A 1,123,586-nucleotide genomic window follows, 5' to 3' on the forward strand; every position below is an offset into this window, starting at 1 on the left:
ACAAGATTCAACGAACGTGGGAAAATGAAACTAGTAATTTTTTAAAGAATTATTTATTGACAAGTTTAATACTTATATATCACAGGCGAGATTTATGTCGGTATTTCTTAAAAAATAATAAATACATATAAATTTTGTTACTAGTCATATAATTTTCTTTAAGATAATCAGATATTTAAGACACTTGCCTCTGAACAGTACTTTTTGGAACCAGCTGCCATTGCAGGTATTTCCGAACTGTAACGACTTAGGTGTTGCGGGTGCCCAATGCCCATGGTCAGCGGAAATACTTAACTTTAAGTAACCCGCCTGCTCGTTTGCGTTTTGTTCCATTCGTACAAATACTATTTTTTTTAAACTATATAATTGTTCAACCAGATTATAAGTATGTTTCGTAGTGTTTCATTGTCCGAAAATCTGGCAGCTACCTAGGACAAAGAATTAGTCAAGCTAATCAAAGGGGAAACGCTGCCAGAATCTTCTGAACCTTGCCTAAAGGGACTCCTTTTAATAATATATTTTAAAGTTAATTATTATTTTTATTTTAAAAAATTGTAAATACCTACTGTATATTATATTAAGAGATATATTGTGTATTGTAAAAAGACTCCCATAGTACTTATAGCATGTTTTTAATATCAACACAATCTTATAATGTTAATTTAAAAATGTGTTTTGTAAAAATATACTATAATCAATAAAAAGTTCAATCTACTTAAATATTTAAAAAACTATAAGTATTTGTTATATATCGATTACCTGGGAACTGGGTCTTGTTCTCGTATCTTGTACTAAATAACAAGACACTTAAAATGATAAAAAGTAAATTTAACATCTGCCCTGTCAGCAGCATACAGTTATTCGTACAAATATAGAAACAAGATTTTCATTAACCGTTACTAAGAGAGTATTTACATGCAGATTAACAATACTTATAACTTCGTCATGGTATCTAACCGTTATCGCACGTGGACTATTGTTACGCATGACTTGATAGCCCGGGACCCCCGTAAATCAATCAATGTTATATGTATTGTATCGGGCGGCCTTATTGCTACTAAGTAATCTCTTTTAAGCATGCGTAAATGAGGAAAACAGACATTTAAAAAGTGCAAATTTTATTAGTGTACAAAGTGCACAAAAATGTGTGTAAAGTAAAATTAAATAATACAAAAAAGAGGTAAGTATTAATTATGACAACTTAAAAAATAAAATATTAATAGTAACACTTATGTATCGAAAACTACAGACAGAAAATGTCTCTATAAAAAACTTTGTAGTACGATAGTGAAGAATCAGGAATAGAATTTCGTATCTATACGGCAGACTTGCTAACAAAGTTTGTGGACTATAGACTAAAGACCTATAAGAAGTATAGATTATGAAATTTACGATTATTTGAAGTAATAATGAAATAATAATTTTGCTAAAAGAGATTAGTATAAACCAAAATAGAGGTAAGTATCATGTTTTTCAAATATGATTTTGCAAGCTCGAATATAACAGCTTGCATACATAGTTTGTTATTACTACACGAATGTTAGGTTTACTTGATTTTGAAAAATAAAAATAAGTCATGGTCGAATGACTAAAGGACTGACCACAAGCAAGGGATCCAGGGGTCATGGCCTTGTCACATCTACCCCGGGGTCTTGACAGTCATCCTGTATCACAAGATTGTAATTGATATGGTTTTTAAGTACACATCGCTACAAGAAGGAAATAATTTAAGTTTGAGTAAATTAAACCAGGCCATACTTTGCTAATATTTGCCACGAGATTTTGGTATTAAATAGATAGAAATATGAATAAATGATCAAAACAAATACATATATTATGAAGACACAAAAAATCTCGGATTGAAAACCCCCAACCATAAACTCAATAATTTGTCAAGCTTTTATCACTCTTGGTAATTATAAAGTGCTTATTGAATGGTGCAGTGACTTGCGATTTAATTTCGAGGGATAAATTCAAGTCAAACTGTATTTATTCCTTTTGTTAACTATGTACATTGTACACTTAAGAACGTCAAAAAAACGCATACGAGATGTACAGTAGCGCTAGCATTTCGAAGTTTTAAACAATATTGAAGGTCTATTGAAGGTCTATTAAAGATTAATTAAATGGGTTTCTATCTACCAATAAAGAGTGGTCAGGGGTTTGCACTCTCTAGAGTGTCCATGCAAACATCAGTTCCCTTATTGTGAATAGTTTTAAGATAAAAGAAAGTCCAATCTACTTGAATGTAGAACAAACACCATTATTACAAACTGTTTTTCTCGGTACTTACGATTTTTAAAAAAGCACGGTATTTATCCTTTTACAATATAAAATCATTTCAATGTACAATTATCAAAATTCGGTAAAATAATTAAACAATTGTAGTAGTTAAAATTTAAAGGTACCTAAGAAACCTAAAATAAATTCGGAGTAATAAATATCAGGTGCTAACTAAAATATATTTCTTAAATCACATTTGATTATGCTTCACAGCTGTAATTTACGTCCTTTAACGAGCAAAGCAAGATACAGTTATGCACATGAGTTAACAGCCAATAAACCGACAAAGGCAAAGTAGAACCAATTAAATGTCATAGGTACACATTAGAATTAACTACTACGCCTTAAATAATGGCAAGGCATGGGGAAGACGTACATATTTTCCCGGCAGTTTTATTGATCTTTCAAAGGGGTTGTTATCAGTTATATACTAGTATGTACCTGACAATTGAACCAACTTTGTGTGAGAACCCCAATACCATAACATAATACGATGTGTTCCTTATTAACATATGCATCACGTCTTATTTTAACTTGTCAAAGACGTCAACATAACCCCATGCTCATACTTCTAGTTCTTTTTTAATTTGGGCTTATTGCTAGCAATATTTTTGGCCCTACCAAATTTCAGGAATTTAGTTATAGTAAAAATATTCTTCAAGGCAAGGAATGTATGATCGGTACATAGGCTACACTGTTTAATATTATATATAGTAATTATAATACTAATAAACTAAGAGGCATGGGAGAAAAATTAAAATACATACCATACAAATATTTATAATACCCCTACCAAATCTTCTTCAATGCCATCACAACAATAGTATGAAAACTAGTACATTCTGGCGTCTAAACGGGTAAATTGTAACCCTCCAAGCAAATGCAACGCAGTTGTACGCACTACGCAGGGGCTCATAACCTTGACATAGAACCAACCAACCGTCAATTCTTCACTTTTATCCTGCAATTAAACAGTAATTATTAACATGCACTTTCACTGAATAGAGAATTACTTTTTTATTATCATTACTGTACCTAAAAAAGTAATTACTGTTTTATTACATATTAATAGATACGTTACATTTTTCTAATTATGAACGTTGTTTCTAATTAAGATGTAACAGTGAAACACCATCAGTAATATTTAAGAAAGTGTTATTTTTCTTAAATACATACGAATAATCAATAAAGTTTGTAAATTGACAGTTTATACACATAATAATAAAGACGGTATAATTATTTAATTAGGGCAATGTAAATAACTCCAGGAATAATTTCTACTGATTAAAGGAGATACCTTAATGTAACATTATATTATTTTAACGTCAATAGGGGTTGCCCCCTTAAATATGTGTGTAAAATATAAACCAAGGCATATTTTTTTTTCTTTTTAAATTAGACAATTTCTGATCTACGAGATTCTACATACTAGCTTTGAATAAAATAAACTCATGTAATAGACAAGTGTTCCGGTCAAGAACCTTCCTCTTTTTTGGCCTCACTTTGCAAACCTTTAAAAATATAAATTTAGGTCTTAACTTTTTTGCTGCTGTGTACAGACGTGAACTTTCACACATTATCTCAGGTTACGTGCCGATACCGATAATAACTCCCTACCTACTTTGAAACCACTTAAAAAAATCACTAACATCCAGCTGCATTTTTCTATTAAATAGAAGAAGTTTGTTAATGTCACAAGTACTTGTTACATAATGTTATACATACAGCTGTGCTATACCGGACCTTTATCATAAGTAAACAGTTATCCATCTATATTCTTGTCCACAAAAACGCCTTGAAAATGAATAAGGAAACGTAACGCACCTATTTTCTTTTGTTCGCAAATGTTTTACCTGACTCAAATGAAATATCTTGGCAATGGATTGTCGGGTTTGGTTAAGGGTTGGCAGATGTAAGTCTGTATGTACAGATTAATTGAAAAGGAACGGAAATGCTTATGTATTACTGTTGAGAGAAAAATTATGTTAAATGCATAATACAACGAAGACTACTCGTATTAAGCTATCGTAATGATTTTTTTAACTAATTCGAAGATTCATTTGCTTTCAATATATATTATAGTTATTGGTAAGGTAAGCTATTTTATCAACCCGTTCTTCGTGGTTCTTGTTAATATTATAGTATATACTAAAATATTGTTACTAAACTGTAAATATCACAAAAAGTTCGAATTGCAATTCCAATTCACCGAACACTAAAATTTATTCTTAGGTTGCAAAGTACAATAAAGAGCTTATCGGCAACCCTAGTCATAAAACTTTCTAAGTTCGGACAAAGAATGCAGGTACGCTTATAAGTCATAACAATTGAAACAAATAATCCAAGAGTCAAAATGCCACGTGCTAACCCAAATTGAAACGACGTTGATTAGGTGTATCTATAACTAAAAATAATCAGTACCCCAATATGCAGGTACCAATTCCTATTTCCTAGACTTTCATGCAAATACAATATACTTATACTACAGATAAGGGAGAAAACCTACTTGAACTCGTGGTAATTACAATCTTTGAGAGCTTTTTGTTGTTGTATAAGCAAAACGTCTTTATGATTAGGTTTAAAATTGCAGTGTGTGCAAAATCTCAATTATCGAATTACCTAATTAATCTTAATTAAACGCCATAATCGAGGTTATGTTTAAATGTACATTTCAAAATAGTGCCTCGTCATAAAAAAATAAAACATGTATACAAGTCAATTTAAAATGGGGTGGTTTTGTGTTTTAACGACACAAACAAGTCAAAACGTAATTCAATATGGCTCTCAGCTATTTGTATTTTTAATAATATTGTTTTACATTATAATATGGAACTTCAATTATAATTTACGCATAACAAGTTTCATAATACCGTTTGGCGGCGATCCTCGAAGGTAGATAGGTAGGTACCGCAATTCGTGAGTGCCATGACAGCTGTAGTAATTTAAATCATAACGGTTAAGACTCTTAGCCAGCGGTGAATCATCTTTCCGCTCGATTCACGATGCCTTGTAGATATTATAATAATGTATACTAACTACATGCGACAATACACTTAAGAATTTGATAAACCCATCATTGAATACAGATTGATCGCACTCTGTGCGCATTCATTGAATGTTTTATTCAGCGAAAACACAAAGAAATCAGCTGTTTTAAGTTATTGAATTTTGGATTTACGTCCTTCAATTTGCCAAAGTTATTAGCTATATCAAGTTATATGCTACAATTTACGGTGGAAACCGGTCTGTGCTCGATCTACCTACTTCGATTAACTGGCTAACCAAATGTTGCACAAAAGTTATCACAAATTTCCTCGAATCTCCTTTCACCACAGCAGATTCTACGGCATTATCTTTCAGTCAAGACACCTTTAATTCGGGAACAGTTGGACACAAAGTAAGTTACCTTTGTTACAAATGCCACGTGCAAACTTGATCTAGCACAACACTGAACGGGGACCGCATGCAGGCCGGGATTGGTGCAATTTGATAAAAGCACAAACGTTTACACCGAATCACGTCCTAAGCGTGGCCACCGCTGTGAACGACCGGCCGGGTAACGGGATCGCGCGCCTTGGATGCTGAGCGTAGCGGTCTTCGAAGGCCGAGCCCGTTTGGATAGGCCGGGACTGGTGCAATATCGCTCAACCAAAATATAGCCTCAGTCACAGCCTAACCACCCGGGCTTGCAAGATCTTCGATCTTCTTTCGTCGTATCTTGAATGGAAAACTAAACTCGCGCACAAATGTACCGAGCGGCCGAAGCACGTAAGTAAATACGACACACAAGTTATCTGTTCCGCGGTCGGCGCCGGATTGTGAGCGCGGGGAGAGCATCGCGCGCGCAGCTGTCGCGCCACAACCCCTCTGCCCCTCCGCTCGGCCCTTTATCGTTCTGGGAAGTGGTTCCTAAACTTCCCGACTATTTTGTACTTAAAAATTCTCCCCGACACGTGGGAAATTCAACGCGACAAATTAAAGTCGAAAGTAGTAGGCCTTGACATATAGGTGATGTGACATACATTGCTTAGACAAAGTTTAACGAATATACCTATATGGATTACGTGAGGTCGTTCTCAATGAATAGATAACTTATAATTAAGTATTCTAAACATAGCCAGTTTAGTCTACACAGATCTATATCGATCTATAGGAAATCATTTGTATACAAAAATGTTACTTTAGATGACTTGATTAGATTTGACGTTAAGTTTTTGACGGTAGGTTTACATTAATTTTATAATATTAAATTACGTCGTTTATAATTAAAAATTTGTATTTCATCTTTACTACATTTTATACTACACTCTGCCTTATATAGTATTATGATACGATGATAAGTTAGTTATTAAAAATTATAATATTATTTATTTTTGAAATACATATATCTCTCGAATAAAAGTCAATTTTTTAAATACTAAAGCTGGCAATACTGATGTTCGACGTTCGAGCCAGCTTGGATGATTCCTTCATCCCGTCGCTTCTACCTGCGACCAAAGAGAAGTTAACTGCAGAACCCCAAACAGAAATCACCACGAGCGACCAATTGTAGAATAACAATGTAAGACATGGACGGCAAGTTCTTAATAAACTTAAGTAGGTAGTTTTTTTTAAATATGCTGCGGGTTACATTAGTAATAAAGTAATGGGCTTATTACACTACGCGATATTCAGACAGTCTTAGTAAGACTGTCTTAAAATCTAACTAGTCAAGCTCGCTATTACACTGGACTGAATATCGCAAGCTAACTCATTTTACTCATTTGCAAAGCGTACGTAGTCGGTGACGGTTGTCTCGCGATGGGAAAACTTTCAAAGCACCAGAAAATCGCCATAGCTCTTGCCGCGTCTATTAATTTAAATACAAAAAAGGGTGCGTGTACTTATGTACACGCGTAAGAAGTTATACTTCTTTGGCATTATTAAAAATAGTTTTTTATTGCATACAAATAATTAATTACAATTAAGTAATCAAAGACTGGAAAAGGAGTCATTATAGTCAATAAAGTTCAGTTTACATTTGAAAAATTTAATAAATAAATATTTATTATTATTTTCTTACATTAAGTCTAACATAAATTCTATTATTATTCGAATGTTGTTTTTAAATTATGTCCAATGCCGTAGCATCTTCCGTGGGCAACTTCATTCTGTTAATTTTGTGTCACGGTGCGCGCGTATCGTAAAATTTCATTCTCATCAATTTTTCATAACGCGCCTAAAGAAGTATAACTTCAAAAATAAAAGAAAAATATGGGTGAAAGAGTATTTACTTTTGCGAGAAAAATTATCAAATATGCAAATACTGAGTGTTTTGGAACCATGTGACTTAAGAAACTACCTTAGAGTAGGAGTTGCCGAGTTTGAATGTCTATTGAAATTAGTTACTCCATACATTCAAAAAGAAGATACGGTTCTTAGACAAAGTGTCAGTTTGACAAAACAAAGATTGGTAGTTACTTTAAGATTCCTGGCAACGGGCAACTCCTATCAAGACCTAAGGTCATCAATAAATCAATTATTAATAAATCGATCAATAATTCAGCCATAAATATGGCATGTCTCGGTACAAATTGATAATATTGAAAAGTACTTTTTTTTCTTGCGAACATGCCATGGTGCACGCGGCCATAGAAAACAAACATGTACGAACGTCTTTGCTCTGCGGCTGCCACGCGCTGACTGAACGGTTAAGCGTGCTAAGTCTTATTACACTACGCGATATTCAGCAAGTAAGCAAGTAAGCACCGCCGAACCCATTCGGTCAGTCTAATTAGACAGGCTAACTTGCTAACTCTTATTACATTATGCTAAATCTTAGTAAGACTGTCTGAATATCGCGTAGTGTAATAAGCTCTTAAGTTCTTCTTAATGTAGAAGTTTTAAATAGGTGTCGGTTTAAGATTTGCAGTATATTATGCATTTTAATTCCTGTAAAACTGTTATTTAGAAATAAATCTTACTTAGATTTATTTCTAAATAAGATCTTTTTTTTCTTAATCTTTGATACGCCTAATCAGTAATTACACTGAAAAAAATTATATTACTGAATATTAAACTTTTTTTTACTATAAAAACGTGTTTTACTTTAGCACGAATTCATTGTCATCATAAAAAGATGCTTACTAAAGTTTGAAGCAAATTTATTATAACCCACTACAAGATTTCGAAAAATAATTTGCGCCGAATCAAGTGGTTGAAACACTGCGCGGATGACCTAGGTTCGATTCCATAAAACTTACTTTTGAATCGACAGTTTTGAACAATACAATCTTACTTACGGTACGTTAAATTGACTTTCCCTAAATCCCAACCTTCAATTTAAATTATTTATATGTGGATTAAATTTAATAGGAAAAGTGTTCCTGTTCTATTATTATAATTATGTATCAAGGCCCTATACAATTAAAGCAAACTTTTACAGAGATAGAGATATATTATAGAGATAGAGAACCTAAATGTAAGTACTAAGGCTGTCTACTTTATGGCTCGCAATCGAAGCCATACCATCGAACTAGTTATAAATCCGTTATTGGTTACTGACGCTCGTACGCAGTTACAGCTTGCATATTTGAAGGTCACTCACCTCACAAACTCGTTCCGACATCATCACAATTTATTGTTTTTACTACGATCACTAATTATCGGAAATCAGATTTACGCTTTATTTTAAATTCTATAAACAATAACGAATTATTTTTTCCAGAAAATCTACGAATTACGATTGGAATTTGGAATAAAGAACTCGGGCATTCAATATTGAAGACGTAAAAATTTCACGTTGGTTCAGCATCGAGACTTTACGGGAGCAAAAGTTCGCGCTAATTCTCCACTTTGTGTCTTACACTAAATTATATAACTATATGTAATATGTATTTTTGCACTTCTTGCCTACCTTATCTAATTTAATACATTTTTTTTTCTCATAGTGCAAGTGGTTGCCTTGAAGAGATCGCTCGAAAGCGGTAAAGCCGCCAGTTGCCATACATAATATAACATTTAATTATGTTAAATTTTTATATTGTAATGCAACGAAGTGTAAATAAATAAATATAGTTTTTTCACAATATTAATAACTCTGTCCTCAAACTAAAGCGTACCATTCATTTACGGAAATTACTTACCTGTTTTTTTTATTTGTATCTAATGTATAAAAAATAAGATAAATTATGGAGGTTGACGGAATAGTCCTATGAAATTTGATGCACGATCAAAATTGTTCATCAATCTCTGCTGCGTTGTTTTAAGTTTTTATTGAGTTAAAGTTTCACCAATTCAGTTGCAAAAATACCATTACATACAATGCCAATACATATACCAAACATTCCCTACTTTTCTAGACATTATTGTTTCTTGATTTAGTCAAATAGATTTTATGATTACTGGATCATTGTAGTAGATCAAATATTAACTCGATTAACAAAGTTAACAAAATCGTCAGCGTCTGAATGGAATGAACCGTTTACTCGTTCTCGGAAGTCCCGAGGCCGACAATACGAGACGGGATAATTTCAACTTAATCCCAAACAATAAAAGCCTAAAATTCATCACAGGTAATTTGTATGGCCCTCGCATTGTTCCGAACCAGATTTGTTGCAAAAAGAGCGACACGAAAATAGATATGGTGGGAAATGGGAGTTTCTTTGCATGTTGTTTAATTGTCCTTTCTGCAGAGCTGGATTGGACTGAATAGAACGAAGTTAAGCGACACAAGTCGTGAGAATTTTGATGCCGTACTTAGTTTCCGCACCTTCGCCTGTAGTCATTGGTGTCTTGAAAGCAAGTTTTTTTCTAGTAGAGACCAACGGAGATTTGCGTGTAATACACAAATGAAATATTCTTACATACTTAAACTTGAAAATCTCTTTAAAATCACTAAAATACATAAGAACAGAAAACGGAATTTCCAACCATAATTGGAGAAAATTCACACCCAAGGAAATCAGTGATAATAGCTAGTTAATAATTTATATACGGGGCGTAGGCGTAGAAGGCTTACCTGATGTAAAGTCACACCGCTTCCAATGCACACAACCATTCTTCACTTATTTCATAGTAATCATAAATTAACAGACAATTTTCGAACTTAAAAAAAACTGCAAAGATTTTGCATTTTGACAATAATTAGCCTGCCTCACCTGCCTATTGTAACTTGTTACCGCGTCTATTGTCCAAATTTTTACCTAGCATAAGTAACAAGAGAGGACTTTATTTTTTTCACTACATTTTATACCTAGTCCCCAAAAAAAAGTTTTGTTTAAGAATCGTTAGATGCGATGTTTTTTCCTCATTATATTCGCATACCACTCAAATCAAAAAAAAAATATTTTCTACTGAATTGTTACTATGACCTATCCTCACCGACACCAACACAAAAGCTATGTAGATAAACCGATGGTTAGGTTTCTGGCTAAACAACTATTCTTTCGGATTGGAAAGCACATATTGGCATCTTGCGTATTAAAAAAACAGTACTTAAATATATATCCCATTTTATACGATCTTAGCCCACGACTTTATAAATATATACTACCACCGTAGCTTTCAGCAAAGATTTAATAAGGAAATTTTACCGGGATATTTGACCTATATACAAAATCTTATTGTGTGTGTGTGTGTGTCGATCTTAAGTTTTTTAGAGGCTACAATGTAATGTATTATTGCTTGTAGCAGTCGACTGGTATTATGAATCCAAACATCCTGTGTTGAGGCAGCATTTTCAGTTTAATCTCACTATACATATAAAGCATTTTATATACCTTTAGTGTATTGTAATTTTACCCAAGTTCCTACTAATATAAAAAACCCTATTATTTTTATTAGAACAGTGAATTTAGACTGACTTATTGGGAGAGGGAGGCCGAGGACCTGGTGGCCATGGTTCCCAATTGAAAATTCTAGTCTATGAATTCACACTATGCCCCTTAAGATTAATCCTGATTGCGTTCACAGAATACCTGAAGCATAAGCGTACTCAAGTCTGTTATAAAATGAGGTTAATTATGAAAAATAAATTAAACTTTATTCGCTCAAGATGTGTTTGTGTTCGATTCGGCTCTTTGAAATTGTAAAATAAAAGAGATATTTATAATTTTCCATGTGCCTACATAAAAATATTAGAGTCATAAAAGGGTTAAAATAAATTACAAGATCAATTAGATCTTGATGGCTATGAACCATAGACACGTTATTAACCTGTCAGGTGCAACTGTCCTTGTTTTTTCTTCCTTTTTTACTCAAACTGAAAGGGCGCATGATGTGTGATTTTTCGCAAATAATTGACACCCATTATAGCTGAACATAACTTTTTTATTATTTGTTTAATTACATACATACACTATAAGTGAAAGTTGAGGTAATAACAAAGCACTAATTACGTGAACCCGAATTATATTTAACATTCTTATTTTACTGAATAATCGTGATTATCATTACTCCCTTCACCCTTGCTTTCCCAATACATTCTGCCTCTTGTTATTTTTCTTGCACTTTTTATATAATTTACGTATTTTTACATGTTTTTGACAAGTCTAAAAAAGCACGTAAGTAATCGCTCTTTTTTCGTACGATTTAGGTTCGTATTCTTCAAAAAAATTTACAAAGTATGAGTTTTCTCTGTAATAAAAACGTCTAGAAGGCAAAGATGCCCAGTAATGTTGATTGGATGTAAAATTATTGTGGATGAGCAGATGTCTAAACAGCTGCGCGCGTGCCACAGACACACCTTTCCCGCCTTTTTGCTCTTTGTTCAAACGTCAAAGATTGATTTGATCGGATAGGCGCATCTGCAAATTTTCCTATTTCTAAATTTGGACCACATTTATAGGAGATAAAATATGTCCATTGATCTAGACGCTCAAAGGACTTTCAGATATAAAACGGGAATCATAAATATAAGTGAATGTGGTTAAGCTTGCGATTATCAATCTTGAGGTCATGCGTTCGAACCTTGACTGTGTATAATTAATTTTGCTATGTGCATAATGAATTCTTCACGTACGGAGAAGGATAAAATCGTTAAGAAACTGGCATGTCTTTTAAATTATATTATCTAAGTTTTTTTGTTGATAAATAAAACATTATAAAAGGCGGAGATTCGAAAATATTTTATATATTATTATTCATTATTGCAACTCATACTAAATTCACATATTGACAATAATCTTTCTAAAATATATTATTCGTAATTAAATAATTTACACCTATAATTTATAATAATTGTAAATAATTAACCATAAAAACTCGTTGAATATTTTACGTTAGTGTAACTGTAGATTACATGACAAATTATTTTTTATAGCAGTTCCCACAATCAGTAAATTAATGATGGTTGCATTAATAATTATTTTAATAACAAATATCTGCTTAATTTTTAAGTATACAGCCATTATTGCTCACAATAGACAATCAAACTAGTATTGTGAGGTACCAACGTATGTAGTGATTGGTCGCGGGCCGCGGCCTAGGTCCCATTACCAAGAAAAACCAATACTGTGTTAAAATGTTTTTCTTAAAAGAAACATGATAACTAAAACACATAAAATCTATCTACACTTCCATGCTAGTAACTTAAGCTTTAAAGTACAGAAAGCGCATTGTTCTTAAAGTAAGTATAACCAGCTCGCATTATCTTTGCACCTAATCTCTAAACAAATTTTGCTATAATTAGGCAACTAAAATACCAAACAACATAGTGGCATGGACAATTTTAACAATAGAATTAGCTTTTTTTCTTACGAACATTGCTTCTATAGAAATCCATAACTTTTCGTGTCGTGGCTGAATTACCTGGTATTACTCCCACGTGTCCTGTTTCCTTTTAAATAGATGATGTATCGAATGTTCGATAATTTGTCGTCAACGTTCGTTTGGATATTTTACACTGCGCACCGATGTAAAAGTAATCTTTAAACTGAAATCAATTTCTGTGGCGGATTTAATTTGTAGCCTAATTACTCTACTATTCGTCTCTTAGGGACTATACGACCTCCAGAGTTACGACTAAAATGTGTGTCTATGGACCGCGAAGGCTGTCCTTTTTGGGGGTCCCGTAGCCTCGCTTCCCCCCCTATCCTATAAATAAGAGGGATTATCTGTATGCACAATCATCGTTATTCATCAATTACGAGTTAAATTACGAGTAAAATTTTCAAAGAGCGCTTCATTCATACCAGTGAAGTGTAAAGATAACGTGACAGGATTATAGGTAGCGCACACGTGTTAGCTTAAATATTCAATAATAACCGTATAAAAACAGAAATGTGTGTCACATCGGTTAATAATTGTTTGAAACCCGCTACTCATATACATTTTGTTCACGAAATTATAAATCTTCCGGTCTCAAATGGTTTTTTACGTCGTGTTACGACTACATATTTCGTACCTCGAAAACAGTTCTGATTTCGAATATATGTATCTCATTAATTTCTAAACTTTGGACTCTAGTATAACTTTCTCGGAAACTACTAAAATTTAACTTTACGCAGTGTAATTGTTTTAAATGGTATGATACATTTAGGTATTATATATTTAGGTATATATATATATATTTTATAGTGGTATAATTATTTTAGTTGCTTTATTCACACACAAAACAAACCTCAAACATACATTCATACAATGCTTTTAATACAATCACTATCCCAATCGAGTCCTATTTCTCCTTTAAATAAAAATACCAATATTCTTACATCGAAATTCACATGTCGATAATAATAATCTATCTAAAATATATTATTTATAATTAATAATTGTAAATAATTAACCATACAAAGTCGTTGAATATTTTACGTTAGTGTAACTGTACATTACATGACAAATTATTTTTTAAAGCATTTCCCACTTTCAGTAAATTAATGATGATTGAATTAATAATTATTTTAATAATAAATATCTGCTTAACTTTTAAAGTGTATTGGTTTAAGTTTATTACAAGAATGGCTGTATTCTTGCTCACAATAGACAAAGTTGAGTTTAAGTTAAGTTCAATAATCATCAAATATCAATTAGAAATATATATAATCATTTATTATTATTACTCTATAGGCCAAAAATATTGTAAATACATAGTGTATATTTGTGTTGGAAATAAATATGATTCATAATAAAAAAAATATAAATATTCAAATATCGATCGAAATCACTAGTTCCTGTGTTGCATTTCGGCACAACATAAGCTTCATAAGCCTTTCAAAAGCAATTAATAGTCCTTGAAGGTGGTTAAGTATAATAACCTGTGATTGGTCACAAAAAGCGCGATGAAATTGGTCAGATGTCGTCCAATCTGGCAGATGCACGGCAGCTGGCTTGCGATGCACCCACTACACTGTACATGGTGCTACTAAATTATTTCTGGGTCAAGAAGACATTATCTATGTAACGTAATTTAAATAAAACTTGTTTGTCGCGAATTTATTACATGTTCTACATTGATTACACGACGACGTTTCGAGTTCAGCAAAGGTAGTCAGCGAGTGTCTTTCTCGACTATGTATTCTATAATATTAAGGTATATAGATGAATAATTTTTTCTATTATTACTTTCAAAAATAGAAGAAATTTAGTGTAGTAGTAGCATTATTATAAACCATTAAAAAACATACGAATTAAGTCGTGTAAAACTGAAACACCATGTATAAATTACACATGACACGTAGCTTTTATTGTATTTCAATACATTTACTTAATTTTTATCGATTAACATCAAAAACATGTTAAGAATGAAATTAGAGATAGAGATAAAAAGTTCCAAATGTATTTCAACGCAAAAACTTCTTAATAGTTCCGAATAGGAATATGTACTGCTTTTTTATATTCTCACAGACAATAAATGTTATTATTGCACATACATTATCCGTAATGCATGTAGTAGCTGTTAATATCACATTGATACTAATAAGTAAAAAAGAAAGGCCTCATTGTATGCAGCTTGCGACAGGTGGAAGGGCGACAGATTTTCTGGCTTCCCTTCGCATATTTCTTTTTTACTAGGCTAGTAGGACTAGGTCTTTATGCTTTTAGGAAAACTGTTTTACCGACTTTGTATCAGTGTGAAAGCATTATAAATATTTTTGTATAGGACAGGGACTAGACGAAAAGGCGTCTCATAGTGGAAACGCTGCGTTATTGGCGTTATTATCTAGAACCCAAAATAGAGGAGTAAGGTAAAATTGTATGCATTAATTTCGCAATTTACCTGTACTGTGATAGTTTAATCTTGATATACGCTGTAATATCTAAACTAAAGTATTGTTCTACAGTCAGTTGATGGGGCGAATATAAAATATTGTAATAAAACCACTAAGAGTGAAGATCTCATTTGTACATAATAAAAACTTTCTGGTCCGTCCACGTCTCCTGTCATAGACAATAATTACTAGGTATAAAATATAAGTATATATTCTGTTAAAAAACATAATGATTTTTGTTATTTTAAACTTACTGACATAACTCTTTGAAAGTAAACACCGCGTTTGATATAAAATATCTAAACAATGAACGTTCATAGGAACTCACAAATATAAACAACTTAAACCATGTTGCAGTAATCATAATACGTACATAGGATTTTATTGTTAGTGAAACTTGACACGAAGGCATTCCTTCTTTTCCGAATTCAATAAAAACCAAAGAACTATTGCCATAAAAAAAAATAAAAGAACCCAAAGAAGGAGGATTTAAATTCGACTGAAACTTTCTTAACTTAAATAAAAATATAAAATATAAAGAAAATCTTTGTTACACAGCACAGATTACTTTACATATTCAATGTTTGACACCGGAATTTATTTGAATTACACTTATTTTGACATAGATTTTTCCATTGAATACGGATGACTAATTTACGGCTCAGGAGGATTGGTATTTTGAATATAGAATCCTATTTAGAAAACCTACCCCACACCATAATCCTACAACCTAACCTACAACTGATAACATATTCTTATGAATTCTAATAGAAGTTAGCTTTGTATCGAATGTGACCGGCGGCGCAGACCCGGGGGCAGACCGGTCGCAAGCGGCACGACCGTTACTCCACTGCAGCGACACGCGATTCTGTTTGCTTATGATAAACTTTTCTATAATAAAATAATCGCCATTCAGCTGTAGACTTCTTTAATACTCTCGACGTGTAAGGCTTGGTTTTAACTGACGGGGACAGATCTATGTTTATTATTTTCATGTATCTCTGTAGCTAGATAGCCATGGACCCACATGATTTGTTTAACCTATAACTAAGGATATATAGATCAATAAATATTCTGAGGTAATGAGAATAAAACTTATACGAAATATTCTGTACCTACATAGTAAACTACATAATACGTATTTAAAAAACTTGCATTGGAATATTCGGATGATTCACTTCCGTTTTTTGGGGTAATTTTCAATGAGGCAGGCACAGAAAGCTGATTGCCAACTTGCCTATAAAGAAGAAAATATAATGAATCACACCCATAGGCGAGTTAACATCATCGAAATGTTTCATGGTTGAATGTTGACTACTCTTTGCTAATAGTGCAGATAGCTCAGTCCCGTTCCTAGAGCTAGGCCTTTTGACCTCGCCTCCTCTCACTACGCCCCCGCGCTCCGCTACTTTCCAACTGTTTAATGCAAAATTGATTTTGATCCCTTTAAACCTCGATATAAATGTGTTTGTCATATCTACAGTAATTGATTATGACAGGATTACTATAATAACTATTTTACCGCCCAATTTAAAGATTCCCAGCTTTTGGGTTAAAGCTTTTCAGCCTTTTCACCCATTTTAATTTAGTTTCATCGTATTCATATACGAAAATAGCAAATTTACCTCTAAAAATCTGGTCTGCATGTTTAAAATTTTTAATTAAATATACAATAAAACGTTTCTTTAACTGCGTCAAAAGCTAGATGAATTCAGGAAGTTCGATTCCTGATAAAATAACACTTGTTTCGGGTTGAAGGCAAAGAAGGCATCTGCTTTGACTGTCTCTTGCACCATACCCCATTGCGGGACTTTACATTAATTAATGTCGGATAAATATTCCGCTCGTTCGATGAGCGGAGTTACACTTTTAAAATATATATTTAATATTTAAAAGACGCAAAAAAACAACACTAAGATCAAAAAGAATTCGTTTTAATTATTTCAGCTGAAATAGTTACGCGTAAACGACTATACGGCAAGCTTGGCCTTCAAAAACCAGGTACAAAATAAACCGTCACAATGCGCCCAATGATTGGTAAAATTCAATAGTATTCTAATTTCAAAAGTCTTAAATGTCAATTGTCGCCATTCAAGCTTTCTCGAAAGCTGGCATTAAATCATAAAACCCGAAACGTAATAACTAAATGTATTGTATACCTACCTGGTTTTCTAGGAAGAAAAAAACATCTTTTGTATATTCCCGGACGTACTTTCCCCAAGCAAGTTTGTGAATAAGTTTTTTTTTGGACGAATTTTCTAGGGCTGTTACTCCTGCTTTTAATGTTAGTGAGCGATAATAATTTACAATAGTATTTGTTTTAACATAGGTAAGATTTAAATAATGTTTTTGCACATTGAAAAACATGATTTATAATACATCATTCTTATTCCACACTAAAACACATTATATTGTAGAACGCAAATGTTATCGTAAATATTTTTCTAGATAGCGCGTTTTTAATAACTATACTTTAATAATAATATAACAATAAGTTAGTAATAATGTTCCGTAACCTCCTATAAGGGGTTGTTTCCTGATATTTTAAGGCGTGTAGGTTAAAGGGGTTCTGTCGCTTCTATGCGGTAATAATTATTTTCCTAGGAATCGAACCTGCATCGTGGGTATGTAATTCTATAATCCTATATAAAAATTAATGATACAGTTATATAAAACGTGCTTACATACACCATGTTAACTAATACCCAATGCATGCATTTGATTTTTGATTTATATTATTTTAAGATCACTTTCTTCAAGTAAGTAGTAAGTCTTCGTGCTAGAACATACTTCATTACGTGTACGGTTTTATCATCGCTTGTCACTGATAAAATTGTATTCGTATGTACTTTATTCGCATGGGAAATTTATTTTTCGTTTGTTATAGCATGTTATCTTGATGCCACTATTTCTATGAAAATTGAGAAATTAAATATCTAGATTGTCTACGCTATAGTACATTCGCAATTTAAAAAAAGAACGTTGAAAATCGGAATGACAGCTGCGTAGGAAATCTTTAAGCAAAGGAGGCGTACGAAGATCGCTTGAAAAGAGCGCGCACCTGGCTTATTGTAGCTCTGAATACGACGCACACATGCGCACACGCACTTATCCCAGTACAATACCGGATAAAGATTTACCCGTGATATAATATACCTGGGAGCAAAAAATCAAGGATAAGCTCTGGTCTAATGATCAAGCCAGAAAAAGTAATTCAGGAATCCCGTTCGCTCCAATGCACCATTTTACCTCAATTTGATGTTTTAATGTTATAAAAAAGTGGATTTTTTAGAGATTTTATATTTAGATAACTATATTACAGCATTTTATAAATGGTAAAATTAGTTTAAACTCATATTTCATTGTATGAGAAACTTTCAACATATTCAAAGCAAGGCATAGTTTTTACGCTAAAGGCGCAGAAATACTTTAAATTAACTTGCTTTTTCAGCCTCCAAAGTTAAAATTATTTAAAAATAAATTATTGATATTTTATTCATGATATTAAATCTCAACTTGTAATGTAAATTATCACCGAATACTCTGTATTCTGTCATAATGCTTACCTACTTATTTTATCTTTCAAATGACTGTATTATAATAAATTAACATTTTATTTGTAGTTAACCATGCCGTTAACGCTACCCTATTATGAGATGGCATAACTCATAACAACTTGTACCCAGCGTGTTTACTTTTCTTTTACAAAAACTATCTTGAGTTTTACAATCTAAAATCTAAGTATTCAGTGCAATTGAACAACATTTGTCCTCTCTATAACATTTTAGAATTCATAAAGTTTAAACATTTGAGTTACAAATCGTCTACGCGTAGCACATTTGTAGAGTGAAAATTCATTAACAGCAAAATTCTAGAAATATAACTTAACCATGTTTAATTGCGTAAGATGTTGGGCACCTGACAACTGACGTCTGACCTTGGCGCTCCGTGTCCCGTGGCCTTGGACCGCGAAGGGTCTCACAGACCCACAATAGCTGGCCGTTAAAACTCGTCTGATGAATACCGCGGAAACCCTCCCCTTGTGCGAAATCCGGCTAACGATTTTTCTCTATTTGTCCTTTATGCTCTATTTTAACTACGTATTGATATGTGGGGTTCATTCGAATACCGTTACTGTCAAGTTAGATCGTTTAAATGTCCATAAATTTTTATAATTTTATGACTTCTCTTCGCAAAATCCCTTGTTTAATTTTAACCATTGACAAAGCAAGTCCGCAGCTCTATTTGCAAAAATAACTTTTACGATTTGTCTATTATTCTTTTTGCGATTTGTAGGGTCTATTTTGTATTAGTAATTCATAGGGTTTGTACTTTATACCATTATACCTACTTATATAAGTTTATTACTTTAACGTGTCCTAAAGTTTAACAAGAAATAATTTTTTTGTTTGTTAAAATTATTATTTAAAATGGATAAATAGAGGACAAATTAAATACAGTTTATAAAGTAAAATTTGATTATATTATATAAAAGTGAACCCTTAAGTAGGTACTTACGGTTAAAATGATTTTGTGTTTATTTTATAGCAACGTGTTCTCCGCACGAGTAATTTATATTTATGCAGTAGCTACTAGCTGTATTAATAGGTATGTACATATTACAACAAAATGTCATGGTGGCTGTACACACTCGGCGAGAACTTCTCGCCGAGAGTTAGTCCAGTCAAATTATGGCTAAAAACGGGTTAAATAAACATGAGCGAACACAGTTTGGGGATTTTGAGGATCGATAGGAGGGTGTATTCTGAGCATAAATTCCAATTTGAGGGGTTGTACTGAGGTCAGCTCAAGGTCATTTCGATGGAAACGCGTTTAATTCGATATCTCGAGAATGGTTAGTGTTAGGCGAAAAATTGTAGAGACCTTTTCTTTTTCTAACTAAATTTACTAACTTTTTTATTTGAAACTTTTTTTTATAACATTAATATTTTTCAAGTTATTACTCCCGCAAGGCAGAAATTTTACTTTTTTTTCAATTTTTCGTCGTTTTCTCCCCAACCATTCAATTTTATTAAATTTTACCGATCATCGAAGTGTAGATCTTTTAATTATGAACAATTTTGTTCTTAAACTTTTTTCCGTAATGCCAATACCTTCGGAGTTATAGATTACTTTACCGAGCGAAATCCGCGCCACTGCACTGTCGCAATATAAAAAAGTCAATCTATAAACTATTTAAAAATTAGGTATTTAATTTAGGTAAATTTGGGTAAGAAGTAAATTAACAATTAAAACTGTTTCACACATTTATTGATAGAAAAATAGGTTATAAAATTCGGAATATTAAGCACCCGAGGTCGATGGAAGTGATTCGTGAATATTCGTGGTCCTGACGGTATCGGGTAATTAAAAGATCTACACTTCGATGATCGGTAAAATTTAATAAAATTGAATGGTTGGGGAGAAAACGACGAAAAATTGAAAAAAAAGTAAAATTTCTGCCTTGCGGGAGTAATAACTTGAAAAATATTAATGTTATAAAAAAAAGTTTCAAATAAAAAAGTTAGTAAATTTAGTTAGAAAAAGAAAAGGTCTCTACAATTTTTCGCCTAACACTAACCATTCTCGAGATATCGAATTTAACGCGTTTCCATCGAAATGACCTTGAGCTGACCTCAGTACAACCCCTCAAATTGGAATTTATGCTCAGAATACACCCCCCTATCGATCCTCAAAATCCCCAAACTGTGTTCGCTCATGTTTATTTATTTCGTAATTTGACTGGAGTAAGTCTCGATCGAGAGGACCGAGAGAAGAGCGCAGCCTGTACACACTCGTTACGTTAATTGTATTTAAAACACCGTTAATAATGGACGTGGCAACCGCTGCTGCTGTTTGTCTTTGTGCAATGAGTTATTATAATTTTCTTCACGTTAACCATTAAAAAAAATACGAAGCCATGGCGAAGAAGAAGATGGTCACTATACACCGCAACAGAAATTGGTAATTAGGATCATAAAGTTTTAATATTATCCAAAATTTAATGATTGAACGAGTGTGTACAGGTCGCTCTCGTTTTACTCGCGAGACCCTTTGACTCGTGCGCAAAAATCCGACAGGCGACCGAGAGTGGCGAGACCAACTGCGAGGAAGCGAGGCGAGACGAGTGCTCTACTGTACACTCTCGCACTCGGCCTGTCTCGGGGTGTCTCGACGAGTGTGTACAGCCACCATTAGGTATATAGATACATACTACCCCTTTCTTTACGCCGCTATAACCTACGTTTATTTTATGGAACCTAGGTATATACGATTCAGTCCATAAAAAAATTACTAGATTGTGCCGTGCGCTTAAAAAAACAGATAATTTTAGTTACTTATCTGTATGTTAGAATTTCTGAGAAGAACCGTTTATACACTTTTAGCTTCTATTTTGTTTAAATGGATAACGTCATTACTAGAAACAAGCTTGGCACTTGTATACCTACTTATTAATGAAATGAATGTAGTAAACGCTCCATTTCTATAATAATCGACCCTATGAAAAACTACATTGATTGCTTTGAAATAACACAGAGGGAGCTAACGTGTTTATCAACTTAAATACAGTTATGATAGTAATCGTGTTCAATCTGTAATTACTCTTCTGATATAGACCTTTTTATTTACTTCAAAGTACAACTACCGCAATAGAGCTTTTTCTCCGCAATGATAACATGATAAATGAATAAAATAACAGTTTCCATGTTCTGTTTTGAGTTTATTATAAGTAAATATTCTATCGATAACATGTACTTACACATTTTCCAAGTCCAAGTAAACATTTAACACAAAGGTTCGAAATCTCTATGAAGTCGGTTAAAAATAGAAACATTTTTTCCAACTGAAGTGAAACATAGGGTCCATGCTATTGTTCAATTGAGGACTTATGAAACTTAATAGCTCAGTCTAGTACAAAGCATATTTTCTATTCAAATTGTAGTTTTGTTGTTCCTAGGCAAGCTGGGGATTAGGGTTCATAAAACATTTGAAATGTAAGTAGAAAAATATTTTTAATGGTGTACAAAATAAATGCAAGTCGTCGAATCTAGATCGATTTTAATATGACTTCATACCTTATGGAGATTGATAATTATTGGTATATGGGTTTACTTTTCAAGCAGGCGTGTCCCATTTCACGCTGCTGTCGAACTGAAGTATAGATACCGACAAACTTCTTGAGCATTAAACAAGCGAGTGGGGGAAAGTTTGAGCACAAAAACAAGCAAAAAAAATATGATATCAAGAAATGAAAACCGGCCAAGTGCTATTCAAGCCATTCCAGGAAAAAAATGAAAGAATATATTTATTTATTAATAATACATCCCCTATATATTATATCCCACTGCTGGGCACAGGCCTCCTCTCGGAACAAGAGGTCTTAGGCCATAGTTCCTACGCGGGCCCAGTGTGGATTGGGAACTTCATACGCAATATTGAATTCAATATTGCGTATGAAGGTTGGTACAGGTTTCCTGACGATGTTTTCCTTTACTGCAAAGCTCGTGATAAATTTCAAATGTTATTAATAATTATTGTGGAAAAAACATTTAAATAATATAATGATCATCTAAAAAAGATATTCCTTCCATTAGGTGGTTAGCAGAGCTAGTGCTTGGTCTAGGTTCAGGGGAGATGGGAGTTATCATCATGCTCATCATCATCGTCAGCATAAATAACGAATTGGTCGGTAACTAAATCTACCACATGATCACTTTTCATGTATTCTCTTTCAATTTCTTTTTACTTTTTGGCATAATTTTACTGTACGCCAGTGTACTTAAGGAGGCAAAGGAACATGGACAAAGCGCGGGACACAAACGTCAACTGATTTACCAATCACGCGATCGACACGTCACTCTCGCCGCCGCCCCCCACTCCCAGTGTTACCTAAAAATTAAAGATATTTGTGCCGGTAGATTTTCACAACACAAACTTGATGAATTAAGTAGCTGTAAGCTACAGTAAATTATGATCAGTTAATATTAATTTTAAATTTGAGTTCAACAAAGTCAACACTTCTGAATCATAATTTATTTATTTATTTTATTTATTTATTGAGAAAGATTTACAGCTTATTACTAACTTACTTACTAAATACAGTATTATTTTACGCCATTAAATAAATCTTTACAAATAGTTAGGTACTAATAATATTAACTGTATTGGTAACAATAAAAAGATTTCATTCAACTAAATACATACATATCAAAGAACGTAATAAACTAAGTAAAAATTGGTTAAGTTACGCTAAACAGTTTAGTATAACTTATATGTACACTTATAAAAACTTATGGATCATAATTCATTCCACTGAGGAACTCAGATGTCATAGCTCTCCTTGCCGACACCACACTTGAGGCGAATAGGTCAATATCACAAGTTAGACTATTAAACTTACTCGCCGCCCTAACCATAAAGCTGTTCCCTCTGTAATTGGTGTTAACTTTCGGTGTGTACAATAGGTGCATATTTTTTAGCGTCCTATTATGCACACGGAGACCCAACTTACTTAGTAGTTCAGGACAGTCAACTTTACCTGTAGCTAAATTTATTAAATATGTAATATCTGCAACCTCACGCCTAACTGAGAGAGGAAGAACGTGGAAATGGTTACATCTAGTTAAGTAGTCAGCCAGGAAAGTCTTATCTTTATATTGGAGGTGTCTGATAAATTTCTTTTGAATGAGTTCTATACGATTGCTATAAACTGCATATTGTGGGTTCCATACTTGCGAGGCGTACTCTACGTTAGATCTAACATAGGCAAAGTACAGAGTTTTAAGTGTCTTCACTTGGGTGAAGTTTGTTGATGTCCTTAAGATAAATCCTAACATTTTATAAGCTTTGCGAACAATGCTGTCAATATGAGTATCAAATAGAAGTTTGCTATCATGTAACACTCCAAGATCTTTGATTACGTTAACATTTTTTACTACAGATTTTTTAAGTTTATAAGCATGTATAATTTTCTTTTTTCTTCTTGAGTATGTCATGGAAAAACATTTGGATACGTTAAGATCAAGTTTATTAATTTGACAATAAGCTTCAAATCTATTTAAGTCATCTTGTAGGTCAGATGTGTCTTCTTCATTAGAGATATATTTTAATATTTTCATATCGTCCGCGTATAATAATATTTTAGAATGTAGGAAGCAAGTTTGAATATCGTTTACAAATAGAATAAACAGTAAAGGTCCGAGCATGGATCCTTGCGGTACTCCTGACGTTATATTAATCCACCTTGATGCGAAACCTTGTAAAACAACAGCCTGCGATCGGTTTTCGATATACGATTTGAACCAACGAAATAGGTCGCCGTGTATACCCACCGCCCACAACTTCCCAAGGAGAATGCTGTGGTCTATGCGGTCAAAGCATTTACTGTAATCAGTATAGATGACATCAACCTGTTTACCGTGGTCCATACCGTCTGTGATATACTCATTAGCAGCGATTAAATTTGATGTTGTTGAACGATTTTTTAAGAAACCATGTTGTTCCGAACCTAGGTGCGGTTTTACAGCTACGTAAACTTGTTCATATACTATTTTTTCAAATATTTTGGCTACAAGACACAGTTTGGATATTGGGCGATAGTTATCGATATTTGCTTTATCGCCTTTTTCGTGGACAATGTATAAAAAAGGGTAAATAAAAAACCAATTTGATGTGTCGCCACATTTATTTGAATTTTACTAAGAAAATTGAATAAAAAATATTGTATTTCACCAACATTACTTTAGAAATGAATAATATACAGTGGTAGAAAATCCGTTTGCTGCACCCGGAATTATTATTATGACGGGGTGAGCGTCGGTAGCGCCGCCTCGTGGTTGAACGAGACAATTAAAAAAAGTGACTACATTCATACATGAATAACAGAATATACATATTTATTATTTTGTTCAATCATACTACGGGCAACACAGGTTTAAATTTTCTTTCACAATACTGATACGGGTCAAGTTTTCTAACTGTCTCTGGGTTGGGTGGATTATTGGCTTGGCTATGGGTTTTCGAAAGGCGGCCGCTGTCAGTCTCACGCTGCTCTTAAATTAATCTTCGTCCTCACCGCTCTCAGACTCTGTAAAATAATATTTTATGAAAAATATGCTAGATTGTTGGAGTTAATAGAGAGGTTTTATTTTATTACATTTTACTGTTTGATATTTGTTTGTAAACAAAATTTTAATTTTTACTATTTGACAACTGGGGGAAAGACTTGCGCGGGCATAAAATATTTATCAAATTGTTTCTAAAAGTAAGTATAATAATCTAGTAACTCACCCTCCTCGGCGCTCTGTAGCCACTCGACAAACTTCTTCATCTGATCGAGGAACATATGCTTGCCCTTGGAAGAGTTGGGGTCGCGGTACCAGCGCAGGATCACTTCCTCGGAAACCACTTCACTCTTGTACATCATCACAACCAGCTTACTGAACGCGCGCATGAAGTTCATGTTTTCGTAGCAATACTCTTGGACCTGTACAAATTAAATATGTAGTAATATTTATAAATGGATAAAGCAATTTTAATATATGGAATCAGACTAAACGGGACTACCATTCATGGTAACTCAGTTGGCACATGTCCTGAGATGCACTGAAGTAGTAACTAATTATAGTTCGGGAATTTGTTTAGAAATATTGTTGCGCTTCAATATCAGTCTCGGCTTTAAACCGAACCTGGTAAATATATCCCACGCGATACTATTGCACACTTTCCACACCGACGCGACTATGTTCTAATCGTGACTGTTCTACTTATGTGCATCAATAAAATGTAACCAAAAATATATACTACTACTTTGTACACCTATTTTAAGGGTAATAATAATATCAAGATAGAATTTCTTACACTGATAGGATAAGAACAAAGAGCGAATTATTTTTAGTAAACTAAATAAATTACCTTGGTCAGCAAAGCAATTTCAGCCTTAGCAGAGTGAGCAAACGCAGCTAGTAGCGGCGTATATTGGCGCAAATGTTTCGCAGCTTGTTCGGCCAAAAGTTCCTCTTTCTTATTCCACTCACCACGAGCCATCACGCACTGCCAAATCTAAAAATTTGTTACCGTTAGTAGCTTATAACAACAAAAAATCTATTAATTTATTTGGGATAATGATCAGATTGCCATGTCAACATAGCATGACAGCTACTGTGTAGAAGCTTAGCGACTCCCGAAAGACTCGGTTTCCACCAGCCTCAAACACTAAAAACTGCCACACTCTGACTCGTCATCAAGTTTCATCATATAAGAGGGTTTTCAATTATTTATTTTGATGTTAAAAATTTGTAATAAAAAAATAACATGATTACATACAATCATGATATACGTAATATACGAAATACTTACAATCGCGACCACCTCATGGTCTGGTATGTCATTCTTCTGCGCCATGTCTCTCAGGTCTGGGATGATGTCTCTCACTGGTTTCTCGTCATTTAGCTCCTCATCAAGAACACGAGTTAGTTCCCGACGAGCTTCCTGCGAAGCTTGGGCCCGGTGCAAGCGGACAACTTCGCCTAGACCCCGCGCACCAAACATCGTGGCTAGAGATTCCTCGCTGCGACGATTTAGGGGCAAGAATTCCAGAAGTCTGATGGAAAAGTAATTTTGATATAAATTCTAGCAGTATGTAGTAATCCAAGGCAAATTGTACAACCTTACATCATATAGGAAGGACAAAATATGATTTGTAGCCACATTTATGACGACATCACAATAATTGCGATGAGCCAGTACATGCATCATTTATCTTTCCCAAATCTTACACATGATCACATTAATAGAAAATCACATAATTTTTAAGATTGGGAATCAACTTTTTAAATTGTCAATACACAAAAACAGAACTCCAAATTCATTGTCTAAAATGGTTACAAAAATTCAACCACCCATATAAATATACCTTTTAAAAAAAATGGTGGGTACATAAAATTATTTAGTATTGAAAACAACTCGTGAACCTAGCCTCACTCACCTGCCTTCAAGTTGTCCCCTCTTCAACGCAGTAACTAACGAAGTAACTCCGCGTTCGTTCTTCATTGTTACGAATACTTCGAGCACGAATTCCAAAGCTACGTTTTCCTTCAGAAGGTGCTCATTCACCAGCACTAGAAGTACTGATGGTGGGACGCATCCGTTGCCTGAAATAACACATTTTTGTAATATGGTCTATATGTCTTTGATATTAAATTAAAATCTATAACGAAAGTAAAAACATTATATAACATCGATAATAAATCTACTAAGTTGCAAAACAAGCTTAGAAATTTGTAAAACAAAATGGCCGTCGCCTAAACAAGATGGCGGATATCAGCATCTGAATTTACGATTTTAACTAGGCAACGCAATGATAATGTAATCTTAATGTTAAAAAAATTATGTGTAACACCGCAAGTGTATCGATCGATCCCCGCAAACAGGGACCGAAGATAATCGGCGTAATAATATCGCACATTTCGACACCCGCCAGGCTAGGTAACGCCGGGCCGGCTCTAATTGTGTGCCAAATGAATTATTTATAAGTTACGTTATGTACATACAAATTTTCGTAAAATACTATGGGAAACTGGGCTAATTTAGTTGGTATAGTAGAGTATGGATTTAACTGTGAACAGGTGAGTCAAGTACTATTAGTACTCTTTAATAATTTGACTACTGAAAAAACTAAAATTAAAGACCTTAAATATAATTGTTACTTACATATCCACAACGCCGTCATCCTTGCCAGTTTGATGCGCTGCAGAGGTTCGAACCCTTTAATGTACACCAGCACCTGAAGAAACAACCTTAATTTTATTATTTAAAAAAAAACCTTTTTTGTATTTGTATAAAAATGACTAACTAAATTTCTTACTATTAATAGGTCTTACAAAAAATAACTATAAAAAACTAATTAATTTTTGTTTATGGATGATATAATAAACAATGTAGTATTACCTTTTTCATTTCCTCTTCAAACATTTTTTCCAGATACTTATAGCGTCGCATTAGTTTCACGAATACCTGAAGAATACAAATCTGATGAGAACAATTTTCGAAAAGATTATGAATTTTAGGAATATTTCTTTATAATCAGCAATAAAACGAACGAGTAAGGATTCTCATCAGAATTCAGATCTCTAGCCAGTTGTTTCATCATTTTAGGTCAAACATGTGCTTTATTTTCCATTTTGGAAAGAGTTGAATAATATTGAACACGCTAATATTGACGGTTTAAGGAGTAATTATTAGATTTAATAATTACTTGATAAATCTTAACTTTGGTCACTATTGAGTGGGGCTAAATGGTCCCCAGCAGCGGACATTTGTACACTTATGAAAAATTACCTGTTCAAAGTTGTGCATTGACTCCATTTCCTCACTAGCGTTGAAGATGCAAGTGTTTGTCTTCGGTGTCTCTCCATCCATCGACACCGAACCACCGGGGACTGTAGGAACATAGTTTTTAGTAATAATGAAGAATTTTTATGTAACTGTAAAATTACAGAAAAACAATTTGGCTTTGTAAATGAAAACTTTACAATATGTAAGGCGAAAGTAGCAGGCAACTATGAAATCAAGGAACCAGTTATTGTTATACCATTACTAACAAACAGTATTTACATAATTAGTATTTTATTTTCTGGTACTTACGCAATAGCCCCCCGGCAATAAGAACATCGAAAATGACCTCGCCATACCGGCGATAGTCAAGCTTGGAGCCAGCTGCGTCTAAGAACTTATAGGCCGCCTCCAGATCGCCGCCCGCGCGCTCCAGTCCTTGGACCAGAGCGTCGCGGAACCCGTTAGGGTCATACTTCTCTTTCTCATCTGAAACAAACAATTAGTATAGTTGTAAATTTATTTTTAATTTAAATATGTTCTGTAAACTCCCACTTTGCAGGTTTCCTAACACATAATATTTGATACTTCATGGTTAGGATATCATCTTTATCAGCAAAAGGAATTGGTAATTAACCAAGTTATAATAAACAAAGGTGGTAGGTAGCAGTTGTGTGAAAATTCCACACCAGTAACGTTTTTAGAAACAGACAACTTAATAAATGGTGCTCTTTATATTTACGCGTCAGGAAGAGATTACGCAGACTGACATTTCAGAAGTTAATTTACTATATCATTGTCATAAATCTCTTGTGTATGATAATCGTATCGTATTTTTAGTCCATCAACAATAAACAGAACATGACGTAAATGAATGAGGAAGAAATTATTTTCAGATTGTTTTGTTTGTACTAAATCAGTTGATAAATTGCGTCATACTTAATAATTTTGTTTATACAGTCAAAACCGTTTATAACGACATCGTTTACAACGACCTATCGGTTATTACAACCAGATTGTATGGTCCCGTCCGAATCCCTAGTAAACTATTCAGAAAACAAACCGCTTATAACAACATCGGATACAGCGACATATCGCTTACAACGACGAAATATTATCGATATTCATCGGCTATAACGACCAACCGCTTCTTGTCTCAGCAAAACAAAACAATACAAACGATTTTAAATCTTATTTAAAGGCATTGAATGAATATTTAGGCATATTATTACCTACGCACTTTGTCCCAACGAACAGTTTCAGCCAACAACGATTTCGGAGGCTCTTAACGCTGTAACAATTTTGCAAAAATTTGTTGCCTTAAACGAACAGTTTGATACTGGTGATACTCAGACCTTGAGGAGTATGAAACGTAAAATGCAAAAAATATTTGAGACTGGGCTAAAAAAAACAGACCAAAATGATTGATTACTTTTGTACCTAATTATTTCGTAATAAATATTTTTGTTTCTTTTTTGACTCGTTTACATATTATAATATTAACATATCATATTATAACCCATACCTACCTATTCTAGATAGATAACTATGATAATATAGCTTGTAGATAGTGTACATTCATATTAACTATACTTGTGTATATATAATATATGACATTGCTTATAACGACTATCGGATATAACGTCGGCAACTATACGGTCCCTTCAATGTCGTTATAACCGGTTTTGACTGTACTTATTATATGAAGTCTGAAGAAACTTTGACCTAATTATGTAATTTAAAACAAGCCTGGTTTCACACAACATAAACGAATGTTTTTAACCGCCCGCAACTGAATTTCAAATCATTAAACAGAAAAACTGTTATTGTTAAATATTACCTTGAATTGAATAATACATTATTTAGTGATTAGTATTGAGGAGCTACTTTAGTCCTTGTAAAAATTAAAAAAGATTTAATGAAAGAATTGGAAATTACAGAAAAAAATCTGCAAGTGTGTGTGTGTGCGTAAGTATTTATATTGTTGAATTTTAATTACGAAAATCGAAAGAGTGAAAAAAAAAAATAGTATAACACATCGGTTGGCAATTGAAAATCATCCATTAATTTATTAACAGTGTTGATATGTGTATGACGACTTGAGCAAGGTTACATGATTCATAAATAAGCACTTGGCTAAGGAAAACTACTTGGAAGCCATAGAAGTATATATTTATATAATTAGTCAACTTTATATTAAACTGTTGCTATGAAGACCCAAAGTGTTTTGCTACAACAGCAAATTATTTGTGATTCATTTGTTAATATTAATTAGTAGAAAATCATTACACAGACTAGCCATGCTTAAATTAAAAAACTATTATACTTCACTCAAGAAGGATTCCTTAGGCAATGTTATATTATTGTTATAAAAAATTGTTTAGAATGTGTAATTGCAAAAAAAATTGAAATAATATTTTTTTGTCAGTCCATATAACAATATACATAATGGGGCATCCACACGCTGGCTGTTTGTCACAAACACCGCAAACAGCAAACGAAGTCCCAAACACCAACCACAATCACCCAACACAAACAGCCATCCACATGCTTGGCGAACGTTCATAACATTCCGAATCGGCAAACATGGCGGACGCCGAGCTTGTGGCAGCTATTACTTTCGGGTTGACATATTTTTATTATAAATTAAAGCAAGAGAAAGAAAAAGGAAAAAAGAAGAAAGCAAGACGATGGTGGATGATTAAAATACATAGAAATCGTACAAGTTACTGCTTTAGACTTTATTATTTGGGCTTTAATTGAAAAAGTGTAGCAAGTAAATACGTCCGCCTCCCGCAAGCTCGCGCGCATACTGATCGCTGCCAAACGTGTGGATACGTAGCAAACTGTTTGCCAAACATCCTTTGATCTGGCAACTAAAACCGACACCGATGCCGAACACTGCCCAACACAAACACAAACAGGCAAACAACGACAAACACCCATCCACACGTCCGTGTTTGCTGTTTGCTGTTGGCTGTTTGCCATTGTTTGGCAAGCATGTGGATGGGGCTCATAATATGTATATGGAAGTGTGAGGGTTACAAACAATTAAGTTACTAGCATCCTATCATTAACTTAATTCACACTACGAGGCATTTTAGCTAGATTCCCTCATCATTGCAGCTAACATTGATTAAGTTATAAAGATTTTATGTTAAAGGAGGTTTTCTATACTCAATAAATTGTTTTGGCTTAAAGGGCAACCAAAACCAACTTACATACAAATAACATTCCGAATTTCAAGTTCGAGTTTGCCCATATTAGCTTTTTTAGCTGTAGTATACAGATAATACATTTAATTTGGCAAATAGTTTTAAGTATAAAAGAAATGTTTATTGATATGCGTACCAAATCTATTTAATAGAAATAGCTTGGTATAGCTTTTATCAATAGTTTAATCTCCACAGTCAAGAGAAGCCAGTTTGGACACATCTATTCCATTCTGGGGCAAAGCTGTGGCTACATTGTGCTTGAAAAAAACTAAAGCAAATTAAATACCAGAGGCATACATAAAATGTGACATTTAATACAATATATATTTAGGACTAAATAAACATGAGTAGTCACTGTTTTACGGATTAAAAAATAAGCTAAAATTTATTTTCAATCACAAATTAATATTAAAAAAAGTAGTCTTTCCCACCCTAACAAGTTATATCACATTGAACATGAAGTAAATCTGCATTGTATATTAACTACAAAGAAATGAGCAAGGTACTATCTAGCTACTCTTTAATCATGACATCAGTTTTTAACATGTTATTAATTAAATATCAAATGTGCTCATCAAGCTACTGTTATTTTGGGCATTATAGTTTAACAGTACTTTCACAAGAGAATTATAAATGTTCACATGACCCACTTCGTGTGATTCATTAATATTGTAACTGTGTGCCAAGGTGAAGGCTATGCAGAAAAAACGACTACTTTACTACTTGTCCTTTTTTACTTCCATAAGAAAACTCGAGGCGATAGATAAGTAATCTGAAATAATTAGGAGCATGCGACTTATAAAAGCTATAATAAATGCTTACCTCTTTTTCTGGTCTTGATCCGTTGACCCGATAATACTGGTTTTTCTACCTTTTGACTCATACAATATATTGCTGAAACAAAATACACGTGGCATTTACTTGAGGAAAGAGGGGGCCCTAGGATTTTAACGAAAGGTCATCGCCCCGAAAGACCACATGTTGAAGAATTAAAACATAATTTTATTTTAATCAAATTAAATTATTTCAATTAATCATAATTGAAATTATTTATCAAAACGAGGCGACGCCTACTTACCACAAGGGCAAGACACAAATCACTAAAATCTCTAATCTTTTGTGATCCCAAATCACAACCTCCGCAAATGACTCAGCAAGGATATCGAGAAATTATTAAAGATTATAAATTAGGATTTGCAAATATAACTGAAATACGATGAAAAACTAATCGATTATGCACTTATACTTACGTAGTTACAGGTTATGTAGGAGCCTTTTACTCCTTTTGCGAGTTCACTTCGACTGCGCTTGTTCGGAAAAGAAAGAAACGCTTGAAGATCTTTGGGTCGGAGAGCTAGAGACAACGTGTATGGAGTCGCCGGATATCCGGTTTTAAAACACCGACATATCGATTTTCTGAGTAAACAAAATTTGTTCTCTTACAAACTGCTATTTTAATCGCCTATTTGCCTTTAACACAATAATAGCATAAAATCATCCCTCAGATTTATTTGTGTTGGAAAATATGAGATAAGGAAGAAAATTATGATTGTCGTATGAAATATAAAAATCACGTAAAAACGAAAAAAATGCAAAAATCTACAATTAAAATTTTAATTATATATTTTAAAAAGACGACACGATAATTTAATAAATTTTGTAATACTTATTTAAAAATCACAATTTGAAAGGAGAACATATGATTACAAAAATATTATTAATAGACAACATCAATTTTCTCATCATGCGCCTCTTACGGGCGTAGTCTGTGGAAACTGGAAGTGTAAATAGCAAACATAGAGCAGTATTTACTATTTTATACTAACAGCACTTAGTAAGAAAACGGACAGTTTGTACTAGAAATACAATAACTAGGAGCATAGGAATCACGCTAAAGTAGCTAACGAAATAATATGCTAATTCTTTATTTTTATATTTTCTACCGTTTAATGCGTAAAAATCAGATAAAATAATGGTTGTCATTTATTATTTTACGTAGGTTGACCAGTCGATATCGTCCTCTTTCGACAAATTTCATCGATAATAATAAAATATCAGCTATTCGGCATTTTTTTAGTACAAGAATTCTAGAAATAAAACTAACAAATATAATTTAGATTAAAAATACTTTTCGTTGAAAAACTTGCGTTAAAGCAAACATGTTGTATGGTCCTAATTACTGAAATGTTACATAATATTACAATATTCTGGTAGCTGGCATAGTTCAGGTTTTTTAATTTAATTATATATATTTTCGATTGTAATCGTGTTTAGCTGAAATCAGTTTTCATTTGAACTACTTTTAAAAATAACTTGTTAACGTGTATAGTTTCTCTTTTACTTTGCATACAAAATACGTCAATAAACCAAAAGAGACCAAAATATATTTTGGACTTAAATTACATCATATTATTATAAAAAAAATAACATATATAAGGAAATTACAATTAAAAAATGTGACCAAATAACGTTGCCACTTTTTAAACTTTCGTATAGCCTACGCCTACTATGGTAGTACCATAGAGTATTAACTACTCAGACCTCAGTACTCGGTCTGGGATTTGGGAATCTGTGTACTAAATTTTAAATAATATGGTGCTTAAATATTGTTATAGTATTAGCGATTTATAGTTGATTGTTGAACACTATATCAACTAAAAATACTCAGCCGAGGAAAATATCTACATTATACCACAAATTGAACAACTTAGCCTTAAATCTATAACGTGGCTTCAGAGCTCTGATTCAAAATGGCAAATTGCATATTAGCTAAGGTAAATATACTAAGAAGATTAACCCTAAGATTCTGAGTCAAGACTCCTATAAAGCAACGTATCGGATTTTGATATACGGGATTTAGTTCTTAAGAATCTTACCCTAAACCTACTGAAAAATATATTTATTTAAATGTCATTGTGTGTTAGACTATTTCATATATGTATGTCTAATCACATATGTTTCAGATTGGGCAACTACGATTTCTTCCAGCAACAAATCTTTTACAACCATACCGTACAACCACATCAAAACATTATAACCCCAAGTTTAAGAAGCTTCGTAAAGAAAAATTTCTAAAAATAAATCTTCACGACTATAACGAGGATATTGACAACCTTCCTGAAGAAAAAGTCAGGCAGAAGATGAAAGAGCGTGGCTTGCTTCCTACTAGACCTTGGAATGACAGACCTTTTTACGTTTCAGCGACAGGTATCGCATGATTGCAATTAATCATTCAATATGAGCAAGACATGACATGACATGACATTAAATTGAACTTAGATGCTTGTTCTACATAAGTATATCACTTTTTAGGTGGTGTTTTTGAGGCATACATCCCACCAGAGGGTGATGGAAAAGCCTCCATAGTGTCAACTACCCGAGCAAAACAAACTGTAGAGCTGCTTGAAAAAAAATCTAAATCAATGATGGCAATACGTAAAGTTAAATCTTTTGATGAAGATTTTGATACCAAAGAATTTTGCCGGATAGCCCAAGATATTTATGTTAAGGCACATGAAAGTCTTGTTAATAATGATAGGCATGCCTTGAGAACATATGTTACAGAAAAAGCATATCCTGAATTTCGGCATAATTCATTTGGAAAGACAATAAGATGGAAGTTTTTGGAATCACTAGAGCCACCAAGAGTAGTTCATGCCAGATGTACAGATGTTATTAGCAAAGAGAATATATTTGGACAGGTTTGCAGTTTGTTAAGAAGCTTTCTAATATCCATATTAAAATAATACATTCAATAGAGAAGTTTTGAGTTTAAACTGATATTTCATTAGAAAATTTCTGTTACAGATCACTGTTCGCTTCCACACTCGTCAGCAGTTGTCCGTGTATGACCGTTTTGGAAGACTATTGCATGGTAGTGAGATTCTTGCTAAGGATGTCTTGGAATATGTTGTATTTGAGAAGCATTTATCCAATGTTTATGGTAATTGGAGAGTGCATGGGAAAATAATACCAGATTGGGCACCACCTAAAGACCCATCTAAACTAACAAGATTAATGCCAGAAGAGAAGACTGTGGTGCCAGAAAAAACTGACAGTGAAGAAATCACAGAAACCACACTTGTAGCTGATAAGTAATTAATAAAAATATACAATATTCAATTTCATATTTTTATATGTATGTTGATATATACATTGTAGATATGTAGTGACTTAAACAAGCTAAAGCTTTGAAGTATTTGTTGTTGTTTGAAGACAAAATATCTAAATAAAAGAACATTTTACTAATTCATTGACAAATGTAGCATTTGATATGCTAATAATGGGTATAATAATATTAAAAACCAACATCAATTGCAACACTTTTATTGTATCAAAACTTTTAAATCTCTACAAAGTATAGTTATTTTGTATGATAATTAAGATGCCAGTTGACTTAAAAGTGCAATAATTGTACATCAAAACATTCTACAAATATAAATTAAATTTTATATTTCTTATTTACAAATTTTAACTAATAGGATTATATTTTGTACATTAATAATACATTTCGATATATGAAATACATCTAATAAAAATGGCATTTTAACAGATTGTTTCAAAATTAGTAGATCATTTTCAACTATAAAAAGTAACAATTATAATACTTTGATTTGTATTCATTTTAGAAAGCAATATTTATCCAGCCACATTATGTTGTATTGCCAAGTAAATCATGTTTTTATTATTTAAAGCACTTATCTATTATTTCACTGGTATACATTTGGAATGATCAGATTTCAAAAGAGATTGCATAAGTCTATGAAAAGATTTTTATTATTAAAATAAAAATGCCTATCAATCTTTTAAGATTACACTTAACAATAACGTCACAAAAATACTTAATGTATAAAATAGTATTCAAAATAATTTGATCTCGTCAGATCCAATGATTGGAACAGTGCGTTTCAGGCATGTTCCTTTCATTACAGCTAGTTGGCGTTGTTCCCAGTTATCACTATATGTCCATACAGCTATTGGCGTTTGAAACCTCTTCATATATCGTTAGATAATGTTGCATTTAACTCCGTCATCATGGACTTATATGGCATTTCCGACGAATCGTAAGATTGTACACGATTTTTCAAGTATATTGTTTCGGCGTTCAGACGACAGTGGGCGCTGTGCGTTGCGTGGGTTTAGGCGGAAGCGGCGGCGGTGTCCGCGGCTGCAGACGCTGCCTCTGGGTTTCACGGAGATTCTCTAAGAAATCTGTAAGAGGGGAAATTTTAATTTAATAATATTAATACAATATTCTAACAGTTCAATTATTTTATTAAAGGTTCAGCAAATAAGTTAAGGGGCCATCCATAAAGTACGTCACACGTTAATGGGGAGGGAGGGTATCACCGAAGTGTGACATCGTGTGACAAGGGGCATGGGGGGGTCAATACTTTTGTGACGTCACATGTTAAAGTTTTAAATACTAAAACCATTGATATACAAAAAACCCAAGATGCACAGTCTCGAATCAAAGTAACGCTCGAAAGTGTCCCGAAACACTATCTCTGTCTCTTTCTATAAGTTACAAGCATATATTATTGCAAAATCAACCTTACGCGAATTGTTTAAAGTTGTTATTACAACGATTATTTTTAAATACATACATAAATTTAAAAAAATGTGTGACGTCACATCAAGAGGGGGGGTTATAAAAATGTGACAAGGACGGGGGGAGGGGTTCAAAAGTCCTAAAATTCGTGTGACGTACTTTATGGATGGCCCCTAATTCATAGGGGTTCTCGTTAAATAACATTGTTACTTCTTTTTGCGTAATAAATTTGTGAATACTTACGCGGTGGGTGATGATGTAAGGGTGGGCCGGGCCGTAAAGTAGCTCTAACTCTATTAGCGGGTACGGGGCCTTGAGACAAAGAGGCCTGGGGATTGGGTCCATCTGTGTTCACCCCATTACGTGACGCCTCGCTAAAGCCTCCTGAACTGCCAGAGGTGCGGTCTATACTCTATAACAAAAAACATTGCATTGTTATTGGAAATACATACAAACCGCCATACAAGACAGGCAGACATTTAAAGTATCTTAATTCGTTTGTTATTAGTATTCTAGTTTTAATTAAATATAGTATATCTTATCGACTGTATTCATCCAATAAAAATTTTGCGACAACGCGTGTCCAATGAATATTATATAAATTGCGGTTATCTTGTCAATTTAAACCTGGGGTGAGAATGTAAAACGAAAAACGCAAGACAAAGCGTTACGTTTGATTGTGATTGATTAAATGGACGTGGTTCTTACGTTAACGTATGTTGGGTGTCAATGCATATTAGAGATGCTGTTGACCAATCACAGTACCTGTATCAACACATACAATCTGCGCCTACAATCAATACGATGACGTCATACCCTAAAACGCGTTACAGATGGTGCAATCCAAGAAAACGCGCCCCACTATTTCTCCTAACCGTTTATAGTATATGTGTGCAAGCTTCCGTCCATGTTTGTGTGTTATCGTTACACACGCACACTACAATGAATAGCTGACTGTTACTGTGTGTGTGTGTTACTGTGAATACAATGAATAGATGAATAGTTGGGGGAAACGTACACCATCCTTCTCCCACGTCTATCGTTTTACATTTCTACATTCGTATAGGCTATATCTCACCAGCGTGTCGTCATCGTGAGGCCGTAAAGTGACGTCAGGTATGGAGTCACCGTCATCGTCCCTTTCCCCTCTCTGGTTAATTCTCACAGCGCGCCATTCACCTTCACCGAATTCTACTATTTGCAGCCGAGCGCCGTCTAATTCCTAAAAATAAATAAATAATTAATATTTTTTTATTGTTTTAGTTAATAAAATACCAAATGTCGAAGTGTGTCACCTAAGGTCCAACATGTTAAAGACTAAAGATATAGAATAATGTTTGTCGGCTCTGAAAACTCGAATTAGTTTTGACGATCTAGAATTATTACTAATGCTTACGCGTCTTTAAAAAAAAAATTTAATTAAATCTTGGGGGATCTATGGTAGTGTGTGTGACATATGATATGGGTTCGAATTTCAAAAAATCATTTCACACACAGTCATAACTTACTTATGCAGTATTAATATATCTTACCTGTAAAGAAGTATCAGGATGCAACACCTGCGCATCTGTGGGTACATTCCTCACATTTCCATCTGGAGGGTATCTTTGCAATAACGGCCTTAGTACATGACGTAATCTCCTTGCGGGGCGACATCTAACGAGCACGGCGCGGGGTCCGATTCGTACGCGCACGACACAACGTCTCTCTACGACCGCACACTTGCCCGAGAGTATTGTCGATGGTGATTCGGCGTCTATCACGCGGGATTCGCCCTGTAATCATTAATATAGTATTACACATATCGCCCTTTGATATATTATTGTTTATGTAGGACTAGATCATCAAATCGTCATAGTCGTAGAATAGTGACGGATCTGACAAATAGTGCGAGCGAACAGGGCAGCTATTTCAAAATAATAAAATCATGTTATTATGAAAATTGGCATACAAGCAAATAAAAGGGTTTGTTTTGAAACAAAATAAAAATAATAACATTAAATTACACACTTTTCTAGAAAAATCACATGTTTTTATCAAATCCGTCACTTTATTGACTGATTAATTTGAAATTTAAAACACATGTATTTTTTAATGTAGTCGTAATATTTAGTCAATGTAGTATCCAAATATGATTAAAAGTGGATTATTTTCAAATCCGACATTGTTCTACGATCATGATGAAATATACATTATGTGGCATTTATCTATACATACAAACTTAATTTGTTATAAATCAGTTATTTTTGGGTTCTGTAAATTAACAAAATTATATTTAAAAAATTCAAAATACAAAAGAGATTGTTCATGTTAAAAATGTTAACTAAAAATGATGATTATAATTAGATGTTTTTAAGGTAAAATAGCTTCTTTATTAAACACTTTCTTTTTCTTACCTGATCATCAAGCAGGACGTCGTAAGTAGTACAGAGTAGGTTTCTTCTTTGCAGTAGACGGTCTACTAATCTTCTCACAGTCACGCCCTCGTCTACACCAACCACAGATGTCGCTCCATCCGGTAACACTACACGGCAAAGTGAACAACCACCAGATAACGTTTGACTGGCCGCAACCACCTGCAAAGAATATTTTTTCTTGATTTTCATACGTATAATCTTGTTGTAATACAGATAAATCATTTATCAGTTTGTTTCAACATTTTTATTACACAATTGCCGAGAATTCAGCCAAAAAGTTACACCGATAGTAGGTGCAAATTAGCAACGTATAAAGCCTTTATTTAAAATTATTGATTATTGAAATCCTACTTTTGTAGTTGTTCTGTTTGTAAAGCGCTTTTTAAAACACTTGAGTCAACATAATCACGCAAAAAATAGGCAAACTTAAAATATGTATATTTTCTTTTCATTTTAATTTTTAAAAACAGAATACAACAAAAATAAATAATGTATAAACTTTATAAAACATATAAATTAAAGTTATTTGACATTGGCTGGTTTAATTTGTGTTGCGTAAGCCTAGTTTGAAGCTTGCCATTATTTTCTATTGTGACTCTTCCTTGACTACACACATCCTTTATACCATCACTTTTTGATCAATAAAGTGGTTAACGTTTTGTTGTTTATTATATTTATTTATAGAATATCTATAAATATCAAAGTCATCATCAAGATAACACAGCATATATAAAAACTCTTGTCTCATAATTTATGGTATGTAGGCGTGTCTAATGATAATTGCAAATAATCATATCGTCAAGATAAATATTAAAATATGGTACAAGTTGTTTGGCATTGTGATATTCCACGCCAGCATAGCTGCTTGAAGCGTGGGCAAATGAATATCAGTAGGGCTGCCGTCTATACATTTATTTTTAATGTACATAATTATTTTGATTAGAAAACATTGTATTTTTTAACATATTTTGGGAACAAAACAATTACTTACCTATGTTGTTCAGTTGTATTGTATTCACTGGGTAGCGCAAAAGTACTGACCTTAAAGACAATTAAACAAATTTTCTTTAGTGCCAGTACTTTTGCGCCACCCAGTATTATATACAACTGAACAACATAGGCGGTTTTCATTTTCATTCATTTCATTTTTTATATATATTTTCATTTGGTTGTTTGTTCATTAATAAGGGTCATAATTCATTTTACAATGGGCTTACAGGTGGAATTTTTATAGTGCTCCAAAATGAGATTTGATAAGATAAATTTTATATTTATTATTGATACATTTCCTTTGTAGTTAACAACGCCTATATGATATATTAATGTTAATTCTAATCGGAAATGGCCTTGTTATGTTTTGGAAAATTGGGATTAGAGACCTAGGACCTATAAATACTTTTCTAAGATCTACAAACTATCTTAATATATAAACAATAAATCAGTTACAAATAGAAAATCAAAATATTATTATAAAGACTTTGTAACAAAACCGTGCTAAACGTTTTCTGAACTTTTCCAGTACAGTGAAGGTCACACTCGTACGTTATAATAACGTAGGTTAACACCTTTATTTACTTCGTCAAGAAAAAAATATATTTTGCGCCTTCAATTATTTACTAACAAATATAACATTATCATACCACGCGCCGGTAATTATTTCACAATTGTGAAATTCTAAGAAATTGTTCAATATTAGTTTAACTTATTTGTTTAGTTCGGTATTGTTTATATTCCTGTGTACTCATACAAGTGTTGCGTGGATTGATATTTATTGTTATATGTACCACTGTATAAATTTGTTAAGAGTTTTTTGACAGTTGACATACATCCAACGTTTATAGACAATTAAAAATGCGATATCTTGCAAATGATAAACAACCTTTTTTGTTTTAACCTTTCGTTTATTTCTGTTACGCGAGAAATAAGCTCTCTCTGTTAAATTTAGCAATTAATACTTATCTAATGCAATGTGTATAATATACAAAGTAACCATAGCCTCGTAGTTATGGGTACCATTAAAACAAATAGAATGATAATTATTATAATTGCCTGGACCAAAAATCAATTTTTTATTAAAGAACAATAACGCTTTTTTTGGAACAGAAGTTCTTTTTCTTGTTTTAATTTCTCTATCCTAGTTTTTTCTTTGTCAATTTCTGTTATGTTTAGCAATCAAATTTGTTAAGACCTGGTTTTGGGAGTGCTTTCAGGGGCAAATTTGTGTTTTGATCCGGAATCAAAATAATTGAAAAGGTTTTAAATCAGAATGAATGTCTATTATTACAAAACTGTATACTAAATACTCACATCTGTGGTGGGTGGTGTATCTTCTTCAACGCGATCTCTTGACACAGAGCGCAGCCTCCAGCCCAATAGGGAACCGCCTCCGCTGCGACGTCTTTCTGATGCGTTAGACGACGACTTTTTCACCTGAACAATATATTTATAAGAAATTTTGGTTTTTCACGACCATTTAGTCTCGCCTAACGAAAATGATTTTCCAATTACAAATTTGGTCAATGGACGTTTATAATTTAAGGTACATACATAATGTACGACCGCACCGTACTTGGCACTACATATTTGGTAGATAAATATAAATATATTGCTGAAATTGTCTATTACTTTTAATACTAAACTACTAATTGGAACGATAAGCATACATAGCCAGTATCGACTGTGCCAGTCTTAAAATTGATTAATTAAGGAAAAATATGATACACAAATAAATTACTTTATTAGTCTCAGCCGGCGGTAGATAAGGACAGGGCAAGCCACGTAGATCTGCGCGTGCGCATTCAGCGTGCACTCCTGAACGTAGGAACCGTGGGTAGCTGTCGAACTTCATAACGTTGAATATTTGTTTCTGAGCCTGTAACAATAAAATTTTACATAAAAATTGGATAAGATACTTTTCGCTAAGATGTATGAAGTATGTATTAATATATTATGTTTTAAGTATTTTAGTAAGTAATATTTAATATGAAGTAGCCATCTGTGTTATAACGAATGTAAACCCTATAAAAATTCAGATAATGTAAGATTAAATCTAGATTAATCGGTAAAAAAAATGGCTGACAAATACGCTTTGTACATGTTACAACTCTTCAATAATATCGATATTTAGTATTGATATCGGGCATATATATTCATCTTAGACGTACAAAGAAGTCGATTAGCCAATTAATTATGTAAGTCGATTAAATACCTGAATAAACAAATCAGCCGGAGGTGGCCTCTGATCCAGGCGTAACGCCGTGGCCCGTTTTGCAGAAGCGTCTATATTCACTGGTTCTGGGGCTTTGTCACCTAAATGCCTTTGATAGATTTCATTCGCGAGCGACGCGCGAACTTCAACGCTTTCTGACTCATTTTCCGAACACGTTCGATACTGTTCGCAGGACCACCAGAATCTGTTAAAAATGTAATTATTTATATATTCAGGATTACCATATAAACATATTCGGCTTTCGTGGACGATTAATCGGTAGTAATTTGCACATTAGGGAGCGTTCAAGTATTACGTAACGCAATTTTTGGAGATTATTGACCCCCCCCCCCCCATGTTACTCGCCGTAACGTTTTTGAATACCCAAGTACAGTACTGTACCCAAGTATAGTACGTTTCGTGACCACCTAGTGACTCTTAGTTACTATTATGTGGTGTAAGTCGAAAAAAGTATTTAATTTAATTCCCGCCCCACATCGTCACGTTTTTCAAAAGGATCCCCCCCCTCCCAAAATACGTTACGTAATACTTGAACGCTCCCTTACCCTATGTGATCCTGATTCATACTTTTAAACTTGCATCTCTTTCTGTCAAAATGTTTTTTCGCTGTGATAAAAAGAGACAGACGATACTTTTAGTAAAACGGTGCAATTGGAATATTGTAGGAATTAGGATCATAATAACAGAACCAAATATATACCATATCTGCTTCTGCGATTGGGCTATGTATTATATATTATTAAATCCCTTCTTCCGCTGTTTTAAAATTGTTTAGAGCGATACAATAATAATAATGTATTTGCTACTTCACAATATTACATATAGCGGGTTTACATACTCGCCCACTGACAGAGGTTATGAATGTTAGGAGTACAAATATGTGCCAAGCACATGTAATTTCTTTAATAAATCAGCATATATTACGAATAAACAAGTATCTCTACAAACTCAGTATATATTTAAGATTCAAAATACATTTAGTTATGGGAATAGTCGGAACGAAGGTCTCTTTAAGTGTTACAGGGTTAGTTAAAACTTGTCCAAATATTAGCAAGTGGCCGTACACAATTGTTATCTATTTTTAGATGAACTCTTATCGTGTAACACAAATATAACATTTGTAAGTATGCGTATTCTCTGTTGTACATATTTGCTATCTTATTAAGCAATTCAAAGGACAATTTCGTCACCCGAAATAAACTGTATATGAATACTAATCCAAAAGTGCTACAGCGCTTAATGGGCTAAATACTATATGTTGCTAATCTAGATTTTTCTTTATAATATAATCGTAATACTTAATTATTATACATTTTCAATAACAACTTAAGTAACGATTTATATTATTTTTCTAAGTAAATCTTTATGAAATTAGAACAACAATTGCTTACATAGAATTAAAAACATCTTCTGCGATCCAAAAAATATTATTACGCCGTCAGGGTTGCCAACAAACACCTCACCTAATATTTTCCGCGGCAAACTCCTTGTCCAAAAAGTGGGCAAAGGCAGCCGCGCCGGCCGAGTCCGCAAGCAGGTGTTCGAGGCCGAGCGACCAGCGCGCCACTCCGCCGCCGCTTTTACCGCCACCAGGGCTGCCACCTTCGCTCATTTGCTGTAAGAAATAATGAAAAAATTAAATAAAAAATGCATTGTATGTTGAGCAATTATAGTATATTTTGGAATATAATATAATAAGGAAAAGATTGGAAAAATGAGAGAGATCTCGGAGGCCGTGTACTTATATTAAATATAATAAGACAACTTAATGTAATCCTTATTATAGTACACAGTATATACAGGCTATTGTTATAAGTGAAGCTCCCGTGTCACCAATCGGCATATATTTCAAAAAAAAGTAGGTGACCATTCTCCAGTGACCACCCAAGACTACTACTTATATAATACTAAGCATAGCTTATTAATTAATTATATATATTAAAAATCATGACAAGCTCGACGAGTCTATCAAGGTTAATTATTTAGTCATGATATAACATTAAAAAGGCATTTAAAAATATCAAAACATAATTATAAATACACTAAAAAGAACTTACTTTATTATAAATATTGCGATGCTCGTGATGCCTATAGGAACTGCCCGCGCCACTGCCCGTTGTCCACCGGCGGAATGGTGATGACTGCTCACTCTGAAACAAGGATACGCAGATGTTACTTACTATATACTTAGTCAAAGCAGGATTTGTTTATCTGTCTTTTCCTTATATGGTCTAAAATCACGTCCCAATTTTCTAATATATAAAATTCTCGTGTCTTGTTCGTTCCCATACTCCTCCGAAACAGCTTGACCGATTCATATTAAACTTTTTATGCATATTCAGTAAGTCTGAGAATCGGCTACTATCTATCTTTCAAACCCCTAAGTGATAAGGGTGGTCCACCCCTAAACTTTTATTTTTTAGACAATTCTAATTGTTTTAATTTTTTTACCTTAATTTTCACCCCTCTACGATTAACACTTATTTTTTATTTGTTAATTAAAAACTTATGACATGAACTAAAAAGAATATATACAGAAAAATTCACAGAACAACCTAAAAAGTTTTCATTCCGGAAAACCGAACAGTCTCTGGGATAGCATAGCAAAAGCTAAGTAAAATCACATTAAGGAGAAACGAAGTTCGCGGGGACAGCTACTAGCTAGTTTTCTTATGTAATAATCGTTAAGTATCCTTAACGATTATACTATATATATAAACAATATTTTATTCCTAATAATCGTTACAGATTATATTACAAATTTATTAATAACCATCTTAACTTACACACTTAGACACTTGAGCCACAAATCGTAATAACTATTTGAAATAAGTTTTTACTACACTTCTATTAAGTAGACAATAATTATCGTTCCTAGTCCAAAAAGTATCAATTCACTTAATACCTTACATAATATAAAACCACAGACTTTGCTCATGTAAAATTAAGACAAATTCTTATCATTAAATCTACTTTAATATCACTATAAAAACAGTGGAAACTTGGGTACACAAAACAGTGGAAGCACACAATGTACATACAGTCAAAACCGGTTATAACGACATTGAAGGGACCGTATAGTTGCCGACGTTATATCCGATAGTCGTTATAAGCAATGTCATATATTATATATACACAAGTATAGTTAATATGTATGTACACTATCTACAAGTTATATTATCATAGTTATCTATCTAGAATAGGTAGGTATGGTTTATAATATGGTACATATGTTAATATTATAATATGTAAACGAGTCAAAAAAGAAACAAAAATATTTATTACGAAATAATTAGGTACAAAAGTTATGTCATTTTGGTCTGTTTTTTTAGCCCAGTCTCAAATATTTTTTGCATTTTACGTTTCATACTCCTTAAGGTATGAGTATCACCAGTATCAAACTGTTCATTTAAGGCAACAAATTTTTGCAAAATTGTTACAGCTTTAAGAGCCTCCGAAATCGTTGTTGGCTGAAACTGTTCGTTGGAAGAAAGTGCGTAGGTAATAATATGCCTAAATATTCATTCAATGCCTTTAAATAAGATTTAAAATCGTTTGTATTGTTTTGTTTTGCTGAGACAAGAAGCGGTTGGTCGTTATAGCCGATGAATATTGATAAAATTTCGTCGTTGTAAGCGATATGTCGCTGTATCCGATGTTGTTATAAGCGGTTTGTTTACTGAATAGTTTACTAGGGATTCGGACGGGACCATACAATCTGGTTGTAATAACCGATAGGTCGTTGTAAACGATGTCGTTATAAACGGTTTTGACTGTATTTGGTGTCCGACATTAAACTGAGGAAACAAGTGACGGTTTGTTCGGAAAAACCGCAACCAGCAAAATATTACAATGAAATATGTTTAAGCGTGTACCAGGACGAAAAGTTAAAATTGTATTTACAAGTACCGTAATTTGTAATTAGGGAAAACTGTATATAAGTTACCTCACTTTCGGCATCCGTCACATACCACACAACCATATTTAGACACTAAATTACAAGCAACTAAAATATTTAAACTGTCACCATAGTTTACAATATTTATTTATTAATTAGGTTCCCGGCGTGAGTTCCTCTAACGCTGTCCAGAATGACACTATATCGAGTCATCGCAAAATTACAATGACAATCGCAACGAGCAAACAGCCCCGTTTCCGCTGAAGCCAGCTGTAAGACATAGGCTTTAGCGGGCGGAACCGAACGCTACTTAGGCTGACATTTATAGAGCTTAAACTTTCCTTACGCCAAGCTTACTTGAGTTCTTGCTCAGTGTAATCTCAGAGTGCAAATTTATAGTCCTTCTGGAGTTAGATAAGAGCTCAACGAAAGGGACCCGTTGCCCGTGATAAGCTATAACTGACAGAAAACTAAGTTAATTTCAATTTTTAAAAGGCCGGCAACGCACACGCGAGAATGCGGTTCTAACAAGATAGACTTTAGCTTTGACATACTTTTGGCATGTGTATAGTAGAGAAAATTTACTTTTAGTCTTAATATATTTAACTTTTCTACATGCTAAAATTATAGATTAATAATAAAATACTCATACTGAACGCAGTAACGTACGCATACTACGAACAAAACGTATAAAAATATGTCTGCTAATATAACAGATTATTAGTTTAAACTAGCCGGATAAACAGCGACGCCTACTCGTAACATTGATATAATTTATTAAGGAAACAACTTCAAAGATGCGCGAATATCTGCGTATGATTGGCAATAATTGTAACAAGGCCGAGGTTAAATCAATGTAAGCAATTGAACGCCCTCAATACTACGTTTAATTAACGAATAAAATTGTTTAATGCATTTTCAAATGGTTTTGAATTGGATGTAATGCTAATGAAATGCACTTGATATAAATTATTAATCAATTTGTACATGGAAAATGGTTTTAATTATATTTTGAAGCTTTTTTATTTAATAAATCTACAGTACACGAGTAAACCTAAAATATATTTATCCTTCAGTAATCCTAAAGAGTACTAATATAAGCTACAAATCGAGTATCAAAATGTTAAAATATACGTTTATTTTAAATACGATGTAAGAATTCCCCGTATCGGAGATATACATTATTTTTTATGTATTTTATCCTATTATCATAACGTATATTAATATACAGATTACTTACTACTATTGCTTTCTGTTTTCATTTAATTCAGTATTTCTGTGTGATTTATCCTATAACTTATACCAAACATTCTGACGCCAACGAATGAATTGAATAATGAATTTTTCACTCCATACAGCGGTTTCAATGACCAACTCTTATAAGGACGCTATTGTACTTCGTATTAGGTTGATTGATTAAATTATAATGAACTTTATTTAACAGTGTTAGAGTTGAAAGTCTCTTAAATTTATATGTGCATAGGTGCATTCTTTCTTTTGATAAACAAATACGTTTATAATGAACAATTCCAAATAAATTCGATACATGACCTGAAAACAAAAAAATCCATTGACTCAACAATCTATTTATGTCTATTAATAACAAAATACAATTAAAAATGATTTGTTAATTAATGTAAGGTAAGTTTTTCTCAATTTATAAAGGTGTGAACGAACGCTGAGAACAACCTGTGTAATCCTGTTAAATTATTTCTCAAATATTGGTAAGATTTTCCTGCTTGGAAAATTTTGTTAAGCCTAAGCAAATATTAGTTTTTTATTTATGTGAAAATTGTTTACGTTACCTTATAAATTCTTATTTTATTATATATGTGTGACTAAATGTTTAACTTAAAAAGTTATACATTTAGAAAGTTTTAAGCGCTTCAGGAGCTATCTTTGACTTATTTATCCATGACACGAAATTAGTCAAGGATTTAATCCTTTTTTGTGTGACCTTAATTGTAACATTGAAACTTGTGCATCAAAGAAAATATCAAGACGAGAGCCGATAGATATATATTAAATAAAGTGAACTCATCAGAAGTACCCTAACTCTTGAGATACGTAAACATACTCGATAGGATATAATTTTTAACGTTTACAATACATATTATATAAGCGCTTCCGTTTCTTTAGTACACATAGTATTAAATTACGTTAACTATTCGATTGTGCGTATAGTTAAAGAGTACATTATATAGACTAGTATAAAGTACAGAGGTGATAGATAATCATCGAATAAATGAAGTGGGCTTGGTACCTGCATGGCAACACAGTGAAACTAATTAAGTTATTTATATGTGCAGTTCGGCATTCGAGAGTAAAGATAACACGATAGCGATATAAATAGAACGTTGAGTGTTTTATTTATATTGATGCGTAGGAGGCTCCTGAATGGGTGGTATAGGGGTCTTGTTCCCTTAACCACGTAAAATATACAACTTATATAACAATATAATGGGACAATAAATATTCAAGTCAAGATATTTATGAAGAAGATTTGTAGAAATTTAAATACATACGTTAGTAAAATGTTTTAGTTACAATTTCCTTATCAGTTTTCTATTTTTAACTTGTAATGAAAAACAGTTTAATTAGTAAAAGTATTCGTTTAAATGTGTTTTACATAAAATATTCAAACAACATTTTTTAGGCTAACTAACAGAGAATTTAAGAAGAAATACTCATTCTACGTCTTTCGATAACGTAAGATTAGTAAATACATAATTTCTTTTCCGATTTTAACTTATTCTAGAGAACGGCCTTACACCCAATGGGTCAAGGATATTAAATACATATGTATGCATTACATGTACTTACAAACCACGAGAGCCTCGCAAGAAACTTTTCAGTGAGAAGCGTCGGCATATTCTGTGCAATTTTCACTTAATACAACAATGTTATTTTGATAACAGCGAACTTTAAAACACCTATAAATTAACACACACACTTTATTTCGGAGTAAGTACTGGCATAAAAAGTTAATTAGTGTTCTTTTTTCAAAAATCCTTGAATCTAATTGTACTCTTTGACGTTCACACTTTTTCTATTCTAAATTCAAAACACCATTACGCTAGCAAAAAATCGATAATACTGGCAATTTTTTCACGAGGAAGGGATATTGCTGCGCGTCTACCGTGGTAATGTATCAACGACTGACGCTCTCAGCTACCTGTTGTCTTGTTATAAGCTCTTATCAGTGATAATACAGGCCGTTCACGCGTGATACGCCCACGAAGTAATTCGGTGAAAACTTACTTTTATTAAATAAGTAATTGCATATCGGCCTTGAACGGTCAATAGCTTTTGGCTAGTGTTGTAATATTTTGTGTTATGGATGACAAAATAGAAATTATTGAATTAAAATTACTGTTTGTTGGATAGATGACATGATCTTTAGTATAAGGTAAATCTTATTTTTTAGAGGATCTGAGATGTCGTTTAGTTTTTGTATTCATTTATTTCCTAATGGTTTTGAGCCCTAGTTGTGAACTAATTTACTTTTCTTAGTAACCACTGGCTAACAAACTAATTACTAAGTATAAAAGAAAAATATGAGGAAATCGGCATGTTTTGAACATCACACAGTGATGCCTACACATATAGACAAATAACAAAGTAATAGAAATTTGAGCTGTATGTTGCGTCAGTAAATAATAAATTTGAAATTTCTAAACCTTGATAATCTTATGGTTTCTATGTTCACTCTTTCTCACAGAAGATAAGGGTTAATTAATTTTGGATCAAGACTAAGACAAGACATTCTTGAAGTTGGACAGTATTAGCCCAAAGTCATTGGGAAGCATTTTAATCCAACTAATCGCAATCTTAGGCTTACGATAAGGACTATACGGCTTATAGTAAGGTAACAATACACGAGGAAAATATTGCCTTGTACAATAAACCAATGGCGCATTAACGTCTCCGTCTCATATTTCTCTATCTGTAGCGTGATTTTTTTTTCTTAATAGACCAGTAAGTGATCCGCCTTTCGAGTGACGTGGCTTTTTTATTGTATAAGACATGGAACAGCCTTCCGTGTGACGTGGATTGTATAAGACATGCAATGCCGGCTTCCTTACGATGTTGAATTGTGTACATATAAAGAAAAGTCAGTGCAGAGCCTTGATTTGAAGGCACGATAAAGATTGAGAGCCGGCCGCTCGAGCCACTAGGCTAACATTGATCTTAATTCCAATAAATGAGATAATAGAATAAATAGAAGAATAGATTAAGTATTAGTTCTATTTATACCGACCTAACAATTGTATTTAAGTATTTTCACGTAATTTTAAAAAGAAAACCATACAATAGCTTTGTTTTTATAAAGCATCCTGAATTTTTTTTTTGCTTGTCGCTTTCATTATAGGCAAAAAGAAAAAAAAAGTTATATAACAACACACAGATAATAAAATAACAGGTAAAAATAAAAGATAAAGCAAAAGAGAACAATAGGTCATAGATACAATGCAAATAGATGTACAGAAATAAATCTGTAGAAATATAGTGATAACAGGTATCTTGCGTTGGAAAAACACAACATACCACATATTAATAGATAAACACACATAGGTAGGCAACACAGGATTGCGTTATAGTGATTACGTGGTTCCTTTGCTTTGAGGAGGAAAAGAGCAAGATAAAACCGTTAATTTTTGCACATATAAGAGAGATCATGTCTAACCTTTACATACGAAAGACATAGGTGGTTTTATTTCTATGCTGGAACGTATCGTAAAATGTATGAAATTATCATGAATAACTAAACGATTTCTTGGCTTAAAACATTTCGACTCCTCACAATGTGGTTAATTACGAGAGTACTAACTGTCTAGAAAAATCAAACTTCCCTCTACCCACTGCTTAATGTTCGAAGGCGCGTTCACAGAGTTGCACGCTTAAAAATTTGCCTTACACCTCTATAATAATCTATGATTAATTTACACATATGGAATATTGAACAATGTCAATAATAAATACGTGTGTGTCGTCACAAGCTTTATAACTTCTGTTTCGTAGCTACCCGCAAATACTCAGTGCTACAGAAGAAGCATAATAAACGCCATTAACCCATATGTAAAACGTCATAAAATTATTGTAAATAATTTTCTAATAACAAGTGACATACTCTATATGATTCCTCGAAGTTTCCAATATCATAGTAAATCAACTATTCGCAATACATGTAATTATTACAACACATCACAACTATTTAATCATTTCGTATTAGTATACGTAAAATGTTTGAACAGCATTCTATATTGTTCTATGTTTTATATATATACGTGGTATATACTATGAAGTATAATGTATCAATTTAGAGGAATACCTGGTTAAATATAAAACCGACTTCATTTATATGGGTACAATACGAAAGCTCATGAAAATAGTGTTAGTAGTATTATAATCTCCTAGTACTTTCTCTGGTATCCTCTCTGTATACAGAATCTCGGGCGCCATGTTTTTTTTATTTTTTTGAACCTCATTTTATTTTAAGAATGCGTTTAGACGATTTTTTCGGTTAGAGAATTGTAAATATTTCGGGAAGGTCTGTGTATTTGCAAATAAAACTTTACGAGGAAATAAAACTTAGCGATTCGGTTGATTGAAATTACACATGAAACAATTGATTTCAAATTCAATATCTGCTTACGAAAGATTTTTTCTCTACGTAAAAGCCATTTCATAATAAATTGTCTAAAGTTTTTTTAGTTTCTGGAAACTCAAGCGAGCTACAGTGTCTGCCATAAGCGGTTAAAAATTACCATTAAAGAACTGTTACCGCAATTTCTTACGTCTTCCGGATCAAATCGATTGATTCGAGCTACGATTTCTTATATTGTACAAAAATATTTATTCATACTTGCGACTATACCACGATTTTTATCAAATTCGATTGTCAAAGTAACTTCATCGAGGGCTAAAATATAAAATTTAAGTATTTGGTAAAATCTATTCTTGTTTAATTTGATTAGCATAATAATAATAATGAATCTTCATTCAGAATTACAGATATTGTATCAATACATTCCTGCAAAATATGATCAATACCTCATGTATTTACCTCGGTAAATTCTGTGTATATAAAATTTTACTTTTCTTTAATATTTTTTGTTCTTTTAATTATAAATTCGATTACTTTTGCTTACGCTGTACCTTGTCTGGTTGCGAAATACTTTTCTTCAATATTATACGCCCCACTATGGCGACGTGTCACATGTGTGAGTTGACAATGTTTAAGCATAGGACTGCTATAAATATTCACGTACACTATCTGTGATGAGGTTTACTATAAATATTCTATGGAAACATAAACCACTTTCACTTCACGTTATGCGTATGCGATGTAAGCAACAGGAAGGCACATGTCACAACGCCAAACTGATAATAAATATTTAAGAGCCGGTTTCTATTAGATTTAAGAAAGCGGTATTTAGTCACATCAGTTAATAAAACTATTCCTTAGGATAACAGACGTAAAAGTTTAATTATGATTAAACTAAAATAATCCTGCGTTCGTAACGCGTTTATTTTTACAATAAAACAATTACGATGAAATTACTCTTTTTTTCTGTCGTTTTTGAAGGGAATATGCTTACATGAATTAGATTAAAATTATACAAATGCAAAACAAACTTGAAATTCCATATTTAATCTATACCTTAAAACGTTCTAAGATTCGAAATGTATAAATATCTTGAACACCTAACCGAATCTAAAATTATACAAACGTCTAGACATTAAACACTATAAAAACTGGAGTACCACAGTAACATCGATTACATGCTATTGGCAATCTATAATCTATCACTAAAATTTATAACTTTCTATCAATATCCTACCACAGACTATGTAGGATATAGTAGGCTATGACGTTAATTTCTTTTTAACGTTGAGAATAAACATGGGTAACCTTACGGTATACTCTATGGGTACCACCGTCATGAAAGAGCGTTACTATTATGAATGCGGACATTATAATAAATATATGCTTAAAAAAAATTATAATGATATAATCTTATTTATCTAAGTTGTATTAATTCAATATACGATTAAAGTGTTAGTCTTTATCTCTAAGGAGACATAATTAATATCTGCTTTTAGATAAATGATTATTATTAATTATTTATTTGGTTTATTGTACAAAGTACCTTGTAAACGACAATATGAATTAAGTATTAAAATAAATACATACCCAAATATTTTCTATCCGTTCCACGGGCAATCACTGACCCAAGACAAAAGACAATAGAAATATAATAAAATCGATCTCTATTGCACTAAGGATCACGCTGTAATTGTCACTCTACGGTAATGTTATTTTAAAGAGAACACAGCACCTAAGGTAGCAATGGGCGACTGAACATGGTGAGATGGAGCTTCCCACGGCAACAATGGCCAACCAATTACGGTATCTGACCGCTGCACGCCATCTTTCAGTTTTATAACATAGTAATTTTATGCCTTTTGAATTTTATCAGATTGAATTCGGGTTCAAGAGTTCAAAACGTATCTGATTCTTATGTGAGGCTATTATTGCCAGTTCTTCTCTTCCGTTCTACGCCCTTGATTTGAGAACTGGCAGTAAATGTAAAATTACAAGCATTTAATGTATATTTCTTTTTTGACGTTCATAAGTATAAATTGTGTTACTTATATGAATAAATGATTTTTGTGTTTGACTTTTATATACAGCTATTTTTTCTTGATAAAATGTCTGCACAAAGTCAAATTAACATTTATTACGATTTAGCCTAACTTAAGACTAATAATTAATTTAAATGTAACCTAATTTACTAAAACTTATATTTAACATAATAAAGTGTCCACTAATCACCACACTAAACAGTCACTGTTTTTGTGTACTATTTTAAAGCTATTTATTGAACGGAAATTAAAAAATACCTTAATTTATAAAGTACTTGTAACATCGTATCTAATTTCAGATAGGATACTGAAATATATCGTTTAACTGGCAGACATCCGTTGCTATGTGGAAGCATTAAAAATATACGTTAAACATAACTCGTGGCATGTGCCAAATAAACACTTGAGCAAGCAGAATATTATTTATATTAAATGCTATTTATTGACGTTAGTATATAAAACATTTGTGCAAATATTTGGCGACATTTTGGTTAAACGTTAAAGGATATCAGTAAAATGTTTCGCAGCCAGACATGCCACAACGTAAGCAAAAGTAATCAAGAAGTTATGTATGGGAATTTGTTTAAAAAGAACAAAAAAAGCAAAATGTTATATAAAGAGACTGTTTTTTTTGAGTTTTTGCAGGATTTTATTAAAAAAATCTCTTTAATATATATAACGTTTTTAATAACAAAAAATCCCTGTTATTCCATACAAAATAACATTATCTATAATTCCAATCTCACGTTCGGAAGACCATTGTACTATGCGCTACATTTTAATTAACTAAAGAATTAACATTTCGTGAGGCTTTACGAATACAATGGATCATAAACTATGCCGCATTGGACAAAAACTGTTAGAGTACTTGTTTTTAATATACCTAGTACGTACTTTGTACCAACATAACGCTAAATAGTTTTGTAATAATAACCATATCAGATGATTTATGATATAATAAATGTATTTACCCAGCAATATTTGTATATTAAAATTGGCTCACCTCATGTTTACAAAATTATCTTTAGCTCAGAAATCTCTTAGGGATTACCTACCTTAAAATGACTTGAAATTAATTGCGTTCAACACAAACGTATGAAAAAAAATCAACAAAAGCTTGTGACATGTTGCACTCCTCGTAACTATTAGTAAACAGTACAGCCATAATAAACCTTACTAGAGCGGAGACTCAACTTCCCATGACTGTCAAGACTATAAGGGTAAGATTGAGAATCGAGACTTACCGCTAAGTCTGACTACCGTATTACAAAAGCTTTAAATTTGTCATACGGGAGTGATAACTTTCATTTCTGAATATCACGCTTTTTCCCTCTCGAAACAACACTAGCCCAAACAACCTGGGCGTGTAGATACGTCATAATCGATTGGTCCGATACAAATGGGCGACGCATTTCTTTCCAGGTGAAAACCTATTTTCTATTTCCGCCAAGTTTTGCTTCAAAATTTCCTCAGCATTACTACTATAATCTTTCCCAAAGGATTTTTAAACTTCCGTTAGCCCTTCAGTATCACCTTTTGAATATCACTCTATGAGTAAGATTCAGAGTCGAAATCTTCATTACCCTATTAGTTAAGCACTTGCAAAGTTTATCACTTACTACTCCATGACATTGGTGTCAACGTCAACGTTCACGGTACACGAATTGGTTTAACTTTATCTATCCATTGATCTATTGACGTGTGACGTCAGCGTTTTACGTATATAGACGATTAGCATTAATTACATACGTCAGCCCGTAGATAATATTTGTCGTTAGGATTAAGTTTATATACTGTAGTAATAGATTTGATAGTGCTTTGACAAATTATTTTTAAAAATAAAAGGCAAATTGTATTTGCAGTGCCAATGCGACAAAATAAATAATGATAGTAGCCTGTTACGGCATAAAAATCTCATTACGTCAACGCGATATCGGAAGAGATTACATCGACTATTCAAATCTCTTCTATTTTTACTTAGCTCGTATGGATACACCGAATAAACAGAGGTCAATATGCAATCCATGTATGAATACTAAATATACGAGATTTTTCTTTTATCAGGTTATCTGAAAAGCGATTCCACTTGAGAACTAGAACGCTCTTTCCAAACTACTTCTTCCCTCTCTTAGCTTTAAGCTCCCGTAAACATTATACAACGTGCACTATTTTAAGGATTATTCCAAGTAGAATAAAACCTTCTTGTGGTCATGGTATTTACGGCATAGACAACATTCTACTTTGTATAGAGTAAGCTAATCTGTAAGCCCTTTTCGTTTCATGGAAAAGCTAATTAGGGACACGCTAAGCAATAAATCGCCCACACGCATTGCCTTATCACGACACTCTTGTGTGCTTGGTAAACACTTAGAGCTTTCTATTTGATTGTATTTAGTGCGATGCGGATTTAACCGCTTAATTCTAACCAATGTTTATTGTATGGTGCCAACTATTGTATATGTAACTTAGGTTATCGATAATGAATGTCAGGGTATAATAATATATATATTCTCTTTTTATCTTTTCGGCCAAATGTTACTGAAGAAGACATAATGGGCCATAACAAGAAACAAAGAAAATTCAATACATTTTTTTTTTAAATTTAATTTTAAATATTTATAAGATATCAACAATTTTCGCCAGTGATTTATCGCTAGGCGATAATTTCCTGCGTCTGTTTACACATCGACATTTTAGTAAGATAGTCTAGTCGACAAGTTGAAAATGGAACAAAATAGAGATACTACTCTTAAAATTATGTGCGATAGCTCATTGGATCAGCTCAGTGTATTAGCACATAAAAAATTGCAAAAGTTATAGACCATTAAAGATGAAAAAATAATGGCATTTAGTTTTTTGCCAATATTTAATAAACTATTAATATTTAAGAAATTTCAAATAAAGATTCTGAAAGAGGAGGAAATTTCTAATAAAAAACTCCTGACTCCCAGAACTCTATCTCCATTATTTATAATGTTAATTTAACGCTGAAAATAGGTCTGCGGTTGACATTTTTAGGATTCGCGCGTGGCGTCAAAAGCGACTACGGCACATTAATTAATTTATTTAAGGTATTGAATATTTTTTTTTAAATTTGAAAAAATTATGGTGTGTTCTGAACACTATAATTAATTTATTCCCGTTGAAAATTTTACTTAAAGTTAATTTTTCAACAAGTTAAATAATTGTTAACTAACGAAATTTTCTCGAACGACCGTCTTAATTGTAAGTGAAAAAAAATGTTTAAATAATGGTCGTAAAAATATTTCGCTTCGTAGAGCCTTTCTTACATACATACTTAACAAGATCGTGCCATAAAAGTTAAAAAAATATTTATACTTTGTTTATAAAAATTTTTTTACTTAAACAAAAACTTAAAAATCCATGTAATGATGTTAAAAAAAATTTTTTTTTTTTCTAAATCATCATATAATCGTTTTTTTATTAATACAAGATATTTATTGATTTGCAAAAAAAAAAATTCCCGCCATTTGTTGATAAATTTTTTTTAAACAAATTGATTAAATCAATATTTAAAAAAAAAAATTTAACACAACTTTATTACATTAAAAATTTTATGATTTAAAAAAAAAATTTTTTTCCTTAATAACAATTTTTAATTGTTTATAATCGTTTTTTTTTTAATTTTCTATTGTTTAAATAATTAGTTAAGAAATTTTTTTTTCCTAAAAATCATAATTGACAGTCTTCTATAAAGTAACAGAAAAAAAATTTTTTTAATCAACAATTCTATTGTTTATTAACTTACCAATTTGTTATAAACAAATATTCAACTTTTGTTTATTTTTTTTCTAAAACTTCTAAAATTAACAAAAACAACCATATATAACAAAGTATAGGTTTATGTCGATCTGTTTTATAACGAATGACAAAATCGAAATGATATCTAAGTTCATTGAACTTCAGGTCCTGAAAATAAAATAAAGAATTTGATGATGGTCTATAATCAGCAGTTGTTACATTATTATTTTTTTAAATTATTATTTTTGCACCGACTATTAACAGTAACATATTTTCACCATAATTCTGCAGGTACCAAGGTTAACCACTGTAGTGTTTTTTTGGTGATTCTGTTCCCTTAGTGTTATAATGTTTTAGCAATAATAGTAACAAAATACATAAAAGCCGATTTTTACCATCCTCAATATATAAATTTTTGTGTACATAACTGATTATTTATACTCACTAGCCTAAGCCAATAAGCTTTACTCCTAATTAATTAAGACAAATGTATGCTAAAACTAATGGGGGGTAATGGGGGAGAACGGATTTAACATCTTTCCGGCCCCAACTGTCAACCTCACCTGCACGCGCGGACAACACATCATCCGCGGCGGTATTCCTATACCGTGGTCCCCCTGCTAGATAACAGACGAGGCAATGGCGACCGAGCAGTGGCGGTATAACCACATACCTGACCAGAGGTCAGAAGAGGCTACAGCGGCCTTGGGGTTCAAATAACCCCTAAAAGAACTGGTGCAGAAGGCAACGGGAAACCACTGCAGCTAATCTCCCGAGAAAATCGTTATGGAAGTGGACACAAAAGAATCACGACTGCCATGCGAACCGCCTAGCCAGCGGCGCCGCGCCGCGTCCGGGGCGAGCGGTGGGAAGTGGACTACCGGCCATGTTGGAGTAAGAGACCAGGCTCCACGTGGAAATAATGCTACTGGAAACTCCGTCAAGTTACGAAAAATCCAGAAGATAGGCACGTGGAATGTTCGCGGGTTGCTAAAGCCCGGTAAACTTAATATCGTGGAGAGGGAAGTCACCAGATGTGGTTTATCCATTTGCGGTCTAACAGAAACGCACTGGAGAAGCAACGGGCACTTCTTTACCGACGCCCATGCTGTTTACTTTTCCAGTAGCGATGACAGTAGCCAAAACGGAGTAGCGATTCTAATTCCTAAGCATCAGAATAACAGTGTGATAGGGTATGAGGCAGTTAGCGACCGCATTATGTCTATGAAGCTCAAAGCGTCACCTGTAAACTTGAACCTAATACAGGCATATGCCCCCACTAGTGAAGCTCTACCCCTCGTACTGGAGAGTTTTTACCAAGATTTACAAGCAACAATTGCCAAAATCCCTAATAGAGAGTTACTTATAATAATGGGTGATTTCAACGCAAAAATTGGCGCAAACTCTGCCCAGTACAGCAAATCAGTGGGAAACTTCGGACTTGGGGTACGTAACGAAAGAGGTGAAAGACTCATGCAGTTTGCAGACGAGAACAACATGGTAGTGGTGAACAGTCTATTCCAACACCATCCCCGTAGACTGTTCACCTGGACGTCACCTGGAGGTAGAACCAAAAATCAGATCGACTACATACTGATAAGATCACGTTGGCGCACCTCTATTCTTAATGCCCACACGCTTCCTGGGGCTGATTGTGGTTCCGATCACGAAGTCGTTATCGCAAAGATGAGGTTGAAGCTCAAAGCCGCTCGATCCTCCAAGAAGACAAGACGGATTGAAGTAGCAGATAACGAGAAATTCACCACAGCCATTGAGCGGAGTTGGACAGATTGGACAGTTGTAAACCACACCGAAGCTACACCAGACACGCTATGGAATAAGGCTAAAGAACTCATCCAAAATGCAGTCACGGAGTCTAGTCCGGGATCAGAAACGCGCAAACGTCAACACTGGATGACGGACAGTACCCTTGCCCTTATAGAAGAGAGGCGCTTTAAGAAAGCCGCAGGAGCAGACATAAGAGAACTGAATCGGCTGTCTGCTAACATCCAAGCCTGCTGCAGGCGAGACCATAATTCCCACCTTCATAGCATTTGTGACGAACTTGAAAAACATGCTATGAAGCACGAGTCTAGAGACCTTTACCACAAAATTCGTCTAATTACTAAATCTCTACCTGCTAAAACCTGGGCTATCGAGAACGACAAAAATGAAGTGGTAACAGAACTCGAACAGATCTCTGAAACGTGGAGGAGCTATTGCCAGTCATTGTTCCTGGATCCGCAGTCGCGACTGTCTATAAGCACAGAACCAGAGCCAGAGAATTTGGAACCAGACATCCTTTTGTCCGAAGTAAGAACTGCCATAAAACACCTGAAAAGCAAAAAAGCAACTGGCAGAGATGCAATTCCTATAGAGACAATTAAAGCCTTAGGAGAACGTGGCGACCAGATGTTTCATCTCATCTGCAATAAGGTGTGGCAGACAGGAGTTTGGCCTTCAGAATGGACACACACTATATTCACACCCCTGCATAAGAAGGGCTCAACGAAGAAATGTAACAATTACCGCCTCATTGCTCTGATACCACACGCTAGCAAAATATTGTTACATATTCTCAACGAGCGCCTGAAAGCCTACCTCTCTAAGGAGATCGCTCCGGAACAGGCCGGTTTTGTCAAGGGGAAAGGCACTCGGGAACAAATTCTTATTTTACGCCAGATCATAGAGAAGTCAAGAGAATTTAATAAGCCCGTGTTCATTTGCTTTGTTGATTTCTCAAAAGCATTCGACTCTGTGAGATGGCCGGTGCTGTGGAAGACTCTGCTAGACATGGGTACACCAAAACATCTTGTGCACCTTTTGAGACGGCTTTATGAAGAAGGCACAGCTTCAGTACGCACAGATGATGTCCTATCAGGTGATTTCCATCCTAGTGCTGGAGTACGCCAGGGTTGCATAATATCACCGCTCTTATTCAACGTGTACACGGAGCTAATAATGCGCATCACTTTGGAAGACTGGACAGACGGTGTAACAATTGGTGGATACAGAATTGCGAACCTGCGTTACGCGGATGATACCACTTTGCTTGCATCCAGTTCGCAACACTTGGAAGAGCTTCTGTCAAGGATGGAACGAGTGAGCCATGAGTTTGGACTAAAGATAAATCGCAGCAAAACCAAGGTGATGATTGTTGACCGTGCCAGAAATAATTCGCCTCAAGTTACTCAAATCGCGAAATGCAACGTGGTCCAATCTTATGTTTATCTTGGGGCTCAGATTTCAAGCCATGGCGGATGCATCGATGAGGTCAAACGACGTATGGGCATCACAAGAACGGCGATGGACAAGATGAAAAAAATATGGAGAAACAGGAATATAACAAAAGCCACGAAGACCAGGCTCGTGAAGACACTTATATTCCCCATATTTCTGTACGCAGCTGAAACGTGGACCTTGCGAGATGTGGAAAAGCAGAAAATAGACGCTCTGGAAATGTGGTGCTGGAGGAGAATGCTTGGGGTTTCGTGGACCGAGTTTCGTACAAACGTCTCGATACTTCAAGAACTCGGTATTAAGCAGCGTCTGTTTTCAACAGTACAATCTCGCATCCTTACATTCTTCGGTCACGTATCTCGGCGTGGTGATCAGTCCATTGAACGCCTTGTCGTCCAGGGGAAGGTGGAAGGCACTAGACCGCGCGGAAGGTCACCTACGCGTTGGACTGACCAAATTAAGTCGGCCGTAGGAGACTCTGTCAATCAATGCAACAGGATGACCACTGATAGGCGACGATGGCAAAATGTCGTAAAACGCATCACATCTGCCCCTACTACTACAACTACTTCCTAGCGATCACGACCGCTCTGTCAAGAGTGCACCGAATAGGAAGAAGAAGAAGAATGCTAAAACTACGCGAAATTACGGGCACAGTCCAACATAAACCCAATTCTATAAAAAAATAAAGGACGAATTATCACGATAAATATAAATAGAGGTAATAAATCTTTTAACTCCAAATATCAAAAACATTCGATAAATACATGATTCCATGCACTGATCTTTTTATTACGGAATTTAAAAATAAATTGCCAAAATTTCATTGAATCTAATCTCTATGGAAATAAAACCGCAATCCAATGTACGCGGTACTTAATTCCTTTGAAAATTCTTAAAGATAAACAATTTATGAATAAATTTTATATTTTAAATTAGCAGGCGTCTTAAAGAAAATCTTACTGCATGCACATCGTCCAAAAATGTTAATTACTATCGAAAAATTATTTAATAGAAGTATTGATTTAATGCAAGAATTTCGGTCTTATTTATTAATTCCTATACTACATGAACCTTAAATAGGTGTGTTATGTCTATCACTAATAATACAGACCACGAGCTTACCTCGCAAAAAACAAGAAATACCAATTACAATATTGGATTAAAGGATTGAATGTTAGTTACGTGACTATAAAACCACAACTATAGTTCCTTAAATAGTAATAAATCAAAATATCAGTACACAGTAAATTTCAAGCGTATCAGAGTAATAATGACAATGCTATCAAAGAGCTTAAATTGCCAAAAAGGAATTCTTCAAAGAACTTTAGCTCAGTTCCAAACAAATATAAAATGTTTTGCTTAAAGGGTTATATTGAAGCAATTCTTTAGTTAGTTGCAGTTGCTCCAATTTACGGATATAATAATTAAAGGGTCCTAGTACTAGTAGAATAATCATATCCAAGTTCATTTAATATGAAAATATTTTACATTTCCGTTCTTAAATCCCCTTGATTTATATAATACTAGATAATAGCGGGCTAAGAACAAGTAAGAAACTCTCCCCGCCACTCTTTCATCTCGTAAAATAACAAATCACACTATTACCAAATTAGTCTCCTTAAAAAAAGTTTAAAATAAAATCTATTCAGTTAAAATAAAAGAAAGACTGTACAAGCCGATAAGTAATGATTCGGAAACAATAACGTCAAATACGACCGGAATTATTATATGGCGACCATAACTTTTATCGCACGATAAAACATTATTTCTTTTGCTTCTTTGTTTAAAAGTGTTTAAAAGCGGAGACTTGAGAAAGAACATTAAAATTATCAACATTATTATTTTTATTCAAGTTATTAAATAAAATATAAAAGACGCTGACACATTTTTTAAATGATAAATCTCCAACAAAGCTATTAATTAAAGTACACTTTAAAACCAATACCGCACCTGTTTTCCAAGCAGAAGAAACTTCTGAGGATTCAGCTCTTGAAGCCTCTGGCAGAGCTGAACGGCACTGGTAGCTAGACGAGCCATTGTATAAAATCCAAAACACACTTCACTCAAACTTCATTTACATCACGATAAAGTCGTTTATTAAATGTTATTCACGTTGTATTTAAAGATCATACGTGCACTACCTTCGCCGGTCAGCGACGGACTGAATCAAGCGAATTTAGTTTTCCACTTGCCGTTTCTCGTATCATCTTAACAAACATGTAGACGTGTGCTATCATAATTACATCGATATACTGTAACCACTTCCATTCCGAATGTTTAGATAATCAATATATCTTTAAATAACTAACACTTCGTGCTCTTGATATCAGTGAATGTTTAGCAATTTTATTGAAACTGCTATAAAAATTCCTTTGCAAAATTGTGAAGATTTGAACACGGATAAATATTGAAATATTTTTAAATTGTAAGATTTAAGAATCATGATGAAAATTATCAAAGGACCTGGACATTTCAAATAATAATAAAACTCCAAATGCCATTGGGAAACTTTCTAGACCGTATAATGGTGCCAATGCATTCAATGCAATCTAGGATAACCTTTTATGTTTGGTGACTGAATTGGTTCCAATATGGAGTACAATGGAACCGAATCTGTGACGCATTTTCGGATAATTCAAACCGATATCAATCTTATAGGTAGACAATGCAGATTACCATAATAGTAATTACAATCTGTTTGTAATAGGATTGATACATATACATTTCAATAGACATATAAAGTGTTACAGCGTTAAAATAATTTTAAAGTCAGTAACACGTTTTCCAATGTCTTAACTCTAACTAATCGTATATTATCATCATCATCATCAACGTTGCGAACCACATGGTTAACTGCTATCTAAATAAGAGAATATCTACAAGACTAGACTAGACAAGACTATAAATGTGTGGGATGAACAATTCTTTACTGCAATTTACCAAAAAAAAATTAAATTAAAAACGCCCATAAGCGACTCAAAGTTTAAAGGTACTGAACCTTTCCCCCCCACGGTACATATTCGGACAGGACATGGAGCTTTTGCCGACTATCTTTATCATTTTACAAAAAGATCTGCCGCATGTGTGACTCCAAAGTCCAAGAAAACCTTACTCTAGAATGTCCTGTGTCACAGCTATCAGATGCGACCAGGACCTACAAATCAATACAAGGATAACTCTGGAGCAGTTTCCTGCGAAGAAATTGTTAAGGTGAAACGTATTAATAGGAAGGGGGGTAAGTGGAATATTAACGGATAATTGGCGCAGCTAGCTTCCCGTGTATCCCGCCGGACCATCAAATATAAGTAGTCTTTAAAATATCCCTGACTTATGCCAAAGTATCTCTTGTAAACAGAAATAAAAAATATATATATAAGAAAATATGTAATGTATTCATAATCAAATGACCACATATAATCCGATAGTAATTGATAAGCGCCCACATAGTAGCTCAAATGACAACGTTTATATAATTAAAAAACCGGTATGCTAAGAGCTAGGATTTAGTGACAGCGTCGGGTATATACTTTATATCCAGAATCTTAATAGTAGTTTAAGCCCCTTCGTAAAAACAATCAATGTAATTGCACTCTTTTAAATTAAAATTTTCGTCTCTTTGTCAAATGGTGAAAAGAGAAAGAAGGGTCAGTATCTAAATAGCTATCATTTCTATGAGGCTGCTGCCATTTATAAATTAAATAGAAAACTTACTAAATATGAAGGATATACTGATACCGGTTTAAAAAAGGAATACTCTTTGTTCGACTGTTGTCTTTGTAAAACAATATGGCTGTCGTTTCGATTTACGATGTTTCTAGACATAACTACTGTGGTTTTAAGTCGAATTTTTTCTCAATATCATCATCAACACCGATGGCTGTACAGCCCCTTGTTGGCCTTAGCCTACTCAAGTATATTTCGCCATCGCAATCTATTAAGTGCTTCTTGTGTCCAAGTTGGAACCCCTATTGTTTCGAGGTCCTTGACAACTTCAACCCACCAACGCAGCCTCGGAATACCGGGTTTTTACCTTGCCGCCAGATTGTGAGTTGAGTAAGGACCTTGGGGTTCTGTCGTCCGCCATTCGGTGCCGTTTTTTTTAATATTAAATTTTAATATTTGTGAAAGTAACTTATTATTAGGATAAAAATCGCTCAGCTTATTAACGAAAGCATACACTACGACAAAATAAACATCAATATAATATGAGATATTAATGTGTAATAAATTACATAACTCATTATAATTGTTGTAACAAGTTATTACTTTGATAAATATTGGCACATATCTATTAGATTACTTTATATGTTAACTAATTGATTGTTAATTACATGTGTATGATGAACTTGTACAAGGCCGATCTATTAAATTTTTTGCCACAATCACCATTTCAATATACTAAGGTAAAGATTTTTTTTCAAATTTTATTGTGTATTTGAAATTGTCGGACTAAAGACTTTTTTTTCTGCAGGTGAAAAAGACAAAATAACATTTAAGTATGTTTTTATAAGAAAGCATTTTTTATTCCTTAGGTGAAAAATAATAGTCTCGACACAAAAGAGGTTCTATTTTATTTATCATGTGTATTTGATATCAGCCAAGTATTCACTTAGAATTCATGATTCGATTATAAAAAGCGTTTTGAGTAACGATTGACGACAATGTTTTGATTTTCAATGTATCAATCAACTCCGTGGGTGACATCTTATAGTACAGGAATGGTAACAATTGGTAATACATCCTACATCTGAGATATTAACAATACAAATTTGAAATTTAAGAAAAAAACAGCTACAAGAACAAATCGGGAATGGATTGTGTTAAATCCAGCCGATCTCCGGTCGAACAACGTGATAAATTAGGATGTCCTCGAGAATTAAACTAAATTTCGTGTCACGATTCGAGATGAACATCCACTTAACGCCTTAATGGTGAGAATACACAATAGCGGGTTTGCTAAATTAAACTAGCAGTTACTAAAAACTATGAAAGATGGAACCTTGCATTGGACAGCGAGTCTACTAACATTGGATCTAACTAGACAGTAATGTAAATTGGAAAATATATAATTTTTATACACATATGTAAGATATTAATGGTAATAAGTTCAAGAAGGGACCTTTAAGAGAAGAGCATACCACTACCTAAAACGCCGGCAAAACTTTTATTTAAAAGTGACCCTACCGACATAAAAAAAATATTTTTACCTTTTGAAGTATAAATGAACTGTTATGTTTTTACTCTCTAAGTAATTTTGTGTACTTTGCTTTAACATATTCTAAATACTCGTGTGCACTAAGTATTACGACACTATAACCAAGTCAATAACCGAACTATCTATTCAGGACACAATTATCCTCGAACTGAAACAATATTTACAAAAGAATTTATCAAACATGAGTGACGATGGTACGTACGAATATAAAGTTCTAAGTTGATTTTCACCAAACTTATACTTTGATTAGGTAAAATGCAAATTGCAAATTATTTATTAACATTATTTTATACCATTACAGCAACTCAACACTAATTCGATAGAAAATGTAAGGACTTCAAATAGGTACTAAGTAGTAGCGGACATTCGGCCGATATTGGCATATTGAGATTTAATATATACTATTGAGACATAAAACTGCATCTGTTATCGCAAAATTCAATTGAACGGCTAATAATAATCCTTTAACAATGTAAATTATGACATAGAGTTTACATGTGAATTTGTAAATCACGATGAGAACATACATTATTTATATATTAACGGAATAATAGGGCGAACCAAGGACATTTGGATAAGAGGAAAAGGAAATAATTTAATATGTATGTACATTTGTTACATAAATATTACGTTTTATGGACTATAAATAACTAATGATTATGTATTTTCAGTTATATTATTAGCAAAAGTACAGAACCTTTGACTTAACTTTTTGGAAATAAATAATTTCTGTTTTACTGAAATTAATAATGAATGTTTATGTTTTCCAATATCCCATTTATATCAAAATTTGTATTTAAAGTGAAGCAAAATAACTTTCTAATTTGGAAACTTTAAACATTGAAATTTCTTACTGCATATAATGTTGTTAGCAATCCAATGAAGCAAATATTTTCCAGCGATCTGCCTTCCTTTAAAGTTTCTATGCGTACTGACCGAAACAAAAATTATGTTGACGGAAATAAATAATTAACCTTATTACATTGTTTGACAGTCTCTGATCACAGTAGGACATTCCTGTGTTGTGTGTGACCAGATTCATCCGAGGTCAAGAAAATAGAAGAAAAACTAACAACTTTAAAATATACAGTAAAAGAAAAATACAGTAAATAATATTTAAAAATACCGACTTCTACGCAATTATCATTATTATTTTTTAATTATTATCAAAGTCTTAGAATATCTTAGTACGGCTCATTGGTCTAGTGGTTACCCCTGACTGGGAATCCATGGGTCCCGGGTTCGATCCCCGGCTGAGACAAACATAGATGTGATGAGCATTTGGTGTTGTGCTTAGGTCTTGGGTGTTTAAATATGTATTTATATGTCTATCTATCTATAATATGTATGTATATCGGTTGCCTAGTACCCATAACACAAGCTTCACCAGCTTCGCATGGGACTAGGTCTATTGGTGTGAATTATCCAATTAAAAAAAAATATCTTAGTACCCATAGCTTTTAACAATTATACGTGACTCCGAACAGCTAGAGAACACTGTCCTATTGACGTCAATGGCTCCCTAATATGCTCAATGGCACTTTACAACACAAGTCATGTTTCTATTGTTACGCTGAATACGACTAGTGTTAATTAAGGACACCTGTTATTGCAAGAAGTTAATAGTGCAAGTCTTCGTGATACTCTTATCAGCTACACAATATCAAACGATATTTGTACCTAATCGTACCTAATATCAATTAGACAAGGTACGTTCTATTCTTCTCGTAAAGTGTAAATAACGCAATTCAACCGCTAAATGTTCTGTTTATATAATAGTGTACATTTGAAAGTTATGTTTTCGTTTAGTTTTCCATATAAAAATCGTTGTACGCAAGTTACACAAAATCCGACACCCTGAAGTTAGCTATAGTCAACATTTTATTTTGCTATATTTAAATAAACTTTATTTAACTAGATAATGCGTTATAATAAAACTTTCAATATATTAAATACCTTTTTTCTATTGTTAGTGTAGTTTTTTCTACAAACGTAGAATACATTTTTTGAAAAGATTTTAATCCCGTTACGCTAAAGAAGTGTAACTTCAAACGCTTGTACATAACTACACACACGTTTTTTGAAGTTATAATTCTTTAGGCGCGTTATGAAAAATTGATGAGAGTGAAATTTTACGATACGCGCACACCGTGACACAAAATTAACAGAATGAAGTTGCCCACGGAAGATGCTACGGCATTGGATATAATTTAAAAACAACATTCGAATAATAATAGAATTTATGTTACACTTAATTTAAGAGAATAATAATAAATATTTATTTATTTAATTTTTCAAATGTAAGCTGAACTTTATTGAATATAATGACTCCTTTTCCAGTCTTTGATTATTTAATTGTAATTAATTATTTGCATGCAATCAAAATCTATTTTTAATAATGCCAAAGAAGTATAACTTCTTACGCGCGTACACACGCGCGTATTTTTTGTTATATTGTGTTGTACAATGACAAATAAAAAAAATCGTAACGAATTTACGTAGTTATTGCTATAGGTGGTTTTAGATGATTATCTAAATTTATAACCAAATATGAATATAATGTATTCTGATAACATTCCCTTAACCCAAACCATTGATGAATAAATCACGAAATATTGTAGCAGTTCCGCTTCCTGTAGAGTATTTCTAACCGTACACAAGCAATTAGGAGCACAAATAGGCATTGTTGGTTTGAAAGATGAATTGAAAGCGGTCAGTGACATGGATAAGATCGACAAACAAGATAAAAGATGCATTCTTGCATACATTTGTCGCAAGACACTGTTTGATTTCACAGGAACAACGGTATCAAGTCATAAATAACGCAGATATTTTAACAAAAAATATTTAAAAATATATATAGCTGCCCTCGCGAAGTCCGTTTCGCCTTAATATAATTTTCTACTCAGCCTACGTTTTTAGTAGCTTATATGTACGTAGTACACTGTACGCTTTTCCGGAATAAAAACTGTTTTTTAGGGTTTTCTGTGCAATTTCTCTCGCCACAAAAATCTTCCTGTGTTCAAGGAATAAAAAACAAATACCCGAATTGGTCCAGCTGTCTTCGAGTTTTGAACTTTTGACCGTAGCAACATATTTTCCAATTTATTTTTATGGATGTAAGGTAAGAGGCATCAATACAACTTTTGCCTTTGTCCATAGAGGTGGGTTTTATATAAAAAGTAAGTCTTCATGCATATGTGAGTATAACACACATAGTGTCAAGACCTAGTATTTTTAATAGTTTAGTAATGAAAAAACATAGTGTGTCTTAATAACGAACAATTATAGAATCGACTACGTTGCTACGATTCATTGAAATTGTTATAGAAAAGGCAAGACATATCACCCGTTTGGTAAATCTTTAAAAAAATTTAGGCACGAATGAGGTTGTTTACAATGGTTATTTTTTTCCGCGCGAAATCTATTTTTAATGACACAAAATTGTCAGTGTCATTTATTGTCTGTATTTAAATGTATACCTATCATGACAAAACTTTATCTAGACAGTGCTCTAAGCCAGAGATATAACCAAAATAACCCAAAACGCATAATCCACATATATCTTTGTAACTTTAGTAGAAAAACAATATTAAGTTATACTTACAGTGAATATACAATGTGCACAGATAGTGTGGGAGAAATATGTTCACGAGGCGCAGGTCAATTTAGAATTAAAAATTTAAATATGTAAGTATATGTAAAGATATTTTTTATCTGGAATACAGGAAGTCGTTGTGTCTTTGATTCCCCTAATTACTAGAAACTTCCTGGATCAACTAACCGTCTCGATCTTAATGTTATATTTAGCAGAGTAAGACAATAAATGCGTTTAAAACTTATTTATTATTTCTTCTACTATAATAAGTAATACTAATTCGATTTAGTGTCCTTCAAGAAAACAGCGTACCCATTCTTAAAAGGCCGTCAACGCACTTGCGAGCCCTCTCGCAATGTGAATTTCTATGGGCGGCGGTATCTCTCAACATTAGGAGCCTCAGCCCGTTTGCCCCGCTTTGTACAAAAAAGTAAAGAAAGATATTACGACCATCTATGTCGCCAAAGCTAACAGAGGAGTACTGCAAGTTCCTTTGTACATTCATCTCAGCAAATCCGATTAGTAACCGAATCTTTTTAAGCAAAAACGCGTGTTTATTACGTTCTATCGCAGTCTCGTGACAACGATAATTCGTACATGCTCTACATACTTCACAACGACTATTTATATCAGACAAATGGTATAATTTATTCACGTTTAAAAGGTATTGAAATCTTTTGTTAAAACGCCATTCAACCAGATAAAGACAACACAAAAGCAATTCAAACTAAATGAAATATTATACAGATAGATTTCTGAAAACAAAGCACACAAAAACTAAATAACGATCGTATGAAGATGCGGATGTTTAAGCTGCCTTTAAAAGGCGAATAAAAAGGTTTTTTATTTAATTTACTGTGTAAATGGGGATAATACGACAAGATATTCTATGAAGAATCTAAAAAAGCGCATATAAACGCGAATATATGACATTATTCCAGATGTTTAGAGTGATTCTTTGCGATCGTAGAGACTGTTATATTATGTCGACTGCTATTTGATATTATAAATTAAAATTTAATAAATTCGCAGTAAAGAAGTATTACTCGCGTTAGTGATATCTTGAGCACCTAATTTTCAATTAAATATATTTACTTAACAATGTTTGACATATTCAGTATCAATTTTCACTGGAAATAGCAAAACGCTATGAATAGACATTAACAATCATTTGTCAAGTTAGCACAATACGTATATAACATTTTTGGGACTAAAATTCTCACTTTGTAATCACATCAGAAAATGATTAACGTTAAATGATTCACGCATTACACTAACACGGACGGAAGAAACAGACTGAAGCAATTGCCAAGCAAAATCCACACTATATATAGAACCTTATTCCGGAAGTAAAGACAAAGGAACGTTTTAACGAAGGTACTGTTTAGAAGGTTCTATTCAAATCTAATAATCTTTGAAAGCACTATGGAGCATTGTACACTTTTAAACAGGTCTAAATAGCACGGAATATTAGGAGGGTGCTCACCTGCCGTGTCAAGCGCAGGTGTGGTGCCACCTGATACAACGACCCCTACCTCTATATAGTAGTACTGAATTGATAAAACGCCGATTTTTACAAAAATTTAGTTGCATCTTTAAAAAAAGCAATATAGCCTGTGCAAAGTAAAGGTGTTTTGAACAGCTTACATTGATAAAGACATGACAAGCAGGATTTTAAAGATATGTGTAAGACGATCACCACACCTTCTTGCTCTGTTGTCACGACTTAATCGTACACATAAAAATAGGACTTGGTATCGCAAAAGATATACTAAAAACATAGTAACTATTTAAAATAAAAATTACCTGTAAACAATTTTAAAATTAGAATGCATCTACGCATGCGCTATACATAATTAAATATATAAAGGCCTTCTTAAAAAAACATAGAAAGCGGTCGAAATAAGTGTGTTTATGATTGTAAAACAATTTAAAAAAGTGTCAGACATGTATGCTATCTGTTCGAACTATAGATTATCAGTTTTGGCATACTTCGTACCACTAGAGAAAATTATTACTATACACTTGAGCGCATTCGACATCTTATCTTAAGGCGATAATATATATATATATTATACACGTCACTGTGATACATATTTCAATTATTATTAACTGTATTTTCCTAATACTTTCATTATCCATCTTATCACAAACTATCCAGGTATGCCGAATTAAGAAAATATATTGCTGAGCAGTGTTAAAGGATTCAGCGTGCGACTCTCAACCCTTATGTCGTAGGTTCGATCCCCAGCCGTGCAACAATGGACATTCTATGTTCGGATTTAACATTCGCTCGTACGGTGAAGAAAAACATCGTGAGCGCAAAAAGTCGAAGGCCATCTACTTGTCTATTAGAAAAAAATATTACGAACAGATACACAAATTTGAGTCCCAGACCTAGAAGGAACTTCTTCAAAGTTAGGGATGCAATGAACTGCCTTTATTCACTTCTATTGAATAAAATACATACAACTAACGCCGAGTTAGATGTTATCATTAAGACGAAAATATTCCATCATCTATGTGTGTTTTTGACGAGATAGGTTGATTATAGTTTTGTTATAGTTATAAAAGAGTTCAAGCTGAGATCACGACCTAAACTGAACTTAAGAGAAAAACTAAGACTAACGTGTTTTTATGCAAACGTTTCGAAATTCTACCAGATTTCAGAGATCATTGAATGATTTACACAGAAACAAAAATTGATATCCGATTATTAACTAACGATTCAAATCTAAATATGTACATTCACTAACAATCTTAAACATCTTCTCAAGCTGTCCTATGCTGAAACGAAAAGTATTCTATTGTGCAACAGTATATTAATTATACAATTGTAAGTGTTATGTAAAAATTATTATGTCAAGTACCATTCATATTTCAAAAGAAAGAGACTAGCTGCCCACGACACCGGGAATCCTAGTATGGGGGCTAGTGCACTTTTTTACCTAAATATGTAAACTATAAAACATCGCTTCGATAGCATGATGCACTCAAATTTGTCAGACTCTATCTAAATTTATATACAATTAATGTGTGGTAAGGGAAAAGGTGGAATCTCTTTTAACTAAACATCCTTTTTTATTATATAATAAAGTTTTATATTCTATTCGACGACAGAGTATAAAGAAAACGAAATGCTTCCCAATATTGCTCCTTATTAAATATATAGTTCAAAGCTAGACTTAGATTTACGAGTAAATTACAAAAGAGCGCTTTCAACCAAACAGTGATGCCTTGTATCGTGAGCCATTAAAATGTAAGCACAAACACGAGGCACACAATATTGGGTAAAACGATCGTAAACGTTACGTTTCCGTTTCACGAATTTAATTATAAACAATAGCCCGTAACGGAGGTTATATGGCCGTCAACTCACGACCGACTAAACCAAGTTAACAATTCAAAAAGCTTAGCAAATACATAATATACCATTACACAACAGCCGAATTAGGTATTACATAGTTAAATGTAATCATTTTTATTTATTTTTTTCTTTCTAAGTTGGTTGGTTGGGTTACCTTTTACATATATTATGTATTCCATCTGTGGCTATATCTTTAGTGAAATTGTTATTAGTTATATATAATTTAAGCCGTAGGACTACGAAATAAATAAATAAACTGATGGTCTTACTAGGTTCCCCACGAAATAACCATCGAAGAATCTACCCCATGGTTACGACTTTGACAAAAAGGCATAGACATAACATTTATTACTAACAAAAACACACACACATCATAACAATAATCAAAGAAAAAAATATATAATGAGAGATAACAAAATATTTTTTCCCTTTTCCCGTTCGTTCGTTTCAAGTATGTAATGCGTGTATGCTGTGGCTGTTAGGGAATGCAATCCCGACCGAGATCGTAAATTCGAGATCCCTCGGGATTAGAAATATCAATCCTGCGGGATCCCGAGATTTTCGGGATCTCGTCATGTTTAAAAAAAAATGAATTTTACATGACTGAATATGATGAAAACTGCTTGTTTGTGATAATAAGGTTAATTAAAACAAAATATTATTTGAAAGAAAACAAAGGCCTTAAGTACTAACTTAATAATTAACAGTTTTACGAACATAAACATAATCAAAACAAATGTAGATATAATTAAAGGAGATTAAAAAGTAGTAGATTTTGAAAGTTACTTCTTAAAAAAAAGTGTATCAAGAGTGCTATCTGATAACCGGCATCTAATGTTCGTTGCGATGTTTCCTGCTGCTGAGAATGCTTTCTCCAACTCAACACTGGTTGGCAACAGCGTGAATAAGCAATTATATTATGTAAACTAAAAAAATCGCCCCCTTGTTCCACCACACACAAAAAAATCCATTTATTTTTGTATTACTGACTCTAATTTGTCTAAGCTAGCGTCTAAAAGTAAAAGGAATTTTAGACGCTCGGAGAGTTTCTTCTAATTCCTCTTGAAGTGATTTATTAGTTTGCGTAGCAGTACATATTTAAATTCTCTGAAATCATAGAAAGTGGCAAGTGATCTTCGTTTAATAGTATAATATATAATATATTAATTTCTACTTGTTCCTACTACTCTCTATTAATCTCTATAATAGTGATTATATTTTTTGATTTCTTTGATTTAGATATTTGCTTGGCAATATTGGAAAGTCTCATTGCCTTTCCATTGCTCCAAATCATCTTGAAAATTATTCGGATTTTTATCGAATAGTTGGCCTCCAACTTTTCTGAGAGAGTAGTTTCTAGGTCTTCTAGCTTTCGAATAATGAAACGCAACGTATGTTCTGCACTAACTAAATAAGCATCTCCCAATCCCGTCAATCTCGAACGGGATCTCGTCATATTATGCTTCGGGATTGATCCCGAAAAATTACACGGGATCTCGCGAGATCAGAATCCCGCGGGATCGGGATTGCATTCCCTAGTGGCTGTATTTGGCCCTGGATCAGCATTATGCTGAGGAACAGACTGTTCCACAGCGCTGGTCATTCTTCAAATACGATGTCTACTTCCGTTAGTGAGTTCAAAATCTCATAGCACAATAACAAGTTCAATATTGTAAATATTTGATAACCGCTTCATCATGCTCACGTGCCAATACCTACGTAAATCTACGCTCGTCGACTATATACAGTGTGATATGGTATCAGATAATTAATCACTTTTGAAAGCGGTAACTTCAATGGATACATGGTGTAGACGTAAGTACAACAATTTATCTCTTACCTCCGACACTTACGTCCTCTATTAGTAGAGGACGTAAGAGAATTTTACAGAGCCCCTGGTGGTTAAGCGTAAAACTAAAACCTTCATACAAATTTAATGATAACACTATTTACAACACAACACCAAGAAATTTTATAGAAAGCGTCTTTATCAATTCATTCTATTTGAGCAGGTCCTCTTTTGTTTAAATTCAAAAACCATTCAATGTGATTTGTCTTTTGTTTATAATATTTTTTTTATTTGTCATAAAAGACAAATCATATTGACATAAACCTGAATTGGTTACATTATTATACTTAACTCGACTATCGCTTTATATAATGCTTCGTAAGAGACTCGACCAGCGTGGTTTCTTGCTTAATGTTCGCTTTCCGTTAAAAATAAAGAAAATACGTCGAATTACCTGCTCCTTCGGTTTATTTTAAAAACTATTAAAAATCGTGTTCACGTAAAAGAAATTCAAAAAAAGAACGTCCAGTTAAATTAAAGAATGATACAAAAAAAAAACAGAAATGAGGTACCTCGGTATTGATGATGCACATTGTATTAGTCATACGTGACGCTTACGTGAAGTAAATAACCTAAGGAGTGCACAGTAGGTACACGGACCTCGAAAAAGGTACAGCAAATATTTTAATATAGTAGTTAATACTTTATGATGTCTCATATAAGCCACGAACGTAATAATAAAAATAATTGGTTTATAATTTTTAGTCCTACTCAAAAATTCATACTCCTTCATTAAGCTCCAAAGTGTTTCGCCCTAGATCCAATCAGACGCAACAAGAAAGTATTTAAGTCTAAGAGAAATCGGCCATCAAATTCCATAGCTGTTGAATAGTTTTTTAGATGTAAATCATGTTAATAATTTTTCGTCCTACTCAAAAATTCATACTCGTTCATTAAGCTTCCAATTGTTTCGCCCTAGATCCAATCAGACGCAACAAAAAGGTATTTATGTGAAGATCTAAGAGAAATCGGCTATCAAATTCTATAGCATATTGCGTAGTTTTTTTAGATGTAAATCTACAATAAAAAATGACTATAACAACTGGTGAGAAAATTTACAGAAATTTTCATGTAGTCTAAAAGTAAACATACCGTTGTTGTAACTTGCGGTTTGCGTGCACGCAGTGACATATACGCCCTGTCCATTGCCGCGACCGCACCATTGGTCGCGCACAGCATCCTCACAACAACCGACTTGGATATATCCTCAATTGTATTGGTTTCTCACACTTATTAACATTAAACTTCGGGTTTAACCCAGTCAATAGATAATTGCGTCAGAGTAAGAAACTATTCGCGCGTCAAACGTTTTCCACAAAATAAAAAGAGTTTTCACGATAAACCCTACCAAGAATGTTATAATTTAATTTGATCCGGGTAAAAATTAATCTAATATTTAGTTGAAAATAAATAAATATTGTAAAATACAGTCTCACATGATATCGACTCAACGGTCAAAGCATGACTGAACGTTACTGCCTACTACTGCCTGTCATTGCGCATACGCGCGCCCCCACGTTATTTTCGTATCCCTACATTATAAACATAATAAATGACAGAGCGTCTGTTCCTGTTACATACATTTTTAACCTAAATTATAAAATGTGTATTTAAAGAACCTTATTTCATATAGCATTAAAGAAGTTAGAAGAGGTTCCTTATTTACTTCGATCACATAAAGGGATATTATTGAAACATACGTTAGGTTTGACTGTTTATAGATAGAACAACGTATTCAAGTCGACTTCGATGTTTTTAAACTGTAAGCTAAAATATAATTTGTACTAGCGTACGGGATTCATTATGACAAGAATTAACAAGCCACGCAGAACAGACTTCCTGTTCATTCGGCTAATTATGGAGGGTAAAATTACTTAATAATTTTTAAATCTTGTTAATATAAGGAAGCCATCGTCCAGAAGAGTTGTTTCAAACTCAAACTCAAAATATCTTTATTCAAGTGGGTAACCAAGTACACTTTTGAATCGTCAAGTTAAATTAATCGTAAATTTACATTTACTACCAGTTCACAAGTCAAGGTCGTAGAGCGGGTAAGAAGAACTGGCAAGAAACTTTCGGCCACTCTTTTTAATCGCCAAGTATTGTCATACAAATTGTTTGAACTGGAGCAAATCAATCCCAAGGATTAGGATCATTTAAGTAGTCCTCAAATTTATAAAAAGCTGTGTTGATTAATTTTCGTTTAACGAGGGCTTTGAATTTATTTACTGATAATTCTCTAATTTCGCTTGGGAGTTTGTTGTAAAAACGAATACAATTTCCATATAAGGAGTGGTTTATCTTTTGGAGCCTGGTTGGTCGTACACTCAAATTAGTTCTATTTCGCGTATTATACTGGTGAAAGACACCATTTGTTTTAAAATCGTTTATATTTTTTTGGACATACAACAAGGCTTCAAGAATATATTGACCAGAATATAATAGTAGTTTAATAGTTACATCTGTGTTGATTCCAAAATCTAGCAGTTACAATCTCTCATGTGAATACTCCTATTCACATTGATTACATATGCAGAATGGGTGTGTTTCACTAAGGATTAACACACAGAGACACACAACGAGTGCAACTTAATGTAATTCTCATACAATTAGGTTAATAGCAGGTCGTGACCAACTGCTGTGGATGTACAGGTTTACGTTACTTATTTGTATTCTGACTGTAATTTTTGCTTTTTCACAATAGCCAACAATTATGAATGTTTTACAAAACTCCTAGTTTGATTTAAAAGTATTTTTTTATACGGCGACAATATTATATTTCTGGTTGATAAATAGTCTTAACGTGTAATTTTTCACAATTATATGCAATCAAGAAATAATACATAAATATAAAATATAATCAATTCGTTATTAGAGAAATTTTATTACAATCTAACGAAGAAAATTCTCGAAAGAATAAAAAGAGAGTCGCCATGACAATTATTAGCGCAATTTTATTCATTATTTAATTCCAGCTACAACTGTAATTGGACAATTTGACGTTCGAGGAAACAATTTGTTAAGGTTTCAAGGCCGACGCTTTTCCTGAGTTCTCTATGGCTGTAAGTTACCATAAAGCTATACTTAGGAAGTATGTAGATTCAGACAAGTTAAGAAAATTTGTAAAAAAAGTTTGTATCAACCAAAACAACACTCGAAATGTAGAATATATGCACGATAATTAATATTTTGGGTCTTTTGTTACAAAAATCAGACTTCTTCTGCTTTAACTTAATCTCTTGATGGATACGCGTTTTAGTGGGTGCCGACCTTTGAGGGAGGAGTACACTCTTTTGTTATAAAATAATAATAAAAAAAATTATGTTTATTATGGAACATAAGATACATGTATCACTTATTCCACGTCATTAAATTTGAATTTGTAGGCATCCCTACTGCAAATAAGACAGAGGGTGTAGGCCCAGAGAAAAAGCCGGCGTAAAAAACTCTCTGTTTAAACAAATGAAGGTCGAATCTACCAGGGAAAACCCCCCACCGGGAGTCGATTCCACAGTTCGCTAGTTCGCAAAAGAAAATGTCTTGTGATGAGAACCGTGGCAGACTTGGCAGGAAGAGACAAATTTCAGCACAATTGTGTAATGAATATGCTTTGTATTATAACGTACATGAAGACTAGATCGTGTCCCAATTCCGTATGTTTATTCGCGTAACGGTTCGAATGTATCTGTGACCTGTAACAACGATGTTTGTTCTACAACTATCACATTACCTAACCGTACTAGCTAACGTGTGCCTCTAGCTAGTTTAATATACAATTGATGTGTGGAAAGTGCCCGGAATCGACTTAACAATTGATTCTTGAAGATAGATTAATATTGAAGGGAAAAAAAAACTGGTCAATTATATTTATTTATATAGATATATTCACTAACAATTTTAAACAACATCTTCTCTAATTATTACACTTTATTTATACCAAAATATACTTTTTATTGTGTAAACTATAAAAAATCTCTTCGATAACTGTATAGGCGTTCAAAATAACAGATGCACTCAATAGACTCTATCTAGATTTATATACATTAATTCTTGAAAGGGGAAATAACTAAAATAACTGGTCGATTATATTTAGTATTAGATATAACCTATAAAATATCGCTTCGATAACACAGTATGAGGGTATCCAAATAATAATATATGCAAAAACTGCGGACCAACTAAATCTATCTATATGCAAACATGTTTAATATCATACCTATTTTATATCAATGATAACATTTTCCATAACAATTGTTGCGAGTCGGTCTGAGTCAGACCTTTGTTCCAATTATGTTCAATAGCCAACGTGCGTGGGAACGCCTTAATGAATCAAATGAATAAAGATGGGCCATACAGACGAAATTATTAAGGAAAACCATACGTTTAATTGCGAGATGTATTATTATTAGATAATTGAAACAATTATGATTAATAATCTAAGTGACTCGCCTGCTTCTTTCTCTAAAGGCCGATTTACATTATCTTAGTGTTTAGGAGAGTGCTTTAGGATAGTACTTTAGTTGAAACATGTTAACGCTACTTGCTTTATACGGTTCTACTTGACTTTCAAGTTGAATCAAAATAGAATCGCTTTTTATTTTTGTTTCAAGTGATACCCCTCCCGCGCCCGCGCACTTCCCGAGATCTTCCCTCGTTGTATGTAAACACGTAATTTAGTAAAATCTTTAGGAGAGTGCATAAGTGCCATGAAAGGCGTGCGTGTTTTTTGCAAGCTACTTAATTTTTAACCTATGTTTTATTTTAGAAATGCATACATCACGTAGGTTGTATACTACACTACTTGAACTTACTAAGCCTAATAATATTGCAATTTAGTTGTAACAACAGTATATTAACATTTTCAAATCATGCCATAGATAATGTTAGAACTATGGCAAAAAGATTATCGTAAATTCTATTTTTAACTTGTTACCATCTTTTACGTCACCAATGGCTGAAACGGCTCATCGTATCCTTCGACGCTAGCGCACCGTTTTCATTCAACAAAAATGTTTAATGAATGTGTCAAGGGACAGAGGTGAATCACAGTGACGATAGACAATAACGTGTACATTGTCATAGGCGCCACTGACGTACTTGAAATATAGGTAGGGCTGGCCACCCTTCTATATTATTCTGGTATACTCGTAGATTCTTAAGCGAAATTATTCGAATTCAAGAAATGCTAAAAGACTTTGAGAATTTATGAGACGGAATTAAGTCACTCATATAATTATGAAATTATATAAAAATAACAATTCTATTGTTTTCTTCGAATGCAAATGAAATTTGAGAATGAAACCAAATTAAATTACTCATAAAAGCGTAGTCTTACACTGATATGTAGTTGTAATTATATTAAACATGTAGGACCTTATACAGTTTTATCAAAATTCTTCCTGTACGTAAAAAACTAATATGTCGATAAAATTCCAAACAGACAACCCTAAAGCGAAACATCTTAGCGTCATTACTCGTTATTCTTGACTCAAAGAATTCGTAGTAAGGCAAAACTATTTCTGGATCCCATAAAGGCGTTTCTGCGTAATTTTATAAAAGAATACACGAACGAGTCTCGAAACAGACAAACTATTGAAAGATCACTTCGCGTGCCTATGTCTAGAGTCCATAGTTCCGTTTGGTTTCACCTTCCCACCCCTGAATATTTTATAAATCTTAAATAATTATCTTTCATTTGTGTCATAACTAGTAAATTTATAATACGGTAACATTACAAATTGATAGTAATCCCAGCCGAGAGATCAGTAGACGCATTGTGAAATCACTGCTACTTTGGCCATCGTATATATTTCCGATCGCGACTTCTCTGAAAGAATACCAAGCTTGGTCTGTACAATACTCTGTTGCGACCAGTGCTCACTTATTGTTTTGAAACCCCTTAGCAAGAAAGACCAGATTTCTCTCCTTATTTTCGAGCAGAAGAAGCTTTAATCTTATTTGCGACGACGGTGTTTGGCGTATTTGCTACAATGAAGAACTTTATAACATCCTAGACGACGCCAACATCGTCCAATTCCTAAAGTGCAACAGGCTCGAGGCAAAAGGCTTCGGACATGTGCACCGAATAGCGGACGAACCGAACCGAACTCACAACCGGTGGCAAGAGAAAACCCGCTAGACCGAGGCTGCGTTGGTGGGATGGAGCTGTCAAGGACCTCGAAACAATAGGGGTTCGAAGTTGGACGTTGAAAGCACTGGATAGGTTGCGATGGCGAAGTGTACTTGAGGAGGGTAAAGACAACAAGGGGCTGTATAACCATTGATGTTGATGATGATGATAACATTACAAATTGTTCGCCACGAAAACACAGTCCCGTCCCCAAATTTAGACCAATGTCCCAATTGCAGTTCACTGACCAATGCTTTTTGAGTATGTAAGACACACGGAAACAAACAATAACAGATGTGTGTCAAGTGACTATTTATTAATCGTTGAATTGAGATCAGCGAATATATTCCCGAAGTTCGGAATGTTTACATATATGAAAAAAAAAATACGCCATTAGAGTATCTATAAAGACATTTTGGTACAGAAATCTTCTTTAAAAAAGAATCTGTCTACTAAAGAAGTTATTAAAAATAAATTCAATATATTATTATTATAAGATCACACTTCGACAAAATTTCTATATAAAACTTGCTAGGTAAAATTTTATTTAAAAACATCTCCATTGTTAAGCTCCTGGGGTCGATTTTAATAGGTTTTCCTATTTATTGGATTTCTGGCATATACTGGTCTTTATATCCTATTAGAAGGAGGAATAATCAAAATAAGTAGTATTAAACGTATATGATACAAAGAATTTCCAATCAAAAATTTGTATTGAAAAATCCTATCATTTTCCAAACGCGAAAATAACTCAAGATATCGAAAACGATGGCTCAAGAAATTAGTCCATGCAAATTATAAATTCCGTTCATATGGGACCAATATAAATGTCCTATTTATTTGGACGCTGAAACTGGGTGACATATCGGGCATGATTCATTTCAAAGCATTTTGAACGTCTAAAATGGGATATTATTCGTTATACATACCCAACGCAAGCCGTGTGAATGGACGGTAATAGTTAACATTAGATTATTCTAATTTCTACTAAAAACTTTACGGACGATACAAAATTGTAGAGACACTAGGACAACGGATAAAATTATTTATATCGATGCAAAAGGTAACAAATTGCGAATAATTCGCAAATAATTAGCGTGATAAGAAAATACTCCTACTGGTCTCTCTCTAACTCTTATTTTTTGTAGGTAGTTGAAAAATACCAAGCTAGTTTTAATAACTAAGCACTTAAACGATACGATCATCAGTAATCACTTAACAATAGGTACGAATTGACTATGACTATTTGCACTGACTTTGAAATTACCATAACACCCCGTATAAAAATAATAATTTATAGTTTAATACATTTTATTCTCTTGACAAGACCAATCAATACAAATAAGACATTGTTTAATACTTTTGAGTATTTTGGGGTAGGTTCAATATTTTTTTAGGAATTCTGGCTGATTCTATTTTAGTTACTTAAGCCTAATCTTAAAAAAAATAAGTACATTTACGTACAGGTCACAGACGTCAAATTTAAATAGAATCCTTTTTAAGCTTTAGCTTAGAATCACTTATCGGGGTTATATATGAGATGTACTATACAGGGTCTTCTAGATAATATATCCACGTGAAGAGGATGTTATGTAACGATCAGCCGTGCTCCGAAGCAGGATGTCCGATGCTCGATACGGCGTGACCGTCATGACAATTGCTCATTATCACAACTTATAACTCAGCTTTGTTTCTTTAAGACAAGGCCTTACGTAGTACCGTTATTTTTCTTAACTGACAAATCCATTTGTGACATAGTATAAGATTCAAAGTCGTGACTTCAAAGAGAAAAGAAGTCTACATTAAGCTATCAGACATTTAGAATTCTATTAATTTTGATTCGAGTTCTATTGCGATATAAAACAAGTGAAACTGTTAATAATTTTGTATATTTAATTTAACAGTCATTAAACGTTTTTTTTTTAAATGTTTTCTAGATAATTCCCCGTCTATGTTGTCGTCGGAGGTATTAAATAGCTTACGTGAATGTTATCGGTAACCCGGATGATTAAACACTACTACCTATTTCTTTTAACAACTTTTTATATGACCTTTACAGCAAATCCAAAAAGATGCCTCTTAACCTAATGTTGAACAATATTTCCTTTAAATTCGTCTCTGTTACTTTTATTCCCATAGCTTGTTCAGTTATACCTGTCGTATCCATACATTAGACAGTCGGTCAGAACATGTAACACCGTCTCTTCAGCTGGACAAGAACAGGCAGCACTGTCTAACCCTGAACCTGCAAAGATCCGACAAAAATCCACCGTGACCTGTCAACACCTGGGTAATCAAGCTCGTTGCTTTATTTGTTTAATTATCGAAAAGGCCGAAACAACATTTATAATTGTATAATATATAATTAAACGTAAATCAACAATAATATGTTTGATCTGAGGTCGAGCTAGTTTGTTTATCTTGCCGAACAATATTAATGATTTCAAAAAAATTATGCACACCCTCATAGTGCAATTACCTTCAAAAAAACTTAACATAACTGTATTTAAAACATTTAAAAGGGCTTTAAAATTACACATTATAAGCCAAGAAGACTAAAGAAAATCACTACTGTCCCATGCATAATAATTATTAGGTTCTCCTAATAATAATGTCATTTTGTTAATAATGTATAAAGTTCTTTATACATTATACATATTGGGACAATTAATACTAACAGAGTATGTTAGGTCCAGCTTTTTAGTTTAAAACAGGAAACGCGAATTTATATAATGAAGTGGCTGTGAAAGCCGCCGGACACGGAAACGTGCCAACAGCCGCTTAATGGCGACTAATTGGTACTACGTAGAGCTAAGATGCTATCAGCCTCTATTAACTGGATAGATTAAAATATACATTTTAGTCAGTTTGTAGTGAAAATGGTGTAAGGCCTAAGTTTACAAATTCAGGCTCACTTATTTATAAACTAAATTTTCGAATTGTAATATTTTAACTATAGTCGTATCATCTCTTTCTGGTAATTTATATTTAAAGTTTGATAAAAAGAGACAGATGATTACTTTAATTGACACGGTGAAATTCAATTCATATATTTTTTGTAAATAAAGGACGTCTTTAGTCAATAATTATATAATTTATTTAAAAAGCAGGACTTTTCTATCGCATATAGTTGTTTATCTCTTGTATATTGTTCTGTCCGATCTATGGTATCTTACAAGGTAGAGAATGACTACGGCATTCTTCCCGTAAATTCTAAGAAGCGAAATGGCTTGTAACGACAAGAAACATGTGACGAGCGATGAGGTTAGTGACATTACTGTACGACTTTGAGATTTCCTATTCCTTATTTGTTCCACTCGAATAATCTCTCGAATTCTAGTGGATTGGAAAGGTCAGCTCTTCAATCAAGAGCTGCATATCCTTCTTCAACGCAAAATATACGTCATAGTCGCTTGGAACCTTGAACGAAAGTGAGTTGAAACACTGAAGTACTATTAATAATAAAAACTTATACTATATGGATTAATCTATAATAATCTCTGTTGAAGATAACACTGTTTAATAAAATAAATATGGGATTATACACAAAGATAATTAAAACCAAAAGATAAATAAAACTTGTGCTCAATGGATACGATAATTTACGTCTTCAAAATCTAACCGATTGATACGATAACAAAACACGATCAACATCGGAATGCATGAATGTACATTCCAGATATTTATGGATACTACTGTGAGTATTCTTCCCAATGAATCATTCATCTATATATATACTTAACCAGATTGAGGCCGAAGAAAATTGCTTTGTGACACAAAAATCCATTTTTGAACATGGGCGCAAATATCGTGAATCTTTTAAAGAAAAACAAATGAAAATCGAAACAAAAGTTGACGAATGAGTTTTAACGTACCTTAGCATATTATGAAGGAAGATAACGATATTGATGCAACATATCAGCCGCGACCATAAATGAATCGTAACATTTACATGTACATAGTAATATTCAGTTTCACCACATTACACGTAGACACAAGACAAAATTTAAACAAAACAATTCCATAAAGTTACAATATCAAATACTTGACTAAAACGAAAATACATAAATTTTAATGCCCTTGAAACTATAAAAAAAGCATTTTAATGTACTGCTCGTACTGTTTAACAAGTCTTGGGGTTCTGACTTATCATTGGATAGGAGAATATTTAAGTTTTAGTATTCTAATACTATAGAAGTTACACTTACGTTTTATGAAGCAATTTGCTTTAAAAAAATACAGATTTCTTTGGAAAATAATAAATAAAATATATGCCCTGACCCTATTGTGACGCCACAGCCGCCATTTCATAACGACAAAATGCAGCCACACCCCACAGATTACTACGACATATAGACGGTACATTCCGCAAAAGCTTTAATTAATCTAAATATAGCACTTGAACAATAATTGATGACGTGTGGCAGACGAGGCGTGAATCACTATGTCCTGATTAGGCATATAAAATACCATGTCTCATTGGTGTAATTGATTTGTTAGTGTGTACAACTGTACAGCAACGGAGTATATATGTAGATGATGAGTAGGCCAGAATGAATTAATTTATAACAAATAATATCTCAAGCATTTCCTAATAAAATTTGAAAGTGAAAGCTACTATATATAAGTTGATTTATTGATTAATTAATAATTATATAAATATAATAATAATTATATAATCGTTCCACAACTGAGCGTTTTTCAAGACAGTTTTTGCCGCGCACCGGCTTCCCGCTGAAGTATTTCCGAACCAATTCGACTTAAGGTCCTTCAAGAAAAGAGCGTAGGGTCTTCTTAAAAGGCCGGCAACGCACTCGCGAGCCCTCTGGCATTGAGGGTGTCCATGGGCGGGTATCACTTAACATCAGTGAGCCTCCTGCCGGTTTGACTCCGGTTCTATATTTAAAAAAAAAGAGGAGTCGGCAAAAGTATACGCTTGGTTTCTATGTTATAACAATTGCATGAATAATATTCCTACGATATTCGTATTTGACTTCTAGTAAATAAAGAACGTGGAGTTTTATTGCGTTGCACTCCAACTGACTTCTGACTAAAGCATTGTATAAAGATATCGTGAAGACATTTAATATACAGATATAAAAAAAAATCCATTATTATCTTCATATAGCATATAACGCGACGTTATCTTCATATAGTTTACATTTAAAAAATATTTGTTTTTGCGAATTCCGATATCAAGTACCAGAAATCAACAACTATTTTTTAACTAACACGTGATTTAGGAAGATTGATAATAAACAACATTTGTCTTTTCAGGAAGGATTGATAAATATGGCCTCTAGATTATTTCAAATGATACAATCTCCGTATTGATTTAAATTTCATGTTTGTTCTTAGCCCTGGTATGGATTATTACAACGAAAAGTTGCGTACCTGCGCCACGTGTTGCGCCATGACCGCTACCACCGCCTTCAATTAATTATAATGGGTAACATCCCGGGTAAACGGTGTGTTGGTAGAAGGAAAAAATCATAGTTTCGTAACGTTAGGGAGTGGACGGTATTGCGACTGCGGAATAGTTGCTGCATCTGGCACAGGGCAAGACACGCTTCACGAGACTGACGGCCAACCTCTGTTAAAAGGAGAGGTACAAAAAGAAGAAGATGGTATAGACTCTGTTGTTGTTTGATGCAGTTTTAAATAGACAGCCTAATAGCCTTTACAAAACTGTAATTATTTTATCTGACACACGGTTTTATTGTTTTTTGTATTATTACTCTTTAATGTATAATATTCTACGGTTCCAATATTTGTAAATATGTGAGGAACATCTATTCTAAAAATACAATAATTGACCTAACCGCTGCATTGCTTAATTTGTAAGTAATACTTTGTGCCTATTTTAGTATAGTAGTTTTATTCTTGGAGTACAATGTCTTCACATATAATTATTTAACTAATGTATACAAAATATTGTAAAACCTATTTTAAAAGAGTAAGTGTGGAGTTTCTTGCACATTCCTCGACACACGAAACTACCATTTGGAAGGGGCAACTAGAATCATCTTTATATTTTATTTTACGTCCAAAAGTGTCATTTTAGGTGGTCTAATTGAAATGAATTGACTATATTCGATTCTCAACCTTGAGATCGTGCCTTTGATTTCCGGCTGTTAAGGAATATTTATTTCAATGTGCGTAACATATTATGTGACATAGATTACCATTATGTCAGAGTCAGCCAAGGCCACCTGACCTAGCTTAATTTAATAAAGTCCCTTTCTAGGAAAGGGGACAAGACACTTCCCTGTAGTTTAGCGGCCACAGATCTGTCCAATATTAAATACTTAATAAAAAAAAACAAAGTTAAGACTTAGCGCGTACTATGAGTCCCATGCGATCCCGAGCGATATGCCGACGAGATTGAAACAGTAACAGGCAAAAATTGGAAGCTGACGGCAAAAGATAAAATACAGTGGCCGCATTTTAAAATAAGTAAATTCTATATATCTTTCTTTAGACTGGAGCAGAAAAGCAAAAAATAGAAAAGCATGGAGTGTACTAGAGGAGGCCTTTACCCTCCATGGGGTTCCAATAACATAGTTTTAAATTAATAGTTATAAGATAAAAATGTTATTTAAGGTAGTTGGAAATAAATGGGTCTTATTATTATTATATCTTCCTTTTGTATATTGTATGTAAAAAAGAAGTGGATAAAAAAGGCGTATTATTATTTTGATTGCCGTACGTACCTACCTATATAAAAATATTTTATAGATTTTTAATTTTTTTAATATGTGTGTCAGACTTATCGCTAAATCTCATTTCGGAATCTTACTCTCACTCTCTGAGTCAGGCAGAGGCCTACCTACTGCTTAAAATATCTATGACATTTTTTTCAAGTTTTCAAACGCAATTTTATTCAAATGTATGTAATTCAATAGGTATATATGCACATATATATACTATAACAATTCTGGTCTTACCTACTAATTAAGTAATGGAGCAACGATGCGGGTCTTAACTATTACCAATTGAACTTCATTTAATCTGTTATCTATGAAAGGGATCGTTGATACGAATCAAGTCGTTTGCCATTTAATACTTTATTGCTAATTGTATCTGGTAATATTAAGTATTAATACGCAATCGCTCGTCTAAGTACAATGTAAAGAATTATTGCCAAAGACGTATACAAGAATAGAACTACTCAATTCTGTAAATTTTATTTATTTTTAACAAAATAAGCTATGGCAATATTTATATCACATACAAAACAATATGTACACAAATAAAAAAACAACACAACATTAAACAGATATATATTAAAGTACTAACTATTTCTTACAGTATGGGAGCATCGGACATTTTGTCAGTTCACTCAATGGATAATTAAAAACGTCTCTTAATCTAAGCAATTCAATAATTATTTCCATAGATTGTGTCATGCCCTTTTTGAAAGGTTAGTTTTCGCTGAGGGTACGAATAGTAGCGGCTGTCGCCTCCTAACGTAACCATCCGGTACCCTGAGACCTAGGCATTGGAGTATTACCGGATTGTTTTCCCTTCCACGTAACAACTTAATAAGATAAGCTCAAATTCTCGACGCACTTTGAGTTCGTTGTAGCCCATTTGAAGTTGTTGTATAGACGCTGATAAAGGCAATGTTTGTCGCGCTCATCGCAGTGTTTTTCTTTGTAATGTAATTCTTACAAAATTAAAGTAGCACGTAAAACTACATAATTATATAATTTTTTTGTTGTTGTAAATAACCTTATTTTCAATAAAAAATTATAATTATGCACGCTCTGTTAGCTTTTCAGATGTACTTTATTGTAAGCATTTTTGTAAGCAAGATTCTTTATGTTTTAAGTTACTCCTGTGAGCTTCATAAATTGCGTAGTGTTTATAAATAATGGTTAGTATCTAAAAATTTCAAAAATAATTCCTTTTTTTTAATAGAATCGACCCGAAAATGAACAATTTTTTTTAAAACAATATACTTATTTCTATTGATTGATCTTGCCTAGTAAATAAAATATATCAAACGATTATAATTTATATACGGGGTGGGTTATGAAGACCATAAAAGGCTATTTTTACGATTGAAATACAAATCATTTGATATTTCGATCATCCAAATCGGTCCACGGACGGAAGAACTATGCTTGAATATACAAAAATTACAAGTAGAAATGATAACGATTTTTTAAGTATTATCATATAGGCAGTGTTAATAGTGGATTCAGCGTGCGATTCTCATCCCTGAAGTCGTAGGTTTGGTCCCTGGCTGTGCACCAATGGACTTTCCAAGAGTGCGTTTAACACTCGCTCGTACGGTGATAGAAAACATCGTGAGGAAACCGGTAGGCTTTAGACCAAATAGTCGGCGGCGTGTGTCAGGCAAAGGCTGCCATCTATATGCCTATTAGAAAAACAAATGATAACGAAACAGATACTGAGGCCCAGAACTAGAAGGTTGTAACGCCATCGGTTTGTTTTATCATATAGGCAAATAGATTTTTTTCTGTAACTGCACTTATGCATTTGTCAATCAAAGAAACCAGAGTAATTGCAACAATGTGTGAGAAACATGAAAACAAAAAATCGTATCACAGAGAATAACGTCGCTTTTCCGCAATTTCCATTTGTATTGTTTCTAAGAAACACATCTAGCGGTTTTACGATGTGAGCGCAATCGAGAAATCGGTATTAAATTATAACTTAAAAAAAAAAAAAAATTACAATTTTACAAAACATTGTAATAGCGCCTACATATTGTTTAGGCTCAAAATTAACCACCAAATTTGGGCGGTTAATTATAAAACACAATTCTTTTGTTTATATTTTACATTTCAGCGGGAATTTTTACGCTTGACAAACTATGTTAAGTCGAGCTGTAAATGATACAGACAAAATTGGATACACGAAAACCAAATTCAAATAAGGAATGCTTTCTCAATTGCAAGGTCATATACGAGTATATTTAGTTAATTAAAATAGACTTTTACCAAAACCATCGTCAACAATTAATATTATTTTAGTATTTCCAATAATTGATCCATTTATTTTGATGTTTATTTTCCTTATAACCTTATAATAACCGCAACATTGTCCTTAAGCCTGCTCCAGTTTAGTCTGTAATTAGCTACTTGCCTCGGCAGGAACGATTAGTGGTACTTGAGACTTGTTGAATAAATATATCCCTTCTATAAGTCTTAAATAAAATTCATCATCTGCTATAATCCAACCAATTTTGCTTGTATATTTCCATACACAATATGTTAATGCTGCAATGTCATAATATATCATATTATGACTGTTGATATAGGACGAATTCCATTTTTAAATATTTAAATTATCTGTAGGTAGGGTTAAATTACCTTTTTCGTTTCTCAGTACGTTCCCAAATAATGTCATTACAACAACGTGCAATCACCGTTACAGGCTAAATGTTCTAAATTTTTATATCTTTACTCACGAGTACAGGTACTCATTTACAATATGTAAGAGTACTCACCATCAAATTATCCATAGAATTATAACCGCATATAACGTATCCCATCATTTTATTCGCCATAATCACTCGACAACCGTTTTAAACACACTAACACATAATCACGTCAATCTGTCGCGGTAGTCTGTAACACACTGAAACGTCTTCTCCCAGTGGTGTATGGGATGTATCGTAAACACGCGTAGAATGCCTAGCACGAAATAATGACGTACGTTTTCGCAAACATTTCCGTTTTGCCATACTCGTCCATTAGATAACATCTAATGGTAGTTTAATAATGACCATATATCCAACTGCAACATGGATTAGATAAGGAGTGATTCAAGGAAGAATAGGACAGTTTACCTTGTAGCTTCCAGACTTACTTTAAATGACTTCATCGTAATGAATGATATTGAATACTGTCGTCAGGGATTCTTTGATATGTTAATCTAATTTGATAAATGGGTGATTCACGGAACCATTGGCAGCATTTCTGTAGCTGTCAGGCTCACTTTAGCCTTCTTAAATCTTTAATATTAGGCTTAATTTTACTGCTAATGAATGATTTTCAATACCGTCGTCAGAGATACTTTTAAATGTTGTATATGGGTTAATGTAAGAATAAATGTTCTTAATAATGCCTTATGAATTATACGTCACATACACATATTCTGGATGCACATATGCTTTTCTTGATGCCTAAAAAGAGCACCTTAATACTATTGGAAAATCCTTAACGTATTTCAACACGATGGCTACATAATGAATTCATACTAGGCTTATAGTAATTGTGTATGTCTCAGTTGCGGTCAACATGATATTTAATCGCTCGAGTGACGCCGCGGTTTTATATAGGCCATTTTTTTTTTAATTTAAAACCCGTTGTGATTTAATTATAAGAAACTATTGCGGAACTTATTCCTTTATAAAAAAAATATAATGTTACCTGTTACCTTAGTCATTCTAGATACATTAATATGAGATAACAATATTATAAGAAAATTCAACATAAAATATATTATAATATAATAGAATTGAAATTTACAATCACACTATCTCCTATCGGTTACAAAAATGTTAGGTTCGTTTAATGGCACTAAGAAAGAATGAGGAAAGCTGTAAAAATAAATTTCTATTTAAAACTTTAAATATCTTTAAGCACGACAAAAATAGATCGCCAACGCATCATTGAGTTGTAGTATGTGGAAGAGATCTATCAACATAAACCCTGTTTGTCTGTACTTCATGTTTATAAAATATGTGTTCAGATATTCAAAAAGGCATGAAAGTTATTTAATATTTCTTGTTTTATTACACCCCAAAAAAGCAAGAAAAAATTATTAATTAGAAATAAATAGTACCTACGATTCAACTTATATTCGCCATGGTACACGAATTAATAATATTTTCTATTATTATTGTAATTCTAATTTTTTCTCAGATATCATATCATATAATACTGTGGCGTGGCTAAAGTTTTTTAGACGGCTACGTTACATTTAATATGAATATATTATTTCATTTATATATTAACTTTATTATACGAAAACTACAAGAGATACAACAACAAATGTTGCAACTTTGTTGTATAATTACATAAACCTATATACAAACCTAAAATCTGCAAGTCATGTGTACTTTACTACTGTATTACCGTTTCTATTTCTAATATAACAATCGTATCAGCAACGACTAGTAGCTTTCCCTAAACTTATATAAATCGTATATAAAGGAATATATTTAGATCTTAATGTCTGTTTGATAACCCGAAATTCATTGATAAACTTTCAATGACCGAATTGCGTGTGGTTTGCGACTTATTTGACGAATCGTGTTTCAAGACGTGATAAGGTACGGGATATTAGAAACTTATTATAAAAAAAGATTCCTATAAGTATGAATTCGTTTTCTTCGCAAGTTATTTACGTTTTATAGATACACTTAGCTAGGTTTAAGGAGGGAGGGATCTAGTACTTGGTGCCTATTTGAAAGCCTCACGGGTAGCTTTGAGACACTAGGTATGGGAAACGGCAAACATTGCTGGCTGGGCTATTTATATGTTACAGAAGGCAAACGGGCAGGAGGCTCGCCTGATGTTAAGTAATACCTCCACCCATAGACACTCTCAATGCCATAGGGCGCGAGTGCGTTGCCGGCCTTTTATGAATTAGTACTCTTTTACTACAAGCCTAAAATAACCCGCATATTAAAATAAACTCAATAGTTACAAAACTATGGTGGAGAAAAATTTGTTGAACTGGTGATATGTGACGACATATAGGGCGCTTAACTAACTTCTTGTATTACATTGAAAATTATTGGGAAATATGATGTGATCGTTAGCTTAAAGAGAGGCTTAAGGCGGAAACATACTACCAAAACGCGACGCCACACCACGCCATCCGACGCATGTCAGTACTTATCAATCCCATATATTTAATATGGTCAGATGCACATAGACAACACGCCATGTGATCACACGCTGTAACATCCAATCGATTTGGATCGGCGTGTTGTGGATGTTGTGATGATGACGTCATGCGTCAATGCTTTCGAGTTTTTGACACGAATGTCAATTTATATACTTAGATATTTTTGGATTTATTTGGCGAAATGAACGACGAACAATTAATTGAGTTGGTGAAACAATATTCTGTTTTATATGACATGAGATTACCTCAATACAAGGACAAAAACAGGGAGTTAGGATGTTGTTAGTTAATACAAATAACCTGCTAATCAATTCAGTTTATTAGAAAAATACAGGGTTGGCCAGAAAGATTTGCGAATTTGAAAAAAAAATATAAAAAAAAACTAAATACAATACACAAAAATTTTTATTTCAATTAAAATAGACATCTGGGAAATTTATTTCTTAAAAATAACATCATCCAGGTGTGCACCATTGCGCTGCAAACATTCCTCGAATCTGAACCTCAAATTGGTAAAAACTTGCTGGCACATTGCGCGGGGAATAAATCAGCTAAATGACTTTTGAATTTGCAAGCGTGTCGTGGTGTCGCGTGTTGGTAATGTGCACGATGGACATCGGGTGTCGACACGACACGTCGCGTCGCGTTTTAGTAGTATGTTTCCGCCTTTATGGTTGCGTAGATTACAGACGTAGGAAAAAATAGATCAACCATGTGTTATGAGCTCACCAAATTTATTCATACTGTTATGTGAAGTTAAAAATAACATCGTAAGAATTATTTGTATATTATATGTGACGTAAATGAGTTAATCCTGATGAATATAACAGGAAATTTATTTAATAGTACAGAAAAATGGAAGTAAGAATGAAGTTCTTCTATTAAGTAATTATAGAATAGATAACATATTGCTAAACTCCTAAAGTTGAACTCATATGAATGATTTTTTTATGATTTAAGCAACACATTTTTAGCGTAGTACATAGTAGCTTAGTACTTTATATTATTTTTTTTTATATAAAAAATGGTTGTATTTGTAATTAAACTTCTTCTAAACGGTTGAATGGAATTTTTGTGTGTGTCCAATTGGATTCGACAATGGATTAGATTTACAAATACATAATTTCTTTTGTATTTGTATACACGATACTCCGTCTTTTGCGTTTATTTTATTTATGATTGTCTCCCCTATAATATTAAAAAAACACATAAGAAGAACTATATAAAGTATGAAGAAAGCCACACTAGACAATAAATCATCATAAAGGAACTCAGTGGCCAGTTCAGTTATCATAATAGTTTGTCTGATTTCAAATACCGTCTTTCCCATGAATATAACAAACAGTATAAGTCTAGTTCACTAGACTTTTTCCACAGCATAGTAGAAAATACTTTGTTTCACATTGACACAAAATGTAAGGACAATGTTTATCAACATTTACATAGTATGGTGCTAAATTTATTGAGTCGTGAGGCATTCGTTTAAACTAAAACACGTAGTACTCTTAAAATAATATATATGATCATAACATGAAACTTAAGTATATTACGTAACTAGATTTAGTACTATAAAGCAAGTTTAATTTTTGAGCATTTAAAGCCATATTGTATCTATCTGTATTCTGCACACTTTCGTTGCTATATATCTTGAGCCAAGTCAACCAAAACAGCAGCACGGTCGTACCATCCTATTCTCGAAACAGTTCGGGCCATTTTCGAACCGCCTATAGCTTAGTTGTGGATATATAACTAGAAGGCTGAATCAGTCTGTCTATTTATTTGAAACATAATAGATTTTTAATATTGATAGGGTCAGGTGATAGGTCAGAAGATTTAATAAATTATTTTTTAATATTATTTTAATAAATAAATTTTACTACTATTTACGGTAGTTGACTTGTTTTTTTACGCGTTATGTTTCTGTTAGCATAGTCTACTTTGCTTTCCTTTATATTATAACTTTATATTTTACTTGTTTTCATTCTATTAAAGAGATATATCTGTTAGTTTCCTTATAAATACATATTCATAAGGATATAGTAACAATAATGCTTTCTCATTAGAAATTAACTTTTTAATGTTCATTCTATGGCAAATGTAGGATCACGATTGGTTTTAATATTAAAATAATTTATACTAATTTTTATCTAAAAAATGGTGGATTTACAATAATATTTCTAAATAAGTTTAGTTCATATTTCCACATACTGTTATTATGTTAGTCTGTAACAGAGAACACATCGTTAATATTTAACGTAAATATTTTGCACATTCGTACTGCGTTGTAATACTGCGTACACGCACCTACCTAGAAGTAGGTACAATAAAACTCAAATAAACAACTATTCCGACATCGTTACGAAATGTAAAGTTTTCTAACCCGTCTCTGTGCTAATGAAATTTATAGAATTATTTTGCATCTTTCGATCAAATGAGTTCTCCTACTGTTCGCTCACTTGAAAAAATAATTTGAAATTGTTTAAAAAATCCTAGTAAAGCTTTTTCCAAGTAAAAATATATATTAAATAGCGTGGTACATTTTTAAGCTCTACTAATACCGCACTTTATAGAAAAGCCTTATAAACATTTTATTCTTATATTCTCTTTATAGAAGAATCTGCGACTAATATCAATTATCACATTAAGTATCCATGCGTAAGTCCCTGACTTGTCATAACCAAGTTTGACCTTGATATACGATACGATATCATACTTGAATACTGTTGAGGGCGCGAAATTTAGTGAAAACATCTATAAATGTTAAACAAATACACATAGGTATAGCACAGCTTTCTATTATTAAATTTTTATAAAAACAGTAGTTCTCAAAATTACTTTTTTAACATTTGTTATTACTAACGAAACACACACAGAAACACACCATATAATAATCAAAAAAAAAAATGAAAAAAAAAATACTTCAATGAATATCTATGTAACATCTATAAAAGAAGACTTAAAGAGTCTTATATAAAACACCTCAAAGCAATATACGAAGGTAATTCAGTTTATTACCAACGACAAAGATTTATCGTATTGTCTATTCGTATTTGGGTCAGGAGTCGGCCTCGATACATCGCGATCAATCAGTCTCCAGTTATATCGTCGAGCCATTTATTGACCCATTTCGAGATCACGAAATTTATTTTCATTGCTTCAAATGCTATTGGAATATAATTTTGTTTTCAATTATTTTTTATTAGCAAAAACAATTTGTTACTTTATATTTTAAGAAAAGCAACATACACATGAAAACTATCACCACACAAGAAATAAAGTACAGAGTATAAACTCCATGTATACCGTCCATAAAATTAACGACGAACTCCCTAAAGCGTCGAAGTCAATTGGCTTTGGTTGGTTTAGCTTGTCTTCCATACAATGATCCACTCTACATAGAATTACACCCATTCCTTTGAGTAATTACTTTTTAACAAGTACTTTTTAAGTTGCTAATAAAAGTAAAAACTGCGCAGCTGTGTACGTTCTTTTGTTTACAAATTGGGATTGCTTGCACGTGTTGACTGTTGTTGGCCATGACTAATATGTAGGAGTGGATTATCTATATGTTATCATATTCTTCGATGCTCACCAACTTTCAAACTGTAAACATGGCTAGTAAAAGAAAATCAATGTGTATTGATGAAACAGTTTTACTGATACGCGCAATAGAAACGGGAGTTTCAGTAAGAAACATTGAGGATCAAGAACAAGGACATGAAGAAGATGAGACGGATGAGCCTGAGCCTCCTCCAAGCATTAAAGAAGCTCTGATAGCAGCTAAATTATTGGAAAAATACTTCCTTTATCACCAAGATGCCTCAATATCGCATGTTTTTAATAAAATAAGTATCGCAACGAAATAAGTAAAAAATACAACAAAATTACTGGTGCAGAAAAAGTCGTCAGACAGAAATAACAGACTATACGCAATAGCATTCAAGTAAGATTCTCTTTTATGTACATAACTACTAAACACTATTCTTATTCATATTTTTCTTCTCTCCATTTAACGACAATTAATAAAATGCCCTTCTGTGTCGTTATATAGAGTTTACACTGTATATGAATATTAAATAATCACAGACTTTATTTGTTCCAGTTTAAAGAACGTATGAATCATGTCGCCGGTTGCCTCTAAATAGCTTTATATAAATTTCCCTTATTTAAAAAACACAAAACAAACGTAACTCGACCTTCGTTCTATATTTAACGGCCCTTCTGCATTGATAACGAGTTGATAACGATCGTATTGGGAAATGTAAAAATAAACAATACGACGAAACGTTGATAGTATGTATTTAGAACGAATACATGAATGTACTAAAGGGCCTTTGTAGTAACCATGCTTAAAGGTCTAGTATATATTACTAGCTGACCTGGCAAACGTCGATTTGCCATGTATATCATTTATAATGTAAAATGATCATAGGGGTTGATCGTAGAGGGTTGAAAATTAGGGGTTGTATGTATTTTTTAATGCTGTATCATAAAAAAAAATATATTTATCTAAAAATTAAAAAAAAATTAGGGGTGGACATTAACATTTAGTGGAATGAAAAATTGATGTTGTCCGATTCTCAGACATACCCAATATGCACACAAAATTTCATGAGAATCGGTCAAGCCGTTTCGGTGGAGTTTAACCACAAACACCGCGACACGAGAATTTTATATATTAGATTGTAAATTTGTGTACCACTTAGGGTGTTTTCGCGATACAACTATAAAACTAACGGTCTAAAATAAGCACAGATATTTAAAAAAAACAACAAAAGAAGAATAAAAAACCGGAGCCTGTACTATGTAACTGATAATAGAAATCCGGTTTTCCATATAGAATTTTTGCACTGCGCTATTTCACGATTTCGACATCAGCGCGACGAATATTGAACTATATCGAAATTGCATACAAAAACGTCTCGACCGGTATCGCTATTGAAAGCTATTCCTGCATAATACTCAATCAATCAATAATGATACCATTTATAAGTATGATTTTTAAGTACTAACCTGTGTATCTCTTAGATCGGGTTCACTAGCAGCAGCAGGTAACGCATCTTCGACGTGTGATTCATCGCCTGCGCTTGCGCTTAACGATCTACGCCGACCGTCCTCTTCTCGTTTGTCACTCTTGCCCGTCAACATATTCTTCGTTTTTGATAACAGGTTAAACGGCTTGATAGATTTGCGTACCTAAAAGGTACAATATTATTGTAATTATATGAACTTTTGATAGATAGAACTTGTATTTTCTTCTAAATTATATAATAATATCCCCTTAACAAGCTTGCGTATACGCAACGGTAGAACGAGTTTTAAGTTAAAATAAAATAAAATTGTGGTAGTCAAGCGTTTTACTTTTAAAAAGCGTATATTGGAGATATTAATATAGGTACACAAAAGTATTATAATTTTAAAAAATAAATCAGTGGCGCTACAACCTCTAGGTCTTGGCCTCAGATTTTTGAATCTGTTTCATGATATAGGCAAGTAGGTGATCAGCCTCCAGTGCCTGACACACGCCGTCGACTATTTGGGTCTAAGACATGTCGGTTTCCTCACGAAATGCGCACATAGAAAGAAAGTCCATTGGTGCACAGACGGGAATCGAACCTACGACCTCAGGTATGAGAGTGGCACGCTAAAGCCACTAGGCCAACATTGCTTTTTATATATTATCATTTTTACCTTGCATTTAACAGCACCGGGATGCAAAAATTTACCCTCATCTTTATCAGACTCTTGAGGTTGATCCCGCAGTCCAAGTACAAGCATATCATCCAATGAAGCCTGAAGATGCTTTCTTCGTGACGGCCGAGCTTCCTCATGACTCCGAGACGAGTATACAGATACCGTGTCCATACTAATCTTACTTCTCCCCGAAATAACTGTCACATTTTCCACTGACTCATTAGAATGGTAGTCTGGATGCCTCGCTCGCTCTTCGTAAATCTCCACAGAATTAAAAGTCTCGCCAACGCGATCTACCTCATCCATCTCCAAATTCGATGGTATAAATTCATAGTGTCCCTCATTCTCTGTGTATACCTGATCATATACTGCACCATTAAACCCTCGTGAACCTGATGGCATATTACCATATATATTATTGTAATTATAATTGTCATCCTCGCTTCTAGGATTATGCCTTGCCAAATCATTCGCGTTAAGTATCACGTCATCCAAATTCAATGGTCTGCCTTGTCCACCAAATCCATCAACTACTGGGGTTGTATTTGATAAAAATGATCCATCTGCGTCAAAACTACTACAACCAACCAATCCTAGAGGCCGAGAAATTTCTTGATGATACCGATTCGGAACTGGCTGCTGATTCGCGAAGTCAACAACCAATATTCTATCCGCAATGTTTCTACAGTCATTATGAAAACCAATGCCTGAGTCGCTGTTACTAGACGTAGTTGTGATTTCACTGTGATTACTTGGTTGGGGAGAGTTAGCGACAAATTCAGGCTCCATTCGAATCTCTTCATGTCTACAAGGTCGTCTCTCGCGGACTGGTCTGAACGCAGGTCTATTACACCGTGAGAAATTACTTGGGGCTGGACTATCACTTTTCACAGTTAATTTTGATATTTGCTGAAGTACGGGACTAGCGCAATCGTCAGGTGGTAAAGAGTACATTCCTCGTATAACTCCCACGACGTATTCAGCAGATGGCGGAAATTCTAAGCAGCGCTCCGCAACAGGATCTCTGGTACAATTAATTTGAAACTCTCTAGCTCTTGTTACATGCGCTTCGTGTTCTGTCATTCGCGGATCAACCACAAAAACATGACAAGAATGAGACGCTTCAGCTTCCGAGTCACTTACTTCGGCTGCTGTTACAAGTCCAAAGAATCTTCTATCAGCTTCAGAACCACAACCAGCGTAAACTATTCTCTCTCGCTGATACTGAGCTAGTACTTGTCCCGATGGTCTTCGAAGTAGTAATGAACTAGGGAGAACTGATAAAAGGACTGGTGTCGCTGCTCGTCTTTCTTGACGAAGTTTTCTTACAGAATTTCTGACGTTTTCTGGAGCGGAATTGGCTGTAGCTTGTGGCGTTTCTATAGTGCCTAAATAGCCCACAACTGCACGGCATTCCAACCGCGCAGCTTGGTTTGGCGCAAGCTGAGCGCGACTTAAGTTTTGAAGAATTTCGCTGATGCCGGACGTTGTAGGAGCAGCATGACAACCTGAAAAATGCAAAAATATATTTTATGGGACATTCAGATAAAAGATTAAATGTAGAATTATGTTACCACTTCCAACCAGTTTTGGTTGAGAGTAGAGACAAAATTTTGGTGTGAACGAAATGGCAGTGTGGAATATGTTTTAGGATAAGATAAGACACAACTTGTACAGTAGGATAAACATTTAAATGTTTTGTTTAAATTGATCCAAATAGTCTATAGTTAAATTTCGTTAAATAAATCTGTCATTCAAAATATCTTTCTATGATGGATTCTTTCCACCTTAAGGTCACATGAATTTATTTAAAAATACTATTGAAAATTTTATAAAATTATATGTACACTTATTTGACCACTTAATAAAATTATTAAAAGCTGCTATTATTTCATTTTCTATTATAGTTACAAATACAGACAGTAAAACTTTAAAAAAAATCTATATAAGCTGATGGAAAGAAGCATGCATCACATACATTTTTGTATATACATATTTATAACTTTATATACATAAAAAGTTCATATGTGCAAAGTAAATGTGAACGTTAGGTAATGGAACATGAAATTTCAGAAATAAACTACATAAAAATGTGCATATATCTGCATTTATGACTCATGAAGAAACAAATACTACCAAACTTGACTACAATAATGTGTTATCATTCAATACATTCAACAGCATGTTTACCTTTCTATAAACTGTTTAAATTACCTACATTATTTTTTTATGTAATTAGAGTTAGAGATTTGTTACGAATATTAATTAATTAACTTATGGAAAACCGGTTTACATATTTACAAATTAGTAACAATATATGCACTATAATTAAAATCAAACAAAATTCACACAAATATATGCAGACACACACAATGGTGAAAACACACAGTAGGATGTGAGCTCAGAGACAATACTAAATTACTCACATACTTATTGTATTGGGCATCAAGTCATCTGAAAAACAATTTTAAAAATTTATTCTGAAATACACATTTCAAACTTAGTGCAGGTTCTGTCCAAATTATACTAGTTGAAAAAATAATACTAGCACCCTGTGCAATAAGCTAAGTAAGTACTTATAGATTGAAAAATCAGATTTGCATCAGATATTTAAATTTTAAATGATAACTTACAATAACGCCTCCACCGTAATAATAAAAGGAATAGTTCCAACATACCCGGATGATGTAACACAGCAGGCTGTGGTCTTCTCCGCGGAGGAGGATATCTCCTACGAGTTCTAGCACGCTCTTCTGGTTCCGTATCTTCTGTATCGGTAGGTGGAGATTCTCTAGGTGCAACTGTGAGTGCAATCGGCCCATCCGCTCCTGCTATCGTCCTAGCTACGGACGCGTGAGGAGATCGCGAAACATTGGCTCCGTCCACAGCTAGTAAAGCATCTCCAGTGCGGAGACCTGCTCGTTCTGCAGGTCCACCGGTTGCCACGGCAGAAACGACACAAGGACGCTGTCCTGCAATTGTAAATCCAAAACCACCAGCTCCTCTAACTACTACGACCCGTCTTTCTGCATTCTTGGACAATACAGCCCGTCGACGCCTTCTTCTTTGCTGTTGAGGCACCATACTCAAACTTTTACACTTCTAGCAATTGAATCTTGAAAAAAGTTAAGTAAGGAACGTAAAACATTTTAATAATTTATGGATTTCTGATTATATCCATCACACTTACACTTAGAAAACTAGAAAAACTTGAATTTAAAAACGCAAGAAAGTTTCGAGGTCTTTGTAACTGACTTGACGTTTAGACTTATTTAGAAAGTTTGAGTTTGTTTAGAAACCTGTTTGATCTGTGTTGTGGTGTAAAAATATTACATTTTTTATTTTAAATCTGCAAGTTGTTATTTTTTTAATTTAATTTTAAATTTAATCAAGTAAATTAAAAAATAACAAAAAATATAGCACTTACAATATAATTTATTTACCTTTATGTAACTTGTTCATTTCATCTATTATTACATTCCTCCTGAATTCTAAACGAAATATTAAAATGTCAGTTGTCAAATGACAATATATAATTTTCAGCAGTTTGTCAGTTATGACATAAAGTCAAAACAGCATGCGGTTTATTTTGTACCATGGTTTAAATTGGTTCAAACATTGAATATTAATTATTAATTTGTTTTTACCTTACTACTTGTATTTAATAAATATTTATTATTTAAGTGCATAGAAGTAGTTATCAACATTAAAATGGCGGTAAGTATAACATTTATGTTTTGCATAGTTCTAAAGTTTTAAAATTATATTTTACTTTAAACTATAAATTAGACTCCCATTGAATTTGCTCGTTATTACAGAAAAAAAGCAAACCAAAAATTAGTAAGTTAAAGAGAACTAACCACACCACAAATAAAATGAAGAAGGCTGGTAAACTGAAATTACAAAGGCATAAACAGAAACTACAGAAACAAAAGCAACCTCTACAGAAGCAAATAGAATATAGCAGTGAAAGTGAAGAGTCTACCAATGAATGGGCTGACATGTTGGATGATGAGGAACAGAAGTATATTCTAACGCGGCTAGCAAAGCAACCTCAGCTGCTGTCCAATGTTCCAGAAGAGGAAGAGAGCAACAAGTAAGTTCTGGTTACTGATCCAAATACTTTACTTACATGATAACTGTAATAAATACTGTAAGCTCTTTTTAAGCTATACAATGTGGTTAAGACACTCAACAAATACTATAGATTCTATAATAATCATATTCCACTTACACAGGCAAGGAAAAAAAAGGAAAAGAAGTCGTGTGAAAGTACAGAACCAAGAACGTGACAGTGGAGCAGAAACTGATATGGAAGAAAAATATGAACAAGAACAGGCTGACAAACCAGTTAAGAAACTAAGACCATTACTTCCCATCAAGACAAAAGAAGGAATTGTACAGAGAGCTGAGGAGATGGAATGTAAGTTTATAATAATTCACCTAAGACTGGTATTAGTGATGAGTTGCTTCTACATAATTTGTAAAATCTGGAAATACATGGCTATGCTTAGCAAAAGTCAGTTGTAAATTGTGCATCACCAAATGGTCAATTATAGTTGAAATACAGATGAAAGAAATAGGAGACCTTTCATGAACTTGTATGTTTTACTATGGTTATGTTTAATATTTAATGTATGTGCGATTTATTATAAGTTGCATGTTAATATCTTTTATTCTAATGAATAAACTACTATTATTTTAATGAAGCTTCTTTAGCAGATAAAATGCAAATTTATTACTATAATAAATTTGCATTTTATCAAAATTAAACATTTCAAATGCGTTTCAGGTCAGCAACAGTAAGTTTTTTACACATAATATAGTATAGCTGTCCAAAGACAATATTAAAGTACTGTTAACAATATCCTGTTAAGTGCAGATAAGTGTCAGTGCCGATTGTGCCAAAAATTATTGCAAACAATTGAATGTTAACTTATATTTTTAACCTTTAGTATATATAATTCTTTTGTGTGTGTTCAAGGGGATCTGGTAATAGTTTAGATTCACAAATCAGCCCGGCAGATGGCGCTGCAGTCGGTACTTTCATACTTTGCTTTACTAATCGCTTGAAATATCGTGCAGGACAATGTCTGTCGGGTCCACTAGTATATATATATTGTATTATTTTCAGTATCAGACACAGAATCAAATGACAAAGACAAAGAATTGCAACTTGAAGAATCTGGGGATGAACAGGAACATCAAGAATCAGGGGATGAAGTAGATCCTGAATCAGATTCTGATTTAGACCCTGGTGAGGAAGAAGGAAGAGTTGTCACTACAGTGGAGCTGTTGGCTGAGAGAAGAAATCGGCTACAGCATGAGAAACTGAGGATTGGAGCACTTTGTTCCTCTCTGCTTGAGAGTCCAGAGAAAAAGGTATTTAAGGGTATAATTTCTTCAAACAAATTTATGTATATCCTTCGAATTTGACTGATAAATAATTCTGTATCACTAAATTATATTCTAAAACTTTTGTAATCTGTCAGTATAACATTATAATATATATTTTTTAAATTCTATTAAACTTCTATCTGTGGTTAGAGATTAGGCACTCTGAACAGGACAACAGTATAGTACAGGTTAAAATTTCTATCTATCTCTGGTTATTAAGATGCAAAGATAAAAAAATTTAATACTTAGTAAGAGATTGACAAATTATTAAGACTACTTGTAGGGTGAAGAGAGAAAAACCACAATAATTTTAAGTTTGTATCATATTTCAGCTTAAGAATCTATATCCTATTCTATATTTGATGGAAGACAAACTAAAGGATGGTTCTTTAAATCTACTGTCAGTACGTAAGCTGGCAACTGTATCTGCTGCTGAGGTATTTAGCGATATTTTACCAGAATACAGGATTAGGCATCAAGATTATTCTGACATCAAATGTGAGTATTATTGATGCAACAGTAAGGCATGTTGCTTTCATGAATTAATGAATCTATTCGAGAAACGTTTTTATAACAATATGGTAACCCTTAGTAATGTTGGTTGTGTTAGAACACCTCTGTTCCGGGGTTGCTGTCTTTCCTTGGGTTTGCTGTCTCCTCCTAGTAGTATAGCTATATTCTGGTTTATCAGATAGATCTGTGCCATCTAGCTATGAGATTTATAGAACAGAGTGCAACTGTGTACAGACACAGTGCGCCATGTGCGCCATGAAATATGGCAGTCTTACTGAGACAGCCGCCAATGCAGAATTAACCTCATTAACAACTTTTTGATTTAAATTATTTCAACATTATGTATTGTTTAGTCTGAAGTATAATAAATTAACATCAAACTATTTTTTCAGTAAAAAAGGACACACTGGCTTTATACAAGTTTGAAAAGGAGTTATTGGAGTTTTACAAGAGATACCTTGTTAGAGTAGAGAAAGCTGCTAATTTATTGAGAAAGAAGAAAGGCGATAATCGGTAACTTACTTCTAATCGTAATAGAAACACGAGCGCTAGTGATTTATTTTATATATTTAATTTAGAAAATGAATGAAAAATGTTATGGTCATGATGGAAATGACGTAATTACTGTTATATATATTATATAAACAACCAATATAAATGTAAACATTAACAATAATACTATTTATATATGCAAAAAAAAAAATATAATATACATATATATATATAAATGTTATTACTCAATACCTTGCATCAACAAAATATTCTAAAAATTAGCCAGTGTATATTAAATTTAACTTAATAGAAATGTCCATATTGTACATTCTTATAATACACCTAAATAGACACATCACATTCGGAAGCTATAAAGCAAAAAATATGAAAAGAAAAAAAGAACTTCATTATGTATTTATGTTTTCAGGAAACTAGATCCTCCGACAACTAGTCTAGCGCTTCTTTCTCTTCGATCAATGTGCAGTCTTCTTGAAGCCAAGCCCAACTTCAACTTTTCAACTAACATAGCCCAAAGTGTGGTACCGTTTCTAGACAGCCCCATTCCTGAAGCCAGGAGCTTAGTTACTGAATGTTGCTGTAATGTTTTTAAAGAAGATAGAAAAGGAGAGATTACCCTTGATGTAAGTTAAAATTTTAATTTAAAAAAATACTTTAAATTCTATTGTATAGTCATAAAAGATTATTAAAGTTAGTTAACAGTAAATTCAGTAAGTCATTGTATGGTAAAAAAAACATATCAATAATTTGATATTTTATTTGATAGGATAAATTAATTTGAACGCTTTTATTTATTTGAGATTTCAAAATATCCCGTTTCACGTATTAGGCGATAATTCGTGACGATCACAGAACACGAACACGTCAATAAAGTAAGATAAGTTTTTGACAGCTCAAACCTATCGCCTTTCATAGAATTCAAATACTTCATATTCTGTGCGAGCGATGCTTTTGTTTAATTTTAAATTCAAACTGTTTACCAAAAAAAATTTGTTAAAATATATCATTACAAAGATATTCGATTAAACGTTTTTTTCGTAATTCAACTAAAACTAATATTTTTAGTATTTTATTTATAATATAATGTTTGTAGTATATTATAAATAAAATACTAAAAAAACATCAGTAGTGGTTTAACCATTAGACTTAACCGTTCTTTATATTTACAGATAGTACGTCTAATTAACCAATTAGTTAAACGCCGCGGTGAACGCTTACAACCAACCGCCTTAGACTGCCTATTGTCACTGAAGATCGCAGATGTTCAACTTGATGCCGAATCGGACATTAAGATGAAGAAGAAACAAGATGAGAAGCATAAGAAACGAATTGTGAATTTATCAAAGAAGGAGAAAAAGGTATTTATTAGCAAATTGTCACCTAATTATATACTTTTTAGATGTTTAGAAGTGTCGTATGAATATTTCAATAAATCTCAACTATATCTAATGTGTGCCGTGTAGCCTATAATGAATGTATCTTTGTAATGCATTCAATAGGTAATAGGTTTACGTTTGAATTAATTGGGTTAACTCACGTTATTAAACTTAATGTAAAAACCATACGTAGCATCATATGACTTTGTGAAAAAGCGGCGCGCCACAAGCTAAGAACTAGAGCTATCGGCGACTACTCGTCATTTTATACGAACAAAAATAAATCAATATTTTTTTGCAATCAAACAGACTGTCAGGTATTTTTATCTGTCGTATACAAAATGAAAATAAAATGGAGTATTTAAAAAACGTGTATTTTACTTTCAAACTAGCGTGCCAAGAAACTTAAAGAAGTAGAACGAGAACTTCTAGAAACAGAAGCTAAAGAGAACGAAACTGCTCGACTGAAGCAGCTCACTGAAGTCACCCGACTAGCCTTCCATATTTACTTCCGGTTGCTTAAAACCGCTCCCAGGTCAAAACTACTCATCGCTGTTTTACAGGGATTAGCTAAGTAAGCAAACTTATTTTTAACCGAGAAATTGGTTTAATAGTTTTTAAGATATGGGCATTCAAACATTTCTTGTATTTGAGAGCGTTCAAGTATTACGTAACGCAATTTTTGGAGATTATTGACCCCCCCCCCCCCCCCACATGTATCTCGCTGTAACGTTTTTCAGTACCCTAGTACAGTACTGTACTCAAGTATAGTAAAACCTTTCGTGAGCACCTTGTGTCTCTTTAGTTACTATTATGTGGTGTAAGTCGAAAATAATATTAATAATTCAATCCCCGCCCCGCATCGTAACGTTTTACAAAAGGAAAAACGCGTTACGTAATACTTGAACGCTCCCTTTTTCATGTTTTTTAAACTAATTAAACATATGTTTTATAATTGAATGTGAGATACATAAAAGATACCTATTTTCTCTTCTTGTAAAGTATCTAAGTAAATAATGTTGAATTATTTTTAATGTTTCTAAATACTTTTATGTTTTTATACTCGTCGATGTTCATATAAACAACTAACCATCGTAAAAATGTTACTGTTGTAATAATAATGTAATGTGTTTTTTTAATCTCGAGATTAAATTTTAAATAAAAGAAGTCACGCCTACCGCAGAATAATATTGTCTTGTTGTCGTTAAGATTTTGTAAAAAATATATGCATGTTATGATTTTAAATTAGGCATATGTATGTAAAAATTAACTGCCTATTTATATTCTCTTTACGTCAATTAATAATAAATTCATATTACTATTGAGAATTTAATGACCTTAAAGGTCTTTTAGTCCAATAGCTTATTTGTGATTGGTTGGATAATAACTAATAAACGTTATCCGTCGTTTTTTCTTTTCAATTTATTTTAACTTTAGAATAAAAATACGATGTGTAATTTAATTCTAAAGGTTCTTAAATTTCCACAGATTCACACATGTCATAAATTTGGAGTACTACAGTGATTTAGTTGCGATTCTGACGCAGCTAGTTCGTGACGAATTAGTCGATGCTCGTTCTAGGCTTTTGTGCGTTCGTACAGTACTTGCGATGTTATCGGGTGCTGGGGACGCGCTTAACATTGACCCCCACCACTTTCACGACCATTTGTACGCAAGTGCCCTCACCGTGCACGCTGGTAAGTAAATATTTATAAAAAATTGTGTAGAATCCTGCGATATGTCGGGTTTTACGGCACGGCAGACAAAAATGTATTGAATTATGATATACTGGAGTAATAGTTCGCGCTTAGTCTGGTTGCACAATTTCACCCCTTGTAAAATATAATAATGTATATCATTTTTTTTTCAAATATTAATATAGGTAGGTATATATAAGTATGTCATTGGTGGATTACACACACGTGGTAAAATACAGATTTTACGTCTGTGCGAGTGACAGTTATGCTAATTAATTTAATTATTTGCTATACGTAATTTTATTTATTCACAAAAGTTATATACTTTTCTTAAATATCAACATATACTATGAAACAATAATGACGTAAAACTGTTGTAAACATACCAAAAACGTAATTTAACTCTGCTGCAAACTTAAATCCCACGACAGTTGTTTTCGCACTAACATTCAATCAAATCGAAATACGTTTATTCAATTTAGATGCAACTTAGGGCATGCTTATGAATGTCAAAAACGTTTAAAAAATTCGCGAAAGAGCAAGACTACGCCATGCGTTCGCAAAAATACCGGAGGCCTTGTTCTGAGAAGAACGGGCAAGAAACTCATAAGTTTTACCCTCCCTGTACATTACAATTATTCAAAGGAAAATGTCATAAACCACAACGTCATTAAAGTTACATAAGTAAAAAAAAATCTGTTTTGTGATTTACCACATTCACCATTACACACATCATAATGGACTTTGCATTTAATGTGTATCTATAATATTTTATTTCCAGCATCAAACGATTCAGAAAATCGCTTAGTACTGGAGGCGATATCAGCCATTTGTGGTCGTGCTAGACGCGTATCAGCCAGTGTGCTTTTGGCATTCAGCAAACGTTTGGGAACGCTTGCAATACAACAACAACATCACGCGGCATTGGCTGCTCTCACTTTGCTTCACCAACTCGTACAGGTACAACTAATTTATATAGTTTGTTGATTTAAAAGTTTTATTTATTTAAAGTAAAAAATAATTAAGGAAACGCAGTTTAATTCATTCTAGAAACAAATGAAATTTGCGTAGAATTTCTTAAAAAAATTGTATTTAAAATGAAATACTTTTGGCTCTTTTCATAATAAACTTTAATAACACATGTTATTGCTATTTTAACTAAACCAAAGTGTTGGCTTGCAATTAAGATTGTTTTTAATTTTATAATTAAAGTTTAACTTTTTTTTTCAGCAAAGCAAATCTGTCTCCTCCCTCCTAGACACGGAAGAAATAGTTGGATCTGGTCGTTTTGATCCTTTCGCGAAGTCGCCTGAACACTGCGCTGCGCATGCGGCGACACTTTATGAACTAAGTGCTCTATCTCGACATTACCATCCTACTACTGTCAAAGTAGCTAACGCTATACTTGCTGGAGGACCGCTGCCCAATGAGCTTTTAAAAATGTGAGGATTATATATTTTATTTCTAATTCACCACCAAGCACCAAGTCTTGTGTACCATATTTTAAGTCTTAACACATGAGCACTTCGTAAGTATTTCAGTAAAAGTTCAGAGGCAGAAGTGTCAGTACATACTGAAATGGTTTAATATTTGTTATGAATATTTCCTCCTTGATTAGTCAATTACTGTGCGAACCTTAGTTATTTTTGACCTATATTCCAGTTTATCTAATAGATTTTTTAATTAAATTTGTATTAACAGGAGTCCTCTTCAAATATTTGACAACTACAATTGCTCGCAAATGGCCTTTAAACCTGCAATACCACCTCCGGCAGCAGAAATAAAGAGAAAGAGTGGTTCAGATCGTCCACACGTCTGGACGCAACAAGAGTTCAAAACACACTGCCTTAATGTTGAAGAAAATGTAGAAATCACGCTTGACAATGTTACATAAATAAAAGGCATTTTAAATTTTTGAGTATGTAATTAAAAACCACTGAAAATACATTTTAATTATTATTACAATTGATACACATTATAATCTAAAGAATATTTACTTAGCAATGATTAATTACGCCATCGCCACTACATACACTTTACATCATAGGCATTTAAAATGTTATTTTTGCTGAACATGTATGTTAATAATATCAAGGCATGGTCAGTTGGGTATTAAATATTCACTATAAATATATTATGATGTTGTATGTTATAACAAACGAAGGAATCACTGGAAATCCTTACGAATCCTTTCCCTGACCTTGTCTATGGCGTCCCGCAGCAATCGTTCGTGTCGTATTCGTGATCTTTCCAATACTTTGTCTGCGTGCGTACGCGCAGCATCCGCTACAGACTTCAAATACGCTACTCGTTCTTTTAAGCTGTGAAAAAATATAAAGCCTAGATAATTTATAGTTAGCTATACCCTTAAGCTTATATATATATATAAATTACGTGTCACGTTGTTTGTCCGCTATGGACTCCAACTACTGAACCGATTTCAATCAAAATTTGCACGTCGTGTGCAGTTTGATCTAATCTAAAAGATAGGATAACTTACATCTCAATTTACACCCGCAATATTATTTTATTGCAAATATTTGTTTATTATTTAATAGTCACAATTCTAACATGGCGCTGTGTTGAAAGTACCAACGTTTCACATAAGCTACAATTTAATGGCATAACCACCAATAAAGCATGGTGGTCCCCATGACTGGTGTTCTCCTACCGTTTCCCTTGAATAGTTTGCTACTATGTAATATAACAAAAACCTTAGCCACAGCAACGCTTGGCCGGTTTGCTAGTATATATATATTTAAATTAAAATTTAAAAAATCTTTTTCACTCATGTCAGGGATGTCCATTATAAAAATATAAATGCATACCTCTAATAATTTTTAAACTACCCAGACAGACAACGACTACGACGTTTTTTTCAGAATATAATACAACTAGCCGTTTCGCGCCCGCTTTGCTGGACGAATTAAAATAAATTTTATGTTTCATTATTTTATTTTTTTTCATATTTTTATTATTCTTCTTTTTAACTTCCCGCTAAGAAAATTGAAATATTTCGAAAATCGAGTTTTTAACAGATGTTGACGTTTAGAGGTTCTAGGAAGCCTCCCCGAATGTTTCCGCGGTGAAGTCCGTATGGATAAATTTTCATAAAAGTAAAACAGCAATAAAAAAATGAAGGAACGTTGGAATTTAATAATTTCGCATCGAATGGTGGTAGTTTCATGTCGATACGATCAGTGGTTTGGCGTCAGTCCACGTCAGTGGAGGCGTGAAGGAGCCTCAAACGAAAACCATTTTCATTATATATATATAGAAGATCTCGTACGACAAGATTTGCTCTTTCATTAACATTCAATTTAACCTCGCGAATCTTAAAATTCCAGTTATTTGATAGTTCATGTCACCTACTAAGAAAATACGTTTTTATTGCTTCTGTATTCCACTGGCCTTTTTAAAATGTAAAACAATACGTATTAATCACGAGACTGAGAACAAATGACAAATACTGCAAGTACGCCCGGTTCTCCTGCGAATTGTATGATGACATGGTTCGACGCAAGTCGGCTCGGGTTATCTTCCTCCAAATAAGGTAAAAAGTTTTTTTTAAATATATCTTATAAAAAATTAAATAAATAAGAATAGCTAATACAGAAAACTATCTATATTTTAACAAATTAAAAAAAGAAGTAAAAATCAAGTTTTACACGCAATTCTATTAATATGTATCAATTTATTTACCGATAATAATTGATTGAATTAATAGGTAAATATTTGTTAATTTCATACAGCTTCTGACATCCATCGTCAAAATTCGTAATTATAACCACGAGAGTTACGGCTTTTCCTTAGCATGTTTTTTGACGTGACAACGTCTTATAATTCGATGGAGCCGGCTGCACGCACGAAAAAACATGAAGGCTTGTAGTGCAAGCGAGAGCGCGGAACGAGCGACAGAGGCACAATCGGCTTCCGCGTTCGGCAGCGTTCGTTCGTTACATAATTGTATTTATGCGTACAAATAAATGTAACTTGATCAATTCAATTGTGATTTCCATTTACCTCCTTCTCTATATCCATACAAAATATCTATCAAACAAATAAAATTAAAAATTTCTTTTTAAAAATGCAACCATTCCATCTGTATTTTCTTATGACGTTGTCACGTTCAACTATCGTCAGTAAACCGACTTTACAGACAACCGATTTTTTAGTTTAATTATTGTCTTTGGTTATATCCAACAAGTCCAATGTGAAATTCTGTGTTTTAAATTTTTCTAATACTATACATTTCGTATGGTATTTGTCTTAATTTATTTTTATACAAATTTGTGATATTCAAAAACAATTTAATTTTGTAATCTCATAATTATTATTATAACAATTAATTAAATATTTGACATAAAACTTCCAGTTTGATTTTAACGAAACAAAAATCCAGTGAACCTGGAATTAAGAAGCACTAAAAATAAATACTCACAGATGATGCTGTTCCTGCATCTGTTTGAGCTGATCCTCTATCTCCTGGTACCTCATGAGCTCAGCCTTCATCTCCTCAGTTCTCTGTTCGAACTCGGCCTCTTCCCGGCTCCAGGCAGCTGCTGATGCTGCATCAGATGCCATCTCTTCCTCCAAAACTTGCTGTTCACGGTCAATTGACATTTTCACTTCTGATATTTTTGAACGGGTTTCCTCCTGGAAATAATATTTTGTAATTTTTAAATTCATTCTATTCAATATATTTTGATTCGAGTTAGACCAGTGTTTCTCAAACTTTTTTGTGCCATGCCTTAGTAAAATATTTATGCCCATACATAATTTTTAATATTAAAAAAAACAATGGCGCACTTAAGAATTCTAAATGATAGGTTGTATAAAGAAATTACTTGGAGATTGTTAATGAAAAACTGAAATTCAATTTACAAACAATTTTAATAAATTATTGTATAGCCCCACGTTGGGAAACACTGAGTTAGACAGAATAATTTTAGTTCTAATACTTTTTTCCGATTTTGTCCAACATACCTCGGGTATTAGTGGTCAGTACCGACGTCTTCAGGTACTAAACCAAGTGTTTTAACACCGTTAACATCCATACTTAGGGACTTTGAAATTAGTAATAATCCTCATATTTTAGAAACTTAATTACAACATATTTTCGTTTTAATTTGAGAAACTCCCTTGGTATCTATTCTTTTTTGGCAAAGGCTCTTTGCAAACTCTTTTATATTGCTACTTATCAACAACAACTCTTTTATATTGATACTTATCAACAACAACTCTTTTATATTGATACTTATCAACAACAACTCTTTTATATTGATACTTATCAACAACAACTCTTTTAAATTGATACATACCCAAGGTATATATCAAATAAATCTTATACATCTTTTAAAGAGCCCCACTCTTTTCCTTATTTTGTACTTTGCAGCAGTATAACTCTTTGCTGTTCCTCTTACCATATTCCCTAACTTAAATAAGCCAATAAGAGACAAGTAATGCTAACCGCCATTTGCGCATTCCGCCTGTGCAGCTGCGTCTTGGACCTAGCTCGTTGAGAACGGCGATCGGCCAGCACCGTCTGCTCACGCTGCAGCTCTTCTACTGCTCGAGCCATCATTTGGATGCATTGCTCACTCATCACCTCACTGCAAATACGTTTCTTTGAAAACCCTCACACAACAACCACCAGTGACATTTTCAGGTTTTTTTTATTTGACATTTTTTATAATAATTTTTTTTAACAATTTAAAAAAAAATCTGGGGCCTCATAGCCTAGCGGTCTTATTAAGTGGCAGCTAGGTGAGGGGTACCGGGTTCGATTCCCGGTTCGAGGGCAAGTTTTAAATTAATTTAAATTTGTTCTCGGCGTTTGGGAGGGTTGTGTGGTACCCGGCGAGTGCTTAAACTGTACATTTAAGCCGAATTTCTAAAGACAAGCACGAATTATAAAAAAAATCCTATACTTGACGCTGGCTAATGCACAAATCGTGCCTATGGCATAAAAAAAAATCTTATAAGTTTGACCTGTATGTGATGTTATTACAATTGTATATTATTTGAGTTCACTAAAAGTCGCATAACGACGGTGATTTACTTTAAATTTAAAAGGCGAGTGGGTCACTCCCAAGTATGGCCAGCGAATATAAATGATACTCACGATTCATCTACAGCGAGTGAGGCCAGGTGTGGACAAACCGGGGTGAGGTGTATGAGTCCTTGCTTGTACTGAGCACAACTCTCAAGGGCAAGCTTTTGCCATAGAGCCAATTCATTCTCCTTGTTTATCAGCTTCTGAAAATTCAAATCAGAATATGAAATTTATCTAAATAAAAAATTTGCTAAACATAATTATTTTACAAATTTTTAATTTTACACATAACAACACAATAAGCTACATTTTATTTAATTTAATTCATATTCATACAACAAATATGAATAAAGATCTTTTTAATGTATTGTGTATAATATCATCAGAAACCTACATTTCAACAAAATAAATTGCCAAATCACATAACAGCTCAAATAACATTATTTATTTAAAAAATAATTCAATAACAATATTTAAAACATGATTACATTTTTTTAAGCAGAATATATTTTAAAATAAGAGAAACAAACATATACATTATTGAAAAGACATTCTTAACTGAATTGCTGCAATTATAGATTCTAAATTATATGCAGATGTTGACCTCACCTATGGCTATCAAACTGTTTTGATTGAGGCTGATTTTTTAACTTAATTTAAAAAATAGAATAACTTTTCTTACTCTAGAAATATCTTCAGCAAGTGCCCATTTTGTATCAACAACTCTTCGGTTGAAGTCAAGCTTATCGAGCAATCCATCCCGTTGCTGTACTGACATGGTTTGAGCTGCCAACTCGCCTTGGAGCTGTGCTTGTTGGGGTCTGTAATTGTTTCAGATTTCAAAATAAACAATCGCAAAGACTAACTGAAAAGTTTTTGGTAAGACAAATGCAAAGCTAAACCTAAAACGAAATCCTTTTTTTTAAACTGAAATTTCAAAATGTGAAATGAGTTTCATTAAAAAAATAATGTATAAATTTTATCTTTGCTAAATAACAGAAAATAAAATAATTAGCAGTGTTGGCCTAGTGGATTCAGTTGCGACTATCAACCCTGAGGTCGTAGGTTCGATCCCCAGCTGTACACCAATAGACTTTCTTTCCATGTGCGTATCGAACATTCGCTCGAACGGTGAAGGAAAACATCGTGAGGAAACGTACATACCTTAGATCCAACAAGTCAACGGCGTGATTCAGACACAGGAGGTTGATCATCTAATTGCCTATTAGATTGAAAAATGATCATGATCACAAAACAGATTCAGAAATCTGAGGTCCTGACCTAATGAGGTTGTAGCGCCACTGATTTGTTTTCAATAACAGAAAATATGGACAATCTAATGAAGAAGCATGGTTAAAAATATTTATTGTATATTTCCACCTTGACTCTCGTGTCACTATAAAAATAATGTATGATAGTCTGAGGCTCGGTTGAAAACCGTTTATCAAACACAAGACTTACTTAAGCCTCTCAATCTCAGCTGCAAGTTGTTTCTTGCCGTCTGACAAATCATTTGTACGCGTAAGTTCAGATGTCATTGTGTCTGCCAAATTACGTCTGTCGTTCCTCACTGCTTTTATCTCAGATCTGATGTGAGCGATGCGACACGATAGTGCCTCCTCTTTCTCACGTAGTGCTGAGACCTCTGCTTCGCTCTCTTCTAGGCGGGTTTTATGTTCTATGGAATGGTATAATGAATATTTAGAACTTTTCGATTGCCAAAGTTTTCGCATTCAAAGACTTGTACTGGCTAGTGAACTTAGTGTTACCAATGCATATAAGTGTGTTTCTTCCTTCCGCCCGCCACCCCTCAACGTTTTACTAAAAGATCCAACATCCTATAAACCTATTTATAATTAAATAAAAAATACAATTCAAACAATTTAAGTGATGAAATTTAGTGAAGTGAAGTTAGTGTCGCCAACTTAATGAACATACATATTCCAAATAAGTCATGACTTAAAGGTCTATGATACCAGGTCATAAAATTAAAAAAATATATATTTAGAACGTGGCCTAAAGGTCTAGATACCAGGCCATAAACTCCAAAAACAAAAAAATTTAGAACGATTTAAAAGCTTAAAGACAAAGCATGCCTTTTTATCTGGAACATATTATTTTTAAAGATGGTTTTGTTGTTCATCTAGGCTAGTTTACATGTAATTTTTTTGCAGAATTAAAAAGGCGTTAAAAATTTATTTTTATTATTTGATAGTGTTTTCTACCTGATTTTAATTAAAGAAATATTGAGAGACACCAGAAGATATATAGAGTATAAAACTTAAGCACAGAAGTAAGTGACGTAGCAGTGTTGGCCTGGTTTCTAAATTTTGCTGCTCATATTTCTGAGGTCAAAATAAATCAATGAATATTTTGTCATCAACATATACCTATTTATTAAGCTTTATTTTTTTGTATATGATTTTTTCAAATGTACATCAATTGTTTAACAGTGAATGCAACATAGACAGCTATAAGAGATAAAGAAAATATGTGTATTCAATTTTTTTTCCTGAAGTCGTCTGTTCGATCCCCGACTATGCACCAATGGACTTTTTGTCAATGTTATTTAACACTCACTAGTTCGATGAAGTGAAACATCGTGAGGAAACTAAACCGGCACGCCTTAAGGCCGATTTACATTATCTTAGTGTTTAGGAGAGTGCTATAGGATAGTACTTTAGTTGAAACATGTAAACGCTACTTGCTTTAGTAAACGCTACGCTAAAGAACTTGCCTTTCAAGTTGTACTAAAGCACTCTCCTAAACACTAAGATAATGTAAATCGGCCTTTAGACTCAGAATGTCGACGGCGTATGTCAGGAACAGATTGATCAATTACTTGCTTTTTAAGAAACAACTAATTATTACGAAACCTATATCTACATAAAGCTGAGGCCCAGACCTTAAAAGCTCTAGTGGTTTTTTTTTTAAAAGACGTATCTGAATTTTGGATTTGTGTGAATAAAATTATTTGTCGAAGTTCACATTTACTACGATCTAACCAATTGCAACAACTTTTTTTAGATTCTACCCTCATTTAGTTTTATAAACAATAAAAATATAACCCGTATAAATATCTAATGACAAACAACCTAACCAATTTGTTAAAGACACTGGAAGGAACTAAGATACAGGCTAGGCCTAGTTTAATCGCTAGTGCACATAGAATTATTTTATGTACGAGGTTGACCAAAATTAATAGAGAAAACACAACGATTCGTTGCATATTGTATGTTTATAACCTTTAGAATGTAAGTACAAAATGTTTTTCGTCAAATAAAGTGATTTTTATTTTATTTTTATTATATTTTTAAATTAAGAAATTTTCTTACAAAACATCAGTTAACAGCATTGCATTCTGTACTACTAATTTTACTTATATTGAATTTATATGGTGTTTCAATTCTGCAGAGTGTGAGACTCGCTATAACAGCCCAACACACTAAACCCCTCCCAGCCATCACGTCACTGTTGGGGAAACTTGGAGTCCAACAGCAACTATCTTCAATTACATTGTCATCGCCGATGTTGAATATATTATAGTAATACAAGCTGCCCCCGCGATCTTCGTTTCTCCTTAATGTGATGTTACTTAGCCTACCTTGTTAGTACATGCCAACATGGAACATTTGCTATGCTACCCCAGAGACTGTTCGGTATTCCGGAATGAAAACTTTTAAAGTTTTTCTGAGAATTAAATGCCTAAAAAATTTCATAAGAATCGGTCGAGCCGTTTCGGAGAAGTATGGGAACGAACGAACAATGTGACACGCGAATTTTATAAATATAGATTCAATTTTTTTGGAAATGCTTTATTTTAACTTAAATATATACAATAAAATTAATGTGATTAATAAATAATAGATGACTTACCTTTATTGATCTCCTGTAGTTCAAGCACTTTTTGTTCATCAAATCCAACAAGCTCTTTGAATTGATCGACATATGACTGTATGTGATCATTGACTTCTACGGATTGTATGTCCAAGTTGAACCTTTACAAACATTATTTTTCAAATATTATTATATTCAAAGAGCACGTGGGCAGTGGCGTAGCAAGGGGGGGGGGGGCTCCGCACCGGGTGTCACCTTTTTTGGGGTGACACCCACCCGGTCTAAATAAAATATAAAATATAATGGCAAGTTGAGCGTATATTCCTTTGAACCTAATCGACGTTAATGCTATGAAACAAAGTAGGTTCATTTACGAAAAAAGGGAAACATTAATATATAAACAATAAAATTAACAGCCTTACGATAATTTCATTCAAGACATATCTGCCCTTAGGTTACTTATATGTCAGACATACAATCTGCCTTATTTATATATGTCACGGGGAAATTGGGCAGGACGCTGATCTGATGTTAAGTGATACCGCTCATAGACACACACACTCTGCCAGGCTGTCGAGTGCGGCTTTAATATTAAGTACACTGTTTTATTGAAGGACCCTTAAGCGGGCCATAGACGGACCGCATGTTGCAGTCAAGACCGTCTGCAATATGCGGTCGCCGCACGGCGATCTGCGGTTTCCATACTAAATTCATATTCGCAATACACGGACCGCTCGAGCAGTTCCTGAGCAAACTGCATATTGCAGTCGGTCTTGACTGCATGCAACATGCGGTCCGTCTATGTCCCGCTTTAGTCAAATTAAAATACTTTTATGTGCAGCTGATTTCACTAAGTGGACGCACCAAAAATGCCCAAATGTGTTTTAGTAATCACTTACATTCGCCATCCCTCCTTTAAAAACTCTCTCCGAAAGCAGGACACCTTATCATTATGTTTATATAAGCATTCATCAGTGAAGGGCCGCCTCTAAAAGTAATTATTTTATGAGATATAGATAAAGGCACATTATATACACAATAAAATGTTTTGTTTCCTACAAACAATGATTGAGATATAATTGTTTTAATACAATTATTTCACAATCGTTGTTTGTAATTCTTCCTAGAAAGATATTAGAGCGATTCATGGCCATGTGTAATACCTTTTCAGAATTTCTATTAAATGCGCCAAAACTTGTAATTCAGGGTCACTTTCGGTAGACTATTTTATTTCACAGTGGGGTCCGAAGTAAACAAACTTTTTGACCACCCTGTATACATATATAATATTCTCACAATTTTTCTCTAAGCAAGTGTTGATTGCAAGATAAATCTATTGCCACAGCCAGTTTAAACAGCGAGAATGCTTAGCTGTACTCACATTTGATTTTTACTATCGGTAGAAATGCAAATTAAATTAATTATATGTAAATATTACTTACAAGATCACACAACATGTCAGTGAGGTACGATATAAGTGCTAATGCGTGTGGAAAGGCGTGTAGAGTATTGACAGTACGCAGCCAGGACTTTGATACAATACCTGGGTATAAAAGGCGTTTCACCAGATTTGGCATCTGAAAAGCAAATTATTTACTGATAAATGTAATGTATATGTATTGTGAATGTTATTCAGTTGCAATTATAAATATAAAGAAATGAAGCTTTGATTAATTTACTAAATCTATAATTTCCAGTAATTCTAGATAGGCAGTCTTTTAACCGACATTTATTTACAATTTTTTTTTGTAGAATATATACAAATGCATGCACATCAAACGGGGATATTTTTAGAATAGATAGTGTAAAATGAGTTCCTTTAATGATAAAAAGTTCTAGCAAACTAAACTTATCCAGGTTTAACACAAATTGTCAGATATAAGTTTACACATATAACAAAGACCTTATACTATTTACCTTAGTAACATATGTATCATTATTCAATTTAGGATCTCTTAGAAGTTGTGTAATTAGCTCATTCACAATTTCAACAAACCGGGCAATGGTCAATGGTCTGTTGAGTCCTCCTAATTCTTGAGATATTAGTACTTCATTAATTCGGGCACATTCTGAACGTTGCCATGCTATGTTGTTTATTGGTCTGCAATTTACATGAAATAACTAAATTCAGTTTAATGTATAGATATTTTTAGATCTAATAAAGTAATAGTTCTAGATCTTAATAATTACGACATTGTCCTAGATATTATTAAATATCTGTAATGCAAAAGCATTTATAAATTAAATGGATTTAAATAATATGATTCAATGATAGCTACATCATGATAATAAACATTTAAAAAATTACAAACCTTTGGTCCTTAACAGTATAAAATGCCAGCACTCGGTCCAAGGCAGCTTGCAGGTCAATTTTACCTCGCTCCTTGGATGGTGTCCTCTATCAATTGATAAATTTTATTAAAAACTACACATACCATTGTTCCCTTTAAAGACCATAATAATTTACTTACCATAACAGTTTTCTCAGAAATCTTTAAGTCATAATTCCTTAAAAGGGGAGCGTAAGTTTTGCTTAACAAACTTTCCAGTGTAATTATGTATTACAATTTAACTTAAAATAAAAACTTCATGTTTGATTTTGTGTTAAATTAGTTATAATACATACATTTGGTGTATTATAATTCCTGCTGTATTGGCTTGAACGTAGAGGAGTTGTTTTTTCATACTTTACTTCACCTCCACTGGTTTGAGAACGGGACCTCTAAATTATATTAAAATATGATTCTACAGTCTAAATATCTTATTTCTGATGTAATACTACTATTATTTATATTGACAGCAATATCATAGGACTAGACTAGCAAACATTAAAAATAACATAATTCATGTATAGAGAAAGTCAGTATCTATTTCAATACATATTGAATGGAATATTATTATTCATTCTTTTTGAATGTAAATGTTTTAAATTTAATAATTTATACAATAGAAAATAAATTAACGGGAATCAAAAAAAATCTTACACTGTTAATAGGTATTTTAGTGGCAGAAGCCTCTCGACTTAAGCGCCCTCCAAAAGTAGCTCTAGGGGGTTCGGTACTGCTCGACCGATAATTAACTGCTGATGGCCGCTTAGCATCTATAGACGGTCTGTCAACCGAACCTGGACGACGTGGCTTAGGCAATAAAGACATCTTGCCATCCATCCTGGTCAATACATAAACAAAGCATTAACTTAATTTGTATATTAATGTAGCTGTTATTCATCAGTGAGTTCTTACAAAAAAGGAACCTCGCAATTTTTGCATCATAAGGCACGAGGGGAGAGTATCAAATACTCATAAAATTGACAAAATCTTAACTTACCTAGATTTTCTAACCACTGACGGCGGTCCCGCCATTGAACCATATCTGCTAGCCATATTGATACTCAGTACGCTTTTGATACAGTTATTTTAAATAAGTAACTATTCAATTCTCAATAAATTTAAAACAAAGCAACAATCATCACCAAAACAAACATTTAAGTACCAGTACAAAATTCAAATTCCAAACAGCTATCAAATAACGACGGTTGCTGATTGCCCTATATATAACTTACAGAGTACACAGACTATAATATACTCTGTGGTACTGAAATATGTAAAAAAAATACAATAAACTTAAGATGGTAAGTTTTATAATAATTAATTTTCATGAACATTTTCATTATTAAGAATATTTTGTGTTTCATGAATAATCATAGGAAAAGCTGGGTCAAGAAGGCAAAGTTTCACAAAATTCTTATAAGCTCCTGGCAACGGTAATTTTAATGTTTCTGAAAAATAAAAGATTAAGTGTTATTTTTTTTTGTTTTTAAAATATTACTAAAACAATTATAAAAATTTAGAGGTACCATTGCTATTTTTTATGTTGTTTAAAGCAGTTTGAAAGTGCTCATTAATATTGCGAAACTTCATTTTTTTATTAATATATCTCGTAGATTGATATTTTGAAACTGGGAAATGTTGACTCAACTGTCGTATAACACTAGAAGTATTCGTTTTTATTTGAAATTTTAGTTTTCGTACCTAAAAAATAAACACTTATTTAATCTTAAAATTGGTGATTTAGATAGCTATAATGTATGAATTCTAATTCTCAATGTATATGGTTATTTGTTATTTATAATTTCTTTATTGTTATTAAATAAGCGTAACTAAAAAAAGAGAAAACGTAAAATTTAAATTTGAAATAATTCTATAATTTCATGCAATTATTTTTTAATATTACGATAAATTTCGATGAAAAAAAGAAAAGTTGTTTAAGTGATTAATAAACTGAATGATAGCCAAGAATAAGTATTAAAAATATTTAAATATACTTTATTTTTTAATCAACATAGTGGAAGTAGTAAAATTACAAAGAAACTTCATACCTTTTGAGAATTTTCAGAAACCATTAAAACCAATACGTCGTTTTTATATATCCCTTTAACTTTGCTATTCATATTGAATGTTTCAAAAATGTTATTGTCTAAATCTGACGTAATAAGAAGTTGATCTATGTGTATATTCAAAAACATATCATTTGTTTTCGAATAGTAGGATATCCAATTTCCTCCGCGCCATAGCCGTAAATTGCAAATTGGGAATCCTTAAATTGTACATGATTTTTTTTATTCATATTGTTTAAATAATTAAATCTATGGTGTACTTACTCTTACTCATTTTAAATAGATAAATTTAATTTAATCAGAGACTTAAGTTTAATTTATTTATTGAAGATTCAAAAACGGTGTCTTTACGGTCTCTAGTTTAATGAACACTGGTACTGTATCTGTAAATAACAGAATACTCATAAAGTAGTTAGTAGTAAGTAGTTAATACTCCGCAGTACGTTGAATATTGGCGCCTTTTTTATATTTTTTACTAAAAAGGGTTCTGTCAGTCCTCAAGTCTGTCAGCCATCAAATACTAATACATTTGATTATTGATGTAAATTGTAAATGTCAGAACTTGAAATTTAGATTTCAAGAAACAATTTACATTTCACAAAAATGTTTGTTTTACCAAAATAAGCAGTATTAATATTTTTGTTTATAAATGATTCAATACTTACTTTTTTAATTAATCTTAGAATTGTTTTAAAATTATATTAACAGGGTAATTATAATGGCTGGAACTTATTATTTTGTAATTGTTGGCCATTCTGATAACCCCATTTTTGAAATGGATTTTATACCAGTTACCAAAGAAGTAAAGGTATTGATAGTTTTTAATTTCTCAAGATGTATTTAATTGTACCCAACAGTTTTTATACTCTTTTAAGAATCTTTCTTCTAATAATTAAACAGAATAGATAGTTATGACAAAAACTGTGATTAGCACACAGTATGATAATCAACAGACTTAGCTGGAATGTCTTCACGTTTTTTATACTACATTTCCTTATTTAAATAATTTTATAGATAGATTATAAATAGATTATTATATTTTTACAGACAATACTTATAATATATTAGTAATTTAAAAAGTTGTTCAGGCAAGGACATATTGAACTTCCTATTTAAGCTTATTTCGTTCTAGGATTATGAATAATTTGCAAAACCAAGTCATCTCCATTATAATTTTCAGAAGGAAGATAACAGACATCTAAACCAGTTTATAGCCCATGCAGCCTTAGATTTGGTTGATGAACATATGTGGAAGGGTACAAGTACTTATCTTAAGTCTGTAGATAAGTTCAATCAGTGGTTTGTCTCTGCGTTTGTTACAGCTAGCCAGGTGTGAATATTTAAGTAATATAAATATTATATTGAAAAGTAACTTATAATATATATATATAATAAAATTATTTGACTTCTCACCAATGGATAATTTTATTAAGTGATATAATTAAGAGAACTCAAAAAAATCTACATTTTTTCAGATGCGTTTTATAATGGTTCATGATGCCAGAAATGAAGATGGTATAAAAAATTTCTTCACAGATGTATATGAAGCCTATATAAAACTTATGTTAAATCCATTTTACAAAGAAGACACAGTTATTACCTTCTCAGCATTTGAGAAGAGAGTGCAATTACTTGGGAAGAAATACTTGACATAGCCCAAGTTTGACTTGAAGGGCTTTTTGTTGAAAGACTGAATTATGTGACACTAAAATAAGGTGAATGGACAATTTCAGTGTGCAATGGTGACTCATACTTCCTACAAGTGCCCATAAAACAGATTTTTAGAATCATAACATCATAATTATTAATCTATTGTTATTATTTGATTATATTATTTGTTGCCTGGGAAGTTGTCTGTACTAAATTAAAGGTAAAAGGTTGTTACTGGCCTTGTAAGTTTATAATGTATCATAATATATAAATAGCTGGAATACATACTCTAAAATGTTTAATCTATACTTATAATGTATCAGAAAATTGTAAGGTTAAGATTCAGAGTTGAGACTTAGCACTAGATATGTCAAATCCATTAGGTATTTAATTCAGAATCTGAGGGTTTGTTTATAAATATAATACTAATATTTATGTAAATTTAATTGGCAGTATTATTAATTCCTATAATAGTCCCCTTAAAAACAATTTCTTTAACTGAAATGACCATGATATATTAGTTTTTAATAGTGTAATGGAAACGAAAAAAAAAAAAATTTCATACTTTTATTTAATAATAAGTCACAAGTGGTAGTGGTACATTTAATGAAATCATTTAATTTCTAATACAAAAGTTTTTTATTCAAAATAATTTCAAGTCCAGAGATATCAGAAACATCAAACTTTCCATAGAGTTGCACAAAATATGTTGTATAGTTTAATATTTTTTTCTAAATAGATAATTAAAATATGTCAGGCAAGTTCAATTCTGGGTCTGGTAAGCTGTCAATGGAGAAATCATCTGTAACAATAAAACAAATGAAGAAATCTGGGACAAATCTTAAATAAACATCATTAACATTACTGATGTTTATTTACAGACAGTAAACATCAAAGCAAAACTAAGACAATCCCAAAATGAGATAAATTATTGTTGACATAGTCAAGCTCAGCTTTAAGAAAATAATTTAATTCTCTTACCTGTATAGAAATCATCTTGATAGGAGAAGTTTAAATCCATAGTTGGTTTAGACATAGCAGGAGGTGGGGTATTTGGAGGAGTAACTATTGTTGGAATTTTTAACTCAGGCAGAGGCAAATAGTCTAACATATCAGTGTGAAAGTTATCTGAAAAAAGATTTTTATAGGTTTATGCGGTAGCTGTATCTAAAAGTACTGTTGTAAACATCTTTCATCTTTTTTCAATTTTTACAGATGAACATCGGAACTTATAATTTATTGATATATTTGTATATTGCTTTGTGCTTTTGTTAGTCACACTATTTCATCTAGTCACTGTTGGTTCTTATGTAAATTTTAGGATGGCAATGTTACATAACATGTACAATTTATACAATTTGTATAAGAATTAAAAATGAATTACCATATTTATTTGAAAATCCAGTAAACTGTATATCCATGAAGGAAGATATTTCCTCCATGTAGTCATGGTCATTGTAAATCATATTTTCTACTTTAGCTCCAGGTGTGGAAATCTGTCGAATTGGTGTACTCTGTAAGGCTTTTCCCTTGTTTGACATGAAAGACCTCTTGATGTTTGTTTCACCCTTCTTCATAGGTAAATTAGATTCCATAGGCTTGAGAGGTCCGTTGGATACGGTTTTACCCATATTCTCTAAAAAACATAAAATGTCAAAACTACCCACAATAGAATGAAATAAAAATTTATAGTATATATTCCATATCGCGGCACCAGCGATTTTGAGGCTGATCTTTTTTTATGACTTCGTCATGAGTTCTCAGCATCATAACTAGTAAAATAATTCAAAAAGTATCCAAAACCGAATCAGAGCACCACACTATCCACGTGGTCATGTCTGCCTTACCCCTAGAGTGTATATAAAAAATCGGAGGCGCGGAGGAAGAGCAGAATAAAATGCCTGTGCTTTGGTACGTAAGGGCGGAGGGGCTGCATTTCCCGGAGCTGTCCAAAAACCTATTATTAATATTGTTCGGTTAGGTTAGTATATTACTTTTTTTAAATAAATTATTTTTTTTTTCATGCGCCATCATTACATTTCTAGTTATAATGTTTACAGATCATAACGCGACTGTAAAAAAAAATCAGTCTCGAAATCGCTAGTGCCGCGATACGGAATATTTACCAAATTTATGAATGATTGCTGTTTTAAGATATTATTTGAGACCTCTCAATATATATATAAAGGAGGTGAGAGTAAAGTCTACCCACTTACGCTAGCTAGTTAGCTTGCTTACCAATTGACGATATCGGCTGACGAGCAATAGTTTTAATGGTCGATTTAGACATGTCACCAAAAATATCAAATAAGGAGTCCCCCATTATTTTTAATAAATCACAAATAGATTAAAGTTAATTTATTTGGATAGCGTAATCTCAACTGCGAGATTTCAGACGACACTGACGATTTTATATTTATGAATTGAAAAGTAACGAATAACGATCACTTATTATCATTGACCAATAAACGTAAGCTACGAATGATCTGAAGTCGTCGGAAGTTCACCAAAAACCACAGACTAAAGAATGCAGGTAACGGGCAGATTCTTGGCCTATGGTGGGTATATATTTATATGGATTTACTTGTTATTTTTGCGGTAGCTGTGGTCGCTACTTCTTAGTTAAAGACAGCTTATACCTAATTCTATAGGATTTTATAAAGAGATAAATATATCTATGTAACGGTTAACTTATACTAAATATATACGAGATATATATATAATGAGATCATACATTGTAGAATTTGTGCACACACTGCTGAGTGCTGACTGACAAATCATAATTGACAGTTGTCATAAACCTAAACAATTTTTGAAATTTGACTAACAGTTAACCTTATTACTAAAGTCTGGATGGCGATGCTATTTCCTATAAAAATTGTTATCATGATTTGGCCTCACTTCCTGCTTCTTTTCTTCGACAATCTTGGACTGACCTTTGGATTCAGAGCAGTTTAATTAAGGGTAAACATTTTTTATCTATACAGCCCCCAAATACCACTGAAGTCATGGTTTTTTAAAATGAAATTTAATTAAAAGGAAACATCGTCTCTCATTCGTATGAGATTGGGCCATGTACCCCAGTCCACCTTACCAGATTTCATATTATGGCTCAACTTCAGTCTTCAACATCGATTTGATGGTCCATATTGGAAAACCTTACTATTCCGTTTTCCTTACCTTTGTCTGTGGCAATACGCTCTGTGTGAAGCTATTTATTAAAAAAAAAACAGTCAACACTCAACAGTGTTGCAGATTTCATAAATAATTAAATAATTTAAAAAATTGTTTATATGAATTAAAACAATTACATATATAATTACAGTACTTAGACAGGTGTGGAAACAGTTTTTTGTTTTGAAATAGGTTGTTTTTCTGTTTACTACAACTTAAATTATATTTCAAATCCCTAACTCTGCAAACATACTTCTAAATAAGTTTTAACCATATTACTTGGTTATAGAAATGTCTAATTTAGAGGATAAGACTAACGGAGTTGGTTCGAATCCTCTCCAAAGATTGGCTTCTTTGAAGGCGCCTCGTGATCTTCTTCTTGGCGGTGTTAAACCAAATAAAAAGGTTTTTACCCCAAACCTCAATGTTACAAGAAATAAAAACAAAGGGTAAATATATCATTGCTTCACATTTTAATTTTCATTAAATTGTGTTGTATATAATGTTTTTACTATATTACAGACCATCCATAGCAAATACTCGAGAACATAGGAAAGATGAAAGAAATAAAAGAGATAAAAAGAATGATAGAAATAAGAATTTCAAAAATGGATCAAACGTTATTAAGTCGTCTGGTGTTTTCTCAGAAGGTATAAACTATCTACATATTGTACCGTAATAATTAATATTATATGTATTTTGTATATGCACAAGATATAATATTGGACTTGATCATAATTAGTTATTAAATAATATCTATCTATAGGTATGGGTAGTGCTGAGCGGCATTCTAACCGCTTGTCATATGGAAGGGATGTTAATGCAGCACCAACTTTACAAAAACCAACAATACGGGTTAAAGATGTCATAAAGGTTATTATTTTAAGAATTTGTTTTACTGCTAAACTATGCACATACACCATACTATATTATACATATTACTATATAGATTGATAAAGAGTTAGAAGATCAGAAAATAAAGGCAATTCTTAGTGAAGACGGAAAAGAAATAGAAGAAGCAGAAGATTTCAAGCAAGTTCTAGAAACAGATGCTCCTGTCAAACTACCTATGGACGATGGAGGTATGTAGGATTTGCAAATATGTTTATTTAAGTAAATACTATTTTATTGGTGCTGTTCCAAATGTATATAAATAAGGTCATTATTTGTGTAGATGTAGTATTTGAATATATTACATTTATATAAAAAATGCATATTATTCTATGTTTAGTTCTAGTTCAGTAATCTGTCAAATATTTTTTGGATTTGCTCAATAGTAAGATTAGTTTCCAATAAACATAAAAATCAAAACTTTTATCTTAACAATTTTATTGTTATATGTGATAGCAAACTTATATTGTACACCAAATAATATATTGACTAGAGTCATATCAGCTACTCTTAGAACCCGACTTTAATAAAAAAAATAATTCTTTAGGATGGTCAAGCAGTTCAATGAAAATTAAAAAAGAGGTAGTGATTAAACAGGAGCCAACTGATGATGGAGAAATGCGTAAGCTATTCATCTGTATAAATTTGTTTTAAACAATAGTTATAGATTTAAATATTAATCACAAACTCAACATAATAGGTAAATGCTGTAGTAAATTGGCATTTATATTATTTTTGCTTATTTTATTCAATACTTATGCTCGCGTTAACAAAATACTTATATGCTGTGCAATGCAGTATGAATGATCTAAAGTCACTCTACACTTAAGAAACATGTGGGCTGCTCACATAAGACTTTGCTATAAAACTTAATTTTATTTCTTCTATTAACTTAATTTCTTTATGCAAAGTAGTAAGTTATAAATGATAATAGGATTGACTAATTTCTGGTCTGTGAGATCAAAGGTTACTTTGTAAGTGATTTTAACAGGATTGATTTGACATGATTATCAATGCTGACGGTATAATGTAAAATATTACATTTTTATTTTATCTTTTCTGCATTGTAAAGTAAACTTCACGATAATGTAACAATGCGATTACGTTATGTGAATTCGAAGCAATAATATACCAACATGATTTATCAAGGACTCAAGTGTTCTTAAATTTTTCACATTTATTTCATGTAAAAAATAATTTCAATAGAGACAGAACCAGAAGAGAAGCCAATTCCAGATGTTAAGGAAATATTTGAAGATATCAGTGTGGCCAACCTAATGAAAACTGACAAGCCAACATTGATATTATTACAGGTACGTAAATCCCGCAACGGCTCGTAGAGCAAACACATTTTTGTGATTGTTTCATTGACTTTTTTCTTTACGCTACCTATGCCTGATGCACATCGTCAAGCTATGGCTGACACGTCGGTTGCCTCATGATGTTATACATTAGCCTACCCCTGCTCATAAATGGAAATGATTTACTATGCATAATATTTAGTTTTTAATTTTTTAAACAATTAGTATTTCATAAATATACCCGCACTTGTAAACAAAGACATTTTTTATGCTAACTTTAAAATAGAGTCCATCCGTCCATGGGCACCTGTAGCGATTATAGGTGGCCATTAGTTGTGGTTGCTGCCTTTAAAGAATATGATACGTCTCAGTTGAATCGTATAAGTTCGAAAATACCCCAACTGCAAAAAATGCTTTATAAAGCGCTCTAACGAACACAATAAATACTATTTTGTGTCTTACATTATAGTTATCGGATACGTTGCCGGGTCGTGGAGGCAACGGTGATGACGATAGGAAGAAACCAACCAATCAGCCTTCTAGTTCCAGCGAGGAGGCTGAACCGAAACCGGTAAGCTTTAGTAATTGAGCCATAGATGGCGCTTTATAAAGCTAGCCAGCATATATATGTATTATAGTAGTCAGAATTTTGTGCAATTTACCAACTATTTTCATGAGAATCCTAAGTAAAATGTTCTTTCCCTGATCATTAAGAGTGGCTTACTGTCCTGATCTCATGGTCATATTTTTGAAGGGCCTGTGTGTTTTGAAGGAAAGTGTTGTTGCGGCAATACCTACATTCTATTAAAATAACTATGTATTATGAATGTAGGTTTTATGTATAGGCGTTTTTTATATAAATAAGTTTGCACCAAAATGAATTTCCTATGCTAATGTACTTTTTTATATTTTGACTTTAACATGTTTTGCCTTATAGAATTTTAATTTATGATTTACAGCCATTGGACACAAAATGCCGTCTATCGGATTTAGAAGAAGGACGCATAGGAAAACTAAGAGTGCACCGCTCCGGTCGAGTAACACTTGCTCTTGGGAATACTATTTTTGAGGTAGTTAAATTTACTTAAATAGGCATAAAATTTGAGTTCTTGTCTTATGCCAATAGGTTTTATCTTCTGTGCGCAATAAAATGACATCCAGTCATCAAATTTATTACAAGATTGAAGATTTTTCAACCTGTTTTCACAATAACTATGAATTTGGTAATGTTGCAAATGAAATAAAGTAATTTAAATTTGGGCTATGTACCAAATTGTTTCTTGATATAAATAGCATGCAAAATTGTAATTTAGGTATTGTCTAATTTTAGGTGAGTTCTGGAACAAAAGCTTCCTTTTGCCAAGAAGTTGTATCTGTGAGTGTTGATGATAGAAGCCGTTCTGCTAGTATGATATCATTGGGATCTCTACAACATAAGCTGAATGTCACACCAGATTGGCAGGCAATGTTTGATGAGATGGCTATTAAGTTGTAATTATTGTTTAGAGATAAGTTACAGTATTTTAAGGATTTGTAAATATAATGTTGACTACTGACATATTTTTTTTAAAACCCTTCTATTTCTAAGCTTTAAGAAAATTATTATACAATTTAGGTTTTGAATGTACATTCTTAATCCTTACATATCGATACAACTATTCTTATAATTATAGTAGTTATTTTAAACTGTAGTATGTATGTATATCACACTGTCGTGAGTTCCCCTTCAATTGTTTGGTAATTGGTATTTGATAAGGTTTACTTTCTTTATTATAAGAAAACCAAAATAGTAATAATACTTAAGTAAAACCTAATACACAGACAAGCCATAAAATAATGTTGTTAATTATGTTTTGTACTTAGATATTAACTATAAAGCCAAATAAAAATATTGCCTAGTCTAACTACCTTTTCTCATGTGAATATTGAACAGTGCACACAATTAAGTTTGTGCATTAAGTTCTAATTTGTTAATAATATATAAATATAGGAAAAAAAATATAGATGCCTATAAATATTTATTAATCTAACAATATATATATTAAATGGATTAGTTAGCAGCTTCAGCCTTTTTTTTATCATCATATTCTATTTGTGTATCTCTTCCTTCACAGATATTTCCTTTTAAGTCTATAGCAAAGTTGTAATCAATAGGGTTTGCTAAAACATTTTCAATTGTTTCTTCTAAATTTTCACGTGTGACAAAAGTTGTACTCAATTCCTGAAATAAAATATACACATAAAAGCTGAGTACACTCATTTTAATAATCACAATATTTAAAAGATGATATACAATTAAACCAAATTCAAATTGCCCAACTCTTATTATGCAATGCATCTAAACACTTCATCAAAAACTGTACCTTTTCTTTCTTAATTTTTTCCGAGGCTCTATCAATTCTCTCCTTTAATGCCTTGTCTTTAGCTTCCATCCTTAAAAGAGAGAATTCTTCCATAGCTTCGAGTTCCTTCTTTCGTCTCTCTTCTCGGTCAGAAGCTATTTGTTTGTTCCACTTATCATTAAGTTCTTCACATTTCAACCATTCGTCGGCTTCTAAACGTTGGGACATCTCCGATGTCGCACTTTCTAGAGAGGATTTTTCTCGTATCCAGTCTTCAACGTAAAACCTCCTAATAGCCCGCATTTGTGTGTTATAAGCATTGTTTATTCGTCGCAATTCTAACCGTTCATCTACGGATATTTCAGGGCGTTTTGGAATTCGATATATTTTACTTTTAGCAACAGGCAGCCACCGAGGTTTGCGATGAGCCTCAGCGTGTTGAATATACGTAGGAAGGCCAAGTTTTAATAAATACCGTTGAGATAGCATTTTATACAATAAACTGAAAAGTCACTCTTTAAATGTATTATTTTATTTTAGAAAACAACCTAAAATTTTATTTTACAAATAGCTTGTCAGTTGTCAAAGTCCTTTTTTTTTTGGAGTTTATGGCCTGGTATCTAGACCTTTAGGCCAAGTCTTGAGTATGTTTATTCGGTTTTGTCAAAGCCCTTTTAACTTAAACATCACAGATTACTAATCAGTTGCATTAATGATTCGGTTTAATTTTGAATTTACTGGTATAAAAAGTGACATAAGAGTGCACATCTAGCTATTTGACTTGATTATTTATTTGTGAGTGAAATACCTTATTCACACTCATGTGTTAATTTGCTTGGTTTGACAAATGAGTTCCGGAGAGACCGGTTTTCGGTTTTCGCACAGACTACTAGACGATTCGTAATGCCTTTCTGTCTTGCTTTGAGATTTTTATCAATAAGAGAATTAACAGAATGTTATAGGTTGCATTGCAGTTTCACAAACGAAATATATTTATATATCAAAAAGTAAAATTTACGATATCCTTAAGATGTTGCGTTTGTCTACATACTTTTATCTATGGCTTAAAATCTTGACTTGTGTCTGTAAGTCCTCGGAGCAGTCCTCTGTCCTCCTCTCTTAAAAGGTTAGATACGAGGCCATAAACTCAAAATAAAAAAAAGTCCTCCTCTTCTTGCTGTAGTGAACTAGTGAGTACTGAGTAGCATAGGCCATAGAGTATAGTAATATAGGCTGAGTAGTCTGTGGCCCAGTGTTTACTATTGTTTGGTGATTTGTTTAAATTTTTCTTATTACGGTTTTTACTTTAATATTTATACCAAATAAAAATCGTGAATTAATGAAATAAAAATCCATTAATATGATAAAAATAGCTGCTTTAAATGACGAATCCGAAGAGGATAGCGGTTCTGAAGAAGAAGTCTCGCGAGAAGCATTAGAGCAAATAGCATTACAACAATACACTAAAGCTTTAGATTTACAGAGAAAGGGGAATCTTAATGATGCAACACAACTTCTTAAAGATTTATTGGAAACTGAATTGTTGTATGATGTTAAAAAACCAATGCAAGGTGAGAAAGTAAGTGGACCGCTATTCAATTTAAAATATTTGTGTTATAAAAACCTTGCTTCTATGCTGAGTATAGCTGGGCAGGTGGATGCAGCAATTGAAGCTTATACTTGTGCTACAGAGCTAGATGATACAGATTTGACACTCTGGTATCGTTTTGGCTTAGTATGTTTCAAAGCTCAACGTTATGAATGTGCACTATATGCTTTTGAACGTGGTGAAGATATTAATCCCCGACATTGGCCCTGTATTGATAAAATAGTTACACTATTACTTGGTATGGACATGAAAGAACAGTGTATAGCTGTTATACATGATGCCCTTAAATTAGATGCATGTTACCTTCGAGGGATTGCATATAGAAAACATATTTATACTGTTTATCGCCATATGAAAGAATATATGGAGTATTTAAACCCAGTTTATAAGTGGGATGAAAAAGATGATGAACCTATTAATGAAGAAATTGCAAAAAAGCTCATTAAAGAAGCAGAAGAAATATATGATTCATTTATAGAACAACAGAGAGCACAGAAGGAAATACATAAAATGCCAAATTTAGTTTTACAAAAGCCTATAAATAGATTTACTTGGGAGTCAGTAGGTGAGTCCTTAGTACATATGCATAAGTACATTTCTGAGAATGGACTTAGCCATGCAGCATTTGTAGAATTAGTTTTTAACAATGAAGTCCAACAGAAAAAGATGGAAATTTGTGAAGATCACCATGAGAGTGATAGTGACAAGGTAGAGTCAAAACCGGAGGAAATTGATGAAAAACCAGTTGAAATAGTCTCCTCCGAGAATGAAATGAATGATATGTCTGATAAAGAAAAACCAGTAACAGATAATGAAAAAGTAGAAAGTGATATTGAAATGGTAAATACAGAACAATTAGAAGCAGCACCTGAACATAAAGAACCAAAAAAAACTCGTGGGCGCAGACGGGGAAGTGCACTTAGTTTTTTGGAGCAATGGGAGTGGTGTACAAAACGCAGATCTAATCGAAAAAAAAACTCTAATAAACAAGATAACATTTATGATATTCTGCGACGGATGGTTCCATTAAACTTAGAGACTGACAATACTAAAAGCAATGAAAATCCAAGTGATGAACCATCTTTAGTTAACTTGGAAAATTTATTTGAGGGAAAAGAAGAATCTGAAATAGTACATTATTTTAATTCAGAGGAGGAAGAAAGAGATGTTGAAGAATTTATTAAGAAATATATGGAAGAAAAGAGGGATATGATAGACATGCTGAAGGATTACCTAAAGATACTTTCACAAAAATGGAAAATGAAGTGGCCAAGAGATTTGTCCAAATTTTTTGTACAAGCAAATGAATGTTACAACAATCATATTGAAATACCTGCTTGTACTGATGACAATATTGAAGATTTATTGCACTATACAGCTGCCAATCTCCTGGTTGAAGAGTTTGTTGTAAATGATAAATTAACAACTACTGATGAAAAAGTTACACATAGCTTAAGTGTAATAGATAACATAGAATTTATTCTTTCATTTAAACCTGAAATTTATGGAAGCACTGAATGTTTAGAAGTGATATTAAGACAACTATGGCTCAAAATGCACATTTACATTATAAACAAAGAAGAAAATTTTGCCTTGGACTGTTTATATCAACTATCAGAAGAGTTTGAAGCTATGGGTGAACATAAAAACTCATACCATTTACATATCATTAACTTCACATTTAAACCAATAATAAATAAACATGAAGTTTTGGAGTACATAAAGTTTTTGGAAAGAAACAAAAAGCTGTCCACTGTCAATGATCTTTTTAAACGAAATTGCCATGAAGAAGTTTTAGCTATAATTATAGATTCATTTGAACACTGCAGAACCTTAGCAAAAGAACAAGAAAGTGAAATGTCTCTTGATTTTGCTGTGCAACTGTCATTCATATTAGACTCTTATTGGGCTTTGGAAAAAGTTGGTGATTGTCTGAGATGGTCTTTTGTATGTTTGCATGAAGCTTTAAAGCATTATTTCCGATTTCCTTCTGGCTCTCCAGATTATGAGAAATGGACTTTGGCTGTGGTTAAAATATTAAGTTGTATGGAACATCTCTTATCATCAGAGGGCTTCGCTTGCTTAGATGCCATTTCGCCAAGAGAGATGAGTCAAGGGCTTGAAGATCTCATAAGAATAATTGGTCATCAAATGGAAACAAAAACATCGGATATGCCGTTGAATACAGTTTCTCCTTGGATAATAATGCATTATATACTACAAAGAGAAGAAGATCAAGGAAGAGGTAGACCAGTAGATGAATCTGACAAGAACTTGGATGAAGAAATTTCAAACCCTCTTATGGTGCTATTTATTGCTCACGAAAAACTGGGTAGTAAGGGTTGGTGCGATAATTCAAATGGGAAGCTTTTATATTTTATCTTAGATGCAGTGGTTCCCTTATTGCGTTCTCCTGCATTGTCTAAATCATTAGAAATAATATGTCAATATATGGAACAGTGTGTTTATTGCCTTTATGGACATCCGGCAAATCGAAAAAACAAAGTTAAACATGTGGAAATACATAATAATATTTCACCTCATACATTAGATTGGGTCAGAGCTCAACAACTGTACGAAATCTTTCGCCCACCTATCCTACCTGCTTTAGAAGGAAAATTAACTGGTATAACGGCGGATATAGAAACATTGTTCCATCGTATTTTAGCATTGTTGCCTAACGAATGTGACCCGCAAAAATATGTTCCTGATTTGGAAAGATATATTAAAGGCATTGATCCTAAATTGCCTTTGTTTCCCCCACTTTTGCCTTTTAAAATTAAGGATATATATTTTTTGCTCGGAGACTATTATTTCAAGAAAGAAGAGGGTAAACTTGCTGTAAAATACAACATGTTAGATGTTATAATCAATAAAAATAGATTGGAATCGTGGGCAGAAATATCGCTTGCCAAAGCAGTGAACCTAGAAAGGGTGTTAAATTCATGTAAGAATCTAAATAACGAGAAAGAGTTCTTAAACCCTGCTAAAAGTACGATACGTTGTTTCAAGAGATCTCTAGAAATTGATCCTTATCACTGTAATTTATGGATAGAATATGGAAATTTTGTTTATTCCGTTCATTCTTTTGTCTCTAGGTTGCTAAAGCAAGCTAGTGAATCGTTAAGCATGGAAGATTTTGAAGCTCTAGAAAGACAAAAAGAAAATTTACTTGATACCACACAGAAATGTTTTACGAATGCACTTGATCTTAATAATAGTGTTGAGAATGAAAAGGCAAATGAAGACTCTTGGTTATTATATTATATGTTAGGAAAAGTAGCAGAAAAGCAAAACAAACCTCCTTCGATATACTTAAACTATTATATGAAAGGTGTTAAGAGTCTGCAAGAGGTGGATGCTACATATCCTTTGAAAATTAACTATAGTTCACCTACACAATTGTGCATAGAAGTTTTGGAGTTACATTATAGAATTCACGCTTCAATCCTTAAATATATAGAGCAACATGAAAATAAACCTATACCCACATCAGTAGGTAAAGTATTTTTAAATTGTATTGAGGAATGGCAACAAGGCCCTTTTACTGGAAAAGCAAAGAAAGAAAATGCTGAAACAAAGTCTGAAGAAACTTCTGTTCAAGCTGCGAACATTCTAAAACGGTCTATTAGTGACGCAGGAGAAGAAGATAATCTAGAAGCTAAGAAACTTAAGTTAGAATCTGCTGCTGCAAAAGTTAGAAGGTCAGCTTCCTACGACACGGAGCGTATTAAAGATGCTCAACAAACTAACTTTAATTGCTCTGAAAGAAAAGTAATTGATATAGAAACGAAATGCAACGTTGAAGATATAAAAGAAATTCAAAATAAAGACGAAAAAGATAAGACTGAGCAAGGCAATGATGCTCAAGAAAACGTTAAAAAAGACAGTGATTTGGAAAAAAAAGAAGTTAGCTCGAGTTCATCGTCTTCATCTTCCGACTCAAGCAGCAGTGAATCTTCATCAGACAGTTCCGATTCAGCAAGAGCCAGTGAGTCTTCTAGTAAGTCCTCAAATGAAACCAAGCCAATAACCGAGGAAGAAATTATGAAAATAGTGTCAGGATGTCTTGATGCTTTAGAAGACTGTGCTAGTCGCTTTCCACCACATTATAAAGCCATTTACAGACTTGCTCATTACCACTTCTATTACAAAAAGGGTAAGGATATAGAAAGATGCCGCGATTTAATGTTATCTTCTTTTACATCACGATCGGGCCAAAAGTTAGGTGGTTTATTTAGTGAAAAAAAGACAAATAACTTTTTTAATAATATATGGAAAATCCCATTAAATGACGTTGATAGAGGTGGTAGTTTTGCTTTCCACATGAATCGGTCAGTACTTCTTACCATGGAAATTCTCAAAGAAATTGACGATCACAAAACATTATTAGATTTGAGTATTCATTTGCAACGAATACCTGAACCAGATAAAAAGTATTTACGGGATTCAGATAGAGAGGATCTGGCGCAACAAGCGTTCTCGTTATGCGTTCAGGCTCTTAAAGGGCAGTTGGTTAAATTTAGCCAACAACCAGATATTAAAAGCAATGAAGTTGAACGTCAAGCATTGAAAAGTTTGATGTTAGATATATATCGTTCATATCAAAAGGTGCAAAAACAACCTCTTTCAAAACAATTCGTTAACTTATTAATTGATGCGTACAAACTTATAACGACTACTCCAATAAATGAAAGTATGAATTTGGTGGACTTGAGTATGAAATACTGTCAGTCTATGAATTTGGCCCTAAAGCAGCAGGCCCTTGCTCAAGCAAATTTGGACAAAACGCAAACACAGAAGAAACAATCTGCAAAATCTACTGAAAATAGCAAAATTACGCCCACCAATATCCCAACGTCTCAATCGAAGTCTGAACCGAAACCGCAGCCAGTTGCTACGTCAACTTCTGCGGTACCCAAGCTACCATCCCTTGACATTACGGCATCATTCCAAGACTATATGCCAATGTTAGCTGAAACTATGCTCTCTCAACAAAGAGCCGCTCTGTCTTATCTCAGCAACATGAGCGCCCTCGCAAACTTTACTTCACTGCCGAACCCATTGCAATTTTCCGCTCAAAACTCATTTCAAGCCGAGTTTTATAGACAATTTCTCAGTCAAGGCCTGTCTTCATTCAATCCACCTCCGACAAAAAAGCAAAAGCGGGCCCCTAAGCCCACATCTAGCCGTTTAACAACATCACAACCGAAGCACAAGTTTACATCCACGGTGACTAAGGCAACATCGACACCGGTTATAACGAGTATGACGAAATCAGCCACAACGTCTTTAACGCCCAGTATGGGGACTGTTTTACAAACTTTGCCTGCTTCTATGACCGCTAATTTACCAAACTACGTAGCATCTAAAACAAATAGTTTGCCATCATCTCAATTATCGTCTGTCTCATTAAAGGCAACCGTACATCCAAAGCCAGTGTCCAATCAGGTCAGCCCAGGAAAAACTTTACAGGAGAAATTAGCAGAACGTCAAAAGAATATTCCGGTGTCTAAAGCATCAATCGATATAAGTGCATCCATTAGTCGGTTGCCATCTTCCCTTACAATAACTAAAACTTCCAAATCTGGACCTAAAAAACCAGAGGTTAAGAAAAGTATTTCATTCCACGAGCCGAAACCTAAGGTGGATGATGAAATTATAGTATTAGATGATGATGATTAATAATTTGTGTAAGCTGTTAATATGTATACTTTAATAAAAACAAAGACTTTTACTTTTTATTTATTTTAATGTATTTACAAAAAGAAACAATGTACATTTATAAACACTCGAAATTTCGCGGTCAGTTAACATAACGAAGAATTAATATTATTAATTTATGCTTATATAATTTTCTTATAAACTTATTTAAAATCTTGTCATATCAATGTAAGTTAGAAAATATATGTCATAATACATGTATTAAGGCCTGTTCAGACCTAAGCGGTATTCGCTACCGTCTGCGGCAGAGAAAACCCGGTGGGTATGCGGTAATATTACTGTTCACACGAAAACGGATTTCGATCTTCATTCTTTCATCTTTTGGATACTAAATACCTGAGCGAAACCCGAGCGGTATGTACCTCTACCCACAGTGGCAGCGAATATCGCTCAGGTTTGAATAGGCCTTAAAACTTCTTTAACGTATTTGAATGCGAAATTATTAAATTACTTAATTGTTTGTATGTTTCGCAGCAGCGTGCCCAGCAATCAATTGCCTCTATATTACACTATATAATTATTATTAATTTTCATTTAAATCCATACAGGAGTTTTATTTAAATGTGAAAAACTGAAGCAAAATATATCAAAATTTATCTCCTTTATTTAACATTGAAAGGGTATTGTGTTTTTATAGTAGCAAACATCTCACAATAATAACAACTAGATTTGTTAAATAATATATTACCTAATAATGTAAAGAAAACACTTATACTAACAGTTTACAACCGTGAATAAATTTTATTGCCTTGGTCACTTGAGTTCATAAAAGTACTCATAAGGGTTTATTGACGTAAAAATACTTAATTTATTTAATATCCATTGTATGTAGTTGCAGAAGTACAAAAGTGAGATAGAATTATTTTATGGTATTCCATGTATTATTATTCCCTACCTGCCTTTTACTCTAATGAATAAATAATCAAGTGCCTATGTTAATATTTATTTAGAGCAAATGATGACAAATTCAAGAACACCTTTAAATAATAGGAAATTAGTTTCTTAGACTTTTATATTTTAATTATAATGGTTTTTAAGGCAGATATTATATGCATATTTATAGTGCAATCAGTGGTTTTCTTAAAGTACTCTGTAATGGTAAAAATTCATTAGCATATGACTTAGATTCCAATCTGCCATTAGTGATGCTAAATAAAGCAGCACAAGTAAAGGTAGGGGCAGGAGAAATATTCGAGTATTCTTCATCATTGGTAGATCTGAAAGAAATATGTACGAAATATGACTAATTAATGGTGCATGGATACTGTCAAAGTATTCAGTTACATGGTAATGATATTAGTAAAATTTAAGATTCTATACTTTGGACTTGTTTAGTGATAGGCTAATAAAAATACTCACTGCTGTATCCCAGGAATGTTATGTACAAATAATATATGAAGGAAGCCAACCAAAATGTGTTTGAAACAAAGCATGAGAGTAAACCGCCATGACTTAGAAGGCCTGAAATTGTATAGAAAAATTAAACTAAAATTCCCTACTTAGAGTTCAAATATTTAAATTAATTAAAAACAAAATATTTTTTGAGTTTTCCCAAGAATTTGTATTAAACATATAAACTTATGAATATGTTTGATATTATAATGTATGGCAGCAGAAATATGAACACTTTAAAGTCACGCACTTTAACACACAATAGACCAAATGGGTATCTAAGTGCGGAAACTGAGTCCAAACTACATACAAAGTAACAAACAAAAATAAAAATATATTAAGTTACAAATCATAATATTGAATGTTGTTTAATACTTACCATTGAAAAGTAATATCTGAAAGCAATGCAATAACGATAAGGGTGGAAAGAATGCATTAATGTGGACATCAAATGCATAACCCCATTCTACATCAGGGGCTGAAGAGTCCATTCGTAGGTATTTGTTGCTTACAACCCTAAAGAAACAAGTAAATATAATTATCATTTCTCTATCAACAGTTATCATATCCTCTAATAATGTAATGACTTTAAAATATTAAATAATTAATCTGACAGTAAATAAGTCTAGTAACAATCTGTTTGTAAGTAGTAGTAAACTATGAACTTCCTTCTTCACTTATATGGGTAATACTATGTTTGTAATAGAATGTTTTTGCTTACCATAATACTGTTGACATAAATATCCCAGCTCCTATAAAGTCTACAAACACAACATACAGCACAAATAATGCTGTTTGTACTGTTGTAAGTCCCATAGCCAGCGCAAAACATATTGAAGATACTGAAATTTATTTATTTAAGTGTTAAAATATTGAAGAGATCATTATGATGGAAATATTTAAGTGAAAATTTATTTAAAAAATAAATTTTTTGGTTTCAATATAATTCATTCCAACTAATATTTTCTATAGCCTTATAAAGTCCTGGATTTGTTGGTGTGCTAAGGCACCAGGATAGATGGTGGTTGACCTACTTGCCTATAAATAAAAATTTAAGTAGACACAATTTTAAGATAAACCATAAAGATCCAACCATATTGTCTTATGCCCTATTTTGGGTTCTCAATATCACAATAATACTTACAGAAAAGCCACACACTCAGTAAAACTAGAAATGCTGGATCGTCTCTGGCAAATTGAGATTTAGTATCTGAAAAATAAAATATTTTACTTCTATAATATTATATTAATAGTAATACAAATATACCAAATATTAGCAAATATAAGCAAAATAGCAATCTCGAAGATAATATTTATTATGTTTACATAAAAGTTATTATTTTTGAGTTTTCTATAATAAGCTAAATGTAAAATGTCTTGGTATCTTAACATAATAGAAAGTTCTACTTACGTTTTCTATAATTGGAATTCCTAAACACCTTCTGCGGTGAGACAAACAAATATACCATTTGCCAGGCAGCAAAATCAAAGTCCATTTGATTGAATTTGAACAATCTTCTCAAGTATATGTAGCGTTTTGCCGCTGCACTTGGTGTAGATGGTTGGTAATTAGCTGGTGCAGGCAACGGAGAAGTACTTCTGGGATAATTAGATGGTACAGGAGAAGTTGTGTATTTTACCATTATTAGTCCAATCACACTTTTTATTTACCAAAGTAATAAAGAATCTTTTTATTTTTGTTGTTTATACATAAAACTATTATAGAAATTATGGGCATCCTAAAGTAAAGAAAATCTTATTGTTAAATACATATCAAGTTGAAAAATGTTTAATGTTGTAGAGACTAGAGTAGACTGTAGTAATCATCATTCTTGCGTCTGCGTCATATTATTGATAGTTGACATTTGATAAGTAAGACGTAAGTCATTACTCACTGTCGAAATAACATGTCATAGCGAATGTCATTGATCTATAGTCTATATATATCCAGTATCCACAAGTAGTAAGAGAAAAATCAAATATGTACATAGAAAGTTGACTTTATTCAACTAAAAAAGAGCAAAGATGTTTCTTTATTGGAATGGACGTAAGAAGACATGCCTCAACTTTACACAACTCTAATGCCGGCTCCAGACTCTCGCAAGGCGACTAGTGGAGACTCTCGCCGCGAGTATTGGCGAGTCAAGGCTGCACGAGTGGTAGCCATTCAGACTCTATAACTTATAGGTTTATTTATTTGCGCGCTACATCTACTACAAGATAGACGTGATATTATATTTTTTATGTATCCTCTAAAAGTCGCCATTAATGATATTTTTTAGGTTTTAACGTCTTTATATTAAATTTTTGCATATCCGATTACACTTTGGATTACAAATGACCAATCAATTTCTTTTGATAAATTTTTTTTAATCCATACTATCGTTACCTCACTCCGTAATGGCCGATTAACATTATCTTAGTGTTTAGGAGAGTGCTTTAGTACAACTTGAAAGGCAAGTTCTTTAGCGTAGTGTTTACTAAAGCAAGTAGCGTTTACATGTTTCAAATAAAGTACTATCCTAAAGCACTCTCCTAAGCACTAAGATAATGTAAATCGGCCTTTATAAGTAAACGCGCGCATCCTAACAGTACAGTAGTAACGCAACAAAGTGAGCAAGCGCGAAACTGTTGCTCTTGCCTGATGCCTCGCCCCCTCGCGTCGTCATTGTTTGTCTCGTACCCTAAAAACTGACAAAAAGCGGCTAGGCGAAGTGAAACTACGCGAGGGGACACGAGCGCACCGTCCACACTCTCGCGCTCATTTTCATACAAATTCATCACGTCTGTCAAAAAGTGAATTTGTCTCAAGCGAACATCATGCGTCGAGGTAATACGGATGGAATTTCGTATTGTGCCCCGACACTTTCAAATCAGCTTCAATTTTTTTCAATTTCAAGCTTCAAGACACAAATTAGCTTCAATAAGAAAAAACTCTGATGTAATATCACATTATTTATTATTTCTTTTTAGTACAAAAACACAGAATCCTTTTATTATGTGTGAGTTTTGTAGAAACCTAATATATTTATTAAATTATCAAAGAATATAACATTATTTTTGAATAACTCAACGGTAGAGAATTATCAGCCATAATTAGATAATAGATAAGCATTTTACAGCAGTATCCTTAATATAAAAATACGTGAAATAAATAATTTAATAATATTAATGGAAATGTTGATAACGGTACTATTTTATAAATCTATTAAGCTCATATTCACACTTTTCTCGCTTCTGTTAAAATACACATTTTAGTCTATAGTACAATAAGTTAATAATGGTAAAAACTAAATATAAGTTATGTTATATTTTGCTGTAGCCAAGTGAGATAATGCGTGACACGTGTGTAGACACCCGGGTATCCGGGCTCTCCACACTTGTTTCCAAACGAAACCACACCAATTTGTGTCCACCGACCATTTGCTTGCAACATTAATGGCCCGCCAGAGTCACCCTGAAAAATTTAAAATTGATGAAAATAATGTTTGGTTTCATAATTTTTTATATTTAGCGCAGTGTTTAATAAAAATAGAAATATTCAAGGGTTAACACTTTTAAAACAAGTATTATTAGTACTGTACTGAAAATTATAGTTATTATATTATATTTACCTACTTATATATATATATATATATAACTAGGTGTTAAGATTTTCTTACAAATAGGCGTTTTAGTCGAAATATTTTAGTTTTAGTGCGATTATATCCCGTTTTCCCCAGTGTTGTACAAGATAGACCCTATATATTTCCTGGTTTTCACTAAGGAGAATGGGATCTTAAACGGTTTTTGTTTTATTTTTGAAATTAAATGATTCTATAATATTATTACATCGATGTTTTTTTTTACCTGGCAAGCGTCAACACCTCCTCTGGCATAACCAGCGCAAAGAAACGTGTCAGTAATTGGTTGAAAATATGCTCTATCGCACTCCTCATTCCTCCAAACGGGTAATTTGGCTTCTAGCTGCTTGGAACTCTCTCCACCACCATATCGAGTGGTTCCCCACCCCACCACGGTGGCCACCGCACCATCAAACTGCTGTCGTGATAGTTCTCCATGAGGAAGGCATATGGGGATTACGTATTTTGACTTTTGAACGTTTTCTGTAAGTGATCATTATATTATATTTTTATAGGGAATTGAAAAAATTTAGTCGTAAAAGTGGATTTAACTTTTAAACTGTTTTTTTTAATGTTTTAAAGCTTACATAGTTTAAGATTAGAGAATAATGACGTGAAGTTGGTTTTACCTGCTAGCACCAATATAGCGATATCATTATAAAAGCCAACTCTAGAGAATTGTTCATGGGCGCGAACGGCGGTAACGCGTAACGTGACAGGGCGGGACGGCTCGTCCTCACGTGACAAATCCACGTCTCCAAGGCGCACTGTGAATTGCCGAGGTGGGAAGCTGCAATCAATAACATCAGCGATTATTTGAAGAATGACTTGCTGTATAGTGGATGATTACGTTTTTGAAGTGAAACTTCTTTAGGCACATGAGGGTAAAATTTTTACGGATGAAACGCAACAATAATAATATTTGCGTCACGAAGATGTGCAGCGTTTTTGTCGAAGAAAAGGGAGAGAGTGATTGAGCAAAGCGCAAATTACCTTATAGAACTTGTATTTTTAAAATAAAAAAATCGTAAAGAGAATTTGTGAAATATGTACTTACTAATATTTTATATTTTATGCAAAATAATTTATTGAAATCTCAAATGACGAATTTTAATTAAAATGCCGCCTTTTTATTATCGAAGAAATAAATTTATAATTTGTATTAATTTTTGACCCTTTTAATATTTTAATGACAATTAAATTCATTAAATTCCTAACATATTTTCCTTTATCCCGCCCTCTGTCTCGGAAATCTAAATTTTTAGATTTGTATAAATATGAACAAGACTTATAGACCAGTGCAGATAGCCTTTAAAATAAATAAAAAGTGAAAAAAATTACAGTAGGATGAAACCCATTAGAAAAGCAGGGGAATATGATCAAAATGAAAGGAAAAATAAATTACGGTCGATCTGAGGTCGGGAAGGGGTAGGGGGGGAGTTTTAAGGGTAAAAAACGGTTTATCTCGATTTCCGGCAAAACTACAAGTCCTATCGAAGAAAGTTAAATAGCAAAGTTGGAGGTAATAAAAAGATCTAAAACTTTTGTATTCACACATTTTTCACATAACCTCAAAATTTATGTGAAAAATTAAAAAAACCAAGTTTTTGGTTTTTTATTTTTATCTTTAACAAAAATATTTTTTTTTTAACGAAATTTGGTGAAAACTTACCTTTCTATGTCCCAAATACACTGTAATTTATTTGATTAAAAATATTTATTTGTTCACCTTATTTTGAATTAATATCGAAAAAACACCCTAATTTTCAATCGAAAATTCTGACGTCAAAATTTCAGCTTTTTTCAAAAAGTTGGTGTGCATGAAATATGAAAATTTTAGCCCATCTAAAGGCTAAATTTTTTTTTTAGGTCACTCAGGTATATATAAGTTATCTTAAAATAGTAATAAATAGGCATCTGATTATAGTTTAAAGAAGATTCATAGAGAAGTAGGGAAGGGGATGACGTGTCTGGGCGTTACTGCATACGATTTTTTGCGTTTTCTGAGAAGATTTACTATGGTAATATATAAATATTTTTTTACCATAGGAAAGTAGAGATTTCAACGAACTGAAAGCACACCAACTTTTTGAAAAAAGCTGAAATTTTGACGTCAGAATTTTCGATTGAAAATTAGGGTGTTTTTTCGATATTAATTCAAAATAAGGTGAACAAATAAATATTTTTAATCAAATAAATTACAGTGTATTTGGGACATAGAAAGGTAAGTTTTCACCAAATTTCGTTAAAAAAAAAATATTTTTGTTAAAGATAAAAATAAAAAACCAAAAACTTGGTTTTTTGAATTTTTCACATAAATTTTGAGGTTATGTGAAAAATGTGTGAATACAAAAGTTTTAGATCTTTTTATTACCTCCAACTTTGCTATTTAACTTTCTTCGATAGGACTTGTAGTTTTGCCGGAAATCGAGATAAACCGTTTTTTACCCTTAAAACTCCCCCCCCTACCCCTTCCCGACCTCAGATCGACCGTAATTTATTTTTCCTTTCATTTTGATCATATTCCCCTGCTTTTCTAATGGGTTTCATCCTACTGTAATTTTTTTAGGTTTCAAAAATTATCGGCACTGGTCTATTAAAAATTAGTTTGCCAAAGAAGTTTCACTTCTGACATGTGTACTTTGTACACACGCACTTTTTTTAAAATTAGGTACAGAGAACAACGTAAAATTCAGAGTTGAGACTTTGCAACGTCTTTGAGATTTGAGTCATAATGATCGGAGGAATAAAAAGTCATCAGACGTCACGAACTTAAGATTAATTCCTCCAGACTTAAAATTAATTTCATTCAATATTACTCACGGTCTTTGCTTAGAGTCTCTAGTACAATGTGCAGCTGTAAGCACATGCCGTTTTCCAACCAAGGTACCTCCACACCAGAACTCTCTTCTCTTGTTTCCGTGCAAGTATATAGCCGCCATCCAAGGCCAGGCACCGGGTTTTGATTCTGTACCTCCTACAATGCGACCTCCTTCATCTTCTCGCTGGCCGCATTCTGAAATATTTTATCAAAAATCTTTAGATTCCTGTATTCATTACGAAATTGTTACACTAGTTTATATTATACTATAATAATTAACAGATCAGAGATCCCCGCTTCTTGCTACCGAATAACTAATTTCAACGATTACCTAGTTATGCCGAATAACTAATACAAATAAATATGTAAAGGTTGTTTACTTACTACAAATAAATGCGAGTTAACTACTGTTACAAAATATACGTTTTTTTTAATGTAATAGGAGGCAAACGCGCAGGAGGCTCATCTGATGTTAAGTGATACCGCCGCCCATGGACATTCACACTGCCAGAAGGCTCGCAAGTGCGTTGCCGGCCTTTTAAGAATTGGCTCTTTTCTTGAAGGACCCTAAGTCGAATGGGTTCAGAAATACTTCAGTGGGCAGCTGGTTCCACATAGTGGTGGTGCGCGGCCAAAAACTGCCTTAGAAAACGCTCAGTTGTGGAACAACGGACGTCGAGGTGATACGGCTGGTATTTTGTATTTAAAACTTACCGTTGGCATCCACAATATTGGAATAATTTGCGATTATTGGTGGTGTAACTGTGTAAAAAGACGTAGTCGATGGAGGCCGGGATGTCGTCACCGTTGGTTTTGTCACTGGCTTTGACGTTGTTATCGGTTTCGGCCGTTTTGTTGTTAGGACTAACACAGCTGATGGTTTGGTTGTTGTAACTTTCTTGGTCGTTGTCGTCACAGGACGTTGAGTTGTGGATCTATGTGTTGTAGTGGTTCTCTGAGTGGTTACTGGTACTAAGTAAGTTGGCTTACTGGTTGTTGCCACAACTGGTTTTTCTACTGCTGAAGTCGACGGCACCACTGCATATCTTGGACAGCATACTCCAGGAACGAACAGTTCTTTAAAACACAATGATTCTCTAAGAGTTATAAGATTTAGTAAAAGTTGTGGACAGTTGCTCAAATCCTCACATACGCCATCTTCTCCTTCAGGTGTAGTGCAGGACTTAGAATCATTTTCATTTAAGTTAGCAGTAGCTATTTTAGTAATGGGTGCGTCTGGGAGTACTTTGGGAAGTGCTTGCTTTACAATAGGGGCTATTTTATCAGTAACATTTCTGCCCAATACATTTTTGCTAATTGTGTACAAGGCTTGAGGCAGTTGCTGCAAATTTGGGTCTCCATCTCTCCTATCATTGTCGTTAACCATATCCACTAGATAATGGCCAACTGTATTGATTGCTCCGAGAGTTTCAGAGATTTTTGTAAAAGCTGAATCAGATAGAAGTCTTCCATCGTTTGGGTTCTGAATAGAACCGGCTGGAACCAAGTCTATTGATGCTCTGCTGTCGTAGTATTGAGGTTGTTGTGGGGATATAAATTGTCTATTGTAATATGCTTGACTATATGGATTGTTTTGGAAGAAATTACTTCCTTCTGGTGATCTCTTGCGAGGCATGGAGTATTGGTTCCAATGAGGATATCGGTGCTGTAGGCTCGTTTCATCCATAGTCCGTTTGAAGGAGACTGAAAATTTAATTACGATTAAATACAAAATTATAAAAAGAACTTATTAAAGTGCGTTTGGAAATTAGATTATATAAAAGATGTTTTCGAAGATGTACGAATGATGCGTACCTACCCGGGTGGAGAACAGTTTGTTGGCATTTTGTTCTCAGCGCCAGGAAGGGTATAGCTGTAAAATGAAAAAATAATAATTAGTAGTAGTATTAGCTTTATTCAAATATATATCTATGTGGAACAGCCGATGTACTGTATATACGATCTGAATATCCTTTAGTAATCATGTATAATGATAGATAGACCACTGCGGTTAAAATATCCGTTTCATAAAATATGGAAATATGGTTATTGGAAGACCGAATACTATGGGAATAAATTCAAAGTACGTAAATGAGATTGGTGAACGTGACAGAAGATAAAAACAAAGTCATTAGGTAAATATACATTTTCCCAGACGTGAGAGGTGTGGTTTTGTCATGCACAGAGCAAACACACGAAAAGGCTTTCACATTATTTAATTTCACAACTTAGATCCTTGATAAGATAATTGTATTGTCTTAAAGATAGTAAATTATAATAATTTGTAAGTTTCAAATAGCTTCTATTTCTATATGAACAAATATGAAAACAGTAACTGTCTAACTGTAAAATACATTAAAAAAAGTAGCAGTTTGAATTCAATTCAATCACACGCCTACTATTAGATTACCACCTTTTTACATTACAAATGGGGTTGCCAATCAAATGCAAAAGTTCCAGATGGTGTTGTGCAAAGACATGATTTTTTAAACTGTTCTACTTGTGGGGTTAGTACATTATTCAAATATAAAGGAATGATTACACGTTCCGTTTAACGGTTGAGAGGACGAGAAAGTGACATCTATTATTTACCAATACTTACGTAACTTGACTAAGTTTTTCTTGACTATGAACACACTTACTTGTTCTAAAAAAATTAAATTATTTATCAAAGTATTGGTAGATGTATAGCTATTATAAAAAATACCGAAAAAAAATTCACCTAATGTAAAAGATCAATAATATTGAAGTGTTATCTTTCAGACTTTATTCATTTTTACATATGTCAAAGCAATGGCAACTAATAATAATGTAAATAATTTAGAAATTAAAATTTTTAACTTAAGGTTGACTACCAATTTTGATGTCATTATTTTAAGCTCAATAATTAGTTAATAACTGGCCGGCTTATTTTAAGGAAGTGAAAATGTTAAAAAGAATATCTGTAAAAACTGATACCGCAAACTTGGAAATGGGGAAAATTTGTAGATTTTTTATTACGTCTACATTCATATACACTTGTCTATATTATATTCCGACAGTCAGGAACTCTTAGTATTAGTGTACTAGTATACACATAGATGCTCGGTTATACTGAAAACGCACTTAAGTATTTCATAAGTAGACCTTGGGGAAATACGTATAACAAGAAATATTTGTATGCAAACTGCGTTTCACCTACTTAAAACGTAACACATTACAGTGCAGTTGTAAGACTAATAGAATTATGTAACTTCAGTCATAACAATTAACCAAAATAATCTATTCTATAGAAATGCTCACTTTTTTTTCGAAATGAAGTTTCTCTAGATTATGTCGATTCGCATTTTTGTTCTAAAACCCGTTTTATGTTATTAACGAACGCTTACAAGGATATTTGTCTTTGTATATTTTTAATTGTTAAAAAATGCGAATAGAATGATTCGAACGAACATTATGTAAATAAAAGATACTGACCCGCATGTTTATTTGTGTCAATGAAATGGAATTTGCTCTAGGCAAAGGCATTAGAAAATTATACGTCAAATTGACCTCCGCCATTGGATATTTTAAAGTCGATTAATAAATTCTTAGTTGACTCAAGATAGCACGACGTTTGTTACTATGGTTCGATTCAAGATGCTTTATTTCTCAAAGAATTACATTCACTTAGTGAGAAATTTTAGAGTTTAGTAATATACATCGTTAATTTAAAAATAGGCTATATAAAATAAAAATATTAGTAGCTAAGAATATGTACAGTATTTTTTTACAAAAGTGCAGGTAGGTCGCATCGATGTTACAACACGCATGGTGTGGACTAATGAATAGTAATTATTTCTTAGACGCTCGTTCAGAGATATAAATAAATGTTAGAAGTAATTTTTTTTTTATGTTTTGTAATTACATATTTATTTTTTATGCTATTAATTTAAATTGAACCAATACTTAATCTAACAAAACTAAATCTAATCTAACCTTAACAATGTATTACATTGTTAGCAATGTAATGAAAAATGCTGAAGTTAGCTTCAGCCCAAAACCTATGAAATTAATTTCCAATAAAAAAATTCCCAATGTCCTCTAGCGGATCATAGAGAAAATATTTTAAAATGAATCAATAAGTCCGTCATTAATATATTTACTTATTATACCAGATAATTATTCTATCTTTACAGTTATTACTAATGCGATAGATCTATACAAAAATAATAAAAAAAAAATCAGTGGCGCTACAACCTCTTTAATTCTTGACCTCAGATTTCTGAATCTGTTTCATGATCATTTTTTTAAATTAAAAAAAAAACAAAATGATACAATAATACCTAAAAATAATTAATTAATTATATGCCAACATCTTAGATAATAATAAAACAAGCTAATTGTGGACTCGGCCAGAGTACAATCAAATAGGCCTTAGGTAGGCCTATTTGTTTCTAAATAGTTTTATAAATATTTAAATAGATTTTTTTTTTTTAAAGACAATTCACACCAATTAACCGAGTCCCATGCTAAGCTGGTGAAGCTTGTGTTATGGGTACTAGGAAACGGATATACATACATAGATAGATATACATATAAATACATATTTAAACACCCAAGACCTAAGCACAACACCAAATGTTCATCACATCGATGTTCGTCTCAGCAGATATGAAATTTAAACGCGTGTAAAACGCTCTTTTCTGATCGGCCTTAACCCGTTGACTCATTGACCGGCATCTAGTGAAAGTGTGTGATGTCACGCGCTCAACTAATCTACAATCTCGCAAGTGTTATTAGATAAGCGAAATTTATAGCATTTCAAGTTATATTATTAGATTAATATATTAAGGAATTCAGAAGGGACACTTAACGCGTGCGCGAAGGAACGTATGCCAAAATCAAGTTTTCTTATTTCATGTTGGTTTAACATTTTATTTATGATAATTATCATATTTATTAAAAAGCTGGGGCGTCCGAAGACCAGGCAGAATATAATAAACGACACAAATATAAGTCTTTCCTCTAACTTCGATTTTGTTCCCTTTGATGTAAAGATTCTTGGACCGTGGGTTTCAAATGCACAGGCGCTTAATAAAGATTTAAGTTGGCGCCTGGTAGATAGTACCGGTGACCCCAGAGCTGCCCTGCGATTTTGTAACTCACTTTTCGAACTCACACAGCGGTTTTCGCATCGGCGGTCGCTCTCAAATCAGTCGTGAAGCAGTCATTTTATGATTTGGCATTCTGATAAACAATAAACTACAAGCACCCACCTTTGCAGAATGCCAAGATCTGCCTACAAGATCAAGTAGCGACAAGGCGACAACATCTGCCAAATGTCTATTTCATTTCTATGTTTTCTTGGTTTGTGTGCTATAGATATTTTAATAGAGTCAAGTTCATAGATAATAAACCTTATTTAACAATAAGTAATTGTAATATTACGTGAAATTATGTAACCGCAGACAATGCACGCGGATGTTTCGACATTCGAGAGATTGGATCCGGTTCTGTGGCTGCAAGATGTAAGAACTGTAAGGTTAAACTATGTGAAGAACAATTTTTCGTTTAAAGCTGTTTTTATTTGTAATATCGTCGTATAAAGGAATCATTACAGACTTCTAGCGACCCGCTCCAGATTTGTACTGCTTATTTTTATAAATATCATAATAAAAAAACATTTGATCTAACGCTGAAAAAATTAATAGTTTTTTAATACAAACATATTAAAATACAAATCTTTTCTCTTTATAATATTAGTATACGAATAAATTTCTGTTGAATTAAGGAATAACAAACTTTTATAAACTTCATCTAAACTACCTTTGTTACCATCGAACAGGGTTCCCCTCATTATAGTAGATGTGGGATAATTTTAAAGGCCGGCAACACACCCACATAAATTGTTGTCCATGGGCTGGGATGACTGCCCTTTTTGGGCGTCCCGTAAACTTGCTTAAAAAATAATAACGATGGATGACGGTAAACTACTCGTACGCAGATTGTACGATATTTTGTAGTATATAAAACTGGTTATAATCCTGGTGAATACGATAGTTAATAATATATATAAAATATGATTATTTATAATATATTATAATAAACAATATACGTTAGTTTTCCTTAGCTGGCATCAGCAGGCACTAAACACTGGCATAGAGTAATGATTATCTACAAAAAAAAATTGAGTCACGCGAACCGCGGTCAATTATCTTCAAGCTGAATCGTCTCATTTGGTATAAGTCGTTAATTAACGGTGAAAATGAATAAATACCCGAAATATTGGTATTAAATGTATACCGTTTGGTGTCATTATAAATCGAAATCCCAAATATACCAGTACCCGTACAACCGGCTCGAAGGTTCAACAATTCCTTTGTTAAGGGTCATCGTACTCAACCCAAATATCTCGATCACACATGTTCAGTTTTAAGAATTTATTAATGAGCACAAATACTCACGGAATGAGGGCTGATTAATTCTTAGTATTGTGTAATTTTTTAATAATAATAATGTATTTGCAAGATATGGTACAAAAATATTATGGTGGTACAATCTCTTGCATATTCTGCCACACATAATTGGAAAATTGTCTTACATAATTAAAAGTATAACATAGTAGTTACATATAATATTACATTTTCATATCATGAGATGAAGGCTGGATGTTATGCCATGTCTGTTTTTTTATCACTATATCATTAGTAAAACATATAATTACATAATATGTTTAAACAGCACCTCGGACAAAGAATTAGTCTAGCTATTCATAGGGGGAGCGCTGCCAGTATCTTCGGAACCTTGCCTAAAGGGACTCCTTTTAATAATATATTTTAAGGTTAGTTATTGTTTTTAATGTTCTTTTTTTATTACATGATCAAATTAATATCTATTAATAACATTTTTTTTTCAAAATTAGCATATTAAGTCGATTTATTAAAACTGTGTTATATATCTTTGAATGGTTTGGTAAATTATTATAAACCTTGATTGCCATACAAGAACTGATTTTTCCTATACAATTCCTATTTAACAAAATATACGTACTTCTCGTAGGAAAAATAGAAAACGGTTACAGATTATATATAATTTATTAATCAATAAACCACGATATTTTAGTGATTAATTGTACCTCTTAAAATACATTCACTTTTACGTAATAATTAGCAGATATTGAATTATTCATTCGAATGCATCTCAGTAAATTACTGACACAGAACAATTTGAATCAGTGGCTACGAGATTTATTTTATTTTAAAAAGGCCTGACGAAATACATACATATAGAGAACACACAATAACTGCATCAATGACAATAGTGCACAACATTTAAAGGGAAACATTACAATTATAACTTATTTACTTGTCTTTGACGTTGCTGTAACCTATTAGGAAATTAATAAAATGTACAAGGGTTAGGTCCAAAATAATCTTCCTCGTCACGATTTTATACTCATTTCAAATACTTGCAGCAAAAGAAAGAAATTTTTATTGTATTGATATAAGAGAAAATTTCAATAATTATATTGCCATTTACGTACGAAGATTCATACGTATACTCTATGATAGAAGTATGGATAAGTAGCAAGTGTAGATTTTATTTTGATATAAAATAATTAAAGGTGACCAACTGATTGTATTAATCTGTTGCCAATCAATAAAACTATGAAGTAATAAACAAAACATTATTAATCCGGTCACTGACTCATGCGCATGTCGTGATGCGTCCACATGTGACATAATAATTTATTGATGCAATTTTATTTAACACGGACTCGTACCGTAATCTAACCCCTTTAACCGAACTTTTTTCTATCGTTTACAAGGGATATTGTTTTGTATAGGCATTGCGTAGTTTACCTTTAAAGTAAATACGATTATTTTTAATCAAAGAAAGTTCGTATTTTAGAGCATTAGAAATTTAAACCACCTAAAAACCGTAATTTATCAGTTTCATTAGCAAAAAACAAAGGCTTTCTCTAGAATTAGCGTTTTGTTTTGTTTTTATATAGTTCGTGTCACTTTCACTGTTTAATTACAAAAATGGTCAAATGCGTAAACCGATTTCGTAACAGAGGAAAGTTTTACATACAATTAATGGGTTAACAGCCGTTGTTAAGTATTTAGCGTAACATGAGGATCTGTATTTAAGTCACTAGAAAGTTTGGCCTTTAGGGTGCATACAAATCTCTCATCAATCAGTATTTTTGAGTAATTTTTATGTGTCCCGAATTATTCCGTAATTTAAGTAAACTTTTATTTAAGTAACCTTTTATTTTTGCAATATTTCAACATGTTCAATCTCAAGAAAATCTGAAGAATGTAATGATTGAAATGAATTTTAATACTTTACTAGTCATTTTTTAGTATTTAATAAGTGCAATTTACAGAACGAACAATTTCAGGACTTCTAAGCTGATTTAAATTGCCAAGTGTACGTATAGTTATAAAAAAACATTCAACAGGTAAATGTAACGGTCTTAGTGTTGAAATTTTTTAAGGTGTATGCCTAAGATAGGGAATGAAAAATTTCAATGTATGTTATCTTATTTTATGAGGGTCAATTACACTCTATATAATATACTTTGCTGTAAGCGTTGCTTAACATTATTTTTAGTAAAATTTTAAAATTAATATTTGAGGTGCTAGGATGGTAAAGAATTAGGTGGGTTAAATAGATAGAAATGCGTAAGTCAGATTACACACTACCTCTTTAAGAATGGGCTGGGGTGTAAGTTATTATCATATTTAATTTATAGTGACTTACCAAACACAACTAGAAAAACTATATCTACGGTACGGCACTTCCCTATACGCATAAAGTCCGCCATAACGTCTGATCTAATGTTTACGTCACAACACTTTCACTACAACAACATCGTATAATCACTTATGAAACCGGGGGCTCTGCACTCGTTGAAGTTCAACGCACCAAAGAAAAAAAAAAGAAAAAAGGAACGTCAAAATGAAGTGGGATGAGCGGGAAGTCAAAACGTCAGATGGAACGTTTTTTTGAATTTGAAAAAAACGTGTTTCGCGCTTACTTTCATGGCGCGTTATGCGGCGCGCGCGGTTTGCGTTGTGCTTTTACTTTCAAAGAGAAGACAGAGGGGATTACTTTGATCTTGCCAAATATATTTAACAAAGGGTCGGCGATGCGTCAACAATGTTGCTTGAGTTGTCGGCATTGACCTCTTGACTGGCCTAAATATACCAGAATCATTCTAAGAATTTTAATATTCACTCAAAATATTATGGACCTTATAGACGAAATAAAATAATACATTATAATAATTTCAATTGTCTTCAATAAAATATAATTTAATAAAATACATAATTATGAATTTTAGGCTAATGCAATTGCCTTACGATCTTATTTACATTGGTACATTCAATGAAAAGGTGTAATAAAAATTTTGTATATCCTAATTCGAACGGAAAATCGGCAATTTCTTTGTCATCATATTTAATAACCTAAATGCACGCAGCACTTGGTTAAGTTGCCGGGCATATTCGCAGCAGTATGCTGTTCCTGAGTATTCTGTAGTCGTACCTCGACACTGGTAGCAAACTGATTTTCCTCATCGAAATTTATTCAATGAATAAATTTCTGAATTTAAACGTTGTGTTAAAAAAATATATATACATATATCTAATATACAATTTATTTATAACCACAATAATTTTGTACAAATTGTACATTTACTATAGCTATCTCAAAAGGTTACTTTAGTAATTATTAATAGTCATAAATAAATTGGTAAAAAAAATCAAAATTTCTTTTAAACCATCAAACTCTATAACTTTCTTAAAGATGTCGCAAGAACACCTTGGAAGCCAAAGGAAACTCATATTATTAATCATAAATGGAGTTATTATTGTCCGTAAAACCCCGACTTCGCAACCTATACGCTCCATTTGTGGAATTGTTACAAAACTCTTGTATAAGGTCCGGCCGATGACGGCATACATTTCTAATTTCTTATTTATTATTTACGAAGCAGCTAGCTTACTGATTTACGAAATATGCAGCTTTGTAACTCGGGAAAACCAATTCTTGTATTTTAAACGGAGAATTAGGTAACTTTATTTGAATATTTTATATGTAATTGTAGTTGTACACATTTTTTCAATAAATAAATACTGACTATTTTATGTGACAGGAGGTAAACGAGCACTTAAAGTTAAGATTACTGCCGCCCATGGACACCCGCAACATCAGCAGGTTTGCAAGTGCGTTCCTGAATTAGATTTAACGAATGGCTAAAATATATCAATATTAAATACATTTGCTTGAAGATAGTAGAGTAATAATCACTAACTTAAACATACACATATGGTATTTGTATTTATAGTGCCACATACTGTACTGACCAGTCTCTCGCTGCATGCCTGCTGTTTACCTCACCAGCTGGACGTCGAGGTATTTCTGAAACAATCAATACGACTTAGGGATCACATCTATTCTTAAAAGGTTTTAAGAAAAAAATGTGTGCGTGTACTAGGTGTACACACGTAAGAAGTAAAACTTCTTTATGACCTTATTTTTCGAAAAATGATCTACTATATGCAACTTTACAGAAATTGGTTAAATAAAGTTAAATTAGATAAAGTTTAACTAAAGGCTTTTATTATCATAGACATGAATACAAATACAATTATTTCATTTTAACTTATTACTGTACTACTATGTAGTACTAAGATTATTACAGAATTTCATTAATTGTAATAGAATTATTAGTATTACTATCATTGTTATCGTTATTATATGTTTTTGTTACTAATGGCTTCGAATCTCTTCGGATCAACCGTGGTAGGGACAAGAAAAAGATGGCGCGTAACCGAAAAATGTGACAAATTTGTGTAAATTTTTTTCCAACGCCGATAAAAAAGTTTGACTTCAAAAAGCAACATGGCGCGTAACCTGCTACAAAATTTCTCCCATACGTCGATAAAGAAGTTTCACTTCAAAAGATGGCGCGTAACGGAAAAACGTGACGCGTAACGAAAAAATGTTACACTAAATTTTTTTCCAACCCCGATAAAGAAGTTTCACTTTAAAAGTTCTCACCAGTCACCCATGTGTGTGTTTCACAGTCATTCAGTGTTCACCCATGGGCGGTGTGGCTTACCATCAAATAAGTCTTTTATTTAAGACATTTGAAAAGTTAGAAACTTCTAGATTTGACCAAAAAATACAACAATTAGTCAAAGGCGCAAATTGGAATTTATTTCGGGGTTTGCCCGAGGGCTTTGGTCTGCATATCAATCTTTGGCTATGACATACATTTAGCATGTTTAGTAAGCTGGATATATTATGATATATATATGACCCAATTGGCAACAATGGGCCATATAATAAGAATGCCGGCAGCTCTTCAATACAGATTCTCACAAAGGACAGGACGAAATTCTCATAGAACGAATCTTATAACTTCCTGTATAGAGCCTTATATTATGTGGAATTTGGGTCAGATGCAGAATATTGAAAATATTTTGTGCAGGAATTTTTATTTAAATCTCACTTGTAGGTGAAAATACTAAGAAATTTTGTTTTTTTACAAAAAAATAAAAAAGTGATGTTACTGTGGTGTCATGCAATTTATAGAAAGTAAATCGTCTGCTATTTGACACCTAAACAATTGGATCCTCGAGGTAGAAATTTTGCATAGATACGAGAAACTCAGAAAATAACTCATACTTCTTGTAATTCTTGGAAGAAGTCATGGGCTTATTTGAAGTATTTCTCATTAACATTCCAATAAATTGATCTGTTAAATAATTACTTACGTAATGTCTAATTAATGACTAACATAACAGGACCGGTACTATGCAATTTGAGTTGAGTTGTAGACTTGTAGTGCGTTATAGCGATCCTAAAGTCATTAAATATAAATATATATCACTATATCAAAGTGCATAGATTATATATATAGGATCTCTGTCACAATTGGAAATTACAGAGTACTGACGCAGATAACAGACAAACAATTTGTACTTTGAATTCATGTCGTTTAGTTTTATTATAATTTTTAAATTACACACATAAACATTATGCCTATATTTTACAAAAATGTTTCGTGAAATATAAAGTAAAAACCACTAGTTAAATAAGTCAATTACGCCGTAGTGCGGAGTACATCAAAGCAGCACTCACTGTAAGAGGGATTATAATTAAGTTACCCTCCGTAATCAAACGTGAGAGGGCATAGAAAAGTTTTACAGACCTAAATGTCAAGGACAAAGTTGCAATAAGATAAATAAAAACTTTTACGTTTAATTAATGCGATTTAAATTATGTAATTAAAATTAATATCAAACTCTTATTTATCATCTTTGATTCATTAGTTAATTTTTTAAACTATGTATTATAATATTATTGTTATTGATCGGCTTCGGTAGACGGAGAAATTGTGACCAATTTGTGTTCCACCATCACATACATTTTTGTATATTTTTACAGACACATAAATAAATCAAATAAAGTAAATCAAATTAATTCTAGTCTTCATTAAAGTGCACTTTCATCTCTTTCAGAAAGAGACAAAGAATAGAGTCAACAATGACATTTGAAGTAAATTTTGCTCAATAAATTATGCAGGCGAAATATTCTAAGGCGCATACAGATTGATTCTTAATAAATAACTTTGCAATATCTATAGTTTGTTTCTATGTGTCGATAGCTCATCATAAATGCTTTAACTTACAAGGAAGTGCATTACATTTCTATCAAGTTACATTAAAGCTGCGATGTCTCTAGCGATTGAAACTGGGGCGCTTATGGCTTCTGATAGTAGTGGTTTAAAAATAGAACTTTTCGCGATTATTATCTAAGAGGCGATATTTTTTTTAATTATCTGTACTTCTATTATCTCTTGAATGTCATACAGCAGTTTCCTTTTGGCAATCACGTGATAGACGCCATTATTGAGAGCGTCGAAGAAGATATTAAAAAATAAGGTCAAATAAGGGCTTCGTTATCGCTTGAACTTTGAGGCCGCGCCGTTCCTCGATACCATGGACTAGTGCGTAGCCTCAAAAGGAGCCTTTGCAGCTAATATTGTTTTAGCAACTACATATATGTGTAGGTTATATAGTTCTTTAAGACACTAGTGAATTGACTTTAAGTAAAAGAGGTTATTATTTTATGTTAGACTATAACTGTTTTTTAGCTTAAATAGTCAAAGTCAAAAATCAATTATTCATATAGGTAACACAATGTACACTTATGAACGTCAAAAAAGAAATATATATACATTAAATGCTTCTAATTTTACATTAACTGCCAGCCCTGCGATTCTGTAACTCACTTCACGAACTCACACAGCGGTTTTCGCATCGGCGGTCGCTCTCAAATCAGTCATGAAGCAGTCATTTTATGATTTGGCATTCTGAAAAGGTGGGAGCTTGTAGTTTATTGTTTATCAGAATGCCAAATCATAAAATGACTGCTTCACGACTGATTTGAGAGCGACCGCCGATGCGAAAACCGCTGTGTGAGTTCGTGAAGTGAGTAACAGAATCGCAGGGCAGTTCTCAAATCAAGGGCGTAGAACGGAAAAGAAGAACTCGCAATAACAATAAAAATTGTGTATATTACTGTATAATAACTGTGTAAAACAGGCGTCGTTATAGTTGGACTATCACAATTTTGACCAAGCTATAATCGAAGTTTTACAATTTTAATTTTAACTTAATTACTGAAAATGTTTTAAAATAAAGCCTTTACATATAACAAAATATAATTTAGCTCACTTTTATGTTTAATTGATAATCTGACTTGGTCCTCACTATTATATCGTCAAAGTTAGTAGCTTGTGGCAAGAAAAGGCAATTTCAGAAAGCTTCGGCTTGTGTCAAACTTGTCACAAGCGCGTGCCCTCGTTTCTAGCGTATCCATGCGGTATTGTAACAATAATTTCGAACATAGAAAAATTAATTGCACGGCTAAGGCTCACGAAGTCAGGGTTGAGCCCGTATAGGCTCCTATGCTAATACTGTTGGGAACAAACTTATGAAGGATTTTATATGGTTTTTAAGTACTAAAAATATATATGTATATATTTACATACTGTTAGCTAAACGTTAACCATAGTTAAACCTATGTGATTGTAGGAACCAAAATTGTTATACTTCGGCAGCCAGGTGTTATATTTTTTATAGCATTGGGTAATAGATGATAAATGGTGATTAACAAATCACAAGGCAAAATCTTGACTGGTTGTGGTTGCAAAGGTTGAGGGATACCACACGCTCTCGTGGTGGAGCGATCACCCCTGGGCTTCCCCTCACTGGGATGCTCAGCAACCAGGTGGTGGACGCACAGGCTCCCTTCATATTCTGGGGTGGAGGGTAACTCTGCGTTCTATGACTACCAACTACAATCAGATCCGAACCAATTCGACTTAGGGTCTCTTAAGAAAAGATCGTACCAATTCTTAAAAGGCCCGCAACGCACTTGCAATGTGAGCGTCTATAGTTGGTGGTATCACTTAACATCAGATGAACCTCGTGCCCGTTTGCCCCGTTCTATAAAAAAAAAGTGATTTTGTCTCAAGCCCCTGGATATATAACTTCCCGCCGAATATAATATTTTCTTTTAGTATATTTTAAAGGGAAAACAGGCTTGTCAATTATTAATGCCTCCAGTCCAAATTGATTTCGGGTATATATTAAAGGTCAGATGAATATATTAATAAAATAATTGTAAAACACGTTGTCGTAAGTAAAGTACATACAAAATTTTTACTTAACTTCACCTTTTGAATGCGTTATCAGTCAAATACCACACAAATACATTAGTGATTCAAGTCTATATTTTAATAGCCAAAGTCCGGTAAATATTTTATTAATGGGTAATTAATCAAACCTTCAAAAATCTTGATTCTATATTACATGTTTTGAATAATTCGGAAATTTATTACCAAACAAAGTATTTAAATAACATTAAAATATGAAATGCAATATTTAAATGAGTAAAGCGTTTAATAAGTGACACAAAGTGAGTTTGTAGAGTGCTTGAAGTTATCAGTTGCGAAGTGGCCTAGCCTATTGGGTGGCTATTTAAATTTATTTTTTCTCATCATACAAACAAATATTTTATAGTGTGCCAGTGGTTTTTAAGTGTAATAAAAACGCATGTTATTAATAGCATAGTTATTATTATGATTAATGTAGGGTTATGTAATTCTGAGCCTGAAATGTAACTGATTTAGAATATTTTTTTTTTATTTGTTGAAAAAACGACACTAACAATAGAAAAAAAATACTCTCATCATTTTTCCCTAATGCGCCGAAAGAAGTTTATCCTCAAAAATAAATAGTTCAGGCACACTGTTTCTACTGTTATATAATATGTTTAGACTAAAAAATACTACTAGATCTATGGTGCGTAATGTAGTCAAAATAACAAATAACCGAATTCATTGTTTTGACAGGGCCGTCTGGACTAAACATATTATATTTAAAGTTCTTTGTCCCTTCGACACTGCCAGGACAGTTATTTCTAGGCAAATAGAGTAGTTGAAGACCGAGTCGCGGTTTCTTTCTTATTTAGTGATAATATTAGCTGGCACTAGAGCCTAACAAATTGTTTAAAAAATAAAAAAAAGTTCCGGACGTAAGAAATCGTCGCGCATATACTTTCCAAGCGGCGTGATCATTTGGCGATGCGTAGAGATGTGAGGTCTCTCTGCATCTTCTACCGCATAGACCATAGAGAGTGTTAAGAGAAGTGGTTCAGATTAATACCTCCAGCTGAGTTTCATCATCGGTCGTCGAGGCAGAATACGAAATTCTACCCGTATCAACTCGACGGCCCTCGTTTGACAACTGAGAGTTATTTGAAGCAGTTTTTCATATGTGGAACCACTACTCACTGAAGTATTTGCAAACCAATTCAGCTTAGGGTCCTTCAATTCAGGACGTAAGTAAGCAACGCACTGGCGAACTCTCTGAGAGAGTGACTATTACTTATAACAATAACAATGTTTAATATTTCTCCGACGTGACAGCCGTATTTTGCTGTAGCACATTGTATAATTGGAGAAAACTAAAGTATACTTCATAATAAAGAATAGGACAAATGACTCGTCTCATTTGAGGCTACAAAAATATTCATGACATTCTAGGCCACGTTAGCTAAGAATGACTTGAGCAAGGTTTCGCGAAGGCTGTGTCAATTCATGTACGAGGTCACGGGGCACAACTAGTGTTGAGAGCTTGCTAAAATAGATTAATTGGGATGTTTTATGAAAAATATACATAAATAATTAAAAAAGAAGTGTTGGCCTAGTGGCTTCAGCGTGGGACTCTCATCTCTGAGGTCGTAGGTTCGATCCCCGGCTGTGCAACAATGGACTTTCTTTCTATGTGCGCATTTAACATTCGCTCGAACGGTGAAGGAATCCGGCTTGCCTGAAATCCAAAAAATTGAAGGCGTGCGTCAGGCACGGAAGGCTGATCACCTACTTGCCTATGAGATTAACAAATGCCACACAGGCACTACACAGGCTACATCACTACACAGGCTACATCAGATACATAAATCTGAGTCCCAGACCTAAAAAGCTTGTTGGGCCTTGTTTTTACATAAATTATTGCTATTTGCTTAGTGTGCTCTTTTTTTTATAAATCCTGATTAATTTTTCTGTGCGACGCAATATTTGGAGATTGTTGAAACCTTTTCCAAGCATATTTAAAATCATACATTGTAGGTATGTATATATGCGTTTGCTATATTGCTACGGTTTTCTCGTAGCGTAGCACGCACTACCAAAACAAAAATGGAATTTAAATCGTACAGAATGCTGCTTTTGATTACATAGAAGTTTCATGGAGAAACATTACTTACACATGTACAGAGTTAAGTATTAACGCTAAGTTCGACATGCCGTCGTCAGTCGAAAACGTATTAGTTTCAATTATAAATAGTATTATACAAATAATAATACAAATTTTACATTCAAAGTGATAGGAGTTATAATCACTGTGAATTTAACATAGTAAACAATGGTTTATTATGTTAAATTCAAATAATGATTTACCTGTCTTGAAGCCTACGCCAGAACGCGTAAGTCCAACTGACAATGTTTAAAACAAAAGTAAATTATGAAAAAAATTAACTTTTGTAAAAATCCAGTGGGATATTGCAAACACCAACAATTACAGATGGGGTTAATATCAATATCATTTATTACACAAAATATTCTATATTTTGTTTCTAACGCTTACTTACGCGTCATTGAATATAAAATAATGTTTTCTGTTATATGCTAGTATCTAGACTAAGAATGCGCTCGAAACGTTGAGTTCTATCTAAATGGAATAAATTTACGTTTATGTTAAAGACCAGCCCTGCGATTCTGTAACTCACTTCACGAACTCACACAGCAGTTTTCGCATCGGCGGTCTCTCTCAAATCAGTCGTGAAGCAGTCATTTTATGATTTGGCATTCTGATAAACAATATAGTACAAGCTCCCACCTTTTCAGAATGCCAAATCATAAAATGACTGCTTCACGACTGATTTGAGAGCGACCGCGGATGCGAAAACCGCTGTGTGAGTTCGTGAAGTGAGTTACAGAATCGCAGGGCTTTTATTAAAAATAGATTATGTATTCCAAACCAATAAATGTCATCATTAACTCCTGGTTTACTGATAATAATGAATCGTGTGCTATTTTTTTATAAGCAGTATTGTTGGATTTTAGATGATATTGCAGTAAAGGGAGTGTAGACAAATCGTAGCCAAAATTGAACTTTTAGATTTCCAAGCTGACCTTTTGAAAACAGGACACATATCCAACTTAATGTTTCTAACTACATGACCTTTGTAAACATCAAAATCACAACTCAGGTGGGTAGTTTTCATTAACGAAACAAACATGGCGGAAGCTGTATTTATTAAATAGACGTCGATCAATATGAGGGGGTGCGTCAGACGGGAGCAAATTTAATCTGAAACCCGCCGTGGGGAAAGGGGAGATGTGGTCAGTTAAGGTTTGGTCACACTAGATGCAGGATATAAATCATATTACAATCAAAACTTGGGTTATTGGTGCTTTAAAAGCAGGTTGCATTAAAAGTCTTGTGAAATGTAAATTTGCAGATTTTCTTTTGTTTCACGAACAAAACGTGTCTGGCGTAACCATCTATCGAATTTACTGTTTTAATGAAATAAGTTAGCTTTAAAATTCGTAGGTACTATTAACAATACATAGTAACATTTAAGCGGAAATTCGAAACTTCCAACACCAAAAACGCATAGAACAAAAGCCTTTTGAATTTTATTATTCAGGCAATTAAGATTATTAATATAATGGCCACTTTATAGAGCCAACCAAAAAATATTAGCATATTTTTTTAATACTGGGTTGGGTTGTGCTTTCCATTATGACTTTTGTTTTACACTATGGGTGTGTTCGGCAAAGGTAACAGAACACCTATGTATGCTTATGTATACCGTCTGGCTGTTGCTATATGTATTTAGTTATTAGTTTATGTATATGGGTGCTTTGTTATACGATAATTGAGCACTGGTAGTGACCACGAGTTAGTCTATTAGAGAAATCTAACCAGCCTACTTAGGTGATGACGCTGATTTTACAAGTAACATCAAGTCGTAATCTTTATAGGCTGTTGCAATGGCCAGAAGAGATGTACTCTAGTAATAAATTCGAGATGATTTTGATAGACATCAAGCTATTAACAGTCTTGAGATGGATAAAAAAACCGGGGTTTTTAGAATAACCCTATTAGAACTAGGACTTTTGAGGCCTTCTAAAAATACTATAATACGTTTGTCAGAATCAGTGCAGCTGTTTAGGATGTGTAAAAGCAGGTAATATGATGATATTTCGACAAGAAATTTACTAGATTGCATTTATAAAAAAAAATACTTAAAATCATAGGAGTTGTAAAATAACGATGATTTCTAAATATAAAGCAGGCGCTTAAGCTCTTTATTATAGGAACGAGCCACCTACGTCATAACTCAGAGGTGCTAGCGACAACTTTGTGTGACACATTCTTCGTTTTTAATACATTGCTTCGCTTTGAATACTATTTTGATTTGGACATTGCTGTTCATTATACATTAACTTTAATGAATTACATCAACTTTACGAACTAAAAATAGCTATATATAAATATATTTGCTATGTTTTTAGTGATGTAGGCTTTAGTAATGAGTTAACGTTTTTGTACTCAGTGTCTTCCTTCGAATCATTTGCGTAAGGCAATGTAAGTCAAACAAACCGTTTTCATCTTGAAATTCATCCGATCTCGCCAGACAGGAGTCTGCGCGCTTGCTCAATCGATACAGCCTCCGATCCAGTCTAGCCGCGGCCGTAGAAGCCTTCACGCGCCATTTTTTACACTTTATTATATTGAACTGTTTTTTTAACAACTTTATTAGAGGTTTTTACGTAATAAATACTCCGGAAATATATCTGGAGATGGCACACTGCTGACGGGTAAGTTCTATGTTGTATTCTTTTTATGTCAATTTTCAGTCTTAATTGAAAGTTAGGTAAACCTCTAAAGGTTGAAAAAAGGAATTATATATTCCTTTATGTAAGAAGCAAGTTTAAAGTAAAAATATAATTTTTGTTTTTTTTTCATCTTAGTGTATTTATTTCATTGTAATGAGGTTCTATGTTATAAAAATCACAAACAAAAGAAGTGCTTTTTACAAAAAGTTTATATACGTTCATTGATTATTGCGGCATTAATTATAATTAGTCTAAAAATAACGTGTTTTCGTGGACGGATTATTTTTAGCGCCATCTAGTGAGATAAATGTTGGGTGGGCCTCGCCCCTTGAAAGTGCAATGTACGCAAGTGCAAGGAGATGCAGTTTTTTGTGGAAAAACTTGATAGAGGATATTGGGAAATAAAAAAATAACACTTTTACTAAAAGTAATTTAACAAAGTTTTATTAATTTGGGTTTTTATCAAGTCGTACAAAAATTAAAAGCTTAAAATGTTAAAACAGTCTAGGTGTATAATATTCCTATTATGTGCGCCCTATTATAATTTTAGTACTAAAAACTAAAATTGAAATATTAAAAATGTTCTTTATTAACTACAAACGCTTTTAATGGCGTCGCAGTGGCTCGATCAATGTGGATAATCAGAAATAACAATGAATTTAGTAGCCTCATTTATTTAAGCTGTATAAGTACTAATCTGACATATAAGAAATTATTTCGGACATCCGACAGAGCTTTCGGAAAATATTCTAAAGTTGGGAGTACTTTGTATACTTTTTAATTTTAATTTTTCTATGTACCTACTCTCATAACAACAGAGACAGAAGCTAGTCTAGGAAAGTTCTCTGCCAAAGAATTTTATTTACCCTTTATGTACCTTGTAAACTCTGGGAGCTTTGTCATAAGATTTGATTTATTCCGAGTGGGATGTAGTTCGCTGATTAACGATTATTCCCGGGAATGCACATCAGTTTTATTTGGACTTTGTGCATCCTCAAACAGAAACCCCCTTCCTTTTCCGGGGCGTGTCTTGTAAATTACCCCCTCTTTTGACACGCCCACTTCGCCATCCTTGCACTCCACAGGTAGTATTGATTTTCAATAAAACCTAGGACTATACTATTTAATGTAGCTTGGCTACGTAAAATTGTTAAAACAGTTTTACCTATTTACTACTTTATAAACATAATTCGAATATTTAATTAATTTGAATTCATAATGAATTATCAAGAGACTATAGAAATGAACTATGAACATTTATAATTTTAAATATAATTGTCAAAGGTTTCAAAGCGGGACAAATGCATTATTACGCGTTGGTATGACACAAAGCTGTATATATATATATATATGTCACCGTAAAATTGTAAACACCGTTAGATTGTAATCTATCTCGCGAGATTATAAACTGTCGAAAGATTGTGAACCTCAGCTTACTGCTTACAATTTAACGTATTATTATTCGGTAGATTGTACTACACTAACTTAGTTATCATTCAAACTTCTTTGGTCAATTACAGATTAATTTTACTTCCCAACAATTTCATATAACTACCGAATAATAATACGTTAAATTGTAAGCAGTTCGTTGAGGTTCACAATCTTTCGACAGTTTATAATCTCGCGAGATAGATTACAATCTAACGGTGTTTACAATTTTACGGTGACATATATACGCCTATATATATATACGCGTATATATTTTATTATATTATGTATATTATGCTTATTGTCTATTACCGAAATTTAGGATTTACAAAAACTTTGAGTACAAATTATTACTATTAATTTTAATTAACTAACTGTCATTCATATTTCATTCATTTCACACCCCAATTATACTTGTTAAACATTATTTTTAGCGGCAGCTCGTTACGGGCGTAAACAAGGCTTTGAACAGCATGCATTGTGCTAATACTTGACCGGAATACAGCTTTTGTTCTAAAGTTTTGTCTATGCCGGTATTTGGATTATGGATTGATATTCAAACGTTACGATGATTTCATTTTACAAAGTTTTTTGATAAAAAAATGTGAAAGCATTTTCCTTTTCCTTTAGTTTTTAGTACAAAAAAAATTATATCTCTTCGTCTTCGTGTACTTTGTTACGTTTGCCTATAAGTGCTTGTCACATTAAATATTGTTTTTTTATTTTTCTTGTACCAATGTATCAGTGTGCCGAGCGTTGGCAAGCTTTTATAAATAAATAAATAAAGATCATATGAGAAAATATTTCTATTTTTACAGTGCGTTGCTTTTGTTTAACGAGTGTCGAAAGGGCGGACTATAACGTTCAGATTATGCGTCTGCCTCTTGACCGGGATGGAGTTATTGTTCTGACGAGAACTGAAATATTCCAGTGGGAAATTAGCTTGCTTTGCAGTTATTGAAGTATCTAGCAAAGCAAAATATCTATTTGGTCCTTTGTCTACTGTGGGAAAATAGACAATTGGAGTATTACTGCATTTTAGATGACACACAAAATCTTACCGAGATTAAAAATAGATTGCTGTGTTAAAAATATACTAAAATAAAGGGAAAACTTTTCACTGCGATACTAAATATCATATTTACCTCATTCCTCCATTAAGAGTGACGTTAATTTAGTGATAAAGAGGGCGTTTTCAACCCTTAGGTTGTGTTTGATTCGTCTTTGCACCAATGTTTAATTCTTATATATTCGCAATTAACACATGCAGTGAAAGATAGAACGGAAATCCACGAGGTATCCAATGTGTAATATATATTAAAAAATAAAAGTTAAAAACGTTTAAAAAATATTCACATGATATAATTTTTTCTTATATAAGGCTTTTAATAGAATTAAATACTGAAAGAGTACCAATAATTTCATTATGCAAATCATCGTCTGGAAAATGGAAATGTGTTATTTATCACCAACGCAATAAATATCCAAGTACGTGTGACATTAATGCCATTAGGCCCATTTAGAAGTTCTAGACCGCCATTTTAAAACCATTTCCCGCGTAAAAGGTTCTGTCAAAGTGACATTTGTTTCCGATAAAAGGTCACCGCGCAAGCGGCGGAATGCGCAAATGCAGTTTATGTGTTGGCTCTCAGTACTCAGAAGTCAGGGTACTCACTACTCAGTTCTAATTCGGCTGTCGGCAGTAGCAGACTGCTGTCTGAAATAAATAATAATTACGGTATAATAAATTACAGTGTCTAGTTGCATTAAAGCATTTATTTTGGTTGACATTTAGTACTTTGGGCGAATTTTGTGTTCTCAATATATTACATAAATTGTGCAGCGCTAGTGAAATTGTTTTCTAAGTTTAGACAGGAATTTAAAAGGTTTGGATTTTTCAACTTTTATAATTTGTTTACAAATAAAATAGAATACTTTGAAGTTCAAATTTCCGTTGTCGTAATATATTTATTTGAAGATAATATTTTTACGGCTGGGCTGAATTTTAAAAACAAGTATTTAGTTTCGACAATATTGGCGTATATCCAAATGACAAACAGACACACGAGACGTGTTAATTTTATAAAAGGCTCGTTTTACTAGTTTACACGTGTTCAATGTTAACCTTATTTTTTAACATCGTTTCTGCATTTTCTTTTATATTTTGATTAGTCCAGGTATTTGGTATTGTAAATTATTATTATTCACTTTTAAAATTAAATTAAAATTATTAAATTAAATTTATTAAAAATTCTCCAAATACAATTTAATAAAGGGTATTATTTTTGTCTACCAAGAATCATATTCTGCATATTAAAGGGTATAATCGACTATTACGTAGCCTGATCGTAGCGAGTTACTACAATACAGATGCTACGAACTTTTACTACTTATACTTTTATTTTATTTTTTTGCTCAAGCTCCCTTTAGCTGTCTGAAAATTCGTAAGATTATTATAATAAATATTTAACGCACTACAATAAATTGGAATTAGTTTGTTTAAATGTAGTCTGTATTAAGAGGTATATTTCAAGACCTAATTAATAAAAGGAGTATAATATACTTGTCAAAGCGTGCTTGGTATAAAGTGCTCGTGTAGAACACAGGCTAGCAATTAGCCACTCAAGAGCCAATTTAACTTCTTTGCATAATTGCTAGTTAAGTACGTTGTTAACTTAATTGACAGCATTACTTTGAACTTTTTAACTAAAACAAAGGAGGGTTAATATAGTGGTCATGTGTGTGCGTGTAGATTAACTGATTGGGTTTAAAAACGATCATGCTATGTATTTTTTTGATATAAGGTGCAATGTATTCATTTTTAATTTAAAAAATACCGGTACACATATTTATCCATAGGCAACAATACGGTACAATTTAGGCTTTACATAAAATAATAATTACTATAATACCTTTTCATCGCTGTAATTTTATATGCTCTATGGGAAAAGAACATGAAAAGAGGAACCAGGTACTTACTTTCTGAATATAAATATGTATAATTAAATGTTGTTTCAGGGAGAGGATGGACTACTCTCGGCCAATATGTGCCCTCCTTGCTCTAGTAGTTTTCTACTTATCACACCTCGCACAGTAAGTAAAATTTTCTGAAGTCGTATTTACTAATAATAATGGTCATATATATTTTCGCAAATTCCAACTTTTCCTTAAATTTTTCCTTCCTTGATGGACAGTGTATTGGCACTATGTATTGTTTTTATTTCGACTTTAAAAACTTTTTGCAACTATGCATATAATAAATTAAACTAAATTAAATCAACATGTGGTTATTATTACACTAAATATTAAAATTTACTACTTAATGTACGCTTACTGGGATAGAATTGTATTGAACGCGATATATACTTCAAACCATGAGTTATTTAGAATAATTATTGTCGGTTTAAAAATCTTAATTGATCAAAGACATTCCTAGCAGTAGATTGTAGAAATGAAAGAACACAAAAGATTGTGCTGAATTGTACAAATATATTAAGGTGTTCATGTTTAATGGATAATTTAATAATATTTAAAAAAATGATCCATAACATGTTAACGGTGTAGTTAACGCTATTTAATTCACGTCTAACAATTTGTGTTCATCCGTATAATATTTAAATCCATTAATAAATCAGTGTAGACAGGAATGTCACAACATTTGCCAAATAATTAATTTGTGCGCGCATAATTATGATAATATTATTTATGGTTATTGGCTTAACATTAAAGGAATTTATTCTCAATAAAACGCAATACTTAAACTGTAACTTAGCACAGATAATGATAATCCAGATAAAAACATTATTTTGCAATGTTAACTTTAGGATCAATTTGCTAAATATTGAATATATCGACGAATTCAAATAACAATGATTTATGATTATTAAGTTTTATTTAATTGATAGCCGTTTAAATATAATCTCATTTGTTGTTTTTTTTATAATTTATAAAATATGTAATGATAAAGAAAAGTCACTAACCCAGTTAACGTAAAGAAAACCGCAAAGAATCAATATTGCTTCAGAATAGCTTTTATCATACAAATAGAAAATCTATGAATAGCAAAGAATGCCGAGATGGAGTACACAACTGCCAACACCGTACAATATCTTTACACTTATATACATATGTCACATTTAGAGTCACATATTAATTTACATTACTTTTTACGAATTTATATATAACGAACAAGTTACAATACTGTGTTTCACCTTCCATACTTTGTAATCAGCCTTGCGACTCTGTAACTCACTTTTCGAACTCACACAGCGGTTTTCGCATCGGCGGTCGGCATTGGCATTCTGATAGACAATAAACTACAAGCTCCCACCTTATCAGAATGCCAAATCATAAAATGACTGCTTCACGACTGATTTGAGAGCGACCGCCGATGCGAAAACCGCTGTGTGAGTTACAGAATCGCAAGGCAGCATACTAAAAGAACTGAATTCGTTGTTATAAAGCGTTTAAGTTCGTTTAATATGACTCGATATATAAGTTTCATTTTACGCCTTGATGGTTTAGTGTAATTAAATTTTTATGCCAGATGCACGAATGCGAAGATAAACTTCAGGGAGAAAGAAAAACAAATTCTGGACCAGATTCTAGGTCCAGGGAGATACGACGCTCGAATCAGACCTTCCGGTATCAATGGCACTGGTTAGTATTATACTTCAATTTACTTATTTCTATTTATAGAACAGTATTGTCTGAGAAATTGTTTTATTCGACAAAAAGTTTCAAAACAGAAGCATTTTGGGACTATTCGTAATTCAAAGCACGAAACTACGTTGAAAAATGTGTTTTTAATTCGTTGAAGAACAAAATATAATAATGTATAATTACTCATTGCTGGAAATTTTTTGACAATGACGGGGGTAATAAATCATACTTTCACGCTCTAAGACCTAAGGTTAATAGAATGGAAAGACAATACAATTTGGAAATTATTTTTAAATATAATTAATGTATTGTTCGAAGCTTTAATAAGGCTTTTATCCTCAGGCTTTATAACACGAGCTGAACCTGTGAGGTTATTCACATTTGCCTAATGATGTTATAATCGTTTATAAAGGAGAAACCCCTTTGTAATCATGATCGACTATATTGTTTACTAACCGACTAATTCCTACAAATCTGTACAATAAATATCTATGGTTTCCTACGATTTTTCAGTATATGTTGTTCTAAATATTTGTGACAATAGTCTCTGACTACCCCGACAGATGGACCCGCCGTAGTAAATATAAACCTGTTCGTCAGAAGTATAACAACTATAAGCGACATTAAGATGGTTAGTAACAACAAAGGTGACGAAGATCTTTGTTAAATAGTTATAAATCTCATTTTGTTGTCGCTCCTTAGGACAATGAAGTGAGATCAAGTGTTAGTGTATCTCTTACCATGGGGACGTTATTAATACTAGTGAGAGAAATGAATGAGAGAACGAGAGAAAACAAAAGACTATATGCGCAAACATCTGTTACTGATATTTTTAACACTATGGTAAGGGAAAATTAATTCCGTACGCCATTTTGAATCCCTTTGCTTAAATTAAAACTTTTTCGACTTACAAGACATAAGTATTATATTTATGTCTAGAAAGTCGTTGAATGAAAGCTCATATTACGGCCCGGTGGTTTTTTTTTTCTTTTCTTTGGGTGCGGGCGTGGGTATGATTTACTAAATGATTTTTTTTTCAGCTTTGTTATATTTAAAATAAGAAAGGGATCGATAATGTTTAACTTGCAACCATAACTTGTTAGCCATTTAAAAATCAATACCATGTCACGCTATTTTTCATGTGATTTGCTATAAAAATTATATGGCAACTAGATATTGGTCTAGTCGCATTTAGATGTCGATAAGGGTAATTATAATAATTGTAGTAATTTTAAACGAATTAACGTGAAACTATAAATGTTAATTGTCTCCTACGGTGTATTTTTAAAGATAGACAATGCTTATTATTATTTTTATATAAATTATCTAAATTTGAAATGATGTTTAGCGCTATTAAATCAATTAAGAAAAATGTACACAAATTCGTATTAACAAGTTGAGAGGTGAAGATTTATGATCATAATTTTAACCGTCCGTAATTATGCCTAAGGAGTTAGGTTTTTCAGGTTTTAAGGTGAGTACGACACGTCATCGCCGCGAGTTATATAAAATACTTAATCCCTTAGGGTTTAGTTTCTTTTGTATATATTATCAACCGTATATTTTGCTTGGTACTTAGATGGGCCAGCCGTTGTGAGCGTCAATATATTTGTCCGAAGTATATCAAAAATCGATGACGTCACGATGGTAAGTCGACTGGACTAGATTAAGCACTATGAGATAACTATTTTCCTTAAAGCGGTTGATCGATTCTTCCAAACAAGTCAAATGAATGGGCAATTCACTCCGCAACGAAGGAGAGTATTACCCGGTCGTGTTTTCTTTAATTTTTTTTTTCATGTTCCTCTTTGGTGTTGACGACCAAAATCGTTTTTCGCGCGCGGTGATCGGTCGTTGCTTTAAAGCTGGTGTCATCATAGTCATGAAAGGTGAAGCTAGATGTACGAACATTCCATATAATCTGGCTCATTTCTGGAACTAGATAATTATCATATAGAATCATACATTAGAATTTTATCATCTCGACATCAAGAATCGTGACTGTGTCATCGATTCAATGGAAAAGGCTAATTATTTAAATGATTTTTTTTTCTGTCGTTAAGGCGATGCGCCAACGTTTGTACACGTCAACATGTTTCTACGATCCATCAGCAAAATAGATGATTACAAGATGGTGAGTGAGGCTGCACTAAAGCACAAGCCGAGACTATTTCACGACACTTTTATTAAGCAAAGTTTCGTTATTGGATACGTGTGAAGCTTTGTTTATAGAATTGGCTGTTCTCAAATAACTGTCAAATTGCACACTGCTACGTTAATGCTAACAATTGGATGTCTGTTTTGTATTGTTTTGTTTGATTTCTGTTTTACCCTTTTGTTGCCACCTTAATTCTTCAATCTGTCCTTATTAAATGATTGCGGCGCCGCGGTCCCCTTTTCGACTTAACATTTTTATTTACTTCCTGTACATACACAATTAAACCGTTGCAATAGTAGCACAACGTATAGCACTAGGTACATACAATTGGCACATACGGCTTAGGTCAGGGGGGTATCCGCGGCCCGCACCTTTTCTTCACCTCATATTATAATTTCATCATGCTTTATTTGTCATGCATTGACGATTATGATCGTAAAAACTATTTTGGTCGTGTACGTTGATTGTGATTTTTTGATATTGTCTTGTTCATGTGAATTTGTGTTGTAAAGAATTTGGGTTTAACGCGCCCGCACTCGCCTTTGGTGCTTACGGTGGTTGACCACCCGACCGCAATATGTGACCCCCGCCATAAGGCTAGATGTACTATACTGTAGCTCTAGTTGTACCGGCCATGCCTGCTAAGCATTCCTTCATCGAATGCTGTGGTGAGTTCTAACTTATTGCTTCCTTAGTTGACACCGAGCATGCCGTGCCTGATATCGATATAAATGAATAAAGATTTATATTTTTATCTTAATCTATTTATATCGATATTACACTTTAAATTAGCTTTTGGAATTCTAAGTATCTACTTTCTACTATGTAGATACTTATCAAGGTATATATGCAATATACTTTTCTCTTTGCGATGATTTTGTTGCTTTTTTATTGTATTATATGTATTTATAAGAAAAAATAATCATTAAGCTATATATATTTATAGGCAATGGTTTTTAGGATTTTTTATCCAGAACAGAATCAGGTAGGCTCGTCACCGTGTCCGATCCTAGAAGTTAGATACTTTGGAGATATATCGCAAAGAAAAATATATGAAATTATTTACACATAATTTTAACTAGATATAGAACTCAATTTATATTACTTAATAAACAAATTATTCTTAAAATAGAGATTTAGGGTTTACATTTGAACTCCTTTTAGAGATGCACGTCTTGTAAATCTCAATAGGGCTCATTCTGCGACTATTAAATCGATAATTTTTACCAAGTATGTAATCAGGCTTTTGTGCCTTCGGGAATACAGTGTTATAATTTTAATCGGACTCGTCGTTTTCCATACATTAATTTTATATTAATATATATACTTAGTATTGTTTGTTGTATATTTATTGCACAACCAGATTTCGAACTCACAACTTCACTTTGCGCACATTTAACCTTAAGTCTTACATTGCTCTCATTAAAATTATTATCAATAAATAGACACCACGTAAATACAACAAAAAAACAAATTTCTAAAACACTAAACACACTATCTAGTCAATCAAGTGGTTGTTTGAATGAATTCATAGAGTCATAGATAAATATTAATAGAACTGTTTTTAAGGGAAATTTACATTGAGTATCGGCCCACACGAAGCGTGGGCCGTAATATGTCTTGATAGTAGCATTTGGCAAACAGCCAATATAGTAATCATTCATAATAATGCCGCATCAATCAATGTCCACCTAATATTTGTTAACTTTCAACTTAAGTTTTTGGGCTTCCGGTCCTGATTTTAGGGAGTTGTTTGCTGAAACTGATATTTTGAAAGTACGTAGTATAACGCATAATTTTTCTGTTGCGAACCCAATACTCTTACTGACACACATGAAGCATTATTGTTTGAATACTACGAGAACTCATGTATTCTTATTTACGTATAAAAATAATTAGTAAGTGATCATAATCGTGTCTTTCACTTAAAAGGGCTCGTAGCGCTGTGCTACGAAGATTCAAAGAGTTTGTTTCTGTCTTGCCACAACAAATAATTATCGTAAACATCAATAAATACTGATTTAGAGGTTGGATACAAGCAGTCTGGGGCGATTATTAATATTATATTAAATATATTGCACAAATTATAAAAAGGTCCTAAATCGAAAACAGTTAGTAAACGTTGTAAGGTTTTTTAAAACGTTTTTAATACGGCGAGATTTAGCGCTAAGTATTACTTCCGTATGTCAACATCAATACAATCCTTAATATTACCAATGTTCTTAAGTTCCTAAAACGAAATATAAAATCCAAAAGCTAATTTAAAAACTATGCAGCTTAATACATGCATTATTTCTATTATTATAACATAGCAATTAAGCAAGACTATAATTCTCTTCTCTTATATGTCTCTTATGCTATTTCGATTTCCAGAATTATCTATCGATGCTTTTTATCACTTTAAGCCACGCTATGCTAAGCTTATAAAAAAATAATCTTAATATTTATTTCTAACAATTGCTTTTAATAAAAGAATAAAATTCCTATATACATACTGATTGTATATAATTGTTTAAAACTATTGTCTACTTATTATTTATGGCATGCGCAGTTGGTTGCATTCACATCGATCAACAACCGAGATTTTTATCAACAATAACACAGTATGTATTTAATGACGCCCAAAAGATTATTAGTTGCCAAGTTTTCGCAAGTTCTGGTAAAAAAACATGACAGTGACGGGTTATTCGAAATTTAAAAAAGATATTCGTGTATCTGTTGTATAAAAAACAACAGAATAGTAAAAAAGCTAATATTCAATACTCTCTGGTTTGAATGCACCAATTAATAGCGTAACATCTGCCACAGAAACGACTTAAATTGTAAACGCGAGCGCTTGATACGACTACTTGAGAATGTGTTTAAGTAATTGAAGACTTAAGTAAGGCTGATCCTGATTTGTCCTTGTATCTTTAATAGATGGAATACGCTTTCTTCTAGTTTTTTTTGCTTCTGTTTTTTTTTTACTGACAACCTGACTTTTGATACACCGTTTTGAATGTTAAATTTTTGTCGCATTTGAGTCGTTTCGGTGCAGACGTTTTGATGTAAGCTTTTTCGTTAAAAAATTCATTTGACTTGCTGTTTTGATGTCGAAGGCAGTAATTTAATTTTGAATGTAATATATACCTTCGACATCATTGTATGTGTGTTACTGTGTTTGCTCTACACGAACAAGTTATCACTTAAGAACACGTAATGTTAGTACATTTAGTTTAGGGTTGCCAATTATAGTAACTATTAAATATTCAAACTTTTTTATAACTTTTCGTTGAGTTAGATTATCATTTATTTTATGTCACCAAAGATGATTTGTGAAATAAAGGATAATCTATAATTAATTACAGTCTGTAATATATCTTTATATATCCCTCTGACTCTATTAAAGTCTTGTCAACTTATGTGCTCCCAATGGAAGTAGAGTAAAGAAGTCATTTTTACAACTACAATATATATATTACTTTGACGATGTAAATATCTTAACTTAAACAAAAGCAAGAATAAATTTGGCAACCCTATTTAAGTCTCATAAAGGCACATAACTATAGATTGCTGAACCAAAGCTTCATAGAACTTGTAACTTTGATTAAACTAAAAAAATATAATATAAAAATTAAAATTTCCTTTTTTTAAAGAACTGACTTGAATGTATGTAGGTACCTTATATATAACCTACTTATTGTTTTAAAATATTTAAAGCAGTATTTTTGTGATATTACTTAAAATTTACTTCGGGTGTATGTCTTCCTACTTCGAATGCCATAATCAATTATTACTCATTCATCTGTCAGTTCAGTTCTTATGACTGTCGTTAAATATTGCAAATAAATATGACATTTTCATTAACTACATATAGTACGTATATACAGTAGGGTCGATAATGTTAAACAATGGTGAGTATCGTTAAATTGTGATTGGTCAATAGCATCTCTCGTCCCACATGTGTACAACATACATGATTTGTTATGATTATGTTTGCCACCACCGAAAGTGTATCTTCTAAATGTTATTTTATAATTATCAGCGTAATATATATAAAATACTGCTAAATGACAAATAGAAACGTCAAACTCAAGTCGGTTTAAAAACAGATTAAAACTTTTCTCGATAAAGTTTATTTTGTCATTGGGATAATAAAGTTAATTTTAAAGCGATTTTACGTTTTTAGGAATACTCAGTTCAGCTGACGTTCAGAGAACAATGGTTGGACGAGAGATTGAAGTTCAATAATTTGGGAGGTAAGTGACTTGTATGTGATCCCCAAAGACAATGTACGAGTATGTGCACTGTGCACTCGTACATTGTCTTTGGGGATATTGTAGATAATTAAGTTTTTATCGCCATTTATAATTGTAGTCTATGAATAAATAAACGAAGCTCAAAATAACCGACCCTAACTTTAATATGCCAGTCGGCAAGCTCACGCAATGCGTTCGTAAAAAGCTTTTAAAGTTTCAAAGTAAACTTTACCCTTTAGTTTACCCGGTGTCTCAGAGGGAGTTAATGTTTTGATTTATTAACTATACATATTATGATACTGTTAGAAAAAGCTATATAGTTTTTAAATTTAGGTATTTGCTACCGCGGCTAACAAATGGATTACCCTATCAGTTATTAGCAACATAAAAAATTAGTTGAAAAATTTAATATTTTTATAAGCATTTGTGGCGATCTTAACAAGACTGCTTACAAACTAAAAATGGTTTAATATTTTTTTCTAGCTCCAATTTTTTTTAATAAATTGAGTTTAGAAATTTATACATTTTCATTTTCAGGACGTCTGAAATACTTAACACTAACCGAAGCGAACAGAGTATGGATGCCTGACCTCTTCTTCTCCAACGAGAAAGAGGGTCACTTCCACAACATCATCATGCCAAACGTGTACATCAGAATATTCCCCAATGGCAATGTGCTGTACAGCATCCGTATCTCTCTCACGCTGTCCTGTCCGATGAACCTGAAGTTGTACCCACTGGATAAGCAGACTTGCTCGCTGAGGATGGCTAGCTGTAAGTTTTAGTATTTTTATACAAGTTAAAAATAACTGGCTGATGTAGGCTTTACCGAATACTATAATTTAACTTTCCACTAATTCAAAATCCGTTCAAAACCCACAGAGGAGACGTTATAATAAAAAAATATTTTTTTGAAGTTATACTTCTTTAGGCGCGTTATGAAAAATTGATGAGAGTGAAATTTTACGATGCGCGCGTACCGTGACACAAAATTAACAGAATGAAGCTGCCCACGGAAGATGATACTTACCTTTTTTTTTAACTTACATAGTAATAATAATTATATTAAAAATAAAATTGGATTAAAAGATAAGTAAAATAGATTTAAATAGTTTGAACCGTACATTTTCTCGGTGTATTTCGATACTTTGCGGTGTGGTATTCTTTCATTATGCTTATTCTATTTTATTATAAATATTATATTCTATTTTATTATATGTATTACCCTCTGCTAATAATTTCAACATCTTAATCCAATTAAATAATATTTGTGATAAAGAGCACACTTTCAATAATATTAGAAAAACATTGATAACTTTAGGGGTGATTTTCAGAAACGAGACGAGAACGTATAAGATTTTGGCATACGGGAGACATAGTTCGTGCTAAGTCTAGTTTCTGAATCTTTACCTAAATAACGCAAACGCAATTTGGCAGAAATAATAATAATAGTAATTATATAACAACAGTGTAGTAAAAAAAACACACAGATTAACATTGTCTTTTACCAACTGTGATATTTTTGACAAGAGACACATTATATTTAGCGAAAGATAAAATAACAGTATCGCTACCCAGCGTTTGGTTAACGTAAACAGAGGCCGGTTATTTTTGTAAAGGTAAACGTTTTTACCGTCTTGACATATTTACTGCAATTTTCCACACGAAAATGTGAATTAAAAATGGCATTGCTAATGGATGTACGCTATTTATAAAAATACTGTATCAATTGAGAACCATCATAGTGTATATATACTGATGGAAATATTTATGTTAGATTCAGAACAAAAACGCAAGATTTATTATTGTTTTTTTTTTTTTTTTTAAATAAAGTTCACAAAAAAGAGTGCTACTTTACATGAATTACAATCTAGCCTATACAATAATTATGACTAATAAGTAATATTATTTTGACCTAATTTTCTACAATACTAATGAATAGCTTAAACTAAGGTTATGTTCATATACAGTCTTAGTGTTCTATAATATTTTGACACTATGTTCATGTGTCCGAGATGCACTTGCACTTATATTCACTACACTAGGTTTATTAACTCAAAAGGTTTAGTTCTCTTTAGGCGTCTTAATCCTGTCGTGTCAAGAAGTTGGATTGCTTCAGCATTAATATGGTTATGTAGCCTGTATAAGTGAGCTAAGGCAAATCGATTCGCCGTATTTAGGACTGTATCTACATTAAGATCCTTGTGGATACTTTCATTTTTAATGTACCATGCATTGACAATGTCCCGATTGTGTTATTTAAAAAATAAAGTTTCCTGTAAGATTTCTTTCGACATTTTCCCTCCAAGGAGTCCACTTGGTATATTAAAACTTTCTAATGATACTAATGAAACGTTTGTATATTTTCGATCCGTAACATCACGCACGGGTTTTTAATTCCTTACATTTGATATAAAAGCACGATAAGATTAAAAAGCTTAACATTAGATATGTTTTATAATTCCTGATTACAATTCACAGCACCTGTTTTTCTACAAAAATGTATAATATTCTTAAATATCAAAATATAATCAAAATAGGTAGTTTAACCCCAGAAAATTAATAAAGTTTACATATTTTTAAGATAAACGTAAATCATAGTACAGAGCGGCTGGTAAAACGCTGGCAACGTACTCGCGAGCCCTTTGGCATTGACACTGTCCATGCATCATTTAACATCAGGCGAGCCTGCCGGTTTGCCCCCTGTTCAACGGAAAGGACGATGTACTCAAGATGATATCTTTATCTATCGTAATAAAATATATTTCATTTATATAATTGTTGATTGTACCATGCCCATAGGAATTCACCGCCTTCGTCAGTGTATATATAACGCGTGTGGCGTATTAGGGCCTGGGATCGTATAAACGGCTGGTCACCATCTTATAGATTAGCTTTGGAACAATGGCAGAAATGTGTGTCTCATTGCCTATAGGGTACACCAAACCAAACAGAACATTTATAATCATGTTATATTTTTATATTGATTTACAGACGGCTGGACGACAGATGATCTCGTGTTCCTGTGGAAGGAAGGTGACCCAGTCCAGGTTGTGAAAAACCTTCATCTGCCTCGCTTTACCCTCGAGAAATTTTTAACTGATTATTGTAACAGTAAAACTAATACAGGTGATTATTTTTTTAGGCAACCGACGTTAGCATTCCTATAAGTTGGTCATATTGGCATTAGATACGGATAAATCGTTTTAAACTTTATCTTGACGTTTTAATTTAATCAAAATATTTTCTGAAGTTGTTTGAATATTTAGGATCTGTTAAAAATAACTTTCTTAATAAAAGAGACCAGAATTCAAGTTAGTACATATTACAACTCCTATTTAATATGAAGCGAAATGTTAAACCTACACCGTTAACCGTACTACCACTACCACTAATAAATTGGCTATAAAACTTTGCTTTGACTATGACAATTCAAAAACCGGCCGTGAAATAATAAAAGGCCACAGTAGAACTAAACATATAAAAAAATTATATTAAACATCTACATAATATATCCTATGTATATTGTAAATTATATAATTGTGAAATAATTAATATATTCTTTCAGGCGAATACAGTTGCTTGAAAGTGGATCTTCTTTTTAAGAGAGAGTTCAGTTACTACCTCATTCAGATCTATATACCTTGCTGCATGTTAGTAATCGTCTCCTGGGTGTCTTTCTGGCTCGACCAAGGAGCGGTACCGGCGAGAGTCTCATTGGGTAAGACAAATTTTATTCCATGAACAAAGTTGCTTTTTGATCCGTTTTTTCCTCAATTAGTCTCATATTCTATTTAATTAAATATAACTTACATACAAATTGCTTGACAAAAATAAATACTAGCAGCAGTTTCTCGCCAGATGATGGCCATGTTTTTCTATACCTTACCCTTTTTTAACAGGAGTAACGACACTTCTAACTATGGCGACTCAGTCGTCAGGAATCAACGCGTCGCTCCCTCCAGTCTCTTACACAAAAGCCATCGATGTCTGGACCGGAGTATGCCTCACGTTCGTGTTTGGAGCCTTGCTTGAGTTCGCTCTAGTGAACTATGCATCTCGCTCTGACATGCACCGGGAGAATATGAAGAAAACGAGACGGGAGATGGAGGCAGCTGCAAGTATGGATGCGGCCTCCGATCTCCTTGACACAGATAGTAACACAACGTTCGCAATGGTGAGCTCGCATTTAGTTTAACCATCTGGGATCAAAGCAGGTTTAGACCCGAAAGCATGTCCTATTTTGTTTCTATTTGGGCAATTTTTTTTGCATGTTTAAAGTACTCAGGTAACAGATATACCCTTTGATCCCATGAGATAGATGCTTCTTATTTTGGTATTTTGAAGGATACATCGGTTTGGGTTAGTGTAGTTAGAATCAATTTTTTATATAGGTTTGATAATTGATGAATGACAATTTCATTATATTTTGTAGAATGTGTTATCAATAGTATGCAACTTATAGCTCCAGACTTTCTTGAATTATATTAAATTAGTAAGTATTTTATTTGATACGATAAATTGTTGACCATATGAAACATACGAAGTATAAATTCTCAAAAAATCTCACTTTACAAATAAATATATTCTAAATTTGATCTGACCAAATTCTTTGACCAAATCTGGCCTTTAAATACCAAAGGAAGTAGCATTCGTAACGTAGAGAGTGTAATGTTACTGTCGTGCCTGACTCTCTGCAACTGACAGAAACCGCTGGTGCGCGGCAACAACGACAAGATGCGGCAATGTGAGATCCACATGACCCCGCCAAAGAAGAACTGCTGCAGAATCTGGATGTCCAAGTTCCCGACGCGCTCTAAGAGGATAGACGTGATATCGCGTATAACTTTCCCTCTAGTTTTTGCGCTCTTCAACTTGGCCTACTGGTAAGAGTTTTAAGTAGTTCTATGAGTGTATGAGTGAGAGTGAGAGTCTATGAGTTCTGTTATTAACAGATACAGGATTCTCTGGGAAACGAAAGTATACGTTTTCAACGATACTTTGGTTGAAATAGACCAGTGTTTCGACCACAAAAAACATTGCGGAAGATTATTATTTCATGTTATGAAAAGGTCAAAAAACATTCAGGAATTTATGTTTTTTTCAAAAAAGAACAAAATAATCTCTCAAACGAGAAACATTTTTTTTTAATCCATTGTAATTCTTTAAATAAATTAAAACAGACAATAGAAAAGATTGCGTTATTTCCATTATTCCTTAGAAGGAACAACAGACTATGTCATTTGACCACCGATGTTTAATAGCAAATTCTTGTGACAGTAGACTACACTACCATTCCTTCCAGGTCGACGTACCTATTCCGCGACGAGGAAGAACAAAAGTGATTCTCGCGTTCAAGTGGCGAATTAGTGCAGGCGATGCAGCTGACCGCCGCCGTGCTTTCGCCCTACGTCTTATTCGTGCTCGCCTACCTGTGCTGCCTGCGACGGCCCACCGCGTCTGCTCGCGTGCGCGTGCGCAGGCATCGAATATAGTCAATGAAACGTTTGGATTCCGTTTCTCACATTAAGAGGCTTTCGGTTACAAAAGACATGTGTCAATCACTAAACGCACAAAACATCTGGTGTACGTTAAATTGTGTAATACTATGTCAAATACTACATACGGATAGAATACAGATTATAAAAATATAAGTTTACAATAATTGTTAATGCTTGATTTATAAATGGCTTGAATTGTAAGAGATACGGAAACGTTTCATTGACTAGAAGCTCTCGTTCATTTCACAGAAGCGCATAAAAGTCAGAGTGTAAAAAATAATCATCAATTAATTATTAAGAAACATTTCTCCAAATTACTTATGTTTAATTTTACTAGATAAAAATGTTCTACTCAAGTAATACTTTAAGCTTTCGTGATTTGAACACTACAGAAAGCATTGAAACGACACAAAATTTTATTGTTTCATTGGTCATAATCATAACACATCTCGAAATAACTAAATTGAGACTATTACAAATTAAGACCTTAATCATTGCGCCTCTTTAAATCGCCCGAATTATTCAATTGAAAAGTATTAAAATATTTTTTACACAAGACAACACTTAACGTGACACAATTCGAAATTTCGGAATTACTATGATCTTTCATAATGGTTTAATTCATTGTGCAAGAGCAATGTCAAATTAATTAAAATATTCTTGTCCGCAAATATAACATAAGACTTTAATCAAAATATCTTAGCGTTGTAGCCTACATGCAAGCACTAGATTTTACCAATTATATTATACACCCATGTAAATTAACTAAAGATATTCTTCAATCGTAAACTTCATATCTTCATAGCGTAGTTTTTAAACATATTACTATGTGCTAAAATAACTCACCCGCGATCTCGTAATATTTTGGGCATTCTTAGACATTTCTATCTTTCAATTTCGTCATTTTTCACCCGACATTTCGTGCGTTCTATTTTGGCTGTGACTATCATGTATCCGAAACAATGCTTTCATTTATATCTCTTTTATATAAGATCATCCAGGTAGACACACTAAAGACAAATCCAAGAGCACTGCGGCTGTAAGCTTGAGGAAAGCCGTTTGTTTTATTAAGATTTTGATATTTTTTACTAAAATACCCTTGGCGTAGTGTATGTTCGGTGAGATGTAAAGTAAGGTAAGTGTATTATAGTAACTCATCACATACCATGGAAAAATCCTTTTCACAGAATTACCACGAACTAACTACACATAAATATCTAAAAGTTATTCTTATAACTGTTTAAAGGATTTTTTCAAATCTACCAAATAGAAAAATCACTAAAAAATTATTGATGTACCTTTACAAAGTAATTATCAGCAATGTTTTAGATATAGATAATAGTTTTCGAATTTGGATCAGTTACGATGTGCCAATGCAAACATCACGCACACAATTGTAACTGATTTAAATATGTAGCATCACTTATCCGTAGATTAAACCTGTAATTTAGACTATAAATCTTAGGTGATTCTAAGAAAGCAAACTTAGATGATAAAATAAAGGAATTTATGAAATAAACGTTAATAGTAGCTTAGATTTAGAGGGGTTAAAAATATTATCTTTTTAAAGTTCATTTTACGGTTGATGATAGACAGACTTAAAGTAACCCAATGACAAAGAATATAATTGTGATTATATTACGTAAGACTGCTCAAGGTTACACATATTTTGACACATTTTGCATCTCGGTTCTGTGACATATAAAGTAATATGATACTGAAAATAAAATGAACGCAATCACACTCTTCTGTTTGTTTTCAAAGTCAACAAACTACACTTTTTGTGCTTCCGGAATCGTTTATAATACATTCGTAACTATCGATTACATTTAAAATATGACCCTGGACGCGTTTGAAAAGATAGACGTTTCGACTCAATAAATGTTCATTTAAATAGATAATGTTTTAACTATAAAGTAGGTATTTATGTATATAACTGGCCTACTCTACACCTGTGTCGCTCAGTGTATATAAATAATATTAATTAATCTAAGCTTTTACCTGTTTCTTCATCACTCGTTTCACTGAATGTAAATAAAATTGTCTTTATATCGGATATTATAATCATCGCATTACAAAATACATTCTGTCAAAAAGTATCGGGAAAAATTATTTGTTTTGCGGTTTCAAATTATATATTTTTTGTTAGTTTAGCTGGATCATATCTAGTGTGTATTGTCAATTTCATAATAGACAAAAACATCGAACAAAGAGTTTTTCTTAAATTTTGCATTTTGCATAATTTTTCAATTTTGGATTACCATAAATTTTCAATTTGCCAATGGAATTTCGTGTTTGGAGTCCCTAGTAATTTATCGAACCTCACAAATACCATTCAGGTATTTGTTGTATTTACCTTATTTCCTGGATATGGCTCCAGCCAATTTCTCTCTTTTTACAAAACTCAAATGCCCAATATGGCACTGACCAGAACTAACGTCGTGTCGATCATCGTTTGAGAAGGAGTTTAGTATGTAGTCGAAGACATTTTATGTTTTTATATTGATTCTTTCCCGGCACTTTCGTTACATTGACAGTTTAACAAGGTTTATACAACTAATGTATAGAATGTAGATATACATCCACGAACATTGGTGTGAAAAGTTGTCCATTTGAATATGTTACATAATGAATGAATGAATAATAAAAAGGAAAATAGTTTCAACTATATAATTGGCAAGACGCTAACTGAATATAGCTTAATCAAAATGTGAGATTCACCTTTCTTCTAAGAAACAATTTAAAAAAATGATTAACATAGGTTTGCTTAATGTCTTAAACGGTGAATTATTTGTACTTGCAACGTCTAAATAATGGTATACTAATGCAACTAAGTACTATATCTATATATTTCTAAAACATTGAAAAAACGTCATAGAACTATGAATTCCTACATCTCCGTATTGGGGCGGAGCAGAATACATTCCCCAATACCACGTCGGAAGAGATGGGTGTCGTAAGAGGCGACTAAATCCGACCGGTGGGAGGGTAAGGTACCCGCCTGGCTAGCTACCACCCCCTGAAGCTGCTCAGGAGTGCCAGAGGGCCATTTAACACCTCGACAAAGTAATCGATCGGGTGGTTGATCTGATCAATCATCAAATCGTGGCTCGAAATGTTGAGGACTGGTAACCGGCCCAGGTGTGAACGACCACGCGGGAAGCATTTGATCCAATGCACTAATCTTTTGATTTGATTTAATTTCGTTGTTTATTTAACGTTTTCGAAGTGCCTTTACCCTTTTTTAGACAATGTTAATATTTTTTTAGAAATAGACATTGGATGCGGAAGAAGTTATTGTTGGTTAGGTTTCAGTACAAAATATTAATGTAGATAGGTAGCATTTTAGTTTAAGATCTCCAGTCGAAAATGGACGTTACCTCTTAAAATACGACTTGTGATGCGTCGTCCTCTTGCTTCTATATTGTTAATAGTTAGAGTGTGCCTTTATTTTGTTTTATTTAGATATTTCATGCATCTAAAAGACTTATAAAGGCTTTAAGACACGTGAAATATCTTCTGTGGGTGACATATCCTCTTGTTGCATTGTGAGAGCATCTTAAGTTAGTTTATTTATTTGATTAATGATTTGGTTAAAAGTACTTTTATTTTGTTGTGTAACAAGCTTTATTTTCTAATTTCGACTGGCCATCGGATACATCATTAATAACATCTAATAGACACATTACATCTAATTATGAATTAATAAGCCCGAATAGCTAAGTATAGTTGTAATAAAATCATTTTAAATCCCAATTACCCAAGTGTATAGAAATCAACTGCCTAGAATTGTGTAATATAATATTTATATTATACATTTCTCGTAGTTCTATACATTTAGGTAAATAGTATTTTTATTTTTCTTTAGTTTTCTGGTTGAGTTCTTTATTTGCATCGTTTATTGTTTTTATATCCGATTTTTTTTAGGTTTACATTAACTTTATTTTATTTATATTATGATTTAAAAATATATCGATTCGTTACTTAATTAATTTGTTTTCTTTTATTAGTTCATTCCAGAGCCTAAGGGCTATCTCTATATAGATTTTATTCATTTTCAGTTTATAAATCGAAGTAACGGAAAGCAATCGCGATTTCCCTTACTTTGATTACTATAAATAGTGTATAGGTTTTATTATTAAGTATAGAAAGTAAGTTAGAAATAGTTGTATATACAAATAAGGTTAGAAGTTAGAGAATCTACTGTGAAAAGTCTGAAAACTCCAACAATTTAAATCAACAATAATGCATATATTTGTATTGCAACAATGTAGTTATGAATTCACTCTAATATACCTACGAACTAATCGTAGTAATAAAATATTTCTTAGTAGACTTAAATCACTATATTTATTTTAATCGAAAAAATTTAATATTTACAAGTTGCATTTGTGAGTAGCATTATTTAGAAGAGATGCAAGTATATTAATATCATTAATAAAATGATTATTTCTTGAGGTACTTATTTGCGCGTTGTGAAAAGAAATATAAGTAATATAATATAGAGGAAACGTAGATAAGGCATACCTACGTTTTTCTTTGGACTTTGTTAATCTCAATTGTGAAATGTTTTAATGGGGTTTACTTCTACCTGCCTCCATTTTACTTTTCCGTAGAACATAACTTGAAAATTATGTCAATGACAAAATATATTTCACATAAATGGGTTCAAAATAAAACACCTTATGTGCTGCGATGATTATAATATTATAAATATTTCGGTGATCATACTACTATGTGATGATAAATTAAACATCTCCGCCATTTTATTTTTAAACTTGCTCATTTTTCCGTCCTTTGATTTCTTTACATTTGTTAATTGTTGACTCTAGTTGTTTATGGTTTTTTAAATACTATTACAAAGCAAACACTTAATCGGAAACTAATATCATATTGCACTATCTACACCATAGAATCTTCTATCACTGTTATAAAATATATTTGTAAGCTAGATGACATATTAATAAACCACCAATATCATAGATTTTCGTAGACACATAATGGATTCATTCTTTTAGGTACTATTCCCTATTATATATTCTTGGGCTGTGATGACATCACTAATACGTCTTAAACCTAAATATCGGCAACAAAAACTGGTAGCGTTATTCCTTGTCCTTTAATGGTCGTCAGATCGCCTAAAAAGTAAATGTCAATTAGAAACCCCTTGGCAACTCAAAGCGCGGGAAAAGCTCTACCAATGTCACGATGTTGCCACTTCACTATGTTTCAGCTATTAAAATATGACAATTTAAGCAATTAGATGTACTCATCCGTAAATGTTTAGCTATGTTATATGGACTGTTGGAATAAGAAAAGAATGGAAGGGGTTTTAATAAAATTATACCAAACAAAGTGAATTTTATTTTATATAGACCTAGCTCCAGATGATTTAAAGATTTTTCTTTATAGAGTTATTATGTACTTAATAACTCTTTAGTTATGCCACAAACACTTTTGACAATACTGGCAAAAATCTCTGATTAATTAAATATTTGGAATTACAGATTTTCAGGTTTTATGCCGTAATCTGTCTTTTTCTTCAAAATTTGTCCACACCAGTTCTGTGGTTTTGCTTTAAAAACATAAACATCACGCTGCCATATTTATAATCTAGAAATATTTTTAATTACTTGATTGCGCTAATAATGCAGAAAGAACAGTGACTGCGTAATATCAATAAAATATAATAGGAACTAAAACAGTGGCTTACCGAAGCTATTGGAGCTGGTCATCCAAGTTTATTATGATCTCGTCATCATTACCAGACCGCTTTCCCCAACCGCTGGAAAACGTGAGTTGCCCATTCGATGCAGCAAAAAGATTTGCAGCAGCAAACAGAAGAATGACAGCCGCTCGTTTGAAAAGACGTAGAGATGCCATTGTTAATTATTCAATGAATGATTTTCGTCTACATTCCCGTTTTTATACAGCCATAAGAAACCTATGAAATTTATGTAATTATCTTGTTTATTAGAAAAACTTTCCGTTCGTGGGAATGTAAAAGTTTTGTTAAGAAAACAAGGAAATAAGAGAAATAAATTTAAATTATAATGTGTATAAGCGATAACAGACCTGTAGTAAGATGTAATAAAGACCCTCATTTTCTACATTTCTTAATATATATTATAATTTAGTTATTGCTAACTTTTTATTGTATTATCTAGTTATAATATAATAAAAAGTTAGCAATAAATAACAAAATGTAGTCGCGTTATGTAGTTTCATAACGCGACTACATTTTGTTATGTTTAAAAAAAACAGAATTTTTTAATTTTGTAAACATCGTGACAGTTTCATAGATGGCAAAATGATATCGTGATTAAGTTTGAGAATCGCTGAAACCAACAAAGCGTCTAATTATTTTCTAACTTTCCCCTACTAATTTCCTTTAGAAAATTAAAAAAACCTATGGCTTCTTTGTGTATAAAATGACCGTATTTACTGTAGCACCATCATATCATCTCATCTAGTTAACCATTACAATACAAAATGTACAAGCTTTGTTTCTTCCTATTCATCGCCGCGTGCTTTTGTTTGACACAAGCACAGCTTACATTTACATCAAGTTGGGGTGGAAAACGATCTTTAGGTATGTCCTGCAGAAGCGACGAGGCTGTTGCTAAAATCTACCGAATGATTCAGGTAAGGTTTATTTCTATTGATGTTTAGAATTAACGAGCGTATCATATGTGAGTGAATAAAAGCTCAAAGCTCAATTTTTTTTAGTAATGTTCAGTTTGCTCTGTTTCAGTCACCAGCACCGCCTTCTAAAAATCCATTAGCAACTTTATTTATAAATAAAATTTATAAAAGTCACAAAAAAACTAATTTTATTTTTATTTTTTACAGCACGAAGCAGAGCGACTGCTTATGTGTCAAAAACCCTGAAGGCCGAATCTCCCGTTAAATTTCACAAGACGATAAAGCATTTGTATGAAGGAAATTACATATTTAGTTTATCATGTTTTCACCATTTATAAGTGTAACTTTGTTATTAATCAATAAACATTTGATATAATAATTTGGATTTAAGTAAATAATACCTACCTACTTTTGTGTGTACCTTAGTTGGTACGGAACATAGCCCATAACCTGGAGGTTGTTAGTTAGTTTCTCATCGAAAAAAGATTTTTGGGAGGTACAGAATACTGATCATCTTTTTTTTTTTAATTTCCCATATGTTATTCACCACATCATCTATATATATATATAATATACTTAATTGCTGTTCGCTTGTCTCGCTATAAATGGCGGGACCGATTTGGCTAATTATAATCTTGAAATAGGTATTTATGGAACTTCAGGGAGATTTTAACCGTGGGAAATATAAATTATAATTAAAGAAAAATGCTAAAACGACAAAAGTTTTCTAATAAAAAATGCTCCTAGCTGAAAAATATTTAATGTGTTTTTAGAAATCAAACATTTTCATTTGATTGTCATATACTCGTATTTATAGATACCTTCAAAAATGCGAATTTCATAGCTGTATTATGAGGTCCGATCTTTTTGGTCTATTTAAAAATTTTAACATAAATATACGTAGGTGATACGAAGTTCACCAGGTCATATGGTATTCCTCCAAAAGTGAATTTTAAAGACGATTACATTTTATTTAATAAGAACTCGTACCTCATACAATAATAATTTCCATACACCAAATAATCGTCGTACATGCAACACACACTCATTTGTTATGATAGGTTATCCTATTATAACAAATTTTGAACAATACACATAATTCTTTGATGTCCAACAGCTCTATTTGCGTTCATTCTAAATCAAACTATATTCGCAAAGAATTTGAGTGGCAGCGGCCTGAACTACCAAGTTGGATTTTGCAGACGGAATTTGGAAGATTCTATTGATTTTGAACCTTGGAAATTAATAAGGAACGAAAATGTAATCAACTGTAAGAGGTTACTATTTTGACTGAAGATCTCTTATCGTATAATGAATTAATTTTTAGTTTCCGCGAGGCGCTGATCGTACAGGTGCCTAGGAGAGAATCCTGTAATAATGTATGCAAAGTGTCGTAAGAATGCTCTTTAAATATTAACGGTGTGTAGCAAATGAATCGCGTATAAGAAGCGTTGTACAAAATTGATTTCGTGTTATAGCCGAAACAATTTGTATTTCATTTAAGAAATCCCAGCATTCATACGGATATGGTGATTATTTTATTATTTTATTTTACGTTTATTTGCAATTAATAGTTACACCCAAGTCACGAATCCTTACCCTCTTAATGGTGCGTCCTCAAGTTCATACACAGCAGTTAGCGGGATTATTTTCTTTGGTTTTTTAATATCATTTATAGTATGTAAGATTAATTTAAACGAGAGCCGCCTCAGGGGCAGAGCTCGACACACACAAATCGAAAAGGCTTTATGAATATATAGATGAGCACCTACTTACGGACGAACCAATTTAATATAATATAGATAAATAGTACGGATATAAAATAAATGAAGCCTCTGCTAGTATACCATTCGGAAAATAACAGAGCCTTTAACGTAAGATTGTCACATAGGATTTTAAAAGAAAAACTGCAAGTTTGTGAAGGTCAAATCCGAAGGCGTGGGTTACCAGGAAATTCTTTGAGGAGTGGGAAACCTGGTGTTTGGCCCTTATGTTATTTAAAATCACACATCACAATCAATCAATCAAAATCACTACAGGAAAAAAACTTTCCCCTGCAAGCCCTTCGCGTCCTACGATGCCCCTGCTCACCTACCAAATCTCGAAGATGATTTACTCGGAGAGTTCAAGTTTATAAAGGTTCTCTACCTACCTACCTTGGTGTACAATTTCTCAGTTTAAAACAGTAAGTACACCAAGCACATTTTTCGGATGGAGAACACGAACCTTAGGTACCCTTGGAGAGTTCTAGAAGGACCACTTTAACATCGTGATATCCTTAAGACTTTTTAGGCAAGGCTGGGACTGGGCTGGGGTCCTACAACGAGGACCTTAACCTCTGCATGGAAGAAGCTGTGGCGTTCGTGGATAAAAATCACCCCGAAAAAGTTGCAACTGGTCTTGAAACTTGCCTATACTCATATCCGCAATATCTTGAAAGGGAAAGAAATAAACCGCCTTGGATTGTTTTTTAAACGATCTGCAGGTGAAAATGAGCAAAGCGTGACGAAAAAAGCGAAGACCTGAATTAAGTTCGGTGGCGGTTTTTTGTATTGATGTTTTCAAATAAAACACTTTGTTGGAAGCTTGGTAACAACTGACTGTAATTGTTTAAATTATGAGTTTATAACTAACACAAAATTAGGAGTAGAGGAGTTGCGACGCTAACAAAAAAACACTTGGCTTATCTAAGGCTTCATAAATCTAAATGACTCTTATCTTTTGGACATTATCGGAAACGAGAATGCTAAAATACAATTTATAAGTGTGGTAAAAACTTCAAGTGTACGATGATTGTTTACATTTCGTTTACGCTTATAATTATTATACCTAAAATATTTATAGGTATGTAACTTACTAAAGTTAGGTTACGTAACTCCAGTGACGAAAATTAAGCGCTTCCGTCACCACTTAACGTTTTCTCTTATTGTGTTTTATAGAATGCGTTTTTGTTATTTATGAATAAATTATTCAAAAACAACTGAGGTGGTGTTTTGGAAGCTGGAACGGAATAATGGTATTTCAATTAATTTCAATGGGGATACGGGCAAGTTTACGGAACGAATTTAACTCGTAAGTCGAGGGTAGTACCGACTTACGAGTTTATTATTATTTATAAATTAATATAAACATCAACTATTCGGAGGACGGCTAAACTTTATTGCACGTTTAATAAAGGCTACTTTTTACATCGACGAAGCCAAAAACAAGTAGGTTACGCATCCACGCCAGAACAAATAAACAATACAATAAAAAACAATACTTAGTAATTAATACTACTTTTGCATACTTTGCGGGTTTTGAGCAGAATAAAAAAATATTGAGATTATTCATTGGGAATAGTAATTAAATGTGAGTGTGATGTAAAAGCCAACAGCATAAAAAGCTGGCGCAGCTGACCAGGGAAACCGATTGAATTCTTTAAATGTAATCAAGACATAATTAAGCAGCTTGGGGCTTGGTGGGTACACTTTGAAGAAAATATGCTTTTAACTTGTATAAAAATGAGCCTCTATATTCTATAACATTAGTCTGTTATGAAGTAATGATATAATTATACTTTAAATTTGGATATTCTGTAATCCTTTATTCACAGAATATCCTAATGGACTTTGTCTTTCATAAACCAAATATTACAATACAAGATTAAACTTGGCAATCTCACCTTTAACCATGAAGCTGATAAACAAGTTCCTATAATGGATCTCTTAAAGTACCTTTGTTATAAAAAACAGAATTCAAGTCTCAAATTTTATTTGTCAGTGGGCTTTAAAAAGTAGACAAATTCAGATATATTAGTCATATATACAATAGGTTTAGGTTAGTCAACTTTAAATTTAGAATATAGTTTTAAATGTGACATAATAATAAAATTGTATCTTCAACCATGCAATTGTTTGGATGTGCTTTGTACCGTCTGGATTTATAAAACATAATTGTAATTTAAATTTTTTTATCTTAACAAAGTTGTTTGAGTGAAGAATTAAGTTTCCTTTAAGGTCATTTACAACACAAACAACCAGGTCAATGTGATAATAAATTAAAACTAGTTTTTCAAGCATTCAGTGGTCATGTTAAATATTTCTATAAATTTAAGATGCTGACGGAGACAACACTTGTGTTACTCCACTTGTATCTAATGACATTCTACTAGTACCAGTGTACTGGACATCATCCTCATCTAAAGCTTCACGGATTCTCCGTTTATATATCTCACTATCAGGATTGTTCTCCTGATTTCGACATCTATCCAATTTCTTTTCTATGGCCCTTACTCGTTCACGAGGAGGACTCTCAACCATTTTAACCATTGATCTAATTTTTCTAACAGCTTCTATTAAAACTGCTAACTTATCGGGTCCCGCATCTCTAAACAACATATCAGTCACATAACTATCCAGGTTCTCTTGTTCTTTACTGGCTGCATGCAACACAGCTGCTAATGCTATTTGTGAAGGAGCATACAAAAGACAAGCATCAGTGAGAAAGACTTTTTCTAGAAACTCATCAATTCCTGAACGTAACCGCTCTGGGTTTGCCAGAGAGCATCTTGTCTTAATGTCGATAAGGAAACCCTCAACAGGCCGGAAAGGGTTGTGGATAGTCAAGTGATAATTTAACTGCTGCATTAGAAGTAATTCATTGTTTAAAATAATATCAGAAGCTTTTTCTCTGTCACCTTTAATATTAGCAACAAATTGTCCAATGGATACATTAAATTCTTCTACTTTGCATGCTAAATACACACATGTAGCGAGAATTTCTTTAGGATGATAGTCCATAGAAGAATTGTACAGATAGAAACGTTTGAAGTAATGAAACGCTGTACCAATAACTCCTTTAGGCATAGGAGGCTGGAATCTTTTACAGAATTCTTTTAAATGCAGCTCATACTGCTTTAATAAAAGTCTTTCCTCTTCTGGAGATAAAAAATAATTGTAACGTTGTTGTTCATCTAAATTCTGTCCATGTCTTGAAATAAACTCTAAGTTGTGCTTTTCTCGATGACTTGCTAATTCATTTTCGTCACTAAATGTCCAAAACTTTCTTTGTGAGCTAGTTGAAAACATGTTTCCAATAAAAGAATACTTAAAAACTTAAGCACAATACATTCGTTTATTTTAAACTCAGAAGTCAGAACAGTCAACAGTTAAAAGTCAAAACTGTTGTTCTAATGTCTAAACTCGAATATCTCTAAAATTGACTGATCACTGGTCATACCGTCATACACAGACAAGAAACTAGAAAGACAAAGACAATGATGAATGATGCAAGAATGTATTTTATAGCGTGTGCGGATGAATATTTCCCAGCACAGACACCTAATGTAGTGATTCACAGGCCCCCCAGGGGCGATTGCATACGATAAAACGCAGGATCTATTCCAAAATCATTTGTACTTTTAATTTTATGTTACAAATGTGTACAGTTTACAGTTGCCAAAATTGTTATTGAAAAATTAAAGATATATAATATAGACATAATTAATACCTCAGATATCTACTCATATACTAGTCACATCCATCTATACAGTTTTTTTTAAATTAATTAGCAAGTAATAGAAAACCTAAAATGTGCTATGTGAGTTCTCTATAAAAAGTTAGCAGTATAATTTCTCAGATCATTAATCTACTTCTAATTGAACCTTGTTACCCTTTATTTTGTTGCTCGCTACATCTACGACATGATGAACGTGATTGGAATCACTGCTACTTTGTGTGCCTACCAATAATATATATAATGCCTTGCGTTTATATTATAAATACAAATAAAAAATATCATGCCGGTATAAATATTGTTTAATTTATCTTTCTTAGGCGTTTCCTAAAAGTCGGCATTAATAATGTTTTTTATTCATTGATAAAATTCTATACAAGCTATACACAAATCGCTCATCCTCTCGTGTCGCCTCTTCGAGAGTGTATCAGTATAGATAGAAAAATATTAGTATTATATCACGTTGCCGTCATGCGATTTTCGAAACAAGTATCCAATATATCTGTATTCATTGATTATGGATTTGATTTCGCGCAACCTAATAAGAGATTTTTAGATATTGTATTAATATATAGTTTTTAATCTATATACGATTTACCACATATTGACAAATTACTTAGTCTGTGCTGAAATCTGAAGGAAAATTAAAAGGAATTAGTAATCCGGTCAAATTAGACTAAAAAATAGGGGTAAGGTTACAATAATTCGCACTTGGCTGAATATTGGTAGGATTGCTCAATACACTATTATAAAGGAAATGTGAAAAGTCCTCATCGATCCGGCACGTGCAAAAAAATTTACTCCGGGTCAAAGATCACAAAAATGGGTTTTTCGCGATTTTCAGCAAAATGGTAAGTTTTATCATAAAATTAGTTTAGACAAAAATTTTAGATCAGATAATTATCTATAAAAAATGTCTAAATACTTTTTTTCCTAAGAGCCACCGTTTTGAGATATCACGATTCAAAAAGTTGAAAGAGTTGTAATCGTCATAAAATGTATAAGTACACCACTTATATACATCACTGAAGCCGTAATACAAGCAAAAATATCGTTCTATCGGTCAGTGTGACTTACACATATAAAATATGAAAATTTCGGGTAAAAAATAACCCAGTCCTTTATTTTCTACGCCAGTGTAACCTTCATGACATTGGGATGCGTAAAACACAAAAGTCTGCCATTTACGATTGTTTTCAGAAAGTAAATATTGATATTAACAACATACATGCGACATACATCATTGATGGAGGATATTTATTACACCGCGTTGTGTGGGATAGCGAAGAAACATTCAGCGTTATCTTGGATAAATACGTTCAGTATGTACGTCGACATTTTTGGTCCCAGAGTTACTGTCGTATTTGATGGCTACAATGACTTTACGAAAAATATTAAAGCCGCAGAACAACGTCGTAGAACTTCAGCAACATCTTCATCTTCTGATATTTCATTTGATCAATATATGACAATTTCTACCAGTCAACAAAAATTTCTTGCGAAAATTCACAATAAATCTCGATTCATTTCAATGTTGAAAGAAAGTTTACTGCGGCAAAAAAAATATTGGTAAAACAAGCCAATAATGATGCTGATGTGATGATAATTGAAACAGCAATAGAACAATTCAATTCAACAAATACAACTATTGTTGTAGGTGAAGATGTGGACTTACTCGTGTTACTCACTGCTCGAACTCCAATCGAAAAAACTATTTTTTTCTTTAAACCTGGAAAAGCTCAACAACAATCTGTAATATATTCATCAAACAGTTTATCGACTTTTGCAAAGTGTCAAAATCATGCACTATTTTTACATGCAATAACTGGTTGTGATTCAACATCTGCATTTTTCAGGAGAGGTAAAACAACTGTTTTTAAAATGTTTGAAAAACAAAATTTAGTTCAGTGTGCTGGAGTTTTTAAAAAGAGTAATTCAAATCCACAAGAAGTTATCACCAACGGAATTCGCTTTCTTCTCGCTATGTATGGAGCTCCTAAAAAAATTACGTGCTTAGATAAATTCAGATATGCATGTTTCGTTAAAAATACTCGAAATAAAAAACAAGTGCAGTTAGCATGTCTTCCTCCAACCTCAGCGGCTGCTCATCAACATCTTTTTCGGGTATATTACCAAGTTCAAGTGTGGCTTGGTAATCAGTTAGACCCAAAAGACTGGGGTTGGAAGTTGGTCGACAATTCATTAGAGCCAGTTCAGACTTTACTTCCACCTGCACCAAAAAAACTACTAAACACCATTTTTTGCAACTGTAAAAAGGGATGTAGTGCTAAATGTGGTTGCAAAAAAGTTGGACTGTTTTGTTCTGTAGCATGTACTAACTGTCAAGGCCGGTCATGCTCCAATGTTGAATTGCCAACAATTGAAGATTCATTTGATGTTGACGAAGAGACATGCGATGTGTCATTAGTCGGACAATTTATTAACACTCAGAATGAAGAAGATAAAGAAGAAGAAGGAGAAGGAAGAGAAGAAGAACAAGAACAAGAGAAACTAAAAGTTAATGATGATTTAGATTCAGACGGATAAATTTTCTTATTTTTTGTTGACAAGGGTTGAAAGGGGTAAACCCCTTTCATCATTTTCAACCCTTGTCAATATCTACAGTTATTCAATAGTTTCAAATTAAACAGAATCATAAAAGATCAGTGGAATAGGCCTACCGGGGAAACCACATTAAATAAAAATAGGTAAAAAAACTTTTTAAGTTAAACGGTTTTATGTTAAACATACATTGCAATGTTTAAGATAAATGTACTAAAAACCAAAAAATAATAAAATAGATACAGTCGTGGGAATTATAAACATATGCATAGACTAGACTAAAATAAAACCGTGGGGCACGTCAATTGTCTACAAATTATCGACTTAATGTGCGATAGAAGAATCGTTTAATTCGTCGTTAAAATAGGCAGTTGGCCCGCAGACGGTCAGGAAATTACTTACTATTTTCTTGCTCATGGAAATTCCAATAGTTATACACTCCATGTAAATAAAAGAGATGTTTCAAATAGTTTATCGTTGGACATTCACACTGCTGGCTGGCGAGGAATCGTTTCACTGCTCGTAGTTTGTCTTTTATCGACAAAACATATGATAAAAGTACTACTCGCTCACCACTATGAAACCCTAAAACTCGCTTATAATCGAGCTTGCTAGCTTGTTTCCACATTCTAGCCCTACTTATCACACGTCCATCGTTGAACAACTGCCTAATTATAGTGTAACATTACAAAACAAACATTTTAATCAACGATTGTAGACAATTGACATGCCCCACGGTTTTATTTTAGTCTAGTCTATGCATATGTTTATAATTCCCACGACTGTATCTATTTTATTATTTTTTGGTTTTTAGTACATTTATCTTAAACATTGCAATGTATGTTTAACATAAAACCGTTTAACTTAAAAAGTTTTTTTACCTATTTTTATTTTCTAGTTTTTAGTTTTTATTTCGCATTCTGTTTAATTCATTTAGTGCTTCATTATTGCAAGGTTCCTTGCCCGTTAGTTTATATAAATAAATCAATTCTATAATATAAATATAATATATATTTAATTAATAAAATAGATACAGTTTTTAATATAATGTTATATATATATTTATATATTATATAATATTTATTTATTTATTTATTTTTATTTTATTTATTTAGTTTATTGTATTGTCACCAAAATCCAAAGTGTATACAAAATTTCAGATTAATCGGTTGACAGGAAGAGGGTGAAATTTGAATTACTAAATTTGACCCAAGAATAAAACAAACGGGGTGAGCTAAATAAAACCGTTTAAAAAAAAGCGCTAAGTACACTACCTCAAAGGTGGCGTGGAAACGTGTGCATATTATGACGATTACAACTCTTTCAACTTTTTGAATCGTTATATCTCAAAAACGGTGGCTCTTAGGAAAAAAGAATTTGGACATTTTTTATAGATAATTATCTGATCTACAATTTTTGTCTTAACTAATTTTATGATAAAACTTACCATTTTGCTGAAAATCGCGAAAAACCCATTTTTATGATCTTTGACCCGGAGTAAATTTTTTTGCACGTGCCGGATCGGTGAGGACTTTTCACATTTCCTTTATAATAGTGTATTGAGCAATCCTACCAATATTCAGCCAAGTGCGAATTATTGTAACCTTGGATGTCTAAATTGACCGGACTATAGGTACTTCTACGAAAGACTAGGCGGTATGGTCGAAAGACTATAGCCTGCACCATGGGCGAAAAAAAAAAGGAATTAGGTACCGAGTTACTGACTGAGAACTTGAGAAGTGATGAGAACAGTTTCTATCGGATTACATAGAATTTTTACAAAACGAATTTATTTTAATTAGATAAAATAATGTCGCGACCAGGTGATCGACCAAATCAAGCCCAAACCTATAAATTGGTAGTTGTCGGCGGTGGAGGTGTAGGAAAAAGTGCTATTACAATACAATTTATACAGGTATTTTTATATATCTTTACACCACCTACGATACGAATTCTTATTTCCTTATTCCTGGTATTCACATTAATTTTGGCTATTGTCTAAAAAGATAATAAGGCAATAAATTGTCAGAATTTGATGCTTTAAGATATTGTGTGTGTGTATTGTATCGTGTAGAACATTTATTCATCAATATAAATAGCATAATGGGTGCCTGTGTTTTTGTCAAGGTAAAGCAGTAAAGACGCCGCCCACTAGTGTAAATTCATGACTAGATTTCTACATAATTTTCATTATCAGTGCACATGTGAGAAATTCTTCGAATATTATTACGTCTTTTAAGGAAAACGAGTGTTTGTTACATATTAACGTGTGTGCGTAATTAAACACTTTATATGTAGTAGATATAGTTTTCTTAATCTCATGTCAAGTTACACCAGGAGAAAACGATTTTAAAATATAAATGTATTCTATCAGTGTGTATATGGTAGTTTTTCCTGATTTCAGAGCTATTTTGTAACCGACTATGATCCTACTATTGAGGACAGCTACACAAAGCAATGTGTTATTGATGATATTCCTGCAAAACTGGATAGTAAGTCGATAACTTATAGTTGTTAACAAGTAGATTAATTTATGTTCTATTCTTCTTTTCATAGTCAAACCAAAATAATTTTATTTTAGACAAATTTTGTTGTTTTTGTTGTTCAGTCTTAAAATGTATTTATACATCCTCTTAAAATTTAATAATACATGGTATAAAGTAGATCTTGATCTTGAAATTCCTCGATTTACTTTATAGTCCTCGACACTGCTGGGCAAGAAGAATTTAGTGCAATGCGAGAACAATATATGAGGTCAGGAGAAGGCTTCCTACTTGTTTTCTCAGTGGCTGACCATGCCAGTTTTGATGAACTTTTCAAGTTCCATAAACAAATTTTACGTGTAAAAGATCGGGATGAATTTCCTATGCTGATGGTTGGAAACAAGGCTGATTTGGAAAGCCAGAGAATGGTAAGATATAGTTAATTATTTCATACACAAATAGATAAATATTCTGTTTTTTAAAGCTGTGTTATTATTACAAAGCACAAGCAAAAACAGTAACTTTAACACTGGCTTCCTACACTGATCTATTCCATGCTATCCTAAGATCCCGGTTATGCCTATTTTATTGCATGAATTAAACTGCTATATCCTCCTTTTCCTATGCTCCTAATTTAATTGATTTTTTTCATTTATTGTGATAGATTTAACAAGTAATAAAATTATTACAGGTTACATTAGATGAAGCACAATCTCTATCCCGTCAACTCAAGATACCGTACATTGAGTGCAGTGCCAAGGCTCGTATGAATGTAGACCAGGCCTTCCATGAGCTTGTGAGACTTGTTCGGAGATTCCAGGAGGCAGAGAGAATCCACATTAAGTCAGAGCATAGGAACAAGAAGAAGAAATGCACTATCTTGTAATAAACTCAAAATTGGGTGAGGATTGCAGCTATGAAACAGTCAATATCAAAGTTAAATGTCTGCAAAAATTTTGTTTTACACATTTGCTGCTTTGCTTGATTAATTCTATTCTTATTTTATTAAAAACTTAAAATTTGTTGCTCTTCAATTGACTTTGAAACTTGATTTATTAATAAAAATGTAGGACTTTCTTCTAATTTATTAATTTATGTAAAGATCCAACTAGTAAGCAATTAGTTCTAATTCTGTGATTTAGGAATCACATTTTTTGTGTTATTTCTATGATACAAACATATTTTTTGTTACTTGTTGTCATTAAGTATAAGTTATATACCTCTTCACTTGCAAGTCTCTGTTATTAGTTTTATGTAAGTCAATTCATAAAGGTACTTCAATATTAGTTTCTGCCGCTGTATTGATAAAACAATGCCAATTTCATAAGTTGACCTGAATTAATAATTTGGCTGACACTTCCTAAGTACTCTAATGACGACTTAATAATATGTGGTTTATGTTCCACTTAATATTGAAATTGGGATCGGATTCACTATGGAAGTTTTGTAATAAGCGTGCTGGGAAAAAACCCTATCAGGATTATTGAAAAATGTTAGATCTCTAATAGGAGCATGGAAATGTTGGTCTTATTTTATGGAAGCACATGTTTTGCTGCTTAAGTCAAAATGCACAATTAGCTGTAGAAAATATCATTCTGGGTCACATTTAATTGTGTCCTCAATTTCTTTAAAATCAGTGCTATATGTAACATGTAGATCACATTGATATTGTATCTTAATGTTTAGGTCGTGGTTTTTATTGTCTCGAAACCAAAAACTAATTTTTATACATTTATATAGGCTGGCTCACAATAGACATCTAAAATAGAATTTTATGATATATTATTAAGAAAAAACTTGAAGGCGACATTAAAAAGCCCTTAGAACAACATCTTTAGATGTCTATTTTGGCCTTTAGTTGTTTTCACATTCTCGTAAAACGAGCGTTTTCTGGATTTGAAATTATTTACAATTTCATTGTTATAATAGTTTTTACACCAAAGTTATACATTTTGTACATTGTTAACACGAGAATGTAAATACGACGTTAGTGTAAGTTTTGTATTTATTAACTATTGTATATTAAACAATTATGTTTTCAATGTTTTGTGCTGAAATAAACAGACCTCATGTAGCATATTATGCATCACTGATAACAGTCTTGGCTCTATAAACCAGTTCTAATGAAAAATTGAAAATCTCTTTTCTCTGGTGCATATATGCATATATGCTATATATATTCAGCATTAAAACATTGGAAATAAAGTATACTAAACATAATAACAATATTAACATCTAGTGTATTAGTGTTTATAGGAAATCATATATTTTTATATTATTTGATTTTAGGTTTCTTTTTGCTATGCGTCAATTTACGTACATAGATTTTGATAAACATTTACAATATTTAGTATAAAAGCTATATTTGGCGATTTTAACGTTACAAATGTACGCACATTATTTGCTAGCTTTGTTCTTAGTATTTTTTCCGTTCCAGTACCTGTTTATCTTGTAAAAGATTTAAAAGCTGATGTTATTAGTTCAATAATATTCGTCTTACACAGGTATCAAAACGCCGCTACTGAATTCTCAATATGGTTTAAATAAAAAACTTTCATTTTCTTATGTTATTAATGAAGCATAAACAAAATGAACGATAGTGTCTTGTTTTCAAATAAATTTTTTAAAATATATTTGAAAACAAGACACTATCTTATTATCTTATTTAAATTATATGCTTTACGGAATTTACTAAATAACATTTTCAGTTTAAAAATATTGTTACTAATTACATTTGCTTTTATGTCCAAATGCTGTACTTTTATATCATATTGTGAAACATCTACTATGTGGGGCATTTTAATAGTATATACCATAGACAAATCAAGATGGAAACCCTTTTGAATGGAAAGGATTTCCCGCTTGATATGGCAAAAAAAAATCGATTATATCATGCCAAATATTTTTTTTAACTTAAAGGCTGCTAAAACGTTGTCTATGTTATACTGTATTCCATTAGTGTAAAAATGACATTTTGCAATGGATTTCATGAAAATGCTGTGATATTTTAATATCAACAGTCATTTTTTATATAAAAATTAAAAGAGCTTTAACTAAGGCGAGAATGTCTTACTGTTGTAAGGGCATATAATATTATGTAATTGTAGTAATAAAGTAACATGAAAAGACAAGTCTTTTATTTACAATAATAGTATGTATATTAGTTTACTTATGTTTCTTTGTCACATACAACTACTAAGGGTGTAGAAAAACAACAAAAAATAAACTAACACGATTCAGCGTTTATTAACATAATATATAAATAATTCTAGGTGTTGTAGAATGTACATGGATTCCAGAGGCAGAATAATTTGAAAATTCGTGAAATGTAGAATGTTCACTTGCGAGCCATAGCTGCTAGGTCAGCAATGCAACGGTCCAAGTTCTGTTTCTCTTGATCAGGAGTAATAGCCTTACTGACATTGGTGATTACCCAGTCAACAAGATGCTTCTGTTCAAAGCGGCGTTCAAGCGCTGCCTTCTCGAGTTGGAAGTCCAGTCGTTTCTTGACCTGTTTACATTATTAAAGATTTCATTTATTCAATTTTGTGTTGTAAATAAGAAACGAGATTTAAAAATATGGGTGTTTTGACAATGTTGTAGCAAGATTTCGTCCAACCGTGGTAAGCTTGATAGCTTACAAGGGATCAATAAAGTTTCTGAAAGATTAATTATTGAGGCCGTAATTATTACGTAAGCAGATTTACTGCAATTTATCCCCCCCCCTTGTCAGCAAAAGTAAGCAAAGCTCTCAAAAATAATAGTACATAAACATATTAGTTTTTGTAGGAATCATCAATAATGCAATTAGCTTTCAAGCATAGACAAAAAAAATACTGTTGACATAATCACCAAATAAGAAAATAGAAGTAAGAAAGGAGGGGGGGGGGGCTCCCCCTATAGTACTTACGTAATACAAAAACGGCCCCCTATGCACTACTTATTGAAAGACAAACCAGAAATATGTTTATATAATAAGAAAGCATTATTAAAGCACATTTCTATAGTAAATCTCTTATTACCTCCTGGTAGGTATTCATAAGGCGTTCACGGTAAACAGCTTCTAACTGTAGAAGTACATTTTCTTTCTTAGCCTGAATAAGCAGTTCCTGGCCTTGGGCACGCCATTGAGCATCCTTTTCTGTTGCAATACCCTCTTCCAGTGATTTTAGGGTGTCTACTCTTCCTTGGTTGAGGTCAGTTTCTATTTGCTAGAAACATAAATTATCATGGGTTTAAAAGAAAACAGATTAGTAAGGTAATATTATCGTATAATGCATTTAAAAAGTAGTTTTTTAGTAATAAATTGGTTTTTTGTTTTATCTTTAACCATTTTCTTTTAAAAGATTTGCTATCAAAACTAAATTTTATTAGATTTGGATAAAGTAACAAAATATAATTATTAACACTTACATCAACTTCCTTGTCCAGCCATGATGCAACTTTAGGGCCAAACTTAGTGGTAGCATAGTAGACCATAACAAAAATAGAAAGACCAGTATAGTATTCATGTTCCATTACATAGATTTCTTTGCTGAACAGGTATGTTACCAGACCAGCGCCGAATGTGTATGGTCCTGTCACTCCTGTTTTTGAATGGAAGAATTGAAACCTGAAATTTATAGTATAGTTTTAGTGAAATGTTAATGATAAATACAGTTTGGTTTCCATATATTTCAAATTTCCGTGCTTATATTGTAGCAACTTTGGCTTTTGAAAAAAGTGAATAGAATGCATACCATTCTTCTGGGATGAAACCAAGCCTAACTTTGCCAGGTTCACCTCTCACGGGTCTAGGAAAGTTCTTCTCATCTCGTACTCCACAGGCATCAGTGGATGAAGTGCGAGCTACAAGGGCTGTGGGGGCTGACTGCCGGGCCACTACTGTAAAGTAAAAGATAAATGTTTTAATCCACAAAAAGACAATTTGTTTCAGTTGAAAGAGTGTCTAAGGCAGTTAAGAAAATACTCTTATAGGAAGTACCGAGTATATTCTCATTATCAGCTGATAAAGGTTAACTACCATATGAAATATTATTCGATACATGGACGTAATAGTACTAATTATTAAATTACAAATAAAGTTTCTTTATATCATCTTTGTTTTCTAATAGAACTTTCAAAATAAGAATAATCTAAAACACTAGGTAGGGTCTTGTCAAACGATTACATAAACCTGCGCACCAAGGTTAATAATATTTTTCTGTTGATGTGTTAAGTTTTTGTAATTAATACTGTAGTATAAATCATACCTGAACGCAAAGCCACGCGAGATAGCATTTTTGTAAGCTTAATTTTCAATTTATTTGAATTTTTCCGACAGTCTCCTCAATAAAGTACTTTGCGCTAGAGATGTTCCAACTTCCAATAGTCGCATAGCGGCTTAACTGGTAACCGTAAATCGATCACAGATTAAAAAGCAAAAATAATATATGGTTTCCAACATGCAAAAATATTAAAAGTGTTTATAATTATGATTTATGAATAATTTTAATATCAAAATGATTTAGTATTTTTATTTTACATATCAATAGTGTTGATTTAAATTTCATTTTTATAGCTAGCAATAGTCTTCTGCTGACTGTAATATCGATCTTTTGAGTTTTGCCACCATTTTACGGATGATTTTGCGACAACATCTTAACGGCAAATAAATTCAAGCATATTACGGGTTGCAGTTTAAATCGTGTAAATAGAAATCCAATGGCAAATATGAACAATATTATAAGGATGATGGTTAGTTAACAAAGTAGATTACTTCTAATACAATACTGTAATATTATTACTTTTAAGCATACTTTAGTTATTTAAATAAATATATAGTTAGTTATATCCCTCTACGATGAATGGAAATTGCTTAAGGTTTGTAAGAGAAAAGTATACGAACTAATTAATTAATTATGTTTATGTTTTTTTTAAATAAGTTCACACCCGACGTCATGTCAATACGGCTACTCTGTTGACACCTTGACGTTTATAAATTTATTTGATTGTCAGATCAATATTTCGGTACAAATAAAAAATAAAATGAATGATGCAGTGCGAATGTTTGCAGTATAGATTTCTAAAAAGTGGAAAATTTATCTTTTTTTTCTCAATATGGGGTTAATTACATCCTGTTGTAAACCCTCAGCATCAGATGTATTGACTCCAGATACAGTAAGTGTATTCCAAACTAAAATTTTAGTATTTTAATAATTATCCCTTCTAAATTTTTTTCCAACATAAAACTAGTTTAAAATGTAATACATAATTAAATTTACGAGATCAAGTATAAGCACCTTCAAATGGCAAATTAATAAATGGTTTTCTTTTTTACAATTTTTTATCCTAATATTATGTTATGACACTTGAATAATATTTTCCTTGTATTTCCTTTCCTAATAAACTTGATAAAAGTATGAAGAAGCATGTTTGGCTATCCCAGAAAACAAACTATTCACCACATTAAACAAGAGCTGTCGCTTTTGAATTTATTGGCTGCAAATAAGTTGTACAGAGTAATAAGATGTGAAAAGGTTGTTTAAGATTTTTTTAATTCCTATGTTTAAGTCCGAAAACCCAGTCCCTTCATTTTGACAGCTCTTGAACTTCTACTATATATTATTTGTTTGTATTTATACACATTATACTAATAGGAAACACGACGTCGACAACAAGTAGAAGCAGCTGAACGTCGTCGTGTTCAAGAAGAGGCCAGGGGTGTAAAAGATCCGAGTAGAGTTAAACGAATGCAACAACGAACTGAAGAGATGGAGCAAAGGGAACAAGAGTTACAGAAGCAGGGTGGAGCTACTTTAAAGGTAAGTCTAAGAGAGAAATTCAATACATTTATGAAAATATTTTCTATTCATGAATACCAATTGTAGTAATCACTATTATAAGACTTCCAATGAAGATAAAATTTGTATACGAGACACAAAATGTTTGAATTCCTTTCAATGTCATCATATGTTAAGTACAAGCATTATTGATAAGTCACTTAAAACCACATGTTTACTAAACCTACTCACTACATGTAAGATTCAGAGTCGCTACTGAGCTATAAGTATTTTGACTATTGGATTATTAAGTCATAGTTAGGTTTAGAATCTGTGAAGGCATGCATTAAGTAAAATTTTTGAAATTGATACACTTCAATAATTATAAACTTATGCATAGACAGCAGTATGATTTTACAAAAGGTCGTCGCTTAAATGTCATTGCTTGTGGCGGCGTCTATGCGTCAGGTTGTCTGTCTGTCTAAAATATGGCGAGGGGCCGATGGGTAGCCATGCGTCATACTCGTGAACGGGTGCTACTTGTGCTGACTCGGACTTGAAAGTGTATGCGGCGATGTTAGTTATTTCGACTATGTATTTGCGTGTTGTTCCCACGAGAATGTAACTGCGTGCTCCTATTTCACCATGCCTACTGCTGATAGAGACAATTCTTTCTTTTTTATTTATTTTCTCCTTTATATATATTTTTTTATTATTATAGTTAATTACTGAAAGATGTCATGTGGAACTTGACAATGTAATGGTTGCTGTTTTCTAAAAACATTTTGTAAACCAAAAATCTTGGCAATTAAAAAGAGTGGCGGAGAGTTTATTGCCAGTTCCTCTAGTACGTTCTACGCCCTTGATTTGAGAACTGGCAGTAAATGTTAAATTAGAAGCATTTAATGTATATTTCTTTTTGAAGTTCATAAGTCTCAATTGTGTTACCTAGATAAATAAATGATTTTAAATTTGAATAATCATTATATTCCAGTGCCGGGGAGCGTTCAAGTATTACGTAACAAATTTTGGGAGGGGGAGGGGGTCATTTTGTAAAACGTTACGATGCGGGGCGGGGATTGAATTACACGTTATTGTTAATATTATTTTCGACTTACACCACACAATAGTAACTGAAGAGTCACTCGGTGGTCACGAAACGTTTTACTATACTTGGGTACTGAAAAACGTTACGGCGAGTTACATGGGGGGGGGGGAGGTCAATAATCTCCATAAATTGCGTTACGTAATACTTGAACGCTCCCTGGTAGGAAATGCAGTTATCACTTGAAAATGTAGGATTTGTAAATATGGTTGAAAGACATGAAACCTTACCACACATTGGTTCAAACCAGGACGCAATTTCATCTATAATTTCTATAAACTTTACTATTCATAAAATATTACGAGATATCGTGTGAAATAAAAGAATTTGTATTTGCAATCTTAGAAGAATTCTTTGTTCCTAGGTGGGCCATGAAGTATTTCCTAGGATACCCATTCATGTTTCTACTTCTCATGTAACTAAGCATAATAACTCATAAACTCCTTTTTTTTCAGTGGTCAGCTGACTGAGATCAGGCCCAAAGTGGGCCTAGCAGTGAAAACCCAAATGAAAAATATAAATACAAAAATTAATCATTAATGTGCTATCTCTATCCATATATTTTGTATATATCTACACAATAGTCTATGAGGTGACCAATTTTTCGATGCTATTCTATACACTCCACAACATTTATAACTAAGAGCTTTTGTGTATATTATGGTGATTAATTTATTGAAATATATTCTGTAATACATAATTTATATTTCTAGTTATAAAATATAAATGTCTATAAGATAAGAGTAATGTTAATGTATGCTATGAGATGTGTTATGTACTTCACACCTTTGATTTTATTAAAGTGTATGGTTGTTCAATAAAATATTAAAATAAGAGATTTTATTTATTTCTTGTTAAACAGTGAGCAGTGTTGGCCTAGTGGCTTCGGCGTGCGACTCTCATCTCTAAGGTCGTAGGTTCGACTGTGCACCGATAGACTTTCTTTCAATGTGCGCATTTAACATTCGCTCGAACGGTGAAGGAAAACATCGTGAGGAAAACGACTTGCCTTATACCTGAAAAGTCGACGGCGTGTGTCAGGCACAGAAGGCTGATCACCTACTTGTCTATTAGATCGACAAATGGTCATGATAACAGACTCGGAAATCTGAGGCCCAGACCTAAAAAGGTTGTAGCGCCAATGATTTATTTAATTCTTAGTTAGCTAAGAATTAAATAAATCAGCTTAGGCTTGTTGATAAAATTTTCCTTAATAATCTATACCTAGATTTGTTAAAAAATAAAAACAACAGGATTGCAAAAAACACATAAGCGCAATATCTCTCTCTTTTACTGCAATGAGAGAGAGAGATGAGAATGAGAAATTCATGCAAAAACCGGCAGAGGAATTTGGATGAAATAAAGTTTAGATATTGAAACTTCTAAAATTTATTTAATTGCAGTATTAGGTACAAAAAACGACTTAATCCACTTATAAATTACTTTAAACTAATATAATATCGACGCTTGAAAGCATACAAATAGTCTACGTACAAATATAAAATTGTTCATCACAGCAGAAAAACTTTAAAGTTTTTCAAATAGAAATTGTTACTTCCGTCTGAACTTGGAACGTAGAGTTACTATTTTTGGACACAGTAGGTAATTATAACCTTTTGCTTTATAAGACTAGTAGCGAAGCTACATTAAATCTAGAAATTTTGTAAAACAATATTTTGCTAGTTAATATGTAGTATTTGAAGTATAAATATAATATCAATTAATATTTTTTCATCAACATATACCTACTTATTAAGCTTTGTTTTTTGTATGTGATTTTTTCAAATGTACGTCAATTGTTTGACAGTGAATGCAACATAGACAGCTATAAGAGTTAAAGAAAATAGATGTATTCTATTTTTTAATGTTTAAAAAAAAAAAAAAAAAAAAATATACTAGCAGACCGGCCAAGCTTTGCTGTGGCTAATGTTTTTGTTATATTACATAGTAGCAAACTATTCAAGGGAAACGATAGGAGAACACCAGTCATGGGGACCACCATGCTTTTTTGGTGGTTATGCCATTAAATTGTAGCTTATGTGAAACGTTGGTACTTTCAACACAGCGCCATATGTTAGAATTGTGACTATCAAATAATAAACAAATATTTTGCAATAAAATAATATTGCGGGTATAAATTGAGATGTAAGTTATCCTATATTTTAAGTTTGATCAAACTACACACGGTGTGCAAATTTGATTGATATCGGTTCGGTAGTTTAGGAGTCCATAGCGGACAAACAACGTGACATGTAATTTATATATATTAAGATAATTCAACATTCACAAGAAATTTATGTTTTTTGACACAGAAACATTTTCTTTCATCATTTCGTCATAAACATTCAGTTAATTAGCAACAAACGATTCTTTGATATCGGCTACTAAGCCCGCATTGGTATGAGGCGTAAACACCAAAATAAACGTGGCTGCGGCGACTACAAAAGAGCACCGGTTTGATAGTATTGTAAAAGTTATACTCGTATATATGTGAAAGAACACCCAGATACCGTATATAGTGTGGCAAACACCACTATTTCAAAAAGTATTACCCACTAAATGCTGTAATTACGTACAAGCAAAATTTACGAGCTGTAAAAATGCTGTGCTCATACTAGACAAAATTATTGATGTTTAAGTATAAGTTATTGATTTAACATTTTAAATGATATGAATTGTCGAAGGGATCAAGTAAAAGAAAATGCTGTATTTTTGTTATTACAAGCGTTGGTATGAATAAAAATAATGGCCAATTTATTTTACTACGTGTTTGCTTACCAGTGTCGATCGATATAAAACTTATTTTAGAAAAAATGATTATCATAACAAAGGTTAAAAAGTAGATATACTATATGTTTTACATATTGTTTCTCAGTAAGTAAGTGAATTATGTATGCAATTATGAGAAATTAAGTTATTCTTAAATCTTATACAGATAGACGCATTCTTTAAAACTTTTTGATGAACAATATTTTCGTCATAAATAACTACAATCCGTTTTCATTAGCCTACCTCGATAAATGGACTATCGAACACAAAAGGAATTGAATTCATATAGTTTCTGAATGTAGCGCGGTCAAACAAATAAACTCTTTAGCTTGCTAGCTAGCTATATGTAGCACACGTCCGACTTTATGATAATGCCGATAGAGGTATTGTTACCTATTTACCTTCGTTGATAATTGAAGTATATTATCTTAAAAGAAAGTAACATATAATTAAAAACGTCCACCTTGAACAAACATTTGGTTAGTTCGCTTTGTCATGAACGCATGTATATTTTTTAATACGTTCTATTCATGTCATATGTAGTTACTGTTTTACACAAATGTATACTTGAAGAAACAATTTTGTGTTAGAGGATTGCAGTCACATACCTTTCTGGACACAAAATTATTTTGGTAAGTTTTATGTTAAACGCTCAGACTGAATTTATAAACCGTGTTTAGTCATTTATTATAGCGCGCATCACAAATAGTTCAAGACAGAAATAATTAAAAATTATGACACTAATTATAGGGTACACAATCAAGGATCATACATTTTTTCTATTGCCTTAAATATTTTAAAAAGGAATAGGTAACAGAAAATTCAAAGGTCAAATTTCAATTAGTTTAAAACGATTTGCCATCTCAGTTAATTCTTAGCCTAGGAGAACTATAAATGTAAACCCTAAGATTCCACTGACCAAGAACTCACTAAAGTTTGGCGTGAGTCTGGGCAAAGTGAATATTTAAACATCGGCCAAACACGTCATACAAAAACGTCGGGGTTGGAAGTTAATTTATTTTCATCATCTTTATTTAGATGAAAACTTCTCTCAGCGGATCTTGGCTCTACACCTTTTGTAACAGGTCTACGGCCAAAATCAGATTAGGATAAAGAACCGCCTTCACCGGGGATGGCGAGGACCTTTACTGCGTACTTCGCTCACTCCAGTGATGAAATTATGAGATTCCGTCCTGCACTTCAGGCGATTGACGACCCGCGACGGCCCAAGCCGAGGTTCGAGTCTCACGGGAGACGCCCTTGCGCTTGTGGCGGGAAAATCGCCCATTCAGGCCGAGCTACGCTCGCCGAAACAGCCCCAGCTGAGCTGTAAAGGCCCTTAAGGCCAACAGCGAGATTCCGATTTTCTGTCTTCTAAATGTACGAATAATATAACGTACTTACCTACAGTAGGAATAACACCGAAATGTATACCTATTAAAATTATTATTTTTACTACATTTTATTCAAATTCAATTCAATTTTACCCGACCTATTTATTTTTTTATTTATAAATAGGGTCGCACATTGTTTATGATGCTGGTTATTGGGCATTTATGCAATTAACTTTAAAATATATTATGCTATGAAGGTAAATTAATATGTATCAGTTTTTTTATATCTTGTAATATGTTATGTACCTCCTAATATTATGCAGATTTTAATGAATTAATGAGACATCTAATACGTTTTTTCCTTATCAAAGCTATTTGTTAACATTATATACGGAAAGGAGACAGTAAAATTTCTATACCTATACCTAGATACCGTTGGGATATACGTTTTTCGTGTAAAAACTTACTGAGAACTGCTTATAAACGCTAAAAGAAACCCTTGTTTACGAAAACTTCTACTTTATACATTAGCTTTAGGAGAATTACTTTAAAAAATATTAACCTATAGTAAAACGATACATAGAAATGCTTCTGATAAAAATATTTGAAGTTACCTAATAACAAGTACGAAAAATGACTCATAAAAACTATGCTCGGTGATTAAGATACACTTCAGTCTGAGTACATCTGATAAAGATGTCAATACAAAAACCATCACAGTATTATCAAAGGATGTTAAAGACAAATATATTATTAAATTAGTTTTAACTTTGAAACTAATAAATAAACTTACCTAATACTTTCGTATACGTAGGTTAAAAAGGTAATACAGTGGAATCTCTATAACTCGAACAAAATGTTATTTCCCTACGAAGTATATATTGATAATACAGGTTTATACTCTACTAGCGGACCCGACAGACGTTGTCCTGCATAATATTTCCAGCGATTAGTATATTAAACAAAGTATGATACAACTTCATCGCCATTGTATGAACAGCGCCATCTGCTGGGCTGATTTGTGAATCTTAACCATCCAGGACGTCACCCAAACGCATATTAAAGTAAATCATTCAAATCGGTCCAGCCGTTTAAGAGGAGTTCAGTGACATACACACGTTCAGCCGAATTATATATATATATATACTAGTGGACCCGACAGACGTTGTCCTGCATGATATTTCAAGCGATTAGTAAAGCAAAGTATGAAAGTACCGACTGCAGCGCCATCTTGCGGGCTGATTTGTGAATCTTAACCATTCCCAGATCCCCTTGAACACACACAAAAAATTTCATCAAAATCGGTCCAGTCGTTTGAGAGAAGTTCAGTGACATACACACTCACAGAAGAATTATATATATATAAATATATTATATACCTACATATTAGCTCATACAGTTTTTCCTTGTCTCCTTTTTTGCCCCCTCTTTCACGAAATTTGCAGCACGCATTCTGTCAATGTTATGTCAAACGCCATAAGGTTACATCAAAAAGTTTGAATTGTATGGAGGTTAAGTATTCTTAAATTTTCTAATTTTCCGCGCAATTTGCTTAATTTTTTCTTTCATAAGTACCTTATCCTGAGAATAACAAACACAACAAAAAATAATTAGCGAAATCGGTCCAGCTTTTCACGCGTAATGCCGTGACCAAAGGAAATAGCCAATAGGGATTCATTTTTATATTATACATATATATATAGATAACTCGAATTTCAAAACGGAGACTCCGTAAAGCGTGCCATAGACGGACCGTATGTTGCAGTCAAGACCGACTGCAATATGCGGTTTTCTCAGGAACTGCTCGAGCGGTCCGTGTATTGCGAATATGAATTTAGTATGGAAACTGCAGATCGCCGTGCGGCGACCGCATATTGCAGGCGGTCTTGACTGCAACATGCGGTCCGTCTATGGCCCGCTTAAGTCGTAGTTAGTAAAATATAATGACGTTTTACTTGGAATTCTTCGAAATAATAGCACTAAAATTCAAAGTGACGGTTCGAGTTCGGGACTTCTAATCTATTGTTTTTTTATTATACACGTGCACTGAATGAATACATTCATACAAAATTGATACAATAAAACTTTATTGCATCAATTCTATAATCTATTGTTACAGATGAAAGCTAAAATAAAATAATAAAAAATATTCAGTAACCTGTAAATAAAAGAATATTAATAATTTGCATCGTATAATCATAGACAATTAAAGTCTGTAATTGTCTCTATATTATGTATTAGCCATCTTTCGTAAATTAACTACAAAAAATGTATTTAATAATTCCATTCAGTGTAACAAGGAATAATTGATTGATTGATAAGTTTTGCTTTTGATTACGTTTTTAAGTGAAAATATAGTGTGTGTTTTAAAATTTGTCTAATCGATGTGATATCTTTCCGTTATCTTATAGTTCCTATCTCTTATCAAAAAAAAAAAATATGCGTCATCTTCCATGAAATTTTTGTTTTAACTGTGACTTTTTCCTTATTTTTCTTTATATTTAGATATCCCAATAGTAATAATTTCTATATCACAGTTGTAAAGATACTTTTAATCTGAATTTGCTAAATCTATTTTTAATTTATAATGGTATCAGTTCTTGCTAGACTTTAGATGGACTAAGAATAAAGAGAATTACAGCCATGTAACTGTTACTTAATGTTACTCACGCTAAAACTCTTCACACAAATGATTTTTAGCATTACAATACTACAATCCCATTATAAGTACATAAAGAAACATGCGATATTTATTTCGGACATAGCCTTTCTTTTAACTTCTAGCAAGAGACACACACATGTTATAATTTTTGAAGTTATAAAGGGTTTTTCAACAAGAACTTTGTTTTCTAAAACAAAATAAAACAAAGAATTTAGAGGAAAATGAATAAAATTTTTATTGTATTACAAAGAGAAAAGTTTGGCAATTATGAATGAAAAATAATATCTGGCAAATGTCCACCACGACCACGCTGACAGATGTTGATTCTTTCATCAAAATTTTTAATCACTTTTTGGCAAAATGGAGGGTCTATTTCGTTAATGACATCACGGATTTTGAGTTTTAAGGCTGTAATCGATTCGATTGGCTCCGTATAGACTCTGTCTTTAACATAGCCCCACAAAAAATAATCCAGTGGTGTTAAATCACACGATCTGGCTGGCCACTTAACAGCTGAATTTCGCGAAATTATGCGCTCGGGAAATTTGGTTTGCAATAAATTGATCGTTTCATTGGCTGTGTGACATGTGGCACCGTCCTGTTGAAACCACATTTCAGTGATATCCATGTCATCAATAATAGGCCAAAATTTAGTGGTTAACATCTCGCGATACCGTGATCCATTGACTGTTACCGCATTTCCAGCCTCATCTTCGAAAAAAAACGGCCCAATCACGCCTCCAGACCACATAGTGCACCACACAGTAACACGTTGAGTATGCAAAGCCTTCTCAATAATTGCTTTAGGATTTTCAGAAGCCCAAATGCGACAATTTTGCTTGTTGACGTACCCTGACAAATGAAAATGGGCTTCGTCTGAAAAAATGATTTTTTCAGAAAAACCAGCAGGTTGTTCCTGAATGAACTGAGCGAATCTGCGGCGATTTGAATGGTCGATCAGCTTTAATTCCTGCACCAGTTGAATCTTGTAAGGCTTCAAAGCCAAATCCTTTCGCAAAATTCGCCATGTTGTGCTTTTGGATAACCCCAATTGTTGAGAACGTCGTGAAATTGACAAATTTTGATCTTCTTCAACACTGTGGCTCACGGCGGCGATGTTTTCTGTTGAACGACCCGGTCGAACACGTGTTGGTGTTGGCACATTTTGTACCGAGCCTGTCGACTCAAATTTCGCGACCAAATTCTTAACAGCGGTCTCAGAAGGACGATTATGCTGGCCGAAAATATCACGAATTTTACGAAATGTAACTTTAACAGAACCACCATTTTTATAGTGGATTTGAATTATTTTAATGCGATTTTCGAGCGAAATTGAATTCATTGTAATAATTGCCAAAGCACCTGCTACGAATACCGCCAAAAACTAAATGTCAAAACTATCACGTTCTCGGTGTGGCCACAATTGAAAAACAAAGTTCTTGTTGAAATACCCTTTATATAATAGCCTGGTGGATATGGTTTCATGTATACTCTAGATTTCTGCATTTTTTTTTATTTTTGGAATACGTTTGTAATTCGTCAGTAATGCGATAATAAATAGTTATTATTTTTATTTAGTCGGGATACTTTGACACAGAAATCGTTCAAGTTGTTATTCGACACGTTCTTAAACAAATGATTAGGAAACATCTTCCAAAATCACAGCTAGCTTATTCGGTTTCGTTAAAGCTAGTAAAACTTAACTATATACATTGGCAAAGTTATTTAGTTATTGGCAAAGTTTTTACTTCTTTAGGCGCGTTATGAAAAATTGATGAGAGTGAAATTTTACGATGCGCGCGCACCGTGACACAAAATTATCAGAATGACCATAATGACCTTTGTAGTACCTTTTAAACAAATAAAGGAGTTTTAATTATTTTTTTTAAGAAATTTAGCAATGCTTTTTCACAAAGACCTATTGTTACTTAGTTAAAAGGTAATGAAACATACCTAGTTATTAAATTGAATGAATAATATAATAAAATAATAAATAATTATTATTATTATTAATATTAATTAATAATTGAATAATATACTAAATATTAAATATTATTAAATTATTAACGTTAAATATTTATTATTAATTATTTAATATTAAAAAAAAATAAGTATAACTTCTTACGCGCGTACATAAGTACACGCACTCTTTTTTTTCATTAGCTGTTGAATTAAAATCGCAAAGTTATCACAGCTTCTGTAATCTCGATATATCTATATAACTACGTATTCTCGAGATATGATGAGAATATATACATATACCGTGATACGTAATTTATGAGCACTGGTTTATCAGTGGTCCGAGAGTTTTGTGGTGTTTTATGGTAAGTATAAGCTTTTCTGTCTGTATTTAATTCACACTGAAACATTATTATTTACATTTTATTAAATAGTTGTCGCTTGTTCTTTGATGTTGTACAAGATCAGTTTGCTAAAGCTCATTGTTGGTCTTATTACACACACACCCTCACATACACACATATTATTTCTACTAACTTCTAATTAGTTGACTGTTTTGTTTTGTTTTTCTTTCCTTATTTAAAACGTTAAATTTGTTTGCCTACCCATATATGTATTTACCTACTTTTTGTTACCACTCGATACGGACTTTGCTGTGGAATGGAAGCCTGGTTATCCATATCACAGGTTTTTACCTAGTTTTGAAACCAGTCTCCCAATACAACTGTAATCTTATTGTTTGTTGCAAATGTTATATGGGAGAAAATAAATTATTATTATTAGTATTTGTGGTATGTTAGCACATTTATCAAAGTTATAGTAACGCAAATTTAAACATTAAGAATTGCTTTCAGTTTTTATTTATTGCTTAGAAACATTCTGATCGTTTCGGTTTGGGTCTCGTGTTTTACTATAAACTACTTACGATTTTATTATATCAATTAAGATAAAGTTTAAATGTTTTGCTCCATTGTTATCAAAGATAATATTTATATTATTTATAGTGCGTTACAACAAAGTATTTCAATTGTTATAAGTTAGGAGTGTGTTAAAACAGCTGAGAAACGATACGAGCCAAATAAATTAATCTTAAGATATATTTGAACCATTTATAAACGGAACTAAGTATGACGAGGGTCATATATAAATTAAAAATGGAAATGCAATACAACATTAAAATACATTGACTTTGAAAAATTCCAGTGAGTAAGTAATCTCACATAAAAAATGTCGCATGGGAAAACTCGGTTAATAAAAATCTAATATGTAGTAGTTTATGCAACTGTCATATATTAAAACATGAGTGTAGTTTTAATAACATTACACGAGTGTTTTAATACCTAATTATATGCAGTTGCATACACTACTTTATTTAATCTCATGGCTATAGGTTCCAAGTCATAAAGCCTTGATAACATTTTTCGTACGCTTTTCATGATTTTTCTGGCAAAAGAATATTCGTCAGTTTCGTAGCTGTTTCTAGAATGTCAATTTTCATCGGTATCGTCGGCGTTGCTTGACATTTTTGCTACTTAAGTTTTATCCAACTAAATATTACTCAAATTCGTATGTACGAAATAGTGCCAAAATGGAAAGTGTCTGTTATTGGTCTATTGGCTCGGAACCAACGCGTTGCGCAGCGCGCTCACCACAGCTTTTTTTTTTTTTTTTTTTTTTTAATTTTATGGCAACAGCTTCAACTTTATGCCAGTTTCAAGTAAAAGGTTGGGAAACTACACGCGAAAAAAAATAAACAAAGACATCAGAAGGAAATAAAGGGATAAGCTGGTTAAAAATAAAATATGTACATAAACATATTACATCTTAATATTATTATAGATTATGAAAGAAGATAATACATTATAATACAATAAAGGATAAAGCAAAAGGCAGGAGATTTTAGTCGGAAACGGAACATGAAGTGATTGTAAAGAATTCAGAAAGGAGGTACGGTCATATTGGGAACAAGAAAAGAAAATATGGTCAAGGTCACCAATATCTTCTCCACACTCACAAATATTACTATCAATAATACGAAGCCTTGCTAAATGATGAGGTGTACAAACATGTCCTAAACGCATTCTGGAAATGATAGAAGTGACAGTTTTAGAACTTTTAACCTCAAAGAACCATGGTCTACTGGGGATCCTGGGTTGAATTTCAGCATAATGTTTGCCTTTGAACTTGCTGCTTCTCAACCAAACATCATTCCATGACTCCCAAAGATGGGTTTTCGGAAGAGCAGCTAAATCATGACAATAATTAATGTATGGGACTATGTCTCCATCCTTTATAGCTTCTTTAGCAAGCTCATCGGCTTTCTCGTTTCCTTTAATTCCACTGTGACTTGGAATCCATGCAAAGATAACGGTGTAATTTCTTTGAGAACATATTAAAAGCTTATCACGTATTTCGCAAATAATAGGATAACAAAGTCTCATTTGGAAAGGAAATTTTTCAAGAGATTGTAGTGCACTTTTTGAGTCTGAAAATATGATTGTACTTTTAGATTTTAATAAAATAACTAGTTCTAAAGCTTTTAAAAGAGCAAAACACTCTCCAGTAAAAACCGAGGATTCAGGAGGAAGTTTAATCTTTTGAATTATTTTATGTTGCCAATGAATTAGACCAACTCCAACACAATCATCAACAGAGATTTTAGAGGCATCTGTAAAAATATAATCCCAACCTTCCCAATTTTGTTCCTCAACGCTACTCATGAAACGAATATTTGTTTCCAGAATATCTTGCTTACGGACGCCTATATTATATCTTATATCCGGATCAAGAATTAAAGAATTGAATTGTGTCATAAATATGGGTAATGATGGAGATCGATGAATGCGGCTGTGTAATGTTAAAAATTTACGAAAGCTTATTATTAGACATGGTAATGATTTGTGACGCCAGTAACGGGATGTATAAATAATATTGTTCAATTCATGCAGCCTTCCATGTAGAGGGTGGTTAGAAAACTGCATAGATTTGAACAAGAATCGATCACTTAAAAATTGCCTTCTTAATTTTAAAGGAGGATCGCAGCATTCTACTTGTAAAGCATTGGATGGGCTTGATTTCATTACTCCTGTCACAATTCTCAAAGCTTTTGACTGAATGACATCAAGTTTTTTACTTCCCAAGACACTTCCTCCATCTAAGAGAAATGTGCCATAATCTAAAACAGATCTTATAAGAGCGTTATACACAAGTTTCATAGAAAACGGATGAGCACCCCACCATACACCTGAAAGGCATTTCATGATGTTAAGCAGCTGTGCACATTTCATAACAACATGTTCATAATGGGCAAGTCCAGACAATTTTGAATCCAATATAACTCCTAAAAATTTAATTTTTGTTTGGAGTGGCAAAGATTGACCATTGAAGGTCACATTTATTATAGGAGTTGTGCGTTTTTTGGAAAATACGACTATAGAACTTTTGGAAACTGATAGATCTAGGCCATTTTTAACTAACCAGATATTAAGACAATTAAGTGAACTAGACATGGAATTGCAAGCCTTAACCACAGATTTATCAACGGAATAAAAAAGAAGATCATCTGCATATTGTAGCACATTTATATGGGAATTTATAGATAATTCTAAATCATACGTGTAAATATTATATAAAAGTGGGCTTAGTACCGAACCTTGGGGAAGGCCTTTAAAAACTGTACGCTTTAACTCGGTAATATTACCATCTTTCTGAACGATTAATGATATGTATCTGCATGATAGTAAATTGATGATAAAACGTATTAATAACGTAGGAACCTGTAGCTCTAATAATTTGCGTTGTAGAATAGAAATGTTCACATTATCATAGGCGGCAGAGATGTCCAAAAAGGCAGCAACAATATCTTCATCACGCGAAAAAGCTATGCGAATATCTGTGGTCAATATAGCTAAATTGTCTATTGTAGATTTTGACTTCCGAAAACCGTATTGACTATTGGCTATTAAATTATTGTTTTCTATAAACCATTCCAAACGATTCTTCACAAGATGTTCAGCAATTTTAGTTAAAACGGAGGACAACGCAATAGGTCTATATGAGGCAACATCATTGGTAGGTTTGTTAGGTTTTTTAATCGCTATAACTTCTTGAGACTTCCATGTTTCAGGAATATTACCTGTGACCATGACGGAGTTTATTAAATTTAAAAAATACATTAAGGCAGTATCACCAAGATGAGATAAAAATGAGTACATAATACCATCCTGACCAGGAGATGAATCTTTAACATGTGAAAGCACACCTTTCAATTCATGTAATGAAAAAGGAGAGTTTAAAGAGGAAGTGTCATCTATCAAAGACGATTCCAAAGGAAAGTAGATCGATTCAGCAGCTGATGGAGGAGCTAATCTGTCTAAAAAGGCATTTGTTAAAAAAGGGGGAAGTGAAGACGATGATAAAGATTCTTTGAAAGCAGATCGAAAACGTTTAATACTTGTCCAAACTTCTGAAGGGCACGTAGAAGGAGATAAAGAAGTACAAAAATTTTTCCAGCCTGCCTGCTTTTTATCTCTGAGGAATTTACGTGTGGTACTAATAACTTCATTGAGAATATCTAAATTTTCATTGGACATGTCCTCAGCATAGACTCTCTCAGCTTCCTTTCTTCTGCTTACAGCAACCATACATTCTCTATCCCACCATGGAGGAAAAGGAATCTTATTAGACGGATTTCGTTTGACAGAAAAAATCTGATCGGCAGATTCTATTAAACATGTAGCCAAAGCTTTAGAGGAATTGGTCTCACCACCGCTAACTAATTCAGGCAAATCATTTATTTTAGATTCGACAAGGATTTTAAATGCAAGCCAATCAGCATTATTTAATTTATATTTCACACGAGGTTGTCGTTTTTGATAAGGAGAGCGTCTAATAGGTGAGGATATGATAATCGGGAAATGATCACTGCCAAAAGTAGATGATGAAGTGTACCAAGAACGAGAAGAAGCAAGATCTGGAGTACAAATTGATAAGTCAACCGCGCTAAGCTTTTCATTAGGCTTTGTACGTCTGGTTGGTGAGCCAGTATTAAGTAAACACAAATTATGTAAATCTAATATTTCAACTAAACGTACACCATTGGAGTCAGTAGTGCCACAACCAAACATTTGGTGATGAGAGTTAAAGTCACCCAATAGAAGGAATGGACGACTAAGTGAAGAAAGTAAATTATTAACGCTATTGAGAATAACAAAAGAGGAACGAGCTAGGTAAATGGAAACTATAGAAATATTATCAATTTTTATGCCGACAATATTAATGGCATCATTAGAGATTAATGAAGAAAACGCTATTTCAGAAAAATTAATTGAGTTCCTGACAAGTAACGCTACGCCACCATGGCCATCAAATCTATCATCACGCAAGCAGGTATATCCTGGGATCCTTAATAGGTACCCTGGCTTCAACCACGTTTCAGATAACGCAACAACAACGGGAGAATGTTTATTTATCAAATATATCAAATCATGTTTCTTTGGAACAACACTCCTGCAATTCCATTGAATTATCTTGGAATCCATTATTTTTAATAACATTAACTGATTTAATTTTTTCATTAATAGAGGCAACGTGGGACGGTTTCAATAAGTTTGAGTTTATTAAACTAGTTAATAATGCTAGTATCATTTCTAATACATCAGATTTTTCTTCTTCTTTATTTTTGTGTCCAACCAGAGCACTGCCATTTTTAGGCTCTGGAACTTGGAAATCTTTTAAAACATTATAATGAGCAACACGATCATAACCATGTTGTGGTTTACGAGGAGAGCGAGGTTTTAAGAATATTGTCTTTTTATTTGAGGCATTAGTAGAATTATCACGAGATACAGACTTCGCTGCGGAAGGATTTACGGGTTTTGGTACTTCCGGAATTGTTGAACTTAATGCATCTGCGTATGAAGGCTTAATAGGAGAAAAATATTTACTGGCTTCGGCATAAGACATGCAGCTCTGAGCCATTTTAACTTTGATTTCTGTCTGTCTCACAAATTCTGGACATGACTTATCTATCGCTGAATGGGACCCTTCGACTTCACACATTACACAGTACAGAGGATCTTTATCTGACCTGTCACATGATACACCTGCATGTTGACCTCCACAGTTATAACATATTGGAGTCTTAGAACGACATTGAACTTTGGTATGACCATAACGGCAGCATTTATAGCATTGTATGGTAGGATAAATATATATTTCTACTGGAAGAGCATTATAACACATGAAAATCCTTTTTGGTAAAACTTGCCCATCAAATGTTAATACAACTGATTCAGAGGGTTTCCAAGAAACCGAGTCATTAATTTTTACCTTGCGATTCAAACGTCTTATTTTAAGTATTTTGCCGCAGCCTATAGGTACGGATACATTTTGTTGAACTTCCTCTACACTCCAATCTACAGGGACCCCGCGAACTAGACCCATTCTTGTTACGCTGAAAGTGGGAATGAAGGCTTTTAACTTTTTCGTTTCCAAAAGATTGCAGTTAAGAAAATTATTGGCGTCTTTATAATCGGAAAAGCCAACTACGCACCTGTTTCTTCCTATACGCTTTACACTTCCGGGAATAATATTATTAAATTTGTTCTGCTTTAAAAAATTGCCAAATGTTATTGGATGGAGAATAGTCCCATCGTCAGGTGAACTTTGAATACGTTGAACATGTATAAAATAAGGGGAAACATCGGTAGAAACATATTCAGCACGGCCAATCGAACGGGGGTCCGTATTGGTTACTGAAGTTGTGGTGTTGTTTAAATTTCCCGCGTTAGAGTCTTGAGAGATATTTGAATTTTCCGTGTAAGATGTTGATGGTCGAGAGGATGTGCTATGTGAATTATTATTATTTTGCAAGTGTGGAGATGACGTGGATTGAGATATAGGTTTTGAAGTAACCTTTTTAATTAAAATTGACTCATCTTCTACATTGCATAAGCTTTCGCACTGACAGTAATCACCGCTAGAGCCACTACCTTTCTTTTTCTTAATTTTCGTACATTGCCGACAAAGGCGCAAATAACGTGTTCGTTTACGACTTCCTTCACCTGTTTGAGATGATACCGAACAATCGGTATCCATTTTGTCAAATTCATCTTGTGAACCAACAGATACATTTGATCCCACAGGGAGATTCAAGCCAACAAGGCCATCATCCCCCCGACCTAGATCGGGGGGCTTGTTCATACAATATTTACAGAAATTACAAAAACTTACCGACTACACGATGACACTATACACAAATATGATATAAAGATTACATATAATACAAAAATTAAAACTACCAGCTTATCCTCTGCGTTTTAACTAGTAAAATTAAATTAAATATTCAACACCGTGAAAAATACGTCTACCATGAACGAAGTTTCCCGCGCTTTTTCCACCACAGCTTATGTGTACTTAAATTGAATTGAAACCTCCTTGGTCGGGACACATTGTACTTTAATAATTAAAAAAATATTTTTTTTGTTAGGGTAATAATGCTTTAATTTAATTTTTTAATTTCCTTAAAGAAGTATGTATTTAAAATATGCCAATAAAAGTTTGTATTTCATTTCATAATTAGAATATTACCGAATTAGATTATATAAAATAAATAAACTAATACCCATAACATGTTCTATAGATAGTATCTAATCGGTAATCACATAACCTTGCCCTAAAACCTCAGTTATCATAACACAGTATAACGGGTTGAAAGTATTTTTAACATTTTATATGTTTTATTTATTCAATTAATTCATTTATTACTTAATTTTACTTCTAGTTTTTATGTTGGCAATAGCATTAAAAAAACAATTCATCCTATTAAAACATTCATGAAATTTAAAATATTGTCTATAAAACTATCAAACTATGTACCTGACAAAAGTTTTAAAACCGTAGTAAAATTTTGCTTAGAACGTACATGCAAAAATGCGTTGTTCCAACCATTTAAGGATTTTATAAATTTACCGCTTAACAAATAATAAAAACCGACGAAAATGTTAAATATCAAAACCCATAAGAATTAGGATATGTTTATACAATTTTGTTAAAAGTAAAAAAAATCGCAAATTGCTGAAAATCCAGTGTTAAAATGAAACCGTGATACATTTTGCACATGCGGAAGTCATACTTATCGTCATCTTACCCTTAGATCTCTGTAACGTACGGCGTTTTTTAGACGCTTAGATTAGATATCTAAACTTCTCAAACTTTTTATTATCCCGGTTAAAGATTACTTCATGAGCGATGACTAATTTACAGTTATCTAAGTTATAGACACATGTTACAATACATTTTTATTATATTTCAGAACGATACATTTGCGATAAGTGTTATCATTCAAAAGATAATCAAGTGATCAGACTTTTTAGTTCAAACTGATTTGGATTGACGGAATATGGGCTGTTTTAATACTGTTTGGAGTAAAGGTAGGTACTACAATTTTTTTAATGACTACTTAAAATCAATCAAACTAAAAATAAATTTCTTATTTTACACAGAATCGTTATGATGATGGTTGTTTGTCGGAGTATTTTGTTAAGTTTAAGTTTAGCCCGAGTTCAAAAGTCAGTCATTAAAATTCATACGAGTTAGACGGAAATTAACTATTGAAATACATAGTAATAATTTTATTGAAATTGATAAGCCGATGCACATGTCGTGAAAAGGTCAAATGTTCTTACAATTTATGTTTCCAGCAAAATCAAAAGTCCAGTCATGGCACAAGACAGAGTTTATCGCAAGCAAGGTTCGGGACCCTATATTTGGGAACATAATAACTATGTCCATAGCGGAAACTGCAGCTTATAGAATTATCATGCAAGATGTGAGAGTGGGTCTATTACCTTCATATGCGCCTTGTAAGTATTAATGTGAGATACATATGGTATGGCCTCCATAGTGGATAAGGTGGATTTTATTACTAGTAAGAGTTCATAGGCCTCTAGAAGTGAGGCACCTACCAACTCGAAATTCACATGCAGACCCTGAACTGTCTAAAGCCAGTGATCTATCTCTTTATTTTCGTAAAATAGGGGTTCTGCTTTTGAAAATATTTAAATAATTAAAATGACTATGAAAAGCAAAGGGTCAACTAACTATACTTCTGTTAGAGCTTATAGCAATCATTATATTAAGGTTGGTCTTAATAAAATCTGACATGAAATTCTTATCTAGGTATTCATTTATTTATGAATCTCATATTTAAGAAGACTTATTGCACCAAAACTAATACGAAAAATGTATTAATTTAATAAAATACTATAATTGTTTTGTAATTGTCATTAAATTCCCTAGTTGTAAAATCTATTGCCCTATTTATGACTAATATCCAAAATACATAACTTACGTAAGGTACGTAATGAACACGTTGTTATTGCCTATTTACTTATTGAAACAACAGCTTCTTAGGTGTGGTTCGTTGACGCTTATGGCTTTTAAAAACATTCAAATTTAAAAAAAATATTATTCCACTTAATTAAATTAACTTCTTTCTTTGGCCTATTGGCTTGGGCGTGAGTCACGCCGCGTGACACTCTTATCCTGAGGACGCGTGAATCATGGAGCATAGATTATTCTTCTGATGTGCGATTTTAACACTTGCTTTACATCCCATGCATGCCGTCAGCATGTGTCAGGAACAGAAGGCTGATCACCTATTGCCTTTGAAGAAAACAATAATCAAGAAACAGATACCGAAATCTAAGGCTAAGAGCGCCACTGGTTTAACACCGTTTATGTTCAGTTGATAAATTTATTTTACTTAAGCAGTATTTGAAATTTAATTTAATTTCGTTTAGAACTTATCTTTTCTAAGGCTAAAGCCGGTTGCAGACCGAAAACTAAGCTATGCCAAGGCTAAACTAAGCTATGCCAAGCAAGCTAGGCTAAGCTAAGCTAGAAATAAATAGCGTGCACACCAACAGCTAAGCCAAAGCTCAGTCAGTGTGGCGAAGGATGTGCAAAGGGTGTGCGGGGTAGCGGGAGGGGCTTAGCTTAGCTCGTGCAGCTGCGCATCGGCATATACAACTAACTTAGCTTCGCATATTTTAGTTAGCTCACATAGCTTAGTTCGCATAGTTTGCGATCTGCAGACAAGTATGGAAAACTGCGTCAGCTATGCGAGATAAGCTAAACTAACTTAGCTTAGCTCTTGGTCTGCAACCCGTATAATCGTATGAAGACGGGATGGGTCGTAGTTTGCTATTAATGATGTTTTATATCTCTTTTTTAATATTCTTTATGCAAACCCGAAGTTAAAAAGTGCCTAGATAAGTTAATGTCATATTAATCTTTAGATTTGCTGATATCAATCGTCGCAATGTTCGAGGCAATACTTGGCCCTTTAGTTGCGTGGTGTGGATACAAAACACGGAAGAGAATGTTGCTTGGCTGGTCATTTGGTTTCATCTTGGCTTCTTTTTGCTGGTTTACAATCCCGTCACCCGATAAACTTGAGGAGTCAGGTAATAAATGCAATTAATATAACACAATATTCCCTCTATTTAAAATTAATCATTTACTCCTATTACTACATATTGCAATTTTAGTAAATGTTTTAAAAACTACAATAATTTCATTCCAAGAATAAAATAATTTCAATAATTGGGCCGTGGGGTTCAAGTGCACAGGCGCTTATTAAAGATTTAAGTTGGCGCCTGGTAGATAGTACCGGTGACCCCAGAACTGGCGCTTTCCTCGCTCAACGAATAAGTTGAACTTAAACTTCTTTTGGCGCGTTAGGGAAAAATGATGAGAGTAAATTATTACAATGCGCGTGCACACCGTCACAAGATACCGACAACTAACATAATCAACATTTTAGTTTTTTCTATTGTTAGTGTCGTTTTTTCTACAAACGTAGAATAAAATTTTTGAAAAGATTTTTATCTTGTTACGCCAAAGAAGTATATCTTCTAACGCGTGCACATAAGTACACACACGGTTTTTTTAAGTTGTTAATTTTCTATTTATCAATTTTTAAGAAAAATAGTTCAAAATAAAGTGCGTACATATAAACTAAAGACCTGCCTCTATACTAACTTCCAATAGCGATTCCAAAGTCAAGTGATGCCACAGGGACCAAACTTTTAAAATTTGTTTTAATTTTCTCTTTATTAATTTTTTAATTATTATTAGAAAATTGTAAGTACTGTAAATTTGTGTATTGGAATCACAACTTTAACGTGAATATCAAATATATAATTTTGACAACAAAAATATTTTAGAAACAGTTTTGGTGCTCGGCAAGGATTTTAGTACATGCGTATCAGGAAACAATATGAAACTAGCCTAGCACTGGTGTATATGTACCGAGCTCACTATCTGATAAGCGATACTCGCAATGTTTACTGTGCAGTATTAAGATAAATATTCTACAGATGTTTCTTTCCAATTTACTATCTTACGCTATTATATCAATTTATTTTACAGAATTTTGCGAATATCCAACTGTCAACACATATATTCTCTTCGTCGGTCTACCAGCTCGGACAGCAGTGCGGATGGTCGTGACAGTATTTGTAGCAATATGCTTCTGTTTGGCGAGGGTGGCCACATGGAGCCATTACATAGCTTACGCAGATGACCAAGATCCTAACAAAACTACTGTTGCCTTTGGTATGAAATTAGTGTGTAAATAATAGTAAACTGGTGCAAAGTTTCAGCAATGGTTAGATGAATATGTATTGCTGATGAGACGTAAACGTAAAAGGACTTCTAAATTACAGCTTCTATACCACGACAGTCCAAATATTAACATTATTTACGCGTCTATGACACCGGATGATAACAAAATCCGCAAGTTATAAGCGTAAAATGATACAATTTATCTCTTGTTTAGAATCCTACGAATTTTCTACGAAATTTATAAACTTGCTGGTTTTGTTATATTCCGGTGACATTCATTAATTTAATTTAACCCGGAAACATTTATATGTAATTAATTTCTTTGCACAGACTATTAACTGTACAACACAAAAAACAAAGTAAAAGAGTACAATACAACAACAACAATGAATAATAAATTAATAAATGAATTCTAAATACTTTATCTAGAATAATGGAAAAAATGTTATTCTGTTTCCAACTATTGTTTGTTTATTTTCCAGGACTCCTTGTTATCGCTCGAGTGATACCCTTTATTTATGGTTATAAGATGCTGAGTATGATTGTGGAGGTGACCGTCCTTCTAAAGATCCTCATTATAACACTAACAACACTCCTAAACATAGCAAAAATTTATTTCGTTGTACCGACATCTGAGCAACAAATCGAAGCGAAAGCACCTCCAATGGAAAACAGAGGTAGTACACAGTTTTCAAAATAATTGTTTATTCTCCAATATTTAAAATTTAACAAGGAATAACACGCTATCAATACATAAATTTATGTCATATTTATAGGTTTCTTCAGGAGTTTGTTTCGAGTGCTGTGTAATGTTCTCGCTATGTCCCAAATTCTGTCCGTGGCGCTACTCGCAGCTGCCTGCTGGGGATTTGGGTTTAACGAAGAAGAGATAGTCAAGGTTTGTAAATAGTTTTAATAAAAGCATGAAAGGTACAGCAGTATTTTTGTATGTAAAAAATTAAATTTTGTGATCAATCTGCTCATTTTCTTTTATTCGTTTGTCATATTGTTGGCCAATTCAGAGGTTAGGGCCTAAGAGATTTTGTTGCAATACCGTCATCTCTATAGCACTAACTTATTTTTTTTTGTGAAATATTTGTCATAGATTTCTATTTATAACTCAACTCATTCAGTTTCGGGTTCGCACGGCTGGATATTAATTTTATTAAATATGTACATATTTCTATATCGGGACTATTTATAAGTTTACAACTTTTCTCTTGAATTCAACCATGTTAAGGCAGCATTTGTAAGAAACGTTTTCTTTCGTTTTTTCTCCGAATTACTGTGTAAATCTGACTACCATAAAAAGGTTTTTCATCATTCGGCTTAATATGTAGCCTAGAAAACTCACAAATTACGTGGCTTAAAATATTAGTAAAGATAACGCTAAAAGTAATAAGTAAACACGACTATGAGTTTTAAAGACCTATTGGTTTTTTTAGTGTATAGTATTAGTTTGTTCATAATATTGTTATAGATAACTAAATTTCGAACCGACCACAAAAAATAAGTAAAATTTTAAGTATTTTTAATAAGAAAACTGCTGTGATTATTTTTATTATTTATCTGCCACGGATTTCCGCTGTAACGGAAGTATTGGTTTTGCCCAAAATTTTATTGTATGACACAGTAGCGTTCATAGGATAACTAAAAACTTTATCGTTAAGTCAATAAATCACGGATTTACAAGCAAATAAGGACACTTTCCAGAACTGTAACTACTGAATATTAAATTAGTGTTTTCATGAAAATAATCGAATCTTCAAAAACTAACTTATGACTGTCGCGAGCAGAATAATTGAAATAGTTTTTACAATTTCAGACAAACTACGACATTAACGCCTCGAATGCAGGCATAATCGATCATCATGTGGAATTCTTTCGTTATCTATGTGCGATTCTTGGTGTGGTGGTGAGTACAGTTTTCTTAGATAACGTAACACTACCTATTGGCACTTTAGTTCTTATTATTCTAAGGAAGGCATATTTGTGGTCAATACCGGATTTAGAGGTCTGGCGGCTTCAGGGAAACAAAGGAAGGCCCCATTTAATAAAAATGGATTTAGACAATTTTTTTCCAATTTTCCAGTCGAGTTTTCCAATAATTTTTTATGGTGAAACCGACGAAGTTATTTTATTGAAGTCTCTATTGTGGGAGCACCGGTTGCCCGCCCCCTGTTTGTTCCAATTTAATTTTATAAGACAATACTTTAAAGACATTATTTCAAAAACAATAACCCATACCGCAAAATGAGCCTACAATAACAATACCGTACGGACTGTGACTAATGTCAGACAAAAGAGATAATCGCATAAATAATGTATGTCGCGAAATTTTAAATAAAAAAATGAATAGATTATAAAATCAAAGAAATATATTCAAATTTTAACCTGAATGAAATAAATTGAATAAATAAAATACCGTAGCAACCTTCAAGGTTGAAGGTTTGTATGCAAAACATGTTTCGGGTAAGCAAAGAAAACATCTTCTTGCCATTAAAAATATTAAAAAAAACAGAGGCAGACGTAGTTTCCTTCGATTATATAATATTAATTTAAGCTTAAGATTCAGAGTCATGACCATATAGATTATAAAAGATTTAATATATGGTCCATCTAATACATTTTTGACGTATGGGAGTCATACTTAGCACTAAGTGTCGACTGTGAATCTTATTAGCACTTAGGCACTTTTTTAGAAATGCCGAAAAATCTCCAAAACTGCATTCAAAAAGTTGTATTTTTTTTTCAGTACATTGGCGTCAAGTATTCATCACCAATACGGACCGAGTATGAAATACCCAGGGCCCTCAAGCACATCTCGAAAATGACACTTATCGCTGCAATTATGTATATAGTTATTGTTATGGTGCCGCCATGTAATAAGGGTCGCGTGGCTGGCTTAGAAAACAGCAATGTATACACGCATCCTCAATGCAGTTTGTCGTGTGGGTAAGTAAGAACCTGAAAAACCACCTTTTGTATTATATTTTCCAGAAATAAACTACTTATGACCGAGTTTTGAAACAATTTGTATGTTTCAAAACTTGGCGATTGTAAAGAGTGGCGGAAAGTTTCTTGCCAACTGGCAAAGAAGAACTCTTCTTACCCGCTATACGCCCTTGACTTGCGAACTGGTAGTAAATGTAAATTTACAATTAATTTAACTTCTTTTTTGACGTTCATAAGTGTATTTGTTTACCTATATGAATAAAGATATTTTGAGTTTGAGTTTGAGTATATTCAAACTGGTATATGAGATTTTTCTTTAGTTTTGGCCAAATGTTCATTTTATTTTGCTTTATGAGCAAATATGTACAGAATAGGTATATATGTCAAAAACCTCTTGCGAGACACATGGCTTTATTATAAAGCGTGGATTCGTATCAGGCTAACAGGATTTCCGTACGCCAAAAGTGTATATTTTGAAATACTAGTCTTGTTTATAAATCTTAACCTTTATATGACGAAAATATTGTATCCACGGTGATGGTACTAAATCAATACACGATATGATTAGGTAAAATCCTTTGTCACAAAAACAAAACATAAATACAAACATAGAGCCTGTGAAAATTTATTGCTATTACTTTTCTTGAGGGCCATTTTTCTCAACAAATTCTTAAAGATTTTACTTTATTTCAGTTGCGTGCCAAAATGGAATGAGTACAATCCTGTATGTGTAGTGGACACGATGACGACCTACCTTTCACCATGTGAGGCTGGCTGCACAGGTTCCTTTGCAATTGACAATTTAATGTAAGTGTTTTATATTAAAAAATAGTATTACGCACAGTAGGTATATAATATTATAAATAGGCATTTGAGTGTGGTAAAGTCAAGAACATGAAGTTAAAGCTAAAAGTAGCCAGAGTCATTCACTAAGATATAAGTCATGGTAAAGTAGGTATATAGTATAACTGGAATTTTAGGTTAGACGCTCAAACGGTATACGCTTTCTTCAGTCGTTAGCTAATCCGGTAAGGACTGAAGGTGAAAAAACAATCTTTAGTAACAGAATATCAATCTATAGAGAAAGAATTTAATAGTAAACGCATACATTAATAGTATTCATTAAGGTGGGAACTGACCAATGTTACGAAGTGTAATGTAACATGTAATGTAAAGGTGGGAACTGACCAACGTTACGAGGTGTAATGTAACATGTAATGTAATGTTACACAGCGAGTATTCCGTGCAGTCAGTACGTCGTGTTACGGGGAAAAACAACGTAACACGACGTACTGACTGCACGAATGCTCGCTGTACAACATTACATTACATGTTACATTACACTTCGTAACATTGGTCAGTTCCCACCTTAATGTTGTACAGCGAGCATTCGTGCAGTCAGTACGTCGTGTTACGTTGTTTTTCCCCGTAACACGACGTACTGACTGCACGGAATACTCGCTGTGTAACATTACATTACATGTTACATTACACCTCGTAACGTTGGTCAGTTCCCACCTTTAGCTGAATAGGTCGCATTTGACATCTGTCAGTTTTAGCTTCATAAGACGTCCACTGACTCAACATTGTAACGACGTCAGTTTACTCTTTAAAACAGAAATTGTTTATTATTTAGAATAGTTAAGTCTATCTAAGTATACGCACCTATTCAGTATACCTACGTATACAGTAAAGGTAAATAGTAAAATAGCCGATAAATATGTAATCGGAATTAAAAAAGTTAAGCAATAGTGCAGTTCTAACTTCGATTTAATAAATTATATACCTATTGTTTTCGTCGTTACAAGGTAACGATTATTGAATTTTGATGAGGTGTCAAAGCTAACTTATTAAATTGGCCCTACTATAATCTTCTACTACACTTTTATTATCCGCTCTATAAGTGAAATTAACCAATGTCTTTTTTTCAGGGTATACTCCAACTGCAGTTGCGCAGGTCCTTCAGGGCGAGTGGCACCGGGATCTTGCAGTTATTTCAACTGTCAGACTGGATATAATTTTCATAAGACAGCTTCTGCAGCAATCGTGATTTTGTCAGGTTAGTTTTTAGGTCGCACATAAAAACCAAGTCATAAAATTATGGCGATTTACAAATTAAATATAAATCTGAATACTTAGACGGTTTACAAGAAAAATTGGTAAGTTATTACGAAAATGTTTTGTATCTGTGGGAAATGTTTGAGTTTTTCGTGTTTTTTTGTACTTCCCTCTGGAATCACTCTTGTAAACTAACTACATACCTACTATAAATGGAAAATTTTCAAACATATAGCTCGATGCTTAAGTAAAAGAAACTTCGTTTTTTTATATCATAGTAAACTTAACAAAAGGAGTAGTACTATAATAAGAAACGAACACCCTAAAACCCTTCGTGTGTAGTATTGCTTTATATTAGTATAGTAGTACTAATATTATAAAAACGTGATGTTTGTGTTGTAGGTTATAATCTCTAGATCTACTGAACCGATTTTGAAAATTCTTAAAGTAGAAAGCCACTAATTATCCGTTCTTATTAAGTATAATAATCTATATATTAATCCAAAAAATGAAAAGTATGGTAAAGTTCGTGGAACGAAGAATTTACAAAGGCAGTCGGAGAAAAAACGGCCGACGATGAAGTTTCTCTTTGCCTTAACGATGTGAGATTTATATTATAGAGTTTTAGAGAAAAGTTGTAGAGCTTGATAAAGCCACTATATTTCCTACGCCGCGTCTATCTGTAAAGTACTGCACGGAATTTATTGCAGTTTTCATGAGATTTAGAATCAGTAAGGTTTTGGTACATAATCTTTCCGCAACCGAGTTTTTTATAATATACTAATTTTAAGACTATCGGTTTCAGTGCTAGCGTTCCAGTCACAAGGCATGGTGATCCTCAAATCTGTGGACCCTCGTGATAAGTCCATCGCCATGGGAATGATGTGGTCTGTCATTGCAGCTGTTTCTTATGTCTGTGCTAACAATATCTTCTTGTCTATTGCATGTGAGTATAACTTTTTTAGAACGTAATCCTTCGGGATTTTAATAGCAAACTCGTAAGTAGTGCTATAACAATTGCATTTATAAGAATTTTCTGATTGTTGTTTGAAAATATTCATATTTTTAATACAATATAAATATTTCAAAATTTCTGTTATTAGGCTACATTATCGTTACCGTTATAAGTACAAACACCATATTATATTCATGATTGCATATTAATAGAATAAGAGCTATACAATATTTTGTTTCAGGGAAAACATGCAGTTGGTACACAGGAGACAAATGCCAACTTTACGAACAGAGATTCTCTTATATAATCGGATTTACCTGCGCAGGACTCGTGTTTATAGCATTAGTTATAAACTTCGTAGCCATAGGATACCTGAGATTAAAAAACAGAAGAGCAGAAGATAGAAACGTAGATAACGAAGAGAGAACTGTTATAGAATAGAATTATTCGTGATACTTGCCTCAAGTAATTTCGTTGATTCGGAGAATAACTTAAACATAATTATAAAATAAAGAACAAAAGTATTTTGTAATTAAAAACTTATTTGTTAAGTATAAAGTATATATCTGACTGGAGTAGAATTAACCCTATTTTCCGCTGAAGATAAATATTTAAGAAACAAAAATTAAATTTAGATTATATTGTTTTACTGATACTGTTATACGACCAGTCTTGATGTACGGCTGTGAGGCTAAGACGCTAACCATATAAGAGGAGCAGAAGCCACTGGAGGCGGAAGTCAAGATATTGTGTAAAATCCTGGGGCGACAAGGAGAGAGGATAGGTCATATGGAGTCCGAAAGAATGCCAAAATAGAATAGTTAGTAGCCAAACTCAACATTATAAGTGAACTAGCAAACTCGGCGAACTCCGTTTCGCCAGCAGATGGCTTCGTTTTATGTCACATTTCGTTTGGTGATCCCGCTTTTCTGCTGAATTTTCTTTGCTATAAACCTCACGGAGCCCGAGACCTTTCCAACGAATGCAAAACCGTAGAAATCGGTTTGTGCGTTCTGGAGTTATAGCGTCAGGAAGGAAAACCCGTCTTATTTTTATATAGTAGATATAAGGCTACGTTGGCTGGGGCACCTTGAGCACATGGGCCCCGGACTGTGAAGGAAGCTTATCTGAGCTGGCCTAGGTACTGCTGGATTGATAAAGTGGAGGAGGACCTGCTACAGCCGAAAGCCAGCAATTGGCGGGAGGTGAGAAAGGAAGATTCTCACTTCAAAGGCCAAGTCAGTTTTTGGCCTTCTTTGGCCCAGAGCCAGTAGAATAAGCGTGATTTAATTATAATTTAAATAAAATTTCCTACTTAGAGTTAATATAAAAAGTATTAATAATTTAAGTTATATTATATAAACAAATTTAAATAATAAATGGGTCGTTAATTTAATTCATACTAATATACTACTTATATTATCGTTATCTAATAAAAAATGGGAAATTTTCAGCTCATAGTTACTCTCACGATTTATAATAGGTAAAGCTACCTATAAAGCTGGTATAAGAATTCTTTTCTGTTATTTGTCGATTCCATAAGTATTTAAATGGTTTGCCAGGAGCTTGAGACAAAATCAGCTCTCGACAGTCGTGACGCACTAACACCAAACGAATTTGCACGTGACAAAGCGTGAGGCGATGTCATTCCCTTTTGTCTCCCTAGAAACTCGATCAAACTTTGTCTTTCTACCTAAGCTTTATTTTTAATAATTATTTTATTAATATTTGACACTGACATTAACTTTTAATTTCTTGAACTCCTTTTTAAAGGGCGACCAAAAATAAAATGTACGTGTTACGTATAACAGCTGAATTTAAATTGTACTAGAAAATTTTATGCTTAAATGTTACTTATAAGTATTTATAATTAATGAGATAAATGACATGTACCTACTCTATTTTATAAATAATCCCTAAACTTTTTCTGAGTATAAAGTTTTTGTAGATTGATTGTTGTTAAAATTGTTTAGAACTTAATTTGTTTACAATACATATAGTTTTATAAATAAGTTCATTTTTTTTTATAATTAAAGCTTTACAGCAAGTCTTTCATGCTTAGTAAATGTTTGTGACAATTAAATGTATTACCAAAGACAATAACAATAAAGAAATCTTTAGCTAATTTTTTTTTTTTTTTAAGATTTATATAGGAGTAATGATTAATTTACGAGACAAAATACCTTGTAAATGGTTGAATCATATATAGCAACACAATAACATCAGTGATTTGTTTCAAAAATAGTAGTTTTTATTTTAACAAATGTATAATTTATTTTACTTTAAATGTAGATAATTAAACTACAAGTTATATTAATGGTTATATAAAAAATTATGATCTAAAACATCTTTTATTCTTCCTTAGTCTACTTAAATGTCTGTCAACTCTTAAAATTGTAAGAGACTTATTTGATTTTGACAAACGGGACGCGTCTCGCGTAGTTCGTTGAATTATCCTGAAGGGCCTGATCGACGGGCGAGTAAGACCGTGGTTTTAAATACCGACGAACCTGGCTCGCGGCTCGTTGGTGCTGATCGATTAGCAAGCAAAACAGTCGCAAACATGTCTTGTTCTCTTTCCGACACGCGGTTTTGTATGGCGAGCCGAGTAAAAAATATAGCACGACGACGAGCTGCGAGCCAGGCTCGGCGGTATTTAAAACCGTGGTTTTGCAATGATACACCGGCGAGCTTTACCGACGAGCCATAAAACCGCGGTCTTACTCGTCCGTCGATCAAGCCTATTAGATCAAACGAGTACGTGTAACCAATGCGTGTTTGACTTACGATACGGGTGACGGGTCGCCACAGTAACACTTAACGCTAAGCGTGACATTAAGAAACCAAGCTTTCCGAGAAAACAGGTATATTCTAATACGTATTGAGCGCAGTCAAACTTCATTGGAATGGGAGTTTGGTGGTATGGACTATTGTCTATTACGGAATATGACATCAACATTTTTACTATTAGTAAAAAGAAAAATTGGCAGCCGATGATTCGCCAATTCGTTGGATAGGCCTTCGAAACTGTGGCCGTGTATGGCAACATACGGCAACATCATTGATTATATTATATGGATAAAGGAAAAAAATAATACAAAAAACAAGTAGGTATGGTTTAAATAGGTACTTAATTAATCCTGACCGGACGTTGAATAATATGCATTAGCGTTGTCTCAAAGGGTTAGGCCATATCGTTAATAATAATCGCCATAACGTTATCGTATCAAAATGTTTACATACAGGCAAGAACTAAATTCTCGCCTATAGGTACGATTATGTCATACGAGAATCGCCAGGGATTTATCACTAGGCGATAATTTCCTGCGTCTATTTAAACATCGACATTTTAGTAAGCAGATTCTTAAGGCCGATTTACATTATCTTAGTGTTTAGGAGAGTGCTTTAGGATAGTACTTTAGTTGAAACATGTAAACGCTACTTGCTTTAGTAAACGCTACTTGCTTTAATACGGTTCTACTTGACTTTCAAGTTGAATCAAAATAGAATCGCTTTTTATTTTTGTTTCAAGTGATACCCCTCCCGCGCCCGCGCACCCCCCGAGATCTTCCCTCGTTGTGTGTAAACACGTAATTTAGTCAAATCTTTAGGAGAGTGCATAAGTGCCGTGAAACGCGTGCTTGTTTTTTGATTTTTATAGATGGCTCAATGGTCGGAAGATACAACTATCAAATTTGTGTCTGAATATGTTGTTCACGAATGTTTGTGGAACGTTAAAAACAATTTATACAAAAACAAGCCGGCTAGGCATTCGGCATACACTGCCTTAAAAGAAGCTATTTTGTTTATTATTTATATTTAGTTTATTTATTTCGAATAAAATCTCGTCTTCTATTTGTTCCATAACTACAGTTAGTATTTTGCGTAAAATAGAGCGTATTTGCCGACGTCGTTGCGCGTTCATTGTGGCGCTGTAATGATACTCTACTGGAAGAAATGTAAACGTTCACTCGCAACGCACCAAAGCACTAAAGAACTTGCCTTTCAAGTTGTACTAAAGCACTCTCCTAAACACTAAGATAATGTAAATCGGCCTTTACTTACGAATAACTCGACTAGAATAAACACGATCTTGTATGACATTTTTTAAGTTCATGCGAGTATCGTACAAATCGGTTTGAACCGTTTTGAGTGCGAGTAGTGTGGCCCAAAATCGGTCTTGGTCTTGTTCTTGCATTTTCGCAAGACCACCTTATTGTAGCAAGACCAAGACTGAAAACTGCAATACTTAAGCCTGAAAGACTCTTGCGTCTTGCAGTTAAGACAAACTGAGATTTGGGCGTTATTAAGTAGGTATTTGGTTTCAATCCCGTTTTTAGAGACGTTCCCCAGTATCAAAACCGTAGGTATCGTCATAACACTAAACTAAGGGCTGCAGTTGGCAACGTGCCGCTCGTCTGAAAGAACCCTGAAAGGTATTGTATTGATTAGGTAGATAAGTACTTATTATATTTCAACTATTTATTAAGTAGGTAGCGTGTTAATACTCACAAATCTGTTCCCATCATCCCATGTGATAAAATGTACCTAGAATAACTTTCTAGCAAAGTTCATACCTTGTAGGTATCTACCTATAATATTATGCTTGTTTATATCTAATGTGCAGATCTAACGTAGGTTGGTATGTCCTTAAAATTATAGCCAACAAAATTATATTAGGTCCTTATATATGAAATTGGCGTTTTACGTTTTGGCCACTCTGACCTCAAATATCTCCTCTTTGGTTAAGAATTCCAAATTAAAATTTGTACAGCTATTTACTCATGTATTTGTGCTTCGATGACCGTCTTTCATTTATTATTTTCTTCTGTTTTTTTCTGTTTGCGTCACTCATTTTACAAAATGGAAAACTTAAAGTATCGCATTATTTACGAGTATGAGTTCCGCCGTGGCACTAGTGCTGCGGAAACGACTCGAAGGGTGAATGATGTGTATGGGGGTCATGTTGCAAAAGAAAACACAGTTCGTTTTTGGTTCCAACGTTTTCGTTCTGGAAATTTCGACCTGCAGAACAAGCCCCGTGGACGGCCTGAGACCCAAGTTGATAATGAAGTATTGAAGGCTATTGTGGAAGCGGATCCATCGCAAACCACGTCCGAGTTAGCTGCAGGCTGCGGTGTTAGTGATAAAACTGTTTTAATTCACTTGAAGCAAATTGGGAAGATTAAAAAGCTTGAAAGATGGGTACCTCACGAATTGACTGAAGCAAACCGGCAAACGCGCATCGACTGCTGCGTTACATTACTGAACCGGCACAATAATAAAGGTATTTTAAACCGAATCATTACCTGTGACGAAAAATGGAATCTTTACGATAATCGGAAGCGCTCAGCGCAATGGTTGGATCCTGGCCAGCCAGCCAAATCCTGCCCCAAGCGAAAATTAACCCCAAAAAAGTTACTTGTAAGCGTTTGGTGGACTAGTGCCGGTATTGTTCATTGCAGTTTTCTCAAATCTGGCCAGACTATTACGGCTGATGTCTATTGTCAGCAATTGCAAACCATGATGGAAAAGCTAGCGGCTAAACAACCTAGGCTGGTCAATCGCTCCACGCCACTGCTACTTCACGACAACGCTAGACCACACACTGCACAACAGACGGCTACCAAATTAGAAGAGCTTCAATTGGAATGTCTAAGACATCCTCCGTACTCCCCGGACCTTGCTCCAACAGATTACCATTTTTTTCGAAAAATTTTTCTTGCAAGGGAAAAAATTTAACTCTGATGGGGCAGTCCAAATCGCCTTCACAGATTTTACTGATTCCCGTCCGACTGGTTTTTTTAGTAAAGGGATCAATGAACTACCTATGAGATGGCAAAAGTGCATAGAAAACAATGGTTCATACTTTGATTAATTAAATCTATATATATATAAAAAGAAAATGGTGTTCGTTTGAGGCTCTTTCACGCTTAAACCACTGATCGTATCGACATGAAACTACCACCATTCGATGCGAAATTTTTCCTAGATGGTTTATGGCTATTTAATTCCAACGTTCCTTCATTTTTTTATTTCTGTTTTACTTTTATGAAAATTTTTCCCGCTAATAAAAACAAAAGAGGCTTCCTAGAACCGCAAAACGTCAACATCTGTTAAAAACTCGATTTTCAAAATATTTCAATTTTCTTAGCGGGAAGTTAAAAAGAAGAATAATAAAAATATGAAAAAAAATAAAATAATGAAACATAAAATTTATTTTAATTCGTCCAGCAAAGCGGGCGCGAAACGGCTAGTAGGTATATTATATTTAAAAATATTCGACTTTTTGTTCCTCCCATACAAAACGCCAATTTCATATGTAAGGACCTAATATAAACATTATGTAGGTAGGTACCTACTTATGTTTCAAAGATTTGTGTTTATTCTTCTATTCAGCAAAATTTAAAACTAACAGCGGGTCGAGTAGGCTTAGTAACAGTTTCTACGGCAGCCAATGTTATGGTACAGACGCCAGAACATCAAGCTACTACAATCTGTCAAATTTCTTTAAGAGATTTACAACTTTATCGCTAAAAGATTTAAGGTTCAAGGTTGATTGGGAAAATGTGACGTTCTGCGAATAAACTGTTGGTCGGTCGGTGTATTATATACCTACTTATTTGATAATTTACCGACAAAGACGCCGCGGTTTGCAACAAGTGTATCACAGCATTTGACACTGTTTGAGCGCCGCATTCGCCGACAAAGAGTACGGACAGAGGCACACAAAATTGTTACCTATTTTGGTAGGGTTGGTACAGGAGGATAAAATTAAATGACCTTGAAGATCTCTCTGAGTTTCTTGTATTTGTATAAATACATTCTCACACTGGCTCGAATTCGAACACAACAGCGTTTAAAGCTGTTGGGCGAGATGATAATTAATAACTAAGTAGGTATTGCATCTATTGAATTGCGAATATTTTGATTTAGAAATAATAATTGTTAATATCGGTAAATGATAGATAGTGTGTGATAGTGATATACTAAAATGTGAGCAGCAAGATTGAAAATTGTATATGCCATGTCAGTGCTTTCCATAAGTTTATTTTAAAAAAAGCTCTCAAGTAAGATTTAGAGTTTACCATTCAATTACACACAACAAATTATTGAAAAACAAAAATTATGAAAAATATATTTAGACTGAGTACTTAGGAAATTAGTAGAAAAAAATATATTCTATCGTGGATACCTAGTTATTAAAAAGTTGATAAACGTTGTGTTAACTTAATTTTATTTTTCTGTGCTAATGCCAACATTGACAATCCTACCAAAATAGGTAAAAATTTAGTCCGCTCCTAGACTTTGTGTCGCCGCCGTCGCTTTCATGTCAAAGGTCGCCGCCACTGCCCATGTTCCAAAGAATAAAATAAGTTTCCGGGTGCTCAGAACGGACACAAATAGATTATGTTGTCGTCGCAAGGAAGATTTTAGTCGTAAGGATATGTAGATATTATAAAAATTGTAGTAAGTAATAATAATATACCTAGTTTATATTATTATTATTACGTATTAAATACCTTTTTAAAGGACATTGCACTGCAAATTTGGAAGTGGGTGATTTTAACAAACTTGAAACGTGGTAAAACTCCAAATATGAGCGACGTCATATTGCTTTACGCATTTTGTTTTAAAATCACACACTTCCAAAAATCGAGATTTGCAGTGTCGGTTTATCAACTTCTATCGTACCTACTCTAGTAGCGAGTAACCTCCAAAAACAGCAGGCAACGTACCGGAACGGAACATGCCTAGTTCCAATAAAAGAGGAACATAATAAAGAATATTATTTGCATAATTATCTACACTTTATTTTTGCGTAGGCACAAAACCTATCTGATTCTGATACTTCTGTTTTTTAATCTTTCAAAGATTTATTCTATCCATCAAAGAATGCCGCATTTTACTTTGTCGGTCTTCGGCTTGTGCTTATAAATATGAGTTTTTATTTCAATTTCAGTCATTTCCAATTGAGCTTCGCTTTGAGTCTATCTTATTAATTGTTCTCGCCCATTTACCTAGCTAGGTACTCTAAATCCTTATTGCTTTCGGAGTGAATCTTTACAATTCGACATGAGTGACGAAGATTCAAATAGCTCTAGTCGGAGTAGTGAGAGTTGCAGAATTAGATCTAAAAGACCTAGAAGCAAATTTGACGAGTTTTTCGAAATAATTCATGCGTCCCAAATTGGTATGTGTAAATTGTGCAAACATAAGAAAGTTGAAATAAAAATGAAAAACAGAAACACTTCAGGCTTAAGGAAGCATCTACTATCTTTTCACGAGAAGGAATCGCAAATATTTATTTCTGTAAGAAAACCAACATTAAGTCAAAGTGGAGATATCACAAGCTTTTTAAGAACCACTGCAAAAAGTAGACAGGTAAGAAAAAAATATGTTACGTAAATACTAGGTACTCAATAATTACAGTAATTTACCAAAGTAAAGTACATACCTAGCTGTTTCTCGTAGGTTCTTTATTTTTGTAAATTGATGAAAAAAACAATGCAAATAAGGGTGTTTCATAAATACCTACATTAAAATTTATGAGTTTACTTAGGTATCTACTTTACTTTTTAGTTTTATAATTTAAAAAAAAAATATTAATTAGTAGTACATAGTCCTCCGATTGCCGCCAAACCTGCCCAGCGTGGCAATTATGGCCAACTACCCCCCGAGTCGGAATGCCCTGATTAAAATATTATTCGCGCTGTAAGACGTAGTATGTAGAATCATAATCATCAATATCATCAATACAACCCTCCAAGTTCAAAGGTCGAGGAATGAGTTTGACCTTGAAAAAGTCATTTTTTTTTAATAAATCCTCGACCTTTATGAACTTGGAGGGTTGTATTGATGATTATAATTATTCTGTAACAGCTACATACGTCTTACAGCGCGAATCATAATCTAAACGAACGTGTTCAATAAATAGCAATAGGCTAATAGGTATTTGCAAGACTTGAAGACTCTTGCTGCAAGACCAAGAGCGCAATACCAAGACCAGGCGTATTGACGCAAGACTAGACTACTAGTCTCGTCTTGGTCTTGCATTTGGGCAACACTAACTGTGCGAGATGTTTCATTCGAGTTTAGTAGGTTCCCAAAAATGTCACAAAAATCCTTTTAATTTTGGGGCTGCCGATAATATTCAGTTAATTGAGTGTTTGTGGAACACTGAAAAAGAAAATTACAAAAACCCATTTTTTAACCCAAATTCTTTGTTCCGTTTTCGTTTAATTATTTTTGGTACTAATAATTAAAATACCCTCAAGCACTGCACTCATGGTAGCAACTGGCACAAAACCTCGAAATACGATTATTTCTTTTGAAATTCTGTTTACACGGACACAATAAACTTTCCATTGCGAGGCAATTCTCGCCAAAGTGGAAGAGCGATAGGTGTGAATTTTTATACGAAGAAACTTTTTTATATGCTTTCGATAATCGTACATTCGAGACGAGAAACTCTCTCCATCTAAAATCTAAATGGATCCTTTAGAGTTTAGATACATTCTAAATTAAGCGGGCACTTGGCTCTGTAATCTGTATAGCAAAATACTATGTCTTTTGGCGTCAAAACGTTAGTTAGACTGTAAACGGAGTTAGACGGTAAATGCCCGAATTCATCTGCTGTTATGATTATTAAAGCCCTCTGTCAAGTTTCAAGTGCCAATTTCAACTTTCAAAAACATCTGATTGTCAAAAGTATAAACTTTGTGTTGCATGCGGCTTTTCTCGCGTATTTTATTATCATAACAAAGTGTAAATACGACTTGATAACAAAAACATGGGCGATAGATGTGAAGCTAAGGTAGGTTATATTATTACGTTATGCAATACATATGTCATACAAATAATTACTATCTTGTTTGTGGTGCCCTCCATGTGACCTTGCTTATGGTCGTTACAAGCAATTAATAAAACCATATTATTGCCCTTATCTAAGTAAACTGAGCAACATGAAAACTGCATATATAATGAAAAAGTATTTGATTATATTTGATATCATTTGCCCCTTGGAAGATTACACCTAAATGAGGTTACATAGAGTTTTTTTTTGGAAAAACATCTGCAGGTCACCTGAAGATGTGGTATGTGCCTATTATATAACCTACATATTGTTTATGTGGCCCTGATGTAATATAAATATTAGTATAAAAAGATTAAATTTGAAAATTAAATTCAAAATTCCAGGCAGATGACCACAGGCTGAAACCAGCGGTAAGGTCTATGTAGATCATTCTTTTGTCACTAATTTGGTTTTGGAATTTTTAGTTCATAATTATTATTTTGATAAACACATATGTATATTATATGAAGAAACTTTTTAGTCTATTGTTTAGGAGTGCATGAAAGTATTTAAGATTTATAGTATGTATTTTATAAATAGGTAAAGCATACAGAAACAACATTTTTTTAAAATCAAACTCGTAATACATTACTAGTGTTACTAGTGTGTGTGTACTAGTGTAGTTAGTATATTCAGTGGTTTGTTGATAAACCTATATAATTGTTTAAGAATCTTAAGTTCAACGTATATATTTGCATCACCTGTATCAATATATTTATTCAGCAATGCCCTAAAAGATATAAGTAGTGTAGTTTATTCAGTTGTGTAAAAATAAAAGCATTTTAGACTTGGAAAACTTATAAACCCAATCAGGTACATTTACATATGAACATACTTGCATATAAAACAAGTGAATATTGTATGTGGTTTTTTCCAACATTAAAAAAAAGAAAATATAATAAAAAAAGCAAATAAGAAAATCAAAGCCCCCTCCTATTGAAAGTAATACTTGAACGGCCCCTTTAACACTTTATTATCTTTTATATAATTATTTATAAAAATGTTTATAGCAGTAATTAATATAAATTTTATAATCAAATTTATTGAATTATTTACATAGCTGGATGTTTACTTTTCAGCAATCATGATGTAAGAGAATACTTTTGTGATATTAATTTTTAATTTTACCCCAGGGCTCATCGTGTGAATAGCCATTTACAAAGTTACTGTAGATATTTTTCATCTGTAGGCACATGTCGAATTTCATATATCCATTATACATAGGTATATTATTTATAAACCATGGTAATTTTTAGTTATCAAAATGCATGTTTTGTTTGTTACATAGAAATCAAAATATAGACATTTGTGAATGTCCATTTACCTAATTACTGTAATTTAATTAATATCTGGTAATTAAAAAGTCATTAGCAATATTTCTATTGTCAAATTCATTGTGGCAGTGAAGCTTTTTATTATCTTTTTGGGATATAACAGCATTTTTTCTTAAATAGCTTTTCAACAGCATTTAAAGATTCTGCCCCTTGAGGCAAGTTTACTTCAGTGTTTTGTCAGTCATAGCCAACTAGAAAATTTCTTCCATACTTAAATATTACTTAAGTTATGTTTACATTACTACTAATTGTCAATGACTGATACAACAAGTACTTATAGTCTCATTTACCCTAATCATGTCATAGATAAACAATACTCGTGTACTGTCTACTACATATTTAGTTAGAAGGCAAATTGCTTACTGAACACAAGTGTAAAGTAGTGTTATAAGGACCTTAGAACCCTTAAATAAAATGGATTGGCTTATTAATGTAAGTATTTTTTTAATCACAGTTAGTTTAAAAAGTATAGTTAAGATTTTAATTATATTTAATACATAGACAATACTACACTAGTAGTTTATAATATTTTAGTTTAAATAAAATGCGTCGTACTTTAGCTATTTCTTTCTTGACTCTATTTATTATATTATATTGTATCTATTATTGCATGAATATTATTTATATTTTATGTTGTTCTTTCGCGATAGCTGTGAGAAATCAACGGACAATGATGGAGGATTTTCGTCCTCCCATAGGATTTATGGATGTGGTCTCTTGGTGCAGATATCCCTAGATTCACTAAGAATACGATAAAGGATTAAGCTTTGCAAGCTATTTATCGATTACATAAACACATTTCTCCTGACACTCCCTACATAATAAAGTTACTACACTTTACATAGAGGCTACCGGTTACCTAAAGTCGTAAATTCTGAAAATTCTGTTACAGGGAATGTTTTTAAATCATTATTGTTTAATCATAAAAAATAAAATATTATTAATTTACTCGGAACATTTTTCTTATATAACTCGTAATGTTTATTATGTAGGGACATATAAAAAGATAAGTTAATTGTAGCTAAACAGTCGCTTTAACTTGACGTTAGTTTTGTGTTTTTCTCATCGCGATATTGATAATTCAAATGGATTTGCTAACGAAGGTAATCATTTTAAATATTTTTTTATGAACATTTTTATTCTAGAAGAAATATGTATTAAAATGGAAACTATTCCTTAGTTAGCGATAATAATATACGCATTATTTTAAGTACAAATTTTAAAACTAAAATTTGTTATCGTAGTTATAAAACAAAGTAATTGCCGGCGCGATAACTATTAGAATATGAATTGTTATAAAATTCGAAAAATATTTATTCGCAACTTTTCGTTAAACATTTAAAAAAAGTGTATCAAACAAACGGATAAATCACAACTGCCTGAAACACCCTGCCTGGTCTTTGATATCTAGAAATCATAATTGACTCTTTGAAATACCATTGCCAAGGTACCAATACAAGATCTTCCTTTTGGTATATGTAAAGTTATTTATCAAGCGTGGGCCCGTCTGAATATTACTCGTGCATTTTGGGGCACGTCTCCGGTGAATTTATTTTTATTTAACTTTTTCTTATACGTAAAATAAAAATTATATAAATTCATTATTTTTTCTTACCCTGAAGAATATGTTATCTTCCTGGGACGAAGGTGGACACATATAGAAAAATAAAATTATAGTAAATGATAATTAAAGTCCGTCTCGTATCTTTACAGATAAATAATAAGGTTTATCTGGTCATAGGTTACGATAACTGAAATAACCAAGTTATCATAATGTTAATGGTGCTAATTACCACAACTATATCAAGAGGAGAAAACAAATATAAAAATTAATATATATATTCTAAGTAAAGTCTATCTGTCCACATATAAATGCGCAATTAGGGTTACTTTTCAGTAACCAGCTGTCAATATCTCGATTTATACGTTCTTAGCGCTAAATCTCACTAATTATTATCTGTGCAGTTTACATATAAACACTTCTTGTTAGATACCAGGCCATAAACTCCAAAAAAAAAAAAAAAAAAACACTTCTTGTTAGAGTTATTTAAAAACGAAAATGTTGTTCTCTATGTAAATTATAGGCTTCTCTGTGTAAATTATGTCGTTAGATACTTGCAAGGTTAAATAGGTAATTCTATATAGTTACATACTGTTGGGACGCGTTCTTGCATATCTGTTTCCTTGTTATACCATCTTTAGATTATAGATCTGTTCATGGTAGAGGACATGTTGAACAATTGATCAGTGATTTTATCTACCCCTGGCTTTATATTCTAGTACTCAACATCCTTAAAATAAATTATGCACAAATCCTGAACTTTTTTGTCATACTCGCATAAACAGAAAATAATTAAGTAATCAGACAGTTAAATCATATAACAATTAATGTTTGCCTTAAACTTTATTGAGGTGTTACAATGTTCATTAGTATCTGGTGTATGGACCGACGAAATATTAGTTTGGTTTTCAGTTGTTTGTTTGATGGAACATGGGTTTCGTCGTTTATTTAATTCACGTACTAGCCAACAATCAGTTGGTTCGCATGATGCGTACCAACTGAAAGAATTATTACTTCGGTTGACTTTCCTTCCACTAAGTCAAATTATTGATAATAATCTACCAAATTGCCCATGACGAGTACTCTTTATGATAAAAGTATTTCACAATAATTATTGTTAAACGTTATGTTTACGTATTGTTATTAGTTTTCAAAGTTAACATGACTATGAAAGAATAATTATTTTGCCTGACTTTCGTTTCACTAAGGCAAATGATTGATAATAATCTATCAAAATGCCCATGACGATGACTATAGAGAGTCAGAGATAAAAGTATTTCACAATAATTATGTTCATAACGTTTAGGTACTATTGTAATTAGTTTTTCAAAGTCTAATGATTGATAATAATCTGACAAATTTTCAGTCAAAGAGTTATCGGCGGAGAAGGATTATTATTATATAATACATATATATAGATCATATATATATATATATATATATATATATATATATATATATATATATATATAGATATCACGAATAAAAGATTTACAACACAACACACAATATATATATATAAAATAGAATTTAGAATTAATTACATAAAGTTTAGTGTAGGGTTGGAACCTCCATCTTGGGTATAGGCCTCCTTCAGCTTATGTCATGGTAATTCATTTTAAAAAGGTATAAATTGTCGTGACTATTAAAACGTTCGCTAACCAAACCGATTAAGGTTTGCGTATCATACTTTTTAGGATTTAAATTTTATATTTATTATATGATCTACTTCGACATTGATGTCTACCGTTTATATAATATTAAAATGTCATCAAGTCATGATCAATATGGTTATTAGCTACAATTTATGAAGGCGTTTAATCGCTATTACATATTTCTTTTTAGTAGGCAGTGAATCTTTTACATGTAGTTTCTTCCATTCTTTTATTTAAAGTTTGGAATGTGCCATTGAATTACTATACTTAAAATAAATACAGTATATAAAATATTATTTTATATACTGTATTTATTTTTAGTATTTTCATTCGTGTCGCGTGTCACCGATTCTCGTAGTCTATTGCGCTCGAGTAATAGACTCAATTGAAGCTAAATTAACTGAACAATAAACGATAGACGAAACCTTCTGGAAAATTCTTCTCAGTGTCTCATGCGATTGATAAATTCAATTAATTACGAAAAAATGATTTTATAAATATTTATTTGATAGTAGTACGGCCTGTTTCAAAATCCGACTATCGCAAATACATTTCTACAATTATAAAAATTTCAAAGTATCATTTTATACTTATCGGTATTCATTTTACAGTGTATGCGATGCGACTTTTATTATTCACACACAAGTTATTATTATTGAAATATAGTCAATATTTAATTATATGTTTGTATAATTTTATCTACCTACTTATTGTAAAACTAGGAGATAAATATGTATTTTTGAGTAGAATTTAAAGAAAACATGGCCGTTCGTTGCAATTTTTTTTAGTTTGAGTGTATGGTATTATCTTGTTGATATGCAATTGTAAGCAAGCATGAATACGCTGTCATTTTATAAAGCTAATTGAATTTAATTAGGCGCATAATATTATTATCTGCAGTATAAGATTTTTACGATTGGTTATCTAGTGTGCGTGCGCGCAACGAAGGTTACTCACGTGTGTTCTTTTTATCCTATCTTTTATAAGCCAAATTATAAGACAAATTGCGTTTAAATTGGGTTGTTTGGAGATAGGCATTAGTTTGTTTTGATATATTAATTAATTAGTGATGGCAAGTGAGACAGAACTTATACGTTCATGGGTATGTGTTCCTAGATATGAATTATAAATTAGTTAGGTATAAGCAATTAAATTATGTTATCCACTATAATTAATTTTATATCCACTATAATTAATTTTATAGTAGAATTTTTCAATGAAATATAGTTGATATTTGAATTTACATAAATAGGCGACTAAGCAAATAGTGACTTAAGCACATAGTATGAAATGGTTAACAGATGTCGTACTAACACCCATATACAATATTTATTCTTCTAATAACTTGAATTTTATCTTTAATATCACGTATGATTAAAATTATTTATATTTATAATAATCATCGTAAAACCCACGACTGTATCCACTGTGAAATCGAATTAAACATTATTTTATACATTTTCCCTCTTTGGTTTTCCTTGTCGCGAGCTTATCATAACTTTTTGTGAAAACCACGAAATTAAAGTATAACTTTTTTTATTCCTTCACAATTTATTACAAAATATGTATAGATGATTTCATCCTACGTATATGTACTATCTAGCTTATCATGACGTATACAATATTTAACAATTTAAAATGCGTAGTCATTACGACTAGCAAAAAATCTAAATCAAAATGTATATTCATATTGGTAAGGAATATTTAAATTAACATTTAGTACCAGTTCCCAAATCAAGGGCGTAGAGCGGACAAGAACTGTCAAGACTCCACCACTCTTTTTATGGTCATGTCTGCAAGGAAATTCATAGAAACTGCAACCATTACGGCTTTCTTCACTTGACATATTAGACAGCAGCCCTGCGATTCTGTAACTCACTTTTCGAACTCACACAGCGGTTTACTGAAAAGGTGGGAGCTTGTAGTTTATTAGAATGCCAAATCATTAAATTACTGCTTCACGACTGATTTGAGAGCGAGCGCCGATGCGAAAACCGCTGTGTGAGTTCGAAAAGTGAGTAACAGAATCGCAGGGCTGCTTGGTGAAATAATTTCGAAACTCGTAAATTAGTAGTTTTCGAATTAATTAAATATAATTATTAAATCTTCTGCTTTTCTATGTGTTGGCTACATTGAAAAGCGCTCGAAATGTCAAGTTACATAAATAATATAATGATTTTATATAAAGAGGTTTTATTTATATCTGTATTACACGCATAATTTCTATTTATCAAGGTGACATAAGAACAATAATTATATAAGTCATTATTTGTGCATTTTATTATGCGTATAGATTATCATTCATGATAGTATCAAGGTTATGTTTGTATCATTTAAATTGATTAATGCGTGTCAATTGAATGCCACAACTCAAAGGATTTTCATGGTTTACAAAGATTTAATATTTTCGATTATAAAGCAAGAACACACTGCTACTCAGTATTTTTAAACTAATTTATTTATTAATGAATACGAAAAATCTTACAATTTATTATTAAGTTTAATCCCTTAACTTTGTAAATAATCTGATATTATAATGCAAACTAAATTTATGTATTCACTTTTGGGCGTAATTTTGGAATCTGTTATTAACAGTAGCAGTCGAGGACAGTGCAATCTGACCATTTATCGTGTTTGATAGCAGAGGTCGGGTTAAAGGTCATTGCTTTTTGTTCATGTACTAAAGGTACTTAATTCTATCAATTGTACACTTCATTATATATAGTATATCATGCCTTTAAAAGATGTCCTTGTATATAAATATATCTTTAACAAAAAATAAATAACATAAAAGAGCCTTTAAGTTGCTTTAGATAAACTATTACATATTATAATAGATGATAATTATTGTTTATCTACAAAAAATATAACATTTTATTATTTATTTAGATACATAATTAAATATAACATTTTATTATTTATCACACAATTAAAAATATATTATATTTAATTATAACTTGAAGGAACCCCTTCACAGGTATAGACGTGGGGCCCGGAGCCTGGAATTTTAGAAAGGACGTCCAGTTTCCTCCCATCGCATTTGGGGTCGTCCTTAGCTCCGTTTACCTTTAGGTCCATTCCATGGACAAGTCTTGTCCCTCTTCCATATTAAAGTCTAGCCACATGTACCGTCCACTTCCATTTTGTCATGCTTGACTGAATGTGTGACTCTCGTATTTTTTGGATATTTTTTAACGTCTAGCATACTGTGCTCAAGGCCCCTCTGTCAAACTGCTACTTTATTTACTAACGTAAACAAATATATTCCGCATATTTTATGACCTCTAGTTCGCTAGTAAAAAAAGGAATTTTCGTGTTTTTACTAAGATTTCAAATATTAAATACAAATTAAAATAATTGCGGTGTTGTCGACCGCAAGATGTCATTAAGTTACAACTAACATTAACGTCAAGTATATTATTATGTTATTAGTGTATTTTTCTCGGTATTTTGCTCAATCCTATTAAGTATTTGTATGAAAAAAATACTTAATGGCTACTATTGCCCAACCGTTGCTACGCAAGACGAGAAGAGAGTCTAGACCTAGAGGGTAGATTTGATGAGTAATGGCAAAGGCAACTTTGTTTTTACACGCTTTATATTAGCTTCACCTGTATGTATGTATGTATGTAACCGACTCCTTCGGAGTCGATTTTGACCCACTTTTAACGGACAGATTTAATTCAAACTTTGCGCACCTGTCAAAGATCGATGACAATGCAATAATCCGAAAAAAAAATTTTTAACTAAAAAATAAATAATAGTTTAAAAAAACTAGAACACACGCTTTTAAAGCACATCAAACTAAAAAGTGAAAAATAATGTCTAATTTAGGCTATCGAGCAACCCACGCTTTTTCACAATAATACCAGTATTTTTGTTCATTACCATTTTCAGCCTAAATTAGGAATTATTTTTCACTTTTTAGTTTGATGTGCTTTAAAAGCGTGTGTTCTAGATTTTTTTTAACTCTTATTTATTGATAATGTGAAGTCCCATAATAGTAACTTATCAGTTGACGCTGCGTCGGGTTTTTAACGGAAGTAGGTAGGTTAAATGCCAGTAATCGAACACAAATCCTCAAGTAGTCTTTCAAATAAAGGCGTTATCAACCATTAAAGAAACTAAACCGTTTGAATAAATACGAAAGTAACATGATTACTGCCCATTTTTCAGATCCGGAGTCACCAAAGAACACCCTCAGGATCCAGAGATTTCAAAGAGGCAACCAAAAGGGATGCACTCGCTCGCCTGGAGGTGGAATTAGAGAGGCTACTCTCAACCCTTCCTGAACCCAAGAGACCAGTGGTCGAGAAGGAGTTCAAGGGCTTTAAGAACTTATTTAGCAGGTTCTTGGCTGAACGTGAGTATAATATATCTATTATATTATATCTAATGTACCTATACTAAAAAGATATCTTTTATTATATTTAATGTACCTATATTAAAAAGATATCTTTTAGGCTATATATTTATCTATTTTCTTATTTTTGTACAAAATGAAAAGGTTTAAATTAAAACAAATGACGTTTGTTTCCTATTTTGTTGTTTATTTTTGACAAAATACTTCTATGAAGAAACTAAGATTGTTATAGGTACATTGTATAAACATTAAGGCCCATATTTTAATTCGTATTTCAAATAACAATTTAGTCTTGAGCGCTGTTAAGTATGTCAAATTTCATACAGGAAAAATGTTTTGACAGCTCTTGAAACTTGATTTAAGTTTGATTAAAGTTCGAACGTCCTAAATGAAACAAGAGATTTCAGGACTTAATTGGTATAGGCTTATTAGTTAACATGTTTGATCAGAAGCGACTTGTTGATAAAGAGAATTCTTCATGCACATAAACGTGTGTCGCTTGCCATACCAGAGTACGAAAATTTACACTTTTTAATATATTTCTGTTTGAATTACAGAGGGGCCATCTGTAACATGGGAGAAAATCCAGAAGTTGCCCGAGGGCGCTGTCATCGACTACTCCACTCTGAGCACGCCGACCACAGATAACATCCACCATATGCTGGATAAGCTGGTCGTAGTAAAGCTAAATGGTGGTCTTGGCACGTCCATGGGTTGTAAAGGACCTAAGTCCGTGATTCAGGTTCGGAATGAGCTTACGTTCCTGGATTTAACTGTACAACAAATTGAGGTGAGAAAGTATACAATGTATTAGTTAAATTGTCTCGCTTGAATTGCTGATTCCCTTTTCACGAAATTTGTATAGACAATTTTTAATTATGCTTAGATGACAATGAAAAAATTTGAATCCAAATTCGGTTAATCAGCGTAAAACATAAAGTCAAAAAGTTCATAAAGAATATATAGTAATAATCTACAAAAAAGATGGGGAAACGTTTTAATATTACGTTTTCAAAACTTAATTTTCTATAATAGAAATATATTATACACTATAGCATGTTATATTGTAACAAGATGCCAATACAAATGATGTTACGAATTTGTTTTTTCATTGACACTATTGTTGGGATTTTCATTGACACTATTGTGACGTGTGTCGAAGTATTTAAATAATATATTTTATTATTTTCCAGCACCTTAACAAAACCTACAAATGTAATGTACCACTGGTTCTAATGAACTCGTTTAACACGGACGAAGATACTCAGAAAGTGATCCGCAAGTACAAGGGCTTGAAATTGGATATTCATACATTTAACCAATCGTGTCACCCGAGAATTAACAGGGAGTCATTGCTGCCCGTACCAAAGAATATAGATGTACATAATGATATTGAAGCGTAAGTACTAAAATGATTTATTGAAGTTGTATTCAGTCTGTACTAAACATTTCTAGACCAATCATAGACACGATACGTCCTGACCAATCAAAATGAAATGAATCGAATCGTTTTCTCTTTCATTTAACATTGTCAAAGATTTCTAAATAAATAGAATTTGAATTTCGAATCCTTGCTAGCTTTACAATGAATTCGGAAAATTTGTATGAGTATTTAATGGTGAACACACATAATATACGTAGATACTCGTATTTTTCAGTGCTTAGTATTGTGTGTCCAACTCTCGCTCAAAGATTATATAAGAGTTTTCGTTAAGTTTAAAACTGATTTTTAAAGTGAAAACTTCTTTAGCGGCGTTGTACACTTTTTTTGGAATGGGTAAAAAATGTTAAACTCGCGTCAGGACACGTTACCTGATCGAAAATTCGTAAGACGGATGGAGAGTAGACAGCTGGCGCGGCGTATTTAATGTAATATAAATTGTCATGTTTGTGTAAGATAGCGCAATACATAAATATTGTATTCTACTACATAAATGATAGTACTTTTATACTGATAATTAAAGCAATTCGTGCAAAATTATTCCCTAACCATTCCAAAATATCAAAAATGCACAACGTTAATATTCAAGTTTTCACTTCTGCCGGCACTCCCGGAGTGCAACCAGTCTTTTTTTAGTGTAGTCTTTTTCATATATTCGATATCAAACTTGTATAATTTTGAGGCAACGTGAAATGTTATTAACAAAATATTTCCATTTTCAGTTGGTATCCCCCCGGCCACGGTGACTTCTACGAATCCTTCAATAATTCAGGTCTCCTCCAGAAATTCATCAAAGAAGGCCGAACCTACTGCTTCATCAGCAACATCGACAACCTCGGAGCGACCGTCGACCTGAACATCCTAAGTCTACTCCTGAATCCTGACCAGAAAAGCGCTGAATTCGTCATGGAAGTCACCGACAAGACCCGAGCCGATGTCAAAGGAGGCACTCTCATCCAGTACGAAGACAAATTGAGGCTGTTAGAAATTGCCCAAGTGCCGAAGGAACACGTCGATGACTTCAAGTCTGTCAGCCAGTTCAAATTCTTCAACACGAACAACTTATGGGCGAAATTGGACGCCATTCAAAGGGTGGTCGAACAGGGATCTCTTAACATGGAGATAATCGTCAACAACAAGAGCTTGGCTGACGGTCTCAACGTGATCCAGCTGGAAACGGCAGTCGGTGCAGCGATGAAGTGCTTCGAGGGTGGAATAGGAGTGAATGTGCCAAGGAGCCGGTTCCTACCGGTGAAGAAGACGTCAGATTTGCTGCTAGTGATGTCCAATTTGTACAGTCTGTCGCACGGATCGCTAGTGATGTCCCCACAGCGAATGTTTCCGTCTACGCCTCTAGTGAAGTTGGGTGACAATCATTTTGCGAAGGTTAAGGAATTTTTGAATAGATTCGCGACTATTCCGGACCTGATCGAGTTGGACCATTTGACGGTGTCCGGTGATGTTACATTTGGGAGAGGTGTCTCTTTGAAGGTGAGTTCATACTGTTTATATTATAGATACATAATTAAATTTTTATGTGTGAAAAACCACAAAATTTATTTATTGATCACACTGTGAACATATCGATTAAGTTCTTTTAATTAAATTTATAGTTTTCTATATTGTCGACAACGTTAACGTTTTTCTAGATTTTAAAATTAGCAGAAATCGCTCGACGACCGAAGTATATCTTATGCATTAGAATCATTAAATTTATTTTGCAAAATCATTTGCGTATAAAAACATGTGTGCGTTTATTTGTTTTGTTTTTACCAATGTAAAGAAAATAAAAAAAATCTGTTTTTGCAAAAAAACCTATCAAAAGTAATTATTATTTAGTAATTACACTAGTGTGATAAAAAAAATTGTTCTTTTTCATAAAAACATGACATTTTAATTATTAATAATATTTTTTTCAGGGTACAGTAATAATAATAGCTAATCACGGAGATCGAATCGACATCCCGTCAGGAGCCCTGCTAGAAAACAAAATAGTGTCAGGAAACCTGCGTATATTAGATCACTAATTCGTAAAAATTCTATTTATTAAATTATCCTTTATAAAATAATTTATTAAAAATTTCGTCAATGTTTATTCAAAATTTTCCTTTGATAAACAAATTTCTTGATTCTTGTTATTTATACTAGAATATTTCCATAGTTGTAGGTATAGTCAATTTTATTTTTATAAGTAGATACAAGATATTGTGGTCTCTCATATATTAGAAAAGAGAGCAAGCGTATTTGAATTTGCAAAGTGTTATTAAAATATATTTCATGTGTCAACTAGTAAGTTTTAGGATTTTATTTCAATGGATAAGCACAATATTAGAATGTAAGTATAATCAATCTTTTTCTAATATTTGTATATTAATATTTTTCATCTTAGAATGAGTGCCATTGGGGAATAAAAAGTTTTACGTATTTTGTCTTTGATTTTTACTTAATATCGTGTAATTAAGGAGTGTATAAAAAAGGATGATTATTAAAAAACATGATTAAAGATGGACCTACACTTTCCCTTGAGGGGTTTATGATAAGCGTAATAGTTGAATTTAAGTAAAATGATTTATACGTGAAGTATATATTAGTAGTATTATACGTCACAATTAAATATTTACATAAGTTTTTACTTCAAGTGAATAAAATTTTAACTGAAAAATAAAGTGTGGTAATCTTGCATAAACTGGAGGGGGAGGGGAGGAAAAAAGAGGGGTATAAACATCTAGAGATTTTTCATAATTTATTATCAGCTAACTCCGTTAAGGGCGACGACCTTGTTGACACTAGCCCGGCTGGCTGCGAAACTGAACACTGCTGATATGAGACAGAACACTACACTCACGACTGGCATAACCCATACAATGTCCCCGTGGAATATACATACGCCATTCACTTTGTAGGCACAGGTTAATTCTGAAATATTATATAACACTTTAAAATCACTTCCTAAAGCGTTCAACTTGAAACCTTACTTGAATACTGAATATATACGTCATAAAACGTCGCAGTGAAGTCAACCCTAACGAACGGTTTTCATAATACTTTAAGGGATAAAATAAATTGTGTAAGCTTTTATATAGCCGAAAGAAGGCCGATTAAATTTAGCTCCTTACATATTAAAAGATGAAGTCTCTGGCCGCATATGAAGGATAAACTCAAAAATACCGAACGGATTATCTATTGCTGGTTTTTGAGAAAGGTAATGTATACAATTTATTATGATTTTATGTAGGATCGCAAAAAGTGTTGCCAAAACACGAAAAACATAAGGGCTAAATTTCGAGCGCATGCTTTTTTAATATTGTTTTCTTCTATGCAAATTTAGTATAACTTTATTACTGTATTTGCAATAAAATATAACCCCACTTACCACTAATTAACATATATAAGAGATGACCTAAAGCGTGTGATACCAGACCAACTATCGCAAAAGCCACTCCCACAGCCAGCGGCTTATCAAGCCGACGCGTACAGCGTAGAATAACCATACCTTGCATCAACAAGGATGCAGCTGAAATATATTATTTGGTATTATTAATAGGTATTAAATTTGATTAATACTATAAATTGTTAATTACAGGAATAAGGCATACATTCGGGGTAGTGTAGGGGCTGTATGTTACATGCTTTCTATGTGTGTGCATATATGCTTTATTAAAAAATTCTGGACATATAGGTACAATATGGTCTTCAGTGTTTTATTTACGTGAGCTTTTTAAATATATAGTAGTATACAGTTGCTAAAATTTATAGATAATTTAATATGATTAGAATCGCTCTTCGTGTCCAAAACTCGAGGCTCTAATCATCTTAAATATAACAAAGCTTAAATTGAGACAATGCTCATTATAGTGTATTTTATACGAAAAGTTAGATTACCAAGAGATGCCTGGATTGTTTATGCGTGCGAAACCGGTGCATTTTTAGTTTTCATTAGTTTAAAAGTTACTCAGTACATCCTCGAAAGACAGATATAATAACACTGTACCTCCAGCAGCTAACATGACAGTGAAGAAGACCAGGTAGATGTTATAGATAAGAGCACACGACGGAAGCAATGAACAACCTCCACGCACCGCGCGTTGCGTCTGCGCACCACACGTGCAGTTTTGTAAGATCCTGAAAATGTATGGCTGTTAGTTCTGTAATTACGTTAAATATATCAAATTTAGGGTAGTCAATATGACTAAGTATCTTATAAATATGTACTCATAAGTTTCGCTGTATAATACAATATAATATGACCAATTTTTAAAGTAGTGTATTTAAGATATAGGTATATAAGTGTGGATAAAGCAAACAATACACCTTATACTGTACCTCCAACCTTAAGAGGATCCTCGACAAGTCTAGCCACTGACTGCGAGGCCTCATTATGGATCACCGTACTGCTTGTATCTCCATAAGTATAAAAACTATATGTAAATAGGTAGCACAACATATACTTACAAGAATCCATTGAGATCCTCATATTGGTTACAACCAGCGTGGCACGGAGAAAAATAAGTGGTTTGACTATCCACTTCACATACAGGACTGAACCCGTACGACTCCGAAGCACACCTAGGAATTATAAATTCAATGATATCATGTAAAAGACACCTCCACAATTGAGCTTAAATATTGTAGGTCAAAGAGCACACAATTCATTAATAAGATATTAATTATTGATTAAAATTATTATATTAAATAAATTTATTTGTAATGTTTTAGAAACCAGGCAACTATCACAAAACGTTCTAGCACCTAAAAAGCTTTCTAGCATATGACCAGTGATAGTACTCTGTAACGTAAGATCGTACTCCGTAGCGGCAGGAATTATCGATACCGACATTGTTGTATGTAAGTTGGATGTAGTTCTCTCAATATACGTGAATGATGTCGCAGACTTGGTATTGCGTAGAACAAAAACCTATGGGCATTGGGATCGTTGTCGGTATCACAATCAGAATTTATAGATTAAGGGCCTAGGTCATCGTTTCTCAACCATTTTTATGTCGCGACCCACGAAAAAGCCAAAAAGTTAAGTAAAACAGTCTTGCGTCTGATAATAATTTTTTTACCGGATTGAAGTTATTTATTTAACATAACTTAAATCCGGAAAAAATTGTTTTATTATCAAATGTGTGAAAGTTATGTCAAAAAAAGACAATACTAGTCTTGCGTCTTTTGTTATACTCGTATATGTAGTTTTTATTTATTATTTTTCAACACACTGCGACCCCCTTTTAAAAGAAACTCGACCCCAGCTTGAGAAGCGATTGCCTAGGTTATAGACAGGTATAAGAAGAAATAGATACAACCTTCGAAGCTATCGTACCTTCATAGTCTCGTTCTTAATAAGAATACATACCCGCACTGCATACTGCACTCGGGCTGTCGGTATTCGCCATTTAATCCTGCCATGTCTCCTGTGTTGCAGCTAAGACCGGCAAGCACACAGAATAATACTCCAACAAAAGCTGCCACAGCTCCCCCTACCTTCGATGCTGTGGCTGCTTTCACACCGTCGTTACGCCGACCCGAGAAACGCATGCGGAATATCTGAAGATACATTCAAAAATATATATAGTATTTATGTTAATGGTTATAACATTTTAATATAAATAAACTGAGGAATAGTAAAAATCTCGAATTAAATGTAAAATAATATATAGTGGTACTTACAGAGACGAAGAAGATAATAACTAGAGATCTAAAGATGTCAATAATAACCCGAGATGTGCGTGGATCCTGACGTATCGTTTCCACATAGAATTTTGTCTGAAATCAAACAATATTATAATACTATTATTAAATATATTCCCGACCCTGTAGTGTCACTTCTATATAACTTATATATTAGTATTGTATATTTTTAAACGCACTCATACACTCTTACAAACTCCTACACATTACACATCCCCACATACACCAATAAATTATTAGTAAGTTGTCTTGGTTAGTACATAATGTTTCAGTAGTAATTCTTCGTATACCTACATGTAATCCGGTTTGGGTATATTTCTTAATTTAAAAACTGTAAATATAATCTTTAAAAAAACTGAGGATTGTCAATAAACTGTTAAATAAATAAATTGTTAATTGTATGTAAAATAAACTGAATCAAATGAAACTATTGATTAAAAGAGATCTGAGATTACTATAAATGTCTTCTAAACTTATATATAACTATACAATACGTAGTTAAACCTGTAACAATGAAGTCTCGTAATTATTGAAGCCAAAAATTGCAATCGTCAAGAAGGACATGCCTAACGACTGCAGGATCAGGGCCCTGTTCTTCAGCACACGACGAAGAGGCTGGAGTAGACCTTCAAGAAAAAAGATTTTATAAGGATATGATATATCTATAATTTAGCATATTTTATGTAACGAAAATTTATATTGTCGCTTTTGCAGGAGTATACTCTATAAGTAGTAGTACGCTAGTAATGGAATACTACCATATATATTTTTTTTTATAGAACCGTGGGCAAACGGGCAGGAGGCTCAGCTGATGTTAAGTGATACCGACCGCCCATGGACACTCTCTACGCCATAGGGCCCGCGAGGATGCCGGCTTTTTAAGAATTGGTACGCTCTTTTCTTGAAGGACCCTAAGCCGAATTGGTTCGGAAATACTTCAGTGGGCAAAAACTGCCTAGAAAAACGCTCAATAATAATCTGGCCGCAAGGCGATTACTTATTAATTTAAGTGCTGAAAATATATATATTATGGCGCGTCTAAACGGGCCATGTTTTGCTGCAATTGATGGCTGCACTGTTGGCAAGTAATTGTCCGGCCATTAGAAAAATATTTTAATGCAGCTGATGGCCGAACAATCTATAGCTGGGCAATGTGTTGCAATATGTCTGCAATAGTATGGCCCATGATGCAGACTCCTAAACGGGCTACACAAATCGGCAACAATGGCTGACGAAATCACACTTGTCCCAGCAGCTTATATTGTTTTAAAAAAGAAACAGAAAAATAAGAGATTGTGGATTCGACCTTACTTAAATAGGCGTGAAACTGTAGACAAATTGAGTCTAGAAATAAGTCTTGATAATAAATTATTCAAGAACTAGAATGTCAAAAGCAGTAATTTTTACGTAGTAATCTAACGTCAAATACAGCTGATCGCAAAACACAGAATATAGCAACAGGCACACTTCACTCATAGCAAACGTCATGTCGCGTAGAAAAGGATACACTATGCCATAACAAAGAGAGTGACTGAAACAACAATAGAACTGGCTGTGCAATATTGCAGTTGAATTCGATAGCCTAGCGATCGTCCGGCCACCCATCGGGGCAATATCGGCCATATGTGGCTATACAAAACATGTTTGGCTATATGGCCGGGACATTACTGCAATATTGCATAGTGTGGCTGCTATTGTTTGCAATATTGCCGGCCACAGTGTTGCAGCCATCAATTGCAGCAAAACATGGCCCGTTTAGACGCGCCATTAAGCAATGATGAAACACGAACAAAAATGGCAATTAAATACTTACATGTTCTCTCAAGCGGGTCAATCTCCTTATAAGAAGGCATCTGTCTCGGGAAGAGAGTGTAAAGAATACTAAACATTAGAGTTAGCATTGAGAGGGACACGTGCGCCTCATACCAGTCCTCTCTAACTGACCCTGGTCGAAGCCAGTTAGTGCCACTCAGGCCCAGGGATAAACGAATTGAGATAAGAATACCTGGGGAGGAAGAATATTAACATTAACATTGACGACTCATTGGTCTAGTGGTTATTACCCCTGACTGCGAATCCATGGGTCCCGGGTTCGATCCCCGGCTGAGGCGAACATCGATGTGATGAGCATTTGGTGTTGTTCTTAGGTCTCGGGTGTTTAAATATGTATTTATATGTATATCTATCTATAATATGTATGTATATCCGATGCCTAGTACCCATAACACAAGCTTCACCAGCTTAGCATGGGACTAGGTCAATTGGTGTGAATTGTCAAAAAAAAAAAAAAAACTATTTCTAGATTTGATGCTACAAAAACGTTTTGAGGGCTCAAAAAACTATATTAAATATACAACCTACCATAAAAGTAAGGTCCACTTTGTGGTTCATGATCATCCAGATACGTGATACCATGTGCCCATATGCTTATCTTTGTAAGACCACACAACACTGCTGTGATCACCAAAAACACACCACGTATGACTTGATGAGGATCTAAGACCTCTGAGTATTTTGTTATCGCACCACCAGCACATAGTTCTAGAGGGAAAAAAAGTTTTAATATGTATTCTTTAAGGCTTTAAATTAAATACATTCTTAATTATAAGCTAACAAATATATGGGTCAAATGACGTGTAACTAAATCAGGCAATAAATTAGAATAATGATCTTTGAGGTTCGATTCCGGGCTTTGAATCAACAGACTTTCTGCCTGGCACAATTTAATATTAGCTCGTATGGTGAAGGATAACATTGTGAGGAAACCGGCATGCCTTGACCGTAGGCAAAAAGTCGACGGCGTGTGTCAGGCACAGACTGTCTACTTGCCAATCAGAAAAAACAAATGATGACGAAACATATACATAAATCAAAGGCACTACCCTAAAAGGTTGTAGCTAAAACTTAATTTTAAACTCTTCCGTCCAAGCATATTAAAGTTATGCTTCCTTCAAATAGGCCATAATAATTAGACACACTCTTCATTAACGTCATTTATCGTTATTATGTAATAAGACCCAATTATAATTTTTTACATAAATAAGTTGATAATAATTATACTGTAATCTGTGATAAACAAAGATGATTGATGAAATATTTCATGTTGTTATTTCTTAAATTAGTAATTTATCGGAAAAAATAATGATAAGAATAATATTATAAACATAGCATAATCGACTGGAGGTCCAATGAATTTATTTTCAGTGCGCGTTCGTTAGGTTTCGAAAATATATTTTCACAAATTTCAGTAACATTGGAGCGGCGGAATTAGGTTAATCGTCACACGCACAAACTATAACAGTTAGAATAGACGCATAAATCTCGCACACATCATTTTATTAAATAAGCAAGGGATTTATGGAAATAATCCTTTGATTATATGTGTTGTTATTTCCTTCAGGCTAAAACACCACGAAGAAACTGAAGTATGTCCAGACAAATTAACTTTTTCTAAAGAAAAATTATCAATGAAGTACATGCTGAAACATGTTTGTCCCATGCCCCATTGTGGGATTAGGGCATTTTATACTTTATTTTGACGTATTCTTCACGCCATATTTGGGCGTCGTTTCGAGGCCTAATTTATATTTTGATTATTGATCCAATATTGTTTATGTACAATAAAAGAGTGAGAGACGACTGTATAATGTTTGAATTTATTAATTAGTAATAAGATCTTGCTTGTAGTTTAAGGCTTTTATGGATTCTGAAATACTCAAACTATCCAGGATACTCACAAAACGCATAAAACTTATGCTAGCCGAATGGGATTTCGATTTTTTACAGTCAAAGTCAAAATCATTTATTCATATAGGTAACACAATGTACTCTTATGAATGTCAAAAAAAAGTTTTCTAATATTTGTTTTAAACCTTACCTACTTCCGGTACATTGATATTAGGGAATGGAAAGGCCAGTATAATAAGACCAGAGATAGCTGTAATTCCCAGCCAGAAGGAGAGTGTGAAGTTACGCCAGCCTTTCCCTTGCCATGCCACTACAACACCCAGGAGAAACTCCACAACACCTATACCAACTTTTACCCAATCTAAAAAAAGGGATTATTATTTTAATATGTCAATACTTATTTTATAACAAACGTAAGTATTCGAATATTTGTCACAATTTAGCATAACGCACACGTGTTAAATTTTATCGCATTAATAAAAACGTTTCTTGTTTGATAACTAAAAAGATTTTTTTCATTTGATTCCATCCAAATACGATTTTAGAAATCTTTAAAAAAAGCTATTATTTTTAAGCAAACTTATATAAGTACTTACTTGCGCACTAGTTATTTAGTTAGAAATGTGTGGTTTTTCAAAACTTTTACCGTTCTTGCTCAAACGGCCTTGGCCAAATCATATATAAACAAACCTTGGTTAATAGTATGTATAAATCCTGTATTGTCATTTCTTCGCAGCAGTAAAAAGATATTACTCTCAAGGAAAATGACGATGAGGAGAGCTCCTTGCAGGAACAGATCGAAGCGAGGTATGGTCAATATATACTTCCTAAGCAGTTCCCATCCTTTTAGTACTACTGAAAATTGGTTGACAGTACCAGTATATTACATATATTACTACGCGGTAACGGAACCCTTATATATTAATTATTTTAAGCCCGTAGGTAGATAAAGAAGATTTTACCTTCATATAAAGAAACTTTTCCATAAATGTGCACCTAGAATGTGCTTTCACAATTCTCATAGTTACGGGAATTCAGACACTACTGTAGACGCAACTTTTGAAAAAAAATTTTTACCCAAATTTTTTAGAACTAAATTTAATCGTTTAAGGGTCGATTCGACCAAACTTCAATTTATACACGAGTAACTATACCAAGAATAATCTATTCCATGATTTTAATCTCGAGTAAATCCATAGTCGTTTGTCCACGTAATCGATAGTATAATTGTGCTAGGAATAACAATACGCGAATAGCAAGAGAATGATGAACGAAAATAAAACTCGGCAAATAAATGTTGTTCTACAACGGGACAATGTAAGAGCATACATCATGTCAACTCGATTTTGCCGTATTATAGTGTGAAAAAGTAGCTTTTAACAGGTGTCAAACGTCAACAAAAAGTTTTTATTTCTTGTTCGTTTGAGGCTTTCGTCTAAAAAGGAACTTCTGTTGAGCCCAGTTGAATTTCATTCTAATATTATAGAAAATAAAAAATCTAAAAACAAATAAATAAATAATAAATTGTTTAAACGTTTCATTATACAATGCTAGACTATTAATTTAGTGCGTTGCGTTGACTTGAAATTAAAACACAGAATACATATTTGTGAAATGACAGAAATCAGCTGATTGGACTGACTGACGCCATTAAATTATTCTTGGAATAGCTGTTATTCCGTGCGAAACGGCGGTATAGTAGCAATTCCCGAATAAGACCACTATTCTTAGAATTTGTAGTTGGTAAAACGTAAAATTGATTTACTCTCGATTAACTGACGATTTATTCTAAGATTAAGACTTAATCTTGTTTGGTCGAATCGACCCTAAATAACAGAACTTAATCTTTATTAGATATTTAAAAAGTTACTAGTTCGGTTATTTTATTTTTAATAACAGAATTTAATCAGATATTTGAAAAGTTACTATTCGGCTAAATTTATTTTATATTATCATTAAAATCATAAAATATTTAATTCCGATTACAAAAATCATAATTAGTATTAGTATACTCACTTGATATCATTTTGTATTCTACAACTTTATCACTAAAACATATGAACTAACGCAACAACAATACAATGAAAATTTATTAAAAACAATATTTTTTACCGCTCATTTTGAAACGAAATACAAATGTTCGTTATTAATGTTACTATAGTGAATAAAGTTGTGATTGCCAAAAAGGACTGATTAGTGATTGCATATCGTATAAAATTATACACTATCTACATTATCAGGTTTGTGCTATATCTCTTCCTGATATTTGCTATTTTATGCTTTATCACCTACTAATTACATGAACGAATAGTTTCAGAGACGTTTTTACTTAAAGACCTTTTATTAGTTCATAACACAATTATCTAAGATAATACGAAATTTCAGTATCGTCAAATAATTTTAATTTTTATTCCGGAAGTATTCACGAGATTAACTTGGAAGGGATTGGATCAATTACAACAAAAACATACAAAATCTTTTATTGCCATAATGAGTTATTAATAACAACCAGCTATTAATGTTTGTATAAAATATCTGAGTATGAATAGGTATACTACTAATCTAATTCATTTCAATCTTGGACATTCGAAATGCTGAATATTTCACTCGATTTGTTTTAAATACTGTTGTGCCATTACAATAAAATTTGTTTAATCTTTATACAGTCAATTTGAAGTCATCGAATTTAAATAATAAACATAGCATATATGGGCATATATTCCAATTACATCCCCAAGCAGGCGCTTGATTGGAACCCGCAAAGAGGGGAAAGCGTGGTGGTCCCAAGTAAAAGCGTCGTACACCTACAGATGAGGCAAAGAGAGCTGGAAAGATTTGTAGGTACGAGGCTCAAGACCGAACGCGATGGAGACTTACTGAAGACGCTTTCTGCCCCATTTAGGGGCTATATGATATTAAGTCGAGTAAGTTATTAAAATATAATTAAAACCAATGTGGTTTATGCTATAAGTTTTACTTGTTTAAGAATAAATATTTGGATTTCGCAACTGACTGTTCCAATTGGATTTTTGTGAACTTTCTGATATTTGATAATTTTTAATTGATAAATCAGAACGAATGACACTGAGTAAGTAACATAAATATACACTAATATCACAAACTATTCATAATAATTTAATACACAACCTTATGAACTATTATAAGAGCTCACATAAAAGGATCTTTCTTTAACCCAGTTTAATTTAAGAGTTAAATATTTCTTAAGTCACGCGAACGTAAGAACTGTCAAACGCTCAATGAAAGTTTGCTTAGTATCCTTTGTTTTGATATTTAAAAACAATAAAAAAAATGTAGATACAAAAATTATTTCTTTTAACTCATGTTGGGCCATACAAGGGCAATTATACCAATGTGTTATAATTATACAGATTTGTAACAGATATTTAAATTTTATTTTAGACTTTTAAAAATCTATTTTAATACTTTTAATATCTAAAAATATTTCTGTTTATGTACATTGTACATTATCACTTCACATAAATTAGAATTTTCAATTTTTTACATTTCTATATCTTACCTATATGCAATATTGTGTGCAAAAATAAATACAATAAGGTCTCAGTGGTCCGCAGTAATATATAAACGAACGCCATTTTAACAATGTTTCGTACTAAAATACATTCGGGAAATTTTACCAATCGAGAATTTGTCCATTTACTTATTCAAAAAAAAACAATAACCACAAACATTTATAAAACAATAATATGATTAGTCATCATTATAGATAACTAGTGGTAGTACCAGTAGTATTAATTAATAGTTATTGTAGATTTATGATAATGAAATTCAATACTGTTTCTTGTTCAAAATGCAAACCAAAGCGTTTTCCAGCTTCCAGCAGCCAGATATAAAAGATAATAATATGCGCTATAATTCCAGAAATTCGGTCGTTATGTAGCTATAGTTGGATGGATATATATTAAGATCCGATTATCTTCTCTTCTAGCCATGGAACAAAGTGTGTGACTCGTGTGTAGACTCCGGGGAATCCGGGCTCAGCGCATTTATTTCCAAAGGAAACTATGCCGATTTGGTAGAAGAATGTCTGGTAGGTTTCCGAGTTCCACTAAAAGTAAAAAAAAAGTAATTAAAATGTAATGTTTGCTCTAAAGCGGGTGAACCTACTTTACCTAGACACGTAATTACAATATATATAATTATAGTTAATAATCTCATTTTCAAATGGATCCAACTTTAAGTGGTTTTGTTTTAGTATCTACTCTACAGCCTTGCGATTCTGTAACTCACTTTTCGAACTCTCACAGCGGCGGTCGCGCTCAAATCAGTCGTGAAGCAGTCATTTTACGATTTGGCATTCTGATAAGAAGGGAGCTTGAAGTTTATTGTTTATCAGAATGCCAAATCGTAAAATGACTGCTTCACGACTGATTTGAGCGCGACCGCCGCTGAGAAAACCGCTGTGAGAGTTCGAAAAGTTAGTTACAGAATCGCAAGGCAGAGCTTAGATATCAGACTTATTTCTATTTCGAATGTGCTAAACAACGACAAACAAGACAAAAACTCCTATAAGCCTTAAGTTGCTTTTATTAAAGAAAATATATGAACAATACTCACAATAGGCTGCATCAGGGGTCCTCCACTGTCACCCTGACAGGCATCCTGTCTTCCATCCTTCCAACCGGCACACAACACTCTTTCATCTATCACCTGCTTTTTGTACGGTTTGTACGTTTCTTTGCACGCTGCGTTACTTACTACAGGTACCTGGGCTACTTGGAGATGGGATGCCGAGGGACCGCCTGAAAACAATAAAAGAAGAGAATTTAAATAATATTTATGAATTATATAAAAATAATTATAAATAATATTTTACTTATTTATTAAAAAAAATTAATTAAATTTTCTGTAAAGCTAAGATAGATTTATTTTGTCTACATGGTTATATAAAACTATTTATATGTTAACCATGAATTTATTTATATGCTACTTAAATTCCACAAAATACTTACGGTACGAAACATCCCCCCATCCTGCTATAAGAGGGTTGTACTTCTCAAAGGTGAGAGATCGTAATTTCTGATTTTGAGGGATGCAGATTGGTTTTATTAGTTCTGAAACAAAACACGATTAATTAATTTAAACTTGTCTAAATTTTGAACGTAAAACAAAATATTTTTGAGCTGAAAGTAATTTCTCTCTCTGCATAATAGCGTTCCCGGTTTTATAGAATTCGGAGGTTACCTCGTGTCATTTTAAGTGCTTTATAACGATTTGCAAACCCCTATGAAATGCGTATATCATACAAGTACTTGAATAACCTGAGGCGTTACGCAATAGTGTGGTAATAAAATAAACTTACTGGTAAACTGTACGTCCTTGTCTAAAATGAGTAAAGCGACGTCATTTGTATAGGCTGATGAGTCGTAATTCTCATGTTTGATCTTTGATTTGATTAGCACATCTATTGGTGCTGCTCCATCGTTTTCACTTGCTAGATCCAACTCTCCTAGACGCACTACATACCTGAAAAAGTTATGTATTTTTATTGCTACTTTTATGTTTTAAATGCTCGCTTAAGGAAGGTATGAATTCTCTCATTGACATTATGAACGTTGTGAATAATGGAATAACGGAACAGCATACATAAGCTTACAAACCAAGTTTTTATAAAACCAAGACTCACTCAATTATAAAACGAAAACAAGGTAATAATAATCAGTCACTATGACGGGCTTTTATTCTTGGACCTAACGCTTGATCCGAATAATCACAAAGACTTTTTTAAATAGATTGTGTTTGATAGATTGTTGTGATAATATCTGTATTTGCTTGTTCGGTAAGAATAAACAACGCCAGTAAACCTGCCTTGATGACTGCATTCTAACACGATGAGTTGGGAAAAAAAGAACGAATTAAGATATAATTTGAACCAAGATTCATATTGCGTTGCCAGTGGAATATTATTAATGACTATATACTATTGTATTAAAAAGTTAGGTTGTTGGGTGCAGAAGGTTGCCATTGTAATAAATAATAATAGGTATCATCATCGTACCATACCACAATTATTATTTATTGCCACATATTGTGTTTATTTAAATTGCGACGCTTAATATGCGGATGTTCGCGTTTGGCAATATCAACTTAAATATCGGACTGGCAATTTTAAGGCATATTAATCTGTTATTAACTACTTGTTATAACAAAAACATTATATTAACAAAGGAGACTTATACCAGTTTTTTATTATACACAAATGTAAATTTCGTTATGGAAAATAAAGCAAATAAAAACATTCCAAAAATTTGTGTTTGACCAAAAAGGTAACAATAGCTAAATATGATTGGAGATTTTCCTTTATCTCGACTTGACTAAAAGACTAGAAGCTTATACAGTAATAAAGACTCTTGGACGCTTACAAATTTTATTTACCTATTAGATTCCGAGATTACTGCATCACCTTTAAAATAAAAATTCAAAGCTTGTACAATACAAGGATATAGAGGATTCAGTTCTAATATTAGATATTCAAGATTTTCAGTCACAATGATTCGTCAGTGAGATAAAAGTACGTATTATGAATTATTAATTCGGTTTTGAATTCATTTAAGTTATATATGCATGTTGTGTATAATCGTGCTAGAAATAAGATTGCTGTCCCTAATCAGAGTTGTTCATTAAGCGTTAACAATTATTTAAGATCCAAGTCACCGAAAAATAAATGATTTGTATTTGTTTATCTACCAAGGGTCTGGACCAAGGATTCCTACTGTATTTGTATAATACATATTTCCTATTGGAATCACGATAAATCAGTCACTAAGTAACACCACAATTTATAATTAATGCATGTTACAATACGCTTATTACATTGAATAGTTTGTAATGAAAGAGGGGTTTTATAGTCTAATGCATTAAATAACTAAAAAGTTAAACCATGTATTTAATAAAGGGCACGACACATCGTCTAAAATATTATAATTTAAAGTTCCCAATCCCTCTATCTGTTTGTATGAACGCGATTAACTCAAAAATACCGAACGGATTTGTACCGTACAAACCACTAACCACTAACCAATTCATGTTATTTATTATTATTGTTTTTCTTTTGTTTCTAAGGAGTGGTTTGAAAGTATATTTTGTTAAACATCACAAACATCACACATGTTAAAATGAGGACAATAAATACTTATGAATATGATATAGAAAGAATATACGCGTGACATGACAATAGTTATTTAGTACAATATTAAGTTTATAGTCTCAGTTTAATATATATTGTCATTAAGTTTTAAATGTTTAAAGTTATGATAAATTACTTTTAATAATAATAATAATAACGACTATGGAGTTATTGTTATTATCGACCTATTCAATAATAGTTGTTAATTTAAAGATGGAAAAAAATAAAAAAAAACCATCCGTATTAACGGTTTTGAACTATTCATCATATTATTGGTCAAATGGGTAACTTACAGCGATTCTTCATGGCCATGTATGCAATGGGCAGCTGTGAAAACGTGGTGTTGAGTCACCAAAGAACCTCCACATTTCCACCTGGTTTCAGGCCCTCCGCGGCTGTCGTGGTATCCCAGGAGTGCCATCCAGGGAAAGTCACCTGAAACAACAGTCTTAATACAACATTGGCCTAGCGAAATTGAATTATGCATATATTCAATAGCTGGAAGATGCAGAAGTCCACCCAATAATTTGTTTTACAGTCGACATCATATACCTTTAAAGTCAAGTTCAGCCCTGCGATTCTGTAACTCTAATAAACAATAAACTACAAGCTCCCACCTTTTCAGAAAGCCAAATCATAAAATGACTGCTTCACGACTGATTTGAGAGAGACCGCCGATGCGAAAACCGCTGTGTGAGTTCGTGAAGTGAGTTACAGAATCGCAGGGCAGGCTTCAGAAATTAACGAAAGTATTCTTTCCGAGTTGGTATGACGATAATTAATAATAGTTGTCGCCAAGATTACCTTATGTATTGCTTGGAGGCGCGTAGTTTCTATAATGTACGCCATTTTATTTTTAAAAAACCAGTAGTCGTGAGAGTCCCACGCCACCAGGCCAATACTGTTATATATGTTTTTATTTATAACCGCTTGTTGTCTGTTTTAAATAACTATACGTCATTACATTTATTATATTGTCAACAGTGTGTGCGAAGTAACTGATATATGAGCAAACTGGAATCTTCGCTGGCTACTAATAGTAAAACAAAACAATATACTAAGGTTAAGTGGTAAATTGCACTTAGTTATACACAAGTTAAACACAGTAATTACACTTGTATTGGCACAAATTACCAGCAATTATGTAAGATAGTCATTTGTTATAAATTACCGCGAATTTGTCTGCGTTAGATAAATAAATCTATAAAAGCTGTTAAAGCAATTTTAATGTTTATTCTACAAAACATGTAGTACGTTGTAATTGTGGTTATCGCTTCATTTTATTTCTTGAAGGGGTAAAGTGAGAAGGAGGCAGACTAATTATTATTGGTTTGTGGACTCAGTGTCCGCACTTAGACTCTCAATAGGTCCGTTGTGCGTAGATCTTGTAAGCTCAGTAGAGAGTACAATATAATACAGTATTTATTTTAATAAAATTACGAAAGGAGTGGGCGATGTTGATCAATGTTTTATTCAATCTTACTACTCGTGTACTCAGTACACGTTTTACATAATGTTTTTGTAATATGAAACAGTAGAGGATGTTATTACTTATTGTATTTTTAACGGTTTGAATACGTATTAAATAATGATGTGAATATTAGATTGGCTAGTCAAACTGCGTAATGTTTTTAGGTCAAATAAAAATTGTATTTTGACTTAAACTTTGTAACTATTTAGAATAACATACACCTTACCAAGTTTAGCAGGAACGCCATTAACAACTCGACTGAACGATGCTTCGCTCACACCACAAACTGGCGGTTCCGGAAGTGACGTCACTGGTGTCAAGCCATCTGTGTCTACGGACTTTGCTTGAGGCGTAGGAGCAACTGTTGTGGTTTGTGGAGCTGGTGGCTGGTCTGGTATACCGGGTAAGGGACAGCATACCTACAAAGAAACTCTATTTCAACATTCATAAACTTGGATACTACTACTAGTACAAAACGTTGGATAGTTTTAAATGGATTTAAAAATAGTGCAGGGCCAGAGACAAAAGTAGACAAAACATTACCTTCGGATTTTGTCCTTCAAAGCCGCATTGCGATTTTCTTAAGATGTTTACAACCGTCTTATCCCGAGAATCCTTCAGCAGCTTATAGTAGACGTCGCACTCTTGTATCTTTATGCAATTTCCGACTCCGCCATCCACCGTCTCACATGTGTTCTCTAGAAAGATTAACTTAACTCTCAGATAAAACCTCTTGTATTATTTATCCTTCCTTTATCTCTCAATCGTTCCAATTTCAATACCAGTTTTGTACTAAAATCCTGCGTGAATCTAAATAATCGTCCCGAAATATATTTTAACTTATGGGAAAAACAGTCAAAATAAAAGTCAATCATTGAACTGATTTTTGAAGTTATACTTCTTTAGACGCGTTATGAAAAATTGATGAGAGTGAAATTTTACGATGCGCGCGCACCGTTACACAAAATTAACAGAATGAAGTTGCCCACGGAAGATGCTACGGCATTGGACATAAGTAATTTAAAAACAACATTCGAATAATAATAGAACACTTAATGTAAGAGAATAATAATAAATATTTATTTATTTAATTTTTCAAATGTAAACTGAACTTTATTGACTATAATGACTCCTTTTCCAGTCTTTGATTAATTAATTGTAATTGATTATTTGCATGCAATCAAAAACTATTTTTAATAATGCCAAAGAAGAATAACTTCTTACGCGCGTACATAAGTACACGCGTCACGCACCCCTTTTTTTTAAATATAGTTTACACCCAGCAAAAAAAATAGGGAACCTTTTCTTGCTGGGTGTAATACAGTTGGTAAACATATAATTTACTATAGTTATAATTTTAATATACGTGGTTATAGAAACTAAACTTTACGACAATTAAATTAGAAAATCCACCAAGCATGACACATAATTGTTATTCACACTAATTAGATTTAAAAGTTATGGATGATTTTGTGTTGATTTTAGCGATTATGGTTTTAATACGACTTTAGTTTCCATAATTATTATTTGGGCACAATCTTTAAACTTAGTAGAAGTACAAATTACAAAAGCGATTTATAATATCTCAGACTCTGTCTATACGTATATATAAATAAACATGAATCGCAAGATATCTAGCTAAGCGCAAAAACTCGTAGACGGCTGGACCAATTCGAGTATTGTTTCATTTATTCCTTAAACTCTGATGGAGGTTTTTATGCTGATTAAAAAAGAACAGTCTTTATGGGGTAGCATTGCAAAATGTTATTATTGTTATTGTTGTTATTCCATATCTTGGTATTTAGCTACTAAAAAGGTATGGTAAAAAATTAAGGCTAACAAAGTTCGCGGAGGTACTAGTATATTGTACATTATGTACGTACAAATTAAGATGTAATTATTAATTCAAATCAAGCCACAATTACACCGATTTGTTTCTTTTACTATATTTTTTATAGTTATACTTTATAACTTTAAAAAATATTTTTCCTATCTTAGATCTCTTATGAAAAAAAATTATAATAATGATTTTGTTTTTGTTTATCTAAAATGATAAATATAAATCAATACCAAAGTAGTTTTTTTAAGTTTATAAGAACATACAAATGTAAAATTATGTACGCTGGCTGGATAAACAAATTTAAAAATGTAATTTCGTCAATGGTTTTACGAGATCAGATTTGATCTACGTTGCTGGAGTATTTTATAAAAGTTAAAGGAATTTTAGACTAACTATTTACTACCTAGAAAACCTTCATAATATGTTCCAGTTAATAGCTATATGAAATCCCATGTATACAGATTATTAGATAACAAAAACGGGGAAGCACCTCGCGTACTAACAATACAAAAATACGATTCGTTCTGATAGCGCGAATTAAGTACACGTTTGACCCACTCGATGACCACCGTGGCCTTCGAACGTGTTATTCAACGTCGAGGAAAAGATCTTGATTTTAGTGACTTTGGCCGTATTGATAGCGTTATAACAAGTTATACTCTAGTAATATGATGTTAAGTTACAAGGTAACGTTACTAGTAATGTTCATCATTAATTTATAAAACAATTGAACTACAAAAATCTGAATTAGATGTTCTTGCTAGTGAATTTTAAATAATAGTCGCAAACCCGAAGTTGATAGTGTTAATATTGATATTTGTGATCTGTCTACTAATTACACCGTATATGGACAACAGGTTTATAAAATTATGTCATGGTAACAGTGCATATATACAGTATACAGTAATACAATTTAATAAACATTTAATTCGAAATAAAAAGCAGTAGGTTTTTCACGTAAAATAGATTGAAAATATCTTAAACGTTTTTGTCTAAATACACAAAAACCTGTAGCGTCAAAGTCATCAACCTTTCGTTCGTCACCTTTCAATCACGTTTCGGCTTAATTAGCGTTCCGTTTTTAGTTCGTACTTTTAAGGTAATTTAATTTTAAATAACAGCATGATTAGGACAACATGAGAATCTTTAGTACTATAATAATACGCTCCACATTAAAGCAGAACAAAGATTATTATAAAACCCTATTTATCTCTGTTTAATTAACTTTAATTAGGTAAAAGCGTGGGTATGAATGATACCACATGCACCAACACCAATATAAAAGCTATTGTTTTTTTCCATGCACCATAAATACCATGCACGATATATGATATTTACTAAATATTCCAGCTGGTCCAAAATTCATGTTTTGTCTTGCATCTGACGGGGGCACAGGTGTCAATGTTGGTAGGGTTGTCTGTTCTTCGCCGTTTCTGTCTTCAAAAGAAGGCTTAGCACTGGTATCAAAGTTTGTAGCTGAATCTGGTGTTATAAAACTTCCAAACACTGGTTTATTTAATACACTACCCATTATAAGACCACTGCTGTGATTTGAAAAGCCTGGCTTGTAAACTTCATCGTAATTAATATTTTGCGTAGTTCCATAATTCAAAATAGGCCTATTGGTGATAGGCTCATCTTGGGTCTCACCCAAAGATGGATTCGTTGTGAAGCCTTGTAATGTCTGACCATTTGGTTGTTTTGGTACTTCTTTATAATCTGGTCCAAAAGTATTGTCACCAGGATATGCTGGTTTAAAATTGTCTCCCGGGGTTGGAAATCTCACGTTGCTGGATTGATAATAATTGTTATCATAGTTATTATATGGATTATTGGATATAGGTCGGTTGTTGAATGGATAGATGAAGGCTGCGTTGCTGTTATCCGTTTCAGGTTTGAAACTGAGTATAGAACTAAGTTTCTGCTGAATTCTTCTAGGATTTAGAATATTTTCACTAAATCCATATTGGTATGGCTGTCGATTACGACGGTCATTCGGGTAGAAACCTATGTGAAATAGAGAAAAATAAAAGAGCTTTTTAATATTTAAAAGCCATAAATAAACATCTGTAATTATAGCAACATAAAACATAATATTAACTAAGATCAAATTATTAAAGATAACATCATATTTTTAGGTAATAATATAATATTTGTGAATGTTTATTTTGTCAGCCGGGGTTCGAACCTCAAACCTCAGGAATGAGAGTCACACGCTGAAGCCACTGTGCCAACGACTGCTCGATTTGGCAAGCATTTAATATATGTATTATATAAATATTATTATTAATTATAAGATTTATATGTATAATACAATTTTCCTTCTCATTATAGTACTGATAATTATTATTAAGGAATAACCATGACCTCTATGTTATAAAATATATTTATAAATATAAATTAAAATGTGCAAATATTAAGCAGAAAATACAGAATAGTCTTGTATGTGAAAAATATAAATAAAATCGAATATTGACATTTGAAATATAAGTTATGAGTATTAGTTCTTTATTGCAAAGCGTTCGGATTCAAGGTCACCTAAGCTAAAGCTAAAAAAGCAAAAACCACAAAAAAACAATTTTAAATGGTCGTGGTAATGAAACACCTCAAGGATTTAGCAAATAGTCAATAAAACTTTTAGCAATGGTAAAAATAATTGATTTTTTCATAACATGTTTTAATAAAATTACTATTAAATTTCTCAGTTTTTTTATTTTTTTATCACCGACTGTTGTATCAAACAACTATATTTTTTTATTATGATGAATTGATGGGAAATTTTTAAAATTTGTATTAAAATTTTGAGATTCATTAATAATTCTATGAATAACATAATTTTAATAGGCAGGCCAGGCAAATTCAAGCTATAGTGTTGGTCACCAAAAATTAAAGAAATAAATCATTAATTAAGTTTATAGAGGTCATTTTAGTAAATTTTTCTTTAATATTCAAGAGTTTAATATATTTTTATAGACAATTATTCTTAAGAGGCATTTAACAGAACACTAAAACCAAAATTACTTTTTCCGTGTTTGATGATCCAATTGTTAGATTAGCGCGAATTAAACCGCAATTTATATGTGATTTCCGTTATTTAATGTAGAGATAACTTTCTTTTTTAATGCCGGCTGGAAATAAAAGTAAATTTTTGATAGATAAATGAAAAAAGTATTGTTATTTTGTTGTGTTTGCGCTGCGTAGGTATATCAACCTTATTTGTCTAAAAAATTTATTATAATATCAAGTGTACTTCATTAGTACTTTATTCATTCATTACCTTTAAAATTATTAATTTTTGATGTAAATTTAATACAAATTACAAAAGAAATCGTAAATCATGATTTTTTGTTCTCTTGGGTTTGTGTTTGCCTTCCTTGGTATCTCTTTAATGTATGGGTCAAATATTACCTATTGTATTATTCAGATACGCACTTTATTCTCATCAATAATAATAAATGTTTTTGCTTAAACATACATAAGTAGTTACGAGCGTATATCTCATCTCTGTATTTCTGGTTTTCACGTTTAAAGGTTTAATTGGTTTAACAATTCACTGCTTACATATTCATCAGTTTTTTAGTAAACAAAATATATGAATTAATTTATAAATAAACGTAAAAGGCGTAAAAACTTCTGCGTTAACTCACCAAACTGTCCAAATACAACCGTAACACACAAACAAATACACAAAAATACACGCAACATTATTAACACTATTAAGTTTAATTTTAAATTAAATTGCAGCACAGAATTTTCAAAGCGTGCGTCTTTTGCCGCCAGTTTTATAAACTGAGATGGCAAATCTTGACCAAGTTAGTTGATATTTAAAGAAGGTCACTACTTGACGTCACACTGACCGGAACTTAAAATGGAATCGAAATTTCCCCAACGATATGTCGCCTATATCTGAATCAAAGGGATACGTGAATCACTATATTAATTACTTAATTATAACCGCTTTAGGTTCCCAGTATAGATACAAGGTTGCAGAATAATTTCTATCATTCAAGAAATAAAACAAACAAAATTAATAGAAAGACAATCGTATAAAATACGTATTAAAGCTTTGGTCATTAAGTTATCTCCAGTAGATTAATAATTATTATAAATGTAAAGTGGAGGTGCTATATAACAATTTTATGCTCGCTTTGACAACACTTTATACTGCATAGTGGAGCGAAAGATATTGGATCTATGTTATTCAATATTAAAATAAAAGTGATACTTATTCTTGAATTTGAGTACCACCGGTTATATAGTAGAAAAAACCATATATTATATAACTTTTATTTAGCGAGTTACGCAATTCAAAAATTTATAGAATTAAACTAACCTTTGAGTTTCTGTGATCTCTTCCTTCCCTTGCTCTTCACGACAATTTTAACTCTTCTTTTTACATTGTGTTTCTGACTGGGCGCGTAATTGCTTTTATATGCATATTTCGTCATATTATTTATAAATCCATTCCTGGTGAACGCCTGGTTTCCCTCCGAAAGCACTGGATAGATACTGGATTCATGCCCATAAATAGCGTGGCCAGACGTGGGATAACTGGGGCCATAAGTGGGATACTCGCTGCCGTAAGATGGATATTCGTGGGCGTAAGTTGGATATTCGTGGGCGTATGTGGGTGAACCGTGTCCGTATATCGGGGTTTCGTGTTCTGGGTAATGGCAGGGCTTTTTCTCGTGCGATTTCTTATTATAATAGCAGTCATGACCGAAAAGATTCTGGATCAAAGCATCATATGCTTCATAGTACTCTGGGGCGTGCGTGGGAGTTGGAGGTTTGTATATGAACGGGGTTTTTAGACATTTTTCGTGTTTTTGAGCTAGTATTAGCAAAACTGGAAATGACTGTATTAGTTTGCAAATAGTTTTACCGTCAATTGTCATTATAAGGTAAACTTATTGACCGAATACGAAGAATCCAAGAGGCAAACTAAATTGAAATATTCACAAAAATATATAATATGCTCTTGATTATTATCCGTGGTTTCAATGAAAATACAGATTTTATCTACTAAACTTTCTAAAATTATTAAATCCATGTATGAGTTTCATCAATTGTGATAAAATTGGGTGAAGGTGAGTTCGAAATTCAAAGCTATCAAAAATACCTACGTCGGAATGTATATATTTTAGATATATATAATATATAATATTTAAAAATATTATAAGATGTATGAGGAAAGTAGACTAAGAAAATAGATATTTAGGTACTCTAAACATGACATTGAAAGTCAAGTAAGTCTCCCACATGGAGTGTGTGCACGTATATCTGTGCTCATTCTTCTAGCAACTATTCGGAGCATATTGGTTCTGTAGTTCTGATACCATCTTCGACAGAAAGCAATTCGACTAGCGGACGGGTTTTGATATCAGCGGATATTGAAAGAACTATATCGGAATTGGCTATAAAAACGTCAGATCCCTATCGCTATAGTGATTAGAAGTTACGGAGCCACCAGCCTACTGAGGCAGTTTACTAGAAGAGCCGTCTAGAAGATTTTATTTAAGGTATCTTATGTTGCGTAATTAGTGGTAGGTGATTAGGATGAGGTTTAGTCGCGACTTAACACGATCTATGACTCCTGCCCTGCGATTCTGTAACTCACTTTTCGAACTCACACAGCGGTTTTCGCATCGGCGGTCGTTCTCAAATCTCTCTCAAATATTTGAAAATGTAACCTTTGATTGATCCGATGGGCAATGACCTCGGTACTTTTAAATTCTGGAAACAATTACAAAAATTCAAACTTCAAACTAAAAAACACTAAAATTAAAACTTCCTTCCGCTGGGGTAAAACCCAGATAATACACATATTCATACGAATAGAATTCAATGCCATTCAATTAATAATCAGTAGATATTTCGTTTTATTTCCCGGTAATTTCTGCGAAGTGACCAAGATGACCGTGGTTGCGTAAACTGAGAATGCATTTTAATGACATTACGCATTCTGGAAGTTCGATGAAATTTAACGAGAATTCAAAACTTATTTAATGTTACGTAATATTAAAATCGTCAAAGCTCTATAAATATCACAAACTCTTAATATTTATGTTCTGTTATTTTAATGTAATGAAGTTTTGTTTTATTTTTTGTTTTATCTGCATTTTTCATTAGGTTTTTATGTCATTTAAAAGGTGAGTTGGTGAGAGGTGAGTTAAATTCACAATTTTCGGTTATAATTTTATTCTATTCTGTCTGTTTTTTAATCTATCAGAAATATAGTAGACGCAGTCAATAAATATTCATATCCATTTCTATTTCTACAGGTATTTAAATTCTAATTCAAACTCTTTAACTTTTTTTCTGAAAGTCAGACATTTCAAAATAACAACTATTATTATCTGTATTCTAAAAATTATTAACTCATTAAACTGTTACAAATTGTGAAAACAAGATTAGTTATGGGCGAAAAATGTTATTACGTAAATTTCACTACGTCAAAGCCTTCGGAGATTATTCGTCAATTCCTTTTCGTTCCCGAGATTTCAGAGTACATATTAAAGAACTCTATTACTATAGGAATGGCAAATACTATCTCATATCCAAAGGCTGTCGTCGCTATTAGCTTATAACATCGATTTTGTCTTCTCGTAATTTAATGTTTGTCGCAATGTGTTAATTGCGTTCGCAGAAAAAAACCCGTCACGCACGCTGTGCCGCTAGGCTAACATACCTATCTCTATTTATTCATTTATCAGAACACCCATTACATTGATTGTTAGGCCGGGAATCGAAGGACCCAGGACTAAGCCGGAAACGTTATATATGAATTATTTTACACAGACTTACACCTATATCCTACTAAATAAATTATTAATGACACATTACCCGGAGACAGTTTTTATGTCAACTCAAGGTGTTAGAGCCTAGTATTACTAATTCATATTGAGTCATAAATTATTCTGATCTATAAGGTCGGTGTGACAAGCTGAGAAAGCCATATGACATGATGTATCGGGAACTTAATATTAGTACATTTAGTGCGTTCATATGTATATAAATTCCTTTAAAATTTAACAGTTACTAATTTTAAAGTTACTACTACTGCATAAAAATGCATCCATTCAGTATTTCTTTAAATCAACAAATTAATTATAGATACTGAAAAGAATGAAGACCCTTTGGTTTACTTTATGTTCGTCTTGGGTATGGTAGGATACAACAAGTTAGGGTAGTGTCTCCTAAACTTTTTTGTGCACTACCCTCTTAGCCTTTCTAAAACTCTTACACATACATATACATTTCTAAAACATACATATTTTTTAAATAGAAAATATTTGATATGTTCACTTAAAAAACTTAAGTAGGTACATAGGTAATAGTTAATAGGTTATAGGAAGAAATGACTATGAAATTGTTAACGAAACACAGTAAGATAAGTTTTAAAACTTATAATTAAAAACTGAAATGCACATTGGGACCTTTATCACACTTTATTTTTTTAAGGTCCTCAGAGTATGATGTATATGTAATGTATAATGCGGAAATGTTTGGAGAGACCGGGGCCGGGAGTACCTAATATTCACACTCGGCATGGTTGCAATTTCTAGCAGTGCCGCAAGCGCATACAAATTTACGTAGGGAAGCACTATTTACGCTCGTCTTGCGCACCCTCAATACTGTTGCATGAGACTGATATATTTAGTTGGACACTGGCTGAATTCACAAGGATCGTATTATTCATAAGTAGTTAAGAAAAGGTTAAGGTTTTATGTTTTTTTTACTTTGTTTATAGTATATTATGTTCTTATTTTAAATTTTGTATTAATAAGTTTTCGTTTGTTTTAGTATTAATTAACTGTAAGAATAGAAAATAAGGAAATAAATAAATGTGTTAGGGCTGATTGAAACGAATAATTCAAATAATAATTCAATATACAAGTTTTTATTTCTAAAATGTACATACATATATAACTTAATTTATGACTAAAAGGCATACTATGGCTTTCTTAAAATTAAATATATTTATTTACAGAATATTTTACAATCACCTTATTGATAAAATAGTTATTCGTTAGTTCTACAGCGCTTCGTAAAATTAAGTAGAAACTTAACCAAATAATTTGCTTAAACGGACGCGCCCGGCTTTTTCATCTTCAAGCAATAATGTAATAATACAAATTGTACGGCTCGTTTAAATTACTAGTTCTATTTTGAATAGAAATCACGGTCGTAAGTTAAGGGTGCGAGACAATTCTTTTAGGCAATTATCGGGAGCGTCTTTTGTTTCAAATACAGTGAGTATTTGAAACGAAAGACGCTACGATAGTTCGTTTGATTACGATTGGTCAACAGCACTCTAGCCCAATCACAGACACGAGACGTGACGTCATCGTTTAATATGTTGTCACTTTCCGGGTGGATTTGACTTGTCTTAAAACTCGATTTTTTTTAAAGAACCGACGAAGGAGATTTACATTAAATAAAAAGATTTATGTTCGTAACATGGCATCTCTACCAAAAGTTTGCCAAAGTATTGAATGATGTTTACCAAGTTCTGAGATGGTGAAGTGCTATCATGGCTATCTGCAAAACTAAAAATTGTCCTAGAATTATTTGCACGCACGTTTGCACGTTTATTGTGAAGGCGTTTAATCTTTGTCAAACTGATGGTACTAATTGAACGATATCCATTTAAATGTTATAAAATTTCATCTCCTAAAATTCTATATTTTTTAGTAGAACACACGAAAAAATTGTTTTATACATTCTAAGAAATTTTCTTAAGTTCATACAAATAACAAGTTCTTTTACAAGTTATTTTATTGAAATAGATAGTCATGCTAATTCTGATGACGCACTAAGGTCATGTCCCTGTAAACCAGTGTTTACCCAAAAATTTTTGAAGCGTACTATAACTGACTTAGATAGCGATACAAAATATTATTTTATTTTTGTATCGCTTATTTATTTTAAGTGAAGAAGGTGATAAGCATAAAACATTAAATCGTAGTACGTTTCTCAATAAAACTTGTTAAGGTCATAATTCATTCCATTTGTCCTTCCTTTCCGAAGAACGTATTTAGGTCAAAGCTCACCGATGTCCAGATTGAGCAGTCTATATTCTGATAAAGGAGTTAGGTCTGGATATCCATAGACGCACACATTTAAATCGATTTTTAGTTTTTGTAATTTTAATTGTTTAATATTTGTATTATCTCTACGTAATTGTCAGGTTTGCTGTGGTTCTTTTACCAATGTATCAGAGTGCCGACAGTAGGCAAGCTTTAAGCAATAAAGAGTCACGAGATTTATAAAATAACAGTGATATGAACGTGCTATGCCTGTCGTGCCCTGCCGTGTTGCTCATCGCCTTGCTTAAACGTTAATTCAGTTAAAGCCAATATATGTATATTTCTTCTTGTATTAAATATATAGACAATTCACTATCCATCTTCTGTCTCATTCATTGACTTATCATTTTTTTAAAAACCTATTCGTTTTTTTATTTTTTCACTATCCTAACAATAACGAGCTCAAAAGTTGATTCGAGTTCGCGTCATCAATTTCGTCTATTGATTTTTAGTTTTATAGAAATTGCATTATAAAGGTTCACACAAGTTTCAATTTTCTTTGATAAACACTTTTCTAAAAGAAAATGTTGGATTGGTACTCCGAATCTACTGCTCAAAATCGTAAGAGAAAACTAAAGCAAAAAATTAACGTTGGATGTAATTTTTTTGTTAGAAGGATAATAAAAAAATTACATCGAATTGTAATTAGTCGTCTCTTCATAGAAGTCCTTATTACATAATTATGCAATATAAATAATGTAATTAGTGCGGGCTGTGAGAAGTTTTCGGCTACAAGCCTCCTGGCAGTCAGTTGGAATGATTTCTCGCTGGATGTGGTGGTGGAAGTGGTTGTAAAGCTGGATTGGCAACTGCTATGATGCTATCACCACGAGCTGCTACTACTTGAGGACGGGATTCTTCCGTTTCCTGCAAAAAGAAGAATAACAGATTGCAATAACAGACTCATAATTGTTTACTCTGTTTCCTACATTATTTCAACTAAATAAATACCGTAACTTGGGCTGGTTATGTCTATAGCAATACTGACTTTAATATTAGTTTGTGATAAGTTTTGAAGTTACAAAGTACTGGGTCTGAACTTTAACTCCCAATAGCGATTCTGACAGGGAACCCGATTCCAATGAGTTTTTGTTCTGCGCGATCAGCTTGCGACATCAGCACTACGGATTTTGAGAGAACTACAACGTATTTGCATACAAAAACGTCGGGATCTGAATTGCTGTTGCTATTAGAAGTTAAAGATTCTCAGATATTTAGAATTTACGTTTAGAACATATCCAATTTCACGTTTGCAAATACATAACACATTCGACGTTACGTATGTTTGACTTTTCAATCTGATAAATGCGTATACATATTATATTGAAATCAATTTCCCACGCTCCCATTGATTTTCTCTTTTATAATATAGTAAATATAAATTTACAAAAATACTTACAGGCGGTGGAGTACTGGTACTGGAATATGAACACCTAGAATCGGCGTCGTCACTCTCGGTCTTCATGCCCCACCAGCTGGAAAATTTTCAAGTTAAAAATAAAGAATAAATTATGGAAAAGGGAATAAATGGATATAAAAAGTAGTAATATACTAACGTATGGTTGGAATTTCTTGCGTCTGGACTGGCTCGAACACCATCATCGCCTTCCTGTATTTAAGAAACTATTAGTTTTGTAAGGCCGAATACCAAAGTGATACCGCCGCCCATTAATACTACTAGAAGGCTCGAAAGTGCGTTTCTGGCATTTTTAGAATTTGTACTCTATTTTCTTAAAGGACTCTAAGTAATACTAAATTACATAATTTACAGCGAGAGCGTCTACCACCAGGAGTCCAGCGTGCCGATGGGATTTACTTGGCGCTAAGTATGACACTCGTACATAAAAAACGTATTGGATTTGACATACGGAAGTCGTTCTTAGCATCGATTTTGAATAAAACCTATAGGATTTTGTAGCGGTGGCACAAAACAATGTACGTTTAGACGTTATCGTACAAAATACAATAGTATAGAAATGGCATTACCGCACGGTTAGATACGTGATCATTGCGATGCGCTGGATCCATTGGTCACGTGACCATGTAACTGGCGATTATTCCCATTACTAGAATTAGACTTGATAATTCTAAAATTCTAACTAATCTGGTGCTGGGCCAAAATACAAAATACATTGACTAACTGACCAAGTGCATCGCAAAGATCACGTTTCTAAGAGTGCGGTAATGTAAAATTGGTAAATTAGAACAAATAGGCTATAATAATTTATTGGATTAAATTTGACTAATTTTAATTTAGTTCATCTATAAAGCCTAAGCACGAAGAATACGGAATATAGAATATAGAAGCTATCGTAATAGAAAACTACTTAAGTTATTGTATTGATGATACGTATAGTCTTTGTCGTGAAGTTCGTGCTAAGGCAAGAATTGATAAAAATGTGCGTCTAAAAGGGCTGTTTTCTAAGTACTATAAGCAAATGAAGACGAAAAATAGAAATGTTTTTACAAAATAGTGAGGTTAGGTTCAAATATAGAACAGGAGATTCCGTTTTCATATTTAGCCAGATTCTCGTGTCTAAATTTAGATCAGTAAAAGTTCTGTTATAAAAAGCTTGCGAAAATTAATGAGAAGCAAATGAGTTTTCTACTTACCAGCTATAACCAGTACCGGGTTAGCAAAATTAAAAGTAAACGTGACGTGAATCGAGGCGTTAACGATATAACTCATGCTTACCAACGGTTAATGCATTACGAAAAATATTGAAGATAAAATGTATCGATGTTGGATCTAATAACCCTTTTGTTCCGGTTTATATTGTTTGTTCTAAGAATTCTTTTTTATTTACTCAAACAAAATATTAAACATTATATGAACGCTTGAATTGTAGGGCGTTTCTTATTTAGAAATAAGGAATAGGTGCAGCAAACGTTTACCTACTTAGAACCGAGATTTTAATCGTAATTTGAATTATAACGGATGGTGAATAGAACTTATTATTTGAACATTAAAAAATATCAAATTAAAAAAAAAGCGCCAAGTCGACTCTTCGCTATGGGCATTTTTGAAGTTATACTTCTTTAGGCGCGTTATGAAAAATTGATGAGAGTGAAATTTTACGATGCGCGCGCACCGTAAAATTTGACACAAAATTATCAGTATGAAGTTACGGTCTTCCGTGGGCAACTTCATACCATAGCATCTTTGCTACGGCATTGGACATAATTTAAAAACAACATTCGAATAATAATAGAATTTATGTTACACTTAATGTAAGAGAATAATAATAAATATTTTTAATGACTCCTTTTCCAGTCTTTGATTATTTAATTGTAATTAGTTATTTGCTTGCAATCAAAAACTATTTTTAATAATGCCAAAGAAGTATAACTTCTTACCCGCGTACATAAGTACACGCACCCTTTTTTTTGGTTTTGTTTATGTTAATGAAATAATACATTCTTTTAAAAATAGAAACTTGTAGAAGAATGGGTCAGACACATTTCCGCATCCGTCTCACGTAAATTAAGCTAAAATAAAGTAAGTAATTATTGGCATAATCGGCACTATTCTAGAAAAATCTAAGAAAGAAAAATAGAGATTGCCAAGCTGTATTAGTTGGAGTTTTAAAATGTTAGACTAGAGCTACAAAGCCGTGTTAGTCGTGCGCAGTGAGGTCGACGTGAGAGACCTGTCGCGGCCGTTTGCTTGGAGTCTCCTCTTCATCTCTTTCTCTATCTTCTGCTGGAGTGGGCGGAAGACTGAAAGAGAATATTAAATTTAATGAATTAATTGAATTTTTGTAGTAAAAAATATTTAATATTGGAAGAAAATAGTACATTTTTGAAATATTGATAATTTAGAAATTCAAACATAAATTACTGTTAAAAAAAATAATACGGACCCAAATAAAATGTATGTTAAAAACAACATTTACCCATGCTTTGAATAGTGCAATCCAGCCCTTCTGACAAGCTGTCTTGCTAGTGGGAACAGCTCATCTCTGCGCGTGAGCAAGGCGGGAACACATCGGCACATTTGAGCAGCCGCTTCGTTTACCATTACCTAGGAGACGCAATTAGAATCAATAGAGGCTTCAATGAAACAAAAATTTTTAAATGTCGAACTCAAACCATAATGCTACAATTAATCTAAGTGAGGTTGACTATTATCTATATCTGTAATTTTAAAAAATAATTTGTCTTAGAAACATCACCTTTTGTTTTGTCATGGGAATAGAAATCATAAACTTCTGCTTATCACTTTAAACAAAAAACTAAGACACGATAATATATTAGCACTATCAAATGTCAGAATATTTAAATGTCATAAAACTTAACTTAAAGTATTATAAATTATTAAATTGATTACCTCGTGTAATGTCAACGGTTTCTCCGGCTTCCTCTTACAATCGAATCGGCCATATATCGCCGCATACTTTCGTATCTCCTCCATCCTCCTTGGATCTGACTCTGGCATCATCATAACCAGCTCCAGATCTTTACACATTTTCTTTTTAGTATTCTGCGGCTTTGGTTCCAACTGTGGCAAATGCTTGCTCAGTTTGTCTGCGGCGGTTGCCAATTTATGTACATGAACATCTAGAAGAACTGGTGTTAAAAGGGGCGAAGTGCCAGATCCTGGACTGGAGCTGGAAGCTGGAGGATTGCTTTGGGGAGAGAAGGATCTCGTGTTAGGGGCTACTGGAGAGGAAGGAAGGACAATTTTGGTAAATGTATTGGTTTGGCTGTGAACAGGACTTGCGTTTGGGGCTGATGCGGTGGAACCACAGCTGTTTTCGGGAGCACCAGGGGACGGACTATACATTGGCCTGTTGTTATCTGGTGAGGCCACAGTGCGAGGTAGATTTGGCATAGAGGGTATATTTAGTAGTCTTTGGTTGCATTGGATAAAAGGATTTTCGGTGGGACAAATATTTGGAACGATTGGTATTTGGAAGAGGGCAGGGTTGTTCACCCATTCTTGGAGGGCTTTTTGGAGGCGTCTAACGTGTAGCGGTTTTGAGGCCATTCCAACCAGCGCCATGATTTCGAGGAATTCTTCCTCACCAGCGTCGCAGAGTTGCTGTACGTCATCTCCACCTGAAATATAATACCTTTTTGTAAGCGAATGAATAATTTAATTGTTTTGGGACTTAAGGTCTTGGATTTATTCGCGTACCCATATTTCAAACTTCTCTCGAACGACTCCAAAGCAGTCTATGCGTCAAGTGATTTAAATAATGTACATAATTGTAGCCGTTCAAGAATCTGTATTAAAACTCTAAATATATAAATATTTCGATTCGATTCAATCGATAATATTTAATATTACAATATTAAAATATTGTTGCAATGTCTAATCCAAAGATGGTAATTGTTCTTACTTTTTCTTATGAAGCTACAAAAAATTAACACATGTGAGAACTAGCACAATAAAAAATACATTCAATTCAAGAGATAAAAGGTCATCCCCAATCTTAAGTTTTTCTAATCTCCTTAACGACATTAATATGCAAAATATGTAACGCTGCAAGTTCGTTTCGTCGGTATTGTAAAAACACTATTTTAATTTGGATAAATATGCTAATTCTTACGTGACCATTTTTCGAATAAAAAAAACAAAAGACGCAGGACCGCCGGCCGAACCCTTCCTTAAATCAGTAATTGCCAGCATTATAGAAAGGAAAAAATAAATTTGCATGAGTTGCCTGCGCAGTTTTTTGTATGGAATTATATTTTTTGATTTCTTTCTTCGAAGATGATGAGAAGCAATTTTTTTCGATGTTCCTACGCTTGTGTTTTATTTTCGTGTGATTCACACATAACTTTAATTTAGTCTAGAAGTATGTAGCGAAGTTATCTTTATATACATATAAAGGGAATCAATTCTTAATAAATTTTATATATTATACTAGTTTATATATGTAATAGGTATGAATATGTAATATAAGCGCATGTCGTTATTAGCCTCATGAAACTGCCTTATAGGAATAATAATAGAGATAGGAAATAACTTAAAACAAATATATTTAATAAAAATTCTTTAGAAGTGTGCTGATTATGTGCTGATTGAGATATGAAATGAACAAGTACTGACACTATCAACAACTTCTATATGTTCGCAGAGTGAGTTCAAAGTAGCGATATTGTGTATCTTATGTATTTTTGTGTATCTTATATATTTTATTTTTAATTTCGCCATTATCGTATTGGCTTAGTACTGTAAGAATAATGTATGTATTTTTGTGAATTGAAGTACATACAAGAAATAAATGAGTTCATATATTTCATATATACCAGCGTGTATATTTGAGCTTTACCATAAATATATTTCACAGATACTAACCCATCTCCAATAAGGTGTCATAGTATGCAAGGAGACTTGCTCGTTGCATCACCCGATACAACTGCAACTCTGCTTCATTAGATGGCGCTGATGTCACAACCACTGGAAAAGAGAAACAAATGTTGTCTTTTACTTGAAACTGGCATAAAATTAAAACTATTGCCATAATATAAAAAAAAACAAATGTTGTCAGGTATTTTACTATACAAAAATAAGATTGTTTCTATATCCTTTTATTAATTAAATAATTAGTCAATTGTGATACATGTGTTGCTTTTTAGTTATTATATATAATAAATACAAAGCCAAAATATTAATGTAAAATAGTATTAATGGAACGGAAATTAGTTACACGAAACAAGGGAAGATTTAATGAATCAAACTATGTTTAATTTTGGAATTAGATTGGGGTTTTTAATTATACAATTATAAAACTGTCGACTTAACAAAATAATTAATATTACTTCTATAACTTCTAAAATGTTCTAAACTATCTTTGAACAGAAGTGCGAGATTTTTCATTTGATTCCATTTGATTTTAGACATATAATCTATGATTATATGTCTGGTTGCTAAACGTAACCGCAGAATTTTTACATCCTAATTTACTCAAACATCTTTTAAATTGACAGCTATATTAAAATCGATAAGTCGACTATGGCCCAGACGTATGCGTGCAAATAATAATTTTCGTTCTGGCTCAAATCGCGTGCAACAAAAAACAACCCTTTGTACCAACCCTCGTAATAACCGAAAAGAATCGCTCCAACCGTTAAACGAAAAAATAGATGAATAAGAATATATAAGATCCCTTTTGTTGAAACGGGTTTGCTTCCCGCCAATGCGATGGAAAAATATTGATCATAGACAAGCGACAAAAAATGTTGCCACCCCAAATGAATAACCCTCGAACACTATTGGTTTTTGTCGTATGAAAAAATGTGGGGTGTGTCGAGGCAGGTAAAAAAATTATACAAAAAATATATACTTGGTGTAAATATGTAATTTCGATTCAGTGGTTAAGTTTTTATACGTTTGTGTTAACTATATTATGTGTTCTAATTATAAAGTATAAACTAGGTTCAGAACAATAGTTCTAGATAAATATATCACACAGATTATAGAAAATTCAAATACCTATTAAATGTACACGTTAAAAATCCACAAAAAACTGAGTATTCAAATTCTCTCTAGCCACAGATGAATTTTGTCACAACCTTTTTGTCATTAATAAAGTTTTTATTATTTATTATTAAAAAAAAATATTTTCAAAATAACAATTTGAAAAGAAGCGACTAATTAGAATAACAACTATCATTAATTCTATAACATTACATTAAAATAGAAGTCGTATGTAACCATGTATGTGAACCTAAAATTATCTCACAAACAAAAAATGCTTTAAAAAAATCTTGACTTTTTTGCTTTACTAAAAGAAAGTGTTCACAGACACAAAAAAAGAGTTCTCACTACGCCGCGATGTCCAAAAAACACATTTGCATAATCTTTTTGCATAAAAAATCGCCACTAGCATCTACTATGCAAATTATATTTTAACTAGATGAAGGGGTGTGAAGCGACCACATGGCAACTCCATTGTCTTTTTTTTATTTTAACTTATAAAATTGTTCACGTAGTCCTTCCGAGTTTGGTTTTGTATTAAATTAAAATAAAAAAGTTAATTTTATGCACGTCTCACGGTGTCTTAAATTTTTTGTTGGCAAAAACATTTGATTATCTTCAAGATGTTTCTTGTATGGAAATAAAGTTTTTTCTATGTTTTAAAACTCATAATATTTTTATTACTCTGGTTATAAATTAAAGCAGCTGATGGTACCTACTACGATGACTTGGAAGATAAGAATTGTATGTACGTAACGAGAAACAAAGACTAATAACAGATTAAAATAATAAATTACGCGTATAATGTAAACAAATTTTACATTTGACCAAATTAAAATATTACAATGCATATTAAAGCGACATTGATGGTTTACTATATTAAAATGTAACCCTAAGTTCCTAGTTAATTAGCTTAACCATACTTATGATAATCCCTCTAAGTATTCAAATCCGAATTACCTACCTACCTACTTGATGCTGAGGAAAATTTTAATACTTCAAAAAATTATCAAGTTCGATTTGACACAAAAGATACTATCCAGTCGCTGTTGTACTCCTTCTATTCATTTTGTTAACAATTTAATATTCAATTGTTTAAAAATAAATTGTCTTTTTTAGGTTAATAAAGAGCTTTATCACATTGTCAACTAAGCATTAAAACATACAGAAAATAATTTATAAACGGAAATTGACATTTTATTCCTTAAAAAAGCTTTTTAACGGATTGTATTTATGGTTATTTGAGTAACTAGGCTAGTTAACGATTACATAGACGATAACATCCTTCAATGTGAGTGAATGGTTCTCGCTGAAATACAATTATTTATTTCATTCGATACATATATTTATTTGATTCCTTACAATACATAATAATACCATACAATAAGCTTCTAATTTAGGTATGTTTTAATAAAACTTCTTTAACGGTTGCGAATATACATTATTTACGAATCTTGACCTTTCGATTGATTTTTAACAGTAGGTTATCGATATGACGTGTAATTTTTGGATGTCCATGTTTGTCACCAACCTCACTACATAAAACTTGCCAACAAAAATTGTTTAACGAAATATAACTGGTCACCAACGTCAAAATAATAGGGCTCATGGATCATAATAGCTTAAATCTATATAAATAAAAATTTATCGCAGAATATGTTGGTAAGCGGAAAGCTCGAAGATGGCTGAACCAATTAGAATAATTTTTGAAGTTATACTTCTTTTGGCGCGTTAGGGAAAAATGATGACAGTAATTTTTTACGATGCGCGCGCATACCGTCACAAAAATCCGAAACCCTGACGTTAGCTATAGTCAACATTTTAGTTTTTTTGTGATGTTTAAATAAACTTTATTTAACATAATGTTCCATGAAAATATAAAAAATAAAATAAAATATGTTTATTATGGAACATAAGAAGCTACAGGTATCACTTATTCCACGTCATTAAATTTGAATCGGTAGACATCCCTAGTCATCGGCAAGGAAGACAGAGGCCAAGACAAAATCCGGCGTAAAAAAGCTCTCGGTACTCTCCTAAAATAGAAAATCATCATACAAAATGACTATGGCAAACCACATTTTAAAACAAATATCGAAAATTATTTAGAAGTAGCCTGTCTAGCACCAGTCCCAGGCTACTGGAAAATCGTTAACTTTATAGTAAGCCTAGTAATAGCCTTTATAGTAATATTTGTTCACAGCTTTTCTTTAATACGAGCAAAGATAAGGCAAAAATAAAAGAGCCTCTGGGATTTTATTAAATATTAACTTACGTTGGTAAATATAGCTGCCAATAATATTACAGCGAAACGATGTTCGCGGGGGTTGCTATTATATAAATAGAAACTTATTAACACTTTATACATTTCATTATTTTACAAATACGAGGCTCAATACGAAAACATAGTATTTTTTGATCATTTTGGAATCGGTAATATTCTTTTTTTTTAAAGTATTTTTTTTTTGTAATGTGTCTACTTGCTTTTGTTTTCTACTCCAACGTCTGACATACCTACTCACAATAAATACTTCGTATTGACTGACTGCATGAACCAATTTGTAAGCATATTAATTCGTGTAGACTAGATATTATAGAGACTATTTAGTAGCAAATTAGTATTTAGACTGGTTTTCACCTGCCCCAAAACAAATTACATTTTAAAAGTAGATCTTATTCTTATTGTGTAATATCATTGTCGTCATCTCATTACCGCATCTTATTACATCTGCATCTATATCGTGTGAAATACAGCTAATTCAAATACGAAAGTAATTAGGCCCCGTCTTCCTGCTTACCCAACGCCCCTTGTCTATGCTTCTATAAAACCTCATTCATAATATCTCAGATAAACAAAAAAACGTTATTGAAAGAGAAAAAAAACCGCTAATGACACTGACAGTGAACGGGTGACGTTTAGAATAAGATAGCGGATGTGTGCATGCATCTGATTAGGTGATTAACACTTGCGGTGATTGATATGCGTAATATGGTTTATGAATATTAATACTTACAGGTTTAACGAGTGAGAAGAAGGGTTAACTGTCGTGCGAAGACGCTGTGTTCGCGGATTTAAAATAATAGGGTTTGAATAAGAATTTATAAAACATTGTGTCTCCAGTATTTATAGGTTATAAACAAAAGCTTTGTTAACGTTCTATAGGACAGAGCTATTTTCTGACAGAACTTTGAAATAGTGTAAAATAAGGGTAGTATTAGCCGAGTGTTTAAATACAAAACCCTGACGTCGTGTGTTTGAACCCAAGTATTTAGCAATAAGCGCAATCAACAGTTGGAGCGGTCGAGGAAAGAATCCTGTGTAAATTAGCATGTCATAGACTAAAAAATCAACGTGTCTCCTATTTCATTCACCTAAGACCAAAATCATTAAGGAATGTAAGGCTACTGGATTATTATTACATTATATTAATCATCGCAATAAAAGAGCAGTGTTGGCCTTGTGGCTTCAGCGTGCGACTCTCATCCCTGAGATCCTAGGTTCGATCCCCAGCTTTGCACGAATGGACTTTCTTTCTATATGCGCATTTAACATTCGCTAGAACGATGAAGTAAAACATCGTGAGTAAACCGGCTTACCTAAGACCAAAAAAGTCGATAGCGTGTGTCAGGCACAGGAGGCTGATCACACTGATGACAAATTATCATGAAACAGATATCTGAGGTGCAGACCTAAAAATATTGTAGCACCCATGATTTATTTTGTAATTATCTCAATAATAAGTAGTACTATGATGTTAGAAAGGGCTAGTGATATACTCATCTGCTATCATTAACAAAAAATCCTTTGTTTCTTATAAAACGGAAATCACAGAATGACTAGACGATTTACATACCAAATTGACCCACAAAAAGCACCGGCTCCTATATTTTTTCCTAGCGATCGAAAGTGATATTCGGCAGGTGGCAACACTTTTTCTAATAATTAATCAGTGTTGCATCTGTTTTGTAATTACAGAGCGAAGGGTTAATCAAATATAATAAAGAAATTAGATTGACGGACATGTGTTTTTGAATTTTGATATTGAAGTTGTAATTATTCCTAATTCAAAGCAAGATATAAACATAAACTTTTAAAAAAGATTGCCAGAAACAATATATACCTAAGACATTGTTTCTAAAGAAAAATTGGTTACTGTCCAAACATCCTAAGAGTTTTTACTAGACAAAGTTACACAAGTACATGGTAACCCTAAAAGGGGTCAGCAAAAAGTCACTCAATCTACTCTTTTACTTGCTCCCCTGACACACAAAAACGTAGGGTTGCCAAGGTATTTTGTTTAACGCCAACCGATGTTTTTCTTTTTACTTATACAAGTCTAATAATAAATACATGGCTATTATATATTTACTCTACTCTAATTATTACATCAATAATACACCACAACTATCACAAATAATTTCATACATGGAATAATGGAGTATTTTCAAGTTCGCTTATCTCAAAACGCCACTAAAAGCCATAAACATACCCCGAAGCGCCACTTAGACCCTTTACACATGTTTCCATTAAATGAAAAATTGTCTAATTGCTATCCTTCGAGAGCTTCGGGCACCGTCGTTAGCACCTCACGTTTTTTAATTGAAAAAATGCGGGGAGAGGTAATTTTGACCACCCTCAGAAGGCGAATAGGGTTGTCACTTGGAAGACTTAAAGTTTAAAAAAAAATATACATACGTATTAATAGTTCACTTTAACAAAAATGAGTAGGATTACTAATAAAATGTCTCTTAAGTTCGATAATTGTAAATATTGCAAATTAAAGCATCTATTATTAAACAATGTTTTAAACTAATAATATAAATGGAAAATCAATTCCTTAAAGGCCGATAACGCAGTCGGGACCGGTTTGCCCCCTGTTCTATAAAAAAAAATGCGTGCGTACAAAGTACATATGTCAGAAGTGACACTTCTTTGGTAATTTTTTTTAACTCTTGTTCATATTTATACAAATCTAAAACTTTAGATTTCCGAGACTTAGAGGGAGGGAAAAAGGATGATATGAATTTAATTATTTGATAGGAATTTAATGAATTTAATTGTCATTAAAATATTAAGTGTCGCAAATTAATAGAAATTATAAATTTATTTCTTCGATACTAAAAATACGTGGCATTTTAATTTACAATTCGTCATTTGAGGTTTCAATAAATTATTTTGCATAAAATATAAAATACTGATATTTCATAAATTCTCTTTACAAATTTAAATTAAAATAGAATTTCTATAAGGTAATTCACCCTTCTCACTCTCTCTCAATCGGTTTCAATCGCTCTCTCGCTTTTCTTCGACAAAAACGCTGCACATCTACGTGACGTTCCGTAAAAATTTTACCCTCATGCGCCTAAAGAAGTTTCACTTCAAAAATACCACCGATTTTGAAAGCATACTAATTAATACAATTGTCATTCTCGTCTTCAAACCTTGTTCGTTTTCTTATATTATTAGATCAACGACTTCAGCATCCAGTAAATGTGAGTAAAAAAATATGTTGCACAATTTTATTTTAAAATACCAAATCTATTACGATCTCAACCCTAGACCAAACGCGGCATCTGTCAGTCAAAGGGTTGCACCCTTCGGACACTTGGCTCCCAATATGTTTACTTACCGACACTTAGTTCAGTTACATTCCACGTAATACAATTTACAGTCCACATACAGAAGTGAAGAAAAAAAAGTGCACTAGCCCACACAGTAGGTTTTCCTGTGGCCTGGAAGTCATAGCCTTTTGACATATTTACGTTACTTGACATAATAATTTCTACATACACTTAGAATTTTATACTTAAACTGTTGTACAGTAAGAATACTTATATTCTAACTATATAAAATACTCAGCATAGGACAAGTTGAGAAGATGTTTAAGATTTTTTTTAAGAAAGTGGTCAAATATGAAAGGGCCTCTGAAGGAGAAAAATCGTTGGGTTTGCGTTGTGTAGGATCTTATTCTTAAGTTTACTACATTAATTTGTACTAATCTATGACTCTTAATAAAAACTGTGACGGCACTCATTTACGGTTTAACTTAGCTGTGAAATTTATCTACCCGACGAGATAACGACTTTAAAAAAATTTGGCTGGCTTCCGATACGCTAAAGATTTAAAAATCTGTTTAATACAATAAATAATACATTAGTGAACAATCCTGACAAAATTAAAGCTTTTAAATTGTAATTATATCAATTATTTTCATAAGTTTATCAAAATGTCACTCATTACTTAACCTGTTTAAATTCCAGTTGTGTTTTTTGTATAATGATTGTTTTCTTTTAACTTACAGAGAATGCCACAATAAGTATATCAACAGATGCATGGTCCAGTAATTTTTTATCTGTCCACATCCTCTCATTAAGAACATTTTACCATCTTCCCGGAAGTTAAATATGGGGTCATTTATTCCCACACAGAGCACCTTACGGTTAAAACAAACTAATAATTTTGATACTGGCAACCCTTCCGTATTTTTTCTTTGCGTCCATTCAATCTGTATTCAACCTCTTCCGTGAGAACATCAAACATGACCAAAGAGTCTATAGACAAAAAGAGGACTCTATGGAGGTCTAATAAAAAACATAAAATTGGGGTCGCGAGTGGACTGTCTTCATAAAAAGAGTTATTGCTTGGGAATGAATAATAAAAGGCCTGTTCCTCAATGAAACGGAATTATCTGATATCAAAGTAAAGGTGGTACAATTTATGATCGAACAACACAAAGAAGTTGCAAAATAAAATATTAACAAACGATTATTTTCTTCATCTAGAAATAATATTTTTCTGAGGCGTGTCTTACTGACTATGGTTAAAATCTTTTCATTTGATTAAATATTTTTATCTAAAATAAAAGACTGACAATTTATTTATATATACTACATGTTTGTTTTTATCGATGTTAATTACCGCAGATGTAGAGAACGCTAGTAGTTGCTATTGTTAATTAAGTTTTTTCCTTCTGCCTCCCTCGGCTACAGGTGTTGGATAAAAACAGACAAATAATACAAACGCTTGCGTTCTCACGAGGTTTTTTAATACTTACGACTGGTGCCGCAATATGTACATGATCACTTTACTGCAATAGAGATGTATTAAGACAAAATATGAGTCTTTAAAATTAAAGAATTGCTGTGTTCGCTTTAAATATTTCATTGTACTTTTAAATAAATTGTAACCTTAGAAAAGATATTCCAGATATTGTACAGCGTAAAGATTGTGTGAACATTGTGAAATTTTGCTTAGAGTTTAAGGTACGTGCGTTTGAACCCCGGCGGCAATTTGCGTATAAAAAAATATGCTTTATTGTTAGATATTATTTAGATAAATAAAAACAGGAAACAAATTTAAACATAGGAGCGTAATTTTACCGTTTGTTTTTTCAAAAACCCACTAATTTTATTTGAAGATAAAGTATCTTTTTAACTGCAATAAAATCAATCAAAATCAAATTATGTAGAAGCTCAATGAAATTATTTTAATGACAAATGAATTCGAATGACACATGTTATTTCCGATTCGGTAAATTGTAGATCTCAAAAAAATACATCCTCACCCACAACTCAAATTGACAATTAAAAAGAAATAAAACAAATCTCTATGGTCCTTAATGTCAAAAAGAGCGGGAAAACAGACAACTGACGCTTTTTTACAGCAACAGGTGGCAAAGGGTTAACTTGACTAATGTATGCGTATTCTTAGAGAAAGCGTGAAAAATATAGTCAAAACATGTGGTTAGATCGTTAATTAATTAGTAAAGAAATTGAAAGTTAACCCCTTCAAGGAAGTATTAGAGCCATTAATAAAACTTTCCATTATCTTTTTAAAATTAAGTTTTATATAATAAATATTCAGGTTTTTCTTTCATGTTTGAACATGAAGATATTCTTGAATATGTGACAAATGAGGTAATTTTAAAGAATTGTATCACGAAGACTAATCAATAAGTCAAAAATCAATTGTCAACACCTGTCAAAAAAGTAAACATCAATAGGAATATCTGTATCAAAGGTCTTTGACCTTACCATTGATAAGGTCAAAAGAGTCTTAACTGATCTGAATAAGGCCCACGTTTGTAAAGCTTTTCACCCACAAAGAATTGTTAACATAATTGAGAGTATATTAAAATAAACGCGTTTTATACTTGTAATAGGGTATAATTTTGTGTGGTTATAAAATGTGGGTCTGTCAGTATGATTGTCCGTCAAAATTGTGAAACATCTGCCAAGCAGCTGCCGAGATTAGATCGGACTTGTCCGTTCCTTCAAATCACCGTGGTCGCGGAAGGGTTAAATTTTTTATTCGCATTTAGTAATAAGATTTATTCAATTGTCTCATTGCTAAGGTGTGGGTCAACTTGGGACTTTATTACCCGCGATAGAAGCTGTAAGTAAATATAAATATTGATTATTTTGGTGTATTTTCGATTGACACCTCAAATCTGGTGTAACCTAAAGGTGAGGCTTATAAAACTATTTCGTCATAGAAAGCGATGTATCAGAAAAATAGAACAATGTAATGGAATGGGCTTCAATAATAAATTCTACGAAAATTATAAACATTGCTTATAAAACTTTGTCCGGTCGACAACACCCTAAGGTATAAGAAATTAACAGATTAGTTTTTGCCGTCGAGTTGCAACCAGCCTTTCGTTCGCTTCTTTTGATAACGAAATGTAAGCTTTTTCTCGACTTGAATTTTCATGAGCACAATATTTATAGAGTCGTAATTATGTGGTGCCTCGCGCCCTTTCCATACACAATATTGTGGCAAAAACTATTCGACGAAAAAGGCGTTTCGAAGTCTTAAAAGCCGTTGACACACCTGCGGATTTTCGGCCATTTTCGTGACACACTAATTAGCCATATTTAACCTACATTATAAAAGGTATTACAAATAACGAGTGCCGAGACGTTTGGTGAATTACTGAAAAAATTACGTTTATAAGTACATACTATATATATGTACCGAAATTTAAAATAATAGTTTAGTTTAATTAGGTTTTGTTAAAAGTTGTTATATTAATAAAAAATATAAGTTCTATCGGGCAATTTTTTGTTATTAATTCTTCATAATATAATGGTAGGAGTGAAATGACAAAGCAGCAGTAAGAAATAGAGGAATTCCAGCAATGCAAGCGCTGTCTTTTATGTATCAGGGATCCGTGGTATGCTTTTTGAAAAATGCGTTTGTTTAATTCAGTTCTGTTTTGGTAATATAATACTTCCTCGTAATAATTTTGTATCTAAACTTCTTTATTATATTTTTATATCTAGGGCTTAGGTTTCGCACTTATTTTACTTTCCTACAGTATATTTATTATTATTTCTTACTAGGTTTACCTAAGGTAATCTGTTGCCTACATACTTTCTTATCTGTTTACATTATTGAGCACCCTGATAGTAATCCGTAAATACCACGTATTCTTTAATTAAATATCTTTTATATAGTAACTTGTATCAACTTGTATCAAGTAACAAATTGTATCAAGATAAGAAACAATGTTACTTGCAAATTATTGACTAAATAAGAGACGGTATACGATTTCAAAGAGTAAAGACAGCACGATTTTCAAAAGTATCTTTGACAGTTATTCTATAAGGAACTCAAATGTACACATCCTTTCACAAACTTGACCATCGTTTTTATAGAGACCGTCGGTTTTGGGTGTTTTTGCAAATCCGATGAAAACCATAATGGCATTTTATCGTGCATAAGAGATGGTATCATTAATTATTTATAATAGGCTCTGCAGTTCGCTAAAGAAACTTGCATCTGTAATTTTTCGCTGCAATTTTTTTACCAGTGCGGAATTTTTTACGTTGCAAGATTGTTAATAGGGTGGAACTGGGTCGTGTCAATCATTAAAGCGGGAAAAAAATTTAATAGCCTGTGTTAAGTTATAGCTGTACTCCATACATGGTTAACGTTATTCTAACTAAATAAAAAATATTCTTATTATTTCACAATTACGTCGCTTGTCCGGTCTTAATAAGAATTTTTAAGTTAAATTCTTTCGATTCTGATATTAGTGGGACGAAATTATTACGGATGTTAACAAGAATATTTTAGAATGACGCTCTGACTAGAGCTCTGAAAGATTAAGGATTGTGATTAATTTACAATAATATGATTGATATTTTGACGTTTTATTAGGAAAATATTTGTTGGAAGTAGAGGGTAAATGGAAAATATTCAAAATAATATATCAAATACTAATCGAAGTGTCTGTTTGCATTATTCTTTTCTCAAGCAAGTTAGATTGATCACAGGTAAATAGCTAAAATGTGCGTTTAACTATGTAAGAATTTCCAAGGAATGCGCAATAATGATAAAAAAACAGCGATTGAAAGCTGATAAAGCGCCGGTGCCTGCCCTAAATGATCGTGGGCACGCGCATTTTACACTAACTATCGCCTTATACAGGTTATTATATAAGGCATCAAGTCATTGGTAGACTGTAAGAAATTAAAATATACCTCTTCCGTACTCCATTTGTTCAAAGACTTGATAACATCAATGAGATTATTGAGAACGTGTTTGTTTTCGAAAAGATAATTAAATCTGATCCATAAACTGCCAGTAAAACAAATCATCCGTGTAAGTTACTTGATTTTTCAATCTTTTAGGAACGTTTACGAACGAAAATTTTAATGATTTTACTTAAAGCAGTTGAAATAAAAAGTTGACTATGTATCCTTAAAGTTTCTCCTCAGACCTGGTAAAAGCTTTCTCACAACAAAAAGTTCTGAGTGAGAGAAAATGAAAGGTGTATGAGGATCGGACAAGTAAAAACCTTAGCAGCAACTAGTTTTGCTCGTTCCTATGAAGAAATTAAGAAAATATTCTCTTCAATAAATTTCTTTTTTATATAATCGTTCTTATAGTATTTTGGCTCAATAAAATCTTAATATAATGTATTACTACTTCACCCTTAAGTAATAAGTAGGCAGCACTATCGCAAAATAGTTGTAACATTTGCTACATTAAGTCAAAAAAATATATAATGTTCCTAGAAAATTCACACAGCGAAGCGTCTTGATTTCTATGAATTTTGGAAAAATTATAGCCGGCCCAGTTACCACGGGATCGACAGTAGAGGAGGGCTGCATCTGAAAGGTAGTTTTTGCAAAAAGTGGCACAGAACAAGGAGCGGTAGAAATTTCTCGTCTCGGAAATTAAACAGATTATGCGTGCCAGCGGAGTGAGTAAGTCAGTAAGTAGTCGAAGAAACCTATGATTTTAATAATCCTACAATTACTCATGTTTCTAGTATATCAAAGTTCATACAGTTTCTTCATGTTTCTAGTTGTGCCTTTTAATACATTTTTCTATTTTCTTCGTTCCCTTTAAAACTCTGAACGCCGACGGTGCACCAATGGACTTTTGCAGAAACCGACATGTCTTTGAACCTAAATATCGACGGCTTGTGTCAGGCACAGAAGGTGCCATAAAACTAATGATCACGAAACAGAAATCGTAATCGACAAGAACAAGACCAATGTTTTTAGGGCCACTGGTTTTATTTATACATCGTCTATATTTGTGTAGTTGTAAAAAATAAAAAATATTTTATTATAGAAATGTCCTATTAAAATATTATCTATTAAACTCTCCTTTGATTTTATTGAGTATAAAAAAACCAAGGTCTCGTGCATTGAGCGCCATCCACACGTAAGATGGGATATGACAGATGCCTCAGGCGTACCATAGATTACCAACCACGAGGCTATTTGCATAAGTGTATTCAAGGAGCCCGCGAGTACAATAGTTTGAATTGTATTAAGTGTTTTGTTCCTACACAAATATGTTTTAAAATACGGCAAATTTTTTAAAGATAAAAACAGTAGACTGCTATGACGTGTTTTTTTTTATTTCGTTTGAATACACTATAGTGAATTAACAAAAGTATTTTACCAATATCCATAATTACTTATTTAGGATCTAGAAACAGAACCAACGTTTCACAAGCAAGAATAAGACAATACTGAAGATACTAAATATTAAATTTTGTATTGAATTGATTTAAATATTGTTGTTTTGTTCGTAATTACGTCTGTGTATTTTGTTTTTAAATGTGTGCGTAAACAAAAAGCAATATTACCCATAAGTTATATTTATTGGTGTCTTGGAATGGAGTTCTCTAATATGGTCTTTAGTATATATTAATTATACACTGAGTTAATAATAGAGTTATAAATTCGCTAAAGAAGTTATATTCTACGATTATAATAGATTATTGTTTTCTTTGAAAGCAATAGAACAAAATTTTCTTTTGAAGAGAAAATATAAAGAAGAAAAAACGCATGTTTTCTTTTAATTTTCCTTACACACAGCGGGCTTTATATCTTCGGCCGGCTCCAGCCCGTCTACAGCGCTTAAAAAACTTGCAAAGAACGAGTGTACAGCCTTAATAGGGATCCTTATTGGGAAAACAGCTTTTTCATACATACCATAAATCATTTTCATTATTCTACTTTTCATATGGAAAAAGTCTTTTGAAATACTTAAATAATAATTATTGGATGAAGCTTCGGTTGGAACATAATATGAAAAAATTGTGATCTTTTATACGTAGACCAAGATAACAACGGCGCTTTGCAATTAATGCAACTTTTTTTTAAATATGCAAGTCTCAATTAGTTGAGGAATCTTTTATCACTTTAATGACAGTGACGGCTATTTGGGTTTATAGTACGAATTATTGCAATATTATTCATACATATAATATATATATATATATGTGTGTGTGTATGTCGAATATATATTAGTTGAAACAAAGTAGTGGAAAAAGTTGTTAAATTTAAGATTTATAGTAGACCGAGGCGAATCGGATCACTTTTTCTTTGAGGTTGAGTAAATCATACTAAAGTGCTATATAATGTTATTTTTATTGATAAAATCGTAAGAAGTAACAATAACCTATGAAATAAATATTTGAAAACTTAAATCATACATATATTCTCTTAATAAGCTATTAAAAACTAAAAAAAGGAAAATATCCGAATCGCCCCAACTGTCGGGGTGAATCGGATCGTGCACAAAATATAACAAAATTTTAAGGTATAGTCTTAAATAACTTTGGAATCAGTAAAAATATATAATAATAAGATCAATTTTAATTATTGTCACATGATTCATAGATATATTATGGTCCTTTTTTCTGTTAGCTCGTGAACGGTACTGAAAAACTCTTAGCAGCTTTACGCAAGCTCAACTCTTTGTTCTGGACTTAATTTACAGCCTCTTTCATTTTTTCTTGACACCATTCTCCGGTGGTCATGAAATAAATATGAATCAATAACCTCAAACATGTAATAAATCAGTTTAAAAGTATCATCCAATTCGCCCCTAAGGATATGATCCGATTAGCCCCATAATTAAGACTTTTGAAATAAATATTTTAGACGTTAACCTCTAAGATTATACTTAAAAGCGAATTGGTTCTTTAATATTAACACCTTGCTTAACAATATAAACCAAAGTAGTTAAATTTTAAGACAAATCCGTCATATGACACAAAGAAAACGTAAGTACGTAACCTTAGATTAGCGCCAAATTGCGACACACACAAAAAACCGAGTGGCTGACGAGCGACATTGCCACTGATCCACAAGCGCGATCGAAATACTGCTTATGTCGGGAGGTGCTCAGTAAATGGAGAGACACAAAACGCCGGTTGAGTGCGTTCTATGTGAATGTGATATTTGAATTATCAACAGATTTCTAATTTTGATCCGATTCGCCCTGTGATCCGATTCGCCTCGGTCTACCCTACGATCTAAATTACTTCAAAAGCAAGTAAAATAGAATAACAAATAATTTTATTACATATAAGAACGCATTTGAATAGGCCAAATGAATAACACATGCTGAACCACGCTAACGATTTACATTTCGCGCGCTTTTTTCGCCCGCCATTTTATTTCATTTCGTTTTTTAGACGGCGCAAAGCACAGGGTTATTATCAACTGCACGTTCAAGATATGTTTTTGCTTTTGAATTTCATTCAAATGTTTGCATAAAAGTTGGTTTTTATTCTGGGTCAGCATGTTTGCATTCAAATTTGTTTGCAGCTTGGAAAGAAACGCATTTGAATAGTTTTCTATGTTTAAAGAAATTCGTTAAATTTATATTAAGAACGTTCTAAGGAGGTTTTAATACAAGTGCTTTTAAAGACATTTTAGCGTCTCAAAGAGTAAACATTTAATTTAATGAATACAAAAAAATATATTAATTAAGTAGTAATTACACAAACCTAATTTAGTTGAAGTGATCACTAAAAAGCTTATATTTAAAAAGACAGTTTAAATGCTGTTTATAACAAACCATAAATATTTTCATGTCATTATGTACACATTTCTGTGTATTTATGGAAAAATACTCTTGCTGATGTGTCACACATATCGATTTTTGAGTAGTCATAACGGTTTGCTGAGATGGTTTTCTCCACAGTTCGTGCGTTTGATTGAGTCGCGACTCAACCCCATTGAGTAGCTTTAGCATAAGAGTTGCTATTACTCACTAGCTAGGCACTTTTCCTGTTAGCTTTCTGTTCTAGGTTGTTCTACCTCACCATCACACTCACAAATTGAGCTGCTCGTAGATTTAAATATTCGAAAATGACATGTTCTTCTGTTCACTAGGTACCTACTAACCAAGCATAATATATGCTATGTTATACAAAATCCCTTTTACAAAATCTTGTCATACACAATTCTAGACAGTACAGAAAATTGTGTATTGTATTTAAAAACACAATGAATGCAGTGCACAATGGATAGTTTTTGCGAAACCGCATGTGAGAATCGTTTTTCCTTCATTTCCACGGTTTTTCCTTCATTACCTACATACTGTGTTGTTTTTATTGTATTTAATGTTTAAAGAAAGGTTTTAATACTTTAAGATATTTGAGACTTTTAATGTTTAAAGAAAGATTTTAATACTTTAAGATACATATTTATTATTTTAAATGCATTTATTGTTTAAAGAAAGTTTTAATACTTTAAGATATTTGAGACTTTTATTGCATTTGATGTTTAGAGAAAGGTTTTTATACCTTTCAATTAAGGTTTTAATTTTTAGATATTTGTGATGTACAATAATTGTTTATTAACTGATTATTATAAAAATAAAACAAATGAAGCAAACTTACGTTGTTTACAAACTACAAAAAGCGGAAATCTTTTTGTAGCTATGTTTTTCAGCCAATAACAAACAATACAACAATAAAACACTAGTTCACATGTATTTTTTCCGGTTTGTATGAAGTATCAAGACATTTCAGTCGCATACAACATTAAATATCAAACAAAAAGCCCGTTGAAGACAAAGAGCCAAGACCCGGTGGTGTAAAAACGCAAATTACACCGGTAACGGCTTCCCATCCCGCGTTTCTTTGAATCGATGCGTTTTTCATCGCGATTACTCGAAGCAAAAAGATTGTAGGATTGTGATGAGTTCACTATGTAATCAGTTTTCTTGTTACTTTCCCGCGGTGATTGTACGGTGAGGTTACTACGCGATTTAAAGCTATGCAGTGTACGAAGGAGGTGACCCTATGATAATATTTCTTGAATCAACGATAGTAAATAATGTTGAGATAATACGGTCATATAAAAAGCAATGTATCGTGTCCCCATGTTGTACGGACGGCACCGCTTTTCATGTTTGTATGTAAGACAATTTGTTTGGGCTAATTTTGTGGTCCAAAAAAAATAAGATTTTCATTTTTAATTTAATATATCTACGTATTATGATTATCTTTTCATTCCTATATAAATTTAACACAAATAGAGTATTTACAATAATCTTAACTTACATTAAATAATAATTAAAAAAGGTATGAATAGAAAACTCAAATAAACTTATAAACTTTGGTCCCTGCAGTGTACCTTTAATTATTATGATAATATTATTTTATCTAAAATTCTGGCTCCATTAATAAAAAATATATTAAAGTTAAAACTTAAAACATACGAATATGTATCTTAATTTTGTAAGTGTGAGCTGCACGCGTATCTTATCAAAACGTCATCGCTACGAAACATCCATGAGTGGTCAAATGTCATGATGCAATGTCAGAGAACTACCGACTATTGTATGTTTGCTTTTTTTATTATAGAACGGGGGGCAAACGAGCAGTCTCGCCTAATGCTATGTGATACCACCGCTCATAGACGCTTAATGGTAGAAAGGTCGCTACTTGTGTATACAGTACGTTACTTTTGGCAATGTCTGGACTTAGAGGTCTCTATCGAATTTTGTGTTCCAAAACTAGGCTGAGAGGTTTTCTGTCATTTAGCGTACGACACAGAACCATTTAAACAAATAAAATAATTTAATTGAACTACCTCACTTTGCCAGTTTAACTCTTTAAGTGTCCATGGAGGAGTGTAGTGTGGACTCAGTTTCCGCACTTAGACGCTCAGTTGGTCCGTTGCTTGTCAAGCCCATCCTTGCGATTCTGTAACTCACTTTTCGAACTCTCACAGCGGTTTTCGCAGCGGCGGTCGCGCTCGGAGGAGGGTAAGGAGGGAGCTTGTAGTTTATTGTTTATCGGAATGCCAAATCGTAAAATTACTGCTTCACGACTGATTTGAGCGCGACCGCCGCTGCGAAAATCGCTGTGAGAGTTCGAAAAGTGAGTTACAGAATCGCAAGGCTGGCTATTTAAGACAGCCTAGCTCCTTCCTGAAGCTCAGAATTTTTTTGGTATCATGTTCATAAAAGTTTATTTTTTTTCTTTATGGTTGGAGCAGTTAACGCGTTCAGGGGAAGGTGATTGGAATTTTAAAGGCACGGTGCTTCTATAAGGACGCTCTACTTCTTAGACTGAATTTTGGTATATTGACGTAAAATAATAATTTAACTGTTTTAAATTATATTTTGAATTTTATTTGTGTAAATACAGTACTTACAAATGCTATCTAATATGACAGGATATTCACAACATACACCAACACTGGTACAAAAAAATATTATGCGCACTTAAAATGTTGTAGAAATCATATCAAATTATTAGTTTTTTGTTTGCAAATTTATGAACGACAATATTAAAAAAAATAGGGTTCCAAATTAAATATATATGTCCCCGCTCTTTTTAATCGCTAAGGAATAGGTCTTAGTAGGTAATATTTATATCCTGGATAATATATTCAGAAAAAAAACTTAATGTCTTACAAAGTAAGACGTTAACAAACACTCCTGTTTGTCATAACGTTATTTAGGATGTGCTGACGACCGTACATACATATTCATTAAATTCCTTCATAAAAGGATAACAGCTTGCTCTAAAAAACTTCCTACACGGCATCTTACGGTTTTGTCAAAATGTCATTTTGTTTTTATTTAACAGGAAAAAGTTCACATAACATACCTATCATAGTATTCACCTATTTTTAACATCTTGTAATAATAATTATTTAAGGTAATCCACGTGATTAAAATAGTATCAGACCTCAGATCCACCCAGACACTTTAATTTAGCTGTTATATTGTAATTACGAAACTTAAATTATCAATTGACATATTCTTGGGAAACCGCAACAGGACTGCAGGACATCTAGGTACTGGCAAAATATATGTACTTACATACTATTTGGAAGTTATTTTTTTAAATATAAAAATATTTAATAAAATCCCACTCTTAAAAATGACGACTCAAAAATATTTGGTAAAAGTTTGTTTGGACTTAAGTTCGTTAGGCCATAAAATTAATACAATTTTACAGTTCGATGCAAAAATTGTAATCTCACTTTTTTTATTTTCATAATTTTAACTCACTTAAAGGAAACATTAAATAATAAAAAGCCCACAGTTAATATCTCTACATTTAACAATGTAATTTCGGTTCAGATATCTTCCTCGTAATTAGATTTAAAAAATTTTATAATAATTAAAGTACTGAAAAATAATATTATTGTGACTTACTTGTTCCATTCACGTTTCTTCCGATAATCTTATTGGAGCCGTTGGGCTGCGGTGCGGGGTGCGAAGCACGTCCCGTTTCCTCGCCCGGACTCTCCATATCCCCCTTCTCACTCGCACACATTAACCCGCCAAACTCACAACTTTTTTTTCATTAATATGTCATGACAATTGACTAACACAGAAAATAATTTAAAATAAAAATATATACACTAAATAATAAATAGAGTAAAATAGAGTCGCGTTTAAAATTCAAATTGAATTTACCGCGCGCTTCGCGTTTGGATAGTCGCAGTGACGTTTGCTTGTTGAAGCCAACCACTCGACTGAAGTCAGAGGGCCGCTAGCGGAGCCCTACGCTGCAGCTGCAACGCCCCGCCCAGCACCCCACAGCCCCTCCAAGCGACCCACACTTTCACATAAAAAAGAATATAACCGAAATTGTGTGCGTATAGTTACGTCTTTACACAAGGCATTGGTAGGGACGGAAAGGGTTTGCGAGGGTCGCCTTACACATTTTTTTAATGGCATTTATCGATCGAGTCATATTGTATGGAACATATTTTAAAGAAATGAATACGGAAATGTTTTGTAATGACTATGTAAGATTGTAAGCTTTGAGAAATAAACTTAGAATACTAGTTAAGAGAAATTTTCGCTCATCGTTCTAATAAAGTTCAGGCTAAATATAAAATATGTTGCATGGTTGTACTTACTCATTTCGTTTACTGTAGCCAATTTCTTGAACATCTTTCTTGACTTTACAAAGCCCAGTAGGTGTAGACTTTTTTATCAATACGAAATGAATTATTTTATGAAATAAAAGTCAAGCGGACATCTGTTAAATGACTCATTGCTATGATTATCTATGTATATTAATATATATTATATTATAATAAGTTATTTAACTTCAGTATATGTAGTAAAATGTTATTTATATTCACTATTTAAAATAAATCATATCAATTTGTTTTTAAAGAAATCTATAGGTACTTTAAAATCAACAAACCTTCTTTTCTCCTCCTACGAAGTACAGGTTTTCGCATATTATACGACTATAGTTCATTATTCTCGTATCGAATTCTGAATTATTAAGAAAAACAAATATTACAAATCTAGTCTTAATTACGATTCTACATATTAAGTACACCGAGACCATGATGATGTCTTAATAAAACCAACTTTAAAATGTGCAATTTCAAAAACGTGGTAAAAGAAAGCGGCGCATAGCCTATATTTATAAAACATTGTTTTTTGCAAATCAGTTCGTACCGTTGCCGCGCCGCCATTTTATAAGTTTTTTATCATTTCCGCGAACCACTTTGGCCCAATCGAGAATTAAGCTTTGGCAACTGATTATCATTTTTTAATTTGATTCCGCCACGAACGGGTTAACCTGACCTATTTTTTGTCGATTTTATTTACTCAGAAATAGGCGAGCCTGGGAAATTGTTATAGGCCGGCTAGAGCCGTTGTTTTAAAAATTAATTATTTTATGACGCAATTTTTATATTTGAATTGAGAATTCGGTTATTTTTTTCTTAAAATCAAATATGACTTAATAGTATAAGATCCCGCTATACAACGACCTTCACCGAGATGCTTATTTAATGAAACTTATTTTATAATTAATTTAATATGTCAATAAATATAATCCATATGGGTTGCCTAGCAAATTTCAGTCCAGAGTACGTTTAATTAATATTTAAAAAAAAAAATTTTTTTTATAATTTGCATGTAGTAAATTTTTTAAACTTTTTTCAATCAATATTTTTAATCAGGGTAGTATTATATATGTATCACTATAAACTTCTTTTATACTAAAGATGTATATATACTTTAGTGTCACATAAAAAATATACACATAAATAATTAATTGATTAAAAACAACCTAACGTTTGCATATTCTATGGGCTTCATACTTTCGATTGGTATAGAATTTATCTAATAATCATACCGGTGAAATGTTTAAAAAAATATTTTTTTTTAAAATCAATTAAACATACTCTGGACTGAAATTTGCTAGGCAACCCATATGGATTATATTTATTGACATATTAAATTAATTATAAAATAAGTTTCATTAAATAAGCATCTCGGTGAAGGTCGTTGTAAAGCGGGATCTTAGACCATAAGTGTAATTTCAAAGGATCTGATAAATGCGTACTACGGGTAAATAAATAACTCTATAAATAAGGTATAGAGTTCCATCATACTTTATTACAAGTAATCACCACGTAAGTTAAACGGGAATCGCTCACAATTCCTCGTATAAAAACTTACGAGTATCTGTATTAATATCAGAATCGTAGTCAATAAATTTCCAACAGTTAAACATAGAAAAAGAAAAGCGCGCGCAAATAAATTTTCTAAAACGGTTCTCATAGTTTTTTCCGTTGTTTTCACAAAAAGGTTTCCCACAGTACTGGTTGGCAAGTGGTAGGTTTATCATATCGACATATTTCCAACCAGCCAGCGTCACTACAACCTTTCACCGGCCGAGGAAAAACCTACACTGCCTTAATGGTCCCTTAGACATTATTTACAGAAAAACCAACGCCACTAAAACGGCGATTTCGCTTTAAAGATAAAAATAATAATGTAAAAAACTGATATTTCTCTTTAGCTCTTGCTGTTTATATTAAGACATTCATACATACTTCAACCAATAGGATTTGTATATTTTGTATTTTGTATCTTTATTTTTTATAAATATTATCATTAATTATTACATATAAGTCGCGCAAATTGGAAGTTGGTACGAGTGGCAGACACTAGCACGAAATTCATAGACACGAAGTTCATAAGCACAGAGCACTATAATCAGTACTAGCAAGTAGGTACCATGTAACAGAAACGCTAGGGTCATTTAAAAATAATATTTTTATTATAGATAAATAATATTTTGTCGTTTGTTATCTATGTAATCCGTATGAGAATGTTCTCCTGATTCCAGTTGCGCCCTCTTCGTGGCCACAGATGCGGTAGCGGACTCTCCAATGGGTATTTTCTCACGCTGCCTCGCCTTGCAATAAGCTTTTCTTCACTAATCTTATAACAACTTGTTCAAGGCGTGACCAGCCTATAGGAAGATGAACTAATAGGAACTAATAAATCCAAATTTTATATGATTATAGAACAATTTTTTTTAAATATATTGTATTAGGGTAGCTTACATCTTTTGCTCCAAAAAGGAATCTGTAATTGCTTACACTCCCTATCTATACTATTTTAAATTTAAAAATTAAATTTGATTGTTACATGGTCCTTAGTTATAATCAGAAAAACTTACCCACAGTCTAATTAGATCTCTTGCAGGAATTTTCTTGTTCGAAAATAATTTTAAATGAACCAACGACAAAAAATAAGTTAGTCAAAAACAAAACGTATGTCATTTAAATTTAATTAATTCCATTAAGATTTACACATAAATGTGCATTAATAAAACAAGAATTTCGTCGAATACTTTTTACACGGCTGTATTCGGAACGTAACGTCATTTCGGATGCGCGGGAAAAACTATAAAATGGCGGCGGGCGATGCAAATGGCACTGAAAAAGCGCCAGCGCGGTAAAAAGTTAAAGGAACTCATAGTATTTCATCGTTATCGACCAACGTAAGGCTTCACATACACCAATTTTCCGTAAAGCTAGGACTTTCCTATAAAAGTTTTAGCCAATAAAAGTATTTAAGACAGGCTTAAGGGAAATACAGCACGCAAATTGATGCAGGAAGTCATTTAATAATTACCACGTTAGCCTTTTATTCTTTGAACATATAATTAATAATATGAATGTAAAGTTACATAACAAACGTAGTTTAACGTCGAGAGGTGTTTGTATTTAAAGAAATATGGGTAATGTAATATGGGTACCTATAGGTCTACCAGGATCTGATGGCAAAAAGGGAAAAAAGAAATTGACGCTAGCAATACTGGGGAAATTGGAGTAAAACGTTTTGATACTTTTTTTCCCTTAAAGCGGCTGATTGTATGTGATACATGCAAATATACAAATTTATCCAATGATCAAGGATAATTTTTGAAAATTTTACTGTGGCGAATTTGGGGTTTGAAATTTAGATGAAAACTCCAATTATTCTGTTCATGAGTTTATTAATTAATTATAGGCTATTAGAACTTGAAAATGGTTCCAAATACTGCACATCCATAAAAAAGTCTTCATATGAAGAGGAAGACGCAGTATTTAAGATAAACCTATCCTCCTGCATCTCAATTAAGTGATCTTGTTCTATGAACTGATTTTCAATTTTTATTAGATGTTCACAAGATTTTCGCCATTCATCGATCCCAACTTGAGAATAAGCTTCTTAAATCTCATCTCTGTTAAAAATTTTATGTTACTTGCAGGAATAGTAACGTTTTTACCCGCAAGTTTTTGTTTCATTATTCCCCAGATTAATCCTATGGGGTTTAACGTACAATGATATGGTGGGAGCCTCAAGACTTCGTGGCCGTGTGATTTAAAAATCTCATCTATCTGATATTTAGGTTTTTTTTCAATTCTAAATCAAAACCACCTTTCCTCTTTTTACCGGGCGTACTAAATACGCCTCTGTTAGATCTGCCCTCGGCAACAATTCGTCTTATGGTAGTATTAGAAACCCCTGAAATAAACCAAAGTTTATATAATTACATAATATAATACAGACGAAAATCCAATAAACCAAAGTATCAAGACGTATCATTCCTACTAACCAGTCAACACTTGCACATAGCTCAATATCGATGATTGTGCATGTTCTGCACCTTGTTGATCAAGTATTCTTTGATAAACATTGAAAACAATACTTCTTGCTTGCGATCGAAGAGGTTTCTTCGACATTTTCACCACTTTTTAAAGGAAATTTGAAGCCAAAACAAAAACAATTCCTCGAAATTTCAGTTGACAACTGAAATTTTTTTTTTTGTTGCCGTATGAAAATCGCTAATTTTTAATTTTTTTTTTTGCCATCAGATTCTGGTAGACCTATACCTATGTTTGATAGAGAATTGACATTTACCTTAAGTACGTTTATGAATATGAGATCTAAATAATTGTCAGTTTATTCATGACATGTAAAACTGCACCAAATTAATAATTATTTGATATTAGTGAATTTTGAACTACTTATATAATATGTATTAAGCTGATACTAAACCTTATGGTTTTTGCTCTAAATTCCCTTAGCGGCACGTCTAGTTTTTGCCGCGAGATGTAGTCTGGGAAGCGCGACGCAGCGGCCACAAAAACTTTCCGCCATATCGCCGGCTAACAGATGCAAAAACGTCGTACGGATAAAATTAATGCGGCGACTCTTTAATTTTCAAGAAAGCGCGGGAAATGGTGTAATGAGTGTTGCCAGCAAGAAAGAAGACTGAGCTCATTTATCCGGTTTTGTTGACATAAATAAATAGCAAATGCATCTATTTTGCACCCATAACAGAAGATAGACAGTATTTCTATAATTATAAGTCTCATTAGTCTTCTGGTTTACATGTTCGTTTGACGGCTATTAGGCACAAATCTCGAGTAGGGCCAATGAAATACGTCATTGTAATATTTCGAAAATAATTCGTCCGTAATCCAGTCACTTTTTATCAATAAAATGTCTACTTATGTACTTTCAACGTACCAAGGGCCACTACCCTTGGTACGTTGAATGTACCAACTGCACTATAAAATCTCCTCATTAGAGAGGTCAGCCGAATCGGCCTGAAAAACGTAAAATTAACTACAATATTATGGTTTATCTATGGAGAAAAAAGGACCATACGCGTCGAAGTGAATCTTTTCGAAGGAAGTTAACAATGTATCCTAATTCCGCCATAATATTTTCTTTTAGAATGGTTTATAAGTTTTCATTCTTTGAACATTGAATAATATGTAAAACAGTAGGTATTTGAAAATAATGTAATAAATAAAGATCGATGGTAACATTTTATTCTAAAAATTATATTTTTGCTTTTGGTTATGCTGATAATTATAAAGTCAGAAAAACAATGTTAAGAAATAGTGACCAATAGTTTTAAAAATGTTGTACCGTGTTCACCGCCATCTACATTGGCACCTTTGTCTTACTTACAAACATGAATAGTATACTTCATTACTTCATTATTCAACTAGATGTCACTAAAGAATTTACTAATTACTGTACTGTAAAATATTTAACTTTTATTTATCTAATTTTGATAAAAAACGTAAGGTATAAAACTGTTAATCAATTGGTAGCAGTTAAATTACACTATATCTTAAACTTTGTATTTTAAATATATTGATCTAAAATAATATCTTAAGAATTTTTTTAATGGCAACAAACAGCATCGCATTTGTCAAATTTGAATTGTAACGAAAACTTTTTTAACGACTCCGACTCACTCCGTGAGTGTTCTTTTACTAATCTATAATATTGTATATTAATTTGTGTTTTTAAGTTTTGTTTCGTGGAGACATATAATATACGGATTATTATAAAGTGTATTAAGTTTAATGAAACAATGGCGGAAAAGGGAAGCAGGAAAGATAAAAACCAAAATATTCAAGTGTTCCTCAGATTAAGGTATTTCCGGAAGATGCATCGATTAATATCTTGTAATTCATTAAAAATATACTTTAAAAAGAAGTCACTCTATTAAAACATTACTAAAGCTTATCTGAACCAATATTATTCATTCAATTATAATGGAATTAAAAGCATCGTTAAGTTATTCTCTCTGGCTCATGTCCTGCTCGATTAAATAAAAAGCAATCCTTAAACTGACTAGTCTCAATATTTATAAATAACAAATTTGAAAATATTAAAAAACGTATTCATATAACGAGACAAACGTGTAATTAAGGCAGCATTACAATGTTTTAGAACCTGGCTAAAGCCATTGAGATTAACTGCCCTTAAGTTTTCCTTAGCTAAGTAATAACAATGAATTAAATTGAAAAAAAATTTTAGACCTCTTAATCAGCGAGAGAAGGATATCAGATCAATAGGCGTCGTGGAAGTGGTGAATGGTCGAGAGGTGGTGATCCGACAGTCTAATCAAAATTCTCACACAAAGAAGTTCACTTTTGATCGTGCATTTCCACCACATACTAAACAGGTATTATATTATGCTTTCTTATTTTTATAAAAGCTTGGATTATTTTATATTAAAATGTTTTATGACTTCTATAATAAAATTATGGTTTTAATATTAACTCTGTGCTTTGGACATTAGGATAAATTTTTGATAAGTTGTTTGACTCAAAAAATGTTTTATAAGTGCTTTGTTATTCTAATAGCTGTTAATTACTATATTTAATATCCCTTTCTTGCATTCAAAATTTAATACTTTGTGCATTAAATCAATTTAAATATATAACTAGGTGGATGTATACCAAGAGGTTGTAAGCCCTTTGATTGAAGAGGTTTTAGCTGGATATAACTGCACAGTGTTTGCATATGGACAGACTGGAACAGGCAAGACCCACACTATGGTGGGAGAGCCGGCATCTTGTGAAACTTCTTGGCAAACTGTAAGTATCAGATTTTATTGCTGAACTCAATTAATAACGTAACTTAATTAATTGGTATTGTTTAATTGTCACTCAAACAAAACTAAACTCAACAACAACATTTTATATAGTAAAATTATGGTTGTTAAGATTATTTGACAATATATTAGAGGTTTAATTGAAAATGGTGCTACTAGTCTTTCAGCATTTATATGAAGCTTTGAATTCAATTATGATTATGCAATACCAACCGTAGTAGTATGTGTGTAGTAGTAGTCAGTGTAGTGAGAAAAGACTGAGCTGAGATTGAACCCAGATGTATATTATTAGCTGTTTCCTGTGACATTGTAACTTGATGACTGGAAAAAAGGTTGTATGAAGAAAACAGGTATAAATATTCATGTGCTGCTTCTGTTCAAGGACCCAGAGGCTGGCATTATCCCTCGAGCCCTAAGCCAATTATTTGATGAGCTCCGCCTTACTAACACAGAGTATACTGTTAGAGTTTCTTATTTAGAGCTTTATAATGAAGAACTCTTTGATCTGCTTTCTACCTCAGAAGACAATTCCAAGCTGAGGATCTATGAGGATGTCACTCGAAAGGGATCCAATATTGTTAATGGGTTGGAGGAGATAACTGTAAGTTTTTTATTACAATATTTAACTACTTAATTGTATCAATTTAACTATGCAATGGAAGGAGTATTTACAATGATTACAAGGGAGAAACCACAATTAGTACAGCCATTATATAATCCTATTGTATAAATATTGTCTAAATAGTAAGTAATATATCACCACCATATTTTGTTAAGGGTTAACACAGAGATTCCAACCTAGTGAAACTGAGAACCTGATTTCTGACAACAATAATTAAAAAACACATTGTATCAGGTTAAGCATGAAAAGGTCTATACAGACTACGACACAGGTTTATAAGTAGATCTTGATCAATATTATATATTTTAGGTATATAACAAAAATGAAGTATATAAAATTATGGCTCAAGGACAGGAAAGGAAGAGAGTTGCTTCCACTTTGATGAATTCTCAATCTAGGTAAGAAATTTTTTGATTAAAAATAAAATTAAAATATTGTTACATTATTTCAACTAAAATTTAATATTGCAGCAACCAATGTAAAGTGAATACAAACACTTTGTGAGTACATAATTTACCTGATAAAATGTAATGTAGGATCAGGTTACTGCAATATTTATTTTGTATAAAAAAAATTGTAAATAGAACATAACCAATGTTAGTTAGTAGATTTTGTTAATTGATTAATATTTTTAATCGCCATCTTAGATGTTTACAATAGTAGTTGGTTGTAGGATTTAGATAAATTCAATTCTATATACATATTTATATTTAAATATTAAAATACATTGCTATTAATCTAAAAAATATTAGTTAATTGTTTGAATCACATCAATATGTAACTTCAGAACTACAATTATTTATTGTTACATCTAAAACATTCTGATGCAATATATTTTTAAAAGAATTATCATTTAAACAATTTTTGTTCACAGCCGTTCCCACACAGTATTTACAATTGTAGTGCACATGAAAGAGAATAGTCCGGAAGGTGAAGAATTAGTGAAAATTGGGAAACTTAATCTTGTCGACTTAGCTGGTTCGGAGAATATTAGTAAGGCTGGCTCAGACAACCCGGCTAAGCGCGAGCGGGCTCGAGAATGTGTTAATATAAACCAGTCTTTATTGACCCTTGGCCGCGTGATCACTGCCTTGGTAGAGAGACATCCACATATACCATACAGGTACATATTCTTAGAAGTGCTTGTACACGTGCCAATATACTACTGTAATTTACAAAAAAATCTATTACGTCTCTACGGTTATACTTTGATTTATTTGAAAAAAAAATAGCACAAAAATTAAGGTTAAGCAGTAAGCTTTACACTGCATAAATGGTATATCATAATATTGAAAATGCTCATAAAAATAGTTTTTAAGAATTATTTTGTTTAAATTTAAGAAATGTTGTTTTTAATAACCTAGTACGGATAGATTTTCTAATACAGTAAAAATGTTTTATAGAGAATCAAAACTAACGCGTATTCTCCAAGAATCCCTTGGCGGTCGGACCAAAACATCAATCATAGCTACTATATCGCCTGGACATAAGGACCTAGAGGAAACTATGAGTACCTTGGAATATGCCAACCGCGCTAAAAACATACAGAACAAGCCAGAAATAAACCAGAAGATGACTAAAAAGGCAATACTTAAAGAGTATTCAGAGGAGATAGATAGATTGAAACGGGACTTGCAGGCTGCAAGGGATAAGAATGGTAAGTTTTTCTTGCTTTTCATTTGTTTTATACATATTTTTTGCTATGACACAGTATAAGCCATTTCAGTGGCTAACAATATATATGAGTTTTAATTACTACTTTTAGACAAATTTTTTTTAAGACATTACTTTTCTTTAATCTTAATATATATAAATTACGTGTCACGTTGTTTGTCCTCTATGGACTCCTAAACTACCGAACCAATTTCAATCAAATTTGCACACCGTGTGCAGTTTGATCCAACTTAAAAGATAGGATAGCTTACATCTCAATTTATACCCGCAATATTATTTAATTGCAAAATATTTGTTTATTATTGGAAAGTCCCAATTCTAACAGATGGCGCTGTGTTGAAAATGCCAACGTTTCACATAAGCTACAATTTAATGGCATAACCACCAAAAAAGCATGGTGGTCCCCATGACTGGTGTTCTCCTACCGTTTCTCTTGAATAGTTTGCTACTATGTTATATAACAAAAACCTTAGCCACAGCAACGCTTGGCCGAGTCTGCTAGTTAATTATAAAATATAATAATGAATTTAAAAAAAAAATCATTTATGATATGATTTTTAATAATATGAATTGACTTAAGATATAGACTCCAAAATAACATCAAAGGGCTCAGGTGCCTCATGAGCCACACCCCACAGTACATATTCAATTATGTAAAACTCAAGATTTAAAAAATATCTAAATTTAATTAATACAATATATACAAAAACAAAAAATACATTTTTAACTAACAGGGGAAAAATTTAACTAATAATCTTCATTATTTTCAGGTGTGTACCTTGCAAACGAGACATATGCGGAATTGACATTCAAACAAGAAGAACAACGGAAGGAAATCCAGGAACTGATTCTGAAGAAGAGAGCAATCGAAGAAGAGAGAGAGAGAGCTGAAAAGATGTTTAATGATCTAAATGGACAACTCTTCGCAGAGAGACAACAAAAAGAAGCAACTTACAATCAACTCTGTGAGACGCAGAATAAACTCGATGATACAAATAATGTAAGGTTTTCATTTTCTTTTGAACTTATTATTATTTTCGTTAACAAAATTAAGTGTCATTTACCATAAACTCTACTAGATGTATTCAAATCAGTGTGGTTATAGTAAAATGTAAAAACTGGAAATGTTAAAATCATATCAAAGACCAGTGGCTGAAGTATGGTTGAACTTCAAGGGGAAGGGGAAAGGGTTGTATTTTTACATGATTTATATTAGCTTCACCTGTATGTATGTATGTATGTAACCGACTCCTTCGGACTCGATTTTGACCCACTTTTAACGGACAGATTTAATTCAAACTTTGCGCACCTGTCAAAGATGACAATGCTATAATACGAAAAAAAAATGAAAAAAATTTAACTAAAAAATAAATAATAGTTTAAAAAACTAAAAAAACACGGTTGCCCTATAGACGAAAAATATGGCACAGAGCACCCCACGCTTTTTCACAATAATACCAGTATTTTTTGTTCATTACCATTTTCAGCCTAAATTAGGAATTATTTTTCACTTTTTAGTTTGATGTGCTTTAAAAGCGTGTTTTTTAGTTTTTTTTAACTATTATTTAATTTAAATAATTTTATTATTTTTAAGGAATTCTCTTGTGACCTTATATTTCAGATGCTCGAAAAAACACGTCAGCATTTCGAAGAGCAGCGCCACGTTGTGGAGAAGCAACAAGACACTGAGCGTAATTTAAGTGCGCAAGCGCAGGAACTGTTGCAAGTTGCCGACGTTGCTACCAATGATGCTAATTGCCTTCATGATAGTGTTGATAAACGGAGGTAAGGCTCAGCTTACTATAAACTCTATAAACTGTCTTACCAATAAAACGAATTTAATGTTAAGAGGCATTTAAGAAATGTCAAAATTTAACCTATTGAAAGTCAATATGGCGGCTGATGTCTTTCAACTGCTGATAAAATAAAATATGTTTATTATGGAACATAAGATACATGTATCACTTATTCCACGTCATTAAATTTGAATTTGTAGGCATCCCTACTCATCGGCAAAGAAGACAGAGGGTGTAGGCCGAGAGAAAAAGCCGGCGTAAAAAAACTTAAAATAGCAAATCATAAAACAACACTTATTTTAAAACAAATCGCAATTTAATTAGAAATAGACTGTCTAGCACTAGTCCCAGGCCCTTTTATCAACTAGATAATGATTAGATGTAATAAAGGTTAGATCAAGGGTAGGAAAATAAACACTTCATTAATTACTTGATTCACTATAATTCACTTCTCTGATTATCCTTAAACTGTACTTCAAAGTTAGACGAAGAATTCCCGTGCCACAGCTTGTATTATATATTTCTACTCCGACTGGACCATCCCACTTCGAGCAGATGTTCGACGTAAATTTGAATACAATAAAATGAGTCTTTTAATTATTCTTAAGAATATATTTATATATTTACTCGACAGACGTTGTATGATATTCCAAACACATACAAAAAAATCATTCAAATCGATCCAGCCATTTAAGAGGAGTTCATTGACATACACATGTACAGTAGAATTATATATATTTATATATAAAGATTAAACGCATAAGAAAGTTTTACCCATAGACATATACAATTGTAGAATAGGTTAAGCAACGCATTACCGTTGTTGGAATGATAAACCGAAGAAAGCTCTATAGAATATGCAAACTGAGAAAACTTTCTTCCCTGAGAGTAAAAATATTTTATATGTTGTGAAGCATATTAAGTTTGAAAAGTATGGTTTAGCAAAGTGTCCTGTTTATATCCCTAGATATGTGGAGACAACCAACCTAGAGGTTACCCGAACCTTCCGCGAGATGTCAGCACAACATTTGAGCAATATCGCTTGTCGCACGCAGCAACATCAGGCGGATATCAACTCGGCACTTTTGGAAATACACAATGTTGCAAGTAAATATATATTATGTTCTCTTATAGAAATTGTCACATCTACAACTAATATTATAAAAAGATATGTATGTTTGTAACGAATAAACTCAAAAACTAAATAACTAATTTAAAATATCTTTCTTGTTTAGATTATTTATCCCTAAATAACAGGCTATATTAATTTCCAAAATATTAAATAAAGTAAAAGTTTCTCGGTTGCAAAGGTTTCTTAATAAATTTGCAATAATAGGCGAGTTAATTGTATATTTACTATCAAAATTATATACATCCTAAAATTAAATATATAATGGAATTACTAATTAGTTAATAATACTGTTCCAAACCAGCAGACAAAAACCTTAGACCCAAAAATACATACATCTCGGACATGGCATTAGCCTATAAAAGAGCCCAATTGAAGAGATTCGTCTAATTTATTTTTCTAATATTGAAATTATTATATTTCAGACACATACACCAATAACAATTGTCAAACATTGATGGAAAATCAAAACCAAATTGAGCAATTAATCAAATCTGAAAATGATACTACTGACAAGGTAATGAATTGCGACTTAAGTCTTAAGTATGCTTAAGAAAAATATTTTAAAAACTCTTTCATATAGTGTAAAATAATTACTTTACTTTTAGCATAAATATTAGATGAAAGAAGACAGAAAATCTTAATATATATAAATTACGTGTCACGTTGTTTGTCCGCTATGGACTCCTAAACTACCGAACCGATTTCAATCAAATTTGCACACCGTGTGTAGTTTGATCCAACTTAAAAGATAGGATAGCTTACATTTCAATTTATACCCGCAATATTATTTTATTGCAAAATATTTGTTTATTATTTCATAGTCACAATTCTAACAGATAGCGCTGTGTTGAAAGTACCAACGTTTCACATAAGCTACAATTTAATGGCATAACCACCAAAAAAGCATGGTGGTCCCCATGACTCGTGTTCTCCTACCGTTTCCCTTGAATAGTTTGCTACTATGTAAAATAACAAAAACCTTAGCCACAGCAACGCTTGGCCTGTCTGCTAGTATTTTATTAATTTTTTTAATGATAATAATGTTATTTACAGCTTAATTCCCTCTCCAGCGAGCTCTTCGCCACTTTAACCGATATGACGACTTCAGGCAAAGAACGCATGACGTCATCGCTGACGTCACAGCGCGAGAACGTACATACAACGTTTTCAGAGTTCTCTCGCTGTTTGTCTGTATGTCTTCAACGGGCGACAGATATGGATATGTGCGCAGATCTCGTAACGTTTCTGCAGTATTGGGTGATTATTTGCATTTTCTAGCCTGTTTTTTAAGTTTTACTGTAATATTCAGATCGAGTCATATTTCTGAATGAATATAATATCTATTAAATAACTATCATGCCTAGAGACATGATAATCCAGATAACAGTATATTTATATATGCCTCAAATTGGAAAGCTAAAGTATGATGAAAGCCGCATATATACTAATTCGTTCTTGGCATTTAAAAATAAAAACCTATTTAAAGCATTCAAAATTTGGCAGTTTCACACGGATCGTAATTGCTGAAACGTACTGAAAAAGTCGTGATATGTACATAGTATAATTTATATGCGTTAAACAAGTTTTGTGTAAAATTGTAACGAGTAAAACAAATACAATATTATAAAAAAACTTATTTTATATAATCTCATTTGGTAATATTCTTATTATGAAATGAAATACAGACTTTTATTGGCATACTTTATATACATACTTCTTTAAGAATATTAAAAAATTAAATTAAAGCATTATTCTCCTAACAAAACAATGCTTTAAAACAATTTTTAATTATTAAAGTACAATGTGTCCCGACCAAGGAGGTTTCAATTCAATTTCAGTACACATTATCTGTGGTGAGCGCGCTGGATCGGAGTTCCAATAGACCGATAGCAGACTTATGTTTCTTTTATATTGCATTTTTAGTCCAGTGCAGATAGCCTTTAAAATAAATAAAAAGTGAAAAAAATTACAGTAGGATGAAACATATTAGAAAAGGAGGGGAATATGATCAAAATGAAAGGAAAAATAAATTACGGTCGATCTGAGGTCGGGAAGGGGTAGGGGGGGGGGGGGGTTTAAAGGGTAAAAAACGGTTTATCTCGATTTCCGGCAAAACTAAAAGTCCTATCGGAGAAAGTTGTAGGCAATAAAAAGATCTACAACTTTTGTATTTGCAGATTTTTCACATAACCTCAAAATTTAGGTGAAAAATTCAAAAAACCAACTTTTTGGTTTTTTGTTTCTATCTTTTACAAAAATTTTTTTTTTTAAACGAAATTTGGTGAAAACTTACCTTATTATGTCCCAAATATACTGTAATTTATTTGATTAAAAATATTTATTTTTTCACCTTATTTTGAATTAATATCGAAAAAACACCCTAATTTTCAATCGAAAATTCTGACGTCAAAATTTCAGCTTCTTTCAAAAAGTTGATGTGCTTTCAGTGCGTTTAAATCTCTACTTTCCTATGGTAAAAAAATATATATATATTTTACCATAGTAAATCTTCTCAGAAAATGCAAAAAATCGTATGCAGTAACGCCCAGACCCGTCATCCCCTTCCCTAATAAACCCTCTATTACAAAGATAGTAATAAAAATATATTTTACAGCACGGCGATACGACCAATCGTATGTCATCTCTAAACGCAAGCGCAGGTCGCTGGGCACAGAACTGCCGCGACACGACGGAACGACACGCCAATGTCGCGCGACAAATGGCTGACTTTTTGCGACACAGACACAACGCGTTCTCCCAGAGAGTGCACGACAAACTTGCTGTAAGTTTCTTTATTTCATGGTGTAACGCCATTAGTTAGATTTAAAATAATTATTTCTCACAAATTATATAAGTGGACGGCTTACTTAACTTACATAACTAGGTATTGTAATGGGTATTTGCGGTCGAATCTCGGTGAACAATTTTTTTTCGTTAATATTAAATATCTCATGAATTTTGCTAACCCAATGCGCTGCTAAAGAGTTGCGTAAAAAACCACGTGATTTATAAAAAAAGTGCGTGCGTACAAAGTACACATGTCGGAAACTTCTTTGGCAAACTAATTTTTAACTCTTGTTCATATTTATACAAATCTTAAACTTTAGATTACCGAGACTTAGAGGGAGGGAAAAAGGAAGATATTTTAGGAATTTAATGAATTTAATTGTCATTAAATTTTAATTTACAATTCGTCATTTAAGATTTAAATAAATTATTTTGCATTAAATATAAAATACTAATATTTCATGAATTCTCTTTACGAAATTTTAACTTTAAAATTAGAATTTTATAAGGTAATTCACCCTTCTCACTCTGTCTCAATTGCTCTCTCCCTTTTCTTCGACAAAACCGCTGCACATTTTCGTGACGTTCCGTAAAAATTTACCCTCATGCGCCTAAAGAAGTTTCACTTCAAAAAGTATGGTTAAATGTCAAGGGCAAATCGAACATATGGTTATATGTATGAGATACAGTCGCTGTGGTTTAACACCACGAAAAAAAACCGGGGGGCTAAAAATTTATATTTATTTTAGTAAACAAATTAAAAATACTGTAACAACACTCAGCCTAAAATAAATAATACTTATCTGAATAGTTCAATTATATATTTTTTTCTCGTCCTTAAATGTATCCTAATTAATGTTATATATCTTTAGCAAATAAAAGAAGATAAAGATGAAACAGAAAGACGGATAGCGAAACGGCTGTCTGACATAGAAAAAGAAAAGAGAGATCTTGAAGCTCAACTTGCTGCTTGGGCGGAGAAAGAAAGAAGAGAGTTAGAACAACGTATAGAGAGCTATGTGACGTCACGGAGGAAGGTCCTCGATCAGACACACGCGGAGAGGATAACTGAAATTGATGAGGAACAGAAGTGGTAAGCAATTACTAACATATATCGGTCTAATACACAAGTAAATCAAAATCATAATATATACGTATGATCATAAAGTCGAAAAAATCGAATTTGACAAAACCTAAGTTTTGATTGTATATATTATAGAGTTCATCGTATTTTTTTTTTTTAAAGACAATTCACACCAATTGACCTAGTCCCATGCTAAGCTGGTGAAGCTTGTGTTATGGATACTAGGCAACGAATATACATACATATTATAGATAGATAGACATATAAATACATATTGAAACACCCAAGACCTAAGCACAACACCAAATGCTCATCACATCGATGTTCGTCTCAGCCAGGGATCGAACCCGGGACCCATGGATTCGCAGTCAGGGGTACTAACCACTAGACCAATGAGTCGTCAGAAGTTAATATATAATATGATATACGAAAATGTGCTAATATATTTAAAGATATAAATTCAAAATTAGTAATAAATGTTTTTTTTTTTAATATTAATTTTAAAAGTATTTTATTGTTTATAGGTTTGCAAATAAAGTCGACACCTATGTACAATGGCTAAACGATACAAAGGCAGAAAATGAGAAAGAGATGGAGCAAGTTCTAAACTCAATACAGGAAAGTGAGAAGGAGATAGAGAATCACCGAGATAACGTGGAGCGAATGTTTACAGAATGTGGGAGAGGTATGATGATTTTTTTTTTTTTTTGAGCATTGGTGTGTAAGGATGTGATAATGCCTAAGTGTGGAAACTGATAATTGGCCTTCATCATATTAATTGTATATTATTGAACCTTTTTTAGCTGTAAATTTCCCTAAAATTGTAAAATAAAATAGATTTTTCTACTACAACACTTGCTCGTACGGTTAAACATTGCAAGGAAGCCAACGAGTTCAGAATTCAACATTTGACAAGTGTGTACCTAAAATAGGAGGCTGATCAATTACTGTCCCAACATATGATACATTTCATTGTATATCTGCAGAAATAATAATAATTATTAAAATATAAAGAAATTGATATCAGAAACAAATAGTCTAGGGTTAAGATTCAGAAACGAAACTAGCTGCAGTCTCAACGGGAACGTCAAAATCTTATTGGATTTTGAGGGTAGTTAGTAGTAGTAGAGGGTAGTAGCCCTAAGCCTCTTTTCTATATCTCGCCCACCCATGTCCATAATCTACTTCGTATCTCCAGACACAATCTCCTCATAAGCTCTGTGAAATATGACAAAAAAATTACACCTCGATTTATAATAATATAATATAATATCCTTCGGTTTCCCCTGAAACGAAGATGAAACTAGATTAAGGTTTGATTGATATGGACCTAACTTGCCAGTAAAGTTTATGACATTAACTTTTACTAAAACATTTTTTCATATAGAGTTAATATTTTCAGGTAATGAGTCTGTAGTGATGGCTTGCGATGATTTGAACGTGAACGCGCTAAAACAGGTGGAACAACTTAAGGACAACTTTGTCAGCTCTATAGAGGACACGCAGGCTTATGTCAATGTAAGTTCAGAAACTTTTTTATTTTATTTGTTGACCTGGATACAAGTCCTTTGGTCGTAATCTTTATTATAATAATTTCTAAGGTTTTCAGAGTCTTATCTAACTAAATTGCTTGTTATATTTTTATATATTTGTAATAAACTAGAGATAATAAGTTTAATGTAATTACAATGTCTATATCGTGGACATGGACAATCAATTTCCCCTGATTTGTGTACAAGAACAACATTGATTGTAAGAAAAAGTATACGCCCTCTTCACCGTTTCGACGCCGTCATCGTGTCAAGCACAGAGCGTTGAAAGTTGCCGGCGAAAAAATTTTGAGAATACTATCCCAGGGGCCTTAGTCAAGATGCCTTAACAATAGTGTATGTAGAAAGTCAAAAACTAAATTTGTATGAAAACTTTTCGACACGAACTGTCATTTCTATACAAATTTAGTTTTTGACTTTCTACATACACTTCTGTTAAGGCATCTTAACTAAGGCGGCTGTTTCCAAAAATATCCTTGCTAGAGAACCATATCTTTGTACGACACTGGGGTTACACGTGTATGTTTTGTTGGGAATTATAACGTTCAAGAGGAGTAATCCTAGTCGTTCTTGTGCCTGGCACATTTAAGCACGATCATTGTATGAGCCAAATGGGCAGACGCTTAAAGGACCAAAGCAGATCTTAATCTTCTCTACTGTGTGTAGGTGAAGTGGAAAGTAATAATTACAGACTCATCAATACTTTTAGAAATTATTATTAAAATAATAAATTTTCAGGAGGAAACGACAAAGGCATTACGAATTAGCGACGAGAAAACGACGGAAGCGACGTTAGATTTAACGAATGTGTTAGATGCGCATACGCAGTGTTGTCAACAGTCTGTCAGCGCACTTACACAAGAGATGCAAGTAAGTTTGGCTAAAACTCATTACAAAGTATTTCAATTGACAATATAATTTCTTGAATGAAAAATTACTGTTTTCTGACAGAAATAATATTTCATGAAATAATTCATTTTCAGTTTTATAATAAGATTAAAAACTGTTGTTAATTGAGATTTTTCTAGTGTCTACCTGGCTTAGTGGTAACATACTCGTACATGGCATCTTACTCAGAGTCACAGAAAACTGCTTATAAGTATTTCACCTCTGCCATTTTCAGAACCTGACAACAAACACAACAACAACGCTATCAACACTAGCGGCCAACAACAACAATATGTTGTCAACAACACAACAACAACAGAACCGTCAAGACGAAGCACTTATGACGATACAACAGACAACACAACATTATACAGAATGTGTCACTCAACACGTGTCGGGACTGCAACAACTCGAAAATAGATGTCTGCAGGAACAATATGCTGTTTATTCACCAACTGGTTAGTTAAAATTAATTGTAATTAGCATTATTAATTTTAAATTTGATCTTAAACCACTGTCAAATGTAATTTAACTGCTTCAATTTGAGGTTAGCTTGTCCCATCGGAGTATCAGTGTAGGTTTTATTACTTCTTTATTATTCTGGCATTTTTATAGTGATGCGTGGTTTCAATGTGAACCAAAATCTTGGCCATTGAAAAGAGTTTGTTGCCGGTTCTTCTCGCCCTACGCCCTTGATTTCAGAATTAGTAGTCAATTTTAATTCAAATCTTATCTAATTATTGACTTTCATAAGTTTAAAAATAAATAAAATAAAAATAACCTAGAGCGGAGTACTATATTTAAAGTTACATTAAGTTTATTTATATTTAATACGACCTCCGAGAGACCTATGACCGAAGTGAAGATCCCCAAATTCTTCCACTTGTCTCTTATTTTTCCATATTTCCCCGCTATCTATTTTATTTCATCATCCTAGATTTTTAAGTAAAAATCTTGTGTCTTTAATTCTCAACCATACGAGAAGAATAGAAAGCTCCATTCTCCCTTTGGCAGTCTGGCATACTTCAATTTTGATTTAAATGAAATGAGCACTTATTCTTTTAACATTCAATTATTGTAAATTGTATTATCTCTTGAGGCTTGACTAATATGCACAATTTGGGCCGCTCATTTGTACGGAAATCACGATTCGACGAAATTTTAAAGCATTCGTTCGCGCTAAAAATAAAAAAAATCGAAGCGAAGGGTCAAAACCTTGATCTAAGATTAGCAGGTCTAACTGTAATAATGGATTGGTGATTTTTTTTTTAAATTTAATTATTCGGTTTCCTAGCGAAACTATAATTGTATAGTTTAGGCTTACCAAATGCAAAATAAGCATACTATCTTCACTTTTCTTGTATTTCCTATATTTTAAAACATTAAATATTCTAGGCAACACCCCGGCCCGTAAAGAGTACAAGTACCCACGTGACTTAGCAGCGACTTCGCCCCACGAGAGAATCATTGCGAGGTACCGCGCTGCGAGACTTGAGGTCTTAGATGACACGGATACCGTCACACTGGTATGTTATATTCCTTAAAACGGTAATTAATTATATTTTCAATTAGATATGTATGAGCAATACGACTCAACACTAATCTAACTTTTTTTTACACGCTTTATATTAGCTTCACCTGTATGTATGTATGTAACCGACTCCTTCGGACTCGATTTTGACCCACTTTTAACGGACAGATTTAATTCAAACTTTGCGCACCTGTCAAAGATCGATGACAATGCAATAATCCGAAGAAAAAAAAATTTAACTAAAAAAAAAATAGTTTAAAAAAACTAAAAAACACGCTTTTAAACGCTCTGTGCCTATCGAGCAACCTACGCTTTTTCACAATAAAACCAGTATTTTTTGTTCATTACCATTTTCAGCCTAAATTAGGAATTATTTTTACTTTTTAGTTTGATGTGCTTTAAAAGCGTGTTTTTTAGTTTTTTTAAACTATTATTTATTTTTCTATTTTAATTTAAGCACTAGTTGAAAGTTGCACTTCCAAATTATAGTAAAAATTTACTGTCGCATTTTCACTTATAAAGACAGGTTTTTACCTGGTTAAAAGTTTAATGTAATTTTTAATTATATATATATTTCATAATAATTATACTTTTCTTACATCGATAGTTGAGATTCAGTCGCGGTGAAAAAAAACAATTTTCTTACCTAATAAATTCGTACAACTAGTAGTTAATTGAAGAAAACTTAAAATTTTGATTGCCAGATTCAAATAAAATCTCTTAAAAAACTGAAACACTGAAAGGTTCTTATGTTTTAATTTTAATGACTAAAGCTTGCTTTATGTGTAATATTTCAGACAGTAGTTAGAAGTAAAATTCAGAGCCAACTAAAAATCCAATACATTTTTGACATATGGAAGTCAAACCATATAAATCGGTTAAGTAAAGGATAATTCTTACTGCAGTAACTGTGAAACATGTAGACATCCGATATTAAGATTTTCAATACTAAATAAAAATATATGTGTATGAATATGTTAAACAAAATTACTTTTAAATTTTTTTCTTATAATTACTTTTAATTCATATTTCTTTGTTTACTTTTATTTTTAAATTTATTGCATGTACGGCTATATTTTATTGTGATTATTTTAAGAACGACTACAATGTTATGTTAATCTAGAGTATTATTCTCATGTAAGTGAATTTTTTTGTCTTTTTGAGAAATAAAGTCTTTAAACCTAAACCTAAATATAATTAACCTTAATGCGAATTCCTGTTTTGTATTTTTGTATTAACCTATTATTTAATTTGGTATTCCAGAGTGATTCGGAGTCAACGGAATCCGAAGACTCGACCTTGGCGATACAAGCGCCATCTCCACCCATCGTTCAGCCGCCTCCTATTGTTAAGTGCACGTCTGAGAGCGATATTTTTGCTAATCGAGTAAGATTTTTAATACCAACTTTATAAAAACTGAATCTGTTTGACAAAATTACTCTTTCGTCTCTTTCTACCTAAATTGTGTTGGAAGACAATGAATTCTTTAGTTGATGCGCTGCAACAAGACTTAATTTTTCATAGAATTGTTTATTTTTCTTAAATTTTATATTATTTCTTATAACTTTGCAAGTATGATACTTAATTAAAAATAACATTCGAATCTAACAAACTTTTAAAAATTATTTTTACGAAAACTTTTTAACTTAATATTCAACAATTTATCAATTACTTAATCTATCTTAAATTTGTACTTATCGAGTGAAATTGTATTTGTCTATATATATACGTTTAAAGATAAATAATTTTTTTTTTTTCAGAAAAAAACACAAGAAAAGGAAAACATGAACCGATCTATGACGTTTAAGAAACCTTCGAAACTACCCTCACTCTCTGTAAAGAAAACCACACCGCTCATTAATAAGAACTAATTGTTAATTCAATTGTATTTAACTTTATAAACGGTGTTATTATATAACCGGCTGAATCGATTTCAGTAAAACTTTATAGGAGTGTAAACTGTAGTTATAATTAATATTATGTAGAGACGTTAATACTTTTCAGATTTTTTCCTGTATGACATCAAATTGATTACTCCTTGTATAGATACAAATTGTATGGGAAATGTTACGTTTGAGCTGTCAAATCCCAGTATCGTATTGACGCTTTAGAATACTTGACAAAACTTTTGTAATGTTCGTGCTACGGAAAAAGAGTTAAAAAAAAATTAACAAATTATATCTGAATATCGTTCGAATTATTTTAATATTTAATTTCATGTTTATCAATAGTTTAACCATTTTAAGAATAAACTTACCAAAACCATGTTCCTTTTTTTAACCATTGCTAACTAAGATCGTCTTTCCTTAACTATTCAAAGGGAAAAATTATGATGTAAAATTAACAATAATTTTTTTTTTTTATGTTTTAACTATCATTATTACGATGTGAACTATTTGGTCGCAATATTTTTTTCGTGCAAAAGTTTTCACTTGAGTTGACTGTCATTCCTTTTATTTTATTTGATTTTAATAATTTCACTTTAAAACACAATTTATCGATTTTAAAAAGAATATTATTAATTTATATACTTCTAATTAATATTTATATATTTAATAACCCAGACTTGTATTGCTATTTGCTAGTGTTTTACGATTTTTACATTCAGTTATATTAGCAGAAACTTAAAAAGCTATATGTCGCTTACGTCCTTTACTTTTGTGGTTTGTGTCTGGCATATTTTTGGATATTTCGACCGTATATTTTTTGATAATTATATAATGAAATGAATAAGATAAATTAAAAGAATGATTGTTTTGATCCACCGAGCATAAATTGCTTTAGATAACTTAAAGTAGACTTAATTTAGGCAAAATGTTATTATCAAATAACGATATTTATCTTAGCATACCAATAAACTATGAAAACTTTGGAGTTTTATTTTTCTTAAGAATCCAGGATGTGCTTTAAGAGGCACTCTTAAAAAAAATCCTAAAATAGGCACAGTGAGACATCTCACGTCACGTCGTCACGTGACGTTAGTGTTTTCATAACATAACACAACTAGATGTATTTTAAATAAATCTTATCGAGAAACGTCATCGATCCAAGTCATTTGCCTAGCTGTTTGATCAACAGGCTGAACATCATTAATGCCGCTAGTAAACGGCGCCGTTAAGTGAAAAGGCAAGGCTGTTGAACGGCTAATTAAGCTAGTTGGCTGCGACATATACATAGAACAGTTTTTATGTTTAGACATGGCTGGAAATAGTATGTGCCTCACATTGACTTCACTCTTCTAGACTCTTCAATTTCAGCACTAATAATATATATGCCTTTTAATACCTACCTCTGAGAACAACTTTTTGTCTGATTTAATTCTGGTCGTAACGTTGTAGGGGATTACTAATCTTCAAGTCAGGCTTGCGATTCTGTAACTCACTTTTCGAATTATTATTTTATTAATTATTTTATGATTTGGCATTCTGATAAGGAGGGAGCTTGTAGTTTATTTGTCGGAGTTTGTTGTTATTGTAGTTTGTCGACTGATTTGAGCGCGACCGTCGCTGTGAAAACCGCTGTGTGAGTGCGAAAAGTGAGTTACAGACTCGCAACGCAGAATATAAAATAGTATTATAAAAACAAAAACGAGTTTCAACTGCCGCTTAAATTGTTATCTTACACTTGGATTATAGTTGGTAAAATAGTCCTAGGATTACCACTTGTATTAAAATTTTATAAATCTTTGATAGATTTAAACAAAATTATTCTATTACGTACCTAGCTATACGATATAAGTATCTTAGATATATCTTAAATTATAAAGCAAATGTAAATTTATGACTCACGAAGTGTAACAAAAAGACTACGAAAGATTAAAATTTTTAATGGAAAGTTTAGAATTATTAGAAAGTATTCAAGATAGTTTTCAAGATATTTAAATGAATTTAATTGTTTATATAATCGGTGGATATTAAATTTATAATATTTATATAATCTAAACGAATACTATTAAACATACAATTGAGTACTGCACAGATCCGTCATAGTATGAAAAACTTAAAACAACTTACTTAGGTATAATTAAATAAATAAATAAACAAAAACGGTAAGAATTGTTTACACTACAATTTTTTACACCATTAATTTGATTTTCCAAAGGATTGTACTTTGTTTCAACTTATGTATGACTTATTCGGACGTTGGTTCGATTCAAATCATGTTTCTTATATTCCTATTTACAGATTTGTTAATACAAATATCATAATAAAATAATGTGTTTTAATATACAATGTAAATTATATCCCTCGCAAGACCTACATTTATATGCAATACAAGAAAAAAGTTCGACCTAGAATTATAGTTTACGACAATATCATCAACACTTGTACATCGTACATAAAAACCATGGGAAGGCTTGATCGTAATCTAGATAGTAATCAATGGCTATATTCATTCATTACAAATTCGTAAGTAATATAGTGAGCGGCGAGATGCCCATAAACGCTAACTAACATAGAAGCGATTAAAACAGATATTGCAAGCACATAACTGCGTGAGAAATGACTAATAAAATAAGTAAATGGAATTAGTAAGGTATTAATAGCATTTTTTAAATTCTAAGAATCATATATAAAACAAGGAATGTTGCGATATATGTGATATTCTCTGAGTTAGATGAATCTGTATCTATTAGGTATTTTCGATACAAATGTTAAAACTTGCATTCACTTCTTCATAAATCTTATTAACTTATATGTATCTTTTAGCGATCATAGTTCAGTGAACAGTAGGGATATTTATATATTTATGATCGTTTAAGATATTCTGAAAACAGTATTAATAAAAAAGTTCAGTGCTTGGTAATCACGTTGTTTTCTGTAAAAAGATTTATACAAAAAACTTAACCTTAGGATTATAAATCTCTAGAGAAACTTTTAAACAAATAATGGTAAATGGTACTTAAGCTACAAAATAATATCTTAGCAGTTCTGCGCACGCATATCTTAATCTTTGTCATGCGCAGACGCTGGCACCTTTCTTTCTTTCACTAGTGCTATCGGACGCGACGCGGCGGCCGCACGCCATGCCAATATCCTGACGCGAGTGACCATGACAGGGATCACTGTGTTTTTCCTGCTGGCGCTGCCTTTCACCACCGCCCAGGATGAATCTTTTGCCAGCTCCTTTTTATCAGGTACGTCTATACAACAAAAACTTTTCACCCGTTGCTGGTCAACAGAAGCTTGGTGGGCAGTTAAATGTTGTTACCCGATACAAGTTAAAAATTGTTTGAATTGGTTAAATAAGTGGGTCAAATAATTGACCCAGTAAAACAAGGTCAGATGCGTACGGAATGAATAAATTCCGAACTAATTTGGCGAGTGTTTACCGTTAGCACCTGTGGCTAGTAACGGGGTAACTCTCTAGAAGCGCTCCACGTATTGGCGGTATTGTTTCTCTCAATAATTTCGAGAGTAACGGATGGTCACGGTGGTAATTGTAAAATAAATTCTGTTAACTGCAATGGCTATAATACATCACGTTCTAGAACTCAAAATACGCCGAAATTCATATACAAAATATGATGTTTTTGAAAGAATCATAAATTACAATATTTACTTTGTGATTGACTTAATTTCTTTATAACAACTTAATAAGTCTTGTAAGAAAAACCTTACAAAACTATATTTTATCCTGATAAGTATATCAATTTAAAGATAGAAATATTTATTTATGTAGAGTTCAGGAATGAATTTATGTATCTGTAATTAATATACTGACTTCTGAAATGTACAACTATTAAAAATACCTACTATTTAGGGTCTAATCAAATCTAAAATATCGTTGTAATTCATCTACATTTTGTTAATTAATATTAAAAACAGCATATTTTATCTGATGTCTCTATCTCTGTCTAGTAAATTGGGCACAAATTTGATATTCCAACGTAGGATCGAAATGTAATATTTTACTACGGATGAAAATAAAAACTTATTTTTCACATATATATGCGGATTAGACAATACCTGACAGACATGGGTCGCTGTAACGGTGCGCGGGCGCCGTTAAACTTGATTTACTATTTCTGTGATAATTTATTCCACTTGCTATCATTGTGTGATGATGACGGGAAATTACTGTATTTTCATTTAGTATCTATTAGCGGCGTTCAAGCACTTCTAGATTGAAATATTTTGAATTATGTTGTTTACACGTTATTTACTAATATTTAAATGTAATTACTATTATTTAAAATCTAAATTTAGTACTGAAATATGTGGGCATGTGAATTAGGGTTTGCAAGAGTTCAAAGCCTAGAACGCAAAGACATCAACGCGCGTAGCGATTCTTTATGAGAAATTGTAAATATTCTTGTCTTCCATACTCATTTTCTTATTCTTACTTAACTTATTGCAGTATCTTAATATCTAAACTTGTGTATTTACATATAAAAAATTAAATAAAAGAAATACAAAGTGATTTAACTAAACATTCGTGGCTTTATTTTCGGTGATTTTAATATATTTTAACTAAGGAACTTTATGATATATGAATTTAACGTCATATAAAAATACTTAACAGTTAAATAACGTTATAATTTATCATAATACGAACACGCGATCTGCTAGCAAAGTGGTCTTCAGAATTGGGAATTAGGCAGATCATGTGGCTTTTGTCTACCTAGTGCTTGAATAGACTTGTGCCTCCGCATAAAGCAACACCATCTAGGTAGATACGGGTGTCTTTTGTTACATTTAAAAACTTTTTTTAAAATTTAAAATATGCACGATAATACACATACTGCATTCTTTTTAGAAATCTACTAAAACGGCTAATTACACCTAATGCTGCTTTTTAACATTAAGAAGAAAAGTTTTATTTATTTTGATGCTACATTTAAGAAAACATTGATAAAAATATTTGAATAAACAAGTGAAAAAGAATAGAAGTGCATGTGAAATATTTGTGTCTACAAAAAGTTAAGAATCACTACAGTCTGCCCTATTTTTAAGACTCTAACACTCGCAGATGAGATGTTTCCATATATCTCCAATTCTGCTCCGATCATTCATGCGCATGAAAATCATTACTATGCGAACTGTAACTCATTTAAAATATTTCAAGTGAAGCCGGTATAATTGGTATGATACATGTCAAGTGGCAAGGACTCGAGGGAAAGGGGTATGGAGAAAGTGCCGTGACGTCATCTCTTCAGCACTCGCTAGCCGGTTGGGGTGACGCAACTTTTCGAAGGCCTCAAAAATATTATAATTACTTACTGCTGCGATGACTTTTATTTTATTGAGGTAGCCATCATCTTGAACCAGGGCGATTAAGCTAGCATTCATTTAAAACTACACTTAAATAATTTTGCCATAGGGTGACCAGTGCAATAAACTGATAATTAGGACGGCTTCGTGTTGCTGAGACATTTTATTGGAATTATAAAGTTAAATGAAAACTAGTTTCTTTGTATGTCTTTTAGGTGAATTGTATTAAACGTAACGTAATTAAAGTAAAAATTGATACTTGTGTTAGTTACTTATATATACCTACCTATACCTTATAAGATTCTATTATTTATAAGGTATAGGTATAATCATTACACTCTCGCAAATACAACTTCGTAAATATGTTTAATTATTTTATTATTTATCACCGTTTGTTTTCTACGAATCGTCGTACTATTTACACTAGGCGAATTTAATTTATATTATAATTATAAAGTTCAAAATGTATCGTTCATTAATTTATTTATTACATACAGCTTAGTTTATGATTCTATTAAATATATTCTAATTAAGTATCACAATACAATATTGGTCACAATGATTTGAACGCTGCGCTGTAGTCAATGCTTTCTCGCGAGGTGAATGTACTCTCAACTAATTGCTGGGTGTCTCACTTCATATTGCATGATACTTGCATCTAAACTGTTGTTATATAATTTATCTCATATTTAGATCCTTTCATAACACTTAGCATCTTGTAAAAGTACCGCGCGTTTTAAGCTCGCTTAAGTTGATATTATATACGTATAGACTATATATTTAATTTGTAGATTATGAAACACTAACCTAACAGTTTCGATATGTTTTGGTCACTTTTTTACTGTAAATTAAAGAAATGTAGAGTTGAGTAATTAGCACATAGTACTAAACTGGTCCGGTAGAAAGTGCACGACGCATAGTGTTCTAGACACAAGTCGTCTAATCACGTTCTTATGAAAGTTACATTATTACAGTGGGCCAACCCGACTCTGCTCGGGTATTGACGCATTTTGACTAATTCACGGGCCTATAGTTAGCCTTTAGGCATTCCTTTTTATACATATCATTTCCATGGAGTAGCATAACTATGTGGATGTTGGAAACCCACATTGCGTATCTCTTTTGTCTAACATTGAATCGTATAACTTTGATAAGATTATCAATTTATAACGACAGTCTTGAACTTTCATTAACTTTACTTTCTTCACACCAAACTACAATTCAAACTTTAATAGCGCTAATTGTCTTTGGCTATATGAAATAAAACCACAGTACTACCGCATATAAGATACGCTTGGTGTAATGCTGACTATTTTAGAGACGTAGGTAATGTCCAAGACGTCAATTGTCACTGGTACTTTCATTTTCGGCACACGATTTCTCCCCGAGCACGTTAGGTCATTGAGTAACGGCTAACGGCACGTTTGTTTACTCACGAGCTAGTCACGCTACAACGTAGAATTATTCTTTATGACTCACTGTAATGATCCTACTTTAACATATAATATTAGCTCTCTCATGTTGGTCACTTTGTTCATTTTTAGTTTTTCATAACTGATTGTTTTAATTGTTCATAATTTCGATATCATATCATTAAGCCCGAAAGCGTTTCGCTTTTAGGTTTAAAATACTAAATTTGCTGGTTCAATATTATTCTTACATCAATCCGAACTTTCAAATTTCACAAAGGAAATGTCTACCGTAAAGGCTTAACAATTTGAATAAGAAAATAGAGTCAGACTTCCGACTTCTACGCTAAAATGATAGTCATAAGTACTCTTGAAGATAAGGATGTACCAAAAAAAGTACTCAAATAAACATAGATTTTTATTCTAATATTATTAATCGCGAAACATCAGAAAGCGTAACAGCATCTGTTCTCATTTACGCTTATATTTCTCAAATGTATCAGAGGTCCTTCCTAACATCACTTAAAATTATATCAGAGGCCGAACTCCTTTGAACTGATGGTGATATAACGGTATTGGGAATGCGGTGTGTCCAGTTTTGGGTTAGGATTACAGTTAAGGTCGTTCCAATGCCATATTACGATCATCTTTCTGAAATTTAACCAACCTAGAAATATAATCTAGTCGAGTTAACCAAGTTAACTCGACTAGATTATACAGTGATTAATGCGGCGTCGTTAAATGGAGTTAATTAAAATCAAATTATAGTAGAAAGCATAAAATTTTAAAAGATTTCATTTCATTAACATACCACATCAAAAGCTACTGAATACTAAAGCTCAATCGTAATTGTATTTAGAACCTGAACGATTAATTCAGGATTAGTTAGATTAGAAGATTAGTTTTATCTTAAGGGCCTGATCGACGGACGAGTAAGACCGCGGTTTTATGGCTTGTCGGTAAAGCTCGCCGGTGTATCATTGCAAAACCACGGTTTTAAATACCGCCGAGCCTGGCTCGCGGCTCGTCGTCGTGCTATATTTTTTACTCGGCTCGCCATGCAAAACCGCGTGTCGGAAAGAGAACAAGACATGTTTGCGACTGTTTTGCTTGCTAATCGATCAGCACCAATGAGCCGCGAGCCAGGTTCGTCGGTATTTAAAACCGCGGTCTTACTCGTCCGTCGATGAGGCCCTTTAGAGGTTAGTTTGATAATTGTCTAAGTCTACATTGTTACTTGTAATTTCATTTTTGTTACCCTTAGTATTTATTTTTCTTTAATAGGGTTCCCTTGAAGAGATCGCTTGTTAACGATAAGGCCGCTCGTTGCCTTTATAATACATACCTATGTTACCTGACTCTATATTATGTACTATTAATACAACAAAGTCATAATAAATATAATAAAATGTGTTCAAAGGGCTTTCAATTAAGTAAAAACCTTTATTTGTTTCTTATCTTGTTGGTTATTTTTAAAGACACGTTCCTTTTTATTCATCTTAATAGCACATTTTAGTCTCCATCGAGAGTTCTATAGTAAAGATCCGTTTTTTGTATTCACAGACTAATTGTCAAAATAACTTTCAAAAACAAATTGTAATCAATACCATAATAAGTAATGTTGTAATAGTGAATGAGAAAGCTATCAAACTTGAATAATGTTTGATTACCTGAGTGTCTGAAAAGTGGCGGACGCCGGCCGGTACGTGTGTAGCATAAGTGATTTTTAACCGGTATAAACCAGTATAAAAACCGTGTGCAGGTTTCAAATACAGTTATATTATGTTTTTGTTAATATAATTACTGATTAATACATCCATATAATATAATTTTTAAGTATTTTACTTTAAAAGTATGATTATTGAAATAGGATTTTTTTCGATTCACTTCCTAGCCATTAATTTACGACACCGTAATTTTATCAGTAAGGCAATTAACCAAAAACAAATCACTGTCGTTGCTCAGAGAAGAAAATTGTTATTTCATAATAAAAATTTATTAATAAAACTGAAATTAGTTACGTTGTATACTCAAGTTTCATTAATTACTCCTGAAACTTGGGGCGCTGCAACCTCAATTTAAATAATTTTAAGGATTTCTTTAAATTCTTTAAGGGTTCGGTTATAACTTATTTAAGAACTATTTCAGAAATCTACTGAATTACGTTTGTTCATAAGTTAAGCGTTTCAGAGAGAAATCTTTTCTAAGATGTATAATTATTTCCAGGTCTTTTGGACACGTTAGACACTCAAGTGGATGCCAAGAATTGTCCGGGTGTATGTATGCACGCGCTCACCTCACTAATCTGCTCAAACGTTCTTGATGAAGTCGAATGCCCCAAGCCGTCTATGAAATGTTGTGTTGATGAACCACTAGGTAAGTGTATACGATCGAAAAATCTGCCGTATATTCACTTCTATCTTTCCTCTCTCTTCTCTCGTCAAACTTAATTATAATAATAATTATTTATTTAAAAAAGACTTAGCAACGGATATTACAATAAAAGCTTCCAAAAGTTGTGCTTTATACTTAATAACTTTTACTAACATAATTCTTACAAACTATAAATATGTGAGAGATACAAATGGTAAGTTATCGCAACATTTTTGAAAAGTGAAACAATTTTTTAACATCGGCGCGTATAATTGAGGAAACACTTTAAATCTAGACTGACTTAACTGAAGTAATACACGACTTTGCCTTGTTAGCGGGCGTAAAATAAATAAATAGTCTGCTCGAACTCAAAGCCAAGCGTGATTAATGGACTACGATTATAATAATTGATGCCCAATTAAACATTAATGAATGACTAATTTGACCAGCCTTGCGATTCTGTAACTCACTTTTCGAACTCTCACAGCGGTTTTCGCAGCGGCGGTCGCGCTCAGTCGTGAAGCAGTCATTTTACGATTTGGCATTCTGATAAACAATAAACTACAAGCTCCCTCCGCTTGTCAAGACGTAATGTGAAATTGCTTAACAGAATACCATGAGATTCCAAAAATGACGTGAGTGACGAAGGGAGCGTTGTTAGTGCGAGGTGAACTCCCGGATTATCAGAATCGCACGGCTGTTGTTCGTATACCTATACAACATTCCCGTGTAACAGTGGTTGTAACCGAACTCTTCTGAAACGGCTTGAGGGATTTTTGGTTTACTGCCTAAGAGATCTTTTGTTTTAATTTTGAACAAACATTCTTAATTTTTTAAATAAATAAATACATATAACTCTTAACTTTCACCCTTCTACCACCAACCGCCTTTCAGTTATCAAATTCTTCAACGCAGTGAACGATAACTTATCCCCACACACTTATAAGTTATTTTTTTATTAATATAATATTTACTGGAAAGAAGTAAGCTATAATATAATAAAATGTACCTATATAGGGTTTTATTTCAATAAAACTGTAAAGAAAACTACTCCTTTATCGCTTACATTTAAACAATTTCAGGTAACGAAACAATGGCCACAACGCGTCGTCCATTCACAACACGTTACACGACAACTGAGAGCTATGACGACGAAGACACAACAACTCGGCCGACAGACAAATACAAAGACAGTGGTAATTATTAGGTACACCCTATTTAGTATTAGGATAAAGTACAAGATTAGAGAGCAAATTGCTGACTAACAAATTTGGACACATAGGAAATAACTACTATAGTTCTGTCGCAACCAACATAGACTACAATCAATACGATGCCGTCAAATACTAAATTGTACCTACAAAGTTATTCCAACCTCAGCCATATCTTTGGGCTAGTTAATGGTTAGACTAGCCGAGAATCCTCTTAGATTGTAGGAATCGCACAACACCCTTCCTCATTAGTTAATTAATATTTTGATTATTTCAAGACCTTTACTTTGGACTTTTAAACATCTTACATTACCTTTTGTGCAAAGGGTGCAAAAACATAAAAAAGGAACAATTATAAGGCAAAATAGATGAATTTCTAAACACAGGAATATACACGCAAAAATAGTTTTACTAATAATTGTCTTTCGGTTATATTTTGTTTCTCGAACCCGGGTGGAGATTATAGTTAGTTGACCTTTTAAAGCTAATTATGTATTTTTTTCAGGCAACATAGCTTGTCCTGGAGTATGTGTAGAGTCACGTTTGACACAATATTGTGAGGCTTATCTCACTTCAAGTGAACTTTGTGTGACTGGGCGTCTTTGCTGTGTCTCTAAAGATGGATATGGCGACAGACGTCCTCCAGACCTAGTTGTGCCTAACGAAAAGAAGCATTCAACAAAACGGCCTACAACTGCGGTGAGATTTGTTCAATTTCAATCTAATATATAAAATTCCTATCTCACAATGTTCGTTCCCAAACTCCTTCGAAACGGCTCGACCGATTCTTATGAAATTTCTTTAAAAAAAAAATTTAAAACCCCTAAGTGGTGGATAAGGAGTGTCCACCCCAAAATATATTTTTTTTTATTTTTATAAAAATTGTATTTATTTTTATTTTTTTATGATACAGCATACAAAAATACATACAACCCCAATTTTCACCTCTTTACGACCAACCCCTATTTTTTATTATTGTAGATAGTTATTTTTATTGAACTAAAAAAAAATTCCTAGAAATACAACAAACAACGTGTCGAGCCGGGTCAGCTAGTTATTTCTAAAATATAAAGTAAAATTTCGGTGGTGCATATTTTATTCAAAATGGCCAAAAAGTAATTCCAAATAGAACTATCCTAAACGGAAGTGCTAAAAACTTAATAAACTATATATATAAAAATGAAACCCATTTTCCGTTGTCACGACATAACATGAAAACGGCTTGACCGATTTGTCTGATTCTTTTTTTATAATATTCCTTGAAGTACGAGGATGGTTCTTACGGAGAGAAAAATTAAAAAAAAAAATGTTAAAAAGTCTAAAAAAACACTTTTCTATATTCCCATACAAAATATTCGTAATACTACTTAAAAGTCAATTTGAACTTTAATACCATATCATAAGGTTCAAATGTTAGTGGAGGGGTTCCGGGAAGGTAAATTTATAATTAATAAATATGATTCCAGCTTACAACGACACCACCATCAAGAAAACCTGGTCATAAATGTCGAGGTGACTGCATAAGTGGGCTTTTTGCGTTACTCTGTGACCATGTGGATGAAGATGCCGTTTGTCCCTCGGAAGGTACATGCTGTATCTCGGACAGCAGTGATTCCACTACCAGACGCCCATATTCCACTACCACGCCTAGGCCAACTACTCCGGTATGCAAATATGTAACAACTTACTTTTGCTGAAATTTTAACGTTTCTATTTTATTGTAGTCTCTCATTCATGTAACGTTCTATGGTTCAACAAATTTATTTATAACATATTATCCTATCTCTTAATAACAATTTAATAGTCGTAAAGGATTACACTAAATATTAATGCGATTGAAAATAATTATTTAGTTTTATTCATTTGGTGTCAATATCGTAAATATTTAACGTTTTTTAAAACTATAACAAGTTTTTGAAACTACAAATAAACAAGCATTTATGCATATGTTTTATGTTAGTCAAAAGCTTCATAACGATTCTTTTTAACTAACTGTTACAATAAAAGTTTATCTAAAGATCACTCCTTTACAATTTACAGGCGCCGTTACCGCGTTGTCCAGGCTACTGTCTGCTAAACATCATGGCAGCTTTCTGTGAGCGACCAGCTGTCTTACTCTCTCACACTAGCTGCAAGCATAGCGGATCCATTTGTTGTGATAACACTAGGTATTTAACACAAAATTTCATCTTCTTTAAACTTATCGTATCAAGATGATTACTGTCGAACTATAATTATTAATGATGCACCAATTTTGTCAAAAAGTTATTTAGCATTGCAGCTACCTCAGTTTTCTCGTCGTTTTTCCATCCGGACTGATTATATTGAATCCCAACAAATATGGTTCCAGATTGCCTCCCCGGACTACTCATCGTCCAACCACCACTACAACAACTACGACTCCAGCGCCAGTGGATCCGCGACCAGATTGTCCGGGATCTTGTATCGTGTCGCTGCTATCTTTTACATGCTTCCGTAAGTATTTTAGGATAGTCGTTTTAACACATAAACAATAATAAAAACAAAATGTTTGTTAAATTCATCTTACCTACATAATTAAACGTCTTTAATCTGACTAAATTGTATCTTTTACATGTGTGGTGCAATAAAAGACAATAAGCAAACGTTTTAATATTCCTTAATATTATAGAGTATTTAAGCCTCGAATTTATGAATCCAAAATAGACCATTACATGTTTTTCTATCTGTAGGAAACGCAGAAATGACGGATGTCTTCAAATGCAAAAAGGCGGGAACGCAATGTTGCGCGCCCAAATCTAAAGTGTTAGAGGCAATGGGAGTTAGTCGTAACGACACGTATCCGTTAGCTGTCACTCATCCACCGCACACGTACGTCACTCCGTATACGTACACGCCGGCACAAACGTATACGCCTCAGCACACTACGCCTATGCGTAAGTACCTATATTAATATATCTTTGGAATGTGTATTCATACATTAACAATATTTTAACATTCTCACAAGAAATACTTGATAAATCGTATGAAAATGTTAAATCACTCAATAAGGGGTGGGTACATTAATATGATATTACAATATAAGTTTGTAGCTGCTAGCCCTAAGTGCAGATTTGTCATTAAATAAACAATAATAAGAAAAGTATGGTTGGGACATGGTCATATTAATAATTCATACAAATGTTGAACAAACATCATTTTATTTTCAGCATACGAGCCAAATTACCCAACATCGTTGAGGACTCCTGAGAAATATAACAAGTATGTCTGCGGTGTGAAGGGTAAGTTGCACGGAAGGAATTACCTATTCTTCAAACGAAAATTTTGCACAACCCCATAGAGAGTATAAGAACCATGTTGTATTATTTAGGAACATCGTCACGGGCGGGACGTGTGATGGGAGGTGAGGATGGAGAGAGAGGAGAATGGTGTTGGCAAACAGCACTGATTAATTCTCTTAATCAATATATCTGTGGAGCAGCGTTAGTCGGCACGCAGTGGGTGCTCACTGCTGCACATTGTGTTACCAAGTTAGTAATATATAACAGTAATAAAAAATCAAATATAATTAAGGGATACTTTGGAATATATTTTCCATTGATAATGGACATTAAAGCCTGTCTAATGTCTTCCTTTTAATTTTCATACTATTAATCACCTGCTTCTATATTTGAAAAATAACGGTCCTAAACCCGGACCTAAACGTCCGGTCAAAGTTCTGCAGCTGTGTTTCACTAGAAGTCACTTTTTTAACAATTCACTATGGTGATTTTTGTATCTATATCTTTGAAAATTATTAAATATATTTTATCATTTTAGTATCGTTCGTTCCGGTGACGCAATGTACGTGCGGGTGGGAGATCATGACCTCACGAGAAAATACGGGTCCCCAGGCGCTCAGACCCTAAGAGTGGCTACAACTTACATCCACCATAATCACAACAGCCAGACCCTTGATAACGATATCGCATTATTAAAGCTCCATGGCAAAGCAGAGCTCAAAGAAGGTTAGTTATGTTTAAGATACAAATATTCGTTATAACGTCTTATAATATCACAAACCGTGCGGGCCATAAAAATAAATATTTAAAAAAAAACTTATAATATTGTTTTTGTCTTTTTCAAAAATTGTTAGTGGCCAGCAAATGAAAAATAGTGACTTCAGTTATCCTACCATTATATCGGAGAGTTTAAAGAACTAAAATCTTAATAATATAATATTATTTTAAAAGACATGAGAAAAATAAGAGATCAAAATAACTCATAGACAAAAGAAGTCTAGAATTTCTAACGTATTGTTTGTGATTTTCAGGAGTGTGTCTGGTGTGTCTGCCAGCCCGAGGAGTGAGTCATGCTGCAGGAAAAAGATGTACGGTCACTGGATACGGATATATGGGTGAAAGTGAGTATTGTTGTATTGAAAACTAATAATTGAATTTGATTTTAGAAGAGACAATTTTTTAACCCCTTACACTACTGAACAATAGTGTCCCAACAGGAACCAAATAAAATTTAGTCGAAGAAAATACGAATGTGCTACACACAGAATGTTGGATTTCATAAAGCATGGTTATCTGATCTAGTAAAACGGGATTGCACCCCGTGATACGGAGTACGCTATCCGAAATCAATCACAATTCCCACATTATATTGACGGTGAATATCTATCAAACTTTCACAGATCACAAAGCACAAGTTTTATACATAATTTTTTTATTATTATTCGCCTTCCGGCCAGGCTAAAGTGTATTAAAAATATAGTTATATTTAAACTAACAGCTATTGCATTTTAAAGAATCATTTTGAAGTTTGTAATTTTAATGTCAGGTTTTAGTTAGTTTAATTTAAATAAATTTTCAATTTATTTCCTTCCAGGTGGTCCAATACCATTACGTGTGCGTGAGGCAGAGTTGCCCATAGTAAGTGACGCAGAGTGTATCCGAAAAGTTAATGCGGTCACTGAAAAGATCTTCATACTGCCTGCTAGTTCTTTCTGCGCGGGCGGCGAAGAGGGAAACGACGCTTGTCAGGTGAGATTTATAATTTTTATACATAATATAACCCAACTCGAAATAAATTAACTTTAGTTTTATGATTTTATATATGTTTTAAATTCTTTCTATAGTTTTGTGGTATTTTTCTAGTCGAAATATATTCTGCAGAATCTAAACGATTTCTTTTTAATTCACAGGGAGATGGCGGTGGCCCTCTAGTATGTCAAGATGATGGATTCTACGAGTTAGTGGGACTTGTCTCGTGGGGATTCGGATGTGGTCGTAAAGACGTACCAGGAGTTTACGTTAAGGTCTCCTCGTTTATCGGCTGGATCAACCAGATTATCTCTGTTAATAACCTTTAGTAGAACTCCGTTCCCCATTGATCAATCGGAGGTTCAATAATGAACCAAATACGGAAGTGTCAAAAATTATTATTATTAAATGTCACTGTTGTTGACAAACGCCGATTTGAAATTCGAATACATGACGCCATTTTAAGTTTTGGTATTCTTAACTGATAATTCGAATACCAGTTGACTTTTTTTACGTCTCTGGCATCTCGACCAGAGATGAATCTTAAACTTAGATTATAATGGGGAATTCTTAAAATCTACCATGCCGTTACAGGCTGTCTCATTACCAAACATAAATCAAACAAATAAACCTAAAGAAATATTATCAACATCGAATACGGTGCTATATTTATTGAGAGAAAAAAATCTTAAAATATACAAGTGTTTAAGTATTTTGTATGTATCTCAACGCATTTATTATTCCTCTATTTAAGAGTGTAAATACTATTTCCTAATTATAGAATTATTTATTTATTTTAGAATAATTTTCTGTGGGGTACTCTTTTAAGGCTGCAAGAAATATCTATTAGGTACCCGTCATTAGATCTAAGTAATTAGTTCTCCCACCATAAGTATTTATTATTTAAACCTCAATTTTATTTATGTTTAATTTTCAAAATGTAATAACGCACAATTGAAATAGCCATTTTGTAGTAACACCATATTTATTTGACTTGGATGACTTTTCCATTTGAAATATATTTTAGTATAGTTTAACTGACTCAAGCTAAGTTGTGAACCGCATTTTAATAAATTCATAATAATCATATAGTAATAACCACGAATTAAATTTTGTCGACATTTTGCCGTAACAAAACCAGTTTTTTTTTAAATTAATGAATGAAACGTCATCCAAGTTTTTATTTTAGGATGTGTAAATAGATAATTGTTATTCAGGCTTAGTGTGAACCTAAGTGGATATAGTCTATATCACATTGTAAAATGTACTTTAGTCTGTTTTCTTAATAAAACAATAATAATGACGTGCATTTTTAATTCCTTGATTAGAATTCTACCTACTAATTGTTAAAACACAGTTAATATAACTATTTGCTTTTCTTGTATGAATAAATAAAACGTAATGACATAAAAAAGAAATTTATTTCAACAACAATCTTACAAAGTAATTATTTACACATTAAAATTAATCTTAATTACTGCCTGCTGGTTTTAACCTCTGAAAATATGTTATTCACATATAAACCGGTTAAGGAAAGTATGTAAAATAACATATACATAAATGTTAAAATAAGTAGGTAACAAATACCTCAAAAATTATGGATGAAACTTAGATTTATTTAATCTGGTTGAATAATAGACAGTCAGAGCTGTAGTTAGTAGATGCATTTAGGAACTATCATATCAAATCATTCTAAAAATTAGCTAATGATTTAGAATGATATTTTTATTGAACATACTTTATAGATGAGATTTTAGAAGAAACAAAAGTTTACTATTTCAAATTTACGATTGTAGGTTTAGTAATTAAGTAAGGGAGCGTTCAAGTATTACGTAACGAATTTTGGGGGGGAGGGGGTCCTTTTGTAAAACGTTACGATGCGGGGCGGGGATAGAATTACGCGTTATTGTTAGTATTGTTTTCGTCTTTACAGTACTTTACACCACATAATGGTAACTTTTAGGTACAAACAGGTGGTGTAGGTGGTCACGAAACGTACTATTGGGTACAGAAAAACGTTACGGCGCGTTATGGGGGGGAGGGGAGGTCAAGAATCTCCAAGAATTGCGTGACGTAATACTTGAACGCTCCCTAAACAAAACCCTAAAAAAATTTATATAAGCAATAAAAAAGCCATTAACCCTTTAAACAATTATTAACCTTAGTAGATCTTTAATATTGTGGTTCCAATTCACATACCTACTACACTGACGGACTCATAAACTGCATCAAACTTCAGGATTACTTTTTAATAACCCTAATCAAAAGTATGCGGAACCGATTTGAATCCATAATAAGGGCACGTGGAGGTAATACACCTTTTTAAAACATAAAAAAACCCTTGCATAAAGCTTGTGTCTATTGTTAAAACCAATTTTTTAATTAAACCAATTTTCTTTAAATTTCTGTTTTTCTTCAAAAAAGGTTTAAGGTAATTTCCAGTACACAAACATAAACTTAAGGATGACCCTACGCTGTTTTAAAGTTAACGAACCAATCTAGAGGTTTAAATTTAAATCTGTGTAGAAAGTTTGCATACTTGGTTAAAATATTTATTTCAGTGGTTTTTTACTTCGATGCAGTTTATGAGTCCGTCAGTGTATATACATTAATTAACGCTTTAGTATTAACCATAAGTGAGGTATTAATCGCTAGATCCTATGTAAAATATTTATAATGTATTTCAGTTCAACACTAATGACTGTTCAAACAACTTTTTTTTCTAGCATAAGATGCCTTTTTACATATCTTCTAAGTTCCAACCATTTCGCTGTATCTGCTCTTTCAAAGATCTGGCAATAATATTATTCAAATAGACATTCATTTCGGTTAAAATAGCTTAGCAATAATTTTTCATAGGTGATTTTTGACTGTTTACATCACTTTCTTAAAGGCATTTCGTACTATTATAATATGAGATGGACGTATATAATGGGGAAAATATTGACATAAACAAATACATTGCTATTTTCAACTTAATAATAATACAGTTTTAATGATCCAAAGAGCTTTAAGGCACAAAAATGTATATGGTGATAATTGTTATTTAAAAAAATATAAAGGTAAGTCTGCGTTAAGTCTTAACTATTTCTTAGTTAAAAGAAGGATCTGAAATTTATATTCCCTATATATATTAGTTAAATCCTCTAAAAAAGATTTAACAGGAGTAATTGATATAGATCATAGTTGGTTCTAAGCGGTGTTTGTCACTTAAGTTAATTTAAATTTTATTATTACATCAAACAATGTTGAATTAATGCAGATTCCAATCTATCCTTGAATATATTCTTGTTTTTAATGTCAGACAGTTAAGACTTTAATTTCAGATCCATAGAATTTTCAGGGACAAAAATTATGCAGAAAATGCATATGAGTACTACATATTTATGTTTGTATGTTTAAGAAGTCTAGTAATTTACAAAATAAAAACAATAAATTTCATACATTTGGTTTGGCCCCTGAATGCCAAAAAATTAGTCTATTTCTCCATTCTGTGACTTGATAATTTTGCTAATGTAGCTTGTGTACATTGTGGTGTATTAGCACCATTGTTTTATATTTTTTAGATTTTATTTTGTAAATTTAACGCAAGAAATAATTTTAAACCCAATTGCACCACAGCTGGAAGATGAAAATGAATTGTTTGCTTTGATTAATATATAAAACCTACCTGATCTATTAAAAATATATTATTTAGAAATCCCCATAAAGTTAGTTTTGTAAAATGCCTGTATTGACTTTATAATTTTATTAATATCATTCCTCTTTCACTGCATCTTTCATATAATCATCAAGTTGTTTGTCGAGTGCCCATTGGGAATTTGCCATGTAATGCTCAAGTTGTGTGTCCAATTCTTCTTTAGTTGGTACTTTCTTGGCAGTTGTGGCCCCTGATGAATAAATTTAATTAAGGAATTTGAAACGCATTATTATGTTAGTATAATAAGACCATGCATTCATAATATAAAAAGTTTCCACATTGAAATTTTTTTAATGAGACGAAATGACAATAAACGCGTCATTAGGTTACCTCAAAAGTTAGGTTTAACCTGTATGTATATATTTCTAAATTAGTCTACCCTAGATGTATTCTAAATTTAATATGATTTTGTATGTTTATACATAGAATATGGGTTTGTATTGTATTGTTTTTTTTAATTAAAAAGTTGTTTTGTTTCATTTTGTAGTATTTCTTACCTCTTCCCCTTCCTCTCCCCCGTGTCTGCCCTCTCGCCCTACCTCCTCTCGCCCTACCTCCTCTCGCCCCTCGCGCCCTTCTTTGTTGAGGTGGTGCACTCCCTCTAAGTTGGCCCATTTGTTGACGACCACCTCTACCCCTGTATTTTAAAATGTATGAGTAATATTTACTATAATAATAGTGTTCAAATAATTGTACTAAGAGGTGGGTACTTTCTATTTGCTAATTTGATTGGGTTGGATGAGCATAACAGCTTGCTAATTAAGCTCTATAATGGGTTGGTGTTTAAGTGACAGAATGTCATATGAAAGCTTTTCAATGACTTTAGTCACTAAGTGATAAAGAAGGGAATGTTAATTTAGACAAAATATGAATATAAAAATATTTATGTATCTCAATTAGTCATAAACATACAACTGGTATTCTTCAATTTATAGAATTGTATAAAATAAGATCTATATACCTCACACCTCCACGAACAAGTCTTATGCGTGCATTCCGTAATCTAATTCCACTACCACGCCACATACCAGAAGTATTGTTGAATGGTGATGCCCATCTGAAATAAAATCACTTTGAGAATATAACAGTTTACCTGGTAAGCTGTTTTATTCTGAAATGTTTACCAATATACCAGTGCATTTTCACGGTGTGTGCATTGTGTTGGATATTCATGCAACATTAAAAAAGATAACTTTATGAAATTGAACTAGAGAAATCTCCAAATCTTAGTTCAAATATACAGACTAATAATTATATATGTTATTATAAGTGATAGTTTGTAAGGTGCTTAAACTTCTTGTTATTGATGCAATATCAATACCAATATTTTTTTTTTGTAATAGGAGGCAAACGGGCAGGAGGCTCACCTGATGTTAAGTTATACCGCCGCCCATGGACACTAACAATGCCAGAAGGCTCGCAAGTGCGTTGCCGGCCTTTCAAGAATTGATACGCTCTTTTCTTGAAGGACCCTAAGTCGAATTGGTTCGGAAATACTTCGGGAGGTGATACGGATGGATTTTGCCTTGACGTCCGATGATGAAACTAAGCTGCAGGTATTAGACCGAACAACTCCTCTGAACACTCTTCATGTTACCATGCATTTACATGCAGTAGAAGATGCAGAGAGACCCTACATCTCTACGCAACGCCAAATTGTTATCGTTATTGTAATTCTAGACAGAGTTAACCTAAACAATATTCTCATACAATTGATAATACATATTTCAACAGCTCATACAAAACAGTTTATAAATATACCTTAGATTACTATCAGCATTAGTCCATGCAAGCCTAGTTTTGACTCCTTGATTTATATTGCCTGTGCTATTTGCTCTCCGGAGACCTGGTAAGCTACTCGCACTCCTATATCTGCGAAGACCAAGCCGTTGCTTCATTCTTTGCTGTGAAATATGAACCAATAATGTAAACAATAAAACTGAATAAAAAAATTTGGCTAAATTAACTTAGTAATTAGTACATATTTAATAAATTACCCGACTACTTTGCTGGAAGTGATAAGCTATTTGTTGGTGTAACTTCTGGCTTCTTAGGTTATAGCTTATATTAGGGACCGGGTGTGAAACCAGGCGTTTTCTTGGCCTCATAACACGTGAAGATAGAGTTTCTGCCAGTAATGTAAACCGGGCATTGAGGGTTACGCTCGTAGCGTTTATACCAAACACTTTTTCAATCATCTTCGAAAACTAAACGCAACTTTTGATGTACCAGTATTAAATTACTATATATATTAAACAACAATATTCGGCATGGAATATCGATCCGAACAAATATTTTTTTATCTTATGAAAAATAATGAAAAACAAACCGAGAACGGTTTTACGCAAATCGCAAATATAATCGCCGCCACCGCGCTGTCTTTGTAAATAGAAGACAGAAGTATGTATATTGTCTACTTTTTTTTTTTTTTTTTTTTTTAATGGCTTTTATTTGTGCCAACTGGGCACAAGGTACTTCGCCAGTGTCGTGTAGATGGAGAAGGCACGATGGAGATTGATCGGTGAAAATAATAATTAAGTTAATTTTGAATATGCACCTAAACAAAAACAAAATAGTTGCAATTCGATTGTTAGTTTTAAGACGGCACAGACAACACAAATATGAATGAGTAATAATAACATTATTAAATACTGTTTCCTCTTTATAATAATTTTTATATATATATTACACTTTAATTTTATTGATTTCTATATATTTACATAAAAATCTACAATATGGACTAAACACAAACATTAACAAACATTTAACACTTAAAGGACGGGGGACTTTACGGGGAATTATATTAATTTATTAATTTATTGTCTACTTACTACTAGAGCATTTGTAAGTTGACAGTTGACACTGAATACGTCTAATGTCCGTGACAAAATTTTAACCTATGTGTTCCACAAAAAATGTACGGCATGCTGGAAAATGTTACCTCTATGTAAAGTACTCTCAAGATCGTTTAATTTTACGCACCGTTTTTTTTTTAATCATCTATACACTATTACAAAGCCGTACCTTAATAATTAGTCAAAATTCCTCATTTGTACCTGAGAAATTCCATTCACTCACGTACTCACATGGACCGCTTAGAAATGACGGCATAGTGCTCAGAGTTATTTTCTGATATAGTAACAGCCTTTTAAGCGTTATTCACGTTGGTTCATTTCACAGGTATTTTTTTTTCATGGGCTTGTAGTCTGACATTCATGACATTCATTCAATAGCCAGAATCTATATATATAAAAATGAAACCCGTTTTCCGTTGTCACGACATAACATGAAAACGGCTTGACCGATTTGTCTGATTTTTTTTTATAATATTCCTTGAAGTACGAGGATGGTTCTTAATGGCAAACAAAGTACGATCTGAAAAATTAATAAAAACAAAATTTTTGTATTTTGTAACCAAATTCAACTTTAAGAATCTAGCATAAGCATGTTTATCGTACTTCAGAGATATACTTCCATTATTATAAGTGACTTTTAATTTGAACAAGTCTTAGATTAATTCAATGTAATGGTGTGTTCTTGTATGTTAATTTATTTAAGAAACCCCTTTTTATTTGAATTTTACAAGATTTATTCTGGCGAGTCGTCACTACCCATAAAATCAAATCTCAAAAATCCCAACCAATTTCAAATCTCTAATTTGTAATTGCAATTGACTAATGCTCTTATTTATTAACTTATATATTATGCTTGGAACTGTATTAACTATTACACAATTTTCATTTTATTGTACGTGTATTGTTTCAAGCAATGGAGTCTACCTTAATTATTTTTCTATGGCGTAAGGTATAAGATTGTCAACGCCAAAAGTCTAAGCAGTCAAATTTATGTCATAAGTCACAACTCACAATCATACTTGAAACTATCGTTTAATGTCAAAACTGTATTTTTAAATAATAAGTATTTTTTATAATGTAATTTGCCGAGGTGTTGCTTTTATTTAATTTTTAAAATTAGCAAATACTATAAATGCGTGACTGTATGATGTGTTTTTTGGAATTTTGGTATAAGTTCCGACGAAGGCTATTCAGCGTTAAAAAGTTACAAACTTGTTGAGGTTAGTGAAACACGCAAGATGTTGACCTGCCTTATAAACAGCAGTGGTTGCGATGAACGCTTCATTTCGATCCAACCGACGATGTCGGAGGTTGCTAACGAATCTCCAATAGAACTAGACCAACTTGACGAAATGGACGCATGTTACGAAACATTCGACAAAGATGGGTTCGACTTTTCGTTTTCGTGACTAAAAACTTTAGCTAAATGAATTGAAACTAGTTTTTTTATTGATTTTACGTATGCACTATATTCTTCTTTATTATATTCTTTGCACTATCAGTTTTGGAGTTTTCTAAATATTGAAGGGAAGCATTAAACTTCTTTGCATAATCATATATTGAAATTTTTATTCTTATATTTAGCTGAGCTGTGTGTAGAGTAGAGCTAACTTTTGATACATTTTTAAATCATGATGGAGAGAACTTAAACTTATTTATCTATAAACAATAAGTGTTACTATATAAAAGCTACACTTATTGTTTATAAAAATATTACAAAAACTATACTTTAGTATTAATTTTGTAATTAATCAGAATTTTGATAGGGATGGGAAGCTGAATCTTGATGAGTTCCGCCTGATATGTAAGGCTCTCTTCCGTAATGACAAAGGCCACATCTATCCATTGAGTGAAGAGAGAGCTAGGCATATTTTCCAAGTATTCGATAAGAATGGAGATGGATACATTGATAAGGAGGAGTTTACATTCTGCTGGAACCATTGGATTAAAGTAGTAAGATTGAAGTTTCAATTACACATAGCTACTTGTTGTTTTAGGTCATCAATGAAAAACATAGATTCTTCTTTTCCTTCTTGACTTTTTTTTACCTTTTACTTAACTTCGTAATTTACCTTGTTGCATTTTTATTTTATTTTAGTTTCTTAATAGTTTCTATTTACTCATTTTGTTACTCAGTCTGATGAAGGATTATTCTACAGATAGTACGACCAGTGAGTGCATTCCTCGTTGTAGATGTCCAAAATGACTTCATCTCTGGGACCCTCAACATCAGCAAATGCAATGCCCAGCAAGATGGAAATGAGGTGAGTTAAATTATATTTAACATTTATTAAATACTACTAGTACTTTATTAATAGGTTTTTCCTTTATTCTGTTACTAAAATACACTATTTTTGTATTGAAGACATTGTAACCCTTCAGTTGTTAGGCAGACACATTTCATCTATTTCACTAAGTATCCATAGTTGTGTATATGGGAATTGCATAATACATATGTATTATGATCTAAATAAAGTCTGAAGATTGTCTGAGATTGAGGGGAAAGTGTAATAAAATTAAATAAAAAAATGTGTGCGTATACTAGGTGTACACACGTAAGAAGTGAAACTTCTTTATGACCTTAATTTTCAAAAAATTATCTACACTAAAAAGACTATATGCAACTTTACAGAAATTGGTTAAATAAAGTTAAATTAGATAAAGTTTAACAAAAGGCTTTTATTATCATAGACATGAATACAAATACAATTATTTCATTTTACCTTATTACTACTAAGATTTTGTTATTTTTGTTATTAATGGCTTCGAATCTCTTCGGATCAACCGTGGTAGGGACAAGAAAGATGGCGCGTAACGGAAAAATGTGACGCGTAACGAAAAGATGTTACACTACATTTTTTTCCAACCCCGATAAAGAAGTTTCACTTCAAAAATCAAACATTATGTTTGAGGTAAGAATGAATATAAATGCCTGCTTATTTATTGCATAACAATTTTTAAAAAATATTAAATTTAAAAAAGTTGATAGTCGAGAATCTTAGCTAGAATACTTTATGGTTCCTTCCCAGAAGTCGTAGATAACGTCAACTGAAATGGTAATTTCCTGTAAAATGACTCAATGTTGTGAACATAGAAATTACCAATCTATTAGTCAAGTTAATTTACACGTTCTAGCTAAACTACAATTCTTTTTGTTAAATAGTGTTTCCGCTACTGTGTGATAAGCCTGATTTATTCATGAACTTTTTTAACTCCGAGATGGTTGTTTTATTAGGGTTACTTTCCATTAAAGTAACATTACACTGTTAAAGACAAAACATTTAACAGCTTAAGGATTTATAAAATAAATGGTACACGAATATACAAAACTATATTTTTGTTTCGAGTCATGTCCACGTGTTTAAAAAAAACGGTGCGTGTACTTATGTACGCGCGTAAGAAGTTATACTTCTTTGGCATTATTAAAAATAGTTTTTGATTGCATGCAAATAATTAATTACAATTAAATAATCAAAGACTGGAAAAGGAGTCATTATAGTCAATAAAGTTCAGTTTACATTTGAAAAATTAAATAAATAAATATTATTATGTATTCTCTTACATTAAGTGTAACATAAATTCTATTATATTCGAATGATGTTTTTAAATTATGTCCAATGCCGTAGCATCTTCCGTGGGCAACTTTATTCTGTTAATTTTGTGTCACGATGCGCGCGCAACGTAAAATTTGACTCTCATAAATTTTTCATAATGCGCCTAAAGAAGTATAACTTCAAAAATAGTTCCACGTACAATGTTGCGTCTATAATATCGATTATCTGCTAACTTTTACCGCAGTTTTGCAGGTAATAAATAAGATAGGAAACAGGGAAGAAAAATAATATTACTCTAGAGTTGTCGTGTCGGAAGTCAATTTGTCCGATATTTGCATAAGGCGTAATCCACCGCAGTACCTCAGTACCTAAATTTAGCTGCGTAGTTTGAATCGATGCTACCCTTATATTTGGATATAAATGCAATTTGAACCAATGTCCTGACTTTATTGTAGTTTAAAAATTACCTATAAAATATGCAGCTGAAAGTGCAAGCGTAGTTATATGTGATTATTTTTTATGTTAAACATTAAATTAAATAAGAATATAACAATTTTTACGGCTAATAAGTACGAGGTGGTAATTTAGAATGTCATTCGTGTCACGTGCATAATGTATAGTAGTAACAATTCAGTTTGGGACCAATTAGCATAGGTGTATAAAACTGGTCAGGTACTCTGTTTGCATCTCAGAATCGTCTATGTCCAACACTTAACAAAATCATACAAGGCCATGTAAAAAACAATAACAAAAAGCTTATACCAAAGAATGTTACGTTTCCTATCCTCAAATCTTCCTACTTTTATGAACATTGCAATGTAAATACAAAAGTCTAAAAAAGAAAAGATGTCTATTGTCAGCAAACTATTTTGTCTACGTCTTACAAATTGAATTCAATACGACCTTTGCATTGCATTGTGTAACTAAATATTCACTTCGACCTAGGTGCTAGCAATATATGAATCTTACGCTACAAGCGTCAAAACCGATTTAAAACTTAATTTTATTGATGGTTCATAATTGGAACAAATATCGACGCAGTTTACTATTGGAATTGAATTTGGGTTCAACCCAAAAAATTATTTCGTTCAATCGGTACCTAGAGTTACCGCCCATATAATGCAGGCAAACGTCATCATGCAATCTAACTTTGAACCAATTTTCGTTTGAAATTACGGCTTTTTTAGAAAAGGGTAAAGTGCAAGTTATTTTTAAATTTTATTTATTTATGTGCACTTTTTGTTTTTCATGTGTCCTTTTGTGTTAATTTCCCTTTTACTGTTAACACGTTTGCTTTCTTCCATTAGTTTTGCACTGCTTGCGCTCATTTTTTTTTCTCCTACAGTGGTTACCTGGAAGAGGTCGCTCGAAAACGATAAGGCCGCCAGTTGCCCTTCTTTTTATTGAATTGTTTTAATTGTACTATATTTTTGTGTACTTGAAACTAAGACTTAATAAATAAATATCCGAAATATGTATGAAATGTGGCTACTTAAACTAATTGAATGATAGCTTGGTTTTCTTGGAAATGTGACATGTACATTCTCAGTCTGAATCTTTTCCTACAAATTCTTCTTAAACGATGTTACAGGTAAGTTGTAAATCTAAATAATATGACAATCCCTAGTATCCGAGAACTATACGTAGATAGTATCAACCACAAGTATGTGATAACGATAGCTAAGCATCAATCGACCAAACAAATGCGTCCTTTGATAAATCACCACGTAGGGCGTAGGGTGCTTACGTATCGACTCATTTTTGGCATACATTAGATATATAGATGTACCTACTTTATTGTAATGTAGCTTTCCTTTAGTTTCACATGCAGACTATGTACATTGAGATACTTTTAAAGATATACAAATATAGTTAATTTTTTTTTAAATTTAAATATATCTACAGAATCTTAGTGTAACAGTAGGTTCATTAATTTACCTACACATAACTTTTTTTATGTTAGAAAAGCGGGAATGTCAGATAGCTAAGCCCAGTTCTTTTTCTAAGAAATAAAACCTTTTTTTATTCCTATTCAAACATATTCATTCGTTTAGAAATATTAAAACATTTTGTGTTGTCAGAATATCGATATTTATTTATTCAAAAAATACAAACACTATCTTCATATTACTAAACCAATATGATATATTATAAAGACAATGCAGATGTTTTCGGTTTGAACAACGAAACATGCTAACAAAGATACAAACTAATCGCGTGAATTATCATTGTTATTTCAACATTGAAAAAATTAATTTCCCAAATTAAACTGTTGAAAGTTGCCGAAAATGATGACAGCGAAGGTGTGAAGTGTTCACGTACCACCATCAATTAACGTACCAGGTACGGCTTATTACCAGCCGATTCCAATCGTTCTACTTAATAAGGTGTATTTTTGGATCGCGTCCACAAATGTATATGAGGAAAGGTCAGAACATTTCCATTTTTGGAATTGTCGAAATGAATTACATTGCTTTGAAAAGATTTTTAAAAATACGTAATGTTTTTAAATAAATACAACCTTTTTAGGTTTGGGCGTCAGATTTCTGTATTTGTTTCATGATCATTTGTTAATTAGGCAAGTAAAAAGTTTAGAAGTTTAGACGACTCATTGGTCTAGTGGTTAGTACCCCTGACTGCGAATCCATGGGTCCCGGGTTCGATCCCCGGCTGAGGCGAACATTGATGTGATGAGCATTTGGTGTTGTTCTTAGGTCTTGGGTGTTTAAATATGTATTTATATGTATATCTTTATATAATATGTATGTATATCCGTTGCCTAGTACCCATAACACAAGCTTCACCAGCTTAGCATGGAACTAGGTCAATTGGTGTGAATTGTCTTAAAAAAAAAAAAAAAATGATAAGCTTCCTGTACATGACCCACGCCGTCGAATTTTTGGGTCTAAGGCAAGCCGGTTTCCTCAGGATTTTTCCTTTACCGTTGGAGCAAATGTTAAATGCACACATCGAACGAAAGTCCATTGGTATACAGCCGGGGATCGAACCTACGACCACGCTGAAGCCACTAGGCCAACACGGCCAAAAATACGTCCTTGAAAAATAATGGGGTTTCTAACTAGCCAATTGTAAAATTCTTTATTGTGTTTACGCTACAGTGAATGGTAATTTTGTATTGTTACCATTGATTAATTGAACATAGAGGGACTGCACCCATACATAGAAGTTTTTAGTTAAATTATCATGATGACTTGCGATTTTGTTTGTTCCGATAAAATGTATACGCTATGTTTTAAATTTGTTTTAAAGGGAAGAAATCACCTGATAATTCGGTATAGTATTCACTTTGGAAGGTAGGAAATATCTCTTATAATGTAATTAAAACCTGACTCAGTTCAGTCTATTCGTTACTTGAGTTTACGCTATAAATGAAAGAGATAGAATGATGTTTCGGTTTCATTGTAATTCTGCTGCCATAGTATTAGTAAAATTGACTTGATAGCTATAAAAAATGAATATATATAATACCCGTAACTTCTTTAATGAAACGGATAGTCCAGTAAAGTATTCATTAATCGCTAGTTGCTTATTTGAACAAAAACAAAAATCGAGTGAGTTATGTAATCTAACATTAGTTTAGTTACATATATATATATTAGTTAATTAAAAGCGAAAACAAAATGAGCCCTTTAGTTTTTACCACACTCATAAATTGTACCATTCTCGATTCTGATAATGTCCAATAATACATGTTAACTAGCTCATATTTTAAATGATTAAAGTTAGTTGTTGCCCAGCTTCAAACAAAGTGTTTTGCTAACATATATTTAAAAATATAATACAACAATCGCCACCGAACTTAATTCGTGTCAATATTATTGTACTTATTATTATACCTTGCGGTACTCTTAACTTCCAATAGCGATAGTACGAGTAGAGGTTTTGAACGCGGTCCCATGTCGCTAACATCAGCATTGCGATAATCAAAAGAACTATCGAAATTGGGTACAAAAACTAGGTCGAAGTTACGGAATATCGGCGGGGTTTTACATAAAGCACTCCCATGTGTAGCTTTTATAGAGTGGTTATATACTAAACCGGCTTTATATATTTTTTGGTTTCAGGTGGTGGAACCGATAAATGCGTTACTCGAGTCGGTGCCTTTCGATTGCGTTTTTTATTCTCTTGATTGGCATCCACCGGACCACGTCTCCTTTATTGACAATGTACATATGCGGGAACTGGATCCTTCGAGTCCTGTGAGTATACTTTTCAAAGAAATATGAAAAGAAAGTATATAATTGAAAAAATCTAATATATAAAATTCTCGTGTCACAGTTTTCGTTGCCATACTCCTCCGAAACGGCTCGACCGATTCTCATGAAATTTTGTGTGCTATATCTATTTTTCATCTCCCTAAATGTTAAGGGTAGTCCACCCCTAAATATTTTTTTTTTATTTTTAGATATTTTTTTCTGTTTTTATTTTTTTTATGATACAGCATTAAAAAATACATACAACCCCTAACTTTCACCCCTCTACGATCAACCCCTATTTTTTTATTGTACATGATATACATGGCAAAACGACGTTTGCCCGGTCAGCTAGTAATATATAAATCTATTAATTTGATTTTTAAATAGCTTACAAAAGTTATATATTTTTTTATGCTGCGAAAAGTATTGGTTTGCCTTTATGATTACTCTAAGAATTTAGTATTTGATTTACTATCGACAGTAACCGGTACCGGTACCGTATTTACTACCGACAGTACCTTACGTTATTCAGCTGTGCTATTCTTAGGATATGTAATTTAGCTAATAAATTTACCAATGAAATTAACCCTTCCATCTCTTTTACTCAATGTTTACAAAAAATTCATTTGCTTATTATTGTAATGGTTTATGTAATATATAAAATTCTCGTGTCACAGTTTTCGTTGCCATACTCCTCCGAAACGGCTTGACCGATTTTGATGAAATTTTTTGTGCTTATCCGGTATCTATGCGAATCGGCCAACATCTATTTTTCATCCCCCTAAATATTAGGGGTAGTCCACCCCTAAATTTTTATTTTTATTTTTTAGACAAAATTTTTAATTTCTATTTTTTATGATACAGCATTAAAAAATACATACAACCCTTAATTTTTACCCCTCTACGATCAACCCCTATTTTTTTATTATAAATGATATACATGGCAAAACGACGTTTGCCCGGTCAGCTAGTCTTTTTATAAATTTCTTTATATTATTAATAAAAAATGCAGAATTTACAAAATTCGTAAAGTTTTAAAAATATACTTTTATAACAGGACAATTTAACTTTTAGATAATATCACGAACATGTAAATGCATAATAGTTTAGATATGCGTTACATGCAACGTTTGGCATTATTTATTATTTTGATTAAAATAAGTACTTATACGTCATAGATATGAAAATTACTCTTTTTGTCGACGCTGTAAAATGTTTATTTTAAGAATTCAGCAAGAAGAAATTTCACCTCAATAAATCACTTGCTGGGATACTCCTTAATAATAATGAAAAATATTTAAAGGTTATACACAGTATAGTATATGTGTGTGTGTGATTAGAACTTCTGTATGTGCTAAGACATGAATGTGGTAAAAAAAAAATATATATTTACAAATTATTCACTCACCTGTGAATACAAAAGGAACAACATTGAAAGCCTATATTCTAGGTTTTATAAAGTAAAATAATATAATCAAAAAATTAAAATATCTTACATATATTATGTCAAGTGACATAAATTAAACATCGTCGATCAGACGGCAAAGACAACATTACAAAAGAGTTTATATAAAATACAATATAGGCAAGAGTTTGTATAGGAAAATATATTATGTTTTCCTTACATATATTTAAAATATTTTATCAATACCAAATAATCTACTCTTATTTGAAGAGGAATGATTTGTATTCAGTATGTGTGTAACGAAAAACCTCTTCACAATGAGAATGATTTGACACCAGTCAATCGCAATTTAGGGTTTGCCATAGGTTTTTGAAATAAGTACCTACGTCCGGATACAAATAATGTTTAGTTTCTCTAAGTATTTAAATAAGGCGGTAGTCCTCTGAATATTTATACATTGCTAATATTGAATTCCATTCGACGGGTGAGAGGTTATTACTTATTAGTACTGTACGAAACAAAATACTTGAAATAGAATAGCAAACAAATGGGGTAAATTAAACTTATTTATCCTAAAACCGTTGTTTCAAATTAATCTAATTATTATTTACTCTAATTTATTCTTTATTTAAAAAAAACTAAATTATGGACTATTTGTAAAAACAAAGAATATATCGTTTATAAAAATGAATTAGATTAGGAATTTAATAAAAATTCAATCTCTCAGTAATTTTGGAATAAAAAAGGTAATTGCTGTCTGGCTACCATTTATTTATGACGAAGTAGAAAAATCTTCTGCAAATAGACAAGGACTATTATACTTTTCCATTAAGTTACTTACCAATTACTAAATAATCCTTAAATTATTAAAAATTAAATTTTATTGTTTAAACAGTTTTTACTACATCATAAGTCTAGGCTGAAGTATTTCCGAACCAATACGACTTAGGGTCCTTCAAGAAAAGAGCGTACCCATATTTATACGAATATTTAGCGCGTATACGCAGTAGCGTAGCGTATATAGCGTACGCGTGGCTACTACGCGTTTTTACGTCGCGAAGAGTTTTCTACAAAGTCCTATTCGTTTTCAAGGAATCTTCATTTATTCAGTTTTATAAGAAAAAAGCATTGGTTTATAATGATTCGTTTCAGGTTTCAGCTGATAAGGCACAAGCCTACGACACCGTCGTCTTTGCGGGCCCTCCACCAATGAGACAGCGTCTATGGCCACGGCACTGCGTACAGGATTCCTGGGGCGCAGAAATTCATAAGGACCTCAAGGTTAGCAAACGTTAAGTGACGGAGTTTAGATACAGAAGTTCTTATTAGTGAATTGACGTGTTGATGTTTCAATTTAGATTACTTACGAAAGATCACTAAGTAGCCAGTGGCGGATTAAAACATTTGCCGCCATTAGACTATTCAAATTTACCGCCTCTTCTGACCTCTGCATTTCGATACCCGACGAAAATATTTTAGAATGCAAAGACTTAAATACGATTCTTTGTTTTTCAAAATTTAATGAAAAATTAAGAACTGATTACAGTCATTGTAAACCAGTTTAGTAAATTTTCTGAGCTTCTAAATAATGTAATCCATGAAATCAATAAATATGTACTAACATACAGCAGATAATTATTTAACATTATTGGATTCAAAAAATAACACAATTATTAAACTATATAAGAATACTTGTACTAACTTTTGGAAAAATGGGTGACAAAAATAGAAGAATAGTTTGTATATTAACTAAGCCGGTTTGTAATTTTTTTGAGTTTCCAGAAAGTAAAGTTTGGTGACTTGACTATAATTTTTGCTGACTTTATATTTATTGCTAATTTTATTCCTGATTCAACATTAAAAACTGAATATCACTGCAATGAAATTTTTTTTTCTATCGTAACAAAAGTCAGGATTACGCAGCTATTTGTTATGATAACAAAACTATCTTGGTTAACGCAACGAGGTGACATTTGTTGTGGTAAGTGAAGTGAAGCTGCTGCTGCTTGCTGTTAACAAATAATATGTATTGAGATTTTTTTTTCAAATACGCATTAATTTATTCCATCTAAAACATTGCTAAAGTGGGCCATAGACGGACCGCATGTTGGAGTCAAGACCGAATGCAATATGCGGTCGATGCACGGCGATCTGCAGTTTCCATACTAAATTCATATTAGCAATACACGGACCGCTCGAGCAGTGCCTGAGTCAGTATTGGTCATAGTTGTAAACGTGATTAGCTCAACTTAGACAGACAGTTATTTTCCAGATAACAATTGTTAAGTAACTAATAAATAAACAATCATGACAAAAACAAACAAAAATGAGATGGTAAATTTTTTTTAAATATGCCATACAGCTACCAACACAAATACGTAGTATAAAAAAGTATATTAGCAGATTGAAAAAACCTCAAGTTCCCCACTTTGACAGGTTCAAGTAAATGGTGAAATCTAATAACATTTAGGTATTTATTCTTTATTACTGTAGACAAAAAAAATTGAGACATATATGCCGCCCCCTCAAATCCGCCCCTAGGCTCAAGCCTGCTGGTAAATCCGCCACTGTCCAAAGCGTTAAAGATCAGATAACTTTAATTGAATGTTAAAAGAAAATTCAAAATTTATCAAAGCAAACAGGAAATTAAATAATCGTATAAACACGTCAATAGGTATGGAATTTATAAGGTTTGGTTTAATTTAGACTTTTTGCTTTAATATAATTTTAAATTAATTAAATACATTACGCACAATTTAGAAAAAAACTACTATTAGCCTGTATATTTTTGATATCCGTTACCAACTCCACTATATGGAACCTTTTATCTGAGTATTTCCGAGTCATTTCGACTTAGGACCTAAAACTAGTACTTACTACTACTAATTCTTAATAGATCGGCAACGCACTTGTGAGCCCTCTAGCAGTATTTATCATTAGGTATTACATCATGTACGTGATTTGTGTAAAGTCTATTTAAAAATCAATTGATTTTATCGAATTGAATTCATCCAATATGTTTGTTAAGTTTTGTTTGCATTTTTTTTAGAGTTAATAAATAAATAATTTGTCTTCTGTCAGTCAGTTCGTCTCAGTTTGTTTAATATACTTTATTAAAAAAATAACGTTAATATTTGTTTTCGCTCAGGTAGTAGACGGCGCGATAAAAGTGTACAAGGGTACAAATCCGGACGTGGACTCGTATTCAGTGTTCTGGGATAACAAGAAGCTCACCGAAACAAGTCTCAGCACTCAGCTGCGCATGCGCGCGGTCACTGATATTTACATCTGTGGCATCGCGTATGATGTTTGTGTCGGTAAGTTTTCTCTTTCAAAGTCAAAGTCAAATCATTTATTTCAATTAGACCATCTAAAATGGCACTTTTGAACGTCAAAAAAAAAATACAAAGAAGATTCTAGTTGCCCCTTCCAAAAGGTAGTTTCGTGTGGAGAAGAATGGGCAAGAAACTCCACACTTACTCTTTTAAAATAGGTTTACAATATTTTGTTACATTTGTTAAATAATTATATGTGAAGACAATGTACTCTTAGAATAAAACTACTATACTCGTACTAAAAAAGTTAGTATGTACATGTTCCTCACATATTTACAAATATCGAAACCGTAGAATATTAACATTAAAGAGTAATAAAAAGATGTGCACAAGATTTTTCAATATAATCCAGCCAGTTCTAGGTAAATTAATTAAAAATTAAAAGATCTCTAAAATTTGTCTTTGATTAAACTGATTGTTTTGTGGGGGACGGAATGTGTACTTTTACTCCAACTTAAATGGAGAACCAGTCCAACCACTGCCCAAAGGTCTCAGTGGCTAAGGTCAAGAAATAACGTTGGCGCGTTTCAGGTTATGACGTCATCGCAGTCATTTGTAAGCGCAGATTGTGTCGCTACAATTTTAACCCTCAATTATTATTTTTCTTTTTCATAATATATAAATAAGCGATTATATAATTTTTACCTTTACTTTAATAACGAAACTGATACATTTTCCACATATAAAACTTGTCTTTAAAAAATATCTATCAATATAGTAAAAAACATTAATTGCTTACAATTTGTCTGAAAAAACATATAGAACTGTCATACAAAATAACATACTTTACGATAACGATTTTATGGAACCAAAATTCGTGGTAATAGTTGTATTATTTCATATAACGTTTTATTTGCTAGGTAAAAATTGCGTTTTTATGCCGGTATAGTCTGCGGAAAGTGAAGAAAAAAAAATAGCACGGCTGTGTCCTCAAATACCATGACAGTTCTCTCTACATAGACTAGTAATTTATTTTTATAAATATATTAATAATACTAAGGTAGTAAATATAATTTTTTTTCAGGTGCAACAATAGCAGACGCACTCGCCATAGGCTACCGTTCAGTGTTGATAGAAAACGCCTGTCGTGGCGTGGATTTAGCTGACATGCAACGGACTAAGAGTACCATTATTAATAATAATGGACTTATTATTAATTCTGAGGATGTATGTATGAAATTTGCATATAATTAATATTTATATACTAGTTAGTTTATTAACTTTATAGACACTAAAATTTAGCTCACATTCAAAGGTAAGTGTTAAAAATTCAGTCTAGTTAACAAAATATTTGGAAGTACACTTTTTTTACTTTTTTTAAGTGGACAGTATTTGTGCACTGAGAGATGAAAACTTTTTGGTTTAAAAAGACTGTAACCTTAACCATCTTGAAACTGGCATAAAGTTAAAACTATTGCCATAATATTAAAAAAAAAACCTTAACCATTTTTTTTTACAACTTCTGTATTTGTTTATTTGATTATTTTTTCTTGAAGTACTGAATACTCCAACATATGAACAAGTATCAATTAAGAGTTTAGGCCGGTCATCTTTACTTTGGCAATATAATCAAACTATAATATCATAATATGGAAACCAATACTTTATTATATAATATTATAGAAATGAAAAGTTTACAAAATAAACTAAAGCGAATAAAATGTCTACTAATTTCATAACTTTCTAAAGTATAATTTATATCGGTCACTTTTCTTGTGGTACTTTTATACGAGAAAACCCAAAAATCTACCTACATTGCACTCTACGCATCTTATGATTCTAGCCTTTACTTTACTTTTTTTTTTAAACCAGTGGCGACAAACCATTTGGCATCAGATTTCTTTTTTGTAATCATTTTTTCTGTGCCTGTCACACGCTGTCGATTTTAAGGTCTATAGCCTTCCTAGCGATGTCTTCCTTTACTATACAAACTGACAAGACCGACAATCTTAACTCTTCGCCACTTTATATTTCTTAATTGTATTTTTAAAGGTACTAGCAATGGTGGAAGGCCGTGATCGAAGGCCTGAATTGGGATATAAACTCGCCATGGAACTGAAGAATGCTATGGACGAAGAATAATGCACTTAATCTTAAATATTTTACGTTTATAGTAACCAGTTTTGCTTCTTTTAGCCATTTATTCGGTAAATTGTAACACACAGCACAAATAACAAAAGGTAATCTGAGACCTTTAAAATATTGTAACTTTAGGTTATGTTCTGATGAAATATTGACTAGCTTTTGCTACTTTGTTCGTAATTTGATACTTCATGTATTAGTATGAGATACAGCTTGTATCCCCTTAGTGGTGAAATAGTAAAAAGATTGCGAACCTAATGTAAGAAGCAAATCAAGCAACCTTTAGTTTTAAGTTGATAAATTGTCAGGACATATAGTATAGACAATACTAGAAGTACTTTTCACTTCAACGCATTGTTGTCATTGTGAGTAGCACTTAATCTTTGGTCACATTTATGCCACATAAGTCAAAATATGTGTTTTAGCATAGATAATAGAATTTTACGTGTAACTATCTAATGTCTTAAATATGCTTCATAGGTATTTTCCTTTGGGAATTAACAAGCTCAGGAATCAGCTCCCAGTGAAGGTTAAGGTCCCTAGGATACACCTCCAAATAATACAAATAAGACCTTAAAAGCATTTAACGCACCCACTAATATAAAAATTTAAAAGTTCATTTCTTATATCTATTTATTATCAGTGCCTCGACAGTATTAAAGACATTGAAAATGGGGCTAATTTTTAAACCCGTTAAAAATGGTACTTAAAAGAGGAAATCACTCGACTGCAATCCTTTTCCGTGTTACATATCTTTGGGTAAAAATACTATTTGGGGAGTGAGAATGTAAAACTAAGGACTAAACGATTATCTTTCCTTTCGATTCTGATTGGTCTACAGCATAATAGTCCAATACGCGTTGACACGCGACATCGTGCTTTATGTTATTATGTCAAATGGATCTGTCAAATCACAATGGAACGGAACGCCATGTCGCTGTCGTTGGTTGTATATTTTCCCGCTCTTATTTGCTTCATGAAATGGTTCTAAATTCTAATCATTTCCATTTTAGAAGCGCCGTAAGTCATTTTCAAAAATGGATTGACCACAATTGAAACCATGACAATGATAATTTAAGTTATAATCAGAGACTGTAGTCCATGAATAATTTATTTCTCGAATATTTAAATAAATACTTGGTTATAGGATTAATATTTAATAAATGCTTAATTTTGTGTGATAATGTAACCAATAATATACACAGTACACACAATCTCAATATTAGTAGAAACTAATGGGAATTGACGGACAAAATTTTTGTAGCCGTCACAAATCATGTTTTGCTACTAGAATAGTTCAAATGGGACTAATTTATTTTAAATAAAGGGGTAATTATTTATTATTATTTGGCAATGATATATATATACATATATTAGTTGTAAGTAATTTATTTAACTTAAAATTGTTGAATAATTTAATAGAGTACAAAATGTTTAGTGTTGTAATGCACTTAGTGACTTAGTCACTTCTGATTAGTGTACATGTCGCAGTAAAGTAGATAAATCAGGGAGTTAATTGAATCTCTAGACATTTTATTAAAGATCGATATTCAATCAAGTCGCTAAAGTTCCGTCAAACAAGTGAGTAAACGAAACGTTTGAGTTTCCTAAACGTTCCTAGACAACAAGACGCATTTCAACTTTGGTAGGGTGACCATGATATTTGATTGGTAAAAAATATATTTATATATTTTCCTTTAAATTTTAATATTTACCAATTAATAGCCAGTAAAAAAAAATTTTTTGTTTTAATTGGTACATTTAGTTGTTTTACATTATTAATCAACACGCTGACTTTCGGTCAGACAGGTAGTTAAACGTTTTCGATGCTGCTTTATTAAAATCAAATGCTTGCGACTTGATTGAATATCCATCTTTAATTAACTGTCTAGAGATTCAATTAACACTCTGATTTAACTTTACTGCGACATTTATATCTTATATGTGGGCTTAGTGTAGAAAAACCAGTTGAATATTTTAGATCTTCATTCCAAGTAACCTTAGAAATCGCAGTTTTCATGATGTCTAGTATTACATTCTACTTAATATATATATGTAGTGATAATCTAATTAAAAATGTACTTATCCAACTACTAGAGACATCCAGAGTGGAAGTGAAAATCTTTGGATTGGCTTTAGCATGTTAGAAATAGTCATTCCTATTAGCTGTAATGTAACGGTTAGTGAGAACAGATTCCTATGTACACCTATCAAATATTTTATTTTTGTGTAGTTAATTTATTTTTAGGTAATACATAATAAATAAATCATACTGTTTGATTGTTTTATTCCATAAAAAATTACATTAATAATGCCCTGCCTTGAAATACTTTATTTTATATTTATAATATAAAAATAGATATATAATATAAAGCTGATAAGTTATATAAAACAAAGAGTTTATGTAGGTCCAAGTAATGAAGTAAATAGAATAGAAAATGTCATCTAAATTAAAATTCATTATATGTATTGTCTTTGATTGACATAACCTTTACACATTTAAAGAAAAAACTTTTTAACCGGATGAAAGTTATGTATAATTTTAAATTTATCCGACGTTTCGACGACGTCACGGTGACTGAAGACAAAAGGTGCACGCTAAGCAAAGCAAAGCACGCGAAACATCGGATAAATTTAAAATTATGTTAAATAATTGTAAATTTATAACAATACATAACTTTAATCCGGTTAAAAGGTTTTTTCTTCATTTTATTAAATAACAAGATAATAATTTCACAGTAAATAGATGGATAAGAAAACAATTGCATTGCATGCAAATTATTAAATAAAATCCAGTAGTCCTACAAGTTACAACCATTTTCTTTTTCTACAGATCAGACTTCATGAGATTCTTTTATCATTTAACTTTTATAGACAAGTATATGTGCATCAGCTTTCTGAGCCAGACTTGTCTGTCATAAAGTTTTAAGTCAAAACATGCTGGTTTCTTTACAATACGAGCAAGTGTAAGCAGTTAATTACACACAAAGTTATGGCTAAGAGTAATTTACCACTAGGTCAATACTGGTCTACAAATATCATTAGCTACCATCTTATTTAAAATCACAGCAATTTTTATAATACATAATAACTAGATTAATTTCTAAGAACACAACCCATTAATAAATCTTGACAATAAAACTCATGTTATAGCTATCTTATAACTACCTCAAATCAAGCTACTGTTATACTAGATATTACTTCCTTTCCCAGTTTGTGAGCAATAAAATCTAAAAGTGTAAAAACAAGTTCTCTCCGACTTGATGTACAGGCCATTAGTATTGCAATACCTCGTTCATAGTCAACAGGATCTAGTCTCCGCAAGTAGTTGAATACAATGAATAGTAGCTCTTTCAGCTTTTCTTTAACTATTGACCAAATTTCACGCAGGTGCACAACAGCTGAAACAACATGGTTAAGTTTAAAGATTTATACAAAAATACAAGTATTATCTAGATGAAGAATTGTAAGTATAACTATTGGCACCAAAAGCAGCATTTGCATTATTATTGCATACTGCATGGTGATTATCTATGAAAAAAGTAAAAACATTAATTTGATAACTACAATTTCAGGATTAAACAAAAGTATTTATTTACTTGAGGCTCCAACACCTACTGCACCTCCTATACCAACTCCCAGAGCTGCTCCCATCCTGCCTCCTGCATAACCACCAAGCAGACCACCTGCCAAGGCCATTACTCCACTTAAGAGTGCTGTCTCACCATCCCATACTATTTTGATATCAAATGCATCAGCTGTTTAACAAAAACATTGTTTGTTTATCAATATTAAATCAAGTTAGTCAAGTAGTGGGTCCGCGAAAAAAGGGTTTTTAAAAACTTAAAGTTAAAATGAATACAACCGGTCCGATTTGAGGTCCGTTTAATACTAAATATTACAAGTGTTCTATTATATTTATATCCTATTCTTAAAGGCCTACGTGACCGTTGTGCTGACACATTGTTCTCACGCTCTACAAGGAAACGTTACTTAGTAAGAACTAAGAGTGGTTCGTAAATCATGTAAGAGTGGTTCGTAAATCATGTAACAGCACTTCGGCTATTGAAATATAAAGGATCTTTGTACTACTATGTTGCAATGGTTTTTGTTTATATAAAATATAATTATCCTATGGTGGTGACACACGGGATCATATAACTCCTCCCTCCTTAAGAGCGAAATTATCAGGGGATTGCACATGCAAATTCTGATTATTTCGCCACTGCAACATATTAATAATCTTATTTTTTATAAAAAACACAACAATTAGCAAAATACAATAAAAGAGTGCCTAAACTAATGCTTTTCACTTTCACTGAATTGCCCATTTCACTATCACTATCTCTGTTAAGTTGTTACAGCATGTAAGACATGTGTTGCAGGTCACTGAGCTCCATTCCTTGTAAGTTTACTGGATTCTGATTTTCCATAGAGTTCACTGTTGACTGTAACTCCAGCAGCTTAATGGATGGGATACGTTCTGATGACATATTTTCTGTTTATGAACGCTGATGATGTAATTGGATGTTATTGATGTTGCGATCGCAGGGTTAATCTATAGTAATGATATATTATGTTCCCTTTATTTGGCTTATCTCATTTTTGCAATTATTTTGAATAATGATTTGATTACGGCTGTATAATATTCATCTATTAGTTGATATTTTTGTACCTTTACCTCTTCTATAATTACTGTATTCTGGTCACAGTTGGATGGGTTTTCCTTGAAGGTCATCAGCTCCTCAATGCATGTCGTTTCAGGATACGGTGCCCCTGTTTTCTTGTGTGCAGAGATAATTTTCCTCAGATACTTGTTTGCAAGGCTGTATAAGCGGTAAGTATGTTACACCTTTCACCAGGATATAGGGATATTTAGGAATGATTATTAAGGTTAGGTTTTTAGGGTCATGAAAGATAGGTAAGGGATACATTTTATTATAACTATAAGTTGAATTGGTTATTAAAGCTACCTCTAATACAAAAGTTATTTTCCTGTCTATCATGTATGATTTAACATTAATCGTCTTCTAATTTAACTAAATTATCCCAAGTGGGTGGATACATAAGATTTTCTGACTGTGATATAATAATTAAAACCTGTAATAAATGCATAAAACATTGGTTTTCGTGAAAGCCAAAGCAGTTTCTAATTCGCTTATTTTTATATAAAGCGTTCTAAAATTACTTACAAAAAGATTATATAAACTTAAAACATATGTAGAGTATACTGCATTATTTTCTTTGGTACTTATGTCTTTTAACATTTTTTTTTTCTACACGTTTTAGTCTTTCGTCCATAATTTTTGAGTTATTGTGTAATATTTCTGATGAATTAATGAGTCCATCTAACATTTTGGAAACAACTGTTAAACGCTTGTTTGTTGAAATTTTGTTGATTACCTAATTGATTAATTTACTGTTCATATCGTTGAGCATCTTCCTGATCTAAGTTTCCATTATCATTTTAATAATAGAGCCTAGAGGGTTCAATATTCCTCTTCGTACTCGGTGTGAAGGGATTATTTGCCTAATCTTTTCAGTAGTTATTCTTTCCAAATACTCTACTTGTTCCCTTATTCCTAAAAAATCTTTAAACTAAGGCTTATCATCACTTACTATCTTACTAAAATTACTATATTTCCTATTGTTTTATTCTAATTCCATCAGTAGGCCATTTAAATCTAATACCTTAAAAATAAGCCAGTTATCCTGTTGGATGAAGGCTGTTCCCTGTCTTACGGATGCCTGGATTGTTTTCAACCTTTTGTAGTTGAAGGCCCAAGCTGGGGCTCGTGAGTGTCATCATGATCACTAAGCACCACCTTTGAAGGTCGTTTTATGTTTTTAATTTTTACCTTTTTGTGTTTACCTCTAATTGTAATAGGGATGGTGTTTCTTTCAGGTTTTCCTGTAACTATGGCCTTTTCAAAACAAGGTTTGTCCTTACTTCTGCGAGTGTTTATTAATTTTGTGAAAATTGTTTTCCCTTCTGGCAACGGGACGTCGGATTCGCCACCGCGTTTTTCTCTAGAGTTTCCCTTAAACGTTAACATTTTATCAGATATGATTTTGTATAAAACTTTTATTCTTTTGGCGTGATCTTTAATTAATTTTTGCAAGTATCGTTTCTCGAAGTCTATATTGAATGCGTTTTCAGAATCTACATGGCCAAACACTACTTCAAACGGTGTTAAAGTTGTTACAGTATGAATCGCATTATTATATGCCATGATGAGTGATATAATAGATGCGGCGTCGGTACATTGTTGTTCGTATTTTGTCAATCTGTAAATTTCAATTAAGGTGGAATGAAAATGTTCAACTATTCCCATTGAATTAGGGTTCCTAGGCGTGCCGATATGTATTTGGATTTTATAGAGTGACATCATTTCTTTCAATAGATCGTTGTTGAATTCAGGACCAGGGTCGCAGCTTATTTTATTTGGTATGCCGTAAAATGAAAAGTATTTTATTAGTGCGCGGATAACGTCAGGTGTGCCTTTACTAGGAATTTCAATTGCCTGTCCTAGTTTGCTAAAAGCGTCTACTAAGGTGAGGTATGTTTTTCCTTCGATACTAAATATATCTATAAATAATTCCTGGAATGGGGCATCTTGCGTTTGAGTTAACTGTAAATATTGTTTCAAAGGCTTTCGGTCATATTTCATTTGTTTACAGGCTTCACAAGAATTAATTACTGCTGATATAGTTTCTTTCATGTTATTCCAAAAGAAGTGTCGCCTGATGCGTGTAAAAGTTTCTTGAATATCTCTGTGACAGGTTTTTCCGCGATGAAATTTCAGAATAACGGCATTCTGTTCATTTTCATCGTCAATAAAAACGATTCTTTCCGTAGACTCATAAAATTGAATTGATCCACCTTTAAAAAGCCTAATTACCATGTTGCTGAATTGTTTGCGATGTTCCGTATATCCGAAATATATAAAATATTTCTTTTTGGGTTTTATGTATTCTTTCAGGAATTGTTTGATTAAAGATTTACACAATTACTCAATAATTATAGCTCACAGAATTTGATGTGAATCTAACTTATAATTAGGTACACTTACTTTAGGGGTTGCAGAATTTCATGCACTAACCTACTTACTTCTATGTTTCTTTAATTTACTTATTACAATTTACGTTTATACGAATTTAACTCTAACAAAGTCTTAAAACTATCGTTAAGATGAGAGATGTCGATCTCAAAATAACAAAAGAAAAGTGGAGAGGGCTGGATTTGAAAGGTGAAAAGGTGACTTACCAGTACATCGCTGCCTCAACACTCGCACAAAACACCCTTAACGCTTTTGGATTTCCGTTCTTGACAAATTTATTTGTTCTTTTGAATAGCCGTTTTTAGCAATCGTGACGTAGTTTCCCCTTTTTAGGTAAGCAGAATTTGATGCTCGAACCGATAATTGAGAAGTACGTGCAGCTAGAGCGACTATCCTGTCCTCAGCGCCAGTCAAGTAGTGGGTCCGCGAAAAAAGGGTTTTTAAAAACTTAAAGTTAAAATGAATACAACCGGTCCGATTTGAGGTCCGTTTAATACTAAATATTACAAGTGTTCTATTATATTTATATCCTATTCTTAAAGGCCTACGTGACCGTTGTGCTGACACATTGTTCTCACGCTCTACAAGGAAACGTTACTTAGTAAGAACTAAGAGTGGTTCGTAAATCATGTAAGAGTGGTTCGTAAATCATGTAACAGCACTTCGGCTATTGAAATATAAAGGATCTTTGTACTACTATGTTGCAATGGTTTTTGTTTATATAAAATATAATTATCCTATGGTGGTGACACACGGGATCATATAACTAGTTATTGCAATGAAAAATAAATCGTGTTTATTTATTTTGGTATTAAATGGCTTAGTGTATATATAACACTTAGAACTTAAGGACAATTTTCGTAAAATTACATCTAGTTGTCAACCACATATTATGTAAATCACATTAATTTTTAATAATTTATTGACACTGGAACTTTTATGTTGATGAAGTGAGAAACAAATTATGAATAATATTTACTCAAACTTTAAACTTACCAAGTTCTAATATAACTCTTTCGATTACATTTTGATTAAACCTAACTTCGGTTCTTACGGGATCCATTTTCCTAGCAATTTAGACTGAAAATCCTTATATTGAATGTCGATTATGACGTGCAGAGTAAAATAACTAGGTATTTAATTATTATTATTAAATAATAATCGACTGCTGCCAAGATCTTAATAAAATTTCGCTTTGGTCGATTTTACATGATATAAAAATAAAATATTGCGCATTGTTGATATATCCACAGTAGATATCAGTATATATAGATAATACATATTACATGAAATACGTTTGACGCGCGTTGCCCGTTGGTAGCATACGCCATACATACATCGCGCTTTGCAGGCGCTCGACGAGCGTTAGAATTACGTTTACTTAAAACTTTATGATACTCATAAAGAAATCCGTATCAAAATGATCTTTCTCCATTATTTTCGTCAACGTCAATATGATGATCAAAAGAGGATATAATGAGCAATCCATTATTGCTTGTATGTCTACGTGTCAGTAACTACTTCACTTGCATAGTCAAAGTCATTAAGCTGGTCGGTCACCCCAACTTAACACCACGTTGCTTTTAGTAAACTCATGAGCCCAGCGTCATAAATCTCTCCTGGTGCTACGGTAGATGCGTCTGCGAACTTGCCTATACTACTCTCAAATTTCTATTCTTAAGTTTCGTCTGAATAGGTAATTCAGATTGCAGTATATTTATATGTATTTATCTCCGGGCCTCCGGGTCAAATATGTCCCAGGTCTCCTAAGATATCCACTTGCTGCGCGTTTATGTTCTTTAGAACAAGTTTCTTGATGGACTACTTTGATATGTTTTGAGGATTTTGCCAAACGCGAAATGATATTTCTCAGGTATATTGTGGAAGGTTGCACTTGCCCTAGAATTAGATACCTACGGGTATAATCTTGCTAAAGTGAATTTACTAATAATTGGCTCACAGCGCTGCCTGCCACGCGAGCTGTAAACCAACGAAGCGCACCTATCACCTCGACATAACGATATTGCCGCATGTAAAACACATTCATTTCGGCATTCTAGCACATTTGAAATTGCATGTGTTGCACAATTTCTTTTAATTTTAGGGGTCTGCTTGGCAGGCCTCCTCTCGAAAAGCACTAGTAAACTTATATAGAAATTAGAAGCAATTTACTATTAGATAAAATATGGTTTCTATCTTAACTACATTAGTACTCAGGTAATCTATTCTATTCCTGATCAAATAACTCTGTTGAAACCACTGACATACGAACATATAATATACATTTATCAAAAAATTATGTAATATTATTTAACTTGCAGCGTATAAATAATAGATTTTGTTTCATTGAAAGTTGAAACCTGGACCAGGAAGAAGGTTACAGGTATTTAAACACAATTTATAAATAAATGCCGCCTGTTAGACATGGTGCCATAATGATTTTACTATAATGCGACCGTTATTAGAGTACAGATAATGAAATAGTATGCCACGCAAACAAAATGTCATAAAAAAACTACAAGAAAAATCGTTAGAAAATGAGGGTAGGCCGCTTTATTTTGAATATATATTCGAGAAATGAAGGTAGTAATAAATTTTTGAAACTAATTTAACCTTTTAGTGCTTCATTCAGCGACTTGAATTCAACGAGGCACATTACTAGTTATCTCTTCTTAATCTATTACTAAGTATTAAAAAAAGAAGAATGTCTGACTTTGAGTCTTCAGATTCCGAGTATGAAACGGACCTAGATGTTTACTCGAGTGGTCCAGGATTACCGTTTAATCCGAGTATGATCGAAGACCTAATTCTGTCGATCACAGATAAGTTTAATTTTCGCGTGGTGATGAGCGATAGAAGAGTTAAGAACGCGGTGCTGGTGACCACTGGTCTTTCAGTCGCTGGAGCGTTAATTGGAAAATATTATGGTGGGAAGACAGGTGCTGTTGTTGGGGGTGCCGTCGGTGGCGCGTGCGGGCTTGGAGTTGTTGGTATGTGGTAAAATTAAAATCTTAAAGTTTTTACTTTTATAGATTAATACACAATTATTTTAAATGTACTTAACATTAAAATTTAAGAGTGACAAAAATCAAGAATGAATGTAGCACAATCGTCCCGATACGGGTACCTTTTAAGGCTGCTTTGCAATTTTAATTTTTATAGAACAAAGTACCCCGCGTTTCACGCGCGTTATTTCGGTGTTAGCCTGAGATTTCGTCGGTCGTCCCTGAGATGAGCTAATACTTAAAATTAAGACATTGACTTTATAGAAAACAGTTATCAGTTAACTCTCTTAAAAATGCTTTTTTTTTACACTTACAGCAGTCACCATGAGAGAAATCTGGCAAGAGATAAAGGGGAAACTGCCTGAACTATATGAAATAGTCTATGACTACCTAGCTGGTCTAGGTTTTGATGATTACCAAAGAGCAATGAAGTTTGTTTTTCAGCATAGTGGTGCTACTACTCAATTAGGTATGCTCATATTGCAGATCACTTCTGATACTTTAGGTAAAAAGATTATTTCTAGCTTAACAGCTGTTTAGTATTACATGTTAGCTTTGATAGTTTACAACCAAGGATTTTGTGTTATTGATATATTATGATTGTTAATGCTACTATATAATTGAAGTTAAGAATTATATTAAAATCAATGTATCTAAGATAGGTATTTTTTAGATGAATGACCATGACATACAAAACAATTAGAATAGTTTTTTTTGTATTTGAATATTTTAAATTTATTAATTGACTGTTGTTTTTTCTATTGAACATTTCTAGATCTGTCTTTTCTTCTTTCCATTGTTTACTGTTAAAATTTAAAAATTATTAATTATTTCTGTTTTTATTATTAACTTTATTTGATTTTATAATAATTAAAATAGGACATTTAAATTAAATTGTAGTAGATTTAAGATTATTGTGAAATAAATGTTATAATGAAATAAAATGTGTTTTGATATTTGAACTTGGTGTTTTATTTCTTTATTCTAATTTTCCATTATATAGCGCACCTATATTGTATAAATTTCTTTAGGCTTATATGTATACAAGTTGTTACACACTGTTTATTATTCCTGCTTCAGGACTTTATTACTCATATTTCTATATTAATAGTTAAATTATTAATTATTTCTATATTGATCTGGTTTGTCCGATTCAGTATTTATTATTGTATTCATATTTTCCATCAAGAAATCAAGGTCTTCCTCTTCTTCCATATCCTCTTCTTCAGACATTGGCCCTAAAAGAACATATAGTATTGTAATAAGAATGCTTAACTTTATAATTTATAGACCATAAACTAAACTTCAATTGAAGCAAAATAATACTAGGATGTTTACTAGGGTTTGGCAGAAAAAACCATGATATTCAGGATGTTGACAGCCCACATACATCCCTAATATAATATATCAGATTTAATTATTGGTCTGGCTAAGAAGGAAGCAAATTAGGTCTTACCAAATATTGAATTTGTGCAAGTCAAATTAAGTTCTTCTTCATTACAAGGAGTTGTCATGGTTTCCTCATATACAATCATATCCCCACTGTTTGTTTTTTTTACATTTTTCATTATGTCAATTAATGATGTGGAAGGCTCATTTGTGGTGGATTTATTAGTCTTTTGTGACCCTTGAGTTCGCTGCATTTTTATGCTTTCTAAACTCAATCTTTCAATCTGGAATGTAAATAAACAGTAACTGCGGTAATTAATCATGAAAGTAAGTTCTTACGCACTTTATTTGTAACCTACCTGGAGAGAGTTTCTTTCCTTTTTAACTAACTGTAGAGCTTTAATAATCCATCTCTCTTCAGCTAAGAGTTGAGTTTCTTGGGCGATTTGCCACTGCAATTTGGACATTGTTATTTGTTTTATATAATGTCAAACGTTTGGTATCAGATTAAACAATAAAGATATAATAATTATTCTACGCGTTTGGTTATATTTGTTCGTTGATGGATTGTTTGTTTTAGTTCTAAACATTTACGAATTACGGGGTTAGTGCTTACGCCTTACAAGTTACAGCCCGTACGTACTACGTAGAACGTACTCACTACTCAAACTCAATCAAACGTAAATCTAGTTTTTTTTTTGGGTTTTTATGACCTGGCATTCACAACCTTTAGGTCAACTCTTATGGGGCATCCACACGCTGGCTGTTTGTCACAAACACCGCAAACAGCAAACGAAGTCCCAAACACCAACCACAATCACCCAACACAAACAGCCATCCACATGCTTGGCGAACGTTCATAACATTCCGAATCGGCAAACATGGCGGACGACTAGCTTGTGGCAGCTATTACTTTCGGGTTGACATATTTTTATTATAAATTAAAGCAAGAGAAAGAAAAAAGGAAAAAAAGAAGAAAGAAAAAACGATGGTTGATGATTAAAATACATAGAAATCGTACAAGGTACTGCTTTAGACCTATTTTAATTTTACTTAAAAGTTTTTATTCGTTTCAGACAATTTATAGAAGAAAAATTTAATGAGCTCATTTTGATAAGCCTCCAAAATGTCAAAATCGTAGGTGCTGACCAATCAGACATTTTTTACGCTTTGCGCGCCAACGAAAAAGTGTATCAAGTAAATACGTCCGCCTCCCGCAAGCTCGCGCGCATACTGATCGCAGCCAAACGTGTGGATACGTTGCAAACTGTTTGCCAAACATCCTTTGATCTGGCAAGATAAACCGACACCGATGCCGAACACTGCCCAACACAAACACAAACAGGCAAACAACGACAAACACCCATCCACACGTCCGTGTTTGCTGTTTGCTGTTGGCTGTTTGCCATTGTTTGGCAAGCGTGTGGATGGGGCTTTAATAATTTTCATAGCACATTCATAGACGTAAATCTAGATGATGATATTAATTTATCCCTAATGGGAAAGGCAAAGGACTTTAGTTCAACGAAAATCTAGTTTCAAAACCTGTCAAAGCATTATTTCTGTTTGACCTATTTGACAGCGCTCAAGACGAGATTGTGACTTGAGGCACGAATTAGAAAGTGGTAAGTTTACTTCTACTTGTTATGTGCATCTAAAAACATGTAAATGACTAATTTGTAAATAGCATTCACAACCGTGCAGGCCAAGAAAGGGGAAAAAAATAGCATTCACGAACATTAGTATAGCTTGACATATCGACCACAGTCGAGTTATATTTGTAAAATTGTATTCAATAATGTTTTGCCCTCTGTGGTTTTTTACTAATCGAGCAACTCAGAAGACCGAAGATAAAGCCAGTATTTTTTAAGCAAATTGGATTGCGAAGATTTAATAATTGATTTTGCTGCACTTACCTAAGTGCAGATGAGTTTTTTAAAACATTTATTAATAAACAAAGCCTAAAACCGTTTTAAATGTTTTATTTTAATGACCAAACATTCCTAAAACTTCGGAAAATACATATTATAAACTAGCAGCTTTAAGATAACGTTATCAAATTTTCTGAATCAAAAAAGGTGGGCAATAAAGAAAATTAAGTAATTATGTATCTCGTCTTGAGAAGCGGCACATGGCCTGCGGCCTAGAGCGGCTAGGGCTGCAAATCCGCCTCTGCCTAAAGTCATATATTATATTATAAAGCAATGGTTTCAGTATCGTGCTGAGAAATGTATTTTAATACTGCCTCTGACAAATGTATCATTAAGTTGATACATCAACATCGCTGCACTTACCATCCAAAACTAAAAAACAAAAAGGGTAAAAACAAATAGCTTAGTCTTAATAAAAAACGATAACATATTAACAAAGAATTTAATAAATTCTGTCTTAAGTATACACTTTATGTATTTAGTAATGTTTATATACAACTGGGATTAGTCAAAAACAATAAGTCCTCTCACTACACTACAACTAGGACACAAATCGGAGCGATAAAAGAATACAAAACTTGCATGAAAGAAATATTACAATATTTTCTTTACTTGAACATTAATGTTACAATTTTTTATTATGTATCGTAGCCAACTTCGATAGTCTACTTTGCCGGAAGGCAACGTCCATTACTTTTAGTTATTCCTAACAAAGTAACATACAACTTAATTTGTATCATATAGTGCAGATAAACGACAAATTTTACACACTATATTCGTCAATCCATTTAGTGTAATACATATAGTTCGCTGGGGAAGTCTAACGGTGAATGTTACTGGGAAAAAGTAGAAAACATGGTGTACATAAATATATGCTCCAAGCTAGGTCAAAATTCATAGAATTGACGAAAACTGTCTAGTCTTTGTACGCGTTAATATTATGTAGAAATTAAACTTTTTCCGATTTTATAGTTTCTCGTAATATTTAATCGTATCACAACTAAAGTTAAAAATTGAAAGTTTTTTATTAATGTAAAGGTGGTCGATATACCTGATAGTTTTCGTTTAATCGATGAAACTTGTAGTCTATACATGAATTTGGAGCTATATATTTCGTTCACCGCTAGACACAAGCTAGTTAAATTTGAGTTTTGATATTAATATTCCTTTTTTTAGACAACATGCACCTATGTCCAGTATACAAGACATGAATAACCATAATAATAAAAAAAATATGTATTATTCTAAGGAAGCTTTAAAAGACAAATAATTAAAACATTTTCTAATGACATATTTTACCATTCAGTCTTTCCATAAACCATTCAAATATCCAAAATAAATATTTTTACATCTTTAGTGAGATTAAGCATTTTACAGCGATATTTACAAATTCAGTTTAGAGCAAAATTGTCTAAGATGTCAGGTGACGTTTCTTCGTCTGTTTTGATGTTCTTATTTGGAGGGTTAAATTTATAAATAGTTTACTCACAAACTATATTTTCTCATTTTTTCAATAAAAATCAATATTTTAAACCATTTTGCCCAAACCCTTCACGTCCGTAAGCGAAATATATATAATTCATACAATTCGAATGTATTTCATAATTTTGAAAACAATTTGGCTGGTAGGAAGACGCCTTTTAAAATAACGGTAGAGAAAATAAAACTTGTATACAACAAAAATTGTATTTTCCTCTACGTCAATCTCTTCTAACTTCATCGGAACCAAAATTTTCTGTCAAACATTCATTGAATCAACTTCCACTGGTAATATGAGTAGTCAATAACACAAGTCAACGTCAAAAATCCGTGAAAGATGACAGATGACAGGACATGTGTAGGCCTTTCAAGGCCGCTTAGCCGTGAATAAAAGCAGAGTAAAACTATCTTGCTATTTTGTACCATGAATTAGAAGCAATGTAAAAATAAATAAATAAATGTACCTCTTCGGTCAGCGGTCACGTGACTAACAAAACAAGGTGAAAATATTTATTTCAGAATGTATGACGTACGTAATGCAAACCAAAGACAACGTAACGTAGCCGCGTAGCTGAGCTATCGTAGCTGAGACGGTTTACTTAAAAGGTATTTCGGTAGATTTGTTTCTACATAATCAACTAAGGACTGACTCGGCCGTCTAACACGGTTTTAAATCAAAAATTTTATTTACAGTTTGTACTTTTAAGGGTTATAATGAATACGTTGATTTGAGAACCAGTTGTTAAGATGTTATTTTCGTTACGGCGATGTTAAAATATCGTGGTTACGTTATCGTGATTAAACGAAGAACCTAAAGATGCAGAAACTTTAAATGGTTGATAAATTTTACCATTACTTTTAACTAGAATTGATAAAATTAACTATGGATTTACTATGTAATACCACGTTTTATACGAACTTTTATATATATACCTGTCATAAATAATACTATTTAATTTGGAAACGTTAATTTCCCTGCTTTAAGACTCCTACACAGTTGTCATACGAAATCTATCAAATATGATTGTTTAATAACATGACGAGATTTATTTCGTTTTCGCGGCATACCGACATAATGTGACATCAAATCATTACTACGTTAGATCTCAATCGCCATACATAAAATATTAAAAGGCCGGAAACGTATCCGTTATCCTTTCGACTTTGCAGGTAATTTTTAGTGTTAAAAAAATGTAAAACCAAACTTACGATGACAGTCGAAACAAGATTGATATTTTACTTCTTTATGAAACGTTCAAAGTAATAATGAAACAATCTGGCTAATGCTGGTATTGCCATGAGTAAAAATTTTTATACTATTATTTTTAAACGTAATAAAACATAACAGACTAAATCTTTTTACTACACATGCGAATGCATAAGTACACACACGTTAGGGCGATTACACATATAAATCATTAATACACATCACTATCGTTCGCAAGACGTATAGAAGAGAATGTAGGCGGCGCTAGACTTGACTTCACTTGGGGAAATCTCAGTCACTAGGTGATCATCGTATTTGTACCATCTGAAAAAAAAATCGCACTTTAGCAAGATTTTCGCGGACCAAAATTTTTAAAAATACCACGAAATTTCCTGTTTATATGATAACGGAGATTCAGAAACGACACTAGGGGACTGGTTTTCCCAAATCAAAGGTAATGCAAATTTCCCTTTTTTAAATCTTGACTTTGCTACACAATCAAAATTTTCTTCTTTTGTTTTAACAATAAAGACGAAATTGCAAGAATGTATAATCTTAATGGAACAATGTTGCCAGTAGTTATGAATTTAGGGAGATTCGAAAGTTAACTCTCGTGTGTCAGAAACAAATACATTTTGACGTTTCGGAGATCAGGTTAAGTGTCTTAATCCTGCGTTTAGAATTTTGACATTAAACAATTGTTTATTATATTTTTAATTCAAGACTTGGATGATATTACAGTTTAGGTATTATAACATAACTTGAAAGTGAGCAATTCTTTAAATATAGTAAATTAAATTAATATCAACTATTAATTTTGATAATAACTACAATGATTAAAAAAGTTGATTTTTAGACTTTTTTTCACAATCTAAAAGTCTAATACTACATACTACATGTATTAGATTTTTCTTTAAATTTAATTTTTTAAGTTTAATATCAATGTTTAATAATAACTAAATTAATTAAAGTTTGAAATATACTATAATATAATAATATATTTTGAAATATTTAACAGTATTGAGTACAGTGCATACACTTTAAATTAGTCTAGTAAGAAGTTTTCAATTCAAAAAGTTTTATAATTGAATTAAATTAATCTCCTATTTAACTTTTTTGCACATATATGTTTTTTTTAATACAGAAAATGATCAAATACATACTAATTTAAACTTTATACACTGTATAATGCTTCCTATCTCATTTTCTCCCACGTTTTCTTATGAATATATGCGTGTCTCTTTTTCGTTTCATCGACTTTAAAATCACAACGATACTAAAGTAGTTTTCACTTCAAAAACAATAACGTATACTAATTAGATGGATTGAAAATGAAAAAGTTTTATTTGCTTAGATTGATTCATACTTTGAAATCGCTGGAATTATTAGAAAATTGTTAACTTACTTTCCATAAACACTGCTCTTGCAATACGCGGTATAGTGTCCACCTTCCATAGAGCCATAATGATTGGACACAGCGTATAAATTATAAACGGGGTTGCCAGGGCAATTCAAAGAAAATTGCCGCATATCCAAGTTTTCTAGTGGGAAATCTATGTATGTCTGTCTCTTCCTAAACGCGTTGCAATACTCCTTGGGGTCAAGGTAGAACCTCTTGAAATGTATGACTAAGACCGGGGGCAACCGGGATATATCTAGTTTTTTGACAGCGTCCCGTTTTTCCTTACAATTCGGACAATTCCAACCGGGTATCGTTTCGCCGTTTAAGTAGAGTTTTAGGCAATCCTGGAATATATTAATTTTTTTTAGATAATCTCAATAGTGGGCTTATGTACGTATATACATCTAATACAGATACCGGTAAACATCTTAAACAAATGTCATTGCCTGCGCAGAAGCGATTTTTAGGTACCACTTCGGTGGTGCGAGGCTCATGTGATATGTAAATCAGTTGACGTTTGTGTCCCGCGTTGCGCAATCTTTCCCCCACTACCATGTTTTATGTTCAAGATGTTTGCCGGTATCTGTATTGTAAGACTTTTTTTGCCTTAAACATTTTTTCTTATGTAACAGGGGGCAAACGGGCTCATCTGATACCAGCCGCCAGAGACTCACATTGCCAGAGGGCTCGCAAGTGCGTTGCCGGGCTTTTAAATTTGTAATGTATTTACCAAGACGAACGATTTTCAACTTACACCTCACTTAATTATTCTGTAATCTATTATAGCCTATTTAAGTTAATAAACAATTATAGTCTATCATAAAATCGTGTCTTTTACTTAATTGAGTGTACTACTAACTAGTGTTTAAAAAAATTGTTTATGAACATATCACTAATGTTAAGTTATATGCAAAGATATTCATTCGTATCTTTACGCATCAAAATCGATACATAACGCAGCCGATACAGGGTGTGTCAGCTTTAAAATATAATTAATTTTTAATAATAAAAATAATGTGGTTTTAGAAATAAAATAATCTCAAACTTACACTAAGCGTACATCGTGAAGCATGCGGCGGTAATTCCAGTGACAGATTGGAGAATGAGTCATACGTAGCACTATGCGTTGCGCATACGCAGCAGCGCACTGTTGATTTAATCTGTCCATAGAATAGTCGTAGCACCAGACTTTCCTTGGATTTCGTGTATTCGTGCCAGGCGCGTTCTGATGCGCCTAAGTTCTCCTATGAATTAAAAATTAATTTTAATATTGAAGAACGTCAAACACAACGTTCTAAAATGTTAATAACATAATTTATCTATAATATAAAAAAATCTGAAATATAGATATTTCGGTTGATTAGTGCGTATGAACGGATCAAAAATAGACATAATATCTATGGGGTGACCCAAAAAAGGGTGTCAAGCGATGGTCCAGAGATAAAGCACCCTCAGAGGAACCTGAATAAGGGGCCATCCATAAACTACAACACGAATTTTGGGACTTTTGAACCCCTCCCTCCGTCCTTGTCACAGGTTGTCACATTTTTATAAACCCCTGATGTGACGTCACACATTTTTTAAATTTATCTTTAAATCCTTACCATTCAAAATTTGAGTGAATTTGAGTGTCTCACTTGCATTACAACGCCGCTCTAAAAGTTAAATGACGTTGCATGAGAGATTATCGCATAGCGAGAATGCTAAATTATTAATATAGATCAAGTTCGTAAATTTTTAATTTTTTAATTCACATCCAAACTTTGCGTTTTCGTATTTTAAATTTTAACATGTGACGTCACATAAGTATTGACCCCCCCCATGCCCCTTGTCACACGATGTCACACTTCGGTGATACCCTCCCTCCCCATTAACGTGTGACGTACTTTATGGATGGCCCCTAACCCCTAAAATAAATTTATGTTTTTATGTCAAATGGGCTAGTGTTTAAGCTAGGTAACAAAAATATTATCAATTGTTTATCTCTAGCTAGATACGGAACTTTTTATAGGTTCACAAACTTACCTTTAGTGGTGGTTTAATTGAGAACTGAAGATCTAAATGTAACCAGTCCATGAGGATGGTGAGAAACTCGTGCGAGTCCTGTTGTTCGTTGCCACGAAATGTACGCTGGTGTTTCCCTACTTCGTTCTAAAAAAAATCATTTTAATACTACTAGATTGAAAATCTTGACTTACACATTTAAATTAACTTTTTAAACGGATATAAATGCGAATTACATTAGACTTTAGCATTTTATCATAGTCCGCGAGAAACCACCATCCAGCTTTTTATGGGATCTCGCTGTTGGCCTGAAGGGCCTTGATAGTTCAGCTGGGGCTGTTTAGCCCTGCCGGAAATGGGCTTTTCGCTTGACTAGTACAAGGGTATCTCCTGCTGGACTCGGTCCTCGGTTTGGGCCGTCATGGGGGGTCAATCGCCTTCAGGGCGAACGGAACATCTTCACCAGTGAAGGCGGTTTTTGTTACCTTAGTTTGCTATTAATTTGTGATTATCTTATCATTCGCATCCGTGATTATGTGTCGGGGCCTATTGCGGGCGGTGAGGAAACGACCTTAGATACAAAAAGTCAACGGCGTGTGTCAGGCACAAAAGGCCGATCGCCTACTTACCTATTATATTGGCAAATGCTCATGAAACAGATGCAGAAATCTGAGGTCAGACCTTGCCACCTTTCTTAATTTTTATTATAAATCCCAACTTATCAAATGAGATGAAGAAGTAAATCAAACTGTTTATAATTATTATTAATCAAATTCATATGAAATTTGTCTTACCCTTAGATCTTTAGTAGCGATAAACCTATACTGTCCGGACCATAACCCTCGCACAACCGCAGCCAATTCTTCCGCTATCGCACCGCGAGTGCTGTGTGATCTAAAATAAATTTGGCCATATACATTATTCAGAAAAACCAAATTTAGTTCTTTCTATCACATTATGTTTACACTGTGGTGAAAAGAGACAGAGTACTTTAGTTAAAGTGGTGCAATTATATATTGTGCTCTTAAGTATATTTAAAAATATTTTTATTTAAAAAAAATGTCTCACCTATTAACGTGTTCAAGGTACTGTCCATTGCAGAAGTAGGTGACCAAAATGGCGGTATTGTTGAGGCATTGTATAATGGAATTCATATAACAGGTATTACCCAGGTTTTTCAGGCCGGTCAGACCTCGACCCTATGAAATATATTGATTTGATAAATACATAGTAACATATAAACGTATTATAAACCAAATTGTAAAAAAATTTGTCTATCCTGTACTTGTCGTAACATATATGTTTATTTAGTTAATATTTGTCCGAAACTAGCTCTTTTATTATTATTCTTTTAGTACATGAGTTTCTGGACCTGCATACCAGCTACCGTGCACTTTCTCATTTTAATAAATAAATAAATCTTTGTCGTGACAACTAAAACTAAAATACCTGAATTCATATGTAATTTTGCGCACATTTGTTGGTTAAAAACTTAAACTTTGAAACCTTTCGAATATTTCGGAAATTCTTTTGTTATCTTACTGCATATTGGCAAACTTCATAACAAAAAATAAGAATTATTGTAACGACATTTGAGATCGCGTTCTACGAAATTTAAACATGATAAAGGGTATTTAACTCAAATCTAATCTGGGCCCCTGTCAAACCATGTTACATGTATACACAATATGAAACATTTGACAATAGTCAAGGCGAGAAGAATAAAAAAATTTGCTACTTTTGACTAATTTTACTACATTGTCATTCGCAGCAAAAGAAAGCTTAAAACATTACAAAGTTAATCTTTTTTTAGGCGAAATTACGCATTCCCCGCACCAAAAGTGACAGGGTGTCATCTGTCAACGTCACCAAAGGATGGTCATTGAAAACATAATTTTGTTTATAGCGAACACATAGGAAAGGTCTTACGTGAGATTACACGTCGTTCAGCCCGACCTTAACCTTTCGTAAACTGATTTACGTCTAGTTTCGTTATAGCTTCTAATATACTGCGAGGGTTAAAGCATAATTCTTATGTAAGGTATTTTACATAGAATATATTATTTTTAATAAGCTTGCAAACATTGATACAACAAATAGAAGTTTCAATGTGACAAGCACTTATAGTCAAACGTCCATTCAAAAATTATTAAAAAAAAATCGAAGTAACTATGGACATCCAGACTTAGCTTGTTAATCAGAATGCTCATTCTGGATATAGTTTTTCTGTAGGGAACAAAGGGGGTGACGGGATGCCTTCACTATGTAGACTGTAGAGGGTACACGAAATTTATATTTAGTTAAAAGCTTAAAGTACTTTGTCAACACAATTTTGTAAGAGTTTCTTGTTTACCATACATCAGTAAAACAACTAATCGTACCCTACATGTCTTTATACTGCTTATATATAGTCAATACGTAGGGTCAACATAAAAATGATAAACCTAAGTATCGGCTATTTTACTTACACGTTTGAAAAGCCATATGATTCCATGTGTGACCTTGAGTCTGACCTTCACTTTGAACACCATGCTAACTGTCTCCAGCCGCATTCATAGCTGCTTTGATAATATCATTGTTACAGTACAGGAATATTAACTTTGCAGACTGTACTTATTCAATTTTAATAAGAAATTTATTAAAAAAACATTGATGTATTTAGTACTTACACGTTGCCATTGAAATTTCAAAATACGGTTCTATATTTTGATAAAGGAAAAATTAGCACGAGAAGAACTATTAAATACAGCATGAATATTGTCGCAACTACACTCACAAACATTTATTTAAAAAATTGCTATACTTATAACTTTTTAATTTCAAAGAGCCAGTAAAGTTTTCACATAATTCACATAGAGACTATAATTTATTTATCATTTACACTATTACTTAGTAAAATTTGAGTAATTTTTCACTATTGCACCGATAACGTATCTAGCACAGGTTAAAAAGTTTTTATTCTAAGTATCTCTTATAGAATTTTGAGTGGCCAAAAATTAATTTTTCTCCGTACGCGTTGGTTGTTGTTATTAGACGTTTTATTGTATTTATTAGTTAGACGTTGTGTCGTTAGCATAGTTGTGACTGGACTGGGGATGATTTGCGTCTAGGGGTGGACAAGGGGGAGTGGGGTTACCATGTTTTAGGTGAAAACAAAATATTGTCTTTGATTTACGCGAGTACGACAGTGCTCCATCTGTCATGTAAATATTTTTTTAATTAATGCAGTTGAATAGAACAATCAAATATATTCAAGGGCATAAAATAAATATAAATGATAATGAAGTAATTGTACTAACAACAATAATAATATGGAAACCACGATATATCCATTTCTTAGGGTAAGATTGAGAAACGAGAGCGCGAAGTTTGACTCCTTTATGTCAAAAAATGTTTTTGACCCGTATTTCAAGTACCACATAGCACAGCACTCCTTTACGATTACCACCCTAAATGCTAAATATCATTAAACAAAACTAAAGGATAAGGATAACTTTAACTAAGATTTCACCTTTGTTTTATTCAAAAATAACAACCAGAAATGGTCACCCCACTCATAAGACTAGAAATACAGTATTCGCCTTCGTGTTTACATACTCATAGACGCACCCGTCCAGTAAACAACAGCTTATATTTACTCGTGTACGTTAGTCAACGCTAACAGTACGAATAATTAAAAACAGATTAAAAATTCTTAGTACCGTACAAGGAGCCTTATTAGATTGACATTCCAAATTCAAAAATTCAAAGACAAGTATCGTAAAATATCCAATTGACCACGTAGGTTTTATTAGCAATTTTTTTATACTGACAACTTTTGTAGTCTCCTAACGGGCCAGACATTTTTGTGACCGCTTAATTATTGATTGAACCCTTTCGAAGAGATTAATAGAAATATCAAGAATCGTTCAGTCAAATAAAGTTCGTGTCTGTAGTCACTTTGATGATAGCTTTTGCATCAATTCGCACGTTTCCTTCAAAAGAAAATGCTCTAATAAAAAAACCGCACTTAATACCAGCTTGCACGCAACTGTAGTGTCCGCATTTTGTAGTTTTAATACCAGACTATATAATTGCAAGAAGTAATATGGATACGAAAAAACATCCAAAACCTTCCTCATGTAAAAAAAGAAAGATATTTTTTTAATTGCTTGAAGTCTGTATGTTTACATACCACATAAATTTTGTCATTTTTAAATATAAAAAAAAATAAGTTTGTGTTTTAACTGGATTAAAACAAAAAATAATATCTAAAAAGATACTGGTCTCCTGGGAATGTGCCTCAATGTGCCTCAAGCTGTATAACAGATATCTTTTTGTGATCCGCCTATTCGCTTTCCAGCCCAATACTTATTCCGACAATCGAACCCAATCGCATTAACTATTAAGCTATAAGTTTTCGTTACTATGTGTTTGTAAACTGTGTTTGTAGTATCCCGTGTAAACCTATTAATAGTCCTATTAAAGCCATCATGGATCGCAAAAGGTCAAGGTGCAAAATTTCTTATCTAAATCTAGGTATAAATGCTGCCTAGGCTATCCATCACAACGCCCCCAGGTAATTTAAATCAGCTATTATTATATTATTTCCCTTAAATCGTAAAAGTTATTGCAGCACTATTCTTGCTAAAGTAGCTTTGTCTCATTCTGTCAAATCGTGTTTACACTGTGATGAAAAGAGGCAGATGTCTCCTACTCCTGATCTACTTCGCGAGCAAGTTCGTCCAAAGTATTTACTACCAATGGTCTGTCCGGTCAATTATATTATTAAAATTAACAAAGATTAAAAAAGTTAAAGAAATATGCATATGTCGCACACAAGACGGCTGCTTTAGTCACGTGGTTTACCATACCTTAGTGATTTTTATATGTATGATTTTTTGATTATTCTATAAAAACAGTTACATAAAATCGGAATATTAAATATCTCTATAAACATTGTAAGGCTTTCGTCGTGGGCAGTACAAAGGCACGCACCGACTCGACAGAGTATACGTGATCAAGTGGTCATATTGTTCGTGCTTTCAGACTTGCTGATCCGCGCCATTGGCGTATAGAATTATGATCGCCCCTGCAAATGTACCTACGTCAGTAGGTGTCCAACGATGTTGTTCAGGTGTAATAATGTAATCATTTATCTGATAATTGATTAACAGAGCTCCAGACAACTCTTTCATAATTCAATCATTTTGATTCATACTTTTGTATAGCATTTAATTGAGAAAAGGTAGAGAAATTTTTGATGTGCTTTAAAAGCGTGTGTTCTAGTTTTTTAAACTACATATTATTATTTTTATATAACAAAAGGCAAACGGGCAAAGGGCAGAGGATGTTTAGTGATACAGCCTAAGGACACTCTTAATGGGTTCGCGAGTGCGTTGCCTATAGACTATAGAGTTCGATAGAGTATTAAATCTTTCAGTGCCCCAATTACCCAGGCAGAAACTGTTTCATGTTTATTAGATAGTAGACGGTCCTTTAATAAAAATCGTAAAATATATGAGTTACATCGTAACGTTCGCCCGAGTTTGACACATTTCTTTTCTGGTAATTTCTATTAACGGTCAACAGGCTTTCTGTGCCAGAAAATCAATTTTATTTGAGAATAAGTCGCAAAGGAACATCAACAAATTGCGGAAGTCGCCGAAAATCATTTAATCCAATAAATGTTTGTTGATATTAATTGGATTAGTGTCACGTGTTTTGCGACATGTTTTCTGCGACTCGCATCGTGTGTAAATTGAACTAAGATTTTATCAATAATTAGCTTAAGAACTTGAAATTTAAAAAGGCTCGCCTCAAATATATTAAAAGAGCGTGTTCTAAATCGGGCATTTTGTAGATACTAATTATTATTAATTGAATCGCGGGTACTATTGTGCCCCAACATTCAAATGTACCACGTAATAATTGTTTTCTAGTTACCCACAATACAGGGCCTCCCTAGTGTAGTCATAAATAAAGTTTTTATTTAATTAAATATTGTACACATTTTAAATCATTTTTCGTAGTTTTTGATAATAATTTCGCCAATTTTTTTAAAAAGACAATCATATCAAGATCTGTTAAGCCTTCTTTAAAGAAGTTTGTCATTTTTGACAGCTCAAGATTGTGACCATAACTCATAGAGCACGAAAAATTCTAACTTTTATTACAGAAAATGTCTAAGAAAATTCGGAAAGGTGATAAGTCAACGCGTGGGTAGTCTAAATTTCTCCCGAAGCAGCAAATGTGCTCAATCAAATAAGCATGTGCCCTTTAAACGTGATACATAATCCAATAACTTGAATTAGAATTACTATAGACTTGTTTTTGCTATAAATCTATGTTTTTAAACATTGCTTACAATTCCAACAATAACTATATTAATGCGAATAATTATTTAGCGCCAAAATAGCCTTAGCGATTTTATTATCATACATATTTAATTCCTCGAATAGTAAAATAATAAGACTATAATATAATAATAATATCATATGAGCCTATAAATGTTTTATGACTTTTGTATTATTTTGTGAAACTTGAAAATAAATATATTTTAACATCTTTATATATATAATTCTTCTGTGAGTGTGTATGTCACTTAACTTCTCTCAAACGACTGGACCGATTTTGATGAAATTTTTTGTGTGTTCAAGGGGATCTGGGAATGGTTTAGATTCACAAATCAGCCCGCCAGATGGCGCTGCAGTCGGTACTTTCATACTTTGCTTTACTAATTGCTTGAAATATCATGCAGGACAACGTCTGTCGGGTCCTCTAGTTTATTATAATTGTTAAAATATTTTTTTTTTCAAGTTTTTTAACACAATGTTTTTGTTTATATATATTGTGTGTTAATAAAAACTCTGAGAACTAATACCAAACTTTGCTATTTTCAATTTGTAAAAATTATTTCCTTTTATGCCAACTTATACTTGACGATTGTAAATAAATAATCATAATGAAGGCATGAATTGTGGAGTAAGCCGCTTTGCAAAACACGTGAAGATTAATAAGATTACATTTGTGAAATATTCGACAGGTTTGACAGTTGACATACACGTGACATTTATAATAATTCATTTTGGCGGTTAATTCTTGTTACACGCAAAACCATCATATCAACAACACATTGATCAATTCGATGTTTAACCTAATACAATACGTGCGCAAAATTAATTAAAAATATACAGGTAAATCTTTTTTTAACGTTATAAACCATTATCAATATTAAAATCTACAAATAAGAATATCATAGATATTTTATTAAAAAATCAAAAGTCCAAATATTGTTGACAAAAAAAGTAATCCATATAAAAAAAAGGTTAATCTGTAATTTATTTAGTATTATACCTATAATATATAAGTTCCATTGAAGTTATTAAAAACCAAGAATTTTTTAAAATTTGATAACTAAATACTTTTAAATCAGTAAATAATAAATATTTATTTAATATAGTTTTTTGTAAACATATTGTTATTCGTAGCTTGTAGTACATATTTATAATATCTAAAGGTAGCGAGAACATATTAAAGTTATATATTTTACATAATAAGCAAATACTCACGACATCTGCCCAAACAGGTTGAAAGTCCCTTTGTCGTAGTTCACTAGATGGCGCCACTTTGGCTGGTTTTGTACTGCGGTCGAAGCTTGGCACCACTGGTTCCTCTTCATCAGACGATACCTATATCATTAGATTAAATCAAAATAATTTAACATGACCTTTTATTAGATGCAATATTTCCATACAATTTTTCTAATTAATTTTTTTTTTTTTGTTAAAGACAATTCACACCAATTGACCTAGTCCCATGCTAAGCTGGTGAAGCTTGTGTTATGGGTACTAGACAACGGATATACATACATATTATAGATAGATAGACATATAAATACATATTTAAACGCCCAAGACAACACCAAATGCTCATCACAACGATATCCGTCTCAGCCGGGGATCGAACCCGGGACCCATGGATTCGGAGTCAGGGGTACTAACCACTAGACTAATGAGTCGTCAATTAAAATTAATAAACATACAATATAGCTTATTTAATGTTTTGTCTTTTTCACTCTACTAAACCTTTTCAAATAAACAAACTAAAACGAATTAAGGCTTGAATGAGGTACATATTTAAATAAGTAAAACTATTACAAATAACTTCTTACTTTTGCGATGTTTGGCGAAGATTGCGATCGATTAAGTGCCGCACTTGCACTCTCAGTACTGGAGCCGTACGAGTCTGCATCTTCTTCCTAGATTTAGATATTAATAAATTGCCAATATTAATATTGTTATGAAGCTGTTATATACTGTAATATTTGAGAGAACATCTTCATCATCTACTTTTAAATCTTTATATATATAATTCTTCTGTGAGTGTGTATGTCACTGAACTTCTCTCAAACGACTGGACCGATTTTGATGAAATTTTTTGTGTGTGTTCAAGGGGATCTGGGAATGGTTTAGATTCACAAATCAGCCCGGCAGATGGCGCTGCAGTCGGTACTTTCATACTTTGTTTAATATCCTAATCGCTTGAAATATCATGCAGGACAACGTCTGTCGGATCCGCTAGTTTGTTATAAATGAGCGTTCAAGCATTACGTCACGCAATTTTTGGAGATTATTGACCCCCTCCCCGCATCGTAACGTTTTGCAAAAGGACCCCCCCCCTCCCAAAATTCGTTACGTAATACTTAAACGCTCCCTAAATTATAAGTTCGAAATGTATTTAGTATATAACTTTACCTTATAATTAGGTTTCTGTTTCTCCCTAGCCTCAGCAAGTTTCCGCTTCCGCTCAGTTTCAAGCGCCTCCCTTTGCCTGTCAAGTGACACCCTCTGTGCGGTGACGGCCGCGATACGAGCACGCTTTGCTTCCACATCGCGAGCCGCAGCTTCCCGCTCACGGGCTGTTGCTACAGCTATAACAATTTTTTTAATAATTGCGAATAATTGTATTTTATAACACGACTAGTAGACTCGGCCAAACGTTGCTGTGGCTAAGATTTTTATTATATTACATAGTAGTAAACTATTCAAGAGAAACGGCAGGAGAACACCAATCAACCATGCTTTTTTGGTGATTATGCCATTAAATTGTAACTTATGTGTAACGTTGGTAATTATTTTGATAAGGATCAATACCTAGGTACGAATAAAGAGCGTTTTGTAGCGGTGGTATTTTAATAAAAAAAGATTTATAAAAGGACGCTTATTGTGACGTAACTATAAAAGATAGAGACATGCTGTAGTGACATTTTTTATAGATAGTGATGTGTCCTGAAAAATTTTAATACATCATTTTGTTCTATCATTAATAGTTTTCGCAGCGCACACGATTGAAGGAAGTTTTTTGTTTATTATTTTACACCTTGGGTTAGATTATTCAAGTTTTAGTAAGCATCCCTAATTTTTTTGAAAATGAAACATAGCCTATGTCACTCGGGAATAGTGTAGTTAGGCAACGGTGAAAGAATTTTTGAAAACGGTCCAGTAGTTTCGGAGCCTATTCATTTCAAACAAACAAAAAATCAAACCTTTCCTCTTTATAATATTAGTATAGATATATTAGAATTTTGGACGTCACGTGATAAAAAAAAACGAAATTCAAAATGTTACAGTTCTTGCTACTTTTCCTATGTCACTTATGGCCGCTTTGTGCATTATTCGGACCTTTATATATTAAAAATTACGTTAAAAAATTTAATTTAGGATGTTTTAATATTGTAATAGTTTTAAGTCAGTGGTCAGTTTTGGTTGTTTTAAACACACACTACACATGATAATGACAGACATTAGTTAAGGTATATCGAAAAATTAAACTCTACTTTACTTTCTTAATAGGTGTGCCTGGACGAGATCGCGTTATTTTATTTACAAAAGGCCAGAGCTCGGCAAACTGATACATATATAAGAAAAATAAAATCCAAGATTTAAGACGCACTTATAGGCATACATAAGTCCAACGATCATCTATATCTATATATTACTTTAAATTCTTCTATGTAAGTGTAAATAAATAAATGGTATTTTTAATTTAATTAATTGACTACATATAGATAATCTGGAACGAATTATTCACCTTCATTATCAGCAGACGGCGTTAGCTGTGACCGGGCGATGCTCTCAGCGAGTTTGGCTGCCTCTTCTCTTTCCCTTCTCTGATAATCTTCCAGCTTCTCACGCAGAGATTGGTTCTCTTGTTCCTGAGATCAAAACTGAAGTTACAATAACAAATGGTATTTGGTCCTGTAAAGCTAAAGTTTATATAATTTTAATACATTTGCTTTTTTTTCAGATTAGTTTCCATTCCTCACCATACTCCAGTTGTTTATATTTGCTGTAGTGAAGGGAAAATTCGTGATCAGGCACAAAAGACTGATCACTTGTCAAGAAAAAAATCATCAAGATCTCTTTATACAGATTCTAATAATGAAGTAAATAATTAGTAGAACTAAATACTTCCTGGAGTATTTACAATAATTGAAAATGTTTAACATTATGATTTAGTTAGCTATTGCCAAGCATAGACGGCGCTATTCATTTATTTTAGGAAGTTTACCGAAAAGTAATTAACTACCCTACACATGAAAAACCAAGACAGTTCGATTAGACCGTTTTACCTGAAGCTACTCATCTGTCTCTTTTCACCATAGCGTAAAAGCTATTCAATAGAAAGAGACGCAATACGTTAAGAGTGTAAACAATTAAAAAATATATACCATATCAAATTGTTTGTTCTCCAGCTGCATAAGCTGTGAGATAATTTCTTGTTCCCGAAGCTGGTACATGGCTCGCAACTCATCCCGGTGTTCTGTTTCCCCTTGTTGACGTATTTTTTCCCAGTCCTGTAAAAAAATATGCGCTTTGAAGAAAAATTTATTTCGCGGCTACTTTATTATTCGGGAGAAAGTGTTAAAGTGATGTGAAAAATTATAGTACAATAAAAAAAAAATTTTTTTCGAGTTGCGCAGATTATTTACTATAATAATTTGTCATAGCTTTCTATAGATTATTGTGTGGAGCTGGCCATTTTGCAATAATTTTTTATTGACAGTAGCGATTAATAAGTTTACAGAGTTAATATTTGTTTAGTCTGGTTTTGATTCCTGTCAAATAAATAATTGTTTCGGGTAAAAAATAAATCAAGTAGAGTCTGGCTATTAAAAGAAGATAACGAAAAAGCGCGGCAAATTAAAAAAAAATTAGTATGGTATCCCTAAAAGTTTAATATATTTTGTGGATTAAACTTACTTGATACTTCATTTTATTGTATTACTTTTTACATTGAGAGTAATTGTATTTCTATGAAATTAAATACATACTATACATATTTAGTCTTTACTATTGCAACTTAAAATTACTAGCATTGGATGGAAAACTATCTTTACTGTAAAACACAACTTTACACAGAATAATCAAATCCTGCGAAAGAAACGAAATTTTCTATCAAATGAAACAAAGTTTAGGCTATTATACATGTTAACTATTCGGAAAAAATATATAATAGAAATAAAAATGAGTAATTGCATGAAGTATCAAGACAATAAACCATACTAACCTAAGAAATTCAATGACATTCTGTGTTGCCATCCGAAAGTTTTCAAATAATTCAATTATCTTCTTTCATTAGCCAGACTCTAGGTGATTTGTCAGTCGGTGCACTATTAGTATTTTTAAATCAAATTCTCAACGGCAACCTGATATTATTAGGCTTTAATCTTAATAATATAACAAATACCTGTTCAGCCTCAATCCTTTGCATCTCAAGAGTAAGCGAAGTATCAGCGATGAGTTCCTGCTGTTCCAATATATGTTGCATGTTACGAGAGCGTTCTGCATATAGTTCTACTGCAGCTGACTGAAAATGTAAATTTTATATTTCAAAAGAGGTACACTTTTTTTTCGAGTAACAATCCCCTCCAGATACAAATACCCCTTGTTTATATAACCTAATCAACCATTTAAATCACTTAGGACGCCAATCAATATAAGTCAATATCAGCTTAATATATTAATAATAATCGTCATCGTCGACGCTATCTCATATCATGTCATGGTTGAGAAATAAAAAGGGGTTTTAAAGAAGAAGGAGAAAGAAACAATGGCTCATGATTAATAAGCGTCCGTTTTTATTATAATTACAAGCTCATTAATTGATGGTATCGTAAAATACGCCAGTTATTTCTGAAGCCATTTTGCAGAAAAATTGTACGGATTCTTCAGTAGGTGTATCACTGAATATTAGATGAGCTTTTAGTGAATAACATAATTCAATTCTAAATTCAAGCGCTTAGAGGCACCCCTGTACCTTTTCAATCCAGAAATTGACAGCTACCGACCAAACATGGTTTTCGTTATTTAAGTAAAATAGAACCAAATCAGTGAATAAAAAAGATGACAATTAACTTAAAAGAAATGATGAAAATTAAAGACGAAATGATTAAGTTTAGTTGGTTATTTAATGATATACGCCATACGTACATGTCATGTTAACAAATTAAAAATAAAAAGTGTCATCTGTTTATAAAAATAAATCAGTCCAATAGTTTTAACCGAAATAATTTGTCTCTTTTCATTATAGCGTAAATACCATTTGACGAAAAGGGATGACACAGCACTGTAGATAAAATAAAAATAACCTTTATTTACATAGATTATACACAAAGCACTTACTTATAGGGGCCAGCAAAAAAAAAATGTTTTTTTTTTTTAAATTGGCATTTACTGTCATTTCTCAATTCGGGAGTGGAATCTTTTGGTCACATCTTAAGGGAATTAATTATAATTATAAAAATATATAAATAAAAAGAAAGAAACCCCAATATCTGATACTTGGTAGTGTGTCTATGTTTTATCAAAGTTAAGATGCAATCATTGACTTGAAGATCTGTTTATAAATTTATAATTTATTTATAAAAATTACCTTGCTAGCTCGATCTATGACTGGTTCAGATGATTTGGGTCGGATATCAGCAGGTGTCGGGTTCAAATCTGACCAATTCGGATAGTCTATTTCACCTAAAATCATACATTTAAAGATTTAAGATTTTTGTTGTAGTCAAATGAAAAATACATATATCTCGATTATTGATTAACCTTGACATAACCTTGATTTTCAAACTGGTTTCAAACGTGTTTAGTGGAAAAATTGGAAAATACCAAAATAAATTGCATATTACAATGAATAAACTAAAGCTGATTCAGAGGTTCAAAGAATTTCTGCTATATCGTTTGACATGTTTAAATTAAGTAATGATTTGGGCTCAAAACTCAAAATTCTGCTTAATTATCATAAGAGTCAAATGTTAAATGGGATCTCACCAAGCATGTCATCCAACATGATATCCTGTGAGGGTGGTATAGCCTGTGGATTAGTGGTGAAGGCCGGATACTTCAGTAGCCAGTCTTCATAACCACCCCATAGTGCAACTGGTTGACGAGAGTATTGTACTTTTATGTCCCACTGGAATGATATTGAATTTGTTATTTTTTTTTATGTGAATATATTTTATGTTTGGTAATTTCTATAGGTCAGCTAACTCTATACACCTCAGAAAAATCAACACACATGTTAATGTTACAAATTTAAATTAATTTAATTTAAACATGTTACATGATTTTAATTTATTACATGCTGCTGTGTATCAACATCAACCTTATTGAATATGAATGTAACAATATTATTATTCTAAATCTAATTCTAATTAAAACTGTAAACAAAGACTGAAAACTGTTAAGACAGAACCTACTAGCCCTAGAGACTGACTGTACATAAACAAAATATATCTAAAATTCAATCCAACACATAGTAATTTACCTTCAGTAATATTGTCTTGAGTAGGTGCAGCGGTTTCCCTGGAATGACTGTAGTGCTACTCCAGTCCAGCATGACTATCAGCTCAGAGCTGGCCCGCTCTGCCCAAACAGGACGAGATGCAGATGGTAGATTCTGTTCTAAAACATTTGCTGATTGCCTGAAAAAATATTAAGAAAAATAGAATTACTTATTTTTTAATCATTATTAAAAATAAACCAATCAATATAGATCCCTTTAATTTATAGGGCATAAAAATTATAAAGTTACAAAGAGTAATCTAAGATACAAAATATGTTTATATTGTTTTATTGGGACGAAAAATATATTAATAAAACCTAATTTTAAGGAACAAAAAAGGAACAGTTTAAAAAAATATACTTACCCAGGTGATATACATTCTTCTGGCACACTGATGCAAGCAGGATGGTTGATGTGTGAGTTAATATAATCTTTACCAGGTCGAGCATCTAATATCATTACTTTAAGTTTGCCATTTTTTAATATAGTATACAGTTGATCACTTTTGATTGTAACTTCATCAGGACCTACAGCAACAAATGTTGATCAAAAAAAAATAACTCATCAAAATAATGAAACAAATATGTATATAATATGTATGTAATATGTATATACTATATAATTATCTTCGTGCATGTCATGAATGTTGGTTGAAATCATATTTATATCAAAACTCATTGTTATTCTTAAAAGTCAATCAATTTAATTAAAATGCATGTAATATGACCAATAATAATATACTTTAGCCTAATAATGATATTACACCCAGGTCTGAAACAAGGCCAATTTTTATTCAGAAATTAGTCCTTTGACTGAACCAAATAATTTTATTGTAATTATTAAAATTAAAGCATATTATATATTATAAAATACTCTAATACAGACCTGGTAGACCAGTTGGAGGTGGTGGTTCAGCAGCAATAGTGTCCATAGCCTTTTTACGGTTTTCATCAATTTTCTGTTTGATTAACTCATTTTCTTGTATATCCATTAGTCGTTTGGCTTTCTGCTCTTTAGCATATCTATAATAATATCATATTGTAACAATATTGATAGAAAACTAAAGCATTATATTTTAATTTATTCAAATAATGTTGACTCCCATTCGTAAGTAGTTATTGTACCAAATTATAGAGATTAATAAAAAGTTAAATCAATTCTGATTCGAAAAACATCACATTATATATTCTAATGTTTTAAATTTCCAGCCAAAATTTTCAAGCTTTAGACAGAAATACTTATTTCAGTTACTTAATGAATCAGTAATAATAGATAGAAAAGAATTGTTAAGGTTACCTTTCAATCAGACTTATTTTCAATTTCTCAGCCGCATCAAGAGCTTTGTTTGGATTCTTAGGCCCAAGCATATTATTAAAGTAATTTTTATCCTTCAGATATTCTTTGTCTTTACTGATAAATGCAATTACCCGAAGGTATTTCATATAGTACACATACGAGTACTCCTCATCACCTTTTGCACGAGCTTCTTCAGCACTTTCAAAGAGTTTTTGAGCTGTCTTGCATAACCTAGAGAAGGGAGAATATATTGTCAAGTAATGTCGCCACACAAATAAAGAATTAAGTATATGAAGATACTCACAAGGTTGCTCTCTTCGATTTTAAGTCGGGTACATTGTACAATTTATCCAAATCTTCTATACATTTGCCCAAATGGAGCTGTATACGACGCGTCTCGGTCATAATTCAGTTTTTACAAAAACGAGCACAGTATCAATAAATAAGTAAATAAAAAGGCGCTAGTGTTTTTTAGTTTTACATTGGCGTTTTGTACTAGAATATACATAAAATAATGCCTTTTTATCTAGGAATAGTGGAATAGGAAAACAAAAATCTACGAATAAGAAATATTTATCAGAAAAACACAAAGTGACGACTGACAGTGTCAAATTGTCAGAAGTTGGACGTATGGAACTCATAGATTATAATGTTAAATTGTATAGCTGCACTCTTTAGTATAATTAATGTCAAACTGTCAACTGTGTCTACCAATCAATATATTCTGTAACTTACCCACAGATATTTTCTGCGTAAAAATTTGCAAACAAAATAAGCTGAAGGTGCGCAAGTTTTCATGCGCAATGAAAACTTCCTCATTTTAAGCTGGTCGATTACGGTGTTCCATTTAGTTTTTCAGCTGATCACGCTTTCATTGGGCGCTCCGCAGACGACGCGTGTGTCATGAGCGAATCTCTTGCAGCGTAGTAAAATCGAGTGCTTGTGTCGTGTAGCTAGCTAGTGGCAGTGAAAATGTTTTCAGGTCTTACAAATCAGGTCAGTTCGTGGATGGGAGCAGCTAAGGGCGACCCTCAAGATGAAGAGGTTCCCACCCCAACGAAAGAAGCGACAGGAGAGGCAGCTGCAGAGGGGGACAAACAAAGGTATACGTTCTTTTGTTTATATTTTTATTAGACTAAACCTGATTTCTCAATTTTTAAAATATTGTTTCGGAAATTTAAAAGTGATGAATTATTCAGGAGGAAATTGCAGCACCGAAAAAAACGCTTCAGGTGGCTAGCTGCGCAGTACATTAAAATTACGGAATTACCTCCTGTAATTGAAAATTCCGTGTATGATATTCCCATTGTTGCATAATACGTTCAATATTGATCCATGTAATGGGGTCAATGAATTTGGACACATCTAATAGTCTTGGGGTGCTTTAAGTACCTATTTAATAGCCTTGTTGGGACAATAATTAACAATTTTGTTCTTGGAGTAAAATAATTCTTTTCCTATAATTTCTTATGAGAATCTGTTACAAAAAATAAATACATTGGATTGAATACAATAGGAAGATTATGTCATTATTTCAAACTACAGTTGTCACAACATTATCACAACATTATTAGTATGGGTTGAATTAAAAAAAAATATAATTTTTTTTTTTAACTCAACCCATTTGTGTTATTCGACAGAATACTTTTTTATCAAACATTAATTTTTTTTTTCATAGCCCAACCAAGGGTGGAAGCAAACTGGACCTCATCACAAATGTAAAGTCACAGATGACAGGGTGGCTTGGCTCTGGAATCCCTGGAATTCCTGGTTTAAAAAAGACTGAAGCACCCTCAGCTGATGCTCCAGAGGTAGCTCCAGTAGAACCTGCTGAATTGGCAGAACCCAAGCCAGAGGGGAAAGAAGATGATGACAATTCTAGGTACATTAGGTATGAGGGGTTGCAGATAGAATGAGTTTCGCTGTCAATGAAGCTTATTGGTGTTACTTTCAAAAAACTGAATCATTTCAATGATTTTAGTTCGAGCATTAAAATTTATTAAATCTTAGTAAAAAACTGATGGGATGCTCGAAATAAAAGTTATTAATCATGGAAAGTCTTATCATTATTGGAATGCATGTCTAAATCTCAAGTGTACATCATTCACTAAGCTTATGTAAGCACTCATATAGACTTTAGACAGTATAGGTTTTTGCACTTTTAAAAATTGAATATCACATCACTATAAATGCATGAATACAACTAACATAAATTGGGCTCAGAAGTTGTTCAATATTTGATATTACTTTATCTACAGAAATTATAGAGATACAATTAAGATACATTAATTAAAATTATACTCTATGCTTCTTGTAAACTCATTTATTCTGCCTAAACCCCATTTATGACTTCATTTTTTACTTGATCTTAAACTGTTAACATAGTAGATTATTAAACATTGTAGAGTGAGTATAGAAATCTATGAAATTGTTGATTTGTTCAAAGAATATCATCTTATTTATATATTCATATAGTTTTAACAGTATGTCTGGAATCTTAGGAAACAGTTAAGGGATTATGTAAGGTACAGGATAAAAATCTGAAAAAAATTGTTAGTCTTGTATTATCTATGGTATGCAACAATGAAAAAATTCCCATGTGTGCAAGTCTAAGGGTAACATTTATAAATGAGACTAGCGCTTTGTCTAGCTCCCGTGAGGATACATACGGCAATCATATTTCGCTATGAATAAAATAAAAAAAATTAGAAACGCGACTGAATCTTACCCTAAATTGTAGAGTCTTTATAAAAAATCGTATTCATAAGGAAGAAGACGCATATATCATAATCACACGATATGTCACTGACCTACGAAGTCAGAAAAGGGAATAACCTATTGAGTGTATGAATGCTCAACCTAGATATGATACTTTTGGCAAAGCCATTTGTGGATGCAGATGCCAAGTAGACAATATGACGTATTGTTCTGTGACGTAATGATCACAGTTTTTATACCTTCAATTTCCTATATTGGCTTTTACGCTGTCACGTCTTGCCATTTAATGTATATATATACGTTTTAAATTAACTTAGTTACTCAATAAAAATACATGGCTATCCTGTAAGAAAGATGAAATTTCCTTTATTCTGAGATTTAAGTAATTCAAATATATTGAATCTTTGCCCCCCTCTTAATGCCACTGAGAGCTTTTGAAAATTGTACTCAACTAGGGATTGACACCCTTTATATAATGCAGTAAAATATAATGATACCTTCTAGTTTAAAAAGAATATTTACGTATACCCAAAGCTGAGCTTCCTTTATCTCCTACTGTTCATTATGTGCACTTTACGCTAACTATACCAGCGGGATATTATTAGCCACAGTGCGACCGTGATCAAATTGAGCTTTTAATATTTGCTTATTGTGATCAACGCAAGCCTAATTGAATTACATTTTAAATATATTATCGTTATCTGTCTACAAGAAAAAGAAGAAATACAGAAAAAGACACGAAGCTATAGTAAAGAGATACCAAGACTCGGTTATCAGGTCTTTAGTTTATATAAATGAATAATGGTAGGGGAGCCCACGATGCTAAATGGGGATTTACTCGAGCGTCGTAGAGACCTATTGGGATGCAAAGCTTAGATAAAAAGAAGAAAAAAATGTTATATGATAAATTCCTTTTCATCGGTGGGGGAAGCGGCTATAGATAGTTAAATATGTAAAAAAAAACTGTTGCATGGACATCCTCGAGCGCGTCAGATATTGATAGCATCTATGCCCTACGTATTTTTAATAATGTACGTATGTTAATCTGATCGTTTGCATGATGCGGGTGGTTGTATTTAAGGGTTGAAAATTAAAAAAAAAAAAATTTATCGAGCGCGTCAGATTTTCTAAGGGAGTGTTAAGTGCACCAAAAAAAAGCTCTCATTCACTAATCTGACGATTTCGATGGGACGCAAACCCACAGCCATTTTCTTAATTTGCAAAAAAAAATCGCAATTTTGAAATACTCAAGCGCGTCAGATTAAGATATATGTGGTTCATCTTTATGTTCTAAACGTACTGTCTCATAATCTGACGATTATCTAGAGGGATTCGCCTGATCTGCCAAAAAAAAAATAGAAAAACGGTTCACCTAAAGGGCCATCCCTGCAACTTCCCGCTAATTCCATTCCTGGGCGCTTAAAATTGATATTTTGAGCTCGCTGAGTTCAAAGAAATAACATTTCTATGCATTTGAGCTCTCCCAGCTCGAAAGTCTGATAGAAGTTTCATAGAACTCTATTTTTGGAATTTTCAAACCGCAATAACTTTTGAATGGATCAAGCAATTTTCACGCGGTTGGCGGCATTCGACGCAGTTTTATCATCCTCATAAATAATTTTGCAATTTTAATTGATCGAACCACAAATTTCGGAGTAATCCCGAAAAAACACTTTTTCGGGTTTCTTTCGTGTACGATATCTCTCGAACGAATCAACCGCTTTTGACCAGCTTGGTGGCGATCGACGTGGTTTTTCAAGCTCAAAGGCGGATTAGTTTTTGAAGTTGATCGATAAAGAAACCAGTTTAAAAAAAAATATTTCTTATTTTTTTAAGATTTTTCAAAATTTCTCAAAATCTATCGGTCCGAATCGGTTCAAATTCACAGGAAATGTAATTTTGAGGGAAATATTTAGAACGCCGTTTAGTAGATTCCGATCGGTTTAAGGAAATGTAGGCATCACGCAGCTGCACGCATTTAACTTTATCGACGAATTTTTGTTATTTCGGCTTGCGGAAATCGTCAGATTATATATTTTTCATTATTCTTGAATTATTTCCTTCAAAATAAAAAAAAATTAGCTACGCTCGAGAATGTCGAGATGACGTTTTTTTTTTACAACTTTGTTGCCCTCCCCTTTTTTTCCGTCACTCTCAAATTGTCAGATTAGTGGAATATACACTTTTTAGGATGTAATTAACTCACCCTACCTTAATCTGACGCGCTCGGGAATTTCTGATGGTCAATTTTTTTTTTACTAAACTGATCCTGTCTCCTTCACGTGCGGCTTTATATATGGGCCTCATATTTTGTGGAGGTACTTAACCGGGTACAAGGTATCCCCCTATATATTAATCTGCCGCGCTTTAGTAAATCCCGAAATCCCCTCTTGGGCTCCCCTACCATAAGTAAAGATAACTGTTTTGACTAAAATCTCCGTATGGGAAATCAGATATAAAATATTTTAAAACACTTTATCATTATAGCATAGTCCTACGTCTACCTAAGCATATAAATGTGAAATAACTGTCTTTTTATTATACAGTGCCACCGGTGGTGCGGATAGTAGACCAGGCTCTACTGGTGGGACACCCACTGAAGAACAACCAGCGGGTGTCGGGAATGGTAAGCCAAAAACGCGTAATAAAAGATAGCTTCTGACAATTTTACGTAATAGATAGCTTAATTTTTCGTTGTATATCCCTTTTTCTGTATCTGTTTTGGACTGTCTTTAATTATTTTTCAAGGTAAACAGTTAAATAAGTGGAATGACTGGTCTTGATCAATAACAATAACAAAAGAAAAAAAAAATTGAATTGAAGGTTTAGTATATGTGTCCATTTTGTAGATGTTTCTGTTGGCCTAGTGGCGTCAGCGTGCGACTCTCATCTCCAAGGTCGTAGGTTCGAATCCGGGTGAGCCAATGGACTCTTTGTCTATGTGAGCATTTAACACTCCTTCGTATAGTGAAGGAAACGATCGTGAGGAAACTTAGAGAAAAACTCGCGCGTGTCAGGCACAGAAGGCAAAACAGATACAGAAATCTGAGATTCTAAAACATAGCCCCACTAGTTTTTTATTTTCTTGAAAGTCTAAGCCAAGTCCTTTATAGATTTTCGTCCTTAAATTAGTGCTAAATGTTTTTGTATTTTTAATTTACTTTTTTAGTCGCTTTTTGTAGTATTGTTTGTTTGTGCACATTTTCAGGTCCGCACAGTAGAAACATATTCACAGTTGACGCGATCGAAGTATCAAATATGCAGGAATGTTAGTATTTTCATTTCATCACCCTTTTTACATCTAAGAACATATTTGACGCCCCTGATTTCTTGGCCTTACCGAATTGTAAAAATCATGGTCCGATACGTTTTTAGTGATTCACAGTCGTATTGTGCTCTTTTTATTTAACAAATTATTATTTTAATACCGTCTTATTTTAAGCATTTTTTTGCATTTATAAATAAGTAATAGATTAACACTGTTTTGGAAAATCAAGATTTAGATATTTAAAAGAATGTATAAAGAAATTTTTAGAAGAATGTTTTTTAAAAGAGTACCGAGATTTTTTTACGCCGGCTTTTTCTCTCGGCCTACACCCTCTGTCTTCTTTGCCGATGAGTTGGGATGCCTACAAATTCAAATTTAATGACGTGGAATAAGTGATACATGTATCTTATGTTCCATAATAAACATATTTTATTTTATATAATCATAAAAAAATTGAATTTGTGCAGTTTCAATCTATACAGCAGAAATTACTTTTAATTCAATAATTTACAACGTAAAATATCGTCAGTAACAAAATAATGATTGTTTTAGCAATGGAAACATATTCGAAGCTTATTAATACTTTGTGATGCGAATACAGCATTACTTTATAAAGTACCTACCATTCCGCGATTTAATAACCATTTATAAAATCGTGCATAATTAAAGTTGCCAGTATTAATATGGAAATAATAAAGTTTCAAAATGAAATAAGCAGCCGAGCGAAAATGAATACATTTCAATTTTACTTTACTATTATTCTCGCTTATTTATTCGTAAGCCATGTTTTAAGTTTGTATGTTTTAATGTTTTCTGTGTATTCACATGAAATCTATTGGAGAAACTCTCACCCTCTGTTGCTATGTGCTGAAGGCTACAGCGCTATTTTTCCATGTCTTTCGGCCATTTCCAAAGATACCTTATTTATTTCGGCGTGTAGTAATTTTTTGTGACCATAATTTCAGTGTACTATCTGATAGCAGGAGTAAGATTAGGAGTAAAGCTAAGATGTTTCAAGCAAAAAAGTTAGTTAAATACTTGGTCATGATAATTAATGAAAATATCTTTAAGAAAACTATGAAAAAAAATCATTTAATCATATAGGTAACATAATTTACACTTATGACTCGTCAGTAAAAAAATACATATTATGCTTCTAATTTTACATTTACTGCCACTTCTCAAATCAAGGGCGTAGAACGGGAGAGAAGAACTGGCAATAAACTCTCCGCCACTCTTTTTAATTGTCATTTTTTTCACACAACGTTTTTAAAGAGCTGCAGCCATTACACCATGTTCCACATGACATATCAAGTAATTAATAATAATAACATAAAAAAAAAACAAAAACTTGTCCTCTATCAGCAGGAGGCATGGTGAAATAGGAGCACGCGCTTAGCACATAGTCGAAATAACCAACATCACCACAGTCACCACAAGCAGCATCCGTTCACGAGCATAGATAAATTCATAGTTAGGTTTTATATGACGCTTGTTTTAATACAAATAATGTTTGACAAAATACCATAGACTTATAGACTCGTCACGCATCTTGTGTCATTTATTGATTTTGTACAGTTAGCTTTGTCATAGCCAAGTATTTGGCAAATAACGTAGTTTGTAATCAGTCTAACGAGTTTGCCAAGATTTCTATTGTATCAAAATGTTGGCGAACATGGGTTCATTAGTCTGCCAATGTTGGCCTAGTCGATAAGTTTGCCAAGTAATGATGCATGCTGTACTTTGTTTGCTGAATAATAAATTTTCTTTGGGTTTCAAACTCGTAAGAACCTAAAGGTAGGATTAAGTACGTGCTCCTACCTCTCCCAATCCGGAGACGTCCTAGCAATAATTTCTTATTTATCGCAGTGTCTGTAGTTAAACTCCGAAACGGCTTGACCGATTCTCATGAAATTTTGTGTGCATATTGGGTATGTCTGAGAATCGGACAACATCTATTTTACATTCCCCTAACTGTTAAGGGTAGTCCACCCCTAAAAATATATTTTTTATTTTTACATATTTTTTTTGTTTTTATTTTTTTATTATACAGCATTAAAAAATACATACACCCCCTAACTTTCACTCCTCTACGATCAACCCCTATTTTTTATTATAAATGATATACATGGCAAAACGACGTTTGCCCGGTCAGCTAGTATTGTATATAATAATAATATGTATAATTAATGAGATGAGAATACATAGAACTAGACAAAAACAGACTTGTCTAGTAAATTTAATTAATATGTACATCCCACGAAACTCGACTTATAAATTCATACTTTTTCTTTTCGCTTACAAAAAACTTGGCTAAAAGCCCATACCTTCTTTGAATAACTTTAAGAGTACTTGTAACTTTGATATACCTGCTTGGTATTAAGTTAAAGAAAATACTTAACAAGTACATATTTCTTTCTCAAGTCTAAGTATCTCGGGTTCATTAATGGAAAAGGCTTTTTAACATTCTAGCGATCTTAGAAGTAAGTCAGTGGTAGACAATAATTTGTTAAATAGTAGGTATACATATGTTACTGAAAATAAATCTTTACATAGTATTCTACAATAGCAATAATATCTACACAAACCCCGGAATCAAGTAGTGTAAGACGAATAGATACTAAACAGGGATACTTCTTCATACTTACAGTTACTACCAAGGCGGTCGCTGGAGCGAAGTCCCTTGGGAACTTCCTCTATTCAGCCGTGAACAAGGCAGGCGCTAAAGTCAGCGAGGCGAGTGCCAAAATAAAGAAGACTGTTGAAGAAAACGTAAGTACAAAATAGATTACAGTTGTCATCTGTCAAAAGTGAAGATTTGTTGTGTATCTTAATTTGTGGTGTCTTTAAAATACATAAACAGTTTCGACCTAAATTATTGTATCGTGGTGTGCGGGTTGTCTTCGTCTATACTGAATTAAACTAAAAATTAAATACTAGAAAATATATACTACTAGATAAGTATTTTTGTATTAATTCACTGACGCCATTTCTCAATTATGGTATGAATAATTAAAACATAAATATATCTCTAATGTAACATTTTTACTAAAACCGTTTAAATGCAAAACCTAGGACATTAATCGGATGATAGGAGGATCGAAATTCAATCAGAAAAACGGTTACCCAGCGTACCCGGGTATAAATAACAATTTGACCCGCAATAGGTAATGGTTTCAACGAAATTAGTTTTATGCTTTTGGGACCAGCGCTTTTACTTTAATCTGTTTAAAAGTTTGCAATTGAAAAGTTATTTTCGACTCTATTTTTATGGGATTTGATTTGAGTTTTGCGTGGTATCGACCAAACTTTCAGTGAGTATTAGAAATATTGACTTTAGAAATTTTTGATTATATACGTTATTATAAGGTTTGTTTATTGTCCTTATTTTTAAAGACATATTTTGGAAAAGAGAAATCAGCCTGAGTATAGACAACATGAAGAATATTTTGACATTACAAATAGCACGTATAATATTTCTCGTCATAAATGTAAGTGCGTTATTAACTTCAATTCCATAGGCATTGTGTAGGAGGGAAATGTAGTATGGCAATGATTCCAATTTTGTACCACAAGACTCGCGGCTTACGGAGAGGAGAGTGATCGATACCTTTCCGTAACCGACCTCGGGATTACGCGACATTTTTATGTATAGGTTTTAGGATTTGCGACATTCTAATTAAGTTGTCATTTATGTTAACACTAATGGCGTTTATATTCCTGACATAGCCATTATTATGGAGAGCTATAAAAGTGACTAAAATCTCATATTATGATTTGATTAAACTTGATCCTATACAAATTAGAGAATGAAAATTCAAATCGATTTGTCTGTTATATGGTGTTAGAGATAATAGAGAAGAGCAGTGTTGGCCTTGTATTCAGCGTAAAACTCTCATCCCTGAGGTCGTACGTTCAATCCCCGGCTGTGCACCAATGGACTTCTGCGTATATGCGCATGTAACATTCGCTCGAATGGTGAAGAAGAGCTCGTGAGGATAAGACAAATGACCATGAAACAGACAGAAATCTGAGGCCCAGACCTAAAAAGGTTGTAGCGCCACTGATTAATTTTTATTTATTAATAGTGTTACAGGGAGAGATAAGGATGATTGTTAACGGGTTTTTATTTAATACCTATTTTATTTTATACCTATGTTAGTGTAGGTAAAGTAATGACTTTGTGAACTGTAAGAGTAAACGTGCCAATTAGACGCGAAGCCGATAACTTTGATAAAGGAAAATGGACGATAAACTTGGAACAACTTCGGATCGTCAACGAGTTTGGGCAAGTTGGCCAAAGGATCTAATATTTTGTTCACAAACTCCCGATAACTTGATAGAAGTCGAAACGGGGATATCTTTATTTTGTGTAACACTTTGATGGCTGAATCCATCAATGTAACGGTGAGAAATAAAATGAAAAATGAAATGGACGTTAGTCCAATGACAGATGGGCAATCCGTCTTAGTTTATCAATTACAGTCAATTCTAACCGTACAGGGAGAATGCTATTTTAAAAATAATCTTGTAGCGCTCTACAATGATCTGAGATTACATCTGTTCTTTTGAAGAGAATTAGCAGGTCAGCCTGACACATGCTGATTTTTGGGTACTTGGGATTTTGGGAGTCGTTTTGTAATTTCATGCTAGAATTTGACTAGCTTTATTTATATTTGGTAAAATATTGATTTATTGATTGGCATATTGTATTGAAGCGTAAGAAGAGTTTCATTATCCGACATCAAGGCAGAATACAAAATACCATCCATATCACCTCAACGTCCGTCGTTCCACAACTGAGTGTTTTGTAAAGCAGTTTTTGCAGCGCACCACCACTATGTGGAACCATTTGCCCACTGCAGTATTTCCGAACCAATAAGCGCAAAGAGCAACGCACTTGCGAGCCTTCTAGCAATGTGAGTGCCCATTGGCGGCGGTATCAGCTGAGCCTCCTGCCCGTGTGCCCCCTATTACAAAAAAATTGTTAGATTTGTCACAATATTCGAGTTAAATTACAATCATGCCGTTTGTTTATGAGTACAGTAATGACGTTGCCAACTTTGTATCGTTATTTATCTTCATTGATGTTTGTGATAAGACATCAGACAGTTGCTAGACAGTTTGGTATTCTATACTAGGAAATGATAGTAGATAAGCATTGTTTGTATGTATTTCTTGTACTAAATACGTAACATTAACTTCATTACCACATTTCATAACAAAAATATTATGCATATCGTATCCATTTCTAACGGTTTCGGGAAACCTAAATATTTTTTATACTTTATTTTTAGCTTAGAACAACTATACCGGAACTATGGTATACAATAGAAATTGTTGGAAATAAAAAAGTAACGTTGCGGAACGTTGGACTTTTTAGGTTTGGGCCTCAGATTTCTGGATCTGTTTCCTGATCATTTGTATTTTTCTAATAGGTAAGTAGGTGATCTGCCTTCTGTGCTAGACACAAGACAGTACTTTTAAATGTAAGTTTCCTCATGATGCTTTAATTAAACATATATTTGTGTTATTCTTATTTTCCAATTCCTTATATCGATAAATTCTTATTCTATGACGTATACTCGGAAATATTTCAAATTATTTTTAGTGCTCATATTGCTGTACGCGATTAATAAATTTTCAATTTCTCAAGATTTTCTTCAAGGATGGGAAAGCGCTGAAGGCATGTTTTCGCCATTTTATACTAGTCTGGCAAGTTGCCAGCTCTGAAAATGAAGGTGGTTTTAACGCTTATAGAAAAATAAATAAAAGAGCAAATGCTTTTAACCGCGTGGAAAACTTATCAAATCTATCGCTACCGAGATATTAATTACTTTTATTCGATATGACGGTTCAACTTAGTCGTTTATTCGCATTGATTGAGATTTTTCTTATCAATTTTGGTAATGGTGAAGCTTTCACAAAGATATGTGTAGTGATTAGACTTTATTGCTCGAGTAATTCAAGAATTTTATTTAGGGAGCTTTCAAGTATTACGTAACGAATTTGGGGGGGGTCCTTTTGTAAAACGTTACGATGCGGGGCAGGGATTGAATTACGCGTTAGTGTTAATATAATTTCGACTTTCCAGTAATTTATAACACATAATGGTAACTTTTAGGTATAAAGAGTCAATAGGTGGTCACGAAACGTTTTACTATACTTGGGTACAGAAAAACGTTACAGCGCGTTACATGGGGGGGGTCAATTAAAATTGCGTGACGTAATACTTGAACGCTCCTTTTAGATCCTCTACATTATCGAAGTAAGCCTTGATAGGTTAAAGAGAGTTGGCTGATGGATCGTCTATACATACGAATGTTGAGGCTTTGTCGTTGACAAATTTAACCATATAATCAAACTCTAACTCAAAATAACCTTATTCATATAGGTAACCAAGTACACTTATGAACGTCAACAGAAAAGATGTTAAATTCTAACTTTACATTTACCAGTTCGCAAGTCAAGAGCGTAGAGCGGACAAGAATAATTGAAATTTTAAGAAATTAAAAAGAGTGGCGAGAAATTCTCCGCCACTCTTTTTAATCGCCAAGTTTTGACTCATACAAATTGTTTGTAAGGCAGAGCAGTAATAAATATTTGAACTGGAGCAAATCAATCCCAAGGGTTTGGATCATTTAAATAGTCGTTAAATTTATAAAAAGCTTTATTGATTAATTTACGTTTGACGAGAGTTTTGAATTTATTCTGTGATAATTCTCTAATTTTGCTTGGGAGTTTGTTGTAAAAACGAATAGAATTATATACTACATACACCTCGGCGCCCTAAATCACCGATATAAGTATAAAAAATTCCATACAGTTTTTGATATTTCGAGTAGCGGACGGAAGTAAATACCTATCGGAAACTCGATTGGAGGACAATCAAAGTAATCTGGTGCTCTGGCTGATTGGATCTTTGCGGGAGACCCTTAAGTGCGGCTGTTGTATAGAAGATGTAAGCTCCATCCTTTCTTCAAGAAATTCTGAGAGAATTCACGTTGTTAAAGTACTACGTTGAATAGTGTGCAAGTAGATTGTCCATTGTGAGCTACGAAATTGATGTGAGCTTTCAAAATCATACAAATATATTTGTTTAGGAAATCTTAATTCTTTATAATATTGAAATTGATTGCGCGCCTCACATAATGTGTTCTTTGCTTTATCGTTTACACGTTATATAAATAAAGGTAAAGCTTTATTTATGAATATATTAAAACAATTTTAATCCTTTCATTTAGCCTTGTGTTCTTTTTATTGTTATTATTTTTTATTAGTAAGTTATATCACCTAAATATTAAATTGTCTACTTATCTCAACTTCCTGCTGTCATGTGTATTTTTGTTTGTGTGAAACTGTTTTAGGATATATCTCAACTTGACAATGTGACATTCTTTGTTTCTACTAAAGTAGTGTTTCCGAAACAATGACGAAAAATTTCTAGAAAGAAAGGCATTTATGAAAATCAAAAAATACCATTTCAATTATTATTCTGCGGTGCTCCTCGTATATTGGAATCGCATTGACCCAATTCCTAACTGACGCCGGCGTTTTAATGTAACACGTTTCATTGTTGCCTTATATGGGTTATTAGTTACATAACACATTTTCAAAATTTCGGAAATATGCATTTCGCAAGATTATGCCAAGTAATTCTGGTCTCCAGGCCATCTCAGCTATCAGATAACCTCTATGGATATAACGTACTGGTCATGTACGCTGACCATATGTATCAAGTGTGTGTGCAGAAACAAGTTACTTTGAAATTTGAAATATCAAATGCTCATCTGGTTCATACTTTGAAATCGAAAAGAATAGGCGGGGTCATATTTATATATATACTATTAAAGGCATACATTGTTTCTATTTGTATAATAACTATATAATCAGAACTGTATATATTGCGTTGCCCACTATTTAATTAAGTGTAGTAGCAGAATTTTAACAAATATTATTTTTAAAAAGGAAAAAATATCTTAGTTATTACTCTTCCTACAATACGCGATCTTATTAAGATCCCGACATAATGGATCTTTTGATGTACATTTTTATCGGTTTAGCGGCATGAGCTAAAACGGTAGTACTTTGACATTTGCTATTCAACTGTGAAATAACGTTTCGTATCGAGATGATTTTGCAGGTCATTAGAATATCGAGTTTTTATTACGTAGTAGTTTGCGCTGCTCGGTTCCATGTTTATTGTTGGATTTTTAATGTGTATTAAAATATTATTTCATAGAGTTAGACCCACCTTGACTAGGCACTTTATAAGCCTTTAGGAAAGCTTCACTTAGAATTTACATGGCGACTAGTTGCCCAAAACTGTCTGCGTATCATTCTGTTTCTCTTCTTCAAACTTGAAACAGCAGCATAAGCGTATGAAATTGTAATAAATGAGATCACTTACTTTTTTATATAACATGTAGAAGCGGTGACGTTATAAATTTAGCAAAATTTTGATAGCCTACCACTCCGCAGCGCTTTGGAGCCCTGGAGCTATGATGGGCGGCGTTCCCCTTCCATTAGAGGAAAGTCCTTATTAGGTGTAATTCATTTGTAAATACATTTACAGACCCGTCTCGTAATGACCCTTTCTAAGTAGCCTAAATGATTATTAAATCCTAATTACCAGAATTCAGCTTTATCGGAATTGTGTTATGGCCTTACATTATTAGTAATACAAATAAAATCGTCACCTAACGAAATTGTCTGTCTCTATCGCGCAGTAAAACACCCTTTAAATCATTATAAATTAATTAATTAATTAGAGCTTAGAAAAACATATTAAATTTTCGAAAAAGAACCCTTTTAACTTTTGTCAACTTTAATTCATTTTTGAAATTACAACCGCATGGCTATACGAAAACGCATTCATTCTTATTAAAGTAGAAAATGAAGTTGGAAGATAATATCCGAAATATTCTGAATTTAAGTGGCGAGAAGAGTATAAAAATATAATGAACGCGTTAGAAAAACCGAAAACATCTTAACCCCGTTTGTGGTATGAGTCGGGCTCATTTAAGATGAGGTCAATTATTACGATAGCTTGTGACGTAGAAACTATTTATAAAAATTGTGACTACGCCCAAAGTAACAATTCTACTTCCAATTTTATTTTTATACTTTGTTTTTATTTAGTTAAAAATATAAATGTACTTTACATAACGAGAGTTTTGAGAGCAAGAAATCCTGGCACTGAAACCGTAAAGGAAAATATATTAAATTACTTAAGTACGTAGCGAGATTTTCCCGAAGCGCCTTTCTCGGGAAATCGATTGCTACGCTGTAATACATTCTGATTGTAATTCTGTTTAGAATGAGCTACGAGATTTTTGTGTGCAGCTTCGCTTATAGTAATTTAATTTTCAATTTTCATTTGCGGTTTCAGTTTAACTTACTGCATTTATATTACACAATTTATTACTGTTTTCATAATTATAACTTAGTCAATAACATTGGAGGGGCCTTTAAAGATTTTTCAGTCACTCCAACAAAGAGCTCTCTTAATTGCTCACAATTCAGTCGTGTCTTGTATAATCAACTTAGCAAAGCTTTAGGTCGCTCATCGCCGTTAATAGCAGCCTTTAGCAGTCCTTCAACCAAATTGCTTCATCTGTTATTCATGAGAGGACCAAGTAAATATTGTTTCAAATCCGCTTGCAAGATAACGGATTCGGCAAATAAAGGATATTAAGTTAAGACGTTAGAGGACGTGTTCAAAAGCTTAACCCCTTATGAGGGTTTCGAAATTAGCCTCTATACGGTAGAAAATATATTAAATAGTTATGGGGCGTTCGCATATTTGACCCTTTTATGACCTCGTGAAAAGTCGACGATGCTCTTTTGTCTAGTGTTATAAAAGTGCTGAATAATAAATTGTGTGGTTAAGTATACGCCATCCTGTTGCAATAATTTCCAATAATTCAGTTCGACCTCAGCAGCGGATGTTATCCTTTAACATCGACTTCCGCTCTGGAAGTTATTTAATGTTATATGAGGTGGCTTTGAATCAATTGAACCTATCGGAAGAGAAATGATAATGCATACGAAAAATACATACATAGCATCAGTCATTATAAATAATACAATACTCAGTTACATTAACAGGTAAATTAACCAAGAAAGCTAATCTTTTCATGTAAGACATTAATCCTCCCGAATAAACACCACCGCGACTATGAGGGGAATTGAAAAGCCGTAATCATTGAGTTGGAAAAGTCATCACAGACACTGACTTATGAATAAACACATACATGCATAAAATTCTGACGAATCAGTAGCGCGCGCTACACGGTTATCAAATTAGAATTAAACCGACGCCCCTGATAGGTCGATACGGAGAGTGCGCGCGGTGTCGCCTGCCCGATCAATACCATCGGGTTACGTAAGTAGACGGCGCCTTGGAGCCTCGCACGCACGAATGTATCGTAAATGGGTGTAAACGACTAGAAACAACTTACACGAATTATAAGCACTTTGTTTATAATCTGTGGCTTAATTTAAGGGGTTTAGAAGTCGTGAGTCGTGTTTTATTTTTGGAACTTTAATTATGGCTGTAACCTAGTTTTTTCAATTGTTTTTTTTTTATTTTTGACTCTTTTATCTGGTTTATATGGTCCAAGGCTTACCTGTAAATACCGTCTCTGTCTAAATGTAATCTATATAAGGATATCTAGATATCTTTCAATTATTCAAGACAATTTTCGAGTATATTTGAAACTGGTCCCTAAGTAGTAATATAAAACTTGATCAAAAAAGATTGCTGGCTACTTTTTTCTTTTTAGCTGGCACTTTATGAGTATGATAAGGGGAACTTGTGATATATTTGATGCTTTCCGCCATATTTACAATTTAACACGAGAACAGACATTTGTGCGAATAAGAGAGGTTCACTCCTCGGCGTTTTTCTGGAAAATATTACATGGGGCGCAGCGTTATCCGGAATAACGTCGTTTATCTTTTTATTTACTTCCGCGAAGGTTTTGCGACCACATTCAATATATTACTCCTTTGTTAGGTGTTGGTTTCTTTGAATTTTTTATAAGATATTTTTTTAATAAATAGAAAGGCTTACAGCTATGGATAGATCTTTTATATATTAATGGATAATAAACGTAGAATTAAGTTGGAAAGGTAGAATGAGAAAACTGTAGACGGCTTGGCGACGTGCAAGAGGAATAGGCAAAATGCCAAATTAATTTACTGGACGTCGTTGGTAAACTCATTCCAATATGACGGCCTTTTTTCGATAGTATATTGCATTTTTTATCTCAGACTAGTTTCTAATAAATAATTGTATTTAATTTAGCAACATCTTGGAATACTAATAAATTCCATCGTGTTTGCATAAAACGAAGTCATGTCCATGAAGGACGTCCATTCTCCGACGCTAACGATTTCTTTTGTTGCGTCCAGGGTCTTTTACGTGAACTCTAGTATGGACGGCTTTGTTAAATTTCACGTAAAACTCGTCGTAGTTGAGGAAATTTAAAAAATTTTGCTTTGCAACGAAACGACCTTTTTAAATCGACAAGTTGTGAAGTCAGCGGAATTGACATTATAAAAGAGAACAATATAAAGGAAGATAAATGTGCGTTATGACATCGGGTCTGTGAGGACAATAAAACATTAATGGACACTGAAACGTGGGGCTGTGGGAGTGCTCGTAAACAAAGAGCTCTCGACACGTAACAAGCCACTGTGGTCACTGGATATCGACTGGAAATGTTCGGATTTACTTTTTAAAAAGATATAATGTTTAACAGCTAACATGTTTAATTGTTGATGCTGTTATAGAGATACTTTATTTGCTTTTAAATTTCAATATTGCTTAAGTCTGAGAGACCGCTGTTTGCACCGAGCTATAAGAATTTCTTAAATTGATGCTTGATGTAATTAATCTTTGGGGTAAATTTCTTTGCTTGGTAGTTCTTCTTAAGAGTAATCATTTTTATGAGCCCGTTGATGTAGTCTTGAAAATTCCTTCACATGGAAATGTCTATATAACATTTGGAGCAATTGGCCCTTAAGGTACGATTCAGAGTCGAAATTTAGCGAATTCCGAATGTCCAAAACGTTCGGACACTTTCATGCCATGTGACCTCCGATGAACTACTTGAAGATTAAACTAAACTAGCTTAATCATTTAGAGATAGACTGAGAAAACTAAGTGAAAAATGGAAAGGATTTGGATTTCATTAATACGATTCAAACATAATCTTGTTAAAACGTCGGATTATCTTTTGCAGTAGCAGACAGTGACATTATTTGCACAATATTTTTCTTTTTCCTTTTATTTTTTTGCTTTTTTGACCGTTATTGGCCTAGTGACTTCAGCATGCGACTCCTAGACTTCCTAGTGCACTAATAGATTTGTCTATGTGCGCATGCATTGGCTCGTACGGTGTAGTAAAACATCATGAGGAAACCGGGCATGCCTTAGATCCAAAAAGTGGACGGCGTGTGATTAGAAACGATCATGGAACAGATACAGATATCTGAGGTCACGCCTAAAAGGTATAATATATACCAAAGGCGCTACAGCCTTTGGTATATATGTACTATATAGAATTATTTTCCATATAAGTTACGGATATCATAGATAATGTGGTAAATATATTTATAAGAGAACTTCATATTATTATTACAGAAAGCACGCTAGTGTGTTGCCGTCCTTTTAATAATTGGTACGCTCTTTAAGCAATTTTTATTAAGCAAAAGAATTATAAAAGAACTAAAGTGCTGCAATAAAAAGCGTGCTAAGTGTAAAAATAAACGGAATGAAAGCTGAATACGATGTGAAAAGGGTGATAGTAGCTTCAGCGTCAGGAAGTAGTAACAATAGACGGGAAATTTAATTCACAGAAACGTTGGAAACTAATGTGTTTCGCTTGGCACGTTAAGAGATTTGTTTCATTGTAGAGAAATTGTTTGTGGAATGTTTTTATAAGGATTTTTCTCGTTGAGAGGTAAGCTTTTCTGTGTATGCTATGTATACTACAATATTAAAGAGGAAACCTTTGTGTTTTTGTATGTATGTTTGTAATGTTTTCTCAAAAACTACTGGACCGATTTGAAAAATTCTTTCACCATTAAAAAGCTGCATCTTCTCTGACTAACATAGGCTACATTACATGCAATAAGATAATTCAAGGTGTGAAAAAAATTATAGAAAAAAAATGTCATCGCATGTGGAAACAATTGATGATTGTACTGTCTTTTATTGACATAACCTTTACACATTTAAAGAAAAAACTTTTTTAACCGGATTAAAGTTATGTATTATTATAAATTTACAATTATTTAACATAATTTCAAATTTACCACCACCAGCGTGTGACCACGCACGCTGTAAAGCACGCGAAACGTCGGTTGCTTGCACTGCTGTAACTACAGTAGGTACTCGTCTCTTTTCATCACAGCATAAATATAATATGACAGAAAGGAACAAGAGTACTTGAAAAGTGTACACATAAATGCACATTTGTATAAACATTTCAGTTTTATATTGAGTGATAGCTTTTTGGAATAATAATAAGGTCTGAGGTTTACGTGAGTGCGTTTAAATAACAGCTAAACGGATATTAACGTAATTTGAGTGTGAATAATCCTTATGTAATTGGCCATCAAAATAAGCTTAGGTAATGTATGTGTGATGGATTAGGTGACGTGTTTGTAATGACCTTTGGCCTAAGGGTCCGTGTCAGCATCTATCACCGGATTATGGCGATATCAATAAAGGTTGAGCGGCTTTCGCTAATTTATAGGGCAGTATTTGTACAACTAGTGCTATAAATGTGTTACCGATGTTACAGTTTGAATAATTTATTTACTAATATAGTTAGAAATTTACTTAGTTTAAACACTGTATACTTTGTGTAGGTGTTTTTTTAATAAGATATGTGACCGAGTAGCTAATCAGCTGGGGAGTGTCGAAATCTCCCCTTACTTAAAAAGGGACATTATTAACTTAATTATGTATAGGCGTTAACACACTGCGTGTAAAGGTACGATTCTTGAAAAAGTTCTTCGGAAAGGTTCGATCTGGCGTAATTATTTCGGCTTACATTTCTGATAAAAATCTTGTGGTAAACCCTACACGGGTCTTGGCCTCAGATTGCATCCGTTTCTTTCATACTTTGTCATAGACAAGTAGGGGATCAGCCTTTTGTCTGACATGTCGTCGATTTTAGATTTTAGACATGCCGGTTACCTGACAGTGTGCAACATACGAGCGAATGTTAGAACCGTATTACAGAAAGTCCATTGCCACAGCTATAGATCGAACTGCCACATTGGGAATCACACGCTGAAGCCACTAGGCCAACACTGCTTCGGCGTCCATTAGACTTATCTTAATATATATTAAATTACGTGTCACGTTGTTTGTCCGCTATGGACTCCTAAACTACTTAACCGATTTCAATCAAATTTACATAGCGTGTGCAGTTTGAACTAAATTAAAAGATAGGACAGCTTACATCTTCATTTATACCCGTAATAATATTTTATTGCAAATTATTTGTTTATTCTTATATATAATATACAGTGGCGCTGTGTTGAAAGTACGAACGTTTCACATAAGCTACAATTTAATGGCATAGCCACCAAAAAAGCATGGTCCCCATGACTGGTGTTCTCCTACCGTTTCCCTTGAATAGTTTACTACTATGTAATATAACAAAAACTTTAGCCACAGCCAAGCTTGGCCGAGTCTGCTAGTTTATTATATAATCTCAACGTTAATAAATAAGCCAGGATACTTTATGTTAAAATATAATGTATTTAAATGACTGTGGAGTCGTCCTAAATAAAAATACTTTTTCGTATATAAATATCTTAGAAATTATTATAATCAGAATTTAAATCACGACAACATTTTGCATCGTCTTATATTTTCTCGTTGAAATATTCAGCACATTTAGCATACATAAGCTAAAAATAATATAAAATTTGCGATTCTCTTTGAAAATCGTGTTTAGTGTTTCACAAACGTTTTCCCGTACAGAGCAATTTGCTGTCTCTTGAATTGCACGGTTGACCTAACATACAAACCGCTGGGGATATCAAGTGAAAAATTCGACGAATATTTGTATCATTTTCTTATTTATTTATCCTCTAAGGATATCAGCTATTTAGTTGTATCTCGTATTTTGTATTTTGATACTAAACCCTAGTACGTATTCCGCTTGCCAAAAGCCCAATATTTTTAATTAGCCTTTGCAATTTCTTCTAGCGAGCTCGTAAAGCTCTCCGCCCTGCTCCATGTCGGATGCCTGTCAGGCACTTGTGTCTGCGTACCTCGCGTGGATGCTCTGTCTAAAAGAGACGTACCTAATAGCGTTGTCCTATCGGTCTGGAGTATCAATAACAAAATAGCAGTAAATAACTAAGGTAGCACTCGCAAACACACTCAGTGTCCAGGTCGTGTCTCACTTAACATCATGTTTCCAGTTTTCCCAATTTCCCCTGTTCTATAGAACTTTAACTTTAAAGTTTTATATATAAAACTATCGATTAATACATTCAAGAGACAAATTAGATACATACTTCTTGCTATAACATTAGTATGTAGTAATAATCATACGTGCCGTTTTAAACAAAAGGCAATGGTCTGTGGGGGGGAGGTTATCTTATAATTTATTTTTATGATTGAATACCTTAAAGCTAAGCTATTTATCACAATATTGTAACTAAATAATAAGCATATATACTTATAATTGTCAGCTTAAATAAGTATAATTATTATTATATTATAGTTTTATCTGTTAGATTAAATTTGTAATATTTGTTACGCTTCGATTGCGACAAAATAAGGTTAAGCCATCTAATGATTAACCTTTCGGGGTAAATAAGATTAGGAAATCAATGCTTCCTCAGGGTCCCTTCCAATCTAATTGATGTGATTATTACCTTTGATTACACTCCGAATTCCCTGTTTGATAATGTTAGCTTTACCTGTAAAATAGCTTTTTTCTCATTTAACATTTAGGAATTATAATTAAAATATACGAATCATTGTGTTTATTAATACTAGACTTATTTTATAAATAATCGACCGTGTATCTACGATGTTTATGTGCAAATCTTAGTCCTAGTGTCGATTTCAGGAGAAAAGTAAAAAGAAAACTATTTATTTGGAATCCCTATACGATTCCCCAAAATAATGAGATAGACACTCATCTGAATCTGAATGGTAAACAATTTTTTTGCAGGAATGCGAACTCATGGATTTCGCAACTTGTGGCTTAAGTGACAGGAAGAATTTATGATAATATTATCTTTAAGCCATTCTAGTTTGCCACTATTAATTAATTTTATCGCAAAATGAGAGCCATAGAAGCTGCAATATCTTTTCATTAGCACAGCTATGAAATATTAAGACATTAATATGAATTATAGCGTTTTATTCATTAGCGAGCGTTGTAATGGCGCTAAGGGCCAGCGGAAATAATTTATGTTAACAAAGGATAAAGAATTTGCCTTAAAGTATGCGTTTGTTTTATTGCAGTATAAAGCGAATGCGTCAGTCATTAATTCTTACTTTTAAGACGGTACGTAGGTTTCATTTTACGGGAAAAAAATGTTCGAATTTATTTAGAAGCAAAGAAAGTTTCTTATGCGTCACTGAGATTAATTTTAGTACTACGTTCGTTATTTTAATTATTTATTTATAGACCAAAGGTGGTACAAAGTATCTAAACAAACAAACTGAATTACAATTTAACAAGGGTCAATTTAAATGCTAACTGTAAGAAAATTATTTATTCAGAAAGCGTAATGAAGAAACTCGTTCAGAAAGCGACAAAGTACATATATTGACCGACGCCTACGAATAAACTTTAAAGTGGTGTCGCAGGTCTGTCAGTTTATTTAATTATCCTTAATTTTAAATATATATAATATAGCTTGTATACTTCTTTCGTTGGGGTCGAGTCCCGGGTATTTTGGTTCGGTAAACAGGTGACCTGGAGGGCGATGGTTTCCTTCTGTTTCGCCTGAGGTCTGGAAATGACGGTAGGCTGGCCGGTGGCTAAGGGTTGGGGATTCCCGTTGCTCAAAATAAACTTTCAACTACTGTTTGTTATATCAGTTAATAGTGACATAAACAAGAAAAAAAGTCGCTGCTGCTACCTTGATCTTCGCGCAATTTTTGGCGCACAGCGGGAATTTAAACTCACGACCTTAGGTTTGAGAGGCACATTTGGTTCTGTAAATTTCGACCTGTATAATAAAAACTAAGCTGTATCAAAATAGTAATTACTTCTAGCTTTATCAAAATAGTAATTACTTCAAAGAGGAACTTGTTAACTTCCTCAATTTGCAGATGTACCGTAGTACTAAAACAAAATGTCTATTTCGCCAATATTTCCATCATTAGTTTAAGTAAAACATAAATAATTTACCTCAAAAAGAAAGTTGCGTCGTTAAAGTCGTCTGTACCATTTGAAATGTTGAAGTGTCTGGTGCAAAACGCGATAATTACTTTGCGTAACTTTGTATAATTAATTAAGATTGTGTTATGACAATTTACGTTGATATTTTCGTATCTTTGATTTACGTTATCTTAGACAAGTATTTACTATAGAGGACAGGGAATGTATCTTTGAAAAGGTATATTCTAAAAGTTTTCGAAAGAGAACGTACTTGTTATTGTTCAAATGGAATTACGGATTGAGGTCGTGGAATTTCTACACTTGTACGCTATTGGTAGATGGTTCTGTTCTTTGCTCATATATCATAAACAATTTCCAGAGCATTCTTGGCGAGTTCAACCGCGAACAGGACGCGTTCATCAAAGGCCAAGAGAAGGAAGGGGGTGCTGCCACTGCTCCATGGGTTGGCGCTCCTAATGAGGCTTCGCTGAAAGAGGAGTGCGTGTCACTTTCAACTGTAAGTATTGCACCAAATAAGCATCACATATTTTCTAAATTGGTTTTTTCTGATAATAACTAACTCTAGATAGACGATAAGCAGCTATGTTCTCTGCTTATGCTACATAACCTTTCGGAAAATGCAAGCAGAAAAAGCGGCTATAATGAGCTTAAAAAATGGCTCACTAGGCCTATCTGATTTTCTCTTTTGTCTATTTAAAACGAAACTCTAAGCTCTATTTGAACTTTAATTTTATCAAGAATGAAGCAAATCCATTTCTACGTGTTCTGAACTCCAGACAGAGTCTATTTTACTTTGTTTTTTTGTTGAGCTGATCAACCGTTTACGTACTGGAATATAATCTTGGGAGATATTTTGTGCCCATCGAATAGTGTGCTCAATTGAGTTGTCAATTGTAGAAAAGTAATATATAGGCCGTATGGTTAAAGTAATATAATTTTCAAACCGAAATTCTCGGAATGAGACTCAAGAGTTTTACCAAAGGATTTGAAGAGGAGTTATTGGATTTACGAATAATTAATGCAGGACCGACGGAACTTCGTGCGCGCCCCACCGGCGGGTGTAGAGTTCGACTTTGACTACGACAAAATGTACCCAGTGGCCGTAGCTATCATGGCGGAGGATCCCAACCTTGAGAAAATGCGTTTCGACCTCGTACCTAAAGTGTAAGTATGGAACAAATCTGAAAAATTAATGTTTTTTTAAATATTTAGGAAAAAAATAATTATATTAAGTATATTTGATTACATCTTTGTAAAAATGAAGAATAATTATGATATCACTAAAAACACACGCGTCTCACAAGCTTTGCTGTACGTTTTGAGTGGAAAGGATTTAAATGAAATTATTTAAACGATTGAAATCAAATGATATTAATAAAACATAGCTAAAAAGGGAACAAAAATCTTCAAAATATTCACTTAAAGTAAGAGATTCGAGTGGCGTCAAAAGTCTGATGAATTGTTGAATATATTAAATAGACAACTTCTTAAGAAGTACATAACATTCCAGTATAACAGAGGAGAACTTCTGGCGGAACTATTTCTACCGCGTGTCCCTCATCTGTCAGGCCAACGAGGCTGACGCAGTCGCTCGCCAGTCTAGCGCTGACGACTCGCAGGGTGAGTATTTTACTATCTAATTTCACAATCTTCTAATCAATCTACCAATCGTAATTGCTACGAGTCGTATAGAATATTATTCTTAAAAAACTTTGTCTATTAAAATATTTAACTTAATATTAAATTTGACTAAAATGCCAATTTTCAAGATTTCGTAACAATTACGTCCGGTAATTTGGTAATTCCCAGATTCCTAATAGATCCATAACAGTAATTATAAAACCTTAAAGTGAGGCAGCATATTTCTGTCTGTTTCTCTAATCTTTTGAAATGTCTATACCAAATAGGTGATAAATTATATTTTATTGACATAACTTTTACACATTTAAAGAAAACACTTTTTTACCGGATTGAAGTTATGTAATGTGTGTATGTTTTTCCAATTTTTTTTAATTATGTAAAATAAGTGTAAATTTACACATAACTAATATATACATAACTTCAATTAATTTAATTTAAAGCTTAATGTGTAAATTCCTGATAAATTGTTTAAGTTGAAAAATGTATTTTCATTACAAAAGATTTAATATAAAATATGTGTCTGCCTTTTAGTTCTGATCTTATTTTAAATTGCTTAGATTTATTGTATTTAGAGCATTTTTTATTTGACCATTTGCTAGATTTTTTTATGTTCCTTTGTTTTTATTTCACCATTAGAAAGTAAATCGGCAAGCGAGGTTCTAATAGAGAAAGAGAGTCCATCGATTGATGACGTCAAGGAAAGAATTAAATCTTTGAAAGTCGATAGAGATGATGGTAAGATTTTGAACGGCTAACCGGTTTTTATATACAATATACAATTTACGAGTCGTTGATTTTGTATGGAAAACAATCTTTAGAAAATTACGATTTGGAAGTACTGGTATATTAGATATAGAATCCTTACAAAAAAAAAACGCTTGCTTGAAGGAGTCACTAACAATTTGTTCCTTAAAAATATCTAAGGCCAAAATTCACTAAAATCTATTCAGCAGTTTGAGAGTTAGTGTGCACTTTTGTAATATATTTGTTTTTAAATTACAATTTTATTTCACATTTATCTTTATTTTATTTTAGTAATTTTCGCTAGAGTTATTTTGTCTTCATTTTTTCATAGTTTTTGAAAATTCATTGACTACAACCAACTTTGAGAGTAATAGCATTGATTTTAATGTGTTTTTTCGTTTTCGGAATGCAGCTTAAACGACGGACAGCGGATTGTTAAAATACCATGGTAGCCCTACTTTCCCATGGCCCATACCCCGGCCGATACAATACTTTATTCATAAGAGTTCATGTAGTTATGTTTGTAGCATCGCGGTGTATGGAGTGTAAACTTCCCTTCTGTGTTTTTATATTAATGTGATAATGCCGAATCTGTGTAATATTCAAAATTAAAACCTAAATTTGTGATGGTGGAACTTTTTAATAAAAAAAAAATGGTGCGTGTACTTATGTACGCGCGGAAGAAGTTATACTTCTTTGGCATTATTAAAAGTAGTTTTTGATCGGATGCAAATAATTAATTACAATTTAATAATCAAATACTGGAAAAGGAATCATTATAGTCAATAAAGTTCGGTTTACATTTGAAAAATTAAATAAATAAATATTTATTATTATTCTCTTACATTAAGTGTAACATAAATTCTATTATTATTCTAATGTTGTTTTTAAATTACGTACAATGCCGTAGCATCTTCCGTGGGCAACTTCATACTGATAACTTTGTGTCACGGTGCGCGCGCATCGTAAAATTTCACTCTTATAAATTTTTCATAACGCGCCTAAAGAAGTATAACTTCAAAAACATCATCTATTATATATAATTTGATAGACAAAATCTAACAGCTTGGTATCACGAAACAGCTGTCTAGTCACCCATTCAGGGGATCCATATTTTCCTTTTACTTTGCCAGTAGTAGACGAAGCTAGTGAAGAAATATGCTCAATGCTTTAATATTTTTGGCTTTATCACATTAACACTGTTGGATCTCATTATGTTAATGTTATTTGTATTAAAATTATATCGCTGTTCTATAATTTAACGAATTCAAAGTATATCATGTCTCATCCTTGTTGACGTATCGTGTGTTGATGTTAATATATGACAATATAGCTTCTTGTCCTTATATGAATGTATATAAGTGTTCATATAAATTCACTGTTTCAAATTTTAGCTTTCATCACCGGCTTAAGACGTACTAAAGTTAAATCTTAATAGTTAACTTAGTGGTCTTTGTCTCTATTGAGGTAATTTGTTAGAGGCATTATCAATATGATGGAACTTGTAAACTGAATGTTATATATGTGTATAAGTATAGTGACGTCACTTATTGTACTCCGGTTTTAACATTGCTACCGTTGCATTGCGCTTGGTCCCGGTTTATTTACACGCTTCGAGTCTCAAAGTTGGTTCGTAGCAATGTTGAAACTTAATGTTGTCAGATTTTTATTAAGGGTTTTCAAACTTGTCAAATCATTAAACATTTTGAGCTAGTGGTTCTTAATAGCCGCGACATATCACTTATGTGTGACAGTCAATTAAATTCACACCAACTGCCGTTTCTTAGTACTTTGAGAGCTGACAACATTGACCCTCTGTTAGCGAGACCCTGTACTTAAAATGTTTCGTAGAGTAGTTGGTCGAAGTGGGGAGAGGTGATACGTACAGGCCTAGATTCTTTTCTGTCGCTACTCGATGTTGATTTTTGTAAATGTTTTAATCGACAAGTCTTGATACTTTAGCTAATATTTCGTCCTTTATCAGTATTATTAAACTATTTTATAAGTTCATTCCGTTGTCTACATAGCGACAGTATAGATGTTACACTTTCTATTGTCAATACTTGAAAAATGTTTAGTGAAATATAATAGTAACGTAATAGTTAACGGCATTTATAGTTAGTTATTATGAATTGAAATAATTATATTATTCTAAAATAATTGGTCGTATTATTTCTCGACATTTTTGGGAGAAGAAGACAAAGTAACTCTTTAAAGGTAGTAAAAATCAATTTTATTTTTTAATTGTGTTTTTCGTATATACATTTTTTGTGGCATTTCAGAGCAGTGGGAAAAGGAATTGGAGGCTGAATTAAAGGAATATGAGGTTGTTGCTGAAAAGTCTGGCGATGATAAGTGGGAGAAAGAGTGCGAAGATCTTCTCGGGGAAGAGATGGATCTTAAGTAGGAGAGATTGTTTGACTAAAATCTTTGAAAAGTCAATTGAATTTAATATCGGATTATTTATTGGAAACGTAAATACTTGATTTGAGTTAGTTTTCAATTTAATATTCAAATAGTTGATGAACGGGTTCCCGGAACAGGGGAGTGCTTGAATAAAATTTTGCCAAGAAATTTAGAATATAAATGCTGATAGAGTAAGACTAGCTTTCGGACAGTCAATGATTTCAACTGCGGAATAGACACAGCTACTAGAGCCATTATTCGGTTTCTAAAGTGTCGCGCTCGCCTGCAAAATATATTAAAAAAAAAAACATGTGGCTGTTCACACTTGCGGGGCACGCTTGCGGTGCTTACTTTCCATTTTTTAAATCATTGTTTGACATATAAATATAGCTTTTGTAAACAAAAATTAATGGGTTTTGGATTCCAATCGGAGTACATTGATATTTCCTATATCTACTTTTTCTAGTATTAAATGTATTAATAATACTTAAAAGGCATTTCACCATTCTTATAATAAAAAATTATAATAATTACATTTAACTACCAATTATTTGTTTTAATTCTTTTGTACAAAAATATTTATGTTATTATTTTAGGTATATAGATTTCATTGTAAAAAAAATATAGCTTTCTATTTGGTATACATATTCAAACAGAATGTGTTAAATTTAATACATTTGAAAATGGTGTAATAAAAGTATGACGTTATCTTTAAACTTCTTTACCACAATCCATTTTTTTTATTTATTAATAACAAGTATAAGAGTGAATAATATATTTAATAGATTATTAATTTTAGAGTTTTTGTATTTAATTCCTTCTATTTAAACTAATATAAAATTGTTGTAAATGATATGTGTATTACATTCCAATAAAGTGTTTGTTTTAAATGTCTATAATTTTTATACAATATAGATGCCATAAATGCCTTGGCTATACCCATATTGTCCCATAGGGCAAATATGTGTTTACTGGATGGCTAAGCCACAACTTTGTGCCTTAAATTTTAAGATATTTTAGTCTAATACAAAAAACTTTCGTAAATGCACAATGGACAAACGATTTACTTTGGTCAGCGACATCTGTCGTTAAGTGTAATACATTGTGTATACATCTTTGTTTTTATTATTTTCAACGGTGCATAGATGGCTCATATCGAAAGTAAAGAAAGGCAGTAAGAATACTACAAAAAATAATCGTTTATGGTTTAATCTTAATAATAATATCACAATTCTATTAAAATATGTTAAAATCATTAACATATTGGCTTTTCCTCGTATCTTTCTAAACAAGTTTAATTTCCTACATTGGTGAGACATTTTTTATCCATAACTTTGTTATTCACTTCGTGTAAACAACCGAACCGAAACAATACTATCAGACACAGCAGGACCTTCGTTTAACGCATTATATCCGACTATTTGCTAACATCTTCTAAACTATCCGGTAACGTAGTACCTTTTGTCTCTGGCAAGAACAAGCACATAACGCTAGCAGCTATAGCCGCAAAGCCAAACACCACAGTCGGTAACCACGGAACTGTCAACGCCAAATTAGAAATAAACGGAGCAATCATGGACCCTATTCTCATGCACATAGAACATGCTCCCATTGACATATTTCGTACGACTGTGGGGAACAATTCTGAGGTGTAGATATAGATAGAGGCGGCCACGATAGCCGTGCAGCTGACTCCTAAAGTGCCAAGGGTGAGTGTAATCGCGTAGGTTTTAGGAACTACGCCCAAGAGTAAAACACATATGCCGCCGAGGATAAATGTTATGGCGATAGTTAGTTTCCTCCCAAAGCGCTTGATCAGCCATATAGATATTATGTTGGATGGAATCTGAAAACATTAAAAATAATTATTATATGTTAGTATATAATAATTAATAGGAGATTTTGTTGACTAACGAACTGAAACTGACGAAACGTCAAACGTCAAATCCGTAGATGTTGTCAACACCAATACGTTTTGTAGTTTAATATACCAATACTATTCAAATGTCAGCCAAAGACTTTTTTGAGCTCGCATTTTTATATAGGTTTCACAATACTATGAGCTGAAGATGTGTAAGCATGGCAATATGTAGGTGTAAGATTCGGAATCTAGACTTAGCACTTATGATGACACCAGTATTAGATAACTTAACTTATCCAATTAGTTTCAATATAATTATTACGATTATTCATAATTAACAATATTATTTTTAATGATCTCATAGTGAGTTTCGGTAATTGAACTTGTTTTCCTCTAACGTTCAAGGCACCAAACGAGTTTGTGTTGAATTTGAGAGGTATAACTTGATATGCATTAGGTATTTGGGAGTATTAATTATTATGCGTATATACTGTTTATAAATAGATAAGCGTATATATTTTTTATAGTAGAAGAGTAGACTTAATAGAGCACTCTATCATCTCTATATGTTTACCGTATGATGAAAAGAGACAAATAATATAAGTTGAAGTACCTATGAAGTTAAAATCGTGCATTTAGACTATTGTTTTTTGTTGAAAGGGGATGTATATGTACTATTTTGGTTACGTAGATATAAACTTGATTACAATTTAATCAGATTAATGAATGCTATTTCTGAACAAGAGTCACCGACCATGGACCTAAATGTTTAATTTTATTTTATACATATATAGTAGGTATATATATAGATAAAGCAATTTCGAGACCTTAATGGGTTGGGTATATAATTTGATCGTACCTGTATGGCCCCCGCCGCTGCTACAGTCACAAAAGGATCCGGGCTGGTCTGACTGATGTACTGGTTAAATCCATAAAAGGTTAAACCCACAATAGTCCACATGACGCAGCAGCAGACGGTCTTCACTAGGAGGGCTGGTCCCAAAAGATCGGTATAATTCGCACGGCCTTCCTGTGATTTAGAACGGATATCGTCTGATAGTTGCTTTAGGGTCTCATCAATTTTAGTTGTTGGTAGACCGTTGCTGAAATAGTTTAATAAGATTATTGCTACTGTTTTTTTGTAAGTTATTTTTGGAACGAAAATTTAGCAGCAATTCTAACACATCACAACAAAAATCAATGAACAGAAAATTTACAAAATGGATTGAATTTTCTTTTTAATAATAATAATTTAACTAAAATATTTGAAATTGTGTTTGGTATTTAATAAATAATGCACGCATATCTGATGATTCTTGTCTACTTACAATTCAGCTGCTTTCTTCACAATTTTCGCAGCTTCATCCACTCTTCCCACGCTGAGTAACCATCTCGGAGATTCCGTCAAAGAGAAGAAATACATCAAATAGATCAGTGGTGGTACAGCCATAGCCAAACTATAAGAATCCCAGCTTCTAAAGTAATACGCGAAGAGCGGTACAGTCATATGACCAATGATAAACGGAATTTGGAATAGGCATCCGAGCATCTCCCTGTAGTTTGATCCAATGGTCTCCATTACGATGACGAAAGAGACCACCATAGTTCCAGACGTTGCGACTCCCCAGAAGAAACGAATTACAGTGAAGGTGGCATAATTTGGTGCGAAAGGGATAGCAAATCCCAGCAGGACTAGAAACGTGATGGACACAAGGAAGGTAATCTTTCTGCCATACCTGAAGAGGAAAATTATTTAAGGTTATGTTTGACGTGAATGTTAAATAGGTGAATTTTCCTGGCAACAATGACCCATTGTAGAATTATTTTTAACGTCCATATATGTAGATAAATAATGTGTTATACTTAGTTGTGACCAAGAAATAAAGTAATATTTAAACCCAATTAATTATTATTTATTCTTATGATCCCGCTTTAGATTTTATGGTAACTTTTGCATTGTGACACAAATTTAAATGCTATATGGAACCTCGATTCGGTTTCATACCTAGAAAGTATGTTAATTATTGGCCAAATTAAGCGCAGCCGAGACTAGATTGCAATGAACTCAATTCTATGTATATATAAACCTATGTATGTATTAGGATAGTATGATACCTAAGTCCCTTCCATATTTTTTTATGACTTGCAAAGGATAGATACATTTTTATAGCAAAATAAACAGAAGAGATTGGAATAACTTGTACATATTTTCATGGCTCAGTACAAAAATTATTATACTTACCGGTCAGAAAGAAATCCAAAGACAATACTTCCAAGGAGGATTCCCAGTTGCAAGACCATTTGCGTGAAACTAGCTAACCAGCTTCTCTCACAAACCAGATCCCATTCCGACACAATTGTATTATCAAAAGGATATGCATCATAATCGTACTTCAAGCAATCGGCGTAGCAGGTGGAGTTCTCCACGACAGGAGCTGAATTTCCTGTACTATTCCTGAATTCCACACACCAAAATGTTAGCTTCGGGGTGAGAAATAGTATTGCCATTTGAACCCATCCCGAGGATAGTTTCACAAGGGAGACAGTTGCGAACACCAAGAACTGCCATCTCCCAAATTGTCCGATTAGATTTGCTATACTATCTTCTTTGTCCGGTGCTGTGACCTGCGTTGCTGTACGTTGCACCATTTTTGATTCTGGTGAGAAAAAAAATGTTCAAGAACATGAAAGAAACCTTCAGAATTAAATATCTTAGTAAATAAACGATTATGAAGTTGCGTAATTTCTATTGATGATTCGTTGACACAAAGGTAAATAAAATATATACTCCGTACAATTTAGGGCACAAAATACCGCCGATAAAAGATTCCTCTTTCGACATGTTTTACGTAACACATGAAAACTTTTTGCCAGTTATGTATCTGGTACAATAACCACGTTGTATAATTTTGATTGGCCAAAACCGTTACTTAATTTGCTAACATTCACCTACCGAGTGAATTTTTGTTTTAGTAAAAAAACGAGGCATTCTTTATGAAAGCATCGTAAAATAGTTATTATTAATAACAACATTTATTCTATTGATTGGTCTTGTATTACTAAGAGGTGTTCATACATTTAATGAAAATATATTTATTTATATACAGAGTTTAAAGATATGGCAAACACCAAGATGTCGATGACGTAATTAATATTCATATAATATTCGTTAATTTTAAAACTTTTTTGTCAGTTTTCTACATCGCTAGACCTATTAACATGCTTACTATATTTATACAATTATACACCTGCATTCATCTTGAATCTAAAAACGTCACATTAATAGGTTAATCGACTTATAAACGACTAATCATGACACGACGGCGCACAGCACAAATAATGAAAATAGATGTCGTCTTCCTTCGTTTTTTTCGGTCGGTTAAAATGTGGAGTGATAGCAGGATTTGTATCATAAAGAAAATTTAGACCTCGACAATTCATCTTTATGTTGATGATTTCATAGTTTATAAAATGTATATTTCAAATTAGGATGCAAAGCGAAAGTTATGTTAATTAAGTTGCAGAAATTATATACAAACCGGTTTTAAGACGACTTATTTAAGTATCCGGTACATAAAGGCCCTAGGGCTTGAATCATTAAACAGAGGAACTGTTTAATGATTGTCTTAAAACGGGATTCGAACCCAGGCCATATTGGAAAGATCAACTAATAGTTTTTGAAAACTTCCTTTCTTACTAACTGTAATGAAAGCTTATAATTGTAATTCGAATATAAGTAAATCACTATTTTATAAGATAGTCTTGAGATACGAGGGTCGAAAGAAACAAATTCCCATCACCTGCCATTACTAAAACTAAGTATATTCATGCCGATCAAAAGGTGATTTAATTTGCAAAACATATAAATTGAAGATGACCTATTAATTGCATTTGATGCCCGTCTTCCACTGCGTAAGTGTTGAGCGAGAAATAGTGGACCGGCGGAACGGAGTTTGAAATGATAATAGTTTTTGCCTTCCACTAAGAAGGAGTTTCTAAAATAATTTATTTCGCCTTCCAGTGACAACGAGCTCAACTAGGCGGAGCGGGAAGCGGGAAATGAACGACTACTCCGTTCATTTTCTGCCTAGTTCTGTTCCATCCAGCGAGGTTGTGCGTCCTTTTGCGAGCGGGGAGCTAAGCACCAGTATTGGGCAGCCCTTCGTAGCATCAAGACGTTTTTGTGAATTTCACTATGTCAGATTCTTCTAGTGAATATGATTATATTAATATGGTTACTAAAATCATACTAATGTATCACTATAAAAAGAAGCATATCCGGCGCAAATCAAGATTTTGGATCAATAATCACATTTTTCAAGAGCATACGCAGCGGACTCCGCTTTACTCGCTTGCTCCGCTCTACTTTACTCTTTTGCAGTAGGAGTAATTGTATGAAATATAATAAAACTAGTTCAGCGAGTTTCGTACGAAGTTCGTGGGAAACTCGCTCAACTCTCGTATGTGACTCTTTCAACTCGCTCACTCCGCTCCGCTCGTCTCCGCTTTGGTGGAAGCACATCTATTAAAATCATCGTTACGAGTATAGCGTTGGTTAGTTAGCACGCAATGTCCCTTTCTGTCAAGCTGACATAAGGTGAGGTAGCAAGCGTGCAGATTTCCTTTAAAGTTTAAAGTTACACACAGCATTGCCGGTGGAGACAAGCAAAACGCAATACGCGCTTAGTACGTGTTCTGCTATTGTTTTGCAAATGTTTGTAATCAAATTTTCCGCACGCTACTTTGGTGGATTCGTACCTTAAGAATATCTATAAGAACAGGAATTGTTGAGCATTGTAATTAACGAGAGAGCTATTTAACTCCCAAAGTTAAATATCTTAAAGTTAATTGTCTCAATGCGACATAATGATAGTTATTAACGACGTTAATAATTATTGCATACTTTAGAACCATGTCAATGTTCCAAGGCTCATATAAAGATAATTCCTATTGTTATATTATCTCAGGTGATTTTCATTATACAAATTAAAGGTTATTAAAGATTTACTTAGGAAAGGGAAAGTATTGCGCAGTTAACAAGTTCCGATATCATGAACATTATACTATCAGTATTGAAGGCTTGCCATGTAACTTTAATGCTGTTATATTCAGTAATCGTAAGTATCTATCAAGTAGCGTCAAGAACACACTGGCAATGTTATTTTTTATGATTAATACCATAAACACAAGTTAAACTGATTGGATAGTTTTATATAGAATGTAAAACATCAGCGCTATTAAAAAACTACATGTAGCGTCATTAGAAGTATTTCGTTATGGAGTTGCGACCTCGGCCAATTATCAGGTAGACTGAAAAGTTCGTAGGCTAACATAGTTATAATCGTTGTATCGCCTTCGAGAGCGATACAACGATTATAACGGTCATACTATTTTTCGATACCATTTTTATAGTACGATTTGTCTTTAGCCTCAAAATAGGCGTTTCGGCAATTACCTCTTCATTAACGCAAAAATTGCCCAGCGAGCTTTCTCTTAAGGTCTGAGAACCGAAAAAAGGCGCTGGGGGCCAAATCTGGAGAATGGAAAGTAAGTAATTACGTCCGCACAGGAAATGGAACTCCCTGTCTGTGCCGTTTTATCGGAATATCTATCAGTCTGCCAAAACGTTTAACAGACTAAAAAATAATATATACAGAGAGAATGCATGTAGAGTGTGTGGCGTTAAAAGCGGCTTGATTTACTTGGCAATCATCCAAAAACGCAAACGGGCATTTATTAGCCAGGTATGATTGATGCAATCTTCGGCTAAAAATCAGTGCGATGACACCCAAAACCGTTGACTTGACCGCGTTATACAACATAGATCAAGAGCCCAGGACTGCCAGGCCTTGGTCATTTTATAAAAGCTGAAAGTTCTTCGTGTGTCCCCTATACAGGTAAGAACGACCAGAGACTATAGAGTTTGGGTAGTGGTTACTTTGGCAGATAACAGGTAGTAATGACTAAGCGCTCGCGCTCGGCAAGGTGTAAAAACTATTGAAACTGTCCGGCTATTGAGGTATCATATTTTCATAGGTCCCCAAGTAACATATATAAAATTTAGCTTTTATACTCTAACGAAAGTATAATTATAATTAATTAATGTTTAGGGGTGTCTGGCAGGGGGAAGCAACTGTCGTAAGTGTCCAGCAATGTATGACGATATTTATAAAGTTATCCCTAATAAAATATAAAAAAATTGAACTTTATACTTTAAGGGATTTAAGGTACTATTTTATACACCTTTACTACCTGTTATCTGCCAAAGTAACCATAACCCAAACTCTATAGTCTCTGGTCGTTCTTACCTGTATAGGAGACACGCACAGAATAACTTTCAGCTTTTATAAAATGATGAAGGTCTGGCCTAAGCAAAGAGCCCTGGGCTCTTAGGATAACATCTCGACCTTAGCCACCAGGGCCTTCGAGTCGGCCAGTCAGTGAATAGACTGGACCAGGATCCCCCCTTTAGTAAGAGCAGCACCATTCTTCTTCCACAACCTTAGGTTAGGTGCAGATAAACTGCTATATCATTTAAAAAAAAATATCTTTACATATATCTCTCGACACTTGAAATGCATGTTATTGCGAAAAACAAACACGAAAAATTTAAAAATGAGGACATCACTTAAGCCTTTTATAAATTGTATGGACTTTACTCTTGATATTTTATCTTCCACAGATAATATATTCTTGCAGCGTATAGATAAAAAAAAGCAAAACTTACGTCCACAGAATATTAGAACATTTTAATTTGATGCAAACATTGTATTGCATCATTTGTTTATTAAAAAGTGAATGTTATGTCCCTATCGACGAAAAACTATTTTTTTTTACTTTTTGGCTTCATTTATGCTAAAATTTTTTTAACTAGAAACATTTATATCCACATTATTTATTTGTTTGCACCGACTATTTACAGATATACAACACAAAAAGAAAACTTTCATTGCTATATTATAATAATTATATATTTTAATTAAGAGAAAAACAAAAATAAAGCCCATACAATAAATTTTAATAATCTTTTTACCTTCACCCTATTTGAACCGCCATGAATACACGTTCATAACGAAATACATATTTCTTCATATATAAATGTATAAAATTGTGCAATTGATAATTATTGTATGCAATCGAATTAGCGTAATAATGATTTCTATTAAAAATAGCTGTGAACCGCAGTTTTGTGCTCCTCGGAGCAGTGAGGTCGCTCCTTGAAGCCTGTGAAGTGCCCAGGAGACTTCTGTGCTTCTGGAAGGAGCTGGGTTGGCTAAATTAGCCAGGACTTAAGGCACAACGGACCAATTATGTTTTTTTTTTTATAGAACGGGGGGAGGCTCACCTGATGTTATGTGTCTGAGTGCGGAAACTGAGTCCACCAACCTTAACCTTAACATTTAACGCAGTTTTGTGCTCGTTTTCTTTGATATAGCCATCACTTTATTATTCTGTAAAACCAAAACTGATTTCTAACGAATGGCCTAATAAGGGCGGATATATTGGTTGCAAATACCGGAAGAACATAAATGTTTCCAAAGACACAATAGCGCTTAGTATGATTAGCATAAGAATTAGATGTTAACATCCAAGGTTCAAACTATTTTTTAAACAGCCTTCATAGTTATGTTAACAACAACAATTCCCTGAGAAACAATTAATTATTTTTGGGTCAAAAAGCGGGTTTAGCCAGCGCGGATCGCGATTAAAAAAAAAACCTTATGTAAAACAAGATACAGACACAGAGACTTATACCACAAAGCCCCACAGAGACCTGACCAGACTTCTAGCAGTTATAAAGAATAATACGAAAAACAGAAACCACTTTGAAAACCTCAACGATATAATAATTTGCAAGACAGTCAAGTGAACTAATTTTTAACTTCTAAAGGCCGATTTACATTATCTTAGTGTTTAGGAGAGTGCTTTAGTACAACTTGAAAGGCAAGTTCTTTAGTGTAGCGTTTACTAAAGCAAGTAGCGTTTACATGTTTCAACTAAAGTACTATCCTAAAGCACTCTCCTAAACACTAAGATAATGTAAATCGGCCTTTAAATAAAGAACTGACTTAAAAACCGTAACATAACGTCTACAAGACGCTTTTTTTTTCACTCTATTCTGAAACTGGTTATGCGACGGGAACTTCGAGAGCACCGAAACATAGCTAATCAAGTCCTTTCACCTTTACGTTTTATACGCTCACATTTTAGCCAATGGGTCTAACATTGACACCAACAACTATTGTTGTCCGGAAATCGATTTTTTATAACAATTTACAACAGATTAAAGGATTGAACAAGATAATTACTTTTTGCCGAAATATTACCTAAATTTTTTAATTATATTCTGTGCAATAAAATAATAAATAAATGTATTATAATAACAACTCACGTGTTAAGTAAACTATCACTTCGCAACAATATAACACAATATAAATATGAGATAATTCAAGATGTGTGTGTCTCTAGACGGTAAAGTAAACACTGACTGTGCTCACTTGAGAGGAAATTGTAACGAAATTCAATTCCTGCCGTGTTATCGTTCATATACAGATTTCGGTTTTTGACGATTAGATTGTTCAATTGTTTCTTCAGTATTACTATAAATACCGTACTTACATTGCCGATGCGTGGTGTAATGGTTAACGCAATTGACATGTAGTCCGGATTTCCTGGATTTGATTCCTGGCGTATATATTTTATTTTAGATTTGGGCACCCTTATTAAAAGATATCTGTGTTAAAGGGTTTCCAACTCTTCCATAACAAACTCAACACTAGAAATTGGAATTAAAATATTAAGATGTACAGTTTACTAAAATACAATTCTTACAATTTTTTTAAATAAAGACGCGGAAATATTTTCATTGATACACTACAGGTTTAGTTATTTATATTGTACAAGTAATATTATAAAGATAAACATAATTTATTGCTATAATTAGCAATTTATTATAATTATATTAATTGCCAAGTAATCTACCTTTACATATCGGGAGTACATTTTGTGTAATTATTTTATGACTTATACATATCATTTAAGGTTATATACACAAACAGTACAAGTCTTGATAGCAGTTTTTTGTTCTAATAAGTCTTCTTTAAGAATTGTTGAATAAGAATTGTTATCTACTAATGACAATAAGGAGATTAAAAGAGTGGCGAAGAGTTCCAGTTCTTCTCATCCGTATCAGTGCCCTTACTCTTTAACTCTTAAAAGCGTTTCAATGATAATATTTTTTTAAAGATGCAACCGGCAGGATGCTCATCTGATATTAAGTGATACGCCCCTCAAGGTCACTCTCAATGCTAGAGGACTCGCGAGTGCGTTGCCAGTCTTTCAGGAAGTGCTACTCTATTATTTTTATTACTATTGGAAATGAATAATAAAATTTAATATTTTAATTTTAATATTAGGCAGAATTAAATATAGACAATATAATTTCAATTTTTTACAATAAATGTAAGCGGACGAAGCCGACATTTGTCAAGTTTTTTAATGCTGAGCATAGATGGCGCAATTTGCATAATAAATTAATGTGTTATAATAATATTCATAATTATTTACTGTTATTTATAACTAACGAATGGACCGAATGGATTCCCAGGCCGAAGGCTTATCGTTAACGTGTATGACAGTTAAAAAGATGGGATAGGATAATATAAGAAGGCAAGCAGGTCCACTTAGGCTGGTAGCCAGGGACAGATCGGAGTGGAAGAACCAAAATATATATATTTTATTTATTTATTAAACAGTTATTGACAATCCACTGCGTTTATTTTAAAGATAATATTTTAAAAAATTAAATGAAGAAATATAACGGATTACACTATACATATAATGAATGACAACTAAAACATTATATACTAACCAAGACTAATAAAAAATAATAATAATAATTAAGTGCCGCTACAACCTCTTTAAGCTCTGGGCCTCAGATTTCTGAATCTGTTTCATGATCATTTTTCAATCTAATAGGCAAGTAGGTGATCAGCCTCCAGTGCCTGACACACGCCGTCGACTTTTTGGGTTTAAGACATGTAGGTTTCCTCACGATGTTATCCTTCACCGTTCGATCGAATGTTAAATGCGCGTATAGAACGAAAAGCTATTGGTGCACAGCCGGGGATCGAACCTATGACCTCAGGGATGAGATCGCACGGTGACGCCACTAGGCCAACATTGCTCTTCCAACCAAGACCATTTACTAATGGAATTACTGGTCGAGGTGTGAGTGGGAACGTGTAATGTGTTTGGGTGTGTGAGTGTGTCAGTGTGCATTTTAATTAATGTTTTATGATAAGTAATAAAGTGTCATCACAGTGTTTGTAATATTGAATTTTGCCAACTATTAACTTCATGCTCCTGTTTCACCATGCCTCCTGCTGATAGAGGACAAATCTTTGTTTTTAATTTATTTTATTATGATTAATTAATTATTGATTGCTTAAGATGTCACGTGGAACATGGTGTAATCGTTGCAGCTCCCTACAAACATTGTGTAAAACAAAAAACTTGGCGATTCAAAAGTGTGGCGGAGAGTTTATTGCCAAGTCTTCTCTTCTCTTCTACGATCTTGATTTGAGAACTAGCAGTAAATGTAAAATTAGAAGCATTTAATATGTAGTTCTTTTTTGACGTTCATAAGTGTACATTGTACCTATATGAATAAATGATTTTGATTTGATTTATAGAATCATTAAAATCCATGAATTGAATGGACAAGATATGTAAAACTGCAATTGATTAATATGATATATGGTCCTGAAAGCGGTTAATAGTTGTCATATATTTAGGGCATATGAACTAAGAGTATTTAGATCACCTAGAATAGAATGATAAGCTCTCTCGGGTCAGTGGATCAACGTTCGAAAATTAAAATTTACCTATTCATGATTAGATAGCGCATCTTGATTGTACGAATCAGCAGGCTAGACTATTGACTCACAAAATTCATTATCAGTAGATATGCATTACAATGTGTAAGATTTGGGAACACTTATAAGTAAAAAAGAGGACATTACTTCACGCATTGCCAAGGCCCGAGCGACCTACGCACAACTTCGGCCTGTATGGCAGTCACGGATAACATAGTCAAATCAAGGTTAAAATATTGGGACCCAACGTCAAATATTTGCTTCTCTATGGGTGTGAAACGTGGAAGGCCACCAAGGACATCTCGCACCGACTCCAAGTCTTCGTCAACCGCTGTCTTCGCCGTATTCTGGGCATCTACTGCCCCAAAAAGATCTCCAACGAGCAACTTTGTGAGCGCTGCCGAGAAATTTAAATCTCAAATGACGAATTGTAAATTAAATTGCCACGTGCTTTTATTATCGAAGAAATAAATTAAATTAATAATTTGTTTTAATTTTCGACACTTAATATTTTAATGACAATTAAATTTCTAACATATCTGCCTTTTTCCTTCCCTCTAAGTCTCGGAAATCTCGAGTTTTAGATTTGTATAAAATATATGAACAAGAAATAAAAATTAGTTTGCCTAAGAAGTTTCACTTCTGACATGTGTACTACTTTGTACGCACGCACTTTTTTTTAAATTACGACAACAAGGCACTATTGAGCCACAGTTTTTATAAGGAACGTTAGCGTTCAATCCCCGATTTCGAGAAAAGACATGCCTTATTAGACCCAAAACATATGTGTCAGGTACTAGGATTTACTTGACTAAAATTCAACTAAAACTCAATTAAACAAACACAGAAATATCTATTTAGCTTAAACATATCGATTTTTAAATAAATAGTAAGCTTAATCTTTGATATTTCATTATCTGTTCACAGCTTAGATCAATTGCGTACGTAAATTTTTAAAACCCTAAGATTATTTACGATTTATTCTAATAACATGATCCTGACAAATAGTAGATAACGAAGTATCTCAGAAGAAAAAAAAACAAATAAAATCTTTCACTCATAATGTTCGCTGTCTAAGGATGGTCTATAAATAAATGTAAAGGAACTTTTGTGATATCATTTTTATAAATTATGATTTGTTTGACCCTAAGTTGGTTAGCGATGCTTGTAAATCAGATACTACTTATTGCTGTCATATTGGTACTACTGTTTAATGGAAATGTTATTGTAATTTATTATAATTTAATTCTTATTTTAAATGCAGGATAATACTTATTTTGTTCGATCGTAGTATCATGGAGATCACAGTATTCTACGTTATTACGCATGGACAAGAGAAACAAACGGATCCTTATGACGAAGATAGAATACAATATCCTGACTTAGGGCCAGTTTTTTGATCCGTAGTAAAAAATGGTTTTACCATTTGTTACATTAACTATAGTTAAATGAATAACCATTGGTAAAATCGTAAATGCGTTTTTCAATCCCTTTTTTAACTATAGTTAATCTTAACAATTTGTCAATTTGTTGCCAGTGCAATGAGCAATGACATCCCAAAAAATGTGGTTCTTTTTTGTGGGGAACATTTATTTTGTATGACAACACTAGACATATTGAGTGAATGAAATCCATTTTTGCCATCTTCATTCGTTATTTGCGCTTTGAAGAGTTTGAAGTGTCAAATTAATCTAAATAACACGATATAAATAAAGTTGTTTTTCTGTGTTTTGATACGGTTTACACTTTTTACGATACTTAAATATATAAATAACGATGTCCGCAAACAGCCAACGGTCAAATAAGTAAGTACAAACATATTTTCGTGTTATTTATTCCGGTTTATCTTGTTTCGTAATAGAAAGTAATACATTTATGTTTTGTTAAAGGGACCATACTGCTAACTTCGCCAAAAAAGAAACTGCCAAACTGGTGATGCTTCTCAAGGATTACACAGTCGTAACCTGCAAACAACTGATCACTGCAGCAATCTACAAAAAGATGCAGCTTGGAAATCTCTGTGACGTTTTCAACTCAGATGGGTCTAGACACCGAAGTGTTAAATTTAATATACATTTAATGAAGGTGTAGGCACATTTTTATATTTATTCTTGTATAGCTGTGTCCTACAACAAAAGGAAAAAATCTTTTAACCCTTTGAAAACAAGGAAGCGGATTATGATCCACACGAATAAAAAAAATTGAGTTTTTGAAACAAAGACAAATAAGAGAGGATGATTTGTTCAATTATGCTAAGGAAGAGCGTCAAAAACATTTGCTGCACCAATGAGAGGCCCACCAAAAATCCATACTGCATAAAGAGGAGGTGCACCAAAATGTGATGCAGCAGATGGAAGAAAGGCACAATAAATATATGTAGCAGCAAAAAGAGTTGCATCAAATTGAGGTGAAATGCAAGAAGAAACAATTAGAAAATATTTAATTGCTACTTTAGGTTTTCATGTAAATTTTGTAATGTTTTTTTAATAAAAATGGTTTGTATTTAAGTTATAATTAAACAGTTTATTAATCAAGTCAAATGTTTTATTTATAAATTCTTGTAATAAAGTAGGTAGATACTAACTCACAAATGTAATAAAAGCCCTAAAGAATATCATAGGTCCCTAACTAATGTGTAGCTGTAGTTTTTAGTATAAGCACATACTTGTATGTACTTATAATAATTATAAGTTAATATTATTAGTAATATATAAATAATATTAACTCTAATTCATTATGTATTCTATTGCCTATAATATTAACTTATAATAATTATAAGTTAATATTATAGGCAATAAAACACAACATGAATTAGTAATATACTTAATTATATACTGCTGCGGTTCTGTAGCTAGCAATGAAGCAAAATAGGTTTGTATGAGCTGCTGTCTATATATACTCTTGTTCTTGTATTTTATTTAATTATAATAATTATAAGTTAATATTATAGGCAATAAAACACATAATGAATTAGAAATATACTTAATTATATACTGCTGCGGTTCTTTAGTTAGTAATGAAGCAAAATAGGTTGGTATGAGCTGCTGTCTATATATACTCTTGTTCATTGGCAGTTTAACATCATTCCCAATTTCAGTAACAATCCAGAGCACTGTTCCCTTCGATAGGGGGTAACAGTGACAAAAATCTACATCATCCCAGGTTTCTAATGGCGGATGACATTGCCTAAATATTTTTGGTCACTCATTAACACATTCTCATATAATATTATCGTCTTCTTCATCGTCTCATTAATTAAAGTATCTCAATATGTTTAAATTCATAATTAGATAGTAATAAACGTATTTATCATAGTTTGATTTCTGTGACAAACAGCTGTTACTATATAAATTACCAGCGGCCATCTTTTTAACCCTCCGATACTGAGTAGTTAACTTTTTTGACAAATGGTTAGATATTTTACCATTGGATGCTCTTACCACGGATCAAAAAACGCATTTTGCTGATATTTAACTAATAGTAACGATTTTTTACCAATAGTTGAGTTAACTACGGATCAAAAAACCGTTTAATTTTAAGTCATAGTCTTATATCCTAAAGATATACATATATAGAATTTTACAAATATTATTTCGCTTAAGCAATCCAGGACCTCCACGTCACACGCTAAGTGCGTTAACCATAACTAGTTGTAGTACAAAGGAGGGTAAAACTCTTTTTTTAAGTCTATAATATTTTTATAAATTACACTAGCTATTAAAAAGTCCTACTGTAATTACTTGCCGGTTTTTTGATCCGTAGTTAACTCAACTATTGGTTAAATATCCTAAGTATTAGTTAAATATCAGCAATATGCATTTTTTGACCCGTGGTTAGAGTAACTAATGGTCAAATATCAAACCATTAGTAAAAAAAGTTAACTACTCAGTATCGGAGGGTTAACAAGATGGCCGCTGGTTATTTATATCACAACCATTTTTAACTACGGATCAAAAAACTGGCTCTAAGTGTATAGCAAAATTATTATGTTTTATAGACAAATATTTAATCTGGAACAAAATGACGCAATCTCAAGGAATATGCAGTATTTTGATCAAAACAATTTCAAAACCCACAAAGGTTCTAAAGCGCTCCCTTCCAGTAACAAATTTAAAAGAAATAATGGACAAAAACCTCGAAGACTAAATCCAAATGGATTTTACGGAAACCCTTATCAAAACAATAATATTCAGAACTACAACACAGGACACTTTTATGGTAAGTTTAATTTGATTACAAATATAATAACAAATAACCGTCTTAGCATTTAAAATAGTTATGACCCCTCTAATTAAGAATGTATAGATTAATCATAATTAAAATATTTAACAAAAGTATTTCTTTAAGAAAACGATACTTAATAGCGAAATTATCTTTTATAGACTTATATTTAAGCAAAGTTGACTATCGAAGTCATTACTATAATAATTTTAAAGGCGCTTTTAATTTTCTAACAGCACTACAACCATTAAATTATGTGTTATGTTTGTAAATATAATTTAAATACTATAATTAAATAATTTAATATGAAAATTGATAGTTTAAATACCATAATTATCGGTATGGTCAAATAAATAAATGCTAATTATAATATACAACACCTTTATATATATTCAATAATCAGTGTATTGAAAGTATTTATTAAATTTCAGAACGACCATCATTTGCCACAGAAGCCCTATCACGAGTGACCGAAGCCCTAACATCGATAGCCCTGTACGACGACTTCCAATGTGTGCCGCGGTTGTTATGTGAAGCGGCTGGAGGCGGCTTAGGCAGTTCCAATGTTTTGCAAACTGTGACTGGATTACAGCCACTTATGACGTTAGTTATCACGGTATAGTCATGGCAGCTTACTGACATGCATGGAATAATTTAATTAAATTAAACTCCTAAATGACTGGACTGATTTTATAATTTTTTGCGTTCAAGTATGTACATTGAAAATATAATTTAGATTTACAATGAGTTTTTTTTAAGTTTTTTATTTTTTATATTATTACGCCTTTTCCCCCAAAGGGGTAGGCAGAGACCACGGAGCTCCACTTGCCCTGACTTGCACTTGCACTTCCCCGCGCATACTCGTTGGTTATGGGTACTTTTAACTTATATTATATTATTATGATGTTAAATAGAATAACTATTTTTAAAACAAACGCTTACAAATTAATATAATACAGCTAAATAAGTCGTAATGACTGTATACTTCTAGGTCCAGTTCTATAAAATAACCAAGGTCTGATATTTTGTATGATTTTCAGATTACTCTCAGCCTACAGTGGTATTAGTTCAAACCCTCTGTTCGTTTTCGGTAGAGCGGTCCTCTTAGGAATGTCCTCAAAGGAAAATCCTGCGTCCTGCCGGTATGGGTATCCTCTTTGCCCCACGGATCCTGAACAACTGGTCCATTATCTGAACAACCATAATGGGGGTTTTTTTCGATTCTTCAATGCACCCCAAAAGGGACAAAACATTCAACAATTCTACAATCATTTGCAAGGGAATGCTCAAAATGGTAATTATGGGCCATATCAACCAAATCATCCAGAAACTGGATTTAATCCACATCAGCAGAATATTGGTCCCCAAAATCAAGGCTATGGTTTTCAAAGACCATACGAACAGTACCAACAAAACTATGGATTAGCGTTCCCTTACGGAGAGAATTTCAGAATACAGAAACGTATTCAGAATAATCCAAACGCTAATAATGCTTATAATACTGATATCTACTCCAAATGGATATTTCCAGACAATATTGATGATATTGATAACGAAAATGTAGAAAATGATAATAGAAGAGGAAAGGAATTAAAGTTTCCTGAAAATTCAAATTATGTTTCGACGGAAAATCATGAAACAAGCTTCACGTTCCCAAATACTAACAGAGGTGTTGAGTATATTAATTATAATAATGATGAATTGTATAGAAAGTATATTGATTATAAAGTTAACTATGAGAATAATGATAAATATAATGATTTTGTAACTGTGTACGTTGTCAGGGGTAATGGAGATCCGAACAAACCAGAAATTGTTAAATTGAGACCAGGACAATCTTTATAGCTTTAACCATCCAGTTTATATAGAACAAAATTTTACTACAGTTATTACAAAATATAAGAGCCAGTGGGAAATATATAATACATAGTCACTGAAGTTTGCTAATAGCTAGCAAATCATGAATGTAAATTAGGTAATAATTTAATAATATATTAGAGTATATTTACATCGGTTTTGTATTATAAAATTTAACTGATTATATTTTATTGCTGTTACTGCATCTTAGAGTCGTTCATTAACAGTTAATGCTTATTTAATTCCGAATCTAAGGAAGATACTTCACAAGCTAGAGTACCTTAATCATTAGTTAACTAATAAATGATTTGGCGTTCTGAGCTGAAAGTACCAAATAATTTTACAAATGTATATAAATCTGATTATATTGGTTTGTTTAAAACTCTATAAAAATAAACTTTCTTTATTATACTTTTATATTTTATTTGACGTAGTTTATTTGATTAACGTCGTTACTTAAGTGTAAATTATATTATATTTAAATAAAAAAGCCTTTAATTTCCTACTACCATAAACCACAGCGCAATTCTTGGCGTTGCATAGATATCTGGGGTTTCTCTGCATCTTATGCTTCTTTACCATGGAGAGAAGTTGTTCGGTTTAATGAGCAGCTGAGTTTCATCATCGGACGTCAAGGCAGAATACGAAATACCACTCGAATCACCTCGATGTCTGTGAAAAACTGTGTCTGACAAATGAGCGATTTAAAGCAGTTTTGTTATAGAATAAAAAATCAAATCTAAACATTACAATTCTAGTAGGAACCTACTTCACAGGCACAGCCCTTCTTCAAGGAATGTTTTCCCCTTACACAAGCGACCTGGTGCCAGTATCGGTCAGCAGTTTTAGAATGTTTGTCCTCCCATCGCATTTGGGATCGTCGTTTTCGCTTTACCTTCAGGTCCTTTCCATGACGTGACCCATTTAGTACATCGAGAAGTCTAGGCACGTGTCCCGCCCACTTCCATTTTAATTTTCATTTAACGCCTAAATTATATTATAGACAAATAAAAACGTTTTTATTTAAGAAATGTACATTTTTTGAGTATGAATTTATATAGAACAGGGAGAAAACCTAAAGTTAATTTATACTTTGCATGGAGACTCTTAATGCCAGAGGGCTCGAGGGAGCGTTGCCGGCCTTTTAAGAATTGCTACGCTCTTTTCTTGAAGTGTCCTAAGTCGATCAGTTTCGGAAATACTTTAGTGGGCAGCTGGTTCCACATAGTGGTTATGCGCGGTAGAGCCTGCCTTAATATTGTAACACTGCTTCTTGTATTACTATTACTCAAGCGTAGGCGTAGAAGACATCGTAGTATGTAGGTGCGTCCAATACTACAATCAAGAGAGGAAGGGATTGGTACTCAGCGGGGAGCGGGGAGGAAGTGGCACGCGGCCGGCAGCAACAGCTTGTAGCGGTCTGTGTATGGTGGGTCTGGCAGCATTCGACCGCACGGCGAAACTCGACTGCAGCGCGACTGCTCCGACCGCTCAGGAACTGCTGGAGCGGTCCGTGTATTGCGCTCTAGAGCAGTCCGTCTCAGCTGCAACATGCGGTCCGTCTATGGCCAGCGTTACAAATGACACAGCTAGTCCATGGTTATTTCCAAGAATGAACTACGTCTAAGTACACCTGCAGTCCTTATTCGTGTCAATTGCCAAGATAAACATTTTCTTAGATCGGCGGATAAAAGGCATGCAAATCAGAAAGCCTTGTTAAGGCAACATAGACGCATCTTCGTAAACATGTTGCGTAACCATACGTGAGAGGAATATGGTTAATACTTACGAAGCATACTTGTGTGATTTAAAGTTTATACTAATAACAGTTTTTTGCGAGTTATCATAGAAGTAAGTAAAAGTGGAAGGGAGTTAGCTATTATGTGTGAAAGTTTAATTATTTTGAGAAAATTTATAAAAATGCTCTGGCAAAAATTAAAAAAAATCGAAATACAAGTCGAAAAGGTTTCATCAGTTTTTTCAGTCGAAACGTTTGATTCAATGATTCAGAGGGTTCTAGCCACTATAAAGCCAGTTCTGCCCCTACAATACAAAGTCAGCGGAGATTTCGGCGGAATCAAGGGGGAGGCTTCCTGGGTTTTTGGGTTTTGGGGAACAGGTTTTCCTTTTATCACAATTCTTTATGTAATTTTTTGATGCTATTGGGATCAAATTTTAAAGGATACCACCCAGTTACATCATGTGAGATACCAACCACATTCCCCCCGTTGTTCTACCATATACGGTGATAACAAATTAGTGTCATCGTTAACACTACATGCGTAAATAAAGGTCCTATTAATAATAAGATTTGTAAAGAAATGTAGCAATTTGATAGTTGAATGAAAGCTTTGAAATAAGAAAAATCTTTTACCCATACCTTGTTACTAAAGGACTGCTTACAGCGCTAAACGCAGCGTGTTGATATCTGACTCAAGCCAGCATACCACAGTGTGGACACCTGCAGTAACAATATTGGTGTCGAAATTGGTTATTTAATTTATGTCATGCCCATATTGTCCATGCTATTAAGGGCGTCGCCAACACGGGGTAGGTAGGAGTAGCTGAGAGAATAGAAAAATCTTTTTTAAATAGTTTGTCTGTATTAGTAAGTGATTTTGACTATACATAAAACATGTAAACACTAATAAAAAAAATTAAATTAAATTATATATTTTTTTTATGGAATTTACTATTAAGTTTGTCATGGAAGAGCTGGAAACCCTAACACTGGTATTTTTTTACCTAAAAGGGTTCTCAAATCTTACACATTATAATGAATTGTTTTCAAATGAATAACAAGACATTTTTACTATGTTTACATGTTGAAGTTTTAAACAATTCATATTTTATTTATAATTACCATTCGTTACCTATTTTTACTGACTGGTCCTCGCCCAAATGCGATATAATTCATTTATTTTTGCAGCATATAATTAAATAAGAGTCATTGATGAGTCTCCTGACTCCTTAGGAAATAGGAAGTAAAATGAAAAAATCACATATGAAACATGAACATACACACATTTGGACAAGTTCAATAATCCCGTCATCATTGCATTCCCTTATATTCGTGTTCCTTTACAAACTTTATGCAAATGTAGAGAAGAAAAAAATAAATTGTCTGACAAATTTCTGGTATTTTTCCGTAAATTTTTCCGTAAAAAAAGAATTTATTATACTGCTTTTAGCAGCAAGACAACTCATCCTTTGACTACTTTTATTTTAAATTCTCCTGTTTTGTGTTATTGTGGTCTAAATAAACTGTTATTATTATTACAAAATATAAAACGCTCTCACTTTCACACCCTTAAACATTACATATTCCCACACACATCTCAACCAATAAGTTATTAGTAGGTAAATTGCTTTGGCTTGTACATAATGTTTTTTGTATACATGGTGTATATAATACGTTCAGCTATATTTTTTAATTTAAAAATTGTAATTATTATTTAAAAAATCTGTAGATTATTAATAAACTAATTTATTAACGTACTGTGGATTAAGCGCTTGTGAAAGTAAAGCAGAAGCTAGAAGGACATCACACGCTGTAGCCGCTGCTTTATTCCGAGTTAAGCTGAAATCGCCGTACGCGCCGCTAGTGTGCTAGCGACTCTCCGCATGAGAGGATGTATTGTCAACTTCGCGTCGCGTCGCGCCAGTGAAAATTCGTAAATGTGAATCCGAATGAAAACAAGCTCTGATTTAAGTATGTCACGTTTTGTTTGTATATTACATAATTTTCACGCTATAATTAACGGAAGTTGAAGATTCTTAAATAACCGTCGCGAATTTGTTGTTTTTTCACGCGTGTGAATAAATTATACGGTTTTATTATGAACCTTGACTAAATACTCTTTGGACTCAACAAAAAATTCTAACTTCGGGTTGTTTACCTGAAACTTAAATTTTCATTGTTCTCATTACATTCGTAATTAATAATATACTAGCGGTACTTATACTAAAGCCTACTTAGCCTTTTATCTACGTAGAATAGATAAACTTTACCGTAAAAAAGCGTGTTTAATTTATTATAATTTAACAACTATTTTGCGTTTAAAATGTTAATACTTTAGTTTTCATGGTCGCAGACATTTGGTTTCGCGTTGTCTTGATTTGTTCCGTTTTAAACATAGTCGTCTTTGGTAACACTGGAATAAAATATCGATTCCCACCTTTTTGGCGTACGTGAGAAAGTTAATCAATAATTTTAGGTATTACAATAAATATTATCTATAAGATAATCGTATAATCGTTGTTGTTCGCGTGGTAGTACGAGTTTGGGTGAGTATGTTTATGAATATTGAATAATTGTTTAAATAGTTATTAAAATATATTTTCATTACAAAACTTATTAGAAATCGAAATTCTAAGAGGCAAATTTTATCACTTGAGGTTGGGTTTTTAGGCTAAAATTTTGTAATGAGTATAGACAACTGATTTGTTTAAAAATTATATTTTTAACGCTTGCTTTAACCAGTACGCCAAGGAGCTGGTTATTATGTAACATATAAATAGTATATATAAATAAAGTAGTCTATGTTTGGAATTGTATATTGTTATGGTTAGAAAAAAGTGAAAATGTACTAAATTGTACATAAAAATGTAATATAAAACAAAATAATTAAGGTATTACAATTTAATAAATCTTATTCATGATAAGCTTCACGAGGAAAGTGCTAGTAATCCATACATGAGTTTGACATTGACAGTTTCTTATGACATTTGAAGATATCTAACGTTAACTAAAATATATAGAAAAAGCTTAGCTTTTTCCTGGTGATTATATTCAGAACTATGTAATTTCATACAAACATTTTATGCAGTGACCATTAACGACTTTTTTATATATTATATTATATCGGTCTTACTAATAAAAAATCACTATACATGCGTTATGACAAGGTGATAGTAATTCAGTGAATAGAGCTTGTACAGGGCATAAACTCCTCTTTGACCAATAATCGATGTGTATTGGTTGAATAACAAAACGACCCTTATTTATTGTTACCCTGGCAACCCGCCGTGTTTGATTGACGTTTGATTTAATAATTTTGATACGACTCATAATTCTAATGTAAGTTGTATTTATTTTATCAACCAAAGCAATTATATACACATTTACTCAATATACTAATAACATTTTATTATTTGCAGCTAATAGAAACTCCAAAACCTCAGACAAAGAGGACTAGAATTTTACATAAAAAGCCGCGTACAAAAGTTAGAAGAGGTTAGTATCAATGTGATAGAGAAAGGACTATTTCATTCAAAATCCCTCAACGATCATACTTAAATAATTTTTTAGGCATCTCAAATAGTGGAAAGTGCCAAACTCCGCAACACGGTAGTGTTCCAGTGTTTCCAGGAAGAGCACGGAACAAAACAAAGGCAGATGGCTGAAACACATGAGCTCAAACAGAAGCGACTCGCCGAAGCTCACGAAAGGGCTAGACAGAAGCATCTTCTAAGGCTCAAATTGTTACAGCAGCAATTAAATAAATAATTATATACTTATAAAAAAAATAAAACCCCCGTTTTAAATGAAGTATAACTTTTTATTTATTTCAAGTCCTTAACTATCCACACCTATGTAAATAAAACAGCCTTAAAAATATGTTTCAATAAAAGCAGCTCTAGCAACTTGTCTAGCCAGATTGCTTGGGGGCGTCTAGGTTGGCCTTGGTTCTTCTGGAGCATTCTCAGTGTCATCAAACGTAACATCCAGGTCTTCTTTGATATCAATAGCAATATTGTGGAGGATTGCCAGTGCTACTATATATAATTTGGCATTTTCTAATGACACTGAGAAGCCATGAAGAAGACACCTAAATCGAAAACCCTCCACCTCTAGTACTCTTTTCGACATCACCTCGCACTCTGTCACAGATCTTCATAACATACTTCTTTGAAAAGCGGTATTTTGTTTTGAAATCGCCATGCGAAAGTAATAACGGATTGCACCGAGTTTGGTATGTTCTTTGACTTTCCTTGGAGGCGGCAAATCTTCAATCGTATGTATTAGCTGCATATCAATATTATCTAAATCTTCTATTTGATCTATAAAATCTATTTTCAACAAACACAAATATCTACTAACTTAAATCTTTCCTTGAACTAAACAGTCAAAAAATGCTGTCAAACGCGAAATCAGATGAAATTACGCAATTTTTGTCTTATACACCCGTTAAACTAGGCCTCTGCGTTGTATAAGCATTGTACAAGTCTTCATACAAACCAGACACTTGTTATAACAGCAGTATACATCAAACCTTGTCAATTCAGACATTATTAGTAACATTTTTCTTATAACAGGCTTATACGATGTGCATAAATCTTTATTAGTAAGGCCGTATATCTGTAAATTTATATATAATCTATCTTACTATCAAATATATATTTCTTTGATTTCAGATATTTATATACATTAGTGGTATCATTAATTATATTTAGGTCGTGTTTTGGTATGCGGTAATCTACGCAATTGTTTTATCTGGTTGATACAGGTGTATTTGATTTAGGATCAGATAACACTGTTCTTAGTTCTGGCTTCAAAGCTTAAATCTTGATTCTAGAGCTGTCAAACTATTTTAATAAGCTGGAGAAGGAGATGACGAGAAGGGAATTACATCTAGAATATAAGCTTATATTTTGATAATTTACTAGGTTAAAAAGCCCTATAAAAGTCAATCTTTTCAGTTGAATTATGTGGAAAATGAATAATTAGTTGAACATATTTCCAATCGAAAATGTTTTATTCACGTGAATGAAAACATATTATTCGCTTAACTAACTGAGAAACATTGATGAACTTAATCAAATCAATTATTCTTTAAATCGATTGATTAAATAATTGCGTTGAGTTAAATCGAATGGCCGGAATGTTAAAGAAATATATCTTTGAGTTTGCATTATCTAACTCACCATAATGTATAAGGCTAGAAGGACTAATTTTGTATTATAACCGGTGTCGCCGTTTCACACATGCCAAATCTTTGAAATAGGATTGTATAGAGTTTAGACATATTGTATAGAATCATGTGGCGTTCACACTTACACTCTCTGGTACTGTTCTCGGACCCTTGACATCCGATACGAGAGACCGGTGCCTACATTATCCTTAAATGAGTATTAATCATTATATTCCCGATTTTACTCTTTAAATTAAATAAGATTTTAATTAATAGGTACCAAAAAGGATTATATGTCGGTCCGTTCTTATATTCTGTCTAAACTACTCTAATACATTACCGATTTTGATAAATGCTACTGTATTTGATAGTGGCTCCTTGACTCTTTGATATTTGGTATAAAAGTAAAAAAAATATAAAAATACATGTAACATACTAAAAATCCAGTGTGAAATCGAATTCAGTTACTTTATATACGTCCGAGGCCTATTAATAAACAATTTTGCTTTAGTTTTGAATTTAAGTATTTATTTCATTATAATAAATTCAAGGATAAACAATTATAGAGATTACGAAAACTACGAAAGGAAAAATTTTATATTTTGACATTTATTTTTATGAGTACGAAAATTACCATTTTTATTTCCAATCGTAATACAAATTAAGGTTGCTCAGTTTTGATAAGTAACCTTAAGTAGTATTTAGGTTTATTTTTAAAGCGACTATTTATGAAGTATCAATCTGGATGCTGATTATTTGATGATTTAACTGCATAGGTGATTAGGCCATCGCAGATGAGACACTTGTCGGGGCTGCGATCTATGATTTGTGCTTGACCCTTTTATTTCGGTTTTTGTCTCTGTTCAATGTCTTATGGCGTCAGATGAGCGCCTTGCTGCTTTAGCTTCTCTACTGTGGGGAGTTGAGATAGTGGCACTCGCTTGAGAACGGTGAGTGCAGAATTCATAAGGCATGACGTGGACGTAGAGGTCTAGGACTAACTGATGTTACCCTTATCTTACCCTGCCAGTGGGTGAGGTAATTACTTGGATTTCGATAGGATAAGACCCCCAAAATGCAAGGAGTATTCCCCACCACGACCTTATTTATTAGAGTTTAAACTAAAGTAGATGAGTGAGAATAGATTAGTATTAAAATGTAGACTTTCTATAAATTATTAGTTTTCATTTAATTTATATCCTACTTCTAAATATAAAAGAATTTGATTAAGCAAGATTCTTGTCTTGTATTAACGCGATTATCAATATTAAGAAGTTTTTAAATTACATTTATAGATTCTCTTGAGTCGTTTAAGACGCTTAAGAACAATCACGTTCGGAGTTATTTAAACATTTTATTTTCTATAAAACTTATACAACCTTCTTTTGACTAAAATATTTTCGTTTTATTGAACATTGCCAACTAATATGTTCAATTTCTTTCTTTTATATGATTCACCTTAAATAAGCATTGGTTATATGATCACGTTACAATCAATTTTTCAAGGAAATCAGCAAATTAAGTTAAAATTAAAGGTTGGTCGTAGGATGTAATGACTAGCTTATAACACAGTCAATGCCGGCTACTTTGTACTTTAACTAAACCACCCACTGGTAACGTAATTAATTTGTTACTTTTTGTGTACATGACAGGCATTGTTGGTTTAAATGAATCAATTTATGATTAGTCTGTGGAATCTAAAATCTAATATATAATGTCTACATTACATTTTAGTAGCTCTACTCTAAATGTTAATTTGGTATTTAATTTAAAATTATATTGTTGAAACTTATATTAAATTATTTTAACAGATATTAATTCGACGTCACGAATGCTTATCAGCGATGCGGTTGAAATTTTCTTCAAAAGTATACTATTTACTATTACTATACTAGCTTCCGTCTGCAAGGATTTTTTGCGACCTCTTACAATTCTCATTATATTTCAGGTGCTATATACATGCACCATAGGTAATATGTGAAAACAGTACAATCTGTTCGTTAATTTTAGCTTATCATTTGATAATATATATGGATGAAGCTTAGTTTCCCAGCAAGGAATAAGAATTAAATAGGGAATCACACAAATTCGTGCGTCTTTTGTTTTTTGTTATTATAGATCTTCTACCAATTGGAATCGAACCTAAACCTTTAAAGTTATCTAGTGATGATGTTCGTTTGTTTATAACCTTTCATCTCATGTTCACAAGCGTCGAAAAGCTCTAAGATTTAATTTTTTTAAAGTGTTTTGAGTTCAGGTCTCGAAAAATATGCAGGCTTTGCTTATTCTAGTTTAAAGAAAAGAAAGTCATTTGAAAACAGCATTAAACTGTCAAACAAGAATAGTTTAAGGTCAATAATGATTTATGGAACATGTGGTCGTTTGAGCAGGTCATAAAGCCCTTGGAAACAAACTTGTTCTCGGTTCTGTCCTATCGCTATGATCATGGTTTAGGCTTCTATCACGACCTTGGTTGTTTATTAATGATTATTCATGCGTACCCAATTTGATAAATATTTATGTAAAAAAATTGCGTGATTTGATTTTAATTTAAAATTAATGTTCCAAATAATAGTCTGTTTAATAAAAAAATCAGTTTAAGCACCGTTTTGAATGAAGTACTCCGTCTCTATTCACCATATCATAGACACAATTTAACAGAAAGAGAAGAAAAAGTACTTGAGTTAAAATAGTGTAATTACAATTAGTTCTAAGGGGGTACGATATTGGATTATAATATAACTCTTGTTCGGAAATATTGCAGTATTTAAACACTGAAGAATTTCTTCATAATAATTGTTAGTATTTAATGAAATATGAAAGAAAATACATATTTATTGCTTCAAATTTCATGAAATATACACCGTCGATCGATACACTTTCATCGCCCGTAACTACTAGGTTCGGTCTCTATAAAATATTTACTATGCAGCGTGTGCAGAAGGCTGATTACTACTAAAGTTATTAATGTTGCAGAAAAGTCCTTATTTATTTTATATTCGGATTCCGGGAATCTTAACTATTACGTTTTCGATCGTGTATAGAAAACCTTAATTCGAATGAGATGCAATCTGTCCCTTATGAATTCATGAATAATTCATTAAATAGGTTTTGTTTCTATAGATCGGTCCAATGTGTGCCAGTGGGTCTATAATAGTGATTTGGGTTCAATTTCCATTTCCATATTCTATGTTTAAATAACCATCGATAATAACCATAAACAATCAGTAATAAAAGGAAAGAAATTAAGTATTCGCTCTTTTATTTTTTACGTCACACAAAATACTTCATGAATTCAATCGTAGGATTAAAGTGAAAGTGAACCTAGTCCCGTATTTCACATGAAATTAAATGATCTTCTTTATAGTTTCATGAGCTAATAAACAATTTTTTTAAGTGACAGTAAAAATATCAATTATAAAAATTAATATACTTACGTAGGATCGGTTAGAGATAGATTTATAAACAAAAAACATTGTGCAACAAAAGATTGTGAGGCTGTGATTAATAGTAGCCAAGATATTTATACAAATTTGTTAAAATTCCTCAGGAATCGCGGGAAATGTGTCGAAATGACGGAAGCCACTGTCGAACTGTTTCGCGACCGAATTTAAAATAGTTGACATTTGAAACTGTAACATCTTCACTATTTTGCTTTATTAAATACTGCTGCTTAATTTAAAGGCACTTTATATTATGATAGGTATTGAACTTTTCAATACATGACATATTATAATTTGTCTCCGTCAAATATTCTACGGTAGTATTTTTTCTAGCTTTATTCATCGATAGATATATATGTGTTAGGTATTTGTTTAGAAAAAATATAGCAATATATGTTTGCGTGTACGCAATGCTTATGCCTCGGTTACATATTAAAAAAAACTGTGGCGCTACAACCTTTTTAGGGTTGGGCCTTAGATTTCTGTATATGTTTCATGATCATTTATCAATCTAACAGGCAAGATGATCAGCCTCCTGTGCTTGACACACGCCGTCGACTTTTTGAGTCTAAGACAAGCGGGTTTCCACACGATGTTTTCCTTCACCGTTCGAGTGAATGTTAAATGCGCACATAGAAATAAAGTCATTGGTGCACAGTCGGGAATCGAATCTACGACCTCAGGGATGAGATTCTCACGCTGAAGCCACTAGGCTAACTCTGCTAGGTAAAATATATGCGTGGAAATTTTTGGCGATAGTGACAATACCAGAGATATAGATTTCGCACAAATATTTTCCGCCCTTAGAATTTACTCACTTTTCGAAGATGGATGTTTATAGCCGGGCCAAGCTGGTATTTTTAAAGATTAAGGGCTGTGTGCATGGGCACAAAGATCTATAACTTCCTAGTCAGAAATAGATCAAACACATGACGAGCGCACGAATATCAATTTTTACCATGATCGCTCTTAATATTGTTTGTTTTGAGGTTATCTAGACGTTTGTATACAATTTTATTGCTCCCAATGGTAAATTTTATTATGGCTATTAAAGTTTCATTTGGTGCGAGAAGAAATTAGGGCGACAAGAAAGTATTTTCAATGATTTATTACATTATTTTTAACCATCTTGATTTGAACTAAGAGGTGTGAACTAAGATGTTATAATAGAAACAGGTAATTATTATAACCTTACAAAGTTTTTTAATACTTTTTATTAGTTATAAGTACTTACCTCGACCTATAGACCTAGGTATTAGGGAATCAAGACCTAAGTACTAGGCCGATGAACTATCTGATTATCTTTATTGTTATGAGATTCAAAAAAGTACAGTTATGAATTTGTATAATAATTATTTAATTGTAACATTTTTAGAACTAAAAGGCTATAATATTATGATTAAAGACAGGAATTACTACTACATACGTGTTGTTCCCATGGGACAAACATACAAAAAATATCTTAAAACTTCAAAACTAATTTCAAATTACCAGTTTTTTAAATCAAGCCAATAAGACTCATTTTTCTCTACCTGCAACGGCACGACAAATTTATATTTCCTAATAAATTAGATTTACGTATTATCTATCTTATGTATTTAGTAATAAGATTAATTTTTAGGTGATTTGTTCGCGTGGTTTAAGAACGGATGTTCCTGATCGTCGATACAACTTATATAAATCATAAAAGTACATTCAGAGTGAATTATAGTAATGCAGTACGGAAATGCACGTATCCTAATTTTTGGGATTTTATTAATTCAATTGGAAGCAACTTTAGTTAGAGAAGTTAATAAAAACAGAAGAATTTGTATTGTTGTGAAATTAGTTCCGATACATGTATAACGTTGCTGAGGAAGTAACCGCAAGCGTCCCGCAAGTATAAAGCGTGTCGTGCAACATACTCGCAGCGAAAGCAACATAGATATATTCTTTGTTAAACAATTGAACAAAATTGTACATGTTTTCATTTGTTTTTTTCAGTGTTCAAGACTTGTTTGTCACTTGACATATGTTTTGGACATGCCTTGTACTTAGCGGTGATTGACATTTTGAAACATTCAATTGTTACCTTGTAACTAGACGTCTAATGGGTCTGCCCCATAACCCGGCTTACTAATAGTTTTAATACTACTTACTAATACATATAATTGATTTGCGATATTTGTTTTAAAATAAGTGTTGTTTGATGATTTGCTATTTTACGCCGAGAGTTTTTTACGCCGGCTTTTTCTCTCGGCCTACACCCTCTGTCTTCTTTCAGACTTTCGTGAAACAAATTATTATTACCCCCAAATCGTTAGCCTTCTAATCGACGGTGATGTTGTTCTATAAACTCCAAATATAATCCGCATTTCCTGATAATCGGGTAATGCTAAGAACAGGCGTAGAGTAAGGTCGGAGCCTCGCAATTAGTCACACTTCGCATTTTGACTCACGGCCACACTCCATGTATGATACATAACCTTTGCTGGTGCCTGCGGCTCAAAATATTACTTTTGCACAGCTTTACTTGCAGACCCCCTGATGATTGTAGTCACAAATCGTGAGAGCGTTTTAACGTAGTTTATCTATTATTAAATCCGTACTTAATTGTGAAAGCGTAAAAACTAAATACATAATACTTTAGAAAGTTTATACAAAGCTTTTTTGCTTGATACTTTTCAATAATGGCAACTCAACCACCTAACAATCTTGCGTATACACTTAAACTTGTCAAGAGTGAATTCCTATTTACTAGTTCCTATTTATTATCCTTTTAGAATTATATTCCTAAAGTAAGTCCGGCAACGCACTCGTGAGCCCCCTGGCATTAAACGTGTCCATGGCGACGTGACCGTTTGCACTCTGTTGTATAAAAAAAAAGTATAATGGTTGATAATACTTTTCCATAGAAGGTTTTCTTTAATATTATGAGATTTGTGTTGTTAGTTAGTTTGTCACATTATACCTAGCATAATTGGCTTTACGTAATTAATTTTATTTCCCACTATACTAAACATTATCTTTATAGTATCAATGCGATATTTGTATATCTTAAGATAATATGAGCGATGTTTTTTAAACAATATATCGGACACTGAACTGTGTATATATAAGTACTGTTGAATAATATTCTGGTGTGACTTAAATAACTTACTTATACTTTAATATCTTAAAGTATAAGTCGTATAAGTCAAACAACACAGTGGTTTTATCCTGTACAATGTTCGAAAGAGCCTTTGCTAATAATGAAACCTTTTAGCACCTATAAATAATTAGGAGCTTTTCACCTACTTTCTTTAAAAGCAAATTTGCTTCCGAAATTTCTTGAAAACGATCATAATTTTTTAGCTTAGAGACTTATGTAGATCCATACAGTACTAGTCGATTTAAGATGTATGTTTATATACGTTTCACGTCTATAGTACAATTCGAATGCCGTCATTTACATAATAATTATTATTATGTAAATGACGGCATTTTCTTTATTTAATTTATTGTGACAAAATTTGTACTCTAACTCTTTGTAAAAGCAATAACACACTACTGAGCATATAATGACAACAATCCTGTCCTTACAAGCTGTCAGCCTCGTAAATAACCACGAAACTACTAGTCATTAACTTGGAATAGTAAAATATTTCGTATGTTTTGCTTCTGTATGTTGTGTCTTAGAATTGGATAAAATTTGAGTATCTATCTATTTAGTCTTCGAAATAATGTATTTAATGAAGTAAGCACTTAGTTTAGAGCCGTTTAAGAGCAGTATTAGCCTAATGGCTTCAGTGTGCGCAGTGCGATTCTCACCCCGGAGGTCGTAGGTTCGATTCCCGGCTGTGAACCAATGGACTTTATTTCTATGTGCGCATATAACATTCGCTCGATCGGTGAAGGAAAATCATCATTAGGAAACCGACATGTCTTAGACCCAAAAAGTCGACGGCGTGTGTCAGGCACTGGAGGCTGATCACCTACTTGCCTATTAGATTGAAAAATGATCACGAAACAGATTCAAAAATCGAAGGCCCAGACCTAAAGATGTTGTAGCGCCACTGATTATTTTGTTTCCAGTACCTACTTAGTTAAATGAGGTACTAAATAAAAATAAAAATCCTTCTTAATCCAAGTTTCATCAAAGTTTAGTTTTTGAGATATGGATATCTAAGTATTTCTTCAGGGGCAATGTTTAATATAGGTAACTAGAAAAATAAATTTTAATGTATAATTTTAATTTTGGTTGTGTGAACATGTTTAATTTTTATAAATAACTTTCTTTTGTAACGTTTTGATTAACGACAAGTATTTTGAGTAAACATTCTATATGAAATGAAATGAAATAAAATTACAGGGGAAAATAAAACATATTGTACAACTTAGAAGTAACACAATTTTCTTTTTTCTTCGGAATCAGAAGCATTTTTATAAAACTTTCACATCGTCACATAATTATATGAATTTAAATGGTAATTAATTAATGTTGGTTTAAAATGAATTACAAAATCCGAGTGATATATTGGTCGACGTTATCAATGTAATCTCTGTTCCAATTAGTATGTTTTGTAATGTCAATGGCCGCATCAAGGGTCATTATAAATATTTATATATATAATTCTTCTGTGAGTGTGTATGTCACTGAATTTTTTGTGTGTGTTCAAGGGGATCTGGGAATGGTTTAGATTCACAAATCAGCCCGCCAGATGGCGCTGCAGTCGGTACTTTCATACTTTGCTTTACTAATCGCTTGAAATATCATGCAGGACAACGTCTGTCGTGTCCACTAGTTTATTATATATATTTTATTGTTTGAAATCTCATAGGGCAGGCTGCGTCTATCAATAATTGTAGGTAGGATCATACTTTTGTGCGTACTGACGTATTACTTTACCGGTAATCGAACTCAGGACTTACACACTAATACTATGCCTCAAATATGCTAATCAGGGTTTTATATGAATGCAATCCTGTAAGCAAGTATCTATGAAATAACAAATAATATATTATTGGTGAAATTATTGATATATTTTACAGCAATCTTCCAACTTACCGTAACTTTGTTTATATATTAAGTTTTAGAGGTTTAAGTTAGTTTTAGTTATTATTGTATTTTTTTATTTTGTGGTTGCTTGTTGAATTTTTTCCCTTTGTATAATTTTTTGCATACGTTGTTTTAGAACTTATAAATAAAATAAATAAGAAGTGGTATGGATGCATCGCTTACCGTAATAATATTTTCATTGAAAAGTTTATTAAACATGTAAGAGACCGTCTTATTTACTAATTACACTAATTTTAGTCATTTATTTTATTTAGTATTTACTAGAGAGACAGATGTAGACAGTAAAGTGGTGAATAAGAAATGATTCTAGCCGTCTATATATAGTTATAGTTATGTCTTAACTATATTTTAATAGTATCGAAGGTAACTAATCATATTTATATGGTCATAAACATTACAGAACATCAACAAACTTTTATCCAATTTCTATTTACAACTCAACTCGTAAATAAATAAATGTTTTTTCATAGGCTGTTCTTTTTACATGAAAGCTTGTGTTTCTCTCAATCACTTAAGAATTTCTCTCAAAGTCAAAGAACTGTTGTAAATCTCGTATTTACCAAGTTAAATCTTAATCAGTATTAGAATCGCGTCGGCGTTGTCAAGGCAACGTGGAGGCGCTGGCGCACCTTGCGAGACAGTATTTATGTGAACTAGTGTGACCAGTTTATAGAATATTAATTGAATTCGGGGAAATTTGAATATTGTAATGAAATGACTGGGAAATAGGCCGTGATAGGTTTCTTCTAAATATCGTTACGAGGTTTTGGACCAAAATATTTTGTATTGAATTCGAAAACCATGAATTATTTTCTGTCTTTGATTTATATTTAACTAAAATAGTTATTATCTTTGGTCATTAATTAAAATTTCAGAGTGTTTAATATTTATTTCCTTTTTAATAACATGTTCCTTTCTGGAATTTTATAATAAATTTATTTCCTTTCAAGATTGGGTTAATTTGTTATTTATATATTGTTTACAACGTAATCCAATTACAATTTATTATATTAATCCTCATAATTTATTCTCGTTCAAAGAGATATGCATTCCAATTAAAATACTCTACCCTAGTATCGATCTCACGACCTTTCATTTCAACTGCCATAATGTACAAACTATAAATACCGCGGTAGTACAAAGGGAAAACTTGATCACGGCTAATGATTATGTATATTTTATTATTTAAATTTAGCTTTGAAAACTATTTCCTTACTGATATAATAAATAAGCCTCATTTATTCCTTGTAACATTCATCCATCTTTACAAAAGATACACACACTTTATACACATTTTTTAAAGGACGTTTGAAGTTATACTTCTTATGGCGCGTGGAAAAAATTATGCATTTTTATTTTTTATGATGAGCGCGCACACCGTCACAAGAAGCCGACACCCTGAAGTTAGCTATAGTCAACATTTTAGTTTTGTTTTAATATTTTTGAGGACATAATATACTGAAATTGTTAATGCAGCAGGCGGCTTCGTGTTTTAGAGTAATTACAAATAATATGATTTGATATATTTTAACTTAACGTTTTCTTGTTTCAGGTTTCTAAGTGTAATTAACTTAAAGACAGTGAAGTGAGTGATGAAAACCGACGAATAGTGTTAGTGATAGTGACAATGAAGGATTTTAGAGGACTTTTGCGAACTTAGGTAAGTCAAGTTTATAATTTTCTTAAATTTGTTTTCGTTAATTATTGTAATATTAAAGAAACTAATATGTAAAAAATCTAATGCAATTTTGTTCCCTTTGGAGTGAAGACTCTTGGGCCGTAGGGTTTGATTGCACAGGCGCTAATTTAAGATTTAAATTGCCACCTGGTAGATAGTTCATAGTACCCAGAGCTGGTTTTTTCCTTGAACAAATAAGTATCGCAACACAGCGAGGAAATGCTGCTAGCATTAAAGGTGATCAAACTTTTTAAATTTGTTTTAATTTTCTTCTGTAAATACTGTACATTTGCAATATTATTTACCTACATTGTAATAATAATTAAAAATTGATAAATATAAAACTAGTTTGGTCCCTTGGCATTTCCTCGCTGTATTACTTTGATACGTATTCGTTGCATATTCACTATCATTACTGTAATCAATTACATCTAAAAATGAAATCATTTTGGTATATCTAACTACCTTAGACTAAAAACAAAGCTAGAGTTTCAATTGAGATCGCGAAACGTCAGGCAATAACTCAATTTGTATGTGACAGCTTGTTTCATCAGTGATTATTTATGTGTGGGATATGTGAAGAGCGAGAGATACTTTAGCCAAAGAAATCATTAATGAACGTTCAATAACTCTGAAGAATAGTTAAGTCCTTATAACACTTGTTTCGTTATAAATCTTCATTATTCTCTAAAGAGAAAAAACAATAACAATTGTTAAAACAATAACAAATTTTTATTTAATTATTCGTTTAAAACCAAAGCCATACAATAATTACAATATACAGTCTAACTTCCATGCTAAGAAACTAAGTAGAAAAAAAATTATTTCTACTAAAAAAACTATGTTCATTTCTCAGTCTTCTCAAACCTGTCACATATATATCCAAACTGTTTAGAAATTTAATTTTGTGTGTAATGTTGAATTATATATTTGCAAGTCACTCAAATACTGTTAGTTTTTAGGATTGTTTTGTATATGTACTACAAATATCTGTGTTTTCATTTTCGTGCATGTTATTGTATTTCTTTTTATTTTAGGTGTGTTACTCATACTTTTATAAAACAAAATAAAATTTTATCTGTGAAAAAATACAAGGACGCTTCTATATTTACAACTACAATTGTATTTGTGATGAGTCTGTCATATTACCTTATCAACAAATAAATATATTTATAGATAAACTTCTAAGAAACTTTTTATAACTGTAATTTTCGATTTCTGCGGTATGTCCTGTCATTAGATAGATTTCGATATATGTATAAACATATATTTATTATATAATATGTAGTCCGTGATTATTTGCACAGGATTCTTTAACTAAAACTGGAAATTAATCAAACACCATAAAGATCTTATGGCATGCTTGGATTTTTAAAATTTATTTAACATATAGAAGGAGACTTCAAATATAAAAACTTAATGAAACTGAGCTTATAAAATTTGAACAAAACATCCGCTAATCACTTACACCACACGTAAAATTGGTCAACAAGTGCTAAGTGATGGCAATTGTGTAATTTCTATCAATCGTGCGCGGGTTCGATTCGCGGGAGTAACTATTTAGTATTCTAAACAAACTGTATGTGCTAATGATGATAGGTCAATGTCAGATGCAATGTTTGTAGATATTTCTTTGAGATAATGTACGATAATTACACATTTTAACGAAACAAACTTGCAGTTTCCATTATATATATATATATATATATATATTTTGAGAATTGTTTCACCAATTGTAAAATGATTATTATCGTGGAATGTTTAAATCATTTTTGCTATTAAAGTATGAAAAATATAATACGAATCATTATTGTGTTCTAGAAGTTAATCAAGACCTAGCGAACTGTGGGATCGACTCTCGGTGGGGGATTTCCGGCTTTGGGGAGATGCGACCTCCAATATTTTATAATAAGACCATACTCCTTCATAAAAGGCCCACCAATTTTGTGGAACTGCTCTTTATGATCGTCCCGTCAGCTAGTTTGCCCCCTATCCTAGAAAAAAAATTGTATGTGCAATTTTGTCGACACGTGATTAAATGAACGTGATAAAATGGTTTCAAATGTTTATTAGAAACCCTTTAAGTATAGCTCATACTATTTTATTATTTATACCTAAGTTAAGTATTAACATAAACTACTGTAACAGTTCGGAAATCATAGTCTGAAGTTATTTATTATTATTTTTAAGCCCGGGATCGTATTTTGTAGTAATTTAAGCGTCATGAGACCCGTTGTTAGCGTCTGACGGGTCGCTCTCAACGCACCCCACTATATTAAGGGTTCATATATGTCTATGAGGTACGTGGTGCAAGGTTATATACCCTATATGATTTTTTAGGGCGCTCGAGTCGCGCTCATTCTGAATAAATAGTTAAATGTATATAATTATGATTAAATTTTTCAAATATTGAATTAATAGTTATATTTTTCTTTTTAAATCATCTTATATACATTTTATTTTCATAGAACTACTATTGTTAATATGTCTATGTCAGTAAACATTATAAAGCGATTACTTGCTTTGATCCTGTAATATATTAAAGTTATAGCCTCAAATGTTTCGAGAAAAGCCTGGCCGTGCCGCTTTTCTGCTCCACTTGAGATTTGTAGTTTACTAGAACTGCTACTACTAGCTACTACAAGCTAAGTTACGTGCCAAGGTATATCGGTAAATAGAATCGATTTTACCCTCAGACATTTCGACAGCGGTCAGCTACCCTCCCCTTATATCGTTACAGATTCCGCGAATATTTATAAACAATGATCTCACCACTTCCTCACTAGGTAAATGCCAATTTTACCCAAAAATATCTTGATAAGTGTCAGTTAATGAGTGTATGATAAATATCCGCGTACGTAAGGTCGGGCGGCTAGCAATGACCTGTTTCACCATATCGGGCGGTTGCGAAACTGCACCTTAACATTCCCGCGAACATCTGTTTGCAAGGTTATGCCTTAGAACTTCGTATTAATTTATCAAAAAGTGCACTAAAATATAAAGTTTTTACCCTAATCACTTCATACATTCAGCGTCATAGAGTTATCGCTGCTTTAATGGCTCACTGCCACAGACCTTTACTAATAAATAGTATATCACTGTGATAATCTTACGCTGAAAAAAAAAGAGAATGTACTTTAAAACAGTGCATTTTTTATACACGTGTATTTACGGTGACGTCGTGGAACATTACGATCTAACCTTAACTTAAGACTAATAAGTAATTTAAGTCTAACTTTATTTGTTAATAATGATTTTTAACATAAGAAAGTGTCCAATAAAATTACTTACAGTTACTATTAAAGGGAATCTATTTTTTCACTTATCACTGTTTAGCACTTAAAACAGTATAATAAGAGTCATTTTTCTATGAGTTATTTGGATAGGATTGAGGATTTGATGACAAGTTATACGCATCATGTGTGACCATCCAAACAATCATATTACATTAAATGGACAATTAAATAAAAAGAACAGATAATTAAATGGCTTCTTCCATAGATAATGTTCTGATAATCACTTTGTAGCAGATGATTGAAGTTGGATCCTGGTATATAGTACCAAGAGCTTTCCCCGCTTAACGAACAAACACCGCTATACAGTGAGGACATACAGCATTAAAGGTACACTGTAACTGTACTGTGTGTACAGGGACCAATCTTGTAGTTTATTTAATTGTATTTTAAATAATTCCTTTTTGACTGAAAGAGTTCAGAGTTCACATAGAATACATTAATATCTTTATAGAATAAACAAAAAACTTATCAAAATGAAACAAATACTTTAAACGGGATTTTAAAATTAGTAAAAAATGTATTTTAATACTTGTGTTATTCGATAGAATTAGACTTAATTTGTATTAACGATATACATCTGTGAGAAGATCACGACATCCTTTTAATAAATATGTGTAAGCGGAAACTGTAGCGGTCAGTAAGTGCAAACATCCGGAGCCTAAACCAATATTTATGTTTGCGGGTCTCACTGCCCGATATTTAACTGGGTCATTAGGTATGCGCTGTGGGGGTTTTAAAGCAATATTATTAGTCACGAGTAGTAGAAGCTAATGCGTGTAGGGTAATGAAACTAAGAAGTAATCGGTATTTGAAGGAATCAAGAATATTGTGTAGATATATTTACAAGTTAATTTACTGACAGGGAGATATACACCTATCTTCCGATGATATTTCGTATTTGGAGTAGTATTTTTTGTGTGGTTTCATTGTGGTTACAGTAGTTGTAACAATTTAACACATCAATGCTTGCGGTGGGCGTCATATTACATTTAACAAGATACGTTATGTTAATCACACAGTAATTAACACTTAAATTATTTTAATAATTGCATAAATTAAGAGATGTTAGTGACTACCTCGGACGTTTTCTTATTACATACGGAATACTTATTATGAGGCACTGAGCGATATGTTATTATTATAATGTTTGAAATCACGTCCAAAAAAACATCACACCGAAAAAGTCTTAATTGGGTTTTAAAGATCTAACGACATAGATTTTCTCTTTAATTACTACTATTTTCGAATAAAATCCTTTATTATTTGTACTATTCTAACACCAAATTCTGCGAAATATTTATTTGGAGAATGTGTAATGATTTAATAAGAACGGGGTCAAGTTCATGTTGAAGGAAAACAATGTATTATTATCAGTGAGTTAATGTGAAATTAAATGACATTGACCTCTTGCGAACTGGTTTATAAAAGGTTTAAGAGCATTGTTTATTTTCGCGGGTACTTGAGTCATCCCGTTAACCGATGGTTGACCGAAAGATCTGGATTCTTCTATATGTACATATTCATGTTTCAAAAACGGAGCCGTTTTAGCGGATAAGTTTCTACTCCTCGGACCTGATTCTTCTGTCAATTTTATACCGCCGTGTGAACAAAATATTTTCTCTGTAACATTGGGTTTACGTTAAGATAAAGATAAACCAAAAGCATGGTAATTATCAAGTACAAAGTCTACGTAAAAATCATCTTAGTAGTGTGTCCCGGTATATTTTGGAATGTTTTCTTATGTTTTTCACATGTATTTCAATAGCAATATGGATATATCAAAAATTTGTTATCCTGTTAATAATATATATTAATAATAATAATTAATATATATACTCCTTTGCGAAATCTTGTGTCAGAGTTTGGAACTTTTACCAAACGAGCTTGAAGCATTTTAAACATTCCGCTAAAGTTCAATGACATAGCCAAAAATACACAATAAAATTGCATGTAACCTATCTCTTTTCAATCACATATCGATTGTATACCTCTCTCTTTCACAGCCATAAAAGTATGGATAATCCGGTAAGCCTGTTTTATTGAGAACAGAAGTTGGGATAGGTCGGGATTTATAAATAAGTTGATCACTTAATCTCCGTTGTACGTAGATCGTAAAAGATCTATCAAAATATCACGCTTTACCATTCAATAGTGATGTATAAATACTGTTTCCTCATTGAGACAGGGCAGGTTTATTGTCTCAAATCCTATAATCCCATAGATACTGATTTGTCTAAATCGGGACCTCTGCGTGCTATATGTGAAAATACACCTTTCCTTTGGTTACACACTGAAGAATGGTTTAATAAGTGGTAAATTTACAAATTTGTCGTTTTCGCTGTCCACGGAATCCTGAGCCTCCACACCACATTTCGAGGTTATCTATCCTCTTCTTTTCGGATACTCGCACAGTCCAAGGTTCAGCGTCGTATATGAAAATGGGGAACACTAGTGATTCGATCAATATTTTTTAGTGTATACCGAAATATTGCGCAGGATAAGAAATAAGTTTTTCATAAACCTAGATCGCTTCCAGAGTGACAAGAAAAAGATGGCACCCAAATGGAAGATTTTCAGGATTTAATTACCCTTGGAAGAAGAGATAGTATAGAGAAAATAGGAATTTTGCTTTGTAAACATCAATTAAAATAGAAACGAGGCGTACACCGTTTCCATAGACAAATCAAAAAATTCTATCATAGGAATATTTAAGCGTTATAGCTTTTATTAGCATACTTAGTCAATTGTGCCTCACATACTTCTGAGAACAACTGTGTTATGAATTCCATTGATATGAGCTGTAGAATTTGTTTGACTCAAAGTAAAATGGATGTAATTTACTAATCAAATTACGTATATTTTATCTACTCGTATTTATAAACCAGTTTAACGATATAAATACAGTCAAAATCTGTTATAATGACATCGAAGGGACTACTAATATTTGGTCGTAAAAACCGATAGTCGTAACAGCTGATGACGTTGTTATTAAGAACCAAATACAATAGAATTCAGACGGGACCTTTGATTTTGGTCAATATAACCGGTATGTTGTTCTAAACGATGTCGTCGCAAACGGTTTTGACTGTATATATAAAAAGAACTTTATTGATTTCTATACATCATAATACTGTATTTTTACCTGTCTACTTTACTAGTTACAATATATTATAACTTATGAATATAGTAATATAAGGATGATATCAAAACTTCATTAAAAAAAACCTAATACAGAAATATTTTTAACGCCCATTAACGATGCGAAAGAATAATGGTTCTACCATTTCAATATCTATCTGTCTGAGGAAGGAATATGTACAATTGTCTAGTATCAAACGAATATCTCAGGTGCTTAATGTGAATAATATTTGTTTGATATAATTGGTTATAAATAAACCATAAGTGCACATAAATAAGCGAGGGTTTTAGTAAAACAGATGCAGGAGTCAATATGTCGCGGACCGGTCGTCCTTGATTCAATTCCTCGAGCGAACAATAGTTTAGGTATTTATCTAACTAAGTGCGATTTGAATGTCGAATACGGCTTTGATGTATGGAAGAAAATGCCTGCTACTTTTAAAATAACGCTTACAGCCTGTGTAAGCGATAGTAATAAGAATTATAATCATATTTTTGAGTAATGAAGAGAGAGAATTATTTATTTTCGTTAAAACTGCTGAAATAAATGTCATAATTATAATTCTTATATTGTGTGGTACGAGATGAAAATGTTTCTACATTCGCACCAAAATGCATATTATATGAACGTAATACATACATGTTCGACTTGAATGCAAATATAGAGCCGGTAGTCTGACGAAGACATAACAATGAGTACAAGACACGCGGACGGAATAATTTATTTTGTTTAATAAATCGTGTTATATTATCGTTGCGTTCTTAGCCCGTGGAAAATATGAGAACATAGATAATAAATTTGATATGAATTCAACTAATTTAAAGGCCAGTATTGTTAAACTATAGAGGAAGAAATAGCATGCAATCAAGGAATGTGATGCTCATATTCAGCCAAATATTAATTGGTGTTAACGGGAGGAACTGACTGACCTAACACATGTTTCTCTTGGCTGGGAAGCTAGTGATTCTATTTGTGGAGCGATTTCATAAAATATAATTTATTACTGTTTAATTATAAATAAATTACAAATTTTAACGAAAATTACGTAATAAACCTAATTACAAATTTGTAGTTTTATCCAGTATATAAATAATTTTTATTAAAAAAATTATGACATTTCTCTGATTCCTTTAAAGTTTATGGGTATATAAATAAAGTTTAAATATATTCAAATGATATTTTTACGAGGGGTCATCAACACTTAACGGTTTGGCGACTCGATCTACTGTGAAACATTATACTTTTATAACGATTTTATGCTTTCAAGTAGTTTGAATTTTGTAATCATTTGTAACTTAATTCTATAGGTTAAGTAGAGTTAGCTTTGAATCACTACGTATACTTAGTAGAAGTCACGGCGTTAAATAGTTTAGCAATTGACAGTACAAACATTAAAGGAATCCTCAAAAACAGTTAAATACGTAAAGCATTTAAGTTATTTGTAAATAATTAACAAATCAACTCGTGTGGTCTGTGTCACAGATAATTAAAACATTTGTCTATCTACATTCTTGCCGCAACAATTTGATGTGGCAAGTGTCAACGCTGAATGGGTGGTAATGTTATATCTGTCCAAAATAAGAAGATCGAAAATAGCTTGCGTGCCGCGCGATGCGACGGTGGCGCACCTGTCAAATGTCGCGCCATTTTTGCTGTCACTTTTTTTTGGCGGGAGTTTTTTTCTTAAAAATTAACACGTATTATACAATAAAATAAAATAAATATAATAAAATTAACACGTCGGTATTTGCTACGTACGCGATTAAGTTTTTTTTTCATTTACTACAATACCGGTTACTCAGTATTTTCCGTGAAACGTATTATCTTTAATTCTATAATTAGAGTTTTATCGAGGTTTTTATGATATACACGAAGTATTGTTTATCTATTAAATTACACGAGCGATTACACGATGCTTACTTTAAATAGGAAAGTTAACTTTTAACCCTGTCAAATAACACCGAGTCATCTTTTGAACTTCAATGTACAAAAAAGACAAAAGCAAATTTGTGTGTATTTTTAGTTGTAATTTATTGGTAACATTGCATAACTAATGGGGCATACGTCCGTTGTTAAAACCTGTATTTATATCGAAATTCATGTTTACCACTTATCGACTTGAGTTTTTTTTACAAACCGTTTTTAAGGCTTTAAGAAACCAACAGGTACAATATCTATGGTTGACTTTATTCTATCTATGGTTACTTTTCGTCGATAACAAAGGACGGTTAATTTCAATATATAATTTAATAATAGATTACGGTTTATTGCTAATAAATAACCACCAATAATAACCAAATGCAAATAAAAAATCTTAATGATGCCTAATAATGTACCCATTGACAATTAATTAATATAAAATTTAAATTGACATTAGAACGAATGTTTCCGTGTATTGCATGTAATAAAAGGCTTTTTATTTCTATTTTATTTATATCTTCCTAACACAATAGTACAATACTTATTTGCGATACTGTCTGGTACTTCAATAATGCTCATCGATAGAACTATCTGACAGCATGACTAGAATGTCTAGACGAAAATGTGTTTTGGGGATGTTAAATATCTCACGCCGATCAAAAAATAACTAAACAATATTTTGTTTATTTATTTATAAAAGTTCACCACACCATATATAATGCTATATCTATAGTATATGTTACTAGCTATCTATTCTATAATACAATATGTCAATTTTGGTAAACATAAAAGTTACAAGAATATAAAAAGTAAAAATAATAAAAATATTACACTTCCAATAATAATAGTTAATAGATTTTTAATTATAAGCAAAAAGTTACTAGTAAAATAGCAGAGTAGGTAACAGCTAGACACTTAACAATGTTTTTTTTAAATTGATCAGCTCATTTATAGACATTGAAGCTCTATAATTGTATATTAGAGCCTTAACATACTCGTGTAAAAACCGGTTAATTTTTATCACTTCTTAATTTACCAAAGTGTAAAATTTACATTTTGTTAATTTATACAACTGGGCGTGCTGTCAAATTCGATTAGAGTGCATGTCGTAAAATCAGTTCTTTAAATAGCAAGAAAAGAGCCTTCTTAAAAGACCGACAACGCATTCGCGTATCTGTCAATCGAAACTATATAATATGTACTAATCATGATATTTATATTGATATTTCTTATATAGAAATCATTATTTTGGTTTAAATTAACACGACTCTGAAAAACACTACGCCATGACAGACAATGCAACTTGTCGATATAACAGAGCAAGCGCCAACTAGCGGCCCAGACTGTTTTACCGACGTTTGAACAGATATTCAAGGTGTCGGTTTTTGTGACGCTGTGCGCCTGTGCGCAAAATTTACTCTGATAATTTTTCTAACGCGCCAGAAGAACCTAACGTTTCATTTTACAGCATCCATCCTGCAAGCAACCAATTTGATGATAAAAATATATATATATTTATTAACAAACAAAAATACATGATATTTATAGAAACATAAATATTAATATAAAGTTTTATGTATCCTAGTTAGAGTCGTTTCACAGATATGCATAATGCATATGTTAAATGTGTTTTTATCTCAATTATTCGATTTATAAAGTACAAAGCTATATTATTGCAAAACACTCTAATAGTTTACGATGTCCGGCGGCCTATTATCCAATTGTACAAACACTCGTCTGTCAAATAAATCTCAATGATCGTTGATACGAGCACTTTCTCATCTTAATTAATTGACTAGAGTCAATAGGAATCAATACAAAATACACGATAAATTGAAAACATCCAACGTCGTTTTAAAATACACATTTGCCCAGCAAATTTAAATCGACTTAATAATTAATACTTTTGTCCATGAACCTCTCATGGGTTCCTGCAACTTTCCTGGCATCAATATCGTGGACGGCTTTGTCTAACGATAGCAGCACAGTCCCCGAGATGAAAATGCGAATTGGCATGGCTAAAGATGCAATGACAAGTTTAAGCAAGATCTGATAGAAAAGAAGAATTGGTATCAAAAACAAAAATTAGATCGATATGGGCTCTAGTAATATCCTATCTTGTATAGAGTAGAAACGTGGACTATCAAAGCTTGAGAAAAGCAAGGGATTGATACCCTTGAGATAAGCTGCTGGCGAATGCTTAGAATACCGTGGACGGCGACGCGCCCATACTCGATCTTGTCTACCATATGCCAACGAATTATATCATATTTCGGCCATACAATGTGCAGAGGCTATGAGAACTTGGAGAAACAGATCGGTATTGGTAACACAGAAGGTAAAAGATCACGTGGCCGTTCACCAATCAGATGGACCGATCGAGTAAAAGACTCATAATTCTGAAAACTGTATACTGTAATAAGAGAGGCGTAAGAAAGCGGCGTAGTCCCGCAGTAACATACGTATACAATATATTATGTACTAAAAGTAGAAATATAAAAAAAAATAAAGATTTCATTATTAAAATTTCTCCAGTACAAGCATTTACCTTTTTAACAATATCAGGGTACATTTATATAAAGGAATTTAAAATATTTAATAAAAGCCAATTTAATTAAAACAGATGCAGTATTAAGGAAGTGGTTTGCGTCCATGGTGAATTGTTCCGAAGTCCACGCAATTAAGGTCGACTCGCCACTAATCGATTCGACCGAGTGTATTTAAATCACTTATTGTATTACACACGCGGACATAGAATATGTTGTTTATAGATGCAGCAATATAAAAAAAACTAAAAGAGATCAGCTTATAGCACCAAATAGCGAACCAGATAGCAGTTCCGACGAGGAAATTTTAATAAGTTTACCAATTTACGCAAAAAGAACCCTTTTAATAAAAAAATTATGAGTTTAACGTAAATGTAATCAGCAAAAGAAAGTGTTTCGGTGACATAGACTATACTATATTAATAAACAATGTTAATAACATTTGTTATTGTTCCAAAGCTTGGCGGAGAGTTCATTGCCGGTTTTTATCGTCCGTTCTACGCCCTTGATTTGAGAACTGGCACTAAATGTAAAATTATAACCATTTACTATGTATTTCTTATTGATATATGATTTTGACTTTGACTTTGAAAGTTTTATAAACAAAGCGAAAGAATATTTAATAATAAATGTAAGATCATATAAAGGGTGTGATTTAAAAAACGATTTGCCTTTGCCACACCTGCATTCACGTTAATCTATATCTAAATATAAATTTAATGTATGTCTGTTACTAATAATACTATGACGAATTGTATTCAGACTGATAATCCTTCGGTTATTAAAGTGAGCACGCCCGCACTGACTTGCATAATGTCTTTATCCGTCATCGAAATTCAGATAGGACAAATATAATTTTCGATATAAAACGGATATAAAATTGTCAAAGATGTTCCTGCATTTATCAGACTATTTAAAACAAATTTACGTAAAATAATCAATAAATTTTTTATTAATTTGACGAATATTTAAATGATTCTAAACCTTTGTATGACTCAAATTAAGCGATTAAAAAGAGTGGCGGAGAGTTTCTTGCCAGTTCTTCTTGCCCGCTCTACGACTTGCGAACTGGTAGTAAATGTAAATTTAAAATTAACTTATTTTCTGACGTTCATAGTGTACTTGTTTACCTATATGAATAAAGTTATTTTGAGTTTGAGTTTATTTAGGATAATATTCAGAAATGAGAGATGTTGAAAATCAATACAGACTTTTAGCATTGTCTTGTTTCTGAATAGTCGGGATAAAAAAAACAAAAAAAACACTTATATAGTGATAGTGGCACTGGGGGCTTACTAGATGCTTTAACAGTAGTGTATGTCGAAAACTAAATTTGTATGAAAATTTGTCGACACGAACAGTAATTTTCATTACTGTTAATGCATCTTGACAATGCCCTCTGGTTTAGACAAAATTAAAACTGAAGTCCCGTAAACACACAACAGGTCTGACACATTTTTGCATCTTATTTGCGATTGTGAACTCTTCTCAGATACCTCGTCAATTCTTCTGTGCGTTGAATTCCGCACAAAGAAAGAAATCTATAGGCGAAGTTCTGACCTTCCTATAGGCTAGGACCGTTCGCAACAGCTACAACTGTTAATGTGTCTGTTTTAGTACGAGGTCTAAGGATTCCGAAGGCCATAATGATACTTTGATATCGACTATCCAAGTGTCCTAGATATGCTGCTTATAATGCAGAAAACCTAATTTCACGTGAAACAATATCTTACATGACATGACCGAGTAGCATTGAACCGTGAAACTTGGGAACCAGTTGAGCGAAAAATTGGCGCACTTGTGTTATCTATACGTCGAAGTATAACATAAAAACTCATTGATTAATAAATGTCTCGTATTAGAAAGCTTTTCCATCGATTATAAAGTCAGAAATTAAATTAACTTCACAGTTTTTTCCTTGTAAAACTTGTGTTTTCTACGATAGTCTCTTACATATTTACCTATAAATTACGATATATTTACAATATTTTGTTATCGTAATAAAATTGGTTTCGGTTTACTACGGTAAATTAGAATTAGCTCTCAATAAATGTCTCTTATTACTGTCTTCTTATTACTATCTTCTCTTATTACTATCTTCTTACTTAAAAAAAACGAGTTAATAAGAAGAGAGACAACTTGAATAAATCCATAGGAAATTTGTAATGTTTTTAATTAAAAGGTTAACATTAAAAGATTAACAACTGATAAACTTACGGAACTTTATTGTTTACAAGTAAACGGGAGAGTTAAAGTTTCGCCACATTTTCTGAAGTGGCTGTAACATCGGCTAGAACCTGACCTGAATGCAAGCACTAAAATAAATTGAACCAATGTTACAGGTTCAATGACCAGCGATTATGTGGTAGTGTAACAATGTGATTTCAATAGGTGTGCCGGAGTGAATTCTTATAACTTTTAAGATCACAAATTTGTACGTTTGGTACAGTCACTGTTCCTACGCCATATATGGAACTAAATATTGGGATAAAAATGAATTTGACTATGCACCACCACTATGTGGAACCAGCTGCCCACTGAAGTATTTCCGAACCAATTTGATTTTGAAAAAAGGTTTAAATTGTATTAATGTAAATAATTATGTTGACTATATTTCACACACACAGTAATTCAGCCTTTTTTACCTGTAATCTTAGCAAATCTGTATGGTTACACATAATTCCTTAATTTATATAATTAATGCACTAAAGTACTACTGTGATAACGGCTATCAGTTATCAAAATTGATAACAAACGACCTTACACATTCCTCCTTCACCTGATAATGTTTTATTATTTTCATTCAGTGAAAACAGGTAAATAGCAGATATTGCTGCGAATATGACAAAGTAATTGTTACAAACAACTTTCGGTGGTACTCAGAGTAATGCCCGATTTACATTATCTTAGTGTTTAGGAGAGTGCTTTAGGATAGTACTTTAGTTGAAACATGTAAACGCTACTTGCTTTAGTAAACGCTACGCTAAAGAACTTGCCTTTCAAGTTGTACTAAAGCACTCTCCTAAACACTAAGATAATGTAAATCGGCCTAAAGCTTCAGTCGGGTCTTAGCGCCAACTATGTCGAGGCAAATACTTTTTGTCCATTCATGAAACATTTTCATTTACAGCGACTAAAATCGTGGCCAAGGTGGTGGTCTGGTCACGAGTTAAAGTAGCTCAACAGTTATAGTGATACAAAAACAAAATGAAATTAACACCTATATGAAATATAGTGTTGACTGCAAGTGTATCCAAGCAACTGACCGGACTACTTCCGGGCTTTAAACGTTCGATATTTGAAAATGGCAAAATCGTGCTGTAAGACATTGGCGTTATTTTTGATAAATATGTAGGTACCTTGATACTTGTAAAGGGCGTACAGCTGTTTGCAAGCTTTGAAGGGTCTCATTATGATAAATGTCGTGGGTATTTTTACTTAAAGACGTGAAATTAGGTCGATCACTTGCAAATGGAGAATGTAATTAAAATTACCGTTTATTGTTAATGGAAGACTTCATTAGATGTTTAATATATTTAACATAGATTAAAATTTATGGTATTATTCACGACAATACAGAGTATAATCTTGTAAACGTCACGGTATAGAAGTAATATTGATATGGGCGCAGACAGATTGGCCACTTCAATTCAAATGAAACACAAGTTTTAAAATTTTAAATTATTGTATGAAAATTTGTATGCAAGTTGCGCAGTTAGCAAGCAATATATTACTCATTATTGAGATGGTATTATAATGAAAATTGTGTGTATTATTGTAACATTAAATAAAGACAGAATTTCCATAATTCTGTTCCCTTTACAGTCCAGTTTATGTTGAACTCAGTATATTCAGTAATTTATTGAAATTTCTTTCTATATTACGATCAACTTAAACTGGTTATGTAAATGTGTAACTCAGAGTGTAACACTAATGTTTTGTTATGTTTACTATATTTAAGAGTATATATTTGAAGTAAATATGCATTTCTAATTAAAACGCGTCTACAATTAAAAACAAAACCGAGTAACATTAAGCACTACTCAAGCAATATTTAAAATACACATACACTCACGTGACATAAGCCCCGAGTTCGATTCCTGACAAAAGTGAGCACACACATTCAATGTTCAGCAAATTCGTTTTTTTTTTAAAGACAATTCACACCAATTGACCGAGTCCCATGCTAAGCTGGTGAAGCTTGTGTTATGGGTACTAGGCAACAGATATACATACATAGATAGATAGACATATAAATACATATCGAAACACATAAGACCTAAGCACAACATCAAATGCTCATCACATCGATGTTCGTCTCAGCCGAGGATCGAACCCGGGACACATGGATTCGCAGTCAGGGGTACTAACTACTAGACCAATGAGTCGTCAAATGTATGTCGTTTAATGTATAAGTTACTCATAAAATGCATACACACATTATTATTTATTCATACATATACGCCTTTATCCCGAAGGGGTAGGCCATGGATCTCTACTGGGTACGGTCCTGACATAGCTGAGGAAAGACGAGCTCGGTCTTTCTTCATCCACCTTCATAACATGTCTGCACCTTGGTTATGGGTACTTTTGTCCCTTCTCTAGTACGTCCTGGATTTATTTCAGCTTTGTGATTCTGTAACTCACTCACTTCAGTCGTGAAGCAGTCATTTTATGATTTGGCATTCTGTTAAGGAGGGAGCTTGTAGTTTATTGTGAGTTCGAAAAGTGAGTTACAGAATCGCAAGGCTGATATGTGTGACAAGGCCTACCTGACTCGAGCATCCATGGTTGTATGTCCTACTCTTTCTTCCTTTCCTATGTTTCTCATTCTTCCTTTCTACATAAAAAATAAAGTTTAACTAAAACCTTATAAATTAATGAAACAAAGATCTTTTCCTGTTTTACATTTAGTTAACAATAGTTAACATATTTAAAATAAGAGTTTGTATTTAAATATTATCACAATGAAAATTAAACAATCGCCGATGAGTAACATGTAATCTTAAGTTATCGATTATAAATCGCTTGCGATTAATCACATACAGAAATGACGTAAATTAATGACGTCATATCTTTTGATTACAGCCTCGATTAAGAGAAAATGCAATATTTGTTAATATTGTCATTTTAGACCAGTATTTACAAGACCAGTGTAATGGCTTTAGTATGCGACTCTCATCCCTGAGGTCGCAGGTTCCATCCACGGCTGTATACCCATGGATATCTGTCTATGGGCGCATTTAACATACGTTCGAAAGGTGAATGAAAACATGGTGAGGAAACCGACTTTCCTTAGACCCAAACAGTCGATGGCGTGTGTCAAGCATAGAAGGCTGATCACCTACTTGCCTTTTAGATTGACAAATGATTATGAAACAGATACAGAAATCTGAGGCCCAGACCTAACAAGGTTGTACCGCCACTGGATTTTTTACAATATCACTTCGCCGTAGATTGCGTAACTTTATCATAAATTTAATTTAAAATTATAATACTAGCTGCGCGTTTTGTCATTGAAATCAGTACATATTTAAATCAGTATTATGCGTTAAATAACTCCTCAACGTTATACTCCTCTCCTGAGAGGACGGTAACGATATGGAGAGAATTCTGCGTTCTTGGTTTATTAATACTTTTTATATGGTGTTACAAAATTACTAACATTGATGAAAATATTGATATATTTTTCGACAGTCTTCCAACTTACGGTAACTTTATTTATTATGCTCTTAATGAGTTAGAATTTAGTTATTATTTTAATTTTTTAATTTTGAGGTTGCTTGTTTAATGTTGTTCCCAAGAGAATGTAAGTGCGTGCTCCTATTTCACCATGCCTGACAGAGGACAAAAATCTTGTTTTTAATTTATTTTATTGTTATTTATTACTTAAGATGTCAAGTGGAACATGGTGTAATGGTTGCAGCTCCTCACAAACGTTGTGTAAAACAAAAAACTTGGCGATCAAAAAGAGTGGTGAAGAGTTTATTGTCAGTTCTTCTCTTCCGTTCTACGCCCTTGATTACTGGCAGTAAATGTAAAATTAGAAGCATTTAATGTAAAATTCGTTTTTGCGCTCTTAAGTCTACATTGTGTTACGTATATGAATAAATGATTTTGACTTTGACTTTATGTTTTAATATAATTGATGTGTATGTGTAATATTTGTGATGTCATATTTTCTTGTATAATTTTATGCGTACACATTGTTTTAGAACTTACTAAATAAAACTAAGAATAGGCAACATGAAAACCAATTTTATTACATGAAATCCACGTCATTTGTAATAGCGCCTTTATAATTTTGTGTTTACAATCCACATTTAAAGAAATGCTTGCTTTAATCCCGAGGTGCGTACTACTAGAGACAAAACCGAATAAGAGTGTGAGCATAAATCTTAATTGAAATCGAATCGTGCGCATGAACAAGTCAACTAATTGTAATACAACCTTGGAATACCATCAAATGTCCTCACTTTCAAACGTTTTGTAACAGTGGCTGACTGGTAACACGATAACTGGACAGGATCTAAGGCTTAAGCGCAAGGAGTAGCCAAGGTTGAGAGTTGTTTGATTAGAGTATGGATGGTTTAACACCTGAAGGTTAAGTTTTGGAACCTTACTAATATTGCCCTTTTATCGAGGTCATGATATGGGTGGTAACCCAAGGTGGAGCAAGGTTCAGACCACATAGAAAGTGCTACTACAATTTGTATGCGGTTGCACCTGCGTTGGCTGATGATTGTTAATTTTATAACCTTCCTGAACAGATGGATTATTATCAAGAAAATAATAATTTCAAATTTTGTAGTTTCTTTAATCTTTAGATAGCATTTTCAACTAACTAGGCTGAACTGACTTCTTAAAAGGAAATTATATTCCCGTTTCTGAAAAAAAAATTTGAGGCTCTGCGCTCATTAATCGTAGCGTTTTATAACGTGCTGATACATGCAAAATAATTTAAAAAATCGGTTTAGTGGTTGTAGAGTTTAGTATAAACAAAAAAACATTTAATAAAATAAAAAACCGCAGTCTGCACAACGGGTAGCAAATTTTTAATTATTAATATGTATAGCTTAAAATTGAAATATTAATTATATTTTAAATATACGGTTTACTTAGAATATAATAAGTAAGTTCCTATAAGAGTTTTTAAAAATCGACTTAATGTACTACTATTGGAAAAAAAAAAATTATTTTATTAATGATGATTTGCGTGAAACATTATAACTACTTAATATTAGTTTGATAATGTTATAATATTTTTAAATAATGTGATAATTTATCACTACAAAAATATAAAAATTTACTATAATGATACGACTAATGTATGTAACTTCTATGTAAAATTCCTAAAGTTCGCATATTCTGAAATATAGAAAATATTTTAGAATATGCGAACTTTAGATTGTACCACCATAACATTTTTGTACATATTCTTGCAAATATATTATTATTAGTAAGTAAGTATAAGTAATATCTTACTTTATATTAATGTAGACTACGCAAGAAAAAAAAAACCACTAATTTAACTAACATTTAATAGGCCCAATAAAATAATGTGGCGTCAATGAGTTTATTATTTGATCTATTAATTCCATTTAAATATTCGTCAAACACTTGGTGGTGTTTGGCTTTTAATTTTAATTGATTTTAGAAAGTAGGAATTTCACTACGTTCCTTGTTAAATAGTCGTATAAAAATTTCAAAACGCTTTATTGGTACAAAAGACTTGTCAATTATGTTGTAAATATTGACGAAATTTTACATTTCCCACGGTTTTGCGAGTAGGCGTTCTTTTATTGTAATTATTGATTTAGGGTATTTATTCACAACTGACTACGCTACGATAGAATCTAGATTTACTACCAGAAATGTGAAGTATCAGTAAATTGGTTCTTAAATTAGATTAATGTTAGGTGTAAAAGCCGTACCAAGAACTTTTTTTTTAATTTACAAATTCAAAAACATATTTATTATAAAAAAGCCTATAACTCTAATAATCTTAGCTAATTATTTCCTGCCTTCCTGTACCAATTTTATGTATACTGTGATATGTCATCAAACCAGCCTTATTTTAGTTCTGCCTTCCGAAACATTTAATTTCGTAGTATTTTTTTTCTTACCGTATTTTAGTAGCAAGTCCAACCTGTTCACCTATACGGTCCACCTCCAGAACTGCAATAAACAGTATACATAAACAGATGTTAAGTTAAAAACTATGTAAGTATAAAAAGCATTTACTTAACGAGAACGTGACACAAATATTTATTTAAATGCTTAATTATGTGAGTATATATGATATAATCTTATGTGATTGATAAATTATTTATTTATTAACACTTCGTTGCAAGTATCAAGAAAAATAGTTCAATTATAACTATTAAATAAAGAGGAGGGCAACTGAATGCATTATCGCTTTCGAGCAATCGACTCTTTTAGCAACCACTGTGAGAAAAAAGCAGCAAGAAGTGCAAAACTCCATAAGACATATAGTTATTGAGATAAAATGAAACTATGAATGAAATCTAATAGTACAAAGCAAAGCAATTAAAACATATGTAAACATAGTATAAAGTGAAAGAGACAATAATATAAAAGGACACATGAAAAAGAAGAAGTGTACTAGAAATTGCAAATAACAAGCAGCCATGTTAAAACTATCATTTAAACTATTCATAATTTCATAATATATTCTGTGTCAGTATATCCGTAGTCTATACCGCATTAATAAAGGACCATTCTTTTAAATATATTTATTAACAGCGATTGTACAAAGAGTGTATGCTTTGTAGTCCGTATGCAAAGGCCTTAAACGTCGATTTTAAATCATGTATGTTTTTGAAATACTTTGAAAGCGAAAGTATGGAAATACATGTTTCACAAATGCTAATATCTTTTGTTCGATGACTGCAGCGCTTCGCAATCTTGTTTTCTGTTTTGAACATAATATACATATATTTAGATCTATTGTCATTACAATAACTAATAAGGGTATACTGTCACAGGAATCAAACTATTAAAATTTATTAAAATTTTCTATTTTTAATTATTATTATTACTATGTAAGTTTGTGTTGGAAATAAATAAAAGGATACTACCTATGTGGATAGGTGACGCACATGGCGCTAGGAGGTCGTTGGTTCGTTTTCTACAGAAAATATTAGTTATGGTAGGCACAGAAGGTCGTGTGAAAACGGCTTTTGGCGATACAAGTTTATAACCACTTCATATACTTAAAATAAATTTTGGTTTGATTCATTCAAACCGGTTGGAGTAAGAAACCGATTATTCAAGATAGAAACATTCAAAACTTTTAAATAAAATTCAAAACTGTTTGCCAACAAAGTAAGAGGTAATTCTATTTCACTTTAAATTTAGAATCTTAGTATTTTATTAAAAAAAATAATTGGATTTAGTACAAAAAAATACTGTTATAGTTTATTCAACACTTGTCAGCCTTTTTTAAAATTACGTTAGAATCAACGTTTATTTCGATTTAAAAATGAAATACGAGCAAGCTTTTCCAATCATAAGCTACAATATGAAAGTCTAGCAGAAATAGTTCGCAGGTCATTGAGGTCGAACTTTCACGCAAATCGGGCCCTTGACATTACAAACACACATTACAATGCCACTTCAGTATCACTTCCAATTTGAGTATTTCAAGAGCTCATAGAAACGCCAGTTTTCATTTATGTAGGTGTCTGACTGATGTAGAAATTATGTAAAATTATGTAGTGTGTGTGTATAATAAAAGTGAAATTAAACGATTGTATGCTGCCTAACTTAAACCTCTATAGAATTGTGTTTGCCAAGAAAGTAAGAGGTAATTCTATTTTACTTTAAATTTAAAATCTTAGTATTTTATTCAAAAAAATAACTTGTTTTTGTACAAAAAAATATTGTTGTTACAATTTAACACTTGTCAGGCTTTTTTTTTTAAAATTACGTTACAGTCAACGTTTATTTCGATTTAAAAATGATATAAAAATGAATTATAATAGTCATAACTACGCTACTGATAGTTAATTAAAGTGACACCAGTTCTTATTTGCCATGGGGACTTTTGGTCATCGAATCAAATTGTAGGAACGAACTTATACATGTATATAAAACATTAAAACAAATTTAAAAAGAATAGTCCCTGTGGCAGAGTACCTTTAACGCTGGCAGCATTTCGTCGCTGTATTGCGATACTTATTCGTTGAGCGAGGAAAGCACCAGCTCTGGGGTCACCGGTACTATCTACCAGGCGTCAACTTAAATCTTTAATTAGCGCCTGTGCACTTGAACCTCACGGCCCAAGAGTCTCTACTCCAAGGCGAATTTATTTTTATACAATAAAATCATTATATTACCGTAGGGAATAGAAGATTTCTATCATGAGATGTGTCTATTATCTATACATATATTATAAATGTTATATGGCATGGTATCACATACAAAAACTATGAATGGGTTACTTTAATAAGTCGTCGACCTGGTGTAGGGTTACGATTGGGATGGTCACTTTACACATGTTAAGTGGAGCGCTACGATCCTGTTATTGTACTTAATACTTCATACATGATTAATTACTAAAAAACTACTTAGATATACTAAAATTGCGTCCAGGCCGTGACGTAGCAATAGGGTGGCGGGTGCCACGGGCCCCCGACCCAAGAGGGCCCATGCCCAAGAGATGTAATCTATGGATGAATGTGAAGTCTCCAATACGCTAGCGTGGGGACTTCAGACCATTCCCTCTCGCCTAAGAGAGGAGGCCTATGGCCATTGGTGGGACATATACAACGTGTAATTGAGTACGCTGAAAATCTCGAAGTTTATTGAAATTAAACTGAGTAGGGACGATTTTTACTGATATAGTTACGCCACTACGTCGCGGAGCCAAGCGTAATATCACTTCAAAGGACACAATCAGATTGTCATCCTAAGGGTCTGTTTCACAATGTATGGATAAAGTACCAAATAGCTATGCAACACATAAATTATTTGGAAGATAAATTGTGCTATTTGACACTTCATCGGACTCATAACATATGATGGACTTTATCTGACGAATAGCGCTATCTGACAGTAGTGAAACTCAACAATAGTGTTTATCCTACCAATAAGTAATAAATAGCTAATTTGGAACTTATGTAGAAATTATCCGTACATTGTGAAACAGACCCTAAGTAATACTTTTAAAATCTGTTAATTGTAAAATAAATCGCCATAGCCTGTTAACTTAAAAATAAACTCATACATATATTTTTTAGAACTTCATTTGTGTCCCCAGTTTTCGCCATTTAAACATCAATTGAATAGAAAGCTGGGAGTGGTATCAATTAAACAAAACACGTCACCGTTCAGTGAGTCGTTCACTAATGGAGTGTAACTCGTCATTCAATGATATCCTTACATATTAATGGTTCTATGCCCCACTAAAAGATATGCTTATGATAGTTTTTTTGCTAGATATTTACAGTTGTTTACGTTAAGGGATACCTATGCAGCTGCTCTCAAAAAAAAACAGTTTTAGAATTCACTCGTAACATTATGAATTTTTAGTTTAATTATTACAATGTTTTGGTTTAAAACAAGATTAAAAATATGCTCCATGCTTCATTGGAGTTCGGAACAATGAAGGTATAATAAAGCTATAGAGTTATTAAGATATATAAGGATTATCCTGAAAACATCATACTCTTTGCTTGGATTTTATGACCATAAATAAAACCAAATAAAAGTGATTCACATTTAAGGGCCTTCTAAACTCGTCGCAGGATATAATAGACCCGCAGTCGTCTATTTATAGAATATAGAAAAACGTTTATGCATCGTTTGCTCCTTTAATTGTTTAAGGAAAAGGAGTGTCGGGCTAGTCTGTTCTTTCCTATACAGAGTCAGTGAGCAATATTACCTCAGCAGCTTCGATCACGAGGTCCGTGTCATTGCAAAGACTCTCGGGATAGTTCAATCTACTAATAAACCCCTTAGCATAGAACCCTTAGCGTAGCCACCACCAATTTTAATTCTGTTTTATCTGTGTTTAATCATTGACTCACTACGGTGGCACTGCGGCTTAAAATGTGTCTTGGCCTTCGAAACGACAAACTCTTTAACATATACCTATATATAATATAATATTTATATTACTAACAATCTAACAGAAGACTGTTAGATTGTTAGTAATAACTCTTGAGATGTTTCTTAAGAAAGAAACATCTCAAGAGTTATGTAGAATTTATTACGTTGAGTACCTAGAATCAAATGTCAAAGTCAAATATATGAATCTACTACACACTGAATCCTAGTGCACTTTCCAATTTTACTGTTGATGCTTTTTTATTATGTGTTATAAAGTTTTCTTTTAATCTTTCAAGTGTATAAAAATATTGGTAAATTATAACATTGAATCATTGCGAATCCGTATGAGAAAGCCTTTATTGTTTTGCCAAAATTGTACCAAAACAAACGTAAATAAAACTAAGTTATTCTTTATTGTCTCGGCTAATTTGTATGTTTGTCTCTTTTGTTATTGTGTGCAAATTTGTTATGACGTAGGTCATGTTCGTAAATCGAAGTCTGAGCTTTTGCTTAGTCAGAGTTTTGTTTATTATTTGAGATCTTACTTTAAACAATTCTCGAAATATTTGGTACTCGAAGTATTTACATTCTTTTTTATATCAATATGCCTAATAATATTATAGTAATAGAACTTTGATACACCAAAAGGTTTTAATAGGCCGGCAACGCACTCGCGAGCCATCTGGCATCAGGAGTGTCCATGGGCGGTATCACTTAACATCAGGTGAGCCTCCTGCCCGTTTGCCCCCAATTTCTATAAAAAAAGAAGGGTATGGGGATACATTTTCTTATAGTATGTATTCCTTTTCAATATTTTGTTTCACTAAAACACGAACTCGGTACATATTAATTAGCCCCCGGTCATGACCCCAGAACCAGGCTGGATCCGCCCTTGTTCATACACTTGAATCAATTAAGACGTGTTCCATAGACGGCTTGGTTCTAAAGGCTTGTGACAAAACGCTTAATTAAATCTCCTTCCGGCCGATCGACGTATCTTGAATATTTATGGCCCTTTGTTTGCATTTAGAAACTAATTATTTAAATTTGTATAATTACAATTGTACTAAGAAATCACCTTCAAGATCAAGAGAATAATGAGACAGTGTCTTCATATAGTAACTTATTGAAATTAAAAGCTCAAAGTCAAGCTTTCTAGGCTTTGCTGCCCGGCAGCATTTAAACTAGCGAACAGTAGATATATCTCATATGACTTGTGGTATTCTATTCAATTCGATTTATAGTTATTAAGACTAATAATTAAATATATATTGGAACATTTTATTAATGGAATTAACAAATGATTAGAGATAAATTTTAACGATTGTTTTAATATCAATGAATTCTTACATCAGTAGATAGACATAGTGACGGAAGACACTTTTGTTTGCCAAAGAGAAATTTAAAAAGGTCCATTCGTATAACATGCAAGGTGAGAGTGCGTGGGCGCATTCTAAATATTGATTTTAAACGTGATAATTATCCGCTGATATTGAGTGACATTTGTGAACTAGTGATCTTTCGACAACCGGTCCAGAGGCCGATCTCTCACGATATTTCATGAGGTATTTTGCCATAATTTGCCGACATATTATTAGGAATTTATACCATAAAATAGAACGTAATAACTTAACACAGCAATTTTAATATGGATAATAGAACCTCGTTCCACCTGTGTTACTTATTTCATAATAGAAATATCAATGTTTAACGAGCAGTGTTGGCTTAGTGGCTTTAGCGTGCGACTCTGATACCTGAGGTCGTAGGTTCGATCCCCGGCTGTGCACCAATAGGCTTTCTTTCTATGTGCGCGTTTAACATTTTGCTCGAACGGTGAAGGAAAACTTCGTGAGGAAACCGACATGTCTTAGACCCAAAAAGTCGACGGCGTGTGTCAGGCACTGGAGGCTGATCACCTACTTGCCTATTAGATTTAAAAATGATCATAAAACAGATTCAGAAATCTGAAACCAAGACCTAAAAAAGAGTTCATCAATGTTTAACTCGCCTGGGTTTTAAGGCTTTAGTCTGGTTTAACCCTAAGAACTAAATCTACGATCTTCAACGATGAGGCTGTGAGCATCAACTGTGCGTCATAATCAGCCTCTTTTTAGTTCATTTCTGGACGTAGGCGTCCTCCATCTCAATACTCCCTGCACTGGCGTCTGCATCCATTGGGAGTTAACCTCCTCGACGATATCGTCAGTCCACTTAGTCGGTGTACGGCCGCGTGGTCTTTTGTTCTGCCGAGGTCTCGATTCAAGGAGCGTGCGACTGTGCACCAATGGAATTTTTCTTTATATGTGTGGAAACTCGTAAGGTAATGGAAAAGTTAATATGCTTGGGAAGCTGGCATGCCATAGAAAGGCTGCTTTTGCCTAATGAAAAATGTTAAAACAGATGCAGGAATGTATCTAGCTTATCTTTAGCCTTTAAACGCTGTATTTTTATGCTCTATTATATTTTTAGACGGCGTATATCTTCCACAATATTGCATAAGAGTTCGTTGTCCGAGATACAGTATCTATGAACACTGATATCACGTTGATAAGAGCAACTTTAATTATTTCCTACTGCGTTTTAGGGTTTTATGTTATAATTCAAAGTTGTTACAGGTATCCAGGTAGGATATATTATATTGTAAATAAAATATCAATTTTGATAATATTCTTTTTGGCAAATAAATGCTTTTTCTGTCTTTGGATTATTTGTCGTAAAAATTAAATATAATTTTTTTATGAACGTCAAAAAATAATTAAATGCCAGTTCAATTAAGGCCGTAGAACGCTACTAAACTAACTACTAAGCAATCGCCAACCATTTTTATGTCGCGACCCACGAAAAAGCCGAAAAGTAAAACAGTCTTGCGACCCCGTCACTGTAAATTTTTTTTATAACACTACACTATAACTATTATTTCCTTGAATAAACGAATCTTTTGTGCCGAATAGTTTGTATTTATTATATTTAACAGACTGCGACCCCCTTTTAAAACAAACTCGACCCTCCGCTTGAGAAATGTTGTACTAAGCTAAAGTTATCATTTCTGTATTAGTATATTCTGTAGAAAATAGGGATAAATTATTATGGAAGGATCAGGAACTAAATACTTCTCTTTGTTTAGTTTTACGAAGAAAGTGTATCGATTACGGAAAATTAAAGTGAAGGTTGTGGAAATGACCTTGCGTGTTCGCCAATTAAGATAATCTACACAAAGAAAACGTTTTAGGTCTTCGTGACAAGGTGATACTGAATTTTTTATAATACGCACTAAATTACTATTTTACACGCAACACAAGGGTTGTTTGACACTTTTTAAATATTTGTTTCACGTAACCCTCTGATACTGAACCTTTAAAAGTGAAAATTTGGAAAAAATCTGTTCAATTAAAACAGTATTTTGTTATTTTTAGAATCTGAGTAAGTCAAAAATATATTTATTTGGATAGTTACAAAAATAATGATTTATTTTACTAGACATTACACTAAAATATTTTTTTTTATATTCCCATTTAACATAGGTTTAGTTTTTCAAACACACAAATGAATGATTTTTGAACGTTTATTTTAACATTAATTTAAAATTAACTTTTTTATTAATTTCCCATTGCTATGAAGTGATGAAAATATTGAATAGTATTTGAAAAAAAACAAAAACTATTTCAACAAAACGTCATTTACGTGATCGTTTGTGATCGTCATTTGAAAAAAACCATGGTTATAGGAATGTTTAATGCGCGCAGGGCCTAGAACAAGCTAAGAAATTTTAATGATACTATAGCAATTAAGGGACAAAAGCATTCTTTAAACTTTTTGTATCAGTTTTTCTTATCATCATATTTGTATGTTCCACTAGATAAGATAGAAAATAATCCTTTAAATAAATCGCAGGACAGTGGCCCTGAGACGCTGTTTTTGACCCACTTTAACACATCTGTTTGCTTACGAACGCGTCCATAGGCTTGCTCTCCAGCTAAGCAGAAATGAATGCTATAGTACTTAACTATGTTTATTTGGTTTATTTCGTTGGACCGAACGGGGAAGAAAATACGTCGCTGTACTGTGTTCATTACTGTATGAAAAAACAATCGTGATATTTTATGGTAAATAGCCAGTATTGGTCTGGTGGCTTTAGTTTAGAACCCTGGCTGTGCACCTATATATATGCGAGTATTAAATACATTTCTTCGTACGGTGATGGAAAATATCACGAGGAAACCTAAAAATATTTTAAGGTCGACGGCGGTGTTAAAAAGCTGATCACCTAATAAAAAAACGAATGATCACGAAACAGCCCTGCGATTCTGTAACTCACTTTTCGAACTCACTGGACTGCTTCAACACTGATTTGAGAGCGACCACCGATGCGAAAACCGCTGTGTGAGTTCGAAAAGTGAGTTACAGAATCGCAGGGCAGATCTATAGACTACGCCCCTGACTTGCGAACTGGTAGTAAATGTAAATTTAGAATTAATTTAACTTCTTTTCTGACGTGCATAAGTATACTTGTTTACCTATATGAATAAAGTTATTTTGACTGACGTTGAGATACACAAATCTGTTCTGTATCTGTAAGGTCGTTATGAATCCTCATTTACGTCATAAATAACAGGATAATGTATAGTCCAGAGAATAAGGTAATCAACGAGAGTATCAATAATGCATATTTTTATATTAGTAATTTACTGGAAGTTAAAAAGCTATAGTCTTTCGAAGTCATATGGTATTTTATACTTTCATTTACATTTGACAGTTTGCTACAAAAGCTGAAATTATACGACTGTTTCTTTGTCGTTTCAGTGAAGCTTTCTATAGCATATTAGCTAGTATACACATACTTTACATTATTTACACATTTGCGTTAACACTTAGCCACTAGTTATTGATTGCAAACGATTAAAGGACATAATGTCTGTTTGTACATACTGACACTGTGTTACATTATTGTTCAGCAAACTGTATTTGTCAAGAATGTATTTGTAACTTTTGTACTAAATTTTTGAATACATGGCCTCAAAGTCAAGAAACTAAGTGGATGTAGAGCTTTTGATTTTAATTACCAAAAGCGTGTTATCGGATATCAAACATGACCAAACAGGCGCGCATGAATTGTTTTAAAATATATATTTTGTATATCATATATATTTACTTAATTTTAGTTAATGTTAATTATTTATGTACTTCTTGTACTTTATCCCCTGTAGGTGTTTTTTTATTGTCTGGAAGAAATCTCTTGTATGCCATAAGGGCATTTGCCTAATAACTTAATTAAGTTTTTTTTATATGTATGTTTTTGTATAAGGTAACGAAGTTTAAATGAATAAATAAGGTAAATTTAGCGACTTTTGGTACGTACAGTATTAATAAATGATTTAAGTAGGCTTTTAATATTTAGTTTTATTTTAATTTATATTTATAATTGAAATACTAAATCAATAGTACCTAAGATTTTGTTGCGATTGCAATTTTTTGAATTATAAATGAGAATGCTAGAAATAAATAATTACATAACATTTTAGCAAAAGGCCAACAATAAAAAATGTCTTCTGATACAAATAGTATTGAAGATATGCAAAATAACGACCTCCAGTGATGAGGTCAAACTGTACAAACATATTTCCGTACCATTGTACGAATATTTGTCACTTGTCGCTATTCAACTTTCATTACATTAGCTTTTTAGTGTGCTTTTTAGGTTTTATTCAACAGGAAAAAAATCAATAGATACAATTTGTACTCTTCTTATTTGATTATTAACACTTCAGAATTTATATTTTTGCTATTATTTCACCAGTTATTACTGGTGTCCTCCAGTTATTACTGAACTCCAGTCTGATTGGTCGTAAAATATTTGTTTATTCGTAAGTAATGATTCCAAATTATGAAACAATTAAATAATAACAAAACAAACTGAATAAAATAAAATTATGAGTCTTAAAAGTAATAGAAGGAATCTCAATGATTAACCAAATCAACCGTCAATTGACTCGATCATAACATTTCCTGATAATCCGAGCATTCCATGACTGTATATGATTATATTTGTTTAGATATCACACATTTAAAAAGGTTTCATCCGGCTTTATGTCTTTGTTAAGGAAAAGACATGGTCTGTGGTCTTGGGTTCCATTCCCGCTAAAACCTTTGACAAAAATGACTTTAGGTACTCAGAAAAGTATGTAGATAGTTTTGAATATAGAAAAAGTAGATACTTGCAAAATTTAATTTTTTTCAATAACTGAATCAAATTAATTAACGTTTCGTACGAGTACTACGATTTCTCTAGCAAAAGTTTCAAAATGGCGCCACAAAAACTTTCGAAACAAATGTTCCAAAAAGGTTGAAACGGTGTATAATTCTAGTCCAAATAGATAATAGAGTTACAGATAAGGCAATAAGTGAAAGGTATTGTTATCACCAAGTTTGGGACAGCTAACCTTTTGTACGTGAGACTCGTTAAACTAATTTTATCCTTAGGCACTTCATCTCTTTCCTTCCTAACAGCACGAAACATGAAAAAGTCGAATCGATTTTTAGTATTACAACGAATTTTTCGTTTGTACATTGAAAAACAAAAACAAGCTTAATATTTTGATATGCCATTATTACCTAAAACAAATGTATTATTCTTTAGTAAAATAAAGACAAAAATCAAACACACATATATAATATATATATATATGTGTTTTAAACACAACGTAAACACACACACGTATTTAGAAACTTGAAATATTTTGATTTTGCGTGAATATTTGCGAGTTAGTTATTTTCTGAGAATAATTTCGATTTCTACCTGAAGTGGAAATATAAGTACCAAGAGATAAAATTAACCATAAGATAATAAGTACTTCAACATAAGATGCATTATTATATGCTTTATACACGATTTCATATCACATATACACTAGTAATAAACGAATACAATAATTTATTCTATTAGTTTGTAATCAATAAAATAATCATCTATGAACAGTTTTATTAGATATTTTTGTATGTATTAATTAAAACCAACCAATTAATTAAATTCATCGTTAAACTTAAGGCCAGGACTATATTTAACGTAATATGCCTATCTTCCGGAAGGTTCTATTAGCATCGTTACCACAACTGTCATTGTACGTCTGACATTAAACATTGTGTATACACCTTAATACAAGCAGTAAAGACACGGAAACGAGAATTTAATAATAAACAGACTCAGATAAAAAAGGGTCAGATTGAAAGTATTTAAAGGAATTGGATTTTCATATACTTTGACTAGGTTTCCCTAACAAAATATATACTTTACTTGACTAAGGGTCTGTTTGTCTATGTATGGATAAAGTACCAAATAGCTATGCAACACATAAATTATTTGGAAGATAAATTGTGCTATTTGACATTCATCGAACTTATAACTTATGATGGACTTTATGTGACGAATAGCGCTATCTGACAGTCGTGAAACGCAACAATAGTGTTTATCCTACCAATAAGTAATAAATAGCTAATATGGAACGTATGTAGAACTTATCCGTACATTGTGAAACAGACCCTTACAATGCCAAGAAGTTAGCCCGACTCATAAGATGCGCAGATATTGTTTAGTTCTTAACAAATACCTTATCAACCAAGATATTTGAAGTTGTCCTTCAATTATATTATGAAGTCCTTACAATGGAAAAGGAAAGGAATTTAAATACTCCAGATTTTTCAACAATCTACTTTATGCATGATTTAGTGTCATTTTTCAAAAATAAGGTGCTGAAAAAAAATTATATATCTTTCTTTTAGTATATGTAGACTAGGAGGATCTTTAAAGGCAAAAGATATATAGTTATTATATATTATTTTAATTACAGTTATGCCAAAATTATATTCGTTATGCTCTGATTGCGTTCATTTTATTAAATATTATTTTCTTTGTTTCAGAAGCCGCATCCTGTAAAGGCTATAAATGTAAGTTGATCCTACCATTTTTGTTATAAAGTAAAAAATAATATCTTGACTTAAACGGCAATTTGCGCATAACTCGGTATAAGGAAGCTATCTCCTTAAATGGTCACCCTTCCTACATAGATTGTAGACGCTGATTTTAATTACAAAGTTCATACTAAATTACAGAGAATAATAAAGTGTCAAAAAACATTGGTATTTGATAAAGAATGTCTCTAACTGTCTAGCTATGCTCTGTGGTACCCGCATTAATTCGGTCGTAGAACGATGTTCCATAGTCTAAAGCTTTATTCGGTAAATAGACTTTTAAATGCAAAAAGAATTTCCCTATTTTTTTAGTCATATCACTCGGTATCGGTATCGCGGACTTTTTAAAAGATGTCTTCTATAAAACTGTAGTACATCACTTTGCTCTATTGTCAATAGTTTCCGTAGGGTACAGATACCGGCAAACATCTGGAACAAATGTCCTGGCCTGCGCAGAAGCGATTTTTAGGTATCACTGGGAGGGGGGCGGCGGGAGAGTGACGTGTCGATCGCGTGATTGGTAAATCAGTTGACGTTTGTGTCCCGCGCTGCGATACGATGCGCAAACTCCCTTGTTTAATGCTCAAGAAGTTTGCCGGTATCTGTACGCGATTTAGGAATTTTTATTCGTCTTTTTAACATCTTGTTACAGTATCGTATTTCATGTTGTATCCTTACTTTTTTAAATTAGACTACAGCTTATGTTCACCAAGGGTAACGTAGGGTTCTAATGGTAAAATAATTTACCAAATTAGTCATCTAGTTTATGAGCCTATTCAATTCAAACCAATGAAATCTTTCCTCTTTATAATATTAGTGTTGATCATTAAAAGAGTTCTACGTGGTCAAAATTTTGTTTTCAGAGTTAATTTAATTTTAAATTTTAAATGTTGTCGATGATTGCAGTAATTTAAAGCACGAACAGTTAAAGGCAGAACAGTAATACTGTGAAAGTGTATTTTTACTTCAATGTTTTATACCTACTCGTAATTAATGGTAATGTTATCTTATAATAAGCGCACCAAATGGATCTTAATGAGCGAAATAACGAACCAAGTTTATTTAAGAAGCTTTATAGTTATAATCAAATATGGCAAGACGCCTGGCAGATTTATAAGAGAGATAACAAGTCTTCCAAAAGCTCAAACCTTTACTTGACTATAACGAATGATAAGAACATGACTAACAAAAAATAACATGTATTAAAAAAAAGGGTGCGTGTACTTTTGTACGCGCGTAAGAAGTTATACTTCTTTGGCATTATTAAAAATAGTTTTTGATTGCATGCAAAGAATTAATTACAATTAAATAATCAAAGACTGGGAAAGGAGTCACTATAGTCAATAAAGTTAAGTTTACATTTGAAAAATTAAATAAATAAATATTTATTATTATTCTCTTACATAACATAAATTCTATTACTATTCGAATGTTGTTTTTAAATTATGTCCAATGCCTTAGCATCTTCCGTATCGTAAAAATTCACTCTCATCATTTTTTCATAACGCGCCTAAAGAAGTATAACTTCAAAAATATATATATTTTGCAATGTATGTTTAAAATGTCGATAGAACTTTGGAATGGGGATTAGAGCACCGCAAGCGTGCCGCAAGTATTAAGTCACGTGATCAATTAACCACTCTTCATATATTTCATGTTAAAAATGGAAAGGTCTAATTGGTATTATTTCTAGATCAAAATCCATTAACTGTAATAACTATAATGAATATGCTTCAACATTTACTTATCTAAAGCTAATAGTTTGTATTGTTTTAAGTTATTGAGATTGGCATATCGCAGACAAACATACATTACGCAAGTACAAAAACACTTGACCATGAAGTATCGTTATAATTAAGTGGCGCCGGCGCATGATTCAGTGAACAGCCGTTAAGCAGATTTATTGTGCGATATGAATAAATAATTATCAATTTTAGATTATTAAAAAAAATCTAAATCTAGTGAAACACTAAAACACTTTGATAACAGTAATTGCTAAGCTCGATTAAACCTATAGTGGAAAAAGAAATCAATTAATTAGAAAGTTACAATCTCCTTCTATATACAAATAAGTTCTGAATCACCAAGTCCGTCGCCTTGGGGGTCAAGGGGGCCGACTGCCCTTCTCTCTAGAGCAGTGTATCCTAACGTGGGGTACATTTAACTGTTAAGGGGGCAATTCGTAAATTGACTTTTTTTTTAATAGAACAGGGGGCAAACGGGCAGGAGGCGCACCTGATGTTAAGTGATACCGCCGCCCATGGACACTCTCAATGCCAGAAGGCTCGCGAGTGCGTTGCCGGCCTTTTAAGAATTGGTACGCTCTTTTCTTGAAGGACCCTAAGTCGAATTGGTTCGGAAATAGTACTTTAGTTTATTTAACAATTTTCTAGTGATTTCTTACTAAAACTACACACTTAAACTATTTACTAAAATTATTAAGCAAATTATGCATATAGGGGCATACGTATGGCACAAAAATGGTTGGGACCCAGCTCTAGAGAATCTAAAAAAACCTTTTCAGTGGCTGACAATTAGCTTACACCCTTCTGAATCACATGTTTTCATTCAATGTTTAAATTAGTTAACATTTTTGAGTCATCTTCGGTAATTTGTCTTACAAATTGGCTTTTGTTACAATTTTCGCTTCAACAAGGCATTTCCTTAGTGTAATGCCCGATATATTAATGTTATCCGATATGTCTGTCTGTGCATTAACTATTGTGGGCTGGTAATGTTTATATAATCACTGAAAATCGTACTTAGTTCCGCGAAGACATGTTAACTTAACGCAAAGTAACTACATGCTTTGGTATATGGTAGAAAAATAAGATACGGTTACTCAGATAGATTCAATACGAAAAGAAGTTTCATCAAGGAACTGGTAAGGTTTATCACATTTTCAGAGTTTCCAGAGTCGAGACTTGGGAGTCTCCCGTTAAAAATCTAATACGTTTCTTACATATGGGATTTATACTTAGTCTTGACTCTGTGGGTAAGAAGGCAGCTTAGCAGCTTAGTATGAATAACTCCGTTACCTGTAATGAGCCGTAGGGTAGTCTCTGTTTCCTTTACGTGAAAATAAATAACCGGACAATATATGTAATTGAAGATTTCAACATGTTTATGATCTGAAAACAAAGTATGTAGTTACATTAACCGTATACCTTATTGTAGATGTGCGTCAATTATTTGTATGAAATCTTAGTTTTTGTCATTTTTTTCCATAAAAAATCAGAGGAACCCAAAAAGCTATACCCAGTTTAATTTTTTGTTGTTGTGCTTTGACGATTTCAAAACAAAGTGCTCTAGGATTAGTCAAGGCTACTGTACAATATACTATGCTCGTAATAACTACTTCCCTAGGGACCTTAATGACATCGCCAGTACAATTGCAAAAAACGTGGAACATCCTGGAGCTCATGAACGAAGGCTTCACCATCAGGTAAATTTCGAGGGAATAATTTCTTGTAAACAAGAGGAAAAAACCATTTGAATTAGTGAATTAGTGTTAGTGTACGTTAGTGTTAAAGTAAATTAGTGTTAAGTGCTAAACAGTAGTAAGTGCAACAAAATAGCACAGAGTGACTTCCCCTTCAAAGAGACTATAAGTAAGTGTTTGCAGACACTTTCATATTTTAAATATCTTTAATAGTAAATAAGCTTAAATTACTTAGCCTAAAGTAATGTGCAATGATGTCTCAGTGATGATATTTTCAAAAAGAATATACTTAATTATATTCCCAATGAAGCTTAGCGCAGTTTTAAAGTATGATTGAAGTAATGCTTTACATTACAAAAGGCCTACCTTAGAACGAATATTAGCGTCTAACATTCTGCCAACGTTGACAAAACAGCTGCTTAACAAACCAGTTAATATTCCAGCCAGGTCTACTAATGGGATGCAGGAATGCTGATTCTCAGTATTAGCTCTAGGCCATATATGGTTTTTATCGAATTGATTTAATGATCTGGTTTTGTTTTCCTTGTCATTTGCGTTTGTCAAGATAATATAGAAATATTAGATAAATTAAGATATGAATGCATTTTAAATTTATGCAACGTAATTGGAACTCATTGGAATAGTTTACTGTTATTATAGCGTCTGTATAAAAGGTATATAAGTTTATTTTATACGCCAACGGTACGGTGTGTTTTTGATTTTTTCCGACTTTCATGATTTTTTGTTAGAAAAATATTGGGCTCAATACTCTAACTGAAGTGAAAATAATCATTTAAAGACTATAATACAAGAGTCTGTATAGCAAAACCGGCTTTGAGTAGGTAGAACCGGGTACCCCAGAGCTGCTAGAGTGTATCATAATGAGAGCAAAACAAAATCTACCAAGTGGTGTGTAAAGCTACCCTTGAGTCTTGACACACCACTCTCGGCCACAATAATATTACATATAAATAAAATAAAAATATCCAATATTCGAGTAGGTACCTACTATAAGGATTACATTATGTTTATGTTATTATTGAATTTATTCTAAATTCTTTCATTTGCCTCTCATCGTCGCTACTATATTCCAATCTTTCCCAGCTATCTCTTTTATTTCATTTTCCCAGGTTTCCGCTGGGCGTCTCTCTTTTTCTTCACACTGACACATTCCAATTTCCACGTAAGGGTCTTTTTGACACATCTGTCATCAATATTACATTTAGTAACAATTAAAAAAAAATAACAATTAAATTTTTTTAAATCAAAATAGAATGTTTGCTATCTTCTATATATATATAATGAAAATGGTCTTCGTTTGAGGCTCAATCACGCCTAAACCACTGATCGTATCGACATGAAACTACCACCATTCGATGCGAATTTTTCCTAGATGGTTTATGGCTATTTATTTATTAAATTCCAACGTTCCTTCATTTTTTTATTGCTGTTTTACTTTTATGAAAATTTATCCATACGGACTTCACCGCGGAAACATTCGGGGAGGCTTCCTAGAACCTCTAAACGTCAACATCTGTTAAAAACTCGATTTTCGAAATATTTCAATTTTCTTAGCGGGAAGTTAAAAAGAAGAATAATAAAAATATGAAAAAAAATAAAATAATGAAACATAAAATTTATTTTAATTCGTCGAGCAAAGCGGGCGCGAAACGGCTAGTAATATCATAAGCCTAATGTTCTTAGAAAAAGGTTGATTCTGCTAAAAGTGGGTTTCTCCTAGTATTGGTGCTATACGAAATTCAGCTTTATTGACATGTACATATGCTGATCTGTACTATTCAATTCATTTTAAAATATAACAATAGGTACTCAAAACTGACCCTAATGTCTTCAAGTTTCCGATCAATCAAGTGTTCAAAGACCAAGGTTGTGAGTGGGAGGTCCCGTGAAGCCTGTGGACTTATTCACGCAGTACCAACAAAATTGTGATACCTCATATTACCAAGTGAAACTATTATGTTTACTCCAGTACTATATGTTTCTACTTCTTAATATAAACGCGTATTTATTAGTTATATATCTCGCCTCACCGAGTGATATTTATTCAGCGAGACACCGAAATCCTTTTCACACATAACCTGTGAAATTATAAACAGACATAGAACCTATTATTTAATCAATATATAATTTATATAAAACTGAATCGCAAAATATGTTTATTTATTCCTTGAAGTCCTAGGGAGGACTTTATGGAGAGAAAAATTGGAAAAAACACTGTTTTATTAAGTACTTTGATTTTTATTCCGGGAATTTCAGTCTCTATGGGGTAGCATAGCAAATTGTTTCATATGTCGGTATGTAGCTACTAAAAAGTCTAAGAAAAAATTACGGCGAAAAAAGTTCCCGAAATCACAAACTATTTAGTCTATTGATTTACTTTAACACCAGAGAAACCAAAAATTTGTTATTTCATCTTGTTTTGTTTAAATACTAACTTACGCTTCATCGTGTAGCGTCTTATACTCATTAGGATTTATAATCAAGAGTTTTTAACCTTACATGAATAATACTGCGCGGTAATAAAATGGTCTATCAAAGGCCACAATGGTAGCCATAAAGATCACGAGTCTAATGTATATGCCATATTCACATTGTCATACTGTGTCAATTAATTTTTTTGTTCAGTATTGTCATGCCGTTCTGTTATGAATATGTAAAATTTAGGCACTAATTTTTTTTCAAACAGAGGGCAAACGGTCATTTGATGTTAAGTAATACCGCCTTCCATGGAAACACACTGCCAAAAGGCTTAAAAGTGCGTAGTTGAGTCATATTATTTGAGTTATTTTACATTTTTATTTGAGTCAATACATGAATTCGGATTAATAAGTAAAACCTACGGATAGGCTGTTTTAGTACTGTAGAGCGATTTTGAAAAAAATATTAACAGACGGATCTATAAAATTCAATAATTATAAAATTATATATAATATAAAATTCAGCCACTATCTTTTGATGGTTTTGCAATTTAACAACACCCCGTTTAATTGTTTCAATGTTTATATATTCTAAGAAATAAAAATTTTATTTGGGACTTTTTTACTTATAATATTCCCAAGTCCGTATAATAGGCATAGCTTTAATCTTCTAAAAAAAAATATATAGCTTTGAACGAATAAAACAAATCAACATTATTTTAACGTTGACGAATTAATAGGTATATTACAATTGTATAATATTGTCAGATATATTTTTTGTCGGCTTTAGTTTAATATCACACAGTATCTTAAGCGATGCAGTAATTACATAAGAAAAAGCAAGCGTTAAAATTCTCACCTTCCGTTAATACATATTTTTGCCCGGCGGCCTCAGAGCAAGGTTTGCCCGATTTGGTCAGGTCACCGGGACAAGTTCTGCCCTTTTACGAGCACTTTGAATTCTATCGGCAAGGTGAGGAAACGGGTAGGAAGTCGGCTTTCCTGATTGTGCTTGTCGGCAAGTATTAACATTCTTTATAATTATATAGTTATGAGATGAGATATCTCTCCGCGCGGTTAATGGGTGCTGGTGCAATTTCTTTGAACTCATCAAAACTTTCTTATTTTAAAAATAAACGCGTAATATTTTTGCTAAATAAAAGTCTTAATTTTGACCATTAAAATCTATGAAGTTTGATTTATACTTGCGACACGCTTGCCTTGCCTATTTATGTATTCTATGATTTCTTTTTTTTATGTAATAGGAGGCAAATGGACAGGAGGCTTATCTGATGAAAAGTGATACTGCCGCCCATGGACATACATCACGGGAAGGCTCGCAAGTGCGTTGCCGGTTTAAGACTTGGAACGCTCTTACGCTCTTGTTGGTTTATTAAGATTTTAATATTAAACCATGTTATGAATGTATTACTCAAAACTTGACTCAAACAATTCTGTAGGTCGTAGCGTAATATTATTGGTAAATATAAGTCTTAATTTTATAAGTAAATTTAATATAAAAAGTAAATTTTGACATAATTTTTTTTAATGTCGATTTTAAAATTATATATCGTGTTTATGTAACCTATGCTAATACATACAGCGTACCATGACTAATGTCTTAGAAAATATAAGATTGTTACCCATCTAGAATACGTCAGCGTGTGGTTGTACTTACCCAAAGGGTCACATCCGGCCAATAGGAACGCATCGCGCGTCTTACTTACAAGTACGAACTTCCGGTCTTATGTAGGGTTTGCGATGTATTTATAAAAGCATTATATAGCCTAAAACATAATTTATTTAAAAAAGGCATAACGGGACACAAAAAAATTATTCAGGTAAATTCCTGGGTTTCGTTAATTATTTTTTTAAATTTGATTAAAAATAAATACTAAATAAGAAAAACTAATTTGTATCTGATAGTCGATCTTAGGACCATGTGCTTTAGACATCAATAAAAATCTATGAAGTTAAATGATTTAACACGGTTTGCTTTATACTTGCGAAACGCTTGCCTTGCCTATCTATCTATTCTATGATATTTATTAAGATTTTAATATTAAAAATGTTATGAATGTATTACTTAAAAATTATTGCCTTTTATCGATAGACAACCCTAGTTTTCAGTACGTGTGTTGAACAATGCGCCTCTGTCCCAGAACCGTTACACCCCGGCCCAATTGACTACATACTTTATAATCAGCTTCGTAATGAATCATTCGATACCCATTCTTAGGCCATATTTCTAACAATGATTTTTACCACCTTCTAAGGACGATAAAGGGTAATTAATTAAACACTTCTTATTGGTATTTCAAATTAATTTTTAACTTAAATATTAAATTAACTTTTAGCTGACATAATGCCTCGAAATTAGTTAATTTTTGGTAGTTGTCAAAACTACTAACCTCTAAAAAACATCTCTTCTATAACAAAATAATGATTTTTTTTAACCTACGCAGATATTTTTAAAGTGATTGTTACCAATGAGATTGAATTAATTGTTATGGAGCATCGGTGTCTTCTCTATGACCTAAACAATTTTCTGCTGACAGCTTTAGCGCATGCGCGTTTTGTCGATTTTTGGCGGCATTAACACGGTGCTGTAATGAATGTCGTATGAACTTTTTCATTTTTTTCATAAATGACAATGTGATGTGTCCGTAGTGTAATATATTTTTATTGGAATCTTTTGGGATATAATTAATTATATTGTGACGACGGAAATGACAAACCAAGCCACGAGGAATAATGGTAAAAAAAGGAATTCATTTCAAAAAGCACATTACATATTAACTAGTATTTCAATTTGAATTCATGAAGGTTACATATATTACTTAGTATATGAAACTGCATATAAATATAATTAAAATGCACTCTGGCCTTTTCGTATTAGATAAAAGTTTCCCTTCGTATATTCTATACAAGTGCCGAACATTTAAAGCGCAAAATTCACATTAGTAAAATAAATCAAATACAGTTCGATCACGTCAGAACCGGTCAGTTGCATAACCAAGGTCTGTGTCAGCTGTGAGCCAGTTTTTTATCAACACGTGAGCATTAGCTTACAAGGACAACCTTCAAAGAATATTGTTATATCGATATGTGCATCTATGTATTGTTAATCGCAACCTTCGTTTACAACGGTTTCTTTGTTCGACTTTTGACTGTGCTTCTAAAAGACTGTCATTTCGAACCATTTTGTCAGTTTGTTGAACTTTTAAAAGCGCCAGCCTACATCTAGGGAATTTTGGAGAGACACTAATATTAAATTTTAATATTATTAATTATATATATTAGCTAGTGCTTGTATTTTACACAGTATTTGACAAATATAAACCGGTGACGACGGCGTAAAGCATTTGTATGAATAATCTAACAGCGGGTCTGTTTTATACAAATAAATCTACAGTTATATTTATTGATAGTCTTTTTTATTAATATATCTTTGGTGTGGACTTTAGTTACTTTTAAACCAAATAAATTTATAGCAAACAGCTTGCGAATCTGCAAATCGTAAAATTTAATCATTTAACCCTCGGGCTGCATTATAAACGATAATACGAAATAGATAGATGATTATGATTTTTAATCTTAAAAGATCATTCATATAGTATATACTACAACAGGGAGTGAAAATTGTATAATAGTATTATAAACGTTTTATCTATCTTTAATAATGCTTTTATATAACAATAAACTAAAAATAAAATAGTGTTATGAAAAATAATAAAATAATCACTATAAACTTGCTATATCAGACTATGCCATCAATGCCACATCTAGTAAAAAATCAAATTCGAACATCTGTGTTTTGCTTTTTAGTGCTGTTTTGTTTTGTTGTTTTTATATATGTACTTACATCTGTGCGCTCTAATTTCTAATTTTTAATCTTAGTTTTAAATATTGTTTCTCAGTAAGTGAGTTATGTATGTATGCAATTCTTATGACAAATAAAGTTATTCTTAAACCTTAATAATTTAGGCATGGTTATCTAAATTTTCCAAAATAAAATAGTCCATGTAAATTGTAAATCAGTTTCTATGCAAACAAACGTACAATTTCATTTGAAACATTTCCTTATAACATTGATATGAACAGTCGATGTAACTGGCGGAGTGTCGCAAATTTGCAAATTGCATCCAAATGATTCCAAGAATCACCGATCAGCATCCACCGTTCCACTGAGCGGTTGACAATTGATACTCACTTAACATTAAGATATTTATAATCAGACAATTCACAGAAGTGTCTCGGTACTTGACTCATGTTACCATTTGGTAACGAGAAATTTGAATGGTATTTGAACAATTTGTTTTGTTACATGATAGTAATCTATCAGATTATATTAGATTTATAAACGTACATTATTAGTAGTTCTTAAATATTGTTGAATATTCAAATCATTATGCATTTTGTACAATATTTCTGTGAAATGTCTAAAGAATAATAATGAATAATTTAGTAATAACAATTGTATCACAATAAAAATATACGCAACTTTAAACATATATATTTATTTAGTTATTACAGAAAAGGTGCCAAAAAGTAATATTGATATACTAACTTACATACTACCTTAAATTACTATCAAATTTTATTACTACTTAAAAAAATTACATTCAGTCTTCCCAAACCTGTCTCAAATAATAATTCTGGTGCAGAATTGAAGAAACCAGTAAATAGCGAAAGTACGTACCTACTCGTAGATAAGGAATTGTTGACTGCTGGCGGAGGTGACTCTGAAATCTAAAATATTTTTCAGCCACATACTATCTAAGCAACGCTGGCAGATGGCCTATGAAGTCTGTTTTTCCCCACAAAACATGTAGTGCAAAGTAGTTCGCTGATTCCATATATGAAAAATAAATGGAACTACAACATAGAATTTTCGTCTAGTTTTTGAAATTATAAGTTTGTTAAACTTGTAAATTTAATACCAAAATCATAATATTCTTGAACTAAATGTTATTTTATTTCAAATGTTATAATAGAAGAATATATTAAAGCACGTAGTTAATATTTATGTAATAATAAGCAATGATCAATCAGTTTTTGTTCAATGTCATGATCAACAATTGCAATCATTATGGTGATGTAATTGTGTAAGAAAGTGTCGAGATGTGGGATTAAATAATGATATAGGGTTTATATTACTTTATTATAAACACATTGCTCAAAATGGATTGGCGTTTCGTTCTCACAGAAACAATACTCTTTCAAAATTTAGCCAGGTAAACATGTAATCATGTATGTTCATCTAGTATACGTATATAGGCTGGTTCTTCTGGCCCTTATTAAAAAAATCGAATATAGACAACATTTATTAATTAATATTGGTAACTATGTAAGTCAATATTAAATGCAAATTCACTACAAATTCCCAAATCACCCTGCGGGTGAGAAGAACTGGCAACAAACCGTCCATCAATATTTGTTATCGCCAAGTTTTTGGTTTACAAGAAAATTGTAAAGATCTTCCACCATTACTCCATTTTGAACCAAAATGTTATAATATATAAGTAACAACGCTTAGCAGGCAAAAAATAATAAATGTGTTTTGTCCTTGTCATTTCTAAGATTAATGAACGTGACAACATTCTATAAATTTTACGCTTGTTTAAAAGATTTTTATAGTCTAACCATAAATATGTTTTACAGAGTCACAATGGAGAGTCGCGTAGGCCTGGATTATATCGTGGAGCACGCTGAGTACGCCAGCAAACTTGCTGCAGCGCTTACGTCTCCAACTTCCGCCGTCAAGAAACAAGTAGGTTCTATGGATTCTATCCAGTCACTATTAATATTCCATTGCGGTACACAAAATAGCCATATAAGAGGTTAGATACGGGTTCGAGTAACGGCGCAATAATTGTTCGAACTGTTGAGAGTTTCGAACCACAAAAGATATTATATAAGCAAACATAACTAAATCATTTCGCTCCAAGTCAAGGGCACAACTACTATGGGAAGATTTATTTATTATTACTCATATTTTCGATAGTGCTGGTCTGGAGATCTCTCAGCTCTTTTATCTACCTAATGACTCAAACACCAGTGGTGAAAGGGATTCTAGATAGGATTGATGATATTTTTTGTAATGGAATTGGACATCTTTAGATTAATTATTTATGGCGTGTTTTCGTACAACACGATATTTAAAAAAAAAAATTTATATATATTTTATTAGAGCAGTGTTGGCCTAGAGGCTTTAGCGTGCGACTCTCATCCCTGAGGTCGTAGGTTCGATCCCCGGCTGTGCACCAATAGACTTTCTTTCTATGTGCGCATTAAACATTCGCTCGAACGGTAAAGCATAACATCGTGAGGACACCAGCTTGCCTTTAACAAAAAAAGTCGACGGCGTGTGTTCGATTGAAAAATGATAATGAAACAGATTCAGGAATATGAGGCCCTACCAACTAAACCAAACTAAAAAGGTTGTAGCGCCACTGCTTTTTTAAAAATATTAAACAATTAATCCTGAGCTGTACTAATAATGATACATTTTCAAGTATGTAGTTATGTATATGTATGTACTATTACATTGCAGGTGTTTGAGCTGCTATCTGCTCTTTGCGTGTATAATGCAGACGGGTATGCCAGAGCGGTCGACACGTTGGATCGATATAAGGTAGCCGTATTCATACAAATCTTATACATATAGACTAACAAGCCCATGAAAAAAAACCTGTCAAATGAACCAACGTGAATAACGCTTAGAAAGCTGTTACTATATCAGAAAATAACTCTGAGCACTATGCCGTCATTTCTGAGCGGTACATGTGAGTACGTGAATGAATGGAATTTCTCAGGTACAAATGTGGAATTACGACTAATTATTAATGTACGGCTTTTTTATAGTGTAAAGTTAATTAAAAATAAATGTCGAAAAACCTAGTGCCGTAATAGTGTAACATTTTCAATGAATATTACTTGATACGTGAAAAACAAACCATCAAAGTGGCCTAACTAAACCTCTGATTAAAACACGTGTATAAAAATACTGTGCTTAGTTAAAGGTCACAGGTATATGAAGGTAGAACTATATTATTGCATGTTTATGGAACATTAAAAATCTTATGTAAGCCTTTTTAATGAACAATTATAGATTGCAACAAGCTACTACATAATATAAAGACACATTAACACAGTTTACGTTAAAATACTTTTAGATAATTGTTTAATATATTCTTAATCCATTTCCAGGTGTTGAAAGGCGACAGGTACCGTCTGAGCATAGTTGTGGATGAACTACGAAATGCTGCCACCATAGACTACAAAACAGCATTGCTCGCGTTCATCAACTGTCTCATCATTTCCGCACCACGACTGCCTGATAGGATTCGAGTGAGAAACGAATTTATTGGTAAGAAATCGGATCAAATATAATTAGATAATTATTCGGTTTTCTGTCTATAGTCTAAACTGACAAATATAACTATTGGTTCTGTACTTCGGCTCAGTAGTCCACAACTGAGCGTTTCTTATGGCAGTGTTGCCCACTGAAGTATTTCCGAATCAATTTGCCTAAGGGTTCTTCAAGAAAAGAGAAAAGAGCGTACCAATTATTAAAAGGCCGGCAACGCACGCCCGTTTGCCCCCAGTTATATAAAAAAAGTCTAAACTGTATCCTAAGCAACCACATAATCTCAAGAAGCAACCACACCCTTAAAGTTCAGCTAGAACTTTGTGAGCGCGTTCATGCGTTCATTTCATTATAATTATTAATGAAACAGAAATGTATGTTATCCATCCTCTAGGCTCCACTAGGCTTTACTCATTTGATTTTGTTTTTGGAAAATAAGAATTTGTATATAATATCTATTTAATGACGTATAAATTAAATACACACAAAACTGTCTTTGGGTGATATCAAAAATGTATTCCAATTATTACTTACTTAAAAGATAAGTATTCTGCTGTACAGGGTTGACAACTGGCCTTTGAGTTGATCCTCATAATTTCATTACTTGCTCGCTGCTTAAGGTCAAGTTAAGACAAATATTCATATATATTTTTTACATTTCATCCTCGATGTTTTATATTAAAAGTAAGAAATATTATTAAAATTATTTAAGCATTCAGTTTTAGTAAGAGCCTCCATGGTATCTGGTAACGCGTTTAATTCCCGGATAAAGAATAAAATGTACATGAGGCGGGTTGAAATAGGTGCATATATTATGCATTATTAATTAGGAGTGACGTTCACACAATGATCACATTATATCCTAACTAAATACTGCATCGGTGACCACAGAGCTGGTGCATTCCTCGCTCAACGAATATGTATCGCAATACAGCGAGGAAATGCTGCCAGCGTTAAAGGTACACTGCCACAGGGACCAATCTTTTAAAATTTGTTTTAATTTTCTATTTATTAATTTTTAATTATTATTATTTCTATTTAGCTTAAGCCAATTGTAAATACTGTATATTTGTGTGTTAGAATTAAAAATATTTTTTTAAATAATTATATTATAATATTCTTTACAGGTCTGGGCTTACTACCAACATTGAGTAACGTAAGGTAAGCAAAAAGTAGCCTATTACAATAATTGGTAGTCGGAACCACTATTTACGAGTCCGCCCACAATCTTAAAACTCCAGTTGTTATTTCCATTAATGTGGTCAAACAACTTGTCAACAGTATTCACATTTTAATTAAAACACTACAAATCGCTTAAAAACCTAATTTGTCACTAACCAGTTCCAACGGTTTTGTAATCAAAAAGGTTATATGTTTTTTAATCAGATGTTTTGAATTAGGAATAATCTTCTTGGATTTTGTATCTATGGTATTCGCGATACATCTATATAATATATCGAGAATGGCTGAACCGATTTGGCTAATGATCTTGAAATATTTGTGGAAGTTCAGGAAAGGTTTAAACATAATAATTAAAGAAAAATAATAAAAACGACAATTATTAATTATGTAATGTCATTAGTCTTTTTATTGTTGTATATTATGTAGGTGACACGAAGTTCACCGGGTGATCTAGTTGTATAGATAAAAGTCTGGAATCTTGGTGTTTCTCTGGCTTTTAAATTACGGAACGCACTATAAATACAGGATTTGAGAGGAATATTTTTTACGTATGTAAAACGTTACTGTTTTATTGCGCTCAATATTATACATATTTATTAATTATTAAAATCACTAGATTATTATATCATAGATAAACATTCGAAGAACGCACGTCTCCATATTAATATTATAATAATATCGTTATTTCACATAAAAAAGGACAAAGACTAGAATTATTCATGGCACGTCAGTGAGTTAGAAAACGACCAAAAAGGCAATGCGTAGGCGCCTGCGCACCGAGAATGGACAGACTCGATTATGATTAATACGTAAACAACGTCCGTTTTCATTTTATACTAATCGTTATTCTGCGGTCATAAACCCGGGACAGTTAAGTTATAACTTAATAAAATCATTATGTTTCGATATTTTTAGTTATACTACGCTATTATTAAAACAAATGTAAATCGGATTTTTAAGTTCAAAAATTAAATCGCTTACTTAAATTAGGTTCTTACAAAATTGGACAAATTGTTTTTTTGAACGTGCTTATCACAAATCAACTGAATTTAATTATCGATGAAAATAAGTTAATACATAACTAAAACTATGTATAGTCTAGCAATTCAAAGGGGGAACGCTGCCAGTATCTTCGGAACCTTGCCTAAAGGGACTTTTTTTAATGATATATTTTAGTTTATGTTTAGTTATTTATTTCAATGTATATTATTTTATTATTATTAAACATTACTTCTAAAAACTAAAAGTTATCTTGCACACATATATTTATTAGAATCAAATTTTTTTATATCGTTTTGATTCGACAAATTCGCTTTATGCACCTTTATGAACCTTTAGGCAAAGACCCAAACTAGTTTTTATAAAAATATTTGAATTACTTAACCTGAAACTTTCTTACAGACATGACGCAGCAAGTAACCCAGAACTGGGAGTTCAGTTGGACGTGTTTGAGGAGCAACGGGAGAGTGATGAGGCTCAGGGCCCCGGAGGCATCAACCTCAACTCCCATCTCGATGTCTTCTATGCTATACTCAAACAAGTAAGACCCCTAGATGACTAAGCTTGAATAAAACCTTTGTTGTTGTAAGATGTATGTTGAGTCTCTTCTTAAATTCTTTCTTGTGTTTTTTCGTTGTATATATGCATTACTAGGTAGAGGTTGGAGGAGGCCTATGATAGGGTTCTAAAAACTAGAGTAAGGGAGCGTTCAAGTATTACCGGGTGGGGGTCCTGTTATAAAACGTTACGATGCGGGTCGGGGATTCAATTACGCGTTATTGTTAATATTATTTTCGACTTTCCAGTACTTTACACCACATAATGGTAACCTTTAGGTATAAAGAGTCACTAGGTGGTCACAAAACGTTTTACTGTACTTGAGTACAGAAAAACGTTACGGCGCGTTACATGGGGGGGGGGGTCAATAATCTCCAAATACTGCGTGACGTAATACTTGAACGCTCCCTAAGGAGTTTGTATAAATTTGTAATTATTTATATTGTAACATTTTTAGAAATAAATGACTGTATTATTATATGCATTACAATGGTGACCCTTTTAAGGAAAAAGGATTCCAGCTCTTCCTTAAGAATTCACAATATTGTCTGTTAAGACAAGCTATGGCCGTCAAATGAAGATCGATTCAACATTACTACACTGTAAAATTCTTAAGATTTCTGGCTTCGAATTTTTACTTTTTACTTAGGTGTTTCGTTGTATCGTTACTAAGCCACAGTCGACACCAACAAAAGCCGTTTCGCAGCTATATAGTTACAGCGCTTGATTTAACCAAGTGTTTTAATAGCTCCAGGCGTATTTAAGTACTGGGAGAGTCAATCATAAAATATTATGACGAATGGAGAACTTCGTACTTTTTGCTTTATTCCTTGCCATCATTATACGAATAAGAGTCATTATTAATTTCAGGTTTCCGACACGCCACAAGAGATTCCGTTCCTTAGCATACTTCAACATCTTCTTCGGATAGACCCCAAAGAGCCCGTGAGTGACATCGTATGGGACACGGCAGAGACCTTAGTACATCGAGCTACGCTGTTGGAGAGCAGGGAAGATGCTGCTAAGTTGCTGAGAGCTCCAAGTGTCCAGGTACTGATTACCAAGAAAATTTGGATAAATAGTACTAGAAAGCTAAATGCGTTGAGCACTGGAAGTTTTGTATGACCAATTATTTGAGAAGGTTTTGAAGTAAACCGCGAACCTTTCAGTATTTTTATCCACCTTTTTTTATAGAAAAGAGTTCAAACGGGCAGGAGACTCACCTGATGTTAAGTGATACCAATGCCCATGGTCAATCAATGGTTGAGGACTCGCAAGTGCGTTGAGCTGTAAAGAGTTGAAAAGAGCGTACTAATTACGCGCAAGCCCTCTGGCATTGAGTGTCGATGGAATCATTAAACATCAGATGAGCATCTTGCCCGTTTGCCCCCTCTTCTATAAAAAACTAATAATAATATAACTATATTTATGTACATAACAGATTGAACTATAAAAAGGCACCTAAAACTCTGCCCTGCAGTAAGACTGAAATATAGTTTAAGAATAATTTTCAGGCTAAAGTAGGATGTATGTGCCAGCATCGTGATGCAGGGTCAGCTCGCAAGCAAAGTCTGCAAAGGGCCCTGTCTCCGCCACCACCACCTCCACCAGCTCCAGTTCCTCCACCTGGTAAGCAAGTGTATATTAAATCTCTATTGTTTAGAGAAGAAACCTCAACATATGAGTTTTGTTAAGATTTTCGGCGGAGCGGCTTTTATATATATAGGTTTTATGTTCATTATAATGAAATTGTTAATATATTTATATTTTAAGGAATTAATTTTATTAAATATTGAGATTTTATAGGCTTAGTGTAAATATGGTTTGATTGTAGCATTAACACTGTGCAATTGCCTTTTAAATAAAAATATTCAAGTGAATCCATCAGCAAACGTAATAATGATTTATTAAACGGTTATTAAATGCAAAGCAAAAAAAAATTATAGCCATTTAAACTTTTATCAACTCTCGGTAGCAGTAGGGCATGATTTCTTTGGAAATAAAATTTCCCTTTAACAATCAGACACTGAAAATTAATGATAGTTTTTGTTAATGATATTATTATAATTCGTTATTAAATACATTTGAGTCTAAGTCAAAATAAAAAGTATTTTTTATAATGACTTATTTTTTATGCGAATAGCTGACAATCAAATAATGAAAAATGGTAGCCATCGTGTTATCTAAACTATATACAATATTTCAGCGGCCCCCTTACCACCAGCTCCTCCAGCTCCACCGCCCGCACCTCCACGTGGGCCACTACCCCCGCCGCCACCTCCGCTGTCTGGCCCCGCACCCCCACCATTGGGACCGCCTCCCCCACCACCTGTCAACATTAAACTGCCGCAGCAGGAAACGCCACTACCGAAGACCAAGATGAAGACTATCAATTGGAACAAGATACCCAATAATAAAGTAAGTGTTTAGCTTGTCTTTTATTATTTTAAAGCTGAAGAGTTGGAACGCGCTAATCTAGGAGCAGAGAATCAATGAGAAAAGAAAACAAAGAAACCCGTTTTCTAAAGTATGAAGCCTCTTTTAATTTTAAAAAGTACTAGAAAGGTATCTCTTTTCAGGTTATTATTCAGGTTGAATTTACTGATTTTACAATAATACATTACTAAAGTATTTTTATTGACGCTATATTAATACTTATCCAAATTAATACGTTATTCATGACAATAATTTTAAGTATAACTACCCTTGACATCATTTGATTTGAACTATCTTAGGATATATAATTATTGTAAAAAAAATCGTGGCGCTACATTTTTAGGTCTGGGTCTCAGATTTCTGTATCAGCCTCCTGTGCCTGACACACGCCGTCGACTTTTGGGTCTAAGGCAAGCCGGTTTCCTCACGCTGTTTTCCTTCACCGTTTGAAAAAGAAAGAAAGTTCAATGGTGCACAGCCAGGGATTGAACCTAAGACCTCAGGGATGAGAGTCGCACGCTGAGGCTACTAGGCCAACACTGCATACTAATATTATAGCAGATTTAAACAAGGAAAATAAGGAGCAAACAAGAGCGTTTATGCATGGGCCGGGCCTTACACGCGAGAAAAAGCTAGCTATAATTTTTAATGTAGTTTTTAATCTTAATATATAAAGAGTATGTCTTTAGGTAATTGGACAAAACAATATCTGGTCTCTGGTCGCATCGAGTCATCAACATTCACCTAAAGCGGAGCTTGACTGGAGTGAAATTGAGGGTCTCTTCTGTCAACAAGTAAGTTGAACAATTTTCATATTCTGCATCGTCAAGAATAGAAAGATAATTTTTTGATTCTAAAAAAAAATTTAAAATTACCATATTTTTAGGTTTCTCCTTAAATCCATAATTCTTGACCAGTTTTATATCATCTGAGGCAAAAAAAAATTGTCTAGAAAATCAAACCGATGTCTACGTTGTGCACACCACCACCATAGGTGGGCCTTATTTTCTGAAGGGCTTTTTTTAGCGACTAAAATTAATTACAAGCACTGGGAACTGTTGATCCTACATATATAAGTAGTCCGAAACGGCCCGTCCGATTTTTATAATTTTTAATTGATTGATTAGAGAATAGATCGTAAAGTATATTTGATTCTTGAAACAAACAGGGGAATCTGTGGCCAGCTAGTAGAGAAATAAAATAATTTTACATCTTGAATTATTTTAAAGCCAATACTATATTTTAGATACAGCCACCAGGTTCAGCAGGCTCGTCTCCAAGGTTGGGAAGAAGCCCAATTTGCGACAGTTCTGGTGAGAGAAAACAGAGGAAAGAGCCCTCTGAGATCACACTTCTTGATGGGAAGAGGAGTTTGAACGTCAATATCTTCCTAAAGCAATTTCGAAGGTATGTCTTGTTCGATTTCGCTTTCATGTGATTCTTGTAATGATCTTGGATTTATGTTATAACGCCTTTCTTCGCTCACTTTTACTGCCACTGTTGATATTGAGACTCTTTAGTATATACCCCTTATTAAAAAAAATGTAAATGATACGACTAGAACGCACATTACACAACTAATACTCAGAATTTGAAGATTTCTTTACTAAACAGAAAAAAACTGTAGCTACAACCCTTTTTAGACTTGGGTTTCAGATTTCTGTGTCTGTTTCATGATAACTTGTGAATCGATTAGGCAAGTAGGTAGGTAGGTGACTGTTCTTGCCACACTCCGTAGATTTTTTGGGTCTAAGGCATTTCGGTTAACTATCGATGTTTCCCTTTACCGGCTGTGTATCAATGAAATAAATGCGCATTTAACACTCGCTCATAATTATGGAACTTTCATCGAATACGCTCTTCATTCAAGATTAGTAGCAATTACGACTGGTCTAAAATACCAAAAACAGATAAAATTCTTACGCTTTCTTTATTTCATACATTTCTTTTCAGTTCGAACGAAGATATAATCCAACTAATACGAGAAGGTGCCCACGATGATATCGGTACTGAAAAGTTACGTGGTCTACTAAAGATCCTGCCTGAAATAGACGAATGTGAAATGCTGAAGGCGTACACGGGTGATTCTACCAAGCTTGGGAATGCTGAGAAGTTCCTGTTACAGCTCATACAGTTGCCCAAGTAAGAATTTACATCAAACTCAATAATAACAGAAATGGAAAATCATAGACTATAAAGAGAGAGATTACCCTCCCCTCCCTCGTGCTCCCCTACTGCGCCTTTTAAAATCGTTGTTGTTTTGTCCTATGTGTGAACTGTAAATTGCTGTGTTTACATTTGCCTATTATTATATTTATTTTTATTTAAGTCGCATTTGTATAAAACAAAAATAAAATCATATCTGTGAAAAAATTCAAGGACACTTCTATAATTTTAACTACAATTGTATTTTTGATGTGTTTATCAAGTTTCCTTAAAATAAATAAATAGAGGAAAACTAAATTATAATAATCTATAAATACAGATAACAGATATATTAAAGTAATCTTTTTATTTAATTACTCGCTTTAAATTGAAGGCTTTTTTGATGATACCAGGGTGACATCCGGTCTTTTAGCGGGAAAAAAATTTACAAATTTAGATGATATTAAGCTTTAATCGCATACAATAAAGTTTATTCTGAAAGATTTATACGTAAGATATATTTTACAAAATAATGTAATTGGACAGTCAAAATCCTCAGAAAACAATTTTTTTATCTTATCCCTTAGAATAGAACATCTATGCTTGTGTCTTATGTTTCTTAAAGTCCCCTGACATTCACCTGGCCGACTTCAGATCTTTGTTGGGGAATCCAGACCACCATGCTGGGGCAAATCATTTAAGTCACGCGGGGAGTTCTGGGTTCGGTCTGGAAGGTGCAATGCACCTAACGTCCCCATCTGCTATAACATTTTTACTTCATACATATTTAACTTTACCTTATATTTCAGTTATAAGCTCCGTATTGAGTGTATGCTCCTGAAAGAGGAATGGGCCTCCACTGCTGGCTACTTGGAGAGTGCTATTAATGCAATTCTAGTAGCTGGAGATGATCTTATGTCTTCGAGAGCTATTCAGGTAAAGATCTTAAATGTAATTTTTCACTAGCCGTAAAATTTAAAATCAAACGCAGTTTCTAATGTATAAAGAAAGTAAACAGATTATAACATAAAATTATCTGAAAAATAAATTTCGATTGAGATATTAATGTTAAGTTTATGTACCATTTGCGACATCAGCTCTACAGTTATTGAACTTCATCGAAATGAGACCTGATTGTTAGAGGACGTGCCAATAATTAGAGCTAGTGCCAATAATTTCTATAAATTATTAAGTCAACAAAATTGGTAATACGTTGACCGGCTAGTTTTACTAGAAACCATTGTGGGTTCAACAGCGATTACATTATCTGATTGACCGTATATCAATAAGAGTGTCTGCCATACCTTATTCAAGATTTTTTTATTCATTTTCACCTTTTAACATTTGTTATATTTAACTGTATCTTTTTTGTTATTATTTGGTTTTAGGAAGTGCTATACATCGCCCTAATAGCTGGTAACTTCTTAAACGCGGGTGGTTACGCTGGCGGTGCAGCGGGTGTGAAGTTATCTTCGCTTCAAAAGCTGTCTGATATTCGCGCTAATAAGCCAGGCATGAATCTCATGCACTATGTTGCTATGGTAAGCTGTCTTTTTTATATGGGTGGAACGAGTAAAAGTGTGTTAATTTCTTTGACTATAATATAATACATTTATTTTTCATTCTTTAAATCATATTATTTAAATCAGTAGCAGGAATTAGGAACATATAACAAAGAAAATTAAAAACACAGTTTTTAATAAAGATATCTTAGTGAATGAGGCAGAAAATTGTGAGAGATATTGAATATATTGACAAAGTTTATTTACTTAGGATGGCTTCCCCTTTCAATATTAACATGATGTTATGAAATCCAAAGGTCACATGTTATTAATTCTCAATTCTTTCATATATGTATCAACAACATTGGCGATAATTGACGGACTCTAAGTTAGGTTTGTTCAGTATGAATCTAGAAAAAAACCTGCTTGATTCCAGCAAGCTGAACGGAAGAATAAAGAGCTGATACACTTTGCTGATGACATAAGAGTTCTTGAAGAAGCCGCTAAAGCGAGTGTGGAACAACTTCACAACGAGATCAACACGTTGTCTAGCCGAGTCACTGCATTAAAAAGAGATATAAATACCACAGCCCAACAAGACATTAGAGAACAGATGGGGGACTTTTTACAGGTATTTTAAAGTGTAAATTATCTTGTTGTCAGATACACACATATACTAATCTTTGTAAAAACAAAACATGTATGTTAAAGGCTATCTAAAGAAAATATATTTTTGGTCCTACGAGCCGAATAATCTGAATCTTCTTCTTTCGTGACATTAGTTTCATAGCATTTCAATTAGTTTGTATAATTTATATGTTTTATGTTGAAGGTGGCAGAAAGAGAAATATCAGCCCTGAACAAAGATATGGAGGAAGTAGAGAGCTTGAGGAAACAACTGGCAGAGTTCTTCTGTGAGGATTCGGTCTCCTTCAAACTGGAGGAATGCTTCAAGGTAGTATTTGCTAAATTTCTTTTAAAGATTGTCTAAATTAATGTTATAGATCTAAGACCACTCGTTTTTAAAATTGTCTACTCTATTCCGTAGAATCTGAAAATATTAGTGACATAATAGCTTAACCATTTTTTATATTTAGGACAAATTCTTTTATATTCAGGACTAAGACGTGTACAATAAAACTTGTTAGTTACGATGTTTCAGCTTTCCCTATAAATCTAAGCCATCGTTTCTCAAGCGGGGAGTCGCGACCTTTGGGGGTCGAGTTGGTTTTAAAAGTGGGCTGTAGTCTGTTAAAAAATAATAAAAACATAGTACATATAGGTAAAAAAGATTCGGTAAAAATAGTGCGCTATGTACATTATTATAATTTTACAGTGACGGGGTCGCAAGACTGTTTAACTGTTTACTTATCTTTGTGGCCTTTTTGTGGGTCGAGACATAAAATAATTTGAAAAACATGGTCTAAATAGAATTGATTTGAATTAAACATTTTGTACATTGTAAGTTAGACCTTACCAAGCCTTAAAAGCGTTATTTCAATTCAGGATACTTCAAATTCCTAAAATCTTGTTCTAATATTTTTATTTGTTTCAGACATTCTCGTCGTTCTGCAGCAAGTTTCGTTCAGCGGTGCAAGAAAACGAGCGTCGGCGCGCCAATGAAGAGCAAGCTGCGCAACGCCGAAAAGCAAGGGACGCCGCCACTGCCGCACGAAATAAAACTGGTATTTTACAATTTTTATTTCAAAAGCTAATAATAATCCAGCGACGCTAGAACTCGGTCTATGATTGCATCGGTTTTCGGGTCATTTTCTTTTATAGACAATTAGGTAATCCGCCTTTTGCGCCTGACATATGTCGATTTTTTGGGATTTTAAAATCCTTTAAGAAAGTATTCGAACACACTGTTTGAGTTTTGAAAGACGAACGTTTACGCTACTAAATCAGCTTGTTTCTAAAACTAGAAATACACTGCCATATAGAAGTGAACCTTAAGGATTTAATTAAATATGAGACTTTCAAAATGTCGCACAATTGGAAAATACAATTTTAACCTGAGTTTATTTAAATATACATTGAAAAAACTAACTTGGCAAACTAAATTGTCTTACAGGTGGTAGCATGTGCAGTACGCCTGTATCGGAATGCGAGTCGTTGATGGAGTCACTCCTGTTGGATATCAGGAACGGTCTGGGGCGAAGGTCACTTAGGAAGCAGTCCAGGGATCCTTCACCTTCACCAGGTTTTATATTTTTTATACATTATAAAATAATTAGCACACATTGTAGTCGTTCACCAAGTCTCTGTTTTTCTGGAACGTGTTTTTGACGTGACAACGTCTTATAATTCGATGGAGCCGGCTGCACGTACGAAAAAACATGACTCATGCGGCGTTACCTCGCTCTGAGGTGATCCATTTAAGGTTTGAAGTGCAAGTGAGAGCACGGGACGAGCGACAAAGAGGCACAATCGGCCTCCGCGTTCGGCTCAATTCAATTGTGAATTCCATTTTAACCTCCTTCTCTATATTCATACAAAATATCTATCAAACAAATAAAATTAAAAATTTCTTTTGAAACATACAACCATTCCATCAGTATTTTCTTATGACGTTGTCACGTTCAACTATCGTCAGTAAACCGACTTTACAGACAACCGATTTTTTGTTTTAACTTTTCTCGATATTAATGCCTTATTAAAAATCCTGTTCCAGACGTGACACCGACAGGCAGTCTGCGCAGACGCAGCCGCGCGAGTCCTGGCGAGGATGAAGAAGGTTTGCTAGAATTCTTGCGACACGCATCGCCCGCTGCGCCTGACCTACGTGAACGCAGCGCTTGGGGTAGTCTTGGTAAGTTTTTGACAGACTGTATTACACCAATATAATTATTATAATTTAAATTACAATTTATATATTTTATATTTATTTTTTTTTCACATCATTTATTCATATAGGTAACACTGTATTTTTATGAACGGCAATAGAAAAAAATTCTCTTAAATTGGAAATTAAAATTACCCCCAGTTCTAGAATTAAGAGTAGAAATGTATTATAAAAATAATGATTATATATCATTTATTAATATTTTTTATATAATATGTTTGCTTAGTTAGAACATTTTTTTTCTGAATGAGCAGAATGTTCTTTTCGGTGTTTATTAAATAGGTACTACTTTTTATAATGTTATTAAAAAATATATAACATTATGATATGAAATAAAAAAAACCTCGCATCGATTAAGTCAGTCTACATTTAGTCATTTTTTTCTTACTAAATTAAATTCTACACAAATATTGTATAATATTGTATACAATGTTACAAAAATTTTAGGATTTTTTATTATTATTAGATCGTTCATGGTCCCGACGCGGTCCCGTTCGCGCGAAGCTGGAAATTCCTGAGAGAGAAAGAGAGAGAGAGCGTCCCGCTTCCCCTCGCGCTCCCGCGTCTCCAGCTTCACCCGCACCACAGGATAATACCACTACTAAACCACGGTAAGGAAATTCAATGATGCTTAGCGGGGAATAATAATTAATATAACTTAAGATTAATGGGTGTAAAAAACCAGTAATCACAATGACTGCTTTGTGTATATATTTGTTGCAAAGGATAAATAATGAAACGTGGACTTTTAATCAAAGTTATTTTAGTTTTTAAAGGGAGTTGTACTTATTAAAACATAAATTTTAATATTTTTCAAATAATTGCTACTAAGATTATGCAAAACATGTTAAGGTAATAATTAATTCAAATTGTGTGTTGCAGGGAATGGCGTCAAAAGATTGAGTCGTGGCTGCGCGCAAATAGTCAGGAGGAAAAGCGCGATGCTGAACTGCGCGAGCGCACCAGACGTCTGCTCAATAGACGCTCCTTGGAAAACGAGTCCGGTAAGAACAGTATTAATTTTGAGTTAACTCAAAATTTCATCCGCATCACCTGGCCCGGTCTTCCATGGTCGTTTTCACTAGACATTTTCTTTTGCGAACTAGCGAACTATGGAATTGACTCCCGGTGGGGGTCTTCCCTGAAAGATACGACCTCCAATTGTTTTAAAAAAAGGCTACTCCTTCTTCAAAGGCCGGCAACGCACTGACTAAAATAGGTGTCCGTTTACCGCCCTATCATATAAAAAAGACGTAATTTAAGTTAGGGAAAACTCCTTTAACTATAATTATTTTTGATTTAGGCTTTCTGTATACATAATATTTTTCTTATCAATATAATAAAAGTAATTTACCATGAAAGTACTATATTTTTTTATAATTTACAATAATATTTTAATTCTCAGAGAGCGAGCGCAGTACAGCCCTAGACCCCTTACCCGAAAGTCGCGGCGATTGGCGACCTGCAGTGCTTCGAGATACCGATGTTGTGCGAACCATTGAAGCTGTTGAAGGTAATCGTCAAATATTAATGAATATGATTTAGGCTGCCTACGCACTGGCGACCATGGTCGCCGTGACCTGACCGCGGCGGCCAGTGAATTCTGGACTTTATATGGCCATCGCTATTAGCCCCTACGCACTTAGCGGCCAGCGACCAGCGGCCACCGTTGGCCGCGGCGTCTAATTTGATGCCACGCGAGGCCGTCCGCATGTCGCGCTTGCCTACGCACCGGCGACTATGGCCGCGGCGGCCTGGCAGCGTGTATGGTCGCCAGTGCGTAGGCTGCCTTAGATTTCCTATTACCTATAGGACGTTTGGGAAATATATAATTATGGTGTTTCTTATGATTTGCTACATTTGGAAGTTAGCATCAAATAATATATTTACTCACTAAATATTTTTCCATGTTAAACATTATTCAAGTGACGTTTTCGTCCAGCGGATTGACGCCTCTTTGCGAACATTCAAATGATACTAGTGAATTTTTTACTTGGAGTACAATTAACGTCCTTTTTCAGATGTACAACCTCCAGTAAAGGACAGAGTTCCTTGGAGGAAGACCGAGGAAAATGAAGAGATGAGACGGCTAAGAAGACAAAGATCGAGACAGCAGATCGAGTCATCTCAATCTCTCGTTGCAATCAGTGAAGAGGAGAAACGTAAGTTACCAGACATCACTGTGACTGACGCTAAGGTCGAGAAAAACGATAGAGTCACTATCGACTCAGATAATATCGAAACGCCTCCCGTACAAAGAAAACTCTTCAATCCACCCCCCGAAAAAGAGCCTTGTAGACGCCTGCAGCCATCCCTTCACTCATCTAACACCGAAAAAGCGTCAACTGAAATGAAAGATCTATGCCAGGAAATATTGGGAGATGGACAATTCGACAGATTTTCAGCCGCAAGAAGAACGAGGAGATACAAGAAAAGCACAGAATCGACGCCACCTGAAGAAGAAAAGAAAGAAGTAGCCGAGCTAGTTGCAGAAACACAAGTCCTACGACCATCGAAACTAGAGGTCCAAGTTTCATACCCTATCGAGGTTCCAAAAGAAACAGTGAAACCCGTCGAGACCGTGAAAGATGAAAAAGAAAGCAGACTAAAAAGATGGCAGGACAGATTAAAAAACCAAAGCACAGACAAAACTCCGACCAAAGAAAAATTACCCTATTCGAGAATGCGACGGCAGACGTCTATCAACCAAGAGGACGTCCAGAAAGCGATACGAGAATTGAAATCACCCACAGAGAACCCCACTGGTGTTTGGTCTAGGAGTGCCTACAGGCGATCGATGAGTGCTAAGGTTGACACTAAAAAAGAATCAGAAAGAACGACATCTCCTCGAATACCGAAAGTGAAAAGCGAACATGAATTAAACGATGAAGGTTTTGAAGAGACGCAAAGTCTGAATTCTGAAAGCGCATCACAAGGTGCATCATCCGGTTGCAACATTGAATGTGATTCACCCATCCCCAAGAAATCGCCAGATATTCCAAAGAAAACTCCCGCCAAAGATCTTAAAATTCCACCGAGAACTCCTTTGAATCGAACTTTCTCGAATAGAGCGAGTTCGTTGCGAGTCGAACGGTCCGCGTCTAGAGCATCGTTGAGAAGTTCGAGGAGCTCTTTAAACAGTTCAGCCTCAGTTGCGACCGTAAAGAGGGCGCCTGTAGCACCCAAACCAGTTCCAAAACCGATCCCAAAGCAAATATCAAGGATGCCAGCATCGAGATCGTCATCGAGCGGTAGTTCCATAGCTTCGAAACCGCCGGTGAAAACCCCAAATCGATCATCGAACTTCATGAGACCAACGCAGGCGTCCAAAGGGCGAGGATCCCTTCAGCCGACCGTCGTGAAAAATGTCAAATAACGCGATTCCTAACTGATGTTACACAGATATTTTTTGAAGTTCATAAAGAACAGATAAAAAATATGTTAAGTCGGACATCGAATGTAATCTGCGGCCATATAAGGCATTATTAGTAATTATTAAATGTTAACCATTATTATTGGAAGCTTCAGATGTATTTAATGGTGCTTGAATCTCAACAAATCTGAAGGTTTCAATGACTGATATTTTAAGTTAAGTTAACGTTAGATCTGTTTAAAATTATGTTTAATTTATTATCGGGCCCGTACGTATTATTTACATTTATATGTTTTCTAAGGAAAAATCCAAAAAAGAACAATGTTTATTGATTTATTGTGCCACGATATAAGTACGGGTATTTTAAGCATAGACCAGTGAACAAACCAGTGACTTGGGACTCAGTCCAAAATATAATTTTGGGTCAGACATATTGTTAACCTGAAAGTATTAAAAAATACGTTGATATTGAAATAAATATGGTGCCTTCACTGTTAGATTTTTCAATTATCCGTCCAAGTTACAATTTTGTGTAATAATGAACAAACGACAGACAATATTATGATCTGCTTTTTAGTTAATTGTATTATTAGTACATTTTTAAAGTCACAACAAAATTTTTGAATTTGGAAATAAGTCAATAAATTTCCCGCCGGAATATAAAAAAGTATTAATCTCGAAGCATCAGCGACGACAAAGAAGGTTCTAATATCTATAAATGAAAGCTACTTTAAGATTAACACAATATTTTATTGTATGCGTTTATATTTACTAAACTATACAATAAAGTTATATACCACGATTTATGTTTTATTAAATCTCCTTTACTATTCAAAATAATATTTAATGGCGGCTATACATTCTCCACGAGACACCACAATATTCGCCAAGAGCGAGTGTACGTGGCTCTTGTTTGATCTCGCCTTTATTGATCTTGGGCGACTGTCTTTGTATTTGGGTCCTATTTGTAGTGTTTGCATTTAAACTGATACAACGATGCATGGTGTTTGTTCACCACAAGAGGTTGAGACTGAGCGAGTATATACAGCCAGCATTAATAGTATAAATATTTCATAACAATCCCTGGTCAACCAATTCTATGACTAAGTCTGTCATTTTCTTTCGGCATACTTCGTTGGAGGTATGAACGGGCTTAACACTTTCTTGAGATTGAGTTGCTTCACTTTCCTAAAAATTACAGGTTATCTATAAAGAAGTTATTAAAATATAATCAAATTTCTAAGGATAATTTTACCTTTGCTTGATAAACATTAGGTGCTTCATTACTATCACACGTCATGATTGGGTACATGTCTAAGGCTGTCCCAAGGCCAAAGCGACTACTAAGACGAAACTCTTCTTGAATCCTACAAAAAAGATTTCTCGTCACAATCCTCTACATATTAAGGAAAGTTGCTTATAATGATTGGTTATAATTTTAAAATTATCATAACACGGTTTTATTGGTACTTTCTGAACAACTACAACGAAATACTTGTGTTGTGAATTTTGTTTGACACATGTAATTTTTTTGATTTGAGACATACTGGTTTCCTCACGATGTTTTCCTTCGCCGTACGAGCAAGTGTTAGATGCGCACATAGACACAGAAGTTCATTGGTACACGGCCATATCAAATCTACGAACTCAGGAATGAGCGACGCTCGCTGCAGCCACTAGGCAACGTTACGAGAATACTAAGGCCCTTTCTCCACTGTTCCGGTCCGGCGTCGGATACCGGAATGAGTCATGAGAAAAATATCGGAAGGCCGGATTGCGCGTCTCCACTATATCCGATCCGACAATAATCGATACTTGTATATTTATCATGCAACACTTATGTTAACTAAAACCCATAATATACTTTATTTTATTAATAAAACGTTCTAAATTCTGAATATTTTATTGCTCTGGCAAGTTTATTACTTTTTTTATATTGTCTATGTTAAAATATTATAATCTACTTAAGAAATAGTTCAATAATACATACATGGTACAAAAATATAAATAAATAGCAATATAATTGGTTGGTTTGGTCCAGGTTATCCAGATTCTTTCAAATTAAAGAAACTATAAATAAACCTGTGAATAATAATTTATAACCTCAAGGATAATTCGATATACTTGGACCGATAAAACACCGCGTTCCGATCTAACAAGTTATCGGATCGTTAAAAACCGGATGCCGGAGTAGTGGAGAAGCACGTAAGTACTGTTGTGAGTTTCTAAATCGGATCGGTAATTAACGTTTGCCGGACCGGAGCAGTGGAGAAACGGCCTAAGGACCAATCATTCAATAGCTAAAAGCTTACTAGGTTGATACGTAAGTATGTAGAATGTTTCTTACATGGTTGATAGGGTATCTCTGTCAAATGCAGCAGCGCCACTCATTGACACCACTCGTTCATACAATTCATCTGTGTAGTACTCTAGTAACGACGTCAGATGATCAGCTCGTTGTTGGCGATCAAGGCATAGATAAATTAAATAACACAAGTCCAAGGCTGGCGATGCATAGCGGGCCAGTTGAAAGTCCACTATGTACATCTGTAAAGGAGTAATTTCAGTATGTCTAAGGAAAAACAATGGGCTTATGACAGATTAAAAAAGAAAACATTTTAGATTGATTACTCATAATCATAAGTCACTCATGACTATAAAATCCACACAAATAATTATTTTAAATTATGTTTAGTATTGGATTTAAAAATTCAACATAAACTTAGTTCATAATTTTAAAAAACCCGCCAACACGCTTCTCGATGCAAGATGGCGTCGCACCAGTCCATACTTCGTCGTCGACCATACTTGTATGTTGTAATAATGAAATTATTATACAAATACAATTATATTATACTTCGATCAAAAACAGTATCTGACGAATTGAAACTCAAAGATAGTATGTGGATTAGACAGATAATATCACATTATTTACACGCTACGTCACTGTCTATTTAAATAATCTGTAGTCGCATTGTCGTAACAAAAATTGTTGTAACTTTAAGGCTAACTACATAACGTTTTATTAAGTAATATTTTGCAAATTTATCTCAATAGCACAATCTTTCATTCTGTCTATATGACATATGTCATAAAACATCAGCCCATTCTGACCTATAGGTCCTACGATTAAAGAAAAACTAACACAATCCTCGAACGTGTTGAGTCGCGACAAACGACGTATATAATCATTTTTAAATATTGTACTACGTCCTACACTGACTAATGATTGTTATTTATCCAATTGCTAAAATACTTAGATAGATGAGTTTTGAGAGTTATCTGAACTAGCCTTAATAACACTTAGGTTTTAATAAATTAGTAAAAAGTTATACGCGCTTACTTCAGCAATTTGCCCATCTTTGTAACGAAACAGCAAGTTATTAGTCCAGCAGTCACCATGGCATATTACAGCTAAAGGTTCCTTCGGAGATACCATATCAACCATCGTTTGAAAAAAGGTATCCTCATTGCAGAAGTCCTTGAGCTTTGTCAAGTATTTATCTCTATCAGAAGAGTCTCTCAACTCCTGCTCTACCATGAAAATTGCATTTTTCGTAGCTTCAGTGTAATAACTTCTGTAATATTCCTCATTTTCCGTAACAAAAAACACTAGAAAAAGTTTAAGTTATTATAATATTAAGAAAAAAAAAAGAAAAAAGAATTCCAAATTTCGGAAATACCTTCAGTTATTCCGTCCTGAATATTTAGCAAATCGTAAAATCCTTCTGGATTGTAACACTTCATAGCTAATGAAAGTGAATGAAATTGTGCTAAATTTTTCAACACATAGTAACACTGGTCCACCGTCAAACCTTGCTTCCTATCGGGCATCACGAAACCCATCTCCTTTAAATCTTTTAGAATAACCAGATCATTCTGTGCAAGGTAACATTTAGGGATACTTCTGAAAGGTTGGGGCAAGTTCCACTGGTCTTGAAAAGAAGACAGCGCTGGCCAGATTTTTGTATAAAATGCAACTTCATTACAAAATAGTTCGTCGCTTTTAAATGTGTTTCGGCGCAACATACTCTCAGGAAGGCATTTGTAAATTATAGAGCCTGACCATGGCTCGCTTTCATTCGAGAGTTTTTTGTAACCTTTAAGTGTTATACGGTACACCATAGATGTATAGTTGTCTCCACGCTTCGACCCCGGGGCGCCCTGTTGAAAATATTATAAATCATATTTAAGATCTCACTTACATCAATCGTCTTTTTGATCAAGCAATTACTAGCCTCAAATTCTTCAATAGTAACATCTGGACAATCTTGTTTCAGTAAATCCTGTAAAAATTCTAATGTAATGGCTGTCATTTTTTGGACTACCTATATCAAATGAATTTAAACACCAAACTAATCCCGAGGGAATCAAAACAAGACTACGATAACTTTATTGAAGCAATCATCGGCTCGTTGTGCAATGACATAAATAGGGAGACCAGTTTCATTTTATTAAAGTTTTACTGTTTATAAAAGAAGAGCAGTAAATATCGCTTTAGAAGCCATGAAGTATTTTGTTAAACTGATTTAAAGAACTATCAGTAGGTATTAACTTAAAAAGACTGCGTATAAATAAACTTTAGTATCCTATAACATAATATAATAACAAACATGATACAAAAATCAATATTTGACAGCTTTTGGATCTAGATTAGTAAGGTTAGTGTTTTTAGTACGTCTTTAAGAATAAACGTACTTTATTGACGTGATAACGTCTTTAAAATCGTTTTAGTCGGGTGACATGTTCAGAAACCTACGTGTCACACCAAAACCTCATGAGCGCGATCGCAGGTATAACGAGAGAGAGACGGATCCGACGGGACCGATCTCCCGTCTCATCTCGAGCGCTGCCAGTCATTCCGTGAATGTATGAAGAAAAATGTAAGTATATCATAGTCGAATAAGTAAACTTGTCATTTTACACCCGAAATTTATCATCAAAAGTGTGAATAAAACGATAGATGTAATTTAAAATTTGAAAAAATTGTTATCTTCATTAATTCCTTACTTCCCAAAAACTTATATCACCAATAAGTACGTATACGTTATCACGTAATCATCTCGATCGTAAACCTACTTTACAAACAACCAATATTTTTTTTTTACTTCAAGTTATTTTTAGGTATTAAGAAAACCAACAGTAATATTTTTATACCGATTGTTCGTTTTTAATAAGAAATATGGACACTCTACTGTTGGGGGAAGTGATATTGAATTGCAACATGGATTACAGGCAGTAGGGTCGGTATATTGAATAATAAGTTTGACGTTCTCGGATCTGTTTAAACCAAACTATACAATATAATATCTAAATATTATTAACACAAATTTAAAAAAAAAAACGAGTATTAGCGCTGAGTCTGAGTCTCGAAGAAGTCGAAAATTTATTGGATTTTGACATGTACGAGACAATGTTCGCGCTAAGTCTCGTTTCTAAATCTTACCCTACGAGGCGAGGCTTTGCGATGTATGACCTCTGTATATCAAAAACATAGCGTCTCGAAAATATTCGCTGAAACTCTAAAGTTTACCTACTTTATTAGGTATATTAGGTACGTAGGTATGTACCTAATATACCTAATGGAAAAAGGAGAGGTAATTGTAGTTAACCATTGTCAATGAGAAAACAAAAATTTAAAAAAATTGCTTAAATCACTAATTATCACGCCCAGACACAATTAGTTACATATTAAAAAGTGTTAGTTAAGCGCCTGTTTGTTCTTACAACACCACCATTTTTATAAGTAGTATCTCCTGTATAGAACCAAGTTTTTACCAGTTTGGCTAAAATAGTTTTAACTGGAATATTTTTTCTAAAATATTATCCTAAGTAGAACAATTATTCCGAGTGGAGGAGGAACTGCTGCAGCTGAAAGGGGCTGATTGATGGGAGGTGGCACAGGATAGAGAGTGCTGGAAATTTTTCATTTCGGAGGCCAAGACATTTTAGGTGCAGAGCCAGCGGCGTGAGCGAGTGAGAACAATTTATTATTACATAAAGTATCATATGTGCATGGTACGTTGTTCCATAAACGAACAAATAAAATATTCATCCATGCTATGATTCCATGTAAGTGAATCAGATAATTAAAAAATTTATCAACAATTATTATTTAAATAACTAAATCAATCTTTAATTAGACAAATCTATGGTGATATTAATTTATCCCTAATGGGAAAGGCAAAGGACTTTGGTCCATACAGCCAGGACAAATCCATGAACAGATTTGACAGTTGACACACCAGCACAGCTATAGGTGATTGTGTCGTTGTTCTGCTGCAGTAATCTGTCACTCGTGTCAGTAATCAGGATTCAGGTGCCACTTGTCAGCCCGTGTCAGCTCACGCCTCACAGCTGTTACTTTATTACTTGTTTTCTACGGTCTACGCAACTCAGCGAAATAATTTTACTGAATCACCTAATTTAATTACATACCTACGCAAAACCTGAGGGTTAAGTAATACTAGACTAATTTTGTCTATTAACGAATTGATTAAAGATGCCTGCGGATCAAATACAATATTCAGAAAGGTATAGCGATGACGTCTATGAATATAGGTAAGCATGTATAACATTTATCTTTGAGTTTAAATAGAAATTCAACGATTTTATAGCTTTACTTCCTTATGATCCTTATTTTTATCACCACTATATTCAGCACCCCAGGAAAATATAATAGTTGTGTGATAATGTTATTTCTCTGCATATAAAGTGCAAGCAATATGGTAATTTTAGAAAATCTTCTATAGTTTAATTATTTATTTCGTACTGCTACAGCTAACCTTAATTATATACATAACCCAAAAACAATTATACAAAAAATATAGCCAGTGTAACAAATATTTTCAGACATGTCATCTTACCACAAGATATTGCTCGTCTGGTTCCTAAATCTCATTTGATGACAGAGACTGAATGGAGAAACCTTGGTGTACAGCAAAGTCCTGGTTGGCTTCATTTCATGGTACACAGTCCAGAACCACACGTTTTATTGTTTAGACGACCAAGAACTGATGTTCCTACCCCAGTGAACAATTTAGAATCTAGTTCAAACTCAACTGTTAAGGTGTGATAAGATATCGCCTTTAGTTAATTATGCCACAATACAATTATAAAAAATTCTTGTATGATTATTCTCAGGGATATCATTATGATTTATGTTATATCAGTCTAGCTTAATAGACAGGAAAGGGCATTGTTTATAAACCTCAAAGTGCAAACAATATTAATAATAACAATAATTAAATTACTTATTATTATAGCAGAGCTTTATTTTAAAATATGGCTTTAATTTTCTGTTTAGATTGGTTGTAATAAAATATAATCATCATCAAAAATATCGCAGTAAAAAATCTTTTAAGTTAAGCCAAATATTTATAAAAATGTAAAACTTTATTACTCTCACTAAAAATTAGCTAATAGCTGTTATATATTACTTAATGTGAAAAAATAATTGTAGCTAACAAAATTAATAGAAAACATATTTATATATCTCATGTTGCTTGTTTGATAATGTTATAAGATATGTAACAAGAAATTGTAAAGTTATTATAACCTGTTACAAAAGAAGTTCCTGGGGGCTGTGTTAATTGCGTAAAGTATTATCACCATCATAAATGGAACATCGTTTTGTTGGATAAAATGAGCTGGTAACACATGACTGATAAAGTGCTGTAAACATAGTAGTTCTAATAAAATTATTTATTAAATGTTTTTTTTTATACTTTTCTGTTACATTGCATATAATATTAATTATAAAGAGGGAACTTATATGCCACTCTGGAAAGAGTGACAGAAATAATATGTGTCTGCTATTGTTTTAACAATAGAAAATAAATCTATTACCTCTCTACAATAATCCATTAAATCTGAATATTAGTAATTATTATGTTTCAGGTACGAATTAGTAGTAATAAGGTCAATTGGTTACTAGTAAGTACAGTCCAATAATAACTACTCAAGTTCACAGTACACCCTAGTTAGGTTCTCTTATACATGTATTGTCTAATGAAGCAGTGTATAATACAGAGTAAACAGATCAATTCAAGGCAAGGCAGAGGCTAGTGCTCAGAAAAAGTGTCTGTTACAATATATTTTTTTGTACATACATTGTTTATGAATAGCAATTTTTTTTTTGCATAAAGTTAGAGAATCAAGCAAGGTGAATTGTACACTTTTAGGTCTGAAATTAAAACAAATATCACTATGCAGAATGTTTATTTGGATTTAACATCTAAAACATTATAAACACAGTAAAATATACAAATAAATGCCAAAGTTACTTCATAATATAGTTGCCAAAGAGATAAACATAATTTATAACGCAAGAGGAAACTAATCATCCTATGTTAAACAAATATAATAAAATTATTAACAATATATTAATAGTTAAAATATTTTTCGTTTGTTAAGTAATAATAATAATTGTGCTTTTCGTTTTCTTAAAATCTATATTAGCCAAAAATTATTACACTTTCCTAAAATGGAACGGAAATTTCATAGTTGATGTTTAAAATAATTAACTGCCATATAGGCATCATCTTTAATGACATTAAAGAAGCTCAAGTTTTAATGAATACCTGAAGGTAACATGTTAATAATTAGAAAATAAGAGATATTTTTTCTCTTTATACAGATGAAGAGACAAAATATTCTATATTCATGTTCATTAAGTTCTTGAGGTTGAGCTCAAATTAATGTGTACATTAATGCCATTAAAATAATAGAACAAATATTAATAAAATCAAAATGATATGGTTAAATCGGAAGTCCTTATTGTAAATTAGTTTTAACAGTCACTTAACATTCGTATAAAAGTCATCTCTCCAATATAATCTTATCTAAAAAGGTAGGCGTCATCTTAAATATAGACACACGTTATAAAATGTCAAAGTGGCCACAATCAGTAACACTAGGAAGTACGAAGGAAGATCGTGCCTTTGTTATAGTGAAGTATTTGATTACACGGTTCCTTTGTCTCTACGAAGAGTTCTACTATGTCAGACCGCGAAAGGCGAAAGAAATCCACTAATTTATAGAAGCTGGATTATTAATATTTCATCATCTAACGATACATATGTTTTCGATAACTCGATATATGATAACATACAATATGCGCATAAACAACATGCTCCATATTCATTTGGCTACCTCTAAAACTACTGCAAAAACTTTTAACGAATTCATTAACTACAGCCACGCGTTCGTTGGCATAATATTGTACGTTGAAACTGTTCTTTACTAACTTTAACAATACACTTTCCACTAAAACGTAGGCCCTCTCGACTGGCAAAGTTACCTTCACCGAATTGCGGTTAAAATGTCTCAAAATTGGTTAAAGCTAAAATTGTGATTATATTAAAGCTCAGCTCTCATGTAAACGACGTCAAACTTCGCGCCAAAGTCGATGTCAAGTGTCAACAACGTGACGTGCCGTTTTACGCGATATTTTATAAACGCGCTAAATACAGCAAATTGATATGGCAATTTACAAGAAGTGATATGATTATACAATGGATATTGTACTAATAGATATGTACTTAAACGATAATATATTTTTTACCAAGTGAAAAATTTGGTACAATTTTAAAAGTATAAATGCTCATTACAAATGTCTTTTTAGATAATAGCAATCGCTCTGGCAGCACGACCGATAACAGCATAGGTACTTGGGGAAAACTGAAGGGTAAAATGGAAAGTAATATGACTCAATCACGATACGTACTGCAACAAAGGAATGCCCTTATTTATACAATAAGCGTTGCATACAACTATCGTCTGCGAACCCTAGCTACCAGCAAATAATCAGTATATCTGATTACTTCGTGACTATCCTGTTAAGGCTGTGCCCACGACCATAACCTAGAGGCTCGTCTGATAGCTCTATACAGTGTGTCTCTTTCCATTGAATAATAAAACAGAAAAAACATTGTACAGAATCATCAGTAAAGCTGTGTTAAAGCTTGGTTCGATTAGTGAAATGATAAAGCTTTTGTATAATAAGGTGTAAAGATTTAGCTTGTGCAGGTTAGTGATGAGTCGAAAATTAGTAGGAATAATGTAAGTCAAATTTAGTTCTAGTGTCTTTGGTCCAAGATTCGGTTGAGATGCCAGAGCGATTGTTAAGCACCTTGGCGCGTTTTGATGAAATTATTCTTTTTCCTCTGGTTTTCCGTTGGTGTACCGGGGAGGCGCGTGGGAGTTCTGATTATGTTGATCCTCCGCCATCACCGATACTAACTCTTCGACTGCTTTGCCAAGGTCATCTGAAAATAAAGAAAATTTATTGATTTAAGTTTACTATTAAATATCTCTAGCTCCGAAGGCCAAACCGGTGAGTGATCCCGAATGACTGATGACCCGATGAAATCAATGCGTCTAAAACCAGATCACAAGTGAACTTTACAATCAAGATTTATCAAGATATATATATAAAAATTCACTGGTATCTTGTTACATCTACCTACTGTAATATTTTTGAAGTCAAACTTCTTTATCGGCGTTGGAAAAATTACCGTCACATTTTTCGGTTACGCGCCATCTTTTTCTTGTCCCTACCACGGTTGATCCGACGAGATTAAACGGCATTAATAACAAAAATATATAATAACGATAACAATGATAGTAATAATTACAATTCATGAAATTCTGTAATAATCTTACTAGTAATAAGGTAAAATGAAATAATTGTATTTGTATTCATGTCTATGATAATAAAAGCCTTTTGTTAAACTTTATCTAATTTAACTTTATTCAACCAATTTCTGTAAAGTTGCATATAGTAGATCATTTTTCGAAAAATAAGGTCATAAAGAAGTTTCACTTCTTACGTGTGTACACCTAGTACACGCACACATTTTTAAAATACTTGCTCTATCCCTTTTTGACAGAATAATAGCAATTGTTCATAATTTGCACATTTTATTATTACCTCAAGGTATGCGTCCTGTTTAGCAGCAGAAACAAAATTCTGTATTATTATAGATTCTCAAACGCAGGTAAAAAACGTGTTATTCATGCAATCAAAAATACTAGTGAAATTAAAATAATACTCCGCAAAAAAACGACGATGTGATCAAAATAAAGCAATGCTATCTATAAAAGCAAAAAAAAAACAACTTCTATTAATACACAACAACTAATCTCAAATAATTTGCTCGGCATGTCGCGTAATTATAGTTTTATATATATGTTAACGTAAAATTGTAAAAACCGTTAGATTGTAATCTATCGGTTATCGGTATTCGGTAGATTGTACTACACTAACTTAGTTATCATTCAAACTTCTTTGGTCAATTACAGATTAATTTTACTTCCCAACAATTTCATATAACTACCGAATAATAATACGTTAAATTGCAAGTACATAGTATGTTGAGTTGACAATCTTTCGACAGTTTACAATCTCGCGAGATAGATTACAATCTAACGGTTTTTACAATTTTACGGTGACATATACATATGAGTATTATCAAATTTGTTCTATACATAAATTCTCGTTTCTTTTAATATTTCTTGAGACTTAATAAAAATAGCTGGTCACATTATAGTAAGAAAACAAGATGAGGAAAGTAAAGATGTGAAAGTGATTTCAGAATTTTAACTGTCAAAAGTTATTTAAAGATTATAAATAATGAAAGTGGTTTACAAACAGTCAGTCTGTCAACATGTCTCAAACTGACCATGTTTGACACGTTAATGCATTTGACAATCACGAATGATAAGGACAAAATATTGCTATTTTTATTATTAGAATTTTCAATAGGTTATATATATGCCGAGCAAATTAAGTCAGTCCCGAACCTGCGCAATGCATGAGCGAGTGAAGGGCGTGAGGTGGCGGAGGGGGGCGATCACCGGACTCACGCTCGCCCGCAGAAACGCCGTCTTTCAACACAATTATATTGTTACTTCACGTAATAAATCCAATGTAATACAAATGAATAACAATAGTTAACGTAACTCCATGTAGTCTATTCGAATTTTCAATACTACACAAAGGTATTATGTACGTTTTAAAAGGCTCCTCCAGATGTACAGTGTGATTAAAGCACGCTAACCGGGTGTGTGGCACCAAGTTATCATTGAAATGGAGGCTAGTCGAAAAAACCTGTAGAATCAACTGTAGGTATGTATCGCTAATGAATAGAGCTACACCCGTACTCTGTAACCACCAATAGAATAGGAGTTTGACTTTGATGTAGTTATCTCCATATATCGCGCTGATATCGCTTAGTGATCGCGCGGTACAAAAACTCAACAATGAAGTCGACGTCGACTATTAGATATAATATATCGCTCACTGTACGGTGCTGTCTGGTAATGATATTTTCAAATTAAGAATAAACTTCAACGAGTTACTTACTGGTGTGTGCGTCGTGGTAGAGTCCGTTGTGCATCTTGGCAGGTGAGTCCGTAGCGAGCTGTGAAGCGGTCACGGAGCGGGTCTGCAAAGTACCTGTACGACCCGCTGGCGAGCCCGAAGATGGCTGGAATATAAATATACATAAAATTAAACCAAACACATTTACAATAGGTGCCATCTTGACCGACGAAATAATTGAAATCTGTCCGACTTATTAAAAGGTAACTCAAAACAGATCTTAATCTGTTATGAGATGAAACAGATGTTGTAATAAAATATATGCTTAAGAGGTAAGAGAACAATCATATCCAAATATTTATACCACGAGGTTGGCTTGATGCGTTCCAGCATCAAATAAAAATATTTAGTTCGCAGTATACACATTTTATATAAAAAAGGCCGGAGGTTTTTCCAATAAAATTCTGCATGCATGTTGATGTATGGCAAAGTGCACGATAATTTTTAGTATGCTTTGCTTGCGTAGACCTCAATACTTATCTTAAAAGCATCACAATGATAACTAGATCTTCAATCCGCTAGCACCAGTCATATACACCGTGGTGGATATACATTTGAAGGCCTTTATCCCGGCAATAGGTGAATTATAGACGAGAAAATTTTATGAATCTATGAAGAATACCTCGTCCAGCAGTCTCCTAAGTCTTTGCAGTTGAGCTTCCAGCTGTCGGTTGTGTTCCTCGAGGATTTGCATGCGCGCCTCCAGCCGTCCCTTATGTTGTCGAAGCAAGCGAGCCTCTGCCATCATGTCCTGCAAATGGAAAATCACATTACAGAACTATTGGACTGGGTTTTTTTTCAGGTTCAATTTAATTATTTATTAAAAGGGGAAAAAAATCTAGCAAGGGGAACGTAATAGTAGTAGTAAGTATTTAATAATAAGACTTTAAGCATAAATATTTTCTAATCTCAAAGTTGTTACCTGGTCAACAGGCGCGTTCCTGTTCTCATTCAGAGCGAGTTGGTCTTCGGGCGTAGAGCCAGGAGTCTGCTTGGCCTTCAATCGTTCGTACTCCGCTTGTAGGCTGGCGTTCTCTTCTTCCAGCTCCCTGAAAATTAAAGTAGGCATTTGGTTAATAATTTATATTTCCGTTAAAAACGTTAAGCAACTATACCATATGTCGCCGATTCAACGCGATTAATAATTGCAAAATTGGTGTCACTACAGTCTTCCGACATTTTTACTTAAATTTAAACACGGTCAGTGCGCACGTCCGGTGCAGGCGGCACTACTGAGTACTGACAAATTGACTTTGACACATTGACATCCTACAGATTGTAAGATGACTATGATATTACGTGGTGCCGCCATTCTAATAAAACAAATGACATCGTGTTCTTTTATAACATAATCTTTGACTTTTTTTTTTTTTTTTAAAGACAATTCACACCAATTGACCTAGTCCCATGCTAAGCTGGTGAAGCTTGTGTTATGGGTACTAGGCAACGGATATACATACATATTATAGATAGATATACATATAAATACATATTTAAACACCCAAGACCTAAGAACAACACCAAATGCTAATCATATCGATGTTCGCCTCAGCCGGGGATCGAACCCGGGACCCATGGATTCGCAGTCAGGGGTACTAACCACTAGACCAATGAGTCGTCAAACATTGACATATTATCTAAAAAAAAGAATGATTAATTCTATCTAGAGTAAAATTGCAATAGTTACCTGATCATAGCTTCCAGTTCGTGTCTCTGTTCCCGGTGTATTACGGAGACGACATGGACTGGTGAACGTGGCGCTTCTTCACCCTCTGCTCCTCCATTAAGTGATGCACAGTACTGCGCTATCAGCTGATGCTCCTCATCACTATACAGACATTTTAGTATTAATCCGAGTTCAGAAGCATTAACCTTGTTTTCGGAAGATTTTGGGCTTTAATTGTATTAAATATGGTTTGTTATATTTATTTCCTAACGCCTAACAAAGAAAATTTATACGCTCTTCAGAATTATTAAACATAATTATTAATTGGTCAAAAGTAGTTGAATATCGATAAGAAAAAGGTATATGAAATATACTAAAGTAAGTTTTACCTGTCAGGCGTATCGGCTGCGCGTGCGCCGAGCTCAACCTGTGCTAGTCGCGAGGCGTAAAGTTCCAGACGAGAATGCATGTCGTCACCTCCCGTCGCGCCACCAGCTCCGTGCTGCGGAGACGGCGCTGGGGACTCCAAGGCGTCACCTACACACCATTTACTTTTATAATAATAATAATAATTTATTGCAAGAATATGGTACAAAAATGTGTCAGGTGGTACAATCATAAGTTCGCATATTCTGCCACACACAATGGCGCGCAAATTTGTATTTAAAGGAATTTTTCAATTTTATTACAATTTTAGTAAATATTGCATTCAAATTTTATTTATATAAGACAATAATAGATTTTAAAATTTGCACATTATCACGCTACCGTGTCATGATATCAAGACATAACTTAAAATGTAATAAGGATGTAACATATAGGTATATTTCATAACAAAAGAAAAACGAAATATCTATTATTTTATTTTTTATCCCTATCTCTATATACTGTCTATCTTTATATTAACTAACCTTCCAATACAGTTTGTACGGGCAGATAACCAACTCGCGGATGTTTCTTAAAGTACCGTGCGGACTTGAATTTGTTTCGCAATGCTCGGGTGAAGTCACGCACGTCCTCGCCAGATGTCGTCTGAAATTTAAGTTTTATTAATACCATTATTAAATAGTAAACTGTAAACGTCAGTTAGACATGTAGATTGTATTCGATATTTGAATTCTAGACAGAAGTGACATCAAGTTTACTAAAAAAGATGGGAACTTATAACGTCACTTTGTGGTCTGTATATTATGTATGTTATATGTAAATATAATTATATAGGCGGGTGTTTATGTGTATTTATAAATAATACGTTGAAATTTTATTTATTAAGTAGGTACCTTCATAAAACAGAAGTAGCAAAGGGCGAGGCATATAGCAAGATGCACAGATAAAAAATGGTCTTTAAAGACTATATGAAAAGGTACAAGGGGAAGAAAAGGGGGCCCTAAAAAAAGGTGGATAGAAGATATAGAAGCGTTAGCAGAAAACAAATGGAGGGAGATATAAAGCCATGAATAGAGATATTTGGAGAGGAGAAAGCTGGAGGAGGCCTTTACCCGTGAAGGGGTTCCCATCAATAGAAGAATATCGAATAACAAATCGAAACTGTATTTCTATTCAACATTTGTAAATATTGGTAATAAACGGGCTTTAATATTATTATAAATAAGTAGGTACATAAAATAGTATGCAGTTTAATAGCTCTTAATAAAACAAATAAATTAACGCAATACATACAGCAGTGCAGTACTCTTGCATAGGATGCGTGAGTTTGTGGTTTTTCGCCTTCTTGCCGCTGAAGAAGCACTTTTGACACATGTCAAAGTTGAAGCACTTTAGGCATCGGTATCTGGAATGTAATATTTGAAAATGGAATTAAATTACGAATCTATTTTATTGCTTTCGACATATTACGATGTTAATTTATTTTAATATTTTAAGGCGTACAAAGGATTAAAAATATTATGTACAGGTTTTATTGAATAATTTTTAACGTTTCTATCTCAAAATACCGTTTTATTAGCAAAATTGATCTAATCGAATTTCACTGAAATAGCACCTTAAGATGTCTTTATAATACGAACCTAAAGCCCACAATGGGATAGTCCTTGCATATATTACACTTGGCCTGGTGCTTCGCCCCTTCAGCCGCAGCCAGTCGGTGCAGCACTGGCAACCACACCATGGACTGTGGCTCCCTTTGCAACCACTGCAGGAAGTGAACTGCCTCGATGTACGCAACTTGACCTTCAGCGTCTCGCTCTACGATCTTCTCCTTATCTTCTTTTTCTTTCTCTTTTTCACCCACTAGAAAAGAGCAGTAAGACATTATTGTTAATATAACGATTAAAAATATTGTATTTATGTGTTTTACACACAGTTATGTATGCTCAACAATGAAACAATTGTAATCTCTTTTTGAGATTAAAAATCTATAAATTTTAAGTGTGGATAATATAATTCGTCAAGTTTTTGTATTTCATTTTGAAACGGAATAATTAAATTATAATAAAAATTCATATCAACTAGAATGATATTATTTACAAAAAACTTGAATTGATTGAAAGATATATTTCATTGATAGTGTATCTTACCGGTTTTCCTATCAAGAGTGCTTCCCTTGCCACCCTCTTTAGCAGCAGTCGAGGCCTGTTCAAAGCAGCTCCTGACGGATGGCTCTATATTGGAACCTCCAAATGCTGCTACCTCGCCCAACTGACGAGGCACCTGGAGAGAATTTTAAAATGTATTATTGGTTATAATTACAACATCTGAAGATTTATTATAACCTGCACGGTATACAGCCGGTGAATCGTGATTTGAGACCCTCAACAAAAAAGACACGTCCGCATTATTTTTTTTTCTATTTTCTATGTCTATGGTTAAGTGATGTCCTGTGTGTAGCGGATTGATTTAGAAATATGGCACCAAACACTTTATTCACTATGGTTTTGGTCCGAATTAAATTTTGGTAAAATGCCATGTCTTCAGAAGCATGTAATTGTTGAACGTGTTACGTGATATTTTTAGCTTCTATTCCTCTTGCAATTAATATATTTTTGTAAATACAAAAGATTTATTGTGGTAATACATCATTTGTAGAACATATTTAGTAAAAAATACTGCTGATAGATTCATTTATTTTTTTATACAGGGCGCAAACAGGCAGAAGGCTGACCTGATGTTACGTGATACCGCCGCCCATAGACACACACATTGCCATAGGGTTCGCAAGTGCGGTGCCGGCGGTAAATATATTATATAAGAATTTTAATTGATTGATGCAAAACTGAGAAATTAGGTAATTATTATAGTACCTGTATACAATCGTGTAATAGGAGTCCTAGTTTCCTTTGATCCGCGCGACACGATGGGTCAGCTATTAACCGGAACAAATATCTGTAATACACATTAATATTGTAAATATTCATTTGAGGTTCTCAGCTTTACTGAATTTTTACTTTGTTGATGCGTATATACGTGAATAGTGTCTTTGGTTGTAAAAATACCAAAAAGTTGCACCTTATGGTAATGTAGGTACTTAAGGCAAGAATTCTATGTGATTGAAAACTCACCTATATTTCTCCTCCAGGTGCCCCTTGCACAATAATACCAGCCCTACTTTAAAGCTGAGCACGCGGATCTGCCCGGTCCGCTGGCTGTCATACACGTTGAGCAACCAGTTGATCGACAGATCCAGACAAAGCGGCACATTCACAGCGCTTGGGTTTTCGCCAGCAATCGTCTAAACAAATTTCAATAGTTTAATATTTAATGTTGTGTACCTATAGTTCTTGTATTACTCTGCTAACATAAGTCTTCATATTAAAAGCAGAGTTTATGTAAAGAATATAATTAAGAAAGCAAATATTTATTTAAGTGACATATTTAACAAACAGTGTAGTGTATAATAAAGAAATAGCCGCGTTTTATTATTATTTTTAAATTTAAGTAAATTAAACTTAAAACTAAACTTTCTTAATTCGGAAGTACTTGTCAACTAAATTAAAGATTTTTTTAATTAATAATGAATAATCGAGCAGTGAGATGAATGTAAAACTATAGACGAAATCGTGCAATTGATTCTGTTTGAACATGCGAACGTAATGTCAAGTTCACATTTGAAGTCAATTGTCATGTCATGACATTTATACGTGATGATGTATGTTTGTCATGCGTGACAATACTATCCAATCACAGTCAACTATATTCGGAATAATCGTTGTTTCTTCCTTCTCTGAACAACTTCTCGCAACAACTATATATGCTGGTTGTTTGAAGTAAATACCTCATAGAGTGATGTAAGTACGGTGATCATATCAGGTATATCAATCAGACGGTCGTTCTGCGCCCGCAGCCCGTGTGAGTCGAAGGCTTCTAGCGCCGCTGGCAATTGTAGCATGTGCACTGAAAATATAATTACATTTTTAAATTTAACACTTTGAGATACTTAAAGGTTCTCATAAATCCGTTCTAAATTCTAGCTCAATGATTCAGTCAAATAAGGGATATAAATATTTTTATGTATTTTTTTTTTATGATTGGACAATTCACACCAATTGACCTAGTCCCATGCTAAGCTGGCGAAGCTTGTGTTAAGGGTACTAGGCAACGGATATACATACATATTATAGATAGATAGATACATATAAATACATATTTTAAACACCCAAGACCTAAGCACAACACCAAATACTCATCACGTCGATGTTTGTCTCAGCCGGGATCGAACGCGGTACACATGGATTCGCAGTCAGGGGTACTAACCACTAGACTATTGAGCCGTCATACGTATGTACGTATACTGAGTGGTCTTTGTTTAATGGCATTATTAAAGTAAAAACACAGGTCTAGTATTACGTATCGTTTGGGAAATAGTACCTAATCTTATTGATATCACATAACAGCTATTTCTAATTCTGAGAACTTCAAACTGCTTTCTGAAAATATATTACAAATACCATTTATAGTCCTAAAAATTTCTCTTAGATCTTTATTTATTTCGTAATCCCACAACTAACATAAATTATAAAACAAAAAAACAATTACACTAAAGCGCTATGTATCTTCTTAATACTTCTTTTAAGCATATTTCGCTTCCGGGTTTTAAATTAATTATTGGTAGGAAATGTTTGATGTTTGCATTATACAAAATAATTATTTATTATTTTACTATTGTGATTTTTTATTATTATTATTGTTTATATATATGCAGCCTTAGTACTTACTACATAAAGCCTTCTGCACGGTCCTCAGCTTGAGCGCAGTGCGATACGCCGAGAATCTCACTTCGTTGAGATCGGCCAACGAGTTCATTAGTTCTATCATCTTGGGATGGTCCCAGTGGGTCGTCTCTAGTTCATGACTGGAAACATAACACAATACATAATCTGATCTCGTATGTATATGTCGGGGTTATAAATAATATTTTTAAATGTAGGAATTTGTTTAAACTCTTGAAGTTCTACGTATTATCATCGCCCCTTATTCAAACACTAGCAACTATTTTAATCTGCGATTGCTATTTAATTATAATACAATTTTTTTTTCTATTGTGTGCTGGCTATACTTATTTTACGTTTTTCTTGCCACTTACTTGATATAATATGGTACATTGGCGGGCGTAACCGCTCTCTCCCAAGGCGGGCGAACAGAGCCTGCTAGGAAGCCCTGAGCTGCCCCCGCACCACCATCCCGTGCTACTCCTGCCAGCTGCCGGGCCCGCTCTTCGCCACCCGAGCTTAGAGCTGATACCCTGGAAACATAAGTGGTGATTAATATATATTAAATATAATTTAATAAAATATCTCTCAGAAATATCTTCTAAAGTTGAGAACATGCCAAAGAGAAAGAAGCATGGTGGGTGTAACACTGAGACATCGAAAAAGAGCAGAAGAGATCAGATCAACGACCATTATAAAGAAAATAAGGCAGTTGAAATGGCGCTGGACTGGGCACATGACCAGAGATAGCAGGTTGAAATGGACAAAAATAATTACAGAATAGCAACCACGTGATAGAAAAAGGAAAAGAGGAAGACCGAGCAAGAGATGGGCAGACGATATAAAGATAATAGGAGGCACAACTTGGACAAGAAGAGCTAATAAAAGAAAATAATGGAAACAGCTGGAAGAGGCCTACGTGTCACAGGACACGCTGACTACCTAAAACGGGTCAAGTCAAACTTTTAATATTTCAATGACGTATTAGATTAAGTTTTATTTATGTACTAGAATTAAGTGTTTTTTTATGTAACTTATATGATTGTTATTACATTGTGCTGGGTGTCAGCAATAAAGGCTAATGAAATGAAATATAATTTAAATACTACAAGCCTTTGCTTACTATCTTCCTTTGACTGCTATTTACCTAGAGTTTAAGTCCTCCAGCCTAGCAACAAGATGCTCAGGTAATTGCACATTGTCCCTGCCCATCTGCTGTGCCTGCGCACGGAGCTCGTCCACCTGCCTTCGCAATGGTGGAATCTGCGCACGTGCCCTGGTCACAGCATCCAGTTGTGTCCGAGCGTCTCGGGCGTCGCCAGGTGCCCGCCATGTTGCCCGAGCAGCCTCCGCCGCTTGAACCCGGGATGCGAGCTCGTCTAGTGATGTCGTGAACTGACGTACACGCTGAAAAGGAGATTCAATCGATTAAAAAAAATCTTAACCTCACAAATTTAAAATTAGAACTTTAACATGAATAAGCTCTGAAATAAGCTTTATCTTTGGTGAAAACCGCGGGAATATCAGTTTCGGAGATATTATTATATCTACGCGTGTAAAGAAAAGATTTGTATAGCCGATATAGTTATATAAAATAGATTTGAAAATGGAATCGAATTTAAATAGCATATCCCACAGACAATCCGTTTTAATAAAAGAAATTATAGTAAATTTTTCTGAATGAGGCATTAAGATACATTACAGGTGTAATGTAGCAGAGATAGTAGACCTTGTATGTCAAGGCAGATGACGCTGGCCTTGGCGTCTAGTATTGCCTAGGTCGTCTACTTTGTAAAGACATGTTACAATTACTAACTTAGTAATTGTAAGCACCTCTTGGCCAAGCACTCTTTTCCGTAATGCATATCGCTCTGAACTTTCAAATGTCAGTATTATTTAGGGTAATAATTTTAATTTTAACCGACAACCTTTTTAGGTCTGTGACTCAGATTTTCATGATTATTTATCAATAGGCAAGTAGGTGATAAACCTCAAGTGCCTGACACACGTTGTCCACTTTGTGGGTGTAGGCAAGCCGATTTCCTCACGATGTGTTCCTTCACTGTTCGAGCGAATATTAAATGTGCGCATCGAAAGAAAGTCCATCGGGGATCGAACCTACGACCTCAGGGATTAGAGTCGCACTCTGAAGCCACTAGGCTAACACTGCTCTTATTTAATCATAAACACTTACAAAATTATTATAAAAATTACCCAGAATCATATGGTAACCATATTTTACCAATACGCTCTTTTATATGTTTTCCTCGTATCTATTAAAGCGGTAATCGACACAGTGAATGCATGACTGGAATATCCGAGCTTCTTTAGTATTCCGAAGACGTTGATATGCGTGGGCGCCTCTTGTTTAGAACTTAGTTCTCAGTGACGTGACCTGTGATCGAAGCTGTAGCCAATCGGTAGAAGCTTATTTATATGCTATTCAATCTTATTGAATGAACAGAGAAAATTCACCTAAAATACAGCCCTCAGTGATTCTAGTGTACTTTTAATTAAAATAAAATACAACTCGAATTTTGAAAAGTAAGCGTATTATTCGCCTCGTGTCAGCGTGCGACTCTCATCCCTGAGGTTGTAGGTTTGAACCCCGGCTGTGTACCAATGGCATTTAACACTCGCTCGTACGGTAACGGAAACATCGTGGGGAAACCGGCATGCCTGAGACCCTAAAAGTCGACAGCGTAGCTCAAGCAGAACGCTGATCACTGAGAAATCAGTGGCCAGGGCCAAAGGTTACGGCGCTACTGGTTTTTAAAAATCAAACCAAATGTTGTCAATTGTCAAACTAATTAATAAATTGACAGATACATCTAAATTTTATTTGAATATTTTTCGGCACAAAGCACTTATTAATTATTATGTATCACTTCATATAACATCATGTTGACAATAAAATGTCCTTTAACAATTGCCTTTATTGCGTGTATTTTTAAATAAAATTGTAGAAATTCTAATAAAATAATTCCTACTACAAGTGTTATTTTTTTACCTATGTCTTTTAAGCGGCAATAAATGTATTTTACCAAAAGCAAACTACACACCTAACCTTACTAAGACGATTTTAATTACAAAGTTATTCGTATTTGCAAACGTGTTTCACTGAACAAACAAATCCAAAACAATTCTCTAGCATAGTTGTATAAATCGACACAGAATTCCCGCTTCTAACAGACTTTCTCTCATTAAATGGCACCCTTTAATGAAGGCTTTTAGAGTTAAGAGAAAGTTCTCTCAATTAAATAATGCCTCTCGGTTTACCTTTGAAACTCCAACCTGCCATTTATATCTAAAAGGAAAGTACATTCGCGACAACGCATTTTCTTTGCATTATTTCTCAAATGTCTAAAGATTTAATCAAGAATTATTTAATCAAAATAAACTGTGACCTCTCTCATTAGTTATTTAAGAAACGATCCTGATTCTAAAAAGCATGATATTTTCCGTCTCAGTTTTTCTGCTAAAAGCTGAATTAAACTGTTAATTACTTATCTGGCCTACTGATTAACTTTATTAGAAAATAATAAAACATTAAACCTACTCATTACTCAACGCGTACCACGTGATCACTCAATTCGTGGTACCTCTCAATCGTAATCCTGTGATTTTGGGTTATTAATATATTAAATCATTCTCATTTAGTAGTCTATGAAGGCAGTTCTGGACAGCCCTATTGTCTTTACAGCCTCTAATTGATGCACGACACAGATACATAGACCACACGGCGTCGGTCACGACTCCTGACAACCAAGTGGAGACAGAGCAATGGGAAATAGGATTTATTCGTAAATCAATTTTTCCATACGATCTTTTCTTTATATAACCCAAAAATTCCTTCGGCTTAAGTACCTGTACGATTGTAGAGATGCCTATTTGTAGACGTCTTACAAATCTGTTAAATAATTAAATGACGGTTATTCATTTGCTAAGTTAATGTGAAACGTACAAAGCATTCAATAATTTTATTTTAAGGCAAATTTTGACTGTTTAACCCCCTTGTTGAACAGATTTTAAATATCGAATAGTCACAGATTACCTAATATGATACACGATTGATGTTTATTGACTAGAAAGATGTGCCCTATACACTTAGATCTTTGACAATTGACCGTTTTATTTGTTTTTATTTAGTTTTATTTATTTCAAAAGCAATATAAACATGATGTAAAATGTAAAGTTGTAGAAACGTATTTGAATCAGTCTATTTATCAGCGAATCCTATTTTGGAATATTTGAAGATGAAGAATAAAGATTTTTCGCCCCTGTCTTTGGGGACGTGTTATTTTATTTTCTGATTACATTATGTCTTTTTATCTGCCACTGTTCAATCTTTAGAATACCCATGTGTATTCCTACACTCTATCACACAATTTATGTATAAAACAGGAATTCGTTGCGTAAAGTTAAAAAAAAGAATAGATATGTGATTGCATCTCATCATTTTCGTCAATTATAATTGATGTTACTAATTAAATAACACTAGTTTTAAGAGCTGTCAAATATATTTTCTTCTAAATGAAGTTTGACATATTTGACAGTGCTCAACGACATTGTGACAATACGAGTTAGACTACCTAAAAGGAGATTTGTTGATCTGGTATTAAATGAACCGTCAGCAAAATGAGGAATTTTTTAAACTCACCAACACTTGCCCACGTTTGGCATTGGTACAAGTACATACAAGAAAATACTAGTTTTAATGTGACAGGTACAAGCAAACATTATCCTTGAAGGATAAAAAAACATAAGTTGGTTCAAATTATACAAATTATTGAAACAAAAGAAAATTTATTTACGCAATTATTACATAATATATATATGTAAGCGTAGTATTTAATACGAGTTTTACTCACAATTATAACACTTAGTGTTTTAATAGTCGCGTGTTTTAAGTATAAATATTTTAAATATTAATCAGAGCGCGATAACTGGTAGGTTTATAGGTAATATTGCATAATAGTTTGTGTTCAGGGCTCACAGCACGTATTTTGTAACAACGACATATATTCCTAGTCTACTACTAATAAAAATGCTTTGAAAAATATTTCAGTATTTAAATAAAGAAACAATGTTACTAATTATAAAACGTGTTTTTAATACAGTACAGTATTATCCATGGTAACGGTGTGTCATGTATAAAATGGTTACTATGGTAACAAATACGGATTTCAGACCGTGAAAATATTTTCAATTTTAAAAATTATTTAGTTGAAATTTATCGTAATTTAACATAGTATGTAAACCTTTATGGTTTGTGACAGCCCTGAGTTTGACACAACAGGGGGTATTATGTTTATTCTGCATCGATTCAGCACGTGTCCATACTGAAATTATTGTTGCATTGAGTCATACGGGTGTGTTTCCAGACTAACAAATACCTACTACGACATCGAACCTATTTAGGTCATAGACACCTCCATATATATTAAAACTATATTTTGTAAATTTGACAAGTTTACAATTGAATAATGTTATTTAATCTGAATCAACTACGAATATTTCATAATTCGATAATTCTCAATGTAAAACTTATTTAGTGCTCCCAGCACTTTCAAACAAAAGAAAACTAATAACATTTTTTTTAATAAAACATAAAAATCGGTCTGTGACTAAAATTCAATTTTTTAAAATTCGAACTAAAATATCACATGAAAACTCTTTCAAATTGATAAAAAAACCAAGGACAATTGAAAACATAAATAGGTCAGTGACGTACAATTAGCAATATCCATATTATTTATATTAAATAGAAAAAGGACACATTAGAATAAAACTTCGTTTTTGGAATTATTAATGAATTGTAAACATGTTATGCTCATTACATTGGTTATTACTACGGTCAGTGACCTGTAGGTGTTATCGATATCTGTGAAATGCCCTAATTTGATGGTTATGCTTATTGCAAGTGATTGCGTAAGGCCATCGTGTCAATACAACAAAATCAGTCTGACTGTGTATTTCAGAACTAATGAATTGCATTGTAATAACAATTTTTAAAATAATGATTTAGCTTCTTTAAATGTTCTAAAGATTTGTTCTAAAAAATTGTTTGAGAACTCTTGAAAAAAGTACCGTTTACTGAGTACCTTATTTTTGGGGCATGGTATTTCTTCAGAGATATTTTGCCTTTCCAATATTAATTAGGAACCTTTTAATACTTGAAGAAAATGCATTATATAAAACTTCGGTGATTTTAGTTATGATTGATCTTTAAATATCTGCCTTAAGTATTCGTAAAGTTTTTTCACGTAGAAAAACTTTGGTTGAAATCGTTATTTAAATTTTACCGGGATTAAAATGGGATAAAGCCAGGTGACATCACGAGTGTAGTATATCGGCACATGTGTTCAAGCAATGTGCGTGGCTGATTGCCATAATTACTTCCTGATAGCTTATCATTGCCTTATTGCCTCGGTTAAGGCTGATATATTTGTTTACATTTGCTGTTTAGTTATTATTATGGATTATCTTACAGCTGTATTCAGAATTACCAATTATACTTCTATTAATAAGGTTGTATATCTCTGAGAATGGTGCAAAGATTAAATACTGTTTAGCTTCTGATTTCGATTGTATCTATAATGTGACGTGGCATTATTTCATCTGGCAGGAATATACTGTATGGAAATTATTAATTTCACCAATTAACATATTATATAGTGTTTTTAAGTTTAAGGTACGCTTACGCACGTACGTACGGTAATTACGCTTTAATAAACTGGAAGAATAATATTTAGTTTTGTCATTATTGTATGACTTTGAATGTAGGCACATAAACGTGACAAAGTAACGCTTAAGAATAAGGCGTACCTATATATAAGTAATTGTTTATTTTGCCTCTACAAGTATATTATAATTTGGACTTTTATATATTTTATTATAGATTATAAAGTGTTCTGTCAATTCAAACTAATTCCTAATTTGAAAAGAATCTTCCAAACAACTTTGCAATTGTTTTAGTACTGATTATTGTCAATACATGAGCATAAAAATCTCAAGATTTTCTAGTTTTAGCTCATGAGATTCCTGTAAACAAGTTGGCGATCATTACCATATAAGTAGGTACTTCGAGTATGTAGTAACGGTTGACAAACTGGTGATACCCTTATGGGGACCGGGTGTACCCTTATTGGAACGACCTTGCGTTTATTAGTCTTTGAACACGATGAGGTTAACAAACTGTATACGCATTCATAACAAATCGCAATAATAACAAAAAAAATCGACGACAATGAAAATCAAAAATAAAATGGCAATAGCGTGTTTTGATTATTCGAGCTGGCATTCCGGGACTTCATGAGCTGAAGACGAACATTGCAACCAATAAGACAGTCGTAATAAAATATAAATACAGTAAGAATGACTTGGCTAGAATATAAAAATGAGATATAGGTAAACTGGTAAAATGCACTTTATTTCGTAGAAAGAAGGTTCTATTTAGTTTTGAATTAGATTCCTTGTGAATCTAAATATTCGCAAATTATTGCTAGATACTGGAAAGATACGTCCGATGATTCAGAAAGGAATGCAAGAGTGGGCGGTTAAGTATAAGCCGATACTATATTTACGAGTTCACCGAGAAAGCTATGGGAATCTGGGGAAACTTAGGTAAACATTTAAGTTTAATAAATGTACCAAGACCAAGCTGAAGAAGCAGAAAGGGGCGCCCCAAAAAATAGAAAGCAATAGAAGCGCTAGTAGGAAGCGAATGGAGAAAGAAAGCCGTGGACAGAGATATTTGGAAAAAGCCGTGAAGAGGTCTTCTTTACCACGGTACTGAAGGAAGCTAGGATATTAAGGATAACAAGAAAAAATGTATAAAGTATATATAAAAAATCCAAGCTGTATATTCTACTGTTGTAGTGATTGGAAATTAAACGGGAGACTTTTATCATTATTCAATTTACATTAGACAATTCTCAGGTTTTGGATAACCCAAGCAATTCAAAGATATCCCATATACTGTTTAGTTTTGCCTCAACTATCTTCTATGTATAAAACGTAAAAATGCATAGCAGTGTGTACATTTTATTCGAGCAAATAATTACCAATGCAAGCGATGCTGCGGGCTACTTCTAGAAAAAAATAAAGAAAATAGTTTCTTTCAAACACAAAGGGGTGTAAATTAATTAAAACTTGTGTTTCTTTTGTTAAAGAACGCTTTGTAATAATAGGTTAATTGCACGAGAAGTAAAAAATATATAGGGATTTTAAATTTATTACTATCTGAATATTATGCGCTGCAACATGTAATAAGAATTGCGATTTTAAGCGATTTCAGGGACGAAAATCCTACCATGAAATATTGGTGCCATTCAGTTTGGGTTCCCAAGTTGAATTGAATTTCTTTCGTACCACCTATAAACTAAAACGTATGCAATTCAGCTATAGGTCGTCATTAGGTTCGCAATAAGAGCACATAGTGGTAGTAAAATTAAAGATATAGCGACATAAGATATACAATGCCTTTGTAAGCCTTTTTATTATTCTATTCTATCCTCCTATTCGTTTATGTGTTATCTAAAAGCAAACAGCGGCCAGGACAGAAACAAGCGCCAATGGATTATTATTAAAATTTATTTCTCTTATATATAATACATATATGGACTTGTCTGTATTAGGTTTATGGGTAATTTTAAATCTTAAGTCACTCGTAAAACTACATTGAAGTTTAGATTTCTCGGGAACAGTAACCCCTTTTATTGTTCTCCGATTTATCAGTTTTTAAACTTTATGACTCGAAGATAAGGTATGTTTTTGTTTGCATAACATTGATGCCATATGTGGAGGGTGACTCAGATCGTTTGTAGTTTTTTATGGAGCGATGCGAGATTTTTTGCACCTAAATAATTCGTTTTTGGTTCCTACATTTACTACCACTCAAAATTTCGTTTATTTATAACTTTTAGCCAAGTTTTTTATTAATCTACTAGCTGACCGGGCAAACGTCGTTTTGTCATGTATATTTAAAAAAAAATAGGGGTTGATCGTAGAGGGGTGAAAAAAGTAGGGGTTGTATGTATTTTTTAATGCTGTATCATAAAAAAATAGAAATTAAAAATGTTGTCTAAAAAATAAAAAATAAATTTAGGGGTGGACTACCCCTAACATTCAGGGGGATGAAAAATAGATGTTGGCCGATTCTCATAGATACCGGATAAGCACAAAAAATTTCATCAAAATCGGTCAAGCCGTTTCGGAGGAGAACTGTGACACGAGAATTTTATATATTAGATGAACGATCGAAATAAATTTACCTGTGTAAAAAAGAACTTAACGTCCGATGTTAACTGTTTCTTTTTCCTAGATATGAGAAAACTCGGTGACAGAGAAGGCTGATAACTCTCCTAAGAAATATCTAGATCTACATATGAAATAGTAGAAAACATATCTGTCCATAGCCATGCTGGTCCTTCTTTAAGTATCAATACTTATAGCAGTTATATTATATTAATAACTATCTGTTTATAAAATTATACATATGTATATTGTTTTGTCTTTTTTATTGTTTGCATTTTATATGTATATATTATATTTCCTGAAGGTGATAGCATCCTGTATCCGAAACAATTATTGTTTACGGAAATTACCCTATTTCGTTTTAATGCATATTTTGAATGAAAAATGCAATTATACGAAATACTCTATTACTACACAATTGAGCGTAACAATTTAATATCACGAAGTAAAATATTCAAATTGTAATCACGCCCAACGCCGAGTCTTCGTTGACATTTCAAAAATGTCAAAATCGTCACGCACACATGAATTTAATCTGTGCACATTCAGTGTTGCAAGCAATTGTATGTAAAACTACATTGTGGAACATGTTTTTAAAAGGTTAAATTTTAATATTTTTACTGGGGGGCTATATTAAGATTTAAGGTTATTCTAGCCCCATCGTTATCGTTAAATTAATAATGATCTCGCAAATTTTTAGGCATGGTGTAAGTCTACTGACCATGCCCTCGTCGATGGTGGTTCTTAAGAACTTTTGTATTCTAAAAAAAATTAGTAATTTTTCCTATCAATTATAAAAAAGCCACTAATATAAAAATACAATGTTACAGACGCTGTTGTCAATGTAAATGGATGGTAACAATGTTAATTTATTAAGTTTAGGATATAATCCAACAAGCTTGTTCAAGCTATCCTATCTAAATAACACATTGCATAGTGATGGTGCGCAGTATAAGCGTTAGCGAGCAAATAAGTATTCAAATTCAAAATTCAAATTCAAAAATCATTTATTCACGTAGGTAACACAATGTACACTTGTGATTCGTCATTAAAGAAATAAATATTAATGCTTCTAATTTTACATTTACTGCCAGTTCTCAAATCAAGGGCGTAGAACGGAAGAGAAGAACTGGCAATAAACTCTCCGCCACTCTTTTTAATCGCCATGTTTTTTATTTTTTTTTATTTTACACAACGTTTGTAAGGAGCTGCAACCATTACACCATGTTCCACATGACATTTTAAGTAATTAATAATAATAACATAAATAAAAACAAAGACTTGTCCCCTATCAGCAGGAGGCATGGTGAAATAGGAGCACGCACTTACATTCTCGTGGGAACAACACGCAAACACATAGTCGAAATAATTAACATCACCGCATACACGAATTCAAGTACGACCAGTCACCACAAGTAGCACCCGTTCACGAGTATGACGCATGGCCAGCCATCGGCCCCCTCGCCATATTTTAGGGAGAGAGACAACCCGACGCATGGACGCCACAGTAGGCGATTAACTTGTTTTAGAAGTAGTTTACGAATAAATAAATATTCTGATAAGGGTTCCATTACCGGAAAAACAATATTTTGTAACTGGTGGCGTCCATGCGTCGGGTTGTCTATGATATGGTAAGGGGCCGATGGATGGCCATGCGTCGTACTCGTGTACGGGTGCCGCTTGTGGGGATTGCTCGGTGGATCCGTGTATATATGACTATGTATTAATTGTTTTCTGCCTTGACTCACCTTGATACTACGGTTGACATTGACACACACAGTAACACACAAAATAATAATATAAATAAAAAAAAGAAAGATTTTTTTTAATGGAATAAGGTACATTTTAAGTGAGTAATGTGTGTGTGTTGTGGTTGTAACTGGACCTGGCTTAGCCTTATGCTGAGGAGCAGACTGTTCCACAGCGCTGGTCATTCTACCAGAGACCACAACAGTTACATTGCGCCTCAGACGCAAAAAAAGAAAAGGAATGTAAAAAAAATAATAGTTTGCGTTTTGTTCCCACTGTAATTCGCTCGAATGTTAAATGCGCACATAGAAAGAAAGTCCATTGGTGCAAGCTGGGGATCGAACCTAGGACGAGATGAGAGTCGCACGCTGAAGCCCCTAAGCGAACACTGCTACAACATTAAAAAATAACTAAAAGTACAGAGAACACCAAAACTAAGACAAATTAATTTTATTATACAATTAATAGGTTAAGTCTCCCGCTCTGAGATTAATCCTTAAACCGCAGTGTAAATCGATTGAAATGTAATTTATTGATAAAGTTGCGTACAATGTACAGTTATCGAACTTAATACCTTGGAGTTACACGCCATTATGATAATGTTATTTACTATAACTGCGACGCTATCTTGCTCGACCAGGCAATCAGTTTAATAGTTACAAGTTCTTAAATTTTTTGTTTAATGTAACTCCCACCTTAAGACAATTCTACTACTGTTTGTAAACATATTGTATGCTTGAATGATTAGAATAATTATAAAAGCTAGTTGGATCTAGTCTTACTGTATCTAGTGATAGCTTCGTAAAGTCTAATAAATTCTCCGAACGACTACAAATGCGTAAAATAAAAAATACTAATATTTTTTATGTGTATTGATTCGTCTTCTAATTAATGAAAAAATGTTTTTGGAAGTCTGTTCAAGACTTGCTATATTTTTTTTAAAAGGATAATTCTTTTATCATAAACAATGAGGATATATATAATATATCTGTAAACTTGGATTCTAATTTCATTCTATCGTTTGAAAATACAACAACATATTTTATAAATATTTGAGAAAGGAATTATCCCGTGACTATCCCTTTTTGCAATTTTAATCGACTAAAAAAAATAAGGGGAAGGTTATCAATCCTAAGTATTTATGTATACGTAAGTAGGTGATTAAACGTTGTCCCACACATCCAATTTTAATATACTTTACCAAACTCCTGTTACACATATAATTGAAATGTTCATTACCTGTAACAAAAAAATAATTTCATTAGTACAAATGTATAGTACATTTATTTATTCGTAAAAGTACACCTTTAATTTAAATCTTTATATATATAATTCTTCTGTGAGTGTGTATGTCACTGAACTTCTCTCAAACGACTGGACCGATTTTGATGAAATTTTTTGTGTGTGTTCAAGGGGATCTGGGAATGGTTTAGATTCACAAATCAGCCCGGCAGGTGGCGCTGCAGTCGGTACTTTCATACTTTAATATCCTAATAGCTTGAAATATCATGCAGGACAACGTCTGTCGGGTCCACTAGTATCTTTATAAAAAGTTAAAAGTAGACTGAAATATAAAATTAATATTTTTAAGGCCGGCAACGCACTTGCGAGCCTTCTGGCAATGTGAGTGTCCATAGGTATCACTTAACATCGGGTGAGCCTCCTGCCCGATTGCTAGCGATTCTTATCTGTGCCGGACTATAAACAACTAATTTATGAAACAAATGATAATATACTTTGATGCTCAACTGTTTTAACAAGGTGTGAGGAGGTAACGGTTGTGTTAGATTCAAATAAGTTCATTAAACAATGACCCGTTATTGAATATTATTGAAACTATAGCGTATAATGCTACAGTGATTAAAAATTTAAAACTAGCAAAATATTCTAAGTCACCATGGCTCAGAAAAATATGCAACACATTCTAAATTGACGACTCATTGGTCTAGTGGTTAGTACCCCTGACTGCGAATCCATGGGTCCCGGGTTCGATCCCCGGCTTAGACGAACATCGATGTGATGAGCATTTGGTGTTGTGCTTAGGTCTTGGGTGTTTAAATATGTATTTATATGTCTATCTATCTATAATATGTATGTTTATCCGTTGCCTAGTACCCATAACACAAGCTTCACCAGCTTAGCATGGGACTATATCAATTGGTGTGAATTGTCTTTAAAAAAAAATCTATGACATTCCAGAACGTCAATCTATATATATAAAAGAAAGTCGTGTTTGTTACAACACTTATAACTCGAGAACGGCTGGACCGATGTTAGTTATCTCTTTTTTAGTGGATTCTTCTCAACTCCGAATAGCAGAATAAGTAATAAAATATCGGATAAGTTATCAAATAAAAAAAAAATTAATTCATTTTACGAATGCAAACTGCATGTGGTGCCATCTGTTGACAAAATTACGCATATAAAAGAAACCTATCACTTTGTTCTTGCGCCGGATAACAAAACAAAAAATTTTGTATATCAAAAAGTACTTTAACATGCAGTCTCGCAATATTAGCGTTAGAGAGAGGAGGCCTAATGTGTAAAACCGTCATTCTTTTTTCGCAATGGCAAGCAATAAAACATTTCTGTATTTGGAAAAAAGTTGTATTAATGTTATTACCTCAAATAAATCCTAAATTAAGTTTAACTAAAGTTAAAACGATATTATTAGAATGTTAAGCGGAACGAAGTTCGCTGGGTCCGCTAGTTAAACATAAATCTATCTTTCAAGATTTTAAGAGCTGTGTTTTTTTTCTATATGACGTTTGACATATGACAGCGTTCAAGACGAGTGAGTGACATTAGCTGCAATATAGAAGCTGGACCCTACTTTGTAAAATTGGATGTTTTGGATTGTTTCGAGTTGAAAATGACAAAGGCTGAGCACAAGATTAAATTCTAACATAGGAATGTTGGTCACTCTCTGCCTCAATGGGGGAGTTATTGGGTGCAGTTAGTCAATTCGGTTAAGCAAACTATCACTTTATTAACTAGCGGCCTGTCCTGGTTTCCTGGACTATAATTATAAATGTCAGAAATATATAAAGCCTTTAGACATTACATTAGAATGGATAATATATGAAATGTACCTAAAATATTTTTTTAAATTTCGCAACTGTATGGGGTAGTATACTGTATCAAACTGAATAAATAAAAATCGGCTTAACATTCTTAACCGTCGACATAATTCGTCACCTGTCAGATATAAAAAAAACGGTTTGGAACAACAAACTCTGAGGTCAATGAATATTAATATAGTCACAGTATGAACTTGACTAGAAGCTCATACTGTGACTTCGCCTACTTTGCAAAAATCTGTTTGATATTTGTCTAGACAAATATCTTCTACAAGTAGTAGAATCCCTAGGACTAGGGCCTAGTTCTATTAATAAAAGGAAGAACCAGACAGGCAGGAGGCTCATCTGATGTTAAGTACCACACATGTATAAAACTATACATACAGGGATATCCTTCTAGTATACTTTTTCTTGAACATACACGGACACTTTCAAAATGAATAACAGGTATTTTTTGGTCAACTTAGAATGTGATTGGTTGGCTCCATAAATTTAAGATAGACTTTATATATTTATATATATGGTACAAAAACGTTTATATTCTCTTTATTTAATGTTTAGTTTTTGTATTAAATGTATTTTTTAAATGTTTAGTTTGTAAGGTATTTGTATACGTACTGTGGTGTAGCCCTTCAGGAACTAAGGTTCTCGTAGTTTATAAAGTTTAAGAATTTATAAAAATAAAGACAGTAAAATTGTCGTAATCAAACGTGTCTAAATCTGTGTATTTTTAAACATGCAAACAAAACTAATTTTAGCGATGTGCTCCGTATATGTGGTATAATATATACCACACATAAATAAATAAATAAATAAATAATTATAAAAAAAACATCACTAAAATCTAATTGATATACAATATAAACTTTCAAGAAATTGAGTATGTCCTAGTTAATAGAGGATGTCCCTATATCGTGTTATATATAATTCCTCCTTTTCAATGATTGTCTATTGATGAATGCGATAAGACTGTTCTGTGGAGATGGCGCTCTATGGCGTCAGGACGATAATGTTTAAAAATCCGCGTCACGTCTAGTGATGTGTCACTCGGCCTGTCAGAGCACTTCATTTGTCACCAAACATTCTTATTCTTTCTTTAACCTTGTACATTCTCTTTCCTTATTCATACAAAACTAAATCAGTTTAATTGTTTTTTTTAAATGTGATATGTAGGCTCGTAGCCAAGGCCGTAAAAGGCAGCCCATGGACACCCATGCTAGTGGTTGCGCTGCCGGGCTTAAAAGAGGTTAACGGTTAACGACCTTTTTTTTTACTTCGTTTCTCCCAGGAAAGAAATCCACTGGAAATCGATTCCACAGATAGCCAGTTCGCAAAAGTATTTATACTATAAAAGATTGGTAGACTGCTTTCTTTTCTATCAATTCCCCTAATTGATATCAGCATATATAATAGTTTTAATTTGGAAGGGAAGTAGAATAATTTTTGAATAATAAAACACTTTTAATAGAAGTACATAATGTATAAAGCAGTTCGATTTTTGTGTAAGGGCAATATATTTTTTATTGTGTGTGTATACTAAAGGTGAATCGCAGTATCACTACGTTAAAAGTTCAACCAAATAAAAATATTAGACACATCTATATATATAAAAGAAAGTCGTGTTTGTTACAACACTTATAACTCGAGAACGGCTGGACCGATTGCCATAGTTTTTGATTTGTTGGATTTGTTTCCGTCCCGAATAGCAGAATAAGCAATAAAATATCGGATAAGTTATCGAATAACAATAAATTAATTAATTTTACGAATGCAAAAACCATATGGTGCCATCTGCTGACAAAACTACGCATCATTTTACGTCGAATTCGTGTCAGTTCAAGAAATTCCGATCTTGAGGTGAATGAGGAGATGCATAACCATGCTTTGATCCTGATCAAAAGATGTTGGATATCAGAAAGTGCTTAACATGCAGTATCGCCATATTGACGCTAGAGAGAAGATGCCTAATGTGTAAAACTACCATTCTTCTTTCGCAATGGCAAGCAATAAAACATTTCTGTATTTGCAAAAAAGTTGTATTAATGTAATACTTAACATTAATGAAATCCTAAAATAAGTTAAATTAAAGTAACAACGATATTATAAGGTTGTAGGGCGGAACGAAGTTAGCCAGGTCAGCTAGTTTAATATATAACTGAACAGTTAAAGCATACGAAATTCTGTATATTCGTTGTACCTTCAGTAAGATATAAAAAGATTTTCTTTCACGTTGTATACAAGTGGGTAATGGAAATCTTGTACGTGCGAACTGAACTAAAATATTTCTGAAACACGTGGCAACTCGAAGGCACTGTCATGATAGAGGCCCCAGAAATCCAAACATACTATTTGTTATTATACCTGGTCCTAGCAATAATACGAATATTATACGAGATAAATTAATAAATTTTGATGCGTCGCAAAATATTGGCAAAGTTAATAAAAACATTTTTTTTAAAGCTAACCTACTAATATAACATTTAGGACAATATTGTAACTAACAGAATATGGACGTAAGTTGTCTGCTTGTGTACTTTGTGTATGAATGATTAAATTATTATTATTATTGTAGAATTTATATCGTTGTATTAATTGAGATTTAATATACGTTTATGCATATCTATTACACATATTAGCTAATAGATAATTGAAGTAAATAGGTGAATTGTACTATCTTTATTTAAGGGAAAGAGACAGACACGTTCTAAATATCTCACAAAGTTTTTTCTCTTAGCAATAATACAACAGGGCCCTAAAAGAGAAGAGTAAGTATGTGCCTGTACTGAAACATGAAAGCATGTAGCACCTTGTTGCACTCACCGCAACGCTGCAACGATTCAGAAAATTGCTTCAAATTGCTTTCACAGGACTACGTCAGCTGCGGTCTGAGTGACAAGCTTACTTCGTTGTAGAATGTTGGAGTTCAACCATTAAAGTAATTTATTTTAATAAAATAAAAATAAGTTTTTATTTTCACGACCTTTATTCTGGTTTCACGACCAGACCATATTTGGTTTGAATTTGAAACAATTATTATTATAATTTTTCCAAATAAAATAATTGTGGGCACAAACGGGCAGGATTCTCATCTGATGTTAAGTGATACTGCCGCCCATAGACACTCTTCTAGAGGGCTCGCAAGTGCGTTGCCGGAATTTTAAGAATTGGTACACTCTTTTCTTTTTTTACGCTCAGTTCATTTCCAAACTCAAAACATTTGCTACAGAGTATGTTCGATATAATTTATTATTTTAGAAATAATTAAAATAGATGATGATGAAGATGCTTCTTTCGGGATACCGGCTATCAAATTTCTGCATATTCCTTTTTGGTAAGAGCTGTCACCAATGTGCACGACTCTGTTTGGTCTAGTTTCCATTAGGCCAAAGAAAATTCACCCCCGTTCGTAATTTGCGCAGAAAAGCTTTCTTTCATACAAAACAAATAAAATAAAACGCAATTACAACTCAAACAGCACAGTAAGCCTGTGGAGCATTAAAATTGTGCAATAAACACATTTTTACGAGATAACGAGAGAATTTCAAAAGTGAAAGATACAAAGATGCACCTTGCAATTATATTTCAGTAACTTTCCTGATAAAATATCGTTATTGTTACATATATATTAATTTAATAATACTATTGCTGTGATAATAGGTTGAATCTGTCAGCCACGGTAATATGACAAAGCATGAATTAGGTTTCTGAAGGATATTATACCTATATATACTATGTAGCTGACCCAGCAAACGATTGTTTTGCCACATATATAATTTCTATGAATTTTTTTTAGTTACATAAAAATAACTATCTACAATAATAAAAAATAGGGGTTGATCATATAGGGGTGAAATTTAGGGGTTCTACATGTATTGTTTTATGCTGTATTATAAAAAAATTAAATCAATTTTTTATTTCTAAAAAATATTTTTTTTTTTGGGGTGGACACCCATTGTCACTAAGGGGTTTGAAAGATAGATAGTAGCCGATTCTCAGACTTACTGAATATGCATAAAAAATTTCATAAGAATCGGTCGAGCCGTTTCGGAGGAGGGAACGAACATTGTGACACGAGAATTTTATATATTAGACTATAAACAAAACTGTCGTAGTTCGGACATCGAATATATTACACCCAGTTAGGAGCATCGAAAACATCGAAAAACAAGTGCCGATCAAAAGATTTGTCAACCCATACCCGGTCTCGTACAGATACCAAAAATATTCAAAACCTGTTAGTAAGGGGAGCACGATCGAGTTTTGAACTTATTTCGCGATAAAAAAAGGCAAAAACCCAACCAGTTCATTATCCTGCGTTGGGAAGTGGTTTGTGAATAAATTAACTGTAGTTTTAGGTTTTTTTGCTGATCGGTTCTCAGTTCTCACTCTGAGATAATTAGTTCAAATTGCGCGAAAACCAGAGCGAAACAAGTGCCTGAGGTGATATTTAAAATTCGAATACTTCTTTTGTATGTAATGTTATGGACATACTGGAAGTATAAAGAATTGTATGATTAGTTTTCGAATAAATTCAATTCGTACTGGACGACTATTAGACTCTATACCAGAAAATAACTCTGTTGGTGAAAACGTATTTAAGAAAATAATCCTAAGCTTCATTATAGGTAGATTTATTTGGAGTATAGAACTCTTAATAAAAGTACTTTTTTCGTACTCTGAGTCGTTATTTAAAACATTTCAGTCACTAAACACTTAGCTAAGTAAAGATTTAAATAGGTTGAATTAAGTGAGCAAAGTCGAGAATTATCAGACATTTATAATCAATTAATTTATGTGAACACTCTGAGTATAGATTTAAGAAACTACTATTAAAAACCTGGCATAAATATTTAGGAAATTATATTCCAAGCTCTACATTGGGTTGCTTTGTATGTCTGCATCGTGTATCGTTTCAGACAGCTTACGGAAATAAAATAAATGAACTGTTATGCTAAAGTAGGTTAATAGAAATTAAAAATAGATTTCTACTGAGAAGTATTACATCATTAAAGAGTTACGAGTTGAAAATTTATTCAAAACAATTTAAATTCTGTGGAAGTTTTGACAGTTGTTTTTAACAAAGTGCACATGATGATAATAATACGCTGAAATCATGTCGTTAGGGAGCGTTCAAGTATTACGTAACGAATTTTGGGAGGGGGGGGCTCCTTTTGTAAAACGTTACGATGCGGGGCGGGGATTGAATTACACGTTTATGTTAATATTATTTTCGACTTACACCACATAATAGTAACTGAAGAGTCACTAGGTGGTCACGAAACGTTTTACTATACTTGGGTACAGTACTGTACTTGGGTACTGAAAAACGTTACGGCGAGTCACATGGGGGAGGGGGGGTCAAAAATCGCCAAAAATTGCGTTACGTAATACTTGAACGTTATTTTTAGTGTGGTAAGCGCCCCTTCGAAGACCACGTGTTTATAAAAAAATTGCCTAAACGCTATAGTGTTTAGTTATTAAAGGAAGCAATCAATGTGTGCCGATATATGAGAGCACTCATGTCTCAACCACAACGCCGTGGGAACCATTTAAGTAATTCGACACGAACCACGAACAAAAACCATTTTTAAAGATAATGGTTTTATTTTCACGCCTTCATACAATAGGAACATTATTATATTGTGTTAACGTATTTGTTTAGAATATATATATGTTTTGTCTGTGGTCACTTTTAGGCCAAAGACTATTATAAAACGTCGATAACTAATATAACTAAAATAAATATATGTAGTAACAAGTCTGGTACCGGTAGGTAAGTCCACATTGTAAGAGCAATATAGTTAAAAAAATTTTTTCACGTTATTTATAATCAAATACTCGCTATACCAAAGACAAATGTTACAGATACAAAGTATAAAAGCTACTAGACATCTAGCCAGGCAATGCGTGATAAAGTTAAAAAGTGAATTTAATATCAATTAGAAGCAATAGATCGTAGACGAAGATAGTTCCTCATCAATTGTAATACATGCTACATTTCGATAAGAGTTATAAAATAAATAAATAAATCAGTGACACTACAACCTCTTTTAGGTCTGAGCCTCAGTTTTCTGAATCTGTTTCATGATCATTTCTTATCTTCTTCTTTATCAGCCTACAGTGTCTGACACACGCCGCGCCGTCGACCTTATGGGTCTAAGCCAAGTCGGTTTCCTTACGATGTTTTCCTTCACCGTTCGAGCGAATGTTAAATGCGCACATACAAAGAAAGTCCATTGGTGCACAGCCGGAGATCGAACCTACGACCTCAGGGATGAAAGTAGCACGCAGAAGCCACTAGGCCAACACTGCTACATATAAAATATAGTAATTTACAATGTAGAGTAAAAATGTCAAATCATTTAATGCCGTATTGCCGGCCCATTTCTGTATTAGCACACGAATGAAGGGAAAATAATTTAAGATGTCTGCATACTCAGACGACATGTCTTAGTTTTGTTTACTTCGGCACTCTTGGATTTAGCAAAACCCTTATTTAGAATAATATTATCTTAGCACTTAGACGTTTTATTTTTGTCCGTTGTATTAGATTATTTCTATAATGCTGAAACAGTTGAATCTAGCATATCAATGTTTAAATGTTTGTTAATAACACTAACAGTAATAAATACAATATAATGAAACGAAAATTGTTACAACAGAAAGACTCAAAGTCCTCTTTGAGAACCTTTCTGAGTCGAAAACTACATCTGATCACTGATATTAGGTGTAAGAGAACAAAGAGTTCACTTGAGGGCGCAAAGTTCGACGGTGATTGATCAAAAGGACGTGGTGACCAATCACAATCAAACCCGATCGTTCCGTCTTTGTTTTTAACCCCAACATTTGACGACGGTTTTCCATTACCTACCGTTTCTTCCTCTTCTAAGGCCCTGATCAGCTCATAGTAGAGCATCTCAGCCTCCGCCGATATCTGTATCTTCTCGCCATCGCAACTCTTACGGCGGATGTCACACGACAAGTCTGTTTGGAGGTGCATCGTCAACACTTACACTTTACACTTGCTCATTGTTTTACACTTTACATTTGCACTAGTTTTGGGCTGTTGGAAAGAGAGATTGTAAGGACGTGTTTGATGTGTCATAATTGTTTAACGCTAAATTGCCATGAATGGCAAGACTGTTTTTTATGGAACACTCTATAGAATACTACTAAATATAGGCATAATAGACATAGGCTGAGGAGCAAAAAGTTCCACAGCGCTGGTCATGCTACCAGAGACCACAGCAGCTAGTTTGCGCCTCAGTAGCAAAGAAAAATAATAAAAAAAAAATCAAGTGCAACCCTTGCTCCACTGCAACGCCAGCAGGCTTGAAAGTGCATCACCGGCGTCTTTATTTGTTAAATTTAAGTGAATTTGTGTACCTAAAATTATTGAATGCCTTTGAGTGTGTATGCGGCAGGCCAGCACGTATTGGAAATCCATTGTAATATAGGTTATTATCAACACACGTAAATAAATGTCATAACAGAACATATGAATAAAGATTGAAAATTTATATTTTTACGCAACACAATTATTAACCATTAGTGTCGCCACGCTTGTGAAATGCTTGTGTAATTCAATAATTAAATTACCATATAAGGGGAGGTGATATTTTAACTTGAAATATGTATTGTCTTTATCGATACTTATTTCGTGATATTTTGTTCCATTAATGTGCAAATTACATATTATTAAGTACCATTTATAAATATTGTATTACTTAAAACTTTACAAAATAATGTTGTCTTACATTGCTATAAAAAAATACGAGGTATATTATGAAATAAGCTTTTAATTAAAGGTAAAAATAACTATTAACTTTTTAAAGGTCGTCAACGTCATTTATTCATTTAGGTATCACAATGTACACTTATGAACGTCAATAAAGAAATACATATTAAATGCTTCTAATACATTTATTGCCAGTTCTCAAATCAAGGGCGTAGAACGGACGAGAAGAACTGGCAATAAACTCTCCGCCACTCATTTTAATCGCCTTTTTAAACTCCTGTTAGATAAAAAAAAAATCCATGATAACAGAATTATAAAGAGATCACAGATACAACATGGCCGCCTGTTGCTTATAAGCGATCAATCATGCAGTCCGGCGAATACATTTCAAAAACAAAGAAACATTAAATGGTCTGCTTCTGCCTGAGAAAATAACTTCAGAAGAAGAATATGTAAGGTATTTAGTCACATAATTAAACAATGGCTAGTTTGTTTGTTTCGTCATTAAATTAATGATAATTAACGTTAAAAATAACACTAAAGCGTTACAACGCTAACTGTCAAGCTATTTTCGCGTTGGCCGCAAACATTGAAATTAAACCACTTCCGCTACGTGAGTTATTTCTTACTTAGTAAATAACCTGTGGATACTCTGTGGTTAACATTACTGGATGTATATAGATTTGTAAGTACGGAGAATAATTTTAAAACGTAACTATAATGTAGGAGAGTTTTCTTTATTGAGTGAGTAGTTTTTACTAGGCTACCAAGGGCTTTGTTTATACGACCAAGTTGAGATGATGAGTGTAGATTCCAAAACTGTCGTAAGACCAAAGATTTTCTTTGTGGTGTATATTTGCTCTGTGCTCTGAAATGAACTGTCAAACTTTTACGGACAGGTGATTTTAAGTTACTAAATGTCTTAAAATAGTTTGAATATAATATTTCGTCTTCAAGCGCATTTGACAACCGGTAAATATTAGACAATTTAAAATATATAAATTGATAGAGCAAGATCCCAGGGCCGCCAGACGTCACGTATTTTCTGACGGATGAAATGTGGACGATTGGGTAGTGTTAGTATGTACTATGATCGTATGCCTACCTGCTAGCTTGGTCAAACGGCCAATTTCCAGGTATCAGGTAGTCAAGGTACACAAAAACATTACTTACTTCACGTAAATTCTCATGGCTGATTTTTATATATGTTTTCGAGTGTATAGTTAAAAATAAATTGTCAATACTCCCAGACACTTTCCGTCGGCCATATTGCTTGACAGACGCTTTAAGTGTCTCAAAATAATTAGTCAACTTCACGTAAATTCTGACGCTCCATTTTTATATATGTTCATCCGACAACTATTTCAAAAGCTTTGACAAGAAGACAGACCGATCCAAGGGGCCAATCATCCCCTAAACTAAATTTTAATATCTCTGTGAGTGGGAGGGCGAGAGCATTATCTACGCGCATGAGACTGAGTGAGACCGACTGCGCTGTTAAGGCCATGAAAATTACTTGAACAGATATTTTATAATTTTTAGAACTTTTGTTGACAAGTAAATTATAGCAACAAAAATAAGAAAAAAAATTGACATATAATAAATAATACTAAAGTTAGCCTACATTTTTTTTTTTTGGCCAACAGCTAAAGTCACTCACAAAAAAAGTATTCAGTGTTGTGTCGTGTCTGTTGAGTGCAGCTGTGACTGTTGTTGTGACGTTGAGTAGCAACGTGTGTAAAAAAATAATAATATTTGCAATGTTTTGAAAGATATAATGGCTTCTCTAGTAAATTGTGTTTTTTGTAAAGATTCTGATGTTAATTTAATATTGTTCACGCAAGAGACATTAAAAAGGTTGACAGTAATTTTACAACATAGAAAAGAACATAACCTTAAATTTAAAGACGTTGTTTTGCCAGGTGATTTATTGGAAAGTGGTTATCACAGACAATGTTATAAATCATTTACAGGGTTAAATAAAAAATACTATTTACCAAAAAGTAAATCAATCAACAAATCTAATTCCGAAGAAAAATCATCAAATATTACAGAAAATTCATCTGTCAATGTTCAATCCTCAACGACGGTTGAATTAGACATAGCAAGTATTGAGCCAGAAGCATCTACTTCTCAGCATTCTAATTCAACAACCGATTTTTTACCTGATCCTATAACAGTACCCAGCCCATCTATTTTACCTGAGTCAGTCGAAACGATTTCTCCAAATGTACAAGATCATATTGAACACCTGGAAAATATTGATTTACTTTCTGATAGTAATACTGAGGTTGATACTGGTGTAAGTAATACTCAAAAGAGTCTTACTTGTATATACTGTAACCAACAAACGAAAAAGCACAAGTCCAAAAGATTGCCGCTAATTTCCTCTGAGCATCAAGTTTTTTTATCCAAAGTAAAAAAACAATATGAAAATAATACAGAGTTTATTGATAAAATTGTCAATTATTCCCATCCTCATGTATATTATCATAATATCTGTCAATTGAATTTTTCATATGAAGCCTCATCAAACAAAAAAACTACTAAAACTGATTGGCATGATCTTCGTGAACAACATCAAGCTGCTTTTGCTGAAATATGTTCCTTTATCGAAGACAACATTATTAAAAAAGGGCGCTGTTACTTTTTAACTTATATTTTTCAGAGTTATATGGCAATATTTGAAGAAAATGAAGTAAATAATGGTACAGAGATTGGAGGCGATTTTAAACCACACATTTTAGAATCTAAGATTAAAAAAAAATTCGATAAAGAAATAAAATTTTTTTTTATTCAGAATAAAAAGTTATTAGCGCCGAAAAATTTAGAGGCTATTGATGAAAAATCATTTGAAAATTTGAAAGACGATGATATTTTACTTAAAGCTGCTTTGTTGTTAAGAAAATCCGTCTTGAAAGCAGAAAAGAAAAAAATACCTGATAATGTAACTGCGAAAAATTTGGAGGAAGGAGAAATATCTGTACCACGAGATCTACAGCAATTTTACTTCACTTTGATAGCCGGCAATAATCGAAAACGTAAGAATAATCCTAAGTGTATCCGCCAAGTCAAGTCATACTGTGAAGACGTCGTCTACGGTATTTACAATGGGCAAATTAAAACATCGAAACACATTATGCTCGGGATGGCTTTAAAAAGTCTAACGAGTAGCCGTAAAATTATTGACATAATACATAGATATGGACATTGTATCAGTTACCCAGGAGTGGAAGAACTCGAAACAGAAGCAACATATACGTCAATAGAAAAATCAAGTGTATGTCCTGAAACAATAAAAAAATCACCAGGTCTTTGTACCGGCGTTGCTTTCGATAATTTCGATCGTTTTGTAGAAACAAAGACTGGTAAGGATACTTTGCACGATACCGTTGGTATTATATACCAAAATGTTGATTTAAACACCCCTGATGAATCACAATTAATAAACGTTTCTGATGCTCATAACGAAGTAACGTTGAATTTGAAAAAAAGGAGACGGAGAACTTTTGAGGGCATATCAACAGAAATTAGTGTAGAACCGTTAGCTAAGAAAAAAAAGTCACAAAATCTGGAAAGCTCGGATCATGACGGTGAAAATTTACAATGTAAAAATTTACAACTGTATAAAACGATTGATACGTTGTGGATGCTCAGCCATGCTCTCCAATTACCAAACGTTCCAATGTGGGTTGGATTCAATTCTTTACTAGTTGATAATAACAGTCCAAAACAAATCGTTTCATACCTGACTCCGATAAATGAATCACCAACAAACAAATCTGTAGTTTTAGAAACAATGAAACAAAGTCAAAAAATTTGTAAAGAAGTCAACCAGTCTTCCATCCAAGTTACTTATGATCTTGCGATTGCAAAAGTAGCCTTGGAAATGCAAGCTACTTACAAACCAGATCTTGATAATTTATTTATACATTTGGGGCCGTTCCATATAATGATGGCTTACTTCAAAGCTGTAGGCAAAATTATCATGGATTGTGGCTTAACTAATATCATGGTACAGAGTAATTTATTAGCTTCAGGCTCTGTAAATGGGTTTCTTGAGGGTAAACACTTCAATAGGTGTAAAAGACTTCATCCTTTGATGGCTGTGGGGTTGGAAATTTTACATTTTAAATCATTTTTGGAAAAGAATAACACAGTGGTTACAGATCAAATTGCCGATGAAGTCGCACGTCTCAGAGCTTCTTCAGTATCTACACTAACAATTGAGAATGAAGAGCTTAAAGATCTAATAAATGACTATAATATTTATAAACAGCAAACCCTTAATGGCGAGTTCGGTAAAACACCACAGTTTTACTTAATTTATATTAACCTCGTTCATCACTATCTAACTTTGTCAAGAAGCATTCGCAATGGAGATTTTGAATTATTTAAATTTGTATTGCCAATAATTACAAATTTATTTTTCATGTGTAACCAACAGAACTATGCTCGTTGGACAGTTAAATACAGTGATAATTTGCAAAAGGTTGCCCAAAGTCATCCTGACTTGTTTGAACAGTTTCAAAATGGTTTTTTTAGCATCCAAAGAACTAATAAACCTTTCTCAAAACAACCGATTGATTTAGTTCTAGAACAAACGATAAATGCAGATGCAGCCAGGAGACTTACAGGTAATAAACACCAAGCAAAATTAATTTACAATAAACGTAAACATTTAACGGTTATTCAACGTGACAAATATTTCAAGCATAATTTTTAACATTGTATAATTTATATTTTTTTCAGGAATAATACAATTTACCAATTCCATCTCAGCACGTCAACGATGGGCCCTCAGTCATGACATAAGATCAACTGTAATTAGTAGTGTATATAAAGATTTAAATTTGCAAAAAGAACAAGATGTTACAGCAGAATTATCAAATCATAATATGAAAAATAATAGCAAGCAATTGAAACAATTTATAAATACATTTGACCAATTTATTAATCCGTTTAGTGCTGAAATACCACAAGATCTCTTACTTAATATTTCGTCTGGAAAAGCGGCCTCAGAGAAAGTAGAAAAATTTCTTCTTAACATTGAAAAAGATGGTGACATAAGACGTCAAACATTCATTAGAGAATGTAAAGAAGATGAAAATAGATTTGAAAAGAGCATAAAAAAAGTGCCACTAGAAAACTTTTCTGTAGATTATGCTAAGAAAACAAAAACGAAGGTAGGTGGAAAGGTGCAGGAAGTACGTATTCAGAGAGATCTGTTTGGGCGAATGCTTGGTATATCTATTAATCATAAAGTGGATATGTCCAAAATTTTATCATACCCCATAACTCCGGTGCCATTATCCATGTGTCATTTCGAGGGTGGCATTTGTAAGACTCAAAAATCCGCATTGATGAAATCTTTGGAAAAGGGCGTACAACACGATCCACCTTCTCATGTTGATGTTTTGGTAATTGATGGTTTTTTTATGCTTCATACGATGAAAAATGTGCCTAAAACTTTTGGGAGTATCTCAAAAAAAATTTTACAAATGGTGACCCAAATCAAAGCAACGAGATATGATGTCATCTTTGACCAGTATTTTTCCCCTTCCATAAAAGATTATGAAAGATCTCGTCGACATGAATCATCACAATTAGAATTCAACATTACTGGACCAGATCAAGTTCGTCCATCAGATTTCACGAAAGAGTTGAAAAACATCCATTTCAAACAGTCTCTTGTTGAATTTTTTACAACACACTGGGCTACTGATGAGATGATTCCATTAATTGGTAATAATAAAATTTTTATTAATTTTCGACAATGCCACTCTTTCACCGTAATAAACAATAAAGTTATGTCTGAAATCCATGAAGATTTATCATGTTCCGAGCATGAGGAAGCCGATACAAAGATCGTATACCATGTTTGCAACATCGATGCTCAGGCTAATTTTGTGATACGATGTTCAGATACTGATATAGCAGTGATAATGCTGGGAAATATGCATCATTTGAAAAATAATGATTCTCGAGTTTGGATTTTGACCGGCACTGGTAACAAGCAGAGATATGTTGACTTGAATGCTATCTACGAACAATTAGGACCGTCGCTGTGTCGAAGTTTACCCGCATTCCATGCTATCACAGGATGTGATTTTAATCCAGCATTATTCAAAAAGGGCAAGCAAAAGCCGTTTAATATTTTGAAGAAAAATGAAGAGTACCAACAAGCATTTCACCGTTTTGGTACGTTGGATTTTGTTGGTGATGTAGATGAAGAAGAACGTGTATTCAACATAATACAAAAATTTATCTGTGATGTTTACAACGTTCCTGGAATAATTGATGTAGATGCTGCCAGACTACAGTTGTTTATTAATACATACATGGTATCTGATATAAATGAAGAATTCAATCGAAAGAATTTAAGAAACTTCGATGCCAGTAACTTACCACCTTGTAAAAGTGAGCTTTGGCAACAGTTTCGACGGGCTAGCTATATAGCTAGTTTTTGGAACAATGCAAGTATGAAGATGATAAATATTTTCAACCCCGAAAACAATGGCTGGACACTACAAGATGGTAAATATAATTTTCATTGGTTCGATGGAGATCAATTACCGGGTTTTGTCAGTGAGTCGGTGGAAGAACAATCAGGTAAATTATTTTCGTTTCTCATATTATTTATATCTTTTTAGTTTTTTCAGACTGTTGACAGATTGTTTCTTGTTTTTTACAGAGGAAGAAAATAAGGATAATGCTGATGATGACGATCACGATTTAGATATTCAATTTCAAGATTGGCTGGATGATGAATTATCTAATTTCAACGATGATGATAATGAAGATTAAAAGCCACTGTTAAGAAATATTGAAGAATTAATATTTATCCACTTTGTTTCCAAATTTCCAATAAATAATTAATTTAAAAAATTGCTGCCATTTAAATATAAGAGGTATTTTAAAAAAATATTTTTTTTTTTTATTTATTAATTTAAAAAAAAAAATATTAAAAATGTCGGCTAACTTTAGTATTATTTATTATATGTCAATTTTTTTTCTTATTTTTGTTGCTATAATTTACTTGTCAACAAAAGTTCTAAAAATTATAAAATATCTGTTCAAGTAATTTTCATGGCCTTAACAGCGCAGTCGGTCTCACTCAGTCTCATGCGCGTAGATAATGCTCTCGCCCTCCCACTCACAGAGATATTAAAATTTAGTTTAGGGGATGATTGGCCCCTTGGATCGGTCTGTCTTCTTGTCAAAGCTTTTGAAATAGTTGTCGGATGAACATATATAAAAATGGAGCGTCAGAATTTACGTGAAGTTGACTAATTATTTTGAGACACTTAAAGCGTCTGTCAAGCAATATGGCCGACGGAAAGTGTCTGGGAGTATTGACAATTTATTTTTAACTATACACTCGAAAACATATATAAAAATCAGCCATGAGAATTTACGTGAAGTAAGTAATGTTTTTGTGTACCTTGACTACCTGATACCTGGAAATTGGCCGTTTGACCAAGCTAGCAGGTAGGCATACGATCATAGTACATACTAACACTACCCAATCGTCCACATTTCATCCGTCAGAAAATACGTGACGTCTGGCGGCCCTGGGATCTTGCTCTCGCCCTCCCACTCACAGAGATATTAAAATTTAGTTTAGGGGATGATTGGCCCCTTGGATCGGTCTGTCTTCTTGTCAATGCTTTTGAAATAGTTGTCGGATGAACATATATAAAAATGGAGCGTCAGAATTTACGTGAAGTTGACTAATTATTTTGAGACACTTAAAGCGTCTGTCAAGCAATATGGCCGACGGAAAGTGTCTGGGAGTATTGACAATTTATTTTTAACTATACACTCGAAAACATATATAAAAATCAGCCATGAGAATTTACGTGAAGTAAGTAATGTTTTTGTGTACCTTGACTACCTGATACCTGGAAATTGGCCGTTTGACCAAGCTAGCAGGTAGGCATACGATCATAGTACATACTAACACTACCCAATCGTCCACATTTCATCCGTCAGAAAATACGTGACGTCTGGCGGCCCTGGGATCTTGGACCATGAGTAATACAAAAAGAAAAAATAATGGCAAGCTGCGTCGCTCGTCTATTATTTTAGCTTTTTACTAAATGTTTTGATTTTGGTAAAAAATGGTGGTGTACGCACTACGGCCGGAAAGCGAAGAATAAGGTATAGATTATAAATATTCGAAAGACCAAGTTGTGTTCGCGGACTATTTTTTTCATAAAGCACAAATTTTTTGTACTTTAGCCCATAATCTAGTATCTAATTCGGCGACTGTAATGTTCTAACTTTAGATCCTACATATATAGTTGCATATACCCAATTCTCACATAGAAAGTATTAAGTTTTAAACTTGTAGAATAATCGTTGCATTTAAACCTAGAAGTTAGGACATTCTGCAAATAGCCAAAAGGATTGCTTCATTAGCGGGACGGCGCAAATCTGATTTATGTGTGCGCCCGCTACAACAGATAAATTAAGCTCTTTGAATTATTTATATCCGCATTTTTAAGGGTTATTCAACCCCGTTTCGCTAAAATTTTATTCGCTTTAGGACTCAATATTGACGGTTACATGTAAATAATTTTTATTTTGACTTATCTATTAATGCTTGGAAATAGAAGTCTGTGCATATTTGAAAATGGAACATAGAAAAACAAAATTCATGTTGACAGATATTTTTTAACATGCATGTTCGGTGCTAATTAAACACAAACCATTTATATAATCTCCAAAACGTAAATTCATTTATTCTTGATATAATATTCAAATTCGTAATGAAATATTAAAACAAAAGCGGCAAGTGCTTATAAATGCAAAACACATTCAAAAGTCCAAAACTGACGCATTAAGCGAATCCAGCGCTCGAGTTAACCACTGCAGCTGCGACCAAGTTTCAGCGCTTGAAGTGCAAACAAACCAAATGTCACTTCATTTGTTTCAGACTATTCGCGCTCCGAGCCAATTTGTCGGTATTGTTTTGAGTTATTAGTGACAAAATATCGCACTGTTGCGGTTTGTTCATTTGTTTTGAGAGGTTTGTATGTATGTATTTATTGCGTCCGATATTTCCCCCTCCGTTTAAATTTTTTCGTTATAAAATGATAAAATTTACGGAACAGAAATATATAGGAATATCAGTGTTATATGAGTGAGCTGAAGCTAAATCGAATTTATTAAACGCCAACAGAAAGTTCTATATTCGGTCCTACCCATGACCTAGATTTATGATTATTGCATAATAATTATAAAAATTCGTTGGAAAATACATGATTAAAGTATGAAATGTATTTGTTATCTTCAATTACATTTGTTGGAAAGCTAGTTATAGAGTATGGGACTTATACAAAAGATAACAGAATTCTAGCAAGTGCGTTGCCGGCCTTTTATGAATTGGTACGCTTTTTCTTTAAGGACCTTACACAGACCTGACTATCTATTACACCAATGGAGTATACAATAACGAATCACGAAATGATTCATTCACCTTACCCAAACTCATGGAAACTTGCTAATTAGGACAGATCTAAATTCCACACAGTCGGACTTCATATTTGATTTATATGCAACTAATAACAATGTAAATTTATGCGTCTGCATCTCTAAGGTAGTCCTGGTCCGTGGCTTTGCTCTAGACTCATAATTCAATAGATTTTAGGCGGAGGGTTTGTTTTGGGTTCAAAGCATACCTACATCAAAAAGATACTGAGAAAGTCTAATGCTTTTCATTATTTCTAAATGTGCAAAAATAGTGACGTAATTGGCTACATTTCACCAATAAACAAAGAATCAGTTTGTATAACAAATTTAAAAAACAAGTGGTAACCATGGCAACAATATATGTAATAAATGACAAACATGTTTAGTCCACGTTTTATAGGACCGAAAATTATTCGTATAAACCCCTAAAGTCGAACTGATCATAATTATATATTTAAAAAATCTGTCACATGAGATAGTTCCATAGATAATGATAGAAGTATATCATCTATTCGCGAGTAACCAACAGCTTAGTGCCCCTGGTTATCCATTACATTAAGGTCAATGTTCGCAATAAAAAGCATTAGCTATCACCATTCACCACAGAGGGTGGCCCTAGTATAAGATACAAATATTCGTTTTATCTGCGTAACATTTTAGAAACATAGCTTCAATTCTCAAGCTTACCACTTAATTATCAGATTTTTTTTGATTGTGAAAGTATAAAGTAAATAAATAAAAATATATTTATTCATTGAAAAAAAATCATTATAATGTGTAAGATTGGGGAACCGTTTTATAAGTAAAACATATTTGTTTCAGGGTTCCCAGTTCTTCCATAATAAATAGTGTTTCCATAAGCTATATCGAAATCGAAATAATCAGTATTAACCAAACCGTCATCTAACAACGAAACTGCAGGCAATTAAATGTGAGGACGCACAAACATAATATCTTTATATATCTACTGTGCGTGTAACTAAACTCTTCCTTAACCTCTGCACCGATTTTTATGAAGTGTGTTCAAGAATGGATTAATATGAAAAAAGATGATGTTTTTTCGTATTTAAGATGTGTGTCTCTCCGCTAGTTATATACAATATTGCATCAAATTTTACATTAAATTGGTGTCATTAAGTAAACAATATTGATAAACCGCAGTGAATACTTAATACACTTTATAATACCAAAACCATACAAGCCGACGACAGTAAACTACATTCATAATATACTTTAAACTACTAAATAAATGCACAAAAATATAAAAGACTAAGAAATTTTATAACGATTTATTTGGTTTGTATAAAAGCTCCTAAACTAAGTTATTCTGGGATCGGCACGCCGCCGCAGAAAGCATTTCACTATTTATTTGTATGCGAATCTCTGTCTATAAATTCTGCTTTATGGCTCCAATCTCTCATAGTGCATACTAAGCCTAATATAATATTTGCGTTTGAAGCCGTTTAAAATTAATTCTTAGCTATGTGGTAAATTATTTTTACGATTAGGCATCAAAAATTCATACGATTTAATTTTGTTTTTAATTGAATTATGTACGTAAAACCTTATTATACCTATCAGGACTACGGTCAGGTTGAAAACCTGACCGTAGTTTTGATCAAATTAAAAAAAAACATTATGATTATGGTCGTCTTCTTTCTTTAATATCAAAACATTTATTTCTTATTATCTTCTGTATAAATAAATATTTCGTAATGTATCGTTCACGTTAAGCCAGAGAACAAACCCGTATACTATATATGTATATATAAAAGAACCTGTTGAATTTAGTCACTCCACGCATTACAAGAAACAATTGCAAAAAAAATTCATGGAAAGTATTTTAATATTCCAAACATGTTAAATTCTGACGACAGATATAAAATGAAAGTATGGCGAAATCAACAGTTAAACTTAATAGAACTTTACTTTTAAAGAAAAACGCTTTTTACCGGATTAAAGTTATGTATTATTATAAATTTACAACTATTTGACATAATTTTAAATTTATCCGACGTTTCGCGTGCTTTACAGCGGGCGTGGTCACGGTGACTGAAGACAAAAGATGTTGAATGTCAAAAAGTATCACAGCTGCACTTTACTTGTTTGATATAGAAAATAAATAATTTGCCAAAATTTCGTACCTTCCTGCGCTGGAAGCTGTGGGGAACAATTTTATAAGAGATTCACAATTAATAACTTGCAGAACAGTCATTAATATGAATTATAATGAAATAGCAACTGTAGTGTCACTTTAAGGAAGATCCATGTGATATTAACAACTTTATTAATGCGACTGCATCGTTATGCAAATTAAAGCAAAATATATAACACGATTGGGAGTGATTTTATTCGTTCATTGTAATTGGTAAAAGCTTTCGAAATCGAATGATATTTTCTGTATTTATGTTTGAAATTCGCCAACAAACATTTAACAGGAACACCTAACTTCATAATCTAAGTTTTTGACGGAGCACAATTGGTTCTTTTCATGCATGAGTCGCTAAGTATAATATACTAGGTTTCATTTGCAAGTCTATGGTCTTGAGAAAAGGTCTGTGGGATATGGATAATGGTCACGTGACCAAGGGTGAGCTAATGTCATTGCAATACATATTAGTTAGTGATTCACGTCCGTCGCCAAGAGATCTTGTCTCAAGCACTGGAACAGTTTATTAGCTTAATGAGGCTGGATTTTCGTAAAAGTTTGCAAGAAATCCTTGCCTACAAATTACCTGTTTACATTTACCTAATAAGTAATACAATCATAATTAACACAAGAATGTGAGTATTCCATGATCCATTGGTTAGTTACGGGACTCATGTCGATATCAAGAAGAATTCAATATATTGCTACTCACGTAGATATGCTTTAATATAATGATAATAAATATTCATCCGGAAATTTAATCTTATTAACAACATAACTTTCGTATGCAAACCCTCAACACTTCAAAAGCACGGTCCCAACAAATGACACATGACAGATAAAACGCGGATGAGCTGTCATTTTTCCCGCGCGAGTGCCCAGTGCTGCCACCCGCCGCATACTAATAGGGCCAATCTTTATTCCAAGCAGGCTCTAATGTTACTCGATTTATTTTCACCGGTTTTCCAAGTGAATTTCACTTTCATCTCGTTTATTTCTAAAACAATCTGTTTTCTTGGACGAAAACGAAAATAATAGATAAAAAACGTCGTTTTTACGGATTGTAATTTGACAATTATTTTTTCAAATTAGTTTCGAAGTAGATTTCGAAAATATATTAAAATGGTTTCTTATGTATACAATATTCTATGGTAATAGTTTTATAGTTTTTGGAATAAAATATATTTCGTATCATCTTTATATATATAATTCTTCTGTGAGTGTGTATGTCACTGAACTTCTCTCAAACGACTGGACCGATTTTGATGAAATTTTTTGTGTGTGTTCAAGGGGATCTGGGAATGGTTTAGATTCACAAATCAGCCCGGCAGGTGGCGTTGCAGTCGGTACTTTCATACTTTAATATCCTAATAGCTTGAAATATCATGCAGGACAACGTCTGTGGGGTCCACTAGTCTTATTATAATACTGAAATGTATCTGGCATTTCGTAATACAGGAGTTGATATTCCGAGAAGGCGTCTCATTATTTTCATATAAACATTTATCCCTAACATATATATTTTAAATAAAAATGTTAAAAACAAGTTTCATTAATGCTCATTATTTAGCCTGAGATTAAAGCATATCTGAACAGGACCTGTAAGTGCCCACGCGCACATTATGTAACTGACTCTGAGCCAGGGAAAGTCTCAGGTGGCTTTCAACCTGCCTTGCTATTACTACAGTTCTTTATATTTAATTGGTTTAATTTTAGTACTAGAAACCTCGGTTGCAATAAGTATGTATTCTTATAATATCAATGACAGGTGTGTGTAAAGTGTTTTTACCTGTAATCTAAAAAAAATATGTTGACTGTAAAATTCTGAATTTTATGAGGAAATAATTCTCACAAGTAATTTCTTTTTGTTTACTGTAATAATCTTAAATAACTTAATTGGAGATATTTTGGGAAAACAGGTATTTTAAATACAAATGAATCGCAAAATATGTTGCAAAGCGCAAAACTCGAACACGGCTGGACCATATCGAGTAATTTGCATTTATTTCTGGGAAGGTTTTTATGGAGAGAAAAATTGGAAAAAGGGTACATTATCATATTAAGGCGAAACGAAGTTCGCGGGGACATATAATAAATATACAACATTGACGAAAAACGTTTAACTTATAAAATTTCTTGATTGACCTTCTAACTGGTAGTAAATGTAACTTTAGAAACTTTTTGGAATATTGACTTTCATAAGTATCCACTGTCCATAGATAGTAAATGATTTATATTTATCTGCATTTTTTTTTATACAGAACTGGTCAGACGTTTGGTCACAAACCCACCTGATGTTAAGAGGTGTGAGAGATGAGATGAGGTCTAGGTATTGGAGTGCACATCTGTCCAAGAGATGCCTTTTTAACCTCCGATTAAATGTACCCATATTATACTGTCAAGGGAAGACTAAATTGCGTAATCTTTTTTTCTTTTTTCCCTTAGTGCCCAAGTCTACAATTAAAGTTGTAAAAAACCTTGTTAATGACCTTGATAATAATTTACCTACTATACAGCGTTGGCTAAATAAATATTCGTTAGGAGATAAAGTCGGGATAAGCCTGTATAGTGTATATACTCCGGAAGTAGTTGCTCACTGAGTCAGAGGCCTATTGTATTGAGTTCAACGCATTTTGATGTGTTTTATATGAGCTGTTAAATTTAAATATTTATAAGAGGTAGAGTTTTTTCAATGATATTCTCACATATTAAAGTACAAAAAGTATTTTTATGGGTACGAAGGTTATCAATTTTATTCTTTTTTACCTGATTTTTTGGATTATGTAAATGAAACATAAATTAATTAAATTCGTCTTAACAAATTTTTTCATAGAGTAAATTGTTTCAATAAAACCGCAGTATATAACTCTATATATTATATATTATACATAATAAGAGAATGTGATATCCATATCTAACCATAAACTTAAAACCACATCAAACATGTCCATTGCAAGTGCAGAATTGTAACTTGAAACCGCGATTTAGAAATTGCAAACATAGCCTTTTACAAAACACATCACAGATCACAGCACAATAGTCTATACTTTATTTTTGTAAAAATAAATAGTCAAAGTTCGATTTTTAAACGCGGTATTTAATTTATTCGAAATTCAAATTCGCGTGAAAGCCGCGCGCGTGCGCTCTGCGCCGGTCGGCCATTACACTGGCCGTAAAATGCAAAAGCTAGCGCTGCGCCGGCGCTGTATTTACATAATCATTATTGTGCTTGGTCCTGTCGTCCTGCGCATTAGTGACGCGCTATTGTCGATAAATTCGTGGATTGGGATTTGGCAATAAATGTGGTTAGCAATAACATGTCGATGCTAGCTCAGATCTCATAAATGAAAATGTTGTTGAAACGTTAATACTAATAATAACTATTAATTAATTATGTAATAATATTTATGGCAGTTGTAGTTATTAGGTATAATTGAACATTGGTGTAATTGTTGATGTGCAATTTTATTCAATTTGCTAATTGATTAAATTTAATATAACTTTGCAAATAAAAATACTTCGTATCAAATTTCTGTTATAAAGATATATTTAATATTATTTAAAGTATAAAATTAATAATGCCCCGTTACAAAAACTTTAGTTAGACAATACTAGCAAAATGTGATTGGGAAATGTTTTTTGACGAACTCTTTAAACCCGTTGTACGGCCTGAACAATAGGAAATCAGCAAAAAATACTCTTTTAATTAAATAAAGTTACAGATGTAAAAAAATAAAAACGAGTGACATAAATATAATTTTCCATTAAATACCCCTTTCTGATATGACTGATAAATAGATAAGGGCCGGTAAAATTATGGCGGGAGAAGGTACCAGTTTTTTTGTTAAAAGAGTTTAGTTTCAAGTAAGAAACTTATATGCATGTATCTACAAATAAGAAAATCAAATTTCGACTTTGCTCCATCACAAATCATCGACAACAAGTCACAACACTTTTTAATACCCGTTAAAGACAGAAGCAGTGATTCTGCGAGTGAGACACAAATAAACCAAACGTTATGTTTTTTAACGAACTTAGTATACTGCGATATTTCTAAATTCCTTTTCCTTTAGAATTCTTATTTATTTTTTTATCCCCCGTTATTCGATCGTATCTAGGCTCGATTATCATGACAAAATAAAAAAGACTGAACTTCAAGAAAATAGCGTACCAATACTTAAAAGACCGGCAACGCACTCGCGAGCCCTGTGGCATTGAGAGTGTCCAGGGGCGGTACCACTTATACTCCTGCCCGTTTGCCCCCTGTTATATATATATATATGTATACATAAACTAGAAGTTTCTGGTAAAATTCACGCTACCAATTATAATTTATGTTCATAAAGTCTCTGCTTTGAAAACACATCAATTGAAATCCTTCAATCAGCGATTCTTCTCTGTGTCATAAAATTACAAGTGCCATTGTGGCAACTACAATACAATAAAGAGGGTTATAAAACTTCGCAATGGGGGGCCATTATTCTTTATGGGGAGCGGTTTAATAAACGGGATGATAGAACAAAAAATACCCTAACAAACAAAGTAATATACAGATTATTAGATTGATTATTGCCGCGTAATGGTGGCGAAAAGTACCTACGCTTAGAATTTTTTTTTGCAGAGACTTCTTGCCTTTTGGACATTTATTTTTGAAGTGACTTCTAGCCTTTTGGGCTATTATTTTTAATCAATTCGTAGGCCCTTTGGCGCCTGATACTAAACGTAAATGAATTATTTACTAGTAGAGATTTAACATGGAATTATTAATTTTTAAGGGACCTAATATAAATGTGTTCGTAAGTAAACATTTTCCTGGATCGAAAACTTTTTAAAGAATTAAAACATTTCAACTCCAAAGTTTGTTGTAATGACGTTCTCAATAATTACTATGTTCTAACTGCAGTTTAATTAAATTTCAACTCAGAGTGGTGAAGTTTAAGACTTACTTGAGACGCTAGAAAAAACTTAAAAGTTTGTTATTCAAAGTATGAATTTTAAAGTTGAATTAACTTCTACTTAAAGATTAAAAATTCGTCTCAAGTCGCACTTCTATAAAAAATGGGGTATGGAAAAAATAATTAATAATTTTACAAAATCGAACCGCCTTACATACACGCTATTACGAGAGGCAATTTAAAATAATTTAATACTGTTAAGTTATATAAACTAATGGGAAGAGGCGATGAGAACTTGTAGAAACTGATCCTGGTTGGTAATACAGAAGGCGAAAGATCACGTGGCCGTTCACCAACTAGATTTACCGATCAATTGACTCATCATCCTCAAAACTACATTGTAGAAGAGAGGCGCTGAACAGAAACCGGTGGAAACCGATAGTCCTCTCCAGAATTCGACTTAGGGTCCTTCAAGAAAAGAGCGTACCAATTCCTAAAAGGCCGGCAACGCACTCGCGAGCCCTCTGGCATTGAGAGTGTCCATGGGCGGCGGTATCACTTAACATCAGGTGAGCCTCCTGCCCGTTTGCCCCCCGTCCTATAAACAAAAAAAAAAAGATGTTTCCTTACCGACCACGATGCTCAGACATGAGCAACCGACTGACGGGAGAGATATAAGCCGATTAAATTACGTTACCCTTAATTTAACAGATAAATTACAAAACTCTCCCAACGTTCTGCTTCTGTACAGTTTGGTCGTAGGTTTGATTCCCGGCTGTATAATGGACTTTATTTCTATGTGCGCAGTTAATATTCGCTCGAACGGTGAAGGAAAACGTCGTGAGGAAACCCGATTGCCTTAGACCCAAAAAGTCGTGTGTCAAACACAGGAGACAGATCACCTACTTGCCTTATAAATGATCATGAAACATATACAGCAGTCCGAGGCCCAAACCTAAAAAGGTTGTAGCGTCACTGATTTATTTTATTTTTACTACTAAGATAAGTAAGAAAAGTTCTTACAAATAGAGCTATAGTTCTATAGGTATTTTCGAATTACGCCTAAGCCTTTCTAAGTGAGATGGGAAAAATTAAATAAAGTCCTTCATAACGAACCAGAGCTAGTTCGCTATTTAATTATGGATTTATGAGCATCGTGGAAAATTCAAACTCAGCTTTAGGTTGTGCACAACCATGAGAGGACGATGTAGCGATTATAAGTTGTCTCTCATTGACTTACGTCGTTAAAGGGTGTTTTATTTTTACAGTGTTTTCCATTTAATAAATTTAGCTCTGTAGCAATTATTATTCATATGATACAGGCTACCCTTGCGTTAAACAGAAAAGTACTATAAGCTGTAGTAATAAGTTGTCTCTTATTTACTCATAAAGGATGTTATGAATGTTTTGAATGTTTTTTATTTAAACCGAAGAATTAAGCTCTAAATAAGTTATGCATTATTATTCATATAATCCTATTATATGAGGCTATCATAGCGGTAAACATAAATGTACTAAAACCTTAAATTAGTATGTTTTTCAGTAATAGCTTCTAAGGCTGACATTAACAAAGAAAACATTCAATGGCTTAGTATCTATGAACAAATTGTTTAGTTTTCCTTTAGTACAGTACTGCATCTTGTATCTTATCATATATATTATATATATAGCAAAAGTGGACGCTAAACGCTTCGCTCATGAACGTACCATTGGTTTTGTGTACGAGCCCTCTCAGCGTAGTTTCTGGTTAATTAAGACAGTGTTTCAAGTGCCACTTACAGCGAGCTAAATAAATAATGGACCTACTCCGACACCGTATTTGGACATATTTAATGTTATATTTCATCATAATCCCGTTATGGACTCTGGAGGCTTTGTTTCCGGAATAAACGTCGTGAATGGAAATAATTAGTTGGATTAGTGAATATTCATATTTTGAATTAACCTTAATTAAAGCTCTGTATTCATGTCGGCAAAATGCGAGAAATAGTAATATATAATACTTTTCGTCTTATCAGTAATTAAGGTTACGAATAATGAAATATTGGTAAATAATAAAAGACCTTAATTTTGATTCATATAAATAACTGGTTCAGAATTGTGCAAAATCCTTTATTCTTCCAATAGGGATTGCGACAGATATTTGTTGGTTTGATTAGAATATTTTCTGTAAGTAGTTTCTGTACCTTACTAAGCCTTACACAACGTGTTAATGTACATATTATGTCCTCAAACACCTTATTGCACATATAGAAAACTGATATGAACATATAGAAAAATTGGAGCACTGAATTAATACGCACAGTTACTAGTTATATGTTAAAATGTACTTCTATTGTAATTTGAGCTGTGCTATTGTATTACAGCTGCAATATTAGAGACAATTTATTAAGCCATAAACTCACCGGAAAGACACGCTCCATCGGACATTGCTTTAATTGACATACTTGCGTAATCCAGGATGTGCTTTATTTTGTTTTGTAATATAAATTGTATATTATAATAAACATATACATATATATATTATGTATAATTAATTTAGTAAAAAGCTCATGTGTCTCATCAAGTGTTTTTATAAATTCAAGTTAAAGTTCCTTGTTAAAGACGTTATACATAATTTATCATGTACAGATAATATTTTACTACTATCCAATATATTTATCTATTCCAGTAACCGTTTGCTTTATAATATGTCATTTGGGTCTCAACCTACGTTCAATTAGGAAACAAATCAATAATTACTCTTACAAAAACCAACTCCGCGCGCGAATTACTCAAAAATGCACGGATTTTCATAGGGTTTTCATTAATAGGTAGAGTGTTTCACGAAGTAGATTTAGGTATATAATTAAGGTTTCGTGTAAATTAGTTGGTATATAACGATTTTTGTACCTAAAAATAGTCTCTACCGCGAAACTATTTTGATATCTAAGAATACATTTGGACTTTTAACTTTTAACCTCATATCAAATAAAATATTAAATTCAGTGAGAAGAGGTTAAATTTTTATCGCGACGATTCAGCACCCTCATTCAATTAGCAGTAACCGCTAGACGACTGGTGTTCACGGTTTGCGGACTGATATCCTAATGCCCTTATGTAAATAAAATAGTTTTATGCTAAAGAAAATAAGGAATTTTTTTTTATGATTGGACAATTCACACCAATTGACCTAGTCCCATGCTAAGCTGATGAAGCTTGTGTTATGGGTACTAGGCAACGGATATACATACATATTATAGATAGATAGACATATAAATACATATTTAAACACATCGATCACATCACATCGATGTTTGTCTCAGCCGGGGATCGAACCCGGGTCCCATGGATTCGCAGTCAGGGGTACTAACCACTAGAATATGATGATTAAGATGCCTATTTTATTTTAAAACCTCAAATGGTCTTAAAAATATCAAATAACACTAAGGAAAAGCTTTTTATCGTGTACTTGATATTTCTAAAAAAATAAAAAATTTCTCGATTTTAGATTTTTTACTTACCTGACTTTCTGAAAGCGGACCGAAATATGAAACTTCAATTTGTTTCTTACCTGTAACAAAAACATAAAATAAATTTACAAGCTCAGCAGTTTATAAAGAAAACACAATTTACGATTGTGCAAACAATGTGCGTTGTGTGTGTTACGCTCGCGGTTACATCTTTCAATTAAAGCGAACAGTTTATATTTAGCACGATGCAGTGTACAAAGGATTGACAAAAAAGCACAAAGTGGATCGGCGCCTGTCTGATATGTATGCTTAGTTTTGTTTTTATTTGCTGAATTTGTTTTGGCAAATTTTGGGATATAGGAAGAAACCTCTGAAACCATATCACTCAGTGGGACGTGGAACAAAAAAACCTATGGAAATTGAAACTAGAATCTCCAGACTATTATACCAGTATCTCCAGACTAGTAACCAACTTATACACGTATACACAAATACAAGTATATAACTGTGACCTTTTTAGATCTGGGCTTTAGCTTTCTGTATCTGTTTCATGATCATTTGTCAATCTACTAGCCAAGTAATGCCTGACACACGTCGACTTTTTGGGCCTAAGGCAAGCCGGTTTCCTCACGATGTTTTGCTTCACCGTTCGGGCGAATGTTAAATGCAGATATAGACATAAATTCCATTGGCGCACAGCCGGGGATCGAACCTACGATCTCAGGGATGAGAGTCGCACGCTGAAGCCACGTGGCCACCTATTTACAAAAATTTAGTCATAGTATTATTTTTTTGAAGCAGATACAACCAAAAAAAAAAAAAGTATTATTAACACGACTGGTACCTACTACTTTTTTACAAAGATAACCTATGTTCTTAAACTTTCTCTCTCAAACAAAAGGGAAATTTCCTTGGTCATCTTGAGAGAATGGGAGAATATCGGAGTGATAAAACGTACATCGACCGGCCGCCGACATTATTGAAAATGTCGGCAACACACTCGCGAGCCTTCTGGCATTGAGTGTCCAATGTCCATTGCTTCTGTTCAATTAGAAAAAGAAATCATTTACACGAGCTCCTAATGCCCTATTGAAACTCCAAAAGCAATGGGAATAATATTGCGAATGTTGATAGTGGAGGCATAAATAAAATTTTGTTATACCTATATCAATCAAAAGCATCACCAAATATATCTATATAGTATATAGACGTATTCATTGCAATTTCAGTGCCATTTAATTGTAAGAGGATTGATAGTTTGTAATTAGAGAGCAATAAATAATAATTACTAGCCGCCAATACTATTCAATATGTGCTAGTAATTAACGTATAGCAATGTGTTTGCGATCACTGCACACGTACTATAACTTATCTCTTTCCGTCAAATTGTGTTAATGCTCTGTTAAAAAGAGACAGACAATGTGAATTGAATTTACTTAAAGATATTAAAAACGATAATATTTTATGTTATAAGACAAATTATGTTTAGGCATCGATTGATTATTTTTATTCTTATTGAAGTGTATTAAAAGATTATTAGAAAGATTACTTAGACAAAATATCGTGCTAAAATTTGTTATATTTATTATTATTTGTTTATTTTATTAGTAATTATAACAATCAAATGTAGCTTAACCTACATAGTAATAATAAAAATAATTAAAAAAAAAGAAAATTAAAGCAAATTTAATAAGTTTGGTCCCTGTGGTTTTACCTTTAACGCTGGCAACATTATTTCACTGTATTGTGATACTTATTCGTTGAGCGAGGGAAGCACCAGCTTGGGTCACCGGTACTATCTATCGCCAACATAAATCTTTAATTAGCGCCTGTGCACTTGAACTTCACGGTCCAAGAGTCTCTACTCCAAAGGGAACAAAATCGAAATTGGAGGAAATTATATATTTGAGCCGTTAATTATTTTCCGCCTGCTCTGCGGCCGACCCAGCGGTTTTGCTTATTTGTTTATAATGCTTAAGGAGTATTAAGAATATCCATAGAGCTAACCCGCATCATGAGCACACCCCTACACACCCTCACTTTCACACAGTCACACAACACACCCGAATTAGGTATTACTTAGTTAAATGTAGTTAATATTTTTTATTAATTTTTTTCCTTTCGTTAATGTTTGAACCTTTATCTATGTTTGTTTGTATAATGTATGTTCCATCTTTGGCTATATCTTTAGTATAATTGTTTATTGTTATATATAATAAATGTTAGCTGTAGGATTATAACACATGATTATGAGAAAGATAACCTTAAAAGCTGGAACCTATGTGACATCGCCCGTCATTTATAACCCTATAGCCGCGGTTGTGTTGCCCGCCATTTTTGTTACATTTATTAGCATGCACGGATACAGCTGACCGCAAGTACAAATTAAACCGGGAATATATTGAAATTTGATATTATTACTTGATTTACTTGTTTTAGCGAAATCCTATATTAAGAAGGGGTTCGATATTAATTTCAGTAACCATATGTTTATGCAGGAACACTGACACTAATATATTTTACTTTAAAACCTTTTCTAGTTTAAAAATTAATTTTTTTTACTCATAAACGAATAAAATTTTTTTTAAAGTGTTCTGTTCTTATCGTTCTACGCCCTTGATTTGAGAACTGCCAGAAATATAAATTTAAAAATAAATCAGTGGCGCTACAACCATTTTAGGTCTCGGCCTCAGATTTCTGTATCTGTTTCATGATAATAGGCAAGTAGGTGGTCAGCCGTGCGTGACACACGCCGTCGACTTGGGTCTATGGCAAGCCGGTTTCCTTACGATGATTTCCTTCACCTTTCGAGCGACAGACACGCAGACATAGAAATAAAGTCCATTGGTGCACAGCTGGGGATCGAACCCTCGACCTCGGAGATAAGAGACGTACGCTGAAGCCACTAAGCCGTAAGAAGAATTTGTACTGACGTGAAGTGTATACGTACATTGTATTATGATGATACTTTCAGGTATACAAATAATTTAAGTTAATAAATAATTTGAGCAATATAGAGCTTAAAATGCTACGAATTTAGTAGAGTAGTTTAAACGTAAAAAGATACCTTTATAAAAAACCTCCGTACATTATGAGAGTAAACAGTGAGGCGTGCGCATGAATATATTAAACGGTGATGGCTCGACAGTATTGCGAGACCAACGACCTCTGGTACACTTGATAACTGGTGATTGGCACAATGTATACACGAGGGTTAACTTTAGTTGAAAATTACTGAACCATGACCGCTACCACCTCCTTCAATTAATTATAATGGGTAAAATCCAGGGTAAACAGCGTGTTGGTAGAAAAAAAATCATGGCTTTATGACGTTATGTTAATAGGTTAGGTCTTAGGGCATGGTTTTTCAACCATTTTTATGTCGCGACCCACGAAAAACCCAAAAACTTAAGTAAAACAGTCTTGCTACCCCGTCACTGTAGAATTATAATAATACTAGCTGACCCGGCAAACGTCGGTTTGCCATGTATATTATTTCTACGAAACATTTTTTTAGTTCAATAAAAATAACTATCTACTATAATAAAAAATACAAGTTGATCGTAGAGGGGTGACAATTAAGCGTAATATTTAAAAAAAAGTTTTGCCTAAAATTTAGACCACCCTTAACATTTAGGGGGATGAAAAAATGGATGTTGTCCGATTCTCAGACTCAGGGAGCGTTCAAGTATTACGTCACGCAATTTTTGGGGATTATTGACCCCCCCCCCCCCATGTAACGCGCCGTAACGTTTTTCTGTACCCAAGTATAGTAAAACGTTACCATAATGTGGTGTAAAGTACTGGAAAGTCGAAAATAATAGTAGCAATAACGCGTAATTCAATTCCCGCCCCGCATCGTAACGTTTTACAAAAGGACAAAATCATATAATTATTTTTTAATATATTTTATTTATTCATACACTATCCTTACAGTACCTAAGCTAGTATGATAATATCGAAAAAGAACATATGTACAAAAATATTAGGCAGATATTAATCCGAACAACTCCTCTGAAAACTCTGAATGTTGGCTACATTAATACGTATAAACGCCATACAGTCTGTAATAAAGGAATCGTGTTAATTTATTCTGTACCCCAACATCAGGCAGTATTTCGTTTCATGCGGAGCCTAAACAGACGAGTTACACTCTAGCATACTTCCACGTTCGGTGAGACAGAATTTCACAGTGTATGGTCAAATTTGATGAAGTTTCGGAAAGAGTCTTAAGAGGATCTGATTCAATCATTTCAGTGATGCTAACGAGCTCCAGCTCGATGTAAACCGCCATTCATGTTACTAATGATGTGACTTGGATTTATCGATATTTTTACGGTATTATACATCCATTTTCGATAAATTTAATTAGTTTAATCGTATTAGCTATATCGCTACTAAATGATTTTAAAGGCCGGCAACGCACCCACTAAAATGGATGTCCACGGGCTGCGATGACTGCCCGTTTTGGGCGTCTTATATTTTTTTTTATTAATTTTAAAACTTATTGTTCAAAAAATAAACATGTAACATTCTGTTATCAAATGGTCTACTTGATAAAAACTGGATTAGGGACAAAACAAAAACCTATGTAAAATATCGACCCGTTACAATAGTACTACAACGTTACAATGGAATCAATTACATTCGAAATACAGCCAATTAGTTGTACATCGATAAATTGACATCACTAGTGCTCGTCGCAAGTGGTCGCATAACGACTTCGATAACGAACTCGCGGCATTGTTATCGACAAACGAATCGATTCGCAACTCATTTGCGATTATTTTATATTTTAAAGAACACTACAAGTTTCTCATTATTTCTTGTACTATGAATAGTTCAAATTTGACTGAGAATAAAATATAAAATTCTCGTGTCTGTGTACGTAGCGATTTTAATTGTGTATCGAATCGGTCTTGTTTTTATGGAACAGGGGGAAAACTTTCAGGAGGCTCATGTGATATTAAGTGATACGCCCATGGACACTCTCAATGCCAGAGGGCTCGCAAATACCAGCCTTTATGAATTGGTACGCTCTTTTGTTGGACCCTAAGTTGAAGTATGTGGTAATGATGTTTATACTCCTAAGTGTGCATTTTTATAACAGATAAAGATTTTTTTATATATTACTAGCTGATCCGGCAAACGTCGTTTCGCCATGTACTTATATCATTTATAATAAAAAAATAGGGGTTGATCGTAGAGGGGTGAAAGTTAGGGATTGTATGTATTTTTTAATGCTGTATCATAAAAAAATAGAAATTAAAAATTTTGTCTAAAAAATAAAATAAAAAATTTAGGGGTGGACTACCCCTAACATTTAGGGGGATGAAAAATAGATGTTGGCCGATTCTCATAGATACCGGATAAGCACAAAAAATTTCATCAAAATCGGTCAAGCCGTTTCGAAGGAGTATGGCAACGAAAACTGTGACACGAGAATTTTATATATTAGATAAATTGTCATTAAAACATGTATATTTTATATTATTAATTCAAAGTAATATTTGCTGAGTCAGCTAGTATATAGAAATTGTGCGCTTGGGACTTGTTCACTTATTAGCGTATTAGATTTTTTTTAAAGAACTCATAAGCAACACGCAGCAAACAGTAATTGCGAAAACTGCACAAGAAGGGAAATCTATGTAAAAAAAATAGAATATAAAAGATTCTTGTAAAGAACTTAAGCAATGCCTACACATAGCAAACACAATATTATTTGTAAAAACTCTGCTAACAGGAAGGGAAATCTAAATTAATTATTTTTTCTCAAACACTACGTTTATTCGTGATACTCCCAATATTTGTACCAATGTTCCAATCATAACTATTCAAATTACAAATGTTATTAAATCTATACGCCTGCAACTGTGCGGTCAAGGCGGTAGTCGGAAATCAAACTATGTTCATTTCAAAGTTCATGCGGTCACATGTTCGTTTGCGCACGTTTGAACAACGAACTAACTACGGGAGGTATCTTATTCAGAAAGCTACCCCTTTCATAGAAATCAATCCTGTTATATTGTCTAAGAACTGTTTGTATAAAGTAGCATCAAATAGCTACCGTAATAGATAACCAAAGATGTTTTTATGTCTGGAAACTTTTGAACAAAACAAAAGCACAAATAAATGTCATGTACTATGCAATATTGTATGCATAATCGAGCTGTCAGTAATATAAATTTGCGATAATTTCTTATAAAAATAAGGATACAATTACAGTCAAAATCTGTTATAACGACATCGCAGGGACTACTACTATATTTAGTCTTAAAAATCGATAGACGTAACAGGGGATGACGTTGTTATAAAGTACTTAATACATAGGAATTCAACCGGGTCCTTTGATTTTGGTCAATATAACCGGTATGTTGTTCTAAACGATGTCGTCGTAAACGGTTTGAATTTACAAAGTCCAATAATCCTATGCCAAAGTCCGGTTTCAGTCCAATTTCCGGTTAAATCAGTGGTCAATCGATTGTTTGGTTGGATGGTTATCGATTTTAATTTATTGAAATTTCTCAAATAAGTACGATCGAAATATCTATTGGATTAATGTTTTTTTGAGTATAGTATAGTATAGTCTTCTTGGAAAGAGAGATCGCCCTCTTGAGAGAAGGTTGGGAGATACATTCTCAAGATAAAGAGAGATGGAGGCAGGTGGAGGAGGCCTACACTCTGTAAGAGGTCCTTGAAAAAAATATATATCGATAAAATTTTAAGTGTGAGTATCTTTTGAATAGATAGATGAATGTTTCAAAGAATAAATGAGGTTTAATTATTTTTATTATTATTATAAGTATAGACTAACATGATTATGTATAAAAAAAATCAGTGGCGCTACAACCTTTTTAGGTCTGGGCCTCAGATTTCTGTATCAGTTTCATGATCATTAGTCAATCTAATGTGTGGCGGAAAGTTTCTTGCCAGTTCTTCTTGGTAGTAAATGTAAAATTAGAAGCATTAATATGTATTTCTTTAATGACGCATCACAAGTGTACATTGTGTTAATTACGTGAATAAATGATTTTTTAATTGAATTGAATAAATTTACAATTAATTTAACTTCTTTTCTGACTTATTTTCAATTTTGTTTACCTATATGAATAAAGTTAGTTTGAATTTGAGTTAATAGGCAAGTAGGTGATCAGCCGCCTGTGCCTGACACACGCCGTCTACTTTAGTCTAAGGTAAGCCGGTTCACGATGTTTTCCTTCACCGTACAAACGAATGTTAAATGCGCACATAGACAGAAAGTCCATTGGTGCACAGCCGGAGATCGAATTTACAACACTGCTCCACTTACTACTGCACCACGGAATATGTATGAAAACCTACATTTATATTTTTAAGGCAGCAATTTATGGAAAACTATTAAAATAAGCAAGATTGTATAATCGAATCGGAACTCGGGAGCGTCATACCCCTTGCAATGCCCTCGTTGCATATCGAACAATAGTCAAGCAATTAATCTTGTTTGATATTCAACAATTAACTCAGATATAAACGATATAGACGGAACACTATACTATTTATCAATTTTATATACCTTGAAAATTTTACACGTCAAAAACTAAAGATTTTCTATGTATGCAATTTTCCAAAAAAACATCGTAAAAATGGGATCTTAAGCCCTATATGGTATCAAGCAGAGAAGGCCGACCTTTTTTTTTTTTATAGAACAGGGGGCAAACGGGCAGGAGGCTCACCTGATGTTAAGTGATACCGCCGCCCATGGACACTCTCAATGCCAGAGGGCTCGCGAGTGCGTTGCCGGCCTTTCAAGAATTGGTACGCTCTTTTCTTGAAGGACCCTAAGTCGAATTGGTTCGGAAATACTTCAGTGGGCAGCTGGTTCCACAAAGTGGTGGTGCGCGGCAAAAACTGCCTTTTTTATTTTTTGTTTGTTTTATTTTCGTGAAAAATAAAACCCTAAGTCGAATTGGTTCGGAAATACTTCAGTGGGCAGCTGGTTCCACAAAGTGGTGGTGCGCGGCAAAAACTGCCTTTTTTATTTTTTGTTTGTTTTATTTTCGTGAAAAATAAAACAATATAACGAATGCAGAAATTTTGTACCTAAGTTCTATATTTTGTAATATATTCTGTAAAGCTGATGTATTATGACAGCTCTAAGAGTCAAAGGTCACCTTTATGGTACCCTTTCATTTCCCTTTGTCAATGGCATTTCAGAATATTATTTATTTATAGGTACTTAGGGTAACACTCTCATACGTCAAATATGTATTTTGACATACGGTACAGTTCGTGTTAAGTTTCGTTATATCTTACCAATTGCATACAATCTCAATTAACATCAAAAACAGCAGTGCTTTTTAGGTCTGGACCTCAGATTTCTGATTTTTCGTAATCATTTGTTTTTTTTCTAATAGGCAAGTAGATGATCTTTTGTGCCTGACACACGGCATCAAGATTTTGGAGCTAAGTAATTTAGCCAGTAATTTATTAGAATTAAATTTGTCTTTAAACAAATAATTATAACTAAAATAATTATTAATAAAGCACTTCCAGTTAGTATAAAGGATAGATCAGGCTTATTGAGCACGAGATATTCAGGTCGGGTCGGGCGTGATCACATCTCGGCTATAGATATTAATCGTCCATACTTCATGTCATAGAATAAGTCACCTATGGGAAATTAGTTTATGCCTTGTGGCTCATGGAGGCGCCTCCATACTATTGTTAGCTCACTTTTCTAATATGCCTGAGATTTGGGGCTGATAGTTTTGGGCAAGACGATGAAGGCTGGTAAAGAAAAGTTGTAAATGGAGTGGAATCTGTGTGTGAATTTCATATTGAGACAAAGGCAGCCAAAAATAACAATACAAGTACACCACTACAATTTTAGAAAATCATAATCTGAGTGACAATTATACGGAAATGAAATGCTACTTTTTTATATTACATGGGGCAAATGGGCAGGATGCTCACTTCATGTTAAGTGATACTTCCCCGACCGTGGACGCTCACATTTCCAGAAGGTTCACTTGCGTTGCCGACCTTTTAAGAATTAGTGCGCGCTTTTCTTAACAGCTCCGACAGACTCAAAAACAGAATTCGAATTCGTCCGGATTTACTAATTATATTAATTGTAGTAAAGATTTTTTCATTAATGTGTAAAATCATGTTATAAGGCCTGCTCATTAAAATTTATTATATAAGTTTTAGTATATTCATATAGTTCACGTGATATAAATTAGTATCGTAATAATATTTTATTAATAGTGATTGGAGAAAAGACAAATAGTGTTATCATCTGTGCACTTAATCTTTGAAGCTTAAACTTTGTGCATGGCCATGCATATCCACGAAGATTTTAGATGAATAATTTCAATCAATAGAGGATATCCGGTCCAAAGATCTAAATAAGTATTACAAAAGAGTTTTTTAGAACACCAATAAATGAGTCTTTATATTTCTTGAAAGCGCCACCAAACGTCAAATTTTTACGGCAAAATAATATTTAAATACTCTCCAATACAGTATATTATATACAGTTGTTATGTTATATTATATTTAAATAAAACAATTTACAATAATTAAATGCTTCAGACTGACATCTATTATACTCTGAAGAAGCTTTAAGTAACGATATTATCGACGTTTTTAATCATTACAAACAACACCGGTAGATGGCGCTGAAATTAACTTTTAAAAACAATTTACTAATTCAATTCTAACAATCTGTGAACGTGAACATGAACGAATAAAACGTGAACATCTACCCACAAAATCTTTTTTTTTCTTTACGAAGTTGACACACACATTATTTCACACAGATACAACTATATTTTAATGAAAGGTCGGATTTAATACAAAAAATCTTCACATTACCTGTACAGCATCATCAAGACGGTGGCCCCAGGCATCACTTCGGTCAACAAGCGAGTTCCACTTGTCAGCTAACTTGGCGACCTCACGCCGGATGGACCTGGCCAGCTCCCGAGCCTGTTCCTCTGCAGATCGGTATCCGCGAGAGTCACCTTCACTCTCACGGCTCGCTGTGAAGAGGAAAATAATTAATTTTTAATTTAGAGCAGTTACAAAATTTTAATTAATCCGTTAAAAGAATATTTAAAGCGTGCTCACTTACGAAAGCAGTTCTATATAATTACTTATAATGTCTAAAACCCTTTCTTCTGGTCCTTATTGGTGGAGGCATTCATCTTGAAAGAGGGTTTTCATATTTTATAAAAAAAAAAATATTTTATTTTGTTAAAATAAAATTAGAAAACTACATTACAATTGTCGCATTTCTAATTACATATTTTATTTGGTAATTGACCTTCCACACGGTCATATTCGAAATTTAAAAATTTCTATTTATGTATAACCAAAGTTCATTAACCTATAGTATCTTAGCTTTTCAAATGACCACCGCATACAAGGATTTCATTCAACGTGTTTCTGAAGAATTTTGAAATCCCGCTGAAAAGGCCTCCTTCATTAAACAGATGAACCCTTAAATGTAGGTTGAGGTAAAATTCATTACGAGTTATTTTTTTATGGGATTTTTACCATCATTATATCTACCGAATTTGTTAGCTGTTACCATTGATATACAAAAAACCCAAGATGCACAGTCTCATATAAAAGTAACGCTCGAAAGTGTCCCGAAACACTATTTCTGTCCATAACAGTATATGTTACAAGCATATATTATTGCAAAATCAACCTTACGCGAATTGCTTAAAGTTGTTATTACAACGCAGTGTATACGTACTTAAAGCAATAAAATTTTACGACCGACCGTGGTCGGTAGGACAAGGTATTGAGTGGAGTCGAACATGACTTTTTTATTTACAACTATTTAACATAATTTTAAATTTATCCGATTTTTCGGGTGCTTTACAGCGTGAGTGGTCACGGTGACTGAAGACAAAAGGTGTTGGATGTTAAATAGTTGTAAATTTATAATAATACATAACTTTAATCCGGTTAAAAAGTTTTTTCTTTAAATTAAAATAAAAATTAAATTGGCTACCTCCTGACCTACACTTTATATAGCGTAAATATATTTGTCAAAAACTACACACAAAAAAGTTCAAGAGTACATAAATTTATTTATAAAAAAAAACACAAATAAATAACATCGACTCCACTTGTAGACGCGAGACTATTTGAAATGAGCGCACAATTTAGAATGTTGCGCTCATTTTTTGAGGACGTTTTTTTGACGTTGAGTGTGCATCTTGGGTTTTTTGTATATCAATGGCTGTTACAGTACTAGAATATTTTTCCTATGCAAGAGACAGACATACAGTCAGACATAACAATTAACGAAACACACACACACAGAAACGCACAAAATAATAATAATCAAAAAATAAAAATAACAAAAAAATAAAGGAATGAAAAAAAAGGAATACGGTCCATTTTAAGTGTTTAATGTGTGTGTGTTGTGGTTGTAACTCTAGCTCAGCATTATGCAGCTGGTCATATTTCCAGAGAACACAACAGTTAGATTGCGCCTGCATCAGACACAAATAAAGAACAAGAATGTAATAATAATAGTAGAAAAAATAATAATAATAAAAATTAGCAGTGTAAAGAAGTCTTGGAAGATTTGTAAAAGTACATAGTAAATACAAAAATAAGAATAAATAAGAGAATGAGAAGTACCAATATTAAATATGGCAATATATCAGAAAGTATATTTCTATACATGCTTAGAATAAATTATTAAATACATTTGATAGAAACAAATAAATGGTAGTATGTAAATCGTAAAACAAATTTGAACAAAATACAGCCATTAACAAGTTGAGCGGTGATTGTGAATTCCGTGTGACGGAGAACCAATCACGGTCCGTAATTGAATCGTTTCGTGTCCACGCATATTGGTAAATACGACTTGACCTAGTAGATTAATTTTACCACAAAAATAGGTAAAACAAAAGACGATACCATGGCATTTCATTCGGTTGTTAACTTTAATGACGGATTGTGTCGTGTGTTTCGCGCAGGAATAGAACAGGAGTGGAGTGACGTGACGCCCACACTGGCAAAAAGGCTCGCAAGAGCGTTGCCTGAATTTAAATATTGGACGTTTTTTAAAGTATATTTGTTTTAATAAATAAATAAAAAATAAATCAGTGGCGCTAGAACCTTTTTAGGTCTGGGCCTCAGATTTCTGTATATGTTTCATGGTCATTTGTTAATCTAATTGGCAAGTAAGTGATCAGCTTCCTGTGCCCGACACGCCGTCGTCGTTTTCCGTATAAGGCAAGCTGGTTTCCTCACGATGTTTTCCTTCACCGTTCGAGCGAATGTTAAACATAGAAAGAAAGTCTATTGGTATAGCCGCGGATCGAACCTACGACCTGAGGGATGAGAGTCGCACGCTGAAGCTACTAGGTCATCACTGCTCTGTTTTAATACTAGCTGGAATAAACAAATGAAAAAAGATTCTGTGTGTAAGAAAAGCATTCTCAAAGGCTCACCTTCCGTGTCACTTGTGTCTGACAATGGTGGTTCGTTAGCCACATACTGCCTTCCGCTGAGGAGATTACTCTCCACCACAGGTCGTTTGTCTTCTAACTGTCGCCTGAATGCACGGTGATCGTCCTGAAATAAGATTTAATTATAACAATCTGGCCTAATCGACAGTACCTTGCCTTTGAGGCATTTCCACCCAAAAGGGAAAAAAGTGGGTGCCAAAAGTCTCAATTATAGGCGAATTTCTTTCTAACATTATATTACTGAGATATACAATTTAATTGCTAAACAGCAAGTGAAATATTTATAATTTATCGATCATTTCCTCATAGTTGGCAGCTACTAGTGATGCAACTATCTCAAAAATGTCGATAAAGAACGCGTTATTAGTTGGCTGAATAGCGCGAACGCTATAAATTGTGGCAATGATGATAAATTATGATCTATATCGACACTAACTGCTTAGTCTGAGATATTCTAGTATATTAAATGCGAGACATAAATTAGTTATTATTTTAAAACTTGGTAGTTCAGAATAAATACAAGAGTTAGCTGTTGAATTGAATGGACTTTGCAATGAGATCTATTCACACATTTTCATAATTTAAAACTACGAATAGAATTTTGCGAATATATGAATAATTACAATAAATCTAAATGCACATTTCCGTGGGACAATTAAGCTGACACGGCCATTTTGTGGTGAACTCTTGACCAAAATGGTGGCTATTTGGTCAGCTGATTTAACGCGATTATACGCCACATCATCTCACTCATACATTTTCTATAACACTTTTCATTATTTTAACTCTTTTTGCATAAATTATACACAAACTTTAGACGTAATAGGTAATTGATATACAAATACCTAAAATATAAAGTAATTCCATTAATGAATTAGTATTTTTTTATATTAGGTAGAGTTTATATAGTCTTTGGATAACACCTAGACATTATATTTATTTAAAATAGACTTAACAAACAAAACTTATAAATAATATACAATATTATCTAAAACAAAAGTCATATAATTTTAAATTAATTTTACGTAGATTTGACATTAATTCCCAACAAAAAAATATACAGTATTTACAATATTAGTTACCTACCTTTACTAATAATAATTAAAAATAACTAAATAGAAAATTAAAACAGAAACAATACAGGAAACTCACTTGTTGTTTTATAAGTGCTGTAAGATCACCCCTCGGTGGAGCTAGAGCGTTAAGTTCCGTCTCCTTCCTTATCACCCATTCTGTCAGCTCCCGCAGCGATAACAGAAGTGCTGACCAGTGTTCTGCGTTGCTCTCAAGGCGGTTTCTGGAGACAATTGAACGTTTGTTATCACAAAAGCTGAACACACATCTGTAATACGGTGATTTCAATATTGGTCTAGATGTTATAAGGAGTCAAAGAGTATCTTATAAATTGGTAATAAACAAGTGTACATAGGTGTGTAAGTATGAATAATAATAAAAAAAAGAACTAAATTTACTTTTATTGCCAGTTCCCAAATCAAGGGCGGGAAGACAGAACAGAATAACTGTTGAGAAATTCTCCATGAACCTTTCTAATCTTTAAATTATTTGGTTCACCATTACGCCATGCTTTACTTAACATATAGTAACAAACGCTTAGCATCAAAGCACACGTTTATATACATGGTAAATAATTTTTTTGAACAAATATCGCAATTATTTTCAATATTTTTTTACCCGTAACTTGCATGTTAAATCCCAAAGATATATTCCATTACTACGACGCGGCACCCCGAACAACTATAATTCAGAAAGTTGGCTACAATATAAAGCCAAGATGACTACAATTGTGGAAATTTGGCCAACGCTCGCCTACTTTGTATGGTAAGCCTGAGACTTAAGATAAAGTTAGTGTTGGTCGTTTATCGATATTATTTCAGACGTTTCCATACTTATTTTATATTAACTTACACGATAGTCGCAGTCGCATTGAATAGTAAGTTTGATTTGTAATTTAATACTTATTAATAATAATTTTAAGAAATGATACAGCCATTATTTTCTAATTCTAATTCAATCTCGTGTTGTGAACTGACAATATGTCAAACAATGTAAGAAAAATGGTTTCACAGCTCTTAAAACTAAAGTCATGACTGATTAACGTTCTAACGCCTCTTTATGTGAGTTTACTTAATAATAATTGATCTGGTATCAATTATTATTAAAGGAAGTGTATTCTTTAGTGTGATGCCACTGTCTGTCCAGATGTAACAAATAAAAAGCTATGTAACCATATTTTTTTTAAATATTTGTACGACAAAAACATCGACAAAAACATCGACAACACAGCACCACACTGGACAATTAATCTCAACATTTGCTAAGAATTTTATTCTTACACTTTAAACTTTGAAGACGTAAAGTGGAATGTATCTTATTACAATGGATTTCTCTTCTTAATTATGGAATTAAGTGCAGCTCGCGACGAGGAAATTAAGGAAATTAAGAGCCAGCCGGGAAAACCTAGGAACGGATTGAAATAAAACGTTATTGGAGAGTTAGGATGAAAACGTTTCTTTGTTTTAAATTTATTGTAGCATGTTCAATTTAAAAACCCTTGTCATGTACAATATAATAAACTATTTCAATTAACTTCTTTAAATGGCCACCATTTTTAAGCTGTCATTACTGATTGTCATTGTCGACTTCTGTCTATTGTCTTAATTCTTGGTTATTGTGCGATAAAACGATTTTGAGACTTGATTAATAGTAGTTAAATACGTTAGTCTGCGTCTGGTAGAGAGGTGGATTGAATTAATATCAGAGAAAAAAAAACTGAATAAATAAATAATTATAATTACATAAATTGATAAAAATACTATGCGGCAGTCCCCGAGTGCCACACGTTTGTTTTTTTTAATCTTATATATAAAAATGAAACCCGTTTTCCGTTGTCACGACATAACATGAAAACGGCTTGACCGATTTGTCTGATTTTTTTTATAATATTCCTTGAAGTACGACGATGGTTCTTACGGAGAGAAAAATTTAAAAAAATTGAGTGTAAAGTCTAAAAACAACACTTTTCTATATTCCCATACAAAATATTCGTAATAATACTTAAAAGTCAATTTGAACTTTAATACCATATCATAAAGTTCAAATGTTAGTGGAGGGGTTAAATTTTAATTTTTTGACATAATGTATTTGTTGTTTTATCAACTTTCTTTTTTTTATCTTACTAGCTAGACCGGTATCCCGAATAGCAGAATAAGTATTTAAAAAAAATAAAGAATCGACTGTTAGGCGGTACGATGTTCGCCAGGCCAGCTAGTTCTAAATAAATATGTATAACGCATTGTATAATAATTTCCCCCGTATTACTCAATGTATGAGGTGAACCACAAATTTACCTAATATTGTTCGTATCGCTGCGAGTTTTTGCTGGCACAAAGGAAAAATTTAAAAGTGAAAATTCCGTTTAAGTTATTTCACTCCGCGTACGGGAATCCATCAAAGGTCCACCGCTGAGTACCGTCAACAGGGGTGACGATAGGGTTGTCACAAACCATTTATCATTATATATAATATATTGTTACTACAATGCTTGAAAATACATATTTTAAACGCAATAATGTACAATTTAAATTAATTATACACTAATTAAATTCAAAGTTAGAGCGTACTTCTCCCTCAAAGGATGGCTACGAACCCACTAAAATGTGTCCATGGGCTGCGGTGACAGCCCTCTTTGGGCGTCGTTTGCCCCCTTATTATTCTTTAGTTTCGGAGTCAGCCAGCGGAGTAGTAGGACTAATTTGTTCTACCTTTATGAGTGATACTTTAATGTGACAACCCTAGAAGCAAAGAGGCCTTAGTCGACCGCAGCAAACACGCGCCGACAATATTCGTGCTACACCAGATTATCAACCATTACACATGTTTAATTTACATGTATTAGCTAATTTTAATGTTCCTTTATTCTGTGACTTTTTTGACTATTAGACTGTAACCAAGAGGTCAGCAAAAAGTGTATCTCTGTACATATGTAACAAATTAGCTAAAGATCTCACATAAGTATTTGTAAATTATATGAAATATGTACAAGTAAGTTGATATCAAATTGAAAAAAAAACTTATAACTACCAACTTAATAAAATATTGGCTTAGTTAAAAATAATATTTGATTGAAAAAAAAAAAAATAATTAAATCATTTTTTTATTAATTTAAACATAAAACACAATTATTTTAATCAAATATGAGCCCTACTCAGGGTTAAGTTGCTGTCACCAGCAACACTAATTTTTCAATAGGATACTCCAAGCATGTACAACTCTATATATAACAAATAAATTAAATAAAATTATGTATCAATAATCAAAATAACACAACTATTACGGGTAAATATTGCAGAGATATAAAAATAGTACTTTCAAGTAATATTCTACCATATAAACATGTTCTCGCGCCTATAAAAGTGACAATAAAGTGATAATGACACTTTTATTCCACTATCAAATCAGTAAATATTTTACGACGAAGTTTGCATACATCGGATAATGTGTGGTCGCAGTGATAGCAACTTTAAATTTGAATTATTTGTTGCCCTGCCAGTTTAATAGTCTTTTTTTTTACAATTTTTCTACCGTGAAAAGTTGTGACTTCCATGTAATAAGTCGATTAATTTATTAAATTCCTACTTAAGGCACCGTCTGTCTTAGTTATTACGTAATAAGCTAACCTAACAACATCTTATAGTGATAAAATTTAGACTTCTAGCTTTATCCGTAACGAAGTTATAGGGGTTGAAAATGGCCCGAGCGGCTTCGAGAAAGGATGGCCGTGCGCAGAGCCGTGCTCCCATATACTAAAATGCGGGGTTTACCTTATTTATGTAACACTAAGCAAACTCTGCAAGATTCTGAAAAAGGCAGAATTTCCTCGGTTGTTTTAATATATTGTGAAACTATTTTGTTAATAAAAATGCAGTGCCGAATTTCGATTTCGTGGTGGTCTCGATGGGAAGTAAATAGTATTAAGATAACATACTTTCGGGGATGAAAAAGAATTCATTTATCGGCAATTTTTTGACACATCCTCAATGATTCATAAATGTATGATTCGTAAAGAACGTGTCGTAGCAAATCGCCTTCAGTAGGACCACGCTACACAATTTTATACGCAATATAAAACGAATAAAACACGTAATAGCGCGATAATAGATACATATATCACTGCGAAATGTGTCTGCCACAGATAAGTGGCTGTAAAAATGTTTATGATGCTATTTCAACTTAAATTACAAATACTCCATCTGACATCTATTTCCAGCGGAAAATCTAAAAAAGTTTCCAACATACAAGACTAGGTTTGAGCACTTTAAGATGTTAAGGAATGCTGACACATCGTTGCAAGCATTGCACCTATCCTTCCGCAGCTCTATTAACTGGTGCGAATTGGCCGATGTGAGTATTACCAAGGTCCATTCCACATCATTCATGGCCATAGGGGGCCGGGATTTCAACGGCTGATCACGTGGCGGGATTCCGACAAGGCTACACTGTTACCGTTACTTTGGGCGATTGCTGGTGGTGCCGTGGGGTTTTAGTGGGTATGCACAGTAGCGAGGATAACCCTCCATCATGAGGCAGTCGCACCGGAGGAGTGTATGCGTTTAAATAGGATGTTCTCATTGGAAAACCGTATACAATTAATTGATTAATTGAGAAGGTTGATTAGCCTTGACTAAATTTAAATTTCGTGTTCCCTCTAGATTCACAAGGCATCCCGTCACCCCATTTGCCCCAGAAGAACACGTTTTAGCCAAAATCTGAATCCCGATCAGGCATTCTAAATTAACGAGCTAGGTCTGAATATCCATAGTTGCCCCTTACACTTTGAAATTATTATTTTTTTCATTCTTGTTATGTTTGCCCATAAGTGTTTGTCACACGTCAACTTTTTGCGCCTAAAGCAAGCCGGTTTCCTCACGATGGTTTCCTTCCTCTTTAATCCTGCCATAGCCTCGTTTGCCCAACTTTTTTATATAAAAAAAACGTTTTACCCTAGTCGTTCTAACAACATATTTATCTTTATTAGAACAGAAATATAAATTAATTAATAGTGATAATATATATTACGAAAGAAAAGGTCCGGCGACCAATTTGTAAAGTTTTTTAATCAAGACTCAAATTGGACGATTTATCCCAGCGACTAGCGTCATTTGTCATTTTTGTGTAACTATAGGTAGGTTTTGCATGTGTATTTTAAATATTATTCCAGACATAAGTGTACATATATATATATATATAATCATATATATCATATATATATCAAAATTGATTCCCTTAGGTCGTAGCATAGTAGGCTTTCTGTATGTGCGGATATAACACTCGCTTGTATGGTGAAATAAACCAGCATGAAGAAGAAGAGCTGAAGGCTGATCAGCTATATATACGAAACACATTAATTATATTCTATATTAAGTATTATTATTAAAAAGAGTGGCGGAGAGTTTATTGCCAGTTCTTTTCTTCCGTTCTACACCCTTGATTTGAGAACTGGCAGTAAGTGTTAAATTAGAAGCATTTCATATATATTTATTTTTTGACGTTCATAAGTGTACATTTTGTTACCTATATGAATAAATGACTTTTGAATTTTGCATTACGAGTTGAGTGCAATAGAAAGATATTATGTATTGTCTAGGGTTGCCTGGAAGAGATTGCTTAGTAACGGTAAGACCACCAGTTGCACCATGTTTTTCAAGTTTATTGTAGTATTTAATTGTGCGCAAAAAGTGTTAATTAATAGAAATCTAAGTAACGCTCCGTTGCGGTTAGCGGTCTGTGACTGTTCCCTGACTGCAGGAACATTGTTTTAAATGTATAATGTACAGCCAAGTGGGTACAGTATAGGGTTGCCTCCAAAACTATTTAACACTCATTTAAAAAACAGGGACAGTTTGCCCACACAAAAGTATATACACACGGTGATAAGCGTTAGTTTACAGGACATTAGACGTTTCTTATTGAATATTTCGACGCAAAAACGATTGATTCCTATTAGAGTTCAAATAGATTGACAGTAATTGGACAAACTTATTAAACCTATATACTAAACATTTAAAACGCGAAGTGCCTTTGTAAGAAATGTAGAACAAAAGGTATCCTTAAAGCTGCTACAACTAGGTCGCCCATTTTCATAACCTTTTCAGTTTCACGGAAACAACGTTACGTGGCTTTTCGTGGTTATTTTGTTTCTAGAAACATTATTATATATATTGAAGTTGGTGAAATGATTTGGTGAATACCAGTAGTGCTTGGCAACAAAACTGTCAAAGCTTAAGTTCGTGCTAACGAGGCACGTGGCAAACACATTTTTAATAAGACACTTATTGAGTTCATACATTTAATAGGTATCATTTAAATAAAAGTAAAAAGTACTAATTCCAAAGAATAGTGAGCAAAATTAATATTGTTTGTTGGTATCAATGAGATGTCAGAGAAGTGGTTCGAATTAATAGCAGCTGCGTTTCATGATCGGACGTCGAGGCAGAATACGAAATTACGAAAATATCATCCTCGACGTCCGTCGTTCCACTACCGAGCGCTGAACTAAACTATTTTCAAACCGATTTGACTTAGGGTCCTTCAAGAAAAGAGCGTACCAATTCTTATAAGGCCGGCAACGCACTCACGAGCCCTCTGGCATTGAAAGTGTCCATGGGCTGCGGTATCACTTAACATCAGAGGAGACTCCTGCCCTTCGCCCCCTGTTCTTTAAAAAAACATGTCTCATGTCACGGATTATAATTACCATAACTTATAATAGTTCAATTTAAAAATATTTGTATCGAATGGTCCAAGCTTTAAACATCACGCTACAACCGAAATAATAGCGGGTGAAACTATTAAGTTAACGATTCATCTATATACAAGAAAATGTACTAAATTGCTTGAAAGCATTCCTAAAATCTCCTCACAGACAAGGTGAGACAGTAATTGAATCTATTATGTGCCGACTGTGTACACTGCCTAATCTTAATGAATTGCAACAGATCCGTCAATCAATCTTCATTTGCATAACACTACTGTTCAAATTTATCATAATATTATGCACCAATGCATAGAACATTGACGAGTTATATAATACGATTAGTTCTTGTTGGATATGTATTTACTTTTTATGTTCTGTATAAGACCAGTGAGCAGTGTTGGCCTAGTGGCTTCAGCGTGCGACTCTCATCCCTGAGGTCGTAGGTTCGATTCCCGGTTGTGCACCAATGGACTTTCCATGTGTGCATTTAACAATCGCTCGAACGGTGAAGGAAAACATCGTGAGGAAACCGACATGTCTTAGACCCAAAAAGTCGGCGGCTGATCACCTACTTGCCTTTTATATAATATATTCAAAAAATGATAATAAAACAGACGCCCAGACGTAAAGAGGTTGTAGCGCCACCGTTTTACGTTCACCAGTAGCGAAAATAGGAATTTTAAAGGAAAGTTAGTAGATCTATGCCTGAAAAACGGTGTCGAGTTGTGGGTATTGGACATGGTGGTTGTATCAGAATTCTTTCCGGTATCATATGACCAGTTACTATACTAATGGAATATTTCATTGGTAGACTGGGGTTCCAACGCACGATTTCAGGGTGGAGAATCACGTCTCTAGACTTACTGGTCACAGTCTATAAAAACTATACTTTTTAACTTACAAGGATAAAAATTTAAAAAAATAAGTTATATAGAGAAACAAATGTCACTTCTCAATACATGGCTTTTGACTGCTGGAAGATTTTTTAGCGGTATTGTTGCTGATGTAACACACACAATCACAATCTAAACCTATTTATTTGAAAAATTACATTTTATTGATCTAATACTTGGAAAGTACATATCTACTGTAGTACTAATTGGCACAAAACACTTTCTAGTTAGAATATTAATAGAAAGATGGCGTCGTTATGAGTGTAATGCAATCTGCGCGCTGTAGGGTACTCCACAACTAACCGTGTTAGGTATAATTGACAGCTACTGCGCGGACGAGGCCGGAATTAGAGTCGCTATCGACTATACAGGTGATTTAATTCCTAGTACCGGCTTTAACTTTAGCATTTAGGACAGAATATTCTCGAAGGAATGCCTCAACTATGGTGAACAAAAATACATTTTTGACCTGTATTAACAAAAAGAAACGGCAAAAGCTTAAGAGGAATATTCTAAGATATAAAATTCTCGTGTCACAATGTTTCGATTCTTATGAATTTTTTTATGCATATTCAGTAAGTCTGAGAACCGAGCAACTTTTATTTTTCATCCCCCTAAATGTTAAGGGTGGTCCCACCCCAAAATTTTTATTTTTTAGAATTTTTTTTAATGATACAGCATACAAAAATAGATACAACCCTTAATTTTCACCTCTCTACGAGTAACCCCTATTATTTATTATCGTACATAGTGTTTTTTATTGAACTAAAAAAATGTTTCCTAGGAATAATACACATGGCAAAACGACGTTTGCCGGGTCAGCTAGTATTATATATATTTATATATTATTGGTAGTGATACATCTTGCTCCAAACTCTTTGGAGTTTCTAATAATGTATATGCAAGAATATTTTTTATTATTACACTAATTTAATAGTGAATGCAAATAATTTTGCATGTCAGGAGTGTATAGTCCAGATTTTTTTATACTTACGTAAATAAGCTTGGTGGCAAATCTTTAATAAATCAACCGGAAATTGTTAAATTAAAAAAAGTGATAAATCAATCTTTGACTCCTAAAAAAATTAATTGCTTACCTGATAGCCATACTCTTCGCTTTTAAGTGATGCCATCTCTGGTTCATCTCATCCAGCCTTCTCTGCAGCATGACAGCGTCCTCCTGGGAAGATAAGGATCCCAGGAGTCGTCTTCCGGTTCCGGTGAGCGATGCGTACACATCGCGGTGAGTTTCGATTTCTGATTGTAGATCCTATAACAAGAAATAGAGTTAGAATAATATATTAGAGTTACGGACTGTACAGGGTAAAAAGTGGTGGAGAGTTGATTGGCTTGATTTTGGAACTGGTACTAAATTTAAATTTCGAACTTTCCAATTTTGTTTAATATCGTTGAGTGTACACAGTTATCTACACGAATAAACTAATTATTATTTGATTTCAGTTCTAATAAGTTGTAAACTGGCTTCACTTATCTGTAATTTTTGGTTTTTTTATGTCTACCAAAAGTTGTTTTTTAATTACCTCTGCAAAAAGAGACAATTTAACATTACGATCTAGTCTAATTTAAAACTAATAAGGAATCTTAAATAACCTAATTAACTAAAAGGGATATTTAATATAAGAAAGTGGCCAATAACACGAGGAGAAGATACTCTGTTCTTAGGTTCTATTTGATTTACATAAATATTTTATACATAAAGACCAGAAATCAATATGGTGCTCTCAGCATTATCGAAAAAGGAATGAACTTAATAATACGACTGTCGACGTCAACTCTATGTCAAAGCAGAGTATCGCAGATGCATTATTAAGTTAGAGCGAAGTAAGTAAGACCATTAAAGCGGTTGTAAAGTGCGGTGTTGGTAAGCTGCGGTACCAAGTTATTAAGTAAACGATACCGGCCTGATTCACCGCACCTGGGACCCGACATAGATTAGACAATATACAGTATAGAATTATTAACTTTGATTTTGTTTACGTATACCGTAAATATAGTTCGAAATTTAAAAAAAATGTCCCTTATACTACTGCCCTGCGATTCTGTAACTCACTTCACGAACTCACACAGCGGTTTTCGCATCGGCGGTCTCTCTCAAATCAGTCGTGAAGCAGTCATTTTATGATTTGGCATTCTGAAAAGGTGGGAGCTTGTACTTTATTGTTTATCAGAATGCCAAATCATAAAATGACTGCTTCACGACTGATTTGAGAGCGACCGCCGATGCGAAAACCGCTGTGTGAGTTCGTGAAGTGAGTTACAGAATCGCAGGGCTGAACACTGAATTTTTGAATATAGAATGTCCGTATGAGTAAGAGTGAATCGATAAAAGATTTTTTTTTCAAAACCAGCCATTATTGATATATTTTCTAATGATTATGTGATATCTATATCCAACCAAGTAGCGCAGTTATATTACAATGAAAAATTATACTTTTAAATAGTTATTTTATTCACTTTTAATTATGTATAAAGTAGTTTTTTACTCAATAAGTTTTGATTTGATACTAAATTGTAAAAACATTTCACAAAGTTGAAGAAGATCAGAAAAAAACAATTTAAAATTTTCCACATTGTCACATCTGTATTAAATTAGTCTTTGTATTAAAAGGATAAAAGTGTACAGGTAGCTCATAAATCTCTGTAAGGCAGCCCTCGGACTGAGACGAATGGGGTGTCGGTTCTGCGTTGTATTATACTTTGTCTTACGCACAGATTTATGAAAACAATGAGGGATAACATAATTAAACCACCCCATTATCGCCGATCCGTCTTCTTACCTTTATTTTCTTTTCAGAAATTCATTTATTATAAGTAGTTCCTTTATATAAATATATTTTTTAATATTATCCTGTTCACTGTTTACATATTATTATGTATTAATTGCTTTTATTTTGTTGCATTCGCTTTGTCTAAAGGTGATATCAGACGGTTCACTCGAATGATTGTTCACTCGAGTGAATGCTTCATTTTTTTTCATTCTATGTTCACACGGCTTAGACGAAATGATACAGAAATGAACATTCATTGTTCTTTTTTTTAAATATGTCATCGAATGAAGTCGTACGTCTTGGAATTAGTTTAATTTGTGATCATTTAATCAAAGAGTTGACAAAAAAGAAGCAAAGAAAACGTCGACGGTGGTGGGTGCGACCATGGATTGAAAGAAGAAATTTATTAGGAGCTTCCAATACATTGTTGAGAGAACTAGCCGATGAAGATCCTGATTCATATTGTAATCATCTTCGAATGGATGAAAGTAAAAAAAAAAAAGTTATAACTTCGTCGACAACGTGATGTCCGTTGGCTACAGGACTCGCAACAAAATGGTCGAATCCGAATGAACGTTCTCTCAGAGTTCAGACCGTTCATTTCTCGTTCATTCGGAGTGGGAATGAAAGATACTGAATGCCAATATCCAACACTGTTGGATCGGTTCACTAATGATTTAATTCGGCACTCGTGTTTCATTTTTTGTTCAGACATTTCATTTCGAGTGAAATGTACCGAATGAAAGGTGAAAATGAACAAAAAATGAACCGTCTGATATCACCTTAAATAACTATATGTCTAATGTATTTTTGAACTTCTTGCGCTTTTTTTTCTCACATTGGTCGATCACTTCCAGGCAGGAAGAGATCTCTCGAAAGCGATAAACCGCCAGTTGCCCTCCTTTTAATTTAATTATGTCAACTGTATTAATAAATAAATAAATGTACAATAAAAAGTATCTCGGCGCACTTCGTTCCACCTAACAGTCTAATATTATCGTGTTAACCTTAGTTAAACTAAATTAAGCATTTTTTTTTGCAAATACAGAAATGTTTTATTTGTTGGTATTAGAGGTTTGGATGCCAAAAACCGCCATATCGCTCCCTTTCGTGACATATTTGCAGTTTTTTTGATAGACTTTGACTTTCTTATTTCATCAACAGATGGCACCACGTGCTGTTGGCATTCGTAAAATTAATTAATTAATTTATTGTTATTCGATAAATTATCCAATATTTTGCTATTCGGAGTGGAGAAGAATCCACAAAAAAAGACATAACTAACATCGGTCCAGCCAATCTTGAATTAAAAGTGGTGTAAGTAACACGACTTTGTTTTCTATTTAGAAGATTAAAAATAGTAAACAAATATTTGAAAAACAATGTTTACTTTTTGAATTAGTCCCAAATTTTCCTTAACACTTTGTTTTAATAATACCGAAAACAAACTCTCTTAAGTATTACAAGGGTTTTCCTAAATCCAGCTGTAAATCTAATAACACGGGTAAGCATAGGCCTTACGGCAAATTTTACGATTTTAGCGAATCACAACGAATCTGCGTTTAAACGTTTTTATTTATTTCAATGTAAAGAATACATAACGAAAATCTATGTACTATTAGATGTCATTTTATTTTAGAGAAAAAAGCTAATTATGATTTAATTAAATTTCAGTCGACATTACAGAAATAAATTTGAAAAGAATTTATTTTACCTTAATATGTAATTGGTTTATGAATTTCTGTTCAGCAAAACTGTATCAATTCATTCATTCGGAACGCCCTCAGATAAGACCACTGTACCTTCCAAATGAATAATTCTTTCAGAATCATAGCCTAGATCTCCTAGCTATACTTTATAACTAAGCCATAGAGGTGGTTTCTTGTGATACTTAATAAACTACTTTTCAGAAATAGATGTGATCTTTGAGGAAGGTGCATAATTCATTAGATTTTTGTGTAAATTGACTGAAATAAAACTGATTATTTAAGAAGAAATCGTCAAAAATTTCACAAAATACACGAAATCACGCGGGTGAAGAAGCAAGCGAAATTATACATCCTATGTATATTTTCGTATGTATTTCAAAATACAACCGCAATTAAAAAACATTTTTGTAAGAGTAATTCCAAAAAGTCTATCATAATCCGTAAATATAATAATTCCGTTTGGAACATAATTCATCAACCGGTCGCGCAACAACGCAATCGGTCGCGAAAACAATGGAAATTAATTAAAAATACAATTTGTACGCGATCACAGTTCGGCTGCTCTGTTTGCCCTCTGATTACTGCGGCTAGTTTTAACGTAGGTTTTTAATTTCATATTCTGTAAAATTTCGTAAATATTTGTAGTATTTTCGTCAGTTTTAAATTGATTAATTTGGTGGTGTAATATATCTTGGTTAAAATATTAGTGAGTGTTTTCGCTCCCGGGATAAAATAGGCGTAAAGGATACAATTTATAAGATTTAATTAAAAACTTGTCTCCGCTCCAGAAGTAATCCCATAGGCTCTAAACTTTGCGTAAAATCTTAAACGGTTCACTGTACACTTTGTAATTTGTTTTGTTGCGGCTGTACGGGAAAGCCCCGGTTAGGCATTAATGAAATTTAATAACATTTTGAATTATCTTACCCTCATAAATTAGACAGATTATCCGAAAGCATAATTTTAATATGGCAGATAAAATAATCATTATTACGACTCCCATTTTCATCCGACTCACGTCCAACCATATTAAAGAAATGACAATTCGACGGCCATCTTGCTCGGTCCGGTCGAAACCGACGGTAATCCAGTTGAATCTGGTTTAATCCGCTCAGAACCGGTTCATTAGGCATTCCCTCCGCGTGGCACACTTCACGTTTGACAAATGCACGGTTAATTTTCAACTCCTTAAATTCGTCCGTCATAGGATTCGCATTTACATAATTTCACCGCGTGTATTTAACTTCATTATGAAATGTAGAGAATAATATTTTCCTTAGATATTACGATATATACTCTCACTTGTTAATTTGTATACGAATATGCAAATACAAAATGGGTAAGGAAGTCTGAAAAAGTGTGAATTCGTAGTCGATAAAATGACCACAAATCAAAGCTAAACAAGTCTTAAAAAACGAATAAATCTACCAGAACTGGATGGGGGCAGTAATCCCCAGTCTGGTTACCGGTTGTAACTGGATTTAACCGGATACAACCGGCCGGCCACCTGCGATAACGACCTGCCCCGTAGCGTGTTCGTCTTGTTTCGATAAGCTGGCTTAGTGGTAACTTGGCCAAAATTTATGCTTAAGTTTTGGTCTATACAAGGCGATAGTATTATCGACGTAGATAAGAGTATTTATTCGTTTGAGTGCGAAAATAACAGAGATGTGCGTTTAGCTATTGAAAAAAATATCTTAGTTATATACTACGAGTCGACAACAATTTCATTCTAGCTTATCAGTTATATAAGCCTGCCTTCTACCGAAGGATGTATTACAAAACAAAAGAAGAACTTAAGACTAGAATAATAGCAAACAGTGGAAATCTAAATGATTTGTCAATTCTAGTAGCTGATAACACTTGAATTCCGACAAAATCAATCTTCACTTGTTCGAATAAAAAGCTGATATTTGTGAATTTGTCGCTTTCCACTCGAGTGGATAGTTCTGCCTCATCCATCTAAGTCTAGACGTTCTACGTTACGTCAGCTTGACTGATGGGTGATTATCTCTCGCCTTACAATATCTTTGAGTTTTCTTATTAACGCCTTAGTTTTAAGCATTGATGTACACCCCGACTGAAAATGGTTTGTAAACACAGCGATCAGGACATGCAGAGATCAGGCATGTCATATGCCACCAAAACATTAATTAAAGTTTCAGCAGTATTGCCATTTATTTTAAGAGTAGAAAACTTTTAGCCAAAATTTAGATGCGGTCTCCAGAGGGTAAGTTGGCAACATCCTAACTAATGAAATTATTGCAGCCAAATCTACCTCTTAATCAGTGAGTCACTAAGTGATTTTTTTATAAAAAGAGTCTGATCTAAACAATTAAATTAGTAAATTAACGATAATTCATGTTAAAATTGAGAAAAGCTGCATTAAAAAGCTGTCGAACTTTATTTCGATATGCAGCGTGAAGTATCGAAAGCGATTAAGGTCAAGTCTGCTTTGACAAAGTCACTGAAGTTAATTAAACGATTTCAGTTAACGAAATATGTTTCCGTTTGAGTCGCAAATTATGTTTTCGTTCACTTTGCTATTGAAAATATACCTAACAGTTACCTTAACTTTAATATGAGTAGAGGGAGGGTAAAACTTGCTGAGTTTCTTGCCCGTTCTTCTCAAAACAAGGCCTCCTGGTAGGTTTGGGAACGGATGGCGTAGTCTTGCTCTTTTGCGAATTTTGTAAACGTTTTTGACATTCATAAGCATGCCCTAAGACGCATCTAAACTGAATAAACGTATTTTGATTGATTGATTTGATTGATTGATATGAAAAGGAAAAGACACATTAGTTCAATTTAGATCTGACGGCATAAAAATTCAAAAAGACTTACCCTCTCAAAATGCCTCAACTCAGCAAGAAGCACAAAATTAATGTGAATATATCTGGCGTCTTCACAGGACCTGGCTTTCAGCCTGTATCCTGGTTTGGTGTAGTAATATCTATAACCCGTATACTCCGAACTATCTACATGAACCTTCAATCCCCCTTGGAACTGGTAGTCACCACCACAGCCGTAACAAAGTCCTTTGGTGATGAACTTTTCCCAGTTTCGCTTGGCCGCCCCCGAAGACCGGGGGCGGCCTGGCCATGTTCCTAAGTTCTTTCCGGGTCTTAGCCCTCGTGGGGTCCTATGCAGCTTCCACTCTTCGCTGTTTCTATCAGCTGTTGGTTTCCATTTCCATTTTGAGATCACTGATTCTGATTCTTGAAATTTGACTAAATATTTAATACATACTTAACTGCGTATATATTTATTTTATTTCCTTTTGGCATTTCACGAATTGTCCTTTAGAAGATGTGTCAATGAATTGTGCGCATAATAGATGATGTTTTTATAAAGAAAGGCTTTACTTAAAAGCTAATACTCTAAACGCTTTCCGCTAACTGAAAAGTCCGGTCTAAAACATTTTAAAATATATTAATATTTCTGTTAAAGCTCAGCAGGTAAAGTTGCTTTCTGTTAAAGCGAAATAAAATGTTAACAAATTATTTCCTTTAAAGAACTGACCCAGTAAAATAAAGGCTTGGAAAAGTTTTTAAAATTTAAAACCTTAAATATTCAAGCTTAAAGTAAAGATCAAAGTTGCCAGCTAATTTACCCGAGCGAAGTAAAAACGAGGGCTTAACTGCAGATAACGGGGAACTGTTGCTCCATTAAAAAAATCAGTACTACCAACTGTACCGAAATCATCAATAAATCTAGGTTTTTTCATATCGTGTGCAAAGAGATGAACTTTTTAATAAGTAAAATTCAAATTCAAATTCAAAAATCATTTATTCACGTAGGTAACACAATGTACACTTGTGATTCGTCATTACAGATATAAATATTAATGCTTCTAATTTTACATTTACTGCCAGTTCTCAAATCAAGGGCGTAGAACGGAAGAGAAGAACTGGCAATAAACTCTCCGCCACTCTTTTTAACCGCCATGTTTTTTTTTTTTTTTTTACACAACGGTTGTAAGGAGCTGCAACCATTACACCATGTTCCACATGACATTTTAAGTAATTAATAATAAGAACATAAATAAAAACAAAGACTTGTCCCCTATCAGCAGGAGGCATGGTGAAATAGGAGCACGCACTTACATTCTCGTGGGAACAACACGCAAACACATAGTCGAAATAATTAACATCACCGCATACACGAATTCAAGTACGACCAGTCACCACAAGCAGCACCCGTTCACGAGTATGACGCATGGCCAGCCATCGGCCCCCTCGCCATATTTTAGGGAGAGAGACAACCCGACGCATGGACGCCGCCACAAGCAATGACATTTAAGCGAGCATGACGATCCTTGAAATGTGGACTTGGCTACATAAGAAAATAATAATAATACTGAAATAATTGGATACCACATGGATCACGGTTTGTTCCCACTTTACATTAAAACAGTCGTGGATGTTGACGATCGCCCCAGAGTCTGGAAATGCAGCCGAGAGATTCAGTCGTGTTACCTATAATATATACTGGAGCAACTCATATCCAAGCACTAGGATCGTTTAAATATTCATTTATATTATAATAAGCCTTAGTAAGCAGTTTTACTTTAATGTACGATTTAAATTTATTTATTGACAACGCTTGTATCTCACTAGGGATTTTGTTGAAAAAACGTATACAATTGCCTTGGAAAGAATTACTCGTTTTATGCAGCCTTCTGGTTGGTGCGCTAATTTTGTCTTTATTACGAGTACTATAATTATGGAAGCTACTATTCTTTTTAAAGATATCTATATTTTTCCGCACATACAAAATATTCTCATAAATGTATTGACTTGCCAGAGTCAAAATATGTAATTCCTTAAATTTGCTTCGGACCGACTCCCGTGGGGACAACCCACAGATCGCTCTTATAGCCCGCTTTTGCACTACAAATATCGATTTAATGTCAGCTGCATTACCCCACAAAATAATACCATATGACATTATACTATGAAAGTAGGATTATCTTATACTAGCTGACCCGGCTAACTTCGTTCCGCCTAACAGTCTAATAATATCGTGATAGCTTTAGTCAACCTTAATTTAGGATTTAATTAAGGTAATAACATTAATACAACTTTCTTTGCAAATACAGAAATGTTTTATTGCTTGCCATTGCGATAAGAATGGCAGTTTTACACATTAGGCTTCTTCTCTCTAGCCAATATTGCGATAGGTACTGCATGTTAAAGCACTTTCTGATATAGAAATTTTTTTGATAAGATAACACAGGTCTTCGATCAAGATCAAAGCCTGGTTATACATCTCCTCATTCACACACGAATTAAATGTAAAATGATGCGTAGTTTTGTCAACAGATGACACCACATGGTGTTTGCATTCGTAAAATTAATTAATTAATATATTGTTATTTGAAAACTTATCTGATATTTTATTACTAATTGTGCTATTCGGAGCGGGGAAGAATCCACCAAAAAAAGGTTACTAACATCGGTCCAGCCGATCTTGAGTTATAAGTGGTGTAACTAACACTTTGTTTTCTATGTTTAAATATGTAACTGGAATTATGAAAAGGTAATATAATTTACTCCTAACATTTGCATTTCAACTACTAGATGTCCTGTGACCAATAGTTGTAAGCGGTAAATCTTCGATCGGTTCATTGAGACGTTAACCTCGGTCACGATAACTCAGCGCAATCAATTGCTCTCTGTAAGCCACGCTTCGATACGTTTAGACTTTAGAAAAGCATTCCATTTAGTTGACAAATTCTGCTTTAAAGTGGTAATTTTCTACAATTGTATGTTAGGAACTTAAATACATTTATATTAAAAGTGTTAATCGATTCGACATTGAAAATGAGTGAGACGTATTTTTGAAGTATTTCGCCCTTCAAGAAAAAGGGCGTACTTTCTTAAAACGTCGGCAACGCACTTGCGAGCGTTCTGGTAATGTGAGTGATCATGGTCATCACTTAACATCAGGGGAGCCTCCTGCTCGTATTTCCCCGTTATATAAAAAAACGGATCGGTGTATGGTACTTAAATTAAATTAAATAGAGAATTAAAATGACTTTTCTTTTAACTATAAAGCAAAAAAAAGAGTAAGGTTGTCCCAATATCTCATAAAATAAAACCTATTTCTCATTATATAATAATTTAAGAGTTAGAAAAAACTTGGAAGCATCCTGTAAATGAATCTTCGTCAAGTCCGTAATCAATAGCATTAGTGTTACCGAGAACAGATAAAAATGTGGTCAGTTAATCTTGAAATGGTTGAGTGCGCTAACCTAACCAGTAGCGTAGTTACAGTAACCAATCAATCGCTTAACTAAATGGGAAAACGATTACGACTTCTAGAACTTTTTGAAAGTTTTTATCTGTATTTGGTTGGGGATAATATAAGGTTAGAAGAGAACTATTCAACAATTTCGGGTTAATATGACATTTAAAGGTAGTCACTAAATTAAATACATTGCGTTACAGGCGTTTTAATCAAATACAATATTTTATTAAGTCTGAGACATTGTCAGGATAAATATTATTTGTTTAATGAACTTGATTTCTCATTAGAAAAAATGTTTTTTTTACATGAGAAACTTAATTTATACCAACTAGATACAATTCGCCATCAGACAGCCGTCCTCATTTTAGTCTACTAGGCTCATTCTGATATGTATCTTTAATGCCCTTTTGTATTGGTTAAACACGCTGATATTACGAATTTTTGACGGTAATTAATTAAATACTTCATACTTCATAGACTTCTTCAAATAATTTGTATGCCCCTTCAGCAAGATAAGCAAACTCGATCGATGAGTATTGCGAATAGTGGTATGTTTGATTTTTTTAATGATAAGCAATGGAGAGAGTTATTAAAAAAAAATAATTTAGATACCAGTGCAATACACATATAATTGTTTTATCGTCATAATTTTGGTTTCTTGGAAGGTCTGTGTCAAAAATTTTTTTATCTAAATAGTGCTTTTATTAATTTATTTTGTAGTATTTGTATGTTAGAAATTTTGTTTTTGCATATTTCAATTAGATATATGAAATGTGGCTTGACTAAACTATTATAAATTAAAAATTATAGAAAACACAAAAAAGAAACAACAAATCGTGGTATCTTAATGTATTAGATGGTTCAATGAGCCAGCATCTTTCTAAATGGTTTTATCGTTCTTAAATTTCAAAACATCTAAATAGGATCTAGTCCAAAACCTCAAGCACTAATAGAGTATACATTCAACAAGCGGACGGAAATTAAGAAGTCCGGAGCGGACTCATCCTAATGGAATCCCAACAGAGATGAAAAATGTCGACGTTTTGAAGTAAATCTCGCGGCAAATAAGCCGAGAATCGGTCTAGATTGCAAACCAGATTGAGATCTCAAGTGTTATGATGAAATCTTGAAATGATACTTGATTATTTTTAAAGCGAAATTTAATGAAAGTGGAAATACCTCTCAAAATAAATTAACTAAAATGAAATTGTTTTATAACGACGATGGTTTTGAAAGGGAAGCGCCAGTGAACAAAAATCTAAACGTCAAAGCTGTTGGCAAATATAATAAAAAGCAAAATTCGATTTGCCAAATTGATTGACCCAACAAGTGATGAAACGTGTGTAATTTCAAGGGAAAATGTTGGTTTTTCCGAGGAGTCTATAAGAAAATAGACAGCTATAATTCAAATAATACGTCCCAGGGCGATTAATCAAGTCTTTCGTTAAAAAATAACAATAGGCCTTAGCAGATTCAGAACGGAAATATGCAGAAATATATACAGAATATAAAAGATAAATAATAATAAAATTAATCCTAAGCGAATTGATTCCCAGTGAGACTGTTTCGGGTTCTGACGCACAGACGGCTAATGAGTGATTGCCTCAGGTATTATTAAACGTAAAAAAATAGGAGCGCTATAACTTTTTGGATCTGGGCATCAGATTTCTATATCAGTTTCGTGATCATTTTCTAATATGCAAGTGGGTGATCAGCCTTCTGTTCTTGACATATGCTATCGACTTTTTGGGTCCCAATTTTTTTCCCTCCTTACGAGCAAGTCAAATGCGCACCTAAACAGAAAGCCCATTGGCGCACTGCCGGATCGAACCTACAACCTGAAGAATTCGAATGACGCTGATGCCAATTGTACAAAACTGCCCTATTTAATATAAATAATTAAAAATAAATCAGTGGCTCTACAACCTCTTTAGGTCTGGGCCTCAGATTTCTGAATCTGTTTCATGATCATTTTTCAATCTAATAGGCAAGTAGGTGATCAGCCTCCTGTGCATGACCCACGTCGTCGACTTTTTTGGGTCTAAGACACGTCGGTTTTCTCACGATGTTTTGCTTCACCGTTCGAGCGAATGTTAAATGCGCACATAGAAATAAAGTCAATTGGTGCACAGCCGGGGATCGAACCTACAACCTGAAGAATTCGATGGACGCTGAAGCCACTTGGCCCAAACTGCTCTGTAATATACCGTATCTATACTAATATTATAAAGAGGAAAACTTTGTTTGTTTGTTTGTTTGTTTGTTTGATTGTAATGAATAGGCTCATAAACTACTGGGCCGATTATAAAAATTCTTTCACCATTCGAAAGCTACATTATCCACGAGTAATATAGGCTATATTTAATTTTGAACAAAAATAGGTTCCGTAAGATATTAGGGTTTTTCGGACACAAGGTGTAAAAAATCAACCAAAAAAGTTACTTATTTTGCGTACCCTGCCTAAACTATTAAAGATAGAACCATAAAATGTTCTAAGTAATTGTAGATCTTATAAATATCTACAAAAAAGTCCACGACACACTATACCTATCTATGTCGAGTGAGGCACAATAACCATGTTACATAAAACGAAGCCATCTGGTGGTGAAACGGAGTTCGCCGAGTTTGCTAGTAAATAAATAACCATGATAGTCATAATGACAAATTTCATGATAAGGAAAAGACATCAGCAGTGAAATAATAATTAGGGAAGCAGCAAAAAGTGGGAGTAACAAAATAAAAGAGAAGAGTGCTGCAAGTGAAACAATGAGGAATGAAACAAAAACGTATTCAGTGATACTTAATTAAGAGTTGCACTTGAGCATACAGATCGAGGAGCGACGGGGCCACTACATTTGCGATTAAATCGTTACAGATTATTATGTACAGTAAGTTAACTATCTCCTTGTAAACGTCTATTTACATTTCATATGATAAGGGATAATTAATATAAGAAAAGTAAAAAAAAAAAAAGTAAAAAAGTAAAAAGTAAAGAACCAGTGGCGGTAAAACCTTTTAGACCTGTACCTTAGATTTGTGTATCTGATTCGCGATCATTTGTTCTTTGGGTAACGCACGCCGTCGACTTTTTGGGTCTATATATACGATGTTTTCCGATTATATTTTAGTTACTTATATCGAAAACCATAGTTTTAATACCATATTTATTTAATAATAATTTAAGTACAGCTTAATTTCTTATTTTTAAACGCATTTAAAAATATCAAATACTACGCTACGCTAATCAAGAACGCTGTGGCTAAAAATGTTTTAATTTCCCCGCTGTTTCTCTAGCCACACTTCCTTCAAGCTTACCAGTTTGACAGTGGAAGCCTAATTGTCGTACGCTGGCCCCGCGCCATACACTTTAGCATTCGGAACGCCTCGTCCCGTGGCAAAGATTTAATTCTATTTTTGTTCAACCAGAGCTACTTGAATTTTATAGCGTCGTCTTGTCTCGTTAGCATTATTAGACTAGAGCATACAGTTTCTGGGTTTCAATTCAAATATTCGAGCTGACAAGCAAAAATGTTCTACCGTCTTCCTAGTTTGGTATTCGTTATTAGGTGGGTTTCATTCTAGAGAAAACATAAATCACAGACCACAGATTACACAGACCACATATTTATTTGACAGCTACGTCATTTTGCTTGACAAACTATTAGACGCCAACAACAGCGAAAAACAATTGAATGACTACATGTTTTGTTACGATGCTGTGTCTTATAAAATATTTTATACAGAAGTTAAAAAATAAACACTTTGTCATTCTCTCTTTGACTGTAAAGAAGTCACTGAAATATCTTAATATATATATTTCTTATGTGCGTGTGTATGTGACTGAACTCCTCCTAAACGACTGGACCAATTTTGATGAAATTTTTTGTGTGTCTTCAAGGGGATCTGGGAATGGTTTAGATTCACAAATCAGCCCGCCAGATGTTAAGGGTAGTCCACCCCTAAATTTTTATTTTATTTTTTAGACAAAATTTTTAATTTCTATTTTTTTATGATACAGCATTAAAAAATACATACAACCCCTAACTTTCACCCCTCTACGATCAACCCCTATTTTTTATTATAAATGATATACATGGCGAAACGACGTTTGCCGGATCAGCTAGTATATACCTATATTTGTCTGTATTGTTGGAAATTGATAATATTTGAGTAGAATCCTCTGTAAGTAAGCATATACAGTAACATAAGTGTATGTATGTTACTCGGAAAACTTTTGCAAAGCTTTAAGTCATATCGAGATGATCATTAATTTAAATTACAGATACATATGGAACATGGAACAGTGCAAGTGTCATCGAAATCGATTTAGAAGTTTATTTATAGTCAAAAAAATTATATCATTAATAAGTATTTGCAGTCAATTTATTTATTTTGTTTTTTTAATCCCGACCTTAAGCCAACAAAACAATCTCTCAAGTACCAATGAACAATAGAAATAAGTTCAATCATTATAAAATTGCGTCTTAAGAAATTAATCCACAGAATTCATTTGCTCTGACCGCTCTTCCCCGCTCCTCGTCAACGAAGCGTAAAAGCCTTCTCGTTTGGATGCGCAAATGTTTAATATAACGCTCATATTCGCTATTTTTTCGTAATTCGGTTTAATTTAATATTTTGTATCCGTTTTTATATTCATATGGGTTTAATTAAAATGGAAAATGAAATGGTTTTTCCACTTTGATCTGCTTTATGGGTCTAACCGTATATAACAAAGATTGCTTAGATATCTCGAAGTTAGGACCTTCGACTTGTATATGTTAAACATGCAACTATGGTTCAATATCAGTTGCTCGGATATATTTAAATGTATCTACGAAATCCACTTGATTAACTTTTATTTTGATTGGGGCAAAAGGGCAGGAGGCTCATCTGATTTTATGTAATACCGCCGCCCATAGACACTAACATTGCCAGAGGGCTTATATTTTAGAGACCTTTTAAGAATTGGTTCGCTCTTTTCTTGAAAGACCTTAAGTCGACTTGGTTCGGAAATACACACATAGTGGTGGTGCGCGGCAAAAACTGCCTTAAAAAGCGCTCAGTTGTGGAACGAAGGAGTTTGAGGTGATATTCCCAATACATTGGAAATTACGCCATAAAATAGTACAAAAGAAGTCAAAGAAAGTCTATAATAACGCACAAGAAATTCAAACGATAATAATCTTGCTTATAGTAGCTTTGAACTTGTAAATTCACTCAATTTAAATCATGGAAAAAACTTCAATAAAAGTTGAAGTGATCTCAAAACATCTCTAGTCTGACCCCGGCTGTTACGAGCCCACTTAACACAAGCATACAACTTAACAAGGGAAAACTCGATACTTTTCTTACTTGAGACATGATTACTAATATAGGGTCATGTAAAATGCATTTATATATTGGTCATATCTTAAAAAAAATATGTTGTTAATCTATATAATATCGGATGTATACCGGGGTATTAAAGTTCGAAAAAAGAATAAACTTTTTTAGGATTTAAGTTTATCATTGCGGAGTTTTCGCCTACTGATATGCTTTTGTATGTTCAGCCTTGCGATTCTGTAACTCACTTTTCAATTTTCGACAAAAAACTACAAGCTCCCTCCTTATCAGAATCCCAAATCGTAAAATGACTGCTTCACGACTGATTTGAGCCTGACCGCCGCTGCGAAAACCGCTGTGATAGTTCGAAAAGTGAGTTACAGAATCGCAAGGCTGATCTCGTAAAGATACATAAAGACAATAAAAACCTGAAAATATTTTTTTGGTTTTGGAAAAAAATTTTTATAAATCAAATTACCTTGTAGTTAAGGTCCATCCGAAACACTAAACATCGCAACATCAAAGAAAATGTTCCCCAGTGACGACTAATTACTGATTCTAATTAATCACTAGAGTATTTGATTAATAGGTCTCCGATGGCGTTGCCAAGAAAGAACCCCCACGATGATACAGTGATTTCGAACTCCAATTTTGCTTTTGTTTAATTACAATCTTCGAACCGTTTTATAATTAATTAATACTGATTTCAACGGAGATAAACAATGGTGTGGTTAAAAGAGGAAATTAAAAATTTCTTTATTTTTACAAAATTGTTCGAGTTCAGTCAAGAAGAGGCAATAATTAGGAGTCAGTGACCCCGACTCCAGGACCTCAATTTATTTTTCAGTTAAAGATAGCAGTATTTTTAAATGACCTGCAGTCATGAATTAGTTTGTGATTACGTATAACTCGGGTTGTAGAAAATAAAATATATCGACTTTATTAAGTAAAATAGAATGTGTGCTACTAGTGTCCGCACTTCATACTTGTCTTTTCTCGGTGGACCAATATTATTACCATTATTATTGGTTAATTTTTTTTAAATTAACGCATTCGCGTCGATATGTCGGGCTATAAGTCAGACCGGAGAAGTATGGCATGATACTACCGCTTCTTATTTTTTATGGACTATCGGAAAATACTAGAATTTTTGTGGAACAAATCGATTGATACTCGTAATTAATCCATCGAGTTCGACTAACGTAAACGCGATTGGACTGGCGGTACCAGCGCTATGACCATCATTTTTCTTTTTTTTATTGCGTAATAAGACCCCTGAAGAACCGCCATACTGGTACAAATGACCCACTATTTTGTGTCACTATCTCCCAGTCTATATGTATTTGAATAACATTTAGAAACTCTTCAGAAATATATTTTATGGGCCACGACTAATAATTCTTTTTGGATAATATCAGATATGTATCGAAATAGACATGGGCAAGTTAAAATCAATTTATTACTAACAGTTTCGAAAGATAGAGAGGGTTCAAAGTTGAAATACTTTGTAGGGATCTAAGAGTAATAAGAGTAAGACTCAAACTAATATCTTGTAATTTCAACGTTCATCAATGCTAAGAATAAAATTCAACAAACTTTGGCTTAAGTGACGCGGTGAACTTTCCAGTTTATGATTCGAGCCTCAAATTTGTATCATAAAATTTATACAATCGTATTTTTTAGTATACAGTTTAATTGTACTTTTAGCTTCATAAAAGCTTTCTATACATTTGGCAATTGAAATATGTAAAATAGGGCTGTGTTGAAAAACTGTTAATTGTATATTTTAAGCCCTTTTTCAGCCCTAAATCAGCATGCCTAAAACACTCTTGTCATCTGATAAATGAGTGTAAATAATGTCATTATTTACTGTCTGTGTCTTAAATAAAATACAAAAGAAACCTACGCTAATTTCCCATAAATAACAGTAAATATCTCAGGTAACTTAAACAAAGATTTTGCTTTAAAATATTGCTTCCAAAAACCTTAAGAAATAAATAAACAGACTTAGTAATAACTGAAATATAGAAATCGTATCTCAAATTGTAAGATTTCATTTAGATAAATAAAACCGATTGACGCAAAACAAAAGTTTTGGACAGTTGGAGTGCGGTACGGAAAGGATGGACAGATACAAAGGAAACTCGATAAAGCTTAATAACTGGACTCTATTCTCTCAATGATTGCTATCGCTAAATTTAGCCTTTAAAATATGCTATAAAGTTGTTTGGTAGGTATAATAATAAATAAGCTATCCCTTGATTAAAATCTTACTACAAGCCACGAATATTTGACAACAGTTTTGTGTCCCCTATTTTACCTATTAACCAACAATAGACAACATTATAACTGACATTGTTATTAGGTTATACATATATAAATTTTTGTATATTTGTAATGCAACGTCTTCACCATTAGCATACTACATTATGCCTGAGTACCATACTTTTATTATCAAAATAAATAAAAGAGATATATGTCAATCCGTGCCAAGAATCCTATATGTAAAGAAATAATTATATTTCTTAGATTAGATTATTTATATTATTATTATCTATAACGTGTTAACTGACGTTTTATTTAATTTGCTTGTTATTCTGTGAATAAGACGCTAGTTTTGACTTGTCTTTTAAATTTTTAATCGAAGATTTTTTGATGAAGAATGAAACTCAAATGTGATGCTGAAATAAGTATTTATAGAAACAACATTTATAGTTTGTAATTTTACTTGTTAACTTTAATATCTTTAATTCTTTAATTCCTTTAAAATCCATAAGTTTCCAACAAAAAAATCTTCGAATAAAAATTTAAAAGACAAGCCAAAACTAGCGTCTTCTCCACAGACTAACAAACACATTAAATAAAACGTCACAACACAATAGATAATTAATAATATAAGAAATATAATTATACGCAAATTTACCACAGCAGCAATTTACTTTCATAATCAGCAGGCCTGATTTAAATTTACCGCTATTTTCCTGTTACCGCATTTAAGAATACGTACGATTCGTGTTCATACAAAAAACGCGCTTCCTGAATTTGTAATGTACCTGTAACAAATAAATTAGTTTATTAGATATTTATTCATTGCAACATTCATGAAATAATCAATGACTTCTTTTGGGAGTAGAAAAGCGTTAAGAAATTATTATAATCAATTCATTTTCCGGTAGAAAATATAAATAGCTAATAATTGGATGCAAAAAAAAACCTGTGGCGCTACAATATTTTAGATCTGGGCCCTAGATTTCTGCATGTGTATCGTGATTTTTCTTAATGTTAAGTAGGTGATCTTCTAACATTCACTGTCGATTTTAGGGTGTTTCCAGTGTTTTCCAACGTGGGGCCCACGCCCATATAGGTGCAATTCGAAAATTTATTAAAATTATTTAAAATGACACATAAACAATTACTATTACGATCGTATCATTATAATTGACAATAACTCTTATGTATTTCTGAATTCATAAAACAAAAACCATACTTTTACTCTCATCAAATCTCGTAGGTATTATATAGACAATAGCAATCTTATAAAAGCGTTTGTAATTAGCAATATCTTTAGGCGCCCGTTCAAGCGGCCTCTTTGTCCGTTATGTTATGGCTGGTTATTACTTTAATAGGAGAACATACATATATTAAGACAATATATGACGTGAATCACTCAAATATAACAATAAAACTGTCACTGTATCAAGGATTTAAAAAAAAAACAGTGACTCTGGTCTGAGATATCTGTATCTATTTCGGGGTCATTTGCTTTTTTTGAATAGTTCAGTCTTCTGTGCCCAACACAGGCCATCGACTTTTAGGTCTAAGCCATAAGTACACAGCCAGGATTCGAAGCTACGACCTCAGAGAGTCGCACGTTCAAGCCAACACAAAAGGATTTTACAGACTCAATATTAAATATTGAATTTCGATACTCTAAAGTGTGTAAATGGTAATTAAAAGAGCAGAAAACATAAATTATAATCATTATGACTATTTGCAAATGCAATATGAAATATCTTAACGCAAAACTTTTATATTCCGTTTGCTATTCAAAATGGCGAAACTAATAAATAAAGCATTCGAATCCAACATATAAACACGCTGTACAGTAATAACAGTGGTACAACTATGCAATTCCAGTTGCAAACACTCCCCTTCAACGCTAAATCTCCTAGATCTTAATATTAAACGCCCTGAACTGAACTAATACGGCTTCCACACGGATTACACTCGGTGTAGTTGGGAAATTTTGTGAAACTTATTATAAAATGTTAATTCATAAGCACATGTTATTACTATTTAAACGTAAATTGTACTCATAGTAAAATTAACAGTTGCTTAGGTGAAGATTCAAATACATTACGTTTTGGTGTCATTTGCTTCCTTCCAACAGTGTGATGAGGCTTTTTATAAACAGTAAGTAGTAGTTCTTAAGATATCTATAATATAAAGTACGTGTCACAATGTTCGTTCCCATACTCCTCCGAAACCTCCGGATCTTATGAAATTTATTATGCATATTCAGTTAGTCTGAGAATCGGCTACTATCTATATTTCAAAGCCTTAAGTGATATTAGGGTTGTCCACCCCAAAAAAATATTTTTTTATGATACAACATACACAAATACATACAACCCCTTATTTTCACTCCTCTATATATAATATATAATAGATAGTTATTTTTATTAAACTAAAAAATTTTTTCCTAGATATACATGGCAAAACAACGTTTGCCGGGTCAGCTAGTTTTATATATAATAATTAATCAATCATTAGTGAATTATCTCTCTCTTAAATTGTCAAGCGGAATAATTAAATACTATAGGAAGCGTATTAGAGTTGTACAATGTACATAGAGAGATTGAAATGCATTTGTTTTCGTTTTTTAAAAGCTTTACAAGCTTCAATGAACCTTTATATAATCGTTATGTAACCTAAATTTTGTTAGTACATATGTATACTTTAGTCAAAGAAATAAGTAAATATTACATATATATTTTAGTTAAACAAAGAGCGATTGTAATAAATAACTTCTAATTATTAATTCATCCATAAATTAAAAGATAATGTTCCCGTTCCGAGGTATTTAAAATATGTACTTATATCTGTATTACTGTACAGTTGTAATAACCGATAAATATCGGTTACAATAAATATACATAAGGTAAGTTATTTAGTTAGATAAGCATAAGTTACGGTTTTTGTTAGTCCAGCGTCGCAACCCTACTACGGCTAATTTTATGTTAGGTATAAGCTCTTGTTCTGGACCATTAAAGACAGTTGACACTTCTTCCCTCCAACAACTGCCACCGAAATTAATTCGCATCTTGAATCACGTGACAAATTACAGCGAAATAGTAAGACACGATTTTTAAACTGGTGAATCAATTTCGGTATTAAAATTTAGTATGCAGCTATGAATGTCGTAGAAAATTGTATTTCAATAAATACACGTATATTCAGTAAAGATATAATCCGAAGCTTTCAAGTATGAAAATTGAAATGTGGCCATCATCATCGCGATTCCAAATAATACCGGATAAGCGATTCTAATCCGCAAACATTCAATATCGATTTCCTTAATGGTATAACTCGGAAAAATCCGAAACACTCTCAACCAATTCCAAAGGCTTTCCGCTCGGAATGCTCCTCTGTTTATAAACTGAACGTATCCTAAATGTGAATAAAACAAATCTGTCTTCGTAGCGTTTAGCTCTTATTTCCATCTACTTCCCTGCTATTTCCTGTTTATCGGCCGGGTCAATATACAGGCGGCAGCGATCTAATCATTTAATTACTAAGTAATTATTTATTCAGGATTTGTGAAAAATAATTTCCAAACTGTTTTTTGTATTCACGCAAATGTCATGTTTGGAATATATTGCAAATTTACACAAAAATAATTATTTGCAATTTTAAAGCAAAATCTCGATTAAAATGCGCTAAATCAGTTAATGAAACAAGAATGCAATAATTTTACTCCATTATGTTAAAGATTGGCCAGTCTAATTGCGCGCTTGGAGATAAAAAACTTTAAGGTCCCACGACCAAAACAAAACAGTTTTTATCTCCAAAGTACCTACACTTTGGAGTAAAAAACTATTTTGTCGTAAACAAAAAAAAAGAAACACCACAAAAATCAATTTTCATACCCCTACACGTATATATACTCTTGACAACGGGAACGATGTCTTTTCTGTATCAAAAAAGGTAAGCTTAAAGCTTGCTTAACCGCGAGAGACTGTAACATGCACGGCCGCAGCGCCATTACATCGGCGCTATTTCGACTCAACAACATCGCCAACTATTCGCTTCTCACATTCTTTCAACTAGCTTTTACATCCGGTTCTGTCCTGCTCATCTTAGAATGTTGCAGAAGTGAAGGTTTATCTGTTTCACGTAATGTATTACCTTAAACCCTATGAAACTGTCTAGCAAATTTAAAACTTCCAATGAATATCCCAAATGAAATTAATCAAAATAGAAAAGAAAGAAAAACATGGTTTGTCAAAAAAATAACAGAAAATCGATAACAATCGACAACGTCGATACACAATTCCCACAACAATGCAATACGCGTCAGTTTCATCCCACGATAATTAATACATATTAGCAAATTAAGCTAATCCTGATATTTATCAAAGTTTGATAAATTTGTATTCAATACGTATAACTCATTACAATAATGATGCAATATTGAATTGGATTGTTTGAATCAGTTTTGTTTAGACAGCGATACGTAGAAAATTCAATTTGTAATTTGATGCTTGAATTCATGATTATTTAGGTTACAATATTCTGTGTGATATACCAAATTTTGATGAAGAGAGATGGAGATAGCAAAAAATTTTAAATTGTGGAATGGCTTGGAGGAGGCTTTTACTCGTGGAGAGTCAACTTTTTATTTTCTTATTAATCAATGTTTATATCTTGTGTCATATATATATATATATATATATATATGTGTGTTTGTAGTTTTATTTAATAAAATAAAGCTGCAATATAAAATAAAATTTTGATCTTATTGCAGTTTAAAATATATAATATACTAAAACACTTTAAGCGATTAACAAGTAGGATTTACAAGGCAGCCGTGGAAGGTGAAATCGGATTGTGAAGGTTTTGTCGTACATACCTGGACCAAATGCAGGAGTTACAAGAGAAGGGACAAGTTAGAAGTACCTATAACCGAAGAGCATTGTGTAATGAAAGTGGATGAAGTGAAAGTAAGTCGGGACCTTAGCAAGTGGAGATCTGTGGTCTCTGCCTATCATATAAATGTGTGATAATATAAATAAATAAAAGACTTAGGAGATCAGCTTCCTGTGCCTAACACACGACATAGATTTTCGGGGCAAAGACATATTATGACACGCCGGGGCTCAAACGTATGACCCTCGGATTGCATTTTTATAAACCTTTTATTAAAGCGTCATTTTAGATTAGGTTAGTCAATGTATGTCATAAAACTTATATTAAAACCCATGTGAATCTTTCACATCGCTAAATCACGAACAGTTAAGTAGCTAAATTTTCTCATCTAAAGGAAGAAAAATAAGCAAACAATTTTATACTGGCTCAGATTATATTTTAATTTATTAAGGTAGTATAATGTGCCCCATTAAACAGCAATACCCAAGACCCTTTAACCCAAAAAACTTTTTCTAACGACACCTAATAACGTGCAGGACATTTCCGAATGTTTTCGCTCAATTTGTAAACCAATCTAGAACAAGGCTTCTTGACGTGCAACCCTCATCCCTCTGACTGACATTTACGTCGGGATCATTATCAACAGTTCTCGGTTTTCCTTATTTCTTAGTTTTTCCTACAATATCGGTCAGTACAAACTTTTAGAGAAAGTGTAGATTTTATAAGAATACTGAAGCAAGTTTGTTGGAAACAATTCCTTTTTTAAAATTACAAAAATATTTTTTGTTAAAAATTATAAAAGTTCTTTATTTGGTGTCTTTTATCATGATTTGGCTTACTATCTCTTATTACTGTTTTGGTAAAGGAATAATTTTCTCAGCTTAAAAAAATAACTAACAAATAATATATGCCTTTATTCTGGCAGTAAGTACCTATACAATCTATAGAATTTTTACTGTAACTATGTCGATTTATATGGCATATAAACCTGACTAAAGATGTTAAATAAATTCTTCTAATAATTCCTAATCTTAATGTACGTACATAAATTACGCGTCACGTTGTTTGTCCTCCTAAACTACTTAACCGATTTCAATCAAATTTGCACACCGTGTGCAGTTTGATCTAACTTAAAAGATAGGATAGCTTTCATATATATATAATTATACTGTACGTGTGTATGTCACTGAACTCCTCTCAAACGGCTGGACCGATTTGAATGTTTTTTTGTATGCGTTTGGGTTGAGCCCTGGATAAATCGGCCCGACAGATGGCGCTGAAGTCGGTACTTTCATACTTTGTTTAATATCCTAATCGCTTGAAATATCATGCAGGACAACGTCTGTGGGGACCGCTAGTTTTAGTATAGTTTTAGCAAGATGGGTATTTGTTCATTACATACTCATTCACCCACAATTGCTCGATGAATTCTACCAGGCGTTATGTGTTACCAAGCCTTTTATCGCGCATCGTCGCGTCGCTGCAATGAGTGATGGTGCTCATAAATCAAAAGAGTAAATATTTACAAGATCCAAGCTAAAACTTTAAATTATAAACACTATCCTCGTAGTGAACTATCGATATACATATTCAAATAGATAGTAAGAAATTGTATTATGATATAGGAATAGAGGACTGACAAAATCACAATCTTAAATTACTTCAGTGAAAAAAATTCGTTCGTGTCAGAAATGTTATCGCTACTGTAATCTAACTTTAATTTCTTTATATACTTTATTGTTTAATTGATAAATGTATAATACTCCATTACATATATACCCGTCACATCGTCGTTTGAATTATGTGATATTAAAGGTTGATTAAGAATTCTATATAAAATTCTTAACAGCATATAAGCCATCAGAACAATATAACATTTGTAACATCGGATATCAGTTATCTAGAAATGCTCCGTATAATCCCGTATCCGTATTCACTCCAATAACTTTACGACTCTATCCGAGTAAGCCCCCGTTTATCTGCATTCATAAAAACTGTTTTTTCCTTATCATGTTCGTGGAGTTGCGGATATTCAAATTTGTATAGTATTTGTTAAATTGTAGGTGGGGAACGGCTTTAGTGATGCACTATATATATCGACATACTTAGATCGATAATCTTAAGTAATTAGTGCTACTAAGTTTTGAAGAATCACTTAAAACTAAGTTTAATAGAATTTCATTAAAGCGATTTAAGTAAAATTTCTGAAATTTAAAAATGATTTAAAATGTCTATCGTAATTACGGCCGAGATGGCGACGGAGAACCGCCCAACCTAATTTCGTTCCGAGATTATAGCGAAAAATAATTGCGATTTCATTAAATTCCCGTTTTAATAATCGCTATAATGTCACCATGAATAAATTTCCAGCCCTCTAGGTATTTGGGGGTTTTATTCCTTATAAAAGTGAGTGGAAACGTCGGGATAGCTAATCCCAGTAATGCCGCAACTGTTCGCAGCTAATCCCGTATCTTTTGAGATTTTTTACATCGTACGTACGTGTGCTTCTCTACGAAAGAAAGATTATCAATCGATAGTATAATCCCTGAATCAATTTATTTGGGAACGATTTAAAGAAACGAACAGAGATTTATTTATTATTAAGATAAATTAAGTGTTTATAAACGAACGTAATAGAATAAATATTTAAGATAAAACAGTCGAGCTTTTGTATGGAAAACTTAAACGAGGTATTTATAACTAAACAGAAGCACAAACTCAAACTCAAAATAACTCTATTCATACAGGTAACCAAGTACACTTTGTCAACAAAAAAAATGTAAAATTGATTCCAAAATTTACATTTACTACCAGTTCGCAAGTCAAGGGCGTAAAGCGGGCAAGAAACTCTCCGCCAGTCTTTTTAATCGCCAAGTTTTGAATCATACAAATCATTCGAAAAGAGTTTGTGTAGTAACCTATTGTAATTGGGAAATCGAAGCATTTGATCTGAGATAATCCTTTTTCCACATACTATCGTAAAATCTATGCTAAGGAATCTGAAAAATTTAATTCGAAATATTTCGTAAGCTACAGTACAACAATGACTATAGTTATATTTAGTTGGTTTTAGGACTGATGAAAGTGTTTTTGTACTAAGCAACGTAGCACGTAATATCGCCAAAAGTTACCGACAAGGAAGCGAGACAAAGCAAGCTATTACGTCTAAATCCAAGCGGCAAAGTCAGCCATGCGAGCGATATGCATTCCCCGCACATCGCCGCTTCGCACAACGCTTATCGACTAATTGATCGCAACTACCAGCTGTGCACCTCACTAGTGACGACCCTCAACTATAGATCACTTGCACCTGAAAATTACATTTATTTGGTCCAAATAATCTTATACAAGAAATGTATCTAAAGAACTCCAAAAGACGCTTAAATATATTATTCTAAATTTTTGTTTGCTTTTTAGATGCTTTGTTTTTTTAAACATTTAAAAATTTAGAATAGGGATTAGAGGATTGAGATGTTTATAATATTCAAATAGGTAGTAGTATCTGATTATTGCCTATTCTTGTCGCAAAATATGCATTAAATAATATCGATATAGTAACAGCACTAGGGTGGCATTAAGATGTTAGCCACGCAGCACTTAGTGGCGGTGGAATGTGTTCAACGATTTTACGGATACAGTTTCTGATATTTCTCGTCCGAAATTTATGGAAACGCTTTCAAAATACCATTTGCAATTAAAAATAAAAGTCTGGGTAAACGTTGCGGAATACTCCATTAAGTAAGAATTAATTTTAATATAAACTTACTTTTGAAGTGAACTTCTTTAGGCGCATGAGGGTAAATTTTTACGGAAACGTCACGAAGATGTGCAGCGTTTTTGTCGAAGAAAAGGAAGAGAGTGATTGAGACCGATTGAGATAGAGTGAGAAGGGCGAATTACCTGATAGAAATTCTATTTTTCAATTATTTCATTTTTGTATAAAAACTTGTAATATATCTACTTTTTAACCTTCAGCTTGTTGCTTATGAAACCCTGAGGTCGTCCGTTCTTATACTATGCACAATTGTATAGATAATCATATGCTTATACGGTCAAGAAAAATCGTGAAGAAACCGAGTCTCATACTTAAACATCAAGGTGCCAGGTACTAATTACTTATTATGTACTTGCCTATTAGGAAAAAATATCAATGAATTGGCAAATATGTCTGCCCCTTACAGACGGGTTTACAGGACTTACGAAGTAATGTTTAATGTGTAATGAATAATGGTTTGTTCTGGCCCCTATAGTAATCATTTAAAGCCTTACAACGACATTGCAAAAAAACATAAACCAGTGAAATATCAGTCGAACACAAATACAGTGAGTGAGTGCAAACTGAATTTGCACCATTTCGTATTTCGACGAGATTATAACGAAATTTACGGGCAATTTGTTCGGACGCGCGTCCATTGGTGATTTAGTACGGGCAAAATTGGCACATACGTTAGCGGCGGCCAGTGGACGATGACCGTTTGACACAGCCTCTAGTCGACAATGCAACCTATTGTAGGGTTTGTATTAAATTAGTTTCAGGCTTCAAATGGCATAGCGCAATACTAGGACTAGCTTATTACTGGTAAAAAGATTATACCTAAATTATAAAAAATGACTTTCCGCTTTGTAGTTTAATTTATCTATGCGAGGTGGAAATGCGTTTGCGCATCTTCCGTTCTGATGGAAACTCTTTTGTTTGAATCCCCAGAGCCACCAACCTGGTTGATTCTGGGGCATATTTTTCGTTATAGTAAATAAAGCAGGTGGTACCGGTTAAAAAAAGATTTTTATAGTTTCAGATGATTTCATAGGGAACAATACGTCAATCGGAGTAACGATTTCTCCGTTAAAAAAGACTCGTATTAATTTTAATGTATCTTTTGAATAATTAATAACCTAATATTTTGTCGCACCTGAGGAAAAGTATATTCGTTAGAGGCCCTAGCTTTGAATTTGTTATAAAACCGTACATAAGGATTTCTAAGTTCCATAAAAAGGGCGTGCGAATCTAATACCTCGGGTCGTAGGTTCTATCCCCGGCTGTGCAATGGACTTTTTGCCTATGCGCGTATTTAATACTCGGTCGTACGGAGATGAAAAACATCGTGAGGAAACCGGCATGCCACAGACCCAAAAAGCCAAAGACGTGTAGGCACAGTAGGCTGATCACCTACTAGCCTATTAGGTTTTATTTATTTTAAAGAAGTAGTAGTATATTAAATTGTGTAACAGTCGCGTAAAGCAAAGGCAATTATATTAATTTATTTATATAAGTCACACCTGTTTCCCAAAAGGATGAGTTGCTACGGTCCTCACCTCTATACATAACTCTTAATTAAAATACAATAAACGTTCGTTGGTTACAGGTACTCTTGTCCTATACTTCAGGCAATAGGCGAGATATAGGTACAAATAATATTAAAACCATATCTCTACTAAAGAACACACTCCTAAGTACGCTTAAGGAGTATAACGAAACGGTTATCCCGACAATATAAATCAAAGGGGACGATGAAATGCGAGCGGTCATCTATTAGATGCGCGGGTTCGATTCCCGAATAACACGGGGCAAACACGGCACTATCAATCACGTCTCCCCCCACACTGACGTGACGATTTGTCAATTCCATTCTAATACGTTTGATGGGATTTATTTACTGTGCCATTGATTCGGAATTTATGTGATTCTGACCCGTGTAAACCGTGTTACGCATGTATTTATCATGAACGGCGGCCGAGAGTTTCAAGATTTTCAAGGCAATGAAATATCTTCGATTGTAAGAAATTGTAGCTTACGTAAGCAGCTTAAGACTCTAACAACGTTCGATTAAATATATTAAAATAAATATGTATATATAGTTATTTTCAGTAAAATCAATTAAGAAGGCGTTCCGTCCGGGATAAACTTCGCCCGTAGCTAGGCCGAAAGGGCATTAAAACCTGACCAATGGATTTTAACTAAAATGTTTCAATAACAGTAGTACGGTGAAGCAAGCATGGTAAAGCAAACCGAATATGATCCTAAATTCGACGAAGTATCAAGCAGATCTATATAAAATACATCACATAGACGCAGAAATGTGTTATACAAATACACATTCCGCTTAAAAAATTCACGCCTCAAACAGAAATTAAGTAGTTAATAACATATTTCATAAAAAACTTTCAATTCCTGACAAACATATTTTTTGGTTAAATTTGTGGTACAAAGATATTTATTGGTATTTCTATAAAGAAAATTGTAGTTTCATAGAATGTATTCATAATTACTTAGCCTGAAGTAGCACGACACATATCGAGAGTTTTTTACGCCGGCTTTTTCTCACGGCCTACACCCTTTGTCTTCTTTGCCGATTAGTAGGGATGTCTACCGATACAAACATAATGACGTGGAATAAGTGATACCTGTATCTTATATTCCAGAATAAAGATATATTCTTTTATTCTTTTTATCACAAAACACCCTTATACTATTTCAATTTAAAATCAGAGTGGATGAATAGTTTTGAGTACGCACGATTCTACCAGATGTTATCTACAAACAAGTGTTTACGATTATAATTCTCGTTTAAGATTTAAAGTACGATTATACCGCAGAAAGAGAAATTAATCATTTAAAATCCGCTGACACGCACTCATCATCAGAATCTCATCAATCACGCTGTACAAACAGATCACTCAATAAAAACTCGACAAATTACCATTCATGAATAAATACCATTTACCTTAATTTATTTATTGCTCATTCAATTCTATGAATGCAAGAAAGTATGCAATTAGCATAACTTGGTATTTATTTTTATTAATATTTATTAAAACAAACAGCGCAAAAAATACATAGTTTCTGGTTCAACACACACACAGATAATATGAGCCACAGATTTTTTTTCTGAAAAAGTATTATTAATTAATCTCTAAAGCATGATTGATAATTTGACTCTGTGTAACTTAGCTACGAAATTTATCGCCCGTTAGCTTCCGTCCGCGAAATGTCGATATTTGAATTTGATATGTCAAATTGAATTTAAATTGTAGATGTGTTATACTCACGCAAATAAAAAATATCGCAAGTGCAAACAAAAGTAGTATATACAATGTTTACCACAAAGAACAGTTCGATGGTTCGATCGTTCAATTGTTACACAATTTTATCTTAAAATAATCCGCCCTGAGTACATACATCGCCTCGATATATCTTGAGAAAGGCACATAATTGTCAGTCGTAAGGATAAAATTAGTATGTGCAAATATATAAAATAAGCAATGAGAGAGGTTAGACTTTTTATAATAACTAATACTTTGCTTTGAATAGTTCACAATACGCACATAAAACTCATTATAACTAACTCATTATATTATAACTTATAAACATTGTTTGGCGAAATTAAAAAATTAAATTAGCACAAATTTAATCAAATTCAAGTGCGTCTAACATAACCCAAGAGAATCAAGTGTGGTGATCGGCCGAGTTGCAATATTATGAATAACACACACTATCAACATAGATATATAATGTTATTTATCCGTTAAGTCTTGGTTGTTTATAAAGTAACATTTTACGTTACATTAACCGTCGTTAAATTGCGGTTAACGGCAGATCGGGCTGTGTGAACTCAACGCGTGCCCTATCTCCGCGGTCCGCTGCGATTAGTCGGGCATTTTAAATTAACGCCACCTCGACACCTCATCACCTCGCTCCAATTAAACTATACCGAATTAAGATTGGTTAAATAATTGTAGATGATTTTATTTGTACTTTAAAGTAGGGTGAAAATAGGAATTGTGTTTAAGATTATTTTTGTCGTTAATGAAAGTGTTCTGTATTATTTTTTTTTTTTAAACCCGCAATTTTAATTCAAAGTACTACTGGTCATAGATATGGTTTCATTTTTGAATTGCAGTATTGGGTAAACACTTCAATCTGACAATAAGGCAATAGGAACGACGTTAGTGCCAACATTGCAACATTGTATTGTTCAAAATACAGATTCAAACGCACTAACAAAATAGTTAAAATATATGCGCAGGTTTATAATATACACAGTTTATGATAAACTCATTTCCGATAAAAATTCCTAACGAGTTATGTAAATATCTTTCAACTGAGGTTGAATGTTTTACAATTTTTATCGCAGATAAAATAGTATTGATTAAGACAATTTTTCTTTTTCTTTTAAAGGCCGGCAACGCACCAACCAAAAAAAAATCACACATATAATAGTTCTCTCGGATATATAGATATATTTACGTACATTTAAAAATAATAAGAGTAAACTTTTTTTAACAATTAATACGAATACACCCGCCTGTGTGACATTAAGTTCCGAGTTTGTTTAAAATTTGAGATTTGTCTTAACTCCTCTCAACGCCGGTTAAAAAATACTATTTAAAAGGTTGACAAGTGTTTATAGGTAAGGTATTTTTATCTAATTGTTACCAGGTTAAGGAATGCGTATAGCTATGAATTTGATAACGTGACTGAGGCGGTGACATTCCAATATTACACGGTTACTGCAGTTAACGCATGGCCAGACACCGAGCTGGTAATTGAATATCCAATCAGCCACAATCACATTAGAGATCGTGATCGACTGAACTGTTGAGTGCTTTTTGCGTCACTTGCTGGCTTTGACTAAAGCTATAGGAATTTCGACAATAACATATAAGAATATCTATAATCTACTGCTAAATTTACCTCTGAACTTTTTTATACTTCCAACTCTTTTTGACTTCTTTATTATTTCTATAACTTAACGATTTTTTTAAATATTGTTTTAGTTAGTATTTTTGGAGGAAAACTGTAATAAATTAATATCAACATGTTTTACCTATGTACTACATAATATTACTAAGTAAATAAGTAATTGGCCAAAAGTCAGTGCTAAATGTAACCTGCACAAAGTATCGCAGATTTTATCTCATAAATAAATATATTTGATTTAATTTTTATACAAAACTAATCGAAGAATGTTGTTTGCGATAGTTTTTCCATAAGAAAAATAGATACGACTGTTTTTAAACATCTGAATCTCATACCAAGCTATTCGCACTTGTCACGTACTATTTATGACTTTATATACTTGTAAGACTTATATGCCAATTTCGTATACATGTATGGAAATGTTACATACGATGTAATAAGCAAAGACAACACGTACCACTCAATCTATTTGAAAAATATTGTATTGCATTATTTATGTTGAGTTTAATGCGATTTCGTGGGAATAAATCCGTTTAATATACAAGGCACGGAATGAGCATTTGCAGCTGACGCTATATCATACTGTAATTGTATTGTAATTTTGTACGTTTAGGTAAAATAGAGTCACAAGCAGATTAAGCTTAGTACTAGGGGGCTGTTCAAGTATTACGTAAGCACTATAGGGAGGAGGGGGGGATCTTTGATTTTCTTATTTGGTGATTACGCCAACAGTATTTATTAATTAATTACTTTTTTACACATATTACCTACACATTGTCTATGCTTGAAAATGAAAACATTTTCAAGGATTCCTACAAAATATTAATACATTTATGTACTTAACCTACATAATAATAATAATTAAATTCTAAACATTATAAATTAAAATAAATAATTAACCTTAACATAAACTAAAATATATTAATAAAAGGAGTTAGGCAAGGTTCCGAAGACACTGGCAGCGTTCCCCCTTTGAATCGCTAGACTAATTCTTTGTCCGAGGTAGCTGCCAGATCTTCGGTCTCCTGTGATGTCGACTAACCTTTTCGATATTTCTTTAAAAAGCCTTAAAGCGCTAGGAACCCACGGACCAACCAAGGGTCTTGACACCGTATGGGACAAAATCATATTCTGAGCCTAGACTCCTGTATTTGCATGCTTTAGTTTTTTATGTACTATTATTTTTAAAAGCTTTGCTTACTTTTGCTGACAAAAGGAAGGGGAGGAGGATAAATTGCAGTAAATCTGCTTACGTAATACTTAAACGGCCCCTAGACGAAAGATTAGATATTCAAATTGAAAATCATTTATTTAGGCAGCACAATGTACACTTAAGAACGTCAATTAAGAAATACATTTTACATGCTTCTAATTTTACATTTACTGCCAGTTCTCAAATCAAGGGCGGACGAGAAGAACTGGCAATAAACTCTCCGCCATTCTTTTTAATCGCCACGTTTTTTGTTTTACATAATGTTCGCAAGGAACTGCATTACACCTTGTTACACATGACATCTTTAAGTAATTAATCGTTTATTAATAATATACAAATTGAAAAGATTTGTCATCTATAAGCAGTAGGCATGGTGAAATAGGAGCACGCACTTACATTCTCGTAGGAACAACACGCAACACGCACCCAACAATATAATATGGGTATAAAAGGAATTATAATTTAAGTGAATTTATTATCATTATTTATTTATAATAATTGTTTAATGAACTGTTGGGTATTGATATGCGACTTGTTTGATACAAAAAGTCCCCTTGGGAGTGTGCAGCGATATTGCGGGCTACTCGATTGTGAGGAAGTTGCATGGATTCGCATTCTATAACATATTTCCATAAGTATTTGATTGTCCTCATTTTAACATGTGTGATGTTAGAGCAAAAATAAAATAAATAAAATATAAAATACAGCGAATGTGACATTGTCCATATATATTCTCGCATAAAAATGATTACGCCATCCAAACTTGGTTACACAAATGGCGGTTACATAGAAATTCAAGTCAAGCCTACAGATAATTGTTAGCTTACCTAAAAAAACTGACCCTGAGAGAGTTACGGGGTTTTACACATTTTTTTCGTTAATTTATAAGTGAGCTTCACATTCGCTTCACTATGCCGGAAGCACTTTGCGCTGGAAGTTGAAGTGCAAGTCATAACTTACATTATTATATTGCAAGTCGCAAGATTGCGGCTTTTTAATAATGTCTTTGGATACAAAAACTGTTTTTAACAAGATCTACTGGCGACGGCAAACTATTTCTCAACTTTTTCTTGTAATCCTCTTTGCTCGAAGAACAGTTTTTGTTTGCGTCGAATTAAGAGAACATTACTACTAGTAGTAGTAACGTGGATTCAGTTTCCACACTGGAAGTATCAATTGTATCATTAAATATTTTTTTTAATTTATAAAGGAGGAGGAAAAATTTTAGCCTAGTGGTTTAAGTGTGCGACTGTCAACTGTACATTTGAATCAATCTCCTACAGAGCAGAAAGAAGACAGAAGAAGAAGAAGAGATAAAGAGAAGGAAAATATGATCCGTCATAGAAATCTGATCAGTCTATAAAAATGAAGAAAATGTTATTTATTAATTAAAGATGATGATACAGAATTTAATGTCTCTTTTGATAGATTCTTATTTTTAGAATTTTGTGCAAGTACAATATACAGTCATTATTAGCTATATAAAAACTTCCTAGTCCACAGATAAATAGACAAAATGCCACCTTTAGTTGTTTATTTACGAGTTGTTTTAATCCTGTGTTCATACAAGCTGTAACACCAGCTGTAAATATATACGTAATAGATACAATTAAAATTACCATCATACCCTAAGGCTTATAATTTAATCGCAACATGAGTGGAACGGTAAAAAAGGCCACAAAATACGATAAAATAAGCCAAACACAAGCGGTAGATGGGGCAAGTTTGCACAACATCGGGCGGATTAACCTGTCCACAGGCGGGATTATTTCGCTTTGACGTCGGCTACCCGGCTACCCGGATACCCGGATGCCCGGATTGCCCCTACTAGTGTATCGTTAACGGTTTAATGTAAACGATTTAAGTGGACGAACGTCCTTTGTAATTCTGAGACCTTTCTGAGCCGATTACCTCTGTGTCCAATTGATTTTCTACGAATTTTCGTATAATTTTAAATAAGCTTGTTTCTATTGTGGATTAAAATATATTTACAAATTATGATTAGCGTATTAACTAGGTCAGTTTTTATTTTTATTTACAGCTAACTAATCCATTAAAATTGAAATGCAATAGAGAAAATTAAGTAGCTGATTCAATTTTATTTTTCAAAAAAGGCTGTATCTGATAGTGACTAATTTTAAGATGTTCTTCCATACTGAAAGGCTATGAAATAAAAGATATAGTAAGTATTTTGCGTAATTACTCCCGATCTCCGAGATAAAAGCAAGCAAGAAGTGCTGATTGTGCTATCGGCGATCGCGCCATTCATTACCGTCCGGTAACAAGAGTAATTTGATGACGGTTAAGCTCCGATTACCGCGTTGGCACCAGATCGATTGCAGACATTTTAATCGCACCTATTTTATAGATTCCTATCGATCTTAAATATAAACGAAAGTTTTGCTCCCCCATTTACTTTGTCAATGTGATTAATAACTGTCAATGTCAAACGTCATATTGACATCTTGGCTTAAGTTATGACAAGTTAAAGTGTCTTTGCTTAGATATGTAACTAATTAAAGATATTTTAAGTTATTCCTTTTTAAGTCGAATCCGTTGGCCGCAAGTCCCTTAATTAAGTGGGTTAATGATAACCCACCGTATCCTTCATGGCGTTCATAAGAATAACTAAATAGCTTACAAACGTAGTTATGTATATGTGTGGGGTCAAGACTGTACCACCTCAAGTTGGGTAAGATTCAAAGGTGTGTTAATTGTGTGTAAGTTGTTGAATATATGTTAATATAGGAGGTCTTGGGTGCAGCAAGAAAGCTAGTTCCAGTTGCATAGCGACCTATTACCGTCACAGAAGATACGATGCAGACTGACAGTCAACTTCCGGTAATGAAGAGGCGCACCAGATGAATATAAGGAGATATGTAAGACATTAATACAATTTTCAAATCCAGCCCATTATTTTTGATTTTAATAAAAAAAACCTTTGATTATTTACTAAGTAGAAATTTACTTAAAATAGACACAAATCTAAAAATTTATATAATATTTAATAACAGTGCAATTTATTAAAAATTTAAATCATAAAAGTAAAAGACTTGCGTAGCATATTCCATTTTGTATAAAATACAATTTGCATTTAAAATGTATCATTTTAACATGTTTTCTTCCGAAGTCCCTATTTTAATAGTGATTAAATTAATGACTGCGGTCATTTTGCAAAGTAATATATATTATTAATCATATTTGGTGCTGTTATATAAAATGTAATATATTTTTAGCTACGCCAATATCAAACAAACAAACAACAAAGCAAAGTTGACAAACCATAAGTTCGTTTTAAATCTTCTGAATTTTGATGGACAACCTACAACTGAAAAATAAAAATAAAATGCATTAAAAAATATATTAAAACGCCCAAAAACCTACTAATATATGCGATATAAGCTCACCATTCAAATATATGATTGCAGTATAAAAGTGAAAATTCGCTTTATTTTGTTAAAGCAATATTGGGTTTATCTGAAGCCGCCACTGAATTGTAAACCATTTTGCGGGGACGCGATGTTTGTGCGAATCAATGGAAAGCCGTTTAATTGTTGCTCTGTAATTAATTTTAAACAGTGGTTTAAACGTCGATTAATTCTATTGTTAACGTATTTGTTGGACATTGTTTCGCTGTCATTCATATTGTTCTCTCGCGCGCGTCATTTGTCAAAAAGGTTGACTTAAAAACGGTATTGTATTTAAAGTTTTTAATTTGTATTAATTTTCGACACTTTTAAAATTTTAATGACATTAATTGTCCTTTCCTAACTTATCTTCTTTTTTTTTCCTTTGTCTCGGAAATCTAAAGTTTTAGATTTGTATAAATACGAACAAGGCGTAAACATTAGTTTGCTAAAGAAGGGCAAACTAGATCTTTTTAGTTAACAACTTTAATAAAAGGTAAAGGTTGGGTGAAAGGTAGCGCGAAACGTTCACGGTTAAATGGTAGCCCATTGTAATAAGCGAAGGATTAGTTCAGCGTAAACCCTCATCTGTGGTATAAGGTTAGAGAGATTTGAGTAGTACATAAGATGAATGATCAGAGAATTTGCTCCAGTTCAAACAATTTGTATGACTCAAAACTTAGCGTTTAAAAAGAGTGGTGGAAAGTTTCTTGCCAGTTCTTCTTGCCCGCTCTACGCCCTTAACTTGCGAACTGGTAGTAAATGTAAATTTATAATTAGTTTAACTTATTTTTTGACGTTCATAAGTGTACTTGTTTACCTATATGAATAAATATATTTCGAGTTTGAGTGTGATGATATACTTCCAATAAGTTAATCGTTTCAAGAGAGTCGAACCAATATATTCTTTTCCATGATTGATTGTGTTGAGTTATGGATGGATAAATGGAAAGGGTAGAATTTAACTTAGGTACATATCTATGATTTTTTTTATTTGGACCACAAAATTAGGACAAACATGATACAAATTGACGTACATACAGAAATATGAAAATCGGTGCCGTCCCTATAACAGGCGGACTCGAACAGCGAAATCAATTAGATACAAAAAGCAGTGTTAATACAAACAACCAACTATAAAAAGAATTAAACTATTTGAACCAAGAAATGAAATAATCGGTACTGTGTCCTAATTCTACTCTTATCTGAGACCAGAGAACCATGAAATATGTCAAAACAATGTCATTATGCGACATAACCTAACTTAACTTAACTTCTGCCGAGTATTTGGGATGTGAAAATCTTCGATTCGAAAAGCCTCCCGACCCGAGGTACTTGTATGGATAAACGTTCTAAAATTGAATGATCTATAATATAGACACGAACGCGTCTGAATGTATCTCTGAATTTTAGTACTTTTGAAATTTATATGACACTCAAACTTCATAAATCTTATTTGAAAGTCAGTTTCAGATTAGATATCGTCTGTATTTAGTCATTTGCCTCTATATAAATGTATTAAATGTCGCTGCGCGTGGTTAAGCATGAGTTTAGTGAAAATAATTAAATCTCATTATAACTTGGACCACGCATGACCGTAACTAACCGTTGTAAACACAACCGTAGAGTAATTTAATCAAATCGGCTTAGCACTTAAGATTCATTAGCGCTCACTTAAGTAGTTAAGGAATGCGGAACGCGCCGTAACGAAAAATAATATGTGAAATTCGATTGCATTAATTTTTGTTGTGTAAACTGATTTATTGAAGTAACCTATACGGACTTGGGGAAGGCAATAATGTTTTTTTCCTTCGGTTAAATGCCGTGGCGAACACCGAGGGCAATCTTAAGTGTGCATGTGGAGTGCAGCCCTGCGATTCTGTAACTCACTTTTCGAACTCACACAGCGGTTTTCGCATCGGCGGTCGCTCTCAAATCAGTCGTGAAGCAGTCATTTTATGATTTGGCATTCTGAAAAGGTGGGAGCTTGTAGTTTATTGTTTATTAGAATGCCAAATGATAAAATGACTGCTTCACGACTGATTTAAGAGCGACCGCCGATGCGAAAACCGCTGTGTGAGTTCGAAAAGTGAGTTACAGAATCGCAGGGCTGAGGTGTTTTAGTGGGCGGGGTTTCGCTACCCTAAGGACCTGTGAATAGCAGAGGGCTTTGAGTGTAGACCCAGTAACACAGTCTCATCCAGCTCGAAATCCAGGGCGCGGGCCTGGGTAAGCGCATAGTCAACTCACAAAAAAGGGTATAATGTTTTAATCCGGTCATCCAACAAACGTTATTAAAGGAGAAGATAATCAACTTTGACTCTAAATACAAATGATGAACACGTATTTTCTGTACCTTAACTAATACAATGCAATAAAAATGAAAGTCAAATTTAAACATGTTAAGAGTGGTAGATGATACTTATACTGTATGGCAGGCTGTATTTTGATTAAGGCTAGAAAATAAAAATACTAAGAGATAGAAAATGATTAACGTAATTCTATAAATTACGTAAAGAATTTGTTAGAGAAAGCTCTGGTGCGGTCAGGTCACTTCACGTGGGCTTCAAGATGTTATTTTCATGTTCAAGAAAGTGGAACGCCATGTTTCCGGTCATTCATGGAAAACCCTTGATAGTGCAATTGTATGTATATTAATGATTACCCTAAATTCTGAATACATTTATTACTTATAATTCACTTGGTTTATGGTTTTTATAGAATAAACGACAGGCGATCAGCAAGTAAAATCGATACTGCCCGAAGTTGCTGCTAAAGTTTTTTTTGTAATAGGAGGCAAACGGGCAGGAGGCTCACCTGATGTTAAGTGATACGGCCGCCCATGGACACTCACACTGCCAAAAGGCTCGCAATTGCGTTGCCGACCTTAAGAAAGACCCTAAGTCAAATTGGTTTGGAAATACATAGTGGTGGTGCACGGCAAAAACTGTCTTAAAAAACTTTCAGTTGCGGAACGACGGACTAACTTAATATTTAAGAATTGGTACTCTCGAAGTGGCATTGGTTGTAAATACCTCAACGGGCAGCTAGTTTATAGGTACGGGAACGTCCTAACTATTTTAAAAGGCTTAATAATTGATTACTTAACTACTTTAAGCGTAACTAATGCCTTTTTACTACTCCAGTTTTAAGCAAGAACTTGATTTAATTTCCCAAAAAAGACGGGCATAACCATAAAAACTTACATCTGGGGAAATAACAATAAAACTGATGCAAACTATAATACATGTTTTATACTTAATAACTATTGCTAACTAGTATTCTTACAAACTATAAATGATAAGTTATTACAAAATTTTGAGAAAGAGGTGGAAGGGAGGATTTTGATTATTAATCCTTTTTTGAGCATGCTCATTTGTTGGTATTACTGTTAAGCTATAAACAAAAGACATATACAACATATATATAATGTATTTCGAAACTGTTTCAATTAATAGGAGTTATTAATACTGGAGGGTGTTTAATAAAATCGAGCTCAGCCTGGCTTTTAATATTACATCGTTGAAGCAATTTATTGTTTACAATCTCTTCATTTTGAGCTCCAGCTGTTACGATATTAAGTCAACCTTGTTTTTTGTTTACTTCCAAACAAAAAAGTTGTTATGTTTCATTTTTCAATTTGATTTTGAAATAAACAACAGTATGTAATGTCTCGTAATTCTGAATTATGTATATATAAAAAATTAATGTAAAAATTTATGTGAGATTGATGAGATTTTAAAACTAATTCAAAAGTTTTTGTTTAAATTGTTTCAGGTGTGCCTATATAATTTAAATACGTTCCTTAAATTCCTTAGAATCCGCATCAGATCTTGCCTTATTGAATATATTTATTATTTACAATTCGTTGCAGTGATATAATTAAATAAAAATAACTCAGGCACTGGAGGCTGATCACCTACTTGCCTAGGTATTAGATTTGAAAAAATGATCATGCAACAGATTCAGAAATCTGAGGCCAAGACCTAAATAGGTTGTAGTGTCACTGATTTATTTTCATTTTAATTAAAAAGAAAGGATAAGTGGCGGCCTTATCGCATTCGACCGATCTCTTCCAGGCAACAACTGTGAGAAGAAAGAATTAAGGTGAATATATATTTGCTTTATTTTTAATAACACTAAACTAAAATATATTTTTATATACTAGTTTCAACCAGTTTTCCTTTCAATGGAGAGGAAGCCAAACATAACGGCCGGGATCTTTGAGGCCTACGAAATTAATCTCAGTTTGCGCTTTTCGAAAAAGCATTTTGAGTAATGTGCATAAAAATCCACAATTTTACGTATAACATCCGCGTAGGTTCATCATAATATCAAATTTCCCCCGGGACGTGGAACCCCGCTAAAGATTGTCCCTAATCTCGCCTAAACTAATATAGGTAGCAATTACAAAAATTAACAGGAAGGACCCGAGCTTCGCAATCCCGCAAATGATCTGCGGTCCGGTTATTGGATCCCCTGAGGTCTGCCATTGTTAATCTCGTCGGGATTACGAGGATATACGGGATAATCTTTACCGACATATTTATTTGTTGTTTGACGGTTTGCGGGTATGACGAGTTGACAGGCGGTGTTATGAGGTTAGGGCGTAATGGCATTTCATTATTGACAGCGGAAGAGAGCGCACGCGTTGGGAATGTTAACGATTGGAAGGGTGATAGTGTTAAGTCGCTGAATTGACGCGTTGACTATAATAGCTCAAGAAATACAGAAATGTGACATGATCCGTCTATTTATTTGACAACCATAGTTTACGTTAGTAAAACATAGCTTCGTCCTTCATTTTAAATTCTTACCTTGTTTATTAGTCCATTGAAATGTTACAATTTGAGGACCAAACTGAACATTAGATAGAGGACGCAATTTTATTTATGCGACATGTAGAGGGGGTCAATACAAGCTTAAAATTTTTTGTACGATGCATAGTTTAGGAGATATAGCCAAAAACGAGTTTTCACTCCTTTTCCCAAGATGGGACAAGGGCGCCAACCCCACAAACTTGGGTCCCCCCCAACCCCACATACTAGCTTAAGTATTGACCCCCCCTACATGTCCCATAAATAAAATTGCGTCCTCTATCAAATGTTCAGCCCAGGTAACATTTCAATGGAATATTGTTATGTTAACAACCAAAAAAAGTTTGAAGACAATACAAACAAAAGTTTGAAAACAAAAAAGAGTTGACAATGGACTATACTTTTTGAATTCAACCTGAAGACAGAAAATGTATAGAAGGTTCAATTTAACTTAACACGTTCTCATTTGGTGTCGATATCATTTCCATCATTCGAAGTCAAAGGTACGAAACACAATTACTTCAAAAGCATGAAAAATCTTTCACCTCGATACCGAAATATCGGCTCTATTTTTAATGTAGCACAGTTTATTTTTAATCAAAGAATCAATACCATATTCATTAGAGATGCAAGGGTGGGTTATAGGAAAATATGTCATATAGGCGAGTACTAAAGTTCAATATGGCTTGGTGACATAATTCAATATCCAATATCAGAATTTATTGTGGTCCTGATGGGGTCGAGTGATTTGTGTGTGTCCTGATAGGGACGTGATAGAATTTCGTTAAATATTCATAATATACAAAGGTTGAGTTAATATAAACGGTAAAAGGTACTTAATACGTCGCAAAATATACGTATAAGGGTTTGTCGATATTCGAGCAGTGTTGGCCTAGCGGCTTCAGCGTGCGACTCTCATCTCTGAGATCGTAGGTTCGATCCCCGGCTGTGCACCAATGGACTTTTTTTCTATGTGCGCATTTAACATTCGCTCGAACGGTGAAGGAAAACATCCCGAGGAAACCGTTGCCTTAGATCCAAAAAGTCGCTGGCGTGGGTCAGGCACAGGAGGCTGATCACCTACTTGCCTATGACAAATGACCATAAAACAGATTCAGAAATCTGAGGCCTAGACTAAAAAGGTTGTAGGCTGTAGCGCGACTAATTTATTTTTTAATTTTTTAATATTCAGATACGGTAAAATATATTAGATGAGATATAGTATATATTCAAGTTATAGTCTATATAGTAGTAGTGTAGCGGTGAGAAAAAGGCTAGAAAAAAGATATTTAAACAAATATTTGTTACACGAGGCTACCAATTACAGCCTTGTAAAAAGCCTAAAAGTTTTCTTGAAAATTTGTCGTACTCTATGCAGCTGAGAAAAGCTTTGTGCTAGGCGCGAGACCTTCAACCTTGAAGTCATGCGTTAAAATCTCTTGTACACGACTTTTGATGCATGCCAAGTCATAGGTAAGGAACGAGGAAAAAACTCGACTATTAGGGCTTTACTCTGTAACTTCTAATACCGACAGCGAACCCAATCTCAATTATGAAATATCTCAAGGCTTCATCAGCGCTATGGATAATTACTTGCGTAAAAACATCGCTGTAGCCACTGGCTCTTCTAAGACTAATAAATCAACGGCGTGTGCACACAAAGCCAGTTCACCTTTTACTTAAAGAGATAAATTATTACGAATCAGATTTATATAGCAATATTGATAGTTGTTTGTATCTTTAAATCCTATATCGCTGTACTTAAGAAAACCATAGTTAACAAAGATTATAATATGATATAATATAGATACGCCTTATTACCTCTAAGTATTCAGGATCGCATCTTATAACGTCCCATTTTGCTAACTTTCAGTCTATTAACCATACCCTCTAAATTTCATAAGCTAATAACGCGAGCCTGTCACACATCATTCACTCCCCGACAATGATAAATCGCTTCTTATCATTCAAGATGCTCTGGACTTTAATACAAGGGATTAGAGTATTAATTACAATGGCAAATATATACAAAATGTTGGAATGACAGTTCAAACAGTTGTATTTTGATAACCGTTTACAATTATTTACATGTTAATGATGTAAAATATTTAATGGAATATGTTACTCTGTCTGTGTAGGATAGGTGACAAAACGTACTACTCAAAATAGTATGGATTAAAAAAAACCCGCTTCACTCGATTTCCGACCCTATAGCTGTATCTGTTTCTTTTATTATTTTACTGATGTAAATTGTGGTGTCTTAGAGGTACTTGTATCACGATTTTTTCCTCCTCCATATGAGCTTAAATCGCTTGATAAGCCGCTCGTTGCGTAATAATTTATGAAATCTGTTTTAATCTTAATAAATATATATTACGTGTCACGTTGTTTGTCCGCTATGGACTCCTAAACTACCGAACCGATATCAATCAAATTTCCACACCGTGTGCAGTTTGATCTAACTTAAAAGATAGGATAGCTTACATCTCAATTTATACCCGCAATATTATTTTATTGCTAAATATTTGTTTATTATTTGATAGTCACAATTCTAACAGATGGCGCTGTGTTGAAAGTACCAACGTTTCACATAAGTTACAATTTAATGGCATTACCACCAAAAAAGCATGGTGGTTCGCATGACTGGTGTTCTCCTACAGTTTCCTTTGAATAGTTTACTACTATGTAATATAACAAAAACCTTAGCCACAGCAATGCTTGGCCGGTCTGCTAGTATATATATATATGTTTAAGGTAACGTGTAAATAAATAAACTTATATAGTTAGACAATTCAGTGTTATGTCGTGTAAGTAGCCACTTCTATTATAAATATAATTTTGGAAGAAAACTGCTTCATTATATAATCAATATTTTTTTTTTTACTTTATCCTTACAATGCAAATTACTTTCACAATAAATAAATTAAGCGATTCCATCGTACACATAATACACAATATTGTAGACAAAACACATTCAATACAAATACCAAACGAAGCAATTTCCTTACAATCTAGAGATTTCTCGTAGTACTTACCAGGCGTATGTAATAAAATATATCAGCTGGACGCTAGCGACAAAAATATGAAGGTATTTCGACGGAGCGGCGTAACAAACGGTACGTCACTCTAGTTATGGCCCTAGCATTATTCACAGTTATTTTTATTCATTCCCTTTGCCTTATTTGTCGTGCGATAATATTTCATCCGTGTCATATAACTTATCCGTATTGGGAGCGTCGTTGTTATCTTTAGGAAATTGAACTTTATATGTGATACAGATTTTCTTTTATAAAGACGTGCTCTATCTAAATCTTACGTAAATACAGAGTAAATTACATTTATTTATCCATAGACAAAGGGAATAAACAGCATAATATATAACCTGTGAAGTTGCCATAGGCGTATCTATGGGAGAGGGGATCTGGGCCTGAAAAATCAGGTTACTGAGTGAAAAAACTAAAGACTCTTTCTCTCCAAAGGAAGCTGATATAGATGCCCTTTCATTTATTTTGAGATTGAGAGAAAGAATAATGACGCCACATAATTGTTAGTTATAACCATTATACGTTGTTATTGTTAATAAAGTATGTAGATGTTATTGGAAATTCCATCCCACAGCTCATCCTTCATAGGCCATTCATTTAGTATCTCTGCCATTACGTTGTGGAATAGGCTGCCCGACTCCATACGATTGGCTACCTCCCTTATTATCTTTTAAAACTCTTCTGCATAAACATTTTTTAACCTTATCCTATCCTGATCAATCGTGACTTGTGTAATTCTTATGTTTCCTTTTCTTTTGTATTGCACCGCCATTCATGAATCCGTGAGATTAGCTTTTTAGTTTTTAATTTGATTTATTATTTTTTTCTGTATTACTTTAGATTAAGGTTCTATATTTTTTTATATAACATTTGGTTATGCATTTCTTGCACTTTACTCATCATTTTTTTTTTGGTTTTTCCCTTACTAGGGTTGCCTGGAACAGATCGCTTGTTAGCGATAAGGTCGCCCGTTGCATCTCTTATAATTTTGTATTGTGTTATTTGTGTTTTTTTTTAATGCAACGAAGTGTGAATAAATAAAACTAAATATAATAAAGATAAATTACTATTACTAATACCGATCGGTAAATCCTTGACGATCTGGATTATAGAAACTCATCTAAGTTAGATTTGAAAACCAATGTTAATCAAGCCTCGATATTTTATTATGAAAACTTTATTTTTATATTCATAATCATTCAACATTTAAATTTAGAACATAGTTATCAAAATCAATAGTTTAATGAGGTCAAATAACAGGACATTTAAACACTACGCAATATATGACGTTGGTATGCCGGCAGCGGTCGGCGCGGTATGCGGGTTCGATTCCCTCCGTAACCAGAGCTGCAGCGTTCGCTGACCTGGCTATTTACGGAATGTAACCGATAATACATAACGCCTTTTGCGTTTAATTGTATTCACATTCGAGTGTCCAATTTTAATTTATATGATACGGTTTGATCGATTTATAACAAGTTTATTAACACTGTGTAATGTTCAGTAAAATTTCAATATTTTTCCATGAGTCTATTATAAAGCGTATTGTTTATATAGAATAAACAAGAGATTTGTCTGGTGATACCTGATACCGCCGAAATGCCAGAAGTAGAAGGAAAAAAGCAGAGGGCTTTGGACTTCTTAAATATTCCCTGACCATATTCGTTTATTACTGCCTTAATATTTTCTTTTTTATTTCCTTAATTATAATGCCTTAATATTTCCGTTTAAAATAAACAGAACATATTTTTTTATGTTCTAATATATAATTGATGTGTACGTACATGTGTGTAAAATTAGTGAAGTCATATTTTCTTGTATATTTTAATCATGTATTAGAACTTATACATAAATAAATAAATAAAAAGAACATGAGTTACGTTGAAACAGTGTAAAACTGATATAGTTTTTAAAAATTCTTTAGACATAATTTTTTTATATCGCAAGGTTCACGTTTTTACATTTAGTTCAGTAGATTCCTAATAAACACAAATGATAACTTTGGTTTATATTCAGAAACGAAACTTACTGACAACTCACTTCCGTATGTCAAAAACGTATTGTAATTACCGAAGTCTGAATTTTATCTAGTCTTACTTCATAGAAGAGGTGTCGATGGAACGTACCTGTAACAGATAAAAATATATTAAAATCAAAGAAATTTAACGAACACTCTCTTATTAGTCATTTTCTAATATTATTTATGTAAAGAGAGAGCAGTGTTGGCCTAGTAGTATTGCCTTCAGGAACTCTCATCCCTGACCCCGGTTCGAGTCCCAGCTGTGTAACAATGGACTTTCCATATCAAGGACAGGCTGATCACTTACTTGCCTATTAGAAAAAACAAAAGACCACAACAGAGTTAGAAATCTGAGGCCCAGACCTAAAAGTTAGCGCCACTGGTTAATTTTATCCTAAATAAGAGAGACTACAAGAAATTATAATAATGTAATTGTATACATGTATTACAATAGTTATCGTAGACAGTGCAATAGTGGCTGTTCTAAGACAATTTCTATTGAATATTATCACAACACTACAGACTGTACAATGCCATTAGTGGTTGAATTGACGGTATTTGGGGAGCTTTTCAAATAGTCCTAGAGTCGCTTTTCATAATTTACACTTTCATTTATTTTTTTAAAGTGTGGTTTGTTTATTTTGATGATTTTATTATTTCCGGTCGTAAAAAAATTGTATACCTAAACTTAAGATATTTTGCGATTTATTGCGGAATTAGAAATACTCAATGAAGAGTCTTATCAGACATCATCTTCAATACTAAACAATCAATTGGATTTGGATGTATATACTTTTATAAATACATTAAGTTTCGAAAGTTCGATCTCTTTTATGGAATTACTTATTCTATATTTGGAACAAATAGAATACAAAAACAGTGTCTTTCCGTTAATAGAGACTGTAAGTTCTTATGTTAATTATTCTAGTTAGTAAATTAGCCTTACTCACACTCCTTATTAGACTTAAATTAGGCCAGACTCTAATGAAGAATGTCTCATTCGAGAAAAAAAATAAACTTCCATACAAGAACATTACTTCAAGACTCTGCCATCTTAACGCGAAACTAATACAATCACGAATATCATAAGTTCCCAACTATCGTCACCTCAGCGTTAACACAGTGTTAAACTTTGCTCTGGAGTGGTGCGTGCAAAGGCGCTTTATGGGTGTCCGATATGGGCAGATAAGTTGTCTTTTTACAACAAGGCTTTACTGAGACGGTCACAGCGTAAAGTTGCCATAAGAATTGCTAGGGCATACCGTACCGTATCCTGTGACGCGGCATGTGTCATAGCCGCCACTCCGCCTTGGCATTTGGAAGCTTTGGCTTTGGGTGAAATTTTTTGGAGACGAGCTGAAGCCAGGAGTGGTGGTTTTGACCCACCTCTGGAGGTAGTCAAGGTCTGGAAGGAGGAGTATCGCCGCCTAATTTTGCTAGAATGGAGGGATGAGTTAAGTGAATGTCGGTTTGGTTTACAAACCGTTGATCTTATTCGTCCCTTCTTGAAACACTGGGTGGACCGACGGTGGGGATCGCTTTCCTATCGGCTCGTTCAGGTTCTCTCTGGGCATGGATGCTTTGGGAGTTACCTGCATCGAATCGTTGGGAGAGAGGCGACACCTGCTTGTCATCATTGTGACTGTAGAGAGGATACGGTGAGGCACACTGTTGAGGAGTGTCCGGCTTGGGACGGCTTTCGCTCGGTCCTTGCTGATGGCATTGTTGGCAATCTGTCGCTTCCACTAATTATCCAAAGAATGGTGGAAGCTGACAATGACGGCCCATGGAATGCCTTCAAGGCTTTTTGTGAGGCCGTCAGGACTGAGAAAGAGAATGCGGAGCGTCAGCGCGAAAACAATTCTGATGCTCCGCCGGTAAGAAAACGACGACTGGGGCAGCGACGCCGTGCTTTCGCACGTCTGCCCTAAGTTAAGATGCTGATGATTTGTTCGTGGGAGGAGTCACGTTGATATTGTGGCATTCGCGTTTGGCGGGGGTAAGGATAGGGCACAGCTGTTACCTGCCTCCGCCCTTTGGCGAGCCGAAGGCATCCGTCAGGTTTTAGTGGGTAGGTGTGTAAATATTATGTCTGAGTCCCACATAATTCCTGCTGGAGTAAAATTCAGCAGGGATATGCGTAAAAGCATTTCCTGACGTTAAAAAAAAAAAAAAAAAAAAAGTGTTAAACTTTGCTATGACATAACAGTCTATGGCCACTACACTAGAGGGTTTAAAGGGCGACAAATATTGAAGGTTTATATTGAACAAAGTAGAAGATTCGATTGTTAGTGGTTTAAAAGATTCTAGTGTAGTTTCAAGTAACTTATTAAACGTATTAATGTTTGATACTTTTTTGGAATCAACAACCAAACTCTTCAATAGCATCCTTTAGATAATATCAGAAGTTATAATTTAAAAATAAACATACGAAAGAGAAAGAAGCAAGTTATACAAATTACAACCAATATGTAGCCTCCATGATAGTTGCATACGGCAAGCACAATTATGCGCTTATAATATACTCCTCGTAATGCTAAAAGTATACATGGATATATATTACAAAAGCATGGCAAAAGAACCTATGATAGTAACAGAATGCCCTTCCTATAATCGAATAGGCGATCAACTTTTGATTTTTTTTCGGATCTTCTATTTAGTGGAGCGTAGAACTCCAAAATACGCTGACTTTTTTGCAACGTCTCAAACCTCTAGGAAATGCTCAATTTAAACAATAAATGGGGTGAGCCCAATATATTGTTGCACAGTTTATAAAGAAACATAGCACCCAGCAGATCCCCACGACAATGTAGTTGCTCTTAATAATTTAGTTAAATTTTAATGAAAATATAGATAATAATCCTTTTAGGCTCACCCTTCGCTTATTTCTTGGCCTTTATCGATCTTATGAAGAATTAGCGGTACACCAGCTCTGCTGTGGTACGTAATTTGCTCTTAGATTAATTGTTGAACTTATCTAAGCAACTCAAATAAATTTATTAAGCTCAGCTGTTGTCTATACTATTGAAAGTTTTTTTTCCAGACAAGCGTAATCGTTGATCTGTTTGTTTTAAATGTTATATGAGAGAAAGTAAAGAATTATTATTATTATTCTCAATGACAGACAATAAAACAAACACAATAGTGTCACTATTCATACATTTTAAGGCAAGGAGACCGCATTTCTTTGTAACTATGCAGAAGCAAAAAAAAGATAACGGTATCGAAGGAACAAAGCTGTGGAGACGGCAAAAACCAAAATATAGGACGACGGGAACTCTATGGTTGCGATTTCACTGTATGTAGATGAAACTTCAGCAAATTAAGTGTAAGTGCCAGCAAGTGGACTGCGAAATGTGTACAATTTATATGTAATAACTTTCAAGAGTGTAGTGTATGTATTAGATTAGACTAGATAACTAAATATGAGAGGATGAGACCTAAGAACCTAACAACCGTACTGATCCCTAAGCCTTACAGATATACCCTAACACATAAATAGTGGATATATAAATAAGTACAGCATGTCTGCACTAAGGGAACTAAGGTAACAGACGGAGCACTACGTGTAGGTCCTAGGTGGTGAGATTATCACAGCTCACTCATCACGACAATTAAGGGCTTGATGGAGACTTCGCCACGTTGAGAGAAAGCGAGAAATGAATGAGACAGCAATATTCAAATCTGATTTATTGTTATAGAACAACATCTTAAATCCTACTTACACCTATTCACACATACATAAAACTATTCGCGTTTGGTGTATCGCGCACCTTCAGCTATTCAAATTTGGAACAATCACGTGAGCCGTGAGCCATTCAATGTTCAAGTAACATCTAAAAGAATAAATGTAAATGATTTATTTTAACTGACCGCCTTAATCTAGATTCTACTTGCTTCAGTAAATAATTCGTCACGTTATTAGGTTTTTATGGTGAACGATCAAGAGACAAATCAACTTTCAACATTGCTCGATTTACAAACGCACCTTTTATAAAGTTTAATATACCCTTTAAAACAGACCAGAGACTAGAAGGTATGCCTGAATTGTATGAACGTATAGCTCGACAAAGCTTTGCATCAGTTCAACAAAGACCGCCTGAACTTTGACTGAACACCATTTGAGTTAAATCGATTTAGTTTAGTTTCAGACAGATGTACGTCACACATTGTATACATACTTGTAGTTTAGTAATTACAATATGAACAAATAACTCTAATATTTGTGGTAAGGGAGCGTTCAAGTATTACGTTACGAATTTTGCGAGGGGGGGGTCCTTTTGTAAAACGTTATGATGCGGGACGGGGATTGAATTACGCGTTATTGTTAATATTATTTTCGACTATCCAGCAGTTACTTTACAGCACTTAATGGTAATTTTTAGCTATAAAGAGTCACTGGGTAGTCACGAAACGTTTTACTATTGGGTATAAAAAACGTTACGGCGCGTTACACAGGGGGGGGGGGGGGGGTGTCAATAATCTCCAAAAATTGCGTGACGTAATACTTGAACACTCCCTAAGTATACATTTCAATTTAAACGTTGGAATGGAAAATCTGCAATTATGGCACAGATAGGCATTTTGATACCCTAGGTGGTTTTAGTGGATAATATCCAGTTCTCTGACTAGTAGAGTTTCTGGTGCGGTTGGAGCCCGACATATATTTCCTACTTTTGGGAGCATACTATGTACTCTTCACCACAAATATAAAACGAAGTAAAATAAGCAATAAATTGGGCGCAAAAATCTGTCTGCTCCGCGGAATGTCAAGCAAATATTAAAATCGGAATTAACAGGGGAAGTATGAAAATTTTAAATTGATTCCAAAAACTACAATCCATGAGTAACATAAGGTATGTTACTCCTGTAGGTGTGTGATATGTTTACCAGGTCTACTGCAAATTAAACCACAAGTCTGTTAATTGTATTCTGATGATTGCTCTATACTTCACAGTTCACTCCAGAATGCGAGTCATTACATCCATATTTTAAGACCGACTTACGGTCTAGTAAAATAGTTAACATTTGATTTTCTGTGTTATTTAAAGGCTTTGTTTTTTCCCAGACTTAATTCAAAAACCAAAATTTGGAGTAAAATTCATAAAACAGAATTCCATATTCGAATTTTGAAAAACTACTTACACTCATTAGTGATGTTGTTAATATTTTTTTCTTGTTTAATCCGTAAGATGCAAATAAATAGATTATAAACGGCAGATGTTTATAATATCTGTTATTACTACATCATTTAGTTTATAGTGTTGATACACCGTATACCGTTATAGATTTAATCATCAATTATTTGCATCAATATTGTAATTTACAAAAATTTCCTCGTGCGCATAATGGCTTGTTTTTACTCTAAATATTTTAAATTTGAGGAAAGTGTGAAACGTGTTGTTAATAGGCCTTAGATCTTCTCATGCCAACTTACGACACCACTATAAATTAAATAGCTTCCGCTACCTTATTCAATTCAAAAGCGGAACTAATTAATACCATCTTATCAAAGTAAATTACTTTTTAAAAAGCAATTTAACGAATTCGTTTTTATCTAAACGTCACCTCCACGCTTCGCCGCTCGGTGTTATCATTGACATTGTGATGTGCTTGGATATTGAATCAATTGTAGTACGATAAAATAAAGCCCTACGTAAGTAGTTTTAATACGAGGGTACATAAAAAAACTAGATTTTTGATCTACCCTCCACCTCCACCATTAAATGCAAATATAGAACGGACACATTCTTCACATCCCAAAACAGGCACTAAATTTCAATCCCCTAGGAAGAAGGAAACAAGGCCACCTAAACAATCCTAGTGTAACGCAGTTGGAACACGAGCTTTTGTTTTGACATGGTCTAAAGTTAAGTGCACGGTTCAAGAAAAAAGCAATAGTGTAGCATTGGGGACCTAAGGGAGGAGAATAAATCAAATAAATACAACACGATTATGACGACAAGTTAAAATAATTATGATATGCTATATATAATACAACGAATCATTTAAAATAAAATAATAAAACTTTTCTAAAAGGTTTCTTACTCACTCTTATGACAGTTCGGTACCTTACACCAAACTGGTGATAAAATTACCAAATAGTAACGAGTTACAAATTTGTAAGTAACTTTTATGACTAACGAACAAGTTTGAGCATTTCGAGAGTCATTAAATATTTAACATTTTATGGTTTTTAAATGACATCCACAGTTTGATATACAAAGTGCCGAAAACGATTCATAAGTCGTAAAAATCTGTTCCCAATGAAACTTACGACATATTCGTAGGCTTAGGTATTTTTATGGGTTTTCTACTAACTTTATTCTTTGATATTAACGCCACTTTAAAAAAATGTCTTTGAAGGCTAAAGAAACACAGATTTCACTCACAACACTGGTCTAAACATTTAATTTTATATTTTATTGATATCGTTTAGAGTTATTAATTAAATTAATAATAAGTATTAAATGAACCGTATAAATAGTTATACGTCATAGCAGAATTAAAAAAAAATTAAAACATATTCAGCTTATTAAATTCGTTATTATTTATTTGTTCTCTATCGTACAGCTAACATACAGATTATAAAACAAAACACTTAGACAATATACAAAGCCAAAACAGATTACATAGATAAACACACAACACACACACACAAAAATATTAAAGAAAACTGAAATTGAACATTAAAGAAACGACAATTAATACTTAATATTTCAAAGAAAAAACTAGATTGTTACTGCTAAACAAAGTGCTAATATTTTTATTCTAGGGGCGATTTCGAAGTAGGCCAGTGGAATTTCTCATAGTCAGTCATGTGTGACAAAACATTCTTTAACTATTTATTCCACAGAAACTAAACAAAAGTAGTCCCGTTTATCACACAAATTACAAGGCATGTATCCAAAGATGTTTAGTATCCGGGAAAATTAACTGCTATTTATTTTTGGATTCCTATTTATATTTAAGTTGCATATATACAGATAAACCCGTATAATGAAGCTTTTGAAATGAATATATTTTAAGCAGAGAATTAAGTTACTATTGGTAACAGCCGGCTGGGATATATTCAGGCACTTAATTCTAAAATTTTCACTTATTTCAAAGTCATTTGTCACTACAGTCAAAACCGTTTATAACGACATCGTTTACAACGACCTATCGGTTATTACAACCAGATTGTACGGTCCCGTCCGAATCCCTAGTAAACTATTCAGTAAACAAACCGCTTATAACAACATCGGATACAGCGACATATCGCTTACAACGACGAAATTTTATCGATATTCATCGGCTATAACGTCCAACCGCTTCTTGTCTCAGCAAAACAAAACAATACAAACGATTTTAAATATTATTTAGAGGCGTTAAATGAATATTTAGGCATATTATTACCTACGCACTTTCTCCCAACGAACAGTTTCAGCCAACAACGATTTCCGAGGCTCTTAACGCTGTAACGATTTTGCAAAAATTTGTTGCCTTTAACGAACAGTTTGATACTCGTGATACTCATACCTTGAGACTGATTACTTTTGTACCTAATTATTTCGTAATAAATATTTTTGTTTCTTTTTTGACTCGTTTACATATTATAATATCAACATACCATATTATAACCCATACCTACCTATTCTAGATAGATAACTATGATAATATAACTTGTATGTATTATACATACATATGAACTATACTTGTGTATATATAATATATGACATTGCTTATAACGACTATCGGATATAACGTCGGCAACTATACGGTCCCTTCAATGTCGTTATAACCGGTTTTGACTGTATTATGAAATCCGTCAAAACGCACTTGGAAAATAGAATATTCAGTTCGCGTTTGTCAGCAAATTAATTAAAGGCGCCCTTATTCCATGAGGTTGAATATTGCGCAAGCGTCCCTTTCTAATCCTGAGGGGGCATATTTTCTTTCTCGCTCGCGGCTCATTAAAATTAAGCGTGCTTATTAGATTATGGTGTTATGAGGTGTACTCACATCGGCCGTAATCTGCTATTAACCCCAATCTCGTTTGAGCGAAAATAATTTCTAACCAAATATTATTACAAAATTTTACGACTCCGTAATATATTTGTAAAGTACCCGCAATACAGACTAATGTTTATGAAATTTCGTTTTGAACGAGTGTCCTTAAAAGTATTTTATTAGACCACCTTTTTAATATACGGTCTTATGAATACGTAAATCACTAAGAACAGACATTTTTATTCCCGACGCCAAAACGAAGGACTGTGTTTGGCCAACGCTTTGCATTTATAACAAAATCTCCCAATCTATGGTTCTTAGATAATCAAACTATCCACACTCACAAAACGCATAAAACTTTGCTAACCGAATTGGATTTCGATTCTGCAGAGGCCTTACTACATACTTCTTTGCATGACTCTAAGGTTTCAAAAACAAAGGCATTCTTACATTCAGAGTGTATCTATAAGTAAATAATTATACCCACACAGACCCATTCACATACTCATACATACTTACACTACTTTTGTTTGATTAGAAGTAACATTAAGACTACTTTTTCTTAAAATTGTTATTTATTAGACTACGGAATATTGTTAACCCACAGAACAGGGGCTCCCTAGTATGAGGACTAGCGTTGGATCAATTTTGTCACAACCACATTTCTGTCATGGATAAAGTTTTATTATTATTAAATAAAAAAGTGTCACCCAATTTGGAAAGAGTCAGTGATGAAAACAAAACAATAACTATTAAGGTATTTATATTTATGAATAAGGATAATAAATGTATTTTAAAGGACAGCTGTAAGAAGTCCTTTTATTCTTTTATAAATATATTTAACCAAAAATTAATAATCTACAAATTAGCAACTTTATGCAGTTGAACTGACGCACTTTATGAGAACTCTATAATTATTACTTATATTAATTTAAACAGAGCAGTGTTGGCCTTGTGGCTTCAGCGTGCGACTCTCATCCCTGAGGTCGTAGGTTCGAACCCCGGCTGTGCACCAATGGACTTTCTTTCTACGTGCGCATTTTTCTTCAGCAGTGAAGGAAAACATCGTCAGGAAATCTGCTTGCCAATCCCAAAAAGTCGATGGCGTATGCCAGGCGCAGGAGGCTAATCCCCTACTTGCCTATTTGAATTGATGAATATCATGAAAAATCAGAAATCTGGCCTATAAAGGTTGTAGCGCCACTGATTTTTTTAATAATTTAAACAAATCCGCACGAACATTTTCCACATTAAAACAAGTTATTCGCATATGAAAAGTAAATGCAAGGTTAATAACAGCGGTGTGCTTCAGACTCGGGACAACGACCGTGATCTATGAATATTCAATTTCATCATCACGAGAGCTGGTACGGGCTCTGGCTATAGATAAGGGAGAATATATCACACCCACCTGTAGTTAAGTCTCACTACTATTTCAATTGACGAAATCCGCCTTATTAATGTTCATTTTTGGTTATACTGGATTACTGAACCGTCGTTACTACGGCCATGGTTTAAACATTTCAACTCAAGCTTAACTTAGGCTCCGGGTGTTCTTACTGATACAGTCTGACCACCTTTTGACTTTAAAGGATCAATGAAAATTTGCACGATGCCCTATTCGGGAGTTTCATTTTAACAAAAAATTGGTATTTTTATATCGCATTTAGTGCTTGGGACAGTTGAGTGATACGGCCGGATTGGGCGGCTCTTCAATTAAAATTGACCGCTGTGTACATTCTGGTAGAATGCAGTACCATGACCGTAAATATACTTTAATACAAAGAAACAAAAGTGATTATACGAGTATAATACATAAAAGCTGGTTTTAATTATGAAAAAACTTGTAAGTCTAAATAAAAGGTTTTACTTGTTTATACTACCCACAAATAAAAATATTTTTTTTATAGAACAGGGGGCAAACGGACAGGAGGCTCACCTGGTGTTAAGTGATCCCATGGACACTCTCAATACCAGAGGGCTCACGAGTGCGTTGCCGGCCTTTTAATAATGGTAAAATATCCCTAAAACAATGTCAATTCACGCATTTATTACAAATTTAGCCGTCAACCGGATGCGAGATCTATAGAGTTCAAGAAGTGATTTAATTCCGGAAATTAAAGTATTCTGAGTCATACTTATTACCAATTATGAGTCAGAATGACTGAGAGAGATGTGTACGCCTATATTTAGATATTTATGCTGAAATTCGATACCTATTTTATCGCTTCATATTGCCTTCATATGTTATTGATATACGCTAACGTTTTTCAAGTAAGACTATAATGTTCAGGCGCATACTAATTAATCCTGATGTAATACTGACGTTAGCGATATGTGCGGCAGTCACATACAATAAGAGGCCCTTGGGATTGTTATAATTTTCTATAGGGATATGTTGTGTCAAGGAGTTGGTTTTAATTTTACACATATTTTATAGCTAAAGAGGTTGTTTGTTTGGTAAAACTGTTTATCCGTACCAACTGGTTTAAAATGATTTGCTAGCTTATTTGTTTTAAAGTTATATAGCTATATAGCTTTAGATAGTTATATAGCTATATAGCTTCGACCAATATCACAACAAAAAACCATAGGACAAGCTAGTTAAATATATATGGTATGTAAACTTGTAACGGCTGATCATGTTGTAATGTTTTGAAAATAGTAAATCTTATAACTAATAATGTAACATTTGAATAGTCAATTAATTTTTTAAATCGAATTTGTAGTTTATTCGCTACAAACACCGTAAAAAGGTTCGCTTAAAGGCCGCACCGCACTTTCGAGCCTTCTGACAATGTGAGTGTCCATGGGCATATCACTTAACATCAGCCTCACAAATTTCCTCATTACTAGAGTCGGATTTTTAATGATATAAGAATAAATCTTCTTGAAAATTAATTAAGTTGTTATGGCATGAATTCATTTTAACGTAACGTTTGCCGTCTTTAAACAAATAATCGTTAACGGTATGGTCACGCATTAATTAAACACGAGATAATTAAACGCTTTAACGATAATTTTCTTTTATACGTACGAATACAAATAGTTAAATAACGATAAAAAATCATTTACACTTTTATACAAATATTTCATACTAGTACCTATTGAGGTAAAGAATGACGTAATGAGCAATGAATAATTGAAACCTTCGATATAAGTGTTAATAAGTATTAGCGTGTATATGAAAATGACGTATGCGAAGGTTGTTCAATTTGTATTTTGCCTTACGATGTAGTAAGACATTAAACAAATAAGTGTTGAATCTTTAAACAGCTCACGATATCTATGAAACAAGGGTTAAATAAATAAATAATCACTAGATGACTGCCATACTGTAGCGCCAATCAATTAAACCCGAAAATAAACCTCTAATATACAGTTATAGTACGGGCCAATTGTAATTTGAATACTGCCAAAATCATATTGTTATATGCAACGAAAATCCGATAAGTACAAATTTTAGATAGGCATGAAGTATACGCATATACAAAATTAAAATCTGACAAGTTTCGACTACGTTGACTTGTCCACAACTCATGGACTCCACGGTAGACTTCTAGTTACCAGATTGTAAGAAATAATTTCTCTTTTCGTTGAAACTAAACTTAGCAACGCGCAGCATATCTATTGCAGTGTAATAGTCGTGTCAACATACCGACATAGATCTTATCCGTGTGATTTATCTATTATATCCAATAAAACTATGAGTGAACTAATATCAACATCCTGTATCTAAACCGATTTGGCCTCAGAACATCCTGTATAAGATTGATAGCCAAATTGGTGAGGCAGAGTGTGAACGGAAGATCTGATTGAATTGTTGACATAGCATATGTTACTAGGCCCTTGTGAGTGATTTTATTACCAAGTTACGTGCGGGAACTTCTAAGGATGAAGTAAAATCTCCGTTCTATTTATACCATAATAACTCAATACTTGGCGATTAAAAAGAAGTAGGAAAGTTTCTTACCCGCTCTACGTCCTTGACTTGCGAACTGGTACTAAATGTAAATTTACAATTAATTTAACTTCTTTTTCACGTTCATAAGTGTACTTGTTTACCCATATGAATAAAGATATTTTGAGTTTACCTATATGAGTAAAGATATTTTGGGTTAACCAAGAGTAAAAAGTGTTGACAAACTTAGCAATGGTGGAGCTGTCATGTTGCTGTCAACATCGCTGCTAAGAGAAAAAATACAAACTTTTGGTAAGACTTGATATTAAATTTGAGTTTGACTCGCGTCTGAGAATGTGTCAATAAAATGGTGTTAAGTGTACATATGTACCTACGTAATTGATTATAAATTCATACACAATTTCAAAGTTGTTATACTTACAAATTAATCTATAAGTTTCACATTCTTTATTAGGCATTTTATTAGTATTCAATTGTAATTATCACTAGGTTATGGAATCGTATAATACAGAACAATATGTTCTTGTTTTATACGTAAAACACATTTTTTTTAGTGTAACTTGGCAGACGTTAATATTGTTTTGAATTATAAAACTATCCGAACTCAATAGATCGAAATTAAACTCGAAAAACTTGAAAAAATTATGTAAAGTTTTGTTCTGAACTAGCGCCTTTGGAAATAAATGTAACATTTCTTAACTAAGTTATTTGGTTATAAAAAACACAGACGTTGTGCAAATAAAATATACAGACCTGGACCGAGTATAATCTCCGACACTCTTATATGATCATTACAGCTCGCGGCCGGATGGGCTACTTAAAAGTAATAAATAAAATACTAAAAGTATGAAACAAAACCTCCGTAGCCACAGTTGCATTCACCATATTTGTAACGTAGTATTTCAACTCATTTCGTTGAATCACATGAGCCCGGTAGCCGGATATTTCCGGATGAAAGCCATAAAAAAATCTCGGTTCAAAAGAGCGAGTCAAAACTAATGATCACAGACACGAAAGCTCACAAAATCTCACATACAGTTATATGCCCTAGTTACTTTAAAATAAGGTTGTAAATCCTATGCGAACTTTGCTGTGAGAGACCTGCCTTTGACAGTTACTGTACTATAAACTAGGTCTGTAATGTTCGGGATTTTGATCTTTGTTGGAATGTAATAAGGGACACTGTTGTTTGCCAATTTGCAAAGCCTAAATATGATAATAGAATCTAGGAGGATCTGACATGAGATATTTGGATGGTCTGTCAGTTTCTCGCTTCGGCCACTTCAGTTCAGAATATAACTGCAAGTACACGTCGAATTCGAAAGTCGAAAATCCAGTCACTCATTAAAGGCCGTATTATTACAATTTTATTCCACTATAAAAGGAATCTGAAAATCGCGCGGCTAAAATTACCAAGTGCGCTATAATACGTATCTATCCGAATGAATCAATATTGTATCTTAATATATGGTATTTTAGAATTTCTGACGTTTTATTAAAATATTTTTTTAGGCCGTAATTTAAAACGTCCGTCCCGCCTAAAAGTTCAGAATAAAGTAATTAATATAAATCACAAAAACACTAAGTGCATCGCTGAAATATTTCGTTGATTTGCAGTAAAATTTAGAATCTAACAAATTGTCAACCGGTTACAAAAATATCCATTGAATTACTAAAAAAACTTCAATCAGTAGAGAAAACCGATTAAATTAAAACTGGTTAAAATAGAAATGTTTGTAGTTTGAAAAACGAGTATTTCACTGAATTACTAAAAAAGTAACGAGATTCGTTAACGGTAGGTACTATAAAAGCGTTTGAATCTTGTTTTAATCACTTAAGATTAGATAGCGGTAATCTTCTAAATTACAATTTACTTATTATGATACTTTTGGGGTGTATTTAAGCATTAAATGTTTACGATTTCATCATTAAATGCTTAGTAAAGTTTAAAGCGCGTGCGCAAAAAACGTGCAGCACGTATTAGAAGAAATACATTTAATTTATATTCTCTTATTAATAAACATCGAAACATAAGTCTGAGAACAGTCTAAGGATGTCTTTAAATGTCTCATAATATCTAGCCTAGCTCTATATGAAGCCTCTATCTATCTACCTATCTAGGTACTTCGGTTTTCTATGGCAAGAAACAAAACATAGCGCCACGTCTAACAAGTCCTACTCTTATGTTAAAAATCTCATTCTCACCTTTGTTACCGAATCTCACTCTAAGAGGCTGACCGTTTGTGTTAAGTTCCAAAACTAGGAGCAATAACTCAAACTTGAAAATACTTTCCGTAAGTATTTCTTGATAATGTCAACATTTAAAACTGTGATATCGACTTTCCATACAAGTATTCTATTTGAACGTTGCAAACTATTTAGTTCCCAAATAGTTTGCAAATACGTACATAGCGCTTCTATGACATACAAAATTCTAATTTGCAAATAGTTACCACTTTTAGAACACTAATCAATAGATTCAGTAACCCTTAAGCTGTTTGTCTTTGGCTGCGGCGTGCTTTTGATAATAAGTAATTAGCAGCTGTTAATTGATTAAACAAGCGGTAAATTGTTTGGCGTTCATCTTATTTGCGGCTGATTATTGTTCTTTACTTTCACAACTATACAATTGCATACTATAAAGCGCGATTGAATGGCTATTCGATTTCGCATGTACCTGAACTAAACACTCTCTTATATTGATTATTTCAAGGTTGAGGTGGTAACTGTTTGCAAATTAGATTGTGAATTATAAAACGAATATTTTTGATTGAAATTTACCAAATAAGGAAAAATAAGGTGTCTGTTGTGAATTTAAAATACTAGCCGAGTCGTCGTATTATTTTTGTTCTATAAACACTATTTGGATGGGCCAAACATAACATTGAACACGTCAGCAGCCCCTTTATAATTTTCTTACGTAATAGTGCAACGCATGCCTTCTGCATTCACATAGAACCGGAAAAAAACACTGAAAATAATAAATTCAATCAAAATATCATGTTTTGCATATCTATAATCTACGTATCATAATGAACGTTAATAAAGAAATACATAAATGAAATTTAAATTTACATTTAAAAAGTCATAGAATTTAACCTTTTATATTTGAATTTTATGTTAGGCAATTTTAAACAAAATTTAGCTAATTTAAATGTGCAATATTAATAGTTGTGATTGTCGTCAGTTGTCGCGTGCAACGACCCCGATTGTTTAGTTTTTGCCCGCTCACCGCCGCAATCAGTAGGGTTCTCGCATTTTACTTGTTTCCAAATTAAATTTGTTAATTCATGAGTATAGATCTTTTTAAAATAAATCTATTTTGCCCTGCATGTTAGGTTAGTTGAGCATGAAAATAATGATATTCTCTAGTTTCATACAAGACAGAAAATACAAACGAATTTATTATAAAACGAGTATTTGTTTTAGGAAATAACCACGATATAATACAAATCATAAAGACTGAGTTATCGAGTCATATAGCAATTACACTAATTGACAATTGACATATAATATGTTATCGGCACATTGTGCAATGAAAGGTGTCAGTGATAGCCCTATCAAAGCACTACCGCGTTCCTGTCTCGCTGTTCTTGAACTTGATTGTAATTACCGATCAAGTTTTACGCACTCTACTTGTTAATCAACTCTGAGATGAATAAGACTGAACTAAACTTTCAACTATTATTTATCTCAAAGAAGTGATAGGTATGTTAATGTAACTAGACATTTATGAACAGTGATATGGAATATAATATTGAGAATGTTGTCTGAAATTTTTTTAACCATATAATATATGTTATTTATGGTTTAAATATATTAAATGAGAAACTTTATAATTGCGATAACGGCTATACCAAACGTAAATACGCTAGTTACCCTTTCAAAAGTCAAATCAGTATTCATCATTGATCATGAAATAAATTCAGAAAAGCGTAATAACTTTTGCGCTCGCACGTCCAATTATTTTTTACGTCTGAATAACTAAGACCCATCGTATAAATGAGTCGTTTAATGATATTTTCTTCGTAGTCGATTGATTTCTATACTACCCATCAGAAACCATATGTTACTTAAACATACATGTGGAAGAAGGTAAGGTGTACTTCCAACCTAAAGGTAGAACCCTCGACTAGTCCCACCAAGAACTGGCCGGCATGAGCGCCCCAGTGACTAAGGTATGTCTAGATAATATATACATACAGTCAAAATCTGTTATATCGACATCGAGAGCCTATTCATATTTGGCCGTAACAGCCGATGACGTTGTTATTCAGTACCTAATACATAGAATTCAGCCGGGACCTTTGATTTTGGTCAATATAACCGGTATGTTGTTCTAATCGATGTCGGCGTAAACGGTTTTGACTGTATATGTATATATTTTTCAGCGGTTGGATATACTTTGATAGCTCTATTCAGGGTAGGACGTCATAGCACTAATTGTAGCCGCATTGTAGGTAGATATGTTAAAAGTAAAATATCGAAGTATGTTTTACTTCTAAGCGCACAAAAGTGTTAGTCCTTCTCTGAAAGAAAAAAATGCCTAAGAGAGCGTAATGTTAATAATGTTTAGATCACGACTGCATGTCATACCATTTCTTAAAGATTAAACGCCTTTATTCTACGCTTTGTAGCGCTTTTCCTAGGAGCATAACTTTGTATCAAATTTGTTGCAATACGGAATTATAGAACATCATAAATTATAATTAGACGTGAGTGAATTCCCCTTGTAATAAGTGTTTAGCGAATAGTGGGGCATAAATAGTACAGTTGTTTTCTTGTCGTTTTGAAATAGATTTTATGTATTTTCAGTTTAAACGTTTAGTATTGCAGTAAATTTGTGTGTATAGGCTAATGGCTCAAATCAATAAAACATTTCAGTCGCTTGTTATAACCATAATATTGCTGGATCTTAGACAAAATATATTTTATTACTGGTCTCAATAGTCAATTATCTATCTATATTCTAATATTCACAGAAAGTGTCTAAAATCTATTGCTTGAAATGTGCAAAACCGAAAGAATTCATCATTTTTCAAGTTTTTATATATGTACTTTAAAATTTACTTATCTTCTATCTGTCCAATGGTCATGAAAATTCGAATGAGAATTAGTTCACGATAAGCAGGACTTTAAATTACACCCTAAGAACGCACAAACGTTGTGACTTGCACAATAAAACCTAGAGTCTAAATACTATTTTGAGGTTCTGTGCTTTGATGTGCAAAACTAATTATTTATTAGCTACACTGTTTTGGAGGGTAAGGCAGAAAGTAAACGGCACACAACAAATCATGGTGAGGGTAGGAAGATAAACGATTTATTATTACCGTGACAATGCACCTTCCTGTATTCCTGAAGCGGAATACAGTATAATATAATTGAAGTTGTAATTACAAATAATTCATGATAATTTATGGAAATTTGGTGAAATCGTACATTTCGTGGAAAATAATTTATTGTCCTAACATTAGTAGTATTGCGTAAACACATCCGTAATATGTCGGACACGTAAAAAATAGTTTTTATTGAAACATTTTCCAAACAATTTTACCACAGTTAATTACAACTTTTGCAATGAAAATATCATATAAATGTATATATACATTATTTTACTGTTGGCGTAGTTATTAAAAAACTTTAAATAACTTTCTAGAACATATCGTCACGATCGGAGAACAATGGTGGATTTGAAAAAAAACCAAAATCCACTTTTTATCATATTTGGATACTACATTTACTAAATATTACGGCTACATTAAGAAAATTTCACGTGTTTTAAAAAGTGACGGATTTGATAGAAACATGGGATTTTTCTAGAAAACTGTGTAATTAAATGTAATTATTTTTAATTTATTTCAAAACAAACCCTTTTGTTTGCTTGTATGCCAATTTTCATAATAACAGAATATGAATTCAAATAGTTATGACAAAAACTAACATGATTATATTAATTTGAAGGCTGCTCTGTAATGTTTACTATGAGTCAGATCCGTCACTATTCTACGACTATGACGATACATTCTGCTAACCACTGAGCCATTAGCACTCATCTCTGATAAACGTATATTATTAGCGTGTTTATATCTCATATTTCACTTGCTTTATTTTGCATTCAACCCATACATAACCCAGGTTTCGACCCTGCCATCGATTGACTATATGTCGTTTTGCTCAAAATGATTATTCACCGTGCAAGCACACATATATACATAGGTTCGAACATACGATTTAAGGATCAAATTACAAGCTTAACAACTATACTAACACAGCTACATTTTCAAATTACGAACACGCACTTAAATATTGTTAAATCGTTTAAAATCACACGCAATGTCAGTTAATAATTTCCATAATAGAGTAATTTAACATCGAAATTATATTATTTTAACGGAATGTTAATCGCAGCGAATTAATTGCTACTGAATTTGTGACAGCCCATTTAATTAACTACACATTAATTGTTTATATTCCATAAATACGCAAATATTAGTTGTTTGATACGATACCAGTGGCTTTGCCCTACGATTCGGTAACTCACTTTTCGACTCACACAGCGGTTTTCGCATCGGCGGTCGCTCTCAAATCGGTCGTGAAGCAGTCATATGATTTGGCATTCTGATAAACAATAAACTACAAGCTTCCATCTTTTGACTGATTTGAGAGCGACCGCCGATGCGAAAACCGCTGTGTGAGTTCTAAAAGTGAGTTACAGAATCGCAGGGCAGTTGTCTATATTTGTTGATGCGTTTAACTCATCTTTTAACCTTAAGAATAATTAATACTCAAACTCAAAATAACTTTATTCATATACGTAACCAGATACATACGTCAAAAGAAATGATGTTAAATTGATTCTAAATTTACATTTACTACCAATTCGCAAGTCGTGGACAAGAAGAACTGGCAAGAAACTCTCCGCCATTATTTTTATTCGCCAAGTTTTGAGTCATACAATATGTACAATTATTGTTCGAAACAAAAGGCAGGCAGAAAACATATATTCTTCTAAACATAAATTATGCACGTTTAATTCTACAAAGACAACTTTAGAACGTAAACCAAACAACTATTATCTGTTGCCTCGATGATGTAAACAAGAAAATCCTTGAAACTCACCTAACACGAGTTTATGAATGACCGTGCGCTTACGCACAATCCATTGACACATCGCATTCACAACTTAAATAATAACACTGCACTGAAAACCCAAATTCACAAAGTTAGTACGTCGACGTTCGATTTTTAAATTCGCGTTTTTTTACGCGGACACCGTACCGACCGTGATAACTAACGAGTAACGAATAACGGCTCGCTCAAGTATACCGTCCGTCCCGCTCTTTCGTTGCGTAATGTAACGGGGCATAGAGTATCGTGTGAAAAGACAATACCGAACGAGATATTGAGAGAATATTATCTAAATTGATCTCTTGCACGTTAGCAGGGTTTTTGAAAAGAAGATTTTGACGCACAGGCTTGCCGCCCGAAAAAGTTACAATTCATTGTGATTGAGTGCATTTTTCTACATCTGCAACGGCGTAATGGTGAAGACACACTTTGATGTCGGTTCCATCAATCGCTTTCTTTAAAAAAATTAAGATGTTTTTAGTATTAGGATTTAAACTGCTAAAACTGGCTACAATAAACGTCTAAGTACAAAGTATAGTGCATAAGAATTCACTAAAATAATTAATAGGTATTGTCATTTAGTGTGCATGTACGAATATTACTGATTTTCAGTATAATATCCAAACTAATATGTGACAATAATTGGTCTATTATACGAGAACACTGTCATTAGATAATTATTTATGTAATGACCATGATACAATAAGCTGCTTACTGCAAGTTTAATATCAGAACATTTCACGATCGAATTTCGAACATTTGTTTTCCTACAAAAACTACTTTATCTGAGTTGAAGTACAAAAACTGTTATAAGCATGTTTCCTTTTAAGCAGGTGAATTTATTAAAACCTGAATTTAGGTTTTGTTAAAGGTAAACCTTCTTGTTTAAGTAATTTTTACTTATGTTACTTGTTTGGCTATACTGAACGTTACTTTTGAAATCCTTCGCAAACAAGTAAAATATTTAAGCCGTTTCAAAATCCTTTAAATAATTGATAACCATTCAATAAATTATTCGTTCTAGTTCCGTTCTGTATTAGTTTTAAAACGTTCCTTTGTTTGCTGCGGTCCACCGCCCACATGCGCCCACCACATTGCTTGTCACACGCTACTATTTAGCTAACTTATTGCCGCACTACTTAACTGTATATTGTCCATTTTGTGCGCGATTGTACATGTCTATTTACAGATTGAAATTTAAAAATGGAAAGAATGATGTTAGTTGTTAGTTGAATAATAAAAACCTACTGCTTTTTAGGACATAGGTCCAGTTATAAATACAATTCTGCATATTTAACTGTTGTCTCGTTTATAATTAGAGGAAGTGACTTAAAAATGCAGAGTAGTCTTAGCCTGGTAATGTAAAAACTATGTAAATCCCAACCCAAAAATTGTTGATGAATTTTGATTCTGCGTGAAATATTTAGCAAAATGTTATATTAGATCGATAATCTAATATATAAAATTCTCGTGTCACAATGTTCGTTCCCATACTCCCCCGAAACGGCTCGACCGATTCTTATGAACATTTTTATGCATATTCAGTAAGCCTGGTTAATATCTATCTTTCAAACCCATAAGGGGTGTCCACCCAATTTTTTTTATTTTTTAGTGATTTTTTATTTTAATTTTTTTATGATACAGCATACAAAAATACATACAACCCCTAATTTTCACCCCCTATTTTGTTATTATCTATATATATAAAAGAAAGTCGTGTTTGTTACAACACTTATAACTCGAGAACGGCTTGACCGATTGCCATGGTTTTTGATTTGTTGGATTTGTTTCCGTCCCGAATAGCAGAATAAGCAATAAAATATCGGATAAGTTATCGAATAACAATAAATAAATAAATTAATTTTACGAATGCAAAAACCATATGGTGCCATCTGTTGACAAAACTACGCATCATTTTACGTCGAATCGTGTCAGTTCAAGAAATTCCGATCTTGAGGTGAATGAGGAGATGCATAACCATGCTTTGATCCTGATCAAAAGATGTTGGATATCAGAAAGTGCGTAACATGCAGTATCGTCATATTGACGCTAGAGAGAAGATGCCTAATGTGTAAAACTGCCATTCTTCTTTCGCAATGGCAAGCAATAAAACATTTCTGTATTTGCAATAAAGTTGTATTAATGTAATACTTAACATTAATGAAATCCTAAAATAAGTTAAATTAAAGTTACAACGATATTATAAGGTTGTAGGGCGGAACGAAGTTAGCCGTTAGGTCAGCTAGTTGTAGATAAATATATTTATTGAACTTAAAAAATGTTTCCTAGAAATAATATACATGGCAAAACAACGTTTGCCAGGCCAGTTAGTAATGTGATAATATAATAGTTAGAACTGTTTTAGATTTAAATGTGACGTGTCATCAGAAAAATGGACACAAAAGTGCGTCTTATTCATACCCTATTAGAATACAGGATATTATACTAAAAAACTTGATTTAAAGTGTGCATATAAAGCTTAAGCGACAATGGATGCCCGCAGGGCTCAGCTGCCGCTGCCAAAAAGTTAGTATATCATTAAAATAGTTAATTATTTGTAACGAGCCCTAACGGCACGCGTTGCCGATTAAACAGGACGCATTTCGTAATTACTTATTAGCACGATATATGCATCGTGGTAATTCAGTTGCTAGTTCGGAAATGTAAAGCGTTTTCAGTTTCGTACCTAAAACTTCTACTGCAGTGTAATTTGACCGCATAATTTCCACAAGAAGCTTTTTTATAAGATGGGCAAACGAGACAGTAGTTGTGGGTCCATTGCCGGCCTACTAGAGAGGAGTAAAGCTCTCTTTTAAGAAGCTAATATAGGAATTATTTACTAGTTGTGTACTTCGGTTTCGCCCGCTGAATTGTATATCAATCTACAATTTATGTATTGAAGATAGCTCATAGTTTTCGGTCTCAATCACATGATTTCAATAAAATGATTTTAGAATGCGTTTGCCTTTAGTCATATTTATTAAGTGATTGGGACTGTATATTTAATAGGTAATTAATGATTAAAGGAATTAATCTGCAGTCATTAAACTTTTAAAAGATAAATTTGCTTTTAAAAAGTTTTGAATAGCCCGTTTAGTTTCCTTATTATTTATATAGAGATATAATAAATAAATCGATTCCATTGTTCTATTAAAATTTACACCAAATACCTAATATAGTTTGACACAATACTAGTTTTCCTTCTCTTTACTTTTAAGTAGAATAACTTATATAATCACATATATAATTTTAAATTGACCTTGTTTACTTTTTATATTTCTTTTGCTATTTAAATTTTACGTGACGGTATTTTACAATATTTGTGTATTGTCAACTAACTGTTTGTGTATGTTTTTCTACTAAGATAAAATTAAATAAATAAATTAATATGGCTAAGATTTCTTACAAAATTCTAAAGTACTCTGAGACCACCCTGTATCAAACAAAGGCCACGAATGTAAGGTCACGGTTTTCGGCGATCGCTCGATTAGTACCGACCTCGGACACACAACGTGATCTTGGATTAGATGCGCAATGACAGATTAATAGCTCACAATGTGTACCTATTGTTCAAACGTAACGAATATTTGAAATATGATTATTTCGGTTTAATTCTCATAGATTCATCATTAGCATAAAGCAAGTAAAGTGAAAAATCAATAAATATCCCGATAACAAGAAAATCACAGAGACCGATTCGTGGCAAACCCAAATCATTTGATACGGATCCACGGATGGAGGAGCTGCCTACGCTCAAACATTCACAAAAGTACACGTTGATTTGTAAACCTTCCCCATTTGTTCTTTTTAAAGTTGGTTAATATACCTCTCATTAGAGTATAATCTTACTTGTATGGAAAATGACCCGTTCTGTTCAGAGGCACTTAGATTGAATAGCCTTAACAGTTAAAGCAATTATTATAAAGTATTGGTAATGTGTCAGTAAGGGGCCAATTAAAATAGCTCAGCTAAAAACAATGAAATTCCTTCACCATAATAGTCGAACCACACCACCACTGCTTTCACACGATCGCACTTTATAGGTAAAGATTGTATCATAGATAAGGCTAAGCTATGATTTTAAATAGCACATTGATGTCAATCATAAAATGAAAATCAAAACATATAAACATACTGATAACGTAATTTCCGTTGAAGATGATAAAAGCTAAAGTTTAAATTATAATTTAAATAGAAAACACACTATGGGATTGAAATGTGTAAAATACAATAGATTGTTGGAAATGCATAATTATAAAATTGTCCTAACTTCACGAGTTCATTCTTATTAACTTGTACTAATCACGTAACAAGATATTTAAGAAAACTATTCAACTAAAATGACAAAATATTTCCAGAGAGAATATTGAGAATTTCAAAAGTCGATCGCGTGAATAAAGGTATCTATTGTTTTGGTGTAGCTTTAAATTCTCATTCCATGGCGTACACCAAAATTATTTACTAAAGATGTGTCTGGTGCATCACGATCATGGCAACGCCTCAGTTTTATAAAGTACGTCAGTAAAGGATTGATTAGCTTCGTATATTTTAGCTCTCACTGTGCTTGTACATCTAAGTGTGGGTGCAGATTGATAACCACTCAAACTCGAACGATAGTTGACAGGTTCGTGCTTGGCCGAATTCCGTGAGGCCACTTGCACAGGTTCACATTAATGTATTTTAAATCCTTCTTTTAAAAAATATACAACGTGTGTAGTTTAATTTAATTCCTAGATATAAATGTAGCAATATTTTCTCTGACATAAAACTATTGCTGATTTCAACTAAGTTCATTATGGGATTTTGATAGATTAAAGAGTGAATTTTGCGATGGATGCGTTTATCACATATCAGAGTCACCAGTGGACCTCATGCCGGACCACGTCTCCCATCAGGGTGACCTCTAAAATGCTCCACTAAATACGGTAAAGATAAGACATATTCAGTTTAACAATGATAAAATTCAAAAGAGCTACAGTTATGAAAGTTTTCCTGTATTTTTTTCTTACTGTGATAGTAAGACTGACTGTGATAGTGAGACTTACCAATCAAGTTACTGTGATGGTAGACAACAAGTTTAATAAAAATAATTAAATTACTACATAGTTGATATGGGAATTTCTTTCTCCTGTATGTCTGCGTATTGCTTTGTGCTCAAACAGAAGCAAAAATCTAAGCGTTTGAGAATAAAATAATTGGGTATATAAAAGAACTAACATACCATATATTATTTAAATTTTCAACCTGATTTAGTGTAAGTTGTAAATATATGTCTACGAATTCATTATGAATAGTAACGGTAAAATGCATAGAGCGCCCACGTGCGATCGTTTTGTGAATGAAGATGCATACCTGTTACTACTTAAAGTCGAATGGAACTCGAAATTTATTCGCAAAAAAACAACGGCAGTTTATTGTTAACTTTAGGGATAGATAAACTTAAGTTTTCATAAACGGGGTTAAATAAAAAATAACCGAAATTACTTAAATTAATAAAATAATGTAATTTTTTAAATTTGCCTTATTAAATATATTTAATCAGTTGCAAGAAATACAGTACAATCAAAATAATTAAATAATAAAGAAGCAACTGGCGGCCTTATCGCTTTCGAGCGAACTACAAAAGTTTCAAAATAACTAGCCATGAAGCATTGAACATAACAAAGAAATTAAATCATATTATGTAGACAGTGAAAAACGACACATCAATCACTATGATTTGATAATTTCAGTTAGTACGAAATTTAGGGTAAAGAAACTAAGCGGATAGGGACAAGAAGTTAACTATATAGGATAAATAAACTAACGGATAAATAAAACCCTAAATATACAAGGAACCTGAAGGTTCTATGAGTATATTAACGTCAGTATTAAAAATCAATTATCGAATGATGTTGACGGTACTTCTACGTTATGAGTGACAAAAAAGTGTGAAACCCAAATATTTACAACAAATAGTAGGGTATTTACGATTATCCAAAGAAAGTCATGATCATTGAGAATTTCGTAAGGCAATATTAACTCAGCAAACACGTGGGTGGAGATACAATCTGTGTAATTATTACTTGATGAATTATTGTAATTATTGGTCTGGTTTGTTAAACCATTTCTGAACCTGTTAGCCATTAACCAAAAGACTACATTAGTGGAGACAATGTTTCATCAATAGTTGAAAGATGGATATTCTGTTCTTAAAATAAGTTAATAAATAAACCAGTGGCACGGACCAAGTTCAAAAATTATTTGCTTTTGATGTTACTTCCGTTGACTTCAAATAAGACACTAGGCAGTAGATGCATGAATACAACAGACTCATTTTGCTGAACAACTCATTGACTCATTTTGGACACAAGAACAAATAGGTAGTAGATGCATGAATACAACAGACTCATTTTGCTCAACGACTCATTGACTCATTTTGGACACAAGAACAAATAGGTAGTAGATGCATGAATACAACAGACTCATTTTGCTCAACGACTCATTGACTCATTTTGGACACAAGAACAAATAGGTAGTAGATGCATGAATACAACAGACTCATTTTGCTCAACGACTCATTGACTCATTTTGGACACAAGAACAAATAGGTAGTAGATGCATTAATACAACAGACTCATTTTGCTCAACGACTCATTGACTCATTTTGGATACAAGAACAAATAGGTAGTAGATGCATGAATACAACAGACTCATTTTGCTCAACGACTCATTGACTCATTTTGGACACAAGAACAAATAGGTAGTAGATGCATGAATACAACAGACTCATTTTGCTCAACGACTCATTGACTCATTTTGGACACAAGAACAAATAGGTAGTAGATGCATGAATACAACAGACTCATTTTGCTGAACAACTCATTGACTCATTTTGGACACAAGAACAAATAGGTAGTAGATGCATGAATACAACAGACTCATTTTGCTGAACAACTCATTGACTCATTTTGGACACAAGAACAAATAGGTAGTAGATGCATGAATACAACAGACTCATTTTGCTCAACGACTCATTGACTCATTTTGGACACAAGAACAAATAGGTACTTAGTAGATGCATGAATACAACAGACTCATTTTGCTCAACGACTCATTGACTCATTTTGGACACAAGAACAAATAGTGTCTCCCCTTAATACAGACTGTAAGTAGTAGTATTTGACCTATACTGTTATATTTAGTAAGGCTAGAATGTCATATTCGATGTCTCAGTTAGGAGTAATAAAAAATTAATGTTAAAAAATTATATACCTCATGAATTATTCTAGATATTAGTGAAAACCTCAATAAATTCGTGCAGTAGTTTTTGAGTTTATCGCGAACAGGTAGAAAACTACGAGTATACCTGGAGGACTTGATATATTTAATACAAACGTTAAACATATTTTTATAAAGCTAGGTAATCTTGTATAAGATAGGATATTTTTTATTTGTATGCTATCTTAGTCAAGTATGTTTTTGTAACTTCTTTTTAATTAATATTATTATTATATATATTATATATGTATATTATACATCTAAAACCAAGTGTGAAAAAACGCATGAAAATATTGTGCATTATTTTCTAGCATTTATGTCATATATTTAAGTAATATTGGATTTATTTCCGTTAACGACCATTAGTGATAACATAGATTTAGAGCGGTTTATTTTAGTTGTGAAATAAATAAAATTTAAAAAATCTTTGAATTGCTGAAAGAGTCAACATAAGGCATTCCTCACAATAAATGTTTGATGAAAGGATTTGTTTATTAAAAATTCACTCGTTAAGCGTACAAGCTCTGCTTTGCAAACATTTTTAGCGGCCATTATGTGACGGTCTGCATAATGGAGAGCAGAAACAAAGGCCAGTATAATTGTGGACAGGCGGCGGACTGGCATACTTTCTTAGGAGCTGCTCATTTGTGGATGTGGGACGAATCTACAAAGCGTTTTCAACACACTATGTAAAACTACTTGTCCTAACTGGAAAGCCTGACTATTATTACAGAGGCAAGATGATATTCAGGAACAAGACCTAACACTGACTCCTGTCATTGATGACATACGGGATTGATATCTCGCGTTAAATCTCGTTTCTGAATCTCACTCCCAATTTCTATAATGTACTAAGAATTTTTAAAATAATGCATAAAACTGTTACATAACGTAATTGCCTCAGAAATTTCGTTAGGAATATAGAACTTTTAAACAGTAAAACGGGCAGGCTCACCTGATGTTAAGTGCCGCCATTGACACTCACACTGCCAGAAGTCTCGCAAGCACTCTGGTCTTGTAAGAATTGGTACGCTCTTTTCTTGAAAGAGTTAAAGTAGAACAAGTGTTCATTATCACGGCAAGAAGTATGTTAAACTATGATTAATATTATCAGACTTTAATGGAAATTAATTGTGTACTTATCTGTAGTCAAATCCTTCTTAATGATTTTGCGAATTCCCGTTATAATTTGTATAAAAATGACGCGAAATAAATATTAATTTAAAATCAAAGTTCTACATTTTGTAGATAAGTCAAGGAACAGGCTGATGTAAAAAGCATCCGTATTACAGGATAAATGTTTATTTGACTGTTGTAACATCTCTAAAATGCGTACCTTATACACAATTTTACACAATACGTAATATAAACGGTAATAATCTGAAATGATAATGATGTAGAATGCTACTTGAAAAAAATAAACAAAGAATAATACAAAGCCGATGTGGGCTGCCCACACCAATGAACCCGCCATTCAAATTACATCAACAAAAGGTGTGTGATGAGTGAAAAATATTGTGGATTTCTACAATACATGTTAAGGGAAGCTTGCGTGAAATTCAAAGGTACAGGATATTATCATATGAACTTATTATCATAAAGCAACCCTCGTGGCGTTTACTTACTCTTTGACCTTTATATCGGGCCACTGCACTGTTCGAACGTGAACCAATAGATTTCTTGTATCTATGGGCAATTTATAGTAGCTAACACTAAGAAAAAAATAGCAACGAGCGAAACATATTAACGGCGTGTATCAGAAAATATCTACTAAAAAAACGTTCTGTCCAAATTTTTCACCTGCCTCACATCAACAACTATGCCAAAAACTCAGTTTTGTATCGCGAAGTCCGGACAAACAACGATATTTAAGCTTTGACTTGTTTCAGCTATGGAGGAATATGCTTGAGTAAACCCCACATACGTACCCTTAGTTTAACACTATCACACAAAACAGCCAAATTAGGTATTACTTAGTTTAATTATATTGATCGAATGATTTTTATTTTTTTAATAGTTTTTTTTCTTCTGTAATAATTGAACATTTTTGTTTATATTATGTATTCTACCTTGGCTATATGTTTCGTATAATTATTTTTTAGTAAATATAATATATTTTAGCTGCAGAATGAAATAAATAAATATATTAGTCCAAAGAAGCATAGCCCTAATCTACATTTATTAACAATTTTTTTATGCATACTTATGTCCTATTAAATACAATTGGAAACATCCCCCTATGTAAGCCCTCTTTCTTTGTAAAGCTATAATATTATACTTTGTTATCATCTCGGTTGAATTTTACAGTTTTCCGTTGCTGCAGGTTTGAATACCTCAATTTGGGATATCGGCGGACATAAAACATGACCCACTCAGCTGATTGCCTGCCCCAGATATAGCACTGTAATATATCACTCGCAACAAACATTGGGTTAGTTTTAACTTGAGGCTGGATGCCAAAATCCATCGCATTCTAATACACTTGTAAAAAGAAACAAATCGATTTATAGTAGATTGTGTAATTGTTTCATGATGTGCGTGTGACATGAGCAATTGTTATGCAATCGTAGAATGTAATAATTTGAGAAAATTTAAGATAGGAGTGTTTACAGACGGTAGGGCGATATCAGTTATCACCGAAGAAATCTCTTACCAGGCTTTTATAAAACACTTTTTTACCGGACTAGAACAGAGGACACCGTGAGCCATTTCTGCCAAAACCCTCAATCTTCTAGTCGATACCGACTCCGGGGAAACAAATACAGATAATACAACTTTTTTCTACAGCTGTGATACTTTTTGACATTCAACACCTTTTGACTTCAGTCACCGTGACCACGCACGCTGTAAAGCACGCGAAACGTCGGTTAAATTTATAATTATGAAAAATAATTGTAAATACATAACTTCAATCCGGTAAAAAAAATTTTTACTATAAAATGTGTGAAAGTTATTTCAATAAAAGACAATACTATCTTACGAGGCTTCTTGACTGTTTACCCAATGTTATTTTTTTAATATTATCTATTTCATAAATATATATCTAACAAATACATTCAACTTAATATTACAGTATAAAAGGTAATGAAAGTAAAATTTTAAGACAGTTTATAGATGCGATTTAAGTTATCTAAAATAAGCTATCTAAACGACACGGCACATGTTAAAGCTAACATTCGCGCACCTGTGTCACAACCACAGGGCGGAAAGCCCGCCCGCCCTTGCGTAAATATCTTTAGCAGGAGCTTACGAATTGTTTCTAAAATATGGTCGTCAATTTAATAAATTTGTATAAATATAAAACTTATTTAAGAAATGTATTACATTACATAGCTATCTCTCACTGAACGCAAAAAGCGTTCGAAAATTGAGTCATGCAAATAAAAATTCGAATGTATACGTCACCGTAAAATTTTAAACACCGTTAGATTGTAATCTATCTCGCGAGATTGTAAACTGTCGAAAGATTGTGAACCTCAACGAACTGCTTACCTTACTCTATGGACATATACCGGTCTACTATAAAGCCGACCAATCAGGGACAACCTTCGGACAGTTGATAATTTTAAGATTGTAATTTGACGGTTTCACTTCGATAGATTACAATCTACCAAATAATAATACGTCAAATTGTAAGCAGTACGCTGAGGTTCACAATCTTTCGACGGTTTATAATCTCGCGACATAGATTACAATCTAACGGTATTTAAAATTTTACGTTAACATATATAAACCAACCGTCGCATCTCCCGTGACTCTGCTCCAGTTTATCAATTATGAACCCATGTGTAAAGGTCAAAGGAAAAGTTTAAGAGCGCGTTTATGAAAGTTTAAAAGTATGAGTTAATATTTCAGTTGCAAAGCACTTTACACTAGCATAAATATAACTTTTGGACTAAATTGTGAGAGGGCTACTCAGTTTTCACTGAGCGCTATAAAATAGATACTAAAAAGCTTCGTAAAGGTTGCCGTACACAGTGAATTTAGTAGACATTAAATATAAAATATAGGGATTTTCTTATTGCTTTTTAAATTTTATTCTTGAACTAAGGTGATCTACCTTTTATACGCGAAAAGTTTATTAGAATTAATTTATTATCAAAATGGAAGATGAATTACAATTGGATTATTAAATTTATTGACGAATAATGAAAAGCAGGCGAAACGTTATTTAATAAATGTTGTAGGGACTTTAAGATTTTTGCAATGAAATGTAGCTATTGCCTTATTTCTTATCTAAGATAGTCGCGCATTAATTGTAATGAATACACAGAAATTATAAATACTGGTATTTCGTAATATTTTTTTCACAAAAAATAAAATTTATCATAGCTAAATCATACTTGCAACTTGATTTACAGAATTACAAGTACCGAGTATGCGGTGATCCTAACAGGTCTTGGAACACTCAACGGAAGTCTCGCAGGAATTCTACTCTAGATGGAGTTAACTTATATTTAGCGTTTTAAAGTGTCGTGTTTTTGATACGAAAAGAGATGTCACAAGTATATTTAAGGTTACTTAGGTTGAATCCGCAAACCAACTGGCATAAAAGTTTATCTGACCTATTTGACAATAGCGGTACAATTCAAAAGTGTATTGAATTTGAGATACAGGGGTTATACTTAGCCGCGAATCTGAATTGTAATCTTTGTGAATCTCTAGCCCAATGTCATTACGAACTTGCGACTTACATAATTTAAAAACCCTTAAGGTTTTGCCCTCAAATCAAGTGTTCCTTCTTCAATATCAGCCTTATAGGAAAGGCGTCAACTTCTAGAGATTATGTTTCTATACAACTTAATAATAAATTCGATTGTACTTTAATACTCTTCCGGCAAAGGGTAGATATACCTACTGCTCGCAGTTCCTCCTATATACGTTTCTTATATCTATTATATGAAAGTCAAAATAACTTTATTCATAAAGGTACACAAGTACACTTATGAACGTCAGAAAATAAGTTAAATTGATTCTAAATTTACATTTATCGTAAGTCAAGGAGCAAGAGCGGGCAAGAAATATACTAGACATATTCAATTCTTTCGAAACTATTTCAAGAATGATATCCTAAAAACATACTGGCTTCAGATTCACACACAAACACACATCCACACCCTACACACATTCTCTCTGTATGTATTATTGTTTAGTCCAGTGTTTCCCAGGAAAATTAATTGGAATTTGATTTCAGTTTTTAAAACATATATGTTTTAAAAAATTACTTACTGTTTTTCTTTCGTCCTAGTAATGTCCTTATAATACCTATCATTTAAGTCTCTTAAGCTTTCTTTAACAAAATATTAGCATTTAATATTATATAGAATAAATCAGTGGCGCTACAACCTCTTTAGGTCTTGGCCTCAGATTTCTGAATCTGTTCTGTCAAGTAGGTGATCAGCCTCCAGTGCCTGACACACGCCGTCGACTTTTTGGGTCTAAGACATCTCGGTTTCCTCACGATGCTTTCCTTCACCGTTCTAGCAAATGTTAAATGCGCACATAGAAAGAAAGTCGATTGGTGTACAGCCGGGGAATGAACCTACGACCTCAGGGATGAGAGTCGCACGCTGAAGCCACTAGGCCAACACTGCTCTATTTAATATAATATAGTATACTACATATTCATGTCAGATCTTAATAATATCTACTATTTAAACTTTCCTAATTAACACATCAGAAAATAAGTTAAATTGATTCTAAATTTACATTTATCGTAAGTCAAGGAGCAAGAGCGGGCAAGAAATATACTAGACATATTCAATTCTTTCGAAACTATTTCAAGAATGATATCCTAAAAACATACTGGCTTCAGATTCACACACAAACACACATCCACACCCTACACACATTCTCTCTGTATGTATTATTGTTTAGTCCAGTGTTTCCCAGGAAAATTAATTGGAATTTGATTTCAGTTTTTAAAACATATATGTTTTAAAAAATTACTTACTGTTTTTCTTTCGTCCTAGTAATGTCCTTATAATACCTATCATTTAAGTCTCTTAAGCTTTCTTTAACAAAATATTAGCATTTAATATTATATAGAATAAATCAGTGGCGCTACAACCTCTTTAGGTCTTGGCCTCAGATTTCTGAATCTGTTCTGTCAAGTAGGTGATCAGCCTCCAGTGCCTGACACACGCCGTCGACTTTTTGGGTCTAAGACATCTCGGTTTCCTCACGATGCTTTCCTTCACCGTTCTAGCAAATGTTAAATGCGCACATAGAAAGAAAGTCGATTGGTGTACAGCCGGGGAATGAACCTACGACCTCAGGGATGAGAGTCGCACGCTGAAGCCACTAGGCCAACACTGCTCTATTTAATATAATATAGTATACTACATATTCATGTCAGATCTTAATAATATCTACTATTTAAACTTTCCTAATTAACACATCTAGTCTCAGACATATTTAGTGCACAAAGTTCTGAGAGCTCTCTAGAGAGGTACAGGTGCATTTGATTGCAGAAGTTCAATTACAAATGGTTAATTATCAGTTCTGTATTTTAAGACTATTGTCATATAATTGATAAATTAAGTGTACAGTACGTATAATTTGTAAAATACTATATAATATATAATAATTTATCTCCTATAAATACTAAAACGAAAATGTAAAAACGTATCATGTCATATATCTCGTTTTGGAATAGAATGATGCCCAATCACGATCAAACGAAACGCACTGTTTCATAGTTTTACATTCTGACTTGATAGTATTATATAACTAACTCGCGTTCATTGCAAAAATACATATCTAATAAACCTACACCATATACCTTCTATAGGAGCAACGAGAGAGAATAAACTTCTATAGATAAAAGAGCGAAAGTTAAATGAATTTTAATAATTTTAAAGTATCTATTTTTGACAGCGGGAAAAAGGGCAGGAGCCTAATCTGATGTTAAGTGACACCCATGGATACTATACCAGAAGGTTCGAAAGTGCGTTGCCGGACTTTTAGTAATTGGTACGCTCTTTTCTTGAAAGACCCTAAGTTGAAATATTTAGCACATAGCTGGTTCCACATAGTGGTTTTGCGAGGCAAAAATTGCCTTAAATAACGCTCAGTTCTGGAAAGACGGACGCCGAGCCCGGTTACAGTAACAAATTTCGGATGTTCTATTAAATAAATAATACGGGTGGCATTTCGTATTCTGCCTCGACGTCCAATGATGATGCTTATTATGATTTACTATATTCTAATTATGCTGTTATGAAGCTTTCGCATAATAAGACAATTTTTTGTTATTAATAAAACCGCTATGTTATATAATAACGGCTGATATTAGACTGTACTGTAGTTATCAAATTTGTTCCCAGGAGAGGACGTGAAGCTCGTTCCAGCAATTACAGTAACAAATTTCGGATGTTCTATTAAATAAATAATACGGGTGGCATTTCGTATTCTGCCTCGACGTCCAATGATGATGCTTATTATGATTTACTATATTCTAATTATGCTGTTATGAAGCTTTCGCATAATAAGACAATTTTTTGTTATTAATAAAACCGCTATGTTATATAATAACGGCTGATATTAGACTGTACTGTAGTTATCAAATTTGTTCCCAGGAGAGGACGTGAAGCTCGTTCCAGCAATTACAGTAACAAATTTCGGATGTTCTATTAAATAAATAATACGGGTGGCATTTCGTATTCTGCCTCGACGTCCAATGATGATGCTTATTATGATTTACTATATTCTAATTATGCTGTTATGAAGCTTTCGCATAATAAGACAATTTTTTGTTATTAATAAAACCGCTATGTTATATAATAACGGCTGATATTAGACTGTACTGTAGTTATCAAATTTGTTCCCAGGAGAGGACGTGAAGCTCGTTCCAGCAATTACAGTAACAAATTTCGGATGTTCTATTAAATAAATAATACGGGTGGCATTTCGTATTCTGCCTCGACGTCCAATGATGATGCTTATTATGATTTACTATACTCTAATTATGCTGTTATGAAGCTTTCGCATAATAAGACAATTTTTTGTTATTAATAAAACCGCTATGTTATATAATAACGGCTGATATTAGACTGTACTGTAGTTATCAAATTTGTTCCCAGGAGAGGACGTGAAGCTCGTTCCAGCAATTACAGTAACAAATTTCGGATGTTCTATTAAATAAATAATACGGGTGGCATTTCGTATTCTGCCTCGACGTCCAATGATGATGCTTATTATGATTTACTATATTCTAATTATGCTGTTATGAAGCTTTCGCATAATAAGACAATTTTTTGTTATTAATAAAACCGCTATGTTATATAATAACGGCTGATATTAGACTGTACTGTAGTTATCAAATTTGTTCCCAGGAGAGGACGTGAAGCTCGTTCCAGCAATTACAGTAACAAATTTCGGATGTTCTATTAAATAAATAATACGGGTGGCATTTCGTATTCTGCCTCGACGTCCAATGATGATGCTTATTATGATTTACTATATTCTAATTATGCTGTTATGAAGCTTTCGCATAATAAGACAATTTTTTGTTATTAATAAAACCGCTATGTTATATAATAACGGCTGATATTAGACTGTACTGTAGTTATCAAATTTGTTCCCAGGAGAGGACGTGAAGCTCGTTCCAGCAATTACAGTAACAAATTTCGGATGTTCTATTAAATAAATAATACGGGTGGCATTTCGTATTCTGCCTCGACGTCCAATGATGATGCTTATTATGATTTACTATATTCTAATTATGCTGTTATGAAGCTTTCGCATAATAAGACAATTTTTTGTTAGTAATAAAACCGCTATGTTATATAATAACGGCTGATATTAGACTGTACTGTAGTTATCAAATTTGTTCCCAGGAGAGGACGTGAAGCTCGTTCCAGCAATTACAGTAACAAATTTCGGATGTTCTATTAAATAAGTACTAAAATGGTTTCTCATACCTTAAAGTTGATATGTTAAAATTGTTGCTAGTGTGTATTTTCGGTTGATTATGAAGCTCTTTAGAGGTATAAAAACACGTCCTATTATTGGTAATTCAATGGAATTCTGTCTAGTGAACAAACCTATGATGTACCAAAGAGATCCAAAATTACCTGTAACAAACAAAATATTATTAGCAAGTTTATTTCCGTGGTGGTACGAAATGAGACTTTTGTATGTTGCATACATATCAACTTTGTAGGAGTTTTATTGTGAATTATCTTGAAAAAAAAATACTGTAAAAGCAAAGGTCCGCTCTATTCCCAATACATAAATGTACGACAGTATGAACTAGTCACTGCGCACATAGAAAGAAAAATCCTGGCTCAAACCACTCGGCTAACACTACTCGTGTACTTTGCCGAGTGGTTTGAGTGGTTACTTATATTATTTAATAATAATAATTTATTGCAAGAATATGGTACAAAAATGTGTCAGGTGGTACAATCATAAGTTCGCATAGTCTGCCACACACAATGGCGCGCAAATTTGTATTTAAAGGAATTTTACATTTTACATTATTAGTCATATGAATTGGTCAGTTTTTATATTATTTGTATTATTATAATATTATTGTACCGACATATCATATCATACGTTATTAAATTTATTGTAAGAAATCTATTCAAAAGATCAGCATTATCCTAGTCTGATAAAAACAGATTTAAAAGGGTTCAGCAATAAATAGTGCACATTCATACATTTACGATGTGAGGATGTGAAGCGTTTATTTCAGCAAACTCCGCTCCAGGCCGCGCCCGCGCCGCCGGTGATTTATCAACGAATACATTTCCTATTTCAAACTGCTTTTTGTCGCTTCTATTGAGCGAACTATCGCGGTTTTAGTGAAAATATATTTGTATCGTTCTAAATTAAACACTACATCTGAATTCAACGCAAAAATGGGTCAACGAATTTTAACCCGCCAACACCGCAATGTATTATAGAACTTGTAAACATAGTTTTAAAACGCTGAAGGACATATTATAGGGATTTACTTTACACATTTTAAAAGTGCAAACTAATTCTCCTGTCCGTAACTGTAGATTTTGGCATACGGCTAGCTTACTTTTGTGTCTCATTCTTCGGCTGAGATAGAAGCGGTCTATATACAACAAAAATAATTTTTACTTCATTATGTTGTCTTAATAGATAACCATGATGTAGGACTCACACACATCTGTTATTTCTGGTCGGTCTTTGTCTTAAAGAACGAACAATGAAACAAATGTAGCATATGCTAACAAAGTAGTTAGCATATGCTACATTTGTAGCCATGTATATTATTTCTAGGAAACATATTTATAATTCAATAAAAATAACTATCTCCTATAATACAAAATAGGGGTTGATCGTAGAGGGGTGAAAATTAGGGGTTGTATGTATTTTTGTATGCTGTATAAAAAAAAAACAAAAAAATGTCTAAGAAGTATAAACAAAATTTTTGGGGTGGACTTATCACTTTGAGTTTTGAAAGATAGATAGTTGCCGATTCTCAGACTTACTAAATATGCATAAAAAATTTCATAAGAATCGGTCGAGCCGTTTCGGAGAAGTATGGGAACGAACACTGTGACACGAGAATATTATATATTAGACATAGTTTTGTGTTAAAAATGATGGTAAAACAATTAAATTAAGCATAATAGAGTAACCATATCTTTATTTGTTTTGAAAGGAAGGAATTTGTTATAACAAAATCACGAGTCGAGCCTGTCGGAATCTCTGGCCGCCATTTTGATTCCGGGCTGACAATCAATCATGGCTTGACATCTCATTCGTTCGGGAGCTTTTGTTTTGTCGAGATTTTTCTCCTGTAATTAAGATGATTCGAACGCAACGAGACGGTTTTAGTGGTGCTGTTTTTGTATTTCCTCTTGTGCCGAGAATCAATTACAAGGTTTAATAGATGCTTCCTATTGTACTTTCGCTAGTATCGTACAGTCAAAAGAACATACTATTACTTAGCACAATTATATTTTGTGCTAATAGAAGCTGTCGTTTTTCGTGTCAAACAGCAACAAAGGGTCAACTCGTAAAAAATTGTTAATCGTGATATAAGAAATGATAACAAATAGGCTTGTTAATCAGTCATACAACCAGAAACTTCATTTCTATTCAAATATGTTGTATGATATCTTTTTAATCAATATATCCTAGCATCCGTAATCTCTAGCCATTAATTTATTCAATCACTATAACATATTCTTACATAAACGTGTACTGTTCTTATGTTTTTGGTCCAGGAATTCAAACTTTTCAAAGTGTGGCACGTGCGTTACTGGGTCGCACTTCCGGTCGCGGGTAGAGCCTGCTTCCGGTAGCGGCGAGACGCCATTGTTTGCCCTTTGTTTGCGATTTTACTAAGAATTTACGTCTTTTAAATATTTGAAACTTAAAGGGTAAATTCATTCTTTTAGGTTCATTCTGTTATGACAAATTTACTAACCAAAATCATCATAATTATGTGACAGGTTGTGGAAATATTGGATAGGTTGTATCTATATGGTAGCGCACCAACACATCGATCTTGAGCCAACTCTGCATACGGACTCGACTATCTACCATATGCCGCCAACGAATTATATCGTATTTCAGCCATACTATGCGCAGAGGTGATGAAAACTTGGCGAAACTGATCGTGGTTGGTAACACAGAAGGAAAAAGATCTCGTGGCCGTTCACCAACCAGATAGACCGATCAAGTCAAAGATTCATCATCCTTAAAACTATACACTGTTAAGAGGCGCTGCACAAACCGGTGGAAACAGATTGTTCGCTCAAGGTGTTTTCTTGCTGACCACGATCCTCTGACATGAGCAACAAATTAAGAGAATTGGGTTTGTGCAGCATTATGCAAAGACATATAGTAGTGTTTTGGATTAAATATGCCGGTTTCCTTTCGCCATACAATCAACTGCAAATTGCGCATATAGGAAGAAAAATCTTTAATTACGCCCGAAGTTAGGGTCAATTTCCCTTTTGAGTAGAGGTCGGTCTGTCCCTTGAGAATGTTACGATTTACCAATTTCTTCTTCTATTACTTAAATTTGAGTAGCATTTATTAGTTTTATTTATTTTACATTCAAGAACAAAGATCATGTTACTTATGAAGAGCGTAGATAACTTTCCGTTACTATGGAGTCACACTCTATCAACGCCTGTCCTCACATGTACCAACGGCCAATTACAAAAACATCCACACAATACTAGCATCAATACCGTACTCCTGAAACAATTTAATCGGTTGGCCCGATTTGCACATAAAACAAAAAGTTATAAATCAATAAAAAATTTAATTCGCGCACCGTATACGAATTTATTCCGTCACGGCTTATTTAATATTGGAAAATAATATTAATAAGTAAATTGATTGTGTCTACCTATCAACGCGTAAAGAGATTGGGTTTAAATAGAGATGTTTGAAACAGTCAGGTATCTTCTGTGGGTGGTCCTAGCACCGCTCACTTGACCAGAGCTCGAGTTAGCGCCATGTGGACCGTCAGGGCTTTTGTCGTGCTGTGCTTAGTTGCTTCGGTCTTCAGTGGTAATAAAATTTTATACATTTTAAAAGCTTTTTGAAATTTCAATGGCTTAACTGATTTACGAACTTATGTATTACCAGCGGCCTTTCCCGGCTTCAGATGGCTGGACATTTTTAATTTTTAATATTTTGGAAATAAATTTATTCTATGTCACTCATATAATATAACATTCTAATGATAGAATGATTTTTTAAGCAATTTTTGTGTTTATTCGCGGCAAAAATACAAATCTTGCCTTTTATATTATTGTTAAGATAAACATTTTTGATTAATTAATGAAAGAAATAATTATCGTCGCACTGTAAGTGAAACCAATGTTGATAGCATCAGGTTTAAAAGCATAATCGTATTTAGATACAGTTTATAATATTAAGGACGGCAGTTGTTATCAAGATTCCTAGCTAATGTGTTGCCCACAATAGAAAGAAAATTGTATCAAATGAAATAATTATTGAAATCGAGAGCCTTTAAAAAAAATTATCAATCTAAAAATTATTATTATTTTTTACTGTTTAGATTTCTTTAAAGCTCTTTAGGCGAGTGAATAGTAATGTGTATATTTGTGTGACAGACGAACGAAGCGCCTTCGCTAACGCGCAGGCATCGGCGCTCGCGCAGGCCAGCGCTGGTGGCTTCGGTGGCTTGGACAAAATATGTAAGTAATTGTATCAAACTCGCAATTCATTTAAATGATAATGACTTCATGTAGAAATTTCTTCTTAAACAAGCCATAAGCGTACTTGTACACAGATTAAGACGTCATCAATTTTGTTATATAAGAAAAAAAGATTTTTAAAGTCGGTTCTGTTGTTTGATTGTTGTTGAAAAACAAACAATGATACAAAATTTAGATTACAGTTAATTAATTTACATTACATTGAAATTTAATTACTATTCACAGGGACAAAATGCCTTTACGAGGGTCAGATGTACTACGACTACAACCTCGGTGGGGGTTGTTTGGTGTGCGCCTGCTTCCTTACCAACGGATACCTCTCGCCCAAGTGTCGCTCGTGTAACGGATGTGGTATGTATCATTGAAAAATGTAAAATGCAATTACATTACACTGTACAGATGCAATTTAAATTACGATTTGTTTATTTGTAATCACAAAAACCTATGGAACGGTGGAATATATTGAGGAGAATTTTTAGTACAAATAGTGCTGCTCTGTTATAACTTTTAAATTATTAACATCTATATATATGCATTATTTTTTTAAATTAAATTTTTTATCAGCTTCTTAAAATAAATTCGATATGTATAATATTTTATATTTGACATTATAATTTTATTTTTCAGGATACGAACCCCCCCAACCCGGTGAGTGGATATATCATAGTTATCATTCTAGTAGGCAAAACTTGTAAGTTGCAGTTAGTTAAAACTTAAAGTTCATCGTAGTAGAGAGGCTGATTAAACTTAAATTATACAAAAACAACAGACGAAACAAATGAAATCACACAACAACAATATAATTTGATTCTTTCACAGATTTCAGGTAAAATATCTGTATTATTCAAATTAATTAATAATTTGTAACTTAATATTGTATGTTATAAAAATATATTAATCCTGAAATAGTAACGTAAGATATATCATACCTTACTATTTCTGGATCACATAAAAACTAAGGTCTTGTTATTTCTAAAAGTACTGCTACAAGGTTGTTGCAATTAACACTTATTTAAAATATCGAGCAGTCTTTTTTCAATATAACATTGTTAAATAATAAAAAAGGGTCGGGGATAGTACACAGCCTTATGGGAGCCCAGTGTTCACGTGTTTAAGGTCGGAACATGCTCCGTTGATGACAAATGACAATCTTGATGCTACGATCAGCGAGAAAGAAAAATCCAGTTGCATAACTTTTTCGGAAAGCCCATACGATGAAAGCTTCGAGAGAAGTGCTCTGTGCCACAACCGATTTTTTTCTTAATCTGATGTATAAAAGCGGTTTTTCAATACTTAGGGACGATTCCGAGCGTGTACAGGTAACGGAAAAGGCGCGTTAAGACAGAGACAATTCAGGAGCTCAAATACACCCAAAAGGTCGGCCTTCTCCTTCACGGTGTGGAACAGCGAGTGCAGTAGTGGAATAGAGGGCTGACAAAAATTTCCCAGGACTGAGCTTTGGCGAGAGACCAGAAGGCTCGAGTCCCCGAAGGAAGGTCCAATCTTTCGCCAAATCTGAATATATGCCCTGACTTTTCCGTAGCGATTTCCCGTTGAAGGACCTTGCTAGTTATATGCTTTTTTATGTTCACTGGTATTGGCATCACGAGTCGTCACTGCTTCTGGCCATCCTTTAAAGAAGCCGCTTCCGATGCGAGGCCGTATTAGAAGAACGTTTAATGTTTAACGCCCGCGCCAAACAAGTTAATGTTTAAAAGGGTGCCTACGTTGGTTTTCTCCGTTTGCCCTGAGATCGATTAATATTTAACCTATGTTCGTCATAGAGTGCAGAATTAAGAGAAGGTGAAGAACGCCCAGAGGGGGATTGCCCACGGCGAGAAATATAATGTCTTACAATATGTTTAGTTTGTTGCTAGGGCAATTTTTCTGTTTTATGTAATTGCCTTTATATCATTTACTAAGTGATATGTCTATATTTTTCTTTTTTCTAATAGCCCATCCCCGGGCCGTGGAAAAAACTAGCTAGATTGAAAGAGAGATGGAGAATTTTATTAGTCATAATCTATTTATGTTATTTATGTTCTATTATTACAGAACCGAGCCCAGTTCCGATAATCCCACCAAATCCACCAATCAACCCATGTAAGTATTTATTTGTTTCATAAAGATAAGGTAACTTATAGCATTTTTGCTATACCAAATATATTGCGCGTGTGATTTATTTTCAGGCCCGCCACCAATTGTCATTCCGGGACCACCAAGGCCATACCCTGTGCCTGTACCAGTTCCCGGAAAACCAATCATCATTCGCGTACCAGTACCAGTACCATCCCCACCTATCTACGTGCCGGGACCACCCAGACCTTATCCTGTACCAAAACCTGTGCCCGTACCATACCCAGTTAACCGACCCTACCCAGTTCCTTCCCCACCAAGAATCATCACTGTACCTGTACCCGTTCCTCGTCCTTATCCAGTACCAGGACCAGAAAGGGACATTCCCATACCAGTGCCTGTACCTTCTCCACCTGTGCGTATTCCGGTTCCAGTTCCAGGACCTGTTAGGCCCATACCTTTCCCTGTACCATCCCCTCCAGTACCTATACCAGTTCCTGTAGAGGTTGACAGATACATTACAGTGCCAGGCAAAGACCGATTAGTCCCTGTTCCCTTACCAATCACTCGTAAGTTCTTTATCATTTTTAATATTTTAGTCGTATATTATTTTAGATAGTAGATAATTTGAATATTTTTTTCAGATAACAAGTACTACCCAGTTCCCATTGTCGTCTATGTCGGTATGTTTCTAAGGCATTGGTTTTCTCAATTATAAATTAAGATAAAATATAATAATTCGACCATAAAATTTCTTAATAACATACTTGATTTTTTTAAAGCTCCCTTGTGCCGAGGACACGCCCCATTTGTACCATTCCGAGTTCCTGGAGATGTCTGCCAAATTCATACTTGCAAGATTAAATACAACTATGTATACCTAGATACTCAAAAAGATCCGGACTGTGGTAAGTATTATCACACAAGTACAATCCACTTCAGATACATTTTCACTATATCTTCTCAAATCTATATCCCCTCAAAAAGCTGCTACGATGAATTTTTCTGATAAATACTTGTAATGTTTCAAAATGTAGGCTATTAATAATTATAAATGGAAATTATTTGTGGTTTTACCGTATTGCTGAATTACTTATTATCTTTTTCAGACAACAACCCATATCAACCAATCGGACGTAAGTTTTATACATTTGTGTAGTCTTAATTATTTTATTGAAAAGTTATTAATATTCATTGTTTTTTAGCGTTTCTCGGAGGTTCTTCCGCATCAGCTATCGCTAACGCCAACGCTAACGCTAACTCTTGGGGAGGCTCAAGCGCTCAAGCAGATGCAGAAGCCAACGCCAATGCATTATCCGGAGATTGGGGTAGCTTGGGTGGACTCGGTGGTAGTGCGAACGCTGATGCCAGTGCCGAAGCCAATGCTAATGCTTATGGTGGTTTAGACGGTCTAGGTTTCTCGAGCGCACAAGCAAATGCTCAAGCTAACGCTAACGCTAACGCAGGTGGTTTGATAGGCAGTTTAGGAGGGTTGGGAGGTTTAGGAGGGTTGGGAGGTTTAGGAGGGTTAGGAGGCTTAGGAGGCTTAGGAGGACTAGATTTCGACACGATACGTGGTGGTTTGTCAAATGCTCAAGCTAACGCCCAAGCTAATGCCCAAGCTAACGCTAATGCCCAAAGTTGGGGAGGTGGATATTCAAGTGCCGAAGCTAACGCTGAAGCCAATGCCAATGCTAATGCTAATGCATATGGCGGAGCATTAGGTGGACTAGGTGGTTTAGGTAGTAGTTTTGCCAATGCTCAAGCTAACGCCGAAGCTAATGCTAATGCTTTCAGCGGAGGTTGGGGAGGACTAGGAGGTTTAGGTAATAGTTTTGCCAATGCTCAAGCTAACGCCGAAGCTAATGCTAATGCTATCAGCGGAGGTTGGGGAGGACTAGGAGGTTTAGGTAATAGTTTTGCCAATGCTCAAGCTAACGCCGAAGCTAATGCTAATGCTATCAGTGGAGGTTGGGGAGGACTAGGAGGTTTACGTAATAGTTTTACCAATGCTCAAGCTAACGCCGAAGCTAATGCTAATGCTATCAGTGGAGGTTGGGGAGGACTAGGAGGTTTAGGTAATAGTTTTGCCAATGCTCAAGCTAACGCCGAAGCTAATGCTAATGCTTTCAGCGGAGGTTGGGGAGGACTAGGAGGTGGATATTCTAGTGCCCAAGCTAACGCAGAAGCTAATGCTAATGCTAATGCATATGGCGGAGCATTAGGTGGGCTGGGAGGTTTAGGTGGACTAGGAGGATTCGGTAATAGTTATGCCAATGCTCAAGCTAACGCTGACGCTAATGCCAATGCTTATCGTGGTGGATTAGGAGGTTTGTCTAGTAGTTTAGCTAACGCCCAAGCTAACGCCCAAGCTAATGCCGAAGCTAATGCATTCAGTGGAGGCTATGGAGGACTTGGTGGAAGTTGGGCAAACGCCGAAGCTAATGCCAATGCTAATGCTAACGCTAACGCTAACGCAGCCGGTTTGTTAGGTGGTTTAAGAGGGTTAGGCGGTTTAGGAGGATTAGGAGGTTTAGGAGGGTTAGGAGGCTGGGGTGGTGCCAATGCTCATGCCAACGCTGAAGCCTTAGCAAACGCTAACGCTGGTGGATACGGTGGTGCCTGGTCTGATGCCTCTGCGTCAGCTTTGGCGCTTGCCAACGCCGGAGCATGGGGCAAAACTGCACCAACAGAAGAATGAGAAGTTTTCAAAAATAAGGTAATACCTATATTATGAATAAATTAATAAAGACGTCACAAAAAGTTATTCTTGATGATATTTTATAAAATAATTTGTTACAAATCACTGAAATTTGAATATGTATTTGTTGTTTTTGTAATAGAGTAAATAAATTTTGATTAATATTCATCTAACATTTTTTTTAACAAGCTTGATAGTGAATGAAAATAATATAATATTTCTTTTTTGTTCTAGATACAAAAGATTCTAGTGATCTCCAATTACTGACCCTGCACGAACATGGATAATGATATACTTTTAGTTTATTGAGCATAATAAAAAAGGACAAATTGTACGCTCCATACTCAAAAATAATAAAGTGGGATGAAATTTAATTTGTGTTTAATTCTTCCGTAAAAGTTTTTAATTAAATTGAATACTGTTTTTGCGCCATAAACTGAAATACTTTATGAATGTCGATTTGATAAGTAATAGCCGACTAGAACAAATTATTTTGATGGAACAAATTAGCAACACATCCATTCCTAATGTACACTTCAATTTCATATGTATTACCTATAAATCAATATGACTGACGATTTTCACGGAGAATTATGATGTATTTATAATGAGCTACCTGATTGTAATAAGCGCAGTCGAACTAACTATTTGAAATATAAGCAACAACATTGAGGGGCGGCGAGGAACAGTTTTGGTTTAAGAATGCGGGGAGGCGTTATTGGAAGTATTAGCTTCCTTGCCTTCCTGTTGTTCCATTACACGAATGGTCAAGATATTTTATTAAACTCGCAAACACAGGGTGAGTGAAATGATAATCTGTACAAAATCATAATTTAAAATATTTTAATACTAAAACATTATTATTTATATGTAGATTTAAAAGAAGATTTAAGTGAAGTCAAAGCATCGAATGAAGATGTTACATTGAAAAGTACAGAAAGTGATTTTCAAAATAATATTTCTGATAGTAATAATAACGACTCAAGTACAAAATCACAAGATGATTTAAAACCCGAGAGTCGAATTTCAGCTGACACTGACCAAGGATTGATTTCTTCTCTAGAAGTAACTGAAAACAAAGAAGAGGAGAATTTTAGCAATAAACAACTAAAATCTGCACAAGATGAAGAAAATGATATAAAAGCGGAGGAAAAATCTGGTTACAGTTCAGCGATTGCAACATCAAGCAATTCATTTGGTTATAGCAACAGCTTTGCTAAAGCAACTTCTTTAGCATCAGGCGGATACGGTGGAACCGTTTCACCATATCAAACTCATTTGCCGAACTCAGCTTCTAGCTCGGCTCAGGCATATAGTAATGGCAATGCTCAAGCTATAGCGTCATCCCATGGCAACTCCTACTATAGATCAACACAAGGTTTTGCTCCGCTAGGTCCATCCTTGGGACCAGGATCTTTTACCTGGGAGGATACTAATGCGCAGTCTACAGGCTATGATAGATGGAATCCATTGGTGTCAAGGTGATTATATTAGGTGCCAAATAGATCTTTTCTTAAATTCACATTTACAACGTAGTTCTTTTGTGCAGTTATTTTCCAGACGTAAGTTATGCATCAGGAATGGGACAAGCGCAATCAGATTACGGGAGCCCCTACGGATTCGAGTAAGTTTCTTAGCTAACTTTAATTCTTAATCGTTATTATTGACATTTATTAATATACTACGAATAATGTTTAGTTTTTATAAACCAGATTTTGGTTATGCATCGGCAACAGCTGATACGAGTGGATGGGGTCCGTATGGTCCAGGGTGAGTAATATAAGTATGCTAAGGGATTACGTTATACATTGTTCTTAGAAATGACAGTATCACTATAACTTTTGAATATCACTAGGACATATCCCGATCAAAGCTACACAGGAGAAGCGCAGGCTCAATCATCCTTTTCGGTAGGGTATTATGAACCAGGTAGGCAGTGGTATATTTAAATAATTAAAAAGAACTTTGTATCCAATACGATACGTAATACAATATCAATAATAAGTATTATTTATTTATTTGTAAAAAACAGGACGAGCAAGGCAATTTTTACCTCAGGAATACATAATTCCTCATTCAACATCCGGTAAGCAATTTTATATTAAATGTATTTTGTATATACTTAAATCAATAACGATCTTATTATGGTATTATACTAACTGTTAAACTATATTTTGCTTCTAGGACAAGAAATTGTATGTATGCGAGCGGGTGATTTATACAGCATACTAACAATTGACAATAGATGTTTGATATGTACGTGTAGTGAAGTCCTAGGGCAATTGGCGCCTGTATGTGCCGGCTGTGACTCCTGTTTCGCAGTACCATTGCCGGAACCGGAACCGGTACCGGAACCGTTACCGGTGCCAATACCGGAGCCGGCGCCTGAGCCACAGCGTTAGTAAATTTATAATAAATTTGCTTAAATTTTTTAAAACTTACACGAAATAAAATATCTTTACAACAAAATCTATGATGTAATATTCCTATTCAATAGAATATCAAATAAGAAACATTTTGTACTTAATATTCTCTTTCGATGTCAATATGATAAAATTCTATACATATGTACCTTATTTCAGTGTCATGCTCACCCCTACCAGAAGACACGCCTTTCGAGAATCCATTGAATCCGTGCCAAATATGTATTTGCGCTCATGTATTCAATGCGATCGGACAGCCCGACATACAGATCGACTGTCAGGAGAATCCAGAATGCCGTAAGACTATTTTGAATTCATTTAGGTGGTTATTATACAAATTGAAACTCACCACTTATAACTATACACTATAAACTTTAAATGCACACAATTACACACAAATCATTACAAAGTATAACTTGTTTTGAATAAATACTATAAAACAGTTTAACATGGGACAAAGCCATGAAACACTTATTTTTTTGTTCTCGGATATACTATTTACATAGACTCGAAAATTAATGAATTTCATCAGCTCAGATACAAATCTCTCTGTTACAGGATTGCCGAATGATATCCCTCAGATACGTAAGTGATTACGCAGATTTATTCAAATATACCGGAATAAAATCAATGATATTTCTTATTCATCAATTCTTTTACAGCGCCCATACCTGAACCACCAGTACCGGTTCCTAGTGAGTTTTTATTATTTAGTAACTTATTACAGTCAACAGTTTCTATTAATTTTCAATTAATATTTATAAAGTCTATGGTATATCTTAAGACTAATTGTATTTACGATTATAATGAAAGTACCCCGCAGGAAAAATATCAACCCTACTTTATTCCTCGATTCACTACGACTGATTTTGTACGCGGAAAATATTATGAGACATTTAACTTTTCATTTAGATAAGAATAAAGCTGTTATTAAAAATCGTAAAAAATATACGTAGTGTTACAAAAAACGCATATCTAAGTAGCTATTCTCAAAAGGGAAATTGCTGCAACATATATTTAAATTCGAGATCAAAGACTTATAAGAATTTTAATAAAATTTTCAGTGCCCCTTTGCGAGAAGTTCCCATCCGAAATACTTTTCCCTCATCCAACAGAAAGTTGCAAAATTTGCAAGTGTGTCGTCGAGATATTGTCATTCGGTATACCCGAGCAACGGATTTTATGTATGCCAATCCCTGAATGCGGTAAGAATGTAATATTTAATATTTCTTTAATAATTAATACCTATATTGTAATCAATTACTCGTTCGTTTACGTAATATCGTAATTTGAATATTTTAATTTTTTAGAACAATCCTGGCCGGAACCAGAACCTTGGCCAATACAAGAGATCTGGCCACCAGGTCCTGAACCGTACCCCATTATTGAGCCAGTACCTAACATACCAGAACCATGGCCAATTCCAGAGATACTGCCTCCTGCACCTGAACCCTGGCCTATCATTGAACCTTTACCACCAGCACCAGAAATATGGCCTGTTCCAGAACCCTTACCTCCTCCTCCTAGACCGTGGCCTATTATTGAGCCAGAACCAGTGCCTATTATTGAGATAGAACCAGTGCCTATTATTGAGACAGAACCATGGCCAATTCCAGAGACACTGCCACCTGCACCTGAACCCTGGCCTATCATTGAACCTTTACCACCAGCGCCAGAACCATGGCCTGTTCTAGAACCTTTACGTCCTCCCCCTGGACCGTGGCCTATTATTGAGCCAGACCCATGGCCAACTCCAGATACACCGCCACCTGAATCCTGGCAAGTCATCGAACCTTTACCACCAATGCCAGAACCAGTTCCCGAACCTTGGTATCCACCTGAACCAGTTGAACCATGGCCCGTTATTGAGCCAATACCAGAACCATGGCCCACTCCCGAATACCTGCCATGGCCACCCTCAGAACCTGAAATATGGCCTGTTCCTGAGCCCTTACCTCCAGCTCCAGAGCCTTGGCCGATTCCAGAACAATATCCGCCAGCTCCCGAACCTTGGCCAATTCAACCGTTGCCAGAACCTGTACCACCAGAACCAGAACCACAACCATGTAAGCACCAATCAGCTTTAAAATATGTTTACTTGTATTTTTCACAATGAGTTGTGCATCAAAATATTTTGAATTTTTAGTACCTTGGCCACCTGTGGTACCTGATGCTCCACTCAGTCCTCTACCTGGTCCACCACCTCGTAAGTAACATTTTATTCTCATTAAAAGTTTGCAATATCTATTACAATTCACCGAAAATATATTTCTGTTGTATAAAATAATAATAATGTATAAAATAATAAAATCAATGTATGTCAAAGAGGTTTAGAGCGAAGCATGTTGAACATAAAGAGAATAGACAAAATAAGACACACAAAGATAAGAGCCGTCACTAAAGTTACAAACGCTTTAACTTTTGCCCGAGAACTGAAATGGCATTGGGCTGGCCATGTAGCAAGAATGTCTAGCAGAAAGTGGACCAAACGAGTTACCCAATGGAAAGGACCACCAGGCAAGAGGCGGAAGGGGAGACCCTTAGACCGCTGGGAAGATGATCTGAAAAGATCAGCTGGCAAAAACTGGCACTCCATAGCACAGGACCGACAACAATGGGCATCTTTGGAGGAGGCCTTTACCCAAACCGGGGTTCCTATTAAATAAATAATATAAATATATATTACTAACATAATTTAAGCTAACCTACTAACAAAATCAATATTTTTGGTTACTTTAATATAACAACTACCAACTATTGTAAAACAGGAAATAAAAAGGCTTATTATTATTATATTTCGGTTGAAAAATTAAACCCTTTTTCCTATTCTAGATCAGTCATGTCGACCTTATCCGCCGAACATGCCATTCCAACATCCATGGGATGAATGCAGAGTTTGTGTGTGCAGTGAGTTCCATGCGATCGGTATCACCAACATTGAAGTTAACTGTTACACGAAACCATCGTGCTGTAAGTAATACTATTACAATAACATTCTAGCAAGTATCTTCATTCATACTCATAGTTAAGTCCACACATACGTGTACATAAAATAAAGTCATTAAAGTCCGTTCTCTTTCCAGGCATTGAACTACCATTCCCAGGTTTGTGTGAAATTTGAATATTTTTACAAAATGTTACAGTATTTAGTTTAACTTAATTTTACTTGAGTATACTTACAGCTAAATTGGTCTGAATAGTAAAACACTACATACAATAATGATTTCACAAACATTTAACGATGAACATACACCATCTACTACAATGAATTAATTGGTTTCGATTTTTATTATATTAGCTTAGAAAATTTTAGACTATCATAAATCTCTAACTTACATTTATTTATAGGCTCTATTTATGAGTAATTGTTTATTTTGTGACATGTTTTGTTCCAGAACCATATCCTGAACCATTACCCCTCCCCCCGCCAATTCAGCAAACAAGTATGTAACTAATTAAGATTACTTTATTTCAATACTGTATTTCTAAATTGTATTCTTTTTTCAGTTCCTCCACCTATTCAGTATATTGGTGAGGATGAGAATGAATTTGATAACTTTATACTAACACCAAATGTGTAAAAATTTTCAAGTAGTATTTTTTTTCAGAGCCACAGTTTCCACAAATAATATCAGGTACACAATAAATATTTATACGAATAATGCATTGCATTTAATATTCTTTTTTTTTGGCTGTATGGGCTAACATTTAGTATCTAAGTTGTTCATGACTTTGCCTATATTTTGTGATTCAATAGCCCGTATCACAAATCCTAATATAATATTGCAAAATTCATAAAGCATCTGTGCTTCTTTATCATTCAGATCAGAACTGTCAATATCAAGATATCGGATCCGAATTCCTAAGCCCCGAAGACGTCTGTAAAGTGTGCACCTGTCAAGTATTCGGAAACTACGTAGCTCCGGTCTGTAGACGCTCTAAGAGGCCCGAATGTAAGTAAAACTCTTTTAAAACTTATAAATAGGTATATAATAAACACCTCGTATATAAAAGTTTTACATAAGTGAAGCAGTAAATTCTACAAATTTCGATAGTTGGAAAGCTATTAGACGAATGTGTTACGCGTATCACATAAATTAAATAATTTCCATTGTAATTTGAACGGCTGCGAGACATATCTATGAAACAAAGCGACTCCGTATTTTCTGCGAGTTTTCTAATTTCGTGTCTCGCTTGCTAAATTGCTTTTCTTGTCACCATTCGTCTTTTACTCTATCGCAGATAACCATTTGTTTTAACAAATTTAGATTTTGAGAAACTAATGTTTCATTGTCTAACGACGATAAAAGTTCATAATTGCAATAATTTATTACTGTTGTATTTCCAAATGTATAGTCATCACTAAAAATATTTATTCCAAAACTGACGAATGATGTGAAAACAACAAAAAGTATAAAATAAAAATTTACGACGCATCAGGCGACACGGCCGTCGAAATTGACAAACGGTCGCAAAAAGCCGGCGTAACGGACCCGCCACAGGTGCTGTTAAAGGCGAAAACATGGCGGCGAATATTTGGCAGCGACCCGTCAATAACCGGCTACAGACGCCTTTAGGTAATCATCTGACAAAAGGAGATAAATTACTTGCCCCTTCACATTCGAAGTTAATCGAGAGAATTTTATGATGATTGTGTTCTACACTATCATAACTTTTGTTGGCATTAGATTATAGACCCTTAATTCAACCCAATCGTCGAGGGAAATCAAGAACCAATAACCGTAGCAAATAAAATTCTAACGGTCAATCATTGACCGCGCTAAGTATATTTCGACTATTCGACAACAGTCCTATACCTCAACTCAATCACGATTTCATCTGTATACTTTTGATTTCAGGTGCGGCCACGGGTAAGCTTTCGTTAAATCACAAATTGGATATTTTATTGACACATGTAGCTGATGCTTTTATTTTTTGTAGATCTGAGGCCGTTCAACAACGTGGTGTTTATTGGTGAGAAGGAATTTTATAGCAAATTTTTATTGTAATCGAATTACAACATTGTAGAGCACCTGACGACAACTCTACGGCCCTGAATATATTTTATATCTGCCTTTTAATACATTTAAGAATTGTATTAACGAAAAGCTGTGTAAAAAGGCTTACTATAAAGTTAACGATTATGTAGTTGATAAAAGGGCCTGGGACTAGTGCTAGACATGCTACTTATAATTAATTTGCGATATTTGTTTTAAAATAAGTGTTGTTTGAAGATTTGCTATTTTAAAAGAGTACCGAGAGTTTTTTACGCCGGCTATTTCTCTCGGCCTACACCCTATGTCTTCTTTGCCGATGAGTAAGGATGCCTACAAATTCAAATTTAATAACGTGGAATAAGTGATAGATCTTATAAATAATAATAAACATATTTTTACAAAACGAAGAGGCCTAAATAATAATAATATCGTTAGTCGTGTTACTAATACGGCATTAGATTCAATAATTTACTAAAACATTTGAATGAGGCTTAAACCTATATATAAAGTGGCATTGAACTAACAAACTGAAAAGTAACTTTGTGTTTCAGAGCCAACGTGCCGTTATCGACTTCCGAATCAGCCATACGTCGTGGATTGCAACGTGTGTTTATGTCAACCTGTTTTTAATTACGTCATCGCTCACTGCACCCCACAACCTAACTGCGGTATGTTTTTTTAATCAACTACCGACCTACTTTCCTAAGCTTTCCTAAATTATTTCAGTCAGGTTTTACCTATTTGACAGAATTAATGTGACAATAATAGTTTTAGTTTCAAACAGTATTAAGGCAATTTAAAGACTAATACTTTTAAATGCTTTATTTGGATACGTGAAATACAAACGCGGCATAAATAAAATTCACTCACATAGGTTCATTTTGAATTCAATATAGTGAGCGAAGTCGCGAATAAAATTGAATGTAATATGAACAGCAATATCGCCATAAATTATTGTATTTCGTTGTGCCCGGACTGTAAGATAACTTCGGACTTTCTGATTTTTTGCGAGCGCCTCGAGAATTTAGGAAATTTGGTTTCTCAGTAAAAAGTTTACAATATTTTACATAAACTTTCATGTTACATAAAAAAATTAATTACATTTAACACATTTTTTTGTTCATATATTATAACACAGGATAAAAATTGTAATTTTCAGATAATTTACCACCATTTGCACCGGGTGGAACATTTAACAATGGAGAAGCGTATTTTGATTCATACGGTGATTCCTCTTTCGCTCAAGCATCATCTAATTCCCTTTATAACTCAGCGTCAGCAGAAGCTACCGCCATCGCACATGCTCAGTCAAACGTGAACTCAAATATGGGAGGCAGCTCGGCCTACGCTGAAAGCTTGTCCAATGCAGGCAACAAATACCCTTACGGCACGATTTTTCCCGGTTCGTCAGACATTTCAGCATCCGCCCAAGCTAATTCCATAGCTAATGTGCCTAATATCAATGCGTATCCGTACTATGATGACAATTACTATGCTCAAAGTCAAGCTGCCGAACAAGCGGCGTACTCTCAAGCAATGGCTAGTGCAACGCAGAATTCCTTCAATCAATTTGGCAGTCAAACTTATGGCACAGCAGAAGGTTTAGCTAATAGTCAATATGGTCTGTATGGAGGGTATCCCTACTATAGCGGAATGCCAGACGTAAGTCAAATGCAACAGGGATCTCTGGGGACATCTGAACTTTATCAAGGTCAATACCAATATCCTCAAAATACAGGAATTTATCAAGCGGGTATGTCTGGTTGGGAAAATTCAGTAAGCGAACAAGGCACAAGTAAGTTCTTTATGTAAATCTTAATTTTTAATACCCATTTTGAGTGACATTTTTTTTTAAATTGAACAAATAATTAACGAAAACTCCGATTTCAATAGTTAAGAATGTATTTGACACGTCGCTGTGTAAATTACGCAATGAAACAAAATATTTGCGACACTGTATTAATTTCAATAATTTATCCCCTTCTCGTTAAAGACAAATAGTGTAAATTAACTGCTTTCATTTTGGTTTAAATCTGCAGTAATATTACGGCACAGAAACATTAACACAAGAAAATATACAAACAATTATACACTCAACATAAATTTACAGAAAGTAAACATGGTTAGGTAAAAAGTGACAAATGGTTAGGTATTTGACTAAGAACAGAACTAAAAAATTTGTTGTCTTTGGTAAAGAAGCTACAGGTATGAACTATGCATACGTAGAATATCATTGTTGTTAGTTGGTAAATCGAATGTAACAATTATTTTTATAACTAAATGAAAGCAATATAGTAAAGATAGAATGAACTATGAATCTTAGAATTTAGAATTTCTTATAAATACATATTTCTTTGTATTTTTTTTGTATTCTTTGTATTTGTATAGGTGTAACTGTGCTTTGTGTATGTTTAAATATGTATTCTGTTTTTGGCTTTAGTGTATAGTGTAATTTTTTGAATATTGTTTAGTACTCGTAAGTAGCTGTAGGAATACCGTTAAGCAAATAAAGAAATAAAGAAGTAAAGTGTTAAGTAATCTAATAAAGTTAGGCGATATTAAAAAGCTTTAAATGTTGCTTTTTGTTGCTAAAAATTAAGTTCAACAAGTTCTTAAAGTATTTTAATTGTTTAGGCATGCAGAATTTGCGGCAAATTTCGGCGATTTCCGGTCGGCCGTTAATACGTTCCGGTAGGTCCTGAGAGTTATTTCTTGTTATTCATAACTCGGTAAGTATTATTGATCCTTTACTCCGTAGTAAGAGGACTTTGCCTAAGGGATTACAACTTTCGGGATATTTAAAATATATTAGAATCCGACGATGTCGTCAAAATCCATTTAATCTAACTTTGAATCTCCGCTTTTTTGGCTACAACTTTTAATAGCGGGACTTAACTCAGAAATCCTATAAGTAATGTTGGTAGAAGTATTAATATGGAGTAATATTAGTAAGTATAATAAAAAATATCTAACTGAATGTTTCCGTACTGGAGCCCTATACACACATTGTGTAGGGCAGTGGTCGATTTCAGTAGAAATATCATTTCGATCTGGCACGGAAAGATTTGATTTAAAATACTTATATCTTAATGTCACGCGTCACGTTATGGACTCCTCAACTACTAAACCGATTTCAATCAAATTTGCACACCGTGTGCAGTTTGATCTTACTTAAAAGATAGGATAGCTTACATATATATATACTCATATATAGTTCTACTGTACGTGCGTACGTTCACTGAACTCCTCTTAAACGGCTAGACCGATTTGATGTTTTTTTTGTATGCGTTTGGGTGGAGCCCTGCCATCCAGGGCCATTCCAATCTAAACCATTAGATTCACAAATCAGCCCGGCAGATGGCGCTGCAGTGGGTACTTTCATACTTTGTTTAATATCCTAATCGCTAGAAATATCATGCAGGACAACGTCTGTCGGATCCGCTAGTACATTATAGAAAGAACAAGATTTCGAAATAAATTTTCTGATAATATTAAAATAATAATCAAGCAAGAAAGAAATTGGTAACGCTTATTTAAAAACAATAGCTTAATAGAAAATGTACCGTTATTTTTTAATCAATGTTTACGGCTTCAGAACGGAGCTGATTAAATTTTAATACAAGGGTCATCGAGTTTATTGTATGACTTTTTCAATCTTAAATAACTTCATAGAGGCCTTATTCGATATCACAACACCAAGAAATTCGATTACGTTAGTATATTTACTAAAAACATTATAATTAGTTCATGGTTAATTGCTATTCTAGTTTATAATGTGTTAGTTTAGTTAATGGACGACTCATTGGTGTAGTGGTTAGTACCCCTGACTCCGAATCCATGGGTCCCGGGTTCGGTCCCCGGCTGATACGAACATCGATGTGATGAGCATTTGGTGTTGTGCTTAGGTCTTGGGTGTTTAAATATGTATTAATATGTCTATCTATCTAAAAATATGTATGTATATCTGTTGCCTAGTACTCATAACACAAGCTTCACCAGCTTAGCATGGGACTAGGTCAATTGGTGTGAATAGTTTTATAAAAAAGTTTTTTGGTCATTGACCCTGAACAGTAAGTGGGTGTTTATATTTTTCTTCCTTTTCTAGGCCCAGGCTTGTGCAACTACTCGGGAGACAAGTATCACCACAACTGCCAGGCGTGCTTCTGTTTCCAGGATGGAAATGGAAGCCTGTTTACACTCTGCTTAGGCAGTCCTTGCGCCAAGTAAGAGAGCGGTCAGTGTAATTAATAATTTATTATTTATGAGTAATATTGCTGATATAGTTTCCTATACAGCATCGATAAATGCTAGGGCATTTAGTTTTAAATTCGAAAACAATTTTGATCCAAATCTGTGCATATATTTATAAAGAAAGTAATATACTTTTGACGTTACGTTTTTCAATATGTATGTTTTTTTTTAAATATTTGTCCTGTTCACTGTTTACATGTTTTAATTGCTTTGTTTTGTTCCATTAGTTTTGTCTAAATAACTATATGTCTTATGTATTTTTGCACTTCATGCGCTTGCCTTATCTATTTTTTTCTCACAGTGGTTCCCTAGAAGAGGTCGCTCGAAAGCGATAAGGCCGCCATTACTTTTTAATTATGTCAATTGAATTAAATTTACGCACATGCAATTAAGTGTTAATAAATAAATAAAATAATAAATTAATCTAATAACATTGTTTCAGATGACTCAACGGACCTTAACGGACTAGGATAATATAATTTATGATAAATAATTTTAAGATGGCATGTAGAGACAAAAGCACATTCCTACTTTAATAAATACCTACTAAGCGTAAATATTTTATTTGCATACTGTACTCCACTTCTATATATATTAGAAATTCGAAATATATTAGGACTTGCCTAATATATTTCGCGAAAACCCGTTTACTTTTACATATGTAATAATGGTTGCACTGCAAAGCTTCATGTCAAGATGAAGTATATAAACACATCATGTCCTGTTTCATTGATATTTTTTAACTCACTTTCTGTGCGTGACATGTTTTGGGTCTAAGAGCGGTTACAGAATAGCGTTTTTTACGCGCGTTTAAGCTCGTCTCATAAGCGCATATAAGCAGGTATAGGCGCGTTATGGCACACGCGCAACTCGTACGAGCGTTGACGCGCTTCTAAGCTCGTATATACTCGTACGTATGTACGTACGTAAGTTCGCAGTTCTGGGTAGATTGTATTTAAGTTATCGGTCCTCTGTCTTGATGCAATCATCGATGACACCCAGAAACTGTTTCGTCTTCTCAGTGGATGGCGAAACATGCCAGTTTACGCGCGTCCGGTTTTTGGAAGCGCGTATGCTGAAACAACGGTATACGCGCAGAAAAACACGCTAGTCGGAAACCGCCCTATAAGTCATTTAAGATTCGTTCGGAACGGTGAAGGAAAACATCAAGAGGAAACCGGCTTGCCTGAGACACAAAAATTCGACGGCGTGTGTCAGGCATAGGAGAATGATCACCTACTTGGCTATTAGATCGAAAATTGATCATGAAACAGATTGAGAAATCTGTGACCTATAGAGGTTGTAGTGCCACTGATTTTTCGAAGTTATACTTCTTTAGGCGCGTTATGAAAAATTGATGAGATTGAAATTGTACGATGCGCGCGCACCGTGACACAAAATTAACAGAATGAAGTTGCCCACGGAAGATGCTACGGCATTGGACATAATTTAAAAACAACATTCGAATAATAATATAATTTATGTTACACTTAATGTAAGAGAATAATAATGAATATTTATTTATTTAATTTTTCAAATGTAAACTGAACTTTATTGACTATAATGACTCCTTTTCCAGTCTTTGATTATTTAATTATAATTAATTATTTACATGCAATCAAAAACTATTTTTAATGATGCCAAAGAAGTATACCTTTTTACGCGCGTACATAAGTACACGCACCCTTTTTTTATAGAGAGATACCGACGGGATGAACATTTAATGTTTGACAGTTACGAAACCCATGAACGTTTTGTACTACTGAAATTTTTGTTTCCTTTTTTTTCAACGACTTTCCAATGTTTTTAATAGTTAATAAAAACCAAGAAAATCGGTCCAGCCAGAAGATTATAATGTAGTGATAGTAAACGAAAATATTTCATACATACAAGAACATAACTTTATTTCTTTTACGCAATCAATATTGCAATACTCGCATGAGTTTTATATTAAATTCCGCTTTGCTATTAAAATAATGTTGACTTACTTTGTGTTCGCCGAGCAATGCGCAAGCTTATGGAGTATAATTTTTATAATAGATGGTAAAGTATACTTTAATATAAACCATCATATTTTCTTAGAACATTTAAATTACTTTAGATACGATCCTTAATAAAGCCCAAGACCCGAGAAGTAATAAACAACTTACATAATTTTCCTTCTAAGCGAAGAAGCAAAAATAATATTGCAACTAGAATAACGCGAATATTATAACCTTAATATTCTATTGTTAATTTTAATTTTCACTTTACCAAATAATTACTCAATTTTTACGTTTAAATAATGCTTTCGAGATTTTAAAATTGTAAATTAGCCAATAAAATCGATCTTAAGTCTCGAATGGGATAAATAGGGCGACCATGAACAGATGATTCTAACAATTCTTCTTCCTACCAAACCATTATAGTTCATGAATTTACTAACGTACTATTTAAAAATCGAACACTGTTCACTTTTAAGTTCTTAAGTACGTTACAAGTAATGAAACCACATGAATCTCTTATAAAAATATCGAGCAATTAAAAGTGATTTCCCCGGCGGCGAGCGCTATTAGTCTATTACCAGAGATACAATGCACGCAGAAAATTTCTAGCCCAGTTACTGAACAAACCTCATATTCTATTGGGAAATATTGCGATACTGTCAAACTGTTCGATAACTATAGCTGTTTATTTCTAAATATGTCATCTAACAATAGGTCGTATGTAATTGAGAATAATGAACAAGAACGATAGAGTTTCTTTGGACGCAGCGGTAATTTTTTTACTAACATTAGCAAAAATAGCGTCCTATTATGTAATGGTAGGTGAAGTTAGGTTTTATTAGATGAAAAGTATATTAAATAGTATTTTTATAAGTTAACGATATAAATAATACATATATCGATATGTGAGGGTCTTAAAAAAGTTCTTGCTTCTTCTTAAATTATTATTGATACTGATTAGATGAAAAAATCAAACCAACCAAAAACCAAACCACGCCTTTCCATCATTGTCAATTTTTACAAAAAACACGCCTATCCTAAAACACCCTTGCTGTCCATGGCATACTATAGTTATGTTTTGTTTACTAACCAATAACTGAGCAACTAAGACCATATTTTACTACCTCTAACTATAGCTACATACGTAAACAATCTAAAATAAATAAATTATGATAATCACAAATAGATACGTATGGTTTCACATAAAGGTTCTACTGACTTTAACCCTGACCCAAGATCCGCCCTTGAACCAAAATAAATATTAAGGATTACTTTCAGTTACAATATGCCAACTAACTCTAACCCCTTATGGGCTTGAACGTCGAGACATAATAGAACAGGCGGAGTTCGGTGACGCTCAACACCGGGGTGGTAGGTGGTATGCGTATGAAGGAAACACATCCGGTGAGAGCGGAAGCGATCTTAAGACTAGCAATTCAGCTCATAGAAGCAGGTATTACTACGTTACATTTCCCACAACTGAGCGTTTTTCAAGGCAGTTTTTGCCGCGCACCACCACTATGTGGAACCAGCTGCCCACTGAGGTATTTCCGAACCAATTCGACTTAGGGTCCTTCAAGAAAAGAGCGTACCAATTCTTAAAAGGCCGGCAACGCACTCGCGAGCCCTCTGGCATTGAGAGTGTCCATGGGTGGCGGTATCACTTAACATCAGGTGAGCCTCCTGCCTGTTTGCCGTTCTAAAAAAAATTTTTTTACTTCTAGTCTTTACTACTTCATATGTCTACAAATATGTCTAAATATCATCGGTCATCAATTTAAAAATTACGCCGATTACCCCAAGATCAATTAAAAATTACATCAGCTTAATTACAAACAGCATTATGATATTATGAACTTTAAATTTCTATAATGTAAATTCAATGATACCTACTAGTTTATAATATAAGTAAACATAACATGATAAAAATGCCAAATCATAAGAGATTTTTTTTTATAGAAAAGGGCGCAAACGGCTTACCTGATATTAAGTCGAACGCTGCCCATGAACAGTCACAATGCCAAATGGGTCGCAAGTGCGTTGCCGGCCTTTTAAGTTCAGTTCCGTTTATACAGTAAACACTCTTATTAGTTAGTCAATACATATGCAGCATAGCATATGAATTACATTAAAAAAAAGCAATCGCAAAACTCTCGGAAATAAAATATAATAACCAATCTTTTAAAGTTGTATCCTATTTATATTTGAACGTCCAAAGAGTGTCATATACTTAACAGTCTTGCCACAATCTGCCATTTAGTTTTTGAACTTCGCTAACAATCTTAGAGTTAATATTTTCTCGAGGAAATTCTTTAAAGTTTCTGATATTTTATCATTTAAGCTCCATATCGTCTGGCTCCGAGAGCGTCTCTTCAAGTTTGTCTTCGGAGGCGTCGTCTATTGAAACCAAAGAGGCCAGGCGAGCGTAAGTTTATAATGTTCATTGCAAATAGTACATTTCTCTGGTTATTATCTCGTTTATTCTTGTAAAGCTTTTTTTTTTTTTTCTTTTTTTTTTATACGAGGTGAAAATGCGCTTACGCAGGCCCACATCAAGGATGTCGAGCTTGACGCGTGGACAGTGGGGCTGGGTCTACACTCAAAACCCTCTGCTATTCAGAGGGGTAGCGAGACCCCACCCACTAAAAACACCTCAGCCCTTCACATGCCCTTAATATGGGCCCTCGGGGTTCGCTAGGCATTCTACCTAAGGATTCTTATAAAGCTACTCTAACATTATTTATACACAAATACACTTCTGGGTATGTTTAATTGATTATGATTTGCAACAGATAAACAGCCATCGCACGATAACAATGAATTAACCTTAATTTTTCCTATCAAAGTATGGTGATAACAAAGTCATTATTTTATTACTTTTAGTAGGCATACAAAGATATTTTTATGTTTATAATAATTGTTCATAAAAATTTCAGAACAAAAACATGGCGCCAGTGCACGCCATGTCCTCACGATATGTTAAAGAAATATATAAATTTTGGTATCAAATGGATCTGTGCAGCGTATCAGCGCGCGCACCGATCCTTCAAGAGCGAGTGTATGATGCGGTATAGGAACTGTCAGGATGGAACTAGTAATAAGATTAATTCATTTAAAAATTTTAATTAATTCAATGTATATATATAAAAATGAAACCCGTTTTTCGTTGTCACGACATAACATGAAAACGGCTTGACCGATTTGTCTGATTTTTTTTAATAATATTCCTTGAAGTACGAGGATGGTTCTTACGGAGAAAAAAATTTTTAAAAAATTGAGTGAAAAAGTGTAAAAACAACACTTTTCTGTATTCCCATACAAAATATTCGTAATAATACTTAAAAGTCAATTTGAACTTTAATACCATAACAAGTGTTAGTGGATTCCGGGAAGTGTTCCGGGAAGGTAATTTTTTATTTGTTGTCTTATCAACTTTTTTTTATCCTAATAATATTACTTATTCTGCTATACTTCCCGAATAGCAGAATAAGTATTAAAAAAAAAATAAAGTATCGACTGTTAGGCGGTACGATGTTCGCCATGCCAGCTAGTATTTTTATAAAAGGTTTTATTGAAAAATAAGTAAAATAAAATTAATTTTAGGGTTATCACTTTTTTTTAAATAATGTACTATATTATCATATATGTTTTTTTTTTATTTCAGTGTTTGTGAAGATATCTGACAAGCGATGCAAAAACAGCTCGTACCACGGCCGACATTGGTTTTACGTTTATAGAGTTTAATGTGATAAAAAATGAATTTCATATTGTATTTTGAATTGCGTCATTCCCATGTGTCGACACATAATATTGGCGATACAACTCTCAATGGCTCAAATATACAGAAGCTTGCCTAAAGAAATCTATAAAACAGAAATAGAACTTATCTACTACTGACCCATACACATAATCAATCACGCACCGTATCAAAATTATGCCATCTTTTGACTCAAATTGACTCTTTGAATAGAGGATATTTACAGTTCTAAACGCTGGTAAATGAGTTTTCATCAAACTCGATATAAATTCTAAACAAAGCAATTTCAATTATAGGGAATTACGAAATTCCGCCATTATCCCCACATGGTGCCTAATAATATAAATTGTTATTCGCCTGGCGCTTGATCGTTAATCACATCTCCAATTTGTTGACCCCGTGTTTTATACATTGCTATTAACATAATTAGATGAGATTTATCAGAGACGCAATAAACATTAGACCCTAATAAAGGACCTATTCACCGAATTTGAGCAGTAAGTAGGCTGGATAGGACTATTACGCCCGTGGTCGTGTCTTCTAACCTCGACTGTTCACCGATACATTTTGCTATCTAAGTGTAAGTAAGTATAAGGCAGATCTCTTAGACTAAGTCAACATTTAATAAAATTATCCAGATGGTAATAATAAAGCTTTGAATTAGCTTTTACCTATAAATATTTTTATAGTGAGTAGTTTAGTGTAGTTATAAGTTAGTTAGTTTGGTTGGTTTGGTATTTTATTTTTGATGTGAAACATCTATAGCCGCACGTAATACCGATTTCTGGTATAGGTATATATACAGTCTATATGCAGTAGTGTGTACGGTGTGTGTATTTCGAAGTCACTGATTAAACGAATTAAGTAGTCACGATTTGAAATAAATTCGTAATTTTGTGTATTTCATGAAAATAAATGTTTATTCAATAAATAGTCATCGTTATCTGGAAAAAAATCGTAATATTTTATTTAATAATTATGACATATTTAGTTACTATCACAATCTGTTCTTTTCTGCTTTTCATATTACTTTTACAAAATAATGTCGATGTTTCACATCTGCCAGGCGTCCCATGATTTTTTAAGTTTTATAATATAATAATTATGTACTATCAAAATGAAATAAGTAATAAATAAAACCGTGATTTTTAATTAAGGAACGGATGTTAAATCTATTTTATTTACAATAAACACACCTTAGCTTATTTATTTATTATTTATGTTTGAGTTGTCTGGAACAAATCTTCATTTATTTAATCTTATTTTTCTTCTGTTTTGTGTTATTGTGCTGTAAATAAAGTGTTTTTTAATATTATTATTTGCTCAAAAAATGTTAGCCCATACAACATCAACAAAGCCCAAAATGTACACAGTAAATACAAAACGAATATATGCCTTAAATCTCTGTAAAATTGCCCAAACAATCAAAATGCATAAACCCTGTAGATGTGTTGAATTCAAATATAATAAAACATAAAAATATCGAGAGCATAAAATATTTTATATAAATATAGTGATAAGCGTTCGTGGTCAGAATTTATGATTTTTCATACATTTTACAGGCGCTAAAGTGAATTGGTTTGATAAAATAGTATGCGGCTGCTGCCTGTCGAGATATCGCTATTAATAATCATCGGTAAGGCGAGCATTCAATTATTTATGACTATTTCAACATTGTAAATGTTTTCCGATACCGTGTCAATTAAATCGGAGGACGTGAATCGACTCTACGAATACAAAAAAATTCATTACATTATAAATAATAGAGAGGCTCCTTTCTGACTAAGAAAGGTGACTAATTATATTTTTCATAATTGCTAATTTAAAACTCTGTATAACGAATTAAAAGGGACCGAGAATTTTTATTCGTTATAGAGAAGTTTCATTATAGAGGGGAAGAATTAACGTATGGTGTGTTAAACCAAACAAAGTTAACTCATTTTTACGTTATAGAGAGCTCGTCATTATAACGAATGACGTTATAAACAGTTTATACTGTATTTGTCTATCCATGTCTAATAGACGTAAATTGAAAAGGTTAAACACAAACTTCCATGACACTAAAACTTCTATTCGAAGAACTAAATTTGTATAAAACTGATGGAAAGTGTATCCAAGAACAAGCAAAGTTAACTTTATCTGCGGTAAAAGCTTCGACATCAAAAGTTCCAAAGCTGCCTTGTAGAGCGGCCGCAAACTATGTTGGATTCACAAACTTTCCTTTTTAAAAAACCTTTATATTTCATAAAAATGACGTTGATCGTTTTAAAAATTTGCATTTTTTTCTTAGTCGAAGGTCAAGGCCTTCCTCTTATTTGTTTATAAATATATCTTAATATATATAAATTACGTGTCACGTTGTTTTTCCGCTATGGACTCCTAAACTACCGAACCGATATCAATCAAATTTGCACACCGTGTGTAGTTTGATCCAACTTAAAATATAGGATAGCTTACATCTCAATTTATACCCGTAATATTATTTCATTGCAAAATATGTATTTGTTAATTATTTGATAGTCACAATTCTAACAGATGGCGGTGTGTTAAAAGTACCAACGTTTTACATAAGATACAATTTAATGGCATAACCACCAATAAAGCATGGTGGTCCCCATGACTGGTATTCTCCTACCGTTTCCCTTGAAAAGTTTGCTACTATGTAATATAACAAAAACCTTAGCCACAGCAACGCTTGGCCGGTCTGCTCGTTTATTATAAATAATTAACGTATAGTTTGTAACGATTACGCAAGGTTGCTCAAGTTTTTAAAATCGAAAAAACTCAGATAAGCGCCATCTATGTCACCGTAAAGGTCAGTTTATCAGAATATTTTTAGTATAAATATTATACATTATATTAACATATCTATCTAAAGTATGTGGCCGTTTACTTTTAAATAAATTTCCAAAAACATATCAAATAATATTTCAACAACAAGGCCTTGTGTCAAGTACCAAATGGCGATTCCATAGTATAATTTTTCTTTCAAAAATAATGTGTAAAGTATCCCCTTGCAGTTCATTTATCGGCGGCGCTGATTGAAAATGTTACAGTTAATGAAAATATAAGTAATGACATAAGAGAAGTGGAAACAAGAAGAAAAAAGGACAAACATAGGGAGCTATCTACATCATCCTCGGAGGGTTTTCGTAAAAGTGGTAAAATATACAATTATTTCACTTATAAATTATTATATAAATGGAGTTTTATAACCCGATTGTCACAATTCTATTAGAGTGTTAGTTTTTGTACCACTACAAAGTAGAAAATAATCGAAGCAAGTTTTTTCAATATTTGTATTTTTTTAGATGGTTCAAGTAAAGATGAGCATGAGTCCTTAGACATATCGCCCTCATCCACATCATCCTCTGAGCAAAAGCACCATCCCAAATCATCCAAAGAACGGAGAGGATGGTAATTTTTTTTCTAATTTTAACAGAAATTTAGAGTAAAGCTGTTGTCTGTAAATCATTTTGGCGTTATTTTTGGTTTACACAATTTTGTAGTAGGTATACAATATATACAATGATATATATGTATATAAAAAGTACAATTAATTAAATAATTCAATGAGAGGACGCAGATTTGAAAGGCAATTACAAACCCTATTTTGAAGATTAATTGGTAATTCGAACAAATGAATCGGTGTTATTTCTTGCTCCGAATAAGATAATAAAACGATATCAATTTAATATTGGCTTGAAATCCATAAACCAATTATCTTCATATTTAATTGTCATATAATTTTCATAACGCGTTGTTATAATGTTTAAACTTACATGTTTGAAATAAGCAAGGCTGCGTTCTCTGTAGATATTCGACAACTTGTAGGACTTAAGGCTTTAGTTGTTTAGAATTAGGTTATAACATAACATCCTATTCATAAACTAAATCAAAGCTTTTAGAACGATGTCAATACGGAAATTATTTGATACTTTGGTATTCAATTTATTTTACAGGATTTTCTCCATCATTAAAAAAATAACGTAGTTTTATTTTTACCTTAATTTTTATAGGAGAAAATGGCATCGCAAATGTACCCCGTGCCCCGAAGACATGGTGAAGAAATGGAAAAATCCGAGTATAAAGTGGATTTGTGGAGCCTATCAACGGGCTCGGAGGACCTTCAAAAGCCTATGTATGATGCACTATAGGAATTGTCAGGATGGCACCAGTACGTAGTTTAATCCAAGTTGATATTAAAAAGCTAAGGGGTTTGTTTGCTTGAATGCGCTAAACTGAGAGTACTGGTTTGAAAAGAGAAAAAAAATTGCTTGGATAGTCATTTATCATTATAAAATCGTCAAGAACGGCTAGTTCAATAGAAGTGAATTTGTGTATAAAGTATAATAGTACACGCTACATATTCGTTTTCATAACTATATAAAATATTGAAAATGGGTTTTGAAACCGATAGTGGCGAAAGTAAAAGGAAAAATAAAATCAAAACTCTTCTAAGAAAAGTTCAATAAACTCTATATACTCTCAGTGCAAAAACCAGACCAGATTTTTTTGAGGTCTGGTAAATCTTTTAAATCAAATACTTAAGTTTATATTGAAAACTTAAAAACTGCAACCTTCAGGTCACGCTAATTAGCTTTTAAGAACCTTATTAACATATAATTTTATCTTTTAGTATTTAATTGCTCTTTGCGTTATTAAAGTATGAATTTTTATAGTGTTTGTGAAGATTCACGACAATCGCTGCGCAAATGACACGGGACGGGATCAGCCCTATAACATCCACTTCTTCTACGATTACAATGTCAAATCCCGCTCTAGCAAAAGCTCCGACTCGACTATTGAAAGTTCTATCTCTGTATAGACGTATTTTATTAATAATAAATGTAAAGAAATAAGTATCGAATAACTCTGATAAGTATTTTTACTTTAATTGGCATAAAATAAAAACGAAGGATCTTATGAAAATTCTATTATTGTTACTGTAAAGAAATCATATTATTTTGTATTTTGATCCAGTACCAGCCTCTAGCCAGTTCTCAAAGGTATATTTATTAGAAGCAAAATAATGTATTTATTAGGTTTGTGTTTTATTTATAAAAACACTTGTAAGTCTGTTAAATGTAAGCGTTTAATTGGGACTGAACAATGAATTTTTATCTAAGTGCGCATTTAACACTTATTTACCGAGTAAAGAATATCGCTGTGAGAAAGCCACCATGTTTAAGTACCAATGCCGTGCCCTGACCACCTGATTCTTGCCTATAAGGATCCAAGCGTTTTTAATGATGTTATGTGTATAGAATAGGTTACTCTATGGAAAGAATCCTAAGCCTAATGACTCTAGTGTCGCGAGAACAATTTTACAAATCATCGCAAAAATAAAATATTTCTGTGTAAAATTTTAAATAATATAGAGACTTATAGAGTCTATTAAAGGCTTTTTAGCGAGACGTCAAAACTAGAAAGCCATTACACCGAGTGTTTTAAACGAGATCTCGTTACAATCTCCATCCGTCATCTCTTTGCACCTGCGGTTATTAATGCGAAAGAACTTACTCAGCAAGCAATGCATTTAGCGAGCCGACGGGTGCCCGGCTCAGGCGAAAAGCGGAAAAACGTATCAACACAAAAAAAATCAAATAAAACGTATTAAAAAAAATTGAACTTATAAGTAAAGTCTAAGGCATGGTAGGAACTATCGTACTGTTTGGTAAGTTAGGTTAATTTAATTATCAGGAAACAAACAGTTACATCACTTTAATAGAAACAATAAAAGTCAAGTCAAATATAAATTTCAAGTATATAACCCACGGTAAAATAAATTAGACAATGCAATATTTATAAAATCCCAAATAAGAACCTTTCTGTTAATTAATGGGTAGGTAGAATTTTTGTTTATTTAAAACGACTATCGTACAATGAACGGACCTAAAGCTAATTCTTGTAAACTGTCATATATAAATCTAATTAAAAACTAGAGTTTTTGAAATTTACTTTAGACACTATTTTAGAGTAATCAGTAGTTAAGCTGCATTGGCTATTCAAAATTATATCACTCCGCTTACGCCCTTCAATTACTCTAAGTCTTAAGTCACTTAAAAAGAATTCATACCTGAAAATTGTAGACAAAAGCGAGCCTTAGTCCCAAACAGGTAGAGAGGATAATCCTAGATCCAGGAAAAATAAAACAAGGAAAAATCGTACACTACAAAATGATAAGGTTGTCATGTGTTGTAAACGCTTAGCACTTATTATGTCTGTCTGTTTGATAAATTGCACGTCTGAGTGGGATTAATGGACGTGTAAGGGATTTGGTGTAGATACTAACTATGACGTTTCTCAATACGTTTAATCGCTTTCTAAGTTATGAATATTCCTGTACACTGCGTAGTGTTGCCGCCAAAAACTAATTAATATACGAGATATAGGTACTTTAATTGAATACATTTCTTGCATATTAATTGCATACTGGCTTGTGTTGTATGTAACCCGGTCCTGGGTTTGATATTCCGGTGTACAGGGTAACTCGAAAAGAGACATAATATGATCCCGAATAGTATATAAAATAAAATTGCAAAATTGTTAAATCATAAAAGTAAATAAAGTATTAGTAGTAGAGTATTTTATAGTAAATTTTGAATATTTATTTTATTTTCATACTGTATTAGTGTACAAGCCAAGGCTGTACATTTTGCTCACTCAGGCTTTTATACTCAAAATAACTTTACTCATATAGGTAAGCAAGTACACTTATGAACGTCAACAGAAAAGATGTTAAATTGATTCTAAATTTACATTTAATACCACTTCGCAAGTCAACGGCGTAGAGCGGGCAAGAAGAACTGGCAAGAAATTCTCTGGCAATTTTTATAAGCGTGGTTAGTTTTATAAGTGTGGCGATTTCCTAAATCGTCGGAGTTACGCCTCGAGAGTATAGCCAGACGTAGGGACTTTCTTCAACTGTTACATTGCATTCATACGTTGCATAGCAACAACATTTCATTATTTCGCTTATATTCTATTATGTACGCGAGTTAATATAGAGTAAAATTATGATTCTCTATCATTTAAAGCACCCCGATAACCGAGGAACCGTACAGTCAGTATTTAACATAAGAAAGATACCTAATTTCTAAAGGGTAAAACAACTTCAATGGGACTTATTTGTGACGTTTGAAAAAAGAACCACTCGTAATAATGTGACAACAAAAATATAAAAGAGGGTATTTCAGAGCAATACATTGCCCTGTCGTTAAAGGGCAACGTTACTTTGATGTTGGGATTCGACGCACCCTTAAAATAATTTCTATGTTATAAAAGACTTGGTATAATTCCTTTTGTGTCAAATATACTTGCTAATGGACTGGAGTAGCATAAATTTTAGTATTTATAAGATCCAGTAGTTAATGGGGCAAGGGGTGTTTCTGGATCTGTTTCATTGATTAATTCTTCTTTATGGGGAGTAGATGGTCAGCAGTGTTGCAATGTCTAGAGCACCAATTGATTTTCTTTGTAAGTGCGCATTTTACACTAATTTATTTTATTAAAATCTAAACATTTTTTCTTAAGAATCTTGCTACAAGTGCGCATGTGTAATAGTTACTTTAGCTCGTTCGGTTGTTTACGAATTGACTCGAACATATCCCCGAAGTGGGATGGTCGAGTCGGAGTAGGGAATAGATTATTAAAGAGGTTGTGACACATGCGCACGGGCAATTCCTCTGTTCAACTTTGAAGTTATACAGTTTATGTAAGTCAGTGAAGTGAATTATAGTGAATCAAGTCATCATTGGAGTGCTTAATTTCCTACCCTAAGAACTAGATCAACTAGCCCTTACACTAGACCACTAGACACTAAGACCTATAAGGTTGTAGCGCCATTAATTAAGTAGGTGGCGATGCCTGTCACGTAAGCATTATCGGGTTAAAGACATATTGGTTTCCCCGCGATGTTACGTTACGTTTATGTTAGTTATGTGTGCAATTCTTAATAAGCGTTTGAACGTTTGGAAATGCTCCAATGGGATTTAAATCAATTATCTAAAGCCAGCAACTGGCGGGAAGTGGCACTCGGACTCGCAAGGCGAGGACCTTTACTACGTACTTCGCTCACTCCAGTGAGCTTCCGTCCTGCCTTTCAGGCGAATGGCCACCCCGTGACGGCCCAATCCGAGGTTCGAGTCTCACAGGATACGACCTTACGCTAGTCGCGGGAAAAAAACCCATTCAGGGCGAGCCACGCACGCCAAAACAGCCCGAGTTGAGCTGTAAAGACCCTGAAGGCAACCAGCGAGATTCCATTCAAAAAAAAAAGAAGTGGCACTCGACTGGGAGCGGTGGAAGTTTCTCGTTTCATAGAGGAAGACACATTGTGGATCACAGCTAGAGAAAAAAGTTATATTCATATGTAAATATATTTTTTACATTTTTAACATTATAAGCCATATTCTTAAATTTAGCTTAGAGATAATAAGGTACTTTTGATGTAATGAACTAGAGAAGGAACCTTTTACCTGTTCAATGAATGAAGAATGTTAAAATAATAGTGTATTTTCCCACTCAACCGACTGACAATTCTTCATCACGTACGTTATCCTCAATCTACGCCTCATTTAACAGATCGAAGTTATTTATTATACCTTTTTTAAGCAACTGTACTCGAAGTAATGACACATGATGAAGCAGGTCTATTTATATATCTTTTTAACTGCTGTTTTTACCAAAAAAAATTCAGTAATAAAATATAAAGACACTACACTTTTATCTTACACGATGTAGAGAAAATTTCAACAGTATCGTGACACCAAAATATATTGTTTGTTATGAAATGTTCCACAAGTTGTAATAATAAGCTTATATTTATAAATCACTTCAAGGAAACTGAACAAGTTATTGTGTATGATTAATTGGCCGCTGGACCGATTTACATGAACCAAAATTTCGATTTTTGGTACCGACTTCCAAAAATTAGACTAATAGGATCTTCATACCCCGTTTATAAATAAATAAATAATGGTTTGACACATTGAATTCTCTTAACGAAATAATCTTATTTTATATATTATCTGTTTTATTTTTTAAGGAATTCTTCTATATTATCCTAATTCACTTATGTTCTTCGTGTGTATTGAAAACTCAACACTTTCTTTACTATTACTACCGAAATTCTATTATTTTCTATTACTTTTAATAATACCTATTTGTTGGCTATCACAAGCCTTTCAATAACGCGCGAAAAATATCATAAGCCGAGGCGACAGTGCGCTACGTTTAGAGGGAAATCATTCGGAAAATTGGATTCTTTCCGGGCGAAAAGCCACCCTGTCAGATCTAGCGGGGCTGCCTGTCACCTGGGTTTTACTAGGATTTCCTAAAGGAAAAACTAAAGTTTTATCTGAACTGAGGGATACATTTTAAATTATTTTTATTCTTTTGAATATGTGATTATATCTACGAGTTACATTCCTAGTAACTATTACATAGAATACATTTTATTTAAGTTTGAGCTTACTCAAAGGTTAAAATAAAGATAAAATAGTTACTAAAGATTCAATTGAGAGCTAAAAATCCTAATCTAAGTTAAATCTTTTGCTAATTAATCGGGGATTAAAAGTCATCTTGCCGTTCTCTACATAATTGCAAAAATCATATATATCTATAAACGATAATGAACAACTCTGAGTACTACTATTAGCCGTATCTTTTTTAGATATAAAATAAATATGAAAGAAGGAACGTCGCTTCTTACTTTTGATTGCCTATAATTGTCAAATGTTTGTTTACGCCGATAAAACCGTACGTATTATAAATAAAGATCAATTTTAGAAGTCGATGTTCTGTGTCCAAACACAGGTGGTTAAAGGCTCTATCGCTGTATCCAATGTCCAATAACCCTTCAATAAACACAGCTTGTCAAACCCTCACTATAGCTATCTAAAAGTAGCTTCCAAAGCATCGCTCGCCAATTTTAACTCTATCACCAAACGCTACGTCCCAATTTCCTTTGCAGTACAGTAAAGTCATTGTTTAACCAAACGCATAATTGAATATTTTTCGTGTAGAGTGCTATTCATGTTTTTACAGTATGAAAAGTTTAATTATTAACGACTTGTTATAGAATTCAAAATAATTGTTTGTTAGGATTACACAAAATATTGTTAATGATTGCAATAGAGTTTTATTTTTATAGAACTTCACTATTATATTTAATTGTATTCAATCTGGCATAGATAAAAGACATAAAATAGGTATTAAGACGATGCAATGTCGCATTGAGCACTCGTTTAGCCACCATATGAGAACAAATTGGAGAGCTTTTAAAATTAGTTTTGAATTCGAATAATTTCTTATATTATTGCATATATAATTATGTATTCAAATATTTCGAATAATTTTGTCTACCAAGTCACTAAGTCGTAGGCGCGACTACAACTACGTACAACCGCGTCTACTTTTATAATTATTAACTTACCTCTGGTAGTGTAGTGTGGACTTAATTTACGCACTTACACGCTCATTTGGTCCATTGTGCGTAAAGTCCTGGCTAATAAAGCCAACCTAGCTCTTTCAATAAACTCAAAAAAATATACCTCTATATATTACTTACTATAAATCTTATGTTGTACTGTTATGTGGTTGAAAATTACCTGAAACCAAACAAGGAAAATATATTAACATGAATATATGTCGTATTTTACTATACATACAATAAACCAATAGGTATGTTTATAAAAAAATGTACCTATATGTACATTCTCTTATTTACGGCTTTCGTCAAAGTTTTTACCAAACGGCTTAATTCACAAGGAACACTTAGTGTAATTTTAAATTTTCCACAACAGTGCATCTATTGTGTATTATGTATTATAGCATGAATATTTTTTTTTACTGAGGTTCGTAAGTGTACCTGGGGAGGGAGTGGAAAACCAGTGAAGGAAACCGATGAAGTCACCAATTAAAATCGTTATTGGCTTCATAGAATACGCTTAAAAATATCTATACTTCTATAGTTCAGTTTATCTTTGCTTGATGAATATGATCAAATAGATCTGGTGAATTCGACCGCAACTTAGAAGGTAGGTAAATCAGTGAATCTAACTTACACAAGAACACAGTATTTCCCCCATTATACACGTCAAAGCGGAGTCAAACAGAAAACATTCCACAACTTTTTCTATTACATAAAGGGCACTTCAAAAAGTAACAATAAAAAAAATTAAAAGCCGCAGCCCCCGTCGCCTGAACAAATATAATATATTCGCTTTGACCTGAATCAACAATGCTCTCAATATCAAGTGAGCTTCCACAACAGACCAGAAAACATAATCTACCTTACTATGTATAAAACCACATTTTTACTGCGAACTATGTCATTTTAATGTAATTTATTTATATTTTAGTAAATAGAAAATGAGTTCATAATTTTTATAGCTGTTATCTTCAACTTGGCCCTTCATTTGTTTTATAGATTTTTAAAAACCTTTTGTACCAACACGGAATTGTTGTAAAACGGACGGTAAAAATAAATCAATGGTGCTACAACCTTTTCAGGTCTGGGCCTCAGATTTCTGTATCTGTTTCATGATCATTTGTCAATCTAATAGGCAAGTAGGTGATCAGCCTCCTTTGCCTGATACACGCCGTCGACTTTTTGGGTCTAAGGCAAGCCGGTTTCCTCACGATGTTTTACTACAGCGATCGAGCTAATGTTAAATGCACACATAGAATGAAACTCCATTGGGATGGAGTCGCACTCTGAAGCCACTAGGCCAACACTGCTCTTAACGAACGGACGGTAAGCTTGAACTATTACAACACATTTTCTTATAATGTCGTTAAGATTCTTTAACACGTACATATGTAAATTCTATTGTGTCTGTAAAGTTGTTTTAAGGAAATTTATTAAATTTTTGACCTTTAACAAGAAATTCATTAAGCATTACAAACAAAATCTGTTATCTTGACAAATTTGCAGATGATAAGAGTTACAAGATTCCATGAAGAAGTTCCAAAAAATATTGTTGGAAGAATTCTCATAAATTACAAGTTGTTATCGTAGCGTAGATAATTACGTTATTTGTTCAAACGGAAGAAAACAAATGATTAGTGAAGTTTTAATCTCAAACCGACGAAGATTCATTTGTCTTGGCCTAAGATCTCTCAATCTTCGCAATTATTTTAAAGGCTCAACTTCGGTACCTGAAACATCGTCGATTTTTTGGTCTAACGAGAACCATATGTTACCTTCATCAAAAGGAAAAGTCCATCTATGCTTAGCCATGATTCACGACCTCAATAATCATGCACACATCCCTCTAATCATCCAAATCAATTCAGTAATTACACTGTTATTATAATACTCTCTGTCAATTTTTTTATATACTGTAACAACAAGAAACAAATCTGAAGAAAACGTTCTACGAAAGACAGGCACGTAAAACGTTTTCTCATATAGTTAAATTACAAATAAACGAAATACTGTAGTTAAATCTTTACTTTAATTATAATACAAAAACTAAAAATCAATCTTTAATATTATAAACAAAATATGAAATTCGATTTCAATTTGAAACAACACAGAACTTTGCGAAATCTCAGAAACAAATAGCGGATCTTAAGTCTCATAAATATTTGAGGTATTCGAGACCCAGTTCCGGAGTTAAATGATAGTTGGCATGTGAGACCGACATTACATACTGTACTTTAGTTTCGTTTTGTTCCCGAGATGTTAGTGAATGATATAAGATTTCTTTGTTTTTGAGCTTTGTTGGCTGTGATTGGTACATTTTGCAATGTCTATATAATCTTCGTTTACATTCTGTAGTTTATGTTACATTTGCGTCTATAATGCTGTTTTAATAGTATATAATGAACTTGCTGGAAATTTAACAACATTGGCTTAGGATTTTTTCATACAACTTGCAACTTCATATATGCGTTTGCATCTAGTGAGATTTTTTCTAGTTATACAGGGAAACATAACAACCACTTTACACGAATAATGGGTTCAAGTACACAGGCTCTAATTAAAGATTTAAGTTGGCGCTTGTTAGATAGTACCGGTGACCCCGAGCTGGTGCTTTCCTGGTTCAACGAATTAGTATCGCAATACAGCGAGGAAATGCTGCCAGCATTAAAGGAACACTACCACAAGGACCTTCTATTAATTTTTAATTATTTTTATTATAACTGTGCAGGTTAAGAAAATTGTAAATATTGTATATTTGATTGTCATGATTACTTATAATCAATATAAGTATAGTCGTGAATATTAGTTATGAATTAATTAATTAATACTCCCATATGGCTAATTCGTAAAACTATCTCAATTCACTCGAATTAGCAGAGATATAACTTTCAAAATTTGTATTTAATAATAGATATAAATCAAACTCAACTTAAATTTTCAAGCATTGAAGAGCAAGCTGGAAAATTGAGTTACAAGGAAAGTTATATAGAAATTTATATTCATTATTCTAAGCTATTTGATTTGGTTTCCGGAGAACTAAACTAACAACCATATCGGTTAAACCTATACATTAACTTAAGGTACATCGAAAAACCACAAAGTGGAACCTTGGTGCCTTAAGAGTCTCAACATAGGACATAATACATTCATCTATAAACTTCCTGAATGTCACACATAAAACTTTTGGTTTCTGAAAACTTAATACCACGGTCCACGCCTTATTATTCCTTTATACCAAAAAACTGTACGCTTCGGATTAAAATGGACTAATGCAAATGTTTTAACAATAAACTAAACGGGAGATATGGGGGCGGGTGGAAGGCACAAAGTGGGCCAAACTGTAATAACAGCTGAATTTCCAGCTCATCCTCAGACAATAGCGCGTTTTTGCTCAAATTAAGTAAAATTTTTACGGCATCCATTGTACTCCTTTAAATAAATGCGTGACGATTCTATGAAAGCTTTATTTAGGGAATAATTACAATGACAAGAAATTGTTTAATATAATTTTACGTATATTTTCTTAGACGCCAAAATACAATAGACTTAGTATTGTCTTTTATTGACATAACTTTTAGACATAGAAAAACACTTTTTTTTAGAAATAGACACTGTGAGCCATTTCTGCCAAAACCCTCCATCTTTTAGTCGATACCAACTCCGGGGAAATAAATACAACTTTTTCTACAGCTGTGATACTTTTTGACATTCAACACCTTTTTCGAATCATTAGTTATTCGAATTGACAAGACACGCAGAATTTGTAAATGCCATCTTCACATACTTATAATATTGCGCATACTTTTCCACTACGAGTCGACCTTTTCTTAAGCACAGTTTACTAAAATATCTCTACCACAAATTTTTCTCTCTATATTTCATCCTATTTCATCACCCAGCGCAGGAGGCACTATTGCAAATTAAATGAAATGTGCCAATAGAGGGTAAAAGGGAATTCTTTCTAGATAGCAATTTACGGCGCCGGTGTGCAGTTTCAATAAAATTACGTGTAGAATATCTTACACACCCTTTACAGCGGGATTTATGAGCCGCTAACAACGACACGCGAGTATCGAAAGCGGTGAATTTTTACGCAATATAAGCTACAATGTGTATAAGATTCGTTAAGTTTATACAAATTGCAGCGTTTTATGACCAATTGGCTAAGTTAGCTTATGACTTTTTTTATTGAACAGTGGGCAGACGGGCAAGAGGCTCATCTGATGGTAAGTGATACCCCATGGACACTCTCAATCCCAGAGGGTTCGCGACGCGTTGCCAACCTTTGTATGAAATTAAAAGACTTTCTTGAGGGACCTTAAGTCGAATTGGTTCGAAAATACTTCAGTGGGCAGATTCCAGGTTCCACATAGTGGTGGTACGCGGCCTTTAAATGCCTTAAAAAACGCTCAAAATTATGTAACACAGCTTATAAAAAATAAAGTTAAAAAAAAAATAACTAATATGCTTTTTCTACGCACATATTTTTGTGATTTTGCTAGCGTTATTTTATATTTTTTACCGCTTCCGATACTCATTGGCGCATGGCGGGAAATCCAGAGCTCCTGAGTCCTTCCTAGATTCCCGACGAAACAAGCATAATTGAAGAATGATTTTTAAATCATTAAAAAATGCGAATACAAATTCTAATTGAAATAAATGATTTGACTTTGACTTTGAACCTCAACGTCCAACATTCCACAACTGCCCTGCGATTCTGTAACTCACTTTTCGGACTCACACAGAATTTCAGAATGCTAAATCATAAAATGACTTCACGACTGATTTGAGAGCGACCGCCGATGCGAAAACCGCTGTGTGAGTTCGAAAAGTGAGTTACAGAATCGCAGGGCAGTTGTGGAATTTTGGACGTTGAGGTTCAAAGTCAAAGTCAAATCATTTATTTCAATTAGACCATCTAAAATGGCACTTTTGAACGTCAAAAAAAACAAAATATAAAGAAGATTCTAGTTGCCCCTTCCAAAAGGTAGTTTCGTGTGGAGAAGAATGGGCAAGAAACTCCACACTTACTCTTTTAAAATGTAAAATTTCGGTTCGATGATGAACTCAGCTGCAGGTATTAATCCGTACAACTCCTGTGAACACTCTAGTTATTGGCGCTTATTGTTCAGACGTCGTATCCAGAAAACGCACGCGTTACGTAGGCTTTGCCTCTTTCAACTGATTTTTGATCTTTAGAAGAGGCTAAATTGGATTTTTATGTGCCTTACTACCACAACACCAACAGTCAGTGAAGTCATAAACTATGTGAAAGTTTTATTAATAATTTGACAATATCAATATTGAAATAACATTCAATCCCCAAAAATAGTTTGAAAAAGCAATTAGTTTTACGTACAAAGTAGCTATTTTCCGTTAAAATAATGGAGAATCTCGGGAATTTTCACTCAAACACCTTACTTTATTGGATATAAATTGGCTGGGTTATGACGGAACGCGGTTGGAGTTGCGATTTGCGGTTTTTACATCAAACTATTGAAATATATTTTTAAATTAACAGCGTATTCAGTATAAAATTTTTATTAAATTGTAACTTTATTGCATTCCTATACAAACACAAAATCAGTCAATGAAGAAACAATTGATTTTCATGTGGGAGTGCAATTAATACATAAATTTTTATGGTATTGTTCATATTATAAACATAAAATAACAATATCAGAAGCACGAAATTTTCTCATGCAGGTTTTTAGTATTTCCGCTGTTATCGCATCCGGGATCTAAATTAAATTGTTTTTACTAAAAACGCGCGAGAGAAAAATCTGACAAGACTAATTTTACTGTGATACCGTGTTTGTTCCCCTTGCTTACAGAACTGAAATAAACTAAAATACAACATTCATTTACTTTTTTCTGAGTGTTTTTAAGTCTAACTATAAGTTAAACGCAATCTATATATTTATTATCTTAATAGCATATATATTTAAATAGTGTATTTTTTAATGATTAATGAAAAAGCGATATAAGTAAGGTTTAAGTTGAAAATAAGAAAGAAAGTGAAGAGTAAAGTAAAAAAATCATTTAATCATGTAGGTAACATAATGTACACTTATGACTCGTCAGTAAAGAAATACATATGAATGCATCTAATTTTACATTTGCTGCCAGTTCTCAAATCAAGGGCGTAGAACTGAAGAGAAGAACTGGCAATAAACTCTCCGCCACTCTTTTTAATCGCCTTTTTTTATAAAATATTTAAAAAATAGCTCGGTCCAATTTTATGACAGATACAAACAATCATTTACCAAAACAACACTTGAAAAACAGTGGAAACGTATAGTATACTAAGCTGTTTTCGGTAAAAAATGGTGAACCTATCAAAAATCAATCAATAACGATACAATAAATCAGCAATTCACTTGAGCGAGTAAGTCACTCAATTCGTAATGTATTTCTTTTAACTCGTCACAAGTGTCGATCACCGAGAAACGTCCCCCACGGGACATTCCATTTGCGGATACAAAACTTTCTTTAACACGCCATATTTTTACTTCGTTCTTTTGTAAGGTGAGAATTTGTATTCGCATTTTTTAATGATTTAAAAATCATTCTTCAATTATGCTTGTTTCGTCGGGAATCTAGGAAGGACTCAGGAGCTCTGGATTTCCCGCCATACGCCACTGAGCAACGGAAGCGGTATTAAATATAAAATAAAGCTAGCAAAATCACAAAAATATGTGCGTAGAAAAAGCATATTAGTTATTTTATTTTTTTTACTTTATTTTTTATAAGCTGTGTTACATAATTTTGTTGTAAAAAAGCTTATGCTTATATGTTCTATCTTTTTTTATTTTATTTATTTATATTTTTCCCGAAGTGGTAGGATGGGTCTCCACGTCTATGCCACTATTGTCGGTTATGGCTACTTATAACCTATGCCTTCTCGAGTACGCCCTAGAATTGGTTCAGGTATGGACAAGGCCCACCCGATCCAACCTCAACCATCGTTCCTTGTTGTTGACTTAGTGAGTTTAAATTATGACGTCATTTTTATTTCTAATAAAGTGTGTTTATGTTAATATTTACAAATTACGCGTCACGTTGTTTGTCCGCTATGGACTCCTGTTTAGGAGTACTTAACCCATTTCTATCAAATTTGTACACCATGTGCAGTTTGATCTTACTTAAAAGAAAGGATTGCATCTCAGAAGAAGCTTAAATCTTAATATATAACCGCAATGTTTTTTTTTACAAATTATTTGTTTACTATTTGGCAGTCACAATTCTAACAGATGGCACTGTGTAGAAAGTACCAACGTTTTACATAAGCTACAATTTAATGATATAACCACCAAAACAGCATTATGGTCCCCATGACTGGTGTTCCGTTTACCGTTTCCCTTGAATAGTTTACTACTATGTAAACTAACACACCACAGCAACGCTTCGTCGAGTCTGCTAGTTTATAGTAAAATAAATATTAGACAAGATTTTAATAAATTAGTGAAACTTAATATTTGAATAAAGCTCGATATTCAAAAGATGCAAGAAGAAAAAACATAGTAACAATACACTATACACCTAATTAATTATCAAAGTATAAATTTAACGACGCCGAAGTTAATGTTTTACGAAAACTACTTCATCTCAAAATATAGAGTCACCACAAATTATACCCTAAATACGACAAGCAATGTAATAATGTGTCGCCTGGGAAATGAATGCGTCAAATAAGTTGCATATCGATGTAGCCACCATATAAACGCCCCAGTCATAATCCATTTCCTTTACCCCTCCCCCTCCCCGGAGAGAGCTCGTCTAACCTTTTTGTATTAATATCCGTCGTCTCGTGTTTATTTTGCAAAAACCTCACACAATATATCTTAATTTTTTTCCCTTTATTTCCCATGGCACTTACAAACTGAAATAACTAAGCAATAATGTGACATATTTTATAGAGTAAAGACGAATGAGGAAGTAAAGTATAGTTTTCTCTTACTAAAATCATTACTTGGTAGTAATAATCCATGGTAAACATTGGGTTTGTGATTTACACGAAATACGTAGACGTTATTGGACGCGTAGCACTTTACGAACGGTGTAGCAGTGCTACGGATACAAGAACTACCCACAAAATATTTTTTGTTGTTGTTTTCTTTCTTTTAGCAACCATCCCAGTTCGTTATATTTATAATAATTCCAGAGTTCATCATTCAGTATTTCAATAAAAAAGTAAGCCAAGTATAACAATACTCAGCTACATTACACATTTTATCTTGCATTAAGCTTTCAAAGCTGTATTCCTTAATAAAAAGCTTTGTGTAAGCGCGAATTTATTAAAAAATATCAGGGAAAGCGTCCTGAACTCGTGGAGAATTTCAAAAATTAAATGTTAAAAGTCGCTGAATACCTCACAGGCGTTCTCGTGACTGCGACACATTTTTCAATGAAGACTCTTTTATCGGGAGAATTCCTTTGAAACGGATGTCTTTAATGGCGCAAATATCGCTTCTGTTTGTATGAAACAATGCATAATACTTTACTTTACTTTATATGTCTATTGTTTAAATTTGTGGAATTTTAACAGACGTAATATCACAAGTAGTAAAGAGAAGTGTTAGCCTTGTGGCTTTAGCGTGCAATTCTCCTCTTCATCTCAATTCGTGAGGTCGTAGGTTCGATCCCCGCTGTGCACCAATGGAATTTCTATGTGCACATTTAACATTCACTCGAACGGTGAAGGAAAACATCGAAAGGAAACCGTCTTGCCTGAGACCCAAAAATTCGACAGCGTGTGTCAACTGTCAGGAGGCACCTACTTATTTATTAGATTTACCAGGCCCAGACCTAAAGAGGTTGTAGCACCACTGATTGATTTATTTTTATTTTTAATAGTACAGATACAAAATATGTATACATAAATACTATTGTAGGGGTTAGTGTAAACCATACATAATGTATAGCGACAGTGTGTAGGGTACAATTGGTAGCGCCGGTCGTTCTTCCCGCATTAAAATATTAGCTACCGATTATGTTTATTTTCCTACACACTCTTTAACTAGTTGGCTGAACACCGCACACCTAAATTGGTGACGCCGACGTGATATATTTAAAAGCTTATAAAAAGTTTCTCACCGAATTGTTTTAAAGAGCAATATTTATTTAACCACATTGAGATAACTTATTTCATCAGGCGTCAAATTTTTGTTTGCCTATTCTTTTTTCTTTGACCAGTTTAAAACCCCTTATAAACACTGAATAATTCAGTCTAAAATGCTTATCAAAGGTTAACAACCACTACTTGAAGTATCGCTTTAAAAATGGTGGGAGTAATAAATCATTTGACGTATATTAAAATCAAAAAACGTATATTTTGTACAAGAAATAGCCACAGAACTAAGTCCCGGGAACAAAGTTTGCGCCGGTTCGTTACTGGCCTTTGTGTTGCGTAGCTTTTACTCGTCTGCTTTATACACTTTGATAAAGTAGGATAAAGTGCTATGTCGATTTTACCTTACATAATTTACAGTCTCGAGTGAGTCCATGTAAACATTTTTATTTAATTTTATGCGTATTTAAAACGCAAATATTAAATACATCATTGTTATTCCAAATTGTTTTTTCAACACTGCAAAATATAATAAGCACTCGTAAATAACGACTAATATTATTACATTAATTGTCCCTTCAGACTTACAGGCCCTTCGGTCGTTTTTTAAACTTTCCAACGTGACCAATTCGAGAGAAATTTATTCAATTCGGAAAAACAACTTCGGAAATTGTAATTAAATATTCATTTAGCGTTAAACGAGTTTCTACTTTTAATAATTTAAACTGCAAAAGGGGCTCGCGGTTTTACTGCGTGTGGAAACGACACGCGCTGTTGAAAATTAGTTGTAAGTTGTTTGTGATTTTACTATTTGTAGTGGATATTTTTTACAGGTGTGAATTTTTCGTTTGATGATTGGCCAGAGGAAAAGGCAGATAGATTCGTATGTCTGTGATTAGAATATATATACTGTTTCGCTCAAACGATACAGCCAAATCCCTTTAAATTCTTACCCTACTGATACCACCCATAGCATATAGCAAATACATTTGCGTGTAATTCAATTATCGTATTTCGCTTTCTTTGTCTTTGAACCCGAATAAAAGCTTTACCTGGGAAATAACCTAACCTACCTCCGAACAAACATAAAAGCGTTACCAATAAAGTCACAGAGATAATTGGAAATATCAAATACCAAAGTAAAAAACAAGAAATACGATATTATTATATATATATTTAAAGTTTAACACTAAATCATACTTGTTACATGCTTTGTATGTTAAATATATGTGATTTTTTTCATTCAAATAGAGTACTTATGTTATACACAAAGCACAGCTAAACAGTTACAAAAGCAAAAAACACTTCTATTCAAAATTTCAGTTGAAACCCGACGCTTGTAAGCATGTAATAAGTTCCAAGTCTCATCGGAATTTCGAAGACATCCCAAAATATTTGTCAAAGGTTTTTACAAACATACGAACGTCTTGCTCGTCTGCGATGATGCAAATATACCACAAACATAAAATAGTAATAAAAAAGTAATGCTATCTCTTAATGTGTCTAAAATTGAAAATGTTATATTTATTGTACTTTTATTAAATTTAATTTTTTGTAATATTTTTGTTTACCAAAACTGTCATGTATTTTAGGAAAGATAGCTCGTAACATATACTGTAGATTATATATTATAAACTTAAATAAATCTATAGAAATAAATTAATGTGTAAAACCAAGATGTTTTGAATGTTGGAAGAAATCGGTACTTTAAAATATGTCCCTACGTTGCCCATCACGCACATTATAAAATGATACATGTTTCATGTATTCCTTAAATGTTGTGTCAGCGGATAGTAATAGAACATTAAATTATATATTGCCTAAACCCTCTCTGAATAATAAGTGATTTTATGTAACAGGACGTAGTACTGGTTACATTAAATATTTGTCTACAAATTCTATTGAATTTGACAAATAAAGTTATTTGTATACTTATTTAATATTCCATAATATAAAAAATAGTCCCCATTTTTCTCTGTCTCTAAGCTTAGTGAGACATTCTCGGTTCGGTCAATAAAAATCAACAATTTAACAAATTTAAAAAACAAAAAGAAAATATCAGTCTGTGTTTATTTTCTGTCTTTTCTTTGCTTCAATAGTTACTTGTCTTTCATTATAATGCGTTCTCAATTTAAAAAATGTATAATGCATTTAAATAATTTCGTCCTTGATAACGCCTCGCAACAATAAACCGTACAAAAACAAATTAATTGTTTACAATAAGCCTACAAGTTTTTAATTAAAATTCATTAAGCTTTATTGCATTTGAAAATCACAAAGGCACCACAAAACGCGGCACAAAGAATCTAGGGTTGTATGGGGTCATGTGTACGGTGTACCTTCATTAAAATTCCCCGCAGGGCTGAAACGCCTTGCATTCCACGTCAAATCACTGTAATTCACGTAAATTAATACCATTTTGACATCCGACAACGCTAAGAAATGTCTAACGTCGCTTAATACAATGTAAATTCCTATGGGGTTCGAAAACAATGAAAGATATTTCATATGCGGATATGAAACAGATTCAATGTGCGAATGTGTAAAGGAAGCTTAGAAATGATCTTATAGAAAAAATATGCGAAGGAAAATTTTCAAATATTTTTTTCCCTATACCCTGAGGTTTTGCGTACAAAATCCAGCATCGGAACCCACGAACTATTCTTTATATGTAAGAAATATACTCACTACATAGGTTACATAGGCTTAGAGACTATACCATGGAGAGTGTTCTAAGAGAAAATATTCGGATTAATACCTACAGCGAGTTTCATAATCGGATGTCAAGGCAGAATACAAAATTCCACCCGTATCACCTCGACGTCTGCCGTTTCACAACTGAGCGTTTTTCAAGGCAGTTTTTTGCCACGCACCACCACTTTGTGGAACCAGCTGCCCACTGAAGTATTTCCAAACTAATTCGACTTAGGGTCCTTCAAGAAAAGAGCGTACCAATTCTTAAAAGGCCGGCAACGCACTCGCGAGACCTCTGGCATTGAGAGTGTCCATGGGCTGCGGTATCACTTACCATCAGTTGAGCCTCCAAGAATACAAAATACCATCCGTATCACCTCAACGTCTGTCGTTCCAACTGAAGTATGACCGAACCAATTCGACTTAGGGTCCTTCAAGAAAAGAGCGTACCAATTCTTAATAGGCCGGCCACGCACTTGCGAGCCTTCTGGCAATGTGAATCCATGGGCGAGCCGCCCTTAACATCAGATGGACCTCCTGTCTGTTGTCATTGTCTGTTGTTGCTGTCATGTTACATAAAAAAAATAGAGAGGGAATCACCTACTTCCCTATACAGAAAAGCCTAGATGCAGAAATGTATCGTGCCCCATTATGATCAAATTCAATGACTTGATAATGATGACCCAATCAATACGACGTGACAATGAACTTTATACTTATCCTAACCTAATTTTGTTAGCAGCCCTATCCGAACACGTGTAAATTCGTCCCGGGACAAAATAATCCCAGCACTAAACATTAATGAGGCCATTTCAATAAGCGGGACGCAATTAGCAACTCCTTTCAGACCTACCTTTGTTTAAGGCTTGTATCTAATCTATACTTGTTTAGAGAACACTAAGAACAATTACTAACATTTTCGTAGAAAAAACATTATGTGTGGTTGAATTTCAAGAACCAAGGATTTTGGTTTCAGAAAAGCGCCGACAGCTGAGCACTGACATAAGCTATGCACCGATTTGCCGTTGTTGATGAGGTATAAGACATAAAGCATGACATAAATATGGAAGATAAACTTGAAGATTAGAAGTAGACTATAAATATATTGAGTAAACAATAATTATCTTTAGCCTTTTAGAAAAACGTTAGCAGTGCCGGATTTAGGCCTCCACAAAAGTGGGAATAGATAATATTTTAAATTCCGACTAGTAAACACTAGTACACAACTTTTCTTATGATATATGTTTCTGTTAAATACCAAAAGAATCAAGTGATGTTTCACAATAAATTATTTATTGAAAAACTCGACTGATTTTTTTTTTTCATTTTAATTGGAAAAATTTTTGGGCCTCCACTCCTTTGCTGCAGCGAGGCCTCCAGACCTCTAAATCCTGCCCAGAAGGTTAGGTTTCTGAAGGATTTTGACGGTAAAAATGCATTACGTTCAAATTATCGCGAAAATCATTATTTCTACATTAAACGTACTTTATACAGCGTATTTATAAACTGTATCTAAACATTATGAATATAAATTGAATGAGTGTTAACAAGACACAAAATTACACAATAAACGCTACAAAATCGTTTCACCTCTTTGAAGTGACGCGTAAACATTGAAATAACATAAACAGACCGGCTCTAGACAGCGAAATTCAGTTTAAAAACAAACTTCGTGAGATAATAACACCAGGGTTGATCGAATACGCGCCCGTGTGTACACACAAACTTCCTCGCCCTCGAAAACATACGTGTGTAAACATTACCCCGCTCTAGTCAGCACTTTAGAGGATCCAGATATACTTTCAATGAATTTTCGACTTTAAAGTTTAAGGATAAGCATCAAATTCGCGTGAAAGTAGAAAATAGCTGAACCTAACAACTTGTCGACCTAATACTCTTCTCGGTGAAATGGCTAAACTTGTTCGCACTACCGATTAAAATGTAAAATGTTATTTTCGAACTTATTTTAAAGTGCCTTACATTGAATTTAATAGTTTTTCTTCGGCTATGTTGTAGGCTAAGTTGGCTAATATGCAATATTCCTTTTAAAAACCTATACAAATGTTCTTCTGTCTCTTTTCATCATAACAAAATACAATTTAACAGAAAAAGACAAATATCTGTTTGTCATGACAAAAACAATGTTATAGTAAATTGTTAAGACTGGTAATCAAGTTCAAAGGCCCCTAAAGAATTATGAAAATATAGTATCTTCAATCAAAAGTCCTCCAGACATTCACCCTAATTAATATTTTATGTCCTTCCATACCCTAAGAATACTTTTGACAAGTTAATCCGACTCTGAAGTATTCAATATCTCATTCTAAGAAACTAAGTAATTTTTTCGGTCCAATTCCCCAAATTTCAATTTTGCCCGAAATAATACGCACCACCCCATTTTATTGTAAAATCTTTGAAATTAAACGTTCGAAAATTTTACTTTTATTTTTCGACGCCGTCTTTTGCGTGTAAGATTTTCTTTATACATAGCATTTTCCCAGGATATAGCAAACGGAAAAACATCCAGTCTCTATTTTTAGGCAAAAACTTTTTCTTTTTTTATATTAATGTGGGCTATTGGAGGACACGTCTGTCCAGGAGATGCCGATTAAATGAACCTATATTAGAGAAGATGGAATGGACACGGACTTCCTCCTTTGCTGGTTTTACAAGAAACGACGAACCAAATCGTGCAGTGCTGACCTGGGGATGTGAATATCGGTGGGAAAGAGTGAAACTCCAGCGTGCTTCTAGATCAGCGTTAAAAAAACTAAGACTAAAATTAAATCATTTATCAATAGTTATAAGTGCAATAGGAATAGTAGAGAAAACAATAATTATTAAATACTTCTATTGACAATGCCATGCTCCAAAAACAGGCTACATCCACACCTTAATCAATAAAGAGCTTGGAGATACCGTTTATTAACATCAAACTGCTACACGACTAATATATAGACGTAGCATTTAAAAAAACATTACCAACTTTAAAATACATAATATGTAATTATTATATTCTAAATTTGAACTATAACTTAATTTCAGGAGCCTGACTTCCCAGATACATAGTGTAGGTATATAGAGAGTTAATTATAATAATTTAGTAGTAAGTATATAAGAAATTTACAATATTTTATTTTACTTATTCCATATAATATAGTAGATTTTCCACTTCTTCATAGTTAAATGCTGTAAGCCAGTCCGTGATTGCAATTTATATGATAAAATTTCTACAATAAACAATACTATTAGAATTTTTAAATCAAACGATTGAATTGATAAAAATAAGTCTCATGAATTGGTAAACATTAAGTAAAGGAGGCATAAAAAAGGGATTTTTCAAGACCATTTAAGACCCAAAGCACTCAATAACAGAGTGATTTGCAAAAAAGTCAATCCCCTCTCACCACCGCTGATGTAAAAGTGCTGACTTCGCAGTTTCACTCTTTACTTTACTTTGAACAATTAAATTTTACATTGATTGTTCTATTTAATATAAGGAATAAAAATCTTATTCATAATAACTCAATAATTTCTGTGATATTTAACTATTCATTCGTCTCTTTCATACAATATCGTGTTTATGATGTGACGGAGAGAGAAAACAGATTAGTGCTTAATTTAAATCGAAGAATTTTTCATGATCAAAGAGGTTTTAATCCAATCTATGAAACTGCAGCTAACGTCTTAACACACATTAACTATATTACACACATATGTATTTCGTTGTATGGAGAAAAAATTGATAATGCGCGATATAGTAGCGTCCCGATTTTCTAGTAAAAATAAATATAGAAGATATATAATTCATGGAAATCAAACGACGCAACGAAAAGATCTTACATTTCAAAGGAACAGATAATCATTGAATATTATCTGGAATATGAACATGAATATATTATAAAGAGTTACATATACAGGTGTCCCATGTTTAGTAATCTGGGAAAGGGGAATTATTTTTTAAAACTCACCTCATCTAAATGTACTCCATTTCGTTCTTGGTATAGCTGTTAACGAAGACAAACAATTTTCATCACTGCGCGCCAAGTAAACTCTGATATGCAGTTTTCAGTCCAAGGGACTTACTATATCAGGCTGTATCAGGCTTTAACTTCCATCGAATTAGATAAAGACAGAGACGTCAAAACTACCAAACATTATTAAAAAAATCCCTTTCATTTTGTCGGCAAAAACGTAACTAATGTCCGAGTCGTACAGTATTTTTCAAAATGAAATTCCGACTTCGACGATAATTGGAAACGAGCAGAATTCTTTCAACCATCAACAGCCTTAATTGTTTTTAATTAACGCATTTTCCAGCTCTTAAATATAGATGTTATATAATCTTTATCTTATAAGGACACAGATTCCTAAAAAAATATAAGCGACTTATAAAAACACAATTTTATTTTAAAGAGCATTTAATGTTTATACATTTATACACACATGTTCAATTTTATTCATTTAGAAAGAGTATGAAGATCCTATAAAGCAAATTTTTGAAAGTCGCTGCCAGAAATAAAAAGTATCAAACTATAAAAACATTCAACAAATTCTTTTTTATTTCGGGTTTCGCAGCAAGTAATTAATTGCACACATACAATTTACTGAGATAAATATCTACTCATATCTATAGGGAGTTTTATATAATATAGAATAAACAATAAGTTTTTTAGCTTTATCTACGAATCTAAAAAAAATAAGTTCCGATACTGCACTTTGTTTACGTTCACTTTGTAAATGACATTTATTTTACATACATTTCTGCATCTATTTAGCTATGAATTATCTACATAACGTAAAATGGTAAATGAAATAGAAACCGGTTAAAATATCCGGTTAATAAACGTTCCGGAGTTAATCCGTACAGCTGTGCGTGCGGTTAGGCGGCCTGTCCCGCCGCTTCGAAATTACATTTTTCGCTGCCAAAACAATGTTGTTTATTAGCTAAAGATTTATTAAATATTTTCACCCAACGCCATTAATAATTTCATTTCACTAATCATGATTTGCTTTTCTTATAAAATAAATTGCAAAGTATTATCGGTCTCATGGAAATAGTTGTTTGTGTTTCTTTTAATACTGTCGTAAACATAATAAATATGTATTAACGATTTGTTTGTGAAGTATATTATAATGCCGTTAAAAAGGTAATATTTCCAATGATCTATTAATTTAATTGAAAACTCATATAAATGTTAATTTTGATAAAAAGCTTGATGCCAATGCTTTTAGCGAGGAAAAAAATCGATAGTATAAAATATAACGCCTGTTATAAAATAAAAGCAAAATCTCACGTAAGCTTACATATAATAATATTTAAGTAGGTTAAGTTTTCTATAGAACCTGTATTATATTACTAGGGCACCAACACCAGTTTGCATATAAGCAGAAATACCTCTTTATATATACATATATAGATATATATTCGTACCTTTTTTATGTTAGAAAGTGCGATACGCATAAAACCTATAATAAAATATTTAATTGCAGTTTTAATGCGTAAGACAGATATGATTCTGTACTTGTAACTAACCGGAAGCATGACCGAAAATCGTTCGTATAGAATCCGTGCGTATGAAATATTTTTACAGCAAAAATAGCCACGAACCGATATTAATGGAAGTACGTTCATTATGATCCAATGTCCACAGAAGGGCCTTGGGTAATTATGAGTGGAGTGTCCGTCGGGAGGGTCGAAACTACAGAGTATGAGTATCGCATTATTATTTCAAGATAATCTTAATTTGTTTGTACATACGTTAATATTTAAATATTTTAGTTGTATGTTTTTTTATTAGTTTCATAATACATTGCTAGACTTTGGGTTGTTTGCCTTGTCCATACAATGTATGTTTTTTTTGAAGTTACTTCTTTAGGCGCGTTATGAAAAATTTATGAGAGTGAAATTTTACGATGCGCGCGCACCGTGACACAAAATTAACAGAATGAAGTTGCTCACGGAAATTGCTACAGTATTGGACATAATTTAAAAACAACATTCGAATAATAATAGTTTTTATGTTACACTTAATGTAAGCGAATAATAATAAATATTTATTTATTTAATTTTTCAAATGTAAACAGAACTTTATTGACTATAATGACTCCTTTTCCAGTCTTTGATTATTTAATTGTAATTAATTATTTGCATGCAATCAAAAACTATTTTTAATAATGCCAAAGAAGTATAACTTCTTACGCGCGTACATTTTTTAAAATATAATAACTCTATATAACGCCAAATAAAGGAATAGCTTAGCGTCGTTATTCTTGTTGGTTTATGCGAGCACTTCTGAAGGTTATTTATAAAAAGAAAATATTGCAAATAACTGTTTTAGTTTTGTGTAATGGCTGGAACTAGCATTATATGGTTATATCTTAATTTTTATAAGTTGTCAAATGTGATCTATTCAATTGGCTCTACTATATTATATATGTATATTATATATGTTTATAATAAGTACTTTATCTTTACTTGATAAAAATCCCGATTTTCGGTGTAGAACGTCCAAACAGAACTTTTTAAAATTTTAAATGTAAATTTAAAACTTTTTAAATTTTAAATAAAATCGTAATTGTCATGATTGCACTTACAACCAAGTGAATATATATTTTAGTGGTTATATAAAAAATGAGATATTTATATAACCTACGTGTCAATTATTAATATTCAAGTTTAGTTGATTTTTTTTCGAACAATGCACAATTTTCCAGTGCGACAGATCACATAATAAAATTGTCGAGATTTCACCCAATGACCTCGATCCGAACAAAAGTAATGAATAATTAGTAGTAATTATCCACCGCCCGCCCTTCCGCTCTCGACTTCTCTCGTTGAGAAAAATGAAACCGTTCTTGCATTTATGATTTGCTAGCTTCAAACCCTGCTGTAGTCGAGCTTAATTATCTTATTGAATCATTACAAAATTAATATTTGAATGATATCCAGATTTAATGTTGCCTTTTTTTCTCTATGAATAACACGTTGAAGTAAGTCAGGTCTACTTAAATACTAGCCATATGCTATTTTTCTTCATATCTCATTTTTGGACAAAAAGTAATTTATATATATTCAGAAGCACCATCACTGGCATACTATGTTTACAAGCAAGTTCAAGGACACAATTTAATAGCGGTCAAAACACAATTGTTAAATTGTATTATATTTTTTTATGTAATAGGAGGCAAACGTGCAGGAGGCTCATCTGATGTTAAGTGATACCGCCGCCCATGGAGGCTCGCAAGTGCGTTGCCGGCCTTTAAATCTCACGAAGAATAAATGATTTGACACATTTTAGAATACCATAAAACTTAATTTTAGTTTGATTTAAATCCTGAAAGGATTCTATTTCAGGCTTTTATTGCAATAGGCATAACAAAAACTCCCGCAATAAAATCTTAGACATCTCTTGACACAAGATTTTCAAAACTCTATTTCTACCGCACTACAAAAATCCATTTTGAATACTTTGCCTCCACTTAGCGAACATTAAAAAAACCTCAATCGCAAACAACTTTCATTGAAAACTTGTGAAAACTTAAAAACAATCGTTCGACAGTCGAACGCCAAACAATCCCAACTTTAAAATCGCAAACTGAGAAAGTCGCGCGTTTACCCGCTCCCCATTGGTTTGTCGCCAAAATAGTTGTAACACAACTTTTAACTATCGGAATTTTCAATTTTAATATTGATTCTTATAGAAAAATGAACCTTTTCTCTTACAAATAGAGTCCAATTTGCGACGACACAGATACTTGCTGATGTATTCAAATATTCATGGTTCAATAGGCGGAATTTCTTACAATGGTCATTTCTACAGTTCAAAAGATATTATTTTCGGTCTTGTTGACTATAAAGCATTTTACTGTCGGCATTTTAATCATATCTGCATTGGAGCTTTTACGCTCGGAATTATCGCTCTTAAAACGAATAATGCTGTATAACTTATAACATTTAAATAATATACAGAATTACAATTTGGTCAACCCTATATTTATAGAAAAAATAAATATTTTAATATATAATTATAAAATGTATTTATAATAATCTAATGGCGTTGCAACCTTTAGCGCGAACCACGACTTCAGTTTGTCAAAATCCAAAACGTTTTTGAACACTTAGCGCGAAATCTCCCTTCACACCTATCATATCTTACCCCTGATGGAACGTACAACGTGAAGGTTAACACTCAATGTATGAAGAACGCATTTTTTTTTAAATATCACACCCCAGAACTATTTACTGTTTGATGTATTTTTCCTTGTTAGCTAGTAATTTCTATAATCTAATTTAATTGATGTGTGTCAAATTTATATCGTTATATTTTCTTGTGTTTTTAGAACTTATAAACCAATAAAAAAATTAGTGCGTGGAATCCCTGCGCGCGAAAGAAGCGAAACTTCTAAAATAAAATAAAAATGATATGTGTATCAAATCAAAGTAGAAAAAAACAAGTAAATGAAATAATGAATATTATACATTAAAATAGAACAACAAGTATGTATATCAGCTAATTTCATGACGCTCACACTGTTTACTTCGCTGCATACAACGCGCATAAGCTTGGGATCTACCGACTCACTCTCTTTCCCTCTCCTACTTTCTACCTTTGTGTATCCTTCTTTCTCTCTGCCTCTTGCGTTAGAATATTGGATGCTACTCTGCTTTTATATTCAACCGTTTCAGATCACAGAATAAGGAAAGCTATAAATAACACATTCATAAGTTAACCATTGCGGTCTAAATAGCGTTTCATTAAAAAGGGATATTATCCCGATAAAGGGAAATATTTTTCTTGTAAATCGGACAAAGGGCGTATTGGGCATCACATCAGTCTCGCTGACACATCAATAGGAGCCCGGCAATTATTTATATAGGTGCAGAGAAATGGACGTACGACGTATTGGAGTAGCCTTGCTGAGTTGTTTTTGCCTACCTTATGTTATTGAATTTATAACGGATATTATTTTTAACGTAAGGTATAAGAATTTTAATTTAATGAAACAAAAGTAGCATAAACATCTCTGTCACTCATTACAATAATTTAAACAGAAAAAATATAAGATAAACACAAAGTTTTTTGACCTTAAAAGCGCTAATCTAAGAATAGAATCGCGTAGAAAAAAAATAGGAAAATAATTCTTATCTAAGGGTATATAAACCGCTAACTGAATGATGTATGAATCTATCTGTTTTCATAATAATAATAAAAGTCACCTTTAATAAACATGTTACTTTTTTAAAATGTTTTAAAAACAGTACAAAAGAGCTTTCTTCGCGAAACTGTCTCGGTATAAAAATCGGCAATTTATCTTCCGTTAACTGTAGCGCAGGTGACTTTAAACAACTCCGGTACTTTTACATAATGCGGTGTCAGTGTGTACTTATAATAAAGAGCTTTCTACAGGAAGCATCTTTGGTAACAAAATGAAAATTGGACGCGTTAGAAATGAAACATAACAACTACCTTGGCCCTATTCTATTTCGTAGTGCGTAGTTCTAGTTAAGCTTAGTCGGCCTACTGTTCACTAGCGTTGACGGGCCACCATTGTAGTCCAGACTTCATCGTACCGTATAGGTCATTGACAAAAGCTTGAGCCAAAGTCAACAGCTATAGAAATATTATTAATACTCAACCTATCGTAGCATGGTTGATATTATTAGTGTTTGTATGATTGTGTCTGTACCGTACATGGAGCTTTAAGCTGCACTAAATCTTTTAGTGTCGTCTTTGATGTCACAACGGATAGTTAGAAGCACATTTTCCACATAATTTGAAAAATTTAACCTAATGATGCGTATAGCAATTCTGTTTACTCACTCCCTCACGCTAAATCTCGCGTTAATAAGCTTACTAGTACTTGTTTTAAGTATATTTACGTACTTCTCAAAGCTCATTTATTTATCTATAAATGTATTATATATCTTATTAAAAAATATATTAAATCAAATGCACTATGTACAATAGCTACATATAGAATACTTCTTTATAAAAATATGACACACCCCCAAAAGTTGTGGGTTAAAAGCTTTCTTTATAAAAAAAATAATATTTGTTGTATTGGTTTAACTGTCTTAATACAGCCAAAGAGTTCAGGAAATAATAAAAACTTAAATATTCCCAATTGAAATCGATAAGGAATCACATAAAATAATATTGAAAAGCCAATACGCTTGCATAAGAGTTTGAATCGCTAGATAAGTTATTTTAAAACTACGAATCGCAACTTGACATTAACTTTTCAATCGAGGATTAACTTTTGATTTAAAATTCGCTGTAGTTCTCGAACGTTAAGTATTGGCAGGTTGAGCTCTGAGGGTGAGTTTGAACCTATTTTTACTTAAAATATTACTTCTTTTTAAAGAACTTTTACCAGGTTTTATAAACCTTTTTTATATTTGAATAATTATAAATACAGTTTTAAACCTGTTAATTGATGTAGGGCCATGTTTGTGTACTGCAAGTTAACCAAATAATTTAATTAATTATGCTAGACTTTTAAAGAAGAATTAAAATGTTTGTATATTTGTAACCGTTCTTTGTTATTTTGTTATTATACAAAGACTTTATTTATTAACATAATGGCCATTGATATAGCTTTAATTATTTCCATGAACTTGGTCAAAGGAGCGGCGTCTTAAAGTAAATTAAATATTTAAGACTACGGTCTATGTTTTAAAAAAAGAATTGTGAATATTAATTTAACTTATTATATTAAAAATCATAAAAGCCTATCTAATGATTGTAAATTCGCTTCCGAGTTCACTGTAGCAATTAGTATATTTATTAAATTTGCCAGAGTCGACCCCTGGCGAGGTTAAGTGAACACTTGAGGGAATGTTAAGAGCCCTTTCACCTTTACTCAGAGAGTAAAACGTCTAAGTAATTCTTATCTTCAATAGATTTCCTATAAAGATAAGGCATTTTTATGTCAGCGACTATAACAATACTTCCATGATAATAATCCTAACAAATATTATAAATGCTAATATGTTTTTCTGTACGGCTTCTTGATACTAATTCAATTGCATTTTGTATTTGACGAATAATGTGTAAAGAGGATACTTGATTGTTACAAGTTTACATCTAAACCAATAAACATTGATGCGTTTCATAATACGAGAATATAAACTAATGTAATATGAAAGTGTTTTTGCTGCGTGTTAATGTCAAATATTAAATACAATACGATGAATTTAGAGGACGATAAAAAGCTTGTGACCGTGTATTTCAGGATGAAGTTATAAAGTCTGGGATCAGGGATATATATTTTTTGACACTTTTCTAGGATATATTTCGACGGCTACAGCTGGTAGATAAATCTCATTGTTCTTGGAAACTTAAAAACATGTTGATGTTATCAACTCTATTAGCAACGACGTGTGAAATATACTTTTAAGCTTAGTCAAAACTATTTAATATATATATATATATATATATATATTCATACGAATCGTTTGATAAGCGTTAAGAATTCATTAAAGTAGGCGTCAAGTAATAAAGATTATTTATAAAATAGTTTTTCTTTACGATCTTTTTTAAACAATTATATTTTAAGTTTAAGTGTGTTTTTGATGGTGTTATTTTGCCATCAAGCAGATATATTATTAGGTATTAACATATAACTGCAACTACTATACCACTGTAGCATGGAGAAACCAGATAAAAAGTTAGATTTATTGAACTAAAACAAGACTTGATTAATTAGTAGGTATTTTACAGTCTAATATTATTATCACTATTTTTTACTTAAAATAGACGAAGGAGTCTTTATTACGACGATTTATAATAAAATAACGCAGAAAAAATCTTCGTCATAATTTCATAAAATACAATGCCTATATCTGAGTTTAATAATACAAATGTATGACACAATAGCAATTTTGAAATTAGAATGGAAAAATGTACTTACTTCGCAATATATTTAATATAACGAGTCCTGGAAATGGCAGAAACTTGACTGAGTGAGTAAAATAAAAAATGGAAAATATATTTTGTTCAATATTAAAAACACGGGAAGTCCCATTTTCGCAGCCGCGACGCAATCGACCTAATTATGAAGACCTCTTTAAAATGCTGCGTATTCCGCCATGTTGGATTTTATTAAGACGTTTAATTATTGAATCTAATATTTTATGACTACGTGACTTCATCCTGCACCCACAATGGGGCATTGCTGCAACTGTTACATAGAATTTTCTAGAAGAATATTTTTATAGAAGCCTGTGTCTACAAACGCGAAAAGTTACAGTTTCGTTGTTCCAATCCAACCCAGAGACCTTGGAGTTTATATGCCAGTGTTTAATTATTCTTCAAGAAAATAGTATTATCACGTTTAAAATGCCATTTTAAAAATTTAAACCATGTAACTCCATATTAAAACGATGAAAAACTTATTCACATCTGATTCTCTATCTAATTAAGATTATCTAATTTTGCCTTGTCGTATAAAAAAACTTTATATATGGCAACAGTTTAATGCATATTACAGTTTAGGGGATAAAATATTACGACTTTAAGACGATTATTTAAAAAGATCTACATTTGTCGAGTATGTAAACATGTTGACTGACATACAAAAACAATTTCTGCGAGAAAAAAAATAGTAACGAGTTAATAGTAGTCAGTGTAGCGTGTGTCTGCATGCAAATGTGAAGTAACGGCTCAATCAAGCAGGCCCAGAGGAACAAGGTGGAAAAATCTAAATTTAATGAAAGCCCGAGCGCGCCATGAATAAGCGATGCGACAACCCTCCACTCGCCGTTACTCTACGACAATCTCATATTTCCTGACAGCATCTAGATTTTTCATCTTAATTATTAAGTTTTTTGGGATAACGTATTGAATCAATTGTTGGAAGATCGTGAATCAACATCGGTGTCGCGGCCTCTGAGATGCGGACGTGTTGGAACTGCACGAGGTGGTTTAAGTGGCTAAATAGGGAGTGAATTATTATGATTAATTATACGTATAATTATTTTACATAATTAATTTTTTTTCCGACGTTTCGAGTACCGAGTTGCCATGACCACGCACGCTGTAAAGCACGCGAAACGTCGGATTTTTTAAAAGTATAAGTTAATAATACAAAACTTCAATCCGGTAAAAAAGTGTTTTCTTTAAATGTGTAAAAGTTATGGTAATAAAAGACAATACTATATTATAATTATCATAAGCATAGCCTAACAAAGCCACTGAGGCCCTGCTAGCATACGAAAGTATCTTCGGGAACCTGCTGACTGAATTTTAAAGAAAAGTGGCGGTTGGTGAAGCAAAAGGTTCATCCAATAAGAACAAAGAGATAGAGACGTAGATTTAAAACTATGTATTCCATAAAAAATATACAAGGACACTAGTATGGTCCCTAAATCAACACATACGCCATCTAGTGTCGTTATCTCTGACCCAATCTCTCCTGACCCTTCCACGGACTTTCACGGCAAATTAGACCCTAAAGCAGGTACATTTAGGCCGCGTATCGAATGACAATGCTTTATCTTGAAATATGATCGGTAAATCAATGAAGTAAACTTATGTCTCATCTCATAACCTTTGCTATGTTTACGTATAAAATAGAACTTCTGCTTTAAATATTATTTAATATTTTATAATACTTGACGGTTCGTCGACTCAAATTGCTAAATTAATTTGATTAGCCGAAGGATATAAGTCAGAGGGCTTAATATTTCCAGTAACATTATATAGAATGTTGAGTAAATCAATTTTTTGAACATCTTTTTTACTGAATAATAAAACAATAATAGCATCTATCAAAATATATCTCATCTCAATTACCAAGTTGGGGATTCATTATAATAATAATAAAACTCTCGTTAGTCCCCTAACTAGGGATTCCTTGTGTTGTGGGTTATTCCGTGGTACATTTTTTTAATGTAATGACACATATGGGCAGGAGGCTCACCTGATGATAAAGCTCGCAAGTGCGTTGCCGGCCTTTAAAACATGACATGTTTTTGAGAAAAAGTATGCGTGGATGTGTAAGTGTGTCAATGGGGGTGTGTGCGCATAAATTTGAGAGTATAGCTAAGAGTTATAAGTGTGCGTTGTTAATTTTTGGAATCTCAGAGTCATGCCAACATATGTAGCAAGGCCTCTATCCCAACGTCACCTTTTGAAATAACATAATATATAAAAACAATGCACATTCATTGAGTAATTTATCAAACCCGTATTGAGTAACTTTTTGTGATTAACAAACATTAAGAGCAATAAAGTTTAAAGACGCTCATGTCATATTTAGTTATACTTAAAAAGCACAAGCGATTTCTTAAAACATAAAACTTCATAGAACTACACAAAACTATTTATTCCAGTCCAGTTGGCATCTTATTTAATTTATCTAACCGTACGTAGCAAGTCGCAACTTCCAAATGGTATATCATACATTCACTTCCACAATTCTCAGTAAAAATTGCATCAAAATTAATATAAAAGAGCGCACGCGGGCCATCTAACTCAACGTTCCACGAATCCTCGGAATTTTCTTGATATTTTCCTTCCGAAGTCCACTCGCGCCGCACATATATTCTCGATGTTATTGAACGGCAGACTACTACCGACAAATTGTTTAAAACACGTTTACGTTACGTTTTCAATTTTAGTGTATAATTCGGTAGACGCAAAATATTCTTAGAAATCGAGACCATTAGGAAATCACTCTAGGGTTCATTTCACGTCATCAACTATATTTATAATATACCTATATTTATGACCTTAGATATTCACGACACAACTTTAATAATTTTCTTTGGAAAATGCTACAAAAATGGCAATATAATACAAACTATGAATTCTTTTATATAAAATTGTATGAACAAAATTGAATGAAAGCTTATTACGTCAAAATGAAGTCTTTTCTTCAATTATACTGGATGATGTATCGGTCCAACGTGCCCATCTCTACTAAAAGCTTAACTTGATTCCACAGTTTACTTTTATTAAGTAAATAAAAAACTATAACATTGTATTTTTATTTATATTAAAAATAACGCTAATTTTCAAAAAGTTTTAAACGCAGTTTTCAATTAAACAGAGAATGATTAAAAATAATATTAACATTTGACATTTATTGTACATTATCGTAATCGTGATCTATAAGAGTTTAATAAAGTTACTTATTACTCTTGTGTTTCGGTATATACAATTTGAAGCTTTAATTTATTAGCAACCAAATTTTAGACTCTGGAGATTTTAAAATTCTGGCTGTAATTCTATTCAAGATTCCCTTAGATTGTTAAAATGTTCTATGTACTGTGGGATCACTCGATTAACGCCCCGCTGGCTGTTATAATAATATAAAATTTAATTAAGAGCCTACGAGAAAATCTGCTTTCAAAGTAAACTACTAATACCGTTATAAAAAAAAATTGACGCCTATGATTATGGTATAGCAAGCTACGTAACATCGTAGAACATTTCCGACGTGCCTACTTTACAATGTAGCAATGCTACGCGCTACACCTCTACACAATATAGCTTTATAGTATTTTATACTACCGGCTTTAGGCGAGTTTTTAATGACCCTGATATGTTATTTTGATTTGATAGTTTTAAAGTCATATTGCTCTTAAATTATTACCATCTGTAAAAATTAATTTACAATTAAAAAGCCTCCATACAAATTGCTCCTAATTAACTGTTATTCAACGAAAATTTAGTGAATGTTTTTTAATTAAGTAGCACACCCACATAGATTTTAATATGGTGGCATAGTGCATAGTCAATAATATCATCATTATAATTTGACAACATAGTGTATCTTGAAATTATTATTATTAATTAATTTATATTTCTTAATGTCTATTGAGAAATGCATTAAATCTCACAGGATAAATAAAATAAATATCTACTAGCGGTTCATTTATTAATGAAGCATATTCAAATTATGTTGGCATTGCCATAAAGCTTACGTTTAGATCTCTTTGTTTCGCTCTTATGCTTAAAGATAATTAATATCGAAGCTTGTATCACGTGAACGTATCTAAAATAATTAAACAACGCAAAATCGGACGATTTACACAGAACTTCGTTGCAATTGCGTTGTTACTAAGTGTATTATAATCCCGCCTGAGCGCGTCGAGTACCCATACAATATTCTTTATCGATGACATTAAGTGGTACGTAACTCCGGAAAACATGATGCGGACAAAAAAGGTTACAATGAATTTAAATGAATGTTTTTAGGTTTCGGATTAAACTGCTCGCACCGTAATTACGAAGTTTCATTTACATAGTACGACATTTTAACTAAAATTTTTAGTGTTTTGTATCGTGAAGTATACTTTCACAATAAGATTTTACTGTAAAGTTATTAGGATTATAGAAATTTTTTTTTTTACATTTATTAAAAAAAAATTAAATCAGTGGTGATACAACCTTTTCAGGTCTGTGCTTCAGATTTCTGGATCTGTTCACACGCCGTTGACTTTTTTACGGGTCTAAGACAAGCCGGTTTCCTCGAGATATTTTCCTTCACCGTTCGAGCGAATGTTAAATGCGCACATAGAAATGTGTCCATTGGTGCACAGCCGGGGACCGAGATCCTACGACCTCAGAGATGAGAGTCGCATGAAGCCACTCGGCCAACACTGATCTACACTTATTAGCTTAATTAAATATATATATATATAATATATATATATATATATATATATATATATATATATTGCCCTGTGCATGTCAATGGTCACTGACTATTATTATACATACAATTGTTTTTTTCTTAAGTAATATTTTTTGTTAACATTAAAAATGTATTCGAATAGCGAATTATTGGTTTTAACGTTAGTTTTTTATCCGAAGGTTAACGTCATTTGTTTACCGATTTAACCGTAGGCAACACAATTGGACTAACGACAGCTTTTTATTAGGTAGTATATATAAATAAAATATTATAACTCTAAACTTTCGTAACTTTAATTACTTAAATAAGTTTTAGTTTTATTTGCCTTAAAACGCAAATTAGTAGGTACTCTTAGCATTTAGCGGTTTTCTTTTAACTACCTTGCTCTTATCTACAAAAGGAAAACCCGTGTTTTCGTGTAATGAGCTTCCATTCCGTTCACCCATGTAATCAAGAAACAGGTACAAATGGAAATTAGTCGCGTTTAATTTATATTTCTAACATATAGAATAAAAAAAACCTTACGTGCTTGTTTTAGAGCAGTGTTGGCCTAGTGGCTTCAGCGTGCGACTCTCATACCTGAGGTCGTAAGTTCGATCCCCGGCTGTGCACCAATGAACTTTCTTTCTATGTGCGCATTTAACATTTGCTCGAACGGTGAAGGAAACCATCGTGAGGAAACCGACATGTCTTAGACCCAAAAAGTCGAAAGCGTGTGTCAGGCACTGGAGGCTGATCACCTACTTGCCTATTAGATTTAAAAATGATCTGAGGCCAAGATCTAATGAGGTTGTAGCGCCACTGTTTTACGTGCTTGTTTGCGGCGGTACATATCTTTTATTTATGGTATTATAGAACCTGGAGTAAGGTTATTATTACATGTTATTAGTACGGTAGATGTTATAGTGGTTACGGTTTATTTTAGAAATATCATCGTAACTCTGTTTCTAGATTTAACACACAAACAAGTTAAAGATTTTTTTGTGATAGGCAAATATACCGAATCTTTTTATTCTGTGGCTTTTCTATGTAATTTAAAAGGCGGTTAGCTAGTGAGACTCATACCCAGCTCGGTACCAATTTGGGTATTTCGTTCTACATGCGTAATTAACTCAGGCTCTTACTGTGAAGGAAATGGAAGCCGTCGTCAAGTATACGACACAGAAAGCTGTAGTTGCCTACAGAAATGTCAATGAGCAAAATGCGTAAATAATTTTAGCTCATATTTTCATATAACTTAAAAGGTACTAAAAACTCTCAGGTAATAATTCATTGAAGCTCATAAAGCGAGGCGGTCGTATTTGCGATACATTTAATAGAAAGTGAAGTATACAAATCTCAGGTTTCGCGTGATCCGTGATATTTCATATTGAAACAAAGGGGGGATTCTTCAGGAAAGAGGTCAATAGGTCTCAGGGACGCGCGGCCGTGCGGTCGAAACAACCCCGCGCTAAGTGCTCTGTGAAAATCATTTTTTTAATGCCAGTTTCATTTCTGAATTTCATTTTTAACATTTTTACTTTTGTTAAACGATGCAACCCCTTTCATTGTATCAAAGAATAGCAAAATTTAAATTTGGAACAGGAAAGCGAATACTTTCCTTAGGTACCTAGTCTTACAATACCTAGTCTTCAATTATTATTAGCAAGCAAAGTAGTTGCGGGCATTAGGTATGTGACAGTCTCAGAGTTTTCCGCCTGCTGCATAAAAATATTTTCTTATCTATACTTATATTATAAAGAGGAACGATTTGTATGTAAGTATGTAACGAGATGGCTTAAAAAGTTCTGGACCGATTTTAAAAATTCTTTCAGCATTTGAATGCTACATTACCACTGATTAATATAGGCTATTTTAATTGCGAGAAAAAATAAGGATCCCTACTAAAACTACAATAATGTTATAAAATATCTTTCATCGCATGCGCTGCGAAAACTATTCATGATAGAAAAATAAAGTGGTCCACAATATTAAAGAATATATCAGTATCTACAAAAATTAAAAAAAAAAATGTATGTATGTTTTATGTGTATCATACTTTGAGAAACTTAAATGAAATTTAACAACGCCTACGCAGTTTCAAATATTCTACATCAAAGCGTAAGACAGCCATTATTTCTCTTGAAAAGTTCGACGATTCTTAATAACTTAAAATATGAAGTTTTAATTTTATTCGTTATTTTTTTAACATCTGGTGCGCTAAATATACATCAAGTGAACAAATGCTAAGAATAAATTAATATAGTCAAAAAACTTATGGAGTGGCGCAATGCAAATGGTTCGAAGTTCGACGCCAGGTGATTTCAAAAGTTATCAGTCCACAGACCTCACGGAATGTATAATTCAATTATTCAACATTCAACTCGGGAAACCGGCCAGGTTTCAACTAATCATTTCTAAATTCACACCGAGATAAAGCGAACTTACAGATTGTTAATTGTTCACAGTCTAATTTCAAAGCGATGAGATAACCCTAATTCCCCGTTTCTATAGGCTTGAAAATGACAACATTTCCTATTTATATTGAAGTCTGTATATTTAAACTCACCACTTGTATTACTTTAGGGTACGATTTCTAGCGAAAGAGTTTTGTATTCTATACAGATTGTATAGAATTTATAGACCATTAATCTGTTTTACCTATCATTTAAAAATAAATAAAAGCATGTCATCCCCATGCGAAATTACGAAAGTTAACAGGCTAAGTAACGGGTAGGAAAAAATAAATAATAAATCAGTGGCGCTACAACCTCTTTTAGGTCTTGGCCTTAGATTTCTTAATCTGTTTTATGATCATTTTTAAATCTAATAGGCAAGTAGATGATCAGCCTCCGTTCGAGCAAAAGTTAAATGCGTACATAAAAAGAAATTCCATTGGTGCACAGCCGGGGATCGAACCTACGACCTCAGGTATGAGAGTCGCACGCTGAAGCCACCAGGCCAACACTGCTCTTTAACGCGTAGGTAAGTTAAAAAAGGCATCCTGAATTAAAAATATGCTAAGTCTAGACGAGATTTCAGAATTACATTTAACAGTATCGCCGTAATGTTGAAGTAAATAAGTAATATATGTTCCAGTACTCAACGAACGTAAATTTATACCGTATGTAAAACATTGATTTATTACACATTCTGAAATAGTTTCAACAAAAAACTTGCATTGTTGATCCAAAATCTAATAGTTACACTGAAAATAAAGCATTTTACGGATAAAAATTTGAATTGGAATGTATTTCAGTGAGTTCGCTCGCAACACGCACAGTTTTATTAACCGCTGCATATTCCAGTTTAGTTTACCTCACTGTGATTCGGATTTGTTTGATTTATAAACTCATATAAACACCGTTCGTACTACGTTATATCTATTAAGTAGGTATGTATAAAGTGTTTAAAATAAAAAGCTAATAATGTGAAACCCGATGACAGAATAAAATAAATTACAATAAATTGAGTTGAGCTAGAATAGCAATTATTTAATATTCTATAAAATAATTTAGTTATAGTTAAGATCTGATAAATTGATAACATTAGATCTCGAATCATATTATTTGGAAATCCGTCCAACAATGCTCAAAGCATAATGAATTCATAAAAATATTAACGTGTCAGTAAAAAATAAAGAAATTAGTTTCAAGGAAGATTTAGGTGTTTTAAAATTCGACCAGTTATAATATATAAGTTTAAAAATTTGTTGTAATCCCTTGAAGGACGCCAAACACAAATTAGTTATGAAGTTGCAAGTTACGAAAATATTAACTCCCAGCTCTAAGCTATTTAAACGATCATTATCTAAAGTAAAATAATATTAGTGAAAAGACATGCACAAGTACCTGAAACAAGTGTTTGACTTCACATAACAACGTAAAACGACCTCCAGCTAACACAACGCTACACTCGGCTTATGAAAATATGCTTTGTTTCTCGCGTTTACTTTAATCTAGCTCAAATTAATTAAAACGCACGCGGTGTGCACTATTTAATTATTATTTAAAAACATGTCGTTACGGCGGCGTTAAATTGTTGCTGAATTTGTTTTAAATGATTATTTTAAACATAAACAAAGCGCTTAATGTTTAGATAAAATTTACATATAATTAGCAAGTTAGTGAAGTATTGCGTACTACTTAGCGTACTGGGAGTTGTGTAGACATGATTAAATTAGAACACTAATAAATGGAGTTAAGAATCACCTGTGAAAATCTCTCCTGTGCATCCAAAATGTCAATGAATAAGGAAAGTTTATGATCCATGATGGGAAAACCATTTCTAGGTTGCTGAAGTAGGTGTCGCACCGCTTCCCTTACAGCTGCTGGTGTACTCGGAGTCATTGGCGTGCCCATGGGTGTACCCATACCCATGGGCGGGTGTACGCCCATTAGCGCGGATAACCCGTGGAACGTAGCAGACATCTTTGGCGGGTTCTGTCCACCGCCGGGTAAAGATAACCTACGCGAAGTAGACGGCGGCACTGCACCATAACCGTTCGTCATAATCGCGGGTCTTTGCAACTGATAGTCACTGCGAGAGGACGGTAAGAAAGGCGCGCGAGCCGGAACATTGGGCACGGGCCGTCGCGGGACGGGTTGCAGCAGTGGAACGGGCCAGTCATCTTCAATGGACCCCAGAGAGTGGGGCCGCCGCGCCACCTCGGGTATCTGCCTCGGAGACACCACGCTCTGGGGCCGCCTCGGCCGACGTTCCGGTTGGATTGGGTTAGGTGGTGTGTAAGGTGAGAAGCCACCAAAATCATCAGTAATAGGATGCGGAGGCTTTGTATCCGGCGCGGGCGGGGGAGGATCGTCCCATCGTGGCCATGCGAGGGTCAAAGAGTCCGGCTTCCGGGGCGGCGCGGGCCTGGGCCTGCCCGCCCCCTCGGTCATGGCTGCCGCAGGCAGTGTCACATGGCGCGAAGCGTGCGTCGCGCACGGCGTCCGCCGGCCGACTGACGGGAAGCTTGCATCGCCCGGCGCCCCGCTGCAGCGCGTGTTTTGGTTTCAGGCGTTGACTACAGAGTCCGCGTATACAGAGAGCTTTCGTAGATGATCTACGAATCGTAGTAAATTACAATTTCGTTATAGCTCAACAACTTTATAATCACACTAAAAATGTTTACACGATTTATCAGATACTAAGTTATATTTTATGTAAATGCTAGTAGATCGGTCACAGAGAGTTTACTCTACGAGTATCAAAAGGCAAACAACATCCAAAAATATTTTTTTTAATCAACATGTAAATCCTTTGTATTTATAACGTGAGAAGTGTGTTAGTATTTTAATGAATAGTGCGAAATATAAATGCAGGAGGTGCTCTATGCGTCAACAGTTCTGTGGGTCGAGTTTACTTTCAAAGGTAAATGGGACAGGCATGGTGGGGCGAACTCGCCCCTAAACCTATTAGAGCTAGTCGTGACACCGTTACGTCAAACTTTATTAACAACATCTCTCACACTATCAGTTTCTACTAACGATACGTGAAATAGAAAACACGTCTATTAGAAGTTAACTAATAAATCCAAATCACCTTTAGTTTAGTCATAGTATGCTGTCATGATTTTGTATATGTTCTGTCCGCGATGGAAGACTGGTGACCTGGTACCACAGGATATATATATATATATAGTCCTATATAGACACCACTCACAAACATTGTCAATACATGCAGCCTATAAACCCGTAAAATGCCATATTGTGAAGAGGCGAATGAATGTTTAATTATTATTTATTATCTTTCTATTCTTATGTTGTTTTTACAGAATATACGATACGTAGTAGCGTTAATAAAATTCTATAATTTAGAGTGTATTTTGAAAGAAAATTTCACGAGTTTATATAGAGAGACATAGTTATGAGGCTGTTATAAAGTGTAATGCGCTATAAACTCTCTTGTACGCTCTATATCGAACTCTCGTAAATCAACATTTTATGATTTTCCTCTTTATACGGCGCTCTTTCAATACCTTAGCTTATTAAACACATGTTGGAAAGATTTAAACAATGATTTTGGTATATTTGGTGATGTAGTTGTATATAATATAAGTTCGTGTCAATATATTACGATTAGCTTATAATAGACAGGAAGTAATATAAAATGGGAAAATTTTATTGTGAAAGTATTTGAAACACTTATAACGTTATTTTCAAATTCCCAGATTTTTTATAATATTATCGGCGGAATAATGAAATCAATCCTTTTTCTCTAGTGTTTTAATATTACGTCTATCTCTGTTTCAGAAGTTGATTTATTGAAAATAATGAAATAAGATTTACTGTATCGGTAACGTTCATTGACTTAGAAGTCAGCACAATGTGTGAACCCCAAGGATTATTAGTATTCGATTTCCGGGGGACGAATAGTTGTTTCAGGTGTGAAAACATATATATATGTACCCCTTGCCTAATTAGGAGTCTACGTAACTTGAAACAAATGTTAGTCGTAATATGTGAATATTAAAAAAAGATTGTCGTTTAGATTCCAGTATAAGTAACTCAAGTGTCTTTAAGTGTAAGAAACTTAATTTATTTCTTTCAATAATAATTGTGTACGTAATTGGTTAGTCTATATAAATAAAAAAAAATTCCTTATTTATAATATAATCTGCATTCAAAGCGGTGAGTCAGAAATAGTAAGACATTGTATTGTCCGAAGACTAACTTCGTGAAGTACGTCTATATATAAAGAGAGTATCGCTCTTGAGTATTAAACTGAATCCTTTAGCGGTTATCTTGTATTGGAATATTTATTTATGGAGTTCAATATTAACCCGTCCATTATGGCTCGTACAACGTGCTACACCCGCATGCCCTGAACTGATCGTAGCATATCATACCTATGAGCGGAGCGATTAGCGATATTATCAAATAGTATTTTATTTAACAGTTTAAAATATATTTATTATATGATACAAAATGGCGACTTAGAGGAAATTCAGGATCGTAATATTAAATAAATAAATAATTCACTAGCGCTACAACCTTTTTAGGTCTGGGCGATTCTGTATCTGTTTCGTGATCATTTGTCAATCTAATAGGCTAGTAGGTGATAAGTCTCCTGTGCCTGACATGCGCCATCGACTTTTGAGTCTAAGGCAAGCCGGTTTCCTCGCGATGTTTTGATTCACCGTTCAAGAAAATGTTAAATACGCACATAGAAAGAAAGTCCATTGGTGCACAGCCGGGGATCGAACCCGTACCCGAACCCGTAGGTCGCACCTCAGGGACGAGAGTTGCACGCTGAAGCCCCTCGGCCAACACTGCTCACGAACGTAATATTACGTCTTATAACAGCTATTTTTATTTAACATACACAATACACATAGAAAATAATTATTTCATGTAAAAAAATTTTCGTACCGGTTAATAAATGTTAATTGGCATCAAGTCTTATAGGGATGTAAAATATATTTTTATTATTGAGTCATTTCGCTCCGCCTTTGGCTGTGCTCTATGTACACAGGGCTTTCAGTGCATTTAAGTTTGGATATTTCGGTCCGGAATGGATCGAACAGGCGCCAGGCGTCATCATAGTAGCTACATAGTTCTACTATTACATGAAATTCAAAACATTCATTACAATAGCCTTTTTAGACAATAAAGGAGTCAATAAGGTTCTCTCATACGAGGGGGAACTTCTAAACATTTAAAATAAAATAAAAACACAAACTTTTTGATGAAGATTAATCTTTGTTATTACTTCAGACATAGTTGAATTGTTAAAAGTTTGATTTAATCTGAATAATTTTACACCACCTACGGTAACAATCTTGGTGGCGTGTTTGGACCTTTATAAGTATAGTAAGTAAGTAATATAAGAGAAAGATCACTAAATCATTATGACCGCTTTAAAAAAAAAATGTTGAATATTTGAATAGATTATCTGCGTATTTCAAAACATCTAACGCCATTCCGTAACAGACGGAAAAACATATAAAGCTATTTCTCAAGAAGCCACCCGCGCGGAATTTCTTTTAATCCCGATCATAACAAAATAGGGGGAGGAAAAGAAAAGGATCAAAGGAGGTAGGCAGCTTCACTTTAATAGGATGTGAACACGCCTGTGAAAATATTGTGAGAAAAACCGATATTTAAATCGTAAAGGAATATAAGTTATATTAGGATGTATTTTTTATATTAAGGAAAAACAATCACAGTATGTCATATAATAAAAATCTTAATGCAAACAGCCACACCTATAACTAAATGCGTTTTATGACCAAAACAAAAGAAGAGCTGACCATTCAGAGAACCAATATAGTCTACTGATTTATGACCTTGTCAGAAAAATATGAAAAGAATAACACGTTCTCATCAGAGTCAAGTTTCCACAAAATATGATGATGTCACAGGGGTCCGTAACTAGCGTCGTTACTCGTTATAGATCAGCCGTCGAACGCCGCATCGTTCGCCGGAAATAGTGTAATATTGGAAGGAAACACGGACTTCTCGATAAAAGCATTCAAGTTTCGAATAATAACGAACGGCACTAAATAAGCTTTCATACTCTCATTATATTTCGGCAATTTTATTGCACGCTCTTCTTTATATTGTTTCTCTATTCACGAAAGGAACTAGAATTTCCCGATTTTCATTACTCACACTGCTAACTTTAATATTTTTTTTTTTTTTCTACTGAGGCGCAAACTAGCTGCTGTGGTCTCTGGCAGAATGACCAGCTCTGTGGAACTTTTTGCTCCTCAGCATAATGCTAAGCCAGGGCCAATTACAACCACAGCACACACATTGCACACTTGAAGCGAACCGAATGGGAAAAGGGAATTTTTTATTTTTATTGTTTTTGTGTGTATGTTTTTATTGTAAGTGTGTGTGTTTTCGTATGTAATAAATGTTATGTCTATGTCTATGAATTTATTCACGAATCAAGTATATATTTACCGTAATATCAATTTAAATGATATTCCCTTAGACAGAAACAAAATATGAGGAAGTCCATGTTAATACGTTTTTGTATCCTAAAAGAGTTTGCCAAATGCGCATATATATGAGCTTTTACGTTTAGTTTGGTCTTAAGAAAACATCGAATTTCATGTCAATATCATTCTAGTCCTAATAATATTATTGTTTGTACTCTTCATTTTACACTATTACCACTATAATTGTTAATCTTCTACTGTCTACTGAACTGGAGAAGTAACATGGCAACACTGTACTAACTTCTGATCCGAATTGTATTGTCAAATAAAACTTAAATAGTTCTACGCCCGCTGTTTGACATATATAGCATTTTCAGACTCAAATATGTAGAACCAGCTTACCTGGTTTTTCAAAACCATTAAAAAAAAAAGAACACACCCATTCTTAAAAGTTATTCCGTGTTAAAGTAAAACTTACCTGATAATGTTAAGACCCGGAAGAGAAGAACTTACCTGTAAAAAAAATAAATACAACTTATACATTATAAATAGGTTTTTATCATACAGTTTGTTTATTTACCTATATCCACATTTATTCCATACAAATAATGAATTAATATTTTACAGTTGCATCTATAATCTCAAGAGTTTTTAAACGACCTCTTAGGTGAGGAAATAATCAGATATTTGTCATTCATAATATTACTACATTAGTAAAACTTATAATTTTGAAACATGAAGAAACAGAATAACAACTTTCTAACAAATATTATATATTACTTGTAACCGACTAAGCCATGGAAACAGTCAGCTGCATTATTGAATGATTTCATACATATTTTAAACAAATACGGACAAACTATAAAACAAAATTGTACATAAAACAATCCTTCAGTTTACATATAAAATTAATAACTATGCAAATATTACCATAATAAAAAGTTCTGTTGTCTAGTTTACAGACAAAATAATGATGTTTAAAATAAACCGTTATTCAGTAAGCGGGCAAGATAACCTAATAAAATACTTGTATAAAGAGTTTCATATTAAAAGCGCAAAACAAATAATTTCTTAAGTGCAAATAATTACAGCATTTCAGTGGAACTCTGCGCAAAACAATTCCTAACTTTGCCCGGATAATTTAAAACTACGCCCAAGTTTTGATTGTGCTATACATTAGCTGCCTTCTGCGTTAATGTTGGTATTAAAATAGTTTCTGGACTAACATTTATATTTACTTTTTTAAATAATCATTGTCATTTATGAAAACCCTCGAATGTTTTAGAATATAAATGTGAGGATTGAATTTTTTACTAAAACCAATGTAGCTAAGAAGCGAATATAATCCACCAATAAGAATAATATCCACTCAACAAATCCATTCATTTTACGTAACATCTATGAAAAAAAATACGATTTTAACAAGGGCCTATTCAGTAGAATTTTCAGTATACGTTTCATTGTTTTAAATGTCGACATATTTGTATATTAGCGTAATAACTGAATGAAACTATCTTCATATCAACCCCAAATTGAGTAATTCAAAAGTAAATCCTTATCGTTTACTTTACTATATTAAAAATATGTTTCAACTCCCTCTATAGGAAAAGGATGGTAAAAATGTTACGCCTGATTGTAATTGTGAGAGGTCTCTGTACACGGACAGAGAAGACACCAATATAATGAAAGTGCAAATGTAAACTTGTAGAAAGCGACATCTGTCGGTCTTGCCAGAAATCATAGTAAGCATATCTGTACGTTGGAGAGACTAACGAATCGACTCTATCTTATTACTCATGTAATAAAAAGATGGCGCCAAAAAGAGAAACGAAAGAAAAACTCTTAAACGTTAAATGAAAATTTATAATAGCATAAAATCTAAACCATTAATTTTTTCTTGATGATGAGCCAATTCATGAGAATGCATTTCATACACAACTATCGTTTAAATTTTCTAGCAGCTTTTGAGACGGATATTATTATTTTTAAATTTAAAGATATTTGCTTGCATTTTTTTCGCGCGTTCTACACACATTTTAGGTCGGAGAGTTTTTGTTTTTTTAATGCTTTGAATTTTCAATGAAATAGCTTCAATATTTGGCAATGATTAAATACCTTGAGCAGATGAGGATCCCTTTCTGCCGCATCCAGCAATGATTCCGCTTCGCTTAGCCAGGCTACGAATTTTTCAAGTGACCGATCAAAGTTTTGCAGAGACGATACAGCTGAGTGCAGTGCTTTTCCGCGCGCGATTATACTAAAAGAGAAATAACACAATTTATATTTATCAACATAAAATACGGTGGTTTTGGAATAAAAAAATCTTATATTGAGTATGTGTACGAGCCAAGGTTGTACATTTTGCTCGCTCTTGCTTTCTTAGTTTTATAAAAGTGGCGATTTTCTAAATCGTCGGAGTTACGACCCGAGAGTATAGCCAGACGTAGGCACTCTCTTCAACTGTTACATTGCATTCATTCGTTTAATTGAAATTAATATTTCAATATTTCACTTATATTCTATAGTTGTAAGCGAGTGGTTAATATAAAGTAAAAATAAAATCAACTACTATTTAAAGCACCACAATGACCCACGAACCGTATAGTATGTATTTATCTAGGATAGCATTTACAATAAAGTACCATTAATAAATAACAAAATAATATAAACTGCATTAGAACTATTAATTACAGAATATCAAAAAATATTGTATATAGAGACACCTGGAGAAAAAGTTTCTTATGAACTTTAGTAACGTCCTAAGTATGAATATCAGCGCCATCTGTGTTTGCATGAAAAATTCGGTATAGCGACCTCTGTTTACTAAACTGTGAACTTCGAAGGTATTCTTATACGACGAACTATTATAGTTGTATTAAGTATATCGCAATAAATTTCATACACGTGATCCTCATAATTTTAAATATTGTTTGCTGAGAGTAATAACAATCAACAAAAGCCTATATAGGTTTAACAATATATATTTTTAATATGCATAGTAACATAACATTAACTTTACTGTATGCCTTATACTCTCTCTTAAGGCCGATTTACATTATCTTAGTGTTTAGGAGAGTGCTTTAGTATAACTTGAAAGGCAAGTTCTTTAGCGTAGCGTTTACTAAAGCAAGTAGCGTTTACATGTTTCAACTAAAGTACTATCCTAAAGCACTCTCCTAAACACTAAGATAATGTAAATCGGCCTTTATGGGAGTCACTTACCTATTGTTAAGCTCGTTATATCGATGATTGATCGCTTCTGTTGCTCTTTTGATCCTTGTAGTGTCATCGTTTCGGTACACAGCTATCAGCCTCTGCGTGAGCTGACCGAACAATTCAATCTGATGTTTGTACTGGTGAACTTCCGCATGGAACGACTGAAAATACCAAATAGTATAAAGGTTTCAGTGGTAATATAATAATCTTAAATAAATTTTCATTACTAAATAATTTTCAAAACATTAATTATAAAAACTATTCACTATAATAGTACGGTATGCTATAAGCATGATATACAGATGAATAATCAGGTCAGTGTTTGTAGTGGTATCTCTTAATATTACATAAAAAGTTGCCTTTGTTAGACCATTGTGATAAATATTTTGTATTCTAACTCTGCGGTATTTATTTAGTTCAGAGAATATATGCTTTAAAGACAAAGTTGTCAAAGCTAATAGTATTGGTTAACATGCAAACGTTCTTTATTACTTTTGTTCATAAACAGATATTTCTTGAAGTTTGCAATTATTAGTGTATAATATACAAGAAGACCCGGCCAACGTTGTTTTGCCATGTATATTATAAAAAATAAGGGTTGATCGTAGAGGGGTGAAAATTAAAGGTTGTACAGTCAAAACCGTTTATAACGACATTGAAGGGACCGTATAGTTGCCGACGTTATATCCGATAGTCGTTATAAGCAATGTCATATACACAAGTACAGTACATAGTTATATTATCATAGTTATCTATCTAGAATAGGTAGGTATGGGTTATAATATAGTATGTTAATATTATAATATGTAAAGGAGTCGAAAAAGAAACAAAAATATTTATTACGAAATAATTAGGTACAAAAGTAATCAGTCATTTTGGTACGTTTTTTTTAGCCCAGTCTCAAATATTTTTTGCATTTTATCCATATGTCATGAGATTTTTATTCAATAGAAAACACTTTTCTCTTTTTTTGCGACATGATAACACATAAATGCACAATTGCACAGTCTAAACTAAACATGTGTAAAGTATGCAAGGTCAAATGGCCGGGAAGAGGTTCGGATGAGGCGGGAGAAAGTAGGTAATAATATGCCTAATATTCATTCAATGCTTATAAATAAGATTTAAAATCGTTTGTATTTTTTTGTTTTGCTGAGACAAGAAGCGGTTGGTCGTTATAGCCGATGAATATCGATAAAATTTCGTCGTTGTAAGCGATATGTCGCTGTATCCGATGTTGTTATAAGCGGTTTGTTTACTGAATAGTTTACTAGGGATTCGGACGGGACCATACAATCTGGTTGTAATAACCGATAGGTCGTTGTAAACGATGTCGTTATAAACGGTTTTGACTGTATGTATTTTTGTGGGCGACAGCGGGAATTTATAAAAGTAGACAACGGTTGTATGACCTTTACGCTGAAAAGTCATACAATCATAATGAAGAATTTATTCTTTATGTTCGAAATTATTCGAAATTATTTAAGAAAGTTTGTTACGCGGCCAAGTCCTTAAATATTAAAAACAAGATTAAAAATAGTAGCAATAAAACTAAAATGACTTGGAAGATAATTGATAGTGAAACTGGAAGAGTCAGGGATCGCAATCAAGACATCGAACTATGTGTCGATAACACTATAATCAAATCTAACGAAGAGATAGCGATTGTTTTTGATAAGTACTTTTCTGACATTCCAATTTCGACTACAAAGTCTCTTCAATCATCTCCCGCCCTCGCTGAATCGCTGCTCAAAGATAATGTAAACGAGTGCAAGGTCAGTTTTACATTCCGACCCATTGGTGCCGACGATATAGTGAGGATATTTAGAACCATAGATATTAAGAACACTACCGATCTTTGGGGTATTTCTGTAAAAATAATTAGTAGCATAATTGATGTAATTGCTCCCCATCTAGCTATAATTTTCAACAATTACAATTGTTGAAAATTGTGGCGAGTTTCCCGATCTAATGAAACATAGTAAAGTCATTCCATTATTTAAAGCAGGTAGTATGTCCGACCCCAGTAACTTTAGACCGATTTCCGTACTACCTACTTGTAGTAAAATATTTGAAAAAATTATATTAAATCAACTGGTAAGTCATTTTAACGTAAACAAATTATTACATAATAATCAGTTCGGTTTTACCAAGGGTCGCTCGACAGCCGATGCCGGTGTTGAGTTATATAGATATATAATTAAGGCTTGGGAGGAGTCGCATGACGCTTTAGGTGTTTTCTGCGACTTATCCAAAGCATTTGATTGTGTCCAACACGAGACCTTAATCGGGAAACTCCGCCATTATGGCATCAAGAATACCGCACTGAATCTTCTGACTTCCTATTTACACGGAAGAACTCAGAAGGTTGAATTGAATGGTAAGAGGTCCTCTGGGTCGGCAGTAGATATGGGGGTACCACAGGGCTCAATTCTTGGCCCTTTCCTCTTTCTTGTTTATATAAATGATCTACCTTTCATGGTAGAGAGAAAACATCAGATAGTTTTGTTTGCTGATGACACGTCCTTGATTTTTAAAATCAAACGACAAATAACAAATTTTGACGATGTGAACAATGCTCTGTCTTCGATTGTCCATTGGTTTAGTATGAACTAGCTGATCCGGCAAACGCCGTTTTGCCATGTCATTATATCATTTATGGTTATTGTGCCTCACCCGACATAGATAGGTATAGTGTGTCGCGGACTTTTTTGTAGATATTTATAAGATCTACAATTACTTCGAACATTTTATGGTTCTATCTTTAATAGTTTAGGCAGGGTACGCAAAATAAGTAACTTTTTTGGTTGATTTTTTACACCTTTGTGTCCGAAAAACCCTAATATCTTACGGAACCCTATTTTTGTTCAAAATTAAATATAGCCTATATTACTCGTGGATAATGTAGCTTTCGAATGGTGAAAGAATTTTTAAAATCGGTCCAGTAGTTTATGAGCCTATTCATTACAATCAAACAAACAAACAAACAAAGTTTTCCTCTTTATAATATTAGTGTAGATAACCTTCTACTTAATGCAAAAAAGACAAAATGCATTAAATTTTGTGCAAAAAATTCAAGGATTATGGATACTAGACCAATTATAAACGGTGAGGAATTGAATCTGGATGATACAACTGTATTTCTCGGAATCACCATGGATTCAAAACTTCAGTGGTCCCCTCATATTAACGGATTGGCGAAGAGACTTAGTTCTGCAGCCTACGCGGTTAAAAAAATTCGCTCTCTAACTGATGTCGATACAGCTAGACTTGTTTATTTTAGTTACTTTCATAGCTTAATGACTTATGGCTTATTATTATTGGGTCATGCTGCTGATGTCGAAACTATTTTCATCCTGCAGAAGAGGGCTATTCGTGCAATCTATAATTTAAAATGTAGGGAATCTCTTAGAGATAAATTCAAGGAAATTAATATACTTACCTTTCCCTCGCAATATATTTATGAAAATATTATGTATGTATACAAAAATAGTGATAAGTTTACTAGAATAGAACATACGCACAATGTTAATACACGGAACAAACGCAGGCTGCAATTTCCCCGTACTAGACTATCTAAAGTTAGTAATTCTTTTTTGGGGAAAGGGATACTCTTCTTTAATAAAATCCCAGAAGCTCTTTTATCACTGCCTTTCAATAAATTTAAGAAATGTATTAAAGAAAAGCTGTGTAAAAAGGCTTACTATAAAGTCAACGATTATCTAATTGATAAAAGGGCCTGGGTCTAGTGCTAGACAGGCTACTTCTAATTAATTTGCGATATTTGTTATAAATAAGTGTTGTTTGATGATTTGCTGTTTTAAAAGAGTACCGAGAGTTTTTTACGCCGGCTTTTTCTCTCGGCCTACACCCTCTGTCTTCTTTGCCGATGAGTAGGGATGCCTTCAAATTTAATGACGTGGAATAAGTGATACATGTATCTTACGTTCCATAATAAACATATTTTTTTTTTTTTTTTATGTTGTTTATGTTTTATCATAAAAAAAAACAATAAAATTTATCTATAAAATAAAAATAAAAATTTAGGGGTCGACGACCACCTGTAATATTTAGGAAGTTAGTTTGAAACATAGTCGCCGATTCTCAGAATTTCTGAATATGCATAAAACAATTCATAAGAATCGGTTTCGGAGGAGTATGGGAACGAACATTGTGACACGAGAATTTTATATATTAGGTAATATATAAGTTTTATTTATTTAAATAAACACATTTTAACATAGAGGAGGAATGATATAACTATATTACTTTCAAGTAGAAAATAACGGTTCGTAAGAAAATAAACAGCTGTAGCTACTAATGACGTACGTGATTAAAAGCGGAACATAAGTTTAATGTAATTAAAGAAACTTTTGATTGAATTACTTATAAGTTCCGAGCTTTCCAGACATGCTGACTTTCAGGGCTATCAATGTTTTAAATATTAAAGCCTGCAGTTTGATTTAAAACACTTTAAGTCTCTTTTTGTTTAGACTGGTACTTAGCTTTTTCAGTCCTAATTTGGTCTTGAAAATTCTATAAATTGTATCTATTTGTATTACATTCATATATGGATGAGAACTTTAACTCCGGTATTTTCAAAAACTCTCAAGTCTAACTTTTTGCTTATATTAATATGTTTTTTACATTGTGTTAAAAAAACCAATGCGTTAGTTCAATAAAAGAAATGTTAGAGAAAAAGTTACAAGATTTAGCAATCTATTCAAAACGGTTCAACTAGTGAATCAAACAGCATTTTATTACGATTATCTAAGGAACTACAATTCCTTCATATAATATAATTCTGCGTTCGACAACCCTGTGTAGTCGCTAATCACCGCTCGATAGGGGAAGGGGTTTGCATGTTATTATTATAACTAGCCAACCGTCAGGGTTGCTTGTGCATTTTATTTATATATTTTTAATCTTCTTATAAGTCTCTATTAGCTTTAGTCAGAAACTGATATAGGCTCATAGCAATTTGCGTTAGAATTTGGCTGGCTCTCGGAATTAGCCTTGCGGAACGACTCAGTGAGATTAGGTTATATGATAACCCGGTTATAGATTTCTTGGCTTCATGATATAGTGAACCTTTCATGAAATAGATTCAAAATTGATAAATTTATATGCACTGATAATATGTATTTAAGCGAGTGGAATTTCGTATTCTGTTTCGACGTCCGACATTGAAACTCAGCTGCAGGTAACCTGAACTACTTTTCTTAACACTCTCCATGGTAAATTTGGAGCGGATGAAGCCGCTCGGAAAGGGAAATGTCGGTAAAGAGTATCCCCAGTGTTGTCATCCGCATAGCAATGAATGTTACTAAGTTGCAACATATCATTGATACCTATGCAGTATAAACAGCGCCGGGGATAGGACACAGCCTTGTGGGACCCCAGTGTTCACGTCTTTAAGGTCGGAACATGCTCCGTCGATGACGACCTTGATGCTCCGATCCAAATGCATACCTTTTTCGAGGAGCCCATAGGCTGGAAGCTTCGAGAGAAGTGCTCTGTGCCGCACCCGATCGAAGGATTTCCAAAGTTAACGCAGGCAATTGAGTCCAAGGAGGAGGCCCTTGGACTCAATTGCCTCTGCCCAACTATGTGTAAGGTGTACATGAAGGTCACCAGTTGAACGTTCGCAACCGAAGCCATACTGATAATCGCTGGTGTCCCTCTCTAGATACCTCAGGAGCTGGCCGGTTTCCAATATTTTAGAGAATATATTGGCGATATTTGGACGGATCAGAGCAATCGCCTTTTTTAGGGATCGGATGTACTGAAGCGGTCTTCCAGCGCTTCGACCTTACTACCGAAAAAACCCCGTTAGGACCGGAGCCAAATCAGGAGCACAATAACGCAGCACAATTGGGAGGATGCCATCAGACCCGCTCGACTAGACCGGCTCGACCGGACAGCACGGTGCCAGAATATGATTTCCGGCATCGAGGTATCACACCGCGAAATGGTCGGAGGTAACCACCCTTGGTCAAACACAGTCGAGTTGGACGCGAAGAGACACCCACAGACACACAGACTCGAGGTTTGCCACAATCACAAAATTAACTTATCTACCTATCTATCTATGCTGATTAGGAATACAATACCTTTTGCTCTCTAAGCTGCATCTCGAGTACGTCGGCTGTGTGCCCAGGCGCAGTCATGGCGGCCAGCCGGGTCTCCATACGCGAGAGCCACGCGTCAGCGTCGCGCCTGCGCGCTTCGTATCGTTGCGAGTCACCCAACATGGCGTCGAGTTGCGCTTTTCGCTGAAGTACGCGTGCGTTGGCCTCATCCCAATGCTCCCGTAGAGCGGTCACTGAAAAACAATTGCATGACAATTAATATTTTTTCTATACATACAAATAGCCACCGCAGAGTAAGTATACACAATATTATTGGGCTGTGGAGCCAAGGCATTATTTAGTTCCGAATAGCACAGAATTATTTGCATTATTCCTCGGTTTAAAACTATTTACGTAATGACTGAGTTATCGTATACCTTCAGATTATAACACAAATTACCAGTAAATAATCCTCCTAAATCCTCTTTTATATTAAATATATTATAATGATCAATGCATCTTACAATTTATTATATATTTTATTTATATTTATTTTTTGGCGTTAGTAGGTAATAATTGTTAACTGTATTTTATGTTTATGTTTGAGTGTGTATTCCGTTTTCGGCTTTTAAGTGTAATGTAATTGTTTAAATATTGTATAATATGTAAATGAATATTTCTAATATATTATTGAATTAAAATGACTACTTTTATTAGATTAATACGATTTTCACTTAATTTATTTATTTACACAATAATCAGTAGTCTGTTTAAAAAAACTCATTGTAAGATTTGCTTTTTATTATTTAATTTATTTTCATAATTGTAGGGCGCTATCTCACTAACTATATATAGGTTTGTTTCGAAAAGTTAATTCTGTATCGGATAGCTATAGTCTAGGTATCTAACTAACGCTTGAGGCATATAATATTAAAAATGATTGTGAACTACAATGAGATCATATAAAATTCCCGTTCAAAGTGAACAATTGCAAAGACTTATTAACCTTAAGACTTCGTCTCAGGATGAGGTAGGGCATTTTCATTGAGATGTTGACTTTTAAAAAATTCACAATTCACTCCGAGCCGAGTTTCTAACATAATATTGAGTTACAGGATAGGTTTGTTCTCCTCTGTCCATAGGAAGCTATAGATACTTCAAGAAGTTTTATAAAGAAATTTTTAGAAATACATCTAAATAGCTACAATTATTTTTTTAAATTCTGTATCAATGATCAATTTTTTTTAGTTATAACTATAAGGCATGTCAGTTACCTCACGATATTTTCCTTTACCGTACGCTCTTTAAATTCCTACATACACAGAAAGTCCATTGGTACACAACCAAAACTGTTCTCGAAACAATGATTACATACACCAACTAGGTGAGATCTAAAGTTTTAGATATGTATAAATATGAACAAAAATTAGTTTGCCAAAGAAGTTTCGCTTCCGACATGTGTACTTTGTACGCGCGCACTTTTTTTATATATTTTATAGCAGCTGAAGGTAAAACCCTTGTTGGTTCGAGAGCTTTATAACAACACTCCGCTATATAATGTTTTGAATCCCCGAGGCTTTAAAGCAACAAGAACACGGAACAAAATGAAATAATATTGTTACATTTGATTGTTTGATGATACTACGCATATGTTAGAACTTTTATACAGATGCGCAAAAGTTACGTTAATGATGTCATTAGGTCTTAAAGTTGTAGGAAAGCATTTTCAACAGCGTATTTACGAGTTTAGTGTTAATTAATAATGGAGTGATGAATGTAATGCGAAAGATAACATAACATGGTGACGCGTTGCGTTAGTGAAATCGCTATTTTATGATGAATCGCTAATGCATACACACTTTCAATACTTTATAGGACACTACAATATAATATTTGTTAATCTGCGGTTATAACTTTGCGAAACAATTTTCCAACCTTTGAGCAACGACCTTAAGTGTAATAGATGTGCACTAGTCTTTGACACTGGAAAGCCGGTTATTTCAGCTGTAATCAACAGATTGTATAAGACACACATATTCTATAATATACAAAAAAATATATCGTTGATGTCAGTATCTGTGGAATGTATTTTGCTTGAAACATCCAAATACATAAGTTCTCAATTGGAGGAATGTTTTATTTATCATTAATGTTAGGCTATAATCTTTTGTGGCTACTCATCCATGATTACACTTCATTATTTCGCCGGTTACTGATCCAAGGAATGCAATGTCACTACAGAGGTGTTTTTATACACCTATACAGAAAAAAGTAACGTAAGTAAGCAGCACAGTAGTAAGAAAAAGTCACACCACAGCATAAAATCGATAAACCACACCACACCCTTCCAATATTCAATCCTATTCTTTACCAAATGGTCCGCGTCGACATGATCTGAGCAAAAAAACTACACGCTCCCATGTTAAGTTAATCTTCTGTTATGTTTTATTAATTTTTTCTCGTATTTGAATATATATATATATAATAGCTATTGAGCGATTAATTATAGATTCGCTTAAGCCTTTTAACTTCGAACGTCGGGTTTAAAAAAACCTCCTTACTGGCTTCAAAATTTTAAGTTTCTGTGTTCTGTATTTGAGCTTTGAGCGTTAAACAAGTGTGTTTATAATTCATAGAATCATTTCACAGATGAAATGTAAATTTGTATAATACTGGCTTTTATATTTTACTAGCTGGCCTGGCGAACATCGTACCGCCTAACAGTCGATTCTTTATTTTTTTTAAATACTTATTCTGCTATTCGGGACACCGGTCTAGCTAGTAAGATAAAAAAAAGAAAGTTGATAAGACAACAAATTTATACATTATGTCAAAAAATAAAAATTTACCTTCCCGGAACCCCTCCACTAACACTTGAACTTTATGATATGGTATTAAAGTTCAAATTGCCTTTAAATATTATTACGAATATTTTGTATGGGAATATAGAAAAGTGTTGATTTTAGACTTATTCACTAAAAAATTTTTAATTTTTCTCTCCGTAAGAACCATCCTCGTGCTTCAAGGAATATTATAAAAAAAGAATTGGCCAAATTGGTCCAGGCGTTGTTGAGTTATGCGCTTACCAACACATTTTGCGATTCATTTTTATATTATAGATTAAACTTCACTTATCCTAAACGTCCAGAGTTATATACCATTCCATTCAAATGTTCCTGTTTGCCTGCGTCTCAAATTGCTGTTAATCGAAAATAGGAACATGAAAAGCCTGATTATGAAGTTGTTTTACGTTCGATATTTTTAATTAGGACGAAATCTGTTGTGGAAAGTAAAAATATCCATTTCTCGCTAATTACTTTTGAGTTCAAAGAGTTGTAACTTTTTGTCTTCGCGTTCACGTTTTCCTCTTTTATAAGCTCGGACTAATTACTTTTACTTTAACTTTTTATTTTTTATATATATAATATAAAATGATGTTCATCTGTTTAAACTTCAAAGCCAAAGTTAACACACATTAATATATATCTAAAATAAATTTAGATTTTACGGACGAACAAGTTTACACAACCGAATAAAACAAACAGTACAAACAGATTTTCAGTATCTACCTCTAACTATATCACACGTGTAATAAATCAAAGTTTTGATATATAATTCCCAGAGCAATCGTAAAATGTAAACCGGTTAAACACGAGTATGACGTTGACCCGGGCATAATCGTCCCGGGTGTCGGGAGCCGGGCAATTAGAAAGCTCAACGCAGCAACGGGTTGACAAGTGGCAGGTATATGGTAGAAGTCTGTGGCAAATTTCCTGAGTAGGTATATATAGCATAATTTCATATTGAATAGGATTGTTTACGTGTAAATTAATAAATACAATTCCGTAGTTCATAAGTTATTACGTTCGTTGTTGATACATATTAAGATCAGGCGGGAGTTATTTAACCTAACTCTACGTATAGTTAAGTTACATATATATATATTTTAGTAAATAATTAGAACCGTAAACCAAATATTAGCAATCATCGAACACATTGAAGCCAAAATGAGCCTATTTAACTAAGCTAAAATGGTTTTTCCTACACTCATACATTGTAATATCACATTCTCGTTTTCGATAATGTCCAACAGTGTATAATAATAAGTGTTGTCCAGTATGTCGACACTAATATTAAAGTGTCACGTAGATTTAAGAACCCTTAAAAACCCAAGTTAGTTTTTTACTAATCCAGCGTCACATTTACCTCTAATTTAATATTAATTATAAGCTCATGTATTAATCGAATAAAGCCAGTTGACATCCAGCTTCAAACAAAGTGTTTCATTTAACATATTTGACGATATCTACAACCGTCACCGGACTTAACTCGGGTTATATTTTTGAACTGGTGAAACCCATTCTTAATACTACGACCACTTATATTTTTATCATTACCAAATTGTGGTACTGATGTTAATTTCTAACAATCTACGCTTTGAAGTTTCTCTTTATTATTATATTATACATGGTAGTGCCACCATTGAACATTCAAAAAACTCGTCGTTTCATAACAAGCTAATTTCTCTCTGTGATACTTGTTGTTATAAAAAGCTTCCATCTAACGCTTTCAAGCATAAGAACTAATTAACTTGATGTATAAAACTAAGTGAAACCTGACAATTTAATTAAGTTGATCGCGAGCTCTGAGGGCTTTTCTGAGTTTTTGTCTTAAGTTATTTCGTTGCTGTGAATCACCGTTTCTTGAGTTACGACTTGAGGTGAGGGCTACATTATAATTTTGACCGAGATTTTTTACAAAGTAACAATCCACTAGAGAGTGGAGCTGTAGATTTCAAGTAGGTATTAAGAAATTTGTAAGCAGAATTATTTAAAATAACCGAATGAAAACTGTTTTAGTATTAATATCACAATTCACTTTTCAAAGAGTCCTTATGTGTATAGACTTATGGTCTATATTATATGGTCTATTTAACTGTGGGACCAGTAAGTGCTAGATCGAAATAATCTTAAATTTGCCTAAATCCATGTTCAGGGAAATAAACAAATCTCTCTGGTATGTTCGTAATATGCAAATCCAATTGAAAAGATGTGGGAGCTCACGAACGAAGGCTCCACCATCAATTAAATGGCAAGGCTATTCAAATTCTTAACAACACCGGGCCTAGTAAGTAGATTGAATGGACAAATTCTTTCAAATTAGAATATTAGTGTTAGTACTGGACATTGCTAGTTGTTACTCTTTGGTAAGGGGTAAGCACACAAGAACAGAGTGTGTTATAATAGAGACTTTAAGCAGTGTGCTTTGACTTAAATTACTTATTAGTCTCAAATAATGAGTAATTGTAATATTCAGGGATGTCCCAGTGAAAATTAATAAAAAAATATAGTCAAAGTATAAGATATGGTTACTAAAGTGTAATGAATAAATTATTAATTCTATGTAACTTACGAGTGTTAATATTCTCGTGCGTTTCCACTCCCATAATTTTATGTGTGCAATATAATAATGTAAAACGAAACTTAGTTTTTAGCATTATTTAAACCCCGAATTACGTTTGGAACTGACCATAGTTTACATACAATTTCAAATAGAACACAGTGCACATTTGCAAATAACAGATCATAATGCTGTCATACGTCAATACGAAACATATATCCCCTGTATTCTTTTAGACCTTTAATTAATGGAGTGATAATGTAGATTATATATATTCGAGAATTTCACTTTGAATTCAGTAAGTTATTTAGGTGAACGTCTTCATAAATGCATTATTTATTTAAAACGTCTCTGCAAAAATCAGTTACAATTATAATAATTAATTAATAACATAGAAAATAATTTATACCTTATGTTTGCTAATAAATATTCCGTTTACTTACTAAACTTATAACAGCTGTATCACGTTGTTCGTAATATGAGCCAACCTTTGTACTTCAAAATAATACTTCGTAGAATTAATTATTATCAATTATATTTCAAAATCAAAATTATTATTATAACTATTCATTCAATAACATGGATTCGAAAAAAGTGCTTTTCATATATTGTGACGAAACAACCACTCATTTATAATTTATTCAAAAAACCGCTCATTTATAATTTTTTCATCATGAATGTTTGTCAGTGCGTATTATTTATCTTTAGTAGATATAATTTTTATAAATTGGTTTTGACATAAGCTCAATGAAACGAAAATCTGAATATTTGCCCTGAGAAGCAGCGTCGAACATTCAACGCATACAAGGGCTATAGGTAACCTACACAGTCCGCGCAGATAATGTATACGAAGAAAGCACAACTTCATAATATATTGTTCCGCGACTTGTTAATTGTTTACCCCCATATCTTAAAATAACACCCGAAAATTACAAGGGAAAGTTATCTTTAGCCAATCTGGGATGTCATTGCTTAGCTACATAAGATAGATCTTATTATGTATATTTTATAGAAATGTTTTTTTCTCTCTGTTTGTCGTAATGTTTTCGTTTCGTTTTTTTATTTTATTTCTTTTCAACTATTTAGCTTATAAGGAATTTAAATTTGTACTGTGGTGTAGCCCTTTAGGTTAACCCCTCAGAGGGTTTTAGGTGTATTCTGTACTTTATAAATTTTACGCAATAATAAATTTAAAAAAGAAACAGTTTCATTGTAATAAACTTCATTGGCATTTAACTTCTCATAAACAACGTTCATAAGCTGCTTACGATTTCTTGAAATATCAGCAGCATCAAAAATATGCCGTGGATTGTGGTGATTTATAGCCCTTCTCAATAAACGACATTATTCGCATCATAAATGTCAGTTGTTCTTGCAAGATGGCGCCACGCGAAATATTAATAAACCGGGAACAGGGATAACTTTGACGAAATGAATCGAGTTGCAGAAATGTAATATTCTTTGTGATCGGGCATCGAGATTTCTTATTCATAGAAATGTTTCGTTGAAAATTATGTAGGTAAGCCGTTTGTGGAGTTCGCTTCGAAAATCTTTTTATAAAGTATTAAATTGTTTTTGTTTTCTCTAACCGGGACTAGTATACAGCTATTGGGACGCGATTTTTTTACAACGATAATCTAAATATATAAAACAAAGACGTGTTTGTTACACCACTTATAACTTAAGATCGGCTAGGCCGATGTAAGTTATGTCTTTTTTGATGGATTCTTCTCCGCTCCGAATAGCAGAATACGTAATAAAAAATCGGGCAAGTTATCGAATAACAATAAATAAATACATTAATTTTACGAATGCAAACAGTATGAGGTGCCATCTGTTGACGAAACTACGCATATAAATAAAATTATCGCACAGATTAACAAATTAAATTGTACTTAGTTAATCTTTGTAATATATTATGTACACAATTTAATATTTACTTCATATGAAAAGTTTGAGAAAGTTGAAGTTTCTAAAACTGGAAAATTTCCACGGATAGACCTAAAAACAAGGTTTCTTTTGCTGTAATTGTGAACGCAAACAGTTTCTATGGGGTAGCATAGCAAAATATACCATATGTTGGTTTGTAGCTACTAAAAGGTAAGCTAAGCATAATCATATTAAAACGAAACGAAGTTTGCGGGGCAGCTGGTTATTTATAAATCATAATAATACAGGTAGATCAGTTAAATCAAATAACATTGCCAAGTAGAAATGAACAATATATACCGCAACAAACAACTCGTTTTGAAATCTACTTTTATACATAAATTTAATAAGTATAAAAAACCATACATAAGCACGGAACGCTCTAGTCAACCGACACACACTTGACCGGATATTGATCGGCCGTGTAACCTGGAGCGCAATTTTCAAGAGTCCTTGTGATTTTTCCGCTTTTTTATACAAATGTATTTCTTTCATACATATTTTATGAATAATTTATAGTTTATTGAATAAATGTTAATATCGAATAACTGAATGTTTTTGTAAAGGATATGTTTTATGAAAACATGTTTTTAACAACCACGGCATATCATAAAACTGGCCATAAAAATAGCCGCTTACGCAGAAGATAGTAGGTAATTTATCTATTTCACGATTTATTCTCGAATGTTTCCGACATGACTAGAGTATCACACGAGCATATGACTGCTTGAAAATCGCACATATTTTTTTTATATGCTCTTAAATTGCGATTTAACCGCCCAGGATTCAAACTCAAAATAACTTTATTCATATAGGTAACCAAGTACACATAAATGAACGTCAACATAAAAAAATTTAAATTGATCCTAAATGTACATTTACCACCAGATCGCTAGTCAAGAGCGTAGAGTGGACAAGAAGAACTGGCAAGAATCTCTCCGCCTCTCTTTTTAATCGCCAACTTTTGAGTCATACAAATTGTTTATAAGGCAGAGTATCCAAATATTTGAACTGGAGCAAAACAATCCCAAGGATTAGGATCATTGAAATAATAGTCAAATTTATAAAAAGCTTTGTGTTTTGAATTTATTCTGTGATAATCCTCTAATTTCGCTTGCCGTCAAGGCAAATCTGACAAATCAAATCTGACATAATATACTTAGCACTTAATTACTTAGATCTGTTTCCTTTTATATATTGTCCCCGATTAATCCTGATTTTTAGAAAAAGGTCGGAACGAAAGAAATTCAATCCCGCGAAGCCTTAATTAACGGCTCGGAGGCTTTCCCGGACGTCTTAATTAGATACTATACAACTATATCGGCATTCGTCTCACGTTACTCATAGAGAATTCTGAATTTAAGATAGGTGACTTTACGTATTTTACGTAATAGGTAAAAACAACATGTACTGCCAGTTATCAATTAATGGCCATAGAACAGACAAGAAACTCTCTTTTCGTTTCATATCAAACTTTAGATTAAAGAATCTAAAAAGCTGTATTTTAAAACCATCTTTTTTCTGACCTTATACGTTTCTCAAATATTTGAATTGATACATTCGTTCACATGATATTATTTAAATTATTTAAAATATTATTACTGAAATACTTAGGTACTATTCCTCTAGTTGTCGAAAAAATTGCGCGTGATTCTCAGCTGTTTGAACATTCAATATGGTCAAACAAATGTAAAATTTTTTAAAGCGAAAACAAGGCATATATACACTTTTTCTTTCTTTTAAATCTTGAGTAAACAAAAGATTTGCTATGATATTCAAATAAATGTGCCTACGCTCAGATCCATGATTACGAATGTAAACAAAACATACAGGTTTTGCCGAATTATAATTACATTATGCTTCGGGTAAAGTGTAAATGAATTGGTAATCGACAATTTATATATAAACTCTTTGATCCTATGCTTCAGTAGCGTTATGTATATTCTAGTCTAAACTCTAGAATAAATGAATTATAACCATAGATAGTTTTTGTTAATTCGCGTTTAATGGACGCTTTTTTTGTTTAAATTTTGTTTGATTTTAGATTTCACATGCCATGTAACTCATTGAACTCTATTGACAAGCGATATTATGAAGGAGTTTAATTGTGTGAATACAACCTTTGGCGGCAAGTCGGATGTGACGTCACAAAGGTTACCTTTGTAGAGCTTATTATGAGCCGGAAGGAATCAGCGAAAGCTTCCTATCGCTTAACAAAAGAAATTACACTGTTATTCATCCTACTTCATTATTTTCCTGTCATACCGATGATGCTTTTTCGAACAAATTTTAAAGTTGACCGATTTTACGATTCTTTTTAGTGTATTTCGTAGGTCTATTCTCAATAGACCGTAAAATATTTTTTTAAGCTCCGATGCGCGTGACACGCTATCTTTTTCTTTTGTTCTTTTTAATTGTTATTAAAACACCCTTACAACCGATAATTGTCACCCTTTTACTACCATTCCGGTTTTAAATGGGGATATTAGTAGGTACTGTAATCATATTAAAATGACTAAACACCATTTGCCGGAAACTAGGACGCATATATACGTAGAGAAGAATTTGCGAAAAAAAAATACACTTGTCCGCCAAGGAAATATATAACTAAACAAAGACTCTATCGGTGGTAATTTAAAACGCCACTGATTCCTATAGTTCGGGAACAACATCGCCTAATTTTACCTCAGTGTTTCTTACATAGATAATATAGGAAACTAATTAAAAATGAAAATCCGTGTCCATCGAGAGACCGAACAATTTCCTTGTGATAAATTTTCTTTACAAATTCATGAATAATGGATGTTCTAAGGGTGACGATCATTTCAAACTTTGCGAATAATTAATTTTGATCCTGTTATTACGTTACTTGAAAATCTTTTATAATTTAATTAAGGTATTAATTAAAGCTCGTTAAAGATTAGATTAAAGTTATCATATTAAACAATTTCGTAATATCAACTTAAAGTCACCATAAATTAATGAACATTTAAATAACCGAACGAGTTGTGGAGAATTTTCAAAAGCGTACCCTTCAAGGGAATCCATAAAAAATATTTATTAAGAAATGTTTATTAGTTATATCGATTAAATATTAATGTTAATAGCCTGCGGTAGTTATCTTTTTTTTATGTTACAGGAGGCAAACGGGCTCATCTGATGTTAAGTGATACCGCCGCCCATGGACACTTACACTGCCAGAAGGCTCGCAAGCGCGGTGACGGCCTTTTAAGAATTAGTACGCTCTTTTCTTGAAGAATTCGTTCGGGTATACTTTAGTGGGCAGCTGGTTCCACATATTGGTGGTGCGCGGCAGAATTTCCGTTAAGAAACGCCCAATTGTGGAACTGCGGACGTCGAGGTGATACGGATGGTATTTTGTATTCTACCTTGACGTTCGACGTTTATTGGTTTACGTAGTAGTCTTACTGATTTTTACTAAGGGACGTTGCTTGTGCCGCCTAATGGGACGGTTTTCTTATAAAAATCGGTCGGAAATATCGCATTTAGTAGATCACTGGAAGTAAATTGTTGAGGTGCGTTTAATATCTATATTTATATACCGAAGAAAAGCCGCCCGAAAAAGAGTACAGCTAACAGAAAATGTTGTTACTCGTGATTTTCCCAACGATGTTTACTCGAAAACGTCAAAGGTTTATTTATATAAAAAGATTTTGTTCGATAACACGATTCAAGTCGATTTCTTTATATTTATGAAATTCACAGACTTAATCTCGTAGCTTCAAAAGTGTCTGTCTACAACGGGCCCAAAATATGTTGCTTTTTATATATTACTAGGGGAATATGCCTTCAGTGCCTTAGATTTTTTTTATTTTGAAACCAAGTCTGATGGGTTAAACCTTTGAATAAATTGCATACGTAACTAAAGATGCGAATCGCTTTTCATATTGTATCTGGAAACTGTCTTATCTTGACTTATAAGACAAATATTGAAAATTTCAAAAAATTCATTAAATAAGCATCTCGGTGAAGGTCGTTGTATATCGGGATCTTAGACCATTAACAAAATTCACGATCGACTCTCAACCGTGAGTACCGAATTCGAACTCAGCATTGAATTCGATGTGAAGTGGTATATGACGACGCCCGCAAGGTGTAGCGTGGGTCTGCACCAATGTTATTGAAATAGTTTTCTTTTCTATAACTTAATTTTCCAATACGTTGGCGGAGCTTTAAGGAGCTTAAAGTTCTATTAAGAATATTAACTAAACTTTTTGGTTCTGCTTTGGTTAAAGCTAGAATTCATGTCTTGAATTTAAATTTTTATCATAATCCGATAGCGACTTTTCATACTAAGGATTCTCTTAAAAAATATTTTTCCTTTTTCGCGTTGATAAGAAGTTACAGCTGCGAGCAAGTTACGAACAAGATCTGAATACTGATTAAACATGTTGATTTATAACCGACCTTTGGCTTCATATTTACCGTTAGTTTCAAATATTTATTACTCAAGTATCTTGAAAGGCCGGCAACACACTTGCTTTCTGCCAGTGCGAGTTTTGATGGGCCCGTTTGTCCACTATTTTATAAAAAAAATCGAAACAAAAATATATGACATCTTTCAAACCAATTTTAGGACGTAAAATATATTTTATTCACTTGTTTTGAATTATTTGGTATATTAATAGACTACTAAAGAAAAATTAATTGTTAGTGTAAATGGGAAATACAGTAAATATTTCCAAAATTATTTATAGCAAACATCAAAATGTCATCATGTAGAATGATCAGGCTTCGCGATGTTTTTCAATTTTTTTGTGTTATTAAATTCTATTAACTCTATTATACATATTAACTACTGATAACAACCCATATTACCAAACTATAGCAGTGTTTAGTACAAAACAAAATGGCCGCTATAATATATTTCGTACAAGAATCACCTGCGCACTACGTGACTACATTTAGAAGCAGCTAGTTTTTGAGTTACAGCTCTATTTTCGGTACAAATTATATACAAGTATTCGTGTGATTGCTTCATTTTTGTACAACCACTGATTTTCTACGACTTTACGCATGATCACTAAAACGCCCAAAACTTGGAACGTTCCTGCGACTACATGAGCCGAGAACAGCAACTATTTAGTTTAATAAATAAACTGTAAACAATAACAATATATATTATTTTTATTAATAATAAAAACAACTAGCAAAATCAAAAACGTAATCATTGCACACAAACCGTCTCAATTTGGGTCCTAAAGTGGTATGCTAAGTGTTCTTTGGTTTATATTATCTATTGTCCTATTATGGTAAGTTAATGAACCTACCTACTCATTTGACTCTTTTTATCACAGCGTAAACACAATTGGACAGTAAAGGACCAAAGAATACTTCAATTTATAATTAATAAATAAGGGGATTAGGCTTTACACTTATCTTTGTTACCCACCAAAACATTCTATTAAAATCTTACCAAAAGCAAGCAATCACTTGTTAGTTACCTGTAACAAAAAATACATGTTACCAATAGAATCAAAATTGGAAGTGGCAAGTTATATTGTTGGAACGAACCCCCTTTTAGAAAATTTTCCCCTTCGCGCGAACTACCACACCTAGGGCCGCTACTTTCTAAGGTTTTATTTAAAAAAAATATTTTTAGCACGAAGCTTTTCATATAAATCAATTTGTATATTGTATATAATCGGCTTTCTTGCGAATAATTAGAACAGACAACAAATAATCGAGTATAGCAACAGATTAAATATCGTTGAAATTCCTTTTTAAATTGACTTAAAAATAAATACGTAATTAATTACCTTATTTATTTAGTTGCGTCATGTACTACAGACTATTCAACTTGTCAAATTCTTCACACAGGGCAGCCCTGCCGAATTTAAAGCTTCCCTAACAAAAGATGCGAGGGGAACGCAGACACACAGACGAAATAAATGAGAGTATGTCTACCCGAGAATGTATTGTTTGTGTAAAACGTCTTCGCGATTTTAAATGGAACATATTCACGTATACATTGTGCTTACATCGGACTATATATTAGAACAAAAATAAATGATTATAACTTTGTATTATAAACGTTTTTGTACTGGAAACTTAATTATCATAATCTGTAATGGCGCATTTATAATCTAAACTTATTAACTTACAACATTTTAATAAAATTCCGCTGTTATACTTTTCTACTAAAAGTGCGTCAGTGACAACATTAGGGAAAATAATTTTCGATAAGAGGTTGCATTTTCCATAATAAAACGGCAACTTAGCTATGAGAACGTTTGAAGCATTGATATACCTTTTTAATTATTTTATGTTTAATTAAATATTTACTTAACAAATTTAATAACCGAGTAGTGTAATAATAAATATTGCGTTAGAGAATGTAAATTGGTTAACATGAAAGCGTTATGTACATACATTAAGGTGAATACTTCGGTTTATTAAAAATAACATATACCTATATTAATCTTACATATTATAGCGTGAGCTAGCAAAGTTTATATGCTGGTTAATTGGTTCTAATCCTGGTCCTACATATATATCACGAATGTGTTGATGGATCACCCGCAAGTGACAGTTAGTACTGTAGTACGCTACAGTTTCTCATCGCTATAATGTACGATGGTGTGTTCATTTGGTTATATATTCCAAAAGTAGTTAAAAGGGTGACACTAAAGACGTAAGCAATAATATTCTACATAAGTCTTATGGCTTGCTGGCTTCGTGGCGTAGCATTTATTTATTTATTAACACTTCGTCGCATATAGAAACATAATACAATTGACATTTTGAGCCATCTCTTCCAGGCAACCATTGATTGACACATTTATAACAATCTTTTAATTTTGTAGCTTTTTAAAATTATACCTAAGATATTGGGGCTGTTCTATATAGCTTAATCATAACAATTAGGTGAGCCTAGCTATTTAGTTGGAATTACTTAAAATCTGTATCGTCAGGTTAAACTAATTGGTTTAATAAAATATTTAAAATGCCTTAATACTATGCTTATTAGAACGCATAACGGGTCAGTACTTTTCCAAAGGATTTAAAGTTAAATATAGTTCGATTATTAAGATTGGCAGTAATTGCCAATCTCTAATTGGAAGTATTCACGTCGCGTTAATAATTGATTGATTCGGATATCCGCGAGAACGTATGCGTATGGTACAGTTTTAACTGGTAATATGCATTCAATAGTATAATTCATTTGTTTCATCTAATTTAATTACTTTTTTCGCCTTATTGGCGTACCTCTCTTCCCATTTGCAACAGAGAATGTACTCACTATTTATAGACTTTTATTAATGCCTGAACAAATAAACTAGTTTAGCTCTTATATATAGTAGTAATGAATCACATTGGGATCTTGCGCCAGCGGATTAAATATAACTATAGAAATGAATTATTTCTTGTAATAAATGTTGAAAAAAGTTATTACATTTTAAATCATATTTATTAACTGAGTTTTGCGATAAAAAAACTATAATATATATAATTATGTAATGTTTATTTATAAAAAAATACTTCTTGTAAATCAATTAATAAAATCAATTTACTGCCCAGTTTTAATTTAAAATGGCAACACAGCAATTAATCAGTAGTATCTGCAATAATCTGTGCGGCTGCAGACGCCTGACGCAGCACAAATCAGCCCATTCGGCTCGATCAGCTTTGGCTTCGCTTATTCAGTCTGATCTAGACTGGCTTATACGGTATATCGACTAGCCAGAGTTGATCGTTGTTCAACATCACCCGAAGGCAGAAAGAAAATAAATGGTGATTTAAGGAACTAAAGTAATAACTCAGCTTTAAGTTATTTTTATCAGAATTCATGTAGTTTGGCTTAGATTTATTTCCGATACTCTGCAACACAATAGTTAGTATACAAAAGGCGGACTCACATATCTTAAAAATGATCAATACAACACTCAATAATGCCTGTCCCAAGTATTAGATAAATTAAAACGTACAAGATCTTGGCTGTAAATAACAGTGGTTCAACATTTTGCTTAACATTACGAGAAAGAACTTTCTCGCACAGAAGTTTTGATTGGTTGCACGGGTGATTTTAATTTTATACCTTCACACTTTACGAGGCTACTTTACCCAACTAACAACATTAGTAACTTTAATTGATGGAAGCAAAAGGATTGTAAGTAATCTTTCTTGTTTTAGAAACCACTAATGCATAGAAGTTATGAAGTAATTCACGAACCTTTTCGTCTCCATTCGTCAAATTAAGTTCCCTATGAGATGAAAAGAGACAGTTTCATGGAATTGTTATAGTATATTACAATGATTAAAAACAAAAGATGGTTGAATGAAATGAAATATCAATTATTAAAAATCTTTAGATTTAACTTCTCAACTATCTTAAGATTTACATTCACTGCCAGTTCTCAAATTAAAATAGAACGATCGAGAAATGCACATGATTTAGAATAAATTTTCATTCTATGAAAAAAAACTATATAAACAAACAAAAGTGCCTCTACCAGCAGTGAGCATGACGAAATAGTTATTACATTTAAAAAAGTGGCGGAGAGTTTATTGCCAGTTCCTCTCTTCCGTTCTACGCCCTTGATTTGAGAACTGGCAGTAAATGTAAAATTAGAAGCATTTAATTTATATTTATTTTTTGACGTTCATAAGTGTACATTGTGTTACCTACATGAATAAATGATTTTTGACTTTGACTTTGACATTATAGTCGTAATATCACGCAGTATACTATACAATTTTCTATTAAACGGATAATGTAAGTTTTGACTGATGTATTCCGTAAACGCCGCTCGAGTAAAAATAATCCCGATAATGATACTTTCGCCTGATATGTAAATACTATTCAAATCTATTGTTGGAGCCACAGTATAAATACTATAGTAATACAACTTATGTATTGTTAGTTCTGTGGGCTCGAGTTCAGAGTATCCATATTTTTTCTTTTTGTAATTATTCTTAAGCTTATTTTGTTCTTATTAATTTCTCATGTTTGTTTTTTGCATGTGAATTTTTATTGGACATGCAATTTTTGTAAATAGATAAATTAAAAAAAACTAACTTTCATCAATATCCAATAAGATAAAGAGGTTGTTAGTTTTAAATTTGTTTTTAGGCTTTAATCCCTGATAGCACATATCGGATTTCATAAACTCTACCAGTACAAAACAAAATTGTTTTTGAGCTGAGAAATGTATAATGTATATGTTTGTTATTAAAACTGAACGATATCGGTAGCGTAGACTGTGGTTGCGTGTCGGCTATCGCCTGACGAGGGCTGTTAGGTCGTATCGGTGTGATACGCCGTAATTAATGGCTCTATGGGCCCCTACCCACCCTCCCAACCACATCAGTACCTTACCAGGTGGCAGGTATCTTAATGGACTTCATAAGCAACGCATATCTAACAAATCATCTAGGAACGATTGTGAATATCTAAAGAAATCAAAGATGTCTAAAGAAGAGTATATATTCAAATATTAAACATTAGAAAGTGAAATCTCTTAGCCTACCAATGGAGCAGTCCGATCCAGCTTCAAGTGGACGCATATCTAAATATGTTTTATTTTAATTACTAGATACATGAGGATGGATGGAGTGTACCCATGTTACCCGATTATGTATCCAACTTTGTTTGTCTTGGGTATAGTAGGATACAACAAGTGACAGGTAAATTGCTATCACACTACGTTTTTTAAGGTCCTTAGAGGTAAGGTAATGCGGAAATGTTGGAGAGACTGGGGCTGCGCCTGCCAAATAATCACACTCGGCGTGGTTAGCAGTCGCGATTCCTAGCAATGCCGCGAGCGCGTACAAATTTATTTATTGAAGTACACTTTTCGTGCGTATTGCACACCCTAAATACTATTGCATGTGAGACTGATATATTTAGGGTCTGTTTCATAATGTACGGATAAGTTCCAAATTTGTTTTTTATTACTTATTGGTAGGATAAACACAATTGTTGCGTTTCACGACTGTCAGATTGCGCTTTTCGTCACATAAAGTCCATCATAAGATATGAGGCCGATGAATGTCAAATAGCACGTTAGCAATAATTTATGTGTTGCATAGCTATTTGGCACTTTATCCATACATTGTGAAACAGACCCTTAGTTGCACACTGGCTGAAATCGCAAGGATTACATTATTCATAATTTGTTATAAAAGGTTTAGGTTTTATGTTTTCTTGTTTCGTTTATATGTAATATTGTTGTTAGTTAAAATTTTGTATTAATAAGTTTTTATTGTATTAGTACAAAGTTACTGTACGAAAATAAAATAAATATATTTTTAAACCCATTAAGAAACAGCACCCACGATCACCGGGAAATACCTTAGGCTGTTTTAGCGAACGAAAAATCCGTGAAAGCCAAGTTTAGTATTACGCTTTTCACAAATTGTGCCATAATAAAAACGTTTTTCACAACAGTACAAAGAAGTCTGGGTAATATCACATTATTTGTTTATATATAAAACGCAGAAACATTCTAGTGATAGATTTAAAACGCTAGATATTTGTAAAGCTCTCAAATTCGCACCCACTTGTTGAATTCACTTTGGACTCGATAATATTATTTTAGTGTATTATGTTAGTTGAGTTTACGGAATGGATAAATCATTGTCTTTGATTTACGCGAGTATATATACGGGAACTTATTGTATTACTAGCTGACCCGGCAAACTTCGAACCGCCTAACAGTTAATGAATATCGTGTTACAGATGTACTTAATTAAGGATTTTATGAAAGTATTACAATGGATACAAAATAAATATTACAAAATTACTTTATTAAGAAATAAGCAAACGAATAAATATGACAGCCAGTATATATTATGTCAATCATTTTTAATTACCGACATTATTCTTCGTTTTTAAAATCTAAAATACACTATTATCTGAATATTGTGGATTTATATTGTCAATTCGAAACCCATATACAGGGTGGCCAAAAAGTCGTGGATCAAACGCAAATAGGGGATAGATGAGGTCATCAGCGGCAAAAAATTGTTCTACGGGAGGTCTCTAAGGTCAACCCTTGCAGAGTTATGATTTATTTTGGTTTTTATATGAAAATTGACTTTTTTTTACTAATTCTTATTGAAATTCGAAAAAATCTACATCCTGTATCTTTTTCATAATATCCACTAGATTGGTACTGATGAGTTCTTGCATTAGACATAATATTTATAGTTGTTTATTGAGTGTATTGAAGATAATATTAAGTTATAAGATGTAACATTTTTTCAAATCATAACTTTTTGTTTATTTCGGACCCCACTGTGAAAAAAAAATACTCTACCGAAAAGTGACCCTATACTACAAGTTTTGGCGCATACGTATAGGGTCACTTTTCGGTAGAGTATTTTTTTTTCACAGTGGGGTCCGAAATAAACAAAAAGTTATGATTTGAAAAAATGTTACATCGTATAACTTAATATTATCTTCAATACACTCAATAAACAACTATAAATATTATGTCTAACGCAAGAACTCATCAGTACCAATCTAGTGGACATTATGAGAAAGATACAGGATGTAGATATTTTCGAATTTTAAGAAGAATTAGTAAAAAAAAGTCAATTTTCATATAAATACCAAAATAAATCATAACTCTGCAGGGGTTGACCTTAGAGACCTCCCGTAGAACAATTTTTTGCCGCTGATGACCTCATCTATCCCCTATTTGCGTTTGATCCACGACTTTTTGGCCACCCTGTATAAATACATTCTTTTATGTACAGTATAGACGGAATTAACATAAGATGTTTGACAGTAACGAAACCAATATTTGCCAATATTTTAAATAGTTTTTCTGCTATTCGGGACGGAGACAATGCAACGTGAAAATGAAAATCGATCCAGCCAATCGATATAAGCGTTCGAACAAACAGGACTTTATTTTACATACATTACATTACCCGACCAGTCTCAGCTAGACTGTTACATCAAGATGACAGATAAGACACAAAAAACAAGAAACCAGTAATTGTTAACAATTAATATACAAAATACAAAATGTACTGCTCACAATTATCTATCGAAGGCACACTATGGCATAACACGAACCATATTTTCCGTCATATAGAGTATAATATCTAGGTACAAAGACTTACAATAGAGTGCAGAATATAATCAAAATTTTGTAACAATTGGGTAGAATAAAACGCGGGATAAGCCATAAGGGTCGTCGAGTCTCCTAATCCTGTTTAATGGAAGTCCGGGACACGGATTACCTGTTGATTTGCTAATGGATTTCATCGATTAAATTCAGATTAATTCGATTATAGGATACTCGTCGAGATTATGTAAACATTACTGTCATAGTATTACGGAAAAAACTACAAAACCAGCGACGCTACAACGCTTTAAGTGTCAGATTTCTGCAACTGTTTCGTGATCTTTTGTTTTTTAAACGGTTTTATTTAGCTCACCCCGTTTGTTTTATTTATTCTTGGGTCAAATTTAGTCATTCAAATTTCACCCTCTTCCTGTCAACCGATTAATCTGAAATTTTGTATACACTTTGGATTTTGGTGACAATACAATAAACTAAATAAATAAAATAAAAATAAATAAATATTATATAATATATAAATATATATTATATATATATAACATTATATTAAAAACTGTATCTATTTTATTAATTAAATATATATTATATTTAGATTATAGAATTGATTTATTTATATAAACTAACGGGCAAGGAATCTTGCAATAATGAAGCACTAAATGAATTAAACAGAATGCGAAATAAAAACTAAAAACTAGAAAATAAAAATAGGTAAAAAAACTTTTTAAGTTAAACGGTTTTATGTTAAACATACATTGCAATGTTAAGATAAATGTACTAAAAACCAAAAAATAATAAAATAGATACAGTCGTGGGAATTATAAACATATGCATAGACTAGACTAAAATAAAACCGTAGGGCACGTCAATTGTCTACAATCGTTGATTAAAATGTTTGTTTTGTAATGTTACACTATAATTAGGCAGTTGTTCAACCGACAACGATGGACGTGTGATAAGTAGGGCTAGAATGTGGAAACAAGCTAGCAAGCTCGATTATAAGCGAGTTTTAGGGTTTCATAGTGGTGAGCGAGTAGTACTTTTATCATATGTTTTGTCGATTAAAGACAAACTACGAGCAGTGAAACGATTCCTCGCCAGCCAGCAGTGTGAATGTCCAACGATAAACTAGTTGAAACATCTCTTTTATTTACATGGAGTGTATAACTATTGGAATTTCCATGAGCAAGAAAATATGTAGTAAGTAATTTCCTGACCGTCTGCGGGCCAACTGCCTATTTTAACGACGAATTAAACGATTCTTCTATCGCACATTAAGTCGATAATTTGTAGACAATTGACGTGCCCCACGGTTTTATTTTAGTCTAGTCTATGCATATGTTTATAATTCCCACGACTGTATCTATTTTATTATTTTTTGGTTTTTAGTACATTTATCTTAACATTGCAATGTATGTTTAACATAAAACCGTTTAACTTAAAAAGTTTTTTTACCTATTTTTATTCTAATAGGCAAGTAGGTGACTAGCCTTCTGTGCCTGACACGCCGTCAACTTTATATGTCTAAGGCATGCTTTTGCCTTCGCCTTACGAACCAGTGTTAATATAGATACGATAGAACCTACGACCTTAGGCATGAGAATCGCACGCTGAAGCCACTAGGCCAACACTGCCGTGCAAAGACTGTAACATAGAAGATTTTATGTATGCTTCATCAATTTGTCATGGGCTGGTTATGTAGTCCAAATGGCCATAAAAAACCACAACTCGAATATTTACAATTTTATAATATTCTGACACATATTTCGTTTTGCTTCGGCACTTTCGAAATTTATTCAGTCCTTTTACTTTTAAATTTTAACAAGCTCACTCACAGTACGAGTTTGTAATGTAATGTACAAAGTTGAGTGTGAAAATTGTGAGAACAAATATAAAACAGTCCGGAACGAAAGCTATAAAATAAACAATCTAATATTACTAATAAATTTTATGTGAAGTGTTTATTCTAACATTCTAAAAGCCTCAAGTGGTTGGGACATGTGCACCGAATGGCAAACGACAGAAACTCAAGGTCCTTCTTCTTCTGAACTCTCAGAAGTTCAGAAAAATCAGAACCTTGGGGTTCTGTCAAAGTAGGACGCAAGAAACGCTAAATAGATTGCGATGGCAAAATGTACTTTGAGGCTAAGGCCCTCAAGGGCCTGTATAGCTATTGACGATGATGATGATGATTTATTTTACTTTATTAATAATGGAACGCGTAGGACAAACTCATATACAAAATGAATTTTACCTGAACTAACTAACACTAGTTATTTCTCTAAACTTTATTAACACATCGCCAGAGTCGTAGACGGATCTGACAAATAGTAAACTTTACAGGGCAGCCATTTCATAGTAATATAATCATGTTAGTTTTTTTTGTCATAACTTTTTTAATTCATATTCTGTTATTATGAAAATAGGCATACAAAAACAAAAGAGTTTGTTTTAAAACAAAATAAAAATAATACCATTAAATTACACAGTTTTCTAGAAAAGTCACATGCTTCTATCAAATCCGTCACTTTACCGACTGATCAATTTGAAATTTGAAACACATGGATTTTTTTTAATGTAGCCGTAATATTTAGTCAATGTAGTATCCAAACATGATAAAAAGTGTATTTTTTTTTTCAAATCCGACATTGTTCCACGATCATGACGACTTGCTACGCTACGTACGGCAAAGGTATACGTTACGTTATCTTTAGTAGAGATTCAATAGACTTGAATAAATAGTTATGTCAAGTTAATTTCCTGAGAGATACGATCTCCAAACTTTAAAAAATAGGGCATACTCCTCTCTTAATGCTCGGCAACTCTAACATGTCTATGGGCTGCGGCAGCTGGCTTTTTATGGCTGTACCTTAGACTCGTTTGGATGAAAAATTGCAAAAATGTGGTTATAACGTATATAAATTCACATTCATCAAAGTTTTATTTAAATCTTTAGTACATTTTGAAATCGATCTAATTTTTCTTAAAAGTAATTTCATTTTTACACTTTACATTTATATAATTATGTCTTTGTAACGATTGTAACTTTCTGAATTTTTAAAAATAATAATGTAACAAAATATTTGTACCCGTAAATATAATTACGCCCTCCAATTAGAAAGGACCAATAATGAAACCCAATAGCTACCTATCAGATGTTCCATTAGCGGGGTCGACCATTTATTAGCGAAAAATAAAATGTTGCCAGCTATGTAGCCTGTGTTGCCATTTGTCACCGTTATCTCTCGGCAGCCATACATATCTATTGGGCCCGTTCATCTTAATGTAATTAGGGAACAGGGAAAGTAATTGGCCATTTTGTTTTGGAGATATTTGACTTTTTTTATACAATACAGGACTATACACGACTTATACGAGACAATAGTTGTTACGCTGATAAAATTTCTGGAAAATACACTTCCTTAAAAATATTTATTTTACACCTATCAAAGACTTGATTATAATTTAAAAATTACGTAGTCCAACATAAGCCATATCGATAATGATCAATCTCGTTTCGTCTTAATCAAAAATTAATTAATAAATGTATTTGTTTTTTAATCCATTAATAATAGTATAAAATAAATCGTTAATACACTGGTGCTACTAGTAAATTCTTTTCTACAAAAACTTACAGAAATAGTGAAGTACTGTCAAAAATGTATCTAGGCTCGAATACAAACAAAAACGGGTGAATTTCATACAACGCATCCTCTGTAAAATAAAGCTTGATGATCGCGAACAATAAAAAACTAAAATAAAAACACAAACGTTTTGATAAAACTGAGATAAAAGGACAAAACTGGCTTTGTACTTTACGCTGAGTTGTCGACAATTATTTTTGTTGGGAATATTGCCATCAATTATTTACCTCACGGCCCTGAATCCACCTCTAATCCTCACAGACAACACAAAATGGCGGCTCCCATTTTTACTTTATGATTTTCCTCTAGGCTTAAGAAAATGCTGTAATTGTTTTTGTACAAATTCAGATTTTTTATATCTGCGACTTTGTATATGGCGTTACAATACAAAGCATTTGGTTTTATTTCATAAGTCAAACAAAAAAAAAAGAGGATAACGCGAATTATAATAAAATTTACGAAATTCTCATATCACCAGCAAGACTCAGAGGGACCAAGTTTTTTAAGCTATTGTAGTTAGCAACTATACGGAGCGGACGCTAAAGTGTTAGTGAACTATAACAACCATGTCTACATTATCAACGATATATAATTATTTTATAATATTTGGATGTCAATTTACTGTCAGGAAAAGTGTGAGTGTACAAGTATTTATTAACTAAAAATGGTACATTACAGAAAAATAAAGCAGCTTCATAGTTCACTGCTAGTAAATCTAAATTCTTTATATAAAAAATGTTCAGTGTTTGATATATATGATATATATTTTTTTGGGTTTATGCGGTTGGTTTAAAAACACTTAATGATAAGAGTGTGTCAGAGGCACAAGAGGCTGATCATATTCTTGCCAATTATATTGACAAATGATCATGAAACAAATAGAGAAATCTGAGACCTAAAAAGGTTCTAGGGCCACTGATTTATTTTTGTTTAAGTGATAAGATTGGGTCAGTCCAAAAAATTAATTGTTGTCGGACTATTTTTTATGAGTTGGCATTTAAAATATATGTCACCCTCAATTTACACCCTTATTCCACATTTTCACAACCGCTATAATAAATAGCGATATTAGTTCTGTAAAAATCAATAACTGATCATTAAATCATTACAAATAATTTAAATAGGAAAATAATAATCTTTTGAGAACTAATTCCATAGGTCAAATCGTATATATGAAATCGTAATAAAACAGCTATATTAACGCTTTACGATTCCTTCTGACACAATAGAAACAAGCCATTCTATTGTGCGTACAGTAGCCAACAAAATAGCCCTTTTCATAATTATACTTATAAAAGTTTCCATAAGTACAGTTTATACAGGCAAGCCGTAGTTAAATCATATTTTGTATAAATGGAAAATTTAACTAATGAAAAAAGCTGACTTCCGATATCAAATTCAGTTAAATATCGAGTTTTCGTACTACATAATTCCAAGTTTGCTACGGCTATTAATAGAACTATATCAAACTTTGGTTTTGTTGATAGATGTTGGGGAGTAACAATGCCAGCCAATAGCTAATCAGTCTGGTTTGCCAGATGAACAGGGCTGCTCAGTGAAAAGCAACATTTATCTGTCATAACATACAAATAAGTGTGTTTAAGGTATCATAATAAATTGCCGGTTTTGAGAATATAATGAAAATGATTACTTTTTCTATAAGAAAAGATGAATAGTAATAATTGTAAGACTGAAACGATTTAATGACGGTAACTTTCCTCGCTCTCGCGATAAAAGAAAATTTGATTTCCATAAAATGAAATTGCTGCTCCAGACTTTGGTTGTAACGACGTATTAAACTAAAGGTTGTTCAATCATCTATTTGCGATAAAAACAAGTATTTCTCAATCAATCTTTGAAAATTGTGAAAGCTTTACATAAAGCCTTGTTTCATGCACTTAGCTTTATAAATCTTCTGTAGGTATGTTTTTAATTCAACTCTTTCAAAACGGCTAGACCAATCTGATGAAATATGTATGTACAAGAGGATTCGAGGAGTAGATTGTATTTACGAGTACAAAACAACGTTTGTCGATTTCTCTATATGAAAATAATTATGTTTATGTACAGCCTCCGAACAGACTGCTTTTAGATAATACGCAGCTACAAAAGCTTAAACTTTCACAGCAAAAAAACCATTCCCTCGTTGCCAGAAATGTATCGATCATAAAAACACTTATCCTCCCGAGAGCTTTATTAATATTTAATGGCATGTCAACACGACTGTACATTATTGATTTGGGACCATTCCAAAACATAGCTATAATGTTTCCTTTCAAATGACTTGTTCTTTGATGTTTGATGCATTTCTTGACCGACTTATCGAAAGGCTGTTTTTGTTTGTTGCGTAAGACGAGAAATCAGCACAATTTACCTAATCCAAAAATCGCTTTGCTGTTTAAAAGAGCGGCGGAGAGTTTATTGCCAGTTAGTTCGCCCCTGATTTGAGAACTGGTAGTAAATGTAAAATTGGAAGCATTTAGTATGTATTTCTTTTTTGACGTTCATAAGTCTACATTGTGTTACACGATTTTGAGTTTGACTTTGAACTGCGGGACCCTCAACACAATAATGTGCCGAGCTACAGAGAATTATATTTTCGGTAAGCAATATGAAAGAATAAATTACACTCATAATATGTGTTGATAAAGAAAATATGTAATCAGTTAATAATGTATTCCATGTTAACTCCGCCTTACCAAGTTGGTATCAACGAGTATCTTGGACAGTTCCGATAGGAAGTCATTAATAGTTTACTTGGTTAAAAGACAGTAGGGAGAAATAAAGAATAAAAATAAGTAGAAAAGTAGAGTCTTTGGTCCCTTTAGAAAGCAGACATAAGCTATATAAATAACTAAAATTATAATTAAAAATTATGTTTGTAGGTTCATATGTAGGAGGTTGTATACAAAACCGGAAATAAAGCAACATCTGCGCCGCCCTACGTATTAAATATGTAATCAACATATTACTAACATATGCAAGCGTATTAACCTGGTTGTAATATTGTATTGTAATAGAACTAGTGAATTAGTGTTAGTGCACGTTAGTATTAAGTACTAAACAGTGAGTGTTAAATAGAACACAAGAACAGAGTGTCTTCCCTTTAATAGAGACTGTAAGTAGTTATTGGACAGACAGACACAGAAAGACACATGTATATAAACATATATATTACGAGTGATATGGTTAAAGTAAAAAAGTACATCATTACATAAAATAAATAATAACAAATATTTAATTTCATGCATTTTATAGACATCCGAAACAATATATTAGACCGCGATTTTTGTAGCTTGTACTCATGTGTTGTTCCTTCAATCTACAATAGTTATTATTAGCGAGATTCAAAGCATTCGATAAATGACAAGTATCCGAAGTGAACAACTATTATTCAATGGAGCCGAGTGAATTGTCATAGACAACTCGGGAAATGCTAGCTATGCTTTCAACGATAATACTGGTGAATAAGATGTCTATGAGGTGAGAAAAGACGTGCATATGTGACTTGACAAAGAGGAAAGCTTTTTTTGCAACGAGTAATTATTAAATCTTGGTTATTCATAAGTCTTATTTATTTCGTCCTCCGATATAGTCGTGACATAAAGATAAACACAACGAGGTCGAAATTTATATTTATCTATCGTAATTGTTTTATATATATTTTTAACAGTTACTTCACATTAAATATAATCATATAAATCAAATAGCTAACAATGTTCAAGAATGTGCAACCAAGTTACGGTGAACAAAAATGATTAAAACCCCATATAAACGAACAATTATAATATACACTTTCATAATATATCGCTTATTAAAACCTACGTACGTCACATAACAATCAAATATACAGTATTTACAATTTTCTTAACCTACATAGTAATAATAAAAATAATAATATCAGTTTTATATTATATTTATAGGTAAAATTATGTAAACCAATAAGTTTTCCAAATGCTTGGTCACCTTACAGTCTGTGGTTAGACTATTTTTAGTCTTAAATCAATTCTGAATCGTTCCCGGCGCGTGCAATTTCATAACCCTATCTATAAAGTATAAAGGCGGAAAATTGTATTTCAATCACTATTCTATTGTCCGCTCTCATACCTCTTTGTACATTACGAGTACTACGAAGATGTTTCGATAGTACAAAAAAACTACGTTAGTAGTTATTGTAATGAGCTATAGACCCTTTTCATTGTCGTTTCATTAATCAATTTTAAGGCAAGTAGGTGATCAGCCATCTCCGTAACAAGAAACATTAATTGTTCGCAGAATCGAATTAACACTAAGTAGGTCGTATGAGTCAATACTAAACCTAATATAATTTAATGCCTCCTTAAGAATGATGAAATTAAAAACAAACGTAACTCTATAGTTTATTGTTCAAAATTTCCTGAAATTCGTCATCGAGGTGGCAGGAAAGCTTACTTAACACAAGAAAGATTAGGCATCTAATCTAAGCTTTCGAGTTTTATTACGCGCAATCAGCTTAACTCCTTACATTTTATCATCTTGGATTAATATCGAAAGCAAAGTGATTCGGACTAACCCTAGCTATAAAGCCAAGTTAGAGGTCGCGGACTCATTTGAGAAGGGTGTATATCGTAGTAGCGAGTAAGCGAGTAGCGGCCGCGATACTCTGTGAATGGATCGATCGAGGTCATCGACCCCACAGCTGACGCACAGGTAAACACTTCCGACGGATCCAAACCCAACTTAAACTACCAAAACTATCGGCTTCTTAGCTAAATAGTTATTCAAACTATTTTATTAAACTCTCTTCAAAGAAAAATGCAGGAGTTACGAGGGCAATTATTATATATAAACATTGTTACATTTATAATTATCACGGTTGCTCATAAATGTTATACTCGTAGTAATTTTGTTTAGCTAGAAAATAGATATATATTTATTAATAAAAGCAATTTATATAAAATAAAAAATAAAGGAATGAATATTTTATATAACTCGAAATTTTTTAAGACAGGTTTTGAGAATATTTTTTGTAATATAGCTACGATCAACGTACTTAATTGAATTCAGGATGACAATAGTTAATTTAAACACCCTCTTAGTTTTTATATTACGTTGAATATTTTGAGTACACCAACAAAATTGTGTTGCAGTCCATAAGAATTTTATTAATAACTAGCCGTTTCGCGCCCGCTTTGCTGGACGAATTAAAATAAATTTTATGTTTCATTATTTTATTTTTTTTCATATTTTTATTATTCTTCTTTTTAACTTCCCGCTAAGAAAATTGAAATATTTCGAAAATCGAGTGTTTAACAGATGTTGACGTTTAGAGGTTCTAGGAAGCCTCCCCGAATGTTTCCGCGGTGAAGTCCGTATGGATAAATTTTCATAAAAGTAAAACAGCAATAAAAAAATGAAGGAACGTTGGAATTTAATAAATGAATAGCCATAAACCATCTAGGTGGTATCATAAAAAGGTATCATAAAAATTTCGCATCGAATGGTGGTAGTTTCATGTCGATACGATCAGTGGTTTAGGCGTGATTGAGCCTCAAACGAAGACCATTTTCATTATATATATATATATAAGATAAATATAAATTTTCGGCTTTTCAGTTAAAGGATTAAGATTAGCCGTAACAAGGTAACAGTCGACAAGAAGCTCTCGTATACATAATTATGTAAAATTCATGTAATATTCTCTTTTTTATATGTATAATTTTTACTATTGTCAGCAAAAGGACGAGAGCGGTTCTAGTATTAGAAACCAAAACACAAAGCATTTTTCTATTTAGAGGCAGCTAGAAAATGTTTTCTATTTTCCTTTTAAATCAACAATATGTGAACGCTGTCTCTGTTATTTTGCAAAATGTAAGAAAAATATGGCAGTAAAAATCAGAAGAGTAAAATCGAATTTCCTGCCGAAGTAGAGAAGCGGCGGCGCGGAGCCAAGAATGGCAAGAGAGATACTTGAGAGGCGCGCCCTTTCATTGATAATAATTGTTGTTCGCTACGCAATCTGCATTGTATTATATGGATTTCTAAAAGAAATTGTTACCATTTTTCTATTACAGTTTTGTAACGTTAGAAATGTATTGAGTTCTATTTGCAACAGTAAAAATTCGTGTGAATTGATTTGATCCATACCTGATTCGGGACTATGCTCGATGGAATGCAGATCCTGTTGGGATCTGCGGCGTTGTCTGTAATCCACACGATATTCTGGCCAGCGACCATACTGCGCCGGCGCATTCAAATACTCCTGCGAGGAAAACCGGGAAGTTCTCGCTGGGAAGCCAACTTGCCCGTAATAGTCCTGCCTGTATACCACATCCGGGTGGATTCCGCCAGGCACTATCTGGCTTCCAAAGTGGCTTCGATGACCTAAATACTCTGGCTTCATTGGTGCATCTGTCAACTCATGGCCTTGAATAGACGATGATCTTTGCGGAACGTAATCCCTTAATCGGTTAGAGAACTCCAGGCCCATTCGGTGTGGCGAATAGTCTAAGCCACGGGGACCCATCTCGAAGTGGCTAGCTGTTCTTCCCCTATAAATGTTGGGAGAGAAGGGATTCTTGCTCTCTCGAGGCGCTTCCTGTTTGTCTGCCTTGTCTTTGTCATTCTGGGCGTCTCGATCAGGTCGCTTGTCGTCATGGGATGTGCGCCGGTTCAACTCCTGCGCTTTCTCAGCTACGAAACCCTGTTGCGGTGCTTGCGACATGTCTACTTGTAAATTGTATACATTTAAAAACACTACGAGCTTATCAAAATTGTAAACAGTAACACATTCAAAATGCTTGATACACAGGAAATAAAATCACAACCGTATACATGTAACTAGAAAATATACACTATTTTTAGTAAATGTCTGAGAAAATGTTTTTGTAAACCGCCTTGGAATTATACTTTTAATTCCAAAGGAATTGTTTGCACATGTTGCATTCATGATTGGTTATGCACTATATAAATGTAAATTAAATAGCATCATAAATATAAGGAAGGAGCTTTTTTAGTAGAGCCAAAATGCCGAAACAATTTATTATGGCAATTTTTTTCTTTATTTGACAAAATATTTTTGGAGTGAAACTTCTTTAGACGCATAAGAGTAAAATTTTTACGGATGAAAAGTCACGAAGATGATCAGCGTTTTTGTCGAAGAAAAGGGAGAGAGCGATTGAGACCGATTGAGAGAGAGTGAGAAGGGCGAATTACCTTATAGAAATTATATTTTTAAAATTAAAATTTCGTAAAGAGAATTTATGAAATATTTTATATTTTATGCAATATAATTTATTGAAATCTCAAATGATGAATTGTACATAAAATGCCATGTGTTTTTATTATCCAAGATATAAATTTAAAAAATTAAATTTATACTTGTATTAATTTTTGACACTTTTAATATTTCAATGACAATTAAATTCATTAAATTCCTAACATATCTTCCGTTTTCCCTGCCTCTATGTCTCAAAAATCTAAAGTTTTAAATTTGTATAAATATGAACAAGACTTAAAATTAGTTTGCCAAAGAAGTTTCATTTATTTCTTCTGAAACCAATTTTATAATCTCGTAAGTGTTTAACGGTTTCGATAGAATCATTTAGATCAACATCAACAAGAAAGCTAACTACAGTCTTCATTCACCTATTGAAAAATATTGGAGCCGCAAACCATATTGTTTCCCGCTAGTGTCAAGCTGTGATAGGTCAGACCGCCAGCCAGACACTGGACGAACGCCAACGACTCTTATCTAACGTCAATAGCTACAAAATGCACGGTTGATGCGTATCGATCTAATTTTTTTTGTAATAGAACAGGGGACAACCTGGCAGGAGGCCCATCTGATGTTAAGTGATACCGCCGCTCGTGGAGGCCTCGCGAGTGCGTTGCCGGCGTTTTAATAATTGGTTCGCTCTCTTCTTGAAAGACCCTAAGTCGAATTGGTTGGAAAATACTTCAGTGGGGAGATGGTTCCATATAGTGATGGTGCGCGGCAGAAACTGCCTTCAAAACCGCTCAGTTAGGGAACGGCGGACGTCCGATGATGAAAGTAATTACTGATGTATTTTAACAAAACTGTGTAACAAAACAGCAGTGAAGACTATCAAAACGATCTAAACAAATGTAAGAAGAGAATTCATTCAGAAAACTCGCTACTTTATTTAACTCATTTCGAAAAACTTTTCAAATAATAATTTATCAACTTAAGTTATATGAACGAAATTTACAAGAGAAATGTCTTGTATAAAAGACTTGGCTACACAGCAGTGAGTTATGGAGGCTTTTAAGGAAATACCTGCGTTACGCTTAACGTAGGAGGAAATTAAGGAATACCTTAAGCGGACTAAAGCTGAATACAAAATTAGGTAGTTTCTAATTTTATATGGCCTAAGAATGTACTTGAAGAATAGTAACATATTGTCAAACAATACGCCTACATTGTTATTAATGTAATTATGCGTTTATATTCGTTAAAGTTAAATCTCTTTCGTAATCCAAAAATCATATAAATTACTATAGTCTCTTTCTATTACAGCGTAAAACAAAAGGACGGACAGAGAGCAATGATCACTGTTCCTACTATGTAAGTGTTTGATTTAGTTTTTATACATAAGATTATTTTTTGAGTGACGATCATAGAAAGAACCAGCAATTGGGAGGTAGCACAGGACAGGGAGTGCTGAAAGTATCTCATTTCAGTAATGTATACAACTTTGTCTTGGGTATGGTAGGATACAACAAGTTAGAGGTACGGAGGAACCTTACTATATACGCGGAAATGTTGGAGAGACTGGGGCTGCGTGCGCCAAATTACCACATTCGGCATGGTAAGCGGTCGCAATTGCTGGCAGTGCCTCGGGCGACGAATTTACTCAGAGAAGCACCATTTACGCGTGTCTTGCGCACCCTAAATATAAAGTTTAGGTTTTAAGTTTATACTTGTATTAAGTTACTGTAAAAATAGGAAAAAAGGAAAATAAATAAATAAATTTCGGAGCCAGCGGAGTAAGTTAGTCGTAAAATAATACGATTTCGATATTTGATTTCACATAGATAACTGAAGATCTGGCATGACTCAACCATAATTTTATCGGTTACACATGATCACTATAAATTTGAAATTAAACGACGGGAAATGACATATATTCTGTTCATAAACAACATGTAATCAAACATGTTTATTATTGCACGCGACCAAAATAAACTTCATTTTTATTAGCTCAATACAGCTGGTTTGAAAAATTACAATCCCTCCAAAAATAGATATATGGAATTATTTAGAAAATGCCCACACCATAGACTAAAAAAACACTAGATACATACTTGTAATACTTCTATACTCTATCCATATCTATCTAAATAATAAATAATATGAATTTATATAAATCTGAAAGAAGAAAAATAGATGCTCTGTAAATGTGGTGTTGGAGCGGATACGTAGGATTCCCTGGACAGGGAAACAAACGTATCCATACTAAGACGGTTACAGGTAACAAATCGTCTTTCAACACTTTGTTACCAACGCATCTTGAGTTTTTTGGACATGTAACGCGCAGAGATTCAGAAAGTTTAGAAAAACTCATCGTGACTGGCAGAGTGAAGGGCACCAGACCTCGAGGCGATCCACTACTAGCTGAACTGATCAAGAAAAGGCCCTTACAGGTCTACCATCACCCAGTAGCAGAGGCTTGCCGAAGACAGGGGAGAGTGGAGGAAGTAGCGCGGTGTTATTTACACGTGAAAAGTGCGACAGAAGAAGAATACTTCTATGCCTACTAACAATATTATATCTCTGGGAGTCAAACCAAAGATTGCCTGACTTTACGCAACAATGTTTATCGGCATTTTGTAATATATGAATTTATCTTAGTCTTAAATCAACGTCAAAAATTAAAATGAGACGCTCTGTCGAATAACCGCGTCAATTGTCAAATGTTTACGAGGCAGTTTTAGTTATTGACAGTCACTTCAATTGCACAGATTATCCATCAATGCCCTCATTAACGTCTTTTATGTGACCACCTTGAATGGGCATCAGACAAATTGATGGAACTCGTATGAATCTGACTGAATAAACTCTCCTTCTCTGATTCTGAACTAATTCAGATCTTAGTTTCATACTCAACCATGAATAAAAATACATCTAAAACCGATCAAAGCTATTCAGTTTAATAAATCGCTGGCGGACGTAATTGTGTGTCCGTAACGTAAGTATCCTTCATCAAACATGAAGTACTCATACATATTTATTGCGCCGACTCTACTCGCTTGGATCCCTTCCAAATTTAGTGATGTACTTATTACAAGTCGATATTAGTTTTCACTTTCTATACATTTAAAATATAGTTTTTATTTATTAATTAATAACACAAACGCTTGCTTGACCTTCCCAAGAGTTCAATTGGAAGGTCATTTCTAGCAGAGATTAAGGACGATTTCTTTACGATATAACAGTGTTTAACTATATCTCAAGCGTGTAATTTTCGACCTCAGTTGTAAAATTGATACCCTAACAATCAGCCTCGTTTTAATGGTCAGTTACAGTATAGTAAAAACATTGTGAAAACACTAGTACGTTTTTGCCCAAAAAATAAAATGCATATCAGACATTGAAGCCAAATGGTCAATTATAGAGATGTTTGTCTAACAAAATGTTGCATTATTAGCAACGTTATGCAGAAAATCAATTCCCTTCGCAAATAATGCCATTAATTATAACTGAATTGTTCAAGCCACGTCGCAAGTAATTAACGTGCAGTCGATACCGGCAATAATTCCTGATATTATTTCATGTCGATACAAACACAAACGACAACACTCCACTCAACCTCTGGATGATTAACAATTGCACTAATTAAGCATGAATATATGTATGTTTGTGTTAACCTAGTGGAAAAGTGAGTGATCTTGAAGTCGAAGGAAAAGCTATCGCAGGAAGAGGTTCCCATAACAGAGAAACAAGCGCTGATAATGTTGAATTCAATTCGCTCCGGGAACCAGATTTTCCCTACACGCGTGATCAAGTAAATTTGAATTTCTTAAGAAATCCAAAATTCTTTAAGAAAAGAGCAAAAAACCTGCCTAGTATTGTTTTAGTGGTAGTGGTTTTCTTTAAACAGATGAGAGCATATGTTTCCTGTATGTTTTTAAAAATTATTCCCGTTGTATATAAGACTTGCTTGTCAACGCGCTGTTCACCACAACACCTTAAGAAATAACTCAAAGAATGTTTCTACAACTTCTAAAAGTAATAACAGATGATTGATGAGAGAGCTTATATGAAAATGAAGTTTAAAGCTACGAAAGCACTCTTGTAAATTATTAAGAAACTCTCCAAGGTGAGAAGATAAGTCCCGCTCTCTTACGTGGCGAGTCGTTAGCTCTGAGTCGGAGGTTAACAGGAAAACTGACTATGAACACGAATTACTGTAGCAACTAGTGAGCTTAGCAACAAACACCTGTTTACTACCATTTAATTATATATGTAATCATAGTAATTCAGTGGCCCTACAACCCTATACGGGTCTTAGCTTCAGATTGCCTTCGTTTCTTTTATCACTTAATTGTTATAGACAAGTAGGTAGCCTTCTGCGCCTCACAAATGTCGTAGATTTTTGGATTTTGTGACCGGTTTAATTCAAAATGTTTTGCTTTCTAAAAAAATCTTTTGTGATTCAAACACCCGGGTGAAGACGCATAATTAAGCCACTATGCCAACACTGCGCAACAACTTAATATACACATAAAAATGTTCTTGTTTATGTTTTTTATTAAAAGTGTTTAATAGAAAAATATAGCTAAAAGAATCGATAAAATAGAGATCCCAGCCCTAGTATACCGAATAAGAATACACTTATCGCCGGAGGCACAATGTTACGATGCAGCGAAAAATATGTTCCCAAAATTGAACCACTCGACTCACAAGATCATAGTTTATGATATTACCCAATATAGAGCTTATTTCGTTTCATATCCTGAGATTTTCTTCCAGAATTCGAGTTATGTTTGTTTATGTTATGCTATCCATTATAAACAAAATTATCGCTGGGAACAAACCTATATTTTAATTTAGATTATTTATATTCATATAGTTTATAATGTGTTTAAATTGTTACCCAGACAATTTGAATGATCAACACTTACACAGTAAAATCCTAACGAATGCTCGAATCGATCACAGGCAATGAAAAAAACCGGCTTTTAATTTTGTCGTATGTATAATATATCCTTACGCTCTTGCATTAAACGTTACAATTTGTAAAGAAAAAGTATTTATATATCTCGACTGTTTTAATGGGGTTGGCGGGTGTAGACGCTCCCTTGTGGTACCAGTGTCGACAAAATGATAATTTTCCCATTTCCTGTCATTAAGTAACGCTTTGTGTCCAAAAACTATGTGTATATTTACGTGGTGAACACATTTATGAACTTCCGGATCGCATAATGAATTGTAGAAGGTGTAAAGAAAACTATGGCAAGCATTAAAAAGCAATATAATCATTAGTCACACTGCCTTTGAAGCCTATATAGAACTGATTATCTACATAAAAGTTCTAAATAACATGATTGATTAATTTTAATAAGGGAAATAGGCATCGCACGTAATACACATCATAACAAAAATGGGGCAATTTTACCCGTCCATTGCGATCCTTTTATGAAAATATTATGGGACAGATTTGACCCTTCATGGGTGATGGTTGACCTGACCTTTTTATGGTTCGTCAAGAAATTAATTTTAATTGTGAGCAATAATTAATTATTCGTTAGTTGTTTTCATACACCGGCAAGTAGGTTATTGATGGGAGGGATGTCATTTGTCAGATGGGAGGTCAATTATGAAGCATATTCTATCTTCATAGCAAATGTCTCATAGAGGGCATTTTTATAAACATTCTTACATATTGTATTTTTTTAAATATTGAAAGCGAAAGAAAGAAAATGAAACTATAGAAAACTAGGATAAGTTTTTATCTACATCGTCTTAGATGTTGCTATAATTTATAGCTTCCACTACATAAATTTATATATAGTGTATTTACGTTTACTATAAACCTTACTATGGCATAATTACGTTCTATGAGAATAACTTAAACATTCGACGTTGAATGGTGCAAACATTTCCTTACAATTAGACAATCCACAAGGCATGCTGTATGTATAATTCCAAAGCAAATTTGCACTGATTACCACTAACATTACACTAAAACACTAAATAGCTGATATGTATGTTGAGGCCGCGAGACGTTGTGTCAGACGCGCGCGCGGCGACCGACTACCGCCCGCCCGGTGCTGCCGCCCAGCGCCGCCGCCCGCCCTAGCCGCACTATATAGGTTAACGATTACGCGATAACCGACGTCTCTGCTTCTTAATAATCTTTAGATAATTATCCCGTTAAGATACTAATTTTACTTCAGCAGAACATATACATCACACGATAAATAAATTTGTTACTAAATTTACAGTTACTTCAAATTGTAGTAGAAGCTACAGTATATAGAGGAATACAGAAACTATACTACGTGCTACTAAGTACTGTTAAATCTATTTTAATTATTACTCGTAATGCTAACGATTGTAATCCTATATTAAGCATAAAATACAAACAAACAGAACATAAAACTTATATAGTTTTTTTGTATATAAAAAAAATATTTTAGTACCAAAGAAGCTTTTAGTACCAGTCAACAATTCAAGAAATCAACATATCTGACAAATTGAGTTATCATGTATCGTAAATGGTGCGTTTGTGTGCGTTTATAATACGGTACTGTGTGCTATATAAATTCGCACCTCCACAAAAGTCCGGGACATTTTGATTGATTTCGTTTTCACGCAAGAAAATATTCAAAGTTTGTAACGCTAAAATAGAAATACGTAATATTAAGCATCAAATAAAGTGCAAAGTAATGAAATAAATATACTTATATTTTGTATTCTGCAGTATATTATGCTAAGCATTGCCGTATTTTAAATTTATATGATATTATGGGACTGCGAAAAAGCCGAGAAGGCGACAAGAGGTGGTGTGAATAAGTGATTATTTGTACCCCCAAGTCAGCCTTTTCACAGTTCAAGGGATTATGTTATACAACATTTCCTTCTCCATTTAAGCTGAAGGATTTCTAACTAAGTATCATATAACAGTATGAATATTCAAAATTAAAACATAACTATTCAAGAGTTTATACTAGTACATTTACATTTGTTTACCGATACTTTCTCCTAAATGTTTTAAACATTTTGAACTGTATGTCTTAAACCATACAGTTCAAAATAGAATGTTGTGAACAACTGACGAGTTGCAAGGCTAACCTGAAATAGGCCTTATTATTCAAACAGTATCGTTTATAATGGTTCGCTACGCCATTTTGTTTTCATTTACAGACAGTTGCACAAACAGTGGTTAATAGGAGGACGGTCGCGGGTACTGCTCTTATTGACAAGTTAGAGTTGTGTATCTTCATAAATATATCGATATAAAATACGTACATAATAATAATTAACTATTTTTAAAACGTTTTTGATTTTTACATGTTTACTTTGTTTAGAGTAATAAAAGTGCAAATCCTTTTTGCTTAACCATAATGAAATTTGAATAAATTGTTTTTATATTCTATGTTAAAGTCACTAACTCGTTATAAACAATAAAAACAAAAATACACCGTAGCTTTTTATCGATATAAGTCTAGCCGTCTCTAGTGCGCGTAGCCATCTACGTGTTATCTCTACAACCCCTCTGCGTAGACCCTTCTACGAGCCGCGCTTTCAAACCATATTTCGAATTCGTAGCGCCATTGAGGAAAATATTTCGTGTCTAATTCAGTTCCTTTGTAATTAATTTATTAATTAAAACCCATTTTTACAATATTGCATTCTTGCCTGGTGTAGACATATCTGCATGTGCTATACTGTTCACTAATTAATAGTCAAACATAATATCATTCTACATGTATACATAATACCTACTATTTAAAAATATACAAATTATAAACACCGGTATTAATTTAACGCTAACGAGTTCCAAGGGACGAACGGAGAATCAAAAACATTTTAACAAAGTTATCTGATTAATATTCATTGTACGTTTCCTAACGAGAAGAATAATTACACGCGTTTTATACTTATACTGTAACTGCTTACTCAATGTATTATTTAATTAAAAGCAAAAGCACTGTTAGCTTGGTTATTAAGTGGGAAATTTTAAAACCTGAGGTCGTAACCTCAAATTGGATGTACATACACCAATTTATTTTCCATTCTGTATGCGCTAGACACATGCTCAAACGGTGAAAGTAAAACGGAATATCTTACTATTTTAATTATTACTCGTAATGCTAACGATTGTAATCCTATATTAAGCATAAAATACAAACAAACAGAACATAAAACTTATATAGTTTTTTTGTATATAAAAAAAATATTTTAGTACCAAAGAAGCTTTTAGTACCAGTCAACAATTCAAGAAATCAACATATCTGACAAATTGAGTTATCATGTATCGTAAATGGTGCGTTTGTGTGCGTTTATAATACGGTACTGTGTGCTATATAAATTCGCACCTCCACAAAAGTCCGGGACATTTTGATTGATTTCGTTTTCACGCAAGAAAATATTCAAAGTTTGTAACGCTAAAATAGAAATACGTAATATTAAGCATCAAATAAAGTGCAAAGTAATGAAATAAATATACTTATATTTTGTATTCTGCAGTATATTATGCTAAGCATTGCCGTATTTTAAATTTATATGATATTATGGGACTGCGAAAAAGCCGAGAAGGCGACAAGAGGTGGTGTGAATAAGTGATTATTTGTACCCCCAAGTCAGCCTTTTCACAGTTCAAGGGATTATGTTATACAACATTTCCTTCTCCATTTAAGCTGAAGGATTTCTAACTAAGTATCATATAACAGTATGAATATTCAAAATTAAAACATAACTATTCAAGAGTTTATACTAGTACATTTACATTTGTTTACCGATACTTTCTCCTAAATGTTTTAAACATTTTGAACTGTATGTCTTAAACCATACAGTTCAAAATAGAATGTTGTGAACAACTGACGAGTTGCAAGGCTAACCTGAAATAGGCCTTATTATTCAAACAGTATCGTTTATAATGGTTCGCTACGCCATTTTGTTTTCATTTACAGACAGTTGCACAAACAGTGGTTAATAGGAGGACGGTCGCGGGTACTGCTCTTATTGACAAGTTAGAGTTGTGTATCTTCATAAATATATCGATATAAAATACGTACATAATAATAATTAACTATTTTTAAAACGTTTTTGATTTTTACATGTTTACTTTGTTTAGAGTAATAAAAGTGCAAATCCTTTTTGCTTAACCATAATGAAATTTGAATAAATTGTTTTTATATTCTATGTTAAAGTCACTAACTCGTTATAAACAATAAAAACAAAAATACACCGTAGCTTTTTATCGATATAAGTCTAGCCGTCTCTAGTGCGCGTAGCCATCTACGTGTTATCTCTACAACCCCTCTGCGTAGACCCTTCTACGAGCCGCGCTTTCAAACCATATTTCGAATTCGTAGCGCCATTGAGGAAAATATTTCGTGTCTAATTCAGTTCCTTTGTAATTAATTTATTAATTAAAACCCATTTTTACAATATTGCATTCTTGCCTGGTGTAGACATATCTGCATGTGCTATACTGTTCACTAATTAATAGTCAAACATAATATCATTCTACATGTATACATAATACCTACTATTTAAAAATATACAAATTATAAACACCGGTATTAATTTAACGCTAACGAGTTCCAAGGGACGAACGGAGAATCAAAAACATTTTAACAAAGTTATCTGATTAATATTCATTGTACGTTTCCTAACGAGAAGAATAATTACACGCGTTTTATACTTATACTGTAACTGCTTACTCAATGTATTATTTAATTAAAAGCAAAAGCACTGTTAGCTTGGTTATTAAGTGGGAAATTTTAAAACCTGAGGTCGTAACCTCAAATTGGATGTACATACACCAATTTATTTTCCATTCTGTATGCGCTAGACACATGCTCAAACGGTGAAAGTAAAACGGAATATCTTACACCTAAAGACACCGAAAGGCATAGAAGGATGTTTATCTACTTGGTATATGATGTTGTCCTTTAAAGAAACCATTTGTTGCCATAAATTAAACATCTTTAAAAAAAATAGAACAAAATTCACTAAAAGTATTGAATTATTATTGTATTGATTGGTTTCGTATTACCAGAGAATTAAATATATTAAAAGATTATAAGCCAAATTTGGAATTTCCAATTAAAAATCTATTTGCAGCTAAACCGAATTATTTAATCCAGACGGAGTTGCTGTGCTTGAAAATCACAAAAAATTAAACGTCAAACTAAGCAGATATATGACGCCGAAACGTGTAAAGTACTATCAGTACATTTATTATTATTAATATACTTGAAATAAGCAAATTGTCAGCCATCCCGATGATTGCGTCTGCAGACATCATTACTTAAAATTTTACAATATTAATTTTCATGAAACTGACTCCAGCCGTAGCCCTTCTTACATCTCGTACAAACATTCACAGAATAACAATAAACACTTTATTTCATCACAAAATTTTAATAACTATGTACCTAATAATAAAAATGAGCCACAAGATGTAGAGAATTTGTTCCCGACAACCCTTTTCTTGACGATTTTCTTTTGGTACATAACTATATTAAAGTTATATTAACTGCGTAAAGGATACGTAAAAACCAAATTTTATAGATTAAAGATTTAAGTTGGCGCCTGGTAGATAGTACCGGTGACCCCAGAGCTGGTGCTTTTCTCGCTCAACGATATATATCGCAATACAGCGAGGAAATGCTGCCAGCGTTAAAGGTCCACTTTTTAAGTTTGTTTTAATTTTCTTTTTATTAATTTTTGTTATTACTATGTAGGTTATGAAAATTGTAACTACTGTATATTTGAGTGTTATGATTACTAATAAAATTATCGAGTATGCCATATTGATTCAAATACATTGTTTTTTTATGGAACTTACATGAACATTATTAAACTTAATTTTATAGTTGTTGTGTTGTTGTTGCAAGTTATGTAATTTAATGATAATGAATACTTGTGTTACGTTTAAGTTAAATTTGACAGAAAGCAAAAGTAGGAATATACGTCAGGCGATTTAAAAGTTAAGGCATTTAACAAAATATGTATGTCAAGGTCATAAACATCCGATGTAAATACAAAACATGTACGCCAAGGAATGTTTCTCTAAATGATCTCGTTACGCGTCAAGTTAATGCTGACAACTGAATTACGACACGTTCTATTACGTTCTTGAGCTACTAACCGAGCGATACTGTCAAAAATGGTGAAACTAAATTTTATGTGGATACTTCAAACCTATTTTTGTCATAAGAAAAGTACGTAAAAGAATTTGTAAAAGGACATCCACGTGTAAAGAATTACCTAAACCTAACGATAGCGGCGAACAAATTACAAATTTGCTCCGAACGGGATTCAAACGTGGCCATTTTAGGCCGCTGTCCCCGGTATGACGGTTTACCAAACGTTTGACGAGATTCTAAAACCAAACAAACCCAAACAAATAGTATTAACCATGCTTATTTCAAAGCTCCACTCGACAACAGGTGTAAACCCGTCACTGCTCGTAAACGTTAACAGTAAAAATGTTCATAAACACACACACACATAGGTCCACTCATAAAGCTAGCATGTGTGATACACACACGCGTTGTTTGATGTAATTATTATGTTTCGTCTTTATTGCCGTTCTACTGTCTCATAAACTCTTTACTCGGAAGGCATTGAAAATTTAAATATTTATCGTATTCATAAATGACAAAACTATTTTTATTTATTTACATTATAATTATGATGTAGTAACTGTATTAATAATAGTGCTACTTATACGTATTATTAACTCTAATATAACATCTAATAAATATAGTCGTTGTTACTTGGTTCAATTATATTACGGCAATAGACTGTTATATAATTATAGGGAAAGGCTTTGTAATTCTTAGGAAACATTTATTCATTAACTACATAAATTATTTATAAATTAGACATATTCCATCATAAAATCATCCCGTCTAGTACAGTTTTTCAGAAAATAATTTTATAGAATATATCAACGCTTCCCTACTGGAAGGAAGCAATCAATTAGTTTATAATCTGTAGAATTTGAAGATACTATCATATTTTGTTTTATGACGAACCAATTGCCAGAATTTCGTTAAAATTAAAGCTTTATTAAATGTTTCCCGATAGTAAGTGTGCCTATAGTAAAATTGACAAACCATTTAAGTAATCATTTTAAGCAATAACTGCCTATAATAATTTGATTGTAAGCGGTCCAACTAAAAGTTGATTTGGATAGCGTTGATAGGATTAACTAAGGCTGTATCTTCTAGTAAAATGTATCAGCAATAAATATTTCAACTGATCAGACGCTTATCAACACATGCCTTGAACTTGGTTCGAAATTGTGAATTAATTATTTATTATAACGCGTGGAGCATGACTAGAAAAATTCCTTAAGGATTTAAAATACGAGATAAACAATTGAAAGCCGTGATATTCATAGCTTAAATACGCGCCAGTTAAACCAGAATTAACAAATGAACAGGTCTTAATATATAAATTGCGATATCATAGAAAAATATATAGGCTTCTTAACGGAAGAAAAGAGTTTAATTAGAGGCATGGCCTCTTTTTGTTATTCTATCAATATCGTTATTAAAGGAATATTATAACAAAACTAGTTTACTTAAATATGCAAATAGCATCTCACTGATCAGCCAGTTAAGTTACCTCCCGGTAAAAATCAAGGACTATTACAAAAAACATTAAGTTTCTGATTAGTATTGTCTTTGATTGACATAACTTTTACACATTTAAACAAAAACTTTTTGACCGTCACGGTGGCACGCTGTAAAGCACGCGAAACGACGGATAAATTTAAAATTATGTTAAATAGTTGTAAATTTATAATAATACATAACTTCAATCCGGTCAAAAAGTTTTTTCTTTAAGTTTCTGATTCCTTATTCCGATTCTAATAATATACACCAAATAACGAGCCTGATTTTAAGGTAGTTAGGTGAAATGACTTCCTTTTACCGTCGCAACTGTTGACATCAAGGACGCAATTTGTCAGGCGAAAGCAATTATAGAATCATCAATCTTTCTACCTCCTCTGGGATCCATAGAAGGAACATATGACTACGTGCTAACGTACGTACGTAAATCTAGGATGTGTGTAATTACTATCCCTCACGACGAAGTTCAAGAGACAGAGGCTTTTAGTTTGAATTAAACGTATCAAATATTAGTTAAATTTGATCAACCCTAAAAATAAAAATAAACATGTTCATGTTCTTTAAAATGAAATCGTAGATGATTCCTCAATAAATATTCCCACATGTCCTCCATTTAAAAGTGCAGTCATAATTTATTAACTATGTTGGGTATGGTAGGATAAAACAAGTTAGAAGTAAGAAAGGACCTTGCTATCACACTATATATTTTAATGTCCTTAGTGGTAGGGTATATAATCCGAAACTGTTCGAGAGACTGGTTCTGCGCAAGCCAAATAATCTCACTCGGCGTGGTTAGCAGTCGCAATTCCTAGTAATGCCGCAAGCGCATACAAATTTACTTAGGGAAACGCTATTTACACGTGACATGCGCACCCTCAATACTATTGTATGTGAGACTAATATTGCACACTGGCTGAATTCACAAGAATTACATTATTCATAATTTGTTATACGAGTTAGCAGGTTTTTCAACTTTTCTATTGTATTAGTATTAAGTTACTGGAAGAAAAGAAAATAAGGAAATAAATAAACTTACCTTTTCCATGTAGCTGCTGTCTGTTTTCTGTACCCTTGAGACTCTCAGCCGTATGCAGCAGCTCGTCCAGTTGAGGTTTCTTCTGTTCCAACTCACGCAACACACCCTAAAAATAACAAAGTTCAGTTAACACAATTAGTTTAGAATAAAAATAGAAACCAATCAAAAAGTTCTGTAAAAGGATTTCGGATAACTAATTAAATTTCACTTATGTCAAATAATTCAGTTTTTCTTTATCTAATTTTAAGTTTTTCACATGGCAACCGTCTCCAAATCGTCTATGTCAGGTCTTGGTAAGAGAAAAAAAACGTTACAACGTTTTACTAGACCGTCTCTTATATATGTTAACTAAAATAAGTCCGTAGATTTATTCACTTCAAAGTGAATTTTCTAACCGTAAAAATACGTTGGTCTCGTTCATCGGAATAAGTATCTTTCATTTCTAAAATCATAAATCTATAACGAAAGAATTGCGAAGTTTTTGTTAAAGCAACGCTCATTATTCAGAATATTTATACGCCCGAGTAAATGTTATTAGGAGATTGAAGGAAAACTCGTTTTTTGTGCGTAATTTGGTTGGATCGATACAACCTATTTATCCTATAACAATCGCCCAAAGGTACGCCCGTGCTTCATTTAAGTTAACATCGCACTGGTGTTATTCTGTTCATTTATTTGTTATTTTATTCATTGGTATTATATTCAGTACCTTATTTTAAAATATACTAGAGTAATAGTAGTAGAAGTAATGTCATAAACTAATATACGTTAAATACGTACGTGCCATTAACACGATTTTCACGAACATTATACCAACGGATTATTATTTTAATGTGCATAATGAAAAACACCAGCTCGAGTTGTTAAGGTAAAATATCTTGAGGAAACCGGCATGTCTCAGTCGTTAATCGACCGCATGTGTCTCAGATAGCTGAACACTTGCCGATGGAACAATGATATGATAAATCACACCTGTTATTATATTGTAATATATTAATTATAAACCGGGTCATATGTTATATGATAACGTAACCACGCAATGCTACGAAAAAATTATGCTACCAAAGAACACATACACAATTTTATCTTAAAATAATAAGCCCCGAGAACATACCTCTTCTGATCGGTCAGTCGTAAGCATAAGGAGCAAAATAGTTTGGGAACAATAAGAGGTTAGAGACTGATAATATAGCAACAAATACTATATTATCAGTCTAACCTCTTGAAAGAGTTATAAATAATTAAGGAATTATACAATTGAAGGCGTAAATAATAAATATACTTGGAAAAAATATATGTAATCAAATTCAAAATACGTCTTGCATAACCCAAGCGAAATAAAAAAACAAGTGAAAAATTTAACTAAGGTTGAGTTAAAATTTATTTATTTACACTGCGTTGCATACAGAAATATAGTACAATCGGCCAGATCGTTTTCGAGCGATCTCTTCCAGGAAACTAAAACTACCACCACCACTCCACTTCCACTATTACTAAAATATTATGGATCTCATAAAATTTTATCCAATAAAAAAATATGTATTTCGAACATAGATAGTTTGGAAAAACCTGTGAACTTATATAAAATATATCGATCACAGAATATTAATATTCTTTTTTTATTCAATTCTTTCTTTAACTCACCGAGAATTGGTAATAAAAAGCGAGGCAAGCAAAGTTATCAAATAAAATTATTTCGTAGTGCGAGTATGAACTACGGTAAAGCTTTTTTGGGCGGTTTTGTATAGCTTAATTTGTTTACCTTAAATTTTTTTTTGTATATTTATTACGTTAATATTAATTATATCACGTTTACAATATAAATACTATGTTATTTTGTATGACAAATATTAAATATTATTAAATAAAATATAGAAGGTTCAAAAGTTTTTCTTTTAAATTATTATTTTATTTATTTTAACGGAACTATAAACAGCAACTCCGGATCATAGTGACTGTTGAACGCACGTCGTACCAGCCTTGCGATTCTGTAATTCACTTTTCGTACTCACACAGCGGTTTTCACAGCTACGGTCGCGCTCAAATCAGTCGTAAAGCAGTCATTTTACGATTTGGCATTTTGATAAACAATAAACCGATGTAAGAGTTCGAAAAGTGAGTTACAGAATCGCAAGGCAGCTTTGTAATAATATTGATTGTATTTTTACCCAACACGACATCAAATGGATTAGTAGTTATAATAATAGGTTAGGGGTTTTGTTTCGGTGAAATGATTTATTTTACGCCAACAAGTGATATAGTGATATAAGATATACTAGAATTGTTTATATTATTAAAATTTTGTAATAATATTTTTTTTACATTATTTTATAACAACATCTGTATAAAAATGAGATGTGAAAATGTGAGGAGTTCAATTAATTATCGAACAAAGCCGGCTCTAATGAGGTTAGCATTATGAAACCGAGCACTTTTGTTACAAACTTACAAAATACGTTATTCTACTCTTAATTAAAACTTTTATTGCAAGCTTTGTTTAAGGTCTAGAACGAATCGAATTACAAAAAGTCTATCACATGTTGCTTTTAACCTAAAACTTTGAATTAAAATTATAAAATATTCTTTTTTAAATATAATAGGACGGCAAACGGGCCTGCGGGACGCCCAAAAGGGCAGTCATCACAGCCCATAGACACCCATTTTTAGTGGGTGCGTTGCCGGCCTTTTAGGGAGGAGTACACTCGATGTTATATTTTGGAGTATTTATAGTTTAGGAGTATATTATAGTCCATAGCGGACAAACAACGTGACACGTAATTTATGTATATTAAGATATTAGAATATAGCGCCACCCGGTCTAGAGAAACCAATGTTTGGATGTTTACACAGTACCGCAACTTTCTACAAGAGGGCGTTGCAAACTTTAAAGTATATAATTTATAATCTAAATTCGAAATAAACGACAAGTTAAAATGTATAAAAACTAAATTTAAAGGCATTGCTTCACATCACAAAAACTAACACTTTGTAGTGTCAGCTTTAAGATTTGGGCCTCAGATTTCTGTATCTATTTCGTGAACGCTTTTCGATTAGACAAGTAGGTGATCAAGCTTCTGTGTCCGATACACCCAGGCGACTTTTTAGCTTGACTTTTACCAGGCTAATAGCGATTTCATCACGATGTTTTACTTCGTACTAGCAAGTGTTAAATGCGCTCATAGAAAGCCCTATACGGGGGTCGAACCTACGACATCAGGAAAGTCAGTCGCACGAAGCTACTAGGAAACACTTCTATTTGTAAACTAAAAGTAAATTTATTAAAGATCTATCACTGTAAATTAGAAAAACAAGATACGAACTATGATACAATCTGCTTATGTATTGAGAATAATATTGGCTTCATAAATTATTCAATATTATGTTATGCCAGTTTGCCAGAACATTCGTGAATATTTGAAATTGTATCAGAAATACGGTAATACTATTTCCAAAATGAGTATTGCCTTATTAGATTGCAATTTACTAGTTAATTTTTTTCATATTAGTTCTACGGTTCATACGTAGTAAAAAAGTGAGTTGTTTTAAATTAACAAATCGTATTATTTATTATAAATGGAAATACAATCTAATGGCGCCACAACTGTATAGGGGCCTTGCCTCAGATTGCATAATTTCTTAAATATGTCTTGGTTCATTATATTTGATAGCCAACTAAGAAATGAGTCGACTTGTCTGTGCTTGAGACATGTCGATTTCCTCACGATGGTTGAAAAGTGATAAATACGTCGGTTGAATGACAAATATGCAATGGCACAGCTGGGATTCGAACGCCTCAAGGGTAACGAACTCAGGGTTGTCGCAAACTTAGCTAGAAGAACAAGACTATTTATCCAATTTGAATGACTACGGCTACTCAATTCCTACGACTGTGTGTAAAGTTCACGCACACAAACGACAATGACAGTTGTAGACGTAAGGCTTGTTTATGGGTATTTTCTTTGATTATATTGGTGCTGGCCTTGCTTTAAATTATTTAAGTTAAAAGAATTATTAATAAATAATACTAGTTAATACTTCACGTATAGCCTTTACACTGCAAACGGGCAGGAGGCTCACCTGATGTTAAGTGATACCGATGCCCGATGACATTGCCAGAAGGCTCGCAAGTGCATTGCCAGCCTTTTAAGAATTGGTACGCTCTTTTCTTGATGAACCCTTAGTCAAATTGGTTCGGAAATATTTCAGTGGGCAGCTAGTTCCACATGCGCGGTGCGCGTATATAACAAAGAGATATTTTTCAGCTATGGAAGGCTTAAAGCGCGTCTGGAATAACATTATTTAATTTCATTGTACTTGGAGAGCTAGAACGGCATATTAAATAATAAGATAATTTACGTCTATAATAAATCGTAGCAGTGAGTGAACTGAAAAGTTAAAAATTTACTACAATGAGTTACGGAATCAAGATAGTGCGAGCACGCTACGCTACGTGCTACGTTCCACGTTATCCGTTGCCTAGCAACCCGGCTTGCTGCCATCTCTAGTGCGCATGCGTTTTCTGTAGAGGGGGAATAGTGTTGATCAGAGTCGATAAACGTATTCGAGTTTTTTTTTAACTTACTGGAAAGTTAATTATCGTATACTCCGTAAAGCAATTGATTTCTATTGGTTCAAACGAAACTTGATATGAACTGCTGCCAATGTCTACTGCACATGAAAAAATTTGTGGGTTGCACTAAACTTTGTTTGACAATATTGTAATTAAAAATTAGGTTCGTTAAATAAAATACACACACCATGTGTGTATTATATATATATGATACCACTAATTATTAATGAATTTCCACAATTTCTTGAAATATAACAATTATTTTTTAAATATTTTATGCAAGTGATATCATTTATATTTATGGACATAAATGTTGTCCAATCGTATTCAAAACAACTAAATTACTGTTTGTTTAAACAGTTTATTTCTAAATATATTATAAAAATTATATAGCATAAAAAAATGATCGTGGCTTGTAAAATCCGGCTATCTTATATTGGAAAATCATTTCTTTATGGTACTAGAACATATGTCTGATACGACTTGGATTAAGAACGTTATTTTCAGTTACAAAAACAATATCGACAACACAGCCCATCACTATTAACTGCACATGCGCATTCACTATGACGTGAAACGTTTCCGACATTTTTGCTCAGTCATCAATCGAATACGCATGAAGCTAACTGTGTTGACCCCTAATCCTTAACCATTATTGTTGAAAGAAATAACAGAACATGGTTTTGTCTTAAATTATATTCTAAAGCAAAAAAAATACGCATTAGTTTGTTTGTTTTTTTATTTGATTGTGTCCATACTGCGTTATATAAAGAATTACATTTGATTTTTCAAACATTTATTAAATGTTATTATCATGAGACTATAAAGGCACATGTTTAGGTAAAATTAAAAAATAATATTTTTAAGACGCGTCGTAGAATATTCATGTAAGTAATTCTTAAAGGTGAGAACATATTATTATTATTTTGTTTAGTGTTCAAACCCTAGCTATGTCATTTTTTTAATAGTACGTACGCAAGTAACACTTGTGCGGTGCAAAACATCGTGTAAAAGCGACGTGGTCATATGTCGTCAGGTACAAAAGGCTGATCACAGATTTGTATAGTCATCCATCAATAAAACAGACACAGATTTCGTCTACCCAATGCCCATTTTGGGGTAAAAGACTTTACATTATATATACTAATTCATTAATTATGTATAATTGAAAAAAAACGACTAAGATATGTTTCCTCAATATTATTTATTTTAATTATAATAAAAAATATAAGTATAAAATTAAAACAACCCTGACAGCATTATAACATTTTTTTTAATAATATATTTAGTACCTACCTAATATTCTTGCAAAACTGTCCTTTCCAAGTTTATTATAAAGTTGTTTGTTTATACATTTTGTATCCATTGTAAGTGTAAACATTATGCGGGTATATCATAAACTCTTTTGCTTGATTTATAATTTGATACATTTTAGTCTATAGTTATTTTGGGCTGGCGATCTGAGTGAGTTGTTGCCCCACATATTTTTATGGTGCCACTGGCGGTATTGTTGTGTACCGGGTTGTGCAGCTCCCTCAAAAATGGTTGAGCTGCATGAGCTATTCGGGGCATGCTAGCCGTCTGCTGGCGCAGGCTTGCTCAGATCGATCTGGTTCTTTCTTCCAAAGACCAGTCCAGTAAATACTCTGCATTTGTTTACACCAACTTATTAATTTATTATTGTATTATCTGGACTATAAAAGAGACCAAGACCCCCGAGTTTGTTTCGACATTTCTTCTCAGGGCAGTCAGTTAGGAAATGTCGACTTCATCTAGTTTAGGAAGACATTGTAAAAGTGATTTATATAGTCCTACTTGTTTCTATAGTACTAAATGTTTCTCATACTGAACTTTTTACGTTTATCTTCAGTTAGTTAGGCTTTCGAGGAAAAGTTTGTAAAATGAAGGCTTATAAAGTTAACCACGAACAACTCGCAGTCCAAGTTAACAACGGGTCCCTCCGAATTTGTCAATTTAATAAACTTTTTGTTTGTTACGGGCTTTCAAATAATACACCCTCACATTAATGCCTTTTGGCTATTCATACGAGCCGCGTGTACCCGCTTTGGGACGTCACAAAAAAACAATTCTTAGTAAAAACTTTTATAATTACACGGTCTGTATGCTTTGAAATGCTCTTTTTATCATTTTAAAAGCTTTTACGATTTTGCAAATCAGGGTTTATTTTGCTCACAAAATGTACATACACATATATTTTAACTAATCAAATATAAGCAAAACTCAGCGATGCATTCATTCTGAATGCATGTTTGTTATTCAGGCAAAACAACTACAAGGATTTGGCGTAACTTTACAGTTTTTTGTCTTTCCGACAAATAGTACTACAGGTTTTATTTATAAAAAACACAATCCTGTACTAACAGGTAACCCTTAATCGACAAGAATGCCAATGACATTTTTTTACACACGAAACAAAGAAAAACAACAATTAACTAACTACTATAGGCACTAACAAATAATATAACTTTTCTCAGTTCACTTAACAGACAGTAAAAAACGGCCGTTATCATATGTAATTCCTTAACTAAAGTAATGTAACAGCGAATCAAATGTGCCCTTGTTGTTGTTAGATGTTACATTTATCCTTACCCTATGCATCATACACATCGCTAATAATAATATAAGTTTAAAAGAGAACTTTGTAAAAATTACCTTGAAATTGCAGAAACAAGTCGTAGTTTTTAACTTGATTTTAAAACGATTATAAATAGATTTTAATTCCATTCTAAGGACGTAAAAAAAAACCCGCCGCCTAACCATTTCCGTGTGAAATGCCTTTAGCCGCGATGGCTCAGTAGCTGAGCAAGTCCTCTCATTATGTATTCGTGTCGCGTAGATAGGGATCGATGAAGATGGAGTAATGAGATTTCTTTATCTGACTGACGCTAAATCGTGTTCTACTAGCTACAGGTAACAAAAAGCTTTTAAAAATGTTAACAAAAAATATATTATTACCAGCTGACCCAGCAAACGTTGTTTTGCCACGTTTTTTTAGGAAACATTTTTTTAGTTCAATAAAAATAACTATCTACTATAATAAAAAATAGGGGTTGTACGTAGATGCGTGAAATTTAAAGGTTGTATATATTTTTGTATGCTGTATCATAAAAAAATAAAAACAATAATATTTGTCTAAAAAATAAAATTTAGGGGTGGACCACCATTAACATTTAGGGGGATGAAAAATAGATGTTTTCCGATTCGCAGACCTTACCGATATGTACACAAAATTTCACGAAATTCGGACAAGCCATTTCGGAGGCGTTTAATCACAAACACCGTGACACGAGAAATTTATATATAAGATAATTTAATATAGATCTTACTTCCCACGGCGGTAATTAAAGATTCTACCAAACTTTTTAAATTATTATTCATGTTACTTTTACTCCCACAAGCTCACAGATTATTAACTCATTAATTTTCAAAGTATTATTCTAATATAAGCTTATTTCTTAAATAGCGTGTGGTCGATTACGTTAATGTTTTTAAGGTTAAACATTGGGTAGTGGGATGATCTATTTAAAAAAAGTTCACCTAATAGTAATCGCATTAGGCAAATGAGTATTTCTTAATTTATAATTTGTATTTGCATTTCTTTTCTTCCCTTTTTGTAAGTGTTTTAATTCTTTAGAAATTATAGATTTACCTTAATTATCATACATACCTTATTTGTGTGATTTGTGAAATATAAATCTAATTATTTATTTTCTACTAGCTGCCCCCGCGAACTTCGTTTCGCCTTAATATGATTTTTTCACCTATCCTACTTTTTTTGTACCTACCTGTGACACATTTTGCTATGCTACTCCATAGACACTGTACGCTCTTCCAAAATTAAAGCCTTCGTACTAAATAAAACTAAATATTTCAAATATTTCCAACTGATTGCTAGTTAAAAAAAACTCGAATTAGTCCAGCCATCTTCGAGTTTTGCCCTTAGGAATTTATTTTTCAATTACAATTTTATGTATAATTATTTAAAATAAATTAGTTATCTAGCTTCTTGCATATATAGAGTGAAAATATTAATTAAAAATGGATAAATAGAAAACTAAAAAAAAATTAAATATACATATTTTGTGTTAGATATATTCTGTAGAAACTGTATACAAATGACGTGTTTTTCAAAATAAACTAATAAACCAACTCATAAAAACTTATTAAATAAGGAAAAAATATCTATTATAAAATCGAAAAGGGTTCACTTTATTCTCTCTTGAATGAGAAATTTTAATTTGCATTAAACTGTCCAGACTTGAGACTGAAGGGCTTACGTATGACAGCTCTATTAAAGAAAGCTAAGTAAAAATTTTAATTATTGACAAAGAATTCTCAGGTTTTTAATAAGCTTAAACTTAATTAGAAAATTCCCTCCGACAAGTCAATATGCAAATTTATTCATATAACAAGTGTTTAGAAAATTATCCATTCCAAACTGTCAAAGTCTTTTTTTTATAGGGGGCAAACGAGATACTCACATTACAGGAGGGCTCGAATTTTGCCACATGAATTTATTATCGAAGAAATAAATTTATAGTTTGTATTAATTTTCGAAAACTTAATATTTTAATGACAATTACATTCATTAAATTCCTAATATATATTCCTTTTTCCCTCGCTCTAAGTCTCGGGAATCTAAAGTTCGAGATTTGTATAAATATGAACAAGACTTAAAAATTCGTTTCACTTCTGACATGTGTACTTTGTACACACGCGCTTTTTTATTATTGCTCTCCTATTATATTGCTAATTAATACCACTCAGTTGTTTTACTTTAAAGAGATTTAAAAGTATGCTTACCTTTTGTTTGTCAAGCTGCGACAGTATCTCGTCGACGTCGCCGACCACCACAGCTTGTGCCCTCAACATCTCAACCTCAGCTGACACCCAGTCTCGTATCTGTCATATAAAAATCAAAACTGATTACATGAAATCTGTGACATATTATAAACTGTTTCAGTTAGTTCATGTGCATGTGAACAGTGTAACTCGTCTGTTTGGGCTCCGCGTGAAGCTAAATACTGCCTTATATTGGAGCACATACATAATAAATTTACACGATACCTCTATAACAGACTGTATGGCGTCTATCCCTACTATCTTTTATTGTACCCAACCATTTGTCTTAGGGATGGTGGGGTACAATAAATTTGAAACCAGACGGGACTTACTGTTGGCCTACTATATACTGAACGTCTTGAGGGGGTTAGTGAGCAACCCAAGTGTACTTCAAGAACTGGGTTTCTTTGTACCTATGAGATATGTGTGACGGCAAAGGCCTAGGATATTTGCGATACCAAGGGCCAGAACCAGTCTGTTGCAGAGATTCCCGTTATCAAAGACGTTGCGCCTACAGAATGCAGTCTCCGACACTATCGACATATTTAGCTGCTGTATTGATCCGAACAACTCCACTGAACACTCTCAATGGTAATTGTGGTAGAAGATGCATAGAGATGTGGCGTGCATCTCTACGCAACGCCAAGGGAGCAAGCCGCTCGAAAGGGACTGGTCATCGACTATTCGTCTATAAATGACTTGTCTCAATCAAATTAAGCAATAAAATTAAAAATCACCTCTCAGATCAATGTTAGAACTGAAAATTGTTTATAATCAATTTTTGACTAGTAAATTAGTAAACTATTATTGTATTATGCGTTGGGTTTTGGATTGATTAGATTAAATAAAAATGTTTTTCTATTTCAGGAAAACATTTTACAAAATACTATACACTGTTTTCCTAATGGAAATCCTCAAAAAAATATGGAATAATACCGAAAGGATAAGCTTCTCTTTATAGGGATAAGGGAAATGGATGCTATACAGTAAAACAAAACAATAACGGCCGGCACATTCGGCGATATCGGATCGATCGGCCGCAGACAACGGTAGGGACTGATTTAAACGAGTTAGCTTTGTACCACCGACAACTCTGTGGGACTCCGCTTAGTTAACACGCAATATATAGGGCTTCGAACTTTGTACCAGAAACAGAGTCGTTGGTTAGACACCCGTTTTAAACATACAAATTATAAAAAGTATGATTGTTTAGTCACATACCACGTTGAAAACTCGCGGTATGCAAGGATGGTTAAATTGTCCTTTGCACTTATTTGACTTTTGACCGTGACTTTATTTTCACAAGGGTTTATTAAGTTCGTATGGGAATATAAATATAAATGATAGTAGTAAAACCGTTTGCATGTCCATAAAATAACATTTGAATATTTGTATGGTTTTAAATTTAGAAAAATCAATTAAAATCAATTGCATCATTGTTATAGTAGTAACGTCTCTATCTAAGGCTTCATTTATATATATAAATATACAGTGTATGCGGTCATTCGTTATAACGACATACTCTCTAAAAATGAGTTAATTTTTTTTTTGTTTAATACAATTCCCATACATTAATTTACTCTTTATAACGCAACAGATATTCTCTATTACGATAAAATATTATCATATTTAGTCATCAACAACTTACTTAAGAGTAATTGTTTGTATAATCAGCTTACAAAACTAACCTATTTGGTGCCGAAATTTCTAACGCACTTCTAAGTTACTAAACGCACCATCGTTACCTATCTATTATAAATATATAAATTATTGTAATTGGATAAATTTGTTCTTTTTTCTCTCCCGTGTATACCGAAAACTCTCTATAACGAAAAAAAGCTCGGTCCCTTGAAATACGTTATAAAGAGTTTACCCTGTTTATGTATTTTATTAATTAATAAATTATATATAAAACAAAAATAGAATGTTTATTAACTTGTAAGAATAGAAAATCTAATTTCCAACATGAATACATAAGGTCCAAGATGATCAATACATAAGGAATTGAATTGCGTCAAGGGTCGTATACCCTTTTCGAAGAAATATGCGTCGCAATAGTTTTCTCGTTTCTATCAACATAAAGCGTTTCAGCTCTGACCGAAAAACTTCCAATAACAATGTCGACCCAAAACTATATAATATTGACCCGTCTTCCTGTACGTCGACATTCATGCAGATGGACAAAAGATGCTCCATTTGTACAGAGGGGTAAATGGTTAAAAAAAGCGGCGTTTTTGTAACTACTTAGAGAGTTTGGGTTCTAGTAAATATTCTAATACAAATTTTCATCATAAATAGCAGCCCCTTGTGGGCCTTAGCCTCCTGAAGTACAATTCGCCATCGCAATCCATCCAGTGCTTTCTGCGTCCTTGACAACCCTGTCCCACCAACGCGCAACGCAGCGTCGGTCTATCGGATTTCCTCTTGCCACAGGGTTGTGAGTTCAGTAAGGACCTTGGGGTTCTGTGGTTCGCCATTCGGTGCACATGTCCCAGCCACTTGAGCCTGTTGCACTTTATGAATTGGACGATGTTGGCGTCGTATGTTATAAAGTTCTTCAAAATATATATTTTATACTTGTTTGTTATGTTTTTTTTTATTTGAGGCATGTTATCTGTATATATTCACAGAGAAAATATTACCTATACAAATCAAAATATGTCCATTAATTAGTATGAGCAACATAAACGCAGAAACAGAATAAAAATAGGAAAAAACAAACATCAATAAAATTATAATGAAACCTGTCTTAAATAGTGAACTTTTATGCAATAAAAATAATCCGATATCAAAGTATCATTCTATATTGCCGATATCACAACTATAGTACTCGTAGTATTGTAGTATAAATAAGTAACCAATGTATGCTACATATAGGTGACGTTTTTTTTCGCATCTCATTTCCGTATGTTTGCTTGTACAGGAGAGGCTGTATCGTCTGCGGGCGACCGTTTCAAGGGTGAAGGTTACGCTATTTGGAGGGTTTCATGTTTTATACGTAGTCGAAACCACGTTCTCTTTATTATCATTTTGATTAAGTCTGCATTTCATTTAAATCACATGTTTTGTTGTGGTTTTGTTGGCCTGGTCTGTACTTCGAGATTGAGGAGCACTGACAGTTGAAAGAAATGCAGCGTTCGGTTCTTTAGCTCATCACTTACTGAGTACTGTTACATTTATTTAAATGTTATTTCTTCGAAAAAGTTGGTAAGTAATTAAATTTAGAGCTATGAATGAGAAATGTTACGTGAAGTGATTCTTATAAAATCTAAATCAATCCTATTTTATCCTTACCAGCACTAAGCCCTTGATTTTCGAAATGAACACATATTTTTTTTGATTATTTAAAATCAATTTAACATCTTTTCTATTGACGTTCATAAGTGTACTTGGTTACTGAAATGAATAAAGTTATTTTGAATTTGAGTTTACTCTCGTTAGTCGGGAGCTCATGTCTGCGCTTCGTGGTCAGCAAGGAAACATCTGAAGTGGACAATCTGTTTTCGCCGGTTTCTGTCCAGTGCCTCTCTTACTGGGTACAGTTTTGACGACGACGTTTCTCCAAAATCTCATCTCATCTGCACATTGAATGGCCGAAATAATTAGTTGTCGGCATATGTTAGTAGTTGGGTCAAGATCGATGTATGGTGCGCTTCGCATATTTTAAAAATGAACATACCAATTTTTTCTATTACTATAATACCTCTGTAGAAATATTGTATGACCAAATTTATACCACCTAGTTTATTTAATAATCTAATGTGCACTTGAGTCATAAAGGCCATTTTAGCTTTGATTTTCGCCAATCAATTTTGCGTAAAAACGGAAATGAAATTTCAAATATTTCTGCTGACTGGGAATTTCTATTTCCTAAGTGTATTTTCAAAAAGCAATAAAGTTCGCTTAAGCACTCTGCCTGTGCTGTAGCTAATGCTTTAGGAACATAGAATTTAAATTCGGTTTAAATTGCCAGCTCCGGCGCATTCACCAAAAATAAATCCTTCTGAAAGGAACGGAATCCAATGTAAGCAGGCCCCTTCATTGAATTAATTTCACTTAGGCTCGTTATACACCGGCAGGTAAACGGTTTAAAAGTGGTTAAGCTTTTCATTTTGAGTGTATTTTCATGTCACGTTTTCTTTTTTAATAATTTATTCTTCCTGTGTATTATTTGTTTTAATATATTTAATAAATATAAAGCTTTAATATTATTATTTAATATTTAATGAACTTGTAGAATTCATTTGTTTTTATTTTACTAATCTATTAAATGAACTTCTACTATTTAATAAATATCTATTGAATATAGCTATTTGTATATTTATGAATTAAAAAGTATATTTATGACACCTGAAACACAATCTAGCAGACAGATTTTAATAATAAAATTGAAACAGACAACAAACAAAAATAAAAAAAACATGTTTATTTTTTAATAAATGAGAAAGGTAATTCATTATCATGAAAACTATAACCGTTATTTTTTTAATTTTTTTATAAATTAAGCATTATTTCATAATTTTATATGACACTCCAATATTTCGAGATGTTATTTTATGACAATTAGATTTTTTTTAAAGAATATTGTATTAACTAAAATTAAGTGGCGCGACCTCTCACGTAACCCTTATACTTCATAATATCCCTGACTTGTGCCTGGAAATGTCTTGTAAAAAATACAAAACATAAAAATAGCTATATCAATAAGGTTAGTAACGCATAGAGTTTACTAAACGCTGGGTATGTTTCCCGCTTACAACTCGGCTGATTAAGTGCTCAATTGAATCGTTACATTTGTAGTGTTCTGTCTCACGGTCCGACAACCCGCCTTTGTTGTCGACTTACCAAATTTCACATTTTAAGCAATACCTTTTGTGAGTTAGCTAAGGCTGGGTAATTATCGATAATCTGTTTTGTTTCGTAGCTAATCGGTTCATACGTTATGTTAAGTGAGAAAAAACCCTTTCTACAGACTTTTACGTTTTTCGACTTCTTCAGTACAAAGAGTCCCCGTGAGTTATGTAGCACACATTGTGAGGAAGTTGCAAAGATCTGGTCTAGTGCTGTGCCTTCTCATTTTATTCTTACACGTGTATATCCTGTCTATAACATATTTTCTCATCATTTTGTGTGACGTTTGATACTATAAAAATTAAAATAAAATGGTATTTTCACTGTTACAGACAGTGTAGTAATTACGTGTTTTTAAGAAAAAGATCGTTATTTGTTGAACAATTATTAACTGTAGAAACATGAGTATTTTTTTTAATGTGACATGTTAAAATATCAACATATAACGGGAGCTGTGATTGCTGGTCTCTTGATATCGCGGTACATTAATTTTTCCACTCAGTTTCACACAACTTCGAGCTGCCGGAATTGTATGAATGTTTCCTGCGAAATGTTCCTTTTCCTACTTTCATAAGCGGCTTATAACTTATAGCTTTGCATTTATTATCCTTCAACGCTTGACCTAGTTACACCTCTCAATGACTTTATTTTTTAAGCTCCTAAGATATTATAATAGCTTTCTACATGTTTTATAATATGAAAGTTCTGTTCGCGACTTATCATTTCATAAAATTTGAAATAACAGTTCCACGTACTTACTTAACTTAAGTTTTGGAGTAATTTTCCTCCCTCCAATAAAATATATTCAAAATAGGAAAAATAAATTTTCAATTAATTATAGAACTGTTCAGTTGTTCCGGAGTTTACTTTCTACAAACAAACAAAAGAAAACCTCTTGAACTATAAAAAAAGAAAAAAGTTCCACCTTTTAATTAAATTTATATTTCATGTAGTCATTTTTTTCGGTTCTGTGTAAATTTTTTCCTTTATATTGCATTTATGTTTTAAATGTGCCACAGAATAAATCGAGATTGTTCCTAAACACCTTAAAATTATTTTTTTAACTCAATTTCAGATTCTACGCTAAACTAAAAGAATATTCCGTGCAAAACTACTTAAACTAAAAACCACACAGTTTCGCCACCGAACTGTGTTTTATTTAGAAGGTTCATAGCACATAGCAATGAAATATCAGCGTCCGCAGGCTTTGCTCACAGCACATTCACGCTCCAACATCCGCCTACAATTTGGCTCATAGCCACTATTTTACTCATTCAGAACTTAAAATACTGCAGTTCGGCGCTTCTTTGTACCCGCCACTAATAGGACTAATTGTAGTATAAACCCTGAAGTTTTTAATTGAAATTTTTAGTATTTTTTGCTGCGAAAGTAAAACTGTGGTTAAAGCCGAAATTACATTACGAAAGTAGTGGCATGAAATTAATTTCGTGATATTATTTTTACCAAAAGTTTTACATGTAATTCAATATTTTCGAGTTTTTGGTGAAATTAGTTTCATGCAACTAATTTCATGATGGAGATGCGACGTGAAACTAGTGTCGCGAAAGTGCCTGTGCTGTGCGGACGTGTGTATTTTGATGCTAATACATGATGCCACCCTAAATTCTTATAATAATGACTTAAAACTATTTCCAGTTGCTAAATAACGCAGAATTTTAAGTAAGAGAAGCGTCTTTTTAACTACATTGAGTATAGAAAAATAAAGCTTTGATGCTGATGGGGCCATGGTTACAGCGATACTGAGGATTTTACGACACTAATTATTTAACGAAATTACTTTCACATATATCGAAACTACTTTCGTGAAAGTGATTTCCCATGCATGCCACAAATTTTGTAATGCCTGACTTCATTTCATGGCCATTATAGCTTGATTCGTTCGTCTTTAATGTTTATAAAAAGTATTACTATCATATTAACCCGCCCTCACCTTTGCCCTGTTAATTACTTTTAGTCTGCGGTTTCAAGCGAACGACTTTAACATCACAATAATATAGTATAGCATTATCTTTTATTGACATAACCTTTACACATTTAAAGAAAAAAGTTTTTACCGGATTAAAGTTATGCATTATTATAAATTTACAATTATATAGTTAGTCGATACCAACTCCGGGGAAATAAATACAGATAATGCAACTTTTTCTACAGCTGTGATACTTTTTGACATCCAACACCTTTTGTCTTCAGTCACCGTGACCACGCACGCTGTAAAGCACGCGAAACGTCGGATAAATTTAAAATTATGTTAAATAATTGTAAATTTATAATAATACATATCTTTAATCCGGTTAAAAAGTTTTTCTTTAAATAATATAGTACATTTCTCGACTTTGTTTTTTTATAATTATATGTATATATTATTATACATATAACCCAATACCTTCCCCTTGAATCACTTTGCCTATTCATAAAGACATTAAAACCCGTCGTTATGTGATCTAAGTGCAGAACGGAATTATTATTAAGTATGTAGAGATAAACATAGGCCTACCTGTTGTACACTAGTATCGAAGGTAGCAAGAAGAGCGGCAGTCGCGGGCGCCGTCTGCGACGAACGCCGCCGGGACCCGCCACGTGAACCCCACTCTGAAATGATATTAAAACTTAACATGTACTTTAGGTCTCTTGCGAACAAGCAAGCTGCGGAATCGGCTGCTAGAGGAGGTCTTTCCTGGGAGATACCACATTTAACTATTTAAACAAACAAACACCTCCTAACTATCATGGGTGTCCATGCGCTGCCTTATGTCTGTTGCGTAGGCTTTCCTTCCTATCAAAAATAACATAAACAAGGCAAGCCACACACAGGCGTACACATTGATAGTTGCTCGTAGGTTTAAGAAATAACGTGAATAATTCGACCTAAAATCGTATATAAAGCATATAACTTTTTTATTATGTATGGTCCTGCATTATCGACAAATTACGTTACAATTTACGTAGTTTTTTTCAAAAAGTTACGTATAATTATGGCTTTATTTGTTAATTTATTTTTTAGATATGTAACGCTTAATGCTCCAGCCTTCACATAATTAACAAAATGTATGTATATTGCAGATACAGACTATTTAACTGAAGCATTTATTCTTCCATTTGTTGAGATAGTTCAGGAATAGTTTGAACGGGTGCAGAGTATGCTAATTATTTGGACGTTTTGTTTTATACAACGCTGAAGACGGAAACTATTTTGTTTCTTCGATATCCTTAATGAGGTTTGTTGGAGAACTCGCTTAAGATATTTGGTCCTAATTAACAAAACAGTATGTCTTATTACTACGGAATGTTACAGCATCGGTTGCATCTGTATTTCATATGTTAATTGTTTATTATTGACAATAATAAACGGCACAAATATAACTTTCCTCCAACTTCGATTTTGTTCCCTTTGGAGTTCAAGTTCAAGTGCGCTTATTAAAATATTAAGTTGGCGCCTAGTAGATAGTACCGGTGACCCCAGATCTGGTACTTTCTTGGCTCAACGAATAAGTATCGCAATACAGCAAGGAAAGGCTGCCAACGTTAAAGGTACACTGCCACAGGGACCAAACTTTTTAAATTTGTTTTGATTTTCTTTTTAATAATTTTTATTTTATTATTTCTTTGTAGGTTAAGGAAAGCTATAAATACTGTATACTTGATTGTAAATATGTAATAAAAAAACACTAACACTAAACTTCATATTATCGTAAAATAAACAAATTTTATATCAATAAATGTAAATAATGCAGCGAAGTATTTGCTTAATTTAAAAGCGAAACAATGAACGCTCTACGCATTGGAAGAAAGATAAGTTGTATGCAGCTAATGTCAAATATCTCACATACTAATCTATCCCATACAAAAAACATCATGAATGGTCATACATTTAAAGCAATTCTATTTATTAATGATATTTAATTTATTACCATCGCAAACATATCAATCATAAAAGCTCTGAAACTAACCCGACATTGTCTATATAGGGATATAATCACTAATGCCAAAATAATAATTTTATATTGTTCTCCTATGGTGACTGGTAGTGGCGTGGTGAGCGGGGACATAACAATCGCATTAGAGGTTGAAGGGTTAATCTCATTATCCGCGGGAATGAACTTTAATGCGCCAGAACACCTACAACAGACGCTGGTCTAATGAGACTACACCTAATCTCAAAATATTACACTGACGGATAATCAATAGCTCCCGCAAACGGGTACAAAAGCCAAAGTGAACTTGTGATTCTCAACCTGGTGAGGTGTTCGAGTTCCAGTCGTGGACCAATGGATTTTTTTTAAATAAATGTAACTATAGAAAAACAAACAAAATACATAAAAATTATAAGAGATACAACGGGCGGCCTTATCGCTAAAAAACCAGTTTCTTCCAGGCAACCCTAGTAAGGAAAAAAACTAAAAAAATAAATATGATGGGTTAAGTGCAAGAAATAAATAACCAAATCTTATTAAAAAATATAGAATCACCGACCTGTATCTAAAATTATACAAAAAAATACCACTAAGTCGTGCGGAACAATGATGACGAGTCAGTCACAACAGACTGATCACCTCCTACTATATGTGACGTAGTACATCATGCGGAACGATGATAATGTGTCAGTCACAACAGACTGTTCACCTCCTACTATATGTGACGTAGAAAATCGTGCGGAACGATGATGATGTGTCAGTCACAATAGACTGATCACCTCCCATTATATGTGACGTAGTACATAATGCGGAACGATGATGATGTGTCAGTCAAAACAGACTTATCACCTCCTACTATATGTGTAGTACGTATACTCACACATAATATCAGACTTTGTTTGCAATCATTATTAACAAAATATATTATGAGTTGAAGCATAGTCGTCATTTTTATAGCAAGGTATAGATGATAGCTATCTGAGGGTACATAGAGACGGCCTCTTACCACTGAGTGGTGGGGGCAACGCACGTTTAATTACATCTCGACCGAAGTGCGTATTGTGGAAAAGTTTATAAAATAAAGTGACATCAAACAATAATGTTATCATCGATAATTACCAAAGCGTGATATTATTTGTATGAAAAAGATAATTTGTTTTAACTTATATTAACATATCACCTCAGTTACATAATTATTCAAGACTTATAATAATTATTGCTGATTGTGCTAACTTATACATCTCAGTTGTTAAGAGAGGCTTCTAAAGAGATATTGTTTATAGTTACGAAACTCTTTCTTATTTCGTTATGTGTAGGAACAGATGAAGACTCATTATAAGAAGAGTATAATATTGTTATATGTTATATAATACGACCAAGGTTTGTTGGCTCTTTTATGTACTTTCTGAACTGGTGAATCTGTATCTATTACGTGATCATTTATTTTTAATAGGCAAGTAAATTTTTGGACCTAACGTATGCCACTTTCCTTCACCGTACGAACAAGTTTTAAATTGATAGACAGAAAAACCATTGGTGCACAATAAGGGACGTAAAACGCGTCCTAATATTATAATACTTACCTCAAGGTAAGTTAATAATTTTCATGAGTGTATATGGTCGAAAATTTTATGTCGGAACCTTATGACATTCATAAAATACACTCGTAAATGCTAAGATATAAAATTACTTTTTCATTACCCAAATAAAACTACAGGTAGAGGTAACAGTTGGAGATATTTTGTGTAATTTGTCAGATTTAGTATTTCCGAATATAATTCCATCCTTCTTCTCGACGCCTGTCGTTCGACCACCTGCCAGTCGAGGTGTTCCCTAACCAATACGGCAAAAGAGTTCTTCAAGAAAATAGGGTACTATATCCTCAAAGGCCAATAACAAACTCACAAACAAGGAATTAGAACTTTATTGAAAGTGACCTGCCTGCTCGTTTGCCAGGACGGAAACGTGAAAATAAAAAACAAAATCCATTGTTTTTACAATTATTTTAATTGTTTTTATAAGAGGTTGTTTCGATTAACACGTTAATCTCAGAATTATTTAGTGGGATTAAAAAACTATTTTGAATTAGATTAAGATCAAAGAAGTATTTTTAACGTCACGCTATGACCGAAACAACACACTCAGTAAAAACGCTGAGTGCTCAATCGCGCTGCCACTGTAATCGGTTTGCAATACTATTTATTTATTTAAAGCAAAATAGCTATAAACCTAATATATAATAACCTAAATGTAGATAATATGTTGCTGTATATAATTAGATAAGGGAAAAATATATATCAATTTACAAATATAAACGTTTTATTTTTAACCTTCACATAATAATATATTTTATTCAATAATTCGCATTAACAATTAAGACAGAAGCTTTGAATTCACACGAGTTATCGTAACCACTTTAATCCGCCCTAATCTCAGCATTACGGATTCGCCCGTCCTACCGCACACGCTTGAACGCTTTTACACAACGAGAGACCGCTTATTAAAATAAAATAATGTTTTTATATTCACAATATTCTAGAGAAAGTCCGAGTCTACTATTACTGATAGTGACACAATCCGAAGCAGAAACTCTGCCATAAAAGTGCACGTTACATAAGATAATAAATATTATTAATAATAAGGTATTTCATACAAACTTGAAAATAATTGCGTGTCAAAATGCTAGTCGTGTCCGTAGAGTCACGTAACTCATCAGCACGAGCAGACGAGACTAATGTATCCGCCCGGCGTGATACGGGATACATTTTGAAATAAAAAGAACTAAATTGAAATTCAGCACATTTTCACTCTTAATATACGCTTTGAGATTTGTCTATGGGACATTCTTCGCTTCTGCTGGCATAACGTGCAATTTAATGTTAATTAGATTTATAATGACAATAAAATATTCAAATAATTACACTAATTCTAAGAGACATTTGGTTACCACACAATCTTTAAAATTTCAAAACAGATGTAATCTATATACATATGTATATCTTAAGTAGAATTCAAAATGAAGTACAAAATAGTAGCTAAGTATATAGTAACTAAGTAAGTTGTAAGCAACAAATCAAAATTAAAATTAATATTATTTTGACCTACACAACTGCAATCTATATAATATATATATCGTCATAGTTGTAGAATAGTGTAAGATCTGACAAGTAGTAAACTTGACTGGGAAGCTATTTCAAAATAATATAATCATGTTAGTTTTTGTCATAACTATTTTAATTCATATTCAGTTATTATGAAAATTGGCATACAAGCAAACAAAAGGGTTTGTTTTGAAACAAAATAAAAATTATAACATTAAATTACACAGTTTTCTAGAAAAATCACATGCTTCTATCAAATCCGTCCATTTACCGACTGATTAATTTGAAATTTAAAACACATGGATTTTTTTAACGTAGCCGTAATAGTTAGTCATCCAAATATGATAAAAAGTGGATTTTGGTTTTTTTTCAAATCCGACACTGTTCTGCGATCGTATCGATGTATCGTATATATCGTATGATATATATATATATACATATATACGTATACGTAAGATACGATTATGATTTTATAAAAAATCTGCCCTTAACTCCTTAAAACCAGTAACTTATGTAATACCCAAAACGTAATTTTGCTACGGTATTAATCCCGTCGCACACATAACTTATACTACCTCGGAACCCGAAGCGACTCGCTGGAATGTCTCGGAGTATGTAGGAATGTCCCGGAATGTTCCCGTTTTAGGAAAAAATTTAATAACAGTGAAAGTATTCGAAATATATTGTATTAAACGGGTTTTAGAATCCTTACCCAAATTACGCCACAGCTTTTTTATTAAAATCTGATGGATGTTTAACAAAAGCAATAGAATTCAATATAAAATTGTAATTTTGAAGTAGTGAGTATTGCTATGTCAAATTTCCAGATGATCTGTGAGTCAGTAAAACACTAGAGGCTTCAAATGTAGTCATGTATTCATAGACGTCAATTCTATGTCAAATTTCTACTGGCGGAACGCATTAATATTTTATACAATTTGTTTAGTTGCTATTCGAACGACGTATTTCCCCCGTTGATACATTCACACAAAAATGATAAGTTTAATACAAAGCGCAAGTTTTCCATACAAATAATGATTGTTACTACCTGCTTTTACGTCATGATAAACATAAGCGATGTAATTGAGAACAATTCAAGCACACAATGACGAGGTGAATATTGTTTAAACATTGATGTTTTTAGCGTAAATAGTACAGTCGCGGTAATCCCGATACCGTCTACGAAAACAAACGCGAATACTTTTTAATGCATGTGCCGAATGGTGCACTTATATTTGTATTCTGCAGATCAAAAAAAGAAAAAAAAATTATATATAGCTTGATAATCAGAATTTATCAGTCAAATAAAGCATGCGTTTGGCGTATAGGATATCGCAATAACTGAGCGGTTTTAGCCTAGGCTTTAGTGTGTCTATAAACTCGTAGTATGTTCGAATTACGGCTGTATACCAATGGATTTATCTTGCCGAGAGCACAATTAACATGCGCTATTAGTGTAAAAACAAACATTTTGAGTAAAGTATTTAAACCCAAATAAAAGTAAGACAGGTTTCAGGAACAGAACGCTAATTATCTATTAATAAAAAACAATATGCGATCTGTGGCCAAGACCCATATAGGGCAGAGTCAACTAGATTATTATCATCAGAACCAGAAATATATCTTTTCAAAATATCATGTTAAGTGTACTACAATCCGAGCACATTAAATGAATCCCGGCATTATCACAATGCACTATAAACACATTGTACCATCAACGCTACACATCTCGCAACTTACATGTGATTTCATTTTAACAAAAGCTTACACACTTTTGTTTATTTTCAGGCTTTTACCGAGCCTTTCTCTTTTTGATTTTTATTTGAATTTCAGTAATTTCTTCGTTTGTTTTAAATAATAAAATCATATTGGTTAGAGCTCGACTGAAGATTATTTTTAATGTTGTGAAATTCCTTATTTGAAAACCTATGCAGACACCAGTTACCAGGATCCCAGATTTTTTTCCACATAGCTTATTAGTGTTGCAAGTCAGCGGTTAAATTGTATTACTCTATCTTAGAAACCATTTCTTGTAATTTGTTCTGTTTTACCAAAAAAAAATTCTAATGTATAAAGTCCTACATACTGAATTATTATATACAATTCATTTGAACCAATTTCCAGTAAATAATGTTTGGCACATAGATGACAAGCATGTGTGCAATGAGCCGTGTGTGGTAAATAGGGCGTGAGTCAGCACATATCGAGGCTATTTATACGATGGCAGCCCTCACCGGCCGAACGATGTCATCATGTTCTTTGAAGGTGCTTTTGTCGTATAATCTGTGTCCGATTTACGAAAAAAATAATTTTAAGTGTCTATAAAAACTAAAATTAATTGCTTTTTGATATCTTTTAGTAAGTAGTGCCTGATAAATAAATGCGGAAGATGAAACATTTTTTAAAAATAATACTATATATATTTTTCAATAAATAACTAACAGCCTTATTTTCTTAAACTACGCTTTCACTTATATGATAAATTTGTTTTACCCAAAACTTCTCTATTTCATAAAGTAATCTAAAGGTGAAATCTCAAATGGGAGTTTTCACCATACAATGCATTTTTTTTTTAATAACCAAACTTAAACTTTTTGGACATTGGTCACATCTTGAATTGGCCGAAATTATATATTTTTTTAAAGTACAATCTCTATGGAATATTTGTAATACCACAGAAAAGCAGCCTGAAAGTGTGCCACAAAGCCTTAACCTTTATATCTGGTGTTGCCCTAAATAGCTTTGCATTTACAAAGGCTGTTTTGACATTTCATTAGAGCGACCTTTTAGCGCCATTACGCGAGCGTTGTGACGTCATGTCACTAATGGCGGGAAAACTTTCATAGATTTCACGTCAGTTTTACGCGATGCCACCGGTACGTAATCGTTGTTGACACATTAAAGCAAGATTTAGGTTAAAAGTTTGAAAGACAAACAGTTATACTGTGATACTTAATATTTTCTTAATGCATTATGTCCCTACGGTGTTTAAATCAAAAAATAACAACTTACAGATATTTATTAATTTTTTTTTTTTTTTTTTAAATAGAGCGCATCGTGCAATCAGTCTTCTGACTATGAGCAGATGCGTTGTAGGATGGTTTGCGGGTGGAGATATTCCTCATCAGGAATATCTACCATAATAATATTAGCTCAGTCAATGCTGCTGAGCTCCAAGGTTCTTCGTCTTTTGAGTCGGTTTATATACCCCGGTAGGGTGAATTGAACAGCTAGGTGGTTAGGATGATATTCCAGCCTAGTCTTGTACTTCTGAGCGTATACTTTTATTTCCTCCTTGACTGTAGGTATGCCCAGGTGTTCATGTATTTATAAATATAGAGTGCATTACTAGTGGATTCAGCGTGCGACTCTTTCTCCTGAGCTCGAGGGTTTAAATCCCGGCTGTGCACAAAAGGACTTTTTGTAGGCACATATGATTCGCTCGTAGGAAAACATCGATCTGAAACCGGCATGCCTTAGACTCAAACAGTCGATGGTACATGTCGGGCATAGAACACTGATAACTTGCAGATGGAACAGAACAGATAAATTAATCTGAGGCCAACTTCTAAAAGGTGCCACTGTTGTTTTTAATCAGAGTATTAGCACTTTTTCAAATGTTAAGATCTGTTTAATTTAATTACAGAGTAAACAAAAAAGAGATAAAAAGTTAGTTATTAATTATTTATAATAAACAAATCTGGCATTCATTAGCAGCGAAATGGCTCATAAAATATGATTTGCCAATATATTATTAATTAAAACACGTTATGATACGGCTAAATTAGTTTTTATGACGTATAAAGTTATAAGAATATGTACATGAATTTAAATAATGTTTAGGAAATAAATTTACCCTATATTACTCAGCGATAATGTAGCATTCTAATGACGAAAGAATTTCAGATTATTACTAATATACTTAAATCCAAATCTTTCCTCTTTATATTTATGATAAAATGAATTGTCACTTGAAAACGATTATTCAATAATACTATAATTAGAACGTAGTAAATACAACTCTTATAGTATGTATAGAACTAAATGGCACCCCATATCTCGGATTTTGAGGCGCTAATGTTGTCGGATGTAACTGAGCGGGACTCCACTAATCCGAAGATTATCCCCGATATCACCTCTCTAATATACTGCTTTCATATAATGACTTGCCTCTAGATCAATTTTGAAGAGGAAAATGATATTCTATGACGCGTAGGAAAACTTAATATTAATAAAATTTTCTCAAATATTAAACTATATTTTATTGCAGGGAAATAGCCTCTAATAATGAGATAGTGACGATACTTCATAATTGACGTTACATATATTTGAATGAAAATGTAATTAAATGCGCTACGTCGTGTGGTGCGAGTTACTACGTTAATTACTTACATCGCATATACTCTGAGTGTATTTGGTTAAAAAGTTCCCGAAATAACAAGGATAGAACACTACAAAACTAAACTATTTTTTTTAATTAAACATTTTCCTTATTTAATTCGTTATGCGAGATGGACAGTCTCTGAGTGGTAGAAATGAGCCATCATTCAATATTTATCGATTTTAATGTTACTAATAGTATAAACGCGAAAGTTTGTAAGTATGGATGGATGTTTGTTAACCTTTCACGTTAAAACTACTGAACAGTGATTTTAATGAAATTTTACAATAATATAGCTTATACATCAGAATAACACATAGGCTACAATTTATAAAGTTTTATGTGAATTGTCCAAAATATCAATTAAGTAGAAAAAAAATCTACTATCTGCGAGCTATTCTGGCGTGCGCTGCTGGAACCGCTAGTTACACATATGTAATGTATGATAAAAATGTTTATCATAAATAGTCCTACAAAAAAGCCCGCCACAGTATATATCTATGTCTTGTGTGTAAGTCATTATAGCGAAAATAGTGAACCAGAATAAAAATGGAATATTTATTACAAATGCACATTTGGTATAACGCTTCTGGTATTGAAAGTAGATAAAATATATCTTTCACGCTACATCATTTGGACAAATATTATTTTAATCCTGCGTAGACGAAGTCGCGGGCAACAGCTAGTTTTGGTAAAAGTAATCACTAGGAGTCAGCTGAAGCTGGTCACCTCAACTGCATTAAGTTATGTACCGGGTTCGAACGATGCGACATCAGCGCATCGGATATTTACATAATTACACCGAAATTGCATACAAAAATGTACGGGATCGTGTCACTATTGAAAATAACAGAGTCCCATCCGTCCCACCGGATTCGATTACCAGTTACAAGCCACTACGAGCCCTCAGGAATTAATTCATTATCTAAGATATTCAGTTCTATACTTGTTATACCCCATATTGCAATAGCGGCTTAATTAATTTTATAATACAGATAAATCGTAATTGTTAATATAATATCAAGACATAAGAAGCGATAGAAACATATTTCAAAGTAATAAAAACGCATTAACCAAATCTTGGGCCATTTACCCCCTTAGCACGATTGCAGTTAGATTAATTTAAAAAATCGACGGCATGTGTTTGGTATAGAAGGCTCACCACCTACATGCCTATCGTTTGTTACTTATTCTGCCAGGAGATGGCGCTGCTGACCCAATCAGTACTGTTTGATGGTTGTATTGGGGCTAATGACTTGACATATACATATAATATTATCCCTCCCTGTTGGTATTGTTTATAGTCTACATAATTTACTCCCATAGCAATATATTATAAAATATATATGGCATCTATATTGTAATTTGTATGAGGTAAGGTGGTATAAAGCCTCACTCATTCTGGGTTGTAAATATCAAAAATAAAGTCAAATGATTAATAATAATTGTTACAAAATTTCCAATGTATTTATTTAAATGAAGTCAGGACTCAATTAGTAGGTCAGGTACGTTTATGAAATACAAATTAGTTTAAGTGTTATTTTTACGTTATGTATCTCGTTACTTTACGTTTCTATGCATCTTAAAGGACCTCAAATGAGAATTTTTAAAGCGAAAGATATGAAAGCAATCTCAGGCGCGGCATGTGTGAGGCATAAGTGGGGAAGGACCCTCCCCCCTCCACTCCCGAGCCGACACTAACGTGTTTGGGTTTTTATGAGCGAGCAATTTAGTCTTACATTCGTCTTACGCTTTTCACGTTTTACCTATGCTCATATAACCATGAGGACGCATATAGCTACATTTTTCAGCGTTTCTAAGTAATCTACACAATTTACGCACATGCGTACAATTTATAATGAATATAGTATATGAAATAAATAAAGGAAAAGCCAATATTTTTTGTCGTTTTCAGTGGCTACATATATTTTTTTTATTGTATATATTATTTTGTTTTCCACTTCTTGCCCACCTTATTTAATAACTGTTATTTTTCACAATGGTTGCCTGGAAGAGATCGCTTTTTGATTGTTTTTATTTAAATATTTTTATTGAACTGTATTTCTTGTAACGAAGTGTAAATAAATAAATTAAATTATATATATTGGTTCGTTTATATAATAATTATTTTCTTTTTATATGTATCTTTATCTTCCTTTCTATCAGAATCATACGTGCACCCAATACGAGTGGTAGCATGTTTTGAAACATGAAAGAAGATGGTCATCTTCCTTCGTTCTTCTACTCTTCCCATTGATAATTATTATTTTACTAATTAAAACGCACACGAATTATGTTATTTTACTTACTAGTAAATTAGATAAGCATTACAACCCAGTTACAACATATTCGCGTTTTAAAAAGTTTCATTTCAATGTAAGAAAGCATTGATTATAATTAGTAACACCGTATTAAACTCCAACTTCCGACATACTTAAGATACTTAATACAGATATATTTAGATTAACGTACGTATATCTATAGTCATAGTCACAAACTTTGTCACATCCCATTTCCGTGTTCTATTCAGCCGTGAGATCCTTTCATTGATACAGATATCAAAGAATTTTCATTCGAAAATAACCCTGTCACGCGAGAATATTCGGTTTTAATAAACAAAAAGGAACCACAAACTCGTCTTATTCTTTGTTAAAAATAATATATATAAATTTGCTTTTAGCAGCTTGTAGGATTTTTTTTGTAATTGCAAGCATGTCAAGTGTATGCTAATGTGAGTGATTAATGCAGGTCACGAGCGGTGATATGTGAACTAGTGAGTGGTGAGTGGTGAGTGATGAGTGATGAGCGGTGTTGAGACGCCGCAATGCGGTCGCTGTCATTCCACTACTGCGGATCATGTTACCGGCTAATAAAGCTGATTATTTACTTTCATGTAAGGCCTAATAAAATATACGAATAAGTTATATTACGTACATATGTTAGGAATTTTGAGATTAAAAGTGGAATCATCAAAGATATTCTGAATACTAGGCCGTGTTTTCATGACACTTTCATGACACAACTTACCGTGTGGTATAAATTGAATTTTTGCTAAAACAGTAAATCAACGCCAATTTGTTTATCTTAATAGTCCGGAATCGAAGCTACAAGCGCGATTTAATTGTGATTTATGCGGAGATATCGTGGTTCGTGGCGTTCAGCTCGCGTCGCGTGCTGCTTTTGTTTTTACAATTTCTATTTACCAACGTCAATCACTGACAACCTTAAATTGTTTAATGAATCAACTTATAATAATTAAAGTATTTTTAAAGTCGGCATTCACGTACTATAAGGCACTGCATGGGTTAAACAAATTACTTTTTGTACCGGATGGAATTTTAAAGAAGGCACTTCTGTTTGCCTTTAAATTGGAATAGAAAATACCTTCAATACTGAAAAAATCTTACGAAGTAATAGCTTATTAGATGTCTCGAAAAATCTGCTTTTAGGAGGTTTTACATACTTTGTCTTCTTTTAATAAATAAATCAGTGGCGCTACAATTTATTTAGGTCTGGGCTGATGATCATGATTTGTCAATCTAATAGGCAAGAAGGTGATCAGCCACCTGTGCGTGACACACTGTCGACGTTTTTGAGTCTAAGGCAAGCCGGTTTCCCCGCGATGTTTTCCTTCACCGTTCGAGCGAAAGTTAAATGCGCACATAGAAAGAAAGTCCATGGGTGCATAGCCGGGAATCTAACCTACGACCTCAGGGATGAGAGTCGTACGCTGAAGCCACTAGGCCACCGCTTGTCTTCTTTTAGTGTCTATTGTTATTTATTAGTTTAGATTCATTTTAAAAATAACATTTTGTGTAAATAACATTTGCTAGTTTGTACGCTGTTCAAACATTCCAAACTGTAACGCACCCATTCGCCGTGTGGGTTTTATTGCTTTGGCTGCGTTTGGTAATTTTATGGCTCACGGTTCGATTCCCGCTGAACGTTAGTTTTCAGTTGGTTCGTGACTTTATTTTTTATTGTATTCTCATTGATTTATTCAAATTCGAGCTTGGCTGTAAAGCAACTTTGTAAGGTAGTGTCTACACCAAATTTTTGCATAGTGATTAGAAATTTCGTTGGTCACATTCTTTTATAGAAATTAAAAATACTTTTGTTCTATATAACTAAGCCAGAATCCATATTTCTTATTTTTAAAATATATTGAAAAAACATTACAATTACATATTTTCTTTATTTTAACCCATAATATAATTTACTGTCAATAGTTATAACACGTTTTTAAAGTCCAATTTGTATAACTTGAGATATTAAAACCTAAAAGAGGCTTTTCATTTTCCTATCAAAATATTTTACGAGTAAATCCATTATTTTAAAACACCCCGCGGCCATAAATAATCGGATAATAGAAGTGAAGGGTTTCCCTCTACGGAGCTTCATCGACGCCATCTTTAACGCACAATAACACCTATACAATGTATTATAATATTATGCGAACAACTCCTATTATTGGCGAGAAAGTTTCTAAAACAAAACGATGAGCAGTTGTTTTCATTATCGGTTTACGCATTTTTGTAACTTATAAAGTAATTAATATTAAAGAATTAATGTATAAGCTATATTCCCTGTCATTAGATTTTGCTCAAACCAATATTACTTGGAGCATTATATTATGTATTAAGACGAATAAACTGTTTAGTAGTTTAGCAAAAAAACCTATGATTTGTTTATATATAAGATGAAAAATAAAAGAACAATTGTTTTAAGTCTCGTCTACAATCATTTATATTTATTAAAGTAACAATTATAAATAACATAAAGAATTAATGTACAAGCTATATTCCCTGTCATTAGATTTTGCTCAAACCAATATTACTTGGAGCATTATATTATGTATTAAGACGAATAAACTGTTTAGTAGTTTAGCAAAAAAACCTATGATTTGTTTATATATAAGATGAAAAATAAAAGAACAATTGTTTTAAGTCTCGTCTACAATCATTTATATTTATTAAAGTAACAATTATAAATAACATAAAGAATTAATGTACAAGCTATATTCCCTGTCATTAGATTTTGCTCAAACCAATATTACTTGGAGCATAACATTATTTATTAAGACGAATAAACTGTTTAGTAGTTTAGCAAAAAAAACTATGATTTGTTTATATGTAAGATGAAAAATAAAAGAAAAATTGTTTTACGTCTCGTCTACAATCATTTATATTTATTAAAGTAACAATTATAAATAACATAAAGAATTAATGTACAAGCTATATTCCCTGTCATTAGATTTTGCTCAAACCAATATTACTTGGAGCATAACATTATTTATTAAGACGAATAAACTGTTTAGTAGTTTAGCAAAAAAACCTATGATTTGTTTATATATAAGATGAAAAATAAAAGAACAATTGTTTTAAGTCTCGTCTACAATCATTTATATTTATTAAAGTAACAAGCGGTTTCTACTGATTTATCTTTAACAGCGCTTTTAATTTTTTAATAAAAGTGCCAATTTACCGGGCGAGTGTCAGTCTATAAGTACCCTCAGTGTCGGGTCCACGACACCAACTAACCGACACTTTAGTTAATCGCTGCTATTACCGTTAACCAACGTTTAGCATTTGTTCTCAACTACCGAGTCCCGACTGATAGGTCTGCATAATTTTGCAACTATGCCTTATTTGGTTAGAGATTTTTTGTTGATTTTTTCTGTTTATTAAAATTGTGATATATAATTGAATTCTGACCATAACAATCATAATAAACTTATTGCTAAGCGAAACTGAAAAGAAAATTAAAAAAACAATTGTTTTTTAGTAAAAGCAGAGACTATGTAAAGTTTTCCTAATTACAAAAACAAGTGTACGTATATAGTTACTACAAGTTTTAAATTTTGAATTATCTCCACTTGATTTTAATGAGTAATAGATTATTTTCCTGTAAAAAATTTAAAAGTTCTCGAACTAATATATATAACTTATAAAGTTCTTTAAAGACGAGGTTTCATTTTATCAATCCGACTATTATTTCAACATTTTTAAACTTAACTGAACGCAATTGGCATTCCTTAAATTTAACGCGGGCTTTCCAAATATTTTCCCGTACATTTCCCGTAAATCAAAGTTATTACCCACGCAGAGGCTATTAGGCATAAGCTTTAAGCATATCCCAGCACGACTATAAAACACTATACCTTATAAATCGCTTTTGATTCGTCTTGGTAAGCAAAAACACACGACTCGCCACTGAAACTCCTATTAACACGTTATAACAGCTGCCGTTCGGCGCGCGCGGGCCGTAGTCGGGGCCTGACTGACGTTCCAACGAGAGGGAAACTACCCCCGGGGCCTCCGTCCCTGTTCGACGTGGATTCGAACATATTTCCGTTTCGCGCCGACTTCCCCGGCCCTATTCAATGTGTTCATTGACGCTGCTACAGGATGTTTTCTTTCAGACTCGTCGCACCGTAATATGTTTCCGATAAGGGGCGCACGCTTTATGGTTAGGTGGATCTGGTGTCATAGTATCGGATCGATCTAACTCTATTTTATAAATCACTAGTTGGCTTTTGTGAGAAATACTTCGTAATTCGTTTAAGTAATTTTCACAAGGTTCAAAAGGATTTTTACGAAAAAATCTCAAAGTAATAATTGATTTATGAAAATTAATTTTACATTTATATGCGTAGCAGCCTCGCTCTCCATTTTCATCAATAGGAAGGTGCAGGTCCACGACGCACATTGCGTACAAAACGCAATGTCGTAGCGAGGGTTGGCACCTCGCTTCAGCAATTTCAAGAGCCCTTCACTTGTCACTGACAGCCCTGAACAACACCCTCTCCAGACCCTCAGCCATAGCCTATCGGACGCACTGTTTTCATAATTTTAAAATCTGCAGATTTCAATGACTGCTTTATCAACAAGTTTTAGACAGTGAAGAGACAAGGGCTTTTTAAAACACACTAATGATCAAGGAATACTAATGACAGGACCCCAAAATTATTCAAATTATTACGTAATATTTCTTTTCATTAAAATACAATGTTGATACTTTTGTCGAAACTGAGCTCATAGCGACAAATTTATTTTCAAATCTCCCACTTATAATCACCTGTGTTAATAATACTTGGCCCGAGACTGTGCATTAACTAATATGTAACTAATAAAATAAAAATAAAATAAATAACACATATCAATGTACAGGTTGTGTTATACTACGCGTAGCTACGTCGTAGCGGCTCTACAAGCTCGTAGCGCCGCAATACGTTTGACGTTACAACCGTTGACGGCAATTCACGGCTTCTCGCTTTAATTAAACGGCTTGAATGTGTAATCGCTACTTGATTTGCGTTATTACGAAATTAATTGAGACTAAAAGTACATTAATGTCTAAAAACCCAACGTAATCGGTCTCTATGTATAAATATATCTAGATGCACGACTGCTAGCTTTTTCTGGAAGAAGTTATCCTTTCAATTATATTTGATTTTGTATAATGGGGAACATATAAATCGGTTAGAATTTAAGAAAGCTATAAAATATTCATAAAAAACGTAATAGTACGCTCAAGGCCTACAGGGCACAGAATAAACTTAAAATCAGTGCTTCTATAGATTAAACAAACATATGTATGAGAAAAAAGCGATATTAGTAGATGACACCAATATGTAATTAACTTTAGTCTTTATATGTGTAAAGTTAAAATAATAAATATGAAAGAAATTATATTAAATGTCTCTCAGGCGTTCGAATTTTGGATACTGCCTATTATTATTCCTTATAATTTGTTATAAAAGTTTATTTCTGTATTCCTAGCGTAAATAGTAATATTCTAAGACTGTGCCATCATATCGCTCGGCATCAAACTCAACGGAGAACGGATCTCTTCCTAATTCCAACAAATTGAAATTGATTCACAAAACGATCGCAAGCGTTTCGCTATAACTTCAAATTATTTGAACATTTTGCTGCACAAATATTTACAAGTCTAATTGCGGTATATTTCAATTTTGTGGTATATGGCAACTGAGCGTTATGAAAATTATTTCACTGCGTGGATGTGTTCGGCGTGATGGCCTTTAGCCCGTTTGGGCCAAAGGCCATGAGTGCTCCCTTAGAATTGACAAAACCAATAATGGAATTTAAATCTCGAACAGCACTTCGCGGGCGTATTTAAAACTAAACGGACGCACGATAGTATAATTTGTGTAGTAGTAGAACTTTATGTCAAACACTATAGCAATTTACGCATATGAAAACTTCGCTAAGGTATATAAAGTATATAAATAATAATAAATAAGTTATTGATAATATAATTATAAGTAAGGTACTTTACAAATATATTACTCTTTGTAAGGTGTTTATGATTTTGGTTTTAGGTAAATTTAATTGTTGAACCTTTCAGAATACGACACAAGTACTATTCAAGAAAAAAGTACCACTTCTTTAAATCCCGGCAATGCAATCGCAAGCCTTCTTTAATTTTACCTAAGAGGTGCTGTATCGCTTGACATTACGTTAGCCCGTATACATATTCTTAATCAGGTTTGAAAACTTCATACATCAGCGATACATATAAAAAAAGTTACAGTAAAAAAGTAATTTTGAAGAGTTCAAAGGATTCATGTTTAAATTAAATCTATGAATAAAAATGAATCTCACTTTACTGTGTTAATTTTCCCCTTTATTAAATGCATATGCAATTAAGTAAGCAGCTCCAGTTCATTACGCTTATACGGAGTTAAAAGAAAGAAAATCCTGCGACAATATTATCCTCCTGCATTGTTAAAGCAACATCTGTATTACAAAGGATACCTTATTAAGTCGCAGTTAAAAAATTGAGCATTCATACAACATGGGTATATGCTGGAGGAGGTTAATGCTTCAAAAGATCTGGCTTCACATAATTTTAAACCGATTTACATCACTAAGAATGCTGCTTGTTATGCCAAGGGTCTTGGAGACTAGATCGCGCACAAAGAAACGTCAGCTCTCACATAAATTGCATCGTAAAAATCTGCCATATATCGCATTTAAAATAACTTTACAATACTATCTAGCAAGGTATTTCTGGAAAAACAATTGGTTTTTCCGTAATCTATCTGAGTTTCGGAGCTTGATAAACGACACGCAGGTAACTAATGCTCCTCATTTATTTTCTTTTCGACGTGTTTCTGCGTTTCACTAATCCGCTGTTATTTATGTGAAATGCGGTAGATTTATGTCTTCATGTCTAGTCACGCATACGATACCGTCATTGTTATAATATAATATCGAGAAAGGACTACGCGGTAGTTAAGCCTAAGCACATAAAACTACGTTGCTTGCTACGTACGTGCTACGCTTGTTTTATAGCCAACCTTCTCATTAATATCGTGTTCCACCACAGATATTTGTGAATTATTAATACTACTAATTAGTACCTACTGTTTTACAAATTACTATTATTTTTTTGAAGTTATACTTCTTTTGGCGCATTAGGGAAAAATGATGAGAGTAAATTTTTACGATGCGCGCGCACACCGTCACAATTTTTTTTTTTTCGTCTTTTGAATTTTTCGAATGTGTCTTTAAATATTATATTTACTTATTTGATAGATTGCCGTCTGATAAAATCATACAAAAAGAAGTGGCAACAAAACAACTCTAATGAAGCGTAGTATGTTGTCATTGTTACAATAGAGATATTGTTTAGGATAAAAGCTAATTGTAATAGCAGGTAGTAGACAAGGCGAGCGCAAGTAGAGCAGCCGCAAACAAAGCGGCTAACAGTACAGTTGTCGGCAGTCGCAAGCGGCGGGCTGCGCTTTTCTTACTGGCCTACTTCATACGAGCTAGGGGCGCTCCCGCCTCACTAAACATAATATCGATACCGCAGAACCTTTCACATTGAACAACGTTTAAGTGTACGACGATGTCGTAAAATGAATTTTCAGTTAAGTTAAAAGTTTGTCTACAGAGTATTTAATATCGTGTGGCGAGACATTCAAGCAAACACAGCCGCAATGCGCCCATCACTATTAGCCAACTCATCGCCTCGTCCCAGAAAGCAGCTTTGTGATTCGTCTTTACAATACTTTTCCATTGTCATTTGCAGTTTTTCTGTAAATAGGTCGCTCGTTTAGACCTCACGCGTCCCACTGACACTGCTCTTCCATTCGACGTATTGATAGAAAATAAAAACTATTTTATTCGATTTCTTTCTAACGCGTTGACCTGTTCGTGTCTAACGAGCACGAAGTGCTATACAATATATAAGGTAATATGAATAGGATTATTTATTATACTTACATCTCTTTGTTCTGTATATTAAAACATTTTTGAATTTGAAACGCGACCGCAAAGCATTGTGCTAGTTTGCTATGCATGGTAACTTGGAAGGCAAATTAAATACATTGAATAGTGCACAGGCGCTAATTAAAGATTTAAGTTGACGCCTGGTAGATAGTACCGGTGACCCCAGAGCTGGTGCTTTCCTCGCTCAACGAATAAGTATCGCAATACAGCGAGGAAATGCTGCCAGCGTTAAAGGTACACAGCCATAGGGACCAAAATTTTAAATTTTGTTTTATTATTTTTTATTTATTTTCATTATTATGATTACTAATAAACAATGCATACACAAAATTAATAATATTTAAAAAATAATGCAATATTCGTTTATATTATGTTTATAGTAACCAAATATTAACCACGTACCGCATAATGCAAATGAGAACAACTTTCCAAAGTATGTGCAAAGGGAACCGACTCCGGGTAGCGTTAATGAAAAAACTTGTCGGTTAATTTAGCGATTTACTGAAACTCGTTTGGACTCAGTCACCCTTCCTCATCCTTTTCTACGCACTAATTACATCACCTACTTTATAGAACAGGGGGCAAACGGGCAGGAGGGTCACCTGATGGTAAGTGATAGCGCCGCCCATGGACACTCTCAATGGCAGAGGGTTCGCGAGTGCGTTGCCGGCCTTTTAAGAATTGGTACGCTCTTTTCTTGAAGGAGCCCAAGTCGAATTTGTTCGGAAATATTTCAGTGGGCAGCTGGTTCCACAAAGCGGTGGTGCGCGGCAAAAACTGCTTTGAAAAACGCTCAGTTGATATGAATACCTGCTGCGTTTAGATACAAATTAAAACCATTCTTATTATTGTCCCCGTCTTAATTTGTTTGCTCTTTTATTAACTCTGTTTTAATTAACGTAATTGCGACTGTATGTATTGTAAAGGATTTGACCCATTTTTTTTCTTCAGTTTTTAATGATATTTCTATTCCTATATCTTGGGTTATTTTCATGTTGATTTAGGATAGTATGTTTTTTCCCAATAACACATAGGTAAATCAACTTTATAACATTAAATATATTTCGTGTATTTATTATTTTATTACTAACAAAAAAGTTTACCTTGAATTTTAACTGCATTTCGTATAAAAAATATCTTCGTTTAGTTATTCTATACTCAATGAAGTAAAATTGTGAATAGCAACAATAAAACATAATAATAAATAAATCAGTGGCGCTATAACTGTTTCATGATCATTTGTCAATGTAATAGGCATAAGTAGGTGATCAGCCTCCTGTGTCTGACACACACATCGACTTTTTGGGTCAAAGGCAAGCCAGTTTCCTCACGCTGTTTTCTTTCACCGTTTGATAAAGAAACACAGCCGGGGATCGAACCTCAACCTAACGGATGAGAGTCGCACGCTGAAGCAACTAGGCCAACACTGCTCTCAAAGGAGATGATATGTTTAAAATGCTGAATATATTGCATTAATATCCAGAGGTTAACCTATGCATTACTAGCGTTAGTTATTGCCTCCATGTATAATCGGCACGTTTGAGCACAAACACTAAGCCCGATTGGTATTTAGGTATCTGAAGTAGGTCGGAGCCCAGATACGAGGTCTCTAAAGACCACAATTTGGTCACAATCAGGCCATGGCAACTCTCTTCAAAACGTTCAAAGATCGTCTGACTAAATAACGTGAGCAAATATTGCTTTTACGCTCGTATTTTCTCCTCAAGTTCTAGTTTAGTTTTACCGTCAAAATCTAACGACATTTAACGGACTACTCATATTTGGTCGTAAAAACCGACGGTCGTAACAGCCGATGACGTTGTTATTAAGTAATACAATAGAATTCAGGGGCCGTTGATTTTGGTCAATATAACCGGTATGTTTTGACTGTATATTAATTATAAACGCATAGAAGCATATCCCCAATACAAGAGCGGTGTAACCCATACGTTAGCAACTTACCAAATTATTTTGTAATAGTTCTGAATGATCTCCCAATACTTTTCTTATTAACTCAAAGTTCCGTCAAACACAATTCATGTTCAACTAAATTGTTTTTTAAAACAGGGGGCAAACCGGCAGGAGGCTCACCTGATGTTAAGTGATACCGCCGCCCATTGACACCCTCAATGCGCTCACAAGTGCGTTGCCGGCCTTTCAAGAAAAAAATAATACTTTAAAAGGTACGGTTTTTTCCTATAAAGAAGTTTTCTTAGTTAACTGTTTTTTTTATAGAACAGGGGGTAAACCGGCAGAAGGCTCACCTGATGTTAACTAACCCATGGACACTCTCAATGCCAAAGGGATCGCGAGTGCGTTGCCGGCCTTTTAAGAATTGGTACGCTCTTTGTTGTCCTCCTACATATCTCTAATAATAGACACGATAAAGAGATAATTCTTAATTCAAAATTAGAGTTTTTCAATTCAGTTCCAATTTCTTCCTTGTTTATTATTATTATTTGATACACTCCACAGGCCACATCATCGTATCATATAATACGACACACGACAGTGTTGTCAGATATAAAAATATATAGTTAACGTAATTCGGACACAACATATTCCCAATATGTATACATTAATAGCGAACAGGTTAGCGAATAAAACAAGCTGTTAGTAGCGTTTCATACATTTATTAGACATTACACCCAATATTTACATTTTTATGTAATTGAGTCGGTATGAGTTTTTAAATTTTTATGAGCACAGTGCGTGAAAAGAACTTTTATTTATCATACATTAATCTGGAATATATATTTAATTTCAAAATAAGTAATTGAAAAATTCTTAAATTCGTGTCTCAATCCGAAATTAAGCCCATAACGACTCATAGTAGATACAAAAAATTTAACCAACTTCAAAATGCATATTTAGACTTTAAAATTCAAACTGAATCATATTCAGTAGTTCATTAAATAAGATTATCATAAATCCAATTTGAAACCAATAATTAGGAACATCAATCAGGCATTAAATTATATCTTAGTTGCACCATTATCCAAGAGTTTAAGGTCGTTCAAAAAACAAATCGCCTCTTTTTTTTATATATAATAGGGGGCAAACGAGCCTACGGACGCCCGGGCAGTCATCGCAGCCCATAGACACCCATTTTTAGCGGGTGCGTTGCCGGCCTTTGCGGGAGGAGTACATTCGAATTTTGAATAGTTCGAGGTCGTATCTCTCAGGAATGACCCCCACCGGGATTCGACCCCACAGTTCGCGGGGACATGCAATTATTGTATCTATACCTATCTTCAATATATAAATAATTTTTAAATAAAAAAATAGTTATGAAATCATTGAAATAAATTTTGTATCCAATTTGAAGTTGGTTCTTTTCCGTACGAGAGCTTCATGCGAAGCCTTCGTATGTGTGAACCACAACCAAGCGTTTTTGTGAAAACCGTTAGTAAACCGCAAGAATACCGCACCCACATGCCACTCACCCGCCATTGGACTGCTGGCTCTCTCCGCTGGTGTACTGCTCCTGTCGCCAGGAGTGCTGCTCCTCTCCGACTGGAAGCTATTTCTTTCGCCTGGTGTGCTACTCCTTTCCATCTGAGCACTGATTCGTTCCGCCTGGGAGTTCCTCTCCACCTGGGTGATGTTTCCTGGTGCAGCAAGGGCTCGCAAGTGGTCCCAATGACCCCTTAGTTCAGCGACCAATGGGCGTAAATCGGGCGCCAATGTATGACCAGCCGCTCCGCACTCGCGTTCAAGGTTATTGCAATTTTCCAACACTTCACGCATCTCCGCCTCTTGTTCCGATATCGATAACTGAAAATTAGAAATGTACGCTTGAAAAATATTTTTTTAGTGGAAGTTCGTGATGAAATTAACTAAAACGGATTTAAATCGTATATATTATTATTTTCCATTGTACGAACATTAAGTAACAAGTAACGTACAAAGTCTAAACCCATTCAATCATCTATTTAATCACCAAATTACAGTTATTTATAAAAAATAAAATAAATCAGCTACAACCTCTATAGGTCTTGGCCTCAGATTTATGAATCTGTTTCATGATCATTTTTAAATCTAATAGGCAAGTGGGTGATCAGCCCCCAGTGCCTGACACACGCCGTCAACTTTTTGGGTCTAAGACATGTCGGCTTCCTCACGATGTTTTCCTTGACCGTTCGACCAAATGTTAAATGCGCACATAGAAAGAAAGTCCATTGGTCCAGCAGTCCAGTCCATCCACAGCCGGGGATCGAACCTACGACCTCAGGTATGAGAGTCGCACGCTGAAGCCACTAGGCCAATACTTATATATATAGAATAAAGAAAACTTAAGACACAATAATACATATTTTTGTACTTAAAGGTTTCTACAGAATAAAACATTTGAATATCACAGAAAGAATAAACAACAGCGTCTCCATAAAATAAAAAAATACATATGTTGGTAATTGTTCGGCGATATAAGACGCTTTCCGAAATTACTATTAATATTACCGTAAGGTCTGTCGTGTGTGGTCTCGCCCTTGCAGCTCGTGCCCAAGCGAGGGCGGCGTGAAGGCGCGCGTCGAGTTTGTCGAGCGCCGCTAGCCGCCCGCGCACGTACTCGCCGTGTGATGACAGCTTACTTTGTGCCTTAGTATAGATATATTTAAAACATTTACTTCCACAGACTCTAGATATATCTTGACATTCTTGAAAAAATTTTTGCTTAGTAAAAAAACTTGTTCCATCGAATTTATATTCTGAAGAATTTATATCCCAGTTTATGAGCCACTCCGGTGCTGATATATCAGGCACTTTATTGCGTGAATATTATAATTTAAATATGTCTGGAAAGTTAAAGTGGTTCGTAGCTCGTAAACGCAGAGCGCGCGGCCTGACCGATGCGATAAGAGTAACACTTCGCGCAATCAAACTTTCAATACCTTCATACGTAAATAAAATTTCTTTAACAGACAAACTGCAAAGCACTCGAGTAATATTAAATATGCAAATACACGTTTATATAAGAATATTTATATTAAATTGAACCTTCATTTATTAATAAAACTTGCACAATTAAAAATACAGTCAAAACCGTTTACGACGTTTTTAGAACATACCGGTAATATTGACCATTAATAAAAGGTCCCGGCTGAATTCTATTGTATTACGTACTTAATACCAACGTCATCGGCTGTTACGACTATCGGTTTTTACGACTAAATAATAACCCTTCGATGTCGTTATAACAGATTTTGACTGTAAATGTAGCCCTTTGTATTTCTTTTTTGACGTTCATAAGTGTACATTGTGTTACCTACACGAATAAATGATTTTGATTTGATGTATCAAATAACTATAACAAACCTGCCAACATAGACAAAAGCGACATTCATCGCTAAGGTCGTAGTTTCGATACCCGGCTGTGCATCTACTCGCTCGTATGGTGAACGAAAATACGTCTCAAATGTAAAAATCGACATGTCAGACAAAAGGCTTTTATGAGCAAGAGCTTTTGTAGCGCCACAGAATTATTATAATTAGTCAACTAGCAAGGTAATGAGATTTTCGTCGCGCGCAGTGGTTTAATAGGTCACAATTCAACCTTACTAGATAATGCCGATTATGCGGGAATGTGTGTGAATATCATAATATGCCAAGCTTTCAAAGAGAATGCAGCAAAATTTTGGTGAGTATTACAGAGCAGCATCTAACTTTTAAATAGCAAGGGACCAAATAAACATATACATATAGCTTCCACAATTTACCTCTCAGACATACTCATTACTCTTTATACAGATGTATATAAACATTGTGTTTATGTTTATATATTAGAACTGTTTCACCTAATTATTATTGTTTTAAAAAAATATCACTTTCATACATTTTAATTCAATAACTTAAATTTGTTTGTATTGTTACTAAGCTTAGGGGAATTCAGATCTTAATGGAAAATATATATAACACAGTCTTTTGTTTTCACTAAAGCACCTATACAATGACGAAAGTACAGTTTAACATAACAAAAGAATTGATTTGATTTGACGTGGTTCGATTTTCAAAATATCTTTTAAATAAGTTCTTAATCAAGCAAATGAGTTACTAGTAATTCTGTTATCTGTTATGTTAAAAACGTCCCTTATAGAGCCACAATAGGGCGAGTATTAATTACATACTATTATACTATTATCGAGTTGTGTGCGTCCCGTGACTCGCATACAGTCCCGACGAGGGGGAGTTACATAATCTAGGCTCTACCAGAGACCGTCTGCACGCAGTCTACACACGTCAGTGAAACAATATCGAATGAGGCGCTGATTTCGTTGATGAATATTAAATATAATTAGCATCTCAGCAGTAAGCTATCGGAGGAGGATTTAATATAAATCTTATAGTACGTTTGTAATTAAACTACTCTCCTCTTAAACATTCTGACAGGTTTTGATGACATTTCAAGTGGATTCGAGAATACATTATTGCAACAAAGTTTCATAAAAATCGATTCTGTAGATTTTGACATATGGGTATCCACGAATTTCGGTGGAGGACATTTTTAATATTACCTAAGTAAGTAATGTAACAAAATGTTTAAATAAAACAAAAATCATGACAAACTCATCACAAACAGACACGATAAAAGTAAACAATGAGCAAATAGAGTACGTACAGGAATATGTATACTTAGGACAGCTAATATCTACTGAAGGCTGCATGGAAAAAGAGATTGAAAGAAGAGTTACCAATACTTGGAAAAGATATTGGTCACTCAGTGAAGTGATGAAGAACAAAGATATGCCTAGGAAAGAAAAGAGGAAGGTATTTAATATGTGCATTCTACCATGTTTACTATACGGGTGTCAAACTTGGGCATTGACAGAACATCTAGCAAATAAAATTAAAGTTTGTCAAAACAGCATAGAAAGAAGTACATTAGGTGTCAAAAGAAAAGACCGAGAAAAATTAATAGACATCAAAAGTAAAACCAAGTTTAAGAATGCATACACAACATACAAACAGCTGAAATGGAGGTGGACAGGGCATATGATGAGAGAAAAGCAAGAAAAATGGACAAAACTTATCACAGAATGGTACCCTTTAGACGGAAAGAGACATAGAGGAAGACAGGCTAAGAGATGGGAGGATGACGTTCAGAAAATAGCGGGTTCAACATGGACTCGCACCGCAAAAATGAGAAAAGACTGGAGAGCTTTAGAGGAGGCCTTTGTCGGAAGACAAGTTGTATCCGAACTACCGTTTGCCGATAGTCAATAAATATTAAATTTTTTAGTATATTAGTTAAACTCTAGTTAATAGTCAAAATGTGTTTTTTAGATAGTAGTCATAAGTAATTTTAGGCACACGAAACTACTCTGTGTAAAACTTGTTAACAACAATAAAGGCTTTTTATTTTTATTTATTTATTATTAAAGTAAGTAATGTGGTCACGTATTTGTAATCGATTTAATTTTTCTAAATTAAATATAGTACAGCTCAGCATCTATTTAAAAAAACAATGTTTTTATACATTTGTGTGATCTGTGTTAACTAAATCTTATCTGATATCTTTGGTACACTGTGGGCACTCGTCTCTATGGCGGACGGTTCGTGACTTTACACGGCCTTTACACAACGTTAGCTCAAGCCCGCGTAAGGACGAGATTCTTTTTCACATTTCCAGCCTCATTTCAATTTATTTAAATTCTTATTTGAACATAGAGATCCGATTACAACACGAACAATTCTTAAAATAAGCTGTATACTATACATTTAGAAGAATATTTTTTAGACTATCGTGACTTTAACTTGAAAACGTACCCATATTTTGGTTCAGTTCCAGCTTTTGTCATCTGGCTTCGCACAACTGTTTATGTATATTATTAAATATGTACTATTAGATATATCGTATAAGGGACTCTTTTGTAAATATTGATGTTATCTATAAAATTTTACATCACTTTGCTCTATTGCCAATGGTTTTCGCAGCCTACGCGATTTAAAGATCGGTATTTTTTCACACCTTGCGTTACATTATCGTAGTTTTCATTCAGTTCCGTAACTTTTTTTTAAATAATCTATAGCCCATGTCTATAATGTACATTATGGAAGTAGGTTTCTACAATTAAAAAAAAAATTAAATCAGTCCAGTAATTTTGGAGCCGTGGAGAGGAACTTTTAATCCTTTTTTTTTAAAGGTTTTTTTTAATATTTTTAATATTACCGTTCGATAGCTTTAGTATGCTATTCAAAAACAATAATTACACGTCAAATTAATAATCCTTCGTGTTATTTAAGCCGTTCAATATATAGACAATTATAAGTTCGAAGCACACTTTTAGTTCTTGAAAAAACTATAACATTTAAAACTACACTATTTTAGAACGCTTTAGAAATTGCGTTTACTTTTTTCTTGACTAAATAAATACAATTATCGCATCGATACAAATGTTTCTAGTTTCCACAATCTTTTAGATTCTTCGTTCATATATAGATTTTTTATAATTTTGTTGAGAGCCATGGGCACTACTAACATTAATACCAAAGCTCTCATATATATACATTATTTTATGAAATTCGTAATTAATTAACATTTTGGTGTTACCTGATGCAAATCGTGAACGAGATCGCGTAGTTCCGTAGCGTGACGCGACGAGTCTTCTCCGGAGGATGATACCAGCTCTTCGACTTCCCGCGCACTCGCACCAACTTCTTCCTCACGAGCCTGAAGAACATTAATCCTTTGTAATACTAGTTAGCTATTCAAATAAACATACGCAGATATGACTTTTTACTGTGGTTTGAACATAGTGAAAGTCCCTCAGCGAAAGAGAAATTACTTAATTACCTAAAATATAATGCTTAAGGAGATGGAGAAATTCGAACCTAGGTCCCTATGGATGGACATAACACTTTCCAATGGCATAATGATTCTTTCTGAGTAAAAAAAAAACCGGAAAAAATGTTTCTAGTAAAATCAATATCTGCTTTGATTCCCATCTAACATTATTATTTTAGAAAAAGCCACTTAATGTGGTTCTTAAACACCCGGCACCTTTTGATGGCAGAAATGGCGGCGACTACATTGTCTGTTGATGTCTTAGTATAAAATATAATTGATTTTCCCCGGTTGGAAGAATCAGGAGGATCTAATATGGAAAGAAGACCACAGACCCTTATGTACTATTCCGAGCCAAATGCAGCATTTAGAAACGTACCTGTAGCACCCATCGTAATTATCAATGCAACACAATTAAGCGTAACAGGCAGGCAATAATCTGGCAGTACAGGACACAACACATAAACCTTATATTATTGTACACTTAAAAAATATAAACTCACCACCAGACTCAATGGTACAAGATTACAATTTACGAAATATTGCTACGAAAAGCGATGCACGCGGCAAGACAGACTAACACTATTCACAATTCAAAATATTTCACCAAATTTAATAACGAAAACGTATCAAACTAATTTGAGTTCAGTTTCTGTGAAAATAAGATCATATTCGCTTAGTTTGATTATAGAGGTGTGATGTTCAGTGAGCAGCTATTAATGCTTTAAAAATATAAGGATGATAGGGAACTTTGAACTGTAATCTGTGGTAATAAGGCAATAATTGGCGTAAAGCGGCAAGGCGGATACGCCCGTTTAAAACAAGACGGATTGCTGCGACGGGGACTCGTATGGGACCAGAAATAACTTCAGTGAGTTTACTACGCGCGGGAGTTACAAACTGTATTTGTTTACTTAGATATTAACGGAATCTCAATGGCTGAGAGACGGTCTAAAAATGAATAATGAATAAATAATAGTTTAAAAAAACTAAAAAACTTACTTAAAGCACATCAAACTAAAAAGTTAAAAATAATTCCTAATTTAGGCTGAAAATGGTAATGAACAAAAAATACTGGTATTATTGTGAAAAAGCATGGGTTGCTCGATAGACGAAAAATATGGCACAGAGCGCCCCACTATTATTTATTTTTTATTTTTTAGTTTATTTTTTTCATTTTTTTTTCGGATTATTGCATTGTCATCGATCTTTGACAGGTGCGCGAAGTTTGAATTAAATCTGTCCGTTAAAAGTGGGTCAAAATCGAGTCCGAAGGAGTCGGTCACATTCATACATACATACATACATACAGGTGAAGCTAATATAAAGCGTGTAAAAATATACCTCGAAACGATTTCTAATTTTAAAAATATTCTACGTAAATTCCACCTTCTGAAATCTAATACTATAATTACGATATACAGTTGCTGTTTAATCAAGCATTTTTATTTAAAAAAGCACTGCCAATGTTCATATCATCCCGTGTATTTTTAAATCGTCAGAATGTTTTCCTCAGGAAAATATGGCAATTACAGTACGAGCCAGACACTATAACACTTTACGAAACCGATCTAACTGTACCTTAGAGATCACTAAACAATTCGTGAATGTATATTTTAAAATATATAATTCATGATTAGTGTTATTGCTAAAACAAAATTTATGCAATATTTCGTTTGTATGACAATTTGTTAATCTAGCCGTTTTCAAGTCAACATTAACATAAACAATTAATTAATTTTGCTATCAAATTTTGTATAAATAATAAATCTTTAGTCTGTATACACAATATTTTTCCTAGAGTTTTAAAACTTTCTTCTTTTCATTTTGTTTTTATAAAGTAAAGGATTTTTTTTTATTCGTGTTACTTTGAAATACGAACTAACATTAGTGGAATAAACATTAGATTTAGTTAAAAAAATATTTTTTTGACACATAATGTAAGCATTGATTTGAAATAACCACAATAAATTGGAATGTCTTCCTGTGTTTTTTAAACACTAAAGCGTTGACCAACGGACCACAACTGTTATTATAATTTAAAATTCTCATTTTAGTGATAATACCACAAAACTGTCATTCAAAGCACATTAGTAATTTACCGTCCCGCCCCGTCTGGCGGGGGCAGGGCTCTCTTCCGGCGGCGACGACCATTTACATAGCAATTACTATTTCGCAGCTTTACACCTTTACGTACAACCAACGGAGTAATTACAAAGCTGATAAATACGTTTCACTATTTGATTGCAACAATTAAAGAGAAAATTACATTGTGATGATATTACTAATATAATAATAAAAGACCTGCTAGCTCATCTAATTAGACGACTGGCATGAAGGGATAAAACGAGTATTAAGAATGTCACAGCACAAAATCACCTGCAACATGAGCATACCCCACATACACACCTTCACGTACACACCCTCACTTTTACACCATCATACTTCACAGCTTAATTAGGTATTACTAAGTTAAATGTATTGAATAATTTTTTTTTTCCCTTTTGTAAATGTTTGAACCTTTTTGTTAATATTTATTCCATCTTTGGCTATATTTTTAGTGTAATTGTTTGTTTTTATATATATTTTTGTTACCTGTAGGATTACGAAATAAATAAATAAATAATTGCATAAAAAGTTATTTTTTTTAAATATAAATCCCGATACACAATTACCAATAACAATTTTAACTAGTAGGAATTGTACAATTTAATTTAAAAACCAGGTGGTGCTACATCTATTTAAGTCTGGACCTTAAGTTTTTGTAACTGTTCAATGATACATTTTTAATAACAGCCAAGTAGCCTTCTGCGCTAATACATAAATAAACATACCCTAATAAATAAAATGTCGGTGTCGTTATAGTACGAGTATTCTAGACAGACTCGGGCGGTATAGTGAGGGTCGTTGAGACGCCCTAACGATAGTGCAACCTGTGACAGCCGCATTCCAAAACGACCTTTGTTTTACATCGAAGATTTATTCTTTAGATTGTTATCGCTTGACAAATATCTTGTCAACTGTATGCTAACAATGAAATTATAACCTACCTATACTAATAATTAGCACAATAATATTCTCTCGGACGGTAAAGGGGGATAAAATTGGGCATGCCTTAGACCAAAAAGTTTACGGCGTGTGTCAGCACAGGAGGCTACTTGACTATTAAAAAAAATATCATAGAAAAAAATATATATAAGGCCCAGACTTAAATAGATGTAGCGCCACCTGGTTTTACAATTAAATTGTACAATTCATTCCAGTTATTGGTAATTGTGTAATTAGTACCTGGATTTATATTATTTTTAAAAATGGCCGTGCACGTACTTAGTTTTATTTATTTATTTTGTAATCCTACAGCTAAAAAAAAATGTATATATAAATAAACAATAACACTAAAAATATAGCCAAATAATTCCATTACATAATATTTACAAAAAAAATCAAACATTTACAAAAGGGAAAAAACAATCTACCTACTTGCCTATTAGATTGACAAATTATCATGAAACAGATACAAATATCTGAGGCTCAGAACTTCAAAAGGTTGTACTGATAATGACATATTTTTTTATTTTTTATTTTGGAGCCATATTAAAGTAGAGTAACGCGGTAATCTCTGAATCGCACCCTGAGATGCAATACAAATTGGCTTTACGAGTATATGTAAATGAGCCAATGAATATTTTAATAAATTTAATACGTGTAGTGATTTCATAAAAGTTAATACTGAATTTAATGGTTAAACATGAGCACATGAAACCGTAATAGACGATATTAGAATAACGTCATCAGGCTCCCTTAAAAAACATTATTATTTTTCGCCATTTAAGTTTTTTTATGTAAGAACATCGTGAAAATATTAAACAAAATTTACAGAGACAAATAAAACGTGACCAATTTTTAATTACTTTCTTTTGATCCATTAGTTTTGTCTTAATAATTATACGTCTTATGTATTTTCGCACTCCGTGCTCTCTCTTATCTTATCTTACAGTGTAATTTTAATGTAATTTTTTTTTGTTTAATTTATTGTAATTTTTTTAATGTAATTTTCTTACAGTGTTTGCCTGAAAGAGATCGCTCGAAAGCGATAAGGCCGCCAGTTGCCCTCCTTTTTATTTAATTATGTCAATTGTATTATATTTATGTTCGTTCGACGAAGTGTTAATAAATAATTATTATACACTAAAAAACCTTAATCGTTTTATTAATAATCGTTAATATATATCGAGACACAAACATAATGAATCTAAAACAACTTTATATTTATCACACATGTACCTATTCTTATAAAAAAAATTATAACAAGTTCTCTCCACACTAGTTTAGCTTTCTCCAAACCGCCACGTGTACGAAGTATGCGTCGAACGAGTTATCTTGCATTACCTAAAGTACGTACGAACTACGGCAAAAAAAATGTTTACCTACGAAGGCGCACAGCTGTATAATAAATTACCCACAGATAAAAAAAATATTACTTCTATCAATTCATTCAAATCGAAGCTAAGTGAATATGTTAAACAAAATTACTTTTAAATTAATTTCTTATTACTTACTTTTAATTCATACTTCTTTGTTTACTTTTATTTTTTTAATTTATTGCATGTACGGCTATATTTTATTGTGATTATTATAAGAACGACTACAATGTTATGTTATCTAGAGTATTATTCTCATGTAAGTGACATTTTTTGTCTTTTTTGAGAAATAAAGTCTTTAAACCTAAACCTAATCGTTTAAATCGTGGATCGCCTTCCTACATATGAGCCCTGCGAGCTGTTGATGTTTTGTCCTAATCACTCTCGTGACACATTACTAATAAATAAAGGTGACAAAACATCACTTAAACCTTCAGACATTCGCTTATAAGACCGAAACGTTTATTTACCGGACGGCCAATTGCTTCCCGAAGCAAAATAAAAGTGACATTGACACGAACGACTCCGATCAAACAAATATGACCCTTATTACGTGACATTAACATTCAATTTGGAACTCTTAGTTAAAGGGGAAATTTTGCTTATTTCCCCAACACAGGATTCATAGTCTGGCAAAACGCCAAAGTTCATGCATATCATGTTAGTTCTATAACTTGAACTACGTTAGTTTTCAGTTTCTTCAGTGATTTCGTATATTTAGTCGAATGTTTGCCAATTTTCCGTCATCAAGAAACAATTATTATTCTAATAAATGTTAAGATTATTGCAATCGCATTTATATGTGTAAATATTTTTGAGTTTTTCGTATTTTATTTGAAACTAGACCCAGCAAACGTTGTTTTGCTATGCATGTTATTGCTAGGAAATATTTTTTTAGTTAAATAAATATAACTATCTAATATAATAAAAAATAGGGGTTGACCGTAGAGGGGTGTTGTATGTATTTTTGTATGCTGTATCATAAAAAATAAAATTTTGTTAATCCAACATTTATGGGGATGTAAAACAGTCGAGCCATTTCGAAAGAGTTTACAAAACAAACAACGTGGCATGAGATTTTATATAGTAGTAGATTTATGTTCGAAAAAAAATACGTATACCATAACTTGATTGAGCCGAGTTTAGAATCGCTTTACGAAAACATTACAATTAGAAAACTTCATAGCATATCATTGTTTTATATACATATACGACCTATAGGAATAATTAAATATTATATCTATATAATGAATAAATGTTTTTTTTTTATTATATATATATATATATATGTATAATCATCTGCAAATATAATCATTTATAATTGCAGATGTTCTCGATTTTTTTAAATTTATGTCCAAAAAATGTACTTATCACCATAAACTGATTGAGCCGAGTTTTACGAATTTATGTTAGAAATTTTTAGTCCAATTCCATAGCATTGCTATTTTTATTGATAATATATATACGACCTATGAGAATAATAAATGAAATAAATTTAAAAAAATCTACCTTATGATTTATTGCGCTGCTTATATAAATTATGAATTATTATTTATTTGTGGTTGAATTTCATTGCCCGAAGAGATTTTTTAAATATAAATATTTAAAAAAAATACTTACTTTGACTAGCGTAAGGCGCACCGCAAGACTAGTACGGTCGGCAGGATTAGCGGCAGTTGTAAGCAGCAAGTCCCTAGAGGCGAGCAGTGCTCGGCGTGCAGCCGGAAGTCTGCGGGCAGCAGCAGCACGAGTGGCGGCAGACGCTGCGCGATCACGCAGCGCCTCTAACTGCTCAAGCACGTCACGGGCAAGCGCGCCGCTGCAGGCGCGAACGACGCTTCGTCCCGCCTCTGCTGTTTCGGCGGCTGATTGCACTACTTCTGCCGCCTAAGAATAATATGACTTAGCAACGAAACAAAACAAAAATGCTGTATTTAAAAAAAAAGTATTCCATTCTAAAATACGAAAATTTCTAACAAAGGTTGTGAGAAGTATTGATTGAATAGAAAGTAATTAGCCGCTTAATATAAGTTTCGTATTAAATTTATACCTTCAGTGTACAAACACTGCGTGCAAGATGCACCTCCGAGTTTAAGAATTAAGTAAAGGGAATAGCAGCAATTAATCAGTATTTTTACCTGGTCGTCTAAGCGGCGCAAGGCGTCCGAGTCCTGCGGCACATCATCCAACTCCCGCTCTATGGCATCGAGGCGGTCACCGGCGGCTTCCAACGCCCCATATAGTTGCGCCCACCGAGCCTGGCATCGCGTCCATAACTCGCGCCGCCGATCGTTCGCCTCCCCTAGCGCACCCCACTCGGTTTTCAGCTTTTCCGCCACACGCCGCACCCTCTCTCCGCCACCTCGTCGTGCCGCTCCTTCTGCTTCCTGTGCGGCTATGCCAGCTTCCGCCACTAACGACTTTACTCTCTCGAGAGCGTCCTCCTGCAGCGGGAACTCGTCGAAGTCCCGCCCGCCAAGCGGAGGTGCGCGCAAGGCCGCCCGCGCCGTTGCCACGAGCGCTCGAGCGCGGTTCAAACGAGTGACTGCCTCGCCCCCGTCGCCGTGATCGCCCTTTTTGTCCTTACGACGGGCGGCGTCGAGATCGTCTCTCGCGGTACAAAACGAGGCACCGAGATCGGCAGCGATGCGCTCCGGGAAGGCGACGCGTTGAGCCCGCAGGTCACGCACGAGATCCTGTACGCGCTCATAATCATTTTCGGCATCGGCGAGGTCGTCGAGGCGTGGACGGCGCAGCCATGCACGTAGACGATCGAGAGTGGTGGCTAACTCCCGGCAGTCGTCTTCAGCACGCAAAGCAGCGGCGCGCTTGAGCTCGATCTCGGCGCTGACGAGAGCCCAGCGATCTCGTAGACGGTCGAGTACGTGCGCCCGGACGTGTTCGGCGAGCGCGGGACGTTCACGGGCTTGCTCATATACAAGGCTGTCACCGCGCGATATGAGCGCCACAGCGTCTGGGGCAATTGCCCCCATTTGATTCTTCAAAATCTACAAACAAGATATGACTCATAAACGCGTGTTATAAAAAACCAATGTTTGCTACATTGGTTTTTTATGTACAATGTTTGCTACATAAACGAGGAGCAAAAAAGGTGTCTGGAGACAAAAAGTAGTGGCACAAACTGACCTCGAGCCGCTTGGCTGGATCTCGCTCACTAGAAACGGCACCAAGCGTCAGCAGTAATACGCTTAGTCGCCGCGCCATGCGCTGCGCCGCCACTTCAAACTGTTGCACGTCATCTCCTTCCCCATTTTCGTCATCCTCCACACCATTTCTGACTACGCTGCTTTGAAGAGATGTTTCGCTCTTCTCTGACAACTAAAAATGTTTTGCTATTAGAAAGTGGGTTGAAGTTACGGTTATATTTTTAGGTTATTAGGTGAATGATTGGACGGTGCCCTCTGATAAATGCGATGGCTAGTGGAGACAGAATACCTGCGAGTAGTGTGTGGGGTCTTTGGGAGAGACGGCAACTACGCAGGCGGGTGGTCGTTCCTCTTTCAAAGGAGTGGATGTCGCAGTAGGCCGCTGCTCCTCTAGGTCCTCGCCGTTAAAACGCACCTGAAATAGTGTCCCGCTCCTTGTCATCATAACCATAACCTATTTCTACTTTTATACATTTAAAAAATATCAATGCGAACACGTAAGTTTAACTTCAAGAGTTTATATAAACAACTTCCACTTCTTCATAAAATATGCAAGTCTGTCGACGGTAGGCATTACCTGTTGCATGTCCTCTACTTCGGAGTAGATGACATCGTCAGCAGGTCCCTCGTTCGAAAGGCTTGCGGTAGCGGACGGCTCCGGTAAGGCTGCCTGCTCCTTCGGCACTTCGTCCAGGATTAGATATTCATTCACTTCATCTCTCATCAAATTCTTTACCGCCTCCTTTTGCCGCAAAACGAGGTCATACAGCAAAGGACATTCTCGCGCTTCCGACTCGTCCATCGGCGTGGGAGGAGGAGTTTCCATGGAAACGTCGTTGTCGTTGTCGGGAATCAAGTCTGGAACTTCGTTTACGGTAACAGTCTTTTTCTTCTCTTCACTACCGCTTCTGTGTTTCAAGATGCCTAGTGTAGGCTTCATACGCTCATTTAACTTTGTGACTTCAATGACGAATGTTTTGGGCTCCGACCCTAAGTCGAGCTGAGGTGACCTGGCATCCTCGTCATCGTCGTCGTCTCCCTCAGTATCATCAACAATCTCGACAGTGTCGACTGTCTGCGGAATGAATTCAACCACAGTTTCAACGGTGTCCGAAATGTACGCCTCCATTGGCTCAATGGGACTAACGGTAGATTTTACAATTTCGTGTTCTTTTACTTCGACGACTCGGCAGGAGTCTTTTGAGTTTTTCGTTTCGATTGCTGGTTTCGCTTCGATTTTATTCTTAGAAATTTGAGAAAATAGATCGCTGTCTTTGAGCAGATTAAACGTACTGCTATCTTGTTTGGGGGTGCTAGGAGTAGTCGGCAGGGAACTCACTGCATAATTTTCTTCGATAGAGTCGGCTGACATGACGCTAGTGATGCTCGTAGACATAGGGCTGTCGTCTTTCTTACTCTTTCTCTCCATAGAAGATCCACGACTTCTATTTCCGGCTTCTTGAACCTCTTTTTTAATCGGCATTGGACTTTTTAACGCGAGCGGTATTTTAGATCGTTTATATTCGGGGCGTTCAGTGTCGGGCGAATTGACCGGACTCTCTAAGCGTCTCTTAATAGTGTCAGTTATATTTTCGTACGCAACGAGAGCGGCCTCGTTAGATTGTTCAGCCTGCAACAAACTGGCCACTTAGTGCTTCGAGTTAATGTTAGGCCTGGTTATGTACATGTTAGTCGGTCCCGTCGGGTGAGGTAATGGTATTAGCGTGATCCCAAAGCGTCAATCTGTTCGATGAGTTTGAAGGAAGCATGATCCCAATTGAAGTCGATGTGAATGATTTTTATGCCGTGATACAAAAAGCTTTTTTACCACACACCACCAACACCAATTCGATTATTTACAAACATCTATAAACACATCACTCGCAGTCTCATCACAAGGTGATTTAAAAGGTAACACGTATCGATCATTAATAATTTAGTATGTTACACGGTTAAGGTCACACACTGGATGAAAAATCACACAATATCATAAATACGCGAATCATAGCAGTGCTGTTGTGTATACACAGTGAATGGAACAATCAAAGCGGGTGCGTCAACCGCTAACCAGTCGTCAGATTATACACTACAACCGAAATGAGAAAACATATTTACACTTGGAGTGAAATGAAACGAATCCCTTAAGAAATTTGCCGCATCTGTAAAGTAAAGATGATTACGACCCCACATTAAAAATGGTAGCTTACCGTAATTTTCTCCATAACTTTCGCCCATTGGTCGCGGAGCGTATCGTCACCTATGGATTCTACCTCTGCAACCCTCGGCCGCAAGTCGGCTACGATCATCGCCAAGCGCGAGGCGGGTACCCCATTGGCAAGGTCACGCTCGACGTCTGCCAGGCGGCGACGCAACTCTTCGGCGGTGAATGATGCAGCACGAGGCTTGCGCAACTGCAACCAACGCTCGTTGACGTCATCTATCTGAGCACGCAGCGTTACCAGGCGTGCAGGCTCACAAAGCGCGGCGAAATGTCGGAAATTGTCATTGAGCTTGTTCCGCACGGCCTCCATGCGCGACATCTCGAGCTCTAGGGTCTGGGGCCCAACGGCAGGGGCCAGACCGCGCAGCCATGAACCTAAAGCCTGCAGGTCGTTCTGCATCTCTCGCGCCGTGAGCAACGCACCCTCTAGCCGCGATTTAGCCTCGGTCACGTGCGCACCCAACTTGTTGTATAGCTCCTTAAGGCCGTCGATTTTCTTCGAGAAGTCTTGAGGTTCGGCCACGGTTTTCTCCTCGACCATTTTTCGACCCGTCTTAATTACGGTTTCCACTTCAGATTTGATCTCACTGAGAGTCCTATAAAATCTCTGAAATAAAAATGTGAAATCAGCCCCTTCTCTTGGTGTTTATCTTGAAATGAAATAGAGGTAGAACTCAACTCACTAGCCATTTGGAAAAAACGAGAAAGACAACTATGATCGAATAGAAGGTATCAGCGATCATGGCGGCGACAGTACACAAGGCGCCCGAATCTGACCCCGCATCACTGAGCTGTGATCCACATAAACGACAATCGTCATGTGGGAATTTTATAGAGTAATTATGTAAATTCTATATACCATTTGTTTATATAACATCGTACACTTTTGCGATTACATTTAACTAATATGTTCATTTAACTAACGTTTAATATTTTTATTGTCATCATTTTAAATACATTATTCTAATAAATTGATGCACTTGATTTTTTTTATTATTCCAATAGAAATTCAACAACGCGACGCCACTTCTATTTCTCATAAAGTTTCAAAAATTAAAAAAGTAATGTTAAATAAAACACAATATATAATGTCTATAGTAACGTCACATCATATTCCACACGCGAAGAAGCGATAGATGCAGGACGTGCAGTGCTCTGTCAGCCGCAACGGGTTCAACTTAACAATTGCTATTGAACTTTAAATCGATTGTGCTATGTACTCCGTTGGACGTGTTCGACGGCTATTTATTAACTGACGTCAGCCGACATACTAACCACTGGCGTAAGCCGCTTACGGAACTAAATCCCACCTCGATACTACTTTATTCAATTAATAAGAAATGTATATCACTACAGGAGTATCCTTTCAATATAACCTATTTCTTATTTCAATGTAATCTCAATTTTTCCAAGTAATTGAAGTTGCACAACATAAGTTTAAACTATATATATATATATATAATATATTTCAGAGAAATAATCGTGCATCTCATAAATCTCAATCGGAACAGTGAATGTTTTTATCAGGGCCTAAACCTAAGCCCGTATAAGAATTTCATCGATTCCAATAAAATAAAATTTCGCATGCCCTAGAACTTTAGACAAGTACAGCTGCAAGGGCAACTGTCAAAGGTATCAGAACTCCTTAACAATTATTACACTATCTATTAATCAATAAACTTGTGTAAAGTAGAATAAACTTTAACACAAGACGAAATCCGGCTCGAAGGACTAAAATGTACGGTTCCTAAAATATGCTTTAAATTATATATTTTAAACACTCGCGTACAACGGGTTAGTGCTAAAAAAGGCAGTTGTAAAATTAAACAGCAAAAGAAAAAAGGGCTTAGTACTAACCAGGCAGGTCCTAAGCTGGGCTCGCACGGCATCAGGATCTGCGCTAGCCAACGTTAGCTGTGTGACATCTCTTTGCACGTCACGCAGACGGGCTACTGCTGCCTCTAACCGAGACTCTATCTCCCCATCTCCACTGATCATGTCTGAACCAGTAGTCTTCAGCTCTTCTTCGACTTCATCCAATTTACTCTGTTTAAAATTAATTTATTATTTTTTGCCTCCGTGTTTGCAGTAAGTATAAAATGCCTACAAATATGAGATAGGACTTAGGAATTCAAACAAATGTTCATGAGGCTAATAACTATCGCATTGTATCTATCACGTTTTAATCGGGTAAAATACTTCAAAGTGTTAATAAAAGGCAAAACTAATCAGTTATAATTGGATAATTACTAAATAAGAGTACCTGAGCAAGCTGCAGCTGGTCACGAAGGCGGTCTGCTGCCTCGATATTACCAACAGCCCGGTAAGCTCGCTCATGATCCCTAACAGCGGCTAACGCAGCACGCTGGGCGGGGAGATCTGCAGCACTTCGTCCAGGGTCACGCAACCATTGCTGCAGAGCATCCAACGCTAGTTGACTTCGCGCTGCCTCCCCTGCTGCCGCCTCCAACTCTTTAGTTCGCTCTTCTGCTGCGCGCTGCAATGTCGTCCATCGTGCTGTAATAGTGTCCAACTCGTGCTGGATCCAGCCCGGCATGATGTGCGCCTCGATCAATTGTCGCCCGATAGCTTCTATGCGCTCCACGCGTTCTGTACTTCGGTTCGCCATGTAATTCTCCAATTCCTATAGAAAGGGCGGGTTAAGTGAGAGTTGAATAGGTACTACAAAGGTTTTTGAAGTTATACTTCTTTTGGCGCGTTAGGGAAAAATTATGAGAGAATTTTTTTACGATGCGCGCGTAACGGTACAAAAAACCGACACCCTGAAGTTTAGTCAACAAGGCTAAGGCTAAAGTCAACATTTTAGTTTTTTCTATTGTTAGTGTCGTTTTTTCTACAAACGTAGAATAATTTTTTTTTAAGATTTTAATCTTTTTACGTAGAGTATAACTTCTAAAACGTGTACACAGACGTTTGTTATATAGAAAAGGTTGAGGTAAATGAAAATATTGGGAAGGTACTTACATAGAGCTCGTCGGAGATTTCCTCTGCATCAGCGCGAGCTGGGGAAGTACGTAACCTACGTTGTAGGCCGTCGAGCCAGGCTGTTTGCTGCGCCAGCCAGGCACGGAGCTCACCAGACTCATGCCAAGCTTCCGCTAATACTCTGACAAAAGAAAGTTAAATTAAAATAATGAGTCAAATTAAAATAATGAGTTAAATTAAAAATATTAATTATAAAAAGTTCAGAACGATGTAACATAAAATCCGACTAAAAGGTCAGAAATGAAGAATACCAGTATTTGTTTCTTTATTTACAGAAACCCACCAACATACAAATACTACCCATATCATATTATGTATATACATATATCAATAAAGCAAAGATAATAGTTTATATAAACTAAGTACCGAGTTGTTACTAATAAAAAATTAAAAGTATAATTACTCTTAATTTTATAATTTATATAATGATAAATATAATTGAAATAGCAGACGAGGTAACAAAAATCTGAACCGTAAAATAAAACAGCAAACACTAAACATAACAAAAGATGTACTTACTTGTATCGTTCGTAGATGGCGTGCGTGCCGCGCGTCCATAGCGCGTTTAGGTGCGTAAGGCGACGAGCGAGTGCGCTCCCTCCACCTGCCAACAGTAGGTCATTCCCGGCCTCGTTAAGGTCACGGAATTCGTCGGTGCGATCGTCACATTTATCCTTAAGCGCCTGGAAACGCGCCTTCATCTGGTACAGCTCCCCAGAGTCACGGATGGCGCACTCATCTTCAGCGGGAATCTCTTCTTCCAGCTGCTGAATCCACCGTTCCATGTCGTCAATTCGCCGAAAGGCGTTCTCGGTCCTCTCTAGGCCGCGACGCAAGGCCTCGTTGTATTGGAATGACTTTGAAGTGACTTCATGGAATCGGGTCACCAACAGCTTCACGTCGGCCGTGATTGATTTCGCAAACGCGTCGTCACAGTCTTCTAGTATCGTGTTCTTCGCGGTCTCGATGCTGTCCAATTTCGTCTTATAATTTGATTTCTCTTCGTCGAGATTCTGAAAAATATTTATTATAGCTATATGGCTAGAGTCTAGCTAATGAAAGAAGATAATTGCATTATTTGAAAACTTTCGAATGACAACACAGAATGTCATTGTATTTCTTAGGTTAGTATGATTTATTGCCTTGATACTTCATGCAATTACTCATTTTAATTTCTATTATATATTTTTTCGGAATAGTTAACAGGTATAATAGCCTAAACTTTGTTTTATTTGATAGAATATTTAGTTTCTTTCGCAGGATGTGATTATTCCGAATAAAGTTGTGTTTTATAATAAATATAGTTTTAGTTTTCCATGCAATGCTAGTAATTTTAAGTTGCAATAGTAAAAGACTGAATACGTTTAGTATTTAATTTAATAGAAATACAGTTACTATCAATGTAAAAAATAATAAAATAAAATCAAGTATCAAGTAAGTTTAATCCACAAAACTTTTAGGGATATACTATTGTTTTGCCGCGCTTTTTCTCTATACTCTTTCATTAGCCAGACTCTAGGTGATAAGTTGTTGGTCCAATGCCATTTTTGTGTTATGATGGGTAAGTGTTAAATTATATGTTTTTATTTTAAGGTTTTTACTATTAGTATGTGTATGTATGTCGTATTAAAATTAAAGTACATTGCTTTTGATGAGCAGGGCTTCGAGAGCGGCGGTGTCGCCTAGAGGCGGCGTCGGGGCTTCATCGACAAATGTCTGGACACGCTGAACCCACGATGACACCTCACTCAAATCTGCTTGTAGACCGGCCACCAGTTCTATACCTGAAAGCGACCCACATGATAATTAAGGTTCTTCAAAAGCAATTAATTAGGTATATCGGCTAAATCTGGTTTACCTTTTTCTAATTTTTGTATTTTTTGAGCCAAAATTGTCTTGGAGTCGGTGAACCTCGTGACCAAATTCTCGAGGCTGCTTCTCAGGTTCAGCTCCTCCACGCTACCCCGCTCGTAGAGTTTTTTCTCTTTGACGACTTTGTCATAGGAAGACTGGATGTCCTCGAACTCCCTCTCCAACCGTCTCAAACCCCCCAATTTCTTCTCCATCTCCTCTTTGGTCGAAATGATGGCGTGTTCGGCTATAATTTGGCCCTCCATATCTCGTATTTTCCTTTGAACCGTTTTATGCTCGTCTTCGTCGTTATCGAGAGTCCTCTTGTTGAGCGCCAGCTTCACCTCGACCTCTCGCCGGCCGAGGAAGGTCAACATTTCGTGGAACTCGTCGTTTATTCGTTTCGTGTCGGCTTCGATGTCGTCTTTGTGGTCCTGCGGGATGGGCTTCGTCAGGAGGATGATGGAGTGCGCGTTGAGCTCCTCGAGTTTGGGCTGCAGCTGACGCAGGAGCCTCGCGCGATTGCGCGTGTGCACGAGTAGCGTGCCGCAGGGCGATTCGGATGCGGCGCGATCTCGCCAAGCTCGCACTTCGGAAATCGACGTCCGAATGCCGCGGGCCGAATCCCGCCACGCCTCTTCGTCCTCGCGCAAATTCACCGCGTTGCGCACCTCAGTCAGAGAGCGCCGGATACCTTCCCATCGCCGACGCAGCGACTCAATGCTTTCCGCGTGCTTCTGCGCCTCCTCTGCGAAAAAAGTCAACATTAGGATACAAGGGTCTACGTCTGGTGTAATAATATTTATCCTTTCTATGTAATCCTAGAGTTACTAGAACTAAAAGTCTATGCGTATCTACGGCCCGGTTATTTGCGTTTTTATTGGTCCATTGAATAGGCTATCCATCCATACAATTAAATTACTAATGTCAATGAAAATATTAATATATTTTTCAACAATCTTCTCGTCGTTATTTTATGTATTACGCTCTAATTGACGTTCAAGTTTCTATTTAGTTTTAGATTTTTACTGTTCGCTTGTATTTAAAATCTTGTTATTTTGAAACTTTTATGTGTATGTGTGTATTAAGTGACGTCATATTTTCATTTAACTTTTAGGTACCTATACATGTTGTTTTAGGTTTTATAAATAAAGAAAATGCAGTTGAAAACGGTTACCTTTAAACGAAGCGTCGGCGGCGAGACGCGCGTGTATCTCTTCGACGCTGGCGAGGTCGTTGCGGCGCTCTTCACTCTCGTGTTGAACTCGCTGCAACTCATTTCGTGTTTCGCTTCGCCATTCGTCCGCGGATGCCGTCCACACACGTTCCAAGCACTCTCGCAGCGCCCTTTCGGCTTCTTCAGCCCACGTCTCAAAGGCGCGGTAGCCGACCTGAAAGTCTCCGGCCCGCTCGAGTCGTGGCTTCTTCTGGGTGCCACCGAACTCGGTCGGGTCTTTGGGAGACTCCTCCGCACTCGGATCGAGTTCGAAACCCAGCTCCTTTATGCGGTCGACCTGCACCTGAAGAATCATGTCGAGTGCGTCGAGTCGATCGTACAGCTCTTCGGCATCTTCGATTGCGTCACTGGCTAACGCCGCGCGTGTGTCGGTCAATGAACGCCTGCAGCGCTGTAATTCAGCAACGCGAGCGAGTACTTCGCCCACTTCGCTGACGGGACAGGCTTCCATGCGCTTTAGGTCCCGCTCGAGGCTTTCGGCGGCCGTCCGTAAGTCGGCGGCTCTTTGGTCGGCAGCGTGCTGGTCTTGCGCACGCCGAAGTCGGTCCAACGTCCACTGGCAGGCGTGAGACCAGCGCTCACCGAGCGCGCGCAGCTGGTCTTCGATTTCCGTTACATCTGTGTACAGATTATCTTAATATATAAAAATTACGCGTCACGTTGCTTGTCCGCTATGGACTCCTAAACCACTTAACCGAAATCAATAAATTTTGAACACCGTGTGCAGTTTGATCTCACCTTAAAGATAGGTTAGCTTACATATATATATTCTTCTGTACGTGTGTATGTGAACTTATCGATCTTATTTTTTATGTGGTGAAAATGCGCATACGCAGGCTCGCGCTATAGATGTTGAGCTTGACGCTGGGACTGTAGCGCTTGGTCTACACCCAAAGGCCTCTGCTTTTCAGAGTGGTAGACCACACCCACTAAAAACACCTCAGCCCTTCATACGCCCTTAAGATGGGCCCAACCTTCGCCCTAACACGTCTACATATAAGTTGTTATCAGTTATTTTTTTAAAGTATTTGTTAACTTTTAAATGCAAGACTAACCGTCGTGATCGTGCTCGTCGTCGACAACGACGACGCAGTCGGCGAGCGCATCGACGAGCGGTTGCTGCGTGCGCAAGTCCGCGTGCAGCGCTCGCGCTTCCGCCAGTCCCGCGCCTTCAGCCTCCATTCGGGACATGCGGTCCTCGGTGGCGGTGAGCCAGCGTCGAAAAGCGTCGAGATGGCGCTGCTGGGCGGCCATGAGGTCTGCATGGACAGAGCTCTGGCGGCGCATAGCTGCCACTCGCAGCTGCTCCCAGCGCTCGTTTAGCAGTCGCATCTGCAGTCGTACTTCGCCGGCTTCTTCGCGGCTTAGCGCTCCGTCGCGAAGCAGACGCGCGCCTTCCTCTAGCACCGCACCTACGCGGCACTGCTGGCCGGACAACTCGAGCAGGAACTTCTGCACACGGGGTAACATTGTCTACTCAATAAAGTGTTCAAGTAATGTTAATGTTAATAAACTAAACAATAGATACAACCTCTTTCATTTACCTTTTATTGAGCTTGTTAATTAAATATATTTACAGTCAAAACCGTTTACGACGACATCGTTTAGAACAATATACCGGTTATATTGACCAAAATCAAAGGCCCCTGAATTCTATTGTATTAGGTACTTAATAACAACGTCATCGGCTGTTATGACTATCGGTTTTTAGGACCAAATATGAGTAGTCCCTTCGATGTCGGTATATTTAGACTATATATATATTTATTTATTTATTTGTACTACAAAATTAAGACAAACAAAAAAATACGGAAAGCGGTACCATCCCTACAACATGCGGACACGACCAACGAAATCAAGTAGATACAAAAACATATTTCTATCTCAATAGTTAGATTTTATATTGAATTTCACATACCTTTCATTGAATCTATTCTGCTATTCCTTGTGAAAGCAAGAAACATTGAAAATGATAAGAACACAGTATACACATAAAAAATAACAATAATCACCTCGTGCGTATGAAAGCGTTCCTTGAGCAGTGCGAGATGCTCGCCCGGCGCGGCGGGCGGCGATGGAGCGGGTTGAGAATGCGCCGCTAACCGCTCTTCACCCGCCAACAACGCCGCTAGCGCTTCTTCCAACGCTGCTCCATACGCTCCGAGTTCCACAGAACACGTCGTGGCACTCGAGACGGGGCGGGACGCGGTCGCCTCACATACTTCCGTCTCCTCAGACTCACCGTGAGGTAGCGATTGGAAGAGGCACATTACGTACATCATTATTGACTTCTTGTCCGGATTGGGCGTGTTTACGTCTGGAAATTGTTAAAAGTTTATTATTAGTTCAGTTTAAATACTTATACTTAAAGCCTAACAGTTAAATATAAGGTGTATATCGATTAAATATATTGTAAATCACATCAGATCAAAATGTATTTATTCTTATTAATATGAATATAAACATTAATATGAAAAACAATTGAAGATTTTTTTTTATAGAACAGGGGGCAAACGGACAGGGGGCAAACGGACAGGAGGCTCACCTGGAGATGGTAAGTGATACCGCCGCCTATGGACACCGCCTCATAGCCAGAGGGCTCGTAAGTGCGTTGCCGGACTTTAAGATCTTAATTTACAATTACCACCAGTTCTCAAATCAAGGTCCGTAAAGCGGGCGAGAAGAACTGGCAAAAAACCCTCCGCTTCTCTTGTTAATCTTAAATAACGGTTACTGTTCAGAAAAGTTTCGGAGGATTTTCTAACCATTGTTTTTTTATTCTAAGTGCCTAGATGTATAACAAAATATACCTTCGGGGTCGAGCAATCGATCGATGCCGAGATGGTCGTGCGCAAGAGTAAATGCGTGTTCGAGTCGCTCGCGGGGCGCACGATCTCGCAACGCTGCATAATCGAAGAGATGTGGTCGGAAACGATGCAGCAGCGCATTAAATGCGAGCCCATCAGCCCAACTGCTCGTAAAGTCTGTGACGTCGACTCCATCATAGCCTGCTGTGTGTGCTCGGCACCAGGCCAGTAGAGTACGTTCGAGAGTCGAATGTGGCGCGTCCGAGGTCAACGGCCGGCCCTGCCAGTGCAGTATAATGCTCCACACGAGCCCTAGTACTAATTTGGGGTTGCCATCGACGATATCCCCGCTGCTAATGTTGACGAGACGAACACCAGCTGTCGCCAACGCCCGCAGAGCACAGTTTACATTGTTCAGTCTGTGCACGCGCATATGCCCTCGCTCTCGCTTCTGCAATGAATATATGAGAATGACGGTAAAATACAAGGCACATCAAAAGATCGACAATATACCAAACATAACACGAACTAAACACAAATATCCAGGCATTATTATTATATTAGTATCTACAGATTAAGTCAAGGCAAAGTAAGGGAAACAACATTCATTAGTGCTTACATCTATAATTTATGGTCCTGTTCCTGTAGAATAAATGTTTGTTTATAGGCTACGAAATTAAATGAGCAATAGCAAAAAATTTATCAAAATAGTGAACACTTTGTATATTATCGTCGTCACAATGATTGGGGGTTCGAATAATATATTCATGAAAATATAAAATTACAATTACATTAGAAAATATAAAACGTGTGTGATCAACTGGGAACGGAAATACAACTTAAAATTATAATTTTTTACATGGGCAAGAACTTACAAATTGTTGTCCCGTCAGTATCTCGAGCAAGGAGAGTAGTGCCTCGCCGTCTCGCAGGTCCTCGCACAAGTCGTGTATCGGCGACTTGCCGTGCTGGAAATTATACAAAAACCAATGAAGTGGTAAACTAATTGTTATACATATCATTTATATGTCAGAACACCTAATAAAATTTTTTTTCGACATTGTGAATAAATTAAAGTTTAAAAATAATAACGTAAGCAATACTACCAAGAATCTAAGTTTATAGTTGAACCATTTTCAAATTTTTGAACCATTTCAATATTTATTTTAATATTGTTACAGACTTCTGAATGAAATGTGAAACGGAGTGATCTATACTTTTAATTAAAAGAATGTGATTATTTATTTTTTTGAAATATTTTGTTTTTATTATTTACTAGCCGTTTAGCGCCCGCTTTGCTGGACGAATTAAAATAAATTTTATGTTTCATTATTTTATTTTTTTCATATTTTTATTATTCTTCTTTTTAACTTCCCGCTAAGAAAATTGAAATATTTCGAAAATCGAGTTTTTAACAGATGTTGACGTTTAGAGGTTCTAGGAAGCCTCCCCGAATGTTTCCGCGGTGAAGTCCGTATGGATAAATTTTCATAAAAGTAAAACAGCAATAAAAAAATGAAGGAACGTTAGAATTCGAAAAATAAAATTTCGCATCGAATGGTGGTAGTTTCATGTCGATACGATCAGTGGTTTAGGCGTGATTGAGCCTCAAACGAAGACCATTTTCATTATATATATATATAGATTTTTATCATCGATAAGCCACGTGTATAAGATGAAATAACTAGCAATATTTTAAATTTAGAACGTTATTTAAACATCCTCTCATGCAATTATAAACATTCAGTCAATTCTAGGCAATAATGAACACTAGTGAGTGGTGGGATATTTCATTCATCAACTGGAGGTCATCGGCCTGTCACACACCAATGTTCATACATCAACATCGACCTTAGCGCGGCTTTGCGGCTTCATACAAGTGATCTGTCTACTACTTATCAATCAGCGGGAATGAGTATCGCATAACGATTTTATTATTCTTTACTTATAATTGATTTTTTTTTTTTTTACTTGGGGAAATGCATTGCGCATACTCTACCGCGGTGCGACTTGCGGGAGGGTTATGTGGGACTCGCGAATGTGCATACCCACTAAAACCCCAAGGCGCCACCAACAATCGCCTTAGGCGAGATGCGGTAACAGCAGAGCCTTATCTGCTTCCCGACATGCGACTTATAATGGATGCCTCAACCCTCAACGAATCCCCAAGCGAAGCAATTTCACTTAGCTAATTAACTTGTACAAAACGTTGACATTATTTTCAGTCCGTATTATTTGACGTGATTTGCTTTCTATTGTTGCAAATTAAAGACAGAGTGAAAATCAGTGTAATAGGAAGCTTAACAAAAATAATAGAGGTGGTATCACACTCAAAAACAAAGTGGAAATGGGCCAGTCATATTATCCGCTTTTGTGATGGCAGATGGGTCAAGATGGTCCTTTTAGTACTATTGTCATTATCCTTATTAGATATGGCCCAGTAGGCAGAAAAAACAGCAGAAACCTGGGGAAATGAAATAAAAGAGATAGCTGATAAGATTCGAGAGTATCTAAGGAGTAGAAGAATTTGGAGGAGGTTTTCACTCTTTCTGAGGTAGTATTTAATATTATAACATAAATTTATATTACTCAAAAAAGGCTGCTTTTATTTTAGTTTGATTCGTATTATCAAAAATCATGCAAAGAATAAATACAATATAGTATAGCGTATATTGTAGCAACTAGCAATATCCATACCTTCGCAAGTTGTGAGTTGATCCATTTCGCGAATGTTTTCTTTTGCACATCTTCTCTTTCATCTGAAACAAATATAATGAATATATAATTTGCTATGGGTGAAATGAGACCAAAGAGTTTTCAAGTACTTTTAATTATGTAATCAGAAAAAATAATACTTCTATATTAATAGAAAAGTTGACTGCGGCTGATATCTACCGCACTGACAGAAAATCTAAATTATAGACAACCACACACATACAATTTTCGACAACTGCGGCGGACACGACCGCCTCACACGCCTTCAAGAGGGTCAGCATGGCATATCACACACATTTAAGGCTTTTATTTAAATATAATTGCACCGAATTGTTTAAAACCCGCGTCTTTTCTACGTGCGCTCTATGTGACAACAGTTTCTATTAACACCGCTATGATAATACAATACGCATAGGCACAAACTAGGCTACACAATTATATTGTGTTTTGTTCTTGGCGCTAGTAATATTACTGAGTATCTGATTTGTACTAAGTTTTTAGTTCAGAAGACGACAGTTCGCGCTTCAACGAGTTTAACGAAACCGCGCCTGCAGCCTTGATACAGGCCTTGCAAGATCCCATTATCAGCTATACACGGCGAAATATACGTAAGTAACATACTACGTATACGTAAGTTGGTCACTTCATTTTCCGAGGAAACTAAATTTGAGAGCATAATTCACTGTCTTGCTCAGAAATGCGGCTACACTGTTTACACTGCGTACCTACGTAGTTATTATTATTTTGACCACAATAGTAGGACAACCATGATATAACAAATATTAAACATATAAATATATAAAAAACTTAAAACGGAGCTGTCCCTCTAATATGTGCATTCAACCAGCAAAGTTAAGTCATACGAAAAACTCTCTATAACGTAAAAACAAGTTAAATTTATTTGGTTTAACCCAATAGCCGTACATTAATTAATCGTTCCCTATAACGAGACCTCTCTATAACGAATAAAAATGCTCGGTCCCTTGAAATTCATTATAAAGAGTTTACACTGTATAATAATATTTATATGTCATGTGTGTATTTTATTTTTTTGTTATGTGTGTGTATTTCATAATTGAAATTAAATAATTCATATAAAAATTTCAATTTTATTAATAATCGATGTCAACAATAATGGTTCCATCACTAGGCCATCGACTCCGAACAGTTGTAACGTGTGTCGGATACTGCAACGCTATAAAAACCTCATAACTTATGCGTGCCGCGAGCGCATACCCGCTCATATGTGCTGACACACGCTGACAAGGGACTTCCGAGATAATTACCTAACACACACCATTTGCATTATCTAGGACTAGTTGCGTAGCGAGATCCTACGTATAATGTATGAACAAGCACTCATTCATAACATACTAATTATGACTATTTAGGTATTTTTATCAAACAAAACGCGCCTATTATTTACAAAGCTACGTACAAAAAATACTATTGAACTACAGTATTAATTGAGGTCTCGCATTAATAACTGTTCAATCTTTTATTCATTGCCTATTACAATAAACAATTGTAACACACACGCGGCAATTAAAACGTCGACGTCTCAATAACTTACTGGGTGTCTAACCTACATACAAAATATATAGACGATTATAATTTCTTGCATTGAATACATATATAAGCTTCCTAGAAATATATTAAAGCTTTATTGCTGACAATGTTAGATGCATTAAGGAATGCATACGATGACTAAGTCGGAGAATTTTTCATACAGTATTGAGAGCTGTTAGTAATATTACTTGCATAGTTCAAATTCATATAAAATAATAATAAAATATTTGCAGATTTACAGATACACTGACTCATATTCAGTAACTACTTTCTCGCGTGGTCCAAGTTTTTTCCCTGATCTCAAGTCGTTACGCTGAATGAAAGTTGCGGTTCCCTTATTGAAGTTAATTGCTCTGTGACCCACTATCAGCTATTTAAGTTATTTCTTTCATTATGATTTCATCATCCGAAATATATATTTACATCTAGGAATAAATACGTATGCGTATACGTACGTCGCATGCATATTTTTTAATATTTTCCAATTGAAAAATTAATTAGAGTGAAATTTTACGATGCGCGCGCACCGTGACAAAAAATTAACAGAATGAAGTTGCCCACGGAAGATGCTACGGCATTGGACATTCGAATAATAATAGAATTTATGTTACACTTAATGTAAGAGAATAATAATAAATATTTATTTATTGAATTTTTCAAATGTAAACTTAACTTTATTTGACTATAAATACGCCTTTTCAAGTCTTTGATTATTTAATTGTAATTAATTATTTGCATGCAATCAATAACTATTTTTAATAATGCCAAAGAAGTATAACTTCTTACGCGCGTACATAAGTACACGCACCCTTTTTTTATAAATAAATACATTTTATGTGGTACATTTTCTAATTATTCTAAAAATGTTATCAACACAACGAGCATACGGCACCTGTGTTCATAGCCCTTTGGATGCATAGGATCAACGGTCTCGGTCAGTGAGCTTCCTTTAAGGATTATAATACGTTTCGTACGTCACAATATAACGGCTCAAGACGCGTGATACGTTCATTGCATAATTATCTTTGCACTTAACCGAAATTACGCTTTATCTATTGAAGTAAAAAATTAAATACATATTTAATAAGCTATATTTAAACACGATTTTTAATGAAATTGGAAAGTGTTGCATTCCTATGTATTTTCGCGAGTCATGCAAAAACTGCTAAATTTATTTCATCGGAAAACTCCGAAACCAGTCGCTTTACAGTAAAAAACGAGACAGTCAGTTAACGTTATATAAGTTATAAATGTGTCTATTGAAAGGGCATCAATCGGGCTATCTTTTATAGATTAAAATATACGACTAAGGGTCTGTTTCACAATGTACGGATAAGTTCTAGATAAGTTCCAAATTAGCTATTAATTACTTATAAGTAGGATAAACACTATTGTTGCGTTTCACGACTGTCAGATAGCGCTATTCGTCACATAAAGTCTATCATAAGTTATGAGTCCGATGAATGTCAAATAGCACAATTTATCTTCCAAATAGTTTATGTGTTGCATAGCTATTTGGTACTTTATCCATACATTGTGAAACAGACGCTTAGAAATTACTTTTGGATCTTAAATACTACTTAATGAGAGTAAATAAATATAAATTTGTTAAAATTTAGTTCCGCGTTAGTTAGCGCGCGGAGAAACCGCATCATGCATGAATGAATTGAAACTTCTTGTAAACGGCCACCTTCTATTTATTATTATTTATCTGTCTGGTACGATTTATAATTCTGTTACTGTTACAACAAATTAATTTGATACAAAGCGAAAAGACAGTTAAGTTAAAATAAAACTCAAGGGGTCACGATCTAATTAATTTCGTTACGTATTTAAATAAAACCGCGAAGCAACAAGATATCTGAATGTCAACCCTAAACTGATTTAACATACTATTTAATGCAATCCATTATTACAACGATGTTTTTTTTAGTTTTACGTTTTTTGTTCTATAATCTAATATTGATTAAGATCAATAGTAAATCAAAAAGAAAGTTAATTAAATTTAGAAAAGGCTTTTTTTGTTCACGACAAATATCGCCCACGTGTCCTACTATTTAATATTAGTAGTATGCATATCTGTGTCATGCCATATTGTGAGATTCATCAACCCACATTGACTTCTTGCTGACCTTTTAGCTTTTTTAAACAAGACATAATATGGTGCAAACTGAACTGGGAATTATATGAAATGTTAACGTTATACAAATCTTTAGTACTTTTAACCACATTTTATGTGTTGATTATTTACTTGTTTTGCGCTGAATTTTTTAGGTTTCTTTTTTAAGAATGTTATGTAATACTACTTGCCGCAATAAACTCATTAATCTGGTATTACTTCATTTTTAATAATACAAAAGCCAGAACATTGAAATAAATCACTAACTATGACTCTACGTGCTATGGTGATTCAGGCGATTTTCCTATGCTAACATTGCATAATTTCATAATCGCTGCAATTCCATAGAATATTATACAGAGTTGTCAGTTAATGTTAGTACTATTTTTAGCAAAATTATAATATGTATTCAGGCTTTATGCAACTTTAGGCAACTTCATGGGCAAAGTTTATGTAATCTGAAGTCACACAGGCATCATCAGTAAATGTGGTTATAAATGGAAATTTTAACTTATAGTTGTATACTTATATTGTTTCCACATAAACAAACATAGACACAACAAGTGTCTGTTCATCTTAATTTGTAACATTAATTTATACTAATTTACTAAAGAAGAGTTCTGACATCATACAATGTGTAATCATTACACACAATCACTTTTGACAATATTAAAATATATATTTATAATAGTTCTAAACCTATTCCAAAAGCTACAGCAATATACACTAAGTCTTTACATAGAAGAAATAACCTTTATAAAATTCAGAAAATGAGAAATTACCACCACTTTCAAATTCATAATTAAACTAAAAAAATTTACTGTATTTGTCATATATTAAGTTTTTCTACAAAAACTGTTTCAGTATTATATTTATTTTATTTTTAATATTAAAATTCTTCAAGTAAAGCCATGGAAAGGTAAGAGACCTAAATTTATATTATAGATAATTTGACATTCCTAAATATGTTACAGACGGATAATCTTGTGTGTAAGAGGAAAGTTGCTTACACTATATCATAGTGTACATAACGAAAGATAAGATAGTGTGTCAGATTTTAACTATAAATGACATAAAATTATGAAGGCGCTGCCGCACGTTACCTAATTACATCACTAGTTTTACTTAATCTTACGATAACTTCAAGGTCTACTTTAAGTAATACAAGCAAGGAGCGAGGTCGCCAGGGCAACGTAGAGCGCCGCCTTGTACTTTCTTAAAGAGTAATAAGATTGACCATACACACTTACCTACACCACTAGACGTCTCCATTTTTTATACGCTTCTAATGAAGTTTATTTTATAATTCGAAGTTTCACCGACATGACCACAAACACTTCGCCACTCCCAACTTTTAAACTTTAGAAAACTTTGCGACGTACACTATATTCTTCACTAAATTTTTCTTAAATACACTTAAGTTCCTTAATAAGTTTCACTCGTATGTTTTAGGATAATATAATCCTTTCTTACTTCAAGAAATGTGAATATTTAGAACTGCACCACAAATACCTCCAAGCTCCGAAACAATTTCCAAGTTAACCACAGTCCACAGAAAATAGAAAACAACAAAACTTCATGTAAACTTCCTTCTGTCAAGTACAGACTACAGAGCATGATAATTTTCGAGCAGGCAAACTAGAATCAGTGTTGCTACACTATTCCATATTCACCGAGAATGTGTTAAATTTATAAACTGAATAAATATTCAGTTTATTTGCAAGGATTCTTTTTATTAAATACATACTTTCAGAGAATATTTTAACAATTTTTGCTGAAGAAACCAAAAAGGCGCTAGATGAGCGATCGTAATAAATAAATATGTTTCCTTTACCTAGATTATGTCTAGGTTCAGGTGACATTAATAATTTTTTTTTCTTATTTTTCGTGACATTCCATTTTTTTGTAAAATATTTTAATATCCACAAGAGGGTTTTCTTCGAAACGCGTAAATTTCGAATTAACACATGCAGTCTTGTGAATGTAGGCATTGTGCTATTACCAGCACGGCGTTAAAGTATACAAGTATGTATCATACAATTTGGGCTAAGCAAATAAACAGAGGAGAATATGAAAAAGTATTGCAGTTGCAGTAGTAATTTTTAATACTTAAAGTTTCTGTGTCAAAGTGTTTTGATGATACAATTCACTAAACGATAAATGAGATTTTCTTGGAGGAATTTTCTATTAAAATAGCTAATGGCAATGACATTTAATATAAACTTGACTAAAATAAGGCTAATTTACTAGCAACCTCAAGTCTTACATCTTTATAGTCTATGTCGATGTTTCTATTGACTCTGGCATAAAACATTTCAATAATTTCCCGCCATATTTTCTCTAAAGTCTAATTAGAATAAGAAACAATCGAATTGTATGTATAATATAATTATTTTTAATGTTTATTTACTATATTTAAATTACTTACTTTTAGTATAGTTTAGATGTACTTCGTAGGGTCCACTTCTGTGCGGTGGAACTTCATCATATTCAATGATCCAAGTTAATTTTCGGCGTTGCAGCGGTGAAGGTAGTGCCATCTTTTGCTCAGCTTATGTACTGTTTCATTTTGTAGCACAAACTTTATAAAGGTTTCTTCTTTTGGACGTAATTTTTTAGTTTATATCATAGAGAATATTATATATAGGATATGATTTAAACATGGCCACTACAAATAGAAGTCGTATGAATTCTTAGTATACACTATGCTAATCTGAATAACGTTTAAGGGCGATTAATATTATTAAATTTATTATTAACCATACAATGGAACGATAATCACATGTTTAATGGCTTTTGAATTTCACAGTAAACTTCAATGTTTTTCGTGAGGCGGACGGACGATCACTTACAAAGGGTTTGAAATAAAAATACTTTCCTTATATTAATCTTCGTATCAAGCATAATAATCGTAAATAATATGATAAAACCAAACTAGATCGTATTTTAAATTAAAGGCTACCTAGAATAAAATTCACTTCACTTTCACTGATCGCACACCTCTTTGATACCGGACCGCATGCTTTTTCTATGTTTTTTATTCGCTGAATATGCGGTTATTTTTAAGTCTCGGGTCCGCACTCCGCGTTAGCCTTGAATGAGAATCGAACAGCCCATTGCCCCATAGTAAATATTATTTAGAACTTTTAGGCTTTGATGATGAATTAAAAAAATATTTATAATATAAAACTCATTAACCACGACTGCTTAAAAGTCAAAACGATTTCGACGTTACGTATGTAAAAATATATATGATATATCTATACGCTTATACTAATTATATTTTAACTATGTAAAATATCCTTTAAATAGGGACCAAATAATATGACAAACAAAAAACATACCTTGTTTATTTTGAAAATAAACAAGGTATGTTAGATTATATTATTGGCTTTTTGTATATGCATATCAGGATTAATAGTAAATCTACATTGCAAATTTAAATGGGACTACATACAATGTATTATTAGATGTATCGTGAGTGGGATTATAAAGATAGAGGCGACCCCAGTCCAGCAGGTTCAGCTCAATATACTACTAGCTACCGCCATGTTAGTCTTTTTATCATACCACAGACTCGCGACGACTACGCGCCCTACTGCTTATTTAAATCTAACTAAAATCTCATTGTTACTAATGCCAATAAAACTATACACATACATTATTATATGTATATTTAAATTAATTTATTAGAAGCTTATTACTGGAGAGAGTTTTGTATATGAGCCATAGAGTTACTGAAGATCAAGCTTTGTTAAAGCTATGACCTTTGCATGCCCCTTAAGGAATGATAGGCATTTCAATTTATATAAAGTGATTTCAGAATAAATTACCAATGCGGGTCGTTTAACATATTATTTATGAGTAATAACCAGTGGGAAGATACTAGGTTCAAATGTAAAATAAGTACTAAGGCATAGTGCGGGGTGTTTTAAGGCCAAATATTATAAAATTGTGCCATCTTAAATTCCTCTTAAGGTTCTTAAGAGATAGAAATTATTGAGGCGCAAATACAGTCTTACGACATAAGTCTTTGACCTAACAGTGAAATGTCATCGCCATGTGGGAATGTTTATCCGTCGAGTCCTACAATTGAAATTAAAATTTGCGTTGCGATCGGGAATCGAACCCTACACGTCACGGGCCCTTTGTTGTTTATGTACCTTTTTATAATTTTTTATATAATTTCAAAGATACGTGATATGATAATTTTAACTTTGTACAATAAACACAGTGAAATAAAAAAGTTTTTATCAGATTATCTTTTGTTTTTTTAATTTAAAGATAATTTGGTCATGACAATTTAAGATTGTGATAGTGAAGTTATTTATCATCTAGTGGTATTCATTTCATATGAAGTCAACCGCTATGTACCTATGTAACTCACTAAATGTTGAACTCTTTTAAATTATTACCACTTTACCACTTAGGCGTAATCTACGTATATACCTAATTCGCATAATTTTACGTGTTACAGTTGTAATAGAATGCTTCCCTTTTAAAAATGTTAGAGTAAATTACTCATTATTTTAACGGAATTTAAATCTATCAAAATAACGATTTACTGTGTTATGTAGCTGTTTAATACATACAATGTTATTGATATTATAATTCTTAATTGTTAAATCGTTTTGGTTTACTGTCCGACCATAAATAATCCATGGAGAATGTAAGCTGATTATTTAAATTGACTAATTATATTTCGATAACCACAGACAGTAAACGAGTCAGTTGCTAACAGGCCAAATGATACAGAATAACTTCATCAGAATATTGTCAAGGTCATCGACTGGCTTTCGTGTTTTCGCATCGCGAAAAACCTTGCTTCCTTGTATGTAAACAACAAACAAATGCTGAGTTCATCCACAGAGTAATTAAACAATTTTTAGGTCGTTTGATTGAAAGGCTAAGTTTGAAATACAATATATACCTAACTGTTAAGAATAAAAAATAAATACGCCGCAAACGAAAAATATAGACTTGTTCCGTTTCATCATTAGGACAATATGAAATTTTAGTTGTATTTAAATATATAGGGCAAATTTAACATGCTAATTACGTGTTATTCATTAAATTCCTACGTAATATTACAATTATTTAATCGTTAACTTTATTATTATTATCTAATCGCGTCCGCCTGGGCTCAAAATGTAGAACATATGCAACTAATAAATAAGTGGTTATCACTGGCACAGTGCACTTTATCATAGACCATCACGATACACGACACTCACTTCGATTAATTCAACTATTTGGACGCGAAGTAATCACGGCACGTGCTCACCACATGCCGCCTGTGGGCATACTATCAAATAGTATCAAGTATTTTGTATAATAATACTATAATAATTCAAAAAGAGCGGGAAATACCGGTTCAAAAAAACGAAAAATCGCATATATAAAACTTTATAAGGGATATTAACGCGAATTTATTACATTATCCACATAATTTGACGACGAGAGCTTTACTGACGTTTATTTTTTATTCATTTAAGTGTTATCTCTGTATTCTCAAAATTACATTTAACGAGACTGAAAATAATATTAGTTAATCAGTTGCAGAATATGTCATGTTATTTCGGAAACGTTTTAAGTGGCTTATCTTACCAAACTGATACTAAACGTTTGCTTATATGTACTAATCTATTCTATATGTACTCGATTCTGACAAAATTTATATATTCTATACTTGTCAAACGTACATGCGTACGGCAACTTCTATGCGGGTTGCGATAAAGGTGAATGGCAGGTGTTTTGACACAGCAGTGAGTACTCAGTAACGTAAAATCAATATACTAACATGGATATACTATTTTAATACCGAAGATTGTTTATGACCGGCATATAGTTGTAGTAATAAATACGCTCCATTCTCATCTGTTAATTACAAATATATTACTAGTTATTTAAAGACCAAAAACTGAACGCATGGTTGCATTAAATATCACATAAACGTATGGTTCGTTGGTTCCTATATTATAAATATTCAATGTACTTTGCGTTAGTGATTAAAGAAACCCACAGGGCGGTCAACGACCCAGCGGTCTATATTGGCCCTATGATTGATCAATGATCGCAATCAATATTTGTCATAATTACGAATGAAGCAGTAGCGACGGAATGCTGATGGGAATCGCGTTTAAGGGACAGGACGCAAACGAGCAGTCACTTTTAATAAAGTGCTAACCGAAGTCAATGGTCACATGCTAAGGGCTTGCGTGCGTTGCGGGCCTTGGAGGGTATGGTTGTATCGGTTCGTAAATACCGGTACTGGCAGCTGGTTCCACAAATAAAAGTGAGAAAAGAGTCTCTAAATATTTCTCCTATTTCAAATATGTTTATATGCAATAATGTATTAATTTTTTTTTGCAAATAACTCCTATCCATCGACCATCCTAATCAGTTTTAATATTACGGTGACATACATTCCAGAATAATACAGTACAAAATTTAAAACAAAATCTAAAGGACATCTATAGTAGAAACCGAGTATCATTAAGTGGATAATTAAAATACACTTTGCTATACGAAAGTCATGAAAGTTTAGATCAAGTTCGAAGATAAAATCAGAGATGGCGCAAATAGCAATTAAAATATTTTATGATTATTTTTCTAATTTATTACATAGACAAAACAAATTTTGGAGCATATATCAAATAATGCAACGAAAAAACGAATAACATTTTTAACATCCCACATTACTCTAAGTCTCAAATTCATAATGCATAAATGACCTGAAGACAATGAATGTCGGCGTGAGGAGGATAACAAGGCGGCGCCACTCGCACCCAGCACCAGCTCTTCTCCCTGGGGCAGGGCGGCATTCGCAATTGCGAAATAGTAATACCTAATATTATTTAAACCACTGCTTCATAAACCCTTGAAAAATATTGTACCTACCTTCATTTATCGAACTAATTTTCCCAAACGATTTGGGGTAAGTAGATAGTTAAATCTGATCCAGGAACAGGTTTATTAGTTCCAACCTCACCAGCCGTAATCGCCTTTTCTATAGGTACTATAATATTATAAAGAGGAAAGGTTTGATTTTTTTTGTTTGAAATGAATAGGCTCCGAAACTACTAGACCGATTTCAAAAATTCTTTCACCGTTGGCAAGCTACACTCTTCCCGAGTGAAATAGGCTATGTTTCATTTTGAAAAAAAATTGGGATGCTTACTAAAACTTGAATAATCTAATCCAAGGTGTAAAAAAATAAAAAAAAAACTTCCTTCAATCGTGTGCGCTGCGAAAACTATTAATGATAGAACAAAATGATGTATCACATTAATTCAGGACACATCACTATCTATAAAAAATGTCGCGACAGCATGTCTCTATCTTTTATAGTTACGTCACAATAAGCGTCCTTTTATTAATTTTTTAATTAAAAAAATTAATAAAAAGGACTAGAAAAGGCTCTTTATTCGTACCTAGGTATTGATCCTTATCAAAATAATTACCTACGTTTCACACAAGCTACAATTTAATGGCATAACCACCAAAAAAGCATGGTGGATTGGTGTTCTCCTGCCGTTTCTCTTGAATAGTTTACTATGTAATATAACAAAAATCTTAGCCACAGCAACGCTTGGCCGAGTCTACTAGTTCATAATAAACTTGGATTTACATTTCAAAATGTTATCCTGAGATTGTGTGCCTACAATAAAAAAACACAACGTTCGTCTCTGTAGGGCGTTTGGTGGTGCCACGCTGTACTGGCACCGCCCGGATCGCCCGCCTTTCGTCAGTGTTACGCTTCCGTCCAGCCTCTGCTCTTTAAACAACTTACAATTCTTTAATCCATCATCGTTGTTTCGTAAAATCTTCTACTAAAGATCTACGCGTGTCACGTGTGTATTTCGCTATAATGCTAGTAGCACGGAAAATTATTATTATGAAATTGGTAGATTTACACATATAATTCAACAATGAATGGAAGATCTGATGCGTCAACATCGACAGATGACGTGCTGAAGGTAATCAGGAGGATTTTTAATTTGAAAATTTGTAATTGTTGTTCTTACCTAAGAGTTGTACTGAGCACTGATTTGTAAATTTATATCTAAGTTGATTGAATAGCACTTTGTTTATACGAGTATACTTCAAAGTTAAAAGTATTTAAGGAAATTGAAATAACAGCAAACATATTCTGCCGTCGTAATATTAAAGAACGCAGTATTTACATAAAAATAATTTTCCTTTTTTGCTAGAAATGACATTATCTTTACATTAATTAATTTTTTTATATAAATAATTTGGAAGTTTGACTTTTATTAATAATAAACGCAGTACATGTATAACATAACCTGTATTTACCAAGAAATAATGCAGCAATCATGAAATACAATGCAGTAGATGTCATACAATGAAAGATTTGACTCTGCTATTTTTTATCTAAAAATCAAACACAGTTGTTACGTAGGAATATATTATTAGATAGTTTTATATATATATATATATATATATATATATATAACAGGGGCAAAGAGGCCGGAGGCTGATCTGATGTTTATTTATTTATTTCGTAATCCTACGGCTAACATTATATAAAAAACAATTATAAAGATATAGCCACATATGGAAACACTTTCAAAAGGAATTAATGTTAAGTGATACCGCCCATAGACACTCAAATAGCAAGGGCCTTTTAAAAGTTGGTACGTACGCTCTTTTCTTGAAGGACCAACGTGCAGTACATAATGAAACCTAGTGTTGAATAATTTGGGTGGGACTGCAACACACTTTAATCGAATTTTTGTTTCGCCAGACGCCAGTAAAGATACTGGCGTCTGGCGAAACAAAAATTTGTGCTACCACCTCGTTCGCCTACATCTTAGTGTAATAAAAGGCGTATGTGTTTCAGGGTCAACCGCTGTGTCTCTTTTACTTCACGCATCCATTCGGCGTGGTGTCACCGGAGCCGCCGCTGGTAACAGTGCCGCCGCCGCACTTGGCGCGCTGCTTTGCCAACACGCCTTTTAGCACCTCAACGCCGGACTACTGCTCCGACTCTACGCCACTTGACGAGCTGCTGCGCCGGGACTCCTTCTCCTCGCTGCTCTCCAGCTCGTTATGGCTGAGCTCGGGGAGCGGCGAGCGGCGCGTGCTACCATGCCATAGACTTCCTCCATTGCGATTGCCCTCCCCGCCGCCTGTTCCAACGCCACCCAAAGCCCTCGCTCCCGCACCGCCCGACAGAGTTTTCTTGCCCCCGATACAACTTTCCCTAGGAGCTCCCGACACAGATCGAGAATGGTTTAGGGATGTGACAAAACGGCCAAAGCTCAGCGGCGTGCGCAGAATGTTGACCGGGTTGGTGCGAAGAAATATTGAAGGTATGAACTTAGTTATTAATTACTCAATCAGATGTTAAGTACATTATTACTCTCATTAAGCTTACATTACGATTTAACACTGGGGGCAGTGTTGGCCTAGTAGCTTCAGCGTGCGACTCTCATCCCTGAGGTCGTAGGCTCGATTTGTGTGTGCTTTATTTATACATCAAAAGGATCTAAGGACATTTAAAGCGTTAAGACTAGATCTGGAGTCACACTGCATTTTCTTTTACATTTACCACGGAGACAGTTCAAAGGAGTTGTTCGCATTAATTCTGCAAATGATTATAAAGCTGATACAGAAATCTGAGGCCCAGATCTAAAAAGGTTGTAGCAACACTGGTATTTTCTTTAACCATTTAACAGACTTGGATGCTAAATTTCATAAATAAAAGGCCAGAGAAAATAGTATAAAGTATAATTGAATCCATCTTATATTTACGGTAGAGTCATCCTATAATTAGCTACGATAACAATGAGAAGAAAGACTATTACAATGAGTAGGAGAGCGGAGGCAAGCGCAGAGAACGCAGAGGCTTCGAATGAAGCAAGAGCTGCTTGAACGCTCACTGCCGCCGTCAGTGCAAATAATACCGCGCTCCATACCGCCATGAACCAAATGTACACCTCGCACAATGCGTCGCTTTCGTGAACAGCGGCAGCTATTAGAAGTGCGTGTGCAGCTGCCAAGAGCACACCTGACGCTCCGCAGAAATAGCGCACGAGCTTTAGCAGTGATGTTCCCACTACACCGCTTGATGCCAGCCGGCGCGCACCTTCCGTGCTACCAACCCACAAAAACCCTCCGGCGCCTATCAGTCCGACAACGCCACTCGCTATTGTTGCCACTCGTAGTGGAACACAACAGCAGCAAGAATGCATCACGGGGCACTCGTCCAGAATGTATACCATATTTAAGCGTAGGGCTAGGTTGAAAGCTTACGTGTGACTTGCCGTGAAAGTTTTCAATACTTTCATGTTATTGTTTTAACTATATGACACATCAGCGCGACAATAACGCTGTCACTTCACACTTCGAGATTAAATAAAACAAAGAGTATTAAACTGTGAGTTGACAGCTCAGACATAACTGTTCAACACTCTGTAATCAGTAGCAATATAATACAAATTTGTGTGTGTTGTATACCAAGAGTTAGGAACTCAAATCATCATCGTCATCGGTGTCTGAATAGCTGGGTTCGCCCTGCCCTTCAGGTAGCAACTCTAATTTGACCCCTCCACTGCCCTCTTCTGTCCCTTCCTCGATGAATACATCTGCGCTCCTAAACTCTATGCCCGCATTTGAACTCCGTACCTGAAATGCAATAGTAGATACATTCGTAGATGAGATTGGCAGATTAATTTTAGTAACCACTTGAATTCAGACATCTTAAACTAGATTTTAAGCCTAGGCAGAAGAAGAATAGGCAGATATTGGGCGCTAACCTGTTGAATGACTTTAAGTATTTCCACCTTCGCTGTAAGCTTCTCATTGTCTGACATCTTTCTAAAAGAGGGAATCAGAGACATAAGAAAATGTTTGTCTTCATCTATCTTCTCTGCCTTCGGTTGACTGCATGGCTGTAACTGAAAAAAAAAATTATAGTATAAAATTACTAAACTGGTACGGTTTTAAAGTTAAAAACATTATTTGATAAAATATACCTTCTACAGTGTTCTACTCTTACTACATTTGCCGCGTTTTGAACTAACTAAATTTACCATTTAAATAAACCAGATTTATTATATCTGATGTATTAATTAATAAAAAACAAACCTTGCGCTTGCGTTTCTTGAGGCGTGTAGGCTCTGGTGGCCGCGGCGTTTCGGTCGCGGGGACGTCTATAATGTCTCCTGTATCGGACGGCGAAACGACATGCGGCATCAGAAATGACATGTGTTTGTAGTAGACGTATGGCCGCCGCGGAGAATCGGTTCCGCCGCCGGTGCGCTGCGCCCGCCGTTCAGCTTCCACATGTCTTCGAAACGTATCGCGAAGGTTACGCCACTTCTTGCTTAGATCCGACACTGCCAAGGCGAAACAATAATTTAGTTAGTCTAAACATGAAAGAAATCACATATTACTGCGTCTTAGGCATCTCCTGGACAGGCGTGCCCTCCAATAGGCCACATCTCACCTCTCACACCTTTTAACATCAGATAGGATTGTGGCCAAAGGTCTGCCCAGTTCTGTATAAAAAAATAGTGTTAATTTCTTATAGGTATACCTTTAACTTCTTTTTGAATTTCACTTAATTCTTCCCAGTCAGGGATTAAGGATTTTGCGACTTCCATCCATACTTTGGTCCTAAAATAAAAGTTTGTCCTCTCCGTGTTGTCTTTCTCGTACAAAACTGGCCATTTTTGCACTTCTTTTATTATATTTAATGGGTGAATTTCTTCTAAAATCTTCTTATTCCTTGGCATCGTCATAACTTCAATGTATTAATCGCGTATAAGACAATTTACATCTTTCAAAATTGCGTAATTAAACTCCTCGGTGGATAGTAGTAAGGTAGTATTCAAAACAAAGACAAAACCCCAAACCAAACTGCCAAACTTATTCCTCTTCCTATAAATGTTTCAATTACGCACTTCAAATTATATTATTAAGAAGTAATAATCACGATTTATAAAGTTCTACCGGTTTAAAATTTAATACAACAATACGTGCGTTCGTCGCGTGTCTACTGCACGAGGTCATGCGAAGCGAAACGACGCGGTGCGGGACGCGGTGGGGCGCGGCGAGATCGTGTCGTGGTCCCCTGCCCCTGCCACCCGCGCCCCGCATAGTTAAATAGTACGAGTTTATTTCATTAATATCTTCAATATTAGGGCTTTAACCGTCGATTATTCTTATAAATGATTTCTAGATTTAAGGACGTAAATTAATTAGAATTTAAAAAAACTTAACAATTAACATACCTGCTGATATTCACCCGACTTATATATGGGACCCATATTCCTAGTGAGATCGATGTAAAAAAGCCACACCAAGCCTAGTTCATTTCGTCGATTGAAACATTAATTACTAGTACAATATTGGTTATGCATGTTAACGTAAAATTGTAAAAACCGTTAGATTGTAATCTATCGGTTATCGGTTATCGGTATTCGGTAGATTGTACTACACTAACTTAGTTATCATTCAAACTTCTTTGGTCAATTACAGATTAATTTTACTTCCCAACAATTTCATATAACTACCGAATAATAATACGTTAATTTGTAAGCAGTTCGTTGAGGTTCACAATCTTTCGACAGTTTACAATCTCGCGAGATAGATTACAATCTAACGGTTTTTACAATTTTACGGTGACATGCACACAGTAATCTTTTGACCTTGAAATATATTTTAAATTGTCCATATAAGACTCTTTTCAATAAGATTTTATGCTTGCAACTATTGTTTAAGAAAAGTCTACACGCGTAAATCTGAATGAATGGTATTTTGCACTCCCTGCTAAGGGAGCAGCAACTAAAACTCAGATTCCATAATATACTAAATACGACCGGTATGAAATGAAAACTGACCTACGAATCGTAGCCTTTAGGAATACAGCGGATTTGATGACGTAAATATATAATGGTTGCAATGCATAATTGAAAGTTTAAACAAAAAATTTCAGTGATATAGACAATTATATTAGGCCAGCTTAATTAGATTTACCGTGTCTTAAAGTCTAGTGTATTTAGTACTTTCTGAGCTCTAGTAGCCACTAGCCTGTGGTCTGTATTTAAGCGTATAGTAGTGTGAACATGCTCGTGGCGAGCGTACGTGTTTCGCGCGTCCGTTAGAGCTCGCGAGAAGCGGCTGAACGCGACCGAGCGGACCACTCACCACGTACCACAACAATAGTACCACTACCTCAAAAAAATCTACCACCACTGTTCATCCCCGGTTAGTAAAAATATCCGGAATTTTTTACGTGAATATGAATCACATTAAGACAATTATATTCGGTAAAATTACACTCGTGTTTTTGGAATGAAAAAATTGCATTTATTTATACAACAAAAATAACAGGTTTAGTGCGATGAAGGAAAACATGGTTAACTTTACCCTTGAGTATTCTGCTGATTACAAATAAACCCACCGTAAAGTAGTTTTAATATATTCGCATACTTACACTATTATAACGAATCGATTGTTCTTTTGATAAAATTTATAATCATAAGCGTTATCGAAGTTTATTTAACCATAAATCTTTAATAATCGTAATATTTATCGCAAAAAACTAAATAGATATAGGTCATTTATGGGTGTTCTTCAGATTTTACTAGTGGTTTGACACATGGTCGATTTGTAGGTCCCGGTGTTCACGATGTTTCCTTTGCCGCATGATCGAGTGTTAATAGCACACAGAAAAAACCACATGCACTGCCAAGATGCGAAATCACGGCCTCAAGGTTGATAGTCGCTTAATCACCAGGCACTACTAATATTACTCACTGGATATATTTTTTGTTAAGTACTAAATAAAAAAATTACTAAAAAAAAGTCAGTTTTGTATCGCATAGTCTGGACATACAACGACCACCATTTAAGCCTTGACTTGTTTAAGACATCGCGTAATATACTTAAAAGGAATATTAGTAATATTCATAGCGCTAAATCACCTGCATCATGAGCACACCCCACATACGGTGTGTATCTCACTTTCACACAATCACACAGAGCACAGCCGAATTAGGTATTACGTATTTAATATTTATATATATAATAGTAAATGTTTTATCCTTTTTGTATATATTATATATTTCATCTTTGGCTATTTTTTATGTAATAAGAGGCAAACAGGCAGTAGGCTCACCATGGACACTCACGTTGCCAGAAGTGCGTTGCCGGCCTTTTAAAAACTGGTACGCTCTTTTCTTGAAGGACCTTAAATCGAATTGGTTCGGAAATACTTCAATGGGCAGATGGTTCCACATAGTGGTGGTGCGCGGCAAAAACTGATACGGATGGTATTTTGTATTCTGCCTTGACGTCCGATAATGAAAGCAGGTATTAGTTCGAACTATATGTTTAGTTACGTATAACGTGTGTATGTTTTTTAATTGTTTTTGGTTGTATATAAAATATGTTAGGTGATTACGAAATAAATAAATAAATTAAGCATAAGGAATTCATATGGGAAACCGACATAATACTAAAGTGCACGTTTGTGACTCAGCAGCGAATGGCTTGCTTTAGTTATTTCTATATTTGCATTCAAAAGTTAATCTCATTGTTAGGGTTGTCCAGAATCATTATCTTCGCGAGTTTACCTGACGGATATAGGTACATTAACTTTAGTCCAGGTTAATCTAGGAATTACTTTTTTCATTCTTTTGTATTTATTTATTACAGAAATACATACATTATCCTTACAGACTATGCCAATACGATAATGTCGAGAAACATTAAATAAAATATAATAAAGTACATATATAATATTAAACACATAATATACACAATATAACTACTGTGAATACACTCTGCGAACATATAAATATGTCGATAGTGTCATAATATTAAAGTGAGAGCACTAGTGGTGGAAAAGCTTGCGTGGTATAGGTGAACATCGTGGGGGAACCGGCATTTTTAATCCAATATTCAACGTGTGTCAGGCACAGAAGACCAATCACAGACTTGCCAATAAAAAGTACAGATGTAGTCTACGGCATTCGATCAATAATTATTATTAAGCCTTTATTGCTGACACCCAGTAAAATATATTACAGCTTATTTAAGCTACACAATAAAACTTAATCTAATACATCATATGACCTGTTTTTGGTAATCAGCCTGTCCGGTGTTATAGGCCTCTTCCAGCTGCTTCCATTATTTTCTGATGTTATTCGATTTTTAATTATTCGATCAATTAATTAATTATTAATATTAATAAAAAAGTTATAACGGACATCAATTTTTTCCAAAAAACGTTTTCAATTAATTTCAATTAAAAGGTCTTCATCACTTCTATTTGACCAAACTGTGCATAAGCACTATAAACAAATTATAAGCAATTCTAAGGATTACTTTTTGTCGTTAAAGGAAAGTTACAAATCTGTCAACCAATACGTGTTATTAATAATGAATATTGACACTCCTAGTTTTTGTTGAGGCCTTTCTAGTTTGCATGTGTTAGAAGAAAGTGAAAACCCTAAGATGAGATGTGTGGGCGGATATGAGGCGACCACGGTGACTCATGGCCTGTATCATTGAGGACTAAGTTGTCCTACTATGGTACGTTATTTCTTACGAGATGATAATCCTGAATCCTAACGGGGCTTTTGGATACTATTTACACAAATTCAAACCCGTGTGCGACTGTGACGAAAGAACCGACTAAACGTTGGTTAATTGTTGAGTGTGTGACTTCCGAAAGATCCAGGTGCGATCTGGAGCTTGAGACTGGCATGAGGGTATTCCACAATGGGCTATCCGATATGTTGCTCAAGCACAGATTACAGCTGGAAAAATACTGGCAAAGAGTTGTCCAAGCACAAGAGTCCGATGAAGAAGAAGACGCCAAGCCCACCAGACCTACTTTAAGCAAATAAACTCAATTTTTAAGAAAGGGGAGATTTGACACCCCCTTGCTGCCTAGCTCCTAGGCCACAAATCTGCGTGGTCGCGTTCCTGATAGGCTTTTAGGGGTCTATATAATAAAAAATGATGATAAATACTGAACGGTGTGAACGTAGCCCCAACGATGTTCGTACAGTTTGTTTCTTTAATGTTTTTGTTTGTGCGTTGTAAAGACTTGTGTTAAAATTAATGAGTTACTCGGTGAGGTTATTTTATTTGAGCGTTCGATACAGTCGAAGGTCAAAAGCTTTGCCCTCTCCGGAAGGTCGAGGCTAGCCACCAAGTGGCGACTTCCACTTTCGGCTATGAGATGTAATTTTTAACTAAGGACATAATATAAGATGTTCAAAATATACGTTGAAAATCAACAGAGTTGCGATTTATATAGCAGCGAAATGTTTATAAATCCATGTCATCCTCTCGAAGTAGATTCCGCATTTCATGTTTATCTTGTTACTAAAAATATAGATTTTTTGTTGCCTTGTTGTTTGAACAGAACTAGTAACAAATAGAATATTCAATTGTAATTGAAATTAAAGGTATCAAAAATTTACTGTGACTCGACGCTTTCGTCAATCTACCTTATATAAGAATAAAACATATTTCAGGATTATTGCTTTTTCCGTCTAATATATGTATATTAATATACATTTGGTTATCTTTCGCGTAAGAGTTCGTAGGCACGTAGATTGTAGACTGAAATTTACTATCGTAAAAAATACGGAAGTGAATTAAAGAAACTTATCTTTCAATAATTTACATAATTATTGATTTTATTATAATTTTCAGCGATTAGTGGTTTTTTCAACAGAGTATTACGAGCTCCATGTTATAAAGAGCCCATCAAGAGAGAAGGAATTCTCTCTTAAACTATGTATATTTACATACATATTTAGTTACACATAATTAGGTCGTTCTCGCTATGACACTAATTACGATATGGACATCGATGATGCGTGGCGGCTTCTCGATCTCCGGGAGTCGCGCTCTGAATCCGACGAATACCCGCTCCCTCTCCCTCTGTTGCATCCTCAGATCTACTGCATATTATGTTTGTTCACGCGATCCGATGTCTGCGACATTTCGCCGCACATTGCAAGGCCGCTCGCTTCTCAAGTGTCGGTTAGCCTTTGTTCTATCTTAAGAAATAGATACTGACCACTGTAGCGGTTTGCAGTTTAATATCAAACCAGCAATATACTTTATGTATAACCTACATCGTTGGGACTATTCGTCTCTTTCCGATTCGTTGTATTTTTGATGTAAATTATTGCTATTTCAACATTTAATAGCTAAACGTGAATGTTGTTGTATCGTTGCCATGGTAACACTCTACAAAGAGTCTAGTATCGAGTAGAACAGTGGCGTGAGGCGTGTGGGCTCGGGTGCAGTATGTGTGTCAAGAGAGGTGCAATTATACCGATTTTGACCCACTTGCAGGGCGCCGGTAGGTCAACGACCGCGGACCTATCTTTATTGATATATCATTTCTTTTTACAGAACCAACAACAACCTTATATTCATTAGAATTCTGAACGTAATCAATATGGGCCGTCTACTATTACTTACGTATTCGTATAGGGCATAATAATGATTAATACATGTACATAAGATGGTACCTAAAAGACGTAATAAGATATGTATTTGTTGTATTGTTAGTAGTCTTAAGCGCTATAAATATAGTTGTAATAGATGGACGCTACACCAGTTTGGTCTCCATTTATTTTCGCATTGATATTTTTGGTAAATAATGTATATTGGTGTTGTATTACATTAATTCGTTTAAATTTACATAATAAAGAAACAGTTGAATGTATGTAAGGATGTTTAAAAGCAGGCAGGACGAGACGGCGTCGTCGACGTGCATCGCCTGGTGTGGGAAGAGCGTCTCCATCTTTACGACGAGCATCGCCGGCGTTGAGGGAGGCTTTGCGGGTGCTGAGGGACGCCTGGCCATCGCCCGCGCCACTGCGGCTCCGGTATACCTATTTTGTGCATCACCCTAGAATGAATATCATCATCTATCAAAGTTCCCGTCTGATTTGGAAAGACTTTTGTTTCATTTTCTCTGTACTAAGATAAAAATCATTTTAAAAGAAGGTCGTAAGGTTTTTAAATAATTTTGATATCCGATTCCCGCTTATATTTTTACATTATAATAATCTTTTTTCTCACAAGAAATTTACTGAACAAATAAAAATATGTTTCTAGTATTATATCGTTAACACATTCATTAACAATTTCTTCACTTAGTGTACCAAATTGTAATAAAGGACATCGCTTTTGAGAGGTACATACCAGACTTAGTACCGGACCCTCACTAATAAATTTACAGCCTGTTTTATTTAAATTTTTAAGATAATTCAGACTTAATTAATTATTTTTTTAAATATTCAGATATCGCTGCCCAAGGTTCTGCAGCAAATATTAATTTTCTGCGTCACTTGATAACGCCCCGCTCTCTGCATGTATGTTAGTTGAGACTTATGTGTTTAATTTGCATACGGAGATACAGCACAATAATGAATACACAATGAAACGCTTGTGAAAGTGTAATTAATGTTTGCATATGTCGTTCTGAAAAATATTCAAGAAAAACAGATTGAACTTAAGAATATAAAGACTGAGAATTGTTTTACATTAAAACAAATTTAAATAGTTTGTACTCTGTGGCAGTGTACCTTTAATGATGGCAGCATGTCCTCACTGTATTGCGATACTTATTCTTTGAGCTAAGAAAGCACCAGCTCGAGTCACCGGTCTGTCACCTATCAACTTAAATCTTGCCCACGGCCCAGGAGTCTCTACTCCAAAGGGTACAAAATCAAAGTTGGAAGACTCTTATATTTGAACCGTTTATTATCTTCTTAGATATTTCTTTTACAATATTTTCTCGGGTTTATTATAGTTTCTGGCCACCAAGAGAGACTAGTTAAGAAAGTGCGCAGTAGTGTCTTTTGTTTTTTTTGTTGATATGCATTTATTAGGACTTAAATTGCTCGGAAAAAAGCTAAGAACAATTTGTCTCAGTTTAGAGACACATTGTAAATATAACTTAGTTTAGAAACGATATTTTATTTATTTTAAGTCAGTTTTCATGACAGCTCACTATGTTGGATTGTGCTATAACTCTTATCCAATAGTCAATATAACGATGGGTAACAGTATTCTAAGTACCCTTAAATAGATAAAATGTGGTGGTCGTAGAATGCGAGAGACGCGCGCTTCTATTCCCGGCGCGAACATCTGATCGCAAATAGCTCGCTAAACGAATACTCTTTGCGGCTTTCGACTCGTCAGTCAGTTTCAACGTTAATTCCTAGATTTTATTCATGAAATACATTCGCTGCGTTGTCGAGTAACTTTTATTGTGAACCTTGTTTGGCTGTCTGTCTTGTCTGATATTTTGTGAAGATAATATGGTTTATAAACTGTATGATGACGTTGTAATTCGCTGATCAATTACGATAAGTGCCCGTCGCCGGCCGCCACTCAATCACTAATGTACGTTTAAGTATGCAGGGAGGGGAGGGGATACACTTAACTTTGCATATTATTTGATAGGTACTATCTAGATTCTAGATGATATGTGACAGCTACATAATCCTAAAGAATTTGTCATATTACAAACGTTTCTAAATTGCAATCGTTATTTTTAACAAGACACGTCATATATTAAATAATTAAAATTGTCTTTTTTTTAGATTCAGAGGTTCCGGTGACGAACGCAGCACCGGTGCAAGCGGAGAAGATAGTGGTGATACAGTAGAAAACACTGGTAGAGACACATCTATAGAGAATCAACGCCAGGCGCAGGCTATGTGGTGGGGTGGCGCATCCCCCGGCCTGCTGCGGCGCCGCTACTCCGTTCCCGAGACTATCATGAGGAAGTAAGTTTCCTTATTATGTATCAAAATAATGAATATAATTTTGATACATAAGGGTCTAACATAAATTGATTATATTTCAGATATCGGTTGGCTCAACAGCGCTCTGAGTGGGAAGAGGAAAGTGCGCGGGAGTCGGCGCCGGCATGTGGGCGGTGCACGGGTGAATGCGGGGGCGTCGCGGGGGGTGACATGCGAAAGTCTGCCTTATTACGAGTGTGGGGTCGCGCCGAGCCGTCGCGCTGCCGTTGTGGCGCCACGCGCTCTCTCGATGGATCCCGATGCGAGCTACGACAATCGTCACGCTGCGTTACTCCTAAACGGCCCCGTCTCGATGCTTTGTCACGCTCTCCCGATCCAACCCTAAGACTCACATCTAGTGCATATTCCAATAAATCAACTAAAAGTTCAGAAACAGCGCTATTCTCAACTGATACCAGTTCTAATTTTCGACAGAAAATTCTGCCAAATCCCACTGATGCATTTTCCGAAGAATACTCGTTCACAGAACCGTCTGAGCCCACGTCAATACCAACCGCTAAAGAGATCCCTATTAGAACCACCGAACTTCGTGAAGTGTCATCGAGTGGCAGTCATATAGATGGTCGTGTCAGCGAGGACACGCTCAACGCGGAAAATGATGATTGCAATATCCTTCCTTACAACCAGCCTCTGTCCATCGATACACAACAATATGAAATTCTTGAAATTGTGGTTTCGGAAACGCTAAACGTCCAACAGAGCCGGGATTTAAATTATGAAGGCGTGTCGAGTCCAGTCAGAAATACGACTATCAGAAGTAAGAAAATTCCAAATATCAATATCGACGAGTATGTATCTAATATATTAGTAGAAAGTTTGAATTCACTTACTGATCAATTAGAGTCAATAAACGCTTCCATGGGATATGACAAAAGGCTAAACATTGTGGAGAAAGAAATCAAAGTAAAGTTACAAAATACGGGGGTAAACACAATTGTCCACCTTAGTCCTACTTCTAATAATCAAATCATATTTGGTAATGAGGAACTCTGTAATAACGATGGGAGACTAGAAATCGAGAATGACGTGAGAAATGAGAGCAGTGTTCATATAAGAGACAGTGCATTGAGCGTTGAAACAAATAATAACCTTACCTCAGCAGAGAGTCTTAGGGATAACAATGGCAACGGCGACCGGCAGGAACCAGACGGCTTGTTGACCGTTACAAACAATGAATCCGTTAACAAAGCAATTTTACAGCAGATACAGAAACTTTTTAAAGATGAATTTAAAAAGAGTGGGGATGATGAAAGAATTTCTCATATACAAACATCAAACATTGACATCGATTTAAATAAGAATATTGGCACGCATACAAGTTCTGGGTCCAATAATTCAGCAACTTCAATAACGCAAATGCCTAGTAATTCGAAGTCCTTGGAGGTTTTAGGCGGAGTGGGTGCCAGAAATTATTACGAAGAAGTTGAAGAAAACACGTTAATTCCTAGATTATCAGCTTTACCTCACAGTGACTCCATGGAAGTGAATACGTCATCTTCTGACGACACTGATATGCTGGGGTCGGAGTGCGCCAGCCTTGTTGACAGCCTAGATGACCCCAATTCACCACGCTGTGCCTTTCTACGCCGGAGCCGCGCCTCGATCCACAGAACCGATCTTGTACGGTCAGCTATTGATGTGTTGGACCTCCTACCGGAGAATGCTCAAAATGATGATCATTCTCCCAAAGAAAAGGGTGAATCTTTTTTCGTAAGAATAAAAGATGGCGATTGTGACTGTGAAAAGGAAAATTTGATTGTAGCAGATCATATGCCAGAAACCATTAAACAGAGATTATTCAGAAGACATAGAAAACGAGAACAACGAATGGAGTGTGTTAAACGGACCAAAGTAAAACAATTGAGAAGAGATGTAAGAAACAAAGAAAACGAAGATTATAAATATAGAAAAGAAATTGAGAAAGAGTGCTTTGCCATCGTTAATGCGCTCATAGATGATGTTATAGCAAAGATTGTACAAAATGAATACAAGAATTTAAGAATCAAACAGCAGTCAAATAATGTTTTAGCTGCAAAATCCGAAGAGAATTTAAGCAGAAAATCCAATAAAAAAGACAAACAATCATTGCAATCAATTAAAAGTAGAATGGTTCATTCTCAATCGTGTTCAGAATACATTGACAAGAAATTACAGAAATCGAATCATCAGCAGCATGTCAAATCTAGTGTTGATTTACCACCGACGGTCGTCGAACCGAAACCGAAAAGAATTTATCAAAAATCTGAAATTTATGATGGCAATAAATGTATAGAAATTCTTGAAATATTAGAGTACGCAAATACTTCTCAAAATTCTTCAGATACTACAAACTCTGACGAAAATCATAATAACTTTATAATAAAAAGCAAGAAGTCAAGAATACCTATTCCTGTTTATGAAAGAATTCAACGTTTACCAAAAACCGGCACCCAAAAAAAATATAAAAATGGTTGCTCGCGAAGTCAGTCACCTCAGACGAGGGAGAGAAATCAAAAAACCAAGCAGTTATTGGCGAGTATGCTGTTCGATGCATTTGCGGGAGATTCGGGACCGGTTAAGGACACGTCGCACCGTCGTCCACCTGTACCGTGTGAGCCCCGCGCGAGGTCCAACTCATTACGGTTTCATAATCCTTTCGATATTATACCTGAAGAGAAAAGCAGTCTGAGCATGGACTCCACGGGTGAAGAGTCCGCTGGGCGCCGAGCTTCTGCGCCCAGCCTTGCCGACGACTTGTCTATTGAGCTCAACGAAAAGCCCAAAGCACAAGAAAGACTGCAAACGCCTAAGTTGCCCACCAAATACCTCAAGAATGCCGGAACGTCTCCTATGCCGGAGCTGAAGCAGCCGCAAAAACACGTAGGCACAGCAACATCGCCAAGCCGCAAGTCAGCCGCTACCAGCCCCAGACGCCCACCACCCGCAGCAGGTACCCCAATCTAACCGCTGCTGCACGCGTCTAGCACTCGCCACTGTCGAGCTTACAGCGTTCCTCTGGAACATATTTTTGTTTAAATTAAATAAATATATCACAATAGTTATCGGCACCCAACACTCCAACGTGTAGAACTTTTGCAATTTATAAGTTGATTATCGTTTTAAATAAATTATATTATGTGACATCCAGTATCGTTTTATTTTCTTAAAGGTTTCGAAAAACGGAAGTCGGTAACGACACAGTGTGATGAGACGCTAAAAAATATAAAAAGTGACACGGAATCAAATAACGTACGAAAAATTAAAAGTCACAACTGTCTCAATAATCACACAAAAGCACCCCAGAAGCAAACGAGACCGAAATGCGAGCGGGAGAAGTATAAAAGTTCAGCACAAAGTGTAGGTTGCGATGCGGCGTCGGAGGAAAGCAGCAGCTCGGGTGAATCAGACGCCGCACTGGTGCCACCAGGCTGGCTTGCGACGCGTCGCCGACGCCGTGCAGCCCCTGCCACCCGTCTTGGTAAGTCATCGTCTCACATTGATTTACAACTCTGCCGGCTCCAAAATCTATCAAGGATTGTATGTGCAGGCGAGTGGGCAGTGACGGTAGCAGGCTCTTGTGCGGCCGCCCTCCCTAATGACGTCGAGATGCGACTACGTTTTCCTGATCCGCGGCCTTCCCATCACAACCCGCAACCCGAATCGCCTCCTCGGCCGGCACATCGTCGCTTCTCGGAATCCTGTACGGTAAGCAAAGTATACGACCATAATTAAGGATTCGGTCCTGGTCAGTAAGGTCCTTAACATTAATGATGTTTTCAGATGGGTAGCGAGCGGGCAAGGCGAGGCAGCGAGCGGCTTACTCTCACGGTCAAGAAGGAAGCCTCAGGTTATTTTTACTACATTCCACCACAGACTATGCACACGGCATCTAATATAGCGTTAAGCAACGACGAAAAAAGTTCAAAGTACATACACCCTTCTGCAAAGTGGTAAAGTATTTTTAGTTTTACGAATCTTGGACACATTTTAAGGAGTTAATCTATATTTTTGAAATGACTTTAGATTCTTCAGTTGTTGCATCAAAGAGCATGAAGAAATCTCGAGATCTCCTACCAGAGCTGCAGGAGACATTTCGCGCTTCCCGCACTGACACACGGAGCTCCCTCAAGGTACACACACACTGAACACACGTTGTTACGCCATAAATCCCCACCGCTTCTGAATTTGTATGAGCCATATGATATGTAATGTTGCTTGTATACATATTATTTACATCGAGAAGGCGGTTGTTTCAGACTCGGCGGGGATCCTCCCTACACTGCTGGCTTCCGGAAGAAGACTCCGCAAGCATCAGGTAAATAACCTTAATTCCTAAAGAGAAAACCACGTGAATTTACAGACATAAATGTTTAAAATAGACCACAATACATTTTTGTACTTCCCTATAATTGTGTGCATGTATGTGCAGGGCGCGTGGCGATAGTAGCGGATCTCTGTGTGTGTCGGGTCGCGGCATCGTGCCGGAACGCAAGCCGCCGCGTGCCCCTTCCATTAGGACTCGACGCTACCCAAACGATATGAGATATTAAAATCTTCCTTACACTGCCCCCTATATCTAGGATTTTGTTGGTTACATCAAGCACTAATATAAACTATGACATTCAACCTTCTTTTATTTTAATCTTCCTATAACGTCTTTGTAGAAGTAGAAATAAAAATTTAGGTTATATATCAGATAATACGACTTCGGATTCGACTCTCTCACCACATAATTGAAAAAAAGACGCCCCTTGCTACATATTAAAAAATAGTGCGTGCGTACATATACATGTCAGAAGTGAAACTTCTTTGGCAAACTAATTTTTAGGTCTTGTTCATATTTATACAAATCTAAAACTTTAGATTTCCGAGACTTAGAGGGAGGGAAAAAGGAAGATATGGTAGGAATCTAATGAATTTAATTGTCATTAAAATATTAAAAGTATCCACAATTAATACAAATTATATATTTTTTTAAATTTATTTATTTCAAAATAAAAACACGTGGCATTTTAATGTACTATTCGTCATTTGAGATTTCAATAAATAATTTTGCATAAATTCTCTTTATGAAATTTTAATTTTAAAAATAGAATTTCTATAAGGTAATTCGACCTCGGTCTCAATCGCTCTCCCGCTTTTCTTCGATAAAAACGCTGCACATCTTCGTGACGCTGATATTTATTATTATTGCGTTTCGTCCATAAAAAATTTACCTTCATGCATGAAAAAAACTTTATTTAATATGCAGCAAAAGCACAAAAAATTATTAAGACTACGTGTATAATATATATTTTTATATAACAAATTTGCGTAAATTGCGGTTAATAAATAAAATATGCGCAACTAAAGATGAAACCGGTCAAAGTGTATATCGTGGAAATTTCGAACCCCGGGTAATCAGTATTGCAATGAATTTTACTTCAGGCGTTCGAGATTGACTGTGGGGCTTAAAATTGATTGCAGTTTATATTCAAAAAGCCTTTTCCAATATTTTAAATCCTAATTTAGATAATGTTATTGAACTTAACAAATTAAAAAAATAATAAGACTATATAATATGACAAGTCCTCTCAGTGGCTCAAAATTGAGCTACACTTTTCTTAAAAGAAAGGATGCGTGTACTTATGTACGCGCGTAAAAAGTTATACTTCTTTGGCATTATTAAAAATATTTTTTAGCATGCAAATGATTAATTACAATTAAATAATCAAAGACTGGAAAATGAGTCATTATAGTCAATAAAGTTCAGTTTACATTTGAAAAATTAAATAAATAAATATTTATTATTATTCTCTTACATGAAGTGTAACATAAATTCTATTATTATTCGAATTTTGTTTTTAAATTATGTCCAATGCCTGTTATGTTATGTTCATTCTGTTAATTTTGTGTCACGGTGCGCGCGCATCGTTAAATTTCACTCTCATCAATTTTTCATAATGCGCCTAAAGAAGTATAACTTCAAAAAAAAAACTGTTGAATTATAAATTTCTTTTAAGTAGACTAGATTGAGATTTGTTCTAGAGTCCCTTTAATAATATTTTATGTAAGGCGTAACAAATTTGTGCCAGTGCCACTAAAAATTTGTGTCTAAAGGCCGATTTACATTATCTTAGTGTTAAGGAGAGTGCTTTAGTACAACTTGAAAGGCAAGTTCTTTAGTGCTTTAGTGCGTTGCGAGTGAACGTTTACATTTCTTCCAGTAGAGTATCATTACAGCGCCACAATGAACGCGCATCGACGTCGGCAAATATGTACGCTCTATTCTACGCAAAATACTAACTGTAGTTAGTGAACAAATAGAAGACGAGATTTTATTCGAAATAAATAAACTAAATATAAATAATAAACAAAATAGCTTCTTTTAAGGCAGTGTATGCCAAATGTGTTTGTTTTTGTATAAATTGTTTTTAACGTTCCACAAAGATTCGTGAACAACATATTCAGACACAAATTTGATAGTTGTACCTTCCGACCATTTTAAAAATCAAAAATCACGCACGCGTTTCACGGCACTTATGCACTCTCCTAAAGATTTTACTAAATTACGTGTTTACAGTTTACACACAACGAGGGAAGATCTCGGGGGGTGCGCGGGCGCGGGAGGGGTATCACTTGAAACAAAAATAAAAAGCGATTCTATTTTGATTCAACTTGAAAGTCAAGTAGAACCGTACTAAAGCAAGTTGAACCGTACTAAAGCAAGTAGCGTTTACATGTTTCAACTAAAGTACTATCCTAAAGCACCCTCCTAAACACTAATGTGGCATCCACACGCTGGCTATTTGTCACAAACACCGCAAACAGCAAACGAAGTCCCAAACACCAACTACAATCACCCAACACAAACAGCCATCCACATGCTTGGCGAACGTTCATAACATTCCGAATCGGCAAACATGGCGGACGACGAGCTTGTGGTAGCTATTACTTTCGGGTTGACATATTTTTATTATAAATTAAAGCAAGAAAAAGATAAAAGGAAAAAAAGAAGAAAGCAAAGACGATGGTGGATGATTAAAATACATAGAAAGCGTACAAGGCTTTAGACCTATTATTTGGGCTTTAATTTGCCGTGTTTTTTTAATTTTACTTAAAAGTTACTAAAAAATGTCAGAATCGTAGGTGCTCCAATCAGACATTTTTTACGCTTTGCGCGCCAACGAAAAAGTGTAGCAAGTAAATACGTCCGCCTCCCGCAAGCTCGCGCGCATACTGATCGCTGCCAAACGTGTGGATACGTAGCAAACTGTTTGCCAAACATCCTTTGATCTGGCAAGATAAACCGACACCGATGCCGAACACTGCCCAACACAAACACAAACAGGCAAACAACGACAAACACCCATCCACACGACCGTGTTTGCTGTTTGCTGTTGGCTGTTTGCCATTGTTTGTCAAGCGTGTGGATGGGGCTTGAGATAATGTAAATCGGCCTCAAGAACCTACATCTTTTTCTAAGTTAATTGTAAAGCGCATTGTAAATTGTTATCTAACTAGTAGTTACCTAATTGTTGAAATTTGCTGTTTTAAAGCACGTCTCGATTAAAAACTAAGTATTTGTTTTCTCGCGTTAATGGTTCATTTTCATGTATAACAAGAGTTTTAGATTTGCCGCTAACGGCTAATTAACAAAAACAAATGACAAATGAATGCAATATACAGTATATTATAGTCCTTTTCATGAAAGAAGTCCCCCAGACGCGTGCCGTAATATTGCCAGTTATGAGTAAAAAAAAAACCTATTTTACATTTAGCATATTTAATTTATCAAAAAATACTATTTTCTGCATACTTCGATGAAACAATATTTCTGTTATTTAAAAAGTATATTTTTATTTATTTATATAAGCGGTGTTCTGCCTACTTACAGGGATAAGACGAGAAAATAGGGTAATGAAAAGCATTACAATTTTTTATTCAGAGTTTTATTGAATAATTGTGATCAGCGGCCATAGAAACATCACTATCTGAAGAGTGGATGGACTATGGAATATGGCCGACTTGTCAAATTTAGATCCAAAAATCTCCACGGGACTTCTTTCATGAAAAGGACTCTAGAGTGCTTTTCATGAAAAAAGTCCCGCGGTGATTTTTGGAACTAAATTTGACAGGTCGGCAATGTTGTCATTCGTCGATGTTATCAAGTTCGTTTGTTGTGGTAGATTTTTGTGAATTTTTAAATAGCTTAGTGTATTTTAAAGATTGATTTCAATGCCGAAAGTTGTAAAAAGTTCGGATTGATAAATGATAGTAAAGGTGAAAGAGGTCTGTGAAGCGGAACATAAGAATCTAAGGTGTTTTAACACCACTAAACAATGTTCGGAAGAGAGTTACAGGTACTTTTTAGAGTTGCCATTTAATAATTTTTTGCTGTATTGGTGGGACTTTTATTATATAAATTCGTTTTTGCGACAAAATTGAATAATTACATAACGTGATGAAACTAGGTAACTGAAATTAAAACATATATTACATAAGCATTATAAACTTAAAGTTACTATTATTTTTAATTGTTCATAATTTAATTGCAGGATTGTCAGAGAAAACTGTAACAAGAATTACAAACGAAGGTATAACAGCGGCGTGTACTTCGAAAAAAATTGTAACCCAACAATTATGCAATAAAACTCTAAATAAAAAATTGTATTTCTTTTTTTTACCCTATTATGTATCTTATCTTTTCCCTGTAAGTAGGTAGAACACCGCTAATATAAGTAAATAAAAATAAACTTTTTACATAACATAAATATTGTTTCATCGAAGTATGCAGAATATAATATTATTTGACAAATTACATCTGCTCAATGTAAATAAAATAGGTATATTTTTTACGTATAAATGGCAACATTACGTCATGCGATTGCAGCGCCGCGTCAGGGGGACTTCATTCATGAAAAGACCTATACATTAGGTTACCAAAGATTTCTAAAATTGAAATTCAAAAAAGTTTTCATTAGCAAGGTTAGTTTCTAACTGGCCAGTTCTAAACATTTTCAGTGTTACCCACGTATAAGAGAGTAAAACTCAAATGTGTTGCAAAAATATTTATTTTAAGAAACAAAATTTAGAGTTTGTTATTTCAGTTGAAAATCTGACAAAACTTGTATCCTATTTCTTTTATAATTAATTTAAAAAGTAATCCCAACAAAAACTTTTTATTCAAATTAAAAAGCCTAACACATATATAGACATACAAAACTAACGTTTTTTCCACAGACTAACAAACAAAATTAAAATGAACATCTGTAGTAACAAAATAGATAATTGATAACCTAATTTAAGAAATATAATTATTTCTTTACATGTATATAACGTAACAGAAATAAGATCTATAAAGTTTCATGCAATACCAGTCTATCAATCTAGCTAGACACAGCTAATCTTCCTAACTAACATAATAATCAAAGCTATTATACCTATTACAATTACCAATCTATAGTGCGTTTCACGAGATAGTTCCCTTCGCTATGAAACGTGGGTAGTTTTATCCAGTTTCCCATCCCACGGAGCGCGAATAAACATGTATCTTTAATCCAAATGTCCTTATAATGAAGATAATTTAGCTGCAGTAGTTTACCCCAGATTTTAGTGATTTGATTTCTTCAAACCGTAGCAACACTGATTTTAGTTCTACCAACCTAACGGCGAAGGGAACTATCTCGTGAAACGCACAGCGCACTTAGCACTATACTGTATCCCTGTAAATGTTATGAAGTTCGTTTGTTGTGGTTGATTTTTGTGAGTTTTTAACTAGTGCATTAATTTAAAGATTGTTTACAATGCCAAAGGTTGTAAAAAGTTTGGCTCGAGAAATGATATTGAAAGTGAAAGCGTTCTGTGAAGAGGAACAACAGAATCAGGGTGTTTTAATACCATTAAACAATATTCGGAAGAGAGTCGCCGCCATAACAGGTACTTTTTAGAGTTGCCATATAATAATTTTTTGCTGTATTGATGGGACTTTTATGATAAAAATTCATTATTGCGATAAAATTGAACAAATACATAACGTGATGAATCTAGGTAACTGAAATTAAAACATATATTACATAGTACATAAGCATTATAAACTTAAAGTTACTATTATTTTTAATTGTTCATTATTTAATTGTAGGTGTTTCAGAGAAAACAGTAACAAGAATTACAAAAGAAGGCATAACAGCGGCGAGTACTTCAAAAAAAATTGTCACTCCGGGAAAGAGTCGCCCGCGGCCGAAAAAGTTCGACTTAGACGAGTTCGATTTGTACGCTATCCGGCAAACAATTCACAGTTTTTACGTTGTGCATAAAGAATTACCATCATTGGCTAAATTACATGCAGCTCTGAGGAAAGACATCAATTTTCAGGGAAGCGTCACAACATTGCACAGGATATTAAATAGGCTTGGTTTCAAGTACAAGCCATGTCAATCCAGACGCAAACTACTGATGTAAGTTTAAAATTTCTCAATTAACAACATAGTACAAGGAAAATTTTAGTCATTTGAAATGATTTAATAATAACGTTAGTAATTTGGACTTATTGCATGGGTCATAAAAAGCGCTGCGTCTGCGGGCAGTGTTGCCAGATCAGAAGATATCCCCCTAGATTTAGGGGTTTCTCAAAAAAGCTAGGGGCAGAATAGGGGGAATGAATATTTGTGGGGTTTTTTAATGGAAATTTCAAAAATTCGCCAAATACAGTTTTTTTGCTATTGTATATCACGTTCCTGATTTTGGAACTAAATTGAAGTATTGACACATCGTAAGAATAGGATCCGTGTGGCTAACCTTACTAATTGTATCATCGTTTGAGCTGTCAAAGAACGATGTGATTTTAATTTAATACAAATTCTAAAATTACATGAAAGTTCAGTTCGGTTTTTGATCATTCTTTTTTACTAAAAATATTCCTGTCAATCCATTTTCTATTACAGATACTTTGCTTTCATTTCTTAACAATTCCAACATGACCGCCGCTTTAAAGAATCGTGCCATGGCCCATGCCACCATCCGCTTGGTTAGGGCATCCTAGGGGATTTCTGGGGGGAAATCAAATTAGTCTAGGGTTACGTCGCCGACACCATCTGGCAACACTGTCTGGGGGACTTCTTTCATGAATGATGAAAAGGACTCTTCAGTTAGGCAGAGAATCGGAGATTAAAAATAAAAAAGTTAGAAATTTAAGTGCAATGTACTAAAACGTTAATGCCATAGATAATACACTAATGTAATATGGTTAGCCATTGAGTTCCACAGGAGTTACCTAAGAACCGTTCCCTAATACCCGACTGTCCTGATTATACCTACTAAAATAATGAAGTTACGTATGAGAAATTACAAATCTAAGTAGGTAGGTAGATTCTTTGCTGTATGCAATATGTAAATTAGAATAAACTATATACTATTGTGAATAAATACAAAATATTTACCTTATCAAAGTCACTTAATACATATATAAAATATTTATATTTCATAGTGTCAATTAATTAAATCGGTAATTTATCTTTGCATTGGATATATAGAGGTAGAAATATCATAACTCACAACAATATCTATCCCTGTTAATTGTAAGTTGTAACCTAAGTATATTTATCATCGGCAATAATACTGAATAACATATTTTAACGATTAATAATTAAAATTAAAGTCTAAGTAAAACACAACGGTTTAAAATTATAAAAATAAAAGTGCTATCAGCTATCACAAAGTCTCTTTAATGATTTTTTTACGAATGTCGGTCTAATCTGACGTCAATGTATACAAGTCGGCAAGATAATTCGGCAATAGTGTGGCAGAAAGTTTGTTACGTTAAGTCATAGTCGAGCTAACTGTTCATTGGCCGAAATGATGCACTTCCCTATATCTGATTGGCTACTAAATATTAATATGAAGTAGAAAACGTAGCGTGTCGGTCACTTGATAGTTCGCATTTTTAACGCGTCGGCAATTTTTATATATATCGTGTGAGTGGCTCGGTTAACATTGTTGTTCCGTTTTGCCTACTTTTCAAAATTAAAACTTATAAAAAAAATATACTGTTGACATTTTATGGTGAGTGCTAATAATGATACAATCAAATTTATCACACAAATTTATTTATAATAAGTTCGTGCATCCAATATCATGTATGCGGTGTTCTCATCGTTTCATCAATGAAAGCTATTCAAGAGAAATGAAGGAGTTGAAGCGTCTATTTCGGCATTATAATTATTTTAAATTCATATGCTGTCTGCTTTATTACGAATGAAAAGTAATTAATTGTGAATTCTTTTGGCTTTATTTAATTAAAACCATTTTAATATTAATACAAAGTAATACATAATACTACAGACGTGAAGTTTTAGTATCAGTTGGCGGGAATTTGCATTTTTAATGTCTTAGGTTATGGATTTCATTAGTTGCTATTCTTTCAGAAAGTACATGACAGACAGTATGGCTGCGATGGACGTAGATGAGGCACCCACTGAGGAAGTGCCAGAAGGAAATCCTCAAGAATTAACTAGAAATCCAACTGCATTGAAAGGTTAGTATTATCTTAGGGAATGAAGTTATTTGTTTGAATGTGATAAGTTACACTCCTACTCGTTGAAATAGGTACACTCTCATTGTAAACTATTTGATTTACTAGTAATACATTTTATTATTTATCTAATTTTTGCAGAAGCACATGAGGAAATGGCTACTTTGGATGTACTTGTTTGTGGACAGTGTCATGAAGCTTATCATTTCTTGGAAGAATTTAAAGACCACAAGGAGAAAAAGAATTGCACTGGCAAATCACCAGTGAGGGATAGTGTAAGTTTTAAAAGAAATTTAGATTTGAATGTATACATGACAATTTGGGAAAAAACATATTTATTTCATATATAATCATATCTGTTTCTCGCTCGAAAGCATACAGGCAATCCACAATTGCACCTTTCATTACATGCTTCTTTTTTTACATGTTTCCAAGTTTTCTCATTGACTAGGGACTAGAACAAGGGTAATTTTCATATTGCCTTTTAATTGTAATAGGATAACAAGTAGCTTTTATACATTATTTAAATTTATAATATTGAAAGGAGTACTGATATTGTCTATAGTCAGACTTTTTCTAATTTGTGATATACAGTCAAAACCGGTTATAACGACATTGAAGGGACCGTATAGTTGCCGACGTTATATCCGATAGTCGTTATAAGCAATGTCATATACACAAGTACAGTACATATGTGTGTACATAGTTATCGATCTAGAATAGGTAGGTATGGGTTATAATATGGTATGTAAATATTATAATATGTAAACGAGTCAAAAAAGAAACAAAAATATTTATTACGAAATAATTAGGTACAAAAGTAATCAGTCAGTATGTTTTTTTTTAGCCCAGTCTCAAATATTTTTTGCATTTTACGTTTCATACTCCTCAAGGTATGAGTATCACCAGTATCAAACTGTTCGTTAAAGGCAACAATTTTTTGCAAAATCGTTACAGCGTTAAGAGCCTCGGAAATCGTTGTTGGCTGAAACTGTTCGTTGGGAGAACGTGCGTAGGTAATAATATGCCTAAATATTCATTCAACGCCTATAAATAAGATTTAAATCGTCTGTATTGTTTTGTTTTGCTGAGACAAGAAGCGGTTGGTCGTTATAGCCGATGAATATCGATAAACTTTCGTCGTTGTAAGCGATATGTCGCTGTATCCGATGTTGTTATAAGCGGTTTCTTTACTGAATAGTTTACTAGGGATTCGGACGGGACCATACAATCTGGTTGTAATAACCGATAGGTCGTTGTAAACGATGTCGTTATAAACGGTTTTGACTGTATATGTATGATGTTATTATTGAAACATATCTAGAATACTAAGGGTTTATTTAAACAATATTATATGTTAATATCTTAAAGTGCAATAACCTCTATTTATATTTAAAACATGTGAAAATTTCATGTTTCTTTCATTTAATTCAATAAAAAAATAGTGCAATATCAAAACGTAGCTTTTATTCTCTCCAATGGCAATTTTTTTTTTAAAAATCCGACTATCCGAATATTTGATTATCCGAATGGGTCCCGGTCCCCATTAATTCGAATAATTGGAGTTCTACTGTAGGTTCAGTAGTATATGAGTTTTTGTTGCAGAATGAAAGCAAAGCTCAAGTATGGGCATTCCTTTTATGGAAATGTGCTTCCGCTCGAGATGGGTCAACATCTGTAGATAACAGTTGGAAGCTTTATCAACAATGGTGTCGTATGCCAGAAGCACAACGCACAACTTGGATAACTGCTGGATCCAATGTGCAGTCCTTGTCTAAGTTTGCTCATGCTAAAGTGGTGCGTTTATTGATTGACCATTTATGAAAATTATAATTGTTATATTTATATGATGGCTTTTATCTGTCATTACTAAAATCAATAATCATAAATTTAATTTTATAATTTAAAGATGTTATTAATACTGACTACATTTAAATTTAATAAAAAAACATTATTTTTAATCATATATCACACATAGTAAATTATTGTTTTTATAATTATATATATTTTGGCATTCATAGATGGAAGTGAAATCTGATGACCAACTTGTTCCTGTTCAGACACCAGCCGGTGACGTGAAAAGAAGAGGCAGGCCAAAGAAAAAACAGGTCAGTTTGCAACTATATTTATTATAAGATATCATATATTACGCAAGTAAAGATATTCTTAACCACTAGTTAAATTTAACTGTGGGATCATGTTTGATTGTCAGGGAAAGAAATATATTAATTACCAATACATATTGCATTATAGACATAGAGCATTCATGATTGTAATAATAGCTTTACATGAAAAAATTATTATATATCTTAAGATGCATTTCAGTTGTGAAATGTAATTACCAATTAATTAGTTTTAATTTTCTTTAAACGGCTTAATAGACCATTACCACTAAAAGAAGATCTCTGGATATAAACCAACCTTTTAAATGCTTTAATATATTTTACTGACTCATATCAATGTTCGATTAAATGTAAATTATAATTTGTATTTTTTTAGGAAGAGACTGAACCCCAGCCATCTGGAGAGGAGAGTGATGATAAGTCAAACAAAGCTGTCTCTAAACCAATTATTCCAGCAGCTAAAGTGAAGGTTGTTAAACATAGAATATTACTGTAAAATTAAATTAAATGTATACACTGTTCTTTACACATACGCTGTTCTCAGCCAATTAATAGTTGTTTTGGTAAGAATCAAATCCAGGACAGAGTTTATACATGTGTGATAATTCTAGCCAATTGAGAAAGCTTTTTTAATATTTGTAAACAGCCTTTGAATATCCCATTTCAATTATTTTTGCAATTTTTGTCGAATACCTTTCACATATTTTGTTGCAATTTTTCGTTGCCAGTACATCTATCACTGGGTGGATTCCCGGTGAAGTATTGATCAGAGAGTAAGACCGGTACAATTTTTTCCTATTATCGTCACTTTTTACCAGCAGGAGGATAACGAAAGCATCCGCGGTGCGCAAGAGCGTGTTCCGGCGGCGGAGCGTATTGCGCGGCGGACGGAGCGGGACGCGGCACCCGGAGAGGTCTCGCAGCAGTTTGTGGTTGAGAAGATTTTGGCAAAGAGGTTCAACCCACGGCGGAAGCATTATGAATATCTGCTCAAGTGGGAAGGATATCCGCAGTAAGTGTAGTTGCACCTTATTTGCTATTCTTTACTTATTATGTGGATCATCCATTAAGGTTTACTATTAAAATTAATAAAATAACAGATTTCATATTTTCATTATATGTATTTATATTAAATTATTTCTGAGACCATACAATAATTTTAAATATAATAACACAAAATGTTTGGTCTAATGTGTGTCTTTTACATAGAGGCCTCTTCTATATCTCTCCTTTTATTTCTATAATGGAAAATCCTTTATTTCGCTCTTTCTGTAAATTTAGTAAATTATTACTTATTAAGAAAATTAGGTGGGAAAGTGTATTTGTTATTATTTCTATTAAAAATTATATTGTTTTATAGTGAGCAGAACACATGGGAGCCAGTAGAAAATATGGACACATGCAAACACTTGCTGGAGGCGTTCGAGAAACAACTTGCCCGGCAGAAGGAGCTTAAGGCGCTAAGGGCACAACAACAAGCACAAAATACCGTTCAGGTATCAGCTGGTTTATATATATACATTAGAAATTGTTTTAAAATTTCTATACAGTTTATAGAATTTTAAACGTGTGTAAATCGTTTTCGCGGTAATTTTTCTATATGGTAATCGAACCTAATACGCCATGTTTCCAAAATCTCTAGCTAGTAAAAATATTAATAAGAGCGAGTCTTGTTGTCACCATTTCATGTAGACTGTGTTTCCATTCTCTCAGATACTCATTGCATCACAATGATGAAAATGGAAAGATTTTTAAGACTTATTAAAACGGAGTGGTAAATGTAAAAGGACGAGAAATAGCTCGTTCTGTTCGATTGTGATCAGGAAACAATATCTCTAGTCCAACACAAGTCGGTATATAATTTATTTTTAAATTCACATAAATTCCATACTTAATAGAACAAAAATCAGTATATTGCTCAATTCTTAGTGGACGTTTAGGTAAGTTGATTTTGATATAATACGTCATGATATAACGTAGAATCGAATGCTTAGTTTTATGTAATAAATGTGACCAACTAAAAGGAATATATTTTAAATTTTCAGGTAAAGCAAACCAGTACACCATTACCGCAAGTCGTCAAACAGATGGTGAAGAAAAATGAATCTCCTACATTGACACCTACTGGGTAAGGAAAAACAACAGATTGATACACCTGTATTTTAGTTAAAACGGTATTTTTTCACTGATTTAGTGTTTACATAAATAATATCAACTAAAGCAGAGTTGGTCTAGACCAGGGGTCTCCAAACTTTCCAGCCTTAGGGCCATACTGATTACTCCAGTAAGTTCCGAGGGCCAAAACCATATGTCATTATGCTTGTTATAAGTTATGTTTTTATCACAAAAACAATAACAATAAGCCTACAACAATGTTATGAGTAGTTAGCCCACGACCATATCAATGTAGATGTCATATTAATAATTATTCAACATTAAATTAGAATACTTCAGTAAACTAAATTTAATTTGCTATAAAAATATGTTCTCTAAAAGGAGTTTTCAAGTATGCTAGATCTCCGCGGGCCGGACAAAATCTGTCCGTGGGCCAGATGTGGCCGTAGTTTGGAGACCCCTGGTCTAGACTTTAGTCGACTTAACCCTGAGTTAGATTGTAATACCGCATTCGACTCTTGGTTGTATTGGGAAAGAAAACATCTTGAAAAAACCGATATATCTTAGCTCTTGAACATCACTCGAAGTTCTGATTTCAAGACCTGTCAAATATTTTTTTCCATTTGAAATTTGACATATTTGACAGTAAAGTGGAGGTTGTGACTTGAGATCCTTTTTTTTATATTATAGAAATAGTTTTAACTTTATGCCAGTTTCAAGTAAAACTTGAGATACTTTTAGCAATGCAGCCTTTGTCAGGCACAGAATAGATCCCTTAATTGTCTGAAAAGCATAATGATCTGAACAAAAGTGATGTAATATGAGTCAGGAGGGTTGTAGCACCTCTGGATTAAGATAAGTTAAAAATCAATATAAAAATATAGTAATAAATAAAATTTATATATTCGACTGACCATACTAATATATTTGCAGGGCAGGATATTTATTTATAATATGTAACAATAAATTGCCTGAATAGTATTTATTGGAGAAAAGATTTAAATTGGTCCATTAGTTTTTGAGTCTATTCTTTAGAAACCGAAATAGGAATCTTTCCTCTAAAAAACATTAGTATAGTGTAGACATTAAATAAATATAAATTTACAGTTTTTTAATGTAAAATTACAGTCGCCTACAACGTAGCAGTAAGGCCCGTGCCCTAGACCAGGTGAAAGCTTGGTGTGGCAACGCAGATGATGAACCTCCCAGCAAACGGGTCAGGCATTCTTCTGACAATGACTACTCCGAACCTGATGAACCCAAAGGTAAATATTTTTCTATATATCTGATTTATATTTTCCATGTCAGGTCAATTCATTTTTACTTTCACTAACTTTTGACATAGAGTTAATTTAATAATTATTCAATTAATATAATGCTGCCAATGATGATTTAACATACATTATAATTTAATGAAGAGCAGAAAGGTTTCATGTACAAATTATAGATTAAGTGTTTTTTTAACAAGAACTATATATGTATATAGATATTTTTTTTAATAAAAATATATATTTAGAATTTGTTGCGCCCACTTCGTATATATATGTAAAATATTTCTTATAAATTGCATTTATATTCAACACAGTAAACCGTATATCTTTATGTTGTAAAAAGAATAAAATTCTTTATCTGGAATTATGATATAAGATGGATGCCATGGTAAACATGAAATCATAGTCATAGATTGTCAGCAAAGACAAAAATCTGTTAATTTAATTGCGTTTAAAACCGGTAAATTTAAAATGTTCTTAATATTGATATATATTATAATCTTTTATTTTCCTTCGCTTTCTAGTGGAAGTAAGAAGTGTCGTGAACGGTCAGCCCTCTCCGAAGTCATCAGTGGACCCAGAATTGGTAAAGTCGCTAGGACTTAGTGGAAAAGGGATGCCTAACATTAAGGGTGTCATCAAAGTTGACCCTAAACACATGCCTAGCTTGAGTACAGGTCAGTTATATTGTCGACTTGACTTTAATTCTTTGCTAAACTATTGCCATATTTAAAAATATATTTTACTAGCCTAACAAGCCAACGAGTTAAAAAGTACCTTATAAGATTGTTTTGACATACTAATCTTTTGTCTTTTAAGTCCTGAAAAGAACAGTTTCTTTATAACTTTTAATTTTAAATTAATATTATTTTACAAAGTAAATAATATGTATTTATATGTTTTAGGTGTGTACATAATGTCAAAAAGCTCTGGTATTATGAAGATAAACTCGCCAGGAAAAATTGGACCCGGTCTTAATATAGATCAAGAAGTTATCAAGAAGCAGATTATGGCTGCCAAACAGGTAATATTACCTCATAGTATGGGGTATGAGGCATACTAATATGAGTTAATCATTATTTTCTTATAATATTTTACATGATAATGAGATTTTTTTTAATTAATTAAATTAATGCAATTTATCAACAGCTGATTGATTGAATGGCATACATTCAACAACAAACGAATTAACAAACAAATATGGTGGCGCGGGTCATATGCCGTTCAACCAATCAGCGCGCGAGGTGCGTTTCGTTTCGCAATTTGACGGTTTCACTTCGATAGATTACAATCTACCGAATAATAATACGTTAAATCGTAAGCAGTACGTTGAGGTTCACAATCTTTCGATAGTTCACAATCTCGCGAGATAGATTACAACCTAACGGTATTTACGATTTTTCGGTGATATATACATAATTACCATAAAAAAAGTTTACGCTTTTCTTATAAATATAATAAATCATTCATATTATTTCCAGAAAAAAATGGAAGAAAACAGAAAACAATCGATGTCGTCACCATCTACACAGGTATTTATTTAGTGATTTAATTTTTCAATGAAAATCAACATTAGTTCTAACTGTAACCTGCACGAAAATGCGAAAATGTGAGCCTTATTACAAATGCTTTAAAGACCTGAACTGAATTTCTTAGCATATATCATTGGGCAACATATTTACTGAGAATTATTCTTTACATTTTTTTTTATTTGTCTTAAAAAAGTAATGTTACATACACAACTATTCATTTAGATTTAAGTTCTAAAAGCTGCGTGTTTTCTTGAATATAAAATAAAATTTCTATAAAATACTTTGATCCCTGCAACCGTAAACAAAGGATAAAAAACATTGTAATTCATGAAAATTTAATGCAATAATGAAACTAGGCTATTTAACATTGAAATATGACTCAGCGCAAAGTCTCTGACTCTCTCTTACATGAAAAATTGTATTGGAATTTAACATACTCACATATAAGTATGTACATATTAGAAAATTGTGATATCTATAGTAAAAACTTACTATAGATATGCCAATATAACTTATAGAAAATCAAGAGAGATTTTCTTTGAGAACAAGAAAATTCAGCATATTATCGTTCCAGGTGAAGAAAACATATGGACCAGCAGGGCAACAGGTGACCGAGAAGACGATAATCACTCCGTCTGGACAGAAGATTATACAGAGGACGATACAAAGGCCAGCTCCATCTTCAGGGTCTGATGGGAAGTCGCCTGTAACGATATTGAACAAGAAGTTGGCTCAGGTGAGATGAAATAAAAAAAGCACGCCAAAATAATAACCTGCTTCTTCGGCCAAAGTCGGTATTTATTTTAGGAATTCTAAAAAATTTTTTTTTATTTTTTTATACTATTCGTCTATAATTATTTATTTAAGAACTTAACTTATATGATTCATACCTATTTCTTATTTACGTTAAAATAATACTCTGTAGTTGATTGATTTAAAAGCCAAGTTAATGGACTGCCATCAAGACAGGTGTGCGGTCACAAACGCTTTATCGGATATACATTGTCCCGTTATTCATAAGACTAAAAACAGTGTAATTGCACTCTGAACAGAGGAATTGTTTCGTCTCTTTCTATCAAATCGCATTTACGTAGTGTTAAAAAGAGACAAATACTTTAGATTTCTGTAATGAATTTCTTTAAAAAATATTCTGCCGAATGAAGAAACATTTTTTTTTTTCAATATACGCCAGTTAAGGGAGCGTTCAAGTATTACGTCACGCAATTTTTGGAGATTACTGACACCCCCTCCCATGTAACGCACCGTAACGTTTTTCTGTACCCAATAGTAAAACGTTTCGTGACCACCTAGTGACTCGTTATACCTAAAATTTATCATTATGTGGTGTAAAGTACTGGAAAGTCGAAAATAATATTAACAATATCGCTTAATTCAATCCCCGCCCCGCATCGTAACGTTTTACAAAAGGACCCCCTCCCCCAAAATTCGTTACGTAATACTTGAACGCTCCTTAAAATGCAAACACAATATCTGCAAAGCCCATCGTTAACATTGTATGCTTTTGACAAAACCTTGAGTAAAAAACTAAAATAATTAGCCGTATTAGGACGATTGCAAGAATAATACGATTTTTTTTTATCAGTCCCAGAGCGCGGGTGACAGCCTGTTACGTCGAGGTGGGACAATGAGGGGTCGCGGCCGAGGTTCTTTCTTACTCTCGCCCGCCGTACGGCTTAAGGAGAAGACGGTCTCGTTCGATTTTGATAAGGTTTATATTACATGATTATTTAATGTGTTTCGATTTGGTTAAAATGCAGAATATTGCCTTACTTGTTTAAAAATTATGATTTATCATTATGCCGAAATGTCTGCCATTACCCTATTCGAATTTACGGGGGCGTCCCTTGTTTATGTAATTGAGTTGACGTTAATTATAATATTGGCAATTAAGATAAAAATTATATTATGTGGTATGCACTGACCTTCTAGCTATGACACATTAATAATATGATAATAATAGTTTAAAATAACCTATAAAATTCTCATTGTAGTGGAGCACATCGTCAGAGTCGTCTGACGGCGTGGAAGACCCCTTCCCTAAGGAGCTGGGTCCGATTCCGCCGACCAGCCCCGATCGGCCGCTGACCCTGTGCCCTCTGTCGGGCAAACGTCTGGCCAGGGCGGAGAACGAGCCCACGCCACCGCCCACGCCTTCGCCGCCGCCCACGCCTCCGCCTGACACGCAGACGCAGGGCACTATGCTTATGAAGGTTAGCAAATAAATACTATTATACTGACGGTAGAGCTCGACATCAGCTCTAGTGCGAAATCTTCTTACATAATTTTTTTTATTCAGATTATTCTTATCAAAATAATCGCAATTAACTCATTTAAGAGTTTCATATTTTTTTATTTCACGTGATATCGAATTAAAAGGTTATTTTTTAATATGTTTAAATAAATACTTATTGATTAAAAATACCGTTTTTCAAAAATCTATCGTTGTAAACATTATCCAGAGAGTGAAATTTTAAATGCCAACACCATGTTTCAAATAATAATTAATTTATTGTTTGCAGGTGGAAATGTCACCTGGTGGTACAACGGGAATAGTTGTGCAAGGAGACGGTGCCCAGCCCTCACTGCCAATGCTGACAGACGAAGATGGTGTAAGTAGACTAATTTTAATTATTTAGTTAAAAGCTGCCTAACTTACTCGCCAAAAACTGTACAATTATTTCTGTATCATAAATATAATTTAAACAATCAGGTTATTGAACCCACTAACACTTCTTTTTATTAATATAAAAGAAAATAATAAATAAAATTACCTACCTGAGTTACGCATCTGTATCAATAATAATTTTCATACACACATGTGTAATGTAAACGTAAAGTGAAATATTTAAATAAATAAAATGTATTTATTAAAATATAAAAAAAATCATACTTTGTGTTCCGAAACAGGCAAGGTGTATGAGCCATTGATGACACTCCATTATTTAATAGTTATATAATAAATAATATATATATATGTTAAATCTGCATTGAGGCTGTATATAACTGTTTTATAACTCTACTCTTTATCTAACTTGTGTCTGGCTTGCTCATACTTAAAATTCATTTACCAATTGCAGACGGAGGTAAAAGTAGAGTCGAGTGCAGTGAAGCAATTATTAGAAGAGGGAGTAGGCGAGGATGAGACAGAAGAAGTGGGACTGCAGTTACATTCGGGACATCCGCTCATGATACGAGGGGAGGATGGGGTACTCTACCAGGTAGACTCTCTTTTTATGTTATTCTTAAATATCCTTAAGTAAACCACACCTAGCGTTTATTATTCTATAGCATGGAACTTTCAAAATACTAGTTTAAATTAATTATTTTTGTAAGCAACTTTGACATATGTATCTAGTGATTATTGTTTTACCGGAACTAAATGAATGGTCCTTCGAATCGGAATTTTTACGCGTGTCACCAATTAACCACGCATTACATGGATATTATGAAATCATTATCAGGTCGCGGGTGAAAACGAAGCGGGTCAGACTTTACTTGTGGCAGCGGAAGGCGTAGAGGGGGCAGAGGAGGGAGGGGGCGATGGAGACGGGGAAGGCGTTATGTACGTCACGAGGGAAGATGGACAGGTGATGCCTATATTGAAAAGATTTTTAATTATATGTGTATCAATGTAGATGCTTTCAATGCCCTTAATTTGAAGCATGCTTATTTTGTGCAGAATCTGTGTGAGTCAAGCAAAAATAATTATAACAAATTTACAAACATGTTTCAAGGGAATTCACATATTGTACGTATTTATCCATATAATTGTGGATATTACCAAATCTCGTATAAGGTATTTTAAAAAGAGAAACATAAATTAGTAAATCACTAAGAAACCTTTTGGGCAACTCTAGAATATAATTAAATATTTGCCATAACAAAGATATTTCCCAACAGACGTTGTTAGTGTCGACGCAAGGCGTCCAAGGAACCGTCGAGGGTGTAGAAGCCGGGGCTGAAGGGGAGGGAGAGGGAGTCACATACGTCACAAGAGGAGAAGATGGACAGGTGAGATTCTACGTTTTATTAAGAAGAGTAACATAACGTTTCTTCTTCTTGCCTACAAAAAACTTTGAATTTTGAATAGGGCAAGAAATTTGAATGACATCCCCAATAAATAATAGATTAATTTAAATTTTTGTATAATTATATTTTTACCTATTAAAAATGTAAATTAAATTCTTGATTTGCTCTTGTTGTTTATTAGTCACACAACTGGTGTATATTACGTATCAAGTAGTCATGGGTTCGACTGTTTATTTATTTATTTGGGAAACAAAATACATACATCTCTATACAATAAAAAAAGTTAAAAATAAACATGATGTATCCACAAGAAGTTTCACTGATAAAAAATATGATACAGAACAAAAAAAAACATGACAGCGCAAAATGTATAAATCCGGAGAACGACAAAAATACTGGTATAAAGAAGAAAGATTAGGACATTAATAGTTGTTTTAAATTATTCCTAAATGAAGCAATAGAGGAGTGCGAAAAAGGGTCGATGTTAGTGCTGTAGTGTTGTTCTGTGCAATATATATATATATATTACTAATGTAATGCTAAAATGCTTCCAGGACGTGCTAACCATAGACCCAGGGCAGCTGGCAGCGCTGCTCCCGGGCGGGGAGGCGGGAGGTCTGCAGCAGGTGGCCGTGCAGGTGGAGGGCGAGGGGGGAGAGGACGCCACGCAAGTCATTGCGCAGCTCGTGCAGGCCGATCTGCCTTCGCCAGGTATTTGTTACAATATTACAGATCAAACAAATCGGGCGTCTTTTATTAAAATGGCTTGTTCATTAATAGCGCGTCGTTTTTAATACAAAAATCAGTGGCGATTCAACTCTTAGAGGTTGGCCTTAGATTTCTGTATGTGTTCCCTTATGATTTTTGACGTGACAACGTCTTATAATTCGATGGAGCCGGCTGCACGCACGAAAAAACATGGCTCATGCGGCGTTACCTCTGAGGCGTTCCATTTAAGGCTTGAAGTGCAAGCGAGAGCACTCGTTCCGCGCTCTCGCTTGCACACAAAAATTTACATAATTGTATTTATGCGTACAAATAAATGTAACTTGATCAATTCAATTGTGATTTCCATTTACCTACTCTGTATCCATACAAAATATCTATCAAACAAATAAAATTAAAATTTTCTTTTGAAAAAAAATGCAACCATTCCATCAGTATTTTCTTATGACGTTGTCACGTTCAACTATCGCCAGTAAACCGACTTTACAGACAACCGATATTTTTTTTAATGGGTGATAGCCCTCTGTACCATCAATTATTTGGTCTAAGGCGCATTTCTCGTTGTGTATTCATCACCTTCTAAGCAAGGGTTTTCTCTGCACATATTTTTTACACCTATATATGAATGTAAGACATTGTAGGATGGATGAAGTCAATGTTAGTGATGTCCTACCTTTGTCTTACTGTTAATAAAAATTCAGTAAAGAAATATATTTAATTTATTACGAGCACTAAGTACACTGGTTGGATCTAGACTAGCGAACATGATAACATTACAAACAAATCAAAACGGTTATAAATACTACACACAAGTACAATATTACTGAGAGAATATGATGTCACTACAGGAATAATATATATATAATGGTATTAATCGCTTATACGAGTACTGGGAATAAATAAGGTGCAACTGCGTTTCTCTGTGAATACAAAAGAAACAACATTTAAAGCCTATATTCTAGGTTTTATAAAATAAAATAATATAATGAAAAAATTAAATTAAACAACTTACATCTATTATGTCAAGTGACAAATAAAACATTTCGGCAAAGAAGAAAAATAAAATATTAAGAGTTTGTATAGGAAAATATGTTTTCATTACATATATATTAGTACATACATATGTATATGTCGGAGATTGAACGCGCCATAATAATTGTGTCCGGACACCACGATGAATTGTTGAAGATAATGACGTCATAAATTGGTTTGTTGGCATCAGCCATTTACTTTCGACATTAAAGTCCACTAACATAATAATTATTGACTTTAATTAATAATAATAATAATGACAATGGAGTCATTATTATTATCGACCATTGAATAGTCATTAATTTATAGATCTAGCAACATTGACAAATAGACCATTCGTATTAACGGCTTCGTAATTTTACTTTGACATTAATAAATGACAATGACAGCTAACACTAACACAATTTCTTCAATATAAATAATAAAGACTACAGACTATCAAATAGTCCTTAATTTGCAGATCCATTAATATTGGTAAATAAAACAAACCATATTACGGCTTTGAACCAATTTTACCAAATGATGATGAATGACAATAGGCAGCTGATCAACACCATTCCTTAAACATAAATAAATGATATGAATTTACCACAGACTATAAATCCTTAATATTATTTATTATTATCTTAAATATATTTGTTTACTCGAATTAAATAAATATCAATCTATATTTATGTAACAATATAATCATTATATATGAATTTGCGCCCACATATATTATTCCGTTATTATATAAACTAAATGTGGAACAATTTTATTGAATTATATCAAAATTTCAGGTGGAACGCGGCGTGTAGTTCTGCTATTACCCGATGGTAGCTTTACAATGACCGAATTGGACAAGGAGCAATACGAATCGATCACTGAGGCTGGCAAGAGCCAGGAGTAATGACTGATTTAACATAAGTGGACTTTTTAAGTCGGTTAAAAGAAATATTTCATCTGTTAAGCCGGTTGCAGACCAAAAACTAAGCTATGCCAATGCTAAACTAAGCTATGCCAAGCAAGCTAGGCTAAGCTAAGCTAGAAACAAATAGCGTGCACACCAACAGCTAAGCCAAAGCTCAGTCAGTGTTGCGTGCGTACAACAAAGAACACTGGACAGCCCTGGCGAAGGATGTGCAAAGGGTGTGCGGGGAAGCGAGAGGGGCTTAGCTTAGCTCGAGTAGCTGCGCATCGGCATACACAACTAACTTAGCTTCGCATATTTTAGTTAGCTCACATAACTTAGTTCGCATAGTTTGCGATCTGCACACAAGTATGGAAAACTGCGTCAGCTATGCGAGCTAAGCTAAACTAACTTAGCTTAGCTCTTGGTCTGCAATCCGTATGATGAGATGTCAGTTCTTAAATTGTGTATAACTCTGAAAGTGCTATGTTGATGACATGCTAAAGTAATATAAGTTATTGTTAATAGAGAAAAGTTAAGTGTCCTATTAAATGGATATGAAAAAACATAGTTTAAATTAATCTGTAATAAGTAAATCGTTTTATGTGTGAATTATTAGATAATGTGCGTCGTGAGTGAATATACATATATTGTTAATTTTAAAAGCTTTTATCAATTTCACTAAAATATTCAATACACAATAAATCATTTTAACATATTTACTGTGTTATAATAAAATGAAGATATTTCAACTGGTTTTAAAGAAAAAAAATCCGGTGAGATTCTCGAGTATACAGTTTCGTTTTAATCGCTATTTAAAATTAAGAAAAATCTACAAACTTAAAATACGTGGATTAGAGTTAATACGGTTAATTACCATGATTCAGAAACTAGAGGGCGAACTAATCCTCCCATATGTCAAAATTTATTTTAACGTACGAGAGTCAGACTTAGCGTTTGTAAAACTCACCCTTATTTCCATACTGATAGGGTGGACTAGTGGCTAAAGCAATTAATTAAAATGCAAAATAAATTGTAAAACATTGTGTTTACTTGTAAGAGAAAATATATGAACTAAATTAAATGACAACGCACATGTAAAAATAAAATAAAGATATTCTAAATTTAAATGCAGTGCATCAAAGACAATTATATGTGGACAGCACCATGACCTTCCAACACATACAAACATTGGTCCATCCATGGTGACAAGTACCTTACTAATTTCTACATTCTATAATAATAATTAATAAACAATATATATTCTTACTTTTTAAATTAAATGGCACTAAACCGTAATGAAAAATAGCACAAAAATCTAAGTTAAAGGAACTTTTGTTGTGCCAACGCGAAATATCAAATTGTAGTTAGAACGTTATGTTATACTGACCTCTTTCATATGAATACAAACCTATATTTTAAATTCATTTTCATGATCTATATTTGAACTTAACCCTTATCGTCATTTTGTATAGTATACCATACATCCAACTTTATAAAAATATATGATCACTATAAAATCATTTTTAACTTAGTTTTATTAAACACATGACATTTCTAGACGTCTATTTATACTTCAAAAATGAAAATAGTAGTTTATCTGTCATAATTTTAAATCAATTGTGAAAAATAAACGTCAAAATGCGCCGCACAGGTTTATCTATAGTAAGTTTTATTTTATTTTTATGTTTGTACTCCTAAATATGCATGTTTTTAATAAAATACACATGCCTAAATGTTTGTTTTAACACATTTTTATATATATGCTGTTGTCGCTATGAGAATTAGTATGTTTTTGTCGTGTTTTTTACTAACGTATATTATACTATACAATGCCGCAGTTGCAGTAATTTACCTTTCGTTGATGGTGTATAGAATAATATACATTGCTAACTGCACGGAATGAATATTTTAATGGACTTTACTATAAAAATTAAATTGCAAGTATGTCTGTCTTATATATTAAACCAATTTTATTACAATTTAAAAGACAGTTGAACTTATGTTTGACTGCCTCGTTGATATAGCGGTTGTAGAAAGCTACACACAAAGTTGGGATTCGATTCCCACAAAAAATACACATATTATTATTACTGAAATACTACATAACTGATATATAAATATATATCTATAATACAATATGGTTTGGCTTTACTATAACGATGGGTTTTTTGCATGTTTCTTTTACTTTGGGTTTAGACTGCTATAAATTATGTTGAGGGAAAATTATGGTATATTTAGTTTAGGAACAATCAGACAAAATACAAAATAGACTCAAAGATGCTGCTACTAACCTGCTAACTGAAAAGGCTTTGAAAAAGAAAGAATTATTTTATACTTAGTATTGTCAAGTGGGTTGATAATAAACAGGTCACATTGGTGAGTTCTTATGATGATGCATACCCTGTCGAAAATATAAAACGATTCGCAGTTCGCAGAAGCAAAATCTCGTGTTGATGTAAAATGTCCTAAAATTGTTAAAGACTATAATCGTCACATTAGAGGTGTCGATTTGGCAGACATGCTGATTGCATTATATCGTACTGGAATAAGATGGCACAGGTGGTATATGAAAATTTTCTCGCAGCTTTTGTATATACTCGTAGGCATCAACAACGCTTGGCTTTACGTCACAGACATAACAAAATGATAAACACCTCTAGAAAGCAGGATCGTCTAGAAGATTTTAGGTATGAAATCTACAGTGGCCTACCGAAACGAGGTCGAAACGTTTCAGTGAAAAACCATGCGATGATGTCCGGTGTGACGAATATGATCATTGGCCGCAAATAACCGGATATGAGAGGTGCAAGTACTGCAAAGTTGGCCAGGCAAGTACGATGTGAACAAAATGTAAGGTTCATCTTTGTTACGTGAAGAATCGAAAATGTTTTTTGGAGTACCACTGCAAGCAATAGGGTCTCTGAATTATTATATTACGATTATTTTGTTGTTCAAGAAAGATTAATTTTATTAAACATTTTATTTCCACCAAGACAGTTATTTTTATTTAAAATCATGTTATTTACAATATAATCTTTTTGTATATATTAAAAACTACTAGTGACATTTCAACTCTCCCTAAACATACCAATGTATAGCATAATATACATTCCTGAAAATGCGATAATCACTGTACGTGTCGCAATGTATAGAATAGTATACATCTTGTTTTTCCAAAATTTTCATGTCACGGTTTTTTTATTTATTTTTTTGATGATTTTTATGCCCCAAAGAAGCTACCTATATATTTTTTTTTTTGCTTTTCTTCTAAAAAAGAATCTTGCCACGATAAGGGTTAAGGGCTCATGCCCACGAGCCGGTTTCAACACGGCCCGGTTTTTAGCCGGCGCCGGGTAGAAACCGGCCGAGCTTGCACACAACACGGTTTGTACACGACCCGGTTTCATCGAGGTGCCGCCTTCATACGCTCTTTTCATTCAATGAATTGTGGACGTATAAAATGTTAAGTGTTAAAAAGAGGAAATGTATTATTGCGTGGTACATGTATAATAAGCTAAAAAAAAGACGAGAAAAAATACATAGACGACATTGGCAATCTCCCATGTTAACAGAATGAGAAGATCATGGTGCATTTCATACGCTCATTCAGAAGCAACTATGACGAGAAATTTGCGAAGTACTTTCGAATGAAAAAAGAAACATTATAAAAATGTTACATATTTTGGAACCCAAACTTAAACATGAAGATACAAATATGCGCAGTAGTATATCTCCAATTAATAATTCCTGGTCGACTTCAATAATTATGTAATATAATATTGCGTTGTGCATACTGCGTAGGTAGTCGGCACGCGCCGGGTGTAGGCCCGGTCTCGTGTGCATGCGCTCATACACTGCCATACTCCACTGCGCGCCGGGCGTAGACACGGCGAGCATCGTGCCCGGCTGCGCGGAGAGCCGGCGCTAGCGCCGGCGTCGTGTGCATGGCTTCATAGTGTCCCATACACGACTGTCGACCGGATATACACCCGGTTTTTCGCCGGAGCTAGGCCCGGCGAAAAACCGGCTCGTGGGCATGAGCCGTAAGGGTTCATGCCCACGAGCCGGTTTCAACACGGCCCGGTTTTTAGCCGGCGCCGGGTAGAAACCGGCCGAGCTTGCACACAACACGGTTTGTACACGACCCGGTTTCATCGAGGTGCCGCCTTCATACGCTCTTTTCATTCAATGAATTGTGGACGTATAAAATGTTGAGTGTTAAAAAGAGGAAATGTATTATTGCGTGGTACATGTAAAAAAGCTAAAAAAAGACGAGAAAAAATACATAGACGACATAAGTACCTCCCATGTTAACAGAAAGAGATCATGGTGCATTTCATACGCTCATTCAAAAGCAACTATGACGAGAAATTTGAGAAGTACTTTCGAATTAAAAAAGAAACAATATTTTGATTAAACAATATTTTGATTGTATCTTCATTAAAGAAACAAATTAATGAAGATACAAATATGCGCAGTAGTATATCTCCAATTAATAATTCCTGGTCGACTTCAATAATTATAAAATATAATATTGCGTTGTGCGTACTGCGTAGGTAGTCGGCACGCGCCGGGTGTAGGCCCGGTCTCGTGTGCATGCGCTCATACACTGCCAATTGCCATACTCCACTGCGCGCCGGGCGTAGACACGGTGAGCACCGTGCCCGGCTGCGCGGAGAGCCGGCGTCGTGTGCATGGCGTCATAGTGTCCCATACACGACTGTCGACCGGACATAGAAAAACCGGCTCGTGGGCATGAGCCGTAACAGTACTAATATGGGTAGTGTTGGCCTATTGGTGGGTGCGCCTCATAACCCTGAGGTTGTCCGTTCACATCATGAAAGGTAAAGGAAAACAGCGAGGAAATCCATGGCATGGCTTAGTAAAAGTCGCCTTCCCTATTAGGAAAAAATATCAAGAAACACAGACTCTTGTATCTGGTCTCTGATTGCCAAGACCATGTAGATGACCATGAATACTGGTACTGGTTTATTGTATTTTACTATTTAAAAAAATTAATCCTAATTTATGGCCTCACAAATGACCTCGTGTTAATGCTAAGCTATACATACAAAGTGGGATTAAAATAAAATAAAAAATAAAATATGTTTATTATGGAACATAAGATACATGTATCACTTATTCTACGTCATTAAATTTGAATTTGTAGGCATCCCTACTCATCGGCAAAGAAGACAGAGGGTGTAGGCCGAGAGAAAAAGCCGGCGTAAAAAACTCTCGGTACTCTTTTAAAATATCAAATCATCAAACAACACTTATTTTTAAACAAATATCGCAAATTAATTAGAGGTAGCCTGTCTAGCACTAGTCCCAGGCCCTTTTATCAACTAGATAATCGTTGACTTTATAGTAAGCCTTTTTACACAGCTTTTCTTTAATACATTTCTTAAATTTATTGAAAGGCAGAGATAAAAGAGCCTCTGGGGTTTTATTAAAGAAGAGTATCCCTTTCCCCAAAAAAGAATTACTAACTTTAGATAGTCTAGTACGGGGAAATTGCAGCCTGCGTTTGTTCCGTGTATTAACATTGTGCGTATGTTCTGTTCTAGTAAACTTATCACTATTTTTGTATACATACATAATATTTTCATAAATATATTGCGAGGGAAAGGTAAGTATATTAATTTCCTTGAAATTATCTCTAAGAGATTCCCTACATTTTAAATTATAGATTGCACGAATAGCCCTCTTCTGCAGGATGAAAATAGTTTCGACATCAGCAGCATGACCCCATAATAATAAGCCATAAGTCATTAAGCTATGAAAGTAACTAAAATAAACAAGTCTAGCTGTATCGACATCAGTTAGTGAGCGAATTTTTTTAACCGCGTAGGCTGCAGAACTAAGTCTCTTCGCCAATCCGTTAATATGAGGGGACTACTGAAGTTTTGAATCCATGGTGATTCCGAGAAATACAGTTGTATCATCCAGATTCAATTCCTCATCGTTTATAATTGGTCTAGTATCCATAACCATTGCATTTTTTGCACAAAATTTAATGCATTTTGTCTTTTTTGCATTAAGTAGAAGGTTATTCATACTAAACCAATGGACAATCCAAGATAGAGCATTGTTTACATCGTCAAAATTGGTTATTTGTCGTTTGATTTATAAATAAAGGACGTGTCATCAGCAAACAAAACTATCTGATCTTTTCTTTCTACCATGAAAGGTAGATCATTTATATAAACAAGAAAGAGGAAAGGGCCAAGAATTGAGCCCTGTGGTACCCCCATATCTACTTCCGACCCAGAGGACCTCTTACCATTCACTTCAACCTTCTGAGTTCTTCCGTGTAAATAGGAAGTCAGAAGATTCAGTGCGGTATTCTTGATGCCATAGTGACGGAGTTTCCCGATTAAGGTCTCGTGTTGGACACAATCAAATGCTTTGGATAAGTCGCAGAAAACATCTAAAGCGTCATGCGACTCCTCCCAAGCCTTAACTATATAACTCAACACCGGCATCGGCTGTCGAGCGACCCTTGGTAAAACCTAACTGATTATTATGTAATAATTTGTTTACGTTAAAATGACTTACCAGTTGATTTAATATAATTTTTTCAAATATTTTACTACAAGTAGGTAGTACGGAAATTGGTCTTAAGTTACTGGGGTCGGACATACTACCTGCTTTAAATAAAGGAATAACTTTACTATGTTTCATTAGATCGGGAAACTCGCCACTTTTAATACAATTGTTGAAAATTATAGCTAGATGGGGAGCAATTATATCAATTATGCTACTAATTATTTTTACAGAAATACCCCAAAGATCGGTAGTGTTCTTAATGTCTATTGTTCTAAATATCCTAACTATATCGTCGGCACCAATGGGTCGGAATGTAAAACTGACCTTGCACTCGTTTACATTATCTTTGAGCAGCGATTCAGCGAGGGTGGGAGATGATTGAAGAGACTTACTAGTCGAAATTGGAATGTCAGAAAAATACTTATCAAAAACAATCGCTATCTCTTCATTAGATTTGATTTTAGTGTTATCGACACATAGTTCGATGTCTTGATTGCGATCCCTGACTCTTCCAGTTTCACTATCAATTATCTTCCAAGTCATTTTAGTTTTATTGGTACTATTTTTAATCTTGTTTTTGATATTTAAGGACTTGGCCGCGTAACAAACTTTCTTGAATAATTTCGAACATAAAGAATAAATTCTTCATTATGATTATATGACTTTTCACCGTAAAGGTCATACAACCATTGTCTACTTTTATAAATTCCCGCTGTCGCCCAACCACTATTTGGAATCATCCAGTTAACTAACTGCCCAAACATAGGAAATAGTAAATTCTATTAATCTAGCTATGTTCACAGTCGTCTTCTAGAAAAAGTATTTCTCCGTTTTTGATGTGAAACATCTATAGCCGCACGTACAATCGATTTCTGGCGTGGCGACGCGACGCGTCGCCACGCTATATGATGGTATATATATGCATTATACAGTCTATATGCAGTAGTGTGTTATTAATATTAATGAATAATATACTAAATATTATTAAATTATTAACGTTAAATATTTATTATTAATTATTTAATATTTAAAAAAATTAAGAAATAAATTGAATAAATATTAAAAAAATTATAAATATTATTGATTTCCTCCAAAATGACTTGAATCTAGTCATAAATAATAATCGTCTGATTTCGACAACACGACACGGCACTACCATAAATGCTGTATTTTCACGATATCTAAACAAAACTATTTTTAATAATGCCAATGAAGTATAACTTCTTACGCGCGTACATAAGTACACGTGCCCTTTTTTATTTAAATATGGGCATAGGCCTTACAGCGATATGGAAAAAAACTGTATTAATTTGAATCCAACTCCCTCTATGATTGAAAAACATAATATTGATAATTATAAAAATATTGAAACAATTATACTGTCTTATTCTGATTAAAAATATGTCTTATTTATCAATTCTGACTCTTAACACACTACAAAATAAATAAGGAAATTCTACCGTATTTCAAATATAAATTACAACATAATTTCGGAAAATCTACCGTATTTTTAGAAACATTCTACCATCCGCTAGGTTTCAGAGTTGGCAACACTGTGCATACCATTTGCACTTTGCAGAGGCCATGACGCATCACGTTTTTCCAAGCACCTAGTTCATCGTGTCCGTTGGGCTTACGGAAAATATTGAAAATTAAGGTGTAAAAGTGGCAAAAACTGATCAACGTGACGAGATGAATTCGAGAGAGACACAAGAAGCATCGGGTAAATCGCAGGTGCCTAATAGAGTAAGTTGACAGTATGTATATACTATATTCCCGCTGTGTGAGTTTTTTTCAGATATCAGATTCACGCGTAGTATCACAATTCTACATAATAATTTCAGAATTATTTTGAAAGCAATGCATAGCGAACGTATTCCAATGATATATATATATATATTAATATATATATATGTAATGCACCTTTTGAACCATTTTTATATTTTTATAACATATGTAACATTGTAATTAAATCTGTCTAATCACTTCTTATTTACCGAATATTGTTGCTAGATCACGTTGTGACCGTTTACATGATCTAATCAGTAAAATACATTATAGAAACTACCCACATATATCGTATTATATGTAAAACACGTAACAGGAGGTATTATCAACCATAGTTTTAGAATAGCATTAGTGAACTAAAATAACGGGTATTTATAAAAAGTAAGAGAAATCCGTAAATCTACTTCAACTAGGGATCTCATTTAGGACATTTTCTTTAAAAAAAATTACACATGTAAGGTATTTGAAAATACTTTATGTAAAATATTAACATGCGGTGACAAGTACTTTACAGTAATTGTGGTACAGTTTTAAAATTATTAATAACTTTTCTTTTATTCATATAATAATGAATATTTTATTTAAAAATCCACTTGTTATTAAATTATCTTTAATTATTACCAATGTTCCATATGACATAATTTTATTACTTTTCATACAACAAGTAAATAATAGGAATATAGAGGCATTGGTACTATAGGCGTTTTTTTGTACAACACCTGAGGCAGGTTAGTTTTTTTAGTGGATGTTGCAATAATCTAGTTTTTTTTTATAACTACCCTCAAAACTTTATTGTCTTCGTCGCAATACAGCTTGAATAGATAGTGGTTTTTTATAGTAATTATACATACAGCTTCTTTGGCTTGCTTTGACACAGCTCGTTCAGTGATTTTATTTGCATGACTGATGTAACCTTGTCTTTTTTGGTACCAAGATTAGCACAAAGATTTTTTGAGGAAGTAATGACTCAGGTGGCCATATCTTGTAATTTGAGCAAGCAAGCTTGATGAATTTTTCACATTTAGGGTTGAAATAAAGAAATTAAGGGGTGCCTTGTTCTATTCCCAAGATTTCAATAAAAATAATGTCATTAGTAACTATATTGATAACCTGATAACATATTTCTCAACAGTAAAATAAAATTTTGCTAATATATTTTCTTTTACAAAAGTGTTTTGTCGTGTCTTTTAGAGCTTTTTTTCACAATGTGACTCATTCTTAACTTAATTTTAAAATAAGACTAATAAGTTATTAGTGCAATCAATATTCTTAAAAAAAAATATGTTTATTATGGAACATAAGATACATGTATCACTTATTCCACGTCATTAAATTTGAATTTGTAGGCCCACTCATCGGCAAAGAAGACAGAGGGTGTAGGCCGAGAGAAAAAGCCGACGTAAAAAACTCTGGGTACTCTTTTAAAATAGCAAATCATCAAACAACAATATTTTAAAACAAATATCGCAAATTAATTAGAAGTAGCCTGTCTAGCACTAGTCCCAGGCCCTTTTATCAACTAGATAATCGTTAACTTTATAGTAAGCCTTTTTACACAGCTTTTCTTTAATACATTTCTTAAATTTATTGAAAGGCTGGGATAAAAGAGCCTCTGGGATTTTATTAAAGAAGAGTATCCCTTTCCCCAAAAAAGAATTACTAACTTTCGATAGTCTAGTACGGGGAAATCGCAGCCTGCGTTTGTTCCGTGTATTAACATTGTGCGTATGTTCTATTCTAGTAAACTTATCACAATTTTTGTATACATACATAATATTTTCATAAATATATTGCGAGGGAAAGGTAAGTATATTAATTTCCTTGAATTTATCTCTAAGAGATTCCCTACATTTTAAATTATAGATTGCACGAATAGCCCTCTTCTGCAGGATGAAAATAGTTTCGACATCAGCAGCATGACCCCATAAGATTTTAGTAAATTATAAAACATTCAAGCAGAAACAAATAAATATTATTTACAATTGATTGTAAATATTTCCATAGCTTATATATATATTTATACTATGGATGTATCAAAAAGACAATTATTTACAACATAAATATTCTAGCTGAGTCAGACTCTAAAGTAATAATCTATTCAACAAGTTCATGCTTATGTATTATAAGCAAGACTTATAATTTTAATCCTGTTTGTGTAATAGCTTTCTTCCAAATTTTATTTAAATTAACCTTTGCAAACATCATTCTAAAACAGAAGCAAAACAGTCTGATAGAATGGTTGTCAACATACTAATTTTAAAATGCATTTTTACAGACATTGGCAAAACGTATTTCGGCCATAGTACAAACCAAATTGTTCAAAAACCTACAATCACTTGAACAATCATCACCTGATTCTGGTTGTTTAGGAGACCCTGAACCTAAACGAAGGCGACTTAGCGAAGATCCAAATAAATATTTACCAACAACAGTAAGTACATTTGAACTTAGAAATTCAGCTTATAAAGTCATATATAAGATTGTTTTATTTTTCCCTTTATGAATATGTCAGGTCAATGCTACAATAATTTCACTTCACTATAAATATGTATTGAATACATTAAAAAATATAATGTGTAAGTTTTTTTGGACATGAGCAATACTTAATTATGTTTTTTTATTTCAAGTCAATTGTTTAATTAATTAATAATAATTATAATATAAATAATTGACTAAGTTTGGTATTAAGGTATAAATTAAGGTATAAATATATATTAAGGTATAAATATACTTATATAGATACAACATCTGAAAATACTCTGTGCTAATAACGCGAAATCCAGAGAAATTTTGAGATTTTTTAAAATCTATTATTAGGTATTTGAAGTTACAACATATTATTATTGTTACAATAATGGGTTCACTGAAATGCTTCTCAATTTAGATACGCTTTCAGTTAACAACTTAGTATCTGACCGTTTCAGGAGAGGGTAAATCACATAGTATTTGAAAATTGTAATTTGCATAATTTTGTAGTCGAGTGGTGCACCACACTAGCACGATCAGAAAATGCGACGTCCAACTCTTTATTGTGCTCTCTCAATCCGCTTTTATTTTTTTTATCGGAGGTAGTGCACCTCTTTATATTGTATTCCATTCAAACGTTCTTTTTTCTTTGTTATAGGCTTGTGCTAGTACAAACACAGATTCTTTATATTCTCCAAGGTCAACACAAAAACGTAAAAGCGAAGATTTGTTAAATGCAACTACAAGTAAATCACCAGAGGACGCAGTAAATCGGGTGTCATTTAATTTGAAAAGCTCATTGCGTTCAGAGGATGATACGAAGCGAAAAGAAACTTATGTAGATCACAACAGAACGCCAGGTAGTGGAGTGTATTTGTATTATATGTTGTCTAGTTTCCACAAAATTATACAATATTTTTGAAGTTATACTTCTTTAGGCGCGTTATGAAAAATTGATGAGAGTGAAATTTTACGATGCGCGCGCACCTGAGTCAACATTGTCAGTATGATTATAGCCGGAGCGAGCGAGATGGGAATAAGACAATCTACAAGTAAAAAGAAATAGAATATGCGTGAAGTAAGCAGCTATGCCAAGAATTTTGAATGACCATAATGACCTTTGTAGTACCTTTTAAACAAATGGAGTTTTAACTATTTTTTTAAAGAAATTTAGCAATGCTTTTTCACAGACCTATTGTTACTTAGTTTAAAGGTTATGAAACATACCTAGTTATTAAATTGAACGAATAATATAATAAAATAATAAATAATAATAATTATAATTATTAATATTAATTAATAATTGAATAATATACTAAATATTAAATATTATTAAATTATTAACATTAAATATTTATTATTAATTATTCAATATTTAAAAAAAATAAAGAAAGCCAAAGAAGTAAAACTTCTTACGCGCGTACATAAGTACACGCACGCTTTTTTTATAATGGATGTTTATTTCTGGATATGGCTTCTAACACCTTGCCCGCGAAAGATAGGTCTCTTTATGGCAAACTTTCCTTTGATATCAACAGAGCTTCAGGTACCTAGCGGCAATTTAAATTTAATAGTCTCTACGAGGTGTTGGAGTTTTCCTGTTCTGCTTATTTTTACTATATGAGGAATATTTATTTATTTATCCTCACTTAACAGCTGAAGCTTAAATCATCATCCAAAACACTTAAATACAGACAAGTATTTATTTTAGTTTTCATTGTACTTTAACATTAAAGAACCTTCAAAAGCAATAGTATACTATATTATAGTAGTTCCAATAGTAATAGATAATAAGAAAATAATTTTATTATTCCCAGGATCGCCTTTCTATCCAGGTAATACAACGTATGGCGGAGAGAACTGGGAATGCCATGTTTGCCATGTAAGAAATGATAAACGTAACAGCAAATGCGTGTGCTGTCAAGTTGAGAAACCAGGGAAGAAGAAACCAGAAATAACATTTAATATGTGTTTGCCAACTACAACATTTATTCTTGGAAGTAGTTTTAATACAATTAATATTGGCCCCATGAAGTCGGTGAATTTTAAATTTGGAAATAAAATTAATTCAACAAATGTTTTAAATTTCGGAGGCCCTTCAGGCAAATGTGAGTCGCTGACAATCGATTCGCAGGGTAACATAAGATCTGCAGGGGACAAAATAAATGAGAACATTATATTGAGTGGTAATGGCATTAACATATTTCAAGGCAGCAACAAAGGATGTAACTCATTAATTAATTTAGGAAGTAATTTAAATACAATTAATTTTGGCCCCATGAAGTCGGTGAATTTTAAAATTGGAAATAATATTAATTCAACAAATGTTTTAAATTTCGGAGGTCCTTCAGGCAAATGTGAGTCGCTGACAATCGTTTCGCAGGGTAACATAACATCTGCAGGGAACATTATATCGAGTGGTAATAATAGCATTAACATATTTCAAGGCAGCAACAAAGGATGTAACTCATTAATTAATTTAGGAAGTAATTTAAATACAATTAATTTTGGCCCTATGAAGTCGGTGAATTTTGAAATTGGAAATAATATTAATTCAACAAATGTTTTAAATTTCGGAGGTCCTTCAGGCAAATGTGAGTCGCTGACAATCGTTTCGCAGGGTAACATAACATCTGCAGGGAACATTATATCGAGTGGTAATAATAGCATTACCACATTTCAACGCAGCAACAAAAAACAGACTTGAGTTATCTGTGTTTAATGAGTTACATCTCATTAAACACAGATAACTCAAGTCTGTTTACTAGCGTCCAAAGCCAGCCTAAACCAACAGGAGGACTATTCAGAGTTCAACCACAGACAGAAAACAGTAGTTGGGCTTCTTCTACAAATTTATGTTCAGCATCGCAGAAAGCGGTCCGACGAACAACACCACAATGAACGCTTTATAATCAAAACTAGCCAAGATAGGTATTAAAATTACACCCGTGTCATGAATGTCACGTGTTTCGTCTTGATGAACGATATTTATATATTTTTTTAAATTATAAACTTAAATTCATTATTAAACAGACTTCACACTTCACTTTGAAGTTAGTCCTTATATAGTGTATTTTAATAATGAAAGACATGATGATGATGTAATGTTGAAAGTTACTTCGTGTGGCCGTACTCGGATCCGCCCTTGCTGCTTTTTTAAAGTTTGAGTTAAAGAAGCTAGGATAATCTATTTTTAATAAACACACCAATTTTATGCTATTTTGCAAGTTGTATTTTAATATTGAAAACATTGCTATTTAAGTTCTAATTAACATTTGTCCAATAATTGGATTAATGATTCAAAAACAGATAATATGCATGTTAATTGAATCTTTCATAGTTGGTTTAAAACCTATATTGGAAATAAATTTATGAATTAATTATAAGTGAGAATGTAGATACTAGTCTACATCCTACACGTTAACATCGTTGTTTGATATTAAATGCTCATAATAATGTTTCAAATGCGTTCAAAATTTTTGAAAGAATGGTAATTTATAATTTTATGTTTATAATAAAGATCAAGATAAACAAATTGGGGAGCAAAACTAAATTAATTGTGATTGTTTCCTTTAGTTAAAATATTATAAATTGTTTATAAGTAAAAAATAACGTTGTTTAGTAAACATATAGTTTTAGATTTGTTCCTCAATGTTAATTATTGATAACCAGTATTTTTATTTTCCTCTAACGTCTCCCAAAAATTTCCTTACATTGAAGTATTAAGGATATCGTACCGTACTAGCTAGCTGTACTGTTTTTACAAATAGGCTGCCTCGATCTATATATCTGCATGTGTATGCGATATGATAAAAGTCCGTACTGGAATAGTTATGCTCGTGTTTTTATACGTGACGACAGCCACGCTAATTGGGTCCCTCGTTAAAAGACCATAGGAACACCATTGCATATCAGGAAAAACGCAACATGGATAGAGTCTGGCTAATTGAAGAAGATAATTGAATTATTTGAAAACTTTCGGATGGAAACACAGAACGTCATTGAATTTCTTAGGTTAATATGATTTATTTTCTTAATACTTCATGAAATTACTCATTTTTTTTTCTATTATATATTTTTATATTATATATAATAGTTAACAGGCCTAAACTTTGTTTTATTTGATAGAATATTATGTTTCTTTCGCAGGGGTTGATTATTCCGAATAAAGTTGTGTTTTATAATATAGTTTTAGTTTTCCATGCAATGCTAGTCATTTTAATTTTCAATAGTAAAATACTAAATACGTATTGTATTTAATTTCATAGAAATACAGTTACTATCAATATTAAAAATAATAAAATAAAACCAAGTATCAAGTAAGTTTAATCCACAAAATATATCAAACTTTTAGGGATACCATACTAATTTTATTTTAATTTGCCGCGCTTTTTCGTTATCTTTCATTAGCCACTATGAGTTATTACCCAGACACCTACACAGAGTTGCAGTCAAAGGAGGCTATACCAATTCCTTCACGAAGACATATAATTTGGCTCAAATATTCAAATATATAGTTTTTTTGTACTTTGCAAGAAATGCTAGCTCAAGAAATGGTCTCCAACATTCCCTTGAAATTCAAGACAAAAATATTTTCTATATGAATTCGTGCTTAGCTCATGAATTTAATATGTAAGAATTCTACAATTTAGTTTAAATTTGACGTGTTGATCATAAATACTTCTAATGAATTCTTATTTTACATATTGTATATAGTAATTATACATTGTAAATAAACATCTACAATCATATATAACTGAACTGATGACTATATTTCTAAAAAAATATAGGTACCGTTATAATATATAAAATTCGGTGACCAATGTTACTATAGATAGAAGTGACGTAGAGTTATTATTAGATATTCAGTTTCTGAACTATCAGGTTAAAAATATGATAGTGGACCTTTTTGTGCTGTTTATGTTTGTCATCTGATCAATTTGCACTGACTAATTGAGAGTTTTCCCGAAAAAATATTTTGGGCTGGTCTCATCACTTGCCTATAAAAATAAGTAAAACGGATAGTAAAAATGTTTGTCTTGACATGTGAACTTCATTTTTTTTTATAGTGTTGCCTATATATTAGTGGTGTATTGGTCATAGTTATAGGCGATAAAAATGTCTTCTGACCGTTTGTAATATAATTAGCGATATAACTTTTTAAATCAATTTTATTTACAATAGTTATAGTTTTATTTACATTCCTGTTATTAGAGTTTAGTGCTCTTACATATAACAATGAATAACTATCATACATACAATAGCATAAACCTAGCCTGCTTCGTAGTCAATCTCTTACATTGTACAAGTACCGAACAATCACATGGTTCGGATTGAAAGGAAGATCGGATGATGATGCGAAAGTTATTTGTTAAACAAATAGAGAAAGCATGTCTTCGTGTATCTTTAGACTTCAGACTTCGGTGAAAGTTACGTGAAAACCTCAAAACTAGTCTTCGATGTCATGAAATAGTGGTGCAGTTCACTAAAGGTCAATTGGCTCACAATAAGAGGACATGATGGATCTCGATGAAATGAATTTGGGTATTATGTATTGTTGACTATTACAATAGGATTCACAAAATATGGAATATCTATAGTAACTATAATAAAACACATAATAACATAGTATTCGATTTATTTTACGTACACTATTATAAAAATAATTATAACTGTCCTATATTATATCATTATGATTATGAAACTGACTATTGTTAAATAAATCACAGATAATCTCACATTTATATTCTCAGTAAACAATAGATGATGAAACAATTAAAGATTTTGGAACGGTAACAATTATCTACCTACAAAGCTAATTCCTATTCATAATTTTAAAACATACAATAATTATACGTCACCAATAAAAAAGGGTACGAAATCTGTGTGTTGCACTGTATATGTCACCGTAAAATTGTAAACACCGTTAGATTGTAATCTATCTCGCGAGATTATAAACTGTCGAAAGATTGTGAACCTCAACGCACTGCTTACAATTTAACGTATTATAATTCGGTAGTTATATGAAATTGTTGGAAAGTAAAATTAATCTGTAATTGACCAAAGAAGTTTGAATGATAACTAAGTTAGTGTAGTACAATCTACCGAATAATAATACGTTAAATTGTAAGCAGTAAGCCGAGGTTCACAATCTTTCGACAGTTTATAATCTCGCGAGATAGATTACAATTTAACGGTGTTTACAATTTTACGTTAACATATACAATCTATAAAATCGTTAAGATTCACGAAGGTTGAATTACAACCTATGCAATAACATATTCTACATACAAAACGTATGAAGTATGGTTCATGGTTCGTATTATTTCATCTTAATCACCTAGAGAGCTATATTAAACTAAAATTCATGTAAATATTAAACGTTTTCAAAATCGAGATGTAATTACATAAACATGTATTCGAAACAAAAATGCATCTCAAAATACAACCATATAAACTAAGTACACAATTTTTGAAACATACAGTTGCTTGTTTCTTGTTTTATCAGCAAGTTATCTTGCCTACTGTTCTTTCACAATTACGTAATAAGGAATTTCTCTAGAAATGTATAACATCAATACGCAAGAGCCGCGTAGGAAAAATGCGTGATATACATCCGTCTAGGATGACCTTGAATTTAAGTACTCGACAATATTAATACTACATTAGATGCTCTGCCCATTGTCCATTTTATTTCTGGTAACCCATAGAATGTTTGGTTTTTGGTAATACTGTTCTATTTGTATTAAGGATTTTCCTTTTGTCTCTGGAAGAAATAGGAAGAGTACAATTGTGGCTATTGCGGACGATGCTCCGAACAAGCCGAAGACTCCAGCCATGCCTATAACGTTTTTCATATCCGGGTAAAGTTTTGTGAAGCCGAAGAGGAGTGCATTGAAAAGACAGAATATGTAACCTCCGCAGAGTCCACGGACCTTTGTCGGTAACAGTTCCCCGATCATAAGACCTGGTAAGATGAAGAAACCTAGGGTGTTAAATGCCACGAATCCGAGAATGAGGGCTGGAGGGACCACGCCGCTGCCCGGTCCTTGAGATAAGAGGAAGGCTAGACTGAGGGTACACGCAGTTGCTCCAATCCCTGACACCAGGACCAATGCTCTCCTTGTTACTTTAAGTAGCATCACACACGCTAAAACAGTCACTGCGGTCCTGACTAGGGCACTTGCGATGGTAGCTAGCTGTGAATTAAAATATATTATATTACTAGTGGACCCCACAGACGTTGTCCTGCAATTTCAAGCTATTAGGATATTAAAGTATGAAAGTACCGACTGCAGCGCAACCTGCCGGGCTGATTTGTGAATCTAAACCATTCCCAGATCCCCTTGAACACACCCAAAAAATTTCATCAAAATCGGTCCAGTCGTTTGAGAAAAGTTCAGTGACATACACACTCACAGAAGAATTATATATATAAAGATAAGAGGGAGTTTTTGCATGCCTTCGTTAGCAAAAAGTAACATATAAAGATAAAAGTTAACTATTATTACAATGTCCGACCATTACATATTAGTGATTATTAATAACAAGATAAGGTTTCATTGTATCTTGTCTTGCCATCTCATTGCTAGGTTAAATAAAAATGACTCCTTTTTCCCTATGTGCATTAAGTACGTAGATGACCTTTTTGAATTAGGAAATTTAAAGGCCATATCGATAAATAAACATTAAATTTGTCACTTTTATTATTGCTATAAAATGAAAACGGGGTCTTGAGTATTGAGCAACTCTCATCACAAGGTTACCTAAGATGATCCTAAATATATAATTTTTTTTACGATAATGATATGATATAAAGTACTTACAATGTAAGTCGACTATTTTACTGCTTGTAAACATTGTAACGTCAAAAACCATGTGAAATGACAAAATAGCTTCAATAAATTCATGAACGAATTTATATATAATCAATATACTAAAGCCTCGTTAAAATCATTTCTTGTAATTTAAATATGATAAAAGGCCGGCTACGCACTTGCGAGCTTTCTGGCAATGTGAGTTCAGGAGCGGCGGTATCACTTAACTTTAGGTGAGCGTCCTGCCCATTTGCCTCCTATTACATAAAAAAAAGCTAAATAACAGGTATACATACTTGTGGATTCAGAGATCCTCCAGAGTCCCTTACGATGTCAACCGCGTAGAATATCACCACGTAACTGCCAGAGAGGATTTGCATCATGTTGAAAGCATTGATCAGCAACAGCGGCTTCAAGACTGGAGGACGTAGTACAGTCTCGAAGAAAGGTATTGTCTCCTCACCTCGAGCCTTTTCTTTTTCCCGGGCCGATATTAATTCATGAAGTTCTCTTTGTGCCTACAATAATAATAAAAAGTCAATTCTATATTTTAAGTTATGCTCATTGGTGGTGATAAAAATATCCAAGAATATGTTTGGAGTTCTTTAGCCTCCCCCGGGGCCACCGGGAGTCTCACCCGGCGGAGCTTGACAGCGAGCCGCGTAGCTGCTCGATACCACCAACAACGACACCAGGGCCAAGTTAAGACTACTCCTTGGCCCCTAAACACCGGACTGACTTCCCAGACATGACCCCACTCGCATCGGCTGCGCGGTGCGAGTAGAGCCTACGTCTCCTCGCGCGTTGCGGCTACCACCAAGAGCTATAGGGCCGGCCCCGTACCGCCCTGTATCAGCAGGGTGCCAAACCATAATACAACCCGAAGGGGCCAAAGCGAACCCCTCTCGAGGGAACATGAACCACGACTTGGAATTGAGAAGAAAAGTGTAATGCGTTTGAATCATAGATAACTTTTTTTACTAAAGTTTTTAGGAAGACCTAATAATTTGCCTTTCCTCTATGTTATATCTCAAGAATGGAACATTCCTAGACCATTACTAAATAAGCATAGTACTATTGTTAGAATGTTCTCATAATATGTCCATTGGTTTTCTAAATGATTTCTCTGTTCATCGTAATTGAGCTCGCCATAGATTATGAAGATTGATGTCCATTTACGGAAAATTATGTGAGTGTCACGTTCGTGACTTCGTAAAACTACTCGTGTATACACAATATGTATTAAGTACAGAGTTGTAACATTCGAGAAACATCAATTCAATTGGTAGCTTCTTGTTGAGCTTATTAGAGACGATTGTTCGAGTTGTGTGTACTCATAAAAACAAACCAATTAAAATGTGTCTCGTTCGAATATCATATTTCATTACATTAGGGAACAGGAAGTTAGGCAATAAATGTTATTGCGTTATGTAAGTCGATAAATACGATTAAATTATTCATCATCTTAATATTAAATCTTCAGAATTCACAATAGATGTTACTATAAAAATAATTATCACGTTCGCAACGCACAAATGTATGTTTTTTTTCTTGGGAAATAAGTCATAAGTGAAGTCTTTAGGTTACATTTTTAGGTCGGCTCTATACACGTGGTACTTAAAAAAATCATCTAATTGCACCGTTTTAACTGACTCTTATCACAGCAGTTAAACACAGTCCGTTGAAAAAAACTTATCTAAACATAAATAAGTAAAAATTTATTTATGTAAATAATAAGATCTATCGAAATAAGAGTCGGCCCCTTTATTATAAATGAATATAAATATTATTATATAAATTTATAATTTGTGCATGCAGACAAAAGCGCCTGTTATCAAAGTAGATGACAAGACAAATTTAAAATTAATTTGTTATTCATACGACCGACAATCGACAGGTCTTCCAATCTTTATTTTGGGGTAAACATTTTGTAAACTAGTACATAATTATGCATGGTATATATAATATATATATATTGTTGCACTCACCGTATCTGAGTCTCCTCTTAGCCTTGACATGGCTGCCATTGCCTCATGGAAGCGCCCTCGTCGCGCCAACCAAGTTGGACTTTCTGGTGAGAAGCATAAAGCCACGAAGGCTAAAACAGGTAGTAGTATTGAGAGATAGGCCACTTGTCTCCATTGAAGGGCACCCCCGAGGGCATAAACATAAAGCACTCCAAGGGAATATGCCACAAATGGAGTTCCTATTAGCAAGCCTCTCAGTCTTGGCTCTGATATTTCTCCTAGGTATACCTGCAAAGTTTTATTTGCGTCAGTAAAACTAATGGAAATAGCAAATTAGAAGTCTATCGTGGCTCACTTAAACAAAACATATATCGGACTGGAGCACAGAGCAAAAACCGGTAAAAAGTATAAATTAAACAGATAAACTATTCAACCAATGAAAGTATAAGTATTATATTATATATAAGTATTATAAGATTATGGAGTTTCCATTCAGAGACTTGACCTTGACATTAGAATAAAGTTTGTATTTTGAGTTGGATTTAGAATTACGTCGCTCGAATTTAATCATTGACGGGGGACCTTGATTGAAACCCCGAGACACCTACATAATCAGCATCATCAAATTCGGGCGATGTATTTCTAAATCGTTACCTGTATTTTTATTGCTTAAAAGTTACTCACTTGTGAAGGTGCTGCCATAATACCAACAGCAAATCCACAAACGACTCGTCCCAAAAGCAAAAGTGCGTGATTAGATGCTGTCCCTATGAGAATCCATCCAATAACTATTGGTAATGTGGACGCTTGCAACGTCCGTCGTCTACCTATGGCCTCCATTATTGGTCCCGACAACATTGAGCCTAGTGGTGTTGCTGCAGAATGAATACTGGCTGCAAAGAAAAAAAAATAGTATAGAAATTATGGAAACCTAGTTTAAATTTTTTTTATTGAATTATTTTAAATGAACTCACAGGATGTATGCGAGTTCTTAAATGTATGTACAAAAAACTTATACATTAATTACGGATAATTGACATTCTTAATTTATTAAACTAGTATATTACATTACATATTATTAATACAATATCTACGAAACTCTAAAACCATGCGTAATAAACAATTAACTGGAAAACGACATATCTCGCATATGATAAAAATTATGTACATGCCTGTATGACAATCAAGATTTTTTAATAATATATATCGTTAAGTTAGTAAAAAAAAAAATTTTGATTAAAAGTTACGTCAATAACATTTTACTGACGTAAGTTTTTACACATTTTACATATTTGATCGTCACGTGAACTCGATACTCGGTTACTAAATATTATTTAAACAGAACAACTTTAACGAATATACGCGAATTTATTTTATTATTCATATAACTTGTCGTTTCTGCAGTAAGTGAAACTGTTGAGAACATAATAAAGAAGTTTTATTTAAAAATGAAATACTTATATTAAGATAAACTATCAATTGTTTTGACTGGATAAAACCCATCATAATTGTTTAACTTTTAGTACTTTGTGTGTATATAAGTGTACTTTTTTAATACATTTTAATTACGTTAAAAACATTATTAATATCTTATAAGAGTTATGTTTAAAATAACAAACAGAAGTGCTTAAGATCCTTCACATTATTTTTTCCACACACCTTATTACATCATCTCAAAAGAACTGCTCGTTGCACCGTGCCATATAATAATTTATTAATCAGAGAACGAAGTAAGAGCAGTGGAGGACTTTTTTACGTATCTATAGTGAACTTATTTCACACATCACACCATTAATCGCGACTAAATAACCGTAACACCTAATGAACGAGTCACTACTAATTTATGGGAAGGCATAAATTACGACAAAACCTTAGACTTACATAAATAAAATATATAATATATTATTAACATGCATATTTGACGTGATAACATGCAAAGTTTAGACTAACAGTAATACAATACAAATATGAGCGATGTTACGTGTGAACTCTATATAAATAAAAAATTCCTTTGCAAATGTTTATGTGATCAATTAGTTGTAGGCACATAAGACGAAGCAATTATTGAAGACCTATTTGAATTACTAAACATATTACAAAATCACAATTAAAGCTATCCAATGACTTAACCCTTTAACTCGTGGCCACCGACTTCGGCGTCTGTTTCATTAATTTACTTTGATACACGGCTTTTTTTCATGCCGGTTTGTTCTCGTTTTCTTCGACCGTACGAGCAAAGAGTCAATTGAGCACATATATATCGAAATCTGTTCGTGTATTTCTCAACCTAATCAGGTATCACGAATCTTAATAGTTGTGAATCGCATAATCACTACAAATCGAAGTAATTTAAGTATTATGCTAAAAACGCTAATAAGGATAATTATTATAAAAATTATGTAACGTGATGCGTCTGTTATAATTTGCGCTAAAAACCCCGTAGTGATATACCTAGTTTTATAGTATACGTCAACCTAATGATATTTTATGATAATAAACAATAACATTATTATAATTGTGTTATGTGTCAAATTATATCTATATATTATATACACACAGCTATATTTATAACTATAGAGCTATATTTTAAGAAAACATTTTTGATCGTAATCTAGTTATAAAGTCTATTTATTAGGTATACCAATAATTCTCTAATCTATCCTGGGACTTAATCAGACGCCGTTTATTTAAGATAAAATCTGTAATAGTACTTTGTAATTGTGTGTGTAAGTGTACTTTTTTAAGTATTGCATTTGTTTATTATACCTAAAATACATTAAAATTTGATTTGAGTTTAAGAAACTATAGCATCTATAAAGTAACCAATCTCCTGTTTACTTTCAAAAGTTTTAATTTTTTTAATAACCCACAGCGTAACAACCTTTTTAGTCTGGGCCACATATTTCTGTATCTGTTTTTTTGCAATAGGCAAGGTTATCAGCCTCTGCAAAAAAAAAAAAAATATTATCAGACTGTGCCTAACATACGTCGTCGATTTGTTTGGTCTAAGGCATGCCGGTTTCCTCTCCGTACGAGCGAGTATTAAATGCGCAAGTCAGCAAGTCCATTGGTGGAGCCTACGATCTCATGGATGAATGTCGCACGCTGCAACCACTAAGCAACACGGTCTAATTTTATAGGGCATACTGGGAATTTTTGAAAATAAAATCTAATAAATAATTAGATAATTTATTTTAAAGCCATTGTTTTGTATTTACGTAACAAAATGATATAGAAAAAAAAATTAATTATATATAAAATATAATTAATTGCACTTCATAATTTTCCTTGTATTTCCTTTATTATACTATATTTTGATATTAACATTAGCTCAGTTTTGCAATCGACTTGCTTTGGTGTTTGAACGTGATTGCCTTGACTTTTTTAGCCCTAAGGCGCCATTTGCATGAACAGGTCATGTCCGTTGTTGCTAAGTGCTAACAGTATTGAGTAAGACATAAGTCCTGTTCATATTTGAACCACACAGATATAATCAGGGCCGGACTTAGGGGAGGGCAAAAGGGGCTACATCCTGGGCCTCCACAAAAGAGGGGCCTAATAGAGACTTGGAAAAAACAAAGATAACAAAAAAAACTTTAAATTCCGACAAGTAAACAAGTTTTCTTTGATATAATTGTACAAGTATGTTTTGTACTTAATTATATGTCTATATTCGTATGTTTTTATCCATATATAATGGTATCACTGAAAATCAGTGCTAGCGTACCGAGCGTACGTGAGTGAGGCCAAATTAACATTGCGCTCTAAAATCTTTTTTCTCTTATAATTACTTCAATCTTTATTAATGTGTTAGTAAATGTTTCTTTCTTAATCGACGTGATGTTTTGTGTAAGCCTAACAAAACAATATTTTCTGTTTACAGTTATGATACTTTTTTCTTTGCCAGCGTTATAAGTAAAGTATATATATATATGTATTTACAGTCAAATATGATTAAATTCGTAAAAGTAAGATTCTTACATAATACATCTATATATAATTATTTATAGGAATTGCTTAATTAATATACATGCTTTCATGCTTCATTAATTACTATATGTATTCATTACATATAATTATTAAGAACTATGTTTTATTTATAAATAACTCGCGTTAAATGTTATAAAATTATTAGAAAAATTAAATTCATTTAATTAACCACATTTGAAATGATTTAGCAATAGTTTTATTTATGTTATAAATTCGCGTAAATGCATTAAACAATTTAATGGCTCGCGTTAAATATAATGTATAATAATGTGTAATAAGTATGTTCCACTTATATATCATACCCAAAAATTAAATATATATATAAAATAGATCCCATACATTAACATAGAAGTATATTTTTTTCAATTTCATAAGTATATATTTTCAAAAAACAAGGTTTAGTTACAGAATAAGGGCTCTGGACTGAAAAGATAATATTGGATACAGTTTTTGAATACTCTTTGCCCCACTTAGGACACATAACCATAAGGTTTGTTTTATTTGGTTAACGCATTCACTGTTATAAAATGCAAGGTTTAGTATGTGGTAAATGTTATGAGGAAAACTACTCGTTTTAATAGTTTTACGTGATAGTTTAGTTTAAGCATTTAACGCGGAATACCTATTTTTAAGCTAGATAAATTAATTTCTAACACCGCGTTTAAAACTTAGGTAAGACAAATTAACTGTTATCAACTTAATATTTAAGATTTTTTTTCAGAGACAAAATTAAGTGTTTAGTTATCCTTAATTATACAATTGTATTTATTTTTGATTGCGCACAGTAGACGAATCAATTTACATGAAGAGGAAAGTTTTCCATTTTCCGTATGTGGCTTGGAATACCAGTAATTGTATAGTTGTAGAGCATTATAATTATTATGAACATTCCTAAACGGTAATGATATTTCGAGATAATCCGATTATTGGATCCCACTTGATAAAAGCATTCAAGGTGATATTTTTAACACTACCGGACTAAAGTGCCCTAAATAGTTTTACGATAACTTTACTAAAAGGATTTACTCTAGAAATTAAAAAAGCAGCATGCATAGATTAAAAACAATTTATCATTCTGAACAACAGATACTTTATTATAGTTATTTAGATTTAAATAGATATTTTTTAATTAAGATAATAAACCTTAAGATTACCTACTGATTTAATTAATATTTTCCTTCGTTATAAAACGTATCTTGTAAAGGTAATTAATTGCGCATAGGAAGTCATTTGACAGATCTAATGACTTTCCGCATTTGTTTTAGTTCATAAAGACTTGATTGAAATTCGAGTTTCGTCACATACGTTCTTAATTACCTGACTGGTTTGTTAATTATAGTATTAAGTAACGTTTTATCCTTCAAAATAGGTAAGTGTAAATTTGTTACCGGTTAAAGAGAATCATTAAACTTAGTTCGAGTTGAGCATTAACTAAGTTCTTGTCCGCTCTACGCCCTTGACTTGCGAACTGGTAGTAAATGTAAATTTATAACCATTTTATCATTCCTATATAAAACAAAGAATGTTTAAATTTTGTATATATTTTACCTTAATGTGACGGACTCGCTAGCCATAATAAACTACTATTGAGTTACATTAACATGGTCGGAAAAGATTCGGTGGAAAGTCTTCCAAACAAGCTTTTGCCAAGTATTTAAAAAGTCTATACAAGAATACTCTTCGAACTGTAATAGTGCCTAGCCCTCTACCAAAGTTTAAACCTTGCTGCCTAAAGGGCTACACCACCAATTCCTTAAAAAAATACAATGACAACAAAAAAGGAAGCGAAAACATTGCAACGAATAGAGAGCAAAGTATTATGACAATTATAATAGTATGACAAATAAATTATGTAAGAGACGGAACATCTTTAAAGGCCAACCCAAACCTGGAGGTATACAAATCCATGTGTATTTTTAAGTTAATTTAAGTTTAAAGCCCTTATATGGCTAATATAGTATATAGAATGAACCGGTATTCATTCAGTATCATCATCCACCGCATTTGTTGGCTCAATTCTAGTATTTTAAATGTTATTTTTATAATATTTTTTGAAAAATTTTATATTTCTAATTAAACCTGAACACATTGCTTTAAAACACAATCGTCGTGTAATCAATCTTTCGTATTTCATTTGCGTTTCCGTATTTTTTGTCCAAAGACTGCTACGTCCACAATTATACTCTTAGATTACTTTTTTGATATAATATGCAAAAAATACAATAGCTCATAATATATAATCTCAGATATTAAAAGATACATAATATTCAATTAAAAATAATTAATATTTCCTTTAAGAAGTTTAATTAATACTCATAATTACAATCAAACTAGAACCGTACAATAAATATATATTTTAATTAATTTTTTTTTTGTTATTCAATGCGTAGAGTATTTTAATTTTGATAGAAATTCTTCAGTTTTTAAATATACTGAAAATTTTATTTCCTATGATGCCCTGGTAGTATTAAGGCACTCGCAGTACTGGTTCTTTCCACCCTACTAGATTTTTCCAACTCTCAAGAAAGCGACGATTTTGAATGTAATTTCTTTCTCATAAGTTTTTTGTTTAAGGAAATTTTAATGGTAATTGATCACGTAGATGGCTTTTGAACAGAACTTACCAATCCACGATCCCATGTCTTCATCTATCCGGAGTATAGAAGTCTCATTTCGTAGCTGAGGTAAGGCAACAGCGGAGAAGCCGATGGGGTGTCCCGCACCCGTGGCCAATATTAGTACTGCACACGTTATAAGGCACTGAAACAATACAGTATATTTTTGATTTTTGCCTAAACATAAAAAATAAACTAAAAGTACAGAAAACACAAAAAGCTACTAAGGGGTTTAAATATGATGCCTGAAGCGCTACACCACAATACAAATTTTGTTTAAATTCATTATAAGAGTTAAAAAAATACAATCTAAACAAAAAAAAAACAAAACGAAAAAATAATGTAAAGGACATCATTTAAAACCCGGAGATGTGTGTGTCTTCCTTCTGTGTATAGATCTTGTTAAATTCCTAATGGAAATCGAACCCTCGTTTTGGGGACACAGATGCACACAAGAGGCCAGACTTTGTTCAAATAAAAAGCCCTTATATGGCTAATATATATATGTTAACGTAAAATTGTAAAAACCGTTAGATTGTAATCTATCGGTTATCGGTTATCGGTATTCGGTAGATTGTACTACACTAACTTAGTTATAATTCAAACTTCTTTGGTCAATTACAGATTAATTTTACTTCCCAACAATTTCATATAACTACCGAATAATAATACGTTAATTTGTAAGCAGTTCGTTGAGGTTCACAATCTTTCGACAGTTTACAATCTCGCGAGATAGATTACAATCTAACGGTTTTTACAATTTTACGGTGACATATATACTATAAAGTATTAAGGTAGGTATCATATACTTGTAAACTATGGGAATTTTTTGTTATCTATCAGCCTGTGCTTTGACAAAGGCCTTTTCCGGGTTCTACTCTCGTACTCTAATTTATACTTAATAACAGTTACCTAAAATATGCACCTAGGATTTATAGATACAAAGTTGTTCTGTCGCGCTTTTAACCACCTCTCCTAAACTGTTTTAACGTTGCGCAGAGGCATAACGTAACGTTGGTCTATCCGAGATAAGATTGTTTCTCGTTGAAAATCTGATCTAAAATCAAATGTTAACGATCTTACTTATACTTTATATAATAAGGTAAGGTAATGTATAAATGACCTTATCTATAGCAAAACTAAGAAACCTTTTCCGAGACCCGTCTTGATAAGATTATTGATTTACGTTGTAATCACTTGATATTACGCATATCACTCGAAATTCGTTGATGATAATATTGATAATTTATCATCGGAGAATTTCGAACAAATTTAATGATTGTAATTCATTAACAAAAAAAATATAAGAAGTTTCATTTCAATACTAACTATTGTTCATCCGACTATCTCATGGAACAAATTTTTAAATAATAAGCGTTTATTTGTTTCGTAAATAGTCAATCTAAATCTACTTAACTACAGCTTTATGTATTTAGGTATTATTCTGTACGTACGGTAAGAACGTATGGTAAAATTTTAGTATGTAGTTAACCCAAATTATGGTGCTCATAGTAATAAATTCTAATTGCCTCGTTATTAACGCTTGCCTCATAAAAACAATACCTTTACTTAGTACCTATTTTTTGACGTAAAATAATATCGAAAATATATAACGCACAAGGCCAGTACACAGTTTTATCCTTACGAAGAAAATCACCAAAAAACAGATGGCGAGCGGTACTATTAGGAGACCACGTCATAGTAAATTAATGAAAACCGTATAAACAGCTAAATACGTTTAGCGTTGACCAACCAAACCTATGAGGTATTATCCCATATTAATCAAGGTAATGGGTCATTATTGGGTCGTGTCTAACAAATATTTGTATTAATTTATCAATGGCGGCTTTCTCCGCTCTACGTCATACGAAGTTTCCAGAATTCCAAGAATGAGCCTGCCTTGTTAGTTGAATGGCTTCGTTTTACAAAAAGGAGCTTGTAGTGAAGTTAATTAGTTGTATCAAAAGAATCTTTCAGTTCCGCGTTCCGTTTTTAGTTTGCGTTCGAGAGGCAAACTAATTACTTGGCTATTATGTTATTTATATCATTTACACGGAACACTCCGTTCAAGAATATAATATTAAATCTAAGAATCAATACAATATTTATTTTTTTATTTGACAGTTTATTGACAATCCACAGTCTTTTTTTAAAGATAATATAGTCAGGTGGGGTAAATGCATGAACGGGGCAAATGTAATACCATAACTTTAACTGTTTACACACAAAATAAACTAGTGCGTGCATCTCTTATACACGTAAAGTACTTCTTGCACTACACTCTGACAACTTATTGAATCTGATGGATTGACAGATTTTCATCAATCTCGTTGCAATAAAAACCAAAGTATATTTCTATTTGCGTATTTTATTGCAATTACCCCAGATTAGTAACTATCTACACTATTAGAATTTTAACATATTTTTTACATTTACCCCTTTACATCGGGAAAATGGAATAGAGAATTAATCTGTAATCATCCATCATTAATTATAAGTAATTACATCAAACAAAAGCCTAAAACATGTTTAATATTCACAGTAAAAATTATTTGTAAATTGTAAAAGACCACAAAATAACAAGTCAATCTAGTTATGGTACTCGCATTTACCCCACCTGACCTAATATTGTCTAATTTTTAAATTAAAACATAGCCAAAACGGATAACACCATATAACGTATACGAAGAATTACTACTAAAACAATAAAAAAACTAAGACTATTTACTAAAAAAAAATATTGGTTGAGGTGTGTGTGGTAATGTGTGAGGGTGTGATTGGGAATGTGAGAGGGTGTGTAAGTGTTCGTTTTTACTTGTAACTTATAATGTTAGCATAACAAAAATAATCACTAACGACATTTTTATGATTTGTCTAATTTCAGATTTAATTTACTATAACTGCCTTTAAAGCCCTGCCCTTACTTCAATAGCGATTTCAACATTGAATTACATATAATATATTATGGAGCATTGGCGCTAGTATCAGCTGCCATTGTCATTTGAATTTAATAACATCAAAGTCGAATTAGTTCAAAACCGTTATATGGTTTATTTTATTTGCCAATATTAATAGATCTACAAATTATTTGATCTGCAGTAATTAGATAGTATTTATTATTAATGTTGAAGCAATGGTTTTAGTGTCAGCCGACATAATCATTATTATTTAATAACAGCAAAAAAAAAATCGTGTTTTAATAGCAGCTTATAGTAACGATATTGCTCCAACGTATATAATATTTTGGAATCGTGTTGTTTCTGTGTGAATTTCTTCCAATTCAATCAATAATTGGAAATCGCCATCGTTATACAGGGTAGCCCTGCTGGGCTCACTTAATACATATATTACTATAAAATAATGGCGATCGTTTAAACAAATCTTAAGCTAACACAGAAAAGCTTGTAGCATTATATTACCTGGTTAAAAACTCCTCGTACAGAGGAGTACGTCTCGCCCTTTACATAGGGCGGCAATGTAGCTGTCGAGCTGATGCTGCGAAGGAAACTCTGCAGCGCTTCATATTCCTCAGAACTCTTAGTCTCTTTACTTTTGACGGCCTTTGGCGTCTGGTTCTGAGACAGCATAGCCTCGTGGGCTCCATCACTGCAAAAATAATTAATATAATATCAAATATGTGGATACATAGGATTGTGGTATACTATATAGGACAGTAAAAACGACGGAAAGAAGTTTTTAAGAATAAATTAAGTTAAAAAACGTGTGTGTACTTATGTACACGTGTTAGAAGTTATCCTTAGGCGGAACAAGATAAAAATCTTTTCAAAAATTGTATTCCACGTTTGTAGAAAAAACAACACTAACAATAGAAAAAAGGTATTTCATACATTGAAAGTTTTATTATAACATTATCTAGTTAAATAAAATTTATTTAAATGTCACAAAATTTAATGTTGGTTAGCTAACTTCAGGGTGTCGGTTTTTTGTGACGGTGTGCGTGCGCATCGTAAAAATTTACTCTCATCATTTTTCCTTAACGCGCCAAAAAAAGAATAACTTCAAAAAAAAAGATATTTAATGATAAACCGCTTATTTGCCTTTGAAAATATTAAATGTTTTATGTTTTCACGTGGACAAAGTTCAGGATGACGCAGCACGTAGGAAAAGAATGAGGTGATGTAACTATCGATAAAAAGTTATCATAATTTAATGACGAAAATGTTATCACTACGAAAGAACAAAGTTATCTTAAAAAATAACTTAAAATTTAAGTTTTATTCATGGATAAGTTTTATTATATTACCCTAAATATTCGTTATTTGAAAACAATTGTCACTTAAAGAAATACTAATTAGACGGTTATAATTAGCCCTATCTAAAATATTCTGGCGGAGTGCCATTCGCCATTTTCATGCGTCCAAAACGCTGAAATTGAGTTATTTTTGCTAAACGCGTGATCATACCGCTTGTTTCATAGAGAATCCTTATCTAAGTTTTATCTAGTCGTATAATATAGATTTTTATTTCGAATACATTTTTATCAACCGATCTGTCGATTATTAGAAGGACGCGCCTGTGCGTAACATAATTTAGCAGAAATCGAGAGATTAAATCTGTAAAAAATATTATTATTTATTTACCTACGAAACATGGAATAATTTTCTGTATTTACTAGCTTACCGTAACGAACACTAGTTGTACTTTTAGAGCGTTTGGAACATAGAATACCAAAAACTTCTCTTCTCCATTTCAACTTCTTTTGTAACCACGACGGAGAACGTGGTCGAAAAATATAATGGAATATTTTTTTTCTATATTAAGGAATATTAGCAAAATTGTATCCTATCCGGAGGTATGTAAAATCTCTAATATTGTCGTGGTAGCAATATCTATTAACTGACGCCTTATACGGAAGTGATTGCGTTAATGGAATTTGAGTTATCACTAAATATGCGTCCACGGTTTTACGTAATACTTGGAATGTTGGCAAATCTTTTAACTTTTATGTGACCTTAAGAACGGTGTTAATTGTTTTATATTTGGTTAGCTGATTCATGGTCAAGTGTCAAATTTTATACAAGATACAAATAATTGTGGTTCTTCGGTTCTTGTCTACGGACCCTAGTGTTATACGGACCTTACTTGTATTCGTCTCATGAAATAAAAATGTGTATACTGTATATGGAGAATAGATTTAATTGAGACGTGACATATTTTAATCTACTACTATAAAATAATATTACTATGTACGTCTTGATATGCAAAAAGTTAGACTAATAGCTTGTCTTTTGCTTTTCGCGGTGACATTGCAAATATCGAATCGAAATATTACGAAACTTCTAAATTCCGGATTGTCATTCGGCAAATTGTAGGCAGATAGTGTTATATCTATAATGACGTAACCGCTATTCAATAGATATTATATCGCTTCCAAATCTGGGTCGATTGAAACTTGAACTTGAAAGCTTATCGAAAAACGACATCATATGTATAATAATATGTCTGGTATGGATATGGGAATACTATGAATTCTAGATTAATTGATAAATAACCATGATTTAACAGGATTGTTCTGTTATTTAACAATTTATTATTGGAACTATAAAAATATACATTCAAATTTGTGTTGTCTTTGTCGAATTTGTATCTTAAAGAATACTCGATTATACGTAAGATATAAATAGATAATTATAAATAACCAACACATTTTATACATCATAGTCAAGAAATGATCAAATAGCTATCATCGCCCGCCCGACTACACCGCGCGCTAATGTTGCAACCTTGGGATCGACCGGAACAAAATCTTATTATTGACATTGGAATCGCTGTCTATATCGCTATTGGAAGTTAGAGAGTGAGGGCTCTGATCTACTGTTTTAATGAATAGCTTTAACGTCTGCTACCGGCTTTAAAGAACTCAAAAATTACGTATATGTCGCAGACAAACTGCCATTAGCTAAATGGCGCTGTTTAGTTAAGAGGCTAGGCTGTTGATTGAACGGCTAATTACGCTGGTTGACTTACATACTTATAAAACTTGAAGGGAGTATTAGCAGAACATCTTTTTTAGATTTGACATTTAGAAAAACGAGACTATAATTCGAAAGAGATAGGAACGATTTAAAAATTCAAGTTTGCGTGTTTCGATTATATCATACTAGCGACCCGCCCCGGCTTCGCACGGGTGCAATGCTGATACTAAATACACTACAGAAAAACTGCGGCTGGCCGGTACCGCCGCAAACGCTACGTCCCGCAATTTTTAAATCTGTAATATCTTCGAAAATATTCACTTAAATCATACGGTGTAAAGGGCCATATAGATCTATTTAAATGAACAATGTATTCAAGGTATTTAATTGGTTAAGGATTAATGCTGTATTGGTTAAAATCGCTTCGAAAATTAGCCATTATTTGTCGTAAAAAGTAAATGACAAAAAAAAGTTATTGTGGGTTATCCATAAGAGATAGACATATACCATCACGGACTTTTCTGTAGACCTTTTCAATGTGTACAATACTTAGTACATTATTTTGATAAAACTCGTAGGGTTCAGCCTGCGTTTGCAATGTAAGCGGAAAAAATGTAATTATTTACGACATCACATTAGAAACCTCAAAAATAACAGTACTTCTCCACTATTTAATGGATGTTATTATACATATAAACCTTCCTCTTGAATCACTCTATCTATTAAAAAAAACCGCATCAAAATCCGTTGTGTAGTTTCAAAGATTTAAGCATACAAAGGGAAATAGGGACAGAAAAAGCGACTTTGTTTTATACTATGTAGTGATGATAATATTATTTATCTCATTGATAAAAAAGAGTTCCTGTATGAATCAAGCCCAATGACTTGTTAACACTTGAAGAATCTTTACGTAATCGATAAGATAATAATCATTGTAATCTATAAAATACGATTGAATCTTAGAAATCATATAACAATTCCCACTGTTCACGCTTAAAATCCTATAGTTAGAAGCAATTCTTACTAAAGCGTAAAACCGCGTTTGTTAATATTTTAACCTGTCTATATAACTCTAAATAATGAAAGCGTTATGGTTATAATTGGAAAAATGTAATATCATCCATGGATTTACAATAATTAGAAAAAGACGACACGGATGCGAAGACGCGAGCAGCCCTGCGATTCTGTAACTCACTTTTCGAACTCACACAGCGGTTTTCGCATCGGCGGACGTACGTAAGTAAGAACATCCGTTCGCTGATATTTGTATTAAAAATTGAAAATATTAAGTTGTTTAATCTTATTTTAATGATGTAATTAATAAAAGGTACCGCAACATATGTAGTGTGATAATTGTACGAGTCTTAAGGGAACAATAAAATGAGACATTAAAGAAAACCTGTTTTGTTTTAGTAGGTACGAAGGTAGATAGTATCCGGACTGGTGTAGAACTGTGGCTGTGGCGCATGCTACCAGATAATTAGTGACTTAATTATACTTAAATTAATGACTATAATTGTGGTTTCTGCACCTGTAACGGGTGGCTTTCGTGTGTGTGTGTTTGAGGGAATGGTACTCTTTTTTTGTAGATCCTTAAGTCGTATCGGCAAAAGCTCTACTGGTAGCTGGTTCCACAAAGAGGTAATGCGTCTCAGAAATTGCCTTACAAAGCGCTGTGTTCTGGAATGCCAGGCGTCGTGGTGATAAGTGATTCACACGGGTGATAAGTGGTTATTTAAAAAGTAACTGATGGGTCCTGTCCTGCACAGTAACGTAGGCTTGTATGTACAAACCTTTCTATTCTAACGACGCGGAACTTCGGTTGAAAGTAGACCACATAACCGAATAATGAGAACACCATTATTTACAACTTGAAACAATGCACTTCCTTGGGCTCTTGCTCTCAACTGATTTAATTGACGTGATACAGTTATCAAATGACCCATTCACCCGTCCCTACGTGTAAGTTGTATACAAGCGTGCAGTATCCTGACGTGTTAAAGTTACTTTCGGGAACTGTACTAGGGAGCGTTCAAGTATTACGTCACGCAATTTTTGGAGATTATTAACCTCCCCTCCCCAAGTAACGTTTTTCTGTACCCAATAGTAAAACGTTTCGCGACCACCAAAGTGACTCTTTATACCTAAAAGTTACCATTATGTGGTGTAAAGTACTGGAACGTCGAAAATAATATTAACAATAACGCGTAATTTAAATCCCCGCCCCGCATCGTAACGTTTTACGAAAGGACCACGCCCCCACAAATTCGTTACGTAGGGAGTATAGTATAAGGTTTATTTAAGAAAAAATATTGAAGCCATTTTTGATTCATGATCCACTATAACACGTAGACCTATTGAAGTTGACATTAGTTGATAAGCTTTTCTTGTAACGTGACAGATTACTACAAGGGAAACCTAGTATCATTATCATCACCATAGCCACCCATGGAGCAAACATTTCTGAGTCTGTTCATAGGCCTGCCGACAACATGATTTAGCTAGGCATCGAACGCAACACCTACGGCATTTGTGAGACCTTTAAAGCCATGGTGGCGGTAATTTAATTTACAAGAAAGACATTTATTAATATATAATAATATATAAAATATAAAATAATTAAAAAACTTGATTATAATCGTCCGTGCAAGTGGACCCTTAGACGTATGGTACATTGTAGTAAAAATATTTCTCCCTCACTCATTACGTTACAATACGAGAAAGGTATATATACAAGTTTATTTTTAGATAGGCGTTGTTAATGACAGTAATAATCAACAATAAGATATCATTTTAATAAAAAGAAACACATAAAAACGTTTAAATTGTATGTGTACAAAAAACTATAATGAGATGCAAAAATCTCTAGAATTCTTTTGATTTAAGTGATTTTGTCTTGTCGGCGGATATTAAAATTAGAGATTGAATACTGATTCATAAGTTATATAATATTAGCAATAATCTAAAAAAAAAATACTATATGTATTCGATATTTTTGCAATAAATTTTATATTTAAATTTTAACACATTTTTAAGAGCAATCATCACAAATGCTAAATGTAAGAAAAGCCTGAAACCCATTTTATCATAAACATGTTATTTGCGAGAGGTAAAGAACTGACTGATTACTTAAATATGAAAGAGCAAAAAAATGGTCCTCTGACCCATGCCCAATAGGCACGTCTTCCCTTATTTTCACTTGTTGTTATACATTTACAGCATATTATATGCCAAACAATAATTCGACGACTCATTGGTCTAGTGGTTAGTACCCCCCAACTGCGAATCCATGGGTCCTGGGTTCGATCCCCGGCTGAGACGAACATCGATGTGATGAGCATTTGGTGTTGTGCTTAGGTCTTGGGTGTTTAAATATGTATTTATATATCTATCTATCTATAAAATGTATGTATATCCGTTGCCTAGTACCCATAACACAAGCTTCACCAGCTTAGTATGGGACTAGGTCAATTGGTGTGAATTGTCTTTAAAAAAAGAATATATATAATATAGACAACTTATAAATAACTTACTACCAAATTTTAATTCGAATTCAAACATAAAATCAACTTACAACGTATTATCTACTTAAAAATATGGTACTTAAAATTTAAAATATAAGATTATTTATATGTAGTAACTAAATAGTCACTATTACACAGCAATTATCAAGATGATTTGAAATGTCGGAAACGTAAAAACGGCCATCGTGTCAATTTTCGTTATCATATCAAACTTATATTGTTGGTACTTAATAGATTATTATGTTCAAGCTAATTATTGACATTAATTTCGCAAAATGACCTCCAAACATAATATGAGAGATATCACAATTTATTTAGCAATGTTTAGGCCACTCCTGTCAGTTCATGACCGTGAGTTAATCTTGCCATTGTCAAATTGCCGCCGGAATATTTAATGAAATTCGTCAAGGTCCAAAGAACACACGTTGCAACGGATTAATTGCAGTTTTTACAGTCATTTGCCTAATTAATTATGAGTTCCGCGAAGATTTTAAAAAAGTTCCCTGACTATGAAAAAAAACAAGCGATTAAAGCTTTGTATTTAAAGTGACAATCCATAACGATTGACATTTGTCAAGTGATAATTGACAGTTGTCAAAATTTAAGAGAATTATTTAATAGAGTTGACTTTATTTATTTATAATGTTTTCAAGGGGAAGGTGATTAGGTTATTAAAGTCAAGGTGCTTTTATAGCGTGAGCGAGTATTTAGACCATAAGTTTAACAATTATAAATGACATTATGTTAATGTTTTTATTATATGACATTGCAAAAAATTTATATGACATTTGCATGCCTATTTATATATGGCTGATTGTGCGGATTTTTCTTGTTGTTCGATCTAATTGTATCACTATCTTGGCAAATAAACGATTTATTTATTTATCTTATTGATTTTATTCATACTAATGAATTATGAAATGTAGGTAACTTTGTAGTTAGTACGTGGAAACGCATATTTCCGCATAATACCGTAATTTATGCAACATATCATAATTCAATTTTACGTTCAGTTCGACGCAAGCTAAACGTGGTAAATATTTATATCAAATATATTTATCATAATGTCTAGATTAATAATCTGTCATTTTGAGAACTGTAAAGTCTCGTTGATTCTATTCGGATTCACTAAACTGAAAGGATGTTACAAATAAAAATAGCAAAGAAACTTGTTATATTTTCAAATGAATTTCGCATGATTTCGTTTTCATTGGCAGCTGCAATTTATATACCTACCTTACATTCTTATGTGAATGCAATATGCCTTATGCAATAGGCAATAATTCCTTCCAATATATGGGCCTTGATAACTGATTGAAATACTCGCGTCTCGCTTCAGTTTCATTTACATAGTCTTTGGAAGCTTGTTTAGCTAAAATTTATCTTATAAATAGATGTGAAAGTTAAGCTGCCATGATTATAATTTTGATTTTTTATAATTATTTAGTTTATGCGATGTAACCCCGAAATTCTGGGTACATGGAAACAATAATTATTGCTTTGGGAGAAATTTGTCAACTGTAGTAAACAGTAATTATAATAATAAATCTTACTCATTACGAAACTCGACTATGAAATTTCATGTCATAAGCATAGGGTATTGAAACACCTTTTCTAGCTTTGACTAAAACGAATGGTGAACTAATTCTATTTTTTTACTGGACGGCTTAAGCTATAAACCATTAAGGAACGACTCTGAGTGCAGCAGTTACCTATGGAAAGCCTATATAAGCGGTCCGCCCGAATATCATATCTAGTCCATTGAAAAGTTACATTTGGGGTTGCGTTTTTTAGAGGACGCAATTTTATTTATGGAACATGTAGGGGGGGTCAATACAAGCTTAACTCCAAGTTTGTGGGGTTGGCGTGCTTGTCCCCCGGCCGCCATCTTGGATAAAGGGGTCCAAAAACCATGTTTTTGGCTATATCTCCTGAACTATCCATCGTACATAAAACTTGCAAAGACACATTTTGTAGCAAATCGCTGTGTCTACGATTATGTCCATGTAACTTTTTATCATAAATCCAAAATTCAAAAAGTTATAAATAAAAAAGTGATAGCTAGCTACCATTCTAATAACTGATTGATAATATAATTATATCGAAGATTACCATATCAGCAAGTTGTCTGTGGAATAGGCCTACTAGGAATACCAATAAGTAAAATTGTAGGAATAAAAAAAAAATAAAAAAATATATATTTGGAAAATTTGTTTAAAATAAACGAGAGATCTTAAAAGTAAGGTAAAACTGCTGTTTTGATCGGCTTGTCATGAGCATTGACGCACCTAGTCAACTTTAGAAATAGAAAATATTTTCACTTTTTTTACTTATAACTTTTTAAATTTTGGATTTATGATAAAAAGTTACATAAACATAATTGTAGGCACAGCGATTTGCTACAAAATGTGTCTTTACAAGTTAAATGTAGGATGGATAGTTTAGGAGATATAGCCAAAAACGTGGTTTTTGGACCCCTTTTTCCAAGATGGCGGCCGTGGGACAAGGGTGGCGACCCCACAAACTTGGTTTTAGCTTTACACTGACCCCCCCTACACATCAAAAAAATAAAATTGCGTCCTCTAAAAAACGCAAGGTTAGGCCTAAAAAATGTAACATTTCAATGGACTAATCACATTTGTTTGGTCTTTTTACCTTTTAGAGGTCGTAGGCGCGAACTAGATGTTTTCTGTCAAATTTTTTATCTATGGATTCTTTTAATTATCATGACTAACCTAACCTCAGATTCAGAACCATTAGACGTCACTACAATTCACGTGATTTCGCCTTCGAAAACTGTTCGAAGGCGAAATCTGTTCGAAACTGTTTTATTATTCCTTAATAATAAAACAGTTTCGACTGATAATTCTGGCGATTTTTGTTCAGAACGTAGTTAATCTCGTACCTACTAATCCGAAGTAGTTTTCGCCTAGAACCTCTAAATGTAAGTTGAGCGTTAGCGCTAATCTGATGGCGTAATGAGCCATCAAGGCATTAGTTTGTAGAGAATGATTCAGAATGATATCCATATTTTACGAGATAGTATTACGTCGTATAGATCTTTATGTAGTGTATTTAGCAATCACGTAATAAAAGACGCCGTGCCTCAGAATTGTTTCGTATGTGCATATTATTACAATTAAGCTTTGTTGCTAAGACAACGAAATTCAATAAGAACTTGCAAATAGTAGGAGGAAAAACGATTCAAGAGCGTGTATATTCATAATTTTGATAAACATAGTTATAATAAAGTAATGAGGTAATAAGGAGGGTTTTCTTATATAAATTTTTATATAAAAACATTGCAACATAGATTCGTGTTAATAAAATATTTTATTTGTATTTTATGAATGAGTAAGTATTACGTATAGTTATTTTTTGTTTTATTCAAATTGTGTTTAAATATTTATTATGTGGTTCAGTATAATTGCATGATTCAGGGTGATATTCAGAAACGAGACTTATAAGAATTACTTCCGTATGTAAAAACGTATCAGATTTTGTCCTGAATCTGCTGACGTGATAGATATCACAATCTTCGCTTACACTTCTACATATGCTAAACCAGCTAGTCTCAAATAAAGAAAATCTCATATGGATATGATATTTTTCTATTGTCTTGTTTGTTGTAATGTTTTAGTTATTTCTAACAAAAAATTAGTTAAAAAAACTAGTGGCACTACAACCTTTTTTAGGTCAGACCTGGATCTCTGTATCTAATATCTATCTAATAGCCAAGTAGATGATCATGATGATCCCATTTCTGACACCAAATTTTTACAAGCTAACGGACCGGATAGAAAACGCCGTAGATCAAGGATTTATTTTTTAAATAAATCAACGAGGAATTTGTTTACACTATCGTTTTAGGCGTTTTCTATCCGATCCCCTACCTCGTAACAATCTGTATGGGCCGAAACACATAACGCAAACTGCTTATTTTTGCGGCGCCGCAACGCCAAAATCGGCAGTTGCGTTGCCGCGTTGCGGCGTCGCGAAACAGGGCATTATGGTAGGGCAACCATTTTCTCGTGATTTTTGAGTGTGGATAGACGTCTCTCTGCGATGGATCGTAATAAACTTATTGCTTATTTGTTATTAAGAAGACATTATTCTATCTTAAAAATACGGCAAAGAAGATACTGGATACATCCATTAAGTAAGGGTATGAATCCAAATGGCGAGTTCTTTTCTAAAAAATACGAAGCATTAAAGATAGACGAAAAAAAATTTATAATAGCGTGGCGTAGAAAAGAACGAACATTTTGACATTCAAATTATCACATGAATAATTTTTGGGTCGTATTTGAAAAATATAACATCCTGACAATATTGAGAGTTACAGTCGCACCATAACGTTGCAACGAGTACCGTTGCACAATCTTGGCGCATCCAGGTTACGTATTAACAAAACGGGTACACCTAATTTTAATCCCAATTTTTCTACTTTAAATACCAGAAGGGATAAAAGTATCTATTTTCATTTATAGTATAAGATCCCGCTATACACGACCTTCACCGAGATGCTTATTTAATGAAACTTATTTTATATTTAATTTAATATGTCAATAAATATAATCCATATGGGTTGCCTAGCAAATTTCAGTCCAGAGTATGTTTAATTTCAACATTCCCATCATACATTACATACTCGTATGTGTAACTCTAGCGGTCAGCGCACGCCAGAATAGCTCGCAGATGGTAGATTTTTTCCTACTTACTTGATATTTTGGACGATTCACACAATATCTTTATAATTTGTAGCCTATGTGTTATTCTGATGTATAAGCTTTATTATTGTAAAGTTTCAGTGGCATACCTAATCAATAAATAACCTGTTATATGATTAGAATAAATCGCGAGGTAACATATTTTCGCCTTCGTAATTAGTAATCACGGCTTACTTTCGCGATAAGGGTCTATTGAGGTGTGTAATTGTGTATTGTTTATTTTTTCGTAACAATGCTTTTTGTTTTCATTTATTTGATTCTAGCACACGATCGGAATGCCAAAAGGTTTTCGACAGTAGTTATGGGAAAGATTGCGAAAGAAAGAGAGACGGTAAGAATGACTCCCGCCGCGCATGTATGATACACGGCAGTCAGTTTGCGTTAAGTCTCAACTCTTAATAGTACCTTTAGTCAATATTTAAAATATAAGTAAAAAGCATATCTATAACATCTAGTTATTACAATATTATAATTTTATTTAATAACACGTTAGATAATATTTACAATATTCTTAAGCTACATAATAATTAGTAATACATAAATAGAAAACTAAAACAAATTAAAAAATAAGTTTGGTCCGTGTGGCCATGTATATTTAGTTCTAGTAGCATCCTCGCTATATTGTGATACCTATTCAATGAGAGTGGAAAGCACCAGCTTTGGGGTCACTAGTATTAGGCGCCAACTTAAATCTTGCTTGCCAACTAAAATTTCCGAAACTTGTTAAATGAGTATTCATTTAATTTTACAAACGACCGTGACAAACAAAGCATGACTGATATTGATTTTTGTGCCGTTTTATATTAAACAATAGCTAAAATCTTAATACCTTAACAAAAGCCAAAAACGTAATACGTTGTCCATTAGTTAGATACGCAAAAGTTTTAGATTTTTACTTTTAAAGTACATGCGAACTTTGAACCTCCACGCAAAACTGGCAACGCTACGTGCTGAGACTAATAAATTTTAAAACGTCATTACATTACAGGGACATATTACAAGCCTATTCGGACATCTACGCTTTAATAACTATTCAGTAAATATTTACAAACCAATTGAAAATACATTGATACACGGGTATAGTATAAATAAACTTCAATACATTTTCCGTCCAAGCGTCGATTTTAATCTTAAATCATTTATTTATTATTTAATATACCATCACTAAATTGAAGTTTATATTTGTATTATCTTGTACACATTGTATCATATGTACAATAATTGTTAAATTACCATGAAATTACCGGTAAGAACATCAATTTATTGTAAGTGGACACGAACGTAATGTGAAACTTAGTATTTAAAATACAATTTAACTTCGCGACAAATCGTAAAACTTTTTATATATTGTAATCGTATACAATATATATAAAACACAAATTGACTTTGCAAATGAGTTTCGTATGTAATTCGATTGTAAACGTAGGATTTATGTACATCATTTGTTATGATAAATGATTTATTTTCTGTAAGTAGGTTTGTACAAACACTTTTACACGTCAAACATATTTTTTTTTTAAACTAGATGAGATCGACGTTTCCTATCTGACTACTCTGAGAAGAAACGCCGAAACAAACTCAGAGGTCACAGTCTCTTATAAAGTCCAGACATAACAAGATTATGTGAAGACTATGTAGATTGCAGTCTGAAATGGTCTTTTGAGGAAAGAACCACACAGCTTGAGTGGACCTGTCAAGTCAGTTGATCTAATAGTTTAATCGTAGACACATTTCGGGAGACCCCTCTTATAATAATTTCAATTTTAGTTTACTCTATATCAGTGTTTACCAACCTATTTTGTGCCATGCCCAAGCTTAGCCTTTCTAAAATATGCCCCATAACTTAAATGATATGTTTTAGGAAGTAATTACTAAGAAATTGTTAACGAAACACAGTAAGTAAACTGAAATTCAAATTCCAAATAATTTTAATACATTTTCGAATAGCCCCTCAACAATCAAATTTCCCCTCTGCCCTGCGATTCTGTTACTCACTTCACGAACTCACACAGCGGTTTTCGCATCGGCGGTCTCTCTCAAATCAGTCGTGAAGCATTCATTTTATGATTTGGCATTCTGATAAACAATAAAGTACAAGCTCCCACCTTTTCAGAATGCCAAATCATAAAATGACTGCTTCACGACTGATTTGAGAGCGACCGCCGATGCGAAAACCGCTGTGTGAGTTCGTGAAGTGAGTAACAGAATCGCAGGGCTGTGTTGGAAACACGGTCTATATATGAAGATACCACCTTTTCACTTAGTCCGGCGTCCCTGTCCACCATTAAAGTTCACGAATCATTCGAAAATAAAATAAAAAAAACAATTGGAATAGACGTAAGATACTGAAGTCTTCACTGCGTTCTTATAGCAGCTTCTTGACACGTGCAATATTTGCGTTACAGCTTAAATAAAATGTTCGCACTAGTCAAAAGTTTCAAACAGTTGAGTCAGTTAAATTAAAATTTGGTATCCTAAACTTTTTGGATTTAAGTAACGATCCATAAAAATCGAAGCAACAATAATTTAAATGTTTCTAAAACTAGTTCACTAAACAAATTACTAGAAGTATATTACATTAAGTCAATTGTTTAAGAAGTGAGTTTATAGGTTTTCAGTTCAGGTAGGAAACATCCGCTAAACGATTGTTTAAAAAATGTAAAATGCCTCGATGCAAGCGTGTATTGTCGAATCGAAATATCTGCGAACCTGGCTTAATGACGTCATACAAACTGGAGAGATAGCAAAAAAATGGAAGATGTAAAAATAAAAAATATTTTACTCGTACCTACTTGAAATTTACAAATACTTATTATTTACATTATTTAAAATTCAAATTATTTACAAATTTACAAATAATACAAAGAATCGCTTCCATACTCGCATTCCAGCGAGGTTCGCAGATATTTCCGACGGCTTGTACTAATGGAATTTTTTAATTTGCTGATATGATGAAAATTGAGAATTTTAATTTGCATTTTTGTTTTTATGGTGGTGGAATGGTTTTAGTAGTGAAGTAAGGTTAATTAAGCGTTAACTTTAGCCGTTAATTTTGTTCTCAACTCAACAGACAAGCAAATGCTTAACCTGGGTTTCTCCGTCCTATTACTCGGTCTTAAGTAAATATTTTTATATCTTCTATTATAGTTATTTTTATGGAGTCAAGTACGGCGTGGTACGGCTTTAGTGACTGGCAATAATTTTATCGAAGCTAATTAATTTCGATGTAGAAATATTCAAATATATATTTACATATTTACTTTTTAAGTACAGCAAAGTAAAAGTATAAATTAAGTCTCCAATGGGTTATTAATTAGATAAATTTATAAATTTTTTACTTATACATATATTTTTTTTTGTACTGACGCTTAAATGTATAAGCGATATGTAGTTAGACTAATATATTCGTGCACATTATAAACAAGGCCAAATAATATTAATATGTCGTCTTTCGTCGTTTTAAAAATTTAAAGGGACATTGATACAAAATGTGTGCAAATGCAAATATTTCGCATTATACATATTTTATTTCTTAAATGTATTTTATAGTGCGATCAAGTCTATTCATTTCAAATAATTTTTGGATATTTTTATGGATGAAACGGATGTAAATAGTATATTTTAATAATTTTATATATTATACAACTTAGGCCTTGTTAAACGTAAGTACGTAATAGTACCTAAGTCTTAAAAATAAATAAAATATATAAACGGTACCACAGATAATATTGAAGCTGAAAAAAAATTAAATCTAAGTAAAAGCAAACAGGTTAAAATAAACTTACCGACTACTTTTATCCTTCATAATGGAAATGAGTTAGAGAGATTTAAAAAACCAGTTCTTAGACACGACACAGTTTCTAAATTACAGGTGACTATAAATAAATAAATATAGAGTTTTCACTGTGATATTTTGTTCTTGAAAAGCATTATGGCGATCGATTGCCAATGTTGGGCGTCTCACACCTAGACGACGCGTCTGCTCGCAAGCGGTGCGTTGACTGTCGGCTAACGGCTTCGTAAAAACTAATCTAAAAAGCTGAATGCTTAAACCGAGCAACGTCACAATGACCACAGCAAACATGAATAAAACATGTGCTGCTTATCAATGTACCATTGATTTGTCTTTAACTTCGTATGTTTGTTTAACCTTGAGTTCACAAAGTAGACTAAAGTCTTGTAACGTTGAACTTAGACATTAAACTGTTCGACTAACAGACATTATCTAAGCTAATCTATAAACAATTTATTGCTATTAATTAAATATGGAATAATAATTTATTAATATTTATGTACAAATAAACAGGATAAACAAATATATAGTAAAAAATATAGAAAACAGAACTTAAAACACAATATAAAAATTCATACACTGGGTAATAGACAACAGGTAAATGTATATTTATTCTGCTAATAGGTATACGCTATAGTTATAGTTAACAAATATAATAAATTCATTAACATCAGGATTGATTTGCAGACAATAGGACAAAAAGCACTCTAGCTGACATCTTCGGACAATAAACGATCAAAGCAAAAATGTGAAAATCAAAGTCAAAGTCAGTTTCATTATAGTTATTTTAAAACAAATATCGCAAATTAATTAGAAGTAGCCTGTCTAGCACTAGTCCCACGCTTTGATTACAATCTATAAAATATTGTCGATCCTAATTTATTGACAGTATACAATATGGCAAGGTAGATAAATTTATTAAATTTTATAAAAGGATTCTTTTCCCTTTATTTTTACGTACCTGGTTTTTTACAATGCATTTGGATATCTCTGGTCCTTTCCCACGTTAACGTGTTTCACCTTTGCCGTTCTTATCTTTTAGCGATGTTATTCGTTAAATATTAACAAGGTTAAATCAATATGGTAGGGGCTATATGTCATAAATTAGGAATTATATAATTTTAACTATGTGTAATTAAAATATGCATTTATATAAATGAATCTTTTAGCACTCGGTTATATAAAATAAATATGTATATCGTATCCTACCTGGTATATATGTTTTGAAATTCAAAAGTGGCGTCACCTTCTTTTACATAAAATAAGCGTCCTCTAGGTAACATTTGAATATTTTCGAATAGTGGGAATGGAAAATACAATATTACAAAATATAAATAACAAAATAAATTCTTATCACGAGTCAATTTTTTGTTATTCTAATTAATTCATGAGAATTATTTTCGCAATTGACGTTAATGTAAACATAACATTGCGCAATAAAGGACTACAATTTACGAGAAAATAATTAAAAATTAAAACAAATTTAAAATGTTTGGTCCCTGTAGCAGCATTTCCTCGCTTGGCATGGCAGCATTCGTTGGGCGAGGAAAGGACCAGCACTGGGGTTACCGGTACTATCTACCAGGTGCACTCCTTTGGCAATGAAGGCCATGGTGTCCAAGGCTTCTTACTTTAAAGCCACACTTATGGGGAGTACATATGCCCACTCCTAAGCGGAGGCTGATGGATGCGAAGTGATTTAGGGTCCAAAAGGGTGCCAGTGTTTGGAGATGGATAAGCATTATGCCAATGACCGGCTTCCCTAGACCCCACAGCCACCAACCTTGCGCGGTCTGAAATTGAAGTGTGACCTAATAAGTTTTGGAATTCAGATTTGCAAAGAGAATCATCCCAGCTCCTTTGAAAGTTAACGCTAGAAGGCAAACTTAAGCCTGGGTTGGATGATAACCACGAACTTCTCGTATCGTTAATTGTAGAATAAGATCTAAGGATTTTATCTATCAGACTGCTAGATTTTTGAGCAGATGAGTGAAACGCTGGAAGAACTACAATTGTTATTTTGCATTAGGAGTAAGTATGTATCGCCAAAGCGAATAGGGAGCGATGCGTCCAATAAGATGTTTCAAAACCAACGTTTAAAATAGCTCGTAGCATACAAAATGTAAAATTTGATGGCTTTGAGTAACACTATAAAAGATTATGTTATATATTTCTGGAATGTATCAGAAGCCTTTGTCAACAAGGTGACCCAGCTTATTGAATTAAATTCATTTTTAAAACGAAACGAAAACATTACAGCAAACAGAGAAAAAAACCATTTTTATACCTAATACGTATTACAACATCTATGTTAAATTTATTATGCCGGCTCTAGTTAATTATAATAATTGCTAATTTATTGCATTTATTTTAATCCCCTAAAATTGTGACTTTAAGGGATAAAATGTGGCAAGGTCAACACAAATAGTCCGTTAAATTGCATGCAAAATGTCTTTATATTTTTTTTCACAAAAAATACATACACACTCCTTACAGTACTAATACGATAATGTCGAAAAAAAATCAAATACATAACATACAATATGTTAATAAAAAGATATGAATTATTATATGTATATGATAACATTCATACCTAATATGTTTACGTCATAATGTATTTATACTTGCTGTGAATATGACCAAGAGAAAGTAATCAGGCGCCAAAAATCCCAAACGTTTCTCATAAAATCGACCATCTTCGTATGATAAAGCACATTGTGAAGAAACTAGCATGTCTCAAGGATAATCAGAGTTGAGACTTCGCGCGAATTTCGTTTCCCCGTATGCAAAAATGCAATATTTACGCAGTTTTAACAAAACATTATCCCAATGTTTTTATTTTGATTTTTAATTTAACATTCTTGTGCTTTACAGCTGGCATGGTCATGATAACATAACATTTTTTTCAACAGGACGTCGATGCGATTACGTGACCAAGGAATGCAAATATTTGTTTACATTGTTTACTACATTTGTATAATGTTATTATTGACTTATAAATTTAATATTGTTTTGATAAAACATTTTATATGTACATATATGTTATGAGTATGCAGGTACATTAATAAACATAGAAGCATGTTGTTATTGTAAATAATAACATAAGCTCGTTGTTGTTTCCATTAAATAAAATTATATAAAAAAATTAAGAGTATTTGCTTCACAAACATTATACGCTGTACAACCATCATAAGCCCCAAATTTGTTCGTTATGTCACTTTACTTTAAAAATGACACGAGAGTAAAAAGGGGAAAATATTATTAAATTTACTAGGTTTTCTTAATTTTTCTTTTTTTTACTTACTGCTTGCGAGTCACATTTAATAGATAGTATTCCGCTTAGGACAAATATCAGAACAATCAAGCTCTCTTTTCTTTAATAGTACTACTACTAGAATTATACGGTTCCTGGGACATCGGGTGCTTTAAATGAGAGAAGAATTTTGTTTTACTCTATATTAACCACTCGCGTATAACAATAGAATATGAGCGAAATAATGAAATATTAATTGCTATGTAAAGAATGAATGCACAGTCAAAGAGAGTGCCTACGTCTGGCTATGCTCTCAGGGTGTAACTCCCATGATTTAGTTAATTGCTATGAAACGAATGACTGTAAAGTAACAGTCGAAGAGTCTATACTCTCGGGGCGTGACGAAGATTTTGGAAATCGTCACGCTTATAAGTGAGCAAAATGTAAAGCCATGGCACGTACATAGAAAATCATCTCGCTTATAAAACTAAGAAAGCCTGAGTGAGCAAAATGTACAGCCTTGCCTCCTACAAGAATATTATAGTATTTAATAATTCAATTGAAAAACTGTATTTCACATGATCACGTCCTAATACTAAACATATTGTTACTTTTCAATGTGCTATTTTTCTGCCATAAGCGTGTTGATTACGAAATGAAAACATTTTCTCATTTAACTCTTAAAATGAATAACAATTTTTTATGTATAACATATTATTTCACAACATATATATAATAATATCGTGGTAATGAAATAAAACCAAAATATGAGGTCATTATTTTTATTATAACTAACTAGCAGACCGGCCCAGCGTTGCTGTGGCGGTTTTTGTTATATTACATAGTAGTAAACTATTCAAGGGAAACGGTAGGAGAACACCAGTCATGGGGACCACCATGCTTTATTGGTGGTTATGCCATTAAATTGTAGCTTATGTGAAACGTTGGTACTTGGTACTCAACACAGCGCCATCTGTTAGAATTGTGACTATCAAATAATAAACAAATATTTTGCAATAAAATAATATTGCGGGTATAAATTGAGATGTAAGATCAATTTGATTGATATCGGTTCGGTACTTAAGGAGTCCATAGCGGACAAACAACGTAACAAGTAGTTTATATATATTAAAATGTCAGAAAAACCTATATAACCTTTTTTGGGTAGATAAAAAAATATAAAATGAACAAGAACTCCGAATTGCTTAATATTGTGCAATATCATCGATATGAAGAGATAATACAGGACTTATATGATAATAATGCAAATTTTGATATATAAAATATATTATTGATTAAAATACTAAAATGGTCTGAAGGACTTGAAAGTGAGCAATAACGTACACATTTCACGTTACATACATTTAATTTTCTTTTTAATCCATTCAATTTTCTTCCACATCTATTAAATTTTCTTTTAGATCCATTTCATTTTTTTTCATGCTTTGAATTTTTACTTTGAAAAATGACTGTTGAGTATTCATAGCTTCAACAAAATCGAGCAGAAAAAGCGAATAAGTATTCCAATTTCCAACGCCATGCACGTGGTTGATAGTTGATACGTATGGACGTACGCAGGTACACGCAGCATTGAATTAAAACGCAACATTGGAATGTTTAATATATTACCGATCTTGTTTTGTATGAAATTTGTATAGTAAGTCTTCATTTTATATTTTCTTAAAGGAAACAAGCTAGGCCTTACATTGCCCATAACGCCTTGTAAATACAAGCAATAAATATAAAGTGAGAAATAGAATTTGCTCGTCTATTTTATGAAGGAGATTCAGATACAATTTAAAGGTTGTTTTTTCTTTATCTTTGAATTCAAAGCCAATGTTTTGGTGATTATGATTTATCGTAACATAGCTGTGATGTACAACTCTCCAAGTGCGCATGTTCCAAAAAGCGATGCAAACTTAAATATATATTCATTGGATCGCCAGAATTGTCAAACTTACATTGATATATGATACGTTTTAGGACTTGGGGCTTGAGAATTACTTTTCGCCTGGCGTGACCCACTACCAAGCGACTGTATGAAAACGGTCACGTGATAAATCATGAGCTACTGCCATTCCCATGCAAATTAATCTTAAATTTGTGGAGGTAAGCAGTCGCACCTCGGGTTGTCCGAAAATACCTTTTAATCTAAAATAAAATTTTCTCGTGTTATTTTGAGATTCCGTAGATACTGTTCGCACCACTTTTGTAAGGGTTAGTTGGTAGTTGTTTCAGAGCGATTATCAAGCGGCCAAGATTTTAGGTAACGATGCCTAGGGTAAGCTAAAGAAACTCTTTGTTTTAAGTGAAAATACACATTTGAGGTAGTTCTTTAAAACTGAAGACCACTCAATATAGCACAAATTCCCTAAAGAACTTTCTCCCAAACCGAGTAGGGGCCGACCGGAATAGGCTTCCGGAAAGTGTAATTAGTGCACCATTTTTGAACTCTTTAAAAAATAGGTTAGATAGTTTCTCCAAATCTCAAAATACGCGCGCATCAGTTTATTAAGCTGCTAGTGTGTTTATATATAATAATAATAATAATGATTATTATAATATCGGTAACAAGTTTACTTGCTTATAATAGTTATGTAATGATTGTTTGCTTGATTGCTCACTTATATATGTTTCAATTTTTATCAATAGACGATGGTTATTTACCATACCATTGGACGGTAGTTAAAAAAATCCCGTCATTCGTTTGCTACCCGTTTGAACAAATCAGCACCGCAACAATCGTGAATCGGTCAAAGTGGGAAGATCGCAAATTTAGATTGATAAATGTCAGTATTAGAACTAAAGATATTTTATTGAACGCGTCGATATGTCATTTTCATACAAATATTAATCTAAAAATACCGATCGGTCCTCCCAAAGATGGTTTACAAAAACAGATTGACTATCGATCGGTTATTGAAAAGTAGTTTATGAGAAATGGTTTGTAATATTAATGTCTAGTAGTAAATATTGGATTAGGATTGAGTATAGAAAGCGGTCGTAAGAGGTCTGCAATACTAGAGGAAATTTCACTGCCTGCGATTTTAATGTTTAACAGGTTGTCTAAAGCGGGCCATAGACGGACCGCATGTTGCAACCGATACCGACTGCTCTAAGGCTGCGGCCTCGAATTTCGCGGGCAGCGGGGCGGCAGCGGCTGCGGCGCGGGAGCGAGGCGGCCAACGCATACCTGTTCTCGAAACCAGCGGGCAGATCGCGCGGCACTATAGCGGTGTAGTGTTGTGTTCGTGGTTGTGTAGTCGAGATATTTGTTTTTATTCGCGAACGAAATGTCTAAAAAACGGCGACAACATCTTTTTGATTCAAATTTATTCCTAACGCTCGATTTATTGTGGGCAAAAATATGTTATATGCAAAAATATAGTTCCATATGGGTCTCCTTTCAAAGATTTCTGAAATAATTTGCTCTTGCACGTCCGAGGTCATTTTGATACGTCACAAAAAATATGTACAGCACTATACTACAATGCATACGCGCAACGCGGGCGGTCACCGCTTGACTGGATTGCGCCGCTCGTTACCCGCGCCCGCGCCGCTGCCGCGCCGCTGTTTTCGAGAACCGGTCCATTTGATTGTACGCATAATATCCTGCCGCTCCCGCGCCGCGGCCGCCGCCGCCCCGCTGCCCGCGAAATTCGAGGCCGCAGCCTAAGCGGTCGCCGCACGGCGATCTGCAGTTTCCATACTAAATTCATATTCGCAATACACGGACCGCTCGAGCAGTTCCTGAGCAAACCGCATATTGCAGTCGGTCTTGACTGCAACATGCGGTCCGTCTATGGCCCGCTTTAGATTTAAGAAGTATTTTATTAAATTAACTGGAACTTTTGATAGCTTTACTTTAAAAAAAATCAGTTTCATGTTTCAGGTTCAGTATTACTGACTGTTACGTTGAAATTAGGAATAAGTATTATTTTTTATTGGTCTTAAAAATTATGTAGTTGTAAGAACATCGTGCACATAACATAAGCCAGCTGATGTCTGTGAGTATTTATATATTATGACATACCTTTGTATAGTTTATGGCTCTCAAACAAAATTTATCAATTTATCGCTGTAAACGAAATGCAATGCAAAACATTAGGATAGCCCGTAGCATAAATAGTAGTAATAATATTGACGCAATGATTTACCTTGTCAAACAAGATGAGTATAAGCCTTGTATTTCGAGGAATTATAGCTATTAGTGATTTGTTTATATTCATAATTTATCTCCTCAGTTGAGTCACTGAAGTTATACGATGTTACTTTCGTCATTCAGACATGGATAATATCTTAAGGTAAGAATGTGACAGAAAACTTATATGGGGTTCACGTTTAATACTCTTTTTATTTCTGGCAAATCCAACAACTTGTCTTTTCAATGCACGACATCAATCTATCTGTTATCTGTATTCCTTAACTGTTAAAATGTGGTGATAGGTATTTCTATGATTTGTTGGGTATAAAACACGCTTTTAATTCTTACTTTTAGATTATTACCGCAGTTGCACGTACCACTCTTGCAGTGCGCCGTTGGGATTTAGTGGTAGAGCTCAGCGACCGAATAGTTACTTCTAAAAACCCAACAATAGAAAATCAATCATATACCATTAATAAAAGATAAATAGAATCAGAAAAAATTTGAATGCATAAACCAAGTTGTGAAATTTCTATGCATGAAAGTTTTCTGGTTATAGTGGTGTCTGAACACCCCATAGACTTTGTATACCATAACATACACTAAAAATACCTCATGATGCTATAACAATAACTGGAAGCGGAATTACAACCGTTAGGTACATTTTCGTGCTTCATGTTTCATGCAAACATGTGTGTCACAGGAACGAATATCACCGTGTAAAATAAGATGCAGTTAGTAAAACGATATAGAAATTCCAACTTGATTTTCACCTATGAGAACCGCAGAGCGCTGAGTTAAAGAGCGCATGCAGGAACTCGAATACGTACTCGAATTGTCACCCTCGCACACAGGCCTCTCACGTGTTCCCTCAAAACCGACACAGTGGCTTCCATGCCCCTTTTGAAACGTTTAAATCTGCCTGATGCTATGACGACGAAAAAGTCTAGTGCTTAGGTGTCAATGTAAAGGAGAAGTGCACGCCCTATCTCGACCACAGCGACAAAATTTCCCGGCGCGCGTTGAAGACGCGCAAGACTCACTGCCTCGAAAATTACCAGATCTCGACGCCATCTCGAACAAGGTCCTTCGATGCCTCCCGCCCCATCTGATTTTCTTACATATCGTGGCCATATTCAATTGCCCCCTCGAAAACACTACACCACCGTACAAATGTAAATTTCTAATAAACTAAAGAGTTACAAAGAAATACAAATAATAAAACTTTAGAGGTGTCATGGGACACCCGGATGGAACGAAATTCCTTTCGATTAATTTATATGTTAATTGGTATCATAACAGTATGATAGATTTCCTCGACACCAATCTTAGGACGAAAAAAAAAAGCCAACATCACGAGGTGTTCCCAGGCGGTCACCCATCCAAGTACTGACCTCGCCCGACGTTGCTTAACTTCAGTGATCGGACGAAAACCGGTGTACAATAGCAAATAGCAAAAAAGTGTCGTGACAACTTTTCGTAAGAATTTATTCCGTCTAGCCCCCTTTCACAACTCGCGATAAGGAACTTCGTTCCAACATTTCAGCAAACAGAGAAAAAAAAACATTTTTATACCTCATACATAATATTACATCTATCTTAAATGTATTACGGCGGCTCTGGTCTATACTTAATATTATAAAGAGGAAAGATTTGATTTTTTGTTTGTTTGAAATGAATAGGCTCAGAAACTACTGGACCGATTTCAAAAATTCTTTCACGACGTAGGCTATGTTTCATTTTCAAAAAATAGGGATGCTTACTAAAACTTGAATAATCTAATCCAAGGTGTATAAAAAATAAACAAAAAACTTCCTTCAATCGCGTGCGCCGCGAAAACTATTAATGATAGAACAAAATGATGTATTAAAATTTTTCAGGACACATCACTATCTATAAAAAATGTCGCGACAGCATGTCTCTATCTTTTATAGTTACGTCACGTAATCCTTTTATTAATTTTATTTTTATTAAATTGATTATATTGATCCTTATCAAAATAAATACCAACGTTTCACATAAGCTACCACCAAAAAAGGATGGTGGATTGGTGTTCTCCTGCCGTTTCTCTTGAATAGTTTACTACTATGTAATATAACAAAAATCTTAGCCACAGCAACGCTTGGCCGAGTCTACTAGTTATTATAATAATTGCTAATTAATTTCATTCATTTTTAATTAAGGTAAGGACAAAATATGGCAAGGTCAAGACAATTAGTTCGTTAAAAAATACAAACATACACTATCCTTACAGTACTTAACCAATACGATGATCAAAAAAATATAATGAAATATGTACATAAAATACATTGCATAAAATATCTTTTTTGCAATGTATCTTATTTATGAAATAATATATATGATAACATTCAACCAGGCGCCAAAAATTCGTTAATCAGGGTAATCCGAGTTAGGACTTCGCGCGAATTACGTCTCCCGTATGCAAAAATGCAATAATTATATTAACGCAGTTTTAATTAAACTTTATCACGATTTTATTTATTTTAAAATTAACAATCTTGTGCTTCACACATTCTTCATAATATTATATTAAGATAACATAGAAAAAAAATGATAAATTTCGTACATTTTTTTCTTGAAGAAGACGTCGATCCAACTACGTATCCAAGGAATACAAATATTTGTTTTTATTTGAAACGTCGGTTAAATTTAAAATTATGTTAAATAACTGTAAATTTATAATAATAGGTACCTACATAACTTTAATCCGGTTAAAAAGTTTTTTCTTTAAATATTTGTTAACGTAATGTTATTATTTAGTTATTAATTTAATAATGTATGTGATAAAATATTTTATATACGTGTATATATATATATGTTATGAGTATGCAGGTACATTAATAAACATAGAAGTATGTTGTTAAAAACAAATTAAGTTTATTTTCTTTACAAACATTATACGCCGTACAACCATTATAACCCACAAAAATGTTCGTTATGTCACGTTATTTAAAAAGTGACACGAGCGTAATATGGCAAAAAAATATTAAATTTACTATGATTTTGTATGAAGGTTTTCTTAATTCTTCTTTTTATTTACTTACTGCTTGCAAGTCATATCTAATAGATGGTTTTTATTATAGTTTCCAATATTTCAATTGAAAAACTATATTTCACATGATCACTTCCTTTACACTTAACGTATTGTTGCTTTTCAGTCCTATTTTTGTGCCATGTCATGGTTACGAAATAAAAACACGTTCTCATTTAACTTTAAAAATGAAAACAAATTTTTAGGTATAGTGTATTATTTTACAACATTTATATAATATCATGGTAATGAAATAGAACCAAAATATGAGGTCAAAATTATCGATTGTTTCAGTATTTATGACGAGATAACGCTGCGTAAAAATCTAATTTCCTTTCTCATTTAATTTGCCGTTGATGTCAGAAGCCAGACGACAGCAGGTGTCGGCAAAACTGCAACTGTACTGTTATAGTATAAAATTCTCGTGTCACAATATTCGTTCCCATACTCCGACCGATTCTTATGAAATTTTTTATGAATATTTAGTAAGTCTTAGAAGTCTATCTGTCTTTCAAACCCCTAAGTGATAAGGGGTGTGAGTGTCCACGCCAAAATTATTATTTTATTTTTTAGACAATTTTTTTTATTTCAATTATTTTTTAATGATACAGCATGCAAAAGTACATACAACCCTTAATTTTAAATTACTAACTACGATTAACCCCTATTTTTAATTTGTTAGTTAAGAACCTATATCTTGAACTCGAGGTTTATATGGAGAAAAATCACAGAAAAACCTAAAAAGTATTTATTCCGGAAAACCGAACAGTCTCTGGGGTAGCATAGCAAAATGTTCCATGTTGATATGTACTAAAAACGTAGGCTTTGCATTAAGAAGAAACGAAGTACGCGGGTATATATAATATGTATATTTAATATATATAATTATTAATATAATATTCGGACTTATATATAATTATATAAGTCCGAATTGCTTAATGTTGTGCAATATTACTTACATGATATATAGATTTACATGATGATCATGCAAATTTACATACATTGAATTTTTTTCACATACTTTAAATTTACAGTGAGCAATAAAATTTGCTCGTTTATTTTAAGAAGACGGGAGATTTCATATAATACAGTTCAATGGTTAGGTTTATTTATCTTTGAATTCAAAGCGCATATTCCAAAAAGCGAGACGAACTTAAATCAATGTTAATAAAAGAAAAAAGAATCAGAAAAAATTTGAATGCACCAAGTTGTGAAATTTCTATGCATGAAAGTTTTCTGGTTATAGTAGCGTCTGAACACCCCATAGACTTTGTATACCATACCATACTCTATAAATACCTCATGACGATGACAATAACTGGAAGCGGAATTACAACCGTTAGGTACATTTTATAATGCAAACATGTGTGTCACCGGAACGTAGATCAGCCTATAAAATAAGATGCAGCATCCTTCGAAGATTAAACCGGGTCAAACGCTTAAGCCTAACATTTTGAAATTAAACAATGGCTCCGATAAGAATACTTTTCAGTTTGTTATTCTTGTTGTTTGCACTTTTTGTTCAATCTCAGCCGATAGATTCCGAGTTAATGGAAACAGCTGAATCGCAGAATCCGTTTCTGCCGCGTTTTGCAATGAAAAAGCTAAAGGAGAGACGGGAGAGAGTTCGGGCTCAAAGAAGGAATTATCAGAATCAAAGGAGCTTCCAGCCTTATTACAACCCAAGGTGGTCTCAAGCATACCCATATTATTATGTGAGTTAACTTTTTGTAACTATTTAAACATAATCACGGCTATAAGGTTGACTTTTTATATATTCCCGTCATACTGACTAATGACGACTCATTGGTCTAGTGGTTGTAGATAGGTTGTAGATAGTACCCTTGACTGCGAATCCATGGGTCCCGGGTTCGATCCCCGGCTGAGACAAACATCGATGTGATGAGCATTTGGTATTGTGCTTAGGTCTTGGGTGTTTAAATATGTTTTTATATGTCTATCTATCTATAATATGTATGTATATTCGTTGCCTAGTACCCATAACACAAGCTTCACCAGCTTAGCATGGGACTAGGTCAATTGGTGTGAATTGTCCAATAAAAAAAACTAAAAAAAAAACTGATATTTGTTAAATAATTTACGTTCATCAAACTTACCACTAGGGTTTTTGTTTTAAAACACGTAGGTACACCCAATTTCCTTGAGATAAAAAGTGTATAATAATGGTTACGATTTAATAATTAAAATTGAATACGTTACATAAACGTAATAGTTTTATAACTTTGCTGAAACTTAATAAGACTGAAGTTTTAATGTCTAATTAAAGACATAAAACTGAATTTAGAAAGATTCTGAGTGTTCACGATAGACATCCATAGCAGTTTAGTCCAATAATAAAGTAATTCGGACTTAATTTCTTAAATAAGTTAATAATAATTTGTAAATTAGATCGAATAATAATATAATAATAATTTAAGCCTTTCTTCAGACATAAATTTTACATAATTTTAATCTTAAACTAGTGTCTTTAGTGAGTCGGTGACATCGACAACCCATCTGTTTGCCCAACTCCCTTTTAAAATTAGATCGAATATGTTATCCTAATACTAGTATAATATATAATACTAGACGTAATAACTTTTTAAATTTAAATTACTTACTATCTGAAGAAAATATTTACGAGCAAAATAACATCAAGGGCGACCTACTGCCCTACTTAAATAGCCCCGAAGATATGACAAATGAGATCACTCATAAGGTTCTAATTATTTACATAAATAGAACCAACTTACACCTTTCTTCGACCCAGATTATTAAATATAAATATCGTAATGTGCAGCACCTTAGTCAGTCGCTAAAACTCAACCAAGTTCACTTCTTTCCAGTAAAAATGAAGACGCACATAATTATAATCCTAGTTTTTGGACTCTCTGCATACGCGAAAACCATAGCTGAGGTGATCGCAGAAACGGAAAATGGAGCACAGACTACAGACAGTTTCAACGACCCACAGACAACAGAGAATAGTTTTGTGACATCGGAACCAGAAATTGATTTAAATTTAAAAAACGTTGATGCTAGTATGGAAATCGTAATTGAAGAGAACGTAAAAACGCCGTATAATTTACTTAATGAAGCTGAGACCGACTTCGATTTGGGCGAGGTATCACCCAATGATGGTGACTTCTTCTACAATGACGTCATCAACAGAGACCCCAACGAAATAATGGATACCGCTGCCGGTTTCGCACCATTACCTTTTCTGAAAAAGAGGAGGAAGGCACAAAGGCCGTATGCAACAAGAAGATTCTTCCAAAAACCTTACGCTTATAGAAGATTTCAGTACTTTTACCCCTATTATTACGGGTTCTACCGCCCCAGCTCTCTAAGATATTATAATTATTATTAGTAAGTTAGTGTATTATTTAAATATTATTATAATAAAAGAAATTAATATTTCATCACGTTTATTTTAAACCTTTAAATAAGACAATAAATGCTACATATACCAATCCCATCCATTTTTATCAACTATAGATTTTTTTTCGTCATTAACCTCATGAACTTAGTTTCTAGCACAAATTATAATACATATTTTACTGTGTCTTTTGTATTTTCTCGAATTACAGAAACAACTTTTAGTAAAGTCCCAAGCAATAAATTCCTTTTCATTAAAATTATAAAATTTTCGATGGAATTGGCCATTGGTACAATGTTAAACTTAAAGAAAGTTTATATAGATATTTGTAATTATAAATAATGTATAATTAGGTGGGTTAACATAATTTAAATAAATAATATATTTTATTACCCACTAAGCATAATTCGGGATATAGAGACAAGAATACAGTAAATTTTGTTTAATAGTATGAACCTTACCTTAATGTTGAAACGAAACAAATTTGAATATGGTAGAGATTTCTTAGTGTGTACATAATTTATTACCAATTTGCTCCATTACATTTTAACTTAAATACCTTAAAATAGAATACCCTACTCAGTATACAATAATTACTTTTGTATAATATTGGTGCCCCTTTCAAAAGTAAATTATGAAAAACAAGTTCATATAAACTCATGTAAAAATAAGATATTGAGTAATAATATTTTACATTTGATTTGTAACAATAAACAAATTATATCTTGTTCATTTTAATACAATTTACATATATTTTATTCACAACAAACATTTTCTTGTACATTAGTTGACCCAACTTATTTCCCGGGGCCAACTAGGGCTTCGTCCATCAGCTCATCGTCAGATATACAAGGGGAGTTTGAATGAGGGGAGGCAGCAACTAATGGTGACGGAGCTGGACTCTTTGACAGCTGCAAGAGAGCTGGAGATGGCGGATAAACAGGTCTAACCGCAACCATTCCAGAAACCTTACTGGCAGAGGACGATGAGAAGTCCAAAAGCATTTCAGCCGCTTCCTGTGGAGTAGTTGCTCCACTCCGTGGGACAGACCCACTTGTTGGCGGTTTCATGCAAGAATCTGCACCCTTTCTATCTTCAGAACTTCCCTTTGGCGCTGGAAACCCCTTTGCCATATCTGTCTTAAAATCCAATGGCATTAAGGGATACGATCCCGAATACGACTCTTTGCTATCGTCTTTTGATCTTTGTGTGCTATCACCTTTAGCTAAGCTTTCAGACACTTTTGAAAAATCCGTCGGTTCAGCTTTGGTAACCAAAGTTTTTGGACTTACACCACCCATATTTAGTAAAGGTTTTGGAACATTCAATGGATAACCAGATTTCATTTGATCACTACTTCTGTTTGGAGTGTCGAAGTGTGGAAATGGATATTTATTTTGATCCATGGATCTAGAAAAATCGTTGACCATAGAACGACTATCGTATTGAGACACTGGATTGTTTTTGTCGGAAGGATTCTGATTTTTCAATTTTGGTATTTGAAATTTGCTCGTATCTAATGGTTTAATTAAACCTTCAACCAGAAAACTTGCATCTTTGGAACCCTTAAATCTATCACCGTCGACATCATCTCGAGATCCACTCGGACTAGAATGCCGTTCAGATTTGGATGAAAATATAGATTTTTCAGAATTACTCATAAGCTTATTCCTCGACTTTTCGCGTTCCCTGTCACGCATAATTTTGGCAAGATCAGAGCTACTGCTTTTTGGGGACCCCGAACTCGACTTAGAGCTCGACTTCGATAAATTGATACCGGCATTACTGCTACCGGATGATTTAGAGTAAGGCACTTTTGGTGAAGCACTTGCGCTAATGCTGGAAGACTCAGATGGACTCATATTCGCTTTAGGCGGCGTGGAGCCAGGAGTCAGGTTACCAGATTTAGAAGACTGCATTACTTGAGTCTTCTTGGACGCAGGTCCACTGATTACTCCCGGTTTTAAGCCCGTGTGAGTTTTCGGTGATCCTTGGCTGGGCGGAGTCAACTGTGGAGAAGATTGTTTATTGGAGCCAGAATAACTTAATTTCGAGCTCCCACTTGAAGATTCCTTCGTTCTTGTTTTATTTATAGTAATCTTCATTCCATCTAAACTGGGTTTCACCATATATTCTTGATTTTTGCTTTCACTCATTTTTAAATTGCTGCTTCCTGAACTGTTTTTTGAATCATTGAACTTGCTACTACTACTAGAGGAACTAGATTTGGAGGTTGTTATTTCTGAATCAGTTCCACAATGTTGAGCAGACTTAAGCTTGTCTATGACTGCACTAAGAGAACCTTTTCTGTTGCGGGCTTGACTCGGGGCATTCGACTTGTTAACCTCAACATTGGGCGGTGAAATCAAAGGCTCAGTGACAGGACTATCGCACGTAACCGGAGTAATTTCAAGTTGTTTTAATTTTAGTGGATTTTTTAATTTCGGGCTACTTCTACCCGAACTAGAAAAAGATAATCCGGAGTGTTTCTTCTCTTTGTCTCTCGAAGACATCGATGACGATCCGTACGAGTCTTTAGATATCTTTTTCGTGAGGTCATATCCTGTGGTGCCAGATTTTCCTGAAGGCGAACCACTCGTCGCAGATTTCAATGTAGACATACTAGGTTTCCCCGAACCGGATGAGCTATGTTTAGGGGAAGAGATTGTGTGGTTTTTTGGACTGGAATATCCGGCCAAATGTTTGGGACTACTTTGTACTGGAGAATGTCTGGGGCTATTATGGTGGCTTGATGTTCCAGAGGGTTTACCCATTTTGACGGTATTTGGAGTCGGGGACTTTGTTATAGATACGGACCTGCCGTGTGTGGGACTGGGACTAAATTTTCTTAAAATAGAGTTTGGGGATGTCGACTGCAATGGTGAACCATCGGTTGGCTTAATACTGACTGACACAGGCTTTGTAAGTGGGTCTTGTTTCGGCGGGACTTTTTCAGGAGGTCCCATGGAATCATCTCTTCGGCGCTTCTTTTTCTTCTCCTTGCTACGTTCTTCGCCAGATTTGCTGGATTTCTTCTCGGATCGTATGCGGTCGTCCATAGACTTCATTTGTGAACTAGTAATAGGAGTTATTGTTATAGAACTGGGCAAAGCCGCGGGAGGCGCGGCAGTTATAGGAATAATCTCTATCCCGTGCCTTCTATCCAGACATAGCATAGAGGACAAAGTAGACGCTGAGCTCGAACCGGATTGGTTTGAGGAATTTGATGTAATTGGTGTTATACTCACAGAAGACGGCATATATGATTTGCCGTCCGTGAGATCTAGGAGCAACGAAGACGTACTTCTGTTGCGAGATTCTACTTCTTTATTTTTCACTTTTTGCCTTTTGTGCTCGGACTTATGAAAAGAATTCCTGAAACGAGATTAATTAAATTAATTAACTTTACTTAAAAAGGCCAACTTTTTTTGTTTTAAATTACATAACACATTAGACGGTACAGTTACACATCCTTACACTAGTCAGTCACTTTAATAGTCAGATTTTAATTCCAGTTTTCATCGACTATTTTTCCCTACTTCGGACAGATTTCGTTTAATACTTAGACATAGAGGCAGTGCAAGGAAAATGACTACTTTTAAGGTATTATAAATTATATTGGTATTTGATGCACTACGTATGTGAAACTTGGGTTGGTTGCATTTTTCAAAAGAAAATTGTAATTTTATTAGTTTGATAGATATTTTGTATGGTTATAGAGGAGGTAAATGGAAATCACAATTGAATTGATCAAGTAACATTTCTTTATACGCATAAATACAATTATGTAATTTTTTTAACGAACTAACGCTGCCGAACGCGGAAGCCGATTGTGCCTCTTTGTCGCTCGTTCCGCGCTCTCGCTTGCACTTCAAGCCTTAAATGGATCGCCTCAGAGCGAGGTAACGCCGCATGCGTCATGTTTTTTCGTGCGTGCAGCCGGCTCCATCGAATTATAAGACGTCACGTCAAAAATGTGTCAAATAAAGATAGGAAGACTAGGTTTTCTGATTTTTCATTATGTATGTAATATATAAATCAATTTTGAAATAGAATTTAACTCGTACGTAAGTAGTGCGTAAAGTTGCAATATCATTCCAATAGAAACATACCTGATTATATCTTCAACATCGCCATCGTTCGAGTTGTCAATATCAGACGACGTCCGATTATCGGCCCCTCCCAAGGCATCCGCATCCATTCCTGACAGTTCCAGATCTGACGTAAAATCATTCTGCGAAATTGAAGACTCCTGTCCCTCAATATCGTCATTGGTTGAATTACTATTCATTGTATTGTCATCTTCGTTAAAACCGTCAGAATTGTCACTTTCACTGTCCGAAGCGCCTAAATCTCCCAGACCGGGTTTCCCTTTCTTTGTGGATGGAGGCCACAAGTCAGATTTACGTTTTTTGGACTTTCTGTCATCCATTTGGGATTTTGAGTCATTCGAATCTTGACACATCATTGACATGTGGTGTTGCTGATCAGAGAGGTATGCGCCTAAAACAATATATTTTACGAATATGTTATAGATTTTTATTTAAAAGATGAAAAAACTGAGAAAATAAGTCATATATTAATATTTTTACGAAGACGGGTTGACTGCAATGTTTCTAGATTTTTTTCTACTACTTAGAGAACTTATCAGGAGGCTGAATTTTTTTTCAGGCAGTTTCAGAACAAGTGTAGTCGATTGGTACACTTTTCAGGAAAACCGATGTCAGGCGTTTTCAGGCCTGGTTATACCCCTTTGATGAAGGAATATTCTAGGTGTGGGGACAAGGACGGTATGATACGCGAGAGAGAGGGAAGATCGGAACCTTCTCGAAGCTTATTTCTAACTCCTTGTTCATGTGACGAAGTTTTCAAAGCTATAAATAATCCTAATAATACTAAAGCGGCAGGTTATGACGGAATAACAACAGAAGTGTTAAAATTCTCCTCACAACAACTAGCAAGTATCCTTACCCATCTCATAAATTTATCTTTCACACAGGGTATTTTTCCCAGTTCTTTAAAATTATCAATAGTTAAACCTATGTTTAAAAAGGGTAATACAGAGGATATTAGAAACTGCAGACCTATAACTTTAATACCAACTTTAGCTAAAGTGTTGGAAAAACTTATGCACAATAGGTTGAGCTCTTTTTTAGGCAAATTCAGTGTTATAAATGAGGAACAGTACGGTTTTCAAAGAGGTAAAAATACTATCCTAGCAGCTTTCTCCTTAAGGCAATTGTAGAACATATCGATAGGCGCAAACAGGTATCTGTAGTTTTTTTTGACATGAGCCAAGCATTTGATTGCGTAGACTACAACATTCTTCTTCAAAAGTGTAGACTTTACGGAATCCGAGGATTGCCTTTAAATTGGCTTGAAAGTTACCTAACCGGTCGTAAACAATATGTTGAAATCACACATACTTCCTCTCCTAAACATATTGAAAGGAGGTACAAGTCTGTGGCTATAGATTGCAATAAAGGCGTTCCTCAAGGGAGCATACTGGGCCCATTACTGTTTCTTCTGTACATTAACGATCTACCGAATTTGGTTAGTAATAAATGCATTCTTTATGCGGATGATATCTCAGTGGTCGTGTCGAATGATACTACGCGTAACCACGAATCATTATTGAATGAAACAGTAAGAAATGTCACGGAATGGTTGGAAATTAATAATTTAAGTGTAAATGTAAAAAAAACCAACTTTATACAATTTCGGAATTATAATAATTGCAGACCTAATAACCTCAAAATCAATTATAAAAACGAGTCAATTGAAGAAGCTATATCAACCAAGTTTCTAGGCTTAACACTAGACCAAAATCTTAGTTGGAAACAACACATTTTAACGTTTTTGCTTTGAGTCGAACTCGCAAAGTGGCTTCAAAACACGCAGCAATTATTGCTTATCACGGCTATGTTGCCTCAGTTTTGCGCTATGGTATCCTTTTATGGGGAAATTCGGTAGATGTGAGTAAAGTTTTTATTACTCAGAAAAAATGTATTAGGGCTATCATGGGCGTTGGACCCCTTATAAGTTGTAGACCAATTTTCCACGAACTGGGTATTCTGACAGTACCAAGTCTGTATATCTATGAAGCAGTGATGACTGTCAAGAAGCATCCACAATTCTTTAAAACTTACAAAGAAACTTGCTTTTATATACCAAGGGATCCAACACGGCTGCGGGTGCCTGCATGTTGCACCGCGCTATACTCGAAGAATTGTTACGCCATGGCTGTGAGAATATTTAATCACCTTCCTAAAAATTATAGATCACTGCCATGTAATGTTTTCAAGGGGAAGGTGATTAGATTTTTAAAGTCAAGGTGCTTTTACAGCGTAACCGAGTATTTAGAATATAAGTTTAACAATTACTCATAAATGACTTCTTAATATGACATTTGCATGCCTGTTATTGTATGGCTGATTGTGCGGACTTTTCTTGTTGTTGTTTTATTTTATTTTGTACCACTATCATTGCAAATAAAGGATTTATTTATTTATTTATTTAAACCGAGCACGCCGTAGTGTAGAACGCCGTACGACAAGGACGGAGCAATGTGCGAAAGAGATAGCAAGTACGTATGAAAATATACTCTTTAAGAATTCTACGGCGTTTTCTATCCGATCCCCTAGCTCGTAACAATATACTCACCTCCTTGATGCGGATGCGAGACAGAAGAGGGGTAAAGGGCTCGATTGTGGGGCGACGGGGAAGGCGAAGGGGAGGGCTTGTGGTCGCCCCCGGGGTCGATGCCCCCCAGGCCACAGCTAAAATTCGACTCGAGACCGGAGTAGCCGCCGTTCATTTGTTTCGCTGCCGCTTCCCGCTCCCAGATATTCACCAATGATCTGAATAAAAGTTATTTTATTGTAAAATATCGGTTATAACAACGTTTGGGGTGGTTTATATTAAGATATATATAAATAAAAAAACATGTGTGCAATACACACGTGGTAGAAGTGAAAGTTTCAAAAATTTTGGTTTCAAGATATAATTTTAATTTTTATAAAAAAAATTATAAAAACTACAATGATTACATTGTAGTTTTTAAAAATTATATTAATAAATAAGACTTTTTCTATTTCAATATTAAATTTTAATATAAATGTTTAATTTTGATGAAAACCAAAATAATTAAAGATTGAAAGTAGATGAAACGGAAAAACAACACATTTAACATTTCTGAAATACTTTTCATATAGTAACGTATTAATAATGACGTTCGGAACCAAATGATACCATAGATTATTATATTCGTAAAAGGCCAGCAACGCACCTGCGAGCCTTCAACATCAGATGAGCCGTTTGTCCCGTTATATAAAAAAATATGGGTTTTAAAAAAATAATTAATACTTTATTACCTTAACGTGATTGGTATAGAATGGCTCTTCTGAAGGACCTTGCTGATATAGTCGTCAACGTGGTCCCTGGCAGGCGAGTTGAGTGTGTACACTGTGGCGCGCGGCGTTGCCGGTTCGCCCAATTCTAGTTCAACCGTTGCCATACTCTCGTCTAACGGGTGTTCGAGGGATATCGAAATGTGTTGCCATGACAACGCACTCACTTCGAACATTAGTACGCTTTCCAGGTCCACAACTGAAAATTAATTTGTTGAGTAATGGGGCCGTTCAAGTATTACGTAAGCAGATTTATTGCAATTTCCCCCCTCCTCCCTCCTCTTGTCAGCAAAAGTAAGCAAAGCTCTCAAAAATATTTTTTAGTTAATAGTACATAAACGTATTAATTTTTTGTAGGAATCCTCGAAAATGCATTTCGTTTTCAAGCATAGACATGTGTGGAGAATATGTGTATTTTTTACATTGTAAAAAATATAATATAATAATATTGTAAATAATTTCTTTCGACGTCACGTTGAATCACCTAATAAGAAAATCAAAGAACCCTCCCTCGCCACTACAGTGCTTACTAATACTTGAACGGCCCCAATAAAGAAAATAAATTCAAGTTTATTTTTATTTTAAACTAGCTGGCCTGGCGAACATCGTACCGCCTAACAGTCTATTCTTTATTTTTTTTAAATACTTATTCTGCTATTTGGGACACCGGTCTAGCTAGTAAGATAAAAAAAAGAAAGTTGATAAGACAACAAATACATTATGTCAAAAAATAAAAATTTACCTTTCCGGAACCCCTCCACTAACACTTGAACTTTATGATATGGTATTAAAGTTCAAATTGACTTTTAAGTATTATTACGAATATTTTGTATGGGAATATAGAAAAGTGTTGTTTTTAGACGTTTTGACTCAATTTTTTTAATTTTTCTCTCCGTAAGAACCATCCTCGTACTTCAAGGAATATTATTAAAAAAAAGTTAGCCAAATTGGTCCAGGCGTTGTTGAGTTATGCGCTTACCAACACATTTTGCGATTCATTTTTATATTATAGATAGATATATTGTTACTAAATACTTTTAATAGTCGTCATTTTCTTTGATGTAAATACCTCTCACATTATTAATAAATAAAATCCTAAATAAAACTTTTCACAAATTAATATTTTTTTTATACATCTTAAAACACAATAATAACAATAGTATTTAGAAAATAATAGTAATTAGTAAGGTCCTGTCCTCACCATGTTTAGTCTGTGCGCGTACGCATGACGCAATGAGGGCGTTGAACAACGCTTGCTGACGTAACGCGGCGAGCAATTGCGGTACGTGCGAGGGATGAGTGAAGGGAATGCTTTGTACCACACATCCTTCGAGTCCACGACGCTCACAGAGGAAATAGCACTGCCATTGGTCTGGGAGCTTCTGTAATTTCACGATAAAATCATTGTTCTCAATTTATATGTTTAAAAGATGTTAAAAACAGTAAAAATCTAAATTTTATTAAAAAAAAAAACAGAAAACAAACTGTTATGGAATTAACTATTAAGTTTGTTATGAAATAGCTGGGAACCTTGACACATGTAATTTTTACTTAAATGGGTTCCCAAATTTTATATATTATAATGCGTTGTTATAATGAATAAACACATTTTTTATTTTATTAAGATCTGTATATGTTAACGTAAAATTGTAAACGGCGTTAGATTGTAATCTATCCCGCGAGATTATAAACTGTCGAAAGATTGTGAACCTCAGCGTACTGCTTACAATTTAACGTATTATTATTCGGTAGATTGTAATCTATCCCGCGAGATTATAAACTGTCGAAAGATTGTGAACCTCAGCGTACTGCTTACAATTTAACGTATTATTATTCGGTAGATTGTAATCTATCGAAGTGAAACCGTCAAATTGTGAAACGGATCGCACCTCGCGCGCTGATTGGTTGAACGGAATATGCCCCGCGCCACCATATTGTTTGGTGTCGAATTTGAATTGATTATTTTGATGAATGTAAATTGATGTCGTGTTGAAAGTAACTCACAGCTTTAGAATTAGTTATATGAAATTGTTGGGAAGTAAAATTATTCTGTGATTGACCAAAGAAGTTTAAATGATAACTAAGTTAGTGTTGGAAATGACATAATATGACTTACATACATAATTTACATTCATCAAAACAATCAAGTTACATTCGACAACAAACGAATTAACAAACAAGTATCAATCAGTTTACAATCTCGCGAGATAGATTACAATCTAACGGTGTTTACAATTTTACGGTGACATATATGTGGTTTTTACAATATCCTTAACCTATATAGTAATAATAATAATAACTTAAAAGTTTGGTCCCTATGGCAGTGTACCTTTAACGCTAGCAGAATTTCCTCGCTATATTGCGATACTTATTTGTATTAGAATTTTGTACCGACAGAGGAAGACAATAAATATAATTTATTTAAAATAATATAAAAGATAACAATTGTAACTCGTAAAGTCGAAAGTCAAAGCGAAAACAAAGTGAATTATGAAAGCAACATCAAGAAGGCGCGAAATTTTAAATTGATATTTTTAAATAAAATATAATTGTAAAAAAACAACAATAACAAATGGCCTAGTGGCTTGAATGGAACGGACTAAAACGTTAACTCTGAGGTCGTACATACATGATACATTCGTAAGTAAATTTCTTAGTAAAGGATTCAAAAATCCGCAATTTCAATATTGGAATATCATATTAATTCAGACATTCAGTTTACTCAAAATAGAGTAGTTGTGTTAGAATTCCTTTAAAAATCGTTTATCGAATTCATAACAAAGTTAGTGTACCGCATGAGTACGTTCGAATCACGTGCACATTTATCTTGGCAAGGTTAAGGAAATCATCGTAGTGAATCTGGCATGCCATAGACCTAACAACCGATTTATGTCAGGCACATAAGGGTGATCACCTACAAGCCTATTTTAAAGGAATATCAAGAAACAAATACTGCTTTTTTTTCGACTTCTAAAAATATCTTACCACAAACAATCCTTTACTTAGATTCAACTCGATGATCTTTCCTGGAACTAGACTATTGTACGCCTGTTGAGCGATCAGTCCCAACATTGGTTTACTGTTCGACCAATCACCCGCAACTTCCACCTGTCAAATGTCATGTCAACTATGAAAAAAAAGGTTTTTGTACTTATACTTTCGTAATCTAGTTTTTAATCCACCCAAAAATATTTATTTATCTATTTCTTAACAATTGTTCTTATTTTTAATTTTATTTTCTATATATACTTGTACACAAGACTTCATTACTTACACTGCTAACTTTTATTAAAAAAAATTTTTCTACTAAGTATTATTATTATTACATTATTTTTCTTTTTTTGCGTCTGAGACGCAAACAAGCTGCTGTGGTCTTTGGCAGAATGACCAGCGCTGTGGAACAGTCTGCTCCTCAGCATGATACTTAGCCAGGGCCAATCACAACCACAAAACACACGCATTAAAACGTACCTTGTTCTTTAAAAAAAAAAATAGTTATCTTTCATTCTTTTTTATATTTTGTTTGATTATTATTATTTTGTGTGTTTCTGTGTGTGTGTTTTATTAGTAATAAATGTTATGTGTATGTCTATGTATTAGGTAACACACAATTGGTAGGCGACACCTACAAATCGGTACGATGACATCATACCCTGAAACGCGCTAGCAAAGTTATTCCGACTAATGATATATACAACATCTCAACCTTAGCCACTGTGGCGATTGGGTCAGACACTGGTTAGACTGCTCGAAGATCTTCCGTTTAGGTCGGAGGACAGAATAGCATCCTTCTTCCACAATTTTGTTCAGTTAGTATCATTTACTTTCATCAACAAAATTTTATTATAATTTTACTGGTCATAAAATGAGTGTATTTTTTTCTGGTGATACATACATAGAATGTCTATCTGATAAGAATCGCTTAAGACTACGCATTCTCCGTTCATTATATATTTTTTCAAGTATTAAACTAAGGTAATAATATCACTAGGTAGGGTAATAGATTTTACCTCAGTAGTGGCATGAATGAGCTTGGCCAGTCCAGCGCATAGCGGCGTTGGATGTGACAGCTTGAGCGTGAAGCAGGCTGGCAACATCGCACTGTTCTGTGCCACCAGTTGTGCGTACACGGGACCGTTGCTGTGGATTTTTGAATTAAGAACTATTATAAATTCTCGTGAAACGTAATGGTCTTTATTACTTGGTATTAAGGTGTATTTTACAACAACACTTAAAGTCATGTTGGGCACATGGGTGTCATCTAGTAACCATATTGAAACAGATATTGTTTCTGGCAGTTTCTTCTTGTAAGTTACAAAAGTTAAGCTAAAAATCAATAACAAATTGCTTTAATTTTAATAATAACTGAAATCAATCAATGTAAGTGAAAAATATGCTAAGTAGTTGTTATGTATTAACAATGATAGAACTATTTACATAAATTTAACTTACTTTCACTAAGCACTAAATATATGTTAAAATTTACCCTTTCCCAACTCGCTGTCCACTAGAAATAATAGGATCTAGTTGCAATTTATTAGCCGCTGATCCCTCCAATAGTACTAGGGCTGAATGACCTATAAGCGTGCGACTGGGAGTGATGAGTGACGTAAGGCCGTTAGAGGGAGACGGACGACCGTCTGTCAGTAACTCCGAAGTAAGGGGCTGAAGTCCTTTGTCCTTGTCTAACAGTTCGTAGGGCGATACGAAGTATGTTAAACGCATTGCGTGTCCTGAAAGGATAGAGGGCATTTATATTTGAAATTATTATAACGTTCAGATTACTTAAGTACTTTTCATTTGCATATGTTTTAAATGTAATTTAATATATATTTAATTGCATTTAAAACATATTTTTAATGAGAATGTGATTTGTTCCGGAGACCCATAATAGGTATGCTAGGGCCAAGTGGTCCCTAGACTTTAGTATTGATTTAATAACCTAATTTCAAAAGTGTTAGATTATGTTGCTCAAACTATAAATAATACTAATTATTATTTTACAAAACATTGAGGTACCAAACAGTCTGTCAATCAGACACATATCTGGGTTTGTTCATTGATAATTTTTTAGGGCAAATAGGTGATCATATTCCTATAGGTATTAAAACACAGGAATCCCTCCGTCCTGCAATATAGCATAAGTGAAAAATAATTTGCTATACCTCCTTTCCTCCGTTGTAGGAAACCAATAGGACTTTTATGTACTTGCATCCAAGGATCTTTTATGAAGCTTTGCAGCTGCCTCATTGTGCATAAGTCTCCTTCTAAACTTTGCAAAGCACTGAATGCTTTACATTTTACCTGAAATTAAATAGCTAAATAAAAAATATATAAATTCTATTCCACTTAGGGTCTGTTTCACAATGTATGGATAAAGTACCAAATAGCTATGCAACACATAAATTATTTGGAAGATAAATTGTGCTATTTGACATTCATCGGACTCATAACTTATGATGGACTTTATGTGACGAATAGCGCTAGCTGACAGCCGTGAAACGCAACAATAGTGTTTATCCTACCAATAAGTAATAAATAGCTAATTTGTAACTTATGTAGAACTTATCCGTACATTGTGAAACAGACCCTAAAATCAGTAGTAGTATCAGTAGTTTGTGATAAGAAATTGACTGTTTACCATAGGATTTTGTGAAAACATATGGTAAATGATAATATACGGAGGAAACCTTATGTCAGCATAAGTAAGTTCTCAGCATTTCATTATTATAAGAAATACACTGAAATTAAAAATACCTTCTTCTCTGCATTTAACTGGTAGACAGCTGTAAGCCCTTCAAGTTGTGCAGTAAAGTCAGCAAAATCACCTCTTGCAATACACTGTACTAGCTCTTCACAACTTTGTTGTTCAATCTGTATTTAAGAAAAAATCTGTATCAGTGAAGGTCATATTAAAATATCTTTTTAATTTTCTCAACAACTGCTTTGAAAACATTGTGCAAACTTCTTCACTCTTCCTAAAAAGAGTGGAGTTTTGTGACACTAAGTAATTTTTATATCAACATGTATGAAGAGTAAAGCTGAAGATGCTATTTTACCTTGCCCTCATGATGTATTTTGACATCTTTCACATTCCCAGATGATTCAACCAATATTTCTAAATAGAACATGTCAGAAGATATAAAAAGATTTACTCCAGATGTTCCAACAACAAATTTTAACCTGAAATATATTATAAATGTGAAAATATTATAATACCTCTATATCTAAGTATGACAATGTTGTGATATTGAGCACAGAATCCACTTTTTGTATGTTGTAGAGAAATCCACTTATATCAGTAGTTTGTATTAACTAGTAAGTAAAATCCTTAAGGAGCTTTTAGGGGAATTAATGACGTGTTTTAATACAACCAAAAAATGTGTGCAAATCATAATATCAACTTTTAACTGTTAATAAGACCTACTTTAGGTCCTTTATATCAATAGAGCAATCAAATAGGATATTGTAGGTCTAGATAATATTTAGAAGCAATATCACATACCCTAGTTGTCTTGATAAGCATTCAAGCCGCTCAATAAGACTTTGAAGTGAGCTAACTTTGATACAATGCTGTAAGCTATCTAGGCATTTCTGTAGAATTATTCTGTCAGCACTATCTATAGCCCATCTTTTGTCCTGCAATAAAACATATATATTTAAATCTGGAATAATATTACTTTTTTACTATTCTTTTACTTTTAACCAAATACCAAAATAATTATTATTCATTCATATTTTATTAACGGGAACATTCTAATCTAAAAGTATGGAATATTATAACATACCAGTAGAGCCATGCGAACTGCTTTAGATGTTTCAGTTAAGTTTTTATATTGTGATGTTTTAGACCTGAGCTTTTCCATCAGAATTTCATTTTGTAACTCTTTAGACTTATCATTTAAGCCATTAGAATGAGGCATAGCAATAGTTTTTGTATCCGTCATCTTGGCGTCAATTATTTTGTGGTAATGTTAAGAAAATAACTAATAGTTTTCACAACACTTTTGTATACACAGATGTTATTTTTTTTCGTAATGTTATGGACTTTTACAAGTAAAGTTCCAAGGACTATTCTATTTTATGTTATAACTAAAATTAATTGTTTATATATTTGACTAAATTATTCATTATTTACGTGTTGAAAGCATCTTTTAACTTGCACTTAATTTTTTCAGCTTTGCCACAATCTAGCCGATATAATATAAAAAATTTATGAATGTTTGACGTTTACTGTTTGAGTTTTGACTTTGATAATCTACAATGTCTGCAGTCTGACGGTTACCCGCTTGTCATTGACAGGGTGATTATTTTTTATTCGCATATAGACAACACGCCTATCGGCCTTTTCGTCAATTGGCAGCATTAAGTGGATGTTTTTTTTATAAAGTACTAGCAAACTCGGCGAACTCTGTTTCGCCACCAGATGGCTTCGTTTTATGTAACATTTCGTTTGGTGATCCCGCTTTTCTGTTGAAAATGTTCCTGGATTTTCTTCGCTATAAACCTCACGGAGCCCGAGACCTTTCCAACGAATGCAAAACCGTGGAAATCGGTTCGTGCGTTCTGGAGTTATAGCGTCAGGAAGGAAAACCCGACTTATTTTTATATAGTAGATTAGACTTTAGAGACTTACCTATATATAAGCACAGATGGAAAAACTTGACTTCTTTTAGACGAATTATCAGGGAAAGAATGCCAATGACTCGTTTTCGTCTTTATAACCATCCTGTAAATAAGAAATATTATAGACATTTTTTTAATGTTCTTGTGAAAAAAGAAATGGTTTTAAATTATTACTTCCATATTTTGAGTGTTATAGAGAAGCCTAATCAATTTTTAAGACCATAGTTGTCAGCATGTCACTGTCATCCGTCGAAACGTCGCGCTATGTAAACAATGTAATGAATTTGCTTAAGAGATTTTGTATTATTCTACTTCATAAAGTAGAAGAATAAAAAATAAATTTAATACACTTTTCTCGGATCAGTAAATTTAATGAGCTTGCGAGGGAAAATACGGAATAGCGAAAATAAATGAACAATGATACAAATACGTCCAATTCAATGTTCTTTTTAGCGGTTTTTAACGATCCAATTTACACAAAATTGTCCAATATTCCTGCAAGAAAGCATAAAGAGTTAACTTGAACTTCTTTTATCGTAAAATACTTATTGTTTATGAAGAATAATTTACTTAGATTTTTTTAGATGGATAAAAAACATAGAATTAGCGATTACAGGGGGCTTAGTCAAGGTGCCTTAACAGTAGTGTATGAAGACAAAAAACTAAATTTGTATAAAAATGATAGTTCATGTCGACAAATTTTGATATAAATTTAGTTTATGACTTTCTACATAATAATATACTACTGTTAAGGCATCTTGTTTCTTGACTAAGCCCCCTGGTAAGCGTAGCTCTACAGACATCTATATTATTTTATTACCGAAAATGTTAAAATTATTATAAATCAAATATACGGATCAGTATTAGCTTATTGGTTAGGCTACACTTGTTATTTTCTATGTGCGCATTTAATACGCATAAGATAAAGAAACACCATGAGCATAACATGATACAAAAATCGATGGCTTCATGTCATGCACAATTGATAATGTGAACTTTTAAATCAAATTCAGAAATCTGAATGTTATTAATGTCGCGAGGGCTATGTGCTAATTTTTACTCAAAGTTAACTCTTAAAATTTAAAAAATATTCCTAGCGACCAAGGAAAGTTGAATTTAGTTATATTCCCGTATTTTACTCACGTATGTTCACAAGTAAAGGGATCAGAAACGGGTTAAGTGAGAGGTACGGCTAACGAATCTAATTAAAGGCACTCTTTGAGTCTCTTTGAAATACGATAGATACCTTTTACTGCTCTTGATGCAGGACAATGAGTTTATAAGTGTCTGGTCTTTACATCTCAAAAGATCTATTTGAAAGATCTAAAATCAGTTTATAAGGGTAAGGTCTTAGATATAACCAGTTTGCAACAGACCCGGTACTCTAACATCCAATTACGATTATTCCCAGTTCGATGTTGAGGTTTGTACCGCGAGATCCCGAGTTAAGGTTGATAAAAGTATTATATCGAAATTGCATACAAAACGACTAAGAAAAGGAAAGTCTTTGTTGGATTGATTTGTGGTTTTAATTCTGTCAGCTATACGAATAAGCGTAATTTAAGAACATGATGGGGTATGCGGGTGTATCTTCCTGATACGGTGCCAAATATTTGTTAGATAATTAAATTATTCCGAGTATATAAATGAATTTAATATGTCTTAATTCATATTAATAAATTAGTGCGCCATATTAAATTGACTCGACAACGCATTTTTTAGTAACGAAACATACTCGTATCGTTGTGTTACCCAAACTTAATGTCTGGTTATTGGGATATTAGTTTAGATATTTTGTTATAGTTGAATAAATCTGTCGAAGTATACGTACTAATTTCTTCCGTAGGCATTTTAGTCAATTCAATCAAAATTGTGTCAATTGTGTGCAATGTAAAGATTGCAATTAAAAGTACCTACTCACTGCATATAAACTTTTAATGAAGTATTAAATAATGATTGTTGCCATTAAAAAAAAACTTAGAATACTAGAGGAAACAAACACCATAGCTATCACTATAATATATTTAGTCGATGTTTAATATAAATGTATCACAAACATTGTAATAACCCGGTGTTAAAATAAAAAAGCTCAAAATATTCATTGAGCATTCCGCCAATGTCTCTCTAAAGGCAGTGCGAATAAATTTAATTTCATCAATTCTTAGCATTTCGATACGCTAAGAGAACCGAGGGCTTTTTATCAATAACACTTCGGATGTAATGTAATAAGTGATCAATACCCTGCTAATACTGCATATTAATACAATTGGTGCTACGTGTATCGCGAAAGTGCTTCTATCTATAAACCCTGTATGGATATAATAATAATGCTTCACAAAGTTGCAGCTTTAATGCATTTGCTACTTTAGAGGTCGGTTAACCTATAAAGGTTATCAGTAGGTTATCACGAATACTTTTTTATAGTTTGGACAATGTAGTAATTTTATATATTATATTTGACATTTTGTTAATAATAAATTTATTAAAGGGTCAATATTTCTATATTCCTAGATCCATTCATTGCGCATATAGAAAACATAGTTTATTAACTTAACCCACAAGAAAACTATAAACAAGTTAAGCACAAATATTTGTGCTTAGAAGGGACTCAAACGCACAACCTCTTGGTTGATTATCGCACTCTATCACACAAGACTAACCCTATACAAAGAGTGATTGAATACGTAAAATTGCCCAATATCACAAAATAACAGTTTCAATAAATAGAGATTCATCTAAACCATGGCTTTGTTTGTAAGGATTTTCAATCAATTCTCCGATATGGACCTATTGCTTGAGTGAGTTCAGTTAATAGTAAACCGGGTATACACTATATGATTAAACTGACTTATAGAATTATATAATCGTTCTTAGTTAAAGCAACAACATAATTTATATTTAAAAAGTATCTATATAAATAATATATAGATAAAAACAGTATAATAATAAATTGTAAGTACTTGTATTATTTGCGGTAACAGTCCGCAAACATTTATTCAACTAGACACCGCAACGTTTTTTTTACGTATACCTTTGCATTAGTTAAACTAGTATCTCCAAGCAAGAATATATGTAGTAATATATAGGTTATTATATACGTAAATTGCGCATAAGCTGCGAAACACGTTCTAGAAAATGTACATAAGACCATTTTGCCTACACGAAATTGAAGCCACTTCATAATGTATCTATTAAATCTCTTAGCAAAAACGTTTTAAATATTTATCAAACATCCAATAACAGGCAATGGATGTTCAAAAGACTCAAATGAATTCTCGGAATGTTTTTGTAATTATTCCATTTTAAATCGAGAGTCAAATTTCTGCTGTATTTTAACTTTAAATTTAATTGTTTTCCTGTAAAAATTTATCAAAAATCCATAGATGAAAAACGAATTTAATGATTAGATAAGCGTGAAAAGGTTAAAAGAATATTGTCTATGTTATAGAGGCAAAAATCGAAGAGAAATAAAATGTATGTATTCTTTATTTAAATTAAATTTGGTAACAATTTTAAATCTCCCTAATAACAGTTGTGCCTATAATTTATTTGTAATCTTACCGCATTGAAAATGGCGATTTTAATTAACATTTTAGCGGCGAAACAAATTATCCTAAGGATATAACATTAATTAAATATATAATTGTTTTGTGGAATTTTAAAGTAATTTAATTTTAGTTGTAGCTTTTACCTAGACTTGCTTTTAAATGAGCGTGTACAAAAAAATATTTACTTAGGTAATAGAAAGAGAAGTGTTAGCAGTGAAACAAATACAATGTCAGGTAAAAATATAAAATTGTATATATGTACATAACAAACGTAATATTTAATAAACATATATCTGCCTCATGGTCCGGGAAGTACAGATCTACATAAAGCATATAAAAATCATTATGTATATAGGCATAGACTACTGTTTTAAACTTAATATTGAGTGTGACTAACACAAAGCAGCTATTTGCCGATATAATTGCACTATCGGCACGAACTTTAATTAGCTGAAAGCGCTTCTCATCACGACGCTACACATACCGACGTGACACACTACATATATAATCCTTACAGTATATCCAATCATACATGTATGTGAGTATTTTCATATTATAGACTACAAGTTAGCTTGTGAAGCTTTGCTTTGCACCTTTCCATTGCGGGACGTAATAAGAAAATAAATTATATATAAATAAAATAAAAATTCGAGTACTAACCTAAATTCGAGTACTATAAGGATTACATTATGTTTATATTATTATTATATTTAAAATTAGTATAAGACCTCCGATGGAGTGAACGCTTCCTCCAAATGCTTCCTCTCATCTTCGCTACTATTTTCCAATCTTGCCCCGCTGTCTCTTTTATTTCATTTTCCCAGGTTTCTTTTGGGCGTCCTTTGTTTTTTTTTTCAATTCATTCCGAGTTAAGGTATTTCGACCAATCTGTCATCATAAACGCGGGCAATGTGACCGGCCCATTTCCGCTTTAACTTTTATGAGTGTGTTACAACTGTTACTTTTCTAAGGCATTATATAATCTATACGTATACTTCTCTAATAATATCATGTTTTTAGAGAACAGAGGGTAAACGGGAGGAGGTTTAGGTACCTGATGTTAACTGATACCGCTTATGCACACTTACTATTGTATTTGACTTATTTGAATTTTTGGTTAGTTAGTTCACTTGATAGTGAAGTACTTGAAAAGCTTTACTTTAAAATCTTACTGTATGAAGTGAGATTTAATAGTAATTTAAGTCCAATGTTTCGCCTACCAAAATTAAATTTAAATGTTCTTTACGCGAGAAAATTTCACTGCGTAACTATATAACGAAAATTATCATATTACAAGCCTTTGATAAAGGAAAGCTATATTATTTAATTAGTTCCGTTTGTGCCCAAAAGTATGGAATGGTAAATAAATATTGGGGCCGGAAAATTGGTAATTGTATTGTTTTAGTTTACCTTTGGGAGAAGTGGGCGCTTCAATGAACAGTTTTCATTTCCGTTTTTTCAATAAAGCCGCAAACAGGTCATGCGATAGCTTAATCTCGTAAAATAATATGATGTTTAAAAAAATTAATACAATGAAGATTTTAATAATAAATGAAAGCATTTTTATTTACACAAATACAGTATTTACAATTTTCTTAACCTATAAAGTAATAATAAAAATAATTAAAAATAAATAAAATGAAAATCAAAACAAATTTAAAAAGGTTGGTCCCTGTGTCAGTGTACTTTTAACGCTGGCAGCATTTCCTCGCTGTATTGCGAGACTTATTGTTTGAGCCAGGAAAGTGCCAGAAAGATTTTAGTTTAGTGTTTTTTTTTTGTTAGAGGAGGCAAACAGGCAGGAGGCTCACCTGATGTAAAGTGATACCGCCCATAAAGTGCCCATGGAGACTCACACTGCCAGAAGGCTTGCAAGCACGTCGGCCTTTTAAGAATTGGTACGCTCTTTCCTTGAAGCACCCTTAGTCGAATTGGTTCGGAATTCAGGGGGCAGCTGGTTCCCCATAGAGGTGGTGCGCGTTAAAAATTGCCTTAAATAACGCTCAGTTGTAGAACGACGGACGTCGAGGTGATACGGACGGTGTTTTGTATTCTGCCTTGTTATTTTGAGAATATGTCTGGTACCTTTATTTAAAGCTTATGTCCGCAAATATCGACCGCAATGAACCTATTTGGATGAATTATAAATTTAACTTAATTGTCTACGCGCCTTATTTTAAAATATATTTAGATGAAGCTATTTTGACAAAGTTTTAAATGTAGATAATATAACATTTTAGAGACCATCGTAAGTAAAACGTATAGGTTTATTTATTATATAATATACAATCATAACATATTTTGAATTTGAATATCTAAAACGTTGTGAACTCTTGTGCATAGTGCTTACCAGTATAAGCTACCTTAATTTATACTATGTAGAGATTAATAAGGGTTTTGAATATTTATCCTATCATAATAATAAGATCCAGGATGAGAATTGCCCAGGTTAACTTGAGTAAGATGGAAATTTCGACATTTGAATGATGCCTTTGCCGAAAGCTAGACTAGAGATAATTGTTTATGTTATTTTAAATTTCGTTTTAAGTTTTAGTACTAGTTATAGATAAATAAAATTAGTACTGATATTTGCTGTGAAAGTGATTTCAATAAAAGCCATTATATACTTAAATAAAGGTTTATTTAATGAAATAATATCATTCACATATTTTTGGGTTTTGAATTTAATTTGTAAAATATATTTACACTAGTTAGGTATATTTAAGATTTTAGGACTATAATAGTGTCTCTCTCCTTATTTTACAATAAATAAATATACCTATGCAACATGTATAACAACATTTAACTAACGTACAATTTCTTACAAGGACAAATATTTTTTTATATTAAAAAGCGTTTAATTTGCTTCTAATAAAATTACAGATTAAAATATATCTAATATAGAATACACAACGTTATTCATAAATATAAGTTTAACCAATAAACACGAAGTTTTTAGTAAACATAAAAAGAAGGAAAGTTTATATCGTGTCAAAGTTTTCGAAGAAAGCGAGACAAATTTCTTAATACATAGCGATTGAGCCTTTCGAGATGTTTACTGCATACTTATTATCGTAAAGAGTGGGTATTTTCCGATCTTTTAGAACCAATAGGGAACTGTGAGAAGTCAATTTCGTCCATAGGGTAATCGGGTCTGTAGCGCTTCTTGTCTAGGCTTGAGCTGAAAATATTATCTAAATTAAATCTTTGTGCGTTATAGTCTATGTAACCAGATAAATATCTGACTTATATGTGTATAATCTGTAAATTTTCTTGTATCTGTGTACACCGACAATATCCATAAACTATATAGAAACACAAAATGATATCCGTTCCAAATAGAGTATTGAAAAATTGAATGAAGTTTTCTGAGCGTAATAGTAGCTGTCTTTGCTAATTTTGATTTGGCGCCAAAAATCTATAACTCATTATCTTATATATTATTATAACGTATAATGTAAACTTATACCATAAGTTTGACAAAGTGTTAAGCGTTAAGGCCTGCGTACAAAACTTGTATAATCACGACAGTCACCAACCTCAGTGGTGACGCCCAAAATGATAACTCTTGGTAAAATTAATTACTGTTCACGCTAAACAAAATTTAGGACTGGAAAATTTCATAAATTTTACGTTATGTACACTGAAAAAAGTATATGACTTAGACAAAATTGCTATAATACCCAAATATTTAAATCAAGACGGAAGTAAAGATTTTAATACGCTCACGTCATTGTTTGAAAAGGATAATCCGCTTATACAAAGTGGGTGTGATGGCTTTACTCCAATTTTCACTAATAAATGTGGCTTTTAACTTTGCTTTGATACCAATATCAAAAGAACTTGCGCTCGAAAGTTTCACAAGCTTAGAAGTTTTCATATTTTATACTTAGATTTCACTACGAACATTTCTAATTAAATATTAATATTGGAGTGGAAATAGCTTTGAGAGTTGAGAAAAAGGGAATCGGATATTAATAATTAGTTTTGATGATTGATTGTAATTTTTATATTTTAATATATCACAGCATAATTTTATAACTATTTATTTAAAGCATACGAAACGGGGCATTGTTGGTTATTGAATGAATTAATGTATGATTTTTTTATATAAATACGAGACCTCTTAATCAGTACACCAACGCTAGACTACTAAGGCTGCCTTAATAATAGTAGTAATTTTATAAAAGTAACTTAAGTCTTACACTGGGACGTCCAAGTAGTTAAGTCCCATGAGAGGGTAGAATCTCTTGAATGGGAAGGGCATGGATGACTGGTCTATCTCGTCGAAGTTTCGCTTCTTCACAAATGTGTTCAAGTTTGATCTGAATAAGTTGAAAACGTTAGTTAGTGACAAATCACCTAGGTTGAGAGAGTTTAGAACTTGAAGACCCAGGGTTCGATCCTGGCGAAAAAAAGTCTTTAAATTTAATAGATTAGATTACCAATGGAACAGCATCAGACATAGTAGCTCTATAGTACCTATACTAATACACGCGAGTCTTTGTTGTGAAAGCAAGAAAACGTAGGAAAAGTAGTAGTAGTTTAGTTAGTCATTAGTCACAGTTGTTTGAACCACTGACGTTCCATCAACTACTTCATAACAAAATAGAAAAGTATTTCGTATATAACTTTTTTTAAATATCAACAAACGAATATTATCCGCTGCCCTTTATAGAACAAACTTTCCGAGTCCACAGTAACTATAAAAATTAATGCCAAAAGTGCTTTTAGAAGATTCTTCAAAAGTTTGCTTAAAGTTTTCTTTCATAAATTCTTTTAACAAAACAGGCCTCTTGGAAATGAATTAAAACATGAATTTAATGATTTACATAATTTGATGTTAGTGCTTCCGACAGCGAGCGACTTCCAGATCAAGTTGAAATTATGTCATATTAACACCATCTATAGGCGTGTACTTATTATTTACGAATTGTTTGTAATTTTCTATATTTGTAGGCGTTTAATAAGTTTTATTCAAATGTGTGTGTTGCCACCAAAGATGGTATTTATTAATAGAAGAACATCATTAAAAGACAGCACAGCGAGGAAATGCTGCCAGCATTACTCGCCTTAATATTTCTAAAATATTTTAGTGTTTTATTTATTTATGTTTATTTTTATTTTTATGTTATGATTCAATTGTTAGTTAAAAAATTATTATGATTGTTAAATTATAAATAAATACTAAAGGAATAAATTATAACGTAACATTATTAATATTTAATCAAAGTTTGTACAAGCAGTTCGCTGTTTAAAACTACAAACAACTTATACAAAGTTGAAATCGTGTGACGGACTAAACAAACGGATTTCCCCTGTGTGCTATATGTCTTGCAAATTTACTAAGATCATTTCAAATTCATAAGCACGACCATTATTTTGTCTTACCCACTAGTATTGACCAAAGTTTAAGCTCGTTAGAAGTAAAGCTTTTCCAAGAGATAGATAAGACAGTAAACAGAAAATAAAGAGGTTTAAAATGTTCAATGGGTCCATTTAAGGTAGTGGTTGATATTTTTCCTAAAACTATGACATCCGTAACTCTTACTTTATTTCATCGATATGTAAATTAGAAAATTGTAAGTCTTTCTTTAAGTGTACGACATAACAGTCAAGTACTAAAGATTTTTTTATGAATAATGGAATATATATGTTAATAGGCTTTAATAGGTATGTTAAAGAAGGAATATAATAATACTATACTATAAAAAACCCATATCAAGTAGAAGGTCGAGGAATAAAATTTTGGTAAATTATATTTTATTAATGACGACTTAATAAGTATATAAAACTTCTGTTATATAAACGATACAATTGATTATAAATAGTACTCACCGGTCGATTTCATCAAAGTTTCGTTTTGGCAGACCATCTCCGTAATAGCCGTATGCGTATTCGAATGGCGCAACCAGATTCCTACCAAGTGGACTAAAAAATAATTGATTTTTATTTAGTAGATATTAATAAAGTCATGTGGTTTAAAAAAAATCACATGTATGAAATGAAATGGTTGAAGTCAATGAACTGGTTCTATATTGCAAACAAATTACAGAATATATAAGTAATACCTACTGCATAACCTTAAAAAATATAATACAATAACTAAAATATATTATTACAAGGAGTCCCTTTAGGCAAGGTTCCGAAGATACTGGCAGCGTTCCCCCTTAAAATAAAATAAAATATGTTTATTAAGGAACATAAGATACATGTATCACTTATTCCACGTCATTAAATTTGAATTTGTAGGCATCCCTACTCATCGGCAAAGAAGACAGAGGGTGTAGGCCGAGAGAAAAAGCCGGCGTAAAAAACTCTCGGTACTCTTTTCCGTCCTTCCTTTGAATAGCTAGACTAATTCTTTGTCCGAGGTAGCTGCCAGCTCTTCGGTCTCCTATGATGTCGACTATGTCTCTGGTAGTTGTATATTAATAAATGTATTTCTGATGTAATAAGGCACTTAACTTTAACAAATGTTTCTATATTTATATGATACTAGCAGACTCGGCCAAGCGTTGCTGTGGCTAAGGATTTTGTCATATTACATAGTAGTAAAGTATTCAAGGGAAACGGTAGGGGACCACCATGCTTTTTGGGTAGTTATGCCATAAATTGTAGCTTATGTGTAACTTTGGTACTTCGAACACAGGGCCATCTGTTAGAATTGAGACTGACAAATAAAAAACAAATAATTTGCAATAAAATATTGCGGGTATAAATTAAGATGTTATCCTATCTTTTAAGTTAGATTAAACTGCCGACGGTGTGCAAATTTGATTGAAATCGGTTTAGTAGTTTAGGTGTCCATAGCGGACAAACAACGTGACGCGTAATTTATATATATGTAATGGAATGATATTTCATTAATTTGAATTTGACGCGTCGGAGTGACACGCGATAAAATGGCGGATGACGTGTAAATTAATTTAGTGGATTATAGTGTAAAAAGATAGATTAAAGGATAAATGAACATTAAATGTCGTTTCTTTGTATTTCAGGTAAGAATAATTATAATAGTTAGATCATAAGTGCATTATATTATAAAATGTGATAAATAAAATAAAAACTTTGTATTTCAGAGAAACAGTTTTGTGTTTTCATTTAGAAAAAATCCTTAATAATATTACTTATAAAACGACATTTAATGTTCATTTATCCTTTAATCTATCTTTTTACACTATAATCCACTAAATTAATTTACACGTCATCCGCCATTTTATCGCGTGTCACTCCGACGCGTCAAATTCAAATTAATGAAATATCATTCCATTACATATATAAGATTGACTAAGGTGTCTCTCATTATAAAACTCACTAGCTATTGCTAATTTTTTTTAAAATAGCTAAAGCTACATAATAATGTAGTATTGTAGTTTACCTCAGATATTCATATCGTCTTCCCAAATGTGACATGCGATGTGCTTCGCGGACTTGCCTCACCAAATTGTGTCCTATAGACTCGAGGTTTTGTGGTTTGTTACCTATATTAATAAACGGAGTATAGAATATAATTTACAAGCCGTAAATATAATTCCATCTTATACTTACCTGTTTTAAAACTTATTATACCCTTATGATAAAACGCTTTACGAGAAAGGCTTAAAGGATATGTTTCTAAAAGGTTTTACATATTGTTCTTTGGGAAGGGAAATTGGTTCTAAGATAGGGAAAGGGTCAGAAAAATAATGTATTATGCGTATTTATTTTTTAATCAGAATCACATACATTAAAACAAATTGATAATTACAGCTTGCAGATGATATCACTAATAAAATGATAAATGTATATTCACACTAAGTTACCACCTCCTATGGAATCAAGCTCACGGACAAAGTTTCCCCCTCCGATAGAATCTAATTTACGTACGAAGTTACCTCCACCAAGAGAGTCAACGTGCCGTTTAACTAGATTCGGTCCACCTATAGCATCTAAGTTCTTCTTTACCAGGTTACCCCCACCGATAGAATCCAGATTTCGTACCAAATTTCCTCCTCCAATGGAGTCTAGGGTACGGACGAAATTCCCCCCACCAAGAGAATCAACAAATCGTGCGTAATGTTCATTGTCAATACTTCTACCAAGTAGAGTTGAACCACCTAAGTTGTCCAAATTTTTGCCACCCGTAAGGCTTCTTCCCAAAAGGCTACTGCCACCAAGTCCATCACTAATTCTTCCATTTCCAAGACTTCGGCCTAATAAAGCGCCTCCGATCCCATCCAGATTCCGTTCATATCCGTTCCTCATTTGCGATTGTAATATAAAATGTAGAAATCTTTCCAATTCCTGTCTTTCTCTTATCTCTGTAAGAAATAATAGCTATTAAAATAATCGTTATATTTTTGTAAAGCAAAGCAATATATATGTACTTACCATTAATGTGCCCAAAAAGCTTGTGCGTTAAAAACTGTGCGAATCCATCACCAAGAATTATTGTGAAAATGTGCAAAAAGTCAATTATTGTGAAGACTTTAAGATACTGTGCACGGGGGTTAAAGGAGAACACTGAGTGGCTTTATTAGGTTAAGTGAATGAAGTATCAAATTGCTGTGAAAAGTACCATAAGGTGCTCTGTGCCGTATTTTAAGTTAACTAGAGTCTCACCATTGTCGTAACGATCAGCTGCGTTGTGCTCTTCTTGCTCCTGTTAAATAATAAATATTATGTCACAAAAATTCTGTATGAAAAATTTATGTATTGTTCGTTAAAATATATTCTACGTATGTGTTAAGGATATTTATTGAAATGTACAAAAGTATTCATAAAATATGTGGCATCTATGAAACCTTTTGTAATAACATATTTTATTTGCTTTCTTAGAGTCAATAAGAGTTCAGTCCGTAAATATTTGAATATGAGAAAATCGTGATGCGCACACAAGTAGCTCTATACTTGGCATACGTCGAAAGGTTTTCTTTGTTCGAATAATTTTTCACAATCGGAACTAGAAGAATACGAAGAATTTAAAATACTTTAGATGGTATTTGCACATCATACTCTACTATTATGCATTAGTCTATCTTGATGGACCTTCCTCGGACCATTATCAGTAAAGTATGAATTTGATTGGAAATTTAGTTCGTTATCATAATGTCTCAAAAATAGAGCTAGCAATTATAAGTAAAGACTTAATTATTCGTCCAACATTTCCCAATTAAGAAATGTAATTTTCGTAAGCTCTCGATAAAATTTTCAAAATTATAACAAACGGAAAGCGTGATTTTATTTCAAATATCCATCGCCTAACAATTAATTACTCATTATATGATTTTTAATTAGTATAAAATAAAGACGGCTAAGATATCTACTATAATTACAAGGTGTAGTTTCTTAGTACGCTCTGAATTACGCGTATAAACCGCAATCTGTCAGACAATGGAAATGTTGAAATCCATGAAATCCTTATCATGGTAATTACTTTGTTTCTGTTAAACAACAATTTTGTTCCTACCTGACGAGGGTCGGCATTGCAGCAGACAACTAACGTGACCACGGCAAACACCACAACTCTGCTGGCTCGAAGCATTGTTTCTGTAAAAAAAAATTGACAGCTCCAACATTGGGTCTATTTGTAATATAAATTTAACAATCCTACGGTTTTACCAGAAAATTTCATCAAGTGGTAGACCACTAGAACTTTACCTAGAGGTAAAGTTCAGTGACATAACAATAACGAAATAATTTAATTCGCGTAAACTTATTACATTTTTGCAATTGTCAAAATTAGTTTCAAAATTCAATTTCAAAATTAGTTTAACTGTTAAATCTGGCGTGAGTCATTAACATTAGCTAGAAATAGGAAATAGATGGTTTTACTAAAGTTATTTATTGGCAACCACATAGTACATAATTAAACCTATTAGATGGTGGTTATATCACCTTACAACCGAACAGGGAAACTTCTGAAATATCCCAAACTATTTGTATTACAAGTCCACATCACAATAATCTTGTTTGTTTTAGTTTGTGAACCATATTGGCCTCAGTACACGGCCTCTACGATTTCGTAGCATATTGCTACACTGAAATTGCTATAAGCTACGACGCTTGCTTCTTGTAAGATTGCCGTAATGTGTGCTTGATATTTAAGGCTTTTTTGTGCAAGAACAAAGCCTAGTAAAAGAGAGGGATCTGTCCAAGATTCTTATATAATGCTTTTGAATAAACTAAAATCATATCTATAGATTATTCAAGTTCACAACGTAAATAACATAATTGCTGCTCTATCAATTTGTTTATTAAAGCACCAAAAAATATAACGTCTATTATAAAACAGCTTAAAAATGAGTCGCGATAAATCGCGGACTAACTCTAGCGGCATTATTTTTTGAATAACTAATATGTAACGTAAAATAATTACATTAAAAACGTATACAGCTACAAATGTGATATATATGTACAATGTTTTCAATAAACTATATCGACAAGTGCATATTCTCCGAGTGCTGTGTGTTCACGCATCATTTACACGAGTTGCAAGTCCTCGTGACAATGTTCAGTGATAAATTGAGGGACAATTTATCAAACTCAACATAAATACTGTTAAAAGAGGTGTTCATTTAATGTGTTTTTGAATATCTTTGTATAGACACTTTTTTGAAAAGAAATTTCATTATAGAATGCCTGTATTTAAATTTATTATAGATTTTATACCTGCATTCATTTTCAACATATAGTTTTATGATACAGCTTCAACGTCATATTTATCATTTTACATTCACATTAATTAAAAATATAGTAAAATTAATCAAGATTTTAAGAAAAACAGAATATATGCCCATGACTATGAAACTTCCAAGGGTGATAGCGATTCCCGATTACAATGTTATGTTTTGGTACCATCGGTTGTGCCATCAGTGGTTCGATATTAGGAAATTTACATTACATCGAAAACGAGCACGTCGCGATCAGTATCGTACCCTGATTAAAAGTTGCACCAGTCCTGAGCACAATTTTGTAATTGTGTCAACTTATCAAGGTACTTTAAAGTTTCAACTGTTTGTAGGCGAAGTATAGGGGTACTCGCAATTAGTAGTTTTAATAGTTGTATAAAATAAGATATTTCCTTAAATTATTTTCTAAATAATTTAATAATATTCTACATTAAAGGAGTCTTATGGTTTTGAAAAATACGAAGAAATCCCAGTGATTTAGTTGTGTGTACTCGTAATATAACAATAAATAATATAAGCTTACGTTTTTATAAGTCTCTTTCACAAACCACCACTTTCAAGACATTTTTGAAGTTATACTTCTTTAGGCGCGTTATGAAAAATTGATGAGAGTGAAATTTTACGATGCGCGCGCACCGTGACACAACATTAACAGAATGAAGTTGCCTACGGAAGGTGCTACGGCATTGGACATAATTTAAGAACAACATTCGAATAATAATAGAATTTATGTTACACTTAATGTAAGAGAATAATAATAAATATTTATTTATTTAATTTTTCAAATTTAAACTGAATTTCATTTATTATATTGACTCCTTTTCCAGTCTTTGATTATTTAATTGTAATTAATTATTTGCATACAATCAAAAACAATTTTTAATAATGCCAAAGAAGTATAACTTCTTACGCGCGTACATAAATACACGCACCATTTTTTTAAATAATCAACCTATAAGGTAAATAATCTCCATAATACGTGTTTATTTGAAGAATTAACGTAATTGCTTTGTCCATATTGGAATGAATGTTCTTCGAGTATTGTATAATTAAACCGTTGCTTACAGCCTTGGATTGCACTTAGTCATAATAAAAGTATATTTCAATTTGAAAGGCGACAGGAATAAAAGGCTTTTTCATTAGTGGGGGGGGGGGGGTTAAGTGACGGTCAATATTTAAGTGAGGGATAATCAAATTAAGAAATGTATCTTTGGTTTTTCAGCACAAATGTAAAATAGTAATCTTTCTACTGTGTATTAAAACTTTTGCAGTGATTTAAATATAAATTTATAATCCGTTTTGGAAGTCAACTACCGGCCGGTCCTTTAGAAGACTCATAGAACTAACATGAAGAGGCCGTTTTCAGACCCATTTCACATATTCCCACCGTTTTATCCTTTGTCAAAATGTGTTTATCAGTATTTCAGTTAAAACAGTGTTATTAAACTAACAGCCCTGCGATTCTGTAATTCACTTTTCGAACTCACACAGTGGTTTTCGCATCGGCGGTCGCTCTCAAATCAGTCGTGAAGCAGTCATTTTATGATTTGGCATTCTGATAAACAATAAGCTACAAGCTCCCTTTCAGATGTTATGTCTAACGGACATCGGCCTCAGCCTATCAGTCAGTCCTATCATTTCCAGGCTCAATATTTCTAAGTCAGCTAAATCAACACAATAAAAATAATCAAAAGGATTACATAACCAAATTTACACAAAACTTCAATTCTATACGTTGTATATTAAGTTGTGTAAAGCTTTGTACATGAGCGAGGTAAATCTCAAAAATTCCTTCGTGTTTAATTTGCGTGCCAAGTTTTTTAATAAACAAACTTTTTTGTTAAACATGAGATGAAATATACCTGCGTGGTACAAACATCGTTTTTAATAAAAATTAACGGATATAAACGAAGTTCATTAATTATTTTCAAATAAGTTATTTAAAGCATTTAATTCCATTTCATACTCAAATTAGTCTTCTTGCGTCAGAAAGAAAAATATTCATGAAATATTTTCGCTATTATTTTAAATGAGCCAGTGGGTATGATATTTTGAAACGTCGATGCTCAATCAGAGGTTAATATCAGAGTTAAACGTTTTTCCATAATTATACAATTGTATAGCATATCTAGATGACTATATAAGGCCTAAATAAAATATTTATTAATACCTAAACTGTTTGAATGACAATATTAGTTCGTCGTAGGTAATATGAGTAGAAACAAATCTATACATTTTTTGAAGTGGAACTTCTGTATCGGCGTTGGAAAAAAAAATACCGTCACATTTTTCGGTTACGCGTCAAATTTTCCGTTACGCGCCATCTTTTTCGTGTTCGACGATTTCGGATCCAATTTATTGATTAGTTGCAAGATTTGTCTTTTGTGAAGTTTGCCTATCTCTGAAAACTAACTTCAGGCTTACCGCAAGGTACAGTACGTTTATATTAATTTTTTTTTTCACGTTATATTTAATAAATATTGCAGTATTTAATTTAGTTATAAATAGAAATTATGCTTTTAAATCATTATTATTTATGCCAAAAACCGTGTAGTGTGTTCATAAAATGTATAAAATTTATATTAATTACAAAAATATATAATAACGATAACAATGATAGTAATAATTCTATTACAATTAATGAAATTCTGTAATAATCTTAGTAGTAATAAGGTAAAATTAAATAATTGTATTATTTGTTTTCATGTCTATGATAATAAAAGCCTTTTTTAACCTTATACTAATTTAACTTTCTTTAACCAATTTCTGTAAAGTTGCATATAGTAGATCATTTTTCGAAAAATAAGGTCATAAAGAGTTAATTTTTTTTATTTAGTAATCCATATATATATTGTTATATCCATATTGTTAGTATGTTAGTTGTTTATCGCTGTAGTAACTGGTAATTGTAAGGTCCCTAAGGTTTAGAGAATATGTAATCTCTTTACGATGTTCTTTGTATAGAATATGTGATCTTTCATTTATATAGGATTACATAAAGGTCTTTGAAAGCACACTAGACGTACCCTGTTAATAATAAATGAATAAGGTGAACGCAAAGTGAAAACAGAACAGAGTTGTAAGGATTTTCATACATATTTTTACATTTACAATTATATTGTCATACAAACAGGGAATGTAATATGTGGAGACACGCATTTTTCGTTTCAATTTGGTTTACAATGAGATTTTAAAAACAATTTTTGCCGGATTTCCCGGGTAACAAACAATTTATGTGGTTTCTAATTACGTTTGTATTATTGCATTATTTAATATGCACGTGAGGATTAGTTAACTTATGCTCGTGGGGTTCATATTCTTAGTGGTAATTAGAAATTTTTCATTGTTACAAAGATAATACAATTAATAAAATGACTTTAACGCAGAAATATGTAACAATCTATAATCAATACGCCCAAAGTCTTATTTACAAGATTAGTACGTTTTTGTCTTACAAAACTGTTACTCTCGTAATATAGCATGTTTTCTACAAATAATAATATATTCTAATTACAATTAGTAATATATTTGTATTCCAGGCAAAAATCATACAAAATATATAACATACAAAATTTTATAAGAAGAAACTTTGACTGTTAATCTGTAATATATTAAGATTTAAGAAAGTTAATCTCTGAAGATGAGAGGAAATCGACCGTGAATTGAATTGGACAAGAAATTTTACTAAAAGTCACCAATATCAAAGAAAATTAATTTTAGAAAAAAACCGAATGAATATTTAACTAACTTGAAAAAATTACTAGTGTGGTTTATTTATAAAAACCAATAAATAGATAGTAGTTTTCAATTAATATTTTATTTATTGAACAGGGGCGAACGGGCAGGAGGCTCACCGGATGTTAAGTTATACCGCCAACCATGGACACTCAATTTCAGAGGGTTCGCAACTGCGTTGCCGGCCTTTTAAGAATTAGTACGCTCTTATCTTACTCTTACGAGGTTATAATGTTATTTCAACGACCTCAAACCATTTGTAATATTTATTGACACATGTATTAAATTTAAAAAATCGATTTAGAATCCAACAATATCTATTTTTAAATTATATGATAAATCAAGCCTATTTCATATATTTCAGACTCTGCATACAATTCATAAAATTGGTATCATTAAGTTCAGAGTTAATCTGTTGATCTACTTTTCTACATTTACCTTGAAGATATTACACGTGCGACTAATATGAATGATTGCTTAGGATTTTTGAATGGAATATTTTTAGATATTGAATTGGTGACCAAATTCGAAATAATAGACAAATTATATGTATGATATGTAGAAGTGTATAGTCATTTATGAATATGAATGCGCGTAATTCACTATAAACTTGAAATTTAATCGTTATATACTATGAAATCTTGTAGAGCCGAGTAATGTTAATTTTAAGTTAATAAATTAAGTTTTGAATTTAAAATATTCCAAGAACCGACTAAATGCGAATAAAATATATTCTAAAGCTAACTTTTATATGAAACTAAATGCTATTGTATATTTTAACTTTAAAAATTGTTAAATTGTATTTCTATAAAACGTTTATCAGTTATTATTAACACTTTCGAAGAACTGTCTAAAAGTATACGAACAAAATATAAATTCAAATTGTTATTTAACTAGTGAAACATGTATAGTTTAAGTTTTCAGATAAAACATATTTCACTTACCTTTCACAATAGTGCTGCTTCGGGATTGTTGTTAAGTCGGTGATGTGGTGCGTTATGCCGTGAAAGACTTCGGTGCGGCTTTTATATGGTTGGGAGGTTTGGGCGGGCGGTCCGCCCCACGCCTCGTTAATGCAACAAGCTGCCTCACGTATACTCTATTACCAATTACCTATTGTCATCCCTATTTTATTATCATACTGTTTCTTTAAAAAATAAAATAAATTTATAATTTTTTTTTAATTTTCTATTTGTAAATATTATATGATTATTATTACTACGTAAATACCCTTTGATGGTGTGTTATATAAATACTATCTTGTTCCAGTTAAAATTACTCTCTAATCCTTGAAGATTTTTTCTTTGAATCGTATACGAGATTTTTTTTGCATATCTCGTAGATTAGTATTGTTAAAGTAGTATTATAAGTTTTAATAGTAGTTCTTATATTGCTTAGTTATAACAATTTAATTATACGAAATAATTTAATTTTCCAATAGTTTTTATGTCAACATTTCAACCCAATCTTTTGTTAAATTCTTTAATTATATTGCTTTCAAAACTAATTGTGCTAAAATACCAATTTCTTTTTCGCGATGATTAAATTTTTCTAATAAGTATATATTAACAAATTTTAAAGGGTCTAAAGCAAGCTGGTTACCCTCACGAACCTTTTCTTAGCTGAACGAGCGATTGTTAAATACGCAGATGTACGAATAGTCCATCGATGCATAGCCGGGAATCGAATCGATCCCCTGAAACCACTACGCTGACTCTATTCTTTAAAAATTATGATAGGCTAATAGAAGCTACCCTATCTCTATAATCCAATATATGCATCTTAAAACAATATTCGTGGAATAAAATCCATCCCAGAACTAATATTTCAATTGAGTTAAATTGGTTCTCAGAATCCAATGTTGATTCAGGCTAACTACGATAATATCCTATATTGAAGTATACTATATACTATATTGTATGTGATACTAAGTTATGTTGCGCAAAATGTTCGGTGATTTATGATTAATCTCTCTAGCGTCGTTTTTAGTGTATGCATAATAATAATAATAATACAGTGGCGCTACAACCCATATGGCTTGGCCTCATACAAAATAGACTAGATGATCAGCCTTCTGTCAGACACATGTCATAGATTCTTGGATTTTAGACAAGCCAGTTTTCTTATTCATTCCTTCACGATACGTGCGAGTATTAGATGCGTAGATAGACCTAAATTCCATTGGTGCACGGCCGGGGAACAAACCTACAGACGACGACGATGACCTCAGGGATGAGAGTCGCACACTGAAGCTACTAGGCCAACACTGCTCTTAGGGTGTGTATATGTATAGATATAAATTTAACTAGAGTTAATTTTAACATGTCAGGTAACATTTTGCATATTAAAGAATGCCGTTTATTATTTAAGTTTATAATATTATTAAAAACAGTGTAAACTCTTTATAACGACTTTCAAGGGACTGATCAGTTTTCTTCGTTATAGAGATTAATCGTTATACGAAGAAAAAAACACCAAATTTAACATTTTAATGTGACCATTGTCATCATTCTTTAGTAACTGAGACCAAAAATTCATACAGGCAATGTAATCTTAGAATAATGGCACACGTGTTATTGCAATTAACAATAACAAAGGCGAGCTGCTATGACATTCGGCACCTCAATAGGTTAGTTTTGTAATCTGATTATAAAACAATTACACTTAAGTATGTTGTTAATTTCTAAATATGAAAATATTTTTTCGTAATAGAGATGTGCTTTTTTACGTTATAAAGAGTGAATTAATGTAAGGGGTTTGTGTTAATTCAAACAAATTTAACAATTTTTTACGTTATAGAGACGATGTCTCGTTAATGTAACAGAGATATAACGTTATAGAGATAAACTCTATATAGCGAATGACGTTTTAAAAACTTTACACTGTATATCTAATATCTATACAACATATTACTTATCAAATTGTTTGTTGCGTTAAAACACTATTACTGTGAAAGTGTTGGTTGCGCACATAAAACTAGAGTACAAAGTTTTAAACGCACAATTTCAGGCTTGATAGGCTTATGGAAATTCAGAGTTGTGACAGTGCTAAGTATGATTTCCGTAAGTCAAATCTTTTTGACATGCATGAGATTGTAAGATTCAAGTAATCGAAGATGCAACTTTGTAAGATGCAAGTAAACATGAGCATACTTGGTGATTTCGTCCGTGACTTGTAAAAAATGTATTGATGTCACCTGACATCTGACAGTTTCACTTCATATTTAGAATATCATATATTTAGTATATAGCGGAACTATTATACGTTCGACGCTTCAAACATAACTTTGGAAGTCCAAGGGACTGAAAGATTTCTGACGCAAGTCTTCAGTAGACAAAAAATGTCAATAGCAGACGAATGCGTTACCAGACTTTTACGCGTTAGACCATATTTATTTAACGTTGGAAAATTTACCTTATATAAATGAATTCTATATTCGTCTAATAACGTAGAATGTAAGACGGAAAAAAAATTGTACATAGAAGAATTCAGCAAGATAGCTAATATTATTTTCAATTTCAACAGAAATTTCACATAACTTCAGTATAATACTTAAGTTATTCGTCTTCTTGACGTTACAGAATTTATTGCATTTTTGAATGCAATAAAAATTTAATGATATGAAGACGACATCGTTAATTTTAAATAGCTTAGATTATGGTGTCTATGCAGAAGCTTTGTATAATCAAAATAGTGTGTGATTGATCTATTCATACTTAACGAAAGTTTTTAAACAGGAAGATACAAAATTATGTATTATAAAAATATTTATTAATTTATTAAATTTTTTTACATAAATAGTACTTGTTATTACACCCTAATGTTTTATATAAGAGAACACAAATGTAAGTTATTGCTCTAACAAACTTTACTAATATATTTTAAGACACGGTTCAATTTGTGCAGCATTTTAAGCTATCACCACAGGATAACTTAAAAATACATTGGCTAGGTCAAACTTGCCAAAACCGGGGATTTCTGAAAAATTTACGAAGAGTTGCGTTCTAGATTCAAAACCAATTTTTTGACGGAGGTGATACCTAATCTGTGTATGCATTTTTAAGTTATTTGCAATCTATTATGGTTAAGTATTCTACGGAAGAAAATACGGCTTGTATTTTAAAGAAAAAAGTTAGTAATTTACTTGATTTGAATTAAAGAATTATTATGAAACAATCATTAAAACTATACATTATCGAACTATGAAAAGTGAAAGAAATAAAATTGTATCAAGATTAATGTACCATTCTGTATGCAAGACGCGTCCTATTATATTATGTCATTAGTAAGATGACGTACTTTGTAATTATTGGAGTCTTGACGAGTCCAAATTATCAAGGGGATAATGTTTAATACCAAGAGGACCGTGATCATTGTCTATATATATCTTTGACTTAAAATTTCAACCATCAGAAATTACTATTTAGCAACTATAAAATTGAAAGCAACTAACATATATAAAGGGAATTAGGTTTTTAATGTTTAGTGATTGGTTGTGACTGTTATTCGTTCGCAAAGTATTTAGTTTAATTTTTTAAATGGTAGGTAAATATATATATAAATTTAGTTAGCCTTCAATAGCTTTGATCAGACCACTTTTTGACTACATATTTAATTGATTATTATTCAGGCTAAACCTGACGACCAGTGTTTCAACGTGGGGCCCACACCCCACTGGAGGGCAATTTGATTGTGGGGGGAGGGGGGGGGGGCAATCGAAATCGGCTTGATATACCACAACGTTGAGTCTTAAGACTGAAGCTAACCAAATTGGAACCGGAGATATCTCTGTACAGCAAGCTTGAAGCGCAAAGATTGAGATCTCCGAAATTAAAATTATGTATTAATATAGAAACATCTTTATTAAAATTATTTGAATTTAGAATTTCAGTCTTTACTTGTCTCAGAAAATTTACCTGTTGTGTTTCGTTAAGAATTTCCTATTGTTTTTTCCTAACACCTATTAGTTAAGTTTCTTAACTGAACAATATATTTTTTTTAATATTAAAAATTATATATGTTATATAGCGTGCATAAGAACTTTAGTAAGGCTAAGGTGGGGCATGAAAACAAAAAAAGGCTGAGAAACACTGCTGTAGACCATACCGCGTTGTCTTATATTTTTCTCTTGAAAATACCACGATCTTGTGGGACATTTAAAAAAAATGTAAAGTCAAGTAACACTGTCCGTCATGGTCTTGTTTTAAAAACATACTTTTCATTTAGTATCCATGGTAACATATTAATAATCACTTCCTGTATTAACAAAGCCACAAAATCCCAGTAATAAAAATGTGTAATCATCCCAAGATTTATAGTCTGTATAAAATATAGCCGTCATTAGAATTTGCTCGTATGTCCTGTTAATTACAGCTTTCAAATAAAAAAAAATAATTGAGCGGTGGGTTTTGTATCATGATCCGGTTTTTATTACAGCTAATATGTATAGGGGTATTTGTCATTTAAATTTCCATGGTATTGTTGGGAAATATTAAGTCTTTACATATGAAATTGAAGTTTTGTCGTACTGGCCACTTTGACCTCAAATATCTACTCTTTGGTTAGGAATTCCAAATTCAATTTTTGTACAGCATTTGTTTTTCGAAGAGAGAGAACAAGCCGGAGACCAAAGTTTATAACGAAGAATTAAAGGAAAAAACTTATTACCGCTTGAACTTTATATAACATTACAAAAGATTTTTTAATCAGTAAAGTAATTTTAAATGAGAGGAGGGTTTAAATGAGCAGTGTTGGCTTCAGTGTGCGACTCTAATCCCTCAGGTCGTAGGTTCGAACCTCGGCTGTGCACTAATGGACTTTCTTTCTATGTGCGCGTTTATTATTCGCTCGAACGGTAAAGGAAACACCATGAAGATTTACCGATTAATTAACCGGCTTTACTTAGACCCTAAAAGTCGACGGTGTCTGTCAGGTACTGGAGGCTGATCACCTACAAATGATCTATTAGATTGACAAATGATCATGAAACAGAAACCTCAGACCTAAAAAGGTTGTAGCGCTTCTGATTTATTTTTTTAAGACGACTCATTGGTCTAGTGGTTAGTACCTCTGACTGCGACTCCATGGGTCCCGGGTTCGATCCCCGGCTGAGTCGAACATCGATGTGATGAGCATTTGGGTTGTGTTAGTTGTGCTTAGGTCTTGGGTGTTTAAATATGTATTTATATGTCTATCTATATATAATATGTATGTATATCCGTTGCCTAGTACCCATAACACAAGCTTCACCAGCTTAGCATGGGACTAGGTCAATTGGTGTGAATTGTCTTTATAAAAAAAAAAAAAAGTAGTTTTGACACCAGCTCATATTCACAGCATCATTGTCACAAGTTATGACGCAACGATTCGATACCTAGAGAATAATAATTTATTTCTAATCCAATGAAACATGCCTCATTTATTGACTGGATTTCATATTAGTAATTTATAGTGTTTCGTATTTTACATTTACTCAACAGGTGAATTGGTGGTTCCTGTTTAAGCCAATTCCATTATCTAGAGTGCTCTTAACAGCAATAACGGCCACTCGAAATCACCTTTTCATTTCGACTATGATACGAATCATGTGATTGCGTCAATTGATAACATTGCTACTGTTGGATATTGATTACTGGGGTTTTATATTGGTTTTACGATTGTCAAATACTTAGACAATTTCAGAGGACAGCTGACGTTCACCGCTGAAATAGTTCTAATTTCGGTTGTGCACCAATGGAATTTCTATGTGTGCAATTATGACCCAAAAATCTATGAAATATGGTAGGCAGAGAACATTGGTTATAAGCCTATAAATAAAATTCAGTTCAACATTACTTTATGCTGCGTAAATCTCCGTTGGGACCGTGTAGAAACAGGCGAAAATAGTTTTATGTATAGGATTTCTACTAATTATATGTCTCTACATAATATAAATCTCAATAAATCTCTATTTATTATATTAAAATTTGCTTATTAAAGAGAGTTTTTTTGTATTGTCCGTATTTCATTTACTACTACTTGGTTCAAAAATCTTCAAGAACTTAATCAGAGAACTTGAATAACTAGCAGACTATGAATATTTAATTTTGATAAACTTAAAGTTTTTCATCAACTTTACCTATTGCAATGTAAAACTTTGAATAAAGCTATAACTATTATATTTATGGCCATATTAGAACTATGAAATCTTACGTGATATTTTATATTTATAACACACAAATTATATTTATTAAGAATTTGAAATAAAGATTACGCTCCTAAATAAGATTTTAATACAAATCGGCGGTCGTAGTAGTAATGTTAAAGCTTCTAAATCGGGTTATAAAAAAAAAGTATATACATATATTTGATCCTGCCAAAAAATAATATTTGTACTAAATCTGTTCAAACATTATTTTTGTAAACAGACTACCAAACATATATCTAACAGACTTATGTTGTATACTTTTTCATGCATTCATTTACGCGGTTTAGATATTTTTTCCATCAGGGAAAAAATTCAAACACAACCTTTTCTATGTGTAAATCTTTGCTTACATTATTTATAATTTTGTCGAAGATTAAACTCGTTGGTAAAATAATTATCATATGCGTAAACCCCAAGAGCCAATGAAAACTAATGAAAATTTCAAATTCCCATCGTATTCATTAATTATACTACATATTCGAATAGTTTGGAAGAAAAACATTTATACAAGAAACATTAGAGATTCAGTTCAGTTTAATATAACAATGAACGGTGCATGTTAACGACTTCGCAATTCGGTTTGCAATCTTGTTGATGTAACAATTATTTAATAATGTACCTGTAATTTCCAATTTCTGTCTAGTGTTGTGAGAACTAGATTATTTATATCTGTCAGTATGAAGTTACGTTTATAAATAGAAGTGTTTGGTGGTAACCAAGATTCACAGTGTGATTTGAAGCAAATTTTTTTTTTCTTACATTTCTTTTTTTCTAAATTAAAGCATAAAAAAGATCTCTTTAGATCCCTCAATTGCTACAGACAGGCTTACGTGGCGGTAAGGAATGTCTGATAGGTTTGATAAATATCAATCTCCTTGGATATCAATATAAAAAAGTGGCGTAAAATAACAATTTAAGATTATTATACCTTTGGCCTACCTAGTTCATATAACACAGAACGTATGTACATGATCCACAGCTTTAAAAAAAAATAACTTAAAAAGCTAAACTGTTAGTTGGATTACACCATATACGTATACAGTCGAACATTATGTAGTAACAAGGACAGTGTACTAATAATTTGCTTGTGCTGTGTGCGGGAATGTTAGATGTGTTAGGGTGTAGAAGTATATTTGTGCATTTTAGGTGATCTTAAAAATCCATACGACTTCTTATTTTCTTCGAAGCGAACTCCTTTAGATTAATAATACGTGTAACTATAGTTTGTACCAATATTTTTCAAAAATAGAACTATTCTTGTGTCTATGATATTATTACATTTTTTTTCTGTGATTACGGAATCGCGCTAGATATTTGGTTAGATTGAAATTGGAAAAGTTTAGTAATGAATGTCCAATGTAGCTGTCACAACGTGAATTGATTGTTGGGAAACAGACACGAGATGTGTTTCAAAAAGTTTGCACTGTCCATATTCTACTAATTAAAAATATTTTCTCGTTTTTTCTAAATTCTAAATGAACGTCAGCATAGATTTTATATTCGATCGATCGACTTTTTATATACATTTAGGTATTCAGAGCCTATGAGCAAAACTTTTTGATTATTGCTGTGAATTCTCGGCATTTATTATTTAAGTTTGCTATCTTTGATGTACTATGACAGAAATCTGTGTTCAAGTGCTTCCAGTTTCGTTCCTGAAGTTGGAAATTAGGGAACACTGAAGATTAACTAGAAAGCTTATAAAAGAGTTTAACAAAACATACGTCTACTCTTTAGAGTCATCACATATAGGCTTAGAATCTTCTTTAACCGGATTAATAAAATACACAATAATTTATATGATACAAACACAATTATAAACGCTTTAAATCATAAGCATACATAACTTTACAGTCTAAAACAACTTTGATTACCCATAATATATTATAAGACAAAGATAATAATGCATATATTATAATACCACTGTTGTAAACTTTGGATACATTCTGAACTAATTGTAATTAATCAAAATCGTATATTACACAAACGTCAAATAGGAATGTGATTAACACCTAGATTTAACAATAAAACATACATTAAGGAGTGTTATTAACAATGAAGAAAGTCGATCCTAGTTTAAAGCAGTTCCATTGATATTTTAAAATTCAGAGTAAAATGTTTTAAACTAAAAACTAAATCAGTGGTGCTACAACCTCATTAGGTCTTGGCCTCAGATTTCTAAATCTGTTTCATGATCATATTTAAATCTAATAGGCAAGTAGGTGATCAGCCTTCAGTGCCTGACACACGCCGTCGACTTTTTGGGTCTAAGACATGTCGGTTTCCTCACGATTTTTTCCTTCACCGTTCGAGCAAATGTTAAATGCGCACATAGAAAGAAAGTCCATTGGTGCACAGCCAGGGATCGAACCTACGACCTCAGGTATGAGAGTCACACGTTGAAGCCACTAGGCCAACACTGCTCTACTAAAATGTTTTAGTTTTTAATAAAACCGACCGACAAAAAGTTAAGGTTTATTTGGACGCGCTACGTAGGTAACTTCAACTCCAAATAAAATAAATATTTTAACATAAGAATGAATAAAACCGCAAACTTTGTTTCGATTTTGTATGATTTTTTATCTAGCCTGCCGTTTTAGTATCTGTAGCACTAACATTTGAAACAATTTCCTATACTTCCCAATAGATACTGTTCGCTTTTACGAAATTAAAACCTGAGTACTAAATAAAACTAATCTTTTTTTTTTCCTCAGAGTACAAGGACAATTAAATAAAATACTCGCCGTCTTCGAGTTATGCGCTTAGCAACATATTTTGCGATTCCTTTTTATTTGAATAGATTATTTATTGGTGACACTTTGTTTCTTATTAACTTTACAATAAATATAATAAAAATTATCAATAGATAAATAATTCACTTTATCTGCGGCTCCTTCGGAAGCGAAATCTTGAACTGTAGAAGCACGATCAAGTATATGGCAATCATGCTGACAGCCTGAAAAAAATGTTTGTACCAGGGATTATATGTATCGACCAGTATGCTCGTTTGCTCCGCCTTCCTTGTATTAAAAAATAACAAAAACACATAACTCTACGTGGAATAATCGTAAACCCTTAAACCCTCAGTACCGAACCTAAGATATTGTTATCCGTCGTGGTAGGTTATCCACTAAGCGTATGCGATGAGGTTTTTATTTTGTCGTGACGTGTACAAAAATATTATAATATTGAGTCCTTAAGTTAATTTAACTTTCGTTCCCATATATTGAAGGACCCAAGATCGAGCTCAGGGTCTCAACTAAAATAATAACAGCCTTAAAAATTATTTATAAATCAATCACTTATAAACATGTGATCTACACTAATGATGCTGTTTTACAGCTTGTCCTTGGATATAGGCCTCCTCTAAGAGCTTCCACTCCTTTCGGTTTCTAGCATTACGTAGCCACATAGGGCCAGCTGCTTATATCAACCAATAATAAAAAATAAAAATAAACTTAAGCCTGCAAATACAGGGCTAGGCTCCGAATATTATTTCGTCCCATTTCGAGTCGAGACCCCTGGTCCGTGGTTTCCTAGCGCTATAAGGCTTTTTAAGGAAATATCAAAAACCTAGTCGATATCACAGGAGACCGAAGTGCTAGGCAGCTACCTCGGACAAAGAATCAGTCTAGCTATTCAAAGGGGGAACGCTGCCAGTATCTTCGGAACCTTGCCTAAAGGGACTCCTTTTAATAATAGATTTTAGTTATTATATTTTAAGGTTAGTTATTGTTTTTATAATAAAACAATTTAATAATTAATAATACCGAAGTAAGTAGTTCCCGGTTGACATCAGCGTATCCTTTCAAACTCACCACAGCTGGATTCATCTCAATAGCTTGAATGAAGTGATCGATCTGGGGATTATAACGTAAACTGCATTTGAGATAATTATTGCGACAAATTTATTTTGAGTGTAGCATCCAAAGTATAAAAGGAAACTAAGTTTAATTTCTAAAAAGTATTTAAAATTAACTAACGAAAAATCAAACACTAGATATTTCTTTATTAGCACTCTTTCAGATTATTGTATATTTTACAAATTTGTTTACATTCAAAGTGTAAACATAATAATTGAAGATGTAGTTTATCACTTTATATAAAAATAAATTACTAATAAAACATTGTAATATAATTAATATGAATATGCTAAGTAGTTACATATAAAAATGTACCTATTATACACTACGCTTACCTTTTTGCTATACACAAAGGTCCTAGTATTGACTTAATTATAACTTATTTTTCTACAAAAAAATTTCAATTGAATCGTCTACGAGAAAAACAAAATCTCATTCTCTCTATTGACCCGTTTATGTCCGTTTCAGTGATGCACATTTACATTCCATTCCATAACAGTATTTACTTTCTATTATTGTAAAAAGAAATTTCTATAATAATAACGCAAATTTTTAACAATGAGATAACTAACTAAAACTAGAAACGTAGTTAGTATTTATTAATCTTCTGTCTCTTACAAACTGTGTTTACTTTTTATCAGTCCAATTGCATATTTCAACTTTAGTTTAAACCAAACTAAAAACTTTAACTGAAGATTAAACGGAAAGTTAATTCGATCTTTTTTAGGAATAAGGGGGTAAATTTTAAGTTCAATAATTCTATTAACACTTTAATACCTCTTTTTGTGTAGGTCTATCCACAGACAAGACATCAATTGACAAAAGAGTGTCCTGGACACCAGCTGCGACCTAAAAACAAAAGAAGAGAGAAAAGGCTGGACTTCGCGATATTAAAACACTTGAAAATAATATAACATTATTTTCAAGTATAGTTTAGTACCTTAAGTGTAGATTTATGGGAGCAATCTGCGAATATGAAGAGCAATGTAGAGCAATAAGCCGCATCAACGAATAATCCCATTTCCTTGAATGTAAAACCAAATCCGTGGTCTACAATCTCTGACAGTGCACCGTATATCGCTATTGTTATGTTGAAAAACCTGAAAAGTTTGTTCTTTATTGATTTGGTTAATCCCTGTGATTCTTAACAACAGGAGGTACGTTCCCGTGCAGCAATGTATTATATGTGCTCAAAGAACTTGTGCGACAAGGTCATAGATAATTAATATTTGTCTTTGGCACGAAGATTTTTTTATTATTTTATGTGAAATGCCATCCTATGTGAAAATGTAATGTTTTTTCCTTATCTACGGAAATCATATTTAGCGTTCGTCTCCACTCTAAACCTTAAAGCCCAAAATGTTTAACTTTTAGTATTGAATGTTCTAGATTTAGTTTAGTCTGCAGAATGCAAAATAATACTTTTATGTATCCTGCGGCGACAGCTTGTGCGCCTTCGTATCTCAGCACAAATATTTTAATCAATTCCAATATTAAACTTACATAAAGAGGCAGTATGTTGAATAAGTTCGTGCGTAAGCGTTGCCAAGAGATTGTAGGAGCTCTGACAAATTCAGCCATAAGAAACGATAGCTTGATATTAGGTGTGCTGTACATTCTATGTTCACATCCTAGAAAATATATAATTAGGTGTTAAAATAACTAACCTTGTTTCATGTTTTATGAATTGCTAATAAAAGTGTGAGGTTACCTACTAAGTGCTATTAGCTACTACGTGTAGGATAACTTCCCTGAAATTTTGAAAAATTGCTTCTTATAAAAAAGGCAAAAGGATCCATTCACTACTTAAGAGTAAAGCGTTTATTATTTTTAGTGACCCCCCAAAAAACTCAAACTTCAATTGTTTTATTTCGATATTTCATAATCTTAAATATATACGATTCACGAAATTACAGACACTGCTACATGCCTCATATCCATAAATTGTGCTCTCATATATTAAAAATGAATATCGCTAATAAACAATCTCCTCCAGGCTCTGTATTGCCTCATAACTTCAGGTAAAATACCATTTTTAAAATAAATTGAGTTAGTCATTCCGAACCTGCCTATAAAATAAAAGCAACTCATAAAATGGATTGATAAAATATAATTTGAATATTAAAACTAACAATTCTAATCTACACTTGACTAATGAAGTAGAAATTATGTATCGCTCAAAGAGAATCGTTTGAAAGTTTAGACAAACGGATCATTCTAATCGCATACGAATCCATTTGCATGTTTTCAATGGACTGTTTTTGTTGCACGGACAAAGGCTGATATTTTTCTAACAACGAACTATTTTCATTTGTTCTATTTAATTCTAACATAAATAACGCAGTTTTCAACGAGCTGTAGAGGGATTCGTGGCAGCGTCGTTTTGCGTACACAACCAATGTGGTCTGTTTTTTTTAATTAAATATAAATATCGTTTCATGATCGGTTCTACCGTGTTTGATTTGAGTTTATGGCAATTCAAACATATTTTCTATCACATTTATTATTGTAATCATAGTCCGTGGGGAATAATTCGTTTGTAACTTCCTGTATCTACAGGATTTTGTATCTTCAAAAAAGTATATTCTAAAAACATAAAGATTTAAGAGTCGACGGGGTAGCGAATTTTTAAGTTTTCGTTTTTCAATTGTCAAGTCACTGTAGATCTTAGTACTTAGATCTTAAACCGTACTAGATAAATAAAATATGAAGTACTGGATAAATAAAATATTATTATACACGATAACAGGATATTCAGGTAAAATAAAGTGCACTAGTGTGGGAGACACTAGGATTCCCTGTGTTCTGCGCAGCCAGTCTCTTCCTTTACATGTTAACTGTACTTTACTCTAGGACTCTAGGTCTACATAACAAAAATTTGTAACTAAACTATTTTTGCAAAATGAAAATATTTTCTGTATCAGCATAGAACAGATTGATAAGAAATCGTATGAGATTTTTAATGAATGTATGTAATGTGAATTTGTTGTTAGTGATAATTTTGTTTTTAAGAAAGTGGTTAAAGATGAAAAAGCGTAAACAAATATTGATTCATTAGCTAGCATAGGCTAAACCAATAATATTTACCCGTCGAAAACACTCCGATAGACTCTGTGAAGCGGTTTTAATTCCCCTACAATTAATATACCAAAGTGCGCAATTCATATTTATCATCGTAATAATGTGGAAATAAGCCGCCGTGTGTCGCAATAGAAATCCTTCCAACAATGCAACAAGGCTTAGCAGAAAACAAACCGCTAATAACAGACATCCAACACTTATTATTACAATACTTGTCTTCAAATTCGGGAATTGAAGGTTCTCTCCCGTAACGCGGTAATATCTTACCTGGAATATACAAAATAATATACTCCTCTCATGAAATTCCGTAGTTATGTTACAATAGATCCGTGCCTCAAGCGTAAACGCTATATTTAATTATGTTGAAATTTATACACAAAGGTAATAGGGACAAGTTTTCCTAGTAATCCGGTGTCGACATTTCGAATATGAGTTTGCCAATCTAATAGTGCTTGCCTTTAAGGAATTAGGTTCTGTTTGATTTTCATATTTCGCGAATCATAACTAAATATACTAATAAAATTATATAGCGAACAGACACACGTAATTGTATAGAATTTCTGTTTCTATATACATATATTATTATAAATGTAAAGGACACATTTCTGGGTCCAATTTATTGATTGATATTTATGCGTAAGTGACTAGTCTCTGGCCCGAACGAAAAATATTTGATTCGGAATCTAAGACCTCTGGGTACATCTCGCACTGTAATACTACTCAAATGAATTCATTTATTTCGTATTATCATTTATAGTATCATTAAAAAGAAGTTAATTTATAAACTATAAGCCGCGTTATTTAAGAAGTGTTAGTATATCGTAGTATTTCGTAGCCCAATCGTAAGTATAATTCTTAGCTACAATTTACAGCATAATATGACAACTTTTTAACGAAATTTCTAGTATTAGAACAACTATTTATTAATATAGGCAAAGTATTCAAGTGTACTATCGGACTGCGTTTTAGTTATTTATCAGTGATATAAAGATTTCTTTACTTGGAATTTCCCCCAGCTCGTCTTATAAATAGCAACTTGGTTCGCCACCCCCCAACCGACGAAGGGTATCCAAAAATGCGGTACCAGAAATGCTACAAATATCACGGCGTATATATAATCGTCGAACTTCCTAATGGACCTCAATATCATCACTCTTTCGTATCCAACAAACAGGACAACCACTGTGGCTATAATATAAAAGCAGATCGCGTAGGCCGTGGCTCTGGACCTCCAGCTAAATGTTATCGTTCCTGTAAATAAATTATTTGTTAGTTGAATTCGAAAGGTCGAGTGTACATATTGTTCTGTTCTTTGTGGCTGTTAAAGACGTTGAGCGCGCAGATAATAAAAGTAGATTTGGATGATTCATAAAATGTAAAGTATTTACAATTTATTTAAATATTTTATAATATAAAAATATATGTACTAACCAATCTCTCGGAGTTTATAATAAAAATGTATCATTAATTTTTGAAACTGATAAGGTACGAATAGATTTTGGTGCGGAGGTTCTTCTTGCTATTAAGAACACATAGTACCTACATGCACATTTATTATTGTATGTAAATAAACTATAATGGCGAATTTCGCTTACTTTGTAAACATAATTAAAAATAACAGAAATAGCATAATAATCATGGATTAATAAAAACAGGCTTATACAAAATTTCGTAGAGTAATAATTAAATTAGGACACCTGGTCGAGAGCGCGTTATTGGCATAACAGCAAGAGCTCTGAACAGCACCAGCAGTAGCTTATGATCGCGGTAGAACTGGTCATGAAGCTCACAAGTATCCGAGTCCTGGGACGACAGCATATTACGTTGTTCACGTTCCTAAGAGAAGAAAATCTTTTGGGCACTTTGTTGGTTAGATAGTAAATATGTAGTATGGAAGGTTGATTAATAGATTTTAGAGCTTGGAACGAACGTTTCATGATTCATTGATTTTTTATAAGTAGATACCTAACTTTTTGGTCCTTCAAACTCGTAAATATTTACGCAAGTTCTCCGGTCAGGCTCGCCATGCTAACCACTAAGGCGCAAAGGTAATAACTATAATTTAAATAAAACGTGAAACGGTTTACGGTTCACGTTATACATATACAGTCTTTCAACTAAAACTAATTCTCATTTATACAATAAATAACTTACGTAATCTTTTTGGGACTTTTGATAAACATCGCGATGTTTCTTTACGCATTCCATATCCTTTTGTAATAAGGAATTATTAATTCCTTCATCGAAAAGGTGGTCCGGAATCATATTGCACTACCTTGTCAAAGCTTTTCCTCCAAATGTTGTTTGTAAGTTAGATTAACAACGTAAATTAATGGATGTCGTTAGAACGTAGTTTTCAAAGAAGGTAAACAGAAAGTGGAAATTTAGGCACGGGGTTCATTAAAATTTGAGGCAAATTATCGTTGTCGTGCATTTAAAATAGATCGAGACCTTGTAAATGTTTACTGTAGAAACTTCAAACAAATTATTTTATATAATAGATGTTGATTGCTGTTTAATAACAGCCTGGCTTATAATGTAAATGTTCAATTTCAAATGTCATGCTCGACGATAAAAGAATTAGATTAGTCCATAAGTAAAATTGTTGGAATTGAACAAATAAATTCGAAAATTTGTTTATAATAAACGAGAGATCATAAAAGTAAAGTAAAAATGTCGTTTTGACCATTGACGAACCGGTCAACTTTCCGGTTTCCAATTAACGAAATTAAAATATATAGATGTATATAGAGGAACATCTTCAGAAAGAGATCCTGAGATTTTTTCACTTTTAACTTTTAGAATATTGTTCTATTATGTATGAATTATGTTATGTTTTTTATTATTTAATAAATACAAGTTCTACTTGACCAACATACACTTTTTAGTTTTTGCTATTTCCAGAGCTTATCAATCAATTAAGTTCAATGATTTAAAAAAAAAAAATATTTATCGAGGCGAATCCCTCCAGATAATCATCAGATGAACCATACGAGTACATATATATATCCCAATCTGACGCGCTTGAGTATTTCAACATGGCGAATTTTTTTTGCTCATTCTTTTAATGACCGCGAGTTTGCGTCACATCTAAATCGTCAGAATATTAGATGAGAGCTATTTTTAGGTTCACTTAACACCCCTTTAAAAAATCTGACGCACTCGATTAATTTTTTATTTTTATTTTCAACCTTTACCTGCAAATAATGACCACCCCCAACATGCAATCAGATTAACATACGTGTACATTATAAAAAATACGTAGGAAATGGATGCTATAAATATCTGACGCGCTCGAGTATGTCCATGGCAGTTTTTTTTTAATTTTTGTAAATCTGTAACCGTTCCCCCGTACCTATGAAAAGGTATACATTATTTAACATTTTTTTCTTATTATTATCTAAGCTTCGCCGCTCGAGTAAATCCCCATTTAGCATCGTGGACCCCCCTACTATTACGCATATAATATGTATCTCGTCAATTTCATGGTAGTAGCTCTACCGTAAGCGAAGTTGCCAACTCATGGTTGAAACTCGCGTTCAAATCAGTGTTCATATCATCACTGGGGTTGGAAGTAATAACACAATAGTTGTTTAAACACTTTAATGATTATACAAATTATAACAATATATCACCAGTTCTTTTATATAAATACTTCCCATCGACCCCCATGGGGTAGATATATTACTGTCCTATATTTTAAAATATATATACCAGCAAGCTTTATACAAAATAAATAAATCAATGGCGCTACAACCAACAGATTTCTGTATCCGTTTCATAATCATTTGTCAATCTAATAGGCAAGTAGGTGATCAGCCTCCTTTGTCTGACACAAGCCGTCGACTTTTTGGGTCTAAGGCAAATTTCCTCACGATGTTCTCCTTCACCGTTTGAGCGAATGTTATGCGCACATAGAAAGAAAGTCTATTGGTGCACAGTCGGCTCGACGATCTACGACCTCAGGGATGAGAGTCGCACGATGAACCCAATAGGCCAACAATTCTCTAGCCAGCAAGATTTTTGGCCAACATTTTTCAGGCTATAAAAAAAAGAATAAACCTGATTTCACCCTATTCTGGGTTCTATGAGGACAAATGTCTCCATGGTAGAGGCCTCAGCACAAATTTTCCGATTTAGTTACGTCAAAACGATTTACGGTTCAAACATATGATCTTTTCAAACAATTAACGTTTACAACATTAAATATTTTTGTAATGCACGCATTTAGTTCCAAATAAGTCCATGAAACGCTTTAAATTTTTCCATATAAAATGTTTCATTAATTTTATATTACATTTGAATTATAACATATTTAAAATTGGTGAAATAAGTAACATTTTTTTTCTGTCAGATATTAAAAAAATGGACGGATGGATTTTAAGGATCGTTGCCTTTTGTGTTCTTTTCGTCTTAGATCAAATTCTAATAAAATCATAACCATACTTAACTCTTAGCCATTAAGTAAAGTTTTCAAGTTATGATCTTACATAAATCAGGTAAATCTCATTATATACATTTAGTTTACTTTAATGACCGACTCTAAGTATAGCTTTATAAACATTTAGAATAAATATATTTGGTACAATAGTTTAACTTGATTTCAATTTCGCGAGCTGCGCCATAATTTCCTTGTCCGCATCTGTTGTTGATTCGCCAACTTTATTTCTAGATACAGATGGTGCATTCGCCATCTGAAATTTTTTTTATTGATTGCTTGCTGTGACTGCGCTAATCGTCGGGAGAGTTGTAAAATCATTCTAACTAATTGAATAAAATCTTTAGAAATTCTCTTGTACTACAATTGATTAAGTAGGAAACTCTAGCCTTTTTTATTATATGAAAGGTTGTGGTGTTGTTAGATTTCCTCCCACCTCGGCCTATGTTTTTATGAATAAAATTAGTTTATGAAAAAAATTGTATATGTAATACTGTAATTCCTAATGAGAAACAAGATTGATTGAACTTATTATATGTATAAATTTAACAAGATTTCTTTTGATTATTTAGCGAATTTTATGTTCATAATATTCTTATTTGCCAAGAAGTGAAAATAAATAAAATATATATTAAGACATTTAGGAAATTTATACATACCTTGCCACTGACTTCAATACCAATCTCATCAAGAACTTGGTTGATAATTCCTGCGGTTTCTTCCTCATCGCCTGATTCATTCATTATATCATCCATTGTTTCTGATACTAAAAAAACAATACATTTTTTAACAAACATAGTTATTTACACCTTACCTGTTAATCTGAACTACAGACTTTATATAAAAGTAACAACTTAATATGACTTACTCATCTCATCGGTCATATCCATTTTAGCATTGGCATGCTTGAAAGCCTCCATATTTTTGGCAATTTGTTGTGGATTCATTATCTTATTCATACTTCCCATAGTTTTAGCTGTTGTTCCCATAGCACCAGCAATTGCAATATTAGCACCCATAGCTTTATTGTGGATTTGAACAGTGGATATCTGAAAAGATAATAAAACAAATATATTCAGAGTAAATTAAAGAAATACTTAGTATTTAACTTATTGTTAAAAAAGCCTATATGTATAAGTGTTACCCCATGACTTATTTTTTTATGCCCGAGATGGAAATACATTTATGCTTCACAAAACAGAGGGTAGGTACAGGTGTAATTAGGACTAAACGCAATTCAATCTGTCTGCATACGAGAGAACTGGGTGAGCAATACCCACTAAAATCTACCTCAGTCACTACCAACCAAATAGGCATTGCAGAGGCCCTAGGCTTTAGGAATCAATTTCACATTCTACCGGGTAATATTATATAAGTTAAATAATGGGTTAGAGGACTATGATGATAATTTCTAAATGTTATGTAATGATGTTAAAAAAATTAAAGAGTTTCCCAAGGTTCATCTTATGTAAACAAACATAATCTTGTAAATTCAATGTATACCCGTAAAATTAACAATAAATAATTGTATATTTTGCTTCAATTTTTATATTTTTATTATTTTATATAAATACATACCTTGCTATTAGCTGAATATATCCTAGTCTTTTGATTTCTCAATTGCACTAGTTGTTTTGCTAAAATTTTACAACCAGCGTTATTACCTTCCTTAGCCATTTTCTTTATATCCATTTCCTGTAAAAAATAGTAACAAAGTTGTATTGTCTTAAAAATGGATTGATATAATAATAAGCATAATAGTAGGTCATGTTTAGTAATGCATGCACTAGACGAATTTAAATAGCTATGAAATATTATTGTTATTATTTGATTCATTATCAGGAGGCGCAGAAACTAAAACAACAACCAACCAAGCAATGAACCAACATTGTTGTTGACTTGAAAAATTGAGGACATATGATGATGTCATAGTATTGTTTATGAATGTAGTATTCTCACCAATTTTTTTTCTTCCCGTTCAAGAGCAACTTTATCTCTTTCCAGATCTCTGCTTGCCTTCCTAAGTTCACGATCATTTTCCCTCTGTTGTTCTGAAAATGTTTTATGTTAGGTAATATTGTATTATTTTGTAAACTGACGATTTAGGTTCCTAGTATGAACTATCTACCTTTTATTGTTGGTGGTTTCTTAAAGAAATTCATTATGTTTTTTTACTTAATTCGTTTCACAATTGAATATAACTTCAGATTTTTCTTGCTGACATTAGTTATAATTCTTTTAAACCGTAATTAGTTTCTTGATATAAATAAAAGTAAAACGAAATGTATGCTTAATTTTTATTTATTATTTGAATGATTCATTTGGGTAATCAGTAATCACAAATTAATCACTTGTTAGTTGTTTCCACTTATGACTTATCAGTTACAGATTAAGAGTTAAGACGACTACTGACACATGACAGTCGCACCAAGAGTAACTTAATCTGATGAAATCTGACACCTTAAAATTAACGTATTGTCTTCATTTGGCATTTAAGCATGCTCTTTGATTTCACAATTGTAAGTAGACCTTAGCATCGGCATTATAATATATATAAACTGTACAGTGTACAGTATTCTAAATGAATGTGTATGGTTTATGCCACCTATAAATATTTCAAATAAACATCCCACATTTTCAAAAACTAAACCGCCATCCAACGTCGTCACAGTTTTACCCATTATACTGCCTTAAGCTGCAATATATAATCGTCACATGCTACATCATTTTTCGTTGTCGCCTTTTATTACTTAAAACTTATAAACAAGTAATAGAAAAAAAAATCTCTTTTACCTGTCTACAAATATACAGGGTCGCATCATCATCTTATGCTATTCATTTTACGGACATATTTGAGAATTCTGCGACGGCTGAAAAAATTCTGTGCTCGAGCAATATGTCGGATAGACCATTCCGGGGTACCCTCGTGCCAGTCTCGACCAGTCAGATTGCACCTGCCTTTTTCGAAAGTCGACAAAACAAGTTAATGATGGTTCATTTACATATCCGCTGGTCGCTTCTTTCGTTACCCGGCTTTTCTACTTGTCTTGAATCAGTGTAAATAGTGTCCAAAAGCTAGTCAAGTTCTGCGCCATGTGGAATGCGACGCGACTTGTCAAGGCTAGTTTTTATGCCGCTTTTTCATATTTTTTTAAAAACATTTCTAGAATTTTTGGCAGAGGGGAAGTTCAAATGTGGCAATATTTTACCGTACAGTCGAAATGCTATTCACTACCGACAAAATCAAACAAAAGCAATTCATAGTCGAAAGAAACATCAATTCTGCTATTAACTATACTATAAATAATGATAAACTAATTTTTTATTAGTATAGTACAGTTAGTACTTATATAATATGTCAAGAACATATTTGATTTGACACTCAAAATTTGAGGGCAAGAGTCTAAAAGGGCATTGAGAAAATCATTATAAATTGAACCAAATCATTAGTCCCCATAATAATTTCAATTATTTATTTTTGTAGCCTTTTTGATATTTAACTAATTATTTTCACAAGGGAATTTTTTTTTGATTTCGGTTCGCTAACAATGCTTATACCTACTATATTTAAATTTGCCTGGATATATGATTTATATATAAGTAAATACTTATTGTATTTTTATAAATAAATCTATATATATAAAAATGAAACCCGTTTTCCGTTGTCACGACATAACATGAAAACGGCTTGACCGATTTGTCTGATTCTTTTTTTATAGTATTCCTTGAAGTACGAGGATGTTTATTACGTAGAGAAAAATTAAAAAAAATTGAGTGAAAAAGTCTAAAAACAACACTTTTCTATATTCCCATACAAAATATTCGTAATAATATTTAAAGGCAATTTGAACTTTAATACCATATCATAAAGTTCAAGTGTTAGTGGAGGGGTTCCGGGAAGGTAAATTTTTATTTTTTGACATAAGGGGGCGTCCATAAATTACGTGAGGTGTTTATTTTAATTTTCTGTACCTCCCTCCCCCCCTGGTGAGATGTCGTGAGATTTTATTCAACCCCTTCCCCCATCCCCCAATCTCACGTGAGATTTTTCAAAATGTGGGTTTCTTACGTAAATGCGTAAGAAGCTATCTATTTGAGCTCGGAGAGCTCAAAATAACACAGAATTCATACTATTGAGCTCGAAGACCTCAAAAACAAAATAATTGAAATGTTAAGCGTTTTGGGTATGGAGTTAGAGGGAAGTTGCAGAGATGGCGTTAAGGGTCAACCATTTTCCTAAATTTTTTTTCAATCAGAAAAAAATTGCGTGATATTTGCCGAGACCCCCTCTCTCCAACGTAAGATTAAATGAGATTTGACTCGACCCCCTCCCCCCCCTTAAACATCTCACGTAATTTATGGACGCCCCCTAATGTATTTGTTGTATTATCAACTTTCTTTTTTTTATCTTACTAGCTAGACCGGTGTCCCGAATAGCAGAATAAGTATTAAAAAAAAATAAAGAATCGACTGTTAGGCGGTACGATGTCCGCCAGGCCAGCTAGTAGCCCGGTCATTTTAGACAATTGAAATAAAGAAAATTCCGACAAAGCCAAATTTTCGTAGAGACCTTAGGTTTACCACAAGGAATAAAGTGTCAAAAGTCCCCATCAGTCCCATGTGAGCTTAGGGACTTATTCGGGGTCCAAGGTCAAAATTTTAGGTTTTTTGGATTTTTCTCGAAAACGGTAAGTTTTATCGAAAAGTACATCAGAGCAAAGTTGTAGATCTTAAAATTCTCTATAAAAATGGTCTCTATGATTTTTTCTCTAAGACCCACTATTTCCCAGATATTGCGCTTGTAAGAATCACGTTCTACATAATATGCACACATTTCCTCACCACCTGTGAGGTAGTGTACTCGGCGCGTTTTTTTTTAACGTGGTATCCCCGGTAGGCCTATTCCACGAACCTTTCTGACGTTATTTTCAGGGACAATAATTATTTAATAGTATGAAGATTATTGATATGGGTTACTGAGTTTAACTGTCGTTCAAACTTTTTTTTATTACTTTAATCTGACTCATACTCTTCATATTATTCAACTTCAACAATCATGTTTTCGTCAATTTCTTTTTGTTCTTCTTCTTCTCCTTCCTGTTGATAAGCGCTTAGAAATTGTTCAAATGAAGATGAATCAGTTGTCTCTTCATCAAAATCACATGAATCTTCCTCTCTTTTATTTAATTGAACATTTGAGCAAGAGACACCTTGGCAATTGGTACACGCTGGAGAACACTGCAACCCTACTTTTTTACAGCCACATTTGGCACTACAACCTTTCTTGCAATTGCAAAAAATAGTGTTTAGAAGTTTTTCTGGAGCAGGGGGCAGTAAAGTTCGAATCGGTTCCAAAGTATTATTTATCAATTTCCAACCCCAGACTTCAGGGTTCAGTTCATTGCCTTGCCATGTCTGGACTTGATAGTATACTCGAAACAAATGTTGACTAGCAGATGCCGATGTTGGAGGAAGACAAGATAGCTGTACTTGCTTTTTGTTTCGTGTATTTTTTACAAATGTTAAATATCTGTACGTATCTATGCAATCAATTTTTTTTGGAGCTCCATAAACCGCAAGTAGAAACCGAATTCCTTTAGTAATTAGTATTAGAGGTGAAGAGTTAATTTCTGTAAATACTTTTGCGCAGTCAATCAAATAATTTTTTTTTTTCAAATAATTTTAATACTGAATTTTTGCCCCTTCTAAACATTTCTGACGTAGTATCGCATCCGGTCATCGCATGTAAAAATAAAATAAAGTTTTGGCATTTTGGATAAGCTGATAAACTTTTAGAAGAATATATTTCTGTCCGTTGCTGCGCCTTCCCAGGTTATACTAATAATGTATACATAAAAAAGACACGAGTAGGCATTTTTGCTTGCTTGAGTACCTAAATATGTATATACGTGGCATATGTGTGCATACTATGTAGAACATGATTCTTACAAGCGCAATATCTGGGAAATAGTGAGTCTTAGAGAAAAAATCATTGGGATCATATTTATAGAGAATTTTAAGATCTACAACTTTGCTCTGAGGTACTTTTCGATAAAACTTACCGTTTTCGAGAAAAATCCAAAAAACCTAAAATTTTGACCTTTGACCCCGAATAAGTCCCTAAGCTCACATGGGACTGATGGGGATTTTTGACACTTTATTCCTTGTGGTAAACCTAAGGTCTCTACGAAAATTTGGCTTTGTCGGAATCACTATTTATTTTTATGTCTAAAATGACCGGGCTATAGTGATAAATAAAAAAACAAAAATCTATACACAGTAAAACATTTATTCCGAAAAAGTCGAAATATTTATTCAGTCACTTCATTTTTATTAGGATTTGGCGTCAACGATTGTAATTTTCTAAAACAAACATTAAAAGATAGACACAGATAAGACAAACTACATAAGTATAATTAAAAATTAACTAATTAATGTAGATGCGATGGAAATAAATTAAGGCTATATATATATATATATAAGGTATATTAAGGATATGAATAATGTCAATGGCTAAAAAGGATTTAAACGGCTTTATTACGGGACTAGGACGGATATTTATTAAATAATTAACTGTACTCAGAGTCTATTAAATAATCTAATGATAGATTAATTTTTTTACAAAATATATTAAAATTTGACTAACATAGAGCCGCGTTGTTGATTTTTTTTTTTAATAAATAAATAAAAATCTTTAAACGGCTCAAACTCTGTAATGACCGACTCTGAGTACTGATTAAATCACCAGGACCAATTGGGAGTAAATGTTCCGAAATTCCAAACATCGGGTAAACCTTCGTGGGGATCATTTTCAAAATCGCTTTGGGACCATTGGAAAGGTTTTATAACATCTTTATTAAGGATTTTCAAGTTTTCCTCTTCTTCCTCTTGACGCCTTTGCTTAACCAAGTTCCTTATTTCTATCCCGTTAAGGACTGATACGTCATCAAACTTGTCGGTGTATATGGAGGCGATGTTTCCCTTGTTGACGGGTACTTGAGTGCTGTTTGGTTCGGTGAAGGGTGGACCGGATATGGCGATGAATTCTAATGTACCGTTCTTAGTGTTACCTGCAATAAAATTATTTATTAATATCACCGTCACATAACAATTTGTTTTGATTTTGGTTGAACTTTGAGATATAAAATCGAGTATTCCATAAAATCAGACCGGTTAAAACCAGCGTCGGTACTCTGTAACTTCCAATAGCGAATTCGTGTTTGGACTTCAATATTGAAAGACCAAAGAACTGTATGGAAAGTACTGAAAAAGCTGAATATCGAAGTCGGAATACCACATACTATCACTATTGGAAGTTAAAGAGTTCAGACACTGATATTATAAAGTCTAAAAGAAGTACTTTCCGTGAGAAAAATATTTATTGAATAATTTATAACTGAAAAAAATTTACGATTAAATTTCCTAACATAAAATTTTTTGGAAACCTTTACAGAAAAAACCTTACCAGTAACAACTTTCGTGTCAATGATTCCATACGATTGCTTGAAAAAGTCTCCCCTGACTCCGGGCACAGAATATCCAAACTCGTAAAGACATTTCTCATCACAATTGTCACTTTTAGATGTAATATTGTTCATTCGCATCAATTTCAGGATACTTTCTAAAGACGTAGCGTTTTTGAACCCTCGTTTGAAGATCACTGCTCTGTGTGACTCTGATTCTGAGAACATGTTTCCGTAGAGTTCTTCCATCTTTGATAGTTGTGTTGTTTCTGCGATGTCCTGAAGACAATTATTATTTGTAATACATAAAAACATCGTCTATAGGAATGTTATATACGTAGTATGTAACTAATACATTCAAATATAAGAGTCTTTCATCCAACTTTGATTTTGTTCCCTTTGGATTAAAAGGGTGGGTTTCAGGGGCACAAGAGCTAATTAAAGATTTAAGTTGGTGACTGGTTCGACCGGTGACCCCAGAGCTGGTGCTTACCTCGCTCAACGAATAAGTATCGCAATACAGCGAGGAAGTGCCAGCGTTAAAGGTAGGTACACTGCCACGGGGACCAAACTTTTTAAATGTTTTAATTTTCTAGTTATCAATTTTTATTATTGTTATTATTACTATGTAGGTTAGGAATGTTATAAATACTGTATATTTAACATAACATACAAGATTTCAATTTCTCTCCAGAGTAACGTAGGCTAAAAAATGTCCAACCGCGCACAGGACTCGAGTCACTAGTCTTAAAATAATAACAATCCATTTATTATAGAATCGCAACTTCACCCGTTTTCGGTATTAAAATTTATAAAATTATATTGCTTTTTATTTAATAATGATCTGGCTATAGACAAAGTTAAATGTATATGGCGTGTCGCGAAAACTGTATAGACAATATTTTGGTCACGTGATCATTGACATACAAGGTAGGCGATAACGTGTGCCGTAAAATAAATTTCTATGGGTCATGAAGATGGCATGAAGCTTTACTTTATGAATCTGAATAAAATATATTACAAACTACAAATTGATTTTTAAAATGTATTTCTAATATAAACTTTATTTACTTGTTTTTACGCGATTATTTTAAATTAAATTTGGTAAATATAAACGTGAGTATATTATTACATTATTTATGCAACGTTTAAAGTGCTTAGCAATAGTGGTCAATATGTGTTATCATTATTACAGATAACTATTTGATACTATGATTAGAATTTAATGAAGTTGTGCCAATTATTACATATAATAAATTCGGGGTTATCGAATAACTAAAGATTTTTTTAAATTACGTAACTTACTTTAAAATGCGGCAACCCATACGTAGCCAAGTACGTCCTCTCTAACAGCGCGTCAGAGAGATCAGCGGAATGCGTGCGTCCGGGCACTTGTTCGATCAGCCAGACGAGTCCCTTCGTGTGTCCCTTACCGGGCCGGTGAAGGACTATGTGCCTTGTGTCACTGTCAATTATACACGTCATTTCAAATCTATTTTATTGTACAGAGTACAAATTAAAAAAGACAAATAAAAATATATTAGCCTTATAATTCAACCTCTTTTAGAAATAAAAGAATGTGCTTTAAATAGTTCAGTGCCATAATTACTTGAGTCTGAAATCTATCAACTTTGCATAGTCTGTGCGGAAAGGGATTCGGCTTGACAGTTGAGCGAGATATATTTTTGCTACGCGTCGTTTTATATAATAACAAATATTGTATACTTTTTTTATGTAAGGAACGCAAAACCTTAACCAATTTTATTGAGATTTGTCGAGTCAAGAATCTTTAAAGAGTTTAAATGAAAGTAATTCTTACTTGCTAACAATCTCTGTGACGACCTCCGTTTGATCTTGGTGCTCTATGGGTTCTTGTCTATGCAAATTGTCAAATCTATCATGGTCAACGACCAGCCATTGTTTGCAGCCAGTGCCTGAGTTGCTGGAAGCCAGCATATGACTCCAGGAACTGACGTTTGTTGCAAGGTGATTTGCTGCTGAGACCCGAGGACCAAGAGGCAACTGTAATTCAATTAAGATGAATTATTTTTAAATGAGTATTTACTGTTTTCAATAAAAATTTTAAGAGAGTTGGTTTTACGTTAACATAGATAAGTATTACTAGCGAATATTAAGGAAATAATATAATTCCATCTTTTTAAATAGGGAAAAAAATGTATTAAGTATTATATTTATATCAAGGCATTTTTTTTATAACCTGTAACCATAGTAAATTAGTAATACTATGTTATGGGTAAATTAATTAATTTATTGTATGTTCACGAATATATAAATATTTTTGGTAAATAAGTTTTATTGAATACAACAATAATCCACATGTACACATGTACACATAAGTCAATCAGTCAAAGTGAGAGAGATAACTTTTGAGTGCGAGAGGCGCTATTATTTGCGCTTGAGTTACACAAAATGACCCCTTTTTACTCGACAAGTAAGCATTATTTCCCTAGTGGCTTCATCGTGCGACTATCATCCCAATTAATGGACTTTCTATGTGCGCATTTAACTCTCTCGTACGGTACATGAAAACATCATGAGGTAACCGGCATGGCATGCCTTAGACCTAAAAAGTTGACGGCGTGTGCCAGGCATAGATAGCTGATCACCTACCTGCCTTTTAGAAAAAACAAACGAACAAATGATCTTGAAACAGATACAGAAATCTAAGTCCAAAAGGGTTTTTAATTACTCAACAAAGTATGCAATAGCACGCAACAGGAAACAATACAACAACTCACTTGTTCTGTAATGTTTACATCCTTCCACAGCTTGTTATTGTAATTCTTGATCGTCGTACCGGCGATTGATAGTCTGTGATTCGTCCCCTTAATGACGTAGAACTCATCCTGGCTGGTGATAGATCCTGGGTAGCTTGAGAAGTCTATGGTTAACCCGGCTTTGTTGTCTTTGGTCATGCTTTGATAGTTTAATTTGTACCTCTTCATTATTCGGGTCATTGATGAATAGCTGAAATAGTCATTGAATGTTAGTTTTTGAAAATTTATAATATTCTAGAAAAGATAGCTAGTAACATATACTTTAGATAGCATTATGTATGTAGTAAGCTTCAATAAATTAATCAATAATTAAAAGATACAAGAAAATATGACGTCACAAATTTCAAACTAGCAAGGTAAATATTTAACGTAATACACGAAATAATTTCATTTGATTTAACCTTTCTATGTAAGGCCAATTTGGCAAGGTCAGTTTAATACTTATAGTATTAAAGTTAAATATTTTTTACAAATAAATAAGGTCAATGAAGTCTCGTCGGAGTTTTAGGTTCTAACTTGAATTAGTCTAAGCGAGGTAACGTATGAGAAGTTTGCAATAGACCACGCAAGTGTTCTTTATTATTTAGATTGAAATCATTTGTTTAAAAAAAACGACGGGTTGCACTCCGGGAGTGCCCGGCAGAAGTGAAAACTTGAATATTAACATTGTGCATTTTTGATATTTTGGAATGGTTAGGGAATAATTTTGCACGAATTGCTTTAATTATCAGTATAAAAGTACTATCATTTATGTGGTAGAATACAATATTTATTTATTGCGCTATCGTACACAAACATGACAATTTATATTACATTAAATACGCCGCGACCAGCTGTCCTGACGCGAGTTTAACATTTTTTACCCATTCCAAAAAAAAAGTGTATAACGACGCTAAAGAAGTTTTCACTTCAAAAATAAAACCTTGTGTGTCTGACACACTTCGCTAGGGTAAGATAGAGACAGGGAACTTGGAAAGCGCGAACCTAAGATCCAATACGTTTTTGACATACAAGTCTACAAGTCAAGAATGTTAACCTAAGTACAAAGACACGCTCACACTTATACAAAACTTTTGTATATAGAAATATCCGTGTCAGGAAGAACTTTAAATATGCTAAGGCTGCATTTATGAAAAAACCGTTAATAAGTACGTTCGATTCCCGACCCCGTTGGCGTTTTTCCATTTGAGCAAAAAATCGACCCACCAGAAAGGTCTTGTCTATTAAAAAAACTAAATACGAGGTCGCAGAAAGAAAGATGTGTGTGTATTTAAATAAAAAATATCTACGTCCATTTCAACTTATTATGCAATTTATAGATTTTATGGTAATTTTATTTATAAATTTTTCGTCGAGGTACAATCAACTTTAATTATTTTGGGCTCACCTGATCTTAAGTGATACCGCCCCCAAGAACACTCTCAATTCCGGAGGGTGTTGCCGGTCTTTTACGAATTCGTTTGCTCTTTTCTTGAAGGACCCTCGAATTGGTTCTTAAATACTTAAAAGAATTAAAGATTATTTTATTACCTCCCAGCCGCATTTTGAGCTATAAAAAGTTTCTTGACGCTTTCATCATCAGTATCATTGGCTATTCTTATAAAAGCACTAGATAAGCCAGGCAGCTTATTGATGTTTGGTTCTTCTAGTGTTATATTGAGTTTTTGTTGAATTTCTGCAACTTCTGACACCGAGTTCAACCAGTAAAGATCTGATATATCTGTTTCATATTCATTTTGGTTCCTCTCGACGCCGTGCTTCCAGCCAGTGAAGACGCCCCTAATTTGTGTGTAGTATAATGATACCTGGGGAAGGAGTTTCAAAATTAAAAGCCATTTATAACCATACTTTTACTTGGCTGATAAGTTAATAATTTCCATGCCAATATGGCGGTAGTGGCTCATCTCTAGAGACTTCCCTTTTAGACATTATACCATTTGATTCATGGACAGATCTAGACCACGTCACAGAAAGTAAGTGTATTGCTTTGAACTCAAATTTAAAAAAAACTTTATTCATATACAGTCAACAGAAAATATGTTAAATTGATTCTAATTTTACATTTACTACCAGTTCGCAAGTCAAGAGCGGACAAGAAGACCTGGTAAGAAACTCTCCGCCACTCTGTTTAATCGCCAAGTTTATAGTCATACAAATCGTTCTGGAGCAAATCAATACGAAGGATTAGGATGAATAGTACTTATACATAAACAAAAAAATCTACTAAAGCTAGTCACTGTCCAAACCAATGGTGGTTTAGTGACCCCCATGATCCCCCTTAATTACAGAACATAGTCCGATGGGATGTCAGAGATGAGGAGCAGGTCCGCTTACCGCTAAATACCTAACAAAGGCCTTGTTTCTTGTCAAAGAAGTCAGCCCCGGGGTCGAAAATGAGACCAATGAGGAACGTAATGAAGATCATTAACTAAAGGTCTATAAATCCTTACATGATGCCAATATGGATCTGTAGCAGCTCGATCTGCAGCATAACTTTTCCAGATGTTGGCAGACTTGTCCAAGGCATCTCTTAGTTTGTCACACTGCTTCTCTATTGGTCGGTCTTCACACTTCGCACGAATGGTGTTCTCCAGGTGAACATGGATGGAGTACCAGGTCAACGCACCTTCTACAATGCCTGCTGCATATGCTTGGATCTCGTCAGGGTACGAACCGTTGGTTTCCACTTCGAGTAGGGACCAACTGTAAGTGAGTAAAAACACGATGTTGTATACGTAACATTCAGTTGTAAGCTTATTTGAGAATTCGATATAATCAGAGCGCTGCAGACATGCACTTAGGAAAATAAATTACAGATGAATTTTTTTTTTTAATAAATGCAGAAGTGATTTTTGAGCTTCGGAATCAGCAAGGTTTTTCACTCAAAACAATTTTTTTATATAACATATAATAAGATAAACTTAATGTACAGATACCGGCAAACATTTTGAACAAATTTCCTTGCCTGTGGAAAAGCTATTTTTAGGTATCACTGGGCGGCGGGCGGTGGTGCGCGGCTCACGCCGGCAACAAAGACGGTTTATACTTTATAGTAAGCCGTTTTTTTTAATTCACGAAAACTTACCCAGTACTATCGATTTCGGGCCTAAAATATGCTCGGGCCACTCCTCTAGGTATATTATTTAAATCGTTACTTTGCCCCCAAAATTCAATACTATATCCGGTTTTCTCTGAATAAAATACAGTAGCTGTGTAGTTGCCATCTTCTTGAATTCTGTAAAACGATGAGTTAATAATAAAGTCTTTGATTTCTGCAAGCGAGAGATTTGTATTAAAGTTCTCTAACAGTATATTAATTTACATAGGAATCTCAAAGATAAACTGCGCGGTATTCGTAGCTGACAAAAAACCTTACAGCGCCCATGATAATCACGCGCGCGAGACGAGGAATTCTTTATATACTTTATCTTATTTAAAAACGTACTATTAATTTTTTAAAGAACATTTTGTTTATTAATTTGCCTTTAAAAAATAGAAAGCTTTATCACGAGACTACACTTTACACGAGTTAAATAATGACAACTGTTATATTAAAAACATTTGCTATTATTATTCCAAGCTTTCTTCCTAATTTCGACGTGTAAATTATGTAAACAAGACTTTTAGTTAAATTTTTTAGACTATAATTCATGGCAAAGATTACATTGACTCTTGTGACGTATATTACCTACTTAAGTAATTTAGTACATATAAACACGATAAAGTTTTGGTAAACATATACACAGTACATAGTCAACATTCGTTTTGTATAAAATATTCCTATGAATTGAATAATATAACTTATTTACCGGAAATAGAAAGGTTGTGGTTGTGTTTTTCTATTAAAAGTACCATCAATGGTGTATAGAGACATCAACGACTTTTTATTATTTATATATATTAATAAGTCTGTAGTAATTATTGTGCTTACCTCTCAATATGTCCAGCAAAAAGCGCCAATATCGCGAGGATTCCAAGAAATCCAAGAATATAAGAACTAATTTTGGTTTGCAGCCAGGAGGCGCCAACCACTTTCAGTATTTTCGCCATTTTTAATGTATATATTATAAAATAAAGAAGATATTAAGAAATTTAATAATAATGAAGTGACAGTTGGTGTAAATAACTTTCTCCAGTGGGAGAGCGACCATTAAAGATGTTATAAGGCGTTTTCAGATTTTGTCTCTCTACAAAATGTATGCGGCACCCGCATTTGATATTGTTGCGATGTATTTTGTGCTTTTCCACACTAATCTACTTTTCTTTTTAACCCTGAAACAAACGAAAATATATGTTATTCCTGGGCATTCGTCCTTCTTGTCTTTTATCAGAGTAAGTAGTTCGTCTTAGTAAGACTTTGATGAAATATAGATTAAGTAGTTTTTTATTTTATATGTTGTTTAATCCTACAGTTCTTTTTTTTTATGTAATAGGAGGCAAACAGGTAGAAAGTTCATCTGATGTTAAGTGATATATATATTTATTTTCCGCCGCCCATGGAAAGTCACATTGCCAAAAGGATCGCAAGCAAGAAATCGTAGGCTCTTTTCTTCTTCTTCTGGCTCAGGACCCTAAGTCGAATTGGTTCGGAAATACTTCAGTGGGCAGCTGGTTCCACATAGTGGTGGTGCGCTGCAAAAAATGCCTTAAGAAACGCTCAGTTGTGGAGCGGTAGAAGATGCAGAGAGACATCACATCTCTACGCAACGCTAAGGTATCAATCCACACGAAAAGTGACTAGTTGATGACGATTCGAATCGCTCTTCGTTGAATACGGTCAAGCGACAGGAGCTGGTACTAGGGAGCTCCCGCCCAGAGGTAAAAAGCGGTGGCCCGCGAAACAGAATAAGGACAGAATATTGGACTAGATTTAGTCTACCCTAGTCCAACACTCCACGTAGCAGAGTTTCGATTTCAAACACAAGTTTGTTCCAGTACTCATCAGACAACTGCTCGAGAAATACCTTCCCGGCCAGTATAAAGAGTATCCACAGTGCTGTCGTCCGCATAGCAATGAATGTTGCTACTTTGCAACATACCATTGATATGCAAAATAATGAGGGTCGGGGATAGGACACAGCCTAGTGAGACCCCAGCATTCACGGGTTTAAGGTCGAAACATGCTCCGTCGATGACGACCTTGATGCTCCGATCAGCGAGAAAGCTAGAAATCCAGTTGCATAATTTCTCGGGGAGCCCATAGGCTGGAAGCTTCGAGAGCAGTGCTCTGTGTCACACCCGATCGAAGGCTTTCGCTATGTCCAAATTTACCGCCAGCGCCTCCCTATTGGACTCAATTGCCTTTGCCCACCTATGTATAAGGTATACTATGAGGTCCCCTGGTGAGTGTCCACGGCGAAAGCCGTACTAATAATCGTTAATCTGCTGGTGGCCCTCTAGATACCTCAGGAGCTGGTCGTTAATAATGGTTTCCATTATTTTGGAGAAATAAGAGTAAATAAACATTTAAATCTTTAAATTAAAGTCATATTTCAAATCTGAAATCTAAAAAGAAACGTAAGTTACATACTGAAATCCAAAACAGTAAATAGATTACAATCACACACAATCTTTAATGCACTGATCACTTATATACAACCACTTTCATATTCAATTCACTAAATAATATTTTAAAACTAGTAATTTAATTAGAAAATAATAAAGCGATGTTTTGTTCGTAATTTCTTGAAAGACTAAATAAGTCCCGGTAGGATGACACCTTATCATAGAACCAATAAAAGATACTCTAATGTTTAAGATTTGTGTTCTGTTTTATCTTTACCCATGTCACAATACATGATGCTTCAACGCGATTAAATATTGTAAATATTGAAGGTATATTGAACTTGAATCATTTGCGGAAGAACAACTTCATTGTAATGTCTTCTGTTGATAGACAGGCCGATTAGTGCACAAAATAGGATATTATATGACAATGTATTGTCTTAGGTCTGCCCTTATAAATTATCAACGGATTTATAAGGAGTCATTATTACATTTTCGAGTGCGTTTCAGTCGTAGTTAGCGAGAGGCGGTTTCTCTAATGTATGTAAGTGATATTCTGCAAGCAAGTTTTATTAAAATACTTATTTTACTGATATTAGGGCGAGTGCAGTTTCGATGTATACAAACTGGCGCTAAATATATTATTAAGTTAATTTCTAATATTGTTCAGTTAATACATCGCAATCTGACTTTATAGTTAGCAGAAACGATTGGTAAATTTCAAAGAATTGTTGAAATAACTAAATATTTTCAGAAACATTTTTCGCTATTAAATTATTTAAAAATAGACTTATATAATTACGACTTAAGTATCCATTTAATAGGTTCTATTACATTTTTTTTTCAACAGTGGCAACTACGGCAAGAGTTAGAAGTAGAAAACAAATAAAAGGAAAAGTCAGGACTCATGTTCAACACACTGAAAAATCTAAGTATATCTAAGAACAATATAATAACATAATACAGCGAATTAAAACCAGTGTCGAAAAGTCACCGCGCCGCGTCTGGACAGACACGAGTGGTACCGAATGGAGGAGAGCTATGTCCAACGGTGGACAAAACAAAACCTAACAATGCAAGGATATGATGGTTCCCAAATGATACATTATATTTAACTTACTGTTAAAAAAGTAAATTTTCTTGTATCCATATTAATGAAACTTCAATGTTCATAATTAAGTTTGGAAATAAGTTATTGTTATTAGAAATATGAAAAATACTAAATCCATACCATAATTTATTTAAAAAACCAATTTACATACCTACTTCACAATCTTTTTGAACCACTACATTTTATGAACTTCGCACTGATATGTAACACGGCCAGCCTAGACCAGGCTTTACAAAATATGAACTATTTGCCAAGACAAAAGCCCATAACTGATATCAAATTATACACGTGGAGCGGATCGACGACCTAAGTTTAAAGGGATCTTCGTAATCTACGCGATAATTTAACGTTATTTTACAAAGCAGTCGAAATATATGTTCCTTTTGAAATTCTTTATGGTATTCATTTAAACATTGGTTTTATTGATAAGTTAGTTTAGATAGAATTCAATGAAGTTTATAAGAATATTTAAGTTACCCTTAAATTTATTTGAGTTTCATTGGTCAATTTGTATAAAATGCACGTTTTTATGTTAGCCTTCGTGCTTTTCCGCGGGTTTAATAATTGTTTTGTAATCGTATATATAAGGATAATCCTACTACCTAATAAAATATCAATAAAACAGACACATTGTGTCAGACCCATTCAGTAGTTACGGGATAAATAACTTTTAGTTACATTAAATTACACGATAAACAAGTAAAGCCGCATTAAATATATTAATGCAATATTCTTATCTAGTTTTTCAGGAAGCTTCAGTTTCACAAGATGTGCTAACTGATAGTAAATTTACAGCTTCCGTGTTTAATAGTGCTACCGCGAAGGACAAAATTCAACGAGAGATCGTAGCTAGGCTCTTTGATCTTGTGAGATTTATTTAATACTAGATTATACTTGCGACTGCTACCGCGGTTAGTTATTTTTTTAACTCTTTCATATAAAGCTCATACTAACTAGTATAGGTACGTTGTCCGTCTTCATTTCGAACATCATTATCATAATTTATTTTTCAGTTTAGAAGTAAATTTATTTTAACAATGAGAAAATTTTATAAAATCCTAATGGCCTGTTTTTACACAGAGTTCGAAAGAGAAGCGAAGTAAATATTATAAAAACACTAAGATTTTTCAGCAATTATTTTTCGACTATTTTATGATTGTTTAGCTTACAATGAATGTTTTTTCTGAAAAATAACAATGTGTTTCCTTAGCCTGTTTTTGTATCAAAAGCACGTTCTTTCCTTGCATCTCAATTCAGGAAGATACGATAATATGAAGTATCAGACGCTAGTAGTGGTATTATTTCGATAAACACCATAAACTTAATATTCCTGGTATGATTCTATAACTCTTGGTACTTCGCCAATTGATGCATTATTGGTATAAAATTTTAAAAGCTACTTATATTTGATTCACGCGTTTACGCATTTATTTTAAGATGTGTTTTCCATCATGAGTAATAATATTATTTTGAGCCTACATTAAAATAGTATTAAATATCGATATAATATATCTCTAATCTAATATTTAATCTACGATTAAGTACTAACATAATGGCTGATAAACACAAACATCAGATATATAAAATAAAGCAATGTTTATCTTGATTAATGTCATTTGTATTGAAACGGGAAGTAATAACATTTTCGTTCTTCTATAAATAGTTGCACGAGTTTATAAATATTCCTATTAAGTCGTGTTCTATCGTTTTTCTGTAATGATAACGAATACGTAACAAAGGAAATACACATTGTAATCGTCAAGGTTTAGTTCTACCCCTACTTGCACCTCAAATTAATGCTATTATCACCAATAATGTATTATTTAGACGGTAAATTCTTAAAATTCAGATTATTTATAATGGTTACATTAGGTTCAATTAATCAAGTAGCTTAGTAGTTTCTTAACTCCACAAATATTCATTCCTACGACAAAATAAACCTTCATAAGGTACTTACACCCTAGAGGTGTGTGTAGCATACAACCCTGATGACCAGGTATATTAAATATGAAAATTCGACTAAACGCAGAAAATCCCGTTAAAAAAGGCACGTAGGAGGCCCCGACATGTCCTAACGGATCCGGATGATCCATTGCACCGTAGCCAAAGACAAATTAAAAGCGCGGCTAATAATATTAAAAATCAGATTTGGGTAAAAACCGCTTTCACCGGGGAAGGCGTGGACCTTTACTTCGTACTTCACTGACTCCAGTGAGCTTCCGTCCTGTCCTTCAGGCGATTGACCACCCCGCGACGACCCAAGCCGAGGTCCGAGTCTCGCAGGAGACCCTTGACAGCCCGAGCTGAGCTGTAAAGGCCCTTAGGCCGACACCGAGATTCCATTCGGAAAAAAAAAACTAAACGCAGAATACTGAAAGATATCTCTAAGGCTCAGGGCTGAGCCTATCTTGAAATGTTCAATTTTAAAAGTGTTGTGTAATTAAAAAGCAAGTGTCAATTGTATTATCACACGTGTATATCAACATCCCTAGCAATAGTAATTGGAGGCCTTTAGTATTAGCGCCATGGTAACTAGGTCACAGATCATATTTCAGACGCCGTTAACATGATATGTCATGAGATATTAGAATCTTCACTTTTTAATCTAATGCAACATTTTACATAATTGGCATAATTTTCTCAAATTAATATTATTCTTGGATGTACCGAAGACATTTCCAAAAAGATTTCATAGAGATAAGGACTGTTTTTTTTTTTAATTTTCGTCTATAAAATTAATTAAGCTTTGCGGCCTGATGTTTGGAGGGATCTTTCAATTACGTCGTTAGTACACATACACCATTTGTAATGCGAGAACGGCTAGACCCAATTCGTTAGATGCGTCTGAAAATATCGAAAAAGATTCGATGAAAAAAACCAAAGTAATCCAAAGTAATGAAAACAGAATATAGATAACAAAAGACGACATTTGACAGTTTCTTTGACATTTTACCAATGTTTATAACAATAAATCGCTGAACTATGTAAGCACATAACTTCGGTCGAATACACCAAATTTTGTAATTATTTTTATTTGTGTTTGTTAAAATTAAACAGATTGAATAATAGAAATTTTAAAAAAATCGAACAGAATGAATTACGCGGAAGACAATCTTCAATAAACTGACAAATAGTGGAGAGCCATAGACTATAGGCTCGCTCACATAACACTAAGACGAAAATTTTGAAGAATTAGCAAATTAATGTGGGCTTATAGGACAAAGATTTTGCGGTAAACATGTCATTTCTATGGAATTATAACTAACTTTGACATAGGAATAAATTTTTATTGTATGATTTAAATGCTAAATATATGACAGTTAAAGTCTTACCCAGATGAAAGCTGATTCACACTTATCTAACAATTACCATAAGCACGATTTTATAACTGTCATAAAAAATATTTTTCGAAAAAAAAAATTTAGTATGAAAGTTACACTTATTTCTCGAGACGAAACACAGGATTGTCTGTATAATTAACAGATGGAAGGGTAGGCACCGCAAGCGTGCCGCAAGTATAAAGCGTTTAATAAACAATAATGTGAAAAGTGAATTGACACGTTGGTATAAAATAGCAACACTGAGCACAAATTTGATGGAAAGATTATTCCGTGTTCTTTGTAGAAGGTATTCAAGACGTCCGCTAAGCATGTAAACGTTACTGAAATAAATCAAATTCTAACAGATATTACTTTTACGAATTTTATGATGATGCTCACAAACATATATTTTTAACGAACGTATCTGATATTGATTTTCTCACTCAAATATAAATAAAATAATTTTCATAAACAACTATTTCCGTTTGTAGAATTCCAGAAATCTGTTTTATTCAATCATAAATCAAAATATGAAATCTGTACGGATACGATACAAGGTAGGGTAATAAGTTTGTGAGTTTGTAGGTATGTATGAAGATTGTTTGTATGTATGTTGATTTCATAATGCTTAGTGACATAGGCTACAGTGGGTACGAGTATTTGATTGTGACCAAAAAAGGCTGTGTTTTTGAGACCACACTATAGCTGCTACGTATCATAATAATATTACATAATAGCCAAAAACTGCATACATATTTAAACACAAACGTAAAACAGTCATTATAAAAAACTATAAAAATATTGAGTATATATATAATTGTGTCATTTTTTTAAACAAATAATTACAGGTTTACTGAAACGACTTTTTTATTATAAGGAGCAACCAAAACACACGTTATAATGATAAAGGAGGTATTTAATTGTTCATTATATATAGTAAATTTGTGTAATTCATAATATAAAGGTATACGATACAATACATATCAATTACACCATACATTTTTTTTAAGTAACGATCGTTATAATGACACATATTTCGACATTCCACCGCTAAAAGGAATAATAAAGTAGTACTATGCAAACTTATGTTTTTACACTAATTATAACCCAAATATTAAAAGTGTCTATGAGTGAGTGAGTGAGTGATAAGTGTATATATCATAACATGTATATAGCAACTTTTAATAACATATATATTATGTTTAATCTCCATAATCATTCTATTTTTGACGGGACGCGAAATATTATTACTGATAATATTAATTTAGACTACAGTTAAATTCAAAGTAAATATTGCGAAATCCACATAACACATCACCAAACAGTATTCATAGCAACAGTGATAAAATGAAAAACATCAAAATTACATAATGGCTTATGTTTTAAATAATATGCATTAAAGTATTTAGAAATTAACGTCACAATATGCAAATATTTGAAAAATAATTGCAATCGCAAGAATAATTTTACCTACTTCGGTTATTGAGAAAATAATTGCAACACAGTTACACAATTTGTCTAAATATTTATCAGAAAACAAAAACAATTCTTGTATTAAAATTAACCGACTGGTAGCAAATTTTAAATTAACTTGGAATTATGTATAAACTATATTAAGATTTCATTGATTATAACTTTATAGTACTAATAACGCTGATGGCAATGCGAAGTGATTCAAGGTCTAAATGGGTGCCAGTGTTTGGCGAAGGAAAAGCATTAAGCCAATGAAACAGCCACCAACCAACCTTGTGCGGTCTATTTTTTTTTAGTTTTTTATTTATACATTTTATCTAATATTTAATATAAAATATGTTACCAAATTATTACTCATATACATATAACCAAACCCGATAAATTTATAAGAAAATACACAATGGGAGATTTTGTCATATTATGCCTTTCAGTCAATCATTTAAAAATGTACATTATATTTGTTAATTTTGCCGGAAAGCTTGTCTCCCAAAGGTTTGAATAAAGAACGCCACCTCGGTATGTTATTACGTCAATAGAATACATCATCTGGAATCAATGTGGTATTTTGAGTAAGCTGATAAGCACAAGGATAGTTGGTTACGGTATTTGCACTCTCTGACGTCCAGACATAAAAATGTATACTACTTTGTTTACCAGTTGAAATTACAATTTTACGTAGGTCTTCTATTATTGATTATATAATGTATAAGTGTAAAAAAAGTTCTTTAAATAGCAATATAATTTAATAGCTATTTTCATATTAGATTTAAAACGGGGTTTTACTTATTTATTTAGTTATTAAGTTTACGACATCATACATAGTACTAAATCTACTGATTATTTTACAAAAACTTCCATCTAAAATGTATGAAAATTAAAGTAAACATAAGTTTTCCAAAAAATAGTAATACAATATAGTAATATTTTAATAAAAATACAATTAAAACATATACAAGATAATATAAGCACACAATAAAATAAAATTATTAGAAATTTGTTGGTACTTAAAGCAGAAAAAAAAAGAAAAATCATCAGTAAAACAGCGAATTAGGTTCGAGAAAGGCACCCTACAACGCTTTCTCTAAAACCGATCAGCCCACTACCGAATATACCCAGCTCCGGATAAGCTGTGTTCAATCCGTTAAAATCGCGAAGAATTCGCACGAGAGGTGCCTGAACTCCTAGGTTGGTTTTGGCAGAAGGAATTTGGAAAATATTGCTTTTAGACCTAGGTAATGAATACACAATTTACAATAGCAATCCTCAGCCAGCTAGATTACTGCGATCGACTTTTGTTTATAAAATCTCACGCAGAGGTGAAAGGTTTAATGTAGCATTGAGTGAAAGTTGCAATGTATGTTTCTTTGATCTCCTTTACAAAGGAAATGTTGACTTTGTCTATAACAGCTAAGCTAGCTAAGATTCTTGCTTGTTATGAGCGTTATAAATATTAATTTATGCATTTTATAGATTTCTTTAACGTAAAAATCAAATATAACAATCGTAAAAGTGGTATGTCAATCATTGAAATCGTTAACAAAACAAATGAACCATGTTAGATTCTTCCTTGTTAAGGGTCGCGTTCTAAATCTTAGTTTATGCATCTTATAAAGTCATTGCTTTAGTAACTAGCTAATAATAAGCCTATTATATGTAAAAAACGTTTAGCGAAACAAATGAAACTCAGCCGAGTTACATGATTGATTGGGGGCGCGTTTTTTAATATTCTTATATGAAATGTGTCAGGCACAGAGGTTGTAGCGCCAAGAATTTTTTTGTAGCATTTGAGCATAAAGATTTTAGATCATTTATTTTAATTGTTATAAAACAAGAAACAATTAAAAGCCACCTTGACTGGAGTAAATTTTTATCCGATCATGCATACAATTGATAAATATGTACCTATATAGAGTAAAATCACTACTCATAAACAATAATAAAACTAAAAATCTAGTTTTTTAAGTGTCGCTGGCCTTTTGTAAGGATACAGGTAGACGGATTCCGACATTCTTTGGATACCTTTGACCAGACGACTTCAATACGTCTTATGGTCACAAATCGATAACATTAAGTGATTAAACTTTTAATAGTGAAACATTTAAAGGATTTTTAATTTATCACTTTTTTATACTTATTAGAACTATATTGTCTTAATTTGATCTCTTTTGTACTATGGAAGTAAGATCAACTCACCGAATTCCTTACATTACATGCAATTTTATCTCATTATATATAATATATATGTATGCAGGTTTTATCATATACAAATATACAAAAAAAAATCTTTTTTGTAGTTAAATTATCCTTTGAATACATTTTCGAGAGAGGCTTTATTGGTGGTAAGACTACGGTAGTAAATCACGACTCACGCTACTAAAATATGCCTATTGATTCTTCTCTAAAACTCCTCTCACTAGTGAAAATCAAAAACAGTGGGGGAGTTCCATGCCTTAGGCAACAGGAAACGACAAAGATTAAAGAATTACTATTGCCCATATATAGCAAAAAGCTTTATAGGGAATCGATAAAAACTTCCCCTCAACCTTTATTAAAAGGAGCCGATCCAGTTATATAAACTGCATTGGGATAGTGCATTGAACGCAATAATGGGGACGCAGGTTATTGACCCGCCGTTGATAAAGACTTTTTCAATGATTTTTCAATATTGTATTATACCTGTATTTAAAATTTGTTCGCTATATATTTGTCAATCTATATTAAGTTAAACAATTTTTCAAAGGCCACATTTCTTTTTTTTCGTAATTTTCTTTTTTTATGAAACTAGTAAAAATATACATTTTATACCTATGTATACTAGCTGATCCGGCAAACGTCGTTTTGCCATGTATATAATTTATAATAAAAAATAGGGGTTGATCGTAGAGGGGTGAAAATTAGGAGTTGAATGTATTTTTTAATGCTGTATCATAAAAAAATAAAAAATTGGTAATTTATCTAAAAAATAAAAAATAAAAATTTGGTCGTGGACTACCCTTAACATTTAGGGGAATGAAAAATAGATGTTGTCCGATTCTCATAGATACCGGATAAGCACAAAAAATTTCATCAAAATCGGTCAAGCCGTTTCGGAGGAGTATGGCAACGAAAACTGTGACACGAGAATTTTATATATTAGACAGATAAAACACATAAGTAAAACACTTTAAAAAGAACCCATTACATCGATAACGTTCAGGTTGATTTCCCCAACCTTTTAACAAATTTAAATTTTGTGTACCCTCTAGATACCCCAGGCATCCCATCATTCCATTAGTCCTTTCCGGAGAACACGTTTTGGTCAAATCTCACCGGTGTCCAGATTGAGCATTCTGATAAAAGGGTCTGGATATCCACAGTTGCTCCCCTCACACTTTAAAATCGATTTTCGTTTAGTTTTGTATAGTTTAATTTCTTTTTATTATATACATACACACCTTCACGTACTTACCCTCACTTTTACACCATCATACAACACAACCAAATTAGGTAACACTTAGATAAACGTATTGAATAGTTTTTATTTGTTTGTTTCCTTTTATAAATTCTTGAACCATTTTGTAGTTAAATGTATTATTATGTATTCCATATTTGGCTATATTTTTAATGTAACTGTTTGTTATTGTATATAATTTATGTTAGCTGTAGGTTTACAAAATAAATAAATAAATAATTATCTCTTCGTGTATGTTATGTAAGCCTATAAGTGCTTGTATTAAAAAACTGTATTTTTTTGTTCTTGTTTGTCAATGTTATTAATAAATAACCAGAATCACGTTTCCCAGTAGCACTAGAACCTCTTAAGGTCACGTGTGTGTTTTCTATTAGACATAAGCTTCTTCCGCCTGACAGATGTAAATTTTTACGTCTCATGCATGCCGATCACGATGTTACTTCACCGTACAAGAAACTGTTAAATGCGTAAATAGTCCATTGCTACACAGCCGGGTATTGAAACTACGACCTCAGGGATGAGAGTCGCACGCCGATACCACTACGCCGATATTTTGTAAACCTAAGAACTTTTGAGATAGTATTTATCTTTTTTATATCACATAGCGAAGGATTAAACGTGCTCAGAGCGTGCACATAGCGAGTTTTAACACGTCAATGTTTGCAAAGCTCTATACTTGTTAGTATACGTTATCTTCACCGTTTTATTGACGTGACAGATGCATGATGACCATGCAGTAGGAGAAAGGTCAATGTCCGTAAGGATTGATTAATTTTATTTTCTTCATCTGGTAAACAGTTCCCTTTAAGTTCTAATTACGCGGTAATGATTGCTGGCGGCAAATTGTTTACGATTTCGACGAGTTCGGCAGGGTTATTCAGTAAAACAATTAAATGGTACTCATTTAGTTGTTTAGTACACAAACAATATCGAATTCATAATGTATTTCATATCGGACGGATAATTAAAATAGAAAACGATTATAATTACTAATAGCTTATTAAAGATAAATATGGATAAATTTAGGATAAGTTGTAACACCAGCTAAAGCTGTAATGTTGTATGGTTTCTTGTTGCAGAAGGTCCCACTCAAGTATTTCCGAATCAATTCAAATTCTTCATTCCTTCTCAAGAGCGTACTAATGCCTAAAAGGCCGGCTACGCACTTGCGAACTTCATGGCTATGTAAGTGTCAATAGGCGGCGGTATCACTTAACATCCGATAAGATCACTGCTCGTTAGCACCAAATTTTACATACGCCTTATTACTTTTACTCCTTATATGAGTTGGCACAGAAAACTAAAGCTGTCTAAGGAACCATAGAGCTCAAATTCAAGACAATATTATATATTAATGTACTTACAGCGTTGGTGGTGTGACCACAAACACAGAAAGTCGGCGTACTCAACCCATCGGGATAAGACTGCTGCTAGCTGGCGGCGACGGTCGATCACAGATTTAGACCGTAACTGATCTGAAAAAATACAAACAGTATTTAGACCCGTTATTCTAAGACTATGAAATATAGTATCAAGAGCTGCCAAACGATTTCTTCTGTATGAAGTTTGCGGTATTCTTGCGCACCCTGAATATTATTGGATTCACAACATTTTTAGGTTATACATATGTTTTTTTTTGTTTTTTTTATATACTCGTATAATTCTTAAATTTTATAGAATTTTAAGATTTCTATTAGTATTAAGTTATAGTAGGAATAGAAAATAATTAAATAAATAAATATTTGACAGCTCTTGATATACAACTAGCTTACTAGCTAAGACGTCACAAAATACCGACGACGTTATAACATAAAATATGTATACTTCGTAAGAAATGTTTTAATACAATGATTATCTGTATTTGTGGCCTAAATTTCCTTTCAATTCACGATTTTTGATATAAATTTGATGATTCACATAAATTAAATCAGGTCATAACAAGTGCACACAAATAATATATATATTACGTAATCAATGGAAAAGTTTTTGCTTTCATATGCTATTCAATATATGATGACTTGTAAGCTTTTCGTAGGGCATAGACAGGTATATTTCTGTGTCTTTTTAATTTATCACTCTTCTGTTAAGTAGACAATCTTCCTGTCTTGCTTCTTAAGACTGACGACATTTTCCTGATATTACTTTTTACAGGATAAGCAAATTTAATGTACATAGATAGAAATATACGAGGTTAAAACGGATGACTTCATGTTGACTGTTGAGACTTCAGAGTTACTAACAGAACAAGAACCGCCGCATGAGAGATGGGACAAACGTACCTAACTAAGATCTGCTTTTTGCTTATTCACTATTTTTAAGGTAAATTTTTAATATATCTATAATATATACGTATATAAGTTAAAAACACTGACTTATTTTAATTAAGCAAGTTGTTTAATTGTGTATGTGTAATGTGACCTAATTTATCAGAATAACACATGTTTAAAGTTTGCGGTCATTGATAATAGGTCATACAATAATGATACAATAAGATGATCGAATGACCTCCGATCCGATCTCATGATACCTGACACCTTTGGTAAAAGCCTGTGTTACCTTATAAATCTTCCAAAACCTTTTCTTTTAAATTGTCAATCTATTGCAATTAAACAAACAAGGAAAGTTATTGATTGATAAACAATGAATGCACTTAGCTTAGCCCGAAAAAACAGCTAGTGGAAATGGAAAAGAAAAAAGGTGAGCACAAAATTACAATAAGTTCGCTAACTTGTGACCTGACATACGAAGTTACAAAATCTAGTAACTCAAACTCAAAATATCTTTATTCAAGTGGGTAACCAAGTACACTTTTGAATCGTCAAGTTAAATTAATCGTAAATTTACATTTACTACCAGTTCGCAAGTCAAGGGCGTAGAGCGGGTAAGAAGAACTGGCAAGAAACTTTCCGCCACTCTTTTTAATCGCCAGGTATTGTCATACAAATTGTTTGAACTGGAGCAATTCAATCCCAAGGATTAGGATCATTTAAGTAGTCCTCAAATTTATAAAAAGCTTTGTTGATTAGTTTTCGTTTAACGAGGGCTTTGAATTTATTTAGTGACTCTAACCTGCCCCGGCTGGTCATATGATATGTATTCCTACAATATTTTGGAAATAAATATAACCCATAGTAGTCATAATGTAGCGTTAATCTTGTTACATGCAATATTTACGTATGATATATATCTTGATTGATTGATTCATACCAAAAGTAAGGATTAAGTCCTGATAGCATTTTCGTAACTTACTGCCTTTGTTAGTCATATCCGTCACGGCACTTATAGACCAGTGCCGATAATTTTTGAAACCAAAAAAAATTACAGTAGGATGAAACCCATTAGAAAAGCAGGGGAATATGATCAAAATGAAAGGAAAAATAAATTACGGTCGATCTGAGGTCGGGAAGGGGAGGGGGGGAGGTTTAAGGGTAAAAAACGGTTTATCTCGATTTCCGGCAAAACTAAAAGTCCTATCGAAGAAACCTAAATGGCAAAGTTGTAGGTCATAAAAAGATCTACAACTTTTGTATTCACACATTTTTCACATAACCTCAAAATTTATGTGAAAAATTCAAAAAACCAACTTTTTGGTTTTTTATTTCTATCTTTTACAAAAATTTATTTTTTTAAACGAAATTTGGTGAAAACTTACCTGATTATGTCCCAAATATACTGTAATTTATTTGATTAAAAATATTTATGAAATACGAAAATTTTAGCCCATCTAAAGGCTAAATTTTTTAGGTCACTCAGGTATATATAAGTTATCTTAAAATAGTATTAAATAGGCATCTTATTATAATTTAAAGAAGATTCATAGAGAAGTAGGGAAGGGGATGACGGGTCTGGGCGTTACTGCATACGATTTTTTGCATTTTCTGAGAAGATTTACTATGGTAATATATATATATATATTTTTACCATAGGAAAGTAGAGATTTCAACGAACTGAAAGCACACCAACTTTTTGAAAAAAGCTGAAATTTTGAAGTCAGAATTTTCGATTGAAAATTAGGGTGTTTTTTCGATATTAATTCAAAATAAGGTGAAAAAATAAATATTTTTAATCAAATAAATTACAGTATATTTGGGACATAATAAGGTAAGTTTTCACCAAATTTCGTTTAAAAAAATAAATTTTTGTAAAAGATAGAAATAAAAAACCAAAAATTTGGTTTTTAGAATTTTTCACATAAATTTTGAGGTTATGTGAAAAATGTGTGAATACAAAAGTTGTAGATCTTTTTATGACCTACAACTTTTCCATTTAGTTTTCTTCGATAGGACTTTTAGTTTTGCCGGAAATCGAGATAAACCGTTTTTTACCCTTAAACCTCCCCCCCTGCCCCTTCCCGACCTCAGATCGACCGTAATTTATTTTTCCTTTCATTTTGATCATATTCCCCTGCTTTTCTAATGAGTTTCATCCTACTGTAATTTGTTTCACTTTTTATTATTTTTAAAGGCTATCTGCACTGGTCTATTAATAAATTGAATGAAAACATTATTCACTGAATTATCTGGCAAGAATAAAGTTTACCGAATTCGATACAACAACAGAACGTAAAATGGCGCCAAAAATCAACACCTGACATATGACCGCGCAGTCACATACATAACCACAGATACAAATTCCTATGCCATAGAGATCTCCCTTTTTGTAAATGCGTTTTATTCAAACCGCCATCGTGATTTTAATAATGGCGGACTGAGTCGCTTTGTCATTGAATTAGCATTTTGACGGTATTAAACTAAACAATAGCCTGGCGATAATAATAATCAAAGACATCTACTACTGTATGGAGGATAAGAAAAAAAATGTGTTTCATTATAAAGCTGGAATTGCGGTCTTATTAAGTGGCAGCTAGGTGAGGGGGTACCGGGTTCGATTCCCGGTTCGAGGGCAAGGTTTAATTTAATTTAAAATTTGTTCTCGGCCTTTGGGAGGGTTGTGCGGTACCGGGCGACTGCCTAAACCGTACATGGAGGACACGGTCGAATTTCTAAAGACAAGCACGAATTATAAAAAATCCTATACTTGACGCTGGCTGGCTGGAAATTAAGTTGGAATTGTCTATCCTAACATAATATTTATATAAAAAGTAAATGAAATAAATTTTCTGTATACTGTTTACTATAGGTAAACGTATGATGGTTGCTTAGTACTGTGCGACTCAACAAAATCAACTTCAGGAAATGAATCTAGAAAGGAATATACACTATACAGCCTCGACAGCTGTTAATATCCGTGTTTAAATTAAATTTACAATAATGTATAGAGGTATTACTTACTTAGCATATAGGTAATTATTTTTACGTTGTCTTTAGTTCGTTGCCCGCGACTTTGTGTCGATTTTTTTTAATGATCAATTTCAAATTATATTGTATTTTAATTTAATTTACAAATTTAAATATAAAACAATAATGTGCAAGTAGAATTGTAATTACTCATGGTACAACTGATGAATTTTTGTAAAAAGTTTACACAGACTAAATGTTTTTTATGTAATAATTTTATTCATAGATTGACTTTAAATCTCTAAATTTAGAATACAAATTTGTAAAACGAATCATCGGAATCACTTGATTCTAATGGCCAACAGCGTCTAGACCAATCACAATCAGACGATCAGTTCTCATTTTTCAACTGTACTTTAATAATGTTTATAGTCTAGACAGACTAATTGTCTGATCACACCTTAACAAGAACAATTAACCTGCAGATAATACAAGCAAACAATAAAGATGTAACTGAGAGGATTTATAGCTCTCGGCTACGGGTGGTCTGTAAATTATATTAGTTCGTTATAAAACTGGCGCAATGTATGTCCACGACCATTTTACCGCATAGGGGAATTCATGGGTAACGCTAGTGACACGCCCGGAATACTCTTAAAAACTGTGTGCGTGTACTAGGTGTACACACGTAAGAAGTGAAACTTCTTTATGACCTTATTTTTCGAAAAATGATCTACTATATGCAGCTTAACAAAATTGGTTAAATAAAGTTTAACAAAAGGCTTTTATTATCATAGACATATTCATGTCTATGATAATAAAAGCCTACAAATACAATTATTTCATTTTACCTTATTACTACTAAGATTATTACAGAATTTCATTAATTGTAATAGAATTATTACTATCATTGTTATCGTTATTATATATTTTTGTTATTAATGGCTTCGAATCTCTTCGGATCAACCGTGGTAGGGACAAGAAAAAGATGGCGCGTAACTGAAAAACGTGACGATTTGCTACAAAATTTCTCCCATACGTCGATAAAGAACTTTCATTCCAACGCCGATAAAGATGTTTGACTTCAAAAAGCAACATGGCGCGTAACGGAAAAATGTGACGCGTAACGAAAAAATGTTACACTAAATTTTTTTCCAACCCCGATAAAGAAGTTTCACTTCAAATACCAGTAACTTGAAAAGTGATGGATTTCGATTCTGACTTAAATACTGTGGTATCGTACTGTGTTATGTATAGAACTGCTCCTAAACCATCGTTAAATGACGTCATAAATTTTTGGGTAATGCACTTAATATAAAACAGCCATTGTTTGAGTCCATAATTAGAAAGCAGGTTTGTAGAGTGGCCTTACAGGAGTTTAGTCAAATAAGTTACATATAAACAATCATTGGATGGAAATGGACGCATAAACATGTATGTTCTCGACAATCCTTTCTTTATATTTTCTATACTATACGTAATAGTCTGTATTCATTGTGATTTTCCAGTAATATCTAGTTCTAGGCTTAGATAAGATAAATATAAAATATGTAGTACAACGTTGCGCAAGCGCATGTACAAGTACATGGCAGGAAAATCTCTTTTCCATAAACTGTTTTACCGCCCTCACAACCCCACGTTAGGTGTAAAAAAAATGTTTTTTTACATTCTTGTTAATCTCTTTAGCGTTTATTTATTTGACAAAATATTAATAAAACTTGAATATACAGTTTTACTTATAGAAAGATAAGTTTTTTCTGAAGACTTGCGCTGTCATCTACTCAGTATTTTTCCAGAAAATCAATCAAAAACCCTGGCACGTACACACACTAATATAACAAACATAATTTTAATAAGTCTATTTATAAAACTATCTAGTTCTATATTTATTCACTGACAGGCACTATAATCAGCCTTTAGTGCGTTAAAACCCGAAGAAAAAAGTAGTTCCGCCAGGAATTCCAACTATGTAATAAATGTTTGACAAGCCGCCGTTGTTTTTGGTAATTCTTATTTATAATTTTTCGTTACGTCAAACACAATTGTCTTTATATGTATATTATTACTGGCCTAAAAAATAAAAAACTTAAACATCTAATAAGACCTAACATCCGTCGCCTTAAGTTTGCAAAGCTAAATCTAACTTGGTACTACACTTAAATGTTTTAATTACTATAATAAATGCTACACTGTCTTAAATACAATATTGAAAGTTTAATATTGTATTTAGCGGACGATGCCCGTAAACGTAGACTAACAAGGCGTTAGATGCGCTTTAAGGCTTTATTCAATTAAAATAAAATCTCAGAACTCTTCCTGTCTACGAAAAATCTTCTCGCAAATGCGGGGAAATATTTATTTTGTATCAGTCGTATCATAAATATTAATAGAAATAATATTATGCTGATAGCTTCGTTTATACAAAGGCTTGGAAGAATTCATATTTAAAAAAAGATACAGTCTTCCTAAAATACTATAATATAACTGAATATTCTATTAATAATTATAATTGGAACAAATGACCACTGTCTAAAAATATTAAAAAGAAACAATAGAATACATACTAAATTACCATTTATAATACTAATTTGCTATACATTTTATCTCAAATCTACGCAGTCACGTGGACGTATAAAATCATATTATTAAAAATTACATACCCAATTAATTATAAATAATAAAGAAAGAAAATTTTAATTAGGCGTATAATTGAATTGGAATTAATTGGCGTAGCGATTTATAGATCAATTTACATTAGCTAATAACCATATAACCATAGATACTTGTCTTATGAATATTTAAATCAAATCGGTTGCAATGTACTACAAAAATACACGCAGTTAATATTATGATTTAAAACTGGTCATTGTCTGATCACAAATTAATTAACCTCAATAACTGTTGGGTCCACTTTAATTAAACTAGGCCATAACATCACCGTTAGCAAGTATTAGTTATTATTTGAATGATTAATATTAGCAAGCTTATATTATTAAAATCCACAACACACACTGCAACTCTTAGTCTTAGCCTCAGCTTTCGACGTCTGTTTCGTGGTGTTTTTTTCTTAATAACTAAATAGATCAGCTTTCTTTGACACACACCGTCAACTTTTTTGTCTATGGCTATGGTTTTGTTTTATTTTCTTTCAACGTATGAGCGAGTGTTAAATGCGCAAATAGAAATAAAAGTCCTGTACACAGCATATAATTGAACCTACGACCTGGGATGAATCACACACTTTATGATTCAAGCCATAACACAATTTATGATTAGTGTAGTGTATTTAACTGTTGTAAATTAAAAACTCGGACACTTCCGCAACTGTTATGGGCAGATATTTCTACTTATTCTTTGCTGATCAAGATATTTCCTTTTCTATCCCTTAAATACGTTTTATTTAAATTTGTAGTACTCGCGTAGAGGCTAATTAAATATGTGTGCAAATATATATATAATATATATAGCATTAGGGACCGTCAGTGGTTAGCCGCAAACAACGTTTTCGTGCTACATACTTGTCTTGGCCGCTAAGAGCGTCGTTACTCGTTGTCATGGATATTAGTATTGCCAGTAAAAAAATTAACCATTATAGGGGGAATAATTTGAAGTCATGCAGATTTAATAATTTATTGCAATGTCTTAATAAAACAATGCATCTAGTATCTAGAAAATACAGTTCTAGGCTTAAATAAATGTGACACAAACTTAATAACTGATATGATAGGTTTTTTTACCTATTAATATAATTTCTTTTCGATAATTAAAACTTTTCCATTGTAATTAATAATGCAAGGAATAAAAATAAATACATTTTAGTTCTTCAATCTTTCATTCTTCTTCATTGTCAAAGTCATAGTACCTAAATACTAAAACTGGGGGACTCTCCAATTTTTTTTTACTAGATTGTCTCTGCACTGAGACATCATGGATCATTACGATCTAACTTAAGAATAATACGTAATTGAAGTCTAACCTAATTCACTAATAAGGATGTATTATATTAATCGAGATTCGAGACTAAGTATTTAGTTTATTAAGGGGAAGACACTCTTTTCTTGTGTTCTATTTTTTTCCTATAGCACTTAAAAGTGACTCAATGTGATAATAATTAATAATCTTGAACTTGAAAATCACGGTCAATGTGACGTTCTTAAAAAAATTTGTTTACTTTATTTGATAGTGTTAGGAATATTCCACCACCGTGTGGAGTAAAATACAGTTTTAGTTGTGTAATTTTACATTCAGAAGACGGAGGCAAAAGGGTCTACTGAGCCGCACTGAAGAGAGGTGTATGGGGGTATTAAATACGTTACGTTACCAATATAATATGTAGATTATAAGAAAACAGTAGAGGTGCTGCAATTATATTAAATTCATTGTTTTTATTACTTTCCCAACCAAGGTCTGTAATATTTAATTTAAATACAGCAAGCGTAATAGTGGTATAATTTTTATTTCTCAACTTTGAGAATTTTAGCGCTAACTTAAACTCTACCAAAACAATCAATCAACAATCAAACATCTAATCCACAAATAAGGTTAAGTCATTTGAATATGTTAATTAGTTTTTTTTATTTGTTCTAGATCTACTAGATGTGAAGCCGGAACCGGAAACTAGTAATCCGCAACAGATAAAAGAAATGTAGTCTCTACGCTCTTTTAAATTTTCGATAATTTAATTTTTAAAGTCAACCACAATGACGGAACAGTGTTTGCGTAAATTGACTATCAGCACATTCAAGGTCGATAACTCCACAGCGATGCCAAATTTCCGAGGCTCATTCATTTAACAAGTTATCTATGACAAACAATGGGTTAATGTTAATATTGGAATTCGTCTGGTGCTAAGCGAGACAGTCTAAATATAAACCACGTGGTATTTTGTTAGGGGACACGGTAAATGGGGTCAAGAGCCCTACGTAGGACGACACACTATGATATTTGATTGAACACGATTTTTTTAATGATAAATACATAATGTAAAGGTTAGAGATGCCATGTTGAGAGAAAGTTTTTGATCCTTTCACGCCAATATAGAGAAATTAAATTGTTGTTACACTACTGTACGTGGCATGAAAACTTATCAGTATTTTACGGAAAACCCTAATTGGTTTAACTTAATGGTGCAATATGTTAGCAATAGAAAATATAGGAATAAATTAGGACTTACGTGTTCATTTATTTTCTCTCTAAGTACAGGTAATGCTTTAGTTAAGCAATACGAATGGGCTACATTTGAATGGGAACACTTTAGGGCTTTCGTGAGAACTACAATGAGCCCTGTAGATACACGACCGCTCGGAATTACATCGAATTGACGAGTCACGAGTAGACTCTAGACTAGAGTATGAAGTGAACAAACTGTGAGGCACAGTCGCAAACGCAGTAATCTCGTCATAAGCGAGCCGTATTAATACGTATTAATTTAATTACAATACTAAAAAGTCTATAATAAATTATAATTAAGATCATTTTATTTTCACGTACATTTCTAGTAATTTAGAAGTTTAGTAACTTAACATTCTAGCGTGAAATCAATGGCTAATATTAAAATTTTGTGTACAGCGCCATCTTTTGAAATATTCTTGTACTCCTTCGTGCGTTATCTTGTAGAGGCTGACAATGTAGTTGTTACATTATTTTATTAAGTTACAAAAATACTAAAATAGATGGCTCTTTAACGAAATCATATGAAATTATCTAGAGTAAGAGTCTAATAAAATATAATGTCGAGACTCGATAGACGTAGATAGTAGATATTTATCTACTATCTACTTTAAGACAGTTGTTATACTGTATCAATAAAATATTTTCCGATCATTTAAATGTACACAATAGGCAAGGTTTGTTTACTATCCGTAGAAGAATAAGTGGGTAATATTTTATAAAGCAGATATTGTTAGGAGGCCTTTTAAAATATTTAAGGAGGCTAATCGATAAAGCCACTCGGAGTACAATCGTAGGTAGGAAAGATTTCAAGTTTGAGCGGATCGATGTGAATTAAATATTAACAGTTACTTTTAATTGCGAAGAATTGTTCAAGAAAATATTATATCTTTACAAATTCAGTTTTTCCTCGCTACACATTTTATGAGAGCAATATTATTTAATTTAGTTTGTAATAAATAAATCTTTAAAACGTTAGAAAAATAATAAGTAACATAATACAGATTCAATGAAAAATCCTTTGCATGGTAATATTTTTTTTAATAGTATCGAAAACGAAACTCAGCAATGAAATACAATCAATGATTGATGAATTGGTATCATTACGGCGAATGAAATCTATTCATTTCCCATTAAGTTTATTTTGAGATCTCTATAAATAAGCGTCACTCACATCAAAGCAACCCTCACTGTGGCATAATGATGAATTCTTTAATTCTTTTAAAGCATACTAATGCTAATTTTTATCTACACGAATTGGATTAAATTTTTTGGAATCCATTCAAAATGTAGGAAAGCATTATTTCGTGGTCGACTTCCACAGTGAGTGATTTGTATAGAACTAATTAAAAAGTACAAAAATAAGAGGCATTTTATGGATTAAGACGTATTTATTCTTGCAAAGAGGCGTAGAGTAAACCAGCACGCATAAATTGCCTATGTTTATCTATGATCATTTGTCGATACACGCTCGTAGGTTATGACCTCCAATGAGTCAGTCTTATAAGACCGGGATAATCGTGGTCTGAAAGGAAGCATCTTGAGCGGACTATCTGTTTTCAGCGGTTTCTGTCCGCCGCCTCTCTTATTACATTGTAAAGTTTTGAGAACGATGGCTCTTTCACTTGATTGGTTCACCTGGTTGGTGATTGTACTCAAGCCCTCTATGTTATCTAAGGGCCACCAACCAGGCTCCAGAAGATAAACCACTTCTTATATGGAAATTGTATTCGTTTTTACAACAAACTCCTAAGCGAAATTAGAGAATTATCACTGAATAAATTCAAAACTCTCGTTAAACGTAAATTAATCAATAAAGCTTTTTATAAATTTCACTATTATTTAAAAGATCGTAATCCTTGGGATTGATTTGCTCCAGCTCAAATTTATTGCTGCTCTGCCTTACAAACAATTTGTATGACTCAGAACTTGGCGATTAAAAAGAGTGGCGGAAGGTATCTTGCCAGTTCTTCTTGCCCGATCTTAGTCAAGGGACTTGCGAACTGGTAGTAAAAGTAATTTTAGAATCAATTTAACATCTTTCCTGTTGACGTTCATAAGTGTATTGGGTTACCTATATGAATGAAGTTATTTTGAGTTTGAGTATCAAACACGATAAGTTTCTCCAAGTTCTAATCGCCTCTGCGTATTGTGTGGCCGTAATATGAGATGATTTCTTATCGGCATATGGTAGACAGATGAGTCCGTATGCGGTATATTTCTTGTAAATTAAATACAAGCAGAAAATGTATTGGAATTAATTTGATTTATATTTATTACAGGTGACATCGCGAGAAAACCAGCTTATCTAAATTACTTCCAAATAAAGGATTTGATTTTTATTTAATTGATTAATATTTCCATGAGACAGCCAAAATACCAATTTAATCGTGAGTATGAGCTTTATTCTCAAATATGCTATTTAATTAAAGCCGTATAATGTTGACGTTTATTAGAGAAGGTAAGTAATGAGCGGTGCTGCAGCCTTTAAAGAATTTAATTAAAAGTAAGAAACGTAGTATGACAGAAATGTGTGTCAAAAACGAAGTCAGAAATTAGCAAAGACAAATAAAGTAAAAAACATAAAAGTATTAGATTTTACGGGAGTCATAAAGACTAAGATTGTCCAAGAACTGAAATATCACTATGAATTATAAGGTACAACAGAACATTCCACAGTAGGGACAGCCAGCTTAAAACTGATTATACAACTATAACTATTGAATGTTTATTTAAATAAATGTGGAATTATTTATAGATAATTAATCATATCAATCAACGAATATTCTGTATAATCAACACGAAAATATGATAATTAAATGAATCTTAAATCAAAATAATGACCCAGTATTCGATAGCTTCTTAATTTATTAATTAGATTCTCAAAAACTCGCGCATTTGGACCTTGACCTTTCTTATCAAATAAATTATTTAAATAACATACATATGTAATACATACTAGATTTGGGGGTTACCAAATCTAGTAGTCTAGTACAATATCAACTGTAAAAAAGTAAAAGTAAGTAAGTAAAGTAAGTGTTCATAGGAGTTGTTCGGATTAATACCTGGAGCTGAGTTTCGTCATCGGACGTCGAGGCAAAATAAGAAATTCCAACCGTATCACCGCGTTGACCCGTACCACCACAACTGAGCGTTTTTTTAAGGCAGTTTTAGCCTGAAGTATTTCCGAACCAATTGGACTTAGAGTCCTTCAAGAAAAGAGCGTACCAATTTTTAAAAGGCCGGCAACACACTCGCGAGCCCTCTGGCATTGAGAGTGTCTATGCGCGGCGGTATCACTTAACATCAGGTTTGCCCCCTGTTCTATGAAATGAAAAAAAAAACAAAACCTACGTCGGAAGTAGTAGCGTCAGTAGTGATATTTATACTCTAGACAACGGATTTTCGTAAGGGTAAAATTCAGAATCTAAAGTTACATAGAGAATCTAAAATTGCAAACAACTACAACAACTCCAGGTCTTCGGGACCCCTGCCTTCGTCAAATACTCGTCATATTCTGGCCCAATGATCTCCAATCATCAACCATGCCAACTGACAGGACTATTTAACGCCGAAAGTGGTGGTGGGTGGGCCATACGCTTCGGAAGAATCCAAGTCAAACTGTCAAGCCGACTGGAATACTCAAAACAAAAGGAAACGTGGCTGCCCAAACTAGACCTGGCAACGAAGCATCATTGCAGTGGCGAAGGAAGGTAGAATGATGTGGAGGGAAATTAAGATAGCTCCGCAAGACCGATCAAGCTGGTTTTCTGTTCTCGATGGCCTCTGCCCAACCTAGGGGACATAAGACAAGTGTGACCCCTATGTCAAAAGTATCGGACTTTGCTGTCTCGTTCTGAATATTAATACTAAGGCTAGGGCAAACAGATATTGTAACTAATCGTAATCAATAAGTCACTGATATAGTATTGTCTTTGATTAACATAACCTTTACACATTTAAAGAAAAACGCTTTTGTCTTCAGTCACCGTGACCACGCACGCTGTAAAGCACGCGAAACGTCGGATAAATTTAAAATTATGTCAAATAGTTGTAAATTTATAATAATAAACATAACTTTAATCCGGTAAAAGCGTTTTTCTTTAAAATTCACTGATAAGTAAAATATAAAGAGCAGTGTTGGCCTAGTGGCTTCAGCGTGCGACTCTCATCCCTGCGGTCGTAGGTTCGATCCCAGGCTGTGCACCAATGGACTTTCTTTCTATGTGCGCATTTAACATTCGTTCGAACGGTGTAGGAAAACGTCGTGAGGAAACCGACATGTCTTAGACCCAAAAAGTCGACGGCGTGTGTCAGGCACTGAAGGCTGATCACCTTCGTGCCTATTAAATTGTAAAATGATCATGAAACAGATACATACACAATATATAACTCAGCTATTTATTCTTACTAACCTAGTAAATATTATAGTACATACAACATACTTTGTAATACTACAAAGTAGCAGCTATTAGCTGCAGGTTGCCTCAATTACAGAATCGATACAAATTAATTTTACATTGTTAAGTTTGTTGTCTTTCGAGAAAAGGGCAGTTCGAACGACTAAACTGCCTCTGCTCGTAAGACGTTGTTTCATAGACAATATTTCTGGGTCTATTTGTATTATAGTTTGAATTAAGAAGTTTTAAAGGCTGATTTACAGTGATTTTTTTTTAATATATTTAATCTGTTAAATTTCCTCAAGCTTGTTAAAAGTTACTTAAGTGTTCAGTGTTGACAACACTGTTTATAGTAAATATATCTTTAATGTAAAAACCTCGAGGTTATGAAGCTCTCATTAGCACAATTCCCTATTTCCTTGTTTGAAAATCAATTAGGTGAGTTCTACACGACGATACAATTTTTATAAGAAAAATATAAATATTTTCTTTTGTATTATTAAAAGCGTAAATTTACGAATTTGTTATAGAATTATAGTGAATTTCTAAGGAGTGTTTTATTTACATAATGGATCTTAAATTATAATTAATTTAAAACGTTAAGTCAAAAATAGAATGCAGAGATATTATATTATGAATATGTCAAAATTACATTTGTCACTTGTCATGGGTAGTAGTAGTAGTAGTTGCCAAATGGGTTTTAATGCAATTTTCATTAATTTATAATAGGAACATCAAATTTACTTTAAGACTGCTTGTAGCACAGATAAAAATATTTTTAAATATCCAATTATTTGAGTTTTAGTGTGATTGTATACGAAACTATTTTTTTATTCCACTTATTTGATTTTATGCTGTAACCGTTATTTTTAGTAACGTAACTTAGCCTAAGAATAAACCTACATATAATATTTTCCAATCAATAAATTATCTTACAGAATCTGTACACAATTTTCTCTCGCTGTCAGATGATGTATTAATTTTAGACATTGAAATATTCACGTAATCCATGCGCATGAGTGCACGAGCTTGCCAAGTTTACACTGCAAGTGTTTGCAAGTGTAAAGTTGCTTATACACTTTGTAATGGGTTTTTATTACGCAAGAATTTTCGTCTGATTCTAGGATTCGGATCAAAGTCGTTACTGAGGTTCGTTGATAAGCCTGGATAACCAACTTCGAAAATGGAGGTTGTCTGTTAACCAGTTATTATATCGAGATCATAGATGTGATTCTGTATTATATGTTGATACTGTATTCCAACTTAGAGAACAGTCAAATTTTCATCCAAATCGGTTCAATAGTTTTTACTATAGGTACCGACTAGGTAAAAGACACATTATATGTTGACAAGTTATTTTTACGGAATTTGAAGTTGGTTTAGGTATAAATTAAGAATTAATTTGTTACCATGATTACCATTATATGACGCAATGATTTATGATTGAATGATTCATAATGTCATAAATGATTTATACATTTTGACGACTCATTGGTCTAGTGGTTAGTACCCCTGACTGCGAATCCATGGGTCCCGGGTTAGATCCCCGGCTGAGACAAACATCGATGTGATGAGCATTTGGTGTTGTGCTTAGGTCTTGGGTGTTTAAATATGTATTTATATGTCTATCTAACTATAATATGTATGTATGTCCGTTGCCTAGTACCCATAACACAAGCTTCACCAGCTTAGCATGGGACTAGGTCAATTGGTGTGAATTGTCTTAAAAAAAAAAGACAAAAAAAAAAAAGAGACAAAAAAAAAAAAAACATTTATTACATTAATTTCGTACAGTGTAAACGGGTCTTTACGAAAATAGTAATATTGTAACACATAATATACTTAAACATGTTAACTGGATCGTATAATGTTATCAATTTGAAATAGTTATGATTATGAACACAGAATTATTAATATAGGAAATTCAGATTGGCATTTAAAATCATTCGTATTTCAGCTATGAAACACCCATTGCGATGCATTATAGAATAAAGAGACCGCAACCATTACTAAAAAGGCAATATCATTAGTCAAACTTACTCCAACGGCGCAGCGACCAAAAGAGAGCTTTGGCCTTCGTAACAAGAGAACCACGCTGATCGCGGTACAGCCCTGCGATTCTGTAACTCACTTTTTGAACTCACAGCGGTTTTCGCATCGGCGGTCGCTCTCAAATTGCGACGCGACTGATTTGAGAGCGACCGCCGATGCGAAAACCGCTGTGTGAGTTCGAAAAGTGAGTTACAGAATCGCAAGGCAGCTCCCAACCGAACTCACGTAGATCCTGCTTCTGCTTCCCTGCTTCACGGCGTCTTTACAACAATATCTGGGCCTGTCCACGCTGTTTAACAGTTCGATCTTTTTTTATGTAACAGTAGGCAAACGGGTAGGAGGCTCACCTGATGTTCAGTGTTGAGTTTAATCGTATGTTAATTTTTTGTATAGTAATTTAATCGCTATTAGCGGTCTGTATAATCTAGATACATATAATTTTTTTTTAATTTTATTAGGTACTAGGTAATCGTTTACTAAAACCTAACCATAACAATCAGTATTTATATCTTTTTATAGTTTGTATTTACAATTTTCTTAACCTTATGTAGGTTATAAAATAATAAAAATAATTATAAATTAATAAAAAGAAAATTAAAACAAATTTTAAAAGTTTGGTCCCTGTGGCAGTGTACATTTAACACTGGCAGCATTTCATCGCTGTATTGCGATACTTATGCGTTGAGCGAGGAAAGCGGCAGCTCTGGGGTCACCGGTGGGCGGTGCTTTCTACTAGGCGCCAACTTAAATCTTTAATTAGCGCCTGTGCACTTGAACCCCACAGCCCAAGATATAAATCAGTTTAAAAAATTAATACATACTATAATGTTTGGTATATCGAATTAAACTATGAATTATCAATCTTTTGGAAGAAGGAACTGTACTGAAGGACTCATAAGTTTCAGGGTATGACGTCATCGCAGTGATTCATAGCCACAAATTATAGATGTCAATATTAATAAGAAAATCTTGTTTTAAATTAACACCTGTATTCAATAGGTAAACGGTATTTGAAACAGGTAGGATGTAATTAACATTTCATGTAACATATTTATAGATTTACGTGAGCTAGAGTGCGAGAAAGTTGGCATAGCCCTATTAGATCACCATTTGAGACGATATTTATAAAACATAGCATATATTTCTTTATATATCACTCTTATAAGACTTACTACGTACACGACGTAGGTTGATGCAGTAGATAGAAGATTTATAACTTATTTTGATCATATGGCCAGTCGCGAACCAGATAACCTAGAAGAGCTGGTTGTCGTCGGTTTACGTGGAAGGCAAACGGTATCAGGGTAGATCGCCAACACGCTGGTGTGACCAAGTCACGATTCTCCCAGGTCTCTCCATAACAGCTGCCGTAAGATAGGCTATAGACCTAACAAAGTGGAGAGATATCACTAGCAGGGCAGCAGGCAGCTTACAGTTACACGACCTTCAGCATACCACTGAGAAGAAGACAGGACATAGATAAAATATTAAACAGATATAGGACATATAGTTTGTTATAGGTAACGAAAATATAATTTAAAATATATCAATATTATACAAAAGTCGCCGCTGCGCCTCCATTGTAAAAATAGAAGCATTTAGTATGTATTTCTTTATTGACGTTCATGAATGTTCATTGTGTTACCTAAATTAATAAATGATTTTGAATTAGAATTTTGAAATATGTATAAGCAAACTGTAATCAACCAGTGCCAACACTATGATCGATTTTCTAACGATGTTTTACTTGACCGTACAAGCAACTCGTGCGCACATGCAAATCCAACATTGCACAGTTGAAGTTGGAACGCTTAGCTTATGTGCACTTTTGTGAATGTAATAAGATGCATAATTACTATTACTAATACCTTGCATGACCGCTACCTGTAATAATAAAATAGTAATAGTGTCATATTTTTTAAATATTTCATAATTGTTTGACTGACTTCGTTTTGACATGTGTCATAATTGTGACCAGAAAAATATCAAGAACAACAAAGACCCCTCTACATCTCATTTATTGACACAAAAAGCCTTTGATACTGTATCTCACGAAACTATATGGGAAACCCTAAAAGCACAAAATGTAGAGGTCAAATACATAACTCTACTAAAACGTAAATACGGGAGTGAAGCTAGAAACCATAGGACTAAGCTTTCCAGTACGTAGAGGAGTCAGGCAAGGTGACCCACTCTCCCCAAACAATTTTAGTATTAGAATACTCTTACTAATATTAAAATCTTGCCCGACCCCTACCTTTAGTAGTATATTTCATAAAGACAACTTTTTTACACATGACTCAACTTGGCTTCTGAGCCATGGGCGTGGCACGCGTTCTATACATTCAATACATATACAAATTACCTACTCGTTGTGATTCTTGTTTATTACAAGCCAATATGGATTACGTCAAGTAATGTGATACGCTGTTTATCAAATAATGTACAATGTTGCATTTATGTACGCTTCGTTTGATTAATAATATTCAAGATAGGTATAAATGTGAAGCTATCAAGGTGTAATTTTCATTTAATAGCCGATAATTAATTCGCATTCATACGTAAAGTACATTGTACATTGTAAAGGTGGTGCACACGACGACGCCGTTCGTAATTTACGGGAAATATCCTTTATGCGCGAGTTATGTAACCTTACATTAATTATATTTTAGTTAATTAGAAGCGCAAACCAAATGTTAGCAATGAACTTGAAGCCAAAATGAGCCTTTAGTTTCTCCAACACTCAGAAATTGTAATATAACATTCATGTTTCCTATAATGTCCAATAGTCCAATATTCGACATATTGAAATATCACTTAGAATTTTGTTAGCACCGCAACCCCACGTTTAGCGCGTTTAATAATAAAATACGTTTATTATGGAATATAAGATACACACTTATTCCACGTCATTCAATTTGAATTGGTAGACATCCCTACTCATCGGCAAAGAAGACAGAGGGTGAACGCCAAGGGAAAAAGCCGGCGTAAAAAACATTTTCAGTTTCAGGGTATCATGATTCTAGAATGTAGGTGTCGCTCAGAAAGACAAACCTTCCATCTGCAAAGCTTAGGTTTCCTAGAAAAGCGTTATCTAACGGCCGTAATGTAGCGTTGGGAGACGTCACCCATACGTTGTCAATAAATAACATCGGAGTAGGTTTCCTAGAGAACGTTTAGTGTCACCATAACGTCAAATAGCGGTGCTGTCAGTTGCATGACGGCCGTCATAGCGGTGATAAACATTAGTTCAACGTTTTTCGCGTGTAGCGGTGCCCATATTTAATTAATACAATGAGTGGACGAGCGAAAATGATGTTTTTTTGCATTATGTTAAAAAGTAAAGACGGTCGTTATTAACAACCGTAAAATGAATTTCTAGGAAACCTAAGCTTAAGAATTAGAAGTATTATTTTCCTATCTATATTGTATGTTTGACAAATACACAAGAATGCTAGGATAAACCGCATATGAAAATAACAAGATAATAACTCAAACAAAACGTAATTACCGGGTACAGCTTGCAATGACGTGTCCGTTGTTTCTAAAGTCGTAAAACATATGCGTATTTACCTACGTCCAATCATTTCTACAATCGTAGTACGGCATGGACGTAAGTAATAAAATCTCAGATTAAAAGCGATAAAAAATATAAAACAAATGCATCGTTTATGTTACGTCGTGAGTAACGCGTCATAAGTGTCAAGACGTATTTGAAATATTATCAGGGCTTGTTATAGAACAATCTCTATATCTAGTTCTTAAAAGAAAGTCGTGTTAGTTACACTATTTATCCAAGAATGGCTGAACCGACTTGGCTGAAAATTGGTGGGGAAGTAGCTTAAAACCAGGAGACGGATATATGATACTTTTTATCTTGTTTCCGTCAGACGTGACATAAAACATGGTATAACAAAACGCAACAAACAGAAAAACTAAAAATGTATCAGTCAAAACTTCAGTCTAGCCATTCATTTGTTATCTATGGTTAAGTATGATAGAAAATTTTACAATTAGTAGTTTTGAAGTAGATCGGCTGATATGATTATTTCGAGTTTCTATTCGCTTATCCTGCCGATATCATAATTAACTAAGCTACGATCAAGACGATCGAACCTTACCGACAGTCGTAGATAATGCAATAAATGGGTGGACCGATTTTGATCCGATTATTTACTTATTTACAGATATTTTTTGTTTGTTATTTTAAGTTTGAAACTTTGTATTTAAAATGTATATACAGTACAACGTCTGTCGACTGCAACGTCAACGGGTCCGATAGTAGTTTGGATAAAACAGAGTACATAAACACTGTTTTATCTATTGTAGGTGCCAGGCCTACACATAATAGCTGAGGTATTATTGCATAATCTGTAGTTATTTCATGCAACCTTTAAGTATAAATGGAATTCTTGTGATAAATACAGTATTTTTTTATTATTCACAAAAATATACTAAACCAATATGATAATGTCGAAAAATAAAATACATAAGATACACAATATCGCTATTGTGAACTCACTCTGCGAACATTTAAAGATGTCGATAGAGTTGGAGACAGCATTCAGTAAGCGCAACGTCTTTGTTAACGGGGATCTGCTCAACAGACTACTTCTGGCCCTTGATATCGCAAACAACCTTCGCCATCGCACATATTCCTTAGGTACAAAGAAACAGATTTCTTGAAGAACACTAGGGCTGCCAAACTTTAGAAGAAGTTCCGTTGATTCCTAAAGTTATAGCTGCATTATAATAATAACTTTATATACTATAAAAACCGATAGCGTAGTAGGGTCTTATCAAGCAAGTAGAGGAGGAACTAAACGTATATACTGATAACGCTTCAAGCCTATTAAAGTGACCATGCTTTTTACGTAAGCAAGTATATTGTTACAGAGAGCGCATAAATAATTTGTAGTATTTCTATATTAAGTAGTAAAATAAAAGTTTATTATGTCTGTATAAATGGTAGACTTTAAAGACAACTGTATGTTATGGACTAAGGGGAAGAAGGAGAAGAGGGAGCCCCAAAAAAAGGTAAATAGAAGAAATAGAAGCGGTAGCAGAAAGCGAATGGAGAAAGAAAGGCATAGGTAGAGTCAGTTGGAAAAATGAATATCGTAACAAATGCTTCGATCGCAGTTATTATATTGATAAAAAACATATAAAATATTTTTAAAATACATCTGTTCCCGTATCGGAATACCAACAAAACTATTTATATACGCGCCAGTAAAACAAACAGAGAATGTTGTATATCATAAAGCATTAGAATAATAAACACTTTGTGTCTAAAGTATTTTTTTAGTTAATTATACCATTTCGAAATCAATATTCATAGTTAAGACCGGACAACGTCTGTCGGGTCCGCTAGTAATATATAAAATACAATTATTAGACCTATTTTAGGTAATCACCACATTCCTCGAAAGCCTAATGACCTAGGTTTTGTTCTTCAGTTTTTTATATCGCTGAAATTAAACATTTATTTTAATAATTGACCACGCAAAAGCGAAGTATTAAAAAATTTGTATACACGTGCCCAATATTAAATCGTATATTTATGTTACAAACAGGCCAATTTTCGATTATTATTACTGTTTCAGAATTAATACAAATGTTGTTGAAGATCCATCTTCCCCAGACACGTGTAGCTTTGAAAAGGATTTAATGAAACTTGAAATATCATTCATGTTTTTATTAAAATATTCGCTTTGAGAAATGTCTAACGAAGTGTATCGTTTATTTTAATATTAACGATCTTAAGCCATGTTTTTTTATAAAAATGTCCCAGTATATTTGGTATTAAGCGGAAAGTAGAATTAGGGAAAATAAGCACGTTTTACTAACTAATTTGTCTTGTACTTCTGCTATAGGAATATTAAACCAAATATTGGATATTAAACGCTGGAAATGAAAATCAGTGAGAGAAAGAAATACATTTAAAGTTCCTGTTTCGAAATAATGATTACTATGTAATAAATTTTAATTCAAATTATTCCTTCGAAAAAAGACCGTACCAATTCGAGACCTCTGACATCGAGAGTGTCCATGACTCTGAACAAGGCCCTAAGACTTTCTTTCATCGTACATATGTAATAAACGTATAGTTTACGGTATCGTTGGGATCGGTTTGCTCCAGTTCAAACAATTTGTATAACTCAAAACATGGCGATTAAAAACAGTGGCGGAGAGTTGCAAATTCTTCTTGCCCGCTCTACTCCCTGCCCTGCGATTCTGTGGCATTCTAATAAACAATAAACTACAAGCTCCCACCTTTTCAGAATGCCAAATCATAAAATGACTGCTTCAAGACTGATTTGAGAGCGACCGCCGATGCGAAAACCGCTGTGTGAGTTCGAAAAGTGAGTTACAGAATCGCAGGGCAGGACTTACGAACTGGTAGTAAATGTAAATTTAGAATCAAATTTACATCTTTTCTGTTGACGTTCTAACCTATATGATTTAAGTTATTTTGAGTTTGAGTTTTCAGCAGTCGTGGTCAGCGAGAGTATCCAACTTCCTCCTTCCGAAAATCTAAATATCTGAAACATCAGATAGATATTTTGATTATATTATTATACATATTGGCGTAACGGAAATAAAACGAGTCTTCTGTAAAGCGAACGGAACCTTCCTATCTGCCCAACACACAGGGAATCCTAGTGTAATCAAGTTTTTTTTTTTCAATTCGGTTGTATACTTTTTAAGTTTAATGTATACACGAATAACCTGCGTCTGGTGATCTTGACGATTGAGGTGTCAATGAATTCGCTATAGGATGATTTTGACCTTGTATATGCGAATACTTAATATTCTGTAACTTTAAATGTTGAGTTTTTTTAAAGCAGCGTATAAAACAACACAAGGTTCATTTTATCAAGCTAAAATTTGAATAGTTAAAAAAAATGTTGCCAACATACGAAACTAGCGCATTTGATGTTGTCATTGGAGAATGGCAGAAAATTAATTGTTGTATCGTTTGCAATTAAGATACAACAATTAATATAAGATATAACAATCAGGTTGATTGCCCCAACCTTTGAATAAAATTTAAATTTCGTGTTCTCTGTAGATATTCTAGGCTTATCACCATTCCATTTGTCCCTCCTTTCCGGAAAACGTGTTTTGGCCAAAATTCACCGATGTCTAGATTGAGCATAGTTGCTCCGCTCACACTTAAAGATCGATTTTCGTTTAATTTTTATATAAATCATATTATTGTTTTGCTTAATTTCTTTTTATTATCTCTTATATGTTTGCCTATAAGTGCTTGTCACATTAAAAATTGCATTTTATTTTTCTTGTATCAATGTATGAGTGTGCCGAGCGTTGGCAAGCTTTTATAAATATAAATAGTATTCAAGTTTCACTATATAAACGAGACATTCTTAATGGGATCCTTCTAAGAAAGCCCTGCCTATCTGTGAGGGTAAGAATAATACTTCTTCGTCGCTGCCCAATAAGAGATTTGACTAGCCGTTTATTGAAATGATCAACTATCAGTATTCAGTACGGCTACCATAGAACTTCCAATAACAATAGCGATTAGAGTATTAAGTTTTTGTACCACAATTTCAAAGGGTATTGAGAGAACAGTTTTAAAATTGGGTTTTGTCCTTGAATGTCATAATGTTGCTTATTTATTGAATAATCATCAAAATGTTCGTACAGAGTAACAGGGCTGGTTTTTAATTGATATTGATAGTTTTAACTTTTTGAAGTGAAACTTCTTTATCGGGGTTAGAAAAAAATTTAGTGTAACATTTTTTCGTTACGCGTCACATTTTTCGGTTACGCGTCACATGTTTCGGTTACGCGTCACATTTGACCGTTACGTGCGTCTTTTTCTTGTCCCTATTCAAAGAGATTCTATAAGGCCTACAACGCACTAGCGGCTGGCCGCAATGCGGTGTGCCGCTGCGGCGGGCCGCGGTATATACGGTCTGCCGTAGCGGCATGCCGTATTCCGGCTAACCGTCCCTATTGCGGTTCTATTGCGGTCTGCCGGAATCGTCACTCGTCAGTGCTTCTTGAAATATTACAAATTCAAATTTAATGACGTGGAATAAGTGATAAATGTATCTTATGTTCCATAATAAACATATTTTATTTTTTACTCTTTTAAAATAGGCTTACAATATTTTGTTTACATTTGTTAAATAATTATATGTGACGACGTAGGTAGGACGGCTAACCGCGCCGAGTGCGTGGAGGGGACGCGGCGCGCCGCATCATTCAACCGGTGCGGCTCGCCGCAGCTCCAGATCAACCGGAGCGGTTGACGGTTGACCGCAAGTCAGTGCGTTGTTATCGTGCGGTTTCATGTAATAATCGATGTGCGGCCCGCCGCAGCGGCACACCGCATTGCGGCCAGCCGCTAGTGCGTTGTAGGTCTAATAATAACAAAAATGTATAATAACGGTAACAATGATACTAAAAATTCTATTACAATTTATGAAATTCTGTAATAATCTTAGTGGTAATAAGGTAAAATGAAATAATTGTATTATTTGTATTCAAGTCTGTGATATTTTTTTTTTTTTTTTTTAATATATCACTTTTCTACTCCCCTGCCATTGTGTCCAGGGTCCTTTGCACATCACACGTCTCGCGAAAGACGCCCCGGCTACATCTGTAATACTTTTGTTAACAATATTCATGGGCGAGCCGGGACGCAATTCCTCGCGAGACCCGTTCTTGGGGTTTTGTTTGCCGCCTTTATATATTCCACAATTTTTTCGCAGAACCGTTCCAGGCACGATCTGTGCTTTATTAACATGTCCTGTAGGCCGTTACGGTCTACAGTCATCTGCATTTGTTGCTCCAGGTCGTGCCTGGACGATGCGAATATAGGGCAATGTAGGAGCACATGTTCTACTGTTTCTTCTTCATCGCCGCAGTCACATGCTGGGCTTGTCCTAATTTTAAACCTATGAAGGTAATGTGCAAAGGCTCCGTGCCCTGTAAGAATTTGCGCCATCTGGGGTGTGAAACGCTTCTCTTTTATTAATTTGTACGCAGTTCTAACATTTGCGATAAATAATTTTGTAGTTCCAGCTGTTTCACCCCCCAGGTAGCGTTCATTCCATACATCTAGAGTCTTTTGCCTTATCTGATGTTTTACATATGACAGGGGGTATGCGGCGTATTCAGGTTTTGACCTTAGTCTTTCCGCCGCTTCTTTTGCTAACGTGTCCGCCCTCTCGTTCCCTGGCGTACCAACGTGCGCCTTTACCCAGAAGAGGCTTATATGAGTTCCTCTTTTGCGGCACTCTTCCAGGCTCCGGCGGATCTCGGCTACCTGGGGATCGAGAGATCGTCCACTCACAATAGCATCTAATGCTGACCTAGAATCACTGTATATTTTAGCGTCACGCTTATTTTTATTTATGTGGCTAGTCGCGTTTCGTAGTGCCGTCAATTCAGCTTGAAAAACTGTGCAGTGAGTCTGTGATATTAAAAGCCTTTTGTTAAACTTTATCTAATTTAACTTTATTTAACAAATTTCTGTAAAGTTGCATATAGATAATTTTTCGAAAAATAAGGTCATAAAGAAGTTTCACTTCTTACGTGTGTACACTAGTACACGCACATTTTTTTTTTTTTATTGTACGAACACATCCACAGATCATAACCAAAAGGGTCAGCAGAGCGTACCAACTTATAAGGCCAGCAACGCATGATACTTCTGGCAGTGTGAATGTCTATCGGCATCGGTTGTATCCTAACAATATTATGAAATGTATTTAGCAACATACTTAGTTATTGAAACATATCAATCTTATCTTTAAAGGCCGGCAACGCACCTACTAACATGGCCTGACATTTTCTGGCCAACTAGGCTCGTTTGCCTAAATAAAATAAATTCAAGACATATTTCTTTGTTCGTAAACAAACAAACGTAACATTTAACTTTTTTATTTAACAAAAAATTCAGCCTTCCACGAATAAATCCCTAAACATATAATGTAAAGTAAAGAAATTAAATATCCTCCTATTAAATATTCCTCGCAATACAGCGAGGAAATGCTGCCAGCGATAAAGGTACACTGCCACAGTGACACAACCTTTTTATTATATTTACTATTACTGTTTAATGTAAAAAGCTTCAAATCTGGTTACATTCTTTCAACTAGTTGACTTAACAACCTATTTTTATGAATAACAGTAAAAGGAGGTTAGATAAGAAAATTAAAAATAAAAATCAGATTTGACGTTAGTGTTTATCAAAATTATTTTGTTGTTGTGTTTTTTCTATAATAAAGTTTTTGGGTTTAAAGTATAGTTTTAAACATGTTGGTCCTTCTTGAACCGGATTAGAAAGTGTAATAAGTGCAAAAAACAACTGTAAGTAAACAGCGAATGCACTTATTGCTCACAAAACCATTATATTTGTCATTGTAAAGAATTCGCCGCATTAGATGTTCCTCAACGTCACGATTTTATTAAGAAGTATGGCATTTGTTTTAATTGCCTTGTAAAGGGTCACTGCGTTAATGCGTGTTGGCAGAGCACTAATTGTAGAAAATGTCGACGACATCACACTCTGCTGCACTTCACAAACCCTAACAAGTCCACATCAGTGCCAGAAAGCGATGCAGCAACATCCAGTACATTATTAAGAAGAATGGCATTTGTTTTAATTGCCTTGTAAAGGGTCACTCCGTTAATGCGTGTTGGCAGAGCACTAATTGAAGAAAATGTCGACGACATCACACTCTGCTGCACTTCACAAACCCTAACAAGTTCACATCAGTGCCAGAAAGCGATGCAGCAACATCCAGTACACCTGAAACAAGCCAAACCACATCAACCGTCGTTTACAAAGCTGAGGTTGACAGCGACAGTGAAGAAGTAATATTGGCAACTGCACGAATTGCAGTTAAGTTGAGGAACGGCGATACTATAGTCTTGAGAGCACTGATTGATCCATGCTCGTAATCAAACTTTGTTACTAAAGCGGCAGCTCAACTGCTTAATCTCGAGCGCACTTCAATCAGCGGAAAAAATACTGGCATATCATCTATACCGCTGACAACAAAGTCACAAGTTACGTTGAACTTTCATGCTATTAGAAATCCATCACACATGATCACATCTAAGGCGTACGTCCTTAGACGAATAAATTCGAGATTTCCATCACAAGAGCTACTATCAGATACCTGGCCTTCTTCTGAGATTTCGGATCTTGCGGATCCACACTTTCACAAGCCAGGATCTATCGACGTGCTATTAGGTGCAGTTGTATATGCGCATATTATTCTTGACGGAATAATAAAACGCAATGAGTCTCTGGTCACTTTGAACTCAAGATTGGGATGGCTAGTAAGCGGCGAAGTTGCGCAATCTGGCCATCAGTCACACAATGTAGTTGTTATGCACACACAATTCGAAGTTGATCAGTTGCTACGTCAGTTTTGGGAGATCAATGAATATACACCAAACGTGAAGCCTCTGTCAAAACCTGAAATGCAGTGTGAAGAGCATTTTAAGAAAACTCACACTCGAAACACTGTCGGTCGATATGAGGTTAGACTACCCTTCAAGGACGAAGACGCTCCAAATGTAGGCAACTCCAGACAACTTGCTTTGAAGCGTTTACTTCAGATGGAGAATAAGTTTAAGCGAAGACCCGAGTTTCACGAAGAATACTGCAAGTTCATGAGGCAATATGAGTCACTCGGTCACATGGAGGTCGTCCCTGAAACAGAAAAGAAGAATAGAGCTTATCACCTACCACATCATGCTATTCTGCGTGCTTCGAGCCTCACTACAAAGTTGCGCGTAGTTTTTGACGGAAGCGCTAAACCTGTAGACGGAAACTCACTTAACGATGAGCTACTCATCGGCCCACCGCTGCAACAAGATATACGAGAATTAGTAACACGGTGGAGACAACATAAGTACTGCATAGTAGCTGATATACAACAAATGTACCGACAGATACTTATCTCAAAGCAAGACACTGATTACCAGAGAATCTTGTGGCGCGAGTCATCGGAAGATCCGATTAGAGAATATCGGTTACTTACCGTCACATATGGCAGTTCATGCGCTCCATATCTTGCCATAAGGACACTTCATCAACTTGCAGAAGACGAACGTGAAGAGTTTCCTGAAGCTGAGCTTCTAAAAACTGATCTCTATATGGACGATTTGATGACGGGCTCATCTACAGAAGAAGACACTCAACGGCTTCAACGTCGCTTAACTGAACTGTTTAAACGTGGCGGTTTTCTTCTACATAAGTGGTCGTCTAATAGTGAAACTGTTTTAAATGAAATTCCCGATTCGAAAAAGGCATTAAAAAGTTCAGTGAATATTAAAATGGATGATTCGGTGAAAGCTTTGGGCATAGCCTGGAAACCACAAAGTGATATATTTGAACTGGTAGTTAATTTACCTCATGACAACGATGTTGTTACAAAACGAAGTGTGCTATCTGCGATAGCAAAAACATTTGACCCTCTGGGTTGGCTAGCACCTTGCTTAGTTATGTTAAAAATGTTTATGCAGAAGTTGTGGCTAGCCGGCCTGGACTGGGACTCTGAACTTCCAGAAGACCTGAAAACTGAATGGCAGAATTACCTGACTAATTTTGAACACATGCAAGCCATTCAGCTTCCACGTTGGTTAGGGATTGCAAATAATGTAAAAATTGAATTGCACGGTTATTGTGACGCCTCTTGCGCCGCCTACGCTGCGGTTATTTACATCAGAGTCATCACGGACAATGAGATAAAAGTAAGTCTGGTAGCATCCAAAACAAAAGTCGCTCCTGTTAAACAGATCTCATTGCCACGTCTTGAACTTTGTGGAGCAGTCCTATTGTCTAAATTGATACTGTATGTCAAATCTAGTCTAAATATTGATGATAATTGTGTATTTGCTTGGACAGATTCCACAATAGTTTTAGCTTGGTTGCGTAAAACTCCAAATACTTGGAAGCCATTCGTTGGTAATCGCACTACCGAAATCTTGAATGTTACGAATAGTAGTCAATGGCATCATATTAAGTCTGCGGATAACCCCGCGGACTGCGCCTCACGCGGTATCAGTCCTGGCGAGCTGATGCAGTCACAACTATGGTGGGAAGGTCCAGCCTTTCTTCGCGAGTCTGTTGAGATTTGTTACCCTAATTTCACTATACCTACAACCACACTCGAAGCAAAACCGAGAGCAAAAGTTAGTTATTTATGCACCTCTGAACCCAATGAATGTACTATGTACCTCAATAGATACTCAAATCTACTTAGACTTATACGTGTGACAGCCTATTGCTTTCGATTTTTGCGGCTATGTAAAGATAAGGTTCTCAAAAGAAACGATAACATAAAACTGACATATCTCACTACTGATGAAATTAAAAATGCATTAAAAACTTGCATTCGAATGTCACAGTCTGTTTACTTTGAAAGTGAAATAGGATTCTTATCACAGAGCAAACCTATCCCAAAAAATTGTAAACTTTTACCTTTAAGTCCGATCCTAGACAATGAGAAAATTATTAGAGTCGGTAGACGTCTTGTAAATGCTCAAATACCACCTGATATGAAGTCTCCTATAATCTTACATCACAAATGTAACTTAGCAAAGTTGATTGTAATTGATGCTCATTTGAGAACACTACATGGTAGAAATTCGCTCACATTAAATGTTGTCCATAAAAAATATTGGATTCTCCGAGCAAAAAACTTGGTGAAAACGATTTTAAGATTATGTAAACCTTGTTTTACCCAAATTGCACGACCTATGACTCCGTTAATGGGTAATTTACCACAGTGCAGAGTCAATCCGTCACGCCCATTTTTGACCAGCGGCGTAGACTTTAGTGGTCCATTTACGCTGAAACTGTACTCTGGTAGATGCACAAAAACTTGTAAAGCTTACATAAGTGTGTTTTTGTGTATGGTTACAAAGGCTATTCACCTTGAGCTGGTTAGTTCACTATCCAGTGCTGCGTTTCCTCTAGCTGCTTCAGAGCCTTAATTAAATTATAGTTCATAGTCTTGTTTTGTAGATTCTCACTATTTAAGTTAAAGTTCAGATGTTTGTATCTTCCACGGTTAAAGGACCCATATAGTCCTTGGGCCGCGGCATGTTTAATGTAAAAAGCTTCAAATCTGGTTACATTCTTTCAACTAGTTGACTTAACAACCTATTTTTATGAATAACAGTAAAAGGAGGTTAGATAAGAAAATTAAAAATAAAAATCAGATTTGACGTTAGTGTTTATCAAAATTATTTTGTTGTTGTGTTTTTTCTATAATAAAGTTTTTGGGTTTAAAGTATAGTTTTAAACAATTACTATGTAGGTTAAGAAAATTGTAAATACTGTATATTTGATTGTTATGTTAAGGTTTTAATAAACTATATAGTTATAAGTAAATAATATTGTTGTTCCAAACGAGTACATTTAAATAACTTAAACAGAACAGAACGCCTGTTACGCATCCGAAATGTCGAATTAACTAAATCACTTAAAAATTTAGCATTTTAAAACAGGACTACGCATATCTAAAACGGCCAAATAAACAATGCAACGGTCACTCAGTATTCAGTATGATAATACCGTTGAAACCCATCCGAACAAGATGTCATACTTTATATAATAACAAACGACGGACGTTGTCCTGTCTAAATCTAAATCACTATCAAATTCACTTGAACACACACGAAAAACTTCTTCAGTTTAGGACCTTAATTTGTAATCTGTGCGTGTGTTACAAATAGAAGATTTATATATATAAAGATTGATGCTATATATATACGCTGGGCATTTATATTTTAGAAATAAATATAACCAACTTTAAAGGCTCTTCTTTTTACCCAAAACGTGCCTTAGCCTCCGAAATGAGAAACTTCCAGCGCTCCTTGTCGTTTCCTTACTTTTACTTTTTTCCTCCAACTTCGTTCCCTTTGGAGAAGAGACTCTAGGGCCGTGGGGTTCAAGTGCACAGGCGCTAATTAAAGATTTAAGTCGGCGCCTGGTAGATAGTATCGGTGACATCGTGCTGGTGCTTTCCTCGCTCATCTAATAAGTATCGCAAACACCGAGGAAATGCTGCCAGGGTTAAAGATATACAGATGCCACAGGTTGGTGCTTCAAAGAATATCTGTTTTAAATAGGTTCAAAAATATTGTACAATATTTAAAGTAATCTTAAATAACATAACAAAATGAAGGTCGTCGAATATAAATACAAAATTAATTAATAGAAACGTGTTGGTGTAACTTTTTTTTTGTATATTCAAATAATGTATTTGTGGCGTCATTTAATTTCTAATTTCGAAACCAAATGATCGAATCATAAGATAATAATATATTTGTTTTTGTAAAATTCTGTCACTTTTCGTAGCCATTCTAAAAGAGTTGAAAAAGGTATCTTTAAATTAGTAACTAGGTATATAGTTGCATCATTATTTTATATATTACTAGCTGATCCGGCAAACGTCGTTTTGCCATGTTTATCATTTATAATAATAAATAGGGGTTGATCGTAGAGGGGTGAAAATTAGGGGGTGTATGTATTTTTTAATGCTGTATCATAAAAAAATAAAAAATAATTTTTTATCTAAATTTAAAAAAAAATTGGGGTGGACTACCCTTTAACAGGGATGAAAAATAGATGTCCGATTTTCAGACATACCCAACATGGACACAAAATTTCATGAGAATCTGTCGAGCCATTTCGGAGGAGTTTAACCACAAACACCGCGACACGAGAATTTTATATATTAGATATAGCCTAGTTTGTAGGGGTAATATAGGACTCTCATGGTGAAAGAATTTTGCCAATCGTTTTTGTAGCGTATTCAATGCATACCAACAATCAAATCTTACCACTTTATTAAATTATTATTTCTTATAATATAATAATTTAAATGGCCTAATGAGTACTGTGAATTATTTCACGGTAATTAATTCACGAATCAAATACGGAGTACTTAGGATCTTATAGACTTAATTACTTTTATCCTATACTACAGTGAGCGCAGCTGTGTAAACAATTTCCAATAATCAGGAAAACATATGAAAATTGTGATTTTATTATTTCTTTTCATTACTAGAGTATGGTATTACATAATACTTTAACAGACAGTAATAAATCTATTGTGTTAGTAATAATGTTAATTAAAATATTATTGGTGTAACATTTTCCATTTTATATTAGAGTATTCTTTAAATTTACTTCAGTCTTCAAATACTTTCTAAGAGGAAATTGAAGTCACTTCAAAATATATAGAAATTCAGTATCTATTAGATCTAATTCATGAGTTATCTCAGCTTTTGGAGCGTTTATTTATTTGCGTGCGTAATGTGTCACGAGAGTTATAAGGGGAAGACTTGATTTTTGTTTTTTTTTTTTTTAATTTTAATGTGAACCTTCTTCGATAATCTGAACTGTGGCGAAGTTAAATATAGTAAATACTCATTGTTGAACGACATTCAGTTACTATATCCGCTTCTAACACTACTACTACTCATAAATGAAACTATTTTCGTCAAAAGTGCGTATTTAATGAGTTTTGTGAGCGGAATTTCTACCATTTGCCGATGACGAAACATCTCATATTTCGGCCATACAATACGCAAAGGCGATGAGAACTTGGAAAAACTGATCGTGGTTGGTAACACAGAAAGCAAAAGATCACGTGGCCGTTCACCAATCAGATGGACCGATCAAATGAAAGACTCATCGTCCGCAACGCTAGACAGAAATTGGTAAAACAGATACTCCGCTCCTGATGTTTCCATGATAACCTCGACGCTCAGATATGAGCTACCGACCGAAGAGAGAGATGAACGTCCTTCTTTTAAGAGCCTTGAGTGAGATATAAAGGCTTTTTTAATACAGTTGCTCAAAAAGTGGCGTATTGCAGGGACGTATAGCGTTCGGGATGTGGGCTATTACACACTCGTGCTTTTTCTTTACCTTTTCCGAACTAGTGCGTTTTCTTTCCCAACTGTCAAGATACTGTCTATTAAAAAGAAAAAAACAACCACGAAGTTTTTACAAAAAAAATCATAGAAGTTTTTATAATTCATGCAAATATTTCAAAAAAGAAGCTACTCATTTGTTTTAATATCAGATTTAATGATTTGATTCAATGAGTTTTAGGTTAGGTTTCATTTCATTTCATCTCATTAAATTTCATATCAATAAAAAATTGTACTGAAGACTTGGCTGTATGGGCATAGTTCCCATTGCCTACCCAGAATGGGTGAAGAAAAAAAAAATGTCTGCTTATATTCTTTTACGGTTGGCGCCATTTTCCAAAAATGTTCTTTGCGCGTTTAGTTGTTTGTTATATTATATATTAAATATACATGAAAAATCATACGAAATAAATAATAGTTTGTCTCAAACAGTAAATATATATGCAACCTAAAACTTCTCCAGTTAGTATAAAAAACTGTACCAATGTATATGTGAACAATAATTTGTATAAGAAATAAATGATTAGTGAGTTGAGTTTATTGCTTTTTATTATTTTATTAAATTGCATAATTTTTTCGCAACTGTATTAAAAATAGTCGTTCAGTACACGTGCGGAACCGTCATTGCAACTTGTTCCGACTGTCAACCCTCACCTTCGGCTGCGCCTCGGCTCGGGTAGACATTTGTCGAAACTCTTTGCAATGACAGGCTTTCCGCACTTGTAATGAAATATACTATTGACGTGCAAAATCATTGTTCTTGAAAACTTTTATTTTGTTGCCGATCCCAACTTAACATTTAGTTTTTGGTGGTAAAGTAAGTTTTTTTTCATAGAAGAGGGCGCTAATGGGCATGAGGCTCACGTAATATTAAGTGATTTAATGGATCACGGACACTCTCAATGCCAAAGGGCTCGCGAGTGCGTTGCTGGCCTTTTATAAATTAGTTCGCTTGAGGACCCTAACTCGAATTGGTTCAGAATTACTTCAGTAGGCAGCTGGTTTATAGTGGTGGTGCGTGCAGAAACTGTAAGTTTTGGTACGCGATGTCAAATACAACGATAACAGCACTACGCAGTACTTCATCGAAGTAGAAATCGTTACTTGAAGGTATACAGTACCGGTGTTATGCCATGTTAGTGACCAAATCATGGAACAAAACACTCGATAAATAAAAATATACCGTGGTCTTAGTATAATAATTCCTGAACATCGCGTCAATAAACAGCACAATATACAAATGACTATTGATCTCTTTTTGTTGCTACGCTACGCTACATTGCTTTTCTCTTGTTCAATTTGTGATTTATTATGAATTTTTTATGATTCTCTTGTAAATATTTCCCTCAAAAATGTTTTAATTATTGAACATGCACAAATCTATATTGCGACAACTAGAAATATGTATTGTGAACGGAGCAATCAATTCATGTCTATCATATTTGATTGACTTTATACTCTTTAATTAAAATAATAAATTGCAATTCTGGAAAGCTTGGAATAATAATCTTTTTATTTTATTTGAATGACGTTCATTTCGAATAGCTTTCTATTTTAATTAAGCCTCATTTCATTCTCACTCACTCACAATCTCACATTGATTCCTAGGCCTACTGGCATTTTTCTCCCAATCTTCCCCACCAACTTCTTTAAGCTCGTCAGCCCATCGTGCAAAAGGACGACCTGACCTCCCTTTCTTTTCACTGGTGGCCCTTTCCACCTTGTTACCCTATTTTCCATCTGCCATTGTACATACGAACGGTGCAATGGGATAATGCATCAATAATTGTTGTTTTCTTTCTTATTTTTGTACTTTAGTTTTAAATTTAGAACACTACGTTCCTCGTTGACAAATTGTCATTTTTTTATTTGTGTTCAAGTCTTATATACATGATTGTCTACCGTAAGCAAGTACCGGGCCCTCTGATCCCTCTCAGATTCAAGGAGATGAGGATAAAATCCAACGACCGGCTTCACGCTACTATTAATATCGTATCCTGTAATTACCAAAGGTTGATATTATCCTCTAACTAAATATGAAATATGACTATGACTAGACCTAGGCCTGCAAACGAAAAAGAACTCACCTGTTGAAGCGTTACAACATGGAAATGCCACGTGTTATTAAGTAATAAAAAATAACAAGGCATATAATTTTTATAGCCGTACTTTGATCATGTTACTAGTTAAAAGCCTGACACACATCTTCGATTTTTAGTTTTAATATATGACAATTTTCATGCTATCTGCTTGCATGCTTCTAGGCCAATATTATAACAATATTCTAATTTAATAAGATGATTTTGGTAAATTTGGGAATTTATATAAAAACTGTTTCCGATCCAATATTATTAAATTTTCTTCTGTTTACCCCTGAGGGTACGCGCCCAAAATTCCTTGTTAGAATGAAATAAGTTAAAATGTTTTCCGTTTATAAACCCTTATAAAACCTTGTAAAAAAATTATTATACGCATAGCAGTTAGATATACGATTATATGTTATTATGTTAATATAAATTTATCTTAAAGACCAGTCATAGCCTAGCGGCTTATACGTGCCGCTCTAGACACTGATTGTGCGTTCAAATGCATAACTTACAATATACGCAGTTAACACTTACCTACAGTGAAGTGACGCGCGGATCTGGCATCTGTCAAAAGTCGACGATATGTGTCAGGAATATAAGGCTGATTTACTTTTCTAAAAAGCAAGCATTACAAGAAAAATGCCACCAATACCAAGGCTTGTGGCGCAACTATTATTACAAACGTAATTCTGTTAATTAATGAATACTTGACTTAATAAAATTGCCAACGCAAATTTCACGATAAATTCTATGTTTATTTTAAAGAAAAAAATTCAGTTGTCATAGCAACCTACGCACACCAAGGTCAGCTGAAACACGTTTATATTACCATGAAAACTCACTCAAAGGGCAATTACGTTCTTCATATATATGATCGACGAAGATTAATACAGAAACAGTTGAAATTAGTTACGCCGTTTATGTTTTTCTTACAAATTATAGAAAACCATAGGAAAGTTGATCTTAAGGTGTGACGAAAATTCTCATTCATTTTACAATGCCAACTTTTACAAGTTCCGTTTCTAATGTGTGTTATTTGTTGCTTCAAGTAGGATTTTTTAAATTAAATGTACTAATTAAGTAGCAGCAAACATAAACTGACAGATATGTGTTTAATGTTATACGTAACATTGTATTGTATTAAAACACTTTTTACTAAAACTACAACGAAGTTTCTACCACGAATTATTATTTAAAATAAATTTAAGAGACGCTACTCTAATGGTAAAATTCAGAGTCGAGGTTCTACTAAGTTTGTTTTTCATAGCGTATTGCATTTGACAAAAGGTGGTCGAGTCAAGTGAAGTTTATCTCTCTTCCAATACTTTTTCAAAATAAACCGCTATAATTGTAACTCCAATTAAAATAATAATTTTATTATAAGGACGAAGGGATGTTCAAGGTCTTAATCGTTAAAATCAATTGAAAGATAAGTAGTAGTGGATGGAGCGGGATGCCTCGCCCAGGTTGCTTAGCAACCGACAGTCGGAGCATAGAGCCTCCCGGACAGGGTGGCTTGACTCCCGCTGCACTGGTTTCACAAAGGGGGCACCTACCTTGTTATCTACCTTATTATAATCAATAAACGAGCAATAAATGTATCACATATGAGAATGCCCTCATTTCCTGTTTAGAAAAATACATCAGCTAAGTACGTAATTGAAAATCAGTATAAAAACATTTCTATTTGTGTATTAAAAGGAAGACAAGATAAATGTGACAAGAAAAGAAGCACTGAATATTTTGCTCGTTCTAAAAATAATCTGTAGCGTCTGGGTTAAATCAAATTATGTTGTCTGTGGATTGCGGTTAAACTAACAGAATGTAAATTAAGTTAAATCAATAATAAAGTGTTCGTTAGAGCTTGTTTTGCTAGCACACTGTTTTACGCAAACATATTGGTCACTTTCAAAGCTACATAGTAAATAATAGTTAAGTGCCGCCGCCCATGGACACCCGCAACACCAGGCGTGCAAGTGCAAGTGCCAGCCTTTAAGTTGGTACGGTTCCATAAAGAGGTGGTGGCAAGAAGTATCTCAAAAACGCCAGACGTTCCCAATGGAACGGTCAAGGTGGTATAGGTGGAATTTTGCAATTAGTAACTGCATTGATATTTTCTTTGTTATTTCGCTGGCCGTCGTATCTAATACGCGTACAACCTAGCCACTAAAGCGACCCTTGTAATAATAATAATTATAATATGTTCTACATCTATTAATAATAATCATACATACAAAAAAAAAGTGTTTTTACATTAAAAAAAAAACCATAATCAACCTATAATCTCTAATTACCTAATTTCACTTTAGCATAATTAAGAATCAGTTCATGCGGTAAATCAGACAGATTTGTTAATACAGACGAGACAACCCTTTTAAACTATCACGTGACACAATCGATTTTCCGTTACGCCTCTCTTCCTATATTTAGTGCATATAAAAGTGCATTCAATGGGGAAGGGGGAAAGGGATAATGGAAAGGGTTAGAAGGGCGACCCACCTGCCTCACCCTTAGGACTTGTGCCTCGGGGCAGTAATGCTAGAATATAAATATTTTCCTACAACATTGTTGGTTTTACCCGCTTTTGCAAGTTCTAAATAACATCTGTTAATACTTTTATTAAAATCGCCAGTAATGAGATATCAAAATATATTTCCACTTATAGACATTGTATTAAATTTTATTGATTACAATCAAGTTGGTATTACAGTATTTACAATTTTCTTATTAAAAATAATAAAAATTATTAAAAGGAAAATCAAAACAAATTAAAAAAGTTTGGACTATATCAATTTCTGAGATATGCTGCTATGCTTTTATTTTATTTTTTTAAATGATTAATTTTTTTTTTCATAATATTGTATGGACTACCAAGTTTCCATTGTAAAAGTTACCCGACGACCTGGAGATACTGGACTTAAAACAGACACAAATGTACATATATTATCTGTAGAAGCAACGAGTTTAAACAGTAGCCTATAGCCAAAAATCTACAAGAATGCTAATCTTAAACTTCATTTTTGATACAATCGGAAATTAAGTCAAACATATTTCCCGGTAACAACCAACTTCCTTCGGCCATTTTGCGTAATTTCGCTAGACATTTGAACCGACACGTGTTCCATTATCCGGAGTCAATCAATTATGATTTTTATTTGTAAATAATTCGATATCTTATTGCCACTTACCATTTAGCTTTTGTATTTGTAATTGAATAAAAAGGAGATGTCAAAATAAAAAGAGCGGCAGATGTTTCAATGTCGGCCATATTCCTGTGACTTAGAAATTTCGAGAGACAAAAAATCTTGAAACTAGATTTGAGATGAACCTAATACCATGAAACCTAGAAGAAATCAAAACTAACCTTATAGCTAAAACGATAAAGTCTAAACTCATATATTTAAGTAGATTCTAGATCGAATCACGTTTTTGCTAGGTCAATGTTTTTTTGTGAAACCTTTTGTTTTTATCCCGCTAGTAAATTATGTATGGTAACAATGGAATTACTGTGTTTAAATTACTTATTACATAAAAAAAATATCCATGTGTTACATAAATAACCTTGACGTAAACTTAAAAATCATTTATTTACACAATTTATTTTGTATTTTATTTATTAAGAGTTTCTCAGAGATTAGTAATTTACAAGACTTAGGAAAATATATAATTTTTCATAACAATCAAATATACAGTTTTAACAATTTTCTTAACCAGAGACTCTTGCGCCGTTGGGTTCAAGTGCGCTAATTAAAGATTTAAGTTGGCACCTGGTAGATAGTACCAGTGACCCCAGAGCTGGTGCTTTCCTCGCTCAACAAATAAGTATCGCAATACAGCGAGGATATGATACCAGCGTTAAAGGTTAAAGGTCAAAACTCTTAAAACCGTTTTAATTTTCTCTTTATTAATTTTATTATTTCTATGTATTTATTTGTATTTATTGAAGTGGAACTTCTTTATCAGTGTTGGGAAAAAAATTACCGTCACATTTTTCAGTTACACGTCACATTTTTCCGTTACGCGCCATCTTTTTCTGGTCCCTACCACGGTTGATTCGAAGAGATTCGATGCCATTAATAACAAAAATATATAATGACGATAACAATGATAGTAATAATTCTATTACTATTAATGAAATTCTGTAATAATCTTAGTAGTAATAAGGTCAAATTAAATAATTGTATTATTTGTATTCATGTCTATGATAATAAAAGCCTTTTGTTAAACTTTATATGATTTACCTTTATTTAACCAATTTCTGTAAAGATCATTTTTCGAAAAAATAAGGTCATAAAGAAGTTTCACCTCTTACGTGTGTACACTAGTACACGCACACATTTTAAATATTATCACACCTTTTTCCCGATGGGGTAGGAAAGTCAACGAATCTCCACATGCTACGGTCCTGACATATCTCTCTCTTCATCCACTTTCATGACCTTCACCATGCCTGCTCGTCGTTTATGGATACTTTAAGTAGATGCGGCTCCGGTCGGCAGGTCTTTACGAGGCCCTTTGTCCTTGAAGAGTAGGTATGTGATGCGAAAGTAGGTCTGGTTGTTTGGTTTAGATATTTGTCACACCTAAGTAATTTTTCAATTATGTTTTGAGTGAATGAATTAGTTAACTTACTTTATATTATTTACCGTAATAAAGTTAAATAAGTAATTAAGTATCAAATTCAAAGTTTAAAAAAAAATGTAGTTAAAAAAACGTTTTTTTTTTAATTTGCTTGGGTTGTTGCGCGAGTCCCCGGGCGATTGCCCTGTTCGCCACACCCTAAGGTCACCGGTCAGTTTTAACTTGTCATTAAGGCCGATTTACATTATCTTAGTGTTTAGCAGAGTGCTTTAGGATAGTTTTTTAGTTGAAACATGTAAACGCTACTTGCTTTAGTAAACGCTACGCTAAAGAACTTGCCTTTCAAGTTGTACTAAAGCACTCTCCTAAACACTAAGATAATGTAAATCGGCCTTTAGATTTACTTAATTTAAGTATTAAACACAATTTAAATATTTTTTAAGAAAACGGTACTCTGGCGATCATTGGAAACAGTGTAATATGCTATGTTTACTTTTTAAACGATCATAATAGCTTATTCAAGGTCCAGGCTGCTGCGATGTGGTCGTGCCGAGGCCTGCAATTACCGGGTCTGCATCCATTCATTTGACTAAATATAATCTTAGGCCGTTCCTCTGAAACAAATCAAACTCAAATCAAGTTTTAGTAGCAATTAGAATATGGCCCTTAGTATCTAATATATAAAAAAACGGCTCGACCAATTCTTATGAATTTTTTTATACATATTAAGGAAGTCTGAGAATCGGCTACTGTCTATCTTTCAAACCCCTATGTGATAAGGGGTCCACCCCAAAAATAATTGTTTTATTTTTTAGAAAAAAAAATTGGTTTTATTTTTTTTTATGTTACAGCATATAGAAATACATACGACCCCTAATGTTCACCCCTCTACCATCAACCCCTATTTTTTATTATTGTAGACAGTTATTTTTATTGAACTAAAAAAATGTTTCCTAGAAATAACATACATGGCAAAACAAACGTTTGCCGGGTCAGCTAGTTCATTTATATATAGGTTAAGGTGGAAATCAAGTGTTGACGTTTGTATCAAGTAAATCAATAAAATTATTATCTATTATTTGTCTTTAGTCTGTTGAATTACATTTTTAAAATGCGCGGTAAACAATAAAAATTTATAAGTATTTACACATCGTTAGGTATTGGTGTTATTGTTGTTGATTAGAAATACCATTCCTTGAATAAATGATAATTTTTCTATTTGTTTTGTAAACCGCGCTTAGAATAAACTATTTATTACATTACGTGCCTAATTCATAATTAAGACTTGCATTTTATAAGAAATAACGCAAGGAACACAGTAACCTGGAAATATCACGACCGATATTACCATTATTTAAAGGGTTTATATTATTTCAGACTTAGCAATAGATGTGACACACGTCAAAAACGTATTTGATTTTGACATATATGAGTCACACTTAGACTCTCAATCTTACCCTTAAGCATTTATAGGTCTCAAAAGAAACATCTCTGTTTTTGTGCTTAAAATAATTAATATAATTAATTGGGTCACAATAATTATCAGGAAGGTAGCTACTTCCTCTGGTTGAGGAATAATACCTAATTAATAACTGCGCAATTTCTTTCCTGGTTTTATAAAAAACAGTGGTGCCTTTTTAGGCCTGGGCCTCAGATTTCTGTATCTGTTTCATGATCATTTGTCAATCAAATAGGCAAGTAGGTGATCACTGTCATGTGCCTGACACACGCTGTCGACTTTTTGGGTCTAAAGGGCCTGATCGACGGACGAGTAAGACCGCGGTTTTATGGCTCGTCGGTAAAGCTCGCCGGTGTATCATTGCAAAACCACGGTTTTAAATACCGCCGAGCCTGGCTCGCGGCTCGTCGTCGTGTTATATTTTTTACTCGGCTCGCCATGCAAAACCGCGTGTCGATCACGGCCGGCGAGCCGAGCCGTCACTTTTCGGCGACAGCGCTAGAGGACGCATGTGCGCCAGAAGAGCTGTGTACCTAGTACCTACCTACTACAAACTTCGCGTGCGTGCTCAGTCCGTGTCACAATAATGGATCTACGTACTTGCAGCCACGATTTTGTAATACAAGTAGCTGACCCGGCAAACGTCGTTTTGCCATTTATAATAAAAAAATAGGGGTTGATCGTAGAGGGGTGAAAGTTAGGGGTTGTATGTATTTTTTAATGCTGTATCATAAAAAAATATCTAAAAATAAAAAAAATATATTTAGGGGTGGACTACCCTTAACATTTAGGGGGATGAAAAATAGATGTTGTCCGATTCTCAGACATACCCAATAAGCACACAAAATTTCATGAGAATCGGTCGAGCCGTTTCGGAGGAGTATGGCAACGAAAACTGTGACACGAGAATTTTATATATTAGATTTATAAATGCCTTTCGAGACTGTCCCTGTTTATGGCAAACTAAATCAAGCGAGTATAAAAAAAAGCAAATAGGCTTGCAGCATATAATAAACTCGTGGATATTGCAAAAAAATATGAACCAAACTCGGATATAACCGATATTAAGAAAAAAAATCATTAAAAATTAAAATAATAAAAAAATAAAAACATAAAATTTATTTATCCCATGGCGAGATAGGCTTCAGACTCGGAACAAGACATGTTTGCGACTGTTTTGCTTGCTAATCGATCAGCACCAACGAGCCGCGAGCCAAGTTCGTCGGTATTTAAAACCACGGTCTTACTCGCCCGTCGATCATAGGCTTAAGTCAAGCCGATTTCTTCACGATGTTTTCCTTCACCGTTCGAGCGAATGTTTAATGAGCACATAGACAGAAACTCTATTGGTGCACAGCCGGGGATCGAACCTACGATCTCAGGGATGAGAGTCGTACCGTGAAACCACTAGGCCAACAATGCTCTTTCCTGGTTTTAATACACCTTTTAAAAATCAATTAAATTTCCTAGGAGTTTTCCTAGAATATTAAATTACAAGAAAAAATATTTTAAATACCATGAATAATACAATTGACAAAGCAATTAAGCGTCAAGAATTATATATTATCATCGCAACTCGCCAAACGTGTTGCATTCTAGATAATCAAGTTGCAGCCTATATTATGCTTCAATAGTATACAGAACAAAGCGATAAGAAGCCTGCGTAGGGGGAAGTAAGGTGAGGGGGAGGGGCGGAACAGTCGTCGATGCAATGTAGAGGTGACATTGCGCGGTCACCGACCTCTAACCACGGCCTTGGTGTCATTAATGGGCGCCACTCAAACTCATGGTTACCAGATAAGTGATCTTTTCCCGAGTATAGGTATTTCAAGACGCTACACAAAGACAGAAAACTTTAGTCAATTTTGAAGATTCATACATAATTATTTTTATATTTTTTAGTAGTATTTGTTATTAGTTTTATAATATACTTTGGATACCTTTGTAACGTATTTTAGTAGATATCAGTGTACTATGAACAATTTATAATTAATGCTATTTAAAGAATAAAAAACTGGCAACCCTAATGCATCTATCGCATTGAGTGCGACGAGCGGCAATCGTCGGCCATCTTGGCCCGCCATGCTGCATGTGCGTTAGTTAGGTACAAAATAGAGTACGTGTTTGTATGGAAAATTACCTCGAATCTCGATCAATAACTATGTCACTTCCTTCTAACCTTTAAGGTACTTAGTACAAGTTACATACTTTGTTGTTGTAAGCTACGGAATTATACACGATGCTTGCGTCTAATCTTTTGCTTTACTTTGTCATAAATCTCATAGTCAGTAATTTAATACTGTGTATAAATAGTTATGTAATGTAATAGAAATTATACAGACAAAGTATTTTCTTAGAGTAATTAAACCGCTTGTATTTTTAGTCTTCGTTGTTGAGAGGAAATCCTCGTTTAGATCACGGCCTAAACCAATGTCTATGTGAAGCCGTTGTCTGTGGTACATAAAACCTATTTTTAAACTCTTTTTACATTTTAGATTAAACGCAATCATTTATATTGCTGCTCTTGCTAATTTATTTTACTAATAAAAGTACTTAATAAACAGAAGGAAGAAACTCTAGCCAAACAATGTTTAATATGTTAATAAATCAAAGTATATAGTTAATATAATTAAATAAATAATTTAAATTATATGACGTTTAATAGTAACGAAATAATACAAAGTAATTCTTGCGTGTGAACTTATATTGGCTTAAGGCCAAAACAAACAGTGGGCCAAATATACGTTTAACAAAAAGCAAAACAATGAGTATTATAAGACGGTTTTAAATAAATAATAAATTTACCTACGTCTTTATTCCACCTTTACAAAAACATATAAATAATACACAAACAATAGGTAATCATTATTAATAACCCACATTATATACGTTTGCGAATAAGAGTAGATATTTTACATTTTAAAAAATGTATGCGGATTTAAAATCAACAACCGCAGTCAGAGATAAGAGTCATGAATAGTGGCGTAAAAATAGGGTGGCAGGGCTGGCAAAATGCCACGGGCCCCCGACCCAAGAGGGCCCCTGACCAAGAGATATTATGTTCTATGGATGAATGGGAAGTCTCCAATACCCATTCGGCTAGCATGGGGACTACAGACCATTCCATCTCGCCTAAAAGAGGAGGCCTATGGCCATTAGTGGGACATATACAACGTGTAATTGAGTACGCCGAAACTCTCGAAGTTTATTAAAATTAAACTGAGTACCATGTGACGATTTTTACTGAATCGGCCCCATCAAAAGACTTTGCCACGGGCCCCAGATGGTATAGCTACGCCACTGGTCATGAATATTCCATTATAGAAATTACGGAAGATTGCATACTTACGCCATGACCATACTTCAGCTCAAGGAGAAGATCTAGGGCAAAAGCCAAACTGTTGAAGAAACTATAACGCAACAGGAAGATTTGAGAGTCTGACAACGTGGATGAGTGGCATCAGATGGTAGTATTTTTATGGTCAATCAATATAAACGTCAATGTTGCTGGCAACTTTTCAAATCACGGAAGCTGCGTACTGCATCCGAAGTGTAAGTATAATAATTATATTCTATGACGATGTCTATATGCGAGTATCTTTTTCAGTATGCAATTTAATGCTTGTAAATATTTTGACCTCCGATATTACATTAGTCTTTGTTAGATATGAATGCTTAGTGTTTCTCCGGTAATCCTGCCTTGCGATTCTGTAACAAAATCCTAAAATAACTGCTTTACGATTGATTTGAGCGCGACCGCCGCTGCGAAAACCGCTGTAAGAGTTCGAAAAGTGAGTTACAGAATCGCAAGGCAGGATCGCGAATTTATAAAATATCTACTTCTGGGTGATAGGTAAAGATACTATTTAGAAAGAAAAATTATCTCTAGGTAGGCTTCACCTGTCTTTCGTGTTCCCCACGAGGTTACAAGGAAATCTAAACTATAAACATATCGAAAAAAACACAATTAGAAGCCTAGCCTTAATTTTATTTGAGTATCCGCAAGAATCCGCTAGTATAACTAGTATTTAGCTTAACACAAGGCTTTTATTTATGTTGGAGTACCAAAAGTATCCTTGAATTTTTTTATATAAGGGAAAACGGGCAGGTTTCTCATCTGATGTTAAGTGATACCGCCGCCCATGGACACTCTCATTGCCAGAAGGTTCGCAAGTGTGTTGTCGGCCTTTTAAGAATTGGTACGCTTGTTGAGTATTATCATACAAATAATTTTGCTGTCAATCAATAACAATTAGATCTGTATATTAATAATCATTGAATTTTGCGTCGCCCCTTACTTGTTTCTATAATCTATTATTAATTACCATTTTATATCTTTTTTTAACATCATGGTCACACACGTCGTTATGGTATATGGTCGCACTTGAGACATAGTAGGTATTTTAGTGTTTATATATTAATGAAATTAATGTATTAGCGTAGCAAATCAAATATATTTCGCATAAATAAATATTCGCACTTGTAAAGGTTAAGTTTCTTGTCTATGGAAAGAGGTAACTGAACTGTTCCTTCCAATTTTGAAATCATATAAGTACATAGTTATTTCTTATATTTGTAATTGAAAGCATTTTTTAGTACCTGCCTAAAATATAACATCATTTTTATATCGTCTTCAACGTTTCTTAAATTGTTTAATAGCAAGATACTATAATACTCTTGGACCAAGATATAACTTAGTACTAGAGAGAGTTGTAGAGCTTAAGGCCGATTTATATTATCTTAGTGTTTAGGAGAGTGCTTTAGTACAACTTGAAAGGCAAGTTCTTTAGCGTAGCGTTTACTAAAGCAAGTAGCGTTTACATGTTTCAACTAAAGTACTATCCTAAAGCACTCTCCTAAACACTAAGATAATGTAAATCGGCCTTTAATTATAATGATCTGGAGCGAGAACGAAAAGCGTTAGCCCTAAGGGGTTTTGACTGGCCCCGAAGTTTGCACCACAGAAGTCAAAGTTATTCTGTTCAAGGCGTACTGTCAGAAGGCGTTGAATACGCTCCGTATTCAGTATAGGTTGCTATTGGGCTTGCCGAGGTTCTACAGTGCGTCAGGTATGTGTGCCGAGAGCCGAACTGACGGTTTAAATGCCATCATTCGGCAAAGGGTGACATCCTTGATGCATCGTTAGAGGTATAACCTTAGGGTTACCATTAGTGGTATCCTGAATATGTTGATTACAAAGAACACGCATATTTTAAAACGTTGGTATGCTGTCCATAGGTACTATAGGAGTATTTTTGTTTTGTTTACTAAAACTTAAATAGCAACTAAGACTTGTTACTAACTCTAACTAAAACAACATATGTATATGAGTTATTATATTATGAGTTTTTATATTATTATTAATAATTCCTACAAAAAAGTCAGCGATAGCATATGTCTAACTTTTGAGTAAGACAAGTTCGCCGTCGCGTCTATCTGTGTCTGTTAACGATTAACGTCAAAATTAATTGCGGTTTCGCCAATAACCAGAATGAGTCAGGGAAGTTTAGGTATATAATTATTAAAGATTTACGGGTTCCCGGCTGCCCGGGGCAAGTCTCTAGTCTCGTATAAAGAGATGTTTTTGTTGTGCTTCACTTATTATTTGGAGAATACATGGACACAATGAAAGAGAAGTTAGAGAGTAAGAACGCGATCCTAGCAAACGTGGCTTTCTACGGAAAACTGCACTATTCTATAAACGCGGATATATTAATAAGAATATACAATAATTTTCCTGAAGACGTAAAGTAAATAAGACATTTTATAGTTAAGAAATTTATTGATTCATGTAACCTTTTTTATTATTGTCCCTTTCACTGTTCACATATGTTTTAATTGCTTTGCTTTGTTCTCTTAGTTGTGTCTAAGTAACTTTATGTATATGTTTTGCATTTTTTGCGCTCACCTTATCTATTTTTTTTTTCACACAGTGGTTTGTCTGGAAGAGATCGCTCGAAAGCGATGATGCCGCCAGTTACCCTCCTTTTTATTTATTTATTTTAATTGTACTGTATGTCTGTAGCAACGAAGTATAATAAAAATAATTAATTTGAATTATTGGAATATGAGGCATCCCATAAGTCATATTATATCATAACATTGACATTATTTATAATAATGATTGTTTAATAAAAATAAATATTATTAAATTTATTACTGGCTACGATCTAGTTCTTAGGTGGTCCATTTAATCAGATGACCTTCTAAACAAAGGGTTCAAAAGGTGACCTATACTGTTACCTGCCTTTGTTAATCCATGTACAATCTCTGAGAACTGGTTTAGCTAATTGAGCAAGCGCCGTATTTCAACATTTTTTAAAAATCCTTTTTTCTAATAAGCTGTTTATGTAGCTGTTTTTTTTCTAATAGTTCTATCACGGGTAATAAATAATTTTTAAAGAGAATAAATTTAATAATTACTGGACAATTTTTTTTTTACCATAAAAATGATATCCCCGAGTAACATTTATTCAAAAGTGTTTTTAAAAATAAATTCTCAGCCAAGTGACGCGGAGACGGGAGGCATAAACTGTAAAAACTGTTTTTAATATACATATAAATACAGGTACATATTTATAAAATTACTCTATCGTAATTAAAAGACGTAAAGGCAATATTGGGGAGGGATTTCTTTTTAAATTGCGGGTTACCTGGAAGAGAAAGGTACCCATAAGGCACTTGCAGTGACTTCTGGTTATAAAAGCAAAATATAATATCAACTTTACATTAAAATATTTTAGGCCGAAGAGGATGTCTCTTTTTACTTCTTTTAAAGAGATACGAAATCGAAAATCTCTGGCCGATTTTCGTGAATCTTGTATTTTAAAAACTCGTTTTATTAGGTATAACGTATAAATAAATGTACTCTTAACGTATTTTAATTTTATTTATCTGTAAATAAATATTCTCTTTTCCTTTGGTAACGGTAAATATAAATATTTGGAACAAAAAGTTATGAAACATTGGAACGATTCAACTCGACTATTATAATCGTCGACGTTACAATGATAAAATAAAAGATGTGTAAGAATTTTAAACTATTACTAACCATTTAAAGATAAATCCCAACTACTTCCTTTTATGTCTATTATTACGTTACGCCGTATGGCCGCGACAGCACAATATAGTTTTTACTGTGCCTTTGATAACTAAATATTTCAGTCAAAAGAGTTCAACGACTTTTAAATTTATTACTCGTTACTCAAATCTGTAGGCGTCGATAAAATAAACATGCATACGACAAGACGTGTTAGTATTATTCTAAATCATTATTTTAAAAAAAAACAATGTGTGTATCTATGGATAACAGTTTGTTCGTTGGCAACACCGCGGGTCGCGGGAAAACATTCAAAATGTGTATCCAAGCCGAAAGACATATATCGTGTATATGCCCAAACCACCAGTAGCAAACATAATATATTAATTACTTACAACTCCAAATCTAAATAACAAGACGCAACGTTTACTTCAGCGCGTTTTTTTGTAGATTGTAGATGGGAACGAACTTCCATATGGAAACGACGCATACATTAGGTTTAACCCCATTACATAACATTAGGGTGCTTATCAATATGTAATGGAAAACCAGGAAAATAAATAAGGTAATTAAATACTAACGCATTAGTAATTATATATGTCCTTGACAGACGCTAATCGCTATTGTTACTTATTTCAAAGGATTAATTCAATACCTACTGTGTGACCAATCTCCGTTTTGTTAGCCAACATTCTAAGCGAATTTTTACATTAAGACCGATTTTAATTAACCGGAGAATTAAAAAAAACTGATTTTGGACAAGATTATTTATTTTATTACCTACTACATAAAGTTTCACAGCAAATACAATTAAGTCCGTCTAATAAAAATTTACCAAGAATAGTTAGACACGGCATCTGGTGCTGTAACTAAAAAACTTGTAATTGTGTCATTTTTTTTAGGAAATCAATAAATACTTTTATGAAGTCCTAAGTCCGAGCATTGTGAATCGCTGCATATTTCAAGTTAATTTTAAGGTTAAGTTTATTCCACGAAGCTCACAAAACGAAGCTGCCAAACGACGGTTTTGGCGCGCTGTAGAGGGCACCTTCAATCGTAACCATTGACCGAGGTCAGGGACACTCCGGCCCTGACACAACGCAACGCTCACTCAGTTTCATTGTCATGAATCGTGATGTAATGCTACGATTCTCTTCTCCTATACGCCGGCAGTTCGACTTCCTATTGAGGTAGGCAATGGAGGTATAGCCTGTTTAGTCAAATAAAACGTTGTTGTGCTTCTCTTTTTTAAAGGTGATTTTTTAAGTACATACCTAATTGATTTAAAAGTGAATTACGGAAGAAAATTACTTTTGTTTACACAAGGCAATGCGCTGCGAAATAGCAGAATAGCAGCTGCATAGAATAAAATTAAAGTGGCTTATGTTATTTTTCAAGGTTCTGTTCAGTATTCAAAATCAAAGACGTAAATTTATAAGGATAGATTTTGATATGCTAAGGCTTATTTAAATAAGGTTTTGTTTAAATTAAAAAGTGAATAGAACCTATTATATGCTATATTCGTATTATATAAATAACAATAAGCCTAGAAAAATAGGTTTCACAACAAATAATAATTTACCAAGAGGCTCACTACGATTAGGTACCCGGTGGGCGGTGATATTAATGTTGCCACATTTATCAATTAAAAATTTCCTCTATTCTCTTTGTTTTCTTAACAGCCATGACTCGACACACTAACATTAGCATCAATAGATAGATATTATAATAGGTAATTCAAAAAATACGACTAAATTATAGGCTGTTAACTTGTAAAGCAATTCGTATCGCTCAGGTATTTATTACCTATGTGAAGAAAAAGGACAAACTGATTTGTTATAACCGCCAGAATTCAATGTCGAATATAAAATAAAACTGGTTACGGCCGTCATTCGACTTTGATCAATAAAAACCTAGTTCCTACCTCTGATATTATGTTTCTATCACATCCAAATACGATACGTTTCCTCAAATATACATATTATATTGTGCTATTAATCATTCATAATATTCAGTTATGAGATTTTATGATAAAAAATCGGGCATATTTTTAAACATTTTATTACATCCAGTACAATAATAGTACATCGAATAATATCCATGTAAAATATAATAATTTTGGTCGCAAATTATTGACTAATTCCTTATGTCTAACATTCTTAATATCTCGTGGGGTGTAGGCATTGACATTGACATACACTAATAGAATAGTTATACGAAAATATAATAAAAACAAACGGTTAACCCTTGCATGGGACTGAATATTTATAAATATGTATTAGCGGATTTCATTGTTATCAAGTCTTATATGTTTAGAAACTGCAGTTTTTTACAATATAAGTTATTCTTAAAAACTTGTTTTATATAAATGTTTGTTCAACTAAAAGACTTTAATGTGGATGAATATGAAAGAGTAACTCTAAATAAATATAAGCTTCAATTATGTAAAAACATAGTACTAATAGGCCGAAATATCATGGGACAAATCATCACAACCCTAAGCTAATTGCTAAGTTGCCAACACAATGTTACAAGGTTGCCACATCAAAATGAAACTAATAAATACAATATAACACAGTATGGCACCATAAAGCGGTAATTTGAGCAAACCAACAATTCTAATCATAATATGTATCTGGATATAGAATACATATTTTAATATTTCATAGATAGATATTTTTGGTGGTTAATAAATTGGTGGACTTAATCACACAAAGTAATGCACTTTATCAAGCAGTACTTTGTGTATTTACAATTCCATAATTTTAATTAAATTTTCTTTCGGTTACAATATATAGATATAAATAAAGGAAATAATATAAAAGTACAGAAAAAAATACCAACCTACAAGTACATGTGACAACCCTAAAAATAGAAAAAAGTTATCTTAAACCTTATAATGGCAAAAAAATTTACAAACATGTTACTTTTAATAGATTTTTATCCATCATGGCACAGAAAAATAATTTAAAAAAGAACCACGTTTTAAAACCATGACGGTTTTTAAGTTTTTCCCACGCTTTTTTATAGTGCCGAACCCTTCAACAATTAATATACTAAGCTATTGAATTAAGTAATATTTACATAGGAGTTGTAACATTAAACTTATAGTTTGACCAATTATAGAGGCACAAAGCTGCCTTATACAAAAAATTATAAAATAACCAAAGGGAGCGTTCAAGTATTATGTAACGCAATTTTTGGAGATTATTGACACCCCCCCCCCCCCATGTAACTCGCCGTAACGTTATTCAGTACCCAAGTATAGTAAAACGTTTCGTGACCACCTAGTGACTCTTTAGTTACTATTATGTGGTGTAAGTCGAAAAAAATATTAACAATAACGCGTAATTTAATCCCCGCCCCGAATCGTAACGTTTTACAAAAGGAAAAAAACCTCCCAAAATCCGTTACGTAATACTTGAACGCTCCCAAAGGGCCAAAGCATATTGAATATTTTCAAAGAAGAACTTAAGTCATTTTAGTATTCATCTAAAGGTTCGATCCCATTTTAAAAGTGCGCGCATAAATAAAGGTTTTATTTATCCATTGAATTCCTAAAAACATGAAAACTGATTTTTTATGTATATTTACATTTATTGCACGTCAATATAACAAAATAACATAATAATATCCAAAATATGAAACTACTTTCAAAACAAAATGCACAGTTAACAGTCACTCCTTCAGGGTACAAACATTTAAATACCTATTGAGCTAGGTAAAATGTAATAAAAACAATGTAATTCTATTAAGCAAAACACCAAAATTTTTATATTTTAAAAAACATTCATAATAGTATAATTGAATAAACATTCAGTCAAGGTATTCTTACATTATAATAA

General features: G+C 33.3%; 52 protein-coding genes and 6 long non-coding RNA genes across 115 annotated transcripts; 27 read left to right on the forward strand and 31 right to left on the reverse strand.

The window, feature by feature from the left end:
• Positions 1 to 356: 356 nt before the first annotated feature.
• Positions 357 to 6,078, reverse strand: LOC125054239. Of its 2 annotated transcripts, none has more exons than XR_007117685.1 (3): positions 5,690 to 6,078; positions 3,051 to 3,244; positions 357 to 428 (listed from the first exon to the last, which is right to left on the reverse strand). It is a non-coding gene; the product is annotated as an uncharacterized LOC125054239 (long non-coding RNA). The 2 variants fall into 2 exon arrangements; XR_007117684.1 differs by having other exon boundaries at positions 5,154 to 6,078.
• Positions 6,079 to 25,136: 19,058 nt separating this feature from the next.
• Positions 25,137 to 33,482, reverse strand: LOC125053777 (protein krasavietz). The gene is made up of 11 exons (XM_047655341.1): positions 33,268 to 33,482; positions 32,840 to 32,911; positions 29,115 to 29,291; positions 28,809 to 28,909; positions 28,419 to 28,484; positions 28,182 to 28,254; positions 27,457 to 27,622; positions 26,829 to 27,072; positions 26,385 to 26,531; positions 25,761 to 25,956; positions 25,137 to 25,557 (listed from the first exon to the last, which is right to left on the reverse strand). The coding sequence occupies exons 2-11, from the start codon at positions 32,898 to 32,900 to the stop codon at positions 25,529 to 25,531; spliced, it is 1,260 nt and encodes a 419-aa protein (XP_047511297.1). The 5' UTR covers positions 32,901 to 32,911; positions 33,268 to 33,482; the 3' UTR covers positions 25,137 to 25,528.
• A 1,076-nt stretch (positions 33,483 to 34,558) lies between these two features.
• LOC125053781 (probable 39S ribosomal protein L45, mitochondrial) lies at positions 34,559 to 36,139 on the forward strand. The gene is made up of 4 exons (XM_047655348.1): positions 34,559 to 34,791; positions 34,981 to 35,224; positions 35,330 to 35,718; positions 35,825 to 36,139. Exons 1-4 carry the CDS (start codon positions 34,768 to 34,770, stop codon positions 36,113 to 36,115), a joined length of 948 nt encoding a protein of 315 aa, XP_047511304.1. The 5' UTR covers positions 34,559 to 34,767; the 3' UTR covers positions 36,116 to 36,139.
• A 188-nt stretch (positions 36,140 to 36,327) lies between these two features.
• On the reverse strand, positions 36,328 to 91,546 carry LOC125053773 (regulator of G-protein signaling loco). 5 transcript variants are annotated; one of them, XM_047655323.1, is made up of 11 exons: positions 91,408 to 91,546; positions 45,272 to 45,364; positions 44,678 to 44,829; positions 43,194 to 43,398; positions 42,720 to 42,857; positions 42,293 to 42,415; positions 39,965 to 40,144; positions 39,101 to 39,343; positions 38,647 to 38,790; positions 37,812 to 37,980; positions 36,328 to 37,228 (listed from the first exon to the last, which is right to left on the reverse strand). In XM_047655323.1, the coding sequence occupies exons 1-11, from the start codon at positions 91,465 to 91,467 to the stop codon at positions 37,122 to 37,124; spliced, it is 1,614 nt and encodes a 537-aa protein (XP_047511279.1). In that variant the 5' UTR covers positions 91,468 to 91,546; the 3' UTR covers positions 36,328 to 37,121. The 5 variants fall into 5 exon arrangements, with proteins under 5 accessions (XP_047511279.1, XP_047511277.1, XP_047511278.1 ...); XM_047655321.1 differs by lacking the exon at positions 91,408 to 91,546 and adding an exon at positions 76,889 to 77,155; XM_047655322.1 differs by lacking the exon at positions 91,408 to 91,546 and adding an exon at positions 63,718 to 63,929.
• Positions 91,547 to 100,779: 9,233 nt separating this feature from the next.
• LOC125054082 (regulator of G-protein signaling loco-like) lies at positions 100,780 to 102,837 on the reverse strand. Its single transcript, XM_047655757.1, has 3 exons — positions 102,191 to 102,837; positions 101,939 to 101,966; positions 100,780 to 101,020 (listed from the first exon to the last, which is right to left on the reverse strand). Exons 1-3 carry the CDS (start codon positions 102,594 to 102,596, stop codon positions 100,780 to 100,782), a joined length of 675 nt encoding a protein of 224 aa, XP_047511713.1. The 5' UTR covers positions 102,597 to 102,837.
• A 235-nt stretch (positions 102,838 to 103,072) lies between these two features.
• Positions 103,073 to 110,918, forward strand: LOC125053767 (nucleolar complex protein 3 homolog). Its single transcript, XM_047655311.1, has 13 exons — positions 103,073 to 103,229; positions 103,331 to 103,608; positions 103,751 to 103,935; positions 104,647 to 104,894; positions 105,242 to 105,407; positions 105,815 to 105,935; positions 106,342 to 106,555; positions 107,102 to 107,290; positions 107,701 to 107,882; positions 108,797 to 109,005; positions 109,787 to 109,965; positions 110,236 to 110,447; positions 110,707 to 110,918. The coding sequence occupies exons 1-13, from the start codon at positions 103,224 to 103,226 to the stop codon at positions 110,897 to 110,899; spliced, it is 2,382 nt and encodes a 793-aa protein (XP_047511267.1). The 5' UTR covers positions 103,073 to 103,223; the 3' UTR covers positions 110,900 to 110,918.
• Positions 110,910 to 122,441, reverse strand: LOC125053768 (myosin heavy chain, embryonic smooth muscle isoform). Its single transcript, XM_047655312.1, has 14 exons — positions 122,225 to 122,441; positions 121,882 to 122,065; positions 121,524 to 121,619; positions 121,210 to 121,295; positions 120,815 to 120,998; positions 120,340 to 120,474; positions 119,797 to 119,885; positions 118,937 to 119,058; positions 116,522 to 116,738; positions 115,743 to 115,881; positions 115,130 to 115,263; positions 114,476 to 114,617; positions 113,447 to 113,661; positions 110,910 to 111,326 (listed from the first exon to the last, which is right to left on the reverse strand). The coding sequence occupies exons 1-14, from the start codon at positions 122,278 to 122,280 to the stop codon at positions 111,173 to 111,175; spliced, it is 1,953 nt and encodes a 650-aa protein (XP_047511268.1). The 5' UTR covers positions 122,281 to 122,441; the 3' UTR covers positions 110,910 to 111,172.
• A 46-nt stretch (positions 122,442 to 122,487) lies between these two features.
• LOC125053796 lies at positions 122,488 to 123,653 on the reverse strand. Its single transcript, XR_007117623.1, has 3 exons — positions 123,276 to 123,653; positions 122,754 to 122,928; positions 122,488 to 122,675 (listed from the first exon to the last, which is right to left on the reverse strand). It is a non-coding gene; the product is annotated as an uncharacterized LOC125053796 (long non-coding RNA).
• A 208-nt stretch (positions 123,654 to 123,861) lies between these two features.
• Positions 123,862 to 125,389, forward strand: LOC125053791 (trafficking protein particle complex subunit 2). Its single transcript, XM_047655360.1, has 3 exons — positions 123,862 to 124,101; positions 124,474 to 124,623; positions 124,769 to 125,389. The coding sequence occupies exons 1-3, from the start codon at positions 124,012 to 124,014 to the stop codon at positions 124,946 to 124,948; spliced, it is 420 nt and encodes a 139-aa protein (XP_047511316.1). The 5' UTR covers positions 123,862 to 124,011; the 3' UTR covers positions 124,949 to 125,389.
• A 111-nt stretch (positions 125,390 to 125,500) lies between these two features.
• On the reverse strand, positions 125,501 to 127,436 carry LOC125053788. Its single transcript, XM_047655357.1, has 4 exons — positions 127,182 to 127,436; positions 126,328 to 126,579; positions 125,925 to 126,071; positions 125,501 to 125,745 (listed from the first exon to the last, which is right to left on the reverse strand). The coding sequence occupies exons 1-4, from the start codon at positions 127,264 to 127,266 to the stop codon at positions 125,687 to 125,689; spliced, it is 543 nt and encodes a 180-aa protein (XP_047511313.1). The 5' UTR covers positions 127,267 to 127,436; the 3' UTR covers positions 125,501 to 125,686.
• A 453-nt stretch (positions 127,437 to 127,889) lies between these two features.
• LOC125053779 (DNA-directed RNA polymerase III subunit RPC4) lies at positions 127,890 to 131,865 on the forward strand. Of its 3 annotated transcripts, none has more exons than XM_047655346.1 (10): positions 127,890 to 127,907; positions 128,407 to 128,566; positions 128,640 to 128,767; positions 128,884 to 128,990; positions 129,067 to 129,199; positions 129,556 to 129,630; positions 130,215 to 130,321; positions 130,779 to 130,880; positions 131,269 to 131,379; positions 131,640 to 131,865. In XM_047655346.1, exons 2-10 carry the CDS (start codon positions 128,409 to 128,411, stop codon positions 131,802 to 131,804), a joined length of 1,086 nt encoding a protein of 361 aa, XP_047511302.1. In that variant the 5' UTR covers positions 127,890 to 127,907; positions 128,407 to 128,408; the 3' UTR covers positions 131,805 to 131,865. The 3 variants fall into 3 exon arrangements, with proteins under 3 accessions (XP_047511302.1, XP_047511300.1, XP_047511301.1); XM_047655344.1 differs by lacking the exon at positions 127,890 to 127,907 and adding an exon at positions 128,155 to 128,279; XM_047655345.1 differs by lacking the exon at positions 127,890 to 127,907 and adding an exon at positions 128,170 to 128,309.
• A 447-nt stretch (positions 131,866 to 132,312) lies between these two features.
• LOC125053786 (probable 28S ribosomal protein S26, mitochondrial) lies at positions 132,313 to 133,233 on the reverse strand. Its single transcript, XM_047655353.1, has 2 exons — positions 132,673 to 133,233; positions 132,313 to 132,530 (listed from the first exon to the last, which is right to left on the reverse strand). Exons 1-2 carry the CDS (start codon positions 133,138 to 133,140, stop codon positions 132,360 to 132,362), a joined length of 639 nt encoding a protein of 212 aa, XP_047511309.1. The 5' UTR covers positions 133,141 to 133,233; the 3' UTR covers positions 132,313 to 132,359.
• Positions 133,234 to 133,800: 567 nt separating this feature from the next.
• LOC125053764 (calcineurin-binding protein cabin-1-like) lies at positions 133,801 to 139,997 on the forward strand. Its single transcript, XM_047655309.1, has one exon. The coding sequence runs from the start codon at positions 134,012 to 134,014 to the stop codon at positions 139,943 to 139,945; it is 5,934 nt and encodes a 1,977-aa protein (XP_047511265.1). The 5' UTR covers positions 133,801 to 134,011; the 3' UTR covers positions 139,946 to 139,997.
• Positions 139,998 to 140,853: 856 nt separating this feature from the next.
• On the reverse strand, positions 140,854 to 143,138 carry LOC125053782 (protein unc-50 homolog). Its single transcript, XM_047655349.1, has 6 exons — positions 142,788 to 143,138; positions 142,521 to 142,586; positions 142,098 to 142,218; positions 141,756 to 141,892; positions 141,344 to 141,445; positions 140,854 to 141,201 (listed from the first exon to the last, which is right to left on the reverse strand). The coding sequence occupies exons 1-6, from the start codon at positions 143,017 to 143,019 to the stop codon at positions 141,065 to 141,067; spliced, it is 795 nt and encodes a 264-aa protein (XP_047511305.1). The 5' UTR covers positions 143,020 to 143,138; the 3' UTR covers positions 140,854 to 141,064.
• Positions 143,139 to 144,316: 1,178 nt separating this feature from the next.
• On the reverse strand, positions 144,317 to 156,856 carry LOC125053769 (proclotting enzyme-like). 2 transcript variants are annotated; one of them, XM_047655313.1, is made up of 7 exons: positions 156,551 to 156,856; positions 149,640 to 149,693; positions 148,535 to 149,524; positions 147,823 to 148,015; positions 145,629 to 145,789; positions 145,226 to 145,482; positions 144,317 to 144,833 (listed from the first exon to the last, which is right to left on the reverse strand). In XM_047655313.1, exons 1-7 carry the CDS (start codon positions 156,612 to 156,614, stop codon positions 144,678 to 144,680), a joined length of 1,875 nt encoding a protein of 624 aa, XP_047511269.1. In that variant the 5' UTR covers positions 156,615 to 156,856; the 3' UTR covers positions 144,317 to 144,677. The 2 variants fall into 2 exon arrangements, with proteins under 2 accessions (XP_047511269.1, XP_047511270.1); XM_047655314.1 differs by having other exon boundaries at positions 149,636 to 149,693; positions 156,551 to 156,609.
• A 10,271-nt stretch (positions 156,857 to 167,127) lies between these two features.
• On the forward strand, positions 167,128 to 185,387 carry LOC125053776 (glutamate-gated chloride channel). 7 transcript variants are annotated; one of them, XM_047655336.1, is made up of 11 exons: positions 167,128 to 167,258; positions 171,723 to 171,797; positions 173,251 to 173,363; positions 173,930 to 173,997; positions 179,693 to 179,762; positions 180,300 to 180,536; positions 182,757 to 182,891; positions 183,331 to 183,483; positions 183,665 to 183,939; positions 184,470 to 184,648; positions 185,068 to 185,387. In XM_047655336.1, the coding sequence occupies exons 2-11, from the start codon at positions 171,730 to 171,732 to the stop codon at positions 185,105 to 185,107; spliced, it is 1,338 nt and encodes a 445-aa protein (XP_047511292.1). In that variant the 5' UTR covers positions 167,128 to 167,258; positions 171,723 to 171,729; the 3' UTR covers positions 185,108 to 185,387. The 7 variants fall into 7 exon arrangements, with proteins under 7 accessions (XP_047511292.1, XP_047511295.1, XP_047511294.1 ...); XM_047655339.1 differs by having other exon boundaries at positions 184,500 to 184,648; XM_047655338.1 differs by lacking the exon at positions 173,930 to 173,997 and adding an exon at positions 174,946 to 175,013 and having other exon boundaries at positions 184,500 to 184,648.
• Positions 185,388 to 189,949: 4,562 nt separating this feature from the next.
• On the reverse strand, positions 189,950 to 191,345 carry LOC125053794. The gene is made up of 2 exons (XR_007117622.1): positions 190,977 to 191,345; positions 189,950 to 190,401 (listed from the first exon to the last, which is right to left on the reverse strand). It is a non-coding gene; the product is annotated as an uncharacterized LOC125053794 (long non-coding RNA).
• A 4,299-nt stretch (positions 191,346 to 195,644) lies between these two features.
• Positions 195,645 to 197,123, reverse strand: LOC125053780 (cyclin-H). The gene has a single exon (XM_047655347.1). The coding sequence runs from the start codon at positions 196,975 to 196,977 to the stop codon at positions 196,000 to 196,002; it is 978 nt and encodes a 325-aa protein (XP_047511303.1). The 5' UTR covers positions 196,978 to 197,123; the 3' UTR covers positions 195,645 to 195,999.
• A 4,552-nt stretch (positions 197,124 to 201,675) lies between these two features.
• On the forward strand, positions 201,676 to 204,580 carry LOC125053787 (ras-like protein 2). Its single transcript, XM_047655354.1, has 4 exons — positions 201,676 to 201,881; positions 202,371 to 202,458; positions 202,666 to 202,877; positions 203,141 to 204,580. The coding sequence occupies exons 1-4, from the start codon at positions 201,777 to 201,779 to the stop codon at positions 203,333 to 203,335; spliced, it is 600 nt and encodes a 199-aa protein (XP_047511310.1). The 5' UTR covers positions 201,676 to 201,776; the 3' UTR covers positions 203,336 to 204,580.
• Positions 204,581 to 205,671: 1,091 nt separating this feature from the next.
• LOC125053783 (ATP synthase subunit b, mitochondrial) lies at positions 205,672 to 207,863 on the reverse strand. Of its 2 annotated transcripts, none has more exons than XM_047655350.1 (5): positions 207,702 to 207,863; positions 207,189 to 207,333; positions 206,863 to 207,061; positions 206,472 to 206,660; positions 205,672 to 205,960 (listed from the first exon to the last, which is right to left on the reverse strand). In XM_047655350.1, the coding sequence occupies exons 1-5, from the start codon at positions 207,727 to 207,729 to the stop codon at positions 205,787 to 205,789; spliced, it is 735 nt and encodes a 244-aa protein (XP_047511306.1). In that variant the 5' UTR covers positions 207,730 to 207,863; the 3' UTR covers positions 205,672 to 205,786. The 2 variants fall into 2 exon arrangements, with proteins under 2 accessions (XP_047511306.1, XP_047511307.1); XM_047655351.1 differs by having other exon boundaries at positions 207,189 to 207,330; positions 207,702 to 207,844.
• A 174-nt stretch (positions 207,864 to 208,037) lies between these two features.
• LOC125053792 (small VCP/p97-interacting protein) lies at positions 208,038 to 211,149 on the forward strand. 2 transcript variants are annotated; one of them, XM_047655362.1, is made up of 3 exons: positions 208,038 to 208,185; positions 209,088 to 209,252; positions 210,771 to 211,149. In XM_047655362.1, exons 1-3 carry the CDS (start codon positions 208,153 to 208,155, stop codon positions 210,783 to 210,785), a joined length of 213 nt encoding a protein of 70 aa, XP_047511318.1. In that variant the 5' UTR covers positions 208,038 to 208,152; the 3' UTR covers positions 210,786 to 211,149. The 2 variants fall into 2 exon arrangements, with proteins under 2 accessions (XP_047511318.1, XP_047511317.1); XM_047655361.1 differs by lacking the exon at positions 208,038 to 208,185 and adding an exon at positions 208,440 to 208,608.
• A 2,399-nt stretch (positions 211,150 to 213,548) lies between these two features.
• LOC125053771 (solute carrier organic anion transporter family member 1B2-like) lies at positions 213,549 to 238,071 on the forward strand. 2 transcript variants are annotated; one of them, XM_047655319.1, is made up of 13 exons: positions 213,549 to 213,716; positions 227,354 to 227,471; positions 227,742 to 227,903; positions 229,341 to 229,508; positions 230,476 to 230,661; positions 231,153 to 231,347; positions 231,447 to 231,568; positions 232,496 to 232,585; positions 233,426 to 233,625; positions 234,319 to 234,432; positions 235,557 to 235,684; positions 236,489 to 236,629; positions 236,880 to 238,071. In XM_047655319.1, exons 2-13 carry the CDS (start codon positions 227,441 to 227,443, stop codon positions 237,077 to 237,079), a joined length of 1,737 nt encoding a protein of 578 aa, XP_047511275.1. In that variant the 5' UTR covers positions 213,549 to 213,716; positions 227,354 to 227,440; the 3' UTR covers positions 237,080 to 238,071. The 2 variants fall into 2 exon arrangements, with proteins under 2 accessions (XP_047511275.1, XP_047511274.1); XM_047655318.1 differs by lacking the exon at positions 213,549 to 213,716 and adding an exon at positions 219,297 to 219,404.
• Positions 238,072 to 246,301: 8,230 nt separating this feature from the next.
• LOC125053774 (UTP--glucose-1-phosphate uridylyltransferase) lies at positions 246,302 to 259,272 on the forward strand. 5 transcript variants are annotated; one of them, XM_047655327.1, is made up of 7 exons: positions 246,309 to 246,455; positions 246,839 to 246,865; positions 255,221 to 255,407; positions 255,965 to 256,197; positions 256,601 to 256,806; positions 257,571 to 258,339; positions 258,768 to 259,272. In XM_047655327.1, the coding sequence occupies exons 1-7, from the start codon at positions 246,432 to 246,434 to the stop codon at positions 258,873 to 258,875; spliced, it is 1,554 nt and encodes a 517-aa protein (XP_047511283.1). In that variant the 5' UTR covers positions 246,309 to 246,431; the 3' UTR covers positions 258,876 to 259,272. The 5 variants fall into 5 exon arrangements, with proteins under 5 accessions (XP_047511285.1, XP_047511283.1, XP_047511287.1 ...); XM_047655329.1 differs by lacking the exon at positions 246,839 to 246,865 and having other exon boundaries at positions 246,302 to 246,455; XM_047655331.1 differs by lacking the exons at positions 246,309 to 246,455; positions 246,839 to 246,865 and adding an exon at positions 248,136 to 248,260.
• A 306-nt stretch (positions 259,273 to 259,578) lies between these two features.
• Positions 259,579 to 268,583, reverse strand: LOC125053772 (solute carrier organic anion transporter family member 74D-like). The gene is made up of 12 exons (XM_047655320.1): positions 268,243 to 268,583; positions 266,917 to 267,081; positions 266,417 to 266,587; positions 264,901 to 265,080; positions 264,353 to 264,544; positions 263,044 to 263,165; positions 262,519 to 262,614; positions 262,205 to 262,395; positions 261,301 to 261,414; positions 260,840 to 260,970; positions 260,222 to 260,362; positions 259,579 to 259,764 (listed from the first exon to the last, which is right to left on the reverse strand). Exons 1-12 carry the CDS (start codon positions 268,250 to 268,252, stop codon positions 259,598 to 259,600), a joined length of 1,680 nt encoding a protein of 559 aa, XP_047511276.1. The 5' UTR covers positions 268,253 to 268,583; the 3' UTR covers positions 259,579 to 259,597.
• Positions 268,584 to 268,690: 107 nt separating this feature from the next.
• Positions 268,691 to 280,505, reverse strand: LOC125053770 (venom protease-like). 2 transcript variants are annotated; one of them, XM_047655316.1, is made up of 9 exons: positions 280,350 to 280,504; positions 278,041 to 278,709; positions 275,406 to 275,560; positions 275,089 to 275,281; positions 273,685 to 273,826; positions 271,568 to 271,731; positions 271,218 to 271,319; positions 270,823 to 271,007; positions 268,691 to 270,313 (listed from the first exon to the last, which is right to left on the reverse strand). In XM_047655316.1, the coding sequence occupies exons 1-9, from the start codon at positions 280,405 to 280,407 to the stop codon at positions 270,167 to 270,169; spliced, it is 1,815 nt and encodes a 604-aa protein (XP_047511272.1). In that variant the 5' UTR covers positions 280,408 to 280,504; the 3' UTR covers positions 268,691 to 270,166. The 2 variants fall into 2 exon arrangements, with proteins under 2 accessions (XP_047511272.1, XP_047511273.1); XM_047655317.1 differs by lacking the exon at positions 278,041 to 278,709 and having other exon boundaries at positions 280,350 to 280,505.
• A 5,858-nt stretch (positions 280,506 to 286,363) lies between these two features.
• LOC125053775 (NGFI-A-binding protein homolog) lies at positions 286,364 to 311,475 on the reverse strand. Its single transcript, XM_047655332.1, has 8 exons — positions 311,162 to 311,475; positions 292,099 to 292,200; positions 290,122 to 290,852; positions 289,688 to 289,815; positions 289,442 to 289,511; positions 287,348 to 287,400; positions 287,191 to 287,266; positions 286,364 to 286,658 (listed from the first exon to the last, which is right to left on the reverse strand). The coding sequence occupies exons 1-8, from the start codon at positions 311,280 to 311,282 to the stop codon at positions 286,539 to 286,541; spliced, it is 1,401 nt and encodes a 466-aa protein (XP_047511288.1). The 5' UTR covers positions 311,283 to 311,475; the 3' UTR covers positions 286,364 to 286,538.
• Positions 311,476 to 315,252: 3,777 nt separating this feature from the next.
• Positions 315,253 to 316,145, reverse strand: LOC125053793. Its single transcript, XR_007117621.1, has 2 exons — positions 315,876 to 316,145; positions 315,253 to 315,784 (listed from the first exon to the last, which is right to left on the reverse strand). It is a non-coding gene; the product is annotated as an uncharacterized LOC125053793 (long non-coding RNA).
• A 1,416-nt stretch (positions 316,146 to 317,561) lies between these two features.
• LOC125053765 (kinesin-like protein Klp61F) lies at positions 317,562 to 334,012 on the forward strand. The gene is made up of 21 exons (XM_047655310.1): positions 317,562 to 317,716; positions 318,104 to 318,251; positions 318,517 to 318,666; positions 319,066 to 319,284; positions 319,615 to 319,703; positions 320,180 to 320,428; positions 320,709 to 320,962; positions 321,750 to 321,979; positions 322,601 to 322,764; positions 323,743 to 323,882; positions 324,330 to 324,421; positions 324,961 to 325,164; positions 326,522 to 326,689; positions 327,567 to 327,787; positions 328,303 to 328,463; positions 329,181 to 329,296; positions 330,067 to 330,198; positions 330,452 to 330,674; positions 331,612 to 331,742; positions 333,011 to 333,133; positions 333,508 to 334,012. Exons 1-21 carry the CDS (start codon positions 317,655 to 317,657, stop codon positions 333,616 to 333,618), a joined length of 3,387 nt encoding a protein of 1,128 aa, XP_047511266.1. The 5' UTR covers positions 317,562 to 317,654; the 3' UTR covers positions 333,619 to 334,012.
• A 2,237-nt stretch (positions 334,013 to 336,249) lies between these two features.
• Positions 336,250 to 350,266, forward strand: LOC125054083 (protein masquerade). The gene is made up of 15 exons (XM_047655758.1): positions 336,250 to 336,278; positions 336,742 to 336,884; positions 342,597 to 342,746; positions 343,826 to 343,939; positions 344,460 to 344,653; positions 345,421 to 345,618; positions 345,995 to 346,122; positions 346,305 to 346,429; positions 346,666 to 346,869; positions 347,143 to 347,214; positions 347,304 to 347,463; positions 347,753 to 347,940; positions 348,246 to 348,335; positions 348,809 to 348,963; positions 349,125 to 350,266. Exons 1-15 carry the CDS (start codon positions 336,250 to 336,252, stop codon positions 349,290 to 349,292), a joined length of 2,118 nt encoding a protein of 705 aa, XP_047511714.1. The 3' UTR covers positions 349,293 to 350,266.
• Positions 350,267 to 352,707: 2,441 nt separating this feature from the next.
• LOC125053785 (chromatin target of PRMT1 protein-like) lies at positions 352,708 to 355,061 on the reverse strand. The gene is made up of 5 exons (XM_047655352.1): positions 354,661 to 355,061; positions 354,425 to 354,567; positions 353,625 to 353,720; positions 353,161 to 353,300; positions 352,708 to 352,853 (listed from the first exon to the last, which is right to left on the reverse strand). Exons 1-5 carry the CDS (start codon positions 354,859 to 354,861, stop codon positions 352,720 to 352,722), a joined length of 714 nt encoding a protein of 237 aa, XP_047511308.1. The 5' UTR covers positions 354,862 to 355,061; the 3' UTR covers positions 352,708 to 352,719.
• Positions 355,062 to 356,537: 1,476 nt separating this feature from the next.
• Positions 356,538 to 371,096, forward strand: LOC125053778. Its single transcript, XM_047655342.1, has 8 exons — positions 356,538 to 356,905; positions 357,285 to 357,471; positions 357,678 to 357,782; positions 363,158 to 363,292; positions 365,847 to 365,975; positions 367,843 to 368,011; positions 369,054 to 369,196; positions 370,022 to 371,096. Exons 1-8 carry the CDS (start codon positions 356,757 to 356,759, stop codon positions 370,109 to 370,111), a joined length of 1,107 nt encoding a protein of 368 aa, XP_047511298.1. The 5' UTR covers positions 356,538 to 356,756; the 3' UTR covers positions 370,112 to 371,096.
• Positions 371,097 to 379,376: 8,280 nt separating this feature from the next.
• LOC125053789 lies at positions 379,377 to 381,042 on the forward strand. The gene is made up of 2 exons (XM_047655358.1): positions 379,377 to 380,162; positions 380,494 to 381,042. Exons 1-2 carry the CDS (start codon positions 379,877 to 379,879, stop codon positions 380,715 to 380,717), a joined length of 510 nt encoding a protein of 169 aa, XP_047511314.1. The 5' UTR covers positions 379,377 to 379,876; the 3' UTR covers positions 380,718 to 381,042.
• Positions 381,043 to 381,125: 83 nt separating this feature from the next.
• Positions 381,126 to 383,337, reverse strand: LOC125053790. Its single transcript, XM_047655359.1, has 4 exons — positions 383,305 to 383,337; positions 381,926 to 382,018; positions 381,634 to 381,850; positions 381,126 to 381,415 (listed from the first exon to the last, which is right to left on the reverse strand). Exons 1-4 carry the CDS (start codon positions 383,320 to 383,322, stop codon positions 381,297 to 381,299), a joined length of 447 nt encoding a protein of 148 aa, XP_047511315.1. The 5' UTR covers positions 383,323 to 383,337; the 3' UTR covers positions 381,126 to 381,296.
• A 588-nt stretch (positions 383,338 to 383,925) lies between these two features.
• Positions 383,926 to 405,316, reverse strand: LOC125054204 (ubiquitin carboxyl-terminal hydrolase 8). Of its 2 annotated transcripts, XM_047655955.1 has the most exons (19): positions 405,017 to 405,316; positions 404,713 to 404,943; positions 404,302 to 404,438; positions 403,781 to 403,943; positions 403,399 to 403,555; positions 402,903 to 403,044; positions 402,505 to 402,599; positions 401,320 to 401,439; positions 400,301 to 400,426; positions 399,661 to 399,784; positions 398,325 to 398,500; positions 397,742 to 397,828; positions 397,140 to 397,259; positions 390,658 to 390,788; positions 390,384 to 390,483; positions 389,611 to 389,736; positions 388,635 to 388,829; positions 387,589 to 387,929; positions 383,926 to 386,507 (listed from the first exon to the last, which is right to left on the reverse strand). In XM_047655955.1, the coding sequence occupies exons 1-19, from the start codon at positions 405,115 to 405,117 to the stop codon at positions 386,408 to 386,410; spliced, it is 2,772 nt and encodes a 923-aa protein (XP_047511911.1). In that variant the 5' UTR covers positions 405,118 to 405,316; the 3' UTR covers positions 383,926 to 386,407. The 2 variants fall into 2 exon arrangements, with proteins under 2 accessions (XP_047511911.1, XP_047511912.1); XM_047655956.1 differs by lacking the exons at positions 397,140 to 397,259; positions 397,742 to 397,828; positions 398,325 to 398,500; ... (8 more) ...; positions 404,713 to 404,943; positions 405,017 to 405,316 and adding exons at positions 392,058 to 392,147; positions 392,259 to 392,681.
• A 100-nt stretch (positions 405,317 to 405,416) lies between these two features.
• LOC125054207 (synapse-associated protein of 47 kDa) lies at positions 405,417 to 433,432 on the forward strand. Of its 10 annotated transcripts, XM_047655960.1 has the most exons (11): positions 405,417 to 405,494; positions 405,564 to 405,815; positions 406,391 to 406,603; positions 409,977 to 410,056; positions 410,633 to 410,698; positions 413,349 to 413,470; positions 428,456 to 428,593; positions 429,122 to 429,261; positions 429,608 to 429,717; positions 430,375 to 430,473; positions 432,765 to 433,430. In XM_047655960.1, the coding sequence occupies exons 2-11, from the start codon at positions 405,685 to 405,687 to the stop codon at positions 432,887 to 432,889; spliced, it is 1,224 nt and encodes a 407-aa protein (XP_047511916.1). In that variant the 5' UTR covers positions 405,417 to 405,494; positions 405,564 to 405,684; the 3' UTR covers positions 432,890 to 433,430. The 10 variants fall into 10 exon arrangements, with proteins under 10 accessions (XP_047511916.1, XP_047511914.1, XP_047511917.1 ...); XM_047655958.1 differs by having other exon boundaries at positions 405,450 to 405,815; XM_047655961.1 differs by having other exon boundaries at positions 405,450 to 405,815; positions 410,639 to 410,698.
• Positions 433,433 to 434,081: 649 nt separating this feature from the next.
• Positions 434,082 to 443,252, reverse strand: LOC125054206 (organic cation transporter-like protein). The gene is made up of 5 exons (XM_047655957.1): positions 443,142 to 443,252; positions 436,992 to 437,406; positions 436,078 to 436,485; positions 435,609 to 435,852; positions 434,082 to 434,734 (listed from the first exon to the last, which is right to left on the reverse strand). Exons 2-5 carry the CDS (start codon positions 437,396 to 437,398, stop codon positions 434,306 to 434,308), a joined length of 1,488 nt encoding a protein of 495 aa, XP_047511913.1. The 5' UTR covers positions 437,399 to 437,406; positions 443,142 to 443,252; the 3' UTR covers positions 434,082 to 434,305.
• Positions 443,253 to 449,629: 6,377 nt separating this feature from the next.
• On the forward strand, positions 449,630 to 451,701 carry LOC125053971. Its single transcript, XM_047655612.1, has 3 exons — positions 449,630 to 449,844; positions 450,279 to 450,450; positions 450,888 to 451,701. Exons 1-3 carry the CDS (start codon positions 449,667 to 449,669, stop codon positions 451,690 to 451,692), a joined length of 1,155 nt encoding a protein of 384 aa, XP_047511568.1. The 5' UTR covers positions 449,630 to 449,666; the 3' UTR covers positions 451,693 to 451,701.
• A 3,570-nt stretch (positions 451,702 to 455,271) lies between these two features.
• On the forward strand, positions 455,272 to 528,809 carry LOC125053672 (inverted formin-2). 3 transcript variants are annotated; one of them, XM_047655165.1, is made up of 26 exons: positions 455,291 to 455,416; positions 455,922 to 455,991; positions 468,652 to 468,759; positions 499,665 to 499,691; positions 511,260 to 511,368; positions 512,152 to 512,232; positions 512,808 to 512,967; positions 514,095 to 514,128; positions 515,551 to 515,689; positions 516,577 to 516,756; positions 517,221 to 517,335; positions 517,913 to 518,124; positions 518,832 to 518,936; positions 519,389 to 519,549; positions 520,096 to 520,284; positions 521,097 to 521,223; positions 521,676 to 521,828; positions 522,226 to 522,420; positions 522,622 to 522,744; positions 523,345 to 523,474; positions 523,864 to 523,992; positions 524,464 to 524,601; positions 525,101 to 525,245; positions 525,517 to 525,638; positions 526,040 to 526,147; positions 526,656 to 528,809. In XM_047655165.1, the coding sequence occupies exons 5-26, from the start codon at positions 511,267 to 511,269 to the stop codon at positions 528,008 to 528,010; spliced, it is 4,203 nt and encodes a 1,400-aa protein (XP_047511121.1). In that variant the 5' UTR covers positions 455,291 to 455,416; positions 455,922 to 455,991; positions 468,652 to 468,759; positions 499,665 to 499,691; positions 511,260 to 511,266; the 3' UTR covers positions 528,011 to 528,809. The 3 variants fall into 3 exon arrangements, with proteins under 3 accessions (XP_047511120.1, XP_047511122.1, XP_047511121.1); XM_047655164.1 differs by lacking the exon at positions 455,922 to 455,991 and having other exon boundaries at positions 455,272 to 455,416; XM_047655166.1 differs by lacking the exon at positions 455,922 to 455,991 and having other exon boundaries at positions 455,272 to 455,416; positions 523,867 to 523,992.
• Positions 528,522 to 532,399, reverse strand: LOC125053676. Its single transcript, XM_047655172.1, has 6 exons — positions 532,246 to 532,399; positions 531,691 to 532,171; positions 531,351 to 531,619; positions 530,355 to 530,554; positions 529,263 to 529,374; positions 528,522 to 529,195 (listed from the first exon to the last, which is right to left on the reverse strand). The coding sequence occupies exons 1-6, from the start codon at positions 532,321 to 532,323 to the stop codon at positions 529,079 to 529,081; spliced, it is 1,257 nt and encodes a 418-aa protein (XP_047511128.1). The 5' UTR covers positions 532,324 to 532,399; the 3' UTR covers positions 528,522 to 529,078.
• Positions 532,400 to 534,342: 1,943 nt separating this feature from the next.
• Positions 534,343 to 535,719, forward strand: LOC125053680 (cyclin-dependent kinases regulatory subunit-like). Its single transcript, XM_047655177.1, has 2 exons — positions 534,343 to 534,568; positions 534,860 to 535,719. The coding sequence occupies exons 1-2, from the start codon at positions 534,510 to 534,512 to the stop codon at positions 535,080 to 535,082; spliced, it is 282 nt and encodes a 93-aa protein (XP_047511133.1). The 5' UTR covers positions 534,343 to 534,509; the 3' UTR covers positions 535,083 to 535,719.
• A 491-nt stretch (positions 535,720 to 536,210) lies between these two features.
• LOC125053671 (dystrophin, isoforms A/C/F/G/H-like) lies at positions 536,211 to 894,289 on the reverse strand. 8 transcript variants are annotated; one of them, XM_047655156.1, is made up of 50 exons: positions 894,250 to 894,289; positions 891,444 to 891,683; positions 885,310 to 885,371; positions 883,488 to 883,580; positions 882,616 to 883,063; positions 881,818 to 882,122; positions 880,861 to 881,257; positions 879,746 to 880,423; positions 878,576 to 879,316; positions 878,359 to 878,501; positions 877,237 to 877,730; positions 876,697 to 876,838; positions 875,975 to 876,355; positions 875,569 to 875,757; positions 873,698 to 874,318; positions 872,068 to 873,120; positions 871,780 to 871,905; positions 871,471 to 871,662; positions 870,462 to 871,331; positions 869,944 to 870,210; positions 863,669 to 863,788; positions 859,582 to 859,719; positions 858,567 to 858,897; positions 835,960 to 836,054; positions 828,555 to 828,653; positions 819,161 to 819,266; positions 775,314 to 775,525; positions 769,207 to 769,361; positions 768,100 to 768,241; positions 611,268 to 611,440; positions 602,656 to 602,800; positions 601,486 to 601,609; positions 598,877 to 599,043; positions 548,371 to 548,630; positions 547,598 to 547,756; positions 547,230 to 547,366; positions 546,290 to 546,408; positions 545,577 to 545,746; positions 545,319 to 545,400; positions 544,596 to 544,728; positions 544,086 to 544,308; positions 543,739 to 543,850; positions 542,970 to 543,090; positions 542,448 to 542,595; positions 542,080 to 542,220; positions 541,315 to 541,441; positions 541,015 to 541,143; positions 540,375 to 540,498; positions 539,813 to 539,896; positions 536,211 to 538,275 (listed from the first exon to the last, which is right to left on the reverse strand). In XM_047655156.1, exons 2-50 carry the CDS (start codon positions 891,553 to 891,555, stop codon positions 538,160 to 538,162), a joined length of 11,706 nt encoding a protein of 3,901 aa, XP_047511112.1. In that variant the 5' UTR covers positions 891,556 to 891,683; positions 894,250 to 894,289; the 3' UTR covers positions 536,211 to 538,159. The 8 variants fall into 8 exon arrangements, with proteins under 8 accessions (XP_047511112.1, XP_047511111.1, XP_047511114.1 ...); XM_047655160.1 differs by lacking the exon at positions 894,250 to 894,289 and adding an exon at positions 538,941 to 538,955 and having other exon boundaries at positions 538,173 to 538,275; positions 891,444 to 892,016; XM_047655155.1 differs by lacking the exon at positions 894,250 to 894,289 and having other exon boundaries at positions 891,444 to 892,016.
• LOC125053677 lies at positions 570,631 to 575,937 on the forward strand. Its single transcript, XM_047655174.1, has 3 exons — positions 570,631 to 570,679; positions 574,847 to 575,660; positions 575,743 to 575,937. Exons 2-3 carry the CDS (start codon positions 574,859 to 574,861, stop codon positions 575,853 to 575,855), a joined length of 915 nt encoding a protein of 304 aa, XP_047511130.1. The 5' UTR covers positions 570,631 to 570,679; positions 574,847 to 574,858; the 3' UTR covers positions 575,856 to 575,937.
• On the reverse strand, positions 629,249 to 675,842 carry LOC125053681. The gene is made up of 2 exons (XR_007117609.1): positions 675,627 to 675,842; positions 629,249 to 629,295 (listed from the first exon to the last, which is right to left on the reverse strand). It is a non-coding gene; the product is annotated as an uncharacterized LOC125053681 (long non-coding RNA).
• On the forward strand, positions 695,285 to 701,230 carry LOC125053675 (spidroin-1-like). Its single transcript, XM_047655171.1, has 11 exons — positions 695,285 to 695,405; positions 695,975 to 696,058; positions 696,305 to 696,430; positions 696,707 to 696,727; positions 698,135 to 698,182; positions 698,269 to 698,724; positions 698,800 to 698,838; positions 698,938 to 699,063; positions 699,265 to 699,291; positions 699,361 to 700,874; positions 701,091 to 701,230. The coding sequence occupies exons 1-10, from the start codon at positions 695,351 to 695,353 to the stop codon at positions 700,854 to 700,856; spliced, it is 2,478 nt and encodes an 825-aa protein (XP_047511127.1). The 5' UTR covers positions 695,285 to 695,350; the 3' UTR covers positions 700,857 to 700,874; positions 701,091 to 701,230.
• Positions 701,484 to 713,084, forward strand: LOC125053673. Of its 4 annotated transcripts, none has more exons than XM_047655167.1 (26): positions 701,484 to 701,655; positions 701,731 to 702,337; positions 702,406 to 702,480; positions 702,555 to 702,626; positions 702,712 to 702,785; positions 702,889 to 702,942; positions 703,041 to 703,253; positions 703,439 to 703,576; positions 703,838 to 703,864; positions 703,942 to 703,974; positions 704,344 to 704,484; positions 704,590 to 705,345; positions 705,426 to 705,485; positions 706,112 to 706,249; positions 706,363 to 706,383; positions 706,675 to 706,722; positions 706,787 to 706,810; positions 706,888 to 706,914; positions 707,104 to 707,232; positions 708,139 to 708,150; positions 708,221 to 708,253; positions 708,828 to 708,944; positions 709,436 to 710,071; positions 710,911 to 710,967; positions 712,382 to 712,514; positions 712,970 to 713,084. In XM_047655167.1, exons 1-25 carry the CDS (start codon positions 701,559 to 701,561, stop codon positions 712,501 to 712,503), a joined length of 3,711 nt encoding a protein of 1,236 aa, XP_047511123.1. In that variant the 5' UTR covers positions 701,484 to 701,558; the 3' UTR covers positions 712,504 to 712,514; positions 712,970 to 713,084. The 4 variants fall into 4 exon arrangements, with proteins under 4 accessions (XP_047511123.1, XP_047511124.1, XP_047511125.1 ...); XM_047655168.1 differs by having other exon boundaries at positions 703,041 to 703,250; XM_047655169.1 differs by lacking the exon at positions 706,787 to 706,810.
• On the forward strand, positions 714,450 to 718,314 carry LOC125053679. The gene is made up of 5 exons (XM_047655176.1): positions 714,450 to 714,570; positions 715,791 to 715,965; positions 716,854 to 716,937; positions 717,449 to 717,606; positions 718,177 to 718,314. The coding sequence occupies exons 1-5, from the start codon at positions 714,504 to 714,506 to the stop codon at positions 718,254 to 718,256; spliced, it is 564 nt and encodes a 187-aa protein (XP_047511132.1). The 5' UTR covers positions 714,450 to 714,503; the 3' UTR covers positions 718,257 to 718,314.
• Positions 719,709 to 723,178, forward strand: LOC125053678. The gene is made up of 5 exons (XM_047655175.1): positions 719,709 to 719,905; positions 721,290 to 721,430; positions 721,581 to 721,686; positions 722,289 to 722,446; positions 722,952 to 723,178. The coding sequence occupies exons 1-5, from the start codon at positions 719,863 to 719,865 to the stop codon at positions 723,095 to 723,097; spliced, it is 594 nt and encodes a 197-aa protein (XP_047511131.1). The 5' UTR covers positions 719,709 to 719,862; the 3' UTR covers positions 723,098 to 723,178.
• A 4,466-nt stretch (positions 894,290 to 898,755) lies between the features above and the next one.
• Positions 898,756 to 901,113, reverse strand: LOC125053824. 2 transcript variants are annotated; one of them, XM_047655396.1, is made up of 4 exons: positions 900,582 to 901,113; positions 900,131 to 900,381; positions 899,800 to 899,940; positions 898,756 to 899,668 (listed from the first exon to the last, which is right to left on the reverse strand). In XM_047655396.1, exons 1-4 carry the CDS (start codon positions 900,784 to 900,786, stop codon positions 899,507 to 899,509), a joined length of 759 nt encoding a protein of 252 aa, XP_047511352.1. In that variant the 5' UTR covers positions 900,787 to 901,113; the 3' UTR covers positions 898,756 to 899,506. The 2 variants fall into 2 exon arrangements, with proteins under 2 accessions (XP_047511352.1, XP_047511353.1); XM_047655397.1 differs by having other exon boundaries at positions 900,492 to 900,584.
• A 978-nt stretch (positions 901,114 to 902,091) lies between these two features.
• LOC125053821 lies at positions 902,092 to 913,464 on the forward strand. 5 transcript variants are annotated; one of them, XM_047655393.1, is made up of 10 exons: positions 902,092 to 902,254; positions 906,768 to 906,909; positions 908,635 to 908,820; positions 908,901 to 911,788; positions 912,008 to 912,316; positions 912,386 to 912,543; positions 912,619 to 912,685; positions 912,862 to 912,968; positions 913,095 to 913,153; positions 913,268 to 913,464. In XM_047655393.1, the coding sequence occupies exons 3-10, from the start codon at positions 908,750 to 908,752 to the stop codon at positions 913,386 to 913,388; spliced, it is 3,780 nt and encodes a 1,259-aa protein (XP_047511349.1). In that variant the 5' UTR covers positions 902,092 to 902,254; positions 906,768 to 906,909; positions 908,635 to 908,749; the 3' UTR covers positions 913,389 to 913,464. The 5 variants fall into 5 exon arrangements, with proteins under 5 accessions (XP_047511349.1, XP_047511348.1, XP_047511350.1 ...); XM_047655392.1 differs by having other exon boundaries at positions 906,765 to 906,909; positions 912,008 to 912,543; XM_047655394.1 differs by having other exon boundaries at positions 912,008 to 912,543; positions 913,082 to 913,153.
• Positions 913,465 to 918,541: 5,077 nt separating this feature from the next.
• LOC125053626 lies at positions 918,542 to 935,802 on the forward strand. 4 transcript variants are annotated; one of them, XM_047655069.1, is made up of 24 exons: positions 918,542 to 918,756; positions 918,959 to 919,274; positions 921,240 to 921,349; positions 921,488 to 921,621; positions 922,952 to 923,143; positions 923,368 to 923,454; positions 923,846 to 923,938; positions 924,291 to 924,481; positions 924,830 to 924,965; positions 925,515 to 925,597; positions 926,713 to 926,849; positions 927,380 to 927,532; positions 927,761 to 927,879; positions 928,337 to 928,387; positions 928,962 to 929,123; positions 929,991 to 930,116; positions 930,400 to 930,618; positions 930,928 to 931,017; positions 931,486 to 931,626; positions 931,870 to 931,995; positions 932,309 to 932,419; positions 932,992 to 933,148; positions 934,975 to 935,142; positions 935,528 to 935,802. In XM_047655069.1, the coding sequence occupies exons 1-23, from the start codon at positions 918,624 to 918,626 to the stop codon at positions 935,082 to 935,084; spliced, it is 3,177 nt and encodes a 1,058-aa protein (XP_047511025.1). In that variant the 5' UTR covers positions 918,542 to 918,623; the 3' UTR covers positions 935,085 to 935,142; positions 935,528 to 935,802. The 4 variants fall into 4 exon arrangements, with proteins under 4 accessions (XP_047511025.1, XP_047511024.1, XP_047511026.1 ...); XM_047655068.1 differs by having other exon boundaries at positions 918,543 to 918,756; positions 924,288 to 924,481; XM_047655070.1 differs by lacking the exons at positions 918,542 to 918,756; positions 918,959 to 919,274 and adding an exon at positions 920,745 to 920,877 and having other exon boundaries at positions 924,288 to 924,481.
• A 7,389-nt stretch (positions 935,803 to 943,191) lies between these two features.
• Positions 943,192 to 948,892, forward strand: LOC125053633. Of its 3 annotated transcripts, none has more exons than XM_047655082.1 (5): positions 943,192 to 943,385; positions 945,703 to 945,858; positions 946,552 to 946,753; positions 947,711 to 948,313; positions 948,551 to 948,892. In XM_047655082.1, the coding sequence occupies exons 1-5, from the start codon at positions 943,332 to 943,334 to the stop codon at positions 948,598 to 948,600; spliced, it is 1,065 nt and encodes a 354-aa protein (XP_047511038.1). In that variant the 5' UTR covers positions 943,192 to 943,331; the 3' UTR covers positions 948,601 to 948,892. The 3 variants fall into 3 exon arrangements, with proteins under 3 accessions (XP_047511038.1, XP_047511037.1, XP_047511036.1); XM_047655081.1 differs by having other exon boundaries at positions 947,711 to 948,079; positions 948,314 to 948,892; XM_047655080.1 differs by having other exon boundaries at positions 947,711 to 948,892.
• Positions 948,893 to 952,001: 3,109 nt separating this feature from the next.
• LOC125053630 (facilitated trehalose transporter Tret1-like) lies at positions 952,002 to 980,493 on the reverse strand. Of its 2 annotated transcripts, none has more exons than XM_047655077.1 (7): positions 980,258 to 980,493; positions 965,702 to 965,888; positions 962,292 to 962,427; positions 956,362 to 956,570; positions 955,699 to 955,965; positions 954,007 to 954,228; positions 952,002 to 953,092 (listed from the first exon to the last, which is right to left on the reverse strand). In XM_047655077.1, exons 1-7 carry the CDS (start codon positions 980,275 to 980,277, stop codon positions 952,559 to 952,561), a joined length of 1,575 nt encoding a protein of 524 aa, XP_047511033.1. In that variant the 5' UTR covers positions 980,278 to 980,493; the 3' UTR covers positions 952,002 to 952,558. The 2 variants fall into 2 exon arrangements, with proteins under 2 accessions (XP_047511033.1, XP_047511032.1); XM_047655076.1 differs by lacking the exon at positions 980,258 to 980,493 and adding an exon at positions 970,012 to 970,135.
• Positions 980,494 to 992,010: 11,517 nt separating this feature from the next.
• LOC125053653 lies at positions 992,011 to 993,861 on the forward strand. Its single transcript, XR_007117600.1, has 2 exons — positions 992,011 to 992,429; positions 993,561 to 993,861. It is a non-coding gene; the product is annotated as an uncharacterized LOC125053653 (long non-coding RNA).
• A 264-nt stretch (positions 993,862 to 994,125) lies between these two features.
• LOC125053623 (mediator of RNA polymerase II transcription subunit 1) lies at positions 994,126 to 1,008,716 on the reverse strand. The gene is made up of 13 exons (XM_047655064.1): positions 1,008,291 to 1,008,716; positions 1,008,008 to 1,008,141; positions 1,007,562 to 1,007,685; positions 1,007,260 to 1,007,376; positions 1,006,668 to 1,006,806; positions 1,005,989 to 1,006,235; positions 1,005,513 to 1,005,642; positions 1,004,488 to 1,004,610; positions 1,002,704 to 1,002,884; positions 1,001,467 to 1,001,701; positions 1,000,757 to 1,000,953; positions 998,206 to 998,596; positions 994,126 to 997,468 (listed from the first exon to the last, which is right to left on the reverse strand). Exons 1-13 carry the CDS (start codon positions 1,008,447 to 1,008,449, stop codon positions 994,891 to 994,893), a joined length of 4,755 nt encoding a protein of 1,584 aa, XP_047511020.1. The 5' UTR covers positions 1,008,450 to 1,008,716; the 3' UTR covers positions 994,126 to 994,890.
• A 6,906-nt stretch (positions 1,008,717 to 1,015,622) lies between these two features.
• LOC125053647 (orcokinin peptides-like) lies at positions 1,015,623 to 1,028,154 on the reverse strand. Of its 3 annotated transcripts, none has more exons than XM_047655118.1 (7): positions 1,028,029 to 1,028,154; positions 1,022,128 to 1,022,207; positions 1,021,281 to 1,021,320; positions 1,020,058 to 1,020,160; positions 1,018,515 to 1,018,595; positions 1,016,882 to 1,017,001; positions 1,015,623 to 1,015,857 (listed from the first exon to the last, which is right to left on the reverse strand). In XM_047655118.1, exons 2-7 carry the CDS (start codon positions 1,022,200 to 1,022,202, stop codon positions 1,015,746 to 1,015,748), a joined length of 531 nt encoding a protein of 176 aa, XP_047511074.1. In that variant the 5' UTR covers positions 1,022,203 to 1,022,207; positions 1,028,029 to 1,028,154; the 3' UTR covers positions 1,015,623 to 1,015,745. The 3 variants fall into 3 exon arrangements, with proteins under 3 accessions (XP_047511074.1, XP_047511073.1, XP_047511072.1); XM_047655117.1 differs by having other exon boundaries at positions 1,018,515 to 1,018,607; XM_047655116.1 differs by lacking the exons at positions 1,015,623 to 1,015,857; positions 1,016,882 to 1,017,001; positions 1,018,515 to 1,018,595; positions 1,020,058 to 1,020,160 and adding an exon at positions 1,020,370 to 1,020,979.
• Positions 1,028,155 to 1,037,145: 8,991 nt separating this feature from the next.
• On the reverse strand, positions 1,037,146 to 1,043,479 carry LOC125054084 (gustatory and odorant receptor 22-like). The gene is made up of 9 exons (XM_047655759.1): positions 1,043,369 to 1,043,479; positions 1,042,912 to 1,043,050; positions 1,042,215 to 1,042,465; positions 1,041,221 to 1,041,481; positions 1,039,637 to 1,039,764; positions 1,039,074 to 1,039,233; positions 1,038,911 to 1,038,982; positions 1,038,041 to 1,038,130; positions 1,037,146 to 1,037,226 (listed from the first exon to the last, which is right to left on the reverse strand). The coding sequence occupies exons 1-9, from the start codon at positions 1,043,477 to 1,043,479 to the stop codon at positions 1,037,146 to 1,037,148; spliced, it is 1,293 nt and encodes a 430-aa protein (XP_047511715.1).
• Positions 1,043,480 to 1,045,089: 1,610 nt separating this feature from the next.
• LOC125053646 (charged multivesicular body protein 2b) lies at positions 1,045,090 to 1,047,987 on the reverse strand. Its single transcript, XM_047655115.1, has 6 exons — positions 1,047,781 to 1,047,987; positions 1,047,612 to 1,047,703; positions 1,047,231 to 1,047,347; positions 1,046,521 to 1,046,701; positions 1,046,312 to 1,046,418; positions 1,045,090 to 1,045,908 (listed from the first exon to the last, which is right to left on the reverse strand). Exons 1-6 carry the CDS (start codon positions 1,047,812 to 1,047,814, stop codon positions 1,045,807 to 1,045,809), a joined length of 633 nt encoding a protein of 210 aa, XP_047511071.1. The 5' UTR covers positions 1,047,815 to 1,047,987; the 3' UTR covers positions 1,045,090 to 1,045,806.
• A 4,164-nt stretch (positions 1,047,988 to 1,052,151) lies between these two features.
• LOC125053629 (putative phospholipase B-like lamina ancestor) lies at positions 1,052,152 to 1,081,345 on the reverse strand. The gene is made up of 11 exons (XM_047655075.1): positions 1,081,184 to 1,081,345; positions 1,072,138 to 1,072,248; positions 1,059,845 to 1,060,185; positions 1,058,999 to 1,059,148; positions 1,058,364 to 1,058,616; positions 1,057,444 to 1,057,718; positions 1,055,875 to 1,056,103; positions 1,054,935 to 1,055,137; positions 1,054,421 to 1,054,580; positions 1,053,118 to 1,053,394; positions 1,052,152 to 1,052,722 (listed from the first exon to the last, which is right to left on the reverse strand). The coding sequence occupies exons 3-11, from the start codon at positions 1,059,961 to 1,059,963 to the stop codon at positions 1,052,394 to 1,052,396; spliced, it is 1,995 nt and encodes a 664-aa protein (XP_047511031.1). The 5' UTR covers positions 1,059,964 to 1,060,185; positions 1,072,138 to 1,072,248; positions 1,081,184 to 1,081,345; the 3' UTR covers positions 1,052,152 to 1,052,393.
• Positions 1,081,346 to 1,123,586: the final 42,241 nt, after the last annotated feature.

This window comes from Pieris napi, chromosome 11 (genome assembly GCF_905475465.1).
Source record: "Pieris napi chromosome 11, ilPieNapi1.2, whole genome shotgun sequence".
Taxonomy (NCBI): domain Eukaryota; kingdom Metazoa; phylum Arthropoda; class Insecta; order Lepidoptera; family Pieridae; genus Pieris; species Pieris napi.

What these genes read in the sequence shown, in the direction of transcription:
- LOC125053767 (XM_047655311.1), top strand. An exon ending in AGATTATTCTGACATCAAAT is followed by an intron (nt 105,408 to 105,814) that starts GTGAGTATTATT and finishes CTATTTTTTCAG; the next exon opens with TAAAAAAGGACACACTGGCT. An exon ending in TGCTTCACCAACTCGTACAG is followed by an intron (nt 109,966 to 110,235) that starts GTACAACTAATT and finishes TTTTTTTTTCAG; the next exon opens with CAAAGCAAATCTGTCTCCTC.
- LOC125053646 (XM_047655115.1), bottom strand. Translation starts at nt 1,047,814, where the DNA reads ATGAATTTCTTTAAGAAACCACCAACAATAAAAG. An exon ending in AACGGGAAGAAAAAAAATTG is followed by an intron (nt 1,047,348 to 1,047,611) that starts GTGAGAATACTA and finishes TATTTTTTACAG; the next exon opens with GAAATGGATATAAAGAAAAT. An exon ending in GTATTGAAGTCAGTGGCAAG is followed by an intron (nt 1,045,909 to 1,046,311) that starts GTATGTATAAAT and finishes AAAAAATTTCAG; the next exon opens with ATGGCGAATGCACCATCTGT.
- LOC125054084 (XM_047655759.1), bottom strand. Translation starts at nt 1,043,479, where the DNA reads ATGATTCCGGACCACCTTTTCGATGAAGGAATTAATAATTCCTTATTA. An exon ending in TCAACATACTGCCTCTTTAT is followed by an intron (nt 1,039,234 to 1,039,636) that starts GTAAGTTTAATA and finishes CAAACTTTTCAG; the next exon opens with GTTTTTCAACATAACAATAG. An exon ending in ATAGACCTACACAAAAAGAG is followed by an intron (nt 1,038,131 to 1,038,910) that starts GTATTAAAGTGT and finishes TATAATCCCCAG; the next exon opens with ATCGATCACTTCATTCAAGC.
- LOC125053821 (XM_047655392.1), top strand. Translation starts at nt 908,750, where the DNA reads ATGTGGTGGGGTGGCGCATCCCCCGGCCTGCTGCGGCGCCGCTACTCC. An exon ending in GGTCAAGAAGGAAGCCTCAG is followed by an intron (nt 912,686 to 912,861) that starts GTTATTTTTACT and finishes AAATGACTTTAG; the next exon opens with ATTCTTCAGTTGTTGCATCA. An exon ending in ACACACGGAGCTCCCTCAAG is followed by an intron (nt 912,969 to 913,094) that starts GTACACACACAC and finishes CGGTTGTTTCAG; the next exon opens with ACTCGGCGGGGATCCTCCCT.
- LOC125053789 (XM_047655358.1), top strand. Translation starts at nt 379,877, where the DNA reads ATGTCTGACTTTGAGTCTTCAGATTCCGAGTATGAAACGGACCTAGAT. An exon ending in GTGCGGGCTTGGAGTTGTTG is followed by an intron (nt 380,163 to 380,493) that starts GTATGTGGTAAA and finishes TTACACTTACAG; the next exon opens with CAGTCACCATGAGAGAAATC.
- LOC125053679 (XM_047655176.1), top strand. Translation starts at nt 714,504, where the DNA reads ATGTTGACTTACTTTGTGTTCGCCGAGCAATGCGCAAGCTTATGGAGT. An exon ending in AATTCAGCTCATAGAAGCAG is followed by an intron (nt 715,966 to 716,853) that starts GTATTACTACGT and finishes TTATCATTTAAG; the next exon opens with CTCCATATCGTCTGGCTCCG. An exon ending in GAACTGTCAGGATGGAACTA is followed by an intron (nt 717,607 to 718,176) that starts GTAATAAGATTA and finishes TTTTTATTTCAG; the next exon opens with TGTTTGTGAAGATATCTGAC.
- LOC125053764 (XM_047655309.1), top strand. Translation starts at nt 134,012, where the DNA reads ATGATAAAAATAGCTGCTTTAAATGACGAATCCGAAGAGGATAGCGGT.
- LOC125053673 (XM_047655167.1), top strand. Translation starts at nt 701,559, where the DNA reads ATGCGGGGAGGCGTTATTGGAAGTATTAGCTTCCTTGCCTTCCTGTTG. An exon ending in GGGAGCCCCTACGGATTCGA is followed by an intron (nt 702,481 to 702,554) that starts GTAAGTTTCTTA and finishes AATAATGTTTAG; the next exon opens with TTTTTATAAACCAGATTTTG. An exon ending in TATGCCAATCCCTGAATGCG is followed by an intron (nt 704,485 to 704,589) that starts GTAAGAATGTAA and finishes TTAATTTTTTAG; the next exon opens with AACAATCCTGGCCGGAACCA.
- LOC125053676 (XM_047655172.1), bottom strand. Translation starts at nt 532,323, where the DNA reads ATGACAGCCATTACATTAGAATTTTTACAGGATTTACTGAAACAAGAT. An exon ending in TTACTATTGAAGAATTTGAG is followed by an intron (nt 532,172 to 532,245) that starts GCTAGTAATTGC and finishes TATTTTCAACAG; the next exon opens with GGCGCCCCGGGGTCGAAGCG. An exon ending in TCAGGACGGAATAACTGAAG is followed by an intron (nt 531,620 to 531,690) that starts GTATTTCCGAAA and finishes AACTTTTTCTAG; the next exon opens with TGTTTTTTGTTACGGAAAAT.
- LOC125053774 (XM_047655327.1), top strand. Translation starts at nt 246,432, where the DNA reads ATGGGCGATAGATGTGAAGCTAAG. An exon ending in GCGATAGATGTGAAGCTAAG is followed by an intron (nt 246,456 to 246,838) that starts GTAGGTTATATT and finishes TCAAAATTCCAG; the next exon opens with GCAGATGACCACAGGCTGAA. An exon ending in GTACATAATGATATTGAAGC is followed by an intron (nt 256,807 to 257,570) that starts GTAAGTACTAAA and finishes TTCCATTTTCAG; the next exon opens with TTGGTATCCCCCCGGCCACG.
- LOC125053633 (XM_047655080.1), top strand. Translation starts at nt 943,332, where the DNA reads ATGAATTCGAGAGAGACACAAGAAGCATCGGGTAAATCGCAGGTGCCT. An exon ending in AATCGCAGGTGCCTAATAGA is followed by an intron (nt 943,386 to 945,702) that starts GTAAGTTGACAG and finishes GCATTTTTACAG; the next exon opens with ACATTGGCAAAACGTATTTC. An exon ending in AGATCACAACAGAACGCCAG is followed by an intron (nt 946,754 to 947,710) that starts GTAGTGGAGTGT and finishes TATTATTCCCAG; the next exon opens with GATCGCCTTTCTATCCAGGT.
- LOC125054207 (XM_047655960.1), top strand. Translation starts at nt 405,685, where the DNA reads ATGTTTTCAGGTCTTACAAATCAGGTCAGTTCGTGGATGGGAGCAGCT. An exon ending in GACAATTCTAGGTACATTAG is followed by an intron (nt 406,604 to 409,976) that starts GTATGAGGGGTT and finishes TTTATTATACAG; the next exon opens with TGCCACCGGTGGTGCGGATA. An exon ending in AGTGCGTGTCACTTTCAACT is followed by an intron (nt 428,594 to 429,121) that starts GTAAGTATTGCA and finishes TAATTAATGCAG; the next exon opens with GACCGACGGAACTTCGTGCG.
- LOC125053629 (XM_047655075.1), bottom strand. Translation starts at nt 1,059,963, where the DNA reads ATGGCGAAAATACTGAAAGTGGTTGGCGCCTCCTGGCTGCAAACCAAA. An exon ending in CCCGAAATCGATAGTACTGG is followed by an intron (nt 1,058,617 to 1,058,998) that starts GTAAGTTTTCGT and finishes ACTCACTTACAG; the next exon opens with TTGGTCCCTACTCGAAGTGG. An exon ending in GTCACAGAGATTGTTAGCAA is followed by an intron (nt 1,054,581 to 1,054,934) that starts GTAAGAATTACT and finishes TATAATTGACAG; the next exon opens with TGACACAAGGCACATAGTCC.
- LOC125053824 (XM_047655396.1), bottom strand. Translation starts at nt 900,786, where the DNA reads ATGACGATGCCAAGGAATAAGAAGATTTTAGAAGAAATTCACCCATTA. An exon ending in AATTCAAAAAGAAGTTAAAG is followed by an intron (nt 900,382 to 900,581) that starts GTATACCTATAA and finishes TCGCCTTGGCAG; the next exon opens with TGTCGGATCTAAGCAAGAAG. An exon ending in TCAAGAAACGCAAGCGCAAG is followed by an intron (nt 899,941 to 900,130) that starts GTTTGTTTTTTA and finishes TTTTTTTTTCAG; the next exon opens with TTACAGCCATGCAGTCAACC.
- LOC125053677 (XM_047655174.1), top strand. Translation starts at nt 574,859, where the DNA reads ATGTCTGAAATCCATGAAGATTTATCATGTTCCGAGCATGAGGAAGCC. An exon ending in GTCGGTGGAAGAACAATCAG is followed by an intron (nt 575,661 to 575,742) that starts GTAAATTATTTT and finishes TGTTTTTTACAG; the next exon opens with AGGAAGAAAATAAGGATAAT.
- LOC125053792 (XM_047655361.1), top strand. Translation starts at nt 208,549, where the DNA reads ATGGGGTTAATTACATCCTGTTGTAAACCCTCAGCATCAGATGTATTG. An exon ending in ATGTATTGACTCCAGATACA is followed by an intron (nt 208,609 to 209,087) that starts GTAAGTGTATTC and finishes TTATACTAATAG; the next exon opens with GAAACACGACGTCGACAACA.
- LOC125053772 (XM_047655320.1), bottom strand. An exon ending in TATCAATGTACCGGAAGTAG is followed by an intron (nt 265,081 to 266,416) that starts GTAAGGTTTAAA and finishes TTTTCCCTCTAG; the next exon opens with AACTATGTGCTGGTGGTGCG. An exon ending in TGACCCGCTTGAGAGAACAT is followed by an intron (nt 263,166 to 264,352) that starts GTAAGTATTTAA and finishes TTTTTCTTGAAG; the next exon opens with GTCTACTCCAGCCTCTTCGT.
- LOC125053630 (XM_047655076.1), bottom strand. Translation starts at nt 970,079, where the DNA reads ATGGTGTTCTCATTATTCGGTTATGTGGTCTACTTTCAACCGAAGTTC. An exon ending in AGACATGGGATCGTGGATTG is followed by an intron (nt 956,571 to 962,291) that starts GTAAGTTCTGTT and finishes TTTTCTTTGCAG; the next exon opens with CCAGTATTCATTCTGCAGCA. An exon ending in TTATGGCAGCACCTTCACAA is followed by an intron (nt 955,966 to 956,361) that starts GTGAGTAACTTT and finishes AAAACTTTGCAG; the next exon opens with GTATACCTAGGAGAAATATC.
- LOC125053771 (XM_047655319.1), top strand. Translation starts at nt 227,441, where the DNA reads ATGGGCTGTTTTAATACTGTTTGGAGTAAAG. An exon ending in TAATACTGTTTGGAGTAAAG is followed by an intron (nt 227,472 to 227,741) that starts GTAGGTACTACA and finishes TTATGTTTCCAG; the next exon opens with CAAAATCAAAAGTCCAGTCA. An exon ending in CAAAACTACTGTTGCCTTTG is followed by an intron (nt 230,662 to 231,152) that starts GTATGAAATTAG and finishes TTTATTTTCCAG; the next exon opens with GACTCCTTGTTATCGCTCGA.
- LOC125053773 (XM_047655321.1), bottom strand. Translation starts at nt 76,975, where the DNA reads ATGCTGTGCGCGACCAATGGTGCGGTCGCGGCAATGGACAGGGCGTAT. An exon ending in TTTGCCGCGGAAAATATTAG is followed by an intron (nt 43,399 to 44,677) that starts GTGAGGTGTTTG and finishes CATTTTTAACAG; the next exon opens with ATTCTGGTGGTCCTGCGAAC. An exon ending in CTCACGATGACGACACGCTG is followed by an intron (nt 37,981 to 38,646) that starts GTGAGATATAGC and finishes TTTTTGTTATAG; the next exon opens with AGTATAGACCGCACCTCTGG.
- LOC125053769 (XM_047655313.1), bottom strand. Translation starts at nt 156,614, where the DNA reads ATGGCGGACTTTATGCGTATAGGGAAGTGCCGTACCGTAGATATAGTT. An exon ending in CAATATTGTGGATGCCAACG is followed by an intron (nt 148,016 to 148,534) that starts GTAAGTTTTAAA and finishes AAAATATTTCAG; the next exon opens with AATGCGGCCAGCGAGAAGAT. An exon ending in AGAGACTCTAAGCAAAGACC is followed by an intron (nt 145,790 to 147,822) that starts GTGAGTAATATT and finishes TATTGATTGCAG; the next exon opens with CTTCCCACCTCGGCAATTCA.
- LOC125053765 (XM_047655310.1), top strand. Translation starts at nt 317,655, where the DNA reads ATGGCGGAAAAGGGAAGCAGGAAAGATAAAAACCAAAATATTCAAGTG. An exon ending in AACTCGATGATACAAATAAT is followed by an intron (nt 321,980 to 322,600) that starts GTAAGGTTTTCA and finishes CTTATATTTCAG; the next exon opens with ATGCTCGAAAAAACACGTCA. An exon ending in GATAGTGTTGATAAACGGAG is followed by an intron (nt 322,765 to 323,742) that starts GTAAGGCTCAGC and finishes TTATATCCCTAG; the next exon opens with ATATGTGGAGACAACCAACC.
- LOC125053778 (XM_047655342.1), top strand. Translation starts at nt 356,757, where the DNA reads ATGTTGACCTGCCTTATAAACAGCAGTGGTTGCGATGAACGCTTCATT. An exon ending in GAAACATTCGACAAAGATGG is followed by an intron (nt 356,906 to 357,284) that starts GTTCGACTTTTC and finishes GAATTTTGATAG; the next exon opens with GGATGGGAAGCTGAATCTTG. An exon ending in TTATTATTAATTCTGAGGAT is followed by an intron (nt 369,197 to 370,021) that starts GTATGTATGAAA and finishes GTATTTTTAAAG; the next exon opens with GTACTAGCAATGGTGGAAGG.
- LOC125053775 (XM_047655332.1), bottom strand. Translation starts at nt 311,282, where the DNA reads ATGTGTGCGAGTGAGAAGGGGGATATGGAGAGTCCGGGCGAGGAAACG. An exon ending in AAGAAACGTGAATGGAACAA is followed by an intron (nt 292,201 to 311,161) that starts GTAAGTCACAAT and finishes TCTCTTTTCCAG; the next exon opens with TGGTTGTGACATCAGCGCCA. An exon ending in TTGCACTATTCAAAGCATGG is followed by an intron (nt 289,512 to 289,687) that starts GTAAATGTTGTT and finishes ATTCTCTTTCAG; the next exon opens with TCTTCCGCCCACTCCAGCAG.
- LOC125053785 (XM_047655352.1), bottom strand. Translation starts at nt 354,861, where the DNA reads ATGATTGAAAAAGTGTTTGGTATAAACGCTACGAGCGTAACCCTCAAT. An exon ending in ACTTCCAGCAAAGTAGTCGG is followed by an intron (nt 354,568 to 354,660) that starts GTAATTTATTAA and finishes CATATTTCACAG; the next exon opens with CAAAGAATGAAGCAACGGCT. An exon ending in CTTGTTCGTGGAGGTGTGAG is followed by an intron (nt 353,301 to 353,624) that starts GTATATAGATCT and finishes TTTAAAATACAG; the next exon opens with GGGTAGAGGTGGTCGTCAAC.
- LOC125053779 (XM_047655346.1), top strand. Translation starts at nt 128,409, where the DNA reads ATGTCTAATTTAGAGGATAAGACTAACGGAGTTGGTTCGAATCCTCTC. An exon ending in ACAAGAAATAAAAACAAAGG is followed by an intron (nt 128,567 to 128,639) that starts GTAAATATATCA and finishes ACTATATTACAG; the next exon opens with ACCATCCATAGCAAATACTC. An exon ending in AACTGATGATGGAGAAATGC is followed by an intron (nt 129,631 to 130,214) that starts GTAAGCTATTCA and finishes TAATTTCAATAG; the next exon opens with AGACAGAACCAGAAGAGAAG.
- LOC125053780 (XM_047655347.1), bottom strand. Translation starts at nt 196,977, where the DNA reads ATGTTTTCAACTAGCTCACAAAGAAAGTTTTGGACATTTAGTGACGAA.
- LOC125053675 (XM_047655171.1), top strand. Translation starts at nt 695,351, where the DNA reads ATGTGGACCGTCAGGGCTTTTGTCGTGCTGTGCTTAGTTGCTTCGGTC. An exon ending in AGTTGCTTCGGTCTTCAGTG is followed by an intron (nt 695,406 to 695,974) that starts GTAATAAAATTT and finishes TTTGTGTGACAG; the next exon opens with ACGAACGAAGCGCCTTCGCT. An exon ending in CCCATATCAACCAATCGGAC is followed by an intron (nt 699,292 to 699,360) that starts GTAAGTTTTATA and finishes ATTGTTTTTTAG; the next exon opens with CGTTTCTCGGAGGTTCTTCC.
- LOC125053768 (XM_047655312.1), bottom strand. Translation starts at nt 122,280, where the DNA reads ATGGCTAGCAGATATGGTTCAATGGCGGGACCGCCGTCAGTGGTTAGA. An exon ending in GGAATTATAATACACCAAAT is followed by an intron (nt 121,296 to 121,523) that starts GTATGTATTATA and finishes ATCAATTGATAG; the next exon opens with AGGACACCATCCAAGGAGCG. An exon ending in TCACTCGCTGTAGATGAATC is followed by an intron (nt 114,618 to 115,129) that starts GTGAGTATCATT and finishes ACGTATTTGCAG; the next exon opens with TGAGGTGATGAGTGAGCAAT.
- LOC125053782 (XM_047655349.1), bottom strand. Translation starts at nt 143,019, where the DNA reads ATGGTAAAATACACAACTTCTCCTGTACCATCTAATTATCCCAGAAGT. An exon ending in GAATTCCAATTATAGAAAAC is followed by an intron (nt 142,587 to 142,787) that starts GTAAGTAGAACT and finishes TTTATTTTTCAG; the next exon opens with ATACTAAATCTCAATTTGCC. An exon ending in TTTATGTCAACAGTATTATG is followed by an intron (nt 141,893 to 142,097) that starts GTAAGCAAAAAC and finishes TTGTTTCTTTAG; the next exon opens with GGTTGTAAGCAACAAATACC.
- LOC125054204 (XM_047655955.1), bottom strand. Translation starts at nt 405,117, where the DNA reads ATGACCGAGACGCGTCGTATACAGCTCCATTTGGGCAAATGTATAGAA. An exon ending in AAAGGATTGAGGCTGAACAG is followed by an intron (nt 400,427 to 401,319) that starts GTATTTGTTATA and finishes ATTTTTTTACAG; the next exon opens with GACTGGGAAAAAATACGTCA. An exon ending in AAGAGCAGTGTTTATGGAAA is followed by an intron (nt 386,508 to 387,588) that starts GTAAGTTAACAA and finishes TTTTTTTTTCAG; the next exon opens with ATGGTACAAATACGATGATC.
- LOC125053770 (XM_047655316.1), bottom strand. Translation starts at nt 280,407, where the DNA reads ATGTTGCGTGTATTTTTGTGTATTTGTTTGTGTGTTACGGTTGTATTT. An exon ending in TGGCGTTCCTGCTAAACTTG is followed by an intron (nt 273,827 to 275,088) that starts GTAAGGTGTATG and finishes CTGTTGTTTCAG; the next exon opens with GTGACTTTCCCTGGATGGCA. An exon ending in GACCCCTGATGCAGCCTATT is followed by an intron (nt 270,314 to 270,822) that starts GTGAGTATTGTT and finishes TTTTACTTTTAG; the next exon opens with TGGAACTCGGAAACCTACCA.
- LOC125053781 (XM_047655348.1), top strand. Translation starts at nt 34,768, where the DNA reads ATGGCAAATTGCATATTAGCTAAG. An exon ending in CAAATTGCATATTAGCTAAG is followed by an intron (nt 34,792 to 34,980) that starts GTAAATATACTA and finishes CATATGTTTCAG; the next exon opens with ATTGGGCAACTACGATTTCT. An exon ending in TTTTTACGTTTCAGCGACAG is followed by an intron (nt 35,225 to 35,329) that starts GTATCGCATGAT and finishes ATCACTTTTTAG; the next exon opens with GTGGTGTTTTTGAGGCATAC.
- LOC125053790 (XM_047655359.1), bottom strand. An exon ending in AGGAAAGAAACTCTCTCCAG is followed by an intron (nt 381,851 to 381,925) that starts GTAGGTTACAAA and finishes TTTACATTCCAG; the next exon opens with ATTGAAAGATTGAGTTTAGA. An exon ending in TTGCACAAATTCAATATTTG is followed by an intron (nt 381,416 to 381,633) that starts GTAAGACCTAAT and finishes ATGTTCTTTTAG; the next exon opens with GGCCAATGTCTGAAGAAGAG.
- LOC125053786 (XM_047655353.1), bottom strand. Translation starts at nt 133,140, where the DNA reads ATGCTATCTCAACGGTATTTATTAAAACTTGGCCTTCCTACGTATATT. An exon ending in AAAAAATTAAGAAAGAAAAG is followed by an intron (nt 132,531 to 132,672) that starts GTACAGTTTTTG and finishes ATTTTATTTCAG; the next exon opens with GAATTGAGTACAACTTTTGT.
- LOC125053672 (XM_047655164.1), top strand. Translation starts at nt 511,267, where the DNA reads ATGGAGAGTCGCGTAGGCCTGGATTATATCGTGGAGCACGCTGAGTAC. An exon ending in CAGCTCATACAGTTGCCCAA is followed by an intron (nt 520,285 to 521,096) that starts GTAAGAATTTAC and finishes CTTATATTTCAG; the next exon opens with TTATAAGCTCCGTATTGAGT. An exon ending in AACCATTGAAGCTGTTGAAG is followed by an intron (nt 526,148 to 526,655) that starts GTAATCGTCAAA and finishes GTCCTTTTTCAG; the next exon opens with ATGTACAACCTCCAGTAAAG.
- LOC125054082 (XM_047655757.1), bottom strand. Translation starts at nt 102,596, where the DNA reads ATGGTGCCTCAACAGCAAAGAAGAAGGCGTCGACGGGCTGTATTGTCC. An exon ending in TGCTGTGTTACATCATCCGG is followed by an intron (nt 101,967 to 102,190) that starts GTATGTTGGAAC and finishes ATTGTTTTTCAG; the next exon opens with ATGACTTGATGCCCAATACA. An exon ending in ATGCCCAATACAATAAGTAT is followed by an intron (nt 101,021 to 101,938) that starts GTGAGTAATTTA and finishes TGCATTTTTCAG; the next exon opens with GTTGTCATGCTGCTCCTACA.
- LOC125054083 (XM_047655758.1), top strand. Translation starts at nt 336,250, where the DNA reads ATGACTAATAAAATAAGTAAATGGAATTA. An exon ending in ATTTGTTGTGATAACACTAG is followed by an intron (nt 346,123 to 346,304) that starts GTATTTAACACA and finishes ATATGGTTCCAG; the next exon opens with ATTGCCTCCCCGGACTACTC. An exon ending in TCAGCACACTACGCCTATGC is followed by an intron (nt 346,870 to 347,142) that starts GTAAGTACCTAT and finishes TTTTATTTTCAG; the next exon opens with CATACGAGCCAAATTACCCA.
- LOC125053647 (XM_047655116.1), bottom strand. Translation starts at nt 1,022,202, where the DNA reads ATGCTTCGAGCCAGCAGAGTTGTGGTGTTTGCCGTGGTCACGTTAGTT. An exon ending in GCAATGCCGACCCTCGTCAG is followed by an intron (nt 1,021,321 to 1,022,127) that starts GTAGGAACAAAA and finishes ATTATTTAACAG; the next exon opens with GAGCAAGAAGAGCACAACGC. An exon ending in AGCTGATCGTTACGACAATG is followed by an intron (nt 1,020,980 to 1,021,280) that starts GTGAGACTCTAG and finishes TATTTCTTACAG; the next exon opens with AGATAAGAGAAAGACAGGAA.
- LOC125053776 (XM_047655334.1), top strand. Translation starts at nt 171,730, where the DNA reads ATGGACTACTCTCGGCCAATATGTGCCCTCCTTGCTCTAGTAGTTTTC. An exon ending in AAATAGATGATTACAAGATG is followed by an intron (nt 175,501 to 179,692) that starts GTGAGTGAGGCT and finishes TTACGTTTTTAG; the next exon opens with GAATACTCAGTTCAGCTGAC. An exon ending in TAACAGTAAAACTAATACAG is followed by an intron (nt 182,892 to 183,330) that starts GTGATTATTTTT and finishes ATATTCTTTCAG; the next exon opens with GCGAATACAGTTGCTTGAAA.
- LOC125053783 (XM_047655350.1), bottom strand. Translation starts at nt 207,729, where the DNA reads ATGCTATCTCGCGTGGCTTTGCGTTCAG. An exon ending in GGCTGGACAAGGAAGTTGAT is followed by an intron (nt 206,661 to 206,862) that starts GTAAGTGTTAAT and finishes TTATGTTTCTAG; the next exon opens with CAAATAGAAACTGACCTCAA. An exon ending in TTATGAATACCTACCAGGAG is followed by an intron (nt 205,961 to 206,471) that starts GTAATAAGAGAT and finishes TAATGTAAACAG; the next exon opens with GTCAAGAAACGACTGGACTT.
- LOC125053787 (XM_047655354.1), top strand. Translation starts at nt 201,777, where the DNA reads ATGTCGCGACCAGGTGATCGACCAAATCAAGCCCAAACCTATAAATTG. An exon ending in TTACAATACAATTTATACAG is followed by an intron (nt 201,882 to 202,370) that starts GTATTTTTATAT and finishes TCCTGATTTCAG; the next exon opens with AGCTATTTTGTAACCGACTA. An exon ending in ATTTGGAAAGCCAGAGAATG is followed by an intron (nt 202,878 to 203,140) that starts GTAAGATATAGT and finishes AAATTATTACAG; the next exon opens with GTTACATTAGATGAAGCACA.
- LOC125053791 (XM_047655360.1), top strand. Translation starts at nt 124,012, where the DNA reads ATGGCTGGAACTTATTATTTTGTAATTGTTGGCCATTCTGATAACCCC. An exon ending in CAGTTACCAAAGAAGTAAAG is followed by an intron (nt 124,102 to 124,473) that starts GTATTGATAGTT and finishes TATAATTTTCAG; the next exon opens with AAGGAAGATAACAGACATCT. An exon ending in CGTTTGTTACAGCTAGCCAG is followed by an intron (nt 124,624 to 124,768) that starts GTGTGAATATTT and finishes ACATTTTTTCAG; the next exon opens with ATGCGTTTTATAATGGTTCA.
- LOC125053971 (XM_047655612.1), top strand. Translation starts at nt 449,667, where the DNA reads ATGCAGTATTTTGATCAAAACAATTTCAAAACCCACAAAGGTTCTAAA. An exon ending in CAACACAGGACACTTTTATG is followed by an intron (nt 449,845 to 450,278) that starts GTAAGTTTAATT and finishes ATTAAATTTCAG; the next exon opens with AACGACCATCATTTGCCACA. An exon ending in GGATTACAGCCACTTATGAC is followed by an intron (nt 450,451 to 450,887) that starts GTTAGTTATCAC and finishes TATGATTTTCAG; the next exon opens with ATTACTCTCAGCCTACAGTG.
- LOC125053678 (XM_047655175.1), top strand. Translation starts at nt 719,863, where the DNA reads ATGCGGCTGCTGCCTGTCGAGATATCGCTATTAATAATCATCG. An exon ending in GGAGGGTTTTCGTAAAAGTG is followed by an intron (nt 721,431 to 721,580) that starts GTAAAATATACA and finishes GTATTTTTTTAG; the next exon opens with ATGGTTCAAGTAAAGATGAG. An exon ending in GAATTGTCAGGATGGCACCA is followed by an intron (nt 722,447 to 722,951) that starts GTACGTAGTTTA and finishes GAATTTTTATAG; the next exon opens with TGTTTGTGAAGATTCACGAC.
- LOC125053788 (XM_047655357.1), bottom strand. Translation starts at nt 127,266, where the DNA reads ATGGGGGACTCCTTATTTGATATTTTTGGTGACATGTCTAAATCGACC. An exon ending in TGGATTTTCAAATAAATATG is followed by an intron (nt 126,072 to 126,327) that starts GTAATTCATTTT and finishes ATCTTTTTTCAG; the next exon opens with ATAACTTTCACACTGATATG. An exon ending in TCAAGATGATTTCTATACAG is followed by an intron (nt 125,746 to 125,924) that starts GTAAGAGAATTA and finishes TTATTGTTACAG; the next exon opens with ATGATTTCTCCATTGACAGC.
- LOC125053623 (XM_047655064.1), bottom strand. Translation starts at nt 1,008,449, where the DNA reads ATGACGGATACAAAAACTATTGCTATGCCTCATTCTAATGGCTTAAAT. An exon ending in TGCTTATCAAGACAACTAGG is followed by an intron (nt 1,007,686 to 1,008,007) that starts GTATGTGATATT and finishes AATATATTTCAG; the next exon opens with GTTAAAATTTGTTGTTGGAA. An exon ending in AGTTAAATGCAGAGAAGAAG is followed by an intron (nt 1,006,807 to 1,007,259) that starts GTATTTTTAATT and finishes ATTTAATTTCAG; the next exon opens with GTAAAATGTAAAGCATTCAG.
- LOC125054206 (XM_047655957.1), bottom strand. Translation starts at nt 437,398, where the DNA reads ATGGTGCAACGTACAGCAACGCAGGTCACAGCACCGGACAAAGAAGAT. An exon ending in GTGAAGAAAGCAGCTGAATT is followed by an intron (nt 435,853 to 436,077) that starts GTAAGTAGACAA and finishes AAACTATTTCAG; the next exon opens with CAACGGTCTACCAACAACTA. An exon ending in CAGCGGCGGGGGCCATACAG is followed by an intron (nt 434,735 to 435,608) that starts GTACGATCAAAT and finishes TAATGTTTTCAG; the next exon opens with ATTCCATCCAACATAATATC.
- LOC125053671 (XM_047655156.1), bottom strand. Translation starts at nt 891,555, where the DNA reads ATGGCACTACCTTCACCGCTGCAACGCCGAAAATTAACTTGGATCATT. An exon ending in CCCAGCTTAGGACCTGCCTG is followed by an intron (nt 874,319 to 875,568) that starts GTTAGTACTAAG and finishes TTTTTATTTCAG; the next exon opens with AGATTTTATAGGACTCTCAG. An exon ending in TGCGCCTTACGCTAGTCAAA is followed by an intron (nt 863,789 to 869,943) that starts GTAAGTATTTTT and finishes AATGTTCTTCAG; the next exon opens with GCTCGTGAGGAAGAAGTTGG.
- LOC125053626 (XM_047655068.1), top strand. Translation starts at nt 918,624, where the DNA reads ATGCCAAAGGTTGTAAAAAGTTTGGCTCGAGAAATGATATTGAAAGTG. An exon ending in AGATTATGGCTGCCAAACAG is followed by an intron (nt 927,880 to 928,336) that starts GTAATATTACCT and finishes TATTATTTCCAG; the next exon opens with AAAAAAATGGAAGAAAACAG. An exon ending in AGGATGGGGTACTCTACCAG is followed by an intron (nt 931,627 to 931,869) that starts GTAGACTCTCTT and finishes AATCATTATCAG; the next exon opens with GTCGCGGGTGAAAACGAAGC.
- LOC125053680 (XM_047655177.1), top strand. Translation starts at nt 534,510, where the DNA reads ATGCCTGCGGATCAAATACAATATTCAGAAAGGTATAGCGATGACGTC. An exon ending in GATGACGTCTATGAATATAG is followed by an intron (nt 534,569 to 534,859) that starts GTAAGCATGTAT and finishes AAATATTTTCAG; the next exon opens with ACATGTCATCTTACCACAAG.
- LOC125053777 (XM_047655341.1), bottom strand. Translation starts at nt 32,900, where the DNA reads ATGAGTCAAAAGGTAGAAAAACCAGTATTATCGGGTCAACGGATCAAG. An exon ending in ACCATGAGGTGGTCGCGATT is followed by an intron (nt 26,532 to 26,828) that starts GTAAGTATTTCG and finishes ACAAATTTTTAG; the next exon opens with ATTTGGCAGTGCGTGATGGC. An exon ending in GCTACAGAGCGCCGAGGAGG is followed by an intron (nt 25,558 to 25,760) that starts GTGAGTTACTAG and finishes ATTATTTTACAG; the next exon opens with AGTCTGAGAGCGGTGAGGAC.